General features: G+C 34.9%; 39 protein-coding genes, 8 long non-coding RNA genes and 1 pseudogene across 85 annotated transcripts; 27 read left to right on the top strand and 21 right to left on the bottom strand.

Moving 5' to 3' along the window:
* The first annotated feature begins 14,105 nt into the window (after window positions 1-14,105).
* On the top strand, window positions 14,106-28,955 carry Cad74A (cadherin 74A). 2 transcript variants are annotated; one of them, XM_074126923.1, is made up of 29 exons: window positions 14,106-14,419; window positions 16,639-16,889; window positions 16,986-17,207; window positions 17,864-18,058; window positions 18,372-18,507; window positions 18,586-18,833; window positions 18,917-19,172; window positions 19,592-19,785; window positions 19,874-20,048; window positions 20,128-20,350; window positions 20,428-20,648; window positions 20,795-20,936; window positions 21,039-21,169; window positions 21,260-21,534; window positions 21,622-21,735; window positions 21,843-22,016; window positions 22,743-22,853; window positions 22,944-23,127; window positions 23,215-23,441; window positions 23,873-23,999; window positions 24,082-24,257; window positions 24,362-24,482; window positions 24,575-24,744; window positions 25,748-25,832; window positions 26,166-26,464; window positions 26,539-26,726; window positions 27,344-27,467; window positions 28,259-28,383; window positions 28,471-28,955. In XM_074126923.1, exons 1-29 carry the CDS (start codon window positions 14,119-14,121, stop codon window positions 28,487-28,489), a joined length of 5,214 nt encoding a protein of 1,737 aa, XP_073983024.1. In that variant the 5' UTR covers window positions 14,106-14,118; the 3' UTR covers window positions 28,490-28,955. The 2 variants fall into 2 exon arrangements, with proteins under 2 accessions (XP_073983024.1, XP_073983034.1); XM_074126933.1 differs by lacking the exon at window positions 14,106-14,419 and adding an exon at window positions 15,683-15,824.
* Window positions 28,956-32,258: 3,303 nt separating this feature from the next.
* On the bottom strand, window positions 32,259-167,838 carry LOC141453573 (RYamide receptor-like). Of its 8 annotated transcripts, XR_012458087.1 has the most exons (14): window positions 167,699-167,836; window positions 167,479-167,629; window positions 167,138-167,358; window positions 161,479-161,599; window positions 119,083-119,128; window positions 84,203-84,462; window positions 59,386-59,534; window positions 57,282-57,403; window positions 42,415-42,629; window positions 38,122-38,219; window positions 37,141-37,231; window positions 36,212-36,391; window positions 34,435-34,521; window positions 32,259-34,179 (listed from the first exon to the last, which is right to left on the bottom strand). XR_012458087.1 is itself a non-coding variant. In XM_074126979.1 (13 exons), the coding sequence occupies exons 6-12, from the start codon at window positions 84,446-84,448 to the stop codon at window positions 36,212-36,214; spliced, it is 1,101 nt and encodes a 366-aa protein (XP_073983080.1). In that variant the 5' UTR covers window positions 84,449-84,462; window positions 119,083-119,128; window positions 161,479-161,599; window positions 167,138-167,358; window positions 167,479-167,629; window positions 167,699-167,836; the 3' UTR covers window positions 32,259-34,521. The 8 variants fall into 8 exon arrangements, 7 of the variants coding, with proteins under 7 accessions (XP_073983080.1, XP_073983064.1, XP_073983071.1 ...); XM_074126979.1 differs by having other exon boundaries at window positions 32,259-34,521; XM_074126963.1 differs by lacking the exons at window positions 32,259-34,179; window positions 34,435-34,521 and having other exon boundaries at window positions 35,081-36,391; window positions 167,479-167,615; window positions 167,699-167,838.
* On the top strand, window positions 144,991-499,393 carry LOC141453662 (uncharacterized). Its single transcript, XR_012458114.1, has 2 exons — window positions 144,991-145,039; window positions 498,735-499,393. It is a non-coding gene; the product is annotated as an uncharacterized lncRNA (long non-coding RNA).
* LOC141453605 (uncharacterized) lies at window positions 160,494-283,486 on the top strand. Of its 5 annotated transcripts, XR_012458096.1 has the most exons (11): window positions 160,494-161,271; window positions 161,558-161,741; window positions 162,527-162,739; window positions 162,811-162,939; window positions 163,028-163,130; window positions 163,211-163,299; window positions 163,599-166,796; window positions 167,487-167,568; window positions 167,834-167,930; window positions 187,712-187,759; window positions 221,751-221,805. XR_012458096.1 is itself a non-coding variant. In XM_074127029.1 (8 exons), the coding sequence occupies exons 6-8, from the start codon at window positions 265,332-265,334 to the stop codon at window positions 282,823-282,825; spliced, it is 948 nt and encodes a 315-aa protein (XP_073983130.1). In that variant the 5' UTR covers window positions 165,860-166,796; window positions 167,487-167,568; window positions 167,834-167,930; window positions 187,712-187,759; window positions 221,751-221,804; window positions 265,255-265,331; the 3' UTR covers window positions 282,826-283,485. The 5 variants fall into 5 exon arrangements, 4 of the variants coding, with proteins under 4 accessions (XP_073983130.1, XP_073983136.1, XP_073983144.1 ...); XM_074127029.1 differs by lacking the exons at window positions 160,494-161,271; window positions 161,558-161,741; window positions 162,527-162,739; ... (1 more) ...; window positions 163,028-163,130; window positions 163,211-163,299 and adding exons at window positions 265,255-265,373; window positions 278,689-278,791; window positions 282,023-283,485 and having other exon boundaries at window positions 165,860-166,796; window positions 221,751-221,804; XM_074127035.1 differs by lacking the exons at window positions 160,494-161,271; window positions 161,558-161,741; window positions 162,527-162,739; ... (2 more) ...; window positions 163,211-163,299; window positions 163,599-166,796 and adding exons at window positions 265,255-265,373; window positions 278,689-278,791; window positions 282,023-283,485 and having other exon boundaries at window positions 167,377-167,568; window positions 221,751-221,804.
* Window positions 177,067-192,015, bottom strand: LOC141453568 (uncharacterized). The gene is made up of 6 exons (XM_074126949.1): window positions 191,318-192,015; window positions 190,123-190,571; window positions 185,141-185,334; window positions 183,451-183,568; window positions 182,060-182,124; window positions 177,067-177,563 (listed from the first exon to the last, which is right to left on the bottom strand). Exons 1-6 carry the CDS (start codon window positions 191,708-191,710, stop codon window positions 177,214-177,216), a joined length of 1,569 nt encoding a protein of 522 aa, XP_073983050.1. The 5' UTR covers window positions 191,711-192,015; the 3' UTR covers window positions 177,067-177,213.
* LOC141453559 (uncharacterized) lies at window positions 217,065-261,624 on the bottom strand. Its single transcript, XM_074126939.1, has 2 exons — window positions 261,592-261,624; window positions 217,065-219,637 (listed from the first exon to the last, which is right to left on the bottom strand). The coding sequence occupies exon 2, from the start codon at window positions 219,634-219,636 to the stop codon at window positions 217,189-217,191; it is 2,448 nt and encodes an 815-aa protein (XP_073983040.1). The 5' UTR covers window position 219,637; window positions 261,592-261,624; the 3' UTR covers window positions 217,065-217,188.
* On the top strand, window positions 306,527-308,360 carry LOC141453540 (uncharacterized). Its single transcript, XM_074126915.1, has 3 exons — window positions 306,527-306,618; window positions 307,808-307,880; window positions 307,981-308,360. The coding sequence occupies exons 1-3, from the start codon at window positions 306,598-306,600 to the stop codon at window positions 308,247-308,249; spliced, it is 363 nt and encodes a 120-aa protein (XP_073983016.1). The 5' UTR covers window positions 306,527-306,597; the 3' UTR covers window positions 308,250-308,360.
* LOC141453534 (uncharacterized) lies at window positions 324,980-332,045 on the top strand. The gene is made up of 3 exons (XM_074126903.1): window positions 324,980-325,138; window positions 328,251-328,329; window positions 331,743-332,045. The coding sequence occupies exons 1-3, from the start codon at window positions 325,115-325,117 to the stop codon at window positions 331,949-331,951; spliced, it is 312 nt and encodes a 103-aa protein (XP_073983004.1). The 5' UTR covers window positions 324,980-325,114; the 3' UTR covers window positions 331,952-332,045.
* Window positions 335,574-338,006, bottom strand: LOC141451281 (uncharacterized). Its single transcript, XR_012456658.1, has 2 exons — window positions 336,725-338,006; window positions 335,574-336,150 (listed from the first exon to the last, which is right to left on the bottom strand). It is a non-coding gene; the product is annotated as an uncharacterized lncRNA (long non-coding RNA).
* Window positions 358,703-369,646, bottom strand: LOC141453511 (uncharacterized). Of its 3 annotated transcripts, none has more exons than XM_074126874.1 (3): window positions 369,577-369,646; window positions 361,040-361,118; window positions 358,703-360,257 (listed from the first exon to the last, which is right to left on the bottom strand). In XM_074126874.1, exon 3 carries the CDS (start codon window positions 360,175-360,177, stop codon window positions 359,392-359,394), a length of 786 nt encoding a protein of 261 aa, XP_073982975.1. In that variant the 5' UTR covers window positions 360,178-360,257; window positions 361,040-361,118; window positions 369,577-369,646; the 3' UTR covers window positions 358,703-359,391. The 3 variants fall into 3 exon arrangements, with proteins under 3 accessions (XP_073982975.1, XP_073982979.1, XP_073982966.1); XM_074126878.1 differs by lacking the exon at window positions 369,577-369,646 and adding an exon at window positions 368,861-369,159; XM_074126865.1 differs by lacking the exon at window positions 369,577-369,646 and adding an exon at window positions 366,221-366,469.
* On the top strand, window positions 407,065-411,587 carry LOC141453504 (uncharacterized). Its single transcript, XM_074126852.1, has 3 exons — window positions 407,065-407,173; window positions 408,553-408,619; window positions 410,951-411,587. The coding sequence occupies exons 1-3, from the start codon at window positions 407,144-407,146 to the stop codon at window positions 411,424-411,426; spliced, it is 573 nt and encodes a 190-aa protein (XP_073982953.1). The 5' UTR covers window positions 407,065-407,143; the 3' UTR covers window positions 411,427-411,587.
* Window positions 421,909-424,716, top strand: LOC141453624 (uncharacterized). Its single transcript, XM_074127067.1, has 3 exons — window positions 421,909-421,984; window positions 422,408-422,474; window positions 423,971-424,716. The coding sequence occupies exons 1-3, from the start codon at window positions 421,973-421,975 to the stop codon at window positions 424,606-424,608; spliced, it is 717 nt and encodes a 238-aa protein (XP_073983168.1). The 5' UTR covers window positions 421,909-421,972; the 3' UTR covers window positions 424,609-424,716.
* Window positions 427,760-492,214, bottom strand: LOC141453629 (uncharacterized). 3 transcript variants are annotated; one of them, XM_074127081.1, is made up of 6 exons: window positions 491,914-492,214; window positions 432,866-432,969; window positions 432,706-432,775; window positions 431,707-432,143; window positions 428,771-428,843; window positions 427,760-427,825 (listed from the first exon to the last, which is right to left on the bottom strand). In XM_074127081.1, the coding sequence occupies exons 2-4, from the start codon at window positions 432,881-432,883 to the stop codon at window positions 431,734-431,736; spliced, it is 498 nt and encodes a 165-aa protein (XP_073983182.1). In that variant the 5' UTR covers window positions 432,884-432,969; window positions 491,914-492,214; the 3' UTR covers window positions 427,760-427,825; window positions 428,771-428,843; window positions 431,707-431,733. The 3 variants fall into 3 exon arrangements, with proteins under 3 accessions (XP_073983182.1, XP_073983176.1, XP_073983178.1); XM_074127075.1 differs by having other exon boundaries at window positions 432,706-432,969; XM_074127077.1 differs by lacking the exons at window positions 427,760-427,825; window positions 428,771-428,843 and having other exon boundaries at window positions 431,647-432,143; window positions 432,706-432,969.
* LOC141453644 (uncharacterized) lies at window positions 435,537-438,557 on the bottom strand. Its single transcript, XM_074127113.1, has 3 exons — window positions 438,483-438,557; window positions 436,105-436,177; window positions 435,537-436,015 (listed from the first exon to the last, which is right to left on the bottom strand). Exons 1-3 carry the CDS (start codon window positions 438,495-438,497, stop codon window positions 435,714-435,716), a joined length of 390 nt encoding a protein of 129 aa, XP_073983214.1. The 5' UTR covers window positions 438,498-438,557; the 3' UTR covers window positions 435,537-435,713.
* LOC141453640 (uncharacterized) lies at window positions 443,412-448,791 on the top strand (the record flags this gene model as incomplete). Its single annotated transcript, XM_074127099.1, has 2 exons — window positions 443,412-443,502; window positions 445,669-448,791. Coding segments are annotated over 2 exons (1,056 nt in total), but the record flags the coding sequence as incomplete, so codon positions are not given.
* LOC141453500 (uncharacterized) lies at window positions 450,007-455,342 on the top strand. Its single transcript, XM_074126839.1, has 2 exons — window positions 450,007-450,226; window positions 452,536-455,342. The coding sequence occupies exons 1-2, from the start codon at window positions 450,145-450,147 to the stop codon at window positions 455,178-455,180; spliced, it is 2,727 nt and encodes a 908-aa protein (XP_073982940.1). The 5' UTR covers window positions 450,007-450,144; the 3' UTR covers window positions 455,181-455,342.
* On the top strand, window positions 475,221-487,541 carry LOC141453634 (uncharacterized). The gene is made up of 3 exons (XM_074127086.1): window positions 475,221-475,571; window positions 478,571-478,637; window positions 486,842-487,541. Exons 1-3 carry the CDS (start codon window positions 475,560-475,562, stop codon window positions 487,222-487,224), a joined length of 462 nt encoding a protein of 153 aa, XP_073983187.1. The 5' UTR covers window positions 475,221-475,559; the 3' UTR covers window positions 487,225-487,541.
* On the bottom strand, window positions 497,157-502,752 carry LOC141453649 (uncharacterized). Its single transcript, XM_074127124.1, has 3 exons — window positions 502,668-502,752; window positions 498,329-498,369; window positions 497,157-497,466 (listed from the first exon to the last, which is right to left on the bottom strand). The coding sequence occupies exons 1-3, from the start codon at window positions 502,699-502,701 to the stop codon at window positions 497,173-497,175; spliced, it is 369 nt and encodes a 122-aa protein (XP_073983225.1). The 5' UTR covers window positions 502,702-502,752; the 3' UTR covers window positions 497,157-497,172.
* Window positions 502,753-504,492: 1,740 nt separating this feature from the next.
* LOC141446316 (uncharacterized) lies at window positions 504,493-520,161 on the bottom strand. The gene is made up of 11 exons (XM_074112876.1): window positions 520,022-520,161; window positions 519,853-519,933; window positions 516,943-517,057; window positions 515,588-515,635; window positions 514,705-514,881; window positions 514,468-514,559; window positions 510,289-512,476; window positions 510,073-510,246; window positions 509,377-510,030; window positions 505,645-509,334; window positions 504,493-505,092 (listed from the first exon to the last, which is right to left on the bottom strand). Exons 1-10 carry the CDS (start codon window positions 520,079-520,081, stop codon window positions 505,676-505,678), a joined length of 7,248 nt encoding a protein of 2,415 aa, XP_073968977.1. The 5' UTR covers window positions 520,082-520,161; the 3' UTR covers window positions 504,493-505,092; window positions 505,645-505,675.
* A 5,172-nt stretch (window positions 520,162-525,333) lies between these two features.
* On the bottom strand, window positions 525,334-537,517 carry LOC141453469 (uncharacterized). 2 transcript variants are annotated; one of them, XM_074126768.1, is made up of 9 exons: window positions 537,443-537,514; window positions 535,970-536,015; window positions 534,582-534,635; window positions 534,448-534,501; window positions 534,313-534,366; window positions 529,938-530,015; window positions 526,796-528,805; window positions 525,609-525,677; window positions 525,334-525,519 (listed from the first exon to the last, which is right to left on the bottom strand). In XM_074126768.1, exons 1-8 carry the CDS (start codon window positions 537,464-537,466, stop codon window positions 525,619-525,621), a joined length of 2,379 nt encoding a protein of 792 aa, XP_073982869.1. In that variant the 5' UTR covers window positions 537,467-537,514; the 3' UTR covers window positions 525,334-525,519; window positions 525,609-525,618. The 2 variants fall into 2 exon arrangements, with proteins under 2 accessions (XP_073982869.1, XP_073982880.1); XM_074126779.1 differs by lacking the exon at window positions 525,334-525,519 and having other exon boundaries at window positions 525,606-525,677; window positions 537,443-537,517.
* A 2,957-nt stretch (window positions 537,518-540,474) lies between these two features.
* LOC141453473 (uncharacterized) lies at window positions 540,475-543,989 on the bottom strand. Its single transcript, XM_074126785.1, has 2 exons — window positions 543,085-543,989; window positions 540,475-542,314 (listed from the first exon to the last, which is right to left on the bottom strand). Exons 1-2 carry the CDS (start codon window positions 543,320-543,322, stop codon window positions 542,037-542,039), a joined length of 516 nt encoding a protein of 171 aa, XP_073982886.1. The 5' UTR covers window positions 543,323-543,989; the 3' UTR covers window positions 540,475-542,036.
* Window positions 543,990-561,645: 17,656 nt separating this feature from the next.
* On the bottom strand, window positions 561,646-567,416 carry LOC141451270 (uncharacterized). 2 transcript variants are annotated; one of them, XM_074122533.1, is made up of 3 exons: window positions 567,262-567,416; window positions 565,578-565,776; window positions 561,646-561,787 (listed from the first exon to the last, which is right to left on the bottom strand). In XM_074122533.1, exons 1-3 carry the CDS (start codon window positions 567,280-567,282, stop codon window positions 561,744-561,746), a joined length of 264 nt encoding a protein of 87 aa, XP_073978634.1. In that variant the 5' UTR covers window positions 567,283-567,416; the 3' UTR covers window positions 561,646-561,743. The 2 variants fall into 2 exon arrangements, with proteins under 2 accessions (XP_073978634.1, XP_073978641.1); XM_074122540.1 differs by lacking the exon at window positions 561,646-561,787 and adding an exon at window positions 564,923-565,166.
* Window positions 567,417-575,055: 7,639 nt separating this feature from the next.
* On the bottom strand, window positions 575,056-580,938 carry LOC141453487 (uncharacterized). The gene is made up of 3 exons (XM_074126814.1): window positions 580,783-580,938; window positions 579,222-579,438; window positions 575,056-575,486 (listed from the first exon to the last, which is right to left on the bottom strand). Exons 1-3 carry the CDS (start codon window positions 580,801-580,803, stop codon window positions 575,419-575,421), a joined length of 306 nt encoding a protein of 101 aa, XP_073982915.1. The 5' UTR covers window positions 580,804-580,938; the 3' UTR covers window positions 575,056-575,418.
* A 154-nt stretch (window positions 580,939-581,092) lies between these two features.
* LOC141453477 (uncharacterized) lies at window positions 581,093-593,414 on the top strand. Of its 2 annotated transcripts, XM_074126796.1 has the most exons (4): window positions 581,093-581,337; window positions 581,411-581,596; window positions 591,034-591,082; window positions 592,369-592,541. In XM_074126796.1, exons 1-4 carry the CDS (start codon window positions 581,286-581,288, stop codon window positions 592,388-592,390), a joined length of 309 nt encoding a protein of 102 aa, XP_073982897.1. In that variant the 5' UTR covers window positions 581,093-581,285; the 3' UTR covers window positions 592,391-592,541. The 2 variants fall into 2 exon arrangements, with proteins under 2 accessions (XP_073982897.1, XP_073982906.1); XM_074126805.1 differs by lacking the exons at window positions 581,093-581,337; window positions 581,411-581,596 and adding an exon at window positions 583,762-585,123 and having other exon boundaries at window positions 592,369-593,414.
* Window positions 593,415-604,480: 11,066 nt separating this feature from the next.
* Window positions 604,481-608,656, top strand: LOC141453466 (uncharacterized). Its single transcript, XM_074126756.1, has 3 exons — window positions 604,481-604,525; window positions 606,381-606,432; window positions 608,145-608,656. The coding sequence occupies exons 1-3, from the start codon at window positions 604,508-604,510 to the stop codon at window positions 608,402-608,404; spliced, it is 330 nt and encodes a 109-aa protein (XP_073982857.1). The 5' UTR covers window positions 604,481-604,507; the 3' UTR covers window positions 608,405-608,656.
* Window positions 608,657-630,692: 22,036 nt separating this feature from the next.
* Window positions 630,693-633,173, top strand: LOC141451260 (uncharacterized). Its single transcript, XR_012456643.1, has 3 exons — window positions 630,693-631,020; window positions 632,097-632,148; window positions 633,034-633,173. It is a non-coding gene; the product is annotated as an uncharacterized lncRNA (long non-coding RNA).
* Window positions 633,174-635,983: 2,810 nt separating this feature from the next.
* LOC141451401 (uncharacterized) lies at window positions 635,984-647,075 on the top strand. The gene is made up of 3 exons (XR_012456743.1): window positions 635,984-636,001; window positions 645,980-646,031; window positions 646,928-647,075. It is a non-coding gene; the product is annotated as an uncharacterized lncRNA (long non-coding RNA).
* Window positions 647,076-672,977: 25,902 nt separating this feature from the next.
* Window positions 672,978-678,481, top strand: LOC141446315 (uncharacterized). The gene is made up of 4 exons (XM_074112875.1): window positions 672,978-673,511; window positions 674,572-675,798; window positions 678,079-678,217; window positions 678,426-678,481. Exons 1-4 carry the CDS (start codon window positions 673,494-673,496, stop codon window positions 678,479-678,481), a joined length of 1,440 nt encoding a protein of 479 aa, XP_073968976.1. The 5' UTR covers window positions 672,978-673,493.
* A 2,287-nt stretch (window positions 678,482-680,768) lies between these two features.
* LOC141451248 (uncharacterized) lies at window positions 680,769-682,188 on the top strand. Its single transcript, XM_074122494.1, has 2 exons — window positions 680,769-680,814; window positions 681,569-682,188. The coding sequence occupies exons 1-2, from the start codon at window positions 680,797-680,799 to the stop codon at window positions 682,049-682,051; spliced, it is 501 nt and encodes a 166-aa protein (XP_073978595.1). The 5' UTR covers window positions 680,769-680,796; the 3' UTR covers window positions 682,052-682,188.
* A 1,738-nt stretch (window positions 682,189-683,926) lies between these two features.
* LOC141451242 (uncharacterized) lies at window positions 683,927-686,386 on the top strand. The gene is made up of 2 exons (XM_074122481.1): window positions 683,927-684,204; window positions 685,680-686,386. Exons 1-2 carry the CDS (start codon window positions 684,187-684,189, stop codon window positions 686,157-686,159), a joined length of 498 nt encoding a protein of 165 aa, XP_073978582.1. The 5' UTR covers window positions 683,927-684,186; the 3' UTR covers window positions 686,160-686,386.
* Window positions 686,387-755,545: 69,159 nt separating this feature from the next.
* On the top strand, window positions 755,546-773,182 carry LOC141453453 (uncharacterized). Of its 2 annotated transcripts, XR_012457996.1 has the most exons (6): window positions 755,546-755,939; window positions 757,948-758,141; window positions 758,268-758,402; window positions 769,148-769,323; window positions 769,450-769,612; window positions 769,754-773,182. It is a non-coding gene; the product is annotated as an uncharacterized lncRNA (long non-coding RNA). The 2 variants fall into 2 exon arrangements; XR_012457995.1 differs by having other exon boundaries at window positions 755,548-755,939; window positions 769,450-773,182.
* Window positions 773,183-790,639: 17,457 nt separating this feature from the next.
* On the top strand, window positions 790,640-799,833 carry LOC141451223 (uncharacterized). Of its 2 annotated transcripts, XM_074122442.1 has the most exons (6): window positions 790,640-790,774; window positions 790,901-791,063; window positions 791,205-791,698; window positions 793,449-793,590; window positions 797,430-797,778; window positions 799,243-799,833. In XM_074122442.1, the coding sequence occupies exons 4-6, from the start codon at window positions 793,561-793,563 to the stop codon at window positions 799,410-799,412; spliced, it is 549 nt and encodes a 182-aa protein (XP_073978543.1). In that variant the 5' UTR covers window positions 790,640-790,774; window positions 790,901-791,063; window positions 791,205-791,698; window positions 793,449-793,560; the 3' UTR covers window positions 799,413-799,833. The 2 variants fall into 2 exon arrangements, with proteins under 2 accessions (XP_073978543.1, XP_073978553.1); XM_074122452.1 differs by lacking the exons at window positions 790,640-790,774; window positions 790,901-791,063; window positions 791,205-791,698 and adding an exon at window positions 791,731-791,853.
* On the bottom strand, window positions 798,261-798,476 carry LOC141446412 (U2 spliceosomal RNA; annotated as a pseudogene).
* A 7,980-nt stretch (window positions 799,834-807,813) lies between the features above and the next one.
* On the top strand, window positions 807,814-809,205 carry LOC141451220 (uncharacterized). Its single transcript, XR_012456633.1, has 2 exons — window positions 807,814-807,969; window positions 808,897-809,205. It is a non-coding gene; the product is annotated as an uncharacterized lncRNA (long non-coding RNA).
* Window positions 809,206-816,770: 7,565 nt separating this feature from the next.
* Window positions 816,771-820,175, bottom strand: LOC141453449 (uncharacterized). The gene is made up of 3 exons (XM_074126728.1): window positions 820,015-820,175; window positions 817,065-817,266; window positions 816,771-816,945 (listed from the first exon to the last, which is right to left on the bottom strand). The coding sequence occupies exons 1-3, from the start codon at window positions 820,033-820,035 to the stop codon at window positions 816,860-816,862; spliced, it is 309 nt and encodes a 102-aa protein (XP_073982829.1). The 5' UTR covers window positions 820,036-820,175; the 3' UTR covers window positions 816,771-816,859.
* Window positions 820,176-826,441: 6,266 nt separating this feature from the next.
* On the top strand, window positions 826,442-828,758 carry LOC141451217 (uncharacterized). Its single transcript, XM_074122422.1, has 3 exons — window positions 826,442-826,684; window positions 827,785-827,971; window positions 828,071-828,758. The coding sequence occupies exons 1-3, from the start codon at window positions 826,526-826,528 to the stop codon at window positions 828,208-828,210; spliced, it is 486 nt and encodes a 161-aa protein (XP_073978523.1). The 5' UTR covers window positions 826,442-826,525; the 3' UTR covers window positions 828,211-828,758.
* A 7,755-nt stretch (window positions 828,759-836,513) lies between these two features.
* Window positions 836,514-837,905, top strand: LOC141451213 (uncharacterized). Its single transcript, XM_074122421.1, has 3 exons — window positions 836,514-836,757; window positions 836,852-837,038; window positions 837,475-837,905. The coding sequence occupies exons 1-3, from the start codon at window positions 836,734-836,736 to the stop codon at window positions 837,627-837,629; spliced, it is 366 nt and encodes a 121-aa protein (XP_073978522.1). The 5' UTR covers window positions 836,514-836,733; the 3' UTR covers window positions 837,630-837,905.
* A 6,918-nt stretch (window positions 837,906-844,823) lies between these two features.
* Window positions 844,824-845,996, top strand: LOC141451211 (uncharacterized). The gene is made up of 3 exons (XM_074122420.1): window positions 844,824-844,913; window positions 845,359-845,545; window positions 845,655-845,996. The coding sequence occupies exons 1-3, from the start codon at window positions 844,890-844,892 to the stop codon at window positions 845,933-845,935; spliced, it is 492 nt and encodes a 163-aa protein (XP_073978521.1). The 5' UTR covers window positions 844,824-844,889; the 3' UTR covers window positions 845,936-845,996.
* A 4,612-nt stretch (window positions 845,997-850,608) lies between these two features.
* On the bottom strand, window positions 850,609-852,567 carry LOC141451203 (uncharacterized). Its single transcript, XM_074122406.1, has 3 exons — window positions 852,349-852,567; window positions 851,816-852,011; window positions 850,609-850,840 (listed from the first exon to the last, which is right to left on the bottom strand). The coding sequence occupies exons 1-3, from the start codon at window positions 852,367-852,369 to the stop codon at window positions 850,701-850,703; spliced, it is 357 nt and encodes a 118-aa protein (XP_073978507.1). The 5' UTR covers window positions 852,370-852,567; the 3' UTR covers window positions 850,609-850,700.
* A 1,655-nt stretch (window positions 852,568-854,222) lies between these two features.
* On the top strand, window positions 854,223-863,388 carry LOC141453438 (uncharacterized). 2 transcript variants are annotated; one of them, XM_074126691.1, is made up of 3 exons: window positions 854,223-854,381; window positions 862,703-863,030; window positions 863,122-863,388. In XM_074126691.1, exons 1-3 carry the CDS (start codon window positions 854,343-854,345, stop codon window positions 863,271-863,273), a joined length of 519 nt encoding a protein of 172 aa, XP_073982792.1. In that variant the 5' UTR covers window positions 854,223-854,342; the 3' UTR covers window positions 863,274-863,388. The 2 variants fall into 2 exon arrangements, with proteins under 2 accessions (XP_073982792.1, XP_073982801.1); XM_074126700.1 differs by lacking the exon at window positions 854,223-854,381 and adding an exon at window positions 861,518-861,553.
* Window positions 855,296-857,546, bottom strand: LOC141453444 (uncharacterized). Its single transcript, XM_074126715.1, has 3 exons — window positions 857,141-857,546; window positions 855,746-856,097; window positions 855,296-855,656 (listed from the first exon to the last, which is right to left on the bottom strand). The coding sequence occupies exons 1-3, from the start codon at window positions 857,159-857,161 to the stop codon at window positions 855,598-855,600; spliced, it is 432 nt and encodes a 143-aa protein (XP_073982816.1). The 5' UTR covers window positions 857,162-857,546; the 3' UTR covers window positions 855,296-855,597.
* A 1,073-nt stretch (window positions 863,389-864,461) lies between the features above and the next one.
* Window positions 864,462-874,125, bottom strand: LOC141453428 (uncharacterized). 2 transcript variants are annotated; one of them, XM_074126651.1, is made up of 3 exons: window positions 866,941-871,121; window positions 865,063-865,435; window positions 864,462-864,853 (listed from the first exon to the last, which is right to left on the bottom strand). In XM_074126651.1, exons 1-3 carry the CDS (start codon window positions 866,959-866,961, stop codon window positions 864,783-864,785), a joined length of 465 nt encoding a protein of 154 aa, XP_073982752.1. In that variant the 5' UTR covers window positions 866,962-871,121; the 3' UTR covers window positions 864,462-864,782. The 2 variants fall into 2 exon arrangements, 1 of the variants encoding a protein (XP_073982752.1); XR_012457991.1 differs by lacking the exons at window positions 864,462-864,853; window positions 866,941-871,121 and adding an exon at window positions 873,676-874,125 and having other exon boundaries at window positions 865,298-865,435.
* A 3,047-nt stretch (window positions 874,126-877,172) lies between these two features.
* On the top strand, window positions 877,173-896,906 carry LOC141453436 (uncharacterized). The gene is made up of 6 exons (XR_012457992.1): window positions 877,173-877,658; window positions 877,749-877,790; window positions 877,927-878,059; window positions 881,283-881,375; window positions 881,848-881,872; window positions 895,773-896,906. It is a non-coding gene; the product is annotated as an uncharacterized lncRNA (long non-coding RNA).
* On the bottom strand, window positions 883,058-891,032 carry LOC141460549 (uncharacterized). The gene is made up of 3 exons (XM_074140676.1): window positions 890,673-891,032; window positions 885,433-888,963; window positions 883,058-883,395 (listed from the first exon to the last, which is right to left on the bottom strand). Exons 1-3 carry the CDS (start codon window positions 891,030-891,032, stop codon window positions 883,192-883,194), a joined length of 4,095 nt encoding a protein of 1,364 aa, XP_073996777.1. The 3' UTR covers window positions 883,058-883,191.
* Window positions 896,907-901,209: 4,303 nt separating the features above from the next.
* Window positions 901,210-904,681, top strand: LOC141453392 (uncharacterized). 7 transcript variants are annotated; one of them, XM_074126589.1, is made up of 3 exons: window positions 901,501-901,662; window positions 902,174-902,807; window positions 904,301-904,681. In XM_074126589.1, the coding sequence occupies exons 1-3, from the start codon at window positions 901,595-901,597 to the stop codon at window positions 904,328-904,330; spliced, it is 732 nt and encodes a 243-aa protein (XP_073982690.1). In that variant the 5' UTR covers window positions 901,501-901,594; the 3' UTR covers window positions 904,331-904,681. The 7 variants fall into 7 exon arrangements, with proteins under 7 accessions (XP_073982723.1, XP_073982714.1, XP_073982690.1 ...); XM_074126598.1 differs by lacking the exon at window positions 904,301-904,681 and adding an exon at window positions 903,298-903,977; XM_074126603.1 differs by lacking the exon at window positions 904,301-904,681 and adding an exon at window positions 903,984-904,294 and having other exon boundaries at window positions 901,502-901,662.
* On the bottom strand, window positions 904,633-947,065 carry NT1 (Neurotrophin 1). Of its 5 annotated transcripts, none has more exons than XM_074126474.1 (16): window positions 946,883-947,065; window positions 946,747-946,794; window positions 941,349-941,428; window positions 939,615-939,690; window positions 937,595-937,976; window positions 926,691-926,776; window positions 918,789-918,991; window positions 916,358-916,506; window positions 914,183-914,288; window positions 913,810-913,939; window positions 908,819-908,932; window positions 908,576-908,734; window positions 908,167-908,290; window positions 906,952-907,137; window positions 906,332-906,507; window positions 904,633-906,252 (listed from the first exon to the last, which is right to left on the bottom strand). In XM_074126474.1, the coding sequence occupies exons 5-16, from the start codon at window positions 937,619-937,621 to the stop codon at window positions 905,955-905,957; spliced, it is 1,758 nt and encodes a 585-aa protein (XP_073982575.1). In that variant the 5' UTR covers window positions 937,622-937,976; window positions 939,615-939,690; window positions 941,349-941,428; window positions 946,747-946,794; window positions 946,883-947,065; the 3' UTR covers window positions 904,633-905,954. The 5 variants fall into 5 exon arrangements, with proteins under 5 accessions (XP_073982575.1, XP_073982606.1, XP_073982568.1 ...); XM_074126505.1 differs by lacking the exon at window positions 939,615-939,690 and adding an exon at window positions 932,464-932,570 and having other exon boundaries at window positions 946,883-947,063; XM_074126467.1 differs by lacking the exon at window positions 939,615-939,690.
* On the top strand, window positions 946,383-950,977 carry LOC141453423 (uncharacterized). Its single transcript, XR_012457988.1, has 3 exons — window positions 946,383-946,549; window positions 949,998-950,143; window positions 950,844-950,977. It is a non-coding gene; the product is annotated as an uncharacterized lncRNA (long non-coding RNA).
* LOC141453371 (uncharacterized) lies at window positions 947,605-956,337 on the bottom strand. 6 transcript variants are annotated; one of them, XM_074126525.1, is made up of 9 exons: window positions 955,525-956,337; window positions 953,315-953,435; window positions 951,641-951,753; window positions 951,420-951,552; window positions 950,949-951,102; window positions 950,748-950,835; window positions 949,678-949,884; window positions 949,171-949,590; window positions 947,605-948,838 (listed from the first exon to the last, which is right to left on the bottom strand). In XM_074126525.1, exons 1-9 carry the CDS (start codon window positions 955,655-955,657, stop codon window positions 948,726-948,728), a joined length of 1,482 nt encoding a protein of 493 aa, XP_073982626.1. In that variant the 5' UTR covers window positions 955,658-956,337; the 3' UTR covers window positions 947,605-948,725. The 6 variants fall into 6 exon arrangements, with proteins under 6 accessions (XP_073982626.1, XP_073982634.1, XP_073982616.1 ...); XM_074126533.1 differs by lacking the exon at window positions 955,525-956,337 and adding exons at window positions 953,703-953,777; window positions 954,766-954,923 and having other exon boundaries at window positions 947,605-949,590; XM_074126515.1 differs by having other exon boundaries at window positions 947,605-949,590; window positions 955,525-956,330.
* Window positions 956,338-956,959: the final 622 nt, after the last annotated feature.

Here is a 956,959-nt window from a genome sequence, read left to right as displayed (position 1 = left end):
CATTTAGTGAAATCAAAATGGCATGACGAAAGTCAGTCAGGATTGAAGGTCCCAGAATGAAGTTTTAAATCTTCAATTCATTATCACTTTTAATCATGAAAGGACTTTTTATTTCGTGAACTTCTTTTATCTACTTAAGGAGAAGAGAACTTCATACTCGGTTTCTTCCACACGGCAGGCTTTCACAATAACTTACGGTACTTAGAAGCCATTTACTCCAGTACTTGATTTAGCGGGTCAGCGATCAGATTACCAAGTGAAACTCAGTTATAATTTTTAAAAAAACCTTCACAGGGATGCTGGTATTTAAGAATAGGAATTCATTATTAAATCATCAACGTAGCCAAAGATCATAATGTTCAAGGCTGGAATGTGTTCCCCAAGGTGTATGCAAAACGCATACAGAGAAATGGAGAATGATGAGTGAGCAAGAGAGATGGAGATAGTCTTATGTAACAGATCTGTCACACCTCAGTTTCTTTTTCCTCACAGTTTGGTCCTTAAATCTGGCCTCACCGCAGCTTCCTTCATTGGCTCCACTCAATGCAATCCAGATAATCCCATCTAATATTATTAATTATTATTGTTGACAGTGATACTCTTTAAACAACTTACCTCAATATTTATAAGTTATTGGTTCTTTTTTGGGGACGGTTATTGTTCGTTATTAAAAAAAAAAAAAATGTTACTTTTACAACCATTATTCTAATGAGGAGAGATGTGACTGCAGATTTCTGTGTGCTAGGACAGGATCATGATTAGAGGGCAGTAAGGCGGTTCAAGAAATGGGCTATAAAACTTAATGAAACTAAGTCGCAAAACATCACCTTCACTCTTCGTCGCATTACTCTTCCTCCAATCTTCTATAACCTAACACCTCTACCAGTAGTGAACGTTGTCCGCTACCTTGGGCTTTACTTAGACCGAAGACTTTCTTGGAAACCCCCACACAAGACTAAAAAGAACAGACGCTGTCGACTACTTAGACGATAGATCAAAACTCTCTCTGGGCAACAAAAGACTGATTTATACTTCTACTTTGAAACCCATCTGGGCGTATGGAACAGAGCTGTTGGGTTCAACTAAACGCTCAGATCTCTAAAGGATTCAATTCTCTTCAATCTAAAATACTTCGAACTATAGTAAACGCTCCATTTTATGTTTCCCAACCTGGACTATACACACTGACCTTAACATTCCTTTTGTCAGACAAGTTGCTAAAACAAGATACAGAAAACTCCACTACAACCTGCAATCTCATATAAATCCTCTAGCTAAAAATCTTTCTTCTAGAACTCTTCCTGGCAATCCGGACAAGACGTCTTAAAAGATAGTGGCCTCGTGGACTAACCATCTAACATTTGGTTGTGTTACCACTGGGTAACTTCTCCACTCCTTATCATTTGTTACGCGGTTATCATTGTTACTTATAGCGCTAACGTGCTGATTGTAGCATAAATAAACGCAAAAAAAAAAATTTATAACTTAGGAGCCGAGCGACTTGAGCCCCTGCTTTCGTAATAAAGACTTATTAAGTTTATTACAGCAGTAATGTATTATAGCTGTAATGTAGTGTAACAGTGAAATATGTTTTAAAATGACGAGTTATGTATAAGTTGAAATCTCGAATATTTTCGAGTTTATTAGAGAAAATATAAAATCAAATTACTTTTTAGAATTATTTATTGTTTTTTCTACTACAGTGAACAATATTATACAGTTTTAATTTCACTTAAATCAAGTGAAAGCGAATTCCCAACATGATGATTCGTGTATTAGAACTGAATTTCTATTTATGGCAATCTAAAGTATACGTAGTTTACATTTTATCTGTTAGTTGTATTTGTATTGGTTTTCACATAAATTCAAAGAAAGGAAAAAAGAAAGTTTCTTGATTCACATACATCAAGAAATCAAGAAATTAATTAGCCATATCAAAGTCATATTATATAAATACTGTACATATTTGGGTCTATGGAAAAGGAAAACGTTACTCTGCCTTAAAGTTTCTGTAACTTGATTACTTTCTAATATTGATCTTTAGATTTTCGTAGTTTTCACTTGAAGGGCAACTATTTTGAGTACCTAAATACTTAAAAAATAAAGTGAGAGGCATACTCACACGACTCCCTCTATTTTGGACCGAGTTAAGTGGAAAAGTTTCTACAAGTTTCAGAAGGCAAACTTTAAAAAATTGTGTAAGTCTACTAATACTTGTTCGATTTAATTTAGATTAAGCACAAATAGGATCAGTATATCTTTTGTAACAAGAAAAAAAAATCGATTTGTTCCTATTACCGTAAAAATTGGGTCATCAGGATTTAACTTAGTTATTTGAAGAATTTTTGGTCAGGAACTTGAAAATGAAGACTCTGCCACTTACGTAGAAAGTTGAAGAGAAGTCTTAAGTGGAAAAGTAAGAATTTTCTCTCATATTTTTTGTTTTCCAAACTAAGATAAGTGAGATATTTACAACCATTTTGATTGGCTCATAAATTCCCTCCGAATTAACAACATTTCTATTCTTTTCTTACTGATTATTATTCAGTTATTCTGTCAACAAAAGAAAAAAGTCTAATTCAAGTGAATCAAATTATAAAATTGGTATTGGACAAGTTGGTATTGTGTTATACGAAGAAGGACGTATGTAGCCTACCAGAAAGTAGTTACACCAGTTGGCTGCTGGAGTCCCCAGATTGTTGTGCAAGAAGTGACGGATCTTATCTGCAGAATACAGAAGCTTGTCTTGACGTAGTACCAGCAGCTTACAATCGCTTATGGAGCAGTAAACTAAATCTTACGTACAGATCTATATGTGTTCATTGTTAAAATGAACTCTAATAATGTAAAACTGAAACTTCGTACGGTATTACTTTGATAAAAACTTAGTAAATGGCCCCGTGGAATGTAATTAACGGCGGGGTTTTTTTCACTAACTGAAACTTATGGAAGAATCCTGGGGAGATGATGTAATTCAGATGTTGCGTGCAGTAAGGAGCGCGTCCAGAGTCCGACCGGTGTTACCCCAAGATCGTGAGTGAAAGTTGCGGCTAGAAGTGATCCCCCGAGGCCAGAAGTGAACATCAAGACGAGGTTCCAATGTTGATAACATTTCTTGATAAAAAAAATAATTGTCTGCAGTAACATTTCCTGTAAAAAAAAGAAGTACTGCTTTCGTTTGGCAGATTTCAGAAATGAGATTAATCACGGTTTAATGATCTCCAGAATTCTAAAAAGAAGTGGAAAGTATATTTATCCTCTAGGAGAATTCTAGAGGAAGAGACATTTGCTCTGGATAGTAACATCCATATACTTGCTTCCTCAGGGATTGCGGTATCCATGAAAATATCCCAGCATACATCTATCCCACAATACAACACTTTTTCTTGCATTATTCTTACTAAAAACACAGGACCTGGAGATTTAGTTTTATGTCCAATCAATTGTGATCAAAAGAATTTAAAAAAATAAATGACATTATTGTAGAGTTGTTTTATGATACTCTATAAAAAACTGTACTCATGGCCTCAAGATCTGAGTTGTTTTGAAGCTTGACGAAAGAATATTATTACTGGCTTAGAGCAAGCAGAAATCTTCTGTAGATTTCTTTTTTGAAGCAAATATGAAGTCTCCAAGACAAGAAATAAACCATGAGTTATGTAAGTTTTGCAATATCCGGGACACAAATAGTTAATCTAGGACTATCAAGAAGTGCAGGACATTTTGTCGAAAGATTTGGAACTACCAAAAATGTTTTTGGAAAAGAGAATAGACCTAGTTTTCTCCTGTTGATGAAAGTCTTTCAGATTAACCTCTTTCAATAAAAAATGATGATGACTAAATTACCGTAACTGAAGAAACTCGAATCATCCGGAATTGTAACTTCCTGTACTTTTACTTTTTGTCATTTGTAAGATTTCTGTCGATTAGAATGGGCCTAATTTGTTGATAAGAGAAATTCTCACGTCAATGATTTGATACCGGGAAGATGGTGACAGAAATTAATTCTTCTGTGGGTCATTTACATTTCCGGAAGTTACCTTGCCACTCACTCACTTCGGGGGCTGCTAAGCAATCGTGTTGGACAGGTGGTTGGACCTGCAATGCCCTTTTGCAGAGAGCAGCTGCATGTGCATACTTGTGATGGTGTAGTTGATCCAGTGTAGAAAATACGCCATTTATTGTGAAAATGTTATTGTCAAGAACTTTTACTTTATCTAGTAATTTTCTTTTTCTTCACCAGTCACCCAGTACAGAAGAACATAGCTGAAAAAGGAATCCTAAAAGTGTAAACTAATATAAACAGAGGCTTGTTTTCGAATATTGTATTGTGCTTACTACAACGAGATATACTTGTAACTGCAGAGAGATCCTGCTAAGTGTGGTTTCTATTGGCTGAAGTAAGGGCGTAACCTGCGCAAGAGAACTGTGCTCTCAAGGTCTACACCTGTCTCAGTTCCGGTACAATTGCTCTTTTTTTACCGTTCAACACTTCTAACTCAACTGTATCTGTTGTTAAGAAATGTAACTTAAAGTAGCGCTTACTGGGAGATAAATACTTTAAAAATATTTTGTCACACATTTTAAAATATTCCATCATTTAAACAGAGAGAAATATTATTTAAATATGGCGAACACTTCTACATAAAATACATGCTCTAATTCCAGCAATAATCGCTCGTATAACAATAATATGTATAATCAACCAACAATGATTATGTAACATGCTTTAAACCATATTTATGTGCAACATTTGTTTGTAAATAATTACACTATCGGCAATCAACTGTGACTATACTTACAGCCAATAGTAGGTACGATTGTGTGCAATTTTCTGAATTAGGTTTAAAATTGAGTTTTACATCCTGCTCCCTCAAAGACCCAATCCTTGCCTATCGCCTTCACTCCCGTACAGAGTTGCTTGAGCCTTGCTTAAATCACCCTTTTGCTTAAATCATATTGCACTTCCCACAACAGACTATGATAAGTACCTAGATTTCTTCATGGAGACTTTAACGGAAAGAACTAAAAGATAAGTCAAATTTCTCTCTAGTCTTCTTGACAAACGATCGAAACTTTCACTTAACAACAAACGACTTATCTACAACATGATACTCAAACCCGTCTGGACTTGCGGAATGGAACTTTGGGGCTCAGCCGAAGCTTCCAATATCTATAGAATCCAATCTTTCCAGTCAAAAAACACTCCATCGAATCGCTAACGCTACTTACTTTGCTTCTAACTCTAACTTGCACCAAGATCTCCTTATTCCCCTATATTTCTGAAACTGCAAGATCCCGCTATGCTAAAATTCCAAGTCTCAGTTACCTCACATTCTAACTCTCTAATTTCCCAACTTAAAGGCCAGGAAAAACCACCATGACTTTGAAGCGCCGATTGCCATGTGATCATCTTTATGAATTATAAGTGCATAGAACTGCCATAACTGGCTATTCTTTGGGAGTTCCACTATTGGCTGAATTCTCTCCCTCCATGCTACTAACTCATCTATATGTAACAAGTTGTATCAGGCTTCCACTTGATGCAGAAATATACTGCAGTTGTTGAAAATAAAGTTAAACCAAAAATTTGCACCGGTTTTGAGGCTCTCTTAACAAGCAAATAATGGTTTTAACCAATTATTTTTGGGCACAATAATGTTCAAAAAGTTCAAAAATTGTTTAAATTTAGCAGCGAGTTTCTTTTAATGTCCACCTGCCATTAGAAGACTCAAAACTCACAAATGTGAACCTCCCTTGATTTCATACCTCATCAACTGCAATTTCTTTAATAAAAATGCATTAATAACAGTAAGCAGTGTCGATGTCTTTTGCTACTTTGCAACGAGAAAATCTGTTTCAAACTTGCTTAAAATCAGCCACGGAAACTGAAGAAGAAATGATGAGTCCGGGAAGGAATTCTGATTGGTAATCTCGTTCCCATTCCAAGATGTTGGCCATTCATTACATTACGAGTAAATTAAAAGTAGAAATCTGGGGTGATCTTAATTAATATTCATTGATATTCTGAGAAGATTTTAAGATCTTTATCGCTAATATGCGCCTTCAATAGAAATGAAAAGAGGTTGATGATAAAAAAAATGATGTAAAATGAGTTTTACACTTAAGTAGGTTTGTCTGTGAGTAACTGTACAGCGACTGCTATAATGATCTTGATTATTTTGTTTTTTATCTCTTTTAAGTAATAGTAAACAAAATGGCTATTACTTTCTGTAACTATAAGTTATTAATTATCGATAATAGAAAGTCGATTTTATAGGTTTTGAGTTTTTATTGGAGCAATATTACCACTGGGTCAGAAAAATAGCGGGTAGCTCTATTGTTGCGTACGCAATTTTATTTTTTTAACGCTTTATTTTAGCACGCTTCACAAGACTATAAGCGCAAAAGTGATTATTTGTTGTTCGGGACAACTCAAAAAAGAAAACAGGAAATCACAGAAAGTACCAAATTCAGCGCCCGGAAGTGTCACTTAACTGTGTCGATGTCAGATTTCTATCACTCACTAAAACACGCAGCACCTGTTAGGATAATGTGTGCAACTACTTTGGTTTACAGCTCTGGCCCAGTAAAAAATGAATTCTTGAGGAAGCCGACAACAGTTCTTTAAGTTCGTAGAGGATTTGGCTTTATAGCCACTTCCTTTGTAGATGAAAATCACATCACATTTCCACTGCAGTGTAATCTCTCTACAATGTAACTATAGTGCGTTCCTAAATACATAAATAAAAGACATGCGCACGGTATTAAATACTACAATTACCCTACGAGTTACAATCATTTCTAGTACAAAGAGGGCCGCCTCTAAACAAGCATTTCCGGTGTAAATTTCGGGATTTGACACGATTGTGACAAAAAAAAAAACTATTGCGGAAATAAAGAGTTTTTCAACAACAAGAATTTTGTCTAGTTTCATAAAACGATCAACAGCCCTTTAGCCTATTCCTTTTTTTCTCAAGAACTGGATGTGGAGGCTACAAGGTGGAGGTGCTCTATGAAGAAGTGATAATAGATGTTAACTAGTGAAGTGTAAGGTTAACTAACTGTTCCAGCCGTTTCCGTTACGTGACAGAACTTTCCTAGTAAACATTCCTGTTTCTCTATTTCTATTTGGCTACTCTAACACACGCGTACTATCTAATTACTCTTGTTAGCGCAAGTAATTGTTGTGTGCGCAAACGTTTCCACACTTAGTCCTAATATTTACTATTTAACTTTACACTTTTGTAGTATAAATAGTAGCTTTACCTTTGTTTTAATGAATTGGTCTGATTTAAAAAAATAAAATATAAAAATACACTATTCTTACTCTGTTTATTGTTTGTGCATTCATGTTTATCCAATTTTCTACAACTAATTAAGTAATCTTAAACAAATGTCTAGGTAGTTTGACAGATTTTGGGTTAGCTTAATGTAGATTACAATCTAATTCAATCCAGCTGTTCAAGTCTCATGCCACACTTCAATATTTGTCAGAGGTGAATGACTAATCCATCACTCTTTCCGGAAAAACTCGGACAATGCTTTCAACGAAAGAGTGAGACATAGACTATAGTTATTTGGATTAAACCATATTAATAAATCGACACTTCCAGTTGAGCATTTTACTTTTTGTGTAAAAGAAAGTAAATTATCCATTTTATTGAGAAACGAGCGTATACTCCAACAAAGTCAAACAATAAAATAATTCTCCAACAAAGACAACAATAAAATAGAGTCTTCTAGTCTTCAACTCACTCTTGTTTGAATAGCTGCCAGAAACGGTTGTACATTTATTGTGTAATCTACAATGGAATCTATCGCAAACGGTGAACAGTTGGCATTGTTTCAAAATAGTATTACTGGAATGTGGTCTTAATTAGAAAGTCTTTTTTTATTTCTTCTTTGCGTTCTTAAAAAAATAAATAAGTTATTATTTTCCTTGTCTTTCATAAGATTATTCTGAATCTTGTATGAGTAGATACTTATTCTAGAAGTTATATTAAAACTTCAAGACGTTTGAAAACATCGCTCATCAAGAATCACAGCTATGTATATTGATTGAGATATGAGGGTGGGACGATTTAAGGTGTCTGAGATGGAAGTTAATATGACAAAACGTTGGGCATCCCAGCGGATTAGTGGAAAAATAACACTAGGAAACTTTTATATTAGAAAATGGGGAAGAGGCTTATTATGGACTATATCTTGTTCTTCTTGTAGGGCTATCTCTATTTTTACAAGATACAAGGCCATCCGATAAGCCGTTTTTTTGGGGGTATTATTATTTTTTGACAACAAAGTTTAGAGATCTCACATCAAACTATGGATAGCAATGCAATTAGTGGCCATTTTTCCCGTTTATGCGACTTATTATGGACGACTCCATAAGAAGTTGACTTGAGAAAAAGTGGGTTAGAAATGTACTTAGTTCCTTAAGTAACAAAACTATTCTGCTCCAGAAATTCCAAGAACCGGTTCTTAGAGGACCGGCTAGGAGTTAGATCGACCTGAGCTGGATGCCTACGATTCTCCAAAAGGCCCCCCCCTTACTCGTCCTAAACTAAGTAGCAGACTAAGGCTAACTCTCGAAACTAGTCTCAGTTTCTTCTTTGTGACACTTCCATGGAAAGTAGATGCAGAAATCTAGATACAATGAGTGGAAGTTAGTTTCCATTAGTCGAACAAGTGAACTTGATCTTTGGCTTGAACATATCGATAATAAAAAAATTCTCATCATTTTATTGATTCCCATCCAGCAATTACGTTTATTAAGACCAAATTACATCATTTTATCTCATCAATTGATGCGTTACAAGCCAAAAAATCTCATAAGTATGTGAAGCAATGTTTTGAATTGACCCATACTATGATGCTATGCACTTGACCTTTCTTCGTCAATGTTAAAAAACAATTTAATGTGTTCTTTTGGCTTTAATTTAAAGTTTAAAATGTGGAAAGATAAGACTTTTAGCACCTAGCTTGAACTGGAAATCGCCTATCTCAGTTAAGCACTTAATGTAAGCCTGGAATTGATTTGGAACGTTTTGTTAGCTATAGTTATCGCCCAGCTGTCGTTATAGTCGGATACTCTCTTGACATGCATAAGACTTCTTGCCTGCATCATTGCAATGTGAAGGTAATTACCTTCTTCTCAGGTCTTCTGGTTTAGATAATTTTTTGAAGAAAAATAATTATCGTTGCTCAACCTTTACCTGTATGAAACTCTAATTTAGATGATGAAATAGGAATTTTGTCATTGAAATCTGTCAAACCAATAGCTATAATAGATAGTTTACTGAAGGAGTAACAAGTAATACTTTTAACTTCCAAAGTGTTACCAGCTCACGGAAAACCCTGATAAATGAGAAATAAAACACATACTCTCTATCCGCATTAAGTCACCAAGCCGGTTCAAAAAGATGAAAAAGATTACATTAAAGAAGTATTCGGCTACTTTTATAGGTGGTAAGTCAATCCCAAAGTTGGTTCAATATAACATAAAGTGGGACTTACTGTAATGTATGAATAGGACTAAAAAAATTACTCACAAATTAACTGAGTAATATATCCTTACCTGAGATCTTTCTAATCCAGAAACGTCCTACAAAACGAGGTACCACCAGTGTGGAGTAGCAAAGGTGAGAAAGAAGTTGCTCAAATTGCTTACTTCATTAATATGGATATGTGTTGTAGGTAGAGTGACAAAATAATAGACTAATATACATGAATAGGTTACATGCAATGCTGCAAAAAATAAGTTAAATATGAGTGTAGGATGGTCCTATATAAGTCTAGTGAGTCGTCAACATGGTTAAGTGTGAGTGTAAGATAGTCCTATATAAGTCTAGTGAGTTGCCAACATGGTTAAATGTGAGAGTAAGATGGTCTTACATAAGTCTAGTTAGGCCCTAACATCGTTAAATATGAGTGTAGAAACTGCGTTTATGTTTACAGAAACTGCCACTAGAGTTCTCCACCGGATGGAGTATAAAGTAAGGTTACAGCCTATTTAATGGCGGCTAACAAGTCACAGAAAGCCCATTTCTCTTTTATCTATTTCACGATTAAACAATACAAATTCTTAACTTTTTTGTTTCTATTAACGATAATTGTGTAAAACATGAGGTATTATCCCAAAAGAAATATTATTTATTGTATTTTTAAAGGGATTTTTTTTTCTTGCTTAATTTGAAAGTTTATCAAATACCTATGGGAGAAATGTTGAAAAAAAAATTCTAAATTAATTATTTCATTGAAATTATTGAGTTTGAAGTATTGACCAATCACTGTGCGGTAAGGTTGCAAACTGTGGGCGGGTCATGCCCACCTCTACTGTAACCACGCCCCGTCCAATGAAAACGATTCATGGCTGGTCAAAGCGTATTAACAATGGTGCTTCAATACCTATCACTTATTTTTCTAACTCTTTTTTTATTTTCTCGTATTTTATTAACTTTTTTTGTGGTTTTAAAAATAATATTAATCTTAAGTAGATATTGAAAAATAATTCTAACAAATTATACGAAAACAAAAAAATCATTCTCAATTTTCAAGAAATTTTTGATTAAGTTAAGATAGTTTTCGAAAAGTTTTCGCCAGTATTCGACAGTTTCACTTTACTTTCTCATAAAAAGAATCTCGCATGACTTTTTCTTACTATAATTTATGAATTAATTGAATTGTCTTGCAACTTAGAACTGCATAATAAAAAGAAAAAACAAATGATCAAAACTGCCTTTCTTTTTAAGCTTAATAATAAGGTTGATAGAATGCGACACATTCCCTCTAAACCAAACTATTAATTGAGAAAAAATTATTAGCAAAACTTACATTTAAGCTTAGGTACTCCACTGGATCAACTTGAAATGAATCCGTTTGGCAGGTTCATCGTAAATTACAGGAAAAGCCTTTCTTTAAAGTTGCACTTGCGGTGTATTGATTTTCTTTCCACTTGAGAGTTTGGTTAGAACTTTAATAATTAAATACTTAGAGGTAGTAAAACCTTAAAATATCTAAATGGAAGTTTAGAAAATCTTTTTTAACCCCTCATAAAATGAGAGTATAAGATAGTCCTATATAAGTCTAGTGAGTCACAAACACGGTTAAATGTGAGTGTAAGGGTGGACCTATCTTGGTTTAGTTAATCGTATGTTTGTGAAGTCCTAGTCTGAACAAATTAAATCGAATGTTTTGGTTAGAGATACTGAGAAAGGTGGCCCGCCAAAAAGTGGTCCGAAGTTGGAATAGTCTTATAGTGAATGAATAAATCACAATTTGATTAACGATTGAAATTAAATTAAATAAATAAATAATAATTATTAATAATAATAAACTCAATCTGGGATGCCCGATACTGCTTACATTTTACAATCGCTCATCCAATACATTACACGATATATCTTGCAGGTTCATTCACGAAACAAGTCGGCTAAATCTGACAGAACTTAACCATTATAGGAAGAATGAAAAATGTCGTAAAACATTTATTAATGAAAATAAAGAATAAAGAACATCTAAAAATGGAAGGTTCAACATCAGCTTAGTTCAATATTATGACAATTAATGAAGACACTAAATTTTGTAAAACAATGTAGATTAACAAATAGATAAGTGGAGCAAGAAAAGGAGGCCATTATCAAAAGCAATTAAGGAAGAGCGGATGCTGTATTGAAAGAGGTGCAAGAAAGTTGGAGCAGATAATAGCAAGAAGGAAAGTAACACAGGGGAACTGTCTGATAAATAGTTGCAGATTAATGGTGACAGTCATCAGACTCTTGTCGACTTGATTTATCGATAATGAAAGAAGTAAAAGGTAGAGCAGGATTGTTGACTCTCCAAGGTGACTGCTTCAACGAAAGTAATCAATTACTAACTTTTACTTCTGATCTGTAATAAAAAGAAATCCAAGAAGAAGCTGATTCTATGATTCTAAGTATTATAGAGGAAACATTCTTCTATTAAAAAAATAATAATAAAAAAACTGCCTTTCTAATTTAGCAGGTTGAGCTTAAGCTTTCTGCCTCTTTCCATCAGTCTTGAAATGTATATTTTGACAATTTAAGGTTCCTCTTTATCCATTTTAAAGTTAGGTATTTCTCAAACTATAATTTAAAATATATACTACATATATAGTTGTAGGATTGAACATGCTAGTCAATAAGGGGATTTTAAACTAAAAATAATTGTAAATTTTAAAAAAATTAAATAAGGGCTAGGTGTCTTAATTAATTTAATCAAAACTTCATCTAAGGGCACTAATGGTGTTATCAATGCGCAAAAAATAAAATAAAATCACTAAAGTAACAAATTTTTAACCTCAGTTCTTGTGATTACAGTATTTTTTTAAAAGTTATGGAGTTTATTTACGTACAGTTAACCTTTAGGGCTTTATACATCCTTTCACAGTGGGAAAGGTGATTTTGTGGTGAAAGCCAACACCAAAAATTTTAGTTGCTATTTTTGCATTACTTCTAAGAGAGAAAATGTTATTGTTGGTAAAAATTGTATATTTTTAAAGTCAATTTTTGATTGTTCATTTATATTATTTATTTTTTTAGAAGTAATAAATAGATCGTGTGATACTTGTCGCTTAGGTCAGTTGTTATTTAACAATTGTAGTACTTTTTCAATCACCTTTTCAAGCACTTTTCAAATTGAATGCATTCACCTCTATTAACCTGATCCCTTAGTTTTCATTTATTAGATGCTATATGATTATTTGATTTCACCACAACTCTTGAGTTTACTGTAACGCTGAACTTCGGACTTTTTTGACTAGGTAAATGACCTTTAAGCTAGGTTAAATTATTGCTTTTCGTGTAAGGGCAAAGAGAATATTTTCTAATTGAAGTACGTCAATAAAAAGAATATATACTTATCAAAATAAAAATTAATTAACCTCAGCGTTCATGCCACTGTTGCATCGGTCTCGGAACTGCAAGTTTTGCTTTCTCTAATGAGGAAAACGTCCGAAGCCGAATGTGCTCCGTGAACTCATTTTCTCTTACAAAAATGTGAAAAAATATATAAATATAACCCAATCTATTGTTTACTAATTGAAATTAAACACAATGAATAATTACTATAAAAAGTGAGGAAGCTACGTTGTTAATTTGAAATTAATGGATGAGAATTATTGCTATAATAGATGAGTAATTAGCGGAAGTATGCTGCTCCCTTTCTCAGGAAAGCTGTGAGTATAATGCTTGCGGATTTCCTCTCACTACGGCCCCACTGACATATATTTCTCGCCTATATTCATGCCCTTATTTTTCATCCATTTGCTAGCTTAATTCCATTCCCAATTGCGGTTTCTAACTAATCATTTGACTTATTATTTTATAGTTTCAATAGGTAACAATTATTAATAAAGAACTGACATTAACTTGGTGATGATAACATGTGCTCGATACTGCGTTATTTGGAATAAAGTAGCACTTTTCTACAAAAGTTCAGCTATTGATTTATATTTCATAACAGCTGCCAATAAAAAAAAAATAAAATGCTCATTTATTTATTTTTTACTCATTTAAGGCTCTTCAACATCTGAACTTATTGGTACCTGAGTATTCTCTGGTTACAAACAACTCTGTGCATTAATTTTAAGCAATAAGCAGTTAAATCCTTTATAGATATTGTTGACTTAAAATTGGAGATTACATGGATACATCATCAATCTCTTGGAACAGTTCAGAAACAACAGTACAAAGCAAGGAGATAAAATGGAAATAGACAAGCATAAAATTGACAAGTGGACAAACACTCTCCAAGAAGTGATAAAAAAAATTTGGACAAGTGCGACTTTAAGGAGGATAGTCCAGTGGGAGTTGCTCATTACTTTGATGAGGTCATAACGATCATAGAATACTGTAGTGAAGGAAATCATCATTGACTTTATTTATCAATTATCACTTGTACAGCTATATTAAGATTGATGAGAAAGTTTGAAATTGCCTTGCTTATTATTCAAAACCTTTATATACTTGAATAACTACTGATATTATTGTGTAATAAGTCACTTTCTCTCTCTGAAAGCTTGAGATTTGTGTGAGTAATAAACTCGGACCATTATTTTGCAATTTTTAATCAATTTTTCCATTTTGTTTCAGCATTAATATGCAACCGTGGCCAGGTGCTGCCATTTTGCTGCTAGCCATCAACAGTATAGAATGTGCAATAAACAGAGCACCACAATTTCTACCCGGAGGCGATATGACCAGATTCTCTTTACCAGAAGATACTCAAGTAGGTGCGCCAGTTTATCGGCTGCAAGGAGCCGATCCTGAAGGAGCTCCAGTGCATTATTCAATTAGTGGCCACCACTTCGAAGTAGACCGGATATCTGGCATTGTGTCGCTAGTTAAACCACTGGACAGGGAATCTTTAGAAATCCTTGAAGTAATAATTAGTATTACAGGTTTGTATTATAGATTATTATTTGTTGCAACAAATCAATAGTATATAAACTAACTATATCCACATCATTTCAGTCTGTATTTTAGTCTGAAGGTAGAATTCACTTGTTGCACATCTGCACTCAGAATGTTGCGTTATCAGAGAATTGTGCACAGATTGGATTTAAAAACCTTTTAAAAAGTATTCTGACATGAACCAAATACATAGAACAGAAAGTCGGGGAGGTTTCGGTATGCATCTATGCAGCAATGAATTCCAGTATATAGTTAATATCTAGACCTAACGACGCCCAAAACTCGAAAGTTTGGGTTCTCGCCACAATATAAAATCCACAAATATAAAGTTAAATTCTGTCTACATAATGGGCTGAAATACTGCAACTTATCGGAAGAAGTGTTAACTTCTTGCAATCTGGTTTGAGGAAAAGAAAATCTATTCATTATTTAATTTCGATCCGTCTTCCTGCTAAATTACTCATGAACAGTACCCACAGATATTTAGAAACAAGACTGAAACGAACTGACAGAAAGTTAAATCAACCAATTTAACTGATTTACAGTCTCTAATTCATGGTTCACATCAGTTGATAATAGGATTCATTCATGCATTAAAAAACCTAATGGTCCATTGTACACCTGTACATTTTATTTCATTCAAGACGGTTACAAAAATCACCGCTTATAAATCTTAGAAGATGAATAAAAAGAAAAAAAAAACGTGTTTAAAATATTTAGAATTCTTTTAAGAAACATCATTAATAATTTCCTTCGTTCTAAGAAGTAACCACGCACAGCAGATAGAGCTGCCCGCGCTGTCTAACGAGTGGCTTAGGAACTAACATTACTTCGTTAGAGATTGTGAATATAAACTCAGCTTTCAGACAATAAGTTTTCAAATGTTTTAGTTTGTTTTCCATTTGAGAATTCCTTCGTGAAAAACTTGGAAAATATTGTACTTATATTTCCTTCTGATCCAACAGACTTGAAGTGTTTGTAATTTTTAAATTCATAAATTAAATGACAAGAGAAATAGTGGTGTAATGAAAGACAGTTAAACTTAAGATGGAAGACTCAAATTATATAGATAGAATATGCTCAGTTAGAATTCCTAATTTAATGAAAAATAGTTGAGATAAAATTTCCAGCATATCCAGCTGAAATATAAACTTAAAATTTCACACTATACAATAACGTTATACATATTTCTGCTGAAGAGCGTGTTGGAATTTTAACCAGGTGAAACCTTCTGTTTATAGTATATATACCCTTATTTATTAGTGATGGTTAGTTTTTAATTGATTAAATTTGGAAGTTTTAATATTCTGACTTGTTTAATTTGGTTATTTTGGCTATGTGTATTCAGAAAGGAGATTAAATGTGATAAATACGATTATAATCTGCAGTTTTGTATGTAAATTTATCTATGTACTTAATGTGTATTAAGGTTGAAAGAAACCAGTTTTTCGCCTAATATATTCTGTTGCAATTTATTCTTTACGTATTTTTCTGAGTTCGCAACAACGATCGTAAGATTTTCCCTTACTGATTACGTTGCTTTTATTGCGCCAGGATATTTTGTTTAATACACAAAACCATGACAAAATTGGTTTTCTATTGAAATAACCTTCTCATATCTCCTAAATGGTACGTCCACTGAAAAGAAAAATAGTTAAAATTTCAGTAAAAGTCAATAAAGAAAGAAAAGTTGTGTGAGTGTACACACCACAATTCACTGTTACCTGCTATTTCTGTTTAACTGTTAACTAGAAGTTAACTATTCTGGAAGTGAAATCACAAAAGTGCAGCATCTTACTGATACTCCTTTTACTACCAAGTTACGGGTCCGCTCATCCAAAACTCAACAGAGAATAGCTAAACCTTGGCATGCAAAACTGTGTTCCACCTCCCAGGGATATCAAACTGTGAGTGATCTCCAATACCAAAGTAGACTGTAGTTTGGACTTCAGATCTTTCCATTCAGAACCAACAAAAATAGTTTTCAAGAAACACACCAGACTGACCTGTTGTTGCCTAGCCTCCCTAGAAGGTGAACCTTCCACTTGTAAAAATGCCCAATAAATAAAAGCCATCTCTAGCAGAAGGAAGATCAGCTGCTTTTTGAACAACCATCTCACGATAAATGGACAAAGCCATACCAACTAATTTGCCAAAAATCTGCCTGTTATTAACAAACTATTTCGATTACTTTGTTTTGTTGTAGATGAATCTGTAGGCGGAGCAGAACCAAACACAGTATCGTTACGTAGAGAAATACCTGTACTAGATGTTAACGATAATTCACCAGAGTTTCTGGGAAGACCATATTCCTTAGTGTTAGTAGAGAATACCAAAACAGATACCATAGTTTATTCAAATATTACGATAGTCGACGCTGATGCTGCTCATAATGCAGAAATTTCGCTCAACTGTATCTCCGGAGGGTGTGAAACTTTTGCTGTATCAGTTGACAAGGTACTTAAAACATTATTACTATTTTTTACTATTGAAATACAGATTATTTCTTGTGTAATTAAAAAAAAAAAAATCTTGTTTTGATTTAATTCACAGATTGGAGAAGGTAACTACAGAGGTAATTTAATTTTGAAGAAACCCCTAGATTATGAGTTAATGTCTTCGTATAGTTTAACAATTGAAGCAAGTGATCTAAGTCCAAAGAAACCTCTTTCTGCTACTGCAAATATTGCTATAAGTATTCGTGACGTGCAAGATCAACCGCCCGTTTTCTTAAATGCACCGTATTCTGCAACCCTTCAAGAAAATTCATCACCTGTAAGTAACGCTAAGGAAAACAAATATAGCTGCATACATTAAGTTAATGTAACATTTTTGCTGCCTTGGTTATTAGAGAAGGGTCCATTTTAGAGTCTTACTTTTTTCTAGCTATCAAGTTCTACGAAGTTAATTTAAAGCTGTTCGAGGCTGACAAGGTGGCCATTGGTGATAGTGGTACATAATGTTTGGGTACTAGATAATTTAAGGCAATAGCGTAAAGAGAAACTGACCCGTGAGGGTTAGATTTGCTAAAATCCTTGTTCATCTTAATTTTTCTTATTTTATCATTAAAGTTCCTTATATTCACTTATTTTTGTGTGGCTGAGAAGATGTTTTTTAGCCATTCCAAGATTCTACTGAGGTTGCAATTGTTGGTAGGAAGGTCGACTTGTGGAAGATATCTCAATGCCTTTGGAAAAGCCTTTCTTTTTGAGCCTTAAATAATCCACTGACTCTTTGACCCCGCTCTAATTTCTTCTCAAAGAGGCCAGATTTCTTCAGGATAGCTCTGGTGTTATTTAAAATTCCTCTGCTCCGATAGCTCGTCCTCTAGTCAAATGAATCGTAGTTTTTGCACACTGTTTATCTAGAAAATACCATTAAATTGAGGTATTTTTTGTGAATTCACGTTGATTTATTTTTTTAATTTTTAGGGATTCCAAGTGTTACAAATCAAAGCAAAAGATGGTGATCTCGGCGAGGCACGACCAGTTGTTTTATCACTTGAAGAAGATACTTTAAATTATTTTAAATTAGTCAAAAACACATTGGTCACTAGTCATGTACCTATAGATAGAGAAAATCCACTTATCTTACAAAATGGTGGCATCTACACTTTTAAAGTGAAGGTATTCAAACTCTTTTCTATAATTACAGTCCCAAGGACAAAAATGGGATCAAAATATTTGATCTCTTTCTCATAACCTATTAGTCTTATTATTATTATTATTATTATTACTATTACTGTTTATTATTTTTGGTGATTGATTCATTATTTCAATAGGATGGATGAAAAAATAAATGCCAATTTCAGTCAAGATATTTATTTATTGTGCCGAGCTACCTACGAAGGTCGAAAGCTCAGCACACTAAGTAAATATCATGACTGAAATTGGCATTTATTTTTTCATCCATCCTATTTTTATTATTATTTTATTTTAGGCTACAGAACTAATTAATAATGAATTACCAGGAGATTTTAGCTATGAAAGAATTACGATTGTTATAACGGATGTTGATGACCAAATACCACAATTCAATATGCCTGTCTTTAACATTAATGTTTCTGAAGATACAAGTAAGTTGAAAGAAAAATGAGATTTTTTTAAAGAAGATCAATGGAAAATGGATGTTTAATAAAGATTTATAATTCTAGGTATTGGTACTCCACTTCCTGGTTTGAATATGGTAGTTACTGACAATGATTTAGGCGATAATTCTCATTACGCTCTGGATTTGAAGTCGAACGATCGAAGAGCTCTAGACTGGTTTCTAGTTGAACCAGCTGAAGCGTATGGTCGTACCCCAGTGGTAGTCCGTTTGAAAGATAACACTGGATTTGACTATGACGCTGGATTACGTCATATAAAGTTTACAGTAGTTGCTTACGTTTATACTAAACAGGTGGTTATAGCAATCTAGAGAGAAATAACTTTTTGAAAATTTTTTTCCATTCATAACTTTTCTGATTTTTCTGTCTTTTTAAGGGAGAAAAATTGGAAGTATCCTCAAGTGATGTGATCGTATCCATCATTGACGCTAATGATAATTCACCAATCTTCGAACAAGCAAGTTACAGTTTTATTATACCAGAAAATTTACCGCCTGGTTCTAGTATTGCTAATATCACAGCTACTGATATTGACAGCGGCCAGTTAGGCGAAATAACTTATTCATTACGAGGATTTGGTATTAATAAATTTGGAACTAATCCACAAAATGGAAATCTATATCTCACAAATCGTAAGTAGCTTTTTATTTATTTATTTTAATTTTTCCTGACATTAAAGTTATTCCCACAATATTTATCACCAGTGTACAAATACATTTAATTTTCCGACAATTGCAAATATACCTATTACATCGTTCAAGAAAAGTTATGACTGTGAGTTCATTGTCTTTGGCGTAGATTATATAATAAAAATAAATACAGTGGCATGCTCGTAATCTTTGTCCTAGTCTTGCAAATTACAACCAACAATTTTTGCTTAAGTTTTATCGCTAATCTGTAAAATTACTTTTTGGTTTCGATTATTAGTGTATTTGATAACAAAGCGAGTGTAGTTAGTTAATTTCTATTGTAGTTTAGTTCATCTTTTATTGATTACGCTTCATTTTACTAAATACAGAATAAAACTTTAAAAAAACCTTTTATTAAACAGGTGTGGATTATGAAAAACAAAAATCCTATTCACTAAGTTTAGAAGCCAAAGATGGTGGAGGTCGAGTTACCACAGTTTCCTTACTTGTCAGTTTGACTGACGTCAACGATAACCCTCCAGTATGGGAAATGACCCAATATCAAAGGACTGTTCGAGAAGGTGCCACAAATTTCCAACCACAATTCTTTATTAGGGTTAGTTTTTCTTTAAAAAAAATGATAGTTTGTATATTCGCAGTACGTGTTTATGACGTTTTCTTTTTGTGTAATACTTTATCATCAGGCATTAGATGCTGATCGTGATGGCGAAACTAAAATGAGATATAAAATATTGACTAGCAATTCCGATGTATTGTCAGTGGATGAACACACTGGAGAAGTGAAAATCACAACGCCTGTAAGCTCCAGTCATACGTCCAGAGGACAATATGAACTGGTTGTCAGAGCTTTTGATGATGGTAAGGCTATTCATTTAGAAATGGTTATAGTCTATTTTTATATAGAACTCTTCTAAGAATTGCAATGCATTTTCTTCAGGTACACCACCTTTACATGCCGATGTACCTGTATTTGTGCGTGTTGGGATCCCAGGCAATCAAAGACCCGTTTTTAGGGATGTCCCGTACAACACAACCATCCCGGAAACTGCAAAAAGCGGAGATATGGTGCTGAAAGTTAGAGCTACTGATCCAGACGGGCCTGATACTTCTGTTCATTACAGAATCGCAAATGGTGCTGACAATTTCCACATAGATGAAAAGTTAGTTATAACACTTAGATTAATACAAATTTTGAGTCAAGTTTTACCTGTATATATTTACAATTTTGTGATTATAGTACAGGTTTAATAACAGTATCTTCGGCTGCGATTTTGGATCCTGATGTTACCTTAACTAATCGATATGCTGTGACAGTGCTGGCAGTTGACAATGGTCTTCCTGTAAGGGAAACTGCTCAGACTACGGTTACCGTCAATATTGTAGATGTCAACAATAAAGCTCCATATTTCCTGCCGAATGCCAACTATGTTCGTCATATTTCAGAAAAATCCGATATTGGTGAGAAATGATCAATTTTTCTTCTACTTCCTCTTGTTACTGTTGAGCTAATTGAATTTTAGCTCGTGGAAAACATATTTACCATCTCCTGAGAAAGAAAATTTGTATCATTATGCGTAGTGTTCACATTTATTTATTCATTCCAGGTAAAACTGTAGTAACGGTGAAAGCAATTGATAGTGATCTAGGTGCACAAATTAAATACTCCATTATCGATGTCAGGGCAGTGCATAAAACAGGCGTTCCACTTATCGATGGTGGTTTATACGATTTCAAAAAGGCTTTTGTGTAAGTACCATATTTTTGTTTTAATTTTCATGTTAGTTTCGATTGTTCATCATGAGTCCATTATAAGTTTTAATTCTTTAATATCCAATAATCTTTTTTCAGCATCGACGAAACTAGTGGCGATATCAAAGTAAATTCTCACTTAAGCCATCAATCTGCCGCCGTAATTATACTAACAGTCGAGGCCAAAGATGTTAACGCTACCATAAATGTTGAACAACAAGTTGCAAAAGGTAAATTCCAATTATTTAAGAGTATGTTACAGTAAGAGGTCTTATCTTATGAAATTGAAATTGCCGGAACTCATTTTTTTGTCTATACAGTTGAGGTTACACTGTATATACAAGCTTACGATGAACAGAATCCAAAATTCACTGTCGGTGGATGGAGTGTCATCGAGCCAGTAGTAAATGTGTCACTGCAAGAAGAAAGACCAATTGGAAGTACAGCATTGAGCCTAACAGCCTTTGACCCTACAAACAATCTTCCAATTTCAAGATTTAGTTTGATACCTCCGACTCCATCTTCTATTTCACTAGATAACAAAGGAAAGGTCTCCATAATGCAGAGAATCGATTATGAAACTTTAAAAGAAAAGGTTAGTTTCTAATTTTACGTAGAATGTTATTTTGTTTAAAAATCAAGGTTTTTTGTAATCCAAATAATGTTTGAACTTAATTTCTAGAACATAATGTTTAGTGTGGAAGCCATGTCAAATGATGGACACCGTTCAAGTATAGCTCATGTTATTTTAAACATCGAAGACATAAATGATCATACGCCCGAGTTTAAGAAAAGTGTAAGTTATTTTAAAAACATCTTATATGATTTGTAGAAAGCTTTACTCTTTATTTTCAAAATTAGGAAAGATTTATTTTACAATATAAAATAACCTTTATCTTGCAGGTGTATCATGGTCAAATCTTTGAATCAGCTATCCAAGGCACACCAGTATTAACAGTTGAAGCCACCGATGGCGATATGGCTAACACTAGTGCAGGCTATGGTGATGTAATGTATTCGTTGAGCGGTGAAAGTATGGCGTTATTCACTGTTAACAGTATTACTGGAGAGATAGTGGTTAGTAACCAGATTTATCAATTCATTCTTAAAATCCCGACAGAGGCGGTTAGCCAGGGAAAGTAGCTAGGCAGGAAATTGCGATCAAGTGAAACGATATACTTTTCTGTATATGGTGCAATGATGAGTTCATAACTAATACGCCTTAATTGTTGTTCATTACTTCTATTTTTTCAAGTCCTTTGTGTGCTTTTGGGACACTCAGAGGAACACTTAGGCCTCAGGAGGATTTTCTATCTTATTTCTCAGCTAACTTCCTCATCGTTCACAATCTTACTAGTGCTTTAATTTCTTGGATGGCTGTTTTCTTTCGTGATTCAGCAGGCTTTCACAAAACTTTTCATAGCTATTGTTCTAAATTTCAGGCCTGGACAGGGATTAGCCCAGTGTTTAGTGTTTTACGCGAAGATACTGTTTAGTTGCCTCTTAGATTTGTTTTTCTTAGCCCTTTTCTATTTTGTTATCACCAGTTAATTATATTGTACTGTAACTGTTTGAAAGTAGAGTAGAATAGGCTCTTCTACATCTTGACACCTCTACAGCAACCCCTCTTTAACAACATGAACAACCGTTAATACTGAAATTTGAGTAATACTCAAACATATTAAAAATAAAAAAGTTATAAAATCAACACTGAATCCTGTATTTTAACGCCTTTTAACAGTTTTCCATTTGTTATACTCTGAAATTTTTATATTCTCATAGTAAATATGTCTTAACTTCAAGGTATCGGAAAGTGGTTCTATCGACCGAGAAAAGCAAGCCGTTCTAAGACTGACAGCTATTGCATCTGACACACCGCTTGGTGGTGCAAACCAAAGAAAAGCTACAGTTCCCGTAAGTTATACAGTTCTCTCTTTTTTCTTTAATAAAATTAAAGATTTATGTTTAATCATGAATCATTTTTCTTTCTTTTTTTTTTATTAGATCATCATTGAAGTATTGGATGTTAATGACAACAAACCGCTTTTCAGTGCTGCTGAATTTTCCGCTGTGGTTTTAGAAAACGTTCCTAAAGGAACACCAGTGGTCAATGTTACGGCCACAGATTTAGACAAAGGTCTTGGAGGTTCGATTGAATATGAAATAGTACATCAGTCAGATGCAGCTGGTAGTTAATAAATATTATTTGTTCATTTTTTTTCTCTCCAGTTTTAAAACTAAAATCTTGAAACAACTATTATTTCTTTGTCTACAGGTCTTTTCGAAATGAATAATAAAACTGGTGAAATAAAAACCAAAGTCGCTCTTACTGGTAAAGGGCGAACAGATCCCTATATTATCACGATAAGAGCACAGGATTTGGGAGAACCGAGTTTATTTTCGGATGTACCTTTGAGAATCTATATTGGAGATGTTGTTACAAATGATGGGGTGCCTACATTTATACATCCAACTCTGGATGAAATGGCCTACATATCTGAAGTGAGTTATGTTCGTTTTAAGAGTAAATTCCCGTATTTTATTTTTTAGATGCGTCATTTCAGATCAATAGCGTCTGAAGCTTTTGTTTTTCAGTGTACGACCGGCCGGTCATTCCGGCAGTGAGCTGTGAGAGGCTTTTAAATAAGAGAAAATTTATCTACACTATTTTTGGCCACAGTAGAACTCGCAACGTTACCGGTGTAAATTTATATCAAAATTTCCCTCTTATCTAGGGTAGAAAAAGGAAAATTTTGTTTATTAAGCGTATTTGTAATACTCTCCGTTCAGTTGATTTTGATTTCTATTATTTCAGATCTCTGTGATTATTCGGAAATTGAAATGACACTGAGAGATTTTTATTTTTATCTCTGTTATACAATTAATTTATGTTTTATATGAATTATTCAATTTTTTCTTCTTCTGTTTTATAGAATTCATCAATTGGTTCACCAGTTTTTCGAGTAATTGCTTCCGATCCAGACAATCCTAACTCTTTAGAAGGACAAGTGAGGTTCAGTTTCCTGCAAGATGGTGCTGATTCTCTGGCATTTAATATTGGTAAGCCTGGAATATTTGGTCAAACTGAAGTAATTACCAATATTTGTAAGATTATTCTTTAAAAAAAAAGTTTTTTCTTCAGATCCGGTTACTGGACTCATAACTACAAAAGAAAATTTAGATAGAGAGGTTAAGAGCAACTATACACTTCTTTTAGTAGCCCAAGATTCTGGATTAGTTCCACAGCATGCTACACGCCAGCTAAGAGTCACTGTTACTGACATAGATGATAACAAACCGTTGTTCAAGAGAAGTCAGGTAAATATTCTAGGATCTTCACCCTGAAGAATGTTGGTAAAAACATTTTGTGGATATGTTGGAAAGTCTGAGTCTGTTTTTTATTTTTATGCTCTCATTTGTAGGATGAAGCTCCTGAAGAATTTGAAATTGAAGAAGAATTGCCAGTAGGTTCAACTGTTGGTGTCATTAGAGCTGTTGATGCTGATGTAGGTGAAAATGCCAAAATTGGATATCTAATAACATGTATGAAGACTTTTTTAAAAATATTTTTATCTTTTTTACAATATTTTTGATACAATTTATTTATAATTCTTTTTTAATACTGAATTCTTTAGATGGAAATGAAGATGGACTGTTCGGTATAAAACGATTAGAAAATAATTCAGCTCTAATTAACATTACTGGCAGGATTGATCGGGAGAGTAACGGAGAACATCTGATTACAGTGAAATGTTTTAAATTCAGCGCTACTCCTCAGAGTTTAAGAAAAATGTATAATAAGCAGGTGAGCTGTTTACTAATTAATTAGCAGAAAGCCCAAACTTGATGCTTTCATTTGGTCCCACTAAAGGAACTAACTGTGGTCTTAGCGGTCGAAATCGCTCAGAATTTACTGAATGGCTTTACAAAAAAAAAAATGGCTTTAAACTAGCTTTTATTGTACACTCGAAGCCCTATAACTTATATTTCAAACATTTTCACAGAAAAATTCGGTTTAGCACCATCTTTGGTAAAAATGTGGCTTGTCTCTCCTTTAGAGAAGTTACAGAAGATTGTAACTCCTATAATTCTTTAGAGCCCTAACTCTTTTATGTTATTAAGAAAGGGTCATGAGAAGAAATACGTAAATACATAAATCCCTGTACTAAGTGGATTGTTCATTTTAGTCCAGAGTTAATGGAAAAGGCATACTAAAATTTCCTCTATAAACTTTATATTATATACATTTCATACACCAAGATCTATAACTTTTTTATTGAATTTGTGCACAAAAATGTTTTTAGCGAATCATGGTGATGTATTTTCCTTAATAAGTGTTGAAGTCCCGAGTTTGAATAAGATTGATACAGTTAGAAAATTTGGAAATGGCAGTAATAGAAAGATGTTTGAATGAATAAAGTGAATAAAGTAAAATAAAATAATTGCCTACTTTTTTTAGGCGTGGCTCAACATCAAACTAACCAAAATAGATATTGAACTGAGGAGGGAAAGCTTTTACTTCACAATTAATATTCTTCCAAATAATGAAGAGCAGTTCCTCGCGGGGAATCTCCCACTTAATAGTGCGGCATATTCGCCTTAAGTCGAGTGAAGTTTCACCTCAAATTTTTTGAATTAAGCTTTAGGGAAATTATCCAGCAGCAGTCATATTGCTAATGAAACTTTTGTTTAAAAAAAAAAAAATAATAAAGTTGGTAGTAATCAGTAATCATCTAACTGAAAAATTATTTGCAATTTAGATCTTAATGTGTATATTATTTTCATTAATGCTCAGTTCTTTATTATAGGACTTTAGTGAGAAGCAAATCAGAATCAAAGTGCGAGATATTGATGACAATATGCCAGTCTTTCTGAAAAATAACATAACTATTGGTAAGTCAGTTTTTTCTTGTAAAGTCTGTTCCAATGTTAACAACATAAAATGTGATAATATCCTTTTCTAATTTCATTTAAATTCAATAATCACTGGACTCCCACGCGGAGGTCCCGGGTTCGAATCCAGCAGCTGACCCTTAGATTTTCTCTTCCTAGGAGCTTCTTACAGCTCACTGTCCGGTGATGGACAGTGTTGTCTGTAACGAGAGAACACTGTCCGGAGGCCGGCAGTGCACTGGAAAAAGCTCCGGGCGCTAATAACCTCAGCTGTTGATGCGCCAAAAAAAAAAAAAAAAAAAAAAAAATAATCACTTTTTTTTTCAATTTTAGGAGTCAGGATCAACGTTCCACATGATACTTTATTATATACTTTGAGCGCAGTTGATGAAGATGTTGACGCAGCTCCAATTACCTATTCAATTGAAAGTATTAAATTTGAAAGATCAATAGGATTGCATAATTTACCTACTGCAAATGCGACCACATTAGCATCAGCATTCTTTTTGGACAATAACACTGGTGAATTGAGAACAGCTACAAATATGGCTGAATATTATGACGGGCATTTTACTATCAAAGTATCCGCTTCAAATCGTGAGGGTGATGGAAAAGCATTTACGGAGATACAGGTAATTGTTTGTGTGATGTCTTTGATTAACTTTCTAGGAGTGTATATTTTAATCAATGGATGATTTGTCCACAGGTATTCGTGGTACGTGATAGGGGGTTAATGAAGTTCATATTTACACAACCGCCTGGCGAAGTACGGGCCGGGCTTCACAATTTCAAGGGAGACATCGAGAAAGCTCTGGCCCTACCCATTTCTTTAAACATTTATGATACAACGTTCCTCTCTAAATCCGATGGCAGCTTGGATTTCAGTGCGACCAGGTTATTAGAAATGTTTTCTTCGAGTTGATTTGGCAAGCGCAAAAGCAGTATGTCTTTTCCCTTCCATTGAAATTTCGGTTAAACAGATGTAATTCCACCTATCTTCACTACTCTGGTTAAATCGATCATTTCAATGGAAGGGAGGGAATACTTTAATGACAGAATTTCCCATCTTGCTGTGAAGATCTGTTTCTCAGATCAAAGTGATCTGATGATTGAGGATGAGCATCCCTTCCAAAATATAAAACTACACAAACGTTAGGTTTTTGCTAGTTTTACTTGTCTCAAATGGTTTAAACGTTAGCATTCCGTACAATGTGATTTTATTCAAATCATATGGATCCATCAGGGATGAGTGTTGTTCTAGTGAATATGAATCTTGGATTTGTGAGATCGAATCCCGCATTTAGCTATATTTTTAATTTTTCTGTGTACATTTACAAAAGACAGAAATCTATAACTTTAAGCATATCAACAGCTAATTAATTCTGTATTTTAAGTTTCTTGTTGGAAGTGGGAATCAGCAGCCATTTCATTTTCTTTCTACTAAAATAAATTGTAGTTTATTTGTTTATTTTTATGTTTTAAGTAATTAAAACTTAAGTCCATGTTCACAGTTCTTGTTTTCAATTGGTCGGTGCTCACACTTTTGATTTGAAAGAAATGGAACAACTGTTATTACCTGGTACGAATCCAGAAATTGATGACATCTACCATAAATATAATGTGCAGAGTGTACAGGTAAGCATTGCCTTTTAGTTAAGTGAAGTATTTAAATTTTTTTAAAGTTGGGTTTAAATTTTATCTTGTGAGTTTTTATTATTTCAACGTTCTTTAACCCAGAAGTGTAAATTAAATGAAAATATCATTCATAAATTTTCTTTAACTTCCAATAATAAATGTACACACATAAAGGCATGCCATTTTTATTTGGAAAAAAAATTCCTATCTAAAAATCTCTGGGAATGCAACTGGAAGTTTTCTTTAAATTTCAACCAGAGATTTTTCTTGTCTGAAAAGCCAAGCGCTTAACAACCCAGAATTTGAAATATTGCGTTCTCGTTTTCTTTAAGAAGTTTAACACTTAATTGTTTCGCCAGTCTGCAGTTGTGGTTAATGGTGTTTCTCCTCCTTGTGATCGATTTTTGCCTGCTTAACTTCGATTTCTTCAATGGATTTCTAATTTGCTGCACTTAAGAGAAAGCTTGATACCTAAACCTTATCTGCTACGAACTAGGCAGTTCTCATTGCCTTTGTATCTGGTGTGAGGAAGACCTAATTTTAGCAAACAATTCTCGCTGAGATATTCCAATTATCTTACATCCGATACTAAGATTATGAGTACTAAGTTTTAACCATTGAAACATAAAATACGTCTTAGCTGTTTACATCTTAATTTTCAAACAAATTTATTGCATATGAACGACCTCATAAAGAAATAAACTGCAATAATAGAGCCATATTTGAATTTTCTGCTATCAAAGATCATAATATTTAAAAATTGTAATCTAATTATTATTTTACTTCAATAGCGATGTGCACCTTTGTTGATAAAAGCAGAAGTAACATGGGTGCAGTTGTGCGTATTGGCAATTGCTTGTTTCATTGGAATTGCATCCTTAATTTCTGGCTGTGTTCTATGTTGTTCCTACAATAGGTATCAACCTAAACATACTTAATTTGATATCAATTATTTAGATATAGAATCGTTTTAAGATTGAGAGTTTAATTGCTTTTTTTTCAGGTGGCAGAGAATAAGATGACATTTTTTAAAGACTGTATTGTTGCCATAGAATTTTATTTAAATTGCTCCAATTTAAGTAAGTTACTTCAAGTGCCACGAAGGACTTTATTAAAAGATAATATAAAAGTTAAAGGCAATACTTTCATAATGCGACTTCTAAAGTTTGTAGACATTGTGGGAGATTTTACAAAATGTTATTACATTACTGAGCCTTCTCTGAGCGTCCAGTGAAAATCATGTTATTATAAAAAACTATTGTATAAAATGGTTTCAGTAATTGGTTTTATTAGTTATAAAACCCAAATCAATAATTGTTGTAAAGTCAAGCTGAAAAGCAGAGCATAGAAAAAGGGATAAACGAAAGAATAATTGTATTTTTACTGAAAGATTTATTATAAATTAATTCTGTAAAAAATGTAAATAATGTGAAATAAATTGTATATGTTTGTAAATTTTTTTGATAAAAACATAAAAATCATGAACAAGTTTGTTTTCTTTTGCCACTTTTAAAGAATTCCGACTATCATTTCGAAATGATACAAGAAATCAGAGAACAGAAAAACAATTTGTTACATGAACATTTAAAAAATATTTATGAAACGTTCAACATTTTTCTTATAAAAATTTATTTTATTCTTCATTTCAAGCTTGTTTTCTTAGATTCTGTTTTCGATTGGTATCAAGAATTGAAATTCCAATGAAAGCTTTATGAATACTTTAGTTATAGTGTTACAATTTAATTGTAAAGATCCCAATACCTTTAGCTTCAATAGGTTAAAAAAATACCTCTCTTAGGGATCAAGAAATGTTGACATCAATTATCTACTCTGCTTATAATCCAAATTAATCAAAAATAAATTTTAGTTCCTTCGAAATTAATCTAGTTCTGATACCCACAATAAACCCTTGAAATATTGCTCTTCAGCTTCCCATACATTTAAAAAGGTAAGAAGAAATACCTAGAATAACAATCGGGTTTATTTGTTGTTAACTACATCATTATTACTTAATTAAAATTAAAAAGGAAGTAGTCGACGCAATAAGAAGTTTACATAAAGTAATAACGCCGAAGTTTAACGTAAACTATTAGTATTAAACAATACAAAAATAGTTATTGTTAAATGTATTTTACTGTATATCGAGTTTATATTTGAATTTGCGTACTAACCTAGGACATTTATAAGAATTTAAACAATATTGTTCAGTAGGCCCTGCTATCTGGGAGCTGTTTGTAGAAGTAATGTTTATTCTACTAAGTACATTAAGTTTATTTCTCATTTATTTTGCTTCTAAACCTTATTTTTATTTATAAATACTAACAACAGGTGGTATTAGGTTATTACTAATAAATTTAATAGAATTAAGTTAACATAACTTGTAATGCGCTAAAAATTATCTCATTAAACGAATCTTTCTTCTCGTACAGGTGTTTTGTAATGGCTTCTATATAGGTAAGTTATGTTCACAGGGTGCGGGGGGTGGGCTTTTGGATTTTTTGATCCTTTCGAATTCGATTATAAAATATTCATATTATCAAAATACATCAATAATGTTCTTATATATAAATCATATTTAAAGAAATTAAAGCTTTTATATAACAAATAGAAATTAAATTACATTTCCAAGAATAACAACTTTATTCAATTGTGTTCATAATTGTCTGGAAATACAAATGTACTTTTTTACAAACTTTATTCATTTAAACAGAACTTGGTAAAAAATCAATATAATTTTAGCAAATTCCAACAAATATCGCTCTCTAATGGCAATTTTTTGAACTACATTTTTTCATTTTCTAAGTAAGTGCTGTTACCTGGTAGCGCTTTTTAAAACTAATTAAATTCACTTTTTATCTTATATTAAATTCCAACAAATATCGCTCTCTAATGGCAATTTTTTGAACTAAATTTTTTTCATTTTCTAAGTAAGTGCTGTTACCTGGTGGCGCTTTTTAAAACTAATTAAATTCACTTTTTATCTTATATTAAATTCCAACAAATATCGCTCTCTAATGGCAATTTTTTGAACTAAATTTTTTTCATTTTCTAAGTAAGTGCTGTTACCTGGTGACGCTTTTAAAAACTAATTAAATTCACTTTTTATCTTATATTAAATTCCAACAAATATCGCTCTCTAATAGCACTTTTTTGAACTAAATTTTTTCATTTCCTAAGTAAGTGCTGTTACCTGGTGAGGCTTTTTAAAACTAATAATATTCACTTTTTTATCTTATTTTAATTCCAACAAATATCGCTCTCTAATGACACTTTTTTGAACTACATTTTTTAATTTTCTAAGTAAGTGCTGTTACCTAGTGGCGTTTATTAAAACTAATTATTTTATTCACTTACCTTTTTAATATTTTTGTTACTATTCAGGCTTTTAGCACCCTCAGGTGGCATTTTTTTAAATTACATTGTTTACTTTTTTATTTTTTCTTGTTCCTTTTTTTAGTAACCCAAGAAGAGAACCGTTTTTTCTTCACGTAACAAAAGTATCGATACATTTGATGTAGATAGAAACAAAAATAATAATAAAATATACATTGCTTCATTCTTCTTTTCTTTAATTCCTAGAAAATCAGCCATTATTTTTTAGTATTACTTTAAATAGTGTGTGACTATGTGCAAAATGCAGTTTTAAAATAATTGTTATAAAGGTATTTAAAATAATTGTCAGTAATGTTAGTTATACATTACGCATAACAAAAAGACATAAGGACAATTAGTACAAATAAAATAATTGGAAAAGTCAATAGTAATGTATTAAATTATAATAAAATTGTAGTACAGGACAATTTAATCAATTTAAGTTATGTCACTAGTTTAACATACTGATACATATGCCCAAGTATACAAATACGAAAAATACACTCACATACATAATAACATACTCACAAATGCTTCTTAAACAGTATTAATTAATCATTTTATACACTTTAAGTATCATTATCAATGAATGATCAATAATGTTGCAACAAAATACTATGATAGAATATTTGGAACTTATAACAGTCTCTTTTAGCCATTTACCTACCGTTATTGTGATTATTTGCTTAGTAAGTGCTGTTACCTGACGGCGCTTTTTAGAACTAATAATTTTATTTTTGTTGAGTTATATTCAATCTTTTTAATTTGCTTAGTAAGTGCTGTTACCTGACGGCGCTTTTTAGAACTAATAATTTTATTTTTGTTTAGATATTCAATTTTTTTATATTTTACCTTTGGTTTTTATTTTTTTAATAAAGTAATTTCTTATTGTTGCATTTATTTAGTTTCTAGAGCATTCCATAATTTAAAAGTTATTTTATTTATGATATTGTAAATATACTTATCCTTCTGACGTCATTTTATTGAACATTGTTTCAATGACAAAGGGATCACTTACTATCTGAAAACTTGCCTCCAGTTTTACTATATAATGCTGTTAAACATTTATAACTTTATTTCTCCAGTAACTTTAGGATCAAGAAGAAAATAGACTACATCTACAATAGAAACATAGAAAAGCAACTAGGTCAAGAAAACAAAAAATGTGTTTTTATGACTCTCCTGCGTTCGCTTGGTGTTACTGCTTTTGTAACTTGCAGCGGTAACATCTGAAGCTCATTTAAAAAAGAATCCTGGATCCTGTAGGAGTTGAAAATAGAACTGGAAAGCAGTTAACACTTACTATACTTAGGAAATGAGAAACTACACATCCATGGCCATTCCTATTCTGAATTGATCGTTCATTTGCTTTTAGAAGGAAGGAAGAATTGGTAGAAAGGTAAAAAGCTTTTTAATAAAAATTGAAAATTAAAAAGAATTTTATTATCCACATTAAATTATCACTTTTTTCTTTTCTTTTGTAAAACATATTGAATTTAAAACATTTATTTATCTACAAGAACCTTTTTATTGGAAATACTGACAAAGAAGATTTACAATAAATGTATACAATTGGTTTTCTTTCCTTTCCTTTATCCCCTTTTTAGGAGATATACCAGAAGGAATTGACTTAATCATATTTATCAATAAAATTGTAAAATTATTATTTTTTTACTTAGAATAAATACATTTAAATGACCCTCACAATAATAATATTTATATCTTTATCTGATATGTTATAGTAATTTGTTTTTCTTCTTTTATACAAAATATAATTTTTTTTTATACATATAAATAAATGTATTTACACAATATTTACAATTCATATTAAGATTAGTGTAATTGTTGATGAATTTTAATTTTACGAATTACTAAGAGGTCAAACGAACTGTACATAGAGATTAAGGAATTATGAAAATATTTTTTTTAAAAAATCTTAGAAGACTCTCTCTACAACTGTAAGCAACAAGAAATTTCTTTATACCTGAAAATTTCTATTTATTTCTTAACTGTCCTTAAGATTCCACACAAGAAATGTAGATGTGGGAGAAGTTTTACTACTACTCTAAGCCTATAACGGTCCATAAAGGACCCGAGCCTCAGCCACTACAGCTCTCCACCTCTCTCTATTTCTTGCCGACGTTCAAGGGGAAGTTTTATTGTTGTTATTCAGTTCTCAGAAGTTGGAGGAGCAATGAAGAACTATCTGAGGATAAGATGAAGTGGACCAGGTAAAAAGTATTCTGAGGGATTCCTGTTAACACTGTGAGTAAGTTGAGACACATACAAAGTGATTTCCATTCACCAATCAAGAGAGAAATCCTTAGGGTTTTGAGAGGCCCAATGAGGAGGATATCTTCAAGAAGTATGGAGGAGCCGAAAAAAAAACTATTTCTGACAGGAGCCAACTACCTTGCCAGGATCTGAATCTTGCTTACAGCGTTCGGACAAAGTGAGTTCTCTGGAACTCTTGGGTACGGTCCAACCTTCGATGTTGAAGTTATTAGAATAATTAAGAGCTGCTTCCTTCTGTGAGGAGAGGCGCGGATATTATAAAGGCGTCTTAAAGCTCATAATTTCAGCGACGACTCTTCAAATTAATAGAAGAATGCAAAAGAAGTTCATTGCAATATCAATGAACAGAGCGGTAATGTGAAGCGCTTCTGGGTTCCTGGATATTCAGGGCAGAAGGCGTTTGGTGTTAGAATCGTGCGAGGGATCTTGGAGATACGTATTACTTCTAGTGTCTATCTCATAGTATCCGTACCGCCAATACTAGAATTAGTTGGAGATAATATTAAAATATTGAAAGCTGCTTCTCGGTGGAACCTTAGTCTTTTTTCGGAAGGGAAAGAATAGCGATTGGATGCTAAACGAAAATAGGGCATCTTAAGTCTTTTATAACATACACTACCGATTTTACTTGTTAGTTCCTTAAATGCCACAATCTTCTACCTTTGTAACAATGTTCTTTATGAGCAGTTTATCTTTCTAGGAATTACAAACGTCTTGGAACAGAATTTGTTCTGACTAGGCACTTTTTTGTGCCCAAAAATATTAGTTTAAGAATTGCATGGAAAAACTGTCATAAAATCATATCATTGTTTCAGTATAAGGGCACACATATTTCTTTCCTAATTTAAGCGAACACTTTGTATAAGTGTGGGAACTGATATAATTGTGACGATTACAAGCGTATACTCTCATTCCAGAGTTGTGCCTGTCGTCTAATTGAATTCCGTCTGATTCCTGATAAAAGACAGTTGTAGAAAGAGAAAATCTTACCTGACTATTTCACACCAGAATGATCTCCATGTTGGAAGAATTAGAAAAACTGGATCTACAATTTACAATACACACAGTTACGTTCACTATCAAAGTAACAAAAATTAGCTTTTTAAAGATTTAATTTTTAGCTAATACAGGATCACAATATTGATGTGAATGAATTTTTACATACAAAACAAGATTTTACTTGAAAGGCAGAAATATATTATAAAAAATGGTTACATTTCTTTTTTGCTTAACAATTACTTAAAAAAAGATTACTTATGAAACAATTTGTTCTTACCTAAATTTAATGAAATTTACTTACAATTGTACGAATAAACTTTAGCAGCACGAGTTTCCCCACAAAGATAGACAACTATGTCTAGAAGAAAATAGATCTCTCAATAACTTCCTACACAACAAATAACAAAGGTCATTACACTTCATAGATAATTTACATTCCTTGGTTTCTAAATTGAGTCATAAATAGAGGAATATTAGCCTCAGTTCTAGTCCATAGCTTTTTACAATTAAGTAGTAACTACATATCGAAACTTACAGTAGATTGGGTGTAGGTTATACCTACAAAACGAATTGATTACAAATTTGTCGAACATATTTCAGATTCGATTGATACTAATCGAAATATTACGCTAGAAAAATGGAGTGTATGAACGTGATTTTCCAGCTTTAATTATTAATCTTTCATTTAGATATATATTAACCACTGAAATAAAATAATTATAAAAGTTTTTTTCTCTTACCGCTCGTTTTGGGAACTATTGCAATCATACAGATTAGTGATTTTAAGTTTTTACCAGTAATATACATTTTGAGGTCCCCAGTTCCCTGAGTATGAAAAATTGATTCAATTGGTCTCAGAAAATGTTTAAATTTGAAATATCTTGTTGGGGGCGACGGCAATAAATTTTGAATCAAAATTGTTAATCGAAAGGCCACTTTATTATTGAATGTTTTCAAAGTTTAATTTTTTCTCCAAATTTTTTTACTTTTTCATACTTCTGGGTGGGAACTTGAGCAAATCCGATACTTAGATTTAACTCACACTTTTTTTAATACACTTTAAATTGTCTTAGAATCGAGCTAGGATTTTGAACTGTTCTTAAGATGCTGCGTGATGTGTAGAAAGAATTCAGGGCATGTTTCAAAATGATTTCACTCAGTCCCATTTTTGTTATCGAAATTTATTATGATCGCTCAGCAGGAGGATAAATAATATAGAAATATAGCTTGAACGGCTTCTTAATCTGCTCACAGACCATCTGCAGCCTTTTGTAATAGGATTATAGTAAACATCAAGACTGTTTCTATTTAAAAGAAGTGGTGAAGAGGGAAATAGAATCCCAAACCTGTTTACAAGATCAACTATAAAAAGAAATCAGTGAATTTTATAGTATCGCCAACTATATATAACAGGAGAATATTTTCTAAAGTTACATATTAGGAAGTTTATAATAAATGATTTGTTCTTATGAAGAAGGCTTAAGGAACCAGGCTTATGAACCTGTTTTCCTGATACTACAGCCCCCAAATCGGTAAGAGAAAGTCGTGCGTGTTTCATACATTATATATTTTTTTTGCAAATTTAATTTATATTTACTTTAATTTGAATAACTGGTTTAATTTTAATGTATAAAAGGTTAATCATACATTTCTTGAACAAAAAGACTCGATTACATTTAAATGACATTACAGATCTGTACATGAAAATTCCTGAGATTCAGACCTCTCCAAAATACTATTATCCTAATAGAATTGAGATGTCGTACTTAAATATTTTGTTTTTCACAATTTTACAAGATATTTTTTTAAAAAAGTCAAATTGATACCAAAAGGTGGCCCACTTTTTTGGGATGGGGTGGGTTTGGTAAAATTTATTTCAACAATTAAACAATATTTGAACAAATTTTTATAATTTTTTTTTTTTCCAACTCTATTACCTTATTAAACAATCAATCCATTATCATCATCATAAAATTTAGTTTTCTACAAAATATAGAAATTGTTTTTTATAGAATATTTTCCTTAATTTCTTGACTTTGTACACAATTTATTGATTTTGAAGTCTATAAATATCTTACCTAATGCAAAGTGATGGTCGCCGGATTGATTAGCATGCCATTCTTCATTGTTGATTTACGTTTCCATTCTGAACGGGAACTTTCAAATCCGCTCAATTCTCTGGTCAATGGAGCGCTACGATGTCTTTTCTTTAGACATGGCGTCTGTAAACGAACTTGAAATTCTCTTTTGAATTTTTCCTTGAAAAAGAAAAGTAATTACAGAATGGTTATCATTGATTTTTTCAAACTCAGCGTTGACATCACGACTGTAGTGAGTGTGATAAATAAGTTACAAAATAACAGAACTTTAACATTGAAATACATTTATAGTTTTTAATTTTTTCCCCCTCAATAAATACCATTAAATTGATCCTTAAAAATATAGCCTACAAGGGACGTCTATGGTAATAGGATATAAAGCATGGATTTGTAAGTTGGAAGTCCCCATTTCGAAACATGTGGGGAGCCACTTTTTTTTGTAAGAAAAGATGTTAATAGCAAAGCCTGAAGTTCCGCTTCGTCCAGGACACCTAATTTTTAGTCGGACAATAAGCTGAAAAAAATAGGCAATTATTTCACTTTTTACACTTTGCAGTTTTTCAATTTAGACTTAATTTTGGCGGAAAGAGCGTTGCAGGAGCTTGGTAACAGGATATGCGATTGTAGTGAGAGATTGCTGGAACCTATACTAGCAATGTTCTCGGATTGAAGGGCATCTGTATTCCATCCGAGGTCACAAATTTAAAAACTTCATTAATTCTAGTTTGCTAGTAGAGATTATTATTTTCTTCTACCCTCAGCAATTTGTGGCTGTAATTGTCCTCTGCCTTGTGTAACAAGATGAATAATCAGAAATTTCAGGAGCTTAACAAAGCTTGCCAAAAAGATAGTTTAGTTTACTATTTATGGACATTAAAAAATAAAATAGAATAAAAAAGCTCACTTACATTATATATCGCATAAATGAAAGGATTATAGCAGCTGTTGCTCATGGCGAGCCAATCAAATGAAAACCACAGGATGTTTATGTATTTGTACCTGCAATAGCAAAATGTTATACTTTAAAATCAGCTAATAAAAGATAAATTATTTCAAAAGAATAATTCTAGAAAGAAGCTCGCTTTTATCGAAAATATAAAGTTATAAAGTTCCTTAAGCGAAAAAAGTGTTTTAAAGCTAATTTGTATTGTGGTAATGGGTTCGATTCCCGGCCTTAGGCCTTGGATTTTATTTAATGGTTAATAAAAGAAATTTACAGTAAAGTATGTTTGCTAGTCGCCTCCGTCCACGACACCTAAATTGGTGTTTGGACGTACAAGCCCACTTGAAAAATTACATTCTTATGACAGATATGTAGCCCACAATTGGGCAGTAAAGGAAATATTGACTTCCCTGCGGGTACAATCGCCAACGAAAACTAAAGCAATTCTAGAGCAAACCTAGTCCTGGATATCGGGAGAGAGGCGTGACCAGTTTGCTCCCATCGTTATGGTTCATCCAGGTACGTGCCCGGAATGGAGCCCTAAATATTATAGTTTTTACTTCGCTCTTTATTTAGATAGCAAGCACGGATCTGACGGATTAATAAGAGATAAAGGTAAGAGTTTAACTTGACACTTAAGTGTTTGTGAATGTGTCCTCTTCCTCCTACTGGTATCGAGGAAGTATATAGATAGATCAATTTTTCGGGCTAAAATTTGCTTAGTCACGGGGTAGAAGGTTGTGGAGATTGCAGTCTTATCTTGGTAGATCTATATGAAGAGCAGGATTGACAGCAATTGTCGAAGGAGGTAAAATTACCGCACTTGGATCAGTACTTCAATAGCATGAAGAAATAAAAAGTAATGGACAAAGAATTCAATGTAACTATAACCTGAGAAGTAGAAATATTATGGTGATAAATTACTCTAAATGTAAATCCAACTTACTCATTGATTGCAGTAATGTTTTGCAGAACATTGTAGGTCTGCAATGGCAGCCAACATAACGCAAACAGTACAACTACAATCACCAACATCTTTATCACCTGGAACAATAAATTTAATTCTAGTTAATTTTTATGGCTGTAAGAAGTTTTAAGTAATTTTTTAAATTAAAGAAAACGAAGAAAAATTTGGAAGTATGTGAACCATTTGAAGAACTGGTGATCTTCGAATCTCCAGTCATTGGTTTAACTGGAGCGAACGTTAACAGGGATGGGGCAACACTCCGTTGAATACATTATGTATTCAGTAGTAGTAATAGTATATAGATAAGGGAGGAATTAGGTCAGTGGTTAGCGTATACTGGATTCCAACACGGAGATCAAGGGTTCAAATCCAGCTGCTGGCCCTTAGATTTTCTCTTCCTAGGAGCTTCTTACAGCTTCCTTCCCGATGATGGACAGTGTTCTCTGTAACTGTCCGGAGACATTGCACAACAAAAAATGCGTAGTCATAGTCAACTGTTGAATTCTCTCACAATGTTTACTGAAGAAAAGTAAAAAGAACATGATACCAAAGTATAACTGTTATACAAAACGGATCGTGGTTATTGCACAAAATAATAGAATAACCTTGAACAACGAAGAAAAGTAATCAATTAACATCTTTCCGTATTTTCCAGTTGAAGGAATCAATCCATTTAATATCAGCCAATCTTTCTCAATCAATTAATCAAACAGCTCTATCTTAATTCTACCTTGCCAAAATACCTGACCTCTAAACTGCCACAGAACGTTCCCAAATGCCAATAAAGTAATGTATTCAGTATTTATTCACCGACGAGTTTCAGATAATCAATTTCTAACCGTAGGAGATACTCTGTAGCTGTCTGTAACTTGGCCATATTTGCAAAACTGGGAGATTCCCTGGGGGCCAATCGCTCAATGTAATCCAGAGAGTTCTTGGTCGACCTCTCAGTTTGTATCCTTCCGTTGCGAACTACATCAAGAATCTTTCATTTTCCTCTTCTCTTTTCCACACAGGTGTGCAAACCCTTTTCAACTTCTGATTTTCACACTTGGATGTAAAGGGTTGCACTTCCAAGCTGCTTCTTTTGTTTTCCATTAGATGCTTACGAAGAAATCATACTTGGGCAACTTACCAAGAACAGTCCCAAAACGCAGATCGGAAAAGCTAGTTTTCTTTTTGTTTGATGATGTTTCTTTTACCTCAGTTATTAGACAGATGGATACTGCTTGCTACTGTGCTACCATCCGTGCTTTAAAAGCGCGAACAGCTTGATAGTTGCTGACATTAGAGCTGTCCGATGGTGCTACTACAAGGATGATGAACTCTATCCTAGAAAGATGGTTTAAATTGAAGGGAGACATGTCGAGGAGGGCTAAGCGGTGGACAGGATTTTAGTTTTACTCGGGGTACGAGATCACAGTCGGTTCGGCTGCTTAGGACAGAAAATCAGATACCACTGAAGTCATTAAATTTTGCTATATTTTTTTTAATTAATGGTATGGGTAAAATTCAATCAGAAATATGCAATATGTGATTAGCGAGTTTTTGATTGGATCGGACAATAGAGCGAGGTAAATTACACCTGAATGTGAGGTTGATTGTAAATTTAAATGATGGTTTACATGTCGCACTTTATCATGTAAATTATATTTAATCAGTGGCTCTATTTACATGATGACGTGAGGCACTAGAATCTGGCCCATTGCATTCTGCATACCCCCATGCTATTTCATTTATTTCATAAGTAAACTAATCTTTTGTATTAATTTCAAATTATAATTAATTTATCTCTCTTTAATACTTTTAGCGATAGGCCATTTTGAGTGCCAGAGCATGGCGTTCTGTTGACCAGAAAACGGCACGGATGGTAACCTCCTTCAACCTCACAGGAAAATGGATAAACCGCTTCTTCAGGGATCATAGTGAACCTGTCTAACAGGATAACCAGTTCTCTGGGTCGAGAACTGGGACCAATAAGAATCCTTTACTGAATAACAAGACATTGAGAGGGGTCCAAAGTTCTCCACTAAGTCTGCTAAGTAACCCAGGACTTTTGGAGAGGAGGCACTGGGAAATGATTATTCTAATCTTCTCTTTCTTCTTTGAGCTTTCCAAGAGTGTCTGAGTCATTAGGTGATGAAGTACCTCCATGGGGCCATGAATGAAGTGGTGCCTGCCTCCAGAGATTGGTTAGCTCTAATTGCCCTGTTGTCCGCTCTAAGATCTCCCAAGACTGCCTTGGAGGTTATTCAATTGGGAGGGTTATATATCCCCTAGAATACTCCCAACATCTTAAATTGAGGGTTTTATTTTTATTTCTAGAATATCTGGAGCAGGCGTTGCAAAGAAGTGGTAGCATTGTTGTATGATTCTCTAAAGAGATTTTCATTTTGGTAACATGTTTTACGGCTGCCACCATATTTAATTCCATAAAGGTATAAGTTTGGGAATTGCAGTAAACGAGTAAAAACGTCTCTCTCGTGAAGCTATCCGAAATGTTAATCAGCATCTTTCATGTTGGACCAACTTATGCAAGAATAACTTATTCATGAAGTGGTAACCACAACACCAGTTCTACTGAGCGGCAGATGAAAACCATTTTCACCGCAGAATTTTCCATGTAAGTAGCGAGAACTACCTCCACCACTTTTTCCTAGAGTAATAATTTTCTTGAAGGAAAATATTCATTCATTTTGTTTACGTTTAATTTAAGAAAATTTATTACAGATTTAGTGATCTTACAACCGTCCTAAAGAAAAACAACATGCCACATCTAGAACGAAAATACATACTAAAAATTCCACTGAACTTGAGAGCTCCTTCGAGTAAATCGGACGGACATGTTAAGAAAAAGCACTCTAAGCTTCTTAAACTGTCAAACAGTTGCGACCACAAATCTAGAACATGGTCTGCTCAAAGCTCAGACGATCCTGGTCAAAATATGGATAGGCATTTCCTTCTTTATCTCATAAACACGGAGCTGACCATGCAAGTATTTAAGAATTACCTTACAATCAGCCATGTCCAGAGCCTATCCTCGGAGATGAGCTTGCCGAAACTGTTTATTCTCAGAAGCTGACCAAGAGCACGTCATTAGCAAGTTTTGAGCTTTCCCAATAAGCGGAAATAACCTACCTACTTCCTCAATTAATCAAAATATCCACATAACACCATTCCCCCTATGGAAGCCCAGGCTAGAAATTTTTTTCATTTTTTCCATTGTCTCCTGACGTTGTTTAAATTTTGTTTGCCGCTCGTACGAAATATAAGTAAATCGGACAGTAATCTCTAGTAGAAGAAACTGTCTAAGCTTCTACGTCGTTTCGAACACAGATCTGGAACGTAATATCCTCACATCCTAAAATGTTTGCCATTCAAAGGATAGCATGGAAGACAGTACAAAGCGAGGATCTTCTTTAATAAGCCAGTTACACCAGATCTTGGCCAATCTGGAATACTCAGGTAATAGTTGGAAAGATAAGTATCCGGAATACCGACTGATAGACTTTCCGAACCTATTATCTATTCTTCATAAAGAATTTCACAAACCTCTGCCTGGAAAAGAATGATTCGTTCGTTCCAAGGAACGATTATCCAAAACGGGGCACTGGTATTCACTTTAAGAAATTGATGTTGGCACAAGTTCACTGGGTGTACTCGAATAAAAAACCACACTTTACTAACTTGTTAATAAATAACTTTTTTGTTTTTTTTTTAATTTACTTTATATTGTTCAGGTTCTTTATTTGTTTGTTTTCACCTTAATGAAAGTTCACATGAGAGCTTTCTGATGAAAACCTAAGGAAGAAGTACCATGGAGATAGAGGAGGAAGCTAACTGTAAATGGACTTAAATAAAAAGAAGATGGTTTAAGAAATAGTGGAGAGCTAAGTAATGTTTGAACTTTACTTAACGGTTCGGCTATTGAACCACGAGGACGCTAAGTGGGCAGGGGCCTTAACAGAAATTAGATTTGTACTTTTGCAACCGCTTAAAGTTAATTTTTATGACAATAATTTTACGCAAATATTGAGAATGGAATTTTGTAGTCAACATCTTAAGCTTCAATTTAGTGCCGAATTATAAGGTTAAACTCAAAATTCTTGCACAATTTGGTGAAATGCCTTATTATTCTTCTGGCCAAAGTTCATACGGGCCCTCCTCAGAAATAACAACACAAACATAACAAGTTCAGTAACCAACATCAACATAAGTCTCTTAAAAACTGTAAAAAAAAATTGTTATAAATACTAATCTTTATAATTTTACCTTTTTCTTATTGCGCATGATGTTCGCATCGCGTTCTGATTGCGCATTTCCGGGTGCCGTGGCGCCCCATAGTGTCAATCCCATGCGAGCGTAAGCGAATATTATCACAGTTAACGGTATAAAATATTGCAACAAAACCAGCACAGAATGGTACCATTGCATCGCTTCGCTGGAGAGTTTCTCATTGGCGCAGAAATAGATACTCTCATTTTCAACTGGAACATGAGAAAAAGATAAAAAAAAAAACATTGTTTCAGATTTTATTGAAAAATTTTGAATTAAGGACCTACTAGGAAGGGATACTACCTCTGCAGGTCTTAGGCATATTGAATGCTAATGGTGTCTGTATTGTGTGTTGTTCGTGGTGATAGACTGAGAGGTCAATACCCCACAGGAAGTAGTCGATCCATTTCCCCCCTGGGGGTTGGTTCAAGATTACTAAATGACATTGTTGCGCGTCGAGTGACTCAATAAATATCGCGAATACAGTAGTAAAGTGCATACAGTGAAATTATTCTGTCATTTTTGGCATATTTTCAACATCATCATTTTCATTGTCTTTGTAAAAGCTATTTTTGTGTGTGTGTGTGTGTGTGTGTGTTAGTGTGTGCATGATCCTGGTTCGTTTGTGTTCGAACGTTGGAGTTATGACAGTAACACTGAAGACTGGTAGAAGTAAACGAGTTGGAGAAGTTACTCCCGGTGTTTTAAGACGTCTAACTGGATTGTCAAGGAAGAGTTCTAGAAGAAATATTTAGAGCTAGAGGATATGCAGGTTTAAAGTTTCGTGTTTCCTGTATCGTGTTTTGGGCAATTTGGGTGATAAAAGGAATGTTAAGATCTGTATGTATGGCAAAAGACGTACAAGGAGCGAGTGGATCGAAGTGATTTAGATTGTAGAGATTGAATTCAATTTGGAAATTGGTGCGGTTTGGTTGAATCCCACAGCTCTAATCCAGAATCTGTCCTTAAGCCCTAAGCAAATTCCCTGAAAATTGAAAATAGAACCTGCGGAAAGTACGAGTTTCATCATTGATAAATTTCATTATTTTGAAAATCTGTTCAACAATGCTTGACGAGGGAATGAAACAGTTTATAAACAGAAAGTGCATATGGAGTTTGGAGAGCTCGCATTTAACGGTCCAGACTACAAAGCTCTAAATTAATTAGTAAAGAGGATTTTGAATCTTTCCTGCATGCTTCACTCTAACCAGTGCAGGACTTACTGCAAGTCTGCAAACATAGTTACACATAGTGTGGACCAACATTGCATGTTTAACCTTCTATATTAATTTAGCCCTCTTAATCAGATAGTTTTAATACAACTACCTATTTTTTTTTTTTTTTTAGCTTGAACTTTGATTATAACACTCTATAAATAATTATTATTCTCTAATAATGGTGCCAAAGCTCCCAATATCTATAAACTCCAATCCTTCCAGTCAAAAACACTCCGTAGAATCGTTAAAGCTCCTTTACTTTGTTTCTAAACTCTAGCTTGCACCGAGATTTCCTTGTTCTTGATGTTTCAGAAGCTGCAAGATACCGTTACATAAAATTCCACACTTCAATTACCTTACATCCTAATCCTTTACAATCCAAACTTACTACTCTACCAGGAAATCCTCCCAGGCGGTTGAAGCGCAGTTGACCACGCGATCTTCTAAATGAAGTAAGAGCCAGTGCACAATAGTGAACTGTAACTCTTCGGGTAGAGTTTCACCAATGGGCGAATTCTCCCCTCATGCTATTCTATGTATCATGTTGTATCAGCTTCACTTATTGCAGAAATCTACTGCAGTTAAAAAAAGATAAATGATTTTATTTAAAAGTTAATTTATGGAGGCGCCTAAATTGTAAAAAATATATAAGACACAACTACATAAATGGAGAAAATGGCGGACTTAAAACTATGTTAATTAATGAAAACCATTTTTTAAAATATTTATTTTTTAATAAAATACTCAATTTTCCATACTTAAAGAAGAGATAAGGAAAAATCCATAATAACTAAGTGTACTGCGGGTTTTATGGATACTGTTTGGGATTCATAAAGTTTGGAAACCATGAATACGAAGGGTCAACAAATTTAAGTTACCAACAATGAGTTAGTGTCTTAAATCTTTTCTTTTTTTTTTTTAATTGTTAGTTTTTGAAATAGTTAAAACGCTTAAAAAATTATCTCTATTCTTCACTAGATAATAGTATTGTGCAAAAGATTGAAATCTCTAACTTGCCCCCTTCCTTGGAGCAATTTCCTTGGGGGGCAAGGTGGCCCTAAAACGGGCTTTAAAACGCCGGCAGATAACGTACGGATAATGGTTCATCCACTTCAGCAGCAAACATACGGGCAGAAGATAAGTCCTTAAAGCCAACTTCCTCTGCCTTAACTTTTAACCAATTAAACACTAAGATTTCGAAACTAGATAATAGTTTGTGTGAAAATGGAAGCACTACTACTCACACGACTCGCTCTTACTTTCTCTTCCTCTTAGGGTACGTTCACAACGGAGCTGTGAGCATAGATGATAGCGGAGATGATAGCATTGATGCATCAGCGCTTATAGAACAACCTAGTACATTCTTATGTGAGCGTGCACAACGAAGCTTCGACTAGTGACTCATACTCGCTGCTATAAACGAGCATAGATGATGATAGAATTGAATTTTTCATTTTTCTGCTAAGCTGAACTCCAGTATCGGAGCTTCAAAATGGACGTCGAAAAATTATTTAGTGCTGTCTTTACTCATTATTTTTGGTTATTATTTTATTATTTACTTTTAAACAATATTTTGTTTTTTAAATCGTGCTTACATTTATTTTCATGTGTATTTATTTGTTTTTTTTCAATAAAATCATTACTAACCTAAGAGTAATCACTAGTTTTTCTTCTATGGTTATAGGATTTCCATGACAATTTTTCCAAAGTTTTCTTAATTTTGACCTTATTTTTTCTAAAATATAGTCGAATGTGGGTGGACCCATCCTCACATATACAAAAAAACGATCCGGATAATTTCTAAGTTCCTTATATAAATGGTGAAATTCACCCAAAGTACTTCGTTTTTTATTTATGGGATGTACATGATATTTTCTTAAGCGTTTTTTCTTTAAAATATACCTTTTTGTTGCTGCTGAACATAAAAACTCTTCTTCACTTCTCGGACATGTTGCATGTATCACAGCTCTGTTGTGCACACTAATCAGCGATTATATTTTACTCTATCAGTTATCATCTCTGCTATCATCTATACTCACAGCTCCGTTGTAAACGTACCCTTAAATGCACTTTTAAATGAATTCGCGTGTTAAAGCCACAGCATTTTATTTAGTAAAATGACATTTTAGCTCTACTGATTTTATTTAAATTTTGAAGCTTAGCTTCAAACTTATAAGAAGCATTTCCCCAGATAAATGTTTCAAATAAATGATTGATCCACGCGTGTGTGTGTGTGAAAAAAAGGTATTTAAAAAAAAACATTGATAAAGTTGCATTTCCGGTAGGTCAATTTTGTCCAAAAGCTTATCGATTTATACTTTAATGCGCGTCAACATCTCAGATTATTGGCGCCAAGAGCTTTTTTTCAGTGCATTGACGATTTCCGGGACAGCAATTCCATTTCTGGACAGTGAACTGTAAAGACTTCATACGAAAATGGAAGAAAGTATAAGGGCCAGAAACTGGGATTCCAACCGGAAATCTGTGAGGTTAGAATCTAATATACGCTAACCATCCAGCCAATCACTTCCCACGCTAAAAGCCTCGGTTTCAACGCAATAAAAAATAAATAAATTAAATTAAAAAAAAAACAAATTTAAATTTCCTAAAATTTCTTTGTTTAAGTTACGCAGAGCAAACATTATGATTGTGACGTAATCTTTTAATTTATGTAAATTAATTTGGAAAGCTGTGACGTTCAATTAGCTTATCCACCATTCGTGGAGATTGATTTGTTCACAATTCTGGCATTAATAAATCTTCTGTTTTCCAAATTGCTCGCCACAATATTTGTCCTTCTAAGTGTGATTTATTATGTTTGATTTATTTATTTATCGGCCCATAATAAAATCGGGATGTCAAAATGCCTCCCAATAGATCGCACATCTTTTCTATTGTCTAAAATCAATTGTCTAAATCCAAACTGATCTGTTAGCATAATAAATTAGTTATGAATAAATTTTCATATTTTACAACTTCCTTTACACTTCTGTGTAAAAATTTCCATGGTCGAATTATGGATCTAGCTCACGAAACGGTGAGCGAAAGTATTATTTGTTCAATAACTCAGTTCAATTTTAAATTACGTATAAAAATACAGGAAAACAGGCTAAAACCGGAAGTTAATTGGTATTTCTTTGTATTTGAATTCAATTTTGTGGGTCTACAAAAAAGATGATTTCTTTATAAAACGGCCGAAGGGCACAAAGAGAAAAAAGGAATTTAACGGAACAAAGAGCAAATGAAAAAGGTCAAAGTTGGATGGGGGTAACCGACCGACAAACATTTTATTAGTTTTTTGTAGAAAATTTTTTTTTTTTTATCTTTCTGGGTTAATTTTCTTGAAAATATTTCAGTAGATTTTCCATTAAACTTTCACCTTTTAACTTGAACTCTGTTTTCATTCATTTTTTTCTCCCCTCCCACCCAAAATGGGGTTAGCAGAGATTAAGATTTGATTCAGAGTATGGGAGAAAATACTGCTGGAAAGCCGGGAGAAGACACTGCAGTCACAAGAGGCTTACAAAAAGGAAAATCTTTTCTCCTTTAAAAAAAATTGACGAGTTTTCCCAGGATTCTTCCCCAGTTGACGTAGAGGAAAAAAAACAGGATGTAAGCGACCTGTTACCTCCCCTGTTGTCATAACCTGCATATTGGCTGCGACACATTTGTATCAGTGGAAATCCCTGAGCAGGTCTGAATCTGTCGTGCATATAAAAAAAAAAAAAAACGACGCCAGATTAAATCAACTTGTTCACGGAGGTCCTTGTTGCTCCGGATCACACCTCGTACTTTTTGCCGACGGGACTGCTAACAGAGTGTTTGTATTCAAGGCTACTTCGCTCATTGGACACAGATAGATACAATCATCTAACATTCGGTAAGAATACAAACGACGTTCTATAGCCCAAATAGTCACATTTAGTTCTTGTTGTACATTCATCGTTTGTGTGTTCTATAGGCAATTTGCAGCATTGTCCAAGTAGTTGGCAAAGAATTTTGCTCACTTTTTATCATTGTTGATCTTTTAAGTGGGCTCCAAGTTGAGGCTTTAGTCAATGAAGAGTCCAAAGGAAGATGACTGCTGTTGAAGACAGGAGCCCCACCGTAGGGTAAACCTACTGGCATGCTGGCATTTCTTTGGGGGTTTTAGTTCTGCAAGAAATGGGATGTGACTTTTTTTTTCAAGATGGCATCATAAGACTCTGTCAGAAGCATATCTTGTTGTCTTCGGGTATTACTTGTTGTCTTCATAGCCAAGGTGTAACAATGAAGTAATAAACAGGTATAACAGTTGAAAGTTCTTACAAAAAAGAAAGCTATTTCATACTTATTTTCTATTTTTCTTCAAAAATTAATCAAAAAAAATCTGGTGTGGTCACTCACACGACTTTTACTAGCTACTATCTCCTCGAAACCAACTAACAGTTGCTTCAAAACCAAATATTTGTACAATATTGAATACTTATAAATTTAAAAAGTATTTATAACCGTGGATAATTTTTTTTTATTCCAAAACCATGTAGCTGCTAACTTTAACTCCTTAACATACATTGCTTTTTTTGGTTGGGGGGGGGGGGGTAATATCTCAATTTGCCTCATTTATGACGTAAGAAAAAGAGAAAGTAATGAGAAAAACAAAATCTTTAAAAACTATAACAGCAGCAACAGTCAGCATATTATATACTCGTAGTTATAAAGCTAAAACAACAACTAAAATAATAATGGTAACATAATGTGGTTGTTTAGAAAAAAAAAAATTAATTCAAGCACCTCAGACCTGTGCGAACTGTGGAGTGGAAATGACGCAGCTGTGGGAGGAGGTGATGATGTCAGATTGAGAGAGAGAGAGAGAGAAATCATGACGATGGTAGAAGAGAATTATGTGAAAATGTTCGCTTAGATGGAGTTATTCATAAAATATGATAGGTCAGGGCTTATGTTATGTCAAGAGTTTATCGTTATTATTATTATTATAACTTTAAATATTCATTAATAATTCATATAAATTTCCACGAACGGAATTCAGTCATTATTCTGAGAAAATTGTTCTTCATATTTGCCGTGGAAATGGCAGCCAGACTGAAGTATGTTTCTCGCCATTCCTGTAATTCTATCTGAAAGTCTTTTTCAATATTTCTTACTAGGGATATATTATTATTTATTTGCAATAATTTATTTATTTATTTGGTTCTTTAAATTTTGGTTTAATACTAGAATTCAGAGTACATACTGCAGGGAATCCATCAATGTTAAATATCTATTATTTTTTACCGTCGCGTGAAGTCTCGAATCACTCCATTCTTGAAAAGAATTTTTAAACACAACCGTCGAAAAATGGAATCGTTCAAGGATCTACTTTAAATTCTGTTCGTTCGATTTAATTCAAAGTCAGAATTTAAAGCTACAAAACTTAATTTCCCAAAATATTTGGATCCAAAATCGTTTATCTTTTCCAAAATGTCTTACTGGTGCAGCCAGCCATCAAAGTATTGATGCACAATAAATAGCAAGAATGGTGATGGAGAAGGTAACTTGAGTCCAGAAGCAGGCGAAAAAGTTTAACCAGTTAAGCGCGTTCGACGTGTATACTCGTTGTGAAAAATATAAAATTGCCATTAACTTATAAAAATTCGAAATTTTAATAAAATACAATAAGAATATTATTTGGTAGGATGTTCCCTTTATCTTACCAGTAGAACTGCCAAGTATCTTATACGGAGGGGGGTGGAGGGAGCCAGTCAAATGATAAGTGGTTGGTACATGTTTGGTCTTCGCATTAGAGATTGGGGAATTAGGCACACAAATAGAAGCTCTCAACCCTTGTGCAATGCCCGTTTTTACCTAGATAGAGGTTCAGACCTCAGTACGAGCATGATTTCATTTTGCACAGAATTCAAAGCTCTTTTCTATTCCTTGTAAAAGCTCTTGCGTCCCTAGTTAACTAGAGCAATGCATACGTGAAGAAGCGGTGCAAGATTTTGAATGAGCACAGAATACTCCTGGTAATCTCAAGCCTCAGAAATTGTAGAAAAAGTGCTTGCAATGACTATTACGAGACGTTGTTAACTTTTGGTTGTTTTGCCCTGCGTTCGACATGTGTATCAGACGTCATTGTCTGATTTTAATTCCGCACACTGTGAGTTTTTTTTTTTTTTAAATTAAATTCCACTCTTAACTGGTTAACAGGTTGCAGGTATACAAGTTCTGCAGCACGGCCGCAAACCAGAACGGGCGGCCATTCAATGGATGATCAGGACCTGTTGAAGAGGCCATTGTAGAGTTGAAGAAACACAGAGGATATCCTGTGAGGTCCTCTCGTCAAGTGTTTACGTCAGATGGTTTTATCAATGAAGGACGGCAGGTTTTAAACTTTGACTTTAACAACGGAAATACAACTTAAGCTGGAAATACACGAAAAAGTTTTTTTTTTTTTTTAAATAATTTATTCAATGTATCGTTTGTCTGTCTGTATTTATCAACCAAAACTCATAAACGGGAAGTCGAATATAGTTTCTAACTTTCTAACTAAAGTATTATTAAAACAACATTAAGCCACCAAGATCTTCGAAACAACAATTCAACCACTTCCGTATATTCAACTTTGCTACCTGATGCAGTGAACCGCCCATTTTCTGAGAGTCTGCAACCTCCACTGGGAGCAATATAAGCGATTATTCCCACACTTCCAACATGTGACTTCCAACTTAATATTCTCCATTTTGATTCCACATTACTGCCAACTTTACGACATTAAAAACAAATGTACCCATGATGGCCATAAAAAGTGAGAACAAACATATGTGACTAAAATAATATTAACAGAGTATCTTGGTACAGCAGAGAATTAAAGGTTATTTCAAATTTAACGTTGGGCGAAAACATTAAAGCCATATTTAGGTCAGAGTCTATGTGGTAGCAGATTGGGAACGTAGAAATGAGTTTCAACTATTGTTATTAGCATTTTAGAGTATTAAGGTTGATTTAGGAGCTTGATAGTGAACTGTTTAGTTTTAGTGCTTCCTTAGGAGCTCCATCTTCTATGGAGTATTTCCTTATACAAGACAACGCTGGACTTTTTTGTGTTTTTTCAATTTGTTCCTACTTCCTGTGTCCCCAAATCTGAGATTCATAACAAGTTATAGAACAGCAGACAGTATTAAGGACTTTACTTGCTGGAACCAAATATCGACAGATGGAATCGAAGAGACTTTTCGTCCTAAGAGAATCGCTAATGAAAGTCAAGAGGTGATACCGAACCATAACCTCGAACTACTTCAGGATGGATTCCATTTCTATCTGGAAGCATCATTTCTTAATATAAGAGAAAAATAATATCACTGATGTGTAACCATCCGTGGAAACCAGCAAGCTTGATTATTGGTTACATTTCCATAATCTGGTTACCTCTATTATTGTGCACGAATGCAATAATGTCCACTAGATTAACATGAATAAGAACAAAAAATAGAAACTAATGCAGGCAAGAACAAATCACAAGACAACGCGATATCCCTTTTTGTTTTGTGTACGTGATAAAAAAAAACAAGAAAAGAAAGTCCGTTTAACGGATCATGCGCATTGAGGATTATGTCATGTTACATTCTACTAGAATGATAAATGCCCGTTTTCTATGTTTAGGTATGCAGAAAATATGTACATGACGATGAATTGATATATGAGTGTGTGCATATTTATGCGGTAAACGTTTTAATACAAACGCGTCTCCAACAGGAAAATAAAGGGAATCCAAGGATTTATCTGCAACATTATTTCCATGCCTGGTACGAGTGGACGTTCAGTTACCCTACTCATAAACTACCAGATGCGGTGTAACTTGCCATAAATTACTCTCTAGTGTTCTAATTTGAGCTTAATTTTTTTGTTCTAATTTCAAGTTTACAGCTACCAATTGTAAATTAATTTTATCCCAAAATTAATTCAAATAAAAGGATGCAAATTATGAAAGAGTTATTAATATAAACAATTAAATAACTTCCAACTACCAAATTAGGTGTCGTGAACGAAGGCGACTAGCAAACATACTTTACTATTTTCTTATATTAACCATTAAAGGTATAGACTGGGAATATAGCCTAGTACCGCAATACATCTTAGCTTTGCGGGTCTAGTCTCTAACCACTCGGCTATCGTGGCGACTAGCAAACATACTTTACTATAAATTTCTCATATTAACCATTAAAGGTATAGACTGGGAATATAGTCTAGTACCGCTATACATCTTAGCTTTGCGGGTCTAGTCTCTAACCGTTCGGCTACCGTGGCGATTAGCAAACATACGAGGGTCGTTTGAAAAAACCGTGCAAAGTCAGAGAGATAGCACCACTGGCGCGTATCGAGGTTATGTTTAGTTAGTAGCATCTCTTGGAAGAACACACACCAAGTTTCAGCCAGATCGGTCTATTTCTTTGTGTTTGGCATTCGTTTGAATCGAGGAAGTCGAGTGATTTTCAAAAAATGGACGAAAAAGAATTTCGTGCGTTGATTAAACACTACTTTATGAAAGGCAAAACGCCTCAGGAGACTAAAGAGAAGCTTGATAAACATTATGGTGACTCTGCACCTTCGATTAGAACAGTTTATAAGTGGTTTCAAAATTTTCGGAGTGGCCATACGGGCACAAATGACGCTGAACGTTCTGGACGCCCTGTTGAGGTTACTACTCCAGAAATCATTGATAAAATCCATGATATGGTGATGGATGACAGAAGAGTGAAAGGTGCGTGAGATTGCTAGTGCTGTAGGCATCTCGAATGAACGGGTACATTAAAACTGTCCGGTAGGACAGTTGTATAAGGGTTGATGGTCAAAAACTGCACGAAAAAGCGTAACGTTGAAAAACACCCAACTTTGACAATTTTTTTCTCTTTTTCTATAAAAGATAAAATTCCCAAATTTTCTTTAAAATAAAGGGCAAATCCTCCTTTATGACTGTAATTTTTTGCAACAACCCAGATCTAATAGGTTTTGAGAAAAAAGTTGCTGAAAATGAGCAAAAACGGCTTTTTCAAAAATTGTTGTTGTTCTTGTTCTTGTTGTTCTTCTTCTTCTTCTTGTTGTTGTTACCTTTTTTGTAAACAACGTAGCGCCTAAACGCGTGAACCGATTTTCATGAATGAGGTGTCATTCGATTCGGAATTTTATGTAGATGTGCCTTTTGGGGGTCTCGGCCCTGTACATTGAATGGGAGAGGAGTTAGCCCCCTTTATGTAAGGCCCCCTCCAAAATTATTATTACTAATTACTCTGTAAATCTTGGCCCGATTTTGATAAAATTTGGTAGGATGATAGGGTTAGGGCTCCCCTACCTAACAATAAAGCGACGATCTGCTCTTACACTTGTTAAGGGGAAGTATAGCAATCGTTTCAAATTATCGACACGTGAACCGATTTTCATGAATGAAGTGTCATTCGAATCGAAATTTTGTACAGATTTGTACTTTAAAAGTCTCGACGCTATGCCTCATAAGGAGGGGAGTTCGCCCCACCCAAATAAGGCCCTTTCTGAAACTATTATTACCAATATTTCTACAAAGCTTAGTCCGATTTTGATAAAATTTAGCACGAAGAAGTGATTAAAGCTCCTCTATGTGGCTGTGAAGTGCCATCATGCTCTTACACCTACTAAGAGGAAGTACTGCAATCGTTAAAATTATCAATGAGTGAACCGATTTACATCAATGAATTGTCGTTCGATTCAAAATCTTTGCCTTTTAGGGAGAAGTACTGTAATCGCAGTTTATTTTTCTTGCTCCTCTTAAAAGGAAGTACTGAAATCGCAGTTTAATTTTGCTATTTACGTACAAATACCTTCCTATTTTATTCAAAACGCTTTCTCAAAAAAATGGTTATTGAGGATGGTTTGGGGACCGTAACTATAATCATTCTTTAAAAAGATCTCTCCAGTGGTAGTTACGGTTCCGATTTAACACCTTATCAGGTTATAATGATAGAATACCTTATTCCAAATTTTAAAAAATCTGTAAAGCAGACGTAACTTTGCAAATAGACAAAAAGGAAAATCTATCCAAAAGGTACAAAAATCTCCTTAACAAAAACTTACAGTTTTAAAAGTTAAGTATAAGGGTTGATTAAACGCCAAAAGGTACACAAATCAGCAGTTCCCAACATTTCATTAATACTTCATTGATATAATTTAAGTAATTTTACTGCATTAACTTTTCCTTCACATTTTTTAGAATTTATTAGATGTCACAGACCCTTATGCTGGCCAGTTCATTCATAATATTTTTTTATTATAATTATGATAAAATGAGTGATGAATTATTCTGAGTAGTCACATATACATGCATGTTAAAGTAGAAAAAAACAAAGTTAGAGTCGGCCACTTTTTAAATTTCAATCACGGAGGATTCAAAACAATATTTCAGTCTTAAATTCGTCTTACCGAAATATTCGTGAGCACAAATAACATACATTTAATAACAAGTAGATTATTCAACAATATTTACTCATTTCTCAATTGTAATTTAATTTAGTCCCCCTAATTTTACTTATGGTAAAATACTGGAATAATTAGCTGTCCTAAAAATATGCATATCTTTATTTTCTTTATTTTATATTACATATATATAACATTGTGGGAAGAACACCTAGATTGAGAATGTAATTGAAGAAAACTATATTATTTGCGATAAAGCCAGATTATTTATTACTTATTATTACAAACGTTTGACTACAACATAAAATAACAATTACTTTAATCGAAGAATGAACTTAAACCAATGATTTTTATTTAAAAATAAAAATAAATGCATAAAATTATTGATGTAAAAAAAGTTTATGAATTTTTTAGCCTCTTATTTTTTTTATATTTTTTATAACGTTTTCTTTTTCACCTGTGATTAATAGTTTGATTATTATAGATAAATAGATATTACAGTCAATCTAAGTTAAATGGTGTGCTACTTGAGTAAATATTTTGTAGACGAAAATGGCCAGCATAAGGGTCTGTGACATCTAATAAATTCTAAAAAATGTGAAGGAAAAGTTAATGCAGTAAAATTACTTAAATTATATCAATGAAGTATTAATGAAATGTTGGGAACTGCTGATTTGTGTACCTTTTGGCGTTTAATCAACCCTTATACTTAACTTTTAAAACTGTAAGTTTTTGTTAAGGAGATTAATATTTTGCATCAACATTTGGACATGACAAAGCTATCCGCAAGATGGGTGCCGCGATTGCTCACGCTTGACCAAAAACGAAATCGTGTGAAGTGTTGCAAGGACGGTTTGCAGCTGTTCCAGAAGAATCCGCAGGACTTTAAGCGTCGTTTCGTCACTGTGGATGAAACATGGATACATCACTACACTCCTGAGACCAAAGAACAATCTAAACAATGGGTTACCAAGGGGGAATCTGCGCCAAAAAAGGCGAAGACCGTTCCTATGGCCGGAAAGATTATGGTGACTGTCTTTTGGGATTCGCAAGGAATAATCCTCATCGACTATCTGGAAAAGGGTAAAACTATTACAGGTGCATATTATTCATCGTTATTGGACCGTTTGAAAACCGAGCTGCAAGAAAAACGCCCACGATTGGCCCACAAAAAAGTCCTTTTCCATCACGACAACGCACCAGCTCACACCTCAGCAGTTGTGGTCGCAAAATTAATGGAAATAGGGTTCCAACTCGTTTCACATCCCCACTAATCTCCAGACTTGGCTCCCTCGGACTACTATTTGTTCCCCAATATGAAGAAATGGCTGGCGGGAAAAAGATTTTATTCAAACGAGGAGGTGATTGCAGAAACGAATGGCTATTTTTCAGACTTGGACAAATCCTATTATTCGGAAGGGATCAACAAACTAGAGCAGCGTTGGACGAAGTGTATAAGCCTAAAAGGAGACTATGTTGAAAAATAAAAAAGGTTTACCCCAAAAAATTAAGTAGTTTTTATTTTTGCACGGACTTTTCAAACGACCCTCGTACTTTACTGCAAATTTCCCATATTAACCATTAAAGACTGGGAATATAGCCTAGTACCGCAATACATCTTAGCTTTGCGGGTCTAGCCTCTAACCGCTCGGCTACCGTTGCCACTCAGTACAGGACTCTTTTCTTAGGATAGGACTCTCTCAAAACTTCACTGGTGTTAGAATTGTAGATTTTGGGGCCAATGCGGCAACGAGATCGCGTCCTTAACAGACCAAGATACCAAGTAACCTTCTTTTTAGCATCGTAAAATGTCATAAAAAAAAGTGTAGGCCTTCATATTATTGGTACACGAAATTTCTACCAGCAGGTATATTAAATATGAAATCTAAGGGCAGTGTAGAGCAATCGGAAGGCTGTTCAAATATTTAGGGCCCTAGTAGTTGGAGAAGACAGTCGCTCAAGTTCATGGCAAATACCAATGAGACAGGCTAAAGGTGGATGAGGGATTCCACTTGACTAGAATGGTATTGGCTTTGACAATATCATATTGAATCTGTCCATACCAATCTGATGTCATCTTCTCTAAAAGTTAGGACAGTTTTATGTACCGTGACTACGCAAATATACCCCATTAACACCCAAACTCTGGAGCTTATATTTTTTACGCATAACCCATTATTCGGTTGTTCTCAGATGCTTGAACGCTCATTTCCATAACATTTAATAATATAATAAAATTTGTAAAGACATTCTCTAACTAACGGAAAGAGATAAAAAGAGTTCAGAAAGTACACTTTGATCTTAGCAAGAAGGTACTAAACTACAAGCCAACTACAGTCTGTACCCAGCTAGGGTTTGTGTTTTATTTTGATCCTAAGTAAATACAGTCTGTCCTTTTCATTTACTTAGCCTTTTACTAAGTTGTTCTTAGAATAAAATACGTATATCCCGAAGGCATTTAGGGTCAACTATCCCCACCGAAGGAAGTATTTCTTCAAGATGAAGAGAAAATTAGTCAAAAAACTTCTGTAGGAAAGTTTTCTCAGTGAAATTTTCCCAACTTGATGGCCTCGACATTTCCTAAAGTGTTGAAAACCAAAATCTACTGAGATCACTGACAGGACTTCCTTTCAAATTATTTCCTAAACCCTAAATTTTGTACTAAAACGATGGCTTCAATATTTATTAATAATTGTGATTCTTTAAAGCAATTCCCCAGAAGCACATATTCGAATCTAATTAAATCAATATTATACAGAGTTACAACTATTGTATAAAAGATATTTCAGGCGAGAGCGTCACTTCGCTGAAAAACAGAAAAATCTATTCAGGAAGTGGCATTTCCGGCCAAACTATTTTTACTAAACTTGGAGTGTTAAATACCCATTTAGGTGATCCGGTGATAGAGTTGTAGGTGAAGGAAGTAATAATTCAGAAAAGTTTAGAGGAACCCTTTACCTCTTCTTTCTCACCTACAGAGAAAATTTGGCCAACTTAAGAGCAATAAAATGACGATGCTATTATGACATAAAAATAATGATGAATCGCCAACTTCAATAGTAAATAAAATAGGTATCATTTTAATCGATAAGTATACATAAATCTTAAGAATTGGACAGTAATATTACGTAATTTGTCACTAGGAAAGCACCGGAAACATACGCCACATACTATATGTCCACACAGTAATATGGTTGATTTAGTACCATTTTAGTAATTACTTACTGTTCTTGATGTATGGATGTGGTATTACTCGGAGCGCGTATGCCATTGGTGCTGCCATGGAAGCGCTAGCGATCCATATGATCGATACCACTAGCCGGAACTGGAATCTCGATACTCGAGCCCTGGAAATTATTTCATTGTCAAATTATTACTTTCTATTAAAGGAGTCATGTTCCTGGCTTGACTGAACAGTTCCGAGTTGGCGCTGAGTTGAAGCTGTAGAGGTCTTTTTGAGGTATAGATTATCATAAGAAAGAATATTTCGAAATTCAGCATCTAAATTTGGAAAATGTTTTAAAAAAAATTGGGAATTTGGGGGCGTCAAAATTTAGGTATGGCCACTCACATGACTTTCAAATGAAACGTTTGGGGAAAAGTGAATCTAATAAAATTTTGTAATCTAAAATGTTGCGAAGGTAGTTTCGAAACCTGTCATAGACAAGTGAAAAGTCTTTTCTGAATAGTGTTTAAAAAAAAACATCTAAAAAACCCAAATGGTACTCAACGTGGAAGCCTACAAAAAAAAAAGTGTGTACTTTATAGAAAATCGATTTATAGTATCGAGAATGTTTCAAGCAATCGATAAATACATTCAGTCAATTGGTACTCCTGTTTAAGGAACTTTAATCGTACACAACGCTGCCGATTCAGGAGCTCAACAGTGTAGCTACAGTTACAGTAACTCCAGGAAATTGACCAACAACTCATTTAAGAGACATTGTTGCTCTTCTGTCTCTTTCCTTCCTGTAGACAGCCTTCCATTTCGATTTAACCTTATCATCCTGCCAACCACATTCCTTGAATCTGCTTCTCTTTTCGCGCAATAATTTCTTCTTCTTTTTCTGGATTTTTTTTTTTTTTTTGACGTGAATACGTCTTTAAATTTGCTATCATATGGAGGCAATCCAAAAAACCTAATGATAACAAAATCGGGGGATACAGTTTGGCATTATAGTTTCGAATCTATTGTCTACATCCAAAATTAAATTAGGCCACTGGATAGCTAAAGGATCAAAGAATTCATTACGATAAGCGAGGACTGTGACGCATCGCGCGCGGTGGAGGGGGAAGCGCCGCCATTTTGAGATAATTTTGCTGCGTATCGAGATTTGTAATGAGTATAACTTTTGACTCGGAGAAGCTACGATGTTCGTTTAAGTTTTAATCGTCAGCTGTCGTCACAATCTATTGATTGTATATAAAACATTAGTGTAAAATAGTGACAGTGAATAAAATAAAGGTGTTAGAATGAAAAAATATTATCAAAAATATATAATGTCGGCCTTTACGCGTCGAAAAGCCAAAACCAAATACAGAGATCGTATACGGTTGGAAGGGGCTTCTCAAGAACATTCGAATGGTAATAATAAAACACCATATGACCGAGTCAAGCTGTGCCGGGAACGTAAAAGAATGAATGCGGCCGAGCGGATCAACGACGGTGTCAGTACATCTTCAGCTGGGGCGGTTGAAATTATGGAAGTGGATGATGAAATCGCTTCTACATCGACAACGGACTGTATAGGCATAGATTGTGTTCGATCGTCGATTTGTTTCCTTGATTTCATCCTAAATACATAAATAAAAATATTTTATATTAAAAATATAACCCGTTACGTAAACGTATTCACTTACAACACACGGCCGTGTCCATGACACAGCCACACGTTAATTTTTTAAATAACAGATTTCCCTAATTCATATAATTTCTTACTTAATAATCTATTAAATCTGGGTTGTTGCAAAAAATTATAGTAATAAAGGAGGATTCGCCCGATGTTATAAAGAAAATTTGGGAATTTTATCTTTTATAGAAAAAGAGAAAAAAATTGTCAAAGTTGGGTGTTTTTCAACGTTACGCTTTTTCGTGCAGTTTTTGACGATCAACCCTTATACAACTGTCCTGCTGGATAGTTTTAATAAATTTTTAGCATACAATCATTGTATAAATAAAGTGAACAAATGTAGAGGCTAAAGTTATAATCACTTTAGTCAAAAAGTGAATCGACCATTACTTTTGGTCATTAAAGTCATTATATTCATATACGTACTAATACTTGGGCAAAGACATATTAACTAATAATAAAACATATAATAAACTTACGTCAGAGGATGGATGATGGCTCGATATCTATCGAGAGCGATTGCTGAGAGTGTCAACACGGACACCGATATACTGAGCACTTTGATAAACGGGCAGAACGGACACAGGAAGTGCGGCAACACCCACCTTTGTAGTAAAGCTGCCTGAAACTGACGAAACAGAGAACTTGATTAGTTAGCCGCCAAAAAACATTTTTTCTTACCACAATCAACAGATTCAGACTTCTGTCGACATTTTGTTCTAACTCGATCATGTTCATGTAACATTTTAATTTTCATGTACAAATTGTGTACGTCAATAAGTTTGATTGTAAAGTTTATTAGGGAATTATAAAAAAAAAGAATAAATAGAAACAATTATTTCCGAAACGTTGGCATGAATTAAGAGCATTTATTATTTTTTGTAGACAAGTTTTATAATAAATAAATAAATTAAAATGTATATAAATAAATTACTTTGGTCGAATTTAAACACACCCTAACTAAAAGTTAGAAATGAAGGAGAAATAACTTCCTTAAATTCATCATCTGGACAGGGTTTCCTCCTTCTAGCTGCCCAACAGATGTTGCCCAACGGGAAGAAAATTGCAGGAATTGACCGATCGAAAGGAAACAAGAGAAATAATTCGTTGGATATTTTGTTGCCGGAAGAATTAGTTAGCTTGATATTGCTTTAGTTCGTAACAGGATCTGCTTCTCCGAGCAGCATTTTTATTTCCTGTTTTAATTTATTTTCTCTCTCTCTCTCTCTCTCTCTCTCTAGTCTATCTTTAATTTAGCGTGTAATGAATGAGAAATTAATAAGGAGAAAGTAAACAGGAAGAGCGGAAAAAGGAAACTCCTCCAGTCAGGAAAGTTGAGGAAAACAACTACACTGAGTTTCCCTAAACTTGTACTGAATCGTTTTACATTTTTGTTTTTCATCTCAGGAAATATTCCAATTGTTTAGATTTTAAGTTTTCACTTGGGTGAAAATTCTTAAAATTAAAATTAAACTTTCTCTCTCTTTGTTAGGCCAGAGTTTTCTGCGTGGGTTTTTACGAAGAGAAAATGGGCACTTGGAAATAGCTGTACCAAAATTTTAACGTTGTAGGTCTAGCTGCGCTGGAACAATACAGCTGGAGGCAGTGTCTACTGAGAGGATTAGGTCAGCACAAGGCAGACAACTGAAGAAGAGTCCAATATTGTCCATGTTTATGAACAAAGCAGGATAATGGAGACCCGTTGTTCTAATAAATTCATAGTGGTTTTCTTGATAGGGGGGCCCATTTCACTTCTTAGTTCCGGCTCCCCTTGGCTCAGTTCCAGAGTTTTTGTGGCCAGAATTAGTGGTGAGCTTTTTAATTGTCCTGGGATGGAAAGTTAATTATCAGTGAGTTCCAGTCACTGAAAGGAGTGACTGGAAGCGAAGGAAGCGACACTACAGCTCGCGCAATCTGTGACCCAGCTGCTTCAAGCTAAAGCTTGAGATAAGCTGAAGAATAATGGGGGCAATTCGAGAAACAGTAGCTGACGAAGGAAAAAAATGGAAGTTATAAGAGAAACTTTTTAAGGGATAAGGTGCCCAATATCCTCTCACGGAAGAGCTGCTTCACGTCTAACTTCAGCTTGACAATGGAGCATGATTTTCTAGCAGGAGCACCTGAATAAAATTGGTGTTAATGGCAGTGTCCACAGCATTGGGTGAGCACAAGATAGACATCTGACGAATAGTCCAATATTGTCCATGATTATGAACAACGCAGGATAATTGGCGCACCAGATCTCCATTGTATTGGGCTGCAAGACAGGTTACATAATTGATTCTCTTACAAAAGATTGGGCAGGATTAGACAATAAAAACAAAAAAAGACTTCGAAACTGCTGGGACAACCGGATATCCTTTTTAAAAATTAGATGCAAAATTGATGGCACGGTGATTTGAAATTTAGCGTTGGCATTTATTGCCGAACCGCCAATATAAATGTGTATTCAAGTCCAAAAAAAGGATATGTACTATCTGATTCGATTTAAGTCATTCTTTTTTCGATTCTGAAAAAAAAACGCTCTATCGATTTTATTTAGACTAATTTGAGGTCAAAAATTACGTAAATTTAGAAAATAAGAAAAATTAAATTATTAGTAACAATAATTATGGAAAATGAAAAACTAGAGAAAATGGCTGTTACAGATACTTGTTGATTTACACAGTAGTGCGGTATAATGGCAAAAAAAAGAACTGTAAGTACTTAGTGGTTGACTTAGAGGATTTATGTTCTAGAATGGGACAGTCCATTGTTCCAAGGTTTTGCTGAGGATAATGTATGCTGCAGGAGGTACTTTGTTGAACGAACATTCTACTTAACCGCGCTTTCTTCTATCTCTCTCTCTCTCTATCTCTATCTCACTCTGCGCTTAAATGTCACCACCATGTTCTTACATTAAGAAGCATTTACTCGGAAATATGGGAAGGGCGCCTCTAAGACAGATTGTGGGGGAAGCTCTGTCGTCACATTTCCTAACTCTAAGTAAAGTCTGTGACTTAACTGTTTCTGTAAGTGATTCTTGAAATATCAACGTCGAACGTCTGAACAATGAATACGCTCTTTTTCTTAATATCTAGAAAACACCTGGTACGACAACTCACACGATTCTCTTAACGCTATCACGTAGTTCAGTTTTTTTTACAACTACGAAGTTTTACGGTTGAAGGAAATGTGACGACAGATCACTTTCACAGGGGGGGGGGCAGGTTTCAGACGCTGATCAATTCAGCAACTGTTGAATACAAAATAACAGAAAACTGAAAAATTATTTTCTATAAAGTCGACTTCCGGGAAAATGTTATTCTTGCTAGGCGTGTCGACATCTGACGTCTTCATTTATACTTAAAGTGCCAAACATACCGGATAATGCAAACGCTTATTCCATCCAATGAGACAGTCTTGAAAACTTGGATCAGTACAGTCAGAGTGTATAATGTGCTGCAGAACATTGGAGAATTTGAAGTATCGTCAAGTAAAATCATACTTCCGGTAAACTGACCATTTAGAAGAGATCCAATACACTTCCAGCTTCCGGACAGTGTTCTCTCGTGAGGTGTAAAATAAAAATAGCTCTTAGTAAGAGAAAATCTAATAACCAGTTTTTAGATTCGAACACAGGCTCTCTGCGTGTAAGAATACAGTACTCTAATCACACAGCTAATTCCCACCCTATTTCTTGCTTGTTGGATTGTTTCTTAGACGTTTTATAATCAAATATTTATGCAGGTGGTAGAAGCGTACAATACCTAAAATAGGCACTTTAGAGGGTGGCAAAAATTTTTCAAGAAAATCGTTAGAATCACACTTTTTCTTCAAAACATTATGCCTTTCCCAAATGTCGCCTAAATCAAATATTAAATTTGAATACCCCCTTGTGTAAAGGACCAGGTCGCCGGAAAATGTAAACGGCCATCTTGAGTGCTACGTAAGTACCAATGAGATTAATTCCAAACGGTGAGAAAAGTAACAACTGAGCGAACATTTTTTAGGTTATTTGAGTTGCCAGCGTTTATATTAAATTTTGTATTTATATTGTATAATAAATTAAAAAACTTTTGAAACGAAGTTTTTTTTTTTTTTTTGTTTTTTTTGTAATAAATACACCAGACAGGATGTTTTTAAAATTAAACATTCCTGCCAACCTACTTGTCCCAACGCTTTCTGGTGGCAACACAACAAACCTAAAGAACCACTGCTTCGTGAGAAAGCAACAGCTGACTGGTGTGAATTTCACAGCCTTCACAATATACAAACAAATTTACAACTATGTACTTATTAAAAAGTGTCGCAGCTATTGTACATCAATGAAATTCAAAGCCATTCTTTACAATAGATGACACGAATCAGGTCAGCCTACTTGAAATTGGACTGTAATTTACTAAAAATGTCGTGACTTATCTTCGAAGTTCAATCACAATATTCAATTAAAAAAGTACTAATAGATATTTTATTTTTGTGTAAATACTTTAAAATGATAATTGACTTTCTTTTTGATTAGAAAAAAAAAAAAAAATACTGGTATCCGTCTGTCTGTTAGCATAACTTTAAAAAGCGAGATATCGAAGAAACTACAGTTCCGATATTTATTTTAGGTCTCACCATCCGATCCGTTAAAATCTCGGATAAAGAATACGCCGAGCGGAAGTTCTGCTTTATTAGATCGATTTTATTTCTCTGAACAACGCCTTTTACGCTTTTTTTTTTAGGTTGGTGTATTGATTACTTTTATACGTATCTATATTTATTGGAAACATAGCAGGAGAATGTTTATAGGGTAACGGAAGGAAAACGGAAGTCAACGAGTCCATAATTTCTTATTTCATGTTGTTACGTTTACAGTAAACAATTGTCTTTTGATACAAATGTATGTGTGTTCGTATTTTGCTAATTTAGAATATTGTTAGTAAAATAACAGCGATGGCAGAACACTTTGTGCCGCGCCTTTTCTAATTCCTAAGGATTATCCCCTGTTTAAAGCGTTCCCCCTGAGTGGATATCATCTTTGACAATCATAATCCCATTTTTGTTTATTTGTTCAATTTTATCTTTCAAAAAAAGATAAAAAGATTATTTAATTTGTTGCGAGATTTATATTTTTAACAACATTCCTGTTCAGCTCAGCGAGTTAACCTCCGGCGTTCCAAGATCTCTTCCTGGCAGAAATGATTTATTTTATTTTTTTGTAAATACAAGGTCAGAACATAGTAATACTTTTATATAATGATGGACTTCTAATCAAGATTTACTCAAGTAGAAACAGCTATTCAATTGTTCATAAAATTAACTTCATTAGTGTCAATAATAAATACAAGAACACGCGAGGACACCTGTCATCATGCTAGATCCACATCCGGGAGGTGTAACCAGAGCCACTGCAACTCGGCTGCCAAACATACCTGATCATGCAAACGCATATCCCATCCTATAGGACAGTCTTGAAAGCGTGAATCAGCACAGTCAGGCCGATTAAGATTATAAAAAGTGCAGAAAATTAGAGAATTTGAAATATCGTCAAAGTAAAATCGTTCTTCCGGTCAAGAGAGAGATCCAAAACATGTATTTTTCGATTAAAATTCAATTTTCTGAAAATGCTGACATGATCGCAACTCAGTCTTTTTCAAGTAGTTAGAGAATGTGAAAAAGTAACGTCTTCTAAAGCAAGCAGTTTTGTCCTGGATGTTTAAAATCAGTTTTACCACCTTCTGCGCAATATTCAAATAACTTTTATTACATTTAAATGCAGAAATTGCTTTTACAAGTCTAAACAAAAAATGATTATATTTATCAAAATGTAATTCGAGAGACAACAGATTCAAGTGTCTACGAAACGTAACACGAAATAATTTGAAACCATTTTGAATAGAAGTAATTTACTTTACACATCTTATATTTATTTATTTGGGTAAATGTAATAAGCAATAAGCTGATAAATAGCTTAAGCTACATGAGAAACAGGACTCTTTAAGCTTATTCACACAACTCTGCTGTATAACGAATCCCCCAACCCATCTTGAGCTTACATAAAGCGTACAAAATTTATCCTATACATTTCTCTTCCTTGGTTCTGGTAAATTCTGGGAAAGACTTAGTTTAAATTTAATGTATTGTGTGGAAGACAGAAAAGGACTCTAAAAGGAACCATTAACTTCTAACATATTCCTTTAAATAGCTAGACAATACGTCGAAGGACAGTTCAATTTCCCAACCTTCCTATTGCCAAATATACAGGGTGATCCATTTAAAACGCACCCGGGTTTGTAGTCATTCTTATTACTTAATAAATCACAATACTTTTATTTTTAAATAAAATGTAGTCATACGCGGGATTTGAACTGGGAATCTTCCACTTACAAAGTCAAGTCCTTGATCACTAGGCCAACACCCTGGCAAGATATTCTTACCTTAGTCAAGAAGTCTTGCATACAGGGTGCATTAAAATAATGTGATGATTGCTATTATTTGATGATAAAACAAATTTATCCTGATCACCCACAACCATTACATTACACTACATGTTTTAAAATCAATTATTATGATTTTTGTTCTTTGCTTCACAAATAACATTTTTTGCAGTCAGAGGACCTCCCAAAACTTGTATTTCTGGTGGAAAATTAATATTGAAAACCGATCTCGAATAAAAGATAAAATTGTAACTTTGATCTTAAATATCACGACAAATATTAGGGATATCGAAACAAGGTCAACTTCATTTTTCACAATTTTTTGTGTTTAGTTTTCATAATCATTGTCAAAACCAGTGGTTCTAATGAAACCCTGATCAGGTTTTTGGCCGTAACTCCGCCAAAAATGAAGATACAGCATCCGGGGGGTGGACAATTTTAAAACTAGACCAAAAAAACATGTAGTTTACTTCGTGGGTTTTTTTTTGGAATTCCGCTTTCCTAAAAAGTTATTGGTGCGTTTTAAATGGATCACCCTGTATACCCTGCGATGTTGTTCCCTCAATACATGTATACATTGAGGGAACAACATCGCCAAGATCTTCTCTTAAGAGAGAGAAAAAACAATTTTTAAGGAATATCTTACCAGAAAACTGAGACAGACTTTGTAAAGAAGAAGAAGAAGAAGACGAAGCAAACAAGAAAAAGACAAATGAATAAAGGGACACGCGTACCTCTTAAATTATGGCAGATATTCAAAGAATTCTTGGACTTCCTTTGGCAACGATAAATTATTCCGTTTGAAAGTCTTATAGTTTTTATCCCCTACTTCTTCTCCTCTTTAAAAATGTTTCAGTTTGTTTCCACACCACTGCTCCTGACTCAGGAGTCCTGAGCGGTATAAAGGTTTCTCTTGTGAAAGCCATATTTACATACGTATATTGCGGAAAAAGATTTGCATATTCTATTTTTCTACAACATCTCTGCCATACTTCGCGGAATTAGGAAATGGTAACTGATGAATGCTTTCAAAGCCTGATCTGGTCTTGCAGTTTCTGCCCTAAGAGTAAATGGAATTTTAAGCTGTAACGCATCTAAAAGTAAAAAGTAATTGCCTATTTTTTCAGTCGAGGCTTAACGTCCAACTACCAATTAGGTGTCGTGGACGGAGGCGACTAGCAAACATACTTTACTATAAATTCTTTTTATTAATCATTAAATAAAATCCAAGGCCTAAGACCGGGAATCGAACCCAGTACGACAATACATATTAGCTTCGCAGGTCTCGCCTCTAACCGCTCGGCTACCGTGGCGCCCATTAAAGCATCTATTAGTGATATAAAATTTTCAGAAGGGGGAAATTCCAAATAAAAGTGTTAGATCAAAATGTGTTGCAATGAATATAAATATGGGTTTCCGGTTTTGGGAATTTGCCCTCAAAGTTAAGGTATAGCCGCATAGTCAAACTGCATAGAACTTCGAGCTTCATGCAAGTTTAAACTAAGAGTGATCAAGAACAAACAAAATTGCCAATCCCATCTTTTATAAGTTTAAATTTTCACAAATACGATTTAATACCAAATATTGGCAATTTTAGTTTGTTAATTATATTCATTTCTCATTTGTAATGTAAGTAGTAAAGCAAATAATTGCCTATTTTTTCAGGCGGGCTTTACGTCCAATTACCAAATTAGGTGTCGTGGACGGAGGCGACTAGCAAACATACTTTACTGCAAATTTCTTTTATTAACCATTAAATAAAATGCAAGGCCTAAGACCGGGAATCGAACCCAGTAGCACAATACATATTAGCTTCGCAACTCTCATTTCTCATTTGGCGACCTTTCTTTGTTCACGAACTGCAACTAAAAGTTTACTTCCGGGTTGCTAAGCCGAATTTCAAGTATACAATATTAAAATATTTGAGATTTAAGCATAAAAAGATGAGAAATTAATAAACTCATGAAAGGAAGTGAATGTTTGCAATGGGATGACGTTAAAGACACAGGAAGTAAAGAGACACGGACAGAACAAAACTAGGAAATTTTCATCAAATTAATTAAAACAGTTTCAGATTAAATACGTAGTTAAGCTGCGACTGCGTTAATCGTAAAACGTGCGTGGCAACGTTATAAGACGTTGCGGTTTTGGTATCTCATCTAAAGGACAATAGTTGGCACCGTTCATACACACCTAGGGAAACTAGACGGTTTTAATCTTGTTTTTGAACAAAAGCAAGCGCGAGAAACTTACAAGTTACTAGATCTTACTTGATCCAAAGTTTTAGCCACTGTTCGAAGTTGTAATGCTTATTAAACTACCACTAAAATTAACAATACAAGGTCTTTACTCTTGCGAACAATGAGAAAATATTTGGAAAGAATGCTAAAAATCACTAATTACGATGAAGGGGATGAATAAATCTCTTAAAAAAGAATTTCTTTATAAATAGCTCATTACATCAAAACATATGCATGGGGTTAATTCCTTTTCCCATAGGATGTACAGCATCAAGACCCCCTAAAAGGCAAATCTGCATGAAATTTCAAATCGAATCACACCTCATTCATGAAAATCGGTACACGCGTTTTGGCGCTACGCAGTTTACAAAAAAAGGTAACAAACATCAACAATTTCTGAAAATATCGTTTTTGGCCATTTTCCGCGCAGGTTTTTTCGAAATCTATTTGATCTGTGTAATCGATTAATTTTTTGAGTACTCATGAGATTTAAAATAAATGAATAAATTGGTCTGTATAAGTCTTAATAAATGGGTAAACTCCAAAAACAGGAAATCGTTGAAGTTAAAATTTGATATTTCAAATCGATAGCTCGTTAATAAGCTTCAGGTCAAAGTTAGCCAACCGGAAACGTAGTAGAACAGAGGTAGAGCAGCGGTTTTTGAAGGAACATCAGAAACGGTGGAGATCCCCGAGCTGACTGCCGTCAGGCTAAAGAAAACTCTTAGCCTATCGAAAATGGCGATGGTTGGCTTTAGCAGGTCCCGGATCCGCCAGTTGGTTCAGATGTTTGTTGAGTGGACATGCGAATTTAGCGTACCATCTTTTCAAAGGCGGCCTTACCCAGTCGCCAATTGGCGCCACCGGCTGTGGTGAGTCCAATGAGACTGTGCCCCGCTTATTCTAAAACTAGGATTCCTCGTCTTCGGAAGGTTAAATGTTTTCCTACCGGTGATTATGGCATCTGGTAATCTTAACGAACTCTCAAGATTTTTTCAGTCGCCATGCTCCCTAGTCTCCTGTCACTACTTTATTAGTTTATTGTACTGTTATCCGGAAAATGTTTAGCCAGAATTATTGGTCTTGAAGCCCTGTTTTCTTATGAGATGATGGGTGGGCGTGGAACAAAGGGCATTTTGGATTGCCTACGTTTCTTCCCCCTTTTTGGTGGAACCGCCCTTTTAACACATTCTAGCCAATCGGAAAACCCAGTTTACAGAATCGATTTTTCCGTTTTTTTTTTGGCAATTATTTATCTCGATAAATTTAATTAGCTTTCGATTTTGTTTTATTTTATTTATTTATTTAAAACGCGTCAACATCTGTACCAGACAATGCTCTAATAGTTCCGGTGAGCAGTTGGAAGCTTCTAGTAAGAGAAGGGCTAAGCAGCTGAATTCGGAAGCCGGGATCTGCACGCCAAAACCCAGAATACATTAACCAATCATTTACATTTACTCATAATTAATAAATACGCTCATTCCAAGCACATATTAAATTTGCAAGAATTATTTGAAACCATATTCCCACAAAAAATGCTTCTTAAAGCAATTCTGGGGGGGAGAGGTGTTTAGAGGCACTCTAAAACTCTAAAGTGTCATTTACGTATAAATTCGCGGTCCTATCCTTAATACGAATTAAAATATTTAAATAAAATTCCAAACTTGAAAAACATCGACTGAGCGGAAGTGCCTAACGGAAGTGAAATTCTGGCAAGCGAGGAAGTCATCTTGAATCATTTCCTTGCGTAATACTAATTTTCCCATCTTGCTGGGTCCCCAAGCCTGACAATGGAGTGTACAGTGTTGAAAGTTGCATACTAATATGCGCACCCCCTTACCAAGTGTTTGAGCAAGTTTTGGATACGTGGTGCTCATGCCTTACGTGACTTAGACGACTAAATATGTGCCTAGCCAAACAGCGTTGAAACTCCTTACGTCATTTCACCAGCTATTTTCTTAGTCTTTAATATGTAGTAGCTGCCGTCCAAAAGAATCAATTTCCTTTCCTGAAAATAAATGTAAAAACAAAAAAAAAGAAAAGCTATTAACGTGTGACATTTCTCCAAACCTCAATACAATGAGGGGTGGGGGAATTGTATATTTTCAATTATTTACACTACGTCAAACATGAATGTATTGATTGGATAGCCAGTGGTGACTGTATATTAACAAGGAAACTGACAGATGTTCCTGTTTTTGTCAACGAAGAAAAAACTATGTTGTTTGATTAAAAAATATAATAAAGAAAGACCACGCTCACAACAGCTACATGAATTTCTTATACTTCCTTAATAAAAGAGCGATAGGAAAAAACAAATTATACCACCTGAACTAATTATCATAACGGCAGACGCAAAATAAAGGCCATGAGCTGTTATCATCCCAAGGGCGATAACCCTCAGTGGCCGTTACCCACATAACTTTCATCGGTAATATCCCTACAAGAGGAGACGAAGTTATAACTCATAATCCACTGGTTCGCTATTTTTAGATCGACTATGAAAATTAATAGCAATCGATAAAAGATGTGCATGATGTTTCTATCGATATTTTTTTTTTTATTGAGGGACACAGGTTTTATGACGGATGGGTTTGAATAATTACTTTTTGGTAAACAGACGTGATGCTCTTCATCTTTTGGCTGTAGAAAGAACATAAAATTTTATGATTTCTTGATAATACATAAATGTACTACTTTCTTGACAAAGAGGAAGTAGAAGAAGAGTCTGTTGGGAACACTGATCCAACTTCCCCTTATTACAAATTCAACAGGTTCTAAATTATTTTTAAAAAAATATTTCAATATTTTCCCAAGAGGAAATAGTGATGCTTATCACTCGCTTATCCTCAAAACCCCCGCTAAGGGTATGCTCAACTTATCTGCCAGAATCGGACTATTGTAGCTATACTGGATATCTAAACACGAGCCGATTATTGGGCCAATAAAAAAGCACTGTTGCGGTCAACCTTCAACTGCTAAGGATCCGAAGGAGCCCAATGAGATCTACTAGCTGAGCCTAGTTGCCCTATAATCAGGCCCACATTGGTACAGTCTCCCAAAGAAAATGGACGTGACAAATTTCAGAATCAAGACCCTCGCCTAATTACTTGCGTAGGCCACCTTTTGAACGATAGACATTAAAACACTATGAAACTACTACAAAGCTGAAACGATAAGAGAGGAATAGAGGGCGTCAAAAGGAATCAGAGGACTGCTTGGAAACAATGAGGAAAGTTTATAACTTAAGTTGTGAAACCCATCTGGGATTATGGAACAGAACTTTAGACATGCATCTTATTTTTTAGTCCGAAATCCTGTGTACAATGTGATGTTGGCTGAAGATGAGGTTGATATTGATGAGTAACTACCTCAGAAAGTAGACTTAAGAAGCTATTAATCTATAGGCACGAACAGGTGATTAGATTTGTTTAGGAAGGCTGAAGGGCTAAATAGAATAAAAGATAATATCACATACTACGAGTTTAGTGGCTAGCGTTAACACAAACTTAGGAACGAGCGTTAATTACGGAAACTAACTAGGGTTAACTATTTCTAAAAGAATTGGGCTAAACTGAAATACAAGTAGAGTAAAGTCTGAAGAGAGTGAAAGAATGAATCCTCAGTGAGTGAATGCTATGCCTGAATGCGATTTGGTGTCCGCGAGCGATGGCGTCCTTAAATACTCAGATGCTTGGGTATCTACCATTATTTTGAACCTTACGTGGACTTTAACCTTCCTAAAAGAATTGGCTAGACTGAATGACGAGTAGAGAGTGTAAGAATGAATCCGCAGTAAGTGAATGCAATGCAATTCTTTAAGTTATTCTGCAAGTGTCCCGGATCTGGCGTCCTCTTATCCTCCGATGTTTGGGCATCTACCATTGTTCTGAACCATAACCTGAAGCTTTAACCCTTTACAACCTTTCACAGCTACCTTTTTCCCAACTTTTGAACTTATTCTGGCTCCAAAACAACTATTAGCACTCTATGATTGGACTCCAAACTCATTATCCCCAACAACTTTAGTATCCTATCCGAAACGCCGTTGGCTCCATATCTACAAGAAAACCATTCTAAACTTTTTCCTCCCTTAGCCCAATATCATTTTTTTTTAACCCCGTCGTCTCAAGCGACAGCGGCCTTGTGATCTAATTCCAGCTACTGACAGAGCTTGACTAGGATTCATACTTACAAACTAGGATTGAATCCACTGGATAGTTTCTGTACGCCGTTGGTAATTTTTATCCCTATTTTTTTTTTTTTAATCAAACTATGTTTCTTTATTTCATGTATTTCATTTATATTTACTTGTGCGCATTACAGTAAGGTGATCATAAGGTTATAGTCGACTGGTGGAGTAAATCCGAAGACAGAAGTAGCACATTAGGACTGACTGTCCCATAGGAGACTCATACAGAAGACGGATCATTTCCAGCGATGTCAGCAACTCCACCACAGCTGGTCTAAGAATGCTGCGCGAGGGTGGAAGCCAGTAGTCGCTTCCTACTTCTTGATTTAGCGGAAGAATGAAGAGGAGAAGAAAGATAAATACTTCTTTTTTTTTCTTTTCTTACTTTGGTAAGTTTCTGGCCACTACATTAGAAGTGTAATCAAATGTAGCGGGAGAAAGTCAAAGTAGTGTTCGTCTTAATATTTTTCTTAGTAAGACTTTAATATCCAATTGGAGAAAGTGCCCTGATTCAAAATTTTCTCTCCAAAAATTAAAAGAAATAATCCAAATAAAAGAAAACAATTTAAAGTAAAAAATAAAACCAAAAAATTAATGGAAAGATATAATAAAACTTTATTGCAACCAATTACTATCTGCTGTAAAGATAAAACTGTTCCCAAAAATAAAACACAAATTCTATATTAATTTTGTTTTATTTTTAAGAATAATTTTATATAATATTTGCTATGCAATCCAAATTAAACCATAAACTACATTTACATGAAATTCTCTTTTGTTGTTAGGAATTATTTCAGTAAATATAATTGTAAATTTTGAAGTTTATAAGCTCAACATTATTTAGCTCTTAAATTAAATATAAATGGTAGGAGTCGCTAGATTTCCAACACATAGAACCTGATATTGTGGTGAGTATATAGATACACAAACAACTCAACCTGATAGTGCCACCTGATAATGACCACCTGATAAGGAGGTTGGCAGTTTTCCAAATATCACATCATCAAAATTAATTGACTCGTTTTTTTGTTTTTAAAACAGTATTTCTAAGAAGGTTATCTAGAAGTATCCTGGAAGATAGGTGCCGTACTACAGGACTGGAATGTGCTTCAAGGAGATTAGGGGTGAAATTTTGGTAAAAAGTGGGTTTCAAAAACCTTTTCGCCCCATTCCCCCAAAAAAGAAGGAATTTTAAAGTTAGGCTGAGTTCGAATGAAGATTCCCCCCCAAAAAAAGAGCGTTCAGCCACTTGGTGCAACAGGCAAGATTCACGCGGGCCACAACATATTTACAAATTTTTCCTAGTTTTCTTACAGCTGGATTCAGAGAGTGAGAACAGACAATCTTCATTAAGCTAGATAGAGGTTTATCAGTCAATCTTGATCTGTATGCCGTTTTATTTAATTTCAGGAACAGAAATAGTTGCCATCATAAGTACTTACTCCAAAAATAACACAAAATTTTTACAGCAAACATTTTTTGATATTTTTCACCTAAATAAGAATATATTTTGGGAATACCGTCTTTTAAAACCAAATCATTCTGGAATTCCACTAAGAGTGGCAGCAGACAAATATGGCTTCCAAACATCGCTGGAACTAAGTCAGCGCGTACGTTCAAGCCCACAGGCCCCCTCAGGAAAGACCCTGGGCCACGTGTATACTCGTCTTCAGTAGTTAACGGAAACTGGGAATTGTGTGTACCGATATTTTCCCTCGATCTCCCCCCCCTAAGCGCTATTTCCTTCATAAAACCTTTTTTCTATTTTCATTTTATTTCAGAACATCGTGGGCCACAAGAGATTACCTCGAGGACCGCCAGTTTGACAACCCTGATCTAAGTCTTGCCCAAAAATCAGTAAGTGAATTGCGAATGTATTGATTGCCATCATTTTGGAACAAGTAACACGAGGCAAAAGTAAAGAAATCGCCTACTTTTTTTCAAAAAGTCTTTTTCTTACGTCTAAGTACCAATTAGTTGTCGTAACCCGGGGGATGGAGCGGAAGCACATACTTAACCATTAACATTTCTTCTAACAAACAAAATGTAGCAGTACTCGAACTGGGGACCTCCCACTGACAAATCCACGCTTCTTAATCTCTACACCTACTTCCGCCGGCGCTCAACTTAAGAAAAGCCAAGGTTTTCATTCTATTGATTCACTGATTGGAGAGAGCGAGAGAGAAAGACAGAGATAGTATAAAAGTGAAACAGAAATTGAAACAGCTTGAAAAGCACTTCCGCTTAAATGGGCTTGTTTCATTATTAGCACATCCTGTTGCTTGCTCTTACATCCGTTTCCAATCACGTTCAGAGTTTTTGGAAAATACTAAGTTTATTGGAAATGTAGAAAATGTATTTGTAAGGATTTTAGAATATAAGGATTTACTTCACTTTAGACAACAAAATATTTTTGGTTTTAGCTTTGCGGTAATGTATGCTATGAACTTAGTTCGTGATTGACGGCATCATAAACATGTCTAGCGAATCACAGTGTTATAAAATCATTAGAGTAAACAGTTACAATGAAAATGGTAATAACTGGACTCAGTGAGAGGAAGCAATACGGGTTTTCCTTTCAGTTTTTCCCCAATTCAAAAAAATAATACATCTATTTTTTTTCCCCCGATGCCGTTATCGTTATTAAAATAAACCTTAAACGTGCGAGCAATAAAGGGAAACGAGCCTGCCGTTGAAAGTAACGTGTTATTGATAAGTAATTTCACCTTGAACATTTACTGAGGTAATAACATTTTCCTGATAATGTTCGTAAAATAGTGGGCAGTCTTGCGTTGATAATGTAAATATCGACGTTTCAATAATATTATTATTATATTTTTTTTTCCGGAGTTAGTCCCTTTGGAATTTTTCAGGAATATTACAGCCCTTACAGCCTTCCTAATCAAATCACTGATATTTCAGCTTAGTCCTATAAATTAATCGCTACTTAAATCTCATTTTCTGAGCTGCTCTCATGTGTAGATTATGTGCCGTACATTTCAGATTTCCTTCTGCTCTCCTTCCACAATACTTCTATACCAACGACTAACCAAGAACGATATCTCGGACTACATCTTGACAAACGACTGACGTGGAACCCACACACGAGACAAACGAATTGACCTCAATCTCCGATATAAAATGTTGAAAAGGCTACTCGACAAACGATCAAAACTGACCCTGACGAACAAACGATCTTTATATACCGCTCTACTTGCCCCAATATGGACGTACGGAATACAACTCTACGGAAGTACCAAAAAATCGAACATCAACCGACTTCAGACCTTACAATAAAAAATCCTGAGAACAATAGTTAACGCTCCTTTCTACGTCTCCAATCATACAATACACACTGATCCCAATATTCCTCTCGTTTCTGAAATAGCACAATCTCGCTACACAAAACTCCACTCAAATCTACACAGTCATTACAACCCTCTTATCCACAACATGTCTACCACAACACTTCCTTCTAATCCTCATCGCAGACTAAAGCGGCGGTGGCCACGCGACCATCTCAACACAACGCCGACCTCCTAGGATGGTTGCTGTGTAAGCTTGCCAATCAGGCGAACTAACGGTTTCCATCACTGGATGGTCGTCGTTCACTCCACTCACGCCTCTTGGCGCACATGCATATGCGCGCGCGTGTATGTAAGTGCATATATGTGCGTGCACGTGTATTTGCGCCATTTCCTTACTCTCATCTCTTTTGCTTGTTATATCTATTATAGTTGCAAAATAAATAAACAAATTAAAAAAAAAAAAAAAAGAAACATTTCAGATGAGCAGAAGCTATCAACGATGAGGTTAGTATTCCGGAGGAGGTGTCATATGCTGGGCCATGGTCCACAGAAGACAACTGGGATTGTACCATATGCAATTTGAAAGCTAAAGAGGATATTCTCCACTTTCTGGCTGTGTGCCCAATTCTTGCCGAGTATAGAGTGAGGTATTTTGGGAAGGTTCTACTGTCCAAAGAAGACCTACGTAATAGAATACTTAAACGGGAAGGATTTGCGATAGACTTTGTGGCTATGTGAGGGCTGCATCCACATACAGAGATTTTCTTGTTGCCCAGTACAATGGATAAATATGTATGTATATAATGTAAATATGTTATTATTATTAATATTGCTTTATTATTATTCTCTCTAGGTTTCATTTTATGTTTGAGTTATGTTATAAGTTAATTTAAGTTGCTTTTTCAATTTTATTTTTATTTTATATATATTCTTTAAGTTAATGACTAACTAGGCAGACGGACGTATGTCCATTGTCGTTTTTTTTTTATTTTAGTAAGGATTATATAATTTTCTATTCAAATGGACACTTATTATTATTATTATTATAATTATTAAATCTCATTTTCTTGGATGTACTCGTCAACATCGACCTCATCTACAGCCAACAATGGAAAAGCAATAAATTTACACTGTTCAAAGAAAAGGTAAAAAGGAAATGAAAATATTTTGACACCAGCTGATAAAATTAAATCTTTTGCAGAAAATTGGAGAAACGTGGAAAATAAATCTGAAAAACAAATTATGTGAAAATGTTTCTTAAAGTTGGCAAAAGAAAAATCTAGTAATAAAAATTTTCATCAGCATTTAATTCAGTTAAAAGGATGGGGAGGAAATTAACCATTATTTTCCATACTTATCAGTTAATTTCTGTACGACTGATTTCGGAACCCATTTGTAGAGTTAACGTCAGACAGATGTGCGGGTTAAGTCTTACTGAAGCCACAAGAATTAATTTTGGATACCAATTAGGAAAGGAAACCTGGATACACGGCTTATAAATAGATTTTCTCATCGTAAGCTGTTTCCACCTGGATTTTCGGCCCTTGTAAATAATAAAGGGACCAGTAAGAGATAAATTGAAGTTCTCTTGAAAACGGAACTTATTCCGTTTATTATTCATACTCTTAAGTATGATACTCAAAAACACGACCTGATATCAAAAGAAATGTAAGTAAAGTAAAGTAATGTCTATTATTTCAGGCGGGGTTTAACGTCCAACTACCAAATTAGGTGTCGTGGCGAATACCAAACATACTTTAATGTAAATTTCTCATATTAACCATTAAAGGTATAGACTGGGAATATAGCCTAGTACCGCAATACATCTTAGCTTTGCTGGTCTAGCCTCTAACCGCTCGGCTACCGTGGCGACTAGCAAACATACTTTAATATAAATTTCTTATATTAACCATTAAAGGTATAGACTGGGAATATAGCCTAGTACCGCAATACATCTTAGCTTTGCGGGTCTAGCCTCTACAGCTCGGCTAACGTAGCGACTAGCAAACTTACTGTACTATAAATTTCTCATATCAACTATTAAAGGTATAGCCTGGGAATATAGCCTAGTACCGCAATACATCTTAGCTTTGCGGGTCCAGCCTCTAACTGCTCGGCTATCGTGGCGCCCTCAAAAGAAATGTAAAGACACCATCAGGCGCATATTTTACATTTAGTTAACATTTTAGAACCAGAAACTTTTTATTATAAAAACAAAAAAACAAAAAAATGGAGGAAAACAAATCCCTTTTAAATAAATTTTACAATTTTATCTAATACCTGCCATTCTTCACACAGAAAGCGTACAAAGCAAAAAGAATACTAGAATGGATAAGCGTAGATTCCTACGCGAAGATTCTGGTTTCGAATTCAGCTACCGGACTCTAAGATTTTTTTTCTACGTAGGTGCATCAATTCGGTGAATTATAGTTAGGCAAACATCTTCTTCTTCTTTTTTTAAATAAATATTTATTAGATTATATTAGAATGCATTTAATTTTGGGAAACTAAAAATAGTATAAATTTCTGGAGCGCATAAAATTAAATTAAAGATAAATATTATTAAAAATTTATCATTTAAAGGAAAATGCTTTGTTAAAGAAAAATTCAATTTAACTTAGCCAAAGGGAAGGAAATAAAATATTAAATTTATCGCTTTCTTTATATCAACAGGTCCGTAGTCAGCGCTGTACTTTAAAATGTTTTTATAAATATAAATTTCCAGCTTGCAAACATTTCTGTTTGCTTAGCATTATAAGAAAAAGGGTTAAATATTATAAATTCATTTCAATATTAACAATATTACAAACTAACTACTTCAAAATTATCAATAAATAATTCGTTATAAATTTAGAGATAAAAAGTTTGTACTTAATAAAACTTTGTACAATATTTACATACGCACATATATGCATGTACATACATTTACATTTATGTTTGTTGAGTTTATAGCTTCAAAATTTATAAATGCAAAATTATTTACAAAAGGTTTTGTTAAAATAAATTTTCCTGTTAACAATATTTTCAATATAACAAAAGTGATTTCTGCACGTGTTGGTCTTTTATGAAAATTGTAGCGATAATGTTAGAATTTAATTTTTTAGTACGCGATAATGTTTTGTTGGTGAGGGAACTTTTTAATTTGTGTTTTTATAATATATATATATATATATATATATATATATATATATAGAGAGAGAGAGAGAGAGAGAGAGAGAGTGAGAGAACATTATTTCTCATGGAGTGTTTTTTATTAAGGCGCCATTGTGTAGCCGAGCGGTTAGAGGTTAGACCCGCAAAGCTAAGATGTATTGCGGTACTAGGCTATATCCCCAATCTATACCTTTAATGGTTAATATGAGAAATTTACAGTAAAGTATGTTTGCTAGTCGCTACGGTAGCCGAGTGGTTAGAGGCTAGACCCGCAAAGCTAAGATGTATTGCGGTTCTAGGCTATATTCCCAGTCTATACCTTTAATGGTTAATATGAGAAATTTACAAGTAAAGTATGTTTGCTAGGCGTCACGGTAGCCGAGCGCTTAGAGGCTAGACCCGCAAAGCTAAGATGTATTGCGGTACTAGGCTATATCCCCAATCTATACCTTTAATGGTTAATATGAGAAATTTACAGTAAAGTATGTTTGCTAGTCGCTACGGTAGCCGAGTGGTTAGAGGCTAGACCCGCAAAGCTAAGATGTATTGCGGTTCTAGGCTATATTCCCAGTCTATACCTTTAATGGTTAATATGAGAAATTTACAAGTAAAGTATGTTTGCTAGGCGCCACGGTAGCCGAGCGCTTAGAGGCTAGACCCGCAAAGCTAAGATGTATTGCGGTTCTAGGCTATATTCCCAGTCTATACCTTTAATGGTTAATATGAGAAATTTATAGTAAATTATGTTTGGTAGTCGCCTCCGTCCACGACACCTAATTTGGTAGTTGGGTGTAAAGGGCGCCTGAAAAAATAGGCATTACTTTACTTTTTCTTTTTTATGTTTTTCTTTCTCATATTGCTCGTATGTTTTTAGAATATATTCAAGCTTAAGCACCATGATAGGAAAAAAAGAAGAAGAAGCGGATTTTACAAAAATCTGTTTGTACGAGTGTTTACAAAGTGTTCTCAGTAAGATGAAACAATAAAATTCGATTGGGCAGTAACAATGTCTTGTGAATATAAAACCGGTTAAAGAATTTAAATTCTAATGAAACCAGTTCTTTTTTTAGAAATTCCAGAGAAGTATCATTTAAATTCTTCCACTAAAACTTGTTAATTGTCTTGGCTAGTAAAAACCAGCTCCTTTACCTGGAGAATCGAGTAACATAATACCTTGTTCGAAGTACCAAGCAAAAGACCTTTATCTAATTGCTAAACAGCAGGAACAAAAAAACGATCCTGTTGTAGATGACCCACATTATGGTGAGATCATTAGTGGTAGAGGTTCTTTGTTCTGTCCACCAGAGTGGCGGTGGGGGGGGGGGCCGCTCGTTCGAGTGTATCATCAGGTTTTGGTCATTCGTTCATTTAATGGGATTTCTTTCCAATGTGGCTTTTCGGTGGCCATCATTAAATTCGATTTAACTTTCATTGTTTAAAGTTCATCAGTATTGTATTTGTGGTACCCGGAACAGGAAGAAAATGTTTTTAACCTTAAAATCCTGCATGTGTACACTCACATGACATTCTCTTAGCACAGTCCAAAAAATTAAAATTTCTTCAATCCTAGAATTTATACTAAAAAGTAGTTGACTTCAATCTTATATTTCTTCACTTAAAAAATACCATTTTTTAAATTTTTTTTTGATCAATGAACCTTGAGGTTAATATGCTCTGGCAGTAATTAGGATGTTAACGATCCCATGCAAGACTATCTTATCTAAGACAAGCATTCACACCAATAAACCACTTGCATTACAAATAATTACATTCACACTATACTCTTGTAATCATTAAAAATTAATGACTGGACTATTGGTTCGGATGGTGTATCTAACTTACCATTTTTCGACAAAATCACTAAAAATCTGTTCTACCAAAAAAAAAACCTATTCAGGTGAATGGCACATCCGGTTTGCCAACTTGAAGTGCTTTTACTAAGTTTGGAAAATCGTCGGCAACTAAAAAAAAATCGAACTTAAACTTCCTTCGATTTTCGTCTTCAGACAGACAGACCTAACACACTCACAGACAAACTTTTTTTGTTTTGTTTTTGGAATCAGTGGATTAAAACGGATACATCCGGCAGAAACAGGATATAGAAAATTTGGCGCTACCGTAATATACAGTAAGAGGAAGTAAACAATGAGCGCGAATGACCATCAATTTAATTCTAATCGTCTGTTACTAAATCGATTTTTGGCCCACATTGCGTAAAGTAGGCTGTGCAGTAACGATTTCCCCCCCCCCGTTTCTCAGCATTATTTTGGGTATTTATAATCGTGACTTGAATCACCTATCTTGAGTTTTGACAAGACATTTACAGGTACTGGTAAAAACGTTGTTCAATAAAAAGAAGCTTGTCTAATAGCGTAGATGGATAGGGGCTAGTACTTGGCCATTTAACAAGCAAACTGCTTGGGATTCTCCGGACTTCAAGGCACCTACCCTTCAGTAAGGCCTGACTTCCCTATCCGGCTCTTCACTCAGCTAATATGCCAGCGTAATCTTGAGTCAGCTGTCTTGACCGATGTTTGAACAGACGTCAGGCCATCTCCCGCGCTTTTCCTTTCTACCTACACTTTTATTTGTTAATTTACCCGGGAAAATTATTTTCTACACAATTTCCAGCAACTATTCATGTCCCTTCATATAAATTTACCGTTACGTCACCAATCTATAATTCCAAGTATTATTTAAAGCATTATTAGAATTCTAAATTTAAAGAAAAACAGTTAACCCGACGGAGCTATTCTACTGAATAGAGTTGCTACGGTATTTTGAGTTCCTGGCTAAGAACTCGAAACCTTAAATTTATAAAATCTCAAATAAATGAAAGAGACTTGTTCCTTTGGCTAGCTTCAACTTAAACGGCAGCCCAAGTCATTAAATTCTTAGCTGCCATTAAGTTATTTAAATTAATTAACACAAAAAAAAAAAAACGAAATTCGATATTATGATTGAAAACAGAGTCATTGATTTGTTAAAAGCCGGTGAAAGAATCGGTTAAGCTTTAAGAAAATCCCAGAAAGAAAAGCTATTTTTCCCGATTACCAGAGGAAAACCAGACAATATGGCATTAAAGCTCTATACAAAGGATTACAAGAGAATTACTTTATCAGCATTAGTCTCAAATCTTCCACCAGTAACCTTCATAAACTTTTTGATTCATTGCATCCATTCTAGACTTTTCAAAGCTACGTTTTTTTTTCCTTAACTCTAAGAAATCATATGAAAAGTTACGTCATACGTGCTTTTTCCACAGGAATTCACGTTTTGTGATTCCCTTCCTTAATAATTGTCACATCATTTCCAACTTTTAGCGTAAAAAGAAAACAAAATATCCTAACACTGGAAAAGCTTATCAGATTTTCCTAACTAAACAAGATGTCCGTATTGTGTACAAAGTTTGTTCTTATCTATTTTCATTTCCTAGTTCCTATGTGCGCATATGTAGACAATGTGGACTAGAAGTGTCTCTAAAAGTGATAGTCAAATATTGTGGTTGTATTCACGTTAAACTATTTTAGAGCATAACAATGATAATCAAGATTCTAGCATTAACACTCACACGTGTTTCTCTAAACGTTCTTTAGATATTTAAATTTTTCTGAACTTTTAATGTTGCTTACAAAAAATTAATTTAGAATTTTGGTTACCCACTGAATGCTTATTAATAATAAATCCAGTTAACTGTTTCGACCTTGTTAGAAAATATGCGCCCCTACGTGCATCGTCGTACAAATTAAGCGATGACGAATATATTCGTCAAACCCAGAGAATGTTGGATATGAAATTGGGTTGCTGCAATTATCCCCCGTGTTGGTCGCAACATCACAGACCCTGGTATTTATGCAAATGAATCCCTGGACCAGATGATAAAATACAAACAATTATGCAGGGAAAGATCTTGGCAGGTTAGTGTAGCCCTCGACTCAGCAATTTGGATGATCGCTAAATCTTGAACCCCACACATGAGCCAAAAGCTCCGCCTCTTGAATACAGGTAAATAGGGAACAAAAGGATTCTCATCCCGTTTTTTATTACCAGGCACACCACTTACTGCCTAGCGTAGCACCAGTGGTACACGAGTTGCTGGTTGGTGGTACGCGAAAAATAATCTATTATGGCGGACATAAAAAGTTTAAAAAAATTAAATGATAAAATTATCGTAGATACGTTTTTTCCTATAATTCATAAAAATTATTTTAATTAAATACAATATTATGCAGTATAGTGTGTATCTCAAGATATGCGAGAAAATATAATAGCACATTTAACAAGATTAAAATTATCTTTCATGGAGTATTTTCCAAAACCCGAAAACACAATGATCATTGGATTTCAAACCCCTTCCAAAAAGAAAATTTAGGAAAAGCTATATCATTACCAATAAAAGATAAAGAAAATTTAATAGAATTATCATGTGACAGAACTTAAATGATAACTGTGTAAAGATCTGCTTAAAAGAGACTGGATTGTAATGAGTAAGCCCTATCCAAGCATCTTTAAATTTAATTTTTTAAAAAAGTTTTAAAACTAAGATCTTACACTTTACAAAGTTTATAAAGTGAACATGAACTTGAACTCCTTTACCACTGATACAGTACAGTACATATCGTACAGTACATTGTATCTCTATTCAAATAAAGTTAGTAATAGTAAAATAACACTCGGAATAACCAATTTCACGAAATACAATCATTTTTAAGAAGTGGTACAATTTAGCATGATTTACAACCAAGTGGTAAGCGAGCCAAAAAAGGTTGGGAAACGCTGGTCTAGCCTAACACAATAAATGAATTCGTTATTGATTCAGTGATGACTAATAAAAGACAAGGCATTTACGAAGACTAATTCATACTATATCTATCTATTAGTTCTTTTTATTTCGACATGGCCTCAAAATATTCCAAACTTCTTGCAGTTTTTCGAATATATTTTAGTTTTAACTAAAACTGCAAAATTAACTGCCGCTGGTCACTACTGAAAACGCATGACGAATATACTCGTCATATCACAAAATTTTACACTTTTTTTAAAGACGAATAAAAGTAAAGTATAGTAATCGCCTATTTTTTTCAGGCGGGGCTTAACGTCCAACTACCAATTAGGTGTCGCGGACGGAGGCGACTAGCAAACATACTTTACTGTAAATTTCTCTTATTAACTAATAAAGGTATAGACTGGAAATATAGCCTATTACCGCAATACACCTTAGCTTTGCGGGTATAGTCTCTAACCGCTCGGCTAGCGTGGCGACTAGGACGAATATTTTCGTCATAAACAGTTAACTGGTTAATAGGGTTTAGGGCTGTGTATTATTCTAATATAGAACTTTAGTTGATGGTCTAACCATCCCTTTTACCCAAAAGTGCTCTTAATTGAATTTTCTAGGGAAAATGACTGGAATAAAAGTTACAGAAGTGCGGGTGAGCAATATGGATGCCATGTTTTAAGAAAATCCACCAGGGGCGTGAGTTACAGTTTATCTTAAAATAAAAATTTAAGAAAATAGCAGAAACCTAAATTCTTTCTTTTTGAGGCTCCGGCTTTCATCATACAGCCAGCGAGCTTCACTTATACGTATGAACAACCCCTAATATGAATATACTCGTATCTACATTCTACCAGACCTTCTACTTGCGTCTAAGTACCTAATATTTTTTGCACCCACTAAAGCTGATACGACATAACAAGTGCTTCTTTATCTTTGTAGCACCAGCTGGCAGTTCATTCTTGCCTTCGTGACCTCCCGGTTAATACTTCCCTGTTGGTTAAGAACACCGTAAAGCCTATCAAGGATTGCTGGAGAAGTTAATTGTCCCTCATACCGGAAGGATGCCTTTAAATACTGGTCTAGAGTATCCAGCCATTTTAATTTTTTTGTTTAGCGTAAAATTATTAATTTATCAAAATACATATTTGCCATAATATTGAACAACAAAAGGTCCCCCACACCAAAACAAAAACCAAAAAAAGCAAACACAGGAACTTACCTCAAATGGTATGGCGAACAGTCCGATAACAATGTCAGCCAAAGCTAAATTCGCAATATAATAATTAGTGACGTTGCGCATCCGGCGGCTAGTTAGTATAACCCAGATGACTAACCCATTGCCGACTACGGCCGCAATAGATATAGATCCATAGCAGAGGCTGAGAAAGACCACTAATGAGACTGGCGGATCATACAGTGTCTCCTCTTCTTCATCTGGCCAACTTCCGTTAGAGAGGTTCATCATGGCCCATCACAACACTGTAACAAAGACCAAATATAAGTAAAATAGAAAGAAGGCTGTCTATTTCTTGTTTATTACAATAAAACTTTATCAGTAACATAAGATCCACCAGTAAACTTACTTCATTCTTATCAGTATTGTAAAAAATATAAATAAAACTTTTCTGGATAAGGTCATTGAGTTATTTAATAACTTTATTGAGGTAAAGCGAGTCTACAGCTGAGGTTATTGACGCCTCCGCAGCTTAAGGATAGAATGCGTTCAGGAAGTTGAAAGAAACGTAGAAGAGAACATCTTTAGAGGAATGAATCTATATCTCTATCTCTCTTCTCTCCCACGCGCTCTCTTTCTAGGTGAGAGTCGCTATTCACCCTACTCCAGCTCCAATGGTCCATAAAGGGAGGAGGCTGACCTCTAAGTCTATTTTCAGTGTCAATTGATTCAAGGCTGTGGGTCCATCTTGAAGGATACCTGATAATACGGATGGAATATTATTTGTCAGCGAAAGGACAACTATCTTAGAAGCTGTGGACTACGCCTTTCTTTGAAGTGTTTCGGAATGTGCGGGTTACGGAACTCAAATTCCTCAAACTGGCGTTGCAAGGTGGTGGCAGTATCTTCTAGCAAGGATGCCTTCCCTAGTCCCAGTTCTTGATGGGTCCACCTCGCTAAGTTGACTAAAATGATGTTTTTTTTTTTTTTTAAAGGTCCAGACAGAACTAAGAATTAGTTGATTCTGCTTATGTCATGGACGTCTGCTAGATTCCCTGGTTAGGACAAAGAATTATGATTTCAGTATACGCCTCTACGGAATAAGGGCTAGTGAAGAATATGTGAGTTAGAATGGGGAAAACCCCGTTCAACCAGTTAGGACAATCTGAGATGTGATGAGATTCGTCTTAGTTCAGACAGTGGAGAAATCATCCTTATCGTTCGATGGGTTCGATGAACAGTAAATAAAATCGATTCAGCTATATTCAGGAAAATCTCATTAAAATGGAAAATCTATTCAGCAGATTCCGGTTTGGCCAGAAGCTTATTTATTGATTTTTGCGGGCGCATCAACTACTAGGTAATTTCCACTCTAACCGATTCCAGTAGAACCTGGAATCCGCGCTTGTCTTCCAGTTGCTTAGCATCCGAATCAACGCCTTTAAAGACCTAAATCTGGAGGGAACTAGAGCCATAAGCCGTAAGCCGTGAGCTTATTTCCGGCCGAATTGTCGAATTTCCTCTGATTTTCTGTTTTTCAGATATGAAGTTGACATATATGCCGGCAGACAGACCGACAAAGTGATAAGAAAACGTGAAAAATCCATTAAGATATAGCTTTACGAACGAAATCCTGTGACAGGCGATCAATGGTTGGATCTAACTGACTTCAAGTTAGCTGTTATTTGAGGCCACAGAAAGAAAATGGCTTTCCCCCTCCCAAAAAAAAGGAAATATTTTCTTTAGAAAATCTGATCATAAAATATTTTTATAATAGAAAGAAAATACAAAAATATTATTTCATATTTTCCTTGTTGCCTTTTCAACCTAATAGTATTTTCCTATTTCCAGAAAAACAGGATATAAAGAACTAGAAGAAAATACATTAAGAAAGAAAAGTTGATCCCAGGGGGGCCAACCGACTCCCAAGGAATGGATTGAAAACAGTTGTATTAATCAAAAGTAAATATTTTCTTAAAATATATGTGACATCATCATCAGCTGACAGACTCTCAAGTCAGCCTAACTGATGATTAACAAAATAATCTGTCAACGATCATCTTGGTGGAAGATTTTCTTTTTTGGAAATGTTCAATTGATTTCCAAACTTTTTAGAGGCTTGATGGAAGTGTGCTTGATCATTAATGACTAAGTTTTGACTATGATTGATTATTGATCATGATGGTTAGCAGGGAGGAGGGGGAAGATTAATTAGAAAAATCTATTTTCAAGTAAAACTAAATAATCAAAATAATAAGGACTTAAAAAAAACTTACTCTTACTGTAATTTAAGTGATTTAAGTTTTACATTTAGAAACAGAACTTTGACGCTTAGAAATATTGTAGTAATGCCTCTAAGTGAGCTTTAGGGTTGTGAGTAATGTTTTACTCTTCTGATTAAGACTGATTAAGGCCCCTAGACCAAACCTTTAGATCAAATTTATGTAAGCGTGGTTATATGAAATAAGACCTCCTATAGCAATGGTTAAAATTACTCATTGGTAAAATGACTGTATTCTGTATTAATTATTATTTTAAATTATATGCTTAAATATGCTCTTTTTACATTATTTCATCAGTTTCCGGTGAAGTGTAACACGGTCTTCACGAAATCCCTTTGGAGAAGAATTCAGTAATGGGAATAATTAATGTCAGAGAATCCATTATTTTAATATTTTAAGGAACAGAATATCCCCCAAAATATTATAACACCAAAATAAGGAACAGGAAAAAATTGCAATTCCAGTTTTATCAACATAAATTCCTGATCCAATTGTGGGAGTGTCCTGACATAAATCTCTCTCTCTCTCGCTCTTCCTGTTTTCTACTATTGGGCTCCCCCTTCCCCTGTAGGGTGGACAGAGAACAATGGATTCACCGCCCGTGGGATATTCTCCAGTTGCAATGTATACTATGCAATTTTCTAAGTGTGGCTAGCTTGTTAAGTTCAAGAACGAATCTCCATTACATTATCCTGTTTCATTTAGTGTGTTGGAACCAAGAGCTCCAACTACTGGTAGAACACGTGATCGTATCCAAACATCACCTCTCTATTCCCAAATCTCTTTCATCCCAATGTGGTCATCTACTTTTATTTTTCGTCATTTCCTCACAAATAAAAATGATTACAACTTTCTTAGATTTCTTTCTCTTTTTAGAAAATGTTTTTCCAATGTTTTTCTTTAAATCTCTTTTCTTTTAAAGTTTAAATAGGTCAAATTTGAATTTTAATTTATTCAGTACTAAATTGATGTAAGAAAAATTAAAGTACAATTGAAAAAAAGAAGAAGTTTTATCTCTCTGTAAGATGGGAAAACTAAGAAGAGAAATGCTGTTAAAGAATAAAACTTAGCCAAAGAGTTCATCATCATCAAAAGTATGGAGAAGCGCTATTTGCTCCAGTTTCTCACTTTGGTCTGGGCCCTAAGGGTACAGAATTCTCAGGAGGGTGTAGTTCAGTAAGAATGCATAGTCATGTAGCAGTAATATTTCACTTCTACTCTAGAAGTTCTTAGTCCTGCTTTTTCTTGTAAGGAAATGTGTTGAAGAGGAAATAAGAATGTTTGCCCATATTGGACTTAAGTTTGGAGCGTGGAGTCCTAGGATAACGGAAAAAGAGGCTGCTGGGACGGAAATTGTGATTGAAATATATTGCGGAGAAGGTTAAGGCTAAGGATGCAGACTTCTATTTTGACTGACCGTAATCCTTTTCCGGAATTTAGGGTTCCAAGGATGTTAAGGCAGGATTGCAGATGAGGAGATCACTACTAGAGAGGATATGATGGCTCTATGCTAGACAGTTATAAAGAACAGTTATCAGCAACAGAAAATTTGGGAGTTAAAAATATGTTTTAGATAATCAGGAAGTAGTTTTTAGTAAAAATATGATTTAAGGATCAGGTGGAAGGAAGGATATCCTGTAGTTTCCTCACTAATCCTGGCTTTCTGTCCCGATCATGTAAAACCACATTTACATTTGACGTATTTATTTCTGAAAATTCATTTTAGAAGAATTGGGAAGAAGGCAAAGAATTACAAATATAAATACATAAATAAAGCGCTAATGACATCATCAGTAGTCGATGCACCGTAAAAAATAAAATAAATAAATAAATAATAGTATATTATATATATATACGCACATATTTTTTCTTCACAAATTATTTACATTTCTCTACTTTCTATAAAAATAAACTGATTGAAAAAGCGAAGAAAACCCGCACGCACCGACTTATTCCCAGTAGGAGAAAAGGGAACAAAATATGTGAAGCAAGTTGAGAGGCGAGAGTGGAGGAATCCTGAGAGATTTCATGTCTTACTGCCAACCCGCAAGAAGTAAAAATACAGACTAAAAATAAATTACATCCTCCAAGAGACCTGTAGCATTTCCACAAGTAATGATGTGTTTACGTCTTCTTTTTTTTTGGAAGTATGGGAAAGTTTATTTATGTATTTGTTATTTATTTACAACTGTACTGTGCTGGATGAGAAAGTAAAATTGATCACAAGGATATATAAAGACATTATATATACATTTAAGGCGTGGAAGGAACTCCTCCCACGGTAATTATACATTTATATGAATAAATTAGATGGTCTCAAGGCTTCAGACGGCGCCAGGAGATAATGAGGATAATTTGGGGATTGGTATGGGTGTAAAGATGAAAAGCCTTGGGAGAACCAGATCGAAAAATGGAAGGGTCAGCTTCATTATGAAGCCAATCAGCTTCAGTCATTATGAAGGGTAAGCTTCGCGGCAAAGAAGGGAGCTAGTAATTTGGCGGAGAATTTCTGGATTAGGATGACTGGATTTGACGGGAATTGGAAGGCACAAATCAGCTCCTTGCCAAGCCATTTTTGCCTATCTTGTCTTATTCAGGCCATTTGATATTTTGACTAAAGGTTGATATATCCTAAAGCAGTTTAATAGTTCCCGTCAACTTTTTCCAATTAAGAATCCCGACAACTCCTAGTTTCCTCTCTTATTTTCCCCCATTTCGACTATGGTTGCCTTAGTGAATGGCCGGTCTTTCTGGTGATATTGAAGCTAAGGTCAAGCGCCTCCATGAACTGCTTTATAAGATTTATTTTCAGCATTTCCAGAGACTCTGGCATTTCGCACTGCTACGATGGGTTGAAGTGGCTTTTTCCTGTCTATCGCCGCCAGTATTTTTTGGCTTCTTTCCTTTTTTAAAGGCCATCCTATATTTTTCAACTCCTTAAGTTTAAATCCTCCATCCATTCCCGTTAATACTAGATCTCGCTCATCTGATCTCTATATTCCCTCAAACCGTACCTCATCCTTTGACAAGTCCTTCCTTATACGTGCTACCTCTCTCTGGAACTCCTTGCCATCATCTGTCCGCCATCTGCTCCTACCCTTTCTACCTTTAAATCCCGTCTATTCAGTTATCTCCTTTCTATCCAGCTTCCTCCGAAATTTTAATTGTTTTAATTTATTTCCTTAATTTCTGCTGTTGTTTTTATTTTCACTTTTTGTAAATACTTATTTATTTATTTATTTAATCACAGGCCAAACTATTAAGGCCTCTATTTGTACCTGTATTTATTCTTAGAGGACAATTGTTCCAGAATAATAAATTTCTTTTCTATTTATTTATTCTATATATTATCACACTATCTTTCATTACATCATCAATTGATAAGTAGTTCTCTTGTTTAGAAGTAGCCATCACATCGTATACCATCTTGTGGTATGTAAATCACTTGGAGGATGTAAATAACAATTCGTCTTCAGAAATTGCGACAAACTCTAGAAGACTCCACGAAATTAAAGAGAAAGAGGGCAAAGCGAGGACAACAAGACAACGTTGCATTTCTTGCTGCAAACAAAATGTAACAAAAATTCGGTACTGAAGCAGCAAGAGAGAAAACTACGATATAAGAGTGATGACGTTTTGCCCCGAAAAGCCATCTCTATGTCTCCCTTGCTTTAACAAAATCCATTATTAAATTTAATTATTAATTATTGTAAACATAACAATTAAATAAACTTATGTATTTTGTTCTATATTCCATTTTGTATAATGACTTAATTTTTTGGGGGGGTAGAAATATATTTTACAGAATTACATTTGTCATAAAATATATGTTTTCAACGCATTAAATAAATATGTCTGCGTGTACCACCGGTGGTACACGAGGTCTGAAGATCAAGTTTAACGTGTACTACTGTTGGTATACATGACCCATTTACTAAATCTTTTCAGCAAAATGCTAGGATACTATTGAGGTAATTTATTTTTAGTAAAAATGCTAAGTTCAAAGAAAAAATAAAATTATGTAAATTGCTAATTTTATTTTCCGCTGTCCAAGAATTGGAAAAACTAAGTTTTAAGATATTTACATAGAGGTAATTTGTTTAGTAACAAGAATTGGGAGTTTTGTAGTGAAGAGATTTGGGTCTCTTTATTGGACCAAAACAGGAATTGAACATCCTCACATAGGAATGTGGCCTTAATATAAATGTAAAACCTCTTTGTTTTAGACCACAGAACATACTAGCTTTGTCTTTTCTCTTATTGATGGACCAAACAAAAAATACCTCCTTTTGTGGTAGAGAAAATTACAAAATTGAGTTTTCCAGATGATGAAAGGAGTATTAGTGATAAAAATGTCCTAGTTTTTCCAATCATTATAAACTGTACTGTTACAGTGTCTTGTTTAAACTGCATAAAACAGAATTACTGCAACACAGTAGTAGAGTGCGCATGATCAGTAGAGAGGGAACAGATTAGTTCAGCGGTTGGCTTGTATTCCATTTCCACGCGGAAATTCCTGGATTGAATCCAGCAGTTAGACTTAGATTTTCTCATCCTAGGAAAGCTTACTATCCTAGAGAACGATTGTGGGTTTTATGGTTGAAGCATGAAGAAGCGAGGTCGTGGATGAATGGAATCTGTTCTTAATGAAGAACTATGTTCAAGCCGATGTAAATGGTGAAGTTGAAGAAGCAAGAAAGGGCATTGACGATGTGATTGAGAGGATCGGATTATTGTTTAGATTAGTACGCATTCAGATCTATGGACATTTCTAGTCCATAAGTCCAGAAGAGAAAGAGTAGTTGTTTCTCGATGTGGCGTACTAGTTTGGATATTTTGCAAGAGGCCTAACAAGCATTGGATGAGAGAGATCTAATTAATAGACTTCTGATGATGCCAAGAGAGTCCCTAGCCTGGAGACAATCAAGCGTAGTCAGCGTAAGAGAGAGAGAGAGAAAGAGAGATTAATTTTAATTTCCTATTACTGTTGGTAACATGCTGAAGTGAAAAACTCCACCCAGACCTTCCTCCAGATCTGCCTGGATTTTCCTTAAAATATTTTTGGCAGTATGAATATACTTTTGGAAACTTTGTGGCTCAAAATCGAAATAGCTCAAACTTTATATTTCTACTGGTTACAACCGTTAAACTTGACAACAGCATAACGATCAAAATCGCTTGCTTAAAACGTGCACTTTACTAAAGAAATTTGTTTCGAAATAAAGAAAGAATTGCTGTTAAAGCTGTTTTTAACACAAATCGATCTTGATACTAAAGTTCTTCGTTTTTTTGTACCAGCCAGTAAGTTACTACAGAAAGCCATTCAACTATCCTCACAATAGCCCTTTAACAAAACCCTAGAATGGCGAGAACCAATCTATTTGAAACTAAAGTTACTTCCGATAGACTACGCTTCACAAAATAGTTTTTGTTTCCCAACTATTTTCGTTATAATGCACTTAAAACGGAAATCAAAACTATGATAAATCAAATATTGTTTTCACAAAACTACATTTAGATTGTGCTCATTTTCACAGAATTTTGTACAGCTTCTTTGTTCTATTTTAATCAGCTGGGTCCTCCCCTTCAATTCATTCGGTTTGTTGGGGGCGATTTGCTGTTTCAAATTTTACAGTTCTCTGCTCACCATAGAATGAACTGTATTGTGAAATTTGTGTTAGACATCAATTTGGTGGCATATACGTCAATTTTCGGCATTTTCTTCATTGAACAGATTTTCTAATGGAAATGTAATTGACAGAATTTTATTCATTTGAAATTTTTGGTACAATTTATTTTTTAAAAAAATAATCTAAGAACTAAACTATTTTGCGTGAAGACGCGATAGTGACGTAATTAAAATATTTCTGAAAAAATACTTCCTTCAAAATTTTTTCAATTCCAGAAGAAGTATGGAGAAAATGTGTGACTGTGTGTGCGTGTGTTTGTAAATATCAGAAGCTCGCCAGTTTACGAAAATTCTTATCAAATACCCTAAGGTTAATTAAACTTGCAGAGAATAGTTAAGTACTGGGCTAGTAGAAGGAAGTTAAGCTCTTATAATATTGTACGAGTTAAGATCGATGCCCTCTCGCGAAACAGTACGACAAATAAAAGGTACAATTGGGCATACAAAAGTTCCTCTCGGAAACTTTCTACGCCCAAAAAGAAACTAAAAAAATTTGATTCGCTTAAGTGGCATTTCTGGTTAGACGATTTTGTACAAAAGGTTATTACCGAAGTGAAGCTGAGGCTCGAAATTTAAAATCTGAACATTTCGCAATATTCTGTTTAGTATTTATAGTGACCTAGGCGCTACGATAGCCGAGCGGTTAGAGGCTAGATCCGTAATGCTAAGATGAATTGCAGTGCTGGGCTATATTCCCAGTCTATACCTTTAATGGTTAATATGAGAAATTTATAGTAAAGTATGTTTGCTAGACGCCACGGTAGCCGGAGCGGTTAGAGGCTAGATCCGCAATGCTAAGATGAATTGCAGTGCTAGGCTATATTCCCAGTCTTTACCTTTAATGGTTAATATGAGAAATTTACATTTAAGTATGTTTGCTAGTCGCCACGATAGCCGAGCGGTTAGAGGCTAGATCCGCAATGCTAAGATGAATTGCGGTGCTAGGCTAAATTTCCAGTCTATACCTTTAATGGTTAATAAGAGAAATTTACAGTAAAGTATGTTTGCTAGTCGCCACGATAGCCGTGAGGTTAGAGGCTAGACCCGCAAAGCTAAGATGTATTGCGGTACTAGGCTATATTCCCAGTCTATACCTTTAATGGTTAATAAGAGAAATTTATAGTAAAGTATGTTTGCTAGTCGCCACGGTAGCCGGAGCGGTTAGAGGCTAGATCCGCAATGCTAAGATGAATTGCAGTGCTAGGCTATATTCCCAGTCTATACCTTTAATGGTTAATATGAGAAATTTATAGTAAAGTATGTTTGCTAGTCGCCTCCGTCCACCGACACCTAATTTGGAAGTTGGAGGTAAAGCCCACCTGAAAAAATAGGCAATTACTTCACTTACTTTTTATAGCGACCCTACACTTAATCTCACAATGTCTAAATTGTAAAAACCACTTTTTCGGACCCCATATCGGATAAAAGTCAAAATCCCAAAATTAATTTGATCGCAAAAATTAAAATAAATTATCAAAAACTTTGGTCATTTGAGTTAAGTGTTTGCATTACCTCGTCCAGATATCGCTCGGGTTTAAGCATCTTCTTATGTCTTTGTTTGACGAGAATCCATCCAACATTTTGCATGAACTGGTGTCGTTGAATAGAATCGGACGAATCTATTCTTACAAAACTTCGCAATAAAGCGTAAGCTACCAAACTTTCAAATTAATTTAAAGCTTAATAAAGGAATACTTCACCACCTCAATAGATACTTCTTTCAACAGAATACTTTAAATTGTTTTCAATAAAGCAGTACTCAATATTGTCCAATATAAATTTGAAGTTTGTTAAATATAACATATCCCGTAATAATACAATAAAGTTTCTATAATTTAGCCTTATTGTTATAAAGAACATGTGACATGTGACGTGAGTTTAAAGATGGCTGCTGAAATTGTCAAAGCGGCCGGGAGTTTTGAACAATTTAGAAACCTATAGAACAACCAGGAACTTCTATAAAGGAAATTATAGAGGCAAAGCAATTATGGGATTATAGCCTGTCACAGTTAGGGTGATTAGTTTAGATTATACTTAAGGGATAATTGGTCTAATGGGTTTCGAAAAAGGCATATTTCCGGTTGGTTGATTTTCTTGGAACCCCCCCCAAAAAAATATTGTAAAGGTACGTCAATATCTAAGGGCCATTGGTGCCCGGAGCTTTACTCAGTGCATGTTACAGACAAATACTGTTCATCAATGAAGAGTGAAGTGTAAAAAGTTCCTAAGAAGGAAGAATCTAAGGGTTAACAGCTGGATTCGAACCCGGGATGTTTAAAATTTCCCATTGGGTTCTTTAAATATTTATACAATACATCCCAATACGTAACTTATTGGCCTAAAAAAAAGTAAAATGTAAGCATGGAATGTTATTTTAAAGAAGGGCTTCGAACAGCTTCCTCCTAGCACTAAATCTGACAATAGTTCAATTCTAAGTCTACCTCATCGTTACCTAGTAAAGATTAATGAGTCTTTGTTCTTCTGACAAAGATAGATTATCTCAATCCTTAAGGTATGGGACTTCTTCTTTTTTTTAAGAACAACCTATATTGACGGCAGTGACAGTGGATATAATATTGTTTGACAAACTACTCCTAAATTTATCAAGCAGCTTTTGGAGACAATATTCTCCAGTAGTATCTGAACTGGAAGATCAACAAGTTGGAAGGAATGTTTTGGTGGGTTTCAGAGTCTGGACTTTAGAACTTGAAATAACTCAACTAATGCTCCTTCAATTTAATCAGGAACCATAAGTCCAATATTGTTTGCTGTACAGGAGGCGTTTGTCCTCTAGCTATAGTCTTGTTCTGTTGGCTAAAATAGTCTTTAGAGCTGTCTGTATCGTGTGTTCATTTTCTTTTGTCGCTTAAGTCGAGTGTCAAGATTCCAAGTTGGTCTTTTATCCATGAACATCCCCTAGGTCCCAGCGGAACGACATCAGAGGTTGGGAGAGGAGTTTGGTTGTTGAGTTTTTAGTCTCCACCTACGAAACCAAATTTTTGTTAAGCTTTATAGCTAACTTTAATCACCTTTATAGGTGATTCTGCATCAAGCAATTTAAACGGAGACCTAACTAAACGAGTCTTTTACCTACTTTGTACCAACTTAAAACGAGACTTTTATGAGTAGCAACAAAAGAACTTTGGTTAAAAATTTCTTTTCCTGGAAACTTTATTGCAGGAAGTTCTAAAGAAGAGGGGTAGGGTAGGCTTTAACTTCCAAGGGCGTTTAGACAACCCCACAATACTGCAACAATCAGAGGATCAAAAATATTGCATGATTTGACTGGAAAAAAATAAATAGCTTGACAGGTCATTTCCTTTTCAGCGTATTCCATCTGTTCATGAGAATTATCGCTTTTGTTTGATAAGCTTTTCATGAAAACTGATTTTCAAGTTTAGGGTGCTAACTTTCTCGTGAAAATTCTAAATTTGACAAAAAAATGTTGTGAACACTCACATGACTTTTTCAAAGGTTTAACCAACGAATTTTTTACAAACTTTTAAACGTTTAAGTAATATTCAATTTTATAATTTTAGAAATAAACTACTCATCACCTCTCGCAAAATACCCATAATCCAATTTTTTGGGAAAAATTCATCAGGAAGTAGTAATTATTTCCGGTAAAATGGCACTTCCGGTCAGCTGCTTTTCCTCAAATATGGAAATACAGTCTCAAATTTAATTGTTAATACACAAGGAGGCAAGCAAGTAGAATATTAACAGTAATGGCACATTAAAGAATATCGTAACCCCCCCACCGCCTCTTCCACAAGTACCTTTGATCGATCTTTTCAGGAAAAATTATAGATCTACGCACATACAATTAGCACAACTTAAAAGAAAATCGTAGGAATAATTTTTTTGAGAAAATCTATACAAAGAAAAGAAAAAAAAAGAAAGAAAGATATCTTCAATAAAAATGATACTTCCGTTTATCAGATTTTTGTCACGACCTTCGTGTGGCATCCTCTGTTCGATGTCTAAGCCAATTATTAAGTTTTAACTTTCTTCGATTCTTCGTTTTTGATACACAGGCTCACACACACACACACACACTAGTCTGTAAAAAAAAAATCACTTTTTCGATCTCAGAAGACCTATAAACCGGATATTGCCGAGAAAATCTCAAAATAAAATGAAAAAAAAAAAAAATCTGCACAATGACCATACCTACTTCCGCTGGCACAGAAAGAAGGACGTTTTAAGCGAGAATAATCAGAAATATCGGAAGTCAACAAAATGTAATAACTAGTACTAACCACCAGTGGTTCTTTGATGACTCCGACGATGAATTAAAAACCAAAATCGCCAATAATAAGAATAACATAAGTACGCACATAAAAACAATCTATTTCATTCATAACGTTTTGCACCAATTTTTTCGTATTTAAATAGAATCGACAGAATAAAAAAAAAAAAAAATTATATTGACTAGACCGGAAGTACTGAAGAGTAAACCGGAAATTATTAAATTTATAAAAGAAATTACGAAGTATGTAAGAGAACAAACCAGGAACTACTCCATGTGTTTAGCATCATTACGTTTTTACATAAAATTGATATCATTTTTATTATTTATGTCACTTTATACCTACTAATCAAATGTCAATGTCTAAAATTTATATCGCAATTTCGTTTTTTTTTTAAAACAGCGAAATTTCCATGATAATGAGTATTAACACGCACACAACAAAGTAACAGAGGGAAGGTGAACTGTAACTGAATTTATAGCGTTCTAAATAGTAAAACTAAAATGATTAATATTAGAAAATTGTTAAAAAAATAATAATTCATTTTATTACGAATTGATTTCGCAGTGCAAGCGTTAAAAAGGTCTGAAAGATACTGTAGGGGTTAGCTGATCGACTAGCCAGCTCAGCTCACTTCCGTTTCTATGTATAATTTGTAATATGTATTGTGTAATATACAGGGCGATCCATTTAAAACGCACCACTCGCTAATAACTTTTTAGGAAAGCGGAAATCCGGAAAAACCCATTAAATAAACTATGTTTTTTTTTTTTGGTCTAGTTTTCAAATTTTCTAAATGGCTTCAAAGTAAAAAAAAAAAAAAGAAGAAGAAATAGAGTAATCGCCTATTTTTTCAGGCGGGACTTAACGTCCAACTACCAATTAGGTGTCGTGGACGGAGGCGACTAGCAAACATACTTTACTGTAAATTTCTCATATTAACCATTAAAGGTATAGACTGGGAATATAGCCTAGTATCGCAATACATCTTAGCTTTGCGGATCTAGCCTCTAACCGCTCCGGCTACCGTGGCGACTAGCAAACATACTTTACTATAAATTTCTCTTATTAACCATTAAAGGTATAGACTGGGAATATAGCCTAGTACCGCAATACATCTTAGCTTTGCGGGTCTAGCCTCTAACCTCACGGCTATCGTGGCGACTAGCAAACATACTTTACTGTAAATTTCTCTTATTAACCATTAAAGGTATAGACTGGAAATTTAGCCTAGCACCGCAATTCATCTTAGCATTGCGGATCTAGCCTCTAACCGCTCGGCTATCGTGGCGCCTAGCAAACATACTCTACTATGAATTTCTCATATTAACCATTAAAGGTATAGAATGGGAATATAGCCTAATACCGCAATACATCTTAGCTGTGCGGGTCTAGCCTCTAACCGCTCGGCTACCGTGGCGACTAGCAAACTTACTCTACTATAAATTTCTCATATTAACCATTAAAGGTATAGATTGGGAATATAGCCTAGTACCGCAATACATCTTAGCTATGCGGGTGTAGCTTCTAACTGCTCGGCTACCGTGGCGACTAGCAAACTTACTCTACTATAAATTTCTCATATTAACCATTGAAGGTATAGAATGGGAATATAGCCTAATACCGCAATACATCTTAACTTTGCGGGCCTAGCCTATAACCGCTCGGCTACCGTGGCGACTAGCAAACATACTTTACTTGTAAATTTCTCATATTAACCATTAAAGGTATAGACTTGGAATATAGCCTAGTACCGCAATACATCTTAGCTTTGCGGGCCTAGCCTATAACCGCTCGGCTACCGTGGCGACTAGCAAACATACTTTACTTGTAAATTTCTCATATTAACCATTGAAGGTATAGAATGGGAATATAGCCTAATACCGCAATACATCTTAACTTTGCGGGCCTAGCCTATAACCGCTCGGCTACCGTGGTGCCCAGGTTTCAAAGTACATATACATATATCTCTAATTATTGAATTGTCTTGCCACAAAATGTATTTTTGATAAACAAAAAGAAAATCAAAAATAAAAATAAAAGACAAAATTATCCAAATTTACTGACAGAAATTGCCACTTTAATTACGTAGAACTTAGAAGATTAATGGGATTGATGCACCTATGCGGAATATTGTAGAATATTGCAGAATATTGTACATACTTGTTATTGTAATATATATGCAAATATCATGATAATTTGATTGACTTCTAATTAGTTAATGTAATTCTAATGTCAACAGCTATAATAATAACAATAATAATTGACCATGATAATAACTATTTTTTTCAAACGAAAATTTTGAATTTATTTCCATTAAACACTAGACATAAAAGAACAGAACTAAATAGACGCTATCGATTACTTAAAAGACTCTCAGACGACAGATCAAAACTCTCTCTGAACAACAAAAGACTGATTTACACTTCTATTTTGAAACCCATCTGGGCGTATGGAATAGAGCTGTGGGATTCAACAAAACCGCACCAATCTCCAAAGGATTCAATCGCAACAATCTAAAATACTTCGAACTATCGTGAACGCTCCATTTTATGTCTCCAACCTGGACTATATACACTGACCTTAACATTTCTTTTGTTACCCATGTTGCTAAAACAAGATACAGAAAACTCCACTTCAGCCTGCAATCTCATATAAATCCTCCAGCTCAAAATCTTTCTTCTAGAACTCTTCCAGATAACCCAGACAAGACGCCTTAAGAGACAGTGGCCTCGTGATCTCCTCTCCAATGAAGAGAGTGACTAACCATATGTTTTGCAGTGTAACCACTGGGTAACTTCTCCACTCATTTACTTCTACTGTTCACTGTTACCATTGTTACTTATAGCGCTAACGCGCAGATTGTAGCACAATAAACGCAAAAATAAAAAGAAAACCAGCAGATCGGAAATAAGGTTTATTAACTTCATTATCGATTAGTTTATTAGCGCAATTTTAAACATTAAATTCTAAACATCGAAGTGTTTTAAAATGAATTATTATTATTAACATATATTCTTTGCCGGAATCTCTTTGGTGTTCATTTCGATCTAGCTCTATTCATGAAGAATGGGGATTTGTGTTTTCGATAACCACATTAAACTGAACAGCGCGTCGGCATTCAAAATGAAAAGCGGTTTTGTCACGTAGCTTCAAGGAATTATTACAATCGCCTCCTTATCATCAACATCGACTCATTTTACCGGAAATAATCGTTTTAAAGGAAATTTAAGTTCAATCACTGGTGATTTAAAACTTGAAACTTCCTTCACTAAATTTAATATAATTTTTGGGCCCACAATTTAGCGAGATTTCAAAAAGAATATACGATATAGATAAATGTTTTGAAGAGAAAAATAGTCCGACGTTTCGCACATATACAGAGTTCGTCATCAGAAACTGTAAAAACCTATACTAATATAACCTATAAAGTGGTACTTTAGGTTAACGGAAATGGTTTTGAAAAGTAAGGACAGGTTCTTTACCAAAATTTGGTGGAAATTGAATACAGAATATTTGAAACGGTCGCTATACATTCGTAACAACAGGAAGCGAGAGGAGGAAAAGGAAGATTCATTTTAAAAGAACGAGGAAAGCCTGAAAAGCTGTAAAGTAGAACGTTCCCGTTTATTTTTGGGTACAGGAATGCAGCCTTCGGCTGTACTCATTGAAACTACTTCGAGCCCCGGCACGTAGATAGCGCTGGTGTCGCAGCCTAAACTTCACTATATATTATTTCTTTGTCTGTGACGTTCATAATTTCTTAATTATTACTATGCTAAATTCATAATTTTTATGCAACTTATGTTATATGAATTTATTATATAATTTAAGTTGGTTTAACTCCATAGATATCATTATTTTGATACATATTTTAGTTATTTTGCTGTTATCTTCCCGGCTAGTTTAAGTCATTTTTAGTGAACATCAGTCAGTCAACTAGTGCGACTACGGTAATAAGTGATATTTTTCTAGCAACAGGATCTTTGTCTTATGATGAAGGTCCTCTCATTATAATTAAAAAACAGTAGAACTTCATTCGCGTTAAGATCTGGACGATAAGTGATTGCTCAGATCGTGGAACAAAACTTATACCCCAAGTGAGCCTCGTTTTAACACTTGTTAAATAATAATTAATATGATTAATAAATTATTTCTATAAATCGGTACCTATCACTTAGATACTGCTACCTTTATACATTAATTGAACTCCACAAAATTCGACCCAATTGTACAACCAGCAGATTGCCGTATCAGGTGTCTTGACACAGTACAGGGTCATATTCTCTTAAAGAAGAGATGAGATTACATTAGAAGTGTAAATATTTGGTTATTGCAAGAAGAACCAAATAAACCTCACAGAATTTTTGATCAGATCAGGTATGACGTCAGTTCCTTTTAAAATATATAATTATAATAGTTAATAAGTGAAGTACGAGTATGAGTTCGCAAACTTTTTTGACGTGAATACGTCTTTAAATTTGAATCATATGGTGGCAATCCAAAAAACCTAATGATAACAAAATCGGGGGATACAGTTTGGCATTATAGTTTCGAATCTATCGTCTACATCCAAAATTAAATTAGACCACTGGATAGCTAAAGGATCAAAGAATTCATTACGATAAGCGAGGACTGTGTCGCGGTGGAGGGGGAAGCGCCGCCATTTGGAGATCATTTTGCTGCGATTCGAGATTTGCAATGAGTATAACTTTTGACTCGGAGAAGCTACGATGTTCGTTTAAGTTTTAATCGTCAGCTGTCGTCACAATCTATCGATTGCATATAAAACATTAGTGTAAAATAGTGACAGTGAATATAATAAGGTGTTAGAATAAAAAATATTATCAAAAATATATAATGTCGGCCTATACGCGTCGAAAAGCCGAAACCAAATACAGAGATCATAAATGGTTGGAAAGGGCTTCTCAAGAACAATCGAATGGTAATAATAAAACACCATATGACCGAGTCAAGCTGTGTCGGAAACGTAAAAGAATGAATGCGGCCGAGCGGATTAACGACGGTGTCAGTACATCTGCAGCTGGGGCGGTTGAAATTATGCAAGTGGATGATGAAATCGCTTCTACATCGACAACGGACTGTATAGGCATAGATTGTGTTCGATCGTCGATTTGTTTCCTTGATTTCATCCTAAATACATAAATAAAAATATTTTATATATAAAATATAACCCGTTACGTAAACGTATTCACTTACAACATACGGCCGTGTCCATGACACAGCCGCACGTTAAGTTTTTTCTTTCCTTCATTTGTTAGGAAAAGAATTTGCGATTCGTGTCAAATTCTCTATTTCAAGTAATCACTGGAATTCACCCTTTCTTGTGGTTCTTTGTGGATTTTTAAAAAGTGGTCCGTATATGTGAACAAAATATCAGAAAACTGTAATATAGCGGAATCGGAAATACCTCTACCGGATGTATACGCTTTACTCGATCAGATTTTCACTTTTTTTTTCTTTTTTTTTTATTTCCGGTGAAAAAATTTAAAAACGGAAATCAGTAGGACTACAATACCTTCCTTTTATTAATAGTAGAGTTAGAAGATAGTAGAAATGCAGATACCTCAATTTAGTCGACCTATTTGGAATTGTGGTTCACGTTAAATTTAAATAACTTGATATTTATTTTCTGAATATATTCAGAAAATAAAATGTCCATACGTTAAAGGATTTGATGTGGTGTCCAGTTGAATTTTTATTAAATATTCAAATTGTTTGATCAGGGAATTGAATTATTCTTGAAGTCGTTCATACCAAAATGGCCGCATTACAATCACTTTTATTGGTTTAATTAAATATGGACAACCAGTAAATAAAATCAACCTTGAATGGGAAACACGGCCCTTTCTCTTGAGTTTAATAGAATAGGTGGTGAAAGCTTTATGAAGTTAGCTTTCATTTACTGAAAGGACTTCTTTGTCAATTGAAATCACCTTTTTATAAAACAACTTGTCCGACCCCTATCGGGGAGTAGCAGGTCTACCAACTTACAAGAGTGCTACAAAATTCTTTCAAGGTTTTCCGTCACAATTCAGTTTGTAATTTTTAACATTAGATCCAAGTACAGTAAAATTATAATTTTACTTCCTCTTACGGCTGGTGAGGGGAAGTATTGTAATCGTGTTAAAATTTCTAAATTGAATTTTCTACCGGAAACACGTTTTATGATCCACATAAAAAGTCGCAGTAAGCTCAATTCTATTTATTTCCTTTTATTTGGGTACCATAAGAGAACCTGAGCTCATTCCGCTCTGTACTCAGCGTGTTTTTGCCATTGTCATTTACACCGGAAATAACCGAGGTGCACCGAGGATATCCGCCAATACCGAAAAAGAAAACTAACGGAAAGTTGAAAATTGACTACCAGAGGATGTTACAACAAGGTTTTCGCGAAAATCGGTCAGCCGGATGTACCCCTTTATTGAATGTTTTATTCAATTCTTTTAGATTTTCTCAAAATCTGCTCAAACTATTTTTATTTTTTTTTTAAATTAGAACACCAATATAGATTTTAAGATCTGTAACATTTATGAGACACATTTTCCGAGGAAATTTTGATTAAGATTAATTCTGGAAGAGCGGGTGGTTAGGCTAACATATACAGTTATAATAATAATAACAGTAATAATAATAGTTTTTTTCCCGAAGGGGAAATATGCCACAGCACCTTCCAGATTAAGACTGGGTGTGTGGGGTTCTACCCACTAAAAAAACCCCTCCCTCTACAGGCATAACGTCCACTTCGGAACCGCCATAAGCATTACTTCAGGGTGGTGCCTCGTATTGAATGCGACTAACTGTAAATTAGCGAATTGTCTGGGCCTTCGATCTTATCGACGGTCTAGCTCCTTATTAGTCCTTAGCACAGACCTAGACAAAATAGGAAACTTCCTCCCACAGGTCCTAGGCTAGTCAGCATAGGATCCACTATGTTGTGCGGTGAAAGAGGACCAGTCCTTTCCTACAGTCTCGCTCTTTCCTCCGCCCATCTTTCACGTACGATACACACATCATCATGAGCTGAATTCCCCGAAAATACAATCCTGTGTGGCTACCTTACCCATTTTGCCAAGATACGAACAAAAGTAAACATGGTCGGTTAGGAACTGGGTTTAGGTAGTAGTTTACTACCTCGCCGTGTCTCCTTTCAGCCCAAAAGCTGCAGGATCTCCGATCAGACTAGCTGTCCATCGCCCACTAGGTATCAGCCAACCATCGTTCGCGCCAAGCCCGTGTAACGAACTCTCTTGCTTGCGTCTTAGCTACGCTTTTCCCCAGGACATTCTTCTGCAAACAGAACAACCTTTTGGCCTGAGCGAGCAGATCTATTGGTGCAAATAATAATAATAATAATAACAAAGAGAAGGAATTAGCTACGCGGTTAACGTACTGGGCTCCTACGCGGAGATCCCGGGTTTGAATCCAGCTGCTGACCCTTAGATTTTCTCTTTCTAGGTGTTGTCTGTAACAACAGAACACTGTCCGGAGGCCGGCAGTGCACTGAAAAAAGCTCCGGGCGCCAATAACCTTAGATGTTGACGCGCCTTAATCATTATAAAAATATTAATAATAATAATAATAAAAGGGAGAACACTGACAGGAGTTTGGCAGTGCACTGAAAAAAGCTCCGAGCGCTAACGTATCCTCAAATGCCAAAGCATGATTTATTAAATAAATTTGCGACTTTAGCGATTTTTTCACATCAAAAGTTTTATTTTTTACTTTTATTCAGAATTTGTGTTAGACATGAATAAGTTAATTAATGAATGAATATTATGATGAATAGCATTCAACTAAGCTGTTTACAGTAATTCATTAATCATAAAAGAAGAATTCACAGCTGTTTTCAGTCCACATTAAGTGGAGCCATATTATTCAAAACTCTTTTAAACAGCTGTTTAGCTAATATTTTATAAACAAGTCTCTAAAAATTTGGTTCTGTCATTAAGTTCTGTTTTATTGAGAATGTTTTATAGTGAAATCCGTCTCAGCACGCATATTTATTGGCTGACCGACCGGTTTCGAACTTCCGTCCATCATCAGAGGTAGGATAATTAGTTTGGTGTAGAGGAATTTTCCTTAAGAGAAGTGATTAGCTGTCCAGTTCACTGAATTCGCACGAAGTGGGTTCGGTTCCAGCTACAGGCCTACAGAGTTTTTCTTTTTAGAAGCTTCTTACAGCTCACATAGTCTGCAACTCTGAGAACACGGTCCAGAGGCCGGAAGTGTGACTTTAAAAAAGAAAGCTCCGGAAGACAATCGTCTTAGATGTTGACGCGTCTTAAATTCCCCCTCTCCCCCCAAAAAATGGGGAAAGAATTACCTTTAAACAAGGAAATTTTTACAATTAATTAAACTTACACCATTTTCAGCACAATTACTGCCATTATGCAGCCATATTTAGCGAGGAGAATTTCACAGGAAATCGTGGGGGGCCAAACCATCAAGAGATTGCATTTATGGTTACGCTATTTCCTTCAAAGTGAGAAATCTAACAACACGTTTAATGCTACTTACTACAAGTGGTAGCACTGAATATCCGGTTAAAACGGCACCTTAAAAGCAAACGTTTAAAGCAAATTGTAATAGGTATTCGTGAAGAGAACTAACAAAGAAAAAGGAAAATCCATTCTGTAAAGTGCTAATACTGGAATTTTCTTCAAATATCTCACTGAAAATTAAAAAAAAAAAAAGCTGCAAAACTTTTCTTTCGCGAAGGGTAAAACTAAATTGAGACTTGTAAATCGATTTTCACTGATTTAAACGGAAGTCTCAATTACTTTAACTAAATTCTACTCTAGATAATTACAAATTTAGAGTAATACACTGCAAATTAATAGACTTTACTAAAATCTTTAAAATTCATGTTTAATTTACTCTTTTTTTTTACAATAAAGATGTTACTATTGGGTATTACTTACTAATTACAATGCAGGGTCTCCATATTTAGTGAGTTTAGGCCAAAGTAAGAACTAGTTTTAAGATTAAAACAGCTGGGTTTTTAATTCTTATCTTTCTGTAATTACATTGTTTACAAGTATTTACCGAGGCCAGTTTTATCTTTGGTTGTAATAATGTAACATTACATCCATTGAGAACAAATTTTTTGGTGTAGTACAAAGAACAAAAATATGGTTTAATGTTTTTAATGTTTTTAGGGGCCCGATCTTCTAACACTAAACCTACCACGACCAGTCAATTAGCCGTTTTTTAAATTTGATTTAAATTTTCTAATTACAGCGTCATCATACCGTTATTAAACTTCACGACTTTTCCTAAAATATGTATACAATTGTTTTCTTAATATTCACTTCTTTTCCTAATGTTTGATTTTTCAGAAAAATTTGTAGTCCCTCTTAACTACCGCGACAGCTCATTTGACTGGCTGAATATTTAAATTTTATTTACTTATTTTAATATTTTATTTTATTATTATTATTATTTTTAACAGAATTCTCTCGAAAACTCAATTTGATAATGCATTTATCGGATTATTGTTTTGCATGTGGTGCATATGAGGCAAAAAATGTACGATATTGCCTTTTTCTATGGAACAAAAAATAGGGACGAGCATTCTTCGCAAACACTGTGAGCAGAAATGTATAGACGGAAATTTCGAGGTTTATTCGAATGGACCAACGAAATCATCGCTAACAAACCGATAAATTTGCTTTGATTTCTAAATTTTGGGACAAATTCGTGGAGAACAGTCAAAACTGTTCTAACCAAGAGCATATATCTCTTCCAAGGACATTTGTTCCCAACAAAGTCAAGATGCAGATTTACTCAGTATATGCCCAAATAAACCGGACAAATTTGTTATCAAATTATGGCTAGCGTTCGATGTAATAAAAGGCTTTCCATTTTTGGGAAAACTTGAAAGCAGAGAACCTTCAGTTCCGGTTGGGGAGATTGTCGCTCTGAAATTAGCAGAAATGTATACAGCTCGTGGAGGAAATATAACCGTGGAAAATCTCGGAGATGGTCTCAACAAATAGTTTTCAATATCCTAAACTTAACAGGGATAAATCCATGGATTTTGTATAAAAATCTACCGGAAGTGAAATTTCAAGCCAAACCTTTATATTACCATTGCAAAAGCATCACAAATATTAGTACTCGAACAAGTGGTCGGAAAATAGCCAAATAAGATACTGCAAAGGCAATAAGACTAAAAAATGCTGTCTAAACTGTACAAAATACGTATGCGGGAAATTAGCTATTTGAAAAGGCTATAATTATAAAAAATGTTGCAATAAAGAGTAAAATCTACGAGATTTATTTTTAAACAAAAGAAACTTTGCTTTTTCATTGTTAAATAATTATTATCTTCATTCTAAAATAAGAAATTTAAGTGATTTTAAAGTGCGGTCATTTGACCGGTCATGGTAGGAATAGTTATGCGTAAATGTCGGTAGGTTTAGGGTTAATAAACTGTGAACACGTTGATGGAATGCGATAATTGGCGAAAGCTTTATTGTAAGTTTAAGCTTACAGTAATCAAGTTTAATACAATAAAAACTTGCTTTTATTTATTGACGTGAAATGGAAACTTAATTCTAGGGCTTTAGTCCCCAAAAATGCTCACAAAAATACGACTTTAAACCGGAAAAGCAGCATTTCGGTAATTCTAAACTTGTAATTCTTAATTCAAATAAGGTAAAAAATTAATTAGATTACAGAAACTATATTTTACGAACAGAACATCCAACACCCATCTCAATGTAAGCGGAGACTGTCCGCTATTTAACATCAGTAATTTATTCAGCCCAACCGGAGTGTATTATTACAAAGGCAGTGGAAGAGGATGTCTAATGATGACGTTCCTATAGTCTAAGCGGCTTTGTTTTGGCTACTAAAACAGTTTCTATGTCTACATCCACAAAGTACCTAATACCAAACTAATCTTACACCTAAGTACCATTATATGTAAACAATCTTTAGCGTGTTTGTGTAAGGGCTATTATGCTCAATACTGAAGCTAAATTTATACTAAGCATACTCTTCGCTCACACTATAGTTACCGGATGTATTGTTTACGTATAGAGTTTGTGAGTTTAACAACGGAAATACGTTTTTAAGGAAGTCTGAGTAAGGAAAAAGTGGATAAGTATGACAATCAAGTGATAACAAGTGACATGACCTTCTATCAGCATTCTTACAACGATAATCTGTTGCGAATAATGTTGGTAACTACACAATAAATAGGGGAGAGATTAGTTCAAAGGTTAGCCTACTGGATTCCCACACAGAGGTCCCTGGTTCGAAACCACCTGCTAGCAGTCCTCAGTTTTTATCTTCCTACAAACTTCTTGCAGCTCACTGTCCGTTGATGGAGGAACTGTGTCCAAAAGACGGAAGTACACTAAAAAAAAAAGCTCCGGACGCCATTGATTTTGTAATGAGCTTTTAAAAGAGAGATAAAGTTTAGGTGTGCTTTAAAGGTAATTTGAACATTTAGCATTTACAGTGTAACTAGAATACTCCTGCTTGAAATGTCGCGTTACAAAAATTACGAGCTTAAAAATAGTCAGCCGGAAGTTGGTCAGTACAGAACGGTTTTTACGTGTTTTCTGTAATTTTCTAGGCAATCGTCAAAGAATTTAATTTATACCCGGAAATGACATAATAAGTTAATATTACCCATCTATACCCATCCATGAGTAATTTGATTTTAATTAACATGATCATTGATTAGGCCTATATTTTTTTAAAGTAAAATGTCGAAGTTTCATTAAAAAAAAATATTTTCATAATTGGCTGTAAAAGATAGTTTTTTGTGGGGCAACTTTCTAAAATATTAAGAACTTTTTCGTTTCTAAAATTAAGACACTTCCTTCTAAAAAGAGGGTGGTCATTAATTATGTTGCCAACGGCTGAATCAAAGTGTCTCAACTTCAGCTAGCTGCCATAGCAGCATAGATGCAATAAAAAGAAATACACAATGTGGTGTGAGGGAGTGCAATCTTGATATATCACCATGGTAACCCAGCACGACATTCAAGTCTAGTTCCACTATATTTTCCTTTGAATATTTACTTTTTCCGTTTCTCCACTAACACAAAGTCATTAAGTTGAAGTTTGGTTTTTCTTAAGAATTTCTTTATTAGAATAAGAAAAATTAATGATAATTTGAAATATTTTGGGGGAAAATCTTAGAAATTCATAAAAATTTGAAAAACAAAGAACTAAGTTAGCTGGTTGGGATTACACTTACAGTTATGTAAGCATGTCTAGTTTTAGTAAAATCACCTTGAGCAGTGAAAAGGAATAAAATGCCCAGTACATCCAACTACCGAATTAGGTGTCGTGGACGGAGGCGACTAGCAAACATACTTTACTATAAATTTCTCATATTAACCATTAAAGGTGTAGACTGGGAATATAGCCTAGTACCGCAATACATCTTAGCTTTGCGGGTCTAGCCTATAACCGCTCGGCTACAAGGCGACTAGGAAACATACTTTACTATAAATTTCTCATATTAACCATTAAAGGTATAGACTGGGAATATAGCCTAGTAGCTCAATAAACCTTAGCTTTGCGGGTCTAGCCTCTAACCGCTCGGCTACCGTGGCGCCTAGCAAACATACATTACTGCAAAATTTCTCAGATTAACCATTAAAGGTATAGACTGGGAATATAGCCTAGAACCTCAATACATCTTAGCTTTGCGGGTCTAGCCTCTAACCGCTTGGCTACCTTATCATTTCATCTTCTGGGATTTATCGTTTTTGTGGTATTTTGTTCACACACGCTCATCTGCACCATTTCTAAAACCATTTTCATTAGATTAGTTGATAAGATGAAATTGCTGAGTGTTAAAAAAAAAAAAAATTATTGGATGGTGAGACCAAGTCGAGAAAATGATCATGCCAATCAGGATAAATGTGATTAAAGTTACGTGGGGATCATCCCAAGTTGTTAGGAAGGGACTTGCAGGGTGTGGGAAATGTGATTAAAGTAAATGTCAAATCGGATATTTCCGTTAAAGATACAAATTCGTAATTACAACTCGCGCACAACTAACTCTTCTCTAATTTCAATTTCCATTTTCCTGACAGTTTTTCAACATGTAATATGGGTGGTGTGGAAGAAGGATAAAGACTGTATCTTTTTGAATAAGATTTACATTGATACGTCATTGACAGGAAGCGACCTCCCCGCTCTGCTCCCACTATCTTTGTCAAGGCCGGAACACCCTTACCGCTCAGATTTCCTCAAAAAATAAAATCGATTCTCCTGACTACATTATGCAAATGGTATCTACTTATTATTCCATTAAGTAGCATACTTGTAACTCACACAGATTTGGGGTTTTACTTAAAAAATTTTCATGAAAATTCCGACCCTTGTAAAGGCAAACGAAAATATGACTTTCCATTTGGACTAACTATTTAACTATTTAGTTATATTAAGAAAATCTATTAGAAATGCTTTTTTTTTTTAATTTAAACATAAATTGTACAAAAATATGTGTACTTCAAAATTTCATAAATTATTTTGAAGAGTCAGACGCTAACTTAGAAATAAGGTATCATGTAAATCAAGACAATTCTCTCCGTCATATAACTGTAATTTTGAAATTTAGAGCCGAGCTTTTCATACTTAATTTCAGAGTAGCTAGTGCTGAAAGTGGTTACTGCTTGTGTCAGGTGGCTCCGGAAGATAATTCTTAACTACGGAGAAGCTGGTGAACCATCTGACCGGAGAGTATGGCTAGTGGAACTTATATATGAAGTTACTGTCCAAGCTTGGGGTTATTATTTCTAATTAATGAATTCAATTTTTCCGTTTAATCTTATTTTTATTTATAAAATATTCTACTTCAGCTGCGAAAATAATTTATTATATTAATTTATTATTTATTTTACTGTATTGTACGATATAAAGAATATATTTATTAAAATATATTCCGTCCATGCCACCTAATTGGTAGTTGGACGTTAAGCCCCGCCTGAAAAAATAGGTGATTACTTTTCATTTACTTTTTACTTTTATATTTATTAAAATGTCAAATTTTATAATTTGTGTAAAAAATTCAGAGTAGCTGACGGAACATTGCCCATGTTTGAGTCATTGAAATGTTTGCTATTATATTTATGTAATTTATATATTTTCTTAATGAATTATTTTACATTTATTAATTTTTTTTTTTTTTTAATTTATTTTGTAATTTACAATCTGTATAAATATATACAATTAGTAAATAGGAGGTGAATGAGATGAATTGGTGGGGGAGGAGAGCAGGAGGAGAGAAGCTACCCAACGGTAGCACTCTCTATAGGAGAGAGGAGAATGTGAGGAGGAGAATATGAGGAGGAGAATACAAGGAGGAGAGTGTAAGGAGGAGAATACGAGGAGGAGAGTGTAAGGAGGAGAATACGAGGAGGAGAATGTGAGGAGAAGAGAGGAGGAGAATACGAGGAGAAGAATACGAGGAGGAGAATACGAGGAGGAGAGTGTAAGGAGGAGAATACGAGGAGGAGAATACGAGGAGAAGAATACGAGGAGGAGAATACGAGGAGGAGAGTGTAAGGAGGAGAATACGAGGAGGAGAATGTGAAGAGGAGAGAGGAGAGGTAGGAGAATGTGAGGAGGAGAATACGAGAAGGAGACTGTGAGGAGGAGAGAGGAGAATGTGAGGAGGAGAATACGAGGAGGAGAATACGAGGAGGAGAGTGTAAGGAGGAGAATACGAGGAGGAGAATACGAGGAGATGAATGTGAGGAGGAGAATGTGAGGAGGAGAATATGAGTAGGAGAGAGAAGAGATTTAGTTCTTCAGACCTCAAGGAAGTTGTGGGGCCACTGTCGAGGAGTATTAGGAATGTCCGAGGAGGCGAGAGACTGTACTAGAGGATTTGAGCAAGGGGAGAGAGCAGTATGGAATTTTTGGTGTTTAGTCTTGGCGAGTTGGTTGTACGAATGTGATGTTGAGGTCGCTATGAAGAGTGTGGTTAGTCACCGTAGAAAGGAGCGTCAGCTATCTGTCGGAGTAGATTTGACTGAAATATCCTGTACTGTCCGTAAGTTTGTAGGTTTGACTGAACCCCAGACAAGCTCTAGTCCTGTAAGTCCACATAGGTTTGAGAATAGTACTGTATATTAAACGTTTGAGTTTAATGGGTAATTTGGAGCGTCGTCCAAGTGGTCTGTAAAGCAGTTTCGCACGTTTTGTCATTGCCTTTGTCTTTTTTAAGTCTAGTGTGTGGGTTCCACGTGAGCTTAATGCAACACACAGCTTCTTTCTTAGGACCAAAGAGTAAAATAAATTGGACTGATAAGAACGTCGTGGAGTTCAAAGCGTCACACTAGATTCGGTGTTCCTTTTTAATACCAAATTTACAACTTTTCCGTCAGAAAAACTCTTTTTCTGTTTAATAAATAATGCTTAAATGTACCTAATTTAAATTGAATAATTACATAATAAAATAATGTTTTTAACGTATAATCTGTCCAATAAATCATTTTCAATATTATGTCTATTAATATACAATATTAATGCAAATCAATTATTAAAATCAATCAACTTCAATCATTTATTACCTAGGGGAGTAGTTTATTTGAACAGAACTTTGAAAATAAATTCTGAGTGCTCTCTGCAGCATCTTGAATATACTTTCTTTCTTTATTCAATATTTAATGATTCTCCTTTTTTACAGGCAGCCAAAACGTGACAAGTTGAATTAATGAACAGCTCGCAATATAAATCACTGAGAGTACTTAATTTCTGAAAGAATTTGACGCTGAAAATGTTATAAAGAAATAATAATAACGTAGTGTGAACACGGCCTTCTTTTACTAGATACTTTCAAATTCCTAACATCTGAAGATGTTTCTAACAATAATAGATAAAGATAATAGCTTGAGTAACACCTAGGTTAAAGAATTTCTTTCAAACACGACAATTTAGCAATAGAATTCTACCTCCTAAACAAGAAGTAGGATCGTACAATACACCAAAATGGCACATTAGAGTGAATCTACCCACTTTCGAGTTACGCTCAATCGAATTTTCCGGGAAATAAAATTTTCAATTAAACGTTGTACATTTGTATGTTTGTGACCACTAAATAATGCAATTAACCTTTATTGCAGTCGTTTAAGAGAAAATCTCTAATTTCAGAAAAACGTCATCAGTAAAGAGGTACTTCCGGCCTGCTGATTTCCGTTAAATTGGGAAATTTAGTGCAACATTTCATTCTTTTTAATAATATATTAGTAACAAAAGAGTATTTTTTACAGAAAAGGTTCTCTAGAGGTAAGTCTAACGAGGTTTCGAGGTTTAAAGGAAACGGAAGTACAAAAGAAAAAAAAGATCATGTAATTTAGGGTCTGTTTGCTAGAATTATCGTACAATCAATTTCCTTACCTATCATCGGGCGGTTTCTGGATGGAACGAAGCGTACAAGCAATCATCATTAATCAAATTACGCTGGGAGAAACGTGCTTAGTAACCATTGTGGGAATTAAAGAGAGACAAGTAGGAAGTAACTTACAAGAATATTAAGCACCATGAAGCATGTTATGCTTTCTTCCAAGAAAAATTGTGACGCACACAGTTTTGTGACTTTTTCACAAAGATCACGTAATTTTCTTTTTATAAAGACATTTATGATTGGTTGTAAGTGTAATTTGATGCTTGAAATGAACCTAAAAATGGGTCCATTTTGTGACAAAACTAACTAAGTATATAAATTGTTGTTCATTGTTTTTGGTGACTGAGTCATAGTTTCAATGGGATTGAAAAAAATAACTGCCATTTCAGTCTAGAAAGATTTATTTTGCCGAGCTTTCGACCTAGGGACTAGGTCATCTTCAGGGCTAGTCCATGAACAGACAAGACAGAAGACACACCAACCCTGCAATGTAATAGTATTACTTTCTAAACTAGCCCAGAAGATGACCTAGTCCCTAGGTCGAAAGCTCGGCAAATAAATCTTTCTAGACTGAAATGGCAGTTATTTTTTCAATCCCATTGTAACTATATAAAGTTATAAATGGTTACTTTTTTACTTTCTCTTATCCATCCTAAGAGGAAGTGCTGGCAATCGTGCTTTAATTTCCAGTTTTCTATCGGAAATCCTGTTTTGAAATTCTTTGTCTTCTTTGTCTACAGGTAAAAAAAAGTTGTTGTTTTTTTTTCACAAATTTGTCTTCTTTGTATATTTACAGAAGTTCCAGGCGATGTCTGCCAAGGTGTATTGTTCTGGCAATAATGGGTTCAATCCCTGGTCTAGGTCTTGGATTTCATTTAATGGTTCCTAAAAAGAAATTGTAGTAAAGAATGTAGTAGGCAATCTGCTTTTTTTCCACCAAATTTAGTAGTTAAGATTAAATTTTTAGAGTCTAGAAGAATTTGAAAATCTTTTAATTTAAGTAAGAACGATCTAAGTTTGGTGAACAGAAGGAAAGTCTAAAATATAGATTAGATCTAAAATGCAGGGCCTTAGTAATGCCCCGGCCTTTACTATAATTAACAAATTTTCCCAATTAACTGATGTAAGTTTTTATCAGACTGTTGGAAAGAATCTAAACCCAATTAAGGCCGACTTTGGCTATCCAGTATCACAATTAATCTTATCAAGAAAACTCTCGGTTTGCAAGCAATATAATAATTTATACTACCACTTGTTTTTGAGAGGCCTGCTAAGGAACAAAGACTTAACAAAAAGTATTTGTGTTTGTGTGAAAACCAAATATCCCGAAAAAGTTGGCCGAAAACAAAGTTGGTATCCAATTTCCGCTTCAGGTTTTTGGCTGCACGCCGGTAACAGGAAATGGGATTAACTTTTAGCGAATTTTAATTTTTTTTTTCTCATTTTTCAACTACTTTAATCAAAGCAGTCCAAAGAAAAGGTCAAATCGTTAATCAAACTATGAGTAAAGTTATTTTATTAAAGTTCTAGTAAATTACGGTTGAAAGAATCGTTTTAATTTTTGTAAATAAATAAGTGTAATGTATGTATTGTGGAACTGGGTTAGATTCCCGGTCTAGGCCTTGGATTTTTATTTTTTGCTAGACACCTCCGTTCACGACATCTAATTTGGTAGTTACAGAACACTTCTAAGACCAATCTGGCTTGGACAATGGAGCCAAACTGTGTGGCTCCGCCAAATCCTTTAATATCCATCCAGAGAATCTAAAAGCGTTTCAATCTAAAAAAAAAAAGCCCTCCGCTTTATTGTCCAACGCTCTCTGCTATGTCTCCGATTAAATTCTACACAAAGAGCTTAATTAGTTCGTTACAGGACTAATCCATTCTCGGTCCCGGAATTTCCACTATAATCTAGCACAGCCCATCCCAATCCTGTTGCAACTTGTCTTTTCTACATCCAACCACCCTCCACAAGGCTTAAACCAACGTTTCTTCTCGAGCTTAAACTCCTAGCTTCCAAATTTCTATCCAGAGAGAGTTCCAGCACAGACTGGCTCCTCTCAACACCGTTCTTTGATCTGGCGCTGAGCCCAAGAGGAATCGGTGCGCCATATGACAGAATGGTCACATTTACAAGATGGTTTTATTGTAAAGGCACTAAATAAATAAACAATTTTGATTTTTAATTTATATGTATAAGGCTAAGTTATTTGCAACAGGATGTATTCTTATCTACTTCATATTCTACAAGACAAGTGATACTAAAGAAAACTTAACCTCAAAAATGTAGCAGAAATGCAACACTTTTTCTTGCAAACGTAAGAGAAACTAACAAGAAAATAAGTTCGAGGGTTGTGGCGACCGAACAGATCATTAAACTTTAAACAAATTCACCAACTTGGGAGTTGTTGCATCTTTCTAGACATTCCCAAAGTGAGGACCAGATGTCTCCAGTCTAACAAATATTTGATTAGTCTTCGTTCTGTCTCACTCATCCTTGCTCAGTCAATGTGCATATCCTCTCTCACTTTGTTGCAAACTCTTCTCAGCACTAATCTTCAAGTAAACCGCACGCCCAACAACGTAAGAGTCCACTAGCAATTCCACAACACTATTATGATCTGTCTACAAGCTCTCTTTAAATTTTAAACTAATTATTTATTCAGCTAAAAATATTATTTAAATATTAATCCAAATAAAGATAAACGCGTCTGGTTTATATTTTATTGAAGTCACGAAAATTAACTTTTTACCCCCGATAGACGGAATATTATCTTAGATATCCTTAAGATCAGCGTGGATACCCAGAACTCCTTGACAATTTCGCGCCCTGTCTTTTTCACTAAGGTCCCCCAAAATCCGATTACCTGGAAAAGTGATCTTTAGAATCATAGGGGCATCTGAATTTTTGGTTAAAGTAGGTTTAGAGGGAGGAAACTGTTCTCGATGGAGCGACCCAGGGAGAGCCAAGTTCCAGACAGCCAGAAGACGAAGCGTGCTAGCTGGCAGTAAATCTTAGCACTAAACTGGTAACTACTTCACTATCACTAAAGGACTTTACGACTAAACCCATTTTAAGGAAAAGTGTAAAGTTGCTACCAGCTGTAAGATTAGTAGACGGAAATGCCCATTTACTGTCAAAAGATAAGTACTCTTAATACTTGTTAATTAACACTATCTGATCCTTTTTTTTCAGGTATTTTATAGCATTTTAATGTAAGAAATTATTTAATAGATTTCTGGAGTAATTAAAATTGTAAAGTAAGATGTCAAACGCTTAAAGACTCTTTTAGACATGTAATTACATAAGGCCAATTATTTTCATATTAGCTGAATGCAAATTTTATAATTCCTAGCTTCCAGCGTAATACAATAATTAAACAAAAATCTTAAAACAAGAGCTTCTGGAATACGACGAGCAATAAATAGATCAATCCTTCATCTTCAATTCCAGAGACTTAATCCACCTGGAACTTAGCCAGGCAGGTCTACGGTTTTCACTTTTTCGGTCAAGTCAACAATTTACGTGTCTATTTTATTGTACCAAGTAAATCCACGTATCTTATTTCAATGTGTCAAGTAAATCCACATGTCTTATTTCAATGTGTCAAGTAAATCCACATGTCTTATTTCAATGTGTCAAGTAAATCCACCTGTGTTATTTCGATGTGATAAGTAAATGATTTGTCAATAACTGTGTGTTATCTGGGCTCACGAATACTTTTGTAAGACGAATTCCAGATTCTATGATATAATATATGTACATTTTATCATTATTATAACAAAAAATAATTATGAATGAACTGGCCAGCATAAGGGTCTGTGACATCTAATAAATTCTAAAAAATAACTTATTAATGAAAATTAATGCAGTAGAATTACTTAACTATTAATGAAGTATTAATGAAGTGTTGGGTACTTGCTGATTTGTGTACTTTTTGGAGTTTAATCAACCCTTATACTTAACTTTTTGAACTGTAAGTTTTATTAAGGAGATTTCATTGTATCAAGTAAATTCACGTGTCTTATTTCAAAGTGTCAAGTAAATCCACATGTCTTATTTATCAAATCAATCCATGAATGATGAGTAAAGACTGCACAGCGAGAATTATTGGCCAAAATAAGTTCCTTCACTCTTTGTGGCTCCCTTTGAGCTTAAGCTACCTCTGATGCTGGATGAAGGTCTGAAGTTGGTGGTCAGGGATAAAAAGAAAACATGCGCAAATCGACGGATAAATTTAGCGAACTTAACTAAATGATTAGAGCTTAGCTATCGGATCCTGAGTTCGAGTGCAGACTGAGATTTTGTTCCTTTCCTAGGTGCCTTTCCTTACTGCTCACTTCCGGCCGTAAACAGAGTTGTCTGATTGGAAGCCGACAGCGCTCTGAACCGGATGCTAATGATCTCCAATTCTTAACGCAGTTTAAATGAATGAAAATATATATACACTGAATGTAAACACCCACGACTCCTCTCTTGCTGCAGTTCACGTAATTAAAGTTTCACGAAACTTCGAATTTGTTTATAAAGTATTTACTCCAAAATTACGTGTTCACTGTAGCAAACTCATTGAAGAAAACATGATAAGAACTTGGTCTATTTAGAGACCAAGGAAAGGGTATTTAACACCTAACTATGAACAACCTAGTAGAGCTAGGTCTCATTAAACCAAATGGGCTAAATTAACTTAGTTTATTACAGATAAAATGTTGTATCCAACTCTGCCCAAACATGCTAATCATTCGATAATAATTAATATAAACGCAAAATTAACATTAGTTTCAACATTTGCGCTAACCAATAAAAAGTTCCAGGAAAGAAGAACAGGAGATCTAAACTACGTAATTTGGTGTAACCAATCTGAGGGCAAGAATGTAGTCCAGAGGTCCCTAGCATATTAATAATCGGAATGTTAATTAAACAACTGGCTAAGCCACACATTCTGGGTACATATTTGCAATTTCATCATTAATTTTATCATTTCATACCAAGAACTTAATTTAATAAAATCACTGAATTAGTGCCCCTTGATGAAATTTGCAGTAAAGTATGTTTGCTAGTCGCTACGGTAGCCGAGCGGTTAGAGGCTAGACCTGCAAAGCTAAGATGTATTGCGGTACAAGGCTATATTACCAGTCTATACCTTTAATGGTTAATATGCGAAATTTGCAGTAAAGTATGTTTGCTAGTCGCCTCCGTCCACGACACCTAATTTGGTAGTTGGACGTAAAGTCTGCCTGAAAAAATAGGCAATTACTTTACTTTAACAAAATTTAACAAAATAAGACGTATCATTAATTTAATTCGAATGTATTAATTAATTAATTTGAAATAAAGATTCCAATTGCCAAGGGAGTCCAGGAAAGAATGATGTAAACATTGATGAAGGAATGCTTTTAATTCAGCGATAAAGTCATGAGAGTGTAAGGTTAGATAAAATAAATGATCGCCCGCGGTTACTATGACATTTATGAAGTGGACACCTCTTTATATACTGTAATTCATCATTCATCATGTCATGAACCCAGCCCTCCTAAATACTTATTCTCCATTAAATCTTAACAGTTCATATTTCTCATTTAATTACAGGAATTTGTATGTAGTTTTAGGGCATAGATTTTTAATGGGTCCATTTTTATTTGATCACAATGTCATGTAAGAACAATCACTCAGCGGTGAAACCTTTCACAATGGATTTAATGATGCCAATGTCTCTAGGCCACTTCCGCTTCAAGCGATAAGGAGCATTGTCAGGGTGGTGAGGAGAGCTGTTACAAGGAAAGATTATGGTGGAGAGCTAAGTAAGGCTGAGAAATTTACGGTAGCAAATTGGCCAATTAAAAGTAGAGTTTTACAATGTCAAGGGTGATAGACGAACATTTGCAGTGCTCCATAATATCTTGGGATTTTAACTGTCTTAGAGCGTGTTTATTGTATCTCTGAATGGTTTCTGACTTACATCCATCTTCAGAGGAAGAATAATTAATTGAGGTATCTTATTTAATCAGCTTGGTGTTCAAATTCACTCACGTTTCCCTAACTTTGTGTCCTGAACTCTGAGCAAGAGGGATAAAGTCGAAAATTTCATTTATAATCTCCCAGATATAGTACAACTGTGCGGTGCAGGTGAAAAGCAGCACATTAAATGCAGCCGGCCTGAACTACGGCCAGCTTTCCGCATCACGCAATCATAAATTCACTTTAACCAACAATATTATTACTATTTACGAACTAATTTGTGCCATATAATTATTATAAATGTATATTTCTGAGCAGACAAACCAAAAATGCTTACTTCCTTTGTTGTGAAGCTGGATCCAGGACCCACCAACGTTCGTCCACTGAAACATTATATATAAATTTAAATAATCATTCTATTTTATTAAAATCTAATTACAATTTAAAATTAATTAAATAAATTATATTAAATAATACATTTGATTATGCTACCAACGACGTTTATTCAAACAAAATAAAAAAGATTTGAATATTTATTAGTTTATTTTAATTGAGAAAATTAACCTCAAAATGTTTAAATGTTTTGAATTTTAATATAGATTTATGATTTATAATGATTATAAAATGTAGGGACTCCTAAAGGACCCTTAAACTAAGGCCTAACTTTAATATTCTATACAGAATTCTCACAGGAAGTGAGTTCAATTTATTGCCCAAGATACGTATGCAGTGATGGTAATGGTTGAAAATGAATTAACCGAACGGAAGTAATTTTTTTTAAATTTTTCTAGTTCTTTTTCGCATAGTATCTCGAAAACTAGTTTAACGTATATTTTGACTTGCTCATACTGAAATAGCTCTCATTTTTTTTGGGGTTGGGGCAGTGATTTTAATTTTTTTAGTTATTTTACTTGTCACACATACAAAAGAAAATATACACACACATACATTTCCCAACTTTATTAAAAACACTTTTCATGCAATCAAATGGAAATCAGAATGCCAGTTTTCAGTTAAAAACTCAGCATAAAAGAAAACAATTATGAAAACAAGAAATTCCCAAGATGGCAGTACTTCTTTCTTACCAGAGCAATAAGCGGAAGTTAAGCACAAACAAAGAAGAAGTCTTTTACTTACAACTTGATACAAATTAATATAAAATAAAAATATATTCTTAACTCAGTTTAAACAGGAAATAAAACTAAACTATTGAGACTAAAATAAATTAAATGTGATATAAAAGACATTAAATGAAACGAAAAGTAAGACAGACTCATGGTCACTGCATGCTAGAGGTGTAAATCAATAAATACTTGGCTTTGTCAGCGTTAAGTTAAAGATGCTGAATGATCACTTTTTTTTATTTTAATCTTCATTTCTTAAAAAAAGGAAGAAAATAAAAAAGACACTAAAAACTATTAAACAGGAAAATAAACATCCAGTTTAGAGTGAAAAGGAGGGGGAAAATTGCCCTGAAAAACTATTTTTAGGCTCTAGGATTATACATAAAGTATAACTCTGTAAAGGTTATGTTTCCCGATTGCCCAGAAGGGAATTGCGGCTAGCGATTTACCGTACAATAAATAGTGTGGGTTAACAGTTAGGAGTACGATAAATTTCAGAGAAATCCCAACTAGCTACGCTAACTCCTTGTTGCTCTGCTAAATCCAGTTCACCAACAAAAAAGGAAATTAAGAAAGGAAATCGTTGTCAGACCACAACTTTTTCGTTCTACAATTCACGTTTTTCAAAGTAAAGTAATTGACAATTTTTCCAGGCGGGCTTTACATCCAACTACCAAATTAGGTGCTGTGGACGGAGCCGACTAGCAAACATACTTTACTATAAATTTCTCATATTAACTATTAAAGGTATAGACTGGTAATATAGCCTAGTACCGCAATACATCTTAGCTTTGCGGGTCTAGCCTATGATCGCCTAACATACTTTACTGAAAATTTCTCATATTAACCATTAAATACAATCCAAGGGTTATACTAGTACCGCAACACATGTTAGCTTTGCGGGTCTAGTCTCTAACCGCTCTACTATAGTGGGCGCCTAATTCAATTAATTTAATGTTCTTGATAATTATAATTTGTAATAATAATAAAAAAAAAAATAGTTGATTTTAATATTAAACATGTTCACCAAAAGATGACGATATAGCTTACAAGATCTTTAGATTCCTTAGGAAGCCAGAGTCGTAGGTCAGAGTGGCAAAAGTTCAAAGGACTATTGCTAGAACCCTAGACTGATATTCTTTGAAGTGTTCGAATTTAGGTGAGACATGTGCTCCTTGAGACCAAAAAGAAGATGGTAGCGCAAAAAGAACTAGTAGGGGAAGTCCTCGACCTCCTTAGTAGGGGAGGTTTCGTCTACGAGATCCAAAGGGGGAAGGCACAATAAGTTTCCTTTGGCTGTAGTGCCTTGGGGCATACCTTCCATCCCATTATTGTAATCTTAATCTCAGGTAAGGCATTTTATTCTTAAAAAAATTACGCTAGTGTTATAGAACAATGGCAAACCACTGGTACCATGCTACAGTGCACAATTTAACTTTTTTTTTTGCCTTTTTTTTGGCATTGGTTTTCGTCATAAAGCCAGCATCGTCTAGGTGCTTATCACTAGAATATCACTCACTCTCCATTCTTACTTATAAATACATTCGCTTCACACATTCATCCCTCTACTATATACAACTATTTACATAAACTATAGCTAATAGATGGATCAGTACTCTGTGCTTCTGCCATCCTTATAGCTTAACCGAAATTAAAATCACGTAATCCTTCTGTAATCATCAATTTAACTTCATCTCTCTTTGGGTGTCCTGATTACACAAAATTTCGTGTATAATTTTTAACATGCCATAGATCTTGATTGTGTGCACTGTGCACTAAAAGTTTAAAGAAAATCGATGGAAAATTCTTCCCCGCCCCCCCAAAAAAATGAAAAATCCCCTCCCAAGTCTTTCAGTGGCAAAGAGGCCCCTTCCTGTTTTCTACCAAATTTTGGACTTGCTCTTGTCTATTTAATCCTATTAATACTATAGAGCTGGTAAGACCATAATCTACATTGAAATGAGGAAAACCTGCTCCCATTCACCCTGGGAAAATTCCCAAAAGAATTTTAATAAAGAATAGCTACAAAGAAAATCCCTTAGCACGAGATTTTTCCCTCTTAAATTAAGATTTCCTGTCGATCAAGTTGGCCCAAGTATTTTATGTAGAGTTCGGTCCCAGTTTGTCATGTAAATATTTATATTTAAGGTTTCTACCATGTTCCGTTTTTTTCACTGATCTAATAACCTCACCCAAGATCAATTTGTAAAAACCTCTATTTCTTACTGGCCTTGTATTTCCTGTAAATACACACGTAGACCTCATTAAGTGAGCAACCTTTGTAGCAGTATTCGGAAAAAAACAAGAAAAGAAAAATCGTAGAGAAAGTTGATTGTTGAAGGTTGATAAAAACGGTTCAACGGTGACATTTTTTTTTTATAGTTATGCGAACCCACTTTTTTCTGGTAAAACGATAGCGGTTTTTCTGAACTATCGGTCCTGTAATATCGATTATAGAATATTTGACCATCACTTAAAATTAAAGATAACCTAAATGCTCGATGAAATCGAGCTGCAATAGATCAATCAAGTGTGAAAAATTATTCATAACTGATTGGTTATTTGATTAACAAAATTAATCCCTAAAGGGTGCACAATATGATGGACCCACAAAGTTACTAAATAATGATGTGTTAATACGCTACTAAATTGTCGTCAATCACTAAATTATTTAAGCCTTTTCAGAAATTTATAAATCAATCAATGTCAATTCAAATATCAATTTCCTTAGCTGATAATAATTTATCAATTCAAAATATAATTTTGAAATTAAATCCAAAATTAACATTTCACTTGTTATACCTATACATCGACCTATTGATCGACTCTCTTAGAATAGAGAAAGGTTAAAAGTGAGAGGTTGTGCAATTCTATTCGATGGAAAACCCATTTTTCTAAAAGGGAAAAAACAAATGCGAGGAAAAAACTTGGAAGTCATTTTCCTAAATTTTCCAGGAAATATTTTACTTTCATCAAGACACCAGCTAATAAACATATAGTAATCTCATCTTCTCTTCCGGGAAGCCTATAACTACCCAGCAAATTATTCTCGCAGATTGATCTCGACTCGGCATCCGGTGACAGCTTGCTTAATTCGAGAGAACCCTGTATGCCGGCATATTAGCTAACCATTACTTTCTGGGCCTTTTTCTATATTCTCTAATCAGGCACGGAAAGTAATTTTTCGAATATCGATTTCGAGCTTATACCGGAAGTAGCTTTCTAAAGATTCACTGAACATGGAAAATTCGTTTTTAGTAATCAGTAGGTGTGCGATCAAATTATCTCAAAGAAAAATGCAAAACTTAACTAAGTTAAGACTTTACTCGTATATTGGGATCTCTCCAGTTGGCCCCCTCCCAAAAAAAACTTTAGATCAGTATCCCTCCTCCGGAGGTACTGTACTTGGGATAATGGTTTTTCTCTTAAGAGCCAACATTGAGTTTTTTTGAACACTGAACACACATTATACTTATATTTGGTCTATAACGTTTATTTTAAAAAGTTGTCTGTCCAGTGACTGGTTGTGCACAGGGAAAACGCACAGGGCTCTAATTGGCTCAAATTGGACGTGTCTTAAAAAAAAAAAAAAAAATGAAACAAATAAAAATAAGTAAAAGTGTGTTAACATTTTTAATTTGCAATAAGAAAAATGGACAAATTAAATGTCCCATGAAATATGCATAAAATAAATTATTGTTTAAACAAGGGATAAAGCCTAAAAGAGAGAGATAAAGCCTAAAAGAGAGAGAGATAAAGCCTAAGAGAAAGATAAAGCCTGAGACAAAGTTAAAGCCTGAGAGAGAAAGGAGAGTAAAAAAAAGAGAGCTCCCTCGCCAACAATTTCTCTTCCCTTATTTCACAAATTTGCCATAAACGACACCTGCGGCTAACTGCTGTGTTTATTTTATTTCTCTTTTATTTTCTCAGCTCTTCATCAAATATTTAGTCTCTTCTAGTAACATTATTTCAGAGAGAAATGTGTTGAACAAAGAAAATTGATTAATAAAAAATATTTTCATCAATTTTACTCCGTTATACTAAATTATAAATCATAACTTTATAGGTTGGTTATAAGTTGACCATTTGGTTTGGATCTGCAACACTGGTTAAGGAAGATTTATCTGCAATAACACGCTTGTTTTGATTTATGTCGGATAAAAAAAGATTTTAAGGGAACAGCTGCGGATGGTTTTTATTCACCAAGAATCTTTACAAATCCGACAGAAGTTAACAGGGACAGTCTTGAAGCTGACTGTTAAACTATGAGCAATTGGGAACCCTTTATAAGGGCGGAGAAAACCAAAGAAAATGCTACAGTCAAGTTTGGAAACCCTAAAAAAAAACCCTTGAACAAGAACTTACAATGCTATTCATACTACCCTTTCATCTCTTTCTTGGGCGAGTTTCTTGGGGCTTGCTATGAACCAAGAGTAATTTACTGACTATTGCAATAGTCAATCATTTGTCCTATAGAAATTCTGTGAAATGGTATTAATGAACTGTAATATAGACATGAGATGGTAGCGATCGCTGAGGGCAATGATGCCGTCTTCATGAAGTGGGTGACGAGTAAAAGGTAGACGAGGCTTAACGTGGTCATGAGCGGAAGCCATATTTTTACTATTAAAATCCACATTTCAAAATCACCATATCAACACCCGCCTCGAGTTACAAGGTTTTTGAACTTGTTCTTAACACAGTATAAAGTTGCGAAGTCGGATCTAGTCACATTTCGCAAATTTTATCTGTCGGTTCCGGTATTAACTTAAAGGTTCATACCGAAAATATCACTAAAAGCATTTTTTATTCGTTTATTCAAACTTTCTACTATACAAAACTCTAAAATTTATAAAAGAATGCGAAACCCGCAACACTAAGATGTATTGCGGTGCTAGGCTATATTCCCAGTCTATACCTTTAATGGTTAATATGAGAAATTTATAGTAAAGTATGTTTGCTAGTCGCCACGGTAGTCGAGCGGTTAGAGGCTAGACCCGCAAAGCTAAGATGTATTGCGGTACTACGCTATATTCCCAGTCTATACCTTTAATGGTTAATATGAGAAATTTATAATAAAGTATGTTTGCTAGTCGCCACGGTAGTCGAGCGGTTAGAGGCTAGACCCGCAAAGCTAAGATGTATTGCGGTACTACGCTATATTCCCCGGTCTATACCTTTAATGGTTAATATGAGAAATTTGTAGTAAAGTATGTTTGCTAGTCGCCTCCATCCACGGCACCTAATTTGGTAGTTGGATGTAAAGTCAGCCTGAAAAAATAGGCGATTACTTTACTGAAACAATAATGAATCAAAAAAACACCACTTAACAAAAAAAAAGTAGCATTTTTATTCTTTACCGTTTAAACGCTCGCCATGTACTTACAACAGATGAAAGAGAGACGATTAGAAATCTCTGCGAGATCTTAACAGAGAAGTGTTGTGAACTGGGGCGGCGGGATAGAAGCACAATGTCCCCACCTGTTGCAGAAAGCGAGGAAGCATCATGTTTAGCATTTTATTCACTTTAATCTTCCTTCTCTCTTTCTAATGGTGATAGTAAGATTAATGAACATATGATAGTCTGTTTTCCGATAAGTATCCATTTAAAACATTCTTTAAAGACTTTAAAATTCTTTTGCTTTTCTCTGAACTAGTTATAATTTATTAATATTTATAGCCACAAAAGGGAAGAGATTAGTTCAGTGATTAGCGCACTGGATTCCCACGCTGAGTTACCTTAGAGTTTCTTTCTTACAAATAAAACTATCTGTGATGGGCCTGGCAGATTAGCAGGTTAGCCTTTGTAGGTTCTGTCAGGAGAAAGAGGAGGAAAGGGCACTGCACGTGTTGTGTCAGTGTGAGGGGCTCGTGAGGCTAAGGATGTTACTTCTCGGGGAGGAAAACCCAAGGCCTGTGAGCTTTACCCAGGAGTTGCTCTCCAGAATTAAGAGTCTGATTAAAAGTACAGGTCTGGAGGGTGAGCTTTTGAGTGGGGGGGGGGAGCCACAATAGATCCAAAGGGGTCGTAGAGGCGTAGACCTTAAGGGCCACCCTATTATCTTATCTGTGATTGGCTGAATAAAATTCACCTGGGCCAATAATCTTAGAGATGTTGATGCGCCTTACATTAAAAAGCAAAACAAGTCACATTATTTTTTAAAAAGTGTCCCATTTTTGTTTTAAAATTACTATCTGGAGAAGTATTTAGTTGTTTAAATAGTTGTCTATAACTTGACAAGTTTATCTGTACAAAGATTACGTCCTAGAATTTCCTAATTAAAATAGTTGAATGTACGGAAGAGTGGTGATGAGTAAACAACCGCTTTACAAAATTCTAGCCACTTTATAACATTGTTTTAATTAAGGAAGTTTGAAACAAGACGGAGACTTAATTTTTTTTTTTTTAGAAAAGATAACATATTTGAAGTTTTAGAACAGTTATTGAAATCAGTGAGAAATTAAAAACAGATTGCTCTAATCTTAAAACTTTAAGTCGGTTAGCTAAAAACGCTAAGTTTCTAAGCATTTGTCACGGAAATTCGTGCGTAGTTTGAAGCACACTTAATTAAAACTGTCCGGTAGGACAGTTGTATAAGGGTTGATCGTCAAAAACTGCACGAAAAAGCGTAACGTTGAAAAACACCCAACTTTGACAATTTTTTTCTCTTTTTCTATAAAAGATAAAATTCCCAAATTTTCTTTAAAATATAGGGCAAACCCTCCTTTATAGCTGTAATTTTTTTGCAACAACCCAGATCTAATAGGTTTTGAGAAAAAAGTTGCCGAAAATGAGCAAAAACTGCAATTTCAGAAATTGTTGTTGTTCTTGTTGTTGTTGTTGTTGTTGTTGTTGTTGTTGTTGTTGTTGTTACCTTTTTTGTAAACTGCGTAGCGCCTAAACGCGTGAACCGATTTTCATGAATGAGGTGTCATTCGATTCACAATTTTATGTAGATGTGCCTTTTGGGGGTCTCGACGCTGTACATCGAATAGGAGAGGAGTTAGCCCCCTTTATGTAAGGCCCCCTCCAAAATTATTATTACTAATTACTCTGTAAATCTTAGCCCGATTTTGAAATAATTTGGTAGGATGATAGAGTTAGGGCTCCTCTACGTAACATTAAAGCGGCGATCAGCTCTTACACTTGTTAAGGGAAAGTATAGCAATCGTTTCAAATTATCGACACGTGAACCGATTGTCATGAATGAAGTGTCATTCGAATCGAAATTTTGTACAGATTTGCTTCTAAAACAGGTTTACGCAGATTGTATCCAAGAATAAATAATTTAGATTACATTTTCTTTAATAAACGCAAACTAATTTAATTTTCGTTCATTTAAACTGTTTTATTAATCTCGTTAAAAGTTTTTTGGTTTAAAATTGATTTTAGTTAAACCATCGAGGGGAAAAAACCTCCCGCACTCAGTGTGGGCCCAAAGTCGAAAAGAAATGTAATTCGATCACAATTTTTCTCTTCCCCCACAAATAAATTCTAGCCCTAAAATGTGTATTTGTCCTCTTTATTTGTCTACTGTTTCGTATTATGTCTGTTGTAAACTAGACCATGAGATGTTTATACTCTGTCTTGTTATTCTGGATTGCAGTATTATTGTGCTGTTTATGTCAGAATCCCTCCAAAATAAACAAGATACAATTACTACACATCACTTAAGCTACATAAATTCTGCCATCAGAAATCAATTCTAGTCTTACAAATAGATTTTTTTCGCTTCTTTTTTCCACTTACACTAAAATAGGGAAATTTCGAATATTTTTCATGACCGAACAAATTTTTCTCCATGAATTGTGTAAAATAACCAGGACTCCACTAATATCTTTACAAAATGCTGTAAAATCTAGAGCAATCCAGATGTGCAAGAACAATAACAGATGGAATCACACTGATACTCTAAACTCAAGTATGAAATCAAGACTGGATCATGTCAAAGCAAAGAGCACCGTGAACAACTATAAAACGCTACGAAATGAGTGTGAAAAAAAAATTATTTTTTTTAGATTATGCATAAAGTAGGGCTAGAGAATCAAACCTAAGCATTACCAAAGGACAAACCTAAACGTACTAAAGTCTGGGTTACTAAACAGGAGAGGATCAGGAGTTATAACCACAATTGGAATAGGGCCTTATTACGTGTTTTAACAGGTACTAATTCATGTAACTGGGCGCCACGGTAGCCGAGCGGTTAAGAGGCGAGACCTACAAAGCTAATATGTATTGTGGTACTGGGTTCGATTCCCGGTCTTGGCCTTGGATTTTATTTAACGGTTAATAAAAGAAAGTTACATTAAAGTATGTTTGCTGGTCGCCTCCGTCCGCGACACCTAATTGGTAGTTGGACGTTAAGCCCCGCCTGAAAAAATAGGCGATTACTTTACTTCACTAATTCATGTCACAATGATCATACAGAACTTTCACATTGCTTAGCACATTGTAATGCATTACTGTCAAAGAGAAAGAATTGTCAAAGGTGAGAATTGTCCAACGTTCAACGCTTTTTCGTGCAGTTTTTTTGACGATAAACCCTTATAGAACTAACTGTCCTACCGGACAGGTTTAATGAGGCAAGAGCCACTGCAAGAGGCCCATTCTATGAAAGGAAAGTAGGAAAGTCCATGTTCAAAGTTAACGTCCTTCATTGTCGGGTGCCTTTGATGGTATCACGAAGAGACTAGTATTTAGGGGAAATTCAATGATTTGCTTTGAACATTCATTAGGTGAACAATTTGAGGAATTTATGCTGCAGATTGGTTGAATATTTTAACAGCAAACTGTTGTAAACATAATGTGAACTTAATATCTTATTGCTAAGAAGTTTTATTTGTTACGTTCTTCGAAGTTGCGCTTAAGTTTGGACCCAGTCCTTTTTGTAAATTATAGAATATGATAGGAGTAGAAGAAAAGTCTTCTTACACCCGAACAAATTTCCACTACAATCACTAGTTAGCATTTTAAGGTCTCCCTGTAGTTGCTGCAGACCCGAGAAGATAATCTGCAAAAACAACTGCTACTCAGGGAAATCCCGAGTTGGTCCAATATGGTCTAGTTTTCCAACTAGAACTTCAAAGGCGGCCTTCTTCGTCTTAACAAAAGCCTCTTTCCTACACTAAGTTTGAGTTGATTAACCTAAGGTTGATTAAAGAAGAGAGAGGACTCTATTTACCTTGCGGTTGGCATAATAAGCCTCTTTCGTTGGAGTGCTTAGGGGAACAGAAACCCCTCCAGCGGACTAATATTTACATTCTAATTTGTTCCAGTTTGGACTTAATAATGTAATTAAACCAATTATTTCATTGCATAAATTAAAGCATTATTTTCGTATGCATATTAATTCTTTATTTGTTCATAAATATGCTTGTTTTTAATTATTTCAACTCTCAGTATTTTGGTGCTACCCAGACTTCACGAGACGTCTTTGGAGAAGAATATAGTTATTCAATTATTATTTATTTTATCCAGTAAAGCAGTTGTAAAGGGTTGATGGGGACAGGTGGACAGGAGCCCCATCGGAGTGCAAAAATTTTAAAATTCTACGTTAGGTAAAGTATTACTCAAGATGGTAGAGAATGTTGAAGAAATAAACTAATGGCTCGTCGATCTGATCGGAGAAAAAGCAATTTTCTGTGCCTTCCTGTTCCGAGACACGCCAATAAATAAGACAATTGTCGCGGCAAAGTTTTGTGGATGCAATGCTGAAGATAATACTCAAAATGATGGGAAAGGATAAAACAAGAATTGTTGCCAGAAGAAAGGTGGGGGACCGTTTTATTAAATTGATTGATTATTGAAACTGATCGTAATTTGATTCTGAGAGCGAAACATTGAACCATAAATTTGATCACCTAATTTGATATCAAATGCTGCGGTATAAAACTGGTCACCAATACATATCGAGTCAAATTCAATAATCGCAATTAACTTAATTAACTTACGTTCAGTAGAATTATCGATAAAAGAAATTTTTGTTCAATTCACCAATAAAAAGGAAGCAATTTCAATCCTACCTGACGACGGCCAATGTTCGTAATTATTTTACAAGATTTCTAAATTCAAAAATTTAAATGTCTTCCAGAATATTTTGATTAAGAAATGTAACTTTTAATTCGAAAGAAAATACAGATAATTAGAACAGCTAATCAACCTTAAGACGGAAGGAGATTAGATTAAAATCTTGACTGAAGCTGGAAAAGTACCAGTGCTAATTGAATCCAAGGACTGCAATCTTGATAAGTCTTAGAGAAATAAATTAAATAATAAAAAAGAATACACTAATGAATTAATTCTCTTAATGAGCAGGCCTCACCTGGGGAGTAACTGAGAAAAATCCAGGTACTGATTTTTTACATTGTTAGACAATGAAAGCAAATCATTTCAGAAAAATATATAATTCACAATGAACTTTAAACTTGATGGAAAGCTCTTTCTACTTCCGCTAAAAAAAAAAATTATTGTGACATGGAACCAAATTCAAGAAATTTAATATTTATAAAGATAATTCAAACATAATTTTTAGTTAATTTTGGCATTTTTATTGAATAATTATATGGTGTCAGGGGGATACAATAAACTTGCACACTGCGACGGAGAAAATCAACGATATTATGCAGCACTGCGGACTTAGCAGCATTTTCAATTAAAGTTTGAGCTTACTAAGCATGAAGTATTTTGTTTAAGTTACTAAACGCCAGAAATATATAGTTTTATAAACCACATTTCGGACTTTGGCGACCTACTAAAAAGTAATGTAATGGGTATTATTACTGGCGTACTTTATCTCCAACTACCAAATTAAGTGTCATGTACGGAGGCGACTAGCAAACATACTTTACTATAAATTTCTCATATAAACCATTAAAGGTATAGACAGGGAATATAGCCTAGTACCGCAACACATCTGAGCTCTGCGGGTCTAGCCTCTAACCGCTCAGCTACCGTGGCGCCTAGCAAACATACTTTACTGTAAATTTCTCATATTAACTATTAAAGGTATAGACCAGGGGAATATAGCCTAGTACCGCAATACATCTTAGCATTGCGGGCCTAGCCTCTAACCGCTCGGCTATCGTGGCGCCTAAATAATTAAATATTAAAGAATGTTTTAACAACATGTTCAGGAAAATATGTCATTGTAAGTTACCATTTTTGGTTAAGCAGTTATGATGAAAATTGCCCAAATATCTGCTAGAAAGAGATAGTCGCTCAAATCGATTTTATTTCATAATGAATAGCTATGAATGAAGATGACATCATGCCATGAAAACTATGCATAGAAATTAAATTACGAGAAACGTCATAATTCCGTTTTAAACTATTCCAGTTACAAATGAGAATATGATTAAACTTAGAATTTATTACGTTATTCTGTAACTCGGTAGAGTCACTCTAAAATAATAATGATTCTACATTTTGTAGATAAATTATGGCCACCAACATATGAAAACGGAAATGAGATATTCCTATGCGAAAAGGAATGTGGATATTTGGTTGCAATTATTTTATAAACCTATTAAATTCAATTTTCGTCTATTTATCAAGCATCTGAATTTATAATTTAATACGGCGCATACTCATACTGTTTTTCTGTATACCGGCCAATATACATATGTTAGCTGTCTAACGTGACCGATTTTCTTTCAGACTTTGAATGTTTACTAAATACTGGACTGACTTTAATTTCTTCTTCCCCTAAAAAGCAATTTTTTTTTCCAGGAAACTGTATCAAACGAGAAAACCTAGTTCAAAAAATGCACGACAAGGGTACCCTACTCTGGAGGCTAAAAAACTATTATTCACCCTAATTAATGATGTAAAAGGTACTTTAGTGTGTCACTGGGAAGCCCAACATTAACCTCTCCTTCTTAAATGCACTTTTAAATGTTTAAAATAAGAGTTTGGGGGGGGGGGGAGCACATCAATTGCTAAGGTCATAAACGTCTTTAAAATTGCATTAGGCATAAAGCTGATGTTGTTCCCTCATTTGGAACTCAAATAACTATAGTCAACCAAGCAATTGCGCACAATTCGTTCTATTTAATGAGCACGCACTAAGGTTAACGTTCATTCTAATAAGTGCTCCCGAAATTAAACATAAAATGAGATGAACATAAGATGTGGTTACGAGGTCTGTAAATTAAGTAATGAGACTGATTTTTTTTTTAATTTTTTTTATACAAAAAGAATTACAATTCCATATTGTCACCTTCAAAATAACTGGAGACGTTTCTTCCACTCCTCATAGCAGTGCTCGAGGAACTCCGATACTGGGGAATAGCCTTCAGCTGGTCGGTTACAGCCGTTTGAATGTTTTCGACTGTCCCAAAATGAGTTCCCTTGAGGTTTGATCCCATTTTCTGGAACGTGTCATTACTGGTGACGAGTCTTGGGTGTTTGAGTACGACCCAGAAACCAAGCGCCAGAGCATGGAGTGTGGCACACTTCAACCTCTCCAAGGCCCAAAAAAAGCAAGGATGGCGAAGTCGAAGATTAAATGCATGCTGATTTGTTTTTTTCGATATCCATAGAATCGTCCACCTCAAGTTTCTACCTCAAGTTCAAACGGTCAATCAACACTTTTACCGAGAGGTTCTTGAAAAACTTCGAAAAAGGGTCGTTCGTGTGAGACCAAACATCAAGAACAAGTGGGTGTTGCGTCACGATAATGCTCCTTGTCACACAGCAATTTCAATAAACCAGAGTTTTTGGCCAGTAAAAACATTCCTGTGGCTCCTCAGCCTCCTTATTCGCCTGACTTGAGTCCTTGTGACTTTTTTCTCTTCCCGAAGTTGAAAAATCACCTCAAGGAAACTCATTTTGGGACTGAAGAAAACATTCAAACGGCTGTAACCGACCAGCTGAAGGCTATTCCAGTTTCGGAGTTCGAGCACTGCTATGAGGAGTGGAAGAAACGTCTCCAGCATTGTGTGGCTTCAGAAGGAAGTTATTTTGAAGGTGACAGTATAGAATTGTAATTCTTTTTGAATAAAAACATTTAAAAAAATCAGTCTCATTACTTAATTACAGACCTCGTAGATCTATTGGTAAGCATAAGAACAGGTGTAATGAAAGTAGGTGAAGCAGTTTGCGAGAAAATCTTTGAAAAAACTGAGAAAACCTCACTTTAAAGAGGAACTTCCGGTTGAATGAAAATTGAAAAAGTTTTTAAAGTATAATAATAAAAGCCGAATTATTTAAAACGAGATATGTTCTACTAAAACTATTTGCTAAAAAGTAAATTATATTATTATAAAGTTTTATCTCAGTTACTGCAGGCACTACGAGAAAATCATTCTAATTTGTAGCTTACAATGTAATTTGTTTGTTTTTTCGTTTTCTCCTTTAGCTTTATCAAGCAAAAACTTTACGGAAGTTTATGCATTCATTTAAATTACATACGACAGGAAGTGTTTGCGCACGCGCGCGTATATTATTATATATTTTGTGGTAGAAAATGTTGAGGGCTGCTTTTTAAAAGCATTGTTGATAAAATGTGTTTGTTCAAAAGATGGTTTGTAAATTCCAGTTGGTTTCCACTAGCTTCTTCAGTTACTTCCAACTTTTTTTTCTAATTTTAATTAAAATATTTATCACTGTATTAATTAAGATGTTTCATCTTAACACAGTATGTTTCTTCGCAATGAACTGAAGTTTTTTCCCATATTTTATTCTCTACAATTTCCTGTAGAAGAAAAATGTTTTTTTTTCTAACATATTTCTTTCTTTTACATTACGAAGAAAAATCTGGAAGTTTCTCATTCTCGGAAGTTCACTTCCTATTTTCTCGTGTATATACTAACGTCCGGTACGTCTACAAAATAGTCTCCAGATTTTACCTGCCATTCTCTATAACTGAATGATTAGATCAGGTATGACGTCAGTTCCCTTTAAAATATATAATTATAATAGTTAATAAGTGAAGTACGAGTATGAGTTCGCAAACTTTTTTGACGTAAATACGCCTTTAAATATGCTATCATATGGAGGCAATCCAAAAAACCTAATGATAACAAAATCGGGGGATACAGTTTGGCATTATAGTTTCGAATCCATCGTCTACATCCAAAATTAAATTAGACCACTAGATAGGATCAAAGAATTCATGAAGATAAGCGAGGACTGTGACGCATCGCAGTTTTGACTCGGAGAAGCTACGATGTTCGTTTAAGTTTTAATCGTCAGCTGTCGTCACAATCTATCGATTTTATATAAAACATTAGTGTAAAATAGTGACAGTGAATATAATAAGGTGTGAGGATAAAAAAATATTATCAAAAATATATAATGTCGGCCTATACGAATCGAAAAGCCAAAACCAAATACAGAGTTCTTATACGGTGTGGAAAGGGCTTCTCAAGAACAATCGAATGGTAATAATAAAACACCATATGACAGAGTCAAGCTGTGCCGGGAACGTAAAAGAATGAATGCGGCCGAGCGGATCAACGACGGTGGGGTGATCTGCAGCTGGGGCCGGTTGAAATGATGCAAGTGGATGATGAAATCGCTTCTACATCGACAACGGACTGTATAGGCATACATTGTGTTCGATCGTCGATTATGAAGACACATTGGGCAGCAGCTAGTGCACGTTTCACTACGACGTTTTTCCTCGATTTCATCCTAAATACATAAATAAAAATATTTTATATAAAAAATATAACCCGTTACGTAAACGTATTCAAGTACAACACACGGCCGTGTCCATGACACAGCCACAGTTGGTTTGTTTTTGTTTTTTTTCGTTTTTTGGCATTGGCTTTCGCCAAACAGCCAGCATCGTCTAGATGCTTATCACTAGAATATCACTCACTCTCCATTCTTACCTATAAATACATTCGCTTCACTCATTCATCCCTCTACTCTATACAACTATTTACATATACTACAACTAATGGATGGATCAGTTCTCTATATTCCTGCCATCCTTATAGCTTAACCTGAATTAAAATCACGTAATCCTTCTCTTAACATTTTCTTCCATTCACTCTAATAGGCTATAACATTTAAATACACTCATATTTCTTAGCTAGCTCTGCTATAGATTTAAGCACATAGATGTTGGGCGGAGAATATTATGTCTTCGTAGCGAAAGGGTGCTTCTAAAAATATCGGTATAAGTCGTCAAACATTTGTTTCCTTTCTACTCGTACATAACGTGGATATATCATTATTATGTTTGAAATTCTCCTCCTCATCGCAATCTACGCAAAGAGGAGAGGACCTGTTCGCAAACTTAGTTTAAGTCAAAATCTCCACCGCAAACTGATAAATCCAGCTCTGATAATGAATGAATGTTCGAAACAGGTCAAGGATATCAATAAACTTGTGCACAATGACGGATAAAATCACAACACTATAATATAGTGTTTGTTAACTAATCAGTACTTACAAATTAATTAAAAAATAATAACGTCTTTTTTATTATATTTTTTTAATTTTCCCAACGTTTCAAAAGACTTAATCTGTCACCTTCAGGGGATCATAGGGCATTCCAGAATAAAACAGTTAAAAGATAAGAAAAAAAAAAAAAAATTGCCGCAGAAATAGATCACAAAGTCTGCGCTACCAACCTTAAAGGGTGAAATACGAGTAAAAAGGCAGTGTTTACGAAAAATGGCAGACTTAAGTGGTAAAAATCAGCGTTAAGAGTTTTTGTTCTAGATATTTGTTGGTAAAACTGTGGGTTTTCTCGACATGTATGGTCCTTGAGAGGCTTTCGAAAGCTTAGGGTATTTCTTGTTCCATCCCATTGACATCTTACACTACATTTCCTATACTTTACTTAAGGAACAAGTCAAGGCAAAGTGAAAACCTTTTTCCCAGCCATTAATACTTTCTTTTCCACTTAGGGAAAACTAACAATCAATAAAGTATCTAACGCTTTTAGTAAATAGCTAAGTAATAGAATAATGGTAATCTCTCTTAGACCAGAGTCGCATTCTTAAAAAAACAGAAAAATCAAAATTAACATTATGCAAAGCTTCAACCAAGAATTAGCGGTTCATTATCTATTCAAGAAAACTGAAGCAAGCAGTAAACATTAAGGTTACACGATAATCGCCTTAAAATGGTTTACAGATCATTAATATTTCATGTGATAAGCATGAGATCGTAAAAGCTGAACTATATTTGAACTGAATAAATTATTAAGTGTTATTGCACCAATCGTAAAGTTTGAAAATTATATATTTATATTACCCATCTCTCTTTTAATCTTAATATCTCTCAATTTAACACAATTATGAAGTAGTTTGTCAGTTTAACATTAATAGGAGAAAAGCTCACAAATTTAATGGGAAAATTCTAGATTTGTGACACAGCATCATCATCAAATAATGGTATCTGAAATAGTATTCATTTAAATTATGACAGAATAATAACCTATGAAAACTGTTATTATATTTGATGATAACTTCGATAAATGTTAATGATTCCTCCTCAGCAGTTTTCAATGATTTAGCCAAGAAAAATTAAACTTCCTGTTCTGGGTATCCGGGTATAATGACGTCGAAAGTGATGAGGAGGTTGCAGAATGGTAAAGAAACACCAGCGATTCTTTCTTATGAGGTTTATACAGCTTCGTGGCTTAAAGGAATCTCTAAAACCGAAAGAGAGGATACATCCTACCTAGATAGAAACCTAAATCTTGTCTGATCAGCAGACTGAGCAAGCGTCAACAACTTTCTTGTTGTTGCTACTTCTTTCTGTAACCATCGACAGCTACGAAGAGAACATAGAGAACTTGATTGCCCTTGTAGATGCTGTTTAGAGACAAAGGAGACAACATCAGTAAATGGTCTAAGGTTGTCAATGTTTACAACAGGTTTGAGAAGAGGAAAACAGTTTATCTAATCCAGAAAGTTACCAAATCCCAGGATTCCCAAGCAAATCAGATGCTGGATGAAGTCTAAACGGATCAAAGTTTAGTATACCTGTTCTGTTCGAAGGCTAGAGCTATAATATCGTGAATGTTCCTAAAAAAAAATGCCTTAGTTTCTAAGATCGGCTTGTTTGGGTGATTTCTTGGATGTTGCAAATATAAAACAACTTCGAGGAAATAACCAAAAGAATGTGCAGACTTAACAACTTGCAACCTATTTCCTCTACATTTCATTCACAACACTGAAGAATGTAGGCAATTTTAAATAGGACAGAAAATTTTCAATAGAAAAATGAATAGCTTTTTCCATTTTCCTAGTAGAACTTCTTATTTTCAAATGTTATTTAGTTCAAGAAATTAATCAAATTCTTTAGGAAGTAAAAGAAAATATAAAACTAGAATACGAATAACGGGTAAGTTCTATAGAAACAGATCGTACAAGAACAAAGTGTGCAATGTTCTGGATTGCAACAATAGATACACACGGCAGACTGGTAAATATCTCATCAAGAAAAGATTTACTGAGCACAGTCAGTCATGCCCAACTTAACAAAAGAATATCGAAGCATGCCATCTATTCCCAAATACGAGGGTCCGTGCAAAGTCAGAGAGATAGCACCACTGGCGTGTATCGAGGTTATGTTTAGTTAGTAGCATCTCTTGGAAGAACACACACCAAGTTTCAGCCAGATCGGTCTATTTCTTTGTGTTTGGCATTCGTTTGAATCGAGGAAGTCGAGTGATTTTCAAAAAATGGACGAAAAAGAATTTCGTGTGTTGATTAAACACTACTTCATGAAAGGCAAAACGCCTGAGGAGACTAAGAGAAACTTGATAAACATTATGGTGACTCTGTACCTTCGATTAGAACAGTTTATAAGTGGTTTCAAAATTTTCGGAGTGGCCATATGGGCACAAGTGACGCTGAACGTTCTGGACGCCCTGTTGAGGTTACTACTCCAGAAATCATTGATAAAATCCATGATATGGTGATGGATGACAGAAGAGTGAAGGTGCGTGAGATTGCTAGTTCTGTGGGCATCTCGAATGAACGGGTACATAATATTTTGCATCAACATTTGGACATGACAAAGCTATCCGCAAGATGGGTGCCGCGATTGCTCACGCTTGACCAAAAACGAAATCGTGTGAAGTGTTACAAGGACGGTTTGCAGCTGTTCCAGAAGAATTCGCAGGACTTTAAGCGTCGTTTCGTCACTGTGGATAAAACATGGATACATCACTACACTCCTGAGACCAAAGAACAATCTAAACAATGGGTTACCAAGGGGGAATCTGCGCCCAAAAAAGGCGAAGACCGTTCCTTCGGCTGGAAAGATTATGGCGACTGTCTTTTGGGATTCGCAAGGACTAATCCTCATCGACTATCTGGAAAAGGGTAAAACTATTACAGGTGCATATTATTCATCGTTATTGGACCGTTTGAAAACCGAGCTGCAAGAAAAACGCCCACGATTGGCCCACAAAAAAAGTCCTTTTCCATCACGACAACGCACCAGCTCACACCTCAGCAGTTGTGGTCGCAAAATTAATGGAAATAGGGTTCCAACTCGTTTCACATCCCCCCTATTCTCCAGACTTGGCTCCCTCGGACTACTATTTGTTCCCCAATATGAAGAAATGGCTGGCGGGAAAACGATTTTATTCAAACGAGGAGGTGATTGCAGAAACGAATGGCTATTTTTCAGACTTGGACAAATCCTATTATTCGGAAGGGATCAACAAACTAGAGCAGCGTTGGACGAAGTGTATAAGCCTAAAAGGAGACTATGTTGAAAAATAAAAAAGGTTTACCCCAAAAAATTAAGTAGTTTTTATTTTTGCACGGACTTTTCAAACGACCCTCGTATAAGCATAAACTGAAAGTCCTCAAGCACAATAACATTGTTTTGAATGGCGACAAAAGGCGGCAATAACTTTTGATTTGAAATTAATTTCAAGTATTAATTAGAAAAGAAACAATAGAAATTCACGGAGTAACACTATTCCAACCTAAAAGTACAATAATCGATACTAATCGATAAACTAATTAATCACCAAAAAGCAATTATAAGTCCGTAATGGGTGTTGCGAAAATTTAAATCACGCGAAAGCGTTCAGCTTTGCATAACAATGGAAACGCGTCTATTGGCCAATGTAATAATTTTTTACAATTAATTCTCGATAGAACTTCATGAAAGGGAATAATGTGTGAGAATTGGGATTACAAATACACTAATCTAAGTTTAATTTCTCTTTGCCTTTTACAGAGAAGTACTGAAATCGAAGTTTCTTACTTCTCTTAACCGGAAGTACTGTATTCGCCATCTAGTTTTGCTTTTTAAGGACAAAGACCTTCCAATTTTATTCAAAACGTTTTCCTAAGAAAATTGTTTTTTGTGGATTCTTTGGGGAGACCGCAACTCTAAGCATTCTTTTAAAAGATCTCTCCAGTGGTGGTTACGGTTCCGACTTAACACCATATCAGATTATAATGAAGGTACTGCTTATTCCAAATGTTAAGAAACTGTAAAAACGGATATGTAGCTTTGCAAAATAGACAAAAAGAGAAATCTATCCTGAAAGGTACGAAAATCTCCTTAACAAAAACCTTACAACTTAAAAAGTTAAGTATAAGGGTTGATTAAACGCCAGAAGGTACAGAAATCAGCAGGTACCTAACATTTCATTTATACCATTAAAGTAATTTTACTGCATTAAATTTTCATTAATATTTTTTAGAATTTATTACATGTTACAGACCCTTTATACTGGTGGCCAGTTCATTCTTTGCTTGTACGAATTCCATTAAAATTATTATTATATTTTTTCGTTCATTAAAAATGAAAAGAAAACTATTAATTTGACACAAACCTGAATTTCTAATATAAAATTTCCAAATTGGCAAATATTTTTCAAATTGTCCCCCGTTTGTAAGTAGGTTTACGCTCTTATAATTTTACGCATCCTCTGTAAGATTAACTAAAAAAAAAAAAAAAAATGTCAAAGTTGGGTGTTTTACAAAATGACACTTTTTCGTGCATTTTTTGACGAACAACCCTTTAAACAATTATCCTACCGGAAGTGATTAAATACACCTTAGCTTTACGAAGCTCGCCCCTTAACTAGGGAAGCTAGTTAGTGTTAGGTGTTAGGTGTTAGTGTTAGTTAGGCGTCGTGGACTGAGGCGACTAGCTTTACTATAAATTTCTCATATTAACCATTAAAGGTATAGACCGGGGAATATAGTCTGGTACCGCAATACATCTTAGCTTTGCGGGTCTAGCCTCTAACCGCTCGACTATCGTGGCGACTATAAATTTCCCACATTAACCATTAAAGGTATAGACTGGGAATATAGCCTAGTACCGCAATACATCTTAGCTTTGCGGGTCTAGCCTCTAACCGCTCGACTATCGTGGCGACTATAAATTTCCCATATTAACCATTAAAGGTATAGACTGGGAATATAGCCTAGTACCGCAATACATCTTAGCTTTACGGGTCTAGCCTCTAACCGCTCGACTATCGTGGCGACTAGTTAGTTAACTACCATGACGTCTTTATTTCATTATATTTACAGGTTTTAAAGCCTGTATAATATTAATATGGGCGAAAAATGAGTTTCCCAATGGAAATGCGAACCCTATTATCATTTCACAAATATATTATTTTATAGGGACTTCTGAAGGGGCTCTTTTGTAACGTTTTCTTTAATAGATCATTTTCACTACAGTGACATGTCATAAAATTGAACTAAATCATATAATAAATTACGTTACTTTGATTTCTGTAAAAGAATATCGCGTGAGCGATGAAAACATACTTTTTTCGCATTGAGGATCTAAAAATCGTGTTTTTCCAGCGTAGAAATAGAAATAGAAATAGAAAAGAAATTTATTTTTCTGGGACAATTGTCCCCAAAGAATAAATACAGGAACAAATAGAGGCGTTAACAGTTTGGCCTGTGATTATACAGAAATTAAATAAATAAATAAGTATTTACAAAAGTGAAAATATAATAAGTGAAAATGAAAGTAAAAATAAAATAATAAAACAGCAGAAATTAAGGAAATAAATTAAAACAATTATAATTTCGGAGGAAGCTGAATAGAAAGTAGATAACTAAATAGACGGGATTTAAAGATTCATAGGGTAGGAGCATGGCGGACAGATGAAGGCAAGGAGTTCCAGAGAGAGGTAGCACGTATTAGGAAGGACTTGTCAAAGGATGAGGTACGGTGAGAGGGAATATAGAGATCAGATGAGCGAGATCTAGTGTTACGGGAATGGATGGAGGATTTAAACTTAAGGAGTTGAAAAATATAGGAAGGCCTTTGAGACTGGATGACTTGAAAAAGGAAAGAAGCCAAAAAAATATTGGCGGCGATAGACAGGAAAAAGCCACTTCAACCCATCGTAGCAGAGTGCGAAATGCGAGAGTCTCTGGAAATGCTGAAAATAAATCTTATGAAGCAGTTCAAGAGAGGCGCTTGAGCTTAGCTTCAATATCACCAGAAAGACCGCCATACACTAAACAACCATAGTCGAAATGGGGGAATATAAAAGAGGAAACTAGGAGTTGCCGGGTCTTAATTGGAAAAAGGTGACGGGAACTATTAAACCTGCTTAAGGATATGGATGGAACGACGAGAGATTTGGGAAACATGGTTTTTCCGGGATAGGTTTTGATCGAAAGTGATACCAAGGTTTTTCACAGAGGAACAATATTTTATTGGCGTATTGTAAAGGAAAAGATTTGGAAGAGGTGCCAATGATTTATTGGCTAGATTGGTACATTCTTTTCGGCCAGAAAATAAAAAATATATTTTTTTTTTTTAACAACAATATCCGAATAATATTTAACTTTATTATTAATTTCGTAAATATTAGGAAAATAAAATAAAACTTCTGAGATAAGAAATGAGTTTTCTTTTATATTTTGCTGAGAATAACAGAAGTAAGCATGGATTTACATTATTGTGCCTGAGTTCAGCTTATTCAGAGCGGAAAGAAAAGAGTAAATAAGTGCATACATATTGCATCTGTCCTCATTTCTTTTAAATTGCAAGAAATAATACGAAGATTTTTATTGGATCTCTTCAAAAAGTTGTTATATATATATATATATATATATATTTTTTTTTTTTATTTTTTTTTTGCCGTGGACGTGACCGTTTTATTTATTTCTGTTCTTTCATTTTTTGTCCATGCTTTCATTTTTTACAGAAAGAACTAAATTATGCAGAAGAGATCTTTCTAGAGAGAGAGATTTTATTTATGGAATAAGGCAATTTAGTGCAAGTTATCACAATAAGAAAATGGGTAGAAACAAATACTCTGCTTTCAAGTAAAAAGATCTAAATGTATAGCAACAGCAGCAACAAAAGTTTATTGGCGGCCTTATTCTCCCAAAGAATAAATTCTTTGTATATTCAAGCTGAACGAATCAAAGGAAGCAGCCAAGCAGGACAAACAAAGAGGAAGAGAAATATTGAACAAATAATTTTTCAAAGAGATTTGTTAAGATAACAAATAAAATCAATATAAGAAAATGTTTCTATTACTTTTATTGAATACGTTGCACTTTTTATCTCGGGTTATTTTCTACCAATGAAAAATTTGTGAGTAAAAATTCAAAAAAAGTTATGCGACCATAAATTGGGGAAATTCGAAGTATCCCCACCCCCAACTCCACCGTCAATCACCCTTAAATCGAATTCTAACGAGAAAATGTTTCAAAAAAAACAGTTTGAGCGCAGAATAATGTTCGAAGAAACTCTCGTACAAGTTATTCGAGAGGGGAAAAAACTCTCGAAATTGTTTTAGTAAAATGGTACTTCCGGTTGGCTGATATTTCTAGAAACTTATTCTCGAGTATAGCAGGTGTGCCTGAAAGAGATAAATTTTGAACCACCTACTTATTTCCGGTAAAAAGTAGCAATCGAATAAAAGTAATGTAAAGCAATCGCCTATTTTTTCAGGCAAACTTTACAGCAAGTGTCGCGAACGGAGGCGACTAGCAAACATACTTTACTGCAAAATTTCTCTTATTAACCGTTAAAGGTTTAGACTGGGAATATAGCCTAGTACCGCAATACATCTTAGCTTTGCGGGTCTAGCCTCTAACCGCTCGGGTATCGTGGCGACTAGCAAACATACTTTACTGCAAAATTTCTCTTATTAACCGTTAAAGGTTTAGCCTGGGAATATAGCCTAGTACCGCAATACATCTTAGCTTTGCGGGTCTAGCCTCTAACCGCTCGGCTACCGTGGCGACTAGCAAACATACTTCACTATAAATTTCTCATATTAACCATTAAAGGTATAGACACGGGAGTATAGCCTAGTACCGCAATACATCTTAGCTTTGCGGGTAAAGCCTCTAACCGCTCGGCTACCGTGGCGCCTTTGCAATCGAATATTTTGGCACGATCGTAATAATTCCTTTTATCTGGATTAAGAGAAAATGAAATTGCAGGAAGCGGAAGTCCCGGTGATTGTACCAATCTGATTTTTTTTTTTAATAAATTTCAAAAATATTCTCCAGGTGCACCAAATTCATCTGTCCGCCAAATTTAAAAATCACTTTTACCCTATTTTTATTACTGAACTAAATGAACATAATTACAAGAAATTTGCTAGTGTTTAGCAAACAGGCTTTGAATCGACAACTGGCTGCTAATGGCACGGACAACAAATGTAAATGAAGACAGAACTGACAAAATTATCTCTTACCAGCGTACACTACAAACTCTTGTAGCGTTTAGAAGTTCTATTTAGGGAAATGGATTATTGTGAATGTTTGTGGCAGCTAAATTAGACAAACCGAGCAATGCTTCCTGATGTTTCCTGATACCAAATATTTCATAACTTCCTCTCTCTACACACACCCCAATATTGAATTCGTGTTGATTTTCAACTTTCAGTTTTCGTACAAAAAATATCCGCATTGAGGGGGGCCCGAAACATGAAAAAGAGGTTTTTACAAATATAAATTAATCTTGTGAATTGTAATTATAAGAAAATATTTTAATTAAGAAAAGATTTGGAACCCACAGACTAGACTTAAAAGAACAGAACTAAACAGACGCTATGGACTACTTAAAAGACTCTTTCTCTGGACAACAAAAGACTGATTTATACTTCTATTTTGAAACCCATCTGGGCCTTTGGAATGGAGCTGTGGGGTTCAACCAAACGCTCCAATCTCCAAAGGATTCAATCGCTACAATCTAAAATACTTCGAACTATCGTAAACGCTCCATTTTATGTCTCCAACCTGACTATACACACTGACCCGTAACACTCCTTTTGTCACCCAAGGTGCTAAAACACGATACAGAAAACTCCACTTTAGCCTGCAATCTCATATAAATCCTCTAGCTCCAAAATCTTTCTTCTAGAACTCTTCCTGACAACCCAAAAAAGACGTCTTAAAAGACAGTGGCCTCTTGATCTCCTCTCAAGTGAAGAGAGTGACTAACCATACTCGTATAATGTTTTGGAGTGTTACCACTGGGTAACTTCTCCACTCATTTACTTCTACTGTTCACTGTTATCATTGTTACTTATAGCGCTAACGCGCTGATTGTAGCACAATAAATGCAAAAAAAAAAAAAAATAGTTAAAGATAAGAAATTTCCAAGGTTGGACTGAATAATGGAACCGAGAGGAGTGGTCAAATTATTTGCTCCCGTTAGAGTTCCATAGTTCTGGAAACTATATATAAGGAACTTCTGGATAATATTAGTAGTAGAAATATTGTAGAGGTATCACCACTGTCAGAGGATATTTAAAGTTAGATACGTTAACGGAAGCTGACATAGTTTAGTATTGAGAAATAGTAATGCCTCTAAGTGAGCTTTAGAGTTGTGAGTAATGTTTTACTCTTTAGACTGATCAAAACCAAACCTTCAGATCGAATTTTTGTAATTGTGGTTATATGGAATAAGTCCCCCTAATTATAATGAAAACATTTTGGATTTAACTAGCGAGGGATTCGGTCAAAATTAAAAGTAGCAAATCCGTCTTTACGCCAACGTTTCGTCAAATTTATTGCCTTCCTCAGGGACTGGATATTACAAAATACATAACGCACAATTTAACTACTTAACAAAAACTTACAGTTTCAAATGTTAAGTATAAGGGTTGATTAAACGCCAAAAGGTACACAAATCAGCAAGTACCCATCATTTCATTTATACTTCATTGATATTATTTAAGTAATTTTACTGCATTAACTTTTCCTTCACATTTTTAGAATTTATTAGATGTCACAGACCCTTATGCTGGCCATTTTCGTCTACAAAATATATGTTCAAGTAGCACTGTAGATTGACTGTAATACCTAGTTATTTATAGTAATCAAACTATTAATTACAGGTTAAAAAGAAAAACGTTATAAAAAATATAAAAAAATTATGGGGTTAAAAAATTCAAAACCTTTTTTAAAAAATGCTTACACCAACATACATCAATGATTTTATTTTATTTATTTTTATTTTTAAATAAAAATCATTGGTTCAAGTTCATTCTTCGATCAAAGTAATTGTTACTTTATGTAGTAGTCAAACGTTTATAATAATAGGTAATAATTATCTGGCTTTATCGCAAATAATATAGTTTTCTTCAATTACATTCTCAATCTAGGTATTCATCCCACAATGTTGTATATATGTAATATAAAATAAACTTAACAAAAACTTACAGTTTAAAATGTTAAGTATAAGGGTTGATTAAACGCCAAAAGGTACACAAATCAGCGAGTACCCAACATTTCATTAATACTTCATTAATATTTAAGTAATTCTACTGCATTAATTTTCATTAATAAGTTATTTTTTAGAATTTATTAGATATCACAGACCCTTATGCTGGCCATTTTCGTCTACAAAATATATGTTCAAGTAGCACTGCAGATTGACTGTAATATCTAGTTATTTATAATAATCAAACTATTAATTACAGGTTAAAAAGAAAAACGTTATAAAAAATAAAATAAAAATATGACGCTAAAAAATTCAAAACCTTTTTTTATAAAAAACTTACACCAATGATTTTGTTTATTTTATTTATTTAATTTTATTTGTAAATAAAAATCGTCGGTTTAAGTTCATTCTTCGATTAAAGTAATTGTTATTTTATGTAGTAGTCAAACGTTTATAATAATAGGTAATAATTATCTGGCTTTATCGCAAATAATATAGTTTTCTTCAATTACATTCTCCATCTAGGTGTTCTTCCCACAATGTTGTATATATGTAATATAAAGTAAATAAGATATGCTATATTTAGGACAGCTAATTATTCCAGTATTTTACTATAAGTAAAATTAGGGGGACTAAATTAAATTACAATAGAGAAATGAATAATTATTGTTTAATAATCTACTAGTTATTAACTGTGTGTTAATTGTGCTCACGAATATTTCGGTAAGACGAATTCAAGACAGTAGCCTACTCTAACTTTATCTTTACTTTAACATGCATGTACGTATATGTGATTTATCATAATTATAACAAAAAAATAATATAAATGAAGTGGCCAGCATAAGGGTCTGTGATATCTAATAAATTCTAAAAAATAACTTATTAATGAAAATTAATGCAGTAGAATTACTTAAATATTAATGAAGTATTAATGAAATGTTGGGTACTCGCTGATTTGTGTACCTTTTGGCGTTTAATCAACCCTTATACTTAACATTTTAAACTGTAAGTTTTTGTTAAGGAGATTTTTGTACCTTTTGGATAGACTGTCCTTTTTGTCTATTTTACAAAGTTACATATCTGCTTTACAGATTTTTTTAAAATTTGGAATAAGCTATTCTATCATTATAACCTGATAAGGTGTTAACTACCACTGGAGAGATCTTTTTAAAGAATGATTGTAGTTGCGTTCCCCCAAACCATCCTCAATAACAATTTTTTTGAGAAAGTGTTTTGAATAACATAGGAAGGTATTTGTACGTAAATAGCAAAATTAAACTGCGATTTCAGTACTTCCTTTTAAGAGGAGTAAGAAAAATAAACTAGGATTGCAGTACTTCTCCCTAAAAGGCAAAGAGGCAAAGATTTTTTAATCGAACAATTCATTGATTTAAATCGGTTCACTCATTGATAATTTAAACGATTGCAGTACTTCCTCTTAGTAGGAGCAAGAGAATCAGCAACGTAGAGGAGCTTTAACCACTTATTCGAGCTGAATTTTATCAAAATCGGACTAAGCGTTATAGAAATATTGGTAATAATAGTTTTAGAAAGGGCCTTATTTGGTTGGGCAAACTCCCCTCCTTGTGAGGCACGGTGCAGAGACTTTTAAAGTGCAAATCTGTATAAAATTTCGATTCGAATGACACTTCATTCATAAAAATCGGTTCACGTGTCGATAATTTGAAACGATTGCTATACTTCCCCTTAACAAGTGTAAGAGCTGATCGCCGCTTTAATGTTACGTAGGGGAGCCCTAGCCCTATCATCCTACCAAATTTTATCAAAATCGGGCCAAGATTTACAGAGTAATTAGTAATAATAATTTTGGAGGGGGCCTTACATAAAGGGGGCTAACTCCTCTCCCATTCGATGTACAGCGTCGGGACCCCCAAAAGGCACATCTACATAAAATATTGAATCGAATGACACCTCATTCATGAAAATCGGTTCACGCGTTTAGGCGCTACGTTGTTTACAAAAAAGGTAACAACAAGAACAACAACAAGAAGAAGAAGAACAAGAACAAGAACATTTTTTGAAAAAGCCGTTTTTGCTCATTTTCGGCAACTTTTTTCTCGAAACCTATTAGATCTGGGTGGTTGCAAAAAAATTACAGTTATAAAGGAGGGTTTGCCCTATAATTTAAAGAAAATTTGGGAATTTTATCTTTTATAGAAAAAGAGAAAAAAATTGTCAAAGTTGGGTGTTTTTCAACGTTACGCTTTTTCGTGCAGTTTTTGATGATCAACCCTAATACAACTGTCCTACCGGACAGTTTTAATAAGATATGCATATTTTTAGGACAGCTAATTATTCCAGTATTTTACTATAAGTAAAATTAGGGGGACTAAATTAAATTACAATTGAGAAATCAATAATTGTTGAATAATCTACTTGTTATTAACAGTGTGTTATTTGTGCTCACGAATATTTCGGTAAGACGAATTCAAGACAGTAGCCGACTCTAACTTTGTATTTTTCTACTTTAACATGCATGTACGTATATAAGTGCTTTAACCACTTATTTGAGCTGAATTTTATCAAAAATAGACTAAGCGTTATAGAAATATTGGTAATAATAGTTTTAGAAAGGGCCTTACTTGGGTGGGGCAAACTCCCCTCCTTATGAGGCACAGCGTCGAGGCTTTTAAAGTGCAAATCTGTACAAAATTTCGATTCGAATGACACTTCATTCATGAAAATCGGTTCACGTGTCGATAATTTGAAACGATCGCTATACTTTCCCTTAGCAAGTGTAAGAGCTGATCGCCGCTTTAATGTTACGTAGGGGAGCCCTAACCCTATCATCCTACCAAATTTTATCAAAATCGGGCCAAGATTTACAGAGTAATTAGTAATAACAACTTTGGAGGGGGCCTTGCATAAAGGGGGCTAACTTCTCTCCCATTCAATGTACAGGGTCGAGACCCCCAAAAGGCACATCTACATAAAATTCCGAATCGAATGATACCTCATTCATGAAAATCGGTTCGCGCGTTTAGGCGCTACGTTGTTTACAAAAAAGGTAACAACAACAAGAAGAAGAAGAACAAGAACATTTTCTGAAAATGTTGTTTTTTCCAGTTTTTGCTAACTTTTTTCTAGAAATCTATCAGATCTATGTAATTAGGAAAAAATTACTGATATAAAGGAGGATTTGCCCTATATTTTAAAGAAAATTTGAGAATTTTATCTTTTATAGAAAAAGAGAAAAAAAATGTCAAAGTTGGGTGTTTTTCAACGTTACGCTTTTTCGTGCAGTTTTTGACGATCAACCCTTATACAACTGTCCTACCGGACAGTTTTCATTTAAAACAGAAATAAAAATATATAATAACTTATTAGTATGCGCCCCAGATATTAGATAAAAGCTCAAAAACTTTTTCAAGTTATTTGTAAAAGAAATCTCCCATTTTATGAAAACATTTTATCACCATCCGATTGTAAATAGTGGGGACAAAGCGACCGTGAAAAATAGTTGGCGATAACTGCAAAAAAAAAAGAAAGAAATAAAAAGATGTATAGAAATAACATCGTACGAGATAACTGCATTCCGATAACAGCAAAATAAATGCCCTACTCTATAAGATAAATGGTAAAGTTCAGATTCACCAAAACGACAATCCTTTATCGAGCAACCATGGATAGAAGTTAATATCGGTGAGAAGGGATTGGTTTGCTGTTGATACAAGCTGCAAGGACAATGTGAATACCCTAATTCTAATAGTCAACTCTTCTGGATGTTTGTTGGTGTAGACTGCGGTAATACTCCTTCTTTTCCAATTCGGGCAGTTGTTCCCCAGGAGAGTGTCCCTCTCTCTTGAAAGTCCCAAGTCTCTCGAGCCTTGGCTACAGTAATGGAGAACTCAAATAAATCAAAAACAAAAGTAATTACATTACATTCTCCCTCAGGCGAACTCTTCTTCCCCACCGTTTACCTAAAACACACTCCTCTTCCCGCCTAGAGATTGTGTTAATTACCCAGGATGCTTCGTGGACAAACCAACTGGTTTCCACACACTAGATTTTAAACGGAAAGAACTAAACAAGACGATTCAAACGTAGGACTTCTCGCTAAACTTATCAGACTTATCTACACAATGATACTCAAAACCTATTAAGTATTTTGTTCTTCAGAGTAAAGTCCTAACAACCACTGGTCCGGAAGTGCACTTAATCGAATTTTCACAGAATAGTCTTCCAAAATTGATCTAAGCCCCTGGTCTTCACATTAAAGTAAAAAATATTTCCCGCTACATATCTTAGCTACATTCCACTTACAGCGCCACTCAAGTCCGATATCTAGGACAGCTTCTAATCCAGAAGATTAACATGGAATGCTTATACTCAACTGAAACGAACTGAAGTAAATTATCTTCACAAAATGCTGAAGTGACTGTTAGAAAAACGCTCCAAACTTACACAGCACAACAAAAGACTATTGTATATTCCACTTCTAGCCTCCCACTGAACTATATGGAACTACTAAACGGACAAACATACATCGCAATCAACCCCTACAATCCCAAATCCTATGCGCCATTGACACTGTCCCCTTATACGTGTCGTAACAATAATCATCTCTACCAACCTGAGAGTTTCCCTTCGTATCCCGGGTTTGCCAAATCCAGTTGCCTGGAAATTCCATTCCAAACTAGCTCATCACCCTAATCCGCTTATCCAGCCCTCTCAATTCCCATTATCTCTTCACTAACCCGCAAAGGTGTGTGAGGCATCTGATGGCCGCGCGACCATCTGGAAGAAACGTGACGACAGAGAGGCAGTAGCACTCTTGTAACGCCTTAATAAAATAATAAAGGTATAGAGCTACTAATGAGCAGTAAGAATACCAAGTTTAAAGAAAAGCGTCGGAATAATTTTCAGAAAATCTAAAAAAAAACATACTGAAAACTGAATTCAGCAAAGCGGCACTTCCATTTCCAAAAACTTACTGTCGGGTCCATTCTAAGCAGTATCGGCTATGCACTGAAGTACCCGAGACTTTTCGTTTTCCCAAGACACATTGCCAAACGGATATTTCCACCTCTAACTTAAAACTTAAGTTAGAGGTGGAAATATTTTACATAATCTCCACCACACCCTTTCACGTTATAAAGTAAAAAGAATGAACTTAATTTCGACAGTTTTCTTTCTAAGTCCCTTACTTTTTTTATGATTACTAAAGCTATAAAGAACAAATTCTAAAATTAATTAAATGTATAATATATTGTGTAGCACATTAGGGAGCCTTTTAATGTGTCCAGCTGTTCCATGAACTCAGCTGATTGGACATTATGTCAGCTGTTTTAATTAAGAAAGAAAATTACAAAATTGTCTGACCGGGAGACAATTTTCTTTTTTCGACCGCTTATAGGCTGCTGGCGTTAATTTATTTATTAAAAACAATGATAAGAAAACAAAAAATTAACGTGATTTTTAATTAAAACCGATAATTAAAAAATAAGTTTTTTGTCCCTCCCCTTACGCGCTTTGATTTTATTAATTAATTATTTTGTATCTCATCATTTAATCAATTTATTTTTCAATTTTAACGATTTTGTTTTTATAAGCGAAATGTACAAACGAAATCACCGACTCTGTTCCCGCCATTTATTTAATTAAACTAGAATTTTGTTCTGAAAATAAAAATTTTAATTTTTACCGTAATAATGGGATCCAATTTAAGGGAAGGGTGATGGACATTAATCCCCCAGGACCCACTAAATAAATAAATAAATAAAATTAAGCCTTGAGCTGTTCGGAAATCGGTAGTGCACTGAAAAAGCTCTGGCCGACAATTTGGAGCTAGAAATTGCAGTTGGGAACAACAAACCTTAATAGATGCAAATCACTATGTGTTTGTATTGTTTGGCTGGGATACCCGAAAGGGCGACAAAATCCTTGAAGAAGTGGCTATCTCATCCCAAGATGAAATAATATGAATCACTGACAAACAGATTCCTAACAAATAAGGAAGATTTAATATTTTTCCTTGCATGAAACGTTAATATTAACGCGTGCGTTTCTTCAAAGAGGCAATCACTCTTCCACTATGCATACAATGGTCCTTTCTAGAAGTAATCCTGCTGGATGAGAGAGCAAAGGGATGGAACAAAAGAAACGTTTTTTTTTTACTTTTCCCCTCCCGAGGGAAACCGAAATAAAAGGAAAATGCAGGCAGCTCCATTAAGTACTAGCGATCTATCAAAACCATAATGGACAGGGTCCAAACTTAGCCTACTTCTTCTTCTTCTTCTTTTAGCAATCTTTTGCAGCCCCATTTTGTCAACTTCAACGATGGAGAATAATACAATGCAGAGTGGGTGAGAAGATTTGTCACCTTGTCCCAGTAGGAATTTTCTTGTAAAAGAAAAACTGAAGTGAAAAAATTTACAAGACTATATTTCCGGCCAGCTAGTAAAGTAGGCCGGCTAAATCGCATGCGCGCCAAAGATAAGAAATCTTACTGTGGAGTAATATCTTTGCTTAGTGGTTCACGTCTGTGTCAGGCAGAGATTCCTTGTTTTATGTTTGTAATAATTTTCTAACATTGGCATTATTTTCAAAATTTTTTGTTCGTCGTATAAAAATTAACATACAAAAATGTATATGTTTTAGTTTAGTACAGTACAAAAAGCATAGCTAATGCCATCTACTTGGAGTTTTATGAAGTAAAAAAAAAAACAACAAAAGACAATAAACTACAAAAAGAAAAAAGAAAAGCCAGACCAACGTTTGTTGCTCTTTAAAAGTTCTGAACTTTTATTCTGAAGAAATAAAAGCAGCAAAAAATAAAATAGGCGTGAAAACTTTATAATTGGCCGAGCGGTTAGAGGCTAGACCCGCAAAGCTATGATGTATTGCGGTACTAGGCTATATTCCCAGTCTATACCTTTAATGGTTAATATGAGAAATTTATAGTAAAGTATGTTTGCTAGTCGCCATGGTAGCCGAGCGGTTAGGGGCTAGACCCGCAATGCTAAGATGTATTGCGGTACTAGGCTATATTCCCAGTCTATACCTTTAATGGTTAATATGAGAAATTTATAGTAAAGTATGTTTGCTAGTCGCCTCCCGTCCACGACACCTAATTTGGTTGTTGGAGGTAAAGCCGGCCTGAAAAAGTAGGCACTACTTTACTTTTTACTTTATAAATAATGAACTGATTCTATTGGAAGAAACTGACGTTGCCGTTTTCCAAAGAACCCCACTAGAATCATTATTCCCCCCCCCCAAAAAAAACAGTTAAAACTAAACTGGCTAGGAGGGGCGAGTGTTGGTCTAGTGGTCAAGAGCGTGGCTTTGTAAGTGTGAGATCCCCAGTTCGAATCCCGCGTATGACTTACTTTTTATTTGATAGAAAAAAAATTGTTTATAGCAAAGTATGAGCTTCTGCCTCCCGTCCACGACACCTAATTGGTAGTTGGACGTTAAGCTCCGCCTGCTACGATTAAAATGTGTCATTTCTTCGCCAAAGTCCTACACAGTTGGGACTATTACGGAGAAATTAATGAGTTATAGATTTTCTTATTCGAAATTTTGGCTAAAAATTTGAAACATATTAATTAACATTTTGCGATGCTTAAAAACAACGGAAGTTCATATAAGAGCTTAACTCCACTACTTCCATAGAAAACCGTACAATTAATAATCACGTTCGCAACGAATCAACTCCCAATTTTATGTAAATTTTTCAATTACAATTTGCACAAAATAATCTATACACGGGAATACGAAACAGATACTACTCGGTGATTTTTTTTTTTTTAATCCGCATCAAGTAAGAAGTTAATCCGCATTAAGTAAGAAGTTAATCTGCATTAAGTAAGAAGTTAATTCGTATTTTTGTTTTAACTAAGGAATTGAAAATTTAATTTTGTTAAAATGAAAAGGAAATACTCATGCAGTTGAGCAAATGTTTGGTGTATGTCTATTTATTTATTTTTTTAGTTCCGGATATTGATAATCCTTGAAGAGTAAAGCTCTTTTTATTTTTATTTTAGCGGAAGTTTACACAGGGATTTATAGTGACGTACATTGCCAATGCTTGAAAAATAAACAATTAGATCCAACGGGCTTTACTGCAACAGTCATTCTGTTTTCTCTCTATAAACAAATAACCATAAAAATCTGATTCTGGTTCAACCTGATCCCTTGCTAATAATACAAACATGTCTAAAATTCTAATTGTTTATTGCGAGTTGATCACCCAGTAATATTTTATTGATTTTATCATTATAATAGCTGTTAACATTTGCTATAAGTACAGAATTTATCCCCTTATCTTACATCTAATACGAGAAAGCTGTACGATGGTCTAGATTTTCCATTTCATGGGGAAATTAACGCACTAAGAGTTTTCTTAATTACACCCCAGAAAAAGGAAACGTTTTACTAGGAAGTGGTGTGATTGTGTGATACTGATAACAAACACACATATTCTAGTGTGGGTAGGTCTAACTCTAATACGAATTATCGCAGAAAGTTCAATCTTGGCATTTCATTTTATCAGTTCCGCCTAAAACAGTGTTGAAGCCTCATGATCTCACACAATACCAATAAAATCATTTAAATTCCCGAGAGTGTCAACACTGGCTGATTTCTCTCCAACCTTCCTGTGTACCGGCTTTACCGCAAAGTTTTTTTTTTTCATCATCGTAAGTGTCATATTATCCGGTAGCAATAGAATTTAGTTGAGGAAAAAAAATTATAAAAAAAACAAAATCGTAAAATTATGCGTTAACTTTTAAACTGATTCAATTCCATTTTTTAAATTTAAACTATACTTGAGAATGATCATGTCCAAACTTGTTTCTTAAACTTGGCGTGCCTATGACGCGCCAGGACTTCTAAAACATGTTCCTGGGGGCAAATTCCATTAAAAGCATTTGAACGAACCGGCAGAGATTCCAGTGTTAGAAGTTATCACCTGATAAGTTTTTAATATTTAAATAAAATTCCAAACTTACTTAAAATCGATGTATTGGAATCGCCATTTCACTGAATTCGATTTTATTATTTTTTAGATAATTATTAAAGTGAAAATAATATATTTACAAACTCTTGAGCAAAAAATTCTTATTATAATGAAAATTTAATATTTTCGTAAACTAACGTTCACACTAAATTTATTTATTTTTTTTTTTTTACAGAATAAAAATAAATCTTTGAAATTATTTGTGATTTTAGGGAGGGTGGCGCGAGTTCAATGTAATTTAAATCGTTCGGGTCAAAAAAATGCCAAGTTTACTGGAAAAAAAAACGACAAATAACACAATTACAAATATTTATTAATTACAGTTTAGAAAGAACGTTTATTAGGGTTATGCGATTTTTGGCGAGATAAAAAAAATGTAAATTAAAAAAAAATAGTTATTCTAAAAGTAAAATAACAAATTAACTCATTATTTTACTTTTTTATTAATTATAAAATTGAACACTTCTTAATGAACCTTTTTTAAAATAATAAATTTTGTTAAAAAATTAGTTCATAAAATTTTTGATTTTAAATTAGAGATATTTTATAAATTAATTAAAAACTAAATTGATAAAAAATATTTCTTTTATAATACATATTCGCTATTTCCTAATTTTAAATTTTTGTTTTAATTAAATACTTAATTTAATTTAATATATTTTTTCCCCCAATTTCCCCAAAAAATTGTTAATAAAAATTTAATAAATTAAGAGAAAAAAATAAAATGATTAAATATGATTGATTTAAATGATTATTAATTTGATAAATAAGTACCTTGACGAAGACGAATATTTTTTTAAAAAAAGTAATAAACTATTTATTTGTAAAAACTAAGTTCCCAACCACCACTCAGTAGGGTAGGTCTGTTAGATACTGAACAAACCTAGTGGCTTTCAGTTATTTACCAGTAAGGGATGCTGAAAGTGGGTTGAAAATTTCCCTTTTCTCCCTGTTAGAATTCCCTTTTGCTCTCTCTAAATTTCCCTTTTATAAGTTTATTGGACAAATTTTTTTTATTTTAATTATTTATTAAATTTGCGATTCTATTGAGTGATTTCTCTTCTAGGTTTATGCGAAAACTGTTCCGTTTCTAATTATTTATTTATTTATAGGATAATATAGACGGGGCCAATTGTCCTTATACATAAAAGTAAAGCAGTTACTACGGGCATTCTAAATCGTATTACAGATGAGAGGACTTGGATCAAATATTGTCTCTTAGCAGAGAGAGCCTGAAGTTCGAAACCTCTCACTTTCGACAACTTGTTCTGTAAGTGGAACAAAGTTCGCAGTTTTTGGAAAGGATGCTCTTTCTTCTTTGTGGATTGTTGAAAGGGCCATTGAATCCTAGAACTATGTTGTTTTAAGGCCTAGAAAGGAAATATATCTTACCTAAGTATCCTCTGCCCCTTGACCTTAGGGAAGCCTTAATCACAGAAAAACTGGAGAGCCAAAGCCTTCTCCAGGTGTTACTATCCCCCAACTATCGGCTACCACCTCTCTCCCAAGAGTTCTCCTAGAGAACCAGAGTGTGAGTTCTATGATCACCAAGGAGTAATGTAGGGAGAGACGTTTCACCGGCACCAGTGGCGGAGAAATTAGATGAAAACATCATATTTTTCAAAGAAAAAGCGATTAGATCTTCCAAAAATAGTTAAAAATGTTCTTGATTATGCAATCGATAAGTAGTGGACAATAAACCTCACGTGGTCTTCGTGGTTTTCTTTAAAATTAGAACTGTTACTAAATGTTAAGTTCAATTAAGGCTGGCCATTTCTTTTCCTAGAAGTACCCATAATCGATTTTAATATGAAAATGTTTCAAATAAAAGTTTCAAATACTGATATAATAAGCGTAAATAGTTTTAAAAAAATGGGCGCCACGGTAGCCGAGCGGTTAGATGCAAGACCCGCAAAGCTAAGATGTAATGCGGTACTAGGCTATACACCCAGTCTATACCTTTAATGGTTAATATGAGAAATTTATAGTAAAGTATGTTTGCTAGTCGCCACGATAACCGAATGGTTATAGACTAGACCCGCAAAGCTAAGATGTACTGCGGTACTAGGCTATATTCCCAGTCTATACCTTTAATGGTTAATATGAGAAATTTATAGTAAAGTATGTTTGCTAGTAGCCACGATAGCCGAACGGTTAGAGGCTAGACCCGCAAAGCTAAGATGTACTGCGGTACTAGGCTATACACCCAGTCTATACCTTTAATGGTTAATATGAGAAATTTATAGTAAAGTATGTTTGCTAGTCGCCACGATAGCCGAGCGGTTATAGACTAGACCAGAAAAGCTAAGATGTATTGCGGTACTGGGTTCGATTCCCGATTTTATTTAATGGTTAATAAAAGAAATTTACAGTAAAGTATGTTTGCAAGTTGCCTCCGTCCATGACACCTAATTGGTAGTTGGACGTGAAGCCCCGCCTGAAAAAATAGGCGATTACTTTACTACTTTACTTTAGTTTGAAAAAAATTCAGGAGCGACTCCTCAGCAAAATGGTGGCATCTAAGAAAAATTTTAAATTTTGTACAAAAGGCGTGATTTTTCGTTCGGCTAGACGTACTCCAATTTGTAAAAAAATAAAAAATAACTCAGAAATATCATTAGTCTTAACAGTGATTGATTGATTTTGATGTGATGAGGATGATAAAAGTTTGTCCTTGCAAGTGCTACTTGATGTCACAAAATGATAATATTGTCATGAAAGTTTGTCTGTCGTATTTATGGCGACCAATTTATCTACGAACCAGATAAAAAGAAAGAAGACAAATAATAAACGTGTACAAACTTTAGCCAATTTGCCGAAAAGAACTAATGATGATGGTAATGTTGTGTTAAGCATAATAAGGAAGAAGATCAGGTGGTCGTGAAAAATGATCTCCAAACTCAAAATTAAAGAGAAAAAGAGGTCGGAAAAGAGTGGCGGAGAGGAAATAAACACGAAGGCATTTTTACAGGTGCAATACATCACAAGTAAGTAAATGGACAGTACAAGCTCTGCATGGCAATTCTGGACTTAGTGTGGCCACATGGTGGGGATGGAATAGTTGCCCACTGATGGCGAATACAAGAGTACCTAGAGATACAGAGACAAAAAACCAACAGCAAACTAAATTTCAAGGCAAAGTTCCAAATTTTTCTCACCATTTTCTAATAAGCTCTTTCGAAATAAAATGTTTTAGAAGTGAACATTAGAACACGCCCAGATGGAGGATGCTCTGGCATCGCAACAAATTGGTGAACTAGGGTTGTGTGGAAACTGATCATTGAGGCGTGGATGTTGTACCTTCAGAGACCTAGGAAACGAGGTAGTTCTAGGTAGTGCAAGGTAGTTTTAGGAAACACAGTAAAGAGCATCAGCGATTGGACGGAGTGTTTTGTTGTTTGGTGGAATTGGATTCTGTGGATACTGCAAGCTTTGGCTGAGCCCCAATAATATTTAAAATTATTTTTTTAAATTTCAAAGAAGGAAAATTTTGTTTATCTATGAAAGGTGAACAAACGCAAAACAAAAACTCAACTTCCTGTTGCGTTATTCTAGTACACACATAGCACTGATACCTCGAACACAATGGCGTGTAGATGCTGCTGATGTAGGGGATGATTACAACTTACTGGGTCCAGTAGACGCCACAGGCAAACTCTAGCTCATCATCTTAATCATCATCTCTCTTTCTCTCGCTCTCACTTACATATCATGCACTTTACACACTACAATCTATACACTAACACTGACACCTACTTAAGAGCGCCACAGTCAGCGGCGTAGCTGGCGAAGGTAGTCTACGAGGTCTCAGGTTTCCCAAACTAACTGGAAAGAAAAGTATTCGCTACAAAATTACTGGAAAAAACTTTATAGAAAAGTCGGAAAATCTAATTATCAATACTCTCAGGAATCTCTTACACAGACATCCGAACTCGGAGACTCAGTACGTGAGTATCTTACCTACTCTTACTAGAGCGGCTGGGGCTTTTGCTGGTTGCTAGGCAACGCCGGTCAAAGAGTTAGCGGGATATTTCCTGGCTTTTTCGCTAGCTAGACTTGATAGCCATTAGGTTGATCGTACGACTTTTCATTGGATATCACTAGTTTGATAAAAAACATACATCGCATGGGCCTGGCAGAGGGTAGCCTGTTTAGGTTCTGTCAGGAAGAAAATAAAACACCAATCACGTTTTGTGCCAGAGTGAAGAGTTGGCAAAACTCTTTGACGTCTTACTTCGCCCAGGAGACTCCTAAGTCTAATTGAACCGACAAGACTGGAGAAGGTACTCTAATTAGTGGGTGCAACAATAGACCAACTTAGAGAAAAGCTGTCTTAGGCCTAGTAAAATCTATCTATCTATGTAGCCTTAATATTTTATAAGACAGGAACAAACCATCCAGGAAATTAAAGGCAACAAAGGCCACCTTGAACAGAGCTTAAACATCTTTCAACATAAAATAGTTCTTATCAGTGGCAAGAACTTAGAAAAGAAAAAAAAAAAGCTTCAAGTTTAAGTGCATCCAAAAAATTCAGCACAAAATTTTGTTCAAGTTGAGTTTGCAGCACAATAAAGCTTTAATGGTTGATTCTGCCAAACTGGCTTATTCTTAAGACCGTATATTATTCATTAGGAGAATATTCATTCAAATAGTGCAGATGTGTTTAGCAGGGGTGTAAAATTTATTCTGAAATTTGTATTTAATTAAACTTTATGTATCGTGCTTCGCTTATATACTATATACAGTGACTCCCATTAATATTGGGACAGTACATACAGAAGTTCAAAATTGACGAAAATTAAAAGTGGCACCCATTTATTCAAATTTTTATAAATTCATTTCATTTTATAATTACTATTAATTAAATAAAAACTATTTAAATAAGTACATAAAAATGTTTTGGTAGATTAAAAAAAATATATATAATAATAAGAGCAAATTCTACCTCTCATAAACATTGGGACACTATTATAATTTATAGTTTGTCCAAGGTTTTGCCCGAATATTTTTACAATTTGTAAATATATACCTTAAGCATATATTCAATATGAAATTAATAATTAAATTAGTTTATATAAATCAAGCCAAGTGTAACATGTCGCGCAAAATTACAAATACAACGATTGAACAAAGAAAAATTGTAATTTCTTTGCACAAAGACAATAAAAAGTGTTAGAGAGACGGAAAAACTGATCGGACCTAAAACATCTACTGTGTGGAACATCATTCAGCGTTACCAAAAAGAAAAAAGAATTGTTTCAACCCCACAAAAAGGCCGTCCTCAACTGCTCTCTGAGAGAGAGCAGCGTTATATATTAAAAGAATTAAAAAAGATCACCGACTTAGTGCTCCAAAACTTCTATGTGAAATTTTTGACATGTTCAGAGAGCAAAAAAGGAGCAGAAACAGTTCGGAGAGTGCTAAGAAAACTCGACTATCATGGTAGAGTAGCCTGGAAGAATCCTTTTGTCAGTAAGATAAATCGTGCTAAAAGAGTGAAATTTGCCGAAAAATATTTTAATGAAAATAGTGAATTTTGGAATGATATACTCTAGCGATGAATCAAAATTTAATATTTTTTAGCCAGATGGAAGGGATATGGGCTGGAGGAAAGCGAATGCTGAACTCGAAAAGAAGAATTTACAGCTAACTTTAAAGGGTTTTAAAGCTGCACCACCGGGTGGAGGTGGGTCAGTTATGGTTTGGGGCTAGATGTCCGCATCAGGATTTGGAGAATTAATGTTTGTTGATGGAGTGATGGACAAAATGGTTTATAGTAATATATTAAAAAAATAATTTGAAAAAAAAATGCCCAAAAATTGGGCATTTTTAGGGTCTTTTAAATTCTACCAAGAGAACGACCCCAAACCTACGGCTTGGGTGATACGCCAGTGACTGTTATACAATTGCCCAAAAGTATTCCAAACCTCTCCGCAGTCTCCAGGTCTTAATCCCATTGAAGATTTATGACAATATTTAGCTAGTGCTTTAAGAAAAACGAGTAATATCTAACAAAAATGAATTAGAACGATGTTTCCTGGAAGAATGGGAAAAAAACACCACCTGAATTAACCAAAAACTTGTTTCACCTATGCCTGATCGTTAGAGGGCTATTGTAAGTCAAAAAGCAATTATTAAATTATTACCAACCAATTATTAAATAGTAGGAGATTTTAAATATTGAACATTTAAACTCTAGCACTTCTGGTGTCCCAATATTTTTGAGAGCCTTATTTCACACTTTTTCAAAAAGTGCTACCTAACAGTTTGGAATTTCATCGATTTATACTTATATATAATTTCCACAGATGTTGCTAATGTAATTTAAAAAAAAAAAATTCCAAACTTTTGTATGTTGTTTTCATTTTCCTTTTAAATCATTTTGTAATAGGTGTCCCAATATTAATGAGAGTCACTGTACGTATTTGACACTTTTTGATTTTAGACTGATCATAAACTTAAAAAAAAATAATTAATGATATCAAAATTTCCCTACTCTTGAGATTATCGCAATTCTCTTTTTTTAAATACATAAAGCGTAGAAAGTAAAATGAGAAAGAGCTTACAAAATAGGACCATAGACAGCGCACTTCTAATAATACCTACTTAAAAGAAAACAAATCGTCTTATTTGTAAACTGAATTTAGAATGATGGTGGCTGTGGTAGATGTATCGTACAAGTTTCTATCTGGTTTCTAACAATGTCAATGCAATGAAGTTGCTAAGTGTATTTGTGTTTGCAAATGATTTGTGAGAGAATTTGTTCGAGAAAAAAAATCATTAATCAATTGTTTTTTTAAGCTTCACCAAATAAACGTAAGTTAAAAAATTAAGATCTCAGTACAACATTGTCCATAACTATAACCTAAATGTTTTTATTAGTAAAATTTTGACAATTTTCATTTTATTTTTGCCATAAAAACAACCTAGTAATTGATAACCTTCAAATTATCAATTCTAAATCATGCATTCCTCTTACATGAGCTATAAGTTATAATTCGGTGAATAATGCATAAATCGTACCTTAAGCTTGTTTGAACATCCAGCATGGTTCTGGAATCATCCTGCCACAAGATTAGCACTAGGTCACTTATTTTTTTAGCACTAACTCGGACACAATTATAAAACACGCGCACAACTGCACCTGCAATTCAGAAAGAAAGTTGCATTAATCTCCACGTTCAAAACAAAAAACCAACTTAACAGAAGAGGATGAGCTGTCAGAATAACTAATTCAATTCATGGGATTATGGACTTTAGTTCTAAGTTATGGCAAAATATCTGAGGTAAATTTGAAATTTTATCACTTATCACATTTAACCAACTTATTTGCGAGATTTTGGCTGTTTTTCCATTGTTTATTGTTAGGCTAGAGAACTACCAGTGATTCTCAAGTGCCGTTAAAGTTAGAAGTGTGCCGCCAAATATTATAAATGCACACAATAAAAATTATATATTAAATGTAGAATATATGAGAGTATTATTATCATTTATAAAACCAAATATAAACGAAATTATCAAAAAAATCATCAAGCTCAAATTTCTCATTAAAAGTGTTCTGATTATTAACTTGTAATTAATCCATTAATAAATATACTGTTTTTTTGCCTTTTTTGTTGGCATCGGCTTTCGCCATACAGCCAGCATCGTCTAGGTGCTTGTCACTAGATTATCACTCACTCTCCATTCTTACTTATAAATACATTCGCTTCACTCAATCATCCCTCTACTATATACAACTATTTACATAAACTACAGCTAATGATGGATCAGTACTCTATATTCCTACCATAAAACAAACTATTTTACACAGTGTATTATGGATAAGTAAAATACTTTTAAACTTATCTTATTGTTAGTATACCGTCGCCAAATTTTGAAATTATTAAAAGTGTGCCGCCGCGACAAAATAAAAAAAAAAGGTTGAGAATCACTGGTGTAGGAAATTAGGAAAAAGGCTAATTGCAATTTAATTCAATTTGCAAATCTCATTATTTTACTTTTTGCAGTATGAAGTTTACTGTCATATTATGTAAGTCAAATTTGCTTACTTTTTTGGATAAATTTTTAGATCTTAAATCAATTTTATTCAAAAAAAAAAGTACGATTATTTTCTTGTGGTCTTATGAAGCATTCTGTGATTCCTTCTAATTGATCTAGAGTGCAATTTACAAAAGATTCATTTGACAAAAGTTAAATTATAAGATGAAACATGTAAGAAAATAGAAGATCAGTAACTTGAGTATTATCGACTTTGTAGAAGGTGCAACTTTGTGAAAAGCAGGTATGTTTTAGTTTATTATGTTAATGAGCTCAAAACAAGCAACATATCGCATTTCGTTAATTTCTTTTTAGACAACACTTCTCAGTTCCATATATTTTGGTACAAAATCGCTACCGCAAGACGACAGCCAAAGCCCACATTGTCTAGCATCTATTCATTATTTATTACATCGTAAATAAATCTAAAGAAAGTACCCAAAAGTAATCACTTTTCCCTTTTGGAATTCAATTTTTTGTAAGTAAGTCATAAAAAATAATAATGGTTAAACAATAGCTACTTTATTTCCAGAAGTGATTGACCATTCTTTTTGTGGATAACGCCATTATGGTTTCTGGAGAAAAGCACATTTAAGCTACTTCTTTTTTTTTTAAAGTAATCCTTCATGAAATTGGTAAAAAATCCGGTCACATTTTTAACACGGGAAAACATTTTTAACTTGTTACAGATATTTTTTTTTTGTTTTTTGCACAGATCTAAATAAAGTACAATACTTACAAATTTGAATTAATTCCACAGCTAATGCACAGTGACTGGGAGATTTGGCAGGAGTGGGAGAAGAGGTAAGCCTAACGTGATAATTTTAGAGGATATTCCACTTAATTTTATAATTTAAAGGTTGTCTATTTTCATTTTATTTTTTTCCAGTTTGTAAAATTATTTATAATTCTTTTTTTATTTAATTTAATGAAATAATAATTTAAAAAGTCGACATAAAATATGCCCAAGAAATCTGATTTAAACCTTAGATAAACAGTATGTATTTTAATTTCTCATGTAATGATTTCTTCTCCTTTAAAATGTAAATTCCCTTCATTTTTTTCCAGATTTTAATATGATTTATTTTTTTTTACTGCTCCAGAATTATGAAAATTAATTTAATGGATGGAATCATAGGGACCAGCTCTTGAAAATCTGAACGAGGGAGATTTAAATAATTTTTTATTAAATAAATGTTTGCACTGGAACAGATTTAGTAAATTATCCGCTAATTTTCGACATAATGCGTAAAATATAAATCAAAAAATTTAAACTAAAGTTTGAATGGCTGGCCAGTGGCCAAAAACACGATTGTCTTTCAAAGTTCCAACTTAAGTAACAGCTGCCAAACTGCCAATTAATTTGTCACCATAAATCTATAATAAATTGAAAAAGTCTTTTGAGATGAATGAAAGTTTTGATTGAAATTTGGTGTAATGGGATTTTGGTTAGGTCAAGGAACAAAAGGGGATAATTAGGGCAGTGCGAATAGTCTGATTGCTAACTATAGTGCATTGGATTTTCCGATTGGAGAGGGGGATTGGATGCAGTTAAGATTGAATTTACTGTTCATTATTTTTGGCGACTGATTCATAGTTTCAATAAGATGAAAACATAATTGCCAATTCCAATAATATTCTGTATTTGTTTATTATGCCGAGCTTTCAACCTAGGGACTAGGTCACCTTCAGGAGGGCTGATTGACAATGGATATTTTACATCATTAAAGGTTGGTGTGTCTGTCAGTCCATGAATCAAATATTACGAATGTGCGCACCACATTTTTAAATTAAAATTTGATTTCAGATTTTAAAATGACTTCATTTTCTGCAGTGCTCCAGATTTAGGTGTATTAATTAATAAGATTTCTTATATTTACTTTTGTAGTGTAAGTATATAATGAAAATAAATTCATATAAGTTATATTTTTTTAAATAAAGTTATATTTTTTAACAATGTGTTTCCTTGTCATCTTGCATTTTGTCTTGCAAGTGTATTATGCCTGCTTGCATTTTTTAAAACTGATAGCGATTTATTAAAAAACAAATTTAGCTTAATTTTATGTTAATTTAGTTTGAAGTCATTGCCTTTATGCCAGAAAAATCTTCAGAAACCCCAGAAACGCTCTCATAACCGAGTCTTATCTTGAAACTGGCTCTTCCCAAAATTCAGCCGCCATTACATCCTTGGAGTTTCCTATTTCACGCTACTAAATGAAAATAGAATATTTGTTTTCAATATTTTGATCATAACTAGAAGCCCTCTAAGTAAACAGCTTGTTAATTCTCATCTGTCCATGTTTAAGATACAATATTGAAACTCTACTATACTCGTAGGTTTCGGGAGGAGTAGGTGAATTACTCCAGGCAGATTTCTCCAATCCAATTAAAATGCTTGTAACGTGAGGCGGCAGGATTAATCTGTGCAGCACCATAATTGTTACGCTCATTTAGTGTATGACAAATTGATCTCGTTATAGTCGAATATCAGGTGCGTATCACGTTGATGTTGTAAACGACCAACCAGTTATTCATAGACATGGTTCATTTGATTATTTTATATTCATGGCTTAGTTTTTAAAAATATATCAGTAGCTTTATTATACTCTCTGGGTAAAAGGGCTGTTTAGAGGGCTAATGGTTTACGGTTCAGCAACAGTATACCCTAGAATGAGAGTCCTTTTAGGGTCACAGAGGCATTAAGGGCTGCGACCACTTTTCCCTCATATATTTGGGATTTATTGAAGGTTTTATGACGTACTAAGACCTCTGTAGCCCTTTTTTCCCTTTTACAAGCGTTTTCTTTCTCTTAATGCTATGGAAGGGAGTATTGCGATCATAAGTTATTCACTTCATCCTAGCATGATGTTACATACACTTAAGTTTCTTGCTTACAGAACAAAAAAAAAAAATCTGTCAAAGAACACAAAAGTTTAATTTTATGCAAAAGCTGATTTTTTAGATCGAACTATTAAGAAAGGGGATAGTTTTTAATTGCAAGAATTAGCTAATTTAAGGTTATAGATTATCCAGAATACAGAACGCATTGAAATCATTTTTCCTGAAGAGAAAACAGAACAATAATTTTTCCACATAATATCGTTGGTTTCATCCAGAATAGTATGCTCTTTTTTTTTCCTTTATTCTGTACTCTGTATGCATGAGAATTCATTACTGTGAAGTGAATAAGTTGCTGTCACAGAAACTTGTAAATAAAACTTAAAAATCCCTTCACAAAACTAATGTCTGAAAAAATTATAGAAAACGCGCACGCTATGATGAACAGAGAATCATTAGAGTGTCTATTTTGTCCTGAATTATTGATTAATAAAACGATGAATGGAAAAGAAATTACTTTCTGATTTCAGTACATTCATTGAAAGATTTGTAAAGGCATTGAAGGATTTGAAGCAGGTAGTAATAAAACAAATGTAAAAATAGATGATTGGACATCGCCGAAAACATCCAGGCCTGTGATGGTACAGTTATACCATCACAGGTGGAAAGAATTGAAACTTTTGTCTAACCTGGAGTTTTTAAAAGAATGGAATTGGGTTTCACGTTGAAAAATAAAATAATGTAGGATTAAAATAACTGTAATTACAATTATTTTAAATGAAATGCTCCAAAGATTCTGGCCAATTTGATTCTTACATGTGTAATAATAATTTAAGAATGATTAAAACTTTCATGAAAAATCATTTTGTAGAAAAAGACAATTATTTTCAAATAAAGATATAAATAATTGGTAAGTAAAAGAATTGATCAGTGAGTAACTACAATTAATCATTTTCTTTAAATAACATAGTAAAAAGATTAAGTTCCAAGGTTTTTGAGGTAGATCAAAAAATTTGTCAAGATGTAAATCTTTTTTCAGATCTGAGGCTTGCCTTGAAATGAACAAAATAGGCTGCGCTGTTTACAGTCTTTTCTAATAGGGCACTGATCAACTCGATGGACATCTGAAAGAACTAGGCATGGAACGTTTCAACAACTGCTAATTCTGAGATGGGACACTAATTTACCATCTGACGAACAGCAAAGATGTTTTTTCTTAGATGATTCTGGTTGCTGGGCGTTTACTAAGCGTTAGAAAAGGATTCGCCCTCACTAGTACCCTCCTAACTTCTTAACAATTCTCAGTGTTGTTAGCTGGAAAAGAGAGCTGAAGCGGGCTAATCTCAGTGGCACCCGCAGAAAGGCACATTAGATCTAAGAAGATCGCGTTAGAAATTTGAAATGACAATCAACACTGACTGTCTCCTAATTAGATAATGGCGATTTGTATAATTTGCAAACATGTAAGAAATGTGATCATTAAACACTGACACTTACTTACATAACTCAGCTCTAAATAGAAAAGAATTACTTGTGTAACATAACTTAGCAAATGTTTAACCAATTACAAACATAAATGATTTTAAGCAAACAAAATATTACATGATTAAAAATAAAAATCTCGTAAGATTGTTTGCACATGAATACATAATTTACTAAGGTATTTTACACAAAATAATTGTTGTTTTTACACATTACATATTTTTAGCTTTATGCGCATGGCTAAGAAAGATTTTTTGAAACTATAAACTTTTTCATTCTAGAAAAAAAAAACATTTACTTAGTAAAAATTAAAACTGCATACCAAAAAGAAATAAGCTTCTTAAAGATGGAAGGAATTTTAATCATTGATTTCACTACACAACACTACTTAAGAAAAGCGTTTGTTTTTCTTTAATTTAACGAAAGAAAAACTACTTTCCACATTATAATAATTATACTTTAGAAAACATTAATACAATTAAATCACTTCACTTCAAGACCATCCATTACGCATGACGTCATCTCAAAGGCACCGCCAACCAGCTGAAATAAGAGTAATGATGTATAAATTGCAAAATTATTTTTTATTTAAAATAATTATTATTTATTAAAATAAATTTTTAATTAATTTAAAAATCATTAAAATTGTAATAATTCACATACATTTTTAGAAACTTATTAAAGCCATACCCCCCTCCACCAATTAGGCCAGTTTAATGTCGGAAATCTTAAGGAGAATGTTATCTTTGTTTGGTAAGTACTGACTAAGCTATTTATAATTCATTTTTGCCAAACTCTTGCTGTAAGATCAAGTCTTTATAAGCAATAAATACAATTACAAATTATATAAAATGGATTACAATAGTTTTGATCTACTAAATACCCTATTCTTTGACCGCCCTTTGCTGTATTCTCTTTGGATCAATTTTGGCATCCTTAGCTTTTATTCTTTTATCAATGCTTCTTTTTTGTTTGTTTTGTAAGATTTCTTCAGTAAAATTACTTTTGGTTCAAACAGATTTGCAACTATTCGGGAATAAGTTTTGTGCAGTGTCTTGGTGAAGTGAAACTTCTCACAACTTTGTGATGCTGGAATCTCTGCAGAAAAGGAAAAGGTATGTGTTTTTTAAACGTTATCTTTTATGTTCAGTACATTTTACTGTTAGTATATGTTATTTATTTCTAGTAAAAAATGTTACTGAATTGAGGTAATGACATTTCTAAAAGTCATAGTACTTGCGATTGTACTGATAACTACTAATTTGAAATTTTATTTATAAGTTTATTTCCTGTTAATAACGCACCACAGTAATAAGGCCGCACTTACTTTACTCTTCAATGACCCCAGAAGGAAAATTCAGTTCTCTCCCAAAAATGCCTTAAGAAGGATTTACCTGGAATAATTTGTTAATCAAACGTTAATGATCTACATGTTTGCAATGGGTGTACTATATTTAAAAGAAATAATTGAAACAGTTTTTCAAAAAAAGAAAAACCTGAAAAAACAAATCGATTCAGTACAGTGTCACTTTTGGTAGACCAATATCTTATTGTCACATGCCCATATATAAGAGATCTTCATCGTATCTAATGATTAATGATATTGATGAAGATAAATGAGATCAGTTTAAATCATTCAAACACAGAATATGTTTTTGGGGAGTCTGGATGTGGAATGAAAACTGTCCACTCTGAAGAGCTTTATACAAATGTGTCCAATATATAAATGTCATGGTAACCAGGGACAAACATCTATTTTATCTAACGTTACACTCACATGACTTTTATCTCCTGGACGTTTTTTTTTATACTTGGATTTTGTACTATATTTACCCTTATCTAATGTTACACTCACCGAACTTTTCATTTATGTTCAACAAACTTGCAATATTTACTAAATATTATTTTGCTTAATAAATACATGCAGGGTTACATTCATCTGAGTTTCCACTGAATAACAGTTTTCGGCAACTTTACGCTATTTACTACATGTTACTTTGCCACCCCCCAAAAATCTGTTTTTAATACTCACAAGACATCTCTTTTTTGCGAAAAATCTGATGTACCAATTCACACAACTTCTCTTTAATTATAAACTTTCTACCAACTTGCTCATTTTACTGAATCTTGCTACAGCAACGAAACTATATACATAAATGTGACACTTTATTTTATAACTAGACAGGTTAGCTTAGACTGCATAAGCCACTGTTACAATAACTAGACAATTTCAGCTATTCAAACAGTCCATCATATCCTTACTAGACAGAATTGCCTTACCAGACTTTTTGTGCTTTACTTTTTCACATCTTGGTGATAATATATATCTTGCCAATGAATTATGAATGCCATTAATCGCATGTAATGCTATCAAAGAAGTGTCCTAATCAAAACTGAGCTTCTTATCGATTGGAAACGCCTCCTGCGAGCGTGTGCATTAAGAACATAGTGTTTGAAATTTATCCTCTTTACATTCTGAAACATGTTGGAAGGTATCGTATTAGTTACTGAGATTGTTGGAAGAAATGTGAAGAAATATTAACTACTTCCTAAAACCAAAAAAAACCGTACAATTATTAGCATTTTTTTTCCAAATCAATTGTATTTGTTCCTTACCAGTAGTGTACCTCTAGTTGTTTCAAGTAGCTATGACATGTCTTACACACAGCAGTTTGTTGTTCTTGATACTTCTCTCTGCAACAGCCTCAAATTGATTCCAAATTCTACTTGATAGAACAAGTGCTTTTCCCTGTAACTTCTTTGATGTACATTGAGGAAAAGAAATTATGATAACTTCATTGTCCGCATGATCATCAAAAAATATGGCGAGTTGTTTAAATATATTTCATTTCACTTCTGATATTGGCACAAAGGAGCGAGTAGGCGGACTTGGGTTTCAACTTAATGCCTGTATCAGGCCTCTCGTTTTCCCCATTAAACCAACTATGTTGCACTCCAGGACAGCACTCAGGCTAAGATGGTTATAATTGCTTGTTGGGAGCCATCCAGTAGTAGCTAAACAACAACAAAAAATGTAGTATTAAAACTGTCCGGTAGGACAGTTGTATAAGGGTTGATCGTCAAAAACTGCACGAAAAAGCGTAACGTTGAAAAACACCCAACTTTGACAATTTTTTTCTCTTTTTCTATAAAAGATAAAATTCCCAAATTTTCTTTAAAATATAGGGCAAACCCTCCTTTATCACTGTAATTTTTTTGCAACAACCCAGATCTAATAGTTTTCGAGAAAAAAGTTGCCGAAAATGAGCAAAAACGGCATTTTCAGAAATTGTTGTTGTTCTTGTTCTTGTTGTTGTTACCTTTTTTGTAAACTGCGTAGCGCCTAAACGCGCGAACCGATTTTCATGAATGAGGTGTCATTCGATTCGGAATTTTATGTAGATGTGCCTTTTGGGGGTCTCGATGCTGTACATTGAATGGGAGAGGAGTTAGCCCCCTTTATGTAAAGCCCCTCCAAAATTATTATTACTAATTACTCTGTAAATCTTAGCCCGATTTTGATAAAATTTGGTAGGATGACAGGGTTAGGGCTCCCCTACGTAACATTAAAGCGACGATCTGCTCTTACACTTGTTAAGGGGAAGTATAGCAATCGTTTCAAATTATCGACAAGTGAACCGATTTTCATGAATGAAGTGTCAATCGAATCGAAATTTTGTACAGATTTGAACTTTAAAAGTCTCGACGCCGTGCCTCATAAGGAGGGGAGTTCGCCCCACCCAAATAAGGCCCATTCTAAAACTATTATTACCAATATTTCTATATCGCTTATGCCGATTTTGATAAAATTTAGCACGAAGAAGTGGTTAAAGCTCCTCTACGTGGGTGTGAAGTGCCTTCATGCTCTTACACCTACTAAGAGGAAGTATTGCAATCGATAAAATTATCACTGAGTGAACCGATTTACATCAATGAATTGTCGTTCGATTCAAAATCTTTGCTTCTCAGCCTTTTAGGGAGAAGTACTGTAATCGCAGTTTATTTTTCTTACTCCTCTTAAAAGGAAGTACTTAAATCGCAATTTAATTTTGCTATTCACGTACAAATACCTTCCTATTTTATTCAAAACGCTTTCTCAAAAAAGTTGTTATTGAGGATGGCAACTATAATCATTCTTTAAAAAGATCTCTCCAATGGTAGTTATGGTTCCGACTTAACACCTTATCAGGTTATAATGATAGAATTGCTTATTCTAAATTTTAAAAAAATCTGTGAAGCAGATAAGTAACTTTGTAAAATAGACAAAAAGGAAAATCTATCCAAAAGGTACAAAAATCTCTTTAACAAAAACTTACAGTTTAAAAAGTTAAGTATAAGGGTTGATTAAACGCCAAAAGGTACACAAATCAGCAAGTACCCAACATTTCATTAATACTTCATTGATATTATTTAAGTAATTTTACTGCATTAATTTTCATTAATATTTTTTAGAATTCATTAGATGTCACAGACCCTTATGCTGGCCAGTTCATTCATAATATTTTTTTGTTATAATTATGATAAAATGTATATTATAACTTCGTTATTAAATAGGTACTTTATTTTAACTGTATTCCAAATTATTCTTCTGATTTATCTTTAATATGCTTTATTCTGAAGTTGTCACATATTATGTACATGCATGTTAAAGTAGAAAAAGACAAAGTTAGAGTCGGCTACTGATTAAATTTGAATCTCGGAGGATTTAAAACAATATTTTAGTATTGAATTCGTCTTACCGAAATATTCGTGAGCACAAATAACACACAGTTAATAACAAGTAGATTGTGCAACAATAATTATTCATTTCTCAATTGTAATTTAATTTAGTCCCCCTAATTTTATTTATGCATATTTTATTTATTTTATATTACATATATACCTAGAAGAATACCTAGATTGAGAATGTAATTGAAGAAAACTATATTATTTGCGGATAAAGCCAGATTAATTATTACCTATTATTATAAACGTTTGACTACTACATAAAGTAACAATTACATTAATCGAAGAATGAACTTATATATTTTTGTTTAAAAATAAAAATAAATAAATAAAATAAGCAAAATCATTGATGTATGTTGGTGTAAGCATTTTTTAAAAACAGTTTTTGAATTTTTAGCCTCATATTTTTTATGATTTTTTTTTTAACCTGTGATTAATAGTTTGATTATTATAGATAAATAGATACTACAATCAATCTACAGTGCTACTTGAACATATATTTTGTAGATGAAAATGGCCAGCATAAGGGTCTGTGACATCTAATGAATTCTAAAAAATATTAATGAAAATTAATGCAGTAAAATTACTTAAATAATATCAATGAAGTATTAATGAAATGTTGGGTACTTGCTGATTTGTGTACCTTTTGGCGTTTAATCAACCCTTATACTTAACTTTTTAAACTGTAAGTTTTTGTTAAAGAGATTTGAGATAGGTGGTTATACTTTTTCCCAGCATTTTGTTTTTTAATGCTTCATCTTTTTTCACTGTACCATTTATTCCGGTTACCAAGCAACACAGCTGCTGAAACTAACAATAATTTATGCCTACATTGTTCAGCATTAAGCCGATTATGAGAACAAGTTTACAAGAATATGGGAGTTTATTTATCACTGCTAACGTCCTTCTCCCTTCTTGTCAAGGCTCACTCACCCTTTGTTAGGAACTTTGCTAGTCAAGTAAATTAATAAATTTTATCAGCACTTTTGGTACGATTTTTTACTTATTTCGCATGCAAAACTAACCTTTGTTTTCATGTTGTGTAACATCGCAGTGTCTTTCATCTTTCAAACACTCTTACAATTCATTTTTGCAATATGAATTACTTCTAAAACCTACTTTGATTCATTAAACACAAAATTATGCGTAAATTCAATTTTTATTTCACAAAGTACCTTATACGTATTCTTAACCTCAAAAGAATCAGCGTTAGTAATAGCAATGTTTACAGTGGAACAATATAAGAGGGAATTACATATTTCCCACTACTTTGTAGGACCCACTTTTTTTTTATATTTAATTTGGAATCCACGGATTTATTGTGACCAAGCTTAACAGAAAGCCACTGCTGACTAATTGTAATCCAATCCTAACTCTAATCTCATTTTCTCTAAATATTCTAATGCAATATCTTCGTGTTTAGAATGCTCATCTAAAGGCAGTTAACTAAGAAATGGCGCATTATTATTATTTTAATTTAGTGCAATTGTAAAGGCAAAACAAACAAGAAAATCTAGCGAGACTCATACAACTTTTCCTAATCGTAGTTCTTTAGATACTAACATGAACAAAACCAGTATGTAAACCCATTCAAAAAGATAAAATGACAGATTAGAGTTGTTTTCTCTGGAACCGCTCCTCTAGAAGTGTCTCAAAAACATTTTTTCTAACGAAAAAATGTTTCAAATTGATGTTACAGATGCACATTGGAGTGGGTTGATGGTAACACAATTCCACTGAAGAGAAAATCTTAGATATCATGTTCGGAAAAATCTATAAAAAAAAAAGAAGTAGCAACTGTTTTGTAAATAGATGGAAAGTTATAATAAGGAATTTTTCTTAGATAAAGAATATAACTTTTAGAAAAATCCTTTCTCTTGGACCTCCTGAAGGAACCAATCACTCACAGAAGGGAATTTTCTCAGAATGAATTGGAAATAAACTCTTTATAAGGGTTCTTCAGTTTGAAATCAAATTTCTGGTTTTTGAGATAATTCTATTTAAAACGAAAGCCTAAAATTTCAGATACATATTGGTAGCTAAATATGGCGGAATATTCTAGACTTGGCTATAACAAATCGAAATTATTTTTAATTTCATGATTTTAAACTTTTTTTTTGCTTAAATTTATTCTCTTAAATTTAGTGGCTGCATTTTAAGATATTCCCTCAAATTACAATTTCAAAAAGAGGTGATGTCTGACTTCATTTACATTTAATAAACTATGTGAAAATAAAAGCTTGAATTATTTATAGGCTTAACCAACTGGAATTAAATAGCCTAACCTCTACTCACAATAATGTCTTCATTCATTCGCCTCAATGTCTTGAAGTGATGAGCTGATGTTTCTAGTCTAAGATGTTTACTAGCTTTGCTCCTTGTAAAAAGTTGTTTATAACTTAAATCAATAAAGAGTTGTCTAAATTCCAATTCTAGTGCACCAAGATAGCTCCATACATTCTACTAAAGGCTAACCTAACTTCCTCCTTTAGAGGGCCTCTAATTTCAAGTTATTGACTGCTCATCTAAAATTACTATTATTATTCCAAAGTAGGGCGGCCATTCAGATTTTTTCAGGGTCATCTGTACCTGATGTACAAATTACATAAATGTTTATCTTTAATTTGCAACATTTTGCTAGGAGTCGATTGGTGCTTACATCTGAGGTGATTGGCACCAGTCTGTTAACCTCGGAATGTCCATATAGTGTTAACTTCGAGCCTAAAATCTTCTCCATTCCGTGCACATGACCCGGTCATCTCTGAGGTTTTTTTAAAGCCAACTATATCCGGCTCCCCGATTAGTTTTCTCGAACTTCTCAGTTTGTCCGACATTCTGACATCCCCCCAAAGAATCCTCAGTTTCTTTCTTTCTCTCGTTCACCTAAGGAAGCCTTACTTCTTCTGTGTTTCTGACTAGCAAAACTCAAATAATTTTCCTCAGTGAATAATATTGAGAACATCTTTAGATCTTTGCATTTCTTGTATTATTTTATACTAAATTTTTTTTTTTTTTTAAAGTTAAGACAATTGGAGAGAACAAATCCATCTAAATATGATCTACATAAATTTATTTATTTCAGTTAGGAAAAAATTAAATGTACGCTATTTATTATTTCAACTTTGCTATATATCTTTTTCCGCTCGTTTCCTCATATCCGAGAATTGGGCAATCGTTCATCATTCCTGGGTATTTTAAATAAAACTCGTGATATGGCGGTAACGCTATAAAAATAAGCATGCATACATCACTCTAGCTTAAATAATAAAATCACCTCTTTTATTCACCCGTTGTTAAATTATACAGTGCAGGTAACTATAGCAACTGTGCTTGCTGTGTTATTACAATCTTGGCTTTCTCAGAGTGGAAGAGAGAGGGTTGGAGAGAGGTTGACGAAATGATTTCTATTTATAACATTTTTTAAGGAGAACCGAATATGCTTTAGCAGCAGCTATTATGTTCAGGCGGTAAAAGTGAAAGTATGTTTTGTACGTATTTAAGTTTAAAAAAAAATAAGAAAAGTTATTACTTATATAATTATATTTAATTGGCTACAGTGGTAGAGCCTTATCAGCGTTCTTATCAGTTCTCCTGGTCCGTATCTCAGCCCTAATCTCTATTTAGTGACCCCTACGAAGTAGAGCTCTTAAACAAACTTATTTAATGAGATTCTTCGCACCCTGTGACTGCTTTTTTCCATGTCCACCATTAAAACCTGAGTTACTAGCGGCTTAGGATTCCTGCTTCAAGAGGATACAATACTCTTAAGTAAAAAGTTGGGTGGATTGCAATTTTGTCATCAGCTAGAGATACAGATGCATAAAACATTCAAGATTTATTAATTGAAATAAAGAAAGGCAGCGAGGGAAAATGGCAACTTTGTTCTTACCAACTTGCTCCTTTCAAGTTTAAGTTTATATCCTACAATAAAATGGACAGTAATTACGTAACCTAGGAATGTTAATGACTAGCGCGAGTGGAATGATAATGTTCAGGTTGAGTCCATTACAGTGGCAGACAATGCACTCACGCGAAATGTACCTTCTATTGGTGTTATTAAATAGATTTATAAAGCGAACATGCATGCTCATGTTAGAACATAATTCAAGCACTTCGTAAAAAATCGCACTTCTACTCATTTTCCACACAATTAATTATAAAATAAAAATGTAGCGCACATTTGGTTGAATCTTTAATTGTTTGAATGTTTAATTATATTATCTATTTGTGAACTTACACTGATTAGCCACAAAAGTTGGGGAATCAAACCATGTAGCTTGCATTACCACTTCGAACGTGCGCAGTACGCTGCACTCATTTACATCAGTAGGTTTCTGAAGGAAAGGTTAAAAAAGAATTATATAACTTTAAAAAATTTTCGGGCATGCGCAAAGCAATCAAATCGCCCCCAACCAAATTCAAATTATCCTCCTCTGATAGAAGGCCCACGAATGCACTCTGTTAGTAACAAACCATAAATTACCTGACCAAATCAACTAACAGTGTTGTGAGGTCATTAAAACTGAGTAGGGTTTATCGTCAAAATCTGCATGAAAAAGCGTAACGTTGAAAAACGTTATATAAATATTTATAAAACGTTATATTTATATAATAACGTGATATAAATGGCATAGTTCTAGTGGCAATAGTTAATGAGGTACAGAAGGGTAAATTTTGGAGTTTTGCAAATGGTTCTAATTTGATACCTCTATATCTCTGTTCCTATTGTTCCGATGGTAATGAAATCTTCAACAAATTCTAGAGAAAGGTTAGCTCTGTAACTGATATAAACGGCACAGTTCTAGTGGCAATAGTTAATGAGATATAGAAGGTTAAATTTTGGGGGTTTATAAATTTGTTCAATTCCAAACCCTTTCTATGTTTCCCTATTTGCTTTTTTATCCGTTTGGCCTCTTCTAATTTATTGTTCTGTTCATTAGCTTTTTTCATCTTTATGCTAGCAAAGAGGTTGAGATAGTTGCAGCGGTAGAATGAAGCGACTCATATTATTGATCCAATCGGAAGTCCAAGAGTTATCTCGTTGCGTCTGCTACTTTCTTGGTTCAGGCATTCTGCTGAATGTCTTTCTCATTCAGACTGAATCACTCAATTTTTGCTCATTTTCAGGAGATCCCTAAACATTGCTGAAAACTCCACATTAAGTTTAGAAATTACTTTCTTTTTCGTTTTATTAAAGTCGTGTGTCAACATCTCAGAGGTCTCAGATGGCGTTGGCCTCCGAAGAGTGTTCTCTCGGTTTAACTATCGTCGTCCATGAGCTAGGAGATGAAAAGCTAAGGGTCAGCAGCTGGTTTCGATCCAGGGATCTGCGTGTTCGAATCCAGTATACGCTAACCACTGAGCTAGTCCTTTTCCTAATGGCTGTCTATTAAATTTATTCTAGAATGAAGAGCGAGTAATAATTAAGAACTATATTTTAATTTTTTAATTAATTATCGATAATAAATAGAATAATTAATTCTTTTTTTAAACAAATTTTAATAAATAACTGAATAAAAATTAAATTAAGCAATAATTTATTTACATTGAAAATATATATTTGGAAAAATAAATAAAAATTATATTTATATAAAATAATTATAAAAAATAAAACGATCACAATATAAAAAGTGTTTCTTATTTTATAAAAGCCAGTTATTGATATTTACAACTTTACTTTCTATTGTGTGAACTTTTATTGTTCTCATTATCAGTATTGTGGGTATTGTTGCCGTCTAAGTTGTCAGTAAAACTTTTTATTGAGCTTATAACATCATCAAATGTAAGCACAGGCTGATGTTCATAGTTATTTACAAGGACATCATCACCGGCCATGCTTACTCCATCGGTAATTATTGTTGCCGTTGTTGTTGTTGTTGTTGTTATATACTCATCATCAAGATAATCTTCACCGTTGGGATTCTTATCGTTATTATCGTGGCTTATATGTTCCATGCATGGTTGTTTCACACCATATTCCTCGATAAGTATTTGTTCATCTCCTGCCACCTGGTTTTCATTATCTGAAACAGTTTTTTTTTCGTGTTTTATTTGTTTTACAATTGTTTATTTTATTGCACAGATACAACCTATCATATAAAGTAATTGCCAATTTTTTTAGGCGGGTCTTAACGTACAACTACCAATTAGGAGTCGTGGACGGGACGGAAGCTCATACTTTCACTGTAAACAATTTCTCCTAACAAATAAAAAGTAGCCATATACTGGATTCGAACTTGGATCCTCCCACTTACAGAGCCACGCTCATGACCACTAGACCAACTTCCGCCCCGCAAACTATTATAGGTATAAGTACTTTAGGAATTAAAGAGAGAGTGAGAGAATGAGTAAGAGAGAACTTCTAGCCCTTCCGTTTATACTCTAGAAAACGTATGATTTTTGTTAGGAAGTCAGGAGATTAAGTTCCTTGTCTACTTGCTAATATAGTTTGCAGCCTTTTACTGCCTTTAGGATTCGTTGGAGTTTAGTTGTACTTAAAGGAATATTGAAGCTTCGTCAGGATCGAAGTGTGAAAAGCGCAGGTGGTGGCAGTTGGAATGGATGGGAACATCAAAAGACGTTATATTGCAAAGGAAAAAGGATACTCCAATTGCAAATCTCGACGCCAGTGGCACTTAAGATGTCTAGGAGAATGGCCAGAAATATTTAGGGAAGATTGGGTTCTGTTGTGCAGATATGTGGAATTAGCTTGAAGCGGATTAAGTTACATCAATATGGCATTCGGTAGGATTCATTGAAGGAAGCGTTGACAATAGTATGGAGGATTTAAGATTGTCAGACTTGGATCTAAGGAAGTAGGAGAACTTAGGAGACCTATATTAAGTGCGGCCATGAAGTAGGACTTCCCTTATAAGTTAAGCAACGATTAATAAGGAATTTAATTTCGGAAGTTTGGATGGAAGGGGAATCTGCAGAAGAGCGTCCTGGTTGTTCAGATCCTTTATCATCGTGGGAAGAGTCCAGAATGGAATTGGAGGAAGGGCAAAGCGAGAAGTTACCTTAACTAAACTTTGGATAAAAAAGGTTTCCAATTTTAATTGCATTAATTCGTATTAGAGAAAGTATTTTTCAGTATTTAGAAAAATAATTTTTTTTCTCATTTTCTCTTGCTTGCAAAAGAAGTTATGTTCCTCGTTTTGCATTAGCTAGATTGCTGCAATTAAAGTTCATTTTCTGCCAAAATTTAGTAGCCAAGTTACAATTAGATTATATTTTTCTCAAATTTCAAGAATGTTGATTTTAGTAAGTTTTTTTTAAACTGTAATTTATTTGATTCTTGAATCACAAGAACAAACTTGGTTTATTGAATTATATAAGTTCCATTTCCAGTCTAAAATCTTTATTGTTGGAGAGATTTCTGTCCAAGCAAGAGTCCATCCTCAGTACCTAATACTACTGTTATCTATGTATATACTACTGTTATCATGTACTATTATATTTATTTATTATACGAAACACTGTATAAGCAGTTATCAATTTATTAGGCGCCACGATAGCCGAGCGGTTAGAGGCTAGACCCGCAAAGCTAAGATGTATTGCGATACTAGGCTATATTCCCAGTCTATATCTTTAATAGTTAATAGGAGAAATTTGACAGTAAATTATGTTTGCTAGTCGCCTCCGTCCACGACACCTAATTTGGTAGTTGGGAGGTAAAGCTCGCCTATAAAAATAGGCATTTCTTTATTTTATTTTTATTTTTTTGGTAATGTAACGCAGAGCTCTCTTTATTTAAGAGTATAAAACAAGTATTTCCGATGAAATTCTGCCTTGTCAATCAAGTTGAATTTCATCCAAATCACACAGATGGTTGGATTTGGTGTATTTCCGGGATGTATGAACGTGGAAAAGATTCCAATTGTGCGTGTGTGAAGGTAAATTCCCATTAATGAGGACAGCTCTCACTGGGAACGGGTTCTAAACCGTGTCACACACTCTGAGGAAAGAAAAAGACGTTCATCTCGGGTGATTCGTCTCCAGGAATAGGGGAATTATTGATTGGGAACTCTTACTCCTGTAAAAGAGAGATAGAAACTCTGGCCCAACTACTCCCTCGACCTGCTCCTACTTCTGATCTGAACTTCTTCTTCTGGCTGAGAATTTTTTATTAAATATTCTGTAGATTGGCTACAATAAAAGATATTTGTATTCCCCAATAGGGCGTCATAATAAAAACAATGATAGGTTCTTAACTGAATCGAAAGCGATCTAACATTTCCGTTCTTCAATCTCATAGTATTAGAAATAAGTTCAGTTCTCACTAATATTGCAAAGGTAGTAATATTATAAATTCAGTGAAATGGTACTTGAGAAGGAGGAATCCCGTCGTTAAGAAGGGCGCTAAGATCAAGTTACCTGGGAAACGGATCCCCTGGTAGTACTAAAACGAAGTATTAAATTTGAACTGAGTGAGAGTGGGCTTTGGAAGAAAGAGATGGAAACGTGTAAAAAACACTTTTAAGTATTCAGTGGATCTGGAAAAAAGGTATACTTAATTGTAATACTCTCAGTATTTCACTTGGACTGTAAAAGAAAAAAATCTGTCAAACCATCAATCAACAGTAAAGAAATATGGCTACTGTACTAGAGAAAACAATCCATCATGCTTCCACTTTAAAGAAATCTCTTCCACATCAAATTTATCGTGAATACATTTTTACGTATGAATAGTTATAATCTTACAGTAAATAAATAAAAATATGGGAAAATGTAGCACCAAATTTATGTATCCTAAAATTTGCAATGCTTTTTATTATGTTAAAACTTTTTACAGAGATATTTTATTGTCGGATAAAACTTTTATTTGAATTATTGCTTTTTCATTCTGCAGGCAATCAGCTGTTTGTAAAGTATGGTTTTATCGGCCGCTGAAGTTTAAACTGTAATTTATGTAAATTAAATAATTCACACTTAGTGATATAAATTTAAAATTGAAGTTTAGGTAGGGCCTTTGCTGACAGTATTTAATGTTTTAACTGTTTCATTTGTTTTCACTTATACATACAATTATCTCATAAAGTAATGCCTATTTTTTTCAGGTAGGCTTTACATTCAACTACCAAATTAGGTGTCGTGAACGGAGGCGACTAGCAAACATACTTTACTATAAATATCTCATATTAACCATTAAAGGTATAGACTGGGAGTATAGCCTAGTACCGCAATACATCTTAGCATTGCGGGTCTAGCCTCTAACCGCTCAGCTATCGTGGCGATTAGCAAACATACTTTACTATAAATATCTCATATTAACCATTAAAGGTATAGACTGGGAATATAGCCTAGTACCGCAATACATCTTAGCATTGCGGGTCTAGCCTCAAACCGCTCGGCCATCGTGGCGACTAGCAAACATACTTTACTATAAATTTCTCATATTAACCATTAAAGGTATAGACTGGGAATATAGCCTTTTTTTTTTTCTTTTTTTTTTTAATTTATTTAGCCATTTACAATCTGTATAATACACTATACAATAAGTAAATAAGGAGATAGAAGTATAGAGGCGTGAAAGGCAGGAGGAAAGAAACTGCCCAGCGGCAGCACTTTCTACAGGATATTTATTTTAGGCCTTCAGACTGCGAGGAAGTCGCGGGGCCACTGGCGATTCAGTCGGCGAGGAGGATTGTCAGGGATATCAGAGGAGGCGAGAGACTGTACTAGAGAAGGAATATAGCCTAGTACCGCAATACATCTTAGCATTGCGGGTCTAGCCTCTAACCGCTCAGCTATCGTGGCGACTAGCAAACATACTTTACTATAAATTTCTCATATTAACCATTAAAGGTATAGATTGGGAATATAGCCTAGTACCGCAATACATCTTAGCATTGCGGGTCTAGCCTCTAACCGCTCGGCCATCGTGGCAACTAGCAAACATACTTTACTATAAATATCTCATATTAACCATTAAAGGTATAGACTGGGAATATAGCCTAGTACCGCAATACATCTTAGCTGTGCGGGTCTAGCATCTAACCGCTCGGCTCGTGGCGTCTGAAAAAAAGTAATAAACCCGAACGGAGGGAAGGAAGCCCTCAAACAATACGTTATTTTGCAAAAATCAATTTAACCATCTGGATCCCTTATGGTGGTCGTGCCAAAGTTCAAGCTGATTAGATACAACGCTTTGAACTTAGCCAAAAGTAGAACCTTTAAAGCGCTAAAGAGGACTTAAAAGCTATAGGGATCTTCAGGGTTAAGCCAATTCCTCTCGTCATCACTCAACGTTTAGCTAGCAGGCCCCATAACATAAGCTAAGTGGTTAGCTTATTGGATTCCCACGCCGAGATCCTGGGTTCGTAACCAGCTACAATCCCATAGATTTTCTCTCTCCTTAGAAGTTTCTTACAGTTTACTGTGCAGTGATGGTCAGTGCTCTGTGTAACCAGAGACCGACAGTTCACTCAAAAATAAACAGCTGTCGCCAATGAACTCAAATGTTGATGCACTTTAAATTAAAAGAATAAATAATTAAGATATCCTGAATCTAACTTACTGATCATTCGCTCTTCAAATCTCCCGCCGCCAGGAAGTAGTGACGTTAGGACGCTTGGCCTTTTTCTGGAATCATAAAAGAATTTTAAACATTAGAAAATCACTCACACGACTTTATCTTAATACAATTAACTTAATTAAATTTTATTGAAACTATGAAAAAAATACTAAAAGAAATTAGTTTTAAAAACCGTCTCCATTTTAATCAAAGAAAATTATTTAATTTTCCACTGAACCCATAGATTTTAAAGCGCTAAAGAGGACTTAAAAGCTGTAGGGATCTTCAGGGTTATGCCACTTAGTTTGGTATTCCAAAACCTTCTACTACGTATATCGTAATTACTACGTACCACGGTAATCGTGCTGATTTTGACAAGGTTCTACGCTAATCCGAGCCCGATGGTCTCCGATAGCTTAGTTCGTCTACCCTATCTTATAACCTGGCGCTGGCCTGGCAGTTCCCTAATGGAGTGACTAATGTGTGTTATATCGATTGGAGTCTCGCCTAAGGGTGAATTCTCCAAACAAGTGGATCACGTCATTATTAATTAGTAATTAGTACCGTTTGCAGGCGTAAATGGCAAATAAATGAAATAAAAAAAAATATCCAGGTACTGGGAAACAATTCCAGTACCACAATACATCTTAGCTTTGCGGGTCTCGCCTCTGACCGCCCGGATATCGTGGCACCTTGTGTGAGTTTGTGAAAAATAATTCGTTTTGCGTCTTGAAAAAATCTCCGAAAAAATTCTTGACAGGATCTGGGCCTTCTTAAACATTCATCGTCATTTATCTCCTATCTCCTTCTCTTAGTCTTCATCTCTTTACAATGATCCTTCTTAGATCTTCTTCCACATTGTCCATCTACCACAAGCAGGGTTTTCTTGTCTTCTATTTCACCTGGAATCCCTCTGCCTCCATTCTTGGCCATATTTTTTTTTTTTTTGGAGACGGTTAAGAGGTTTTCATTTACTGAGTGGCCTCAGTTCTTCATTTATTCGGATCCTGCATTGCCCGCCTTCAATTTATTGGGCCACATATTTTCCTGACCACTGTTTTTCTCCGAATTCTCGAGCACTATTTCATTTTCTTTTTTTTTTAATAACCTATTTTTCACTAGCATATGTTACCACTGAGTCACTTCTGCTGGTTTACTGGGCCTTTTTCCTTCATATAGCTTGTCTTATTCTTGCATATACGAAGACTTAAACTCTTTTACTTCTGTTTCAAGCTCCTGTAGTACCCCCAGAGAACGTGTACAGGAAATCAGTCCAGTTTCATTACACACACACACACACACACACACACACACACACACACACACAAAATCACAAAATATCATTTTATGTATACATAAACATAATTTGGGCAGTAAATGGAAGGTTCTTTTACCTAACTTTAGTTGTTTTCTTTGGATAAAGATTTAGATGCACCAGCATCCGGTTTTTATGACCTGATTTCAGTTGATTTTGTGGTTTGTTTGATCTAATACCTCGGCCATTCTGGTAACCTGAAAATTACCATGATTATTTTTCCATTTTTGGTTATAGTAGATATAATATTTAAGGTAAAGTACGAGGGTCGTTTGAAAAGTCCGTGCAAAGTCAGAGAGATAACACCACTGGCGCGTATCGAGGTTATGTTTAGTTAGTAGCATCTCTTGGAAGAACACACACCAAGTTTCTGCCAGATCGGTCTATTTCTTTGTGTTTGGCATTCGTTTGAATCGAGGAAGTCGAGTGATTTTCAAGAAATGGACGAAAAAGAATTTCGTGTGTTGATTAAACACTACTTTATGAAAGGCAAAACGCCTCAGGAGACTAAAGAGAAGCTTGATAAACATTATGGTGACTCTGCACCTTCGATTAGAACAGTTTATAAGTGGTTTCAAAATTTTCGGAGTGGCCATATGGGCACAAGTGACGCTGAACGTTCTGGACGCCCGTTGAGGTTACTACTCCAGAAATCATTGATAAAATTTATGATATGGTGATGGATGACAGAAGAGTGAAGGTGCGTGAGATTGCTAGTGCTGTGGGCATCTCGAATGAACGGGTACATAATATTTTGCATCAACATTTGGACATGACAAAGCTATCCGCAAGATGGGTGCCGCGATTGCTCACGCTTGACCAAAAACGAAATCGTGTGAAGTGTTGCAAGGGCGGTTAGCAGCTGTTCCAGAAGAATCCGCAGGACTTTAAGCGTCGTTTCGTCACTGTGGATGAAACATGGATACATCACTACACTCCTGAGACCAAAGAACAATCTAAACAATGGGTTACCAAGGGGGAATCTGCGCCAAAAAAGGCGAAGACCGTTCCTATGGCCGGAAAGATTATGGCGACTGTCTTTTGGGATTCGCAAGGAATAATCCTCATCGACTATCTGGAAAAGGGTAAAACTATTACAGGTGCATATTATTCATCGTTATTGGACCATTTGAAAACCGAGCTGCAAGAAATACGCCCACGATTGGCCCACAAAAAAGTCCTTTTCCATCACGACAACGCACCAGCTCACACCTCAGCAGTTGTGGTTGCAAAATTAATGGAAATAGGGTTCCAACTCGTTTCACATCCCCCCCCCCCTATTCTCCAGACTTGGCTCCCTCGGACTACTATTTGTTCCCCAATATGAAGAAATGGCTGGCGGGGAAAAAGATTTTATTCAAACGAGGAGGTGATTGCAGAAACGAATGGCTATTTTTCAGACTTGGACAAATCCTATTATTCGGAAGGGATCAACAAACTAGAGCAGCGTTGGACGAAGTGTATAAGCCTAAAAGGAGACTATGTTGAAAAATAAAAAAGGTTTACCCCAAAAAATTAAGTAGTTTTTATTTTTGCACGGACTTTTCAAACGACCCTCGTATAATCCAGGGATTCTTGACGATACATTTGTTTGAATTTAAGCCCCCGAATGAAATGCTCCCTCATTTTTTAAAAATATAACTTCTCTCACTGCGGGAAAAAAAGTTATCTTCGAAGTTTTCTAGTTCAATGTCAAGTATATACTTCGTAAACTGGAAAAAAGAAAATGTATTTCCCCCTCATTCACAAAAAAAAAAAAAACTACCTACCATCTTCAAAATCATCATCCATAACTGGATATACATCCAACATGATCTTCAATGGTCGGCTCTTTTGATTTTCATCCTCTGGAGTCTCATAAGGATGGAAAATAGCATCAGTCAATGTTCCCGTACCGCTGGAAATTGAATCTATTTCTTCTTGTTGTGGTGTCCTGGTTGGTCGCACTATTTTATTGGAAAATCTGAAAAGTATTAAAAGAATCAGATCTTTAGTTTGTTTCTTGTTTTCAAACAATAATTTCCTTTTTGCTGGAAGTGTCCTGCTTGGCTCCAGAGTTGCTACAATGAACAGATATCTGCATCTATGAAAACACCAAGGCATGTAGTTCAGGTATAGCAGCTCTCCTCGCAACTTAAACAACCTCCGAAGCACAATAAAACTTAACGTTTCAGCTGCGCTACCAATAAAACTAAAAACCGAGACGGTATCATCCAGTTCTTCGTATAAAAGAAACGTGGCGGAAGACTTTGGGCAGACCGCAAAGACTCCTTCCGGAGAGCAGCAATTTAGCGCGAGTAAATGCCCATCAATAAAGTTATCAATGCAGAAATAAATAAATAAATAATCTATCGTGGCGCTAATGATCATAGCATCGACGTCGATGCGCCGGAGGTAAAAAAAATCTATCATAAAAACAGGCTATAGCAATGAAAAATGTTTTTTTTTTAAAAAAAATAATGGTCATCAGATAAACTTCAGGATAGAAAAATTATATTAATTAACTGCAAAAGTGTCTGTCAAGCCAACAACAACAACAATAATAAATGGCAACCAGTATTTTGGCTAAGCATTTCTTTTGGAAAAAAAAAGTATAGTGCTTGTTGTATTAATCTAACAGCTGTTCGCCTGTTAGCTAAATGTCAATTTCAGTCTACTTAGCTAGGAGATTTCGACACAAGAATTTGACTAAAGAATTAGTATTGTTTGTATTTTAAATTTTATTGTATAATCCTCAATTACGATTAAAAAGATCAGCACTTCGTAGTCGCTTCCGTCAGCTGAAAAGACTACTGTAGACAACACGTCACAACTCTCTAGACCAGTGATTCTCAATCCTTTTTTTCTTTTGTCGCGGCGGCACACTTTTTACAATTTCAAAATTTGGCGGTACACTAACAATGAGATAAGTCTAAAAGTATTTTACTTATCCATAATACACTGTGTGTAAATTAGTTTGTTTTCCATATAAAGCTATATGTACTGCAAAAAACAACAGTATATGTTTATTAAGAGATTAATTACCTACAAGTTAATTAATAAGAATACTTTTAATGAGTTTGAGCTTGATGTTTTTTGTGATAATTTCGTTTATATTTGGTCGTAACATATAAATGATAATGCTACTCTCATATCGTCTTCTACACTAGTCGCCTCCGTCCACGGCTCCTAATTGGTAGTTGGACGTTAAGCCCCGCCTGAAAAAATAGGCGATTACTTTACTTTACTCGTCTTCTACATTTAATATATAATTTTTATTGTGTGCATTTCTAAAATTTGGCGGCATACTTCAAAAACTTTCGCGGCACGCAGTGGTTCGAGAATCACTGCTCTAGACAATAAAATACTTAATTATGTAAGAGTAATAAAAGTCTTCTGGGCCTGTGGCATCAAACTGTTGGGGTTCAACCCAATTTTTGGGTGTTCAATCTGATTTTATTTGATTTGCTACCCACAAATCTGAACGGACTTGATAAATTTTAAGTCAAATTGTACAGAAGTCGTTGACTTTGTTAATTTAATACTTTTTTGTTCACCCTTATTTACATCATTAACATGGGACACCCATTTCCTGCAGATGGAGGAAAGTTAACAGCAGTGATTAGTAGTTAATTATTACATCCGGAAGCAAGTCAAATGGCAGTGGAAGGTTTCCCTTAAGAGTCCCTTTTTTTGTGTGGGTATCTTAGGACTCATTAATGAAGATAGCCGTGGTACTTCCTCTGGGGGTTACTTTCTTCCGAACTAGTTATCACTTTGGTGTTGGTCTGAGCTATCAGACAGAATTAATGGGGTTTATTCCAGTTCCTAATAGCCTTGTAATCGCTCGTCCAGTGGAAGAAATTTCACTAAGGAAATGTACCACGTTTAGTTCACCTTATTCGTCACAAGAGGAAGTAGCACAAACTGGCCAATTTTTTAATTTGGGTTTATTCCCCGGAAGTACAAGTTCCAAAGGTCGTAGGCACAAAAAAAAAGATCGCTGGTGGTGAGCACATCTTAAATGAGAATCAATCTACCGGAAGTGCCTCTTGCATTAAAGAATTGATTGTTTCCAATTTCCTTTTTAGCGGCATGAACGCTTAAACTAGGAATAACTTTAAGTAATAGTGTATTAGCCCATTTTTTCAGGCGGAACTTTCGTGGACGGAAGCGCAAATCATACTTTATTACCAATATTATTTCTAATTAATAAAAAGTAGTTACAAGCAGGATTTAAACTGAGAATCACCAATTAAATCCAAGCTTAATAACTACTGCACCAATTCTCGTCCCATTAAGAGTAATAAGTAATCTCGGATGCTGTGAGTAAAATTAATAGATTTTTTTTCTATTTTCAGTAAGCTCTGCCTTCCGGAAGGACTACCCATGAAGAAGATCTATGTTCGGTGAGTGGATTTTGAAATATATAGATATATGTAACTATAGATCCATTCCCGTAATACTAGATCTCGCTCATCTGATCTCTATATTCCCTCTCACCGTACCTCATCCTTCCTTATACGTGCTACCTCTCTCTGGAACTCCTTGCCTTCATCTGTCCGCCATGCTCCTACCCTATCCATCTTTAAATCCCGTCTATTCAGTTTTCTCCTTTCTATTCAGCTTCCTCCGAAATTCTAATTGTTTTAATTTATTTCCTTAATTTCTGCTGTTTTCACTTTTTATAAATACTTATTTATTTATTTATTTTCTGTTTAATCACAGGCCAAACTATTAAGGCCTCTATTTGTTTCCTGTATTTATTCTTAGGGGACAATTGTCCCAGAATAATAAATTTCTTTTCTATTTATATTTCTAAAGGTACGTCACAGATTATCCAGTGATTCCCCTCCCATCCAGTTTTCAGATCCCTTGCAGAACTGTCTTCTAGGGGAAAAGGGAGCTAAGGGATTTAGTGACGTGACTTTCTTTGATGGCTAATAAGTGAATATTCTGTCTTTAAAATTCTTAATTTTCTAGTCTATTATTATTGCAAAGATGCGGCATGAAAACTGCAAGATATCACTCCTTGGTTTACTATCTAGTTTCTAATCTTTATCAGAGCCTACAAAGTGTAGCCATGATCGTTTCTTTTTCTTCTGATTCGTGGTGAAGAGAGCCACAGACAATGTTCTTCACTATCGGAGTTGATTCAGACTTCGCTTTCCTGGACGTTGATCAATAAAATGCCTTTTCACTCTCTGATCGCACTTCAATAAGAGTTTTCCCTTTTTACCAAAACATTTGGTATTTCCCTGGTACTTAGCAAGAAAAGAGAAAACAATGGAGCTTAGAATCTACAATCACTACTCAGTCCTGTCTCCTCAAAAAATTGGAGTTTCATTCAATTTTTGGATACTGAGCCAGCTCCAGCTTCAGTGCGTATTGAAGAATAATTTGTTTTCATCCTGTTAAATCAACTTTCAGTTTTTCTTGTCCCCATCGTAAATCGAAACAATAGAAAATAGAACTAAGTGTACTTGATGTTTTTCTGAACCGAAGCCACTCGTATACAATCAGACGCTTTGTTTAAATTTACATGTCATACAGGATCTACAGTCTATTCAAAGATGACAGAGTGATTTCACGCAGCATCATGTGTTTAATATTGTCAATTAGATAGGTTATTGACCGTGTAGAGAGAGCCCTTACCCCCAGTATCTGGGGGGTTGGGTCTGTAAACGGATGTTCTGGTACTGAGCGCATCCGTGATATGATTGTCACTATGAGATTGGACATGTTGAGAAGAACTTGAATGAGCTGGGTGCAACACTCGAGCTATCAATCGGCTCATTAGTGAGTGGAATAAAGCAAATAATGTTGGAGGATACTTCCGCAGTTGCCAGCATCTGCGTAGGACCCATTCATAGGTTTCTGCTTTATGGTTCTTTGCAGTCCAGCTGGAATTGTTCAATCCCATCGCGATATCCTAGAGCCCTGGCTTCGTAAGTTGATAATTACGATTAATCAACGGAAGCTCTGACCACCTGATATTCACGTTAAAATTCACGTAAAACGATCCCTTCATTCATTTCAACCATATCATCCTTTCTACCGTTACAAAAGTTCGTTACCTCGGGCTTAACCTCGCCTAAAACGAACTGTGTTAAATATAAAATCTAAAACTAACATTATGTGACTGTGCTACTCGCCACTTGCCCCTATATGGACTTACAGACAGCCAAACACTCAAACCTTTATCGCCTCCAATCCCTTCAATCCAAAATCCTTACGCACCCTAGTCAGCTCTCCCTTCCAACGTCACTAACCACACAATGTCGGTAATCGCCTAATCCCGTCACCTAAAATTCCATTCCCAACTATCCTCTCACACGAATCCTTTAGTCCAATCTCTCACTCAGCCTCCACCCTCCATGCTAATCTTCTAAGACGCATGAAGGGTCGATGGCCTTTTCGTGTGACAGACGTGAAGCTCCTGCTCTATTGGCATATTACGACTGCCATCGCAGGATAGCTGTAGTTCTCGCCAGTCAAGTCATTGTGAGCTTATTTCTCTTCAGCCAATCAGCCTATGGACTGTTACAGATAGCCAACCGCAACAATAAGCCTATTGTGGCTGCGGTGCCGTGGGGCGTAGGTCCCGTCCCGTTTCAAATCTAATCTAATCTAGCCAACCAATTATTGCATTTATTTCTGTGCAAGTATAAAATCTCAAAAGAGATAACAACAATATTAGAAACTGCAGTAAAATATCAATAAATGTTAGTAAAGAAATGACAAAAATTGTAACAAAAAAAACATTTCCTACCTCGGACCAGTATCTATTTCCAAAGAAGATGTAGCCAGTTGATTTATTTCCGACGGATGTTTTGGTTTATATTTTACAAATGGATCCGTAGCGTATGCATGTCCATTTAGAAATGGATTCGTATAGACAGGTCCATCGGATATATGTCCGTCTAAATGTTCCGTTGGTCCTTTTACATAGACTCCAGTGAACTTTATGGTCGAACCGCCCTTCTTGGTAGATTTTACTGTCACAGCTGGTGGTTGTGACGGCCTAGCTGTCGTAGATGGTTTACTGGTCGTAAAACTGAGCACACCGGGTATGTTTTTCATCTGGTTATTGGTGTGTTTGTAATTCTCTAGTTGTGCGTATGGTCCAGAATATGAAGCTACCGACGGATGGGGAAAACGAAATGTCTGATTAACCAGGTGATGTTGATTTCTATTGATTATGCGTCCGCTTCGATTCGCCTGGAAATAATTAGAAATCTTGTATTAATTAATATGGGTAGAAGTTTTTATTGGTGCTCGAATGGATTTATAAGGTTGAGGAAATGTTTTGTCTTAATTTGCCGCGTGCAATCTAAAAGGCACTAATTGATTCTGGCGTTTTTGCGTACGAGAAAATGTGCCGGAAATCGACAGATAAAGCGGAATACATAAAAATCATCTGTTCTTAAAGATACTAGTTTTATTTGTGAATTGATAATTTTTATTTTACGTTTAAATAAATTAATTTTACATTTGATTGGTTTTTCGAACAGAAAAAAATTTAAAAAAAAAATCTATATTTCAATTTAAAGGGATCTCAATGTGACGTGAAAAATCTGGGCATCAGGGATTTATTTACCTTTTTATTCTGCAAAAAAAAAATCTATTACCTCTTCCTTCCGCTTATTATTTAAGGAATTATAATGGATTTATTCAGTACCCATGGGTTATATTCCAAATCCTAGTTGGAACATGTAAGCCGCTATTATTGGACCGGTATCTTTTATGCTTTAGAATCTTCTTATAGAAAGTAGATCTGCTTATTTTCTTCAATTAGAATTCATAGCAGTATGATTCGACGAAAAGGAAGCGAATTGAAGATATTCTATAACTTAGTGAAAAAATCGTGGTCTCGATCTAAGTCAAGCAATGTACAAATAAATGTACCCCTACCTTATATCCCCTCCTATTCCTTTCTAAACCCCACAAAAGTTTTATACTCTTACCTTAGAAATTGTTCTGCGGTTATTATGTTCAACAGGATATGCTCGGCCATGTCTAGAAGCAATCTCTTGTTCACTTAAAGTAACATTACTCTCCTCCTGCTCCTGCTCCTCCAGTTCGATAAATCTTTGTACATCGGAGGCGGCCTCAACATCGGAGGTGGTGGTGGTGGTGGTTATGAAAGCCTCCTGTAGGTCGACCGCGTCAACAGTACGAGATAATGGTCGTTGTTGATCCATTGTTGATATTATTCCGGGTTGTAATGTGGGCAAAATTGTTGATTGTAATATTTCTTCATTTGTACTCGATACATTATTATTATTTTCAAAATTAAATGGATCTAAATCATTAACTTTCATATTGAATCGATGTTTTGCTCCGAAAAATATGCCCATCTTATTTTGAATATCACGTTTTCCTGTGTATATGCTTAAAGCTGTTAAGCAAACCTGAAACAAACGTTAAGCGGTAACATAAATGAAATAAATAATTTAAGTTAACAATTCTTATTCTTTATTTCCATTTACACTTGAGTCTTCACCAACTCATCCTAACAACAAACTTCTCACATACGCAGACCACACCGCCTTACTGTCTACTAATCATTATCCTGTAATAGCTCACAAAAATCTGCAATCTCATCTCTCCTCATTAGAACAGTGGTTCAAGAGATGGGCTATTAAGCTTAATGAAAGTAAGTCGCAAAACATCACCTTCACTCTTCGTCGCAGTACTCTTCCTCCAGTCTTCTATAACCTAACACCTCTACCAGAAGTGAACGTTGCCCGCTACCTTGGGCTTTACTTAGACCGAAGACTTTCTTGGAAGCCCCACGCTAGTCTAAAAAGAACAGAACTAAACAGACGCTATCGACCACTTAAAAAACTCTTAGACGATAGATCAAAACTTTCTCTGGACTTCTATTTTGAAACCCATCTGGGCGTATGGAATAGAGGTGTGGGGGTTCAACTAAACGCTCCAATCTCCAAAGGATTCAATCTAAAATACTTCGAACTATCGTAAACGCTCCATTTTATGTCTCCAACCTGGACTATACACACTGACCCATAACACTCCTTTTGTCACACAATTGCTAAAACAAGATACAGAAAACTCCACTTCAGCCTGCAATCTCATATAAATCCTCTAGCTCCAAAATCTTTCTTCTAGAACTCTTCCTGACAACCCGACAAGACGCCTTAAAAGACAGTGGCCTCGTGATCTCCTCTCAAGTGAAGAGAGTGACTAACCATCTAATATTTGGGAGTGTTACCACTGGAGGTAACTTCTCCACTCATTTACTTCTACTGTTCACTGGATTCACTGTTACTTATAGCGCCAACGCGCTGATTGGCACAAATAAACGCCCCCCCCCCAAAAAAAAACCAACAACAAGAAAAATAAATTAAAAATTCATTGAGAATTCTTACGGCTTTTTCTTACCGCAATTCATCTAAGTAATTAATCTTTGAAAGTTGAAATTCATTGTAAAAAAATGGTTGATAACAAAACATTGTACGATACAAGTTCCATATATTGGGATATTACAATTGATTATGAAGGCGCCACGGTAGCAAAACATCCATACATTGTACTGATTTATCCAATCTTAAATGTTATGTGATTCGCTTTTCCCCATGTCGAACCTTTTCCAACGAAAACCCGAACCTTCAAGATTACATTATTTCCTCTTGCGTAGAGAGCAACAGTAGGCAATAAGTAAGAAAATTCAATTCTCACTTTGTTACGTCAACAGTGTATGCTCTTATAGCCATAGTTGTATGGTTGAAATGATAAATTGTTACCGCCTGTCTAAACCAACCAACACCTCATGGAGAACCGTTTCTCTGAATAATGTAATAACTAAGATCATATTTTTCGGCAGTTTTATCTAGCAAAAAAAATAAAAGAATTTACGAACTAGTATAAAAATTCTAATAAAAAACAGTTCATTCCTTATTTCCACCATTATGGAATATTGAGGAAGCCTTCAATACCAGAGATAGGCTAACATTTTTTATCTTTAATGGTAACAAAATATTCTCAAATTAGGAAAAAATAAATAAATAGTATTGATGACGTAGCAAGATATGAGCTAGGTAGTTCCAGCTGCTTATTGCTTTGTTAAGAAATTGAAATTAAAATCTATCTGTCATAGCACGCGTGTTTTTTGTATCCCTGAAAGTAAAGTAATGCCTATTTTTTCAGGCGGGCTTTACGTCCAACTACTAAATTAGATGTCGTGGACGGAGGCGACTAGCAAACATACTATACTATAAATTTCTCATATTATCCATTAAACGAACAGACTGGGAATATAGCCTAGTACCGCAATACATCTTAGCTTTGCGGGTCTAGCCTCTAAACCCCCGGCTATCGTGGCGACTAGCAAACATCCTTTACTATAAATTTCTCATATTAACCATTAAAGGTATAGACTGGGAATATAGCCTAGTACCGCAATACATCTTAGCTTTGCGGGTCTAGCCTCTAACCGCTCGGCTATCGTGGCGACTAGCAAACATACTTTACTATAAATTTCTCATATTAACCATTAAAGGTATAGACTGGGAATATAGCCTAGTACCGCAATACATCTTAGCTTTGCGGGTCTAGCCTCTAACCGCTCTACTATCTTAGCGCACCATTATCTTTATATAAAGAGATAGGTTTAAGGAATTGATTTCTTTTCTAAATGTTTCCACTCAATTGCACCAACTACCACTCCATCTCTAATCAATCGAAAGTATCCTCTAAAGGCTAGGAATTACCCGAACTTCCATATGACTTTTTGCCTCTGACCAAAAACCACTTACTTTAATGAGAAGTAGTAAAAGTAATTTCTTTCCAAAGAAAGTAAAAATAGTGGTGGAAAATGTAAGTGAAAAACTATTATGTGAGTGAACTTTCTCACATTTTTTTCCTCCCTTGGTAGGGCTGTAGCTCGAGATTGTTTTATTTATTTAGGTATTTTTTTATTTCCCGGCTCAGTGAGATAGTGAGGAAACATAAAATGCGTTGAAAAGAAACAGACTCTGTAGTTGGGAAAAGGTTGCCATTAGTGTTTTCCTTTCTTCAGGAAGTGTGGGTGGAAAAGTCAATGGCTGTGAAAACTTTCTCTTAAATGTGATCCTCAAATTACAATTGGAAGAGAAATCTTCCTGTGAAATCTCACACTTGTTTTTCTTACTTTAATTTACTCAAAATAAATTTTCTTGTAATTTAGGTTTTTCTAGTACTAAAAAGCTTGCTGGCTACTATAATACAATTACGGTACTGATGTCCACATTAATATAGTGATACTGTGCAAGGTTTTGTGACGTCATAACTTTTCAGAATCCTATAAAAATCAATAATTCCCTCGTTCTACTGAAAAAAATGTTATGAAAATTCAAACACATAGAAATTGGGTCTTAATTAATTTATTTTTGGCGCCACAATTGCCGAGCGGTTAGAAGCTAGAGCCGCAAAGCTAAGATGTATTGCGGTACTAGTCTATATTCCCCAGTCTATACCTTTAATGGTTAATATGAGGAATTTACAGAAATGTATGTTTGCTAGTCGCCACGGTAGCCGAGCGGTTATAGGCTAGACCCGCAAAGCTAAGATGTATTGCGGTACTAGGCTATATTCCCAGTCTATACCTTTAATGGTTAATATGAGGAATTTACAGAAATGTATGTTCGCTAGTCGCCACGGTAGCCGAGCGGTTATAGGCTAGACCCGCAAAGCTAAGATGTATTGCGGTACTAGTCTATATTCCCCAGTCTATACCTTTAATGGTTAATATGAGGAATTTACAGAAATGTATGTTTGCTAGTCGCCACGGTAGCCGAGCGGTTATAGGCTAGACCCGCAAAGCTAAGATGTATTGCGGTACTAGGCTATATTCCCAGTCTATACCTTTAATGGTTAATATGAGGAATTTACAGAAATGTATGTTCGCTAGTCGCCACGGTAGCCGAGCGGTTATAGGCTAGACCCGCAAAGCTAAGATGTATTGCGGTACTAGGCTATATTCCCAGTCTATACCTTTAATGGTTAATATGAGGAATTTACAGAAATGTATGTTCGCTAGTCGCCACGGTAGCCGAGCGGTTATAGGCTAGACCCGCAAAGCTAAGATGTATTGCGGTACTAGTCTATATTCCCAGTCTATACCTTTAATGGTTAATGTGAGAAATTTATAGTAAAGTATGTTTGCTAGGCGCCACTATAGCCGAGCGGTTAGAGGCTAGACCCGCAATGCTAAGATGTATTGCGGTACTAGTCTATATTCCCCAGTCTATACCTATAATGGTTAATATGAAGAATTTATAATAAAGTATGTTTGCTAGTTGCCTCCGTCCACGACACCTATAATTTGGTAGTTGGACGTAAAGCCCGCCTGAAAAAATAGGCAATTACTTTACTTTTTTTAAAATTAAATAATTTAAACAATTTATTTAATTTGTTTAATTAATTAATTTCCTAGAAAGATGAATCGCCAATGTTCACTTGATATTCTTAATGAAGAAATTTATAATTACGTGAAGCTCTATTTTAGGGTGGGGAGAGTTTCACCATTGGCTGAATTCTCCTCTAATGCAATGTATTTGTACTTCGTATCAGCTTTACTTGTTGCACAAATGTGAAAATTAATAAGTATTCATTCATAAATAATAATAAAAGCCAACTTCAGTTAAAATTGTGTTTAGATCGGCAGTGCTTGATAATATCGTTTATTGTACCCATCGTAGCCATTATAACTCAAATTTAAGTTATTTTCGAAAATATGTGTCGATATCAGCACCTTCCGCCTTCTAGTAATCTAGTCAGTGAAGATAATAAAAAGAAACAAAAAAGAGATTTCATCCCGAATTCTGCAGTAAAACCTAACCATCTGCAGATAGTTTGAATAGAATCACTTTGTAACACAATGTGATAGCTAATTCGCTGTAACTACTTGTTGTGCCTTCGTGTTGACTGAGAGAAAGAGAGAGCGAACTCTTAGTAAACTATAACAGACTTATAGAATCTCCTTAGAATAGTTGAACGAGTTTTTTTAGAGATTATCTATTGATTATAATTGGATGATGTTACAGATCCAGTAAAATTTCATTGGATAGAAACTTTGGATTGAAGTTATGAAGTTATACCAACTGAGCCTTACTATATATTGTACGGGCAATTAATCACAATTAGGTCATTAATTGTTTACGTAGCTTTCACTGTCGATATCAGAAGAAATAATCCTTCACTTCTGGGGGGGTTGGGCGAATTGGGTTAGCGTTAGATTTATGTTCACCGTTTTTTCTCTCTCACTCCGAATGGGAAATTACGCGATCATGTTAAACTTTTATTGTTAATTATTTCACCAGAACTATGCTTTATTTTTCATGTTTTCTAATTAAGAAAATTGTTCAATATTCCAATTTAATACATTCAAATCTTAGGGACTAGTTCATCTTCAAGGCTTTCCATTTATGAAAAATAATTTCAATTTTGTTTTCATTAATCTATTAGATCGGGGTTGTTGCAAAAAAATTACAGTTATAAAGGAAGGTTTGCCCTATATTTTAAAGAAAATTTGGGAATTTTATCTTTTATAGAAAAAGAGAAAAAAATTGTCAAAGTTAGGTGTTTTTCAACGTTACGCTTTTTCGTGCAGTTTTTAACGATCAACCCTTATACAACTGTCCTACCGGAAAGTTTTAATATGTTTTAAAAAGTATATATTTAAAAATATATAAATATAATAATGTATGTTATATAAAAATATGTATCAAAAGCTTTATGGTGGCTGGCATAAAAATTGGCAGAGCTTGTTTTTAGCTCATCAGGGACACGCCTGAGAGGTTGAACCCGGAGAGGTTGGTTGTGGATACTTTCTTCTCCTTTCTAAGCTTTCCCTGGAAATCACTGTTCCCTTTCTATACAAAGATTTCAGGCCTCAAATGTAGGGTTTATAGCTGGGCGAGGGCCTCCGATTAAAAAAGTATTAGAATGATTTGATATATTTTTTGCCAAGGTATTGAGTTTGTAAAAAAAACCATTTCCAGGCCCATTATTGGGCCAATAATACGTATTAGAGCTCAAAGCTTTGATGAAAGAGTCTGGCTTTTGAAAAGGGTAAAAAATAATATCTTAAAAACGATATTTCCTCCTATTCTTACTTTGAATCTTCCAGTTGAGTGGATTTCCACTTAGAAGATACTTGGAAATTTCCCCTTGGATTTCGATTCCATTTCTTTGGCTCAAACTCTCACGATCGCTCGGTCCTTCATACCAGAGGATTTCCTCTCAATATTGAATCTTCTAAAAAGGATTCTTGTCGAAGCTGTATCCACTGGTTACTCTATAACTTTCAGATAGATTAAGGTTATACTGTTTGTGACTTTGCTACCTGCACCTATTTCTACTCTGGTTGCTACTGGAGACTATAAAGATCAAGATCTTATTAGGAATGTGGTTGCTTCCGAACAGCTGAAAGCAAACAGTCACCATCGGCCATTTCCTCGCTAAGAAAAGCTCTGAAAGTAATTGGTTTGTGTGTATCCAGTTTTCCACCAAAGTTAGTCTACAAAATTATCAAAGCTAACTAATTAGTCTGCCCATATAGTTTCAGTCTAATTATATACATATAATTATACATCTTAATAGTTGTGAATTGAGCGGAGATTAGAAATTAGGTGAATAGAATAATTGTCTTTTGTTATTTAGGTGACATAGTTCATTGTTTGGAACGTCGTTAGTCATAATTTGGTCTACATACTAGTTGCTTATTGGTCCAACTCTAGTTCTTTTAGATAAACACTTCTTATCAAAGGAAGTGTTGCCGGTTGGTAAATTTTTTGAAATTGACTTATCGCAAGGCACGAATTTTTGAAGTGAATAAATATTAATGATAATAAAATGTTGTAATATATATTGGTTTCGTGACCATTAATTATTAAATTAAGGATTCAAAATTGGCGAGGAATCGGTCAAATAAAAACAACAACAACTCGTTTTTTGCCAACGTTTCGACAAATACGAGTATATTGTCCTCTTTCTGTAACTCAACCAACCCGCACAGCCACGTCCTGAAGAAGGCAATAAATTTTTCGAAACGTTGGCAAAAAGAAGAGTTGTTGTTTTTATTTGACCGATTCTTCGCAAATTTTGAATCCTTAGTTGTAATGAGCTGCATATTAATGAAGGTTTACTAAGTGGTTTTTAATTTAGGATTCATTTTTTTAAACATCATCAAGCTTTAGAATAGTTTTGGTGTTGAAAACCATCTGTACTTTACGATAAAACGTAACCGCAAAGCATCAAGTGCTTCCAAACTTAAATCCAGCCGGAAAACGGTGATGCACCTTAAACTGTAACCCTTGCTGTCAAAAGGTGGGCATTGGAGGTTGTCCTCAAGGTGAAGAGTGAGAGAAGAGAACGTTGGCAACAGGAAATCAGCATCCCTGTATGCTAGCTTCCTTCTCTTGGAATGGCCAAGAGATATTGCTTCACCAGGAATTTTTCCTTGAAGTTAAAAAAAAAAAAAAAACAAGACGAAATCCACTCTTTACGAGAGAGTCAAGTACTCCTTTAGGGAACTGGGGTTGGTGTTCTTTGAGGCCAAAGATCAGACACACAAGAACTCATGGGCGAATTTCCTAGCATCTTCCTAGTGGAAATCCCAGCAATTTGACGATTCGTTCACCGTTCACGTAACCTTGACTGAAAATATCGAAAAAAGGAAATTTTTATCTTTTCCGTTGGCCAGGTGACCAATTAAATCGTTGGGCTCCAATGAAGGTGGTATGAAAATGCTTGTGAAAACTCAATTGGAAAATATAACTAGAAAAGAAAAGCAAATCATTCTACTCACGTCTTTGACAATTTATCTTAGTTTCCATAAATTTTGGAGATTTAGGTACCACCTTTAACTATAAATGTAATAAAATCACGTATTGTACATAATTTCTAATCGAATAAGTTTATCGATATTTATTTATTTTTTATAATTTCTTTATTCATTAAATTAGCTTTCTAATTTAATGCATTATAAAATGAATAACTCACCAGAAATCCAATTCCTGCCAGAATAACAATGACCAAGAGTATCCTAGATCTGGGCAGTTTAGTACTTATCTGATCCACTTCATCTCTATGGATACCAAGCATCCCAGTTCTGGTATTCATTTTGGTACCCACTTGTTGCGATCGGACATATTTAGGGCATATTGGTGTTGATTTAGTAAAATTTCTATTCTATAAAAGAATATGGGCACCAATTTCTGAAAAAAAAATAAAAGATTTTATAACAGCTACAAGTAGTTTATACATAAGTGTGTTTGTCTGTACTTAGCTAACAGATATGCTTCTATATAGGAGTCCATTTTCCCAATATTTTGGGAAAGCTATAAAATCTAAGTGTTGTTTTTCCCTTTTATTACCCAGACTTTATACACCTTTTATGACTAAGCAGAAGGAGCTTGCGGCTTATTAGGAGTCCCCCCACTCCAAAAAAGAAAATGTTGCCAAAGAAAATGCGAATTATCTAGTAAAAAGTCGAAGAGAGAAAAACCTTTTATGATCACTTCACAGAGTTAACTCCCAGCTAACTCATTTTATTCCTGTTTACATTTGTTTTAAATTTCTTATATTTTTTATGGTTTTCAATTTTATCTATATTAGTGTAATATTCCTGTTGTACAGACCCTGAAGAAGGTAGTAAACATTACCGAAACGTTGGTATACGAGTAAAGCAAAAAGGTTGTATTTATTGATGACCCCACCTCGATATCCTCCAAAAATCATATTTCTAAATGTTAAGGTCCTTAATGCCCCTATTTACAACCTCCTCTTCAGCATGTAACTTAAACGGCTGACGTGTAAAACTGTTGTACAAGAAAAATCTTAACATGAGCGCGCTATCCTAGGGAGAATGAAAAATGCAAGAGATTTAATGTTGGAAAACCGCCAGTAGGCATGTCTGCATACTGATATATCTATCGCTTTTCTTTGCATTATTTTCCCATAAAAATGAATAGAATACTCTTTTTGAGGAATGATTGTGAATAAAAGCTTTTATTTGAAGAATCATTTCGATGTCCATGGACGGTTTCATCATCTGCAGGAATTACAGTACAAATTGAATACGTAAATAACTAATTAAACAATTACTTATTACTAATTACAGTAATTACTTGAAAGAAAATTAATATTAAATCAGTTAAATTTCAAATTTGAAGAAAATCTGGCCAACAGGAAGTACCACTTTACTGAGATTTTCCCTCTTTTTGTGGCAGTTTTTTTTTCCCCCAGAAAAACATACGTAGAATTTCCCAAGACCCTATTCTTAGTAAAAGCTCCCAGGAACTAACTGAAACCTGTCGGTTAATTTTTCAACTTTAACGAACTTATGGTTTCGAAGATTTCGTGATTAAGTTTACGATCGGTTTTCTGTGTAGCCGAACGAAATATGAATGCACACGTACTTCCTGCGGCCTTACGAAGACTTGCCCGTTATTCTTGTGGCTGTTTTTGCCAAACAGTTACCTACAGCGCCTTTGGGCAAGCATCTTCGGTTTCTTAGTACCTTGTGTTAATCTATTGAGTAGTGTAGATGTCCGGCAAAGTAAGCATTTTTCTAATGAATTTTTTTTATGCAATCAGCCCATGTCATAGCAATTGATTAAATCTTGTTTGTATCGATCAAAGTTTTATTGAGGTTCTACCGAATAGAAAAACTATAGTCTGAGGCCATTTTAGCACCCGGAACTTGTTTTAGAGGCACTGCTGGCCTCCGGAAGTGTTCCTTAGTTACAGACAACACTGGACAGTGAGCTGTAAGAAAGCTCCTTGGAACAGAAAATCTAAGAGCCATTCGAAGCCGAAATCTACGCGCTCAAATCCAGTACACTAACCTCTGAGCTAATCCATTCCTTCACTACATTTATTTATTTCAATTTCAATTGCCAACGTTTCAACAGATATTTATGTTCACTTCGTCAAGCGCCAAAGAAACACTGTGTGGCGATACCTCCACATACTCTCTCTTACCCCACTTCTAGTTGACTGAATACAGTTTTGTTTAATAAAAAAGAATCTGATGAAAGCAAATCGCCAATCTAATCCTTAAAAGGATCAATTTTCATGGAAAATAATTTGAAAAACAAAAAAATAAGCGATGGGACTTAATTTGAAAAGATGGTATTCGAAAGACAAATAGACAACCTAGTAAATATAAATATTATATCTATAAATTTCAGATCAGCTGCTTAAGATCGTTGCTCATTTTACAGCAATCTTTAGACATCGTACAATATCTTCTTTTTTTTATTTATTTATTTTTGCGTTTATTGCGCTACAATCAGCGCGTTACCGCTATAAGTAACAATAATAACCGAGAAACAAATGATAAGAAGCGAGTGGAGAAGTTACCCAGTGGTAACACTCCCAAATATTAGATGGTTAGTCACTCTCTTCACTGGAGAGGAGATCACGAGGCCACTGTCTTTTAAGACGTCTCGTCCGGGTTGTCAGAAAAAGTTCTAGAAGAAAGATTTTTAGCTAAAGGTTTTATATGAGACTGCAGGCTGAAGTGGAGTTTTCTGTATCGTGTTTACAGCGACTTGTGCGATAAAAGGAATGTTAAGGTCCAGAGTGTATAGTCCAGGTTGGAGACATAAATGGAGCGTTTACGATAGTTCGAAGTATTTTAGCTTGTAGCGATTGAATCCTTTGGAGATTGGAGCGTTTAGTTGAACCCCACAGCTCTATTCCATACGTCCAGATGGGGTTTCAAAATAGAAGTATAAATCAGTCTTTTGTTGTCCAGAGAGAGTTTTGATCTATCGTCTAAGAGTCTTTTAAGTAGTGATAGCGTCTGTTTAGTTCTGTTCTTTTAAGTCTAGTATGGGGGTTCCAAGAAGCTTAGTCTTCGGTCTAAGTAAAGCCCAAGGTAGCGGTCAACGTTCACTACTGGTAGAGGTGTTAGGTTATAGAAGACTGGAGGAAGAGTCATGCGACGAAGAGTGGTACAATATCTAAAATTGTAATGCAACAAAAAATATTACAAACTTAAATATTTTTTAAATTCGTTTTCTTCGCTCTTTTTGTGTCGATTTTAAAAAAGGGTGACCTTCCTGAAATTTGCTAGGTATAACTTTTTCATTTTTTTAACATTTAGAGTTAAAAAAAAAGAAAAAAAGAATTATGGGTCATTTAAACATAATATAAATATTTTCTATAAACACGCAACTGAATACGTACGTGAAAACAATTCACCGTTTGAAAGCCATTAAGAGACGGAGATAATGCAAGTGAAAGCGAACTATTATGACCATTTGTAAGGTTGTAAACAAAACAACAAAACAATAGCAACAAAACCACCGCAGGACAACTGTCCTTAATTGTTGTATGAATAGCAACGGACAAAATGTTGATTGTATGCTTGTTTTAATTTCAAATTGCTTCGTCTCTGTTTACTGCAAATATTTAAAAAAATTTTTGGAGATTTTTAAACAATTAAATTTCTTAAAAAAACACGCACAAAATTTATTAACCACAATAAAATGTCGTCACTTCCGCTTAACAGATTTTCATAAAAAAATATGGAATTTACTTTTATATCGAATTCCTATTGATATTACGAGTATAAAGTTACTGAAGTCGTACATTTCACTTAAATGCAACTTTAGATAGAAGCTAAATTTCGTGCTAAGTTAAGAAGCATCTTAAAATTGCCACCCCCCCCCCTTAAAATTCAAAAAAGATAAAAATATATTGACAAAATGATTCCCTTTAAACAGGAATTTTGCAGCGCTAAGTTGAATTCAAGTCCCGTGGAGAGAGTTTTTATATACAATATAAAGTTTCATAGCTTCCGTTTCTAGTGATTCTTCCGTTTTTAATTTCTGTTCGTAGACAGACAGACAAATTCTCTCTCTCTCTCTCTCTAATCCAATATAGCTGCTATGGAGGCCTCACATGACTTCTTCTGTTAGTTTACGTAAACTAAAGTTTCTGGAAACTTAGAATTTGTATTTTTTTTTTTTGCAGGAAGTGTGACGTAACAGCTTCTCCATAACCCTCTCTAGAATTATAGTTTCCTGACAAAATTTCAAAGTTAGGTAGGCATAAACATTGTTAGGCCCAAGTGCAAAAAAATAAATAAATTTTAGCTGTAGAATACTCGAAAAAGCCATTATACATCTTGACGCACTTCCGGTGCAGTTATATTCTTCCTAAGCTGACTTTTAAGTAAAGCTTAACTTCACGGTTCCCTTCAGACTTAGTTCGAGCTTAAAATGAAATTTTCCCAAAAGTAGTAATATCGTTAATAAGTTCAAATGAAATCGTTACATCCGTTTACGTGGAAATGTGCACACAAAAAAAAACTCATAAAGCTGCATTTCCGGTTCACTGTATTGTTTCAAATTTAGTATTTCGATGGTATATTTAATTGTGATCGATATTAAGCGGAAGTTAAGAGCTATGCGCCCTATACTAAAAAAATATGGCAATTAACGGAGAGCCATTACCAACCACCCACGTCCAGAGAATCGCTCTGAGCAGTATTTATCCAGAAATATATTTTGAAATAAAAGTTATTTATTCCAAATATATTAATTGAATACAGGAAGATTAAAGAAAACCTCTAATACTGAAAAATTGATTCAGTTAAGTGCTTTTTCCGTTTTAACCATATATGTTCGTAGAGAAGTACTTTCAGGTGGTAGCTAACCGAAATACCAAATTATTAACCCTTTTCCATTTTATCGTTTTCGAGTTTATGGTAGATAAATACAACCACGCATGCGCACACCCACAACCAAGTTCAAAAATCTGGTATTGAACTACTCACACGACTTTCTCTCTTACCACTAAAGGTTCGAACCCAATAATATTCTTCAAACACGTAATATTTGACTAACATTAATTCCTCACCAATATTACAGTTTGTATAACCGTACATTACACTGAAAAAATATTATTTAATAAAGATCCCCCCTAACAAACGAATTTTTTGCAAAAAAAAAAAAGATGGAAGAATATCCGCAGGAAGTTTACTGAAAAACTCAGGAGCCGAGTTTCCGAGAAAATGGAAAACCCAATGAGTGAAAAGTGGTACTGCCTTTTGGAGAATATTTTTTTTCGTAACTGGCTTTCAGCCTCCACACGGTCCTTAACGGAACACAAGAGACAGGAAGCGTACATTACAGGAAACTGGCACTTTACTGGAAATCTACCCATTATTTTCCCCGGAAGCACTCTTTAATCGAGTTTTCCTGGGGGAAAAAATGATTCACAGTAGATATAGATCTTAAAGTGTACAGCGAAGTTTAATGGAAAATCGTTTGAGCCGTCTTTTTGGGGCGATTCAATAAAGTGGTAACTTCCGGTTAACCCTATTTTGGCCAAAATTTAATTGTAGCATCCTTTGTTAGGGTATCCAAGCGAAATATCAAATTTAAACTACCTGCAATTTTTTTTCTATTTTGAGTCAAACACACACCAATTTGTAACTAAAACTTTTTCGTTCTCACCGGATCTTAAACCTGATATTTCCGGTCTAATCTTAAAAATAGAAAATTTGCTCTATTGGAAAAGCAGTTTTTCCTTAATAAGAGAACGGGAAGTTCAGAAGTATTTTTGAAGAGAATTAGCGTAAAAATAGAATCAAATTAGAATTTGGAGTGAAGACGATATCTTGTGAATATTTTTTAAAATAATTACTATAAAATTAATTAAAATTATATTTTCCAAGTCCAAACAATTAAATTACTTAAAATAACTTTAAAAAACCAAAGAAGTCAATACCTGAACTAAATTTGCTACAAATATCCTTATCAAGTTGTCCAAAAAAAAGATTTCACCACTCATGCACGCACTGGAGGAACTAGCGAACTAGCTGACTGCTGGACAAACTGTCTGGAAGATGTTGTTTCCACTTATGGTTTGTGAATCGCTCTGTTTCTTGGCTGGTCTAATTGTTGCCAGCACACCGTGACCACTCTCTTAGTGCAATTGTTACTACTAGCTCTTCTAGATCTATTTAGATCTACCAACGTATTTTATTTCTTTTTTTACCAGCGTTACTTTTATATACTATAATGTACCAGTATATACACTTAGGGAAAGTGAACGACTTGTGACCACATTAAGTGATGTTACCAAATTATTCAAAATTTCTATTTGCAATCTTCTTTTTTTTTCACTTTCCCTCGTTCTGTCTAAGCAGGAAGAAGAATTTTTGAAAAATTTTACCGGAAATACATGTTCGGCGTTTCTTTGAACCTGAAGAACAGCTGGTATGAACATATACACACAGTTTCCTGAATCACAGCTTTTTTGTGTGTGTGAGTGTTCAAGGTACCCTAAAGTGTATTTAAGTCTTAAGGTTACAAAAAGGGAAGGGATTAGCTCAATGGTTAGCCTATTCTAAAAGTTAACCTTAGGATTCAAAAAACAAAAATCTTCGGGCGCCTTTGACCTCAGATGTTGCCTTAAACCAGAGGTCGCCAAAGTTGTCTATATAGACCCTCAGGGGTCTATTTAACAAAAGTAGGGGTCGATCTGAGCTAGGGGGTCGAAGGAAAAACAATTTGCAAAGAAACACCAGGCAAACCCATCTCATTAAGAAGAAATACTGTAGTTACTTTACTTATTATTTTTACTTATTTATAATTACTTATTATTTAATAAATATTAAGTTATTTAAATTTCAACATTAAGATATTTTTCATAAAACTATTGTTATACAATGCTCTCCAACTTCTTATCTTGGCAGTTCTCGTCTCCTAACCACGTGTAATTTCTTTATCGAAGCGATCTAATCTTTTTTTTGGGGGCGTTTATTTATGCTACAATCAGCTATAAGTAACAGTGATAACCCAGTAACAAATGATAAGTAACGAGTGGAGAAGTTACCCAGTGGTAACACTCCAAAACATTATATGGTTAGTCACTCTCTTCTTCGAGAGGAGATCACGAGGCCACTGTCTTTTAAGACGTCTTGTCGGGTTGTCAGGAAGAGTTCTAGAAGAAAGATTTTTAGCTAGAGGATTTATATGAGATTGCAGGTTGAAGTGGAGTTTTCTGTATCTTGTTTTAACATAGCAACTTGTGTGACAAAAGGAATGTTAAGGTCAGTGTGTATAGTCAGGTTGGAGACATAAAATGGAGCGTGTACGATAGTTCGAAGTATTTTAGATTGTAGAGATTGAATCCTTTGGAGATTGGAGCGTTTGGTTGAACCCCACAGCTCTATTCCATACGCCCAGATGGGTTTCAAAATACTCGTAGAAGTATAAATAAGTCTTTTAAGTAGTCGATAGCGTCTGTTCAGTTCTGTTCTTTTAAGTCTAGTGTGGAGGTCGATCGAATCTACAGGGTGTTCAGCATAAGACTACGGTAACTTCGGGAGGCGATTCTGGGCATCATTTGCAACAAAAAATTCCATATAAACTATGGCTCGATTCGGCTCCGTTTTGTAGATATTTTTAATTTTATGTTTTTTCAAGGTGTTACTACTTTTTAGCAAAAAGATGTCTATATTTCTCAAACTATTAAAGCTACAGTAATTTTAATAAGCTCACTAGAAAGAAGGTTAAATTTCCTTAGAAGGGTAGGTGAATTCCTTTCATAATGCCGACGCTGTTTTGAGGCCTACTTTTTTGCAATTAATAACAGATTTCTGCATTAATTTTTAACATAACCCCAATTATTGTATACCGTTTGAAAGGTGATCGTATGTAGATGTTTTTCCTGAATAGTGCACGGTTTTTTCATATAAAATGTTTTTGAGAAAAATGAAGTCAAAGTTTTTGGAAAAAATTAGAAACTTGCTATTTCTTATGTTTGGGCCACAAAGTAAAATACTTAATATTATTATTTTAGAATACAAATTAGCTTATTTAAAAGGAAATTTAACCTTCTTTCTAGTGAGCTTATTAAAATAGCTGTAGCTTTAATAGTTTGAGAAATATAGACATCTTTTTGCTAAAAAGTAGTAACACCTTGAAAAAACATAAAATTAAAAATATCTATAAAACGGAGCCGAATCGAGCCATAGTTTATATGGAATTTTTTGTTGCAAATGATGCCCAGAATCGCCTCCCGAAGTTACCGTAGTCTTATGCTGAACACCCTGTATAATACTTTATTAAATTACCTTAATAATTGTTTAAAATCATAAAAATAAATGTACAAACACATTTACCTAATAGATAGTTTTATTTTAATTAACTGAAAATTACTTTTATGAGTGGTGGGTCGATGGAGATTTCGAAAAATTATATGGGTGGGGTCCATGATTAAAAAAAGTTTGGTGACCCCTGTCTTAAACAATAAAATAATTTTTTAAAAAAAATACAAAGACTCAATTTTCTCTTACAATTCTTGCTTTCCTTCTTATATCGATTATTTTTTTTCTCTAAATTTTCGTTACGTCAGCAATCTGGAAAAATTTTTGAATTCTATTTATCACCGGTAATATCCGGTTTTGGGTGGAATAGACAAAATGACATCGTCATTATCTTGTGCATAATTTAAAGTTCTTTCAATTCAGTGTAATTCAATTTACTTCAGCTGTTACCACTTAGAAGTTCAGGTCGTTTGAAGGGGAAAACCTTCTTTTTCTTTACGGAAAACTGTTGCGGAAATCGGAAGTTGGTTTATAAGTAATTTCATTTATTGTAAGTGAGTTGCTGAACCACAGCTTTCGTGCGTATGTTCAGCCGCCTAAAGTGCGCACTTATGGTTAACCAAATTAGGGTTAAGTTGCAGCTTTGCTTTTATTATAAAATAAATATTTCTTTGGATAAAAATCCAATTGTTGAATTTAGACACGAAAACGTCTATCGTCAGAAATTTAGCTGAGTAAGATGATTTATTTTATTGGTTGATCCACTTAATGCGTGCAAATATTTAAATCATTCGCTAAAACACAAAAAAAGCAACCACAGCAAGAAGCTAAACCAAAGGTGAAGAAAGAGGAAAGATTTGATAGCACAGCTTTAATCTGTTTATCGCCCATTTTGTTGGTTGTGTAAACAAAGCCATTATTCTTGTAGCGCGAGGCACCATTATAACTGAAGACGTCTGGAACTTTTCAGCCTTCCTTCCCCCACCATTAAATAAGCTCGTTAGAGTGCCATCAGTTTGTGTCTGTCGGTTAAAGAGCGAACTGGTTAAAATTTCTTTCAAATCGACATAATAAATATTTATGCTTGGTTATACTTAAAAAACACAAAAATTTGATGTAAATATCCATGTGACTGTTGTCCATTTCTTCAGTTTTGTTTATTGGCAAGCGGGGTGTTGCAGTGACAAAGGCGCCACGGTAGCCGAGCGGTTAGAGGCTAGACCCGCAAAGCTAAGATGTGTTGCGGTACTAGGCTATATTCCCAGTCTAAACCTTTAATTGTTAATGTGAGAAATTTATATTGAAAGTTGTTTGCTAGTCGCCACGGTAGCCGAGCGGTTAGAGGCTAGACCCGCAAAGCTAAGATGTGTTGCGGTACTAGGCTATATTCCCGGTCTATACCTTTAATGGTTAATATAAGAAATTTACAACAAAGTATGTTTTTCTAGGCGCCACGGTAGCCGAGCGTTTAGAGGCTAGACCCGCAAAGCTAAGATATTCCTAGTTTATATTGGAATAAACCCTCCGTCCACGACACCTAATTGGTAGTCAGACGTTAAGCCCGCCTGAAAAAATGGGCAATTACTTTACTTTACTTTTTTTTTACTAATCGCAATCAACTAACATAAATAGGGACTATGCAGACTATAGGGTGGACTACCTTGGGCTCTACATAGACAAACGACTCAAATTGGAGGACGCACCAAATTGCCCGTAGAACTCAAAAGGTTGATATATAATACTATCCTCAAACCTATGTGGACTTACGGACAAGAGCTGTGGGATTCAGCCAAACCTACAAAACGTACGGACTGTACAGAGACATTCCAACCAAAACTCCTCCGACAGATAGCTGACACTCCTTTCTACGTGACTAACCTAACTCTTCATGACGACCTCAACATCCTCTACGTACAACCAACTCGCGAGACGAAATATCGCGCGTTCCATACTGCTCTCTCTACTTGCTCTAATCGAGGGGTCCCCCCCAAACTACGGCCCGCGAGCCACATGCGGTCCCCTGAGGACATTTATCCGGCCCCCGCCGCACTTCCGGAAGGGGCATCTCTTCCATTGGTGGCCAGTGAGAGGAGCACTATATGTGGCGGTGCCGCAAAGCGCCGCGTCGCTCGTGTACAGTACTACTTCCGATGACGAGGAATGCACGCGTCACGGCTCCGAAAGCAGGGTAAAATAACAGTAGAAGTAGGAAGAAAGGCAAAGCACTATAACTAAACCGGACATTGGACCATCTCATTAGCCAAAAGCGGGTCCCATAATTCCCACAGAAATACTGGGCAGTTTGGTGATTTAAATTTACTTGTTCTTTATTTGAAATATTCTATTTGTTCCCGTTTTTTTTTTTTTTTTTTACTTTAAAATAGTTTGTTTTATAGTCCGGCCCTCCAACGGTCTGAGGGACAATGAACTGGCCCCCTGTGTAAAATGTTTGGGGACCCTAGCTCTACTAATCCATTCATCCAGTCACTTGCCTCCACTGACATCCCTGACATTCCACTCAGCCGACTGAATCGCCAGTGGCCCCGCGACTTCCTTGCAGTCTGCAGATCATAACCAACATTCTTATTAAAAGTGCCATTTCGGTTATTGTATTTTTTTTTTTTTTTTTTTGTTCTTTTCAGCGATTTTTCGAAGATGGCATCTTATAAGTAAACCAAATATACTTATTGAAGTTATCATTGTTTCAGTACAAATATTATCTTTCAAGAAAATTTAATTACGTCACTGCGGATAAAGAAAGTTACGAGTGTGTTCGCGCTAAAAATTGTTTTTCAAGGGGATGCCACAAAGGAGACAATAATGATATAAAAATTAATTATCAAATTAATAAATAGTTGGCACGCCATATTTTGGATTTAATTAAATAAATCCTTGTTATAATACTCCTGCTACACTTTCTTAATCTGATTATAAGATAATATTAAATTAATTAAATAATTAAAAAGAAAATGCACTTTTTTTTATAATGAAGGGCCCCGATATGTAAATTCAAAAAAATTTCGTCATGATTATTAAATTTTAATAAATTGCTGATTACTAAAAATCATATTAGCAATAAAACTACATTAATTATAATCTCAATACTTTTAATTTAAATTGTTAACGCACATCCCAAAAATGTCTAATCTATTAAAAATGGGAAAATCTAATTTATTGTGCATAAATTGAAAAGCTCTGTGAAGAAGCCAATGTTTACGTCGACGAGGCGAGAAGTTCTCGGCGTTGATTGAGGGAAACCTGTGCTTGCTTTTTTTTCAGTTCAAAAATTCAGTCTTTTTCTAATATTTACTTATTTTCTTCTTTTTCCTCAGCATTGAGGGAAAGCAGGTGAAAATACAATGAATTCCTTTTTTTGTTTTGCTTACCGACGCAACCACCTGATGAAGCTAATGCTTCACGCTCAACTATCCAACTTCTTTTCTCCTAAGAGACTTCTCTGACAAAGCAAACTGTGTCAGATTCTATTTGTTTTATCTTTTGTCTTTCTTTTTCCGTTTCAATTGCAATAATTATGCATTACGTAGTGTGTACTTCTACTTTCTCTAATACTGCAACAGGAAGTACAGCAATCGTTTCACATTTCCCAAATTTATGATTTTTGATGGCGTGAGTCTAAATATATTAGTTTTCAGGCCTTTTTTTTTTTAAATACCATTTATTCTTATTATGTTCCTTTTTACATTTAATAATCTAATGTTATTCTAAGGCAGTGGTCGCCAAACGTTTGAGCGTGTGAGCTAGCATAGCATTTATAAATCTTCTAGTGAGCTACCAAGGAATATTGGACGAAAGAAAGTACGTAAAATGGAATTAACACACGTTTATTGCCTACAAACATACATTTCTAGTATTAAAATCTACATATCTGACAGTAAGTGTAACGAAAAGTTAAAATGTACATTTCAATGAGAGGAATGGAACTGTTTTTGGTCATCAAGTATTTTCTTGAAGTTTGGAGAGTATGTTGTAGCAGCCATTCTGATGCAGTTGTCCAAATGTTCATCGGTCAGTCTGTTTCTATATTTGCTTTTTATGAACTTCATACTTGAAGAAGGTGTTTCACACAAGTAGGTAGAGCTGAACATAGCTTTCAACCTCAATGCAACTTGAATTACAATTGGATATTTTTTTGGGGGGGACTAGAGGCCAAATATTTGAAAGCATTTTGAAAATCGACAAATTCCATTTCAACTGCAGCCTGATCTCCACCCAAATGTTTTACAACACAAGCTGAGAAATCTTCTGCAGCGATCTCTACAAAAGGAGAGTTGACGAATTGTGCCACAATCAATATGCTTTTAAAATCTTGGAATCGTTGATCGAATTGTTGTCTTAAGTCTGAAAGAATTTCAACGTATTCTTGGTTATTGCTGAGTTGCTAGGGAGGATTTTGTTTGTCAACGATCTTCTTCAGACTAGGAAAGTGCTTATATTCAAACTGGATAACATTTTTTTCCCACAGCTCGAGCTTTTTGGAAAATGACGTTACATCTGAAATCATTCCACCAATATCCTTATCTTTGCCTTGAAGCTGCTAGTTCAAACCATTCAACAGGCACAAACATAACCTCACTCTGGCTACACGAGTGACAACTGACTGCGTACTGCGCGGCTGCAGCCAGATCACAAGCAACTCAGGGTTGCCAACCCAAGCGTGGCCGTGAGCTACCCAAAATTACCCCGCGAGCTACCGGTAGCTCGCGATCGACAGTTTGGCGACCACTGTTCTGAGGTTATTTATTTCTAACACTTTTTGTAAAAAAAATGTATTTAATAAAAAACCTAGTACTTGTTTAAGGGTTTAAGGGTTCGACTGTACTACGCTTAGTGGCGCGGGTAACGCTTTAGAATGGTAAAGCTAGAGTTGTACTTTATACGTGCTGGGCGCGAGAATTTGTTTTATTTACCCTTTTATTGAAATTCACACCTGTAGCTACAGTAGGGTACAATAAGTAAATGTGATGAAAGTATATACAGATAGCGTGGCAGACGTGAATGACGGTCATCCAGTGATGGCCGCCATTAGTCACCCAGTTGGTCACGGGGCCAACGGCGCCTCAGCCGTCTTCGAGGTTTGGAGGGTAGCCGCAGTTGAAGACTAGTTTGCAGCTAAAAGGTTGGGATGAAATGAGAGTTTTTGGTGAAAATTTTTATATCGAATTTTGGCAAGTTCTTGGAGATGAGTGGAATTTAGAGATCTGTATGTAATCTGTGTGGTTGCTAACATTTAGAATGGAGTGTCTACTATGCGGCGGAGTATTTTGGATTGGAGTGTTTTTGCAGCCTATTGATGTTGGATTTTTTTAGCTGTCCCGTAAAGTTCCGAGTCCATGTGAGAAGAGCTGTATAGAGTCGTCGTTTGTTCTATAGTGAGAGTTTTGAGCGTTTGCCGAGTAGTCTTGCTAGAAGTTTGTATCGTTTGTTTAGTTCGGTACGTTTAAGTCTCGTATGGGGGTTCCAGGTAAGTCTCTTGTCCTAAATACATTCCAAGATACCGCACATGGGCGGCTGGTGGAGAATTTAAGCAGAAATTTTGGAATTCTACTTATTTCATTTGTACTTGGAAATAATTATTGTTAAATTAAATATTGATGATCATTTGATTCTAACAATTTAACAAATATTGCTTACATAAATAAATTCTCGAAAAGAAATTTTTTTTTAAAATTGTAAAGAACATGTTACAACGTGTTAAGTATACTCATGCTTTTTATTATGCGAGGTCGGGCTCAACTGTTCTGTACCGCCGCTCAATGTGCACCGTGTGAAAGGTTTCTGTGTGTGTGTGAGACTGAGGGAGGTTACATGGTACCTATGAGGGTTATACAAAATGTTGGATCTCTGACAAGTAAACTGCAAGAGTAGGTAACATGAGTGAAAACTAAATCTATACACCCAAACTCATCATTAATCTACACTCTGAAGATGGATGAAATGTCCACAACCGGTCCAGGAATAAACTTACATGCTACGACGGATATAAACAAAAATTCAACGATATCAGGCACTGCGGACCAAAACCATTTTTGTTTTTTTGTAAAAATCCATTACATGGTTGAGAGTTTGCAATTTTATGGTAAATAAGAGCTATTTGAATTCATTTCCTCGTGAAAAGCGTCCAATTTTTTGGGGGGAAAGTTTTATTTCTTCTCCTTCTTACTTCCGGTAAGAGAAAGCTATAATATCCATTAAAAAAATTATTGATTTCTAATTGTACACACCTTCTCTCTTCAAAGGTCAAGAATTGTGTTTTGATCTTTTTCACTTCCTGTATTTTCCTTGACTTGTTCCCTTTGAACGAGTAGAGAGGAATCATGGGAAAAAAGGAATCTCATCTCAGCTCCTTTTTCTTCTGCCATCACTTAGCAACCAACCAGCCATTCAACCACATCCAGTTTGCTCTGTTTGCTGCTTGATTCTTAAAAGTATCTAACTTACTGTGCGGAAAATTGTTACGCTTTAGAGATAACTAATCGACCAGTGGACAGTTTTACCATTTAAATTATTTGATATGTAAATCATTTACTTTCGTTTTTTTGTTCGCATTTTTGTTCTTGATTTATCTTTGTATTTGCGATGATTTTCTGTGCTATTGTAAGACTGTTCGTCCTCTAACAAGTCCAATTGGATTTTGCGTGTAATACAAATATCCAATTACAATACATATTATTAAAAATCACAATAATTTTTACAAAATGCGTAAATTAATTTTTTAAAAAAAGAAGAAAATTAATTAAAACTCTCATTGTAATCTAAACTAGTTTTTACTTCGTTCAGGAGTGAATTAATAATATGCATTCAATGTTTGTATTGACGTCAAATGTTTCTGTTTTTGATTGATTGAATTGCTTCGTAATTGCACTTCAATTGACTGCCATGATGTGTTGTTTTATTTGTGGAAGTCTCACGGTGTCTGGGTAATTTTGCAGCGTGATTGTTTTGAACTTCAAGACTGTATGTGCATATATGTAAAGTAAAGTAATTGCCTATTTTTTCAGGCGGGCTCTACGTCCAACTACATAATTAAGTATTGTCGTGGACGGAGGCGACTAGGAAACATACTTTACTATAAATTTCTCATATTAACCATTAAAGGTATAGTCTGGGCATATAGCCTAGTACCGCAATACATCTTAGCTTTGCGGGTCTAGCCTCTAACCGCTCGGCGACTAGCAAACATAGTTTACTATAAATTTCTCATATTAATGCGAGTTACTTAATATAAGGATTTATAAACTTAAATTTTTGTAATCCTTATTTGACTAGATAATCCAATGAAGTATGGTGAAAGTTATGAATGAAATCCATAATTATGATTCCTTGTATATTGACTTTAAAAGCTCTAAATAGTTTTATGAATGCCCAAGAACTTTCAATAAAACTTCTAGTAAGTTTTTCTTAATTGTAGACTTTAATTATATCTATCTCTTCCACTCTGGCCAAAAGAAAATATAATTATCTGCTCGGGAAAGAGGGAAAAATCACTTTTCTTCTGCTTAGTTAGTATTCAGGTGGTAGCGCTTTCAAGTTGAGAATCCCCGTCCATATCAGCTAATCTTCTAACCGTAACTTCCTGTTCACGTGCAGTAGATGAGCTGTGAGGTGGTAGATAATGCTACGTGTTGAACCAGGTAGATGTATGAATCTAGAAATAACAACGTAAAACTAAGAAACTTATCGCCGACATCCCACAGCCTAATTCTTATCAATATATACTATTTACTTCCTCTTTGCGTTTCCTTCCATTTCCTACCAACAAATACATCATCATCACCTTCATGAACACAACCTGTCTCTAAATTAGATGTGACATAAGATTGGTTGTTAATTTTTCCAAGAAACTAAGAAAATGATCGATAATGTTAAGTCTTGAACAATTTGGAAGAAAATCTAATTCAAGCGTCAACTAAGTTGACTGTGACTTGCAAACTTTGCAGAAGAACGATCCTTTCGGGTATGAGCACCATTTTTTTTAGATGATCTGTATCTCATTAAATCACCGCTGTTGTGGGAACCAACCAGATGCCTGAATGGTCCTTTGAAGATCCTACAGTATCTACAGTAAAGACTGTGGACAGTCCCTTAATCAAGCTCATCCGTAACGATGTATGCTGAGGAGCTGTCCACGCTTAAAAATGTCACGACATTTTGGGTCGCTTTGGACCCAAATTTTGGTTACCCGAATTCTGATATGACCCGGCTCTCAGTCTAGAATAACATCTTTCCACAATAATGGTAGAACGTTTCCACAACCAGTCTGAAGATCGAAACTCAGAGAGTTCAGCGTCCTTAACAAAGTCGGACGGTTCTTGATTAAAAACCCCTTTTTCCAATGAGCTATGAATCTCGCTTACCTGAGGAAGTGTATTATTTTAATTCAATTATCGTTTTAATACAAACTAAGGGTTTCAAGGTAGTTTGACTACGGCACAAGTCTTGTGAATACAGTCACACCAAATTGAAATATACTTATAAGCATATACTTAATTTCACCGTGGAGGTCCTCAATTAGAAGCCCTTAGAGCCTTAGAGTTTTTCTTCCTTGAGATATTTCTTACACCTTACTATCCAATGACGGACAGTGTTGTGTCTAACTAGAGAAACTGTCCAGAGTTCGGCATTGAAAAAAGCTTCTGGCGCCAATGACCTCTTCATCTTGATGCGCCTTAAATTGAAATAATAATAATAGTTATAATAATAATAATAATATTAATAATAATAATATAAGCTCTTTAAGCAAGTGGACCCAATTATTTGTCCTGCTACATTTGAACGATTGGGACGTATTAGATTTTGAGTTTCAGATCTCCCAAAACGTTTAATTTGTTCGCAAAAATTCCATTTCGAAAATTTGATATTCGCTGGTAACAGGAAGTGAAAACAAAATACACGACACTTCCTAAATATTGATCATATGATTTTTGGTCGTAATTGTTTCTCATTCGGACTTAATTGAAATCAAGATCAGCGGTTATTGGCTCACAAATTCTTCAATAATACTGCAGTAATTTTGACGGATACGATGTTCGGGGTGTTACACACTATATGCCAAGCAGTCTCCTTCGAGCTACGAGTAATTCCAGCACATTGGCGTAGAACAAATTAAGTCACATGTGGAGTTTGGTTGTTTCCATAATATATTCGTAATCATCAGACTCCAGAATTGACTTAACGCCGCCATCATGGCTTATTCCAGGAATATATCGTTCCCTGCGGGCTGGAACTTGCATGTAAATTACACCTACTTGATACCCTATCTAAAATGTTGCCTTAATTATGAAACAGATAATTTTTTTTTACCAAAGAAATCAGAATTCCCATTCTACACCTAAATTTCTATTATTTATAATATGAGTATCTTAAATTTGTGTCCAGATAATTCTAGGTCAAATTTAGATGTCTGATGTGAACTACTCTTATCGTAATTTACGATAAAAATTGCTCAAACCCTAAAATTTACTCCGTAACTTTCGCTAAAGCAATTCGCTTTAAATTTGGAAGTGAACCCTACACCTAAATACCCTCTCTAGATTTTGATGTAATTTGAATTTAACAAATTCACAAATCTTTGAAATTAATGGCTGACTGTACTCTGAAAAGACTATTCTTTGTTAAAAAAAAAAATTATTAAAAACAACTTTATTTTACAAAAAGACGTTAATTACAAAAATTCACAATTAAAAAATAAAAAAATTTATTTACATATAAATTATAATAAACTTTTTAATGTATTTCCCTTTAGGGTTTTAAAATTTCAAATTGGCTAGCTGGAGGTAGCGCAACATCGCTGCTAGGGTCACCATTGTCGTTGTTGTTTACCGAAGCGATGAATTGATTAAAAGCTTGCAACGGCACTTGTAATCTTGAGCCAAAAGTTTGTGGACTTGCTGGACCGCTTCTCGCTGGCAAAGTGAACGCTTTCGAAGGCCTTGGATAACTATATCCCGCCAGAGTGGTACTCTTAGGTGTACTTATTGTAGCAGGCAGTGTAAATGGTTGTACAGGTTTTGGATATTGATAACCGGTTACCAGGTTTTGTGGAAATGGTTTTGCAGCAGTCACCAACTGATTGTTTGATGGTATTGCTGTTGGTGGTTGCGGTGTAACAGTGGATGCTTCGTATCTTCTTGTTGTAGTGGGCAGGGTAAAAGTAACTGATGGTTTTGGATAATTGTAATTAACTGTTGGAGAAACTGCTTTCAGCGACGTCGACGCTGGACGTTGAGTAGTGCTGGTGGTTAGGATTTGATTTTGGGTAGTTTGCAAGTTTGTTGTGAAATTTGGTGCAGTCGGTATGAACAAGGGATTCAATTTAGTGTCGGATGGTCGTCGGGTTGATGTAGTTGGATAAGTAAATATTGTATTCGGTTTTTGGTACTGGTAACCACCGGTAATCTGTGCGGGTGCAGGTATTGGATTATTTTGTGGGTATGCTGATTTTGAGTTTCCAAATTGTGTTCGACTTTGTACATTATTTTTGTTAGCTGATTGATTAACTGGAAAAAATTGATTTGGTCTTTGAGTTGTTGTGGAAAACTTGGGAAATTGACTATTAAAATTGAATGGAAGTAAAGTGGTTGTTGGTGTTCTTGAAGTCGAAAATTGATTCTGTTGAGTTTGGAAATTCTGTACTGGTTTCTGCTGAACTTTAAATTGATTTCTTTGAAATGAATTCTGATTTGATTGAGCCGGTGGTGGAATTCTTTCTGGTATTGGTGGAAAGCCATCATTGAACATATTTGGTATAGTTATTGGTTTTACAGTTTGTGATTGGAAAGTTCCTTGAAGTTGGAAATTCTGTGCCGGCCTTTGCGTAGGACTTGGCGTAGGTTGATTTTTGGAAAATGCATTTTGTTTTGGTAAATTAAAACTTTGCGGGGGAATCCTTTTTGGTATTGGCGGGAGATTATCCTTCAACAGTTGGTTCTGGATAAACTGTTGATTTGTAGCCTGACCATCCAGAAATGGATTATTCTGTGGTTTTGGATAGAAATATCCTTGTGGTGCCTTTTGCTGTACACGTCCTTCAGACAGTAATGCAGTTCCTTCTTCTTGTGGAGCCAGTTTTCTTGAACTTGTACCAAAAGTGTTCGCTCCTTGGAGGACATGAGGTGGAATCTTCGCTCCAGGTCTTATGTTGCCGTCGATTCTTTTTCTAGGTTTTGTGATCGGCTTGCAGAGGAAACTGTGAAAAGCATCATTACAAAATTCTTCCAAAGTGTGCTGACGTTCTTGGTTTTTTGGTTGATTCTCCTTCGAAGGCGATGCTTGCCTTGTTTCGGCCAGCAGAGCGGTGCCCTCAATCACTGGTGATAAATTCGTACTCGAAGGATTCACCCTAATGTCTATTGGTTGTACAGCCGGTAGATATTGATTAGACGGTCTGGCTATAATTGTTGGTCTCATAGAGGTTGTTATCGGCTTTGCCGTTGGTGGAAATCTCGGCGAGGATTGTCGAATAGGTGCGGTTGTTGTAGAGTAGGGCAGCTGTGCCCGCTGTGTAAAAGCAGACTTGGTAGTCTGCGTTGCAAACGTGTTCGGTCTTGATGGTGGCGCTGTATAACGGTAAACATTTTGCTGTGGCTGCCCCAATGGCGGCGCCAATTGCGCATTATCTTTGCGCACCGGAATTGGTTGAGAATTGCTCGGCAGATATTCATTGGAAGGTCTTGCTGGGTTCACTTTGGATGTTACAAATTGTTGTGTGGGTAGTGATTGTTGGCGCGGATTATCAGGTGGTAAATAACCATTTCGGTTGCTGCTGAACGAATCAAAACTAGATGCAGCTAAAAGAGCTCCACCAGTACGAAACGGTTCCTGTTTCGACACATCCTGATTAGAACTGGCACCGACGAACACATTACCTGGTATCTGCGCACCGGATCTTAACTGGCCGTTAATCTTATTTCTTCTCGGTCCTACTGGCTCACAGAGAAAACTGTGGAATGGATCGGCACAAAGTCGATCTAGATTGTTCTCATCATTATCGTCATGATGATGAGCAAGGTTGATGGTGGCTCGTGGTAGGCTAACTGTATTCTGATTGGTGCTGAATGGTGCTTGAAGACCAACGTTGAAGTTACTCTGTGGTACTGGTCTGATACTTTGTCCGAGTCTTAATTTTTCGCCAATGTCTGCCTGGCTGACCGCCACCAATGTCAGCACTATCAAACTGATCTGCTTCATTCTGTTAACACATAATAAAAGAATTATTGATTTCTGAATAAGTTTTCTCCAAACTAATAGAATAAATGTCGTCTCTTAGTAATGCTTAATTTTGGTCAGGCAGACTTTACCTCCAACTACCAAATTAGGTGTCGTGGACGGAGGCTACTAGCAAACATACTTTATTATAAATTTCTCATATTAGCCATTAAAGGTATAGACTAGGGAATATAGCCTAGTACCGCAATACATCTTAGCTTTGCGGGTTCAGCCTCTAACTGCAACTTTTGAAAGTCGAGTGATTTTCAAAAAATGGACGAAAAAGAATTTCGTGTGTTGATTAAACACTACTTTATGAAAGGCAAAACGCCTCAGGAGACTAAAGAGAAGCTTGATAAACATTATGGTGACTCTGCACCTTCGATTAGAACAGTTTATAAGTGGTTTCAAAATTTTCGGAGTGGCCATATGGGCACAAGTGACGCTGAACGTTCTGGACGCCCTGTTGAGGTTACTGCTCCAGAAATCATTGATAAAATCCATGATATGGTGATGGATGACAGAAGAGTGAAGGTGCGTGAGATTGCTAGTGCTGTGGGCATCTCGAATGAACGGGTACATAATATTTTGCATCAACATTTGGACATGACAAAGCTATCCGCAAGATGGGTGCCGCGTTTGCTCACGCTTGACCAAAAACGAAATCGTGTGAAGTGTTGCAAGGACGGTTTGCAGCTGTTCCAGAAGAATCCGCAGGACTTTAAGTGTCGTTTCGTCACTGTGGATGAAACATGGATACATCACTACACTCCTGAGACCAAAGAACAATCTAAACAATGGGTTACCAAGGGGGAATCTGCGCCAAAAAAGGCGAGGACCGTTCCTTCGGCCGGTAAGATTATGGCGACTGTCTTTTGGGATTCGCAAGGAATAATCCTCATCGACTATCTGGAAAAGGGTAAAAATATTACAGGTGCATATTATTCATCGTTATTGGACCGTTTGAAAACCGAGCTGCAAGAAAAACGCCCACGATTGTCCCACAAAAAAGTCCTTTTCCATCACGACAACGCACCAGCTCACACCTCAGCAGTTGTGGTCGCAAAATTAATGGAAATAGGGTTCCAACTCGTTTCACATCCCCCCTATTCTCCAGACTTGGCTCCCTCGGACTACTATTTGTTCCCCAATATGAAGAAATGGCTGGCGGGAAAAAGATTTTATCCAAACGAGGAGGTGATTGCAGAAACGAATGGCTATTTTTCAGACTTGGACAAATCCTATTATTCGGAAGGGATCAACAAACTAGAGCAGCGTTGGACGAACTGTATAAGCCTAAAAGGAGACTATGTTGAAAAATAAAAAAGGTTTACCCCAAAACATTAAGTAGTTTTTATTTTTGCACGGACTTTTCAAACGACCCTCGTAGATGCAGCATCCTTTGCCACACTATCCTCCCAGCGCAGCTTTGGCCTGCCTACCCTCGTGGATCCTTGCATGTTTCCTTCCAGCACTTTCTTAGGAATCTCATCTTCACTCATCCTAGCTATGTGTCCTGCCCATCGCAGTCTACCAAGCTTTATCACTTTTACTATATCAGGATCCGTGAAGAGAGTGTACAATTCCTGATTTTTCCTATTTCTATCGCGCGTAGGACCATAGATTCTACGGAGCACCTTCCGACTTAGTTCGACCTTATCTATTTTATATCTGTATTATATCATTATTAAAATTAACAATAAAAATGCAGAAAACTTACTTAGAACAAAGATTATTTTATAATTACTTAAGCTTATAATTACTATCGTGGCGCCTCGAACAAGAACATAGCCAATAAGATGTCAGCATCAAGCTCCTCTGAATGCTTTAATTTTATTTAGCAAAGATTTGACCCAGCTCATAGAAGATATTTTTTTTTTTTAACTCAAGTGGAAAAAAGTAAAATCTGTAACGTAGTATTTGCACTCCTAGTAAACGGATTTCCGACAGAACTCTTGCTTTATTGAAGGATGCGTTATTGATGAAGGTACCGGAAATCCAAATATGAGCTTCCTGAGCTTTTTTACTTAAAAAAAAACAACTATGTTAACATTCGCTCACACATTCGCTAAAAACCTCTTTTTTTCTGATTCCAGGAACCACAAAGCATCTACTTCCGGCGTAAAACTCATTTTGAAAAGACGATCGCAGTAAGTATTAATAGAAATTAATCCTCTAAGTATACAACTTAGGCCGTGTGTTATGTTTTAGTGAATAGTCACCTAAACATTCTGAATACCAAAAAAAAATTGTCAGTGAGATTTAAAATATAACAACTTAGGTCCTTGTTATTTGGTTACATAATTCCATTTCTATATCCTTGACATTGCACCGGAAGAGAGCCCATGCTGCCCCATAGGTTAGTACTTTTTATTTTGTACACAACAGAGGTGGCGCCACCTCTCAGCCTCGCAAGTACACAGGTTAAGATAATGTTGCCTAGACTGTCTTAGTTCAAAGTTTGAACAGTTTGAACTCTCTCAATAGTTAGATAATTCCTTTATTTATTATTTATGTCCTCAGCTTTGCCAAAATGTCACTTCTTTTGTTTGCGAAAAATATTTTTGTTTATTGTCCGAGTATGTATTTATGTAACTTACATAAAAACTTTATATAATATAGTCTTTGGCAGTTACTATTAATCGTTTTAAATTAGTTAATAGTTCAGGATAGTCTTTAATGATTCAGGAGAAAATAATCGTTCCCTTTTTCTCTCCTTCACTCTCTCTGTCATCGGCAGGGTGAGCTGCACTGCAACCTTTATTTAGATTTATTGAGCCCTCAACTACTCGTAGTTCTAGGTGAGAATACTCCAACTACAGGATCCTCTGGCGATGAAAACAACTCAAATAAGTTCTCTAGGAAAGAGCTTGGAGCTGAAGTTGGAGTCGGTAGTTAGGTACAGCCAATTCAACTCCTGGTAACTTTCTAGGCTCCCTCAGGAAGTCACAGAACGAACGGGAAGTCAACAGTCAACCCCCAGTAGAAAACCTAGACTCTCTTAAAAAAAGTTCTAGCTATTGAGGGAAGCCGATAGTCGTAATTAATCATTCCTGATGTCCAAGTCCAATGCACCACTTCCCTCGTTTGACCACTGTGCTGAGAAATGTGTAAATCTTTTATTCTTTTTAACCACGCAGCTTATCTGGGAGCACCTCTAGGATCTGGCGAGCCAGCACTCTGGAATAACCACTTTCTGAAGAGCCATAAACCCAGGAAGGATACAATCAGGCTCAACTCCTACTTACCATTCATGCTTTTCTAGGAAAGCTCCAGAGAAAGTGGGCTGATTGGGATAAACTCCCCAAAGCGAACCCTCCCTAAGAAGGTAACTTCATACTCTTTCTGGCGAAGTCTTTCCAAATCCTCGTTATGCTAGAAACATTTTTTATACAGTAAGAGGATAGCCTAATGTTTGCTCCGATCAGTCACCTGTTCGGGTCACGGTCACTCGGTCCGGTTTGGATTGGACATGGAAAGTGCTGGGAGCAGCTGGGTCCAGTGCTATTCGCTCTCGCTTCCCTTCCCCAAACATCTTCCTCAGGAGTTCTCCTCTCAGGAAAATGGAGAGCTCGGTGATTGAAGACCACTTAATCCCGTCCATAGAAAAACCCTTACATTTTCTTTGTTGGGCTGCCCCTACATTCTCCAAGCAGTTCTTCGAGGAGCATCACGAGTAATTGGAGATAGGAGTTTGTCTCATACGACTCTCCCATACTATAACTCTTTAGGTTTCTTCCAAAAAAATGTTGGCATCGATATAGTTCGCCACAATAAACGAACTTTTGTGGAAAACGCCCGACATCTTTAGCTAAACAGATCTTTTAGTTCCATTTTTCCCGACAAAGTAACAGAGACTGTCCAGGGAACACTATAAATACCATGACTTTGTAATTAGTTTCTATCGCTATAATTAATCTAATTAGGGCTAGGGAGTGTTAGGGCGTATTGCCAACTTCACACCCTTACAATTACATTTAATAAGCCTTTCAATTAATTGGGATAATAATTAGGCCCTAAATATCATGTAATTCTCCCATTGTAATTAATTTACATGGATTACGCACTTATTTTACAATATTGAAACTATTTATGTTACAATATCAGAATATGACGTAATTCCTTTTCCGCAAAAATAATTCAGTACTGATACGTGCCTTATTAGATTGTAAAACGAATATTGGGTATTTCAGAGGGCACCATTAGCATTAGTACGTCTTAGAGAAAAATATATCCTCTTTTTTACCAGCTTTTGGAATTAGATTTATCCACTCTAGGGGGATTGTTTGGTGCCAGGTTATCCCAATTAGCTCCTCGATCCCTGGGATATCGCTAGCGAGCCTGGGCCTGGTTAGAACCGGTTGATGAGTTTTATTTGTCTACATACCCAAATTAGGATACTTTCCAATCTTTTCGTTGGGTACAATCTTAGAAATCTAGAGTGGGCTTGGCGTGGACCATTGCATGAGACCCTGTTCCTCTCTTTTCATCATAGAACTTTTCGGGAAGCTTTTGAGCTTCACTCAAAATTTTGGACTTAAACCACTGTACCCAAGTTCATGTCACTGTGTTGGCCTTTTTCAGATACATTTGCTTTATTTATTTTTTTATTTTAACGTTGCTCTGTCTTCCGTTACTACTTCCTGTACTCACGGAAGCGAGCTGATTGATTGGATTTATTATTATTATTATTATTATTATAATTATCATTTTTACCATTATTATTATTTTTTTTTTTTTTTTTTTTTTTTTTTTTTTTTTTTTTTTTTTTTTTGGGCGCATCGACTGCTGAGGTCATTAGCGCCCCTAATCGTTGTAAGCTTTTCTCTTCCTTTATCCACTCGAGCTGGGTCGGCACGCGTTTGCTGTGGGCTTCCACATACTGCACCTTGCATAGCAAGGTAGGGTGGAGCCCAGGTATGTAGGAGAATATATCCCACTCATCCCCTCTTAACCATCGATCCAGTCGACGAGGGGGAGAGTGGAATATATTTGTGCCTTCCCGTATCTACATCAACTTAAGATAACAAAGTAAGACCAAAAGTGTTATTATTAATATAACTAATTACTAAACCTACTCTACCATAAGGAGGCTATTTTCCTTAGAACTATGGTAATGTGCAGTACTTTTAACAAATTTTCCTGCACATTCTAAAATAAACTTAGTCTAAAAATTAACCTAGAGGGGTTGAAATACTTTTATAAAATTTCTTTCAACCCCGGACTGTGATCTATCCTAAACATTCATACAACTTTCTTGCTAATAAATACATTCAAGCTAATAAATACATTCATGCCAATAAATACATTCACGCCAATAAATACATTCACGCTAATAAATACATTCACGCTAATAAATACATTCACGCTAATAAATACATTCACGCTAATAAATACATTCACGCTAATAAATACACTCACACCACATTTCACACAAGGGGAAAGTACTCGATATTCCTTTCCCCTTTAAGAGAACTAAACTATAAACTAACCTAATTCTTAACCTAGATTTTACAATATAAATTAATATGTTTTAAATATGTAAATAGCCTCCTTATGTAAGGAGAACCCTCTTCAAGAATCGCGCGCTTGTCATGTGGCAGGCCTGCTCTTTCTCTTTGGCTACGCAGTGCCTGACACCCTTCCAGTACGTGCGACACTGTCAGCCTTTCTCGGCATCGGGGGCACCTCGGCCTTCTTTCGGCGATTAGGAGGTACCCATGTGTCACACGTGTATGTCCAATCCTTAGCCTTGTCAAAATCACAGATTCGTGCCGCGGGTAGTTCTCGACTGTAGCATTCAGAACACGTGGTTTGATTTCTTTCAGTTTTTCGTTTGTGCGGTCCCACTGCCCTTGCCATTTACTTCTCATTATAAGTTTCATATATACTTTTAGGTCAGTGGGACGCACAGGGATGACTTCATCAGTAGTTGTAGAGGCGGCGCGTTTGGCCGCCTCGTCCGCTCGTTCATTACCGGACACACCAATGTGGCCCGGGACCCAAGCGAACGTCACCCTTTGACCACGTGAACGTAATTCAGATAAATAATAAAATATTTTGGAGACCAACGGGTCCGTCGAGAACTTATCCCGGAGAGCCATGACTGCACTTAGTGAGTCAGTTAATACCAACGCTTTATTGTGATTTTTGTCCATTATTAGCTTTAGGGCCTGGCATATAGCATACAACTCGGCCGTGTACACCGATGCATAATGAGGGAGTGTCCAACTAAGGGTAACTCCCTCTGTGTACACAGCGCTACCCACACCGTTGCCCATCTTCGACCCGTCCGTAAAGACAGGTCGGGAGTCAAAGTAAAAATTCATAATTTCTAATAACTTTTGTCTATAGACAACGGGGGGAGTTTCTTCTTTTTTGTGGATTGCCAGGTCCATGCGGACATTTGCAGAGAGCGATAGCCAGGGAGGGTCAGGAGCAAAACCCCAATTCATAACCTCTCCTAACTCGATGCCCTCCGCTGCTAAAATTTCCTTTGTCCGGACCCCGAGGGGCCTCGTCCGCGTGCGTTGGTGTCGAAATTCCATTTCATGTGGGCTCTCAAATATGGCGGGGTACAAGGTATGAGTCCGTTTCCCCCATATTCCGGCTGCGTAGGCCAGGGTGAGTTGTTCTCTCCTGAGCTGAGGTGGCAACATCCCTGACTCTACGTAGAGGCTTTGCAGTGGACTGGTTCGGAAGGCGCCTGTAAATAATCTAATTCCTTCATTATAAATTCTATCTAGTAGTTTCAGGCGTGACTTGCGCGCAGAGCTATAAACCGGGGCTCCATATTCTAGTTTTGAACGGGTGAGCGTAATGAAAATACGTTTTAAAATTTCCCGCTCCATCCCCCACTTATAGCTTCCTAAAAATTTTATTATGTCGAGGGTTCTCCTTGATTTTTTGCTAGCGTAGTCAATGTGATCCTGCCAGGATAACTTAGTATCGAAAATGAGGCCCAGGAAACGAACGTTGGGTTTGTACTGAATGGGTGTGCCTTCCAAGTATAACGTTGGAGCATTATGTTCATGTCTTAAGCGACAAAAGTGTAGGCACACCGTTTTGGTTCTAGAGAACTTAAACCCGTTCCTTTTGGCCTCATCAGCCACTCTGTCTATCGCCTGTTGTAGGAGTACATTAACCTCGTGTAAGTCCTGGCCTGCTAAATAAATGGCAAGGTCATCAACATACAATGATACTTTTAGGGGATCTCCTACAACTTCGGCTAAACAGTTGACCGCTATCGTGAAGAGTGTGACACTTAGAACCGATCCCTGTGGTATTCCATTTTCCAGATGGTACTGGTCTGAGAGTACTGACCCCAGACGCACTCGAAACCTTCGTGACTCCAAAAATCCGCGAAGGAATTTTGGTAATTTCCCTCTTAGACCCCATTCGTGACACTTCCGCAGAATCGCATACCTCCACGTTGTATCATAAGCCTTCTCGAGGTCAAAAAACACGGCCAGCACGTGCTCTCTACGCATAAATGCGTTTTGCACATAGACCTCTAGGTGGCTCACTTGATCCAACGTGGAACGATGTCTGCGAAATCCCGCTTGATGCTGGCTATAAAGTCCTCTAGTTTCTAATACATAGGCTAATCTATAATTGATTATAGATTCGAGGACTTTACTCAAGCAAGTGGTCAACGAAATGGGTCTGTAACTGGAGGGATCGCTAGGGTCTTTTCCTTCTTTAGGGATCGGTATGACAATTGCTTCCCGCCAACCATCAGGATATTGGCCGGTCTCCCATATGGTATTATATAACTGGAGAAGGCCTTCTTTCGCAATTGCATTCAAATTTCGAATCATAGCATATGGGATTCCGTCCACACCTGGGGCAGAATCTCTACATTTCTGTAAGGTATTTTCTAATTCATGTATGGTTAGCGGTTCATTATAAGTTTCATTGATAGCGGTTTCAAAGTCGAGTGGCTGCTGCTCCTCGTTACCTTTTCGCCGGAGGAATTCTGCCGAGTAATTTTGTGAACTGGAAACTTGTGCAAAGTAACCAGCCAAGGACTCAGCTACCTCTCGCGGCTCGGTAACGACGACATCATTGATTTTTAATATTGGTATCGACGGGGTTTTGCGTCCGCCAGAGAGAGTCTTTATTTTGCTCCACACCTCCTTCAAGGTCGTTGAAGTGGAAATCTTCGACACGTAGGAGGTGAGACTTGCCCTTTTTGATTCATTAATTATACGCCTCTCTCTGGCTCTCAGTCTTTTAAAGTTTATTAGATTTTCATCCGTCGGATACCTCTTGAATCTATTCAAGGCCTGCTTTGTAGCTGCTATGGCGCTTTTACATTCTGGGGTCCACCATGGGACGGGGGTTCGTGGGACTCTCCCGCCAACTCTCGGAATAGAACCACCAGATGCCTCCTCCAGGGCCTTGACAAACAGCTCGCTATCCAGAGTGGTATTTCCTGTAGGAGGTGGTATAGCCACTCTGGCGGCATAAGCAGGCCAATTCGCCTTGTTGATGTCGTATCTCCGTGGAATTAGAAAGTCGGATCTGGAGATGGAGCTCGATACTAGGATTGGGAAGTGGTCACTATTATATAAATGGTCTAGTGTGGTCCATTCTAGACGTACTGCTATGGTGGGAGTTGCAACACTCAGGTCAATCGCACTAAAGCCTCCCGAGTGTGCATTGAAATGTGTTGCTTCACCACTATTGAGGAGCATCAGGTTGCTATTATCTATAATCTCCTCAAGAGCTCTGCCTCGAGCATCAGTCCCAGCTGAACCCCACCAGGTGTTGTGACAGTTGAAATCTCCCATCAACAACACCGGGGCAGGGAGCTGCGAGAGCAGATTCTCCAAATCACTTCTACGCCAATAGATGTCTGGCAGATATACGCTAGCTAACGTGATCTGTAGTGGTGTAGTTAGACGCACGGCAACAGCTTGTATATTAGTTTGTAGGTTGAGCCGCCTGCTAGGGATATTATCCCGTACACAGACGACTACACCACCGTGCGCCCTCCCACCTGGGGCAGGTTGTACCTCGTGACTGTATATTTTGTACCCAGGTATGTGAATGATATGACCTGGGCGTATCTTCGTTTCCTGGAGGCACAACCCAAAAGGACGATATTCCGCCACCATTCGGCGTAGTCCTTCTTTATTACTAGTATAGCCCCGCATGTTCCATTGTATAATGGACTCAAACATCTTGATTTTTCCCAATCATAAAACCTGGCAGGATCTTTTTAATATCTATTGCATTTAAAATATCTAATAAATGTAACCTACTATTCATTATGTTATAAAATAAATTCAAAGTATGGAAATAGCAGCTAAAATACATGGATGCTGTGATATAGTTTAACATTACAATGCATTTACTCAGTGGCACACTTATCCTTGGGTTTGCCTTTAGGCCAACCCTTTTTCCTACGTCTAGGAGGGTTGTCGGATGTATTTCCACCCTCCGATTCTGAGGCTTCAATGTCCGTCCCCAAAAGAAGCCACTGCTTCCTGGGGGAACGAACACTGGATTTTGAGGACGTTTGTCCTTCCGTTAGAGATTTTTTCCCCCTAGTCCTAGTAGGGTAGGGGGGAGACAGAACCGGCTTTACTTTCCGCCTCAGGGAGCGTTTAGGTGGACTGACCACCTTCCACTCCCCTTTAGAGGCGGTTGCATTTTTAGGCGGGTTTAACCCCACCTTTATGTCGCTCCCACTAGTAGTGGGAGCAGTTGATTGTAGCCTTGAGGCTACTGGCTCCCTGTGAGGGGAGCTTAGTTTTGATGGTGGGGTCGAGCCCACCTTCGGAACTACTCCCCTTAAAATAGGGGAGGTGGTTAATGGTGGGATTTCACCCACTTTTACAATTGTCCCCTTTAAGGCAGGGGAGGGGCCTTTTATTAAGTGCCCTTGAATTTGGGCGGAGCTTGTTAAGTGTGCCACTGGTATGGGTGCCCTCAATTTTCCTGCAAAAGTTATTGCACTCGAAGCGTACGCAGCACTTTCTACTATTGCCCTAGCCTCATGGTAGGGCAACTGCTGCAATGTCTTAACTTTTTGAATTTCCTTTTCTTTTACTAATGTAGGACACCCAGAGGATCTGGCAGAGTGCTCCCCGCCACAGTTTACACAGGTTATTGGAGGTGTGCATTCACCATCATGCGTTGGCTTTCCACATGTGCACACCGCTTCTAGAGCCTTGCAACGCGTTGAGGTGTGCCCGAATCTTTGACACTTATAACATCTCATTGGAGATGGTATGTACGGGCGCACCTTTAGTTTATAAAACGCTGCATCTATTGCCTGTGGCGGTTTCGGTCGATTGAAGGTGAGTACAAGAGAAGCGGTGTCCACTAAGGACCCATCTTGCCTTCTCTTAATCCTCCTCACCTCTACTACTCCTTGATCTGCCAAACCCTCTTTTATATCTTCAACCGTGCTATTTAAGAAATCCCTACAAGTAATTACCCCCTGCGAACTATTTAGTCGCTTATGGGGACCAGCCTCAAGTTCAGCATCCATGTATTTTTGCAAATTTAAGATTGCTGCTGCTTGCATACGGTTCTCCGCTTCTATACAAATAGAACCATCGTTGAGTTTTTTAACACTTTTGGTCTTGCCAACTATGCTCTTAATAAATTTATGCAATTTAAAGGAACACTCGTTTAAGAATGTACCCTCCTTCTTTTTAACTACAAAGAATCTTCCCCAGTTGTCCTCTTCAAAATCTATAAATTTATTACTTACCTGACTCTTGTTGCCGCCCTTGGCTTTCTTCCTTGGCGGGGAAGAAGGGCCGAATGGTTGCAAGGTAAACTGCAAACCCGATTCCGTTTTTCCTGTCGAAATGTCCATGTCCTCGCCTTGTCGTTGCCTTGTTGTACCGGTCGTTATTGGGAGATTATGAGGATGGGAGATGGGGAAGGTATGATTAGGAAGTGGCTGGTTTGGAGCTGAGAGAGGTATAGGGAGAAGATTATTTGGAAGAGGTAAGGGATTGGGGATTTGGGTAGGGAGAATAGGTGGGCTAGGCCCTAATGGGTTGATTTGATTATCCATGCTAATCAAATGGGATTCATCGGGGCACGTGGTCCCGCCTCCACGGACGCTCAGATGGATCCGGTTACTTTCCGGATAGACCATCACACCCCGACATAGACCGGTGCCACGGAAGACAACGTTCCGGTACCAGGTACCGACCCGTGCCCCCGTGACCCCCTTCCTACCCCTAGGAACCTGTCTGAGACAGGGTTCCCTAGCCGATTTCCTGAAGTAGGGGTATCCTCCAGGTGGAGCTCTCGGGTGAAGCCGAGGCCAAAGACATGTGTTGGGATAAGAAGCCCGCAGGTCAACGTCTCCCTCAATGCCCAGGATCCTCTTTTCCACCCTAGCCCCAAAGCCTCGCCACGGCACGCGAGGGAGAGATATTTATACTCTGACTCTCGACGAGTGCGTGTCCTTGTTCGTGCAGTGTGTGTAGTCGTCTGTATAGTGTGAATGTTAAGGTGTGAGTGAGTGTGTGTGGTGGGGAGCTCGAGTTTACCTGTAGGTTCGCTAAACCCAAGTAGCTGCACACAGCAACTACCTCTGCAGGTCCTAAGTGTAGTGTGTGAGTGTTAAGGGGTGTCAGTGTGAGTGTTGAAGTATTGTTAGACTGGGATACCCGCAGGGACGCCAAGCTACCTGAAGAAGTGGCTAGTCCACTTCCCCCTACGGCCCATTATTATTATTATCATTTTTATTATTATTAAAATATTTAATATGACGGAAATATGTTTTTCTAATCTGTCAGCTTTTGAGTTTAATGCGCTCAATCTAAATGAACAACGTGCCAATCAATTTCTTAATTATACTTCCATTTACAGATATCATCTAATATCTGGTTGGAATTATTATCAGATAGACATTTCCATTTCCTGGTTTTTGCGGAAATAATACCGTCATGAATGCGCCTGATATGTCACCATTTTGTGATATGACGTATGCACACACACAAACTTTGTTACATCTCTTTCTCTTTCATTCTAACTCTATCGGTACCTCCAGGAAATGCTTAAAATAATGTAAGATAAAAAATAGACAAACTGTCTATGCTGTTAGTAAAAAAAAAAGAAAAAAAAAGGAATGCCTATTTTTCCAGGCGGGCTTTACATCCAACTACCAAATTAGGTGTCGTGGACGTAGGCGACTAGCAAACATACTTTACTATAAATTTCTCATATTAACCATTTCTGTAAAGTAAATTTCTCATAAAGGTATAGACTGGGAATACAGCCTAGTACCGCAATACATCTTAGCTTTGCGGGTCTAGCCACTAACCGCTCGGCTACCGTGGCGACTAGCAAACATACTCTACTATGAATTTCTCATATTAACCATTAAAGGTGTAGACTGGGAATATAGCCTAGTACCGCAATACATCTTAGCTTTGCGGGTCTAGCCTGTAACCGCTCGGCTAGCGTGGCGACTAGCAAACATACTCTACTATGAATTTCTCATATTAACCATTAAAGGTATGGACTGGGAATATAGCCTAGTACCGCAATACATCTTACCATTGCGGGTCTAGCCTCTAACCGCTCGGCTAGCGTGGCGCCCACTATACTGCTAGTATTACGCTACTTATCCTTCAGAGTTTAAGCTCAAGATTTTTCAGTTCGATCCTAAGTTTGATGAACCTCTAACTGTTGAGGGTTTTTTCGTTTCGTCACTGTCCTAGCTGTTGCACTCTATTTTGGCCTTCTTTCAGCGTGATGTTTAACGCTTCTCTAAAATCAAGTTTCAGGATGTTGGACAGTAATAACACTTTTATTATATTTCTCGGTTAATAAATTTCTTATCAACATTCTGTTTGGAAAAATATCTCATTTTTACCGGAAGTTTGCTAGTCTGTACACGATTTTCCATTATACTAGGATATGATGAACGCGTTGAGCGTGCTTTCTCGAGATTATATTGATTTCCGGTAAGGTTCTATCACGAAGCTGTGACGTCTCACTTCTTTGAACACTTTATTTTTATTGAACTACGAAAAACAACATACGACAAAGTTGAACCGTTTCATTAATACTGTTATATATTATTTTACATAACTTATTGTATAACTCGTAACTGCGGAAAAACTTTTGATTATTCTAGCAAAGTAGGGAGCCAAGTTGAGAGTGTGGCTATGTCAATAGATTCTACTTTACTCGCGACTGCTTTTTTTCATCATTTCATAAAGTTTGCCTCCTTTACTAACCTCCTCCTGTTTCACTTCCTTATTTTCATTTTGTTTTTTCTCTCTCTCTTATAAGAAAAGTTATTTTCCATTATATAAGGCCGTTTGAAAAAATAAATTTTAGGAAAATTGCATTTTTTATTTTTTCAGTTTCAAACGGTGTCATTTTTCTTTAAATTTACGTTTAACAGGTTGGAAAAATTGAGAATGTAAGAAAATGTTTTTTTGATGTAAAATATATTCACGATCATGTTCTGGCTCTCTCGCAATTCTGTTCTGGCTCATCTCTTTCCATCAGTTCTCGTGTCCTGGAGAAACAATTCTGAACGATTTTTTTCAGCAAACTCAGAATTTTGGCACATTTCACTCTAAATACTTCCTTCCTCTACAACCCTCCTTTCAATTTTTACAAAAAAAAACTTTATAAACAAAATTGACACAACATTACAAGTGTATCTGGTTAACTTAATTTGAAGAACGATTGGTTTTAGTGAAAACGGGAGACCATTACATCTGGAAATCAACTGGACTAGAAATTCCAGTACAATGAAAACGCATACCTTCATGGAGACTTAAATTGGACTGTTTTATGTTCAATACAAAGCATATTTTAGGTTCGCCTCTGACCAAAATATTTTATTAGAAATTCCAGCAAACCATTCTGGGCTTAAATCTGGAGCGGAAACCAGAAATGGAATATTAAAACGTTGAAATATACTAAAGAATTAAAAATAAATGTAATCTTTAGCTTCGGCCATTTTATAAAAATATTTTGCATCATCCAGCGCACGTACATGTTATTTGTTTCATTGGTATTTTATCGTTCAAGAATTCTGCATTCTTAAACAATCTGTTGGTAGTTTTTCCCAGTCCTTCATAATTCTAGAAGCATTCTTTTGGGTTTTGGTTAAGATTAGTTTTCTCAAAAATTTGTGGGTGAAAATGTCGACGTCGTCAGTCTGTCTGTAGCCAAAAAAGAACCAGACCAAATTTTCAATTTGGAGCTTTCACAGGGTGATATAAAATGAGCTTTAAGCGCTACGTGTTTGGATAAGTGATTTTTAAGTGTGATTGGTATGTTATATCGATATTTTATCGATGTGGTACCTTATTCAATTATTATAACTAAATAAAACACTGAAATTAAAACCCTCATAATGTAACTTTTGTCCTCCTGCTCATCACTCCAATCCAATCCAAGGAGTGATATTTAATTAAATTGGTTTCCACGCAGCCGATTGGAAGGATTAAATGTGACCATTAATTAGACAAGTTAATTAGAACCCATCTTTGATTGGTACAGCCAACCATTATTATTTAATTAATTTTTAGAAATCCAATTGGATGCACAGAATTGAATTATTCTTCCAATCCATAAAGACTACAATCTTTCGATTCAAAATTTTCCTTACACGATCTCTATGAACATCGACAGCTTGACCATTAGCGCCGTCTTAGCATCTGAAAGTACTCGATCTGGGGAAGATACGTTCTTTTTCTTTGCTCGCCACGTCCATTAAGGTCCATTATCGTTTCCGACGGAGAGATTCGGAAAAAGAAAAACCTGCACCTAGCTAATGCTGCCTTCTATGTTTTCACAATTCAATCATCCACAAAGACTTTGAAAATTCATACAGGTAGGCTAGACTCCCGATTATGTTTCAAAAGTACACATAATTTCTTAAAATTCCACCTTAATTCTGTAATCCACAACCTCACCTAACTACATCCAATCAGACAGCCCTCCTAAGATGGTCATAATGCCAATGGCTTTGTGAGTTTTCTTTCTTCTAGTGATGAGAGAGAGAGAGAGAGAGAGAGAGAGAGAGAGAGAGAGAGAGATCAGCTAAAGGATAACAGGTGATAGCTTCCGTTCTCGAAGCGTACAGGTACACACGATCACTACAGTGTTACCAATTATGCAACTCAGGTGTAAAAATAGGTACAAAACATAATTGATAATTGCAACTAAAAACTGAAATGCTAACTCAAACCAACAAAACTGAAACTAACAGTATAAAATTAAAAAACTATTAACTACTAAAAGAATCGGAAAATATATTCTCCCAAACCGTGAAAACTCTACAGTTTTTCCCGTACTATTACGTCACACTTTACTAACAGTAGTGTACACCATTGTATTATTCATTTAACAACATTGTTGCCACTAATCGTTGATTTTATCCATCAAAGTACATGTTTATTGTATCCTCAAATCGTTTCGGATTTTCATGTATCACCAGAGATTCTCTTTAAATATGCAAATATGGTAAATACCTGAAATATTGTGCCCAATAAATTATTACTAAAATTCCAACTTATTTCATTTAAGATTATGAATAAATAAATATATGAAAATAAAATAAAATGCCATCTGCTGCGATAATTGCATAATAGTTTATACATATGCAATTCGCCAATTACACATAGGCAGACATATGAGATATTTTATTTACAATACTATTTTCACCGCATGGTGTGTGTGTGTGTGTGTGTGTGTGTGTGTGTGTGTGTGTGTGTGTGTGAGAGAAAGCAACTAACGCTTGGCTAACCAATAAAAATTGTTTAACGAAAGAGCAATAAATTATTAGCCTTACTTACAACCAATCATAAACTAGCGTTCATTATTTATTGAAAATCATACGCTTAGATTGGCGCTAAGTTTTAGCGCTTTTAATATGTGTACATTAATTATTTATACTTTTAATGGCATTGGGTTTATAAATATTAAGAAATGCTAACATCTCCGTGCTAGAAATCTTCTGGTGGAGGCAGTGGGATATCTAAGAGCAACTTTGCATGCTATCAACTGGGTCCTTTTTTGGGGGGATGGGAATGTTATCTGAGGTCATTGGTGCCCGGAGCATTTTTTTAGTGATCTGCTAGCTTCCGGACAGTGTTCACTAGTTACAGACAACAGTGGCCATCACCAGAAAGTGAGCTGTAAGTTAGCTGCTACATAGAGAAAAATCTAAAGCTTCTAACCCGCGTTGGAATGCAGTATACGCTAGCCACTGGACTAATACCCCTTCTCTACGGAAATTGTTACCAACAAAAGTTGTATTCTTTGGTTTGAATAGTTAATTATTTGTTCAATGAGGCGCCACGATAGCCGAGCGGTTAGAGGCTAGACCCGCAAAGCTAAGATGTATTGCGGTACTAGGCTATATTCCCAGTCTATACCTTTAATGGTTAATATGAGAAATTTATAGTAAAGTATGTTTGCTAGTCGCCACGGTAGCCGAGCGGTTAGAGGCTAGACCCGCAAAGCTAAGATGTATTGCGGTACTAGGCTAAATTCCCAGTCTATAGCTTTAATGGATAATATGAGAAATTTATAGTAAGGTATGTTTGCTAGTTGCCTCCGTCCACTACACCTAATTTGGTAGTTAGACGTAAAGACAGCCTGGAAAAATTAGGTACTAATTTTTACTTTACTTACTTTTATTTATACCATGTTAGAACAAGGCTTACTCACAGGCTAAACAGTTTTGTTAATATTGAACTGATAAAATTATTAACTGCAGTATTGTACAGATTTGCATGGAGATAACATCAGAGAAACATGATGTTAATTTCCTTTATACATACAGCTTAACCTCAAATGAGCTACAATAATAATTATCTTTGTATGAACCTGGGGGTTGAAGAGTTTCCTCATTCAATCATCATTCAATTTCTTATCCTCCAGTTCTACTGCTCTGGAGTTACTTTCAACTGATTAGATCTTGGCGTCCCTCAAGGGAGCACCCTAGCTTCCTAGTCCACACAGTGTTCCCGGCTAACAGCCCAATCATTCTTTCGGCCTGAACAAACGATACTGCCTTACTATTCTCGGATATCGATCTATTACTTCCCACAAAGAATACTCTGAACTTCCTTCTGGAATACCCTTCTGGAAAGATGGTTTTTATACAACGGAGGTTAGGGCTAAACAGGAAGTTAGTGGCTGTACGTTACTTTTACCCTTTGAAGAATTACTTCCTCTCAACTTTATTTCAATCAAATTCCTCCTTCGGCTTCTGATGTCATGCGCAAATCTGGGATGTACATCGACTAGACTCTTGGAACGTCCACAATGACTTCAAAGACAAGGAAATGAGCAATCGTTTTAAATAAATGATACGACTTCCTAGACATCAGATTATATCTGGCCTTTACAAAACAAACATTTACTTCAAAATTCAATAAGTAAACCTATCAGGACTTATGGCATAGAACTACAAGATTCATCCTGACAATCCAGTATTGAATGTAACTGACATTCTTCTAAAGATAGTAAACGTTCCTCATTATGTATTCAATCAAACCAGTTAAATATTCCCTTCCTATTCCCTAGTATACTCGCCTCCTGAGGTTAACTATTGTCCCGGAGCAATATAGTATCCTATCTTCGTATTCCAATCCCTGGTGGCTAAAACACCATTGACTTCCAGACATCCTCTCAGGTGAAAGTGATAATGTCAGGGAGTGAATCATTTATTAGAAATTGCTATAGCAGGATAGTTTGTGTCGCGTCATTTGCATTTTATAGCGTGCTTATTTACTTTGGTTAAAAATCCTAGGATATTACATTTATGAGCGCAAATATTCAGCGTAAATTTAAAATAAAATTAAAAAGTACTCAGATGACTCAGGTATTATTTCAGGTGGTAGCTCAATTTTGAAAATTGTGACGTGATTAGAAACGTTATCTATTCATGAGGAAAAGAAGAAAGTATAGCTTTGTTTCAGGCTAAAATAAATTTGGAACATTATTTCCAGAATGCCGAAAAATAAAGGCACCTAAAATATTGGAGCCACCTGGAATATACTCTAATTATTGCCTTGAATATCTATCCATAAAGCCGTACTCCAGACGAGACAAGATCAAGGTGATCAGAAGAAACGGTTAGATGATGTTGTAAACTGAGACCAATCAATACAAAAACATCCTAGAGGAAAAAAAAGTGAAAGAACGTGACGTAATAGAAGTGTAATTGAAGTAGCGGATGTACACTGTAGGAACTTGAAGCCAGCGGTCGAGAGGTTGTTATGAATGAATAATGACTTCATTGAATATTTCTGACAAAAATAGTAAAATCCAAAGAGTTCTGGTTGATTTGTTTCACCTTTCTGGCTATACAATATAAACCGCTGTTTTGTTCAGTGTTTACCTTGAACGCGTTCCTTCATACCATATGCTAATATTATGCCCAAATATTCCACGTTCCTTTATTGTAAATATTGACCTGAACAATATGAATGAATATATTAATATTATAGTGCTGCTACAGACAGATTTACAAAACTAACATATTTGCAAAAGAATGAAATCTAAAGGGTCAAATTATATTTCTATTTTTGCCGGTTTGTTGGCTTATGCATGGGGTCATCAAAATGATCGATAAAAGGTTAAAATTCTTGAGTGACGTTTGGAAAATTTTATTAAACATTTAAACGATAAAATATTTTTTAATTTATTTGGTCGTTTACAATCTGAGTGAAAATATATAAAATAAGTAAATTATGATGGCGATGATGTAAAGGAGAACTACCCAGCGATAGCTCTTTCTTAAGAATGATCTTCCGACCTCTAAGAAGTCTCGGTAGCCCCTGTCGATTCATTCGGCGTAGTCGATTGTTAGGAATAACAATGAACACGAAAGTATTAGAGCAAATACTGCAAAATCTTTGTTCTCAAAACATTTTCACTGAATCTGTTTTCTTGGGATCTTAGATAGAAATACAAATTGAAGCGATCCTTCGATTAAATGTGTTTCGAAATACGAGTAACATTTTGTTCAGAGAGAAATCTTAAACGCATGACTTAAAATATCTATTACAAATTTAATAAATTAATACATCAGCTGGGTTCATGGTCATTTAAAGTTCAGAGAATCGATAGTCATCTTGTCGAATCCATAAATTGACGTCATAAAAGTTAAGAAATGTCATTAGATAATATAAAGTTAATATAAACAGAAATAAGTAATTAGTCAGTTTTATATTAAAAAAAAAAAGGAATAAAATATTCTTTCCACGTTTGATGGTGAAATTGCAATCGTGCCTCCTCATTCTGAACCTCTTCCGCTAGAAGGGCTCTCCAATAGCTCATCAATCTCTTGTAGGTCTGGCTTAACTATTGGCGATTTAAAACTCACGTTACCAAATCAAAATATATAGTATTTACTCTTACAACGAAAAATCCTACCTCCCATCTTCATGAACCAAACTCCTGTACCAACTGTGGACAAAGTACGCTTCCTTTCGACTGTACGTAGAACAAACGGTTAACATGGAATCCCCGAGACTTGACTAAAAAGACATGAAACCAACAAACACTACAAAACCTCTCGCCAGACTACTTGACAAACAATCGAACTCACCTTACAAAACAAAAGACTCTTATACCTACTGTTACTGCGACCTATTTGGTCATTCGGCATCGAAATGTAGGGATCGACTAAACGTTCAATCTCTCTGCACATCCAGGTGATTACAGTCAAAAATACTTCGAAAGATGCTTAACGCCTCCAACCTTTAATCTCTTTCGTCAAAGACATGATGAAAACTCGTATTCTTGAATTTCATTCATCTAAGCAGCTCATTATAACCCTTTAATCGAATATACCTACGTATCAAGACGGTTCATACGAGTATATATGTTAATCAAGCACAAAGACTAGATCTAAATTAGGTGTCGTGGACAGGAGGCGACTAGCAAACATACTTTACAATAAATTTCTCATATTAACCATTAAAGGTATAGACCAAGAATATAGCCTAGTACCGCAATACATTTTAGCTTTGCGGGTCTAGCCTCTATCCGCTCGGCTACCGTGCCGCCGACTAGCAAACATACTTTACTATAAATTTCTCATATTAACCATTAAAGGTATAGACCGGGAAATATAGCCTAGTACCGCAATACATCTTAGCATTGCGGGTCTAACCTCTAACCGCTCGTCTACCTTGGCGACTACCTAAATCGTTTTCAAACATATGATGATGAAAGAAAATGTGGAAATCATTTTCGAGAAAAACTTTAAAAACTGGAAAAAATAACTATCCAGTAAAGTGCAAGATCGGGTTCAAAGGTATAGACAGCTAACTTATGATCAAAGGTGCCTCAAGTGGTATCGGAATGGAATTTAAAGTTAGAGCTATTTTTATATTTTTTTGAATTTGTTTTACTCAACTACCTGCTGTCTGAACATTTATACAAACAGAAGCTGGAGAATAAAACTGACATTCACATAGGCCAATAAAATCAATCATTATTTGATTACAAAAGTTCTACGAATTAGTTGTTTACTCTTTCTGGGAGAGAATACATAATATACTAAATAGAAATACAAATAAATTTAGTCACGATTATTAAGATTGGCCAGGCTTTTTAAAAGCCTGTCTCCTTCTAAATCAGCTGCTTTTTTAATACAGTTATGCAATTTATGGAGGAAGCAAAGGTCATCCGTGAATGTCAGACAAATATAGGCGTAATAACGATCTTCCTGTATGTCATTAATATTGTCATATCTCATATTTATCGTGATCCTAGACATTCCTATTTAGTGTTTCTCGGTTTACTGTTCTATTATTAACGTTCGCCACTTTTGAAAACAGATTGGTATTTGTTAGCATGAAACGAAACTCCAGGAAGTGCGAGGAATTACGTATGTGATTTAGGGTGACCGGTTATAAAGTCACCATTTATGATGGAATTACATGTATGTGAGAAATCAAGGTCAAAGACTCGCATGACATGCTATTGTGATAACATAATAATGAAATTAAGGCGCCACGGTAGCCGAGCGGTTATAGGCTAGACCCGCAATGCTAAGATGTATTGCGGTGCTAGGCTATATTCCTAATCTATACCTTTAATGGTTAATATGAGAAATTTTGCAGTAAAGTATGTTTGCTAGTCGCCTCCGTCCACGACACTTAATTTTGTAGTTGGAAGTAAAGCCTGTCTGAAAAAATAGACATTACTTTACTTTTTTTTTTATATAATTATAATAATAGTCATGCAACTGGGCCTGAACTCTTCTACGGGCCTAAACTCGGTGTCGCCTCTTGAACACTAGCCCTGTTAGTCCCACTTGCATAACGGAAGTCAAGCAAAGATACCATTAATCTTTACCATTCGTCAAGTGTTGCTTCAGGACAGATATTAGACAAAATAAATTCAAACTGCTGCTGTGTTATTATTAACGCTACAAAATAATAATAGAAATTTATAAAAAAAGAATTGGACGCAAATTTCTTGTCACTATTATTATTATTATATTTTATTTTTATTTTGCTGCAGCTATAAAGTTCTTTGTAACACAAACTTAACAGAAGATGAGTTTTTAGTTAGTTTCCTTTGTGTTATCAAATTTGGTAAACTAAGTTTGTCCGTTTCTAATGCAAACCCTCTATAACTTAGCGATATAATTAAAGTCCCTCTAACTTATAATAAACTTTGTGTCAGTTTTGTTTTACTTTGTTTTATACTTTGTTAGCACTTTCTTTACCTCTCATTGGACTTTATCTCTCTAATAAGTATGTTCCACTTTGTCTTATTCGCGCTTAAAAAGGGAAATATTACTTTTTATAATCTTGTATAGATCGGAATTATAGTTCAGGATTTCACATAAAAAAAAATTATAATCTGAGAATTTTCTGAAAATTTGGAATTTCTTCTGCTTGTACTTCTTGGAGAACTGCTCCTAGAAGGAGGCCAAGAGCGGCAGTAAAGGTTCCAACAGTCCAGCAGCTGATTTTGATGCGAACCTCAATCTCATTCCTTTTTATCTTGCTGAGAGTTGGGTAAAGGTAGCAGCATCTGAGGAAGACCATCATATTCAGAACATCTGTGGAAGAAAGGAGCTGAACAACAAGACATCCCAGATTATTGGTCCTACACTTCTCTAGCCCACCTAGTCTAAAGAGTCATCCAAAGAATAAATGGCTCAGAAGTTACTGTGATCAACAATAGAACCGTGACAACTGGCAGTCTCTTCGCAGTAAATAGTCTTTCTCCCAAATAATAGGGTCTTAGGTGAGGATTTGTTCTCTTCTCCAGATAGCCTATGAAATTATCGGGTGATGGTGAAGGATATAAACTATTCTTACAGTCATAGGTCACCTCATTCTGCTGGCTTCCCTCTTTTCCTTCTGGGGTTCTCAGAGAATCCCAGAGATTCCCAGAGAATGTTGGGCAGGATTAGCGGAACTTCTGACGCTAGAGAGTGTTCATCTTAATCTTCTGCAGGTTCCCCAGTCCCTAGATATTCTGGGCCTTTTAATTTGGGGCTAAAATTGTAAAGTATCAAGGAATGGCTTTAAAGTGGAGTTGCCCCAGAAACCATGGAGGCACACCCACTAGTACAAACCCAACCAATGAAATTAGAACATTAGCTAATGACGTAGCCGTACTTAAAAAAACACTCACTTCCTGTAAAAATATTAATTTCGCCAATATAACTCAATCGCTGTACTTCCTTGTTACAAAGAGAACAAATGAAATTAACGGAAATTTTCTTTGTTTTTACCGTGTAAAATAAATCGTTTTGTTAACAGATTTTGTCCACATCCTGAAGCTACGGAAAAGATAAAAATAAATAAAATAAAATGAAGTTTACATAAAGTGCAGTTAAATGTGTTGTACGGAAATGTTGATTTGTTCAGTTTACCAGATTTCCTTATTTGCCAAGATTTCTGTCTGAACCTCTTCAGTTTTTTGCGTCTTTTATTCTCCCTAATTTATTGGAAGATACTTAATTTCCGTTTCCTCTTTCAATTGAATTGTATTCTTCTTTATTTTGTTGTTCACTTAAAAAAGTTCCGATCCTGTTCTGAGATTTTTTTACTGTAATTGGTAATCGGATCCTCATTATTGAAAATATTCCTAATTTTACTTTTTCTCCTTATTTTTGACGATTCAATAAATATTTTTCAACGGAACATCTAAATTACTTTAAATGGTTCTTCCACCGGAATCGCTCGTTGCTCTTTCGATGAAGCGATGAAGTTTCGGTACTATATCTCCTAATACCAGTGACAGTATTTCAACCCCTCTAGGTTAATTTTTAGACTAAGTTTATTTTAGAATGTGCAGGAAAATTTGTTAAAAGTACTGCACATTATCATAGTTCTAAGGAAAATAGCCTCCTTATGGTAGATTAGGTCTAGTACTAAGTTATGTAATAAAACACTTTTGGTCTTGATTTAATATCTTAAGTTGATGTAGATAGGGATATATTCCACTCTCCCTCTCGTCGACTAGATCGTTGGACAAGAGGGGATGAGTTGGATATATACTCCAATATACCTGGGCTCCACCCTACCTTGCTCAGCAAGGTGCAGTATGTGGAAGCCCGAAGGTACCGCGTGCCGACCCAGCTCGAGTGGATAAAAGACGAGATAAGCTTAAAACGATTAGGGGCGCTAATGACCTCAGCAGTCGATGCGCCAAAAAAAAAAAAAAAAAAAAAAAAATACCAGTGACATTGTTAAGTCTGTCATCTTTACAGTATTGACGCAAATTAAATGTTTGTCAAAATTATGGGTTTGATGAAGCAACGATTGGTCGCGAGAATCCAAGTATTATATTATATTGAAGTGGTAATTCCAACTTCACTAAGTTAGCGTACTTAGTAGAACTGTGTAGAGCAGTGATTAATGAGGAATTGGATTAGTTCAGTGATCAGCTTATACTAGGCTTCTAACCGGAGATCCCGGAATCGAATCCAGCTGTTGTCCCTCACACTTAGATTTTCTAAAAGGTTCTTACAGCTTACTGTCCGGATATTGCCTGTGAAATGAAATGAATGAAATGAAAGCCATTTATTAAATAATTTAAACAATACATTTAAATATTTAAATCAGCTAATGCTGTGGCTCCCCTAAGGGTAATTTGAGTTGCTAATCATTAAAAATAAAATTTATCTGTTCTTAGTTCAAATCAAATAATCTTCAACATAAATGTACTTTTCTTTTTTTTTTTTTTTTTTTTTTAATTCAAAATTATTTAAATTTATATAGTCTTAATAAAATAGTTTAAAAAATATTAACTTAAACAAAAATACTAATTTAAACAGAATTTTATAATTTCAGAGGTTATCATTTTTTATTTTATTTACATCTTTATTCACACAGAGTATTACACTAATAGACCAACATATTTTAATTTAATTATTTTTGCTTCTAATTATTTTAATTTTCACCGAATTTAATGCTAATATTTTGTATTGTTTTTACTTCTCCTGTGGTAGCCAGGCTTCAACATATATTGCGCTCATTCTCCTCCATTCTGCTCTGTCAAGGGCGACTCTCTTCCATGCTACTCCGCCGCAGCATTTCCTCATCTCGTGATCCCATTTTATTTTAGGTCTACCCCTTTTTCTTTTTAAACCCAGGGGGCACCATTCCAGTATTTTCTTGGCCCATCTGCCATCCTCCGAACGTACAATGTGGCCAGCCCATTTCCATTTTTTTTCGCAGATCACCTTTATAATATCATCCATTCCAGTCTGTGCCCTTATCCATTTGTTGCTTTTCCTTTCTCTCCTACTTATCTTCATCATGCTTCTCTCCATCTTTCTTACTGTCTTTCTTATCTTCTCCATATCTTTTCTAGTCAAACTCCAAGTTTCGCATCCATATGTTAGGACTGGTCTCACTACGCAGTTCCATAGCTTCTTCTTTACTGCGATACTCACGTCTGATCTAAATAATTTTCTGTATTTACTATACATTCCCCAGCTTAGTCTTATTCTTCTGTTAATTTCTTTATCTATTTTCTCTTCTTTATCAATGAGTTGCCCTAAATATACATATTCAACTACTTCTTCTATTGGTTCTTCGTTTATCATTACCATCATATCTTCAGTGTTATTTATTTTCATTATTTTAGTTTTTTGTGGATTTATTTTTAATCCGAGTTTTTCAGCATATTTAACTAGGTCTTTCAACATATTCATTATCTCTTCATGAGACTTTCCAATCAGCACTAAATCGTCTGCGAACTTCATAGTGACCAATTGTTCACCATTCACTTTAATACCGTAGTTATGCCACTGGCAACTCTTAAAAATTTCTTCCATTACTACTCCAAATATCTTTGCAGAAGGTACATCTCCTTGACGTAGACCTCTTCGTATTTTAATATTCTTTCTTTGATTTCCAATGTTAACTTGCAGTTCGGCGTTTTTGTAAATAAATTCTATAATTTTAATGTATTCATATTTAATTTGTTTACTCTTTAAGGTTTTCAAAATTGCTTCGGTGTACACACTGTCGAAGGCTTTCTCGAAGTCTATGAACAGTAGTAGCAGGGTGATTCCATAATCTTGTGCTTTTCTTATTAGTTCACGAATTACCAGAATAGCATCCAAAGTGGAAAAATTCTTCTTAAAACCAACTTGATCCACAGGTGAATCGAAATCCAAATGTCTATCCATTCTTTTAGTTAAAATATTCATAAATAGTTTGTATATTACAGATAAGAGGTTTAATGGCCTATAGTTTTTAATATCTAATTTATCTCCTTTCTTAAAAAGTAAGATTAATTTTGATTTCAGCCAGGACCGAGGAACGCTTTGTTCTTGTAAACAAACATTGAACAAATCGCATAGCTCAATTGCTAGTTTTTCACCACCCACTTTCAGCTGTTCGTTCACAATATCGTCTAGTCCTCCAGTCTTACCACATTTCAATTTACTTATAGCATTTTCAACCTCGCAGGGTAGTATCTTTTGAAGTTCCGCTAGGTCTTGATTATCGTAATGCACTTGATCTATCGGTTCTGGTGCACTATATAGTTCACTATAGAAGTCGCAAATAATATTTAGTATATCCTCCTTTTCTGTTTTAATTATCCCATTCTTATCTTTCATCGCTATAATGCTTTTCCTTCCTAACATTTGAGATTTTATACACTTCTTTAAGCTACTACCTGTTTGTATGACTTCTTCCATTTCTTCTATCTTTTTCTTTGAGTTCCATTCATTTATCATTCTTCTTATAGTTTTAGAAATTTCTGTGAATTCTATTTTCTCTCTTCCTTTCCTCTTCAGTTTACGTCTTTTCTGCATCAGTTTATTTATTTCATCAGGAAATCTTCCTTTTTTTCTATTCTTACTTCCTTTGTTTCCGATTACTTCCTCTGTTGTTTCCTTTATGGCTTTCACTAATCTCTTTTCCATTCTATTAAGGTCTTTAGTTGTGTCTTTCTCCTTATCCAGGTTTAATATTAATTTATTTTCGAATTCTTGCGACATTAATTGTTTCTTATCTATTTCAATCTTTCTACTTTGCTGATAAGTTTTTCTTCTGAATTTTAATTTAACTGTAGCTTTAATAGCTTTATGATCACTTCCGATATTGATATTGTCTTCAGTATCTACATCAATCACTATTTCTTTTCTATTTACTATTACATAGTCTATCTCATTTTTAGTATTTCCGTCTGGACTAATCCATGTCCATTTTCTTTCTGGATCTTTTTTGAAGAATGTGTTCATAATTGCTAGGTTATTAGCCTCAGCGAACTCAACCATTTCATTACCTCTCTCATTCCTTTCTCCAAATCCAAACCCTCCCACTGCATTCTCTCCTTCCGTTTTTCCCACTTTAGCGTTCCAATCACCTATTATAATGGTGAATCTGCAGGGATCTTCATCTACTGCTGGTTGAAGTTTACCATAAAATTCTTCTAGTTCTTCTTCTGTAGAGTCACTTGTCGGGGCATAAATTTGTATTATCTTAATTCGTCCTATCTTCTTTCTACCAGGGTTCCATATTAGTTTTGATACTCTTTGTGAGTAACTTTTAAATGATGTTATCTGGTTTGCCAGGTGCTTATTAACTAAAAAACCAGTTCCCCCTATACTTCCATCGCCATTGTAGTAAAATTTCATATTGTTTTGCAATTCTATACACTCTTCACCGTTTCTTCTTACTTCAGATAGTCCAATTAAGTCCCATTTTACGTTTCTCATTTCTTCTATTAATTCTAATAATTTATTATTATCTTTTAGTGTCCGACAGTTATAACTATATATGTAGATAATGTTTTCATCATTGATACTTTCTTCGTTGCAAGTATCACTTTTCTGTAATTGCTATACCGCTAGATCATGTTTAATTTTCTTAATTGATTTATCTAAACCCTGATAATTCAAATTAGATCCAGAATTATTATTTAACACAGTTTTCTTTTCCTTTCTAGTCTGTTTTCCTTTAAATTCTTCTGGTGACGTTTTTTGTGTAGTTAAATTGTTTTCTTTCTGCTCTCTGTCCAATAATTTAGTGACATGCATGAATTTACCATCAATTACTAGGCCGTTTTTCCTTAATTTACTTATATGGCCTAAGTCTTTGAATTTTAAGTGTTCTTTTATTAGTTTTTTCCTCTGTAGTAAGTCCTCCTTGTCATAATCTTCGGCGATAAATATATTCGAACCAATCAGTTTCGAGGAGTTTTTCAGTAATTTTCTTTTACAATTATTAGAAACACAGGAGAGTACAACAGGACGTTTTTTCCCCTTATTCTTTCCAAACCTTCTAACGTAGTTTATGTGAGATTTATCTAGATTTACTGACATCACGTTTGTACAAACGTCTACGATAGTATGTTCTAATTTCTCATAATCCTCTTCTTCCTCCTCTTGTATACCAAAGAAAACAACATTATTTCTTCTTTTAATGCGTTCTATTTCTCTTGTATGTTTTGATATTAAATCAATCAGTTCTAAATTTTCTTGTTCTAATTGTTTATATTTTTGATTTTGTTCCTTGAGTATTTCTGTAATATTCAAATTCGATAATTCTCTACGAATAACGTTCATAAATTCCTCTATAATCTCTGTTTTTAAATCATCAAGGAGTTTCTTTAAATCAAAAGTAATTTGGCTAGTCATATTTCACAAAGTTGGGTTTATATATTTACAAATAAAATAATAAAAATAAAAATAAGATACTAAAACTATTCCAAACGAAAAGATAAAAGAACAGTTTACCTGTATTTTACTTAACCAAACAGAATATCTGAACTTAAAACTTGACCAGTAAACAAAGAGTAACAGTCCGTTGCCGTGATCTTGATCACCACCAGAATTATGTCCCCCTCCGCTCCACTACTATTACTGTTCAATTCCAACCTACACTTCTAGTTATTAAAGTTTTTATTTAATAATTAAACATCAGTTACACCAATAGTTTTAAATTTTTAATGTATTACAGATAAAATTATTTAGATCACTTCTATCATAAATTTAAATCAATTAACTTTCATTGAACCACTGAAAAAAGTGTTTTAAACAGAGCACACCTAAACACGTCTGACCTGTTTCTAGTCTAGTACGCAACTCCGGATATTGCCTGTAACGTGTGAAATCTTTCCGGAAATCCATCTTTGCGCTGAAAGAAGCTCCGGGCATCAATGACTTCAAATGTTGACGCGCCTTAAATTTTTTTTTATAAAAAATTGTTAAGAACTGACCTTTTCTTCGACTAAATTAAGTATTCCGATCGGAACACTAAGTGAAGAAAATTGCACTCTATATTTTCATAATGTGAGTAGCGATTGCAATGATAAATCATGGCTTTTTTCATGAAGAATTTTCCTTTCACTCAGTTTTTTTCGCTCGCCTAATCTTCACTTTTTTCCTTGTTCATCGTACACACAGAATAAATGAATAAACAACAATAATCTTGATAAAACTGCTGCTAAAACAGAATAAATAATGGCTTTTCGCAATACTTATTAATATGTGGTTTGACCCCTCTCCAGTTATTGCGTACAAAGAAATTAACCTTAACCTTTGACATTTTCTGCCGACTCACATTGTGAAAAATTAGTTAATGTTAAAAAATAAATAATAATAATAATAATAATTTTAAAAGAGAGGCTTAACACTTGCTTTAAGTATAAAAATTTTTCTGCTATCTTTTTAACGATATCATAAAATAAATACTATAAACTTGGACATAAAAGCTATTTAATGTAATTCAGGTTGCAAACCTACACTACAATTTTCGCTATGCTTCTGCTTCTTTCTTTTAGATTACTAATAGGAATTAAAATCTTGTAAGTTAAAATCTAAGCAAAAAGGAAGTCGGTGGAGCGGAAGTTTCACATTATCGTGCTTTTTTGGCTATTTTTTCCGAGCAGATTTCAAGTTTACAGAAACAGTCATTGTGTAAATTGAGACCGGAAGAAGTCATGTGAGTATTTTTTTTAAAAAAAAATGCCATCTTGATTCTCTAAATCGCCAAAATGTTGTCACATACATACACGCGCACAGATAGTTTCAGTAAATTATTACCACATAAAAAAAGATCGATTTGAATATCGTGTAGAGTCTCCTGGTGTCACCTAAAAGAAATAACAAAATTTGAACTTATCACTATGTACCGATTTTTGATTAATATTGACCAATAAACAATTTGGCAAAAAACCCTTTCCAACTGAAAAGCCTTTACAGCATCTATTTCCGTTGAACACACATAACCGGAAAACTACACGATAGCTACATTTCCGCTTACGAATTGCTAGAGAAAAGAAAAAAAAAATGGTGGCCAAGAATGGTTTTTCTGTTATTCCAGGTTTTTATATAACTTCGATTTATCTAAAAACTTTTTGATTCTGACGTAAAAAATAAAACCTGAGCAACATCTAATAAAACGGCACTGTTTTGTAAGATATCATTCGAATTACAACCACCACTTCTGCGTAGGTTAAGATCGTAAAGAAGTAGTTGATTCATCCAGCAGAATCCGGTCAAGGTTCTAAGATTGGATAACTTATCTTCACTTCATGAGCTATCTAAATTAAATGTTCATCTTATATGGTCAAAAAATAAATCGCTGGTAGAGAAATTTATGATCTTTTAAAATATTTATTTTAATTTGATTAACAGGTGTTCAGATATGTTAGAAGTTTAAAGACAGAATGTAAGGAGGCATTTTCGGAAAAGACAAATCGAAGTGATCAATCGATTTATTAAAGTGATAATTTCTGCTTCAGAATTTCCATCAGAATCTGAATTTAACTGATCGTTTAACCCTACCATTTATTCCTCCTCATATACGAGGTGTGACGTAGGACGGAACATTTTGAAAAAACAAAACAAAAAATCTTGTATGTAACTCACTTGATTTCCCCTATCTGGTTCGAACTCTTTCTAAAACCAAGTTTTCAAAAATATTTAGTTCTACCCATTTAAAATACTCTAAAAAAAAGGGTTTATCTAGAAAATTATTGAAATCATGGTTATGTATTAGGGTGTTTCAAAAAATGATGACTTTTAAATTTTAAAGAGCGCCGGGCGGAAAATCAAAGTTCATTTAAAGACAAAACGTTTCGTTCGAAATAGAGCAAAATCGATTAATATTTAGTGGTCGCTACCATCGATCAAAAAATTTTTGTTTTGCTTTTTTTTTATATAAATAAAAAATCCTCATTAAATGTTTTGTGTCTTTTCAAATTATTAGCAAAACATGTAATTGTACAAAGTTTATTTAAATATTATCTGCCATAAAGACAATGCAGATGGAATCATTTTGATGGCCATTTTACTTTCAAAGTTATGAATAATTAAAGAAGCTGTATTTTTTTTAAAAAAATATTAAGAAAAATATACATTTTTGAAAAATTAACGTTAATTAACGTTAAAATCACTTCATTTTTTACGTCTAAATTAGGGAATATTTTGCATTTATTGTTATAATTTGAAATTAATTTACTATCAATCAGTCAATTTCAAATTATAACAATAAATGCTAAATATTCCCTAATTTAGACGTTTCAGTAACCAAAATTATTTGTTTTTTAAATTCTGTACGAAACACATAAAAAATGAAAATAGCCTAGTAGCGCAATACATCTTAGCTTTGCGGGTCTAGCCTATGACCGCCTAACATTCTTTACTGTAAATTTCTCATATTAACCATTAATAAAATCCAAGACTTAGACTAGTACCGCAATACATCTTAGCTTTGCGGGTCTAGCCTATGACCGCCTAACATTCTTTACTGTAAATTTCTCATTATAACCATTAAATAAAATCCAAGACTTAGACTAGTACCTCAATACATCTTAGCTTTGCGGGTCTAGCCTATGACCGCCTAACATTCTTTACTGTAAATTTCTCATATTAACCATTAAATAAAATCCAAGACTTAGACTAGTACCGCAATACATCTTAGATTTGCGGGTCTCTTATTTTTGTATATTTTTCCTGTAACTGCCTTGTAGCTCAGAATGTCAGAGTTAGTAATTTATTTATTTTTACTCATTAGAATTAAACATGATTTGTTAGTTTTACCACTATCCATTTTATAGTTAGTTAGTTTTTTTTTTTTTTAAATAATACAAAATTACATAATAACTATTGCATAAATATAGGCAAGTTCGGTAGGTCTTCTTCTCCTTTACAAAATACTGGTTAGACGTTATATGTTTTGTTTCACAACTTTGTGTTTCATTCATTGTGAGCGTGTGTTTCACTGTGTGTAAAGCTGCTGAAAAAGGGAGGGTGGGAGAAACTATTCGAAGATTTTTAATGATATTTTATTGTCCCATTTTGTAGAATTTAATATTGACTTTTTAGAAATTATTTCCAAGATTTCACTTCTGTTTTGATTTGGCCATTTTGAATGAGAATCCTAATCATTGGGTCTGACTCAATTTGATGCAATCTATTCAGACTTATAACTTGGTTTTCCACCTTCTACGTATACCTCACAAGAGGAAAAGCGAGCTGGTGAATAACTAGAAAAGTCTCAATTTCTTTTTCAGAATATTGCCTTTTCCAACGAAATCCATTAATAGAATGTCAAATGTTTTTATTGAAGCAATTTTTTCAGTTTTTCACGGAAGTTCCTTAAACGATTTTCCTTACACGCATGTAAGTACTTCCTGCATTAAGGATTACACTTGAACACTTTCCATTTTTATTTGAAATAATTTCCTAAAAACATTGTACTTCCTTTTTTGGGTAGGTAAGGCATCCCTCTAAAGTGCCACCTTAGAATAATGTACGGTCCTCTCTGCTGCATAATATTAAAGATCTCCAGACCTGCGAAGCTAATATGTATTGTGGTACTGGGTTCGATTCCTGGCCTTAGGCCTTGCATTTTATTAAATGGTTAATATGAGAAATTTACAGTAAAGTATGTTAGGCGGTCATAGGCTAGACCCGCAAAGCTAAGATGTATTGCGCTACTAGGCTATATTCCTAGTCTATACCTTTAATGGTTAATATGAGAAATTTATAGTAAAGTATGTTTGCTAGTCGCCACGATAGCCGAGCGGTTAGAGGCTAGACCCGCAAAGCTAAGATGTATTGCGGTACTAGGCTATATTCCTAGTCTATACCTTTAATGGTTAATATGAGAAATTTATAGTAAAGTATGTTTGCTAGTCGCCACGATAGCCGAGCGGTTAGAGGCTAGACCCGCAATGCTAAGATGTATAGCGCTACTAGGCTATATTCCTAGTCTATACCTTTAATGGTTAATATGAGAAATTTATAGTAAAGTATGTTTGCTAGTCGCCACGATAGCCGAGCGGTTAGAGGCTAGACCCGCAAAGCTAAGATGTATTGCGGTACTAGGCTATATTCCCAGTTTATACCTTTAATGGTTAATATGAGAAATTTATAGTAAAGTATGTTAGCTAGTCGCCACGATAGCCGAGCGGTTAGAGGCTAGACCCGCAAAGCTAAGATGTATTGCGGTACTAGGCTATATTCCCAGTTTATACCTTTAATGGTTAATATGAGAAATTTATAGTAAAGTATGTTAGCTAGTCGCCACGATAGCCGAGCGGTTAGAGGCTAGACCCGCAAAGCTAAGATGTATTGCGGTACTAGGCTATATTCCCAGTTTATACCTTTAATGGTTAATATGAGAAATTTATAGTAAAGTATGTTAGCTAGTCGCCACGATAGCCGAGCGGTTAGAGGCTAGACCCGCAAAGCTAAGATGTATTGCGGTACTAGGCTATATTCCCAGTTTATACCTTTAATGGTTGATATGAGAAATTTATAGTAAAGTATGTTAGCTAGTCGCCACGATAGCCGAGCGGTTAGAGGCTAGACCCGCAAAGCTAAGATGTATTGCGGTACTAGGCTATATTCCCAGTTTATACCTTTAATGGTTAATATGAGAAATTTATAGTAAAGTATGTTAGCTAGTCGCCACGATAGCCGAGCGGTTAGAGGCTAGACCCGCAAAGCTAAGATGTATTGCGCTACTAGGCTATATTCCCAGTTTATACCTTTAATGGTTAATATGAGAAATTTATAGTAAAGTATGTTAGCTAGTCGCCACGATAGCCGAGCGGTTAGAGGCTAGACCCGCAAAGCTAAGATGTATTGCGGTACTAGGCTATATTCCCAGTTTATACCTTTAATGGTTAATATGAGAAATTTATAGTAAAGTATGTTAGCTAGTCGCCACGATAGCCGAGCGGTTAGAGGCTAGACCCGCAAAGCTAAGATGTATTGCGGTACTAGGCTATATTCCCAGTTTATACCTTTAATGGTTAATATGAGAAATTTATAGTAAAGTATGTTAGCTAGTCGCCACGATAGCCGAGCGGTTAGAGGCTAGACCCGCAATGCTAAGATGTATTGCGGTACTAGGCTATATTCCCAGTTTATACCTTTAATGGTTAATATGAGAAATTTATAGTAAAGTATGTTAGCTAGTCGCCACGATAGCCGAGCGGTTAGAGGCTAGACCCGCAAAGCTAAGATGTATTGCGGTACTAGGCTATATTCCCAGTTTATACCTTTAATGGTTAATATGAGAAATTTATAGTAAAGTATGTTAGCTAGTCGCCACGATAGCCGAGCGGTTAGAGGCTAGACCCGCAAAGCTAAGATGTATTGCGGTACTAGGCTATATTCCCCGGTCTATACCTTTAATGGTTAATATGAGAAATTTATAGTAATTTATAGTTTGCTAGTCGCTTCCGTCCACGACACCTAATTTGGTAGTTGGACGTAAATCTAGCCTGAAAATAATAGGCAATACTGACTCTCAACTTTGAACTGCGAACTTTCTGGGTTAGGAATTACCACAGTTATTGAAACGGATCAATTTTGGAGGTTACTGTTCTCTTATTGTATTAATAGTATTTTGTTTCCATTTGTAATAATTCTGTAAGTTATTTTCCACATTGTTTTATAACAGTTATAGCTCTAAAAGTTACAGCCATTCCTAAAGTGATTCAGAGCTGCTAAAAATCTATTTATTGTGATGCTGTAATTTTGTTGTTAAGTTTAACAGGGCGCTTCATTAACTTAACTGATCAGAGTTTGTTTGTTTTTAATTTCCATTATTTTAAAACAACTTCTGAACCGGTTTCATGTTTCTAAACTTTGTATTATCTAGAAAACATTACGTTAAATAAAAGCTAAATTTATCTTTATATTAAATCTACGAAATCAATCAATCAATATCTTGATTGTAAATTAAGTAGAGAACTGGAGTGGATAATTTCCCATTTTCCTCTAATCGCAATCCATCACATTCCCAACACAGTAAATCCATTCACCTGCACATTGGATTGCAGATTGAAGGACGATGTTTGTTCGAGTATGTCTTTCCATACCAATTACTGGTAAAGTCCTCATTTCTCCCGACGCGACGTGTTGTAACTGCACCATTTTTAGGATGAACTAGGAACCTCTAATCTAGAGGCATCGCGTTATTAATGGGAAACAACTACATTTTATGGCAATAGCATGGAACTAGTTGAACACTAACTACATTAAAATTGACGTCGCATTACTATTATTACATCACACTATTTAGCGGAAATATGGCATTTTGCTTTGTCTGTTTGTTCAGTGGCAAATTAAGCGCTGAAACTGATTTTAGATCTTGCATGCCATTATAATGTTCACGCTCGCTCAACTCCATGAATAGTTGCACAGGAATAGTTTCAATAGTTTCGTGACTAAGTGGTGTACTTTCATCAAGCGGAATGTTAGTGAAAGTAATTAACTGCCCGCTCATCTTGTACGATAGTTTAATAATCAACAGATGGCAATTAACTGATTCGAATAAGTGGCTAACTTTGAATAAAAGCTGAATTAATTAGAAAAAGTAAAAGCAACTGAGACTCGCTTGAAACCCTATCACGACTCGCTTCGAGACTCATTATCTTAAAGTAGTGGCGTCACGGTAGCCGAACGGTTATAGGCTAGACCCGCAAAGCTAAGATGTATTGCGGTACTAGGCTATATTCCCAGTCTATACCTTTAATGGTTAATATGAGAAATTTATAGTAAAGTATGTTTGCTATTCGCCACCGTCCACGATGCCTGATTGGTAGTTGGACGTAAAGCCCGCCTTAAAAAAATAGGCAGTTACTTTATTTACTTTACTCATAATCTTAAAGTAAACCTAAAATGTTTTCAAAACATTTTTTTTAGGTCTTTGTGGCTTAATTATGTGGAAGAATGGGCTTTTTACTTTGTGCTTTGGAGCTTTCCATTGGTAGGCGCCAAAAGCTGATCTGCCAATCTATTTCTTCTTCGTAACTGGCTTTGAGGCCCTTAAAAGACCTTTTGCATTCTCAACATCTTTCCCTCTTCACCAGTTATTCGAAGCTTCTTGAAATCTATTACCGTTTTTGCAGCCCCATATATTCATGAAACGAACACATCCTAAGGAATCGTCCTAAGGTTTCCATATGCCGCTCTTCTCTTTCGGGTGGGGGACTCTTCACAAGTTCTCCATTTTTGGCCTAGACATTGAGAAGACATTCACCTATCATGAACCATGCTGGTTACTGGCATACAATGAACATGAGGACCAATATAGTTAAATGGGAAACTTTGCCTAATTGTTTTATTCAAACACATATCGATCTAAGTTAATGATAACAGCGTGGAGGCTATGCGTTGTAGAAACCATTTACTTGGTTTTTTTACTATCATCGACTGTTCGAACTAAGGCCATTCGAAACCTAATTTAAACTTCTGAAATGCAAGTGCTGCCGTTAGATCTCGCTGTAATCGTTTCATCATTAGGGCTTATTTGAAGCGCCCAAATATTCAATTTTACCCGGGCAATATTGAAACAGCAGACGGCGGTCGCCTTTTCTCAAGTCTAGCGTTACGTTTTACTAAAAGTACTATTTTCTTGCGAATAAATCGCTAAATATGAAAATGCACTTCTTGCTAATCGATTATAATCAAATACAGATTTTGGAGGGCACAAGTTTAATCATTATTGATATATAATACATGGTCTTAGTGTTAATTACACTGTAAGACTTAAGAAGAAGCTGAACCGCCCTTTAAGTCCCAGAAGTGCCCTTAAACAAAATTTTACTGGGATAATGTTCCAAAAAAAGCCAACACAGATAACGTTATACAACAATTAATATGCAGTCACGTTTAAAGAACATCTTAGTTTCCGGTTTATCGAAAAATCAATTCCAAAAACGTGGCACTTCGAGATGGCGGCAGTTTTAGTCCGGAAGTTTTTTTGACTTAAATCAAATTTGAATTTCGAGAGATTTTTTTTCATTTTCGAGTGATGCTGACTACGTACACACTCCATAGACCAGGCACACATAGACAAGGACAGGAAACTCTCCTTTATTCCTTTTTACTAATTAATCTATGACGTAAGAAAAAAGATGGTTAATTAGAATATTATACAACAATTAATGCAGTAAAGAGAAAGTGGTTTACGTCATTAGTTTTCAAAGTTTTATTATAAATAAAAATAAATAATTTTATAAATAACCATTAAACCACAAGGTCAACTGTACCATCAATACTAGCCAATCCAATTTCTTGATTAATGAACTTCAACGCCAGGCGCAACTTATTATCAGCGTAGTGAGTTAGTTACTCAGAGTTTTGCTAGTTCGTCCGAGCCTCCATCAAATACGTGACCTATTACCTAAAAATGGGTAATAATAATCATGGCGAATCATTAAAGCCACCAATCGAAACACCAAGTTTGGGCTAACAATTACTTCGTGCTATTTTTGCTTTAATCATTTCTTGTTCTAATGAGCATGACTAAGGACTTTTTTTTAGTTTAACAAAACAATCAATTTTGGTAGGAAGTTTAAGAATTATTTTAATCATATTTTGGCAGGGAAGGGATTAGCTGAGGGGTTACTGGATTCACGGGTTCGAATCCAGCTTTAAATCCATTAATTGTCTCATTTTGTTCTTACAGTTCACTGCCAGGTTATGGACAGTGTTGTGGGTAACGAGAGGCCGGCAGTGCACTGAAAAAAGCTCTGAGCGCCAATGAGCTCAAATGTTGACGCGCCTTAAAAACAAAACCAAAATTTTACTAGCTGTTCTCAAGGTTCGAACTTATATTTCGTTTTCTTTTTACTGTCAACTTTTAGAAATATATTTAATTCTTATAATTCAGGTTGTAAAATTACGTAGTTTAAATGGAAATGACATTTTAGCGGGGGATATATTTAATAAAAATATAACCATCCTTATCAATAAACAAAAGTTACGGCCGTAAATTTTCACAAAAATTGCCCTTTAGGTGGAAAACTGTTCATTTCTAAAAAAAACAAAAACCATTATCAGATTTTCCGGAAAAGGATTCAAATAAAAGTTAATTATCTTGGAATGTATAATGAGCACAATAAGTGTAAAGAAAATCGGAAAAGCCATTTTTTTGAGGACATCTCCGGTTTTTTAACCAAAACTTTTCATGTGACGTCCTCGGACACTGACCTGCGCAAGCTTTTTCACTGACCCACAATTGCTAGGCAACCATTTGTTTGTTTTAACGCGGGTTGATTTAGATTTTCTAATTGTGTGGATAATTTATATTCTATCTGTATTTTTTTTTTCAATCACACATTGACACAAAAGCAATTTAAATGCTATCTATAACCATTAGTTTGGATCATTACAGTTTTAAAACGCAAATGACGACAAATGCTTTTGTAGTACTTGAAATAAAGCAAAAGTGTTTATATCAAATAAAATGTATAATTTTACTCATATTTTGTTTGTTAAAAAAATCGACAACCCAAAGCAAATAACCATATTTAGATTTTTCTTCTGATAAAACACACTTATGTAAGGTTTTGTTCAGTTATGTTTGTAAAAAGAGACTTCCATAGCCACTTGTTTCGGTCCCGTTTAACCCGTTAAGCCAACTGAATTTTAAAGATGTTTGGTTTTGAAAATATTCAGTTTAAAATTTTTAAACTTAACTCTTGTGCAAATGGGCATTAGTGACCCAAGAGCTAGTACTAAAAAAAAAAAAATGAACAAAATTTGACCCACGTCTCAAAAATGTTCGCCATCCCTGCTCTAGACGAAGTATTAAATCCGTTCTTTTGAATAATAGTAGATACAGAACGACGCACTTTTGATGGTTTTATAAAAAAAAAACAACACTTTTTTCACACTCAGGTGACGTCAAAAAGCGGAAGTTTGTGACAAGAATTCAATTTCGTAAAATCTGCAAGAGGTTACCGATACTTTCCTTACTTAGTGAAAGTAAAGATGGAAAGAATATACTCGTAAATTAATTTGATTGTGACCAGTTTTTTTTCTAAAGTATTGCTTAATTCTATTTTTAGATTTTTAGATAGATAGCTTAGATATTTTTAGATAGAATATAATTGTAGAATTACATATATTTTCAAAATTGTCCCACAACGAAATAAACTTTCATTATTTGTTAGCAGTGGCTAAAAGTTTGCTGTTCATTGGCTAAAGTACACTGAAAAGCCATTAGACGACTAGCAGCGCTATCTATTTCAAATTGAAATGAGCATTGCCCTAAATACTTTCTTAAGTAATGCGATTTCTTGTGTTTATTCTCATCATTATGCCCATAAAGTTGAAAAAAATCTATTCTGAACACAAAGGATTCACCCTTTTTTTAAGTAAATTTTCTTGTAAATTAAAATTACGCCGATTACAAAAATATAAATACAATATGTGTAATTAATAGTGTATTATAAATACTAAAAAATTTAGTACTATTTTAATTTTGTTTTGATACGTCATAGGAAGCTTATCTATTGCTCATCCATCAACAGGGGTACATTAATCAGTTTGGAGCAGAAGATGTCGACGTCACTTACGTCATCATCTTGCACTGCATTTGCCTATCGACGTCACTTGCGTCTATGACGGATAAAATCGCAAGATAATTATCCAGTTCGGCAGAAGTAACAACATTAAAATTGGTTTAAACCAGTTGAATTTAAGTAGTTGATACCACCATAAGTTTAATGGAATAAGCTGAACTGGTTTTCGAGAAAATTAGGGAAAAACTAAAAGATCCTTTCGGGGAAAGTCGCACATTTAGTTGTGCCATTTTCTTGGAGCTTGGAAACTCATTTGATTCTTTTTACAATGAGATAAAACTAAATTAGGCGTTTTTTTTTACCTTTTTTGGCATTGGCTTCCGCCATACAGCCAGCATCGTCTAGGAACTTATCACTAGAATATCACTCACTCTCCATTCTTACTTATAAATACAGTCGCTTCACACATTCATCCCTCTACTATATACAACTATTTACATACAAACTTACAACTAATGGATGGATCAGTACACTCTATATTCCTGCCATCCTTATAGCTTAACCTAAATTAAAATCACGTAATCCTTCTCTAATCATTTTCTTCCATTCATTCTATAACTTTTAAATACATTCATATTTCATTGCTAGCTCTGCTATAGACCTAAGCACATATATGTTGGTGGAGAATATTATGTCTTCGTAGCGAAATGGTGCATCTAAATACCTGTATATGTCGTCAAACATTCGTTTCCTTTCTACCACATAACGTGGACATATCATTATTATATGTTTGAAATCCTCCTCCTCATTGCAATCTACGCAAAGAGGAGAGAACCTTTTATCGTTCTTAAGTATTGTCTAATGACATCAAGAAGTTCAACCTATATTTTTGTGCCGGATGTTCAGTTCCTCACTGGTAACACGATGGTTATTTAAGTGGCATAGCATTCACTAAAATCGTGCTTTCTCCTTCCTTTCCGTAGTAAAATTGTTATGCGAAAAAAAAGCGATAGATTGGAATAAGCGATAATCCGCAGGCGCGATGTTCTAGGCGGGGTGGGGTGAAACTCGAACTTAAGATCTTTAAGATTTGAGGCGGCCAGAAGACGCAGTCTGTGGTCATGCGTTATCATGGCTACAGAACCCTTTTTTCTTTTCAAAGCCAGAGCAAAATGGACCCAAATTGTGATTAATTTAAGTTCAGAAATGATACCTCGTTCAGGAACCAACTCAAAAAAGTACCACTCCCTTATGTTAGTCTATTTAAAGCCCAAAAAGTTGACGATTCAGGCATATCTCTCTATTATTAATTTTGATAGTTGTCGTTAAATGTAGGTAACTCAAATTTCAACTCAAGCTTCAGTTAGCTTAATAAATAGAAAATCAATTGATTTGCAGAGGTGACAATTTTTGTAAGATAGCCTAACAGATTTTTAGGCACCATCCTAATGAATGTGCTTATTCAAGTGAGACACTCCTAACCTGTTGGCAACTCTTTTAGTGCTTATTGGAGCATCAGCTTCTTCGGCTGCTCTTAATAAATCAGATGAAGCCTCATAATCTCTGCCTAGAAATATTTAAATCAATACCGTGCAGCACGAAATGAAAAAAACATTGGCCTGCCACTTAATTTTACTGTAGTTTTTGTAGTTTTGTAGCTGTAGTTTTTGCTGTATAACCGTGTTTTTTAAATAATAATACTTTAACAGAGAAGGATTACTGTGATTTTAATTTCGGTTAAGCTATAAGGATGGCAGGAATATAGAGTACTGATCCATCCATTAGTTTGTATGTAAATAGTTGTATATAGTAGAGGGATGAATGTGTGAAGCGAGTGTATTTATAAGTAAGAATGGAGAGTGAGTGATATTCTAGTGATAAGCACCTAGACGATGCTGGTTGGCTGCATGGCGAAAGCCAATGCCAAAAAAAAAAGGCAAACAAAAAATACTTCAACAGCCTGAACAGTGCCTGAATTCCAAAATTGTTATTTATCTATTTTAGTTATAGAATTTTTTACAACTTTATTACATACACGGGTACATAAATCCGACGGATGTAAATATAAAAATATGTGCATTGGTTTAAGGCTACACACAATGTCTTGGACTCGTAAACGGCGGCTATCCAACGATTGCAGACGTAATGGGGCCATTAAGGCTTTATGGAGTGCTACTGCCTCCATTCTTGGATAGCCGTCGACAGGTTGGTAGCGCGACCAACGACTCCCCTTAGACGCCTCATATACTGTATTATTTCTTTGGGAGGGTGAAACTCTTGGCCATTTAAAGGTGTAGATCTCGAAATAAGCAATAATTGTACCATATTTAGGAAAAAAATTCTTAGGAAAATGGAAACAAAGTGAAAAATATTTTCAGTGAAATGGCTCTTCTGATATTTTTTGGGGAAATTCATCGCTAAATTTTCATGTCTGGTCCCACGGAGGCAGACATACTACTTTGTACCGATTAAACTAACTTGCGATTTCACGTTTAAAGGGCTAGAATAATCACATACAAACTATTTGAACTCAGAGGACCGAGAAAAAGTGCATTTCCACTGAAAACGGAAAATCTACTGTACCCTCAACCCATTATTCACCGAAACAGTAGGGCAAGAAAGGGAAATTCCCTTCGGCTGTTCAAACAATTTCAGGATAACCATAGACAAACTGTAGAGATAACAAGATATTGAACTGTGACTAACCTGAAAGACTGCGTGCGCGGCCCGAGTTGAACTAATGCGGACTGGCGGTTGAGCAAGTCATCCCCAGTACATATATATGGAGGACGACTTTAACAGGGTTACGAAATTATTTTGTTTTAACTTTTAAACAAAACTCTATTATTTAAATACTTATAAAATAAAAAAAAACACTAAAGATTGTAGTTTTTATATTATTCCGAGTTTAGAAAACTATTTAATGAATAATTGTTCTCATAGATTGGCTTTTGAAAACCTGGTTAGGTCCTCAGTGCGTAGCGCGCATGTTTCCTGTATTCCTGGTCGGTTTCGTACTTGCATCCATTATCAGAAGTAGATTAGTGAGTTTGGTGTAGAGATTTCGGCTTTACAAGTGTTTTCATTTCGGTCAGTTCGTAAACTAAGTATTAATCTTAGTTTTTACTTCTTAATTAATTAAAATTGTAATTTGTTTTATATTGTAGGTACAACTGTACTGTACAACTGTCAGTTCAGGTGCAATGCCAGAATAGAAGACAAACCAAACCTTTTAAGTTAACGACCACAAAGATACAAATCTCAACTCAACTGTGGCACTACGGCCCGTGTAGGACCTTGGCCTCCGCCAGTACCTGACCCCAAGCCCCTCTATCCAAAGCCTTCCTTCTCCACTGTCTTTCATTTAGCTCCCGGAGATCCTCTTCCACATCACACAACGCAGTCTAGGTCTCCCTCTCGGTCTACTACTTCCAGGGTGACCCTCCAGCGCTCTTCGTGGTGCTCTCGCCACTCTCCATCCTCTGCACATGTCCCACCCAACGCAACCTTCCCTGCTTGACGACGGACACTAAATCCTCTTCCCCGTACAACTCTCTTAACTCCGCGTTTTTTCGGCACCTCCAGACTCCATCTTGGCCACACTGATCCATAGACCGCCCTTAATACCTTTCTTTCTCAGCGGTTCAATTTTGATTCGTCTGCATGCCTGAACGTCCACGATTCCGAGCCGTACACGTTACAACGGGCCTAAGGACTGACTTGTAGATCGTCAATTTGGACTTTCTTGAAAGGGATCTATTGTAAAATGTCCCCCTCAGCGCTCCCAGACACCTATTTCCGGTCACTATTCTACTTTCTATATCTTGGCTTACCATTACCACATTTTTGTTAGTGAGAACAGCTCCTAGATATTTAAATTCACTAACGCCCTCAAACCAGTGCTGATCCGCGATCAATTCTCTGAAACATCTTGCTCGCCGAGTTGTGACCATGTACTTAGTCTTCTCCTCGTTAATCTGCAGGACCATAACCGGCCGCACCTTCGGCCATCTCCTACAAGGTTTCCCTAAGCGCAGTCTTTGACCTCTCCATATTGGCTACATCATCTACGTAAGCCATATAGTCAGACATCCTGTTACATATTTTGCCTCCACAACAAGATAAAATCACAATTTTTAATAAGTAAAGTAAGAAGATAAAGGCTCTTTCGAGTCACGTAGTCAAGCTTTAATTACTTCTTCGTGCTAAATTTTTACGAAATCGGACTAAGCGTTCTAGAAATATTAGTTAATAAAAGTTTTAGAGAGGGCCTCCTTACTTGCGAGGGGCAAACTCCCCTCCTTATTATAGAAAAAAGAGAAAAAAAATTGTCACTATTATGTGTTTTTGAACGTTACGCTTTTTCTAGCACTTTTTGTCAGTTTTAATTGATCTTTAGGAAAGATTTTTTGACCCTAAGGTTGAAAGAGCATTCTTCTGCCCAGCTTAATGAACCATTCACCCTAAAAAAGATTGAACACAGTACTCTACAATACAACAACAAAGTCTGTTAATTATTATACAATGAATTAATTGTGTCCATTTTGACAGGAATATTACTGCTCTGGGACACAATTAGTTATTGTGTTGGTCCACCTACACAGAAGGTAACAAACAAACAAACTGAATCTGTCAAGGTAGAAAAGATGTGGATGGGGTTACCAAGACTACTACGGTGAACTGGACCCATTGTGTGGTTACCTCTTTGTAAAGAGGCTACACTGGATTCAGTCGTCTGGTAAAATGTGTGTAGAGAATGACTAAAAAGTGTTTATGTAATGTGGTTGAATATAAAGGTATCTTATTTGAAGCAATACAAGAGCAGAATTCAGTCATTTAATTCAGCATTCAGTGATGTTTCGTCTATGGAGAAACGACAAAAGAAAGGAACATGATAAGACAAAAAAATAAATAATTAAATAGAAATAAATAATCATTTGAGGTCCCTTATACGACTTCCTCTAACTAACGTAAGAGACTTCCTTTGTTTTATTACAAAAAGTTGTGCCTCAAATAACCATAGATGTCGTACAGGCACAATGGTAAAGAAGGGTCAATGCAGAAATGGCGCTAATCACTTAAGATTCATTGAAGTTCAATACCCACTGGGTACAATTTTTTTAAAAAATGAATCAAATGTTAGAATAAGTATTTAGATGGGTAAATAGTGCTTAAATTAAAAACTCATGGAGCAATTTAAAAAAAAAAAAATTGAGAAAAAAGGAAAAAAATCATAACAGTAAATTATAAGCATTTCAGATTGAAGAATTATGATCAAATAACGGAAACGAGAAACCGGGCGAAATTCTAACTTTAAGTCTTGGTGCATTAATAGTCCGGTTTCCGCTTGTCCGGATGCTTGTTGCATCCTGTAGCGCCACAGTTACGGTTTGAGCTACGCTAGACTAAAATGGTGTAATGAACACGAACCTCCGCCTGGTCTTATTCTACAGCTCCGTAGTGCAACTAAAGTATCTTACAACTTTTTAGGCTTTTTAACCATGCCCACGTTCTCCAAAGTTGGCATTTTTTATGAAAGCCGTTCGAAATCAATTGAACTCAAATCTGGTTAACAGTAATTAATGGTATTAGCTCAGGAAAGCAATTTTGATTGAGGAAAGCATTTTGTCACAGAACCCTTTTCTAACATTCAGTTCTAAACAGAAGCGATGGGTATTCATTTAAAAAGATAGTTATACGAAAGACAATTCTTTCTTCTTCTTCTTCTTGCGTAGTAACAAACCCATAAATTTCAAATCTGATGTTGAAGCCCTTTACAGCATCTTTTATTTACCGCTGGACCTAATGTTTGTAACTTCTACTCTTCTTGTGCCTTCTTCCGAGCAAATGAAAGTTTTGTCCTCAGTTCTTTGATCTACCATTCTTCGTACTCTTAGTCTGTACACTAAAAATAACGTTTCTTTCTTTCTTTTTGGCAACGCTAGGCACTTCTGTTTGTTAACAAAATTTTACATTTACGCAGTTGAAGGCTACAAATTTCATTTGAAACATGAGGAAACGTTCTGAGGGGAATTATGTACTTTGTACAGTTTCCATTTAAAGAATCCCCTCAGTTCAAATTACATTAAGATCAATTAGCCAGCAATAAATGAACACAACTGAAAATCTCAAGTATAAGGAAAACGGATTAAACCGGACGTGTAATTTTTATAAGACATTTTGAATGTCTCTAAACTTGAGATAATTGTTCAACATTTAACGAACCAAACTCTAGCTCACCATGAACTCACATTTGAACATTGAAAATTTTTAACGAACAAACTATGATTCATTAAGGAGCCACTATAGGTCTTAGCCCTAAAATTTAATTATGAATTTTCTAATAAAGTAATTTTTTTTCCCCCCTAGGAAGAAAAAACAGATTTGGTAGCTTTCTGTGATGATTGTGGTAACCTAATGATGATACAATGGAGAGATGACGTCTAATGGGAAATCAAAATTTGAGCTTGAACTGCAGAAGTACTACTGTAAGTAAAATAATAAATTCTTGATCGATTAAATTGAAGTAACTTTAATCCTATGGTTTCTTTAGAAAGGTGGGTTCAAAACTGGGTGGTTGGTGTTTTGAAGGCAGTGGCTGAATCCTTGTTGATGATGAACACTATCATGATTATCCTTGGATTTCGCACCAAATTTAATAGGAATAGGACCTAGTGACCTTGAAGTGAATAGAACCTCACAAACCTTAAGTCTACTCTTTTAGAAAACAGTCATCAGCGTAGAACTGCATCAGCTTCTAAGTGCTGGACACTTGCTGAAAGAAGAAAAGCTCCCAAAAACCTGTCTCTAGGCGATATCAAAAAGCTAGCATAAAGAGTTGCCCTGATAACCCTAGGCTCTAAATTCACCATATTGTGGATAGCGTTCCTGATAATCTGCAGAAATTATCAAATAGTTTAATAATTGATAAAAATATTAAAGATAAAAACAAATAGATAAACAATAGGTAGCCCTACAGATTGTGCCAGTAGATGTTACATGATTGGTCATTTAGCTGCTATAAGAACCCGTCGTAAGCAACTGTTTTATCCGTCGAAAAATAACAAACAAACATACAGACTGTGGATGACTGAACAGGACCAAGAAGGAAGCAAACGGAAATCTGCTTGATCTACTCACCTAATTGAGGCAGTTGCTCATCACCTTACTTAGTAGAAGTAGATAATTGTAAGTAGATTAGTTAGATAGACTAGCTGTTAAAGGTGGGACATCTTCGAGATGGTCCTAAGTAAAAAGCAGAAGCTAGATTTGCGTTCCTTCTAATATAAATAACCAAGAACTAGAAGAAGGAAATAAGTAGAAGAACTGGAAGAACATAATGAGAGGCACACCCTGATGTAATGCGGTAAACGGTTTCACGATGGAGGAAGTGGTTCAGTGAGTGAGAGTCCCACATTCCTGAGGGCAGAAGCTAACCAAAGGTTCCTAATTCCAGTCGTAAGGAAGAAATAAGTGCTCAAATATTAAGCACCTAATGAAAGTAAGAAATATCTGCTTATCTATGTTTATTGTGATGTGCTAGGCTTTCAAATTACATCTTTCCAATTAATTTTTGAATTAGGCTGTGACGCTTCAACTTTGACTTGACTTTTGATGCTCCTGAATAAGCAGGCTTCTTAATGCCTACGGGAAATTGTTTATACCTTATTTGATGTTGTTTTCTTTACATTGTATTAGACAACTTCCTTATGTGTTCTCAGTGATTACTCTAATATAAACCACTGACTTGGTAATATTTGGCTGCCTTTTAAGTTTTAGCTTTTACATACTTAACTTTTATGTTAAGTACGTTAAGTTACTCCTTTTACGCTAACAAAGTTCATTAATGTAATTTATCCCTCAACCAGAACTCTTAATAAAAAAAGTAAATTATAAGAGATCTATTACGCCTTAAATAAATATATAATACTGGTTATAAATACTCGCTTGTAGTGCGGGATAGCTGACCGGCACACAATCAGGCAGTTAATACTCCTTTACCAATGACTAACTCCGTTAGAAATAGGATTAGATTTTTTTTTATATACATAAGTGATGCGCTGATTGCCTAACTAACTCCTTGCTGGGTATTGGCCAGCTCAAGAATTGCTCGACTTTATCTCTTGCGGCCATCCACCAATTCCGGATATTTAGCTGTCCTGTATATCACAGCAAAGCCATTGGATTTAGAATTTCAGTAGAATTTTCCTGAGGGATGCACCCTCATAATACGTATAGAGCTTGTTTTTACAGTTAATTTTCATAAAAACTAGCGCAATAATAAAATTCAATATAAGAAAGGATTTATTAAGAAGATTACTTAGTGGGGTACTGCCTCACTTTGCTTGTAATCTTTTTACAGTTCACTCACTTCTCATAGTAGATATCTCTGAAACAGATGTGCATTATACATAAAATATCGCTACAAATAACAATAAAATAGTTTAATTTGGGTTATTTAGTATTAGTGCTAAGATTTATATTTTCATTTATGCGGTATTTCAAGGAGAAGTTTTGTGAATAGAACCAAAAGAAAATTAAGTATTAATAAATCTTCTTTGGGATTATACTTTAAGTACTGAAGGATTATACCTTGGGTAGTTATTAGTGTTATACCTGTGGATTTGTTAGTACATATTTATTTTTGTAAGATAATTTCTTTTGTTGGGAAACTGGTAAGCGTGTTTCACAACTTTCAAAAGGTAAATCCAGCTCATTGTAAACCTGGGAAATCGTGTTAATCATTTATTTTATTGTAAAAAAAAGGGATTATATTTAGCAGAATAAAATGTATTTAATCCCTATTATGCGCTGTTATGAGGATTTTAAAAAAATCATTCGTTGTATTTCACTACATTATTAATCTTTAATCCTAGTAAATTTTGCATTTGTATATTCGTATGTATGTTATAATTATGTATGTATAATAATGTATTATCTAGGCGCCACGGTAGCCGAGCGTTACAGACGAGACCTGCGAAGCTAATATGTATTGTGGTACTGGGTTCGATTCCCGGTCTTAGGCCTTCGATTTTATTTAATGGTTAATAGAAGAAATTTACAGTGAAGTATGTTTGCTAGTCGCCTCCGTCCGCGACACCTAATTGGTAGTTGGATGTTAAGCCCCTCCTGAAAAAATAGGCGATTACTTTACTTTAATGTATTATCTATTGAAATAAAATTTGGATTTTCTTTATGAAATACGTAAGTATAGATATTTTATTGTATATTATTTTATATGGTCTTATATTTTATTGTATATAATGTATATTTCATTTTATATTTCTTTTCTACATTGTACATTCTATGTTCATTAATTGTATTTATACTTCTGTGGACATAGAGAATAAACGGTTCTCTTCCAGGTTTACTAGAAGGGAGGGGGAAATTCCTATTGTTTCAGGAGTTTTACATTAATGTAACGGGAATTCATTTTTTAAAAAAAGGATTGTTGGAGAGAAATAGTTTGTAATTAATGCATTTTTCATTTATGTGTTTGAATAAATAATATTTCATTTAGAAGGAATTTTTTTTTGTTTCGACGTTAATATCGACTCTAATGACTTTCAATGGTCGAACAAGTTAGGTCACCTCTTCTTTTTCTTTTTATATAGTTTTCTCAAATTTATAAGGAGGGTATGTAGTAATGAATATTGAATGAGTTTCAAAATGAATTTTAAGGAGAGATGATCAGGGATCAATATTATTATTTGAAAGTTTTTACGGGCTTATTTTACGGCCTAAAATAAGTTCAAATTTTATTTTAATTTTAATTCTAAGCTACATAATGAAGCTTTCGGCCAAACATCCCTTGCCTTCATCAAGTTAATACTCCCTGTGGCACTTGATTTACAGCTTCCACAGAGATTACAGTCCACAAATAAATTCCAGTGAAATTTCAGATTAAACTAAGTTAATTTGTTCAATAAAACATTGAAGTAGCTAAGCTGCCCGTACAGGTAACTTACTTAATTAAGTTAAGCTCGTACAAAATGAATTGCTATAGATGTACTAAATCTAGGTAAAGTTTTTAGTTGAATTTATTCTTTTAGATTAAGTTTGGAAAATATTTTTCTTTAGCTGAAAGGGAAAACAATATTTTTTATTTATAATTTTAAATAATTGAGGAGATCAAATTTTGGGGAAGGGCATTTAAAAAAAGAAATCTTTACTGTTATTCTCGGATGTGATCCTCCTGCTGATCTCGTTCGAGACGTCACTACTAGCAGTCACTAGAGATCCCAGGTACACAAAGATGTCGACTTTCTCAAATGAGTAGCCGCCGACTTTAAGGGGGGGCCTTCAAACCTTTAATCGTTTGTTAAAAATTTGGTCTTACTTTGGCCCATACTTCTGCCAGCCTTTTCTATTTCCACAAAAGCAGTTCTTCCATCATCGGCAGATCTTCCTATAATGTCGACATCGACGGCATAAGCGAGGAGTTCTACTGACTTATGAAAAAATATATAGATCGGATTGTCTAATAACCCACTCCAAAGCTAAGTTAAAACAATAAGCAGGCTAACGCATCACCCTGCGTTCAACCCATTAGAGGCTTGGAAGTTTTGGGAGATATCCGACTGAACTCGCACAGCACAGTTGACAGAAGTCATAGGTAATAGCAACAAGGCGCACTAACTTAGTTGGAATTCTGAGGTCTACCATAGCTTGGTAAAGCTGGCTCCGATTTGGCAACAACTTCTAAGTGAGATAGGAAAGAGAAAGAAGTCAAAAGATTTAATTTCAATATTCAATCTTATTATTATTTTTGCAACCCTATTGTTAGTAAGAATTCTGCATTCCGTGCTAAAAGTTGAGCTTATTGAGCGCTATTGTTGCCTGAAAGTAACTCAATAAATCATGCTTACATGATCCTGTTTCTTGACATGGTTAGCGGAAGATGAGTTTCCTATTCTTCTCGAAGTTTTTATTACCTTATTATTTATTGCCACCCTCTATTTCCGGATTTTCCTTTAGTCACACCGGATGAAAGATTTCATTTATAACACGAAACTCTCCTGTTATAAATTGTTCTTATTCTACTACCACCCTCTTGCCATTTTCCAATAACTTTTCTTCTCCACTTCTTTGGGAATATTCCTTCATATAGATTTTCAATCGATAAAAATCTCTTTATTGGGCAATTAAATTCTTTATTCAATAAATTATAGCAATATATTCAATATTGGGCTTACTGCTTTATAAGTTTAAACAAAGATTTCTGTCTGGGTGCCTTCCTGGACGTAGCACAGGCTTTTGACAGGGTGTGGCACCCAGGACTGTTGTACAAGCTCTCCTTATTACCAAATCCTTCAATCCTATTTGACAGGTCGCTACTTCAAGGTTAGATGTGGCATTGAATTCTCTGATGCTAAGCGAATCCAAGCCGGCGTCCCGCAAGGAAGCATCCTTGGCCCAGTCCTATATCTAGTGTACACTGCTGGACATCCCCACGCACCCTCATACCTTAATTACAACCTATGCAGACGATACACCGCAATATTATCCTCAAATCCCAACCCTTCTGAAGCTTCCACATATGTCCAAGAACACCTTGACCTCATTTTCTCTTGGTGCAAAAAATGGAAAATTAGTCTAAACGTAGACAAATGTCAACAGATAATATTCACCTTACGTAGACACTTGCCCCCATTACTCATACACAACAGAGAAATACCGACCAACACACAAGTACGGCTACCTGTGACTGTATTTAGTCAGTCAACTTACATGGAACCCACACGCTAGACTGAAAAGGCAAGAACTCAATAGACGATACGGACAACTATGAAGACTGCTTAGGGCGGAGATCAGCCATGAACGTACAGAACAAACTGACTCTATACAAGACACTACTAAGACCCATCTGGACCTACGGAGCTGAGCTGTGGGGCTCTGCGAAACCTTCCAACATCCAAAGAATCCAATCCTTTCAATCTAAAGTCCTTCGGCATATCGTCAACGCTCCTTATTATGTAACCAATTTAACCCTCCACACAGACCTCAATATCCCTTTTGTCAATGACTATAATCCATTCTCGCTTCCTTAATTTTTCATAATAGCTTAACCATACATCCTGATCCCACAGCACAAGCCTTATCCACAACAACCCATCCCGACAGTCCTACACGACACCTGAAACGACGTTGGCCCCACGACCTTTTACCTATTTCCTAAACTTCCTTCCAACCTCTAGAGAGTTCCAGCATTACTGGCCCCTATCAGCATGCCTTCCCGATTGTGGCGCTGGATCCTCGGATTTGATTGCTTGATGTATATGTATATGTACAGGCTGTAAATAAATAACAAAAATAAGTTTAAACTATAAACTTGAACATAAAGTATGTGCATCTTTCTGGTATTTTTATTATCTGAAACTTTTAATAACTTAAAATAGGTTTATGAGAACTTCTTAAACAGCTGACATTTGCAAGATTTTTTTTAGCTACTTGTGATTTTTTTTACGTCAGAGAAATAATTTATTATTCAATAGAATAAAAAAGGCTTAGACGAGAAAATCTGTACTAAAGTTTTCCTTTTACAGTATTTATTTAAATTTGCTCACATGTGTTACTTTTCTTTGCCTTTTGAGTGAGTTTTTAAGAAGTTTGTGGCGGTTATTGTTTGATTTACATTTTATCTGGTGATTCTTACTTGAAATAGACGTCTGCTATACTTAAAACTGTCCATCTTTCGTAACTCCACAAACCAGTTTCTGGAGAAGGACCACCGAAGGTGTCCGAAATAACGAACATTTAAAGAAAGTTTTCTTTATGCTGGTGGCTAACCACGGCCAAAAATCCAACTTATTCATCAATTTTTACTTGAAAAGGTTTCCTGAATTAACCAATCAATTGTCGAGAATTCGTCAATATCCCTGGAAACGTCTTTCCATCACAACATAACCTTCATTCTATCCTGCTGTCTTAGACTCCTTTCTCCAGTTGAGCCTCCTTAGAATAATCATAAGGACAGCTTCTACTTCTCCTTTTTTTCTCTGTACTTGGTGCTTAGAAAGAGAATGTTTGATTTGATCCTTTTAAATTGCAAGTAAACTATTGTTTCTCACATTATTCGTAATATTTACAACTATAACAAATATTGTAAACATGTAAATTTGATCTTACTGGTTTAGTTCACATTTATGAGTTATTAGAGTAATCACTCAGTCAGTGAAACTCTTTTACGGTGGATTTCGCTCGCATCAATCTCATCTCGTATCAATACCGGAGAACCGGAGTAGATCTGGGTTTCTAGGCAGAAATTTTCTATGCAGAAAACCCAAGAAATTACCTTAGAAAAGAGGACATGCTATTCTTTTCGGAAAGCGAAGTTGATCTTAAAGCACCAGCAGCGTATGACACAACCTCATCCTTTTGTTTGCGAATGAAGTTTCGTTTAATTTTTTCAAACTTCAAAAATTCTACGTTCAAAATTTCTGAATCACTGACAGCAAGAGCTTAGATCGCTCTTTTATGGAAGCTGAGTTAATAGGAAATTAAGGCTATATTGTCCTCATTTGCTCAGCTCTGCAGAAAGTGGTTGTAAATAAAAGCTCTCCGGTTTCAGTCGGCTTATCGCTTCCACCCTATCTCTTAGGCCCTTATAGGGGATTTGCTTTCCTGTTCTGCGTCATGTGCTGTCCTTCCAATCTTCATCATACGCTTCAGCGTTACTAGTTTTCACTGGAATCTGCAACTCTTTCATAGATCCTTTATAAATCCAACTTATATGGTCCTAAGTTAATCTATTCTAAAATCAATACAGAGTTATTGCAGGCCCAAATTGTTCTCATAGAACTTTTTAAGGATGGTCCACAATTCAAAAATATGAACCTTCTTTGTCCAAACCCACTTTGTTAATCTCCCAAAATTCTTATTAATATCTATAATGCACATAATCTATAACATCACTGTAATTCTCACTTATACAGATAAAACTTTGTTGATCCCAACATTCTGCGTACAAACTCGTGACATTTAAGGAAATACTTAAATCTGGATTCGGCTTTACAGCCGCTCCTAATATAGTCTTAATCAAAACTATAATCCCATCAAGGTCTTAAGATCGATTAAATTGATATTAGAGTACAAACAACTTCAAAATGTTATTACAATGGATTAATTATAATCGCCATTTCTATGAAGTGAAAAAATGCTTAATTTCAGAAATCTTCATCAATCAAAACTTTGACAATTTGAAACTAAACTTCTACATTTGAACTTTTCATGTAATAGTGGTCGCGACAACTATCTCGATCCTCGCTAGTTTATACTTTATTCTTACTTAATAAAAAAATAAAAGGAAAAAAGCGAAACCTCTCGGTAAAGTTAAAGGCATATGACTTAAACTTTTGACATTAACTTTAATTTTATAAATAAATTCAGTTGCTTTAAACGCCACGAAAGCCGAGCGGTTTAAAGGTGACGTTCTCAAAGTACATTGAGGTACTGGTTTTGATTTCAGGTCTAGACTATAGATTTTATTTAATATGTTTAATAAGAAAATTAAGTAAACTAAGTTAGCTATCCGCCTCCAAACACGATATCTGATCGATAGTTGGACGTAAAGCCCATCCAAAGTAATAATAGGCTACTTAACTTAACTTTAAATTAAATCAATGTAAAGAAATTAGAACCACTTAATTAGTTTAAAACACGACACCGGTAGTTCCACTTCCGCCTGCAATCACACGCACTTCCTCCAGCTCAACATCTATCTTCTAGAACTCTTCCTTGACAACCCAAGACGTCTCTAGTGAAGAGATTGCACTGATAGGTGAATGTTTTAGAGCAGGGGTCCCCAATCTACGGCTAGCGGGCTACATGCGGCCCCCTGAGGACTTTTATCCGGCCTCCGCCGCACTTCCGGAAGGGGCATCTCTTTCATTGGTGGTCAGTTAGAGGAGCACTATATGTGGCGGTGCCGCAAAGCGCTGCGTCGCTCATGTACAGGTACTACTTCCGATGACGCGGGATGCACGCGTCACGGCTCCGAAAACAGCCAGAAGTTGGAAGAAAGGCAAAGCACTATAATTAAACCGGACATTGGACCATCTCATTGGCCAAAAGCAGGTCCATAATTCCCACAGAAATACTGGGCAGTTTGGTGATCTAAATTTACTTGTTCTTTATTTTAAATATTCTATTTGTTCCTGTATTTTTTTTTTTTTTCACTTTAAAATAGTTTGATTTATAGTCCGGCCCTCCAACGGTCTGAGGGACAGTGAACTGGCCCCCTGTGTAAAAAGTTTGGGGGCCCCTGTTTTAGAGAGTTACCACTGGGGTAACTCCTCCACTCGTTTGTATCTACTACTCTAGTGTTATTCTGGTTTCTTATAAACTCAAAACGCTGATTGAAGCACACAAATAAACGAGAAAATGAACAAATAAATAATAATAAGTTATTGAATTATGTTATTAATAACGTAAGTTATTGACAAGTTGTTGCATAGGAAGTCTAACAAAATTAAGTTTTAGTAAAGCCTTAAAGCACCATAAAAGCTTTACATTTTGGTCTTTAAACCGGATATTTCCAAAATGAAAATCTGCTCGATCTCTCATTGGGAGAATAAAAATATCAGTTTAGTACTGCAACAGCGATTGGGAGTAGAGAATTTAGTAGAAGTTAACTAACTTGTTGTTGCTGATGAAAGAGCTCTATTGTCATGTTCATCTGCTAGAGTTGTTTTTTCTTGTAGATTTCTACTAGTTAAGTAATAATAGAAAATATGACAAAGTAATGTTTGTCTAGTCGCCGCTCATAGCCACTAAAAATAAAAGAAAAGAACGAAGAATATTATTTACTAAAAAATTCTTACAAATCTCCAAGACAAATACATCTTGGAGAGGGAGGTTAGAAGTTTGGAAATAAATACGAAGTGTCAATGCCTTGGTCACGTTATTCCAAGCTCGGGCATTATATCGTACTTGACAATGTATCGGGGCATTTTATGCTTGGTAAGTGACATATCTGTATATAGATATTTTTTGGTTTCATCCTTTTTTAGATCGATAAATTAATCCAAAGGAAGTGTTGCGTACTTTGCAGTGTTCTAGAACGGAAATAGTGTTCATAATCCGAATTTGAATTGCTTTTTTGCATACAGTAAGAGAAGTTATTGTAATCGTGTATTTCGAGTTTAACTTCATACCGGAAGTATCCGTTTAGAGAACTGGGGTGTGTATGTATGTGTGTTCATGTAATTCTATCTGTTAGTGTGCGTTATCAGGTTACTCTCTTAATATTTATATTTCAGTACAGTGTACGGGGGACCCCCTGCAAAATGTTAATTGAAATCAAATTAATTTAATGGGACGTAACCAAGAGTTTATAAGAAGTATGTTCGCTCCGGAAATACATGCTGGGCAGGAGAAGATGTATTACCGGAAGAGAAGTATTTCCATTATTCAGTGGCGTCACTCTTCCTTTGAGCAGGACATCCATCCAATTTTTAGACATCTTTTGCTCCAAAATTTTAAAAGATCTAGAGCAGGGGTCGCCACGGTGTTTTGATCATGGACCACTATATAATTTTTCTAAATCTCCATCGGCCCCCATAAAAGTAATTTTCAGTTAATTAAAAATAAAACTATCTATTAGGTACTGTGTTTGTACATTTATTTTATGATTTTAAACATTTATTAAGGTAATTTAATAAAGGATTTAGATTAGATTTCTTCGATAAAGAAATTACGCGTGGTTAGGAGACGAGAATCGCCAAGACTAGAAGTTGGAGAACATTGTGTAACAATAGTTTTATGAAAAATATCTTAATGTTGAAATTTAAATACCTTAATATTTATTAAATAATAAGTAATTATAAATAAGTAAAGTAACTACAGTATTGCTTCTTAATTAATGAGATGGGTGGTGTGGCCTGGTGTTTCTTTGCAAGGTTCGCTATATTGGGTTCGAAATTGTTTTTCCTTCGACCCCCTGGTTCAGATCGACCCCTACTTTTGTTAAATAGACCCCTAGGGGTCTATATAGACCACTTTGGCGACCTCTGATCTAGAGGCTTTATTAGAGTTTTCATGAATTCTTTAGTTCGTTGATATTTTATCTAAGAATAAGTCAAGATTATGACAAGAAATTTAAAGAAAATCCAAAATAGTTTTGATCAAATAATTTTTAAAACTGATTTTCTGAAGAGTTTCCAGAAAGCAGAAAGTGTCCTGGAAAAATCTAACACAAGGATTTAATTCTAACAAAAAAGGAGAGATGCCGGGCTCACCAGTTGATTTTCCTTTGAACTGTGACGTCAAAAGCATTTCCTTTAAACTGTGAACGTAAAAAGAGATTTAAAGGTTACCTCGATTCAAAATAATTCAAAGGGTGAAAGTTCGTAGTGAAACTGCTGCAGTGAAGGGATAAATTTATTTTTAAAAAAGGGAGAGAAAAGCAATCAAAACGTTCAAAACATTATTTTAAATTAAAAAAAAAAGAGTATAACAATGCTTCCGTTTAAAACAACAAGATGGAAGAACTTTACAGGAAGTAATTATACAGTATTATTAGAAAAACAATTCTTATTCTGCTTTCCTGTTTGCTTAACAAAGATCTGGAGAAAACAAGGAACGGTGTTCTTTTGTCAGTAGTATTGATTCAAATATTTCCTGCCAGTGGTTAGGGGTTTCCGGTAGAAATACTTCACACTTTTGGGCTGTTTGTCTTTATGTTGGTCGAAAAATTGAATGCTGAATTTAAGACTATCTAGTCTTTTCAATGGAATTTGAATTGAATTTATCTCATTTCTATCCCTGTTTCCGCTTTACTACAAATTAAGTGCCAAATCTCGTAAAATATTCGTCAATTGATGGCTTTTCAAATTCTCTTTTCTTATTTATTTTAAATGGGGGCTATATAATGGGCCTATATAGGGGCCCCTTTAATATGCCCTTGAAAAAAATAGGCATTACTTTAGTCTCAAGCTGTCACTGACTTTCTTTTTCACACTCAAATCTGATCTATAGTTGGACACGAAGCCCAATAAAGTAACTATTTCAAATTGGGGCTATGTCGTGGGCCTATATAGGGTGTATACGGAAAAAGTGGTCGAAACTTCGGGAGGTGATTCAGCAGCTCAAATGCAACAAAAAATATTCTATTCACTTTGGCCTGATTCTCAATAGTGTTCAAGATATTTGCATTTTTAACTTTTCCGTCGATATTCGCGTTTTCCATCCTAAAAACGGCCGTAACTTTTCTATCCTTTATCCTACAACAAATCTGCTTATTCCAAACGAAAAAGCATTAAATTTCCTAAAAATTTACTCAATACTGAGCCTCAAAACGTTTTTTATAACAATGAAATTTTTACTTTAATGTCTAAAAATTTTTTGGTTTTTAATAAAACTCTACCCCGTATAGAGGGGTGTAAATGCAGAAAACTGGGATTTTGCGTAACCGACTTTTCACTACTAATTTACTCAAATGTCAATTTTTGGAGAAGGAACAAAAAGAAAAGTAACCATTTTAGTTTTTAACAATTATTATTTAATAAAACGGAAGTAAAAAATAAACTAGATTTTTGAATTTACACCCCCTCTGTTCGGGGTAGGGTTTTATTAAAAACCAAACAAATCCATATGTTCTTGAAGCTCAATAAATGCGCAACTTTTTCTGAAATTATGCGACTCCTTGACTCATTAACCATTGAAAAAATGCAGTTGAAAATTTTAACAAAAATCATCGAGAACGAATTTTTTAGACATTAAAGTTAAAATTTCATTGTTATAAGAATCGTTTTGAGGCTCTGTATTGAGCAGATTTATAGGATACTTAATGCTCCTTCGTTTGGAATAAGCAGATTTGTTGTAGGATAAAGGATAGAAAAGTTACGACCGTTTTTATGGTGAAAAACGCGAATATCGACGGAAAAGTTAAAAATGCAAATTTCTTGGACACTATTGAGAATCGGGCCAAAGTGAAGAGAATATTTTTTGTTGCATTTGAGCTACTGAATCACCTGCAGAAGTTTCGACCTCTTCTCCGTATACACCCTGTAAATTTCTCCGTATTCCCCTTTAATATGGCCTTTAAAAATAGGCATTACTTTAGTCTCATACTGTCACAGACTGTCTACAGCTCTCTCTTTTCTCCCATGTTGTCACAGACTCTCTTTTTCTCACGCAGATCTGATCTGTAGTTGGACGCAAAGCCCAATGATATAACAGGTACTGTGCTCGATTTCCGGTCTAGGCTTTCGATTTTAATAAATGTTTAATATGAGAAATTTACTATAATCGCCTCCAGCCGCGACACTTAATTACGCTGTATTTTTAAAGGATTATTCAGGCTGTTAGGCTGAAATGTGCTGCCAAGTTATAATTTCAGTTAAAATAAATTTTTAAAAATAATTGAAAAATGATCTATTTCATAATTTCAGTTGACAGTTTCGTTGATTTACGACGGAGGATTGTTTGACCTTTTTATCTCGTGCCAAACATCTCTCCTTGATGACGTCATATAGAAGTTTGAAGATTCCCTGCGGTGAAAGTTTTGCAATGATTATTTAAACGGATTTCGTTTTCTGTTTGTTTGTTTGTTTGATTTTTTTACTTTTTATGCTTGCCTATACTGTCTACAGAACTTCCTAAAGATCCGTTCATTTTTTTTATCCACTTTAATCACTTGGGAAAACGATAGATCCGCAGGAAATCATTTCCGAAAACATGTCAAGTTGTGACACTTCATACAAGTGTTAAAAACGTACCGATTCCAATGCCAGTTCCAATTATGATTCTTCTCGCTATATTCATTTATACTGTAATATCATTTTGTTTCATTTTCAATTACAGATACTGATATTTCATTGCGGAGTATGCAGTGCAGACGATAAAGAATTGTCACGAAACAAGAAGGATGTGTCCTCGATAAAGAATCTTGCTTCTTCCTTAGTTGGTAAGTATAAGAAGTTATTAAAACTTTTAATTTCTTGGTGGTATGAAACCCACTAACGACTTCCTCTGGACTTAGTTTACGTCATTACATTTCCTTGACAGTTATAATTAATTAATGACTTTTTTTTTATTTTCTGTGTGCGCAATTTTACATAATTTAGGCTTTTACTCCACATGGTTGGAACAGGATCCTATTATTTTAAAGAAGACCATGAGTCAAATAATAGAAAAGTACAAATTGTCGCTATTTCAGGTCGATTATGAAAGGATGCAAAATTCCAGTTACTCGACAATATATAAAGAATTAATAGGCGACTTCTTGCACTTCTCCGTCCTCATACCTCTCATTAAATGTACCCTTCAATAAAAGCAGATTAATTGGCCAGCTGAGAGTTAGTTCCTCCTTTCTGCTAACATTTTATGTAAATAAGAATAAACACGTCCTAGGAGAGGAAGAGGTGTGTGTCCTGTGTTACAAGGAGAAAGAAACATTAAAGCACATTTTCTTAAACTGCCCTTTTCATAAATTCTATAGGAAAAAAATATTTGAGTTTATATAAAGATTTACATGTGGCTTCTTTATTGAATATAAATAATTACGATCACTTAGAAAACATATTTCAGTTTTTTCAACAATGCATTAAAATTGAGAAAATTTTTAATAAATGATTAGTCTTGTTTCTATCAAATTATTTTACTGTTTCGTTCGGAAGATTGTTTTCCTTTCCTGTTCCATTGAATTGTAAATTTACTTTCATATACGTATTTATAAGAGTATTGTACTTTAACCTACCTTTATCAAATCTGTCATGCTGAACTCGGCTGTTATGTACATGCATGATGCATGTACTCAACATTTTCAATAAATTATTATTATTATTTTCTGTGTGCGCGTTCGTGTTCGGTTAATGGTAAATATGACTCACATATTAACGGAAGTCACGGTATATTCAAATATTTGATGTTTGCTTTAGTGCTTTCAGCACCACCACACAGATCATTAGGTTTTCGAAGAAACTGAGTCAATCAAGATGCAATTTTGCATTGCTAGTTTTGTTGTTTGGGAGGGGAGGGTTGCAATTTCCTGTAGCAATTTCTAACAAATCTGTAGCTTAACATCGAAATTTCCTTAAGTGAAAGTAATAGGATTTTTCATGAAAATGGCTTAAAAGATTTTTCTTCAAGCAGATTTCATTTAATTATTGCTACATGTAGTCTTTTATTAAAAATATTTTGAAAGAAAATTCGTGTTGCTAAAATGTTATGTTCGAGTAAAATTCTTTAACAAAGAGGTTTGGGAGATTTTCTACCCTTTTTTAAAGTTTCCACGTTTTTCATTTAACTTTGTATCTGTATTTTATGCACGTAGGTCTATAATCTTTATTACTTTATATTTTTAACCAATTTTCTAAGAGAATCCGTTTTGTAACCCTTCGGAGGAGGGTTAATTTTGGACTTTTCCCAATGAATCCCTTTATTGTGATGTTCTAACAGTTCTAGTTTTGCCAAAAAAGGATATTTTTGGCAATGAAAACAGCTATTTAGGCCAGAACTAAATGTTACAACTATGGTAGGCCTATTTCTATTCACTCAATGCAAGAAAGAAAACTAAGAAAGTTAGCTGTTTTCTTGCTAGTTTGGCAAGAAAAACATTGTTTTCGGGAATCGACAATGGCTGCTAAGGCCAGTACTAAATGTTACATCCAGGATTGGCCTTTGTCTTTACGTACAATGCAAAAATTAGCCAGTATTTCGTAGTTTTGCCCATAAAGGGTGCTTTTGGGCAATGAAAATTACTGTTTAGGCCAGTTATATTTGTTAAAATAATGGTGGGCCTTATTCTTTACACTCATGGTGAAAAATGAAGGGAAATTAAGAACTATCAGCTGGTATGGAACGAAAAATGGTGTTGTTTTTGGTAATTACTACGGCTAAAATAGGTCTAATAAATAATGTTACAAGTTAGGTAGGCCATTTATCATTACGCACATTAAAAAATCGTGGAACTATTTGCTAGTTTCGACGGGAAAAAGTTGTTTTTCGGAAATGAGTACTGCTATTTAGACCGGAACTTGATACAATCAGGGTTGACCATTTTTTTTACACTAATTGCGAAAAACGAAGGAAAAATTAGGAACTATCAGCTGTTTTGGACGGCTATTTAGGCCAGTTGAAAATATTACATCCGGAGTGGGGCCTTTTTCTCTACGCTCATTGCGGAAAAATGAAGAACTATTTTTAATAGTTTGAAAGGAATTGGAGATAGTGTTAATTATAATTTAAATTCCATGTTTGAATATAATTTATTTGGGGGGAAAACTTTAGAAATTGCGCCATAGAAATTCCTGGAAGTGGGTGTGTGTGTGTGTACACCTTTTTTTTTGTGACCCGGAAAACCCATGTTTATTGTGCGGAAGAGGAAGTTTATGGGCGCGGAACGGTGGTAACTATATTAAGTAAAGCTTTATACTTGCTTTTGATAAAAGTCGGAAGTTGAGTTTCAGTTCAAACGCCTTTTCTATTCAGTCCCTTTGACAATAAGATAAGGGAAAACTTTCTTGCCATTTTCCCGACCTTTTCACTTATTTTCCATTGAATTATTATTTCCCCCACACCCTTCGCGAGAAGAAGTATTCGAATCTCTTGGAATCCTGTATATTTTACATGAAACGGCTTAGGGTAACCCTTGAATACGTAAAAGTTTCTACTCTCGTTTGTGTGACTGTCAATGGTCTACATCTACATCATCTTGAAAGATCAAAAACAGAATCCGACTATATGTATTTCAAATAAAAGTTACAGATGATGCATTATTAAGTTAAATAAAAAATTGTAGTAGATTTTGAGATCACCCATACAAATAATTATTAATTCCTAAAAATGACAGTTCCGGTAGGATGAATTTATTCCAAACCATATTTCCGGTTCTACCGTGACTCTTTTTCTTTGTACTCAGGGTATCCTGTGCTTCCGGTGAAAGTATCGAAGCTCTGCACGATAGATACTTAGTTCTAGAACTTTTGCGGTAAGCATTTGATGGTTTAGGGCAATTCTTTGGGAAAGATAGGGCAAGTGAGGGTTTGTAAGCTAAAACTTGAGTAAGAATTAAATTTCTTCCCAAAATGTAAGATTTTGAAAAAAAGTTTAGGATTTGAACCCTGGGTGTTCACAAAATATTTATTGTTGTTTATTTCGAATAATGAATTACATCTGCTATTTTTCTTCCGCACAGGTGATAAATTCAACCACTACCCAACTGGAGACAATAACTGGAATCAACGATACTCTCCATTCAATAAATTTCCATCAGGAAGTCCAGGCTTTGGCTACCATGGATCTTTTGGCGGCAGCTATGTGGGTACTTACGAACGAGGAGTTGGTGGTGGGTACGTTTACGATCGCCCACAGCAAGGAGGACAGTGGTTTAAGCCCACTTATCCAACCGTTGACGACACAGTCGTGGTATATCCATTTCGCGGAACCACTGCATCATTCCCTACAGGTCCTTCCTCTCCAGGCTTCATCGAACCGGTTAGACAGCCAGCTTACAGAGCACCACCACCGTCGCCGCCAAGTACTGCTTATCTACCAGTATCCGCAGCACCAACTTTCTACACTTCTCCAGCAGCAAGACCTTCAGTGGCAGAAGTGCACCAACCAGTTCCAGCACCAATTCCAGCGCCAAGACCAGCTGTCAATTCTGTTCAAGTCACTGGACAGTACTTGCCGGCAACAGCTACCGGCTTTGGAATTTCCACAAATTCAGTCAGCCAACCGTTTCCGGTGGTTCAATCAAGACCGGTCTTCACTTCCGTCAGTGGATCTCAACCAGCGCCGCCAGTCATTAGCTCAGCTCAGGTTCCCGTATTTCCGGTCAGATCTGCTCCTCCAGTGTCTGTACAATCATTTCCTCCAGTTTTACCGCCAGCACCACAGTACAATCCTCTACCGCTACCTTCCGGTCCTAGTATTAATTCAGTAGACACTTCCTTCGGTGGCTATCACTATGATAAACCGGAAATTCCTTTTTTCTAGTAATAGCTAATTGAAAACTAAATAATCAAAACAAAAATTATTGTGCATATTTTGTAAATATAATATTAATTTTACAAAAAAACTGATTAAATTTATCGTCTAAAAGAAACTTGATTGGTCCAGTATTCACTATTCAGTTGTCAGAACCAATGACGAAATGCTGCAATCCTCAGAGTACCGGAGAAACCGCTTCTAAATCGAAACCTGAAAGCGTAATTTGAACTTGAAAAGTAATACTTTTCTCTGGGTTACCAAACTTTCTCTGAAAAGTTCATCAATCCTTTCTCAGAAGTGACTGAATCTGAAAAAAAGTTTGGTTAAACTACATCAGAGAATACTTTTAGAAATTGCTGAAATATAGTAGGTATGTATTTCCTAAAGTAGTATTTATTTACTCAGAGCGGCTGGAAATTGAGTTAGTAAATAGAATGATTAATGACAATTTAACGTGTAAATTTTATTAAAAATAATTTAAACTTGGTGTTAGAGCATTTAACATCTGTCGGGTTACATTTATCAAAAAATATTTTGAGATATAAATGGTTTTCTCTTTATAATTATAGAAATTACAATTTAGTGGGGAAAAATGGTCTTTTAACATTAATTTATATTTAATGAGAAAGTGATGACGCAATGAATACATTTTAAACTACGACGTATAAAACAGTGAAAAAGGAGCGTGTTTAAAGAGAGATACGATGTATACAGTCTGGTAGTTTGATAACCAAAATGTGGTGGCAGCACTGACCACAGTATACCATTTGGATAGGCGATACAAAAAAAAAAAAAAAATAAAGGTTCACAAAGTGGTTGTGTCTATTCAGAACACATACAACAGGAAGGTTTGTGGGTTATTCAAGTCGTCTGTTTGTACGTCGTTTTACCAAACAACAAGTTTAGCGATACTTGGGTTTTTTAGGGCGAAAAAGAAGAAGAAGAAAAGTAGCGTTTCGATGTTGCGTCTCATATGGAGTAAGCGTTTTCATTTTTGCTCCTGGATTGCAGTTATTTAGATCGTGGAGAGTGATTGAAGATGAAGGCAGGAACCAGAAGACGTTACCTAAATTATTAATTAATTAAAATGTCTTATTGAAATGGTACTATCTTTGATTTTATCCATCCATCGTAGCAAGCATGTTTATTGCATCCCAGTCCGGTTTCGAACTCTCATTTTGGACCTCCGTTGTCAGCAAATGTAGTGCGTGACGGAAACATAAGTGAAGTCGAAATCTCTACACCAAACAAATTATTCTACCTCTGATGATGGCTCTAACCTCATTTTCATGAGTAAATTTTTAGTCTATAATAGTCTGTGGACTGGAATTATGGAATTCTATCAGCCACACCAGTTCCAGAACAATATACGAGGTGTGGCTAATTAAATAACGAGACTATTGCTATAAAACATTTTATTTTAAATTTATACATATTTAGTTATCACCTTCAATATACACCCCACCCCTATCCCTACAACGCTCCATGCGAATTTACCATTGTTCGAAACAGTGCAGGAAGTCTTTTTCTGTGACCACCTACGCGTGCCGCTTTTTCTTTCACAGCTTCAACGGACGGAAATCGTGTTCCTCTTAATGTAGATTTGACTTTAGGGAACAGATCTAAAGTCGCATGGGGCCAAGTCAGGCGAATAAGGCGAATGGCCTAAAACTGGGATGTTGTACTTTTAACTAGAAACGTCTTGACAGACAATGCAGTGCGAGCCGGCGCTGGACCATGATTGGTTCTTCCACAAATCGGGTCGTTTTTTTTGTTACTCTTTCACGGAGTTGAGCAAGCACCTCACGGTAGTAATGTTGATTAATTATAGCCAATATTTTCATCCGTTTTGGACGTGGAAGGTCGAACCGGGTGGTCATCATCAATCAAATCTTGTAGAAAAGTAATAAAACTCCCTCTTGTACTAAATAATTTTAGGCAAACTATTCATTATTTATTAGGCGTCACGAATAGCCGAGCGGTTCGAGGCAACGCCTGCAAAGCTATGTATTATTGGTTAAAATGAATTCGATTTCCGGCGTTCTATTAACCGATTAACGTGAGAAATTTATAGTAAAGTATGTTTGCAAGTCGGCTTTATTTGTTTTTTTAATTGAACCTAAAAATAGTCGATTATATATTCATAATTCCCATTTTGGCGTTTTTTTTATCCCTTCATAAATGTTATTGTAAACAGTTGATCGAACGTCTTAATTCCCAAGTCAATTCAGGCAATCTACCGAGACGCCAGAAGCGGAAACTACCAAGTGATCTTCTTTCAAAAATTATTAATCACGTCACTGGCTGACTACTTCTGCTGACCACCAATCCTTGCACGTTTTACCTTTTTAACACATTCATCTGTTACATCACACAAGTAGTTGCGAATTTCAAAAAGAAAAAAAGGCCTAAAATAAAAAAACCATTATGTTTAGGTATATATTTTAATTCGAATTAAAACAAGCCGAACTTATTGATTAATGATAACTGTTAACAAGAAACATTTTGTAGAAAATAATTGCCAGGAATTTTGTGCACGAGAAGATAAAAAAATAAATTATAATGTCCTAAAAAAAACATTTGTCTGTATGCAGGTAGCCGCACCCTGAAAGAAAAAGCTAATATTTTGTTTTAATTAAAAATAATTAATTAGTTTTAGAAAAAATTTGACATAACTTAAGAATAAAACAGGAAATTGTGTTAAAATTCAGACGATCTTCCTGCTAGGAAGCCAATTTTTAAAAATTTAATACAATCAGTACTTCCTCTTCTTATCAACTTCAAAGACCATTCCATTTCCTGATAAATCATCAATTAAGCAGTCCTTAGATGAAGCACGTGTTTCTTTCATTATTTTCTGCAAAGAAACGTAAATAATTTCATCCTTTTAAAGAATGACGAACTTTTGAAATTATATGTTTAAATGATACACAATAATATCTGTTTTTACAAGTTACTGAAATAAAAAAATAATATTCTTAAACATCGTGATTAAAAAAACATATATGAAAAGATGTTATATTGTTTAATCAAGTTTATAACTTCCTGATAATTTTCGATTTTTTTCTTTTTCGGTATAACATTTTCTTGTATACTTCTTAACATCTTAATTATCGAATAGCTTTACTATTGTATTTATTTATTTTTCGTGTGTGCAAGGTTATTCAATTATTTTTTACAATACGAATGATATCATTAATTCGTTTTGATTGAAAAAAAAGGGAATAAAGAAAAATAATTAATAATAAATGTTTTCTTTTAACGAACTTTTTACTTTATTTTTTAAATTTATCTATTGAAATAGAATAAATAATATTTCAATTCAATGGAGTTTAATCATAGTTTTGTTTTTAATCTTAATGATGATTGCATATGGGTTTTTTTAAAAGTGAAGTAATTTTCTAAAATCTGTTTATTTTTTTGGAGTTTCTTAAAGAAAAAAATATTTTTATTTTTTGTATTATTTATTTAATTCCGTCTGATATACCATCTGGTTTTCATTCATGGCACCCAGATTTCTGTCTAGAGTTTGCTGTTCTCTTAATTCTTACAACCCTGTTGACTTCCTTTTCCGCCAAGGCATGAAATGTATAATGAAATTTCTGATGCAATTCTAGATAGAGAAACAGAAAATTCCCTGATGAAGATACCTGAAAAAGGCACTGCTCTGTAGAATCCTTTCACGATAGGACAAGCTATCCTGGGCAAGATATCTTTTAGGATTTCAATAATGTTTGGGTAACACCCAGAATTGTGATGAGTATTATTTTCTTATTAATTTGAAGATCTTTGAATTGAATGTGATAACAACGCATATGTTAATGCGCATAATGTTCAGCATGGTTAACAGTATTATTATAGCTGTTAACCTAGGCGCCACGGTAGCCGAGCGGTTAGAGGCTAGACCCGCAAAGATGTATTGCTGTACTAGGCTATATTCCCAGTCTATACCTTAAATGGTTAATATGAGAAATTTGCAGTAAAGTATGTTTGCTAGTCGCCACGATAGCCGAGCGGTTAGAAGCTAGACCCGCAAAGCTAAGATGTATTGCGGTACTAGGCTATATTCGCAGTCTATACCTTTATTGGTTAATATGTGAAATTTACAGTAAAGTATGTTTGCCATCCTCCTTTGTCCGCGATACCTAATTAGGTAGTAGGTGTTTGTTAAGCCTGCCTGTGAAAATAGTCATTATTTCTTACTTACTTTATTGCTTCTAACCAGTTTCCTCATTGCTTTAAGGTTTCAGAGGTTGAAGCACATTGGGAAGTGATTCTTTGTAAATCCTAAATGCCCAATGGAACTTTTTTAAACACTATTTGTATTAATGAAATCAAGTAATAAACATTTCTAAATTACTTAAGAATTCTTTAAAGTGTAGAGGCTAGATAAAGTGATTCATCAGGTGTTAAATTATAATAATAACGACATTTCCAATAATATCAATTATGCGAATCATATAATCCGATATTCTGTCTTAAATAGCCAATTATTGTGAATAGGTTATTCAAAAAATATCTGAAATCTTTCAAATGACGTAACGGTAGTTTGTTTGAGGTTGTAATAAGTCTATTTACTTAAGGTGTTTATTCCTATTTAATACACCAGGGACTTAAATAATGATCCCTGGTCCACAGCCTCCACTATTTAACGCTCCTTTAGCAAGCACTAAGAAGGCGCTGCTTTTCTCTCATTCTCTCTCTCTTTCTCTCCGGTTCCTTTAATAATCTAATTAGTCCATAGTAGACTGAACTTAAGATATCTGAGAAAATATTGGGACGCTGCTCTTGCAGAGAATAAAAGCGACTGAGAAATGCGAAACGAGGTGCAAAAGGAACAAAGAAGACAGAAGTATTTACCGCCAAAAGAGGCAGCTGTTTTTTATTTTATTAATTAGAATTTTTATATTTCCTGCGGTGCTTAACATAATTAAGCTTCAAGGAATGCACACAAAAGCAAATATCAAGAATTAGAAAGGTGCTTGTTCCAAGGTTAACTTAGATTATTATTTTTTCTTCTTCTTTCTTTAAAGAACAAAAAAATTAAAATAAAAAAAAAAACAGTAAAAATAAAAAGATGCTGGAGATGTTCCAGAATAGTGTATTGATAACGATCTTTTCTGATAGTCAAGCAACTACTAGTCACGACTAGAGATCAGTTTGGTCTCTGGGCTAGTGGGAGAAGTTGTCTTGCTGAGGCTACCATGGTTAGAACCTCCTGTATCTCTGGACACACAAAAATTGAAAAGCCACTGAATGAAGTTACCAACAAGCACGAGCAACGTCCGTGACACATCATAAACTGCCTTGGCAATCTTGAAGCGATGGGAAATACGTATGTATTATCTTGGAAAGTTTGGTGAAGCTGGCGACCGGTAGAGCAAAACACAATACTGATTAAATCCTTCCTTGATTTGTGGCAAGTATCATGTAGCTGTGAATGGACAGCAGTCAATTGGCTAAGAAATTTGCAAGAAGGATTCGCTACCAACTAGGTGATTTATTGGGAGTTTTGTGGAAGACTTAGGGAGTTCTGGAGGCCCATGGTGATTTGGTGAGCGAAACGTCACTTCATCAGAATGGAGGCCCAACGTTTTGTACGATGTGAAGGGGAGAGGATGGCGAGTGTGAGGACCGTGTATCCATTTTTTAGCATAGAGTCCTCAAATTCCTGAAGGCCCAACTTTGGGACACTGGCCCCGAATTAAGGAAGGATTTTTAGCCAGTTTTGGGGAGCTCGTCTGGCGGCTAGATTCTGACGCTACAGTCTCAGTAAACCTTCCTATATGTTACTTATAAATGTATCAGCTGTAACTGAGCATAGTAATTTAAATAAATAACATCATATCTCATCTAGCTAACAACAACTAGTTCCTGCCACTTCCACAGACCCAGAAATGAAGGTAGAAATTTTCAGCTAGTCTGTTGAAGAGCTCAGTGTTTCCAGTTCTCCACAGCATTTAAGCCTGCTTTGGCTCAAGTCAAGGAGAGAGAGAGAGAGAGATCTGAGCTATTGTCTTAGCGTGGCTTACGGATACTTTTTTGTTAGGATAGGGTTCTTTGTGCCTGGTGCAACCCTGCGGACTTAGAGCACTAAAATCAGGTCATCGTATATTTTAGTTTTGAAATCAGTGGTTTATTAAAGCCCGCTCCCCAATCTAATAATTTTATTTTCAAGTATTGGTATACTAAAACGAAACTGATAAGATCCAAAACATGATAAGAGAAAAAAAAAACACCGTTTAGAAGATACTTATCAGTTTTGGGAAGGAAATATCATTTTTAGTCTTTGAACTATTCGGTAAAACGCTCTTGGTGAAATTCTGAAACCAGTTCTCAACTCATACAGTAAACGTTGTATTAAATATTGAGTAAATGGTAATAAATAAGATAATTCAGTTTAAATGAATTCATTATATTATATAATTTTTTATTTTTTTTCTAACTCTGTCAATGCTGTCTTAGCCTAAAGGTAAGAACATATAATACGCACACACGTATATACGTATACATTCCTATATACATTTTGATATACACTATATGATTCACTATTATAGGTGTCGTACTCTATTCAGTTAACACTTTACTTAAAAAGATTGTGTAAGATGCATGTATAGACTTTCTAAAACCATATTTATTATCATGACTACAATATAGGTTAACATTTCTGATGTTGCTCTTAACTAGAAAAAAACCATAATGTCAAATCTAAATTCTTTTTTTTTACACCTGTAATTCTTATTTAATTATTCTTAAGGGTATTACTTTATTTTTGTTCCCAACTTCCTGTATTCCGTCAATCTATTTGAGGACCAAGTTCCGCTTTTGCTGTTCTCCCTCCTTCGCTCTTTCTCTGTCTACATCACGCCCCTCCAACTGCCTGCACCCAACCCAGACAATTAGGCGACTTCACTAGCATTTTAATTAACTCATATCAACTATTTTTTTTTTTTTTTTTAATAGATGATTTCAAAATTTTGGCGCACCTCTCTGAGGTTGAATTTTGAAATCAAAGATACCAGTTTATTACAGTAGGAGTTTGTAAATTCTGGCACTAAAATAGTTAAAAATCACTCGAAACAAGCTATTCAACGGCTATATAATGATACAAAGTCTACCATGGTAGCCGAGCGGTTATAGGCTAGACCTGCACAGCTAAGATGTATCGCGGTACTAGTCTATATTCCCAGTCTATACCTTTATTAGTTAATATGAGAATTTACTAGTAAAGTATGTTTGCTAGTCGCCACCATAACCGAGCGGTTAGAGGCTAGACCCGCAAAGCTAAGATGTATTGCGGTATTAGGATATATTTCCAGTCTATACCTTTAATGGTTAATATGAGAAATTTATAGTCAAGTATGTTTGCTAGTCGCCACGATAGCCGAGCGGTTAGAGGCTAGACCCGCAAAGCGAAGATGTATTGCGGTATTAGGATATATTTCCAGTCTATACCTTTAATGGTTAATATGAGAAATTTATAGTCAAGTATGTTTGCTAGTCGCCACGATAGCCGAGCGGTTAGAGGCTAGACCCGCAAAGCTAAGATGTATTGCGGTATTAGGATATATTTCCAGTCTATACCTTTAATGGTTAATATGAGAAATTTATAGTCAAGTATGTTTGCTAGTCGCCACGATAGCCGAGCGGTTAGAGGCGAGACCCGCAAAGCTAAGATGTATTGCGGTATTAGGATATATTCCCAGTCTATACCTTTAATGGTTAATATGAGAAATTTATAGTCAAGTATGTTTGCTAGTCGCCACGATAGCCGAGCGGTTAGAGGCTAGACCCGCAAAGCTAAGATGTATTGCGGTACTAGGCTATATTCCCAGTCTATACCTTTAATGGTTAATATGAGAAAGTTATAGTAAAGTATGTTTGCCAGAAGCCACGATAGTCGAGCGGTTAGAGGCTAGACCAGCAACGCTAAGATATATTGCGGTACTAGGCTATATTCCCAGTCTATACCTTTAATAGTTAATATGAGAAATTTATAGTAAAGTACTCGTATGTTTGTTAGTCACCTCCGTCCACGACACCTGATTTGGTAGTTGGAAGTAAAGTCAGCCTGAAATTTTTGGTATTACTTTTCTCACAATGAATGATACAAATCGGCAGAATTTAGTTACTTTATGTTGCAAGGTGTCTTATTTGCTTATCTTGTAGATAGGTATCTTTTAGGTTATTCGTTAAGTAGTTATTTTTTAGTAGTTACTCAAATTTAGTATTTTCTTGTTTGCTCATAAAAGCTGTAGGGGGCGGTAAGTAATTTGTGTGTTTTTTTTTTAAAGAGGCGGGTGGGCAGTAGGCGAGAAAAGTTTGGCAATCTATGTTAAAGCCATAAAGTAGAAGAAGCGCCTGGACTTAGCCCCAACCACTCTGCGCCCCACAGCCTAACTTAGTTAGGACTCAGTTATTTTGTTTGGATCTAGTCCAAAATGAGGTTGTGTCCACCTTGTTGGTATTCATTGCATTCTCTTACTAGAAGGGTTTTTAAAAATATCTTACAAATTTTTTTATCTCAATTATCCATTAGATTTCCGTTTTGGAGTCTCTTGAGTCCAAAAAAATGACTGCACAAGATAAGAGGTAGGCGTCACGGTAGCCGAGCGGTTAGAGACTAGACTCGCAAAGCTAAGATGTATTGCGGTACTAGGCTATATCCCCCGGTCTATACCTTTAATGGTTAATATGAGAAATTTACAGTAAATTATGTTTGCTAGGCGCCACGATAGCCGAGCGGTTAGAGGCTAGACTCGCAAAGCTAAGATGTATTGCGGTACTAGGCTATACGAGGGTCGTTTGAAAAGTCCGTGCAAAAATAAAAACTACTTAATTTTTGGGGGTAAACCTTTTTTATTTTTCAACATAGTCTCCTTTTAGGCTTATACACTTCGTCCAACGCTGCTCTAGTTTGTTGATCCCTTCCGAATAATAGGATTTGTCCAAGTCTGAAAAATAGCCATTCGATTCTGCAATCACCTCCTCGTTTGAATAAAATCTTTATCCCGCCAGCCATTTCTTCATATTGGGGAGCAAATAGTAGTCCGAGGGAGTCAAGTCTGGAGAATAGGGGGGATGTGAAACGAGTTGGAACCCTATTTTCATTAATTTTGCGACCACAACTGCTGAGGTGTGAGCTGGTGCGTTGTCGTGATGGAAAAGGACTTTTTTGTGGGCCAATCGTGGGCGTTTTTCTTGCAGCTCGGTTTTCAAACGGTCCAATAACGATGAATAATATGCACCTGTAATAGTTTTACCCTTTTCCAGATAGTCGATGAGGATTATTCCTTGCGAATCCCAAAAGACAGTCGCCATAATCTTTCCGGCCGAAGGAACGGTCTTCGCCTTTTTTGGCGCAGATTCCCCCTTGGTAACCCATTGTTTAGATTGTTCTTTGGTCTCAGGAGTGTAGTGATGTATCCATGTTTCATCCACAGTGACGAAACGACGCTTAAAGTCCTGCGGATTCTTCTGGAACAGCTGCAAACCGTCCTTGCAACACTTCACACGATTTCGTTTTTGGTCAAGCGTGAGCAATCGCGGCACCCATCTTGCGGATAGCTTTGTCATGTCCAAATGTTGATGCAAAATATTATGTACCCGTTCATTCGAGATGCCCACAGCACTAGCAATCTCACGCACCTTCACTCTTCTGTCATCCATCACCATATCATGGATTTTATCAATGATTTCTGGAGTAGTAACCTCAACAGGGCGTCCAGAACGTTCAGCGTCACTTGTGCCCATATGGCCACTCCGAAAATTTTGAAACCACTTATAAACTGTTCTAATCGAAGGTGCAGAGTCACCATGTTTATCAAGATTCTCTTTAGTCTCCTGAGGCGTTTTGCCTCTCATAAGTAGTGTTTAATCAACACACGAAATTCTTTTTCGTCCATTTTTTGAAAATCACTCGACTTCCTCGATTCAAACGAATGCCAAACACAAAGAAATAGACCGATCTGGCTGAAACTTGGTGTGGGTTTTTCTAAGAGATGCTACTAACTAAACATAACCTCGATACGCGCCAGTGGTGCTATCTCTCTGACTTTGCACGGACTTTTCAAACGACCCTCGTATTCCCCGGTCTAAACCTTTAATGGTTAATATGAGAAATTTATAGTAAAGTATGTTTGCTAGTCGCCACGGTAGCCGAACGGTTAGAGGCTAGTCCCGCAGAGCTAAGGTGTATTGCGGGACTAGGCTACATTCCCAGCCTATACCTTTAATGGTTAATATGAGAAATTTATAGTAAAGTATGTTTGCTAGTCGCCACGATAGCCAAGCGGTTAGAGGCTAGACCCGCAATGCTAAGATGCATTGCGGTACTAGGCTATATTCCCAGTCTATACCTTTATTGGTTAATATGAGAAATTTATAGTAAAGTATGTTTGCTAGTCGCCTCCGACCACGACACCTAATTCGTTAGTTGAATGTAAAGTCCGTCTGTAAAAATTAGGCAAAACTTATTTTAAGACTGATATCTTTAATTTCCGCGTTTTGATCTATTTACTGAAGAATCACTTCTCATACAGACACACACATACAGACCAACTTTTAAAAATATCTTTAACTTGCGAAATGATAACCTTTCTGATTAAAAACGCGATTTTAAAAATGGTTACATTCCCTTTACTAAATAAAGAAAGAGTAAAAATTTAATATTGTACATACATACAGTTTATTTATGTATAATGAATAAAATTAGCAAATTAATAAGATTTCCTTAACGATATATATTTTTTCTCACACAAAAAAAGGAGCTCAAAATTAAAAATTATCATTTAATAGAAAATGTCAATGCCAAAAAAGAATTTTCATTCCGTTGGACGTTCCCAAGGACGGACGTATTTTATTTGTCTTTATTTTTTATATAATATATATACCTAATTAAATTTATTTGAACCTCTCTGAAGTTAGCTGTATCTCTAGTTGTATTCGTATGTGCGTCTGTCCGTTCTTATTTATACTACTTTGTGACATTTGAAATCTATCACCAAGCATACATTTATTTATATGGCGTATTCACTAAATAAGTTAATCAGGTCAAACATGAACATTTTAAATCATTATTTTTTTAATATATCGTTTCAAATTAGTCAATAGGTTGTGTCGTTAATTATTTTATTTGGTGCCGTTTCAACAAGTTGGACATGTCTTCAGTTTGGAAATAGGGTCAGATAGCTGCCGTCAGGGAGTGGGTTCTTCCAATCCTTGGGATTACTCTTGGACAGCCTGGGCACATTCCTTAAAACATTTCCAATTTGTTAATTTTGGGATTAATTTGGGAGAGGTTAGCTGGTGAAAGGTTAGTAGGGTACCAGGGTGAGTATATCTGAATTCCTTCTCTTCCTTTGAACTCCCTTGAGGGAGGTTAGTCCTGTTTTAAAGTTAACCTAACATCTGGAGGGAATCGTTGAGACTTGGTGGTGAGTCTCACACTTTCTGTAGAGCCAGGACAGTTAGCAGGTCTTGCAGGGGAATATACTCTACTTAGAATCCTTTTCAGGTGGGGATTCTTCAGCATATTTAGGGAAGGTATGAAGAGAAGGGAGGAGTTAGCTCATAGAAGTAGTTACCCGTTACTGAAACTTGATTTTTGGATATCGAGTTTCAAGTTGCTGTATAAGATAGAGCGTCGAGATTTAAAATGAGGAGAGTTTCTTGAATAGGCCTATCCTTAATAACTAAAAGTAATCAATTTTCAAATCCAATTCATATTTAAAAACAAAAAGTCAAGCTGATTACTACATATTGGCTAAACTTGTTTAGAAAGACAATTTTTCCACAGCCTAATAAATCATTGACAATACAAGAAAAATGTGGCTAATTCATGTTGAGACATGTTTGAACTTTGGCTAAAAAAAAAAAAAAACTAGTCGCTTTTTTAAAAACCAGAATTTTTATTGCATCAATTTAAATTTGAAGGGAGGTAAAAAACTTTTAATAAATTGAAGGAAAATAAATTAAATGTCAGCCATTAAATGATTTTTATTTATTCCTTGAAAATAATTTATCTTTTTGCTATTATTAATAGCAAAAATTAATAGCGTAGCTTTTTGTAGATTTTTTTTTTTTGATGCCTTTATTTAAGAATTTTACAACTATACAGTAAGTACAACATGAACGTACAATAAGTACGCGCGTTGACTTAGCGTCAGTTCGTTCTGGTTAATGTTATCTTGGTGTCAGCACAATAAGTTTACGTTGCATAGCGTCATTCTCCATCGGGCCTTATCTATGGTCTAGAACCGTGATGGTGAACCTGAGGCACGCAAACTAGTTTTGGGTATATAAACGCATCGATTGTGGTACTGGGTTCGATTCCCGGTCTTGGCCTTGGATTTTATTTAATGGTTAAATGAGAAATAGTAGAGTACGTTTGCTAGTCGCCTTCGTCCACGACACCTAATTGGTAGTTGGACGTTAAGCCCCGCCTGAAAAAATTGGTGATTACTTTATACACGCATCGACAGTGGCAAAAAATTATAATATAATAATATTTTGGCGATTTATTAGAGTACTTTGAAGAAATTGCGGCATTTATTGTGAATATGGATCTGGATCCATTCCACAGATCAATGATCATAACGTTTTTCTCATCACCAGAGTTAAATTCAGGGTTTTCCCAAAATTTTGACACGCCGAGCTCAAAAGCTTTGCCATCACTGGTAGTTTAGGCTAAGATGGATTGAGTAAGGTGTATATTCTCGTGATCACTGTACATGGGGATTATGTTCCTGAGGTTACCCCATGGGGGCGCAAAGCCCTTAGAAGCTGCAATGCATCCGCTAACCTTTACTATTTACTCGTTGAGTTATTAGTTATACAAAACACATGTTGCGTAACATTATATTAGTATAGAAGCATAATTGTAAAAAAAAAATATATTATGCAAACTGAGAGAAATATGTTTTAAAATAAATGAACTGTAATAAATAATAAATAGGTTAGTACATTTTACAAAAGTAAATATTTTAAAGTTTTAACGAGGTAAAAATAAATTTACTGAAATTAATTTCAGTATTCGTAGTAAATTGTGAAATTATTACATTTCCAGCATACAATTACAATTATATTTATGTAAGCGCGTGCGTGTGTTTCCAAAGTAATCCTTACAAATGGTACGCTGGAGAAATACCTTAGCTGCCAGCTGCTGGAGAACTACGAGTATAACAGTATAACAGCACGAATCTCTAATAAACTAACGCGATACTACTAGGGTACATTTGCTGGTATAATACATCGATTACAACGATACTATGTGTGTGTGTATGAGTGTTTATATGATCAAGATTCAATTCATGACCACTATTTACTGGCAATTTTATCTATCTCTTTTTCTAAAACACTTTGTACATTCAGGAGGGAAAAATTGAGGAATTGGAAAAGTGTCGAATTTAGGGAATATATCGCTAAGTCTGATTCTGACGGATGTAACTCTACTTCAGCGATCTTTTAGTAGGTTAAAACATTTTAGTGGAATTATTATATTTTGAAAATACCCAATAATCATTTAATGCGAAGGCTGTATCATTACTAAAGAAAATACTCCATTGGGTTTCTGAACAAGGTTTACCGGATCAAGTTCCTGTAGCAAATAAGTCAATATGTATGTAGTTAATATACATAAATAAGTCAGTATATAGTCAATATACTTCAATATAGTTTCAACAAAGTTCACTCTTTGTTGACGAATTATCAAAACGCCACAAGGGCTAAAATAATTTCCTTTTGTTTCTTATTCAGCAGCATCCCAAAACTTTTACGTCACAGGAAACCTCAATTTTGAAAACTTGAAAGTTTTCTCTGACGTATTATTATGAATAAAAAGCTATTGCTTATCACTTTTGTTTTTTTAGTTAAACGTGTTAAGTTTAGAAATAGGCTGGACGGATGGCTACAGCGATTGCCAAGAAATTGAAAGAGGTAGTGTTTGTTTTCAAGATATCGCCCTAAATACAAGTTAAGCGTAATCCTTTGGAAGTTTTGAGGAATTATAAATATCCTAGAAGAGATAGAAAACATGGCTAAAAGTTTTTTTTTAAAGAAAAATCCAACAATGTTTAGTGTTAAAAAGGATCATGAAGAGAAAAAAACCAGCAATAAAGATAAGCACAAAGCGCTCTTATCGCCATTTTGAATTATAAAGTAGTATAATGTACTAAAAATAAAAGTAACAACTATCTGTTTATCAGGGGCGGCTTAACCTATAGTGCAGGGTGTGCAATGCACACGGGCGCCGCCGTCTCAGGGGGCGCCGCGGCGCTCCCTGAGACAGCTAAGAGCATCGTCTTGGACCATCATGGTACAACAATGATATGACAGAAGCGGCCAGCCAGCGCGGTGGCGGCAGTTATCAAACGCGAGCGCCCTATGGGCGGCTTCTTTTTCGAACATTTTGTTTCAACTTTCTTGTTACGACGGCAAAGTTAATAGTTATAGCCGCGGGGGGGGGAGGGGTCAGGCCTAGGGGGCGCCAGGGTTTCATTGCACACGGGCGCTACACGAGCTAGAGCCGCCCCTGTCTGTTTTTATTGGTTGTATAAAGAATACACACGAAATAAACAATAAAAATGGACACAAATGCTACTAAACAGAGATATTTAAAGATGTGCGCTTAGTTTGTCAAAAAAATATTTGAAATAAGGCGATCTGCATAAGTCGTTAAAATGAAGTAGCTACTACATTTTGTAATAAATAATCAACTTTATGACTGTATTTATTTATAAAGTAGGGTGATTCATAAATATGTATCTTTGTATTACAGATTTGCATGGAAGTAAAATGATGATTTTACTCTGTTTCCGGTGCAACGTATTCCAGAGCACACTTAATGTACTTCCGTAATACTTATCCGTGATAAGAGATATGCAAAAAGACACTTCCAAGAGAAAATTCTTCAAAATATATATATTTTTTTAGGAGAGGAAAATCCCTTTTTAATAAAAGCGATAGGCAACTACTTTGGAAAATTTAAATAAGAAAATTGTTTATAAAGTTTCAACAAAGTTCACTTTTTTTTTGGACGAATTATCAAAACGCCACAAGGTCTTAAAAAATTTCCTTTTATTTCTTATTCAGCAGCATCCCAAAACTTCTACGTCACAGAAAACCTCAATTTTGAAAGTTGGTTATGATCGCTGTACTTCCACTTACGTATCGATTAGTGAAATTAAAAACAAAAAAATCTGTCTCAAAACTAGTAAAACATTCTCTTAAGGCAGAGGGCGCCAAAGTGGCCTATACAGACCCCCAGGGGTCTATTTAACAAAAGTAGGGGTCGATCTGAACCAGGGGGTCGAAGGAAAAACAATTTCGAACCTAATATAGCAAACCTTGCAAAGAAACACCGCTACCGCAAATTTCACAGCCTCCTAGAGCTCCCCATCCTAATCCTCTTGTCCAACAACTCTCCTCTCCTCACCTTCCCGACAATCCTTCTCGTCGTTTGAAGCGGAAGTGGCCTAGAGATCTATTGCTGTGATTAAATCATTGTGAAAGAGTTTCGCCAGTGGGTGATTGCTCCAACATGACATTACAAGTGAACTGAACCAGTAAGATCAAATTTACTTGATGCAACAATTGTTGCAGTTGTAAATATGGCAAATAAAATGGAAAAAAAAAGAAATCTATTGTAAAATTACTTTAATAAATGTTTAAAATAATAAAATAAATGTACAAACACATTTACCTAATAGATAGTTTTATTTTTAATTAACTGAAAATTACTTTTATGGGGGGGGTCGATGGAGATTTCGAAAAATTATATAGGGGGGGTCCATGATGAAAAAAGTTTGGCGACCCCTGCCTTAAAGCAATGTACTTACAAAGAATTTCTAAGAACAATTTAAATATGTATTTCCGGTGGAGATCAAATTTCGTCAAGTTACCACACGATTACCACACTTCCTCTAACAAACAGAAGAAAGTGACAGTGAAGGACACACATAGACACCTGATATTCCATTTACTAATGTTACATTCCGTAATTCATTAATTTAAGTTTACCAGCTGTATTTGTTTGAAATGCTATCCATACTTCTTTAGCTTTAACTATTGCAGTTAACTAATTAGACGACTGAATGTCGCGGTATGAACTGATTTTAACTCAAACACAGAAGCATTCATGCTGAATTTAGGGAAGTTGTGACTTTCATCTGCTTACTCTAATTATGAATTGAGGCCTGTAGTAGTTTCAAAGATGAAGGCATCGGAATTCTTGGCTGGAATGTCACTTTGGCAACTCTCTCCTCCAAGTATCCTTAAAATATTGGTCCCTTTATCAATTATTTCGCTATTGAGGATTGTGGGTATTACTCGTCTTCTTTTTCTCTCAAAGAACCTTTGTCTCATAGCTCAAGATTTATTGTACGCTAACTGATAATAAAAATTATGACAGCTGTTCATTATTCTTGGTGACTGATTCATAGTTTGAATAAATAGTTTCATAGGATGAAAAAATAAATGCCAGTATTCAGTCGTGATACATTTATTCTGCCGAGCTTTCGACTTAGGGACTAGGTCATCTTCAGGGCTAGTTTACAAAGTAATATTTTACATTACAGGGTTGGTGTGTCTTCTGTTTTGTCTGTTCATGTTCTGTCTATGAAGCAGTCCCAAGGTCGAAAGCTCGGCAGAATAAATGTATCACGACTGAAAACTGGCATTTATTTCTTCATCCTATTAAAAATTATGACTAAAGTGTCAATTACTCAAACTTGAATACTGATTACAAAATAAAATACCAAGTTATTTCTAACCAACTCGAGATTCCTTAGTAAAACTGTTCCTTTTCCTTCGGGAATGAATAAGAAAGTAAGCAAGAAACTTTTATTTCGTTCTGGGTCCATATCCCTTGAGGACAGCTAAAAAGATAATTTACATAAAAGAAATTGAATATGGGTAAGCTCTCTTTTCAAAACTGATAAAGCTTTACAAATATCAACTTAAAAATTCAAATATTTATTACGGTAACATTTAAATATTATAAAAAATTAAATTTAAATAGTAATGAAACTGAACTTATTAATTCGTCATCTTTAATTACTTGCATCAAATAATGATACAATTCAGTTTTCAAGGATGCTGTTTCTGGTTTATTGATTAAAGATGATGGTAAAGAGTTCCAGAATTAAGAGGATTCAATTAGGAATGAATTTTTGCTGAATGGAGAAATATAGAATTCAGGGCGTACTAATCTGGAGTTTCTAAGATCTAACTGGGCCTTACAGCTGAACATATCAAATAAATATTGGAGGTTATTGATTCCTGAAGAGCATGGACAGTAAGTTGCCCAGGATATACGAGTACTTCCTTTAGTGATTTACATTCAGCCAACCAAGGAGTATGAAGTCCTCACTTCAGCTGAATTTTAAATTGAATAGGTCTTTGAATTACAGTGTTCATTTTATTTTGAATTAAAAGAAGTAATGAACATGTTACCCCTCGGTATATCTATAAAAAAATAAAAGATATGAATGCAAATTTAAACCGTAGATTAGAAGGATGATCCTTGCTTCGTAGACTCTCCACTCATTTTGATGAAGATTGCTTGAACAATATGATTCTCCTCAAGACACTTACGATCTGGTGATGATGATGAAGAGTTGTCGAGAGCACAGTACTAGGTCCTGTATACGGGGACTTCCAACCGGATCATAGTCGATGTTCCCTTTTACGAGACTAACCTAACCATTCACACCGACTTGAGCATTCACTTCGGCAAATCCCGTTGCCTGAAACCCCATTCTGAATTAGGTCCTGATTCTAATCCGCTCATCCTAACCCCCTCTAAACTCCCACCATTCCTAATAACTCGCCCAGACATTTGAGGCGTCGCGTTGGTCTTGCACCATCTGTAAGCCAATCCTATGGCTGACCAGATAGGCAGTAGATCTTCATTAACGCCTTAATTACGGCCGTCATCACTGGATAATCGTTTTTAGATCATTCCAGAGCATAGAAAGAACAAAGAAACATTGCATAACTGTGAATATTGATAGTTTCTAGGACACCCAGTCTGTCTGTCCTTCTATGTATGCATAACATTTCTATTTTTCTAATTATTTCTTTCTTCTCCTGCAATTTATTTAATATGGCCATATTTTATCCCAGAGAATTTCTAGTTCTATTTATTGACGTTAGAACACTGTGTGACGTAGATGTCAACATCAGTATAGCTTATATTAAGAAATTTACGGAAGCGTAGCTAACTTGATAATCACATGTTTCTGTTTATACTGAAGTATGTCGTCTGTAATTTATCCTTTTGATAAAGAAAAATGAAAAGAAAATAAATTAAAAAAAAAAACTTTAATGTCTTCTACGTTTGAAAATTACAAAGTTCTTGTTGAAATTACTAAGTACCTTATCTGAAGTAACAAGGTTGATTTATCATTCGATGTTGCTATGATTGGACTGGGACTAGAAATAAACTAAGACGTGTTTCACATTTACAATTTCTTGACTTGGTTATTATAAGGAGTTGTGGTCACATCTGGTACTTTTAACAAGTTTAACGTCCTTCGTTGTTATATCAGTATTAAGGGGGTGAACTCCTCTCTGTCCCTCCACCCAAGCTGGTCATATTGTGGGGTCTACTCTAACATAATATACAAGATGGCATCAATGAAGATCTAACCTAAAGTGGTGCGTTATTAAAGCATAGGTTGAGAAAAAGTATATGGGACTTCTACGCGGAGATCATGGGTTCGAATCCAGCTGCTGACCCTTAGATTTTTTTTCTTCCTAGGGAGCTTCTTGCAGGTCACTGCCCGATGATGCGACAGTGTTGTCTTAAGAAGAGAATACTGTTCAGAGGCTGGCAGTGCACTGGAAAAAGCTCCAGGCAAGACACTTTAAATAGTGACTCTAAGACTTCATTCTGCCTGGCAAGTTGACCCTTCTAGTAGAGATTTACATGAACTTCAAAACACAAAACAAAAGAAGTGGAAACTTTCAAAACATCTTATATAGACTTTTAAATAAAGCATAAGCATAAAAAGCAAAGAAATGCCTTCTTTTTCAGGCGTACTTTACGTTCTGCTACCAAATTAACATAGATGTTATGGACAGAGAGTCGGATAAAGCTAAAGCATAAAAAGCAAAGTAATGCCTACTTTTTCAGGCGTGCTTTACGTCCTACTACCAAATTAGGTATCATGGACAGCGACCCGGATAAAGCGTAAACATAAATGAAACTTTAACAGATTTTCTCTCTAATTACAACAGGATTAAGGACAGATAAAATAAATTATCGGATTACAATCCGATCCTTTCGGCGAATTAAAAGTCTGATAAGAAGACACATGCCTGTCTTTATCTCGCTACATTTGCGGAGTTTTAGACTTACAGGAAACATTTTTAACTTAAACCTCAAATTGCCTAAAACGAGTCTAAAAAAAAATGGAAAAGCTATTCAATGAGATGTAAAAGGAATTTGATTACTAAATTACGTCAGGTCTCCTGGAAGGTTCCAAGCAGAATATCAAGTTTCAGATTCCCTTATTCTCCCTAAGGCGAACTAACCTTCCTCACTAGTTTCATATCCTTTTCCCCACAACAGATTGTGTTCAGTATCCAGGTCTCTTTATGGACAAACGCCTAACTTGGAATCCACATACGGGAAGAACTAAACAGACAATTCAAACTTCTCTCTCAGACTTCTTAATCAATAAAACGACAAAGACAACTCTTTCGAATTCAGGAGACCTCAAATCGAATGTAGTAAAAACTCTCCTAATCGATTATTCAACATGATTGCTATCTAATGAGAAATTCGCCTCTGGATTCTGTGAGAAAGTGTGGATTAGGCCAAAGTGGTGCCTCAGTCCCGGATCTTTATTTGATCTGGATCGTGTGACGAACAGTCAACAAGATAATCCTGAGTTCCTTTCCCGAAATAATCTAAAGTTTAAGAAAGTTTAGAACGATATACATATCTAAGACAGAAAACAGTCTAAATTTCAAAACTGACACCAACAATTTAAACAACATATACGCCAACTTACTATAAAATACTTGACAATTGGCAACACTGACTTCCTCACAACCAAACACAATCACACACAGACCGATCACTTTCAGTCCATGAACAGACAAGACTGAAGACACACCAACCCTCTAACGATATAATTAGGTAAATAATTTTGTACATTACGTTACATTATACATATTCATTTTAATATAATTATTGTTAACACACTGTAAATATGTTCCACAGCCCAGAAGATGACCTAGTCCCTAAGCCGAGAGCTCAGCATTATAAAGTTTATCATGACTGAAACTGGCAGTTATTTTTTCATCCTACTAAAGTTTAAGCTTTCTTTGGTTTTTAGTCTTAAGAGTTAACATTTTTGCTGACTCAAGATACCATGAACATGCGATAAGATCGGCAGCCATTAAGAGAAATGATTTGAGGAGAGAGAGAAAAAAACAAGAAGCTCTAATAAATCTTAAATTCTGAGTTGTACTTAAATTATACCATTCACACTAATCTATCTACCAATCATTTAACAACTAATCTAAACGAGTAGCATCTACGAGTATGTGACAGTAGTGGCTTTTTTGGGTCAACGTTTTAATAAACCGGTTTCCAAAAAATAACAAACTACTTCTTTCCTAGATTTCATAAAAATTCAGGTTCTGAATTTGTTGAATGAAATTAAAAACGAGTAACAAGTTCCTGTTTGTTGAAATGGAAACTTAGAGCGATTGAAATAAAAGCAAAAAGATTTGTGGCGGCAAGTTCTTTCCGGTTTTCTGGCGTGCTTTTGGTGAAGATCAATTCAGTATTGGCTTCGAAGAATTTATCTGACGTGATCTGTTTCAAACTACATCACTCCTCTGTGCTCGTTACCCGGGAATGGACAACTAGCTCGGAAAAAACTACTTCTCATCGTGGCAGCATCACTGTCACTAAATCTCGCTCATCTGATCTTTATATTCCCTCTCACCGTACCTCATCCTTTGACAAGTCCTTCCTCATACGTGCTACCTCTCTATGGAACTCCTTGCCTTCATCTGTCCGCCATGCTCCTACCCTATCCATCTTTAAATCCCGTCTATTCAGTTATCTCCTTTCTATTCAGCTTCCTCCGAAATTCTAATTGTTTTAATTCATTTCCTTAATTTCTGCTGTTTTATTATTTTATTTTTACTTTCATTTTCACTTTTGTAAATATTTATTTATTTATTTAATTTCTCTATAATCACAGGCCAAACTATTAAGGCCTCTATTTGTACCTGTATTTATTCTTAGGGGACAATTGTCCTAGAATAATAAATTTCTTTTCTATTCTATTCTATTCTATTCTAAATTGTAGGGCAAATGAATGGAAGTGACAATAATACCTGCATACAAGTAATTCCGTTAAATGTGTATTTTATAAAGAAAGGTCAAATTTTTTTTTTTTTTTCTGAGCTTTGTACAGCTCCTTGCTCCTGATTATGGACAGTGTTCTCTGGAAGAGTCTCCAGAGGTCTCCAGAAATTGTTGTTACCGATTTGTTGCGTCAAAAAAAAAATTGCGAATTTGACAAGTTTTTATGCAATTAAAGTGTTATATAAATAAAAAGATCGAGTTAAGTTCAACTATAGAGTTCTTAGTTTGTGTTCACTTTTAATAAAGAAATTTATTGTGTCACAATAACGTGTAGTATAAAATATCAGCGGAGACAAAAAAAAAAGCAAAAGCAAATAATCTGTTGCAAAATTACATAACTTTATATAATGGTCTGGTTCTTATTATAGTGAAATGATATTGTATTAATTTGAAAGTGATAAAAGTCTTAATTTTATTTTATTTTTCAATTAGATAATTAATAAATAATTTATTTAACAAGACTGGAAATGAAAAAGTCCACGTGGAACACACGTGTTACTTTTTTTATTACAATTTTCACAGTTACAAAGAACAATTTGTCTTTGTCTTGGATTTTCTACAAACTCGAAATTTTAGCAACATGATATTGTACTAAATCCTTATTTGAGTACCTTATTTGAGCCGAGCAGTTACGAGTAGATGCTAGACACGCAAAACTTAGATGTATTGCGGTATTAGACTATATTCCCAGTCTATACCTTTAATGGTTAATATAAGAATTTTATAATAAAGTATGTTTGCTAGTCGCCACGATAGCAGAGAAGTTCTAGAGGCTAGACCCGCAAAGCTAAGATGTATTGCGGTACTAGGCTATATTCCCAGTCTATACCTTTAATGGTTAATATGAGAAATTTTGCAGTAAAGTATGGTTGCTAGTCGTCTCCGTCCAATTTGGACGTAAAGCCCGCCTGGAAATATAGGCATTACTTTACTATTTTTTATTTTATAGAATTCACAATGAAAATCTTTTGTAGATAATAAACTATTTGAGACCCTCAATTCACAATCCTTCGCAGAATCACCGTCGTTTCCTTTTATTTTATTTTTTTTATTACATCTTTCATAGTATCCTTATCGTTTTCTTATAAACCTACAGTATCGTTGTAGTCACTTTTTAAATTCTTCAAAGACAGTTTTATCAAATAGTCTCTCTGATATCTGAATCACTAAAATGGATTCTCAATCTGCACATAGCACGATATTTCACAAGATACTGTGCCTCTGACGATTTGTTCACTCCCAATCTTATATCAAGCTTATCTCCTCACACAACTACACTTCAGATGAATAACCGTCTCAAACCTTCCACTTTTGCAGCACGCACAGGAGTCTGTAAATGGTCAGCAAATCATTGGGGCTATCCTAGTTAGAAGCCAAGAAGTGTCTAAAAAAGTTAGAAATGTGTATAACGATGGTAAATAGATTAGGGAAGCTTGTTGACAGATAATGAAACAAAAAAAGAAGTCATAGGTTACGGAATAGATGAGGTCCATAATTAAGATATCGTGAGGAAGAGTTGGACTTGATGAAGGTCAAAATAAATTTCGCTATTTATTGCTCATTTCCGCTATAAAAAAAAAAAAGCAACAAAGCTAATTTGTTTGTTGAGTAAACTACGAAACAAAACAAACGAAAATGAAACAATTTTTTCAATTAGAAAGAAACAAACCGAGAGAACAAAACTGATTGAAAACAAGGCAATCGAATAAACAATAATAATGAACGAATTGAAACAAATTGTTTAAAAAAAATAAAAGAATGAAATGAACAAAATGACCTTAAAAAGATCGTCGTCCGGCTGAAGAATGAATGGCCTTTTTTCTTGAACGAAGCGTGTGTAACGTTTGCGGGAGCCGTACTCAGTGGCCAGATTGGACTTACGCACCAATCAGGCTACGCGTACAACTAGTTCGTTTACCTCTTTGGGAGTATAATACTACTACTTCTTTACCAGTTCTCTTCTTACTCGCAGGGCCCAAAATGAAGCTCACCTTTCACTACGGTCCTGGCAGTGGTGCCACCTTGAGAGAAGTGCGTATCCCAATTCTCTCTTTCTCTGTCTCTCCCCCACTCTCCTTCCAAATGAAGAACAAGATCAGATCTCAATGATACTGGAGACTCCCTCCAGATAGTGATACGTAAGTTCTTTTACAAGGTCGCCTAGAAACACACTACTGGGGGACCAACAATTGTAATAACGCAACCCCCCGAAAAAAAAAAAAAACAGCATTGCTTTACAAAATACTTGGTGGGGTTGCTTTAAAATTAAGTAAAACAAAAAAAAAAGACTAAAGCGGGATACATTTTACAAGTATATAAGTATCGGGTAGCTGTGTTACCATCAACTCAGTGTTCGAGTAACAACCAAAACACTCTAACCACAAAAAATGGCATCTTTCAAAACTTTGGTAAGTGTAAATATTTCTTTTGAATCATTTTTTTTAGCAAAATTAACCATTCTGCACTTTTTTCTTGAACTTTTTACACGGAACCATTGGTTATCTTTTCTATTTTTAACCGCAAGTGAATCTGCAAGCTTCTTTTTAAAATCGGTAGATCATCTTACCCCTAGTAATTCTCAAAATTTGTATTCAAATCTTGAAGACTGAATCATGTTTCAATATTGGAGAAACACATCAAAAATTCTTTTTGAGTTTTCCATCTTTGTGGGAAATCCCCTTGTAAGTCAAATAGTGAAGACATCTTGAGATAATCAAGTTGATCTCTTCATTTACTTTTTCTTCCTCGACCTGCTTTAACATTTTTTTTTGTTTATATATATTTCTCAAATTTCTTTGTCGACCTGCTTTAGCTTCAGATAAAGTTCCTGCTTTCTTAAGATGTATCCTTAAACCTTTTTATATTATCCTGCTACAAAAAGTTTGTTTTTTCTCCTCTAACAAAAAAAATTTAATCCTGATCACTTCTTTACAAGTCTGTGCCGAGAATATCCCAGACAATGTCCATTCCAAACTCCAAAATCTCTTCTCCCAATTTATTCTTGGAGACGATCTCTACTTCTTCTTCTTCTTACCTATTTACCTCTTGTACTGTAAAGAGCTCATAGATTCAAGAAAATTTATCCATTCTCTAGTTTGCTAAGTATTAACAGCATTTATTTATTTATTCTTATCCTTTCTTTGCCTTAACATAATTTTCTTAACCTCCTCAAACTGGATATTCATGCATGAAGTTCATTTCTATATTTTGAATTTTTCCCCTCAAGAAACTGTCGGAAATCATGGAATAAATAATAAGAATTGAAAGTTAGGAAATGAAACAGTAGGAAAATGTGGCGGAAGTTGGTTTTTCATTATGGATTATGCGAAAAGGATGCTCTAATTTACCATCCGTTAATTATTTGTTCCTTCTTAAGAATCAATTTTCGTGGTTGTATATTTTACATAAGATTCAGTGTGTGCCGGGGAGAAAGCTTGTATCAGTTGATACGATTTCGGATTTTTTCTTTTTTCATATTGTCTTGAGAAATATCTTTTCTTGTTTACAATTATTGATTCGACTTTTTTTGGGGGGAAATTGTTGTTAATTTTCTTTTTTCTTTTTCTAATGAAAACCATTTTACTTTGTTTCATGAAGTTCTTGCTGGTCGCTCTCTTCGCTGCTGCTTTGGCAGTTGAACAAGTCAGAGAGAAGAAGGGTGTTGCTTTAGGTAAGTTTGGCAACATTTGCAATATCTACTCTGGAACTGGAGTTTTTTTCTTTTTCAAATATAAATAATTTTTTCCACCCCTTTTTTTTCTAAATTCCAGGTCTCCATGGAGGATATGGAGGCTATGGAGGATATGGAGGCTATGGAGGATATTATGGTGGCTCTGTTCTTCCATCATATGGATACGGTCATGGATACTATGGTGGACTTGGACATGGTCTAGGCTATTCTGGTCTTGGATATTCTAATCTTGGATATTCTGGTCTTGGATATGGTCTTGGATACGGCCATGGATATGGAGGTTACCATCCATACTCCTCCTACTATGGTGGATATGGTGCCTACCCACACGGCTACCTCCATCATTAAATCTTCGCACTACAAAAATTTTTTATACCAACACAAACTTAATTTTTTGTACACAAATTTCTATAAAAAATAATCTCCACATTCTGCAATAAATGTTCTCCAAACCAAAAATTTTGTTGTTTTTACTTCATCTTTTACTCTTGATGAACTAATACCCAACTTTTTCTAATTCAAAGTTTCCATACTGAAGAAGATTCTGATTTTTTGAAATTCGAAAGGAATTCGTCTTATCACAATTCGCTAGGATTTTATAAAACTAAGCATTTTAGTTTATTTTTGACTACTTTCAAAAGTAAGAGATTGTTCATTATCTGAGTAGACGATGTAGGAGAGTTATTCTTCAATAGATTCACACCTCCGCTCAAGTGATTTCCTTCAAAACAGTGAATTTCAGCAACTAGTTTCATCCCTAAGTAAGTGATAAGACTTCAAAGTAAAGTGAACGCCTATTTTTTTAAGGTGTTGTGGACAGCGGCGGAAGTACACATAATTTACTATTAACATTTATTCTAATAAAAAAGTGGCTATAACCGGAATTCGAACTGGGGATCTCTCACTTACAAATCCATGCTTCATAATCATTACACCAACATCTGCCGCCCCCAAGTGATAAGACTGTAGAGGACAAATGATAGAAGGAAACCGTTTATGAAAGCAGACTTTAATCGTTTTTTTTAAAAAAATAAATATTCTAGTCTTCTAAATCGATTCAGGTTTCGAGCACTGAATTGTTCTAGCTTTACTGCCACTTTTACTATACGCTGAAGAAATGAACAAATGTTATACATTGAAACGTGTCTCACTTGGAATCTCACACTAGATAAGATTTCAGCACAATCGATCTCACCATTTGGAATCTTGAAAATGAATCGTCTATCTTCAAATGAATCCTAATCCGACATTGCACAGCCTTGAATAATTCAAGAAGCGGACAAATTTCCTTTTCTAACCGCAGTACCTTCACCTGCTGTTCGCGGATTCCAAATAATGGAAACAGGCGAAGCTTCTAAGTTTAAGCCTGACAACACCAGTAATTTTACGGATTTCACGCCATTGAAATCCTTGATTTTTCTGCATCCTTGAGATCTGGGAGCGTGAAAGGGTCGTGCGAGTGTTCCACGCCAGAGTTTGGACCTTTCTCTTACTTCAGTGATGGAATTGCCATCGTGTAAAATGCCATAAAATCGCCATGGGGCACCTGGACTAGGAAAAAAGAAATTAATTTTACAGTTTGTAGATTTAAATAGAATATCACAAAAACCGAAATTGGCCGATGACTCAAATTGGGTATTTTGTTTTGTCGTCAATTTTTCAATTCAAACTTCTTTCTAGACTACTCGACAAACGATCGAAACTTTCATTGAACAACAAACGAGTGATCCACAATGATACACAAACCTGTCTCGATATGCAGATTAGAACTTTAGGGCTCAGCCATTGCTTCCAATATCTACAGAATCCAATCCTTCCAGTCAAAAACACTCCATCGAATCGCTAATGCTCCTTACTTTGTATCAAACTCTACCTTTCACCGAGATTTCCTTGTTCCTGATGTTTCAGAAGCTGCAAGACCCCTGTTACGTTTAATTCCACGCTTCAATTTCCTTACATCCAAAATCCTCTAGTTTCCCAACTTACTACACGGTCAGGAAATCCTCCAAGTCAGTGGAAGCGCCGGTGGCCTCGCGATCTTCTCCTCAATGAAGTAATTGGCCAGTACACGATAGTGAAATATATCTTCTTTGGGTAGAGTTTCACTAATGGGTGAATTCTCTCCTAATGCTTTTCATGTATTTATACATTTGCATCATGTTGTATCAGCTCCAATTGCAGAAATTTACCGTAGTTGTGAAAATAAAGTTTAAAAAAAAGGAAGTTCGTCAAAATGATTGTGAGTTTTTATTGAAGCGACCTCATTTATTTTTTCAGAATTTCTCGGATATTGGTTCCATCGATTTTTTTGTTAATCGATTTTGTATACTACTCATCTAAATTTCTCACAAGTTGTGTGAGACTTATTTTGGAAGATTTTTTTTTTTAAGGGTTTAAGTGAACCTTAATTTCAAAGAACCCACCTTTTTTTTAAAAAAAAAAAAAAATCATTTATTTAGTTACAATCAACGCATTGCGTTATAAGCAACAAGGGTAACAATAAGCAACATATCACACATATCAGAATGGAGAAGTTACCCAGCGGTAACACTCCAAAAACATTCTAAATTCTACTGACTCTCTTCTTCAGAGAGGAGATCGCGAGGCCGCACTGTCTTTTAAGACTGTCCTAGAAGTGTTGTCTGGGAATGTTCTGGAAGATAGATGTTCTACAAGTGGATTGTGATGAGATTGAATGCTACGATGGAATTTACTGTATCGTGTTTCAGCAACTTGTGTTGCTCGAAAGGAATGTTCAAGAATGGTTTGATTGGTGGACGTAGAAAGGAGCGTTTACTATAGAGAGAAGAATTTTAGAATGCAAAGACTGGATCCTTTGGAGAGATTTGAGCGTTTGGTTTAAACGCCACAATGCGATGCCATAAGCCCAGACTGGCTTTAATATACTTACATATATAAGTCTTTTGAGGTCCAGAGTGAGTTTTGATCTGTTGTCTAATAGTCTTTTCAGTTATCGGAAGCGTCTGTTGAGTTCTGTTCTTAAGAGAACTTAAGAGTCCCACCTTAAGCAACCCGCCTTAAAAATAAAATACAATTTGACCATCTTAGAATATCAAATAATACGAAAAGCATTTCTAAATTTCCAAAATTTGAATAAACTCTGCTTACCGGAAGTATAGTTTTGAGTTTTGCGTTTTTTTGGCATTTCAAAAATGCCATAGTGCCATGTTAATTAAACGTGGAATGCTACTAGTTTATGTAATTAACAATTGCTCTTATTTCTAACAACTTTTTGGAACTAATTATTATCGCGTGTTTTTGGCGATAATTAGATACATTTTGAATTTGACGGTGATGCTGTGAGGTGATTATGTCACCTGCTCGTAATTTATGATTGCCCCAATCAATACTTAGATAACTAAATAGTCCAGTAAAATTATACAGTTGAAAGAGACGATTAGAATTTTAAAAACTAGAATAAGTAAACTCTTCAGATTACTTGAATTGTAAAATTAAATATGCAGGGACTTTTCCAGCTAATGTAATAATAGCATTGGAAAAATTTACGTATTTCCTCCACCCAGAGCTTTTCATGGCACTGCAGTCGTCTTAAATGGATTACTCTAGTCCATTTAATCCATTTATTTACTTCGGAGCTTTTTTTTTTGTTTCTATGATTTTAAATTTTAAATAGGCTTAAGAAATAGGTAAAGTTCGCTCTAGTTAGTGACAATTAATTCCCTTTTTCTATCTGATCATCACCAGACTCTCTCGATCTACAGCAGAATTCAGAGAATGAGGGAGAAGGAGACCTCCTTGATTGCATCTCACTTTGAGAGCCTTAATTGACTTTGTGCATACTTGTAATTAAGTTAGACTCTGTTTACTTGGGAACTTTAAAATTTGTGTGATCTAGTTTAAAATTAGTTTAGTTAAGGTAGTAAACAGTTTAAAGTTTTGTAAATGATGGTTACTGCGTTTAAACGATGAGTTTGGACAGTCACTTCCAGGAAATGGGTTCACCTGTTCCTCGAGTACCCAGGCAGTAAGGTCATGTTAGTTTTTTTTCCCCCCCATTATCGCTACACTATTTTAAGTTGTAGACCAGTGATGGCGAACCTATGACCCGTGGGTCAGTCACTGACCCACAATTGCTAGGCAACCATTTGTTTGTTTACGCGGATTGATTTAGATTTTCTAATTGTGTGGATAATCTGTACTTTTTCAATCACGCATTGACACAAAAGCAATATACGTAAATGCTATCTATATAGCCTTTATTTTGATCATTACAGTTCTAAAACGCAAATGCTTTTGTAGTATTTGAAATAAAGCAAAAGTGTTTCCAAAATATCAAATAAAATCTATAATTTTACTCATATTTTGTTTTTTACAAAAAAAATCGACAACCCAAAGCAAATAACCACATTTAGATTTTTCTTCAGATAAAGCACACTTTTGTAATGTTTTGTTCAGTTATGTTTTGTAAAAAGAGACTTCCGTAGCACTTGTTTCGTCCCGTTTTACCCGTTAAGCCAACTGAATTTTTAAAGAGGTTTAGTTTTGAAAATATTCAGTTTAAAATTTTTAAACTTAACTCTTGTGCAAATGGGCATTAGTGACCCAAGAGCTAGTACTAATAAAAAAAAAAAAATGAACAAAATTTAACCCACGTCTCAATAAGGTTCGCCATCCCTGTTGTAGACAGTTTACTATTTTTACAGTTATCTATTTAGACGGAAGTGTTTAGCTGGAAACGCAAGTTTTGAGAACCCCTGAATACACAGACACATGACTTCCTCTTTAAACCTTATTAAGGAAATAAAATTTCCTTTAAACATAGAATCTGCGTTAAAAATTTAATTGATTTCGTTGTTTACGTATAATACAAAATAACAGTCGCATTGACGTCACACTTCCTGGAGAATCTCATTAAGATCAACACTTACTGTTTCGAAGCAAACAGTTAAGCCCCTTAACAAAGTCACGCCCACGATTTCTACGTAAACTCGATGGGCAAAAGCTTTTACAGTGTAGAAAGGCAGTGGGCTTAATGAAATTTCCGAGTGGACATATTTTACGAAGTTCTAAATATTAGAGTGGTTTTAGGATTGAATTGTGCAAACGCACTTTAGTGGTGAACGTGACCCATCAAAACCGGAGTTAAAAAAAAAATGCATTTCCTGTGACTTTTATGATCGATCTTTCAAATTGGCTTTAATAATTGAGACAAATATTAAATAATCAACATTCTATTGGCCAATCTCAGTAACGCCTTCAACATACGTGTAAACCATGCTTTTTACAAATTTATTTGATTTATGTAATACTTTTGTACATATTTTAGCATAAAAAAAGTTTTATATTTAATAAAATGTTGTATATTAACATGCGTAAAAATAATTGTAAACAGGATAAGCACAATAGATCGCATTTCCTGCCTCCCTTCATGTTTACAAAGGAATCTGATTATTGTTCGTCAAGATCTATACTTTGTTCTGGAATGAATAAATGGTAAGCCTTACTTTGCACAATCGATGATGACGTAAGTCTTCTTAGCTTCTGAGTACAATATCAGTAGCTATGTTCAGTTGTTCCCGGATGAAATTCACAATCTTATCCTCTTTATAACTTAACGTTTTTCCCTATCTCACATTCTTGAGAGCTTTGTTTCAGCTCACTGACAAATTAAGTCCCTGTACTTCATCATCTCTAAGGAAATTTTAACTGAAATTACAGGAGGCCTTATGAATTTCAAGTTCACCACCGTAATTCATGGTCCCAATTGGTTGTTCATTGATAATGGTTGTTCTAGTAACTTTCTTGAGTGATAATCAGTCTTTGAGATTTTGAGATTGAAATATTTGTTTTTGGTAGAAAGAAATGAACCAAGTGTGACCTAATGTGATCAGAAATTTGGACTTTGATTTGATAATTATAGTTTTGAGATGTAATCTTTACTCTGGTACATAATTGCCATGGACTTTTACTTATTCCACTAAATTTTAATTCAAAAATTAATTATAAAGCAGAGTGCATGTTTTAAGTAATCTTTAAGGTTATTTTTAGAATTACCTTCGTTCTCTAGAAATACTAGCCATTATTGAGAAGTGACGTCTACCACTGCAAGATGGTCAAGCTTAAGATTGAAGGTTGATGGTTTGTAGGTTGAAATATGTCCATGGACCGAGATATAATCCAATTTACTATGGCCAAGAATAGATATTGATGGAGATTGCAGTTTTCTCTACTATAACTTGATATTAATTAATTACCCAGGCTATCACAAAACTAAGAATGGAATTGTGGTCGATCGATATCAAGTAGCGAACAAAATTAGATGATATAACGTATTCAGTTTCTTAGGCAGTATGTGGCGGATATATGTATCTCAACAAGTATTTTCAACTTCTGGGAAACCTGAATCATAATTCAACCAGTCGAAGAAGAAGAATTCCATATTTAGTTCGTTCTGTTATAACTTTACCAACTTTCTTAACCACCCACATGTAATCTTTTTATTAAACTTGTTATCATTGGTCTACTTCTTCTTCTTCTTCTTCTCTGCTGCTATCCAGGGTCCATTCCTTAATCCTCATCAATAATCGGCCCTCATGCGTCTCTCTTTGAATGGCCATACCATGGCAACCGTTCAAAGCTATCATTGATGGTCATTTTCTACTTCTTGTTGTAGCCCAGCGTTCGTTCCATAATCCTCCTCAGTAATCAGTCTTCTGGTCTCCTCTTTGACTGGCCACACCGTATTATCTTTTCAATTAATGGTCGGCTGCCCTTCTCCTCATCTTCTCTGCTGCTATCCAGGGTGCAATCCGAAAATCCTCTCCAGTAATTCCGGCTTCCTCTTTGAACTTCCATACTATGCCAACCGTTTCATTTTTATTTGCATTTATTATTGAGCTTTAAACTTCCATTTACCCACCTTACACCAACAGCCTCTTTGTAATTTCACCAATAGCCCATCTCAGCTGACATTAGCTTACTCTTTAGCACTGACGGAAGTCTTTTAAATTTCGTAAAGATTAGTATCCTAATTACGTAAATGGCGATAAAATAAAGTTACGTAAATGTCCACTCCAGTTTTTTTTCTGAGGGATATTTGTAAAAGTAAACTATCACAAACGTTATTGGCAATTACATTTATTAAAAAAAATAAATAAATAAAAGTAAATGTTATACTACTATAATTACAAAATATATTAACTAAATTACAAAATATATTCATCTAATTTATACCATTTGCCTAATTTTAAAATATTTTTATGAAGTCGTACTTTATTTTTTTCGGAAGTGATTAGCGAGTCGTATTACTTGGACTAAATTCTTGGAAAGGTTAAATTTTTATTTATTTATTTTTTTTAAATTATTTAAAACTGGAAAAAAAAAGAAAATTTTGAAATTAACCTTACAATCATCAGGTTGTTTCTAAATTTTACCGCAATCAGAAGATTGTATTTGCAATTTCGTAAGTTTGAAAGGTGACTGATATTTATTTCGTCAGGGTTTATGAATTTTTTTCATTAATTTTCTCAGGCGTAGATTTCCCTGGTTCGAGTCAAAAAGACTGGCCGCCTTCAGACAAAAACATTTTTTATTTTCCACGAGCTTTTCTTACAGCTCACTGGTCTGGTGTGGTCTCGGCTTGCTTTAATAACCGCTGACGTATTTTGACGGCAACAAAATTTGAATATAGCCCTCTCAAGTTTATCCCCCTCAAAAATTGTTTCCTTTTGAGTAATTTCATTGCGCTAGCTTTGATTACGTCATCGTAACAAATACTTGGACTTGAGCTGCGTCTTTTGGAGATCATCAATTTCAGTTTACTGGATTTTCGTCCAAAACTATCCCAATAGTGTGCTGGCTAATTGGTTCTTGAGACTTGAAGATGACTACAATATTGGTCTTCTAAAGTCCATTATTAAATAGGATCTTTACATTTTCTTTTTATTGTAGAAATAAAAGTATATTTTTTCAACTCGTGGCACAACAGGAAAACCAGTAATATATTCAAATCAAGTATTTAGTTTGTTTTCTCGTTTCATTGATACCAAAAAAAACTTGTCAATAAACTGGTACCCAGCCCACCAGAATCTGGTTTTTGGCACATCATTTATTTTAATTCAACTTCACCTTTTTTTCTTCCTTTTAAAAATAATCATGTGTTTGAATGGAACATAAACAAAACCTGAACGTAGTCTGGAATAAATTATTTTCATTTTTATGTAATATAGGACATTAATTGTTATGTATTCACCATTTATTTATGTTTATTTATTTGTAATTTATCAGCGGAGACATTATGAATTTTATTTACTGTTCCCTTTTACTGTTCTTAAGTGGAATTCCTGTGTTTTTCCGCAACTTTGCCTTTTTTTTTCAGGCCGGTTTTACCAATTAGGTGTCGCGGACGGAGGCGTCTAGCAAACATACTTTACTGTAAATTTCTCATATTGACCATTAAAGGAACAGACTGGGAATGTAGCCTAGTACCGCAATAAATCTTAGCTTTGCGGGTCTAGCCTCTAACCGCTCGGCTACCGTGGCGACTAGCAAACATACTTTACTGTACATTTCTCATATTGACCATTAAAGGAACAGACTGGGAATATAGTCTAGTACCGCAATACATCTTAGCTTTGCGGGTCTAGCATCTAACCGCTCGGCTACCGTGGCGACTAGCAAACATACTTTACTATAAATTTCTCATAACCATTTAAGGTATAGACTGGGAATATAGCCCAGTACCGCAATACATCTTAGCTTTGCGGGTCTAGCCTCTAACCGCTCGGCTACCGTGGCGCCAACAACTTTGCATTCTTGCATTGAATAACGCTTTGGTGTCACAAGCCTGGATTCCATCAATCTATATGTACTATTCCTGATTAGGTGTCTAAGTTTCGGAAGTTGTCAGTGGTTCTTAAAATTATTATTATTTAGGCATCTTAGAATCGAGAGTAATATATCCTTAACTAATATCTAGCAACCATCAAGGCTTCCGCATCTTCCTTGAATGAAATTACTGGAATCTCCTGCATGTGCCAACAGAATCTTCTTTGTATCATCATCCCGTTATAGGCTTAGCTCTTCAGTTGCTGAACTTGCAGTATCTGTCAGCATGTGGAGCCTAATTTTTACTAGCGGCATCCCCAAATCTCTGACTATATATTGCCCATACAAAAATTCTAGCTTGCCTCAGTCCCCTGGAACGATAGCCACTGTAACCTTTTGTTGTTGTGGCATTTTGGTAGTAACGTTGGCGTAACTTTTACCTGTTATAAGAGGTAAAGTAAGTTAAGTAATGCTTATTTTTTTGTTTTTCAGGCGGTCTTAACGTCCAACTACCAATTAGGTATCGCGACTAGCAACTTTGCTACAAAGTTCTCATATTAGACATTAGTTAAAATTCAAAAGCTTGGACGGAAAATCGAACTCAGTACCACATCTTAGTTTAGCGGACATCGCCTCGTGCTATCACCTTAACCTGTTGAGTGTGTTTGAGGTGTATTTACGTCAAACCAAATCTCTATTACGGTGCATACGACGTGTATACTCGTGAAAAATATAAAATTGTCATTAAAACTAAGCTCGAATATTTAATAAAATACAATAAGAATATTATTTAGTGGGATGTTTCCTTTATCTTACCAATAGAACTGCCAAGTATTTTATACGGAGGGAGGTGGTGGGAGTCAGCCAAATGATAAGTGGTTGGTACATGTTTGGTCTCCGCATTAGAGATTGGGGAATTAGGCACTCAAATAGAAGCTCCCAACCCTTGTGCAATGCCGTTTTTACGTTAGATAGAGGTTCAGACCTCAGTACGAGCATGATTTCATTTTGTACAGAATTCAAAGCTCTTTTCTTCCTTGTAAAAGCTCTTGCGCCCCTAGTTAACTAGGCAATACATACGTGAAGAAGCGGTGCAAGATTTTGAAAGAGCACAGAATGCTCTGGTAATCTCAAGCCCCATAGATTGCAGAAAAAGTGCTTGCAGTGACTATTATGACGTTGTAAACTTTTGGAAAGTTTTGCCCTGCTTCGACGTCTATACACGTCATTGTCTGATTTTAATTCCGCACACTGTGGGTTTTTTTTAGACTAAATTCCACTGGTTAAGTACCTGCTTCTTTGTTAATCCATCATCAATTAAGCGCCACCACCCAATGGTAAAAAATAAAGTAAAACAAAATGAGTACCATTTGGTTGATACTTTCATTTAATACATAATTAAGAGTCATTGAAATAAATTATTCGATATATTGCTTCATTTAAAACACAATCAACATGGTCTACTTACCTTCTGAAAGTCGATCGTTAATTAAAAATGCAATCTTTTACTAGACTAATAGTTTTTTCTTTTAAAAAAAAATACATATTATTAATAATAATGAGAATTTTAAAATTGTACATAATATTTCTTACATCCGCCCAGTTGCGTGTGCACGTTAGAACTGGTTTCCGTTGGTAGTACACCTGCTATCAATAATAATCTTTTACTTCCGTTATAAGTGGATATTGTTGGAATCAATCGATTTTTTTTTTAAATTGAGTTTTCGTTAGACATGGTTTGAGATCCGCTGAATTAGTATCAATCTTTAGAACGAGGAAAGTTAAAGTTACTTGGGCGGAAATTCATTTAAAGCTATGAGCAGAACTTGTAAGGACGACTTAAATGGTACAGGAGTGAGTGGGAATCAGCTTCGTTTCTCTCCTTTCTCCAACTCGATGGCTCTACTCTCTCCACTAAGGGCCAAAGGTATATGCATGCATGTACGTACAGACGCACGCAGAAGTGGCTTTTTAGATATCAATCTCTAGAATCGATCTTAAATCGATCGCCAATATTTTTACCTTCAACGTCTTTGATCTGCCACAAGTTATAGGTATTATAGATATAATGTATTCATTCTACCTACGTCTTCATGTACCCATCTTTTTCGATTATTTATTTAATTTTTTTAATTTAAGGCCCATCAACATCTGAAGTTATTTCTTGACGCCCGGAGCTTTTTTTCAGTGCACTGCTGGTCTACGGACAATTTTCTTTCGATTTAGGCAACACGGTACATAAAATCTGAAAGAATGTAACTTGCATTTGAGGGATTTATTTGCTTTGCTATAGAACTCTCCTGTAGGAGGAAGTAATCCTCTTAGGTACCAATTATGGGAGAGCAGGAATGTTTTTTATGTGACCGTTAGAAATTGTTTAGGGTTCATCAGACAATAGACATTCTGGACTGGACATAAACCGAAGGGAGATTGCCCCACTCATGAAAGCAATCTACTTCATCGATATTCTTTTTCGCTTGCTCCAACAGGATCCTAAGTCATCAACGAGTGGTTTATCCAATGGCTGTTAGCATTAACTTTTAACGTTTCCATTCTCCTTTTTGTCTGTGATCTTCTGTTGCACATTAAACATGATTTTCCTCGTCTTCTTCTATTCCTAAGATCTCATGTACACTATTTTATTCTCTGTTATCAGCATCGTAACACTCACTACATTATAAGCATTATATTAACTTTACTTTAGATGAGAACGTTAATTAACTTTAGATTGTAGATTGTAATAGAAGTAACTAAAAATGTTATTGAGACAACTTCTTGCATTTCTCATTAGAGGAACCTCTTGTTTTGTAACAAAGATCTGTGCTTTATCATCATTATGATATTGCTTGTTATCTCCTCTTTTCACAAAGTTCTTGTATACTCTTAACGGAGACTGCAATCATAACGCATTAAACGCCATTAACTCCCAAATAAACTCTCGTAATAATTTAATATTAATTTTTATTTTCTTATATTTTTATGTAAAACAGTGGTCCACTCAAAGGAATCTGGGTCCGTAAATTATAAATGAATTTTAACTTCACCAGTGAAAAAGTCTAAATCAAGTTTATTATTTTTTACTTTACGCTGAATAGCTTTTGAAAAGTAATCTTTAAAATCATTCAAATTTACAAAATTCAGTATTATATGAATGGTAATTGATCAAAACATCCCTAGTTTAATTTCAGTTTAGTTAGTAAGATAGAAACTCCGAACAGGAAGTTATGCCAAACTGTACGCATACAAATCTCTCTACTAATATCCGCCTAGTCCTAGTTTAGCCATCACTGATTGCCAGCATTGTCTCAGGTGTTGTCGATGGAAACCCAATGTTGTTGAATAATTAATGTTTTAGCCATACTATTCTTGACAGACAGATCTAAAGGAAATTAGTTGTTTGCAACTGTAAACTATAGACATCTATAGTTTAGTTTGTTTTGTTTAAATTAAATTAGATATCTTCTGAAGTATCTTGATTATTCAATATGATTTCTCTTTGATTGTTTTTTAATCAAAAATGTTACTGTCTTGAAACTTTGGGAAACTTCAGACCTGTGTTTCTTTTTGTTTCTAGTTTCACTGTAGACTGACAAAGCAGTCAGAGAGCAATCATCGGCTTTCAAGGACGCTTACCTGCATGATGGGTCTCAAGGGGAACCCAATTCCAAAAAAATATGACGTTGTGTGCATTTGAGTCCAACAGAATTGAGCAAGTCTTTAAAAGTTCTTATTCCATTCACAGAGGATGCTGACCGAGACTGTTCGGATATCCTCACCAGAATTAGTATCTGAAAATAATGTATTTCTTTTCTGTGGATCAGTCACTTCTTCAGGGATCTCATCATTACTACGGGCATCCCTGCTTGAAAAACTTGAACAGTATTTACATGGAAAAATTTAGACAGTAACCATAGGGCCTGCAGAGGTAGTTGCTTTGTGCAACTATTGGGGTTTAGCGAATCTTCAAGGTAAACTTGTGCAAATCACCACACAACAATACGCTCAAAACATCACATTAAACATTCTACAGATAACAAGGTACACTTATTTCTAACCTCTGATTCATTAGAGACTCATTACATATCTTTTAGGTCGTTGGGCACTTCCTTTATTTCAGCTACAAGCAACAAGGTCTTTCTCGTTCCAAACGTTTGCAATGAGGTGGCAAATCACTAGGTACTATATCTGTGGGGAGGACTCAGGGTTCAGTCCTGGTAACTTCTCATCAGAATCCTGATCAAACAGACAAGACTAGAGAAGGTATTAAATCTGTTGGGGTCACATAGATCTTCTATGTGATAATCTCATGATAGCGAACACTTCATGGCCAACTCCCATGGCGTTATTCTAAAAGGCCTAATCCTTCACCTACTACTTTTCGTCATCGAACCAATATCTTTCTCAAAATCTTCGTTTTCCAGATATCCAACAGATGTTAGTTAGCCTTTATGTATCATCCAAGTTTCGCCACGTTAAGTTACCATTATACCTCAAGATGGATAAATTAACCTGGCTAACAACTAACTAACTACGACAATAAGCATTTCTTTCCCGCTATAACCAAGTGCTTACTATGTATAATAATTCTAACGTTCCGGAAATAGATATATAGAATGAAAGTATGACGAAACATCTGCACTATGAGTTATCTAAAGTTGGGGATTTAGTTGACCTTGGCGTAGCGCCGGCTACATTTCTGACCTCTCGCTTCTCTCCACGTTTCTGTTTATCTAGAATCTACACAAAAATAAACAACTTAACGCTGAAACGCCGCAAATAAGATTTTTGTTTCTTTTGTTTAGAGCCAATAACCACATACATAAGTACTCGACGTAAGGTATTCAATGTAAATAAGGAATTTCCAGTAAAACTATTGAAGATGTTTCATTTTTCTGAAACTCTACTTCCAAAAGTAGTCGACCTAATGTGTACAATTTACGCCTGGCTTAGAAATACGATGTTAGAAACAGAAAATAAGGAATTTCCAGTAAAACTATTGAAGATGTTTCAGTGTTCTGAAACTCTACAACCAAAAGTAGTCGACCTAATGTGTATAATGTACGCCTGGCTTAGAAATACGGTGTTAGAATCAGAAAATAAGGAATTTCCAGTAAAACTATTGAAGATGTTTCATTTTTCTGAAACTCTGCATCCAAAAGTAGTCGACCTAATGTGTATAATGTACGCCTGGCTTAGAAATACGATGATACAAACAGAAAATAAGAAATTCCCTGTAAAACTATTGAAGATGTTTCATTTTTACCCACTTTTCTGAACATCCAATGCCATCCCTAATCATTGTATCATTTAAATTCAGCGCTCTCAACCACTGCTCTCTCTACCGTTCTCTATGTCTAATATGGCAGTCGATGAAGCTGCAGCTGTAAAGTCATATTTGGAACTCATATCACAGGATGGCTGTCATTAACCAATCTTGAAGCCAGGATGTGCTTGTGGGTCTGCTCTTTAGACAATCTGTTCACTCTAATTGTCGCTGATCTATTTTACTTGTTACATGTGTCAATGCGCAGGTGTAAAAGTCGATCCATAAAATTTTGCGCGCTATTTCAAACGTATTTCCTGTTCACATGTTTCCTGCTGTAAAACCAAATTTGGAAGAAAAAAGAAGGAAATAGTGGAAGAGTCCAAGGGCACAATATCACCCTTAATGGTCTCCTAGTAACACCACTCTACCAATTAAGGGCCGTGAATAACTTTTTAACATCCCTTCACAAAACCTACCCACTTTCTTGTCCAAAGTTCTCTTGTTAGGATGTCTTGTAACATCTTTAATATCTCGTACTTTCTGTAACAACTGAATACATACAGTGTTACACTAACATTTCAGGCTGAATGTAATGTTTACACTGTGACATTTACTACATCACTGTAATTTAATCTTCTAGATTTCTTAACGTTAACTTCAATTAGATGTTGATGCGGTTTTTATTTAAAAATAAATATGTTCTAGTTTACGAAATGAGTAAAAGTAACTCTGTTGGTAATTTATGCAAAAGTTTGGTAACAATTCGTAAGAAAGGAATGACATTTTGATTTAGTTAATGTCAAAGACAGTATTTAAAATAATAAAAAGTAGATTAATGATCTCATAAAAGAGTTATTCCTCATTTAGTTCTTGTCTTTTTAACTCTAGTGCTGATTCCAGTGTCAATGCCAGTTGCCATGGTGCAAGTTAAGTACCCAGATGATACCACTTTTTTCTGGATATCTGTTATTGCCAACTACGAGATGTTGTATCAAGATAAGTGAAGAGAATGTCAGACGCTTCCCTCACGGACTAATTTCCTGACATTTTCAAGTCCTCCTTTTTTTTTTATTTTATTTTCAACACTAACATTATAAGGTGCCACTATTTTATTTTTGTAGGTTCCGGTGGGAGAAACATTTCCGGCCAAAATATGTGACGTTTACTGTTTATTATTTTTGGTGACTGATTCATAGTTTCAATAGGATGAAAAATTAATGCCAGTTTTAGTCATGATAAACTTTCGAACTAGGGACTAGGTCATCTTCAGGGCTAATTTACAATGTACTGTTTTACATCATTAGAGGGTTGGTGTGTGTTCTGTCTTATCTGTTCATGGACTGCCATGAACCTTTCTTTCCTTGTTGTTTTTTAACTTGTACTTCTATATTAGGACGACTCTACAGCTGGAACAGAGGCCATCGTCGGTTTACAGAGTTTTTCTCTGGAGAATTCACTGGAGTGCATGGACAGCCGGATGTCTAGTCCACTGGAACTGCAATAGATCTGATTCATTCCTTACTTAGTCTGAGTGAAATTACGTTTTTATTTTTACGCTTATCGGAGTAGACCTTACGGGTTTTTGCGATTTAGAGGGGTGCCTGAAGAAGGTGGATTTGGAACCTGACGGAGGTCAATGGAGAGTGGAAAGTTCCCAAAATTTTTTTTGATTCACTGCAGTCATTATTCCTCTATGTATAATTGACTGGAAAATTGCCCGATGTTGGAGGAATACTGCCCTTCTAGAGCCCTTAATCGCAGGGAACGTTTTAAGGTTTATCCTAGCAGCAGTAAAGGGGACAATAGATCTAGAAAGGTCGCAAAATGAATCAATAAATGCTAAAAAGAGGGAAGAGATTAGCGTATTGGATTCCCATGCGGAGATCCCGAGTTCGAATCCAGCTGCTGACCCTTAGATTTTCCCTTCCTAGGAGCTTCTTACCTCACTATTTGGTGATTGTCAGTGTTGTCAGTAACGAGAGAACACTGCCCGGAGGCCGGCAGTACACTGAAAAAAACTCTGGACGCCAATAACCTCATAATGTTGACGCACCTTAAATCATTAAAAGAAAAAATACTAAAAATATTTTTTGGATGTACATCTGGAAGCCAATGTGTCCTATGTACTATTTTTTTTGAAGGCATTCTGAATCGCCGCGCTTTTATAAACAGGATTACATTACTGCCATTTTGTATCGCGTAAAGCTCATTATTCACTAAATATTAGCCGTACCCCTCGATAAAAGATAACTTTACTATTAGCCACTATAGGACTAATAGCCACTATAAGGACCTTCGGGACCTACGGCATCCAATCATTTAAACGCTTATCCCATCCAGTTATACTTACCCAAAATCCTGCCTACACTAGATCCTTCGTACGTCACTTACCACACCATGCACTATGACCTTCAAAGTTCCTTTCGACTCCTGTCATATAACCCCAGGTCCCGATATCTCCAATTTCCATTCCCGATCATGCTATCACTCAAATCCATTACTCTAACTTTGTATAAGTTGACAGTCGTTTAATCTGCGACAGGCATATTACGAACTCACCACATCCACTGGATGGCTGTCATTCACCAAAATCTCTTCAAGCCAGGGTGTGCTGATTGTCTGTCCTTTTTTGGCCATTCTAATTCACTCTAATTGTCGCTTATCTATTTTACTTGTTACATGTGCTTATGCTTAGTTGTAAAAGTCGATCGATAAAATTATGCGTAAGATTTGATCTTGCGTGGGAGGAAAAAGGATTAGTTATAAAAATTTATAATACACTTGAATATTATAACCTAATATACGTAATATCCAAGAGCGAGTTTTGTATTTAGAGGAGCCACGTAAGAAAACCTTTTACATTCATTTGGTTTCTTTCTTTATTTGAATTAGAAGGAATTCGTAGAATATTGATGGGAATATGAAGATAAGCTTATGGATAATGCTGGGATTAGGGAGGCGTGGTCCATAATACAAGGATAAGAAATATATTGAAGCAGTTAATCATAATTAGGTGGGAGGCTTACATTGTTCTATAGATTTATATAAATAGCGGGGGCGGGCCAGTACTTCAGCAAACAACTGAACATCATCTCCTGTTTTTTGCGAACAACGCATCATCAATTCCACATCCAACAACATGGCCGTCTTCATCAAGACATTTGTAAGTTCATTCTATGCTATTTTGTTTGAGCCAATTCTTTGTGATGTCATCTAAATCATCTTTAAATCACCATCTAAATTCTTATTATTTAGCTAGCTTCTTTTTTGATGATCCAATTTTTCCGACGCCATCGCTCGTTTCTTTAATCGTCAACATTTTTGACGACTCGGTATCCTATTCTTGCCAAATATGAACTTCTTTTTGTCCATTTTCTAAAATTGTGCATTCCTGAATATGGTGATTTTTGAAACTAAGAGCTGCAGCTGCATCGGAGATTGTGAAAGATAAATGTACCAGAAGATTGTGAAACACAACATTGGGACCAAGATGTATGATTTCTGCATGTGCCTCTGGCCAGTGAGATGTGCCCTATGGACTTACTTTGACGACATACTTCTTTTAAAGTACTTAGCTCACAGACTGACTGACTAAGGGCGACATAGGACCTTGCAGACAGGTGGTGAGTACTAAATAAACCGTTGTACCTTTGGTCCACTTAGCGGAATCTGTCATGTAGGCCGTAGAAGACCAGGTGCAGATTACAATGGATGTTGCGTGATATTTTTTACACTTTATAATTTATTTTAATTTTTACTGATTGCAAGAACATGAAATAAGTTCTGAAATTTTTGGGGAATTGCAAAAATCTATGTTAAAACTTCAAACATTATAAAAATAAATCGTGTAAGCGTTTACAATAGAGAGAATAAATTTTGATAGACTAAACAATTTAGAGTTTAAGTTCGTGAAAATTGAGTACTGCAAACCAGAGATTTTTTTTGAGCTCTCTGGAGTCTAGAGGAAGCTTAAAAGTGTAGGCAGCGAGCTTAATTTTGATTATTGTTTAATTTACATTTTGAGGTACTTTTGTAAATTGCGAAGTACAATATTTCGGATATTTAGTTATATTTACAACCCGAGCCAATGCTCTAAAGATCAGTAAGATATTTCACTTCAAAATATTTTTAGAAGTAGTACGATATCCCCCTTCCAAAAGAAACACCCACGTGTCTCAGTGGTTGTATTATACAGGAATAAAACGGAAAAGTTTGTGTGTAAATTAATCTAAAACTTCTTCAGCTTCGCTTTGCTTCAAACCTGCAGGGTTTATTGTTAGTTTAATTATTCCTTACATTTTACAAATGATGAAACTGTATAATTATGTTAAAAGAGTACATTTAAGACAAAATGTAACTTCCCAACTTTAGTTGAACTCTTTTAAGTTTGAACTTACTAGTTTATTTCTGGGCTACATTATACTAATACAAAACGCACATACAGACACCGCAGATCTAAATTACAATTTTATAAGGCACCTGTTTTCCTTTTAACATAAAAACAAGACCTCAAATTTGCATTTTGAAATATTATCGCTTCACAGAACGCACGAAAAATACTTTACTAAAGAATAAAGATAAAATTTATCGCGAAATTATCACATCGTTTTTCTTCAAAACTGGGTTTCTTACTAAATAATTATTTGTGAAAGGCTTTATTTCAGGCAGGCTTTACGTCCAACTACCGAATTAGGTGCCGTGGTCGGAGGCGACTAGCAAACATACTTTACTATAAATTTCTCATATTAACCATTAAAGGTATAGACTGGGAATATAGCCTAGTACCGCAATACATCTTAGCTTTGCGGGTCTAGCCTATAACCGCTTGGCTACCTTGGCGACTAGCAAACATACTTTACTATAAATTTCTCATACTAACCATTAAAGGTACAGACTGGGAAAATAGTCTAGTACCGCAATACATCTTAGCTTTGCGGGTCTAGCCTCTAACCACTCAGCTACCGTGGCGCCTGTTAGATACCACCCTATAGCACCAATGTTAGTTCATTTTCAGCTTGGTAACAAACCATAGTACCAACTACTGTCAATGTGCCCAAATATTTGTGTACTACAAGTGAGGAGGAATGGTTCCCTCTATATTGTACAGAAGAAAGACGTTGTTTCAATAAATGGCGGACATCTAGAAAGCGTACCGGCAGAATTGACTCCAAACATTTTTAAATAAAATCAAGACAGTTAACGTCGTTTTCCACCAGATTTCTCCCGAGTACCGCCCAGCAGGCGTTGAATAAATCTTGACGCTTAAGCTTGGTGCTGTAGACATCGGCATTGCTGCCAGTGCTTCTCTGCAACGGTGCTGGAAGTTTAACAGACTTAGATAGTCACGGAAATGCGATTTATTCTAAGGATATCAAAACTAGGAATAATAGTGTTAGATAGGGAAGGGATTAGCTATGAGGTTAGCATACTGGACTCCCACGCGGAGGTCCCGGGTTCGAATCCAGCAGCTGACCCTTAGATTTTCTCTTCCTAGGAGCTTCTTACAGCTCACTGTCCGGTGATGGACAGTGTTGTCTGTAACGAGAGAACACTGTCCGGAGGCCGGCAGTGCACTGGAAAAAACTCCGGGCGCTAATAACCTCAGCTGTTGATGCGCCAAAAAAACAAAAAATAGTGTTAGATATACGTCAGTCTAAAAATGACATAGTATATAATAACGGAAGCGGAAGAAGTTCCTGTTTACCAAATTTTTAATAATGGCAATCGAAATAGAAGAGATTTAATCCGTTTCCGATTTATGGAGGTTTCGCTATTCCAATTGGATTCTACAGAAAAGAGAACACCGGAAATTTAGCGAAATGATGAACGAAAAATGAAGAAGTTGAGAAACCATGGAAACTTCTTTGACGTTTTTCGGCACTCTGCGTCTCCTCAAATGTTTGAGAAGTTTTTTTCATTACATGGACATTGTTAAATTTCCTTTTCCTTCAAACACAAAGGATGTAGTAAAGAGAAAAATGTACGGGCTGACTGCATTCTTATTTACATAAATGGAAAACTTACCTCGCAAAACAATTAAAATTTGCATTTTACAATTTTCATTTATATCGTTCTTTTGTTGAATATAAAAGTTCGTAGAGTAAATTGCTGTTATGTTTAAATAAAATTAAAAATAAAGTAAAAGGAAAAAAGTAAATAAACGGAAAATAACAGTTATGTTAGTTAGGGAAAGGAAAACTAGATATCACTAAAATGCGTGCCCTTGCTTTTCACAAACTGCTTTTATTACTGGCATAATATTGTTTGCTTTCCAGTTGCTCGTTGTGTTTGCTTTGATTGCCGGAAGTGTTGCAGCTGAGGAAGATCGAGAGAAGAAGCAGGTTGCAGGATTGGGTAAGTCTTGAGTAAAAGGAAGTGATTTTTAGAAAGAATCAGTTATATGCAATATTGGATTATAATAATTAGATCAATATTAAAAGAACGGTAGACACACAAATATCTGGATTCAAAACTTGACTTCAAAGATTGAAATCATTGCAGGCCTTCCTTACTCTTTAGGCAACTAGAGTTAGATCCTTCAGACTAGGATAGATCCTATAATCATCCAACAGGCACCTCTCAAAACGCACGTCTTCATACTCAGGTCCCAAACTGATTTACGCTCGCCATGTAAGGATGGGACTGAAGACTGAAATAAATGAGTTGATTTTCATTTATTACCACAAACAATGAATGTTATGGAGTTCGATATAAAACACCAAAGTTTTTTCTGGTCTCGAGGTTATTTACTATTAATGTAAAATGTTTCGAAAGCGGGCTGTTTTCATAGTTCTTTTTCTATTGCATTACAATGAGTTCTGTCCAATTAGGTCATTAAATTGGTCCTTCTATAAATTTGTAGGTTATCCTTATCTTTCGTTCCTTGATTATGAATTCTTTTAATTTTAATTTTATCAAGGTATTTGTTAAAAGAAAGACCACACATTTTCTGTAATGTTTAGATCTCCTAATCTTGTAAAGAAGCAGTATCTTGTAATATAACATTTGGGGGGAATTCTGTTCCTTAAAATATGAAAATAATGAATTCTCTAATCTTAATTATTCCCATTACTGAATTCTCTTCCAAAGGGATTTCGTGAAGACCGTGATACACTTCACTGGAAACTGATGAAATAATGTAAAAAGAGCATATATTTAAGCATATAATTAAAATAATAACCAATCAGTAATTTTAATCATTGCTGTAGGAGGTCTTATTTCATATAACCAGGCTTACATAAATTTGATCTAAAGGTTGGGTCTAGAGTCTTAATCAGAAGAGTAAAACATTACTCACTACACTGAAGCTCACTTAGAGCCATTTCTATATCTCAGTAGTTGTTGAGTCGATCTATTTTGAAATAGAAGAAGTAAAAACCATTGGAAAATGTAGAAATGGTCAGATAATTTCACTGGATTTCTGCTGTTTCTGCATTTCACAGTTAATATTAAGGCCACTGCTGGTTTGTGCATCTAGGGTCGATCTATTTCGTAAAGCAATAAGTAAAAACCATTGGAAAATGTAGAAATGGTCTTGGAATTTCACTGGATTGCTGCTGTTTGTGCATTTCACAGTTAATATTAAGGCCAATGCTGGTTTGTGCATGTATGGTCGATCTATTTCGTAAAGCAATAAGTAAAAACCATTGGAAAATGTAGAAATGGTCATATAATTTCACTGGATTTCTGCTGTTTCTGCATTTCACAGTTAATATTAAGGCCAATGCTGGTTTGTGCATCTAGGGTCGATCTATTTCGTAAAGCAATAAGTAAAAACCATTGGAAAATGTAGAAATGGTCTTGGAATTTCACTGGATTGCTGCTGTTTCTGCATTTCACAGTTAATATTAAGGCCAATGCTGGTTTGTGCATGTATGGTCGATCTATTTCGTAAAGCAATATGTAAATACCATTGGAAAATGTAGAAATGGTCATATAATTTCACTGGATTTCTGCTGTTTCTGCATTTCACAGTTAATATTAAGGCCAATGCTAGTTTGTGCATCTAAGGTCGATCTATTTCGTAAAGCAATAAGTAAAAACCATTGGAAAATGTAGAAATGGTCATATAATTTCACTGGATTTCTGCTGTTTCTGCATTTCACAGTTAATATAAAGGCCAATGCTAGTTTGTGCATCTAGGGTCGATCTATTTCGAAGAGCAATAAGTAAAAACCATTGGAAAATGTAGAAATGGTCATATAATTTCACTGGATTTCTGCTGTTTCTGCATTTCACAGTTTTAATATAAAGGCCAATGCTAGATTGTGCATCTAGGGTCGATCTATTTCGTAAAGCAATAAGTAAAAACCATTGGAAAATGTAGAAATGGTCATATAATTTCACTGGATTTCTGCTGTTTCTGCATTTCACAGTTAATATTAAGGCCAATGCTGGTTTGTGCATGTATGGTCGATCTATTTCGTAAAGCAATATGTAAATACCATTGGAAAATGTAGAAATGGTCATATAATTTCACTGGATTTCTGCTGTTTCTGCATTTCACAGTTAATATTAAGGCCAATGCTAGTTTGTGCATCTAAGGTCGATCTATTTCGTAAAGCAATAAGTAAAAACCATTGGAAAATGTAGAAATTGTCATATAATTTCACTGGATTTCTGCTGTTTCTGCATTTCACAGTTAATATAAAGGCCAATGCTAGTTTGTGCATCTAGGGTCGATCTATTTCGGAGAGCAATAAGTAAAAACCATTGGAAAATGTAGAAATGGTCATATAATTTCACTGGATTTCTGCTGTTTCTGCATTTCACAGTTAATATTAAGGCCAATGCTAGTTTGTGCATCTAGGGTCGATCTATTTCGTAAAGCAATAAGTAAAAACCATTGGAAAATGTAGAAATGGTCTTGGAATTTCACTGGATTGCTGCTGTTTCTGCATTTCACAGTTAATATTAAGGCCAATGCTGGTTTGTGCATGTATGGTCGATCTATTTCGTAAAGCAATAAGTAAAAACCATTGGAAAATGTAGAAATGGTCTTGTAATTTCACTGGATTGCTGCTGTTTCTGTATTTCACAGTTAATATTAAGGCCAATGCTGGTTTGTGCATGTATGGTCGATCTATTTCGTAAAGCAATAAGTAAATACCATTGGCAAATGTAGAAAAGGTCATATAATTTCACTGGATTTCTGCTGTTTCTGCATTTCACAGTTAATATTAAGGCCTATGCTAGTTTGTGCATGTATGGTCGATCTATTTCGTAAAGCAATAAGTAAAAACCATTGGAAAATACAGAAATGATCACCTAATTTTACTGGAAAGCTAATGTTTTTCCTTATGGCTTCGTTAAAATAAATAATTATTTCGAAAGTGCATGTTACATTTGATAGGAAGTATCAATATGAACAGTTTACAAGTACAATTTCAATATGCAGTACTGTGCATGCTCTTGGGAACACCTTGATGCATATGGAATGCACATACAAAACTAGAATTATCCATAATTAAAGTCTTTATTGACTGGAACTGGCACGTACATTTCTGGGTACTCTAGAAACTGCGGTAGCTGGACGGAACTATTAACTTTGACGGGGAACAGATGGAACGACTTTATCATACAATTACTTAAGTTCCTGTCAACTACCGGGCAGAGACAGAGTCCTCCGAGAATCAGAAAATCTAAGAACTTGGCTAGACACGAATCTGAGACCTCCACTTAGGAGTCCAGTGCCCTAACCACTGTGCCAATCGTTTCCCACACTTTAGCTTACCCAAAAATAATATCAAAAAAACATTTCTTCACAGGTCTACCCGGTTTTGGTTACTACGATGGATATGGAAGAGTACTCCCATATGCTGGCGGCCTAGGATACGTTGGTCATCCAGCCTACCCAGGGCTTGGCTACCGTGCTTTCCCAGGTGTCGGCTATCCTGGTTATTTGGGTCACCCTGGTTACCTCGCCGGACATCCGTACTACGGACATCCTTATGCTGCTTATCCTTATGTTCGTTGAAGTTTTTCACAAGAAGACATGAAAATTATGAATTTTTTTTTCTGCTACATTATTTATTTTCAATTTATTGTACCTTTTATTTGTTTTATAATTTTAATAATAAATAAATAATAAGTGTAATAAAATTATTTGTAATATTTCTTGAATGAAGACCGCAAACAAAATTAGTAGAGAGGAAGAATTCTCAGCTTGGTTTACTATCTTTTTTATTTCTTCATTTTATTACAGTTTAGAATGTAATAACATTTTATTACATTCTAAAACTTAATAAAATGAAGAAATAAAAAAAGAGACTGAAATAGGCGGTGAATCAATTACAAACATGGTACATTAATTGCAGTTTAATTCTTTTAAGGGTCAACAAAGTTCACCTTTGCGGACGACAGGGAAAATCTATTGCCCACACTTGATCCTCCTTAAGTCGCCTGGATCATTCAAACCCTCGGTCGATCCCTTCTCGCCAGATTAAGTGCAATATGGTGCATAAAACTGAAGTTAAGCTACAGCATCCACATAATCTTCGCGCAACATGATACATGAGTAGCATGAGGGGAGTATTCAGCCAATGGTGAAACTCCCACAGAAGAACATTTCACTATTGTACACTGGCCAATTACTTCATTCAGAAGATCTCGTGGCCACCGGCGCTTCCAGCGTTTTGTAGGATCTCCTGGCAATGCCGGAAGAAACTATAGATGAGTTAAAAGGGTCTTTGTGGTATTCTTGGATATATTGCATTGAGATTGCCTGACTTTTCAGGAGCTTTAAGGGAGCTTTTTTTTGTGCATAGGTACTTAGCGTTTTGTGACCGCTAACAATGATAGCAACGTAGGATATTGTTCATCGCTCTTGGTCACTGATTGATTGGTCCAGAAGAAAGAAAGATTATTAGCCAAGCTTTCGACCTAGTGACTAGGACATCTTCAGAGCTTATGCTACTAATATTTCCTTCAATGTCTTTTGTTCATCAATATCTTAAATGGTGTGTCTTTTGTCCTGACTGTTTACTATAACTATGCTTAAGTCTATTGTCATTACCGTCTTCCACATATTTTCTCTTTTCGTATTCAAGGGCCACTAGAGCTGGGATGGTACCTATTGACCTATCGAGCTGCCGCACACATATCTTGCATAGCAAGGTAGGGTGGAGCCTAGGCTATCGAATGCAGACCGCACTCTTACACCATCGAAACGGCCGACGAGAGGAAATGCTATTTCGCCGGAAGCTGGGATACTAGAGAATTAGTATATATAAAGAAACAAAGCATATTACTTGGCCTAGCAGAATGCTGCAGCTTCAGAAACATTAGGAGAACATAGGGGGTAGAGTTAGAGGACAATGTAATAAGCATTAACGATTTGCCATAGTGTTTTCTTTTTATGCTTGGAAGCACAGGATTCAGAATGATATTGGAAGCATTGGCTAAGCCCCAAAGATCCATTCCATACAGGTATGTTCAGACAGGTTCAAACCTGTCATGGTGTAGATTAGTCGTTTGTCGAAGAAATCTAGAAAGAATTGACTTTCTTTGATTTTGCCCGTCTTAGAACACTAGGTAATTGTATCCCTGACCGATTTCACATCTTCGTCCATCATCAGAGATAAGATTCAACAAGATTCATTAAAGTTTAGGGCGAGAAGGAAACGTAAATGAAGTTCATTTCTCTTCCCTAAACTGATTAATCTACCTCTGACACAATAATCATGTGAGCTAAGACGGATACGCCAAGCTAACCACATTTTCAAGAAATACATTGTTGTAAAAGTCAAAAGAGTATCCATCTAACAGTTTTCTTTTTATTCTTTAATATTCATTGATAATATGGCATTTAATTACTGAATAAAATCGTCCGCTCTACAGCTGATCCAACATTAGAAATCCCTAATAAATCAGCTGGATACTATATAATTATTGCAATTCTTTATAGTTTGTTTTATAGTATAATTTATAGTAACTTTTTCTTAGATGTTAATTTAATAACATTTCAAATGTTCTTGAATGATTCGTCTTTTTATTTTGCCAGTTAGGGCATGTAAAGCAAGTGATATTTAACTGATATATACAGTTGTAATAATCTCTCTATAGTAACTATGTAATAACTAGCCCAATGAAAATGTTTGTACCGATAGACATGTTTAGACTTGATTAAATCTGATATTTTGAAATAAAAGTTTCCATATGTAAAGTTCAAAAACAGACCATGTTAGTCATACTCTAATTATATCGTAAACATTTATTGAATTTTTATTATAAAATTTTTAGTTTTAGCCTTGATTATCTCTTTGACCGCCCCTAGGGGGGAGTGGACTAGCCACTTCTTCAGGGATCTTAGCGTTTCTGTGTGTATCCCAGTCTAACAACATGAACAACGCTTAAACTGACACTTCTTAACACAAACACAATACACTTAGGGATTCTAAAGATTTTTCTTTATTTTATTTTTGCAACTATTTATTTGGCTTTGGCGCTTTTAGAGGCAAACTATAGCTCACCTACGCACTAGCACACATCCACATAAACCCACCTTTTACAAACTGCAACATCTGCTCGTTAAGCGTCAGAATATGAATGTCTTTCGCTCTACTGCAGTTTTCCTCCTGCTTACCTGTGAGCGTTCCATCATAAGACACCACACTTTGGCCTGAGCTTCATCCGGCAGCCCCTGCTCGGAAGTTAGCCAACCTTACTTCAATAAATTTGCGAGAAAGTACAGCCATTGGTGAGTTTTTGGGTCAGGAAGTAGAAATAAGGCGTTACTCTTGGTCGGAATGTGTGTGTTTTTTTTGTAGAAATTGTTATTATTTCTAGAAGACTAGTGTGCCTACTAATCGTTGACTAGTAAAGTGAAAAGTAAAGTAATCGCCTATTTTTTTCAGGCGGGGCTTTACGTCCAACTCCCAAGTAAGTGTCATGGACGGAGGCGACTAGCAAACATACTTTACTGTAAATTTCTCATATTAACCATTAAATAAAATCCAAGGCCTAAAGACCGGGAATCGAACAATACATATTAGCTTCGCAGGTCTTAATCGTTGACTATTTTATATCTTCCAGTGGATTTAAATCTTAGAACCTTGTCTTTTGAATCTATCCTAGGCCACCTGTCTAATCTTATCTGAGCAAAGACATTTCACATTAAAATATATAACACACAATATATCATTATGGACAATTTTTTGTAATCACAAAATTACTTTCGTCTCTCTCTAAATCAGAAAACAAAATATAATAGAATATTTCAAGGCTAATTTTTGTAAAATAAACAATAGTTGAAAGTTGTATGACATTATTTATTTATTATTATTATTTAGGTATATAATTATTGTTTGGTCGATCATAGGTATATCGATAATATGCTTCATATTACAATATATTACACAGTGATTTAGTGATTTGTGTTTCTTATAGAATAGTTACCATGGGAATGCTACCTTGGATTTATAATTTGAAGGGAACGAACCTTCAAAATGGAATTACCTCATTTGAGGTCATCCGTGCCCGAAGCTTTCTACAGGTCACTGCAGGCTTCTGGAGACAGTGTTGACAAGAAGCACTCAAGAAGAGAATATGAAAGAGCTGACGTATGCATTCGATCCAGAGATCTCGGTGTGCGAATTCAGTACGCTAACCACTTGGGAAGATTTTCGCCAATTTTAGTCATAATTTTTCTTGTTTTTTTGCCAACCTTTTTGACTTAGGGACTAATAGATCATCTTTAGGGCTGAGCAACATATTTTACTGTAATAGATAATAATTTGCGAGAATGGTGACATGAAAATTAGATTTAGGCTTAAAAGTAGCCCTCTAAGGATTAAATTCATTTAGGATTAGGTCACTTTTAGAGTATGCAGGAACATTTTATTAAAAGTACTGCACACTTGAGTTAGATTCTACGGGAATAGCCTCCTTAGGATAGACTATATACATGAAGCGGACAAGCCGTCGTGGTTATATACATACATGGTTATATATACATAAATACAGTTGCAGCAAAATCTAAAGTATTTTAATTGATTGAAATTTTACAAAATGTTAGCTTATGAAAATAAGGATGGTACAATCGGCGAAATAGCATTTCCTCTCGTCGGCCCTTTTCGATGATGTAAGAGTGCGGTCTGCATCCGATAGCCTAGGCTCTGCAAGATATGTGTTTGGCAGCCCGATAGGCCAATAGGTACCATCCCAGCTCTAGCGGCCCTAGAATAGGAAAAGAGAAAATGTGTGGTAGATGGTAATGACGATAGACTTTGGCATAGTTATAGTAAACAGTCAGGACAAAAGACACACCATTTAAGATATTGATGAACAAAGACAGTCACCAAAAACGATGAACAATATCCTTCGTTGTTATCATTGTTAGCGGTCACTTAAGTATTTATGCACAATAAAAGCTCTCTTAAAGCTCCCGAAATGTCAGCCAATCTCAATGCAATATATCCAAAAATACCACTCAGACCCTTTTAACTCATCTATAGTTTCTTCCTTAATATCTGCGCTCAAGTTCAATGTATTTATTTAGTAAGCATTGGATGTAGCTTTAATCCGGAATAAATCGTTTCCAAAAACGGAAAACCAGTTTTTAAACTTTTCCAATTATAAGTTTTTTGTTAAGTCTAGCTTTTTTAAGACTAATGGAATTGAATAGTTCAAAGAAAACTTAAGGGTTCTTTCAAGATTACGTCATTCAAGCTGGCAATACACTCTGTCGGTAAATGTTCACATTAAAGGAAACTTATCTTACTAAAAATGAATTGAACATGATTACACTTACTTATAAACAGGAAGTGACGCAATGATGCTTTTGAAATTCAAAACTGATAATGTAACTTTATCAATTTAGAGAATCAATCAGCTGAAGAAGTTTGATATCTTGGCGGTGCAAAAGTTAGATTAAAGTGCATGCGTGTAAAAACTTTGTTACTTTTAATATTGACTTGGATTATAATAATAAAGTTGTAATAAATACTTGGCTGCTTGCAAGAAAGTTCACAAAGACGGAGTAATAACCTATCAAGATTGAAATCTTTTAAAACATTGATAGTTCTTGATCTCTTCTGCAAAGAATTGTTTCTGTATACTTTCGTACAACTAACATATTAACTTGGCGAGGAGAACTCGAATAGTTGCTCATGTTTGAGTAAGGATGTTGCTGTAATTGTTTTGCTGCCCTTAGCATCTACAGGAACATCAAGATCACTGAAAAAAATGGCTTATCCGTCTCTCCCAAGTGAATATTAGATGGTATCGAAATCTAGATTTAAGGAATGTAACTTGTTAAGACTCCTGAAGGTATATTTAAGAATTGGTCGTGTAGATAGTGCATTTGGTATAGTCTAGAGCAGCCGGAAGACCCAGGGAACTATAATAATAGTCTAAACTAACAGTAAGTCCGATTCAGCTGACAAGAAGGTCAAGTAAGATTTTAATTGTAACCAAAACGCTGTTCCAAACTGGAGCTTCTGCCTCCAGATGGAGTCGCTGGGTGTGATTAAGATAGTAGTCAGGCAGCCAGACTTATGCAGGTTTTTTTATGTTTAATTTATTTGCAACTGTTCATTATGTACATTAGCATATGTGTGCATTAAGAACATATAATGCATGTTGTAAAACAAACTACATCAACACGCCAATCGAGAGGACTTGATGAGAGAGAAATCAGAGCCAGTGCTGACGCTCTCTTGGGGGGCAGGAAGTGGTTGTGAAGCGAGCAGATCGAAGGACCAAAGTCGTTTTAAAGAACATGGAGGGTTCTTAGATTGGGAATGGGCGGATAAAGATTAGACGAGAGGGTTCGGCGATCTTCACGTTTTAAGACTTCCTTTTCGTCCGAAGGCGAAAGAGACATTAAAACAGACATCCGGTGTGGAAAACTCGAGATAGGAAACTTCCGACATAATCGCTTCCGAAAGTAAAAGCTAGCTTCTTCACACTGACCTTCAACTCGAGATTATAATATAAGTCCCCTCACTTAGCCACTTCACCAAACCACTTTACTCTGCCTCAAAGTTCGTATTTTCGAAAAAAACACAGCAACAAGAGAAAGGCAAAATATCAGAGGACATTTATTCAACTCAATCACTTATATCGAACCGTACTTACGTACAAAAACACTTGTAAAAGTGTGGTAATTCTGCCCAATACACTTTCTAATTGGGTGTTGTCCGTGTTATCAATCATGATGTTACGTAAGAGTATACCAAAATGAAAAAAATAAAAGACTTGCGGCTTAAGTAGCTTGCAGCCTGACTGTGCTAAATTAGTTTTTTTTGAAAATATCTTACAATATATTAGATAACATATAATTAGGTAATAATTAATAAGGAGCATAAAAACCGGGAACTGAAACGGTACACTTATAATTTAAAAACATTAGCAATTAAAATGGCCTGTGTTATTAAATTATTAATAAAGAGAATTTATTATTTATTTTTTAAAGACGTAAAACCAGATTCTACTAAATGCTGGCGATCAGTTATTGTTACAAAAGATCAGCAAGTCTTTGCGTGCTTCAACCAATCTCATTGTGGAAAATCGTTAATTTACCAGCAATTGTTAAATTTTGGGTTCGTTATTGTGCAGAACTTTAATAATGGTAGTTCTAATTTCAATTATTGTTTTATGAACTTCTATCGTATACAATGTTTTCGTGTTTAAAGTTATCAAAAGTAAATAATATTATTGGGAAGTGATTAGCTTAATAGTTAGAGATCCCGGGTTCAAATCAAGCTGCCAGCTCTTTGGTTTTTTTTTTCTTCCATGACTGCCCAGTAGTAGAGATTGTTGTGTGCAGTGAAAGGACACAAAAAAGCTCCTAGCGCAATGTCTTCAAATTAAAAACAAATTAACAAATGTTGGTTGTTAAATTAAAAATAATAAAGACAATTAGTTATTTGGTTTAATTTATTTATAACGATTATTTATAACGATACTTTAGGACTGTACATTGACAAGAGACTCACGTGGAACCCACATACTCGACTGAAACGACAAGACGTGAACAGACGCTACCAAGCTAGACTACTAGACTACTTGGCCGCAGATCCAAACTCGACTTGAATCACAAACTGACAATCAACAAGACACTGTTAAGACCCATATGAACATACGGAGCAGAAGTGTGGGGCTCAACCAAACCTTCTAACTCCAAACGCCTGCAGACACTACAGTCTAAAATCCTACGGAAAATCCTGAATGCTCCATTCTACATTTCTAACCTTACCATTCACACTGACCTTCGCATCCCTTTAGTAACTGATCTAATAAAGTCTCGCTAGCGCATCTTTCACAGCCTCCTAGCTCTCCATCCTAATCCTCTTGTACAACAACTCTACTCTCCTCACCTTCCCGACAATCCTCCTCGTCGCTTGAAGCGGAGGTGGCCTAGAGATCTATTGCTGTGATTAAATCATTATGGAAGAGTTTCACCAGTGGGTGATTGCTCTAACCAGTAAGATCAAATTTACTTGATGCACAAATATACAAATAAAGTAAAAAAAAATTATTTATTAAAATATTTACAACACAAAATATGCACGCAGTGAAATTGTAAAAGTGCAAAAGATGAGTGCAAGAATGGTGAAGCTGTACACTGACAACACTATGAGATACGCATTTACAGGTTCTAATGAATGAGAAGTATGCAGGCGATAGATAGAGATGAAGGTATTCATCCAAGTAGAGTTCAGGGAGATGATAGTAATTAGTGAAATAACAGCGCTTAGAGTTTAACTGTGTGTAGGAGAAGAGAGGGAAGAATATTTTACATATTTACAACAAATTATAGATCACTATTATTCCAAGAGAAGAACTTTTGGCCACCGACGGCTCCGTCTTCTATTGGAATTTCCAAGAATGGAGTGGGAAGGGAATTCCGGGATTAATGGGTAGTAGGTGAAGAGTGGGAGAGAGGAACGTTATGAACTTTCTCAGGCCAGAATGGGAAAAGGTCGCTCACAAAGGTTACATTGAGATCGTTCTGGACGAAAACAATGGGGTTGTAGGGTTCGTAGTCGGTGATAGAGCGCTTGGTGGAACCCCACACTATACTATAAGGTCCTCAGTACTGTAGATAAGAAGTTCGTTGTTTATAGTAAGACGGGAACGTTTGTGGAATAAACGTGAGAGCAAGTCACGGTATAGTTTCTATCTTTGGCGTTTCTTAGGTCTATTCTAAGTGAGTCTTTTTTGTCCAGATAAAGGCCCAAGTAGTGAACCAAATAATCGAAGAAAGGATTCTAATATTTAGAAGCTCTGGAGAGCAAGTAGTTCTTCATACATCTTTCTGGATTTATTTTATTTATAGATTTCCTGATCCATTCGTCATGAAGACTAAGATGTATCAGCAGCGTTCCAGTTGTGTTGACAAGATCTTCATGAGTGATGAATTTGTAAAAATGTGTGTGTGAAATCATTTGCATCCCTGTATAGAGTAACCTTCCCTAGGTAGGGAATCCTTCTATCCCGAGTTAACCACGCGGTAGTGATAAATATGAATTCAACTCCTAATAGACTATTTACAAATATAATAAGTGATGGAGACTCCAGTATATCTCGTGAAGGACTACAGTGCCGATATTCAGATACCTGGGTAGGGTTACCGGATGTTGGAAGAAGATAATGTCTTCCCTGGAAACTTCATAGATTCTGTGCTTCCTCAGAGGTTTTCTTAATGAGATTGAGTGAGCCATGTTGCCTGGTGTTTCGTCCTTTACTTTCGGTTTAGTCGACACGTTATTTAAAGAAACTAGGACCACCACTTTTGCATTTTGTAGTAGGTAGTAATTGCCTGTTTTTCCAGGCGGGCTTTACGTTCAACTACCTAATTAGGTGCCGTGGATGGAGATGACTTGCAAACACATTTTACTGTAAATTTCTCATATTAACCATTAAATAAAATCCAAGGCCTAAGACCGGGAATCGTACCCACTAAACCAACAATAACATCTTAGCTTTACTGGTCTCGCCTCTAACCGCTCGGCTACTGTGGCATTTTGGTTACTTAGCCAATGCGAAAATGAAAAGTGATGTCATCAAGCTTTACTCAGGCTTTTCTGACTTTGAAAAGACAAAGACAGACTTTGAGCAGACTTTACTGAATTTGGAGTTGTGATAAATTTGCGGTGGTGACATTAAAGAACAATTAGTCTCCACGGTAACAAGACCTGACAAACTAACTAATTACTTCACTCGTTACGAAAACATTAAATACAACTATATTAATAGTAAAACAGATAATTTACGTAACTATTCGACTTCAGCTTTTAACACTAAGTACTCCAATAAATTAGGAGAAATATTATTCACAGTTTCAAACTGATTATTCTTTTAACAGCTAGGTAGATTCATAGCTAAATTTTTTTGGAAGCAATATTCACGTTGTTATATTTATTTAGAAAGAGTACATCTTTTGATTTATGTTCCTAAATTTTGAATTTTATATAATATACATAAATGTTGTAATAAATAAAATCTAGACGAATTTTTTTGGGCATTGGCTTTCGCCATACAGCCAGCATTGTTTAAGCATCCAGACGTTTGTAAACACCCGTGAACGAAAGACGTCATGTTGAAAGAAAAGGAGTAACCTGTCCAGGTACTGCCTCAAGACATTGCAAGTCACGGTTTTTTCTTGAGTAAGTAGACCCATTGTAAAAAATTTTGATGAGATTTTCAAAATAATCGAGAAAAAGTAAAAAACAAATGAAACAAAATAATTTTGAAAACCAAAATTTTCCGAATAAAGTAATGGTACCAAAATAGAATACCAATTTTTGAACTTCGTAATGGTAGCAGAGAAAGTAGAAAACTTCAGTTTACAGTTTATTTTTTTCGAAAAATAAAACTAAAACCGTTTAAAACCAGTTTTCATTTAAGTTACTAGCGTCTTCTTTAACGTATCTTTTAAAAACAAGAAGAAGCTTGTAAAGGTCAACAAACTGATATACTTACGGTGACGTATTGTCTGCCGCGCACCTACTCACTGGCCATGACCGGGATTTGATTCTACAGGTTAGAACCTGTACTGCAGAGCACTTACACTTTTACAAATGCTCTAACTTCCTTAAAACTCTTCTTGAAAGTGGAAATAATATTACTATTCTACGTAATATTCGGAAAATTGTGTTTCCACCGGAAGTGAAACTGTTTAGAACCGACTTTCTCTTGCTGCAGTTCACAAAGTTTCAAGATGTATACTAAATAGAAGTTTTCAATAACCTCCTCGAATCTTTAGGCACCACAGACCTGCTGTAACCATCTTCTTCCAGGCAAGGCCGGCTCCAAAGTTTTATAGGGCCCTTGGGCGTCACAGCCTCAGCGGGCTACTTTGTGGAGGAAAACATGAAAACTAGATTAAATATTATACAGTAAGTTGTTACAGATGAAAAAAATCTGGTAACAAGAATTGTTAATCAATTTTAATTTAAATAAGTCAATTAGGAGGCAAATGTATGCATAAAATAAAGTATGAAAAGAAATACGTCATTTGTAAGGTGAGCGAGTGAAATTGTACTTCGGACTGTTTATAAAGAAGTCTAAGCGAGCAAAGGCGATAAACAGAGCTAGACTGTGGGCAGTAAGTCACTGGAAGCGCTGTGATAAGGTTCTTTTCTTCGGCTTTGCCGGATACACCTGCAATTTTCATTCAGAAATTGGAAAATTTTCGTGTGAGTGGCTGAAGTTACCAGTGGTTGTGGACATTTCCTCAGTAACATTTCCCAGTGTGGGGGATTACACTCGACAAAATTAACTACAGAAAAGGAAGGTGGAGAGTGCTGCAGTGGACTGCGGAACAAGCGCCGGAAAAGCGTATGAAAAGTGTAAATACCTACAATTTTGCCCACTAGAAAACAAAGTAAAACCCAGGCCTCCTCGGGTAAGTTGAGTATTTCTTTTTGTAGATGGGTTATGTATATAGTTTTCACGGCTTTTTTTTTCCAATTATATTTTTATATTGTTAAGGTTTTCATCATTGTAATTTTTAATTTTTTCTTAACCCTATTAAGATATTTTTTTGGTTTATTGTAAGAAGTGTTACGGTCACAAGGAAGCTTCCGCTTTGGTTTTGTTTCCCTAAACAAAGGTTTTTTGTTTGTTTGTAGTACAGCTACTACTTTAATTAATATATTGGATACCTTAAGTATCGTAATGATAAGGTGTAAGAAGGTATACATTTGCCACCAAATACTCTTTTTCTGCAACCATGTAGGAATGTTCTCATTACTCAATTAAAATCAGCTGTGTAATGCCCAACTTCCCACACTAGTGGGGAAAAATTCCCATTAGTGTCACTTTCCTCACTAGTGAGTGGAAAAACTTTATTGTGCTTCCTTGATATAAGAAGTTTTGTTATTAAATATTTTCTGTAAAACTTTAATAAGCTTATTTAAATTTATTTTATCTAAATAATTAAAGAATGAATATTAAAAAAATAAAATAAAACTTGAAAGGAATATAGAAATAAAAATAATATTTTAATAAATAATTATATTTAATTATAACAGTTAAAAAGGTTATAGTGTTACCTTATAGAAATTTAAAATGGATTCTAGTGATTCCTGTTTAGAAAACACTCCTCCATCAATAAAAGAAACAGCAGAAAATGTAATAAGTAATGTAAATACGTAAGTAATGTAAATAATTGTAATATAACAATAAATGTTTATAATAAATTACTTTTTGTAGACTGTAAAAATGAAATTTTTAATTTTTTTAGTTAATAAATCTAATGGTTGCAGAAAAAATATAATATTTAACTCGAGTGTCAAGTATTTTCCTCACACTCGGCAATTTGCACTTGCACTCGCCTCGCTTCGCTCGCTCGTGCGTGCAAACCCTGCCTCGCGTGAGGAAAAGTACTACTTTCCACACTTGTTAAATAAATAACTGTTTATTTGGTTTCTTTAAACATTTCTTTTTTTAATATACTGTTGTCTCCAAATCGCTTTTTTCTTCCTCCCTCCAACCAACTTTATTTTTTTCATATTTATTTGCAGGCCTAAAAACTATAGTATATTTCCGTAGGTTTCGCTGCTCCCTGCGGAACTAATTTAAAACAGCGTGGCGCCCTGAGCATATTTTTTTAATTTTCTCTCCTTTGCTCATTTCATTTTATTTTATTGTTTTTCTTTCCCATCTGGACCCACCTGAATTATCCACTGAATTGACGCTGGGCCTAATTGGTAGCGCAACAAAGTAAGACGATCTAAATAAATTTGGCCACGCACCCAATCACTATTCAGAAGATTAGCCGTCTTCTTCTTTGGCAGTTTTACCTCGCCATTTATCTAATGCTTTGTTGAATCAACTTCTTGATTCGCTGTAATCGCTCTTTCTGGGTTTTTTAATCAGGGGAAGGGTGGCAAGTGCTGGGGGCACCACTAGAAGCGATGTGGGCCTCAGCACTCGCCTAGGTCGGCGTCGATGTGTATACATTCCACTTCTGGTTTAATTATTAATACACTGAAGCAGATATCATAATATTTCTCGTCAAACTAGACGAGAATTCCTTATTTTTCCATTAATTTAGCAATCGTCACTGAAAATTCAATCGACCATGTGTATACATTCCACCCTTGCCTTAATTATTAACTCACAGAAACAGAAATCCTCATACTTTCGGTCAAACCAGACGAGAATTCCTTATTTTTCCATTAATTTAGCAATCGTCACTGAAAATTCAATCGACCATGTGTATACATTCCACCCTTGCCTTAATTATTAACTCACAGAAACAGAAATCCTCATACTTTCGGTCAAACCAGACGAGAATTCCTTATTTTTCCATTAATTTAGCAATCGTAACCCAAAATTCAATCGACCATGTGTATACATTCCACCCTTGCCTTAATTATTAACTCACAGAAACAGAAATCCTCATACTTTCGGTCAAACCAGACGAGAATTCCTTATTTTTCCATTAATTTAGCAATCGTAACCCAAAATTCAATCGGCCATGTGTATACATTCCACCCTTGCCTTAATTATTAACTCACAGAAACATAAATCCTCATACTTTCGGTCAAACCAGACGAGAATTCCTTATTTTTCCATTAATTTAGCAATCGTAACCCAAAATTCAATCGACCAGGTGTATACATTCCACCCCTGCCTTAATTATTAACTAACAGAAACAGAAATCCTCATACTTTCGGTCAAACCAGACGAGAATTCCTTATTTTTCCATTAATTTAGCAATCGTAACCCAAAATTCAATCGACCAGGTGTATACATTCCACCCCTGCCTTAATTATTAACTAACAGAAACAGAAATCCTCATACTTTCGGTCAAACCAGACGAGAATTCCTTATTTTTCCATTAATTTAGCAATCGTAACCCAAAATTCAATCGACCATGTGTATACATTCCACCCTTGCCTTAATTATTAACTCAAAGAAACAGAAATCCTCATACTTTCGGTCAAACCAGACGAGAATTCCTTATTTTTCCATTAATTTAGCAATCGTAACTTCAGATTCGTAGTACCCTGTTTGTACAATCCAATTCACACCTAAATCTCAAAATTACCATTACAAAATAAGTAATTCTGGATTAGTTTGGACAAAAATATTTTATTTCTTCTTCATTGGGTTAACAACTAAGACAACGGTGGGCTGTACAAACAGGCTAGCCTTTAATTGGAAGTTACCATTGCAGAATTAATAGAAAAATAAGGAATTCTTGTTTAGTTTGTCTGAAAAGATTGAGATTTATGGATGAGAGAATTAATAACTAAGACAAAGGTGGAATGCTACCCTGTGGCCTAGAATTTGAAGTTACGATTGCAGAATTAATGAAAATGTAAGGAATTCTAGTCTAGTTATATTGGAGAGATTGAGATTTATGCTATAGACAATTAATAACTAGCTAATAGTGGATTATACACAAAGGGTAGACCAAATTTGAAGTTACGATCGCAAAATTAATGAAAAGATAAGGAACTACCGTCTCGTCTGACAGGAAATTCAGAAATTTCTGCTTCAATATATTGATAACTAAGTAGAAAGAAGTTAAAATCTAGAAGAGAATTATTCATTTTTCTATTATATTTTAGACGTAATTGGAAATTAAGACTACCCTTTGTGTACATTCTAATTTCAGACTTAGTTATTAATTCACTGAAGTTGAAATTTCAATCTTTCAGGTGAAACTAGAATAGACTTCTCTATTTTTCCATTTGTTTTGCAATCGTAACCCAAAATTCAAGCTACCCAGTGTATAAATTCCATCTCTAGCTTGATTATGAATACACAGAAGCAGAAATCCTCATATTTCCAGTCAAACTATACGAGAATTCCTTATTTTTCTTCTTTTTTTGGGGGGGGCATCGAAACTTCGAATTCGGAGTACCCTGTTTGTACAATCCAATTGACGGCTGAATCTCGGATTTCCATTACAAAATAATTAAGAAAAATAAGTAATTCTTGACTAGTTTTGAACAAATGTATTTATATTTCTTCTTCAGGGTATGAACAACTTAGACTATGGTGGATTGAAGATGCAGGGTAGCCTTTAATTGGAAATTTCTCTTTGTGTACAAATCCACTTCTGACTCAGATTTTTAATTAGTACCATTACAAAATAAATGGGAAAAATCTCATTCTCTTCTAGTTTTACTGCTAAGATTTGGATTTCTTTTTTCTTCAATGAATTAATAACTAAGCCTATGGTTGATTTTATACGCACAGGGCGGCTCAAATTTGAATTTAACGATTGCAAAATTAATGGAGAAATAATGAGTATTTTTCCTTTTAGTTTTGAACAAAAGAATGAGATTTCTGTTTCAGTGTATTAACTTGCTCTTAAATATAACTTTACTTTGGCGCAGTGGGTTCTGAACCTCCGCCATAATTCTTGTAGTTGGGAGGATCTATATCGGAGGATCTATATCGGAGGATCTATATTGGAGGATCTATATCGGAGGATCTACATCGGAGGATCTATATCGGAGGATCTACATCGGAGGTTTTTTCACTCTCAATTTTCAGCTCTGGGCCCAAGTTTACAAAATTGTTTAGATTTCCAAATTCAAAGCCACAAATCGATGTGAAATATTTTCATTCGATTAATAAATATATTATGTTATTATTATACACAATATTATACACTAATAATATGATTTTGCCGGGTATCATAATTAATAATTTCACTCAAGTTTAAGTGAAAATAATAAAATTTTACACAAAGTCATTGAAATTACTGCAAGTTTCTTACGAGGGTAATTAATTTAGACTAACTTGCGCTTGTACACTGAGAACTCTAGAGTCTTGCTGTCAACTGTATGCAACGCCAGTGTGCTACAAAACAAAAGCTAATAAAACCAGATGCTTGAAAGTTGAGGAAGCTTTTTGCCTCAGTGGAAATAAATCGCCTGGCTTGATTACAACCCTGCAGACATACGGTATGACTAAGTTCTCCTTCAAATTAGTGTGACTTAATTAACATAATGTTCTTCATATTCTAAGCAATTTCTGTTTGTTTTTTAATTTTTCCTTTTAGTGGTATCGTGTTCAATTTTCTATTTTCCATTGAATTTTCATGCTATTCATTCTTGTTAAATTTTCTTTGATGAAACATCATGAAATGCTTTTCCCTGCTATTGTTGATTTTCCACTTACAAGTGTCAGAGCAGATACTGTAATTAGTTAAGAAGACCTTGCAAAACGGAAGGATCTATGTGACTTTCTGTGAAAAGCGACAATATATTGATTTAAATGATGCAATGTGGATTGTGGCAACGAAATTCCAGACGATAATGAGGTGAGAGTTCACTAATCGGATCGCAATAACGATTCGAAAGAGATATTTCCATTATTAAGTAGCTGTAGTACGTTTTTTCTTCTCTGGGTTAACTGGGGCTGCGAGCAACGAGCTCTATTCAGCTACGTTGATTAAGAGTTCAGTTGAGTTTGGTCGCCCATCGGTAACCAACTTGAAATGGGTTCCAGATTCCTATTGGGAAATGTTACGAATCACCTAAAAGTGACTTTTCTTTGGAAATGTTACGAATGAATTACCAACTAGATTTACTTATCTGCAATGAAAGAGAGAAAAATTTAAAGAAAATATTTGAAGACTTTTCATTAAATTATAATTTTTTGTTTTTTAATCCATGCAGTAAAGGGCTGCTTTAAAGAAATCCTTAAAAGTCAAGGGTTCAGTGAAAAATCTTCTATACATTTTCACAACGGCAGGTCTAACAGGTGTGTTGGTCAGGACTCTTGCAAATCAGCTGTAATATAAAGAATTTTCTCCAGGACATCGCCAGGTTAGACTCTACTTTGTCTACATAATAATTTATCTGCAAAGGTAATCTCAGAGCTGAATCAATTTGGTAAAAAATAGAAGACAAACGTAAGACAGTTAATAAAAGTAGAAAAATTTATTGAATGAATTCGTGGAGAACATGAGGAAGTACAATTTCAAGCGATCCAATCAAGCGACTATCAATGTTTATATATGATTTTGAAAACAATGAAAACAAAGAATTTACCCCCCTAGATGTATTCGCATCTAGATCACCTTGTAGGATGCTGTAAAATGTATCCTTCGGTTCCTTTTTTTTTCTCTTTTTCTTTACGTCTTGAAACAATCGATTAATTAGGTTAGTGAGAAGTCACATATTATGAGAATAAAAGAAAAAAATTTAAAACCAAAATACCAGAATGAAAAACGTCATTTCCGTTTAAATTCCTCAATTTGGTCTGTATTATGTAATAACGAATGTAATAACATAACACTTTTAAGTTCTATAACAGTAAAATACTTCTCCCCAGGAAGAACAGTTAAACATTGGAGAACATGAAGAATCGGTTAAAAAATTAATATCTTTCATGAGGTTTTTAAGATGATCTCTGATGAAGACTGAAACGAATCACCAGAGATCTTAACGAAACATGATATCTTGCAAATCTGCAAGTGCACTTTATAAACGTTGTCTCCCTAAGTCTCCCTAAATTGTAAGAAATATGGCGAATTATTAAGAAGCTTTTACGAAATAGGCTCCCAAATTTTCGCCATGAAGATGTAAGTTAAAAAGAGAGAATATGAATTTAAGACTTCATGTAGCTCCGTTTTTGTTTAGAGTTAGGAATTCATCTAGATCGAGAAACGAAATTTCGTTATAGCTTATACTTGTAGTACCTTATTCCAGAATCCAACTACTTCCATGGATGTATCCTGTACTGCCCCTTCATAAAGTGAAACAAAGTTGGAACTGGAACTACAGAATTCCATTCTGTAAACGATCCCGATTCGAGGAGAGAAACTACCCAGCGTTAGCACTCTCTACAGGAAATCGGCGTTGACGATGATCTTTAGACCTCAAGGAAGTCTCGGGGCCACTGTCGGTTCAGTCGGCGTAGTGGATTGTTAGAGTTGGAGATGGCTGTAAAGAAAAAGAAAAAATATTTGGAATTCTAAGTCGGGCTTCAAATTAATGAGAGTAAGACGAAGATATATCAGGGAGAATACAGATTTGAAACAGTCTCCGATTTCCTTACTTACTTTCCTTACTTCATCGTAAGTAGTGGATGTTAATGAAGAGATAGTTGCGAACTATAGAAGGTACTTCAGTCTGGGCAAAAAGTACGAAGAGCAGTTCGGTCATCCGAGATACGAATCGTTCATCAGACATATCATTACGTAAGGCATTGAATCCTGAATACTGAACAAAATTTAGTATCCCTGTGAAAAGATAGATTTGTGCGGGAAGTACTCAGGTGGCAGAAGAGAACTCAGTATAAAAAATGAGGGCGGACAGCTGAAGAAGCGGGAAAAATAGGGATTTAGAGTTGGATTGCTCTTCTTGGTTTCAGAAAACCGGATAGTTATTACCAATATGGCAGGGATCATTTGTAAACGCGCGGACAAGGGGTCGCCCTAAATCTAGATGGCTGAACGAGTAAGAGCTGATATCTAAACTATAATAGGATGGTTCAGCGCTTGTTTACCCTCCCGTGGATTGAGCAGAACAGAGACCATATCAGAGAAGATCATTGCCTAAGAGGAGACAGTGGACCGAAATACAAGGAAGGAAATTTTTCTGTTTCCAAATCTTAAGTATTTATTCATGTAGTAGTATGAATAAAATCAAAAGGAAAACTACTATCGACTTTTCCTTTTCTTTTGCTAAAGTCGATTGTAAATCTGTTCGTACAAAACTTTTTCTCGAAATAAAAAGCAAATCCATCAAACATTATGCAACTGGTAAGTCCAGTTGAGTACAAATTATACGATGAGTTTGTACCATGACTACGATGCTTAATGTGCCAAATATGAAACATTACAAACCTTGTTCAAGCTCACTTGTTGAGAACTTTAAAATTTCCTTTCCATTTAAAGAAGTCCGCGCCCATTGGTTAACCCAATTTGTTTTTAGGTGAAACTAAAGAACACTGTAGGTAAAAGGCTGACACAGACGGAAGTGCACTGTTTTGATTTTGAATTTATTTAGTAATTTACAATCTGTAAGTAAAAATATAATTGGTGAAGATGCAAATTGTGCATGCAGTTGCAGGAGGAGAGAAACTATCCAGCGGTAGCACTCTCTACAGGAAATCGATGATGACGATGATCTTTAGACCTCAAAGAGGTCTTGAGGGCCACTGTCGATTCAGTCGACGTAGTGCATTGTTAGGAACAACAGTCGTTGCGAGAGACTGTAAAAAATAGATTAGAGTAATTAAAGAGAGCAGTATGGAACTAATGTTATTTGGCGAGTTGTTGTACGATAAGCATGTTGAGGTCGCTGTGAAGAGTGGTAGAATAAAATGTAACTCTATGAAAAGATAGATTTGTTCCAGGAAGTATTCAGAAGCCTGATGAGTAGAATTGTTTGAAAATTTGGGTAAAGTTAATTCTGTAAAGTAAACTGCAATACATCTTAGCTTTGCGGGCCTTCTAACCGCTCGGTTATCGTGGCGTACCAATCGATAAATGTTTGCGTTTTAAGTGTACTGCCTTCATCTGCACAGAATCACCTGTCACCGCCTTCAAACTAAAAGTCATTGAAGCAAATAATGTCCAGGAGAAACCTACTTCTTCAGATTGACAGAGTTTGCCGGAGTTTCTAGAACCAGAAGTATAATTTGCCAAACAGAAGACCATGTCCGAAGAGCTTCCTCCTTTGATTTTTCGCTTTTGAGATGTCCACACCTTTGAAAGACGAACGAATGGATAAAATATTAAGGAGAGAAATACAACTACTTTTTCTATCGTTAGGAAAAACGGGAAAATAACTTTTTTAAATAAGAAAGGCATAACCATAAATTTGATTACTAATTTTCTTCCTTATGACTATAAAATTACAATTTTATTAGAAGGCGCTTTCTGTTTCAGATTAGAATATGCAGATGAGTTATATTTAATACAATTTTAACAAAGCAAAAAAATGTAGAATTGACCTTTACCAATAGTTTGCAAGAGAAATTCAAATTAGAGAGATAAAAGTTTAAGGTCGGTTTAATAGTTTCAATATGGCTGCAGAACTACATTGAAAGCCCTACAGCTCAGCTTACTGATCAATTAAGTTGGGTAATTTCAAACTAAAAGCTTACGATGAACACAATTCTTCAGGTAAAACACACTACCTCTCATGCTATTTCCTTAGAACACTATGCGTTCCAGTATCTCATTTAGTTCTTGGTAATATCTCAGAGGTGAAATAATTTTTTTTGGTAATTTTGGCTGGTTTTACTAGACTTACCAAATATTTCTTTAAGAGATTATCGATTGATTGCTTTACTCCATCTTTGTGCTTGTAGTTCGATACCTTTCTTGTTAGCTAGATAGTTCATAAGAATTCACTTAAATCTGCTGTTCTTCTTCCCTATTCCGATAACTTTTTTAACCCATACAAATAAGTTATTGCTAGAGATAAGTTTACTCTGCAGAAGTGAAGGAGAAGGACGGTGGCTCATTAATTTTTGGGTTAATTTGTCGCGAAGTTTATGGTATTGCATGATCAAGTAGCGGCAGTACTTGTTCCTCTTCTCTGGGTTAACTGAGGCTGCGAGCAACGGGCTCTATTCAGCTACATTAGAGTACAGTTGAGATTGGTCGCCAACTTGATCGGACACCAACTTGATTGATCGGAAAACAACTTGAAATGGGTACTAAATTCTTCTTGGGAAATGTTAAGAATCACATAAAAGAGGCATTTCTTTGGAAATTTTACAAATGAATTTCCAACTAGATTTACTTATCTGCAATGAAAGAGATAAAAGTTAAAAGAAAATATTGGAAGTGTTTTCAATAAAATCTAAATATTTAAAAAAAAAATCCTTGCTGTAAAGGGCTGATTTAAACAAGCCCTTACAAGTCAAGGGTTCAGTGAAACTCTTCTTTACATTTTTCACAATGGCTGGTCTTTCTGTGTGTTGGATAATGTAAAGAATTTTCACCTGGGCATCGCCAGGTTACACTCTTCTTTGTCTACATAATAATTTATCTGCAAAGGTAATCTCAGAGCTGAATCAATTTGGTAAAAAAAAGAAGACAAACGTAAGACAGTTAATAAAAGTAGACAAATTTATTGAATGAATTCGTGGAGAACATGAGGAAGTACAATTTGAGGTTTAGTTCGAGGAGTTGATTTGATTGCGTTGATTGAAATGAGCTGGGTAAGCTGGATCTAGTAGAGGTAGTGGCCGCCTACACCGTGGTACAATCCGCCGAGTCCATGGTAGCCGAGATGTCCATAACCAAGACCGTATCCATATCCAAGACCACCATATCCAAGTCCAGAATATCCAAGTCCATATCCACCATATCCTAGTAAACCTAAAATACAATAGTTTATGTTATTAGAAGCTTGAAAACCATCCATGATGAAATTTATATTCTGTAGATATCGTGATGTATGTTAGTTCTTGGGGGATTACTTACCAGTTCCAACAACGCCTCTCTTGTCTCTGGTTTCCTCAACCGCCAAGGCGACGGCGAACAGAGCCAATACGAAGATCTGTGCAAAGAAAATGGGAAAAATCAAAGATATTTCTTATTCTAATGAACTGGAAAAGCATATATTGTATTTCTGTAGGATACAAATGTATTTTCTAATTTTTTTAAAAAACCATAAATGTTAATTTTTTGGGCAGAATTTGTAGTTAATCGTCTGTAAAGGAAGAGAAAATCATGCTGTATGCTATCAAAGCTTTTCGAAAGAGTTCGACCAAAGAACAAAAGTTTAAATTCCCAGTAGTTCAAACTAATCCAACAAAAGCTTCGGGTGGAAAGTACTCAGCTGTGAAACACATCTTTATCACTCTTCATGTTCCACCCAGAAGCTCTAATCTCCTCACAGCCCAATTCTCACCTAATCTCCTCACAGTCCTGATTGGATTAGCCAATTCTTTTTCCGTCCCTTAAACACAATTAAAAGCCTAACACCTGTCTACCTTTGCACGTTTAGTATTTTCCGTGTACGAGAACACAAACCTTACTTTTAACAATTTTCTTAGTGGTCATCTCCTATTTAGAAATCCACGCTTCATAACCACTACATCAACACCCGCCTTCCTTCTCACATGTTGATGAATTACTTTTCACGATCAGTACTTTCCCAGCTTTCTAATCATCATTTTTTTAGATCGCTGTAAGACGCCCTAAGATTTTTTACAGTGTTGAATGCTATTACGAGGGTCGTTTGAAAAGTCCGTGCAAAGTCAGAGAGATAGCACTACTGGCGCGTATCGAGGTTATGTTTAGTTAGTAGCATCTCTTGGAAGAACACACACCAAGTTTCAGCCAGATCGGTCTATTTCATTGTGTTTGGCATTCGTTTGAATCGAGGAAGTCGAGTGATTTTCAAAAAATGGACGAAAAAGAATTTCGTGTGTTGATTAAACACTACTTTATGAAAGGCAAAACGCCTCAGGAGACTAAAGAGAAGCTTGATAAACATTATGGTGACTCTGCACCTTCGATTAGAACAGTTTATAAGTGGTTTCAAAATTTTCGGAGTGGCCATATGGGCACAAGTGACGCTGAACGTTCTGGACGCCCCGTTGAGGTTACTACTCCAGAAATCATTGATAAAATCCATGATATGGTGATGGATGACAGAAGAGTGAAGGTGCGTGAGATTGCTAGTGCTGTGGGCATCTCGAATGAACGGGTACATAATATTTTGCATCAACACTTGGACATGACAAAGCTATCCGCAAGATGGGTGCCGCGATTGCTCACGCTTGACCAAAAACGAAATCGTGTGAAGTGTTGCAAGGACGGTTTGCAGCTGTTCCAGAAGAATCCGCAGGACTTTAAGCGTCGTTTCGTCACTGTGGATGAAACATGGATACATCACTACACTCCTGAGACCAAAGAACAATCTAAACAATGGGTTACCAAGGGGGAATCTGCGCCAAAAAAGGCGAAGACCGTTCCTTCGGCCGGAAGGATTGTGGCAACTGTCTTTTGGGATTCGCAAGGAATAACCCTCATCGACTATCTGGAAAAGAGTAAAACTATTACAGGTGCATATTATTCATCGTTATTGGACCGTTTGAAAACGAAAACCGAGCTGCAAGAAAAACGCCCACGATTGGCCCACAAAAAAAGTCCTTTTCCATCACGACAACGCACCAGCTCACACCTCAGCAGTTGTGGTCGCAAAATTAATGGAAATAGGGTTCCAACTCGTTTCACATCTCCCCTATTCTCCAGACTTGGCTCCCTCGGACTACTATTTGTTCCCCAATATGAAGAAATGGCTGGCGGGAAAAAGATTTTATTCAAACGAGGAGGTGATTGCAGAAATGAATGGCTATTTTTCAGACTTGGACATATCCTATTATTCGGAAGGTATCAACAAACTAGAGCAGCGTTGGACGAAGTGTATAAGCCTAAAAGGAGACTATGTTGAAAAATAAAAAAGCTTTACCCCAAAAAATTAAGTAGTTTTTATTTTTGCACGGACTTTTCAAACGACCCTCGTATAAGCCGTCAAACCAAGGGTTTTGGTAAGCATTATCTCTTGTAGCAGAGTATATGTTAGTGGAAAGAAAAAGCATCTAAAAAAAAGAATTGTCCATTGTGTAAGTTACGAAGAATGGGAAGAAATGGATAGAATAAAAACTAGATGCAAGAAAAGCGTAAAGAATAAAAGAGCAAGTAAATTTAAAGAAATGATAAGGGAAAAGAGAAAGAAAACTTGTAACAAAGAATGAAATAGATGAAAGAAAAATAGACAAGAACTGGTACAGTAAAAGACAAAAAAGGATTATGGTCGAATTCCCCTTTTAAGAATGAGTGCCGCTTGCCAAAAACCTTGGAACAGTCTAAAGAAATTGGCAGGATCAAACTTAATAGTCATGGGGAAAAAAGGGGTAAAGTAGGACAACTTCCGTCAAATGAAAGGAAAAAAAATCTTTGAAAAATGATGTTTTCTGGTCGTAGGTAATGTCTTGACAAACATCTCTCTATTTAAGCATGAACGGAAAGAATAAATTTCTTATAATGGGTTTTGAGCTTGAACCTTAAGGGACGCTAGATGTGATATGAATACAATTAGATTAGCGCATTGTAGATGATATGAATTGAAATACAATAATCTATAATTATTTGGTTTTACCGAAATCGAGCACATTAAAACTTGATGACTTAACAATTTTCGTATTTTCTTTTAACTAAACTTAAATACTTACAAAAGTTTTGAATGAAGCCATGATCCGTTTATAGTTTCGAACGAATTATGATAAATTCTTGAACATATCGTTCAGTTTATATACTAATTTTCAAAATCCTCTCAAATTCAACCCCACCCTAAATTTTTTGTAGTACGTACCATCCGGATCACCTTGCAAACAACTGTTGACAATTCTCATATGGAAATACATGGAGTGAGACAGAGAAAAAGAAAGAGAAAATAAAGCTGAAACGTTTAGCCATTAACGGTTGTTATAATGTTTTTTATTATAATTTATTTTCCTGTATCCTTCTTTTGTAGCTTTTTGCTTTTATTCCATTAAGAAATCAAATTATATCGCTCAAGTTCTATTTCTTTTGTGATTAACTTAATATTAAGTAAATATGGTGAATTGTTATTTCCTTCTTGTTGCAGTAAAAAGATTATTAAGTAGCGGATACTGTATGGCGGAAGTTATAATCCAAATAGAGCCCCCCCCACACAGGATTCGTGATCTAAGTGGTTTCGATCTAAAATCTTTCTAGCGGAAGTACAAACTTTGTGTTGTGGATTGCTACTTTAAGATAACGTGTGTCTAAATTTTGATTCGTAAAGAAAATGAACACTTCCCGTCTCAATTCGTAATTATACTTTTGAATTTAATTACGTTTGCAGTACGTATGATGTCTCAGACAATCTGGATTGTCCCGTACTCCTCTATATGCATCCCCTGTGTGGTCCAATACTTGTCGCACCAACTACGGGAAGTTACAAAGAGTTACAAATGCTTACGGCTAGTTGGGTCATATCCCCGGGTGGATACCCGTAGATTTTATACATGTAGCACTTGCTGTTGCCAGCGTGTCCACATTTATCTATAGCGCTTCGGGCAAATTTGTAGCTTTCTGTACACATAGTCCCTACCCTCATATAAAGAATATTGTAGACTACAACTTAAGTTCTCTTGGTTATAAAAAGGCACAAAAGGCTAAAGCATATCTTGCTTTTAATTAACTCTATTTAGTAAGGTTTTTTTAAAATGTTTTTTAAGTTTTGACCATTACCAATGTAAATATTAAAGTTATGGAGTGTATATAGGCACTGCAGCCTGAAACCTCCTTTTATATATCTATTTTAAATTGTAAATAAACTTTTTCAAATTCAAAAATTCAACCTGGATTGTAACAACCTGTAATTTTATTTAATGAACATTTATTTCAACCTCTTAATGTTCAGTGGCTTCTAATCTTCTCACAGTTTGACTACACTTTCAACACGGGATACCGCTTGCAAATCTCTGGTCTAACCTATTAACTTGAGTTATACCCCAAAACTATTAGCCTTCGAGTTGGATTTTTCTTGAAAGTTTAGTTCAATAAAACTCTATTCAAGAAATATTAAGCTCGTTTTTGTGTCGCTGGATGAAAATTATTTTGTGAAACTTGTTATTCTAATTTTTTAATTTAATTTAAGGCACATCAACATCCTGAGGTCTTTAGCGTCCGAAGTTTTTTTTTTTTCAGTGCACAGCCAGCCTTCAGCCAGTGTTCTTGCGTTGCGAACAACCTTCTTAAGGCGACTAAACGGGCCCTAATTTTTTACTTTAAAGTAGTTCTTTACTTTAAAGTGTTTGTTCTTCTTTCCGTACACCAATTCCCAATTCTTTCCCTAATCTTCCCGTCTGTATATCCCAGCTCGTTGATGTAGGCTCCTTCAACTCTGAAATAAAATCTCTCGCCTGCTCCAGCATTCGCCGGTGTTAGCCTCAAGACTCATTTCTTGATCTCCTTCGCCTTCCCGATCTTATGATGCTTTTTTTTCGGGATCAAGCACCATACTTATCTACGTTAATCAATTTAAGTTTAAGTACAAATGCTTATTGAGTAAGTTTATTGCACCGCAAAATTTCAAGACTAAGTCAAATGTTATGCAAATTGCGAAAAAAGAAAAAAGATTGAAAAATCACAATGGCTTCATTCTTTTTTTCATTTTTTCTAAAAGTTATAACATAAAGGTTTCAAAACAAGTCGATACCCAAAACAACTACTTTATTGTAACCAAAAGTGATAAAATTGCTAAAGGCTAATTTCCAACAATACCCAGGGTTGTTAGGTACTGAAGAAGAGAAATTTTGTTTTAACAACACTAAACAATCTCATTAGTTTTCCATCAAAACATAATTAGCTGACCCAATTATGGTTTCTTATTTAACATTTTCTGAAAAAGGATTCTAAAAGGATTGTGGGTAATGATTTTAGAAGGAAGTTTTATGCTTTTACAAAAAATTTGAAAAATAAAAATTGTTTTTTTAAAGATAAAATTCTTTTTCTTTATCAGTTTGGTAATCGAATCTAATTATTAACTGTTGAGTAAAGATCACCACCATCTTCTTGGTAAATGAAGGAGCAAATTAGTGCTTAACTTTAGATAGTCCCTTGAGGAAAAGCTAGGATTATTTGACTATCGATTTTCCAACATTTCCGTTTCAATTGTTTAATAATACACACAACTGGGAAGTCTTGATGAAAATGGATCAAGTGGCTTTTAGTTGTACGTAGGTTTAGAAGGAGATTAGCTATTTTGGGCCAGGATTACAAAGAGGAACTTTTGCTGATATTGGTTCTAGCGTTCTTGAAGTGTGTTAATTTTGCTGTTAGATTTCCACAGCATAGATCCTGGCAAACTTTCCTAAGAGTTTGGACTGTTAAAATTTATGAGTTACAAACTAGTTTTGAACCATGGCCAGAGCTGGGTGGTCTCATCAATGCATTCGAACGTTCCTAGGTATGTTCTGGTCTTACTTCTTAAACAATAGGAAGTGTTTGGCGTTCCAGTGAGAAGGAGGGGAAAATATAGAATCTGTGGTAGACAGTCCCTCGATTTCAAGGGTTTAAGGTTTAAGGTAAATGCCAAACTTAAAGATTAACAATAGGATGAAAAAGAAACTGCCAATTTCAATTATATTTTGTATTTTGTTTTTATTATTAAGCCAAGCTTTCGACCTAGGGATTAGGGTCATCTTCAGGGCTAATTGACAATGTAATATTTTACATCATTAAAGGGCTGGTGAGTCTTCTGTCTTGTTTGTTCATGGACTCAGCTCGGCACCATAAAAAATACAAAATATGACTGACAATTGGCAGTTATTTTTTCATCCTGTTGAAACAATGTGGACGAATCGAGAAGTCGTTGAACTGTTCGGTGAGCCTGATATAGTAGCCACTATAAAGTCTGGTAGACTACGATGGCTGGGACATTTGCACCGAATGGAGGAGACGAGAGGTCCCAAGAAATCACTGTATGGACACCCTGGTGGAAAAAAGGCCGAGGGGTAGGCCTCGACTAGGATGGTTGAGCGACGTACAGGACGATTTGGAAGCCCTTGGCCAGCAGAGATGGAGAACGTCGGCAAGAGACAGAGAGAGGTGGAGTGAGCTGAGGCTTGGGTCCTTGATGGACCGTTATAGCCCTTGAGTAAGTATTGAAACAATGAATCAGTCACTAAAAATAATGAACAGTAATTAATGATTAACTTTATTGGCGATTAATTTTTACAGGATAACTTTGGCTTTACAGATTTTTCTCACTTTACACAAATTTAATTATCTACTTATAAAGTTGTTGGGTGCAATTATTTGGGTTTTGATCAACAGAAAAGCAAAAAACTTTACTTTGATCTCAAAACCTTTACTCAATCCCTTACAGTCCCTCAATGTTGTACTTTACAGACAAAATACGTTCCTAAAAATAGAAAAGATGCCCAGAAAAGAAGTCACACTTTAACAACCCTTGGGTGAATGAAATGCAATCCTTTTCATAAAACAGAATAATCCTTATTACTCTTCAACTGCTGTATAACCATTTCTAAGCGTTTTCTTTGCAACGGCGTGATTTCAACATTGTCATCTTGGCTTTCGTGTAAGTGCATTTCAACGGGGATTGGCGTTGGCTTATGATGATGATGGATATGCACTTCTTTCAAGAGTTTTGGTGGTGGTGGAGGCGGTGACAGCCGCTGGTGGCGAATGATCACCTTTCTTCGAGGTGCATGATCTGACGTGTAAGTCTTTCTGATCAATAATGGATATGTGATTAACTTTTTCGGGGTTGATTGCCTATCTCTTGAACGATATTTAACGTCATTGTAGACGTAGGTTTTCACCGGGAATCCTTTAATCGATGGTGGTTTCGGTGTATTAGGTCGAGGTTTCGGCGGCGTTCGTAGACATGGTGCTGGTATTGCTACGATTTTCATTTTCGGTGGGACATATTTCGTATCGTCGGGTATTTTCTCTTTAACTTTATATCGGTGAATCTTACCTGCAGCTTGATAGTTGTATGACGGCAAATTGTTTTGTACATCTTCCTCACTTCCGCTGGATCCACTGTATCCGTTATAATCATCTTCCTTTACGCTTCCTCCGGGCAGATAGTAATCATCTTCGTCTTCTTCGTCGATTTTCTCTTGAATGGCCAACTGTTTTCGGATATTTCCGATGGGAATTTTTATACCAGCAATTTCTCGGATAAAATCTCTTGGGATATCATCATTACCTGGATGATTTCTTTTGTCAATGTAATTTGGATTAATTAATTTCATGGTCTGGCTGGTTGAGGATTTGTTGTCCGTGACGGGATTATGAGTGGAAAGTGGATTCTGCAGAGGACCACCGCCGGTATCTGTAACAAAATCAGTTTCATCTAAAAACGTCTATTCTTAAAATCGTTTTCCAAAAAAAATAAAAAAATACATCCTCTTGTGGCATCCTAAGGATAAGTGCGATCCTGTTTCTTATCCAGCTTCAAAATAATGACTTCAAGTCTGTAGGCCATTTCAAGTTATTTGGGGAGTTATTGGCCAGGAACAGTTACTTCAGCAAATTTAACAGAAAACATATCTGGCATCTTTTATGCTGAAGAATCAGCTAAGTTGTTTAGAAGATGAAGTAAGGCTGCCTGTGAGTACTGAAGAAATGAAAAGGCTTGAGAGAAGGTACAGCAAGGGATGTCACCGACTTGAGGGTTCTTTTGGAGATCCCGAGAGCACATTAAAAGGAATGGGTGTGAGAAAGAGATGTTCCTGAAGAGCGGAGCAGGAGAGCCATGTCTTTATTATAAGAACGTAGCGCAAAGGGACAAGTTTTTGGAGTAATGTTGATTAACTTTTATTACAGTGAAGACAACTAGCATTTAGTAAAAGATTCAAAGTTCAAATAGAGCTGTTATAGGTAAAAGTCGTAGGTCTGTTCACATCAACGGGAGGTGCGACGTAGATTTCCTCATGGGCTTCTGGTTAGCCCATGGCTAGCGCAATCACATTCCCAATTGATTCGGCCACCATCACTTATGAGGCCAAATTCCGGAACAACACTCGTGCAAGTTTCCAAGAAGAAGGTGCACTTGGAGGTGAAGCATTCGCAGCACATAGGTCAGCTAGAATAAGAATCTAAAGTGTTACTCACGAATGAAATGATAAGTTGTTTGCAGACCTGCTCCATTCGTCAGTCCAAGATATGCGATGAAAAGTCCCAAACATTTACCCTAGAAACAAAAAAGAAGAAAACTCTATTAAATATCTTTAGGATTTCAAATATTTTTGTCATTTATTTTCCACCAGTTAAAAGGAAAATCTTTTGTGGACTAATTATATATGAAAGATGTAAAAACATCGCATGCTTGTTTATTTTCTATTAATGCACAATAAGATCTCCAAGTTTAAGGGGCCGTTTATTTGTGTGAATAATTCAAGACATTTTTCTTCTTTTCTTTTTCCTTTACTTATTTCCAATTTCCCACTATAGATGTCGTAACAAACGCATGAGATAACAGAGTTGTCCTCCTTGTAACAGAGATTGGTGTAAGGAACGTTTCAGATTGATGTTGTTTATCTGCAAGGCGATTTTTTTTTTTTCACTTCAGCAGCCAGCGAGGGTTACCTGGAATAGTGACGGGTTACTGGAGTGAGGACGTCGGATTAATGGATTGTCATGAGCTGAAAATGTGGATGATTTAAATCGAGGGGAAAAAGAGGATTTCACGGATGATGGTACCAGCAGTGTCTGGAGAGAGCAAAAAAAAAAAAGAGAGAAAGAGAAATACTTTCAAAGAATCAATTCATTGAATAAGTGGTATTGGCGAGTCAAAGGGCAAGCTTAGAAAAGCAAGCACAAAAGTGACCACAAAGGGCTATTTCTCTCTTTCAATCTATAAAAAGTACCTTCACCTCGGTTCACTCAAAGCATTCCAGTTCAAGAATATCATTCGATCATTGTTACTGAGTCTGTCTGCAATCTCTCTGAACGTCTTCTTAGTAGTACAGTGTAACCATTTCTCTCTCTTGCAAATATTTTAGGCGGTCAGTTTTCCTACTTTAGTACTGTAATATCTTTCGTTTAAGTTAAAAACTAGTTCTCTAGCCTCTTCCCCAGTTTTAAGAATGAATTATTCTTTAAACTATTATTATTTCTACTTAGCCTTTATTCTATCAACTATTCTGATTAATATAAATTCATCCGCTTTATCGTAGCAATCGATTGTTCGTATCTTCATCAAAATTAATTACGTAAAAAAAAATTCCTTTGACTGTTTACAACTGATTTCAATTTTCCAAACTGGATCAGCTGTTAGTTTCAACTAGTCGGAAAAACATAGAAGATATATATTCATAAAGATAAAACGTTTTCTTTGCCTCCTTGAGGATAACAATATTGAGGAAGATATAAAAAAAAAAGTATAAGCAAGGTTAAAAGTAGTAGAAAGTTGGCAATCCAGATTTTGCCTTTTTGGGAGGGCTCGTCTCTTGTAAGCGACACAAGAACTTGTCAAACATGGTGAACGTAAATGGAAGAACAACATAAAAAGAAAACAAAAAAATACAGAAATAATAAAAGGACAAAAACAAACTAAGCACTGAAATATTTGAGGGAAACTTTTTTTTTTACTCGTTATAAATTCTTGTAAAAATGTTTGATAAAAAAGAAGGAAAATGTCAAAGTTCAGGTGTACCTTTCCTTATTAAGGAAGAAGGCTTACTTTAAATATAAATAAATAAATAAGACAAACAAAAAATATTTTTCTTACAAATTTCAGCCAATCTTAAGTACAATTTTACTACCACCAACTCCATTCAAAAATGTTTCCAACTATCATCTTAATTTATGTCACCATCTAGCAGAGTCCCGAAGATGGACAAAGAAATTTCTTCTTCTTCTTCTTCTTCTATTGCTTCAAAGAATTTGTGAAAGTTTTCTGGAAATTCTAATAATAATAATAGTCTTTATGGGCGCCACGATAGCCGAGCGGTTAGAGGCTAGACCAGCAAAGCTAAGATGTATTGCGGTACTAGGCTATATTCCCAGTCTATACCTTTATTGGTTAATATGAGAAATTTGTAGTAAAGTATGTTTGGTAGTCGCCACTATAGTCGAGCGGTTAGAGGCTAGACCCACAATGCTAAGATGTATTGCGGTACTAGGCTATATTCCCAGTCTATACCTTTAATGGTTAATATGAGAAATTTATAGTAAAGTATGTTTGCTAGTCGCCACGGTAGCCGAGCGGTTAAATGGCTAAACCCACAATGCTAAGATGTATTGCGGTACTAGGCTATATTCCCCAGTCTATACCTCTAATGGTTAATATGAGAAATTTGTAGTAAAGTATGTTTGGTAGTCGCCACTATAGTCGAGCGGTTAGAGGCTAGACCCACAATGCTAAGATGTATTGCGGTACTAGGCTATATTTCCAGTATACACCTTTAATGGTTAATATGAGAAATTTATAGTAAAGTATGTTAGGCAGTTAGAGGCTAGACCCGCAAAGCTAAAATGTATTGCGGTACTAGGCTATATTCTCAGTCTATACCTTTAATGGTTAATATGAGAAATTTATAGTAAAGTATGTTTGCCAGTCGCCTCCGTCAACGACACCTAATTGGTAGTTGGACGTTAAGCCCCGCCTTAAAAAAATAGGCGATTACTTTACTTTTACTTTAATAGTCTTTATTAGAATAAAGACTGCCTCAGGTCAAGGGCCATCTGTGGAGTCGGCCATTTCATACATTACATAGATTAAATAGATTTGGTACAATTCTGATAAAACACAAAAACATTACAATAAGATAGAAATAAATAATTTAAACAAAAATTAGTACAAAGTAAATAAAAGAAAGATACTCCAAATAAGCGAAAGAAAAATAAATTGATAATTAGTATGCTTACGTAAAAAAATAAATAAGAAAAAACTAAAATAAAGTAATTAATAAAAAATAAATAAGAAAAAACTAAAATAAATAACTATAGTATAAATTAAATAATGAACCACAGGAATTATAGCCATTAAATTTTTAATAAGTTTTGTCGTAATTTCAACACTAACTGACAACTCCAGCCATAGTCTCCATTTAAATATTGGAAATTCTATTTACTACTTTTTTAAAAAACAGAAAATTCTTACGGAGTAGAACTTACTCGTAGGTTTCAACCAAGCCTTCCAGTCATCCTAAACCAAAATCCTCCACCAAATCGTACAGATGCTCTTTTTCTATAAGATCTCCAACTTTACCCACCTTTATTGACATCAATATCCATTCCGTTTCCAATTTGATTACATCTACGTATAAAAAATTCATTCCACTCCAACCTTCTGACCCATGCCAATACTCTAGCATTATCTTGATCATCTACCACCCTTCCTGAGAACCCTAAGCTTCACTTGAAGCGCAAGTGAGGTCTAGAGACCAACCCATACAATAAACTTTGCGATTTGTTAGGCGTCACGGTAGCCGAGCGGTTAGAGGCGAGACCTGCAGAGCTAATATGCATTGTGGTACTGGGTTCCATTCCCAGTCTTAAGCCTTGGATTTTAATTAATGGTTAATAAAAGAAATTTATAGTAAAGTATGTTTGCTAGTCGCCTCCGTCCATGACACCTAATTGGTAGTTGGACGTTAAGCCCCGCCTTAAAAAATAGGCGATTACTTTACTTTTTTACTTTGCAATCTGTTTTACTTACCATGTTAAGTTTGTAAATAAACAGGAATAAAAAAAAAAAAAGGATTTTGTTTTGTCGAAATTATTAATGGACGCCAAAGTTAGGACACCAGATGCATCTAGAAGAACATTGGCTGGCTGAATTTAAGTGGATTCGAGTATTATTATTTGGAGTAGAGAATTGCAATTCGTTCTTTTGGTTCTTGCCCAGGCGGAAATCTAAACTGTTAGTTTGCTCTCAGTGAGAAACTACTTTCGTCTAGATCGTCTGGGATGCTGGATGAGCTTCAGTAAACTGCTCCTAGACTTCCCCATGACTGTGGTGTTCCACTAGAGTTCCTACAAAGTTTGTTCCTAACCACAAATGTTACTGTTCCACTAGCAATCCCTCTTCACTTTTACCCACACTGCATTTCCCTATACTGGGAGTGCTGGGCTTCTAAAATGCAACTCCGAGAAAACCGCAGAAAATACTAATGCATTCTAGCTATGCACTTTTCACTAAACTTTTTTGGTGGGGGTATGGCTACTTGAAGACGTAAGTAAAAAAAAAGTAAAGTAAAGTAGTCGCCTATTTTTTCAGGCGGGGCTTAACGTCCAACTACCATTTACTAGGTGTCGTGGACGGAGGCGAATAGCAAACGTACTTTACTATTTCTCATTTAACCATTAAATAAAATCCAAGGCCAAGACCAGGAATCGAACCCAGTACCACAATGCATATTAGCTTTGCAGGTCTCGCCTCTTAACCCGCTCGGCTACCGTGGCGCCTTACTTGAAGACATTTCCCACTTATTTCTTTAAACATACAGTACCTTGGCATCCCCCAATTCTCTCTGGTTGGCAATAAGTAATATAAAAAGATACACCACCGTGCGATAAAGTCGAATAGCCACTAATTCAGGGATCTGGTATCCCAGTCTAACAATACGAACAATTTTTAGATTGACATCACGAACCATGCATACTCAATAGACTTAGTGCCTGCAGAGTTAGTTGATGTGTGCAGCTACTTGGGTTTAGCGAACCCACAGGTAAACTCGAGCTCATCACCACACCCACCCAGTTAGAAGGCTATCCTCCGCACTATCTACCCAATCGACATCCTTATACATTCCCATTCACCTATGCTGATGATACCACAATCCTGTTTTCTCATTGAATTGACTTGATTCATTTTACCAATGATGTGCTCAAGTTAGTGGTGCTTATTTTGATAAAATTGAACGATTTATTAATTGTGCTTCCCAAAGTTATAGTATACTCTCTGCATCCCGCAAAACTTTCTTTCTAATCTCAGCTTACTGGCTAATTTTAATGTCCTACAAAAGAAAGGATATAAACGCCTTTTTATAGCGGAAGTGACGGCTAGCTCATTTCCTGCTACAATAGCATTTACCGGCACCCAAAGTACGGTGATTTTTATTTACCCATTCTCGGTCATGGAGATTACCACGGTATACGTGTGCAAAAAAACTTGAACTTTTAACTCTTTAACAGAGATCACAAACTAATGCACAGCATTGACTTTGTGTCCAGATTAAAGGAAAAGAATCTACCTTTTGCGTGCAGATGAAACTTTTGGATCAGATACGCTTAAAGTTCCTGCTTTTAGTAATAAAACACACGAAACTAAAATCTCTTGTGACTCACCCACAGCATGGCATATCTCTTCATCGTATCTCCAGGATATGCTGTCTTCTCCAACAGTGTTCACCATTTAAAAAAGAAATATCACCGCTTAGTATAGACCGACTATTAGTACGCTATAGTTTAAAACGTCTCATAAATATCTCTCCCTCTATTTTAAATATAATATACTGGACTATAAAATGGAGTGGGAAATATTAGAAAATTATATATATATATATACATGGATCCGGGGAATCCTGGAAAAAGTGAAAACGAGAGCAGGGAAAATGTGCACTCTAGCGGAGCTGTTACCTGTCACCGCCTTTACCGCCAATTAAAGGAGTCACAGGAGCAGCTGATTTAGGCCTTAGATTGGAGCTTCTTGTTTTTTTTTGTTTTTTTTATCGATCAATAATGTTTTAGCTCCTATTTTCTTGTTACCTGATTCATTAGTCACGGCGTTTTACTGAATTACCATGTTAGATTAGCCTTCTTATTTCCGTAATCTTACCACAATTTTTGGTTTCATTTTATTGCAAAACTATATCTAAACTAAATCACTATTAAATAATCTTCTTGCATATTTCCGGTTAGAGCTATTACACAATCTAAAGATGAGCTTTTTGAACGAGAAAAGTTTAGCCTGAAAACTCGCTTCCTTCTTCTACCCTTTTCAAGATTTATAACTCATCCATTTCCTTTAGACTCGGAATTTTCGAAACTGTTCTACCATTACCAAATCATAGGCTACCAACTTTTAACTTTTATCCTGTTACTATTTTCAAAAAAAAAGTTATATTCTGGAAATCAACTATTTATAGTTTTTAGTGTTAATTGTGGTAAAAGAAAGATGTGTGATATAAATTCACTATTCACCAATCACTGTTTTTTCCCCCTAATCGTTTATTTAGTTACAATCAACGCATTGCGTTATAAGCAACAAGGGTAACAATAAGCAACATATCACACATATCAGAGTGGAGAAGTTACCCAGCGGTAACACACCAATAACATTCTAAATTCTACTGACTCTCTTCATCAGAGAGGAGATAGCGAGGCCACCTGTCTTTTAAGACGTCTGGAAGATAAGATGTACAAGTGGATTGTGATGAGATTGAATGTTAAGATGGAATCTTCTGTAATGTGTTTCAGTAACTTGTGTGACGAAAGGAATGTTTAAGTCTGTGTGAATGGTTTAGATTGGTGACGTAGAAAGGAGCGTTAACTGTAGAGCGAAGAATTTTAGATTACAAGGACTTGATCCTTTGCAGATTCGAACTTTTGGTTGAACCCCACAGTTCGATGCCATAAGCCCAGACTGGCTTTAATATACTTACATATACATAAGTCTTTTGCTGTCTAGAGTGAGTTTTGATCTGTGGTCGAGTAGTCTTTTCAGTTGTCGGAAGCGTCTGTTGAGTTCTGTTCTCATAAGTCGAGTATGAGGTTACCATGTAAGTCTTCTGTCAAGGTAAAGACCAAGGTAGCGGACTACGTTGACATTTACATTCACATTTATAATAGAAAAGACAAAACAAAACTGAGTAATCATAATTTGGATTAAATTTAAATAACATCACAGATAAGGGAATGTGATTCTAAGGGTACGTTCACAACGGAGCTGTGAGCATAGATGATAGCGGAGATGATAGCAGTGATGCATCAGCGCTTATAGAATAACCTAGTACATTCTTATGTGAGCGTGCACAACGAAGCTTCGACTAGTGACTCATACTCGCTGGTATAAACGAGCATAGATGATAGAATTGAATTTTTCATTTTTCTGCTAGCTGAACTCCAGTATCGGAGCTTCAAAATGGAGGTAGAAAAATTAATTAGTGCTGTCTTTACTCATTATTTTTGGTTATTATTTTATTATTTACTTTTAAACAATATTTTGTTTTTTAAATCGTGCTTACATTTATTTTTATGTGTATTTATTTGTTTTTCCTCAATATAACCTTACCTCAGAGTTATCACTAGTTTTTCTTCTATAGTTATAGGATTTCCATGACAATTTTTCCTACGTTTTCTTAATTTTGACCTTATTTTTTCTAAAATTTAGTCAAATGTGGTTGGACCCATCCTCACATATTCAAAAAAACGATCCGGATAATTTCTAAGTTCCTTATATAAATAGTGAAATTCGCCCAAAGTACTTCGTTTTTTATTTATGGTATGTACATGATATTTTCTACATCTTTTTTTTTTTTAAATATACCATTTGGTTGCTGGTGAACATAAACACTCTTCTTCACTACTCGACATGTTGCATGTATCACAGCTCCGTTGTGCACACTAATCAGCGATTATATTTTACTCTATCAGTTATCATCTCTGCTATCATCTATACTCACAGCTCCGTTGTAAACGTACCCTAAGTTAGGTTTTATAGCGATTACAGTTCAGAGATCAATAAGGAACTCAATGCTTTATATACTACTATTCATTTAAAGTTATAATATTATTAAAAGCTAGGCGATTTCTTCAACACTTAGCATTCTGAAACAATCGCCTGATTATCAAGTTAAAGAAATATCAGAAAGTATTTTAACGCCCATTTATCGGAAGATAACGGCCACACAACCTATAGGTGTAATATTTGGAAGCTGTCTAATCATCGAGATCTAATCTCAAAAGAGGGTGATTGGAAAGACGTACCTATGCTTGTCCAGATGATGGACAGAATACAGACGGACATCTTAAAATGGGTGGTTTACAGGATAACAGGTAAAGTTGACGTAGAAAGGGATTAGCTATTCGGTTAGCGTTCTGTATTCCCACCCGGAGATCACGGGTTCCAATCCAGCTACTGGTGGCCCTTAGTTTTTCTCTTCCTAGGTGCTTCTTACCGACAAAACTGTCCGGTGTTTGGTCCATTGCTGTGTGTAACAAGAGAAACTGTCTGGAGACACTGGAAAAAGCTCCAGACACCTTTGATGTTGACGCACCTTAAATCATTAAAAATATTAATTATTATTATCTAAGACGTAAATAAATTAAAATTATTTTTTGAAACTAAAACTCTAATATTTTTTTTCCTGACTCAAGGTGGCCACAAATCATATTGAAGTAATGGGAAAATTATAATTTAACAAATTATTTAAATGTAATAAATTCCGTAATTCTCTCCAATAGTTTAATGTGCTTTATTCGAACAAAAAAATACCTTGTGGTAAGACTTAATTTCCGGTCACACATGGGTTTTGAATGTAATAAATATCAATAATACGGTAACCGCATCGAAGCGGGATTCTCTATTCTCCTGGTAAAATTTATGCGATCTCATTTTAAAAATGATTCACATACTATTTCTGCATAAATAAATCTTATTATGTAAGTATATATATTGAAAAAAATGTATATTATATATTTACCTCATAAAATAGAAATACTAAATAGAAGTGATTTTTTTTTATAATGTCAAGGTTTTAAATTTCCTTTCACGGCAAAAAAAAGTCAGCTGTTTATGACGAAAAATTGCTACAAATTTTCCCTCTCTTTTTTTGTTTTTAATTCAATTTATTTGCTTTAATTTAGAGGCAAAATTATTTATTAAAGTCTTAAATTAATAAATACCCTATTTGTCCAAGTCTAGAACGTTCTTTAATTTTTGTTTTTATCTCACCATATTTCTCATTTAATAAATTGATTTCATAGAATCAAATGTGTAAAAAATCACATTTTATTTTTTTAATAATAATTATTTTTCACGCTCCTTTACAATAAATTAAATAAATTACCTAAATAAAATACGTACATATGTATATTATACATAAAAATAAATCAAATAAAGAACAAACACCTGATGCATATTAGTAATTTATCAGCTGACACTTGGCAGGCTAAGTTCTATCGTCTTTTTATCCTCCATGATTCTTTTGGCCTCTAGATTTAGCCAGTCTAACCTTCAGAACGGTTCTCTGTCATTGGCTAATAAGATAGACTCGGGTCTTATTAATGTGTAAATGATATTCCATTAAATTAGGACCCAATGTACTTTTAAAAAAAAAAAAAAAAAAAAAAAAAAAAAAAAAAAAAAAAAAAAGTTAAAACACCAGGAATCCCTGATGCCCTAGATTAAGGGAAACCACAGCATCCAGTTGTGGTTCTGTAACATTGTTCATGCTTTGAATGACCTGGTAGCCGAAGCAGAGTGAAATCTCCGCATCTGTGCTCGGGTGTGACTGATACAGAATTGTAGTATACTTACAATCCTACCTACAGTAATATTATCACTTTAAATGAATAGTAGTATATAAAGCATTGATTTCCTTATTGATCTCTGAACTGTAATCGCTATAAAACCTAACTTAGAATCACATTCCCTATCTGTGATGTTATTTAAATTTAATCCAAATTATGATTACTCAGTTTTGTTTTGTCTTTTCTATTATAAATGTGAATGTAAATGTCAACGTAGTCCGCTACCTTGGTCTTTACCTAGACTGAAGACTTACATGGAAACTTCATACTCGACTTATGAGAACAGAACTCAACAGACGCTTCCGACAACTGAAAAGACTACTCGACCACAGTAGGTAAAGTACAGTAGGTACTTACAGTCCAATACCAATAGGCCAGACTTTTACTACTGCATTATGAGAGCCAGAAGGATGGTAATAATGGTGGAAATGCTGAGCTGTACACCAACAATCTCTTGCAAGTTGCAGAAGAAAGAGAAAAACAGAAGTATACAGGATATGGATATGAAATAAAGAGGCTGTGAGATGCAGAGACGGTCCAGCAGGAAGTGTCCTACAGGACATTGGCCTAGTCCAGGGATGGCGAACATTTTTGAGACATGGGTCAAATTTTGTTCGTTTTTTTTTTTTTATTAGTACTAGCTCTTGGGTCACTAATGCACAAGAGTCAAGTTACCAGTATACTATCAAGAATACATACTAGAGAATACTACGAGAACAGATTCAAGCATAAGTATCGAGAATAACAAACATGCGCATGACACCTCATAAGGTGAAACAGAGAGGGGACGAAACAAGTGCTATGGCAGCCTCTTTTTACAAACATAACTGAACATAACCTTACAAAAGTGTGTTTTATCTGAAGAAAAATCTACATATGGTTATTCGCTTTGGGTTGTCGATTTTTTTAACAAACAAAATATGAGTAAAATTGAGTAAATATGAGTATTTTGTAAACACTTTTGCTTTATTTCAAATACTACAAAAGTATTTGTCGTCATTTGCGCTTTAGAACTGTAATGATCAAACTAAAGGCTATATAGGTAGCATTTAAATTGATTTTGTGTCAATGCGTGATTGAAAAAAATACAGATAGAATATAAATTATCCAAACAATTAGAAAATCTAAATCAACCCGCGTAAACAAACAAATGGTTGCCTAGCAATTGTTGGTCAGTGAAAAAGCTTGCGCGGGTCAGTGTCTGACCCGCGGGTCACACGTACGCGATCACTGGCCTAGTCCTATTGGAACTAGGGATTGGACCGCAATACTTTCATCCAACTGCAGAAAGTGGTAATCTTGAACACATTACATATTGTACGCGTATTTCTAGGTGACCAACAATAATATGCTTGGCTTATAACCTGTACGTTGTTACTACATGTCGATTCTAAATCCAGGATATCGGCGATTTAAAAATAAATAAATAAATCTGAGTAATTATTGAATGAAAATGTATTGAATGAATTCAAATTAGGCCATTTATAAAACAGGAATATACATAAAATTGAAAGGAAATCGAGTAAATTGAATTTGAAATGTCAAATGTGAATTCTTAAGTCGGCAAAATGAGATTTAAAATGGGCATCGTCTCCTTCCACTTCCGTTACCGCCTTTGTGCTGTTGGGCTGTGAAAACCGCATCAGCCCTTCGCGCCCTCTACTGTGCTCTTCTGGGTTTGTGCTATCCCTGTCGCTCCCAACTCTTACCATGTGTCTCCCCTCACAGACCTACCTGAATGCAACACCTTCACACAGCCACCATTCGCGCAGAGGCGTATTTCTCTTCTTGGTGACAATAAAAACACTGCTTAGACTCTTCGTTATCTTGTGCTTCGCTGACTGCAGCGCCTCTAAAGAGAGCCTACGATTATCAGAATGGCCGCTCGGTCATTGTTGGACCAATTGCGTAGGCCAGCAGCCTTCAATGAACTTCTTCGTCAGCAGCCGGATTTTCCATTCACTATTACTGCAACTGATGTCCATCCTAAAGAGACATCTTGCATCTCCCGAGGAGCTCCATTTGTCCTCTCCCGCTGCGGGCGAATTACACGACTGTAAACTAAATTTATCCCTCGTAGGAGGAAGTGGATAAGCCACTTCTTCAGGGATTTTGGCGTCCCTACGGGTGTTCCAGCCTAACAATACAAACAACCGTTGCACTGACATTCCCATCACACACATTCACACACAATACACTCAAAATAATAGAATTGAACTACGTAAGTTGCAGTAAGACAAAATCGCGTAAAAGCCCATTGTGTAAAGACGATATCTCCAGCGATACGTATTTCCTTATTGTAGCGTATGAATGTGTCTGCAGACGAGCGTACTGGACAACGTGACAAACCGGTTTGTAAACATTTGTAGTATTGAGTCACCTGTGTCTTTCCGCTTGATCAACACTGGGAGCGTTCCGTTTCATTCTCTGCACTGGAATTGCTCTACTCTTGCTCCAGCTTTAGAGAGTGACAGCACTCTATCTCTGTCGCGCTCTCCGTTAGCCTCTGTCTCTCCCTCATGAAGTGATTATGCAAGAAATGACCCGCGTACACACCCGGACCGACTGTGGACCTTCCATTCTCACTTTGCTCGCAAAATGTCACCCTGGCCCTGAGGCACTTCCTTTCTGTTATATTTTTTAATATCTTCATTTTTTTTTTCGTGTTTTTTTCATATTAAAAGACAAGTATCATTTATAATTCAGGTCAATCCTAATATTTATGATCATGTTTACCAACAAGGATGCGTATTTATAAATTAAGTTGTCGTCAGTATTAATAATAATATTTACTTTGTAAGCTACTTCTAATAATAATAATAATAATGGCCAGGACACTCTGTGAAATCCAAAGACTGTTATCTCTTTTTTGTTGGTTAGATAATGTATTATATATTGGGGGTATCAAACTAGCGGCCCAAGGGCCGAGAGTAAACAAAGTGGCCGACTTTGTTCTGAATTAAAATGAAAATAGAAAAAATTGTTATGAAGAAAATATCGCTTAGGGGGGCATCAAGGCAATATCGTACACACCATTCCCTCCCTAGCTACTGAAGACGAGTAAACATGTGGCCCAGTGCTTTACCTGAAGACCTGCGAGCGTATATAAACACGTTGACTCAGTTCCGGCGACGTTTGGAAGCGATATGTGTGCCACTCTAAATGAAATTCCAGAATGATTCCAGTTTTAAAAGACAAAAAGAAGTAGGAATTTTCAAAATATATTCCTACGTTCTCAGTCTTTGAATCCAGATATAGGTAAACTTGTACGAGGAAATCGCTGGCCAACTTTCAGGTAAAAAAAGAATAATTTTCGTTTTATAAATACTATTATAATAGTGTTTTAATTATTCTATCTATATTCTTGAATCCTCACTTCAGAATATAATTTTAACAAGATTTGTAAATGTGATGTGGCCCGCGTAAATCTTGCCTGTAGAACCAATTGGCCCGTGTTTAAATTGAGTCTGACAGCCCTGTATTACCTAAACTGTGTTACTGTGTCACAACACTTTGATACATCGCGGTAGATTACAGCCAACACTGGAACTCCCTAGCATTGGATAGTAGGAAGAAGGGGATAAAGGAGATCACGCGGCCAGCGAGTTGCAAACTTACGCCCGGTGTGTTGTCGGGATGACGGAATGAAAGGATGATCCTGTGATGTACTGTAGATTAGTATGGATGATTTTGTAAACGGGAAATGGATTAATTGAGTGAATAATGGAGTTAATTAAGGTCATGTGCTAACATTAACTATTCTGACAAAAGGCTTTGGATTGGTAGGATGGTATGGGGTTTATGTTGAAGGGTATCGTGGAGCCCCACGATTCTCCTTAAGTCCAAATCGGTCAGAGTAATGTTGTTTTTTTTACAGTGTGAGTTTTAGAATATACTGTCATGGTAGAGTTTAAGTCCAAGGTGTCTCCTTTGAATTCCGTTATACTTTTCTTAGTTCCTGGATGTTAAGTCTTACAGGTTGCAAGTTAGAGCACGATGTAATGAACCTGAAGTGGTATTAAGTAACTATTTCATTCATAAAAATGCTTTGAATAATACACATGTCCAAACTTGTTTAACTGTTTTTCTAATAATTGAATCTTAGTTTTGAATCTTCGGTTTTATGTGTGCATATTTTTTGATTGTCCTGGGTTTTCTACTCGTGGTTCCCGTCAGCCATCGAGTGTAAATGCTTCACGATCCTCTGCCTGTTCACATCCTGCCATCTTCTCCTCCAACTGGTCGCTCCATCTACTTCTAGGTCTTCCTCTCCTCCTTCGGCCATCCACCTCGCTGTCCATCACCACGTTAGGAAACAATCTTTCTGGGCCCATCCTCCTTATACGTCCATACCATGTGAGTGCCTTAGTCTCTCTAATTTCCAAGACGTTCCTCTCCACTCCCATCCTCTTTCTGACATCATCATTTCTTAACTTTGTCCCGCCTTGAAAACCCTGCCGATCTCCTCCAAAAAAATCCATTTCTACTGTCAGAAGTCTCTTTTGCATGGTCTTCTGTTCCATACACTAGGATACCTTGGAGAATCGATGTAAAGATCTGTCTCTTGGTTCCGGGTAGCAAATTCCCGCTCCAAAGCGCTGGGTTCATGAGGAACCTGATTCTCCTCTCTACTTCCTGCTTGGAGGAACCATCCTTTTCTGCTAATTGACCCAAGCTATTCAAAATTATCCACTATTTTTGTAATGCGTCTACCTTCTATTTCTATGGTAGTTGCATTCGAAGTGGATAGGTGCTCTGTCTTGTCAAAACCATGAATGGGCATAACTCTCTATCAACTTCCTCAGCATATATCTACATCTTGCGCAATAATGATCTGGTCATCTGCGAACAGAAAGGTCAGAAATGTACAGATTATCCGTTTATCTTCATTCCCTTATCTCCTACACTTCTCAATCCATCCTCTGATTGTCTTTTGTGAAGCTTAAAAAGAAAGAGGAAAAAAGTTAAGCACAAGGTAATTAAGTGCAGTAACTTATTTTTGTGGGGCTCACTACATATCGAAGGAACGGTTAGAGGATATTCTGTACGTGATTCTAACTTGAACAGAACGTCTATTGTGAATTCAGTCACAGTACAGTTTTAGGGATTGATTGGACTTCAGTTACCGTGCAGTACGTGCTTAAAAAACTATACAAACCTCCAGCTCCATCTAAATATACCTAGAGCAACTAGATATTTATCTCTTTTAACAGTTTAAATGGCTGCATTAAACTTCCACTTCCTCTAAAAGAGGAATTTAGAACGCACCAATCCCGAGCATTGATTTTCTTTGGAAATGTATGCAAAATTACCATTGAACAGGCTGTGCAAATTGAGTTAACACTATTATATACACAACAGCATTGTTTTCCCTAAATCCTAGTCACGTAATTTGTTAATATCGTAAATGCTTACTCATCAATCATTAACATAATTTACCATACAACCGTGAATAATTATGTAAATGAGGGCCAATCAAAATATTTTAATAGTTGACGAAAAAATAATCCTAATTAGTTTTGTGTACCTGAAGTTAATATAATTTCACTTTCTTTAATGTGACATAATAACACAACAAAGTTGAGTATTTGATTGTTTAAAAAAGATTAAAATAATTTTTATGGCGCCTCAATATTTGAGGTATTGGCGCCCGGAGCTTTTTACAGTAAGCTGCCGTGTTCTCTCGTTACAAACAACACTGTGCATCACCGAACAGTGAGCTGTAAGTAGCTCCTAGGAAGAGGAAAGCTAAGAGCTAGCAGCTAGAATAGAAACCCCTGATCTCCGCGTTGGAATCCAGTATTCGCTGACCTCTCAGCTGATCCTTTCTCTAATAAAAATAATTAATAATTTCTTGTTAAAGAGAAGAAAGAAAAATATCTTCCTTAAAGTATAAGGTGTTCTTATCGTTCATCTAAACGGGTTCGAAAAATTTCAAAAGATATCGCGGTTAGCAAAAACGTATTTAGAAGGGAGTGTTGATGTATATGTTGGGTTAGTACGGGGTTTAAGGTGGTTTTATCCTTTATCTTACTCCTGTAACTGGAAGTACTGCAGCAGTACAAAATCTTGCCGATTTACGAAACTCAATTGGTTTTACCGGAAATGCTTAATCTGTGATGATTTGGACACAATATTGATGATTTCTTAAAAGTCGTTGATTATAGTACAAGAGAGTGGTGAATGTTGTAGCAGTAAGCTCAAATTTTCTCAAATATCCTCATGGACCAGTGTCCATGGCGCTGATTTCACCTTTTATTCCCATGAATATGTGTGTAACTAAAAGGTATAGGGTCATGTAGGAGTATCCCTTGACAAAGAAGACGGACGCTACATCTTCTTTTTAGCTGTAGTACTCACCAAGAGACCATGATGCAACATAGATGCTGAATCCGTTAGCATTTGTTGGACTAGGATCCAAACTCCTTGAGTTACCTTATCAGGATTTGATCCAGAGCACTCAAAGCTCTCAGAGCCGGCACAGTCTGGCCTGAGGATGGAGTAAAGTAGCATCGGTCGAGATATGTTAAGTAGTAATTTAATGAGGTTACAAGTCGATGGAAAGAATATTGCATGAGAGAAGTGGAATGGTTGTAAGTTTTATGGGATTTCAAGAAAATAATGGGCAGTAACAGGTCATAATGAGGTACCACGATAGTTACAAAGAGATATACCACATGAGAGGAAACATGTGTGTGAAGAGAAAATGGCTGTAATTGCTCTTAATGAGGTACCAATTTGATGGATAGAATGCGCAGTGAGTGAGCTGGGTTATAACTGCTCATATTGAGGTACCATGTTAATTATAAAAAGATTCAATATGTGGGGAAAAAGTGAATAATATTACAGATAACTTAGTAAAGTTCCAATTTGGTTCTCGTTTAAGTTTTCTCAGTCGAATTCAATTATTCACTACGGTTTTTAAAGTAGGTATCTAAATACTCTTAAAGTCTTTCTTTTCGTCAAGAAGTTTCTCTAATTCAGGGTTCCTTCCTCTAAGTAATTTATATTCCTCAATTAAGTGCACAGTAATTGTGCCCAAACATCGTACTGTCATGGCTTCAAATTCTTCAAGATTTATTGATCCATCAATCTTAATGTCTACCTCTGTTGCTCTTCCCAAAATCAAGAACCTGGGATACTTCTCTCCTCATTCAGGCAATGGTCATTTTAGCACCATCAGCACCCTCTGTACACTGATCATTTCTCTTATGTACCAAATCTATTGGGGATACTAACAAGGACTCTTGTTTTTATAAACCACCTCAAAATCTCCTTCTTAACGCGTTCTGCAGTTAGCTTGTTAGGGTAGCCTCTTTTCCAAGTAATACCAGGCTTTCAAAGAGATGTTTAATATTAATCTTAGCTGGGAGGCAAGAAAACAGTTCCAAATTGCAGAGTTAACATCCAGGGACGAATAAATCAATATATTTAAATGATACTTTAGCACAATTATTTATTATTACAGATAAATACCTGTGCATATTTTATTTACAATATCATATATTAAACACTTACTTAAATTAAAACTATTGCCTAACTAAATTGTATAAAAGCAAGTTAAAGTAAGTCAAAGAAACTGAATTGTCCTGCTATCTAGCGGCCACAAGTAAACTATTCTTACTTTTATTAGTAAAAGAATTTATTGTTGATTTTTCAATCACCAATATTGACTCATATTTTAGTCTACTTTCTTAGAAGATCGCAGTTTACTTTCTTATTACTTGTATTTCAATTTTTTTAAAGTTATAATTTTTTTATTTTGAATTCTCTACATTGACATCCCAAAATGTTGCTTCACACATTTGTACGAAAAGAGAATAGAGTAAAGGGAAAAATTAAAACTCAGGTGTTAACATACCGTTAATTAAAAAAATATATATTATATATTTAAAAGAGGTTTTTTTTTTGTTTATTAAGAGCTCATCAACATCTAAGGTTATTGATGCTAGGAGCCCTCTCAGTGCCCTGTTAGTCTCAGGATTACAGTGTTACAGTGAACTGTAGAAGCTCTTAAGAATTTATGTGCAATTTATTTGCATAAAAGTATTTATTTGGATTTTTAAGTATAAAAAAATAGGAAAATGAATTAACCACTTGATAACAGATCCAGTCTCTCTTTGAACAGTAAACATCTTATAAATAATTCTATTTTAAAATCTATCTGGACGTACAGAATTGAACTATGGAACATTTCAACCTCCATAGACTATTTCATTTCATCATCCACATTGTCATTTCTTCTAGTTGTCGTCGGAACTCCTGGTACAAAATACCATAAATCCCACTTCAATTCTTTAATTCACCACCTGTCGTCCTGCAACAACCCAGATACCCCTTCCAGGAAACTGAAATGCTAGCGACTTCTGTAATTCTCCATCTTAAGATGTCTAGTGAAATTAGCTGAAGTTAACTCAGGGAGTGCATGTGAGTGATCACGTGCATGATTAGTGAGCGTAGTATGATCTACGTTACTTATAGTGCAACAATGCAGGTGCAACAATGCAGGTGCAACAATACAATAAATAAATAAAAATTAAATAATTTCCTAGATATAATAGTATGAATACAGATGATTTAGAAAGAGGCAGAGAAGCTGCAGTTTCCTGCTATCTAGCGGCTGTAGATCAAACTAGAAGCATCCCTATTTTTCATCCAATGTTGAATTAGGCACTATGAGTTTTCCAATCATTTTTCACTTCCGGAATTTAAGTCTACTTCGCTAAAAGATGCAAAAAAAATTCTTATACCAGCAATTTTGTTCATATGAATTAAATTTAAAAATTTAAATCCCCTAAAGTTGCTTAATCCAAACAAAAAGACAGGGATTACCAAAATAGATGTTAAGGCTCTCATGCTGTAATTATTGCATTTTCAATCGAAAAATTGATTATTGAATTTAGAATTTTTATTTGGATGTTTTAGTGGATTTGTAGCCTTATGTCTGTTAGGAATGTAGTTTGTATGGTTAATAGTGAAGTACCAAGTTGATTAATGAAAATTAAGTATGTGAGGTACTAAGTTTTATACAAGAAGATCCACTGTGTAAAGAATGTGACCACAATTGTCTTAAAGAGGTACCAAGTTAGATAAAAGTTCAACTGTGAGTGAGAGAGATCCTAATTCCTCGAAACGAGGTAATACTTGGCCAAAATAAAGATCTAATTTCTTAGAAGAAAAAAATGAAATCGTTTGAAACAAAGCTTAATTTGGTTTGGGCAAATTTTAATTGACTGATCATTAAGTTGTCGACTGAACTCCCAAATTCCATAAATCCCTGAAATCCCTCACTTCGATCCTTTAGTTCACCGCCTGTCGAACTGCCTCCTGCTGTATGAATAATTTCTTTATAGCGTTAAGCTTGAATGTTCCTGGTATCGAAATTCATCTGAAGATGCTTTTAGTCTCCAGATCTCTCTGATTGTCTTCTTTTTTTTTTTTACTTCTCCATTTGACCCTCCCTGAGCTGCTACACAATAGTTCCAAAAGGATTAAATACATCGTAAAACTTTAAATATTCGTCAATGGTTTTAGTTTTGCTCTTCTGCCTAAAATGTAGTCGTGCTGATAAGTAAAGATGTTTCAAGTCTTCTTATGCGCTGAATCCAAGGCTGATTTTGATGAACTACGTCTAAGATTGAATGCTATATGCTGGCATTTATGAAATTCACTTTTATTTACCATTTTTCCAGAAAATAATAAAAATATTCCAGAGAATGTTGCAGAATAGCTTCAAGGTGCGAGAGGACTATACTCAACCAGAATGAAGAGAGTGAATAACTATATCGTCTGCGTAAAAGAAGCTTGTATTAAGATTATTTGGAAGGCCAAAAATGTAGAAAATGCAGAGTATTTGCCCAGGAATACTGTCCTGAAGAACATCAGCCAACACTTCAGAGCATAAAGAAGAATAAGTAATCCTCGTTATCACAAAAAGAATCCATCAGTATCAAAAGACATAAGAATTAAGCGTGAGAAAGAATTCATTGGAAGTGTCCTTATTTAACCATAATGCCGAGATCAAATAACTGTTCAATCTACAGTATTTTAACCAACAGAATAACTAGTTCAAAAGTTCACCACTAGATCGCAGGTGGTGCTTAAATTGGAGATAGTTACAGAAGTAACCAGTTCATTAACAAGAATAAGTATTTATTAAATAAATATAAATGCCCATGAATTGCTTACTTATTAAAGGAAATAAAAAATTGTCTCATCAGGAGATATAAACCAATAATGATAATAATATTAATGGAATTATATTAACAAAACCAATAATGATAACCAAACTGATTGTGAATTGAAACATGAGACATACGGGCTTAATACAACTACTGCCAGAGTTTCAGTGTTGAAAAATTAATTTTAGGCTACTTCTCGTTAAATAGTTTAGCATTTGTTCCGCACAAATTGCTGATGACAGTAATATTAAATAATAAACTATTAAAATAGTTTATTTAAATACAATTAATAACTCCTAACATTTGTTCAGAAGTCGACCCATCAAGATTATGCAGAACGCTTGGCTTCCATTTAATAAAGCTTAATTAGAAGTTAACTAAATGTCCTTTGTCAGCAGTGTTAATTTCAGGTACTGAAAATTTCTAGTTTATTTTATCAGAGTAAGCTGTATCTAAGTAGTTGTTCTTTTTACTTTAAATTATATGTATCTGTTCTTTATATATCATTACTCTGTATTTTAATTATTTTCAAGTAATTCAGGAAGTAATGGTTTTAATTTGATTTTTCTTAATTTTTGAAAATTGTACATGCGCAGGACAACCTCTCACTAAAAGATGTATTTTTTAAGGCAAATAAAATATACGTATGATTATTATTTATTAAAACCTCTACCTCGTAGAATGTAAGGTGATTTCTGTGACGAGAGCTTTATAAATGGAAATCAACTTTCTCTACACAATCCTGTTGATTCAATCTCTGAAGATGGATAAAGATCGGGTCCACAACTGCATGACTTAATGGAATCAAAGGTATAATATCTATGCTTCTTCTGCTTTTCTCTCTATGCTTATTTTTATTTTAAGGTCGTGGAGTCAAGAGTTTCCGCCCCTTTTCTGGGATAGACATTCTGCAATCTTCCAGTTTTGACCCAAATCATTTATTTTTAAACTCAGTTCAAGAATTCTTGGTTACATCTCATACCCTACTTGTGGTTAAGCATTAAAGTCTTTTATCCAATCCTATTGTTCTTCTGGTTGGGTTTCATTATTTTTTGAGTCTCTAGGAACTCCTTTGGTTGTCAGAGGCGCAGAATGTCAATTGATATTCAAAAATTTCTAAAAAATTCCTTTAAATTCACTTCTCTAAAAAACTAAATCACTGTATAACGTTACCTAACTTCCGTACTTTGTGCCCAAATCTAGGAATCACTTTCTAGATGTTTAACCTCAGGCAATTTTTGATACAATTGGGTGTAATGGTCTTCAATTATCTGATATATCTTTTGTTTGCATTTAGTTTTGATCTGTAGTAGTACTTATCAGATAAGAAGAAATAAAAATAGAATAAGTCAAAGGGAAACACAATTGACCTTTTGACACAGACCGATATGATTGCGCGCTCTATGGAAGTAATGAAGTTAGTGCAATATCCACCAGGGGCAACGTGTACTCGGCCAATTGGATCACCTCTTTTATGAATTCCTTTCATTTTTTATTTCATTGTTTGAAAAACTTCAGTAAATAAATTTGGTGTACTTCCTTTCTGTTGATGAACTCCTATTCAATAGAACATTCTTATTGTGATCGCATTCACTAACCGCACTGCTTTCTGCGTAGAAAGTGTAGGACTTCTTTCGAGTCCGTTCCTCTCTCTCTGTTAGGCCCACAGGGATCATCTCCGTTGCTCTTAAGTCGCGCATCTCACGCAACATCTCCCCCAGAGCCTAGAACTTACGTCTTTTCTTGCGGTCAAGCTGGGAGCGCAATGTCCACAATCAAGATCTTCTGTGCAGTCTTGTCCAGCCAAATTGTATCTGGCTTCAGATACAGTAGTTAGCTTCGACTTTATGGTATCCGTAATATTCCAAAACAACTTTTCTGTGTTATTTTAAAGTACTAGCTAAGACCTGCACTTATAACAGAGTACTTTCCGCTCCACCAGCCCTGTCTTCATGGCAAAAGATTGGTAGATCCCATCATTGTGCCGATCCAGATCATCGGTAGATGCCAACAAAGGGTAACAACCTACAACAAATCGGATGTACTCTCCTGGGTGGCTGGCACAGCCGACATCATATTGTCACACAGGTGTCCCTTATCACGCGAAGTTGGTAATTACCATGGAAACTACTTCGTTCTAGGTGGAGGTGATGAACCCTTCCGTTTCTGCAAAAAAAGGCTTCCGCAGTCCAGCTACGCCATCGACGAAAGCAGGTCTATAGCCGTTTCCGCGAGTGCTGCCGAGGAACAGCCTTGTTTACTGTTACTCTTGTTATTCTACTCGCTCGTTTAGCTTCTGTTATATTTACTTTTACCATCAGTTGGTAAGTGACGGCCTTGTGTACGATCTTCGTGCCAGTCATGCTCCGTTTGTTTTAAAACTAACAGTATATAATTTTTAAAAATGCACCTCATCTACTTGACGTAAAGCAATAATTTCAAAATTGAAGTAATAAACTACTAGATATAGTTTTCTTCCCTTAAAACACATTCAATGCAGATTGGAACTTAAAAATCTTAAATGAAATCTTCACGATATTCTTTCTTTCTTAACCTCGTAGGTCTGTGACTGTCTCCTAATATTCAGGAGCTCGAAATTTTATGAAATATTTAGATCACAAATTTTTCCACTTAGAAAGACAATGCAGGCAGGAAAAATCTATGAGCAATTAACGAGAGATCTGAGAAAATCTGGTCAGAGTTATTACAGTTTTTCTCTTAGTCTAATGATTACCAACACCAATGGTATCTTACTTTCTATTAGAATTTTTCTAATGCATTAACACTGAATTTTATTGGACATATTAAAGATAACTATGTATTGATTGGGCCAGCCATAAATTTACCTGGCAGGTAAGTAAACTGACGGTTTCGTTACTTACTTAATTCTCCAGCTACTATTGGTTGGATGGACTTCCAACTAGCTCCCTGGCGCCCAATCGGGGTTAAGGGTTGCATAGAGAACAATGTATCGTTATTGCCTGCATTCCTTCCCTTCATGCAATCTAAATCTTCTCTACCTACCACTTACCTAAAACACCAACATATTTTTAACAACATTTTCAATTTGAAGGTCCTTCCGGTTAAACATTTCCTTGTTTAATGATGCGTCAGCTTTTGTGGCTCTTCAGCATGTTTCCGGCCTTCGATAAAAGAGTTCTCTTGTTAACAGACAATATCAACGGAAAGTGAGGAGCTGTAAACAGCTTCTAGGAAGAGAAAATATAAGAGCTGTTAGCTGGGGATTCGAACCAGGCATCTCCGCATTGAATGACTTCCTTAAACAATTTTCTTCTAAGTGAGAAATGTTAGTAACTTATGTAAGATCGTGCAATTTCTAATTTTCTCACGGAAAATTTGTACATTCCATCTGTCAGAACAGAGACTAGCGAGTTTTAGTTAAAATTATTTCAAAAATTATAATCCTACATCCCAAATAACATTTGTGTTAATTGCCATGTTATGTTGTGCAGCGTTATGCCAAGTACCAGTGTTGAATATTGTAGTGCATGCCATGCTTATTAATTTAATCTTTAAGATTATTTATTTTATTGTTACGTTGGTAGAAATGAATTGCAAGCTTGGAAATGTGTCCATTTCAAAGCATTATTTTTTTTTAAAGTAAGGCTCGCTTAAGACCGCGTTAATGGTAGAACAACTTTGCTGCTTTTGAGAATACGCCATTATTTTTACTTAAGCTTTTTGAGTAAACTTTTAGCTTGTCAGGGAATCAATTTTCGCCCGATTTTATGAGTTTAAACCTGGGCTGCCGCGTTACTAAGGCTGTTCGAAAAATATAAGCAATTCGGGGAGCCATTATTGAAAGCACTTTGCAACATTGTTTCAAGAGATAACGGTCTGAAGAATTAGACCTCGAATTTATCCCATCTATTGTTTGATATATATTTTAACAAAAGATAAATGAGTCATTGAGCTCGAAACCCAGCTCAATATTGTTCAAAGGAATCAAGGATAAGTTTGATTTCACACTCTTCAGACTACTTACCAACGTATTATACCTTTTCCAAACAACTGGGTATCTTTATAGCTGGAAGGAACTTCGCCGCTAAGAGATCCATACCAAAATGGTATTCGTTGAATACTTTGAATCTTGAAGACCCAATTATTGTTGTGATGGAACAAATCGACTTGTTTCTTTTTGGCAAAAAAATGCTGATGTTAATTGGTGCTTATTTCGGTTAAGTTGATTGGGCACATACCATTGTAAAGTGTACCTTCTTCAATAAGTTTGTTTCCAAACTAATATTGTTTATCTTTCTATCCAAATAAAATAAATATAGGTTAAAGATCTATTAGTAATAGTGTAGGATTTTATTTGGAGTAAACTTTAAAAACTTCAAAAACTTCAGTCTGAAAAATATTACATCCGTTTGGGGAAGTAATTCCCATTGGAGCACCTAAGTTTAGATTTTTTTTCTAAAGGCTGTTAGAATGGTGGTCATCTAATAAGAAATATTTTTAGAACTTTTAATTTCAAGAAGATGCCTACTAGTTTGTGTAGCCAAGTAGGAGAGAAGTTCGACTAGCCAAATTCTTCAGGGATCTTGGCGTCCCTGCGGTTATCCAAGCCTAACAACATGAACAAAGCTTACACTGATAGCCTGAAAAATTCACACATAGTTGATTTTTTTGCAAACATTTGGCTTCAGCAAAACCCATCGTCAAACTCCAGCATCGAAGCTATTCACTGTTCGTACAAATTTAACACTTTCTTTACACTAACACAAACACTATAGGGAACTGCAAAAGATCTTTTAGGTCGCATTAGATCTAGCTAATATCAGTCCTTCTACAATCTACTTGTTGGCTAAAAAAAAAAGTTAAGTATAGTGAGTCAAACAACAATTTCTTAATGCGGTAAAAATAATTCTACAAACAGGCTTGTTAATAATTGTGCTCCTGTGGTAACTACAGGGTTATGAAACCACTTTGAAGCGTTTTTAACTCACAGGCACGCTCTTGTCCTATATTCTAAGGGAAATGAAGAGTAGTTGACTTTTTGTAAAATTTCCTATTAAAAAGGGGGGTTATTTACGAGAAAAAAATGACGTCCTACTTTTTGTAAATAGTAATAACTTTAATACCGATCATGTTAAGCATTTAAGTAATAGATTAAAATATGAGAACTTCAAGTCTCTCTATCCTTAATCACCATATCCCAAATATATTGATGGCGGTCTCAGCTTTGAGGATTACTGTGTGACCTATCATTTGAAGCAAACATCAAAACGATCCATTAAAAGCCGCATTTTAACAAGCTCAAGGATTTCATTCGTAATGAAGTGTAAAATTTAAACCGAGAGATTGCCGAAGGTTTTTTAAAGGTTTTCTTTAAAAAAATAATACTTTCCCTTTTGTCTATGTGAGCGTTGTCTATTTCATCGCTTATTTCTTTATTTTTTAGGTAAAAAGTAACAGAATAATTATTCTGCTTTTGCGCTCACATTAACTTATTTATTTTATTTTTATTTTTTTTAATCTTTTATTGGAATTTACAACTGCAACGATTGTTGCAAAAAGCGAATGTGCGGTACCAGATAAAAAAAAATACGTGAAAATCACGAGTGGAGAAGGCACCCAGTGGTGTCACTCTAGTAACGGGCTATACTGCTCTTATGATGGGAGAAGATCGCGAGGCCATCTTCTCTTCAATCTCCTTAGAGAGGATTACCTGGTAATGTGGAGGAAGATAGGTGTTCTATGAGAGGGTTAGGATGAGCTGCTGTAGAGTGGAATGAAATTTGAGAAAACGAGTGCTAGCAAGATCTGTAATGAAAGGGATTTTGAGGTCATTATGGGTGGTGAGAGATACAAAGGAACGGAGCGTTAAGAAGTTTTCGAAGTATTTTTGACTGTAATGTCTGGAGGCGTAGTGAGTTGGGACGCTCATCTCAATTCCCAATACTTCGATGCCGTATGACCAAATAGGTCGCAGTAACAGTAGATATAAGAGTCTTTTGTTATGTAGGTTAAGTTTCGAAAGTTTATCAAGTAGTCGTAGCGAGAAGTTTGTAGCGTTGGTTAGTTTCTTGTCTTTTCAGTCTAGTATGGGGAACATTAACTTATTAAATTGGAAATCATGATTGAAAACTTTTATTTTTAAACTTGAAAAGGAAAGCATTTTCTAAAATTTATTTTTCACCAGATCTTCATATTTTAAGGTCTCTAGAACACAATGTATCTAGCGGATGACCTTTTTTGTGATTAAACAAACATTAAAAAGCTGGTAAAAGTGGCTGTGAAAGATTGTGAAGGTTTAAAGCCCAGGTAGGTTCAGAACAATGGAAGCTGTCCAAGCATCACAGTTTATAAGCTTTTTTTTGTGCCCATTTCAGCAACAGTTTCCAAGAAAACTATTTGATCTGTGTTGTTGCAAGGATATGCCTTCGCAAAATTTTGGGAATTTCTTATTTTATAGGAAAATAACAAAATACAAAAAATTGTTAAAGTTTTGGGTGTTTTACGTATTTCCTTGCACTTTTTGACGATCAACCCTTACACAACCGTCCGAGCGGACGGTTTTTAAGGACATCAAACCACTTAATTGCATTCACTTAACGCATCACTCACTTTAGTATTCTCTCTTCCATTAGCTTTACCTCAGTTAGTTCCTGTTATTAACGCTCGTTTCTAAGTTAGTGTTAATGCTAGCTAATCTACTCTTAGCCAGAAATATTATCTTTTATTCTACTCAGCCCTTCAGCCTTACTTATCAAATCCCAATATTCCACTCGTGCCAATAAATTAATAGCTACTTAAATATTATTGTGGCTGTACTCATCGACATCAACCTCATCTACAGCTTACAACAGAAAGTTAATAACTTTCATTTTGTTCATCGTCACATAAACGATTTTGGCAATCGGAAGTGGTTTTGCAAGTTTTATACATCGATTTTCTTTCTAATATTTCCCAACTAAATAGTTATTACTTTTATTTGAGACGTTTTCCTGCGTTTTTTTTTTTTAAAGAGCTTCTAAGAGAACCTTCACATTAAGCCTGTTTATAAGGCTAACGTCTTTTTAAAGAACTAGTAATCTTTCCGGTGCCTATAGAATATAAAGAAATATTAACAACTCTATCCTAGAATAAATAGAAAAACGATTAAACGGAATTGCAACTTTACAATAATCATAGTTGTTTTCATGCTCTCCTTATTTTGCTTAATTTTCCAAAAAAATCGAACCAGCTGATTATGGGAATAACAAATCCCGAAAAATTTCGTACCAGTATTCAAAATCGTTCCAGATTTTCTATTCCAAGTTTTTGATGGAGATAAATCCATTTTTAGATCCATGAGTACTGTTTTAAAATGCGGTACATGAAACTCCACTTCAATCTACAATCGTACGCAAAATTGCTCTAGCTCAACATCTTTTTTCTAGAACTCTTACTTGACAACCCAGCTAGACGTCTTAAAAGACGATGGCCTCCGTGATCTCCTCTCTAGTGAAAAGTGTGGACAAATAGATCGGTGTTTTGGAGTGATACTCACTGGGTAACTTCTCCACTCGTTCACTTCTAATTGTTCACTGTTGTCAATGTTATTTACAGCGCCAACTTGATGATTGTCGCCCAGATAAACGAGGGAAAGAGATCTCTGAAAAAATACAAAAAAAAAAAGTGAATTTTACAAAGTGATCCGTATTAGTGTCTCCAAAAAGTAACCCAGGTGTTTAGGTTTCCAGCAACGGAAACCACAGTAAAGTTGTTATCAATTGGAAGTACCTCTTTACTACGATTAAAAAAAAGAAATAATAATTTATGGTACAATATTGCTCACGAGTTATTTGTAAAATTATTTCCGTTTTTGAGTTAAGATGCTGTCAGATTTTGAGGTTCCCAAAATACGTAATCTTGGTATAAGACAAAGTATTACTAACTCAATGAAAATTTAAAAAAAGAAAAAATCTAAATTATTCGAAAAACTTTAAATTTTTGAGTTACTAGATTTGCTGAATAGTTTGATTGAATATCGTTTTATGTACTGAATAACTATATTCATAAAAAATGTATACATTGTTTTTTTTTATTCCATTTCTTGAATCGAATACAGTCACGTTCAAACTGGTACATTCTAAAAAACTTTTAAGCCAATGACCTTTACATAAAAAGAGCAAAAACAAAATAGAAAGACTTGTACATAGAAAAAAAAAATGACGGTCATCGTACATGAAAGTGGATAACGTTTGCTACAACAATACAACTACAATATCAACAGTTGGGCTTAATGTTTTTTCTTGTGGACTGTAGCTAATCAAACTACCTTGAACTTAAATAACAACTGTTGCTGTTAATATATTTAAACTACTCCATCAAAACTATGAAACTAATTTACTCTGACTAATGGCAAGCAAGGTTGATTAAATTTTACGCACGTAAAGAAAAAATAGTCAATCTGTGGTGGCATACTCTCAAGATTTCCTCTTACCGTTTCTCTTACGGTTCTAACTTACAAATTATCTTCAAATTCCAAACTTTTGTGTCAGATTTACTATGTTTCGAGCCGTTTTATTACCATTATGTAGGCAGCAAGTCAGGCGCCACGGTAGCCGAGCGGTTAGAGGCTAGACCCGCAATACTAAGATGTATTGCGGTACTAGGCTATATTCCCGGTCTATACCTATAATGGTTAATATGAGAAATTTATAGTAAAGTATGTTTGCTAGTCGCCACGGTAGCCGAGCGGTTAGAGGCGAGACCTGCAAAGCTAATATGCATTGTGGTATTGGGTTCGATTCCCGGTCTTAAGGCCTTGGATTGTATTTAATGGTTAATATGAGAAATTTATAGTAAAGTATGTTTGCTATTCGCCTCTGTCCACGACACCTAAATGGTAGTTGGACGTTAAGCCCCGCCTGAAAAAATAGGCGATTACTTTACTTTACTTTTTTGCTTATAGGCAGCAAGTCAAGTAAAACTGAAAACAGTGACAGGCACTTTGAAGGAAGTCAAAGCGAGCTTCTCTCTCCCAAAAAGTGCCCATAATCGAATTTTCCAGGAGAAAAGTTTCTAATGAAACATTAGATGCAACTATCGCATCAAATTTAAAGAAAATCGTTGGAGGCATTTTAAAGAAAATTCTAATTAATTGGAAAATTGATTTAATAGGATGGAAAAATAAATGCCAGTTTCAGTCATGATAAACTTTCGACCTAGGGACTAAGGTCATCTTCAGGGCTAATTTACAATATACTGTTTTACATCATTAGAGGGTTGGTGGGTCTTCTATCTTGTCTGCTCATGGACTGAACCATGTACAGACCATGAACAGGAGTCCATGAACAGACAAGACAGAAGACCCACCAACCCTCTATTGATGTAAAACAGTATATTGTAAATTAGCCCTGAAGATGACCTAGTCCCCAGGTCGAAAGCTCCGGTATAATAAAAATATATCAAGACTGAGACCAGTAAAGCTAATATGTATTGTGGTACTGGGTTTGATTCCCGGTCTTAGGCCTTGGATTTTATTTAATGGTTAATAAAAATAAATTTACAGTAAAGTACAGTAAAGCCTCCGTCCACGACACTTAATTGTGTAGTTGGACGTTATGGCCCGCCTGAAAAAATAGGCGATTACTTTACTTGACTTTTTTACTTTACATCACGACTGAAACTGGCAATTAATTTTTCATCCAATTGAAACTATGAATCAGTCACCAAAAATAATGAACAGTAACAATTGATTTAGTTAAGTGGTACTTAAAATTCGATTAGTGCATTTTTTGGCCAAAACTTTATTGATAGCCAGCTTCCTGTGTTGGCCTCTAAGGTTAGGATTAAGTGGAGCTCAAAACAGATCAAACTCAAAATGAAATGTTTGCACAATTACAATAACTTCACTTAAACTTATTAGAGTAAGCAGTTAAGTACTTTTTCTTGTGTTCTTTACTTCCAGATCAATGGACAGATCGTGGGCAGTGGCGGTTAGCTTACTTTAAATGTCTCAGATTTTACAATTCCCTTCCATTTCTTCCCAAAGTAATTTTAGGGCTTACAAAACAGAAATAAACTAATCTGTTAGTTTCTCTTGTAAATCAATTCGTGAAATAACAGTTTAGTTTATGCACGATTTTTTGTTTTCCAGATAATTTGGGTCAACATAATTATTATGAATTAATAAGATTTGTTTTCCTTCATTCATACATTCACCGGGATGAAGAAATTCTAATTTATATAAAAAGAATTCTACACAGGTGAACTATTAAGTGAAGGGATTCAGGTATTTTGACCAGTTTTTGTTTGTTTATTAAATTAAAATAGATAATTGAAAACGGTCTTCATGTTCGTTCAGGTTCTACAACTTAAAGGAAAAAAAAAAGGAAATCAACAAACGATAAGGGAAGGGTTAGCTATGAGGTTAGCATATTGGATTGCCACGCGGAGATCCTGGGTTCGAATCTAGCTGCTGGCCCTTAGATTTTCTCTTTCTAGGAGCTTCTTACAGCTCACTGTCCGATGATGGACAGTGTTACTTGTAACGAGAGAACACTGTCCGGAAACCGGCAGTGCACTGAAAAAAACTCCGGGCATCTATAACCCCATAACGCTGACGTGCCTTAAATTAATTAAAAAAACAAACAAACAATAATTTAAACAAACTTTACAAAGAATAGTTAATTAAAAAAGTAAACAAAATAATCCACAAAGATAATCTCTAACATTGGAAATACCGCAAACAATTGAATGTTTGTTTTACCCCCCCAAAAAAAATTTCGAAAGAGAAATTAATTTATTTCAATTGGTCCTCTATTACTGCAGCCCAAGTATTGTGGTAAAGTTTGTTTGTAAATTATGTGTTAGGATATAGTATGGTGTTAACTAGAACGTAACGTGTGTGATACGAAGAAGTAAGGGAAGCTAATTTGTTCTGTCTTTGTAGATTTAGCAATCATTGTAGCGTTAATTAATGCTGAATTTAGTGAAGCGTAGCATACTTCAGTTGGTCTCATGTGTATAAATACAAAGATTTGGACATGATCTGCAATCAGTCTACAGCCGACAGGTGGATAATATCAACAATTTGGAACTAATGGTGATTTGGGTCTAGAGACGAATGTGTCTTCTACTTTAGCCTAAGCACTGTGAAGTCTTGTCCTTCTTGTAAAAATGAATCCCTTGCTTGCACTAAGAGAACGGGGTACGCCCTTAAAGTTTACGAATGTCCCTTAAAAAAAGCGTATTGAAAAGAAACTGTAATGCATAATTCGATCCTAGTGGAAGCATGCAGATCTGAGGATAGACGAACGTACCTAGAACGTCCGTTGCTGTTCTGTTTGCGATCTCTATTGAAGAAGCTGCAAAAAAAAAAAAAAACTAGAGAGCCCAGACAAAGTGCTCGCGTGCTAACTAACGCGGGATACAAAGGACGTTGGTTATTAAACGACCATTTTTACTTATAAGTAAAGTAAAGTAATTGCCTATTTTTTCAGACGCCCTTTACTTCCAACTACCAAATTAGGTGTCGTGGACGGAGGCGACTAGCAAACATCCTTTACTATAAATTTCTCATATTAACGATTAAAGGTATAGACTGGGAATATAGCCTAATACCGCAATACATCTTAGCTTTGCGGGTCTAGCCTCTAACCGCTCGGCTACCGTGGCGCATATTTTTACTTATTATTAACATTTTGCCAAATTACCGATCTTCACCGGATGTATCTGTTTTGAGTTCAACGAAGGGAGGTTGTTTTTATGTATATCAATACACGCTGGGCATCGAAATGTCTGCAATTAGGAATTTGATCATCATAGAAGGTGATGGAAGACAAATCTCTCCTCCATCTACGGAAAACTTCTTAAAATAAATTTTCACAAAAAATCCCCATGAAAAAATAGTTTGTAAAAAAATTAGTGTGCTTAGTTTAAAGAATTTAGTTCGACCGATTTTAGAAAAGTTCTCACGGGAATCACATCTTTGAGCAGGACTCTCAAGTGCCATTTTAGAAAAGAATAGAGCTCGCTGCCGACAGGAAATCAATTTTATATTATAAACTTTGCTAGACTTTCAAGAATGAACAAATTCGGTTTACCGGAAGTGCAACTGTACAAAATGGTTTACCATATTCTTTGGAAATGAGGCGCCACGGTAGCCGAGCGGTTAGAGGCGAGACCTGTAAAGCTAATATGCATTTTGGTACTGGGTTCGATTCCCGGTCTTAGGCCTTGGATTTTATTTAATGGTTAATAAGAGAAATTTACAGTAAAGTACTCGTATGTTTGCTAGTCGCCTCCGTCCACCACACCTAATTGGTAGTAATTGGACGTAAAGCCGGCCTGAAAAAATAGGCTACTGTTACTTTATTCTTTGGAAATGGCTCCACCGATTACGTTTAATCTTGAAATATCTACCGAATAATCAATCACTTATATTCAATACATTTACCGAAATTTAATTTTTTTTCTAGAGAATCCACTTCCAAAATCGACAATGGTGATTTTTGTCCGGCCCAATCGATACCATAACTCAAAACTAAAATCACCGAAAATCAGAACTCGATATTTAGTTTAGATGCCACCTGGTGATGAGAGAAGTAGAAATATTGAAAGGGGATAAAGCAAGGTTTAAAAGCGAATTCTAAAGCTCTGGAAATTCAGATGTCCAGAAGTTCCATGTAAATAAAACGATTATCTAAATTGCGATAGGAGGAAAATGTTTTGTTTTCGGCGCATCGACTGCAATAGTCATTAGCACAATAACGACGATAGTCTCCGTGATTGGGATGGCACTAAATCTGTGTATTTGATTCACCTTATATCTTTGCTTTGTTTGTGGAAATCTTAAAGTACATCCAGAACTTTGAAAGCTCCAAAATTAATGATTAAAATGTGTTTTTTTTTTCATTATTTACTAGTAAGTCTAATTGTAAAATGCAAAAAAATTTACATGAACTTTACGGTCAAAACTTAGTTTATGAAATACGTATACTTTACTTTTTTTAATTTACACTATTACAAACCTGACATTTAAAAAATATTTTAAACTAATTATTAGCTATTAGTTAATTCAAATTTCATGGCCATGAAAATACTTTCAAAGTTAGATTTACCTTAAAAACATTAAGATTTGCTTTGTAATCTTTAGAAAGAACTTTATATCCTTTACTTACAATTCACCATAGTAAGAAACTATTGTTAAATTTTAATTATATTCCATTAATAAATTCTGTGCTCGACGCGTATTAAATTTAATAATATTATTTATGTTTGGATTAATCGTTTGTGTCTTTTTTGCCATTTTGTTCAGCATTCTGTATCGTAATTTTATTTTCTCTATTTTTCAGAAAGAGGAAGCATTGTAATCGTTTCAAATGTAGGAAATAGAGTTTTCAAATGCTGTTTTGTAAAAATCGAGAATCAAAAATTGTGTCAAGTTAGGGAGTCGATTTTTTTTAGACCTTTATATTTCAACGAGAGGGTCTAGTTTGTGTACCCTTGTAGGAGATGAATCGAATTAGGTAGTCGAACCTAATTTTGGTAGTTGGAGGCAAAGCCACCTGAAGAAATATAGGTATTACTTTACTTTTCACTTTTAATCCGAATGCCCGGATATCTAGACCTTATTTCTGTCACCAATTCTTAACAGCCACTCCAAAAAGTCCTACTGGGACCTTGAACAGATTGACCTACTACAGAATGTCTGCAAGGTCGCCTCACTTCATGCTAAAGTACGTTAAAGTGCTCTACTCCAGATTATTATAGTTTGTTGAGAAAGATTGTATAGTCATCTCAACTAATGACAAATAATTAAGTCTTTTTTAAAACCTTAAAACCTCAGAAGTGTGGTACACATTTCTATCAAACAAATTATAACTTAATATCTTCCAGCATAAGTAGCAAGGAGATCTGCAATAAAAGTGAATGTCGGACCATTTTCGACCTATTTGGAGCGGGTAATTGTGATTGATTATTCTTTTGACTATAAATAGAGTAATCTTTTTTTTTTTATTATTTAAGTAAAGAGCATCAAAATAAAAAGAAATTTAGATTTATTTACGTGTGTGTTTTTTTAGAATAAAGTGTTCTAAAAACTGATAGCTATTAGAACTGACTTAGTGACTTAGTGACTGACATATTCTGACCGCCCATTATTCTAGCTTTATCATTATTTCTTTCACAAGTGGATATCCTTTCACTGCACCATTACAGCGCTACTAGAATCAGTCCAAAGCCCAATCTATCTGCTTTAAACCAAGTTCAATTTGTCTCTTTGTAGTTAACAGTTTTAGTCAATTTGTTTTAGTCAATAATGCTACAATTCATATTTTTATCGAGTCTTTAGTCAATTAAGTCTTTTAAGAGCTGAAATCCTTCTGTAAACCATTTTCTTCAGGGTTCTATCTTAAAAGTTATTTTCAAACCTGAATTTCTTAAAATATATTTAAACCTTACGAACATTTCCAGACCGTGAAAATGCACATTGCTCTGGAAAAAAACACTCTCATCCATTTGACAAAGTCACTTCCTCTTCTTCTTCTACTTTACTATAGACTATTGCCTGAGGGTCCTTAAAAGGACCAAGGTCTTCACGGTTATCATCCTTGGCCATTCCTCCATTTCTCGGGCCTTCACTCTCCACCTGCTGGATATCCATGATCCTGAAGTCCTTCTCTACCTGTTCAATCTAACTGTTAGCTGGGCATTCCCCACGCTTACCTCCCATGGAAAGGTAAACCATTAAAGGTATAAACTGGGGAATATAGCCTAGTACCGCAATACATCTTAGCTTTGCGGGTCTAGCCTATAACCGCTTGGCTACCTTGGCGACTAGCAAACATATTTTACTATAAATTTCTCATACTAACCATTAAAGGTATAGACTGGGGAATATAGCCTAGTACCGCAATACATCTTAGCTTTGCGGGTCTAGCCTCTAACCGCTCGGCTACCGTGGCGACTAGCAAACATACTTTACTATAAATTTCTCATACTAACCATTAAAGGTATAGACTGGGGAATATAGCCTAGTACCGCAATACATCTTAGCTTTGCGGGTCTAGCCTCTAACCGCTCGGCTACCGTGGCGACTAGCAAACATACTTTACTATAAATTTCTCATACTAACCATTAAAGGTATAGACTGGGGAATATAGCCTAGTACCGCAATACATCTTAGCTTTGCGGGTCTAGCCTATAACCGCTCGGCTACCGTGGCGACTAGCAAACATATTTTACTATAAATTTCTCATACTAACCATTAAAGGTATAGACTGGGGAATATAGCCTAGTACCGCAATACATCTTAGCTTTGCGGGTCTAGCCTATAACCGCTTGGCTACCTTGGCGACTAGCAAACATATTTTACTATAAATTTCTCATATTAACCATTAAAGGTATAGACTGGGAATATAACCTAGTACCGCAATACATCTTAGCTTTGCGGGTTTAGCCTCTAACCGCTCGGCCTTGTTGTGTTGAGAGATATTTCTTTAAACACAGAATTTCAGCCACTCACTTAGACCAACTTAATAATGCCTAATTGTTAGACTTGTAGACTCAGCTGAAATTGCAGAAATTTTATGAGACTGTAGAGTCACCAAGCCAACGTAATTGAGAAATTACAGTAAATTGGAAAAATCCTGACGGATATAACCTTCAAGAAGCTCTAACTGAGGTCAATATCATCATATCTGACCTGGTAACGTCCAAACTGCCACATTATGTTTTTACTTCTACTTCTTTATGATTACGCTAATTTGATTACCCCAAACGTTAACAAGAATAGAATATCTACCAATAGATAAGAGATGTACTTACTGTTGACCTTTGGTAAATAAACAGAAAAAATAAAATTAAACCAGACTATACGTGAATCGAAAATAAACTTAAAGCACGTCTTTAAGTATTTCTTATAAGGCTGACCTTTTTACCTGAACACCAGATAATTTGATCTGAATTATTTTTCAAGTAAAATGTTTAATAACTAATTAATTTTTAAATTGCAAATTTATCTGTAAATGTTAAAGATTAAAGATCATCCTTAGATTGTGTGGTTAGAAAGGTTTAACCCATCGACTAAGAAAAGTATGCTTTTGTATTTGATGGCGTATATTTCCGTTCTATCTGAGCCCCTTTGAGCTTTAAGCACCTTAAGGCTTCGTCTCTTCCCAATTTTCATTAATACATCCAAAAAAACTTATGTGCAACAATAATTTGATACCTCGTGTTACAAAAATTTTTGATTACAGCAATCTAAATTAGCGAGTGGCAAATGCTAATGCTTAACTGAACAAAATTATTCTTTTTTTAAATAAAAATGGCCAGCAATAATTAGTCTCAACTTATTTCGCTTAGAATTACTTTTAAAATATGATTTCAGCGAGGCAGGATATGAAAGCTTTATACAAATGTTTCCTGTTTCATCACAAACGAAACTTAATTCCTCTTATAATTTTATTCCCAATAATCGTATTTTATAAAGAAATAAAAGGAAATTAAATTCCTACGGGATACTATGGTCCTTGGTACCGAGTAAAGGGCCGAGAGTTTCAGTGAGAATTAAGTCTGTGACTGGTTTTCTCCGTCGGAAGTATTCCTTCTGTAATTGTGTAAAGCAGGGACCCCCAAACGTTTTACACAGGAGGCCAGTTCGCTGCCCTCAGATCGTTGGAGGGTCGGACTATAAAACAAACTCAGATCAAATCCCTATGCACACTGCACATATCTTATTTTAAAGTAAAAAACAAAACGGGAACAAATAGAATATTTCAAATAAAGAACAAGTAAATTTAAAGCAACAAACTGCCCAGTATTTCTGTGTGAATTGAGGACCTGCTTTTGGCTAATGAGATGGTCCAATGTCCAGTTTAGTTATAGTGCTTTGCCTTTCTTCCTGCTTCTGGCTGTGACGTGTGCATCCCGAGTCACCGGAAGTACTACTGTTCTCCAGTACTCCAGGAGCACAGGTTGCGGATGTGCTCCTCTCACTGACCACCAATGAAAGAGGTGTCCCTCCCGGAAGTGCGGCAGGGGCCGGATAAATGCGGCCTCAGGGGGCCGCATGTAGCCCGCGGGTCGTAGTTTGAGGACCCCTGGTCTAAAGCTTCTCTCCCAGCCTCTTTCCTTCTTCCCACTTTCTCTCAGCTCACCCTGTATCCAAGCAACCATCAAAAGTGGGGTAAGTGCTATCATTCTGTTCTAAACAGTGTCCACTTTATAATTGCCACGGTAATCACGTCGTATTTTTACAGTAAATCAATGTTAAAGCTAACATTTTGCCAAAAAAAAATCCAAGAACATTAGGGATAAAAAACAACGAAGACCCCATTGTTAGATACAATACAATAAGCCCATGTAATGCCTCTAAACTTGATTAAGAGACTCTCCTATTAGATAGATTTGATTAGCCCACTTAAAAATTGCCATTCTTTAGATTGTCTTTGGAAGACTATTGTTAAGTAGGCCTTGCAGGAGGCGAAATTGGATAAAATTGGATATTACTGAAAGGGCAGTCTACTCAACATTACGTGGTGGCTCTCTGTTTTATCCACAACTTTGTTGCTACCGTCTCATTTTCGTTTCTTTAAAGGAACTGTGATATAGAACAAATGAGCAACCTGCTGCAAAGATACGCAGCAGCAGTACGTATTATTTCTAGAGTAGAGCAGCGAGGTCAATTATGTAATTTTTCTACACAGCCAATTATTTACTATTCATGACCCAGCTGTTGTGAAGATGTAAACCTTTTTGTTTTTAAATCAATTTCGTTGCTAAAATTGTTGATAGATAATTTTCTTTATATAATGTTTTTGCTTTTTTTATTATTATTATTGAAGATTACGATATTAGCAACTTACACAAAAATATAGGTTAGCCAATAAGTAGACTTATTAGAATAGTATCAAACTTTTGGATATAGAATTTTAATCGGAAGGAAATTAACTTTTTGAGGCTCGCGGACAAAAAACAATGTTTTCGTAAGCATTAGACTTACATGCTTCGACTAGTTCCATCGTTTTTAACCGTAAACGGTTATTCGTATCGTCCGTTTTTTCGTCAACCCATTAGATCCGCTAATAGCAGGAGAAAGTTTGCAATTAATGTGGGTAATAAAGAAATAGCGGTTTATTGAAGAGTACCCGGAGGAGAGGCCTTCGAGATAATGCGATTTTCGAGCAATCAGGCTGTGCTTAAAGCGCTAGCAGCTTGTAAAACTTTCCTCTTTTGGGAAGGCAGATAATACCCTGAGAGGGCTTCTCCAATACATGCTGGCATGCTGGAGTTATTAATCAGCTGGCCATAAATGGAGCATAACTTCATTCACTGCATCAGAACTGAATAAAAAGAAGCAAAATCTCTTTAGCAATCGCTTTGAAGAACCGAAGAGATCCTGAAGCTAGATAGGAATCAGGTGGGTTATTATGTACCAGGGCACTTCTGGCATAGACTCTGCGAAGAGGGGGAGGTTTCTTATGTCCGGTTTGATGGCTTTACTATTGCTAGGTTCTGGTATGAGATATTTGGCACTTTGCAGCCAGAGTATCTTTGGACAACATCAACATCGAATCCAATGTCTGGTACGGCTCGGGGAAGATGATGTCCATGTGTCTATCTTGAAGTATTTCCTACTATTCAAGACGTTAGATCCATTTTGCAAGGACAGGCTAACTGGGCAGTTGATCCAGTTGTTAGAATTAATCGATAGTTTGCATTCTGCCTGTATAATCATTATTGACACGCATTCTAATGGTTTAGATGTTCTGAACTGTCTATCATTCCACTTTTACGTATTCACAGAATATCTAACTCATTTTATAATTACGAAACAGATCAAAGCTTTGATTTTAAAATTAATCTGGTAATATTCACACGTTACCTTTATTGTTTTTTAAATAATTATTTTAATTTTATTATAAAATAGTAATTCTAATTAATATGCTTCCCAAGAGAATTTCAAGTTTATAAAGATTTGAAATTTCAATAGAATGTTTCATCTTATCTTTTCCCTGCCGGATGTAGAACGTGCACCAAATATATGTAATTAATAAATAACCTGAGAAATAATCGTGGAGTATCGTTTTTTGGTGACCGGATTCATTTATCCCCAAAAAAGAAAGATGGTTGCCCATTTCCGGAAGTTTTATTTTATTATTTTTATTTTTTTTTGCCGAGCTTCCGGCCTAGGGACTAGGTCATCTTTAGAGCTTAATAATAATTGTAATTGGTTTTAATTTTGTTTTAAAGGTTGGTGTATCTTCTGTTATCTTCTGTATCTTCTGTTATCTTCTGTATCTTCTGTTATCTTCTGTATCTTCTGTTATCTTCTGTATCTTCTGTTATCTTCTGTATCTTCTGTTATCTTCTGTATCTTCTGTTATCTTCTGTATCTTCTGAGATTGTCCAAAAACTTATTGTCGGGTTCGACAGTAAAACCAGTTATCAAATTTGCAGTTTCTGTGATTTTTCACAATAATTTTTGGGGAGGGGACTCAGGGGACCTCAAAACGGATATTGCTGGACAAAAATCGAAATGAGAAATGTGTTTCGATTGCCTTAATCGCCTCGTACACATTTTTTTTTCGACTAAAGAATTTTTATGTAATAACTAGAACAAGCGACTAAAAATATTCTTGTTTTCTATAAAAATATTTTTATAATAATCAAAAGTGATATTACAAACTAATACAGATCTATTATTAAGAAATGTCTATTTGTAACTTGTTAGTAAATCGACTTAAATAAAGTTTCGGTCACATAAGACGACGAATATAGAGACATATTGTGAAGCCACAATAATAGACATGTATATCGATACTAATGCGATGAAAGAATGCTACAAGCTATCAATCTTTCTTTAGTTGTTATTATTACACACAGTTTGCGGTGGACATAATAACAAATTTTGTATCGTCTAATCGTTAAATTGTAACAGCTACCCAGTTATGTTGAAATTGGTTCCCTCAAATTATATATATATCTTCCATTTTTTAAAAATATCTCCAAATGTTTACACACTAAAATATTGCGTAATAGTAATTAAATTATTTTTTTTTAAACAAATTTTTAAGCACCAGGAATCGGTATTTACAAATAACAAATAATTTTCTGAATCAATGAAAACGCAATGCTAGAACTGTAATGCGGAAGGTAATTTATTCAATAATTATCTTGGCGAAACTGAGGTAACTTAGACTCCCCATTGTTTCGAGAAAGCAATATCTGCAGTAGGCAAAATTTGTGAGTCAATTTAGAAATTTGTACTCTTAAACGGTACGGGATCGATGGGCTATGACTGGGAATTGAGGTCATGAGTGTCTTAAGGCGTAGGATCTTACTCCCGAAACCTAAATCTAGGTACCCTAAGGCTAAGTAACCTTCCTTGGATTTAAACTCCTAAAATATCGCAAGATAGTGACTTCATTCATAAGTATAATGTTCTTTTTTAGTCTGGCAGAAGATTTTTGACTCGTAAGTGTAGATTTGTCGCTTAAGATGCAGGTACAATACGAGGGTCGTTTGAAAAGTCCGTGCAAAAATAAAAACTACTTAATTTTTTGGGGTAAACCTTTTTTATTTTTCAACATAGTCTCCTTTTAGGCTTGTACACTTCGTCCAACGCTGCTCTAGTTTGTTGATCCCTTCCGAATAATAGGATTTGTCCAAGTCTGAAAAATAGCCATTCGTTTCTGCAATCACCTCCTCGTTTGAATAAAATCTTTTTCCCGCCAGCCATTTCTTCATATTGGGGAACAAATAGTAGTCCGAGGGAGCCAAGTCTGGAGAATAGGGGGGATGTGAAACGAGTTGAAACCCTATTTCCATTAATTTTGCGACTGCTGAGGTGTGAGCTGGTGCGTTGTCGTGATGGAAAAGGACTTTTTTGGGCCAATCGTGGGCGTTTTTCTTGCAGCTCGGTTTTCAAACGGTCCAATAACGATGAATAATATGCACCTGTAATAGTTTTACCCTTTTCCAGATAGTCGATGAGGATTATTCCTTGCGAATCCCAAAAGACAGTCGCCATAATCTTTCCGGCCGAAAGAACGGTCTTCGCCTTTTTTGGCGCAGATTCCCCCTTGGTAACCCATTGTTTAGATTGTTCTTTGGTCTCAGGAGTGTAGTGATGTATCCATGTTTCATCCACAGTGACGAAACGACGCTTAAAGTCCTGCGGATTCTTCTGGAACAGCTGCAAACCGTCCTTGCAACACTTCACACGATTTGAAAATTACTCGACTTCCTCGATTCAAACGAATGCCAAACACAAAGAAATAGACCGATCTGGCTGAAACTTGGTGTGTGTTCTTCCAAGAGATGCTACTAACTAAACATAACCTCGATACGCGCCAGTAGTGCTATCTCTCTGACTTTGCACGGACTTTTCAAACGACCCTCGTACTCTGCCATCCTACATTCTTGAAAACCCCTAAGGCTAAGTACCCTTCCTTTCAGTTAAACTCACCCAGCATGCCTAAAATATCGCAAGATAGTGACTTCATTCATAAGTATAATGTTCTTTTTTTAGTCTGGCAGAAGATTTTGACTCGTAATTGTAGATTTGTCACTTAAGATTCACGTACAATACTCTGCCATCCTACATTTTTGAAAATCCGCTGGACATTTCCTGTTTAACTTGTAATTCGACTTAAGGGAGCATGTACAAGATCTCTGTTGGGTGTTTTTTTTTTTTTCCGGTGTAAAAGGAAACTTCCTCTCTCGACACGACTGAATGACGTTACGAAAAGTCTTTAATAAATAATTGAACTGAATCAAGAATTTATGGCTCTTATTTTAACTCTTTATTCAGATCTTGCAGACATTTTTTTTTTTTTTGAATATTTTACCAGCGAAATGCCAAAGTAAAATCCAAGACCTTTTCATAAGCAGCAATTAAATAATTTGCCTAAAGTTGAAAGAAACAATTGTAGTTTACTGTTAACGAATTTAAACCCATAAACCTTCCTGGCTGGAGCGTCGATGATGTTAAGACGGAAATATTATTTACATATAAGTACATTTTTTTGATTTGATTTAGATCAGCGAGAACATTGTATTTCCGGTGTATCATAATCTTTAAATATCTCTCACGATCATAGAACTTCCTCTTATTAGGAACACAGAATAAAATAAAAATAATCTAATAGAACATTTATCGACTACATGTGCACATTTTAGCGATAGTACTAGGACAACCTTAAATGTCAAAACTATGTGAATAAATAATAATATGAAACAAAAAAATACATGCTAGAAAAATAATTGACCTAATATGAATGTTAGACAGAAGAAGAAGAAGACAAGAACAAAAAGAAAAAGCAATTAACTTCAGCATAATACCGCCGTTACCATCTTAAGATCTTTTATTAGATAGCTTCTTCCAGTATTTTGCAAATGGAACTTCTAACACACCGGATATCAAACAGAATATAAAAGTTAATTTAAAAACAAAACCAAAAGTAATAAAACAAACAAAAGGAAATAAAAAAAAAATTGAAAGGAAATGTAGATTACAAAAACAGTTTGGAAAAAAAGGTTTTCAATGATAAAACTAAGTATTATTATTTCGTTTGTTTTTGCTTCTATTTTTCCCCCATATTTCTGGAATTATCTTTAAGTACTTCCTCCATAATGTTATTATCAATTCTCTTTCATATTTTTTTAGATTATTTTTCAAGATTGAACTTTTATTAAATTCATCGTTTATTGTTATTACTATGAAAGAAGCCAATCATTTTAATGCTTCTTAACTTAGTCTGTAATATTTCTGGTCATTGATTTCTCGTTTTTATGAAGGCTCGCTTTTCTTTGTGGTTAGATTTCTTTGTGCCTTGCTTCCCAGGCGTTTTAATTCGAGACTGGTATTTGCTTAAGTACAAAACACTCGCGCTTTGAGGTTAGAATAGAGTGTAAACAAAGTGAGATGAGAGGCTAAAATGGCCCTTATCAATGCGAGTACAAAACACTCGCGCTTTGAGATTAGAATAGAGTGTAGACAAAGTGAGATGAGAGGCTAAAATGGCCCTTATCAACGCGAGTACAAAACACTCGCGCTTTGAGATTAGAATAGAGTGTAGACAAAGTGAGATGAGAGGCTAAAATGGCCCTTATCAATGCGAGTACAAAACACTCGCGTTTTGAGATTAGAATAGAGTGTAGACAAAGTGTGATGAGAGGCTAAAATGGCCCTTATCAACGCGAGTACAAAACACTCGCGCTTTGAGATTAGAATAGAGTGTAAACAAAGTGAGATGAGAGGCTAAAATGGCCCTTATCAATGCGAGTACAAAACACTCGCGCTTTGAGATTAGAATAGAGTGTAGACAAAGTGAGATGAGAGGCTAAAATGGCCCTTATCAACGCGAGTACAAAACACTCGCGCTTTGAGATTAGAATAGAGTGTAGACAAAGTGAGATGAGAGGCTAAAATGGCCCTTATCAATGCGAGTACAAAACACTCGCGCTTTGAGATTAGAATAGAGTGTAGACAAAGTGTGATGAGAGGCTAAAATGGCCCTTATCAACGCGAGTACAAAACATTCGCGCTTTGAGATTAGAATAGAGTGTAGACAAAGTGAGATGAGTAGCTAAAATGGCCCTTATCAATGCGAGTACAAAACACTCGCGCTTTGAGATTAGAATAGAGTGTAGACAAAGTGAGATGAGAGGCTAAAATGGCCTTTATCAACGCGAGTACAAAACACTCGCACTTTGAGATTAGAATAGAGTGTAGACAAAGTGAGATGAGAGGCTAAAATGGCCTTTATCGACGCGAGTACAAAACACTCGTGCTTTGAGATTAGAATAGAGTGTAGACAAAGTGAGATGAGAGGCTAAAATGGCCCTTATCAACGCGAGTACAAAACACTCGCGCTTTGAGATTAGAATAGAGTGTAGACAAAGTTAGATGAGAGGCTAAAATGGCCCTTATCAACGCGAGTACAAAACACTCGCGCTTTGAGATTAGAATAGAGTGTAGACAAAGTGAGATGAGAGGCTAAAATGGCCCTTATCAACGCGAGTACAAAACACTCGCGCTTTGAGATTAGAATAGAGTGTAGACAAAGTGAGATGAGAGGCTAAAATGGCCCTTATCAATGCGAGTACAAAACACTCGCGCTTTGAGATTAGAATAGAGTGTAGACAAAGTGTGATGAGAGGCTAAAATGGCCCTTATCAACGCGAGTACAAAACATTCGCGCTTTGAGATTAGAATAGAGTGTAGACAAAGTGAGATGAGAGGCTAAAATGGCCTTTATCGACGCGAGTACAAAACACTCGTGCTTTGAGATTAGAATAGAGTGTAGACAAAGTGAGATGAGAGGCTAAAATGGCCCTTATCAACGCGAGTACAAAACACTCGCGCTTTGAGATTAGAATAGAGTGTAGACAAAGTTAGATGAGAGGCTAAAATGGCCCTTATCAACGCGAGTACAAAACACTCGCGCTTTGAGATTAGAATAGAGTGTAGACAAAGTGAGATGAGAGGCTAAAATGGCCCTTATCAACGCGAGTACAAAACACTCGCGCTTTGAGATTAGAATAGAGTGTAGACAAAGTTAGATGAGTAGCTAAAATGGCCCTTATCAATGCGAGTACAAAACACTCGCGCTTTGAGATTAGAATAGAGTGTAGACAAAGTGAGATGAGAGGCTAAAATGGCCTTTATCGACGCGAGTACAAAACACTCGTGCTTTGAGATTAGAATAGAGTGTAGACAAAGTGAGATGAGAGGCTAAAATGGCCCTTATCAATGCGACTTTTGAGGATCTAGTGTAACATTCCTCGGAGCCTAAAATATAGTTCAATGCTCTCAAGCCTCAAAGCCACATTGCTCACTGATAATCACCTGAGGGAAATCAAAAGCTATTTCCAAACAGATGGAGCTCCTCTTTCCGATGTATACGTCGAGGATAGGCGAATCTGAGCCGCTTCCGAATAGGACATAAAAGAAGGTCATTTGATGACACGTGAAACTCTCCTACCAACTTGCCAATCGTGAGGTGCCACCTTAACAATTAAAAAAAATCTTTACTGACTTTCCAGCTCTTGTAACTCGCTTAAAGCTTCATAAAGACTGTTTTACATAAAGACTGCTCGTACTGTTGTACCAGACGATGAAGCCAGTCATTTAGAAACAGTATTTGATTTTTCTCAGAACCTCTACAACTTGATATTAAATCTACTTTTAAAGTGTACACAACATAGTACAGACCACAATAGATCTAAGGAGATCATTTTGAGGCAGTATTTGATTTTTCTTAGAACCTCTACAACTTGATTTCTAAGTGAACATAGTACAGACTACCATAGATTTATGGAGATATGTTCCTGGTTCGTGACTACTAAAAAGCGTCTACGTTGTGGGTGTTACCACGTCTCATCTTGTGTCACTTCAGTAGACAACTTTACTGACCACCATTCCGTAGACCAATTGACTAGGATGTGTCTTTGCAGCGCTAAATCAACATACCCAACATAACTTTTAAAGCATTCGACGGCACTGATTAAGTAGATCTACAGTTATTTTGGGTGAAATTCCTCGAATAAGGTGCTTAAAGATTGTTACTATTGTCTTTGGACAGTAGTAATTTACCACCTAACTTCGGATTAACAGCGAGTACCTGGAAATTGATTTCATCACTGCCATATAAATATGCAGAAGTAGGTTTCCAGGTCCATGAAAGAACCTATTCATTAGCCACATAATCTGTTCTGATTTCCAGGATGAGGTAAGCTGCGTTTCCATCATAAAACCAATACAGTACGACAGTAGTCTTGAATTTACTTTGTAGGCAATCCATTACGTAGTAAAGTGATGCATATCCGGTTGAAATGCCAACCACTTAAGTGATTGATTCATTAATACAAAAAGGGAAAAAAAAAGATTATAGCAAATTTCAGTCATAATTTGGCTGAAATTTTACGCGAGTATATCTGAAATTGGCAATCATCTTTCATTCTATTACTTTCAATTCAACTTTTGTCTGGAAATACTTTATCGGGTGGATTCTCCGGAAACTGTAATGTTAATTTCACTTTCACATTTTGCCATGTTAATGTACTTCCGGCTATTTTCCTTTTTTGAGGTGTTTTGTTCACACCATTTCCTGTAAACCTCTTTTCCTGTTGCAATGAACTTCGAAACTAATATTTCCTGTGAAAACTCGATATAAGCAATCTCCCTTGTTCGCCATATTTTCCTTTAACCCAGCAAGAGTGAGTAAACAATTACTATTTTTCGTAAATAATTAAGAAAAAATAATGATTGTATCCGTGAGTGAGATAAAGCTGTAGCATATTGTGTAACTAGACTATTGTTAGGAAAGCAACAGATTGCTGGTAGTACGTTAGAGTAATACCCTTACATTATTTATTACGTTCATGTTTTGGCTATACGTCATGAAGTTCGCGTATTGGCAAGAAAGAAAGATCTGTGATAGGTGGAGTTTAGTGGAGGGTTTGCGCGCAGACACAGAAAAGGAAGTGGGGCCTACCCCTGGCGGGCCGGTAAGAGTTAACACTGTCCTTGGAGTTAACTGTATATAAAAGTTTACTGGTCCCATAATCCGATATCATTAACCACACAACTAACATGGAAAACACTACCAACATGTCGGCCAAGGTAAGACTTGAATTCTTTTTTCTTGTGTAAAAAATCACAATAGAAACGGAAATACAAAAATTTAGTCTTCCTTTAGCGGTAGAAATTGATCTTGATTTTTGTGGGATAAGTTAAGTTTGACTTTCAGAGTTTTTTGTGTTGTCTTTTGACGTTCAGAATAGACATTTCCTTCCGGTTATCTATTTCCGCCCAGTTAAAGTACTCTCGGATTACTGAAATTTCACTCCAGGCTTTGTTTTAATTTCTCACATTCGTAGTAAGAAAAGGTATGGCCAAAATACTTTAGTTCTAACCGGAAATAGATACTCTGAAGTACTGGGCCACGATCAAACAAAGACAAAACAAAACAAAGTCGATAATTTAAAGCTAATGTTTTATTTGGGTACCCTTTTTGGGGCTCTTAAAACCTTCAATCGTAATGGGAGGTTTTCAAGGGGCTACCCACCTTCTACCATCTCTTGGATCACCCCCTCCTTGCTTCCATTTTGTTCTGAAATTCACTGGCCGCAGAGAGCCCCAAATATCTCAGACTGCTACCCCGCGATAACAGCGTCATCAAACAGGATGTAGCCGTTTTTCTTCTTCTCCACTTCTTGTGCCAAGCCTGCGCACAGAGCTTCCGGGGTTAAATAATCCCAATTTATATCCTGATCCTATCGTGCCCTATGCGGAAAACAGTCAACAGAGAATAATTTCTAATTCATACTCACCTTCAGCGTCTTCTCGGTTCTGACTTTATACCGATCAGGCGAAAGCTTTTTACTGTGTTTTGATACCAGTAACATTCATCCCAGATTTGTCACGCTATTTAGTGCTAAAGAGCCGTTCACATGGTGCGCCCAATAATAGTGTTCTGGACCAATGTGAATAGGATACCATTCAAGGAATATCTTTACTGTAGCGGGAAAGCTGCCTCTGGGGACTTCTCAAACAAGAGATAAGGTTGTTTTATAAAGTGTTACCACTTTAACAGCACCCTGGCAGTCTGAGCAACTAAGAATTTACTCAATTTCAGTGCCCTTACTCAGGTTCTACTCATTACAGATCTAATTACCACAAATTTCAGCATGAAAAACTGTACTCTAAGTGTCAAGAGAAATTTCTCAGAAAAAACTCTGGCTTAAATCCAAAGATCACTGGCTATTTGAGATATATTTGAGATTTTTAAGTGGTTTCGAAGTTCTTTTCATCGGCAATGTTTGATGCTTCAGATTTATTTACAGATGTTGACTTTACTAATCGCTGTTTTTTTCGTAAAAAGTTGATAGAAATGTTAATAATTTTCGTTTAGATTCTAAATTTATTGCAACCGCGATATTTATAGGTAGCGATTAATTTCTAACACTGAAACGTAATTTTTGTTTTGTTTTTGTTTTCAGATTGCAGTCGTCGTGGCGTGCTTCATTGCTGTGGTTTCAGCCCATGGTAACAGTCATACAGCTGTAGGTAAGTAGAGTGGGTAACTTTTATGCGAAACATCTCATTCTCTGTCTTAACTCAGGTTACTTAAGAATATTCCTAAAATTTTTTGGTAACTTTTAGGCGGTTTAAAAATGTGGAGATCCCCGCCTTTTTTTGGGGGGGGGCTCATATGCTTCGTTAAAGATTAGCTTTGTAATTCTGATAGCTTCAAAGCTGATAATAGTTGTTTGTAAAGAGTTTGCTCTTTGAAGCACACAATGTTTAATTTTTAGTTTTTTCTTGGTACTTGGGAGTAAATTAACTCTTTGGTTTCCAGTCAGTTCTGTATCATTTAAGAGGTGCCCTCCAGGTTAGAGGAGAAAGATAACTCTAACCTCCAGTTCATCAAAATACTGGTCACACTTCCTAAATAAAGGTTCCATAACTATTATATTTTGAAAATTATATATCATTTCCTTTCTTCAGGAAATTTCCTTAAAAGAAAATGAATAACCTTTGTCTAATACAGTGCTCTTCCTTAGCCTGAAGGTTATTAGTCTCTGATACTGAATGAAACCCAAGAACCTTAAAGAATCAAAGAAAACTTGAAAGATAACTCGATAAAGTTTTCTAGTTAACTGAAGAACTAATTTAATTCTAAAATAAATGAGAAATCCCTGATAATAATTTATTAGGCGTCACGGTAACCGAGCGGTTAGAGGCTCGACCCGCAAAGCTAAGATGTATTGCGGTCCTAGGTTATATTCCCAGTCTATACCTTTAATGGTTAATATGAGAAATTTATAGTAAAGTATGTTTGCTAGTCGCCACGGTAGCCGAGCGGTTAGAGGCTCGACCCGCAAAGCTAAGATGTATTGCGGTACTAGGTTATATTCCCAGTCTATACCTTTCATGGTTAATATGAGAAATTTATAGTAAAGTATGTTTGCTAGTCGCCACGGTAGCCGAGCGTTTAGAGGCTCGACCCGCAAAGCTAAGATGTATTGCGGTACTAGGTTATATTCCCAGTCTATACCTTTAATGGTTAATATGAGAAATTTATAGTAAAGTATGTTTGCTAGTCGCCACGGTAGCCGAGCGGTTATAGGCTAGACCCGCAAAGCTAAGATGTATTGCTGTACTAGGCTACATTCCCAATCTATACCCTTAATGTTTATTATGAGAACTTTGTAGTAAAGTACGCTAGCTAGAACGCCTCCGTCCGCTAGACCTAATTTGGTAGTTGGAAGTAAAGCCCACCTTAAAAAAATGGACACTAATTCGCCTTTTTTTGTATTTCACCTAGTAATTAGTGAACAGTTTAGCGATAAGATTAGCTAATTACTGAGCAAGAGATAAAATGTTATCAGAAAATTATTTTTTCTTCACTAATTAGTCAGCGCTAATTTTAGTATTTACTTCTGTTATAATTTTTTTTTAAAGTAAATGATTTTTTACGTCGTAAAGTCTAGCCTTTATTGACAGGAAATTGAAGGTTTTTCCAAGCAACGGAAGTGGGCTGTAAAAGTGACGTTTCCATCGATAGTAACCACGCAAAGCAATGCTGTTGATTGGTATAGCCTTGCTTAAGAATAGACTGAATTATTAGCTGAAATGTTCAGCAACACCATTAAAAGATTTATGTTAACTGAAAGGACAAAACTATTTAGACCAAAATGTCGATTCTGGTATCCTTTAAGGTCAGGTTGTTCCTGGTATTCGCTCGAACTAGGAAACAGATTGAAAGCCTTGAGTTTGAATTTCCCTAAGAGTAATTGATTCCAATTTTGTTATTCAATTCAATATCTTAAAAAATCCTTTGGTATTAGCACCACTATTTGAGTATTGCAGATGTTGATTCTTCCTCCAATCCTGGGACACCGAAATAGAACCTGGGACACCAGAATTGTAAGGGATGGATAGAGTAAGCTTGGAAAAACGCATTCCAATGTCATTTTCACATTACTGTACTCATTCCCAAAATTGGTCTTTTCTTTGAGTTCAGTCAAACATAGCGTTCTTCTGATTACTTTCTGGAAGACAAGTTTGGACCTGTTTCAGTTCTAATACTGGAATGAACTTAACAATTATATATTTATTTATTTTATCAGTAATTACCATTGATTTGTCTGACTTCTTGCAATTTAAAGATATCATCTAGAATGGATTATCGGTTATTCACGGAAAACTGAAATACCAATTAAAGAAATTCGCACTTTTCGATACCTCTTTTCCCAAACTCGGAATTTCAACGCAATGGAGGTTAGTCAAACCTTCCTGCTCCAAAAACAGTGTCTTTGATTGAATTTTGATTGAACGGAAAACGTCACCAATAAATTTGACTTTAAACCAATGCCTTTTTTTTTCTGTGTACAGCCAAACCACATGAAGGTAAATATAATTACGGCATAGATCATGCCTACCATGGACATTGGCAAGGATCCGCACATCCACATGGTTACGGAGGTTTAGGTGACGGCCACGGCAGCTATGGTCTTGGTGGCGCACACGTACTAGGAGCCTTGCCACAGGCTGGAGTAGGTGGCTACGGAGGACACGGCGCTTTTGGAGGCGGTTATGGTGGATATGGTCACGGAGCAGGTCTAGCTGGCGGATACGGTGGTTATGGACATGGTGCGTACGGAGGATATGGTGGTTATGGAGGATATGGTGCAGCCGGTTACGGACATGGCGGTTATGCTGGTGGATATGGTGGTGGCCGAGGAGGATTCGGAGGTTATGGAGGCGCTGGTTATGGACATGGAGCAAACAGCTATGCTAATTACAATCTTCACTCTTACGCTGGCGGTCATCTTGGCGGTTATGGTGGAGGCCATCATGGCGGTTGGTAAATGGCGGTAAATAACGTTCCCGCGCAACAGTCATCTAAAAGTAATTTTTAACGTCATCATCTCGGAAGTTTCATCGTTCGCTCGCATTTGTACAGTTTGTACTTCATTTGTTTTGTATTTTTATACTGGATAATTTGAAATAAAATCTTGTAAACACGTTATAGTTGAATAGATATTAAATTAAAAAACACAAAGAGCTGTGCAGACCCACTAGCCTTCCTCTTCCGGCAAATTTCTTCATTAAGTTCTTTTTGCCTTAAGAGATAGTCGACTTCAATAATGTAATCCTTCACTGTAGTAAAGCGATCGTTCAACAGGTGGCGTGACGTCACAAAACCCAAGTAAAATTATGCCCTGAAAAAAGATTAAATCTAAACTGTTTTTTCAAAATGTAGTTAGGTCCTCCAGTGCTGGATAACATCTTTCTGCCATAATAAGCATGTTTATTGTATTCCTGATCGATTTCGGAATTTAATCCATCATCAGAGGTAGAATAATCAGTTTGGAGTACAGATTTTTGACTTCATTTATGTGATTCTTGAGTACGAGACGGAAACAGAAGAAAATCACTGATTAACAGTTGTTGATTTCAAAGGCATTGGCTATAAGTTAAATCCACAACTGTCTCAAAGAGATCCTTGGATTAAATGAGTGTTTGTGCATAAATACAGGGCAAATGAGTTATGTGTGGATTTAAAAATGAATCTTCTTTTGGACAACGCTAAGCCCAAGTAGATGCAAACTGACTCTGCTGGCCCTGTGGCATTATGTGGAGAGTTTGTGGTGTCAGTGTATGTGTGCATAGTTCGTGTTGTTAAAGTGAGAGATAACTGAAGCGACGTTAAAAATCCACGAAGAATTGGCTAGTCTGTTTACTGGAGTCTATTTACTCCTTCGGGGAAATCAATCTCTTAGACCTAAGCTATGTACGTTTTGTCCAAGATCAATTCAAAACTTTGGTTATGTTGTACTATTTTTAGACCAGCTGTTCACAACCATTTTGTACTCTGCACCACGTTGCTAATTTTCTCTGAGCTCTGTTTTGGTAAATCTGAGAAATTAGATTTCAATTTGGAGAAGTTTAAAAAAACAAAAACATAAATCTAAACTTGTTTCCGAGGTTAAGTTTCAGGTTTTTGAAGTTTCCGAAAATATGTTTAGACCGGAAATTGCTTGCAAATGCCTACACCATTCATCGAGGATGAGTGGATTAGATTGGAATGGAATTTCCAAGTAAATGGGATTTGACTAAGCAGGATACGAAAGGAATACTCAGGTCGGTGTGAATGGTTGTAGTTAGATGTGGAAAAGCATTGATTGCCTCGTTACTAAATAAATTATTCGGCTCGTTTTTCTTAAATAACTGCTAAGGCTATTACGTATCTTGAAACCTGTAGCAACTTATAGCTCACACATAGTTTCGCAACTTTTATATGAAACAGTTTTTTCTTACGGAAAACGTTTTGTATAAGGCACTAAACTACTTCCGAGTTAGAAGGATGTTTGGACTTCCTGGAAAGGGCCATTTCAGGTACTTTATTATTTATTAAATATTAAAAAGGGTGAAATATTTAACTAAAATTTTAAACTTGAACAAAATTGGCTAACCAAAAGTAACATTTCAATAAATCTTTTGTAGTTTTTAAAGATTTTTATTCTAGATTATGATAACTGCTAAAATATATATATATATATATAACTTCGATATCGACTACTTTTTAGTACCAAATTGAATGTTAAAGCCCTAACCTATTACTAACATTTACTTCTGACCTAAATAGCAGTAATCCACATCAGAAAACCTCCAATTTCTCGTCTAACCAGATCGCACTTAATTTTCCTTCGATTATCGTCATGAATGAAAAGAAAAACACAGCTCTATTTTTTTAACATTTAATACAGGCGGTTTTTCAAACCGGAAAACCACTAATTTCTCGCCTAACTAGCTTGCACTTCCTTAAATTTCCTTCCTTTTAAATACCTAATTGCGGTAAGAGGAAGTTATACGAGGTTTTTCTTTCGAAACATTGTTCCAGGTTCCTTCTAGATAATCTGCTATTTCACTATACTTTAATTAGACAACATAAGTTACGTAAATTTAAAGAAAAATGTGAACAATAATTCTTACTTTAAAATATATATACGATATTATATCCACCACTTAGGTCTGTGAGAATTACAGCTGTTAATATCCATGGTGATTGTAGTCTATCAAAAAAATAGAAATCCCTTGTTAAGAATTCTTTTCTGACAGGTAACAATTATTACGTTTTTAAAACAAGTCTTCTTGTTTTTAGTAATTAAAAATTCTTAAAATCTAGATATTAGCTAATCTAATATTAGCTTCAGCTATCTTTTTGTGTTGCTTCCAGATTTGACTCTAATAATAACTCCAACTCGAATAACTTGTAAATATAAGAATCCTGTAAACGATCATAAAATCAACCAAAGCACAGGTTCACTTCGGACCCACACCAACTCGAATAAATTGAATATTAAAACGAATAAAAAAAATAAATGATTTTTTATTCTTAGTTATTATTCTATAAGGAATTATGCATATTTCCTATTAAAAAGTTTAATAATTCGCTTTTTATTGATTTATTATTACAAAATTACTTATATCTTTGCAAAACACCGGGAAACTTAGATTGAAACTTATTTTCGTAAAATGTAACTTCCGATAAACTACAGCAACAATTCGAAACCATGTTCGTAATATTATACCTACTCCTTAACAAAAATTTATAGTTTTAAAAGTTAACTGTAATCGTTAATTAAACGTATAAAAGTACACAAATCAACAAGTACCCAACATTTCATTCATATTACGTAATTTCATCTTACTGCCAAATGTTGTGCCAAAAAACAGGTGATCTGTTGTGATGCTGATGAAATTGGATATTCTTTAAACAAGGTAAGACTTCATTATCAATTATTTATATATTATTCTTACATGAAAATAGCATGCTATCATTTAATTATTATCTACAAATTAATATTAATAATACGTCTTGACTTATAAAAAATTATCATTCTTGGTTTCCCCAAATTACTTTTTGGAATTGCTTTCTAAACTTTCCTATTGTATTCTTTATTCTTTCTTTCAAATCGACTATAAGTTCAAAATTAGCATCCTTTATTTCCCCAAATTATTTTTTGGAATTGCTTTCTAAACTTTTCTATTGTATTCTTTATTCTTTCTTTCAAATCGACTATAAGTTCAAAATTAGCATCCTTTATTTCCCCAAATTATTTTTTGGAATTGCTTTCTAAACTTTTCTATTGTATTCTTTATTCTTTCTTTCAAATCGACTATAAGTTCAAAATTAGCATCCTTTATTTCCCCAAATTACTTTTTGGAATTGCTTTCTAAACTTTTCTATTGTATTCTTTATTCTTTCTTTCAAATCGACTATAAGTTCAAAATTAGCATCCTTCATTTCCCCAAATTATTTTTTGGAATTGCTTTCTAAACTTTTCTATTGCATTCTTTATTCTTTCTTTCAAATCGACTATAAGTTCAAAATTAGCATCCTGCATTTCCCCAAATTATTTTTTGGAAATGATGTCTCAACCCTTTTGATGTATTCTTTGATCCATTCATCTAGAACCTAAAAGTTATCCTTCTTTGTTTCCCCAAATTTCTTTGGAAATGAATTTCTAGCCCTTTTTAAAATGGAATTCTCTGTAATATTTCATTTTATCCTCTCTAACAGCGTTTCCCAACCTGTTCGCGAGTTCCTGGTTGGTGAAACGCGAAAATAAACAATAACTGCGGACATAATTTAAAAAAAAAAAAATGATTTCTGTACCGAAATGTAGACAATAAAGAGCCGTATAACTGGTACCAATGGCGACGTTCTAGAGATAATAGTTTACGACATATTAAGGGTTAAATTTTTGAGGTTCTCCAATTCATACAAATTTCAACACTTCATATCTCTTTTCGAACTTATCTGATTTCAATAATTTCAGTACCAAAATGTAGAGAATTGTAAGTTGTATTAGGAATATAAATTGCGTTCTTCTAGAAATTACAGTTTAGGAGATATCCAAGATCAATTTTTTTAACGTTTTCAAACTCGTTTCGAATAGGGGGAAAATTCAAACATTTATATCTCTTTCCGTATTTATCTGAAATCTATGATTTCTTTACCGAAATGTAGACAATAAAGAGCCGTATAACTGGTACCAATGGCGACGTTCTAGAGATAATAGTTTACGACATATTAAGGGTTAAATTTTTGAGGTTCTCCAATTCATACAAATTTCAACACTTTATATCTCTTTACGAACTTATCTGATTTCAATGATTTCAGTACCAAAATGTAGAGAATTGTAAGTTGTATTAGGAATATAAATTGCGTTCTTCTAGAAATTACAGTTTAGGAGATATCCAAGATCAATTTTTTTAACGTTTTCAAACTCGTTTCGAATAGGGGGAAAATTCAAACGTTTATATCTCTTTCCGTATTTATCTGAAATCTATGATTTCTTTACCGAAATGTAGACAATAAAGAGCCGTATAACTGGTACCAATGGCGACGTTCTAGAGATAATAGTTTACGACATATTAAGGGTTAAATTTTTGAGGTTCTCCAATTCATACAAATTTCAACACTTTATATCTCTTTTCGAACTTATCTGATTTCAATGATTTCAGTACCAAAATGTAGAGAATTGTAAGTTGTATTAGGAATATAAATTGCGTTCTTCTAGAAATTACAGTTTAGGAGATATCCAAGATCAATTTTTTTAACGTTTTCAAACTCGTTTCGAATAGGGGGAAAATTCAAACGTTTATATCTCTTTCCGTATTTATCTGAAATCTATGATTTCTTTACCGAAATGTAGACAATAAAGAGCCGTATAACTGGTACCAATGGCGACGTTCTAGAGATAATAGTTTACGACATATTAAGGGTTAAATTTTTGAGGTTCTCCAATTCATACAAATTTCAACACTTTATATCTCTTTTCGAACTTATCTGATTTCAATGATTTCAGTACCAAAATGTAGAGAATTGTAAGTTGTATTAGGAATATAAATTGCGTTCTTCTAGAAATTACAGTTTAGGAGATATCCAAGATCAATTTTTTTAACGTTTTCAAACTCGTTTCGAATAGGGGGAAAATTCAAACGTTTATATCTCTTTCCGTATTTATCTGAAATCTATGATTTCTTTACCGAAATGTAGACAATAAAGAGCCGTATAACTGGTACCAATGGCGACGTTCTAGAGATAATAGTTTACGACATATTAAGGGTTAAATTTTTGAGGTTCTCCAATTCATACAAATTTCAACACTTTATATCTCTTTTCGAACTTATCTGATTTCAATGATTTCAGTACCAAAATGTAGAGAATTGTAAGTTGTATTAGGAATATAAATTGCGTTCTTCTAGAAATTACAGTTTAGGAGATATCCAAGATCAATTTTTTTAACGTTTTCAAACTCGTTTCGAATAGGGGGAAAATTCAAACGTTTATATCTCTTTCCGTATTTATCTGAAATCTATGATTTCTTTACCGAAATGTAGACAATAAAGAGCCGTATAACTGGTACCAATGGCGACGTTCTAGAGATAATAGTTTACGACATATTAAGGGTTAAATTTTTGAGGTTCTCCAATTCATACAAATTTCAACACTTTATATCTCTTTTCGAACTTATCTGATTTCAATGATTTCAGTACCAAAATGTAGAGAATTGTAAGTTGTATTAGGAATATAAATTGCGTTCTTCTAGAAATTACAGTTTAGGAGATATCCAAGATCAATTTTTTTAACGTTTTCAAACTCGTTTCGAATAGGGGGAAAATTCAAACGTTTATATCTCTTTCCGTATTTATCTGAAATCTATGATTTCTTTACCGAAATGTAGACAATAAAGAGCCGTATAACTGGTACCAATGGCGACGTTCTAGAGATAATAGTTTACGACATATTAAGGGTTAAATTTTTGAGGTTCTCCAATTCATACAAATTTCAACACTTCATATCTCTTTTCGAACTTATCTGATTTCAATAATTTCAGTACCAAAATGTAGAGAATTGTAAGTTGTATTAGGAATATAAATTGCGTTCTTCTAGAAATTACAGTTTAGGAGATATTCAAGATCAAATTTTTCACTTTTTTAAACTCTTTTCGAATACAGAGAAATTTCAAACGTTTATATCTCTTTCCGTATTTATCTGAAATCTATGATTTCTTTACCGAAATGTAGACAATAAAGAGCCGTATAACTGGTACCAATGGCGACGTTCTAGAGATAATAGTTTACGACATATTAAGGGTTAAATTTTTGAGGTTCTCCAATTCATACAAATTTCAACACTTTATATCTCTTTACGAACTTATCTGATTTCAATGATTTCAGTACCAAAATGTAGAGAATTGTAAGTTGTATTAGGAATATAAATTGCGTTCTTCTAGAAATTACAGTTTAGGAGATATCCAAGATCAATTTTTTTAACGTTTTCAAACTCGTTTCGAATAGGGGGAAAATTCAAACGTTTATATCTCTTTCCGTATTTATCTGAAATCTATGATTTCTTTACCGAAATGTAGACAATAAAGAGCCGTATAACTGGTACCAATGGCGACGTTCTAGAGATAATAGTTTACGACATATTAAGGGTTAAATTTTTGAGGTTCTCCAATTCATACAAATTTCAACACTTTATATCTCTTTTCGAACTTATCTGATTTCAATGATTTCAGTACCAAAATGTAGAGAATTGTAAGTTGTATTAGGAATATAAATTGCGTTCTTCTAGAAATTACAGTTTAGGAGATATTCAAGATCAAATTTTTCACTTTTTTAAACTCTTTTCGAATACAGAGAAATTTCAAACGTTTATATCTCTTTCCGTATTTATCTGAAATCTATGATTTCTTTACCGAAATGTAGACAATAAAGAGCCGTATAACTGGTACCAATGGCGACGTTCTAGAGATAATAGTTTACGACATATTAAGGGTTAAATTTTTGAGGTTCTCCAATTCATACAAATTTCAACACTTTATATCTCTTTTCGAACTTATCTGATTTCAATGATTTCAGTACCGGAATGTAGAGAATTGTAGGTTTTATAAGGAATATAAATTGCATTGTTCTAGAAATAACAGTTTAGGAGATATTCAAGATCAATTTTTTCACGTTTTCATCTCGTTTCGAATTCAGAGAAGTTTCTAACGTTTATATTTTTTTCCGGATTTATCAGAATTCTACGATATTTTTACCGAAATGTTGACAATAAAGTGCCGTATAACTAGTACCAATGGTGATGTTTTAGAGATAATAGTTTACGACATATTGAAGGTTAAATTTTAGAGGTTTTTCAATTTATGCAAATTTCAACAGTTTATATCTCTTTTCGAACTTATTTGATTTCAATGATTTCTGTACCTAAACGTAGAGAATTTGTATATGTAATTATATATATAATAAAGTTTGTAATTTTCTTGTCATAATAGTTCATGGGATATTCAGAACAATTTTTGTCTGTATAATATAATATATTATACGATGAAGCAAAGAAATGACAAATATTTTTGATAAAATTTATTTTGACATCGGATGTGACAGTGAGTAACATCAAATGGGTTTACTCGTACAGAGCGTAGCTGTTTACACACTTCTTCAACTCGAATGGTCAACTGTCCGTCTGTCGTGAATTCAATGATAGAAAGCTATCTCGAACTTACATGTTGATTTAGAGTAGAAATAAGTGGTGATTTAGTCACATCAATTCTTGTAACAAATTATTTCAAACGGAACTAACCTTTGCCATGGTCTTCTATTAATAACACATTAAATGTTTGAAGATTTTTTTTCTCTCTGTGTTCTGTAATTGCACAAATAATAAGTACTTCGGAAATTATTGTTATTAGTTTGCGGATCTAATTTTGCCTAAGAATGGAGGTGGTAGCAAAAGTTATATAGTTTGTGTAAATAATGTTTTGTCACGCAATAAAGATAATATTTAGAGTGTCGCCTACCGTCCTTGGTCAAATCGTCGAAGGAACAGCCTCACTTATATACTTATGTATCAAAGGAGAATCATAAGTTATCTGGAAACTTATGAAGTGGATATATAACGAGATACATAATGTTAATCTGTACCGTCCCACTAATTGTTTGACATTATGACCATCATGTGGACAGCGTAAATTGTTAAACAAATAAGAAATAAGCTTTTACTGTCCTACCGTTTATTCTTTAAAGTATGATTCACTTTGTGACGTTAATTCGATTCCTCTTTGTTTCCACTAAAATTCAATATAATCTTCTTCTACCACCTCTACCAACATCAAATTCTTATTAAATGAGCCATACGAATAAGTAGTACATACAGTACGAAGTAGCGAGGAATGAACTACATAAGTTGGACAAAAAGGCACCGCGGTAGCCGAGCGGGTTAAGAGGCGAGACCTGCAAAGCTAATATGTATTGTGGTACTGGGTTCGATACCCGGTCTTGGCCTTGGATTTTGTTTAATGGTTAAATGAGAAATAGTAAAGTACGTTTGCTATTCGCCTCCGTCCACGACACCTAGTAAATGGTAGTTGGACGTTAAGCCCCGCCTGAAAAAAAAGGCGATTGCTTTACTTTCAATAAATTGGACAACAGAGAGTTCCAAATTATGGCTCGTTAACTTTTTTTAGAAGAAATGTGACAGTTTATGGTCTTGCATTAATGAATGGAGAACGTTTTATCAGTTTAACTGCTGTAGGGCACTTATGGCGCAGGCCCTATAAGTGCTGAATCAGTACATGTAACTGCTCTAACCGCTCGGCAACCGTGGCCCTTCATAATTGGAAAGTTCCTACCCTTATATAGAATCTAATACGTATTAAATCTGTCCGATAGGACAGTTGTATAAGGGTTGATCGTCAAAAACTGCACGAAAAAGCGTAACGTTCAAAAACACCCAACTTTGACAATTTTTTTCTCTTTTTCTATAAAAGATAAAATTCCCATTTTTTTTAAAAAAAATATATATAGGGAAAATCCTCCTTTATAACTGTAATTTTTTTTTTTTTTTTTTGCAACAACCCAAATCTAATAGATTTCAGGGGAAAAAGTTGCCGAAAATGAGCAAAAATGGCATTTTCAAAAATTATTCTTGTTCTTGTTACCTTTTTTTTTTTGTGAAAAATGCGTAGTATAATACAGGTTTTCGTCTACAATCACCAGTTTCATGACGTAATCTATAAATAAGTACAACATAACCTAAAACTAATAGTTTAGATTAAAAACAATCATTGGAGCAAATCAAAAACTCGACCTTAAATATATTTGTAAAATCATACTTGGATTCTAAATTCATTCTACTATAATATCCCTTAGATTGTAAACTGATCCAGAAAATAATATTTATTTATTTATTTATTTATTTACAAGACGGGCAATCACCCAGTTACAAAGAAATATAATTTAAAATAACATTTAATAATAACTCAATATATAATAATTATAGAATATACATATATCATACATTTATACATATATATATCATAGAATAGAAATAAAGATAAAATAGAAATAATATATACACATAATTTACTTAATAGATAAACAAAATACTTCAAAATATGTACTATAAAATATACTTTAAAAATAGAAACTTTACTCAATTAATAAATCTTTATATCACAAATAACCGGTAAGTTTTCCCTAGTACCAATCACCGCAAAATCAGCTATTTAACAAATGTTTCAACTCGATCATGTTGGTGTTGAATATATCAAAATCAGCGGGTAGATGATTAACTTGATCCGCAACTCTTGGAAAATAACTGAACTTTCGATAATTGGTACCATGGCACACTTTAGAAAACACTTGTTTTTGTCTAGTACCGTTTGTTGGCACGTGAAAATTTAACAATGATAAAAGTTCAGGGCAGTTTATATTATTATTTAGAATTTTGAAAATAAAATTTAAGTCTGTGGCTTGTCTACGAAACTGTAAAGTACTCAAACCAGTAAATTCCATTACGTCATCGTACGGTACCTCCGTCATGACTTTTGTCTCTCGATACCAGAGCAATCTTAGGAATCTTCTTTGAAGTGATTCAAGTTTGTTGACGTAAGTTTTCTGATAAGGAGACCATAAAGCAGAGCAGTACTCAAGAATAGGTCGCACCATTACTTTGTAAAGGATAATTATGGTTCTGACATCTTTAAAGTTTCGAGTAGATCTAGATATAAAGCCAAGCATTTTATTTGCCTTTGTGACTATGGAGTTCATGTGGAGGTTGAATGAAATATGATTCCATTTATTTGAGATTTCCTAACCTAACCTTAGTATAACAATGTGGTAATAAGATAGTATTTACTTATATACTATAAACTATTTTAACTATATCACTAACTACTTAATAGCTTTACAAAAAAAAAGTAGCAGATTTTTTTTTTTTTTATTTTGGTCAGAGTGGGGCTGTAAGAGGCGTTTGCCCTTGGGGCTACGCGTATATAAATTAAAATAAGATAACCCAGGTTTCAGTTAGTATTTTTTTTTTTACACACCAAGAATATGACTACTAAGGTGAGAATCGAGATTCATTTTAATTTAGTAATCACCCTGTAATTACTATTATTTAGATTTAACTAGATGTCGCTTTTGTTCTCTTTTATTTTTATTTTTTTAATGCTTTACAGTTCTTTAAACAGAACTTTAAAGTTTTCTAAATTAAAATATGATAACTGACGGAAAATTGCAGAGATAAATAAATTATCAAATCAAAATATCTTTTCCTCACATCAACTAAAGAAAAATATCTTTTGTTTCCCAGCAGAATGTTCTTATTTACATATTCTTTTTGTTTGGTGTTTTTTTACAGCATTCTGCAAGGTCAATTAACTAAGATTTTTTAATGCAAAATCTCCTGGACTCAGTAAAGAAGAATTTTTAAGTTTATAAAAAATATCATGGATTAATTCTCTATATTTGTTTTATCTTTTTTTTAAGATTTTCATCGCAGTTCTAGCAGTAATTGGCTTGGTATCAGCGGAAGGAACCAGTCATACGGCTGTCTGTAAGTTCACTTATATTTATAAATTTTTAGGGCTGTTATTGTGGGTTTGCAGACTGAAAGGTCGTAGACTCGAAGACGTTTGTCCGGTTTCACTTTGACAAGGGCTAGAAGCAATAGGAGCTTTGAATCCTATCCCTGATAGTTTTTCCGCCATACAGCCAGCATCGTCTAGGTGCTTATCACTAGAATATCACTCACTCTCCATTCTTACCTACAAATACATTCGCTTCACACATTCATCATTCTACTATATACTGCTATTTACATAAACTACTGCTAATGGATGGAGCAGCACTCTGTGCTGCTGCCATCCTTATAGCTTAACCAAAATTAAAATCACGTAATCCTTCTCTAAGCATTTTGTTCCATTCATTCTAATTCGGCTATAGCTTCTAAATACATTCATATTTCTTTGCTAGCTCTGCTACAGATTTAAGCACATAAATGTTGGTGGAGAATATTATGTCTTCGTAACGAAATGGTGCATCTAAATACCTGTATATATCGTCAAACATTCGTTTCCTTTCTACCACATAACGTGGACATATCATTCCCTGATAGTTAAATTGTTCATTAAAGAAAGACGTAAACCCGAGCCGGAAACAATAGTGTTGGCTCTACTTTAATATGAAATTAACCCTTCATTCGGTAGGATGTTGGCGATGAATCTAATAGAATGAAGTGAAGTTATTAGGTTATTGTTCTGCTATCCGGAAACTCTTAGACGGATTTGTTGGTTATTGAAGCCCCGGTAACTCTCATGAGATGAGGGGTGAGCCGGGGAACAATGGACATTTTGGATTGTCTGCGTTCCTTCCCCTTTTTTAGTGGAACCGCCCTTCTAATGCAATCTACAATCTACAATAGAGCGTAGATTTCATCAGCCATCGGGAACAGAGTGCCACCTCTAATTACAGGTCGGGCGTTTGTTTTCCCAGCGAGTTTTCAATTTACAAAGAATAAGGAAGAAGTAAGTGATCGACACATTTTACTGAGCTGAGTATGAAACGTTCGTTTCCCCAGGGAATTTCATCATAGCTTTCTTTTGAATCGAGCTGATCGATTGTCGCTTAGCGCAGTTTTCAGAGTTGATTGTTATTACTGTTTCTTGATCTTAGATTAGGGTATCCATAAAAAAAGGTACATACAACGTAATAAATTTCATTAAACACATCATCCTTGTCATTTTATCAGATTTTTTGTATTAATGAACTTTTTTCTTTTTTGTCTTAAACGCTCCCAAGTAATTGTAGGCTTCATATTTTCGTGTAAAAATGTCATCGTTCTGTTGCCTAGGAATCCCACAGTTCCTGCAGGATCGAAATCCCTTCGTAAAAGATTTTATGTGGTTAAACAATCGCTTGATGTGAAATATGTTCAAAGAAAAATTCGATGCACTTTTTGATTTTTTTATTGATTTCATAAATTAAAGTTAACTTTATTTTCTTTTCTTTTAGTTGATTGTGATAGATTAAGACAATGAACTACTTTTACAGCTAAAGAACATGAAAGCCAATTCGTTTACGACATCGTACATGCCAATCCTGGACATTGGTCTGGCAGTGCATATCCATATGGCTTTGGTGGGCTAGGTGTGTACGGAGGCGATGGAAGTCTTGGCGCGGGAGGATATGGCCGTACAGCTCTGGCAGGAGGATATGGTGGCTATGGAGCCGGTTATGGCGGTTCAACGCACGGAGGTTATGGCACCGGCTATACTGCGGGAGCGTTCAATGATCTTGGAGTAGCCGGCAGTGGTTGGAGCAGCTATGCTGCCGTTCCACAGACATATTATGGCAGCTATAGTGCAGGATATGGTGCGGACCCGTACTCTTATGGCAGCCACAGTGCAGGATATGGTGCAGTCCCATACTCTTATGGCAATACTGGAGGCGTTACTTATGGCAGCGACTATGGTACTGGACTAACCTACAGCCATGGTGGTAGTGGTGCTTACCCTTCAGCTTATGGCGGATATGGCACAGCCTCTTATGGCCATGGTATTGGTCATGGATCTTACAGTGGTCTTGGAGTGCAAGGCTATGGACAAGGATATGGCCATGGTTACTCCACCTACAGCCATCCAACTACAGTTGGTGGTGCTTACCCAGGGACACATCGTAGCGCTTGGTAATACCCAAAATTTTAAACCAAAAACGCTGAAACGCCAAAGGTCAAATAATTTTTATTTGCGTGCCTTAATTTTAAAAAAATCAAAATAAATGTTTTTGTTAATTTTTTACAGTTTTCTTTTTCTTTAAGGTGAAAATAACGTTTTTTCCATTTCCTTAACAAAATATCAACATGCGAAAAACAAAATCTGACGTGAACAATAAGATGACTTGAAACTTAGAAGGAGATCTCGCGGAACGACCGTAGTGGCGAGAGACTTATGGAAGGATTGGAGCAAGTATGGATTTCGTTCTTGGCGAACTGTTGAGTTGTGAACGAATAGAATATCGAAATAAAGAAATCTTAAACGCTAATCAACAAAATAATTTCTATCATTTTCTAACACTTTTTGCCAGCGAAAAGGCAATCGTTCGATTCCCTTTTTAAAAAAGTCCTTCGATTTTTCATTGAAGAATTTTTCCAAGTGCGTTTTCACTTTTCCAACATTGGTAAATGTTTTACCTCTTAATGTAAGCTCTAACGATCTGAAAAGGTGATAATCCGACGGCGCGAGATCTGGTGAATAGGGTGGATGGGGTAAAAGTTCTAACCCAAGCTCCCTTATTTTTTCCTGTGTTATTATTACTGCGTGAGGCCTCACGTTATCGTGTTGATGGATCCTTTTTTTCTTATTGACCAAAACAGATCGTTTTTTTTTATGAGTTCTTGTTTAATTCGCTCGAGTTGTTCACAATACACTGTCGCTGTAACGGTCTGACCAGGTTCCAGCAATTCATAGTGTAAGATTCCAGAAAAATCCCACCACACACACACACACACAAGGACCTTCTTTATCGTTAGTAACAGTCGAGGTGTCGGAACAGGTGCTTCTCCGGGAGAAAGCCATTGTCTTTTTTGTGCAGGGTTGTTGTATAGCACCTACTTCTCATCTCAAGTTACAATTCGTCGCAAAAATGGATCAGCTTCATACCAAGACAAAAGAGACGCGCTGATGGTACGCCGTTGATCGAGCGCCGCTAAAAATTTACCAATGTTGGAAAAGTGAAAACGCACTTGGAAAAGTTCTTCAATGAAAAATCGAAGGACTTTTTTTAAAAAGGGAATCGAACGATTGCCTTTTCGCTGGCAAAAAGTGTTAGAAAATGAAGGAAATTATTTTGTTGATTAGCACTTAAGATTTCTTTAATAAATTAATGTTTTTCGCTAGAAAAAATAAATTTTGATTACTTTTCGGTCCCCCCTATTATTTAGTATCAGGTTTGTGACGTAGAACGCATCACCGACTATTTGTAGTTTCGAATGAAAATAATAAGTCTGTATTGTCCGCATGTACCCCAGAATTGCTAGTCCCTAGTCCGTATTGGTTTGATTTACATCCGTCGGTAGTTATGTTTGTCCAAGTAGTTGATAAAGAAGTTTTACTCCTTTTGTCATGGCTTGCCTTTTAGTTCTAGTAAGTGGGTTCAAAGTTGAGACGTTTTCCATGATGAGTTCAAGATAAACACACACACCAGATCTCTGGATTGCTGTTGAAGAAAACAGGTAGACAGGAGCACTGCCGGAAACGTGGCATGTCTGGCATTTCTGTGGGTTCATTTCGATTCTTTATGAAACTAAAAAATTTACTTTATACGTATAACATCTTACTCGTATTTTTACAATTTCATTTATTTCTTGTTTAACAAGTTCCTCTCTTTTGCCGGATACACGAGTTGCTTGAACTTAGCGTGATTGGACACGATTACAGACAAAAAATAATAATAATAAAAACATACTAACTATTTTCACGTGAACTGAATTGTGACGTCGTTTGCAATAAAAAGTATACTATATTTTTAATTGTTCATGTATTTTTTTTTTTAATTATTAAAATGAATTAGCGTATTATTTTGCGCAAAAACAAAAAAATAATCAAAGAACTTGATGTCAATATTTTTCATTTATATTCGTAACACACTCAGGAAGTGTAGTGCGAAACGGAAACATAAGTAAAGTGGAAACCTCTACACTAAATCATTGATCTACCTAAAAATAGGAACAAATGTTCTGAAGCATAATATTTATCATCAATTTTCTGCAATTTTATCGTGAATTTATAATACTACGTCCAAAAACATCGATCAGTTTTACTAATGGAGGAAACGGATTTTTGGATGATTTCCGTTGTGTGTATCGGTGTATTAGAGCTTAGATCAGATTAGATTGTGACAAAGAGCGGTACTTCCACAAGGGGGGAAGAACAATGGCAATCCAAAATGCTCATTGTTCCCCGGCCACTTCCTAACCTCATAAGAGGTTCCGGGGCTTCAAAACCGACAAATCCGGCTAAAAATTGCCGGATGTCAATACTAGTAAAGTGTGTGTATCCGGGGTTGCGACTAGTGTACCATTTTTGCGTGTATAATGATTTTATTTGCAAGGTTTCATGTAAGATTTTGTTTACGTTTTTATGGGACCTCTGAAATTGTATTTCAGATAGGAGCTCAATTACAATACTTCCTCTAGCTGAGGTGTAAGAGAAATAATATTGATGAAATAGAAGTAAAAAATAATAATTTATTTACACCAGGCAAAATATGATTCATAATCATGCAGGTATTAACTATGATAATTGTATTCATGCAAATTCGATTGAGCATGATCATTGGCACCGTAATCCCCATGAATATGTTCAGTTTCATGTTCATCATCATGTGATTTCCTTGTGACACTGGCCAATCCTTTATGTCCATGTGTTTGCTTCACAGAATAGCTGGTGCCTTTATTGTAATCCTTGAAGCTGAAAGTGCTTACGGCTTCATGGCCGTCATGATCTTGTGCAAAGGAAGAGGTATGTAGCGCTGGAGAGTCGTCTTCAGAAATCCCATGATGTTCACTTAATTGGTAACTATCTGCTCCACTTTGTCCACCAGCTGTAGAACTAGAATGATCTACTACGTACTCTGTTTTCTCTCCGTCATGTCCTTTCATGTTCACATAGCTGGTGCCTCCGTGTAATTCCTGATGTCCACTTTGATCAATGTCAATGTGAGATCCAAGATGAAGATAATTCTCCTCTTGACTGGGATGTTCTTGTTCTGGGATGACATCACTGAGTACATCTTGGTGACCTAGGTCGATGAACTCGTGAGCCAGTGAAGAAGAACCTTGGTCTTCTGTGTGTTCACCGCCGGAATCCTGTCCTCCATTAAAGTCTTCGTGAAAATGGTGAGGACTCACTGGAAAATCAATGAAGGAAATTACTTTTCAATGAAAAACAAAGTTTTGAATTCTTTTGTTACATTTTACAATTTTCCAAAGAGGTGCTTTGGACCTGAGACCCACTTCAGCCATCTGGGCTTCCAGAGTAACCCAGCTCTGCAATCTGGGACTAATTTACACCAAACTCCAAACGTTGAGGAGACCTTTTTTTTTTTGTTTTGTCCAGAGGGAGACTAACTTTTTCACAAAGGAGCGAAGGGATTCGCAAGGTAGCTGGTGCATTGGAATTCCTCACGGAAGACCCAGGTTCGAGCCCAGCTGTTACTCTTAGACTTTCTATTCTCGGGAGTGTCTATGGCTCACGGTCCGGCTCTCAGCTGCTGATACGCTTGCCATTAAACACAAAATCTAATATAGACACAAATAAGGCTTTCTCCTAAAATGATTCTTAAGTTTCGAATACATTTTTTGTCTAGCCCGGAAGTCTTGGAAAATATAGAAAACAATTTGAATCCTCTCAGCTTCTGAAATGACAGTTTAGAGGTAGGTAAACTCCCTAACTTATGCTAGAATCACCCTAAAAGAAAAAGCTGGACAAAGGATTAGAATTAAAGTTATAGATCCATGAGATCTATACACGTAATCTGAATTTCTGTAAAGTGAATTTCTGTAAAGTGTAAAGTGGTAGCGAGATATTGGCCTCTAACTTCCTGATAGCTCCCATGGGAGTGCGCGAACGATATACAAAGTTGTAACTTCCTGCGATTTTCATCTACTCGGGATAAGTCACGCATTATGCTTGTTGAGATTAACAAAGTATAGTGAGTCGAACCTATGTTTTTGGGGTTCTTCCTAGACTATTTTTTGAGGTTGAACAGCAATTATCTCTTCAGGATAGCCTCAAATTTTAATTAGATCATTATTTTACGAATAATAATAATGAACTTTAGCCTAAAACTTACATAATGGAAGCTCCTGGAGCCGATATTCGCCCGCGATCACTGTTGATATCGTACACAGAACGAACAGAAGTACCTAGAAATTAAAACAATATCCAATCATGATCTTTTATCGTATAAAATCACTAAAAATGCTTGGACCAAAAGAGAACATCATAATTTATTTGAGAGATTTTCATTATTTTTCGTGGAAATGGAAAAGAGACTGTACGAGATAAGTGGTAGGGGCGAAGCCTTCCCTAGGCCAGTTTCCAATTGAGCAAACTCAAATTGTTGAGCATATTCTGGCTGAACTAAAACTTTAACGTAACTAGCAAACCTCCGAGAGTTCAAAACAAGATGCTACGTTCATTATACAAGATCGGTTTGTTGATTTGAACGTCTTGGATCCTGGTGAAGTAGTTTTAAAAGTGATCTCTGGAATTCGCAACTCATCCGGGGTTTCTTTTTGGTTCACTTTTCGGCATCACCCAAACTTAAATCCTTCTGCCATTCTTCAAACAACTCCACACTTGGGATCTTTTTTCATGAGTTAAAAACACCGGATAACGTTTCGAAGAATGAGACATTATCTGCCTGCCTAATAGAGAACTGACGCATCCAGGAGTGGTAATAACAATAAACTAGAGATAATCTCAAAAAATTGAAGAGCACCCAAAACTATCTTAAGAGATTATTACCCATAATTTTTAAACTAAATCAAATATAATAAAAGCACTTTTTTTATGATACCTTCATTGCCATGTTGATTACAATTAAAACGTACATGGACTTGCGACGTATTATATAGAATAGAACACAACCTAAAGGGAAACATCTCATAACATCCGCTACTGCTAGTGCACATATTTAATTACTTCTCATTCTAATTATTAAATAAGAAAATAAAACATCTAATTTGATCATAAATTATGCGATCTCAAAACTAGATCTAGTAGGAGGTGTCGTGTATCTTTCATACATAGTTATTTCGCAATTTTGAATAAATAGCTTAGAGGGTTATACTTACTTTATTTTATTGTAATTTTAATTAAATTTAATTACCCCTAATGAATATTTAATAATAAATTATAATAATTATGATTGGTTTTCTTTAGTGTAACAAAAAGGTGATTTGTTAAATGTATAAATTATTATTCATGTCTGTTTTCGCATTAAAATGGGCGTTGAAGTGTGACGCCTAATTGTTTTCTTATAAATTCATATTTCTTGATTGGTGGGAACGTCTAGGATAACATTACGGTCTAGATCCAGTAACTGGACAGTTGCATCTGAGAAGCAGTGCCAGTCTCGTTATGATTATGTGGGAAGTTTTTAGAATCTGTGAGCATTCGGTGGATTACGTATTGGGGGTCATTTACTCAGCAGGAGTCTAGGATTTCTTAGTAGGGGTGCTAATTTAGAAGGATTGTTTTGTAAGTCTTATCGCCATCATTTCAGTTGTTGAATAACGGATTCTATAGTTCTCAATGTGCACCAGAGTCTTTAGTTTTGTATTTCCTCTACGGCTCTTCTAGGACATTGGTTTCCAAAATCAAAGATTGCCAACAAACTATTTTATTCTGCCGTCATTCTCTCATCAAAGATGATTTCACCGCTTATGCTGCGAACATGCATTGTAACGTAGAACCTCTTTTAAAAAGTAGATTTGAACATTTATAAAATAATAAAAACACATTCAACTTCAGGACTTTTTTGATGTCCTAAGAAGCATTGTATAGCTACAGTTTAAATGCAGCCAGTTAACCTCAACGCACTCTATTAACTATTTTTGAAAATACAGAACATAAAAAAGCAAAAAATAGCCCTTTGAAAGTGTAACAAACATAATAAAATATAAAATCCATGTTTAATGCTGTGAACTTAATTATAATTTGCAACTCTCTAGTTTTCAATTTGTTTTTCCGCATTTCTCTATAAAATAGGAAAGTCTTTTGCTGACAAATTGATACAGAAATTAAGACGTGGAAAGTAGATTTTACAAAAAAGAAGAGATTGTTTAATAATATTTAGGTTTGCAATTAACCTGTTGTCTACAGTTCTGTGGTTGTTATACAGAAAGTCCAATGCTACTATATTTTACCTTCTAGTCTAAAATTAAATAATATACAATTAAATTGTTAAAGCGCTTTTACCCCTTAAGGAGAAGTGGACTAGCCACTTATTCAGGGATTTTGGCGTCCCTGCGGGTGTCCCAGCCTAACAATTCGACACTAATACTCCTAACACTCACACTATAGACGTAGAGGAGCCTGCAGTGGTAGTTGTCAGGTGCAACTATTTGGGTATTGCGAACCCCTTAAAGGCATTTCCACGCTTAGTCCCAATAAATAATCTAAAAAAAAAAGGCCTTTATTTATACCCAAACACTGATGCTTAGGGAACCCTATTAGATAATTTAAGACGCATTGAATTTAGCTTATAGATAAAACTCCTTACAAATCTTTTGAAGAAATCTGTAACTATAATCTGTGAAACTACTTCTTAATAAGAGAAAGGTACTGTAATCGTGCTGTTGAATGAATTTATAGGATTTTCTGCCAACTCTATATTTACATTGCGTATACTAAAAGTTGAACTGGGATTACATCCTGTGTACTAACCCTGGCTTCAATAATAGTTCTCATCTCCTTAAAATATCCTTCTTCAACCCAAACTGGCTAAAAGTTTGCTACATTTCCTTCGTTTTTTACACTATATTCCAAAATAAAGTCAATCCAGGTTGTAAAATTTAACAGCGGTCTTAACAATAGTTGCTAACTCCTAAAAATATCCTACCTTTGCTTAAACTAGCTGAATGTTGCAATAAGGTGCACTTAGTATTTTGGGAGATATTGTACTCAATGAAAATAAGAAATAGGCACAAGTTAAATCCTTATAAAAATCTTTATTTTTTACCTTTTTTTTTCTTTTTTAATTGCTTGCATCGGTCAACTTACTTTTTGCATAAGTGAATTTGTAGAAAATTAATATCCATATCCATGTCCATAAAAACCAACTGGATAAGATCCATAGCTTTTAAGATTGTAATTAGTAGAACTGGATCCACCATGGCCATACACTCCACCATAAGCGCCCCCACCATACAAGGCACCATAGCCGGCTCCATAGTGTCCACCATGCACCAGCACTGGATAAGATCCATAGCTCTTTAGATTGAAATTAGCAGAACTGGTTCCTCCATGTTTTAGGCCGTAATAACCTCCTAGATGTCCAGCAGCACCATATCCATAGCCTGCACCTCCATAACCATAACCTAATCCACCATATCCATAACCTCCATAGCCTAGACCACCGTGTCCATAGCCTAAACCTCCGTATCCATAGTGACCGTGATGCAATACTCCATAATGATAGTTTCCTTGATGTGGGCTATCTGTAAGAAATGCAGTTAAGTAACGATTATTTACTCATATAGTGGGTGGTAATTAATCAAAATCTAGTTTTATAAATAGTTCTACTATGTCACCAGCGGTCTTAACTTAAAAAGCATAATTACTATGAGTAAGAAAATGTAATGCTATTCTGTAAAATTTACGATACCGACTTTCCGCTTTAAAATAAATGATTCGAGGTTATTGAAGTCGGAAAAATGGTTTTCAGCGCATTTGTTTTCTCCGGAACGGAATTTCTTTAAAAAGAAAATTCTAGAAAGCACAAACTTTATTATACATTACAACTGATATGACATTTAGTGGAAAACCTGCCTCTAACCTTGTCAAAAATGCCTTTTTATAAATTTTCCTCAGAAAATGATTATAATAAAAGACCAATCTTATCAAAGTAAAAATCTAGTACAAGCCAAATAAAAAAAGAATTTAATTACGTTTTCAAATTTTACCAGTTATTTTACAATTTGGGACACTCTGAGGAAATTCAGAATGTTTAAAGGTTCTCTCCTCAGCTGTCATAAATAGCACACTCAAATTGATACTTACGAAGCGAAGCTGAACTCGAACCTCCAATAGCCAGAGATACTGCAAGATTGCTGAATAGCAGCAGTGCGATCTGTATTGATATTGAATATCTGAATGAGATATTTAAGGGCAAAGTAAGAGAAAAACTGAAGAAATGAAATAAGAACACAATAAATCTTACCTTAACTATTAGCGTCATGTTAACTAAGTGATTGCAGTGACAAGTGAATGTAAATACGGCGGCGTATTTATTCTTTGATCCAGAGGAAACGTTATCCCACTACTCTGTTGAAAATAAGCAATATTTTGTAATTATTTTGTAGTAATTTTTTGTGAAATATTGTCTCTCGTTATTATTTTTTTTAAAGGAATGAATAATTAAGATCAGTGAGATATTGTTGAATATTCAGATTTCTTAGAAAAGAAACAGTTGTTCGACAGCGATTATGGTAGAGATCAAGGGTAAATGTTACAGATCTTTCAAGGTCAGGAGGATTTGCAATACTACATGAACTTCCAATTGCTTGGAAGAGCTTTTCTAAATAAAAAAAGTGCCTATATAAAGCGCCTAATTTGGCCCAAGTGTCATACTACCTCATATCCTGCCCTGTTGAACAGAACCTCTTTTCTAGTAGGCGCTACGATAGCCGAGCGGTTAGAGGCTAGACCCGCAAAGCTAAGATGTATTGCGGTACTAGGCTATATTCCCAGTCTATACCTTTAATGGTTAATATGAGAAATTTATAGTAAAGTATGTTTGCTAGTCGCCACGGTAGCCGAGCGGTTAGAGGCTAGACCTGCAAAGCTAAGATGTATTGCGGTACTAGGCTATATTCCCAGTCTATACCTTTAATGGTTAATATGAGAAATTTATAGTAAAGTATGTTTGCTAGGTGCCACGATAGCCGAGCGGTTAGAGGCTAGACCCGCAAAGCTAAGATGTATTGCGGTACTAGGCTATATTCCCAGTCTATACCTTTAATGGTTAATATGAGAAATGTACAGTAAAATATGTTTACTAGTTGCCACGGTAGCCGAGCGGTTAGAGGCTAGATCCGCAATGCTAAGATGTATTGTGGTACTAGGCTACATTCCCAGTCTATACCTTTAATGGTTAATATGAGAAATTTACAGTAAAGTATGTTCGCTGGTGGCCTCCGTCCACGATACCTAATTTGGTAGTTGGAAGCATAGTCTGCCTGAAAAAATAGGCAATTACTTTACTTTTTTTTTCACTTCTTTTCACGAACGTACTTCCCCGATCTCTAGAAAGTATCAGCAAAAATGTTGAGAAGTACCACAAGAATTTATCGCCTTTAACGCAGCCTGCTTTTCGAATGAATACAAAATCCTTTTTGAAGTTCAGTTCAGCACCCCGCTCATTCAAAGTATTCAGGTAAAGTGAGCTGAGTGTACCATGGGCTTCTACAGTTTCGTTGTTCAGTCCGAGTTTGTTTTCCACATCAGTAATGTAAAAGGTTACAGAGAAAGAACAAGAAAATGATCCGCTTTTTTGATGCACTCTAGAAGAAAAAAGTCTTCCTATAATTGAGTCTAAACGCCATCAATGAAATGTGAATTCTACAATTTACCGAATGCGTAAATATTGAATAAATGTTGTGGTTTTCAGAGATTGTTTTTCGCACAATAGTTTGAAAAACAAAATTTTTTAGAACGCTAATTGTAGCAAAATAAAGTTAAGTGTTTCACACCAAACATCTGATATTTTATTTTCTTGTTACAATTTTCGGAATCATTCTAAATCTAGAGAACGTGCGTAAAAAAAGGATTCTAAGAGAAATATTGTGTAATACGTAAGACTATAGGCTGCTCAATTGAATAAAAAGAAAAAAATCTATTGATGCAATCAATCATTCTTTGATAAATCTTTGGTGTCCCAGTTTTTACTTCAATATTGAGTTGGACAGCTTTGATGTGGACTTTTATAGACGGTTGTTGGCTATGTTTGTACAGACTTGTCGGCCCTATTTTTGCAAATTAATAATCATTTGGTAAAATAGGATGTTCAAATAATTCTAGTACTGTATTTTAACTTCCTTTTTCGACGTAGTAAAACTCACTTAACAGGGTATATTATTTGATCTAAAGTCTCTAACATTGACTCCGATCTAAAAAAATGTTTTATTCAAGACAATCATCGTGCCGATACTAGAAATTCCACTCTCTCCTTTCCGTCTATTCCAACCCTCTCATTAACCAGCTTTCATCTTTGAATCATCCAGAAAACCGTACCATCGAGTGAGACGACACTTTCCTCGTAATTTCATTGTCGGCGATGATCAAAAATGCACTTATTGCAGCAGTAATTACACCTGCAATTTTAAATTGTATTAAAAAGAAGAAGAACTTGTTCACTATTAATTAAAATATCGACCTAAGGAGGAAAGCTAGCAGTATCAAGGTGCATCTTGCTTAATGAAAATACCTGGGGGATGCTGCGTCCATCGCTGTAACACGAAATTGATTGGTTAAAAACCATTGAATTGATGCTTATTTTTTAAATTTATTTTTTTAATGATTTAAGGCGCGTCAACATCTAAGGTTATTGGCGCCCGGAGCTTTTTTCAGTGCACTGCCGGCCTCCGGACAGTGTTCTCTCGTTACAGACAACACTGTCCATCACCGGAAAATCTAAGTGTCAGCAGCTAGATTCGAACCCGGGACCTCCGTTGATGCTTATTGATTGATGATTTTGTTTAAGGATGAGATTATCAACAATATAGGCCCTTAAATATTCAAAATTAGGTGATTATCCTAATGCAGTAATACGCCCTCTGTAGCTTCAGGCACCTAACCCTCTCATCGGCCACCTAATTAGACGTTAAGCCCCCCCTCAAATGGCAAGCACTTGTTCTTGTATCATTACAAAGTTATGAATAATTCAAATTTCTGTGGGATAGAATTTAAAAAACAAAGGACATCAAGTTTTCAAATTTTTTTACTCCTTACAATAAAATACAAAATCAAGCAGTTATCTTCAGGTACTTTTTACTCAATGAGGACCGTCATCAATAATCATATCCATGTCCATAGCCGCCTCCATATGAGAAATCATGATCTCCATCTAGTCCATCGAATCCATGATGTCCAGAATGAACCAGTACAGGGTATGATCCATAGCTCTTTTGGTTGAGATTAGCATAACTGGTTGCACCATGACCTGCTCCATAATAACCACCAAGATGTCCACCATCTCCGTGACCATAACTTAGACCTCCGTAACCGTGATCTAAACCTCCATATCCAAAAGGACCATGGCCGTAATAATGATGTAGGACACCATAATGGTATTTACCTTGATGTGGGCTGTCTGCAAAAGTTATAATTTTTAGAAATAAATATATCGAATTTCTTTAATAATAATAATAAAAATTCTGGTAGTAGTACTTTACTACTTACGAAAAGAAGCGTAACTAGTCCCACCAGTGGCGAGCGTAGCTGCGATATTACTCAGTACCAATAGTGTAAGCAGCTGAAATAGTACTGATTATTATCCAAAATTATCAATTATCAAAGTAGGCGTTAGAATAGAAGTTTAAAAAGTCAGAAAATATTTAGGAAACGCCAATATGGTTGCTATTTTGTGATTTTATGATGAACTACCACCCTTATTAGTAAATTTTCCATGGAAAACCTCTTTATTCAAATTCCCCTTAACCTCGAATTGTTCTGCCACCCCTGATACCTATCGTACCTATCGTGGACACCAACGTTGATTGTCACAAAAAAAGATAAGGATACCAAACGCTTTGTGTCAAAAGATATTTGCAAAACTATGGCCGCAGTGGTTGATGCAATCATAGATGTGATTGACTGGTTGAGCAAAGAAAGGTTTTGTCAGGACAATAAAAAGCACTACATGCATCCTAATTCTCTGGAGGGGGGGGGGGAAATTGAGAATTTTACTCCGCCAAAGAGGCACAGAACCAGAGAATAATTACAATAGGACGGAGGAGTGGACTGCGGTCGAATTCAGAAATATGAATAATAACACAAAGTTATATACGTAAACTTGAATACCTGAAGCAGAAAGAAAAGTTCGTAAAAAAAAAAAAAGAGTAAAGTAATGCCTAATTTTTGTCAGGCAGACTTTACCTTCAACTATCAAATTAGGTGTCGTGGGCGGAGGCGACTAGCAAACATACTTTACTATAAATTTCTCATATTAACCATTAAAGGTCTAGACTGGGAATATAGCCTAGTACCGCAATACATCTGAGCTTTGCGGGTCTAGCCTCTAACCGCTCGGCTACCGTGGCAACTAGCAAACGTACTTTACTATAAATTTCTCATATTAACCATTAAAGGTATAGACCGGGGAATATAGCCTAGTACCGCAATACATCTTAGCTTTGCGGGTTTAGCCTCTAACCGCTCGGCTACCGTGGCAACTAGCAAACGTACTTTACTATAAATTTCTCATATTAACCATTAAAGGTATAGACTGGAAATATAGCCTAGTACCGCAATACATCTTAGCTTTGCGGGTCTAGCCTCTAACCGCTCGGCTACCGTGGCGACTAGCAAACATACTTTACTATAAATTTCTCATATTAACCATTAAAGGTCTAGACTGGGAATATAGCCTAGTACCGCAATACATCAAAGCTTTGCGGGTCTAGCCTCTAACCGCTCGGCTACCGTGGCGACTAGCAAACATACTTTACTGTTGAATTTCTCATATTAACCATTAAAGGTATAGCCTAGTACCGCAATACATCTTAGCTTTGCGGGTCTAGCCTCTAACCGCTCGGCTATCGTGGCGACTAGCAAACGTACTTTACTATAAATTTCTCATATTAACCATTAAAGGTATAGCCTAGTACCGCAATACATCTTAGCTTTGCGGGTCTAGCCTCTAACCGCTCGGCTATCGTGGCGACTAGCAAACGTACTTTACTATAAATTTCTCATATTAACCATTAAAGGTATAGCCTAGTACCGCAATACATCTTAGCTTTATGGGTCTAGCCTCTAATCGCTCGGCTACCGTGGCGACTAGCAAACGTACTTTACTATAAATTTCTCATATTAACCATTAAAGGTATAGAATAGGTGTATAGCCTAGTACCGCAATACATCTTAGCTTTATGGGTCTAGCCTCTAACCGCTCGGCTATCGTGGCGACTAGCAAACGTACTTTACTATAAATTTCTCATATTAACCATTAAAGGTATAGAATAGGTGTATAGCCTAGTACCGCAATACATCTTAGCTTTATGGGTCTAGCCTCTAACCGCTCGGCTATCGTGGCGACTAGCAAACGTACTTTACTATAAATTTCTCATATTAACCATTAAAGGTATAGAATAGGTGTATAGCCTAGTACCGCAATACATCTTAGCTTTATGGGGCTAGCCTCTAACCGCTCGGCTATCGTGGCGACTAGCAAACGTACTTTACTATAAATTTCTCATATTAACCATTAAAGGTATAGAATAGGTGTATAGCCTAGTACCGCAATACATCTTAGCTTTGCGGGTCTAGCCTCTAACCGCTCGGCTACCGTGTCTAATTTTTTCTTGCAGCGATTTTTTATTATTATTATAGAGTTTAGCAGAACTCACTAACACGCACACATTCTTGCACCAATTTGTATAATACACTTCCGGATTTAAGAAAACTTTAAAGTGTAAAGAAATATAAAATAAAAATAAAATAAAAAAAACGAGAAGTTATAGCATCTTATCTTCACTGAGGGACTAAAAAAAAACACTATTCCATAGTTCCATAGTTTAAAAAGACTAAGCGATAAGACTGTGTAAGCACCTACATACCTTGGTAGAGAACATGTTTGTGATTGGAAGACGATGTAATGGACGCGTTACTGCAACGTGTGGCCAGTTTTATAGACCTACCAGATGCAACAGAGGATATCTCACAATCCATTGCCAACCAAATACATTTATTATACTCCATCCTCTGTACTGACGCAATTTTTACCTTATTACTGAAATCGTTCTTTCCTATTTCTTCTTGTTTATTTCTTATTTTTTATTCACAATAGTCTTTAATATTAAACACACATCAGAACTTGTCAGTTGCATATCACTATATCAACCAGAAAATTGACTTTTTTCTTTCCTTTTCTTTTTTTAAAGAAATAATCTTTTTCGTACGTTTAATCGAGAAGCTGCTAGAATGATTGGCGTTCTAACAAATCACGCTCTAAATCAATGATTAGTGATCAAGTCAATCAAACGCAATCCAGTTTTCACTAAAAATTTCATTTTTGAATTCCACTGTTTGACCCTGAGCTTAAACCAGAGGAAACCGTCAGCAACATAGTGATGGAAACCCTCAATTGAGTACCATTTTACACTATGGGTTCTCACCTTTTTTTTAGATTCTCTCAAAACGGCTCTAAACTTTAAAGTTGACATTCTGCAGTTCGACAACTTTTATTTTAAGCACCGTTAGTTTTATCTAATTGTTTGTACCTTTACCAAAGTTACTCACTAGATAGATTTTTATTAATGTCCTAATGGACGGAAACTGAAAACTCTGGTATTCATCTGTACTTCTATTGAAGCAAAAACTCGAGACCTGTTAAGCTAATATGAATTTTGGCAACTGGGTTCGATTTCCGGTCTTAAGCCTTGGATTTTATTTAATGGTTAATAAGAGAAATTTACAGTAAAGTATATTTGCTAGTTGCCACGATATCGGAGCGGTTAGAGGCTAGACCCGCAAGGCTAAGATGTATTGCGGTGCTAGGCTATATTCTCAGCCTATACCTTTAATGGTTAATATGAGAAATTTATAGTAAAGTATGTTTACTAGACGCAACGTTAGCCGAGCGGTTAGAGGCTAGACCCACAAAGCTAAGATGTATTGCGGTACTAGGCTATACACCTATTCTATACCTTTAATGGTTAATATGAGAAATTTATAGTAAAGTATGTCTACCAGTCGCCTCCGTCCACGACACCTAATTTGTTGGATGTATAGCTCGCCTGAAAAAAATAGACAATTTCTTTACTAGATAAATTTATAAAAATCTCCTTCAATCTTTTCCTATTTTGTTGAACGTTTTAATGACATTTTCTGTAATGATTGGTTCAGGCGTTTTCCAAGATATTTAGCCACAAAAGGATTTTTTCTTATATCTTCTTCTTTTGAAGAGTTTTTTAAAAATGCTTTTACCTCCCTATTATTTCTTAGACACCCTTCTTAGATTGAGCCTATGGCTCCTATCGCCTCCTAGAATCGTTTTATTGACTCCTGGTATTTAACATTGTCGATTAAAAATAAACAAAAAATTTGTACGAATCTCCATGTGTATTTTGTAGAATCTTTTATTGAAATCTACTAATACAAAAAATCCAATACAATTTATATATCCTTTATAGAAAATTTATCTAATAGGAAGAAGAATTGTGGTGAAGCAGAGCATGGTAACAGAAGAAATAGATATGGATCAGCCAATGTGTAAGAATTATGTCAGAAACGAGAATACCTAAGAACGTCGAGACATGGAGTCTCCATGGTAGACCAAGAGGTTACTGGCAAAATGACTTGGAGGAGGAAATCTAGGCTGTCCGAGGTCAGTACGTGCAGAACGCGAGGATGAGCCGATAACGGAAGACTAATGTTGACTGCGTTGCTGGCAATTGGTATGACTTCCGTTGTGTAATCTTTTAAATATCGAAACATCAATGGTACAGAACAGAACTCAATTTTCAGATGGAAAAATGATTACAAAGCGTTAATTAAACGGCTTTAATTTATTATGCCAATGATAAAAATTGAATTATATAAAATGTTCGTTAAAAGAAGAAAATATTCCAAGTGTGCTTTCCAGAAAATGAGGATAAAATGTAACAATAATAATAATACTAATCAACAAGTGGGGCTTTTCAATTTCCCTTCTTTGTAACATTAGTACATATATAATGGAGGTGTAACAGGAATGCAAACTAACAGTCGAGTTTGTTTACAGGAGTACGTACTGTTTACATCATGTCTAAGGTGAATTATTAGTGTTCAATAGTGTTTCATCTAAGTTTTTTTTTACTTTTTCGTTTTCTAAATGTTAATAAGGAAAGAGGTACGGTAATCGTAAATATATTTTCTCCAAAAAGGCATTTTGAAGTCTCCTGAGTTTGATTTTTTCGTTTTCATTTTCTTTTTTTTAAAGAAATGGCTATGATTATTTGTTGTGTTATCAGAATTTGAATAACCAGCATCAAAAACTTCATCTAAATTTGTGCGTAGAAATTCATTCTAAAAAGTTGTACATCTGGTTAAATTGTATTCCTCAATCAGATGACTTGCTCCATAATAATAGAAAAGGTGGTAACTTTGGATATATTGTACAGCATGGGTCTTTAGAGGAATACCTTATGGTCGCAGCTTCCTTGATGATCCTCTAAATCTAAACTATTATTTTGTTGATAAAATGTTAGAAAGTGTTGGTAATACATTTGATCAATTAATTTTAATGATTTATAAATTAGATCGCTTCAAAATGTACAATCTAGCATAACTCTTGTTATTTACTGACAAAAACTGAAACCGCAGGATTCTAGTGAAATTAAGAGACAATTTCCGCTATTTCCACTGGTTTTTACTTCTGGTTTTTTCAAAATAGATCGACCCAAGGTTTACAATCTAGCATTGGCATCAATATTAACTAATGAATACAGAAACAACAGCATTACAGCGAAATTAAGAGACAATTTCCGCTATTTCCACTGGTTTTTACTTCTGGTTTTTTCAAAATAGATCGACCCAAGGTTTACAATCTAGCATTGGCATCAATATTAACTAATGAATACAGAAACAACAGCATTACAGCGAAATTAAGAGACCATTTCCGCTATTTCCACTGGTTTTTACTTCTGGTTTTTTCAAAATAGATCGACCCAAGGTTTACAATCTAGCATTGGCATCAATATTAACTAATGAATACAGAAACAACAGCATTACAGCGAAATTAAGAGACAATTTCCGCTATTTCCACTGGTTTTTACTTCTGGTTTTTTCAAAATAGATCGACCCAAGGTTTACAATCTAGCATTGGCATCAATATTAACTAATGAATACAGAAACAACAGCATTACAGCGAAATTAAGAGACAATTTCCGCTATTTCCACTGGTTTTTACTTCTGGTTTTTTCAAAATAGATCGACCCAAGGTTTACAATCTAGCATTGGCATCAATATTAACTAATGAATACAGAAACAACAGCATTACAGCGAAATTAAGAGACCATTTCCGCTATTTCCACTGGTTTTTACTTCTGGTTTTTTCAAAATAGATCGACCCAAGGTTTACAATCTAGCATTGGCATCAATATTAACTAATGAATACAGAAACAACAGCATTACAGCGAAATTAAGAGACCATTTCCGCTATTTCCACTGGTTTTTACTTCTGGTTTTTTCAAAATAGATCGACCCAAGGTTTACAATCTAGCATTGGCATCAATATTAACTAATGAATACAGAAACAACAGCATTACAGCGAAATTAAGAGAACATTTCCGCTATTTCCACTGGTTTTTACTTCTGGTTTTTCAAAATAGATCGACCCAAGGTTTACAATCTAGCATTGGCATCAATATTAACTAATGAATACAGAAACAATAGCATTACAGCGAAATTAAGAGACCATTTCCGCTATTTCCACTGGTTTTTACTTCTGGTTTTTCAAAATAGATCGACCCAAGGTTTACAATCTAGCATTGGCATCAATATTAACTAATGAATACAGAAACAACAGCATTACAGCGAAATTAAGAGACCATTTCCGCTATTTCCACTGGTTTTTACTTCTGGTTTTTCAAAATAGATCGACCCAAGGTTTACAATCTAGCATTGGCATCAATATTAACTAATGATTACAGAAACAACAGCATTACAGCGAAATTAAGAGACAATTTCTTCATTTTCTAATGGTTTTTATTTCTTCTCTTTCAAAATAGATCGACCCAACATCTACATTATTCTTATTATTAACCGTTGGTAATACATTTGATCAATTAATTTTAGAGTTTAAACAACATTTTTTTGAAGTGATTTGTGAGAATGGCGAAAATTTCTCAATAAAGTCTGCTTCCGGCAAATGGAATGGCCAAGAGCGAGAATGAAACTCACATAATTTTTTTTCAGGCGCCACGGTAGCCGAGCGGTTAGAGGCTAGACCCGCAATGCTAAGATGTATTGCGATACTAGGCTATATTCCCTGTCTACAGGTATACCTTTAATGGTTAATATGAGAAATTTGCAGTAAAGTATGTTTGCTAGTCGCCACGGTAGCCGAGCGGTTAGAGGCTAGACCCGCAATGCTAAGATGTATTGCGGTACTAGGCTATATTCCCCAGTCTATACCTTTAATGGTTAATATGAGAAATTTGTAGTAAAGTATGTTTGCTAGTCGCCTCCGTCCACGACATCTAATTGGTAGTTGGAAGTAAAGTACGCCTGAAAAAGTAGCCTTTACTTTACTTTTTTAAAAAAATATGTTTTCCCCATGTTTAAGTTCCACATTCTGTTTATGTCTAGTAAAAATCAATTTTTAAAATTGCTCTAATTTCGAAAAGATTATCATTCTTCTTTTCACTAGTGAAATAAGCAAATAAAGCTATTTAAAAGGGGGCGTTAAGAAAAAAAAAAGGATGATTACCTACTTAACGTCTATTCGGGCAAAATTGCTGATTTCTTAAAAAATTTGCCAATGGAAACAATAAAAATTTATTGTGTTTTATTTCATTTTTCAGGTGGTCATTTTTGTTTTATGCAATTTAGCATATGTTTTCGGTACTCTTGGTGGATCCAGCTATGCATCTCTTTGTAAGTCCACTTTTTTAAATTATTATTGCAATAAAATTTAATTTAAGATGCTTTAAGATGTGAGGTTATTGGAGCCTTGGGCTTTTTTCAGTGCACTGCCAGCCTCAGGATAGTATACTTTCTTTAAAGACAGGCGAGCGGTTAAGAGGCTAGACCTTCAAAGCTAATATGCATTGTGGTACTGGGTTAGATTACCGGTCTTAGGCCTTGTATTTTATTTAATGGTTTATTAAAGAAATTTATAGTAAAATATGTTTGGCAGTCGCCTCCGTCCACGACACCTAATTTGGTAGTTGGATGTAAAGCCTGCCTGAAAAAATAGGCAATTACTTTACTTTAACTTTCTTTAAAGACAACCCAGTCTACAATGAACTCTGAGTTGTATGAAGCTTCTGGGGGCAGAAAAATCTAAGAGGCCAGCTGGCTGGTTTCGAACCCGGAATTTCCGCGTTTGAATTCATTATACGCTAACCTCTGAGCTAGCTCTTTCCTTTATTATTATTTTGTAATGATTACTATTTCATATTAATTCCCCAAATTGTGGTGTGCCACAAGGAAGCAACTAGGTTCCTGTCCATGGACACCATAGCAGGGGTTACAGTATTAAATTTAACTCCTCAACAAATAGTAATAATTTAGAAATATTCTATTGGATAAAAATGACCTTTGTTCTCCCTTATGCCTTGGGAGTGGTCAAGAGGGTGGCTTTATAAGTGGGAGATACCCAGTTCGAATCCTGCGTAAGACTACTTTTTATTTGTTAGAAAAAAACTGTTTATAGTAAAGTATGAGCTTCCGGCCCCGTCCACGACTTCTAATTGGTAGTTGGAAGTTAAGCCCCGCCTGAAAAATTGGTGACAACTTGACTCCCTTAAGCTAACTTCAGCATTCCTAGCTCATCTGCTAGCAAATTTTATCTTGCTTAATATTTGGACAAGTGAATAACCAGAAACCCAACCTCAGAAAATGGACTTCTTGAAGTCAAAGAAAATGTTCGGACTTTTCTTTGACTATTTTAAACACTGACAGGCGCTGCGTGCATTCTTCTTGATGGACAAGAATAGAACACAAAACTCCAAGTCTTGTTAGAGATCTAAGTGGAAGCCAAGAGAGTGGAAGCAACATTTCCAGTTTCTTTAGAATTTTAAATTGCTAGTCGATTGAGAAGAATCCTTGAAAGATACAAAACTGGTAAGGGCTATTTCCTACGGGACGCGCTTTGGAGCCACTCGTGACCTAAGTGAACATTGATTTCCTTATAGAGACCCCTATATTAGATTAGATAGTGATAAATGCTGCAAAGCAGTTCGTTCCAGGAATCCTGTGTAAAGATATAGGTCGAAATCACCCCAACGCCAGTTCGGCACGTAAATAAAACATGTGTTTAGAGATGCTTAACATGGTGAAACTATGATTCCCTTTATTTCCTCGTCCCCAAAAGTCTGGCATGTGTACTGAAAGCATCGGGAAGTGTCGAGTCAAGTCGTGTAAGAGCGCCGCGACAGATTTTCTTAGAATGTTCTCTGACGGGGCTCAAATTTGAATGTTAAATATAATTTAGAAGCTAAATACTCTATTCGGTTTTGTGGGCAAAACTCTGAATATGGATGAAAATCTGAAACCGGTCGGAGCTAAGAAAAAGAAAATTAATACATTAAGCCGGTCTTTGGGTATCAAAACCTCCCTCGTATTCAACCAAAAACAAACAATATAATTCCTAATTTATATAATATTACATATTACACATTACATAAATTAAGCCTCATCCATGTGTAAAGCCTGTTGCAAGGTGAGCCCATTTAGCGTGGCAGCTGCTAAGCCTTAGGTATGTACTAAAGGATGTACTCATGCATGAATGTGTGTTTGTATACGTATGTTGGTTACGTCGTTCATTCGCTAAAACGTTTACGCATAATTGTTATGTATCTGCGAGTTACATGAGTTGTATTCTACGCACACTGAAGTAAACAATCCTGGAGATATGTAAGGGATTGAGGAGGGGGACAACGTAGTTAGTCTTCTGTGACCTAGATCGTATTGTGGCTGTCTAGCCCGTGTTCTCTATTTTGGCGTGGAAACACACGACCGCCACAAGATGTAGTTAATGTATCTTTCTTCAAAATACAAATCATTATTCGATATTTATAATATTATAATGAATTACAGATAGCCCACATCAAGGAAAGTATCATTATGGCGTTTCGCACCATCACTTTGGTGGCTTAGGAGGCGGTCATCTATCTGGACATGATGGTGGATTCGGCGGGTTCGAAGATGGACACCTAGGAGAATATGGAGGTGGTCACCTAGAAGAACATGAAGGCGGATTTGGAGGACTCTTAGCCGGTAGTGGTCACTTAGGAGCAGAAGAAGTTGGATATGGAATTGAAAGCTCCTCTGGAGGCGGCTACGGTCATGGCGGCACCAGTTCCGCGAACTACAATCTAAAGAGTTATGGTTCTATTCCTGTATACCATTCTTATGGTCATTATGGACACGAAGGTGGTGGCAGTTCCGGGCATCATGTTCAAGAGAGTTATGGAATTGGAGGCGGATTTGGAAGTGGTGGACATCATGTTCATGCTACCAGTTCTGCTAACTATAATCTGAAGAGCTATGGTTCTGTTCCTGTATATCATTATGGACACGAAGGTGGTGTCGGCTCCCTAAATCATGGCCAGCATAGTTTTGGTGGTTATGGGGTTGGTTCTTATGCAGGCGGTTATGGACACCATGGTCATGCTACCAGTTCTGCTAACTATAATCTGAAGAGCTATGGTTCTGTTCCTGTATATCATCATGGACATGAAGGAGGTGTCAGCTCCCTAAATCATGGCCAGCATAGTTTTGGCGGTTATGGTGTTGGATCCTATGCAGGCGGTTATGGACACCATGGTCACGCTACCAGTTCTGCTAACTATAATCTGAAGAGCTATGGTTCTATCCCTGTGCATCATTACGGACATGAAAGTGGTGTCAGCTCCCTAAATCATGGCCAGCATAGTTTTGGCGGTTATGGTGTTGGTTCTTATGCAGGCGGTTATGGACACCATGGTCACGCTACTAGTTCTGCTAACTACAACCTGCTTGCCATAAACCATGGTCATTCTTATGGACATGGGCATTACTAAGAACTTGATTGACTGAATTAATTTTTGTGTCATTTACTTTATTTCCTAAAATAAATTAATTGATTTTTGTTTTAATAAATTAATTTATGCGCTCGTCATACTACTCTCCAACAGTCCTTCAAAATTGTTGCTGTCATAATTAACGCTGCGGAAAAAAAAGTAAATCTCCTGGGTGCTTACCTATGCACGGCTCAAATGATGGAGTTTCAAATCCGGAGGTAGAATGAAAATTGATAGTTTTTTGTTTCTCAATTTAATTCAAGTCTGCGTACTTCAGGGCAGAATATTTAGTCCAACGTTATAAATCACCTTCTAACATTCCTCCTCATTGACTTGACGGTTCTTTTTAGGATCTTGGCTTCCTTCAGCAGAATGTTTATTCCATCTATGGTCTTTCTTCTTGGCATTAAATTCAAACTGGAATGCTCTTCATAAGTGACTTTCAAAAGACTTTAATCCAGGAAGGTATCTTCTTCTGTCAAACTGTTGAGGTGTTCCTAACATCGCAGATTACCCGATGTAGTTCTCTTCGGCAAGGCTAAAAATACGTATCTGCAAATCCTAAAGATGTCTATCTTGCACACCCTGGCTCATTCCATTCTTAGCCATGATTTGAAAGACCTCGCCTTCTTGAAATACAGTGATGCCCGACATTCCTTTCCAAATTTTATCAAAATTAGTTTGTTTTTTCCTCATTTTCCTGTAGTTCGTATATTTCCTCTATCTTCTTCCAACACTGTAACTGTATTTCTTTTAATAATGTATTACTTCTTTTAATCAGATCATTGAAGTAGGTTAAAACAGTGATAAGCTATTGCTAAACTATAAATTTGCAACCTGTTCATACAAATAACTATCCAAATATATTTCTGGAATATTTTGTGATTATTCTGGATATTCAAATATATTTCTGGATTATTAGACGCATTCTGGAGATATTTGTAAAGTGCCAATCTAAAGTGACTTCGCTCATTTCTGTTTATTTTACTATTGTACGAGTATTTCACCATCAACACAATCTAACTGCTTTCAAAATATGCTGATAAAAATTCCATGTTGTAGAAAATTCCAAAAAAGTTTCTCACACACCCAATAAATTCCCACGTAAGATAATGTCTAAGCGTGATTTAAAAATAAACGTCAATCCTATGAATTGTCTTGGATAAGAATAAACTACTTATTTAAAGGTGGGCAGCGCGCTCTGTGAACGTAAAGTTCATCGAATGTGTAAAAATTTTGTCTTTCAACGCTAGAATGCGAACTAGTTACTTTTTAATCTAGATTTATTAATATTCTTTCATTTATTTTTGTGCACAATTAAATATATAACTGCTTAATACTTATGTACATTAAACATAGTAGAGTGTGTTTCTGGGATAGACTTTTTTCCTTAATGGGAATGTCGTGAAGAGAGAAATCAGCCAGCGTTGATTTTCCCTATGATAAAGTAAAACGTTGAAGTCTAGAGAGCAATGATGCTTGAAGAAGTCATGAGTTAACGCTTATTGATTGTCAACTAGGTGGGTCTTTTGCAGTGATTGGGAGAGAGCATTTAAAAGCACTCTTGGCGGTTTTGGAGCCCGGCGATGGGATTAAATCACAAATGAATGGATATAATTTTAGATCACAAAGATGAGTAGTGTCTTCAACAGTTCAGAAAGAACGGACAGGAAGGATTCATTGCATATATTATAGATTAGAAGGAAATTAAAGGGTATACATGCATTCTCCATGGATGCAAGACTTATACTGAGTGCACATTCCAGTAAATTAGTGTACCTAGATTTCGCAACGATTACAGTCAGAAAATATTCTCCAGAAACTAATTTTAGCGGGCTATCTTTTGCTCATAGTACATAAAACTGCCGCCGTTCATCGCTACCATACTTCAACAGCTCCAAAAAGTCCATAGGTCAAGTTCACCATCTAATTAACAAAAAGTTATAGGTCACAAAAGGTAATAAGGCTGTATGATTCAATTTTAAAACTGCTTTCAGTACAATAAGCTTTCTAGATACGATAATGATTGTTCTAAAGAGAGCAGTATGAAATTAGAACTTTCTCATCTTGTTGTTTTAAGGAGCTAGGGAGAATATACAGTTTTCGAACATATAATTAATTTATTTTTGAGAATAGAATTGAAGAAAACTTTGTTAAAAATGTTAGCGCACCAATCTTAAACAATCATTAAAGATCATTTAATGCAGTCATTATTATTGATTAATTTTTCTCCAGTGATCAATCTAAATTTTACAAAAATAAAATAAAATAAAATGAAGACTAGAATAACGGCTTGTATTCAACAACCCATTAGTAATCCAATAATTTATTATTTTCCAATATCTTTAAACATTAGATAGAGTTTTATTCTTCTGGTTTCCCACTGGATGATCTGGATCAATTGATGAACAATATAAATTTATTAAACATGTTAGTAAGTGACTTAAAAATCAAAGAAAATTTAGTTTAATAACAGTCTCTATGTGTACTTGTTCTCTCTGCTACTAGAATGCGCAGCAGGCTTCATTTTACAATCTGCTGAAGCTTTTAATCTTGGCCTAAATTTTTAGTTAAAAAAAAAAAAAAAATTACACTCACACTACAATTCGTTATTTTTCCATCATAAAAATGGCTACAGCATTCTATACCAAATTCTACCACGAATTGAATTCTTGAATCAATTTTCCTAACTCTTATACCTAAATGGTTTCTATGATTTTTATGAAACATCATAGCACACTAATTTGTTTTAACCCAGAGGAGGCTGCTGTGTAGTACGAGTACTATGATATTGAAGTGGTCTGTCTTTTTTTTTTAGGAGACTTTAGCCACTTCTTCCAGAGATCTTGGCGTCCCTGCGGTTACCCCAGTCTAACAACACGAACATCACTTACACACACACACACATAAACACGTAGTTCTTGTTGGTAACTCTAATTGAGTTTAGCGAACCCACAGGCAAACTCATAAGTTCCATCGACTTCATGTGTTTGCACCCTACAAATAAACCCACAAGAGAAACCCCAATTGAGCTCTTCAAACTTTGGCAAGAGAAAGTAAGTAAGAGAATAATTTCTTTGCATTCACACCAGATTTATTTAAAATTATTTGGGGATGGGTCTCTGTAGAAAAATATTTTTCTTCGACAATTTTTGCTAGTTACAGTAAAATACATACATATTGGATATTTAAAACTGCGTTGATGTCAATTTCAAGAGAATTAAAGATTTTATTGATCTGATTAATAGTTTCAATTTAATGACTAATCAAAAATAAACACAAAGGATGTTCATAAACAATTAAATCTTCGGTAATAATATTTAAAATACAAAAAAGAATATCATACATTTTTTGTGACAATTAATCTTTGTATCTGGGTGAGTAATAAAATTGCGGCATTGTAAAAATAATAATTAGAATTTTATTGAATAAAAAGACCCAGTCGTTGGTGTTGAAAAGTGATAAAACAGTGCCTGTTATATTTCTAATTAAAACTTATTGTTACTTTATTATGTTTTTACTTTGCAAGAAAATTTTAATTTTCTCGTTTTTCAACCATGTTTTAGCTGGGGAAAATGTGTTATCGAGGAAAGGTAATTTAAGTTTTTTTTTTCTTTTTTCACTTTTCAAATTAAAGTTATTTAAAAGAAAACATTTCGTTGTTCTTTTCTGTAACGGATGTTGATTAAATGGGTGCCTTCTTCAGGTTCTTTCTTTGGCCAATTCTGAAAAGCTCCTCATATGTTAAAGAATCGGTGTGTTGGTTAATTTTTTTTTTTTTTTTTCTTTTTGGTTGTTACATCTTTAACGCCCAAAGTTGAACTGGGATGGCGCCCGTTAAAGTCATATGCCGTCCACTTTCACTCCTTCGCTTATCAAAGCAGGGAGGAGCACAGATTTAGGGAAATTCCTAGCATTCCCTCTGTTTCCAAGGCTGTCGCTAATGCAAGTGGCCCAAGGTATTATCATTATGATTATTTTTGAATTTGAGGTAATTGGCATCTAGAGCTTTTTTTCTCTTCACTCCGCCACTTCCAGCCTCGTTTCCTAAAATACTGCCCAAAGACGTTCACTGAGGTATAAGGCGCTCACGATCAACTATGTTACCAGGTGTGTAGTTAGTTAATCCGGGATTATGTTTCCTAATGTTCTACGCTCTTCGGTGACTTGTATTTACAACTCTTGTGCAGTAAGTAATAAGATTATTACTATTCGTCGCTGATTGGCAAGCTGTTCTGCTACATTTAACTCAGGGAACTATACGTTACTTAACAAAAGCTATGATGTAGTTATTTTAGCCAATATTAATAGATTCGTACTGTAGTAAGAGCGCGTGTTGAACCATTCATTTCTGTTGGTATGGTAAGAGTAAAGTAAAGTAAAGTAAAGTAATGCCTATTTTTTCAGGCCGGCTTTACTTCCATCTACCAAATTAGGTGTCGTGCATGGAGGTGACTAGCAAACATGCTTTACTACAAATTCCTCATATTAACCATTAAAGGTATAGACTGGGAATATAGCCTAGTACCGCAATACATCTTATCTTTGCGGGTTTAGCCACTAACCGCTCGGCTACCGTGGCGCCTAGCAACATACTTTACTATAAATTTCTCATATTAACCATTAAAGGTATAGACTGGGAATATAGCCTAGTACCGCAATACATCATAGCTTTGCGGATCTAGCCTCTAACCGCTCGGCTATCGTGGCGCCTAGCAAACCTACTTTACTGCAAATTTCTCACATTAACCATTAAAGGTATGGACTGGGAATATAGCCTAGTAACGTAATACATCTTAGTTTTGCGGGTCTAGCCTCTAACCGCTCGGCTACCGTGGCGCCTATTCTGTTAGTATGGATCAAGCGGCTTGTATTTCTTTTATCATTAATGTAGAAAGAGCGCTGGATCTGAGCCATACCATGAAATCCCAAGAGCGCCTCTCTGCAGTTACTACCCCATCTACTGGCTAGCTCGTTAGATATCCTTGAACTTCGAATCTACCGAGCATGTCGTTCGGTATACATTAAAACTACTATGGAAGAGAACACTGACATATAAAAAGTAGTGAATTATCGTTTTGCCAATCTTCTCCATTACAATTACAGACCTCCCGTTTTGTATGGCGCCGATGATCAATAGCACATCTCCCAAAACTCTTAATTACCTAAAGCTTTTTAGCCAGAAAGCAACGCTTCTCCCTACTCCTTTATCTTCACTTCTTAGATTCCCTGTCACAAAATCGCTTCATCATGGGTTCAACCTCTGGTTCAAGGCGACAGAATGACGTTAGCGAGTCTAACCAAGCGGCCAGCAATTGTTGGCTTGAAATGCAATCACTGTTATATTTTCTGTTGTTTAAATTCGCTCATATTGTTTCGCACATTTCTTCTTTACAAATTTTGCCAAGTTTATATGGTCGCAACTTAAGTTCGTTGTTTTTTTTTAATTTTAAGTCCTGCATTTTGAATTTCAAGTGCCTTGCATTCTTTCGTATATTTGTAAACAGCTAAAAGTATTGTTGCAGATTCGAAAAAGTTTAAACTGTTTCTATGAGATCCCCCCCCCCCCATTGTGTTAGGGATAAAACTGTTTTGGTATTTCTACGTTGGAGTTGGTAAATTGAAGAGTCTGCCGGTGTGTATGCCACTTGATATACCATGTTCTTCATGCTTGCTTTTCAACTAACTTTGGTTAGGAAAACCTTTGGGTAGTTGTTATTTAGGTTAGTTGTTTATGTCTTATTTCTTCATCAGTGAAGACCGTGGTTGTCTGTTTTTGTGGACTGTAGTGTGAGGTTGCTGTGCAATTAGAATGCTATGTTGTTTTAAAGGTTTCCGGTATTAATTAAGGAAAACTTAGGATTATTGTACTGTGATTAATTTAACTTTTTAATCTTTTTAGATATCGTAAAACGGAATTTGAATTATGCTGGTGAAATTTATGAACCTCAAGATCCAATCAGATCGTCTAAAACAGTAACTTTTAAAGTTGAGGATGCATCCAGTTCGCCAGAAATTGAAAATATTTTTCCTATTCCTAAACGAAAATCCGAAGAAAATTCACAAAACTGTATATATAGTGGCAATTGTTTACAAAAACATGTAAAACCAAATTCTGGCATCAAATCCTATATACCAGAATTCTTTCCAAAGCCGCCAATAACTTTCCCAGGCTTTTTTGCAGAGGAAATACTGATGCCTACACTGACAAATTTTGACCACAAGCCGTTTCCTAAATATGGACTGTTGAATAATTTTCTCGGCCAATGGTTGCGACCTATTGCCACTAAGAACTTGATGGAACCAATCAAAACCTCTTCAACAACAGTTAAGCCTACTATGAAAACTGAAACCACACTTGAAACACCATTGGTCGTACAAAACATCTCACTTAACCTAAAACGGCCGGAAATTCCCTCTGATTTCACGAAAGTTTTGCAAGTAGGGACACCAACTAAACCAGAATATACCAGATCTTCTGCTGAAACGTCGGATACACCAGATGAGTCTCAATCTTTTGTTAAGCACAATTTGACCAAATTTCCTGAAATTGTCATACAAAGTTTGTCAAACTCTTCAGAACTTCCTGTTAGCGTGAAACCAAAGTATCCCCAATTTGCCAAACCAGTTATGCCAGATAGCCCCAAATTTCCAGAAACACCTCAGTCTTCCGAATCGGGTAATTATCTAAAAATTTATAGGGTCTCTTTTCCAAGTTTATCAGCATTTCCTAAAGAAAATTTTCCCAAATTTCCAGACTTTCTTAAAATGTTTCAACCAAGTATGATGAAATTTCCCGAATTAGGCGTACCAGTTATGCCAGATAGCCCTAAAATTCCAGAAATGTTTCAATTTTCTCAAATTAACGATACGCCAAATTTTCCCAAATTTCCAGACTTTCTTAAAATAGTTCAACCAAGTATGATGAAATTTCCCGAATTAGGCGTACCAGTTATGCCAGATAGCTCTAAAATTCCAGAAATGTTTCAATCTTCTGAAATTAACGATATGCCAAATTTTCTCAAGTTTCCAGAATTTTCTAAAATAGTTCAACCAAGTATGATGAAATTTCCCGAATTAAGCGTACCAGTTATGCCAGATAGCCCTAAATTTCCAGAAATGTTTCAATCTTCTGAAATTAACGATATGCCAAATTTTCCCAAATTTCCAGAATTTTCTGAAATAGTTCAACCAAGTATGATGAAATTTCCCGAATTAAGCGTACCAGTTATGCCAGATAGCTTTAAATTTCCAGAAATGTTTCAATCTTCTGAAATTAACGATATGCCAAATTTTCCCAAATTTCCAGAATTTTCTGAAATAGTTCAACCAAGTATGATGAAATTTCCCGAATTAAGCGTACCAGTTATGCCAGATAGCTCTGAATTTCCAGAAATGTTTCAATCTTCTGAAATTAACGATATGCCAAATTTTCCCAAATTTCCAGAATTTTCTAAAATAGTTCAACCAAGTAAGGTGAAATTTCCCGAATTAAGCGTACCAGTTATGCCAGATAGCCCCAAATTTCCAGAATTGTTTAAAAGAGTTAAACCAAGACACTGGAAATTTCCCTTATTAGGCGTTATGCCAGGTAGCCCCAAATTTCCAGAATTGTCTGAAAGAGTTAAACCAAGTAACTGGAAATTACCCGAATTAGGCGTTATGCCTGATAGCCCCAAATTTCCAGAATTGACTGAAAGAGTTAAACCAAGTAACTGGACATCTTACGAATTAGATGAACCAGTTATGCCAGATAGCCCCAAATTTCCAGAAATGTCTGAAAGTGTTAAACCAATTGAGATGAAATTTCCCGAATTAGGCGTTATGCCAGATAGCCCCAAATTTCCAGAAATGTCTGAAAGTGTTAAACCAATTGAGATGAAATTTCCCGAATTAGGCGTTATGCCAGATAGCCCCAAATTTCCAGAAATGTCTGAAAGTGTTAAACCAATTGAGATGAAATTTCCCGAATTAGGCGTTATGCCAGATAGCCCCAAATTTCCAGAAATGTCTGAAAGTGTTAAACCAATTGAGATGAAATTTCCCGAATTAGGCGTTATGCCAGATAGCCCCAAATTTCCAGAAATGTCTCAATCTTCTGAATTTCACGATATACCCAAATTTCATGAAATATCTATGCCAAATTTTCCAGAATTTCCACAAACAGATTATTCAGTCGTATCGACAGTAATCGAAGTTCCAATAATTTCCAAGCATTCCTCTAACCTTCCAAAAATATCTGAAACCATATTGCCAAAACAATCATTTTACGGAGAAATGTTTAAAATTGATAAAACTGGAAAGGATTTTTCTGAAGATGTTCGGCACAGCCAAAAAGTTATTGACGGCCAAACATACAGTTCTGATAAAGGCTTAAGGAAAATTAATCTCGTTCAGGATAAATTTTCCATGAATAATGATGATCGAATTAACGAGGGAGGAAAAACAGTTTTGGAGACTTTTCATTTAAAAGAAAATCCAAATAATTCAACAGAACTTAGTAAAGCGTTTAATTTAAATTCTTTTACTTATATAAAAAATAATTAAAATATCAATTATACCAAAATTCAGAATTATAATTTATTAATTCCAAAATGAAGAAGCCGAACGCCAATGAGTTTAAGAGTTTACCATTTCTATTTAATTGCTACGATAATGTTTTACAAAAAATATAATGGATTTACAATAAAATGGTTATTTATGGTTCTATTTCGTAATTTATTAAATGATCCTTTTTACATTGTCTTGCTCAGCATCTTACCTGTATTAATTCTCCTTCCTTCACAAAATCTGCTATTCTTCGTAATCAAAGTATTAATATTATAATAACTTCGTATTCCCAAAAAGATCACTTCCGTTTCAATACATCGTTAACAGTCAATGATGCCTGTTGATTAAGGAAGGCCCTGCAGCGCCCCTACTCACCAAGGGCGCCTCAGAGATTTGGATCTGGAAAGAGCATGAAGAGATCTGGGTGATATAGCCTGGGGTCAATCACAGCAAGAGTATGATGCCTTGGCTGTGTAAACAAAGAGCCAAAGAGATTCTGTGCTTGGGTAGAAATCAGATTACTCTGATTACAGGCCTATTCACAGGGGCATGGTAGGCTTCTGGAAGCATCTGTTCAAGGTGGCCTATATTTTTTTCAGGCGAGCTTTACGTCCAACTACCAAATTAGGTGTCGTGGACGGAGGCGACCAGCAAACATACTTTACTATTTCTCAATTAACCATTAAATATAAAATCCAACGCCAAGACCGGGAATCGTACCCCAATGCATTAGCTTTGCAAGTCTCGCCTCTTAACCTGCATCTGTACAAGCTGGGGCCTTATTATCACAGGTCTTGGCCTTGGATTTTATTTAATTGTTAAATGAGAAATAGTAAAGTACGTTTGCTAGTCGCCTCCGTCCTCTTCACCTAGTAAATGGTAGTTGGACGTTAAGCCTCGCCTGAAAAAATAGGCGATTACTTTACTTTACTTTACAAGGAGGGGCCTTATTAGCTTGGGAACCGTTGTGCAGATTGTGTCAGGGATGAGGAGGAAACGGCCTCTCCTTACTGGCTGTTCGATTGCGCTGTGAAACCTTTGGCTCTTTGAGATCAAAGGAGATGGTAGCGCCAAAAGAACTAGTAGGGAAAGTCCTCAACCTCTTTAGCAACGATGGTTTCGTCTACAAGATCCAAAGGGGGGAAAGGCACAATAAGCCACTTTTGGCTGCGGTCCCGTGGGGCAAATGCCCCGCCCTGCTATCTTAACAGTCAATGAAATGAAGGATTATATAAAACACAAAATTGGTCTGACTACTTACTTGACTTTCTCTGGTAAGTCTACATCTTATTTGTAAACGTTTTGTTGAACTTAACATGCAGAAACGTTTATTTGTTAAAGGAAATACAACATCTTGCGTACAACATCTGAGGTCATTGGCGCCCGAAGCTTTTTCCAGTGCCGGCCTTCTGTATAGTGTTCTCTCATCTTAGATAATTATTATTATTTTCTTAAGGCGCGTCAACATCCAAAATTGTTGGCGCCAGGAGCTTTTTTTTCCCAGTGTACTGCCGACGTTCGTACAAATATTCTCTCTTCATGGATAACACTGTCCATCTCCGGACTGTGAAGTGTAAGAATTTACTAGAAAATCTAATTATTTTATGCTGGATACGAACTGGAGATCTCCAACTAACCACTTTTCTAATCAGCTGTTCCTAAAACTTAAGCTGTGCACAAGTCAACAATAACTTTATGGAAAGTGAACTATTGTTCCTATTGTTCTACACATTGTTCGGAGAAAATCAAAGTAAGGGGGATAATAAGATGACTTCTAAAGAAGGAGGAAGTATACTCATAGTTCCGGAAATATTTTCTGTATATAAACAGATCAGTGAACTTCAGTTCCTCTAAATGTAATGCCAAACTTCACGATGTACATCAAGGTAAGTTGTTCACCTTTTCAAGTAGATACGGCTCTATTTACGATAAGTAACTAAATATTTTTGGATTATCACTGTCCAAGAAATTTGTTTTTACGAAATTTGTATAAAATGGCGAATAGATTTGAGGATACAGGTGAGAGGATGTATGAACAGTTGTAGATTAAAAAATATGAAATCTCTAACACTGAAAACAGTTGGAATTATTGCTTGAAAGTGTACTTATCAAACGCGAGTTACTTGTCTCTGAGAGCTTAATAACACGAAAATGAAACTCTCCAGTTATTCGAACTTGATATTCGGATCAGTTGCTCTTCAGGACCCTTCCAATAAGATAATAAAGTACAGAAATTAGTGCCAACTGCTGCTGGTATTTCTCAGAAGAAATGATCTGATCCTGTTGTATTATACAACGTTCGCCAACACGTTTCACTATTCATCGTTTGAAAACTGAATGAATCAGAGGTTGGAAATCCTGCCAAAGCCCATCAAACTCTCGAGACCTCATGACACCAAAAAAAGTTAAGTAAAACTGAAAATACTGCGGAATTTTTTCAGTTGGGCTTTATGTCCAACTGCCAAATTAGGTGTGGTGGACGGAGGCGACAAAACTAACGTACCATACTTTACTAATAAATTCTCATATTAACCATTCAAATAAAATCCATGGGCTAGATTGGTAATCGAACCCTGTACCACAACATAGCTTATCTTAGAGGGCCACGCTGGCGCCTAGGCCTTACAAACTGAAGACCCTAGACCTCTTGACAACAATTTATCTTCTTTTTAAGTATCTAGACAACTTCCTTCTGGGTAGAACTGAGAATAGACATAAACAGCATTCGTCGAATTCTCAGGAAATTCCAAGAGCACCTTAATATTTATAGTGATAAATCTATTTTGAATGAATGGCACAAGTGTTAGTTGTGTTGCAGAAATAATCCAGTAGAAGTAGGATTCCGGGAGAAGAAGATTCGCTGCCTGGTTTAGCGAATACTGGATTCCAACGCGGAGATAATAGGTTCAAATCCAGCTGTTGGTCGTTAGATTTTCTTTTCCTAGGAGCTTCTTACGAGTACATCTCACTCTCCAGTGATGGACATTGTTGTCTGTAACGAGAGAACAATGTCCGATGGCTGACAGTTAGTTGGAACACTTTCCAAGTTGGAGAAAAAGTTTTAAGTTTGAAGAACTGAGAATTTGGTGTAAATCGGGTTTTTGCCCAATTATTTTTTTAAGGACGATTTTTCTTGGGTCTACTAAAAAATATTGTCGATAAAATAAATATTTTTAGTAAATGTTTGCGCTATTTTCTGTCCCCTCCAAAAAAAAAAAAAAATGCAAGGGCCAAAAGACCATCAGCTGGATTCGATCCTGGGATACCCGCCTGGGAAATCAACGAGTGTACTAAATAGGACACAATTCGGAAGTTAATAGGAAATAAAAGAAACAATGGAAGAATAACTTCTGCATTTTTTGTTTCTATCGTACACTAAAACCATGACGATCTTCATGTAATGATGTCATCAGTTGTTTACTCGCTAGAAAGAAAGAAAGAAAGAAATACGTTTATTAATGTCCTGGGACATTAGTCCCTTAAGGACAACAAAAAGTATATACATAAATTTAATAAACTAAAATTTCTCTTCTGAGTTGCTGCCAAATTAATATTTACAATATATACAGAGTAAAACAAAAAGATAAAAAATAAAACTAAAATTCCATTTCCGTTTTAAATATATACACAAATAAATACATAAATAAAAATGTTAACATAAAAGAAAAGAATAGGTCTACTGCTTACAATATAATAATTATATAATGATAATAATAACATTAATAACAATAATATCAATAATAATAGTAATAGTGATAGTGATAATAAGTAGAGGAAAACATGACGAAATAAAGATAATAATTGGAACAAAGAAGTAATAATAGTAATGATAATAATAACTTTAATAATAAATCACTGATTTAGATAACTTTTGATAAAATGTTCGTATAAATGAGGTTTAAACGTATTGACAGACTTTGCACGCAAACCAATCGGAAGTGAGTTCCATAACCTACAAGCTTTTAAATAAAAAGAATTTTGATAGGTTGCAGTCCTAGGTGTGGGCGTGTACAACTTTGTATCCACTTGTCGAGTGGTCCTCAAGTGTAACTGTTCTTTGCTACTAAATAGTGAATACAGATAATCTGGTGCTCTATTTTTGAACAGAAAATAAATAAAGGCACCTAAAAAATATTGCCTTCTGTATTCAACATTTAGCCAGTTCAGACGATGGTAATAAGGAGTAATATGTTCATCTCTCCTGACATCAAAAATGAAACGAACACCCGAGTTTAGAGCTCTTTGTATCCTTGTATTCAGTTCTGAAGTCAGGTCCAAATAAACAAGACAGCAATAATCTACATGCGGGAGGATGAGTGTTTGAACCAACTGCTTTCTTAGTGACACAGGCAAGATTTCTTTATGGTACTTCAGTTGATACAGAGCTTTGTTCATTCTATTGACAACATCACCCACATGATTATGCCAAGTTAAGGTGCTATTGAAGGTAACTCCCAAAAACTTAGCAGAATCCACATAAGGTAGATCAATGTTACCAATTTTTATCCTAGAAATATTGTTAAAATCGATGCCATTAACAAATCTAGAGCTACCAACCACCATCGCCTTCATTTTACCGGCATTAAAAGATAAATTTTTATCTTTTGCCCAATTAAAAATAGAAGCGACGTCATCATTTACACATCTGATTCCATTCTCCAATTGATCAAAAGGAATATGAAAATAGAGAATTAAATCATCAGCGTAAATGAGATGCAAACAGTTTGAGATAACTCTAGAAATATCACTAACATAGATAGAGAACAATAACGGACCCAAAACAGAGCCCTGCGGCACACCAGAAGCAACATTTTCCCATCTTGAGCGAGCACCATTCATTCCAACGACACATTGTCGCCGAGACGAAAGGTAAGACTCAACCCATTTGAGAGCACTGCAAGAAAAATTCAAGCTTTTAAGAACAAAGAGGAGTTCAGAGTGACAGACAGAATCAAAGGCCTTAGAAAAGTCAAAGAAAACCAAAACAGTAACCATTCGTTTGTCAATTGCAAGGCGTATGTCATCAGTTAGTTTTATTAAAGCAGTCTGAGTACTGTAGTTGTTCCGATATCCTGATTGATAAGGATCTAATAAATTGTAAGTTTTAAGATAGTTAGAAATCTGATTGGAAACTATTCTTTCTAAAGGCTTGGATGTAACGCACAGGATGGAAATTGGACGATAATCATCTAGAGAGGAAGGTAATTTAATTTTGGGAATAGGGCGGATAAGAGATAGTTTCCATAAAGAAGGAAAAACTGAATTGGTTAGGGAATAGTTATATATATCAAGAAGAGAAGGGATTATAACAGGAACGGACTTCTTTAGGAAATTAATTGGGATATCATCAACCCCCACAGCCCCAGATCTACTTTTAAATAAATTATCTAATAGTACGTCCAAAGTAATATGTTGAAAATAAAATTTGTCGTCGCCAGTTACCTCAGTCAGTGTTCTAGAGGGAGAGGGAATAGGAGAGACAGTCTGTTTATTGAAGAAAGAGGAGAAGTGAGCATTGATGTCGTCAAGAGTGAACGAAATAGAGCTGGAGAGATTTCTAGACTTTACCAGGCCTAATTTCTTTAATTCACTCCACATCACTCTAGAGTCCCTAATGCCCGAAAACTTAGTGCAATAAAACTCCCGTTTAGCCGTTCTAACCCTTGCCTGTACCTGATTTCTAAGTATTCGGTATTTAGAGTATACGGACTCACAACGAGAACGAATAAATGCTCTTCTCAAAGAGTCACGTTCCCTCATCAACACACGAATTTCATTGGTCAACCAAGGTGCCGATGGCCTTCTAAGTTTCACAGAACGAAGCGGGGCATGTTTATCCATTGTAGAAATTATATTTTTGTTAAATAAATTAACTTTATCATCAATGAAAGTTGATTCCACAATTGATAACCAGTCACACATCTCTAGATCAGACTGATACCTCTCCATATTAAACTGCTTAAAATCTCTGTAAACAAAATTTGGTGGGGAATAATGGGAGACTTTAAAGGAGTATTTGATTTCAATAAGGTCATGAGAGGAAAGGAAAGGTACCGGATGTTGGGAATGTTGGATGACCTTATCCATGTCATCGACAAAGACAAGATCTATCCAAGTATGGGAGGTAGCTGTGTGATGAGTAGGGAGGAAAGGAACTAGGGTTAAATTACTTTCATATAGGAAATTCTTTAAATAGTTACTGTCGAACGAGTTGGAGTTCATACTTGTATTCCAGTCCCCTAAAATGACTACATGCTTATATAAGGGTATATATTGCGTTATATCTGACTCAAAGTCAGATAAATAGCCAATTTTAGGGGGACGGTAGACGACACTCAACAGTAACTTAGAGATCTCTAATCCAGAAATCTCTACTATTAAAAACTCTGGTCGAGAACAATAAACAGATGGAGAGGTAGCCAGAACTTTCGCTTTGAGTGTTCTGTGGACATACAGACCCACCCCACCGCCAGTCTTCCCAAGACGATCCCAACGAATCAAACAATAATCACTAAGATTAACTACCATATCATTAACATGCGGTTTTAACCACGTTTCTGATAAGGCAATGATATGATAGAAATTCCCAGAGAAAAAATCTCTAAATTCATCAAAATGGGCAAGTAAAGACTGACAGTTAACATGGCAAATAGACAGATTACTAGTCATGATCATCCGTGAGAAACATATTCATCAGCATTACCACCATCACAACCAAAAGCAAAAAATAAAAAGAGCAGAGAACAAAAGAGACACATAAGTTAGATGTAAGATGAAATTAGTGAGAAATGTCGTAATTGTACAAAAGAACAGGAACATAATAATACAGAAAGAATGAAAAAATAATATAGGAGAGAATAAATTAAATATAGTAATTAGAGTAAATCCAATGAATAATAAAATCCTACCCATAGTGATAATAATAATAATAATCATAATAGTAATAAAAATGTTTTACGAAAAAGTGATGAAATTCATCAATATGTGCAACCAATGATTGACAATTAACATGACATACTAATAAATTATCTACCATAATCATTGTAAAAAGCAACTCCAAAATCATTCCTACAAAGAAGTAAATGTAAACAATATATAAGTGTTGTACCTGTGTGTCTAATTTTAAATAAAAATACAAATCAAAATTAAAGAGACCATAACGTGAAATATTAGTAAAATAAAATGAATACAATTTGATACAATAAAAATAAAACCTTCTGTTGCTAGAGAAATAACACTTTTGACAGCTGTAGTTTTCCTTATTTAATTTCAAATAGTAAATGAAAGAGTAACATAATGAGAGAGCTGAATTAATACGCATTGCAATACAAAATTTAACAGACATCCGATCTCATTGAGATGGTATATCATCTAGTTTATGAACTACTATCACAGGAGCACCATCAGCTTTCCTAATGAGCACCCTACCGTTTTTCACCCACACATATTTTACAATATTTGATTTTTTCGCGGCACGAGCCGCACCATAGAGTTTCTTGAAGTACGGAGTGAGGGATTCATTGATGTAGATAATATGATTCTCTTGTGTAGCCCAACCGATGTGCCTGGTAGAGAAGTCCCTTTTTACTTTTCTTCTAGTGATAAGGTCATCTCTAGTGCACTGCCTCAGGAAAGTAGCTATGATGGGAGGTGGTCGAGGGGGGTCAACAATACTTGGACCTGGTTTAGCTCTATAAACAAAATCGACCTCTCCAACATTGACATCTAGAGCTGTTCCTATTTTGTTTAACAAATCATTCGCATTCTCTCCCTGAACCAGTGGCACATTATGAATTTCTACGGTTTTACATCTTGAGGCCTGTTTTAACACCTCAACCGTCACCAGTAATTCTGACACTTTACCTTCAAGTGCTTTTTTCTCCGAAGTGAGTACATCTACCTGAGCAATGAGAGAATCAACCTTTGCCTGTAAAACATTTACAGTGGTCGTATTCTCTTGTATAGAGGTATGACAGTCATCTAACGACTTTAAAATGTCCGCATTTTGTACCTTTTGACTCTCAATAAAATTATTGAGTGCAGAGGTGTTATTCTGAATCGCCTTGAGTACTTCATTTAACGTAGACATTTCACCGCCAGAAGTTACTACCTTAGTGGGGGCCGGAGATGCTGGTGTGGAATCAGTACGAGCAACTCGCATTTCTTTATTACAAGCATTACAGAACCATGCTTTATTTAAATCTTTTAACGTGGACCAATCCGCAGGTGTAAGGCCAACACACTCCAAATGAAACAATAGATTGCATTTGCCGCACCGTGCGTGAGTAACATTTGGTGCACGAGTTAGTATAACGTTGCATTTACCACACTTTGCCATAATAATATACTTAAAAATATTTGTACTTGTTGTAATAAAGGTAGGTAAATAAAATTATTTACCAAGGTATCCAAACGAGCAAAGTTCAAACTAATAAGAAGCAATGACTCACCTCAATTGTTCTCTTGTTAAACTTAATTAAATTACTTTTTTTACAAAAACCACTCGATAGATTATTTTGAAAATTTATGTACTAATACAAAAGTCACTTCAACACAACTCTGCCAAATTTCACATCAAAGAGATCGCTAGAAACAAAACTAAATCAAATTAAATACAGAGACGATGTTCACTGAGGTAGAGAGAAAGAGAGAACATCATCTTGTCAAACCGGTTTTGTGTGTTTCTCAGTTCATTCACATGTCCGTAGCAAAGATCTCGGTAGAACAAGGTAGTAGAATTAGGTCAAAGTAATTGTGATAATTTACGGAAATTCCAGATTATTTTATTCTAAAGGTTTCCTGTTTTTTGTTGAACGATGTGCAACAGGATTCAAAGCTAAAATAAGGAATAAAAAACTATTATTAGATTTTGGGAAAAATTTTCAAGGTAAAAACAAACATTAGTTACTGGTATAGTTGATTAGTTTTAAATCCTACAATTGTTATACTATAAAAAGAGCTCTATTAGATTAAATTCAGTTAAGCTCATTTTATAAGTACGACTGCTGTGTGCTGCTTAATTAAGTTACGCTCACACATAATTTTCTCTTAAGTTCAAGCTCCGACTTTTTAATAATGTAAAACTGTGGTATCCTCAATATTAGCTAAATAGCTAAAACGGAATACCTATTTGAGGTTTTATGAGACCTATTCGCGATATTAGTAAAGTTCTTGTGTGTGCACGTTTAAAAACGCGAAACGTCTAAAAAAGCTTAAATTCGGAAACTAACACCGGATCCGGTTACAACTAAGCAATCTTCACTCTATCCGGAAGTATTGTTTTATTGAATTAATTTTCCAAATCTATATGAGTTCCAATAGTTTTCATTAAATTTCGTAATTTTATCTTGAAGTTCTTTTTATTTATTTATTTATTTTTCACAGTTTTCTATGATTTCCTATGCATTTCCGGTTAAAAATCGACTAGAAAATTCGACACGAACACAATATTTTCTTTACTCAGAAGAAGATCCTTCTATACTCGAACCAGACACCGTTAAAGTTTAAAGTCGAAGGCCTTCAAAAGTAAGGTGTGTTACGCATTGTTAGGTTCAATTCCCCATGTTTTAGCCTTGGATTTTATTTCAATATTGAATACTACACTAGTAAAGTATAACTCCAGTTTTGCGACAGCGTTTTGCCATTTGGAAAAAAAAGGTCATTTGACTAAAAAAGGGCATTTTATAAAATCTTTTGGTTACTTCCTCTTTGCAACGGTCTTAACAAGGAAATATTGTGATTGGTTTCGTGCCAAGTGCAACTGTATGTGGACACAAAATCAGTTTATTGATTGATTACAAGAAAACTAAAGAATACAGAATTTTTGTTTTAATTTTTAATCAATAAAATAATTTGCATTTTATGTTCAGACTGACCTCTTATTTTAAATTTTAAGTTGAAAGTACCTAGATCATTTCTCAATTTAACGGGATGTTTGTTTATACTGTTCAAATTCTTCAGATCGAAACAAGTTTGCTATTTTGATCGAATCCAAATATGTTTGAAACAAATTGTGAATTAGAATAGTTTTTGTGGCTTCTTTATCTGTATTTATCAATGTGTTGTTAGCTGTAGATGAGGTTGATGTCGATGAGTACAGCCACGATAATATTCAAGTACCCATTAATTTATAGACACGAGCGGAATATAAGTGATTTGATTAGGAAGGCCGAAGGGCTAAATAGAATAAAAGATAAAATTTCTGGCTAAGAGTAGAATGGCTAGCATTAACCCTATCTTAAAGTAAAGTAATACCTATTTTTTCAGGCTGACTTTACGCCCAACTACTACCAAATTAGGTGTCGTGTTCGGAGGCGACTAGCAAAAACATACTTTACTATAAATTTCTCATATTAACCATTAAAGGTATAGATTGGGAATGTAGCCTAGTACCGCAATACATCTTAGCATTCCGGGTCTAGCCTCTAACCGCTCGGCTACCGTGGCGACTAGCAAACATACTTTACTGTAAATTTCTCATATTAACCATTAAAGGTATAGACTGGGAATGTAGCCTAGTACCGCAATACATCTTAGCATTCCGGGTCTAGCCTCTAACCGCTCGGCTACCGTGGCGACTAGCAAACATACTTTACTGTAAATTTCTCATATTAACCATTAAAGGTATAGACTGGGAAAATAGCCTAGTACCGCAATACATCTTAGCTTTGCGGGTCTAGCCTCTAACCGCTCGCCTATCGTGGCAACTAGCAAACATACATTACTGCAAAATTTCTCATATTAACCATTAAAGGTATAGACTGGGAAAATAGCCTAGTACCGCAATACATCTTAGCTTTGCGGGTCTAGCCTCTAACCGCTCGCCTATCGTGGCGACTAGCAAACATACATTACTGCAAAATTTCTCAAATTAACCATTAAAGGTATAGACTGGGAATATAGCCTAGTACCGCAATACATCTTAGCATTGCGGGTCTAACCTCTAACCGCTCGGCTACCGTGGCGACTAGCAAACATACTTTACTGTAAATTTCTCATATTAACCATTAAAGGTATAGACTGGGAAAATAGCCTAGTACCGCAATACACCTTAGCTTTGCGGGTCTAGCCTCTAACCGCTCGGCTACCGTGGCGACTAGCAAACATACTTTACTGTAAATTTCTCATATTAACCATTAAAGGTATAGACTGGGAAAATAGCCTAATACCGCAATACACCTTAGCTTTGCGGGTCTAGCATCTAACCGCTCGGCTACCGTGGCGACTAGCAAACATACTTTACTGTAAATTTCTCATATTAACCATTAAAGGTATAGACTGGGAAAATAGCCTAATACCGCAATACACCTTAGCTTTGCGGGTCTAGCCTCTAACCGCTCGGCTACCGTGGCGACTAGCAAACATACTTTACTGTAAATTTCTCATATTAACCATTAAAGGTATAGACTGGGAAAATAGCCTAATACCGCAATACACCTTAGCTTTGCGGTTCTAGACTCTAACCGCTCGGCTACCGTGGCGACTAGCAAACATACTTTACTGTAAATTTCTCATATTAACCATTAAAGGTATAGACTGGGAATGTAGCCTAGTACCGCAATACATCTTAGCATTCCGGGTCTAGCCTCTAACCGCTCGGCTACCGTGGCGACTAGCAAACATACTTTACTGTAAATTTCTCATATTAACCATTAAAGGTATAGACTGGGAATATAGTCTAGTACCGCAATACATATTAGCTTTGCGGGTCTAGCCTATAACCGCTCGGTTATCGTGGCGCTTAGCAAACATACTTTACTGTAAATTTCTCATATTAACCATTAAAGGTATAGATTGGGAATGTAGCCTAGTACCGCAATACATCTTAGCATTCCGGGTCTAGCCTCTAACCGCTCGGCTACCGTGGCGACTAGCAAACATACTTTACTGTAAATTTCTCATATTAACCATTAAAGGTATAGACTGGGAATATAGTCTAGTACCGCAATACATCTTAGCTTTGCGGGTCTAGGTCTTAAAGGTATAGACTGGGAAAATAGCCTAGTACCGCAATACATCTTAGCTTTGCGGGTCTAGCCTCTAACCGCTCGCCTATCGTGGCAACTAGCAAACATACATTACTGCAAAATTTCTCATATTAACCATTAAAGGTATAGACTGGGAAAATAGCCTAGTACCGCAATACATCTTAGCTTTGCGGGTCTAGCCTCTAACCGCTCGCCTATCGTGGCGACTAGCAAACATACATTACTGCAAAATTTCTCAAATTAACCATTAAAGGTATAGACTGGGAATATAGCCTAGTACCGCAATGCATCTTAGCATTGCGGGTCTAACCTCTAACCGCTCGGCTACCGTGGCGACTAGCAAACATACTTTACTGTAAATTTCTCATATTAACCATTAAAGGTATAGACTGGGAAAATAGCCTAGTACCGCAATACACCTTAGCTTTGCGGGTCTAGCCTCCAACCGGTCGGCTACCGTGGCGACTAGCAAACATACTTTACTGTAAATTTCTCATATTAACCATTAAAGGTATAGACTGGGAAAATAGCCTAGTACCGCAATACACCTTAGCTTTGCGGGTCTAGCCTCTAACCGCTCGGCTACCGTGGCGACTAGCAAACATACTTTACTGTAAATTTCTCATATTAACCATTAAAGGTATAGACTGGGAAAATAGCCTAATACCGCAATACACCTTAGCTTTGCGGGTCTAGCATCTAACCGATCGGCTACCGTGGCGACTAGCAAACATACTTTACTGTAAATTTCTCATATTAACCATTAAAGGTATAGACTGGGAAAATAGCCTAATACCGCAATACACCTTAGCTTTGCGGGTCTAGCCTCTAACCGCTCGGCTACCGTGGCGACTAGCAAACATACTTTACTGTAAATTTCTCATATTAACCATTAAAGGTATAGACTGGGAAAATAGCCTAATACCGCAATACACCTTAGCTTTGCGGTTCTAGACTCTAACCTCTCGGCTACCGTGGCGACTAGCAAACATACTTTACTGCAAAATTTCTCAAATTAACCATTAAAGGTATAGACTGGGAATATAGCCTAGTACCGCAATACACCTTAGCTTTGCGGGTCTAGCCTCTAACCGCTCGGCTACCGTGGCGACTAGCAAACATACTTTACTGTAAATTTCTCATATTAACCATTAAAGGTATAGACTGGGAAAATAGCCTAATACCGCAATACACCTTAGCTTTGCGGGTCTAGCCTCTAACCGCTCGGCTACCGTGGCGACGAGCGTACGATATATTAACCCTAACTTAGGAACATACAATACAATAACTAACTAGGTTAAACTGAATGACGATTACAGTAACGTCTTCAATACAACGAGCCAGAGAGGTGGTCTGGCACCCTTATACACTCTGATGTTTGGACAGCTACCATTGTTCTGAGCCCTACCTGGGCTATAACCCTTTAAATCTTTCATAGCCACCTTTTCCAACTTTTTAGAATTTTCTAATCCCTTACTTAGCATATAAATTCTATAAAGTATCTAAATTCTTTGTAACTTTGTTCCAGAATCCTTTCCTGATTGCTGCAAACTTTGTGATTCTAGGATTGGTCCACGGAAGAACCCTACCTAAGAATTCAAGTAAGTAGGGATTTCTGGATTTTCAATCCGCTCTCTCTGACTTCTACCGGAAGTGTTATGATCAAAGTTCTGAAAAAGTTATTTCACCGGAAGTACATGCTTTGAACTCTTCCAGTACGAAAAAGTAACTATAGGGATTAGGTCTTTCGATCTGCGGTGTTTTCATGGTCGAAATGATTATAATAAAAATATAATCGTAGAAATATCAAAAGTTATACATGTTCTTATGTTATACTTTTATTCAGTAAACGGTTTTCTGCAGAACTGTAAGGTCCAGATTCAGGACAACATCCAGATAGTTCAGAGTTTTCGCTTTGTTATTGACAACATGAAGGAAGTGAATCGCGACGAGAAGTAAAGGGAAGCTTAATGCTAAGCCTGCCTCTAAAGCACCATTTTAAGTAACTCGGCATTTTAAAATGGCACGGTAACTTAAAAAAAAAAAAAGAAAAGTAAAATGAAAAGTCGTGTAAGACGCATCTTATTTTTACTTGAATTCCTTCCCCTTGCTCCCCCCCAAGGTCAACTATTTTAGTGAACACTATGAATGCTAACTATAGCCCAGCTTCTAGTATTTACTTTCGCTGAAATAGTTCTTCTCTTCTAGTTGTTAGATATGCACGACTTCCGTAGAGCGTAACTTATTTAAAAAAAGGACTATTTCCGCAGTCTGCGGCAATTGAAAAACACGTACGCATCAACGTTCAACTCCGGCAGTGATGTCAGTATTTTGTTTTGAATTTCACAGATTTCAGTTTTGAATATTTTGTTCCGTAAAAGCTGTGATAAAATATTCGCTCGGCTTACTCTGGTAAAAAGTTTTTCTTCCAAAAGCAATGGAGTCTAAGTGAACTTATTATCGCTAAAAGTTTAAAAGAAAATTGATGCAACCATTTTTCGGAAAATTTAAAGAAAAACTCCAAAATCTGTACTTCTTAAAACAATATATAATTGTATTTATAAAATGAAAATTATTCTTTTTTAACCCGTAATTTGGCCAGCGATTTCCTTGTACAAGTTTTCCTATATCTGGATTCAAAGACTGAGAACGTAAGAATATATTTGGGAATTCCTACTTCTTTTCTTAAAACCGAATCATTCTGGGATTCCACTTAGAGTGGCCGACATATCGCTTCCAAACGTCGCCGGAACTGAGTCATCGTATTTATGGCAAGTGTTTACTCGTCTTCAGTAACTCAAAGGGCTAACGAGGGAGGGAATTATGTGTTCGGTGTTGCCTTGATGTCCCCTTAAGCGATGTTTCCTTCATAACAATTTTTTTTTCTATTTTCATTTAATTTCAGAACAAAGTGGGCCACAAAAAATTACCTCGGGGGCCGCGAGTTTGACAACCCCCTGTTCTAGAGATTAGAGGAAATTGTTTGGACGTTCTTTGATGACGTAAAGAAAGCGAAATGGTGAATTTCCTAAAGAACTATTAGAGGACTTCTTAAACTGCCATTTCCTCCATAAAATATCACTGTTTTTTACCCTTTAATTTTGGTAGCATCAAAGATTCTGTGAAGATACTTAGATGTAGAAAAAAAGGCAGTGGAGATGCCGGGTTTGAATCCAGCTGCTGGCTCTTAGATTATACTCTTTCTAGGAGCTTCTTACATCTAACTGTCCAGTGATGAACTACTCGTATGTTCGTATATTCTCTTTCTAGGAGCTTCTTACATCTAACTGTCCAGTGATGAACTACTCGTATGTTCTCTGTGCCGAGAGTACATTCTCCGTAGACGGACCCTCCACTGAAAAAAGCTTCTGGCGACATTGACCTCAAATGTTGTAACGCCTTAAATTAAAAAATAAAAACAAAATAATGATTTTTCATGTTTTCATATACAGTAAGAACTATCTTTTCATGCGCCAGATGGCCTTAATGATGCTGTTTATTTGTTATCTGTGTTAAGGTTGAACAATTTTGGACTTTTTTCTAGTGCTCAATGATTTGGGCGATTTCATTCCCAAAAATAACTTTTTGTTTTGTCAAATGATTTGTGTTTCTCTTAATGATCAAATAAAGATCTTATTTTTGCCCCTTCACGATAAATCATTTGACCATTTAGAATAAAGATTTCATTATAATGAAGGCTTAATGTTCTGTAAAAATTCAAATCTGTTACTAATTATTCTAAAGTTATTAATTATTAGAGAAAGCGAGAGGAACAAGCGAAAAGAACAAAAAACATTTCATTAATTTTAATCAAATATTAATTTGATGGAAACAAATTGCTTAAAAAATAAATAAATAAATATATTAACAAACCAAAATTAATCATAATCAATCAAAAAATTAAATATCTTTTAAAATGTGAGGTTCGTAACCTTGAGTGGGTCATGTGAGTGACTACAGAGATTTATTTTATTTTGTTTAATAACCCAAATAAATATTAGTTATTGTATTTTTTAAAATTTCCATTCAAATATTTTATTTTAATTGCTGTTCAGGTGACAATATTGAGCCGAAGTTCAATCCAGAAAATAGGCCTAGAAATGATGATGTCAACCGACCGGATCAAACCGATTTCAGACGATTCAAACACACAAATACAGAACGTATCAGCGTGGGCACCTATTTATCATTGATCAAATTTGGTACCAGAAAATTGATTCATCCAAAAAAGTTAAGATTTTTGAAAAAAGGATATTGTTTCCAGAAATGTATATATTTATACAAGAATCATCATAGTGAAGAAGAACTGTTGAGAAAACCGGAATGGTTTCCAATGGAACATTTTTCACCAGATTACCATCATTTTCGTTCATTGAATTTACCTCCATATGGTGGCTATCAACCAGAAACATATCGCCCAATGGCCGATCATCATCATGTTCATCCACCAATCACCAGTTTTACATTCAACAGTGATCTCCATAACAACCGGTTTGTGCATCCAATGATTTATTGGCATTTTAATAAGTTTTCACCACTGCCTTTACTGTAGACTAACATTGGTTGTTTTTGCAAGAAGCTTCAATGAAATTGCAATGTCTAGTCCAGGGTCAGTACACAAATCTACAGAATTAATCGATCAAAACTTGAACATTTTAGACTAGAATGTGAAGAATTTCAACTTATTTCAAGTATTATTTAAGTCCAGATCAGAGAGCGATCAGCCCAAACTAAAAGATTATTGGATACTTTTAGTTCTTGCTATGTCTTGTGCTCTTTTACTAAAGTCAATCAAATTAATGCTAAATTGACGTCAAAATAAGTATGTTTGCCCTAAATACTGTGGAGAATGATAGCGTCAGGTAATAAATACCTGGTTTTTGAAAAAAACAAAATGAGCCAGGAATACAGTTTAGGACATTCTTTCATTTATTGTGAGATGCTTTTTTAAAAATACTGTAGATTTTCTTTACGTCATTAAAAACTTATACATGTTTTTGATCATTCTTAGCTTTCCAGTGATCTCTGGGTTTATGATGGTTCTAGAATGAGCAGAAGATCATCAAGTGCTGCGTTCCAATTTCCCGACAGTGAATGGAAAACACAAAGTTCCTCCCCCGAACTTAAAAATAAAAAAAAAATGTATCCACACAGATATTTAGGCAATTATGAATGCTCCGGATCATTCGGTTTGTGTCTTGAGAAGATCTAGAAGGCTGGAAGAGCCATTCTAGTTTGGGATTCTGCCAGCATAGACATATCTGGAGTTGAGGAGATGACTGGCTTGAAACCTAATTAGTCTAAACCTAATTAATATTGGATATCGATTTCCTTGTTTCCGGATCTGCCAAGACAAGTTACAAGTTACTGCTTGAATCATAAAACCCACTGGCGTTACAGTTATAAAACTGATTGTAAGAATAACCCTTCATTAAAAACACAAAAATGACTGTATATAATTGGATTTTAGAAATAAAATGCAAAATCATGTATAAAATCAAATTTAATTGCGTGTAATAAAATAATTTATACTAGAATTTATTGAATTTCTCCTAAGATGACCTATCTAGATTATTCAGAATCTTCGAGATAATCGAGATCAATGCAACAGTTAAGGTAAGTGAGTTCCATCTGTTTTATTCGACTGTTTTGATTTGAAATCATTTAACTTACCATTTATTGCCGTTAAATGCGTAATTAGGACAGTGTTAAAGGAGTTAGTTATCCTTTGAGTCTAAGTAAGATTTAAGACTTAGAATTTAAGGAGAGGTTTCGGATAAGGATTGTGCGGTAAATGTTTTCTTTTTAAGCTATGAATCCACTTGCACAAATAAGCGAATCCTCCAGCGTTACGTAATGTCGCACATTATTTTTGAATTAAGCAAAAGTTTCTTAGATACAGAACAAATCTTAGCCGGAAAAACAGGAAAAATTAACTAAGTAGATGAAGTCATGCGAGAATTTAAATTGTATTCATTATAATAAATTATTTAAAATATTTTTTAAATATCGTAAAATTTTAAATTTAATTTTAACTGGTCATGAAAGATCTATGACGCCAAGGTTACCACGCCCCAAAAAGAAACCTGTTTTGCGTAAAATACTGTTAATTATTCTTTTAAAGGTAAAATACTTCCTTATTAAACAGAGCGTTACCTGATTTTTAAAAGTAAAGAGTACTTATTTTAATAAAGTGACTAAAAACAACAATTTTTCAAATGAATAACTTTAAATTTGGTTGAACATATTTTTTCCTTCACATTTACGCCAACAACGCAGCCACGTACATAATGTTCGTTCCATGTGAATAATATCCTGTTAAGTGATATCACAAAAACGAAAAGTTTACAAATAATAAGAATATATAACCGGAAGCTAACATTTTGCATCATTAACGATAACATTGTTCGAAAAAAAAAACCTGAATAACAATTCATTTCCGTTGCAAAATTGATTGTTTTTTCGCCTTCCTTTACTGTTTGTTTAAAAATTATAATTTAATTATAAACCAGTTAGTACAACCAGAACCTTTTTGAATATTTTCTTGTCTCTAAAACAAAGCGTAAACTTTCACAATGATCTTAGATCTTGACTCATTTAAAATAAAAAATTAAATAAAGGTTACTTGGCCATCGGTCAGTAAACATCAGTAGATAAACGTAAAGTTTGGTTGAAGAAACCGAACTAAATATCCTGTTATGGCGTAGAGTGGTTACTTTTAGGCGGAAATACTTCAAACGGAATCTTCTGATTTTCTTTTTGATTTTGTTTCAACCTATTTTCCCGGAAACTCATAAGATTTTCTTTAACTTGTTATAGTGATTAGCGTACGTTTAAATCTACTTTTTTCGTATTTGGAAAGAAATGTTTTCATGAAAATTAGATTAAGAAAATTTCTGAAAGAAAAGTGGGTAGTATAGGCTACTCTCTAAAGATTCATTACAGAACATGTACTGATTAAACGTATTTAAAATCATTATACGAATATAGGCGCCACTATAGTCGTGCGGTTAGAGGCTAGACCCGCAAAGCTAAGATGTATTGCGGTACTAGGCTATATTCCCAGTCCAGTCCTTTAATGGTTAATATGAGAAATTTATAGTAAAGTATGTTTGCTAGACGCCACGATAGCCGAGCGGTTAGAGGCTAGACACGCAAAGCTAAGATATATTGCGGTACTAGGCTATATTCCCAGTCTATACCTTTAATGGTTAATATGAGAAATTTATAGTAAAGTATGTTTGCTAGTTGCCACGGTAGCCGAGCGGTTAGAGGCTAGACCCGCAAAGCTCAGATGTATTGCGGTACTAGGCTATATTCCCAGTCCATACCTTTAATGGTTAATATGAGAAATTTACAGTAAAATATGTTTGGTAGTCGCCTCCGTCCACGGTACCTAATTTAGTAATTGTGCTTAAAGCGATGAATTGTTCAGGAATTGAGGAGGATAGATTTAGGATCATTGGTAGGAAATGGCAGGATGAGGGGCTTAGGCTGTTCATTCATACAAGTGGTTGCTTGATTTATCTGGAATCCTGTAAATTTAGGGTATAACCGGTCCACGAGTGCATTTTTGCCTGCTTTTCTTTGGAATAACTTACCCAGGAAGGCTTTAAATACTTCCCCACTGACGAATAATATTATTGTTATTATTAATTTTTTTGTTTGTTTTACTTCTTATTTATACAACTCCATTCACTACAAAAAGTAACCTTGTAAGATAGTGGCAATCGAATTATCCTAGCGTATCGGCAATGCAAAGTGAAATATAACACCTGTGGTTGGGAAATTATAAGAAATGAAATCATTTGAACAAGGTTAATTAAATAAAAACAAGAAGAAATGGAAAGGTAAAGATTTCTTTTTTTCGCGTTCTTTGGAAAAGCTAGAAATTGAGACCATGTACGATAGAACAGAAAGAAATAAGCTTCTCGTTTTGATGACGTTATGTTAGGAGTGAGAGGGCGACTTTGCGAGTGAGACAGAAAGAGATGATAGAAGAGAAGGTTACCTGAGCTACGCGGTTACGAGATGTCTAAGGAGCGGGAGTAAAGCGTTCCCAGCTGATTCCAACTCTCAGTTCAACACATGTAGGCTTAGCAGGAATTTTTTTCTCTCGTTATGTGCGAGTTCTCTGATTCCCTGTGCGCTAGTTTGTAGGCAGTTTTTTTTTGGATTTTCTATTTTCACTTTTTTTTTGTGTGGTTACTTTACAGTGTTACTAAAACTTTTCTCGACCGTTCGATCAATCTGATAGTATCCTAATACTCGATAGGTTGCAGTATAGGTATCTAGTTACAGCCGACCTTCCCAATACGGTTTAAGGCTGTCAAAGACACCCTTATATAATTTAGTACACAACACCGGCCTGCCCAGTTAGTATCCAGTCATGAAAGCACTTGTAAGTAAGCTTTGGTTAATTTTTCATGTATAAATAAAATCATTATTCTAAAAAGTAACATTTAACTCATTACAGTAATATTTTCTCTGGTTTTTGTTTCAAGATAACTGAATAAAATTGACTCTTGTATTGCAAATTAAGTTAACCAAAGAGGAAAATTAATACGTCTTCTTTTTATGGATTTATACCCATTTCTGAGCAGTGGTCTTTCCCAGTTCTCTCCACTTTGTTCTACCTTAGCCCTACAACTCCAGTTAGCCAAAAGGAATAATGGATGTCGTCCTTATACCTGAATCTCCTTCCGCTTAGTGTCTATATCAACATCGACTTCCTTAAACATACTGAAATAACCACCTGAAGGTTCTCCTTCCACAGAGATCCTAAATATAGCTTACTCACTTCCTGCACAATTCGACACAAGTCGAAATAAAAGCAAAAGTAAAATAATGCCTATTTTTTTAGGCAGGCTTTACTTCCAACTACCAACTTAGGTGTCGTGGACGGAGGCGACTAGCAAACATACTTTACTATAAATTTCTCATAATAACCATTAAAGGTATAGACATATAGTATAGAACCGCAATACATCTTAGCATTGCGGGTCTAGCCTCTAACCGCTCGGTTACAATGGCGACTATCTAACATGCTTTAATGTAAATTTCTCAAATTTACCATTAAAGGTGTAGACTGAGAATATAGCCTAGTACGAATACATCTTAGCTTTGCGGGTATAGCCTCTAACCGCTCGGCTATCATGGCGCCTAAATCCGTAACCAGACGACTGTGGGTATCCTCCGTCTCACAAGTCCTACAAAAATCCAGCTCCATTTTATGGAAGGTTACACCTTAAACCATTAAATGCTTAATGCTTTCTTAAAATTTAAGAGATGTTTTTATATCTTATTTAGGAGACCTCAAAACATGGACTTCTAGAATAAGGAAATGTCTGAAATTTTCCATCCTAAATTTTCTTTTATCGGCTATACAGAAATTAAGTTATTAACATATTTATCGAATTATCTAAGCAATTTTTGTAACTGTATGTTATTTAAAATCTGTGCCACATTGACTCCTAATAAGCCTATAAATTAAATAAATCATTTTTTTTTTTGTAATATTAATAAACCTGTTTTAAACTAAGAAACAGCAATTCTTGATCAAACTCGACTGGTAAAGAAAATACATCACGTAAAATCTGATCAACTAAAGCAAATCTAAGAACAGCATTTTCCATGGTTATTTTCTACTGTATGTATTTAATGAAAATATGAAAACAAACATTTTCCTGTCAATAGCTCGGAATTAAACTTTTGTTATGGTAAACTTTGTCAACTAATGGTTCTTTGAAAGAATGATATCCTTTCACTAAAGACGAACGAAGGAAATCAGTAGTGAGGGGGGGGGGAGTTTCAGTGATTAGGAAAAATATTTTGATATCTTTTACGCTTTGACATTATTGTAAACGTGTTTTGGTTTGATTTGTTTGTTTGTCGGTCTTTAATAGCCATTCTTTGTTAAGCGTGGCTTCCAAATGGGAAGGCTATGGATTTGTTTATGCGATGTAAATGTCTATAATGGACTATACTTTCTTATCAACATCTTGATCTGTAATAGCCTCTGAGTAGCAAGGCTTAGTAAGCAGGTTAGCAGAATATTTGGTAGGTTGTCTTGCTTCCCTACTTCGCCTTCATCGACCTTTTCTTTGACCTATTCCTAACTCCCCATTCTATTTGTATCCAATCTTATCTACTTCATTCAGATTTCCTTAATCTTTTTTGTCAACTTCCTGGCCACAGATTCTACTCAAAGCTCATATCTTAATCAAATCCTTTAGCCTAATCGCTTGCCTATAAACTCCAAAGACTTCCACTTAAAGTGCCGGTTAATCATTAGTGACCTCTTGAACAATAAATAACATTCATCACTTGATGATAACCATAAGATGAAGCCTCGAAAATCAGATATTTATTTTTTTACTTTCTCTTCTTTTTCTTAAATTAACCTTAATTTAGGCACCTGCTTAAACATCTGAGGTCATTGATACCCGGAGCTTTTTTCAAGGCACTTTTCATCTTCGGGACATTGTTCTCTCCTGTCCAACACTGGTAAGTGTGCTGTAAGAAGCTCCTAGGAAGAGAAAATCTAAGAGCTAGCAGCTGGATTCATACCTGGGAGCTCCGCGAGGGACTCTAGTAAGCTAACAATTGAGCTAACCCCTTTTTAAAGTTAAAGCCTTTGTAATTTTATAGTTTGTCAGTTTTCATTGTTTATAAAAGATGAGCCTGATCAGTTTTATTTTGTAATAACAAAGAAAACTCTAGAAATGCATCTTATGTGGGGAAATTTAAAATAAATAAACTTTTAAAAACTTATATCGCTAGAATCAAGCGCACAGATCAATAGTACACGACTTCTGATCTCATCCTCGTTCAACAAAGATTTCAATAGACTATACAAAATTCAAAAAAGAGTACGAAATTGTTTAGTCTATTCAGATATTGATTCATGCTACTGCTTTTCATTGGCAAGTCAATTGTACCTCTCATGTGGTCGCCTTTATCAATTTTTGTCATTTTGGGAAAACCCCCTAGGAATTCCAGACTTGAATTTCCAGTTATTCCAGTTGTTTTTAGAGAAAGATTGACCTTTAGTGGAACGTTCAACTTCTATCCTAACTTTATTTCTTTTTTTTTTTTTGAATTTTAAATAAAATTTAATAAAGTTGATCTAATAAAAAATCTATAGAACTAGCTTATCTCTATTTCCAAGAAAATCAAATTTATGTTTTATTGGTGTTAACATTATACCATAAAATTGAATTCATAATGTTTAAAAAAAGGCACGTGATTAATTCTAATGGTGAACGTGGCCCCAAAAGGGGCGTGTCCCAAGGACAGTTTTTTTCTTTTAAAATTCATTGTCATTTATATAATATTTATTTAGTTGTCATGGTTGTCATGGTTATTTGAAAAGAAAATTAGTTTTCTTCTATTTTCTAGGAACTAGGCCAACTTTTATTCGTTGGCGTCATGGTGGCTGTTGTCCAGGCGAGTCGGCGACAAATCGGTAAGTTTGGCAATCATATTTATTTTTCATTACAAAATCCAACCCAGGACACCACTAAATGGGAAATGGGTCAGCTGTTTCTTCGGAGAACTATGGGTAATCCCTGACTAGCTATACGAACTATTACTGGTAAAAGGTAGAGATTCACTCTGTGAGACCATTCAGGAGTCCCGGATTCCACTTTCTATGGGCCGTTTATAGTTCATTTTCCCCCCCCCATGATGTCTGTAAATGAGAGTGCATTTCCCGTAAACCGTTGGAAAGTTTCAGTCATCAATGATCTCACAGATGGTAACCTTTGAATATTAACATCAAGATTCACATCAACATTGAGATTCTCTTTCGATTCACGTACGATTCCTTTTCGATTCATTTATCGTTTTATAAGGATTTAATTGCAATTTTCTTATGGTTTCTTTGAGATTCTCTTACGATTTACTTACGTTTTCTTTTAGATTCATTTACCATACTCTTATGACTTGATTACAGTCCTAACTCTCTTATTGTCTAATTGAGAAGTTCCAGGAGTCAGTGGTCGTGTAAGCGTAGAAAATTTACAAAAATTCATTAGACTAGACCAATCAACCGTCTTCTTTAAATACATTAAACGGAATTGGACAAATAGCGATGGTTGTTGCATAATGAGCACAATTTGATTTACCCACCCAAGTCACATTCGTTTAAATAAATAGTTCAGCCCATAAGACTGTTTTCTGCAGGAAATTCCTGTTCTGAGGTCCCCCAAGTTCGAAAAAGTTGTTTATAAATCATAAATATTGTCTCGTTCTGAAAGTTAATAATAACTTTTATGGAAAATTGATCTTAGAGATTTGAAACATGTGACAGTTTTGGTCACCCTAGTCTTTGCATTGTGATAGTAGGAATTAAGTAACAGATTTACTGAATTCTCTCCTCACCCAACCTCAGTATCAATTACAAACTTTAGAATTAGGACTACACCCAACAAAAGAAACGACCTTTATTCCTCTTTGTCCCCATATGCTTGCACTGAAATAGTAGATTAATCGCTTATTTCACAACACCAACACCGAATCAGAGGTACATTTACGATCTCAACCAGTTTCTAGCTTTTCTTATTCATTGATTCTTGTCTTCATCATTAGTAACCAGTAATTTACGATCATCCGGCATCTTTCAGCTGGACCATTATTGCTGGATGCCCCTGGTACCTCCTCTAGAGATGCGGGTAGCACTGGGAACGAAGAGCCCACTTTTCTTCCATAGTGGGAATCACCCTTTTGTGAAATCTAAAGCACACGCTTGACACGTGTTCAGATTCCCAAAAACAAAACATCTGTTACAATTTTATAAAGAATAATTTTTCCTCTAAGATTTAGTTTTCCTTAAGAAAGTAGAGTTTTGGCGGATGGAGTAAAGTTTTCTTTCACAGGAATCAATCAGGGGAAGAACTAAAGTCCATTTGAGATGCTGCAACAAGAACTATTGCAGTCGCAAGTCTTGAACAAAAAAAAATGTAGTCTCAGATTTGGTTCACAGCTGTTCGAATAAACTGGACAATAACCTTAAATTTGACGCTAGATTTTCTTAGTTTATTCTTCTCAATAAATACGAAAATAATGTTTAAAGAAACAAAATAAGATTGGCCAATAGATTGTGAGTAATAATGCAATAATGTAAATGCAGATTTATTATTGCATCAATCTCTTTCTTGGTTCAGCTGACCGGAAAGTCGGTATTCAAAGTTTTAGTTATTCTGAAGCTTCCTGTTTTTCTGAGACTAAAACATGTTTGGCGATCATAAAGGTACGGTTGCTTTCATTTTTACTTCCGCTCATAAGTGGAAGTTATCCTATTTAAGGCAAATTTCCAAATCAAGTTTTCCATCAGAAATAGGTACATTTTGATTCCTTCGAGTTTGGAGAACATAAAATGGTAAGTTGAAAACTGACGTTATGTCAGGTAAACCAGCGCTGTGGTTCTATAACATACAAAATTGCCCTTCTTAAAACATGGTAACCTTAAGACTTACAAAACAATGTCTGACAATAAAAAAGACTGTTCCGCTTGAAACTTGAGAGGTCATTAGAGTTCAGATTAGTCAGCCTAATGAATGGCACGTCCTTGGTACCTTGATGACGACATTTAGCTTCCAAGTGGAACGTGTCCTAATTCAGATGTATGACCAAGTGACCTTGAAAATGTGCCCAGAGAGGAAGATGTACATTTCAAGCTCCAAAATGTTCGCAGCTGTTGAAGTTGAAGTGAGATACAGGAGCCGCTTTCAAAGAAAGAGAAAACCTTGACAATAAGGCGCTGAATAATATCGCTAATTTTATCCGTCGCACCGAGTATGCTTTGCTTTTCCATTTTCTGATCGGTTGCGGACGTTCATTCATGATCAGAGGTTAATTTGGTGTAGAGAAATGGACTTCAACTATGCTACTACCAAAAACTATACTTGTTGGCTCAAATTCAGATAAAAGTTGGGTCTCTTAAGATTTACTTACGACTCTCACGCAATATTCTCTTACGATATAATTACGATTCTCTTATAATGTACTTGTCTTATGATTCCCTTTCGATTTACTTATCGTTTAATAAGGATTTAATTGCAATTTTCTTATCGTTTCTTTGAGATTCTCTTACGATTTACTTACGTTTTCTTTTAGATTCATTTACCATACTCTTATGATTTAATTGCAATTCGATCTCTCTTATGGTATAATTGAGTTTCTCCTTCGATTCACGTAAGATTCCCTTTCGATTCACTTATCGTTTAATAATGATTTAATTGTATTTTTCTTAAGGTTTCTTTGAGATTCTCTTACGATTTACTTGAAATTCTATTAAGATTTACTTACGTTTTCCTTTCGATTTAATCATCTTCTCTTATGATTTAATTGCAATTTTAATTCTCTTATGGTTTACTGTGGACTATCTTACGATTTACGGTTCATTACGGTCTTCTCTTTCGATTCACTTACGATTTACATAATATTATTATTTAATTATTTACTTTCGGGCGCTACGGAACCTCGAGCGGTTCGAGGCGAGACCTGCGAAGCTAATATGTATTGTGGTACTGGGTTCAATTCCCGGGCTTAGGCCTTGGACTTTATTTAATGGTTAATAAAGGAAATTTACAGTAAAGTACGTTTGCTAGTCGCCTCCGTCCACAACACCTAATTGTTAGTTGGTCGTTAAGCCCCGCCTGAAAAAATAGGTAATTACTTTACTTTTTATTTACTTTCGTTATTTAAGTAATTGTAGTAATGGCTGTTAGTATTACCATTATTATTATTATTATTATTATTATTATTATTATTATTATTATTATTATTATTCCTTTCCTCCAGCCCTACTTTAATATTTGCGTACATGAGTTTTTACTAATTCTTAAGTAATTTTAACTTTATTAGTTTTATAATTAAGAGGCAACCATGTGATCCAAAGTTTTAACGAAGTTCTTCAACTGGAAGAAAACTTCCGCTACCACGCTTATTTAACGAAGCGACAATAGATTCACTGTACAATACATTCTGTTAAAGTGAATATACTATTTGTAGTTAAGTTTGCCAAAAGTGCGTGTGACTGACTGTTTAGTGGGTAATGTGATCGATGGACAGACAGACTGGCGGAATGCCAGTATAGTGTTAGCCGATCTCCCTGGCAGTGGTTTTGAAGGACTTCACTTTCTCTCTGGAGGCCAAGTTCACTCATACTCGACCTAAGAAGTAATTTAATCAAAATGTCATTCTATATACCTGTTATATAACAAATAGGAAAGTTAATAAAATTTATTAATTTAAGTAATTGAATATTTGTAGGATACATGGTCGCTTTGCTACCACACGTTATTCGTAAACATCATTTACGTTAATATCATCTCTCATAAGAGAAATATAGGTATGATGACTTTTCTATTTTTAGTTATACCCGGAAGTACACGTTCTAAGTTCCTTTAACTATAACCAAAATGTTGTTGTTTTTTTTTTACTAAATTGTGCGTCTATTTGCCTGGGAGTTTGTCTATGGAGAAAGTGGACAGCACATTTCAAAAATACATATAATATTGCAGAAAGATAGAGTTCAATATTTACTTACGTTGATTTAAAAACAACGATCACAATGATCAGTTGTGGGATCCGAGTTTAGTCGAGGGCACCCTTGACTTAGATGGACTTGGATTATACTTAGGAAAAGAGCTCCGTCGGGATGGAGTGAGTAGTTGGCACTTTAAGGTCGGAACGAATTAGGGAAAACTTATTGAGGAGCTTATTGATCCCTCCTCTAAGGAATGTTGTATCGATTACTATGTAAGTGGGGTCCAAAAATAAGATTTAGAACTGTTGTATCGATTTCTAAGTAAGTGGGGTCCGAAAATAAGCTTTAGAAGGACAGTTGTATCGATTACTATTTAAGTGAGGTCCGAAAAAAGCTTTAGAAGACTGTTGTATCGATTATTAAGTAAGTGGGGTCCGAAAAAAGCATTAGAAGACTACTGTTGTATCGATTTCTAAGTAAGGTCCAAAAATAAGCTTTAGAAGGACTGTTGTATCGATTACTAAGTAAGTAAGGTCCAAAAATAAGCTTTAGAAACACTGTTGTACCGATTACTAAGTGGGGTTCAAAAATAAGCTTTAGAAAATATTAACCAAGCGGAAGTGGCATTCTACTGAACAGTTTCCTCCCCGCCCCCAACCGGAAATTTGCCCTAATAATTTTCTTTGAACTTTGCCCACAACTTAGTGGTTGTGGCGCTTACTGGATGCAGTGCGTTAACTAGATGTAGGGCTTCTGGACGTAGGGCTTACTGGAAATAGAGCTTCCTGGATGTAGAGAACCTAACCGGATGTTGGGATATCACCATTATTTAAAACATTTTTACCCAAAACTTGATTAAGGCAGCATTTCCTTTGTGTTTTTTTTTTATGGTTACCTTAAAATTTAAAGTGCAGTTTTCGTATTGTGTACAACAGCTCTTACACCTGCACTATATTCATAAGTTTGTAATGTGCTTCCTAAAATACTTGGATAAGTATGATTTCTGGGACAGAATGTAGTTAGGATTTACTCCTAAAAGAGCGGATTTCTATTAGCATTACGATAATAGCCACTATTTCTATGGTTACTGTGATTTAATTGCACAAAGTATACGTTTGTACAAATTCCCTCCCCCCTTACGACTCTAAGTTATTTTCGTAAGAGAAGAGATCTTGTAAATTTTCCACTCACGACCTCTGTACCGTTTGAAAAATTATTAACGATCGCAATAATCATTTCCGTTTCGATTGTAAGAGAAAGGTAATACCCGCTCCTTTACCAATTTCCGGTTTTAATGAACATATTATATTAAATTTAAACAAACAGACAAACATTGTATACCGGACAATATTTGGCAAATTAGCCTTTCTTTATGCAAATCGTTATTACGCAATATTGGTACAAAAATATAGTTATTTATTCCAGTCTTACCAATGTCCTGTTTACTAAGAAAAAAAAAGTTTTCTACGTTTTTGTTCTTTTTTTTACTGTTACAGTTTAAAGATTCACTTATTTACGCTAGATTAAGAAATTTAACTCTTCATTCTCCATTATTAACTGGTAGGATGATGGCGCAATAAAATTTTACTTCCGTAAAGGAAGTAAATATCTATTTTCTTAGATCCATAGTCTTCACGTGAAAAATAAATCTTAAAATGAATAATTTTTTTTAACATGAGTGTGTGCGCAGAATAACTTAAACGAAAACACAAGAAAAACAAAACTTAATTTACATTAAGTTTAACATTTATATTTCGACTTGATTTCATTATGGGACTTCGCAATAAGATTTTTGGACCTGGATGGCCAAATTAAAAGTACCATTGCGGAAGGTGGGCTTCATCCTTAAGCGCCATTCAAGTGTCCCTAATAATTCCCTAATAATAAAAATGGGAATCGTACATGCAAATAAATATGGAATCTTGAAGAAATTTTTAATTCAATTTTATACGTCGTAGCATCTTGTTTTCGCCCATCACCATAGGTAGCAGCATCCATAGGTAGCTTTTACGTCTTGCACTACACTTGTTGACTTTTTCTTTGAATATAGATAGAACCAGACTAGTTATCTACAATGGTATTCGTAGTTTGGGTGTGAATGTAAAGTATTTACCTGGAATTTAACACCATTTAAATGGAATTAAAGTATTATTATCCAACACATTGATGTTCTGGTATTAGACTAGATTTAAGACTTCTTGAGTTTGTCACCAATTATGTTGTAGGAGTTCTGGAGCCTTCTAATAATGTTAGCAAATATTTTCATTATAAAGTCGGCCATGGTAATTTCAGTTTTTTTTTTTTTTTTTTAATGGAGCTGTTGATGACGTACAAAGCAGGCTACTTCCGTTATGATTCTCCAAACTTGAATTTTGAAAGACCCTGTATCCGTTTTAATTTGGAACTTGTTGCTCAGCCCTTTACTGGATGTGCGGCCAATATCATAGCTCTAATTAGCGAGCTGTACAATAGCTTTTACCACTCGTGATCCAAATTGGGCGGGCTACAACTTGTAAAAGTGAGCATAGGCTTGATTTTTGGAGTGAAATAGTGTTGATTCCAAGTACAGTATTATCCAGTCTGATGAGTCAATTGTTGTTAAAGTAATGGTTCGTTGATTAGTTTGAGTCTGCTTAGTAAGAAGATCATTGCTTCATTGATTCGGAAACATTAGTGCGAGACGGAAACATAAATGAAGTTCAAATCTCTACACCAAACAAACAAATAAATCTACCACGGATGATGGACTTAAGTTTGAAACCAGTCTGGACTGCAATAAACATGCTTACTCCGTCGGATAAAACCAAAGATACTAACCAGCACTGCGTGCCTAATCACATTTTGAAGAAAATTGGTTAAACGTAAATACCATTTCACTATTATGGTTTTCAGCGATTTTCCGTAGAAGGAAATTGCATTTCATTTATTGCGATAAGAGCCTTTTATGTCGGTTTGCACCAGAACATTATCCTTTTTTTCTGATTTCTTTTATTTAATCTCCATTATATGTTACATAAAATCTTTTCGAACGTTTCGACGATGCTGACGAGGCACTATTTATTGCTACAGCTGGCCACGATTTACATTTATGGTTGCTATTTAATTTTTTAAGCACACACGTCATATTCTACACTGTTTTACTTTCACTTCTTCCTCCTAAGACGAAAGTAGGTAGGTCTTATGATCGTCCAGACTTTTTTGTTTTATAAATATTAAGTTCCCCCAGGAAATGTTCGTACGTTTTGGGATTTCCTGGATAATTAAAAAAAATTAATTATTTTTCGTATTTTTCTTATTGGAAACGACAATAAGGTTTTATTTCATTTATGATGTGGAGTTACCTGCTCTTGAGTGTGGTGTTGATGAGCTAATGATTGCCTGAGTGATTTCTTAACCAAAAAATGGTGGACCACTAGAAGACACACACGAGTTTTTCTTGTTATTTCCGGTGTGGACTTATGCTCGAGAAGATCAACTGGCCAGTAATGGAGCTAGTACTCCTTTTATTGGCTTGGAACCAGTTCTGGGAGTTCACCAAGGGTGCAGTTCGTGAGGCTTTCAGAGATTTAGATCTGGAGAGACATGAAAAGAACTGGGTGATGTGTCCTGGGGTCAAACACAGTAAGTGTATGATGCCTTGGATTGGTAAATAAAGAGCCAAAGAGACTCTGTGCTTGGGCAGGAATCAGATTACTCTGATTACAGGACTATCCACAGGGCATGGTAGATTCAGGAAGCACCTGACCAAGGTGGGTGCTTATTAGCTCGGAACCGTTGTGCAGGTTTGTCTCAGGAAGAGGAGGAAACGGCCTCTCACTTGGCGTGGTTGCGCTCTTTAAGCTCTTTTTAGGAGATAGTAGCGCAAGAAGAACTAGTAGGGAAAGTCCTCAACCTCTTTAGTAGGGGAGGTTTCGTCTCCTAGATCCAAAAAGGGGAAGGTACAATAAGCCTCTTTTGGTTGCGGTGCCGTGGTGCGTAGATCCCGTCCCGCTTTCTCATCTAATCTAATCTAATCTATGCTCCAGAATCGCTTAACATCCTCTCACCTCCCGATTCTAATTCCAGCAAACACTTACTTTTACTAACTTGCTTTAGCCCTTTAGGGGTCATGTTTCTCCACAACTTAACTGCTTATTTATGGATAACTTATCTACTTCTTTCTCCTTTTTTTTTTGCAGCCCGAGGACCTACTTGGTCAGCAAGTTGGTCTTGGCCGGATGATCAGCCCACAACCTTCCGCAATGAATTCAGCTCAGAATCGGATTACAATCAACTGCCCACCACTGTAACTGATTACAATACGCTAACTGATTACAACGTCCATCATTATCAGCACAGAGTTTTGACTGATGAGGAAATCATTGATCTATTGTATTCACAACCGGCCAGATCAGGTCTCACTGCCGCAACTGTGGATCATCCAACCTTTCTGGAGAGGACCACCTATACAGCTCTATATGATCCAGAAATCCACCATAATCGTCAACGTCCGGTAGGACGTCTTCAAGAAAGTAGACGTCATCCTGTTGTAGCTTCGTATTCGCATTTGATCTTTCATTAAAACCTTAATTCTTTGGGACAAATGAATTTTATTTTTTTTTACAAATTTTCTAGTTCTGTTGTTAGTTCCCAAGGGAGCTTAAAGAGTTGACGTAACTAGATGAGAACTGAGACTTGCTCGCGAAAATATTTTAGATTTATCTGAAACAATTCAAATTGGTTATTATTCTCTGTTCTCCTGTAAATCCAAGAGGTTACCTTCAGAAAAGTTGTTCTATATTTTGTTAATGTCTGAATCTAGGTGGTAAATTTAAACCATTTGATAACTTATTTGTACTTTTTAAAGGAATTAAATAAATACATTAATTTATGAACTTAGTTACATATATCGGCTTCTCCTTACTTCACCGTTTAGCCCAGAACCTTCTTTCCTCGTCTTTTGGGGGTTCCCTCTCTTTCTTCCCCACGGTGACATCCGATCATAAACCTTATATGGCCACCTACCCCTTATGTAACCGTACCAACTCAATTTCTACTTCACTAAATTCCCGGTAATGTCCTCTCTCTTACTTCCATCACTTCTTTTATCCTTTCAATTCTCATCTTTTCCATCCTTGCCTATCACAGAGATCTCCATACTTTTCATCCTCTTCTAAATTTCGCTGGAGAAGGTGTCCATGTTTCTACTGTCTACAGCAAAATGCCTTCGAACATACTCCTTTTGTTTGTCAAAAGTGTAACTCCTTTTGAAATGGACGTATTCCATAGCACCAGGTGAAGCATTTTTATAGCCTTCTGTGCATTTGCAATTCTTTTAATTACCTTATGAGGTACTTATGACTTTTAAATTTATTTAAACTATTTCCATTCATACATGACAATAATGTTAATCATCCTGATTTGGGATTTCAAGCTTTCGCCCAAAATATTCTTTTTGAGCTCCTTCTCCCAGAAGAAAAAATGATATCTCAAAGTACATACTCAAGTTTATCGCGCACCTGTAGTTCTTTTGTGAAGTTAGTTAAGAATACAATGAGTAAAAGTGAAGTTAAGTAATTGCCTATTTTTTCAACTTAACTCCCAACTACCAAATTAGGTGTCGTGGGCGGAAGCAACTAGCAAACATACTTTACTATAAATTTCTCATATTAACCATTAAAGGTATAGACCGGGGAATATAGCCCAGTACCACAATACATCTTAGCTTTGCGGGTCAAGCCTCCTAACCGCTCAGCTACCGTGGCGCCTAATACAATGAGTAAATCAGATGAACAGTGGCAATCTGTTGGACGTGAGAAGCAGGAGCAGAGAAACTACTGAGAAATGATTCTATCAGGGCGTTATCCCGTTTTGCTGATCAGTCCTGAAGTAATCACTAAGTTAATCTCCTTTTTGTCAGATTTATCGCTAAATTTAATATAATCATGAGTTCGCAAGTTCTTTCTTCTTTTTTTTTCAGCCAATAGAATGTGACCAAATACATTTGTCACATTGCAAATTTTTAGCTTGATGAATAGGAAATTTGGTAAGAAAAATATGTAAATGTTTATGTAATAATAAACAGTTGGTATTTCACAAAGAAAACATGGCCAAGGAGATATAAATAAAAAGATTATTGTTATAAAACCTCTCTTATTTTACGCACTATTGTTACCTGAAAACTTAACTTTCACTGTAATTGGGGTTCCTCTCACCTGAGGAGGTTAAATTGTCCTTTCGTCCTGTTTTTATGAGTTCACCCTTACCCCCTCCCCAAAAAAGGCAAAGAAAATTATAAGATTTCAGATGGACTGTACACCAACATCCAATTCACCTGTCACAGCTTACTCATCATGGCAAATTTTAACTATGAACCTATTTATTTTATTTTGTACAGCTGTTCAGAAATTTGTTTTTGCTTAATCAGCAACTAACTCAAAAGTGGAAGAAAGTTCAAATAATAATAATAATAATATTAATAATAATAATAATAATAATAATAATAATAATATTAATAATAATAATAATAATATTAATAATAATAATAATAATAATAATAATAATAATAATAATAATAATATTAATAAGGGAAGGGATTAGCTATGAGGTTAGCATACTGGACTCCCACGCGGAGGTCCCGGGTTCGAATCCAGCAGCTGACCCTTAGATTTTCTCTTCCTAGGAGCTTCTTACAGCTCACTGTCCGGTTATACCTTTAATGGTTAATATGAGAAATTTTGCAGTAAAGTATGTTTGCTAGGCGCCACGATAGCTGAGCGGTTAGAGGCTAGACCCGCAAAGCTAAGATGTATTGCGGTACTAGGCTATATTCCCAGTCTATACCATTAATGGTTAATATGAGAAATTTTGCAGTAAAGTATGTCTGCAAGTCGCTTCCGTCCACGACACCTAATTTGATACTTGGATGTAAAGCCTGCCTGAAAAAATGGGCATTACTCAACATTTTACTTCACTATCAGGTACAATATCTTATTTGGATTGAATAAAGTGTGGAATAAACAAAGTTTGGAATGAGGACAGCTTCGTCAAAGTAAGCTTTCACCGTTTCGTCACTTCTCCTGTCCCGCTGTTAAATTCATATAACACCTTCCTTCCTACTTTTGACAGCGTTCGCTTTCTTGGATTAAACATGGAAAAGACTAACTTGGAATCCACACACTGGACTGAAATTCATGGACACCAATACACGTTCAAACTTTCATTAAAAGAGAATAAATTAAAGAATATTTTAAAAGATTTGAGAGCCTTATTGATTGAAAAGAAAAAGAGATAGATTGAGATGAAATTATATCACATATTTTGGAAATTACAGCGCTAAGTAAATAACAGTATACTCGTAAACTTACAAATACTATCTCTCTCTAATAATAATTAGAGATAGACAAACTGATTATCACTCACATCTTGATAAGTACAGCTTTAATAAGGTTTCTTATAAAAAGCCTGTGCAATCTCAAAAAAATTATTTTTAATCCTCATGTCTGAATCGTTTCCGGTTTTTGAAAACACATCTTTTTTTCTAAAATTCTATACGAAAAATGTATAGCAAATTGCTTATGTTAAACTGAAATCTACAGATGATGTCTTAACAAGAGAACGATATGGTAAGTCCCCGATCAAATTATATAAGAATATTGACTTGAAATTATAGGATGAAAATAAATCGACTCGTCTTCGGCTATTCATCTTGGACAGGCTCTCAGGGACCTCAGAAACAAAATAAAGTGATTTAGGTCGAAAAATGGCTTTCACGAAACAGCTAGTAACCACTTCTAGGGATTTTTTTGTTAACTAGCCGCTGAAAGGCGAGAATAAAGGTATCGAACATTAGACTAACTAAAGTCAAGTTGACTTTTCCAAGTTTTTTAGAGGAAAAGCGTCTTCTCAGAAATGATTCTGTTCGTGAAAGTCCTTTATTACCCGTCAGGAAAATAATTACATATTCCATGATAGATTGTACTTAGAATTTAATTTGATGCAGAATGCGGTGGTACGTAAAGTAAAGATTTGATCAAGGTATAACCTGGTGACAGCTGTTACAGGCTGAGATTATCTTTTTAAAGATAGGTATCAGTACGACGTATGCTATGCTATTATTGCTAAATTTGAGCTTTCCTTAAAGGTAGATAATAGATATTGAGATATAGAAGGTTAAATTTTAGAGGTTTAGCAAATGGTTCAAATTTCAAACCTCTATATTTCTGTTCCTATTGTTCCAAGTTAAATGAATTCTTTACCTAATTGTAGAGAAAAGTGTATTCTATAACTGGTACATATGGCAATGTTCTTTCCCGAAGATGGTTGTTACCAATAATAACTTTATAAAGAAGTTAACACTTTTAAAAAAAATATATTATACATATATTCCTGCAACTTACTTTCTCTTTTAAGACCCGCTGACAGTTTGTAACTTATCATTTATTCTTCGTGACACTATAAAAATGAACGGATTGGCCAATCATTTTTAAGGTGAACACGAAATCACCTTTAGCTCGTGGTTGTTGTCATTTTTCTTATTACTCCACATTGTGTGGGTGTAATTACATGACCAATCTCTTTTAAAACTGCTCACGAAAAGGCCGTTTAAAAAGAGATGAAAGGTGATCAGCAAAACGAGATAACGCAGCGTTTTATCGCTTGAAAATTTGAGTGCGAATCAGCCACTGTTCCTGGGTTTTTTGACCTGGCTTTATTCTTTGAATTAATTATTTTTTTCCAACTCTGAGTTTCTACTAAATAGTTGACTACTTCTTAAAATAAAATTTACACGGATAAAAAAAAATGACTAATGAGTTTAGGTTGTAACAGCTATCTTGAACAGATAACTTGAACCTGATATTCCCACATCCCAAGCAGTCAGAGCATAATGGAATATCCTTTAAGGCAGAGGTCACCAAAGTGGTCTATATAGACCCCCTTAAGGCTCCAGATTAATGAGAGTATTAATTAATATACGCAATAGTCTTGAACAGGAGAGTGACGTAAAGTTCTAAGTAGTTATCTTGAAGGTAAAAACACACGCACAAAATATTATTTACAAAATGTGGGAAGAATTCAACATTTGCTAAATTATTATTTTATTCATATTAATGATTCATACAAATATAATTGAAGGAAAATACTAAATTGCTCACAGAAATAGATATAAATAAGCCGATGTTATAGGAATGGCTGCTGCAAGAAAAAGGTCCCGCAACGACTCTCCTCACGCCAGAGAAGCCCCTAACTTCACTAGAATAGTTCTGCTTACTTTTTGGTAGATCTCGAATCCGAATCACCTACTCCAGGTGTCGCGAATGGACTCACTGCTTCGGCGAACAATCTGCTCCATCACAGCCAAGCCTCATGAAAGATTACCTCTTGTCTGTTACGCAGCACTTATGGCAAACAATTGGCAATATGAGCATTCCAATTAACTGGATCACTTTTTCTGAGCATCAAAATGTGAAAGTAATTTTACTAAAGGCCGAATAAATAAAATTTTCAGCTGAAATTTAATCAATCTTTGGCGATGTATGCAAAAACAACAAAAACTATCACAACATAATGTATATCAGTGGTGACAACATATTTTGTAGCAATATAGAGACTACATATTTCCCGTTACTGTCCCAAAATAGAAAACTAAACAGCGAATAATGATTTGTGGTCAATTATCTTACATATTACTAGCTTTATTAAAAAAAAAAACACACACACAAACTATGGATTACAAAATTTCCAATCTACTTTTTGTAATAATCATTATTGAAATCGTAATTTGGGGGGGAGGGGTAAACATTTCATTGTGCATTTCTGAAGAATAATGAGAAACTGTTTTGCAATTTTAATTATTGCTTTGAATCGAAAGAAGAAATCGATAAAAAAGGTTTTGAAGTATCGACATTTCTCTGATCCTTAGATATTAATTTAGTAGAACAAAGATAAAGTTATTGCAGGTTTTTTTTTTTTTAAGTTACATTGATTGCAATTTTATTAAGCTGAACCAAGCTTATAAAGCTTAGATTTTTCTTAGGAGATAGATGTTTTTAAACTATTTTCTCTTACTGAACATTTAAGAGAAAGGGAAAGTAAAGCGATCATATTCTAGAGTGAAATTTGGCATGAATTACTCTTATTTTCCATTCACAAATTTGGCTTTTTCTTTAAGTTGGCAGGCAATTCGGATCACATCCATGTTTGAAGTGAATGTATTCTTTAGATGAACCATAACTATTGATATTTCCAGAAATAGAATTAAATCTCAAATGAATATTTATCAGTTGCTAACAATGCATTATGAATAAGGCTACATCTAATTGGAAAACATGAAAAGTTCTCGGCCTAGCACAGAGATGGCCTTGGCTACCAACTTAGAGGAGGAACGTTATCATCTTTAGGAAGCCAAGGATGTGATGCCACAAGAGGATTTTGGTTTTATCTGTCGTAGCAAGCATGTTACTGGTATTCCTGAAAGGTTTCGGACTTTTGCCCATTATCAGAGGTAGATATTAATCAGTTTGTGTAGCGTTTTCGACTCCACTTATGCTTCCGTACCGCTCTAAACTTGCTGACTTGCTGGTATGCAGATTCTGGAGGGTTTTCATCGGTTGCTATGACTCCATAATCCGTTGCCACTGCAACGTTTGATTCTACACTTAGAATCAAAATGGATTAGTGGTATTTTAATACCCGACTCTCCTCATGCCAGAGAAGCCCCTAGCTTCACTAGGATGGCTCTGCTTACTTTTTTGGTAGACCTCGAATCCGAATCACCTACTTCAGGTGTCGCGAGTGGACTCACCGTACAATCTGCTCCATTGCAGCCAAAAGCCTCATGAAAGATTACCTCTTATCTGTTACGCAGCACTTATGGCAAACAATTGGCAATGTGAGCATTCCACATTAACTTGGTTACAAATTTGCGTTAGTGTTTCTATTATTATTGGTGCTTAAAATATATTTGACCAACAACAAAGATGTTAATTTCATCTCTAGAAAAGTGGCTGTTATTTTTAACAATGTTTAAATAATCATCTCTTTTGTTTACTTTAAATTCGAGATTTAATTCTATTTCTGAAAATATCAATAGTTATGGTTCATCTGAAGAATACATTCACTTCAAACATGGATTTGATCCGGATTGCCTGCCAACTTAAAGAAAAAGCCTCAGCTATTTGTGAATGGAAAATAAAAGTAATTCATGCCAAATTTCACTCTAGAATATGATCGCTTTACTTTCCCTTTCTCTTAAATGTTCAGTAAGAGAAAATAGTTTAAAAACATCTATCTCCTAAGAAAAATCTAAGCTTTATAAGCTTGGTTCAGCTTAATAAAGTTGCAATCAATGTAACTTAAAAAAAAACAAAAAAACCTGCAATAACTTTATCTTTGTTCTACTAAATTAATTGCACATTTCATTAAGAAATATCTGCTTTTGGTCACAGTTAACAGGTCCATTGAACAATGCCAATAATATATTGCAATCAAAATATTTAAATGAATAATTGTAACTATAAAAAAAAGTCTCAATTTGAGGTTAAAAACAGTAATGAGAATTACCGACCAACCATATATATATTATCTGCGAGCAAACTTATTTTAAACTCAGTATTAGCCCAACTATCAACATGGTAAGTTTTTTTTTAGAGTCTATTTTTTCTGTAAAATTCTTTTCGTTAATTTTTTTTTGTAAATTGTATGTTAAAAGTGCTAGAAAGTTGAACAGTAAATTGACAGAAGAAATGGGGAAATAGTAAAGATGACATCTTTCAGCACGGCAAGTGGGTATTACTTACTTCCGGATACCAAGCAGAAGACATTTCTTTAGAATGATCTCGAGAATGATTTCGGTGCACTGTCGGCAGTCTAAAGCTCGAAAGTTGATATTGGGGTTGGGTCTTACATCAATCTCTCACAGGCGCCTTGATCCACATGCATTGTGGTTTCAGAAGAGTAGAAGTAAGAAGAGTCTATGAGACAGACAAAAAAAAAGTCCATCTCCCTACATTTAGGTTTTGAAGAAACTAGATTCTTCGACTCAGAACTTTTGTCAGGATGCCCTCAAAGCAGCTTTAATCCAATTCGACCTCATTGCTGGGAATCTTAGGTGAACTTAGTTGGGTTTAGAGCATTTTCATTACAGATTTCCTTTTTTAATTTTATTGGGATTATTTACATAGGTTATTAAGGCTTCTCCTGTATTTGTGTCGCTCAACCTCTCTTGGAAGAGGTCCTGGCCTCTTCAATAAGCCTTTTACAGAAGTTCCTGTTTGTTGCGGCAGCTCTCTGCATCATCGTTCACAGCAACAAGCCATCTGAGTTTGGGTCTGCAGTCTTCATTTAACTCCTTCCTAGGTACTTTTACCCTTCATTCACAATTCTACACCTTCCTCAATGTCCTACCCTTAAGCTTCTTGATGTCTGAACTCTTATTCACTTCTTCTGATTACTTATTAAATACTGATTAGCTCTTTCTTGAAGGCTTAGAAGGGGAAGGCAATTGTTTATGGGGGAAAACTACTTTAAAGACTGTATTATTGCAGTAATATGGATTCGTATTTTTAACAATTGAGACGCTCAGGTTTAGAGAAGTTAAGAGGAGAATTCCTTTATTTTACCATTTTTAATTCTCTTTGGTTGCAATCAGTAATTAAGGAAGATTGATAGCACATATCCTGTTAAACAGAAATTCCTCTTTGCCATCACATTGTTCACCCTCTTGGCGCTGTCGGCTGTCATGGCCAAGGGACTGGACTATGATCACGGGACAAGTCATGTTCTCATCTGTAAGTAACTGTATCATCTGTAAAAAAATCACTTTATTTATTACGATTATAATTGGTTGCACACCAATAGCCATAATAGCAGTACATGTTAAGCTAATGTCATAGCGATGACATATACGTGTTGAAAGATATTTCACTGTGTAGGATCTCCCTGAAAAATTTTAATTTAGTAAAAAATCTAAACAGTTTTCAATTTCCCTACATAAAAGAAACAAGAAGAAATAAAAAAGAAAATAAAAAGATAACGTATTCAGTTTTTCTTTTGTAATCATTACTCCCAACTTGGGCGAAGAGAGAGAGACGTAGATCATATTCAACTATTTGATTTTGTTTTTTTATTCAGAAAAAAATCATTAATCTGTCAAAAGCTGGATCATTATGGTGCTAAAATTTAGTTCCTCTAAAAATATTTTGTGTAGACAGCCTTAAAGCCTTTTTTAAGTACGCCAATGCTTATGGTCTAAAAACTAACTCTTGAAGCTTAACATTCATTTGACATTGAAATGGCCAATTTCTGACTAGAGAGAGGTGCAACCGGTAGCGTAAAAAAAAATGCATTGTGCTATTTGAGACAAACAAGATTTGTCAAAAAAAAAAAAAGTATGAAATTTTCTTGCATCGTTAATTTTAGAAAATTTGATGTAATTTTTGGCCTTTTATGTTTACACCCCGTTTAAGTTTACTGATTTCATCCTCTGAAAATGAAGGAAATTTTGAGGTTAATGAATTTGATACTGCTGCCACTCTTTTGGTCAGAAATTTAATCTGTTTTCGAGCTATTTTCATGACCTGAGTTTGTTACTTAAATTCAGAACAACTTAATACATGTAATTCCGTGGGAAATTCAATTTATGAAATATCGCACGATATCGGAACTCTCTCTTAATAGGCGAATAAGAAAGTGGAAACTTAAGAAAGAACTGAACGTTGTAACAAACTTAAACAAGTTCCCAAATAATTATTCCTATAAAAGAAGTAATGGTACCGAAATTACTATTTAAAATAAATTAATAAATAAAATCTCCAAACAAAAACATATATTTGTGCAGTTATTCCAGCAAATCTGGAAGTTTATTAGAAATTAAAATTTGACCCAAAATCATGATCTCAAAACTAACTTATTTTATGTTTTAGCTCATAAACATGGACATAAATTTCAATATGATATAAAGCATGGTAAACATGGACACGCATATGGTTCTTCGCATCCACATGGTTATGGTGGTTTTGGTGATGCACATCATTAGGCTCAAGTCTTTTTTCACAGAAGTTCAAAAAAAACAAAAAACAACTGTTTAGACGGTGTAGCTAATTTCAAAAACATTCACAATTTTTTACGACTAAAAGAATAAAGTGAGATGTGTAATAATTTAAATTGTATAACAATGCCCAATGTTCTGAAATAAATTTCTGGTACTTTTAATGCTCAATCTTAATTCTGAATTCAATTTGTTTTTTTTCTAAAAGTAATCATTCTATTAAGTATTGGCCTCTATTCGTTCAGTTTAAAAGAAAAATTTTAATTTCATTACTAGCTGACAGAAAAAATAAATTACAATAAATAAGTTAAAAAAAATGCAAGGAATGTATATGAAACTGACAGCTCGCACGATCTAGCGGCTGCTAGAAGTGCTAACAGTTTCACTCAAGTGCTACCAGGGTTAAAAGTTTATAAAAAAACAAATTATATGCAATAAAAAATGATGCTTTCAGCCCAATTTTCTCTATCTGCAAGAAATATTTTAATGATTCTTTTTCTCTACAAATGTTTGGCAGGCATGCCTTGTTGTAGATCTAACATCAAAATAATATGAATCATTTAAATAATTTTTACACGCTCTTAGTATTCTATTGTAACAATTTGCTGGACAATTTTTACAATAAGAACATATCCCATCACAGCCAGAGCTCATTTCTTCTAGGTTTCCTTGGGAATGAAGTATCTCTTCTTGAGTTGGTTGAAACTGGCTGCAGAATTCACTGATTGCTTCAGCCTCTTCTGGAGTTGATCTTTGGAATTTCTGGTGATAATGTACCTGTAAAGGTTAATCATTTGTTAAGTTTATTTAAATTAGTAAACTTCAAATATTCTTGGAGTTCCCTCAGGTTTAAACCTAGGGTTCTACTATATTCTAATAATAAATAGTAATAAACAAATTAAATGGAAGAATTTAGGTTTCAAATCTACCAATTATCTGTTAACACTCTCAAAGTCGGTAGTCAAAGGCAACCATCTTTGGAATCTATACAAAAGCTCCTGCTAAAACTTGGCTCCCCTAAATTAAGAAAATCTGGAAGATTGCTAATAAGGGTTTTGTATCCTTTCAACTTCTGGTAACTATCCAGTCAGTTTTAAGAAGCTCTAAGAACATCGAAGACTTGTCTTAGAGATTTTATATTTTCTTAAAATATCCTGATTCAATTTATTAATTGAAGAACGGTGTAAATTACTGAAAACAAGTGTAAAACCGTATATTCAAAACTCGATCAAGTTGGTAGTAACAAAAGGAGGAGAACTTCACGTGATTTCAACCTGTACAGAGTTTTACTACATTATACATATAGTACTTTATATCCAGAACTGAGCCACTGAAGAAAGCTTACATCATTAGCCAAAATATTAAAAGAATTTTTCAAGATCTTCAGCCAACAAACAAAACAAAAAAAGTCGACTGCTTTGAACTAGTAGCTAGAAGGGATAGAAATTAATAATATTGGAAAAAGATGGAATCAGTTTGGATTGAAACTTCCAAGTAATCGCCGAGTGTGCAAAAACTAAAACGTTTTGATGGAAATGGAGGCCGCCGTGGAAGTCTCTAAAAATTATGGAAAATTTAAGAGGAATTTTGAAATCATAAATAACAGAAGTTAATAATAAAATATTTTTAATTTACTTACCATGCTATCTGCTGCTCCGTCACTTGGCATTACCACAGGAACTAATCGTAGTAAATTTTAAAACAAACGACAATGAATTAGTGATTCTTTCAATAAAAGTTTGTTTTTATTATCTTAGTACCCTGTGACCCTGTAGGGGGAAGTGGACTGGCCACTTCTTTAGGAATTTCGGCGTCCCTGCGGGTATCCTAGCCTAACAACGTGAACAACACTTTCTCTCACACTTCTCATCCCTTACACAATACTCCTTAACAAAAACTTACAGTTTAAAATGTTAAGTATAAGGGTTGATTAAACGCCAAAAGGTACACAAATCAGCAAGTACCCAACATTTCATTAATACTTCATTAATATTTAAGTAATTTTACTGCATTAAATTTCATTTATTTTTTTGAATTTATTAGAGGTCACAGACCCTCATGCTGGCCATTTTCGTCTACAAAATATTTGTTCAAATAGAACACTATTTCTTAGATTGACTGTAATATCTAATCAACAAACTATTAATCACAGGTTAAAAAAAAAAAACTTTATAAAAAAAAAATATGAGGTTAAAAAATTCAAAAACTTTTTTCAAAAATGCTTGCACCAACATTCATCAATGATTTTGTTTATTTTATTTATTTATTTTTATTTTTAAATAAAAATCTTCGGTTTAAGTTCGTAATTCGATTAAAGCAATTGTTACTTTATTTAGTAGTCAAGCGTTTTTAATAATAGGTAATAATTAATCTGGCTTTATCGCAAATAATATAGTTTTCTTCAATTCTCAATCTAGGTATTCTTACCGCAGTGTTATATATTTGGAATATAAGATATGCATATTTTTATGACAGCTAATTATACCAGTATTTTACCTACTATAAGTAAAATTAGAGGGACTACATTAAATTACAATTGAGAAATGAATAATTATTGTTGAATAATTTACTGGATATTACCTATGCGTTATTTGTACTCACAAATACTTCGGTAAGAAGAATTCTAGACTGAAATATTGTTTTAAATCCGTGATTCAAATTTAAACAGTAGCCGACTCTAACTTTGTCTTTTTCTATTTTAACATGCATGTATATGTGACTACTCAGAATAAAGGGCCTAATAAAGATAAATCAGAAGAATAATTTGGAATAAAGCTATAATAAAGTACCTATTTAATTACGAAGATATAATATACATTTTATCATAATTATAACAAAAAATAAAATATTATGAATGAACTAAGGGAAGGGATTAGCTATGCGGTTAGCGTATTGGATTCCCACGTGGAGGTTCCGGGTTCGAATCCAGCTGCTGACCCTTAGATTTTCTCTTCCTAAGAGCTTCTTACAGCTCACTGGCCGGTGATGGACAGTGTTGTCTGTAACGAGAGAACACTGTCCGGAGGCCGGCAGTGCACTGAAAAAAACTCCGGGCGCCAATAACCTCAAATGTTGACGCGATTTAAATCAATAAAAAAAAAAATTATAAATGAACTGGCCAGCATAAGGGTCTGTGACCTCTAATAAATTCAAAAAAATAAATGAAATTTAATGCAGTAAAATTACTTAAATATTAATGAAGTATTAATGAAATGTTGGGTACTTGCTGATTTGTGTACCTTTTGGCGTTTAATCAACCCTTATACTTAACATTTTAAACTGTAAGTTTTTGTTAAGGAGATTTTTGGACTTTTTGGATAGATTTTCCTTTTTGTCTGTTTTGCAAAGTTACATATCTGCTTTACAGATTTTATTAAAATTTGGAATAATAAATTCTACCATTATAACCTAAAAAGGTGTTAAGTCCGAACCGTAACTACCACTGGAGCGATCTTTTTAAAGAATGATTATAGTTGCGGTCCCCCAAACCATCCTCAATAACAATTTTTTAGAGAAAGCGTTTTGAATAAAATAGGAAGGTATTTGTACGTAAATAGCAAAATTAAAAAGCGATTTCAGTACTTCCTTTTAAGAGGAGTAAGAAAAATAAACAGCGATTACAGTACTTCTCCCTAAAAGGCAAATATTTTGAATCGAATTCATTGATGTAAATAGGTTCACTCATTGATAATTTTAACGATTGCAGTACTTCCTCTTAGTAGGTGTAAGAGCATGGTGGCACTTCACAGCCACGTAGAGGAGCTTTAACCACTTCTTCGTGGTAAATTTTATCCAAATCGAACTAAGCGTAATAGAAATATTGGTAATAATAGTATCAGAAAAGGCCTTACTTGGGTGGGGCAAACTCCCCTCCTTATGAGTCATAGTAACGAGACTTTTAAAGTGCAAATCTGTACAAAATTTCGATTCGAATGACACTTCATTCATGAAAATCGGTTCACGTTTCGATAATTTGAAACGATTACCATACTTCCCCCTAATAAGGGTAAGAGCAGAACGTCGTTTAAATGTTACGTAGGAGTGCCCTAAACCTTTCATCCTGCCAAATTTTATTAAAATCGGGTTAACATTTTCAGAGTTATTAGTAATAATAATTTTGAGAAGGGGCCTCACATATATGGGGCTAACTCCTCCGCCATTCGATGTACAGCGTCGAGACCCCCAAAAGGCACATCTACATAAAATTCCGAATCGAATGACACCTCATTCATGAAAATCGGTTCACGCGTTTAGGCGCTACGTTGTTTACAAAAAAGGTAACAACAAGAAGAAGAACAACAACAACAACAACAACAACAAGAACAAGACCAATTTTTGAAAATGCCGTTTTTGCTCATTTTCAGTAACTTTTTTCTCGTAATATATTAAATCTGGGTTTTGACAAAAAAATTACAGTTATAAAGGAGGACTTGCCCTATAATTTAAAGAAAATTTGGGAATTTTATCTTTTATAGAAAAAGAGAAAAAAATTGTCAAAGTTGGGTGTTTTTCAACGTTACACTTTTTCGTGCAGTTTTTGATGATCAACCCTTATACAACTGTCCTACCGGACAGTTTTAATTCACAATAGAGCTTCCACGATAGTTGAAGTTAGTAATTAGGTATTAGCATATATAAACTTTAAAATTATTGTAATTTTTCGCTTAGTTATGTTAGAAACGGATTGGAGGACAAAATCTGTAATTAAAACCATTTTTTGGTTCATAAACATAGAATTTTCTGAGACTTCTGAAGGAAGCGAAAAAAGAAGAAGAAATTTTAAGCAAACAAAATCCCGAATAAAATCAAGCTATATCCATTTTACTTGGCAAATATGGTATTGCGATGATGCCAAATTTTCCAATTTGCATTTCCACCGGGAATGCATCCCATTTTATGGATGTACGCTCAGTTAGAAAAATATTGTTTTTTCAAAATGGTGCTCTTAAGTAAGTAACTTTTTTTAACTTAATTTATTTTTACAACCACTGTAAAGCTGATACATATAAATACATGAGTAACATGAGGGGAGAATTCACCCAATGAAACTCCCAAAGCACAGCATCACACTTACTTCATTAAGAAGATCGCATGACCACCGTCTAGGTGGTTATCGAGCAATGCAGTAAGTTGGGAAACTAGAGCGTTAGGATGTGAAGGAATCTGAGGCGAGGAACATAGCGTAGCAGGATCATGCAGTTTCAGAAACTCAAGAGAATAAGGAGATCTAAGTTCAAAGTAAGGAACATTAGCGATTCGACGGAGTGTTGGATTCTGTAGATATAGATTCGGGCTGAGCCCCAAAGTTCCATTCCATGACAGGTTTGACTATCATAAGTCGTTTATTGTTCACTGAGAGTTTCGATCGTTTGGCGAGAAGTCTAGAGAGAAGTTTGAATCGTCTGTTTAGTTCTTTTCATTTAAGTCAAGTATGTGGATTCTAGGTTAGTCCAGGTTATTGAACATAATTTTTTTTTATGAGAAGAGCAGTTTCGCTCAGGTAAGATGGTTCAACTTTAGATGAATTCGCCATTTCTTTAGCCAAGATCCTAGCGATTCTATGTGACATTGAAGGCAAGGACCAGGTCTTTGTGGGGAAAGAGTATTGCCGTGTTATCAGCAAAGTAAACACAAAAAAAGAGGATTGGAATCAGCGGTGTATAGTGTAGAAAACAGACCCAAGGACACCCGTCCGGGGAACACTTGCACGAATTGAATAAGTAGTAGTCTGTGTCGTTTTCACTAAAAAAAAAACGCTCAGAAAGATAAGATTAGTGGATTAGAAAATTGCAGGATGCCTTTGATTTTAGCAAGCAATCCTCAGAGGAATCTAGACGCAATCGAGAGCTCGAGCTTCGTCGAGTAAATCTTTCGGTAAATATTGAATTTGAGATTCGACTTCAAGGCACTTTTTGAAGTAGGAATTATCTATTGTATTCTTAAATCTAACAATGAAGAAAAACTAATTATTTACTCACGAACTACGGTGAAAATTACAATAATGTATTTCATGATGGAAGAAGTTATGAATGACTGGGTTAACAAGGCACGAATTGGGCTCTTTATATACGTGCATTAGTGTAGGGGATTTGATGAATGGGAAATTAAAAAGAACATATGTAATTTGGTTATCACTTGAAATTCTTTACAATGTATTTAACTTGAAAATATAATCTAATAAAGACTATTGTTAATTTAGAATGAATATATAATTTAAAAAAAAAAAATTCTAAAATGTTTAACAGACGCATTAAAATTATGTGCATCATAAATTATGTTAAGCATGCTAAAACACCAGTTTGTATCAGCCGCAATGCAAACAATATTCTCTCGTATAATTTATGCAAATGAATTTCCGGTTGGCTGTAAATAAATTCATTTATAATAAAAAAAATAAAATAAAAAATATTTGCATACTTTCAAAAACTTCTTATTGTCAACTTTCTTCTGTAATGTTCTTGAGATAGCCAAAAGATAGGAACTAGCTGCGATTAATCTCCAAAACTAATGCATCGTTTAAATTATATATTTTGCTCGCATCACAAGTAGTGTGATTTCTGTTGTAAGTGTTAAAGATTACATAATAATCTGATGAATGAGAAGAGGGAGCATATTGGGACTGGAATTTTTGGTGGTATTTTGAAATGTGGAAAGTTTAGCTGCTATTTTCTCCTGAAAGAATTTACTGTTAGAATTTTTCTCGTATTTGGAGGTTCATCTAAAATATTTCGCTTCAAAATGTGAGATTTCTCAATTTTCTCGCTGATTACTTCTTTTACATTAAGATTACATCTATTACAAACACTTCCTTGTACTAAAAACAAAACGAAAAAAATTTTTCGTCTATTATAACTATTGCAAGAACATCAGTATTTCTGGAAACTGACAGATATTTAAACAATCAGTGACATAAGTAATAAATAATGCAAATAAAGTCACGCTTAACGGACAGTCCTGCTTAACACCCATAGATGGCACCATACTGACGCTGAACAAATCGTTTACAAATTTCTTATCATATTAACCACTCTCCTGGACTATCCTAGCGGTTAAGTACTCGTATATAGAACAAGAGGTGACGATCAAGTCTATCGAAAGCAGCAGACTCGTCAACAAAGTAAGCAAAAACTTGTTTTTTTTTTTTGGAGCTCAATTGAATCTTAACTTTCATCAAGCTGCGTAGGTACTTTAATTCTGCACGTGCGGGTGACCTGCTAATTCTACGAGGAAAACGAATAAAATGATTCAAACTATTAACATAAAAATGAAACTACAAAACGACAAGTTCTTCACAAATTAGTTAGTTTTTTTTTTCTTCTTCTTCTTTGAAATTGGTGAAACACCCATACACAAAAGAAAATGTTTTTCTCCTACTTGGAGGCAGCCACAAACCCCATATTTCCTCTGTTGCCACAATGGACTATGAAACGCTGTGTTTTATTCCCATCTTTCATCTTATTACCTTAATCCACTCCTTCGTGAAATTCGGTACGCCTTCTTAATAGGCAGACTTGAGCGTCACTCAAGCAGTAGGAGTTGGTGCACACGAAACTGGTAATGCCGATATGGAAGTCAAAATCGCCAAACAACTTACGCACATTGCATCTTTGCCCAAACGGAGGCTGCACACTTCATTCTAGCCCCTGTTCCTACGCACTTGCTATCTTTTACTGCTCAATATAGATCGGTTCTAGTTTCCTATAACTAATCTCGAACATTTGGCCGAGATACAGTACAATAACTATAATTTCTAATATTTTTTGTAATTTATCAGTAATATTTACAACCACAATACAAGTAAATTCCATCTTATTGGCCCAGTTCAAATATTAAAAGTAAGAGCAATCACTCAGTAGTGAAACTCTTTCACAGTGAATTCACTCACATCAACAAGTCTCTAGGCCACTTCCGTTTCAAGCGACGAGAAGCATTGTTTGGAAATTGAGTGAAAGCTGTTGCACGAGACGATCAAGCACCTGGTGTAATCTATAACTGTACATTTAATTAAATCGTTTGAGCAACAGTTTTTCTTCGGCAAATTTTGTTTAGTTTAAAGGCATGCCATGTTTCTAATTGATAATTGCTCTCTTTGCGCTTCGAGCCCTTGTGCAATTACCAATTCAACAAGGCATTCGTTTAATCTGTAAAGAAATCACTGCGAAAATTATCTGCAGCCGTAGTATTTCTGTTGAATAGAATCATTGTAACATTTTGCAAACTCTTGTTAATTATATTTAAAAAAAATAATAGTAACTAAAAATACACATAATTATAATTTATTCTTTATTAACTACACATTATGCTTCAATAAGTTTTGCATAGACTGATTAGGTGCGAAAATAATTATGTAACAGAATTGTGCAATATGTAGAATAAAGACGAATTCACTGCAAACTTTTCATCCTGAAAAAAAAAGAATACGATATCAATCTAAAGATCAATTATTGTCTTTAAGGAATTTTAAGCATGCACACACACAATGATATGTCTATATCTGTTGAGCTATGCTTGAACCTCCAAGAAAAAGATCTGAGATGTAGCAAATAGCTAAGAACGCCGAATAGTGAGAACAATGAATCTGAATTATTAAGTTATATAAGCAGAAAACCGATTACCATAAAACTGAGAAGGATGTATAGAATTTGGTCGAAATACTGTTCCGAAAGGTCTATAATAAGACTAGTAAAGTTGTGGTGGATTATTATTATAATTGTGATGGATACAGTTATGAAGCAGATCAGGTTGTAACTAAGACATTGCGAAAAAAGGGCTTTTAGCGAAATCTGTAAATCATAAAAAGAAGTAACAGAATATATTATTTTCATTTTTTGCTAGGAGACATATAAAATTTCTACTAAAAGTACAGATTCGTTTCCGATTTCTAAAAAGAGTAAATATTGTATAAAACAATTACCGTAAAGTTACTAATCATTGTTCAGAAGGAAAATACCTTACCTTATCAGCCTCAAGAGCTTCCCATGAAGAATCATCTACCATCCACGCCAATGTCACTCTGCAAGTACACATTGCTGTTGTTAACCACCACCGTTATCGTACTGTCTATATCAACATCGGATTGATCGCCATTATTTTCCCCTAAGAGCGGACAAACACAAGCACCACCTGATTTACCACTATCTTTACCATCAGCTTTTCCGCTATCAACATCACTTGGTTTTCCGCTATCTTTACCATCACCTTTACCGCTATCGCCACCGCTCGGTTTACCGCTATCGCCACCACTTGGTTTTCCACTTTCTTTACCATCGCCTTTTCCGCTATCGCCACCGCTCGGTTTACCGCTATCGCCACCACTTGGTTTTCCACTATCGTTACCATCGCCTTTTCCGCTATCGCCACCGCTCGGTTTACCGCTATCGCCACCACTTGGTTTTCCACTTTCTTTACCATCGCCTTTTCCGCTATCGCCACCACTTGGTTTTCCACTTTCTTTACCATCGCCTTTTCCGCTATCGCCACCGCTCGGTTTACTGCTATCGCCACCACTTGGTTTTCCACTATCGTTACCATCAGGTGTTCCGCTATCTCCATCACTGGGTTTTCCACTATCTTTACCATCGCCTTTTCCGCTATCGCCACCACTTGGTTTTCCAATATCGCCTCCGCTTGGTTTTCCACTATCGCCTCCACTTGGTTTTCCACTATCGCCTCCACTTGGTTTTCCACTATCACCACCACTTGGTTTACCGCTATCGCCACCACTTGGTTTACCGCTATCGCCACCACTTGGTTTTCCGCTATCGCCACCACTTGGTTTTCCACTTTCTTTACCATCGCCTTTTCCGCTATCGCCACCGCTCGGTTTACCGCTATCGCCACCACTTGGTTTTCCACTTTCTTTACCATCGCCTTTCCCCCTATCGCCAACGCTCGGTTTACCGCTATCGCCACCACTTAGTTTTCCACTAACGTTACCATCAGGTGTTCCGCTATCTCCATCACTGGGTTTTCCACTATCTTTACCATCGCCTTTTCCGCTATCGCCACCCCCTGGTTTCCCGCTATCGCTTCCACTTGGTTTTCCACTATCGCTTCCACTTGGTTTTCCACTATCGCCTCCGCTTGGTTTTCCACTTTCTTTACCATCGCCTTTTCCGCTATCGCCACCGCTCGGTTTACCGCTATCGCCACCACTTGGTTTTCCACTATCGTTACCATCGCCTTTTCCGCTATCGCCACCGCTCGGTTTACCGCTATCGCCACCACTTGGTTTTCCACTTTCTTTACCATCGTCTTTTCCACTATCGCCTCCACTTGGTTTACCGCTATCGCCACCGCTTGGTTTTCCACTATCGCCACCACTTGGTTTTCCGTTATCGCCACCACTAGGTTTTCCGCTATCGCCACCACTTGGTTTTCCACTATCGCCTCCGCTTGGTTTTCCACTATCGCCTCCGCTTGGTTTTTCACTATCGTCTCCACTTGGTTTTCCGCTATCGGCACCACTTGGTTTTCCGCTATCGCCACCACTTGGGTTACCGCTATCGCCACAACTTGGTTTACCGCTATCGCCACTACTTGGTTTTCCACTATCGCCACCACTTGGTTTACCGCTATCGCCACCACTTGGTATTCCACTAGCACCTCCGCTTGGTTTACCGCTATCGCCTCCACTTGGTTTTCCGCTATCGCCACCACTAGGTTTTCCGCTATCGCCACCACTTGGTTTACCGCTATCGCCACCACTTGGTTTACCGCTATCGCCTCCACTTGGTTTTCCACTATCGCCTCCGCTTGGTTTTTCACTATCGTCTCCACTTGGTTTTCCGCTATCGCCACCACTTGGTTTACCGCTATCGCCACCACTTGGTTTACCGCTATCGCCTCCACTTGGTTTTCCACTATCGCCTCCGCTTGGTTTTCCACTATCACCACCACTTGGTTTTCCGCTATCGCCTCCGCTTGGTTTTCCACTATTGCCTCCACTTGGTTTTCCGCTATCGCCTCCACTTGGTTTACCGCTATCGCCACCGCTTGGTTTTCCACTATCGCCTCCACTTGGTTTTCCGCTATCGCCACCATTTGGTTTACCGCTATCCCCTCCACTTGCTTTTCCGCTATCGCCTCCACTTGGTTTACCGCTATCGCCACCGCTTGGTTTTCCACTATCGCCCCCGCTTGGTTTTCCACTATCGTCTCCACTTGGTTTTCCGCTATCGCCACCACTTGGTTTTCCACTATCGGCACCACTTGGTTTTCCGCTATCGCCACCACTTGGTTTACCGCTATCGCCTTCACTTGGTTTTCCACTATCGCCTCCGCTTGGTTTTCCGCTATCGCCACCACTTGGTTTACCAATATCGCCACCGCTTGGTTTTCCACTATCGCCTCCAGTTGGTTGTCCACTATCGCCACCACTTGGTTTACCACTATCGCCTCCGCTTGGTTTTCCGCTATCGCCACCACTTGGTTTTGCGCTATCGCCTCCGTTTGGTTTCCCACTATCGCCACCGCTTGGTTTCCCGCTATCGCCACCACTTGGTTTTCCACTATCGCCTCCGCTTGGTTTTCCACTATCTTTACCATCGCCTTTTCCGCTTTCGCCACCGCTTGGTTTACCGCTATCGCCTCCGCTTGGTTTTCCGCTATCGCCTTCGCTTGGTTTTCCGCTATCGCCACCACTTGGTTTTCCACTATCGCCTCCGCTTGGTTTTCCACTATCACCACCACTTGGTTTACCGCTATCGCCACCACTTGGTTTTCCACTATCGCCTCCGCTTGGTTTTCCACTATCACCACCACTTGGTTTACCGCTATCGTCACCGCTTGGTTTTCCGCTATCACCTCCGCTTGGTTTACCGCTATCGCCACCACTTGGTTTTCCACTATCGCCTCCGCTTGGTTTTCCACTATCACCACCACTTGGTTTACCGCTATCGCCACCGCTTGGTTTTCCGCTATCACCTCCGCTTGGTTTACCGCTATCGCCACCACTTGGTTTTCCACTATCGCCTCCGCTTGGTTTTCCACTATCACCACCACCTGGTTTACCGCTATCGCCACCGCTTGGTTTTCCGCTATCACCTCCGCTTGGTTTACCGCTATCGCCACCACTTGGTTTTCTACTATCGCCTCCGCTTGGTTTTCCACTATCACCACCACTTGGTTTTCCACTATCACCACCAGTTGGTTTTCCGCTATCGCCACCAGTTGGTTTTCCACTATCGCCTCCGCTTGGTTTTCCACTATCACCACCATTTGGTTTACCGCTATCGCCACCGCTTGGTTTTCCGCTATCACCTCCGCTTGGTTTACCGCTATCGCCACCACTTGGTTTTCCGCTATCACCTCCGCTTGGTTTACCGCTATCGCCACCACTTGGTTTTCCGCTATCGCCACCACTTGGTTTTCCGCTATCGCCACCACTTGGTTTTCCACTATCACCACCACTTGGTTTTCCACTATCGCCTCCGCTTGGTTTTCCACTATCGCCTCCGCTTGGTTTTCCACTATCGCCTCCGCTTGGTTTTCCGCTATCACCACCACTTGGTTTACCGCTATCGCCACCGCTTGGTTTTCCGCTATCACCTCCGCTTGGTTTACCGCTATCGCCACCACTTGGTTTTCCGCTATCGCCACCACTTGGTTTTCCGCTATCGCCACCACTTGGTTTTCCACTATCGCCTCCGCTTGGTTTTCCACTATCGCCTCCGCTTGGTTTTCCACTATCGCCTCCGCTTGGTTTTCCACTATCACCACCACTTGGTTTACCGCTATCGCCACCGCTTGGTTTTCCACTATCACCACCACTTGGTTTACCGCTATCGCCACCGCTTGGTTTTCCGCTATCACCTCCGCTTGGTTTACCGCTATCGCCACCGCTTGGTTTTCCACTATCACCACCACTTGGTTTACCGCTATCGCCACCGCTTGGTTTTCCGCTATCACCTCCGCTTGGTTTACCGCTATCGCCACCACTTGGTTTTCTACTATCGCCTCCGCTTGGTTTTCCACTATCACCACCACTTGGTTTACCGCTATCGCCACCGCTTGGTTTTCCACTATCGCCACCACTTGGTTTTCCACTATCACCACCAGTTGGTTTTCCGCTATCGCCACCAGTTGGTTTTCCACTATCGCCTCCGCTTGGTTTTCCACTATCACCACCATTTGGTTTACCGCTATCGCCACCGCTTGGTTTTCCGCTATCACCTCCGCTTGGTTTACCGCTATCGCCACCACTTGGTTTTCCGCTATCACCTCCGCTTGGTTTACCGCTATCGCCACCACTTGGTTTTCCGCTATCGCCACCACTTGGTTTTCCGCTATCGCCACCACTTGGTTTTCCACTATCACCACCACTTGGTTTTCCACTATCGCCTCCGCTTGGTTTTCCACTATCGCCTCCGCTTGGTTTTCCACTATCGCCTCCGCTTGGTTTTCCGCTATCACCACCACTTGGTTTACCGCTATCGCCACCGCTTGGTTTTCCGCTATCACCTCCGCTTGGTTTACCGCTATCGCCACCACTTGGTTTTCCGCTATCGCCACCACTTGGTTTTCCGCTATCGCCACCACTTGGTTTTCCACTATCGCCTCCGCTTGGTTTTCCACTATCGCCTCCGCTTGGTTTTCCACTATCGCCTCCGCTTGGTTTTCCACTATCACCACCACTTGGTTTACCGCTATCGCCACCGCTTGGTTTTCCACTATCACCACCACTTGGTTTACCGCTATCGCCACCGCTTGGTTTTCCGCTATCACCTCCGCTTGGTTTACCGCTATCGCCACCACTTGGTTTTCCGCTATCGCCACCACTTGGTTTTCCGCTATCGCCACCACTTGGTTTTCCACTATCACCACCACTTGGTTTTCCACTATCGCCTCCGCTTGGTTTTCCACTATCGCCTCCGCTTGGTTTTCCACTATCGCCTCCGCTTGGTTTTCCGCTATCGCCACCACTTGGTTTTCCACTATCGCCTTCGCTTGGTTTTCCACTATCTTTACCATCGCCTTTTCCGCTTTCGCCACCGCTCGGTTTACCGCTATCGCCTCCGCTTGGTTTTCCGCTATCGCCTTCGCTTGGTTTTCCGCTATCGCCACCGCTTGTTTTTCCGCTATCACCTCCGCTTGGTTTTCCACTATTGCCTCCACTTGGTTTTCCACTATCACCACCACTTGGTTTACCGCTGTCGCCACCACTTGGTTTTCCGCTATCGCCACCACTTGGTTTTCCACTATCACCACCACTTGGTTTTCCACTATTGCCTCCGCTTGGTTTTACACTATCGCCTCCGCTTGGTTTTTCACTATCGCCTCCGCTTGGTTTTCCACTATCGCCACTGCCTGGTTTTTCACTATCGCCTCCGCTTGGTTTTCCGCTATCGCCACTGCCTGGTTTTTCACTATCGCCTCCGCTTGGTTTTCCGCTATCGCCTTCGCTTGGTTTTCCGCTATCGCCACCGCTTGGTTTTCCGCTATCACCTCCGCTTGGTTTTCCACTATTGCCTCCACTTGGTTTTCCACTATCACCACCACTTGGTTTACCGCTATCGCCACCACTTGGTTTTCCGCTATCGCCACCACTTGGTTTTCCACTATCACCACCACTTGGTTTTCCACTATCGCCTCCGCTTGGTTTTCCGCTATCGCCTCCGCTTGGTTTTCCACTATCGCCTCCGCTTGGTTTTCCACTATCGCCTCCACTTGGTTTTCCACTATCGCCACCACTTGGTTTTCTGCTATCGCCACCACTTGGTTTTCCACTATCACCACCACTTGGTTTTCCACTATCGCCTCCGCTTGGTTTTCCACTATCGCCTCCGCTTGGTTTTTCACTATCGCCTCCGCTTGGTTTACCGCTATCGCCACCACTTGGTTTTCCGCTATCGCCTCCGCTTGGTTTTCCACTATCGCCTCCACTTGGTTTTCCACTATCGCCACCACTTGGTTTTCCGTTATCGCCTCCACTTGGTTTACCGCTATTGCCACCACTTGGTTTTCCGCTATCGCCTCTGCTTTGTTTTCCACTATCGCCTCCACTTGGTTTTCCACTATCGCCACCACTTGGTTTTCCGCTATCGCCTCCACTTGGTTTACCGCTATTGCCACCGCTTGGTTTTCCACTATCGCCTCCGCTTGGTTTTCCACTATCGCCTCCACTTGGTTTTCCACTATCGCCTCCGCTTGGTTTTCCACTATCGCCTCCGCTTGGTTTTCCACTATCGCCTCCACGTGGTTTTCCACTATCGCCTCCGCTTGGTTTTCCACTATCGCCTCCACTTGGTTTTCCACTATCGCCTCCACTTGGTTTTCCACTATCGCCACCACTTGGTTTTCCACTATCGCCTCCACTTGGTTTTCCACTATCGCCTCCGCTTGGTTTTCCACTATCGCCTCCACTTGGTTTTCCACTATCGCCTCCGCTTGGTTTTCCACTATCGCCTCCGCTTGGTTTTCCACTATCGCCTCCACTTGGTTTTCCACTATCGCCTCCACTTGGTTTTCCACTATCGCCACTGCCTGGTTTTTCGTTATGGCTACCCCCGTGTTTTCCACTCTCACCACGGCCTGGTTTTCCGCCGTCTCCACCTCCAGGTTTGTCGCTATGGCTACCTTCGGGTTTTCCACTGTCACCACGGCCATTTTTTCCTTTATCGCCACTTATTGGTTTTCCGCTATTTCTATCTTCAGATTTTCCGCTATCGTCACCGCATGGTTTTCTGCTATCCCTGCCACGTGATGTACTTGTATCGCCACCTCGTGGGTTTTCGCTATGGCTACTATCGGGTTTTCTGCTACCGCTGCCTCTAGACCAATGCTCAGTCTAGAATTGAGAAGAAAAAAATATTTTTATAGGAATCTGGTATGTTGGGGATTATGTAATTGTGTAGCTACATTTTTGCTTATTTTTATAGCAGAGTTAACATTGGTATTAATTTATGTTTCAAAAAAATGAATATGATTTGAACTTTCAATTTCAACTTGTTCTGCTAGAACATTATTAGGATTTCATATGGCTAATGTTTCTTTTAAGTTCTTATTTTGTTTTATTTTATTTATTTTTATTTTTGTATTTTTTTGTCTTTCCATCATCATTTATATAGTACCTTATTATTTGAAAAGGGAGACATTTACGTTAACTGGAATTACTTTTATATGATGTAAATCCGTTTTACAAACGTTAATCTACAATACCATTAACATTTTTTATTTTCTCAATAAACAATTTTAACTAATACAATCTAATAGTTTATGATTTCTAGATAAATGGTGATGACAATTAATATTGTTTTTAGAGTTAATAATGCGTTTAATTAGGGTTCGTTAAATTAAAAAAAAAAATCTAATATTTTTGCTATTCCCTGCATTTTTGAATTTATTAAGGTTTCCAAACGTATCGTACTTTAAAAATTTATTTAGATTGACTATTGATGTTTTGCCCTTGGTCTATTTCTAATATATTCATAATATTATGGGTACCTCGCAAGGGGCAATTATTGCATGCAGTCTTTTGCAGAGTAGCGACCCCACGGGTCACCATAGCTTAATAATCGCCTATTACTAGAACAGAACATATATTTACAACACACCACACATACCCTATAGTCAGAGCCACTTACAGTTCATAAACTAGGGTTTCCGCCTCTAGTTTTTTTTGGGGGGGGAGTCAACTCTTAAAATCACAGGCCCACTAAGGTAAAGGTGGATGGGAGTGGAGTTTACAACTCACACCAGAAAAAACTACCAAAGAATAGTCGAATTGATCTTCAAGGGAACCATCAACAACGGAGAGAGAAGACCCGAAAAAGAGTGGAAACGGCAATGAATTAAATAGATTTTAGCGATCTAATTGATTTTTGCCACATTTACTTTTTGATAGCTGAGTGTACATCGTTACAATTTTTTTTTTTGTTTTTTTGATAATGATCCTAGCCTGTAATAAGTATTCCCCACACGTATTACATCTCACTGAACTTGGAGGAATGCTTTTTTTTTCCGGCGCATCGACAACTTGGTCATTTAGCGACAACTTGGCGTTTAGTTACATAAAAACCCCTCGTACTCGGATGGCACCTCCTCCTCCCTCGTTACATCCTTTACTGTTTCCATGGGGAAGCAGTATGGAGCCGAGGGACACTGAAGATGTTATGTTCGAAACAAGGACAGTTAAAACACTGCTTTTTGTCTTTAGGGTACATCTAACCCCTAAAAGTTATTAAAATGAGTGGGAATAAATTCAGTTTGACTCCCCACAGAAACCCTCTGTGAAAAACTCTTTGGTATTATAAGTTCAATACTCCCCAAATAATTCTTCGTTTCTGCAAAATATAGTTAGGAGCATAAGGATACCAAAAGTTTTATGCATTAACAATTGAGAACCAATTAGACAATTAGCGCTTTCTCTGGACAATTATTTTTCTTATAGCAAACATTTCTCCTGTTCTCTAAAGAATCACCCATTATAACCCAATTTAATACAAGCAAATAAATTTTTCTTTTTTTTAATAAACCTAAAAATATTTGCAGATGATTTAAAAAAATAAATAAATAAAACAACAAGAAAATCAAAGAGAAAAGTAAGAGCAGACCAAGTAGTTAGGCAGAAGTGCATGCCAAACTGAACTTTAATTGCTACTTCACTGTCAAAAACTTGGCAAAATTGTCAATTAACTTGATTGGCCACAATAATTAATTAGATCATAGTCCAGAAGAGAAGAAACCGAAGTACCGGCTTCCATTAGCCGCTTACGTTTAAGAGCCAATGGACAAAAGCAAAAATTTAACGCATGATTAATGAAGAAAATCATTTCTTGCCTTATCTCCATCATCATTCACGACAGTAGTGGATATTATTGAACTTTCTTGTTTCTGGATAACTGATGGTCCTGATGGCTGAAATGGATAACCTGAAATAATGCAAGATCAGGTAATTAAAATATATTTAAACAAAAAAAAAACACCTATTATTCGCTAGAAATCTATTAAAGTATAAAGTAAGCACTCATTGAAGAAAAACAATTCAGAAATTTATCTAAATATTATAAAGATAACCTTCACGTCCCAAAACGGGTTTCGGTCCACCGTAACTACCACCTGGTGGTTCTCCTCTACTACCATCAGAATTGCGTCCTCCACCGCCACCATCAGAATAATAATCTGCTTCTCCCCCACTCGGCCAATGTCCTCCATCCAATTGGGGTTCTTCATGTCCTCCAGAAGACTGTGCGCCTTGTAAAAAATGTATTGTTTTAATTTATTTTGTTTTGTTTTCTTTTTTCGGTTCTAATTCAATTTTGGATATTCTTTCTTCTTGTAATTTAGTTACTTATATTATTACTATTTATTTTTTAATATTATTTATTATTGATTTTTGAATAGCACTTTTCTGTTCGGCGGCCATTTCTTTGTGTAGGACTTCCCTAGTCTTTCCTAATTCAGTTCTTTTCCTATTTTATATTGCTGTCTCTAACTTCGTTAGGTAAGCAAAATATTGCGATACTATCAAATATTTGAAAGTAAGTTTCCGTCCATTATAAAAGACCTTTTATATTCATTTTAAAAGTTTTATTACGTTTTACAAATTTTTAAAAGTTTTAAAAAAAATTTCTTAGAGAATATAATATAGTGTGTGGCTCTTGTGACATTGCATTGATGTCAACCTTTTTTGAAAAAGTCTTACAGTGAATTAGAAACAAGAAAGGAATGACGTATTGACATCGAGAAGTTTGTAGTCCTCGAGAATAATTTCGTAAAAACAGAGCGGCAGTTTGAATTATAACGTATTCAAATATCAAATATATATCAAATAGAAGTAACACAGAGATCGGGAACATTTTTAAAATTGAGAAAAAATTTAGGGAAAAAAGGTTGTAAAAAATTAATGAAATTAAAAATATATGAATAAATAAATAGGTAAATACTATAATAATCTTACCCAACATTGATTCAATAAGTAAGCTTATCATTTTCAACAGATTCACTCCTGAAAAAAAATAAATAAATAAAATATATATTTATTAAGTGGCATCTATTTATTAAATTCTTCAATTAAACGCGACAGATATATTTTAATCCCTACATTTTTCCCCAAATAATCTTCTACTACTCCCAACTTTTTCATCCTCTTCCCTTTTTCGGTGACACCTATTTTCGCCCTTAATTGATCAACGAGCTTACTCTTTAGTTCAAGGCGCCACGGTAGCCGAGCGGGTTAAGAGGCGAGATCTGCAAAGCTAATATGCATTGTGGTACTGGGTTCGATTCCCGGTCTTGGCCTTGGATTGTGTTTAATGGTTAAATGAGAAATAGTAAAGTAAGTTAGCTAGTCGCCTCCGTCCAGGACACCTAATTTGGTAGTTGGACGTTAAGCCCCGCCTGAAAAAATAGGCGATTACTTTACTTACTCTTTAGTTCCCTTTCAGTCATAGCTATCTTTCGTTTTCATCCATACCCTACTTCCTTTTTGTCCAAACTTCTTGACCGTCAATAAATTCTATCTTTCTTGCACCTCGATCGTGGAATCTTTTTTGATTTTTGATGATTGGAGATTTGTGATTTTGATGTCACATAAATTATAGTGAGTTTCAGGTTGGCACATGTTAAGTAATAAATTTGTATCTCGCGGTGACAATAAAAATAAATTAAAAAATAGAGTAGCTATATATTTTGAAAGATGTGTTAAGAAATATATTTATTTGATAATATGAGACTATTTTAATATCAATTTAATGATACTAACTAACTTTTCTGTGCTTATGCCACTGTGGGCTCCATCTGAGCAGTTAACGTTAAATAAAGTTTAATTTTAATAACGTTTTGCATTATATTAAAAATAAAGAAAAATAGCAATAAAATCGCGTCACACTTAATTTGCTAACTGAACCGCAAATTACATTTTTGGTTTGCTTTACATTAAGCCTAACTGTCTCTCTCTACTGTAAGTGCCTTAATAAAATGTAAATAGTTATAGCTCTACGTACTATGTGGAATTATCAGTCAACGTTAAAACAAAATCGTTAAAACGTTTTCAAGGAAAACCTTACAAAACTTACAAATACAAATTGAATCAGTAAAGTTATACTTACGGGTTAACTAACTTTTACCAAACGTTATTGTATAATTCGAAATGAAATAATGATCTTGTACTCACTATCTCATAGTTTGAAAATAACTGTGCTAAAAAAAAAAAATCGAACAAAATGGTCCTAACCTCAACTTTGAAGAACAGAATAATACTAATCACTACTTTTATAGTGCCTTAGAGCCAAAAAACAGAAATAGATTATTTACCTTCAGGGCCTAACTTTAGTTCCGTGACATTCTTTACGGGTTTATGAGTTCCATCGAAATCCGCATGCGGATTTGAAGTAGGTATGCCCTGGATTAGTGGATAGACAGCAATGATCTGTAAACGACATTTGTCATTATTATTTTGCAATAAGTACAGCGTTTAGAGAATAGGGATGTTCTAATTTAAAAAATTTATAGCAAAATATGCAATTGCTCATCCAAATTTGATTACTAGTCTATAACAAAATATATATAGATTTATAGAAAATATTCATGGATTTCACGATTTTTAAAAATAATTGCATCCTAGAAAATCATGTATATACTATGTAAACGTAAAGAAAATAAAAGAAAACTGAACATTTTTAGAAATAAATACAAACATATCTGGTTGAAGAAGTTCTTTTTCAAAATTTCATTTAATACGCTTAACCTAAAAGGGGAAAAAAATCATTATCAGATAACACAATGCAATTTAGGTTTTTAGAAGCAATTTAGGAAATGTATGTAATGGGAGAGTGAACATTTTGAACGTATAGTGAAATTAAAAAAATTACAAGTGTTCGTATGAAATCTCTTGCGAAGGTGATATATAAGGAAATAAAAATAAAGAATTATCCTCTTGGTTAGACCGAAAAATGTTGATCCTTGGATTAGAGTATTGTCCTGAGTATTTACTTTTTTAAAAAAAAATTATCACTTATTTACTTTTATTCACCAGCTGCGCCTAGCTCTACCAGACAAATGTAATAACGGGGTCACAAGCTATTTCCTATTTGCAGGCTTTTAGCGATTTGACCTACATAGGCTCAACACCTTTCTAAATTGCTGACTTTTTTGGATTTATTTTTATTTAGGATCTAGGGACTAAAGTGGATTTTAGGCTCTGCATCCATAAGAGATTTAATCTTATACTTGAGTTATCAACAGAAATTGGGATGGCTGTGACCTTAAAAAAAGTATTACTTTCCTGAGTTTTATTATTAATATTTAAAAGTTATAAAGAGTTGATTAAATGCGAAAAGAACAAAAAATGAAAACTTATTTTTTAATGGATGTAGAGTCTCTAAGTTTTGTCATTGCTTAAAAACTGATTTACATATTTTGTTGTTGCTTTGTTTTGTTTATCACTTACCAAGACAATGATGATCTTCATTTTAGTCTTGTGCTGTCAGTAAATTGCAGGATTGAGTGCTTATAATAAACTCCCCTTCTTAAATAATATATTTATATTTTAATAATTTATTGACCATAAACCTTGAGGAATACGTAAAATACATAATTTATGATGTACATCAAATTTTTTTATTTCATTAACAGGTCTTTTAAGATATATTTTTTTAAGTTTATTAGAAATAAAAATTAGTGGTAAAATTTATATATTTTTTTATCAGTTTTTTGTGGCCGTTATCATTAGTAATAATTAAGCGATAATATAATTTAAGGAACGCAAGTTGTATTAGCACAAATTTCCGAGTCAGGCTATTTGGCTAACATCTTTGAAACTCCTGACTAGCTCTCGCTTCCACGCTAGCATTTACAGGATGGTAACTATCGTAACTAAGTATTGAGGGGTTTTTGTAGCCATTAGCCCATTTTGGTTTTCAGATGAGGAAAAAATGGAGATTGCTAAGAGCGTACCTCAAAGAAGTTGGACGGAGCATCGAAGAAATAGAAAGAGTGGAAGACTGAAACGCTTCTGGTAAAAAAGAAGCTAAAGTTTTGGATTATTCCCTAATTCTTGTAGTTGCTAAAGATAATTGCAAGGTTCTTATAGATTTCATACGCCAAACAGAAGAACTGCATGACCTGGAAAACAGAGAATCTTAGTTTTTCCCCAAATTGTCATTTCGGTATAGTTTATAGTCCAAATAATATTAGTAATCACTAAATATTTTTCACTATTCGAATTTTTTTTTTTTTTTTAGTACAAGTTAGAAAATGTGTTTAGAGTTTCATCACTGATTCTGGCTGAAAGTTGACATTTAAGTTGTTTGTGGCAATCTCAAGAACGTAGAAGTAAGTAAGAAATAAGTAGACAAAATTTTTCAGGAGGGCTTTACGTCCAACTATCATATTAGATGTAGACGGAGGCAACTAACTAGCAGACATACATTATGACATCCTCATTTTAACCATTAATTTAAAAATCCTAGACCGGATTTTGTTCGTTGCCTTCGTCCACGATAACTAATTTGGTGGTTGGATGTTGTAAAACCCGCCTCAAAATAATAGACATCATTTTACTTAACCTTTTCAGTAATATCGAATTGGAGCCATTGCCATGCAGTCTTCTGAACAATTATACTGTTATTCTGTTCCAGTAATGTCAGAATAGCATGAGGATGTTTTAAGAAGAAATTGAAAAATGCAAGTGGCGTTCAATTATATTGTGTTGGAACACAGGTTATTTCCTGGAGCATAGAAGTAATATTCAGGTAATGTTGACTCATTTTATTTGATAATCATCTTTTATTAAACCATATGATTCCAAGGATAAAAAGCAGGGCAAAAAAAAAGAAAGAAAGAATCCTGTGGCCTGTCAAAGAATCTTTGCAAACGCAGAGATTACCGTGTTATCTTTAAAGGTTTCGGAAAAATAAATAAATAAGCGGTTATCATCATTTAAGGACGTTAAAGTGTTAACACGTTTTACAACATAGACATTAAGAAATTGTTAACGATTATGCTTTGTCGATAACCATGGCAATAACACTGTTATCGTTGAAACATGAAATAACTGCTCTTGATTAAAAATATCTCAAAAATTGTTTTAACTACAATAAAAAGTGGGGAAAATACTGGTGTAATCATTCCCACCTCTTTCTTCCGTCACAATTCCCCAGGCGTCTACTGGTCTCTTTTTTAAAATTAATATTACATTATGTATATAAATATGTAAAAACATACCTTATAACTGGGCTTCCAAACTGCGGAAATGCCTTTATCCAGTAGGTGCCGACAGTGTACAGCTAGCTCAAGAATGGGTGCCTTTTAAAGAATCAGATTTTGTCAAAATTAAGAAATCACTTGGTCAGTATAGATATTGAATTTGTGTTTTAAATTACACCTACAATACTTGATATAGGAATATTTCTTTCTTGGGTTTGTGTGAGAAATATTTAACCTCAAATAGCATTAAACCGATCAGCCAATTTAGGTTGTCACACTATCCAGAATCCCAGGATCATGTGTGGCGAATTGTGCGATACATTTCTGCAGAAAGTTCTTGCACTTTATGCAACGCTCAATATCCAGATTCCTTGTTTCACTTTCTTTTTGAGGGCACTGTCCTATCTAATCTGAGAGAGAAAAATAAATCCTTTTTTTAAATTTATTTATTTAAGGCGCGTCAACATCTGAGGTTATTGGCGCCCGGAGCTTTTTCCAGTGCACTGTCGGCCTCCAGATCGTGTTTCTCTCTTTAAGACAACACTGTCCATCACCGGACAGTGAACTGTAAGAAGCTCCTAGAAAAAGTAAATCTAAAGGCCAGCAGCTGGATTCGAACCCAGCATCTCCGCGTTGGAATCCAGTATTCGCTAACCACTCAGCTTATTCCTTCCCTATTATATTATAATTAAATCAAAATGAGTTTGAGAACTTTAAAATTGTACATCAGTTAACCTCAGTTAAAATTAATAACATATGCTTGATTATAGTTGTAAGCGCACGAAGGCGCCTACAGCCAAATGCGTGGAAACAGGAATTTTAGAGAGGGTTAGTCTCTCGTGTCCTTAGTTTGTAAGCCCCCAACACCTCGTGAAGGTTGGATACAAGTGGGGTCAAGGCAGAAAGGGCCAAGGCCGTAAAGAAAGCAAAAATTAGAACACCGAGAAGACAAACTCAAAAAGCAGATGAAGAAAAAGCACTGTTGCTGAAGAATAGATGAATGTTTTAAGTATACAGAAAGGCGGTTGTTGTTCCTTCTTCTTGCCAGCAGACGAACGAGATTGTAGCCTGGAAACAACAGAGATGGCACAACAACGAAGGTTAAAGATGTAAGGCTACAGAAGTTTAGCGGGAACGAGAAAAAGAAGATAAAATAACCCGCCAAAAGAAAGCGATCTAACAATAGTGAATGGCTTAATGCAAAAATAGTAAAAATATGCATGTTTTTATTAATGATATTTTTTTCTTCTTTTCTCTTTTAATAAAGAATTTATTTTTGTTTCTTTTTAAATAAGATATTTTAGTCAATCATTATTCTTTGTCTTATAAGGTTTACAGAAATATTTTCTTTTATATTACCCACACAGTTCTTTGTAATCGCAAGATAAGGGTCTGTGACAACTAATAAATTCTAAACCATATTAATGAAAATTTAATGCAGTAAAATGATTTAAATGATACTGTTTTATTTTATTCCTTTACAGCAGCTCATTCTAATCCTTTAATTGAACACTTATCTTCTTCCACATTACCAGGTAATCCTCAAAAGGAGATTGAAGAGAAGATGGCCCCGCGATCTACTCTCCTCATAAGAGCAGTACAGTGCATCTATTCACGTTAATGGAGTGTCGTCACTGGGTGCCTTCTCCTATCTTCATTCACGACATTATATCACATTTGCTAGTTGCAACAACCGTTGCAGTCGCAAATTTCAATACAAATTTTTTTAAAAGGAAGATATTATTTAAAATTACAAAAAGTACTTTTTTTGAGTTTTAAATATCATCTATAAGGGTTAGTGAGAACATTGTTTAGATGCAAAGTAAAAAGTACTTAAGCCCCAGTAATCAGTTCAGGAAAATAGGGGAAAAATGAGACACGAATTTGAATAGAACACCTAAGCTTTTTCGAAGTTTTCTACCTGGCTGAGAAAATACGAGTTAAAGTTATGAATGAAGTGGGTACTTGAATATTATGAACATTTTGCCATTTAATCAACCATTGTTCTTAATTGAACTGGAAATGTTTGTTAAGATCTTATTTTTTGGAAAAGAAAAACAAATTAACAGAGTAAGGTGCTTTTCACTACGCTTTTTTAACAGTACGAGTATATGTCTATCATTCCTTATACAACTATGCTACCGAAAAGTTATTATACAAACACAAGGCACAGTTCCTCAATCTCAAATAGTATTTCAGAGGGAATTCCATCCCTTAGCCAAAGTATCTTCTTAATCGAATATTCCTTGAAATATTGTTTTAAATAAACCTTGTAGACCATCATGTGTGCGTTCGTGTAAAATAAAAATAATAAAACCATGATGTAATAATTCCTGTTTATACAGAAATCCAGATTTCATCTTTCTTGAACGAAATAGCGTTTAAGAACAGAAATCCCTTTTTTAGCTGATTGGTCCTTCCAATTGGTTACTTTAATTAGGAGCTTCCAGTTCCAAAAGGTTCCTTCACCAACATTTTTTTGGAAAACAAGGAATCGTTTTTTAGTTTGACCAAAATGTTGCTGTTTCAGTTTCTGCACAAAGTATTAAGGCTATTGCTTAATAGAACATAAAAAGTAGCCCTTATTGGGAATATAAAAAGTAAAAAACAGAAAAAATACGAAATTATCTTCTTGTTTGTTCTTAAAGCTGATATTTCTATCAACGTGAGCGACCAATATGGCCAGCACTAAACTGATCATAAAAGGTTGCCCACATTTGAAAAATCAAAAACAAAAAACAAGGAGAAAACAGGAAATTGTCTCCTAGTTTGACCCTCATTTGTAAAATCCATCCATGACAGCTGGTATTCAAGACAGTAAGTAATAAACTAAACTATAAAGAGAAGCCATCATTCAAAAATGAAGAGGTAAAAAAAGAAACGCAATATTCTTTATGAATTCGATCAGAACTTCACGCGAAGTCCTTGTTTGGAGAAAAAAGTTACAAAAAACAAGGGAAAACACCAATTTGTCTTAGCACTCTTATCAAAATAGTTCTGTTTCCATCTCTGACAGCGAGTTGAGAAAAACTATACCCTACTATAGCATTTTTTTTTCTTTTTTTTAATTGACCAAATACTTGCATGACTTATTAGTATCCTTTAAAAACTTTATTTTGCAAAAAAAAAAAAAAAAAATGGCATGTTAAACACCTTAATTGTGTAATAGTGGCGTAGATTCTTTTTAAATAGCGCGGTATACAGCGTTTATTCCTGTTTGTGCATGAATTGTTTTGCATTCTAAAATAGCTTTTTATATAGCGCGGTATACAGCGTTTATTCCTGTTTGTGCATGAATTGTTTTGCATTCTAAAATAGCTTTTTATATAGCGCGGTATACAGCGTTTATTCCTGTTTGTGCATGAGTTGTTTTGCATTCTAAAATAGCTTTTTATATAGCGCGGTATACAGCGTTTATTCCTGTTTGTGCATGAATTGTTTTGCATTCTAAAATAGCTTTTTAGATAAAATGTATAAATAATTTTCCCATCTCTTCTTGCCATTATCCCTCCCATAAATGGGTAACACAACACATAATTGACCGATGAAAAATGTGAAATATTCTCAATTTTGATTGAAACGATAGCAAATTAATCAATTTGCTGAATTTAAAGAATAAATACTTTCTTTCTTTTTTTTAAAAAATCTTTTATTGAAATTTGCAACTGCAATGGTTGTTGCAACAAGCAAATGTGATATAATATAACAATGTCGTGAATGAAGATAGGAGAAGGCGCCCATTAACGTGCTCTTCTTATACTTATACTGCTCTTATGATGGGGAGTAGATCGCGAGGCCATCTTCTCTTCAATCTTCTTGGAGGATTACCTGGTAATGTGGAAGATAGCTGTTCTATGAGAGGGTTAGGATGAGCTGCTGTAAAGTAATGAAATAAAACAATAAAGGAATGAAATTTGAGAAAACGAGTGTTAGCAAGATCTGTAATGAAAGGGATTTTGAGGTCATCATAGATACATAGAACGGAGCGTTAAGAAATTTTTGAAGTATTTTTGACTGTAATGTCTGGTGGCGTAGAGAATTGGAACGCTTAGTCGATCCCCATACTTCGATGCCGTATGACCAAATAGTTCGCAGTAGCAGAAGGTATAGAAGTCATTTGTTATGTAGGTTAAGTTTCGAACGTTTGTCAAGTAGTCTAGCGAGAAGTTTGTAGCGTTGGTTAGATTATTGTCTATTCAGTTTAGTATGGGGATTCCATGTTAACCGTTTGTCCTAGGTACAGTCCAAGGTAGCGTACTTTGTCCACAGTTGGTCAGAAGTTTGGTTCATGAAGATGGGAGGTAGGATTTTTCGTCGAAGAGTAAATATAATACTATATATTTTGATTTCGTAACGTTAGTTTTGATTCACCATTTGATAAGCCAGTCCTGTAAGAGGTTGATGTGTGTTTGAAGAGCCCGACTAGCGATAAGAGGATTAGTATAAACACTAAAAATAAAATACTCAAAATGATTTAAAACGTAAATTTCTGTGATTTTTAACAATATAACTTACTAATTACGATTCAATTATTTACTCGCCCCCGTTGTTTGACGAGCCAGGGATTCAATGAAGGTTTAAGTCGTTCTTTAAAACAAAACTGGCTAGTAGAAAATACTTGGAGATCCAGGAACTGTTCGTAAACTCAAAGAGACATCTTGCTATGATCACAACTCAAGAATAGCTTCCTGCAATGAATTGGGTTTACTCATTGGCACATCATTTTGTGACCTCTGGTAGCCTTTACTATTAAAGGAGCTCCTTCAAGTCCTGTTTTTTAAGTCTAAAAAGTTCGAGATACCATTTAAAGTGAAACCATGAACTAACTGTTTTTCTTCTCTGTTGGGCAACACTTGAGCCAGTAACGGGCCATAATAATTTTTTTATTTAATAAAACACCATAAGTGGGTAGGTTTTATAATATCAAAATTAAACTAATGCGATGTATGAAGCTGCAAGTATTTTGATGATAGTTTGTCATAATTTGGTTCATTCGTCAATCTATTTCTAGCACAGCTTTTTCTAAGTTTCATTATTGGAAAAAGCTTTTCTCAAGTATATGGAAGTGTAATAGTTATTTTTAATTATTATTATAAACTATGTGACGGGCCGGATTGAACCTTTCATTGGGCCGAAGGTGGCCCTTGGGCCGTCGTTTGCCCATCACATAGACTATACAATAAATAGATGCCTAAACAAAATAATAAATTTATTAAATTAAATAATATATTGCTAGAATGAGCGGCAAATGTTGGTGTAAGTATAGATATGTAAGTGAGAGATCCCTGTTCGAATCCAGCGTTTAGCTACAATTTAATTTATAGAAAATGTGTTAATAGTAAAACTGTGAACTTCCACACCCAATCCACGACACCTAATTGGTTGTTGGAAGTTAAATCCCGCCTGGAAAAAAAAAATAGGCGTTTTCTTCACTTACCTTTTCGCACTTAGCGTATGAAAAAATAAAAATAGCAAAAAGGAATTAATTAAAAATAAGAATTTTTACTACAATTTGATTTTATTAAATATTAATATAAAGTGCACAGTGCATTTTATTTATTTATATATTTATTTTTTACTTTATCCATTAATATTCAAGTGCAAACAAAAATTATATAATTAAGTTGTGCAATTTCGAAATGAAGACATAACTGGGTGGCGTTTTCATACTGATTATTTTTGAACCTGGTTAGAAAAAACAAAATAAATTATTAATTTAAGATAAAAAATACTCTAACTCACTATAAATGTTAGGTAAAAAATTTAAAACAAACCTGCCACATCTTAGACGTTTATGCTAGTGTTGCATTCATTTTTTGTATTGGAAGTTTTTTCATTTGAAACTGAAATTTTAAGAAATAATATTAGTAAAATAACTTATATTTTCTCATCCTGTTTGCTGATTTTCTGTAAGAGAAGTTGATTAATATTATTAAACGGCATTGGGATGGAGAAAACTTTATCTTCCCTTCTCTGTGCAGATATATTCAGCTTAGGAAAAACTAGGCTAAGAATGAATCGAATTTCCTTTATCAAATTTACTAACAATCTTTCTAAAGTGTATGTTTATTAGAAACGTAATGGGCTATTGCAGGTACTGCGAGAAGTCAGGAAAGAACGTAATAATTTTTTTAAAGGAAATCTATGCCTCCATTTAAAAAAATGGTTAAGAGTTTATGAATATATCGCGCCCAGGAAGTGAATCGATCTTCCATGTGACCATTCCTGGCTCTTAAGATTCCTTAAGAATTAGGGACGGTATTTTATATTAGGTGTTTTGTGCGTCAAAACACCAAAAAAAAAACTAAGATGCTAGGTGTTATAGAATTAAGACGTTACCCAGATCAAAGAAAATAATCCCTACTATAAGATACCTGAAAGAATCTAATTTGCTTTACAAATACTATTTTGTCGAATGGAGATAGTCACTAAGAAAGACAGAATCTTAGTCTTCTTTGTAGATCCTTTAAAATTCAAAATATTCTAATTATTTGATTAGAGGCCTGATTATCTTCAGGCACAACCGCATAAAATTTGCATAACTTATTTGGATTAGCTATTAGGCTAAAGACTTTAGAAAACTCTAAGTGGACAACAAAAAATTAAAATTAATTACCGTTAATAAAAAAAAAAATGAAACTTCTAGAAAAACTTAATCAGTAAAGTGGCACTTCCGTTAAGCCGATTTAGATTAAATTAGGATATTTAATTTTGATTCTGATTAATATTATACATATTTATACATTCAGCGAGTGCGAGAGGGTAAGAGAGAGAGATAAAGTGACAGAAATAAGGCTAATTTTAATTTGTAAATACCATTTTTCCGATTCAGGGACACTTAAAAACGAATACTTCAACTTAAAACACGGAATAAAAAATCTGTACGGTAGTACTACTTTCTCTTATTCCCGAGAGTATTACTCAGTAGGGTAAGAGAAAGTATTAAGATTAAAAAAATTACCATCATCTCCTTGTTGATTTCCATGCCCTCCTTGTTGATTTCCTTCTCCTCCTTGTTGATTGTCATGTCCCTGTTGTTGATTTCCTTTCCCTCCTTGTTGATTGTCATGGCCTTGTTGTTGATTTCCTTTTCCTCCTTGTTCATTTCCGTGTCCTTGTTGTTGATTTCCTTTTCCTCCTTGCTCATTTCCGTGCCCTTGTTGTTGATTTCCTTCTCCACCTTGTTCATTTCCGTGTCCTTGTTGTTGATTTCCTTTCCCTCCTTGTCCGTTATCATGGCCTTGTTGTTGATTTCCTTCTCCACCTTGCTCATTTCCATGACCTTGTTGTTGATTTCCTTCCCCTCCTTGTTCATTTCCGTGTCCTTGTTGTTGATTTCCTTTCCCTCCTTGATCATTTCCGTGTCCTTGTTGTTGATTTCCTTTCCCTCCTTGTTCATTTCCGTGCCCTTGTTGTTGATTTCCTTTTCCTCCTTGCTCATTTCCGTGCCCTTGTTGTTGATTTCCTTCTCCACCTTGTTCATTTCCGTGTCCTTGTTGTTGATTTCCTTTCCCTCCTTGCTCATTTCCGTGCCCTTGTTGTTGATTTCCTTTCCCTCCTTGCTCATTTCCGTGCCCTTGTTGTTGATTTCCTTCCCCTCCTTGTTCATTTCCGTGTCCTTGTTGTTGATTTCCTTTCCCTCCTTGATCATTTCCGTGTCCTTGTTGTTGATTTCCTTTCCCTCCTTGTCCGTTATCATGGCCTTGTTGTTGATTTCCTTCTCCACCTTGCTCATTTCCATGACCTTGTTGTTGATTTCCTTCCCCTCCTTGTTCATTTCCGTGTCCTTGTTGTTGATTTCCTTTCCCTCCTTGATCATTTCCGTGTCCTTGTTGTTGATTTCCTTTCCCTCCTTGTTCATTTCCGTGCCCTTGTTGTTGATTTCCTTTTCCTCCTTGCTCATTTCCGTGCCCTTGTTGTTGATTTCCTTCTCCACCTTGTTCATTTCCGTGTCCTTGTTGTTGATTTCCTTTCCCTCCTTGCTCATTTCCGTGCCCTTGTTGTTGATTTCCTTTCCCTCCTTGCTCATTTCCGTGCCCTTGTTGTTGATTTCCTTCCCCTCCTTGTTCATTTCCGTGTCCTTGTTGTTGATTTCCTTTCCCTCCTTGATCATTTCCGTGTCCTTGTTGTTGATTTCCTTTCCCTCCTTGTTCATTTCCATGACCTTGTTGTTGATTTCCTTCCCCTCCTTGTTCATTTCCGTGACCTTGTTGTTGATTTCCTTTCCCTCCTTGTTCATTTCCATGACCTTGTTGTTGATTTCCTTCTCCTCCTTGTTCATTTCCGTGTCCTTGTTGTTGATTTCCTTTCCCTCCTTGCTCATTTCCATGACCTTGTTGTTGATTTCCTTCTCCACCTTGTTCATTTCCATGACCTTGTTGTTGATTTCCTTTCCCTCCTTGTTCATTTCCGTGTCCTTGTTGTTGATTTCCTTCTCCACCTTGTTCATTTCCGTGTCCTTGTTGTTGATTTCCTTTTCCTCCTTGCTCATTTCCATGACCTTGTTGTTGATTTCCTTCTCCACCTTGTTCATTTCCATGACCTTGTTGTTGATTTCCTTTCCCTCCTTGTTCATTTCCATGACCTTGTTGTTGATTTCCTTCCCCTCCTTGTTCATTTCCGTGCCCTTGTTGTTGATTTCCTTCTCCTCCTTGTTCATTTCCATGACCTTGTTGTTGATTTCCTTTCCCTCCTTGTTCATTTCCGTGTCCTTGTTGTTGATTTCCTTCTCCACCTTGTTCATTTCCATGTCCTTGTTGTTGATTTCCTTTCCCTCCTTGCTCATTTCCGTGACCTTGTTGTTGATTTCCTTCTCCACCTTGTTCATTTCCATGACCTTGTTGTTGATTCCCTTCTCCTCCTTGTTCATTTCCATGACCTTGTTGTTGATTTCCTTTCCCTCCTTGTTCATTTCCTTGTCCCGTTTGTTGATTTTCTGATCCTGTTGGTTTATTTCCTTCTTTTTGATCACCTTTACAGCAATAATTAACGAATTAGATGCAATTGACAGGACAGATGAGCTTAAATTTACTAATGTTTATAAAATGGTCAATCATAATTGATTTTCCCTTTCTTTCTGAGCAGAATAGAACTAAGTACTTTGTTCGGTACAATGTCAGTGAGCGCCAACCATCCACCAGGTTGTCGTACAGAACGTATACTACGAGGTCAGTTCTAAGTGCGTGGTTATGCGGAATAGGAGAAATGTGCCATTATTTTTGGTGGTTAGTACGTCACGTGTGTTCAATGTGTTTTAGTCAAGGTATATCTGAGGTTCTTGTGAGAAGCCTCCTGAGGAGAAGAGAATTTTGGCTGAGAGATAGGAGACGAAGAATCAGCATTGGCCTGCGTCATAAATCTTCCCGAAAGAAAATAAATTTAATTCCAGTCAAAGTTTTTTTTCTGGATGTCTTTCTTTCATGAAGAACTTCTTTTAGTTGGGTCGTGGTTTTCTACGGTCTTTCTACGGTACAGTATAGATGCAACATTTTGATCTTTGATTAGCGAGAGTAAGGAGTGAAAATGGAAATATTAACCCATGTAATCTATGTGCTCTCTGGAACTTTCATAATTTATTGGTGGGATTATAGTCCACCGCTAATGGGTTTGCGAAGAAACCATTGTACTAGCGTTACATGGCCGTTATTTGCTTCAGTCAAAATGCTGAATAGAATACAGACTGACGGATCGTCAGCATAAGGATGTGGATCCTCTCATGCTAAATTGCACTGAACTGGGAGATCTATACAAGTTGGACCGCAGAAGGTCAGCAGCTGGCAACAAGACAGGCAGCCATACACCAGTAAGGCGTAATACGTATTGGGTGCCGAATGGAGCATTTTTGCTAATCCCTCTAAGAATTTTTGCTTCCACATCCGGAAGAACGAGAACTCACTATTACAGAAAGAGATACACATAATATATATAAAGAGAAAGAGAGAGGCTAATTTGTGAAAACTACTATTTTGGATTCAAAGGACCACAAAATGAGTAATTCAATTGATTACTCAAAATCAAAATCCCGTACGATTGCACTAACTTCTCTCACTCTAGTGGGCATTACTCACCAGTGAAACTGAAATTAATAAGATGAAAAAATATACCTTCTTCTCCTTGTTGATTGTCTTGTCCTTCTTGTTTTCCTTTATCCGCTTGATGTGCGTCTTGTTGCACAGAAGCAACTGCAATAAATAACGTATTATTTGCAATGTGCAGGATAGAATTGCTTAAATCTACTAAATTTGGCTGATTAACGTTAGTAAAATGTGCAATCATTATGTGACGTTCCTTCTCTCCCTGATCTGGATGCAACTGTGAGCTTTGGTCAGTGCAATGAGCGCTTAGGTGGATCTTATAGAAGGTAGCCTATAAGCGCAGTCCTGAGCACAAGATTATACAATAGTTAGCTGGCGAAACAGTGTACCATTATTTGGGCAAGTATATAACAGGTTAGTTGTGTTTGGGAAGCCTAAGGAGGTTTTGAGTCCAGGCGTTGTTGTAAGAAGTCCCTGTAAGTCGGAAAAAAGGAGACAAATCACCTTAGGCCTGTGATAAAAAAAGGAGACAAATCACCCTAGAAAATAAAACAAATCAGATTTTAGTCAAATTTTCTTTTCCATGGGACTTTCTCTTATACTTTCTGCTTCAGCCCTTGTCTTCCGCAGTCTTTATTTGGAATTTATACCATAGCACATATATATAACATACGATCTATTTGCTTCCAATTCTGTTTGTTCCTCTCAGCAGCTTCTCGTTAAGTTTGATGTTGAACGTCAATCTAATATTGCAGTTCTTTTCTATCAGATGTTTGTCTTCTATATTTCGAAGGAATAAAAGATTTTTTTTTCTCTAATAATTCGACAGTTAAAGTATTTTAGCCAAGTTACAAAATGTGTAAAGAAATTTTGCAACCTGTAGAATAATACGTATGTCTTGCAAATGATCTCTACAAAAGAATTTATTAACTCAACACCTGAACCATTCCATGTCGCATCATTGTCAAGTGATGTCACTATTTTAAACTTTATTTGTAGAAGATATGGAGTCTAATGGCTTCACTTATTGATTATTGTCTATTTGTCTTATTGAACCTAAAGATGATAATCTAACTCGAAATTTCAGCAATACATTTAACCCTCGTAAATAGTACAAAGAGATAATATGGCCGTTAATGGCACGTTAGAGGTAATCTACCCAATTTCTCTTTCAGAGTTGCCCTTATCAAATTTTATGAGGGGGGAGGAATATTGTAATAAGTAAAATAAAATAAAAAGTAATTCCTATTTTTTCCCATCTACCAAATTGGGTGTCGTGAATAATATTGATTATGTTAAGAAAATAAAATATTATTTTAGCATTTCGGCAAGTCTTGGTTGTTGGTACAATTGGAAGAGTGGGGGTTAATGTGTGTAGAGGGAGCAGCTGTTGCGCGGTTCTTATATCTTAGTGTGTGCTGATTGTGTATTCGCCTTTAAGGTTAAGTTAAATACTTAAAAAGTGTTCGCTTTGTCTATGATTCTAATATATTAAATTTCTTGTTCACTGTGTTGTTTGATCAAAAGTAAGACCTAGACCAGGAATCGGCCCTTTCACATCACAATGAAACTTAGATTTGCGGGCTACATTTCTAACCAACCGTTCAGGTATTGACGTGCCTTTTACGAAGTGCGTCCGTTCCGGAGGAACTGCAACAGCGGGTCCATCCCGTGACAGAGGTGGAACAAGCTCTATGGAAGTAGAGTTCAAGCTGTTAAGAACAGATACTGCCCTTTGAGTTTAGCAAAAAGGCCGAGAAGTCGAGATCGGTTTCAAATTTATTTGTTGCTCGCAATCGTAATATTACTTTTGCTTTTTAAATAAAATTTTAGAAATCGTTCTTGAGAAATTTTTAATACTTTTGAGGTAATGATTGAGTAAGTAGGTACATTTAATATTAACCAAAACCTCTTGGAGACGCATTTTATCAATACTAAGGCTAAATTAAAAATTTGAACTTATTGTGATTTTTTTATTTATGTTAGGATTATTATAGTGGTTATAATATAGCCAAATGTGGTAAATGTAAAGAATAGTTACCCAGAGGTGTGGCCTAATTCGAAGTGATTCTGATTCGCTGTTACCATATAACCCGCCAAATTCAAATGTAAATATAAAAATATTTCTTCATTTTATATTTACATTTAAATCTGGCGGATTATATGGTAACAGCGAATCAGAATCACTTCGAATTATTAATTCAAGATTGATAATTTTATTTTAAAAAATGTGTCCCCCCCATACCCCCTGATCTATTTTTGTTTTTATGGGGGGCTTCGCCCCCACACCCCCCTCATGCCCACTGAACCACGTACACAACTCTAATTAGTAATTCACTCACATTATGAAAAACAAAACAATAGTAGCCTACCTTATTCAGTGCAATCCCTATCCTTCTGATTGTACACTTTATTCACTCCCTCAAATAATGCTCTCATTTGATCGCCCATGGAAAAAAGACTCCTTTTCATACTTATGATCTCACTTAACACACTTCGGACCTACATATCTATTACTAATGAAACCAACACCCATTCAAAATGATAAAACTTTCATCTCCCCTCCCGCAGACTACATTCATGCTTTAAATTAAAGAGAAACTGTAAATGCAAAACTCTCATCTTTTATGAAGTTTCAAAAAAAGGCACCTAAAGCTACATATAGGACACTAGCGGGAACTGATAATACGTTGAAAAGGAAGCACTGTGTAGTAAGTGTACTGCGCATGCGCGCTAAACATAAATAGGTAAGAAATTCAAAAAAATTATATATAGCACATTAGCGGGAAGTTGAGAAATTTAAAAAGAATATATTGAACATTGGCGGGAAGTAGTTTAAAAAGTCAACGGTAAGTGTGCTGTACTGCGCATGCGCGCTAAACATAAATAGGCAAGAAATTCAAAAAAATTATATATAGCACATTAGCGGGAAGTTGAGAAATTTAAAAAGAATATATTGAACAGTGGCGGGAAGTAGTTTAAAAAGTCAACGGTAAGTGTGCTGTACTGCGCATGCGCGCTAAACATAAATAGGCAAGAAATTCAAAAAAATTATATACAGCACATTAGCGGGAAGTTGAGAAATTTAAAAAGAATATATTGAACAGTGGCGGGAAGTAGTTTAAAAAGTCAACGGTAAGTGTGCTGTACTGCGCATGCGCGCTAAACATAAATAGGCAAGAAATTCAAAAAAATTATATACAGCACATTAGCGGGAAGTTGAGAAATTTAAAAAGAATATATTGAACAGTGGCGGGAAGTAGTTTAAAAAGTCAACGGTAAGTGTGCTGTACTGCGCATGCGCGCTAAACATAAATAGGCAAGAAATTCAAAAAAATTATATACAGCACATTAGCGGGAAGTTGAGAAATTTAAAAAGAATATATTGAACAGTGGCGGGAAGTAGTTTAAAAAGTCAACGGTAAGTGTGCTGTACTGCGCATGCGCGCTAAACATAAATAGGCAAGAAATTCAAAAAAATTATATACTGCACATTAGCGGGAAGTTGAGAAATTTAAAAAGAATATATTGAACAGTGGCGGGAAGTAGTTTAAAAAGTCAACGGTAAGTGTGCTGTACTGCGTATGCGCGCTAAACATAAATAGGCAAGAAATTCAAAAAAATTATATATAGCACATTAGCGGGAAGTTGAGAAATTTAAAAAGAATATATTGAACAGTGGCGGGAAGTAGTTTAAAAAGTCAACGGTAAGTGTGCTGTACTGCGCATGCGCGCTAAACATAAATAGGCAAGAAATTCAAAAAAATTATATACAGCACATTAGCGGGAAGTTGAGAAATTTAAAAAGAATATATTGAACAGTGGCGGGAAGTAGTTTAAAAAGTCAACGGTAAGTGTGCTGTACTGCGCATGCGCGCTAAACATAAATAGGCAAGAAATTCAAAAAAATTATATACAGCACATTAGCGGGAAGTTGAGAAATTTAAAAAGAATATATTGAACAGTGGCGGGAAGTAGTTTAAAAAGTCAACGGTAAGTGTGCTGTACTGCGCATGCGCGCTAAACATAAATAGGCAAGAAATTCAAAAAAATTATATACAGCACATTAGCGGGAAGTTGAGAAATTTAAAAAGAATATATTGAACAGTGGCGGGAAGTAGTTTAAAAAGTCAACGGTAAGTGTGCTGTACTGCGCATGCCCTAAAAATAAACAGGCCACACCTCCGGGTGACTATTCTTTACATTAGCCAAATGTATATTATATTATACCACTATAACTCAAAAACTATGTGTATTATATATACATATAAAATGAGAAAGAGGCTAATTTACAAAAAAGAAAAAACTTTTTCGGATTAAAAGGACCTGAAAATGGGTAATTCAAGCGAAAACTTAAAAATTCCGTACGATTGCAATACCTCCTCTTACTCGAGCAAGTATTACTCAATAATATAAGAGAAATTAATATGGTAAAAAAAATTACCCTGGCTTATCACTCCTCCTCCCTTTTGATCTGCTACTTGTGTAATCTGAGCATCTGCAATAAAAAATGCAATGTGCTGTTAAAAAGTATTACACAATAATAAAAGAGAAATTAATATGGTAAAAAAAAAATTACTCTGGCTTGACCCTCCTTCTCCCTCATTTTCTGCATCTTGTGACACAAAAGCATCTGCAATAATAAATGCAATGTGCTGTTAAAAAGTATTACACAATAATATAAGAGAAATTAATATGGTAAACAAAAATTACTCTGGATTAACTGTCCTTCTCCCTTGTTATCCGCTACTTGTGACATAGAAACAACTGCAATAAAATAATGCAATCAGTTAAACAGAATTGATTAAGTTAAAGTTTGCTGCCTAATGTTAGTGATTGATTTTGAGATTGATAAGTAAAATGACTAAATATTTTGTGTAAGATTTTTTTCTTTGTGTAGTTTTTTTTATTCATTGTACATTCATTGGCAAGAATTCTTTCAGCTTTAACACAGCATGATACAATGTTCCAAAATATTTTTGTGACCTTCTCAAACTGTTAGAGCCATCGGTTGAACAGATGACCGGTAGAAAAGAAAATGGATGCAAGCGAATCTATTAGAACTATGCAACTTGATCATTTGTGTAAAAAAAGAGAGAAAGATTTCTACTTTATTGAAAATCTCTGTTATTAGTTTCCCTGAAGAGAGCGACTAAAGCGTTAGGATGGTGTCGAAATAAAATAGGGAATTATTATCTTTAACCAGCCAAATTTTAACAAAATAAGGCTAAGGTTTATATAATGATTATTAAAAATAAAATAAATTAATGGTTCTAGTAGGGCAAAAGAATGTACAGCCTCGAGACCTTCAAAGGTCCTACTTCTGCCTATAATGATGTTATAGTAATTGGTCTCCAATTAACAAGGATAACAGTGATTTCTTATGGTAAAGAATTGAAGAGCTTGATGCAAAAAGGAGTTATCTACATTTTTTTCAGAAAATGAGTTTAGTGGCGCCACCTATTGTATGTTCAATTCAACATCTTTTGGTGCATAAACGAGTCTTTATGCAGAATCGTTTATTATTACTTATTCTCTAACCTAGGTTGGATTTTGAGCAAAAAAGAGTTTTCTACTGCAGATAACTTTCTTTTACATTCCTTGGAAAAAAGAAATAAATTATTAGGTTTATTTAATGTTTATATTAGGTAGATATTATTATTATTATTCTTTTTGACAGGCTTACTAATATATCTAACATTCGCTTCGACAAGACACAAAATGCCACTTAAAAGCTCAAAAACAAGAAATCTGTAGACTAAAGTACTTAATATGTACTCAAGTTTTACAGAAAATTATGATTTTGGTGCAAGTAAAGAGTTAGCTGCAAAATAACTTTTGCTTATAGTAAGCTTAAAAAATGCCCTAGAAAGTTCAAATTGAGCCCTAAATGACCCCATCACAATATATTAACTAATCCTTACAGCAGACACAACATAAGGAATACATCTTAAAGCATATTTAGTTTTTTGTCTCTACTAAAAATTTTAAAAAACTGTAGATAACTTCTTTTTGCACCAAGCTCTTCAATTAAAAACTTATTTAAAAAGCTAAACTCCTTTCTACTAGAACCCATAACAAAATTATTAATAAAAATTTACATTGATCCCAGAGACTTGCGTGCAGCAAGGGGCAGACAGCGATTATCTGAAAACAAACAACGGATTTATTAGTGCTAGTTATTAAAATGCATAAAATAATGTCTTTAATGATGTATTGGGGTACTAGGCCAGCCTAACAACATGAACATGAGTAACCTACACTGTAACACCCCAATACATTTACACAGTACACATAGGGCATAGTGGTGGTACAACCCCGCTGCTAATCCTCTTTTGATCCTGTTTATCCCTTTCCTGACCCCCTGGATTCCTAGTCCCTTTATTAAGAGAAGCGTCATAGAGAGCTACAAAAATCTTCGATTTTTTTGACTAAACTCGGGATGTGTCAGGTGAGGTTAATTATCTGGGCGATGTCCTAGTCTCTAGACTCAGTAGGAAAGCACATCTAGATAAAGTTACACTGAAGACAAAACAGACACTTTGTGGTATTACTAGAATCTGTTGGAAGATATGGGGTTTACGCTCTAAAATGACCCATTGGCTCTCTATACGAACAAGCCATTCCTATTGTATCACCAACTACTGTGAGATAGTGTGGTGGAGAAAGATTGAACTACAGGCGGCCATCAAGGCTCTGCCAGGGTGCAGAGACTGGCCAGTCTGTTGATTACGGGGCGTTTTAGGTGCCCCTACTGCCTTGGAATCACCAAGGGTGCAGTTCGTGTGGTTCTAAGAGACTGGATCTGAAGAGAACTTGGTTATGTGTGTCCTGGGGTCAATCACAGTAAGTGCATGATGCCTTGGTTGTGTAAACAAAGAGCTAAAGAGACTCTGTGCTTAGGTAGGAATCAAGATTACTCAGATCACAGGTCTATTCACAGGGCTTGGTAGATTCAGGAAACATCTAGAAAGGGGAAAGGCTTATTAACTTGGATCCGTTGTGCAGATTGCGCCAGGAAGAGGAGGAAACAGCCTGTCACTTGTTTGATTGCGTTTTAATCAAAGAAGATAGTAGCGCAAAAAGAACTAGTAGGGAAAGTCCTCAACCTCCTTAGAAGGGGAGGTTTCGTCTACAAGATCCAAAGGGGAAAGGCACAATACCCTCCACAATAACATGTGCCTTGGGCCATAGGTTTTGCGCCGCTGTTTTGGTCTCCTTAGTCTCTTAATGAGTAATAGTTACAAGAAATTTATAGTAAAGTATGCTTGCTAGTCGCCTCCATCCAAGACAGAGTTGGAGGTAAAGTCTGAAAAAATTAGGCATTACTTTATTTATTTTAATCATTCCTGGTCTTAAAGGTAAGCAATTAAGTGACAGAACTTGGACAAAACTTTAGAACCCAGAACTTAATTTAAACCGTCTAAGGTCCGAAATAGAACATTCCATTTCGTCAGATTGCTGAGTGCATAAATTTTTGCAAAATGCAACAGTTCTAATCAAAAATTTAAAATATTTCTTATAATAATTAAACATGTTAGGATTAAATTATAGAAAATTGTACTTGGACTTACCAGTACTAGAATGGTTGCCTTCATTTTGCTTTGGAGAATTGACTGTTGACTGGCTGTTGTCTGCAAGCTGGTCTTATATTCTTAAATTTTATCCCATATCTTCTAAAATTTTATTGATCATTAACCTCGACGAATACATGAATGTCATTACTTTAGAACCCATCAATCAAGTACTTCATTAATGACTATTCTAAAATGATAAAGGATAATTTATTAGAAAATAAAATTCGCCCTCCTAAAAATAAATAAATGAATAAAAAATGCATAAATTTTGGTCTCGAAAATAATTCGATAACCGTAGAACAAAGTTACAATTCTGGAAGAATAAATGGTTGTAGATTAATCTTCAATCTCCAATACTTTTAATTTTTAGCCAAAGAATTGGAAAACGTGAGCCTGCTTTTCTCTTGATAATCTGTTCTTCACATCTTTTCTGTTAGATTGCTTGGCAATACCTCTCTCCATTGATGGATTTAAGGGGGACGGGGACTTTAAGAAATGTTGGGTGATTCAGTCTTGTTCAACCACTTTCTATTGTCTGTACTACCTGATTGGAGTGCGACAACGTAAAACAATAATGGCTGAATTTTAGTTTCTCAATAATTCCCTGAACGATTCCTGGGCAATATTCAGACAACTGGAAGGGCGCTGAAGATCAGACTTGCAGAGAGGGTCCGATATGTTCATGTACACCTTTATATTGATGTGCCTAATGGACGGAAACTTGAAACTCTGGTATTCATTTGTACTTCTTGAGAAGCAAAAAGGGCGCCACGGTAGGCGAGCGGTTAGAGGCGAGACCTGCGAAGCTAAGATGTATTGTGGTACTGGGTTCGATTCCCAGTCTTAGGCCTTGGATTTTATTTAATGGTCTATATGAGAAATTTACAATAAAGTATGTTTGCTAGTCGCCACCGTCCACGACACCTAATTGGTAGTTGGACGTTAAGGCAAAAATAGAGGATTACTTTACTTTTACTTTACTATACCTGGGACTTGCAGTGAAATGTGGGCTAATCTTACGTAATGAATCCATAGTGTTTAGTAGTAGTTATCCGCCCCAGCTTAGTAATCTCCTCGTCTAAAACAATGATTCATTCTCCCAGCTTACTGATCTAGTCGTTTAAATTTCAGCATCCATAATATCTGTTTCAGTTCGCATGAAATCAAGATGAGCGCAATATTATACCAATTTTATGGCCGTACATTAACGATATTTCCAGAATTAGTTGACAATTAAAACACATAACGGCTAGTTATGAATTAGAAAATAATAACAATAATATGCAGTGAATCTTGGATCTTGTATTTATCAAAAATTATATTTGCACTTAACTAAGTATTATAACAAATCTAATGAAAATAAATAAATTAATTCCAGTTAAATGATGGAAAAATTTTTGCATGAACCAAATTCTTATTGCTAAATTGCAAATGCAATCATATTTTCCATTCACGTAAATACATAGGTAATTCGTGTATTGGCCGAACATTGTGGTTTTAACCATTTCCATGATATTATGGTACAAATGTTGAGTGTTATTGCGTTTTATGGAGGTGAATAATCTTGTATTCGCCTTAATATTAACATTTTCGCTCGCAATACTTCTTTGGATACTCACGTTCATTATATAATTAATGGAAAATTAAGAAATAATATTTAAATTGGCCGCCCGACTTGCCGTAATCTGGACGTACGGAATACGACTCTACAGAAGTACCAAAAAATCCAACATCAACCAACTTCAAGCCTTACAGTCTAAAATTCTAAGGACAATAGCTAACGTTCCTTTCTACGTCTTCAATCACACAGTACACTCTGATCTAAATATCTATCCTCTCGTCTCTGAAATCCAATCTCGGTACACAAAACTCCACTCAAATCTACAGTCATTACAACCCTCTCATCCACAACTTGTCTACTACAACATTTCCTTCAAATCCACAGCGCACACTAAAGCGGCGGTGTCCACGCGACCATGTCAACACATAACACCGGATCTCCTAGGATGGTTGCTGTGTAAGCTTGCCAAGCTGTGAGAACTAACGGCTTCCATCACTGGATGTCCGTCGTTCATTCCACTCATGTCTGGGTGCACACGCATGTATGTTATGCATTTACGCCATTTCCTTACCCTCATCTCTTTCGCTTATTGTAAACTAATAACAGTTGCAAAATAAATAAACAAAAAAATTAAATAAAAATTGGCCAATTATCGTGCAATATCAAGAACACCATGAAAAAGTAGTTGAAGATCTAAACGAAATACAAAAAATTGAGATGACCTCCTATTTCACGTTTATCCACGCACCACACCAACAGGAAATGCGCTAGATTCTTTTTACATACACCAGCAAAACTCGAAATATCCTGTGAAGTAAGTAATTTAGAGTCAGAGTAATTCCATATAATGGGATCATTGTTTTCATGAGATTCTCCTTATTTTCTCTGCAAGTCCTTAAGTGCAGTTATCTCTCCTAAAGCTAACTAGGTCTGACCCCGAGAAGATCTTTTACCGCTTTTCAGGGGCACATGTCTGGACTTGCTGAAGTTTCAGAATTTTAATAAAATTCCAGGGAAGATGGGGAATTTAATAAGTATTTTAATTCAATAATAAATTCTAAAATTGGTGGTAAGATTAAAAATATATGAGATATATATTGCAATATAAAAATGCATGTATATTATTAATTTATCTTTATATACTGTAATTAAAATATTAGTTCCTTTTTTTACGAGTTAACAACTAATTAAGATTGTTGAGTTAGCGATAAAGCACGTGTGATGTCGTCTAATGGCCAATAATTGTTATCATTGAAGGGAAAACTTTAGTTAATCGTCGAAATATATTTTTAATCATTAGGAAAATAAGTAAAGTTTGTTTTTCAATTAATAATTCCTGACCATTAACTTAGTTGATCGAGTTTTTGTTTTTAATAACACACCTTTTGCTCGACTGAGGTGGTAATTGCTCTAGCTGAGAGGTGTGCTAAGGGTGTCATCTTGAATTCTGGGTAAAGTATTTGGTGAAGAAACGAATAGGGCGCTAGAGGGGAAGACATCGCTGGCTGATGCTCCTAGCCCAATCCAAGATGCTTGAGCGACCCCTTACGAAGGGATGGATGATAATACAATTTGGTATGTACAATAAAAGGGTCTGTCACAAGGGAAGGATTATTCCAATCTGTATACCCCTTTTTCTTTATGACACTAACATTTCATTTCTGCGGAAAGCTTTGCGTGCGAGGATTGCAGGAAACATCTAGGATATTATACTGGACTAGCGGATCCCCTCTTTACCTAGAAATTCCTTGGAAAGGTTCTTTCTCTTTTTGATCAGAGTTAGCTCATACAACGCATGAGAACATTGGGGCATGGTTTGGGTAGAGAGCAGCAGGTGTTAGAGGAGCCTACAGGCGGAGCTTCCTTCAGAATACTTCCAAATTTTCCAGCTTCTTCTTCTTCTTCTTGAACTTCTTTAAAAGGATACCGGAAATCCTCAGCATTAGTGGTGAAGTCAAAAAGTGAGATTATAGGCGGAATAGCCTCGAACTTGCCCAAAATTATTTACTTATTTTATTGACTACACTAAACTGTTTTTATTTTGACACTTCACAATTACTTTCAGTGGAAGTCGTCTATTTGCACTCAGTGTGCCTTGTTAATAGCTGAGCGTGCGGACTGCATTCACATTTTATTTACTATTCATCATTGATGATGATCGATTTTCCATAAAACCAGTTCTAGCCCACAAAAAAGGAAGTAGGACAGTACAAATATGATTTACACTATTGTTTTCCTGCGCTACTGACTCAACTAACTAAGAAAGGAAGAAACAAATAAAGAGTTCAAGTTAAAATATAATGTTATAATTAAAAAAATATTTACATATTTTTTAAAGGTAAAATAACTCATTATTGATTACAAATTTGCTCCTACTTATTCGTACATACATAAAGTTGATGACGAGAGCAACTTGAGCAAGAAAATCCATGGACGGTCTTTTTGGAAAATGGATTTACAAACAATGAACTTCAAGGTATAAATGAACAGCTGTTTAAAGCTACCCCTGGTGAAACTTTGAGCTTTCCCCGCCGCTAGCTTTTAGTTCATTCTTCTCCTTATCTAGTGTGTGATTACTTGGCTTATATTCTTATAGGTTCGAAACCACGATGGAGAGGTATCTTATTATACTCAGTAGTGTTGGCTCTTGATCCTCATTATCTTAAATCTCTTACCAAGGAGTTTGCTTCAATTGTAATATTTCAAACAAGTCGTTTGTCCCTTTGTTTTTGTTTGTTTATACCCGAGCTTAAACTAATATTCCAGTCATCTTTACTAGGAAAACATTTACTTAATCTTAAACTATACTCTAACGTTATGTTGATTTAATTTGTAGCTTAAACTTTGGCTTATAATATTGTATTCAGTACTAGAAAGATGCAGCTTCCAGTAATCAGTCTGAAAAGTTCTTTTTATTGTTTTATTTTTTTTCAAAAAAGTTATTGAATATTTATAAACATTATTGGCCACCTGTTTCTTTTTTTTTTTTTATAAGCTTACAGATTTTTTATCTCAAAGTATTACTTTGTATTATAAATAATCATGGCCAATGTATCTATATTGATTATATGGTAAATTTAAACCATTTTTGTATTCAACAGGTATCACTAGCGGCGGAGGTATTAAATGTTGGGGAATTTTTAAGTAATATTCTTCTGGTATTGGATAATAGTTATTATAGTGTGTAAAAAATGGTGCATATGTACCAAATCCACCATAACCATGTGGATAAGATTCACCAGTTACAAATCCATGTCCATCTGGTGTACTTATAATTCCATAACCGTATCGCCAACCTTCACCGCTCACTGAAAACATAAAAAGCAAAATGTGTAAAATTTATATCTTAAATTAGGTGAGCTTATATTGTTGGATTTTGGAACTGGAGTGTTTAGGGGCTAGTTTATCAGGGGGGCTACTCCTGGCATTAGGGATGCACAATAGATCAGTTTTGGACCCCGTCAACAACACACATTTTTTGTATCTGTAATCGCCTATTTTATCGAGCGGGGGATTAACTTTCATCCAGGAAATTTGGTATCGTGGCCGGAAACGGAATCCTCTCTTTACTACTAACATTTCCAACCAATACTTTCTTTTCTCTCTCTCTCTTTCCCTCATTTATCTGTGCCACAATTGGCACGATGGCGCTATAAGTAACCACGATAACGGTGAACAGTTAGAAATGAACGAGTGGAGAAGCTACCCAGTGGTAACACTCCAAGAAATTGAACTATTAGTCCAATCTCTTCACTAGAGAGGAGATCACGAGGCCACCGTCTTTTAAGACGTCTAGCTGGGTTGTCAAGGAAGAGTTCTACAAGTAAGATGTTGAGCTAGAAGATGTGCGTGTGATTGCAGGTGGAATTAAAGTTTCCTGTATCTGTTTCGGCGACTGGCTGTTAAAAAGGAATAATAAATATCTGAAAAAATAAAACTTAACTGTAAGTGGGATTCGAACAAGGGATCTCCCACTTTTTATACCCACGCTCGTTACCACAATGTCCCCCTCAGTTCCTTTTAATGTAGAATATAAAATTTGTAAGACAAATTTGATAAATAGGATTTATTTACTTACCGACTGACTGATGACTGGTGGCAACACTAGCAACTACAGTAGTCATCAGGTAGCTCAGTAATAATGCAAACAGATTCTGTAATTTAAAGATTCTGGTTTGAATAATCACATGACTGTCAGTTATTACTATTTTTAGCACAAAATTTTCTTTAGCCTCTAAATATTTCAATCTTATTCTTACCAACATTATACAGGTTGTAACACCGTACATTACACAGAAAGGCCCATTGGAGGACATCTATCCAGGAAAAAAGTTACAGAAACAATTTACAGATTTACATATGAGCCGTTCTCTACACAACTCGATGGACTCCATTAAACAAAAATTGGAGAAATGCGATGAAATATTGTACATTGTTTTTTAAAATTCCGTTTATAACATAAATTCAAATAAATTTACCGTTATCATTCAGCGCCTTCTACTGAATCCACACGGGATACAAAAAACATGCGTGCTTCAACGGATAAAATCAACGACATAACCAGTCTGCTTTAAATTGACTGATTACCTGAAGTTGCACTTCATTCTCGTACAAGATAACTAAATGGAAAGACATCAATAGGAGAAGAAAGAACTTGGATAATCTTCCTTTAAAGAAAACCAAGATATTGTCAGGATGATGACAAAAAAGACACTGCGGTTTAGTCCATGTTTAGAATTTCAGTTATGACGAAATCGTTCAAATGAAAAGAAAAAAAGTCGCGGAGGCAGTACAGAGCTAATTAAGGCAGACTCTGCCACTGTTTCACAGCGCCTGGAGTTGCAGTGTCTGTGTTGTTTAGACTGGAATGGCTAAGAGGTACGCCAAGATCTCAGAGGAGGGCATTCTAATTAAATGACAACGCTGAAGAATCATTTCAATAACCGGAAATCCTAACATCTTAAGTTTTACACGCCACAAACCTGCAGTAAATAAAAATTCACCTGCTTGTTATCTGACCTGCTAAGAAAAAAAACTTGCCTATAAACCTGCTTCCTGCTTATAAAGAACCTTAAAACAAAGATAAAATGCCACAAATCACTTCGTACAGCTATTCAAACTTTTTTTTTTTCTCTGATTACTTACCAATCTAAGATCCATGACGACAGTGCACAGTCAACTGATCAACTATGACGACTTCTCCACTATATTATATACCGTCATAGTTGGTTGTGCCAGATTTATAACCACTATTTAGGGACCTTGTCCTAAACAGTGAACATATTCACCAAAATCCAATGCCACCTAGTTAAGGTGGTTAAATGGTACATGAATCGCTTCTATCTAGTAATCTAAAACGATTTCGAAGAATTAAAAACTAGATAAGCGTTAAAAAGTCTCCAAATACTTTTTTATTTTTCAATATTGAAGCATTTCAAGCTGTCATAGGCCAGTTTATGTCCATAAATATAGTATTCATTATATTACAAGTCAAAGAAAAATAATGTTCATTTTTATAGACGAGCTTTACCTCCAACTACCAAATTGGGTGTCGTGGACGAAGATGACGTGCAAACATACTCTACTATAAATTCCCATACTAAACATTAAATAAAATCCAAAGCCTATACCCGGAATAAAGTCTAGTACATCTTAGCTTTGCAGGTTTCGCTTCTAACTGCTCGGCTAAAAGTGACACCCAAATTTGAATTAGGCCTAATACATTTTTTTTTAATTTATTTTTTCAGAAAATTTCCCATTGTAATAGGTCAAGAATGATCTGTTTTTATGGGTTCAAACTAGGAGGACCAAGTGATGCTGTTGTGGTGTCTTAAAGCACTGTTCAAAACATCAAATGCCATAAATTATAGTATTAATGTAAAGGTTAAAAATAATAGATAAATAAACCGATATAAAAATGTACGAACTGTAAAATATATGTGTAATATAAAATATAATAACATGTATCATTATAACTGTTGAAAACCTATAAACATAATCTTTTTAAACAAATATATGGTCACATTACTATTTAGTTGATCGTAAATCAAGAAAGTTTTATTTAAATATCCATATTTTATTTTCTCTAGACATATTACACATAAATTGTACATACAATTTGTATTATTTTTTCCAAAACTTTATTTTAAAAAAAAATTGTCTTCCACAGAGATATAAACTACATGTTTTAATAATATGGTCCCGGAAATGGGTAACCGCTGCCTGAAAATAAGAAATTAACAATTACAAAAAGTTGTACAAAGTTATGTAAACTATTTTATAATTATGATTAAAAAAGAAACAAATACCTGGTCTTGGATAAAGTGGTACAGGTACAGGATATGGTGGGTACACAACTCCTGGAGGTGGTGCTGGTACTGGAATAGGAACCGTAACAGGAAATGGCAGACTGAACGCTCCTCCATAGCCAATCATCAAAGTGGCTAGCAAGATTAAGGCGGCAATCTGTTGATAAATATGGAAAATATAATTTTTTTCAAATTGTCAAAAAATAAAATAAAACAAATGTGATGAAAACACAACTTCCTCTTCAAATAGTTTACGTCATAAAAATTTCTTTTAAATTTAGAATCCCTTCCTAAACTCACCTAAAAAGAGTCTTTACAGGATATGGTACAGTGCTAGGGCAAGATGACCGAAATAAAAGAAATTCAGTCCACTAAAAATGCGACTAACCAATGGTTTCATTGCAATGAAATTTCCGTGTGTTGGGAATCCAACGCGCTAACCACAAAGTTAATCGCTTCTCCAATATCTGTTATTAATTTAATGCGCTTCAGCAGCTGACATTGTCGCCCAGAACCTAGTTAGTATACTGCTGAATAGTGTTCTCTCTTTATACAGTGCAAAGTGACCTACCGAGACTTTCAGGAAGTGAAAAATCCTAAGGATAGTAAGTCTGAGATTTGAACCTGGGTATCTCGTAACCAACTAATCGTCGCCCTATATTATCTAAGATTAACATTATCGATTCAACATGAAATATCATTGGCATCTACAGCCTTCTCTGTGTACTGCCAGCTTTCGGAGAATGTTCTCTTACTACAGAAGACACTGTCCATTGCCAATTTTTAATAAATTGTATAATTTTATAGCATTAGTCTATTTAGAATAGACTAATAAGTGAAGAAATGAACTTGAAAAAGGAACTTTGTCTCAATAAAAACAAAACAGTTTACAAAAAGCTTGAATGAAAATTAAAGTAAAATAGTGGTGTGGTAACAAAATTATCACATTGTTAAGGAAAAAAATCATTTGATTGTTCGCCATTAACAGTGGGAACAAGTAGGACATATTTTCCAATCGTAAGGAGTAATTCCTTTCTTCTAGAGGAAGCGTCAAGGCAAACGCAAGGTTCTTGAGAAAGTCGAACGTGCATCTTCAGAGTAACTTTCTTCATTTTTGTTCCACTTGTGCAGGACAAAACGTATAACGTTAATACCAAGATCGGGTCAGATCCGACCCAGAATCTGACTTACTGAAAGAAATACAAACCTAGAGAGCGGAGAGGCACTTACCGAATCGGCGGAAACAGTGTGGCCTCTTCTTAAGGACTCACAGAAAGGGTATACCGAGTCTAATCGCTAAGAGTTAATTGTGGGGGGAACAATGGAAATATGTTTTCGCCTCGGGTCGGATCCGACCCGCATCTTGTGGTTTGAGGGTTAAGAAAGATGTACTTAGTTAGATAGATAGATTCTATCGGGGGAATTGGCTATTCAGCCTACGCCACCGCGACACCCCAAGGATCTATTGTGGCACCCCCCTAGTTGAAGACCCTCCCCCTATCCTGTCCTTAATCAAACTGTGGAATTGGGGGGGGGGCTCCCAGGTGGTCGATCAGAGCACCTGCCATCAGAGCACCCTCTCGAGTTCTGCTTGCCTTAAAAGCCTTAATAGGTCCGAGAGAGGGCCCTGGCTGAGGCTTGTTGGCACCAGCTTCTCTTTGCCAAAGAGGCGGTACCTTAGCCAGACCAGCCCCTCGCACTGACATACCACATGCAGTGCCGTCACCTCTTCTTCCTGACAAAACCTACACAGGCTATCCGTTGCCAGGCCCATGCGATGCATGTGCTTATTTAGTCTACAATGGCCAGTGAGAATGCCAACTGCTATCCTTATGGCCACCCGGCCTAGTTGGAGTAATTCTGCAGTTAGCTTGGGCGAGTAGCTATGGATAAACTTTTTCGCCTGTCTCTGGCCTGGAGTTTTGACCCACCATTCCCTTGATCGGTCCTGCATCCATAGCTTAATGGATGTACTCCTGAGGCATCTTGAGACACCGCAGAACGGCTCCGGCCCGATAAGCGCTCTCATTGAACCCTCCCGGGCCAGGCGGTCCGCCGCCTCATTGCCTCTGTGACCCGAGTGCCCAGGTACCCAAACCAGGAAGACCTTATTATGGCTACTGATTTCCTTCAGTGCACCTAGGCAGTCCCACACCAGCCTTGAGCTGATCTCCCACGAGTCAATTGCCCGCAGAGCAGCCTGGCTGTCCGAATAAATGACAACTCTGGAGTTATACACTCCCCGCCTTCTTATTTCGGTGGCGCAGATAATAATCGCGACTAGCTCCGCCTGAAAGACCGTAGCTAGCCTTCCCAGGCTCACCGAGATATTACATCTCGGATGAGCCCCGTACACGCCGGCTCCCACTCCGTCATCCATCTTAGACCCGTCCGTGTACCACATAGATTCGCCTGTAATTGGCGGCCCATTCTTCCATGCCCCTCTGTCTAAAATCAGGACTTTGAAGGGTTTTTGGAAGTCATGCCTAGGAGTCATTATGTCCGTAGGCAGGCCCAAAATCGGGTCCGCCTCCAGCTCCTCCCATAGGTCTTGATATTTCCCAGTATGCCTGGGATAAATGGGCGCTTGTCCCTGTTGTAGTCGTGCCATGTACTTAGTTAAAAAAGAAATAAATTTATTTTCTGTTGTTCATTATTTTTGGTGACTGATTCATAGTTTCAATAGGATGAAAAAATAATTGCCATTTCAGTCGAGTAAAATTTATTTTGCCGTAAATCTATTAAATTTATTTAAACTAGCCCGGAAGATGACCTAGTCCCTAGGTCGAAAGCTCGGCAAAATAAATTTTACTCGACTGAAATGGCAATTATTTTTTCATCCTATTGAAATTTATTTTCTTTAAATTTAAGTCTTTAGCCGATTGGGTACGAGCAAAAAAACCTAAATAAAATCAATTTGAGATGTTCAGGATTTTTTTTTACTATTTTTCCCAAGAAATAGAGGGTTTGAAGAATAAACTGTAATTTTTTGAACGAAAAATAAATATTCATGCAGTGAAGGGTAAATGGCCTGCTTACATTACCTAGTCAAGTTAGAACTTTTTTTCATTATAAAAAATTAAAAAATGCAAACAAAGACACTTTTTTTTTAACTAAAAAGGAAATTAAAAACACCTGTTACTTCCTGAAGAAAACTCAATTTACAAAATCTATGTCTACAATACTTCCTCTTTTTCTTTAAGTTTCAATTGAATAAAGGAAGTACAAAAATTGAATTGCCGAGATAATTTCATATTAATACTTACCTTCAAACACATGCTGTTTGTGTAGTTATAAGTTTCAACCTGTTGACTGTAACAGTTTTCGTCTCAAATCAATCTGTATGATTATGGATGAAAGGAGGTATATATATATATATTATAGTTTGTGTTGAACGGAAATAGTTTTCCAAAATAGATGTTTTGTAAAGTTCTTAAATTCGTTTTTAATTGTTATTTAATCTTCGCTGATAATGAATAAAGATTTGTACATTAATTTAGTGAATATTCAAAAATAAATTCTTCTACAGATCTAAATCTAATTCTAAAAAAATACATAAATAGAAGACTAGAGAAGGGATTAGTTTTAAGTCGTTAGCATATTGAAGTTCCACGCGTAGATCCTGGTTTCGATCCCAGCTATTGGGCCCTTAGATTTTATCTACCTAGCAGCTTCTCACAGTGTGAAAAAAAAAAAAAAAAAAAAAAAAACTCCAGACGTTAATGACCTCATATTATGTAAACTTGGAAAATCACTTACAATAATAGCACAATCAGCGAATTCTGGTGATATTTTTGATCAGTAGAACACAGCTTTGCTTTCTTCTTTAGCAGAGAGGCTATAGCATAGCCAAAATATTAAGCAAATGGTTGCTAAAGCACCAGCTGTTGCCAGCATTAGCTAAAACACACAAAATCTTATCACAGTTACTGTAATTAAATATTCTTGAAACGTAAAATTTGTTCTAAAAACATTGTTAAATATTTCTGTAGTGAAGTGCTTATTTTTTTTTTAGGCGGACATTCAACCGCCAAATTAGGTTTCGAGGACGGAGGCGTCTAGCCAACTTACTGTACTAATAAATATTCATATTAAAAGCATTAAATAACATCAAAGACCGGGAATATAGCTTAGTACTGCAATTTATCTTAGCTTTGCGGGCCTCGCCTCCATATCTTTATAACTTTGGGTATAATCAGTCTCTAACTTTAGGATTGTAAAGTCAATTTGTAAGTTAGAACTTTGAGAGTAATTGTAAGGGAAAGTCGTGTGAGTGCCCACTCCATATCTTTATAACTTTGGGTATAATCATAGGTATGTTACATATTTTTGAGGGCCCAAAAAATAAACACGGTTCCCAAAAAATTATATATATATATATATATTTTTTTTTTTGAGTGGGAATCCATTTTTGAGAATAACAACTTACTGAAAAACCATCTTATTACTTCGTGTTAAGTGCTTTTGCTAGCTAAGTTACGTTTTGGAATTAAAATAGTAATACACAGTTTGAGCTTCATGCGAAGTATCATTTTTGAACTGTTTTGATCAATAAAATACGAAATTTAAGTGCTCAAAAGAGCTGAAAACGTCTATTACCAGTGAAATACAAAGCTAATTTGTGACAACACTCTTTCTCTTACCAGAGGCTGAGAAGGTAATAAGAGAAACGAAAAAGAATTTAAACAATAAATAGAATTCTACTTACGACTCTCTCCATTACGGTAATGATAACTAAACTATTGAAATACGATCAAGTTGTGTTCATAATTGAGATCTGTTATCAATTATCTATAGTTTATCATTATCAAAGGAGATTGTTATGTTTAATTATTTGACTAACAATACAGAAATAGAAAAATAATGGCATCCAAAGATGTGGACAAAATCAATGGATAACTTTAGATTTGAGATAATTTGTGATAGAGAACCCAAGACGATTAATAGAACGATTGTGTAAGGGCACATAATGTTGGTAAAAATTGCAGTTACGTTTTGAAATGCCAGTTTAGAAGGAACCTTTTATGTAAGAGTCAGTGAGTGTTCAGACTAAATGTTTTTATTTATTTTATTACTTTTTTATTTTAATAAATTTTTTATTAAAACTGTCTACTAGGGGCAGTAGTGATAAACATTTTAAATTATATTTACCTCCACAAGAGGATGTTAAGGTAAATTAGATTTGTTAATGTTAATCTTTATGCATCATTGTTTTAGGATTCATAGAGTCCTGAATATGAGACTAAAGTGAGCGGACAGAAAGGACAGGTGTAGGCGGAGAGAATGGCAGTATCTTCTGCTAAGGAGAAAAGTGGAGGTTGAAGGTAATAAACAAGAAGTAAAATAATGCAAGGAAGTACTCCTTTCATTTATAGGATAGAAAGAAGATGAGGATGATTCGAAAATGTCTATAATGAGATGATGAGTACAAACGTTGTCACCTTCCACTGAAGATTTTCAAGCCATATTTGGTCATTGGTCTGCGAGACATCCAAGAATACTGTGGTGAGGAATTTAGTACAATAGCGAGGAATTATGCTCAATGAGATTGCTAGGTCTCATTGAGGTAAAACAAAAATTAAAGTAAAGCAATACCTATGTTTTCAGACGTGCTTTAATTAAGTCCAACTACCGATTAGGTATCATAACAGAAGCAGATAGCAAACATATTTTCTTATAATTTGTTTCTTTATTAATCACTGAATAAAACACAAGGCTTAGATTGGGATTCGAACCCAGAACCGCATAAAATATCAGCTTGGCAGTACTCATCTTAAACCGTTCGGCAACCATGGCGCCTAAGGCAAAATTTTTTAAATTTAGTTGATAAAACTAATGCTAACAACTTGGACAAATTCAGAAGTCAGATTAGAAAGATAATTTAACTACTTTCAAATTAAATTGAATTAATTTAGTATTAAAACGAATAGCTCCTTAATTTAGATCAAGTGTTAACTTATCTGACAACATTTTATTTATTTGTAGTAAATTCAACTTAAAATTAGAAAAATTTCATTAGAAATTATTAGAATAAGTTATAGTTCGAACACGTTTCGCTAGATAGCAGACAAATCTACTTTGCGCCCAAATAACGCCTCAGGTTGTTGCTAAGATTTATTGTCACAAAACCTGAGAAACATGTCTTGTTTAAATAGTTCCGATCCAAAAATTGGTGCAATTTAATCCCAGTTCACTTTTTTATACTTTTTTCAAAGATCTTTTCGTACTACCACAGGGATACTGTGAATTTACCTTATTTACTCCCAATTAACATACCCAATACTCCTTTTATGATTACTAAAGTGTTGGTCGTCTAAAAGTCATCTTCACTAATTTCTACGTTATTAAATGATTGCCAATGGGCACCTTCTTCAATTGACATTCATGTCTCTTTATTCTGGGTGAACATTTTGATTGTTGTAAAATTTACTGTTGCAAAAAAATAACTACTACATAGAGTTTCAATCAGCTTACACTATTTCTGAACATATAGGCAAATTGTGGTAAAAGGAATAGAGTGGACTCGTGCCGAATATCTAAATTGTAATTAGGGCAAAAATAAAGACAGAAAGTTGTTTTATTTGAAAAAGAATAAAAGTACAAGTTTACTAATGAGTTAGTTTTTAGAAAACAAAAAACAACCTAGATAGAAAGTGGAAATTATAAACATTAAATCAGAAGTGTAACTTAACCATTTTCCTGGAAGGCCTGTAATTACCTGTGATAACTACCACAAACGGAAAATATGTAAAACTAATTCAGTTAGCAATACTGATAACTTGTAAAAACAAATGTAAGTTAATGAAGTAATCAACGTTTATTTTTTTTATACAATTTAACGCTTAATTACCAATTTAGGCCGGCGTTCATTGATAAATAAATTGTAAAAAAAAGATTAGAAATAGGTCAATGAAACCGGACATATCTAATTAGGTATTCAGGAAAATAAATGAATTGAAATAGAATTTAATATCTTTACTGGATTACTTAAATGAAACATTTTCGATAAAAAATGCTCGCTTAAACTCACATGACTTTGTCTTACTACTATCTACTATTGTCAGATTGTTACGACATTAATATTCTTCAAACTGGAAATATTTGACCTAAAATATCCTGAAATAGCTATGCTATAGGAAGAGGAGAGTAATAAAATAGAGATATAAAATGATACAAACTAGAGAGCTAAATTGAAAAAAACTTTGCCTTCTAATTTTGAAATAATGAAATTGGGAGAGCCGACTGAAAGGTAATATTTTGACTAATAAATAATAAAAGCAGAAAATCTAAAGGTGTGGTGAGCGCCACCAACACTCAGAATACCATAGAGGTCAGACAATAAAATATTGCTATATTTACATTTAATTCAGATGTACATAAACACACAATAATGAGGTCTACACCATAAAAAAATAATTAAAAAGACTTACAATTTTGTCCCTTCACAATTAGACATATAAGTTACAATTAGCACGTGCTTGGCTTTTCATTACAGTTTATGTTCCCTTGCAATTATAACGCAGATTCATGCTTTGACAATTAGACATGGCTTTGGACTTAGTCGCAGACTGACACTGTTCCTTCTCTTTACAATTTAACATTCACTGACGCATTAGACATGGACTTAGGGACGACACAAGGGGAGAATGGCTATTAAAATTATATTGAAGTCTCACACGACACACAGATAGAAGGATCTAAACCGGTGTGGACTGACTACACGGTGAACACTCGCTAGACTCGGCAATAATGGCGGACAAACCCACGCTAAAAACGCTTGGGAAGAGTGCAAGCAAGTTGGCGCGAACAACTTCAAATTCAAACCTCTCTTCGGGAACCGAACATTAACCTTTTTTGCTGCGCCCATCCAGAAACTTCATTCTTTTTTACGCAACTCTACACAAAATATAATTATTAAAAGAGAATTGGGTACCACGATAGCCGAGTGGTTAGCGACGAGTCCCGCAAAGTTAAGATATATTGTTGGTACTGGGTTCGATTTTTTGTCTAGGCCTTGCATTTTATTTAACTGTTTATATAAGAAATTTATAGTAAAGTATGTTTGCTAGGTCGCTTTCGTCTGCGAGATCTAATTTGGTACTTAAGACGTAACGACCTTCAGCTAAAAATTAGCATGACTTAACTTTTTTTAACTTTAAAAGTGTTTTGGACATATTGTGAATAAGAAGGGTTCTAATGACTACCTAGATTTGTGTGGAGTTTTTTGCTACCAGATTGGGCTTGAAAGTGAGGAATATTCAGGGCAGAATGTGTTGTGTGATTGGAGACGGAGAAGGGTGCGAACATTATTGTTCTTAGAATTTTTAGAGTGTAAGATGTGAAGTCTGTTGATTTGGAGAGTTCAGCATTTCTGTAATGTGCACTTTACATTTTAAGACTTTGTATATTATAGATTGAGGTCAATTCGTTTGTTGTCTCGTGGGGGGCTCCATTTAAACGCATGTCTAGATAAAGTCTGAATTATCTTAGTTGCTTACTTACGGGAATGGTAACGTAGTGGAAGTAGAGAAAATTTCTATTTTAATCATTTATTTAAATATATATTTAAAAAAATATATGTACAATAAATTATAATTACAAATATTTATTTGATTTACAACAGCGCTCTTGTCTCCAGAACTGGGAACTAATAATAATATGGATAATCGTAGTAGTAATAGTCCTTGCCGCTACCAGCGCTGCCTTCGTAGTAGTCATGTCCATAACCTAATTCGCACGGAAGTTATTCAATTGAAAATGAATAGAAAATGAAAAATAAAAATATCATATAAATAATTAAAATTTAGATAATTTTACAATTATATAGATAAGAGATTCTCTTGATAGTTTTACGCTTCTTTGAGTGCTCTTACTGTATATAGCCAGTGGAGGACGCGGAACATCCCCGGCGCAAAAGGGCGAACAAATTTTTTTAGAGGAGTTTAACAGGATCCTCCGGCTAGAGAGTTTAGCAAGTGCGTTACGCGTTACACCAGAGAGTCATCTCTATTATTGACAGAAATTAATTCGACTTATGAGAAACGCAGGAACAAGGAAATCGTACGAATTATTAGCGTAACCAATAATGAAGATAATAATTTAAATAATAGGGGGAAATATCGAGTGTTATACTTAAGGCTTTATTTAAAATTACGAAAACTTCAACAGCTATTATCTCCTAAACTAATGCAACTTTAAAATTGATCCTATTCGTGAATGTTGTAGGGACTATTATATTCTAAATAATGTTTAAGATTTCATTATGGTCTGATAAATAAGGGGGTCAAAAAATTGAAACTCAAATTTAGTCTGTACTTTGGAAGTTTTCGACTGACATGTTGATACTTGCTCTTAAGGAGATAATTATGGCGTCTGCCAAATATCTTAGCAATTCTATTAAATGCTTCTTTAGTGTAAATTTATTGGTAATTAAAAGTATTTTATTACTTACCACCCACATTGGGGTAGTCATAGTTGTAGTAATCATTGTAGTAATAGTTTCTGTATGGACGCCAGTATGTACTGGGAAATCCATAACCAAATCCGTAATATGGATTCAACCTACGATCATCCGGTGGACTGCATAAGCTTATCATGATCATATTTGCCAATATCTGTAAACAGATTATCCAAAAATATCAAATAAAAAAATCAGTTGTTCTCGAAGAAAACGCGTGGAAATAATACAGATTTTCGATATTGAAGTCTAGAAATGTATGTAGTTGTGTGTAATAAAAGTAATTAGTGTTTTTGTGTGCGGAAACACGAACAAAATATAGGAACTAAAATAATTAATCACAACAGAAAAAAAAATTCAATTTTCGACGCAAACTAGCGTCAAAAAATTACATTCCTTTTTGTTGGTAAACATATGCATTTCCTGAAAATTTTCTCTTTGATATAAACTAAAAAAATAAATAAATAAACCATTGCATTTCCATTAAAATCCAAGGAACATCATTATTTTAGTAAAGCATGAATGTCATATTTCATGGTCTGATGTTCCGCTTCATTTTCTTATTATAATTTTTTTATTTAGACCAAGGAATTAATAGAATATTATTAATATTTTGAAGGTTCAAACAATTAAACAAAGTCTGAAACAAATTTGAGATCTGCAAATAGTGGAAAAACATGTTGTGAGTCAACGAATTGGTTTGATTGTGAGAGGGTTTACTTTAGTGTCAGTGGGTAGCATTGTTATCTCCCAAGTTTTTACATGACTTCCGTCAATAACAACTTTACAGTTCAACGTATTTATTCAAGTATTTACTCAAATAGATACTTTAAGTATTAGAACAATCTTTAAGTTAACATACAGCAGCAAAATATTCGAATATCATGTAACATATGATTGTAAATATCATATGTTAATATCAAATCAAAAAAATAACAGATCAAAATTTATATTGAGGGAACTTTTATAAAACCATATAAGAGATTTACGAGGGTCGTTTGAAAAGTCCGTGCAAAGTCAGAGAGATAGCACCACTGGCGCGTATCGAGGTTATGTTTAGTTAGTAGCATCTCTTGGAAGAACACACACCAAGTTACAGCCAGATCGGTCTATTTCTTTGTGTTTGGCATTCGTTTGAATCGAGGAAGTCGAGTGATTTTCAAAAAATGGAAGAAAAAGAATTTCGTGTGTTGATTAAACACTACTTTATGAAAGGCAAAACGCCTCAGGAGACTAAAGAGAAGCTTGATAAACATTATGGTGACTCTGCACCTTCGATTAGAACAGTTTATAAATGGTTTCAAAATTTTCGGAGTGGCCATATGGGCACAAGTGACGCTGAACGTTCTGGGCGCCCTGTTGAGGTTACTACACCAGAAATCATTGATAAAATCCATGATATGGTGATGGATGACAGAAGAGTGAAGGTGCGTGAGATTGCTAGTGCTGTGGGCATCTCGAATGAACGGGTACATAATATTTTGCATCAACATTTGGACATGACAAAGCTATCCGCAAGATGGGTGCCGCGATTGCTCACGCTTGACCAAAAACGAAATCGTGTGAAGTGTTGCAAGGACGGTTTGCAGCTGTTCCAGAAGAATCCGCAGGACTTTAAGCGTCGTTTCGTCACTGTGGATGAAACATGGATACATCTCTACACTCCTGAGACCAAAGAACAATCTAAACAATGGGTTACCAAGGGGGAATCTGCGCCAAAAAAAAGGCGAAGACCGTTCCTTCGGCCGGAAAGATTATGGCGACTGTCTTTTAGGATTCGCAAGGAATAATCCTCATTGACTATCTGGAAAAGGGTAAAACTATTACAGGTGCATATTATTCATCGTTATTGGACCGTTTGAAAACCGAGCTGCAAGAAAAACGCCCACGATTGGCCCACAAAAAAGTCCTTTTCCATCACGACAACGCACCAGCTCACACCTCAGCAGTTGTGGTCGCAAAATTAATGGAAATAGGGTTCCAACTCGTTTCACATCCCCCCTATTCTCCAGACTTGGCTCCCTCGGACTACTATTTGTTCCCCAATATGAAGAAATGGCTGGCGGGAAAAAGATTTTATTCAAACGAGGAGGTGATTGCAGAAACGAATGGCTATTTTTCAGACTTGGACAAATCCTATTATTCGGAAGGGATCAACAAACTAGAGCAGCGTTGGACGAAGTGTATAAGCCTAAAAGGAGACTATGTTGGAAAATAAAAAAGGTTTACCCCCAAAAATTAAGTAGTTTTTATTTTTGCACGGACTTTTCAAACGACCCTCGTAACTACCTAATTCAAAAATAGAAAATTACAGTGATATTTCATTTTCTGTCCAAAGAGGTTCACAATTAATGAACTATAGTATACAATTATAATAACACAATAAATTATTATTTTTTTAAATTGGTTTTTTTGGGGGGGCGGAAATAAATTATTAATTTATTAAATAAAGGAATTTTTACAAAATAATCAATTTACTTAGTTTATAATCACTAAATTTGGGTTATTTTTTCTATTCTACATTGTTAATTATTTTATTTCCCGGTTAATTACCTTAACGATTAGATAAATAACTCCATCATTAATTTTCTTGACCCAAAATATAAATAAATAAATGCCACGTTTATGTCACAATTTTCGTATCAACTAATAAAATTGTTTGATGCTTTATTTAAAAAATGGGTAAAATAAAATAATTAATTTTTAGAAAAATTGAGGTAATTTTTTTTGTTTTTGTTTTTAATTAATTTTAGTGGAAGTAGGGATCTTTGACCTTTGAACTTTGCTAAAGGGATTACATGAACCGATAGCTAAAAACCCAAAAGACTAGGTATAATGCATTAACAAATGACTTTCAAAGTAACATAACTAAATATAGCACACATTGAATGCACAGCGACAATCGCAAAAAAGAACAAGAGCGTTCCCTTAACAGTAATTCGAATCCCATGAATTTTAGTGGTCTTAAAAAATGACTTCGATGCTTAGATGGATAGATTGATAGAGAGGTAAAGGATCCATTTGGTCCATGTTTTGTGAACGGTCAGTGGTAGATTAGGAAATAATCAAGAATTGATTGTACCAGCTAAACAAGAAATAAGACCTGGTTACCTTTAAAAAGAAAGGTCGCATCAGTTGGTTAAATCATGCGTGGTGAATGGTGGAGGACAGACTGCCTAAAAGGCTCCTCTATGGCCGACTAGCGTTGGATAGACGATCTCCAAGTTGACCTAAACTCAATAAGTGTTAGTCGGCGGAGAATGAAACCTGTGGACGAGGCCTTCAGGGTCTTTTAGGACTGTTGCGCCATAGATAAATAGAATAATGACGGGTTCATCCACGAGTCCCAATTAAACAACATCCAAGTTGTAATTCACTCAGACACCTTAAACTCAATATCCAACAATCAAGTATCGTACGACAATTTCGATCTTTCCCCAATAACAATCAATAAACGTACGGGCTAAACAAATTCCTAGCTAGACTTACACAAAGAAACACATTCTATTTTAAGCAGAAACACATATCAGCCCATGTAAAACCAACTACCAACGGAAAACTAACCGGAACTGAAAATAAAGAACCCGGAACTAATAAATGAGAAATTTCCTTCATGTTACCAATTACAGGACTTAGAAAAATACAATTATAAAATTGGTTAGTACTAACTAACTTCCGTCCATTCTGTCAGTTTGGTGTGGAACGTTTTCTAAACTTCCCATTTTAGATCAAACTTTTAGTTTTAAGAAAATTTAATGACGATAATTGTGTAAGAAAATTGTAGACGTATTCATTATAGATTTTCACTTACAAGAAAAAGTTTTGCCGTCTTCATGATGTGGGCAATATCAGATCAGATTCACGAGTAGTCACTGCTTGGTTCAACCACAAAATATTTGCAACAGATTGCTAACAATATACACTCAAATAGTGATTAAACACGTGCGTGAGAAACAAACTCCTTTTATACGAATGTAGACAATTAATTGGCATCTTCTGACAATGGTATTTTTGCCTTCTACAAAATTGGAAGGCCATTTTGAGGACAACGGAAATATAGTTTTAGTTTCCTCGATATTAAATGATACCAATTTATTATTTTTGTCTGAATTATCGAAGTGCAACTGGGCGTGCATTTGTTGGTACGCGCGCGCGCGCGCGCGTTTGTGTGTGAATGTTTAAACGGTGAAATTTGATTGGGTGCACTGGAAAAAAAGGGGGGTTAGTGGGAAACTTGAAATATGCATTTTCCACCAAAACATCGGTTCAAGTTTTTTATTTTCTTTTGCTCTGCTAAGTAACTGTGGGTATCTCGCCAATCGTCGATCTTAAGACTTCACAGGAAATATCCACTTTCCCAGATCGTCTTTATTTGATTTGTTTAATTATATTTTCGTTAACGGCTGCTACATTTTAACTTTAAACTTAGATTAATCATTAATATATGTATATGTAGTTCTAAAAGTTTAATTTGAACAGTTTTCTTCATTTTTTTAAAGACGGATTTAACCATCAGTCGTTTTAGCGACATGATCTCTCTCCCTTCTCTGGTCTTAGCATGCCCAAAGATCTCATGCCTAGTGGGTTGCTATGCCCACGAACAAGAAAGCCAGTTCCTGCTCATGCTGACAAGATCTGCACAGGGGCATTAGGTTCATCAACTACGAAAAGCCTTTTTTACTTTGTTCAACCATCTGAAACAGCACAGTGGAAGCAAGCTTGTGTTAACTTCACCTTTATCTAAAAATACCGGCCGACCCTCAGACGTACATAACTTGTTTTCCATTAGATTTAGACGGTCACATTCAAGTCAGCTCAACTTTTTTATTAGTAATTTTGATTTTTCTTTTCTTTTAGAAAGTACTTTCACAAAATGTGAGTAACACCATAGAATGTGGGAAAAACCATAGAATGCGAGTAACACCATGGAATGTGGGTAACATCACAGAATGTGAGTAACACCATAGAATGTGGGTAACTACATAGAATATGTGTAACACCCAACAGTGAAGCTAATATGTATTGTGGTACTGGGTTCGATTCCCGGTCTCTAGGCCTTGGATTTTATTTACTGGTTAATGCAAGAAATTTACTGTAAAGTATGTTTGCTAGTCGCTTCCGTCTACGACACCTAATTGGTAGTTGGACGTTAAGCCCCGCCTGAAAAAATAGGCGATTACTTTACATTATATTAAGTTGGAATTGATTCTAATAACTTTTCTTCCTAAGTAAAGAGGTTTAATCAATTTGTCAACCATGGTTTTCAAGAAATCATCTTTTCTTGTTGATGCATGTTCATTGGTTGGGATATCTGGCAACAAATTATGGATGTAAACAAAGATAAGTCGTGTGAGGGTGCTTGCTTGTTTTTCTTCCTAACGGAAAAGCTAATCACTGTCGTTACCATATAATCAGATGCACGTGACCTTAAAGGTTGGTAACAATGGATACTGAAAATTACGTGACTAATTGACTCCAAGTACACGGGATTCCCGTGATTTGACAAATTGACAAAATGTTAAGGAAATACCGACTTTTTTTTTTTAGACTCATTTAGTAACCCCTCCTTTTAGCTTCCCCCTCCACAAAAAGAGTACCTGTTGTTAAGAACCACTTTAAGTACATTTAGAATTTATAACTTTTATTTGGATACTACTATGAAAATTTATTTTAAGGCATTTTGAGGTAGGTTCTCTGAGAAGGTTCATTTCGGGGTAATGGGCAGTTTTACTTACTGAATATACATACAGGGTGTTTAGCATAAGACTACCGTAACATCGGGAGGCGATTCTGGGCATCATTTGCAACAAAAAATTCCATATAAACTATGGCTCGATTCGGCTCCGTTTAATAGATATTTTTAATTTTATGTTTTTTTCAATGTGTTACTACTTTTTAGCAAACAGTTGTCTATATTTCTTAAACTACTAAAGCTACTGCAATGTTTATAAGCCCATTAGAAAGAAGGTTAAATTTCCTTTTAAATAAGCTAATTTGTATTCCAAAATAATAACATTAAGTATTTTACTTTGTGGCCCAAACATAAGGAATAGCAAGTTTCTAATTTTTTTCAAAAACTTTGACTTCATTTTTCTCAAAAATATTAAATATATGAAAAAAAAGTGCACTATTCATGAAAAACATCTACACACACATCACCTTTCGAAAGGTACACAATGCATTGGGGTTATTTTAAAAATTGATGCAGAAATCTCTGATTTATTGCAAAAAAGTAGGCCCCAAAACAGCGTCGGCATTATGAAAGGAATTCACCTACCATAAGAATAAAATTGATCAGAATCATCAAATCCAGTACGATTTTTTGCAAACGTGTAATTTAATAATTAATTAATTTAAGAACTATATTCAAAAAAATAAAATTTACATTATAAATAATAAAATAAAATAAAAAGAAGAAAAATGAATATGATGTTAAATGAGTGTTAGGTACCAATTTCGAAAGAAAGGATTTTCGTTTAACGAGTTTAGATCTGTGTGTTATTCTTTAGTTAATTAGAAATATATGAAAATAATGTGAATAAAACACAGATTTTCTTGAACTACACAATAAACTTTTGGAACTAGGAGGTTGTGAAGAGCCAATGATGAATAAGTCGAGAACTTACTTATCGCTCTAATCCCCAAATTAAAAAAGTCTCTACGAAGAGAAAATCTAAGGGCTAGCAGCTGGATTCGAACCCTGGATCTCCGCGTCGGAATCCAGTAGACGTCCCTTACCTACTAGAAGAAAGTGGTTTGGATGTTAATACCTAATATTTTATTTTTACAAAAAAAATAAATAAAATAAATAAATAAAAATAAAAATGAAACTCAAGTAAATAAATTAGATAAAGGTAAAAGATTAATAAAAGCATTTAAAAGAAAACACATTTATTTTCACAGAAAACAGTACAAATTCCAAAGTAATTTAATTTAAATTTTAAAAAGTATTCAAGAATCAGCTGTTCCTCTTCAGTAGTAGTAAGGATAGCCGCCATAGTAGTATTTTGGATATCCTGCAACAATATCAAACATAAATTAATAATTTATTATTATTTATTTTGATTAAAAATATTATTATTGATTACTATTAATAATTATTATTATTAGTTACACGTAGTTAAAAGCTACTAAAAACTACAACTGTGAAATTCTTTAAAAAGATGAAAATTACTTTTAATAATAACTTCCGTTGGAAGGATTTAGGTTGCTAAGTTACCGTCAGGTTTCCAGGTGGGACTGAATCCAAATATCAAGTTTTAGCGACTGGCGTTTTACCGTTATTGAAGGGTTTTGTAAAAACACCTTTGTAAAGAAAAAAAATACCTTTTTCTATGTACTCAAGGGATCTCAAAAGTGATTTAATCGATTAGTGATCACAATACTTCCCTCGCCTTTTAGAAAGAGGAAATAAAAATGTATTCTTTATTTGTTCGTTACAGAGTGAAGCTTAATTCAAGCAACGGCATTGCCAATGGAATAAATTTTTGGGACAAAGTTTTGTGCTTAAAAAGTAACATTCAAGGCGGAAGTTACGGCGGCCCCATGTCCCACAATTTGGGTACCACTGACTCGAGGGTATTCACTACCCATTCAGATAAGGTAAGATGTGTTCTGGGAAAGGATGGAGCCAAAATAAGCCCATTTTCCTTCCCATAGTGTGAGGGTTTGTTGTACGGTCTGTGCGGTTGATGGTACTAAACTGAAATTAAACTGTTCTTTATCCCGCGGGTGGAAATGGTTTAACAATTCCTCAAGCCAAACAGTAGCGCACATCAACTTCCGCTGTAGATTCTACGTTACGCATAGTGAGTGATTGTCATGAAAGTATAAGACCTTTTTTCGTGTTGTTCGTGCAAAGGGCCCTGAAGAAGTGGCTAGTTCTCCTATGGGAATAAGAACTGTATCGTATTTGAAACTAAAATAATAATTTCAGTCAGTTTTCGCAGTAGGATGTGGTTGCAAGAAGAAAGTTAAGATTATAGTCAACTTTAAGTAAAAATTATCGAGTTTCAAGAAAAAAAAAACAAAAAAAAAATTAAAAATTGCAATGAAAGAGGCATTAATTAGTTGTCGTCACCAAACTAACGGTATTCGCACGTGACCGTCCACAGTTTGGTCACGTGACCTTCCTTTTCAACTTTTGCTGTAACATGTTCAGCGTTGCAAACAAGCCGCTAGCTAGTTGATTTGAATTTATACTATCAAGGCCTTGAATCTGGTTATCACGTAACCAGGACAAATCATACCCTATTTTTATACATACACCCAATAAGCGAGTATGTGGGTATCACTATTTACATAATTTCATTTCTTTCTATTCATGCCACAAACAGATTTGGCATTATGTCCGGTGTGACGCTATTTTTTGTTTATTGTTTATTAATAGTTTTAACTCTGCTCATGCGTACCCCCCGTATAACACGATTCAAACATAGAAATTAACTCTTGGAAAATGACGTAAAGGAAGTGTGATGGAAAACGGAAATGGTTACTACATGGTTATTGTTAGTTTTAGTATGGCGCACGATTCTTATTCTTGTCAAGTGTCTGATTATGTTAAATACATCGTTGAGTAATATTGTTATTAGGAAATGGTTAACACGATTAACGTGATTGGCTATACAGAATTTGTTTTTCTTTTTCTAGGAAGTATTTGTACCTGATACAGAGTTTTTTAAATTGACTTTTCACCAGGGAGTTTTTTGGGGAAAACCCTCTGAAAACAATAAAATAATTAGTGCGTGTAAGTCAAGGGTTTGTCTTAAAAACTAAAGAAAACGCTTTAGTTTTCATTTTGGGTTGAAACGATAGGTTTTTCTGTCTTTTTGTGTTTCGTAAATAAGAAGCACAGTATCTTTTGAATAGCCAATTATGCAACTCCCGTCTGTTGAACCTTTCACTTCTTTATTTATTCTTAGAGTACCAACAATAGCTGCTCTCATTTTAAGCAAATCAAAGCAAGCAGAGTGTCCCATTGTGGGAAAACACTACAAATAAGCAAAAGGTGGGACTTGATGCTATGAAGGAAACCCGAATGCACAAACTTTCCAGGTATTCTAGTAAAGTAAAGTACTCGCCTATTTTTTTTAGGCTGGGCTTAACGTCCAACTACCAAATTAGGTGTCGTGGACGGAGGCGACTAGCAAACATACTTTCCTGTAAATTTCTCTTATTAACCATTAAAGGTATAGGCTGGGAATATAGCCTAGTACCGCAATACATCTTAGCATTGCGGGTCTAGCCTCTAACCGCTCGGCTACCGTGGCTACTAACAAACATACTTTACTGTAAATTTCTCATATTAACCATTAAAGGTATAGACTGGGAATATAGCCTAGTACCGCAATACATCTTAGCTTTGCGGGTCTAGCCACTAATCGCTCGGCTACCATGGCGACTACTATAAATTTCTCATATTAACCGTTAAAGGTATAGACTGGGAATATAGCCTAGTACCGCAATACATCTTAGCTTTGCGGGTCTAGCCTCTAACCGCTCGGCCATCGTGGCGCCTAGCAAACATACTTTACTATAAATTTCTCATATTAACCTTAAAGGTATAGACTGGGAATATAGCCTAGCACCGCAATACATCTTAGCTTTGCGGGTCTCGCCTCTAACCGCCCGGCTACCGTGGCGCCTGGTATACTAGTACCTAAATCAAGGATAATTACTTGCAGGATGTCACCAACCTATCTTCTTTCCATCGCCGAAAGTCTCAAATTTAGTTTGACAAAAACTTAATGAAAAATATTAAGTTTTAATAGAAAAAAAAAAAATCTGTATGGGGAGAAATTAACTCATTGAGACCCCACTTGGTGGGTTAAAATTCCCAACAGAACCACCATGTAGTAATTTAAAAAATTTAAAGGCTTCTAATTGGCTAAACAGCCCACCTGCAAGTTAACATTAACCTAAATTTTTTTTCCATAAATTCTTTTAATTTATTATCACTTGTATTTTATAAATATCTTCTAAAGGATAGCTACATTAAAATTGTAAAATAGCTAGAAAAATCCCATTTCTAAAGTCATGTCGTGATCAGAAATTGCTAATTAGAATATTTTAAATTTTTGATAGTGATTCAATCGTTAGTTATCTTTCTTTTAGTTTTTAATAATTCATTAAGAATTTGAAGGTTGAATTAATTTTCTTTTATTTATTTATTTTCTTAACCTTTTATTGATGAAATCTTACATAGTTTTTATTTATTTTAATAGACATTTTGTAGTTACATTTTGCTGTTTCAATTTTAGCTAACTCGTTACTTGTTATTTAATTTGTACTCAATTTTGAACTCAAAACCAAAAACAAACTGATAAAAATAAAAAAACGATGTTAAGTATAGTTATACTTAATGTTCTTAGTAAAAACTCCTTATGAATCCACCACCTCAAAAAATAAAGAAAAAAATAAATTAATTCAGATATTAAATTTAAATTTTATTTTTTGCTTTTTAAATTAGTTTGCCTTAATGGGTGCCATTTTATTTATAGTAAGTAAGGTGAGTGTTCAGATCAGACATCAGATTCTCATGAAGGTCTCTGAAGACCTCTTTTTCATTGGCCAAAGAATCCACCGTTGGATTTGCGTTTAAGTCTCCCATTTTGTTATCACTTTGTACAGGAATAGTTAACAATTCCATTAGCAAGAAATGTTCTCTTTAAACTCTGACTTTAAATTTAATATTTCCAGAATTCCGCTTTTAAAAAATAAACCAGGAATACTGGTAAAAAAAATGTTGATACAATTTTTAAAAATTAATAATAATAAATAATCATGTAAAACAAATAGCTTATTTACCGTAACCGTATCCATATCCTAATCCATAACCATATCCATAATATGGATAGTATCCACCATATCCATAAAATGGATACGCATATCCAAATCCATATGTAGCGTCAGTTTTCAGATCTTCTTTCGGTTCTAGTGCTTCTTTTTCTTTTGGTGAAGGAGCGGCCAAACTAATGGTCAACAAGGCTGCTACTGAGAGCAATGCCTGTTAGTGAACAAAGATCAATTTGATTGTTTAAAGATGTTGATAGAAGATTAATTAAAGCAATTGTTAGACACTGAATTACATGATTAAATGATACCCTAAATGACTAGGGTTTCTGAACCCTGGAAAACCAAGGCTTTTCCAATTAATTAGATTTCTTTATGTTATGATACTATCATCCAAATTCAGTCCATTTTCTGGAAGTCTAAAAAGCTAACAAGGACTAACAAAAGACTGTTTCGAAGGCAGCAAGAGTTTTCATACTTCATAATAAAGTAAAGTACGAGTATTTGCCTATTTTTTTCAGGCGGGCTTTACATCCAACTACCAATTAGGTGTCATGGACGGAGGCGACTAGCAAACATACTTTACTATAAATTTCTTTAATATTAACCATTAAATAAAATCCAAGGCCCAAGACCGGGCACCGAACCCAGTACCACAATACATATTAGCTTTAAAGGTCTCGTCTCTAACCACTCGGCTACCGTGGCGTCTCAAAATTCATAATAGTAACCACTCTAATTATTTTGCTTTTGTTTTATGCAATCTATGACGTCGCTAAAGATTTTTCGTCATCTGTAGACAGGCAGTTGTTGATAATAATAATAATAATAAAAAAAAATCCCTCTCCAATAAATGAACTTTAGAGTGTTAAATTTGATTCTGTCCGATATCCTCGGGAATGGACTCAAATTCTAGCAAACCTAGCCTTAAAATTTATAGCTTTTCATAAAGCTCTGCAAGCACAGAAAACATCACCAAGTGGTTTTCAGACTTTGGTAGGAAACTGTCTGATTATGTAGCCATCGCTGTCCATCGCGACAAGAGCATCTCCGACTTGGCGACCAGAGAAGAATATACGCCAAAAAAGATTGGCTGATAAGGTGGACCATGTAAAAAGGAAGGATATCTCCTAAGTCTAAGCACTAAGCCTCTTCAGGCTACAGAGCCTTTTTGAACAGCTCCATGTTCTAATTAATACTATGCAGTTTTAAGCAGATATCCAATAGCTAGGAGTACTACCCTAGGAGTACTACCCGAAGTAATTCCAGTTGCTGAAGCGCTTTAATCTGGAAAACACACCCTGCATTATGAGGTGGTCTTGTCTTTAAGATAAAGGAGCCGATATAGAATTCTATAGTGAAGCATAGACTAGTAGAACTTAAGGGTGATGAACATTTTAGTGAACTATTTCTGAAGTCTGAAAGCGGTTTCTGTGAAAAACAGTCATAGAATCACTGAAACGAGCTTAGAGTGCCTTGAGCATAATGTGAGAACGGGATTTTGCAGCGGATCTTGGAATTTGGCATCGAGTAAGAAGAAAATAGGGTCAGCCTGAGTTGTTGCAGCTGAAGGTGGTTGAGGGGATAATTTTGGGATTCTTGCTGCAATACTTAAGAACTCAAAACTAGCCCCTAAAAGAATTTAAATGGAAACTGCATAATAAAACTAGGAAAATACCAAAAAATATAATCTACTTACATAAAATAATTTGAAAGCCATCGCTGTCTGTTAACAATAAAAAGGCTGGTTGGTGTGTTTGGTTTATGGCAAAAACCAAATTGCTACTGCAATATGTTTGATTGGATCTTCACGCCTTTATATATATATGTTTATGTTTGTATTAATGTGTGTGTAACCAAGAGTGAGAGAGAGTGAGTGGCATCTGAACAATGTAAGAAGAGGGGTGTGAAGAAGTAGCGGCGTTCCAAACCAAAACGACAAGGACGTAACTCCTCGGACATTATGCAATAATACACCGCATCGCGAATGTCCACCAGTGGTAGTTCTTCACAATGTCACCTACAATCACCTTGTCATAATTCCTCTGCTAGGCCTTCCTAGGTATTGCTTCAACATGGGAACTAATTAATAATTGTTTATATGAATACAGATGCAATTAGATAATTTAAAAACAAATATTAATAACAGAAAACAAAAAATGTAATCTGGATTTAAACTCACACCAACTTGAACCTTCAGAATTGCCAAAGTTCTTTAATGTCTTAAGCTAGTACAGAAAGATTTGAGGTAACTTTTATCCAAGGAATTTTTGTGATTCGTGGGATCCAGTATAGAGCGTGTTCGGTTCGACTTTAGTAAGCTCAACTAAGCTGGCTTTTTAGTCTTTCAAGTAGGGCATACTGTATTAACGCTGCAGGGAACATAAGACGTACGTAGATTATCGTTCATTGGATATGGTGCTATTGGGAATCCAGTGCACTAACCATTTAGCTTATCTCATTTCCACTTATTTTTATTTAAGGCGCTTCAACATCGAAAGCCATTAACAGCAGCTTCTTTCAGTGCTCGGTCGGTCTACGTAAATTGTTCTCTCGTTACGGTCAAGACGCGGGGTAGCGGGTTATAAGAAGCTGCTAGAAATAATAAATTTAAGGGCCAGTAGCTGGATTCGAACCTGGTGTCTCAGCGTGGAAGTTCAATAAGTTATTCACTCAGCTAACCCCTCTCGTTACTTTATTATTATTATTATTGTTATTATTATTATTATCATCGAACGGTCTCGGAGCCTGCAGCACTGGTGGTGGCTGGAGTGATTCCCATCGATTTGATGGCCCAAGAACGAAAGATAGCTTACGATCTAAGGGAAGTTCTCGGAAGATCGGAGGCGAAGGTAGTGGCCAGAGATCACTCAATTCAGTCCTGGCAAGAGAGGTGGTGGACGGACACCCGAGGCAGATGGACTGCTCGGCTTACTGACAACCCTTCTGAGTGGGCCGGAAGAAAGCATGGCGAGGTCGACTTCTACCTCACCCATTCCTCACAGGGCACGGGTGTTTCACCTCGTACCTGTATAGGATGGGGAAAGTTGGAGACCCGTCATGTATCTTCGGAGACTCTGACCTCGATGACGCCCATCACACATCTTTTCTGTGTGATAGATGGGTGCCGGAGGGAGAGAGCTTGGAGAAAGAGATCAGGAGAATGACGCCCGAGAACATAGTAGGGATTATGCTCTCTCCCACAGAGCCGGCTGGGACCGGGTGGTTACCTTTGTCATGGTAATATTAAAAAGAAAGGAACAGGAGCTGGACTTCCGACTGCTCCTGTCATAATAAAGGATCGTATAAAGGCCGGTAGGAGCTCGTATGAGCTATTATGAGGCACCACCTTGAAGTAATGCGCAAGTGGTTCCAAGGTGGGTTTCTCCTCTCTCAAAGTGGGTGAGGGTCCCCACATACCGTGGGCATTTCCCCACGATGATGCATAATGCATTTTCCCCCCCTCCATAAAAAAAAATCATTATTATTATTCATAATTAAAGTGTCAGCATACAGAGTGGCTCAAGAAGCAATCTAAGGGTTCTGTCGTCTCCTGAACGGAAGTTGCTTTTCCTTCCGGACAACATTGTCCTCCACTGGACTGTGCACTCCAAAAAAGCTCCAAAAAGAATCTAAAGGCAGCTAGCTCGTTCTGATCTGCCGATTCCATTCTTAATTTTATTCGTGACAATTTTTTCAATATTTTATTTTCGATCGTCCATTTTCTTTTGAGTCATCACTGGAAACATACACTTTGAGCCGCAAATTGACTCAATATGGAAAAAAAACGGATTTTACAAATTGGCATGTATGTGAGTTTATGTATCCATTGTTAACTAGAAAATAGGAAGTTACCAAAAATTCGATTTTGATATTTCCCTAGTCAACGCGTCAAAAATGTTTTATACTAAAACAGCCAGCCGGACATATAGAGTTTTTAAGAAAACTACTCCACTACTTTTTCTTTAAAGTTGGCTTTATTTTTGGTCCATCCGGTCGAATTAATTAAGGAACGAGGATGACAGTAGCACCTGCTGAACAGAAAAACCTCCAGGGTTTTAAATCTCATTTACCCAGAATTTGAAATTATCCATTTATTTTTTATTTTTTTACTTTTTTCTCATCAAAAAAATTAATTAATTATTAATTCAAAATTAATTTAAAAAAAAAAACGCGAATGCACGCATCTATAAAGAAAATTTAATCTATATTTAAAAAAAAAGAAAAATAATCCATTATTAACTAATATTTAATACATTAATTTATTTAAATTAATAGAAATATTTTTAATATAGGTGTCAATGACAGTATAATCTGAATGAACTGACCGTGAAGTACGTATTTAGACAATGTAATAAAAAAAAAATTAATACGTGAGGTAATTAATAATTAATACAGGTAATTATATGGCAATCTAGCGTACAATAATTTTCAACCTTTTTGCTTTCTTATTACTGAATTTAGATCTACCGATAGTTTCTATAGCAGAGCTGGAAAATTATTTAAACATTCAGAAAGACGTTAATCACCTTAATATTTTAGTATGTACAATATAATGTTCTTAATCAAATTGTGTGTAATAATTTCAGCAAAATGTGTACTAATTAAAAATCTTAATTAATCTAAAATTACGTTGGCGTAAACATTTTTTATTTATAAATTTACCAAAGCTCAAGATATAATATCTAAGAAATAATATCTTTAATGACTGGTCAACAAGGGCTGCCATCATTTAAGCTAATTTCATTAAACCTATCATTATTGGAGGTGACTGAAGAAAGAATAATGCCTATTTCAGTCATTACTGAATGATTTTAATGACTGAAATTGGCATTATACTTTATTCCATCCAAATTATTATCTTTGATTTTATTCGTCGCTTGTTTATTGAAATCGCTGACTGACTTCTGACTTTTATCCATCATCAGATGTAGAATAATCAGTTTAATGTACATTCTACGAAGCATATGTGTGTGTGTGTGATGATAATATAAATGAAGTCGAAATCTCTTCATCTGTCATAAACATGCTTGTAACGGACTTAATGTGAAATAAATATTAGTACAGAGTGGCTAAAGTGTTATTTCACCAATTGGTACGGCGTTATTAACTGCGAAAAAATTAGTAAAATTTAGAATATATTGTTAAAATTGCGAATTTGCAGAAAAATCATTTGACCAAGTGTGAATCACTTGTCTGAAAGTGTGAATCACTTGTCTGAAAGTGTGAATCACTTGTCTGAAAGTGTGAATCACTTGACTGGAAGAGTGAATCACTTGAACGAATCAGCTTACACAGACCGAGCATTCAGAAACCAAAACACTTTTGTAAGGAATTCTTTTCATGATAATAGATGTCACGACAGTCTCAGACATCACATTAGTAAAAATGCAATGTTAAAGAAAACGTTTAAAATAATAATAAAAGTTATTCCCGTGACAGAACCAAATCATGCCAGATTTTTTTTACCCCCATACGAAAATGCTAGGAAATAAATGAAGTTGTAACGATGTTTAAAAAAAAAAAAACTATAAAAAAATATTGGTTTCGGATTAAAGCGCATTGAATTCAATTATTAAAAGATACAAAACGCTGAATAGTTCAGCTGGAATAACAAAGCAAAAAAAATGTTATTTTTCTCATCGTTTCAACAATTTCATAAAGTTTATCAAGGCCAAAGGGAAGTATATCTGTTTAGCAGTTTCCATGGTATGGTTAATCTGTAGCTGAGATCTGTCTTTGACTGTGACAAATAAACTGACAGATTTTAACAATACTTAAGGCCCAATAAAACTGATGCAATTACAGAATCATTGGTAGAATGTAATTTTTTATTTCATTTTTTTCCACCTTCTGCTCCTAATTTTTAATTCTCCTTTTCTTAGTCACCACAAGCTTACAATGTGTGAGTAAAAAAGTAACAAGAAACTACAGGGAGTACACAGAGGAGAGATTTCGAAACTTCAGGAGGTGATTCAGCAGCTCAAATGCAACAAAAAATATTCTATTCACTATGGCTCGATTCTTAATAGTGTCCAAGATATTTGCATTTTTAACTTTTCCGTCGATATTCGCGTCTTTCACCATAAAAACGGCCGTAAACTTTCTATCCTTTATCCTACAACAAATCTGCTTATACAAACGAAAAAGCATTAAATTTCCAAAGAATTTACTTAACCCAGAGCATCTAGTTAAAATTTATACTTCAATCTATAAAATATTCGTTTTCGACGATTTCAGTTAAAATTTTCAACTGTATTTTTTCAAACATTAATGAATCAATAAGACCACCCAATTTCAGGAAAAGTTGTGCATTTACTGAACTTCAATACCATATGGATTTTTTCGACGAACCAAGGGGTGGGTGTAAATGCAGAAAACTAGGACGTTGCGTAACCGGCTTTTTACTGATATCCAATAATTAATTTACTCGTATGTATTTTTGTAGAAGGAACAAAAAGAAAAGTAACCATTATAATTTAAAATTATCGCTAATTAAATTTGTTTAAAAAAAAAACCTCCATTGTGACATTAAGATAAATTGCACAAACAATTGTAGCAAAAAAAAGCTAAAAATTTGCCGCAATTCTTATCCACATCCTTGTATGAATAATTCGAACAATTTTTGCAGCGATTTTTATCGATATTGTGCCCATTGTAGCATGCACATTTATTGTATCCCCTAGTTTACCTCTACAATTGTGCAGAATTCCCACTTCCTAGCAGTATTTTTCTAGGAGTTATAAGGCGATAAAGTTTTTGAGTTTTACATATCCTTCAAATTTCGAACGGCTGTATCTCTTGTCCTTCTGGTGTAATCACTGCGAAAATCTATACAATCATAGTACTAGTTTACCTCTACGATTGGGCAGAATTCCCACTTCCTAGCACTATTTTTCTAGGAGTTATAAGGCGATAAAGTTTTTGAGTTTTAGATATCCTTCAAATTTCGAAATGCTGTATCTCTCGTCTTTTTGGTGTAATCCCTGCGAAGATCTATACAATTTTAGTATTAGTTTACCTCTAAAATTGTGCAGAATTCCCACTTCCTAGCACTATTTTTGTAGGAATTATAGGCGATAAAGTTTTTGAGTTTTACATATCCTTCAAATTTCGAACTGCTGTATCTCTTGTCCTTCTGGTGTAATCACTTCTAAAATCTATACAATCTTAGTACTAGTTTACCTCTACAATTGTGCAGAATTCCCACTTCCTAGCAGCATTTTTGTAGGAGTTATTAGGTGATTGCTATTTTTTTTTTGTAATTTTCACTTTGCGATGTTGAATGTTTTCATTAAAGGGCTATAAAAATTTTGGAGAAAGTACAGTTTCTTGTTAAAAGTGCCTTGTAAACAACGAAAATCATAATTACATTTAATTACGGAAGTAAGATGTCATAATTAAATGATTGATTACATTAAAAGGATGTGTGCTCAGTGACAAAATCAATGACTGCCAGTTCAGGATGTTGTGTCACTTTTTTGTATTTCTTATTTTTTTTTTAAATTGGTCAAGAAAGTGTCCAGAAATGATATTTACGCAAACCGTCTAACTGTAGTTTTCTTTCTTTCTCTTGAAGGTCATTTTCGTGACTAGCTGCTGTTAATATCATAGCTTCTATTCAGTGGAAATGAAAGCAATGGTTTGTTAAATAATTGAAGTAGTTTTATCGTCTTGGTTTGTTGTAAGTTTTAATACCTGCTCAGCTGACAGGTTTGAATTTGAAGAGTGAGTGGAAGTCCTACTTGACTTGATATTAGATGTAAAAGGAAAGAAGCTCAGTGAAGAAGATTAGCCTTTGGCACTCACTACGCTCATGGAGAACATTTACTGTACTTAGAAGTACTTCTCATTTATTTTCAGCTTAAATTTCTCAAGATTTCTATTTCGCTTGATATCTTGTTTATATGAAAACTTCAGGGAAATTGTTTATGCTTTCAATGATGATTAAATGAATCGCTAAAATCTCAAACTTTAAGAAAGTGACCTGAAAGGAAAAGGAGACGTTCTAGAAGGGTTCTTTCAAGTTTTCTTTGATTTGCCGAAAAAATTACTTTAGCGTGTTACTAAACATTTAACACTTATTGGAAAAGTTATGCTAGGAAAATTCGTTTTAGGCCATTTGTAGGCTTTTCTTCATGAGTCGTTTATAACTGAACTAAACGCTGAAAGCATCTATGTAATATTAATGTGAATTGAATATTATCGAGTTTGAAGAGAAGCAGTAAGTGATAACCTTCAGGATAACTATCCTGTATGTCTGTGAGCAAGGGGATTCCGAACTTAAGCTCTTGGCTGGGAATAGGAGGCTTTTCAGACATTAGTAGTTCTTCTTCGTTGTTACCACCATTAGCTTTGGCGTAACCAATCTTCTGCGTGATATTAAACAGTTATTATTAGTTCAATGGATCAAATAGCCTGAAGTATTTACCATGGATACTGTAAAGACCAAGATGTTTTCTACATTATGACGCTAAGAGAGCAGACTGTTGGCGAAAATCGAATCCTGCAGACTCATAACGTTTCTAAAATCGTTTATAGTGTAATTTTAGGAAGCAAAGAGCAACTCTCGGTGAGAGATTATCTAGACAGTTGCATCAGTGACGCCAAAAGGTAGTAGCCCTTAATATTATAAATACTCAGGGCCGGATTTAGATGAAAAGAGGCCATAGGCTATTCCACTTATGAGGCCCTTTCACCTCCCATTTATAAGTTTGTAAATTTCATAAGAGATAATAAAATACATCCCCACTGTGTATGTCAATTTGATACGAGTAAATGAAACATGTTGTTATTGGTACTGTTTTTAGAATAGTGTAATTTTAATTTTGCTAACAATTTGAATGTAGGCCCCTCTTGATCTTGGCTGAAGCCTAGGAAAATCCGGCCCTGTAAATACCCCACTAATCTCTTAATAACAGACGGTCAAAACACAATCCGCCAAGAAAGTGTAAACCAAATATAGCCGGAACCATACGGCACAACCAAACAGTCAGATCACTTTAGATCGTGGATGTTGCGGTACCCGATCTATTCTATTCTGGCAACTTAACACAATAGATAGCGCCAAAAGAACTGACAATTCACAGAGAAAACTATATTCATCGAAATTTAAAGTAGAAAGAGTGATGTCTACGCACAAGGAGTAGTTCCACCCTCTCTAGAAAACGTTTTACGCGATCTAGGGTTGAATTACTCATCATTCAGATTCAGGAATCATAATCCTATTCATACTGGGGTTCGTTCAACAATTGTTATAAAATCGCTGAATTGGTGCATCCTTCATCTTATATCAACAAAAAGGAGTCTTGGGTGAATTGATTAGGTAAAGGAAATCTACTTAAATCATAATGACAGTAAGAGCATCAACATGTTCCGATATTCTCGCAAGATAAAATGAAGAAGAAAAGTAGTTCCCTGTTTGAAGTTTTAGGAATTAAAGGAAATAGGAACACGTCAAAAAGCGTTTGAAGCAATTAATTATAATTAATTTTAACAATAATTATATGTATATATACATAAAGAAGAGAATATAAATTCATTGCAATTTTAAAATACAAATACATACATTTGTTAAAGAATTTTGTATAAAAAAGCGTTAAAGAAATCAATTAAAATTAATTATAGCAATAATTATACAATATATATTATTTATATAAAAAGCATAGAGAATATAAATTCATTTAATTTTTAAAATATAAATACATACATGTATATGATAGAGAACATTAGCAGTCCTTATTGTTTTATGATTAAGGAAATAACGAATAAATTAATTATTTAAATTAATTAAAAATTACAAATTTTAAATAAATAAGCTTAAATTAAGCTGCATTAAATTAAAGAGAAGAACTAATCAACCATATAAAGGAAGTCCATATGGAAGGTAAGCTTTCAGTCCGACGTAAGGTTTGTAGCCGTAACCTGAAATTAAAGTTAATTAATTTATTACAGAGCTTTAATTTAATTATTTTTCTTTTGTTCTTATATAAGGGGGGGCACTTGGTGGATAGCTTTGGTGGTTGAAGTCCCATTTCCGTTTATAGTGTACGTGAGCTCAAGCAGGTAGCACCTGTCAGGTGTTTTATCTAATTAGGCCAATATTAGTATTATCAAGCCATAAATTATCGAGCAAGTAGGGTGTTATTTTCCAAATTAATGAAAATTTTGTAATTTCATTCTTAGTTTTACCAAATTAGGAAGACTTTTATTTATTTAAAAAGAATGTATTTAGTTTATTTAAAAGAAATGGTCGCTAAAAATATTGTTTTAAAAATTTCTTTTGTAATCACCCTTGAAGATTTATTTTTTCAATTTGCACCGCGGTATATGTTTATGGTAATGAGCATGAGTCAGTCTATGGGATTGCCAAACCCAAAAAATAATAGAATCAAATATTTCTGCTTGTAAGGCCGGGATACCCACAATCCCTAAAATAGGTGAATAGTCCCTTGGGAGGCGGGAAGCTAGCTGCTCTCTCTCTCTCTATCTCTCCATAGCCGCCAGGTTTATCCCCTAAATTTCCTTGTCTGAGTTTGGTTTTACAGAACAGATAACAGGAATTAATTTTTAGAGTAAGGTTTCTAATCCAGAATGGCGGCTGCTCACTTTGATCTGTCGGCTGTTTTTAGTAGATCTTTCGGCGCCACGGTAGCCGAGCGGTTAGAGGCGAGACCTGCAAAGCTAATATGCATTGTGGTACTGGGTTCGATTTCCAGTCTTAGGCCTTGGATTTTATTTATGGTTAATACAAGAAATTTACAGTAAAGTATGTTTGCTAGTCGCCTCCGTCTACGACACCTAATTTGGTAGTTGGACGTTAAGCCCCGCCTGAAAAAATAGGCGATTACTTTACGTTATAGATCTTTCAATCTTAAGCAGCCCCAGTAGGGCTGGAGAGTCCCTAAGGGCCAGAATACTAAATAAGCTTTAATAATCTCTGCTGAGGATCATCTATTACAGTTTCATCCTTCAATAGAAGGAGTACAATGATAATTTAAAGTTCTAACTTTAAAGAACTCAATAAATCAAAAACAAATTAATTAATTAAAGAACCAATACCGGAAATAAAGTTTGAGCAACTTTTCGTCTTAACAGCCATCTCACAGTAAGCATTTCCGGTTAAAACTTAAGAAAAAGGAAGTAAATAAAATTAAATGGATGAATAATCATTTGAAGGTTACGAGCAGCTCTAGTATTTGGAATAGATAAAAATTTTAAAAAATATATATATCCATATATACAAACTACTTAGAGTTGAAAATAAACATTACTAATAACAGAAAATTTCCTACAGTCTGTGAGGTGTTAACAGATCTTCATACATAAATGGATGACTCATAAATTATGCTACTAATTAGTATAATTGTTTAACCAAATTCCATTTACACTAACTTCGTTTCAAATACAGTTCTTACTGTGTACCGTTCATTCATCTAATTTCAATGTAAATTATTTAAAAAAAAAAATAGTTTGTGATTTGTTTGATTAGCTATTAATAGTTGATAATTTTAAATTAATTAACAAAATTATGAAAGAATGAAATAGAATTGAATGAGGAAGGATGTGGCAAAGGGTTCATAGTCACCGGGACGCGTAAGGATCTACTGCGTCATTTCCTTCAGTCGAAGGTTCATTTTGGCTAGTCGAAAGTTTAAATTGCCCCATTGAAGGAAATTCCAGAGCGTCACAACATCAAAGGAGAGCGATTCTATTCTTTAATCAAACAAAAATTGAAATAAGAGCTCCTATCTCTTATTTCCCCCTAGATGCCCTAGGCATATCAGTCAGAGCCCTGATTAGTGGCTCGATCTTTTATAAATAGCTGTATCGTATTGCTTTCTGGATACTAAGGTACAACTCCTACGCGTATTTTCAAACCAGTAATAAAAGTTTGGTCTTAGATTACTAGACTGACTCCGTTCTATAACTACCAAGCAGACTCCAGAAGATCCCTTAAAAGGTCACTTTTAAACTTTCAAGATACTTGTGAGTTCTTCTTCTCGAAGCACTAGTATTCATGATAATTGAGATTATATTAGAACTAACATCCTCAGAAACGAAAGCACATACTCTTGTAAAAGCTCAAAATTGACTTGGTAAGCCTCAGATAAAAATTAAAAAGAACAAATATTAAAATGGAAATCCAATAGAGGTCATTAATATTCCCAATATAATCTAAAGGATAAATTAACCTATACGACAATAACACCTAACTAAAGAATATTTATTGTTTCTTAGTTCAAGTAAGCAAAAGCAAAGTATGCAAATGTAAGGAAAACAAAAATGCTACTGTAACTGTGGAAAAGTACTGCCTACGTAATTCAACGACACGAGATAATTTCACAGCCTGTTACGAAAATTTATAATTTGCACCAATAACGTCTCTCTTAATGAATTCATTTGTTTTTTCTTAATTAGAAAAAAAAAGGTGAAAAACAAGTACTTGATGACATCAGAAATTTTTCACTCGTTAGTAAGCCTTCTGTAGGCCATTAGATAGGCTTTGGCCGTAGGCTAATCTCATCATCTGACAGTATGATGTATTACGTATTTAATAAATGCTTTATTTGTGGTTGTGAATTATAAAGTAAAAAGGTAAAGTAATGCCCATTTTTTCAGGCAGACTTTACTTCCAAAACTACCTAATTAGGTTAAGCGGACAGAGCTACTACATACATACTTTACATACAAAACAAACATACTTTACTATAAATTTCACATATTGACCATTAAAGGTATAGACCGGGAATATAGCCTAGTACCGCAATACATCTTAGCATTGCGGGTCTAGCCTCTAACCGCTCGGCTGCTGTGGCGACTAGCAAACATACTTTACTGCAAATTTCTCATATTAACCATTAAAGGTATAGACTGGGGAATATAGTCTAGTACCGCAATACATCTTAGCTTTGCGGGCCTCGCCTCTAACCGTTTCGGTTATCGTGATAAAATTGGAATGAATTACAAAGTTTTCACTTCTTTGGTAAATGAAGCCCTGCTTTTTTTGACAAATTTGTAGCCTGATAGTTTCTAAGATTGGTCTAATTGTTATAGCAGCTGACAGGCGTAAGCTGCTGGAGCTCACACGAGAGGGATTTATCCTCTCAAACATTCTGTTGTGAACTGTTTAACAGTGTTGCCGTGTAATCATGCTTTTTTAGATATGATTAGGACATAAGGGGGGGGCCCTTTTACCACAGCGCTGCAGCCTACAGAAGAAGAAGAAGAAACCTCTCCTTTTTTACAAGGTTCTGGGCTTTTCAACAAGTCGCTTTTGTATATTATTTAAAATGGTTTCCAATTATCAGAAGTCTCACATCGCTAGCTATTGATTACGGCTAGTTACAGGCGAGGACGCTAGATGGCTGCCACTTGTCTTGATTAATAACGAGATGGACTTTCATTTTAGGCACCAATTCAATTCTAGGCTATTGCACTTTGAAGGACCACAAGAACATGTTTGTGGAAAAGTGAAATGTATTATTAAATTAAATACACACTAATATTTTTCAAAATTGATGGTACGTTGCTGCGACATGTTTTTTGCACGTTCATAAGAAATGCAAGCGAACACTAATGGGCTCCAACCTGTTCGTAAATCACAAATAATCTACAAAGATAAAAAAAAAACAAAAAAACAAAAAAATCGATTATTACCAATGACTGGCCTCTTGTAGTAGGGGTAATAGTAACTGCTGTAATACGGAGGGTAAACTCGATTGTATGCAACTGGCACAGCGTAATATATCGTGGAATCGGCTGCTTTTAAATCCGTTTTAGGCGACGTCTGCCCTAGTACAGATTCACCAGGTCTTATCGGTCGGATTTCAATGTTTTGTGCATGTGTTGCAATTACTAGAAATAAGGATAAAATCTGAAACAGAAAATAAAATCAGTCATTAATTGAAACAAAACAAAAAATAAATGGTGAGAAAATAACTAAGCAATGGCATTTCTAGAGCATTAAATTCCTTGTTAGTTTGCTGTCTGAGATGCTTGCTTTTGTGTCGAAGTAGATGTCCAGACATGGATGTTCTGAGAAACATCTTCCCTTCCATACGCTGCGCTTGCAGCGTTTGATCTGGTAAATTTAGGGCTAGATTTAAGGCCAACATGCGTGGTAAAGTTCATCTCAACTAGGCACTGCTGTTAAAGGCAAACAACACTTCTCCTCGTGGTCAAAATTTGACTTAGGACAAGGTCGGCTTAATCTGGCCCTTGGGCCCTCTGATGTCGTTTGATAGGTTAAGGGAAATTCTCCACAAGAGTGCTGCTGCAGATGAGTTCAGACCCTCTAGAGCAGTGATGGCGAACTGACCCACAATTTCTAGGCAACTATTTGTTTGTTTACGCGGGTTGATTTAGATTTTCTAATTGTGTGGATAATTTATATTCTATCTGTATTTGTTTCAATCACGCATTGACACAAAAGCAATTTAAATGCTATCTATAACCTTTTACAGTTCTAAAACGCAAATGACGACAAATGCTTTTGTAGTGTATGAAATAAAGCAAAAGTTAAAATAATATTTTGTTTGTTAAAAAAATCGACAACCCAAAGCAAATAACCATATTTAGATTTTTCTTCACACTTTTGTAAGGTTTTGTTCAGTTATGTTTGTAAAAAGAGACTTCCACAGCACTTGTTTCGTCCCATTTTACCCGTTAAGCCAATTGAATTTTAAAGATGTTTAGTTTTGAAAATATTCACTTTAAAATATTCACTTTTTAAACTTAACTCTTGTGCAAATGGGCACTAGTGACCCAAGAGCTTGTACTAAAAAAAAAAAAATGAACAAACTTTGATCCACGTCTCAAAAAAAGGTTCCCCATCCCTGCTCTAGAGATTATGTCAGGAGTAGAAGAAACGTCTTTTAGACTGAGGCAGATATCTCTGAGTTTTGAGGTACTTGGAGACCAGAAAAGACAAATGACTGTGGGAAAACGACTGGTAAAGAGACGAGATAAAGCTTTTATGGGATTGGTCTCCAACGTAAAATGCGCTAGGTTTAATAAAAGCAAGATTTGTGTTTGCTCTGTTTCTTATCCTCTGATAAAAAGTACGCTAAAAAAATATCGCTTTCGTATTCATTGGACCATAAAACAAGCGATTCCGGCAGAAACACTCATTCAGAGAACAAAATAAACAACTAAACATACAAAGAACTAAAGAAAGATGTAAAATATGTAGGTACTTCTAGAAATAAATTGAACTTACTAAAAAACTTAAGGTGTACATGTTGAATAAGAAAACTGTTAAAGCGATGACCAGATCGTTGTGAGCGTGACGCAATCCTCACTGAGATGTGCTCCAATTGCTCCAAACTTATATAGGTGAGAATAGCTGTGCTCTAAAAGATGGCAAGGTCGTTAGCATCAATGTATGAATGTCATATTCATCGTTTCCAAGATCGGACATAATTTTTTTTTCCGTACATTTATTATTATTATTATTAGATAGTATTCTAAAAAATCTATTATTAGCTTAAACGATATCCGAAACAAATCGATTTTTTTTTGTTATACTCTCGTAATCAAAAAATCATGATTACAATGTTTGACCGTCTAAGATATTTATCGATTTAAACTGTGGCGACTTATTTATTTATGTTTTCGATTTTTTATGGTTATCATTTCAATGTGAAGAGAGGTTATAAAAAATCATATTATTATTACTTAAATTAATTTATTAAAGATAGCAAAATAAATAAGTGTCCGTGAATGCCTGTGGTATCTAGAGGTGTTAAAAAGAGGATAATTCTGGTTTTTAATGGTATTTTGTCCACCATATATACAACTTTGAAATCTGTGTAAGTAAATACATAATTAATAAATCATGTGTCCAGTAAAATTCATAAGGCGTAGTAGCAGGAGGAGAGAAACTGAATTGTTAGCATCTCTGGTTATACCCATTTTGCTGGTCGTTTCCGAAGGAGATCTCGCAACTACTGGCATTTCAGCCGGTATGGAGGATTGTCACGGATGGTTGAAGATAAGAGAGTCGCAATTAAGAGAGCAGGGTCAGAGAACTGGTATGGTAGTTTATCTTTCCGTTACGTAAAGGATGTTGTGGTCTATGTATTGTGAGATTTGTGAAGTGAAAAAGAACATTAACTTTGAAATGTCGTTATTTTCTATTTGTTCGATCTGAAACTCAGAGTATTTGCGCGGAAGTCCACATGCGTAAGTTTGATTAAGTTGTATATTAATCTTTATAAGTTGGTAAAGTTTAGCATTTTTTTTTAAGTCTATTATGTGGAGTCCCATGTTAACCTCTCGTCAATGAATAGCCCAAGGCAGCGCACCAGATCTATGTCAGGCAGATTCAATCCTCACTTCCTGTAGTAGAAAAAGACCGGGTGATATCGCGTATAGCATCTGCATTATGTACAAAGAAGTGGAGATAAGTATATTTTCCGGTGTTTCCTCTATCAGCACTAAAGAAAGAGAACAGGTTAATGGGTCGTTTGTAACTTAGAAAAGTCTTTCGGAGAAATAGGAGCTCAGGATCAGATAATTGGTACATGGGAGATATCTTTTTAATTCTCTTATCCTTTCAATGCTGAACCTACATAGCTTATGTACAACTGTATGGTATTGCTGAATCATGTTATGCCTATTCGAAAGGTCTTTACCCAAAGACTTGCAGATTAATCAGACTATAAAAGAATCAAAAGTGATTGAGTTCATTCGGCTTTGGAATAATTCTAATTATGGAGTTCATCCATGAGAGTTTATTTATTTATTTATTTATTCATTTGTCCTTAAGGCCTGAGCCTTTTACAAACGGAGTTTCAATAAACAAATTATATACATAATATAATAATTAAATGAAATGATCAAACTTGATAATAAAAGTACGATAAACTAAAAAAAAAAAAAAAAAAACAATATCATTAATGAAATTAAACTAAACAAACAAAAAGTAATAAAAATAATAAAATAATATTTACAGATTCTGTCTAAAGGAAACAAAAAAAATATAAAACCTTTTTAAAACCCAAAAACAAAACTTAACACCTGAAATTATTCGTTTAGTAAAAATGATCTTAACTTTAATACACTAAACACGTAGTTATATACAATAAGTAATTTTGATTTTTCGCAACTGTACATTAGTTCCAATAGATCTCTTTGTACCTCAGTGGGCAGATTACTTTTGAAATAATAAATCCTTATGGAGGCATATAGAGGACAAACAGCAAACAGATGCGAGAAATCCTCTTTTACGTGCATATCACAAACTGTGCACAACAATTTACAATTTATGATGTGAATGGACTTCTGTAAAGATATTTTGATAAAATATTTATTAGAAGTTCGCATCTGAGCAATCAACCTAGTTACGCTGAAGGGTTGTCTAACATTAATATACTCTTGAGGTACTCCAGCCAAGAGTGGTAGGCTATTGTAAATATCACTAAACCGGGAATATTCAAGAGATTGCCTGTCCAACTGGAGCAAATTAGTATGAAGTTTTGAAACTATTTCTCCAGCAGAAAGTCCATTGAGATCAGCCGCTTCAAAAGAAACACCATATTTGCCCAACAAAACTCTCAACTGAAGAAACCAGTTATATTTCACAGGAGCAGTACTCAACTCCAAAAGTCTAAAAAAACAGATACGCGGCAATCTTGTGCTCTCCATAGATAATATATTTTTATTCCAACCGACAGTAATCTTAACAATTTGCAGCAAAACATGAGTTATACCGAATTCAGTTCTAATAATATAATCGGGTGTGTTTCGAGATAATTGGAATAATCGCTTATAAAAGTTCAGATGCGCCCTCTCCAACAAATCGACGTATCTTAAACTCCAGACTTGAGCCCCATACAACATTACACTTCGAGCTATAGCATTAAATACCCTCACTCTCGAGACCCAACTATCACATTTTGATTTTGTTAAGATATTTATAACTGATCCGGCAGCGATATTTGCCTTGCCAATTGCTGACCTGGCAGTCTCTAAGAACAAAGAAGATTGGTTGAATTGCACGCCCAAATAGACAAAGTTATCTACAGTATCTAGCATCACATCATCATAAAAAAACTTATACCTTTCAGCCCTCAGTCTTCCCTTGTGAAAAATTACAATTTTTGATTTTTCAGTATTTACTTTTAAGCCATTCAAAACACAGTAGTTCTTTAAAATATCTAATTTTTTGTTTAAATCAATGTGAGAGTCACTAAGAATAACCATATCGTCTGCGTACAAGAGTAAGATAACATCAGATTTACCATCTATGTTAATACCCCGAGCGTTATTTTCCCGAAAGAAGTTCTCAATATCCCGCAATGAAAAGCGAGAAAAGAAAAGGACTAAGGACCTCCCCCTGCATAACCCCTTCAGACAGAGGTAATTCAGAAGTAAAATTGCCATTCACCTTAATTTTGAAAGAGGCATTTTCATACAAGTCCCTTAATATGTTAATTATTTTGGGAGAAATTCCCACAGAGTGAAGCTTGTGAAATAGTTTAGAGTGGGGCAGAGAATCAAATGCTCTTTTAAGATCAATAAAAGCAGTAAAAATTTTCTTTTTTGGCAATCTTAGATGACACTGAATCCTAACTTTAACCTTCATTTTCTTACACTCTTCGTCATACCAAAGATTTTTTATATGAGTTACAGTAACATCCCTTCTGATCAACTTGGTAGAAAACATACCAGTTTGGCCAGCAGATTCCATTAAGGCTGAGTACAAATTTTCATAAATAGAATTTATTGTTTCTTTATCAAAATTAATACATATTCTGGGCGAAAACAATAAGCAATTAATAAACACATCAGCTTTATCTTTATCCCAGGCAATCACTTTTACAGAACTTTTAGGATCATAATTGCATGGCGAGCTTGTATCACTAACTATGACACAATTTAAACTGACTATAACAGGAATCCGATCCAGATACAATATCTAGAACCTCTAAATCCTTTACTTCAGCTAAGTGCAGACTGTCAATCATCCATGAGAGTTGAAACTATGTGAAGAACAGAACTATCAAGAAATGTGAGATTTTATTGGAAAGCTGACCAGCTGAATTATTATTATTATTGTTCTTATTATTATTATTATTATTATTATTATTATTATTATTTCTACTTCAGTTATCTTAAGTTAGTAGCAGTTCTTGATCAGGCCAAGATAAGATATTACATATTTCTAAAAAATCTTGAGTCTCAGTCCGGTTTTAAATTTAAAAAACCTTTACGCCGTTTCGAACTAAATTTGGTTCATCTTCAGGACTTTTGTTCCATATTGTATTCGTAGCACGAAGGAAATACTAAGAGTAACCATCTTTGAAAAAAAAATTAACGAAAAACCTCTTCTAATTATTTAAATAAGAAGGTAACAACAATCGTACTTTCATTTAATTATTAAGGAAGTCTTTAAAGTTGTTCTATTTTTCCTTATCTAAATAATTTTCCCAATACTGGCAAATGAATTATTATGTAGGTTCCTTCCGGTGCGATAAAAACCTATTTAATTAAAGGAGCACTAAGAAATAATTTTCAGAAAACCAAGAGACCTGTAATAATGAGGACAAATATTTATGTAAGTTTTTTTCTTCTTTTTTTTTAAATAGACCACTGTGGTTTCGGGAAAATGTGTTTTTCCGGGGATAAATAATAAACATAGTAAAATAAATTGACCGATCGCTTCATTTCTCTTAGATTAGATTAGATTAGATTCCATCGGGGGAATTGGCTATTCAGCCTACGCCACCGCGACACCCCAAGGATCTATTGTGGCATCCCCCTAGTTGAAGACCCCCTCCCTATCCTGTCCTTAACCAAACTGTGGAATTGGGGGGGGGGCTCCCAGGTGGTCGATCAGAGCACCTGCCATCAGAGCACCCTCTCGAGTTCTGCTTGCCTTATAAGCCTTAATAGGTCCGAGAGGGGGCCCTGGCTGAGGCTTGTTGGCACCAGCTTCTCTTTGCCAAAGAGGCGGTACCTTAGCCAGACCAGCCCCTCGCACTGACATACCACATGCAGTGCCGTCTCCTCTTCTTCCTGACAAAACCTACACAGGCTATCCGTTGCCAGGCCCATGCGATGCATGTGCTTATTTAGTCTACAATGGCCAGTGAGAATGCCAACTGCTATCCTTATGGCCGCCCGGCCTAGTTGGAGTAGTTCTGCAGTTAGCTTGGGCGAGTAGCTATGGATAAACTTTTTCGCCTGTCTCTGGCCTGGAGTTTTGACCCACCATTCCCTTGATCGGTCCCGCATCCATAGCTTAATGGATGTGCTCCTGAGGCATCTTGAGACACCGCAGAACGGCTCCGGCCCGATAAGCGCTCTCATTGAACCAACCCGGGCCAGGCGGTCCGCCGCCTCATTGCCTCTGTGACCCGAGTGCCCAGGTACCCAAACCAGGAAGACCTTATTATGGCTACTGATTTCCTTCAGTGCACCTAGGCAGTCCCACACCAGCCTTGAGCTGATCTCCCACGAGTCAATTGCCCGCAGAGCAGCCTGGCTGTCCGAATAAATGGCAACTCTGGAGTTATACACTCCCCGCCTTCTTATTTCGGTAGCGCAGATAGTAATCGCGACTAGCTCCGCCTGAAAGACCGTAGCTAGCCTTCCCAGACTCACCGAGATATTACATCTCGGATGAGCCCCGTACACGCCGGCTCCCACTCCGTCATCCATCTTAGACCCGTCCGTGTACCACATAGATTCGCCTGTAATTGGCGGCCCATTCTTCCATGCCCCTCTGTCTAAAATCAGGACTTTGAAGGGTTTTTGGAAGTCATGCCTAGGAGTCATTATGTCCGTAGGCAGGCCCAAAATCGGGTCCGCCTCCAGCTCCTCCCATAGGTCTTGATATTTCCCCGTATGCCTGGGATAAATGGGCGCTTGTCCCTGTTGCAGTCGTGCCACAACTGCTCTTGCCACGCCTTGGACGTGAATGTGGAGTGGTGGAAGGTTTAACAGGACCTCCAAGGCCGCAGTGGGGGTAGTCATCATGGCACCCGTCGTACTCAAGCAGGCCAGCCTTTGAATACTTCCGAGCGCTCCCGGCCCCCCCATCTGCAAGGTCTTCGTCCACCACGCCACCGCCCCGTGGGTTACCATTGGTCTCACGACACAGGTATAAATCCACAGGGTCATCTTCGGGCTTAATCCCCAACTTTTACCGCATAGCCTCCTGCACCTACCCATGGCGATTCTGGCTTTGTGTGCGGTAGCATTAATATGAGAATTCCATGTCAGCCTTCGGTCAAAAATAACTCCCAAATATTTGGCTTCCATGGCAAAGGGGATCACAACCCCTCCGAGCATTGGCTGTTGTAAGCCTTGTAAATTTCTCTTCCTTGTAAAAGGAACCACTTGAGTTTTGTGGGGATTGATGGAGAGACCCTCCGTTCTACACCATTTGTTCACAATATTGAGCGCCCCCTGAGTGCGCTCCGAGACGGTTGCCGCGAACCGCCCCCTCGCCACGATCGCCAGATCGTCCGCGAACCCAAGGCAATGAAAACCTTCCGCGGTTAATTTGGTCAGGATTTCATCGGCTAATAACGTCCACAGCAATGGCGACAGAACGCCTCCCTGCGGACAGCCTCTACTTACCCTGGCCACAAGAGATGAATTGTCGATGGTGGCTATATTAGTCCTTCCCAAAAGACTAGTCCTTATCCACTGACTAATCGTAGGGGGCGTGCCCCTTCTTGTCAGTGCACCAACAAGAGACTCTGAGGACACATTGTTAAAGGCGCCCTCTATATCCAAAAAGGTGGCTACCGCGATTTCCTTGTCGTCAAGCGACTTCTGGAGTAGCCTATTTAGGTCGTCCAGAGCCAAGTCTACGGACTTCCCTGCCTGATAGGCATATTGGCGATTATTAAGAGGATTAATACTCAAAATCTCGTCCCTTATAAACCTGTCGATCATTCTCTCCATCGACTTCAACAGAAAGGAGGACAGGCTTATTGGCCTAAACGTCTTTGGCGTTTGGTCTACCGTTCTCCCTACTTTCGGGAGGAATACGACCTTCACCTGTTGCCATTCTCTTGGTATGAATCTCCAGGCCAAACAGCCTCTAAAGATCCTACATAGGTGTGGTGTCAGCACCTCCACCGCCTTCTGCAGGAAGACGGGGTAAATTCCATCCACGCCTGGTGCTTTATAGGGTTTGAATCTTCCAATCGCCCATCTTAGCCTATTCGGCTGTATGACGTGATTCGCGATTTTCCAATCCGCCCGACCAGGCCTTCTCAGCCCCTCAACCTCTAAAGGGGCCTCTCCATAAGAGGACCCTGGAAAATGTATGCTCATAAGCAACTCCAGCGACTCCTCTATCGAGTTAGTGTAGGTTCCGTCATCTTTCTTCAGGAACCCTACCCTGTCCGCAGTACCTTCTCTTGCTAGGATTCTGTGGATTCTCGCGCACTCCGAAGTGTCTGCTACGTCCTCACAGAATCTCCGCCAGGCTTTGCGCTTGGCCTTCCTTATTTCGACATTATACTGCGTCAGTACCCTTCTATACGATGCCCAGTCTTGGTTGATTTTGGCTTTATTAAACAGCCTCCTCACCTCTCGCCTTCTTCTCTCGAGGTGATCATTCCACCAGACCGTCTTCGACCTATTAGGTCTTTCCCTCTCCGGACAGTTTTCCCGGTAGGCGTCCAAAATCGCCTCAGTTACCTGTGCCACTGCCCGTCCCAGACCTCCTATTGTCCGTACATCCGCTTTAAAGTCACCGAGAGACTCATTGAGACTCCCAACAAATCCCTCCCAGTGGGTCTCCCTCGGGCTTCGAAGCCTGCTAATGACCAATGGTGGAGTGCATATATCGAACCTTATGTGCCTATGATCCGAGCACGATGGCTCACTTGATACATGCCAATGAGCAATTTTGCTCAACATACAGCGCGAGGCTAGCGTCACATCCAACACCTCCCTCCTAGCTGCAGTCACGAAAGTTGGTTCCAAGCCTACATTGGCTACATGCAACCCTTCACCAGTAATGAATTCATAAAGGTACTTACCTCTTTGGTTGATATCGGTGCTCCCCCAGGCAATGTTGTGCGCATTGGCGTCGCATCCCAGCACCAGCTGCAAGTTCCCACCTCTGCAGTAGTCCATTACTCTTTCCAGTAGGCAGAGGGGGAGATCCTCATCACCGGGGAAGTACGCAGAGCTAATGACCAGCCTTTCTTCTCCCTCTTCGGTGTTAATAGTTAGGAGAGCTGTAACGAAATCGGCGGAGCACAGCTCCGGTATTAATCTACAGCTCACCTTGTTACTATGTACTATACATGCTCGAGGTCTACTTACAGACTTGTTGTACAGCACCTTCCCGAATTTCGGGTTCAATCCTCGGACGATCCTCCCATGGCACCACGGCTCCTGCAGTAGGGCTACATGTAGCCCCTCCCTGTCGAACCTCCTACTAAGCACGGCCGAAGCGGCCTTTGCGTGGTGGAGGTTCGCCTGCACCATCCTGATCGCCATGTTAGTTCTCCGAGGGGGGCGGAACGTCAGCCCCGGGTCCCAAGGGTCGCCCCCCGGCTTCCGCAGCCGCCGGCAACCGCTCCTGGCCTTGAGGCCTGTGGAGCAAGCCGGCATCGCTTCCGCCAGGAGACGCACCCATCGGAACCCCCGCCTTACCGTTCGCCCCCTCCTCTATCCGCCCCTCCCCTACGGGTAATACGGCCAGGGCAGCCTGCAACGCCGCCATCTCTCCTTCCAGGCCCCCCTGACCCCCCTTTGGCGAGTCCGCCTTCGTTGAGCTCCCGGCCTGTGGCTGATCTCCTTCCACTTCCATCGCCTTGGCCTCCTCCGAGCCTTTACTTTTCAGGAGCTTATGGCGAAAGGTAACCCGCCCCCAACCAAAATAGGGGGACATGTTCAGCCTTTGAAGCTCCGCCAATGACCCTCTGTCTATTGAGAAAGTCCAGAGACGCCCACCCTCAACGGGTAAGCATCCCCAGACCCTCCACATTTTGGTGTTCAGCCCCTGGTTGCTCACTTCTAAACGAGCGAGCACCCTTTCAGCCTCAACCTGCTTGCCCCCCTCGTTAGGGATGAAGACCTTACAGGTCTCTGGACCCGGAATGTCCCCCCCTTCGAGTGTCTGGAGGCTAGCACCTTCCCAGGGTTTGAGCTTTGGGATGATCTCCCGCAGCCACCTCAGACTATCGTCCCCTACACAGGTAATAACAAGAAACCCTGGTTTATGGGCACATTTGGCCAACCTGACCTGCGGCCCGCCTCTTGGGATCTTATCATATTCTTCCAGAATGGCATTTTGGATGACTTGAAGCTTATCCGTGCCTAACTGGTAATCGGGGAAGCCCCTCTGCACCACGGCAATTTTCACCGATGAGGAAGCCTCACTGTAGGATCTCTCCTCCGTCTTGGCTCTAACCCTCTTGGGCGGCCGCTGCTGCAGTGGGGATTCCCCCTCCGACCTTGGCCTCTTAGTCGCCTGTGTCGTACGTTCTACCCACTGAAGGTAATTTTCCCTTATTATCTGGCGTTTGGCCTGGAGATACACCTGGCCCGCCTCAATGCGAACTTTGAGCTCCTTCCTGGAGAGCCCTGACAGCCTGGCGTTTTGAACGTCCTTATCTGACATGTTCTCGATCGCTTCTAGCGATCCCGCTCTAAAGCTTCGACCGGCCTTTGCCTTGGCCTTTTGGACAGAGGAGCCCCCAGGCCCGCAGACCCGGCCTTTGGCAGTCCCTGGCATGACGCCAGTTTCCACCGTGGCCATAGTGGCTGCGGGACCGGGAGACCCTCCATCTGTGCCTTGGGCAGTTACCGTAGTCCTGCTACCTGTTGCTTTGGCTGTGCTGGTTGTGGGGTCACTCCCCTCCCCATGGCCTGTCGCACCAGTTCCCGATGGCATCCCTGCCTGAAGTTTCGATTTTTTATTTTTTTTTCCCATACAATTCCCACGAGTAGCTGGGGATAGGGTCGTCCACCCGACCAGAGCCCCGCGTTAGCCGGGCAAGGCTAAATACTCCGGGGTTGCGCCCGGTGCCCCGGAGGCTCCGTTATTGACACAGTACCCCTGTGTCATCCATCCCTCGGCACGGAACGCGTAACACCTTGGATTGGGCCCTACTAATAGGTCTGTATTATGTGCGTGTACGTGTTGTTGTGTGTGTGTTCGTAATCGTGTATGTTCCCCGTGTACGATGTTGGGCTGGGATGTTCGCAGGGTCGCCCTTACCTGAGGGGGCGGCTAATCCACCCCCCATCCCACGATAGAGGAAGTGAGGGATCAGGTTGGACAGGAAAGCAGGATGGGACACGCCAAAGAGGTGGCCCGCGGTGGGTTACCGCCAGGCCCGCCATTGCCCTGTTAGCCGCACTCAAAGAGCGCGTTGCCCAGTCCTCACGACGTGGACGTAGGGTTGGCTAGCCCCTCAATTCAAGATCGAGGAGACCATTGAGGACCTTCATTTCTCTTAGATTCATAATATTTTTCTGTTTTGTGCAGGTACTATTTGCAGCTATGTTCCTGTTGGAAGCAATTATGTGTGGAACAGGTAAATCTCATTCCAGAAAAGTGTTAATTTTAACTGTGTGAAAGAAGTGGCTATAAAGCTTAAGTGCTTGGATATTGGAAGGAGATTCTGAATCCATGTACTTCTCCGTTCCTGAAGTTCCTGATCTTCCATGCAAGCGCCATGGTTCGTAAAATAAAGGTCCTGAGGTATAGTCCCCGATCGTGCAGAAGCTACTACTGCACTGACGTCCAACCATAACTGCAAAGGCCACTATGAAATCTCTATAATTCCGAGTAATTGTTCTAATCCAGACTGGGATACCGTGTAACTCACCTGTCACCCGTTGTTCTAATCATCTTCTTATTTGGATAAGTTCCTCTTAGAATCCAAGGTACAGTCTCATGGGAGCAATTATATTAAAAACCTAAGAGAACTCAATAATGGTAGGCAAGAACTATTGGATATCTCCCAAAGTGTATAGTTTTTTGAATCGCTAATCACAGGGCGATGAAAACGTCACTTTCAAATGCATAGGCTCATTTCAGATATTAACATTGTGAACCTTTGCAAATGAAAATATTTGTTACAAATAACAGCGGGATTTAGGATGTAGAACAGAGCGGAAGAGGTTAGAATTTTGTTGCTGTAAGTAGAAGACGTTTTTTAAACAATTCAAAAATGTTATAATATATTATCCAAAACAAACGTACATCCGCCCCATCAGAAATAGTGTATTAAATTTAAGTATTTAAGAAGATTAAGGAGTAATGTGTAAGACGAAAAGGAGGAATTTTGGATAGTGCTTGGGATTAGTTCAGATTTCACTTGGGAAATTTTTTGTAAAGTCAGAATTATTATATGAAGAAATGCGATGAGATTTTGGATTTAGTTAAAGATTAGAATCAGGGAAACTGTCTTCCCAAACTGGAGAACCTGAATGATTTAGGTTTGACCAGTCTTCCAGACCAATGCTTGTGGGAACTTTAGATCCTTGGACTTCTATAAATGTAAAACATAATGAGGCTTTCCATAAGGACGGTCTAAAGTCTCAATCTCTTTCTAGCAGAAATAGTGAAAGTCTAACTGCCCACTTCTATAATTCAATCAGCACACAATGCTTCCAGTTCGCTGTAGAATGTTGTAGTTCCCAAGAAATCCTAGAGCAATACATGTATATGTAACTTAATAATAATTTCATATTTTAATATAGGAACTTATTACAAACAAATGGATATTCTTTATTCGCAAATAAATAAATTTTCTATTTCCAAGTTTCTGCACCTGCTTATTAGATAAGATTGATGCTTATTTTTACTATTTTACAGTGAAGAAAAGATCATCAAATGATGATGAAGAAGAAGAAAAAGATGAAGGCAATCAAGATGATTTACAAAACATATTCGAATCAGTCACAAAACCATTCTTTAGCGTCATTGAAATTCCTGGCCAATTTCTGGAACAAGCTTTTCAATTATTAGGGCTTAGTGAGGGCCAACAAAGGAAGTAATCAAAATGAATTCAATCATCCATTGGATTTGTTTTTAAACAACTTTTCCATTGCATTTTATACTGCATAAGTTACTTACAATACAAAATAATGACATTTTGTGCAGAATTTAAAATAAGATTAACCATGATTGAATAAGGTACACTAAAAATACTTTTTAAGATCGCCATTGGGCGCTTTGAAAAAATGTAATAAAATAAACATCCGAGTGTCTTTTTAATTACGTTTCTCTTACATCGCCTTTAAGCTCACGACTGAGTCCTTCCTCTCTCTTAACCTCCTCCTTCTCCAGCCATATCTCTCTCATTCTCAGGACGCTACAATATCAAGAAAGCGTCTTTATCAATACGGCTTACGAATTTTATACAAATAGGTGGCGGAGAGAGACTATTTCTAGGCTTTAAACGGTAAGTATGATCTAATTATGTTATACTGTTTTCAAAACTAATAGCTTGACTGTGGTTAGTAACAGTTGGTAGATTTTCGTTTTCAGCTTGAGGTAATTTATTTATATTAATAAAGCGATTGTACGATGAACGGAGGTATACACCTCATTTTTAACATCACTTTTCACCACTCTTAACATCATATTTTCCTTTTTTTACTTTTGAGAGTTCTAAGGATTTTTTAAGGGCTTTAACTTTTTTCTCTAAATTAAAAAAAGAATTGTTCACGTCTTCTTCATAGGAGTTTAGAGTTTGGATGATGCTTGTTTCTAATTTTTGAATATTTTTTGACATTGCTTCCAACTTTGCTAGAATAATGCCAATAGCACCATCACTACTTTGGGCGTCCTTCACCTGTGACCCGCTGATATTTACAATTGTCATGTTTAGAGTCCAGAATCAAAAGACAATAACAGAAAAAAAAGAGCAGGCAAACCATACGTCAATAATTATGACGTATTATAGCACTATACAGGGTGTTTCAGGATTAAGTGTCCTAACTGAAAATATGAATTTAGGACCTCAAAAGAAGAAAAAATTTGCCTATGAATGTATGCCCGTAAAAGCTTTGTTTATGAGATATTCTCGTCTAAAGATTTTAGAACGAATGATAAATTGATTGTATAACTGCTAAAATCATCTTGTGTCTCTAACTGCAAATACCAATATTGACATTTTACGGAATAATACCATCTGGAATTTGCACTGTGGACTTTCTAAATAATAACTCTCAATAAAATCAGATTGACGCTTTTACAGAGTTTGCACCGTTATGCATCGCATTTATTCTAACAGTGAATATGCCGATATGGTGTTTGTGTACGGTTTTTGTAATGCTGCACGTCGTGAATATTCCGTGCGATTTCTGAATAGAAGATTACCATAAAAGACTATCTTTAGGTCCACATTTCAACGTCCTAGAGTAACTTGACATAATTGCTTTAATGTCACGTGCTGTAGGAGCTCTTGCCCTTTATGAAATGAAAGAAGTGCGACTGTATTGCAATTTTTTGATGATAATCCGTCCGCCACAATTTTCGGGTCATATTCTCTGGACGGATGAAGCTTCACACACAAGAAGTGTTCAACCAAAAAACATCATCTCTGGATGCTCGAAAATCCTCATGCAATTCGTTACACCATTTTCACCGTGAGTTTCAGTGATTTTAGACAAAATTGGTCCGCATTTCTTATCACCTAGGCTTAATGCGCACACATTTCTGCAGTTTCTTAGCAATGATTATTACATTTTGATTGAAGTTGTTCCGCCTCAACTCAAAAGGAACTCATGGTTTCAATTAGATGGTTGTCCAACACATTACGGCAGAGGTCCACGAAAGTGGCTAAATCAACATTATCCCAATCGATGGATTGGCCGAGCAGGGCCGACGGCTTAGCCTGCTTGCTCTCCAGATCTGACACCAATGGATTGTTTTTGCTTGGGGTACCATTAAAAAAAAAGTATATGAAATGCCGGCCAATGATCTTCATTCTTTATGAAGAAGAGTAATTGAATCTAGTGCCGTTCGGCTATTGCTGCAGTGGAAGAAAGATACCGATTCCTCATTTTCTTTATTATTTATTTACTTATAATAATTGTCATTATTTTCTATTAATAAAGTAGTTGGAAGACACTATTAATTTTTTTTTATTATAGCCTACCTAATAATAATTGATAAAATGGAAATCTTTAGACGTCAATATCTCATAAACCAAGCGTTAACGGGCATACATTCATAGGCAATTTTGTTCTTGTTTTGAGGTCCTAAATTCATATTTTCAGTAAGGACACTTAACCCTGATACACCCTGTATATTTACAGCTGGTTGATAGCAAAGTTATCACACTGAAAAAGGTGAGGTATACTCCCCCACTCCAAAGAGATAAAACAGACCTGCCTCGACTATCCTATCTTTCCACATTGCACATAATAATTTTCAGAATTGCAATAGACCTGCAATAATGAAGATAAATATTTATGTAAGTTTTTTCCTTTTATGTTCTTTGTTATAATAGACAATTTTGGTTTAGGGAAAATGTGTATTTCTGGGGAAATCGCAAAATAGAAAACTGCACGAATGCAATAATTTTTTTCAACAAGAGAAAAGAGAAAGTAAAAAATTTAACAAATAAATCTATTTCTCTTAATATATTTCTCTTTTGTGCAGATACTATTTGCAGCTATGTTCCTGGTGGAAGCAATTATGTGTGCAACAGTTAATTACATTCCTGAAAAGTGTTAATTTTATTTGTGTGTAAGAAGTTGCTGTAAAGCTAAATACGCAGCTTGGATATCTCAAGTTCTTGGATACTGGAAGGAGATTTTGAAGCCATGTCCTACTCCGTTCCTGAAGTTCTTGATCTTCCATGCAAGCGCAATGCTTCGTAAAATAAAGGTCCTGAGTTATATTCCCCGATCGGGTAGAAGCTACTCCTGCACTGTTCATGTCCCACCAAAACTGCATTCATAGAAATAATTGCCCAAACCAAAGACCACTACGATATCTATAGTATTCCGAGAATTGTTCTAATCCAGATTCGGTTACCATGCATCCAACTGACTGACTGTCACCCGTTGTTCTAATCATTTACTGATTTGGATAAGTTTCTCTTAGAATCCAAGGTAGTCTCTCAGATACAATTATATTAAAAACGTAAGAAAAGTCAATAATGGTTGGCGAGAACTATTGGGACATCTCCCAAAATGGAAAGGTTTTTTATATCGCTACTCACAGAGCAGTGGAAACGTCACTTCCTAACGCATAGTCTCAGATATTAACATTTGTGAACCTTTACAGACAAAAATATTACGTTAAAAATAACAGCGGGATTCAGGATGTAAGACAGAGTGTAGATGAAGTTAGAATTTTTTTCCAAATCTCCTGGAAGTGGAGGATGCAAACCTTGCTATCTCCAGTCTTAGTTATCTTAGCAATCTTTACGACCATGGCTAATACGTGTATTGGGAGTTCTGTATTGCTTTCTAGGCTAATAACAAAATTGAAGTTAGAATCTGTTTTTTTATTTATTTTTTTTTTTAACAACTCTAAAGTGCTATTTGTATCCTCTAAGACTAGCGTACATCCGCCCCTTCAGAAATAGTGCATTAAATTTAAGTATCTAAGGGGATTCAGGACTTATGACAAGACGAGAAGGAGAAATTTTAGATAGTTTGCCTGGTGCTTGGGCGTGGTTCAAATTTCGGTGAGGAAATTTTTTGCAGAGTCTGAATTATTATATGAAGAAATGCGATGAGATGCTGGATTTAGTTAGAGATTAGAATCAGGGAAACTTTCTTCCAAAACTGGTGTACCAGAGTAATTTCGATTGAACCAATCTTCCAGACCAATGCTTGTAGGAACTTTAGATCGTTGTACTTCTATAAATGTAAAACATAATGAGGCTTTCCCTTAGGGTGCTCTAAAGACGCAATCTCTTTCTTGCAGAAATAGTGAAAGTCTAAGTGCTTACTTCTATAAATCAATCAGCAAATAATGTTTCCATTTTGCTGTAGAATGTTGTAGTTCCCAAGAAATCCTAGAACAATACATACATATATCTTTTACAATTGAATGGAAAAATAACTGCCAATTACAGACATTTTTATATTTTTTTATTATGCAGAGCTTTCGACGTAGGGACTAGGGCCATCTTCAGCACTAATTGGCAATGAATATTTTACATCATTAAAGGTTAGTGTGTCTTCTGTTTTGCCTGCTCATGGACCGAGTGTGATCTGTTTTATACTTTTGGTTGTGAGGAGGTCAGTGTTCCACTTAGTTTCCTACACCGACCGATTGTAAGACTGAAATTGGCAGTTAATTTTTCCTCTTATTGTAACAGTGAATCACTCACCAAAAATAATGTACAGTAATTATGTCGGTAACTTTATAATAATGTAATACTTTAATATTGGAAATTATTATAAACTATTGAATATTCTTTATTCGCAAATAAATACATTTTCTATTTCCAAGTTTCTGTACCTGCTTATTAGATAAACGAAATTGATGCTTAGTTTTACTATTTACAGTGAAGAAAAGATCATCAAATGATGATGAAGAAAGCGATGAAGGCTATCAAGGAAATATAGGAAAGATATTCCAATCAATAAACTTTCCATTCAACTTTATACTCATTGAAGATCCAACCCAATTACAGCTGGGAGCTGTACAATCACAATGAATTCAATCATCCATTGGATATAATTGTAAACATCTTCAACTCAATTAACATTTGCTTGCATTTTACATGTGCAAGTAATACTGCATACTGCATATGTTATTTATAATACAAAATAATTACATTTTGTGCCGAATTAAAAATAAGATAAACCATCATTGCATAAAATAAAAATTCAAACGTCTTTTTAATCACTTTTCTTTTAAATCGCCTCTAAACTCACGATGAGTCCTTCCCCTCTCATAACCTCCTCCTCCTCCTCCAACCATAACTCTCTAATTCTCAGGGTTCTATAATATCATGAAAGCGTCTTTATCAATACGGCCTACGAATTTTACACAAATAGATGGCGAAGAGAGGTTATGTCTAGGCATTAAACGATAAATATGATCTAATTTTGTTAAACTGTTTTTAAAACCAATAGCTTGACTAAGCTTACTAAACACTGTTTGTAGATTTTCGTTTTCAGCTTGAGGTAAATTATTTATTAATAAAGCGATTGTACGATGAACGGAGGTATATACCTCCTTTTTAACATTACTTATTCCCACTCTTAACATCATATTTTCCTTTTCTATTTTTGAGAGATCTAAGGATTGGGCTTTAACTTTTCTCTCTAAATTAAAAATATAATTATTCACGTCTTCTTTTTAGAGTTTGGATGATACTTGTATTTGAAGTTTTTAGGTTTTGAATATTTTGACATTGCTTCCAACTTAGCTAGGACAATGCCAATAGCACCATCATTACCAGGGGCGCCCCCACCTGTGGCCCGCTGTTATTTACCCTTCTCATGTTTAGAGTCCAGAGTAAAAAGACAATATCAGAAAAAACAGAGTAGTGGGCAAGCCATAGGTCAGGGATTATCACGTATCGTAGCGCCATATATTTACAGCTGGTTGATAGCAAAGTTCTCACAATGAAGAAGATTACATACAATCCCCCACTCAAAAGAGCTAAAACCGACCTTCCTCAACTAGCCTAACTTTTCTTCCATATTGCACATAATAATTTTCAGAATCCAAGAGACCTGCAATAATGAAGATAAATATTTATGTAAGTTTTTTCCTTTTATGTTCTTTGTTATAATAGACCATTGTGGTTTCGGGAAATTGTGTATTTCTGGGGAAATCGCAAAATAGAAAACTATACGAATGTAAATTATCTTTTTCAACAAGAGAAAAGATAAAGTACAAAAATTACCAATCAATTCATTTCTCTTGGATTCATAATATGTTTCTCTTCTGTACAGATATTATTTGCAGCTATGTTCCTAGTGGAAGCAATTATGTGTGCAACAGGTAAATTCCATTTCTGAACATGTATTAATTTTAATTGTGTGAAAGTGAAAGTGCTTGGATTTTGGAAGAAGATTCTGAAGCCCAGTCCTACTCCGTTCCTGAAGTTCCTGATCTTCCTTGCAAGCGCAATGGTTCGTAAAATAAAGGTCCTGAGACATAGTCTCCGATCGTGTAGAAACTACTCTTACATTGTTCATGTCCAACCATAACTGCATTCATAGTAATAATTGCCTAAACCAAAGGCCACTGTGATATCTCTATTATTCCGAGTAATTGTTCTAACCCCGACTTGGATGCCGTGTATCGAACTGACTGACTGTCACCCGTTGTTCTAATCATTTACGGATTTGGATGAGTTTCTCTTAGAATGCAAGGTAGTCTCTCAGATACAATTATATTAAAAACGTAAGAAAAGTCAATAATGGTTGGCGAGAACTATTGGACATCTCCCAAAGTGTATAGTTTTTTGAATCGCTAATCACAGGGCGATGAAAACGTCACTTTCAAATGCGTAGGCTCATTTCAGATATTAACATTGTGAACCTTTGCAAATGAAAATATTAGTTACAAATTTAGGATGTAGAACAGAGAGTGGAAGAGGTTAGAATATCTTTCCGAATCTCCTGGAAGTGGAGGATGCAAACCTTGCTATCTCCTGTCTTAGTTATCTTAGCAATCTTTACGACCATGGCTAATACGTATATTGGGAGTTCTGTATTGCTTTACAATCTTGAACTTTACAATCTATTGGTCTTATTTAAACAACTCTAAAATGTTATGTGTATTCTCTAAGGCTAGCGTACATCCGCCACTTCAGAAGAAGTGTATTAAATTTAAGAATCTAAGGAGATTCAGGACTTATGATAAAGACAAGAAGGAGGAATTTTGGATAGTTTTCCTGGTGCTTGGGCTTAGTTCAGATTTCACTCGGGAAATTGTTTTTAAAGCCTGAATTATTATATGAAGAAATGCGATGAGATTCAGGATTTCGTTAGAGATTAGAATCAGGGAAACTTTCTTCCCAAACTAGAGAACCAGAATGATTTAGGTTTGACCAGTCTTCCAGACCAATGCTTGTAGGAACTTTAGATCCTTGTACTTCTATAAATGTAAAACATAATGAGGCTTTCCCTTAGGGTGCTCTAAAGACGCAATCTTTTTCTTGCTGAAATATTGAAAGTCTAACTGCTCACTTCTATTATCCAATCAGCAAACAATGCTTCCAGTTCGCTGTAGAATGTTGTAGTTCCCAAGAAATACATATGTCTGTAACAATAGGATGAAAAAATAACTGCCAATTTAAGTCATATTTTGTTTTTTTCATAATACCGAGCTTTCGACTTGGAGACTAGGCTATCTTCGGGGCTAATTGACAATGAATACTTTACATTATTAAAGGTTGGTGTGTCTTCTCTTTTGCCTACTCAAGGACTGGTCGAAAGCACGGCATAATAAAAAAATACAAAATATGACTGAAATTGGCAATTAGTTTTTTCATCCTATTGAAAAAATAATGGAGAGTTATTATATATCTGTCACTTTATAATCATTTCATATTTTAATATAGGATTTTTTTATAAACAATTGAATATTCTTTATTCGCTAATAAATACATTTTCTATTTTCAAATTTCTGTACCTGCTTAGATAAAAGAGATTTATGTTTATTATTACTATTTACAGTGATGAAAAGACAATCAAATGATGACGAAGAAAAAGATGAACGCAATCTAGAAGATATAGGAAATATATACGAAAAACACAACAGACCATACTTTATTAGAATCAATAAAGTTCCATTCCGATTTCTGGAAGGAGCTTGAAATAATTAGAGCTTATTGTCGGCCAACAAAGGAAGTAATCAAAATGAATTCAATCATCCATTGCATTTGATTGTAAACAACTTCTACTCAATAAACATTTGCATTGCATTTAATACTGCATAACTTATTTGTAATAAAAAATAATTACGTTTTGTGCCGAATTAAAAATAAGATATACGTTTTTCGTTTTCTCCTTGAGGTAAATTATTTATTAATAATGCTTTTGTACGATGAACGGAGGTATATACCTCCTTTTTAACATTACTTATCCCCACTTTTAACATCATATTTTCCTTTTTTATTTTTGAGAGTTCCTAGGATTAGGCTTTAACTTTTATCTCTAAATTAAAAATAGAATTATTCACGTCTTCTGTATAGTAGTTTAGAGTTTGAATGATATTTGTATTTGAAGTTTCTAAGTTTTGAATATTTTTTGACATTACTTCCATCTTAGCTAGGGTAAGGTCAATAGCACCATCATTTAACCTAACTTTACGTCACTTTCTAATGCATAGGCTCAGTTCTGATATTATTACCAATGTGAACCTTTGCAAACGAAAATATTACGTTACAAATAACAGCGGGATTCAGCATGTAGAACAGAGAGTGGAAGAGGTTAGAATATCTTTCCGAATCTCCTGGAAGTGGAGGATGCAAATCTTGCTACCTCCAGTCTTAGTTATCTTAGCAATCTCTACGACCATGGCTAATACGTGTATTGGGAGTTCTGCATTGCTTTCTAGGCTAATAACAAAATTGAACGTTAGGTTCAAGTTTTTTAATTAATTCAAAATGTTATGTGTATCCTCTAAGAGTAGTGTACATCCGCCCCTTCAGAAATAGTGAATTAAATTTAAGTATCTAAGGGGATACAGGACTTATGACAAAGACGAGAAGGGGTAATTTTGGATAGTTTGCCTGGTGCTTGGGCTTAGTTCAGATTTCACTCGGGAAATTGTTTTCAATGCCAGAATTATTACATGAAGAAATGCGATGAGATTCAGTTAGAGATTAGAATCAGGGAAACTGTTTTCCCAAACTGGAGAACCTGAATGATTTAGGTTTGACCAATCTTCTAGACTAATGCTTGTAGGAACTTTAGATCCTTGGACTTCTATAAATGTAAAAGATAATGAGGTTTCCTCTCTGGACGGCCTAAAGACGCAATCTCTTTCTCTCAGAAATATTGAAAGTCTAACTGCTCACTTATACAATTCAATCAGCAAACAATGCTTCCAGTTCGCTGTAGAATGTTGTAGTTCCCAAGAAATCCTAGAACAATACATGCATCTCTAACAATAGAATGAAAAAATAACTCTCCATAGGATAAAATAGAAGTCCATTATAAGGCTTTCCCTAGGGACGCTCTAAAGATGTAGATAATCTATCTCTTTCTGGCGAAAGTATTGAAAGTCTTTTACTTACTTCTATAATTCAATCAGTTTGCTGTAGAATGTTGCGTTTTTCAGGAAATCCTAGCACAATACATATATCTGAAACTTTAAAATACTTTAATATAAGAATTTATTATAAACAATTTAATATTCTTTATTCGCAAATAAATTTCTATTTTCAAGTTTCTGTACTTGGTTGAATAAACGAAATTGTTGCTTATCTTTATTTTTTACAGCAAAGAAAGTATCATTAAATGATGATGATGATGAAGATGAAGGTGAAGGAAATCAAGAATATTTTGAAAACTTATTCGAAAAAATAAACATGACTAATAATCTTCATTAGAATCATTGAAGGTCCATTCCGATTTCCGGAAGGAGCTTTCAATTATTAGGGTTTACTGATAGCGAAGAAAAGAAGTATTCAAAATGAATTCAACCATCTATTGGATTTGATTGTAAAGATCTTAAACTCAATAAACATGTGCATTGCAAATAAATTTTAATAAAAAAGAATTACATTTGGTGCCGAATTAAAAATAAGGTTATCCATCATTGCATAAAGTACACTCAGAATTCTTTTAGAGTATCGCCATTGGGCGCTTTGAAAAAATGTAATAAAATAAAAATCCAAACGTCTTTTTAATCTCGTTTTTTTTTAAATCGTCTTTAATCTCACGACTAAGTCCTTCCGCTCTCTTATCCACCATCCATAACGCTCTCATTCTACAAGATGAATGGAAATTCTCATCTGTCTCATGATAATGGATGAGAATCAGAAACCTATCAAAAATAGAATAAAATAAAAAACGCTTGCCACGACGGCCAAATTCTAATACATGGAGTTTTCTTTCAACATTAAATACAGTTCCAAATGTATTAATACAGTTTTCTCCTTCATCAGGACAAGAGAGTAATCTAAAGTTTAGAATTCCAGCTTTTAAATAAAATTCATCAGCAAGAATGCCCCCTCCCCCCAAATATCTGAATAAACCCTAGGCAAAAAGCATCAAGCATTAACTTTATACAAGAATGCTTTTAAAACTCAGAACAATACAAATCGTAAATCTATCATGACATTAATGATCTAATTGTTCTTGTAAAAACTTAGAGAATGCCAGTGTTTGTCAACGGTGTTAGAGTGTTTGTCAAATATCAGGGGTCGGCAACGTGCGGCCCTTTTAACATTTTCCTGCGGCTCGCGGCACAAAACGGCAAATAATAAAAATTTAAATAATATATTTCCAATTTGATGTTAATAAAGTTTGGTAATTTTCGCCCAATTATTGTCTCTGCGTTCAAATCTTATATTAGTAATCCGCGCTCTTTCTTTGAATGATCACTCGACTTTTAGTTCGCCATTTTCACACCGACACAAAGCGTGTTGTCGCCGTCAAAGCTACGGATTATCGCTTCTTCTCTAGTTATTTATTTTATGGTGATATATAGGGTTACCATACGTCCCGATGGTCCCTGTTTGAGATCCCTGTCCCGGCGTTCCGGTCAAACTTGAACAACACCGACTTCCCGGCCGATCGGTCCCCCGCGCACATTTATTAATATGTTTTCAGTTCTTAATAATTTTGATTGCATTTCAAATATGGAAAATACAAATTAAGCGAAAAGCAAAACGAAAATGAGCCTCTTCCTCCTCTGCGTCCAGGTTTGGCTCTTCGTAATTATGGTAAGCCTAGTGATATATACGTAAATGTGGATCTAATCGCATTATTTTTATTTCGTCTGGCTTTTAATAGAAAAAATGATGAAGGAAGATATGAAGCAATTTCCATTAGTAACCGTAGTTACTAATGCCGTTTTTTTTGTTGATTTGTTAATAAATTTCATTTTAATTAATAATCTGTATTAGAAATAGTTAAAAACAATTAATACTTAAGAACCCGAAATAAATATAAAAAGAAATATATGTATACTGCGGCCCTCGGTAATAAACCAATAGCCTTTTGCGGCCCTTTACAGAAAAAGGTTGCCGACCCCCTGGCTGCATACATCAACTCTGCAGCCCTCAATGAACAGTGTAAACTTATTGTACTGGATTCAGTTTATTAGGCTGGCATAGCCCCACAGGGATGCTGTGATCCCTGAAGAGCTGAACTAGCCTTTTACGTACCTTTATAAGGGTGCTTGAAGCTAGTTGATTAAAAAACAAAAATGCTCATTCGTTGGTAATTAATAGAGTAACAAAGAGAACGAGTTGGCTGAGCGGTCAGCGAATACTGGATTGCGACACGGAGATGCAGGGTTCGGCTGCTGGCCCTCATAGATGTTCTCTTCCTAAGAAGCTTCTTCATCTAGCTTATTGTCTGGTGATAGTCATATTTGTAAAACAATAGAAAACTGCCCAGAAGTCGGCAATGCACTGAAAAAAAAACAGCGCGCCAATAATTTCAGTGGTTGAGGTTATTAAATTAAATAAATAAGTAAATAAATAGAAAAGAGTTTATTTTAATTCTAACAAGAACCGAATATAAATTTACCTTAATTAAGTTTTAGATAAATTGAATTTTCAAAACTATCTTAGGTTACCCATCACCTGTACTTTTGCTTTTTATCAAATAATATTCTAATTGCCAATTAAAAGTTGCCTACACATTATGATAAAAAAAAAATGGACTTACACATGAAGCCCTAAACTTTAGGCCATACATTAAATATTTATGTAATTAAATAATTAAATTTTGAGTTTAACATGTTATCCCGCTTGATTAGAAATGTGTACGTGTGTGTAGGAAGTATATATATATATACTTGTTCCACTTACAAAAATGTATATTTATTTTAGAAGCGAGACACAATGAAGACCTCCATTTATGTAAGTGGTTTTTATTATTGTTAAATATTGGACACATTCATTCATTGGTGGCTTAACATTCTCAATGATTTTAGATTAATTACTTTTCTTATAACTGGTGAAAGGCAGTAATGTTACATTTTCAAAATTATCACAAGAATTACATGTTTTGATGTTCCCAATATTTTGTAACAAAGTGATGTGACCATATTGATTTGCCCTAACTGCAAGTTAAGTTATTTAAATTTTCTAGAAAATTAGAATTTGATTTTAAAAAGTTAGTTAAACAGTCAGATAAATGGAACTATCTTGGGAAAAAAGTACTCATTAATTTGATAGTTTTGGACCATCGATTTTTAACTTGTTTAAATTGTTAAGGAAATAATACGAAACTTAAAAAAATAATATGTAAGTCAAATAATTAAGTAAAACAATGTTTATTTAGAGCAGTTCAGCTCTAGACTTAAAATATTTATGCTAGTTGGAAAAATGAGGAATCCCAACATTGCACCATGTGTAACATGCTTCAGGAGTAGTGCTTTTTACTTCCAGAATCTCGGGAATTCAGGGACTCTAACCACTAAGTTTACCTGTGACGATTTAATTTGTTTCTTAAATGTAGAAGACTACTTATTCCTGCTGTAAACATTTGTACAAACCGCTTTCACTACCAGAGCTTTGCTTTTAAGTATTTTTCAGGCTTTTGGTTGAAAATAGTTAATTTTTAATTTTAATTATTAACTGATAATAATTAATAGTTTTTGGTGCCACGAATAGCATTTGTGGTACTGGGTTCGTTCCCCGGTCTTAGGGCCTTGGATTTTATTTAATGGTTAATATGAGAAATTTATAGTAAAGTATGTTTGCTAGTCGCCACGGTAGCCGAGCGGTTAGAGGCTAGACCCGCAAAGCTAAGATGTATTGCGGTATTAGGCTATATTCCCCGGTCTATACCTTTGTTATATGTTTGCTAGGCGCCACGGTAGCCGAGCGGTTAGAGGCTAGACCCGCAAAGCTAAGATGTATTGCGGTACTAGGCTATATTCCCCGGTCTATACCTTTGTTATATGTTTGCTAGGCGCCACGGTAGCCGAGCGGTTAGAGGCTAGACCCGCAAAGCTAAGATGTATTGCGGTATTAGGCTATATTCCCCGGTCTATACCTTTGTTATATGTTTGCTAGGCGCCACGGTAGCCGAGCGGTTAGAGGCTAGACCCGCAAAGCTAAGATGTATTGCGGTACTAGGCTATATTCCCAGTCAACACCTTTAATGGTTAATATGAGAACTTTGTAGTAAAGTAGGTTTGCTAGTCGCCTCTGTCCTCAACACATAATTAGACACAAACTTAAAGCCCCCCTGAAAAAAATAGGCATTACTTTATTTATAATTTTAGTAATATTATTAGGATTTAAGTAGACTAAAGTGAATAAAATTCTACACAGGGCATGTCTGGGAGAAAGATGTAGGTACCAAATTCTGTAACAAAATAAATAATTTTTAGCCTTTAATTTTTAAAATTAGGTAGTAGGAATTAAATATGCTATAAAAAGCGTATTAAAGCTATCAAAGTTTAGAAGAGTTTATAATTTAGAACGTCAAGAATTTTAGTGATTTGTGTTCACATTCTGTTCTGTTTTTATTTATCTTGTGTAACAACTTAAATCATATTAGTGATTGTCGTCGTTGCAAACAATTTTAAATTAAAATAATAAATCTTATATTCAAACAGTTATCGGACAGATATCCGAAAATAAAATATATCATGTTAACATTTTAAGATTTTTTTAAAAATTAGGATTTTAATAATAAAATAAAAATGTTCAAAAATTAATATTTAATTTAGTTTAATTTTTCTTTTTTCTTTATTATTTTCAGATTCTAATCACAGCTGTATGCCTTGGCAAATTATTTATTACTGTTTCAGCAAGTAAGTTAATAATTTTAAATAAATATTCAGATAAAAAATACTGCAATGTAAAGTGAAGCTGCGTGACTACTGGTTTTCTACGACTCTTAGATAATCTTTAGATTTCTGTTTTTGAAATTACTTTCCTTCTGGCTTCACTATTTTCACGTTTAGTAATGGCGTGTTTTCTGTATGTTAAAAACGTACACAGAAGGCCCGCCATTTCCAATCATATTTTAGCGAGCCTCCTAAAGTGGTTCTTAATATAAGAAAATTATAAACTCTTTGTTTCAGATTAGCCAATACCATCCCTCTGGCCACCATTTTAATCTATTTCTACCAATATCTTTATCGTAGTATCATTTCTATTGGTTGAATAAGATCACTAATTTCACTCAGGTTTCAATCATTCATTCTATTCTTTATCTTTAAGGAAGATAAAGCTCAGGGAAGAATATATATACAGAAGTCCGAGAGTTTTCTGTAAAAAAAAAAAATTAACTCAGCAATAACCAAGCAGTCCGTTCCAACCAGACACATGTCCAGAGTTCAGAGAGCACTGATTCGATGGGTACGTTTAGCCAGATATTTTACCAGGTGATTCCAGAATGGAAGAAAGTTCAAGTAGAAGAGTATTTGGCTCTGACTCTTTGGAAATGAACAACTGTTTTCCAGGCTATGTAGTCTTCATTCCAGGCTAAGTAGTCTTCATATCAGACTGTTTAGTCTTTATCTCAAAAATGAAGCAAGAATGTTCCTGAAGATAGGTGAAATACCCTTACAAAGATTATTTTTCTGGTTTCAATACGAAATCAATAGAAGATGGCCAAAACTGAGAAGGATGATTTGTTGGCTAAATTAGGCCCCCCCTCTCTACTGTTAATTAGCTCTGATCCTATTCTAATCTTTATACTATCTAGCTTCCAGGAACAGACTGCTTCATGGTTGTGGCTGGGTTTCACTCACAGAATCTCGTTTGTGGTTTAAGAATGGTGTATTATTCAACAGAAGTGGAGAATGCATGCGTGAAATGAGGATGTTATTCATCGGAACGAAGAGAGAGACCATGATCAAAGATAGGATTTACTTAGTGATCCCTCAAAATGTAGCTGGGGACTTAATTAATTTCAATCCATATCGTCTGGAGTATCCCAGCAATTAATATAATCAAAAAAACTACAATAAAATGAAATTCTCTTACCCTCACTATAATAATAGCAACCCTTCTTTGACCAATAACTTATTTCTACCTTACAAAATACAATAATAATCGAACTAAACAAACAATACTAACTTGTATCATTGATAATGGGGAGTGGTAAACTGATGCTGTACTCCGGGGTTTGGTTTCAATTGCCTTCAGTCTATTTTTGTTTATCCACCTGTTCGAGGTACAGCTGGCAATGTTGGAAAAAAATCCTGAAGTGAATAATTAAGAGACTATCTTCTTACTACATCCGCAAGGGGCTCATTTTGCAATGGGAAACTTTGCTTGAGCCAGCAATCTGATTGATTTACCTCTGATGATAGATGGAATTATGAAACCGTTCATTCGTTACAATAAAAATGCGTGGTACAACGGGTAAAAAGTAAAATTCTGATTGTCTATCTCCGGGGTAGACTTAAATTCGCTGATCTAAACGAAGCAAATACTTGAATGAAATTTGTCTAATTTTCAAGAATAAAATCAATAATCTCTTATTTATTGGCGCTTTATCTTGTTTTTAACTCAGGTGACGATGAGGACTCACAAAGTGATCCGTTAGGTGGATTGATCAATGCTGTGGTGGACCCTTTTGTGAAGATCATTGAAGTACCTGGACAAGTGTTCGGTTCGTTTTTTGGTGGCAATGGTGAACAAGATGGAGGTAATGATGATAATGATGATGATGGGGAGGAACAAGAACAGGAACAGGAACAAGAACAAGAACAGGAAGGAGACGGAGACGAAGAACAGGAACAAGAACAAGAACAAGAACAGGAAGAGGATTAAAATGATGATGAAGACGAAACATTTGTTTTTTATGGAATAAATTAAACAAAAAAAAAATGTAATAAAAATAAACTTTGTTACAAATTCTCATTGCGTGGACATTTTGTTAAAGTAATGAGGTTAATTATAAAATAAAGGAATCAATAAAACCAATATATCTTAATATGTGAGCAAAGCTATGGTTGTGCTGTATGTGTGGTGTCAGGTAACACGGTCTGGCCATCCGTCCTGGTAAATCCTCACTGGTACTTCTTCATGGCCTGGCCATCCGTCCTGGTAAATCCACACTGGTACTTCTTCATGGCCTGGCCATCCGTCCTGGTAAATCCTCACTGGTACTTCTTCATGGCCTGGCCATCCGTCCTGGTAAATCCACACTGGTACTTCTTCATGGCCTGGCCATCCGTCCTGGTAAATCCACACTGGTACTTCTTCATGGCCTGGCCATCCGTCCTGGTAAATCCTCACTGGTACTTCTTCAAGGCCTGGCCATCCGTCCTGGTAAATCCTCACTGGTACTTATCACAAACTTAAGGATAAGAGAAATATTCCTCCAACGGGGGAAGTTAATTTGCCACTTCTTCAGGGGATCTGGCATCTATTCGTGAACCCCTCGCTAGCAACACTCAACTCACACTTACTCGTAGAGGAGTAGTTCATGTGTGAAGCTACTGGGGTTTGTTTTTTTTAAAAAAAATAAATAATTATTAAAAAATATATATAAAACAAAAAAAAAAACAAATTTTGAAACCGGCATTTTATGTCAGAAAATATTATAACTTGGCCATCCCATAAGTTTTAGGGTAGTATTAGTGTAAATAATTGCAAAAAGAGATAACCAATGATAAATGTTCTTAATTTTACTGGCAATAACCTGTAACCATTCTTATACTGCATTGTTAAGTCATACTTAAACCAATTCACTTGAAATTATCTTAGCTTTGAATGATTTTATTAAAGAGACACAGGAGTCTGCGGTACTCTATCTGGCTGATCCATTACAGAAAATACCATTAAATTATGGCAAGAACTGCTGAAACTCACAAAATATTACTCCATTGCCGGGAGTTTTTTTTTTTTTTTTTTGCCAGGTTCAGGTTTTTAGGCAAGAATTTATTTATGGCTTTTCAGGAAGTTTTATTATCACTGTAGCAATTTAATTTATTTATAAAAAAAAAAAAAAACATTATGTAAAATAAACATATCTTTGGCCATTCAAATTAATATATCAATTCCAGCATCATTAGAACTTCTATCTTATTAGAACTAAGTTACAACTTACCGAGGTATCTGACCCTTTTACCTTGTGATCAACTTCAAGGCTACTTTGGAGATCTGGAAGATAAGAATTTAATTGGAAAGGGATTAGCTCAGAGGTGAGAGCAGACTGGATTCCAACGCAGAAATCCCGAGTTCGAATCGAGCAGCTGATCCTCACAGTCCGTTGATGGATGGTCTTGTTCCTAACAAGAGATCACTTTCCCAAGGCCGGAGTACACTAAAAAAAAAAAGCTCCGGGCGTCAATCAAGCTCAGATGATAATGCGCCTTATATTAAAAATAAATAAATAAATAAAATAAAATAAATTGGTGTTAAACTAGTTGTAGCTTTACATTGAAACCTCCCCATTCTGAAGCAATACCTGAAGAAATCTTGTTCCAACATTAAGTGTTCACTGAAGAAGTATATCTAATTCAGATCTAAACTAGACCTTAAAATAAACTGTCCCTTGAATAAATTCATCGTTAAACAACAATGGCTTGCAAAAACAATCTTTCAATTACTCTTACATTATTGTAACTAGGGCTGTATAAAAGTAGATTGTCACCCAAAATTTCCACGTCTAGATGAATAGGCGTCCGATCTATCATTTAAGAAGTTAGCCATGCCTCTTCGATTAATCAATCACATCTCGGATGAGTATTGATGATAAAGTTGGAGAAGCGGTAAAAAAATCCAGAATTCTACATTACATAAACAATCCTATTTTTTAAAACATTAATTGCTAGTTTGACAACTTTTTAGTTTCTCTTATTCCATTATTATTAAGAGAAATTGATTTGAGGTCCCCTCTAGGTACTAAAGAAAATCTAACTGATTCCCACCAAAATATTATTGAGATATCCTGTGTTAGTTGGCACTTGAGCGGAATACCTAATTGCAATATTCAGTGATTTCTCCGTTTTTGAATTGGTTATGGATAAAAAAAATGGAAAAGAAATTCGAACTCAGGGGCCTCACGGATATTTCTGGTGATATCTCAAAATCGAAAATCGGCATGATTACAATAATTCGCTCTTACCATGATAAAAGAAGTGTCTATTTTTGCAGGCAGGCAACACATCCACCTAGATAATTAGGGATAATTTTGCCTTTTTATCATTTGATTTTTCTTTATTTAATTTTTTATTACCTAATTTTCTCTCACCATGTTTATTCATACTTACTTTCTTACCTTTCTTTATATATATATAATGTGTGTTGAATTACAACTAGACTGAGTTTCTCTGAAAAAGAAAAGAGATTTATTTGGCATTAACAACATTCTTAAAACATTAATTTTGAATACATAATTATTTAACTATTCTTCAATACCTGAAAAAGAAAAGAGAAACGACACTCAAAGCCGATAATTCATTTCACTCTTTTCAATCCTAACCTGTCCTTTTTTTCCTACCCACTCTTCACTCGAAGCTACGAGCATGCGCAGAAAGACGGGGTTGGAAATTAAAATTAAATATCTTACATATATATTTTCTTCATTTTCTTCCTTAATATTTAATAATAATTCCTTTATATCATTGTCATATTTTAGTACGTTATGCTTAAAGTCTAAGGATGCATTTATTAATTTAAGTGTTTCATATCCAAGCAGGAAGTTATATCGTGGGGAAAAGGGGAATATATAAAATTTTATCATTAAATCATGTTGATCAGGGAAGATGTTATTTAAATTTAGTAGGATATACTCAGATCCTTGTTGTTCTCCTGTCCGTGTTTTCACAATGAATTGTTCCTTGTATATTGTAGTGTTCGTTGGTAGCGTTGTAAGGTTTATGTAATTCTTTTGAGAACCCGTGTCTACTAACCATTTGTTTTTATTGGTGTCTAGAAAATATGGTAGAGACTTGGATAGATTCTTTAGTTCGAAAGCTAAGGTTTGGGGGGGGGGGGGGTTGACTTGGGCCAATTTCTAAAAAATGATCTGTCAGTCAGTTTAGATACAGTTTGTGTGAGTTTCTCTACTTGTGTCTTTAAATCTTTTACTTCGTTATAACGTCTAACTAAATATATGTTCCACATCTTAGGTGGAGTTAAAAACTATTCACGGTGGCCCAAACTAGCCTTCCAAAGAGCCTTCTACGACGAAATCAGTTTTTTTTTTTTCCTAAGAGCTAGACTTGCAGTAAATTTGAGGCATTAGCCATAGAATCTATGATGATAGGCAACCGCCAAATCAACGTTAGACTAGCTTCAGGTAATAGACACTAGCATGCCAACAGTTGCAATCTTGGAAGTCTATTTGATCTTGTAAGAATTTGCATGGACAGGGATAACAGATATTGCTGGATGTCCTCATAAACTTTCATAATCTAATGTAAAACCGGAATGATACATGAACAAATCTGAAACATAAATGAAACACCATTTTGATAATAAATACAAGAATTAATGGACGAGAGGTGAAGATGGTAGGTAGGAAGGTCGGGCGACGGGTCTATGATAAACGGTGGGTTCAGACTAAGGGCCCAGCTACCCTGCGAAAGTTACGGGAGTATAGAATTGCTACAAAGTAGTGTCCATCACAAACCACAGGAGAATGAAGTAGAAGAACGGCTTCAGAACAGCGCACACATAACCATTTTTAAAGATGAATTTCATTAGAATCCTTTCATCCGGAGTAAAACAAAAACAAAAATTGTAAAAGCCATAAAGACATTTTGCTATTTAACAGAGAGCACGTGGCTCTGTATCTCTGGGAATAAACAACAGCCATCCTGGCTAAGGACCATTTCTCTGTTGCACTACAGATGAAAGGATGTATCTGCCAGGATAATCAAGTAAAATCAGGCCATAAATAGATGAGTCTTCATCTCATAAATTAAGCCAGAATGTTCCAGAAGACAGGTGAAATGTCTTTGAAGAATGTATATCGGATTTGTGATCAACTGAAGATGGCAACAACTGAGAAGGGTAATATGTTGGCTAAAATAGACATAAAGTAAGGCTAAATTATTTTCACAAAAGTAGCTGAATAAACCAAATTTTGTCCTTTAAGATTGTTAGAATCCGAATGTTTAGAATTTGCTATTAAATTTTTCTGCAACAATCTACAATTCAACCTATTTTAAAACTTATATATAACCAATATTATTGTATAATGTATTGCTAATAATAATAATAATTTAATTATTTAAAACTTGAATTTATAAATTATCTTTACGGTATCCTTAACATATATTTTAGTTTATTATCAAGTAATATTCTGATTACCAATTACAATTGCTTTCACCGTATCACAACAATTTTTCGTTCATTACTCTAAATAAAGTCCGATAATAACTGGCCTTTTTTCTAAAATAATTACATTTAATTAATGACATCAAATTTTAATATATTTGATAATCTATTACAGTATAAATATATTCCAAGTGTAGAATATATTTATTTATTTATTTTATTTATTTTTATCCATCTAAAGATACAAAATCTTGTTGGACAGAGCTCACAGTACATAATTAACAAACAAACTTACACAATTATGAACAAACTTAATAGTCAATAACTAGTAAACAAAAAAGAGAAGAAAAAAAAACAAAAAAATAACAATTTCCTTCAAGTGAAAACATAAATTTAGCCTTTGTACATTAACAGACTGAATACTATTTCTCATTTACACACACAAACACAAGTACATTTTATAATTTGTCAACACTAATTTAAAACTTATCCAAGTTACATCAACACGTTAAAACAAGAGCATACTTTTCTTGTATATTCAGGGTACAATAGCAAATAGTAAATGGGTCATTGACCCAAACAAAAAGAACGTAATCTACATATGTTATAAAAATAATTATAATTCTATACGGCTTTGTTTTTTGTATCGATGTTTAATACTTCAAAGTAGTTGCTTGCATTTAATTTATTTTTAATACCTAAATTTGTAAACAGTATTTCTCTTAGTGGCGTGTACAGAGGACAAATTACCAATAGGTGATAAAGATCTTCAGTTTCCATCATATTACAAATTTGACAAATTTCTGACGGGTTTATCGCGTATATATTATGTTATTTTACAATTCTTATAGATATAATTAAAAGTGTTCACTAACTGTTCGAGAAAATTATCAGGACTGTTTTTGAAAAATTCGTATGGTATCGAATCAATTCCTGGGGCTTTGTTATTTTTCGCTTTTCTAAGAACATCATTCAATTCTAGTAGTGTAAACTGTTTATCTAAATCTGAATTAGACCAGAACGGTTCGGCATAGAGAATTACGGCATTAGTTACTGAAGGGTTTAACAATTCCTAAAAATAGTTCATAAATTGGATCTTAGATACATATATTCGACTCATTAATATAATTACTAACTTTAAATTGCTTTATTAGTTTCCAGCAGTCTTTCGAATCTCTCACATTTTTAAATTTATCTTTGAAACTAATGTTCGCTTCAAGGTATAATTGTCTCACATAGGAATTATTATGTTTTCTAAAGATCTGTAAAAATCTAAATGAACGCTTGCGATACTTTTTACATTCGTAATCAAACCATATTTGTTTACCGATTTTAGCGATATTTGGCTTATATATTTGGTTACCGTAATGGGAACAATCTACAATACAGTTTAACAACGCATCTAGTTTTTCTTCCGGCTTAATATGTTGTTTTGCCAGCAGCGCTATTTTCTTACTCATTTTTAGTTTAAAATATTGTTCGTCTTGGTTTGACCAGAGCAATTTTGAAAGCATGCGAGGTTTTCTAACATTGTTTGAAAATTGTTTACACTCGAAGGTAATCACTATTGGCATGTGGTCAGAATAAATCTCTGGAATTACCACAAAATCAGAAACCAGGTTTAACAAATTAGGACTGACGCAACAAAAGTCAATTACTGAATTACCTCTATCTGAAATAAAAGTAAATTCTCCGTTACTGTCAACCTTGGTACGGCCGTTTAATATAACAATGTCCGAATCTTCACAAAACTTAAAAATAATTTACCCGAAATTCGTCCCAGTCAACAGTTCCGTTTATTAGGGTTTGTCATGGAAGAGCTTGTTTTGGGTGAATGTCAAGGGTTAGAATGACGGGGCTATGATCTGAAGACAAGTCGTTTAAAGTGTGTATGTCAGTGTGTAAAGAGGTAATATTAGAACAGATAAAGAAGTTAAGAAGGTCTGGTCTTTTGCGAGGAGAAGTTGGGCAGTAAGAGAAGGGGATAAGGAACTAAGTTGAGAAGGGGATAAGGAAATGTAACTATTTTGATTGAGGATAGTCCTAAGAGTTCGACCTCTCGGATTTGCCACCCGGCTGCCCCAACTCGGATGCTTAGCGTTGTAATCGCCACCACATATGAAACGAGATACAAGAGAAGAGAGAAAGGATGAGAAATCGTTTTGATGGATATTATGGTTAGGAGGGCAGTAAACAGCTGCAAAAGTGTACGAGAAGGGCTCTTTCAGTAAAGAGACTACTGTAGATTGTAGGAAAGGTGTAGCGTTGTAGGGTATTAAGAAATGTTGTAAAGAAGTTCGAATAAGTATTGCAGTTCCTCCGTGTCCAGTTCCGTCGGGGTGATTAGTATTGTAAGTCGTGTAACCTGGAATGAAAAATCTTGATCTGTTAGTGAAGTGCGTCTCAGTTATAAGGGCGATGTCAATACGTTTGTCTCGTAGTAATATTTCTATATACTGGTATTAAATAAAATTTCTGGTCATAAGCAACAATCTCGATAACATCATAATCAAGGACTTTAACAAATTTACAATTTAAATTCGGATAAATATTAGATTTGTAAGCTAATAACATACCTCCACTAGGTCTTCCAAATTTATTTAATCTTTTTAGACCCAGCCAGTTTAATTTAAAGCCATGAAAATATTTATTAAATCTATCACACTCCTTACTAACTAAGAAAGTTTCATACAGCAATATACAATAATTTCATATTGTTTTAAAAACTCGAAAAAGGAAACATCATTAAATTTACTAAACAATCCATGAACATTAAATGAACATATTTTAAATTTCTTTCTTATGCACTTACTTGTGTTAACCTGACAGACGTCTTTATATTAAACAACTTGTTTATTACAGACATTTACTGAGGTTGTTTCTCTAAAAGGACTTTGATCTTCTTTATTCTGTTTATCTTCTCCCAACTCATCATTTCTTAAATTTAACTTCTCAGCTGATACTTCACTCAATAACTTTTGAATAACTGTGGAAAAATCATAATTCGTAATTTCTTTTAATTTACTTATTCCACACTCTCTACCAAAAATGAGCCCTTCTTCCTCTATCCAATGAAATCTAGAATTGTTAATAAGTAACTATTCATTCCATACTGATACTTGCAATTTAGGGTTTGTTTCTTTTACGCATTTTCTCAGATATAAAAGTTTCCTTTTTATCTCTCTCTGCATCCCTGTGAGATCTTTCTCCACTGATATTCCCGTTCAACTCAGCAATCTGGCGTTTTTTAAAATGTTTATCCTTTCCGCTTCTTTTGGAAATTCAGCTAAAATGATTTTCTTACTGGCATTTTTATTGCCTATAGGCTGATACATTGTAATATCTTCTGGAGTGTTTAATAGATTCAAGCACAAGTTTCTTACATTTTGTAAACAGTCTTCTTCAGGGCTCATTGTAATACCTTTAAAAATTAAATTTTTTACTTTTCTCTTCCCTTTGAGTAAATTTCATCTGGCTTCTTAATTGTTTATTTATGTCTTGATGTTTTTTTTATTTCTAATTTCAGGCTGGAATGTTCATGACGAAGAAGCTCCAACTGGGCGGAGAGGATAGAAATATCTTGTTTTGTCGCCATATTTTTCAACTTTAAGTCAAATAGCTCACTTAACTGATTCACATTCATATTTCCTACCTGTTCCATTGGGCTGGCCATGATGTATTTTTCCCTTCTCTTAACTTCTTCTTCAGTTTCCGGAGAACTATTACTCCTCTGTCTTTTACCTTTCGATAGTTTTGGAAAGTAAAAAAATCTCAGAATTTTTGCTCATAAATAATTTAATGTAATCAAGTTTTCTAATTTAATTTATTGTGTTATACTCAAATAACATGCATCAAGAAATAAGTGCAATTTCTTCTTCTTCTTTTCTTTTATCTTCCTTTAATTCTTCAGAATAAAGATATAATTAGAAGAAAAAAAAAACACTCCTCAAGAGTTCGGCACAAAAGTAACTGTAAACGTTAACTCGGGGTACTGTTGATGTCCAGCCGAGTTTTGACGTGTTTTATGCTTAATCACAATTAATTGTTATATTTGGTAGTGTTTTCAAAACAAGTACCAGTCTTATACGGTTCATTAAAATATTAATTTTGCTTAGAGCATGTCCCATATTGTCCTTATTTTGAAATTCTTAAGCAAAACGCCAGTACATTATTGTGTTGTTTGTGTAGTGGTAGCCATCTTTAAAAATGTAATTGTTCCTAATTCCATCCCGGGTACCAAATTTAGAACATTATTTTTATTTCATATTTGAAAAAGTTATAGAAATCAGTTGATTATTTGTATCGATTTAGAAGGCAAACGTAGGCAATGGTGGAAGCAGCGAAGGCGGTGAGAAAAAATGAAATGGGATTTAAAACGGCAGCAAAAAAACATTTCAAGTTCCAAGAAGAACGCTGAAGGATTCTGCCAAATCCTCATTAGAACCAGACGGTAAACAGAAATATTAGCCGACCAACTGTTTTCCCTAAACACATCGAGCAAAATGCTTTATTTATTTTCTTTATCTTGATGCCAGGTGACGAAATTAGGAGCACTTTTTTTTTTTAAATTTAAAAGTGTAATTTCTATTTTATTATATTTTTTGCTTTTCTTGAATGATTTTTTTAAACAATATTATTGCAAAAATCATTAACTGAAACTTCAAGGTAACAATAGCAATTTTGTCGAAGTTTTTATTATTTTTTTATTTTACAATAAAATTCAATAAATTTAAGGAGGAAGTTTACGCTAAATATTCTGATGGCCAATTCAATTGCTTTCACCGCATCACAACAATTTTACGTTCATTACTCTAAATAAAATCCAATAATAACTGGCCTTATTTATAAAATAATTAAATTTAATTATTGGCACCAAATTTTAATGTATTTGATAACCTATTGCGGTTAAAATATATTCCAAGTGTGGTATGGTGTACAAGTATGACTTTACGGATTATTTAATTTAAAAAACGCACTGATTTGAAACATAAAAACAATTGTCACTTTATTCAAAGTATGCTCCATCGGAAGCTAGAACCTTGGCCCATCTTTCAGGCAATAATTTGATTCCACGCTGATAGAAGTCTGGTTGTTTTAAGGCGATCCAGTTATCAAGCCAATTTTTAATTTCTTCGTAAGAACTGAACCGCTCTCCAGAAAGGGCCGACGCCATTGACCGGAACAAATGGTAATCTGAGGGAGCAATGTCTGGTGAATATGGCGGGTGAGGTAGAATCTCCCAATTCACTCCTTCTAGATAATTCTTGACGGATCTATGAACATGTGGTCTAGCGTTGTCATGCTGTAAAATTATCTTGTCGTGTCTATTCTCCCATTCTGGTCGTTTTTCCTTTAGAGCTCGGTTCAAACGTATTAATTGCAGTCGGTACCGTTCACCAGTGATAGTTTCAGATGGTTGCAATAGCTCATAATATACTACACCTCTCATATCCCACCAGATACACAGCATAACCTTGCTGCCATGAATGTCTCGCTTTGGCGTGGATGGACCTGGTTCACCGGGCTTAACCCATGCTGATTTGCGTTTAGGATTGTCATAGCAGATCCATTTTTCATCGGCAGTAATGATTCTATGTAAAAAACCCTTTCTTTTTTGTCGTTGCAGCAACAATTCGCTTATGGTTTTTCTTCTTTCAATGTCTCTTTCCTTTAATTGGTGTGGCACCCAACTTCCTTGCTTTTGCACCATTCCTAATGCATGCAGACGTAAGGAAATGCATTGTTGGGTAACATTTAATGCTGTTGCCAATTCTTTTTCTGTTTGACATGCATCTTCGTCAAGTAAGCCTTCCAATTGTGCATCTTCAAATTTTTTAGGTGGTTTTCCATGCTCTTTGTCATCCAAATCAAAATCATTGCTTCTGAATCGTTTAAACCATTTTTCACACATGCTTACTGATGGAGCATGTTCTTTGTAAGCTTCCTCAAGAAAACGATGACTTTCAGCTGCACTTTTCTTTAGAAAAAAATAATGAAGTAGAACTTCCCGCAAATGGCGTTTCTCCGGTACAAAATTCGACATTTTCAATGCAATAAAAATAATGGTTGTTAACACTGCAGACAAATGGCATGTACCTTTTTTGTTGGCAATACATGTACCTTTCAAGTACATGTATTGCCAACTTAAACATAACGTCAGTAGTAGGACTGACGTCATCTATTGAAAATCCGTAAAGTCATACTTGTACACCTTAATAAATACCACTTACATTTAGAAAATTTTCATTTCATTTGACACAATGAAGACCTCCATTTATGTAAGTATTTTTCTGATTGTTAAATATTGGACACATTCACAAGTAAACAGTCTTAATGTTTCTACATTAATGAAATATTTCTCACTATTGGTTAGAAGAAGAATTTGAATCGTACTAAATTCACAAAAATATCACCAGAAATGAAAAATGCTAAGTACTTGATAAAATCTGATATGGACATTTATGTATGATACGGTTTTCATCTGTTACAGTTGAAGAAATTATTATTTCTTGAGAATAAAAAAAAAGTGGATGTATGATAATTGTCCTTAACTGTTAACTTATGCGGAACAATTTCCAAAATTTTGTAAGTTACAGACCATAAACATGAAGACTACAGACAGATAATCAATACTGAAGACTACCATGTACAGATATTTTGAACTGTCTAAAATTCTTCTGTAATCTTTGGAACTCCCCACGTGTTTTATTCCGGGCAAATATTTGTGTAATTAGTGAATTAAAACTGTCCGGTAGGACAGTTGTATAAGGGTTGAACGTCAAAAACTGCACGAAAAAGCGTAACGTTGAAAAACACCCAACTTTGACAATTTTTTTCTCTTTTTCTATAAAAGATAAAATTCCCAAATTTTCTTTAAAATATAGGGCAAATCCTCCTTTATAACTGTAATTTTTTTTACAACACCCAGATCTAATAGGTTTTGAGGAAAAAGTTGCCGAAAATGAGCAAAAACGGCTTTTTCAAAAAATGTTCTTGTTCTTGTATAATATTCTGATAGTCAGCTGACCGCTTTAATGAAAGCAAGACGCGTTTAATTATTGTGCTTATTACAATTAAAAGTTTTTCAGTAATTCATGGACTGTTTGTGCCGATTTTTGGTAAGTAAGTACCTGTACTCAAGTGGTACTTGTTTCTAAAACATTCTCCGGTACATTGCGTTCGGAAGTATGTTCTTTCTTTCTTTTCCCTTTGTGACAATTTATTAACAGTATTATTAGCTTATGTTATGTGACATTTATTATTTTTAGTGAGTATTTCGATTTAATGACCTAATAAACTATAGTAACAGTAGTACTTATATTAAAAAGTTAAAAAAAGTAATTGTATAAATTTAACCTAGACTGTGACTTTAATAATTTTTTATAATTATAATCATATGTTAAATTGTAAATATTATTGTATATATTAAATATATAGTAAATATATTAAATTGCAGCCAGCAACGCCCCTCGCTCAGAAACCCGAAGTAGAAGCTCGAGTCTCAGCGACCGTAACAGATCCTCCAGGAGTGCTAACCAATAATCCCTTCGCTCCTTTGGATGATCTACAGAACATGGAGACTGCAGCGCCCGCCTCAATACGTGTCAACAAGCCACCTCCTGTTTACGTAAAAAACCTCAGTCAGTACACTGTTTTATGCTCTGCATTATCGTAACTCGTGGGAAGAGATACCTTTATATGCAAAGCAAGAATCAGAGATCTAGTCATACACGCAAAAACAGTTGACAGCTACCGAGGCATCATCAGGTACCTTAATCAAAATAAGGCGGACTACCACACATACCAACTGGAGGAGGACAAAGCCTACAGGGTAGTCTTAAGACACCTCCACCAAAGCGTGCCCATCGAGTTTATTAAGGAAGAACTTAATGAGCTGGGCCACCCTGTTCGAAATGTGGCACCAGTTATTCACCCAATCACCAAACAAACTCTGCCTCTCTTCTTTGTGGATCTCGAACCACGGCCAAATAACAAAGACGTTTTTAATATAGAATTTACAACGATTACAACGCTAAGCATCCGAGTTGGGGCAGCCGGGTGGCGAATCCGAGAGGTCAAACTCTTAGGACTATCCTCAATCAAAATAGTTACATTTCCTTATCCCCTTCTCAACCGACTTACTGGTCAACTTCTCCTCGCAAAAGACCTGACCTTCTTGACTTCTTTATCTGTTCTAATATTACCTCTTTAAACACTGACATACACACTTTAAACGACTTGTCTTCAGATCATAGCCCCGTCATTCTAACCCTTGACATTCACCCAAAACAAGCTCTTCCACGACAAACCCTAATAAACGGAACTGTTGACTGGGACTTATTTCGAGAAACACTTGAAGAAAAACTGAACTTAAATGTATCCTTAAAAACTCCACAACAACTAGACGACAACGTGGCATACTTTACTACCGCTATTCAGCAAAGTATTTGGCACTCTACTCAACGGACTTCACACAACAGAACTGCACCATTACCTCTAAATCTACCACTACACTTGAGAGAACTGATAACGCGCAAACGTCGCGCAAGAGCTCTTTGGCATCGCACCAGATATCCCTCTCACAAAAGACTGTTTAACCAACTTACTAGAGAACTGACAACAAAACTAAGGGACTACTTAAACGAGCAATTCTCTGATTATACTCAATCACTCACAACTGAAGACAACTCTCTGTGGACAGCAACCAAAAGAATTCTCAAATACAGAAAAACTTCTCACCCACTAAGACACCCGGACAATTCTTGGGCTAAATCCGACGAAGAGAGAGAGCTCAGTACTTTGCCGAACATCTTTCTTCAGTCATCACTCTTCATCCCTACGTACAAGACTTACAACATACTGAAAATATTCTCAAAGAACTGGACATCCCTCTACAACTTCCACCTCCTCCCAAACCATTCACTCCTAAAGACATCATGGACGTAATCAACTGTCTTCCCAAAAAGAAAAGTCCGGGGTATGATCTAATTACTGCTAACATCCTGCTACAACTCTCCAGGAAAGCAATAGTATTTCTAACAACTCTTTATAATGCTGTACTTCGAACTACTTACTTTCCTATTCTCTACAAATTCTCTTCTGTAACAATGATCCCTAAAGCAAATAAACCTTCTCATATCCCAAGCTCTTACCGACCCATCAGCCTTCTACCCATCCTGGGGAAAGTCCTCGAAAAACTTCTACTACTCCGCCTCCAAACTGAAATAGCCCCTTTAAATATCTTTCCTGACCACCAGTTCGGTTTTCGGAGTTGCCACTCGACTGTTCTCCAGGTACATCGAGTGGTGGATGTGATCGCTACTTCCCTTGAATTAAAACAGTATTGCCCGGGTGTCTTCCTTGACATATCTCAGGTATTCGACAGGGTATGGCACACGGGACTGCTTTATAAACTCAAACGCCTACTGCCTTCTACCTTTTACCTCATTCTTAAGTCCTATCTCTCCGACCGTTTCTTCCAAGTCAAACAAGGCTCTTCTTCTTCTCTTATCCTTCCAACACTCGCTGGAGTTCCCCAAGGAAGCATTCTAGCCCCCTTACTTTATATTCTCTATACTGCCGACTTACCAACTCACCCGACTACAATTACTTTCACTTTCGCCGACGACACTGCAATTCTTTCTCCTCATCTAGATCCTGTAGTAGCATGCCGTGCACTCCAATCACACCTCAATCTTCTCGAGCCTTGGCTGCAAAAGTGGAGAATCAAAGTGAATGAATTGAAATCTAAATACATAATATTCACCTTAAACAAGAAAACTCTCCCTCCTCTCTCCTTCCACAATACTTCTATACCAATTTCTGACCAAGTACCATGTCTCGGACTTCAACTTGACAAACGACTAATATGGAACCCCCGCACAAGACTCAAACGAACTGACCTCAATCTGAGGTATAAAATGTTGAAAAGACTACTTGACAAACGATCAAAACCGACCGTGACGACAAACGAACACTATATACCGCTCTACTTGCCCCAATATGGACGTACGGAATACAACTTTACGGAAGGGCCAAAAAATCGAACATCAACCGACTTCAGACCTTACAATCAAAAATTCTAAGAACAATAGTTAACGCTCCCTTCTACGTCTCCAATCATACTATACGCTCTGATCTCAATATTCCTCTCGTTTCTGAAATAGCCCAAACTCGGTACTCAATTCAAATCTACACGATCACTACAACCCTCTGATCCACAACATGTCTACCACAACACTTCCTTCTAATCCTCAACGCAGACTAAAGCGGCGTTGGCCACGCGACCATCTCAACACAACGCCGACCTCCTAGGATGGTGGCTGTGTAAGCTTCCCAATCTGGCGAACTAATGGCTTCCATCGCTGGATGGTCGTCGTTCACTCCAATCACGCCCTTGGCGCACATGCATGTGCGCGTGTATGTGTCGAAATACATATGCGTGCATGTGTATTTGTGCCATGCCTTATCACTCATCACTTTTGCTTGTTGTACCTCATACAGTTGCAAAATAAATAAACAAATTAAAATCTGATTGCCAATTACCATTGCTTTCACCGTATCACAGCAATTGTTTTTTCATTACTCTAAATAAACTCCAATAATAACTGACCTTATTTATAAAATAATTATATTTAATTAATGGCACCAAATTTTAATCTATTTGATAACCTATTACAGTTTAAATATATTCCAAGTGTGGTATATAAATACCATTTACATTTAGAAAATTTTCATTTCATTTGACACAATGAAGACCTCCATTTATGTGAGTATTTTTATTATTGTTAAATATTGGACCCATTCACAAGTAAACAATCTTAATGTTTCTACATGAATGACTTTATCTAACTATTGGTTAGAAATAGAATTTGAATCTAATTCAATTCTCAAAAATATCACTGCAAATAAGAAATGATTAGTACTTAATAAAAAATCTGATATGGACATTTATGTACACGGCTTTCTTGAGATACAGTTGAAGTAATTAGTATTTTAGAGAATTAAAAAATTAAATATAAATAGTTGACTAAAACAAAATTTCCAAAACTGTATATATGTACTTAACAAAAACTTACAGTTTAAAATGTTAAGTATAAGGGTTGATTAAACGCCAAAAGGTACACAAATCAGCGAGTACCCAACATTTCATTAATACCTCATTAATATTTAAGTAATTCTACTGCATTAATTTTCATTAATAAGTTATTTTTTAGAATTTATTAGATATCACAGACCCTTATGCTGGCCACTTCATTTATATTATTTTTTTGTTATAATTATGATAAATCACATATACGTACATGCATGTTAAAGTAAAGATAAAGTAAGAGTAGGCTACTGTCTTGAATTCGTCTTACCGAAATATTCGTGAGCACAATTAACACACAGTTAATAACAAGTAGATTATTAAACAATAATTATTCATTTCTCTATTGTAATTTAATTTAGTCCCCCTAATTTTACTTATAGTAAAATACTGGAATAATTAGCTGTCCTAAATATATGCATATCTTATTTACTTTATATTACATATATACAACATTGTGGGAAGAACACCTAGATGGAGAATGTAATTGAAGAAAACTATATTATTTGCGATAAAGCCAGATAATTATTACCTATTATTATAAAAGTTTGACTACTTCATACAATAACAATTACTTTAATCGAAGAATGAACTTAAACCGACGATTTTTATTTAAGAAATAAAAATAAATAAATAAAATAAACAAAATCATTGATGTAAGTTGGTGTAAGCATTTTTTTAAACAAGGTTTTGAATTTTTTAGCCTCATATTTTTATTTTATTTTTTATAACGTTTTTCTTTTTAACCTGTAATTAATAGTTTGATTATTATAAATAACTAGATATTACAGTCAATCTACAGTGCTACTTGAACATATATTTTGTAGACGAAAATGGCCAGCATAAGGGTCTGTGACATCTAATAAATTCTAAAAAATAACTTATTAATGAAAATTAATGCAGTAGAATTACTTAAATATTAATGAGGTATTAATGAAATGTTGGGTACTGGCTGATTTGTGTACCTTTTGGCGTTTAATCAACCCTTATACTTAACATTTTAAACTGTAAGTTTTTGTTAAGGAGTATAAAATGTGTTAAAAAATTAGAAGTTAATTATCTTTTAACAAGTGATTTCTTGTTATCTATAACGTACTCGTACCTTACATTATAATGCTATATAAAAGAAATCTATTTTTGGAAGATTGTGCTGTGGATTTTTTTATATGTAGTAAGCTTTGGATTCTTGCGAGTTTATAACGTATGGCCAATTCCATTGTTGATCTCCCGAAGATCCATATTGGTTAAAAAAAATTTACCAAAGAAGTTTCTGCTCTACTGACATATACGAGACCTGTCTAAAAAGTATCCGACCTTTATTATTCCCTCGCAAAATAAAGACGATAGCGCGGCGCCACTGTACTCAGTAAAGGAAGACACCTTGATGCGCATCTGTGAATTTTGTCACCGCCTTCCAGCGCGTTAGTCGCTGCCTGTCGATCGCTGAGTGAGGTGCTACACAACGTGTTCGTTTGATTACCGATTCTCTCAAGATGACTGAACGTGTTGAGCAAAGACACTGCATCAGATTTTGTTAAAAGCTTGGTGATTCTCAAAGCGAAAGAATTCCTAAGATTCAGCAGGTGTCGGCCATTTTTGAAACCGATGAACCTCTCCTTTAAGTGTTTTTTACCCATCGCTTCGTCTTCAAACACCTGCTGAATCTTACGAATTGTTTTGCTTTGAGAATCACCAAGCTTTAGGCAAAATTTGATGTTTTAGTCATCTTGAGAGAATCGATAATCCGGTGTTGTGTAGCACCTTACTCAGCGACCCACAGGCAGCGACTGACGCACTGGAAGATAGTGACAAAATTCACACATGCGCATGAAGGTGTCTTCCTTTACTGAGTGCAGTGGCGCCGCGCTATCCTCTTTATTTTGCGTAGGAAAAATAAAGTTCGGATACTTTTTAGATCGGTCTCGTATATAAATAAATAACACGATCCGTTGAATAATTGTCTATGATATGCACTTTATTTCCTGTCGCTTAGGTCGTCTAAGCGGGAACTATGTTTCAAACTTTTCTTTCTTTATGAACTGCCGAAGGAAGCTGTCAGAAGACAGAATAGGAGTTTGGTTGTAATATAGAGGAGGATGTGATATCTTTTCTAGTTTGAAAGTAACATGCTCAGATTTAGAAATTTATTTGGTTTAATTCTGATATTTACAGTAATTTTTTTCTTCTTTTTCAGATTCTATTCACAGTTGCGTGTCTTGCAGCATTTTTTATGAATGCTCTAGCAAGTAAGTTTAGAATTTGATATACATTTGTAAATATTTAAAGTGTTGCAGAATGTTTGCAGGTTTGCTTTGTGTATAAGGCAATCTGTAGATTATGGTGTTACGCATTATTCACACAATGCTCATCTATACCTTAACAAAAACTTACAGTTTAAAATGTTAAGTATAAGGGTTGATTAAACGCCAAAAGGTACACAAATCAGCAAGTACCCATCATTTCATTATACTTCATTGATATTATTTAAGTAATTTTACTGCATTAACTTTTCCTTCACATTTTTAGAATTTATTAGATGTCACAGACCCTTATGACTCTACGTAGAGTCAGGGATGTTGCCACCCCAGCTCAGGAGAGAACAACTCACCCTGGCCTACGCAACCGGAATATGGGGAAAACGGTCTCATACCTTGTACCCCACCATATTCGAGAGCCCACATGATATGGAATTTCGACACCATCGCACGCGGACGAGGCCCCTCGGGGTGAAATGTGGTGTGAATGTGTTTATTGGAGTGAATCTATTTATTTGAGTAAAAGTATTTATTAGCAAGAAAGTTGTATGAATGTTTAGGATAGATCACTGTCCGGGGTTGAAAGAAATTTTTTAAAAGTATTTCAACCCCTCTAGGTTAATTTTTAGGCAAAGTTTATTTTAGAATGTGCAGGAAAATTTGTTAAAAGTACTGCACATTATTATAGTTCTAAGGAAATAGCCTCCTTATGGTAGATTAGGTTTAGTAATTAGTTATATTTGTTAATAAAACACTTTTGGTCTTGCTTTAATATTTTTAGTTTGTGTAGATAGGGGAAGGCACGGATGTATTCCACTCTCCCCCTCGTCGACTGGATCGATGAGATAAGAGGGGATGAGTGGGATATATACTCAAACATACCTGGGCTCCACCCTACCTTGCTGGGGAAGGTGCAGTATGTGGAAGCCCGAAGGAACCGCGTGCCGACCCAGCTCGAGTGGTTAAAAGAAGAGAGAAGATTAAAATGATGAGGGGCGCTAATGACCTCAGCAGTCGATGCGCCAAAAAAAAAACAAAAAAAACAGAGCTATGTCCTGTCACTAATATCAGAATAGACTAAACTAGTTCTTGGGCAGACGCTCGCACTGTACTTTAATATTGTTTACAAGTTATTGTGGTTAGCTGGATTTTAACTATCATAGTTTACATTAACAGTGCCACCATTTTTTTGTTTATTTAATTCTATTTTAATATTTTTATCAATTTTTAAAAAAAATGAATTCCATTACATAAAATTATTAATGATCCCTTCAATTACCTAGAAAAAGAATAATGAAGTACACTCACACAAATTGTACCTTGCCTCATTCTAAATTTTACTAAGCCTTCAAAGTAAAAACATCTATCAGGGTAAAACTGTATTTAATTATATATTAACTAGCACTGGTTTGGTTCCAGGTTGCGAAGATGGCGATTTAATAGATGAAAATGGAGAGATTTGCTTCATTCCGCTTAAGTGAACGACGTATTGAGTGAATGGATCATACATGTTATTCCAGATGGCGGTCTTGGCTAAGCTGAAACATGGTCATCTATTTGCTGATGTCAAAAAAAATAAATAATTTATTATTAAAAGTGATGTTTATTAACACCCAGATTATCCTATACTGCGAAGAGAACATATAAAATAATGCGGAAGTTATAAACCCATATATAACTTGCGCCGGTGAGCAATGCAATAGATATGCTGTATTTTTTGTGTCATCCGTCAAGCTGAATTCTTGACGGTTCTTTCCCAAAGTTAAGGAAAACAAGAGGAGATAAAACATGCAAAGCTCACAGTTTCAGGAGTCTCCTACAAAGAATCTCGTTTGTGGTTTAAGAATGGTGTATTATTCAGCAGAAGTGGAGAATGCATGCGTGAAATGAGGATGTTATTAATCGGAACGAAGAGAGACCATGATCAAAGATATTGATAGGATTTACTTAGTGATCCCTCAAAATGTAACTGGGGACTTAATTAATTTCAATCCATATCGTCTGGAGTAACCCAGCAATTAATAAAATCGAAAAACTACAATAAAATGAAATTCTCTTACCCTCACTTTAATAATAGCAACCCTTCTTTGACCAATAACTTATTTCTACAATAAGTTCTAATGAACAAAACAAACAATTCTAACTTGTATCATTGATAATGGGGAGTGGTAAGCTGATGCTGTACTCCGGGGTTTGGTTTCAGTTGCCTTCAGTCTATTTTTTTTATATCCACCTGTTCGAGGTACAGCTGACAATGTTGGAAAAAATCCTGAAGTGAATAATTAAGAGACTATCTCTTACTACATCCGCAAGGGGCTCATTTTGCAATGGGGAACTTCGCTTGAGCCAGCAATCTGATTAATTTACCTCTGATGATAGATGGAATTATGAAATCGTTCATTGGTTACTGTAAGGGTCCAGCTTTTGTCAGAGAGAGAACATTTAATTTAGGTATTTGAATTTTGTGGGTTTGTTTTGTAATTGGGGTTCATTAGCTGGCCATCCGTCCTGGTAAATCCTCACTGGTACTTCTTCATGGCCTGGCCATCCGTCCTGGTAAATCCTCACTGGTACTTCTTCATGGCCTGGCCATCCGTCCTGGTAAATCCTCACTGGTACTTCTTCATGGCCTGGCTATCCGTCCTGGTAAATCCTCACTGGTACTTCATGGCCTGGCCATCCGTCCTGGTAAATCCTCACTGGTACTTATCTCAAACTTAAGGATAAGAGAAATATTCCTCCAAAGGGAGGAATTAATTACTCAGAAGTAATCAATATCAACAGAAAATCAACAGGGACGTTAAACACAAAATAATGCAACTCATAACTTAATAAAAAATACACTATTTATCATTTAGAACAGTGGTTCAGAAATATTCAATCAATCATTCATATCGTAGCTGGAATAACAGAATTACATTCCCTAAGCATCATAACATACAGTACTACGACTAGCGAACATACTTTACTGTAAATTTCTATTATTAACCATTAAATAAAATCCAAGGGCTTAGACCGGGAATCGAACCCAGTACCACAATGCACATTAACTTTGCAGGTGTTGCCTCTTATCTGCTCGGCTAGCGTGGCGCCTTACCAACTCAAGGAGATCAGTTAATTTCGAGCTGTTATTACCATCCTAGTCAAGTATATTAGCAGCTATTAATACTTTAATTAAGTAGGAAGTTTTAATGTTACTTTTGAGGTTAAGTGGTATTTTTTTTTGTTCTTCGTACAGGTTATTGATTAGAAAGATTGAATTAACATTATGTAAAATAAACACATCTTTGGCCATTCAAATTAATATAAGTATCACTTCCAGCATCATTACAACTACTATCTTATTAGAACTAAGTTACAACTTACCGAGGTATCTGACCCTTTTACCTTGTGATCTACTTCAAGGCTACTTTGGAGATCTGGAAGATAAGAATTTCATTGGAAAGGGATTAGCTCAGAGGTGAGAGCAGACTGGATTCCAACGCAGAAATCCCGAGTTCGAATCGAGCAGCTGATCCTCACAGTCCGTTGATGGATGGTCTTGTTCCTAACAAGAGATCACTTTCCCAAGGCCGGAGTACACTAAAAAAAAAAAGCTCCGGGCGTCAATCAAGCTCAGATGATAATGCGTCTTATATTAAAAATAAATAAATAAATAAAAATAGGTGTTAAACTAGTTGTAGCTTTACATTGAAACCTCCCCATTCTGAAGCAATACCTGAAGAAATCTTGTTCCAACATTATAAGAAGTACATATATCTAATTCAGATCTAAACTAGGCCTTAAAATAAACTGTCCCTTGAATAAATTCATCGTTAAACAACAATGGCTTGCAAAAACAATCTTTCAATTACTCTTACATTATTGTAACTAGGGCTGTATAAAAGTAGATTGTCACCCAAAATTTCCACGTCTAGATGAATAGGCGTCCGATCTATCATTTAAGAAGTTAGCCATGCCTCTTCGATTAATCAATCACATCTCGGATGAGTATTGATGATAAAGTTGGAGAAGCGGTAAAAAAATCCAGAATTCTACATTACATAAACAATCCTATTTTTTAAAGCATTAATTGCTAGTTTGACAACTTTTTAGTTTCTCTTATTCCATTATTATTAAGAGAAATTGATTTGAGCTCCCCTCTAGGTACTAAAGAAAATCTAACTGATTCCCACCAAAATATTATTGAGATATCCTGTGTTATTTGGCACTTGAGCGGAATATCTAATTTCAATATTCAGTGATTTCTCCGTTTTTGAATTGGTTACGGATAAAAAAAAATCCCTAAACACATCGAGCAAAATGCTTTATTTATTTTCTTTATCTTGATGCCAGGTGACGAAATTAGGAGCACTTTTTTTTTTTAAATTTAAAAGTGTAATTTTTGTTTTATTATATTTTTCGCTTTTCTTGTATGAATTGTTTAAACAATCTTATTGCAAAAATAATTAACTGAAACTTCAAGGTAACCATAGCAATTTTGTCGAAGTTATTATCATTTTCTTTGTTTTAAAATAAAATTCAATTACTTAAGGGGGAAGTTTCGGCACTTTACGCTAAATATTCTAATTGCCAATTACAATTGCTTTCACCGTATCACAACAATTTTTCGTTCATTACTCTAAATAAAATCCAATAATAACTGGCCTTATTTATCTATATAAAATAATTAAATTTAATGATTGACACCAAATTTTAATCTATTTGATAATCTATTACAGTTTAAATATATTCCAAGTGTGGAATATAAATACCACTTACATTTTAGAAAACGGTGCATTTCATTTGACGCAATGAAGACCTCCATTTATGTAAGTATTTTTATTATTGTAAAATATTGGACACATTCACTAGTAATCAATCTTAATGTTTCTACATTAATGACTTTATCTTATTATTGGTTAGAAAAAGAATTCCAATCGAATTATATTCTCACAAATATCACCAGAAATGAAAAATACTTAGTACTTGATAAAATCTGATATGGACATTTATGTACTGTTTTCTTTTGATACAGTTGGAGTAATTAATTAGTATTTCTTGAAAATAAAAAAAAAAACTGGATATAAGATAATTGTCCTTAATTGTAACTTAAATGTGCGGAGTGCAGCCGTTGTTGTGACTGTGCGAAATTTGGTGATGGCAGATCGTCGCTTGACTGTGCGGGAGATTGCCCGAGAGGTTGGAGTTAGTGCAACTTCAAAACGGAGGTCCTTTCGTTCTGGCGACAACAACTTGGTCACTCTCCGCTGATGTGCGGCTACTTTGAAGCGATTGAATCACTCCTTAATTCGTGTTTCACCCATCGCTTCGTCTCCAAACACCTGCTGAATCTTACGAATTGTTTCGCTTTGAGAATCACCAAGCTTTTGACAATATTTGATGCGGTGCTTTTGCTCAACACGTTCTCTCCAGTCATCTTGAGAGAATCGGTAATCCGACGTTGTGTAGCACCTCACTCAGCGACCCACAGGCAGCGACTGAGGCGCTGGAAGTCGGTGACAAAATTCACACATACGCATGAAGGTGTTTTCCTTTACTGAGTAGAATGGCGCCGCGCTATCGTCTTTATTTTGCGAGGGAAAAATAAAGGTCGGATACTTTTTAGACAGGCCTCGTATATAAATAAATAACTCGATCTGTTGAATATCTGTCTATGATAGACACTTTATTTGCTGTCGCTTAGGTCGTGTAAGCGGTAACTATGTTTCAAACTTTTCTTTCTTTACGAACTGCCGAAGGAAGCTGTCAGAAGTTAGAATAGGAGTTTGGTTGTAATATAGAGGAGGAAATGTTATCTTTTCTAGTTTGAAAGTAACATGCTCAGACTTAGAAATTTATTTGGTTTTATTCTGATATTTACAATAATTTTTTTTTTCTTTTTCAGATTCTATTCACAGTTGTGTGTGTTGCAGCATTTTTTATGCAAGCTCTAGCAAGTAAGTTTAGAAATTAATAAACATGTTTGAATGATTCAAGTTTATCAGAATGTTTTCTGCAGGTTTTCTTTGTGTCTAAGGCAATCTGTAGATTATGGTGTTACGCATTATTCACACAATGCTCATCTATATGCACAATTCTCACTAATCGAGGTAGCTGGTGCAATCACAGTCAGTCTTGCTAAGCAATTCTTTTGTTTATTTAAAGTGATCTATAGCAAGGATGACTTCTTCGGGCGTTTTAGTCGCCCGGAGAATATCTGCCAAAAATTGAGAATATCAAAATAAATTTTAGCAACCATTACCTTGGAGTGCTTCACAACTAAATAATTGATTAAAGTCCATGAGGACATCCCTCTTTTCGCTGGGTTTTTTTCCTCTTCAGCTGGGGACCAATAAAAATTCGTGTCCTTTAATTCCAACTCGCCAACAATGTCAGCCGTTGGAAAAATTACGTTGGCGTGGAAACTCCTTTAAAAGAGAGGAAAGAAAATTAACAGAGCTATGTCCTGTCACTAATAACAGAATAGACAACTAGTTCTTGGGCAGACGCTAGCACTGTACTTTAATATTATTTACAAGTTATTGTTGTTGCCTGGATTTTAACTATCATAGTTTACATTAACAGTGGCTCTACATAAGGAATGCCATTTTTTTGTTTATTTCATTCTATTTTAATCTTTTTATCATTTTTTAAAAAAATGTATTCCATTATATAAAATTATTAATGATCCCTTCAATTACCTAGAAAATGAATAATGTAATACACTCACACAAATTGTATCTTGCCTCATTCAAAAATTATACTAAGCCTTCAAAGTAAAAACATCTATCAGGGCAAAACTGTATTTAATTATATATTAACTAGCACTGGTTTGGTTCCAGGTTGCGAAGATGGCGATTTAATAGATGAAAATGGAGAGATTTGCTTCATTCCGCTTAAGTGAACGACGTATTGAGTGAATGGATCATACATGTTATTCCAGATGGCGGTCTTGGCTAAGCTGAAACATGGTCATCTATTTGCTGATGTCAAAAAAAATAAATAATTTATTATTAAAAGTGATGTTTATTAACACCCAGATTATCCTATACTGCGAAGAGAACATATAAAATAATGCGGAAGTTATAAACCCATATATAACTTGCGCCGGTGAGCAATGCAATAGATATGCTGTATGGATTGTGCGAGGTACATGATCTGGTCATCTGACCAGTTAAATTCTAGACGAAACTTTCTCTAAGTTAAGGAAAACAAGGAGATAAAACATGCAAAGCCTTCAGTTTCAGGACTCTCCCACAAAGCATTACTAAGTGAGTAATTAAAATGGCGAAGTCAATGACGAATCTTGAAAAGTAATTCGCCAGCGTAATGAAGACATTTAGGAAGTAAAACAACAGTACATCTTGGGGATTTAGCCTTAAGTTCTAAATTAGTTAGCCTGGGATAGTGTTTAGACCGACGGTTGATTATATTACTTACTAATATGTGACCTGGAAGGGCCAGGATGTTTAGTTAAAAGCAGAGGTTTATAAGTACAGCTGAGAGAGGGAAGTCATCTCTTTTTCAAAGATGCCTTGGCCAGGGAGCAATGGAGATGATAGAGAATCTGGCTTTCCTGGGTTTAGTCATTGAAGAAAGACTTATGGTATCATACGATACAATTTAATGAAGGAGGAGAGTTGAGAAAATGATTAATAAGATTGTTTATTATGCAATAATTTGGTTTGTATGCAAAGAAGATATTTAATCAGTATCTAGGAAGCAATGAATAATAAGCCAATTAACACTAGAGTGTGCATCAAAAACGATATTAAATTTATCCCCTAAATATCATGGATAATGATTGTTAGTGGGCGCTAATGACCAAATCTGTCGATGCGCCAAAAGCAAAAAAAAGTGATAATTTTCTTGTTAAACATTTCTAAATTTCTATTAGGAGGACGCTGTTCTTCCATTTACATATTTCCAAATTTACAAATTAACAACGTCGAATAATACAAATGATGTCTCAAGCAGTTAATTATAAATCAAAACGAAGTTAAATGTATTTGGGGTCAGCTGGTGACATTTATTAACTTTATTAACTTATTAATGCTTACAGTTAAAGTCAATTCGGGTTTTAAAAAAGAAGGAAAGGATAAGGCAAGTCCAAGATCATAAAAGGATCATAAGATTTCACTCTTTACAAAATTTTCAATAAAACAAGAAAAAGTGTCCTGCCAACACTCCAACCTTGCACCGTAACATAAGAAACTTCGCTCGAAGATGTACTTTGTAAGAGTATCTAAATTAAAGTTCCAAATTTTAATATACAGGTTGTCCCACTTAAACCGGTCACTTTTGAAATAACTCTTAAACAAAGCGAGATATAAAAAAAACCATAAAGTTTGTTGAAGTATTTTCTCTCTAGTTTGTGATGGTGATAGTGTTTTGTGATTCTATTGTCGCCTTACCCCTTAAATCGGGGCTAGAAAGAGGCGATTCACTTAAAACATCAAAAAAAGAATCAGTTTGATTACAAAAATCGATAAAAAAAAAATCCTATTTATTCAAAATTAATATGTTTTAAAATATTTAATTAAATATGAAAATGAAAATGAGTTATTTACTAATTAATTTTAAATATAATATTATTATCGAGTAATAGGGAAAAGTGCCCGAATTTCATTCCTGCGCCTAATTTCGTTGCCTAATTCAAAACAATCTTCAAGTACTGCACTCTAATGGAAACGTTAAGAAAGCTATATTGAGGCAGCAGTAATCGTTTGGAAACGATTACTCGGGGTACGGTTCATGTCCAGCCGAGTTTTGAAGTGTTATATTTTTAGCCACAATAAATTGTTATATTTGATAGTGTTTCAAAATGAGTTCCAGTCTTTTACGGTTCGTTAAAGTATTAATTTTGCTCAGGGCATGTCCCATATTGTCTTTATTTTGAAATTCTTAAACTAAACGCCAGTACATTCATGTGTTTTTTCTTAAGCGGTAGCCATCTTTAAAAATGTAATAATAGTTTCTAATTCCATCCCCTTAAGTAGTCTTAATTTTATCCCGGGGACTAAATTTAGAACATTATTTTTATTTCATATTTGAAACAGTTAAAGAAAACAGTGGACTATTTACTATCGATTTAGATGACGAAACGAAAGCAATGGAATCCTAAGGCAATGATAGAAGCAGCGAAGGCGGTGAGAAAAAATGAAATGGGATTTAAAACGGCAGCAAAAAAACATTTCAAGTTCCAAGAAGAACGCTGAAGGATTCTGCCAAATCCTCATTAGAACCAGACGGTAAACAGAAATATTAGCCGACCAACTGTTTTCCCTAAACACATCGAGCAAAATGCTTTATTTATTTTCTTTATCTTGATGCCAGGTGACGAAATTAGGAGCACTTTTTTTTTTTAAATTTAAAAGTGTAATTTTTGTTTTATTATATTTTTCGCTTTTCTTGTATGAATTGTTTAAACAATCTTATTGCAAAAATAATTAACTGAAACTTCAAGGTAACCATAGCAATTTTGTCGAAGTTATTATCATTTTCTTTGTTTTAAAATAAAATTCAATTACTTAAGGGGGAAGTTTGGGCACTCTACGCTAAATATTCTAATTGCCAATTACAATTGCTTTCTCCGTATCACAACAATTTTTCGTTCATTACTCTAAATAAAATCCAATAATAACTGGCCTTATTTATCTATATAAAATAATTAAATTTAATGATTGACACCAAATTTTAATCTATTTGATAACCTATTAAAGTTTAAATATATTCCAAGTGTAGAATATAAATACCACTTACATTTAGAAAATTTTCATTTCATTTGACACAATGAAGACCTCCATTTATGTAAGTATTTTTCTGATTGTTAAATATTGGACACATTCACAAGTAAACAATCTTAATGTTTCTACATTAATGACTTTATCTAACTATTGGTTAGAAATAGAATTTGAATCTAATTCAATTCTCAAAAATATCACTGCAAATAAAAAATGATTAGTACTTTATAAAATCATTTATGTAAAAGGTTTTCTTCAGATACAGTTTACCGTAATGGCTAATGTAAAGAATAGTTACCCGATGGTGGTGGCCTGTTTATTTTTAGGCAGTACAGCGCACTTACCGTTGAGTTTTTAAACTACTTCCCGCCAATGAACTGTTTCGGATTGTGCGAATTTCGTAACTCTTATGTTTCACGCGCATGCGCAGTACACTTACTGCATAGCAACTGCTTCCTTTTTAATGTATTATTAGTTCCCGCGAGTGCCCTGTTTGTGACCTGAGGTGCCTTTTTTTTGTAACTTTGTGAGCACGAGCGTTTTAAATTTGCAGTTTTTTTTTTTAAATTAAGGCATGATTGTAGTGTGAGTGAGGATGGAGTAATGAATGTTTTAAAATTTTGTATGGATGTTGGTTTGATCAGTAAGAGATATGTATGTCCGAAGTGTGGATGTGATATGAAAATAACAAAAAAAAATAGTGCGATTGATAAGTATGGTTGGAGGTGCCGAGGCTATTCGACCCCGACAAGTATACCCTCCTCAGGAAAAGGACTCCACAGAATAAGGTAAGTTTCTTTTGTGTTGTTCTTTGTAATTATTGTAATGAATCTTGTGACTCAAATTAAAAAATTGAGGGTGATTAGGTAGGTTAGGAGGGGGGTGTGGGGGCAAAGCCCCCATATAAAGGGGGGTTTAAATAAAATTATGAATCTTAAATAAATAATTCGAAGTGATTCTGATTCGCTGTTACCATATAACCCGCCAGATTTAAATGTAAATATAAAATAAAGAAATAGTTTTATATTTATATATGAATATGGCGGGTTCTATAGTAACAGCGAATCAGAATCACTTCGAATTAGGCCACACCCCCGGGTAACTATTCTTTACATTTACCAGAATCCTAAAAGAGTTACAATGAAAAGAAAGTAAATAAAAAGTAAACTAAGGAGTAATAATATTAAATTAAAATAATTATCCATCAAGTAAGAATCAGACATAATATTTGCAAATTAGCTTACCTACGAGGGTCGCTTGAAAAGTCCGTGCAAAAATAAAAACTACTTAATTTTTTGGGGTAAACCTTTTTTATTTTTCAACATAGTCTCCTTTTAGGCTTATACACTTCGTCCAACGCTGCTCTAGTTTGTTGATCCCTTCCGAATAATAGGATTTGTCCAAGTCTGAAAAATAGCCATTCGTTTCTGCAATCACCTCCTCGTTTGAATAAAATCTTTTTCCCGCCAACCATTTCTTCATATTGGGGAACAAATAGTAGTCCGAGGGAGCCAAGTCTGGAGAATAGGGGGGATGTGAAACGAGTTGGAACCCTATTTCCATTAATTTTGCGACCACAACTGCTGAGGTGTGAGCTGGTGCGTTGTCGTGATGGAAAAGGACTTTTTTGTGGGCCAATCGTGGGCGTTTTTCTTGCAGCTCGGTTTTCAAACAGTCCAATAACGATGAATAATATGCACCTGTAATAGTTTTACCCTTTTCCAGATAGTCGATGAGGATTATTCCTTGCGAATCCCAAAAGACAGTCGCTATAATCTTTCCGGCCGAAGTAACGGTCTTCGCCTTTTTTGGCGCAGATTCCCCCTTGGTAACCTATTGTTTAGATTGTTCTTTGGTCTCAGGAGTGGTAGTGATGTATCTATGTTTCATCCACAGTGACGAAACGACGCTTAAAGTCCTGCGGATTCTTCTGGAACAGCTGCAAACCGTCCTTGCAACACTTCACACGATTTCGTTTTTGGTCAAGCGTGAGCAATCGCGGCACCCATCTTGCGGATAGCTTTGTCATGTCCAAATGTTGATGCAAAATATTATGTACCCGTTCATTCGAGATGCCCACAGCACTAGCAATCTCACGCACCTTCACTCTTCTGTCATCCATCACCATATCATGGATTTTATCAATGATTTCTGGAGTAGTAACCTCAACAGGGCGTCCAGAACGTTCAGCATCACTTGTGCCCATATGGCCACTCCTAAAATTTTGAAACCACTTATAAACTGTTCTAATCGAAGGTGCAGAGTCACCATAATGTTTATCAAGCTTCTCTTTAGTCTCCTGAGGCGTTTTGCCTTTCATAAAGTAGTATTTAATCAACACACGAAATTCTTTTTCGTCCATTTTTTGAAAATCACTCGACTTCCTCGATTCAAACGAATGCCAAACACAAGGAAATAGACCGATCTGGCTGAAACTTGGTGTGTGTTCTTCCAAGAGATGCTACTAACTAAACATAACCTCGATACGCGCCAGTGGTGCTATCTCTCTGACTTTGCACGGACTTTTCAAAGGACCCTCGTATATCAAGTAAATAGAAAATTTTCTAAATTAAAAGTGAACACTTCAAAGAAATAAAAATAATAAAGATACAGAAAAATAATAATAATTATAAAAATAATAATACAAAATGTATAAGTAAAAGAAAAATAATAGAAATACTCTTTTACTTATACATTTTGTATTATTTAGAAATTGTATTATAGAAATACTCAGGGAAGGGATTAGCTATGAGGTTAGCATACTGGACTCCCACGCGGAGGTCCCGGGTTCGAATCCAGCAGCTGACCCTTAGATTTTCTCTTCCTAGGAGCTTCTTACAGCTCACTGTCCGGTGATGGACAGTGTTGTCTGTAACGAGAGAACACTGTCCGGAGGCCGGCAGTGCACTGGAAAAAGCTCCGGGCGCTAATGACCTCAGCTGTTGATGCGCAAAAAAAAAAAAAAAAAAATAGAAATACTCCCGGGTTCGAATCCAGCAGCTGACCCTTAGATTTTCTCTTCCTAGGAGCTTCTTACAGCTCACTGTCCGGTGATGGACAGTGTTGTCTGTAACGAGAGAACACTGTCCGGAGGCCGGCAGTGCACTGGAAAAAGCTCCGGGCGCTAATGACCTCAGCTGTTGATGCGCCAAAAAAAAAAGAAAAAAAAAAAATAGAAATACTGACAATAACAAATTAAAATCCTCCAAGCAGGAGGATACACAAAATTACCTCACGCAGAATATTTCAATAACATTTATTAAACTGATTGCTCAACTTAGAACTGCAAGTAAATATCACATTATAATAACAATAAACGCCATTTCTTATAAAATAGATCCGCAACAAGATTGTGCTCTATGTAAATCTAATTCACGCCATTTAGAGAACGCTACCTCGCTCATATAAACCCTGATTCCTCCTGGCCTGGTCTGGTTTTGAACCCCTCGTCCATGAAAGATTATAGAAATATTTATTTATTTTTTTTCATCAGCACTAAGGTTGAGATCCTTTATAGAATAAAGAAAAAAATAAAATATAATAAATAAATAAAAAATGAAATAAAATAAAAAAATAATAATAAATTTAGATAACATTTAAATAATTAAAAAAAAAAAAAATTATGCATTGTTTGTACTACATTTGTGATATTGTTCAGTATTTCTGTGTATATTTACTTGTATTGTCGCGCCAAACTTTTTTCTCCTTTTGTATGGGGCTAGACCCCAGATGCAAATTATAATATATAAATGTAAAATAGAGCAGTTTGCAAATAAACATAATCTACTAACCAAAAATTAATATTAATAATCATTGTACAAAGGGGGAAAAAAAGTCAATAAAATAAATGTGCAAATATATGAGCAAAAAAAAAAGAATAACTTGTCAGTAAGATCGTAGTGATTAATTAAACTAAATAAGCAGTTTTCTATATTTTAATAAGTTAATAGAAAAGAAGAAAATGTCATTTAATTTAGACAAATGCCCTGGCTCCAAAAAGGTCAATAACTTTATTAATTGTTGCTCATTACTAATAGAAGGCAGAAAATGTTTAATTAAAAATTTGTTTCTTAACGAATCAAAAGCTGGACAGACTATAAAGTTATGAACTAAATCATCAGGCTGGTTCAGATTACAAAATATACAGAATTGAGTGGTATCAAAGCGAAATTTCTCTTTATTTATGTAAATATTAAAACATTTTTTATGAGATAAATGTAGTTTGTGCGATTAGCCTCAATTTGTTAATGTGAGTACTGAAAGTAAGAAAGAGTTCACAAGAGTAAGAGAAGTTACAAAAAAATCTGTAAATGGTACTACGACTGTTTAAAACAAGATCTATATCCTTACTGAACAAATTATTTTTGAAGGAGACTAACAAATTATTGTAGTTATCATGAACTAATTGGAAATCTTGAGACTGCCAAATATGATCTGATCCTATAGAAATTAAATATCTTCTCATTTCTGCCGCCCAATTATATGGCACGGTGAAATTACACAGTTCTAGCAGTCTAGAATAGCATATTTTAGGCAATCGAGAATTTGGCATAGCAAGTAAAGATTGCCACCAATTTAACATGCGTTTAAAAATTTTAAACTGTGTGTGACATCTACCAGTTTCCAGTCTAACGTATGAGTCAGGAGTGGATCTTGAAAGGTGTAATAATAATTTTAAAAATCTTAATTGACCTCTCTCCAGAACATGAGAATAACAAGGACCCCAAACTTCCGATAGATATAATAACACGCTCTCAGAGATGGCGTCATACAGATGGATTCTGGCTTTCCAATCATCACATTTAGATGATTGCAAGAAGGATCGAACTACAGCTGTAGCAGTACTATTTCTAGCTAGAAAGTGTTCACTTGTTCTAATAAATTTAGCAGAACGAAAAAACGGGACACCTAAGTAGGTGAACTGACTACAAAATTCAATCGGTTGTAGGTTATACATTAAACGTTTAATGTTAGAAGAATTAACTCCTTTAGTAAACACCACTGCAAAAGTTTTATTTATGTTCACAGTAAAGCTACTTTCAGTACAATAATAGTGAAGTATATTAAGATTTCTTTGGGCCCCAATCCAGGTAGGTGAGAGTAGCACCATATCGTCTGCATATAATATCATATGTAGATCTTTTACATCAGTTACAGCGAGGCCGATAGAATTACGGCTAGTAAAGAATTCCACAATATCGGACACGTACAAGGAGAAGAGGAGGGGACTCAAAATTTCTCCTTGTAAAACTCCCTCAGTTATGGAAATCTCATTACTTGTGATTAAACCATCAGAAATTACCGTTGCAGCATTACCATACAAATGCATTAATAAATGTAAACATTTTTTACTCAAACCCAGATTATATAATTTAAATTATAATTTATTATGATTTAATAAGAGTTAAAGGCTCTTTTATAATCGACGAAAACGGCAAAAACTTTACGTCTTTTTAATCTAAAGAACTGATGTTCTTTTGTACACTGTTCTTCCACTTGCTTCAAGAAAAAAGTTTTGTTTTTAGTCGTAGTTGAAATCAAATTTAGAAAAAATTAGAAATATTAGATTGGAATTCCATAAAATGGTTGCTATCACCATTACACAAAAACATCTGAACTAATTTGTGTGGGGATATCTAAAAAATAAAGTTTTCAGTCGAAGAACGTCGAATAACTCCAGTCTGCCTAGATCTTGACTTTGCCATCATAAGTGCTGCTACAATCAGAGCGTGGGAGTCCAGAGTTTTGGCTTGCCTATCCGTTGATTGTGCCCAGTTTGAACAGACTCTTTAAACAAAATAACGTAATTTTGACAATAAACTGAAATTTGTTTTTCATATTTTAAAGTACCACACCTTTTGAAAAACCTAACCGATTTCAAAAATTTTTTTTTTGTTTTTCTTAGGAGCTCAAATACTATAAAAATATGCAACAGAAAATATAACGTTCCATTTGAAAAAACAAAAGTTGGATGCTGTATCTCGAGATACAAGGGTTTAAAAAAATGGGTCAATCATTGAAAATAAACTAGACTAAAAATGATTAAATACGTGTTTTTTATTTTTTCGAAATTTCCCGCCGTTAAAAAAAAAAGTGGGTGGAGCATATAACTTGTCACCCTGTATAATGAGTTAAAAAAAATTAGAAGTTAACCTTCCAGCGGGCGCGAGTATCTCACAGATACAGACTAAGACTAAAAAGACTAAAAAGTCGCAGTTTAGTGACAGAGCGGCGGAGGGTGCTGTTCTTTAAGCAATGCTACACCCTCACGACTAGTTTCCTTTAATGCCAATCTCATCTTGTTTGGGGTTGTACATTTCTTTGCAATTGTCGATCCATGCTTGACATATACTCGCGACCAATCGAGTAAGTTTTCAAGCTTATCAATTATTTATATTTTTTTTTTTACACGTGTCCATCAAATTGAACTATTTTCAACATTGTTTATAAGAATAATGTTTTCTACTGACAGAAAAAGACATTGTATATCTCAGATACGAGGAGGAAATATCTGCGAAAGCTTTGAGACAGTCTAGTGGCTAAACATGCTGACTGCAATTATTAAACTTATTGTCTTGTAAAAAATAAAAAGTACTGTCGTTTTCTGAGCCATTTTTATTTGTTATTTCATTATTAATAATTACAGCTGTTATTTAATTAATTTCATTTCTTCTAGTGATAGGAAAAATTAAAAATAGCTAAGTTTATCTGTAAGATACGCGCGCCTGTTTTTGTAACTTTTTTGGCGCGCCCGCTGGAAGCGCGCACCTTTTAAACAGTGATTTCTTGTTATGCATAACGTACCTTATATTATAATGCTATATAAAATAAATATATTTTTGGAAGATTGTGCTGAGGATTTTTTTATAGTAAGCTTTGGATTCATGCGAGTTTATAACGTATGGCCCAATTCCATTGTTCATCTTCCGAAGATACATATTGGTTAAAAAAAATTTACCAAAGAAGTTCGCGCTCTACTGACATATACGAGGCCTGTCTAAAAAGTATCCAACCTTTATTATAAAGACGATAGCGTGGCGCCACTGTACTCAGTAAAGGAAGACACCTTCAAGGAGTGGTCGAAACTTCTGGAGGTGATTCAGCAGCTCAAATGCAACAAAAAATATTCACTTCACTTTGGCCCGATTCTCAATAGTGTCCAAGATATTTGCATTCTAACTTTTCCATTGATATTCGTGTTTTTTACCATAAAAAAGGTCCGTAACTTTTCTATCCTTTATCCTACAACAAATCAACTTATTCCAAACGAAACAGCTAGAGTTGCGCATTTATTGAGCTTCAAGTCCATATGAATGTTTTTGGTTTTTAATTAAACCCTACCCTGAACCGAGGGGTGTAAATGCAGAAAACTGGGATTTTGAGTAAGCGACTTTTCACTACTTATTTACTCAAATGTCAATTTTTGGTGAAGGAACGTAAAGAAAATAACCATTTTATTTTTGAATTATTATTAATTAACTTTGATAAAAAAAAACCTCCATTATGTCATTCAAATAAGTTGCCCAAACAATTGTGGTCAACTACTGCGTTTTATTGCTACTTTATTTTTTACTTCCGTTTTATTAAATAATGATTGCTAAAAACTAAAAAGAATATTTCTTTAGTCGATAATACTCCGCATTAACAAATGGAAAATTGTTAATTACTAACAGGACGAAAGATTAAAAGATCCACCTTGGACCAACCTTTGTAATACCCTATATGGATCTGGAGAGTTTTAATGTTTTCCTCATGAGGCTGTGTTGCCCGCAGGAATACCAAGAACTCTGTACAAACCGCTACAGTCTAACAAACCACAATCTTTTTTATTACATATATTTTTTTATTTTAATAACTTAATGGGGAAATTCTGACACTTTACGATAATATTCTGATTGCCAATTACCATTGATTTTACCGTATCACAGCAATTTTTTTTTCATTACTCTAAATAAAATCCAATAATAACTGGCCTTATTTATAAAATAATTAAATTTCATTAATGGCACCAAATTTGAATCTATTTGATAACCTATTAAAGTTTAAATATACTCCAAGTGTGGAATATAAATACCGCTAACGTTTAGAAAATTTGGTTCATTTCATTTGACGCAATGAAGACCCATTTATGTAAGTATTATTATTATTGTTAAATATTCGACACATTCATTAGTAATCAATCTTAATGATTTTACATTAATGACTTTATCTTACTATTGGTTAGAAATAGAACTTGAATCTAAATCAATTCTCAAAATATCACTGCAAATAAAAAATGATTAGTACTTTACAAAATCATTTATGTAAAAGGTTTTCTTCAGATACCGTTGAAGTAATTAGTATTTATAGAGAATTAAAAAGATAGAGAGAATAATTGTCCATTACCAAGAGTAAACTATTTTTTTTTTTTTTTTTTTTTTTTTTTTTTTTTTTTTTTTTTTTTTTTTTTTTTTTTTTTTTTTTTTTTTTGGTCGGCGCATCGACGTCTATGGCCATTAGCGCCCACCACACATTTTCTCTTTTCTTAATCAATGGCCACTAGAGCTGGGATGGTACCTATTGGCCTATCGGGCTGCCACATACATATCTTGCATAGCAAGGTAAGGTGGAGCCTAGGCTATCGGATATCGCACCGCGCTCCCCTCTTACATCATCGATCTGGTCGACGAGGGGGAATGCGGTTTCGCCGATGGTACCATCCCTTAATTCATTACTCACATTTTACAAAACACACATTTTGCAAAACTCACATTTCGTCAAGAATCAATCAAAGTATTGTATTTGGGTTTAGCTTCATTTAGACAAATATACAATCATGTTGACTTATCCGCTTCAAGTGAATAGTCTATCGTAAGGAGGCTATTTCCGTAGAATCTAACTCGAGTGTGCAGTACTTTTAACAAATATTCCTGCACACTCTAAAAGTGACCTAATCCTAAATGAATTTAAACCATTGCATTATTTGCAATGTTTGCATTATTAAATTTGTATTAATACTCATATATCTATATATATAAAAATGAATGTGTGTCTGTTTGTTTGTACTCGATAGATTCAAAAACCATACATCCGATCGCCGTGAAAATTTGGGAAATTATTAGGTATATCCCCGGGAAGGTTTTTGCAATTTTTTTTAAAAATCAGAGTTGGGGTTCTAGGTGCTCCCGAACAAATATCCCAAAAATATCAAAATAACATTTAATTAGTAATATTTGTTAAAAGTGTAACCATGAAAACCATGAAAAACAGTTTTTTGCAATTATTAATACGAGAATAAATTACACCGAAGATGGTGGAAAATCCATTAAACTAAAAGTACTCAATACTATTGATGTTGATAATCGTTGGGTAGTACCATATTCTCCATTACTACTAAAAACGTATAACGCACACATAAATGTTGGGTACTGCAATTCAGTGAAAGCTATAAAATATATTTGCAAATATGTGAACAAAGGAAGCGATATGGGAATATGTTTGGGGTGGAAAATACAACTGCATCTAACGATGAAGTCACCCAATATCAACTGGGACGCTTCATAAGTAGCAATGAGGCTGTATGGCGTATTTTATCATTTTCCATTCATGAGCGATATCCAACGGTTGTTCATTTAGCAGTACTTCTTGAAAATGGACAGCGTGTGTATTTTACATCAGAAAATGTACGTGCAAGAGCAATGTCACCACCACCGCCAACAACATTAACTGAATTTTTCACATTATGTAGAAATGCTACCTTTGCAAGGACACTACTGTACTCTGAAGTAGGGATAATTTTATTGTTAATTTTCATTTCGATGTATTGTATACATTTGGTCATTAATAAATTATGTTTGAGGTATCAAAATTGCCTTTTTGTTCAAACACAGCAACGTGTGAACGGGTACAGCTAGTATTGTATAAAATATTAAGTTTTGAGGACCTTCATCCTGTATACATAAATGTTACAGAAAATAATTTAAGATTTTAATGATAAACTTTTAAGGTTGGCAGAAACTCATTTGGTTTAATTCTGATATTTGCAGTATTTTTTTTTCTCTTTCAGATTCTGTTCACAGTTGTGTGTATTGCAGGATTTTTTATGCAAGCTCTAGCAAGTAAGTTTAGAAATTGATATACATTGTTCAAATATTTAAAGTATAGCTGAATGTTTGCAGGTTTGCTTTGTGTCTAAGGAATCTATAGATATTGATAATATGCAATATTCGAACAATGCCAGGCTAGCTGTTGCAATTACACTCAGTTTATTTAAAATTATCTATGACAAGGACAACTTCTTCGGGTGTTTTAGTCGTTTGGAGAATATCTGCCATAAATTGAGAATATCAAATTAAATTACCTTGGAGTGCTTCACAACCAAAAATCACCTCTTGTAGCAAAGTTTTAAGTAAATAGATTCTGACCCATTGATTATGATTGTTTAACGACCATGAGGGCTGCCCACTTTTCTCTGCGTTTCCTCCTCTTCAGTTAGGAGACAGTAAAAACTCATAGCTTCCGGTTTAAATCCGTTAATTTCAACTCGCCAACAATGTCAGCCGTTAGAAAAAATTACGCTTAGGCGTAAACCTCTTTAAAGAAGAGGAAAGAAAATTAACAAAGCTATGTCCTGTCACTAATAACAGAATAGACAACTAGTTCTTGGGCAGACGCTCGCACTGTACTTTAATATTGTTTACAAGTTATTGTGGTTACCTGGATTTTAACTATCATAGTTACATAAACAGTAGCACTACATAAAGGACGCCATTTTCGTTTATTTCATTTTATTTTAATTTTTTATCCATTTGTTTTATTTAAATGAATTCCATTATATAAAATTATTTATGATCTCCTCCAATTACCTAGAAAATATAGGAAATGAGTAATGTAATACACTCACACAAATTGTAACTCGCCGCATTTTAAATTATACTAAGCCTTCAAACTAAAAACATCTATCGGGGTAAAACTGTATTTAATTATATATTTAATGGGACTTGTTTGGTTCCAGGTTGCGCAGATGGCGATGCTGTAGCTGATGATGGAATTCCTTGCGAGATTGGAAAGTGAACGTCGTATTGAGCGAATGGATCAGTCAACTCATTCCAGGTGGCGGTCATGGCTAAGCTGAAACATAGTCATCTATTTCCTGATGTAAAAATAAATAATTAAAATATTATTAAAAGTGGTGTTATTTAAACCCAGATTACCCTAAACCGCGAAGAGAACGTATAAAATAATGCGGAAGTTATAAACCCATATATGACTTGCGCCGGTGAGTCAAGCAATAGATATGCTGTATGGATTGTGCGAGGTACTTGATCTGGTCATCCATCCAGCTGAATTCTTCACGGTTCTTTCCCAATGTTAAGGAAAACAAGAGGAGATAAAACATGGAAAGCCCACAGTTTCAGGAGTCCCCTACAAAGTAGAAGTAATTAAAATGTAGTAAAGTATTTCGCCTGTATAATGAAGACCTTTCGGAAGTAAAGTAATAGTCTATCTTGGCTTTTAGATCTAAATTATTTAGCCTGGGATAGTGTTTAGACCGGCGATTGATTACATTTCTTAATAAAATATGGCCAGGATGTTTAGTTCAAAGCAGATAGTTTTATACGCACAGCTTTGAGAGATAGATGTATTGACCATGGTAGCAATAATCATGATAGGAATTGTCTGTTAAAACCCATTTGCATCATAGGGAAGTATGAACGAAAACTTTTTTTTGATGTATTTAAGTACAAAACTTAGAAGAAGCAAAAAGAAAGCACTTCATATTTGAGCATTCTGAACCTAGGATCTAGGCCAGTGAAGGCGAACCTATGACCCGCCGCGCAAGCTTTTTCACTGACCCACCACAATTGCTAGGCAACCATTTGTTTGTTTTACGCGAGTTGTTTCAGATTTTCTAATTGTGTGGATTTGAATTTGAATTTGAAAATGTTTATTTACAATTTAAAACTTTTTATACAAATATATATAAAAGGAGGTTTCAGGCTGCATGCCTATATCCTCTCCACAACATATCAACATTTACATTGGGTACAAGTCCAACTTAATGCTAAGGCAAAAAATTTAAAAAAAACCTTACTACATAAGATTAATTAAAGCAAGATATGCTTTAGCCTTTTGTGTTTGTATTTTCTATAATTAAGAGAACTTAAGTTATGGTCCATAATACTTTTTATATGCGGGTAGGGACTATGTGTACAGGAAGTTACAAAGTTTTCCGTAGCGTTGTAGATAAATGTGGACACGCTGGCAACATCAAGTGCTGCATGCATGTAATCTATGGGTGTCCACCGGGGATATGACCCAACTAACCTTAAGCATTTGTTTTGGACTCTTTGTAACTTCCCGTAATTGGTGCAACAAGTATTGGACCACACAGGGGCTGCATATAGTAGTACGGAGCGGATATAGAGATAGTAGATAAGTTTTTTATTAAGAAAATCTAAGTTAGAGTTGCGGTTCAAAAGAGGAAAGAGACTGCACATAATTCCTACCGCTTTATCGCACACTGAGTTTATGTGTTTGGTGAAAGTTAATTTGGAGTCTAACACCAACCCGAGGTATTTAACTTCCTTGCTCCACGGAAGGGAGTCGCCGTTAATTTGGACAAATCTATTCACAGCCGGTCTGCGGCGTGTAAACAAAATAATTTGTGTCTTGGCATGGTTTGGCCTTATTTTCCATTTTGCAAAGTATTTGAAACATTTTTCAAGGGCTATCGATAATTGTCTGGCTATTGTGTCAACTCTGAAGGAAGAAATAAAGAAGGCAGTATCATCAGCAAACAGGGAGCAACTGGATTTGAGTTTCAGCTTGGTGACGTCATTAATAAAAATGTTGAAAAGTGTAGGCCCCAGGACTGAGCCTTGGGGAACACCAGCTTTAATTAACCTCACACCTGAAACTGTGGTACCGAGTGCAACGCTGAATTTTCTTTTAGTTAAATAGCTTTGAACAAAGTAAATTAAATATCTCGGAAAGCCATTCTCAATTAATTTATAGATAAGGCCATTGTGCCAAACACAATCAAAGGCTTTTTCCACATCAATCAAAGCCATCCCCGTATGCTTGTTTAGATTAAAGTTGTGCTCTACCAAGTCTGTTACTCTGGCTAACTGGGCAGTAGTCGAATGCCTTGGACGGAAACCAAACTGGCAGGATAATAATAGGCTATTACTGTCAATGAATGAAGTGAGTCTTCTTAAAATAATTTTCTCAGTCAGCTTACTAAGACAAGGAAGTAAGGAGATTGGCCGATAACTGCTTGTTAAAGAGGGGTCTTTACCAGGTTTAGCAATGACAATAATTTTTGCCATTTTCCATATATCTGGAAAGTAGCCGAACATAATAATGTGATTAATTATTTTAGTAAGGTGGATTAGACACTTTTTGGAAATGTTTTTCATAATTTTGGAATTTATTCCGTCTATGCCGGGGGCTTTGCTATTTTTTAATCTTCTTATTTCTCTTCCTAATTCTTTTGGTGTTGTTAAGATACATTCATCAGGTTTTAGATGTGGAGTGAAATAATTTTTAGCGACTGAGATTACTTTACGGGTAAAGGTAGGAACACCTAAGCTAGAATTCATAATGTGCACTTTCTCAAAGAAATCTGCTAGTGTGTCGGCCTTGTGTTGAGGACTGTATGCATAATTATTAGGAATAAGAGTCTGGTTAATATTGTGTAGATTGTTATTTAATGAAAGTGGAGGGATGACAGTAGATTTGGTGCGCATGGCTTTGATAAGTTTGTACAGCTTAGGGTCGTGAGGAGAGAGTTTAGAGAGCATTTTGTTCCATGAAGAATTTCTATGAATAAATAAAATCTGGGAATTATACTTTATGAGCTTGTTTAGTAAGTTCTTCATCCAGGGAAGACGATGTTTAGAGAAGGCCTTCTTGACAAGGTTCTTTACTTTTATTAGGAACAAGATGGATAGTGGCAACTGCTGCGATTTGTTTGTTACAGTACATGTAGGGATGGATTTGTTAGCTGCGTCTATTATTACTTGTTGAAGTGTTCCAACTAGTTGGTCTTTGCAATTAGATATAGGGGGATTAATCGATAGCTGTTCATCAAGTAACGACCTAAAATTCCTCCAGTCAGCGTCCCTATAGTTAAACACCTGTCTGGGCTGGTGCAGACTCATTTTTCCACCTAGATTGAGAATAACTGGATTGTGATCAGAAGAAAGGGCACAGTGGGTGTGAGATTCTATAAGATATGGAAAATTCTTGATTAATGCTAGATCAAGGACACTCGGCCGTGCATTAGGACGATCCGGATAGAAGGTAGGTTTGTCTGGTGTTACAATCGCAAAATTGTATTTGAATGATAATTCAATCAAAGATTTTCCATTTCTGTTGTTACAAAAGCAATTCCAAGCAATATGCTTTGCATTAAAATCTCCTAAAATAATTACATGCCTATGCAAGTCTAACATAGCGCGTAAATCCTTTCATCTAGTTTGCAGGAAGGAGAAAGGTAAGCAGAGATAATCAGTACATCAAAGCTATCAAATTGAACTACAATACCTACGGCTATTAAAGAATTTAAGGAAGGCATTACAATAGGATAGTGTTTAATATTATTCCTAATTAGGATAGCAACCCCTCTGCCAGAATCATTTCTGTAAGCTACATAACCATTAGATTTTAGTTTATGTTTGTTGTTTAACAGAGTTTCACTAAGTGCAATTATGTTTATATTATATTTGTTGACATAATGTGAAAATTCTAAAATTTTATTAATGATGGATCTTGAGTTCCAACACATTACTTTTGTTATTGGGATCATATTAAATTAAAAACAAGATCAGCGATAACACTAACTTTACTTATTGCATCAGGAGCTAACCTTAGTTTCTCTACGCAGTTCCTTATCTGTAAAAGTAAGTTCTTTAAATTAAAAGAAGATAATAGAGACTTAACATCATGCAATAAGCTAAGCAAAGAAAAGTCAGAAGAGTTAGTAGAAGATTCATCAGAAGCTCTCGTGCCCCATGCAGAGGGGGGCACTTTGCCGATAGGTTGATGTTGCGCGGCTGCGCCCCATGCAAGATTAGAGCTGGACTTTGGAAGTGACGGGAAGTCAGAAGAATCCATCTGAAATGCAGGCTTAGAAAGTGATTTACTCTGTTGAGCTCGTTTAGGATGCGACTTCATGTGCTTTTGCAAAACGTAACAACTCTTGTGGTTTGCAGTGTGGGAACCTCCACAGTTCACACATACTGGTGGATTATCTACTGGGGTTGTACATACTTCCGTTAGGTGGTCACCAGCGCACTTGAGACATTTTGGTTTGCGATAGCAATTTTTTGCTATGTGGTTGAACGACTGACATCTATAACATTGCGTTACTCCAGAAAAGTTTTTATATCGCTCCCATGAAATAATACATCCACATATCTTGTTGTTGGCCACAACATCTTTAATAGTTACGTTTTTGTCGAAAGTAGCTATAAAGAGCGGATATTTTATTATTGTCCCCATTAAATCTTTTTTCGTCATTTGAGATACTTTAGTTGCTGGGGTACTTTTATCAGCTAAATCCTGGATTATTTCCTCGCACGTTATATTGGGTGGCAAGTTCCTAAGTACTAAAGTATGATTGATTTCATCTTTAGGTGTGTAGGTGTGATATTCGAGTTTAGCTGAGGCTACTTCGCTAAGAATTTTGTTATAATCTTCTTTGCATTTTGTCAAAAATATAAGTCTATTGCCTCTGCATTTAACATCGAACTCTTGTTTACATACGGCTCTTAGATTTTTAAGAGTTTCCGAATGATTTTTAATATAACTATAGACCACAATAGGTGGTATTTTGGCAATATTTTTAGCCATAGGCGTCTTATTACTAACACTGGGCTGAGGAATACTATCCTCGTCCATGCTCTCCATATCAGAAAGTGGTTCGAAATTATTAGCAGTACTTACAGTAATTTCGAAAGGACTAGCATCGGTTTTCCGTTTCTTCATTTTCACTGCTTGTCGTTTCTCCTTTTCATCAACTTGGTCAGCCGCAATAATTGCTGGTGAAATGCCACTAAGTGGCATCTTTGCTTATTAAACCAACAATATTCAAGAATTGCAATAAACGAGCTGACGAAATTAAAATAAGATAAGTTTGGGCAAAGAAAAGAGACTCTCGCAATGTAGCACAAAGTTGTAACAGTCAACAGTTCAAAGTACATACAATTGGTAGGAACACTAAATATGTGCCAATGAAGAGGAATAAAATTAATTAACTTAAAAGAAAATTAATTTTGTAACTTCACTGAATTGTGTGGATAATTTATATCCTATCAGTATTTTTTCAGATTTTTTTATACGCTTGTTTCTACCAGTTATTAAGTCTAGAAAATATAGGTAAAAATACTCTGAATGGTTTGAATTAGGCTTTTCAACTAAAATTAGTAGAAATTAGTTCACATAATTTATGGATTGGTCAGAATGCAACTGAAATTAGCAAATCTATTCCGTCTGTTAGAAAAGTATGCCAATCAATGTATCAGTAGAGAATGCCAATCATTGGCAAAGTATGCAAATTCAAGATATAATACTTTTTGTAGATCCATGAATAATTCTTTCCCGCTTCCTTGTTTGATTAGTTCAAAAAATTGTGAAGCGATTTTAGGTACGCACCTACTAGGTACTTTTCACTACATCAGTGAAAAGTCGGTTACGCAACATCCCTGTTCTGCAGTTACAACCCTCCGTTCGGGTAGGGTTAAATTAAAAACAAAAAAAATCCATTTGGTGTTGACGAGAAGCTCAATAAATGCACAACTTTTTCTGTAATTTGGTGTATCATTGATTCTTTTAATCATTGTAAAATACAGTAGAAAAGTTTAACCAAAATAATCGAGAACGAATTCTTTAGACATTAAAGTAAACAAATTCATTGTTTAAAAGAAATGTTTTGAGGTTCTGGGTTAAACATATTAATAGGAAATTTAATGCTCTTTCGTTTGGAATAAGCAGATTTGTTGTAGGATAAAGGATAGAAACGTTACGACCGTTTTTATGGTGAAAAACGCGAGTATCGACGGAAAAGTTAAAAATGCAAATAACATGGACACTATTGAGAATCGGGCCAGAGTGAATAGAATATTTTTTGTTACATTTGAGCTGCTGAATCACCTCCCAAAGTTTCGACCGCTCCACCGGGTACACCCTGTGTATAAGTAATCTAATCTAATTGAAATTTTAAAGGCAAACAACTAGTAAGACCTGACCTATAAATTATAACATTGTCATATTAAGTATTTTCACATATGTAGATAATATTTATTAAAAATTTAAAGAGATAGCTTTAAATTATGCAAGCGTTAATTCTTGGTTGTCAACAATGTTAAAATTAGTTTAATTGCCAATAAGGCATAACATGCACATAATAAATAGAACTAGTTTTGTGCCAGCATGAATTTTAATTGTACGATAATTAAAAGAAAAAGAATACTTTTACCTACTGGTAATGATGTGCTTATCTCTAGCCGGTTAAGAAATACTTGAAGCTAAAAAGTATAAATATGTGTATATGTACTTGAAATCACAAGTTAACAACTGACCTTAGCAATTTAGGACATCATGTTGAGGATTCACATATGTGTAAGTACGTTGTAAACTATTTAAAAAAGCGAACTCATTTGAAGTATGTAACTAGGTCAGCTATAATAGAAATAATAGATTTTTCCATTAAAAATAAATTTCTCATTTCGTTAGTAGTCGAGTCAATGATGATAAATAAGAAATATTCTCTCTGACTTAACATAATCATAATTTTCATAATTCATAATTTTGGCGAAGCTAAGCTTTGAGTATGTTTATACTATATGTTTAAGTATGAATAGTCATAGGTTAGCTTTTTCAGAAATTAAGGTTCACAAATTGACATACATTTTAAATTTCTTTCACCTCACTGTCCAATTAGAAAATGCCCTAAGAACTGTACATCGTGTGTGGCTTGATTAATGGCTTCATTTCCAACGTTAAATTGTTGGTAAAATCGATGGTCAATTGTCCCAACCTCATCGTTAGTATTGTTAAGCCAATTTTAACGCTTTTCCGTAAATTACCACGGCGTGACAATAAGTTGGCTATTTCTATTGATTATTCTGTAGAACTATTCAGTTGATTATTGATTTTATTGATATTACAGCTGCTGATATCCTTAGCTTTCTTTGTGGAGGCCATCTTGTCGGTTCCGATTGGCGGTGAAGAAATGAGCTATGGTGTCGCCAAAGGTGAGTTAATGGTGCCTAATTCCTCAAGTAAACTAATAATAAAAAAACATTGAATAAAAATGGCTTATTTGGCCACAACAATGTGATCTTGGCCAAGTAAAATTCCTTATTTTAGTAATCTTGGATGGGTAGGCTATTCAAACATAATCCATCGCCACCTCGAAATAATTTTGTAAGCACCAACAAAACTAGAGCCAATTCTCTGGTCTGCTCCTGTGAAATGCTTCTCGTGAAGGATAGGAAAAACCATGCAAACGGGTTAAAGAAGGCGTAGGTTTATTTAGAAAGCGATTTAATAATAACTCCTGAGTTATGAGCCGGCAATAAGTGGAACAAGAATACAAGCCGAGTGTGGATGGAAGGGTTGGAAGTGGTCAACCCAGTTGAACCTAGCTCAATCAGATTGAGGACGTCCTTAGCTTGGGAGTGCCATAATTAGGTTAATACCTACCTACCTATATAGGTTAGGTTAATAATATTTGGCTCTACAAAGAAATTTCAAACTTAATATTTGGCTCTGATAGCTAATGAGTTGCCAACCGCTCGTCTAGCCACACTATCAGCGAACTACTTGGTCTTAATTTTTAGATTAATAATACTTCTAGATTTTTGTTTTTTCATTTTCTTTATTTATTTCTTTTTAAACTGGTTCGCCGTTAACCTAAAACAAATTAATTCCAAATTTCAAGCCAAAATATTGACCTATGAAATGAACATTTGTACTAACCATCGAGTATAAACGATTTGTAGCTTTTTTCATGAATTCCTTTAAATAAATGTTCCATTGTGGGTAGTCCAAATGGCTACCCTCTCTCGGATCTAACTCAAGATAAAAATAAAAAAACTAAAAAAAACACACCCACAATAAACAGGAGCTCTAACAGAAAAATTTTGTAATGCATCTTCTTTTTTTCAGTTATGAAACGTTCACCGGGAGGTGATGATCCTATTTCGGCTTTGGTTGGCCCTTTAGTTGGCACTGTAGGTGGTTTACTGGAGCCTTTGGGTTCTGTGTTGGGTGATGTTGGTGGGACTGTGGGTGAGTTGCTGGCACTTTGAAAGTAATGATCTAATTAAAAAATAATTGAAATATTATTTTCTGATGTAAAATAAATCAATAAAAATTGAACATATGTTAAAAATAAAATCAATTTGGAAATTATACCAAAATTTTTTCTCAAAATAACTTTATTTTCTTTTTCATTCCTTTTCTTTCTCTCTCTCTAGCGACTTTAAAGCAACAATTTCCGTTACCATGTCAACCGCCACATCTAATTATACAAATATAAAACATTTTTACTAGCATCCATTAAAATTTGTATTTCAATATGGCGGGTTGCATTATAACAGCTGTTCAAAATCACTTCAATATTAATAATTTATCTCATTCGGGGGTCTTCGCTCTCACATCCCGTTAAAGAAATTAATAACACTTAATATTATTGCAATGCGCAAGGCATTTGTAACGCGAAACTTGATTTCAGGCACATTTATTATAACGGTAGGTGTTTAAGATTATTAATCATTTTATGAACAAAACTTCTCTTTATCGATTTAGATAAAAATTAGATTGATAATTTGAACGTTGTATAATTAACTTTCTTTGTAAATATACACAGTTATGGAATTTAAAAATTATTATGAACATATCCAAGAATGTTGTTTTTAGAAATGTTGAGTGGTCTTGTAAACAAAAGAAGTGATTCTTTCAAAATGAAGTAATAGAAACGGTAAATGAGTATAACTAAGGACTAGGGCGTGGACATTTACTTCTAAACTGTCATTCATAAAACATATTAAAAATACATTTCTCCAGGGATAAACAAGGATTGAACACTTAATGAACTCATAAAAAATAATCGAAAAAATAATTCGAACCTAAAATTATTTAACAGTGTAAAACGAACTATGGCTTGTATGGGGCTCAGGTTTGGCGGTAGGGGGAGAGACCATTACGAGGGTCGTTTGAAAAGTCCGTGCAAAAATAAAAACTACTTAATTTTTTGGGGTAAACCTTTTTTATTTTTCAACATAGTCTCCATTTAGGCTTATATACTTCGTATAAGTTGCTCTAGTTTGTTGATCCCTTCCGAATAATAGGATTTGTCCAAGTCTGAAAAATAGCCATTCGTTTCTGCAATCACCTCCTCGTTTGAATAAAAACTTTTTCCCGCCAGCCATTTCTTCATATTAGGGAACAAATAGTAGTCCGAGGGAGCCAAGTCTAGAGAATAGAGGGGATGTGAAACGAGTTGGAACCCTATTTCCATTAATTTTGCGACCACAACTGCTGAGGTGTGAGCTGGTGCGTTGTCGTGTTGGAAAAGGACTTTTTTGTGGGCCAATCGTGGGCGTTTTTCTTACAGCTCGGTTTTCAAACGGTCCAATAACGATGAATAATATGCACCTGTAATAGTTTTACCCTTTTCCAGTTAGTCGATGAGGATTATTCCTTGCGAATCCCAAAAGACAGTCGCTATAATCTTTCCGGCCGAAGGAACGGTCTTCGCCTTTTTTGGCGCAGATTCCCCCTTGGTAACCCATTGTTTAGATTGTTCTTTGGTCTCAGGAGTGTAGTGATGTATCCATGTTTCATCCACAGTGACGAATCGACGCTTAAAGTCCTGCGGATTCTTCTGGAACAGCTGCAAACCGTCCTTACAACACTTCACACGATTTCGTTTTTGGTCAAGCGTGAGCAATCGCGGCACCCATCTTGCGGATAGCTTTGTCATGTCCAAATGTTGATGCAAAATATTATGTACCCGTTCATTCGAGATGCCCACAGCACTAGCAATCTCACGCACCTTCACTCTTCTGTCATCCATCACCATATCATGGATTTTATCAATGATTTCTGGAGTAGTAACCTCAACAGGGCGTCCAGAACGTTCAGCGTCACTTGTGCCCATATGGCCACTCCGAAAATTTTGAAACCACTTATAAACTGTTCTAATCGAAGGTGCAGAGTCACCATAATGTTTATCAAGCTTCTCTTTAGTCTCCTGAGGCGTTTTGCCTTTCATAAAGTAGTGTTTAATCAACACACGAAATTCTTGTTCGTCCACTTTTTGAAAATCACTCGACTTCCTCGATTCAAACGAATGCCAAACACAAAGAAATAGACCGATCTGGCTGAAACTTGGTGTGTGTTATTCCAAGAGATGCTACTAACTAAACATAACCTCGATACGTGCCAGTAGTGCTATCTCTCTGACTTTGCACGGACTTTTCAAACGACCCTCGTATGAAGATTTGGAAAAACTACACAGTTCCTTTATTAAAAGCTGTTTAAACTGACACTATTTATTCCAAACTGCCTTCATTTATTGTGAAATTGGTTATCTCCCAATTTATACTCATACCCTCCAATTACATTGTAAGTCATAAAGATAGCTGAAATAGCTAACTGTGAATTGAAATTAGAAAATAGAAGAGCTGACTTAATTTGTATTAAGTGAAATTCAAAGAGGTAGGGGACGCCACCGACACTCAGAACACCAAAGATTTTGACAAAAAAATTATTATATTTTATTATCTATAAAAATACACAACTGGGAGGTCTAGACCTGTATAGAAATTAAACTGACTTACAATTTAGTCCTTATTTCAAACCCACATGGGCAGGGCCGGATTTAGATGAAAAGAGGCCCTAGGCTATTCCACTTATGAGGCCCTTTCACCTCCTATTTTTAAATTTGTAAATTACATGAGAGATAATAAAATATATCACTACTGTGATACATCACTAAAACAGTGTTTTAGTGTTCACTGTTTTTAGAATAGTGTAATTTTAATTTTGCTAGCAATTTGAATGTAGGCCCCTCTTGATCTTTAGGCCCTAGGCTGAAGCCTAGTTAGCCTGTAGGAAAATCCGGCCCTGCACATGGGTGACCAACATGTGCTCGACAATGTACACTCTATTTTTTAATTTTACACACAATTCACCAACCCAAAAACACTGGCACACTATAATCGGGCTTTTCACTGATTTGTTCTTTCCCTTGACAATTATCAAAGCTGGGTGATGACAGAGAGAAGACTGAACGACTTTTAAAACGGAGGCTGGAGGTTCAGTTTTCAACGAAAAGAACTTCTAGATGTCTTAATGAGGTATGAAAATAGAAGTTTTTTTCTTCATCAGATTTGGCTCATGAACCATTCTCAAGTCGAAGATTGGTAGTAGAAGTATTTGTTAGGTAACATTCCTGGTAAGCAGAAGTAAGATCAGTCTGTCAATGGAGTTTCTAGATTGGTTTCTAAGTCAATTCGTTGATTGTATGTAATATATCTAATTCTTGTCTGTGATTGCTATCTCTGAACTAAGGAGGATTTAGAAGAGATAAGAGATAATTAACAACAGATGTAAGTACAGGAACCAGGGACTTAATTAAAAATTTTGAATTACGATAATCACTGAAAGAAAGTATGAATTCAATGAAATGAACTGTTTAGCGATGGGAATAGTAGGATGTGGATTGAGGGGAGCTTATTGTGGAAATGACCCAGCGGTCAATCAGGCAAATGTTCCTTGACTATTTTTGCAGTTTCCCCGAGCAGAAGGTTTGTCCTCTGTTAAAAGCTACTCTGGTGCTGTAGTGGGGAGCTGTTTGGTTCATGGATGTTTTGATAAGTTCTTTAGGTACTAAGCAAAGTGGCAATGCATTGCATCCCGCTGTTTGTTGCAAATGTGGAAGTGAATTGACTGCTAAAACATTTAATACACCTAGCAAGTTGCTAGCAATAAATTTTGGAGTGCCCATATTCTTGACACTTTTTGCTCTGCTATATTCCATTTTGTTAAGTGGCTCCTCCACTTTTATTCTGTAGAACTATAATTGAAGGTAGTAAATCATTGTGTATAGATTATTAATGTATATTTATGAATATATGTAACCAGTATATGTACATATATAACTAATATATGAGCCGTTCACCGCACTACTCGATTACTCCATAAAACAAAAAATGGAGAAATGCGATGAAATTATGTACATTGTTTTTTAAAAATTCCTGTTTACAATATAAATTCAAATAAATGTACTGTTATCATTCAGAGCCTGCTACTGAATGTCAGTTGTACGTATTAACAACGACTTACATGAGGGTACGGCGAACCCTCTTGTTTCTGAGATAAATTATTTATTATTCAATTATCGAAAACATTTTTGTTGCTTAATAGTGTTAATATTTATTATTTGGGAAATTTATTATAAATGTAAAAAGCTATGAATGAACTAAGCGCTTTGGACACTTAAATTTAAGATATTTCAAAAAGTGGAGTTAATTAATTTGTGCTGGGAGTTATATAGGTACAATAACTAATCAAATTAAAATTTTAACCCCTGACCTATATTTTATAATCATTATCAAATTAACTATTTCCTTATATGTAGATAGTATTTATTAAAAATTGAAAGAGATAGCTTTAAATTTAGAAAGTGTGATAAATTAATTTTTGTTTGTCAATAATAATAAAATTACTTTAATTGCCAATTAAGCGTGACCCATAAATAATAAATAGAACTAGTTTTGTGCCAGCATGAATTTTAATTGTACGATAATTAAAAGAAAAAGAATTCTTTTTTCGAACGGTTGACGATGTACTTATCTCTAGCTGGATAAGAAATACTTAAAGCTAAAATAAGTATAAATATGAGTATACTTGAAATCGCAACTTAACAACTGACCTTAGCAATTTAGGACATCATGTTGAGGATTCACATAAGTGTAAGTACGTTGTAAACTATTTAAAAAAGCGAACTCATTTGAAGTGTGTAACTAGGTCAGCTAGAATAGAAATAATAGATTTTTCCATTAAAAATGAATTTCTCATTTCGTTAGTAGACGAGTCAATGATGATAAATAAGAAATATTCTCTCTGACTTAACATAATCATAATTTTCATAATTCATAATTTTGGCGAAGCTAAGCTTTGAGTATGTTTATACTATATGTTTAAGTATGAATAGTCATAGGTTAGCTTTTTCAGAAATTAAGGTTCACAAATTGACATACATTTTAAATTTCTTTCACCTCACTGTCCAATTAGAAAATGCCCTAAGAACTGTACATCGTGTGTGGCTTGATTAATGGCTTCATTTCCAACGTTAAATTGTTGGTAAAATCGATGGTCAATTGTCCCAACCTCATCGTTAGTATTGTTAAGCCAATTTTAACGCTTATCCGTAAATTACCACGGCGTGACAATAAGTTGGCTATTTCTATTGATTATTCTGTAGAACTATTCAGTTGATTATTGATTTTATTGATATTACAGCTGCTGATATCCTTAGCTTTCTTTGTGGAGGCCATCTTGTCGGTTCCGATTGGCGGTGAAGAAATGAGCTATGGTGTCGCCAAAGGTGAGTTAATGGTACCTAATTCCTCAAGTAAACTAATAATAAAAAAACATTGAATAAAAATTGCTGATTTGGCCACAACAATGTAATCTTGGCCAAGTAAAGTTCCTTATTTTAGTAATCTTGGATGGGTACGCTATTCAGCATAATCCATCGCCACCTCAAAATAATTTTGTGGCACCAACAAAACTAGAGCCAATTCTCTAGTCTGCTCCTGTGAAATGCAAAAAAGCTTACTGATCGATTTCTAAGAAAGTGGAAATTTTCAGCTCTTTGGCACAGATATGATATGAGGTCTATTCTCTTCAGGAAACGGAAGGAAATAATTTCACAAAAAGAACTCGTAACCTCAATTTGTAGCCTCAAAAAACTCAAGTGTCCCCCTGATGCGAACGAGGACACCCTATCTGGTTTAGAGGTGACAATCGATAGAAATCGTTTGCAACCAGAATGCACACACTTTCCAAAGTGGTTGCAGTTTCGTTGCCCTATACGTCAGTGGTCGACAAACCACGACTGGCGAGCCATATGCACCTCTTTTAGCCCGTTGAATGCACCTCCTCCACTCGCTTTGGAAAGCGATTTAATAATAACTCCTGAGTTATGAGCCGGCAATAAGTGGAACAAGAACACAAGCCGAGTGTGGATGGAAGGGTTGGAAGTGGTCAACCCAGGTGAACCTAGCTCAAACAGATTGAGGACGTCCTTAGCTTGGGAGTGCCATAATTAGGTTAATACCTACCTACCTATATAGGTTAGGTTAATAATATTTGGCTCTACAAAGAAATTTCAAACTTAATATTTGGCTCTGTTGGATAATGGGTTGCCAACCGCTCGTCTAGTCACACTATCAGCGAACTACTTGGCCTTAATTTTTAGATTAATAATACTTCTAGATTTTTGTTTTTTCATTTTCTTTATTTATTTCTTTTTAAACTGGTTCGCCGTTAACCTAAAACAAATTAATTCCAAATTTCAAGCCAAAATATTGACCTATGAAATGAACATTTGTACTAACCATCGAGTATAAACGATTTGTAGCTTTTTTCATGAATTCCTTTAAATAAATGTTCCATTGTGGGTAGTCCAAATGGCTACCCTCTCTCGGATCTAACTCAAGATAAAAATAAAAAAATAAATAGGAGCTCTAACAGAAATTTTTTTATATGTATCTCTTTTTTCAGTTATGAAACGTTCACCGCAATTGGGTACCGTACTTGGGCCTTTGATTTCTGCGACGACTGGTTTAGTTGATCCTTTGCTTACTGCGACGACTGGTTTAGTTGATCCTTTGCTTACTGCGACGACTGGTTTAGTTGATCCTTTGGTTACTGGGTTGGGGAGCACAGTTGGCTCTTTACTATCAATTTTAAAGTAATCCTTAACAAAAACTTACAGTTTTAAAAGTTAAGTATAAGGGTTGATTAAACGCCAAAAGGTACACAAATCAGCAGTTCCCAACATTTCATTAATACTTCATTGATATAATTTAAGTAATTTTACTGCATTAACTTTTCCTTCACATTTTTTAGAATTTATTAGATGTCACAGACCCTTATGCTGGCCAGTTCATTCATAATATTATTTTGTTACAATTATGATAAAATGTATATTATATCTTCGTAATTAAACAGGTTTTTATTTTAACTCTATTCCAAATTATTCTTCTGATTTCTCTTTAATGTGCCCTTTATTCTGAGTAGTCACATATACATGCATGTTAAAGTAGAAAAAGACTAAGTTAGAGTCGGCTACTGTTTAAATTTGAATCACAGAGGATTCAAAACAATATTTCAGTCTTGAATTCGTCTTACCGAAATATTCGTGAGCACAAATAACATACAGTTAATAACAAGTAGATTATTCAACAATATTTACTCATTTCTCAATTGTAATTTAATTTAGTCCCCCTAATTTTACTTATGGTAAAATACTGGAATAATTAGCTGTCCTAAAAATATGCATATCTTTATTTTCTTTATTTTATATTACATATATATAACATTGTGGGAAGAACACCTAGATTGAGAATGTAATTGAAGAAAACTATATTATTTGCGATAAAGCCAGATAATTTATTACCTATTATTATAAACGTTTGACTACTACTAAAGTAACAATTACTTTAATCGAAGAATGAACTTAAACCAATGATTTTTATTTAAAAATAAAAATAAATAAATAAAATCATTGATGTATGTTGGTGTAAGCATTTTTTAAAAAAGTTTATGAATTTTTTAGCCTCATATTTTTTTAATATTTTTTATAACGTTTTCTTTTTCACCTGTGATTAATAGTTTGATTATTATAGATAAATAGATATTACAGTCAATCTAAGTTAAATGGTGTGCTACTTGAGTAAATATTTTGTAGACGAAAATGGCCAGCATAAGGGTCTGTGACATCTAATAAATTCTAAAAAATGTGAAGGAAAAGTTAATGCAGTAAAATTACTTAAATTATATCAATGAAGTATTAATGAAATGTTGGGAACTGCTGATTTGTGTACCTTTTGGCGTTTAATCAACCCTTATACTTAACTTTTAAAACTGTAAGTTTTTGTTAAGGAGATTTTTGTACCTTTTGGATAGATTTTCCTTTTTGTCTATTTGCAAAGTTACGTCTGCTTTACAGATTTTTTAAAATTTGGAATAAGCTATTCTATCATTATAACCTGATAAGGTGTTAAATCGGAACCGTAACTACCACTGGAGAGATCTTTTTAAAGAATGATTATAGTTGCGGTCCCCAAACCATCCTCAATAACAATTTTTTTTAGAAAGCGTTTTGAATAAAATAGGAAGGTACGTAAATAGCAAAATTAAACTGCGATTTCAGTACTTCCTTTTAAGAGGAGCAAGAAAAATAAACTGCGATTACAGTACTTCTCCCTAAAAGGCAAAGATTTTGAATCGAACGACAATTCATTGATGTAAATCGGTTCACTCATTGATAATTTTAACGATTGCAGTACTTCTCTTAGTAGGTGTAAGAGCATGATGGCACTTCACAGCCACGTAGAGGAGCTTTCATCACTTTTTCGTGCTAAATTTTATCAAAATCGGACTAAGCGTTATAGAAATATTGGTAATAATAGTTTTAGAAAGGGCCTTATTTGGGTGGGGCAAACTTCCCTCCTTATGAGGCATAGCGTCGAGACTTTTAAAGTGCAAATCTGTACAAAATTTCGATTCGAATGACACTTCATTCATGAATATCGGTTCACGTGTCGATAATTTGAAACGATTGCTATACTTCCCCTTAACAAGTGTAAGAGCAGATCGTCGCTTTATTGTTACGTAGGGGAGCCCTAACTCTATCATCCTACCAAATTCTATCAAAATCGGGTCAAGATTTACAGAGTTATTAGTAATAATAATTTTGGAGGGGGCCTTACATAAAGGGGGCTAACTCCTCTCCCATTCGATGTACAGCGTCGAGACCCCCAAAAGGCACATCTACATAAAATTCCGAATCGAATGACACCTCATTCATGAAAATCGGTTCGCGCGTTTAGGCGCTACGTTGTTTACAAAAAAGGTAACAAGAAGAAGAAGAACAACAACAACAACAACAACAAGAACAAGAACAAGAACATTTTTTGAAAAAGCCGTTTTTGCTCATTTTCGGCAACTTTTTTCTCGAAACCTATTAGATCTGGGTGGTTGCAAAAAAATTACAGTTATAAAGGAGGGTTCGGAGTAAGATTTAAAGAAAATTTGGGAATTTTATCTTTTATAGAAAAATAGCAAAAAATTGTCAAAGTTGGGTGTTTTTCAACGTTACGCTTTTTCGTGCAGTTTTTGATGGTCAACCCTTATACAACTGTCCTACCGGACAGTTTTAATGATCTACTTAAAAAATATTATGTTCTGATGTAAAACCGATAAATAAAAATTGAACTAATGTTAAAAATAAAATCAATTTGGAAATTATACCAAACTTTTTACTCAAAAATAATAACTTTTATTTTCTTTGTTTATACATGCTTTGTAAATTAAGATAAAAATTAGATTAATAATTTGAATAATTAAATCTCTTCGTAATTATACACAGTTATGGAATTTAAAAACTATGAACAAATCCAAGAGTGTTGATTTGTTCAATCCAAGAGTGTTAGAAATGGAGAGAGGTCTACTAAAAAAATAGAAGTGATTCTTTCAAGATTAACCAATAGAATCGAGTATAAGTATTAGGGCGTGGACATTGTCTTCTAAACTGTCATTCATAAAACATATTAAACATACATTTGTCCTGGGTTAAAAAGGACTGAATCATCTCATAGAAAATAATCGAAATAATAATTCGAACCTAAAATTATTTAACAGTGTAAGACGCTCCATGGTTTGTATGGGGCTCAGCTTTGGAGGGAGGAGACCATTATGAAGATTTGGAAAAACTATATCATTTCTTTATTAAGAAAAACTGTTTAAACTGCCACCATTTATTCCAAATTGCCATCATTTATTGTGAAATTGGTTATCTCCCAATTTATATAATATAATATAGAAATATTCCGATCTCGAATCCTTTATAAAGAGCTTTATTGAAGTTAGGTAGCAAACATTACCTGAATTGTAATTAATCTTTGGAACAGGTCGGGTGGATAATTAAGGCACGGGCTGATTCTTGTACCTAAGTAGTATTCAGCCATATTACAGAAGTTTGATATATTAAGAACTAATACATGATCGATTGTACCGTATCTTGATTATTTTTTCTAGACGGTGCGAGTTAAGATTAAAATATTTTAGGAATATTTCTGTATCAAATGATGAAATGGTGGACATTTGAAATGGTTCCGATTGGCCTCATTGTCAGCACAATGTTGTGAAGCAATAAGCATCCTTGGTTCAAGCCAAGGCTTTAATCCTTATCTGTTTATGAAGAGCATACTGTTTAATTCAACTAACTTTATAAATGAAATCAATGAAAGAGTGTTATAATAATTCTTAAGAAAGCTTTATAATAAAGTTATTTAATATTAAAGCTTAAGGAAAATTCATTTAATCTTTATTCAGTTTATTTACTACTATGTTTTAAAACATGTTTTCTTGTTTGTATTAGAACTGAGAAGTTTTAAAATAGAAGGTTACAATGAAGGCAGAGATGAAATAATTTAATATACACAAGCATTTGAAGATAATTGAATAGTTTCTAGGTTATATCTTTAACAAAAACTTACAGTTTAAAATGTTAAGTATAAGGGTTGATTAAACGCCAAAAGGTACACAAATCAGCTAGTACCCAACATTTCATTCATGCTTAGTTGATATAATTTAAGTAATTTTGCTGCATTAACTTTTTCTTCACATTTTTTTAGAAATTATTAGATGTCACAGACCCTTATGCTGGCCATTTTCATCTACAAAATATTTGTTCAAGTAGCACTGTAGATTGACAGTAATATCTATTAATCTATAATAATCAAACTATTAATTACATGTTAGAAAGAAAACGTTATAAAAATAAAAAAAAAAATATGAGGCTAAAAAATTCAAAACCTTTTTTTAAAAAATGCTTACACCAACATACATCAATGATTTCGATTATTTTATTTTATTTATTTCTTAAATCGTCGGTTTAAGTTCATTCTTCGATTAAAGTAATTGTTACTTTATGAAGTAGTCAAACGTTTATAATAATAAGTAAGTGGCTTTATCGCAAATAATATAGTTTTCTTCAATTACATTCTCCATCTAGGTACTCATCCCACAATGTTATATATATGTAATATAAAATAAATAAGATATGCATATTTTTAGGGCAGCTAATTATTCCAGTATTTTACTATAAGTAAAATTAGGGAGACTAAATTAAATTACAATTTATTGAGAAATCAATAATTGTTGAATAATCTACTTGTTATTAACTGTGTGTTATTTGTCCTCACGAATATTTCGGTAAGACGAATTCAAGACTGAAATATTCTGTTAAATCCGTGATTCAAATTTAAACAGTAGCCGACTCTAACTTTGTTTTTCTCTACTTTAACATGAATGTATATGTGGCTACTAAAAATAAAGGGCATATTAAAGATAAATCCAAAGAATAATTTGAAATGGAGTTAAAATAAAGTACCTATTTAAAAACGAAGATATAATATACATTTTATCATAATTATAACAAAATAATATTATGAATGATCTGGCCAGCATAAGGGTCTGTGACATCTAATAATTTCTAAAAAAATGTGAAGAAAAAGTTAATGCAGCAAAATTACTTAAATTATATCAACTAAGCATGAATGAAATGTTGGGTACTAGCTGATTTGTGTACCTTTTGGCGTTTAATCAACCCTTATACTTAACATTTTAAACTGTAAGTTTTTGTTAAAGAGATTTTTGTACCTTTTGGATAGATTTTCATTTTTGTCTACTTTACAAAGTTACTTATCTGCTTCACAGATTTTTTTAAAATTTAGAATAAGCAATTCTATCATTATAACCTGATAAGGTGTTAAGTCGGAACCATAACTACCATTGGAGAGATCTTTTTAAAGAATGATTATAGTTGCCATCCTCAATAACAATTTTTTTGAGAAAGCGTTTTGAATAAAATAGGAAGGTATTTGTACGTAATAAGCAAAATTAAACGGCGATTTCAGTACTTCCTCTTAAGAGGAGTAAGAAAAATAAACTGCGATTAGAGTACTTCTCCCTAAAAGGCAAAGATTTTGAATCGAACGACAATTCATTAATGTAAATAGGTTCACCCATTGATAATTTTAACGATTGCAGTACTTCCTCTTAGTAGGTGCAAGAGCTTGATGGCCCTTCACAGCCAAGTAGAGGAGCTTTAACAACTTATTCGAGCTGAATTTTATCAAAATCGGACTAAGCGTTATAGAAATATTGGTAATAGAAAGGGCCTTACTTGGGTGGGGCAAACTCCCCTCCTAATGAGGCACAGCGTTCAGACTTTTAAAGTGCAAATCTGTACAAAATTTCGATTCGAATGACACTACATTCATGACAATCGGTTCTCGTGTCGATAATTTGAAACGATTGCTATACTTTCCCTTAACAAGTGTAAGAGCTGATCGCCGCTTTAATGGTACGTAGAGGAGCCCTAACTCTATCATCCTACCAAATTATTTCAAAATCGGGCTTAGATTTACAGAGTAATTAGTAATAATAATTTTGGAGGGGGCCTTACATAAAGGGGGCTAACTCCTCTCCTATTCGATGTACAGCCTCGAGACCCCCAAAAGGCACATCTACAAAAAATTCCGAATCGAATGACACCTCATTCATGAAAATCTGTTCGTGCGTTTAGGCGCTACGCAGTTTACAAAAAAGGTAACAACAACAACAAGAAGAAGAAGAAGAAGAACAACAACAATTTTTGAAAATGTAGTTTTTGTGCATTTTTGGCATCGTTTTTCTCGAAAACTAATTAATCTATGTTATTACGAAAAAATTACAGCTATAAAGGAGGGTTTGCCCTTTATTTTAAAGAAAATTTGGGAATTTTATCTTTTATAGAAAAAGAGAAAAAAATTGTCAAAGTTGGGTGTTTTTCAACATTACGCTTTTTCGTGCAGTTTTTGACGATCAATCCTTATACAACTGTCCTACCGGACAGTTTTAATAATGCTTAGAGAACATATTTATTGAGTAATACATACGAGGGGGTACCCAAAAAAAACCGGAATTATTTTTTAAAAGCTATTTATTTACAAATTTTTTACAGAACAACCTTATCCCCTTCAAAATACTCTCCATTACAACTAATACATTTGTCCCACCGGTGCTTCCACTGTTCGAAACATTTTTTGTAGTCATCTTTAGAAATGGCTGACAGCTCCTTCTTCGTTTTTTTCTTGACCTCTTCAATGTTGTCAAATCTGTGACCTTTCATGCCCTTTTTCATGCGTGGAATTAAGAAAAAGTCGCACGGAGCCAGGTCAGGCGAGTAAGGTGCGTGGGGCAGCGGAATCATGCCATTTTTAGCCAAAAACTGTGTAACAGAGATGGCTGTGTGTGCAGGTGCATTGTCGTGTTGGAAGAACCAGTCTCCTGTTTGCCACAAATCGGGTCTTTTTTGGCGAACACTATTGCGCAATCTTTTCAAAACTTCCAAATACAACGTTTGATTGACGGTCTGACCTGGGGGGACAAACTCTGAATGGACTACGCCTTTGGCATCAAAAAAGCAAATCAGCATTGTTTTGATGTTTGACTTGACTTGACGACATTTTTTTTGGTCGGGGTGAAGATGACGTCTTCCATTGGCTCGACTGTTGCTTTGTTTCTGGGTCATAACCATAGCACCATGACTCATCACCAGTAATGACCTTTGACAGAAAGTCTGGATCAGTTTCAAGCTGTTGTTTCAAAGCACGACATGTTTCAACTCGATGTTCTTTTTGATTGTCAGTCAGAATTCGAGGAACAAACTTGGCAGCAACCCTTTTCATCCCCAAATCTTCCGTTAAAATTCGCTGAACCGAGCTCCAAGATAACCCACTACTCTCTGACAGTTGATCAATTGTCTGTCGACGGTCTGTGAACACCAGCTCTCGAATTTTTTCAACATTTTCGTCGATTCGGGCAGTTGATGGACGTCCAGAACGAGGTTTGCCATCAATCGACATGTCGCCATTTTTAAACCGAGTAAACCACTCGTATACTTGAGTTTTTCCCATAGCGTCATCTTTGTAAGCTGTTTTCAACATTAAAACACTTTCAGCAGCATTTTTGCCGAGTAGAAAACAAAATTTCAGAGCTGCACGTTGTTCACTTAAATTTGCCATCATAAAAAACGAAAAAAGAACAAAACAGCGCTGGTAAAAACAATCACTGCAGATGAACAGAACAAGCCAGGCAGACAACACAGGCAGGACTGAACTGGCAAGGAATTGCGCTATACACGTCTAGCGGCAGAAATGCGTACTACATAAGCTCCATGCGCGGCAACGCAATTCCGGTTATTTTTGGGTACCCCCTCGTACATAAAAAAGTTTGACAATTTAGGAAATTCATTACCTAAAATTCTTACAGACAAATGGAACTCATACTACATGTTTACCGTATTTAAAAGTCCAAATTTAATATTTTGGAACGAATAATGTGTAAAAGAAATAAATAAAAATATCCAGAGATATGATAATTGGCATAAATTGTCATCCAAAAAGCGAGATAAAATGAAACTTTGGTATCAGTAGAACATAATGCTATAGGAGCTTATTAATAGAATCTGTGTGATGATGGGTGGGGCAGTGGAATGGGAAACATCAGCCAATGCGTTTTGAGTGCCAAAATATGGGCCACTGTACTTCTTTCTGATTGGCTGATAATTCTCTCACGCCTCCTCACTGTGATTCTATACGTATTAATACAATATGTGTAAAATATTACTAGTATACTTTATTACATATTAAATACATATTATTTGAATTTAATCAGTTTAGTGCAGCTCCCTAGCTGCAGGTTTTTCCACCCTTTTTCTCCGCAATCTCTATCCTTTCCATCCTGAATTTTCCATTATACTATGTAATTAAGGATGTAATATTATTGTTTAAGATGTCAAAAAGTGTAGGCAAATTTTTGAAATAGTTTTAAAAAAATTGAATCTAGATGAAGCTTATCTTCTTAAAATAATTATAAAAGAAAATTAAAACGGATTTCTAGCAAATGAGAATGTAAATTAGTTTTTATTTTGTTATCCGGTAACTTGTTAATAAACTGCTCCACAAAAAAAGTGGCGCACTTTGAAATAAGCGTTTATTTTTTGTTTTATCACATTTTGGGGAAAGATTATTAGTTTTAATTGTTTTCATAAACTGTCAGGGAACAATTAATCGAATCAAGGTCCAAAGTTTCTTGGAAATAGAGAAGCAATGCCTCGTTTAATCCCCTTCGGTCTTTTTGTGTAAAGAACAACATGAACTTTACCTCAACAGTAAATAAATTTATTGACCTCTACAGTCGCGTTTCGACTTTTTTCAAGCTGAAAGCATTGCAAACTCTCAATTACAGCAGAGCAAGTGGCCCGTATTATTGCATTAGTTGAGGATGGACGGAGTCAGCGGTACGCAGCACGAACGTTAGGGTTGCCTGAGACCACCGTCCGCAGAGCCATCCATCGTTACCGGGAGACAGGCCTCTGCACTCGCAGACAAGGTTCGGGTCGACCAAGAGCCACAGAAGCACTAGATGACCGATTTATTAGAATTCACACTCTAAGAAATCGTACATCAACTGCTTCTGAAACAGCTCAAACACTGCTTACTGTTCGTGGAGTTTTAGTCAGTGCCGGAACCGTACGAAGAAGGTTCGCTGAAATGAATTTACGCTCTAGGAAGCAAGCCACAGGACCATTGCTCACCGTAGATCATCGGAGAGCCCTTCTAGAGTTCGCTAGGGAACACCGCAACTGGTCTGAGAACGATTGGAGAAACGTTCTCTCTTCAGACGAGTCCCGTTTTGCTCTCTATGCACCTGATGGGAGGCGACGGGTTTACCGAAGGCCTGGAAAGCTCCGTGCAATATTTCTGGTAGACTACCATTCTGAGGTGGTTCAGTGCTGGTGTGGGTTGGGATTTCTGTGGAGGCTAAGACTGAGCTCCACGTGTTCAACAGGGCAATCTTGAATGCAGATTTGTATGTGAGGGAAATTTTGCAGCAATATGTGATATCCTATGCACCATTTATTGGGAGAATTTTATTTTTATGCAAGATAATGCCCGACCACACACTGCCGCCTGTGTTGTTCAATATCTACAGGATACTAGCATTCGTGTTTTGAGGTGGCCAGCACGCAGCCCGGATTTAAATCCAATTGAACATCTTTGGGATGAGCTGGGTAGGCGATTAAGATGGAGAAATAATCCTCCCAGGAGCTTAGAAGAGTTGCGAGGTGTTCTGGTGGAGATATGGGAGGAATTAACTCAAGATTTCGTGAGAAATTTAATAAGGAGTATGCCGAGGAGATTGGATGCAGTAATACGAGCAATACACGTCACTAAAACTCTTTTTCTCTTTTTTAATCGGAAGAAATACATTTTTTTTTTCAAACTCATTTTTTGCCGAGAAGTACTTTTTTTTTAAATTAAAGGTTTACATTACTTTTAGATCATTTTTTATTTTATTTTAGCCCTCCCGTAACTTTATACTTCTTATATTTGCTAACTAAAATAAAATGTAGAACAAAAAAGTTACAGAGAAAAAAAAATAACGCATTTTTAAAGTGCGCCACTTTTTTTGTGGAGCAGTGTATGATTTGTTTTCTTTCTGAACTTTCTGAGGGCTGATATACATTTTCTGTCTTAATTTCATTCTTGGTAGCTTGTACATAAAACAAAATGTCTTTTGTTCAGATCAAACCTTCTATTTTATTTTTAATTTATTTTGTTCTTTCCTCATTAATAGAAGAAATAACTTAACAAAGTAAATCGATACAATGACATCATATAATCATCGATAAGAATAAATTAATCTTCAGAATTCAAAATTTAATCAATGTTACATTTATTTAATTTTATGCCGTCAAAAATGAACAGAGAATTAAGAAAATTATTGTTAGTACACATTACAGCAAGCAGCTATTTAAGTAGTGGATAAAAAAACATGTAGCTATTGAAGTAATGGCAAAAAGAGCATCTAACCGTTAAGGTAATTGTGTTACATCTTTAATGCTAAATAAAGAGATTTTGTTTGATGTTTAACGCTTCAAATAAAGAAACACTTTTAATATCCACTTAGCATGTCTGTTTGGAAAAGCGTTTACTCTGAACTTGCCGGGAATTTTTCCCTAGCTAACTTCCTTTGTGCAATAGCTGCAGAAACGTTGAAATTTAGCAATTCAGCGATAGCAAACGCGGCACCACAGGATACGCACGAAATCTCTGTAAAAATCGGAGATCAGCACTCCAATTTGATGCTTGTATTCCACCATTGTTTGAAATTTTCTTCACTTGAAGCTCTTTAAGCTCCTGCTAAAATTCACCAAAAAGAAAAAGAAAGTGTAATTATTCGCTGAATGACTTAAAGAATTTACGGTCAGAGTTATCTATCATTTAGGACACACTCACCGTGCTCTACACTATATATAGGAAGCGGCTTTACAAGAAGTAGAGGTCTGGACATGCTGTCCCAGAGTTGCCTGCGACCATTGAAAGTTATTCACAAGTCAGCTGCCATATCATTTGGTGAAAGACAAAGAAATGACAGTTATGACTGGATAAGTGCTGAAAATAAAGATATGTAAATGATAGCATGCAAATTAGGCAAGTGCTATAAGAGAATAACTAACCCACAACAATCTAATGAATAGCCAACAACCGCCACCAGCAAAAACGTGTAAAATTCTCTACTCACTTTTGAATACATTGAAGTTGCTTGTAATAGGTTAAGATTCCTCAGGTAATCAGTAACAGAAGAGGCATTAAGCGATGATCACTCTGTAGTAATCAATGCCTTAAGAAAGGTACCTAAAACCCGTCTCTTTAGGTAACCTGTATTCATTTGCACACTATTTCATAAGTATTTATACTTAGAATAACCATTAATCTGTACCTTATTCATGTACACATGTTTTTTGTTTATTTATGAGGTACCGAAAGGTTAGAGGTGAGGTTACAGGCGAAGTAAAATATGTTAGGGACATTTTAGAAAAAGACCTACTATATTAATTCAATGTTTGTTTTAACTGTTATTATATTTATTTATTTTAATGAAATAATTAAACTTTAGATAAAACTACACTTTCTTTATGCACTCATTATTTAAAATTGGGTATGAATGTGATAACTAGTTTTTTCTACCAATATTTCAAATATAAAATACTGGATAAAAAAAGAAAGTTAATAAGATAAGCCTATATTAATTATTATCTTATCCCATTTCGTATGGTCTGCATTTTACTCCAATTTTTTTTTTTACTCGGTATATTATATATATACTGCCAAAAAATCGACTTAGAGTCAAAATTACTTCAAAACAGGACATAGACCATGAAGTCGGCAATTTTGGTAAGTAAATGTGCATTTATTAAGCTTTAAAGATTATTTTTTCTTACTATTCTAAGCTTTAAAGATTATTTTTGCAATTGATATTTAACGCATTAGGCTTTAGATTCTTATAAATAACTAAAAGTTCCGGAAGCCAAAGACCACAAATGCTCACGCGCCTACAAAAAAAAAGTATTGATAAAATATTTTTATATTCTAAGCTTTTCACAGTAATATGGATTTGAATGTTGTTTATGTGGCCTAGTCCAGGAATCAAACATGGTATCACAAAGTATATCATACGTCTCTGTTCATCATTGGTCAGTGATAACAGAAGTTGACGAGTGTTAAAAAAAAAAAAGAAGTTTTAAATTACGATTGAACTTTAAAATCTTACCTTTTTTAAAATTAATTATTTTCATCTGCTCCTTAAATTTCCCAGCTGGAAAAAAAAGCCTGTGCTACTGCCATCCAGAGTGAACTCTTAATATCGACATGAAGTTCTCATCGGAATGACACAATTGTTGTATTCCAAGATAGAATCATTCCCTCTTACTGTAATATCCAAACCTCTTCATATTAATTTTCTTTGAACAAAAAATTTCAAGGCAAATTAAACTCTCATGCAATATGTAGTTCGTAAACCGTACATTACAATGACGTCAGACTGTGTGCGATGTCATGTATGGTACTTCCGCTTAAATTATTATTAAATTATTAGTTCGCTCTGATGACAATTACTTATTTATTCATTGTTAATAATTAATGAGAATCACAAAAGGACACTCTGCTAAAACACAATTTCAGTTGTAAGCCCAACCCCGAACTGTGACCGTTATCAAAGTTTTTTAGAAAAATGTGCCAAATTAAATTCCAAGACCTTCGCGATGAATATGTCCTAAATGGACGGAAATTTAATTTTACAGATTTGTGCTAATCAGCACAGCAGCCTAGCAATTAGTGGCGATATCCAATAATAAATTCCGCAAATTAGTTTATGTTGTTCAAATTTTAGGTAAGAATTTTTTATTTTTTTTTAAATCGCCTAAAATATTATAAAATAACTTTTTTTTTGTTTTAGGTAATAATTGTGGTAGCGTACCTTGTACAAGTGCAATGTGGCGGACAAGGTGGTGGAGGAGGTAAGCCGCCCAGTGGAGGAGGTATGCCGCCAAGTGGAGGAGGAATGCCGCCAAATGGAGGAGGCAAGCCGCCCAGTGGGGGAGGTATGCCGCCAAGTGGAGGAGGAATGCCGCCAAGTGGAGGAGGTAAGCCGCCAAGTGGAGGAGGTATGCCGCCAAGTGGAGGAGGCAAGCCGCCCAGTGGGGGAGGTATGCCGCCAAGTGGAGGAGGAATGCCGCCAAATGGAGGAGGCAAGCCGCCCAGTGGTGGAGGCATGCCGCCAAGTGGTGGAGGCAAGCCGCCCGGTGGAGGAGGAATGCCGCCAAGTGGAGGAGGTATGCCACCAAGTGGAGGAGGTATGCCTCCAAGTGGAGGAGGAATGCCGCCAAGTGGAGGAGGAATGCCGCCAAGTGGAGGAGGTAAGCCGCCTAATGGAGGAGGTATGCCGCCAAGTGGAGGAGGTAAGCCGCCCAGTGGAGGAGGTATGCCGCCAAGTGGAGGAGGAATGCCGCCAAATGGAGGAGGCAAGCCGCCCAGTGGTGGAGGCATGCCGCCAAGTGGTGGAGGTAAGCCGCCCGGTGGAGGAGGAATGCCGCCAAGTGGAGGAGGTATGCCACCAAGTGGAGGAGGTATGCCTCTAAGTGGAGGAGGAATGCCGCCAAGTGGAGGAGGAATGCCGCCAAGTGGAGGAGGTAAGCCGCCTAATGGAGGAGGTATGCCGCCAAGTGGAGGAGGAATGCCGCCAAGTGGAGGAGGTAAGCCGCCAAGTGGAGGAGGCAAGCCGCCCAGTGGTGGAGGAATGCCGCCCAGTGGAGGAGGAATGCCGCCAAGTGGAGGAGGAATGCCACCAAGTGGAGGAGGTATGCCCCCCAGTGGTGGAGGTATGCCACCAAGTGGAGGAGGTATGCCTCCCAGTGGTGGTGGTATGCCGCCAAGTGGAGGAGGTATGCCACCAAGTGGAGGAGGTATGCCTCCCAGTGGTGGTGGTATGCCGCCAAGTGGAGGAGGTATGCCACCAAGTGGAGGAGGTATGCCCCCCAGTGGTGGAGGAATGCCGCCCAGTGGAGGAGGTATGCCATCTAGTAGTGGCGGTGGTATACCATCTTTGGCCGATATTGTTGCCGACGTCAAAGCACAAGTTGGTGCAGTTACAGTGGGACAAACAGGCGACAATACAGTCACGCAAGTAATGCGAAAACGCAGCTTATTGGATTAGTTAAAATAAAAGCTTATACAACAGAACAATAAAATGTTTCATTTTAAATGGTTCCTTGTATAATTTGTAAAACAAATGTCTGTCTAATTACGCCATGTATTGCATGAAAATAAAATTGAATTCGTGTAGATGTTCTTTTGTACACTGTTTTCCACTTACTTCAAGAAAAAAGTTTTGTTTTTAGTCGTAGTTGAGATCAAATTCTAACGAACACATCGTAACTGTAGATGACGACAAAATACTTGACATCGAACAGAACCAATTAATTTTAGAATGCGGCACAAAAGCACCAATTACTCATAAAATATTCGGGAAAAACAGACTAAAACTTTTCATTCAGTTCTCCTCAGACATTCCTAACATACAACTTCTTTGTAATGAGTACTTAAAACCTAACACCATTTACGGAATTCTATGCTCTAAAGAAGGTCCTTTAAATGAAGAATACGAATCTATTTTTAATAACTTTAAAAATGTAATAACTAATAATTTCAACTCTATAAAATTAAAAAGGTACAAGAAACTCAATCTAGATATTACAGATCTTAATTTAATACTTAGGCCTGACATTACAAAAGAAATAAACATTATCCATTTTGTCCGTATTATCAACAATCAGAAAATTAGGAAAATTTTCATCCAAACTTACGTTACAGTCTATGTAGTTAGTGAGAAATCTATTTCTGATAATGGCGAGTGGGGCCCAAGTGAGCAAGAAATGGCGAATATCCTCTGGCGGGTGATCGTCACAAAGATTGCAACGCTGTTCACCTTCAACTACAAAGAGCTTTCCTTTACAGAGCAATCAGCAGAAATTAAATTTGGCGACTCTTATCTGGCTAATTACTTTTTGTTTTGAAATATTAGTTCTAAATTTTAGATAAGGCTCGTACAAATTCCAAATTCAACAAACAGACTCGTTCAGTTAAACAGTTTGAACTCGTAAAACAAAATTATGCGAAAAACACGCTTTGACATCTTAGTAAAGACTGAATTATTTCCAAGTAGCAAAATGTTACAGAGGTAAACAAACATTTTTGTTTGAAAGAGAAATAATGTGTTTACAACCAATAATACCTTTACATACAAGAGAAGTTTTGACGATGAGCCAGATGTCGCCGAAAGTCTTCTTTGGCCGGAAGTTCCGCTAGTTGCTATTCCGAGACAGCAGGCCAATTGGAAGTTTTTTGTTTCTTCTGAGTCTTCACCGTACACAACCACTGGTCAGGTCCTCTCCTCTTTGCGTAGATTGCAATGAGGAGGAGGATTTCAAACATATAATAATGATATGTCCACGTTATGTGGTAGAAAGGAAACGAATGTTTGACGACATGTACAGGTATTTAGATGCAAGACGCTATATTCTCCTACAACGTAATATTCGCTACGAAGACGTAATATTCTCCACCAACATATATGTGCTTAAGTCTATAGCAGAGCTAGCAATGAAATATGAATGCATTTAAAAGTTATAGAATGAATGGAAGAAAATGATTTCAGAAGGATTACGTGATTTTGATTTAGGTTAAGCTATAAAGATGGCAGGAATATAGAGTACTGATCCATCCATTAGTATGTAAATAGTTGTATATAGTAAAGGGATGAATGTGTGAAGCGAATGTATTTATAAGTAAGAATGGAGAGTGAGTGATATTCTAGTGATAAGCACCTAGACGATGCTGGCTGTATGGCGGAAGCCAATGCCAAAAAAAAAAAAAAACACTGGTCAAGTTGGGAAAGTATTGGAGTCACCAGTATGGGATGTCTCCCCTGCCTCTTTATCACTACTTCTTTTTCTCACCATTTTCCTTCTTCTTGGTGTCTGCTTCTTCTTTGGAGAAGTTGGTGTGCGATTAGAACTTAATATTATAATCATAGTATAATCTTTTCCCATTTAGAACAATATAATTGTAGCCCATTTTCCTGTTATCTTTAAAACATCATTTTGAAGAGAAGTTACGTGCTGCCAAATTTTGTATTATGTCAGTTTATCGTAGAATACTTAAGAACAATAACATTCCTGTATCAGCAAAATTTAAAATTTTTAATAGTGTTTTTAAATCAATAATTTGCTACGGTGCGCAGGTTTGGGGATTCATGAGAGTGGATATAGTGGAAAAATTAAATACGTATTTTCTAAAAAGGCTTTTTTCTCTTCCCTGGAATTCTCCTAATTATATATTATATTTGGAGACTGGATTTCAACCTCTGTTTTTTTATACATTTAAACTGCACTATGACTATGTACAGAAAGTTCTCACTTTACCTGACGAACGCCTTCCTAAAATATTAGCTAAAGAAATTATAGCCGAGAAACTATTTTGGTATAAGGACTGCTTGTCGATGTGTAGAAGTCATGGCTATAATGAATTACATTATAATGTGGATGGTAATTTAAGGGACGGCTTGTTAGGTGGGATGAGACTTTCTTTCAAAAACAATCTTTTAAATAGAATGCAGAATTCTAGGTGGCACAGTATTTATAAGGAACTTTCATTTGATTTTGGACCTAACCATTATATAACTGATACCAATAGTTTGTTTTTTATTCAAAATATAATTAAAATTAGAGTATCTTTATTTAATTTAAATTACAGAGTTGGCCGTAGTGAAGAAGCTCAGATATGTTCATTGTGCAATTTGCATGAGCTAGAAGATATTTTTCATTATATTGCAGTTTGCCCGATTTTGACAGAGTTCAGGAAGACATGTTTTGGTAAAGTCGTACTAGAAAAAAATGAATTTATTCGCTATATGAACGGTTATAACTGGGAAAAACTGTATAAATACAATGTAACGGCTGGCAAATACAAAAATTTTTTGATTAAGGAATTTAATTTTTAGTTGGGTAGAATTAAAATTTTTGTACGATGGAATTTAATTTTGTTTGTAATTCATTTTGCATTTAGTTATATTATTATTCTGTGATGTACACATAAAATATATGTTTTAATCATTAGATACAGTACAATTGAGTAGGAGTCAACTTCTGCTGACGGACTTCAGATCCATGCAGTAGGTGCTTTAGATTAAAATTAAATTGTGTTTTTGTAAATTTAAAAAAAATTAATAAAGCATATTATTATTATTGTTGTTGTAGCCCATTTTGATGTTCTTTCCCTCTTCTCTTCCCTGTCCATAAAACTTATAAAGAACGCTTCTCTCTTCCCTAATTATTTTCGAATAATCTTCAGAAAGTAATAAATGTTCTCTATTTAAGTTCAATCTCTTATGAAAGATTACATTTCTCTTTTTTTCTGATTCGAATTAATTACCGAATCATAAAAGGCGCTTTGTTAGGCTTGTTACCAAGTGTACGTATAAATATAATATCATTTTCTGAACAATTAACTTCCAATTTAGTATTAAATATCTTTAAAATTTCCTGTAAGGCAATATTCTTGCTTTCAGTGACTACATCTAAGCCAAAAAAGTACTAAATTCCTCCGTCTGACCACTCTCTCTCGTTCCAACATTCTTATTTCACCATTTAGCCGTTTATTAGTTTTTCTTAATTCAGAATTATCCTCCTTTAGTGATTTAATTTCACTTTGCATTACCTCAATTTTATTATTTGTATCGGTAACCAAACTTTTTATGTCATCAGATTTCTTTGAATTTTCTTCAATTTTCATCTTTAGAAATAGAAAAGAAATTTATTATTCTGGGACAATTGTCCCCTAAGAATAAATACAGGAACAAATAGAGGCCTTAACAGTTTGGCCTGTGATTATACAGAAATTAAATAAATAAATAAGTATTTACAAGAGTGAAAATATAATAAGTGAAAATGAAAGTAAAAATAAAATAATAAAACAGCAGAAATTAAGGAAATAAATTAAAACAATTAGAATTTCGGAGGAAGCTGAATAGAAAGGAGATAACTGAATAGACGGGATTTAAAGATGGATAGGGTAGGAGATGAAGGCAAGGAGTTCCAGAGAGAGGTAGCACGTATTAGGAAGGACTTGTCAAAGGATGAGGTACGGTGAGAGGGAATATAGAGATCAGATGAGCGAGATCTAGTGTTACGGGAATGGATGGAGGATTTAAACTTAAGGAGTTGAAAAATATAGGAAGGCCTTTGAGACTGGATGACTTGAAAAAGGAAAGAAGCCAAAAGATATTGGCGGCGATAGACAGGAAAAAGCCACTTCAACTCATCGTAGCAGTGCGAAATGCGAGAGTCTCTGGTAATGCTGAAAATAAATCTTATGAAGCAGTTCATGAGAGGCGCTTGAGCTTAGCTTCAATATCACCAGAAAGACCGCCATACACTAAACAACCATAGTCGAAATGGGGGAATATAAGAGAGGAAACTAGGAGTTGCCGGGTCTTAATTGGAAAAAGGTGACGGGAACTATTAAACTGCTTAAGGATATGGATGGAACGACGAGAGATTTGGGAAACATGGTTTTTCCAGGATAGGTTTTGATCGAAAGTGATACCAAGGTTTTTCACAGAGGAACAATATTTTATTGGGGTATTGTAAAGGAAAAGTGTGTTTAGAGCCTCAATAATTTTGTCTATTTCTATGATTTCAGAATAAAAGTTATTACAGACTAGTAAAACGGGTATTTTTAAAATAAAACAAATAAAAAGTCGCCAAAATCTGTTCAGTATATTTTAGAAAAAGTTCTAATGTATTAATGGAACGCTAGTTTTAACTATTACAATAGTTTTTTTTTGTTTTTAATCACACCTACACTTTATTTTTACGAACCTCATTATTTAAAATGGTCCATGAGTGAAATTATAAACACTAATTAGATTTTTCAAACAATATTTCATTCTCAAAAACTAGGCAAAAAAGAAAATTAATGAGATAAGCTTCTAATGGCTATTATCTTATCTTACTATCGTATAGTCTGTCTTTTACTGCAATTATTTCTTGCTTGGTACATATATATACTGCCAAAAAAAAAAAACGAATTCATTAGCATCAATATTCAAAGTAGGATTCAGATCATGAAGTCGGCAATTTTGGTAAGTTAACTTAATAGATTATTTTCCCTTACTGTTCTACTAAGGGAAAAATTTGAGATTATATTTGTAATTGATATTTAACGGTAGTACCTAGTAGGCTTTAGATTCTTATAAATCACTAAAAGTTGCGGGCGCCAAAGACCTCAAATGTTCACGCGCCTACAAAAAAGATAAAAAAATGCTTTTAACGGAAATATGCTTTTGAAAGTTGTGTGTGCGTGTACGTGGACGAATTCTTAGTTTTGAAAGCGGGCATGTGAAGAGTAGAAGTCACGTAAGATCTATTACTAGTATCCAACTACCAATTAGGTGTCGTGGATGAGGCGACTAGCAAACATACCTTACTGTAAAATTACTCTTATTAACCATTTAATAAAATCCAAGTAATATCAAATACCATCTAAATTCCGTTAAATCAAACTCATGTTTCGTTCGTGAACACACGTGGAAATGTAACTTCAGGATTACTAATTTAAATAAAAGAGTTACCACTTTTTATCCACTAGTTTATCAACATTTCTGGCAATCAACTTCACAGATATGATAATGCTAAGTATATGTTCATATTTTGATGAGTTTGCGCTAAACTGTTCTTTAATTACTGACAGCAAGAGAACAGCTGCTCAAATTATATTCATAACATCCAGAAGCTTAATTAATTAGTTCACGTTGATCAAATTTTAGGTAATAAGAATTCTTTATTTTATTTATATGCCTAATATATTATAAAATTACTTTTTTTTATATATTTTAGATAATAATTGCCGTAGCGTACCTTGTACAAGTGCAATGTGGTGGACAAGGCGGAGGAGTTATGCCGCCAGGTGGAGGAATGCCGCCCAGTGGTGGTATGCCGCCAAGTGGAGGAATGCCGCCTAGTGGTGGTATGCCGCCAAGTGGAGGAATGCCGCCAAGTGGAGGAATGCCGCCAAGTGGAGGAATGCCGCCCAGTGGAGGAATGCCGCCCAGTGGAGGAATGCCGCCAAGTGGAGGAATGCCGCCCAGTGGAGGTATGCCGCCCAGTGGTGGTATGCCGCCCAGTGGTGGTATGCCGCCCAGTGGTGGTATGCCGCCCAGTGGTGAAGAGCCATCTAGTAGTGGCGGTGGTATACCATCTTTAGCCGATATTGCTGCTGACGTCAAAGCACAAGTAGGTGCAGTTACAGTGGGACAAACAGGCGACAATACAGTCACGCAAATAATGCAAAAACGCAGCTTATTGGATCAGTTAAAATAAAAGCTTATACAACAGAACAATAAAATGTTTCATTTTAAATGTTTCCTTGTATAATTTGTAAAGCAAATGTCTGTCTAATTACGCCATGTATTGCAAGAAAATATAATTGAATTGGAGTAGATTTTCTTTTGCACAGTTCCTCCATTTACTTAATAAAAGGTTTTTTTTCGTATTTGCCTAATATAAAACAATTATAAATATTAGACTAGAACATAATAAATAATAATAATATTTATTTATTTTGTTTTGAGGAATTCCTCAGAAAAACAGAGCTGAATGACAAATTAAACAGAATACATTTCTTAAAATATAAATACAAAATAAAGATGAGATAGGTATAATGAGATAGGAAGTTTTTACGACTTTAAATTGTTTTATAAAACAGAAATAGTTGAATGAGAAAAATTAGTAAGATACTACCTGAGTAAATGATTATATTTTGACTACAGTTCAAAGGGTACACATTCCAACCAATACGTCTGATAATACACAAACATATATCCCCGCTTGGCCACACCCACAAACCAAATTTTATCAAACAGCACTAAACTTGAATTAATTTAATAGTTCTTCTCACTCAAATTACACAAAAAACTGTTCGAGAAAATTGTATGAAATCTTACCAGATTACTCAAACAACACGAGTACTATCTTCACACGAAATTTTATCACACAAGACACATTAGTGCTAACTTTATTTAAAAAAAGAAAGCTAAAAATCAACAAGTAGATGTTCACTCCATCAAAGTTCCACTCAAACAGAATCGGTTACCTTTAGAAGGAAAAAGGAAAAAAGGTAGACAGCGCAAAAGATGGACAGACGAGATGAAAAAAGAAAAGGGAGTCAGCTGGATGAGAAAAGCAGAAGACAGAGCCTATTGGAATAAGAAATGCGAACAGATGGAGGAATCAGGGAACTTTTAATCTTAGCAACGGATGGTCACCGTCAAAGGACCGCAACTCCACCTATGGGAAATCCTATATATTTTACAACAAAATGGAACCGTAAGCAATGATGTTTAAAGAAATTAAATGATTTAGTGAAATTAATTAGTTTAGTTTTATTTACTTTTATCTTGTTTGAATATGCAGTGGATATTTATTTAAGTTTTTTTTTTATTTTTCTGTAAAATATGTAAATAAATATTTATTACTTTTAATATTATTATTATGATTACCACTCAAGGTTAAATTCAAGCTAAGCTTAACTTTAAATGATTTTTTAGTATCATTTGAATCTGTACTAAAAATTTTCTGGTTGCACATTCTAGATCTGTCTTCTAGGCGAGTAAAAGGGCTATGGCATCACGATGTCCCGAAGTTCTTGAACTTACATAAAAAATGCAACGAAAAAAAAAGGGGTTTTTACATCAGAAGACAAAGTTACACTCTCTTTGGAACTAAACAATAAACTCAGAAAATGAAATCACAATAGTAGAAGATATTGCTATTAGATAGCCAATATTAGATTGTAGTCGGTGTAATCTTAAATTTTATTTAATAGGTTATATAAGACATTTATAATAAAGTACGTTTTCTAATCGCCACTGTCCACCAAATTTTGTTTTTGGACGTAAAGCCTACCTAATAAAATAGACATTTCTTTAGTTTTATTTGTTTTCATATACGGATTGTCTTAAATAACAGTACTTTATTGTTAGACTCTGTGGAAGGCCAGTGTGATTGTTTTAATCGCAACATAGTTGAAGCCAACAAATTGCTTGAAGCAAATTGACCAATTACTTAAGAGCCTTAAAAGTCGAAAAATAAAAAATCGCCAAAATATGTTCAGTATATTTTAGAAAAAGATTAATTGAATGCTAGTTTTAACTATTACAATACTTTTTTTTTTTTTTTTAATGAAATAATCACACCTACACTTAATTTTTACGAACCTCATTATTTAAAATGGTTCATGAGTGAAATTATAAACACTAATTAGATTTTTCAGTCAATATTTCATTCTCAAAAAACTGGACAAAAAAGAAAGTTAATGAGATAAGCTCCTAATGGCTATTATCTTATCCTATTATCGCATTGTCTGTCTTTTACTCCAATTATTTCTTGCTTGGTACATATATATACTGCCAAAAATATATTAGCATCCATATTACTTCATTAGTAGGATTCAGATCATGAAGTCGGCAATTTTGGTAAGTTAACTTAATAGATTATTTTCCCTTACTGTTCTACTAAGAGAAAAATTTGAGATTATATTTGTAATTGATATTTAACGGTAGTACCTAGTAGGCTTTAGATTCTTATAAATAACTAAAAGTTGCGGGCGCCAAAGACCTCAAATGTTCACGCGCCTACAAAAAAGATAAAAAAAGCTTTTAACGGAAATATACTTTTGAAAGTTGTGTGTGCGTGTACGTGGACGAATTCTTAGTTTTGAAAGCGGGCATGTGAAGAGTAGAAGTCAAGTAAGGTCTATTACTAGTATCCAACTACCAATTAGGTGTCGTGGATGAGGCGACTAGCAAACATATGTTAATTTACTGTAAAATTCCTTTTATTGACCATTTAATAAAATCCAAGGGAAGGGATTAGCTATGAGGTTAGCATACTGGACTCCCACGCGGAGGTCCCGGGTTCGAATCCAGCAGCTGACCCTTAGATTTTCTCTTCTTAGGAGCTTCTTACAGCTCACTGTCCGGTGATGGACAGTGTTGTCTGTAACGAGAGAACACTGTCCGGAGGCCGGCAGTGCACTGGAAAAAGCTCCGAGCGCTAATAACCTCACCTGTTGATGCGCCAAAAAAAAAAAAAAAAAAAAAAAAAAAAAAAAAAAAAAAAAAAAATCCAAGGACAAAGACCGGGAATCGAACCCAGTCCCACAATACATAGCAGCTTGGCGTAACGATTAGTACGAACTTACAATAATAACTACTGCTAAAACAAAATTTCAGTTGTAAGCCTAACCTCAACCTGTGAACCGTTATCAAAGTTTTCTAGAAAAATGTGCCAAATAAAATTCAAAGACGTTCACGATAAATATATCCTAAAGCCACAGAATTACAGATTTGAGTTAAAACCTTGGATTTTTTTTTTTTTTTTAATATTCAATTCATTTATACGATTTTAAAACCGTACCTTGGATTCCATTGGGGTTAGACAGAAAGCCTAGGTTAACACCCAGATACAGATGGTCTGTGTATTGGTGTTTCCTATAGGGATTTCAGTTTCGGTAAGGCGTTTTCACCGAAGACGAAAACATAGTCCGCATTGTTTTTAGACAGTGTGTGAACACGAAAAGTCAAACTCAAATACCATCTAAATCCCGTTAAATCAAACTCATGTTTCGTTCGTGAACACACGAGGAAATGTAATTTCAGGATTATATTTTAAATTTAAGTGTTACCACTTTTTATCCACTAGTTTATCAACATTTCTGGCAATCAACTTCACAGATATTTTAATACTAAGTAAATGTTCATATTTTGATGAGTTTGCGCTAAACTGTTCTTTAATTACTGACAGGAAGACAACAGCTGCTCAAATTAAATTCATAACATCCAGAACCTTAATTAATTAGTTCACGTTGATCAAATTTTAGGTAATAAGAATTCTTTATTTACTTTATACGCCTAATATATTATAAAATTACTTTTTTTATATACTTTAGATAATAATTGCGGTAGCGTACCTTGTACAAGTGCAATGTGGTGGAGGAAGTATGCCGCCAAGTGGAAGTATGCCGCCCAGTGGAGGAGGAATGCCGCCTAGTGGAGGAGGAATGCCGCCAAGTGGAGGGGGTATGCCACCAAGTGGAGGAGGTATGCCCCCCAGTGGTGGAGGTATGCCACCAAGTGGAGGTGGTATGCCCCCCAGTGGTGGAGGTATGCCGCCAAGTGGAGGAGGTATGCCACCAAGTGGAGGAGGTATGCCACCAAGTGGAGGAGGTATGCCTCCCAGTGGAGGAGGTATGCCCCCCAGTGGTGGAGGAATGCCGCCCAGTGGAGGGATGCCGCCCAGTGGTGAAGAGCCATCTAGTAGTGGCGGTGGTATACCATCTTTGGCCGATATTGCTGCTGACGTCAAAGCACAAGTAGGTGCAGTTTCAGTGGGACAAGAAGGCGACAATACAGTCACGCAAATAATGTAAAAACGCAGCTTATTGGATCAGTTAAAATAAAAGCTTATACAACAGAACAATAAAATGTTTTATTTTAAATGGTTCCTTGTATGATTTGTAAAATGTCTGTCTAATTTCGCCATGTATTGCAAGAAAATATAATTGAATCCGTGTAGATGTTCTTTTGAACACTGTTCTTACACTTACTTCAAGAAAAAAGTTTTGTTTTTAGTCGTAGATGAGATCAAATTTAGAAAAAAAATAGAAATATTAGATTGGAATTTCATAAAATGGTTGCTATCACCATTAAACCAAAATATCTGAACCACCTGATCTACAGCATCAATAAAAATCATATAAAAGTTGTATTGAATAAACCTTATATCAGCTGTTTCTAAAGTTTATGTTTATCGTCCCCTTTCTGGTTCATATGAACACTCGCTTATTTTTGTACTGGAAGCTACATTTGATCTTAGTTTTTTATGAAATGGTTTAGATGAGAAATACATTGTGAATAGCGACTGCCATCGCTTTACTTTTTTAAAAAAATTATTTTAATTTGTTTGCGTTTTGCATATCACCAATCCTTAATCTTTTTATTACTTTCATTTTTATTTTTTATTGCCGATCCAATTACATATTTGTTTTCTTTACTTATATTTTGATCCTGGTCACTGATTCTACTCATCCTGACAGCACCAAAGCTGTGCCGTGGATAAGATAATGTAACGTAAAAGTATTATTTCGGTTGCAGCTGAAATCTGTCGAAGAGGATATGCTGCATAAGAATATTGAGATGTTAAAAAAAATAGCTTTTACAAGAAGATGCAAGAAGTCACGCTTTTTAAACAGAAAATGAAAAGAAAAATAAAATGAAAAAAAACTAATGTAACATGAACTTTTCAGTTAGGATGAGAAAAGACAAATGACCCAGTTAAAGTGTTGATAAGCCTCTAATTCTCTAAAAGAACTTTTTCGAGAAGTAAATTACCGGGAGGTGGCCTGCAAGACGGTGTTTAGTGGCTGCAAGAAGAAATGGAAAGGAGCCTGCAGGAAGTGAATAGATGTTGGAAACCTTAGATCATAGTCCTTAATAAACAGAAGAATCTTTCACAAAATTTCCTCCTCATATGCGCCAAAAATATCTAGGGTGTCCCAAGTTATATGGATAACGACTTTTTCTAGGACACTACGATAGTTAGAAAAAAATTAACGTATGGCTGTGTCATGGACACATACGTTTACGTAACGGGTTATATTTTTTATATAAAATATTTTTATTTATGTATTTAGGAAGAAATCAAGGAAACAAATCGACGATCGAACACAATCTATGCCTATACAGTCCAAGTAGAAGCGATTTCATCATCCACTTGCATAATTTCAACCGGCCCCAGCTGCAGATGTACTGACACCGTCGTTGATCCGCACGGCCGCACTCATTCTTTTACGTTTTATTAATACCATTCGATTGTTCTTGAGAAGCCCTTTCCAGCCGTATATGATCTCTGTATTTGGTTTTGGCTTTTCGACGCGTATAGGCCGACATTATATATTTTTGATAATATTTTTTTATTCTAAAACCTTATTATATTCACTGTCACTATTTTACACTAATGTTTTATATGCAATCGATAGATTGTGACGACAGCTGACGATTAAAACTTAAACGAACATCATAGCTTCCCTGAATCAAAAGTTATACTCATTGCAAATCTCGATACGCAGCAAAATGATCTCAAAATGGCGGCGCTTCCCCCTCCACCGCGCGCGATGCGTCGCAGTCCTCCCTTATCGTAATGAATTCTTTGATCCTTTAGCTATCCAGTGGTCTAATTTAATTTTGGATGTAGACGATAGATTCGAAACTAAAATGCCAAACTGTATCCCCCGATTTTGTTATCATTAGGTTTTTTGGATTGCCACCATATGATTCAAATTTAAAGACGTATTCACGTCAAAAAACTAAAAAATATGTGTCCCCTTAGTTTTTTGTTTTATTTTGTTTTTTGAAAGCACCGAAAAAAATTTACAAATTAAATTTGGATTTCTAACAAAAAACTAAACTTACAATGCATGCGCACATACGTACATTTTAAACAGCGCACATGAAAAATTTCGCGCGCACAAATTTTTTTTTAAATTTAAGTAAATTTATGCAAAATGGTTAAAACCAAAATAGAGGAGATTAGATTAGATTAGATTAAATTTGGGTGGCCTCAAGGCCTGCGCCACCGCGACCCCTATGGATCTATTGTGGCTCCCCGGCTTTAGAGCTCACCCTCCAGACCCGTCCGTTTAATCAGACTCTTAATTCTGGAGAGTGGCTCCTGGGTAAAGCTCTCAGGCCTTGGTTTTTCCTCCCCGAGAAGTAACATCCTTAGCCATACGAGCCCCTCACACTGACACAACACGTGTAGTGCCGTTTCTTCCTCTTCCTGACAGAACCTACAAAGGCTATCATCTGCCAGGCCCATGCGATGCATGTGCTTTCTGAGCCTGCAGTGGCCCGTTAATAGGCCTACAATTATCCTTATAGCCCCACGGCCTTGACGGATTAATTCTGCGGTCAGCCTCGGCGAGTAGCCTCTGATGAACTCCTTCGCCTGTCGCAGCCAAAATAGTGGAGAGAGAAGTTATAAAAAAATGCCATTAATAAAAATGTAATCCTTAATTCTAAAATTGTTCAATAATAAGTAATTGTGAATTATTGTTCTTGTTTGTTTGTTTTGACAAATGTTTTAATTGAAAAAATTAGAAACAGACAACGTTTTTACATTGTGAGTATTTAAATTTTCTTAGTTTTCATTTGAATGGAGAAGGGAAGCCACAGTAATGAGCTAAATTCTGTCTTCACGAACTAATGATTTGACATGATTTTAAGATAGTTTTTTCATTGTAATGTGTGGGTATGCTGTAAGATCGAGTCCATGCGTATAAGTACCAAGTAGGTACAAAATTTGGCTGAATATTAATGATATTCTTGTATTGTCTTTTTTTTTTTTTTTTTTTATTATATGCACTTTTTTTTTTTTTTTTTTTTTTAGCAGTACCGCTGAAGAAATGACGGAGTGAGTGTCGCTCTAAATTCATTTCAGTTGTTTGCTAGTTAAAAAGTGACGTTTTTCAGTTATTTTTTGCACAGATTTTAATTAACATTTTTGAAACATTTTGGTGCAATTTTACACAATTCTATCGAGCAATATTTTAGATATAAGTGAGTGAAACTATGTAACAATCATTTTAGGTTAGCTGTCTTATTTGAATCAAAAACTGAACGTGTCAAATCTTTGAACTAAATCGAACATTATCGAATTGAAATCGAACTACATGAAGATCGTTATTATCGATAGTATCTAATATTATACTGTATATATTTTATGTAAATACGATTTTGTACATACTTTATAGTTATTTTATTATTATTATTATTAATTATTATTATTATTAATTATTATTATTATTAATTATTATTATTATTATTTTCCTTAAATTATATTTTATTATTTGTTAAATCTTTTTTTTTTTTTTTTTTTTTTTTTTTTTTTTTTTTAAATTAAGTCAAAATGGTAAAACGAAAAAAGCCTCCTGTCACTTCTCCAAAATCTAAAAAAGCTCAAATTAAGGAATCATTTCCTTCCACTTCACGTGCAAGTTCCGTGATCAGTTCCTGCTCTTTATCTCCGTCACCTTTTACTACAACTGTTCAAGCAAACAAGGAACGTCTTGGCATGACACCAACCAAAGACAGCCAGATGCACAGTCAGACGGGGACCACTGATGTAGCACCACCTGGAGTACTATCCTCTAACCCTTTTGCTTGTCTAGCACCTCATGAAAAAGACGAGGACAGAGCACCGGTGGAAAAAATACCTAAACCACCACCCATCTACGTAAGTAATCTTACTAATTACATGCAACTGTGTGCAGACCTTATACAGATATGTGGCGCAAATAATTTTGTATGCAAGTGCAGAATTAATAACGTTATTATATCAGCCAAAACCATAGAAGATTACAGAAAGATAATTCATTATCTTTCTGAGAAGAATGCGGAATACCATACTTATCAACTTAAGCAGGATAAAGCATTTAGAGTAGTTATCCGTTCACTCCACCACACTACACCGCCAGAAGTTATTAAACAAGAATTATCAGATCTTGGATTTCTGCCGAGAAATGTTACAAATGTGCTTCACCGTAATACTAAAAAGCCTCTTCCACTGTTTTTTGTGGATCTGGAGCCTCAAAATAATAATAAGGATGTATTCAAATTGAAAGTTTTAAACTACACTCGCATTCGAGTTGAAGAGCCTTATAAACAATTTGAAATCGTTCAGTGCAAACGATGCCAACAATATGGACATACTAAGGCCTACTGCCGGCATCCACCTTACTGTGCTAAGTGCGCAGAACCCCACCTCAGCAAGGAATGCCCAAAACCAATTACGGTCCCTCGTAAATGCGTTCTATGTGGAAACAATCACTCTGCCAGCTATAAGGGATGCTCTGTTCATAAGGAGCTCCAGAGAATGAGGAGGCCGAAGCCCGTCTACGAGCACCCTTCGGCTGTGAGAAGAGATTATCCAGGGCCACCATCTCTCAACGCTTATCCTGCACTGAAAGAAGTTAACAGGACAACAACAACCAATGCTCAAATATCGTATGCTCAAATGCTCAGAAGTGAACCTGCGCTTCAGCCACAACTACCTCTTCCTCAACCAAATCCTACTTCTGATATTACTTCTGTAATCACTTCCTTCTTAAGTGACTTAAAGAGCACAATCAATCCTCTTATTAACCTCTTTACCACCCTAATAACGAATCTCCTGCCCAGGCTTGCTCCTTAATCCCTCAAACATCAATTCTCTCTCAATCCTCCTATGGAACGCCAATGGGCTGAGCTCCCAACGACTCGAACTGGACGCATTCCTCCACTACAGAAGAATAGACATCGCACTCATCACTGAAACTCATTTTACTAGCAGATCTTATTTCAACATAACCGACTACACTATCCACAGGACTGATCACCCTGATGATACTGCCCATGGGGGCACTGCAATTCTAATAAAAAACTGTCTTCAACACAATCTGATCCCAACTAATCCTACCAATTCTCTTCAATCAACTGTCATATCTCTCCCAATAAACTCTTTCCAATTGACAATAGCATCAGTTTACTGCCCTCCTAATCATACTATATCTTCCAATGATTTCCTCTCCTTTTTCCAGTCCCTCGGATCCCGCTTCTTATCAGGAGGTGACTATAACGCTAAGCATCCACAATGGGGCTGTAGAGTGTCCAATCCTCGAGGCTGTTTACTGAACAATGTCCTATCCCAAACGAATTACTCCTTTTTATCTCCACTCAAACCAACTTATTGGCCTACTTCACTCTCCAAACTTCCAGATATTTTAGACTTTTTTGTTTGTACTCCTATCTCTTTTCTACATCCCAACATTGAAACCTTAGATGAACTCTCTTCTGATCACAGTCCTGTATTACTTACCTTAGACACTCAACCTGTATTCAAACAAAATCCTTCGAGACTGATTGACGGAATCGTCAATTGGGACAACTTTCGCTACTTACTGGACAGTTCAATAGACTTTAAAATACCTCTCAAGACTCCTGAACAGATTGACAGTGCAGTAGAAAACTTTACCTCTGCCATACAGCAAAGTGTACGGAATTCTACAACAAATAAAAGACCTCGTACTCTACCTGACCAGTTCTCTTTTGTACCTAGTGACATACGAATCCTTATTACTTATAAAAGACGGATACGATCGTTATGGCAAAACACACGACTACCTTCTTACAAACGTAAATTTAATCGCCTAGCACGTCTTGTTAAGAAGGAGTTGAGTAAGTACAAAAATGAGCAGCACGAAAAATTCACTGCAGCGTTAAACACTACAGACAACTCACTATGGAACACTACACGACGCTTACTTAAGTATAAGTTCACTTCACCTCCAATTAGACGTGAGGATGGTTCTTGGACCAAGACTGACCGCGACAAAGCTGATCTATTCTCTCAACACTTACATACCACTTTTACACCCCACACTAACATATTCGACTCCGAACATACCAGCAAAATTGTAGATGAACTTAATAGACCGTTACCTCTCGAACTTCCTCCCAAAGCTTTCTCTCCTTCTGATGTTAAGTATGCTATCCAGAATCTTCCTAGGAAAAAATCCCCTGGTCACGATCTTATCACCGCCCAAGTCCTCCGGCAAATGCCAAAACGTGCTATCGTTTTCCTTACCTACCTATACAATTCAGTACTTAGAACCACATTTTTCCCGACTCAATGGAAATTCTCCAAAATAATAATGATTCCTAAACCTAAAAAGCCAGTAAACAGCGTTTCGTCCTATCGTCCTATAAGCCTTCTTCCAATCTTAGGAAAACTCCTTGAGAAACTGCTCCTAAAACGAATTTATCCTCTCCTAGAATCACAGGAAATACTTCCGTCCCATCAATTTGGTTTCCGCGCTCATCACTCTACAGTCCAACAATGTCATCGTGTTGTGGATGTAATCTCATCCTCTCTTGAGAATGGACAGTATTGTCCGGGAGTTTTTCTCGACGTTGCTCAAGCTTTCGATCGCGTCTGGCACCGGGGATTGCTTGCCAAACTCAAGAGCATCCTACCAACTACATATTTTCTCATCCTTCAATCTTACCTTACTGGACGCTTATTTAGTGTCGTCTGTGGAAATTCCTACTCTCCTTGTTACCCAGTTCGAGCAGGTGTTCCCCAGGGAAGTGTCCTTGGGCCTGTACTCTACACCATATACACTGCTGATATTCCTACCAATCCTCGTACCTTCCTTTTTACTTATGCCGATGATACGGCCATCCTCTCTCCTCATAAAGACCCGGTCCTTGCCTACCGCTTCCTCCAATCCCATATAGAATCTCTTGAGCCTTGGCTAAAGAAATGGAGAATTAAAATTAATGAAAATAAATGTAATTACATTACATTCTCCCTAAGGCGAACTATCCTTCCACCCGTTTACCTAAACCTCACTCCTCTTCCCACAACAGATTGTGTTAAGTATCTAGGACTCTTCATGGACAAACGCCTAACCTGGAATCCACATACTAGACTCAAACGGAAAGAACTGAACAGACGATACAAACTTCTCTCTAGACTTCTTGACAAGCGATCTAAACTCTCTCTACAGAATAAACGACTTATCTATACTATGATACTAAAACCTGCCTGGACTTACGGAATGGAACTTTGGGGCTCAGCCAAAGCTTCCAATATCTACAGAATCCAATCCTTCCAGTTAAAAACTCTCCGTAGAATCGCTAATGCTCCTTACTTTGTTTCCAATCATACCTTGCACCGAGATTTCCTTGTTCCCTATGTTTCTGAAGCTGTAAGATCCCGATACTTTAAATTCCACACATCAATCACCTCACATCCTAATCCTCTAGTAGCTCAACTTACCACTCTACCAGGAAATCCTCCCAGGCGGTTGAAGCGCAGGTGGCCACGCGATCTTCTAAATGAAGTAAGAGCCAATGTACAGTAGTGAACTGTACCACTTTGGGAGTTTCACCAATGGGTGAATTCTCCCCTCATGTATTCATGTATGTATTCTATGTATCATGTTGTATCAGCTTCACTTGATGCAGAATTATTCTGCAGTTGTGAAAATAAATAAATTAAAAAAAAAAAAAAAAAAAATATGCACTTTTTGTAAATTGCCGCACAAAATTTGTTTATTTTGGAAAAACTGCACACACTTAAAAAAGTGAGCACACAGGTGACAAAAAATTAGAGGGAACACTGCTTGGGATACCCTGTATATACTGAAAAATGTAAAGAATTTAGGAGAATAAGTCATTTCTTTAAAGACAATTTTTTCCTGACTTCAATAAAGGATAGAATATCATGTTTATAATAATATCAGTTTAATTTTCATGTTTGTTCCTGCAGGAATCATAAGGCCTAACCCATTGTGTGCGATAAGTAGCGCTTAGCGTAATTCGCCAAGTTTATTTCTGTATCCACTTTTTTTTTAATTTAAGCGCGTCATATCTGAGGTAATTAGCGCCCGGAGCTTTCTTCAGTGTACTGCTGGCCTCCGTATAGTGTTCTTTCGTCACTGGCCATCAACAGGGCTACAAGAAGTTCCTAGTTAGAGAAAATCTAAGAGCCAGCAGCTGTCACCGCATTAGAATATAGTATTCGCTGACCAATGAGCCAATCCCTTCCTACCCTATGGTAATGTTCCAAGTTAAACGTTATGCATTAATGTTATAGCAGAGCTGTCTGGATTGTTAGTAAAAAATTCGTTACTATCAAATGGATTTGCAATCAATAGTAGGTTATACTGAATTAGAACTTAGTTTTCAATTATTAGTTTGAAACACCTGGTGATAGATATAAGAACTATCTCACTTAGCACCACAGACTTAACAAAAACTTGTCACTTCACTAGTTACCATTGAAGGACAATACATTGAGGGATAAACACTATACAGAGGGTGAATGTAATATTAACAATACAGCCTCATGGAACGATATTTTTAATAAACTAGTGAAATGTGTCCAACTACAATTTAAAAGAGGAATTTATGCAGAAAGTTTTGGAACTCGATTCCTATAACATTTATAAAGAGCTTAATTTTAGCTTAGGTAACAAGCATTACTTCAATTGTAGTTTATCATTGGAGCAAGTCAGGTGGATAATTAAGGCTCGAGCTGGTTTATTGTATTTAGGTAGTTCTCCGCCATACCACCATGATAATACCGAAGAAGTTTGTCTCTTATGTAATGACCTAATGCATGATCGAATGTACCATATATTGGTAGTTTGTTCTAGACTGAGTGAGGTCAGACTAAAATATTTTAGGAATATTTCTATAACAAATGTGGAAATATTAGAAATATTAAATGGTTCTGATTGGCCTCGGTTAGCACAATATTGTAAAGCAATAAGTATATACGGTTCTGGTATTGGTTAAATTGCATAATTAAAACTGTCCGGTAGGACAGTTGTATAAGGGTTGATCGTCAAAAACTGCACGAAAAAGCGTAACGTTGAAAAACACCCAACTTTGACAATTTTTTTCTCTTTTTCTATAAAAGATAACATTCCTAAATTTTCTTTATAATATAGGGTGAACCCTCCTTTATAACTGCAATTTTTTTGCACCAACCTAGATCTGATAGATTTTGAGAAAAAAGATGCTGAAAATGATCAAAAACGGCTTTTTCAAAAAATGTTCTTGTTCTTGTTGTTGTTGTTACCTTTTTTTGTAAACTGCGTAGGGCCTAAACGCGTGAACCGATTTTCATGAATGAGGTGTCATTCGATTCGGAATTTTATGTAGATGTGCCTTTTGGGGGTCTCGACGCTGTACATCGAATGGGAGAGGAGTTAGCCCCCTTTATGTAAGGCCCCCTCCAAAATTATTATCGCTAATTACTCTGTAAATCTTGGCCCAATTTTAATTAAATTTGGTAGGATGATAGGGTTAGGGCTCCCCTACGTAACATTAAAGCGATGATCTGCTCTTACACTTGTTAAGGGGAAGTACAGCAATCGTTTCAAATTATCGAAACGTGAACCGATTTTCATGAATGAAGTGTCATTCGAATCGAAATTTTGTACAGATTTGCACTTTAAAAGTCTCGTCGCTGTGACTCATAAGGAGGGGAGTTTGCCCCACCCAAGTAAAGCCTTTTCTAAAACTATTATTACCAATATTTCTATGACGCTTAGTTCGATTTGGATAAATAGAAATAAGTGTTAGATTTATAGGGTAATCCATTACTTTCTGAAAAAGGTTATTATTAATTATTCGCAAATGATTTTTTTAAAACTTTTATTCACCTAAATTTTTTTAACTCTCTGGTTTCTTTAAAAAAAAAAAAATTAATTTGTATTACCCACTCCGCCGACGGTCATTGACCATGGCAGATGTCTTATAATTTATTTTGTACACCCAGAAATGTATATAATTTATATTTTTATTTTAATAAATAAAGACTGTATAATAAAAAAAAAATACAGTGGAGTCTCGGTTATCCGTCATGACCGGGACCGGACACGTGACGGATAGTCGAATAGACGGATAATGGAAAAAAACAGGAAAATTTCCAGATTCTTTTGTTTAACGTGTATAAAACTTTGTATTAACTGGTATACATATTTTATACGTTTATACGCTTAAGCCTTAAAGGTCAGCTATCTTTCATTATTCAATTCATTCTATTGTGTATTGAAATTAATGAATACAATGTCTGCGACATCTAATCGGTTTTGTTTGTGGTTGATCTTTTTAGGGGAAAAAAACCCACAAACTGTCGAATGATGGACACGAGTATGTACCTAAAAGACAAAGGAAAAAATCTCAAAAGGACTCTTTTTTTAAGGCTAAAGGACTCTTTTTTTAAGGCTAAGGGACTCTTTAAAATTTCTGTACACTTAAAATAAATTTTTAAAAAGTTTTTATTATTTTTTTTAAATTTTTAAATACTGAGGACAGTGACGGTTAATTGTAATAGACGGATAAAAGGGTTACCGAGACTCCACTGTACTTTTTTTTAAAAAAAAGTAAAGACGTCGGGCTCGAGCGAACAAGATATCCTGTATGCCAAATCTAAATTCAACAATTACAGGAATATAAAATGCGCTAGAATTATGTCCTGCAGATGCAGAATTATGTCCAGTGAATAAAGTATTATAAAATTAAAATAAAGGACATACACTTGGTCGAGACCATCAGCGGGGTTGTTGTTAACAATTTTAAAGTGTAAATATAAATTATCTATAACATTAACTAAAATAAACATATCAAAATACTTTTAAACAGAAAATATTCTTTAATCACAAATATTCTTATTTATTAAGTATATCAGGAAAACATTTTTTAATTATTCTTATTATTTTTATTTTAATTTTATTATTTATTTAATTCCAAAAAAGTTGATTTAAAATTCTAAATACTTGAACAATTATTATATATTTACATTTATGTAATTACTAAAATTTTCAACAAAAAAAATGTATGCAGTAATTATTGAAATAGATATCCACAAGCATATTTACAGGAATTAATTAATGGAGTCCACTTATTGTAAACCATTTAGAAAATTTATGATTTCCTGTTTGGTAAGGCTTTCCTTTAAGAAATATTTTTGACGGCCCACGCCCAATCTGGGACACTCTGCAAGGAAGTGGTACAGACCCACTGTCACAAACATATTACATAATTGGCAGAATTCATTTATTGGTTCCCTGAACGGGTTTGCATTTGGACTGAATAGATCTCCTCTAGCTTTAATAATCCACATCATTTCATTAAGAGAGAAAGAATAATTTATGTAGCTATTCGTCGTCAAATCATAATTCAGTATACTACGAGTTCTGTCGTAAAAGTATCCGACCTATATTTTTAATAGTGATAGCGCGGCGCCACTGTACTCAGTAAACGAAGACACCTTCATGCGCATGTGTGAATTTTGTGACCGCTTTCCAGCGCGTCAGTCGCTGCCTGTGGATCGCAGTGTGAGGTGCTACTCAACGTGTTCGTCGCATTACCGATTCTCCGACTTCCGGATCCGATTCTCTCAAGATGACTGAACGTGTTGAGCAAAGGCACTGCATCAAATTTTGTCAAAAGCTTGGTGATTCTCAAAGCGAAACAATTCGTAAGATTCAGTAGGTGTTTGGAGACGAAGCGATGGGTGAAACACGAATTAAGGAGTGGTTCAACCGCTTCAAAGTAGCCGCACATCAGCGGAGAGTGACCAAGTTGTTGTCACCGGAACAAAAGGACCTCCGTTTTGAAGTTGCACTAACTCCAACCTCTTGGGCAATCTCCCGCACGGTCAAGCGACGATCTGCCATCACCAAATTTCGCACAGTCTCAACAACGGCTGCACTCCGAGCAGTCTGGGGCCTGCCAGAACGCTAGTCACTCTCCGCTGATGTGCGGCCATTTTTGAAACGGTTGAATCACTCCTTAATTTGTGTTACACCCATCGCTTCGTCTCCAAACACCTGCTGAATTTTACGAATTGTTTCGCTTTGAGAATCACCAAGCTTTTGACAAAATTGGATGTTTCAGTCATCAACGAACACGTTGTGTGACACCTCACGCAGCGACCCACAGGCAGCGACTGACGCGCTGGAAGGCGGTCACAAAATTCACAATTATAGTTGAGTACTGTAAATGAGTACTATAATTATCCACATTTTCACTGAGATTGAACGGAGAAAAATCCTTTAGCAAACCCTGATAGTCAGTTACGCTTTGAGGTGTTTGAATTTATTAGTCACTTGTAATGAGTTTGGAATCGTGTTTGAGCTGCAGATTTGTTTTCACTAATGGAAATACTCTTGCAGTAAATCTGAGCGAAATAGAATAGTACAGACACTAGCTCTAGCCGATGGCGAGGAAGTTCTGACTGTGTTGGAATCCGCCTAATAAGATCTCAGTCCGGTTAAACATTCAGAATTTGTAACTTCTGAAACCTGCAGATGAGGAAATTTACGTTCATCGCCATATTTATCCAGAATCAGGAGATAAAGAGAAGTCAGAATCTTGTTCAAGGTGGCTGATAAGTGGGTATAGGCCAATATATTTTAGACAGGATTAATTCTTTTCCAGGTGACATGTTCCTGGTATGAAATTTCGTCTACGCGTTCGACTCATCTTCTATGATACCCTTCTTCTTGTTTCACCTCTATTCCTAAGGACCTTTTACAGCCTTCCTTTAAGGCCAACATGTCCTGGTAATCCACAATAGGAGGATCTGTCTGATTTGGATCTGTCTTTATACTTCCTGGGCAAATTATTGAATTTTCGTACTTCCTCTTCACGAGTTCTAATTAAAGAAAGAATAAACCCAGAAGACAGGCCACATCGTCACAGCTGTTATCTGTCCTTTTTTTTTTCTTTTAAACTATTTTAATTAATTATTACTTTATTAATTTTTTAGTTGCCTCAGACAATTGTTCAACTGCTAATTAAAAAATATATTTCCATTTTAAGTCCTTATCAACGCATATACTCAATTAATGTTTCTAATTTCCACAGTAGCTTCAAACTTTCAAGTCGCACTAACACAATACAAAGTGGAAGTATTTAATCATGATAAAGTGTTATTTATTAGTAAGTCATTACTTTTTTTAAATAACCTGTTTAAATATACATATACGAGTAGAAGCTTCATAAAACATGTAAAAATACTTCAAAAAATTTGTCGGGGAAATCATTTTAGGTAATCAAATTTTGATGTAAACTCTTAATTGTATCAAAACAAAGAACCAAAACAGTTTTTGCAAAAATATTAGTTCATATGTTACCGTCACTGAACACTATAAAAACACTCTTAACGAACTACATACATATGTAATGTAAACACTCCTAAAGTGACGCTAAATCTCCCCAGACTGTAACCTAACATTCAGGTTGTGTAGAGTTGTCGTCAGTACTCTCTGATGGTACCTTTACATTAATTTATTTATTTTTTTTTTTCATAAAATAACTTCCCCAATTTCAATAAGTTTTTTTTGCATACTTTACACAACCCCTGTATGTAGTAAATAATAATATGTATATTGGTACATATATAAATAATTAAAATATCCCAATAGGGTTAAATAGCTTCCCCAATATGATGGTGCAACTAGGTAATTTCCATTTTTTTTTTTTAGCACGCGTATTTTGTGTGTGTTGTTTATGATTAAACTAGAATTCGCCTGTGGGTTCGCTAAATCCAAATAGTTGTACAAGTCAACTACGACAACTCGTACTTCTGCAGGCCCTGTTGAGTAATGTGAGAATGTTGAATATGTCAGTTTAGATGTTGTTAGGCTGGGATATTTATAAGAACACAAGATTCCTGAAGAAATTGCCATTCTAATTTTCCCTAAAGGCTAGCACAACTATCGTAGGCATTTCCAATCTCTTGGTAAAAATCTTGCCATGATATCATCGTTTTCAAATCAAATCTCAACAAATTTTCCGGCAGTACTTCCAGGTACGGTCTTATTCCTTAATCGACACCCAATTTCCTACAACTGTTGCTTTACACGCTCATGAGTTGAAAGTTCCTCTTCTAAAGAAAACTTCATGGTTTCGAATCTTATTCATTAAATAAAAGAATTTGGCAACCATTCCTTTTACGGCCATTTTGCCAGTTACTTTATATTCTGGCTCTTTTTAATATTTTACACTTTGATTTCTTAGTTGTAAAAATATTGTCTTTTAGAATTTAATTTAACTGAATAAGACTTGAAGGGAATAGGCTTCTTCAGCGATTCTGTATACTTTATTAAGGCGAAACAGACATTACAACAGAGCCTTCAATTAAGGCACACATTCGATTGGCTATTTTGTAAAGAATGTTTTTGTTTTTTCATTACTAACCCCCCCTTAAGAACACAAACTGAGAAAAATTAAAAGTAAGATAGAAAAAGCCAGCAATAAACCCAATCACTGGGTTCTTTTATGGTCTCTAGTACATGGAAAGCTAGTAAATAGCTGGTTAAAACTAAACATTTTAAAGATTTTTTTTTATTCTCAAATTTTCAGATCCAACTGGCCATATTGTTCATTCTAGATGGCACCCTTCTCAGTGCAACCACTAGTGCTAAAGCATACAACAACCCGGAATCTAATTTTATAAAACTTGGTAAGTCAGTTGATTTTGTTAACTTTTTTTTTTCTTTTACTTTCCTTTACTGCTAGCGAGGTTCACGTTTTTGCGGTCCCCTGAAACCAAAATATCCTTTATAAAAATTGTAAAATAAATTTGTACAATTATAATTTATATAATAAAAAAAAACCATGCGAGCTCATACAAACACAATCTTTATTTTTGCATTTTTTTGTTTTAATCTATTCATTATATTGTATGTGATAAGCCTCTCCAGTCTAAAATGTATTATATTTTTAAAGATAAAACGTTTTGAGCAACCTAAAGCCCATCGTATTTTAATTATTACCTAAATTTAGAAGTTAACATTTTAAATATTTTATCCATCCTTATGTTTCTATTTAATTTTATTTCCTTATTTAAGGTGCTTTCCTTATTTCCAGTTAGGAGCAGCAGCACATATTATGTATAAACATAATTGTTAATAAAACTGTTGAAAAAATTAAGATAAAAACGACTCATATTAATGAATCGTATTATTTTAATCATTTTTTTTTAAATCTAATTTAAATTACCTAAATAATTAATATTTATCTAATTGTCTATGAAATCATTATTTTGACAATGTTTTTAAGACTTTCTCCTTTGATAAAATCCTTTAATATGTCAGGAAAATTTTTGAAGAAGTTCCACCTATATTACAGGGTTATTAACGAAAAAATAAAGCTTTTTATATGGATAAGAATCCATTTGGATCTGTATAGTGGACAAGGAGCGAATCAGTTCTACTTGACATGGACATGGGGCACAGTTTTCTAGAATGAATATGTTTTTCCTTACTGTGTCAGACAAGAGAAATGTTCAGATTCAGTGAACGATGTATTTTTTTCCTGTTAAGTACCTTCAAAATGCTTCTTCTTTTTTTTTCATGGGAAATAGGTCGTATTGGTCCTGTAAATTCCAGTCGGAACAGTGGGAATGATTTTTTTTTTCTTGAACTGAGCACTAATTTGAGAAAACTTTATCGTGATCAGGTGATTTCAAAGCGTGTACTTCGTCCGATGAAGGCGCAAAATAAGGGAACCTCTATTCTAGCAGTAACTCTTCAATTGAATGGAGTAAGAGAGTTTAAAAGAAAACTCTCATAGTAAAAGAAGAACATACAAAAAAAAAAAATGACAAATATTTTACAATTTCAGTGGTGAAACGAGACCAACATGAAGAGGAGGATGAACCAATAGAAAAAGGTGGTGAAGAAGACGTTCAAAATCCTCTTGGAACGTTGCTGGCCCCCGTTGTAGATCTTGGAACAGGCCTCTTCACACTCGTTGACGGAGTACTTAAATTTGTAATTGGATGAACATGAAGCAAATTGTAGAGAAAACTGATAAACTCTGTAACTGATAAAAATTGCACTATTTTAGAGATAATAGTTAATGAGATAGAGAAGTTTAAATATTGAAGATTTTCAAATAGGTTCAAATTACAAACCTTTATCTCTTTGTTCCGATTGTTCCGATTTTAATGAAATCTTCACCAAATTGTAGAGATAAGTTTTCTCTGTAACTTGTATAAATCGCATTGTTTTAGTGATAATAGTTATTGAGATATCGAAGGTTAAATTTTTTTGAGGTTTTGCAAGTGGTTCAAATTTCAAACCTCTATAACATATCTTTGTTCCTATTGTTCCGATTTTAATGAAATCTTCACCATATTGTAGAGAAATGTTTGCTGCATAACTGCTATAGATCGCAATGATTTAGTGATAATGGTAATTGAGATATAGAAGGTTAAATTTTTGAGGTTTTACAAATGGTTTAAAACTTTGCTCTATAACTTGTATAAATTGCAATATTCTATTGATAATAGGTAATTTGATTGAGAAGATTAAATTTTGGAGGTTTTTAAATTGGTTCAAAATTCAAACCTTTATATCTCTTTTCCTATTGTTCAGATTTTTATGAATTCTTTAGCAAATTTTAGGGAAAACTTTACTCTGTAACTGATATAAATTGCAATATTCTATTAATAATAGGTAATGTGATAGAGAATTATTGGAGGAATTTTATAGGCAGTTATTTGTGGCATGCTAAGTCGAAAGATTATTCAATCACAATAAAATAACGAGCTATTTAGTTACAAAGTAGTGTTAAGTAAAATTGATTTAATAGCAGTGGTACATCAATTACTACGTCTCTTTTTGAAAAGATTCTTCTTTCAACCCAGCAATTGATTGTATAAACGATTCAACCAACAATCTATTGTGCTATCAGGTTTGAAATTATTTAGAAATAAAACATTTAGCGTTTGTCTGATTAATTTGACGTGCCATGTATTGTGAAAGAAAGGAGAAGAAAAAAGTTATATCACATTCGCGAAAATGGAAACTAAAACTTTGGTAAGGAAACAGTATTAATTTCCGTTCATGGGAGAGATATTATCTGGAGAGGATGCTGAAGGATCTTTATGTGAAAGATGGAGAATGAAATCTATGCTGCTCCTGAGAGAGAATTCCTTTTAGGTTTTATTTTTTGGGTAGGAGAATCTGGCAACACCACATTAGCGTAGTTATTGATTTGGGATATCATTGATTTAGAGACTGCGCTGAATTAATGCTTAAAGAGTAGTCTTGAACCAAATAATTATTAAACCTTCTTGTTTGTAACAGATGTAAAATTAATTTTTAGCCATTTTGTGTATGCTTGAGAACATCTAAAGCTCCTAACATTTGATTTTTCTTAGAAAAATCACTCGGAAAACGACTTATTTCCCGATATTAAGAAAAAGATTAGCCTTGGCAAAATTTTTAGTAGAAAGGGGATGAAAAAATACATAAAAATGACCTATCGCGTGCTCTTCTTTCTCTTTGATAAGAAGTTAAAAAATTGAAATATGATTAATATCTAGCACCTAGCGCCTATAATTTTAAAGATATCGAATTGCGGTTTCCGGTTTCTTTCATAACTTTGTATACTCTTTAAAACTGTGTATATGAAAGAGGGGGTCAACTGCAAACCCTTACTTTTGGTCGCGCGTCAGCCGCGTATCCGGACAGGAATCTAAAATCAAGTCACATATTCTGAGACTAGAGGTGACGCGCAACAAATTTTTCCTCTACCATTTTTTGCTCAGATTAACCTGAAATACATTTGAGCCGTCTTAAAATGAACACCTTTTATGTTATATAAAACAAATAATAAGTGTACCCTTTTTTGCCTCTCAGCGAATTATCGTTTTAGTCGTTAAAGTTTTAATCGTTTCAATGAAAATGCTCATCTGGGTTGGCTAATTTAACAAAAAGCCGAGAATAGGTAATTCGAAGGGCATTTACTACATACATTCTTCACAGATTGGTGGACAAAAAAAATATTTCAGACCCAAAAAGTCTCGCCATCAACATCTACTGCATTGCTAATTGTTCTGCTGATTCAATCATTGAACATCCATTAATTGTATCAGTAGATTGTGATGGATGTAGAGGAAAGCAATGTAAACAAGACAATGGAGGATTAAGAGAAGTAAATAAATGAATCTAAATAATGTACTGGTGAGTAAACGGGGAAGTGGATCTGTATAGATTATATATTATTATCTAAATTGATTATTTGTTAAATAGAATCAAGGTAAACTGATTGTCATAGTAGAGGGAAAATGGCGGTTCTGGCGCACCTAAATTGTGCAAGATCCAAACACCTCCAAATCTGACCGGGTAATCATCAAGTTCAACGAAGCTGTAAGCCATACCCATCAGCACCATTCTACCCCCACCTATCATCGAATTTGACGAGGCTGAAATCCGCACCATCACAAAAAAAAGAGGAATCGTTTTAAAAGATCTAAAGATTTAAAAGATTTAAATCGGAATAGATATTCTCAGATCTCAGAACTGTTAAATAATAATTTTGTTCAGAATAATGTTTGAAATAAATAGGTTTATGATAGAGAAGTTTAAAATAAACAACAGACTAAAGGGTTTTTTAAGCGTATGCTTATTATTTTCGAAAAATGAGTTTAAAAAAGCACTCACACAAAACAAATAGGGTGAAGGGAGCTTAAGAAACAATTCGAGTTTCGTTTAGAATATATTCCGTTATTTTGGGCCCCAGGTGTTGGTTGGTACAATTGTGCCGCTCCATTAGATTGTATTATGTATTCAGTAAATTCGATTTTAATGTCAACCAAAAATTATTACTTTTTTTAAAGTATTTCAATGACCCGGTGATTGACATACCGAATTTTCGGTGGTACCAGTGTTTGACATGGGATGGGACCAGTGATTGACAACAAGTATATTCCTGAAACGACCTAAAAAATTCAAAATACCTAAATCACTGTTCCACTTAGATTTTAAACAAAAAAATCAGTCTTATTCATAATTAATAACAATCGGTTTTTAAATTGGCATACCTAAATAATGTAATATTTTTCAACATTACGCTTTTTCATGCAGTTATTGACGATCAACCCTTATACAACTATACTACCGGAGAGTTTTATTTTCTTTCAAACCTTCTAGGGCATCTGCGTCATTCAATTATCGAGAAAATTCATTATACAAAACGTTCAAACTAGTATTGGTTACTTTCGATCAAGAAACAGTTCGCTTATCCTTCTTGCAATGATAGGATGACGGTTCCGGAATGCTTTCTACCAAGATTTACCTGGTCGGTTATTATTGAAAGGGTTCGGAATATCTAGTTTTTTAATAAGCTGCCACACACTCATCAGTAGATGGCTTTTAGTGATGGGAAACCCAGCTCTGGCAACGGAAGTGATCCACAAAACTAAAAAAAATCGTCTTCCGCAGAGAAGAGTACTGTACATGGCTCCATTCGTCTGCTGACTGTAGATTTACCTTTCACTTTCTACAGTAGAGTAACTCCAGCGACTGGGAGCTTTTTAGCAGCTTTACTAATTGATGTTCCTTTAACTACAACTACCTCCAGGAGTTAACAACACATTATTGGCATCAAATTTTGATCACTTATATACTAAACTTTACTGAGTTATAAGTTATATGCTGTAGTTCCCTTGGGTACAGATCCATTAGTTGAGAAGATATTGAGAGTTGAAATTTTTTTGGGTCATGGTTTTGCTGTGAAATGGGGCCCTTATAATTCCCACAGTAAACAACAGATTATTCGCATGAAATTTTGTGCTCTTGCACACTCGGTATTACTGAGTAGTATGCTATAGTTTTGTTGAGTACAGATCCATTAGTTGAGAAGATATTGAGAGTTGAAATTTTTTTGGGTCATGTTTTTGCTTTGATATGGGGCCTTTATAACTCCCACAGTAAACAACAGATTATTCGTATGAAGTTTTGTGCTCTTACACACTTTGTTTTACTAAGCAGTATGCTACAGTTTTCATGAGTACAGATCCATTAGTTGAGAAGATATTGAGAGTTGAAATTTTTTTGGGTCATGGTTTTGCTGTGAAATGGGGCCCTTATAACTCCCACAGTAAACAACAGATTATTCGTATGAATTTTTGTGGTCTCACACACTCTGTTTTACTGAGTAGTTTCCCATAGTTTTGTTGAGTACAGATCCATTAGTTGAGAAGATATTGCGAGTTGAAATTTTTTTGGGTCATGTTTTTGCTGTGATATGGGGCCTTTATAACTCCCACAGTAAACAAAAGATTATTCGTATGAAATTTGGTGCTCTTACACTCTTTGTTTTGCTGAGTAGTATGCTATAGTTTTCTTGAGTACAGATCCATTAGTAGAGAAGATATTGAGAGTTGAAATTTTTTTGGGTCATGGTTTTGCTGTGAAATGGGGCCCTTATAACTCCCACAGTAAACAACAGATTATTCGTATGAATTTTTGTGGTCTCACACACTCTGTTTTACTGAGTAGTTTCCTATAGTTTTGTTGAGTACAGATCCATTAGTTGAGAAGATATTGCGAGTTGAAATTTTTTTGGGTCATGTTTTTGCTGTGATATGGAGCCTTTATAACTCCCACAGTAAACAACAGATTATTCGTATGAAATTTTGTGCTCTTACACACTCTGTTTTACTGAGTAGTATGCTATAGTTTTGTTGAGTACAGATCCATTAGTTGAGAAGGTATTGAGAGTTGAAACTTTTTTGGGTCATGGTTTTGCTGTGAAATGGTGCCCTTATAACTCCCACAGTAAACAACAGATTATTCGTATGAAATTTTGTGCTCTCACACACGCTGTTTTACTGTGTAGTTTCCTATAGTTTTGTTGAGTACAGATCCATTAGTTGAGAAGATATTGCGAGTTGAAATTTTTTTGGATCATGTTTTTGCTGTGATATAGTGCCTTTATAACTCCCACAGTAAACAACAGATTATTCGTATGAAATTTGGTGCTCTTACACACTTTGTTTTACTGAGTAGCATGCTATAGTTTTGGTGAGTACAGATCCATTATTTGAAAAGTTATTGACAGTTGAAATTTTTTTGGGTCATGGTTTTGCTGTGAAATAGGGCCATTATAACTCCCATAGTAAACAACAGAATATTCGTATGAATTTTTGTGGTCATACACACTCTATTTTACTGAGCAGTATGCTACAGTTTTCATGAGTACAGATCCATTAGTTGAGAAGATATTGAGAGTTGAAATTTTTTTGGGTCATGGTTTTGCTGTGAAATTGGGCCCTTATAATTCCCACAGTAAACAACAGATTATTCGTATGAAATTTTGTGCTCTCACACACCCTGTTTTACTGTGTAGTTTCCTATAGTTTTGTTGAGTACAGATCCATTAGTTGAGAAGATATTGCGAGTTGAAATTTTTTTGGATCATGTTTTTGCTGTGATATAGTGCCTTTATAACTCCCACAGTAAACAACAGATTATTCGTATGAAATTTGGTGCTCTTACACACTTTGTTTTACTGAGTAGCATGCTATAGTTTTGGTGAGTACAGATCCATTATTTGAAAAGTTATTGAGAGTTGAAATTTTTTTGGGTCATGGTTTTGCTGTGAAATGGGGCCCTTATAACTCTTACAGTAAACAACAGATTATTCGTATGAAATTTTTGTGCTCTTACACACTCTGTTTTACTGAGTAGTATGCTATAGTTTTGTTGAGTACAGATCCATTAGTTAAAAAGTTATTGAGAGTTGAAATTTTTTTGGGTCATGGTTTTGCTGTGAAATTGGGCCCTTATAATTCCCACAGTAAAAAACAGATTATTCGCTTGAAATTTTTTGCTCTTACACACTCTGTTTTACTGAGTAGCATGCTATAGTTTTGTTGAGTACAGATCCATTATTTGAAAAGTTATTGACAGTTGAAATTTTTTTGGGTCATGGCTTTGCTGTGAAATGGGGCAATTATAACTCCCATAGTAAACAACAGATTATTCGTATGATTTTCTGTGGTCTTACACACTCTATTATACTGAGCAGTATGCTACAGTTTTCATGAGTACAGATCCATTAGTTGAGAAGGTATTGAGAGTTGAAATTTTTTTGGGTCATGGTTTTGCTGAGAAATGGGGCCCTTATAACTCCCACAGTAAACAACAGATTATTCGTATGAAATTTTCTGCTCTTACACACTTTGTTTTGCTGAGTAGAATGCCATAGTTTTCTTGAGTACAGATCCATTAGTAGAGAAGATATTGAGAGTTGAAATTTTTTTGGGTCATGGTTTTGCTGTGAAATGGGGCCCTTATAACTCTTACAGTAAACAACAGATTATTCGTATGAAATTTGGTGCTCTTACACACTTTGTTTTACTGAGTAGCATGCTATAGTTTTGTTGAGTACAGATCCATTATTTGAAAAGTTATTGACAGTTGAAATTTTTTTGGGTCATGGTTTTGCTGTGATATGGGGCCATTATAACTCCCATAGTAAACAACAGAATATTCGTATGAATTTTTGTGGTCATACACACTCTATTTTACTGAGCAGTATGCTACAGTTTTCATGAGTACAGATCCATTAGTTGAGAAGATATTGAGAGTTGAAATTTTTTTGGGTCATGGTTTTGCTGTGAAATTGGGCCCTTATAATTCCCACAGTAAACAACAGATTATTCGTATGAAATTTTGTGCTCTCACACACCCTGTTTTACTGTGTAGTTTCCTATAGTTTTGTTGAGTACAGATCCATTAGTTGAGAAGATATTGCGAGTTGAAATTTTTTTGGATCATGTTTTTGCTGTGATATAGTGCCTTTATAACTCCCACAGTAAACAACAGATTATTCGTATGAAATTTGGTGCTCTTACACACTTTGTTTTACTGAGTAGCATGCTATAGTTTTGGTGAGTACAGATCCATTATTTGAAAAGTTATTGAGAGTTGAAATTTTTTTGGGTCATGGTTTTGCTGTGAAATGGGGCCCTTATAACTCTTACAGTAAACAACAGATTATTCGTATGAAATTTTTGTGCTCTTACACACTCTGTTTTACTGAGTAGTATGCTATAGTTTTGTTGAGTACAGATCCATTAGTTAAAAAGTTATTGAGAGTTGAAATTTTTTTGGGTCATGGTTTTGCTGTGAAATTGGGCCCTTATAATTCCCACAGTAAAAAACAGATTATTCGCTTGAAATTTTTTGCTCTTACACACTCTGTTTTACTGAGTAGCATGCTATAGTTTTGTTGAGTACAGATCCATTATTTGAAAAGTTATTGACAGTTGAAATTTTTTTGGGTCATGGCTTTGCTGTGAAATGGGGCAATTATAACTCCCATAGTAAACAACAGATTATTCGTATGATTTTCTGTGGTCTTACACACTCTATTATACTGAGCAGTATGCTACAGTTTTCATGAGTACAGATCCATTAGTTGAGAAGGTATTGAGAGTTGAAATTTTTTTGGGTCATGGTTTTGCTGAGAAATGGGGCCCTTATAACTCTTACAGTAAACAACAGATTATTCGTATGAATTTTTGTGGTCTCACACACTCTGTTTTACTGAGTAGTTTCCTATAGTTTTGTTGAGTACAGATCCATTAGTTGAGAAGATATTGCGAGTTGAAATTTTTTTGGGTCATGTTTTTGCTGTGATATGGAGCCTTTATAACTCCCACAGTAAACAACAGATTATTCGTATGAAATTTTGTGCTCTTACACACTCTGTTTTACTGAGTAGTATGCTATAGTTTTGTTGAGTACAGATCCATTAGTTGAGAAGGTATTGAGAGTTGAAACTTTTTTGGGTCATGGTTTTGCTGTGAAATGGTGCCCTTATAACTCCCACAGTAAACAACAGATTATTCGTATGAAATTTTGTGCTCTCACACACGCTGTTTTACTGTGTAGTTTCCTATAGTTTTGTTGAGTACAGATCCATTAGTTGAGAAGATATTGCGAGTTGAAATTTTTTTGGATCATGTTTTTGCTGTGATATAGTGCCTTTATAACTCCCACAGTAAACAACAGATTATTCGTATGAAATTTGGTGCTCTTACACACTTTGTTTTACTGAGTAGCATGCTATAGTTTTGGTGAGTACAGATCCATTATTTGAAAAGTTATTGACAGTTGAAATTTTTTTGGGTCATGGTTTTGCTGTGAAATAGGGCCATTATAACTCCCATAGTAAACAACAGAATATTCGTATGAATTTTTGTGGTCATACACACTCTATTTTACTGAGCAGTATGCTACAGTTTTCATGAGTACAGATCCATTAGTTGAGAAGATATTGAGAGTTGAAATTTTTTTGGGTCATGGTTTTGCTGTGAAATTGGGCCCTTATAATTCCCACAGTAAACAACAGATTATTCGTATGAAATTTTGTGCTCTCACACACCCTGTTTTACTGTGTAGTTTCCTATAGTTTTGTTGAGTACAGATCCATTAGTTGAGAAGATATTGCGAGTTGAAATTTTTTTGGATCATGTTTTTGCTGTGATATAGTGCCTTTATAACTCCCACAGTAAACAACAGATTATTCGTATGAAATTTGGTGCTCTTACACACTTTGTTTTACTGAGTAGCATGCTATAGTTTTGGTGAGTACAGATCCATTATTTGAAAAGTTATTGAGAGTTGAAATTTTTTTGGGTCATGGTTTTGCTGTGAAATGGGGCCCTTATAACTCTTACAGTAAACAACAGATTATTCGTATGAAATTTTTGTGCTCTTACACACTCTGTTTTACTGAGTAGCATGCTATAGTTTTGTTGAGTACAGATCCATTATTTGAAAAGTTATTGACAGTTGAAATTTTTTTGGGTCATGGCTTTGCTGTGAAATGGGGCAATTATAACTCCCATAGTAAACAACAGATTATTCGTATGATTTTCTGTGGTCTTACACACTCTATTATACTGAGCAGTATGCTACAGTTTTCATGAGTACAGATCCATTAGTTGAGAAGGTATTGAGAGTTGAAATTTTTTTGGGTCATGGTTTTGCTGAGAAATGGGGCCCTTATAATTCCCAAACTAAACAACAGATTATTCGTATGAAATTTATTGCTCTTACACACTCTGTTTTACTGAGTAGTATGCTATAGTTTTGTTGAGTACAGATCCATTAGTTGAGAAGGTATTGAGAGTTGAAATTTTTTTGGGTCATGGTTTTGCTGTGAAATGGGGCCTTTATAACTCCCACAGTAAACAAAAGATTATTCGTATGAAATTTTTTGCTCTTACACACTTTGTTTTGATGAGTAGTATGCTATAGTTTTCTTGAGTACAGATCCATTAGTAGAGAAGATATTGAGAGTTGAAATTTTTTTGGGTCATGGTTTTGCTGTGAAATGGGGCCCTTATAACTCTTACAGTAAACAACAGATTATTCGTATGAAATTTTTGTGCTCTTACACACTCTGTTTTACTGAGTAGTATGCTATAGTTTTGTTGAGTACAGATCCATTAGTTAAAAAGTTATTGAGAGTTGAAATTTTTTTGGGTCATGGTTTTGCTGTGAAATTGGGCCCTTATAATTCCCACAGTAAAAAACAGATTATTCGCTTGAAATTTTTTGCTCTTACACACTCTGTTTTACTGAGTAGCATGCTATAGTTTTGTTGAGTACAGATCCATTATTTGAAAAGTTATTGACAGTTGAAATTTTTTTGGGTCATGGTTTTGCTGTGAAATGGGGCCTTTATAACTCCCACAGTAAACAACAGATTATTCGTATGAATTTTTGTGGTCATACACACTCTATTTTACTGAGCAGTATGCTACAGTTTTCATGAGTACAGATCCATTAGTTGAGAAGATATTGAGAGTTGAAATTTTTTTTGGGTTGGTTTTGCTGTGAAATAGGGCCATTATAACTCCCATAGTAAACAACAGAATATTCGTATGAATTTTTGTGGTCTTACACACTCTATTATACTGAGCAGTATGCTACAGTTTTCATGAGTACAGATCCATTAGTTGAGAATGTATTGAGAGTTGAAATTTTTTTGGGTCATGGTTTTGCTGTGAAATGGGGCCCTTATAACTTCCACAGTAAACAACAGATTATTCGTATGAAATTTTCTGCTCTCACACACTCGGTTTTACTGAGTAGTTTCCTATGGTTTTGTTGAGTACAGATCCATTAGTTGAGAAGATATTGCGAGTTGAAATTTTTTTGGGTCATGTTTTTGCTGTGAAATGGGGCCTTTATAACTCCCACAGTAAACAACAGATTATTCGTATGAAATTTGGTGCTCTTACACACTTTGTTTTGCTGAGTAGTATGCCATAGTTTTCTTGAGTACAGATCCATTAGTAGAGAAGATATTGAGAGTTGAAATTTTTTTGGGTCATGGTTTTGCTGTGAAATGGGGCCCTTATAACTCTTACAGTAAACAACAGATTATTCGTATGAAATTTGGTGCTTTTACACACTTTGTTTTACTGAGTAGTATGCTATAGTTTTGTTGAGTTCAGATCCATTAGTTGAGAAGATATTGAGAGTTGAAATTTTTTTGGGTCATAGTTTTGCTGTGTTAAATTGGGCCCTAATATTTCCCACAGTAAAAAACAGATTATTCGCATGAATTATTTTGCTCTTACACATTCTGTTTTGCTGAGTAGTATGCTACAGTTTTCATGTGTACAGATCCATTAGTTGAGAAGATATTGTGATTTGAATTTTTTTTGGGTCACGGTTTTGCTGTGAAATTGGGCCCTTATAATTCCCACAATAAACCATAGATTATTCGTATGAAATTTTGTGCTCTTACACACTCTGTTTTACTGAGTAATATGCTATAGTTTCGTTGAGTACAGATCCATTAGTTGAGAAGATATTTGAGTTGAAATTTTTTTGGGTCATAGTTTTGCTGTGTTAAATGGGGCCCTAATATTTCCCACAGTAAAAAACAGATTATTCGCATGAAATTTTTTGCTCTTACACACTCTGTTTTACTGAGTAATATGCTATAGTTTCGTTGAGTACAGATCCATTAGTTGAGAAGATATTTGAGTTGAAATTTTTTTGGGTCATAGTTTTGCTGTGTTAAATGGGGCCCTAATATTTCCCACAGTAAAAAACAGATTATTCGCATGAAATTTTTTGCTCTTACACACTCTGTTTTACTGAGTAGTATGCTATAGTTTTGTTGAGTACAGATCCATTAGTTGAAAAGTTATTGAGAGTTGAAATTTTTTTGGGTCATGGTTTTGCTGTGAAATTGGGCCCTTATAATTCGCACACTAAACAACAGATTATTCGTATGAAAATTTGTGCTCTTACACATTCTGTTTTGCTGAGTAGTATGCTATAGTTTTGTTCAGTACAGATCCATTAGTTGTGAAGATATTGAGAGTTGAAATTTTTTTGGGTCATGGTATTGCTATGAAAATGGGCCCTTATAATTCCCACAGTAAACAACAGATTATTGGTATGAAATTTTTGTGCTCTTACACACTCCGTTTTACTGAGTAGTATGCTATAGTTTTGTTGAGTACAGATCCATTAGTTGAAAAGTTATTGACAGTTAAAATTTTTTTGGGTCATGGTTTTGCTGTGAAATTGGGCCCTTATAATTCCCAAACTAAACAACAGATTATTCGTATGAAATTTTGTGCTCTTACACACTCTGTTTTACTGAGTAGTATGCTATAGTTTTGTTGAGTACAGATCCATTAGTTGAGAAGGTATTGAGAGTTGAAATTTTTTTGGGTCATGGTTTTGCTGTGAAATGGTGCCCTTATAACTCCCACAGTAAACAACAGATTATTCGTATGAAATTTTGTGCTCTCACACACGCTGTTTTACTGTGTAGTTTCCTATAGTTTTGTTGAGTACAGATCCATTAGTTGAGAAGATATTGCGTGTTGAAATTTTTTTGGATCATGTTTTTGCTGTGATATGGTGCCTTTATAACTCCCACAGTAAACAACAGATTATTCGTATGAAATTTGGTGCTCTTACACAGTTTGTTTTACTGAGTAGCATGCTATAGTTTTGTTGAGTACAGATCCATTATTTGAAAAGTTATTGACAGTTGAAATTTTTTTGGGTCATGGTTTTGCTGTGAAATGGGGCCCTTATAACTCCCATAGTAAACAACAGATTATTCGCATGAAATTTTTTGCTCTTACACACTCTGTTTTACTGAGTAATATGCTATAGTTTTGTTGAGTACAGATCCATTAGTTAAAAAGTTATTGAGAGTTGAAATTTTTTTGGGTCATGGTTTTGCTGTGAAATTGGGCCCTTATAATTCCCACAGTAAAAAACAGATTATTCGCTTGAAATTTTTTGCTCTTACACACTCTGTTTTACTGAGTAGCATGCTATAGTTTTGTTGAGTACAGATCCATTATTTGAAAAGTTATTGACAGTTGAAATTTTTTTGGTTCATGGCTTTGCTGTGAAATGGGGCAATTATAACTCCCATAGTAAACAACAGATTATTCGTATGATTTTCTGTGGTCTTACACACTCTATTATACTGAGCAGTATGCTACAGTTTTCATGAGTACAGATCCATTAGTTGAGAAGATATTGGGAGTTGAAATTTTTTTGGGTCATGGTTTTGCTATGAAATAGGGCCCTTATAATTCCCACAGTAAACAACAGATTATTCGCATGAAATTTTGTGCTCTTGCACACTCGGTTTTACTGAGTAGTATGCTATAGTTTTGTTGAGTTCAGATCCATTAGTTGAGAAGATATTGAGAGTTGAAATTTTTTTGGGTCATGTTTTTGCTTTGATATGGGGCCTTTATAACACCCACAGTAAACAACAGATTATTCGTATGAAGTTTTGTGCTCTTACACACTTTGTATTACTGAGTAGTATGCTACAGTTTTCATGTGTACAGATCCATTAGTTGAGAAGATATTGAGATTTGAATTTTTTTTGGGTCACGGTATTGCTGAGAAATTGGCCCTTATAATTCCCATACTAAACAATAGATTATTCGCATGAAATTTTTTGCTCTTACACACTCTGTTTTACTGAGTAGTATGCTATAGTTTTGTTGAGTACAGATCCATTAGTTGAAAAGTTATTGAGAGTTGAAATTTTTTTGGGTCATGGTTTTGCTGTGAAATTGGGCCCTTATAATTCGCACACTAAACAACAGATTATTCGTATGAAAATTTGTGCTCTTACACATTCTGTTTTGCTGAGTAGTATGCTATAGTTTTGTTCAGTACAGATCCATTAGTTGTGAAGATATTGAGAGTTGAAATTTTTTTGGGTCATGGTATTGCTATGAAAATGGGCCCTTATAATTCCCACAGTAAACAACAGATTATTGGTATGAAATTTTTGTGCTCTGACACACTCTGTTTTACTGAGTAGTATGCTATAGTTTTGTTGAGTACAGATCCATTAGTTGAAAAGTTATTGACAGTTAAAATTTTTTTGGGTCATGGTTTTGCTGTGAAATTGGGCCCTTATAATTCCCAAACTAAACAACAGATTATTCGTATGAAATTTGGTGCTCTTACACATTCTGTTTTGCTGAGTAGTATGCTATAGTTTTGTTCAGTACAGATCCATTAGTTGTGAAGATATTGAGAGTTGAAATTTTTTTGGGTCATGGTTTTGCTGTGAAATTGGGCCCTTATAATTCCCAAACTAAACAACAGATTATTCGTATGAAATTTTGTGCTCTTACACACTCTGTTTTACTGAGTAGTATGCTATAGTTTTGTTGAGTACAGATCCATTAGTTGAGAAGGTATTGAGAGTTGAAATTTTTTTGGGTCATGGTTTTGCTGTGAAATGGTGCCCTTATAACTCCCACAGTAAACAACAGATTATTCGTATGAAATTTTGTGCTCTTACACATTCTGTTTTGCTGAGTAGTATGCTATAGTTTTGTTCAGTACAGATCCATTAGTTGTGAAGATATTGAGAGTTGAAATTTTTTTGGGTCATGGTATTGCTATGAAAATGGGCCCTTTTAATTCCCACAGTAAACAACAGATTATTGGTATGAAATTTTTGTGCTCTTACACACTCCGTTTTACTGAGTAGTATGCTATATTTTTGTTGAGTACAGATCCATTAGTTGAAAAGTTATTGACAGTTAAAATTTTTTTGGGTCATGGTTTTGCTGTGAAATTGGGCCCTTATAATTCCCAAACTAAACAACAGATTATTCGTATGAAATTTGGTGCTCTTACACACTTTGTTTTGCTGAGTAGTATGCCATAGTTTTCTTGAGTACAGATCCATTAGTAGAGAAGATATTGAGAGTTGAAATTTTTTTGGGTCATGGTTTTGCTGTGAAATGGGGCCCTTATAACTCTTACAGTAAACAACAGATTATTCGTATGAAATTTGGTGCTTTTACACACTTTGTTTTACTGAGTAGTATGCTATAGTTTTGTTGAGTTCAGATCCATTAGTTGAGAAGATATTGAGAGTTGAAATTTTTTTGGGTCATAGTTTTGCTGTGTTAAATATGGCCCTAATATTTCCCACAGTAAAAAACAGATTATTCGCATGAAATATTTTGCTCTTACACATTCTGTTTTGCTGAGTAGTATGCTACAGTTTTCATGTGTACAGATCCATTAGTTGAGAAGATATTGTGATTTGAATTTTTTTTGGGTCACGGTTTTGCTGTGAAATTGGGCCCTTATATTTCCCACATTAAACCATAGATTATTCGTATGAAATTTTTTGCTCTTACACACTCTGTTTTACTGAGTAATATGCTATAGTTTCGTTGAGTACAGATCCATTAGTTGAGAAGATATTTGAGTTGAAATTTTTTTGGGTCATAGTTTTGTTGTGTTAAATGGGGCCCTAATATTTCCCACAGTAAAAAACAGATTATTCGCATGAAATTTTTTGCTCTTACACACTCTGTTTTACTGAGTAATATGCTATAGTTTCGTTGAGTACAGATCCATTAGTTGAGAAGATATTTGAGTTGAAATTTTTTTGGGTCATAGTTTTGCTGTGTTAAATGGGGCCCTAATATTTCCCACAGTAAAAAACAGATTATTCGCATGAAATTTTTTGCTCTTACACACTCTGTTTTACTGAGTAGTATGCTATAGTTTTGTTGAGTACAGATCCATTAGTTGAAAAGTTATTGAGAGTTGAAATTTTTTTGGGTCATGGTTTTGCTGTGAAATTGGGCCCTTATAATTCGCACACTAAACAACAGATTATTCGTATGAAAATTTGTGCTCTTACACATTCTGTTTTGCTGAGTAGTATGCTATAGTTTTGTTCAGTACAGATCCATTAGTTGTGAAGATATTGAGAGTTGAAATTTTTTTGGGTCATGGTATTGCTATGAAAATGGGCCCTTATAATTCCCACAGTAAACAACAGATTATTGGTATGAAATTTTTGTGCTCTTACACACTCCGTTTTACTGAGTAGTATGCTATAGTTTTGTTGAGTACAGATCCATTAGTTGAAAAGTTATTGACAGTTAAAATTTTTTTGGGTCATGGTTTTGCTGTGAAATTGGGCCCTTATAATTCCCAAACTAAACAACAGATTATTCGTATGAAATTTTGTGCTCTTACACACTCTGTTTTACTGAGTAGTATGCTATAGTTTTGTTGAGTACAGATCCATTAGTTGAGAAGGTATTGAGAGTTGAAATTTTTTTGGGTCATGGTTTTGCTGTGAAATGGTGCCCTTATAACTCCCACAGTAAACAACAGATTATTCGTATGAAATTTTGTGCTCTCACACACGCTGTTTTACTGTGTAGTTTCCTATAGTTTTGTTGAGTACAGATCCATTAGTTGAGAAGATATTGCGTGTTGAAATTTTTTTGGATCATGTTTTTGCTGTGATATGGTGCCTTTATAACTCCCACAGTAAACAACAGATTATTCGTATGAAATTTGGTGCTCTTACACAGTTTGTTTTACTGAGTAGCATGCTATAGTTTTGTTGAGTACAGATCCATTATTTGAAAAGTTATTGACAGTTGAAATTTTTTTGGGTCATGGTATTGCTATGAAAATGGGCCCTTATAATTCCCACAGTAAACAACAGATTATTGGTATGAAATTTTTGTGCTCTTACACACTCCGTTTTACTGAGTAGTATGCTATAGTTTTGTTGAGTACAGATCCATTAGTTGAAAAGTTATTGACAGTTAAAATTTTTTTGGGTCATGGTTTTGCTGTGAAATTGGGCCCTTATAATTCCCAAACTAAACAACAGATTATTCGTATGAAATTTGGTGCTCTTACACACTTTGTTTTGCTGAGTAGTATGCCATAGTTTTCTTGAGTACAGATCCATTAGTAGAGAAGATATTGAGAGTTGAAATTTTTTTGGGTCATGGTTTTGCTGTGAAATGGGGCCCTTATAACTCTTACAGTAAACAACAGATTATTCGTATGAAATTTGGTGCTTTTACACACTTTGTTTTACTGAGTAGTATGCTATAGTTTTGTTGAGTTCAGATCCATTAGTTGAGAAGATATTGAGAGTTGAAATTTTTTTGGGTCATAGTTTTGCTGTGTTAAATATGGCCCTAATATTTCCCACAGTAAAAAACAGATTATTCGCATGAAATATTTTGCTCTTACACATTCTGTTTTGCTGAGTAGTATGCTACAGTTTTCATGTGTACAGATCCATTAGTTGAGAAGATATTGTGATTTGAATTTTTTTTGGGTCACGGTTTTGCTGTGAAATTGGGCCCTTATATTTCCCACATTAAACCATAGATTATTCGTATGAAATTTTTTGCTCTTACACACTCTGTTTTACTGAGTAATATGCTATAGTTTCGTTGAGTACAGATCCATTAGTTGAGAAGATATTTGAGTTGAAATTTTTTTGGGTCATAGTTTTGTTGTGTTAAATGGGGCCCTAATATTTCCCACAGTAAAAAACAGATTATTCGCATGAAATTTTTTGCTCTTACACACTCTGTTTTACTGAGTAATATGCTATAGTTTCGTTGAGTACAGATCCATTAGTTGAGAAGATATTTGAGTTGAAATTTTTTTGGGTCATAGTTTTGCTGTGTTAAATGGGGCCCTAATATTTCCCACAGTAAAAAACAGATTATTCGCATGAAATTTTTTGCTCTTACACACTCTGTTTTACTGAGTAGTATGCTATAGTTTTGTTGAGTACAGATCCATTAGTTGAAAAGTTATTGAGAGTTGAAATTTTTTTGGGTCATGGTTTTGCTGTGAAATTGGGCCCTTATAATTCGCACACTAAACAACAGATTATTCGTATGAAAATTTGTGCTCTTACACATTCTGTTTTGCTGAGTAGTATGCTATAGTTTTGTTCAGTACAGATCCATTAGTTGTGAAGATATTGAGAGTTGAAATTTTTTTGGGTCATGGTATTGCTATGAAAATGGGCCCTTATAATTCCCACAGTAAACAACAGATTATTGGTATGAAATTTTTGTGCTCTTACACACTCCGTTTTACTGAGTAGTATGCTATAGTTTTGTTGAGTACAGATCCATTAGTTGAAAAGTTATTGACAGTTAAAATTTTTTTGGGTCATGGTTTTGCTGTGAAATTGGGCCCTTATAATTCCCAAACTAAACAACAGATTATTCGTATGAAATTTTGTGCTCTTACACACTCTGTTTTACTGAGTAGTATGCTATAGTTTTGTTGAGTACAGATCCATTAGTTGAGAAGGTATTGAGAGTTGAAATTTTTTTGGGTCATGGTTTTGCTGTGAAATGGTGCCCTTATAACTCCCACAGTAAACAACAGATTATTCGTATGAAATTTTGTGCTCTCACACACGCTGTTTTACTGTGTAGTTTCCTATAGTTTTGTTGAGTACAGATCCATTAGTTGAGAAGATATTGCGTGTTGAAATTTTTTTGGATCATGTTTTTGCTGTGATATGGTGCCTTTATAACTCCCACAGTAAACAACAGATTATTCGTATGAAATTTGGTGCTCTTACACAGTTTGTTTTACTGAGTAGTATGCTATAGTTTTGTTGAGTACAGATCCATTAGTTGAAAAGTTATTGAGAGTTGAAATTTTTTTGGGTCATGGTTTTGCTGTGAAATTGGGCCCTTATAATTCGCACACTAAACAACAGATTATTCGTATGAAATTTTGTGCTCTTACACATTCTGTTTTGCTGAGTAGTATGGTATAGTTTGGTTCAGTACAGATCCATTAGTTGAGAAGATATTGAGAGTTGAAATTTTTTTGGGTCATGGTATTGCTATGAAAATGGGCCCTTTTAATTCCCATAGTAAACAACAGATTATTCGTATGAAATTTTGTGCTCTTACACACTCTGTTTTACTGAGTAGTATACTATAGTTTTGTTGAGTACAGATCCATTACTTGTGAAGATATTGAGTTGTATTCAGAAATTTTTTAGGGTCATGGTTTTGCTATCGGAGCCTAATTTCATAGCAAAACCACGACCCAAAAAAATTTCAACTCTCAATATCTTCTCAAGTAATGGATCTGTACTCATGAAAAAATAGGCGATTACTTTACTTTATATACAATATATATATATATAGTTTACATCGACGAATGACCGCTTGAAAATTGATTTGTATAAAATCTGCCCGGTATGACAGTAGTATAAAGGCAGATCATCAATAAACTGCATAAAGTTAAAAACTCCTAACTTTGATAATTTTTTTTTCTCTTTTTTCATAAAAAATAAAATTGCCAAAATTAATTCTATAGATATGAGAGTTGTAATAAAAGTAAAAAAAAATATAGATTACACAACATTTTAGATCTCATATGTACTAAAAAATAATATTTATGTTTAATTGTAGAATTTCTAATTGATTTTTAGAATGACTTGTTTTTATGTTTTTTAGATGCCAAATAATTTTTAGTTTATTTGTGTCACAATTTGCACGATGGCGCTAGAAGTATCAATGATAGAAGTAAATGGTAGATATATGCAATAGGAGAATTTACGCAATGGTAACACTCCAAAACAATACGACTATTAGTCACTCTCTTCACTGGAGAGGAGATCAAGAGGCCAGTTTCTTTTAAGACGTCTTGTTGGGTTGTCAGGAAGATTTCTTGAAAAAAGATTTTCAGCTAGAGAAATTTTATGAGATTTCAGGTTAGAATGAACGTGTTTTAGCGACTTGTGTGGCAAAAGGAATTTTATGGGTCAGTGTGTATAGTCCAGGTTGGAGACATAAAATGGAGTGTTTAGAATAGTTCGAAGTATTTTTGATTAAAGAGATTGAATCCTTTGGAGATTGGAGTGTTTGGTCGAACCCCTATTAGCACTATTCCGTATGCCTAGATGGGTTTTAAAATAGAAGTATAAATCAGTCTTTCGTTGACCAGAGGGAGTTTTGATCTGTCGTCTAAGAGCATAGTTGACTGCAGTACCAATTAGGGGAGGGATTAGCTGAGTGGTTAGCTTATTGGATTCCCACGCGGAGATCCCAAGTTCGAATGTATTCATTAGATTTTCTCTTCCTAAGAGCCCCTTGCAGCTCACTGTCCGGTGATGGACAGTGTTTTTTGTAACGGGAGAACACTGTCCGGAGGCAGGGCACCAATAACCACAGATATTGACACGCTTGAAACCTTATAGAAAGAAAATATTAGCGCTAATTTTAATAAAATAAATAAATAATACTCTACTGCTATAACTGTTTAAATTACATTTATACATTTAGCTCAAATTTGGTCCAAAATACCTAATAGTTTATATTTATTTTCAAAAAAAAATCAACATTGACCTGTACTACTTGAAACAGTCCACTTTTTTGTGGCCCCCCTCATTATGCCTAACTAACTAAATCTAATATTCAATATTTCTATTTAAGAGAAAGAACAAATTTTATTTATATTCCTTAGTCTCATTATTTTTTTGTTTTATTTTAGTTTTTTTTAAGGAACTGAAGCTAATTGACAATTATGTGGGCATTTTGTTTAATTAAGTAAAAAAAAAAAATTATTTCGAAACGTCCTTAAAGATTATATTAATTAAAATTTAACGAATATTGGTTATCTTAAATGTGTGTGTAACACATTGATTACAAATTCAACTTTGTATATTTAATTATTTGTGTATTTTGGGTTTAATTATACTTCAAATTCCATTGCACTCAAACTAAGGCACGTCGTTGGTGATCAAACCAAATAACACATCATGCGATCTTGGGTATATGTAAGTAAACAAAAAATTAATGTTTGTTTTATCTTACCCTCTAGTACAGTGATGGCGAACCTATGACCCGCTCTGACCCGCGCAAGCTTTTTCACTGACCCACAATTGCTAGGCAACCGTTTGTTTGTTTTAACGCGGGTTGATTTAGATTTTCTAATTGTGTGGATAATTTATATTCTATCTGTATTTTTTTTCAAATCACGCATTGACACAAAAGCAATTTAAATGCTATCTAGCATTATTCTTCCAGAATAATTAGATTAAGCTCACTTTTAGGGAAGAGGATTTTAGGTTATCCTAACTATAAAAGACTATACTATGGGTGCGTTCCACCTTTAGTTTGATCATTACAGTTCTAAAACGCAAATGATGATAAATGCTTTTGTAATATTTGAAAAAATGCAAAAGTGTTTAAAAAATATCAAGTAAAATGTATAATTTTACTCATATTTTGTTTGTTAAAAAAATCGACAACATAAAGCAAATAACCATATTTAGATTTTTCTTCAGATAAAACACACTTTTGTTCAGTTATGTTTTGTAAAAAGAGATTTCCGTAGCACTTGTTTCGTCCCTTTTTACCCGTTAAGCCAACTGAATTTTAAAGATGTTTAGTTTTGAAAATATTCCGTTTACAATTTTTAAACTTAACTCTTGTGCAAATGGGCATTAGTGACCCAAGATCTAGTACTAATAAAAAAAAAATGAACAAAATTTGACCCACGTTTCAAAAAGGTTCGCCATCTCTGCCCTAGTAGAATCAGGCAGAGTTTTCGTTTTTGATTGAGAGATGAAATTTTTTTGGGTCATGGTTTTGCTGTGAAATAGGGCCCTTAAAACTCTCACAGTAAGCAACAAATTATTTGTATGAATAATGGGCATTAGTGACCCATGAGCTAGTACTAATACAAAAAATAATGAACAAAATTTGACCCACGTCTCAAAAAGGTTCGCCATCTCTGCCCTAGTAGAATCAGGCAGAGTTTTCGTTTTTGATTGAGAGTTGAAATTTTTTTGGGTCATGGTTTTGCTGTGAAATAGGGCCCTTATAACTCCCATAGTAAAAAACAGATTTTTCGTATGAATTTTTGTGCTCTTACACACTCTATTTTACTGAGTAGTATGCTATAGTTTTCTTAAGTACAGATCCATTACTTGAGAAGATATTGAGAGATGAAATTTTTTTGGGTCATGGTTTTGCTGTGAAATAGGGCCCTTAAAACTCTCACAGTAAGCAACAAATTATTTGTATGAATAATGGGCATTAGTGACCCATGAGCTAGTACTAATACAAAAAATAATGAACAAAATTTGACCCACGTCTCAAAAAGGTTCGCCCTAGTAGAATCAGGCAGAGTTTTTGTTTTTGATTTTTTCACCCTTATTGATATATTTTGTAGTCGACTGAGTATGAAAAAGTGATTTTTTCAAATTAGCCAGTGTGCCTGAGAAGTATTTTATGTAACCAACTAGACAAAATAAATAAATCGCAGATTACTCAAATTTGATATTTTGGATTTAGGAGCAAACAATAAACTATAATTACAATAATTTTCTAATTCCTGGTTAGAAGGATTTATTGAGAATGTGTGCATTTTTTTGAAATTGATATCTCACGAGTTGTACGTTGTTTAAGTTCCCCAAATTAAGTGAAAATAGATTTTGCGCACATGTATTATATATGATGGACCTACGTATAACTTTTTATTTGACACATTCTTCCAGAATAATTAGATTAAGCTCCCTTTTAGGGAAGAGGATTTTAGGTTATCCTAAACTATAAAAGACTATACTATGGGTGCGTTCCACTAAACGATCACAACGATCAAAACATACCTTCAGGCGTTCCACTTGGCGACCGCGGTCGTTGTGGTCGTGGCGAAAACGTCACTAATGACGTCATTATTTTCTCTCACACGGCGACCACATCGCCCCACCTTAAGAGCTGGGTCGAAGTGGGCGTTCAGAAATATGGCGCAATTTTTAAAACAAAATATGGCGACCGAAAAAATTATCTCATGTAAATGAAAGTATTATTTCATGTAAATAATAGAATGTGTTTCTCGAAAGTCTACAAAAAATAAATAATTACTTATCCCTTTACATACTAAATCACTGAATAACACAAAATCATTTACTTGAAATAACTTTTAAATTCTTCATCTGAACAAAGATCAATTACACTGATAACTAATAATACGTGGCCTAAGTTTTTGCTTTTCACTATTGTGATTTTGTAAAATTGCATTCCACTTTTAAATCGGAACTAGATGAAGAACTTTCTAAAGCATTATTACGTTGCGTTAGTAAATATCCTACAGCTGCGACAAAAGACATTTAAATTTTATTTAAACGTAAATTTTTATACATACTTCACGATAATGTAATATAAAAATTGAATTATATACTATGTACATATTTTTAACATAAGTCAACTTTACCAATAATTAATCAAGTTTTTTATAACTGCATATAAACGGGGTTAAAATTAAAAAACAACTTCTTCAAGCTTCTGACTTATTTTTGAGGTCGCCATTTGTAATGTTTATATGAACAGTTAAACCGCCCATAGTCCATTCCATTGGGTTTTCGATTGTAATGTTCGCAAGCAAGTGGAACGGGCAAAACCGCGGTCGTGAGCGTGATCGTTGTGAGCGCTTAGTGGAACGCACCCTATGTAAGACGAAAAGACGATAGCCGAGTGTTAGACGTTAGGCCCATAAAGCTAATATGTATTGTTTACTGGATTAGATTCCCGGCTTAGGTTTTAGGTTTTATTTAATGGTTAAGAAAAGGAATTTATATTAGAGTAAGTTGGCCATTCGCATCCGTCCATACCACCGAATTTGGTAATTGGACGTAGATCCCGAAAATTCGATGAAGGGTACTTCGCGGATGGGTAGATTGCTTCTAAATTGATATGGATTAAATATTACTTGAACATTTGGTTTTTATTGATAGTCTGTGAAGTAGAACTTTGAGAAAATTATTAAGAGAAAGTCTGGTGAGGATAATTTATTTATTTTGAACTGTTTACTAAACTATTTTATTTTTATTTTTCAGTTTATGCTCGCAATAGTAATTCTGGTAGAGTCAACATTCTGTGCTCCAGAATATGCTGCACTTGAAGGCGCTAAATTGCCAGAAAAGAGATCTAGTAAGTTTGAAGCATAATTGATTGGGAGTTAATTACCATGAATACGCAGGGAATGCCAAAATGGTTGATGCCGACCCTACAGGGGGTAAACAAGAAAACATTCTTAGGGTCAGTTCGGTGGAAAAAGTTCGTTGAAAATTTCAATTTTAACGCTAATAAAATGCAGTCAAATGATGTTAAATAAATTAGTTCATCTAAAAATACACATATTATTGTTAAATTTAAAGTTTGCAATAAAGGGCTTAAACTAGCTTAAAATTTGCCACATTGTCAGTATTGGTTTAGCCACTGTTTTGAAAGTTTTTACTACTTTGTGAAAATTTTGTAACAAGCCGTATTAAAAAGATATGGTGGAAGATGCATAAAAAATAATTTTAGGTGAAAAGCTGCCTTTATATACGGGTGATCCATTTAAAACGCACCAATCGCTAATAACTGTTTAAGAAAGCGGAATTTCGTAAAAAAACCCATGAAGAAAACTATATGTTTTTTTCGGTCTAGTTTTCAAACTTTTCACCCCCGATGCTGTATCTTTATTTTTTGCGGAGTTACGGCTAAAAACCGGTTTGGGATTTCATAAAGACCACTGGTTTTGACAATGATTATGAAAACTACATAAAAAACTGTAAAAAATGACGTTAATCCCGTTTTAATATCCCTAATATTTGTTGAGATATTTAAGATCAAAGTCACAATTTTTTCTATTCGCGAACGGTTTTCAATATTAATTTTCCACCAGAAATACACGTTTTGGGAGGTCCTCTGACTGCAAAAAATGTTATCTGTGACGCAAAGAACAAAAATAATAATAATTAAAGATTTTACAGAATGTAGTGTAAAGTAATGGTTGTGAGTGAATCAGGATAAATTTGTTTTATCATCAAATAAACGTAACCATCACATCATTTTAATATACCCCGTATGCAAGACTTCTTGACCTATGATTACGGTAAGAATATCTTAATATTGAAAACCGTTCACGAATAGATAAAATTGTAATTTTGATCTTAAATATCTCGACAAATATTAGGGATATCGAAACGGAGTTAACGTCATTTTTCATAGTTTTTTATGTAGTTTTCATAATCATTGTCAAAACCAGTGGTCCTTATAAAACCCTAATCGGGTTTTTAGCCGTAACTCCGCGAAAAATAAAGATACAGCATCGGGGAAGAAAAATTTGAAAACTAGACCAAAAAAAACATAGTTTACTTCGTGGGCTTTTTCGAAATTCCGCTTTCCTAAAAAGTTATTAGCGATTGGTGCGTTTTAAATGGATCACCCTGTATTGTAGAGAGAGAGAGAGCTGTGGGTGCAACTTATTGCTACATTGAAAACTGTTTATGATTAAAAAAGTTCTTGTCTCTCTCTGAAATCATTCTCACAATCATGCAAAGTATGATTTTATTGCATGGTTTCCATGTTACAATTGTGATTTAATCAAAGTAAAACTTTGAAAATGTTAGTGAAAATGGGTTTCAAATCAGTTTTCTTAACAGATTTTTTTTTTCCAGTTCAGAAAAGAAAAAGGCAAACTACAGTGGACCCTATAACTGCCCTTTTAGGTTCAGTAGGTAGTGCTGGAACGACCACAGTCAAAAGTACCGCAGAAACTCTGCAAAGCGTTTATAACGGATTAGCATACAATTTAGGAGGGTTCTTGTCATAATGCAAGGACTGGCCAGAGATAACATCGAGCAAAACACAATCAATAGGCGTTTAAAATATCAGAATTGTATGTTATTAAATCATTAACTTTTTGAAATAATATTTGCTTACTTATTTATTTAAACGAATTCCACTTTTAATGTATTTTGTATGATAATTATTTAATGATTTACTGTACTAAAAAACCTACAACCTGCAAGCTTTAGAATGTAATATCGTTCATATAAATACCAATTGATTTCTCTATTAATTGAAGACACAGAATGTAAAAAAAAAATTACAGATTTTCAATACAAAGTATTACATGGCATTAGTCATCTGCTAGAGTTTGGTTCATCTAGAATTCAGTACATGTTGTACACATTTTGCAAAAAACAAACACTCAAATTTATATTACAATATCAGCTGGTAAGTAACTGGTTCCAAAGTGAATCTGGCCAATGCTTTTCAATTCTAGAAATACTGATATAAACCTTCCAGTTCATTTAAAGAACACAGGTGGCTCAACTCTTGTTCAGCATGTTGTAAGTAGACCAAGGTTACAATTTATGAAACTCTCAGTCTTAATAATAGCCACAAGCCTAACAAGATAAGTAAAAAGTAAGTAAAGTAAATACACCTCCACACTGTGTAATGGCTAATCTGCACGCCCAGAAGGCCAAAAAAAAAAAAAAAAAAAAAAAAAAAAACGTTACATATAAATATCAAAGGCATCCTCTCCGACATTATAAAAGTAAAGTAATGTAATCGCCTATTTATTCAGGCGGGCTTTACGTCCAACCGCCAATTACGTGTCGTGGACGGAGGCGACTAGCAACCATACTTTACTGTAAATTTCTCATTTTAACCATTAAATAAAAACCAAGGCCCAAGACCGGGAATCGAACCCAGTACCACAATACATATTAGCTTTTAGAGGTCTCGCCTCTAACCTCTCGGCTACCGTAGCGCCTGTCTAATAAAGATAACTTTGTTTCTAAAAAAAAAACGACATTATGTAAAGTAAATAAACTCATCCTTTATTTCAGAAATTACCTATTACCAAAAAGCACAATATTCTCCAATATATGGATATAACTATTGTACAAACGAAGCAAACAAAATCGTCATATAAGAGAATTATAATGTCTATGGGGATGCCTTTGATATTTATACGAGGGTCGTTTGAAAAGTCCGTGCAAAAATAAAAACTACTTAATTTTTTGGGGTAAACCTTTTTTATTTTTCAACATAGTCTCCTTTTAGGCTTATACACTTCGTCCAACGTTGCTCTAGTTTGTTGATCCCTTCCGAATAATAGGATTTGTCCAAGTCTGAAAAATAGCCATTCGTTTCTGCAATCACCTCCTCGTTTGAATAAAATCTTTTTCCCGCCTGCCATTTCTTCATATTGGGGAACAAATAGTAGTCCGAGGGAGCCAAGTCTGGAGAATAGGGGGGATGTGAAACGAGTTGGAACCCTATTTCCATTAATTTTGCGACCACAACTGCTGAGGTGTGAGCTGGTGCGTTGTCGTGATGGAAAAGGACTTTTTTGTGGTCCAATCGTGGGCGTTTTTCTTGCAGCTCGGTTTTCAATCGGTCCAATAACGATGAATAATATGCACCTGTAATAGCTTTACCCTTTTCCAGATAGTCGATGAGGATTATTCCTTGCGAATCTCAAAAGACAGTCGCCATAATCTTTCCGGCCGAAGGAACGGTCTTCGCCTTTTTTGGCGCAGATTCCCCCTTGGTAACCTATTGTTTAGATTGTTCTTTGGTCTCAGGAGTGTAGTGATGTATCCATGTTTCATCCACAGTGACGAAACGACGCTTAAAGTCCTGCGGATTCTTCTGGAACAGCTGCAAACCGTCCTTGCAACACTTCACACGATTTCGTTTTTGGTCAAGCATGAGCAATCGCGGCACCAATCTTGCGGATAGCTTTGTCATGTCTAAATGTTGATGCAAAATATTATGTACCCGTTCATTCGAGATGCCCACAGCACTAGCAATCTCACGCACCTTCACTCTTCTGTCATCCATCACCATATCGTGGATTTTATCAATGATTTCTGGAGTAGTAACCTCAACAGGGCGTCCAGAACGTTCAGCGTCACTTCTGCCAATATGGCCACTCTGAAAATTTTGAAACCACTTATAAACTGTTCTAATCGAAGGTGCAGAGTCACCATAATGTTTATCAAGCTTCTCCTGAGGCGTTTTGCCTTTCATAAAGTAGTGTTTAATCAACACACGAAATTCTTTTTCGTCCATTTTTTGAAAATCACTCGACTTCCTCGATTCAAACGAATGCCAAACACAAAGAAATAGACCGATCTGGCTGAAACTTGGTGTTTGTTCTTCCAAGAGATGCTACTAAATAAACATAACCTCGATACGCGCCAGTAGTGATATCTCTCTGACTTTGCACGGACTTTTCAAACGACCCTCGTATGTAACGTCTTTCAATGATGAACTTAATGATCAAGATTAATTTTAACGACTGAGCAGCCACGGTGCACAAAACATTGGATAGGCTAACTAATATTTTGAGAAAAAAAGTGAAACAATACAAAATGTAAGATGGATATCAGAAACGCCACAGTAGAGTATAAACTGTCTACAGATCTTACTCTCCACTTTGAGCACTTCTCCGTCACTGATGATGTCAAACATCCAAGCCAATTAGTTTGATAAATAGAGGAAGATGAGTTTTTAAAACTGTCTGTGATACTGTTATTTGTATTTATTTTTTTTACTTTTTAAGTTCCAATAGCACAGTGCAGACAGTGAGCTGTCCTAGGAGGAGAAAATCTAAGTGCCACAACAACCAAAATCTCCGCATTCCAATTTAATAACATCCCATAACATTCTAAATTAATAAACGCGACATTTTCTTCTGCTTTAATAACATATTATTGTATAGAATCCTATATTATAGTTGACCCAAATTTCCATGTATAAAGAATAATAGATAAAGAATCCCACTACTAATCAAGTTACACAAAGAAAATTTGACTGATAAATTAGGGAAAACAGAGTTGAACATTTAGAACATACTCGTTATTATTCGTTCTAATTACAACACATGCATTAACACGGACGTTAAACATATATTTCCATAAAAATTAAAAGGTTCTTATTTTTTCTCATTCGTATTTCTGTTATAAATGCAATACTTTCAACAAATTTAGCATAAAATAAGAACAACTGATATAAATAAATAAAAAAGAATTCTTATGTCGATAAAAGTGACTTTTAAAGGCTAATTAATTTAAACTTTGCCTTAGAATTGGTCCACAAGGTCGTTATGACTCCGGTTGAAAGCTTACGCGATTCCGGTAGTCCAACGACAAGTCAACCCTCACTTCCTAGTTAGTGTGGACTGGTAACGTAGTCTTTGATGCTACGGCTAACGGGGCTCTGACGGGTCGGTGTGTCTCCCCCATCGGCTTCCCCTGTTCCCCTTCCCTTCTTCCCTTCTATTCTTTCCCCGTCCGGTTACATCACATCCTTCCTTCCCGTAGGGAGAAGTGGACTAGCCACTTCTTCAGGGAACCTGGCATCCCTGCGGGTGTCCCAGCCTAACAACATGAACAGCAACACTCATACAATTGTTACACTTATACATTTATACATTACACTTAGGGCCTTGTGGTGGTGTACCCCCACCCTAATCCTTAATCCTAATTCTACCCTTCCTTTTATCCTGTCTTTCCCTTTCCCTTTCTACTGTATCCCTACCCAAGCTGAGATGGGGACTCGTGTCGAGGCTGAATGCGTACAGGGTAGTAAAACATATGTGCGGTAACGATCACCTTGGGGCACCGGGCGAAACCCCATTGTATTTTAGCCTTCTTGTGGCAGTGGGGGTCTGTCACAGGTGACCGTTTATTCCCCCCATTTCTCGTGGGAACAGAATGGAGTTTTCAATTAATAAAAATAAAAAACCGAAATCTTCAGATGGTGGAGTTCCTCAGGTCACTGAGGAAGGAACACCGTCTGGGTTGTACTTAGAGGTGGCAGTACGCCAGACCCTAAGACTCATGCGACGGGTCCTCAGGAGAGCGTTCCTGGTGGGAGCGGTAACGCTAACCCACTAGAAACAGAGGCTCTCGCTAAGGTCTCGCGCAAAATTAAAGATCTACAAATCTCTAAAGGGAAACTGAGCGGGTCCCAGAGGAAGAAGCTTGCTAAGCTTAAGGCCTCTGAGGATGGCAGAGAATGGTTTCCGAAAAACGTCTGGAGGGAAAGGAGGAAAGCACTGCTCTCCTCCAATATAGTCCAACAGATGGAAGTACAGAGTGTAGCCCCTCTGGACACCTCGGCCGGGGCAGGTGAGAGGAGGGAGATGGATGTTGCTAAAACCTCCTCTCCCAAAGCTCCCCAGACCCCCAAGAGGCCCAGATCGGAGGTTAGCACTCCTAGTACCGGGTCTGAGAAGACGGCGGCGCGTGGGAGCAAGAGGGTGAGGTTCCCAGATAAGGAGTTAACAGGCTCCTTTAGGGACGCACTCTCTGCTCCCAGGATGGCCGTCGTTCTTGACTCCTTCCCGAATGACCTTCTTAGTACGGAGCAGGCAGATTTGTTAAAGCGGATGCTAGCTGAGCAAATCTGTAAAAATCCTGGTGGGATAAGACCACAGTTTAAGGGGTGTTATCTCTCCAGAGGTGCTCTCATTGTGAATTGTTACAATGAGACGTCACGACTCTGGTTGGAGAGGACAATCCCAGAGCTCCAAGTGGGAGAGGGAGCTAGGCTGAGGGTGGGTCTGGCCAGGAGGGTGACAAGGGTAGCCAAGGTGGCGATGTGGGTTTCAGGTGCCTACAAAGACGCCTCTCCATCTGCTGTTCTGGATAGTCTCAACGTTCAGAACGAGGGACTTGAGACGGCAGATTGGAGATTAATCAATAGGAAGGTCGAGCCCAGGGGGCAAATCCTTGTGTTCGATCTTTCGGAACAGTCCCTGGGAAGACTGAAAAGGTCCAAATTTAAACTATTTTTGGGCCTTGAGGTAATCAAACTCAGGGAAGTTTCGAAGCCTATTGGAGGAGCTGCGGATAATGACCCCCCCAAACCTTTGGAGGATGCTGCAGGTGAACCTCCACCACAGTAGGGGGGCATCGGCAGCTCTAACACACTTCATTTGCGACGAAGACATCGCCATAGTCCTAATTCAGGAACCCTGGCTAGTACGGGGGCGGGTGGCAGGACTTGGCGAGGCTAAAGGTAAGATTTTTTATGATCGAAGCCTGGATAATCCCAGGACGTGCATATACGTTAGGGAAGATATTACGTCTTTACTGCTGATGGAATTTTGTTTCAGAGACCAGACTGCAGTGAAGGTGATACTACGTGCGGACGAAGGGGTCAAGGAAATTGTTGTGGCCTCGACCTATCTTCCTTACGATTCAACAGCCCTCCCTCCCTCGGAGGAGATGCAATATCTGACCATCCAGTGTAGGGAGAGAGGTCTGCAACTATTGATTGGGTGTGATGCTAACTCCCACAATGTGGTGTGGGGCAGTTCAGGGACCAATCAAAGAGGTAAGCAACTTCTAGACTTCATTCTTGCTAATAATTTGTTTGTCATAAATGAAGGAGAAGAACCTACTTTCTATAATTCTATACGTAGGGAGGTTATTGACCTAACTTTGGGGACTAGTTTTGTATCGACCCTAGTTAGGAATTGGCATGTATCAGGGGTTCCCTCGCTCTCGGATCACATGTATATAAGGTTCGACGTTGGATTTGACTGTAAGGAGGTAGTTACTTATAGAAACCCTAGGAGGACGGACTGGGATTCCTATAGACGGGATATTAGTCAAAACATTAATACAGTGAGGAACAACCTTAGGACCCGGACGGACATTGATGACGCTGCGGAGAGCTTTCAGAGCGTCATCATAGAGGCTTTCCGGGCTAACTGTGCGGAGACGATTATGCATACGAAAAGGAAGGTAAGCTGGTGGAATAATCAGCTGATGGGGCTCCGCAAAAAGGTCCGAAAACTGTTTAATGCAGCTAAAAGAAGGGGTACATGGGAGGAGTACCGTGAGGCCCTCACTTCTTACAATTTAGCCATTCGTAAGGCTAAAAGAGATTCATGGAGGAAGCTTTGTGAAGAGGTAGAGATGACCTCGGAGGGAGCTAGACTCCATCGTATCATTTCGAAGAGCCCAGGGTGTTCTCTGGGAACCATCAGAGACGAGGAAGGGGATTTTACGAAATCAGGGAGAGACACTCTGGAATGTCTCATGAGGATTCACTTTCCTGAATCGAGGGTGGTCGCAACTGAGCAACTGGGTGGGGAAACCATAGTGCCCGACGAGAGTCGGAGCACTAGGGAGAACTGGACCGTTGCTAAGGTCTGCATCACCTATAACAAGGTTGTGTGGGCAGTGAGCCACTTCAAGCCCTTTAAATCCCCTGGACCTGATGGTATTTTCCCTGTTCTTTTGCAGCAGGGAAAAGACATTATTACTCCTATTTTATGCAGGCTAATGAGGGCAAGTCTGGCCCTCGGCTATGTCCCTCGGGCATGGAGGCCTGTTAAAGTTATCTTTATCCCTAAACCTGGGAAGAGAACTCATACCCAGGCTAAGGATTTTAGACCAATTAGTCTATCATCGTTCTTATTGAAGGTGCTAGAAAAACTGATTGACCTGCATATAAGGGAGGTGGCCTTAAAGCTACGACCCCTGCATGCCAATCAGCACGCCTATCAGATGGGCAAATCTTGCGAGACAGCCCTCCATTGCTTGGTTAAGGAGCTGGAGGCCTCTGTGCTCTGCAAGGAAACAGCACTGGGTGTGTTTCTGGACATTGAGGGAGCGTTCAGCAACACTTCTTTCAGTGCAATTTCCTTGGCGATGGAAAGGCATGGCTTGGATTCTACAATTATAAAGTGGATTGGCGGCATGCTAACGTCAAGGAAAATCACAGCGACTCTTTTTGGGGAATCGCTGATGATAACAACTGTCAGGGGATGTCCGCAGGGGGGGGTCTTGTCTCCTCTCCTGTGGAGCATGGTCGTTGACGAGTTAATTGAGATGCTAGATCTCCGTGGGTTCACGGTCCTTGGCTATGCAGATGACATTTCTGTGGTAGTCAGGGGGAGGCACGAGATCATCGTGGCTGAGCTCCTGCAGGAAGCACTCAAAATTATAGAAAGATGGTGCAGAAGAGTGGATCTCTCTGTGAATCCTTCTAAAACTTCTCTGGTTCCCTTTACTAAGAGAAGGGACAAAGAGAGCTACAAAAATCTTGTATTTTTTTGACAAAACGCTGGATGTGTCAGGCGAAGTTAAGTATCTAGGTGTCATCCTGGACTCTAGACTTACTTGGAAGGCACATCTGGATAAAGTTACACTTAAGGCTAAACAGGCCATATGTGGTATAACCAGGACCTGTGGGAAGACTTGGGGTCTTCGCCCAAAAATGACCCACTGGCTGTATACAAGAACAGTCATACCTATCATCACCTACGGAGCAGTGGTGTGGTGGAGGAAGACTGAACAACAGACAGCCATAAAATCTCTTGCTAGGGTACAAAGGATGGCCTGTATGTTGATTACAGGGGCCTTTAGCAGTGCTCCTACTGCTGCGCTGGAGGTGCTGCTGGGGTTGCCTCCGCTCCAGTTTGTCATTCAAGCGGAGGCAAGAGCTGGCGCGTACAGACTAGTGAGGAATGGACAATGGAGGCGCATTAGCTCCTCCATTGGGCATATGAAAATTACAGACAAGGTCGACCCTTTGCCAGTATTAGACATGGTTGGGGACAGTGTCTGTCCTAGATACAGTTTCGAGACTCCGTTTCAGGTGATCCTCAGATCGAGGAATGAATGGAGGGTAAACTGGACCGAACAGTGCCAGAAGGGAGTCATGTGGTTTACGGATGGCTCCAAGATGGCCTGTGGGACCGGAGCTGGAGTGTATGGGGCTAAACCTAAGGCACTCATTGAGAGTCCTCTTGGGAGATATGCTACTGTATTTCAGGCCGAGGTCTTTGCCATTAGAGCTTGCGCTGGGGAAAATCTGCGAATGGATCTTAGAAATAGGGAAATTTGCATTTTTTCGGACAGTCAAGCGGCACTGAAGGCTCTTTCTTCCTTCAGAATTACCTCTTCCCTGGTCTGGGAATGTAAAAAGGCCCCAGATCAACTGGCTCGGCACAACAAACTCCGATTGGAATGGGTGCCGGGCCATGTGGGGATCAAGGGGAACGAAATAGCTGATCAGTTGGCCAGGAATGGAGCTAATACTCCCTTCACTGGTCCGGAACCAGTCCTGGGGATCACTAGGGGTGCAGTTCGTGAGGCTCTCAGAGACTGGATCTCGAGAGAACACGAAAAGTACTGGGTGATGCTTCCAGGGGTCAAACACAGCAAGAGGGTTATGCCCTTGTTGTGCAAACAAAGAACTAAAGTGACTCTAGGTTTAGGCAGGAATCAGATTACTCTGATTACAGGCCTACTCACGGGGCACGGAAGGTTCAGAAAGCACCTGCACAAGATAGGGCTTATTAGCTCGGAACCTTTGTGCAGATTGTGCCAGGAAGAGGAGGAAACGGCCTCTCACCTGTTGTTCGATTGCGTTGCAATTGAGAGACTGCGCTATGACATCTTTGGAACCTTGAGGCCAAAGGAGATAACAGCGCAGAAGGAACTAGTAGGGAAAGCTCTCGACCTTCTTAGGAGGGGAGGTTTCACCTACTAGGTTTAAGGGGAAGGTACAATAAGCCTCGTGTGGCTGCGGTGCCGTGGGGATAGGGTCCCGCCCCGTCTTTCCAAAATCTAAAATCTTACCTTAGAATTTATTTAAAATTTCTCCAACCATCCTCCTTAAGAATACTTTCGGTTATTTTGCATACATTTTGCTTTTTTAATTTATAACGGTAGTTTTTAAAATGAAGAATGTTTAGACAAACACTCGAACCTAAATTCACTTTACCAATCTAAAGCAGTTTATTGATTGTGACGTTATCAACGGTTGCAATGGGATAATTTATGCAACAGGATCATTTTTATGACTCCAAGCGCTGAAAATGAGAATATTTTTGTAATAATGTACTTTTTTCATATTTTTTGACCCACTAATAATAATTATACTATATCATATGCTTATTTTCCCTTAGACCAGAGGAATACCTCAGATCACCATTATTATTATTATTTAAGGACTACGTTTTATCAGATCTTCTTTTAGTTGAGTCCTTCAAGGTATTTCCAGAGCTAAACTCTTTTTGCTGTCGCATTTTCCTAAGTTTCTTCTTAAATGACCTACGCTTAGTCTAAGAAAGTTTATACGATATAGGCTCCACACTAGAGTCTTGTTTCTTTCTAATCCATCATCTCCAGGCACACAATCAAGAAGAATTTAATAATATTACAAAATATTTGATTACCGCAATTTTTACTAGTCAAATTTATTCAGTCTAATATTCTTATCACTTATTAACCAAATAATTTCTTTCTATACCCTCACACCAAACCAATTAACTAAGATATCAGTATCTACAAAGCAATTAAGAAAACTATGATAGTATTACTAAGTTAAATTTTAATTAGGTCGATAGATAAACTCGATAAGCCCATCCTTATGACTTAAATAAGGGCTTATAAAATCTTTTTAGTTTCATTCAATTACAGCTTTGTAAGAGTAAAACATGAAGTCGTACTTTTTCGTAAGTAGAACTCAATTGATTTTTTTAAACAGTCAATTTAAGATATAAATTGGTCTCGAATTCCTCTAGGACTTAGCGTCCGCAAAGGAACACTCTGGAAACTCTTTGCCTAAAAATGGAGTAATAGGTTGTTAGAGCGATCGCGTGTTCAACGCCACTTCAAGCATCGTGGAATAGATTGTCGGAATAGATGTGGGAGGCTAGGGTTTGTACAGAAGGATTGGGTTTACTTGTTTGCAGTGTGTATAGGTCTATCTATGGAGATAGGTTAGCTTACCTCGTAAATGAAAAATTGCAAACAGTTTATCTGGTTTTAAGTGCCACTTACGGAAATAACATTAAGGTCTTTGGATTGAATGGAGATTTTTAAGATTTTTTGTAAAAACAATCTACGGATTTCTTTAATTCTAAAATAATACTGCGTACTAGTATTTTAAAACTTTTCCTTAAAATATTTTCTGGAAAAAAAAATCATTTCAGCCTGTTTCTCTAAATAGAAATAAAAAGCTTAATTTTTCTACGGATTTTACTTGAGTTGGGATATTTTATAAACACGCTAACACGTTCCATTTTCTCTAAAGACACCGGCACAGCCCAATTTGTTATTACAGTAACACAGTCTATTTTATAAACACGCTAACACGGTCCATTTTCTCTAAAGACACCGGCACAGCCCAATTTGTTGTTACAATAACACAGTCTATTTATAAACGCGCTAACACGGTCCATTTTCTCTAAAGACACCGGCACAGCCCAATTTGTTGTTACAATAACACAGTCTATTTTATAAACACGCTAACACAGTCCATTTTCTCTAAAGACACCGGCACATCCCAATTTGTCTATTTTATAAACACGCTAACACGGTCCATTTTCTCTAAAGACACCGACACAGCCCAATTTGTTATTGCAATAACACAGTCTATTTTATAAACACGCTAACACGGTCCATTTTCTCTAAAGACACCGGCACAGCCCAATTTCTTATTGCAATAACACAGTCTATTTTATAAATACGCTAACACGTTCCATTTTCTCTAAAGACACCGGCACAGCCCAATTTGTTATTGCAATAACACAGTCTATTTTATAAACACGCTAACACAGTCCATTTGCTGTCAGCCATATTTTCTGATTACTCAAAGCTGACATTGCCAGTGAAATTTCCTAACCTTGAAAAATTAAGCTAAAAGAATGCATTTTTACTTCAAACAATCTCTCTCACTCTCTCTCTCCCAATATATATATATACAGGGTGACCAGAGTTATATGCTCCACCCACTTTTTTTTAAACGGCGGGAAATTTCGAAAAAATAAAACACATATTTAATCATTTTTAGTCTAGTTTATTTTCAGTGGTTGACCCATTTTTTTAAACCTCTGAATCTCGAGATACAGCATCCAACTTTTGTTTTTCAAATGGAACGTTATATTTTTTGTTGCAGATTTTTATAGTATTGGAGCTCCTAAAAAAAAACAAATTTTTTTTTTTTGAAATCGGTTCGGTTTTTCAAAAGTTATGGTAATTTAAAATATGAAAAACAAATTTCAGTTTACTGTCAAAATTACGTTATTTTTTTTAAAATAATCAGTTCAAACTGTGCACCATCATCGGATAGGCAAGCCCAAACTCTGGACTCCTACGCTTTGCTTGTAGCAAAGCAACTTATGGTGGCGAAGTCAAGATCTAGGCAGGCTAGAGTTATTCGACGTTCAGGTTGTTTTTTTTTATAAACGTTTGGTGTGGAGTTTTACTTTAATCAACTAATCAGCCCATACTTCTACAGAGAGAACTTAACTGGTGCAAGGTATCTAACTTTTTTTAAGTGACATTTTGCCAGTACTGCTTGAAGATTTTCTTCTATAACGTCGACTAGATATGTATTTTCAACAAGATGGTTGCCCGGCACATAATGCGAGAGTGGTTCGTGGTTGCCTGGACAGAAATTTCCATGAAAAGTGCTTAGGGACTCATTGTCCGATCCAATGGCCACCTTGATCTCCGGACTTAACCCAAATGGACTATTTTTTGTAGGAATATCTAAAAAATAAAGTGTACAGTATCCTTCATCCCGTGCTGGTGTTACTGCAGATCGCTGCAATCCAAGGAGCTTCATTACCAAGTGCCGGTGCAGGACCAAGTGCAAGCCCAAGTGCAGGAGCTATGCCGCCGCCCATGATCGCTGCAGACATTTTGGCTAAACTACAAGCAGGTGTTATATCTCTCTACCAGACAGGCGACAATGAAGTTACCCAAATCATGGAGTAAAGCTAAAAATTTTCTTCTCTTGAAACGAATAAAATAAATTTGTAAACATTTGATCACTTTGATCTTAATAAAATAGACAGGTTGGTTATTCAATTACCTAATTTTTCCTTTTCTCTTACTTAATGCTATGATGCCAAATTGTCGAAGTCAATATTTTATTAGAGGGGCCTTTAGTCTTGCATAAAACTATTTAGTTTGAATTATTTCCACCAGGTTCTTAGACAGAAATAAAATAGCTACCTTTTAATAGTTCTATCAGCTAAATTAATGTGATATCTAAACTTGATGTTATTGGTGTTGCACAGTGAATAGACTAGAAAAAATTAATATTTTTTCAGCAATGTTTAATAATAGATCATAAATTCAATATGTAATTGATTTCTGGTGAAGCAATGAACAAATATCTAAACCTTCAATTTTATACACATGTTTATTAACATCTATATCTCGTTTATTAACTCTAATGGCAGTTTAGTAAATTCCATTTTATTGTAGTTAGCGTACATTTTAGAAAATTGTATTTACTTTATTCTTAAAATAAATTAAAGTTTTCAAGTGTAATGTTGTTTAAATTAAAACCTGCAATTGAACTACTATTACTTATAAGAAGGAAAGGGATTAGCTATGCGGTTAGCGTATTGGACCCGGAGGTCTCGGGTTCGAATCCAGCTGCTGACCCTTAGATTTTCTCTTCCTAGGTGTTACTTACAGCTCACTGTCCACTGTGAGGACGGTGTTGTCTGTAACGAGAGAACACTGTCCGGAGGCTGGCAGAGCACTAAAAAAAGCTCCAGGCGCCAATAACCTTAGATGCTGACGCGCCTTAAATCATTTAAAAAAAAAAAATTACAAGATATAAATATGTACAAAAATAAGTGTTTTCTGTTTTTGTTCGTTCCAATAAGAAGTAAAAATCTTGCATAATCAAAGTCATAGTAATATTATAGACTGCTTACCAAAAAATAATATACACATAGAAATCAATATCTTAGTTCATTCATTATCTCTCTTTAAAAAAAAATGAAGCATCATTTAAAATGAGAAAAATGGTATAACTTAGTGGCACATTAGCTCAAGTGATGAGCATAACTAGGAGTTATCATCATGATAAGTTCACCATAAGTCAGGTTTAATTGTGCTTTACAATGTAATATTGCTCATAAAATTACGAATTAATTTCTCTATTAATTGAAGATACAGAATATAATCATAATAATACTTTGTTAAAATTAAAAAAAAAAAATCTGATATAATTTCAATACAAAATATTACGTGGTATTAGGTCATTTGCTAGAATTTGGTTCATCCAGAATTAAGTGCATGGTATACACGTTTTATAAAAAACATAGAATCAAATTAATAAGAAAGAAAATTACAGTATCAGCTGGTAAGTAACTGGTTCCAATGTGAATCTGGCGACTGCTTACCATTACTAGAAATACACAAAAACTGATAAAAAAAACCTTCCAGTTCATTTAAAGAACACAGGTGGCTCAACTCTTGTTCAGCATGTTGTAAGTAGACCAAGGTTACAATTTATGGAACTATCAGTCTTAATAATAGCCTTGAGTCTATAAACATTACTTTTTTTCCCCCAAAAAAAACTTGTAAAGTAAATAAACTCATCCTTTATTCCAGAAATTAACTATTACCAAAAATCACAATATTCTCCAATATATGGATATAATTATTGTACAAACGAAGCAAACAAAATAGTCATTATAATGTCTGTGAATATGTATTGTGGTACTGAGTTCGATTCCCGGTCTTAGGCCTTGCATTTTATTTAAGTTAATAAAAGAAATTTACAGTAAAGTATATTTGCTAGTTGCCTCTATCCACGACACCTAATTGGTAGTTGGACGTAAAGCCCGCCTGAAAAAGTAGGCGATTACTTCCCTTTACTTTAATAATGTCTGGGGGGATGCCTTTGATATTTATATTTAATGTCTTTCTTTAACGAACATAGTACATAAGATTAATTGTAATGATTGAGCACCCACGGTGCACAAAGCATTGGTTAGTCTAAGTAGCATTTTGAGAAAAAAAGTGAGACAACACAAAATGTAAGATGGATAACAGTAACGCCAGTAGAGTATAAACTGTCTACAGATCTTACTCTCCACTTGGAGCACTACTCCGTCACTGATGACGTCACACATCGGAGCCAATTAGTTTGATAAATAGAGGAAGATCAGTTTTTAAAATTGTCAGTATTGATACTGTTATTTTTTACTTTTTAAGTTCAAATAGCACAGTGCAGACAGTGAGCTGTCCTTGGAGGAGAAAATCTAAGTGCCACAACAACCAAAATCTCCGCATTCCAATTTATCAACATCCCATAACATTCTTAATGAATAAACGCGACATTTTCTTCTGCTTTAATAACATATTATTGTATAGAATCCTATATTATAGTTGACCCAAATTTCCATGTATAAAGAATAATAGATAAAGAATCCCACTACTTATCAAGTTGCACATTGATAATTTGACTGATAAATTAGGGAAAACAGAGTTGAACATTTAGAACATACTCGTTATTATTCGTTCTAATTACAACACATGCATTAACACGGACGTTAAACATATATTTCCATAAAAATTAAAAGGTTCTTGTTTTTTCTCATTCGTATTTCTGTTATAAATGCAATACTTTCAACAAATTTAGCATAAAATAAGAACAACTGATATAAATAAATAAAAAAGAATTCTTATATCGATAAAAGTGACTTTTAAAGGCTAATTAATTTAAACTTTACCTTAGAATTTATTTAAAATTACTCCAACCATCCTCCTCAAGAATACTTTCGGTTATTTTGCATCAAGTAAAAGACATTGTCGTGATAATGGGTTATTTTGCAATAAAAAAAAAAATACATTTTTCTTTTTCAATCTGTAGCGGTCGTTTTTGAATTGAAGAATGTTTAGACAGACACACGAACCTAAATTCACTTTACTATTCTAAAGCAGTTTATTGATTGTGACGTTTTCAACGGTTGCAATGGGAATATTAATGCAACAGGATCATTTTTATGTTTCCAAGCGCTGAAAATGAGAGTATTTTTTTTTATAATAATGTACTTCTTTCATATTTTGTGAATCTCTAATAATGATTATACTATATACTATGCTTATTTTCCCTTAGACCGAGGAATGCCTCAGATCACCAATATTATTAATTAAGGACTACGTTTTATCAGATCTTCTTGTGGTTGAGTCCTGCAAGGTATTTCCAGAGCTTAACTCTTTTTGCTGTCGCATTTTCCTAAGTTTCTCCTTAAAGGACCTCCGCTTAGTCCAAGAAAGTTTATACGATATAGACTCCACACTAGAGTCTTGTTTCTTTCTAATCCATCGTCTCCAGGCACACAATCAAGAGGAATTTAATAATATTACAAAATATTTTATTACCGCAATTTTCACTTGTCACATTAATTCAATCCAATATTCTTATCAATTATTAACCAAATAATTTCTCTCTATTCCCTCCTCCAAAAAGTAATAAATTAAGATATCGGTATCTACAATACAATTAAAAAAACTATAATAGAATTAATAACTATGTTAAATTTTCATTAGGTCGATAGATAAACTCGATAAGCCCATCCTTATGACTTAAATAAGGACTAATAAGCTCTTTTTAGTTTCATTCAATTAACAGCTTTGTAAGAGTAAAACATGAAGTCGTACTTTTTCGTAAGTAGAACTTAAATGATTTTTTTTAAACAAATAGTCAATTTATACAAATAATTATTATGAGTGATTGCTTGTCTTGAATCCCTACAGAACTTAGCGCCTGCAAAGGACCCTGGAAACTCTCCGCCTAAAACTAAAGTGCTAGGTTGCTAGAATGATCGCGTGTTCAACGCCATTTCAAGAGTCGTGGAGTAGATTGTCGGAATAGATGTAGGAGGCTAGGGTATTTTACAGAAAGATTGGGTTTACTTGTGTGTACGTGTGTATAGGTCTATTTGTGGAGATAAATTAGTTCACCACAAAAATGAAAAATTGCAAACAGTACAAATTTAATATCTGGTTATAAGTGCCTACTACCAATAAGGTCGTTACACTGAATGGCGATTTTTAAGATTGTTTAGAAAATCCGCATCTACGGATTTCTTTAATTCTAAAATAATATAGTGTACCAGTATTCTAAAACTTTTCTTTAAAATTTTTTTCCGACCAAAAATCATTTCAGTCTGGTTTTCTATATAGAAATAAAAAGCACAATTTTCCGACGGATTTTCGTGTTTGAGATACTTTATAAACACGCTAACACAGTCCATTTTCTCTAAAAGCACTAACACAGACCATTAGCTGTAAACCTTATTTTCTGATTTCTCAAAACTGATATTTCTCTATAAATTTCCTAACCTTGAAAAATTAAGCTATAAAGAATGCATTATACTTTAAACAAACTCTCTCTCAAAAAAAATATATATATATATATATACTGAATGCAACTCCAGTTTTAACCAACGCTTAATTTTAAAATATTATTATTGAGTTCCGCGTAAGTTATCGATAAATTGTTTGTGGTGTGATGGGTAAGAAGCAGCCGGGAGGATTAGAGATGCGTTGAACATACTACAGATCTCTGGCTGGCATTTATAGTTGGTATTCTGCTACAGAGAGGGACTATGTGAGATATGTTTGGGGTTGTTATTTCTGGAGTTAGAGGAGGATGGTTTGTTGCCTTCTTTCTCTATTCTAAATTGAACTTACTTATGGCGGAGGATTGAAGCGGTTACATTTTGATTATTTAAGTGGTCAACTTTATTCCAGTTTCTAGCAGTGCTGGTGGTACTGCAGCTCGCTGCAATCCAAGGAGGTTCAGCACAAAAAACCGGTGGATCACCAAGCGAAGGCGGAGAAGGTCTGCCATCCTTAATCGAAGCAGACATTTTGGCTAAAATACAAGCAGGTGTTATATCTCTTTTACAGACAGGCGACAATGAAGTTACCCAAATCATGGAGTAAAGCTAAAAATTTTCTTCTCTTGAAACGAATAAAATAAATTTGTAAACATTTGATCTCTTTCATCTTAATAAAACAGACAGGTTGGTTATTCAATTACCTAATTTTTCCTTTTCTCTTACTTAATGCTATGATGCCAAATTGTCGAAGTTAATATTTTATTAGAGGGGCCTTTAGTATTGTATAAAGCTATTTAGTTTACATTATTTCCACCAGGTTCTTTCACAGAAATAAAATAGCTAACTTTTAATAGTTCAAACAGCTAAATTAATGTGGTATCTAAACTTGATGTTATTGGTGTTGCACAGTGAATAGACTAGAAAAAATTAATATTTTTTCAGCAATGTTTAATAATAGAACATAAATTCAATATGTAATTGATTTCTGGTGAAGCAATGAACAAATGTTTAAACTTTCAACGTTATTCACTTGTTAATCTCGTTGCTTAACAATTTTTATGGCCCTTTTGTAGATTCCATTTTTAATTTACCACATTTTAGTAAATTATATTTACTTTATTCCCAAAACAAATTAATGTTTTCAAGTGTAATGCTATTTAAATTAAAACCTGCAATTAGACTGTTACTTATAAGTTATAAATGCGTACAAAAATTAGTATTTCTGTTTCTGTTAGTTCCAATAAGCAGTAAAAATCTTGTATAATCAAAGTTATTATAATATTATAGACTGCTCACCAAAAAATAATATACACATAGAAATCATGATTTTAGTTCCTTCATTATCTCTCTCCAAACAAAATGAAAAGCGTCATTTAAAATGAGAAAAATGGTATAACTTAGTGGCACATTAAGCTCAAGTGATGAACATAACTAGGAGTTATCATCATGATAAGTTCACCATAAATCAGGTTTAATTGTGCTTTACAAAGTAATATTGTTCATAAAAATACGAATTAATTTCTCTATTAATTGAAGGTACCGAATGTAATCATTATAATACTTTGTAAAAAAAATAAAATAAATAAAGAATGCAGATTTAATTTCAATAGCAAATATTACGTGGCATTAGGTCATCTGCTAGAATTTGGTTCATCTAGAACTCAGTGCATGGTATACACGTTTTACAAAAAACAAAGAATCAAATTAATAAAAAAGAAAATTACAATATCAGCTGGTAAGTAACTGGTTCCAAAGTGAATCTGGCGAATGCTTTTCAATTCTAGAATTATTGATAAACCTTCCAGTTCATTTAAAGAACATAGGTGGCTCAACTCTTGTTCAGCATGTTGTAAGTAGACCAAGGTTACAATTTATGGCCTCCGGACAGTGTTCTCTCGTTACAGACAACACTGTCCATCACCGGACAGTGAGCTGTAAGAAGCTCCTTGGAAGAGAAAATCTAAGGGTCAGCAGCTGGATTCTAACCCGGGACCTCCGCGTGGGTGTCCAGTACGCTAACTGCATAGCTAATCCTTTCCCTATTGATAACATATTATTATATTGAGTTCTATATTATACTTGACTCTAAGTTCCATATACAGTTAATACATAAAGAATCTCACTAATTATCAAGTTGCACAATGAAAATTTTACTGATAAATTACGGAAAACAGAGTTGAACATTTAGAACATACTTGTTAATACTCGTTCTAATTACAACACAATCATTAACACGGACATTAAACATCAATTTCCATAAAAATTAATTAGTTCCTTAGCCTCTTTACCTTAATAAGGGGTTAATAGATAATTTATGTGTAAGGTTCTTGTTTTTCCTCATTCATATTTCTGTTATAAACACAATACTTTCAACAAATTTAGCAGAAAATAAGAACAATTTCTATAAATAAATAAAAAAGAATTCTTATATCGATAAGAGTGACGTCTAAGAGCTAATTAATTTAAACTTTACCTTAGAATTTATTTAAAATGACTCCAACCATCCTCCTCAAGAATACTTCCGGTTATTTTGCAATTGTTAAAGAAATTGACGCGATAATGCGTTATTTTACATGCATTTTGCTTTTTTAATTTATAACGGTAGTTTTTGAAATGAAAAATGTTTAGACAAACACTCGAATCTAAATTCACTTTACCATTCTAAAGCAGTTTAATGATTGTGACGTTTTCAACGGATGCAATAGGATAATTTATGCAACAGGATCATTTTTGTGACTCCAAGCGTTGAAAATGAGAATATTTTTTATAATAATGTACTTCTTTCATAGTTTTTGACTCTTTAATAATAATTATACTATATCATATGCTTATTTTCCCTTAAACCGAGGAATGCTTCAGATCACCATTATAATTATTTAAGTACTATGTTTAGTCAGATCTTCGTCTGGCTGAGTCCTGCAAGTTATTTCCAGAGTTTAACACTTTTGGATGTCTCCTTTTCCTATTTTTCTCCTTAAAGAACTTCCACTTAGTCCAAGAAAGTTTATAATATATAGGCTCCACACTAGAGTCTTGTTTCTTTCTAATCCATCATCTCCAGGCGCACAATCAAGAGGGTTTTAATAATATTACTCACATTAATTCAGTCCAAAATTTTTAACACTTATTAACCAAATAATTTCTTTCTATTCCCTCCTCCAAAAATTAATAAGTTAAAATATCAGTATCTACAATGCAATTAACAAAACAATGCTAGAATTACTAACTGTCAGTTAAACTATAATTAGCCCGATAGATAAGCCCATCCTTTAGACTTAAATAAGGACCAACAAGATCTTTTAAGTTTCATTCACTTTGAGGCCTGTAAGAGTAAAACATGAAGTCGTACTTTTTCGTAAGTAGAACTCAATTGATTTTTTTAAAACAAATTTTTAATTTATAATTTAATTTAGTCTCGAATCCCTCTAGAACTTAGCGTCCGCAAAGGAACACGCTGGAAACTTTCTGTCTAAGAATGGAGTGCTAGGTTGTTAGAGCGATCGCGTGTTCAACGCCATTTCAAGCATCGTGGAATAGATTGTCGGAATAGATGTAGGAGGCTAGAGTTTGCACAGAAGTTTTACAGATTGGGTTTACTTGTTTGCAGTGTGTTTAGGTCTATCTGTGGAGATAGAGCTTACCTCAAAAATGAAAAATTGCAAACAGTTTATCTGGTTTTCAGTGCGACTTACGGAGATAACAATAAGGTCTTTGGATTGAATGGAGATTTTTTTGATTGTTTGAAAAACAGCATCCACGGATTTCTGTAATCATAAAATAATATGGTGTACAAATATTTTAAAATTATTTCTTGAAATATTTTCTGAGGGAAAAAATGATTTCAGTCTGGTCCTCTAAATAGAAATAAAAAGCTTAATTTTCCTTCGGATTTTCATGTTTGGGACACTTTATAAACACGCTAACACCATCCATTTTCTCTAAAGACACCGGCACAGCCCAATTTGTTATCGCAATAACACACTCTATTTTATAAACACGCCAACACAGTCCATTTGCTGTCAACAATATTTTCTGATTACTCAAAAGTGACATTGCCAGTGAAATTTCCTAACCTTGAAAAATTAAGCTAAAAGAATGCATTTATACTTCAAACAATCTCTCTCACTCTCTCCCTCCCAATATATATATATATATACTGAATGCAACTTTCAGTTTCAAGTACCGTTCAATTTTAAAATATTATCATTGAGTTCAGCGTAGGTTATCGATAAATTGTTTGTGGTTTGATGGGTAAGAAGCAGCCGGTAGGATTAGAGATGCGCTGAACATGCAACAGATCTCTGGTTGGTATTTGTTGTTTGTATTCTGCTACAGAGAGGGACTATGAGAGATATGTTTGGGGTTGCTAATTCTGGAGTTTGGTTTGTTGCCTTCTTTCTCTATTCTAATTGAACTTATTTATGGCGAAGGATTGAAGAGGTTTCATTTTGATTAACTAAGTGGTCAACTTTATTTCAGTTTCTAGTAGTGCTGCTGATACTGCAGCTCGCTGCAATCCAAGGAGGTGCAGCACAAAGTTCCGGCGGATCACCAAGCGAAGGCGGAGAAGGTCTGCCATCCTTAATCGATGCAGACATTTTGGCTAAAATACAAGCAGGTGTTATATCTCTTTTACAAAAAGGCGACAATGAAGTTACCCAAATCATGGAGTAAAGTTAAAATTTGTCTACTTTTGAACTGAATAAAATTAATTTATAAACTTTTGATCTCTTTCATCTTAATAAAATAAACTTGCTTATAATATTTAATGCACTTCCAAGCAATAAATAATATTAATAAAATAGACAGGTTGGTTATTCAATTACCTAATTTTTCTATTTCTCTTACTTAATGCTATGATGCCAAATTGTCGAAGTTAATATTTTATTCGAATGGCCTTTAATATTGCATAAAACTATTTAGTTTGAATTATTTCCACCAGGTTCTTAGACAGAAATAAAATTGCTAACTTTTAATAGTTCTATCAGCTAAATTAATATAATATCCAAACTTGAGGTTATTGGTGTTGGGTAAATCACAGTGAATAGACTAGAAAAAAATGTATATTTTTTCAGCAATGTTTAATAATAGATCATAAATTCAATGAAAAAATGTTTAAACTTTCAACGTTATTCACTTGTTAATCTCGTTGCTTAACAATTTTTATGGCCCTTTTGAAGATTCCATTTTTAATTTACCACATTTTAGTAAATTATATTTACTTTATTCCCAAAACAAATTAATGTTTTCAAGTGTAATACTATTTAAATTAAAACCTGCAATTAGACTGTTACTTATAAGTTATAAATGCGTACAAAAATATGTATTTCTGTTTCTGTACGTTCCAATAAGCTGTAAAAATATTGTATAATCAAAGTCATTTTAATATTATAGACTACTTACCAAAAAATAATATACACATAGAAATCAATATCTTAGTTCATTCATTATCCCTCTTTAAACAAAATGAAGCGTCATTTAAAATGAGGAAAATGGTGTAACTTAGTGGCACATTAAGTTCAAGTGACGAGCATAAGTAGGAGTTATCGTCATGATAAATTCACCGTAAATCAGGTTAAATTATGTATCTGAAGCAATATCTATTCTGGGATTAGAGTATCATCATAAAATGTATAGCTAGCCAGAATAGTTATCCATCTTTAAATGCCTCCTCTAAGCGGAAGATTTAGTTCTTGTACATGACAGTTGTACGGACATGAATAATAAATTAGAATTATTATCTGATTACTGAAATTCTAATTCTTTAGTTGTTAACCTTGTTAAAACTAACATCGTACCGTTCAGGAGAGGCGGTAGACTGAGGACTAAGAGAGCATTCTAATTTAATAATTCTAAAATCAATACTGTAAATAGCGTGAATTACTTAGGCGTCAGGTTCTCAACTTCAGGAGTATTCTCCTTGGCCGCTGAGGAATTTGTAAGGAAAGTAAAGCTGGCCTCGTTTAATGTTAAAGAAATTCTCTAAATCTGACGCTTGGGAGACTAAATGTGAGCTTTACAGAGCGATGGCCAGTTCAGTCTTATTATATTCTTCAGAGATATGGGCTCCTGATAATATAGAGTCTTTTCCGTTGCAATACTTTAAATCAATTTTCAATTGGTCACTCCATACTCTAATTATATCGCGCCTGGAAACAGGATGTTTTCATGTAGAGGTGGAGCTTCTTAAAAGAATGATTAGCTGGTGGGCGAAGATTATGAATATGAATAATGAGCGACTCCCTAGAATATGTTTGGTAAAGTTAAAGTACTTGGATAATCTCTGTAACAATGATATAAGATTCAATTGGTTTTCGCAATTAAAAATTAAACTATTGCTAGCTATGTTCTTAATATTTCAGACCCTAATTTAGTCCATCGCGAAATTTTAAACATAGTTGAAAAAATTAGAAACCGCAAGGTATCCAAAGACATAAATTCTGCTATGAATTCAAATTACTGTCCATCCTATATAAAAATAAGCACTTTTGAATTTGAAGAGCCTTATCTCAAATTTAGAACTAATATTTCAAAACAAAAAGTAATTAGCCAGATAAGAGTCGCCAAATTTAATTTCTGCTGATTGCTCTGTAAAGGAAAGCTCTTTGTATTTGATGGTGAACAACGTTGCAATCTTGGTGACGATCACCCGCTAGAGGATACTCGCCATTTCTTGCTCACTTGTGCCCCACTCGCCATTATCAGAAATAGATTTCTCACTAACTACATAGACTGTAACGTAAGTTTGGATAAAAAAATTTCCCATTTACTGATTATGGATAATACGGACAAAATGGATAATGTTTATTTGTTTGTAATGTCAGGCCTAAATATTAAATTCTAAATTTTGGTCAACCAAAAATGTTTTGCTTATGCGAGATGTATTATCATTATTTTACATAAGCAGAATTTCAGTCGAATTGTATTGTTTTATTTGAAATTTAAAAAAGATAAATTTATTATTTTTTTAATGAGCATCTATAAATTTATACATGTATATGTATACATTTTATTTTTATTTTGTATTTGTATTCTAAGAAATATATTCCGTTTTATTTATCACTCAACTCCATTTGCATGTGGAATTCCTCAAAACAAAATAAATATTATTATTATTATTATATTTTATTATTATTTATCCAACTTTGAGCTCCATTGTTAGAAATGATTGGGTAACTTCAGACAATCACTGAAATATCTAACTTATCGATATTGAGTAAATAGGCGTTTATTACATTTACATCGCTTTTTTCACTTCTTTCTCTTAACTCCCTTCGGGAGAAATATTTACTTAGATATATAACAGGTTGTGCTGAACCTTTTTTGATATTGTTGACAGTGGACCCTTTAAAAAAAATTAGTAATATCTTTTATTTTACTGTAAAAGCTCTCCATTTAAGGGATTCTCTCTGAATTAGTTAAATATGCAATAATTTAATATTATGTATTAGTTATCCAAGAGTGTGCTATTTTTTGTTAATATTTTTTATTTTTATTTATATTTTATACTAAAACTGTCCGGTAGGACAGTTGTATAAGGGTTGATCGTCAAAAACTGCACGAAGAGCTTAACGTTGAAAAACACCCATCTTTGACAATTTTTCTCTCTTTTTCTATAAAAGATAAAATTCTCAAATTTTCTTTAAAATGTAGGGTAGTTCCTTCTTTATAACTGTAATTTTTTGCAACAACTCAGATCAAGTAGATTTTGAGTAAAAAGTTTATATATATATAAGTTGTTGTAACTTTTCTTTTATCTATTTTAAGTTCATAGTTTTAGTTTAACCCAGAATTGTATACATATTATTTGTATTTGTTTATATATTAGAAAGAGAGGGAGAGTGAGGAAGCAAAAAGGAAGATTATATAATAGTTTGCAATATTCTATTATATTTATAAAAGTTATATACTTATTCTTTATGTTTGTAATTCATACAGTTTTATTTTACTTTTTTGTTGGGTCAAACTTCACTGTAATATACATTTGTATTTAAACAGCTATTAATAAATAATAAAAAAATTTACATTGCTTTTATTTTGTTTTTGCGACGGTGAGTCTCTTAATTAGTTTGAATCCAAGCTGCTGACCCTTAGATTTTTTCTTACTAGAGATTCTCACAGCTCACTGTCCGGTGATGGACAGTGTTGTCTGTAACGCGAGAACACTGTCCGAAGGCCGGCAGCGCACTGAAAAAAGCTCCGGGCGCCAATAACCTTAGATGTTGACGCGCCTCAAATAAAAAATTTAAAAAAACTGGTTACTACATAATATTCTTATTACGCATTAACTAATTTAGGATTTTTTTTCGTGGTTTTCAATTTTTTTTAATTTTTATTTATCTAAATTTAAGATAGCAAGTATCTAAATTGTAATTAAGAATACTGGGCCAATTTACAGTAAGTAAAACTGAAGTTAAGGGGCGATAGCGGCGATAAACTTCAGACATAAATATGAATGGGCGTGATTTCTTAATTTCATTTAATTAAAAGCGTTGTAAGTCATGAAGCCGTACTTTTTTGTAAGTAAAACTTTTTAAAATTTAAAGTAATATTTTTTATATGATTATTTTTATTTATTTATTTATTTTACAACCGCACGAAAAATGAAAAAGGTGAACGTAATTTCATGCCTAAATTGTCAACTGATTTCCTGATCAGTTCTTTCCAGGACTCAGCTCCTCATTCAGGAAGTCATGTTGAGGAGGAGTCAGCCTTGTTGGCAATCTGACATTCACTCTGACTCTAACCGTTCTGACATTCACTAGAAGTCAAATACCATTTGATTGAATTAAGATCCTTGTTTTTGATGGTTATATTTGGTTTGGAGGTTAAAATCAGGTGACTGCTTGGAAGCCTGTTGTCTTCTAAGGTCTTTAACAACGTCTATCGCCTCACATTATACATTCTTAGAGTTTATTTGGGTTAAAGGCGTAGATGAGTTTCACGTAAGGGACAGGTTCAGAACTCTCAGCCATTTACAATGACAAGTAAATACGTAATAGTAAACAAAAATTTGATTGCAATTGCAACTCGAAACTAAAAATTATAAATTTTTATAAATTATAAATTAAACTTTCAAAAACTAAAAATTATAACGCAATTATAAAAGTCGGTACGTTTATAGATATTTTTCATTTGTATGGAAGGCATTTTATTTGAGAGATAGCCAAATTTAAAAATATTTTATTTATTCTTTTAAATTTCTTTGTCGGCACTAATCTTTGATCTTGACGTTTTTATTACCTAATATTGACTCCTTCTTACTATTAAATTTATTTTCATGATCTCCTTAATACTATGAAAATATAATAAAGGAATAAATATTGAAGAAAATATTGATATATTTAAAAAAAATATATCCTGTTGTATCATGATTGGGTAGAATAAAAGTAACCATCTAGAGTTAACGTAATTTTGAATATATAAGTATTATATATTTTAAACAGCTTATTCGTCAATCTTATTTTATTTATTGTAGCAGGATTAATGAATTTATAATCAAACTGAGAAATGTACAATCTTATTTTAACAGAAATGATTTCAGTGGAATTTGTTCAATAGTTATTTATATTTTTTAAACAAATAATCTTTGAACCGACTTTAATCATTTCTGTTATAATTAAAATAAGGTGTTTTTTATTCCACAGTTTAATAAACCAAATTCAATGCCAATAATTTTCTAACCTGGTGCAGTGGTTATTGAGCTTAGATTTGTTAGTGGAAGATCCCCACTTGTGTAACTATGTAACTTATTATTTCTTAAAAAAAAAAATGTCAATTGTAAATCATGCTTCTGCTCCTGTCCAAGACACGTAATTGGTAGTTGGACCTGCATTGTGCGAGTACCGTTCAATTTTGGAATATGATCAATTAGTTTAGCGTAAAGTTTAGGCACATTTGTTTGAAGCGTATTATAAAGGAAACCAATAATGAGATGAGGGATGCGCTAGACTTGGTGATCCAATACTGAGAGGGAATATGTGAGAGATATTTGGAAAAGTTAAGGTTATTTCTGGAGTTAGAGGAAATTGGTTGTTGGCTCTATTTTTCTATTCTAAATTGAAGTTACTCATGGCGGAGGATTGAGGAGATGCCATTTGGATATTAACTAAGTGGTCAACTTTATTCCAGTTTCTAGCAGTGCTGGTGTTACTGCAGATCACTGCAATCCAAGGAGCTTCAGCACCAAGTGCCAGTGGAGAGGAAGAACCAAGCGCAGGCGAAGATGTGCCGCCGCCCTTGATCAATTCAGACATTTCGGCTAAAGTACAACAGGGTGTTACATCTCTTTTCCAGCAAGGCGACAATGAAGTGACCCAAATCATGGAGTAAAACTCAAATTTGTCTCCTTTTGAAGCGAATAAAATTAATTAATTTATAAAAATTTTATTTGTTGAATTTTGTTGTAATTAATAAATAAATGTTTTGGTGGTTTACTTATTTATTGCTTTATGACAATTATAGAGTGGTTTTGGGCGAGCTTGGCCTCGATGGCGGCCATCCTCTCCTTCATTGCTGCCCATCTTATTCCTCATCAACTCTGCTTCTCTTTCCTCTGTGCCTCTCCATTCACTGCCTAGACCTGTAATTTGCAGGGGGACCAAGGTAGAGAGTTTCACGATAGAACTGTATTCAACTAATATTCTTTTATACCAACTTTAATAACTTAAAAGCTTCCACGGTACTAGCCCACCTGTTCAGCTAAATAATACCACCAGCTGTCATGCCCAGCGCTAGCTACAGAAGTGTCCTGGTGAACCCCATGCACCGCTCTTAATACTTTGCACACATTGGCTGTCTCTACAGCTTCAATCAGCTTACGAGTGAAAACAGAAAGAAGGTTGCACAAGGAGCTTAGAGTGGCAAGATAAGGAATGTGAAAAAGAAAAAGCGATTGCTGATCGTGAGCAAAAGGGACTCTTTCAGTCGCTTCTTACCGTGCGCCTATTCCCCACCGAGCCAATACTGGAAGCTAAAAATTATTACTTTTTTTTCCTAAATTAAAGACGAGTCATTGGCGCCCGAAACTTTTTGCTGACCTGCTCGACACATACAACACTGTCGAGCAGTGGACAGTGAGCTGTAAAAAGCTCCTAGGAAGAGATAATCTAAGGGCCAGCAGATGGATTCAAACCTGGGATCTCCGCGTGGGAATCCAGAACCCTAATCACTGCGATAATTCCTTTCTTTGGAAGAGTAGTTATTATTATTGGTATGTGAGTTGAAATCACAGAGTTTCTTCTAATCAAAGTTTTAGGGAGTTTATCCAGGCAATTTTGGAGGTACATATTACTGAAAGCGATTTTTCTTTAATCCTCTTAAAACAGTTAGTGCTATCCAGATTGGTCTATGGCTGTTTTTTGTACGCTGACACCCTTCTGCAGAAACTAGACAGAGTACTAGAGAGCTTGTTTGGGAGCCTTCAATTCTACGTCCTCCAAGGAAGAAATAGTGAGTATCTTTTACACTGTTATGTGAAATTTGAACATAAATTGTTGCTGACTGAAATAAGTGAGGCTGGGGAATTCCCTCAGAGATACAGAAGAAATCTGCTGGCTTCCCGCTTTCTTGCGGACAGACTGTGTACTAAAAACCAGACCTTAATTCAAAATATCTCCAGACTTTGAAGTTGTACTAACTAGTTTCCTAAATTCTTATCATTTGAATAACCAACATAAGATACTTTTCTTTTATTATTTTTGGTTAACTTGCTAATTTTTGGTTTACTTATTTTTTAATTTATCTAAACTTATGATAGCAAGTACATACCTCAATTTCAATTAAGATAAATGAGCCAATTTACTTTATGTTAAACAAGTAATTACTTGCCTCATTAGGTGGCAAGATAAAATAATAAAAATAAATAATTTTGCTACTTAAATTTGGGCGGATCCTAAATTTACATTAACTTAACAGTCCGGAAATAGTAAATCATGAAGACCTACTTTTTCGTAAGTAAAAACTCAAAACTTTTTTTTCGAATTTTTGTATTTAAGGCGCGTAAAAATTTGAGGCCGTACAGTGTTCTACTATTACAGGCAACACTGTCTATCACCGGACAGTGAGTTGTTAGAAGAGAAAATAAGGGCCAACAGCTGGATTCTTAACCTGTGATCTCTGCGTTTGCAATCCAGTATTCGCTAATAATTTCGCTTGTTTACATTTATTATTTTTATTTAAAATTAAGTAAATTCCAAATTATTATTATTTATTTAAAAAAAAACAGTACGAATAATAAAACACGTGAACGTGATTTCATGCCTTTATAATTGTAAAGGGGAAAGAATGAGGAGTATCTGATTCTTGCCGCTCTGAAATTTCTTGTTTGTTTGGTGCCCCCATCACTATGATTACTAAGAAATAGTTTATTTGAGCGAATGATCTTTTTTTAGTGGTTATATTCTTTAAAGGTTACATTCAGGTGACTGAGTTGGGGAGCCTGTTGCGTGTTTCTTTTTGTTCCAGTTTAGATTATGTCAGTTTGTAGTTATTTCTGAATAGTCTATAGAGGTAAGATTTTTGACTAAGTATTTACTTTGTTTGTATTCATTCTTAAGAATGTTATGGTTGTTATTCCACATAGGACAGATGAATATCTGATCTGATTTGTAGATCTAGCCTACCTACATATGAAAAACGTTGTTTTGTGAGCAACTGTCGGCCATTGATACCTTCAGTGTCTGAGAAATTATATAACTTTTTCAATATAATTATGAGCTATGGAGATTATAAAGGATTACCATCCATACTGTGACTCCTTAACAAAAACTTAGATTTAAAAGTTAATTATAAGGGTTGATTAAACGCCAAAAGTCACACAAATCAGCAAGTACCCAACATTTATAGACAAAATAGACAATTACTTTACTTTACTTTTATAATGTCTGAGGGGATGCCTTTGATATTTATATGTAACGTTTTTCTTTGACGAACTTAATGATTAAGATTAATTGTAACGACTGCGCAGCCACGGTGCACAAAACATTGGATAGGCTAAGTAGCATTTTGAGAAAAAAGTGAAACAACCTGAATGTAAGATGGATAACAGTAACGCCACAGTAGAGTATAAACTCTCTGTAGATATCGTACTCTCCACATGGAGCACATCGACGTCACTAATGACAGCAACAATTCGAGCAAATTTTCTGATAAATAGAGAAAGATGAGTTTTTAAAACTGTCTGTGTTGATACTGTTTTTTTTTTTTTAATGATTTAAGGCGCATCAACATCTAAGGTTATTGGCGCCCGGAGCTTCTTTCAGTGCACTGCCGGCCTCCGGACAGTGTTCTCTCGTTGCAGACAACACTGTCCATCACCGGACAGTGAGCTGTAAGAAGCTCCTAGGAAGAGAAAATCTAAGGTATAACAATCAAACTATTAATTACAGGTTAGAAAGAAAAACGTTACAAAAAATAAAAAAAAATATGAGGCTAAAAAATTAAAATACTTTTTTTAAAAAATGCTCACACCAACATATATTAATGATTTTGTTTATTTTATTTATTTATTTATTTGTATTTTTAAATAAAAATCGTCGGTTTAAGTTCATTCTTCGATTAAAGTAATTGTCATTTTATGTAGTAGTCAAACGTTTATAATAATAGATAATAATTATCTGGCTTTATCGCAAATAATATAGTTTTCTTCAATTACATTCACAATCTATGTATTCATCCCACAATGTTGTGTATATGTAATATAAAGTAAATAAGATATGCATATATTTAGGACAGCTAATTATTCCAGTATTTTACTGTAAGTAAAATTAGGGGGACTAAATTAAATTACAATTGAGAAATGAATAATTATTGTTGAATAATCTACTTGTTATTAACTGTGTGTTATTTGTGCTCACGAATATTTCGGCAAGACGAATTCAAGACAGAAATATGGTTTTAAATTCAAAAATATTGATTCAAATTTAAACAGTAGCCGACTCTTAGTCTTTTTCTACTTTAACATGCATGTATATGTGACTACTCAAAATAAAGATAAATCAGAAGAATAATTTGGAATAAAGCTAAAATAAAGTACCTATTTAATAACGAATATATATTATACATTTTATCAAAATTATAACAAAAAAATATAATGAATGAACTGGCCAGCATAAGGGTCTGTGACATCTAATAAATTAAAAAAAATATGAATGAAAATTAATGCAGTAAAATTACTTAAGTAATATCAATGAAGTATAAATGAAATGTTGGGTACTTACTGATTTGTGTACCTTTTGGCGTTCAATCAACCCTTATACTTAACTTTTTAAACTGTAAGTTTTTGTTAAGGAGTATTGATATGGATTGAGCTTTGAATTCGGCCTTGTCGTTTGTAAGCAGCATTCCTAAGAAATGTGTTGCATCCTTAGATGCACTCTAAACATGAAAATTTAAAATTTCATTTTCCTAAGATTTTTCGTCTTCAAAAGATTTAGAAACACCCACAAACAAATCATTTTCAAACCCTGGAAACTACCGGATGCCATTTTGATTAACTAAGTGGTCAATTTTATTCCAGTTTCTGGCAGTGCTGGAGTTACTGCAGATCGCAGCAGTCCAAGGAGCTTCAGCACCAAGTGCCGGTGGAGGACCAAGTGCAAGTGCAGGAGATGTGCCGCCGCCCTTAATCAATGCAGACGCTGCAGTCAATTTTCAAGGTGGTGTTGGAGCTTTTTTCCAGACAGGCAGCAATGAAGTGACCCAAATCATGAAGTAAGTGACAATTCTGCCTCCTTTGAAGGAAATGAAATTAATAGCTAATTTAGAAACAACTTCTTTCTTGAATTTTATTGAAATAAAAATGATTAAATAAATTTTAAGTCATTAATTTTGATTAAGCACCGGTGGAGGACCAAGTGCAAGTGCAGGAGATGTGCCGCCGCCCTTGATCAATGCAGACGCTACAGTCAATTATCAAGGTGGTGTTGGAGGTTTTTTCCAGAAAGGCGACAATGAAGTGATCCAAATCATGAAGTAAGAGACAACTTTGCCTCCTTTGAAGGAAATGAAATTAATAGCTAATTTAGAAACAACTTCTTTCTTGAATTTTATTGAAATCAAAATGTTTAAATAAATTTTAAGTCATTCACATATTTAATGGTTTTTTCCCTTTTTTTGGGGGCATTGTCTTCCGCCATACAGCCAACATCGTCTAGGTGCTTATCACTAGAATATCACTCACATTCTTATAAAAATACGAGTACATTCGCTTTACACATTCATCCCTCTACTATATACAACTATTTACATAAACTACAGCTAATAGATGGATCAGTACTCTGTGCTCCTGCCATCCTTATAGCTTAACCTAAATTAAAATCACGTAATCCTTCTCTAATCATTTTCTTCCATTCATTTTAATCGGCTATAACTTTTAAATACATTCGTATTTCTTTGCTAGCTCTGCTATAGATTTAAGCACCTAGATGTTGGTGGAGAATATTATGTCTTCGTAGCGAAATAGTGCATCTAAATACCTGTATATGTCGTCAAACATTCGTTTCCTTTCTACCACATAACGTGGACATATCATTATTATATGTTTGAAATCCTCCTCCTCATTGCAATCTACGCAAAGAGGAGAGGACCTTTTGTTGATCCTGTGTAGATACGATCCGCACACCGCGTGGTTCGCTCTCAGCCTGCTTATTGTCGTAACAACCCATTTATTAGTGACAGTTCCCTTATAAACCATGGTTGTATAGGTAACTGATCTGCCATAGTTTTATAGAATCTTCCATTATTACCATTACTGTAATCTGTCTGCCATTTTTGTAGTGCTGCTTTTGCAATTATACCCTTGATATCGGTGTGTGGTAAATAATTTATAATTAGCCATTTCCCCCACTATTGGTGGCTTCCTTGGCAAGTTTATCAACAATTTCATTTTCTTTTATACCACAATGACCCCTTACCCACAAAAAATTAATGCAGACCCCGTTCTCTTTAAAAATGGCTATACTGTCTACAATCTCTGCGATAATATGATTCATTCCTGCAGACTGGTTGTGTATATGTGATAATTTACACAACGCACTCTGGCTGTCACTAATAATGGTATATTTTTTCTCCGACAACGAATAAATATATTTTAAAGCCATTAAAATAGCAATTAGCTCCGCTGTATAGATGGACGCCTCTAATTTAATTATAGTAAAATAGTTCCGAACCAGAGTTCTGTATTAGCTCTGACACGAGTAAGATCGGCTTTGTATTTTTCGAAGTGTAACTTTGTCTATACGAGGAGTTAAGTTGTGATTTTAGATAAGTACTTTCTATTTAACTCATCCGTTATTGTGGCAAAATTTCAAGTATTTTTGTTGAACAGTTTTTGAGATATAAGTGATTGAAATATTTAATTAAAAGTAACTTATTACATATAGCAGTGATTAGTGAGTTTGAGGGGATAGTAGCGAACCGATATAGTGACTGTGGAAGGGGTATTTGTTCAGAAGTTTACGAAGATTGTAAATAAACAATTTCTATTTGAACCCAACTTCGCATCTTTAATATTTCTAAAGTAAACATTTTTTTGGGTTTTCTTTCTTTTTTATTATATTTCAACAAATTTACTAACTTTTGAAAGTTCTAATCTTAAATTTATTTTAATTCAATTTGAAATTTGTTAATAAACTGAATATGGCTGAAGAAATTGCATTAGATGAAATAGCGAATTTAATTAAAGGTCTACAGGTTGAAATTCGTCAAGGGAATGAACAATTTCAAATTTATAGAGAACAACTTGAAAACACTAAGCAGCGAGTTTCAGACTTGGAGGTCATACAAATCGATATAATAAGAGTTTTAGATGAAACACAAAGTGAAGTAAAATATTTAAGTGATTCTCAAAGAAGAAATAATTTAATGTTATTTAACATAAAAGAAGAACAAGGAGAAACTACATCGGACCTTCTGAAGTTAGTGAGAGATATATTTCTAACTAAATTGGAAATTTCATTGATGTCAACTGATATCAGTAAATATTTATAGAGTGGGCAAAATTAAAGGCGAACGGCCGATTCTTATTAAACTACGTTGTCTTTGGCAAAAGTTTGAAATTCTCAAGGCAGCAAAAAAATTAAGGAGCAGTAATATTTCTATTTCAGAGGATTTTTCTCCGGAAGTGAGAGAAGATAGAAAGCAATTAGTGCCATATCTGCTTAAGGCTCGAGAAGAAAATCATCAGGCTTATATCAGGAGAAATAAACTCGTTGTTAATGGATCCCAATACTCTGTTGGGAATTGTAAAAAGTTATTTAAACTAACCGGCGAGGTCCAACACAGTTCGGTATCGCTAAACTCTGAAAGTATTTCTCAGGTTGATAAAGTTATTTCAAGTGAAGAAGTTGTGTTACCTCATACTAGCTATATGGAGATAGATAGCCCTCGATCTGTATATAAAGGAAACCGAGGAACCCCAAGATCCTCGAAGAGGACGGCGAAATCAAAGACCTTTCATCCGTTAAGAAAATTCAATTCAATAGAGAGCTTCATTAAGAGATATGAACAGAAAACTGAAGTGGGAGTCAAAGAAGTGAATGCACTGAAAGATAAGGCTAAATAGCAAAGAATAGGTTCGTTTAATGGCTTTGAACAATCAGCTAACTCTAATATATGTAATAAATCAATGTTTAATGTTGAAAATCTATCATTTGGTTTTTGGAATGTGAATGGTTTTAAAAATCTGTTTCAATTAGATAATAAGGAAATAGATATGCTCTTTAAATTAAATGTAATTTGCTTAACAGAAACTAGGGCTTTGAATGAAGTGAAATTACCTAATTATTTAACCGGATATAATGTGTTTTGTAGTAAAGCTATCAGAGATAAGTCTCGAGGGCGCGCTAGCGGCGGACTGCTGGTATTAATTCAAAATGTTATTAATGATGTTGAAATTATCGAGGTTACCCAGCTTTAACGAGTTCGCTTTTCTTTAAATGACAAGCAGTTTATTTTAGGAAATTTCTATTGGCCACCTACAGCCGATATTGAATTGGGTTTTGTTTGATTTAGAAGTGAAGTATTCAAGTAATATATGTAAAGTATTTGGAGGGGACTATAACTGTCGCATAGGAAATTTAAATTCTTTTGAAAATGATTTTTTTGAAGGCCTTAATATTACTGGGGAGAGATTTGTCTTAGATAAAAAAATTAATTTCACAGGTAACAAGCTTATTGATGTAATGGAGTCTAGAGGAATGTTTGTGTGCAATGGTAGAAGTGTGACTGGGATACCCCAGTCAATGTTACATCAATCAGTAGTAATGGTTGCAGTATTATTGACCAAGTTTGGGCTGATTTGGCATCATTAAACATGATTAAAGATTTTAAAGTAATTAATTTTACTGAATTATCTTGTCATTTGCTGTGTCAACTTGAATTTAATATTGATATTGCTGGGAGTTGTCCTGGCGAAGTAAGTGCTAATGCCGAATATTAAGAATCTGTCCAATGGAATATTGATAGTGTAGGGTTGTTTCAAAATAATTTTACATAATATACATATATTTCAATAGCTCTGATGTAGATGATCTAAATTCAAATTTTCTTGTAGCGGTTTACAAATCTTTAATAAATTGCGGCATGATTGTCTCTAGAAAGATTGTAGATTGCCCTAAAAAATTTAACAATAATCAATCCTGGTTTAACGGCGAGTTGAAGCTGCTTAAGAAAGAAGTCAAACAGAAATTAAACAGTATAGGCAAAATATAAATAATTTATATTTACTTACAGATTTTTTAAAAATAAAGAAAGTGTTTAAAAATACCGTAAGAAAAGAAAAACAAAAATATAATTTTAAACTAATAAATGAATTTTCTAATGTTAAGAATAGTAAACAGTTCTGGAGTTTAGTAAAGTATTATAACATAAAATCGTATAATCAAAATGTTATAGATTTGGCAACCTGGAGTGAATTTTTTGAAAATTTGTACCCCCCGAAAATTAATTTACGTAATACTTTCTACTCTGTCCTTGATCCTTTTTTGGATAGGGAATTTCATCTAGGAGAACTACAACTGGCAATAAAATAAATCTCCTGGTTTAGATAAAATACCTAACGAAGTTTACAAACATCTAACGCCCATGTGGGAGCATTATATTTTAAATATGTTTAATGTAATACTTGAAAAAGAAAATATTCCCAAGATGTGGTCGAAAATTCAGATGACAATGCTCCATAAAAAAGGAGATAGATCTTTACCAGATAACTATAGAGGAATTGCTCTGATCAACTGTATTAGTAAGTTGTTTACTAGCATTTTAAGCAAAAGAATCTACGAATGGGCTGAATTGCACAATATTTTTCCGGAAGAACAAGCTGGATTCAGAAAAGGAAGAGGCTGTCTGGACCATTTGTTTACATTGAACGCCATGCTCATCATATTATACATACCAGACTAAAAGAGAGTTATTTCTTAGGAATATTTGTTGATTTTCAAAAAGCGTTTGACAAGGTGAATCAAGAAAAATTATGGTTTAAATTGTATAATCTAGGATTAAGCGGAAAATTGTTAAGGATAAATATTACCCATGGAGTTCTTACCCAGGGGGTTCAGGGAGTTGGCAAGGCTATCCAGAAATAATATAATTAACCAATAATTTAAAATTATTAAATTTTTAATAGTTCTATGTATTAAGTATATTGATTTTTTTCTTTACTTAAAATCTTTTGAAGAATTCTTTATTATGTTCCGTATTATATTTGCAGCAAGTAAAATCTAAATCTCCGCGAATAGCCTTTGAAATATAATACGTCTTTTATTGTTTAAAAAGCTTTTTTAAATTATTTAATGCTTGTAGTGAAAACTATGAAAGGAAAAAGAAATTCATTAAAATTATAAAGGCAATATCTAAATTGCAAATAAGAAAATAGTGCCAATTTACTGTAAGTTTAAAATATATTTAGGTTGTTAGATAAAACGATAAACTACAATATGGATGGACTTGATTTCTAAATTTCAATGTATTGACTGTCCTTAACTGAAAATCAAGGAGTCATTCTTTCTTTTGTAGGTAAACATTTTTTTTATTCACTTTAACGTTGCTGGATGCCACTGATTTCCAAATGCTTAAAGCTATAATCATGGAGGCATATTGAGGCACTCTCTTGATAAGGGTAAAGAAAGTTCAATTTCTTGAATTTTCCTACAGAACCATTAGCGCAACTGGCAGTTACTAGTAGAATTATTATTCTCGAGCTAACCCAGCAGAATCTACCTAAATTCTTCTGAGATAAGAACATTCGTACAGTTTTTTAGATTCGCAAATGGAATTTCCATTTATGTGTCTATGACTAGTTGCCTGCTGGCCAAACACATTTCCGCCAGAGCTATTCAACACTCTTTGACTTTCATTATATTGTCTTTATTAGCTAATAAATTATCAACCAGATTCACCATTTCATCTACAAATTATTACATTTTCATTATTGTTAAAAATTAATAGACAGAGCAACCAAACGGACCTTCAAGATGGAAATTTAGTAAGATTTTTTTAGTATCATTCCTTCTCACTTCGACAAATGAAAATGAAATATTAGTTTATACCAGTTATAGTTGGTGTTATCAAGGTGTAACTAGTTTTAAGAACGTGAACTAGTACTCTAGCTCGGCCTAGTGGCTCGCTAATTGGTACTAATTGTTACAGAATTCATCTCAACAGTTTGTTTATCTATAATAATAGTTTAACTTGCATTACTAATGCGGAAATATGTTTTTGAAACATTTCTTCTCTCTCTTTCATACTGAAGCTTCAGTGTACTAAGTCTTGACTAACATCATCCTGTGTAATGGTTGTTGGAGGAGATGTTGGTGGTTGATGATGATTGATAAATAACACTTTTAGTATCGGTATAAGATATTATATTTGTATGTGACTGACTGCCAAGGACTCTATACTTTGCACAAGAACCGAACAGACTGACTGACGTGGCTAAACGATGTGTACAACTGAAGTGTAAGACTTTGAGCAGAAACTTCGAACTGAATATGTAACGCAATATCAATATGATCTATCACTCAATTGAATCCCAGTTGAATCTCCATTGAATGTCCTCTTGTTCTTATATACCTTCGTCGAGCCTCCCTTCTCTGTGTGCCAAGGGGGGCTGAACCTCTCCCTCTCGCTAGAGTGGATGAGTGGTGGGGTTTCACTACCCCTACGCTAGGGTGGATGAGTTGTGGGGGGTTCACTACCCCTACATCCTGCAATGCAGTGTAAGAAACAAAGTAAGGAGCATTAGCGATTCGACGGAGTGATTTGATTGGATGGACTAGATAATGGAAGCTTTCGCTAATCCCTAAAATCCCATTGCGTATGTCGAGGCAGGTTTAAGTATCATTGTGTAGATTAGTCCGTTCGTTGTTTAGTGAAAGTTTCGATCGTTTGTCAAGAAGTCTAGAGAGAAGTTTGACTTCTCTGTTTAGTTCTTTCCGTTTCAGTCTAGTATTTGGATTCCAGGTTATGCGTTTGTCCATGATGATTCCTGGAAGCAAATATTTTATAAATCAGTGGCAAGAAGTTAGGTTTTAGTACGCGGGTAAAAGGATAGTTCGCATTAGGGAGAATGTAATCTAATTATATTTGTTTACATTAATTATAATGCGCCATTTTGTTCACCACGGCTCAAGGGATTCTATATGAGATGGAAGGGTGCATGGACAGGGTATGCATGAGGGTATTTCTTTGATGTTAATTGCCGTGTCAACGGCTTAAGTGGGAAAAAAGTGCAATGAAAATATCAACAGAGTACATACTGTAGAGTGCAATATCTAGGAAACTACACTACACTTGAGGAATACCTGGACGAACTGGGAAACAAGTAGAGCAAGTATTACCACAATCGACATTGAAAAAGCGTCCAGATAAATCTAGTTGGAGCGCTAGAGTTTAGAAAGCGATCCAGCTCGCCAGGTGTAGTCGAAAACCTGAGCAAAAAACGAAAAAAAATCCCGGGCAATTTCGCGTATCCTCAAAGAAATTGAGATTATATCAATAACGTCCATTCCTGGACGGTACAATGAAGAACGTAGAAACTGACGAACCATGTGAAAGGTTAGAAAGATCTAAGATTATGATTTTGCAACTTCATCTTGCTAACTTTGGACCCTGTTCACATCGTTACTGTAAGGGTGGCCCCCTTTTTAAAATTTCATTTTTGATTTTAGGATGGAATGCAAACTTGTGCAGATAAAAATAAGCGATAACCTCAGAGAATGTTATTGTTTCATACTAATAATACTGACGTTGTAGACAAATTTACTTTACATTTTAAGTTACTCTTCATAACGGTTAGTTACTTCCATCCAAGAACTTGTACATTCATCGAAAGAAGTAGAAAACACAATAGTTATTTGACTATAACTATAAAACAGTTAATAGTTATTTAGAAGAGTCACACTTTTTTTTTCTTTTTTTTAATGAAAAAAATAGAACTTTGATAAGTGGCTTTTTCCCATTAAGTGCCAAGTTTTAGAGCTTCAATTCCGTTATTTTGACATCTAACGATAGATCTGTTGATATAGTGTACAATCTCGGTATACCTTCCTCCAATCTCCAGTGAATCCTTGATTCATCTGAGGACCTCAAGATGCCTAGAAAGATGGTAAACAATTTACAGCTACACTGCTATCTGGTACTCAGCTAAGAAAGAAAAAATGTTAACAAAGCTGTACTTACTTACTCAAAGCGAGTTTTTCTAAATCGAACGCTGGTAGGTACCTATTCTCTAATAAAATATATTTCCAAGACGATTCTATTTAAATTATTTATTACTTCCTATATATATGGTTTTAAGGAAAAAGCAGAAATTCCGAGTTAATTAGTTTCATAAGTTTTTTATCAATTATTAACCAATATACGATTTTTTTTTTTATTCAGTTTATCGAAATTTAAGATAGTGAGTAATTAAAGAAAAAGCCAATATAACTCTAAATTAGAATTTAATTTGACCACTAGATAATGGTGAAAAACTTTGCGTTCTTACGACATAAATATAAAGCGCGAGATTTCTAAATTTCAATTTATTGTTAGCCCTGTTACAGTTAATCATGAAGTTGAACTTGTTTGTAAGTAAAGCTTTCATTATTTAGTACTATTATTACTTAAGAACTGTAGAAATTGTTCAACATTTAAGAATGATTGCTTCCCAAATTGATTCCTCCCAAGAACTTACCAAAATTTGGTATGTTGGGAGTAATATCTGGCTGGCAATCTTTGAAAGGAATTGGGAAGAGGTCGTGTGATCAACATTGTGGTTAACAATGTTAGCATTGTTGACACGGGTGGATGGGAAATGAAGGAAGTGAACCTGTATCGGTCAGAGACGGGATATGAGTTAAAGTTTAATATGAATAGAGAGCGTTGACAATATGGTGAAGGACTTGCGATTGGGGAAGCATCGGGTTCTCTCCAGTTCGATTGTTTGGGAAACCACACAGATTAGATATATTGGCCCGAAACAGTCTCAGCATTGTTTACTATCAATGAATTAACAGTAATCATTTGGTCGTACCTTTTATTTTGTAAGTAAAACTTGTTTGTATACTTCACTTAAACGAGACTGGATTTCACCGATTTCCTAAGGATTCAGCGCTAAAATTAGGGAGGTAAGTTGAGGGAATCAATCTGGTTGGCACTCTTTAGATAGGAATAGGGAAGTCGCTTGGTGAACGTTGTTACAAAGGACATCTTGTTTCAAGGATTGTCAAGGCGCGTGAGAAATTAAGGAAACCGAACATGAATTAGCTCAAATATGGAGAGTTATATGTCTTTGTGGAGTTAAATTGTGCTGGAAAAGAAGTTGGGAGTGACGGCATATGGTGAAGGAAATTAGATTGGAAGGATTGGATTCTTTGAGTGGTGGATGGCTTCATGAAGGTCCGTTGTTCAGCTACCTTCGTTCAGATCAGGCTCTGCAATTCTTGTACCGATATAGTTCATTGTTCATCACCGTCCCAGCAGTCGACGAGGTTGCATGTCTGTTTACACTCAATGCGGGTTCCGGATACTGCCTACATACAGTCCGAGGTAGTGAACTTAGGTAGATGCCGGTATTCTCTACTGCTGATGGGCAAAGGATGGTAAGGTTATCCACGTAAAGTGAAGGTTATCTGTTGGATATTATTTCGCTCAACCTTATTCATAAGAGATAAGTTCAAGGTGTTCTTGTATGTGTAACGATGCATGAGCAGCATTTCGACTTGTAGATATTAATGCAGTATTTCTGTATGTGGGTTTCCGGATGGATGGGAAAATCATTAAGGTACACTGTGTTTAAGACTGGACCAAGGATGCATCCTTGCAATATGCCCGCGTGGAGGAGTGTAGAGAATCGAATGCCGTTCCTCACTCTAAAGTAGCGATCTGAAAGAATGAAGAATCTGTTAATATGTGAAGGAAAGGAACTGTTTTAGTTAACAACAAACCAAGTCAAAGTCCTTCGATACGTTCAAGAACGCACCCAGACTGATTCAGTTTTTCTTTTTAAGTTCAAAAGTATGGGGATCGACTAAGCCTCCAGACATTACAGTCAAAAATACTTCGAAAATTTCTTAACACTCCGTTCTATGTATCAAACCTCACTATCCATAATGATCTCAAAATCCCTTTAATTACAGATCTTTGTAACACTCGCTTTCTCAAATTTCATTCCTCTAAAACAGCTTATCCTAACCCTCTCATAGAATACCTATCTTCCTCTACATTACCAGGTAATCCTCTAAGGAGATTGAAGAGAAGATGGCCTCGTGATATACTCTTACCTTGAGAGCAGTATAGCAAAGCCCGTTACTGGAGTGCCACCACTGGGTGTCTTCTCCACTCGTGATTTTCATGTGTTTTTTTCAACAGGTAGCATGTTTGCTTGTTGCAACAATCGTTGCAGTAGAAAAATTCCAATAAAAGATTTACAAAAAAAAAAAGTTTAAAATATTGACTTTTAAATTCGATTTTAAGACAGATTATCGAAATCGTAATAGACTTTTCTACTCTGCTTACTTTGTGATAGTCTCATTTATCTTGAGAAAGTTTATATGGAATGTAGAACACCAGCAGTACAAAACCTTTAAGAATTTTAAAGAAACTGAGCTATTATCGTATTCAGTAAAATTATAGTTCCAGTATAAGAATTTTAGCCGAAATAAAATCGGAAATCCTGATGGAACTAAATCGAAATATTAAATATCAGCTTCCTGGGATTTGCTTTTTTAACACTCCCACACATTTTCAAACTCGGGAGACTTCAAATTGAATTTTTTTTTAAAAACATTTTTCAATTTTGGCACAATTGCAAAACGTTTCTAACCTAGTTAGTATGAAAACAACAATGCATTTACTACACCAACAATAGGACTTCTCCATCGAAATAAATTCTCGATGCGATTTTAGTTTCAAATGATGTTGTTCAATGTCTAAAATCAGTGACATTAGGGATAGTACAATAATCAGTGAAATAAAGGATGTGCAAGATCAGATATTTGTTGATAACAGAGGCGGTAACAGATGAAAGATGTTTTTAGGAATGAAAATGTTATTCCTTCAGTTAGAGGTAGATGATGTAGATGAAGGCGTCAATAATTCACTTTCTCTTATTCTACTATTTATTGTTGATTAATGCTAATGAATAAATAGAATAATTTGGTATACCAAAAAAAAGGAAAAAAAAGTGGTTCATTGAAGCGGTTTCATTTGAATTAACTAAATAGTCAACTTTATTCCAGTTTCTAGCAGTGCTGGTGATACTGCAGCTCGCAGCAATCCAAGGAGGTTCAGCACAAAGTACCGTTGGAGGAGATGTGTCGCCGCCTTTGATCAATTCAGATATTTCAGTCAATTATCAAGGTGGTGTTGGAGCTTTTTTCCAGACAGGCAGCAATGAAGTGACCCAAATCATGAAGTAAGTGACAATTCTGCCTCCTTTGAAGGAAATGAAATTAATAGCTAATTTAGAAACAACTTCTTTCTTGAATTTTATTGAAATAAAAATGATTAAATAAATTTTAAGTCAATAATTTTGATTAAGCACCGGTGGAGGACCAAGTGCAAGTGCAGGAAATGTGCCTCCGCCCTTGATCAACGCAGACGCTGCAGTCAATTTTCAAGGTGGTGTTCTGAGCCTTGGTCAGGAGGGCGACAATACAGTTACACAATTGATGTAATCAGAACCCAAATTTGCTTTATATAGTGTGAGGTTAAATTAATATTTTTCTTTTCAAATTATTTCTTTAATTCTATGTAAATAAATAACATTGAGTAAACAGATGGCTGTTAATATTATTTCATAATTTGTATATTACTTGCCAAAATAAAGAATTTCTAATGTACAGACATGACATTAAATACTTTTGGAAGGGGCAGAGCTATTACTTTCTGGGAATAAGGATCGAAAACCTGCAGCTAGAAGAGAAAGTTAGAGAAGGACATGTTTGATTCTTAATGTAGGAAATGGAAGGATCGTAGATGGACTTTTTTTTGCGGCAGACTGGGTTAGGATGGCAATCCTAGGCTGAAGAGGAGTTGCACGGGCGAGGAAAACACCCACACCTCCATTTCCAAACGTTACTTAATGCTATGATGCCAAATTGTCGAAGTTAATATTTTATTAGAATTGCCTTTAATATTGCATAAAACTATTTAGTTTGAATTATTTCTACCAGGTTCTTAGACAGAAATAAAATTGCTAACTTTTAATAGTTCTATAGTTCTATCAGCTAAATTAATATAATATCCAAACTTGATGTTATTGGTGTTGGGTAAATCGCAGTGAATAGACTAGAAAAAAATGTATATTTTTTCAGCAATGTTTAATAACAGATCATAAATTCAACATGTAACTGATTTCTGGTGATGCTATGAAAAAATGTTTAAACCTTCAACGGTATTCGCATGTTAATCTCGTTGATTAACACTTTTTATGGCCCTTTTGTAGATTCCATTTTTAATTTACCACATTTTAGTAAATTATATTTACTTTATTCTCAAAACAAATTAATGTTTTCAACTGTAATGTTGTTTAAATTAAAACCTGCAATTAGACTGTTACTTATAAACAAATGTGTACTTATCGTATGAATGCGTACAAAAATATGTATTTTTGTTTCTGTTCGTTCCAATAAGCTGTAAAAATATTGTATAATCAAAGTCATTGTAATATTATAGACTGCTTACCAAAAAATAATATACACATAGAAATCAATATTTTAGTTAATTCATTATTAAACAAAATGAAGCGTCATTTAAAATGAGGAAAATGGAATAACTTACTGGCACATTAGGTTCAAGTGATGAGCGTAACTAGGAGTTATCATCATGATAAGTTCACCGTAAATCAGGTTAAATTATGTATTTGAACCAATATCTAGGTACTCTGGGATTTGAGCAACATCATAAAATTTATAGCTGGCCAGAATATTTATCCATCTTTAAATCCCTCCTCTAAGCGGACGATTTAATTCTTTTAGATTACAGCTGTACGGGCATGAATAACAAATTATAATTATTATCTGATTACTGTAATTCTAATTCTTTAGTTGTTAACCTTGCTAAAACTAACATCGTCCCGTTCAGGAGAGGCAGTTGACTGAGGACTAATAGAGCATTCTAATTTAATAATCTAAAATAAATACTGTAAATAGCGTGAATTACTTAGGTTTCAGGTTCTCAACTTCGGGTCCATTCTCCTTGGCCGCTGAGGAATTTGTAAGGAAAGTAAAGCTGGCCTCGTTTAATGTTAAAGAAATTCTTGTAACCTCTAAATCTGACGCTTGGTAGACTAAATGTGAGCTTTACAGAGCGATGGCCAGTTCAGTCTTATTATATTCTTCAGAGTTATGGGCTCCTGATAAAATAGAGTCTTTTCCGTTGCAATACTTTAAATCAATTTTCAATTGGCCACTCCATACTCCTAATTATATCGCGCCTGGAAACAGGATGTTTTCATGTAGAGGTGGAGCTTCTTAAAAGAATGATTAGCTGGTGGGCGAAGATTATGAATATGAATAATGAGCGACTCCCTAGAATATGTTGGGTAAAGTTAAAGTACTTGGATAATCTCTGTAACAATGATATAAGATTCAATTGGTTTACGCAATTAAGAAATAAACTATTACTAGCTATGTTCTTAATATTTCAGTCCCTAATTTAGTCCATCGCGAAATTTTAAACATAGTTGAAAAAATTAGAAACCGCAAGGTATCCTAAGACATAAATTCTGCTATGAATTCAAATTACTGTCCATCCTATATAAAAATAAGCACTTTTGAATTTGAAGAGCCTTATCTAAGATTTAGAACTAATATTTCAAAACAAAAAGTAATTTTTTCGCCAGATAAGAGTCGCCAAATTTAATTTCTGCTGATTGCTCTGTAAAGGAAAGCTCTTTGTATTTGATGGTGAACAGCGTTGCAATCTTTATGATGATCACCCGCTAGAGGATATTCGCCATTTCTTGCTAACTTGTGCCCCACTCGCCATTATCAGAAATAGATATCTCACTAATTACATAGACTGTAACGTAAGTTTGGATGAAAATTTTTCTAATTTACTGATTATTGATAATACGGACAAAATGGATAATGTTTATTTCTTTTGTAATGTCAGGCCTAAATATTAAATTCTAAATTTTAGTCATCCAAAAATGTTTTGCTTATGCGAGATGTATTATCATTATTTTACATAAGCAGAATTTCAGTCGAATTGTATTGTTTTATTTGAAATTTAAAAAAGATAAATTTATTATTTTTTTAATGAGCATCTATAAATTTATATATGTATATGTATACATTTTATTTTTATTTTGTATTTATATTCTAAGAAATATATTCCGTTTTATTTGTCACTCAACTCCATTTGCATGTGGAATTCCTCAAAACAAAATAAATAAATATTATTATTAGGTATATTTTATTATTATTTATCCAACTTTGAGCTCCATTGTTAGAAATGATTGGGTAACTTCAATCACTGAAATATCTAACTTATCGATATTGAGTAAATAGGCGTTTATTACATTTACATCGCTTTTTTCACTTCTTTCTCTTAACTCCCTTTGGGAGAAATATTTACTTTGATATATAACAGGTTGTGCTGAGCCGTTTTTGATATTGTTGACAGTGGACATTTTAAAAAAAATTAGTAATATCTTTTATTTTACTGTAAAAGCTCTCCGTTTAAGGGATTCTCTCTGAATTAGTTAAATATGCAATAATTTAATATTATGTATTAGTTATCCAAGAGTGTGCTATTTTTTGTTAATATTTTTTATTTTTATTTATATTTTATACTAAAACTGTCCAGTAGGACAGTTGTATAAGGGTTGATCGTCAAAAACTGCACGAAGAGCGTAACGTTGAAAAACACCAATCTTTGACAATTTTTCTCTCTTTTTCTATAAAAGATAAAATTCTCAAATTTTCTTTAAAATGTAGGGTAGTTCCTTCTTTATAACTGTAATTTCTTGCAACAACTCAGATCAAGTAGATTTTGAGAAAAAAGTTTATATATACATATATAAGTTGTTGTAACTTTTCTTTTATCTATTTTAAGTTCATAGTTTTAGTTTAACCCAGAATTGTATACATATTATTTGTATTTGTTTATATATTAGAAAGAGAGGGAGAGTGAGGAAGCAAAAAGGACGATTATAATTTTCTATTATATTTATAAAAGTTATATACTTATTCTTTATGTTTGTAATTCATACAGTTTTATTTTACTTTTTTGTTGGGTCAAACTTCACTGTAATATACATTTGTATTTAAACAGCTATTAATAAATAATAAAAAAATTTACATTGCTTTTATTTTGTTTTTGCGACGGTGAGTCTCTTAATTAGTTTGAATCCAAGCTGCTGACCCTTAGATTTTTTCTTACTGGAGATTCTCACAGCTCACTGACCGGTGATGGACAGTGTTGTCTGTAACGCGAGAACACTGTCCGAAGGCCGGCAGCGCACTGAAAAAAGCTCCGGGCGCCAATAACCTTAGATGTTGACGCGCCTCAAATAAAAAATTTAAAAAAACTGGTTACTACATAATATTCTTATTACGCATTAACTAATTTAGGATTTTTTTTCGTGGTTTTCAATTTTTTTTATTTTTTATTTATCTAAATTTAAGATAGCAAGTATCTAAATTGTAATTAAGAATACTGGGCCAATTTACAGTAAGTAAAACTGAAGTTAAGGGGCGATAGCGGCGATAAACTTCAGACATAAATATGAATGGGCGTGATTTCTTAATTTCATTTAATTAAAAGTATTGTAAGTCATGAAGCCGTACTTTTTTGTAAGTAAAACTTTTTAAAATTTAAAGTAATATTTTTTATATGATTATTTTTATTTATTTATTTATTTTACAACCGCACGAAAAATGAAAAAGATGAACGTAATTTCATGCCTAAATTGTGAACTGATTTACTGATCAGTTCTTTCCAGGACTTAGCTCCTCATTCAGGAAGTCATGTTGAGGAGGAGTCAGCCTTCTTGGCAATCTGACATTCACTCTGACTCTAACAGTTCTGACATTCACTAGAAGTCAAATACCATTTGATTGAATTAAGATCCTTGTTTTTGATGGTTATATTTGGTTTGGAGGTTAAAATCAGGTGACTGCTTGGAAGCCTGTTGTCTTCTAAGGTCTTTAACAACGTCTATCGCCTCACATTATACATTCTTAGAGTTTATTTGGGTTAAAAGCGTAGATGAGTTTCACGTAAGGGACAGGTTCAGAACTCTCAGCCATTTACAATGACAAGTAAATACGTAATAGTAAACAAAAATTTGATTGCAATTGCAACTCGAAACTAAAAATTATAAATTTTTATAAATTATAAATTAAACTTTCAAAAACTAAAAATTATAACGCAATTATAAAAGTCGGTACGTTTATAGATATTTTTCATTGGTATGGAAGGCATTTTATTTGAGAGATAGCCAAATTTAAAAATATTTTATTTATTCTTTTAAATTTCTTTGTCGGCACTAATCTTTGATCTTGACGTTTTTATTACCTAATATTGACTCCTTCTTACTATTAAATTTATTTTCATGATCTCCTTAATACTATGAAAATATAATAAAGGAATAAATATTGAAGAAAATATTGATATATTTAAAAAAAAATATATCCTGTTGTATCATGATTGGGTAGAATAAAAGTAACCATCTAGAGTTAACGTAATTTTGAATATATAAGTATTATATATTTTAAACAGCTTATTCGTCAATCTTATTTTATTTATTGTAGCAGGATTAATGAATTTATAATCAAACTGAGAAATGTACAATCTTATTTTAACAGAAATGATTTCAGTGGAATTTGTTCAATAGTTATTTATATTTTTTAAACAAATAATCTTTGAACCGACTTTAATCATTTCTGTTATAATTAAAATAAGGTGTTTTTTATTCCACAGTTTAATAAACCAAATTCAATGCCAATAATTTTCTAACCTGGTGCAGTTGTTATTGAGCTTAGATTTGTTAGTGGAAGATCACCACTTGTGTAACTATGTAACTTATTATTTCTTAAAAAAAAAATGTCAATTGTAAATCATGCTTCTGCTCCTGTCCAAGACACGTAATTGGTAGTTGGACCTGCATTGTGCGAGTACCGTTCAATTTTGCAATATGATCAATTAGTTTAGCGTAAAGTTTAGGCACATTTGTTTGAAGCGTATTATAAAGGAAACCAATAATGAGATGAGGGATGCGCTAGACTTGGTGATCTAATACTGAGAGGGAATATGTGAGAGATATTTGGAAAAGTTAAGGTTATTTCTGCAGTTAGAGGAAATTGGTTGTTGGCTCTTTTTTTCTATTCTAAATTGAAGTTACTCAGGCGGAGGATTGAGGAGATGCCATTTGGATATTAACTAAGTGGTCAACTTTATTCCAGTTTCTAGCAGTGCTGGTGATACTGCAGATCGCTGCAATCCAAGGAGCTTCAGCACCAAGCGCAGAGGAAGAACCAAGCGCAGGCGAAGATGTGCCGCCGCCCTTGATCAATTCAGACATTTCGGCTAAAGTACAACAGGGTGTTATATCTCTTTTCCAGGAAGGCGACAATGAAGTGACCCAAATCATGAAGTAAAACTCAAATTTGTCTCCTTTTGAAGCGAATAAAATTAATTAATTTATAAAAATTTTATTTGTTGAATTTTGTTGTAATTAATAAATAAATGTTTTGGTGGTTTACTTATTTATTGCTTTATGACAATTATAGAGTGGTTTTGGGCGAGCTTGGCCTCGATGGCGGCCAGCCTCCCTTCATTGCTGCCCATCTTATTCCTCATCAACTCTGCTTCTCTTTCCTCTGTGCCTCTCCATTCACTGCCTAGACCTGTAATTTGCAGGGGGACCAAGGTAGAGAGTTTCACGATAGAACTGTATTCAACTAATATTCTTTTATACCAACTTTAATAACTTAAAAGCTTCCACAGTACTAGCCCACCTGTTCAGCGTAATACCACCAGCTGTCATGCCCAGCGCTAGCTACATAAGTGCCCTGGTGAACCCCATGCACCGGTCTTAATACTTTGCACTCATTGGCTGTCTCTACAGCTTCAATCAGCTTACGAGTGAAAACAGAAAGAAGGTTGCACAAGGAGCTTAGAGTGGCAAGATAAGGAATGTAAAAAAGAAAAAGCGATTGCTGATCGTGAGCAAAAGGGTCTCTTTCAGTCGCTTCTTACCGTGCGCCTATTCCCCACCGAGCCAATACTGGAAGCTAAACATTATTAATTTTTTTTCTTAAATTAAATTCTAGTCATTGGCGCCCGAAACTTTTTGCTGACCTGCTCGACACAGACAACACTGTCCAGCACTGGACAGTCAGCTGTAAAAAGCTCCTAGGAAGAGATAATCTAAGGGCCAGCAGCTGGATTCAAAACTGGGATCTCCGCATGGGAATCCAGAACCCTAATCACTGCGATAATTCCTTTCTTTGGAAGAGTAGTTATTATTATTGTTATGTGAGTTGAAATCACAGAGTTTTTTCTAATCAAAGTTTTAGGGAGTTTATCCAGGCAATTTTGGAGGTACATATTACTGAAAGCGATTTTTCTTTAATCCTCTTAAAACAGTTAGTGCTATCCAGAATGGTCTATGGCTGTTTTTTGTACGCTGACACCCATTTGCAGAAACTAGACAGAGTACTAGAGAGCTTGTTTGGGAGCCCTCAATTCTACGCCCACCAAGGCCCTGAACGTTGAGGCTGGGGAATTCCCTCTGATGTACAGAAGAAACCTGCTGGCTTCCCGCTTTCTTGCGGACAGACTGTGTACTAAAAACCAGACCTTAATTCAAAATATCTCCAGACTTTGAAGTTGTACTAACTAGTTTCCTAAATTCTTATCATTTGAATAACCAACATAAGATACTTTTCTTTTATTATTTTTGGTTAACTTGCTAATTTTTGGTTTACTTATTTTTTAATTTATCTAAATTTATGATAGCAAGTATCTCAATTTCAATTAAGATAAATGAGCCAATTTACTTTATGTTAAAGAAGTAATCACTTGCCTCATTAGGTGGCAAGATAAAATAATAAAAATAAATAATTTTGCTACTTAAATTTGGGCGGATTCCTAAATTTACGTTTACTTAACAGTCCGGAAATAGTAAATCATGAAGACCTACTTTTTCGTAAGTAAAAACTCAAAACTTTTTTTCGAATTTTTGTATTGTAACAAGAAGAAGAACAACAACGAGAACAAGAACATTTTCTGAAAATGCCGTTTTTGCTCATTTTCAGCAACGTATTTCTCGAAATCTATTTAATTTATGTTGTTGCAAAAAAAATACAGCTATAAAGGAGGGTTTGCCCCATATTTTAAAAGAAATTTGAGAATTTTATCTTTTGTAGAAAAAGAGAAAAAAATTGTCAAAGTTGGGTGTTTTCAACGTTACGCTTTTTCGTGCAGTTTTTGACGATTCAACCCTTGTACAACTATCCTACCGGACAGTTTTAAAGAATCCGTGTGGTTTTTAAGTATGACATGTTTTCAATTTATTTCTTTCGTTATATTATTATCTGTGTATATATTGATACGGATTGAGCTTTGAATTCGGCCTTGACGTTTGTAAGCAGCATTCCTAAGAAATGTGTTGCATCCTTAGAATCACTCAAAGAAATTAGGGAATTGTATAAGGGTTTATAACCTAAGGATTGTTGAGCTTAAGTTTGGTAAGTGAAATGGTGTAACTTAACTTTCTGTCCTTTTGTTCAATACAGTGTTACTTAATTGTTTTATTAAAATGCTACGAATTGCAATGAAATCAGTTCTACGTAAAGTCGTTGCAGGCTATAAGCAATTTATCGATCGTTCCGAAAAGCCTTTTTATTTAAGAGTTAGATGGGAAAACTTTCAGTGGCTGGGAAACAATATTTCCTTTTCTAATGTTGTTAGACATGTAAGGGACATGTTCAGAGATGTAAGGGACTAATTCCACCAAAAAAGTGAAAGATGCTTAAGTAGAAAGCAGTTGAGTTGAGGAGGTCTTCATCCTTCATCCAGAGGTTTGTAAGTGGATGTAAATGGATACTGTGAGGTGGCGTTTGATTCGTTTAGACCGTGTCACAAGGGTAGATGGATTTTTAGTCGGTTTGAGTTAAGCGCATGATCAAATTTTATTTTAATTTTTTTCTTTTTATGTACGGTTATTTGAGGTTAGGTCATAATTGTGCAGTTTCATACCGTTGAGTTTTGAATTCGGCCTTGAAGTTTGTAAGCAGCATTCATAAGAAATGTGTTGCACCCTTAAACGCACTCTAAAAATGAAAATTTAAAATTGTATTTTCCTAAGATTTTTCGTCTTCAAAAAATTTAGAAACACCCACAAACAAACCATTTTCAAACCCTGGAAACTACCGGACGCCATTTGGATTAACTAAGTGGTCAATTTTATTCCAGTTTCTAGCAGTGCTGGTGATACTACAGCTCGCTGCAATCCAAGGAGGTTCAGCACAAAATGCCGGTGGATCACCAAGCGGAGGCGGAGGAGATGTACCGCCGCCCTTGATCAATGCAGACGCTGCAGTCAAATATCAAGGTGGTGCTGGAGCTTTTTTCCAGGAAGGCGACAATGAAGTGACCCAAATCATGTAGTAAGAGACAACTTTGCCTCCTTTGAAGGAAATGAAATTAATAGCTAATTTAGAAACAACTTCTTTCTTGAATTTTATTGAAATCAAAATGATTAAATAAATTTTAAGTCATTAATTTTGATTAAGCACCGGTGGACGACCAAGTGCAATTGCAGGAGATGTGCCGCCACCCTTGATCAATGCAGACGCTGCAGTCTATTTACAAGGTGGTGCTGGAGGTTTTTTCCAGAAAGGCGACAATGAAGTGACCCAAATCATGCAGTAAGAGACAACTTTGCCTCCTTTGAAGGAAATGAAATTAATAGCTAATTTAGAAACAACTTCTTTCTTGAATTTTATTGAAATCAAAATGATTAAATAAATTTTAAGTCATTCACATATTTAATGTTTTTTTTTGGTATTGGCCTTCGCCATACAGGCAGCATCGTTTTGGTGCTTATCACTTGAATATCACTCACCCTCCATTCCTACTTATAAATACCTTCGCTTCACACATTTATCCCTCTACTATATACAACTATTTACGAGGTGTGTTCAAAAAGTAACGGGAATTTTCGTTTTTTGAAAAAAATATTTATTTATTCATCTACATTAATATTGTCGCCTTCAAAGTAGTCCCTTTCGCATACAATACACTAGTGCCAGCGCTTTTTCCAATCCTCGAAACACTTCTGAAACTCGATCTTTGTGATAGCTTTCAGCTCTTTCAGCGATTCGCTTTTAATGTCATCTATGCTTGTAAAACGACGGCCTTTTAATGTTCTCTTTATGTTTGGAAATAGAAAAAAGTCACATGGAGCCATGTCTGGCGAATATGGAGGCTGGGGCATCGTTAAAGTTTTGTTTTTGGCCAAAAATTCACGAACAAGCAATGAAGTGTGAGCAGGTGCATTACGTGGTGCAAAATCCATGAATTGTTTTGCCACAAATCCGGGCGTTTTTTTCGGATTGCTTCACGCAAACGGCGTTGAACTTGTAGGTAGTACACCTTATTGATTGTTTGACCTTGTGGCAAGAATTCATGATGCACTATGCCATTAAAATCGAAGAACACAGTGAGCATAACCTTCACATTCGACCGCACTTGTCGAGCCTTTTTCGGTCTTGGCGATCCAGAATGCCTCCACTGGGACGATTGAGCCTTAGTTTCGACATCATATCCGTAAACCCATGTTTCGTCACCTGTTATAACACGTTTCAGTAGATCCGCATCGTTGTCGACTTCATTGAGTGACTCTTGAGCAACTTCCATTCTCCGCTGTTTTTGTTCGAAATTCAACAATTTTGGAACAAATTTTGCTGCCACACGTTTCATACCCAAAACATCCGAAAAAATTTCATGGCATGAGCCAATTGATATGGCAACATCATCAGCGACTTCTCTGATTGTGATTCGCCGATCGTTCATAACCATTTCTTTCACTTTTTTCACGTTTTCATCGGTTGTTGATGTGCTTGGACGTCCAGGTCGTTCGTCATCTTCAACGTTTTCGCGGCCATCTTGGAAACGCTTATACCACTCGTAAATCCTTGTTTTACTCATAGCAGACTCACCATATGCCTTTATTAACATTTCACACACTTTATTTCATTTTTTACGCAAAATTTAATACAAATTCTTTGATCCATTTTTTTTAACAAACAAAAATCGCCAAGCTCGAAAAACACGTCTAACCTTAACGGCTGCCACTTAAGAAGTAAACAATGAATATTACTGAAAATTTTATCGTACTTCAGGGGCATGTGTACCAACATAATAAAAAAAAAAAATTTACAATCAGACTCTCCAAACCCGCGAAATTTAAAAATTCCCGTTACTTTTTGAACACACCTCGTACATACAAACTTACAACTAATGGATGGATCAGTACTCTATATTCCTGCCATCCTTATAGCTTAACCTAAATTAAAATCACTTAAACCTTCTCTAATCAATTAATTCTATGTTATAAAGAATTTTTTACAGTATACATTATTAGCTGGATAATGAAAATTAGAAGGGATTTGCTTAAATTATATCAATAGTACGGAATTCATTGAGTGAATTAGAAAATATAAAGCATTTCAAAGCACACTGACCGAGCTTTAGAAAAATTAGATTGAGTTATTTTAATAATGCAACTATTTCAGAAGAAGAATTTATTTTACACTTGAAGAATGAATAGTGGGGTCAGAGTTTTAGAATATTATAAGTTGGCAAGGGTATCCAGAAATAATATAAAATTATTAAAATTTTAATTGTTCTATGTATTAAGTATATTGATTTTTTTCTTTACTTAAAATACTTTTTACTGAAGAATTCTTTATTATGTTCCGTATTACATTTGAAGCAAGTAAAATCTTTATCTCCGCGAATAGCCTTTGAAATATAATACTTCTTTTATTGTTTATAAAAGCTTTTTTAAATTATTTAATGCTTGTAGTGAAAACTATGAAAGGAAAAAGAAATTCATTAAAATTATAAAGGCAATATCTAAATTGCAAATAAGAAAATAGTGCCAATTTACTGTAAGTTTAAAATATATTTAGGTTGTTAGATAAAACGATAAACTACAATTATGGATGGACGTGATTTCTAAATTTCAATGTATTGACTATTCTTAACTGAAAATCAAGGAGTCATTCTTTCTTTTGTAAGTAAACATTTTTTCTTATTCACTTAAACGTTGCTGGATGCCAATTATTTCCAAAAGCTTAAAGTTATAATCATGGAGGTATTTTGTGGCACTCTCTTGATAAGGGTAAAGAAAGTTCAATTTCTGGAATTTTCCTACAGAACCATTAGCGCAACTGGCAGTTTTAAATTGACTTTTGAAGTGTCTAGGATCTTCATCCCTAGTAGAATTATTCTCGAGCTAACCCAGCAGAATCTAAATACTTCTGAGATAAGAACATTCGTACAGTTTTTTAGATTCGCAAATAGAACTTCCATTTATGTGTCTATGACTAGTTGCCTGACAGCTGGCCAAACACACTTCCGCCAGAGCTATTCAACACTCTTTGACCTTCCTTATATTGTCTTTATTAGCTAATAAATTATCAACCAGATTCACCATTTCATCTACAAATTATTACATTTTCATTATTGTTAAAAATTAATAGACAGAGCAACCAAACGGACCTTCAAGATGGAAATTTAGTAAGATTTTTTTAGTATCATTCCCCCTCACTTCGACAAATGAAAATGAAATATTAGTTTATACCAGTTATAGTTGGTGTTATCAAGGTGTAACTAGTTTTAAGAACGTGAACTAGTACTCTAGCTCGGCCTAGTGGCTCGCTAATTGGTACTTTGTTACAGAATTCATCTCAATTGTTTGTTTATCTATAATAATAGTTTAACTTGCATTAAATGATTGCCAACAACTGTCCCACTCACTTCAAGAAAATGTTCAACATACCAGATATAATGGTATTATCATTTATAATGTTCCTTACTCTCTGCAGGAGAATTTACTGGTTCTTATCAATAAAATTTTTACTGCAATTGATCTTACGCTTAGAGAAGAATTTATCTTTGATTGTTATCGCATTCTCCCTAAGAAAAATGTGAAAACAGCCTTTTCCCCTCCTATAATAGTCAAACTTACTTCAAGTCTCTATAAGAAAGATATTCTTAGGCAGAAAAAATTGAAGAAAAATAACTTAAAGTTGGATCTGTTAGATGGTGAATCTGGAGGCCAACCGATTTACATTAATGAGCTTATGTCTCCATTCAATAATAGACTATTTAAAGAGGCAAAAATATATCAAAGCCAGGGGAAGATTAAATACGTTTGGTTCAACAACAATAACGTAAAAATTCGTATTTCTGATAATAGTCAAATTAAGTTAATTAAAAGCCTGGAAGATTTTGATAAACTATTTAAAGCTACTAAGAAAGATGTGAGTAATGTATTGCTGTCTGAAGACGATGTCGAATATGGTTACCCTGATTCTGACTTTTCATCTACATCGCAAGCATCAACCTCAAGTAAACTCAAAAAGAGGAAGGTAAAACCTCATGGTACTATGGATCTTTTTTTACGACCTCATCCCAAAAATCTTCCAAAACCAAAAGTGTAGATTTGGACCTCGGCGCAAACTCAGAAGAATTTACTGATAAAAAAACTAAAAAGGTTAATAATTTGTATAATAAATGTTTACTCAACATTAGAGAGAAATCATTTGATTTTAGTTTTAAAAATGAAACATTAGAAGATAAAAATTTTTTGTTTGATAATATTAAATTTGCTTTTTGGAATGTAAATGGAATCAATTCTTTATATAATTTAAGTAACGAGGAAGTTAAACTGCTACTGAAAAACGATGTTATTTGTCTGTGTGAAACATGGGAACATAGAAGTGAATTTAAAGCACCAACATATTTGAAAGATTATTCAGTATATCTATGTGAGGCGGTCAAGGTTCATTCTGTGGGAAGAGCTAGTGGCGGCTTGTTGATGTTCATTCATTCTAAATATTCCAATTCAATAAATATTATTAATAAAACTAGTTACTGGATATTTTTATTTGTAAGTATTGAACAATATCAATTTATTATTGGCATAATTTATCTGAAACCAGATCTAAATGATAATATTATATTAAATATGTTTAAAGATAAACTCAATGATTTATTAACAATTTATGGTGATGTTAACATTATAATAGGCGGCGATTTCAATGCTAGGATTGCTGATTTAAATTTAATTGATGAAGAAATTTTTGAAAATACCATGTTTAATTCTTATAGATCGTCCTTAGATATGAAATTAAATAAAAGAGGTACCCAATTGGTACAGTTAATGGAAGAAATAGGTCTTTTAGTGCTGAACGGTCGTTCACCCAGCGATTCCCCTGCCCAATATACCTATATTTCCCAAAATGGCAACAGTGTTATTGACTTAGTTTGGGTAAATACACTATGTTTGTCATTAGTCTTTGACTTTGAGATAATAAATATTCCAACATCAGACCATTCATTGTGCCAAGTTAAATTTTCTCTGGGTTCATCCCAACTTCAAACAAATTACGGAATGGACTCTAAAATAATATTGAAAAGGGATGATAAAGTTAAATGGGAAGAATATACGTCACATTTATCTTCCTCTCATAATATCTATTATATGAGCGACGATGTTAATAATCTATCTAATAATTTCATTAACTCCATAACTGAATCGCTAATTTCCTCAGATATTCTCTGTACTATTCCGAAATCACTTCATACTAATAATTACAAAAAATATTGGTACACTAAAGAATGCTACGAGTCAAAAAAGAAAGTTAATAAATTAATCAAGTTATGCAGAAAAAACAATTTCACTCCGGACTTAACTAAATTATATTTAGAGGCCAAAAAAGAATATAATCGTTTAATAAAACTGGCTAAGGCTAGATATGCAGCTGATATTCAACTCTCATTTAGAAATACACGCAATCCTAAAGACTTCTGGCTTGTCGTACGTAGATACAAATACCAAAAACAGAAAATTAATGAAATAAATATTAATGATTGGTTGGTTTTTTATTCCACCGTTTTCCCCCCTTTGGAGATTACTGATGAATATTATATTAGCACTTTTGATTTGTTAATTGATGTGGAATTTTCACTAGATGAACTCCTAGAAACTATAGCTTTTTCTAAACTCAATAAAACTCCCGGCCCTGATAATATCCCAAATGAAGCCTTTAAAAGGCTCCCTGATAACTGGATTCACTATCTCCTTAATATGTTAAATAAAATTTGGTTAGAAGAAAAAATTCCATCATCGTGGAGTGTGCTAAAAATGAAAATGATACACAAGAAGGGGAACCCTAAGGATCCATTAAATTACCGTGGCATCGCTCATATAAATACGCTAACTAAATTATTAACTCAGATGTTGCAAAGTAGATTATCGAAATGGGCTGAGGTTAGCGGTGTCATACCCGAAGAGCAGTGTGGGTTCAAATCTGGACGCGGCTGTGTTGACGCTATATTTACATTATCCTCTGTGATAAATTTACAACTGAGAATAAATAAAAGGCAACTTTATGTTGTTTTTGATGACTTCAGGCGCGCCTTCGACTCTGTTCCGCATGGTCTTCTCTGGCTGAAACTGTTTAAAACAGGTATGAGCGCGAAAGCCATCAGAGTCATTAAACAAATTTATAATTACGCGAAGATGTTTATCGAGGGGAATATGGGACGCTCTGAGGAGATTGACGTCACAACGGGCGTACTGCAAGGTGAAATATTGAGCCCTTTGTTATTTAATATCTTTATTGCAGATTTAGTAGATTACTTCACTAGCAATGGTGCTCAAGGGGTCACTATTGATGCTTCTCGGGATTTGCTCATGCTTTTTTATGCCGACGACCTTGCTATCATAGGTTCCTCTTGGCATGATATTCAAAGGAAACTTCGAATTTTAGAAAATTATTGCTCTGAAAATGGTCTAAAAGTTAATAAGGAAAAAACCGTAATCGTACCTTTTAAAAAAAGTGTAAAATTAGCAAATGTTAAAAAACTCTATTTCGAAGGCTCACCAGTAAATACCAGTAAGACATTTACGTATTTAGGGATCCCTTTCTCGTCATCCGGTAAATTTGCTCGTTCTGCAACGCACTTTGTCTCTAAAAGTTCCCTTTCTGTCCCTCTTGTTCTAAATATTCTCAGCTCGGTAAAGAGTGACACTTGGCAGTCCAAGACTCACTTGTTCGATTGCTTGGTCGCAAGTGTTTTAATGTATGGCGCCGAGGTCTGGGCCGCACCATATGCAGAGCTAGTCGAACGGGCACAAATAAAATTTCTGAAATCTCTTTTACATCTCCCGCGATCAACACCCGATTTCTACGTTCGTTTAGAGACTGGAAGAGTTCATCTCAAATTAAGAATTTTTAAATATTTATTAGGATGGTGGCTCAAACTTCTATTGATGCCGAATGATCGACTTCCGAAAATTTGTTACTGTAAAATGTTGGAACTCCAAGATAATCGAAAGATCCCCTTCAATTGGTGCCATGAACTTAGGTTATATTTACTTGAAATAGGAGCTGATGATATATGGAAATCTCAAGATCCCAACCTCCTATCCTCTTATCTCCCCAACCTATTAGAATCTTTTAAAAATAACCTTATCTGTAAAGACGAAACCAAGGCGGTCACATCACCATATAATCCAGTTTTTCGAAATATCAGCACTTTAGGACTTGGAGAATCTTATTTCTTTTTTCATTGCCATATAAACAAATTAAGGGTAGCCAGCCAATTGAGGTTATTTGGAAACAAGTACTGCAGAATCTTCCTTGATAAGGTTTCACATAGATTTAATCCTGACCAACCATGCAACTTATGCGAATATGAATGTGATAATTTAGAACACTTCCTTTTAACATGCCCTATGTTGAATTGCTTTAGACAAATGTATCTTTCCAACCATATATTTTACCCCATGGACGATAATACAATGCTAAATTTATTGACAATAGAGTCTTATAGCAAATTGAATAACATCTTTTTTTACGTTCTTAAATCTTTAAAGCTAAAAAATTTTATGCAAAATCAGTAGTAGTTTTATTTTAATTGATTTATTTTATACACTCTCTCGCTATTTCTATTTTTATTTTTACTTTTTATTTTATTTTATTTTTTAATTTTGTTTCTTTTTCTCTTTTCTTTAGGTAAAATGATATTATCTCCACCATTTACATATTTACTCTTCTTGGTCAACAATAAGTGTCTGTTTATTTTTGTAATTACTTTTTAATATTATTATTATTTATATTATTTCAATTTATTTTGTAAATTTCTTTCTTTAGTACTTTGTAAATCGACTCTACCCTTGCTGTAAGAAAATCTTAAAAGCAATAAAAAGATTGATTGATTGATAGTTTAACTTTCATTACTAATGCGGATATATGTTTTTGAAACATGTCTTCTCTCTCTTTCATTCGGACTGCATGTTTGTGATCAATGAATAAGTCACAATTTGAGTTCTGTTTTGATATTGTAGCTTCAGTGTACTAAGTCTTGACTAACATCATCGCGCAAGGTAGTGTAAGAAACAAAGTAAGGAGCATTAGCGATTCGACGGAGTGATTTGATTGGATGGACTAGATAATGGAAGCTTTCGCTAATCCCTAAAATCCCATTGCGTATGTCGAGGCAGGTTTAAGTATCATTGTGTAGATTAGTCGTTTGTTGTTTACTGAAAGTTTCGATCGTTTGTCAAAAATTCTAGAGAGAAGTTTGACTCGTCTGTTTAGTTCTTTCCGTTTCAGTCTAGTATATGGGTTTACTAGACCAGGTTATGCGTTTGTCCATGAAGAGTCCTGGAAGCAAGTACTTTATAAGTCGGTGGCAAGAAGTTAGGTTTTGGTACGCGGGTAAAAGGATTGATCGCATTAAGGAGAATTTAATGTTTGTTTTATATTAGTGCTAATGCGCCATTTTGTTCGCCACGGCTCAAGGGATTCTATATGAGATGGAAGGGTGCATGGACAGGATATGCATGAGGGTCTTTCTTTGATGTTAATTGCCGTGGCTTAAGTGAGAAAAAAGTGCAGATGCAATGAAAATATCAATGGTGCAATATCTAGGAAACTACACTACACTTGAGGAATACCTGGACGAACTGGGAAACAAGTAGAGCAAGTATTACCACAATCGACATTGAAAAAGCGTCCAGATAAATCTAGTTGGAGCGCTAGAGTTTAGAAAGCGATCCAGCTCGCCAGGTATAGTCGAAAACCTGAGCAAAAAACGAAAAAAAATCCCGGGCAATTTCGCGTATCCTCAAAGAAATTGAGATTATATCCATAACGTCCATTCCAGGACGGTACAATGAAGAACGTAGAAACTGACGAACCATGTGAAAAGTTAGAAAAATGTAAGATTATGATTTTGCAACTTCATCATGCTAACTTTGGACCCTGTTCACATCGTTACTGTAAGGGTGGCCCCCTTTTTAAAATTTCATTTTTGATTTTAGGATGGAATGCTAACTTGTGCAGATAAAAATAAGCGATAACCTCAGAGAATGTTATTGTTTCATACTAATAATACTGACGTTGTAGACAAATTTACTTTACATTTTAAGTTACTCTTCATAACGGTTAGTTACTTCCATCCAAGAACTTGTACATTCATCGAAAGAAGTAGAAAACACAATAGTTATTTGACTATAACTATAAAACAGTTAATAGTTATTTAGAAGAGTCACACTTTTTTTTTCTTTTTTTTAAGGAAAAAAATAGTACTTTGATAAGTGGCTTTTTCCCAATAAGTGCCAAGTTTTAGAGCTTCAATTCCGTTATTTTGACATCTAACGATAGATCTGTTGATATAGTGTACAGTCTCGGTATACCTTCCTCCAATCTCCAGTGAAACCTTGATTCATCTGAGGACCTCAAGATGCCTGGAAAGATGGTAAACGATTTACAGCTACACTGCTATCTGGTACTCAGCTAAGAAAGAAAAAATGTTAACAAAGCTGTACTTACTTACTCAAAGCGAGTTTTTCTAAATCGAACGCTGGTAGGTACCTATTCTCTAATAAAATATATTTCCAAGACGATTCTATTTAAATTATTTATTACTTCCTATATATATGGTTTTAAGGAAAAAGCAGAAATTCCGAGTTAATTAGTTTCATAAGTTTTTTATCAATTATTAACCAATATATGATTTTTTTTTTTATTATTCAGTTTATCGAAATTTAAGATAGTGAGTAATTAAAGAAAAAGCCAATATAACTCTAAATTAGAATTTAATTTGACCACTATATAATGGTCAAAAACTTTGCGTTCTTACGACATAAATATAAAGCGCGAGATTTCTAAATTTCAATTTATTGTTAGCCCTGTTACAGTTAATCATGAAGTTGAACTTGTTTGTAAGTAAAGCTTTCATTATTTAGTACTATTATTACTTAAGAACTGAAGAAACTGTTCAACATTTAAGAATGATTGCTTGCCAAATTGATTCCTCCCAAGAACTTACCAAAATTTGGCATGTTGGGAATAATATCTGGCTGGCAATCTTTGAAAGGAATTGGGAAGAGGTCGTGTGATCAACATTGTGGTTAACAATGTTAGTATGTTGTGTAGGATTGTTGACACGGGTGGATGGGAAATGAAGGAAGTGAACCTGTATCGGTCAGAGACGGGACATGTGTTAAAGTTGTATATGAATAGAGAGCGTTGACAATATGGTGAAGGACTTGTGATTGGGGAAGCATCGGGTTCTCTCCAGTTGGATTGTTTGGGAGACCACACAGATTAGATATAATGGCCCGAAACAGTCTCAGCATTGTTTACTATCAATGAATTAACAGTAATCATTTGGGCGTACTTTTTTATTTTGTAAGTAAAACTTGTTTGTATACTTCACTTAAACGTGACTGGATTTCACCGATTTCCTAAGGATTCAGCGCTAAAATCAGGGAGGTAAGTTGAGGGAATCAATCTGGTTGGCACTCTTTAGATAGTAATAGGGAAGTCGCTTGGTAAACGTTGTTACAAAGGACATCTTGTTTCAAGGATTATCAAGACGCGTGAGAAATTAAGGAAACTGAACATGAATTAGCTCAAATACGGAGAGTTGTCTTTGTTGAGTTAAATTGTGCTGGAAAAGAAGTTGAGAGTGACGGCATATGGTGAAGGAAATTAGATTGGAAGGATTGGATTCTTTGAGTGGTGGATGGCTTCATGAAGGTCCGTTGTTCATCTACCTTCGTTCAGATCAGGCTGTGCAATTCTTGTACCGATATAGTTCATTGTTCATCACCGTCCCAACAGTCGACGAGGTTGCATGTCTGTTTACACTCAATGCGGGTTCCGGATACTGCCTACATACAGTCCGAGGTAAAGAACTTAGGTAGATGCCGGTATTCTCTACTGCTGATGGGCAAAGGATGGTAAGGTTATCCACGTAAAGTGAAGGTTATCTGTTGGATATTATTTCGCTCAACCTTATTCATAAGAGATAAGTTCAAGGTGTTCTTTTATGTGTAAAGATGCATGAGCAGCATTTCGACTTGTAGATATTAATGCAGTATTTCTGTATGTGGGTTTCCGGATGGATGGGAAAATCATTAAGGTACACTGTGTTTAAGACTGGACCAAGGATGCTTCCTCGCAATAAGCCCGCGTGGAGGAGTGTAGAAAATCGAATGCCGTTCCTCACTCTAAAGTAGCGATCTGAAAGAATGATGAATCTGTTAGTATGTGAAGGAAAGGAAGTGTTCCTGATGGAACTAAATCGAAATATTAAATATTAGCTCCTGGGATTTTTTTTTTTTAACGCTCCCACACTTTTTTAAACTAAGGAGACTTCAAATTGAATTTTTTTGGGCGGGGTGAGGGAAAAACATTTTTCAATTTTGGCACAATTGCAAAACGTTTCTAACGTAGTTAGTATGAAAACTACAATGCATTTACTACACCAACAATAGGACTTCTCCATCAAAATAAATTCTCGATGCGATTTTAGTTTCAAATGATGTTGTTCAATGTCTAAAATCAGTGACATTAGGGATAGTACAATAATCAGTGAAATAAAGGATGTGCAAGATCAGAGATTTGTTGATAACAGAGGCGGTAACAGATGAAAGATGTTTTTGGTAATGAAAATGTTATTCCTTCAGTTAGAGGTAGATGATGTAGATGAAGGCGTCAATAATTCACTTTCTCTTATTCTACTATTTATTGTTGATTAATGCTAATGAATAAATAGAATAATTTGGTATACCAAAAAAAAGAAAAAAAGTGGTTCATTGAAGCGGTTTCATTTGAATTAACTAAAAAGTCAACTTTATTCCAGTTTCTAGCAGTGCTGGTGATACTGCAGCTCGCAGCAATCCAAGGAGGTTCAGCACAAAGTCCACCAAGTGCCGGTGGAGGACCAAGCGCAAGCCCAAGTGCAGGAGATGTGCCGCCGCCCTTGATCAATGCAGACATTTTGGCTAAAATACAACAGGGTGTTATATCTCTTTACCAGACAGGCAACAATACAGTTACCCAAATCATGGAGTAAGAGACAATCCTACCTCCTTTAATAGCTAATTTAGAAACAACTTCTTTCTTGAATTTTATTGAAATCAAAATGATTAAATAAATTTTAAGTCATTAATTTTGATTAAGCACCGGTGGAGGACCAAGTGCAAGTGCAGGAGATGTGCCGCCGCCCTTGATCAATGCAGACGCTGCAGTCAATTATCAAGGTGGTGTTGCAGCTCTTTACCAGACAGGCAGCAATGAAGTGATCCAAATCATGAAGTAAGTGACAATTCTGCCTCCTTTGAAGGAAATGAAATTAATAGCTAATTTAGAAACAACTTCTTTCTTGAATTTTATTGAAATCAAAATGATTAAATAAATTTTAAGTCATTAATTTTGATTAAGCACCGGTGGAGGACCAAGTGCAAGTGCAGGAGATGTGCCTCCGCCCTTGATCAACGCAGACGCTGCAGTCAATTTTCAAGGTGGTGTTCTGAGCCTTGGTCAGGAGGGCGACAATACAGTTACACAATTGATGTAATCAGAACCCAAATTTGCTTTATATAGTGTGAGGTTAAATTAATATTTTTCTTTTAAAATTATTTCTTTAATTCTATGTAAATAAATAATATTTAGTAAAAAGATGGCTGTTAATATTATTTCAAAATTTGTATATTACTTGCCAAAATAAAGAATTTCTAATGTACAGAAATACTTTTGGAAGGGGCAGAGCTATTACATGCTGGGAATAAGGGTTGGAAACCTGCAGCTAGAAGAGAAAGTTAGAGAAGGACATGCTTAATTCTTACTGTAGGAAATGGAAAGAGGCAGACTGGGTTAGGATGGCAATCCTAGGCTGGAGAGGAGTTGCACGGGTGAGGAAAACACATCCATTTCCAAACGTAAAAGGCCTCACAATGGTTTTCTCCAATGATCGTAATGCTAATAGACAGAGAGAGGGTGGAAGTAAAAATCGAGCAATTTTTGTAGCTCTCGGCACGCATAATGTTCAAGCCAGCTGACCACCACAGCCCATTAAATAAGGAAAGTGAACATTTTTCTTCAAAATTGAGCTCATCTTATCATTTTTTTTGCCATATATTTTCTTTTTTCCTTAATAAGCTTAGATAGCCTAGAATATAAAATGTTATTAAGAAGTATTGACCTATTTAGCCGCATATTATTTCCAATTTAATGATTAAGGTAGCTAGATAAAAGCAATAAATAATTTTAGGTTCTACAATATAAGGCCGTTCCCTATATTTATACAATATAAATATAGGGAAAGTCATTTCCAAATTTCACTCAAATAAAAAACAGTAGTCCTCAAAGAGTAAATAATGAAGTCGCAAATTTTTGTAAGTAAAATTCGGATTATTTTAATCTTTTTGGACAAGTTTTTGTCGCTTTTAACATTTTATCTTTATTTTAATATGTTTAGTTTATTACTTTCCTTTACTATAGTTAAAAGAAAATTCTGAAAAGCGCGTCATTTTTCCTGCATTAGTTTATTTTTCATCAGGAAATGTTCTAATAGTCAACTAGGATTATTCAAAGCATGAATTAGATTTACAAAACACATTCCGGCGCCCTCATTGCTAAGATGTATTGTGGGTTTAGTGCGTTCGATTCCCGGTTTAGGTCTTGGATTTTATTTAATGTTTCATTATAAGAATTTATTAGTACAGTATATTTTGCTAATCATCGGCGACCACGACATCTTTGTATGTTTTGTTTATGTTTCTGTGATCAATTATAGATGTCGCGAAAGTCATTTCTTCGAGTGTTAATCACAGATGTACCTTTTTATGAGAGCAATTCTTGTTATCCACTCTGACCTTGGCCAGTCCTACTGTATTAAATTCCATTCTAAACTTTCCGTCCATCATAATCCGCCACTTGTACTGCATATCCTCCTTGTAGACAAACGACGCCCTCGCGATCACCTGGTCAAACAATAATCAAGGCATCCTTCGAATTCAATTCATTCGGCAATTTAAATTGACCGACTAATGATGGTCATCATTTGATTTTTATTTACTTTTTGCACATAGCATATTTACTTGTTGCGTCACTGTAAGACGCAGTTTCGAGTACATTCATAAAGAAAGGGAAGCATAGTTTTCGTTTTTCCCTGAACCCACAGGCTTTATTAAACCGATTAACTACTTCTTCAGAGATCATTCACCCTTTTTGGGCTTAACTTAACCGTTAGCTCCACCAGAAATTTTGGGTGCGTCAAGATTGTTGTTGAGTGTTAACTTATGACTGATTGACAATCTTTCTTCAGTACAAATGAACATTGAAGAATTCCAGAATAATTGGAAACTAAATCTATTATGTATAGTTTTTAAAAAAAAGTTCGACTGTCAACGATTGTTAGATAAAAAATTAACGGTTGTAGAAGATTAACACTTCTTGAAGGAAAGTCATACTTAGCCTGTCTATTACTTTTGATTTTTTTATTTTATTTTAAGTAGGCTTTAACGAGGCTTAAAAAGCATTAACGTGGCTGTTTTTTTTTTTTCGCAGAGTGGCTTCATTTCAGTTAGTAAGAAAAGACTGTTACTTCTAAACCAAAACCCACCTGGACGTACGGTATCGAACTGTGGGGTTCAAAGAAACGCTCCAATCTTCAGAGAATTCAATCTCTTCAGTCCAAAATTCTCCTCACTATTGCCGTAAACGCTCCATTTTACATTTCAAATCTAACCATCCCCACAGATCTAGAAATTCCGTTTGTAAGTCCTGATCGCTCGAACCCACCTATAAAAAACTTTCATCAGAACTTACAGTCTATTTGCCATCTTGTCACATTCCAGATCATTCTTCTTAGCAATTAAAACGCCAGTGTCCTAGCGATTTTCTCTCTTCTGAAAAGAGTAGTTAACTCTCACGAGAAGATTTCTTATTCTTTGCTGATCATTAGTTAACTTGAATACTTTTATTTCAGTTTCTAGCAGTGCTGGTGATACTGCAGCTCGCTGCAATCCAAGGAGGTTCAGCACAAAATGCCAGTGGATCACCAAGCGTAGGCGGAGGAGATGTGCCGCCGCCTTTAATCAATGCAGACATTCTGGCTAAAATACAAGCAGGTGTTGTATCTCTGCTACAGAAAGGCGACAATAATGTTACGCAAATCATGCAATGAGACAAATTTTGCCACTTGTCCACTTCCAAGAGAATGGAATTTATTTATTTCAGTTATTCATGAATTAATAAATTAATTAATTAATAAAAGTATTTCATTTGGTAAAAAAAAGAAAAATGAAAAGAGTTTTTTTTTTATTTCTAGATTTATCATTTACAAAGTCTATTTATTACGTTATTTTGAACTATTACGGAGGGTGCAATTGAATGTTTAAAAAAAGTACTCTGTCTATACTCAAATTATCATCTGTGGGTGATGTCGCCCAACTGGAGCTCAGCGTATTTTTTTTATTTATTTTTAATTTAAGTCACATCATTTGGCGCAATTTCAACAATCAGCATTTCAACCATCACAATTTCATCAATTTCAATGCACTGCCGGTCTTCGGTAAGTGATCTCTCATAATGGACAACACTAGCCATCACCGGCCAAGTGCTCCTAGGGAAGGAAAATTTAATTCCTCCGCAAGGGAATCCAATGTGCTAGTCACATATCCTTCTTATCCCTTTCTTATTAAACGTAATGATTCAGGAAGTGGCAGGATTTCCCCCCCACACACACAAAAAAATCTCACAGAATAGAAAAATTCCTTGAAGTGGTATTTTCAATTTAAATTTTGAATACCATACAATATCGTACATTATTAAGAAATAGGATTTTAGGAAGAATAGTGCACACACAATGGGCACTCACTTCGCGGTTGTAAAAATCTTTAATAAAAGTAATAAGAGTAATCAATTAATAAATAAAAATAAAGAAATGCTATAAATTTAATAGTAATTGAACAGAAAAGAACATTAGTTTTTTTCCCTAACGATTGAATGGTAACGTTTTTGTAGTTAATGAAACAGGATAAACGTTTTCTAAAAAGGTTCTCCTATACTAGACTACAACCGAAGTCTGTAACCTCTACCCAAGATTTGGATTGCCCCGTTTTACAAAACAACAATCCAACTAAAGGCTGTCTGTCAAGTTTGTGCAGATCTTTACAAAGAATGTTTTGGATATCCTTAGACGATGTCAAATCAATTCCTCTTAGCATCTAGCAATAAGTACTTTTATCTTATCGCAGCAGTCCGTATCTCAAGGATCTAGGTCCTCATCATTTTCATCACATAAGTAAATCCTCCCTCATAAATCTCCTCTCATGAAGAAAATCAAACAGACAATCAAAATAAACCATTAAAAAGACTAACGCCATACTTTTTACTAATCCATTTTTTTTTTACAGACAAATTAATAATTAATAATTGGTCTAACCACCTCAAGATTCTCGGCTTAACTTTGGACTACAAACTGATCTTCTCTACTCACGTTCAGGAGAAACTGACTACAAGACTAATTATTATAAAAATACAACTTATTTAACCGTTGCTCCTACCGGCAAACACCCTAAGCTAGTTAACAGTTCCTTATTTTTCCTTCGTTTACGCAATGAAAGAAAAGATAAATGTCTAACCCCAGTTGTAACATTTACAAACGCCTTTATAGTAGTCGTCCTTACAAGATAACACCCTTTTACTCGGTAAAACAGCTCACAGTTCCAGATTGTTCCTTTGTTATTCTTATTGAAAGAATAAGTAAATACTGTTGATTTACTGCTGGCCTCCATAGCCTTTGTTTTTATTGGAAAACTTCCTTTTTCACCCAACTAGCTTTCAGTTTCTTGTTTTCCTTGCGTGGTTTGCGATGAAAGAAAATAAAAATTCCTCCCCTAGTTGTAACACTTACTATTGGCCTATTTAACCGCTGTCTTTACCGAAAAACACCCTAAAGCAGCTCATATTTCCTCAATTTTCCCTTGTTTTCGAAATAACAGAAAGGAAAAAGGTCTACTCTATTTGTAACAATTGGTAAGAATTCCTTATCGGCAAACAAATAGTTTCTCGCCAAACTAGCTCACTGTTCTTTCGTTTATCGGAATGAAAGAAAAGATAAAGTCTACCCTAGTTGTAACATTTACTACTAGCCTATTTTAATCGACGACCTTACCGGAAAACACTTTTTATCTCGCAGAAACAGCTCACAGTTTCTAATTGTTCCTTTGTTATTCTCAAGTATTGTACATTTTTTTAAGTGAATGATTCATTAATCCAGCAGAAAGAAGAGAATAAAGCCAAATCGATGATGAAATGATGACTGAATTTGGCATTAGTCTTTTCTGCCTTCCTTCTTTATTCTCTTTGTAAGAAAGAAAAAGTACTCTAGTTGTAATATTTAATGTTGTCCAGGATAGCCATGGTTTTTACAAAGGGAAAACACCATTTTTCTGGCCAAAACAGCACATAGTTCCTTATTTTTCCAACGTTTTTCGCTATGAAAGAATAGAAAAAGGTCTAGCCCAGTTGATACATTTACTGCTGGCCTACTTAGACGTCGTCTTTATTTGAAAACTCCCTTTTTTCGCTAAACTAGTTTACAGTTTCTAATTTTTATATTAATATACTTATTAATAATTTGTTTTTTATTACTACAAATTCACTTGGAATTCTCTTAAAGTGAAACTAAACAATGATTTTTTTTCTCTCTTAATAGATTTAAGGAATCAAGTTTTAATTTTTTTTTTTTTAGTGAATACAATCAGTATAACAAGTTAAAAGGAAGTTGTTGGCATCATTTTCGTGTACTTCCTGCCTGCTAAGGTGAAAAATAAAGCACTATTGGTAACCATAATTAGAAAGGAAATTGCACAATTTTTAGTTGTTTATATTTAACTGACATAAGTAGTTAATTAAAATTATTTTTCTAGTAAAATATCTAATAATAAATTAACCTAGTTTTTATAAAAATATCTTTCTAGATATGCTAACTAGTTCTATTTGGTGTTTGGCAACCGGTTGTCAAAACGTAATCATTGATGGCCATATTTCAGGTATGCTGTTTGGAAAATACATTTTAATTAAGCTCTTTTTTCCTTGTCCTAATTAGTCTTATTCCTTAGACAAAAGTGGTTTAGCCATTTCTACAAGAAACTTTGTGCTGATGTGGTTATATTATCACCCTCATTAAACTTGTAGGGATATCACAGCCTTGTGAATCATTCTTGCTAAAAAACACTAGAAAATGCTTAAAGCGTCTTAATCAGTTTTCGTCACGTACTTTTCAGCATACAAGGAAGTCAAGGAAACTAGAATAGATCCGTCAAGAATGCAGTATATATGACTTCAGAATGTTGGTCATATTTTAAACATTTTAAGCTGTACCTTCCTGTAATCTCTCTCATCCGGTTTCTCTCTTTTTCTCACCCTCTCGCACCTCTCTCTCTCTCTCGCCAATAAGTTACTCAGAGCTTTTAGTAGAAAACAGGACGATGCTCTTCGAAGTATAATATAATAATGAAACAGTTCAAAAGTCTAATTAAAAGAAACACCAAAAAACTAAATACATGCCTAACTGCTGACTTTGCAGCCTAACCTATTCTAAATCTTGGAATGAATTACGGAAATTTACATCAAATTTCGTTCAAAGATTTACTTCCGAATTTAATCTGCGTTAAAAATTAATAAATACTTGGCCACCATCATTAACAGAATTATTGAATGTGGATCTTTCATAATTGGTTCTTGTGGGAACATAATTTTTTTTCGGAATTTTCAGGAAATCTGTGGATTTGGTTTGTTTGTCTGTCTTCCCCCTGCATGGGAGAAATTGGGGCTCCTGAGACTCCTGCCTAAAATGTTAAACTAAAATGTTTTGTTTTCCAATTTCAATATAATATATATAATAATATAATCATCAATTTAAACTTCATTTTATGATAATTTATAATCATATAATTAACAGGTGTTTCTAATAATAAATCTGCTGTCTACGCACTTACCTATGTTAAACGTGCAAGGTGGTCTATTAAGTCCAGACAATAACAATGACAGTTCTAAATTAATGGAGGCGGAAGGAACTGAAGAGGGGCTTCTTAGTGGAGCTGAAGAAGAAGAGGAAGCAGAAGGTGTAGAAGGAGAAGAAGAAGAGGAGAAGGAGGAGGAGGAAGAAGAAGTTGATGAATGTGATGGTTTACTCACCAACCTTTTATCAACAGTCACGAATTTAGTAGGGCAAATCGGACCCATTCAATTATTATCCAAAGGTGATATCAACAGTGAGCAGAAAATAGATAAGAAGGGGAAACAATCAGGTAAATAATATAGACATCAGTATATTAGAATAAAATGATACCATAATAATCACGCACCACGTAGTTCTAATCTTTTTTATTTCGCGTACAATTTCGACACTTATAATGACAGACAAACACAATGAGGGTTATCTTAAGCTAACTGAATTTTAAATATGAGGCTGCGTTTACCGCTGAAATGGATGTATTCCGCCTGGAATGATGCTAATCTGACTTCCGTTCTTCCGTTGTCATGCGGTGTATAGCTCAAATTGTGCTTGTCTAAACCTAGTTATTTTGAAGTAGTTTATGCATCCAAATCTAACGAATAGTCATTCACCGAAAGCGATTGTAGAAAATTTACCGAGACGCACCTTACTATGACGTACTTCCTACAAAGTACTTGCCCATGTGCTAACTGCAAAAAGACTCACTGGCTGAGGGGCTAGGCCCTTGCTGACTATAAACCGTTTTAACTTCGGTCCATGGAGGGGGGGAAAAAAGGGTTGTTTTCATAGAAAAAAAGAAATATTTTTGTGTCTGCGCAAATGTGATGTACAGATTTTGAATTCAAGTTACATCTTAGTGTTTGTTCAAAAATGATTAAAATTAATTCCTTTTATGAGTCCATTGCTGTCCTTATTTTCTTCTGGGGCCCCTATGGAGCTGATAAGAACAGATACTACACTTTGATCTTGGCCAAAAGGCCGAGAAGCGAAGTCGCCACGGTAGCCGAGCGGATAGAGGCGAGACCTGTAAAGCTAATATGTACTCGTATTGTGGTACTGGGTAGAATTTCAGGTCTAGGTCTTGGAGTTTATTTAATGGTTAATACGTAAGAAATTTACAGTAAAGTATGTTTGCTAGTTGCCTCCGTCCACGGCACCTAATTGGTAGTTGGACGTAAAGTCTGCCTGAAAAAATAGGCAATTACTTTACTTTAATATCCTTATTTTAAACAAAAACCTAGTAGCCCGGGTATGCGAACTTTTAGTTCACATTGGAGGCGTTCTAACGTCTTCATCAATAGTCGGCAGAACATATGGGAGCTTGACATTTCTTCCAACCCCTTCATTCGCCCTCTCAAAATCATTTGACGATATCTTGCATCCAATTGTTTTTCTTAATTCGTTTCACATAATTTATCATAATTTTGATCTAGTCTACATTTCCGGTATTCCTCTCTAAGGAAATAGGTCTTCCTATTTTTGGGTCATTTTCAAGGTTATTTATGCGCAGTAACTATTTTCAATTACCACATTCTGAACTTCTGTGGACCCATTTACGCATCTAATACTGCTTTCCCCTTCTTACAAGACCACCTCGCATGTAACGATATCCACTTTCGAGTTACTGGCGACGATATTCAAAGTGCGGGCAAGATAACCCGAAACTACTGGCATAGTTCCAACCCTAACTAGTAGTTATTAGAATATATAATTCAGTTCTAGTGTTTTTAAAATTCGCTCATCACTTATATTACAGGAAAAAGTGGCAGCAAAACCTCTTCAGGAAAAGGAAAGCAAGAACATTATGGACTGATTACTGACCTACTAAATTCGGTCAGTAACCTGCTTGCCCAAGTAGGGCCCCTTCAACTGCTCTCCGAAGGCGACGTGCATAGCCAACAGTCTATAGAACTAGATGAAGAATAAGAAAGAATAGAAACTAATCGTTATGAATGTTAACTGTTATTTTTGCTAAAATTCAACGAATATTATAAAAATTCAATAGTTTTGTTTGTAGTAAGAAAAAAAAAAGAAAGAGTAATGAGATTATAAGTAGCAATGTAATTGCAGCAAAGACGCTGTTGCAGAGTAATTATACAAGTGATGTACCAGTTTATTATACATATTTTTGCGGACTACGTTTCATACTGCCTCATCTAATTGAATTACGCAATTGATGATAAAATCCAATTAGGTGTAAAATGTAGAAAACAAACTGTTATTAAGTTATGTGATAAAACTAGCAAAATGTTATCAATTTCCTTATTACTTTTAAGTAGCACCTTAGTTATGTAAAGGAAAAAATGTAAATTTACTCCAATTACTTTCACCCAATTATACATACTTAATTTCATACTATATCACCTTTGTATTACTTTACTTAGACCTTATAAATGATGACCAATTGATTACCAGCTGCAAGTTTCATTATTAAAACTGTCCGGTAGGACAGTTGTATAAGGGTTGATCATCAAAAACTGCACGAAAAAGCGTAACGTTGAAAAACACCCAACTTTGACAATTTTTTTCTCTTTTTCTATCAAAGATAAAATTCCCAAATTTTCTTTAAAATAAAGGGCAAATCCTCCTTTATAACTGTAATTTTTTTGCAACAACCCAGATCTTATAGGTTTCGAGAAAAAAGTTGCCGAAAATGAGCAAAAACGGCTTTTTCAAAAAATGTTCTTGTTCTTGTTCTTGTTGTTGTTGTTGTTCTTGTTACCTTTTTTGTAAACAACGTAGCGCCTAAACGCGTGAACCGATTTTCATGAATGAGGTGTCATTCGATTCGGAATTTTATGTAGATGTGCCTTTTGGGGGTCTCCACGCTGTACATCGAATAGGAGAGGAGTTAGCCCCCTTTATGTAAGGCCCCCTCCAAAATTATTGTTACTAATTACTCTGAAAATCTTGGCCCGATTTTGAAAAAAATTGGTAGGATGATAGAGTTAGGGCTCCTCTACGTAACATTAAAGCGGCGATCAGCTCTTACACTTGTTAAGGGAAAGTATAGCAATCGTTTCAAATTATCGACACGAGAACCGATTGTCATGAATGAAGTGTCATTCGAATCGAAATTTTGTACAGATTTGCACTTTAAAAGTCTGAACGCTGTGCCTCATAAGGAGGGGAGTTTGCCCCACCCAAGTAAGGCCCTTTCTAAAACTATTATTACCAATATTTCCATAACGCTTAGTCCGATTTTGATAAAATTCAGCTCGAATAAGTTGTTAAAGCTCCTCTACTTGGCTGTGAAGTGCCATCAAGCTCTTGCACCTACTAAGAGGAAATTCTGCAATCGTTTAAATTATCTATGAGTGAACCGATTTAAATCAATGAATTGTCGTTCGATTAAAAAATCTTTGCCTCTTTGCCTAGAAGTACTGCAATCGCAGTTTATTTTTCTTACTTCTCTTAAAAGGAAGTACTGAAAACGCAGTTTAATTTTGCTATTTACGTACAAATTCCTTCCTATGTTATTCAAAATGCTTTTTCAAAAAAAAATTGTTATTGAGCATGGTTTGGGGGACCGCAACTATAATCATTCTTTAAAAAGATCTCTCCAGTGGTAGTTACGGTTCCGACTTAACACCTTATCAGGTTATAATGATAGAATTGCTTATTCCAAATTTAAAAAAATCTGTAAAGCAGATATGTAACTTTGCAAAATGGACAAAAAGAAAATCTACCCAAAAGGTACAAAAATCTCCTCAACAAAAACTTACAGTTTAAAATGTTAAGTATAAGGGTTGATTAAACGCCAAAAGGTACACAAATCAGCAAGTACCCAACTTCATTAATTCATTAATATTTACGTAATTTTACTGCATTAATATTCATTAATATTTTTTAGAATTTATTAGATGTCACAGACCCTTATGCTAGCCACTTCATTTATAATATTTTTTTCTTATAATTCTGATAAATCATATATACGTACATGCATGTTAAAGTAGAAAAATACAAAGTTAGAGTCGGCTACTGTCTTGAATTCGTCTTACCGAAATATTCGTGAGCACAAATAACTCACAGTTATTTTTAATTTTTTATAACGTTTTTCTTTTTAACCTGTAATTAACAGTTTGATTATTATAAATAACTAGATATTACAGTCAATCTACAGTGCTACTTGAACATATATTTTGTAGACGAAAATGGCCAGCATAAGGGTCTGTGACTTCTAATAAATTCTAAAAAATATTAATGAATATTAATGCAGTAAAATTACGTAAATATTAATGAATTAATGAAGTTGGGTACTTGCTGATTTGTGTACCTTTTGGCGTTTAATCAACCCTTATACTTAACATTTTAAACTGTAAGTTTTTGTTAAGGAGTCAGTCATAGCAAGAGAAAGTAATTATGGGCTGTCGTAAAGCGTGAAGCAAATGATGCACAAACCGCATACGCTTGGCTTTAAAATCAAGAATAACTTGAACAGAAATTGTTTAAAAGTCTTACGCAGGTCTACTGCATTTGGTTGTAGTAAGTGACATACAGTTATCAGCTCTACAAATGAGAGAGATTTCTACATTTGGATTGCAATAGTACTAGGAAAGGTATGGCGAACAAGTCGTTCGCGGAGTGATAATGATCGTAGCTGACTCGAGGCGATAAGGTTATTGATGATTCCTCATCATTATCTCTGCCTGGATGAACCCCAAATTATGATCCCTTCTTATTAATGATAGGTTTGTAAAGTAAAATATAAATCTGTTTTTGTTTTTTTTGTAGTTACTTCTCAATTAAAAATTCTAAAATATTATTAATAATATATTTATACCCTTTCCCCCATTATTCAATGTTTGTATGTATTAAATATCAAAATTATAATAAGTTGATCGCGACCAATTTTTCAGCGAAATTCGATCCTTTATATTCAGAAGTTGGTCATCCCTGCTCTAAGTCATCGGTTAAATTTGGATGGCACACTCGTCCCCACTTCAACACTCACCTGTTGCACCCACCCGCGATAACTGTTTTAATCGCGCACGCGTGAATACGCTGCCTGAATTCGAACACAAGGTAAGCCAAATTGATTTATAGTTTTATGAAACTACCTTATTTGGAGAAGATGCTTTGTTTGAAATTGAGATAAGCGACTTTGGTAGACTTTTCTAAAACAAATAAGTCGAAACTCCTATTTTCTTGATGACTGATGGATAGGATTTGAACAGCTAAGAGCCATTCGGCCAGTCACAGGATGTGCTGAGGAAGTGCTATATTCAGTTAGAGGTACTTTCCCGATTTAGTCCGGTGGTCTCTGTTCGGTTGGGGATTTCTAATTGACAGCAGTTTTATGGCCGTAATTGCTTTCTTGGAGACCTGGTCAGCAGCACTTTAGTTCCTAAAGTACAACTTAAGAAAAATGCAATGATTAATTAATTCATTGAGTGAAGTGTAGAAGAATTCCCTTTCTTTAAAAAATTTAAGTACATATGTTAAGGACATTAAAAATTCCAATTAACTAAAAAGAAAAGACCTTTTAAATTCTGATAATTATTTTCATTAAAGGTAATTGAACGCTTTCCATTTACAGCCGATACCATAACTTTGTTAAAGCAATATGAAGTCCATTTTAATGGTAAGTTTAATTTAATTCTTATTATTTCATTGCTTTCTCACACTATTTAAGTCCACACTTAAAAAAAAAAAAGTGTTTAAATGGTAAGTCCACAAAAGTGCTGTTTGAAATACGGACTTTGTGATGTTGAATCAGCAATACTTTGATTGATGGGCAAAAGCCCTTAAATAAATTCCTTCGCCTGTTTCTAATCGATAGTTTTGGACCATTGGGCCTCGAATTCCTTAAGAACGGACTTAGGCTTGTAACAGAAGGGTCCCGGTAGAATGAGAGGTTTGCCAGGCCATTCTCACATTCCACTATTCCCCTATTCCTCTGTCTGTTCGTTCCCCAATTACCGAATGATAGCCGAGCGGTTTAGAAGAGAAGCTCGCGAAGATGTATTGCAATTCTGGGTTTGGATTTCGTATTTTATTTAATGTTATAATGAACATTTTTTTCTAAAATACGTTTGCTATCCGCCTCCACTAGGAGCGGTAATTGGTCATAAAGCCCGCCATAAAGGTCATAAAAAATAGGCATTTCTTTACGATATTAACAAAAAAAAATAAATAAATAAAATCTTCAAGGAGTCAAACTTTTTTTTATTTTTTGAAGGAATAAAACATAATCTTTTAATCTGTTATATACCACCACGCAACAACGCCTTGTTTTACAAAGTTTGGGTTATGGAACTAAATTTATCGTTATTTTTATTTATTTTTTTAAAATCTGTTTTCCATCAATAAATTTGTGTTGAATTTGTTTCTCTGTTTTGACCAAAAACAATTTCTTAGTCAATATTTTTAACAAGTAAATATTATCTTTTGCCAACAGTATTCGCTGATTTTACCAACTACATTGTTGATGATTGCTTTTATCAATACAATCAATGGAACCGATGTGACCATATTGATGAGCAGAAATGGACCAGTTACCTTAAATATTCATAGAAACAAGCTAAGCAGCGTCAATGGTTCTGGGGATGCGAATCAATTAGATTCGGACATAAGTGCTGAAATGTTTAATAACAATCAATATAAAAGAAAATAAATTCTTCAGAGCTTCTTACAGCTCGCTTCCGGTGGTGAAAGACAAGGTTGTCTGTGACAAGAGAACACTGTCTGAAGGCCGGTAGTGCACTGAAAAAGGTTTCTGGGTCATGGGACCTCAGCTTTGGAAGTGCTTTTTAAATTAAAGAAAAGAAAAGTGAATAATTTATAATAAAAATTATGAATATATTTTTTATTGATTCATTTATTTTTATCAATATCCATTATAACGCCTTAAAATATCATCAGATTGATATAAAGTTCTTCAACGCTATACTAAGGCGCCACATTAGCCAGGAGAGGCGAGACCAGCAAAGCAGTCAATTCCCGGTCTTTACCTTTAACTGTTAATATGAGAAATTTATAGTAAAGTATGTTTGCTAGTCACTTCTGTCTACGACACCTAATTTGGAAGTTGGACATAAAGCACGCCTAAAAAAATAGACATCACTTTACTTTACTTTGCTTTACTAGGTTAGTGAAAGTGTTCCGAACGTGTCAATTTCAACAAAAAAATATCCATTGAAAGGTCCCTTAAGTCAGAAAAAAGTGGTTTTCAGAAATTAGTCAAGCTGAGAAAACGGAAAATCGCAGATGGTTCAAATTTGAATTTTTCTCGAAAGCTGGTAAAAAGCTCAGCCAACCGAAAGTGCCACTTTTGTTGAATCAATTTATTCAGTTCAGTTGGATTTCACTCGAAAAACCTCACCAATGATTCAATCGTCTTATGCTCACAGTATTTGTTGATTTATAAGCTTTATAATGTAAAACATTTTCCTTCTTCTATTTCTTCAATAGTATGTCAAATCCAATAAGAAGTCAATACTAAGATTTATTGTAGTTCAATTCCCGGTCTTTACCTTTAATGGTTAATATGAGAAATTTATAGTAGAGTAAGTTTGTTAGTCGCCTCCGTCTACGATACCTAATAACAGAAAAATATTTTTTGAACAATCGTAACTCTACACGATTTTCTCCGATACAATATCTTGATTATAATAAAAAGATAATTGACTTTCTCTTTTGTTTTTGTACTTAACGCTTGTCAACATCTGAGATAATTGGCCTCCGGAGCTTTTTCCCGCGCACTACAGGTCTCCGTAACAGACAACACTGTCCTACACACCGAACAGTCAGCTGTAAGAAGCTCCTAGGAAACGAAAATCTAAGGGCTACAGCAGCTGGATTCGAACTCGGGATCTCCACCTTGGAATCCAGTATCAGCTAATCCACCCCCTCCCTAAAATTGACTTTAATGTTATATTGTGTTCACTTCAATAAATTTATATTCTGAAAGAAACTCTATCGTCAAATAATTTATTGCTATCTAATTTTTAAGATTTTTTGGGGGGGTAAAAAAAGTCTCATTTTCTTTCATTTTTTGCCTCGAAATGAATCGACTTTTAAAAAAGAAAAAGTAGCCTTGGCCTTGTTTGTGTTTAAGTATGCAAAAGAGAATTAGGCCAAGGTTTTAAAACTATCCATTTTGAACATTTTTAATTAAAGAAAAATTGTTACCTTATTCCATAATGAACAAAATTGAGCTCTAGTATAACTAAAATTCGGGTCGTACCATTAACACGATATCTAACTTTTAATAATTATGAAGTCTACTTCTGTGGTAAGTTATTCAGAATATTTTTTTTTTTTTTTTTTTTCTTGCGTTTCCAATAATCTTATTTATCATTTTATTAATACCCATTTTCATTTTGTGTCATCAGTGTGCATCATTCATATTGTCGATAATCGTGGCTGTACATTTTCTTGATAATAAAATTGAAGTCAAAGGTACCACTATAATTAGAAGCAAAAGTTCTCTAGATGTTCACAAAATATCCAACCATATTCTTACTTATGACGGAAGTCCAACGATATTACAGCTTGTACCAAGTGCAGATGTTTTTGCAGGCAATGGCAATACTTTTAAGAAAAACAATTAATATTGAGAACATGTTAAACTTAATTGCGTAATATTAAATATAATGTGTACACATATATACATACATATACATTTTTTTTTGGTCCAACCATTTATAATCATTAATATTAAAAAACAACAAAAAAATTAAAGAGAAAATCTTGCATCCGCTTCAATAATAATAAAACAAAGCTTCATGCTTCTTCTTGCCTATTTTTAACTTCCAATACCAAATTAGGTGTCGAGGACGGAGGCGACTAGCGAACATACTTTACGATAAATTTCTCACATTAACCACTAAATAAAATCCAAGGCATAGACCTGGGGGAATCGAAGCCATTATCACAATATTATCTTAACTTTGCGGGCCTCGTTAATGCTTTAAGGCCAAAAAGAGAATGCAGATTCTTGAACAATAATAGATCATTTATTAATAACCATGTCCAAGCGAAATCTGGTGACAAGATGGTTATAGTTACATTATATATATTGAACGGATTATCATCTTATTAGATCAGTTGGTTCAGAAACTTGGTTCAGTTTTTCACTTTTTTTAAATTTTATAGATTTTTTTTTGCCCTACTTTGTTAAGTTTTATTTTTCAAGTTGTACCGATTGTAGTTTGTCTAATGTAGACATTGCCTACATTTATTTTGTAAAAAAGGCATAACCTTTTTTCAAGCTCTAACTAACATACATTACCTTAAATATTCTTCAAGGGCTATGGACATGAAAATTCTCTGAGATGTTAATCTGTTCGATTTTTTAAAAATATAATGTCAAGTTATTAATTACAATAAAAGGAATGATTAGGTACTTGAATTTTATATTTAAGAAATGTAAAGTATTTAAAAAATATATATATATATTTTGACGTAATTTGTTTTGGATGTAACTGTCCTGGAACAGAAAAAATGTATTTATTTATTTATGTTTGCACTGTAATCTTCATAAGATCTACTGAGCCCTGCTATTGGTGCCAGTAAGATTGACCCGCTAACACATTCCCTACAAGATCTCTGATAAGGTTCAGAATCTGAGGAAGTATTATCTTCCTTCACATCTGGTAACTGCACTGGTACTTTCTAGGACCACAACTCCGCAATCTTTCTAAATTGGTGGATGAATTGGAGTGGATGGATGACTTAAGACTTTAGCTCGACTGGCTTCCTCCTCCTGCTTAAGCTCTTCTTGGGAGGAGGAGCTGATCTTTGTCGAATATTCAGGCCTATTAATCTGTTCTGGTTCTCTACACATCCGTGAACCATTCAATCACATGAATCACTAAGGAACTTCAATGCTCCTTTCCATTCTGGTATTAAGACTAAAAGTCCCTTAAAATGCTTCAGTGATTAACAACTCGCTTGGTGTTTGTGGTATACCCTTGCTTTCAAATGTCCTCTCTCTGGAGATTCAAAAAAAAAGTCTTCTTCACTCACAAGATGGAGAGATCGAGGATTAATACCATCTCAGCTGTGGAAAAAGTCTCATTTATTCATAAATTTAGTTTAAACATTATTTCAGTCACTTATCCTGGACCTTTATCTCAACTTTCATTATTTAATTGTAGGTAAGCGATTAGGTCTTATCAGCTAATGAACTATTAGGTTAATTAGAGATCCATATTTTATTTGTAGTCACTAGGAATATTTTAAATGAAGTAAACAAAAAAAAAAAAAATAAAAAAAAAAAAAAATATTAGAAATTTAATATATTAGATTCATAAAAAAAATGTATAGTTCATTATTGCTTTAAATTACCTTAGCCTGCTTTTGCTCAAGTCGCCAATTAACCTTCACAGCTGTTCGTTAGTTTCTTAATGTCGCTAAAAGTTAGTGGATAGTATTTAAATAATTAAAAAAAAGTTACTGCATATGGTTTGTAACTCAGCTATCAGTTGACCTAAGCGAAGACACAATTTCGTTTTGCATTATGAAGTTCAGTTTAACGGTATGTTTTGTTTTCACTTATTTGTTTGTTAATCAATGATAGTTTTTGTTTTCGACCGTTATTAATTGAATGATTTTGGGAGTATTGAGGTACGGTCAATCATTTGTTAATCAATAATTTCTTTATCAGAATATAATTATTTATGAACAGCTCGAGTGAAGTACTTGAACATATTTTTTATTCTAGAGAGGGTTCTTATTGTGATTAACACTTATTCACTACTATTGAATAAGTGTGTAATTGTTTTTAAGTGATGAAATTTGAAAGTTTTATTTTTTTACTAAGTTACTTGCCCTTGATGCAACAATAAGCTAAAGATGCCGCCATTTGGTGTTAAGTCTGGAAGAGTGATGGCTGTTGTCAAATCCTCGGTGATCTAAAAAATATCTTGTTTGGCTCTGTAAAGCGTTGGGTTTGTTTCTTTATTATGTTGAGTTTGCCTGCGGGTATGCTCAACTCAAATTGTTCTACACATACTCTGTATGTATCAGGTGAGCTTAGAGGTTAGAGTGCTAATCCTACGAGGTGGAGCAAGTTAGAGTGAAGCAGGTCGAAGTTGTTGCCGCCATGGGGTAACCTGAGAAACAAAATTTGTAACAATTGATGAAAGGAAGCTGTGATGAACCATCTTCTTGGTTGTGTCTTCTTCTACACGAGGTTGAGGAGAAGGGCATCCATTTCTCGGCTTTGTTGTCTTTCATCTTCCTTGTTATGTTCTTTCACCTGAGACCTCTGCCTCAAATGCTCAGTGTGTACTCTGGTTTCCTCCTATTCCACCAATGCTGCCTATGGTTTCCATTAGTCTAAACAGAGTACCTGAAGAATCAGAACAGAAGACACAGAACCTGTAATATTAACAATTTAAAAAATATTACATTTGCCAAGAAGCTAATAGTTATTTTCTTTTTTCTCTTTTTGTTTGAGCAGTCAGTATTAGTTTGGACAACCATGATGGCTGTATATCTAGAGACCGGAGTGAGTGGTGAAGGCCCTACGATCTTACAAAGTAGAGGACCGCTTAACGTGGACGTTGAGACCAACAGTTTGTACACTTACTATGGCAGCCCCAACATAAACCAGGGTATACCCAGTGCGAATGTAAACGCCCTGAATAGTAATGACCTTTCGAAAAAAAAATGAAAACTTGATTAAAAATAAAGACAATCGAAAATATTCTATTTTTTAATTAAAAATAAATAAATGAATAAAAATGTAAATATACTTTTTTTAAACAAATTATTTTGTTTTCATTATATAATACGATATTTTTCGTCACCATATTCTTTCAGCCTTGTTTCTCCAAATTGCTATTTACGATTTTCGATAAACTGTGTAATCTCCGCGGTTACTACGCATTTAGGTTAAAACAACCTTTGTTGGAAACATTGTTGCCAAGGTAAATTCAATCAACAACACTTTTCGGAGAATAGGTAATAAAGGTTCGCTTTTAAGTGCCATTTCGGCGATAAGAACCGTTCTATTACTTATATACCTACTTCTAAGGAGGATTGAATGAGTTACTAAAATTCTGAGCTTAAAGAAAAGTCCGCAACCTTTACTGATTGGATTTTTCAAGTTTTCTCAAAAATAGCTTCCGGATTGCGCACACAGATCGCACTCGTATTAGTCTATAACTTTAATTTGCTGTGGGAAGAGGAGAGAATTATTTTTAGGGTTAATTCTAGGAAAAGGATGGAAATTTTTCTCTTTATTTTCATTTCAACTGTTGCGTCAATATCAAGCTGTAAGTTAGTAAGAAGTAAATATGTTCCGGATATGTGGAAATTGAAGAAAATTAATGACGTAGAATCTTTGGTAAGAATTATGGTGAAAGTTAAGTCGAACAGATTTTTTCTCGGAGATAAAACCATGTTTTATTTTTTTGTTTTCTAGGATTGGTAAAACTTTATTTTTTACGCCGTAAGATGTGGCGAACTTTTTCTTTAGAAAATAAAATATATAAGAAAAGCAGTAGCTGATTGGTGGGCGTTCTGGATTCCGACTCGGAGATCCTGGGTTCGAAACCAGCTGCTGGCCCTCAGTTTTTTTTCTCTTTCTAGGTGCTTCTTACAGTTCACCGTTCGGGTGATGGAGAGTGTTCTCTGCAAAGAGAGTAAACTGTCTGCAGGCCGTAAATACATTGAGAAAAGCTTCTTGGCGCCGATGAGCTCAGATGTTGACGAGCTTTTAATTAAAAATAGTATTAAAAACAATAAGAGTTTGCTAAAAAATTTATCTATATTATTAATTTTAAATAATTAAAGACACATTTTAAAAAGTTTAATTTTAATTACTTTTCTTTTCATTATGCTTATCATTTTTTTCCCTAAATTAAAAATATTTCAAAATTAATGAACAGTTTCAACGTTAACATTGTGACAACATCATACATACAATGTGTCCAAAATTATCTGTCTTTTCAAAATGTTTTACTAAATAATTATCACCAGTCATAAATCAATTAGACTGAGATATTTACATATCCTGGCCCATATCTATAGTAAATACATTTTTGTGGCCCATTCATTAGGTAAAAAAAAAATAGATAAATAGGTGTAAATAAAAATGTAGCTTTCTGAAGAATTACAACACATTAACATAAGTTGTCATCAAACACGTGCTGTAAGCAATTCGTCAGGTTAGGCTATCGAGAGTTTAATGGATATAAAAATTTTATTAATACTTTTTAGAATAATTACTTTATTCATTAATAAAGTTAACTTATTAATACGTATCTGTAGATTAGGGACAAAAGGGCCAAAATCAACATCCACTTCTTCGGAAAAGTTTTCAGTTTTATTTAAAAATTCAATAAATTAATTCTTCATGATGGTGGCCCAATAATATGGGAAATCTTTGACAGGTTTTCTTTAAAAAAAAAAAAAAACCAATAATTTTTAGTTATATCCATCAAGGAAATACTGAATGTTATCCTCATGGTTGAAGGTCTTGTAGCTGAGTCTGTTAGATGAAGTGAAAAAGAAGTTGAAGTTAAAGAAGGCGTCATCTGAAAAATAGACTGTTTCTCCCAAATGCATGCTCTAAAAAACCCAATTAGTCATGTTAGCACAACATCAGGGCATTAACATATTGATGAATGATCCCAGTTGACGATTTGGACGTTGCAGTGTAGGTTTGATGAACTTTGCAGCCAAACCCAATAATGGATATAATTTCTTCCTTTTCTTTTCCTTTCTTCTGGGCAAAATCAATTTAAAACTAGGTCTATCCTAGTTGCACTATCTAACCCCGGCCTTATTATCAGTTGTCATTCCCCAAAACACCCTTTTTCTGGCCAAACAGCTAAAAGTTTTCAGTTTTTCCTTTCTTCTGGGCAAAATCAATTCAAAACTAGGTCTATCCTAGTTGCACTATCTAACCCCGGCCTTATTATCAGTTGTCATTCCCCAAAACACCCTTTTTCTGGCCAAAAGCTAAAAGTTTTCAGTTTTTCCCTTCTTCTGGGCAAAATCAATTTAAAACTAGGTCTATCATAGTTGCACTATCTAACCCCGGCCTTATTATCAGTTGTCATTCCCCAAAACACCCTTTTTCTGACCAAACAGCTAAAAGTTTTCAGTTTTTCCTTTCTTCTGGGCAAAATCAATTCAAAACTAGGTCTATCCTAGTTGCACTATCTAACCCCGGCCTTATTATCAGTTGTCATTCCCCAAAACACCCTTTTTCTGGCCAAACAGCTAAAAGTTTTCAGTTTTTCCTTTCTTCTGGGCAAAATCAATTCAAAACTAGGTCTATCCTAGTTGCACTATCTAACCCCGGCCTTATTATCAGTTGTCATTCCCCAAAACACCCTTTTTCTGGCCAAACAGCTAAAAGTTTTCAGTTTTTCCTTTCTTCTGGGCAAAATCAATTCAAAACTAGGTCTATCCTAGTTGCACTATCTAACCCCGGCCTTATTATCAGTTGTCATTCCCCAAAACACCCTTTTTCTGGCCAAACAGCTAAAAGTTTTCAGTTTTTCCTTTCTTCTGGGCAAAATCAATTCAAAACTAGGTCTATCCTAGTTGTACTATCTAACCCCGACCTTATTATCAGTTGTCATTCCCCAAAACACCCTTTTTCTGGCCAAACAGCTAAAAGTTTTCAGTTTTTCCTTTCTTCTGGGCAAAATCAATTCAAAACTAGGTCTATCCTAGTTGCACTATCTAACCCCGGCCTTATTATCAGTTGTCATTCCCCAAAACACCCTTTTTCTGGCCAAACAGCTAAAAGTTTTCAGTTTTTCCTTTCTTCTGGGCAAAATCAATTCAAAACTAGGTCTATCCTAGTTGCACTATCTAACCCCGGCCTTATTATCAGTTGTCATTCCCCAAAACACCCTTTTTCTGGCCAAACAGCTAAAAGTTTTCAGTTTTTCCTTTCTTCTGGGCAAAATCAATTCAAAACTAGGTCTATTCTAGTTGTACTATCTAACCCCGACCTTATTATCAGTTGTCATTCCCCAAAACACCCTTTTTCTGGCCAAACAGCTAAAAGTTTTCAGTTTTTCCTTTCTTCTGGGCAAAATCAATTCAAAACTAGGTCTATCCTAGTTGCACTATCTAACCCCGGCCTTATTATCAGTTGTCATTCCCCAAAACACCCTTTTTCTGGCCAAACAGCTAAAAGTTTTCAGTTTTTCCTTTCTTCTGGGCAAAATCAATTCAAAACTAGGTCTATCCTAGTTGTACTATCTAACCCCGGCCTTATTATCAGTTGTCATTCCCCAAAACACCCTTTTACAGGTCAAATAGCTAAAAGTTTTCAGTTTTTCCTCCGCTTTTTTTATATTTTATTTCAAAATTCAGTCCTTCTTAGTTGTTTCATCTATCCCTGGCGTTAATAGTTGTTTCTCCTCAAAATACCCTGGTTCTAGTCAAGGTAGCTAAAAGATTTCAGTTTTCTCTTTGTTTTTTAAAATATTTTTTGTCTAATAATCTCTAGCTGTAAATCTTAGCAGTTCCAGTTCGATCGCTAGAGAACCAGTTGACAGCTGCAATGGCCTCGGTAGTGGCAGTGAATGTGTTGCATGACACATTACTAAATTGGAAATTGGAAATAGGTTTTCCAAAGGGGTAAAGCTCGTGGGTTCGCTTTAGCGACGGGTGATGGTGGGTACGTCAGCGGCAACCAAAAAAAGCAATATGTAATTCCTTATTGAATTTTCACTTTCTTAGTTTCACCGGCCAATTATACTTGTTCTAATTACTCGTATGTGTTGATTATTTTAATGATTTTCTAATCTTAAATTTTTGTTAATTATTTAATTAAAATATTAATTATTGCATACGCCTTTCTTCCTAATTAACTTTCCCTTAATTGGGGGCTCAATTAAATTTATCAATTATTAAATAAGTAATATTTTTTAAATTGGCGTCTAAATTTGAATGAGGTTAATAAAGTTTCAAAATGTTTATTTATTTTAAAAACATTTTCTTGTTATTGTTTCTGTAAAAAAATAGAAAAAAATTTAAATTATGGCCATTTTACAAGTAAGTTGTCCATCTTTTTAAGTTTTGATTTATTGCTTTTAAAAGTGATTTTCAATTAATCTAATGTAATTGTTTGATTTTTGAATGATTAGTGTTATTTTTAACGAATCAATCCCATTTTGAATGGGCCAGTGGGCTGTTTTGAAAGAATCTGACATGATTTGAGGGATTCTCTTTCCACTTTTTTTTTTGTATTTTAATCAAATCAGTCCTATATAAAACAAGTCATTCGCCGTAATGAACGAGTATCTCTGTTATGTACAAGTCGGTACCATTTTAAACACGTCAGTTTTATATAAAACGAATCAGACCTTGTTTTGAATGAGTCTGTTCCATTTTTAACCTATTACAGACCTTTTTAACCGAGACAATTTTGTTTTTCAATGAGTCAGCCTTGTTTTATTTTATGTGTAGTCTAATATTGTGTGCTGTAACCAATATAACAATACGAATCCATATGGAGTAAAGATCTGGGCAATGACTTCCTGCAGCTTTTAAGCTCCATCTGAATTGTTGGGCATCTTTGGTCCAATAATGGAAATGGTGAGGACATCAGCGATTGGGCTGACTGAATTTAGGTCCCCTCTTCACCGGAAAGTCTACAGCTTCATTTCCGGCTAGTCGAATTGAGTAAGAAACCATTGTAGGTTTATATTTCTACCTTTTTATTCTAATACCTTCAGTAATTTCTTGTACTCTCGAGGAATAAACGTTTCAAGCTTTTACGGGCTAGAAGTGGCGACAATAACTGCTTGAGAATCAACAATTATCTCAGTCGGTTTCCCATTTGTTACTTACTTCATATATAAAAAGTAAAGACTTTTTTAAGTATTTATTTTATTTATTTTTTGTCATTATTAAAGGCGCATTGACATCTGTCGCCATTGGCGCCTGGAGATTTTTTAGAGCATTGCCTACTTTTGGACAGTGTTCTCTCTATAAATACTCCATCACCGAACGGTGAGAAGCTCCCTAGAAAGAGAAAATTTAAGGAAAGCATTCATCTTCTAGTCTGGAGTTTTCCTTTTTTTGACTTATCCCATCAGATGAAGAACAATTTAATTCATATCAGGGTTGTTTTTTTTACATGAATTTTGATGCTCTGAACAAATTGTTGTAGATGGTAATTATCTCAATTTTGATTGGAACTTCAGTAGCCAATTACGACATAATAGCCCATCAACTTGGTTATCCAATGAGATTTCTCTATACCTATCCGATGGCCTACCCGATGACTTTTCCGGAGCCGATATTCATGCCACCTCTGGACCGTTCACCGCCTGTGGTCACAGCCATTAATAATAACGATAGGACACGAAATCCAAAATTCTTCCAATCTTCAGCACCCAAATTCCAGAATATGCAAACCACTAGATCAGGTGCGAATCATTATGGTAACACCGTTGCTTCATAGCTGAATCAATGTCATATTGAAGGTGGAATGATAATGTGAGTAGAAGATTCATGAATGCCAGTTTGTTTTACTTGAAAACATTTTTCCCTATTCTTTAACTTACAAATAACAAATTTTCTCCTCATGTTTAGAGAGATGGTAAAGCAAAGTACAACCGGTTTACAGCTGTAACAGTTCGAAGTGACCGTTGGAGATACACAAAACTCACAATTTTCATTTATTGTTTTTTTCATTTAGTAATTATTAAAATAAATATGGTCATACACAATGTGTTTTTATAATCAAATAGCATTTGAATCAATGTACTTCGCCCAACATTTTACAATGTACAGATTATTTCTCTTAAGTGTGCTACTAGACGGTTACAAAAAATACCATCCACGTCTTCTAGCGCCTCTTCAATTTGTGTGAATACTTTCCATTTTTGAATTACTTCTGATATGAGCTTGAATTGGATGTTTATTCCAACAATTCGAAATCCTCAGTTGTGATTTTATTTTAATTCTATTGATAATTTGTCTCTCGTGGAGAGTTCGCATGACTTTACTAATAGAAAGAACAATCTTGATTCATCAGGCTATTTCTAAAAGAAGAATGTTTTTCCGTTTCCTTTCTATAAAAGAAACTGGTTCGAAGGAGACGTTCTTCTTCGAAGAGGAGTTTCACTCTGAGCCCTTATTCTACAACCCCAGGTTACCAACCTTTAAGGACTTTTTTTTTTTTTACTTTGGAGATTTATTATATCATGTCGGCCACATTGCCTGACCTCCTCGAACAGAATGGAGTTCTGAGAATAATAATAAATAAATATAAAGAATAATAAATAAAACTGACTGAGAATAAATAGTCAAGTAGGTGATATGGAAAAAAAAACACAAAAACAAGGGTTTTAATGAGTAGAATAGGTATATTTGCCCACCATTGCCAAGTGTAAGAACAATTCACTATATAACTGCTCAGGCATGTAACCAAAATATCCGCTAGATGGCATAGACTGCACTAGTTGGCTATATTTTATTTCAATGTTGAAGCTCTAACTGACCGTTGCGCTACAATACTGTAAAGTTTTTACTGTAAAACTGGTTAATTAGTTATTAATTTAGTAGTTCGTATACTGATTCTCTGCGTGGCCAATTCAGCTCCGATTCGTTCAGTTGGCTACCGCTCTTGTGAATACCAAAATCTTTACTTCTCGCATCTGTTTCATCCATTTTTCTTGTGCTGGTTTAACCATTGTATATAGTTTTCCTTTAATTTTAAGTTTGAATTATTATTTCTAAGTTTTACTTTAGAAATAAGGTTTATTTCTATTTTCTTTTTCCCAGTTGCTTTGTTTTGAGTTCTATTTTATTCTCTATCAATAAAAGTGTTGTTTTAGTTGTATTTCAATTAAGAGAGAGTGTATAATTTTATCTTCACTTCGTCTACAATTTTCCTTCATAGGAACTGTAGGTTATCCCATCTGTGGCACTCTTTAAAGGAGTTTGTTTGGAATTAGCTAAGAGTTTCGTTGTCGGATATCTTCAGGTATCTGGCGCCACGAAGCCAGAAGGATCCACTCTCTCCTAACAGGTGACAGCTCACCCACTGCTACTGCCTTGAGAAGAGACGTCTGGGATAACCATTACCCCCCAACCCAGTCACATTTTCAAATCTCACACAGATGGCTTCCTTGCCCACCTCATGGATGCCGAAATGTGAGCTTGATGATTCACTAAATTTCTAGTTAAGAGGCTAGTTTTCAAACTATCTTTTTAAGCCTGGGAAAAGGTACTCCTTGGAGGTAGAATACGGATTTTGTGCCTCTACAAGAAGTTGTCTCTTGCCAAATCTTGTTACCGCGCAATTAACGAATAAAAAATAACAAAGTAATATGACTCCATTAGTCAGGGCAGTAAATGTTAGGAGAGATTTATTGCAAAAAATGAATATTTACAATTTTTTTTAAAAAAAAAAAAGAAACAAAAAGTAACATGATAACAAGTTATCCATAATATCCTCCATAATAAGGGTAACCATAGTGTCCATAGTGACCGTGTCCATAGCCATAACGTGGGTAACCATAGCCTCCTGGAAATTAGAGAATACCAACTTTACATCTTAAACAATAGTTAATACACATTTATTGTTCTCTTTTTTTCTTTTCTTTTTTTTAAGAGACACAAAAATAGAAAAACCATGGCACTAACCATAACCATAATAACCATGAGAATGTGGCCAGCCAAATCTCGAATAGCCTCCATAGTAACCGCTACCATACAATCCTCCTAGATACGGGCTAGCATAGCCAAAGCCATAGGTGCTGTCAGTTTGTAGATCAGCGTCGGCAGCATTCTCTCTCTTTTTCAGCGTTGTCTCGGCCAGTAAGCATGTTGCCATGCTTAGAAGTAACTATTCAAACAAGACAGAGAGAGAAAAAGAAAGAAGAAAGATATAATTTATTCAATTACACTTGATTGTGACAACTGTGTGGGAAAAGTAACTTACTGAATTATATAAGTTACATAAGGGCAATTTAGTTGCATTCAATTACATTTTAAGTTATTTTCCTCACATTTAAAAGTGAATTCATTTATTATTCGAAAAAAAACAGGTTTGAACATGCATTACTTTTTTTTTCGCAAATTTGTAACTTACACTATTTTTTCAAAATTTTATTTTTAAACTTAATCATTACTAACACTCCAACAATTTTGCAGGAAACTTAGATTAAGGCGATTTAGATTGCGAAATGAAAGAAATACCTATTTCTAAAGTACTATTTCGGTAAAATGAACGGTCTTTCGGTTCTGGGTTTTGTGTACTTACTATTAAAAAAAGTTAAACGTGTGTCTATACTTCCAATTTGAATAAAATTTTCATTTCTAAGATTTTTCCAACAATCCTACAAATGATTTTTCTGTAAATTTATTGTATAAACTGCATTTATTTATTTATTGTTTTTTGAGGCACGTCAACATCTGAGCTCGTTGACGATCGGAACTTTCATCAGTGCACTGCCGGCCTCAGGAGAGCATTCTCTCGTTACGGACAACATTGTCCATCACCGGAAATCTTGAGATCCGGCAGCTGGATCTCCGAGTGGGAATCCAATACGCTACACACTGAGCTAATTCCTACCTAAAACACTTTATTATTTTAGGGTTGTGGTAAGAGTAAATGGCGTTACTGTCTTCCGTTCCAAAATTTTGGCAGAAAAAGCACGGAGAAATAAAAAAATTAATTGAATAAAAGAATTTAGGTGAAGGGTCAGAGGAAATTATTTTAAGTAAAACATTTTTCTAATAGATTATCAAGAAAATGGATTTCTAAGTCTTTTTGAAGGGTGATTTTTGCACTGCAAGGTTGATGCGTAGTGAGGGTACATTTAAATTGACTTAGAACATGGGACTGGACTACAGCCCATTGCAGCGCTGTCCTTTAATGCACCTTAGCATAATTATGACTTGTGGTGGGGTAACCTTGGAATTAGAATTGCTCTTTTGTACTTAAAACCGGTTCTGCGCTTTGTGTACGTGTACTTTAAGGGAATCCCATCTTTTATTATTATTTTATTTTTTTTTAACGATTTAAGACGCGTCAACATCTAAGGTTATTGGCGCCCGGAGCTTTTTTCAGTGCACTGCCGGCCTCCGGACAGTGTTCTCTCGTTACAGACAACACTGTCCATCACCGGATAGTGAGCTGTAAGAAGCTCCTAGAAGAGAAAATCTAAGGGTCAGCAGCTGGAATCGAACCTGGGACCTCCGCGTGGGAGTCCAGTATGCTAACATAGCTAATCCCTTCCCTAATCCCATCTTTAAAACATGTCAAAATTCTTTAGTTCCATGTATCTTACATTCACTGACCTTTGATGTAAAGAACTGGACAAACTAACTTTAAAGAATAACTTTAAAGAAATCTTGGTATTAGGTTTTATTAAAGACAAATAGAAATAACATTTCTTCGAAGAAGCGGAAGTAATTTCGAAATTATTGACTTTAACATTAATAAAAACATGCAGGAAGCCTGCATAAAAAATGCATTTAAATACTGCATTTGGTTAGAGGCGAGACCTGTAAAGCTTAATATGTATTGTGGTACTGGGTTCGATTCCCAGTCTTAGGCCTTGGATTTTATTTAATGGTTAATAAAAGAAATTTATAGTAAAGTATGTTTTCTAGTCGCCTCCGTCCACCACACCTAATCTGGTAGTTGGATATAAAGCCCGCCTGAAAAAAAATAGGCAATCACTTTACTTATATGCATTTGGTTGTGCAACAAACATATTTCTCATCAAAAAACCCTCATTTATTAAGAGAAATTTTCTGGCTTAAAATATTATATAAAGTTCTGGATTTTTTATTTTACTCAAGATACAGTACAGGAAGATGCAAAAAGAGGAAGTATTACGATCGTAATTACTGAAAATTACTGAAAAAAATAATAATTCAGGAATTGTCACATTCGGAAAAATCCCATTTTTTTAAAAAAACTCGAAATCTTAGAAACTCATTTAGTCCTCATAATACTGGAAATAAAATTGGACTATAAAAATTTCATTACAGAGGCATTTTATGGGAAACGTAAACCAACTTATGTCACCCAAAAAGCGCGCTAAAACCCATTTTCCAAGAAATATTTTGAAATAAATGGTTTAGATCTTCTACGTAATGAGTTCAGAGAATAGTTGACTACAGGAATGCAAAAAAGAAGTACTCAATGGTGTGCTTGATTAGGATGTGAAGGAAAGGATGTCCCTCAAAGATCAAAGTGGAAGGGACAGCCTGCAGAAGGATCTAAGAAAAATAAAGCAAGCTGCTAAAAAAAAGAAGAAAGATAGCTGGCAACCGTTGAGAAGAAGTAGAGGTCGTTTTTTGGACAAAGAATGGTGAAAGGAAGTCTTCTACTGAATGGATATATCCGGTTGTGAGATTTGAAGTTAAATGAACAATTTTGCGTCCATTGAATATTATTTTTGTTCTACACACTCTCTTACAAAAACCACTTTTCGGAATTGGTAAAAGAGGGCATTTCTGGGGGGAAAAAAACTCGATATCTATCGAAACTTTGGCTCGCTTGTAATACTTTCATGACTAAATAGTTGAGCGAAAAGAATTTCCTTCTTTAAAAATAGTAATACAAAAATTTTGTACTTACGATCACTTTTAGATAAGCCATAACTGTAGTAAAAAATTATTTTACAAAAATGGAAAATAATATAAAATAATTGGAGAGAATTAAAAACAAAAAAATAGCTGATGTTACTAGAAGTGATTCTGATAAAAACCTGAGATACTTTGACCAGGAAATCTTCTCTGCTATCTATATATATGTGTATACATCGGGTAGAGGGAACTACGTACCACGCTCACTAAAAAGAGATAGAAAAAAAAAACGTACCAACGAACTTCTATGTCATTGACCATGAAACTTACCACAAGACATTTCGTAATTCTTCAATGGTACACACAAGAAATAATAAATAAATAAATTGAAGAAAAAAAAACAACAAGAAACAAGGTTATATGTATCTGTAAACGATTTTGCTTCTTTCAAAAGAATTGTTGACTGTATTGATTTTAGTTAATTATTCTTAATGTTACGTGTTAATGAAGAATTTCACACATTAAAATCAATAAAGATTTTTTGTTTTGTTTTATAATTCATTCAGAATTCCAACGGAAGTATTAAATCAAATTATCTTTGTTAATTTATTAAATTATTCTAATTAAATAATCAAGGGCAAGAAGGTAGCCACGGTAGCCGAGCGGTTTAGAGGAGACCCGTGTAGCTAAGATTGTATTGTAGGTAGTAGGTTCGATTCCCGGTTTAGCTGTTGGATTTTATTTATTAATATAAAAACTTTGTAGTAAAGTCAGTTTGCAAGTCGCCTCCGTCTGTGACACCTAATTGGTAGTTGGACGTAAAGGGCGCCTGAAAAAAAATAGGCATTACTCTACTTTTTTCATTTAATCAGAGGCAAGTATGATCAATATACTTTTCCTTACTATAATTTTTCCGCAGTCTTGGAATGTATAATGGAATATTATAAACGGTTTCGGCAAGAAATCATCTAAGCATTGGTACTATGTTTTAGTTTTAAGAATGAAATTGGAATCAAAGGTTAGACTGAATAAAGCTGTTACTTTAAAGCACCCTACTCTACACGGTACCGTTGGTGGCAGTTACTTTTACTGGAAAATTAGAAAAGCTTCAGCAATCCTTCAAGAAAATGTTTTTAATGTCCCCAAAAAGGTCTCCTATAAATGCTGAGGTGAGGTAATACTTAAAGAAGTATTCCATGAGTGGCTAAACGATTAACTGAAGTAACTGCGCAGTTCTATGCAGTGAAACCTATAGTATTTTTACAGAGAACTGGGAATCTAGTTTCTTCCGTCAAATGACAGTTAAAGAGAGGAAGTTTCTTATTTTCTCTCTCCCCTTTTCTTTGTTTATCGATGATCTTCCTGGTGTGCTGTAGTTGTTGGTAACTTGAAGAACGATTACCTCCTATGATGACTTGGTAATTATTTTCAATTAAAAAAGAAACTTTAGAGATATTTGTTCGGATCTATGAAGTAAGGTTCAAGAATCAGTCAAGGGAGTAATTGTTGACATTCACAGAGTTAATGCACTTAGTCAGCGGAAGTTCTGGGGGTTCTTTTGATCTTGATTTCCCACTCGCTGACACTTGCCCATGCATGTGGGTTTGAGACGAAACGACATAAGTGTTCGTGCAGTTAGGACTGGGACATCCACAACGACGTCAAGTTCCTGAAGGAATAAATCTTCATAATGTTTTCTCATTGCCTGCTTCTAGGAGCAGTTGAGAGGATCAACAGGGAGCCATAGACAGATTTGAACATCTACGCTAATCCACAGCATAAATCAATTCAGATGTATGCTAAATAACAAGTAAAACGGTACCAAATCATCAGTTCAGAATGCAAAACCTTTAACGGAAATAACATCTCCGTAGTATGAAAATATTCATGACCTTGTTCGGACTCATGAACTTATATAATAAATTTTATTAGTATTCAAAATCATACGTAATCAAATGCGTGTTTGCGTCCAAGTTAATATTAAAATTTTCCTTTTCCAGCATTATCTACCTGTTTAAAAGGTTGATCTTATCAGCATTATCATGACTTAAATTCTTAATTAAGTAGACCAAATTAGTAATGTTATGAAATATTGAGAAACTCCACAATAACTTCGTTTGGAACGGAAATAGCTCGTAGATGGAAGTCCAAATGGACAATGTTACAAGGGAAACGAAGGGTTTAGTGTTAAATTGATCAGACATACCTGTACAACCCTCTACACTACTCTGTACATATGCAGACGACACAGCCTGTCCACCTGTCCTCTTCAACAGCAATCCTCTTCTTTGTACAGATCTGTTGCGCTACCTTGGGCTCTTTATAGACAAAAGACTCACATGGAATCCACATACTAGACTTAAAAAAGACAAGCAATGACGGAACGTGCGAAACTGCTTTACAGACTACTTGGACGATGCTCCAAATTGCCCATTGAACTCAAACGCTTAATATACAGTACTATCCTCAAATCTATGCGGACTTACGGACTAGAGCTGTGGGGTTCAGCCAAACCTACAAACATACAGACTGTACAGACATTTCAATCAAAACGACTTCGACAGATAGCTGACGCTCCTTTCTACGTGACTAACCTCACTCTTCACAACGACCTCAACATTCCCTTCGCATACCAACCCACCAAGACTAAATATCTAAAATTCTATACTGCTCTCTCCACTTGCTTCAATCCTCTAGTACAGTCTCTCGCCTCCTCTGACATGCCTAACAATAAGCGCCGACTGAATCGCCAATGGCCCCGCGACTTCCTCGCAGTCTGAAGGCCTAAAAATCATATCCAGTAGAGAGTGCTACCGCTGGGCAGTTTCTTTTCTCCTGCCTTTCACGCATCCATTTATCCTTCATTCTCCCTATTTACTTATTGTATATTATATTGTACAGATTGTAAATAACGAAATAAATTAAAAAAAAAAAAAGTGTTAAATTGCTTTTACTCTAATTACTTTAACTTTAAATTGCTTTTACTCTGATTAATTTTACTTTAAATTACTTCTAGATATTTTATTAGAGATTGATATATTTTTTTTAACTGAATATAATGATGTAATGCGACCTTTAAGACCTTTCTAGGCAAAACCCTAGTTCAACGCTCTTTCTGGTCAAAGTTTCTAAAAAAATCTCAGAATCTGAGAGAGTTTTAAGGGAGAGATAAGAGCGTTCAAGTCAGCTAGAAATGTAGTGGAGTTTTCTTACGCAATCTGAAAAGCTATCATGTTTCAGACCCCAGCTTCTTCAAGTGTACTCTGAACTGACAATGATTCGTAGGAATACTCCACCTCAAGACAGGCTTCCCAGATGTTCTAATTAAGTACGGCTTTCCCAGAATGAAAATTAGCAAAATGTCCAGTAAAGTTCAAGGAAGAAATGAAAATCAGAAGTAAAACCTACTCCAGTATTTATCCCTAATTAAAAAGATGATTAAAAGAAGTGTTCTAAGAAGGGCATACATCCTCCAATACTAAAATCTGTCTAGGAAAACCCAAAGATCGGGTCACTCCGGCATATTAGGGTAAACTATTCCCAGATGCAATAATTCCTTTGCAAATAAAGCCGCCAATACACTAGGTGACTACTTCCAGGTTCTCAAGGGAAATCTCTGGAATAGAGGGAAGCTTGCAGGTGTTCAGGATCACCACTTCCTAAAGGTTTAAAATTCCTCCTTCCTCCTGAGATAGGTGGTAAGCCTTGACATCTCTCTCCTTCTACCATCCGACATTTATGAGTGCTCTGTGGAGAGAAAATGTACAATAAAAATTCCGAGTGCGAGGAAAAAAGTTTCTCAATTGAAAAGTAAATATTTGCAGTAAGTGAAAGTACAATAGTTAAATTTACTTCCTAACAAAATACTTAGGAACATTACTGTCTTATCTATCATCGTCCACGCCATATTGAACACAAATTCTATTGTTCAACAATGTATTTTGTTCAAGATAAATAATTTAAACATTACGAAAAAAATATATCTACATGAACTCTTCAGGAAATTAGCCAATCAAACATTAATTTGTGTTTAATGATTAATAATTAATTAGATAAAGTAATTAAAATTCAAGGAAAATTATTAAGTAATTATAATTTTAAAGCTAGGTGAAATAAGAAGGCCTTCTTTAGGATTTAAAGAAAGAAAAAAAAAAAACGTTAACTAAAATTGTTTTTTTACCGCCTAGGCTGGAAACATAGTGGAGCGGCGAGCAAAGCGGCGATGATAACGAAGAGCAAAGCGGCGAAATCAAACACAAGTTAACATATGGGACCGCGCATAGTGGGGAGCAAAGCGAAGATAGAGCAACGCTATCTATAGAGAGTGTTTGTTTTCGCCGCTTTGCTCTTCGCTATCATCGCCGCTTTGCTCGACTATGTTTCCAGCCTAAGGGTACGTTTACAACGGAGCTGTGAGTATAGATGATAGCAGAGATGATAACTGATAGAGTAAAATATAATCGCTGATTAGTGTGCACAACGGAGCTGTGATACATGCAACATGTCGAGTAGTGAAGAAGAGTTTTTATGTTCACCAGCAACAAAATGGAATATTTTAAAGAAAAAACGCTTTAGAAAATATCATGTACATACCATAAATAAAAAACGAAGTACTTTGGGCGAATTTCACTATTTATATAAGGAACTTAGAAATTATCCGGATCGTTTTTTTGAATATGTGAGGATGGGTCCACCCACATTCGACTATATTTTAGAAAAAATAAGGTCAAAATTAAGAAAACTTTGGAAAAATTGTCATGGAAATCCTATAACCATAGAAGAAAAACTAGTGATTACTCTTAGTTAATGATTTTATTGAAAAAAAAAAAAAAAAACAAATAAATACACATGAAAATAAATGTAAGCACGATTTAAAAAACAAAATATTGTTTAAAAGTAATTAATAAAATAATAACCAAAAATAATGAGTAAAGACAGCACTAAATAATTTTTCGACGTCCATTTTGAAGCTCCGATACTGGAGTTCAGCTAGCAGAAAAATGAAAAATTCAATTCTATCATCTATGCTCGTTTATAGCAGCGAGTATGAGTCACTAGTCGAAGCTTCGTTGTGCACGCTCACATAAGAATGTACTAGGTTATTCTATAAGCGCTGATGCATCACTGCTATCATCTCCGCTATCATCTATGCTCACAGCTCCGTTGTGAACGTACCCTAAGGAATATCATTTTTATGCGTTTTCTGCATTGTGAACAGGGACAGCAGGCGTTCTTTGGAAGTCCAAGAAAGAGAGAGAGGACTACAAGTAAGGTAAACACTCCCAGAAGTCAACTGAATCCTCTCTTCGAATGCCCTTCCGGAGGATAACTTCCTTCAACACCTGGTAATCTCGCAAAAGATCACAAGGTGAGGAAAGGGCCGGAATAAATGAAGTAATTATATTCAAGAATTGGAATCGTCAGCTTCCCTTTGTTCTTTCGCCTGTGCAACATGTTTCATGTACCTGGGGTCGTCAAAAGGCAATAAAGATAATGCAGTCTTCCTAAGACAGGCAAAAGGCTACTACTACTACTACTACTACTACTAGGAGAATTCTTTCTCAGTGAGAGTCCTGTCATCTCTGTGTCTTCCATTCTTCGCAAAGGGTTTTATCTTACATTTATTGAGCCCTTCAAAATACAGGGTGATTTTTTTTTTTTTTTTTTTGACTGAGAGCAGGTGTTCAAAGTGGTAGAGTGAAAAGGTAGTGAAATCAGCCGAAGCGTTCAGCTGACCATTCCACAGTACACCGTTATTGGCAATTTAAGGAGCTGAAACGCTCGGAGCATACCACTAGAAAGTAGGCGTTGACTTGAGAACTTCATGGAATTGCTGTCCACCAAAAAGACCGTTCATGAACTACATTCCACGCTGAGTTCTCTTTTCTGTGAATCACCTTGAGGGCCACAAGGTAGAGAGAAAAATATTGGAAAAAGGCAACATGGGTGGTTTGTGATGGCGATCCGGATGGAAGAAACCAAAGCATCCAGTAAAGCATTTAAGGCAAAAGTCTAGAACAAGAAGAATAATCTGTTAGGGAAACCTGAGGAAAATTGTTGAAAAGAAAGCTAAATGAATAGAGCGCGATAAACAGACTTTTGTAAATCCTGTACAATGCCAGGACGAAGTAAGAAAGTACTTTTAAGCACCTTAGTGTTGAAAGTTCAAATAGCAAGTTTAAACTAAAACTTCTAAAAGTTGACTCTATTTTAAGAACGCATAGTTTTAAGAAAACGCCACCAGGAAATTCAAATATATGCGCAAGAGTAAATATTTGGCAATTTTCTTCGGTTACTTGATTCCTACCAGAAAAAATGATTAATTTTTACAAATAAATAAACATTTAGATAATAATAATTATACGCCCATTCTAACATGAACAATGTCACTCCTATCTCTGTGCAGGAAGTCTAATACATCCAAGACTTCCGCTCCAAATTGTAGAGTTAATTTTCCAAATATCCTAAACACAGCCTAAATATTGTATCTCCATTGATATGAATCTCTCTAAATAAAAAAAAATTTTTGTTAGTAATTATTTTTATTGTACGCCTGCCTAAACATGAATGATGTTAACACCATTAAATGGTACGATCTTTTAGGCAAGGTATATAATATAAGAGTTTGTGATTGCAATTCAACAGTTACAACTACAGTGTACGCAGAAGGATTCACAACTAAATCTGCACCGAACATGGCAACGTTAGCAACTAAACTTTTTGTAAGTTATGTTTGTTTTCATTAATATTTTACTAATTGCATCTTTAAACAGTCTTTATTTTGGGAGTAGGGAAGTAAATTTTCTGTAGTCCGAAGGCAAAATTAGATGTATTACGATCTAAGAGATTTTTAAATACTTTTGGTACTCTCTGGGGTTCCTATTGGCTCATAGAATGTAGTCGTCACAAAGGCAGTTAGTTTCTTCTCCAGTACCGGGTAAAATATTAAAACTGGCATCCAAAACCACTTCCGACAGATAGACATCACAGTCCGTCAGTGAATGAAATGGAGTCTTCTTAAACTTCTTGCAGATCTTTGAAGCCTTTTTTTTTATCCAATAGCCTTTACAGCTTTACACCATAGAACCTAAAATTTGCCTTCCATTTAGGCATGCATGTATCTCACTTTGTAGGTAATTAATTATTCAAAAAAATCTTAGTGACTTCATTCCTAAAAATTCATAGCTTCAAAGATATATTCAATACCCTTTAAAAAGAAGCTAATTTTAAGTGATTACTAAACTGGACGTTCACAAAAATGCTAACGTTAAGCTGTACGTTTAAGAGCTATGGTGACATAAATGGTTAGGTGATAACCCATGAACAAAACAAGCTGATGGCCACTTGAAAAACCTATCGTCCATGGCGCAAATTAAACTGTAAAATTCAACAATCCATTCATAGATGTAGCCTGCGGACAGAAAATCGGTGTTTTAGGGTAATGACAACTGTTATTTAGGTCAGTATTAAATGTAACAACTAGGGTTGATCTTTTTCTGTATACTCACTGTAAAAAACTAAGGAAAACTCAGAAGCAATGAGCTAGTTCTGACAGAAAGATGCTGTTTTGGGGTAATGACAACTGTTATTTAGGTCAGTATTAAATGTAACAACTAGGGTTGATCTTTTTCTGTATACTCACTGTAAAAAACTAAGGAAAACTCAGAAGCAATGAGCTAGTTTTGACAGAAAGATGCTGTTTTGGGGTACTGACAACTGTTATTTAGGCCAGTATTAAATGTAACAACTAGAGTTGTTTTTTTTCTTTTCATATACTGCCATAAAGTCACAGAACAATCAATAATTCTTAACTTTTTTTTAGCTAATCTTGACGGGTCTAGTTGTGGTAAACGCTTTCACTCCACTGGAAAAACTTCATTCAATAAAAGCTAAAGGCGTTGCTGCAGTTGGAAAAGTTAAGCACACCATAAATGCTTATAAAGTAAATACCCAAGCAAAACTTTATAATATGAAATCCTATCTGAACTATCTTACAAATTGGGCTTATGGTAAGAATAATATAAGTACTTTTTTAATTTTCTAATGTCTTTCCTAATTTAAAGAAGCATATTTACAATTAAGTATAATTTTCTTTTTGTTTTTTCCAGCTAAAGCTTTTCCGTACAAAGCGAAACCATTGCTGGACCATCATGTGTACACTGGGTTCTACAACTATCCTGGATACTATTATTACGGCCATCCATATTCCAATGTCCAGTATTACAATCCTGGAGCTGTGTTGTACTGATCAGGAATACAAGAAATATATTAATAAATTTTAAGTAAATTATTTTTGTACAAATTTGTAATTATTTTAATGAATTATCTAAATTCCATTGCAAATACCTCTTTTTTTACTTTTCCTTTGTCCTCACGGGAAGGTGCAGAGTTTCAATTTTGATGTTTTTATCGTTTTTAGGTCCCTCAAGTTCGGATAAATGGTTTTTTACACATTGGTTTGTTAAATATTAATAGTTCGCTTAGATGTGCCTTCATGGTAAGCGACTAAATAAGTTTTGAATCAATTTAAAGGAGCAATTTACCGAAAAATATTTTCAAATAAGTTGTTAAATAAATTTCCTCTAATAAGAAGCTAACATGGAACCCTCTAACTTGAATTGAGCGGGCAAGACATGGACACTCATCATGGACGGCTATTATAGCCTATTACACCTGAAATCACGAGTATCGCTACAGAATAAACTAAGAGGTTCTGTCAAACAGTCTACCCTCCTAAGAATTCCAACCTTGTGACCAAAATTCTTCCGCACAATGCTCCTTTCTAAGTATCCAACCGAACCATTTCTGGGGACTTCAATATTCCTCTCCTGTCTGACATAACTTCAGTCCGTTAAAAAAAATAAAAAATCTACCACCCTTGATCAACAACACTCATTTTACGTGGGATTAAATAAGGTTTTCTAAAATTCCATTTTAGATATTTTAAGGTTTCACTACCTCTAAGTAGTTCTTGATTACTGAATTTCTAACCAAACTTCCAAGAAGAAAGCAAATCAATAAATGGAAAGTGCAATTTTAAAGAAAGGCTTTTTCTGTAATCTACCTAGAATTCGCCATATAGATTCAGTTTAAACTGATCTAATGGCATGATTTAACTGAGCTTTCATATCAGTTTAGTTTGTAGTTTTTTTCTCAATTAATAGTTTGATTCAGAGGGAAGGTGTCGCATCCTATCAATATTATTATTAATTTCTTATCTTTTTTTCTTTTAATATGCAATTCTAAGTTACAATAAAATTCAGTTACATTCGTAAATTATGGTAAGAAAAAGTCATGTGAATGTTCATAGGAGATTCTTTTTATGAGAAAATAAAGCAACTTGTCGATCCAATATTTACTTAAGATTAATAATATTTCTAAAATAATAATAAAAGGCTATAAAATATGAGAAATTAATGGAAGAATTAGAAAAATAAGTGAAAAGTATTGAAACACCTTTGTTAATACGCTTTGAACAGCCGCAAGTGGCTTTGATCGGACTGGGCGTGATTACACCAGAGGTGGGCGTGATTACACCAGAGATGGGCGTGATTACACTAGGTGGGCGTGACCCGCCCACAGTCTACAACCTTACTACATTGTGATTGGCCAATACTTTAATCTCAATAATTTTAATGAAATAATTAATTTAAAAATTTTTTTTCAACATTTCTCCCATAGGTATTTGATAGACTTTCGAATAAAGCAAGAAAAAAAAATCTCCTTAAAAATACGATAAATAATATTTCTTTTGGGATAATACTTCATGTTTTACCCAATTATCGTTAATAGAAACAAAAAACTTGAGAATTTGTATTGTTTAATCGTGAAATAGATAAAAGTGAAATGGGCATACTGTTGACTTGTAAGCCGCCATTACATAGGCGGTAAGCTTACTTTATACTCCATCTGGTGGAGAACTCTGGTGGCAATTTCTGTAAACATAAATGCAGTTTCTACATTCACATTTAACCATGTTCGACGACTCACTAGACCTATATTCTACACTCACATTTAGCAATGATGGTGACTCACTAGACTTATATAGGACCATTCTATGCACACATTTAACTAATTTTTTACTGCATTGTAAATTACTATATGTAACCAATTTTTGTATTGGTCTATTATTTTTTCAATCTACTACTCATCTCCATATCAGTGAAGTAAGTAATTCGAGCTACTTCTTTTTCACCTTTGATACTCCACTCTGGTGGTACCTAGTTTTGCAGAACGTTCCTGGATTAGAAAGATAAGGCTACATTACTCATTTAATTTGTGAGTAATTGTTTTAGTTTTATGTAAACATTACAGTAATTCTCACTTTATGATACATTGAATCAACCTTGGACTGGCTTGCCACTTATAAAGTAGGCGAATACTACTTTAATGTAACCCAGTTGGTAACTTAATGTGGATAGAGAGGATGTGTTATATGCCTTATTTATCAGTGTTTTCACTGAGCTGGTAGCACTTTGCAAGTTATAAGGATTATTGTTACTCCTTCAGTTAACTATCTATTATGGTTATTTGTTTTGCAGATTTGACCCATTTGATCATCCTCAAACATTCTCCTCAACAATATATTGAGATATAGACAAATGGCGTCAACCTCGCAATTTTTGTAGAGGGTCTTCCGGAATAGAATGGGAACAATAGTTAGAGAGAAGATATTGCAAAGGCTTTTCCCAATTCTCTGAATACTTTCTACAATTGATGGCACTCGTGAAGGTGCCGAGTTTGAGAACAGTAATAATATTGATGGTGATTAGGCACCAGCTAGAACGAATGAAGGTGCATTGGCCCGATCCTGGTTTAACCATTGGCAAAGTTGTAATTATAAAAATTGAATCACTTAATCGTCCAAAGTGATTAAAACTAAATTTGGAATTTAATTCAATCAATTAAAATTCTGATTATTTAATTTTATTTTTAATCATAATTAAAATTTTAATTCAATAGGAATATAATAATTGATTAAATTTTTGCCCTCTCTGACTGAATCAATTACTATCCAGAAAATAATTAGATTGGAACATAGTTTAGATTTCATTTGGCTAATAAATAAATTAAACATTTGGTAGAACCAAGTAGGATACACTTTGAGATCATAGGTATTTTAGGAACTTATATATCTATTCAATAATTTAAAACAGAATAACACTAATCGACTACTATACTACATTTAAAACTGCATTTTAGTGTAATAAAAAATATCAATCTGTTAAACTCAGAGAATATTGTATATCTTCATAAGAAAAATAGAAGAATAAATGAAAGACACTATTCTTAACATTTACTACTTTTAGAAGACAGTTATATCACATTCAATAACAATTACTGAAAGATGTCTTACCAATATTTTTAATTACTAAATCTAACATCACATTCCAATTATTGTAATGACAAACAATTTGGCGTAGAATATGAAATGCAATAAATTCTTGATTATATTAACTGATATTAGTAAATGGTAAATCTGAAGTTTTGTAAAAATTTAGGAGGTTATAAACACCACACTACAGCACCTGAGTTTGATTAAAACAACCTAGAGTTCAAAAGAAAAATTAGGACAAACATTTCATCTACTATTGAGAGAAAGATGGTGTTTTGGATTAATGGCAATGGCTATTTAGGACAGTATTAAATGTAACAACTAAGGTTGATCTTTCTCTTGATACTCACTGAAAAAAACTAGTGGAAAAACGGGTCACTGGAACTGGATACTTAACTTCTTCAACCTCTAGTTCTTCCATAGAAAGTTTTTGATCAGGAAAGGCAACAAGAAAAGCTAGGACACGACTTGCTAGCGAGTCACTTGTATCATAGGATCTAAAAAGTAATTTACATAAATATTTATTTAAACAAAATATTTACCTAATAAGGTGATTATCAAAATATATAATCTATAAACAGACATGAAATATCAGAAAGTTCAATGCCATATTTTAGCAGTATATAATGTCTCCAGCACAGCTGAAACATTAACAGTCTTCTGAGTGAATTCTAGCTGCATTTTACATCTCCAACCATGTCACCAACAGTTAAACTTTTTGTAAGTTCGTTCACTTGAAATATTTTTCGTTTGAAATAAGAGTATTCGAAATCAGTTTTCATTTTACTTTCTCTGCACAGATAATCCTGCTTGCAGTGGTTACTGTCAGCGGTTTTGATCCAATAGAAAAGCTGAATAATATCAAAGATAAAAGCGTAGCAGCTGTTAGTCAAATGAAGTATAAACTAGATACATTCAAAGCCAATACTAAAGCTAAATTTGATAATGTGAAATATTATATGAATTATCTCAAGGATAAGATGTATGGTAAGCGTATTTACCGTAGTTCAATCACCGCTTCGCGTAAATACAGTATTTAAAGACAAGTCAATAAAAAAATCAAGCTAATCTTATTCATGTAATTTTGTTTTTTCCAGCTAAAACGTTTCCATATTCTAAAAAAGCAGCATTGGTACATGAATATGATGGATACGCGTACAAAGTCCCAGTATATCCTGCAGTGAAACCCTATCTTGGCTATAAATATCCAGGATATGATTACAAGTTGCTAAAATACGCTCCAGTTAAAGCTGCTCTTGTCCAGGACTATGTTGGACACGACCATAAATTTCCAGAATATCATCACGAACATCCATACTCTTTTGTACAATTCCAAAGTGGTCCAGATCATTATTATAAAGCTGGAATATTGCATTAGTTATTTTGGAATATTTATGACGTATTGTGATGTTATTTTTAAATTCATTTCTGTACAAGTGTGAAAAGTTGAATATTAAGTTATTGTTAATATTTTTTATACCATGTATTGTAATCAATTTTTTTTACTACAATTAAATTTTTATATGAATGACAAAACTTGTATCTAAATGTTTGATTTCCTTAAACATTGCACCTATTCCTTAAGATAAGATGTTTCAGAGTTATTAGTTATTCATTGCCTAAATAATTACAAATAACTAATATAACTTTGGACTGCTGTTTTATGTTTGATAACTTTATTTGTACAGTTATTCAATTTCATATTGATTTACTTAATTACTTATTTTACTTACTCATTTACTCACTTCTATTTCCTCACTTAGTTGTGCAGGCAGTGACAAGAAAAATAACTTTTATGGCAGTCCATGTTATCATCTTTTATTATGGCTTTTTTACGTTTATCTTTCTTCTAATTTTCCTTCTTATAGGCTGTCAGATGAAAATCTTATAGTATATTTATCGTTCAATATGCTGTGTGTTATTCACTAGTATCAGTTTCCGTCCATTAGGACATCTATTCTATTCAGATGTATAAGTACCTTGGTATTGCCAGAAATGTATTTACATTTCAGGTCAAATTTAAAAAAGCAAGATACTGCTTCTGAGCAAAACTCGCGAAGCCAACCTCAAGTACATCAGAATACTATTTAATAATGAAAAATTTATTTTTGCCAGTGATGAGAAGTGTAAACTTTGTGGCGGCTGGAATTCACTGACCCAAATGTTTAGTAGAGTGCCCCAATATTCCAGGGCGTTAGAAGAGATTTAATTTCTGCATATTTACAGTCGAGTCCAGATAGGACTGAAGTATTTTGCAATTTATTTTACATTGTCGACCACTTCTCAACTGTTTTCAATTTTGTAGTCAAAATTTTGAATTATAGGTTATTGTTAACCAGTTCTTAGTTTTGTTAGCTTAAGTTTGTGTCAAGTTGTCCATTTCTTTATTTCGTTTGTTCTATTTATTTTAATCTTTATACAGAATCTCTTTACTTTTCCACATATTTAATTAGTGATTTTATTATTCAGTAAATTTACCATTCAGTTTATTATTTTCATTTAATAAATATTAGGCTATTAAATCTTTTTTTTTTTTTTGAAAAAGTTTATTTACAATTTAAACATTTTTTATACAAATATATATAAAAGGAGGTTTCAGGCTGCATGCCTGTATCCTCTCCACAACATATTAATAGTTACATTGGTCGATATAAGTCGAACTTAATACTAAGGCAAAAAATTTTTAAAAAACCTTACTACTTACAGTTAATTAAAGCAAGATGTGCTTAAACCTTCTATGCTTGTATTTTTTATAATTAAGAGAACTTATGTTATAGTCAACAATACTCTTTACATGCGGGTAGGGACTATGTGTACAGGAAGTTACAAAGTTTTCCGTAGCATTGTAGATAGATGTAGACACGCTGGCAACATCAAGTGCTGCATGCATGTAGTCTATGAGTGTCCACCAGGGGATATGACCCAACTAGCCGAAAGCATTTATTTTGGACTCTTTATAACTTCCCGTAATTGGTGCAACAAGTATGGGACCACACAGGGGCTGCATAAAGGAGTACGGAACGGATATAAAGATAGTAAATTAGTTTTTTATTAAGAAAATCTATGCTAGAGTTGAGGTTTAACCGAGGAAAGAGACTGCACATAATTCCTACCGCTTTATCGCACACTGAGTTTATGTGTTTTGTGAAAGTTAATTTGGAGTCAAACACCAACTTGAGGTATTTAACTTCCTTACTCCACGGAAGGAAGTGACCATTAATTTGAACAAATCTATTCACAACCGGTCTACGGCGTGTAAACAAAATAACTTGTCATTTATTATCATTTATCATTTATTAATTAAATTTTCGTATCATTAGTTGTAAAAATTACTTATAAATTATTATTATATTAATAATTACTTATTTTCACATTATGCATTACCATAATCATACTTTATATTATCTATTACTTCTCTTGTATGTATATTTGTATTTTGTGTCAGCTCCTTGCTGGAGAACTTTGAATTCTTTAAGCAATAAATAAATAATTCATTAGTTGAAGTTGCTGTGATCTTTTTGCTAAATCAATATATCGTTTTTGTGTTCTTTAAAGTTTGTGAATGATTATCTTTGTTCTGAAGACTCCATTACAGAGTGATCAACCACTTTGTGAGAAATAGAGACTGTAGTTGGATTAAAGAAAATGGTGAATGAATTAATGCCGAAAGAGGTCTTTGAGAAAGAGAGAAGACACTAAAAATTGAATAAAATATGTAGATGAAGCCCACGAAATATGATTGCCAAAGGGAATAAAATATCTTAATGATGAGACGAGAAACATTCCTTCCTGGTAATTCAGTAGGAACGACCACTTTCAATGTGGAAATAATCAAAACATTTATTTAATGAGGACGCCCATTACAATTTTAATGACTCTTTAGAAGGGAGATTAACCCGTCTCAGAACCACCTTAAAAAAAAGGATTCGGGAAATGTTATATAAAAAAAAGAAGAAAAGTTCTAGAACTACACATGCGCAATTGGTAAAGAAAATCTTTTGAAAAGCCGCTTTCGAAGAATTGTTACAATGACATGGCCTTGATTTTAGAAATATTAAACATAATATTACTTTATTTAGCCCACGCACCAATTGAGCACATTGCAAAATTAACTTTTTTTTACACCCTGTTCTAATTCAGACAGTGGGCAGCGTAAGTAAATCTGTAAAATCGAGTACATAAAGGCTATATTTACCTATGTAATGCTTATTGGAAGAAGAAATGATGTTTTTTGAAAAGTAGAGAACAAAAGAGGTCCTAAATAGATACCTGAGGAGCCCCTGAATGAACAGATTCCCATGAAGAACAGTCAGTCCCCTTTCCCAGAGATAATTTTTTTTCTTTTACATAAATATAAAATGAATATATTGGTTTCGTGACCGTAAATTGTTAAACTTAGGATGGAAGAAATATTTGTCGAAACGTTGGCAAAGAGACGAGTTGTTTTATTTGACCGATTCCTCGCAAATCTTCCATCCTAAGTTTCATAAATATAATGTAAACCATCTAGGACTTGGGTCGGTACTTGGGTTACCACACGTTTGTCAATTGCAAATCGATTATCGTCAATAACTTCCAGCAATACACACTGTGTACTGTAATTCTCCCCGATAACCTGACCGAAGAGCGTTCAGTAGATTATTGTTTTTCAAATATTATTACTAGACTCAAAAAGGGAAGGCCAAAATTAAGCGTCTAGTGGCGTAGGTCCCGTCTCGTTTTCTAATCTTAATCTTAAGGAATGGTTCCCCATAAGGAAGGAAATACAGCAAAGTGCGATGGTAAATATCTAATAAAGGAGGAATTCGTAGGAGGCTTAGATTTTTTTGTGCAGGAAACTTAATGAAATCTTCAGCTTTAAAGCTTTTAGCTCCAGATTAACTGCGGAAGAGATTATCTAAAAGTGTATCCAAGCTAACGGGTTTGAAGTGAAGCCAGGTATCACTGAAAGCTCTCTCCTGTATCAGTCACGTAAGGAGAGAGATTGTGAGTGTCAGAACACTTTGTGAAAGCCACTTTTTTACCCTCAGAATTTTGACCCCATTTCCAGTAAAAAGTTCAAAATTAAATTCTACACCTTTTTACCTGAATAAGCGAAAACACTGAAAAAAAAAAACTAACTGAAAAACTGCTCATAATGGAAATTCGACGAAGCTGAACACCTCAGCATGACTGAAACAAACATCCAGATTATATCTGAGACAGGCAATCTTGACGGAAATATACATTATAAATACGTTTATGCAATTGATCATTTTACACATTAGACAAAACATTCACATTTCTGATTTATCTTATTTAAAATTAATTTAAAGTCACGTGATTTTAAAGTGTGTTGGTTCAACGTCACAATTTTACCAGTATATAATGTCCTAATCACAGGTGTAATATTAACAGTTTACCTGAGCACTGTCAACTGCAACAACTTCCCTCATAATGGCAACTAGTTTGAAACTATTTGTAAGTAAATTTCCTTGTAAATATTTATTGCAAAGGAAGATTTATCATGCATAGAAATACTAACTTAATTCTTATACACTTGTTTACCTTTAAGATATTCCTAGCTGTATTAGTTGTGGTCAACAGTCTAAATCCAATAGAAAAGTGGCAAGAGTTTAGGGAGAAAAGTTATGATACTATTGGTCAAGTCAAGCACAAAATCGATACTTACAAAGCAAACACTAAAGCTAAAATAGACAAAATGAAGTACTACATGAATTATTTGAAAAGTAAATTTACTGGTAAGTATTGCATTCAGTTTATGTACTAAAAGTTATTTTAAATATGATTTATGTGTGTGAAATGTAAAACAGGAATACCAAATTGGAAGAATATCTGTCCACAGGATGTGCGCCCCCCAAAAAAAGAAGACTTTTTCTAGTTTTCTGTAAAGTCCTAGTCAATTGCACGCTAAATGGTTTCATTTGGATATAACCTTTCTTTAGGCCTATCACTTTTGATTTGAAACCTTGTCTCAAGCTATATTGTTCACAGTGGAATCCTGCGAGGAGCTTAAAAGATATTTTTTCTACAACATTAAAAACAGTATAGGACATTTATAAAATTTAATTCCTTTTTAGAAAGAATTCTAAGTTTTTTAAAGAACATTGAATTACCTTAATTGTGGTAACAGAACGTCGAGTGACAATTTAAGATTATTCATTTTTCTTCCTCCAGGTAAACCAATTCCTTACATTGAAAAACCAGCTTTAACCTACGGCTACAAAGGACATGAATTCAAGAAAGTTCCTGAATACTACCATGGTCAACCATATTCTTACGTGGAATTCCAGAGTGGTCCAGGTTTCTATAAAGCTGGAATCTTACATTAATGTTTTGTGATGTATTGAAGACTCATTTTATTTATTTATTTAAAAATGATTATGTAAATAATTTAATTAGGTAATTCTTTAATTTATTAATTTGTATTTTTTTATACTTTTCAAATTAAAAGAAATAATGTTGCATAATTTCTTCTTTTCATTCTAGACTGTAGACGCTCTTAAATTAAATCCATTCCTTATTTCCAAATTGTCTCATTTTTTCCCCGAAATCCGTCAACTTCAAAACAGTTCTTTTAACATTCATCCTAAGATTCATATCTACACGACTAGAGTATCCGGAAGTTCATAGAACAAAACGAATAAGAAAAATTAGTCCCAATACCTAAATCTCCGTGAAGAATATCAACAGAATGTCCTAGTAAATTATTGGCCGAATTAAATTCGGTCTGGGAGTGGTCTAATCCAAGGTCACGGGTTTAAAGACAGCTGTACCACAAAAAAGGTTGAAAAATTTGAAATTTCATAAATACAAAATAATTGAAAAATTATAAAAACTTACATTAATTGAATATATGGTAAGTAGCAGGTAGAGAAATAGGTCATGTCATAAGGAATAATCTTATAACTATTAAATACAATTTCTTCTGCAGACACTAAGATCTAATTTCCACCGTCTAAAATAATGTTGCGCTGCCAAATATTCTAGCTACTTATCCTTGTTACCTAGTTCTGTATTATTCTGTATAACTTCTGAAAACAGAAAGTATATAGGTACTAAATTTTGAACTATAGAGCTGCAAAAACATCTGTAGTACCTGATCCTGCTGATCTAGACTTTTAGAAGTTCTAAACCTGCTGGTTGGTACTAGTCCATCTTATGTCACTAGCATCAGAAAGAAGTTCCAGCAAGGCTGTAGAAGTAAAAACTACTGGAAAAAGCCGGAATTTCTTCCTAATTTCACAGGAAGGCTGCAGTTTTTGTACATGATAGTTAATATTAAGGCCTACCCTAGATTGTACACGATGGGTCGATCTATTTGGGCAACTGAGAAGTAAAAAACTACTGGAAAAAGCCGGAATTTCTTCCTAATTTCACAGAAAGGCTGCATTTTTTGTACATGATAGTTAATATTAAGGCTTACCTTAGATTGTGCATCATGGGTCGATCTATGTAACAACTGAGAAGTAAAAACTACTGGAAAAAGTCGGAACATCTTTCTAATTTCACAGGTAGACTGCTGTTTTTGTACTTGATAGTTAATATTAAGGCCTACCCTAGATTGTGCATCATGGGTCGAACTATTTGGACAACTGAGAAGTAAAAAACTACTGGAAAAAGCTGCAATTTCTTCCTAATTTCACAGGAAGGATGCAGTTTTTGTACATGATAGTTAATATTAAGGCCTACATTAGATTGTGCATCATGGGTCGCCTATTTGGGCAACTGAGAAGTAAAAACTACTGGAAAAAGCCGGAATTTCTTCCTAATTACACAGGAAGGCTGCAGTTTTTGTACATGATAGTTAATATTAAGGCCAATCCTAGATTGTGCATCATGGGTCGATCTATGTAACAACTGAGAAGTAAAAACTACTGGAAAAAGTCGGAACTTCTTTCTAATTTCACAGGTAGACTGCTGTTTTTGTACTTGATAGTTAATATTAAGGCCTACCCTAGATTGTGCATCATGGGTCGAACTATTTGGACAACTGAGAAGTAAAAAACTACTGGAAAAAGCTGCAATTTCTTCCTAATTTCACAGGAAGGCTGCAGTTTTTGTACATGATAGTTAATATTAAGGCCAATCCTAGATAGTGCATCATGGGTTGATCTTTGTAACAACTGAGAAGTAAAAACTACTGGAAGAAGTCGGAACATCTTTCTAATTTCACAGGTAGACTGCTGTTTTTGTACTTGATAGTTAATATTAAGGCCTACCCTAGATTGTGCATCATGGGTCGAACTATTTGGACAACTGAGAAGTAAAAAACTACTGGAAAAAGCTGCAATTTCTTCCTAATTTCACAGGAAGGCTGCAGTTTTTGTACATGATAGTTAATATTAAGGCCAATCCTAGATTGTGCATCATGGGTCGATCTTTGTAACAACTGAGAAGTAAAAACTACTGGAAAAAGTCGGAACTTCTTTCTAATTTCACAGGAAGGCTGCAGTTTTTGTACATGATAGTTAATATTAAGGCCAATCCTAGATTGTGCATCATGGGTCGATCTATGTAACAACTGAGAAGTAAAAACTACTGGATAAAGTCGGAACTTCTTCCTCATTTCACAGGAAGGCTGCAGTTTTTGTACATGATAGTTAATATTAAGGCCTACCCTAGATTGTGCATTATGGGTCGATCTATTTGGACAACTGAGAACTAAAAACTACTGGAAAAAGTCGGAATTTCTTCCGTTTTAGTGTTCATTGTTATTTAGAATAGTGTACTTTTAATTTTGCTAACAATTTGAATGTAGGCCCCCTCTTGATCTTGAGGCCCTAGGCTGAAGCCTAGTTAGCCTATAGGAAAATCCGACCCTGGATATTGACAATTCCAGAATACAAGAGACTTCCTAAGTTAACCTCAGTTAAGCTGAAGAACATTTATTGTTTTAAAAATGATAATAAGTTTACATGTTTCACTAGAATAGAAGCAAACTGGTCAAAGTCGCTAAAGAGCAGACGAAAGAGGATATGCTGCATGGAAAGATTTACACGACCTCCCGATTTTGTCCCTTCTTCATCTTCAATTTATAATCCTTCCGATATTTTAGATGTTTAACCTAGTTTAAATTTGTGTAAAAATTACTGGAAAAAGCCGGAATTTCTTCCTAATTTCACAGGGAGACTGCAGTTTTTGTACATGATAGTTAATATTAAGGCCAATCCTAGATTGTGCATCATGGGTCGATCTATGTAACAACTGAGAAGTAAAAACTACTGGAAAAAGTCGGAACATCTTTCTAATTTCACAGGTAGACTGCTGTTTTTGTACTTGATAGTTAATATTAAGGCCTACCCTAGATTGTGCATCAAGGGTCGACTATTTGGACAACTGAGAAGTAAAAACTACTGGAAAAAGCCGGAATTTCTTCCTAATTTCACAGGGAGGCTGCAGTTTTTGTACATGATAGTTAATATTAAGGCCAATCCTAGATTGTGCATCATGGGTCGATCTATGTAACAACTGAGAAGTAAAAACTACTGGAAAAAGTCGGAACTTCTTTCTAATTTCACAGGAAGGCTGCAGTTTTTGTACATGATAGTTAATATTAAGGCCAATCCTAGATTGTGCATCATGGGTCGATCTATGTAACAACTGAGAAGTAAAAACTACTGGAAAAAGTCGGAACTTCTTCCTCATTTCACAGGAAGGCTGCAGTTTTTGTACATGATAGTTAATATTAAGGCCTACCCTAGATTGTACACCATGGGTCGAACTATTTGGACAACTGAGAAGTAAAAAACTACTGGAAACAGTCGGAATTTCTTCCTAATTTCACAGGAGGGCTGCAGTTTTTGTACATGATAGTTAATATTAAGGCCTACCCTAGATTGTGCATTATGGGTCGATCTATTTGGACAACTGAGAACTAAAAACTACTGGAAAAAGTCGGAATTTCTTCCGTTTTAGTGTTCATTGTTATTTAGAATAGTGTACTTTTAATTTTGCTAACAATTTGAATGTAGGCCCCCTCTTGATCTTGAGGCCCTAGGCTGAAGCCTAGTTAGCCTATAGGAAAATCCGACCCTGGATATTGACAATTCCAGAATACAAGAGACTTCCTAAGTTAACCTCAGTTAAGCTGAAGAACATTTATTGTTTTAAAAATGATAATAAGTTTACATGTTTCACTAGAATAGAAGCAAACTGGTCAAAGTCGCTAAAGAGCAGACGAAAGAGGATATGCTGCATGGAAAGATTTACACGACCTCCCGATTTTGTCCCTTCTTCATCTTCAATTTATAATCCTTCCGATATTTTAGATGTTTAACCTAGTTTAAATTTGTGTAACCTCTTGCTTAAAATGGTGTATTATTTTGCTTTCAAACTTTCTGTGTTTATGTTATATGTTTAGGCCATATGTTAAATCAAGGTCAATCTGGAAGTAGTTTAGTTCACAGTATACGCACCAGCTTGGACTGGTTAGCAATCGTCTGCATTCGGTTCACGTTTGTAAAAAAAAACGTTTGGCAGATGGCCAAGCTAGTCGTCGTATTATCAAAGAACAGTTTCTAAAGTTTTGAAAAATAAACTTTTTGTTTCCTTCCGTATTTGTATTAATTTTACGCAAGATAAAAACATGGATATCAAACTTTTATTAAAGTGAAATATTTAGTGGAAACGTGGGAAATAATAAAATATAATATCGTTGACATAATCAATCATCAATCACGCATGTTTTCTCTAGTTCGTACCTTTGTCGGCAAGTTGATTGATGAAAATAAAAAACAGAAAATCTGGCTTGTCGGTGATCCTTTGTTCATTGCTCCGCCGGCTTCCAGACTCTGCACCAATAAATTGGTAGTGGAAGCGCAAACGGCTGGATTCGAACCCAGAAACTCTGAATGAGAGAGTCTTTCACACCAACCACTGATCTAATCTCTTCACTTTTGGTCACTGTTATAAATTTGAGTCCATCTCCATTGTTGAGTTCGAAAAAAACAACTTTTGTGTTAAAAAAAAAAAATCCTTGATCCGTTTCAAACATCTTTGATCTGCTGCCTTAGGGTACGTTCACAACGGAGCTGTGAGCATAGATGATAGCGGAGATGATAGCATTGATGCATCAGCGCTTATAGAATAACCTAGTACATTCTTATGTGAGCGTGCACAACGAAGCTTCGACTAGTGACTCATACTCGCTGGTATAAACGAGCATAGATGATAGAATTGAATTTTTCATTTTTCTGCTAGCTGAACTCCAGTATCGGAGCTTCAAAATGGACGTCGAAAAATTATTTAGTGCTGTCTTTACTCATTATTTTTGGTTATTATTTTATTATTTACTTTTAAACAATATTTTGTTTTTTAAATCGTGCTTACATTTATTTTCATGTGTATTTATTTGTTTTTTTTTTTTCAATAAAATCATTACTAACCTAAGAGTAATCACTAGTTTTTCTTCTATGGTTATAGGATTTCCATGACAATTTTTCCAAAGTTTTCTTAATTTTGACCTTATTTTTTCTAAAATATAGTCGAATGTGGGTGGACCCATCCTCACATATTCAATAAAACGATCCGGATAATTTTTAAGTTCCTTATATAAATAGTGAAATTCACCCAAAGTACTTCGTTTTCTATTTATGGGATGTACATGATATTTTCTAAAGCGTTTTTTCTTTAAAATATACCTTTTTGTTGCTGCTGAACATAAAAACTCTTCTTCACTTCTCGGACATGTTGCATCACAGCTCTGTTGTGCACACTAATCAGCGATTATATTTTACTCTATCAGTTATCATCTCTGCTATCATCTATACTCACAGCTCCGTTGTAAACTTACCCTTAAGTTCACGATCAATCTTGATATTCTTGATTGATGGGGTAAAGAAAATTCAACTGTTTTGTAAGAACCTATTTGCTATAAAATAGCAATGTGTTGGAAAATAGAATTGGTTAGGAAAACTGCTACACAATGTAGCAGTGAAAATTTACATTCAAGGATTTTCTTCTTTCCTTAATTCCACATTTCTGTCTTACCCTCATCTTCACATTTTAGTCTATCTGCGGAATTTCCTTCCTACACTCTTTGTTGGTAGAAATGCCTTCATTCCGTTCACAGAAACGAACCATAATAGGAGAGATCCTTGGGACAATTAAAAAAATATACCAAATCAATGTTACCCTCTAAAAATAACGGTAACAGAGATAGCTGTCAAAGGATATTTGAATAGGTATTTAAAAAAAAAAAAATTCAAGCAATTATCTGCGCCAAGCACAAAGCAGAATTCCTAAACACATCTTCGGTCGTTAACAGTAGACAAAAAACTGTAGCCAAATTGGAGTAGCGTGGCCTGTGACTGAGATCTTCAATGAATCCCCTGGTTAAAGGGGAATCTTCGAATAAGGATATCCTGTTTGTAAAAATATTGTCAAAGACAAAATAGAAACTACGCAAAAAAAAAATAGTTTGATTAGGACTTAGAGAATTCTAAGTTTGTTGCTGGAATGAGTTGGGACATTTTTTAAAGATCCAGGACAAACGCATATTCATGATTCGGCTAAGAAAAGGAAGCAGCTGGTTCTTGTTTACTAACAACCGTCAAAAGCAACTCCCATCTTATTAGTAATGGATTTAAGATAGCACGAAATTCGTTCTTAGCCGCAATGGATAAAGGAGCACTGTTCATCTCAGCATCAGCGTGAAGATATTAAAGGACAGTTAGCTGTCGATTACAACCAAAAATCAAATTCGATCATGTGATTGGTAGCAAGTAAACGAATGGCGGAAGTTGCCACAAAGCGACTAGGTTAGGATCAGATAGCTGGGAGAAGGAGGACGAAAAGAAGCAACGAAAGGAAGTTTATGGTTACGGAAAAGTAATTGGTCTAATGCAATGGCCTGGAACAGCTGTCCAACGAAAGGATACAAACTGTTCCAAATTCCCAATTAAGGAACTACTAACTCCAACTACTTGCATGCTCAATAGTTAAGACTTATGCGGATATCTTTCTTATTATATAGTTCTGGAATCCACTTGTTTCCTGCAAAAGTTCTTCAATGTCTAACCATAGAGGATACCTCAACCCGGAGACCAAAGTATATACTAGCGTTAATGATTCAATCTCTAGCTTTTCACAATGACAAATTGACAAAACTTTTTAAGGATGTCTCTTACACAGCGTCTATTTCTTGAAAACCATCGATTGGTAAAGTCTTCTCCAAGAATGATCTCTTTAGGTGAAGAATTAGTCATTTGTCAAACTCTAGATCCAGTAGACAACCATGATATCTACTTTTTGATCAACTACTCCGGAAGCAACGTGCGAAACTCCGGAAATGTAACCGTTGAATTTATTCTAGCCATGCATATATTTTGTAGCATTTTATATTAATCAAAAATTATTGATCTTCAAATATTGAATAAAAAAAAATATTCAATAATATTTAGTAATCATTATTGCATGTCACCTTTTATTCATGTTTTCACCTAATTACTGTCAATCACATAATATCTTTATAACTAATTTACATATTAGCAGGAAACATTAAACAGTTCAATGCCATTATTTACCTTGTATATAATGTGTCCAGCTTCGATGAAACATCAGTCATCTCAGTGAATTCAAACTCCATCTAAATGGCAGCATCTTTGAAATTAATTGTAAGTTTATTCACTTTAATAAGTTAAACTTATTTAGAACTTGTCAAAATTTTGTAAAAAAAAAATAAGTATTAAGGCCGAAACATAAATATTTTGAGGATTTTTTTTTAATCCATAAAAATTGTTCCTCACGAAAACATTCAAAACCACTCTGCTCTCATATTTTTGGTCTATTTAGATGTTTCATTTCTCTTCATCTAAATCGTGTAATTTTCAATTTAGAGTTTTTGAGTAGAATTTTGAGTAGAAAAAGTGTTTATTTTGATCTCTGTGCAAAAGTATGCGTGTATATTACTGGATTCAAATAAGTTAATGAAATTCAGAGATTGAGAGGAATTTTTAAGTTAGATTTTTGTAGAATAAAGTCTTGTGAGGGTCCACCATTTTCTTTTTTACTTTTAAGATAATTTTCCTCTTTTTTAAAAATTTCTCTGATTATTTTTAGATAATACTACTCGCAGTTATTACTGTCAACGGTTTTGATCCAATAGAAAAGATGTACAGCTTCAAAGATAAGAGCATGGCTGCTATTGGTCAAATGAAGTATAAACTAGATACATTCAAAGCCAATACTAAAGCTAAATTCGATAATGTGAAATATTATATGAATTATCTCAAAGATAAGATGTATGGTAAGCGTATTTACCGCAGTTCAATCAACGCTTCGCGTAAATACAGTATTTAAAGACAAGTCAATAAAAAAATCAAGCTAATCTTATTCATATAATTCTATTTTTCTAGCTAAAACGTTTCCATATTCTAAAAAAGCAGCATTGGTACATGAATATGATGGATACGCGTACAAAGTCCCAGTATATCCTGCAGTGAAACCCTATCTTGGCCATAAATATCCAGGATATGATTACAAGTTTCTAAAATACGCTCCAGTTAAACCTGCTCTGGTCCATGACTACGTTGGACATGATCATAAATTTCCAGAATATCATCACGATCACCCATACTCTTATGTACAATTCCAAAGTGGTCCAGATCATTATTATAAAGCTGGGATATTGCACTAATCAAATTTGTACCTGTTTGTAATCGATTTATTGAAATAACTTATTTTGTAAATAATTGTATAATGTGTTTATTTATTTTTTAAATATTATTTATCAATAAATGATAATTTTCAATAAAATTTAATTTTTTTGATGCAAATGAGTTTAAAGTACAAATACCTGTCAGCTCGAAATATGGTCTTACTTTGTATGCCTTACGTACCTATCCTTGGTCGCTGCTACAGCCACCAGCAATCCTTATCCATTCTTCCCTGTCTCGACAGTTCTTCATCTTCTCATTCCCAGTCAGCTTACCGTTTCTTGAAGATCTCTAGGAAATCTTAAACGAGTACGTTGCTTGCGGCTCTTTCTCTGGCTTTTTATTGGGGGGAAGGTTCTCTACATGTCCAGGAATTCTTCCTCAATGAATCAATCTTCCCTGGATCGTTATAAATAAAAACTAGACTTACAATACGCTACCTACAATTAGCCTCTTTTTTCTACAGTGGCTAGGGAGCAGGACCTGCCTCATGTTCTTATTTAACATCTCACGTCAAGAGACGTAACAGCTACTCCCCACCTGCTAACTACTTTTTAATTAGTTACCACTTTCTCGAGTTTTGGTGGATACAATGTTTTATAATATAAATATGACCCACTAAGCTTTATTAATTACAGCCAATAAAACACACAAAAAAAGTGGGATAACCCAAAATGCCAGCCTTATTTTTGGAAAAAATACCACTGAAAATGAGAGTGAAACTAAGTATTGAAATGATTCAAGACAAAGAAGCACTTTAAAAAAACGTGACAACGTAATATCAATCCTCAAAAAAAGGTTTTGCTAAATATAGAGAGACGCATCTATTTTTAATGTATGTTAAGTAAACTTGCTGGGGACTGTTTGATCTTTAAAAAAAGTCCATAAAAAAAACAGTCTCTATTCTTAAAAACAAACAACATTGATTCTACGTAAAACTGAAGCGTAAATGTATGTTAATGTTACAGTAATGCTTTCATTAACATAATATTCTGACTTTGGAATTTCGTCACTTCAATGTCTGGGTCTTCATTAGCATCTTGTAGGACTTGTAGCATCTTGTTGGGGAATTCCACTTTTTTTAAGCAGCTTATTTTTTGTATAGAAATCTGTATAACCTGGTAGATTAACCTGGAATTACTGTAGCCAACAAGGTGAGGTAGCATCTCACTTGAGCAATGATACGCTGCTGCTGCTAAAGAGACACAAGTGCAGCATGGAGAGGAGCAATCCAGAAAAAATTCAGTAAGCTCCTAAAATGCCTGAAAGTTTAAATAACATGGTGTAAGTAGTAAGAAAGCTAAGGGAGGATACTCTGAAGTTATTTTCCTCGTCTCTGGAACAACTCTAAATTTGGGATGACTTCAAAGCTTAGGTTTGATGATACAGAGTACCAGGAAAGAATTAAGCAAAAATTCTGGCCTCTACGGCGTCAAGGAACATCGAACGAATTCAGGAAGAAAATAATCTGATAGCCAGGCAGGTCATCGTAAAGCGCTGAGTTCTTAACAGCTCAAAAAGGTGTTGGAGATTACATGGCAAACTCAATGAGGAATCCTCAAGGAGGAATATAGTCAACTTATCATGTTGGCATAGTAGGAATTGAGTCATCCGACAACCTGGCAATGAAAGGCGATGTATAACACTTTAATGACGTCTGAATTCTGTTGTAGTTTAAGCGACAGGTCTCTCCAGGAGGAAGATAGAAAGGTGAAGATAGAAATAATCTTTCTCCCTCTGGATTAATGAATCAATCACCCAAAAAGGCTGCCCTATGTCTTATGAAGTACTTAACGTGCTCTCTTTTTTAATTTGGCTAATCACTTTGGTATTTTCTTTGTTTTTTAACGTTTCTTCATATTCTTTAAAACATAAAATAGTACTTTGGACGAATCCTTTACTTTGCAGCTTCGGCCCTTTATCCTCGTAATGCAAGTTAGGAATACAAAAATTCCAATAGTTTTGAAAGAAATTCTAGTTTGTTCAGACAGCAAGCAAAGGTTAAAGAATATCTTTAAACTATTTGACCAATAACTTCTTGAAGTTAATTCGATCTGGTAATAATTAATTTTCTACGCTCAATGGATAAGATTCCTTTAGAGTAGTAAAAACTGGTTTTGTTCTTAATTCCAAAGCAAATACAATGTGCTGTGCAGTTGCATAGTATAAAAATATTAAATAATAAATCAGAATATTAACTATTAATATAAAGACCTGCGCTTTAGTTGCAAATTAATGCAAATTCAATAGGAAGAAAGAACATTGCCAAATACAGTTAATTTTTTGAATTGTATCTATTTTTTATTTTTAGAAACTGAACTTAAACAGTCAGAACAGAAGATACACACCAACTTAAGATGTAACAATGAAATTGTCAACAAGTAAAAGCTCTGATGATGACCTAGTCGCCATACTGAAAGCTTGGCAAAAATAAATAAGTAGAGAAATTATGACAAATTGGAAAGAATATTTCTTTTCGTTTAATCAATGAGTCGGTTACCAAAAAAGATTAATGATTTGAATAAAGGCTGGGTTGTACGCTGTCGGCTTTTGTGATTTCTATGAGCACCAATGAAATGTTAATTTGTATAATGCAATAAATAAGTATTTCCCCTTAAAAAAAGTTGAAAATATAACAGTTTCTTTATAGAACCATTAAATAATCGCCCATTTGATTTATTTTTCATCATAATCCTTTATGGAAGAAAAATTATTGACAATTTCTGTCATAATTCATTATTTTTTGGCCTAGCTTTCAACCCAGAGACTAGGACATCTTTAGAGCTGTGGAACATCTTTTTTACAGCGACAGATTTACAATATATGTACATTAATTTGGTATAATTTATCTTATGTTTGTGGACAATTATAAAAACTTTAAAAAAAAAAAGTAAAGTATTGCCTATTTTTTTCAGGGATGCTTTACCTACAACCAACTGCCAAATTAGGTGTCGCGGCCGAAGGCGACTAGCAAACATACTTTACTGTAAATTACTAAGTGTTAACCATTAAATAAAATCCAAGGTCTAGACCGGGAATCGAACCCAGTACAATACATATTAGCTTTGCGGGTCTCGCCTCTAACCGCTCGGCTACCGTGCCATCTCGTAGACAATTACAATATATGTATATATATATTTTTTTTTTACATTTTTATGAAAGGCTGGTGTGTTCACTTACCAAAAACTATGAACAATATTCTATAATCGTTTATTATATTCATATTACACATGTTCGTCCTCTCTTTTAGTTATGATTTGTGGTTATCCCAATTAAGTAATGTCAGAAATAATTGTTTAAAATCCAAAGTTTAAAGCTTTGAACTTTGAGAATTGTAGTAGAGTGGGTCCTATGCCCCACGGCACCACAACCAAAAGAGGCTTATTGTGCCAGCCCCCTGCGGATCTTGTAGATGAAACCTCCCCTACTAAAGAGGTTGAGGACTTTCCCTACTAGTTCTTTTTGCGCTACTATCTCCTTTGGTCTCAAAGAGCCAAAGGTTTCATGGGGCAATCGAACAGCCAGTGAGAGGCCATTTCCTCCTCATCCTGACACAATCTGCACCACGTTTGCGAGCTAATAAGCCCCACCTTGTACAGATGACTATGTGTACTGTGTATTTGGGGTATATATTGCTCATGTTCAAGTTGTTAGGCTGCGATACCTACAGAGACGCCAACTACCCTGAAGAAGTGGCTAATCCACTTCTCCCTACAGGTGAAAATTGTAGTCAGGGAAAGTCATTCGAGTGTTTACACCCGAGTGACCCAAAATACTCACAAGAAAATTTTAGGGATCTACGTAAATATTAAATCTATTTTCATGGGAAGTAAAATAATAAACCAATTTTAATGGCAATGACTCCAATAAAAATACGCTTGAAAGTAGCTTCCGGCACTTTTACATTAAAAAGTTCTTTCAACTGTTTAAATTACCTCTATTATGTTTATTATTTATGGAACTATGGTTTTCACTTAAACTTACAAAGAGATTGTTCTACATAAAATTGTTTTAAGAAAAGCTAAAACATTTAGATATCATATAACAAGAAAAGTTACAATGTAGCATGTTGTAAAGGAATCAAAGAAAAACTTATCCTTTCCGCCATTGTGTAGCACATTTCAAGGTCATCACTATAGAAAGTTAGCTGCACGGGATAAACTATATGATATACACAAGTCATCAACTAAATGGTTAATGCACTCACTCCTCTTGGTACATCTGGGTATTCCCAGATAGAGTTCAAGGACTCTTGATTTTTTATAGACGAACGATACACTACTTTACGAACATGAAGAATGTTGTAAGACGATTAGTGATAAAACCACAAAAACTTGACAATGTAAAGCGCGACAAACTTTGGGAGGAAAAAAATTTGATCTCTCTTTTTAACATTTCAACACTAAACTGAAATAGTTATGATCACTTAGAGCGATCTATTTCTTAACTGGTCACTGTTAAGTTCAAAGGACCAATAAAGATGCTGGGTGGTATAAGAAGATCATTAATAATTATGTTATGCAGATAAATTAAATAGAACAAAAATCTTTGATGGCTCATCACAGCAAGCGATCAGCTGATTCTGTAACCTATGTTTTGAAAAGTTATCTGGGTAAGCAGTAGGAACAAAAAAAAGAAAACTTCAAAAATCGAGTCAGTGTCAAATATGGTTTATTTACATTACCAAAACAATAATAATAATAAACTCTATTAAATAAATACGATATTTTTTTTGAACACATTAAATTAACCGAAAACACTGTAGAATGTTTTAGTGAAGGTGATTGGTACCGGCTTGACGGTGGGTTTAGGCGTGGGTTTTGGTGTGGGTTTGGGCGGCTGAAAGACGATGTTCTTCCTCACTGTGATGTGAGGAAATTTCATGGCTGAAAAAAAAGGCATCATATTACATTTTTTAGAAATATTAAATTTTTCCCTCCCTGATTCATAGGATAGCCTGAATTTTGAGTTATCATTGCCAAAATTAATTAACTTTAAATTCTGGACAACCCTGGGTGTTAATTCCACATCCGGCTTAGTAATTAAATGTATGAAACAGATATTTCAATCTATGCCAGACTAGACCAGAATTACTTATTTTTCTATTAATTGTGCAATCGTAATTTCAGATTCGGACTACACTGTTTGTACATTTCACCTCTGGCTTAGTTATTGATAGTATGGAGTAAAATTTTAATCATTGTAGTAAAATTAGACGAGAATCCTTAATTATGATTTCGATTACGAGTTACGATTTCAAAATTAATTGAAAAATAAGGAATTCTCGCCTTGTTTAACAGGAAAAATTCGAATTTCTTCTTCAAAGTAGTAATTATTAAGAAAGAGGTAGAATGTATACAGAGGGGAGGCTTCATTTTGAGGTACGATTCCAAAATAATTTGAGGAATAAGAAACTCGCGTCTATTTTGACCGGAATTATCAGAATTTCTTCCTCAGTGAATTGTCAACTAAGCCAGACATGGATTATACACTAAGGGTCGCCTGAAATTATAGTTACGATAGCAAAATTAATGGTAAAATGAGTAAATCTTCTCTAGTTTTGATAAAAATATTGAAATTTCTGCTTCAGTGTATTAATAACTAAGCCAGACGTGGATTGTACATCCAGGGTAGCCCAAATTTGAAGTTACATTTACAAAATTAATGGAAAAATATGGAATTCTCGTCTAGTTTGACCGGAAGAATTAGGATTGCTACTTCTGTGTGATAATAATTAAGCCTGATGTGGAATGTACACAGCAGGGGCAATGTCAGCACATCTAGGGGGCCCCCCAATTAATAAAATAAATAAATTATATATATAATTAAATAAAATAAATTAACAAATAGAAAATACTAACCATACTTCAAATTTTTAATTTTTGCCACATAATCGTTAATTTGAGCAAGTTTCTGTTTTTGAAATGCTTCTTTGTTTTTTAAAATTGTTTCAGTCATTTGAGAGACAGCTGCGGCTTTTTTAGCTTTTAGCTCGTTTATTTGTTCGATTGTGAGTAGTCCACAGTTTACTGTAACTACTAAGAAGGTTAATAATACCTGGAAATCATAGAAAACAATCAAAATAGGACAATTAAGTTACAATCTCTTATTACTTGTTCCCTTTAACGTTCTAGCTCAGAATGTAGAAATAATTAACGAAATATTAATAAGAGTTAAACAACTATCCAATAAGAAAATTCGAAGGAAATTCATTGAACGTTATAGTTTAAACTTTTCAGAGCAGATGTTTTAGTTTTTCAATTTTGTTTTAATGTAAAATGTGTATATTATTGAAAGATAGTATAGTTTAAATTTTAAGTTTCACAAAATTTAATTACATTAGCTGCAGCAAGAGAATTATTCTAATTATTGTTAAAACAAATAATCTACTTACGAATGTTTTTAGACAGCTCATGGTCTATGCTGCAGCCACTAGATTGAGCACACTATTGTCACTAGTATTGTTATTACAAACGTGTTTTATAGACAAAATGCTCGAATGACATTGGTGTAAAAACTCTTTCTTTCACTTTAGAGATTAATATCGAAATGTTAATTCTTAACGTAATTTCTATAAATAGGGTTATTGCACTTTTTTTTTTCTAAAGGAAATACATATGTGTAATTTGTTTATGCAATCTGTTAAAAGGCACACTTCAATATGTGTAATTTTTATCCAGTACTACGAGGGTATCCTGAGATTGGTGCTCTTTTAATTATTGAGAGCAAAGATTCTGGCAAAAAAAGAAAAATACTGATTACAGAACGCCTACACTGGATACACTAAATGATGAACATTTTTCGAGATCTTTCTCTAACTTGAATTAGCTAGGCTTCTAACTCCAACTTTGAAAACTTATTTCAATATTACTAACATTATTCAGATTGTAAAACAGCACATTACAATGAAAAAACAATTTTAGCTATAGCAAATACAGAGGCCACAGTAGCCGAGCGGCTATAATGGCAAGGCCAGTAAAGTTAAGTTGTATTTGTGAGTAATGGGTTCGATTCCCGTTCTTACAGACTTTAGATTTTATTTAATAATTTTAATACGAGAATTTATTGGTAATATACACTTGCTGGTCGCCTGAAAAAAAGGCATTATTTTAAGAAATTGCAGAATAAATTTCTGAATCTCGATTATTTCCTCCATTCATTAAATAATATTTACTATTTATATTATAAATAGAATTATCTACCTATAAAATCCATTCATGGCAAACACGACTTAGAGGAGTGTACTATGTTAATATAGCTTATTGACTAAATATGTCTGCTATTGACTATTCAATGTCATCGTATGTAGAAATTTATATCACGTTCACATTTATATGTGCTGTGAATTCTCTGTTAACAAAAAAAATAAATCTACGAAAAGATCTACAAAGACAAAGAATCATGGCTCTTCCTGTTTTCGGCCAACCAACTGTTTTCAAATACAGAGTTCAGTGATTAATAAAGTTAAATGAGCTAAGTAAACAGTGTACTTTTTTTTACATGCCTTGCCGTAGCTTTAGAAAGATGGTTGAACGAAGGTTCCTAGAATGGACTGAAGATTAAAGATATTTGTGGAGGATGGAAATGACCTCTATGTTGAGGAAGTTAATGGGAGCAGGGCATAAGTTTCTATAAAACTGATAGTAATGTAGTTATGTCCAGGTTTGGACTTCCTCCTAAATGTGGATATCCAAATCGATTTTCAATTTCCGGTGATTTTCTCTAGAATCAATATAGCTGATAAATTTTAATTTATCCTAGAAAATGTACTGTAGTTATTTCTAGGTTTAGGCTACACTTTAAAGAGCCATTTCTGTGAATTGTCCATTGGTTTTTCTTCCATTGTAATGGTGTTCTAAATCAAATTTTGGAAAAACTCAGAAGCTTTGTTGTAGTATCAAGAAACAATTCATAAACCAATTTTGCTTAAATTTGGATTCCTAGGAGTGTTTTTTTTTTTTTGAGCTTCATAATATTATTTTAGATAACGTGGCATTTTTTAGAGGGAAAGATATAGTTGTAACCTGATAACTCCTTTTAAAAAAATCAGATTCTTAAAGAAAAATGATGCGCGCAAAAGACTGGAAAGAAGTTAACAAATTATTCCTAACCACATTTGAATTTCCAAAAAATTGGACAAGATCAGCTGATGTTAAAGTGAAAGAGTTCTGTCTGTCCCAAGTAGATAATTAAAAACATGATTGTCATTTTCTAAGAATATATGTAATAGATCAGTGTTGATTCACAAGTATGATAACCTCAAGCTATCAGTAAGATCGAGTTTAAATAATTTCTTAGTGAAACTGCAAAATATGTATTTGCAGTTACACTGGCAGTCTTGTCATTTACAGTAAATTTTGCAAAATCTTAGTTCAAGTTTAGAAAATTATGTATCAAGATAGAATTTGGAGAATTTCACATTATCTGGTGAGTACAATAAATTTTAGCAATAGCTTAAAAAAATTCAATCGCTGAAGTGACCTCATTTTCATCATCTTGGGAAAATCTGTTAGATACAATTTCCGTACAAATCTACAAAGTGCTTTCAAGAAAATCCTGAAAGACTAAATAAAACCCTTCGGATAAGTCCAAAATTTGTGTCGGGCATAATAGTGTCACTCGAAATGTCAAATTGGATTAACTGCCTTATTTCCGTTTTTTTGAGTTATGCTGCGAACACATGTACAAAAACTTGAACGAATCTCTTTTTCTGACTCAGGGGATCTCAGTATTTATGCCTGCTCAAATTATGACTCATTGCAATACTTCTCTTTTAGAAACAGAACGGTGATAATGGATTTCCTATCGTGAATCCTCATCATATTCCATGATTGTGACATGGATTCTGCAAATCACTACTCACTACCCACGAGACTACTCGACACCCGTTCATTTGAGCATCCAAGTACGAGCATCGGGCTAAACGTTCAAACACTCAACGAATTCAGCCACTGAAGTCAAAAATAGTCTGGAAAATTCTCCGTTGCTCCGTTTTTTATACCTAACCTCACAAACAAAGATTTCTTTCGTCAATAATCTTGAATTTTAATCCTTTACAACAGCTCATCCTAACCTTTCAATCAAACACCTATCTTGTTCCGCAATACCAGATGGTACTCCAAGAAGATTTGAAGAGAAGATGGCCTCGCGATCTACTCATATCATGAGAGCAGTATAACAACTGTTCATGATAATGGAGTGACACCACTGGGTGCCTTCTCCACTCAAATTCCTGATATTTGGTATCAATACAGGTGTTAATTCAATAATTTTAACAAAAAAAAAATAACAAAAATAATAATATAATATGCGATGACTTTAAATCAAGGAAAAAAAGGCAATTTTATAAATTAAGAAACTTCTTATATTGTCACTCAAGGAGGGAAATCACAAGCAGTACAGATAAATATTAATAGAGAGACAAAAAAAATCTTCCAAATTCATTTTCTGATTATTTACAATTCAATTTCAGAAAAAGATGCGTTCCCGAAATCAATAATATATCGCGTATTTAACTTATTAAGTATAAACGAATTTGAGGAAAGAGATTCCTGCGGTAGATCTGAATTGATTGAAGATTAAATCTTTAAGGAGACTCGAAGATCAATTCTTCGAGGAAACTGAAGAACAATCTACTCCAGGTTTATCCATAGTATCCTCCTGGATATCCATAATGTCCAAAATAGACGGGGTATCCATGCCCTGAAAAATTGTATCCAATATTATTAGCTGTATAGTTCTGAAAATCTGGTTTTAGCATTTAACAAAAAAAAAAAAAAATCACTTCTCACCATAATATCCAAGACCACGTCCATATCCATAATATGGGATACCACCATACTTTCCATAGCCACCATAACCTCCGTATCCACCATAACCGCCATAGCCCAGGCCATATTTGCCATATCCTAGACCTCCGTGGCCAAGTCCTCCTAATTTACCATAACCACCGTAGATTGGGCTGCCATAACCTCCATAATAGCCACCATAACCGCCGCCATAAAGATATGGTGAACTATATCCAAATCCATAACTGCTCTCCTCTTGTAGATCTGCACTCTTGTCCGCGGTGGTTGTCACTTCTTTGGCCGGTTGTTTATCAGCGGCCAGTACAGTCCCCAATACCAGCAGGCTAACCAGTGTCTGTAAGAGGAACAAAACATTCCGGCCTTTTCTTAGTCCTGAATTCATATCATTATGATTTATAACTTTTTTACAAACAAAAGATTTTAACTAAATTTAAATGCTAAGCAACTTCAGACTTCTAAGCGGTAACTGGGGACCCGATAACTGGCCGCAGGTTTCTTTTTGACCCAGACCAAGCCGAGTGCCCACTTCGAATTTTTGAGAAACATATTTGGACCGAATTCCAGTCCTGAGGAGGTAGTGTAGAAGGACAGGAAATGTTAGTACAGAAGCTAATTTGTGATATGAGGATCAGAGATTATTCACAAAAAGAAACAAGCGCTGGAAAACCCTAAACCGTGCAAAAAAGAAAAGGCGAAGTTTTTCCTTCCGGAACTATAAAAGGAATCGCCAAAATAAGTCTTTTTACAGGTTTTACACCACAGGGTTAATTAAACTAGATTCCTTGTACAGACTATATCAAGAAGAGGAAGGTCAAACGATGTCCTGTTTAAGATCTTTGACTACTAAAAGGAGACCAACTGGCAGTTGGTAAACGCCTGGACTTTGTAAAGAAGGAAGGCTTGGCCTATTAGATCTTTCAAGAAGTTGGTACACCTCTATGGCTGCAAGGAAGAGGACCCTCTCAATATGTACAATAAATAATAGTGATTACTAGAAATCCTAATTTTTGAGAACGAAATCCCTCGAAAAAAGCTAAAAAAAACTATTTGCATTAAATTTGGATATGTTAACTACTTTCTTTATAATCTATTAAATCATTTTAAACATTTTTTCCAAAAAAATTAGTAACGTACCATAGGATTCTGGGACGAAGAATGGAACGAGACGTTACACTGTCACATTAGTGTTTACCTAATTCAATTTTTTTGGCAAGCCTTTATCTTTTTAGCAACTGAAGTTCAGCAAAATAAAGAAAGAAAAGCAAGAAAGTTTCCTAAAGCTTGTAAATTTTAGGTTAATTTTTCTTTTTAAAGGGAAATTTAAAGGGACAGGCAAACAGCATCACTTTAAATTTTACTTTGAACGAATATACTTACAATTCTCCAGTTGTACACCATGGTTGTAATGAAGTAATGAGAATATTAGTCCAGCTGATGATTATATTGGTAATGATGTCTATTGTACGTTACAGGATCCGTTATATATAGGTGGGAGAGACGGACCAAACAGGTGGAAGGGTTTGGACAAGGGACCCAAACAAATGAAAATTATTAAGTGTGACCAAAGAATCCAAGGCTGGCTTGAGCAATGGTTAAACGTTGGCGCACAGTTTAAACCCTTTCTAGTTTTTTTTTTTAGTGCGTATTTAAGCGTGTGAATATGTGTATTTTGTTTACAATATTTTTACATTTTTATGAAATATTGACAAATCTATTTAACGCTCAAAAAAAAAAAAGTAAAGAAGTCATGAATACAATGAACTACAGTGAAAAGACAAAAATAATATCGACACCTGGACATTCAATCTAATAATAATTATAACTAAAAAGAGAGATAATCTTTGGTCGATAAATAAAGGAAAATAACTCATAAATAAAGAATAAAAGATAAGATGTTTATTCTAACGTAATAATAAAAGGTTCGCAGAATATCCAAGGCTATTAGTGGAGGTTTTCGTTTTGTTTTGTTTTTTTTAATCACATTAAAAAGTGCATTCTAGTCTGTAACAATATTTTGTTTATTTCTTTACAGTTAATTACGTTTTAAAATCTTTTAAGACAAAAATAAGACAAAAATCTCTCATTCTTAAGATCATAATGTTAAAGATTTTTATCTTTAAACAATGGAATCTCTTGGCTGTTTTAATTTTAAGAATAGTGCAAGAAGGTAACAAATGTGTAATTACTTAGGGAATATTGAATATTGCATTATGTTAGGTCAAGTGCTTATTCACGGAAAAATCTACCTTCTCCAAAATAAGAAAACAATTCTAGTGTGAATACTCGACTTACCTTCAAATAAACACAAACTATTTCCTGAAATTTAGACCATATGGTCACCAAATTATCAAAATGCACGATAACCGAGCGATTAGAGGCGAAGCCCACAAAGCTTATATTTATTGTGGGTTAGTGGGTTCGATTCCCTGTCTAGGGCCCTGAATTTTATTTAATTGTTGATAAATAGAATTTATAGTTGTGTGTTTTGCTATCCGCCTCCATCCTGGACATTAAGTTGGCGTTGCTTCCATATCATCAAGTGCACTCTATTAAGGAATTGTTCACTTTAATATTGGAGACTATTCATTCCTGGTACAGATCAACATCTTGCTGTGATCTTCGATTCCTCTCTTACCATCACCAAGCTCATCGATAATATTCAAAACCTTTGTGGTCTTTCTTAAGAGAAATACAAAGTATTTCAAAAATTAACAAACTTCAGTTCTAAGACTCTATTGCTCGTTGTTCGGTTCTAAGTTGGATTATGCCTCTAAAATCTGGTCTTCACATTATCATGTGTACTCTACCACTAATAAAAGATTACCAAATTAACTTCTTAGATGCGTAGCTTTCAAGCTCAGTATGTCTACTATTGATTTAGATTGCGGAAATCTTAATTTTTTAAAAAATATATATGATCTATGCAACAGAAGAATAAAGAAATTTTCTTGTTCAGTATAATGCAAAACATTTAAAGAGAATTTTGAAAGAAGTAATTTCATAAAACACCCAAATTTTTAAAGAATAAATTGTAACTGATTGACCAATGAAATAGATTTTACGATCAACCAATCAACTAATGAGAACTGTTTGAAAATAGGGAATTGGTGATTGGTTATCTAGCTGGATTGCCCCGCGTAGATCCATGGTTCGAATCCAGCAGCTGGCCCTTAGATTTACTCCTGCTAGCAGCTACTTTCACATCTCTATCTGGTGATAAAATAGTTTTGTCTGTAACTAGAGAATACAGTCCGCAGATTGACAGCGCAATAAAAAAACAAGCCCTGTGCACCAATGGCCACAAATGTTGATGCGCATTGAATTATGTTCGAAAAAAAGAACAGTTTTTAAATGGAAATACATATTAAATACTGTTAGCATGTATTTTATTTGTGATTACATAAGTTTCTTATAAATACAGATTTCTCTGTTATTTTACTTTTTGTAATTATCATTTTTTTCTATTTTAAAATTAAGTTTCTGTAAATATTTTTAGTGAAAATCTTAATTGTATTGCTAGATAATGCATGATATAGTAAGCATAGATTATTCTATGTATGTTGACTCCCTTTTTACAATAAATTCTAAGTTTCAAGGTGATTCAATTACTTAAATTGCGAATTAAGTCGCGAGAGTTGCCCCTTGATAGTTTCAATAGTTTTACCCATAGCATAAGCAGGTGTAAAGTTTTCTTTTATCACACTATTCCAGCAGCCGTCTGCTCCGTAATTTAGGTATTGCTTTAATTGGGCAAAACTAATGTATTTTTCTAAATCTGATTGCCATGGTCAAGTTTACCTTACCACTGTGTCAAGCTGTTGTCCTAATTCCATTGTTGTCTTATTCTCTAATTCTTAATTATCGTTGGCCTTGTTCTGGGAGGATGGAGGGAAGAGAAAATAAGCACCTTTTTTGTCTCATAAATTTCGTGATGTTTTGCTCTTTGAAATGGAGAAAAAAAAGGAAAAGTGGTACTACTGTCTACTTCCTTGTTCTCTTACCTCTCTCTAGGAGGAATAATTGAAATCGTGGAGTCAGTTTTTTTTTTTGTTTACACCGGAAATACTCATGATGAGATCTAACAGATTTAGAAAAAGTAATGATTGAGTTCAGCTAACCAACAGGTTATCCGATAAAACTTTAGTTTAAAATCAATATTATTTCATTGAGTGCATTTTCTCATGATATTTTTGCGATTTTCACGAAAATGCTTCTATCGATTATCGTTATTCGGGAAGAGTCATTGCAGAACATGCAGTTCTAAAACTTTGATTTGAAACCTTTTTCAAATTCAAATGCAATTTAATGTCAGCACACTTCGTGAGTCTAAACAAAAAAGACAATGCCCAAGGTTGTAACTTGCACAATATCTTTAAAATGAATTAATACTAAAGAGTTAATGAATAATAATATTATAATGAGATTGGAAAAGATGGTGGAATTACTTAAGGGCCCCGAAGAGCCCATTTAGGCTAATTTCGCAAATAGTTTGCTAGTTCCATGGTGTTTCTTTTGTAGGTGAGTAAATATGTGTATGTTGATGTGTGTGATGATGAGCTCGAATTTGCCTGTGGGTACGCTAAGCCCAAATAACACAACAAACTACCTCTGCAGGCCCTACATATAAAAGTGTGATTGTTAGGAGTGTCGGTGTAAATGCTGTTCCTGTTGTTAGACTGGGATACCCGCAGAAACGATAAGTTCCCTGAAGAAGTGCCTAGTCCATATCCTCCCTAAGTAGTTGTCAATGAGGAGGAAGATTTCAAACATATAATAATGATATGTCCACGTTATGTACTAGAAAGGAAACGAATGTTTGACGACATACGGTATTTAGATGCACCATTTCGCTACGAAGACATAATATTCTCCAGCAACATCTATGTGCTTAAATCTATAGCAGAGCTAGCAATGAAATATGAATGTATTTAAAAGATATAGCCGATTAGAATGAATGCAAGAAAATGATTAGAGATGTGATTTTAATTACGTGATTTTAATTTCGGTTAAGCTATAAAGATGACAGGAACATAGAGTATTGATCCATCCATTAGTTGTAAGTTTGTATGTAAATATGTAGTTGTATATAGTAGAGGGATGAATGTGTGAAGCGAATGTATTTATAGGTAAGAATGAAGAGTGAGTGATATTCTAGTGATAAGCACCTAGACGATGCTGGCTGTGTACATAGACGATGCTGGCCGCATGGCGAAAGCCAATGCCAAAAAAAGGAAAATAAATAAATAAATAAATGACCAAGATGAAAATTTAAATTTTCGTTCAAAGATCTGTGCCTTCGGTTATCTTTCAGTGAGCTTGGAGGCTATACGTATAAAGAACAAACCTTGAGGTAGCATTTCTTTGAGTTCCTACTTCCCTTTATCAGTTTGCCTTTTCTTTTCATAGTAATTGCTAGGATATGTTTGAATCGAAACTTTAATATTTTTAAAGTCTACGCAGCAACTATTTACCATTTATCAATTATTATTTATCTACGAAATATAAAGAACAGGGTACTTTTAATAAGACAAAGAATCTATTCCATCTTAATCGATTCCTTGTATGGTCAGATGAAGCAGATTGGATAACAAGCGCGATATAATTGATTTAGTAATATTGATCACCCTGAAACTACCACGCTTGTTATCGCATGAACTGTTGTAACCTTCTGGAAGTCCTGTTGACATTAGGTATATAAACGTGGACACACGTGTGTGATGTATTCGCTTCCAGTTTCGGTTATAGTTCGGGCGCATCTGGCTTCCCACTATGGCTATGCACAAGATAATCGTTAGTATATTTACTTTTCAAGTTCTCCATTTCCGCCCAGCTGTGCTAATCAGAAGAAGTTCAAGACCATATCATATTTTTGAAAATATGTTATTACCGGAAATAAATATTTCAAGTAAGACTTGAAAACTCGCCTTTCTCTACACACCAAAAGTTTCAACTAAGATGTGTGCCTTCAACTATTGCTAATGTGATATAGAGGTGTGCTACTTGAGTGGAATATGAGTCATCTGGAGCTGCCTCCGCCTTTCTGATTAAGTATTGATAGTAAGGTTATATTCTAGGTTAGAGTTTGTGTCTGGTTTGTAATTTAATTGAAATAGAACTTATTTCTGTGAATTTGGGCGTTTATCTATTTATTAGCTAACTTCTTTGTCCATAATCCTTAAATTGTTGTTAAGCCAATGTTTGAGTGTTGTGTGGCTAAAGTTTTCTCCAAATGTAGCGAAGTCTGTACAGTGTAGTAGCTGGGTAGTTGTTGCAGATAATCTGTTATTCAAGTTGTGAGTGGGTTGTGTGTGATCCGATCTTTAATTTTCCTGATATTCGGACTTTTGTTGGGTATTAGCCTGCCCTAAAAGTGTTGGTTGACTATTTACTCAAGGCCTATTATGTAAGGTATAAATACGTATTCTTTTTTTGTTAAGCAGATTTCCTGGTTTTGTATTGCACTGGTCATTTGTAGGTAATCTGTTCTTCGGGCAAATTTCCGTTTTTGTTAATGGTTATGACTCGTTCAGTACAGCAGGTTTTAATTTGGATTGATCTAAGACGTCTATTCCGAGTAAAATAAAAACTGGAGCACATTAACAGGCCGAAAAAGCAGCAGCGATAAGCGATAAAACTACTCTCTCGAGATACAGTAAGCGAGAACTTGGTAAGGTCCAAAATAACTGACTAAGACACCTTGGGGACTAGCCTTCAGGATCATGATAAACCTTTGAGGCAGTTTATCACGTAGAAGTGGAAAACTGCGCATGTTCTATGGAGGCTAAAACAACTTTTAATGTAGAACGTGAACGTTTAAAGTGCCAGATCAATTTCATTTGATTTACTTCTTATGCATTTATTTATTATTTAGGATGTCCCTTCTAGTTGCACCTCTGACACCTAGTAATAAAAAAAAGTAACTTATTTCTTATGTTCCAGCTATTTCTATGTGTGCTCACTTACACATTGGCCGATGATGAAAAAGTTAAAAGCGTAGAAAGCGAAGAGAAAAGCGTAGAAAGCGAAGAAAGCAAAGAGAAAAGCATTGAGAGTTTGGAGAAAAACATTGAGAGTATCGAGAAAAGCATTGATAGTTTGGAGAAAAATGATAAAGATTTACAAACAGAAAATTCCTATAATTACGGATATCCGTACAAATATTACGCAGACGGATATGGTTATCCATATGGATTGGGTTATGGTAAAGGTTATGGATACGATTATGGTAAATTTTATGTCCCAACTTTCAGCTATGGTAAAAAATTTGGTACGTAATTTAGATTAGTTTTTTTTTTTTTTTAAATATGTACTTTCATTACTTTCTTATTTGTGCATAATTATGTTTAATGTTTTCCTAGTCGGTCCTGGTTACTACCCTTATTATGGAGGACCTTACCCTGGTTACCACTCGTGGAAGGGTGGCTACTATCCTTGGAAAAGTGGCTACTACTATTCCCCACCATATTATTACGGCAAACCACTTCATCCATCAGCCTATGGATACTATTAATAAAATAATTGGGAATCTATAGTTTTGTAATATTGCGTAGCATAATGCTTTCTAGATTTGAGTATATTAATGTTAACTACCTATGCATCTATATAATATAAAATAATTTTTGAAAGTTTGTTGTTTTTTATGGAATATTTTTATTTTGGTACATGAATCTATAATCTAAGGTTCGTCAGTAAGTATAGGACCAGTGTGCAGAGATTCTTCATAATACATTACCAGCTTCTGGACAGTGTTCTCTGGTTGCAATCAGATGACGGAGGTTTCTATGGGGTGAGAATCACTCTAAATTCGTTTAGCTGTCAGAATTCGAAGTCTGTTCAAAGTAGTCCATTTGTAGCAAAGCTTCAATACTTCTTAGAAAGGCCTCTTTAACTCACAACCCTGGCCAGTGCTGTCTGAACGAGAGAACACTGCTCAAAGTTATTGCAAGACCCCCATATTTCTCGTTTTAGTGCTTAAAAAAAAAATAGTTTTAGTCATTCTTCTTCGTTTTGTTTTTAACCTGACCTTGCTCCTTCACTTATTCCGATTCACTGATCAATTTTCGTTCGCTCGAAAAGAAGTTTAGAAAGGAATCGGTGGTGAAAACAGGTTGTATAGGAAGTCTTTGCCTCTAAAGAACTTTTGTGGTACGGAAGAGGAATTGAATGAATAGCACGGAGCAGCCTGAAGTGTTCAAGAGATATTGATTAAAGTAAAGTAAAGTAATCGCCTATTTTTTCAGGCGGGGCTTAACGTCCAACTACCAATTAGGTGTCGTGGACGGAGGCGAATAGCAAACGTACTTTACTGTAAATTTCTTTTATTAACCATTAAATAAAATCCAAGGCCTAAAGACCGGGAATCGAACCCAGTACCACAATACATATTAGCTTTGCAGGTCTCGCCTCTAACCGCTCGGCTACCGTGGCGCCTAAGAGATATTGATTATTTTTGAAGATCTGTAACTTTGATTCGAATTAGTTTCCTAGGGGAATTCATTTTACGACATCCTGAGGAGCGATGGGGTAGGTGGAGTAGGTATAGAATCGTTTTAGTTTGATGTGAAGTATTAAATCTGGATTTTTTTTTTTTTAATTAAAGGCGCGTTATCATCTGAGTACATTGGCGCCAGGAGCTTTTTTCAGAGCACTGCTAGCCCTTCGGTAGTGTACATAGGTTACCGTAAAGGTTGTAAGAAGCTTCTAAAAAAAAATTCTAAGGCCGACAGCTGGATTCGAACCCTGTACACGCTAACCACTGGACTAATCTCTTCCCTATTAATCTGCTTTTTGCTGTTGACATTCTTGCCAACTTTTTCTTGCATATTCTGAGCAAGCCACAGCAGAGCTAACATCGTCAGAATGTAGAACATCAAGAAGTCTAAGCAAAATGTTCGAAATCATTTTTAAACAAATAGAAAATTAAACTTTAGAAAACAACTTTTATTGATATTTTACAGAAAAAGAAATAGGTGAGATACATTAAGGTGAAATATACAACGACATCTTGCGGTTGTTCAGCTTACCACCACCACCAGTCGTAAGACCATGGGTACCAACTGCTGTAACCTCCATAGTACGGATACCAACCACCTATCACATTTAGATCATCGTTAGGTCGCAACATTTATCACAATAGCTGATGGTTACTACAACAAGCACAGTTTGGCTGCACCAGTTACGCAATTACTTCCGATATACACAACTTATTCGAAATCGGCGCGTATATACAAGTACACCTGTACATGTTGTAGCATGTATTTTTTTAAATCAAGTTCATAGCATACAGAAGACAGACTTACCATATCCCAAGGATGGATATCCCCAGTATGTGCTGTAGCTGTAAGGATATCCCCAACCGCCCCATCCTCCATAGCCGCCCCAACCTCCCCATCCACCGTAGCCGCCCCATCCACCGTAGCCGCCCCATCCACCGTAGCCACCCCATCCACCATACCCATAACCATAAGACTCTGCTGCGCTAAGATCCTTATCCGATGGGGAACGTTCTCGCCTAGGAGCGATCAAACCTTTTGGCGGACCTTGTTGCAGTGGAGATGGCGGACCTTGCTGCAGAGGACCAGGTGGAAAAGCTTTCAATGGTACATCCGGCCGTATTTTCTCTGAAGGAAATGCTGTGACCACTGCCAGCAGAGTGGCCGCCAACAGTGCTACCTGGAAAGCCATAAATAAATCAGTATAGCATCATTAACATACATTAGGCGTGAACTCAAAGAGAGCAATCCCCAAATTGGACATACAAGTTGTTGTTATAGAACAGATACTAACTAACCAAAAAAAGGACGGTGGAAGTCCATCTTCACACGAGTGTCTCTTATAGAACTGTTTACCATTCAAATTGTATTTCCAAATCTAACCAGACAGCGCCATCCAAGATCATGTCCGCTTGCTTTTGATCCTCATAAAGCGTAGTGGAGTACTTACATCTGCACTCAGAGGTAATCTAACTCAATAATTTCACTGACACCCTCAATTACTCACGCAATGCATATAAGACTGCAGAGATAGTTAATAAGTGCATCTACATGGATTTAGCCAACCCATAAGTGGCAAATCCTAACACATGACTCTTTTGGAAGCCACAACAGTTATTTTAGGAGGAAGTAGATTTTCGACTTACAGCCACTCCCCGTATTAAAAATGGAAAATCTTTAATAGATTAACAATTGCACAATAACTTTTGTTCGATTACGGAAATCGTTTTGTAGCAATGGAATCATTAAGCTTCAATTGAGCAGTGTACAACACATCTTCACACTTTGGGCAACTCGGCTTCATAATCTTAAGAGCTCATAGCAGCGAGTCCGTAAACAGCACCTACTATCTACCTTTTACGTCCATTACAGAGATTACAGACCATCATAGAGCTTTAAGTACCGGTGAATTTCAATTTAAAGTCACTCTTTCTGAGTATCCAACTTCAGCAACGGGAGCCACACTTAACTCTCACAGATTTTGCTCTACAGATTTCTTACTGAAAGTCTTTTTTGTGCGGACAAAACAGGCTGAATTCTTGCAATGTAAACACGGCAGTGGAATGTGTGCAAAGACTTAGATTTAAAGCCACAGGTAAGCATGTGCACATTCTCGATGAACACAAGACTTACAGGGTAAAATTAGAAAAATGTATTATTTGTTCACGATATGAAGATTTTCTCCTAACCAGGTATGTAACTTTTCTCAATTCGCATCTTGGATGGACAACTTGACTGCATAAGTTAATTTTCTGTACAGATCTTCAAAAAGCACTGAGTCTTCCTTCTGTATGTTCTTTAAAAACCTGCACTGTCCAGTTTTTAAAATAACGAAAAGAACGAGATCACTTCCGTTGGAAGTACACCTGGTGTTACAGTTATTAATTTTATTTAAAAACTTAATTTAAAGACTTAATATATCATCTCAATGTGTAAAAAGTATAGAATGCAAATCTTGGATCAAAATTCGGGATGGACAAACCAGCCAGTTCATTTTATGGTTCAACATAAAACAAAGAATGGAAGGATTCTCAAAAAATATTAGATAACTGTGGACTCATTTTTCAGTCGTTCCCCAAAACGTCCAATATCAAGAAAAATTTAGGTCAGTTATATACTCCTGTGCTCCTTATACTTAAGAGTTACATACTAAAAATTTAGTAAAAAATTAAATTAAAAACTTACTACTGAGATCATGGAAGTCATTCCGTTGTTTTCTATAAAAACAAAACAACAAAGGCACAAATAAACTTCTGCAGTCACTGTTCTTTGTAGAGAAGAACACTCAACTTTGTCTACAAAAATTTGTTGACACTAACATTTATACTAAATTAAGATTCCCCCGTAAGCTTTGTCATTGTTCTTTAATCAGGAATGTTTAAAGTGCGGAAGATCATCAAGGACCTGGCCGACAGTTAATGACAACTAGGAAAACATAAAGGAAAACAATAATCAGGTAGGTTATAAGGTGCACGGACTGTTGGGATTGAGGTAATTGACACTGTAACCCTGTCCCTCATCGTAGCCAGACTTTATCCGATACGCGACTTAATAATGGAAAAACAAAATAGTCGCATTAGTAACTGGACTTACGCAATAGTTATAAGTGAATATCCATCACCCAGAACAATGACAGGCCGGCCAGTATACAATGCCAAAGTATTTATCAAAGTAAATAGGACATCGATGCCCGGCGATCACAAGAAATTACTATCATTTGTCACATTATCTTTTTACTGAAAGATGGTCTACCGTCTGCAGTATTCAGTGTTGCTGTTCGTACTGCACATGTAATCATGTCGGGTGAGTCAACCTAACTCTAATATACAAGTACAAAAATTTAAAAGTTTTTAATTTTATTTGATTGAGTAAGTAAATATGAGTTACACATATTGTTTTAACATTCACCAATACTCTCCACTCATTACTAAAGATTCACTTCCCAAACTATTTACTCAAATAACGACCGCTAGCTTCCTTCTTCCACTCAAGGACCAATTTTTTCAACTTATAACCTCAATTCCTCTCAGTAATGAGTTGAATATCTCTTTGGACATCAGCTGAAATCTTCAATGTTGATATGAATGATAGACTAACCTTGCAGATATCATTCTTTTTGTCTCTAAAATCTCATAAAATTTACCTTAAAAAAAACTATAAAAGCAGGTGACTCATTAAGACAGTGTATTACACCCCCCTACACAAAGGTCAGTTTGTTAATTTACTTTGTTACAGTTTCCTAATCAACTAAATTACTTCCTTCATTCTGAAAGATTTACGGAGTATAATGAACAGTGAAGATAATAATGCAGATAACTACAAAGAGTGGACATTTTTTGCTGGAACCGAATTCTAAGCAATACCTGACAGGAAAGATTCAGTTTATGTAGTGGCTAAAAAAGCTATCTGCCGTAGTTCTACAAGAAGCCTACAATGGTCCTAATGGCCCAAAGAAATTAGTACGTCTATTTGTCTTATTCCAACTCTTTGTTGGCTGCCTCATAAGTAGGCAGGGCAGAAGATAGACCAACTTAATAATAATGTAAAAAATATTATTGTTTAATAAGCCCTAAAGATAACCTAATCTCTAGATCGAAAGCTCGGCAAAATACAAAAATCATGACTGAAAAGCCATAAAATATACTTTTGCTGGAGACTCCTAAAGCGCCATTGAAACCAGTGATAGGAGTGGATCCCTGGAATGCTAAGATGATGATAACTGGGCGTTCCAGGATTCATTTAAAGTACCGCGAAAACTTTCCCCAAATGACAATGATTGTTCTATTTTTCTATTAACCAATCTAAATGTAAACAATATGATGTAGATTCTAATTGGTTTTATGAAAAGCAAGTGGTCAAGTGTAATTCATTCATAAGTTATGTAAACAATAACAATGGCTAGAAAATACCGCCAGCTGACCTTTACTTTGTACCGCATGTTCCACACTTTTCGTTTTACCACAAAAACATACACAAACGTTTTGAGTGAACGTGACTTTATCCAAACGATGAATGGTTATTTTGTAACAGACGCAAGAATTATTCGTCAACTGATTTTCAGTAGCAAAAATTTAACACAGAGCTCTTTTATGATGGATTGATTAATACAAATCATACGCTACCTTAATTATATGAATTGTCAAGGAAGGTTGAACTCTGGGAAGGTAAAACGACAATTCCAGGGAACAAGTGTAGCAGTTCTCTTTAAGAATTTGTAGTTCGAGGGCTTTGGTAAAGCAAAAAAACGAGAATGTTCTAATAATGTTTCATGAGATGGAAACCTCTTATCTACGTGCCGATGGCGGGGACAAAATCATTCGAAGCCACACGTTAGTAGCTTAATACCAGCAAACAAAGACAGTCAATTATGTGCAAGAAATCTCCCCAGAATTAATGACTCGTAGACTTATGACCGGGCACTGCTGGTTTAGAAGATAAACGCGTGCCTGATAAGACGACCGATAGGGGGACATTGCAAGTTTAAGTTAGCTGACACCATGCTATTCCTCAGCTATTTCCGGGACGTGGAAAATGAGTACTGAGTTTGGGCATTCTTAAGCTCAGAGCTGGATGATTGGGGGGGGGGGCAACAAATCGGTGAATGTTTTTATAATAGATAGCATTGATGTCGGGCGATTGATTTACTCTCTTCCATATTTGCTTTTATTCTCGTTGCTGGCTAATTCTGCTCATCCTGACTCATAACCGACAGCGCATTCTAGTAGTCAGTGGCAGAGTTATGAACGCACTATACAAATAAAATACTCATTCAGCTGTATACATTGAATTTGCTTCTTCGTTCTGGCAGAATTTTAAATGTTCACCAGAAATACCTTCTAAAACCACAGCATCTCTAAACCGCTCACCTTCTTCGTAAAGAGAGCGACGGTAGACAGTTGGCTCTTCCAGATAGTGTTGAAGATTACAATAATAAATAAGAAAAAGCCCTATGACTGTTTCACATGTTAATAAGTATACAAGATAACCTTCAGGTATTCTAGTTTGAACAAGTCTATGAAAATGTGTATGTCCGCCCAAATTCAATGTAGAAAATGCCTCTCTCTTAGAAGATTTAATCCGGTAGGCAATCCTTCAGGGTGTACTAGAAGCCAATTGGGCCAGCCGACTTACGCTTTGATAACAACTATGAAGAAAAGGGGGACCTCGTCCGAGTAACAATATGTTACGGTATGACAGGTGGTCACACTCGGCCGAACAAGGCCTTGCCCCTCTCCTCTCTGGGAGCGCTACTGCCATCTCAAGCTTTACTAGTTCCGCTAACCCTGCATATCCTTGGCCTCGAGTCCCATAACGAAAGTAAATCTGTCTTTTTTTTTGTGGTCACTATTTATTGATCTTCGTGTGTGTGTCCCATATTTATGGTACCTATAATATAAAGGTCCATTAATTTGATCTGGATTACATAATAACCAGGAGAATGCAATAAATAACAATGACGATTGAAACGAAATATTACTTTTTAAACAGGAGACGTCGACATCTGAATTCACACGAGGTGGGTACTCATAGACATACATCAGACGGAAAAATTTTCCATGAACTGCCGTCTCCGTCATTTGTTCTCTCATTTCATCATCAGGACAGTAAGGGCTATCGGCCAGTAATTTCACGTCTTAGTTAATTATAGAAAAACTGATGAGGATAAGGTTTTCTTGTATACACAGTTGCTGCAAAGAGGCAGTCGATCGGAAGCACTAGGAGAATTTTCTACTACCAACAAGATCACCGCCAGCAAACGGCTCCAGGCAGACTCCGTTTGCCCAGACCCTTCTGCGCTTACTAACTTCTAAGCTAATCTCATCACTTGGAAATTGAAGGTATTCCTAATATTAAGGTGCTTATTTACCGGCACAAAGTTTGGTAGAGAATCCTCATCAAAGTTTAACGGCCGGACAAGAATCATAGTCGGTACGCTAACAGGACACCGCAAGCCTAAAGCCCTCTTGATCTGATCGCAAGTTGATCGTAACAGATGTTGCTTCTCTGGCGGGAAGTAACCCCGCAAGATTGAGATAACTCACCAACGATCAAACTATATCAAGGGCGCCTCTCTTGACTTTGAGACTTGCACGAAGCCACATTGGTTAGCGCTGGCTGTTACAGGAGATTTTCTAACAGATCCTTATAGGTCGCGGTGACCGTAATTTGCCTAGCCTCAGTTTCTGACATTCGCTTTCATTCGGGCTGGTTAATTTCATGCACTCAGGAACTGCCGCCTTAACCCTGGCGGGGAGGAACTCCGAGTCATGTCTGTTTCGTATGAGTTGAGATCTCAGAACTGCGTGTTGGCTAGGATGTGAAAAGTCACCAAGCACCCTTAGGAAAATTCCACCCCACGCGGAAAACTTCGTTTAGGAAAAATAAAAATTTACTCAGACAAAATTAAAACTTCTCAGGCGATTCCACGCGAGTTTTTCACACCAGAGTTTGCAGTAAATATTCACAGTGAAATATTCAGTGAATTTTCACGATTTTAATTAAGATTTTTATATATTTATATTTAAATGAATGATCTAACTGCGTGGAAGGCAGTGAAGCTTGAAGACGGTAAAGAATGACCCACTCCCAATATCCTTGAACTATTCCTGGTCACAGCCTGCCTACTATTGTTATTTTAGGCAGGGATATTGTCTGCAGCATTGTGCATTAAATTTACATATCTATCGCGTCTTATTTTTTTGTAATTGATCAACACTTCTCGTGCATTCAAAATTGGGTAATCCAGGTTTGATTATGATTCATAATTATTTTTACCGTCTCTTACATATGATCGCTTCCTACGTTTGTTATAGTTCCGGAAAATACACTTCTTGAAATCCTCGAATTCCCTCCCAAAAAAATGTGTTTGTTCCTCACCTATCAACTATAATCCCGTTGAAAAAAAGTTTGTAAGACATAATCTCATACGTATGACGTAATTTATGACGTGTTCACTTTCTAAATAGATCAATAGAAACACAATTAATTGTTATTAATTAACACTTTTCAATATAAGAAATTAACTTAACAACCATTGGCTCTTTTATTTTTCGATCTAGAAGCAGTCTTATTAATATTGGCCAATCGGATCCGCTAGCCAATTTGAATTATTGAGAGGTACCTAGAATTCCTATTTTAGTCACATGAGCTACCGCCAATCAGCAAGAATAAACCAAGTTGCGGATTTACCAGCATTATTGGAATAGAGACTTGTACAATATTGAATGATACAATAAAATTGCCAATTTTACTTAAAATTTTTATAATTTAGATATTTGTTTAAAAATAAAGCTAGCCGAATCGGGTCCTAACTTCGGTCTCATCCCGAACTAGTTTGACAACTGTCGATTTGGAATATCATGTTTACTTTGAGAAATTTCCATTTTACAATTCCAAAACAATACCTACGCGTAAAACATGCGTATCCCTTAAATACCTACTAGGGTTCTTTAATTTTATTTCAGCATTCGTTCAATAAAAAAGACATACATACATAGAAGGATGGATCTATGTACCAACTACTTCCGTCATTTTCAAGATCCAGAAATAATTTATTTCCAGTATATCGAAGATCAGCACGATTGTAATACTTCCACAAAGGAAGGATGAGACAAAGTAAAACGTTAGATCAATGTAACCAACATGCTTCTGTCGGAAATCTCTGGTAACTCAAGCATTGGATATTTATGTTTTAATTTAAATAATTACGGTTGGACAAATTTAACTCCTATCAACTATTACCTAACTTGACTGTCACACACAAAATACCATCTCACCAATTTGGGTTAAGATCAAAGCATTTATCAAGAATTTATCATCAAGTTAAGCGAGTAACTGAACATATCGTGCATAAACTATATTTCTAGATTTAGCGGATGTGTGATTTAACTTGATTGCTTTACAAAATTAGTTAGACTTATGTTCTTAATTACATTATTCAAATCAGACGATCTTTTTAACAAGACCTAATTTTCTGGGTAAGATTCAATAACTCGACGACAATTCCCGCGAGCCTGCCTCAGGGAGCAACAAACCCTTTACTCTTCAATTTCTACTCTATGGACAGACCTAAACTTAGTAAAACAAACTGTTCATTATTTTTGGTGACTGAATTATAGTTTCAATAGGATGAAAAATTAATGCCAGTTTCAGTCATGATTATGCCGACCTTTCGACCTAGGGACTAGGGTAATCTTCAGGGCTAATTAACAATATACTGTTTTACATCATTAGAGGGTTGGTGTGTCTTCTGTCTTGTCTGTTCATGGTCAGTCCATTAAAAAAGAATAAAAATTCATTTCAAACAAACAATTTGTGGAAAAGATGACAAACAAAAAAACTTATTTAGCATTTGTAGTCGATTATGAAGAAAAGATTATGGAATAAGTTTAGGTTAGGTCGAGTCAAAAAAAAAAAAAACTATTGGGGAGACAATTAAAGAGAAAAGATTAAAGTATACATCATAAAAGTTCAGAAATTAATCCCAAAAAAACGATTTGGGGAAACCAAGAATGCTTCTTTGCACAAAAAACAACATGGGAAAATTAAGACTGCTACTTTGAACTTATAGTCGATTAAAACGAAGAAGTTAAAGGATAAATTAAAATGGTTGACAGAAATTTAAAAAAAAAGAAAAGATTGTTTCTTTGTACTCATAGTCGATCAAAGAATACATCAAAAGACATAGAAAACAATTTAGGGGGACAAAGACGCCTATTTAGAATTTATAGTCGATTAAAAAGAAAAGACTAAAAGGCTTAGAAATCAATTTATATACTTTTTGTAGTAATTAACTAACACTAGAGACTAACCAAGACGTAGCATTAATATTAATTTGTAAGTTATAAATAAATGATAAAATGCTATTTTCATGCAAGAATAATAGAAATTGAAAATAAGTAATTAATAATAAAGTTTTACCTTGTTTAAAGTATAACCAATTTCATCAGCACTTGACACCTGACACTAGTTAAAATAATTCACAACACTAGTCGCACTAAAATTTAATATCACGCACTAAATATAACTTGAACACAATTTATAAAATACAACATCACTTTGACACGCACTAATATTCACTCACTTAAAAAATAACGTTAATTAAGATACATTACACACTTTTTAAAGATGGCCACCGGTAACTGGCCAGGCAGATCAGCTGGTAAATGTAGGTTATCTAAGCAGATGACCAATTTTTTTTTATTTTTTATTTCATTTTTTAATCTGCAAAAATAATATATTTTAATTTTAAAGTCTGAATTTAATTCAATTTTCTAAAAACAAGATGTTTAAAAAATATATAATTACTAAAATTATACAATAGAAATTTAACATATTAACTAAAATTTAATTTTATCTCTTCTAATTTCGGTAAATAAATACATATATGTAAAAATAAATTAATTTAATTAATCTATTTCTATTAATTTATTACTATTAAATCTCTAAAAATAACAATAAGTAATTATTAATTGCTAAATCTCAAATTATGTTAAATTTCGCAATTAAACTAGTAATAAACCTAATGCGGTCTTTTCAAGGCTATAATTTGTTAAGAAACTCCTTTTAGGAAGTAAATTTGACAGAAGACTTCATGAATCAAATGCGTCATCATTCCAACATTTGGACATTAAATTGAATCGTATAAATTTTTAGTACATTTAGGATAAGTGGAATAAAAAAACATTAACATTAATATTTTCCTCAAAAGAAAAAGGAAGAAAAGAGAAAAGTGAGACGGAGTAATAACAAACGGAGAAAAATAAAAGGAACAACGACTCCATTGTCTCACTGGTGGCCAATGTCATTCATGTTCACATATTGTGACTAATATCGCGTGCCTGTTATTGAGACACAATCGTGTCTAGGCCATGCACACTTTTCTACACAAACACAACAAGATTGTACGTGTAATAACAACAAATATTTCCCATACTTACATTATAATGCAATAAATATACTGAAAAGAGATATTCAAAAATGTAATGGAAGGGAATCTGTACAAGACGGAACATTCGATTAATTATGTCCCGTCTGTAAAAATGTGACATCGATCACCGAAAGAACATACTAATTGTACATCTAGTAGACATAATAGGCCCTTGGACCTATTCGTAAGGCCGTGTCTCCTGCTGATGGTTTCGGCACAGTTACTTTAAACAAAATTGCTTAACTGTTTCTTTTCCAAATCATTTTTTATATACATTTATTAAATTCTAAGATATAGAACCGTACTCATTTGCCTTTTGACAATTATACTATTTAAAATTACCAATAAAATAGACTAGTATTCTACCCAAACTTGTATGAGATTCTCACGAGAATATCCTGGGTTCGAATCCATCTACTGGCCCAAAGCCATTCAATTTCTGGGAGCTATTACTTCCAGCGATAGAGTGCATTGTGTATAATGAAAGATCACTGTTCGGAGGTATCATTACTAAAAAAAAAAACCTTTTATTACAAAGAATTAAAAAGAAAGAAACATTGTGGTAAACTAATTCATTAATACATCCCCCAGGTATCCTCTAAAAAAAAAAAAATTAAAATCTGATATTAATGAAATCTTCACCAAATTGTAGAGAACAGTTTTTTCTATAACTGATATAAATCGCATTGTTTTAGTGATAATACTTATTGAGATATAGAAGGCTAAAATGTGAAGGTTTTGCAAATGGTTCAAATTTCAAACGTTTACAATTCTGTTCCTACTGTTCCGATTTCAATCAAATCTTCACTAAATTATAGAGAAATGTATTCTCTACAGCTAATAAAAATCGCACTGTTTTAGTCAAAATGGTTCTTGAGATATAGAAGGTTAAATTTTGGAGGTTTTGCAAATGGCTCAAATTTCAAACGTTTATAATTCTGTTCCTATTCTTTCGATTTTAATGAAATCTTCACCAAGTTGTAGAGAAATGTATTCTCTACAACTGATATAAATCGCATTGCTTCAGTAGTAATACTTATTGAGATATGGAAGGTTAAATTTTGGAGCTTTAGCAAATGGTTAAAATTTCAAACGTTTATATTTCTGTTCCGATTCTTCCAACTTTAATGAAATCTTCACCAAATCGTAGAGAAATGTATTCTCTATAAATGATATAAATCGCACTGTTTTAGTGAAAATAGTTATTGAGATATGGAAGGTTAAATTTTGGAAGTTTTACAAATGGTTCAAATTTCATACGTTTATATTTCAGTTCCTGTAGTTCACATTTTAATGAAATTTTCACCAAATCGTAGAGAAATGTATTCTCTATAAATGATATAAATCGCACTGTTTTAGTGAAAATAGTTATTGAGATATGGAAGGTTAAATTTTGGAGGTTTTACAAATGGTTCAAATTTCATACGTTTATATTTCAGTTCCTGTAGTTCACATTTTAATGAAATTTTCACCAAATCGTAGAGAAATGTATTCTCTATAAATGATATAAATCGCACTGTTTTAGTGAAAATAGTTATTGAGATATGGAAGGTTAAATTTTTGAGGTTTTGCAAATGGTTCAAATTTTAAACGCTTATATTTCTGTTCATATTGTTCCGATTTTTATGAAATCTTCACTAAATTATTGAGAAATGTATGTATGTAAGTATAGAGAAAAGTATTCTCCATAACTGATATATGTACATGTATCGCATTGCTTTAGTGGTAATAGTTATTGAGATATGGAAGGTTAAATTTTTGAGGTTTTGCAAATGGTTCAAATTTTAAACGCTTATATTTCTGTTCGTATTGTTCCGATTTTTATGAAATCTTCACTAAATTATTGAGAAATGTATGTATGTAAGTATAGAGAAATGATAGAGAAAAGTATTCTCCATAACTGATATATGTACATGTATCGCATTGCTTTAGTGGTAATAGTTATTGAGATATGGAAGGTTAAATTTTTGAGGATTTGCAAATAGTTCAAATTTCATACCTTTTTATCTCTGTTCCTATTGTTCCGATTTTAATGAAATTTTCACCAAATCGTAGAGAAATGTTTTCTGTATAACCGATATAAATCGCATTGCTTTAGTGGCAATAGTTATTGAAATATGGTATTGAAGGTTAAATTCGTGTAAAAAAGATCAGAAAATTTTCAAGATTAGGTAAAATAATATCTACTTGGTGTATTATGGGACCAAATTTCTTTTTGTTATGCAGTAAATGAAGTATAACTCACCTTGTTAGGAATACTGCAGCAGGATAGCTTTTGAAATGGATTAATATGGATTTCTTTTAGATTTACAAATAAGAAACTGAATATGGAAAATTTAAATTCATTGTTAAAAAAGTTGTTGAAATTAGAAAATTTAAAGTAATTAACTTTTTTTTTTGTAAATTATTTTCAATGAAGAATAATTTTTGAAAACTTGTTAATAGTTAATATGTCACCTCGGATTATTCTGGTATAGAAACTCAGCAATGATAGAGATGTTGTTGGAAATCCTTTTAACAAATCAATCAACCTCCATTTGGCACTGTTACAAAAGATTTATGAGAAACTAGATTCAAAATAAAAATCTGATGTTAACCATCACAAATTTCTTTTTGATTGCAATTCCAATACTTTGACTTCATATCTCTAAAAAAAAATCCTTGCATTTCTGTACCTGTCCTGGGTGCAAAAGATGTACTAAGTATAGATAAAATTAAATTAAATTTCTTTAGCTCAACATTGTTTAAACATTTGTAACTGCTATAAACACAACGTTACTTTGGAGTCCGTTATTCATGGTTTATTATATGTGTAAGATATTTAATTTTAATTTTTCCCCCGTCTTTCTCAGAGCGCATGCTCGTAGCTTCGAGTGATGAGTGGGTAGGACAAAAAAGGGCAGGTTAGGATTGCAAACAGTGAATAGTGAAGTGAATTATCGATTTTGAGTGTCGTTTCTCTTTTTTTTTCCAGGTATTGAAGAATATTTAAATAATTATGTTTAGGAAATTTAATGTTTTAAGAATATTATTAATGCCAAAATAAATCTCTTTTTTTTCCCAGAGAAACTCAATCTAGTCGTTATTCAAAACACACATTATACATGTATGTATACTTAATATGTCATGACTATCAATTTACATATTTTTAAGTTCTTATCTCATTTTTGTCAAAAGTCTAAGAGGCATTCACTAAACATTTGAAGAAAAAATAAAAATTGGTTCTTTCTTTTTTTAATTAGGAGTATGGCCCGTATGGTAAATGTAACAGAAAATAAATTCCTGTATCAGAGTTAAAGAAGTGTCCTGAAACAATAACTTCAATCCAATTAAAACTCCTTTTAAATATTTTAAAACAACTAATAACTAGCACAAGTATGTATCATTTTCAATCTTTATACAGTCAAATAATTTTAAAAGTTTTTAATAATCTATATTTTACATTTAATGCTAACATAATTTTAAGTCAATTAAAACAAAAAAATTCTATAAGAAGTTTTGTAAGTAGAAAACTTCATTCATGAACTGGTCTTGATGCAGAGTTTGTAAGGTGGTGCGCTCCGTGGCAAAATATTCAGTTACTCGACCAGATATACTTCCATAGGGGATTCCAGCTGAAACATTTAAGATTAAGTTGTTTTATAATTAAGTAGTTATTACATATTGAATTAAAAACAGATCAAAAAATGACTTTGTATTTCAGCTATAGTCACTCACTAAAAGCTCTAAATGGAAGTTTAGGCAAACATAGTGAACAAAAATGATAGAAACACAAGCATTGGGTTGGAACTAGGTGAAGTATACACAGTTTCACAAAAATACTTCATACTTTTTGGTGATTTAGCGAACCTTTCGTTTCCAAAACCGTTTCCTTTTGTACTTCTGCCAGGAAATTGAAGATGAAATGTTTTTTTTTTTTATCTAGCCCTTATTCTGTGATGGTCCTTAAAGGTTTTACTGTACCCCAATCAGGATGTCACCACTTTTTATAAAGTAACGGCTCAAACAAAGAAATAAATCAATCCAAACTACTCACTGACTGGCAGCCAAGATGATGGATTCTCTAATTTAACAAAAATGTTGAACTTCATTTTCAGGATTAATTAAATTTGGAGTTCTGTAATTTATGAATTTGAATCAGCTTTTAGTGATCGAAAAAATATTTATGTAAAGGATTCAATTGGTGAGGAATCGGTATAAAAACAGAAGAAAAAAAACAACACCATCTTTTGGCTAACGTTTCGACTAATTAATTGCCTTATTTAGGGCATGGCTATGCTGTTTCTATTGTATAACTCAACCAGTCCGCGTAGTTACGCCTAGAAGAAGGCAATGAATTTGTGGAAACGTTAGCAAAAAGATGGTGTTGTTTTTTTCCTTCTGTTTTTAGACCGATTCCTCGCCAATTGAATTCTTAATATTTGTAATTTATTTCACATTAATTGTAAACATTGAAGTTGAACCGGAAAAGATTAAAATAATGCTTTGAATAAAAAGGAAGAGATATGAATTACTTCATATACGCCGTGATAATAACAAAATTTTATTCTTGAGTTTAAGAATTTTTTTTTGTAATAGAAAATTTTCTGCAAAATGTGAATATGAAAGTAAATGAAATAGCAATTTATACAATTAAACGAATATAAGAAAATGAAAGTTATGTCTGAAGCTACACATTCTACAAATAAGTCATTGAAACAGGAAGTACATTAATGCGTAACACAGGACAATAACTGTAATTTAGGTGTACATGGTTTATGATTAAATGCGGAAGTTTATGATAACCACCAATCCATTGCAAATAAATACGTATTGAACAAACTGAATAAATAAAATGCTTTCGAACTTAGCGAAACAAATTCTTTTCAAGTGAAATGCAACATTCTTAAATTGAGTCGAATTTATGGACGATTAAAAGGCGCAAACCAGGAAATTATTATTATTTTACGTGAGTAGCCTCTGCAGTAAAGATGCTATGCCATAGAGCACTAGGACAGTCTCTCAAATTTGGAAGAGGTTCTTACAATTATATATAACAATTTATCTTGGCCTTTACGGTGGAATGCCAGACATCGAATGCCCGTAGTAATAAATCAGTAAGTGTAGGTTATTAAAAAAAGTTTCAATCATTTAAAACCGCAATAATGTTGCATTTCCTTGATGAGCTCAAAAGATAGACAAAAATCCTAAACTGAACAATAAGCAGGCTGAGAGCTTGAATATTTAATCAAGAGAACTAAATTAGAATTTCATTTAAATCTGCAGATAAAAAAGACAATGATCATTATTTCTTGTCAAACAAATTGATGAATACAAACAACTTTCACCATTAATGATTGTTAAAGTAAATCTTGAATAAGTCTTGAATAATAGTTATGTCGTCAGAAAAGGGTAATAATTAATACTTCTGGCTACTTGAACGTGGAAATAGTTGAATAAACTAGTATCAATAAATGAATTATTTTTCTCAATGCATATAGCAAAATATAGTAAATTTCAGTGTAGTGAAAGTTTTTAAAAGTAATTTATAAAAATTATGAATGTCAGTCTTGTGCTAAACAGTTTTTAAAAAAAATTGGAACTTTATTTTCTAGCTAGATCAAAAAGCTATCCAAACAAATTAAAAGTATATTTAGTTGGAAAAGTTTATAGATTTGTGATAATAATTCTGAATTCTTTTTTACTTCTCATTCTGCCATTGTAAGATTAATTCTTTTTGTGACATGGTGATTAATTCTGCAAAAAATGACAAATGAAACAATTCTTTCAGATCCTTGTTAGAACAGACTCTTCCATTTACTGGATATGAAGGAATTAGCTATAACCTGAATCTACTGCAACCTAGAAGAACTATTATGGCTCCCTAATGTATCAGTGTTTGTGAAATGACAAATAAATGTAAGATTTATTAGTATGTAGAATGCTGAATGGAGATTGGCTTTGGGTTTGGTAAATCGAAATAGTTCCACACATCAGTTAACCTCTTCTGCTGGTCCTATGTTTTGAGTGATAATATAAACTGTTTATGTTAGATTGAGTACCGCAGGGACGTCGGTATCCATGGAGAAATGTTAAGTTATGTTACACATAACTGTCCTAACTTTAGTTATGTCCACACCGCAGATAACTAAAGTTAACTCAAATTCAATATTGTTACGAAATTTGTCAATTAAACGATAACTTACTCACAAGTAACAGAAATATTCACACCTAATTTTATTTTATTTTATTTTAACAATTAACTGCCAAAATTGTTTTAAAGGTAGCTTTTGAATTCTTTTGAGTAGAAAGAAAGTTACTTTCTGGATGTTGAATCTTGGAAAGACAAAGTTGTGCTAGAGATACAGATCAGCTGTTGTTTTTCTTTTCTTAAACAATACAACTTTTTTTTAATATCATAAATTGGAAGTCAGAATACAAACAATACAATAAATTAGCATTTACCAAGGACAAATTGCATTGCCTAACACGCAAATTTTAACAAAAAGTATTACAATTGAATTCAATAATAATTTTATGAGGAGAAAACTTCATCTATTCACACCTTATACTTATTTTTTTTAAATAAAATGTAACAACGAATTTTATTTTGCCTTAGAGAAAACCAGTTATACTCCTGCTTGGACTGCCTCGGTCAAGGACTGCACAATTTCTAGGGTCAATACCATTTCTACGTGAATAAAATTTATGTGTATGTATACAATCACGTATATTTTGATCTACTTTTAGCAAAGTTAGACTTAATTCAAAATCTAATTTTTATAATTATATTTAATTAGTAATACAGTGTAATGTAATATGTTAAGTAATTTTAGATAAACAAGAATTATTAAAAAACAAAATTTCTTACCAACCAGTCGTCTCGTTGTAGGCATTTCTTCATTTACATCGGCAATACTTTTACTGTTTACGCTCTTAATTACAATGAGAAAACTTACAAAAGTGAGCAACAGCAATGTCTGAAACAGAAAAGTGAATTGGATACATATAATCTAATTCATTAGCTGTTATAGTCAAAATTATTGTCACACTGGTTATATACTAAATACACAATACTGATTAATAACATAACAATACATTAATAATTTTGTTTTTTAATTAATTTTTGTTTACTTACAATGTATGATTTCATGTTGGACGATGCGACAACACTAACTGAGAAGTCTCTCCCACCAGATGGACTTGGAAGTAAGTATTCACTTGTCTCGGAGGGGCAATTTTTTCAAACATTCTCCAGGAAGACAATAATTACTTGTTCCTTTGTTTAAGTTGTAATTTTTGTCATGATAATTGCATGTTTTATATGTGTTACACTTGCAAATGACTAATATAAATTTTTCAATTATCTTTTCGGTAATTAGAAAACTTTACGGTAATTTTTAAGGAATTTAGATAGCGCTATAAATATAAATTCTAGTCATATTTTTAAATTCTTAGATTAAAATAAATAATACTTTAGCTGTCAGCATGCTTTTTGTTTGTTTGACCAGTTAATGATTGTTTTTCTATCGTTTGAGTTCGTCAAGGAAATGCGACATTACTACATTTCTTAAGCTGTACGATATTTCCTCGAAATGGTGGAAACTTTTTTTAAAAAACTGACAGATTTGCTGTTATTGATTACTTCGTTCAATCGACAGACCAAGACCAAGGTAAGTAGTTAGTTACATATAATCATCCAGACCCTCATAAACCTCTTTTAAATTTTGTCCAATATCCAATTACTTTACAACCTTTACGACTGAAGTCACAAATGCTACTTTTTACAACTCCAATTCTGTTCAGATGCTTAAAGAAATTTTTCCAATTAGCATTCAAAAAGTAGAGTCAATTACACCCAATTGCTTCTCCTAGGCTTGATTACTTGCTTCGCCTCTTACATGATTGATGACGCATTAGGCTGCAACTTGTTTCTCGCTTCCTTTTCTAGCGAATTGGATGCTTCATTTCCTGGAAAGCTATGTGCTCTATAGTGCTCTGCAGTATCACATCTATTACAGGTTCCTTCTAATTGCCATCTTCTCTAAGGCAAGGAATGATCGTAGATATAAGAAGAAAAATAGACAACGCTCCTTTTATCAAAAGAATCATCCATAATCAGAGGATTTCATAATTTATGTTTCCGAGAAACACATTAAGAATCTGACCAGTAATATTTCTTTTTACAAATCACAATAGAAAATAAAAAGAAACAGGTTCTATGTATATTAGATCCTAGATATGACTCAAAACACGAATAATTTCTTATTTAAAAACAATTTAGGCAAATGGATATGAACTTATATATTTTGAAAATGTAACATTGCATAACGTTTTTCAAAAAAATAATAATAATAATACATAAGTAATATAAACATATTGCACAAATAAATAAATAAGTATCTACATTGAAATAATATTTTATTTACAAGATTATTTCCATATACTTAATAATAACAAATAACTATTTTGCTTGAGTTTTGGTCCAATTGAATTTAATATATTGTATATAATAAATAATTATAAGATTATTTATTTTTAACATAGTAATATTTCCTCTTGTCCGGTTCTAATATGAATTTTAATGGAATTTTTGCAGTGTACTTCGGCACAAAACCCTGCCTACGTTGAACAGTTTTACCTGTTTCTTGCAGATATGGCCTTCTTGTAGGAAACCGGCTGTTTTCAGTTAAAAAAGGAGTCACTTTGCTCAACAAGCCCAAGATGTATGCCTTAAAAAATAAAAATAAAGAAATAAACGAGAGAACTGAATCACCCTCATGCAAACAGTAAGTTTATTTGAAAAGAGGTTAAGTTGTTTGACTGTGGGTACGCCAAACCTTTAAGGCACCCGATTAAAGGCTTTGAGTCGGGTGATGGTGGCATTCTTGTAGGGATGCCAGTTCCTTGAAGAAGTGACTGGGCCACTTCTTTTTAGTGATTGAATGGCGGTTTGTTATAAATGACGGTTATGATTACAATATCACTGTTTAGAAAGAAACAAAATAGTTGTATGACATTTTGGCTGCATTTGGAAGATAATAATGAATTAGCTAAGAACTTATAGCGATACTGTAGAGGAAGTACTTCTGAAGTCTTGATTCATAGCCCTGCCTGTTGATTGTACTTAGATAATTAATCAATTCAAATTCCGTTACATTACTTTGAACTTATACTTTTAGGTTTATTTCACAATTTAGTTTAGAGCTTTCCAAAATGATTAAAATCTACGATTAACTTAATGATCGTTACGTGTTATATTTATTTATAATCAGTACAGAACATAACAATGTTTAATTTTTTTTTTTGCAATCAACCAACGGCTCATTTTCCTCTCCAATAATTTCTGTTCAATTCACTGAACAAAATGACTGCTATGTATTAGTGTGTTTGCAATTTAACTCTGTAAAAAAAACCATTGAAGCAGATTATTGTAATCTAGAGCAAACTATCTCTAAATATCCTCGTTTTGAAGAAAATAAGGTAATTGCAGTCAATAGTTAATTCTAGAAAAGAAATTGACTCCTTTAATGGTTGCAAAGATGTTTTAGCTGATTGAGTCTTATAGTACAGATGAAAACAAGAGTTTCTTAGATTTTCTTAGATTATGTATAATATTGTTTAATGACAAACATTAAGCAAAACAAAGAAAGTATTATTACAAAGAAGTGCTGCTAATAGTAAGAGCAATTTACTAGAAATAAGAAAGGCTTTAGAACAATTAGAATGATATCAATGAAAGCAATGCGACTGTAATGAATTTCTGTATTATCTTACTAAAAGGAAACTGATGAGTTTTCATCAGTCACGAAAAAAATGGCGTTTTAAATGCCCAATTTATTAAATTGATTTTCATTAATAGTAATTTTTCCTTATAACATTAATTTATTTTTTTTAGTTGTAATATCTTTTCTTAAAACACAATAATGTGACAATATTGTAATTGTCAGGTCAGCTACAGCGATAAGGAGCAATATCTCTTCTGTTAGGAAATTGTCTGCTAATGCAAAACAAGAAAAAAATATGGAGAACTGGGAGATACTCGTATATTCAAGCGAATCTTTAGTTGTAAAGGTAAAAGAATTTATCTGCTTAATTTTGGGGCACAGATTACAATAATAATGTTTTTAAACTCTTGGCTGGAAGTTTAAACGATACTATCTTTACATAATAGGGCTTTCATATTATATTCACAATTCTTTGGGTTATGATGAGAAGATTAAGATTCAAAGACTCTTTGTGATTATAAAATTGGTGGAGAGATTCAACTGTACTTCTTAGATTAGAACAGTTGTGAATAAGTTTTAGGTTGCTCTATCCGGAAGTGGATTTCAGTTGCTGCTGACTTTTTATTGAGAGAGATGGGAGGGGATTTAGCACAGTGGACACAGAAGGGTTTTGGAAAGCACAGGGCTTATTTTCTCCCCGTTCTTCTGCGCATGACTAGCGCTAGTGAGAGTGCCTGAATGGAGGGTCTTAGCGAATGGAACTGCATGGCAGATGAAGTGCAGTCAAAATATCTGGGCTGTACGCAGAATTGAACTTCTTCATTATAAATAGAACTTTCAGAATTTGAGTATCATAGCTGGCATCTTGGTCCATCAAGAAGAAAGCACTTAGGTTATATTCTGTTAGGGAAGCTCCGTAGCCACTTCTCCTGAATATCAGAGCATAACTATTGGAAAGCAGGTAACTTTGAAAAATGGCCCTTTCTTAGTTTGTACAAACTATAAATTAAATTTAGAGGTTATATTGAAATCTCCACTTACCTCGCTACTAGTTTGTGGTTCAACGTAGAAACTTCTATTATTAACATCCTTCAATGTATCAGATTCCCAGTTTTCCATTTTGACCTCTGATCCATTGTCCTCGTTCCGATTGATGAGGTCATGATTGTACTTTGATTTTTTAACATAAGGCTTTTTAGTTGTCCTTTGCTTTGGTTTACGCCTGAGTTTTCTCAAATATTCCCAAGAACCATTTCCTGTAGTCGGATCCACTAAATAGGTTAGCGTTTCATTTCCTCCACTTTGATCTTCTGTAGCCGGTCGGTTTTCTAATTGTGTTTCACTGTTTGATGATGATTGTTCGGCTGAGGTTGCCTCTTCGTGGCTCTCTGGTTCACCATTTTCTTCTGGTAGATAAGTGGTTTTAACAAATTCTTCCTCAGTTACACGTCTATGTTCCACTCGTTGCAGTTTTCTTGGGTTTTCATTGTTTCGACTTGTGGATACTTCTTTACTTTCTGTGGATGTTTTTGGAGGTTCAATTGTAGTATATGTAGTCTGTTTTTTAGAGCTGAATTTTCTCTTTGGAAAAAAGGATCGTCTAGTGGTGGTTGCTTCATTAATTGGTGGTAGGATGATTGAGGTCGTTGGTGCGAGGGTTGTGCTTGTGAAGTACTTCCGTCCTCTTCTTCTATCAATGATCTCCTTTCTTGTCAGACTGCTGTTTCTGTCAGGGAGTTTAGTTCTTGGAAATATTATCTTGGGTTTATTTGTAGTGGCTATTGTACTGCGCGTGGTTGTTTCCAAGGAGGATGTAGGTGTTGATTCTACCGGTAGACTTGTGCTGTTCTCTTCAGCATTTTTACTCATAATAAAACCTCCAGTAATCATGTCTAATCGAGATTTCGTGCTCGGCCTGTCTGTAATATTGTGCCTTGCTTTGAACTCTGCCAAAGAGATCGGACGTCCTGTAGTACTTCTTTCTGGTTTATGATTTACCGGTAATGGTGTTTCTTCAACAAAATCTGTCTTCTGAAGATCACGTTTCTTTCGCCCAAATCGTTCTTCGTTTCTCCTCTGATCGAATAAGTTAGGAAACCACCATCTTAATGGGTTCATGTAACTCCAAATACTACTCGTTTCTCTTTTGCTTTTCAATAGCTCTTTATTCTCTGTATATTCACCAGGGCGAATCACATAATACTTAACAGGTTTTGTTTTATAAATTTGCTGGGAATCACTGGCCACATTGTCCTCATGGTTTGGATCGTTTACTGGTATAATTCTGTAACGCTTATTGCTGTGAGCATAAACGATTGGCCTATAATATGGATAATTATTTGTTTTAATTACAGAATAAATGGATACCGGAAGTGGCTGGGGGCGCATTTTCTTATGCACTTTCATCCTGAACGTGTTTTGACCAATAGGGTAAATACTGCTCTTTTTCAGGTCTCCTGAGTTTCTGTCATTTATATTTCCTTCTGTTTTTTCCTGAGTTTCGTAGTAGATGTCTGGCGGTTTTCTTCTTAGCTCATAGACTGCAGGGCTGACTGCAGCAGTTTCAGGTTTATGGTTCTTAAAGATCATTTTTCTTTCCTCCTTAGGTCCTCCTTGGTTTCCAACAAGTCCTATAGCTAAATGTTTAGCCAAAAGATCTGTATCACTCTCTTCAGAATTTGGCATAAACATGATTCTTTTAGTGGTAACTTTATGTTTAGGATAATCAACTTGAAGACCTTCTTTGTCAAGATATGATTTTATTGATCTGTCTAGTTTAAATGTTTCTTCATTGCCGAGATCTTTTTCTTGGAAGAAAGGATTATCTAAGGGGTTTTCACCAAAGTATTTTCTTTTGAAACATAAAATTTTGTCACCCAAACCTTTCATTCTGGGAAGATTTTCTGGATATGGATTCTTGTTCCATTCGCCATCTTCATCTCGTTTGGGAACAACATCCTCCGGTGGCGTTGGATCTTCGCATTTCATCAACTTATCTCTTGATTCATAGAAAGCCATTCCTCCTTTAGTTTTGTCTGGAATCAGCGCAGGATTACTGGCATATCTCAGAGCGGATTCTTTGTTTTCATTGTTGTAAAATGGATATTTGGTTTTATCAAAAGATATTCCGCTAGATTCCCTTTTAATTCTGGTACTTTTCTGGTATGTAAACTCCTTCTCAACGCCTAGCTCTTGATCTTGTGGTGCATTCAAAAGTTTTGCTAGTTCTTTTAAACGATTCTTTTTAGTCTCTGAAGTACCACGAGCAATATTAACGTTCATCGGCGAGGAGAAGTGAGCGATCGTTAATTGTTCAATATATTTTACCGTTTTTGATGGATCATTGATTGCTGGAGAATGTATAGTATCAATATTTGAAGTCATGGAGGCTGAATCGTTTGAAGGACCATTAGTAATGGATAGATATTGGTATTCAGAGAGTTCTGTACTATCTTTTGGCATTGAAGGATGCCTAGTATTGAGTGATGGTACAAAGGGTATCCAATCATTTAGAGGCTCATGATCACCGCCGTCACTAATGCTTGTAATAATTATTCTGGTTATATTATTGTAATTATTTTTCGGATAGGTCTTCGGGGAAGACTTGATGGCGCCTAGTCTCTGAATTGTAATTTCTGGAAGAATAGGTATAGAATTCTTACTAACGTCAAGCTTTGTACGTCTACCGTAGGCATCAGCATTGTTAGAGCTCAGCGAAGGAGTAGCGACATCTTGCGCTGCAAGAGATGCATAAGCAGCAAGAGTATCTGCACTATTGACGTAGACTCTTTGTGGTACTTCTTCAGCCTTTCTATCATTTGCAGTTTCCGTTTTTACCCGAAACTTTTGACGTGGAACATTTGTCGTGGTAAATTTCCCTGAATGTGCAGAACCGGTTGATGGATTCAGGGATGGAATATTAGTGAATGAGGTTAGATAGTGGCCGATATTCTCCAATTGAGCTTGTACTCCTGGATAATAATGCGATCTATGGAACTTGTGTCTGTATCTAATCGGCATTCTATGCGCAGAATTTGATGGCCATGTTATTGCAGAGATGTTGATGGCAGAGTTCCTGTTTGTTGATCTTCCAGGAAACACAACGGTGCTGGGCTTCCTGTCTGCATTCATCACTCGTAATTCAGGCCTTTCAACATTGTCTTCAGAATCAGTGGTGGTGTGAGTAGTTTCTTCTTCAGACCAAGTTCTCCTTGCTGCAGAATCAGTATCTTCAACAGTTAATGGTAATGGAGCTTGAAGACTAGTAGTTAGCTCAGTAACTACCTTAGAACTATCTTCATCACTTTCTTTGGAATCATTTTTAACTTCTTCGTTGCTTATTGAGTTACTAGCATGCACATCATCGACTGGTAATTTGGATAAATGAATTCGATTTTTAACACTTCCTGACTCAGAACTTGCGGCTGTATCCATTTCTGGTTCTTCACCTTTTTTGGGTAAAATCTGTGCAGCATCAGTTTCTCGTTTAACAGTGTCTTCGTATTGGGCACCTTGATGGTTATATCCTCCATGGTCGTAAGCGCTGTCTTCAAAACCTTCTTCTTCGTAAACCTGAAATTATAACTTTTTGAGTAAAGAATAAAGTTTATACACCTATAAACTGAAAAACATGACGTTTTTTTTTATGAAATTAAATAAAAAATGAAATAAAAAATTAAACGTTTTCCTCTTTATTATTAGGTATTTTCAGTAAGACCTGAGTATTTTAATAAATCTTAGGGTGGAAAATTGGATATTCAGTAGCAGTATCATTTCACATCGTTAGGATCTCCTGGAAGAAGTAAAGCTGAAGTGCAGCCTCAGTCACACCTTATTGCATATTCTACAATTACAATATTTCCGCTGAAGATATGGCTAGCCGTATTTAAATCTAAAAGTTCCTCCCATTTTAAATTTTCAGTGCAGCCCGGTTTTTGTATTTTCCATAAATTATCGAAATAGGATTTTCGTATAAAATATCAATTTACAGGTCCTCTGAAGCCAAAGGGAAGAAAAACGCTGCTGGCTCAAATTGTATAAATCGGATGAGTATCATCACGAAACCGGACAATAACTTAGCGGTCAGAATCGCTGCCTGCCGAAAGTGAATTCTTAATTAAGGTATTTGGTTTTTACTTTTTGATTTTCTTAATTTTCACAACAAGGTGCTATTTCAGTCTAACGCATGGTCCTACCACTTACTGTACGTGTTGAAATGTGTTTGCTAAATTTTAAATGGGAAAAAAATATCTCTTAATCAGAAATACCTCTTAGATGAACGAATTTTTTTTTTTCACTCTTTAAAGACTTTTTTGAAAATATTACACTCGAATTTTGAACACATTACATACATATAGATCTAAAAATTTTCATTTCTATTAATTTCTTTTTTTTTTTTTAGAAAAATTTGATTTAGGGCAGTTCTTTGGGTGAGGGAATAGGAAGCTTCAGAAAAATTGGAAGTCGTTCTTCAGAACAAGTCACAAGTTTCGTCGCATGTAAAATATCAAGTAAGTAGACTGAGAATTTTTTGGAATGAAGGGAATTCAGTGGTACAACTTTATAAATCTGTCCCCAAGGGATTTGAGAAGGTACTGCAAAGAGACAAGTTAGTGTAAGAGTAGCCAGTATGAGGAGTGAATTTAAGAGTTGGGGTTCTCTACTGAATAGGTTAAGGACTTAGGGCACCTGTCTCAAATAATAATTCTTTTAATTATACAAATGGAAACACAGTAGTCGTTTAATTGACTCAAAATTGCAGGAAAAATCATCAGCACTTGCCGTGGTGTTACCACTAAAAATTCAATTTCAAATAATTTACCTGATCGCAAGTAATCGTGAAAAACTTGGAAAAATTTCATCAGATTAAAGTTGCACTTGGAATTGGTGGCATAGAGAATTCTTAGAATCAAAATACATTATGAATCTCTTCAATTGGGCGCAAGAGTTACAAAGGTCGGCTCCATCTCTTGTTATTTTCTTGTAATACCCAGTTTCTAATCCCAGCGGTAACAGTCCAGAAATAAAACCTAACACAATCATCAGCTGGCCAAAATCTCGAACATTAGCGATCACAGTTCAAAAAAATAATACTAAATTTAACCTCTAAGTGATGTTTTTTTAGGGGGCCTCCGAACGTGTGTTTTGTATGAAACCCTTAATTTTCGAAAATTTGACCCAATAGCAAAACTTCTAATAAATAATCTAGTTAAAAAGTTGATAAATAAATAAGAGTTCTAGCCAAAACAAAGATAGTTTTTATAGACGTAAACACAATTTACCTGTTGAATTTTTTTATGCGTAATCACCTCGCTCAGCCTTGGAGCGTTTATAACCTCCTCAGGTGTTTTAGCTTCTGCGATCGCCGCCTCTTGAGGCAGATGTTTTACACTGTCATGTCTACGAACCTGGCTATAAATTTGCAACGGTACCCAATCTAGTTCAATCTCTCGTACTGGGGTTTTTCCTTTGGCCCAGTGTCCGACATTCTTGTAATCTGGTCGAGTACGACCTTCTACTTGGCTGCTAGTTTCATTTTGTCCAGTTTCTCTTTTCTGGATCCTTCGGGAAAGTTGTACTACTGATGGATAATGTTTAACTTGATATTTTCTATCAACGGGATAACTCCAGAATGGACCCATTTGATAAAACGTATAAGGTAAATCATTTTTTGATAGACTATTATGTAATAGGGAACCCAAAAGTGGTCTAGATGATTCACAGAAAAAAGTTTTGGCTGTACACAGTATGATGAACATAAATATGGTTAACATTGCGATATTTGAAATGGAGACATTTCCCGAGCCGGCTGCACACGAGGCACGGAATATACTGATAAAACGATTACATTATTTTCTAACTAACACAAAAAAAAATCCATTCCCCTAGGTGAAAATAGAGCCAGCCACCACCTCCTCTAATGGAAGAAGATGGAAAAAGAAGAAGTGGCGGAGGAAACCGTGGTAGTAGGAAGGTACAGCCAATCATCCGTATTGTCTTTGGAAAGTGAACTGATGGAGGTGAATGCTGAACACGGTCATGCTTCATTGGAGCCGATAACACCCTGCAGATCGGAATAGTTACCACAAAGTAGGCCGTACTCTTTTCTTTCTTCTTCGTCTTCTTTATACACCTTTTTACAATGTAAACTGTGACAGAATTACAATAATGGTTTTCTCTCCATTTCGTTCTTCAGCACTTTATAGTTGTTTACATATGATTAACACTTTCACTGGCACCAATTATCAAAAAAACATGCTCATTAAAAACTAGCAGTTTCTACTGTAAGCACCTTTGATTTTGGGTAAAATGAAATTAGTGTTAATGAGTTGCATTCTGTTCTATTGAGTGTATGGTGTTCTGAGCTAGGATACTACTTAGAGTCCCGACTTACTAAGTGCCTGAGCAGGTTCACCATGAACACACTTTATCTGCAAGAATTCCCATTCACCATTCCATAAAATTTGACACGAGGCAATATTTCTCACCTTGACGAGATGGAAACTAGAAAATAATAATACTGTTAAACTTATGAGAGTATCGTTTCAGTGTTTACACCAGAAATTTAATATTGTTTATATTTTTAGAAACTTCTTTTTTCTTTTTTTTTTCGTTTAAACGCTAATTTCTTCCCTCCCTGTAGTCAGAATTTCTGAATCTAAACCACAATATTTGCATCATAAGAAAATTATTAGACCAAACCTAATTATTAGCGTTATGTATTTAGTGAAAGCATCCAGCCGCAATTCGTAATCATAAATAGAGAAAAATTATTATAATATCAATTGATATTTCGAAATTAAATGGTTTTTGCCCAATAAATATGGCAAAATAAGGTTAAACAATTATAATCGATTTATCTTCTTATAAATTTTTTGTTTTTACAATCTTTATACAGGTATAAGCGAAATGATATGTTTTTGCTTTTTTATTATACTTGAGATTGGCGACTGTCCCAAGTTGCCTGTTAGATTAGATTAGATTAAATTTGGGTGGCCTCAGGGCCTACGCCACTGCGACCCCTTTGGGTCTATTGTGGCTCCCCTAACTTTAAAGCTCACCCTCCAGACCTGTCCTTTTAATTAGACTCTTAATGCTGGAGAGCGACTCTTGGGTAAAGCTCACAGGCCTTGGTTTTTCCTCCCCGAGAAGTAACATCCTTAGCCAAACAAGCCCCTCACACTGGCACAACACGTGCAGTGCTGTTTCCTCCTCTTCCTGACAGAACCTACAAAGGCTATCATCTGCCAGGCCCATGCGATGCATGTGTTTTCTGAGTCTGCAGTGGCCAGTTAATAGACCTACAATCATCCTGATAGCCCCACGGCCTTGGCGGATTAATTCTGCAGTCAGCCTCGGCGAATAGCCTTTAATAAACTCCTTCGCCTGTCTCTGTCCAGTGGTGGCAGACCACCACTCCTGAGACCTACTCTGCACCCATAAGTTAATGGTCGCAGTCTTAATACACTTCGGAACCCCAAAACAGGGCTCCGGGCCAACGAAGTATCTCGCAGAGCCTTCCCGGGCCAATAAATCTGCCGCTTCGTTACCCTTATGTCCTGAATGACCAGGTACCCAGACCAGAAAGACCTTATTTTGGTCACTAATTTCCTTCAGGGCACCCAGACAGTCCCAAACCAGTTTTGAGTTAACCTGATAGGAACTAATTGCCCGTAGAGCAGCCTGACTATCCGAGAAAATTACGACTTTAGAATTAATAATTCCTCGCCCTTCAATCTCGGTAGCACAGAACCTAATTGCAGCCAGCTCAGCCTGAAAAACTGTAGCTAGCTTCCCTAGGCTAACCGAAAAGCTACATTTCGGCTTCACCCCGTACACTCCCGCTCCCACTCCCTCCTCCATCTTGGAGCCATCAGTGTACCACATTGAATCTCCCACCACTGGAGGTCCACGTCTCCAAGCCTCCCGGTCTCCAATACAGACTTTGAACGGCTTGTCGAAGTTATATTTGGGAGTCATAGAATCCGAAGGCAGGCCCAAAATAGAATCGGCCTCCAGCTCCTCATATAACTCTTGATATGCTCCTCCATGCCTGACGGTAATAGGAGCTTGTCCTTCCATAAGCCTAACGACAACGGCCCTTGCAACGCCTTGAATGTATATGTGCAGTGGGGGCAGATTTAACAAAACCTCCAAGGCCGCAGTAGGGGAGGTCCTCATGGCACCGGTGACACTCAGGCAAGCTAGCCTTTGAATACCACTGAGCGCCCGGACTCCACCCACCGACAAGGTTTTTGCCCACCAAGCCACCGCCCCATGTGACACCATGGGTCTTACTACACTCTTGTAGATCCAGAGTGTCATCTTAGGGCTCAGTCCCCAACTTTTCCCACACAGCCTTTTACAGTATCCTAAGGAAACTTTTGCCTTATGGGAAATCATGTTTAGGTGAGAATTCCACGTGAGCCTTTTATCAAAGATAACCCCAAGATACTTGGCCTCCATGGACAAGGGGATAGTAACTCCCCCCAAAATTGGTTGCACCAATCCATCCAGATTCTTCTTTCTTGTGAAAGGAACAACCCTAGTCTTTTGCGGATTGATGGAGAGACCCTCCGCTCTACTCCATCTATCCACAATATTAAGCGCTCCGAAACCGTATAAGCGAATCGTCCCTTAACAACCACTACCAGGTCATCAGCAAAACCCAAGCAGTGGAAACTTTCCGCCGTCATTTTCACCAAGAGGTCATCGACCAGAACTGTCCACAGAAGGGGGGACAAACCCCCCCCCCTGCGGGCAACCCCGCGCCACCATAACCTCTACCGAACAATTGTCTAATGTGGCCATAACAGTGCGGCCTAATAAATTAGACTTGATCCACTGACAGATAGTTGGAAGTTGCCTGTTAACATTAGACCATTTTAGAAAACATCCCAGGATCGGGATTCCCAAATAGGAAGCGATCGAAATGGATACTAATTTTATGCTTCTTTATGTATTTATTTTGTTTAAACACTGAAACACCCTGGTCTGGAAATTATTAAGTCGGGTCAATTATTAAGATGTGTCAATACTCTGTCTTGACTTGGTTTTTTTTTCCTGATGGTATATGATTTACTCTAAAGTACGATTTACTCGTATGTTAGCTGATTGGTAAAATGCTTGTAAGTAACTGATTGTTAGTAGATCTCAAAAGATTCACATTATTTTACTTTTAAACATTACTAAGTAAGTTGCAAGAGTATTTAAAGCACCGCCAGGAATTGAACTAGACTGGTTGCATCCTCAAAGAATTTTTACTATTACAATCAAAATAAATTGAGGAAAAGGAAATAATTTATAAACTTTTCACTTTTTTCTTAGATTGTTTGCGATTTTTCTTTAGATATTTAAAAGACAGGAAGTTTGCTCTGTCGCGCTAGCTTAAACTTAAAGATATTCCTGTGGTAATTTCGTTATTATTGTTAATTACTTCCTTTTACTATTTGAAAGTGGAAGTAAAGCAGTATCAAAGTACCAAAAAGGGAAGGGATTAGCTATGAGGTTAGCATATTGGACTCCCACGCGGAGGTCTCGGGTTCGAATCCAGCAGCTGACCCTTAGATTTTCTCTTCCTAGGAGCTTCTTACAGCTCATTGTCCGGTGATGGACAGTGTTGTCTGTAATGAGAGAACACTGTCCGGAGGCCGGTAGTGCACTGAAAAAAGCTCCGGGCGTCAATAACCTTAGATGTTGACGCGCCTTAAATCATAAAAAAAAAAAAAAAGTACCAAAACTCGAGATGTTAGTACCATTATCGAGGACCCAATTTTTTTTTTGCATTGTCAACAGAATATCACAATAATGAAAAGATGCGTACAGTCCAACCTTGGTCGCTTCTGAAACTAAGACAATGTCTTAATTTATAGCTGACATTTTCATTAAAAGGATGTCATCCCAGATTTTATATTATTTTTTGAAAAAGATGTGTTTAACCTTAATACTCCTCCTATACTGTTAAGTGTGTATTATGTATACATGTGGCACACTTTCCTCAGGTAATCTCACTTTTTTTTTTTTTACTATAAAAATTTTATTATTGACTTTCTAGCATGTTCTTATAATAATATTGATAGCTTCATGCTTAGATTATATTTTACGCTCCACATTAAAATTGCTCAAAGTGACCATCAAAACATGTGTACACAGAATCAATGTCTTCTATGGTAGTGGTTGCAATTTGTGGTGCAGGGTATTGTTGATTGTACAGCTAAGTATTTCACTGGAAATTTTAGATTATTGATTGATTTTTTTTTTTTTTTTAATTTTTTATAAAAATACATTCAACCAGGTTTTTGTTGTAATGTTGAATTTTTACTACAAAATGTACAATGGTTTGTAACTTTTACTCTATTCACGTTTTCTTTTTCTTTTTTCAGGGAAATGATACTGAGAAATGGGCAGCTTCCATCAAAATGGTCCATTGTGCTGCTAATTTGGGCGACCTCACAGTGCTGTCAGAAGAAAAAGAAAGGTTCAAGGAAGTGCTACATTAGGGTTCATTAGCGTAACTTGGTTGTTATTTGGATAGGCTGATGGAATCGTCGTGACTTTCCTAGTGTTGAATAGTCAAACTTCTTCAATAACGCACAATTAGCGGACATATCAAAGTTATTTTTTTCAATTCCTGGGTATAAATAGAATTGGTAAAGGTTTGTGGAAATTGTTTGTAAATTTCTTTAATAAATATGGCATCAAGCTTTTCTAAATTCTTGAATATTTAGGTGTAGATTTTTTTTTTTTTTTTTTTAATGAACACTCGTTTACAACTAATAACATTGTGACTGCTTTTTAGTTACTTTGTGACAACTAATTTTTGAAAATTAGTCATTAGAAAACTTAATACATCAGTATTTAAAAAATAAAAGCTCATTAAAGACAAAAGCTTAGTCAAATTAATTTGAATTTTTAAAGTAAAATCTATTATAAAGTTGTCCTGATTTATGGTAACCATACAAAATACTTAGTTCAAGGTAAGCTCTCCCTTGATAAAAGGGTTATCATTAACAGTAAGAAGGTTGAATCAAAGAAAAGATTTCAAATACCTATATGGTCATAATTACACTTTAAAAAAGATAGGAATTGTTTACACCTTAACTGTAAAAATATTTTTAAGAGGATATTCTAAATGTAAAAATGAATAAAATCTATAAAAAAGTAAGTAGTAATTCATACACATGAATTTGGAAAGATATTTGGTAATATATTTAGAGAAAAACATTGCAAAAATACTTTTAAAAAAATCGTAGTTTATTGATTGATAATCATAGTTCTTTTTATTCTTATGAAATTTAATTTTTGTTCTCACCATAAATTCAGCAACTGAATACAATTTCTCTTATTATTTTATTTTTTCGTGTTGAAAATAATTCAAAAGTTGACCCTCCATTTTTATAAATATTTTACGGTTAAAAATTAATTCTTATTTAATGAGTACATACTGTATAAGGCTTATCAAATTGGCAAAACCATTTCTTTAAAAAAAAAAGACTGTAGTCTGTAAACTGTAAGATTGTCTTGGAAGAAATGAAGATTACAATAATTCAGGCTCTAATGGTAGAGTAAAAATACAATTTATAAAGAAGTACAATTAAAAGTCAAAAATGCATAATTGAAAAAAATAGATAAGATTCAATAATATAAATTGGTAGATCTAAAAGTATTATTGAATTTAGCTCAATAATAAGATTCTTAACATACAGTTCTAAAACTGATGACAGCTTAATGGACCAGTACAGATGATGGAGAGAAATTTCATATTATGAAGCAACTTTCAACTCTCTGAAATGTAAGCATTCATACACTTAAAATGTTAAACTCACCACGTAAGTATGCATTTGTTTCATATTTTCAAATTTAGCAAGGAAGTTGGACCAGCACATTGCAGATAGTTTTAACCATTAATAGTTTAATTAATAGTTTTAAATTAATTTTAACCATTCTATAAAGGAAAGAAAGGAAATAGAAGTATATTCTAGTTTTATTAATGTTCTTATTAAGTACTAGCTTGTTGGTTATCCGTCACATTTGTTCTGAAATATGCTCAAGAGAGTTGTTGATTTTGAGTCTTAGAGTACAGAAGTCAAAATTAAAAAGTTAGCTTTTTCTATCAACATGGTTAGCATTTACAACTTGTTTCTTACCATAAAATGGGGATATAATTGTGTTTAAAGAATACACTTCTTATTTGTTAAATTGTTTTATTAAAACTCTGGTATTGACACTTGTCTTTTTATTCATTCCTATTTCATCAATCTTCAAAGATTAAATCATCAAATTTGAGAAACAGAAAGTTGATTCTCAATTAAAAAAGTTACTCTACATAGCTTTATTATTTAAAAGTCGAAGTAAAAAATATTTGAGAATATTATTGATATATGTAAAAGTTTAATTTTAAAGCTTTACATACACTTAAAATAAACAGATAAACTAAAAATTGTGTGCACATCAAATGTAAAATGGAACATCAAATTTGTAAAAATTGGAACACATCAAATTTGAAAACTCACATACTTCAAGTGATAACATTTATAGTTTTTATTCTTACTGTATTTATGTACATTCTGTATACAATTAAATTTTATAACATGTCGTAGAGGAATCTTTAAGGGAAATCGTTAAGAATAGGGTTAATTGATCAATGTGTTCACTAATTTAAATTGGAATAGAGAGAGCAATCTAAACAAACAAAATTTTGCGGTTTATATACAACGATTCGACTTTTTTTTTTATAAAAAAATAAATGTATACTTGATAAGCAACTCACTTTGATTTTATGTGTATCGTTAATGTTCTTCTTCCCCCAAAATCCATCAAAAATTTGCTTCTAACCACTTAGAGATTATTTGTTAAATAGAATTTTGGAAGAGATTTACCTTGCGACTTCTCAAGGATCAGGTACTAAATTCAAAGAGCACATGAAGATTTAAGAAGACAGTTAACGCCATGAGATTTATTTATATTCAGACATTATAGAGATAACATCGATTCCAATTCTATAAATACATATAGAAACTGTCTTGTCAGGTCTAAATTTGAGTAAATCTCTATAATTTGAAAACTTAGAATAAATAAAATCGAATGAAATACAGTTCAATATTTTGTATAAAAGATAATGTGAAACAAATATGATTTATATCAAATAAAATTCTAACCACCACATCTTGAATTAATTAGACTAAATTCATATTTGCAACTTTCAACAATAACACTTTATTTGCTTTAATAATACAGAATAAAACTCAAAGGTAACCAATAATAATATTGAAAGTATATCAATACAAATTAAGAAAGCAGTAATGTTCAATGTTACTGTGACCTATTTATTTAGAAGTAAAACGACAAACGCGGAAAAAAAATATTTCATTTTACTTTGAACAAAAATTAAGCCAGTTGTCGATAACCAATACTACTGTTAGTTCTAAAAATTGCCACCAGATAACAGAAGTTACTTGAAAAAGACAAACTGCTAGTTCCGAAAAAGCTCACCAGATAGTAGAAGCTACTTAGAATTAACAATCTAATAGTAATAAAAATTGTTTTTTATGTGGCAACAATAAATAATAAGTAAAATTCTTTATTTAACTAATTTATTTTAATTAATTTATTGTCTCAGCTAATAAATAAATAAAATTGTAGAATAATTAGAGTTTTTACTTTGAATTTAACTTAAAAAAGCAGGGTAGCTACTTAAAATAAATAATTTTCTATTACGCGCAGTTCCCTGGTAGTTACTATTAGAACTAACATGCTTCCTATTGATATATTTTTGTTTTTATTTATTTATTTCGCACGTTTAAGTTTTTACTATCAATAAATATTAACGTTAATTAGTATTAGGTTATTGTTAATTAATTTTAATGGATTTAGGCTAAAACAAATTTTATAATGCTGAAAATATAGCATTAATGGATCTTGCTTCTCGAGCAGGCACAAGTAATGGCAGACTACTTAGGTAAGTGTCGATCGGCGGGCGGGTGGGAGGGACGAGAATTTTAACCATTTTATAACTAATATGTAGTGTTTTTTTTAATTAATGTTACGAATACTGAGAAAACATTTTAGTAAAATTAGACTACAATAAATAATTTTATTGAAATTATCGCTCTTAAAATTATTTTTTTTTCTTTTGCATCAGATATTAAATAGTATGTAAAATATTTAGTATTTATTCAAAGTTTAGAATAAAACTTGTTAATTTTAAGTGTGTAGAGTATGAAATTAGATAAGATTGCTTCAATTGTTGTTTGGTAAGAGCTGCTATCTATTGACATTTTTGAGAACTAGTAAATTTGTTATTTCACATAACTTCTGCTCTCTGGTAGACTTTTTTAGAACTAGTAAATTTGTTATTTCACGTAACTTCTGCTCTCTGGTGGACTTTTTTAGAACTAGTAAATTTGTTATTTCACGTAACTTCTGCTCTCTGGTGGACTTTTTTAGAACTAGTAAATTTGTTATTTCACGTAACTTCTGCTCTCTGGTGGACTTTTTTAGAACTAGCTATTTTGTTATTTCACATAACTTCTGCTCTCTGGTGGACTTTTTTAGAACTAGTAAATTTGTTATTTCACGTAACTTCTGCTCTCTGGTGGACTTTTTTAGAACTAGCAATTTTGTTTTTTTTCACATAACTTCTGCTCTCTGATGGACTTTTTTAGAACTAGTAAATTTGTTATTTCACGTAACTGCTGCTCTCTGGTGGATTTTTTTAGAACTAGCAATTTTGTTATTTCAAATAACTTCTGCTCTCTGGTGGACTTTTTTGGAACTAGAAATTTTGCTATTTCACATAACTTCTACTCTCTGGTGGACTTTTTTCAAACTAGCAGTTTTGTAATGTCAAGCAGCTTCTGCTATCTGGTGATTACTTATAGAACTAATCACTAACAAACTTTCATATTCTTAACACGTTTTTCCTTTTTTTTCTTGTAATTTAAAAAAAACTTCTAAACAAATAAATTTCACAATAGTATTATGTAATAGAAATATAAAAGGTTAAAAAACAAACGATTAAGGTTAACTAAAAGATTTTTTCAAGTTCTTTATTTCATTTCTTCAAAAAAAAAAAATAGTTTACGTGAACATTATTGTTTTTTTAAATAGTATTGATAACTAATCTGAATTGATTGGGCCTCGTTACTTTGAACTCTATTAACATTTTTTGCTAGTTATTTTTAAATATTTTGTAAAATTCTCTTCCAATTACATATTTTTTTAATTATTTTATAAATCAATTGTTAAATAATCATATTTTAAAGAATAAATTATTTTTAAATATAATTCGTTTTAAGAAAGAAGTATGAGAAGTATGAAGAGGAATTGAAATTTGTTTAGTTTTTTATTTATCTTCTGTTCTGTTAATAAAGATTTAATAATTAATTTATACCGTTTGTTAAATATGTAGATGATCTATTGATTTTTCACAGTAAGCAACTACACATATGCATAAAAAGAAATAACATCCTATTACTTAAATAATCTTAAAAAAAATTATAATAATAAAATAATCATTCAATTAAGATAGTAAAAGACAATTACAGGACCGAAAGCAAACTAAATATTCACACACTTTTAAAGGAATGCAAAGAATAACATAATTGTAGTGTGTTGTATCTGTATTTGTTTCATTCATCACTGAATAAATGAGTTCATAAGTAAAACAATTTTATTATTTCTAGTAACAATTAAGTTCTTGTTCATCTATTTAGATTGTCGGTTTAGATCCTTGCATTTCATTTTCCTAAATATTTAACATTGTTTACATTCCAATAAACTTAACAGCTGGGCAAAGAAAAATTATTCTATCAAGAATGAGTTAAATTAATTCAAGGAACTGCCAAAACTTGTAAATAGTACAAGTTAGGTTAGAAAACAATACAGTTAATGCTTTTGTAAAAGTTTCAAATCAATTTTTTGTTTAAAATAATAAAAGTAATTCCAAATTTCATAGGATAATAGCACAATAAAACTGATATTTGCATTTTTAAGATATGTTGCTAAAAATAATTTACGATGATTATAACTATATGATGATAAAGAACTAACTTGCTGAACGTTTCCAGCTATATCAATTTTTAATAAGAAAACACATGTACTTGTAAGTTAAAAATTATATCAATACCTCATTTCATGTGATTCCCGGATTAATTATTTTCCAGTCTACTATAGATTAGGTAGTGAATAACGAAGTAATGGAAGTATGTTAAAAATATTAATTCTTGTCAGTGCTTTCGCAAATCTAATAACTTCTTATAAAAATCCAAAATTGTAAGTTAACAATTGAACTAATATTAAAAGTAATTCTAAATATTTAGTATGAGTTTTGAATTAATGATGTTACCCGGGGAATATTCAATGCTTGAATGTGCCTTCATTCTAAATGTGAATCGCACCTATTACAATCAAAGTTGTCAATTTAATTTGTATACGATTGACATCAGGTCAATAATATTGCCAATATTAAACGTTACTACCAAAAATATTTGTTATGTATTAAAAGGAACCTTATAATGCTCCACGGAATCTTAGTTAACCCTCCTATGTACACGAATAAACGAACTTTCAGGACCTCGGCATTTGTCTAAAACATTTAAAGTTTAAAAGCTTCAATTTAAAATGAAACACTTATTTAAATTTATTACTTTAAATTTTATTACTTTTTATTACTTTCGAATAATAGAATTACACAAAAGCAGAAATAATGCATAACTTTTGTTTATAACTAACTTTTATCACTAAATGTTTATTAAATTTAATCTAAGGAAAGGTTTTTCTTTAGTAGATTGTCGGACCTGCACAGTGGATATCCAAAAGAATATTCTGATTATAAAAAACTTCATTATTATTTGCAAAATGTACCAAGGAAAATGCATTACGTGGAAACTAGAAAATCATATGACCCGTCTAAGGCGGTGAGGCATAAACGACCAGATATATACTTTTTGAACAGAACTAAAAATTTGACATCTTCCACAAACCAACAGGCTGGATCGCAAAATGACTACAATTCTTCTATGTCAAGTATTTCTACGACAGATAATGGTCTAGGGACTACTACTGCTTGTTCAGAATTTACAACTGTTCATACAGAGACAACAACTCCCTGTCAAGAAACTACTACTGCTTATTCAGGAAGCTCGTGTTCAGAATCAACTCCTATTTCTTCTACAGAATGTTCAAGCACAAATCAACAAACGAGCACTGTTTCAACAAAAACCACTTGTCCAGAAACAAGTACAACTTGTACAGAAAGTACTACTACAATTGAGTCTGTATCTACTTCGACTACTCCATCCACGACTACAACTTCATCCACAACTCCATGTAATCCACCGAAGTCAACTGTACAAGTTGGAGATGAAAGGGAAAAGCAAGCATCTATTGAGAGCAATCAGACAATAAATGTAGGCAAGGTAACATGTCCAGTTTGCCATACACCTATATTAATTAATTTGGAAATTATTTGAAACATTCCCGTCCTACAGTATATTTTGTATTTTAATAAAGCTAAGTCCATTTGTATTGGAAATCACTTCTTTATATTTACATAAAGTTTAAGACGAGTATAGGCTGATTACATTACTGTAAAAGCCCATACCTTGGTAATCATGTCAGTTTCTTTAGTCCCATTATCTTTCTTTTAAATTAGTAAAGAGTGAAATCCATTTAAACCTAAATACACTATTCCCGTCTAGACAATTGGCATTTAAGGCCGCCTGAAAAAAAGAGAAATAGGCATTACTTTTTCTCCTTGAGGTATTAGAGTTATTTAAAGATTGTAGCCACCCATAAGAAACATATTATTGCAGCTCTGAAATTGCGATTGAATTATCTGTAACTGTGAAACACAAATCATTTTTTAAATTGTCCGACGGCTTTTAAATCAACTTCTTAACCTTTTAGAACTGCATCTTATACTTGCAATAGTTCGCTAAAAAAGAAAAGAAAAGAAAAACGAAAAAATCAGGGATTAACGACTTCCATGAGTTACCAGAATTCAACTCACCAGACAGACTTCTAGAACTACAAATATCAAATTCATCTCTATGCAAAATCACAGTTTACAGGAATGAAGGGCTATCTGAGTGGGCTCGGTCCACTGGAATGAATCCAATGGTGGAAAGATTTGATTCAAATCCCTATTTTTAAAAAGTGATTCCACCCAAAAAATTACATCAAATTAAAATGAAAATAACTAATACTGAAGTTACTAATATGTTACACTGATATACAATTTTTAACTGACTTGAGGCTATCATTTATAAGTCACTGACATATTCTTACTGGTAAAACCCAATCCACACCAGAATAAAAAATCTGGCAAGCTTAAAATACTGATGCTTGGAGGAGGCATAAGTTCCAAGATATTTTAGAACAATAATATTATTTTGTTTATTTCTTAACACTACTTGTAAAGCTTCATGTTAGGTAAAAAATGCATTGTATGTGAATTTGTACAATAGTTACCAATCTCAACATTTTCATTGGTTAAATCTCCTGGAATCAGTGGACCAATGATGGAGTATAATCCAGAACGATTTAAATCCTCTTGGGTTTGGGCTCAGTCCTTTTTTTTTCACGTACTCCAGGCCAATTGAAATGAACGCTATCAACTCCAGTTCCTCGGAGCGAGTCCATTGTCATGGTAACCAGGACTGATTCCATTCGCTAACAAATGCAGATTTATGTACGGGGAGTGCTCTGAGGATAGATGCTGTGGGATTCAAGGATACTTACGTGCTTTATTGTTTGATATTCATTGTCAGGTATGACAAAGATGGCTGTCCTTATAACCATCTAGATTTCTCTAAAATAAGATGTATGCTGAATACACAATAATATTAATTAGTAATTCAAACCACCTCCTGTTCTTGATACGGACGGGCTGCTCGACGCGCTATGACAGGTTGATGATGTTGGATCGGAGCAGCCTTGACTGACACAACTGAAACAAACTGCCAGATAAAACAGAAAGGAGATCGTATCTCACACATATGGCTGTGCGAAATTTTGAAAAGCTTAATGTATCATTAAAGGAAAACAGAGGCATAAAGAGTTGGAAGCATGAGATTAAAGAATTGGGGAAGATGAAGTAGGTACGTTTAAGTTAGTACCCATTGTGCAAGAAATGCCGAAGAACCGGCGCAAGACCCTCGAGATCCTAGTCTTCAAAAACGAATAACATGAGTGTCCTTTGTATTAAACACATTGCTCTTCAAAGGAGAAGAAATAATAATAAACTGGAAAAGAATAAATATATTTTCAAATATTTACAATTTACAACAAATAAAAAAATAAAAAATTTAAAATTAGGTAATCAATGTAAATAAATTAAATCAATAAATTTCTTTTCTTTTTTCTTTTTTTAACAGAAATTAATTTTAATTTCTGCAAAATGAACTTTAACTTCGGCTATTATGCGTTTTTTGGTTTTTTTCCTGATCTCCATATATAAATATTGAACAAAATCTGATGACGATGGATAAAAAAATACACAAAACTTCTCAGGAGTGAAATTAAAACAAAAAAATAAGCAAATATTATGAAGAATAAACCCTCAGGTTTATTAGTCATTGATCGGGCTAATGTAATAAAAAATTAGAGAGCCAAGCTTAAAATTCGTTGAATATTTGAACTATTTAAAACAAAACAAAAAATTAAGAGGCGTATAAACTGAATCTCTTGGAACACACAAAAAAAAACAAACAAACTAAGTTGATAACTGCAAGGTTAAATTGCAATTCTTTCTTTCCATACTTTTGTACTATGAACATAACTTAATTTTGAGTGGTCCTTTTATAATAATATCAACAATAATGATTTAACTTTGGTCTTCCAATCTAGATCTGTTCAATAAAGTTGAATATATCACTGAAGAGTGATAAAAATTACTAGATTCTTCTTGATTTGTGGATCATGATATGCTTTTTGCTTCCAAAGCTATCATTAAGCATTTCCACCAATAATCTCTTTTTACATAAGGCACAAAACAGTTACCATCCTGTCAATCAGGTTACCCATCAGTACGGTTTTGAAGATTCTGAAAACTTTAGAAGTTGTTCATTCTATTATGTGAACATAAAAAGGAGCTTTTAAAAGCCCTTCTTGTGCCAAGATTTGAAAAATAAAGTCATATTTCTAAATATCTTTTCTAATTAAATTTTAGAAAGAAAAAGTGAATGATTTTTGTGTGCTGTTTAAGAAGTATATTAAGAAGAAGTATAGAGATATCAAAAAGTCGATAAAAAGAGTTTTGTAAAAGTGCAAGTGAATATAATCCGATGTCTACTAATTCCCCAGCAGATTGTTTTAATTAAAACGAAATTCTAGTTTGAAAAGAATTATGGTCAAAAACTTTTTCTTTTTTTTTAAAAATACATCAATTTTTGCTTGAAGTATTTCAAAAATTCTATTCGTTTAATTAAAAAATTCAACAATTCTATTCAATTCTGCAATGATTCGTTTTTTTTTTAGAATAAATTCAAAGAAGCATGCTATATACGCTTCTTATTCTATTTAAAAATTTACCCTAACATGTCTGGGTCTGAGGTCTACTGTCATCACAGTTTTGGTTTTACATTTTGATGAGGATGTTTGAGAATTGGTGTCCAATCCAGGCCAACTCTACTCTCGGCGTGTTGTTGTAACTGAGGACGAAAATAATCAATTATAGGATGGTAACTGTAATTGATTCGTTTGGCCGGAACTGTATTGCCCGGTGTAGTGGGTAAAATTGGAGTCGGAGAGATTTTATGCACAGACGCAGAATCAGAATGGAGGCTGTCTATTGGCAAAGCGGGATGTCGTTGATTCGGTGTGACTGATACAGGAAGCTTGCCGCCATGTTTAACTCTGTACCTTTAAAGATGAAATATAAAATAAATTATTAAATTATAAAATCAAGTTTTACTACTCATGATTTGAAAAATAAGCTTGCCTATCAACAGTGTTGTTTCTGGTGTACCTCCTGAGGGTGTTATCAAACGGAGGATATCTGTAATCTTCAAGATTTCCTTCGCCTTCCAACGGCAACGGCGGTCCTTTGTGCAGTATTGTACCAGGCCTACGAGCAGTCTCTCTTTTTGGCGGCACAAAAGGTCTAACTCTTATACCCTAGCAAAAACAAGAATTAAATACTAATTAATCGTTGTGTTCATTGTGATTGTTGTGCTTTATTCTTAATGGTTTTTGGATTTAAAACCATTTTCTTGGATTGTTACAATAGTTATTATACAAAGAGACAGCTTAAGTTTTTCTGTTGCAAATGTAAATTCAGCTCGTGCAATGGAAGGTAAAGAATCCTTCCACTATGTTGGGTGTTTTTCACAAATTAAAAAAAAAACTTTTGTTAAAATAATAAAGGATAATTAACTGAGATGGTTAAAAATAACAACCCACAAAACTGGAGCCAAACTTGATGACAGGATGAACAAAAATAGTGCAAATCGTGCGACTATCACCTAACAACGTTATATACGTATTTTCGAAAACTAAATCCAATCAATAACAAAAAAAAAATACGTGAACATGTAAGTATTTAAATACGTGAAAAATAACCTTTGGAGGTGATTGAGACGGGGTAAGCGAGAGCGGTGGCAATCTAACTGAGGAAGTCTCTTCATTGCCCACTAGATTCGTGTCTGGGTGGTCTACAATGTTAGACAATGTTGTAGCTTCAAGAGTTTGCAAATGGAAAGGTATACCTCCATAGCCAAGCACTCTACACGAACAACATGTAGGAACCTGCAAACATATAATTTAAATATAAATTGGTGAAATTTCAAATTAAGTATTTAGGAAAATCTTAAAAGGTAACTTCAATTCTACTCGCTTTAATTAACCTTTCACCTTCCAAAACACCACAACTCACTTTATGAAGTACTCCAAAGGTGTAATAGATGGGCTACTTCTGTTTTTGGACAAGACAGATGACCTTCCTAGAAAGTGTGCAATGCTTCATATCTTGATGCATCCTCATGATACGACATAATTCAATGTTGGCAACATTGTAAGTTACTTTCAAGAAAGCCTAGAGATAAATAATGCAGGCTGATGGTGGCTTACTAATTAAGGTTTTTTTGCTGAATGAAAAGAAAACTAGAAACTGACGTTTAGTCTTATTAGGCCACAAATTAAGCGTAGAATTTGACTTACTAGGAAAATGTTTGTAAAGACTTATTGACGACATTCAAAAATCATTAATAAAGTGTTGTACTTAATTCTTAGAATGAATGCATGTATGAGAATAGAGACCTTGAAATAGTTTTATGTCATTCTTTGCTCCAAAGATCTTTCGAATTCAAAAGATGTGCTGGATTAAATGCTTAAGTGCAGAACAAAAGTAAACTGCAATTTTTGAAAAGCTACTGATAATGACAATGGCAAACATGAAAATTTTTGAAAGCTGCTTTCGTGTTCGAAAGCAAACTGAGATGGTATAAAAAGGTAATACTGCGGAAACTTGAATCGTTCCTCATCCATCGTTTCCAGTAAGAGATGAAAAATCGTTTTGTTATAGGCTCTGAACAAAAATTTAATATGTTAATTGAAAATGTCAGAAAAGACGGAGCGTTTTCTCCTTTACAGGACACTTATGGAGGACCTAGTTGATTGTAGTTCTCATTTTGGCCACACAGCCAACGCCAAACTAAACTTCATCTTAATTTTTTTTAAAAATAACGTGTACTATTGGAGTTTCATACTTAACTATCCTTAAAAAACAAAGGGTCGTTACTAAAGTGCTAAACAGAACTATCTAGATTTCCTACTTACTTTAAAGACATCCATAGTTAAACCAGAAGTCTCGTCCCAAGTAAGTAGACGATGGTAGTTGTACACCTGTACACACTGGGAATCCACACCTTCTGCCAAAAATGTGCACGGGCTTTCTGGTTTTCTAGAAAAGTGCCATACATTACAATTAACCATGGAGTTGTCAGAAATAAATACTGGTAGAAACGTGAAGAGTAATTTAAAATTACTGAGGAAAGCTCGGAAAATTATCTTATTGTTTGTTTCTCCTTATAAAGCTCAATAATAGTAATGAAATTTATTTTTAGGGCAAAAACTTATTATGAGCGGCAAAAAAAGAAAGTCAGTTCGAAGAGCCCTTTATCTTATGTGTATACACAGAAATATATCGTACATACACAATACACCTAGTTACATTCGAAAGCCTTACGTGCACAGTTCCAGTCTAAGAGTTTGTGTATAATCGCCAGTGTTGACTATGTACTTCCACTGGCCACTTGTAGCCCTGGCTTTCTTTGGTCTAGCAAACTCTACTGTAGACGCACACATATGCTTCTTCATTGTGGACGCACCAACCTCTCCTTGACGTCTGTTAAGAATATGAAATATTTATCTACATGTTCTACAAGTATAGACTTCTTTCTTACTCATTCCAAATACTACTGTCTATTACCTTTCCAAGAATTTGGGTTCATTTTCGGCTTCCACGAGTTGAGTTGGTTCCATCAATAGAGCTTTAAAAGCTTCTGGTTTATCTGCTTTCTTTATTGTGTTAATTACAGCTTCCCTACAAAATAAAGGTAAGTTATCGATTTAATAGACTATCTTAAAACAGCAATTAATTCATGTAAAAAAATTACAGTCACGGGCATGTATAAATGACATCATGTTTGACAATATTCAATTGATTTTACTTTAAAGCAGCATCACAAAACCAATCGAAAGGAGGCGCCTAAAACTTTTCAAACGTTAAGCTGATAATTTTGCAGAAGTCGTATCTATTCGCTGGATGTCCCAGTTTCTCCTTTATTTACTTTGGTCTAGTTCTGGGACTAGTTTTTAGAATCATGTTTCTAGTCTGAGATATTACATATCAAAATCTGGGTCTATTTGTGCAGCAGCCTCTTGTGTGGTCTTTGGACACTGGGAGATTTCATAATCGGATCTTCTGAGGAACGCTAATGGATGTTCCAAGGGACACCTACGGCCTAAAGAACTTCTAGTGAAATCCCAGGGGAGCGGGAAGCCAGTCATTTAGAATAACTCATCCTGGTATCAGACATCTCTTTCCAATACTTTTCCCCAGCGAGCACATATCCCTCTTTAAATCTAATTACTAACCAGATTCAATAGGAAAACTCCTATTTTCTCTTAATTAATAAAAAAAATATTAATCAAATTAAATATAGAGATACTTACTCTGGATAGTCGTTTAACTCTAGACAAAGTTCATTGGCAATCAGAGTGTTACCGAATAAAATTCGGAAACAAAAATTGGTAACCATTTTAATTTCAAATAATTTTAAATAATTGGATTTAATGACAAGTGCATGCCAAGAATACATTTATGTGTACGTATTGATATGTACAATAGAGTATAATAAAGTAAAGTTGGACTTAGGTTTGTCGGCGAAGATGTAAACACAGCGGCGCGTGGGGGGGTGCGCGGAGCTCGCGAGAGAGATAGTGTGAGTGAAGTAGCGCTTGAGAGAAGTGGTGCACTGGATTCCCTTTTTATCGGCTTGCCGGATGTGATTTTCTAATTTTTTTCGTATTAGGAAAATTGGGAAAATTCCGTAAAGTGAGTGCGTTACTAGTGGCATAGGACAGCCCTCTGGTAAGGTTTCCCATCGAGGGGATTACGCTCTACGGAAGAAACAACGGAAAGGGAAGAAGGAAAAGCACAGGAAAATCTTCATGTGGGATCCCGAAGAAAGAAGACGGCGCTTCGGAACACTGTAAATAGTCCTTTACTCTATTAAAGAAAAAAAGCCAGGCTTGGGGTGAGTTTTCTGTTATTTTGAACATTTAAATAAGATAATTTCCCGTGTAGGAGAAGGGTTCTTACAGGCTATTTATAGTTACAGAATTTTATTTCTTTTGTTTTATTCTGTATCATTTTTCCTAGTTTGATTTATTGTGTTGTTGTATATAATTTTTTTTATATTAGGCTTTTCTTTGAGAAAAGTAGTTTCTTTTATTATTTGTAATTTCTTTTCATTTTAATTGGTTTAAAAGTTTCAGGAAGCTTCCGGTTGTGTTTTTTTCCTTAAGAAAGGTTTTTTTTTCCAATGATAAATAACAGTTTTCATGTAAATACGTTTTTTTTGTAAATATGCTTTTTTTTATTTAGGGAGTAAGATTGTTGTGTCCAGATAGATTATTAAATACCTAGTTACGTAATTAACGTAACGTTCGAACTGAACCAGTAAACAGAGCTGCATTTGTCATTATTTTTGTTTTTTTATGCTTAATAGTTTTTTTTGTTATTATACGTATTACTTACTCCCACTTGCCTTTTTGTTTGTTTTTTTTTACCTTCGTCCCCTTACCCCGTGGATTTCGCCGTTTGCTGCGGAAGTCTATTTTTAAACGGCGTGGCGCCCAAGCACCACATATACACCTATATATTTTCTTTTTTTTTGTTGATCTTATTTTACTTTTCTTGGTTTATATTTTTTTTGTGTGTGTCTACACCTCGGCCCACCCCCGTCTCCACGGAAGCTACGCCGGGGCAACGGAGTGTAGGGTAACATATTTTCTGGCGCCCAACGTGGGGCATAATAGAAATAATTTTTTTCTAAAATCTATTTTACGTTTTAATTATTTTTAAAATAATTTCATTTTAAGAAATAGGTCCAAATAATTGTCTCGCCTAAATTCTTTTTAATTTTCCCGACTTTGGAAGTTATTTATTTTTATTGTCAATCTAATTTTGTTCGTGTAACCTGACTTAGTTTAACAAATAATTTTGATTTTTGTTTTGAAGTTTTGTTTATTTACTTTTGCCTGTTTTTTTTTTTAACATACTCAATTTATTTACTCAAGTATACGGTATTAAACTATATTTTACTTATATTGATATAGTGGTGCCATTCTTAAATATTTTATTTAATTCCTAATTTTCATTGGTCCTTTTCTTTTTTAAATTTATTTTAATGGATCCTTACAGATTATTAAAGGACGAGTTGGCCTATGAGCTAACCATTAGGGCTATTTCCGGTGAGGGTACAGTCCCCGATTTAAGAAAACGTTTAGTTAAGGCTCTGCAATCTAAGGTACTGCCTATCGGAAGACTGTTTTCTAGTCTACCTGCAAAACAGGAATTTGCACTATGCTGTCGGAAAGTTGAGGCTCTTAGGGAACAAACGGAAGTTATTGCGGAAGATGATCCCAACGAACTTAAGCGACTCAATACTCGACTTCTTCATGTTAAGCTCCGTTTAGAAAGGATCACCGAGCTCGAAGGTGATGAATTACAGGAACAGGAAGCTATGAAGGAGGAAGTAGGCCGGCTTTTGAGAGATATTAAAGAACTTCACGTAAAGTCTGAAGGGCAAATCCCACAGATGCCATCCGTTTCAAAGGTAGGAACATTAACCACCTCTGCAATTTCCACGGAAGTAGATGCCAGTTATCATCCAACTCAACCACAGATCACGCGTGAGCCCAGCGGCGGGAGAGACTTAAAGCTCGACCGATGGGGCCTTAAATACACTGCCGATGACCACGAATTGTCACTATGCTCTTTTCTGGCAATGGTCGAAGATCGAAGAACAGCCAAGGGAATTTCTAAACATGAACTTTTCCGTTCGGCCAGCGAGTTGTTAGGAGGCACCGCACTTGTCTGGTATAGGTCAAAGCGGGACACAATAAGTAGCTGGGATGAACTCATAGCTAGGATGAGGCAAACCTTCTTGGATCCAGACTACGATTATCAGTTGATGGAGGAAATTCGCAAGCGTACCCAAGGACCTCAGGAAAGCATAGCGATCTACATTGCGAGGATGCAAGCGTTGTTCGCCCGACTTTCCAGGCCTCTCACTGAGGAGGAAAAATTCGAAATCATCAAGCGCAATGTAAAAAGAGAATATCGCGCGCTGCTTCCTTTGACATCTTCAAGTAATATTGAAGAATTGGAGACGGTGTTGAGAAATCTGGAAGTTGGAGCTACCATGGCCTCTCGCTATGAGGAGCCACCTCTTAAGGGATCCTTGGAGCCTGACCTTGCCTATCGCAGACCACCAGGGAAAAGCGTAAAGGCGAATCCGATAGTTACACCCATCACCTCCCCCACACCATCAGCGGAGCAGAAGAATTCAAGAACTACATTGAGATGTTGGACTTGTCATCAGATCGGCCATGTATCTAGGCTGTGTCCACAAAGAAACCGAGTCGAAGCAAGCTGCCCACACTGCAAGAAGTCGGGAAACGCCAAGGCCGACCGAGCATAAGTGGACTGAGCTCGAGTCGTGCGCCAAAGATGTCCACCACAGATCCGGAGTGGCGTGAATGGGTTTCAGTGGTGACAAATTTTATGCAAGGCAAAACTGCGAGACCACTACTTCAGATGGCAGAAAAGCAAGATGGAAGGCCGCATTTGCGAATTTTCATCTTCGGGTTAGGGTTTACAGCCTTGTTAGACTCAGGAGCCACACGTTCGCTTATTGGAGGAGCAGGTTGGAGAAAGTTAAAGAATTTGGGACTACCTTTGAAAAAAGAAGGTTCACTAAAAGTCACGACAGCAGACGGAAATCGCTGCGAGGTTCTTGGTTCGGTGGAAATCCCTGTGGAATTATCTGGAAAGATAAAGATAATTGAATTCCTCATAGTCCCTGCGTTGGTGAATTCAGTAATCTTAGGAGTGGATTTCTGGGAATCTATGAGTATTGTTCCAGACTTGAAAAATAGGAAGTGGACCTTTAGTGAAACTGTTAATGAGGATGTCCAGGTTTCTGCGGCCTTGGTAGAAAGAGCGAATTTGACGCTAGAACAAGAGAAAGATCTCCATGATTTCATGCAAGGTTGGCGAACAATATCAACTAAGTCAGATGGCACTGATCTCGTACAGCACACAATCGATACTGGTGACAACAAGCCCATAAAACAAAGGTATTACCCAGTATCTCCTGTAATCCAGGCCATAATCAACGAGGAGTTGGACAAGATGTTGGAAGCCGGGATAGTTGAACGATCTTCTAGTCCGTGGTCCTCGCCGGTTGTTATTGTGAAGAAACCGAATGGCGAGCACAGGTTTTGCGTCGATTTCCGAAAGCTTAATGCTGTCACAAAGAAAGACGCGTACCCGTTGCCATATGTGTCTCACATATTAGATAAGTTGAGAGAGGCGAGGTACCTATCATCGTTGGATTTGAAGTCAGCGTATTGGCAGGTGAAGGTGGAAAAAGAAGACCGAGAAAAGACTAATGGATGTTCCAAGGGACACCTACGGCCTAAAGAACTTCTAGTGAAATCCCAGGGGAGCGGGAAGCCAGTCATTTAGAATAACTCATCCTGGTATCAGACATCTCTTTCCAATACTTTTCCCCAGCGAGCACATATCCCTCTTTAAATCTAATTACTAACCAGATTCAATAGGAAAACTCCTATTTTCTCTTAATTAATAAAAAAAATATTAATCAAATTAAATATAGAGATACTTACTCTGGATAGTCGTTTAACTCTAGACAAAGTTCATTGGCAATCAGAGTGCAAGTTCTTGTTCCAGTCACCGGTACATTCCTCATCGGCACCGGTGGTCGTCCCGGTCTTCTCTTAGGATTGCTTACTTTGTCTGTAAAAAAAATTATACAAAAATGGAAATTACTGGAACACCAAAATGACGGTTATTATCAAAAACCTGAAATCTTCAAGCGGATAATCTTAACTGATAATGTAATAATTACTCTCTTCCCAATAGCCTTGAAGGATGAACCCTATGCTCAGCCCTTATATTATCCAATGTTTTAATTTAACCATCTAATAACTTTATATTTATTAATTCAAAAAACCAATCTCAACATTAATTTTAACCTACCTACATTACCATTCACATTTCTTCTGTTGATTCCATTGAGTGTGGGCGGAGGTCTTCGAATGTTCGGACCAGTTGCAGTTCTTATCCTATGCCCTCCTTGATACAACTGAAATCAATAATAAGTCCTAATTATAAACCTGCACCAATTATTCGTATTAAGTTAGTTGGAATTTCTATTACTTTACTACTAATCTAAGCATCCACGAGTAACCTTTTGATCTAATTTGGTCACGCCTACTTTCCATCATTACCCTTAATAGAACGGTCTAGTGATGCATGTCGGCAATAAATCAGACAGGCGCAGGATGCCACTCAATGTAACCAGGAATAGCAATCTACTTCTTCTGCAGAGATTGGCGACATAAAGCCATGACACTTACATTCCAGTCAGCTTTGAATTAATGTTGAAAGCCTCAATTGTTTATTTTTTTTAAATCTAAAATAACGACTTTCCTACCAAAAAGGCCTAAAGGTTCATTATTATTATTAATGGAATACGATTCTGGAAGAACTTGATTCTCTTTTATAAAATCACAGTCGTACTCAGCGGCATTTGACAATCATTTGTTACGGTCCACTTTGAACACTTAGCAAGAGAAAATTTAAAACCAAAAGAATGGAAACAGTGAGGAATTCTTCCAGCGAAAGGGGTGCCTAGCAACATCTAACTCACATTGAACTCTAATTTAGAATACACGTAATAAAGTCAAAAAAAAAAAAAAAAAATGAAACATGAAATTAAAGTCATAAGAAGTCAGGCTTACCACAATGTCTTTGCCTTCCTTTAACTCTCCGTTACTCGTAATATATTTTCCTACTTTTTGAAGACTGTAGTAACTCTGGAAGATTTTCTTCACGATTATTCCTCTTTATTAGTTAAATATTGCAATGAATCTCGTGTGTTTCTTGGAGAGGTCATTTGTTAATAATTTTACATGGCAAAGATATAGCAAAGATGGAAAAAGAAAAGATTACAAAGGCACGATTTCGATATTACTTCTTTCTAGCCATATTTCACTTGAAAAGCCCCATTATTGTACCTATATAGGAACTTACCATGTTCCAACAAAGAAAAGTAGAATCTTTTTCCTTCATTTCGAGTTGTCACTATCGTTAAAACCTTAGGGAACTCTAAAAAATCTAAATCTAGCTTGCGTCTTTGTAAACTCAACTTACAATTACCGTTTACTTTACCCTGGACTCTAGGGTAATGTAGTTCTAGGGCCTAGAGCTTCTCAATGACAAGCAATTAAGTATTTAGAGCACTATGAACGCTTTAATATCTATTTAAACTGGGAAATTTGCATGTAATGCCACCTTATATAATAGTGTTGCCGATATATACGCCACGTGTTGCCAGTTAATCGCTGATAATATTTTCTTTTTAACAAGTTCAATTTGTTGAAGGTAATTGACCAAAGTTATGAATGAAAAACTTCATAATTTGTAATTAGAAATTGAGTAGAATACAAAATAAAAGTTATTTGTAACCGTGACCCTATTAACCTCCTTCCTACATCGATAATCGAAATGGTTCAGCAGCTCTTGATTCATCAGATTTGTCCAGAGAGAGCGTATTGGATGATAAAGAAGGTTCAAGTGAATCTAATTTACGAGAGAGGTCCAAGATTTTAGAGTAGACTGGAACGAATGCGTCGTAATGATCAAAATATTTGATTACCTTTAAACCTCATTTTTAAAATTATTTAAGAAAGTATAGCAGTAAACTGATGAAAATTACAATGGAAAAATCTGTTTTTTTAAGGAAAACTTTTGAATAATTAATAAAATCAATGAGCTGGAAAAATGTTGAAAATTGGACTATTTTAAAACAAAAACAATTTGGATATAAATTCTGGCCATCATTGATTTGGCTACAGATGGTTACATTGCCTAAAAAGCTTTACTTAGTACAATTATAAGCTTAATTAGCCCGCCATTATAAACGGTAATAAGCTTTAACATCCATCAATAAGCTTAAATAAGCGCAAAACAAAATTTCTAATTTTTGAATTGAATCTAATTCCAAAATAAGAAAGAGTATCTACTGAAATAATAGGAACAATACTTATTTTGGGTAAAATGTCTATCCTCATTTATTTAAACGCATAAGTTTAAACAAAAAAATTGTAATTTCGTTATCATTTTATGACAAGCGAGGTTTAAAACACTTACTTCTGAAATAAATCCATGAGAACTTCGTCCTTGAGGCTGTTCTCTAGCCAGAGTCCGGAACATGTTTGCAATGTCCATGCTGATTGGCAGCATGAGTTGAGAGGTTACATTTTCTGATTTGTTCAATGGTGCGGAATGATCACTTGGACCTGAAACATTAAAAAGTTTTCTTTTTGGAAATTAAGTCCAAAAGACCTCAAACATTTATGGGGACGGATTTATATAGAAAGTATCCTTTTAAGGACTCTTAAGGTAAGCAGGCACCTTTTCAAGGCTGTTACATCCATTACCTATGTAATTAGGTATAAATTCCGTAGGTTACTTCAATTACACTTGCTTCCAATATATCATGTACAGCATGTAGTAAATAAGTATAGTCAGCAGTTCTACCCACCTCAGACCGGTCTACGTGAAGAAAGTGCTTTCTAACTTCAGTTAATGTATTCTCTGGAGTTAGACCTACATTAGTATGCTGTCCCACTTATCGGCATTCAGATAATCTTTCAACGTATTTAATTCCGATAATTTTTTTCAAAATAAAGTACGATGACTTTCACTTTTTCCCCAAACTAAATTAGAATGTTTACTAAATGTTAGTTACCTTAATTTAGTTTAACTGCAGTGGAAGAGTGCTCTCCGTGATTTCATTTTTTCATTCTACTTTCATAAGAAAGGTAAATACCCCTGGCCAACTACCAACGGAATTTCGAGGAGTTGTGCCATTTACCTTGGATCAGCGGCTTTTAGGATTCCAGAATGTCATGAGACGCCAGCACTAAGTATCCTACTACACTAGAGCAAAAGCTTCCACCATCATAGAGTAAACAGCATAAAAAGAAAAGATACATCAGGCAGGTTTTCTGCACCAGCCAGTTTAATATAGTCCAATGCTGTAGCGATAGCCCTAAAACCTCCAAATCTATTAAAACTTAATAGCCAAACATCTGTCGGTCTTGAAATTTAGAATTCCCTAAAACATCAGAAACCTCTCAGATAATGAATGAAAGTCTACAAACTTATTAAAAATAGTGAGCACTGTATCCGATATAGTCGATCAAAAAATGGATAGACTTATTGTAATAAAACTTAGAATACTATTTAAAATAGAAGTATAACATATTTTAATCCATTTTCAAGAAAATTGCAGAAACTGAGTAAAACTCGCCTTTCAAAGTCATTGGCCTTGGCAAAAATCTGAAATCAAATTCGATACGAGCTTTTTATGAGGTTATCGTATGCAAAAAAACCATTCGATTACTAGAACCTTTTTCTCTGATTTAGTCGACTTCAGAACTTTATTTCCCTCCCTAAAATTAATTTTAAAAATTTGACACATTGAAAATACAATTTACTCTTCTTTTTTTTTATCAGTCCGAGAAAGTAATAAACATTATAAAGACCAAGTAAGGCAGGTGTCTTAATAATTAACCATTCTACGAAGGTATAAAACATTGTTGCGCTTTCAATGCATCTGAAGCATTACCATTACTTTTATAATAATAATTGAATACATCTCAACACATCTTAGAAAATTATAACATTGCCTTCTCAGTAAAATAAGATTTAACTGAGAAAGAGATATTATTACTTTCAATAATAAAACATATTTAAAACAAGAACAACCGTGCAATCTGTTCTAAACTAATATCATTTACCCTAGTAAACAGAATTTTTGTAATAAAGGAACAATTAATTAGCTTCAAGTAAGGGAATAAAGGAAAAAAAATGAATCGACTATCAATTACATTATTGGAGCTCCAAGGCTCCAAGATGGGGTTATCCCTAACTGGAAGGCCCTTCTTCTACCAGTCAATTCCACAGACAGCCGTGAAGTTTCTAGGGTTGGAATAGTGTATACTCGTATAATCTCTAGAACACCTCCAAAGTTATAATTTGGCACGTTATTCAGTGAAATGTATGGTGACATCATAGGAGAGAGGGTGCTAAGGCAACAGAAAGAAGAGTATTAACCCGGACTTCCGGCACTCCTATCCCAAAAGCTACTCTGAAATGTCTGGTTTTCTATCTAAATCTTTGGATAGTGGTTGGCATTAAGGCGAGGTTATCCTTAACTCACCGCGACCGCTTCTCTTGGGGTTTGGACAGCCTATCAGAACCAGAACATCCAGGGAATCTATGTGAGTAGGTTCATCACCTCGGGGTGTTGAATGTGGTCTCATCTGGCACCAGCTAATAGACATAGTGCAGTATAGTCATTAACAAAAAGAAAATAAAAGGAACTGCATTAACTGCAATAAAAGAGAAATCGTGGGTCTCTGATAGCATTTTTTGTCATTCAACTTTAATAAATTAAGCCTTCAGAAGTTTATTTTTAAAAAAAAGAAAGCACATCATGTTCTCAAGCTGGAAACTGTAAACTTGTTTTCTCTCAGCAAGAGTGAATCTCATACTTTAAACAAAGAACCCTAACCTGCCAAAACTTGTGCCATCACCAGCGATGCCAAAGCCAGCCTCTGTGGTGGCGACATCAGTCGTACAATTGGCAGAACTTGTCCAAGTCTTTTCCGACCCTCCGGCCTCTTCAACGCCGCAACCATTGCTTTTCTCACGATTTCCTTTTTCTCTTCTTCACTCTGTACCAGGCTAGTATTAAACTGACCGTTGGCGGTGACACTGTAAAATAAAGAAAAATTATTTATTATTCGAGGTGTTTATAAAAAAAAATATTAAAATATAAATCTGCTATTGGGCTGATGCTTAAATTCGAGTAATTTCTTGCGCACTTTTATACATAAATTGATTAGGTTGCGTAAACCTTACATTCTAATCGTTGAGTTCGTTGAGTTGTCGGCGAAATAAAACTGTTTGTTTGTCTTGAGGTTCAAGATCTATTGTCAGATAGCTGTTCTGAAGAATTTAAGCTGTTTCCCCTTAGGTTAGAAACCAAATCATTCATTAATGCTTGGTTTGGGCAAGACAATATTTTTAGGAAAGCATTAAACATTCACAAAAATATAAAGGAATTCATTAAAAATCAAACATAATTAATGATTTCCTTACATAAATTATTCATTATTTTCATCTATCACTTTCATATTATTAAAATTGTTTTGTTTCCTTATTGGAGCGTAGTCAGAAAAACCAAATATTTAAGAAAAAAATCTTTGAAATTGAATTTTGAGAAATTCGTCTAAGTTTTCATACAAGGTTTTTTAAAATAGTTTTTTGAGCTATTTTAAAGTGAACTTTTATAATATTGTCAACTAATTTTGATTAAAAATTATAAGTTTCAGAAGTGATTAAGGTAAACACTACAATAAGTCTGGGTTATTGACACTGAGATAGTTTTCCTAATAAAACTGCATCACACATCAAAGTACCCAGAACATTTGATCCAAAAAGCATTTCATTATTTTTAAAAAATTATTGTTCGGAAGTGAGTTGTGCCCTATGTATACTCAATGTAAAAAGAAATAAGGAAGAACCAAGAGTTCAAAGAGAATGATCTAGATTAAGCTCATGGACACGCCATGGCCTCCACTCACTACTTGATCAATTACTGCAGTCCAATCAATACTCATGGCTGCCCAAACTCATTGAAGTTTCAAATTTAAACTTACCGAAAAGTTTGAATGTATTTGAAGCCATGAAACGAGAGGTCACTAAAGACACGAAAAAAAAAGAAGCAAAACCTACAGTAACCAAACGCAAGAATTATCGCCAAGTCACAAGAAGGAAACGGCACAATCTTGGAGGAGGGGAGTTGATCAGCACTTAGCGCAACGAAAATGACGAAGAAGAAAAAAGAAGATAATTGAAGTTATAAGGAGGAATTTCTAAACGCTGCGAATTCCTTTGGCTGCTATCCAGGTTTTCTATTTTTTTTTTAAATATTTGTAATTTGCATCAGTAATTTATCCAGATTCCACACTCTCACCTTTTTAAAAGCGAACGAGGGCTAACCCACATTCTTCTGGTCTATATTTTTTTTGTGTTAATCACCAAGGAAATTGCCTCAGTTACCAATTTTTAGTTTTTGCAGTCTACTTAAACCACTACAGTTGGCCGAGAGTTAATCTAACTACAATGCTTAGTGTAAAATAATCATCATAGATTCCGAACTCGAGTTAGCCACATGATAATTCATCTAGAATCAAATATTTTTTTTATTCCTTCGTGAAGAGTTGATTCGAGCATTGCAATAAATTTGTTTCACTGGTTCAATGAAGAAAATGTACCATTTTCTCTTTAACATCGCCAAGATTTATTAGAGAGATGTTCCTTAATACTTTAAAAACACGACCTAAATATTTTTAAAAAAGACGATTATAAAAAACATCTTAAATTTTATTAATAGTATTATCGTCACGATCTACTTTTTAAAAATTATATTCTATTTTTGAACGGATGTTTTACAAGTAAGAAAAAACAAACAAACAGAAAGAGATCGATCACAAGCATTTTAAAATTGTACAATTTTTGGGAATCATAATTTCTCAATCAATGCACTAATATCACTTTAAGTATACTCAAAATATTATTTCCGTTTTACTAAAATCATTGAGGGTGGAATTTATTGTGGGTAGCTTTGCAATAACCAAAACGAAAATAACCAGGATTCATCAGAACGCCATATTTTCTTCTCCTTGAAGAGTAACAGTCTGAAGATAAGGAACACCCCGGACATGACTTTTTCACTCTCCAACTCTCCATATTCTATCTTATACTCGTTCATATTTTCAAATAACTAACATTACCCAGATTGTAGATTAAACGAAATGCAATTAACCATTTTTCTCCACAGAATAACCAAAAACGAATTTTCTAAACAAAGTTGTACAAATAGAAGCTTCTGATCTACAAGCATGTAATGTTCATATGAATTTAGAGAAATCGAAGCAAGTTTTTTTTGCAATTGAGTCTCCGAAAACTGAAGAATCTTTTCAAAAAAAAGTGGAACTTCCGTTTCGAAATTTTCTTTTAACATGGAATTTCAGCAATACACTTTAACTCTCCTTCACAATATTCTGGAGTACTCCAGACTGAACGATATACCGACATGGTTCTCTCTACTAACTGATCATTCTACGTCTAATGGTAGGAGATCCTGCAAAACCGTTCGTGGTTGCAATAAACAAGCAACAGATACAATCAATAATTTTTTTTAAAAAATGCCTTGTCTTCAAACATAAAGGTTTTTTATGAATTATTTTAAAATTATCGAGATTTTTGGAGGAAACGAACAAAAAAAAAAAAGACAAAGGCACTTTGTGCTTCAGAAAAATGATTTTTTTGAAAGCTGTGCCACCAGAAAAGACACAAATCGTTTCAATTACATCATAAAGAAGCCTTGCAAGCTATTGATGGTAGCTTATAATTTACCGGATAAATAATCTAAAGAAAATTATGCAACGACCTAATTTATAACCAAATAAATGCCATGGAAATAATAATAAAAGCGTTGAAATTAGTTAATATTCCACAAATCTACAATTAATTTAACTTTCTAACGTTATATAAAAGTAATAAGAAAACCAACAGTTCCAGATGCATTTTTACCGTCAAATTATCTAATTAGTATATTAAAGATTCAAGAAAAGCGAGGAATCGGCCTAAAAACAGAAGAAAAAAAAATAACTCCGTCTTTTTGCCAACGTTTCGACAAATGTATTGCCTTCTTCAGAACGTGGCTATGTGGGTTGGTTGAATTACAGAATAACTGTTACAGTTTTGTCGAAACGTTGGCATAAAGACGCGAGTAGTTGTTTTTTATTTGGACCGATTCCTCTCTAATTTGAATCCTTAATATAGTATTTTTACAGTCACTAAAATCACTTCGTAGAATACGTAGCTCCCATGATTTGTTTTTCTCTCGAACAATGGCATTTTTTCTCTAGAATGCATACAGTGAAATTGAATTTTTATTTGTGTCATTTTTCTCATAGAATTAACTGTCGTCCGGAGGATACTGGGCAGTTGTAGATGTAGCTCTAAAATATAAAAAATCTGGGTTTGATGGTTACGCAGTATTTTGGTGTTCAGTAAATGGTAACCATCATGCACTTTCTTTCCTAGAATTATTTAAATTTAATATCAATTTCATGACAAAGTTAATTGAATTATTTATTATCAATTTTGATTAAAGTTATCTGGATTGAAATTCTAAGCTAGAAGTAAAAATTCTAAAATTGCAGCAGAAGAGCAATTATTGAATCCTTAATATAGTATTTTTACGGTCACTAAAAGCCAATATAAATCCATTTCTGAGTGCTAGTTTCAAAACTCTAATAAAAACATCTCCCTTCAAATATGTAGCAATTATACAGAATGTTCAGGTTTTAAATTTTATATGAATCTCTTCTGCTGCAATTTTAGAATTTTTACTAGCTTAGAATTTCAATCCAGATAACCTTAATCAAAATTGATAATAAATAACTCAATTAACTTTGTCATGAAATTGATATTAAATTTAAATAATTCTAGGAAAGTAAGTGCATGATGGTTACCATTTACTGAACACCAAAATACTGCGTAACCATCAAACCCAGATTTTTTATATTGTAGAGCTACATCTACAACTGCCCAGAATCCTCCGGACGACAGTTAATGCTATGAGAAAAATGACACAAATAAAAATTCATTTTTACTGTATGCATTCTAGAGAAAAAATGCCACAGTTCGAGAGAAAAACAAATCATGGGAGCTACATATTCTATGAAAATTAACTTATTTTCTTCAACCTTTTACTTTTAGGAGGATTTCCGAGGTGCTTATCAGTTTACCATTGCTAATTTCCATTCTTCAATTTGCAGGAAGAGGAGAAATCGCTCATTTCAAATGTTTCGCTTTTCACCTTTATCGCAATTCTGTAAACAAATATTTTAGGAATTCTGGGGATACAGATATGTATTGAAGGCACATTCCCGAATTGTAACAACGCTACAGAGGTGCGTTGGAACTATAGTGTAACTAGTTACATTTTACCTGCCCGCTTCCAAGGATCAAACAGTTACCAAGATAATAATTAAACTTGAATTCAATAACATGTTAATTAGAATTTTAATAATTACAGCAAGAGAAGGTCGTAGAAGAGACCCAACCGCTGACAACCTCCTATCGCTACAGATTAGATACTCAAACTTCCTGACCCTAGAAGTGTTGCCAGTATTAAACTCCACATTACTTAGCAATGCTACCGATTTTCTGGCAGCAACAAATCTAAATACTTCTAGGACGATCGTTGAGCTTCTTGACTTTTACTTAATCAATGCATCCACACATTGATTATTCAGGTTAATTCCATGAATCGTAACTAAATTCTTTACATCTAGTAGCTGTTGCAATATCCGCCAAGGAGCTGGGGTTTGTCCGGTGTACATTACTTAATATAGTAGACCATTAAGTAAGTACAGGAAGATTGAAGGGATTTGGATGAGCAACTTTACTGAATAAACTATTACAGAGAAACTGGAAAATAAAAATTAATAACTGTAAGTTATTCAGCCATAAACTTTAGATAGTTTAAGTTTAGTTAAAGGTTTAATACTTCCTCGAAACCCTTTCTTTGAATCCAACATTTACCTGGGAAATATGTTTTTTAAACAAGTGCCATTTATTCTGCTCCCAGTAAGAAAATCGTGAGAGTGATAACCATTTTTTTTTTTTAAATACTAAAAACATTCTTTGAAAATACAATGTCAAAACTTTTACCCGATTTATCCTAGGATTTTATGACCAGTAAATAAATATCCTACCACGCTAATTTCTCTGTACCAAATAATACCTCAAAGTGTTTTCTTAAAAGAGTTTTAGCACTTAATATACTGGATAAAATGGACGAATCATGGTGTTGAGTCACTTGAAATCGTATATGTAAAATGTATAACGGAAAGTGTCCTGTTTTGGCTATTTGCAACTGGGTTGGTTAAATTAGCTTAAGACGGATTTTAGTCCGGTTTAACTATTCCGCCAGCTGTTGGGCAAACTGTTCCTTACACTGGGCTAATTAGTGCAAGTAAAAATTTAGTAAAAATTGGATCTAAAAATGAATCTAAGTAAATTAAAAATCATTTAACTTAAATTTTATCTGTAAATCGTAAACAATAAGCTTAGCGCACTTACGTGGAGCAGTTGAAGATAGAATAGAAAAATTCTTTTTAGCACTACCACCAGAGCGCGTAGACGTTACTTGTTGACGTCTCGGTAAAGACTAAAGCCGTATACAAAGAACATTTCTCTAATTGTACAAATTATCCTACTTGGAGAGTAAGGCGTAACGGGTCGGGAAACACTTTCGTTTCCTTCAATAAACGCGTTATTTTTTTTTTTTTTTTTAATTTTCAAGAAAAGTTAATTATTTTCTTTTTTTTACTTTTGTTTACAGTAAAAGAAGTTGAAGCCCCAGTATATTTGATAAATGGAACACACCTCTTTTCAAGATACCAGATAAAGATCTGAGTTTCTCTTTAAAGGAACATGTTCTCTAAACGGTTGGATAGCGGTGTTACAGGTTTACTCCACCTGTTCCAATAATCTTTCTTAGGAGTACTTGAGCTGTATCACAAAGTAACTGTCCTACACTTCGCAAGTCTACGCTCCATTAGACAGACAACTCAATAATAACAGATCTTTAAGTTTAATTGAACTAAAACAGAAAAACAATCAGTTCACAATTCAATGGATTAAAAAATTATCACGTTTTATAATTTTAAATTGTATTATTTGAATTACTAGCGCACGTGCGGTTTGTCAGAGCACTGCCAGCCTCCGGACAGTGTACACTCGTCAACGTCGGCCACCGAACAGTGAGCTCTAATTAATTCCTAGGAAGATACAATATGGAGTGAACACAAACGACTATAAATCTCAAGTATTCATGACTAAAACATTTAAAAACATTTTTGAAACAATACTAGGAAGTTATTAAAACAGAAGAGATCAGTGTTTAACTGATTAGCGTATATGAAGTTTAAAGAAGTTTTCCTTTCAGAGAAAATATTTTTGAGAAAATCTCAAATTCAATAAAATGCCACTTCCGTTCGAAAAAAAAAAAAAATTCTTTCAACACGAAATTTTGGAGATACTCTTTAATAATAGTAAATAAATGGTAGGGCCTGCTTTACGACCTGGCACATTAGAGGAGGAAACGACTTTACTAGCTTTCTTATCACACGATATACAGAAGATTCGCCAAGCACAGGTTGAATCCACATCTCGGAATGCACATGTATTTTCAGTAAAAATTAAATTTCGGTTGGCTGACATGATCGATGTAGTAAATGAAGTTAGAAGTAAGGAAAATATAATTATAATAATTTTAAAAAATATTTGGAAATTTAGTGGTAAAGAAAAACAAATGGAAGTTTATTAAATCTATATCAGAAAATTTTCCCTGTGAGAGATTTATTCAACCATAATTTCCTACAGGAATTCATTACAACTTTCTCTGCAATTTTTAAAAGAATTTTTATTACTATATATTTATTTACTATCACTTAAAATTATTTGCTGTGTAACCCTCTCTGTGTAACTTTCTCATAATTAAAATCGACATATTTATAAAAAAACAAAAAAACTTGGAAGTTTTACTAAATTTTAGTGGCATCATCGTTGATTTTTGTAGCGATCCCCCCCCCCCAAATTCACACAATTGCGTATTTTTATCCCTATTCAGAAATGCGTTCATTTGAATTAAAAGAAATTGACTTAGAAAAAGAACACGCTGCACATCTTTTTTTTCTTTTTAAGCACTACATGAGAATTAATTAAACTTAAGAAGTTTCCTTTGTTTTGGTGATTTCAGTTTCAGAACAATTACAAAATAAAACTTCCTTGAGAACACAACTATATCTTCCTGGAAAGTTAAAATAATCATCTTTCCTCTGAAAACAGTTCAAGATCTTTGACAAAAAGGAAAACATCAGTTAGAAAGAACTTAAATTACTTGATTTTATATAAACAAAAATCGTGATGCGAACGATTACACATTGAATCGAAGTATCATAAATTTTTTTATGGTAGCACAAAGCACTGTGAGGGCTCTGGAGGGTAGAAGAAAGAGCTCTCCGAAATAATTGGGTCCCCATTAGATTAGAACCGGGGGCGGATCAAAAAAGGATTCTTATGTCCCCGCTTCTATTAAAAAGAAAACTCCTTTTTGCAAGATCCCAGGTGTCTCGTTCATTCACGCTTCGTTAACCACTTGCATTAAAAACATTTCTTACTTAACCTTATTCTGATCTACGTCACATCCTTGTCATCAACACATCTCTGCGCCCCCCGTAAACTTCATCAACTTTATCATGTTTCAAAATTTTCTTAGTAATTCTATAAAACTTAAAAAAAAATATTTATATATAAATTAAGCACTTACTCATCAAGATCATCTAATTCTTGGTCGTCTTCCTCGATTTTCACATCTTCCAGTTCTTCATTACAATGTATAGCCGTACAAAATATCTGTAAAGAAAAAATAAATTTACCATTAATTGGGTAATCCGAAATTCACTAGTTTACAAATTACAATAAAAAGGACTTAAATTCAAAGAAATGTAGGATTGGGAGAAACAGAATTTTGAGAGATCTGACTATGAGCCCTTTACCGGCCCCTAATCTTGGTCATTTCAGAAAATTAGATATGTGTCCTGAGAAATGTCAACACCAGGAAAGCAATAAAATAAGCAACATGACTATTATCTCCTCAAATATTCATAAGACCTGGCCTTTAGATTTAAAGAACTTACTCAAAGAAAAAGAAACTTCTTCTAATCACATTATAGCTCAAACTCTTAAAAGGTTAAGCTCCAATAATTTAGTGCCTTCAACGCAGTCTAACTAATCCTATTGAAGCTGGAATTCCTTACCGCTCATACGAAAACCAAAAGAGTACATCATAAGAGATTTCACTAGAGATACTGACAGTTAGTTTCCATTTAAAACCAAACTTCAGATGTAAAACACCAATAGGACAGTTGCTCCAGATCCCAATAATCCATTCTAATTTGGGTAACGCCTGAGATAATCAACCAGATTCGGATATTATTTTTTAATTCCAAACATTCGTGCTAATAAATTTTAATCTTCACTGAAAACCACTTTCATTCAATTATGCAAAAATGAAAACTGCACTTAGTACAATTCGAAAACATTTAATTCTATGAACCTTCTATGTTCTAATAGTTTATTTATTTATTTAATTTTTTTTACGTTCTAAATTTCAGTAGGACTAGATTAGCTAAATAGTTTGTTAAGTCCCTAATACTCATCCATACTCGTCTTACAATTATCTTGAGTTGGAGACTGCTGTGTCTTAAGCAATTATGACTTGGTAGGCGGCAGGTAGGTTATATTTGAAACCGCTTTCCTTGAGCGAATTCCCATTTGAAGCATTTACTTCTCCCGTTCCGGCAACAAAACCTCCAGTACTCCGCATTTCGCATCTCTGAAGGAGGGTGTTCTTTGAATGTTGGACACTTGTTAAAAAGATGATTTCCTTCATAATGGTGTCAAGATGAGCATTAGAATAATAATATTTACCATAGTAATTTGCAACGAAACAATGCTGTTTAAGTGATGCTGTGTCGTATGCTGTTTTAGGTCTATGAAACCAAATCTATGTCTTTTGAGACAGACTTGTTTTACAAGCAACAGGTGAACCACAATATGAAAACGCAACACAGAACGAATGTAATGCGGAGCATCAATTCTTGCTAGGTATCTGCATTGGATGGGCTATAGAAAAGGAGTTGTCGGGTATAATTCTAGAAAGTTAAAGCGAGCTCACAGAATCTAAGGATCAGCTCACTCAGATTCCTAGCTTTCCACATACAGCAGGTACAAATAACAAACATCTGGTATTTTCCGGACTCACATTCATGCACCTACTAAAATTAAATAAATGATTAAAAAAGATTGCGAAAACTTGAAACGTTTGCAAATAAGTTTCTACTGCTAAATTGTCACTAACAGCTAATTATAAGAGTACGCAGATGGTAACTACGATGAAGTGGAGTAGAGATTATCGATGGATATGTTAGTGTCGTGGCGCACCTCTGTTATTACGATGGCCGAAATTTCTCCAATTATATGCAAGCTTTCACTGTGATAACACCCAGCTACCCTAAGTTAATGAATATAGAGCTGAAAGTCACCATCACCTCCAAATGGGAAGGAAATTATTATTTGTTTCCAAATTCACTTATAGACTGATAGATGGTGCTGGTATGTACGGTGGAGTAACACTGTGTACACAAACATGCATAACATGAGATAACACCGTAGTAGTCTGCCTAGTTCAAGTAGGTTATTGTACCCACTTACCTCATTCTACACCGACGACAATACAATACTAAGTCAGCCGGCTCCATTACGGATGTACATATGCTAATTTATTACTAGAGTATGCACTTTACAGTTTTAACGTCATACTTAAATATCTACGGGTGCATTCAAACTTTCAGTTCCATTTACAACAACATTACATTTACTCGTCACCATCATAGAAGAATCTCTAAATAAAGTAATGTACTCGTATATCAGAATTATTTCATTTCATTAACATTATCTTACTGGGAGCTCACATGCCTTGTTCAAAACTTTGATACATGGTTGTGAAATGTTCAAAATTCCAAAACAAAATATGAATAAAAAAAAATGCCCAAACAATTTTCCCTTAATAACTGAATTTTCATCGATCTTAGTTGACTGCATCAAAGGAATCTCTCGTAAATTGAATTCAAGTAGTAAAAAGTGCAAAAACGCACATAATTTTATCAAATAAAATCCACTTAACCCTAAATTCTGAACAATGTAGATCAAATAACTTCACTAGTTAGTCATGAAATAGAAAAGGATATAAAAAAAAGCAATATGGCTTTGATTTGTTACCACAAGAATTCGAATTAATCATACATTCAAACCATTGTTCTAGCAACTTACGCAGTCGCCATACAATGCCGCAGCTTTTTCTCGAATTACAGATAACATACAAACGCAATTAGACAAAGTAACAGGTTAAGTATTTAAAAATGGAAATTATAAGTACACAATGACCGGATGGCAAATTCCATAGAATGCAAACAATTAACACGAACAATCCTAAAATATCTAGGCTTACAACACGAAACAATGTCTAACTAGCCTTCATACACGATACTAAAATAAAGGCAGAAGACTAAAAACTGCTCCAAACAAAGCAGGGCATTACAAAGGCTGTGTAAGTAGGCGACGGGGAGTCTGTCCTAAAATATAACTTGGGAAACTCTTTCAGAGTACTTTTGCCCGATAGGTATTGGATTAAAGAAGGCCAGGTAACCATTCGAAAGACAACATACGCATCATATGGGCCTGACACTGTGGAGGAGAAAATGAAACAGATCAGCACTTACTGCATATCAAGTGTGAAGGGCCTGTACAGCTGAAAGAGCTTCCCAGAAGGAAAACTCATCCCTTCAAGGCACTGAAACCTCCAGATCTCCCAGGCAGCTTTAAAACTGGCACGATACAGGTTTATATATTATTTTTTAAATAAATATAACATTAATTTTAATGTAAACCATAAATCAAACAGGAACTAAAGTTTTCCGCCAAAAAAAAACACATAAACACATTGGTAAATAAAAAGTGAAAGCTCACATTGCTATTCAAGCTCAGTGCTGCCTAAATAGACTCTTAACTGACCAATTATTCCATAGGTGCTTTTTCCGCCAAAAAAGAAGTTAAAGACCTTCCTCAAACAAGTATGGTAGTAGATAGAAATTAACAATCCGATATGAATAAAGAAATTTGTATCTTGGGGTAAGTTAGCAATATGATGAAGGAAAAGAGAATATTTTGCCAAAGGGAAATCAGCGATAAGCTGTGGGTAAGATGAGGGAAGAATAGCGAATGTATCAAAGTGACTATACATTTAGTTAGCACCTTCGCATTGCAGCAAAGTGCTGTTCAGTCAGTGCCAACCAAACAACTGCAGACAAACCTCAAACGCAATAAATTATTTAGAAAAATGTTTCTAAATCTATCGCTGTTTGTTTTTTAATGAAAGTAATTCCATAGGTTCAAGAATAGCCAGCGATGTATAGTTCGGAAATGGACATTAATTTGAAGCTATGAAATAAGTAAAAAACAGAATGTAGTTCGATGTCGATGACTTTATCCACGGTAGCCCGCATGTTCACGATGGAAAGACCAAAACCGTTCAGGAATACAATAACCATGCGAGATACGACTGAAAACGATTTATCCAACACTGCCACCTTTCCACAAACCATTTTGAACTAATTGTAGAGTAAAGTAAAGTAAATTGCCTATTTTTTCAGGCTGACTTTATCTCCAACTACCAAATTAGGTGCCGTGGACGGAGGCGACTAGCAAACATACGTTACTGAAATTTTCTTTTATTAACCATTAAATAAAATCCAAGGCCTAAGACCGGGAATAGAACCCAGTACCACAATACATATTAGCTTTACTGGTCTCGCCTCTAACCGCTCGGCTACCGTGGCTACTAGCAAACATACTTTACTGCAAAATTTCTCATATTAACCATTAAAGGTATAGACTGGGATTATAGCCTAGTACCGCAATACATCTTAGCTTTGCGGGTCTAGCCTCTAACCGCTCGGCTATCGTGGCGACTAGCAAACATCCTTTACTGCAAAATTTCTCATATTAACCATTAAAGGTATAGACTGGGATTATAGCCTAGTACCGCAATACATCTTAGCATTGCGGGTCTAGCCTCTAACCGCTCGGCTATCGTGGCGACTAGCAAACATACTTTACTATATATTTCTCATATTAACCATTTAAGGTATAGACTGGGAATATAGCCTAGTACCGCAATACATCTTAGCATTGCGGGTCTAGCCTCTAACCGCTCGGCTATCGTGGCGACTAGCAAACATACTTTACTATATATTTCTCATATTAACCATTTAAGGTATAGACTGGGAATATAGCCTAGTACCGCAATACATCTTAGCTTTGCGGGTCTTGCCTATAACCGCTCGACTATCGTGGCGACTAGCAAACATACTTTACTATATATTTCTCATATTAACCATTTAAGGTATAGACTGGGAATATAGCCTAGTACCGCAATACATCTTAGCTTTGCGGGTCTTGCCTCTAACCGCTCGGCTACCGTGGCGACTAGAAAACATACTTTGCTGTAAATTTCTCATATTAACCATTAAAGGTATAGACTGGGAATATAGCCTAGTAACGCAATACATCTTAGCTTTGCGGGTCTTGCCTCTAACCGCTCGGCTACCGTGGCGACTAGAAAACATACTTTACTGTAAATTTCTCATATTAACCATTAAAGGTATAGACTGGGAATATAGCCTAGTACCGCAATACATCTTAGCTTTGCGGGTCTTGCCTCTAACCGCTCGGCTACCGTGGCGACTAGAAAACATACTTTGCTGTAAATTTCTCATATTAACCATTAAAGGTATAGACTGGGAATATAGCCTAGTAACGCAATACATCTTAGCTTTGCGGGTCTTGCCTATAACCGCTCGACTATCGTGGCGACTAGCAAACATACTTTACTATATATTTCTCATATTAACCATTTAAGGTATAGACTGGGAATATAGCCTAGTACCGCAATACATCTTAGCATTGCGGGTCTAGCCTCTAACCGCTCGGCTATCGTGGCGACTAGCAAACATACTTTACTATATATTTCTCATATTAACCATTTAAGGTATAGACTGGGAATATAGCCTAGTACCGCAATACATCTTAGCTTTGCGGGTCTTGCCTCTAACCGCTCGGCTACCGTGGCGACTAGAAAACATACTTTACTGTAAATTTCTCATATTAACCATTAAAGGTATAGACTGGGAATATAGCCTAGTACCGCAATACATCTTAGGTTTGCGGGTCTAGCCTCTAACCGCTCGGCTACCATGGCGCCTTGAACTAATTGTATGATACTTAATGTACATTTTCCAAACAATCAAAAGGGGCATTTTCAAGTGGGCAAAGTGGGGCATTAGTAATGTTCTAAAACAAAGCTCTAGAGGAGAGATGAACTTCACCACTCCTTAAGGGAACCCGCCATAAAGAAGGTTTCCAAGTTCCAAAAAGAACAATAGCTCTAAGAGAATACATTCAAGTACACAAAAACTACTTACGAAAAAATCGCTAATAACTGATAAATCAACTCAGTAAAGTGTAATTCCGATCTGTCGATTTTTATTTGGACATTTTTTTAGTCAATTTTTTCCAATTTTCTCTCCTCCTGTGTAACATTAAGGAACATTAAAAACATAAATACAAATCTACAAATCTTGCAATTTAAGTAAAACCAGTCTACCAATTCTCACTGATCTATTTTAAAATAAGAAAAATCAGTCTCTAACTTATTGAAGCACTCTCGTAATCACTACCATTCATTCAACTTAGTCATTCACTAAACATTAATAAACTGCTATTATTATTATTATTATTTTTTAAACAGTAAGCTAATAATGTGATTATTTTAAAAGAAATTCATTACGAGCCAGGAAGCAAAACTGGGTCAATAGATTGAGCGTCTTCTCACTACACTATGTCAAAGAAAAGTTTTCATAACTCAAATGATGACTATTCAAAATTAGTAGAAGCTCTACTAGCATTGAAAATGATCGTATTTTCTTTTGAATGCCATGTAGATATTTCAAAGAAGATTATTACGTGACCTTAAAAGTTGTTTTTATAAATGTAGGTAGAGAATCAACTACACTCGTTGGGTAAGATTAAAATAAAACAATGTGGACACGACATTTCATACACCAGTTGTCTATGTTTTCTTCGGCTTCACATTTTTACTAGATGTTTACTAAATACAGGTTTACTACATTACAAGCACTTTTATGTGAAGCTTGATATACCATATCCTTCCTTAAAATCCATGTTCACAAAAAGAATTGCAAACAATTCCTCTTTGGAGAGGTATTTCAGGAGGATATATAAATTAAATCAGTAGGAACGAGGTTTAAAGACAATCGAAACTTCCTAGAAAATCGTGAAATACTGGAAAACAAAATTATATCCGGAAAGGCAAACATTAAATCCGCCAAAAGGGCCAGAAGGTTGTGAAATATCAAAACGATCTACCAAAACCACTCTGAAATACCAACTCGCACAAATCGAGCATTTCCTTAACACAAACTTTTCTTTTGTCTGAGTACGTCGTTACTTTCAGCGATGAAATATTCAAAATTAATTAACAAAGTGCTGAAATTGAAATCTACACTATGGATATAACTAATGCAAGACTGAAACAGCTGCTAATTAATCTAGCTTTTGTAGTCTATACTCTATACAACTGTAGGATAATGTATTGAAGCTGTATAAAGAGTATGGCTTACAAAGCCTTTCTATGGCGGCCGTGGAACATCAACTACGTGCTTAAAAAATTGCACAACCTAAAAGAAATCAAGTTTTTGCTTGGAACTTTCACAGTTCATTTACATTAATTAAAGTAGAACACAATTACACCTGAGGAAAAATGACAACCATCATTGAATTAAATTATGGTACATATTAATAAATAATCGATAGTTTACGGTCGACATTTTTTGGAAGATTTTATTCAATAAAATATTCAGTCGATTTTATTCAATAAAATATTCAGTCTTCAACAAAAATTTTATAAAAAAGTAGAGCATTAAACTTCTACAATACCAAATATTATCAAAATACCAACAATGGCCATTTAGCCGAAGAAATGCCGTTTTTTTTTTTCAAGAAATCGTCCGACCTTTGGACCGATAGTAATTTACCCAAGTTGCTTTATCGAGCCGAAACGACAGTAACATGTGAAAAACATATACGGACTTTGTCTGTAAAACAACTAATAAAAAAAAAAAGTTTTAATCCTTACGAACTTCGTCCCTTCACAGACAGCACATCGATTTCTATCCTGAGACTAATTTTGATACCCATGTTAAACTTGATATAGTTGCAATTTGCTGCCAACAAGGCAATGCTCTACTTCTTTAATAAGAATACTTTCCACACTTTTCTACTTTCAAGAACTAGTCGAAATTTTGTGTTGGCGCTTCCCCTCGATCAACAAATAACTTAAAATAGCTGCGTGGTAAATATTAACATAGTAGCAGGGAAGCGATTAGCTATGGGGTTAACGTATTGGATTCAAACGAGGTTCGAATCCAGCTGCTGACCCTTAGATTTTTCTCTTTCTGGAAGCTTCTTACAGCACACTGTCCGGTGATTGACAGTGTTGTCAGTAACGAGAGAACACTGTCCGGAGGCCGGCAGCGCACTGGAAAAAGCTCCGGGCGCCAATAACCTCAGATGTTGACGCGCCCTTAAATTATAAAAAATAACATAGTAGCGTGCAAACTCAGGGATGAAAGTGCTGACATTGAAGTCAATAAATAAGCTGCCCTATAAAACATTAAAAATAAACCACTCAAAGCACCTACTGAAGGTACAACGTCATGCAAGTGTGGCCCATGAGACAGTCTCACAGAGTCGCGAGCAGCGCTCTCAAGTATCATTTTAACAATTTGCGCCTTCCCAGTAGATCTCATTGAAGGAAAAAAAAAAAAAAAAAAAAAAAAAAAAAAAAAAAAAAAAAAAAAAAAAAAAAAAAAAAAAAAAACTGCGTCTCAAATGAGCCTAACCTTACAGGCAGAAACTAGGGAAGTAAATATACATTTCTCAAGTAAAATTTATGCGAACAAATGGATAAGCTTACAGGATATCTGTATTAATACCGGAAATTATCTTACCAGGTCAGAAACATCAAACAAAAACAAAGGAAAAAAAAGTAATAGCAGGAAATGAGATGGTATTAAAATATGGAAGTTGTTGGAAGGATAACAAACTATAACCTTCACTCCCAACCAGGGCATGGTCAGCCGGCATAAGATTTGTGAATAAAATTGAATATTTATTCAACGAGTTTCACCGCATCTCAGTAATAAAAACTCTTAACAATGTGAGAATGGACAATAGAATACAAGAGAAGATAATAATCACACACCAAGAAGGAATCTCTAATGCCGCTTGGTTACCTCACTTTTCCGGTTTTCAGGAAAAAGAAGACGAAGTAATACTAAGCAAAAAAAAAAACAAAACCGTATGAATTCAATTGTTTGGGACCAACAAGTAGATTCCACACAACAATTGCAGTAGAGATAATGTATTTAGCAATTACTCAAAGTCGGTGAACACACGCTTTGGATTAAAGATAATTGTTAAGGAAATGATTTGATTATAAAACAACTGATTCGAGCAGATTTTTCTAAAATCATTTCAATAATAATTTACTTATTCATTCATTTTCTAAATATGACCGTTTACAACAGGAAAAAGCATGTAATAGCTAAATTAGTGTACATTTTCCTTTGTAAAAGCGACCATGTACCTATTTAACCGAAATTTTCTTTGAATTATAAAATAGAAAAATTCATTCTACTTCTAGTTGAGGTTGGAGAAAACACAGAATAAAATGAAGATGACAACTTCTATTTGTCAATAATCATTTGCTAACCATTTTAAATTACCCACTTTGTGTGCACGAAAACTCGAGTATACTTTTTTTTGGTTTAAATGATGTAAGTTGAAAACAAAATAAATAAATGATTCTTCTTTCAACGATGCTTCATGAGGTATTCCCAGTTCTTCATCTCACAGTTTAAAGGTACAAACATCTGACAAAGTTACTATTAAGTGTATCAGATGCCTCCGAATCCGACTTCTGTGAGCTGTAAGAGACGTAGAAAATCCTTAGATTCGGACAGTTTAGTGTAATACCACGATTACAGGAGTGGTACTACTTCAAGTCTACTGCAATTTACGACAACGAATGGCGTCCTTTCGGGATTACAGGTTATTTAACAGAAAAACAATTTCCATCAGATATACTTTCCTACAACATCCAGGAATGTTTAAGCACACAGTCAGATAAAAATAATGTTTTCCAATACAGATCTTTAAAGGGACTCAACCCAGATTCTGGTAGCTCCTAAGGACGTACACCATAACGCGTTCATCGTCCCTTGTGGGCTACTTAAGTTGAAATACACCCGTTACTTTTACTTTAATCAGAGAAAGGCAGCTTTAAGTGTTATCAAAACTTAAATAAATATAATATCTTAAGCCACAATGATAAGATTAATATAGGTTATTTAAAAAGAAGTCTGCTAGTTAGATTTGTCAAGGCTAAGAATGATGTATTAAGGTACAGGAAAACCTAACACTGCTAATTTTGTTTTAAAAGAAATTCAGACGAATAGAACGTACAGTTAATATATCTAAAAAAAACTAATTCTATTTGAACGGATCAAATCAGGTGATCTAGGATTCGACAAATTTTAATAATTGTACAATAGTTGAAACTCGAAAATCACTTGTACGATTTTACTTAAAAAATCATCAATTATACTTTATCTACTTTACTGTACCATTATAATTAAGCAATATACAATAAAAATTAAACATAAAAGTGAAGTTTCAATAAAAACCTCGCAAAACTATCTCTTAGGGAAAATCTCAACGTTCTAATTTTTGTACTCCGTTGTACAGAAACATTTTTAATTCTTATTAATATTATACATTTTGTAAAGCTAGAAACGATACATTAAAAAAAGTTAGAGCTTCGTTCAACCCTAATACCAATTGAGAAGAAATGAGTTGTGGAACTATATGTATGCTCTGAGTACCAAAGTTTAAAGAAAATCACAGAGGCCCCTCCACAAAGAAAAAATATCTTCAGTATTTACTACAGTATTACTTCTATTTAGTTAAACGAGCTATTTTAAACAAAATTATATATTTTGACCACGATTAAATACTATACACGATACTTTCACGAGGAAACATTGCGAATATGAAAACAGGAAACAGGAAAGATGATCTCTAAGGTGCTATGTTCGGCTATATCATGTATTCACACAATTAAGAAGGGTTGAATGTATTTCTTAGTAAGCATCAAATTAGTTTCAATAATTCAGTTTTTAAAGAAAGCTCAAAAGTTTAGAACCTTGAAAATTGTATTAAGAGAAAGATGCGTAAATTTACACCAGATTTCTTCGAAACATGCATTTCCGGTGGAAACGCATTAAAAATTTGAACGAGCACATTAATTTCTTTAGCCAGTGGTTCGAGAAATTAATAAAATAAAGATCACAGAATAAACAGTTTTGTGGGCAAAGAACGGGTAAGTAGTACAGGGCTCTTAAAGTAAGCTAAAAATAAAAAGGAGCACAAAAACAAAAAATGTGTTAAGACGAAAAAAATAAAATAACTTACCAAAAATGTTAACAGTAGAATCTTCATAATTAAAAAAAAAATGTTGAACACAGCACTGATAATAGTAACTTCCTTTTTTTGTCTAATCAATCACATGTTGTGCAAAGGCCCCCGGACTTCTCATTGGTAAGCTTTTGCTTTCGAAGTTTAACGCACAGTGTTTGTGTATACATAGTATACACCTTGAACTTGGCCGACCAGTATAACAGAGTGGGGCATACAAATAGGAATACCCCACTCTTTGGAAATCTCTAGTTCTTTTGCATTCGGCCACTTCAGGGCAACCCTCCTTGGTTCTTTTTAAGCAGTTCAATAAGTAACATCAAGTTCATTGGAAATGTTCCATGTATTCCGTGAGTTCTTGCATTCCCTTTAAACGAAACTGAAAAAAAAAAAAAAAAATTAAAAAAATTATTATACTTCCTTATATGAATCTGACTATATGAACCGCATAATATTCATATTTGCATTCTAATAACTATGCTTGGCCAGCCATCCGCGTCCGAAATTTACCACGACTAATTTCATTAACGTCTCAAGAAGCATCATATTTCTGATTATTGACTATTGCTTTTGAAAAAATCTGAACACTTAAAAAACTTTCTTTTACCACGATTTACGTAATTAAATTTTTAATGGAAATTAAAATTTGATGAAAAGATAGTTGATTTAAACATTACATACTATACTAACTGAATCAATATATAACACTTTTGAAAGACGCGTGACGTCTCACCTCTCTTTCACTCTACAAACAATCAATATTCACCTGAAACATAAGTCTCAAACCAAATGGGAAGACTTAAAATATTTTTCAAGAACAAATGAAACCCTTAGGAAATTGAGTTTCAGAAAAAATCTTTACAGAAAACTTAAAAAATATCGTTCTATTCGTTTCATTTCCTTAGGACTATTATCCTTTTTCCGCAAATTCAAAATTACCATATCCGTTAATCTCTTTCAAAAACATCAAAATAGTTAGGTCAAATGATTGTTGTGTTTTTAAGTGCTGTTAGCTTAATAGCGTCACAGTTAAAACAGAAAAGACATGCTCCTAGTCTGTAATTTAGTTTATTATATCCTCGTGTAAATTTCGAATGGAAAAAAAAGTAATAAGTAAACTTATTGAAGTAATGGCGAACGGCTTCGTAGTAAAAATTTATAGATGGAAGAAAAGGAAATCCGGAAGTAAGTTACCGATGACAAAAGAAACTCAAAAACGGGTCTTTAAGTACCGCCAATATTCTTCTCAAACCAAAAATGCTTTTTTAATAAGGCTCTACTGGAGTCAGCAAAAACTCTAGTAAAAAGATGAACTGTGAATTAGAATATAGCGAATAAGCTCCAGGGCAATCGTAAAAACACTTATTTATTAGATCTAAGACGAAACAGAAGACAGTGTAATTATGAGCTTACAAGCAATTAGTTAAGAGCATTAACTAATTGGTTCGTGCAAACAGAAAGACTAAGGAACACAAGCTGGTGCCCTAGCTCATTGCTATTTTAACTATCGGAGAAAAAACCAACTTCCTATCGCCGTGATATCGTTTAAAACCTCCTTGATGCAATAAGTGATGGCCACTAACTTAAAATGCAAGACTGCGGTACCTTTCCTAGAACCGCACGAGTATGAGACCCTGGCCCATGGCAGTATTTCTATCAACCCTAACACCTTTCATTTCTAAGGTGCCGTCGGTAAATCGGATAGAATCATTTGCTGGGAAACATAAAGGTGACAACGATTAATTTTCAACGGAATGATGAATAGAATCTGGAAGTGAGGAGAGAACTACACTAGAAGGGCTTGATTGTGAACTGGGATAAGAAAATCCCGTACTGGAGAAATAAATAAGGTGAAGGTATATCGATTGGTTAACACCTTATTTGGGTGGACAGCATATGTTTAAAAGATTTGGAACGAAGTACAAAACACAATTCGTATGTGAAAAAATATAAACCAAGCACTAGTTTAGGAACACCAACAAGAAATTAACCAAATAACAAACAAATAATAACTTACCAATCATGTTCCTCTTCCTCGGAGATTCAATCCTAGTACATCAATACGTATTCAACAAAGTTTAGTTTACTTTTTCCTAAAACAAGTTTATTCAGAACTTCTTCTCTCATAACTTCTTTTAAACAGTAAATATAAAAGAAGAATTTGAAAGATATATGTACATATTCATAAACAATTTAAACTGTCAAAATAAAAAATAAGAAAATTTCTGAAAGAACTTTTCTAACTTCGCACAAGAATCGTACCACAATCAAAAATACGGTTAGAAAGAAATACATATTAAAATCATATTTCAGATCCATATTTCTCATAATTCAACTAATAACTATGAAAACATTCTTACAATTTCCCAACTAAGTACCATCCATCAACCATAACAGGACGATTCAATAGAAAGTGAAGGTATACTTTAACCTAGCACGAAGATTGTTAGAGATAACAGTGATAAGTTGACTGTAACCTAATACGTGTTGTGAATGAATTAAATAAAAAACCCAAGTTATGTATAATTTTAAACGTTATTTTTCCAATAAATAAGTTTTTTTAAAAAGACCACTTATTTATTTTAGTTATATAAAATTACTCTATTAGGTGTTTATAGCTAAATAAAGAATTACTGCCGAGACATAATGATAGTACTCTTAATACGTGGTGTATTTCTAATACTGCATGCCTAATCTTTTTTTCTTCTGCAATAGCTGAACATGTTATTAAAATATAATCATTTAATTTGACATTAGATTTCCTTATAATCACTTCCTCTAAGTAATAAAAATTATACTAGACAACTAGTAATTACATTACTACAATAAATTAATTACCTATACTGAGGTATATACATTTAAAACAGAAAAATTAGATGGCAAATTTGCTGTATAATTTTTCATCCTATACAAATTATTACCTAAACATGAAGTACGTAAAACAATACATACATACCAGTAAATAAAATACTATCGCCAGTTGTTAGGAATTTTAAAATATTGTGAAAACCCTCATTCAAGATATTTTGGACTAGATAATTTCTTCAAACAAGTACTGTATTTGGCTGTTCGATACAGAATATACATATATAGCGGGAGATATTCTGTTCTATGCACATTCGAAACCTCATTGATCTCGCTCGACAAAAACAACACATTTGGCTATAAAAGAATTGGTATGTAGTATGTGAGTTTTGGGAGCAGTTATAAGCTGGCTAGCAAAAACCAGAACTCTGAATATGGCATCTCACAACCTTAAAGATTTTTATTCTATTTTGGACAACTACAAAACCTTTCTAAAACCTGATGAATGAAGAAATAGGTAAATTAACAGAGACAACTGAAACACAGCTACAGAACTCCAGCTACATCGCTCTATTATACGTTCAATATTAGCAATTCTATGGTTTGGAAAAATGAATTTAGAAAATACGAAAAAAAAACTGAAGAAATTTCCTTCTTTTTTTTTACAATGCTTCTAAAATATAAGAGCTTAAACATTTACTGGAGACGATTACAGAATTAAATTTACAAAAAATGCAGAAAACAATTCAGAATGATGAGTGCCTAGAAGAAGTTAACTTTGAAGAAAGTACAGAATACGTAGTGCTATTCTTTTCCTGATGTAAGACAACCTTCAAAACTACCCATTTAATAACGAATACATTATAACTATGGATGAAATATTTTCTGGCGTACTTTTCATTTCCGCAATAATTAGTTTTAAAACAAATTATCAATACTTTCTTACGTTAGTATTCGTCCTTTTACTTTCCTTCCGAAGAAATTTTAAGCTAGGCAACTCCCAAAACGATAAAGTTCCTTTTACCTCTGTAACACAAATTACCTTTAAGTAAAGTTATTCATTCGTATTATAAAATACATAAATGTAATAAAATGACAATAATTTAATATAAAATTTATGAAAATGGTTGATTAGTCAAAATCTTTTTAATATCCTACAACATTGTACGAAGAAGTTAGTGAAAACTCAACTTTATTGAATGAGAATTTCTTGGAGATAGTTCCAACCTCTGACACAAAAAAGTAATGTGCTTACTTTCACCTGAAGAACTTTGGTCAGGTACCTAACATCATGTTCCTACTTAGGATAACCTTCCCAAACAGGTGTAACTCTCTCGATCATTTTTATTATAATAATAATCTCTCATAAAATGCCCACGGCTACTTTTTAGATAGTTTACTAATTTAAAAATTGAGAGAGTACACATTTTAAAAGCGACACATTGAAGATTAAATTTAGTACGAAATAATATCTGCTTTCCTTACCTCTAGGTGAAACTGTACATGTTTTTGTTTTGAAAGATTATCTGTTCTTTAAATCATACAGTTTGAATAATTTCAAATATATAAATTCCGAAAAAGCCGCGACAACCCCATGTCGATGTCGAAAAGTTAGCTTCTACGAGCTAACGGTACACATTTTTAAAGGAAAAACTGTGCTTCATTTTCTTTTTTACTCTTTCAACGGAAATCCTTCACGAGAAACATATCTTGAGTTCCTAACAAGGTAGGGTTCTGTAACCATTGTAGTGACTCTCCCTAGCTCATTTTAATTATTTCGAGACGAATACTCTACGACATGGCAGTAAAACAGCTCATCTGTAAAGCAGTGTTCGTTGAACACCCTTCCACAACTCTCCTACTGGACTGTTCAAGCTGAATGTCACTATCAGTCAGGGTAAGAATCAACTGGAAGACGAATTTACTGAACGATTTTTTTGATAATCGCGATTTTCTTTAACCGTCCTTGATCTCTCCTTTTGTAGGAATCGAGGAACTCAAAATTTATATTTACGGGAAATTCAATACCATGAATTATACACATCGCAATACTTGCTCTTTACTAGCAAGCGGAAATAATAGTTGATTCAAAACTCTAGGAATATATAAAAAAATTTTAAAAAAAACTAGAAACTATAACCTAGGCAATTGCAAAAAAAAAAGAGAAAGACGCGGGAGTAGTTCCGGTCAGGTTTGTTTTTTCTTTTGTGCTTACTACAGGATGATTAGCGATCCGACAACAGGTAATGTCTGCATGACGGACAGACGGCCATTTGCGCGTGCGCTTTGACATTCCTCCTTGTATGGAGAGGCTCCACAGTGACCTACATCTTAGATACCTGTTCAACCCGTTATACACAGAATTTCCAAGTGCCGCACCTATCACAACAGTACTGCCGCAGAGAATCTACAACTTGTCTGTAATGGCAATCCAATTTTTTCATCCTCTAATTATAAAATATGGGAATAACAGGAATTAATGGTACTGGTTGTAAAATTTAACCATTTTCTGTAAACATGGATTTCCAAATGTTCTTGAGATACAACTAAGGTCGATCGAGTAAAAGCTTTTATCCTGAATTTGACAAAACTCTTTCTCGTTCTAGGATATGTAGTTTGAAGAAAAGAGATATCACAAACTACAAAGTTTAATTACATGGAAAATCATTAATTGTACAGTCAACATTTTTCAAATCGATTGGCAATTTTAGGAACTTTAAAAGAAATTTGAACCAAAAATACATTTTTTTTGTTAAGGTCGTACTTCCAACCTACCGACTTTCATTAAACATAGAAACTGCTCTACCAGTACTGCACTAATAGTTTTGTATGACTGAAATATCAAACTAACTGTAATAGAAGGCTTATCCAGAATCTCCCAAAAGAAATTCAAATACCAAAAATAATTTCTCTCCAGAGAAGTTTCTAAAAGAAGAAATAGTATTAGTGTGTTCAGTTGAAATCTAGGAAAGTCATTTTTCAAAAAATTGAGGAAGCAAAAATTGGAAAGTTAGCAACTCATTAAGTACTTCTTAAATATTATTTTAACTGACGGCAGGACAGTTGTAAAAAGGTTAATCGACAAAGTTATTTAAAGGTGAGCTAGAGGGAAGCTTAACTCCCTCACTCACATAAATGCCATAAAGCTAAAAAAAAAAAAAAAAACTCAAATCAAAGTTTTAGATGATAGTGCATGTATGCAATTAGTACACTAAGTTTCATCGTTCGATCGTTCTGCGATTTACCGTTTTTCAGTTATAGTATAAAATATACATACGTATTAACCACAAATAATCAGACTGAAGCACTGTCAACAGACGAGGCTTCTAGGAGATATGAGTAGAATACTCAAACTAAATCTGAGTTCGTAATAAAAAATGAAAGCATGGTGATCTTGAGGCGCCGAAAAGCATTAAAACCATCTACTACTAGAGTCCATAAGGAAGATCATGAATGAATTTTCGAAAGCGCAAGACATTCAAGTTTATTTCTCATGTTTGAAGGGATATGCATTAATTGGCGAGCCAAAAAAAGTCTCAGAATTAAAGATTTACAGTCCAATAGCTCTCAAATCTTAGAAATTTCATTCCAGAAGTAATAATAGCTAATTAAAAAGGGAGATTCAAGTATACCAAATTTCAGGGCAAGTTCTTATAAGATCGTTTTTCAAAAGGTTTCAAGTCATAACAGACAGGTCACGCGCATGAAATAATTCAGAACAAATTGTCGCCGCCAACTTCTCTTTATAAGTGGTTTTTTTTTTTTTTTTTTTTTTTTTTTTATTTTTATTTTTTGCCATTGGCTTCCGCCATACAGCCAGCATCGTCTAGGTGCTTATCACTAGAATATCACTCACTCTCCATTCTTACCTACAAATACATTCGCTTCACACATTCATCATTCTACTATATACAACTATAGTACATAAACTGCAGCTAATGGATGGAGCAGCACTCTGTGCTCCTACCATCCTTCTACGAGCTTAACCAAAATTAAAATCACGTAATCCTTCTCTAAGCATTTTCTTCCATTCATACTAATTCGGCTATCGCTTTTAAATACATTCATATTTCATTGCTAGCTCTGCTGTCGACTTAAGCACATAAATGTTGGTGGAGAATATAATGTCTTCGTAGCGAAATGGTGCATCTAAATACCTGTATATATCGTCAAACATGCGTTTCCTTTCTACCACATAACGTGGACATATCATTATTACATGTTTGAAATCCTCCTCCTCATTGCAATCTACGCAAAGAGGAGAGGACCTTTTGTTGATCCTGTATAGATACGATCCGCACACCGCGTGGTTCGCTCTCAGCCTGCTTATTGTCGTAACAACCCATTTATTAGTGACAGTTCCCTTAAACCATGGGTGTCTAGGTAACTGATCTGCCATAGTTTTATAGAATCTACCTTTATCACCATTATTGTAATCTGTCTGCCATTTTTGTAGTGCTGCTTTTGCAATTATACCCTTGATATCGGTGTGTGGTAATTTATAATTAGCCATTTCCCCACTATTGGTGGCTTCCTTTGCAAGTGTATCAACAATTTCATTCTCTTTTATACCACAATGACCCCTTACCCACAAAAAATTAATGCAGACTCCCTTCTCTTTAAAAATGGCAATAGTTTCTACAATCTCTGCGATAATGTGATTCATTCCTGCAGACTGGTTGTGTATATGTGATAATTTACACAACGCACTCTGGCTGTCACTAATAATGGTATATTTTTCCTCCGACAACGAATAAATATATTTTAAAGCCGTTAAAATAGCAATTAGCTCCGCTGTATAGATGGATGCCTCATCTTCTAATTTAATTATCGTAAAATAGTTCCGAACCGGATCATACACAGCACTTCCGACTTTATTATTGATTTTGGACCCATCTGTAAATAAACGATATGAGCCCGGATAATGGGAAGAAATGTAATCTTCGAAGGCCGCGGTTCTCCTCTTTTCCGGTACCTTTATCAAGTCGAAGGAAGTGTTAACACTTAATTCGCTCAATAAATGTTCGTATTTTAAGTTGTACACATCTAACTTATTATTAGAATATACCTTATCTCTAAAGGTAGAGATTCTAATAAAACTTTCTGTGTAAATGGGGCCTTTCTTTTTTGTCCAATATTTGTGAGTGAGGACTTCGGTATTTAATTGGCTTATTTTATTATAAATTATCCGGTTCGTGGCTAATTTTTTTAAGACATATCGATCGGACAGTAATTCTATTCTATAAGCGAGCGGTAATTCGCCAGCCTCTGCGTACATTACGTCCACAGGTGTGCTGTTCAAGAATCCGAGACACAATCTGATACATTTATTTTGTAATACGTGAAGGGGTCGCATAACATACTTGCAGGCCTGACCGTACAGAAAACACCCGTAATCCAGTACCGCTCTTATTGTGGCCCTGTAGAACATTAGGGACACCTCCGGGTCCGCCCCCCACTTCCTATGGGAAAAGGCTCGTAGTGTGTTGAAGTACTTTTCTATTTTTAGTTCCACGGTTTCGATGTGTTTTTTCCAATTAAGTACTTTGTCCATTGTCAACCCTAAGAATTTTGCGGACATTTGGCATGGAAATTTCCAGTTCGCCAGTACCATCTCACCGGAGAGGCCCAATCTCCTCTTTCTAGTAAAAGGGCAGAGAACTGATTTTGGTTCTGACAGCGACAGCCCGTTCAGAAGTGTCCAGGATTTATAAGTGGTTTTCTTTAAATAAACTATTTAAAAATAAAAAACGCTCAGAAACAAAAAAATCACAGACCACTCTTTCCTATTCATAGGACATTAAAATTTATTTGTAGCGAAATCCTTACATTGAAATCTACCCACGATAGAAAATATTTCCTGTTATTCTTGTGCGCAACATGTAAAAACAACATATTCATAAAAATAATAACTGAAATAACTATTCCATTCATCAAAATTTCCATATGACTTATATAACCCATTGATTGATTACAGATTACTAACGATGCACGCTCCAAGAAGGAAAGGCGTCGTATTAAGGAAGAAAGTTTAGTGAAGGTCGACGACATATACATGACTTTAAAGCCGTTCCTTTCAATTCGAAAACAATAAAAAAAAAATCGTCCATATCACAGCTTTCGCAGATCACGATAACGTAATTGAATGTAAGAAAACACAATTATCACGTTTCAAAAAAACTAAAATAACTTTCTATTTGTTTGCCCTTTCATCTTTTAATCTTACATGCAGTAATTTTGAATTTTTACAAGACTCGAATCAATTTTGTCTCTTACCTATGTATAATTTATAAATATTCTTCGCATTCATCCTTAAAATTATTAATTTTAAAATTATTACTCACATAAATTTGAATTATTCAATTTCAAATGACTTAATAGAATAAAGTTTCCTGGAAATCAAAAATCGCTTTATCAGTCACCTTAAATTCTCGGAGTCCTTTTTAAAAGCTTAAATACTTTTTTATATGAATAACTTACTGCATACATTTTCTTATTATTTTTAAAAAAGAAATAACAGTACAAATATAACTAACGCTGTTTAAAACCCTTGAATCTCTTGACTGATTTAGGAATTAGGCACTTCAAGTAGGATAAGAACTATGTACGTAAACCTATCAGGCAAGGTATTAGAATTTACTAAAAGTGAAGTAGGTTACAAAATTATAACATCAGCTGATCCATACCTTACTTTAGCTGATGAAAGTTTTAGAAAATGTTCAATATTTTAAATGAGGAATACACTATGTTGAAAAGAAATGTAAATATGTATCTATTAAAGAAAAAAAAAGTGGTATAAACACTCACAATTTTCAGTTACTATAATCTCGAGAGGTGTTAATGGGAACATTTTAACTTAAACCTCAAGTTGCTCAAAATTAATCTTCCCAGAAACGTTGTTCATATTCAAAGATTTGGCAAATATACGATTTTTCGATAAAATCCTATAATAGAATGTCAAAGAAAAAACGCCTAAATTGAATTTTTCAGCAACTGTTTTGTAAAAAAGTAGCATGTATTCAACCACTATTCAATTTATACAATACTTGAATGCATATATATCTTCTAGGGATACTAAAACTAAATTTCAGACCACTGTGATCTTACAAGGTATAAGAGAAAGTTTAATATCTTTTTGGTTTCAATGATCATTCTGGAAAAATCTGATAAATTATATCCTCAGAAAAAAAAATAAACTTAAGACAATTTTTGAAAACCGTTTATTTTTTACAATTCTCTTCTTTTTAAACTAATATATATTTTCTTCTTTATGTTCACTGGTTTCACTAACGATTCGCACTAAGTATTTACAACTTAATTAAACTAGCAAATATTATACATCTTGTTTTTAATGATTATATACAACATTCACTGTACTAGTATGTAAATGCATTTTTGAACTTGTGAATAGTGTGTGACCTTAAGGAAGGAAGTTTACTGCATTTTCACAATTAAATCCTAACCAGTTAGGAAGAATAAACAATTTTTTAAAGAATTCTATTGTTTTAATTTCTTTTTCCCCAATGATGAAGTAATTACATGGAAAAAAACTTATTAATTAATAACTTTTCTAGGAAACCTTTTTTAAATGTAATGACTTTTAGTAAAATAACTAGGGAATGTCACACAAATGCAATAAATCTGGAGTAAGGTACAATCTTAATTTGTTTTGCTAAATGTTGCATTTAGACTTCTAAAAAGTGCTCGAGAATAGAGAGAGAGAGGGAAAGAGAGATTGAGCTTTCGTCTAAATTGAGATTCTTGACCTTTAAAAGACTAAGTAATTAATACTTCTTTCGGGAACAGTCAATGTTAAAATGAAATGATAATACTTTTTCTCTAGATTGACGAGCTGGACTGTTAGGACATTTTCAGAGCTAATTCATTAACCCACGCGAAAACATACAAAAAAAAAAAGAAAGAAAAATCAAACAAATCTTGATGGTGTTCCTGGTTTAGATGCCCAGAAGCTATAGATTGCAAAGAAAATATGAGCTACTTATTCAAAATCTTTCTAGTTTCCCCAGAGTCTTTGGTCATCCAAAATTAAGCACAAATTTCAGAACTAGTGAGCAAAATCCAGTTCAGAGATTGATGCAAATTTTATTTTATTTTTTTTTTAACAATTATCGAAATGTAGCAAGCAATCGATTCTTTGAAATGAAGATAAAAACTTGAATCATTACTGACTTGTTAGATACCACTTATTATCTGAAAATTTACATATTATTCAAGGGTATTCACTTTGACGGGCAATGCAAGAACTTAAACAATTACATATGTACTAGCAATATAAATACAATAAAATAATACAAAAAAGTAGTCATGAAAACGCACTAACAAAATTTTTCTCCCATGCGGAGGTACCTCTTCCAGTCCAATTGTGTGCCTTCCAACTTTCTTTTCCAAGGTGATTTTGATAGCCCACTCTTTGGTCTGTAACGAGAGAACAATGTCTGAAAGTCTCAGTGCACTGAAATCGTTTCAGGGCACCAATAAACTCAGATGCATTTTCAGCCTTTGTTTAAGTTGATATCAGATGAGCAAAAGTGAACATCTGCATCATAAGTGATACAATTTACATAAAATTCCTAGCAATTAGAACCATTAAGCTTGTTTATATGTTAGTTTTGATGCAAGCGAAACATTTAAAATACAGGGTGGTGTGAAGTCAGCGTATTCAATTATTTCACTAAAAGAATAATAAGTGGAAAGAACTGAAGCACTAATGCCTAGGGTAATGAGCAGTATATTGACTGATTTCTCACACATGTCCAGTGTTCCCATATCCAACGCCCTTTCAAGTTGGAAAAAATCAAACAACGTTGACTTTCTTGTTCGTTGGACCACAGAAGTGGGTCTAGAGAGCAAATGTACAGACTCTAGGCGATCTTCCATACTGAGATCAGCACGATGTACCGAGAATACCAACGCTCTGAGATTAGTTGGCAAAACTCCATTGCTACCATAAGACATTTTATAATTCAGAGATGACATTTGAGCAAATTTTCTTGCATACAAAGTTCTCAGTCTTCTATACATCAGCGGTGGATAGATGAACATCAGTTGACCCATCAATGCTCCGCCTATCAGTCCCATGATAAGATCAAATCTTGGTATTGCTTCTGCCAGCAATACAGTAATCATCATGACTGCCGTACGTAGTAAACATCGCTTCCATCCAAAACCTGCAGTCAACATTTTTTTTTTAAATTATGGTTATTAAAAACTTTATTAATAAGATCAATAATACCTGAGAGAAGAGAATAACCAACCTGGACTAATATGTAATGCTTCTTCAAGAATTTGAAACAATGGGCTGGCACCAACTACTATAGAAAGAATGATCTGAATTGTGACGATAACAAAATCAGTGTACAGTATGCCAGAAGGCTTCAATCCTTGTAATGTGTTGTACAGTAGATGAGTACCATATCTTGTGTAACACAATATAGATGTTATTACAAATAAACCTCCACTAACTAAAAAACAAAGAAATAATAATAATACTAAAATAACTTTTACAAAAATTAATAATTCATTGTTTAATGAGTTGAAGATAGTTTATAATAATGCATAACCATTTCAATTACAGACATAAATTCAGAAACTATTATTTTATCACCTCAACCACTAATTAATGGAATTGTGACGTGGTAATATTGATGAATGGTTATATAATTGTCACTGCTTTGAAACTGTTAGCTTCTTTGTATTATTTGTCACTTTCTTCAAACTGCTGTAAGTTCTTTTGGTATTTATTCAGATTTTTTTTTAAATTTTTCAAAGTCAATTAGATAGGTCTGATTAATTTAATTTATTTGATCTGTTATTGTATGTTTTAACAATAAAGTGTTTCTCTTTGATCATTAACAAACAATTTAGTAGGGGAATAGACCTCACAGAGTTCAGCTTTTTCGTGATCAGCTCAGTATGATAAAAGAATCATTTTTCATTTCTGATGAAAAGTAAACCTTGACCATTTTACATAAAATTGCTAACTGATGTGGTTTGACTAGCTTGTAATTATATCACAACCTCAAGTGATAATTTACTAATTGTCCTTAAATAGAACCAACAAAATTTATACCAACACCTGGGATTGGCAAAGTTAATAGCCCAAACTTGAATAAAGAAAACAACGAAAACAAACTATAATAACAAAAGTGGGCAAAAGTAGAGTCAAGTTTTCAACCAAGAAGCACATCTTGATTTCGTTTGTTTCTCTCCTTTTTCATTTAAAATAAAATAAACTATATAAAATAAAATAAAGATAATTTAGGATGTTACTGAATCAACAGTTACTTCATTGAACAAATTAATTGAAGTTCTTAAAAATACTTACCTAAAAATGCTATTAAAATTGCATAACCTAATTCATTTTTATTTTTCATATCCATCTGAATGGTCAATAACATTGGATGCACGTCAAACTGAAAAGTAATAGAACATCAATCATTATAAGTATTAATACTTTCTGTATTTTATTTAAACTAGAACCAAGAAACTATAATTAGATTTTTCTTTTGCTTTCTATTAAATTTACCTGAAAAGCTAGAATTCCATAGGCAATAATTATTGGTTCCCAAGAAGCTGAAGGAATAATGGGCAATTGATCATTAGTATTTACATCCAATAAACAATACCAAGTAAGCAGTGAAGAAATGATCACTGTAAATGCTGATACCAGACCTACCCATCTAGAAATTTCATAAAAATAATAAAATGTATTTCAATGTAATAATATTTCTAAAAAATAAGCCATAATATAATAGATTTTATTAATTTATTCATATATCTTTTATTCACTATCGCAATATAATTCGAAATACATTTGAGTAACTGGTTTGGCCAATTTATTCCTAAATTAAGACACATTCACTTCAAAGTATGTGATTCCATGATAGAGAACCTATAATATATCTAAACCTTAGGTATCCTTAATGAAGACTTTGGCCATCGCCAAATCCATCCATTCTCTTCTCTTGAACAAATTACAATTATACATAATACTTACTTCAAGTCTTTTGGACCTCCTAGCCACATAAGTGGACAGCATATTAAGCCCAGAATAAGTAGCCAATAGCAATATGAGAAATCCATGTCGTACGAAGAAAGTTTCAAGCCAATTAGTTGTAGATTTTGAGAAGCTAAAAAAAAATATATATATATATTTCTTATAGATCAATTTTAAACATTTGAAAGTACAATTTTATTTATTTTAATTTAATCAATTACCTACTAATAAATTTGGTGCGCCTCCACCAAATACAGTAAGTCCAAGAATTATTGTTACCAATCTACTTGCATTCCTTCCAAAGGCCAATTCCATTAAGGCTGCATAGGGATATCTTTCATAATAAAAAATTAAATTAAATAAATAGTAAGTTTTATTAAAACCATTGTCTAATCTACTGAAATATTTCTCATTAAATTGAAATATAGACAGTGATAACATGCTAAATTTTTAAGAACCGGTTCCATAAAGTCAAGTGATATTTAGGAACCTATTCTTTATTTTTTAAGTGTGAAGACAAATCACTTGTCTAGCCCCACTTAAATATCACTTTTTTCACACAACATGTCATTTGATTATGCTAATGACCTCTCGGTAGTCGATGCGCAAAAAAAAAAATCATTAAAATATAAAATATTACACAAACAACAGTTTAGAACCACTAACATTTGTAGTTCAAATTTTTTTGACAAGAGATGAATGACACGGGTCTCTAATTTCCAACTTTAGCCAAATTTTTTTTATAAAATTACAGTAGAATACATGACTTCAAACCGAAATTAAATAAAAAAAAGTAATTCTTTCAAAACGAAATCTCACGAGCAAGAGCGAAAGATAAATACGACGAAAACAAAACTAAGGGATATTTCTTTTCTTTTTCTTTTCTTCAATCCGTTGAACTTTCGCCCTAACTACCACCTCTGCAGTCTACACTATTGCGACCCAGTTAACGGCGCGATTACAATTTTGTACAGCTCCCGACTTAGACAGTATAAAGTATCAACACTGCATGGCATACAAAACTGAAATCAGAGTAATTCATTTATTTTTAATACTCGTAACTGGTTCCCAGAGGTTTCTTAATTTTAAAAAACTTTTCTCCTGAGCCGGTAGGATGCAATCACTAAATATAGATGCAATTATCATCTACTTAATACAATAAAGAACTTAAGTTTATTTTTCCTATACAATAACTGCAGAATACCGATTGGAAATTCGCCATCTTAGAAAAAAGAAACAGCTGAAAAAGATTTTATCCGAATATTTTTGTTTAATTGAGACAACTCGATTCGCTGAACGATACTTCCTTAAGAGAGAGTAAATTTGCTTGCCTAAAGTGGCCTTTAGCTAACGCCAAACCCTATATAATAAGTTAAATAAGTGTAAGTTTTTATTCCTGATTAAAGGAAATGGATCACTTCTTCAAGGATCGTCGTGTAATCCCATTTTAAAAATAGTTAAAAAACATTCTATGAACAAATGTTGACACAATCATATGAATCGCAGTGGAATTGATTTTACATCCAGTCCAAAAATAATCAATGTTATCACAAAAGATGTATACAATTAAACAACTGTTGGAAGGGAGTAAAGTCATCCATAAAATTGGCCTATATCTAGGATAGTTCAGTCTTCATTCCTAACCTTACTTTTATAGAAACGTCAAATTTGTATGAAAAATTCTTCAAACTCAGTTTTTGACGATTTCCTTCAGTTTAAAGAAGGTTATGACCATTTTGTTTGGCATTGTTATTAAATTGTTAATTTACTTAAGCATCTTTCGTTCCAAGTATTGATATAATATTTCAATGGAGTTAAGAGTGATTAATATTCCTTATCAGATTTAATTACTACAAAATATATTGTATATATGTATTTTAAAAAAGTGCAATTACCTCTTTTTTTTCAAAATATCTTTTTGTAATTGTTCCGCAATTATCCAACATCTCCCTAGCATTATGGCTGTATAAATTTGTATGAACAACAGGAACAATGCCAATGGGATTCCTAACCAACCTTAAAGAGAAAATTTGATTAAATTATTGATAATTCAGTGAGAAATTATTTTTCTACAGAAGATATTTTATGCATAAAATAAATAAATACACCTCTGTGGAAACCTTTATTTATAAATGCATCTTTTATAAGACAAATAAAATCTTTAATAAATGGAGAATTTGTTTAGCAAATGATTAGCTAGTAAAATACGCAAATAATAATTAAATGCCTACACTGAAATGGTATTTCATACAAAATAAAAACTTTAAAAGAATTGAAACTTACAACATGAGGGTTCCAAAAAATTCAGAAACTTAAAGCATCAGTTTCTCTCCAGATACATTTACTTGAGATCCTGGCCTACAGTAAATCACACATTCACCGTATGTAGAGTCAATTTATAATTTAGTGTCATCAAATTTGTAATATAAGTTTTAAAACCGATATACTTAAAGACTTCTTACGGCAATACGTGTAAGATGGTACATCATAAATATTTGGGAAGTAAATGGCCAAAAGTTGTTTTGCGTTACCATCGTGAAGTAAAGAACTATTTACACATGTGTATGTATGTACGTATATATATATATATATATATATATATATATATCCTTCCTCAATTCCGTAATGTGGTAGAGTCTCGAAATGGTAAGAAGTACCGGAGGACAAAAGGCTCTTGGGCGGACGTTGAGCATTCAGCTTCTCCAACGAACGTTGGAGATTCAGGGATGTAAAGGTAACTATTTAAGGCCAGCGTGCAAGATACAAGGCACAAATGGCTCACCTCACAAAGCGGATCCGGTCACTGGTAGCAGCAAGACACAGGCCAAGTATTTAAGCCGCTCAAATTATCCTTGTGCGTCTTAATAGCTCATGACAGGTTATTGACAACTAACTTCACAGGGCTACTGACAAAGTGTAGGTCCAGGCGACAGGATAGAAACGTCTTTTGCATCCAATGGGATAACGCTATTTTGTTAGTTATGTGAACCATGGCATTTAGAGGTTAGAGAAAATAATACTCAAAAAACTACTGATGCGAAAATCCTGAAAAAATAATTAGCTAACTAAAAGAACTTTTGACTCCAGTCACTGAGAAACAGAACCAGCCCTATGCTTCCCTAATCTAAACCCAAACTACATCATGTACTACGACTTGGTTGCTAAACGAGAATGTAACCATACCCATATTTAAAAGAAGTATGGAGAAAGTGGTACACCATAAAAAAACTGAGATTAAATTCGCGAAATGATGTGAATCTGATTAGAAATCATGCTATGAAATGCATTCGTTTCAATTACAAACTAGAAAACGTTCAACGCACAGATAAATAAAAATTAAACTCACATTGTAAAAAAATAATCGAACACAAAAATCTACATCTTATTTTACGGGCCCTAGCAATTTCTAAAATTCGCTAGGTTAAAACATAGTGTATTTGTAGGATAAAGGTTATGGTTGGACTAATAATTCCATGCAGGTTCGAAATGGTAAAAGCAGAATACATGGCAGCGCTATTACCTCCCTTGTGCGAATCCCCACAATCAGGCTCCTGCACTTCAGCCTAACCCAAATTTGCAATGTGTTTATCTGACAAATAAAACAAAACCTTAGTGATTAGAATTTTATAATCGGAAATAACTACCATTTTACTTAGTTTTTTTAGATTTTCTGTACATTTCTCTACGATTTTCTTTAAAATTGGCGTTATCAGTACACTTAACGGTAGTCTACAATTTTTATTGGAAACATTTTTACAGTTTCAGTGTGATGTACGGTCTTCGTGTCGTATTATAAAGGAGAGCAAAATGAGTTCCTCAACGAAGAGTTTGAAAGACATTCCACAATCGGTAGAGTGGGAGTTACCTCTAAAGTGTAATTTCAATGCATAGTTTTGCAAACGGATAATGTAACTAAAAAGTATGTATCAAAAATTCGTAATTTGAAAACATGCATAAATTAAGTTCGTAGTTACAGAAAGTCACGTGAGTATGTGCAAAGATACTTTCTCTAATTGTTGTTTTTCTAATCTTCTTAGAATGATTTAAATTTAAAATTTACCTTGACCTTAATTACTAAATAAGTTGTTAATTCAATAGTACTTACCACAGTCTATAATTGTACGTGGAAGAGCGATTACAGGAAATATTCCAAATAAATCGATTATACAACATGTAGCAAAAAATAACGACAGATTATTAACGTTCTGTTGATTTGGGTTCGATTTTACACTATCCATTACAATTGAAATAAACCAAAACAAAAATTAGGAAAACAAAAATGGACGCCTTAACTCGTGTAAATACTTGGGAACAGTATTGTACCAGTTAGACTGCAATATTAATCAGACAACTGTTTTGGAGAGGTATTATGTAATAGCGGCGACACATTCCACTCGACAATAAACCTGCACTTGTTGGACTACAGCAAAATGAAACCAGACACCCTCCCATTGGTTTCTTGGCCAGGTAAAGAAATATCTCAACTGGTGGGCGGAATATATTTCTTCTTCTACTGCTAAGTTTGTGAGTGTAGTTTTCTTAACAGAGAAGGTATTACTTTTAAGCTGTTATAACAATTGTTTTTTAATGTTAAATTAAAAATAAACTTTTATAAATTACCAAACTTTTATGTATTAGCAGTGGTACTAAATTAATACATATAAATTAGGTAAATACATAAATTTATTAATGTTGCTTAAAAAAAAAAGATTTGAAGAACTAATATTTTTTAAGGCGCGTCTATATCTGAGGTAATTGGTGCCCGGAGCTTTTTCAGTACACTGCCGGCCTCCAGACAGCGTTCCCTCGTTACATCACCGGTTTTAAGAAACTCCAAGGGGAAAAGAAACAAGAGGGCCGTCAGCAGGGATGCATTTACCGACACCTCCGCGTTTTTATCCAGTGTACACTCCACTCAACTAATTCTCTCCTTTACTAGATTGTTAATTCTAAGTAGCTTCTGCTATCTGATGGATTTTTTTGCAACTAACAATTTTTTGATCTAAGTAACTTCTGCTACCTTGTGGATCTTTTTGGAACTAGTATTCTTTAAGTAGCCTTTTTGACCTGATGGTTATTTATAGAACTTTGTTGTTTAAAAAAATAAAAATAACATTTCTTGCACCTTTTTCGAAAATTTTCAAATTAGACTACACGTTTCTATTTGTTAGTTGACGTAATAGATGAAAGAAAATTCAATAAAGAGAAGTACCACTTTATAAAATGGATTATAAAGCTTAAATTATATATATAAATAGGTTATAGCCTGTAGGTCGTATCCCCAATCTTTAAAAACTACAATTTCCGGGCCAGCCATTCTCATTCTCAGAGTCCTCTGGCTGCCCCTTCTTGATTCAACATCTTTTATCCAGCGTTTTCTATAGACTGGCCTCGTTTGCGTCTTTCCTAACTAACTATTTTCGGTCAGAGATCTTCATACATCCTCATTAGGATGATACCTACCTTATCTCACAAATCACAAAGTTAGGGGATACGTTGCCTTCTAGATAAACCACAACGTTTCCTCTAAAAGTCTACAT

The sequence above is a fragment of the Rhodnius prolixus genome, unplaced genomic scaffold (genome assembly GCF_049639745.1).
Source record: "Rhodnius prolixus isolate KJV_2025 unplaced genomic scaffold, Rpr scaffold_1, whole genome shotgun sequence".
Taxonomy (NCBI): domain Eukaryota; kingdom Metazoa; phylum Arthropoda; class Insecta; order Hemiptera; family Reduviidae; genus Rhodnius; species Rhodnius prolixus.
Note: the sequence above shows the minus strand (reverse complement) of the source record. Positions and strands in the feature narration are given on the sequence as shown.

Excerpts from the sequence above, each read along its gene's own strand:
- LOC141451211 (XM_074122420.1), top strand. The coding sequence starts at position 844,890 with ATGGCAGCATCTTTGAAATTAATT. Across the intron at positions 844,914-845,358 it reads CAGCATCTTTGAAATTAATT|ATAATACTACTCGCAGTTAT; the intron begins GTAAGTTTATTC and ends GATTATTTTTAG. Across the intron at positions 845,546-845,654 it reads TCTCAAAGATAAGATGTATG|CTAAAACGTTTCCATATTCT; the intron begins GTAAGCGTATTT and ends CTATTTTTCTAG.
- LOC141453392 (XM_074126569.1), top strand. The coding sequence starts at position 901,595 with ATGTTAAAAATATTAATTCTTGTCAGTGCTTTCGCAAATCTAATAACT. Across the intron at positions 901,663-902,173 it reads TCTTATAAAAATCCAAAATT|TAGATTGTCGGACCTGCACA; the intron begins GTAAGTTAACAA and ends GTTTTTCTTTAG.
- LOC141453504 (XM_074126852.1), top strand. The coding sequence starts at position 407,144 with ATGGAAAACACTACCAACATGTCGGCCAAG. Across the intron at positions 407,174-408,552 it reads CTACCAACATGTCGGCCAAG|ATTGCAGTCGTCGTGGCGTG; the intron begins GTAAGACTTGAA and ends TTTTGTTTTCAG. Across the intron at positions 408,620-410,950 it reads TAACAGTCATACAGCTGTAG|CCAAACCACATGAAGGTAAA; the intron begins GTAAGTAGAGTG and ends TTCTGTGTACAG.
- LOC141453649 (XM_074127124.1), bottom strand. The coding sequence starts at position 502,701 with ATGAAATACATTATTGTAATTTTCACCGTAGTTC. Across the intron at positions 498,370-502,667 it reads TGTAATTTTCACCGTAGTTC|TTCCTGTGGTAATGCCAAGT; the intron begins GTGAGTAAATAA and ends TACTACGATTAG. Across the intron at positions 497,467-498,328 it reads ACGGAGCAGCAGATAGCATG|GTACATTATCACCAGAAATT; the intron begins GTAAGTAAATTA and ends TAACCTTTACAG.
- LOC141451223 (XM_074122442.1), top strand. The coding sequence starts at position 793,561 with ATGCAGACATTCTGGCTAAAATACAAGCAG. Across the intron at positions 793,591-797,429 it reads TCTGGCTAAAATACAAGCAG|GTGTTTCTAATAATAAATCT; the intron begins GTGTTGTATCTC and ends TATAATTAACAG. Across the intron at positions 797,779-799,242 it reads TAAGAAGGGGAAACAATCAG|GAAAAAGTGGCAGCAAAACC; the intron begins GTAAATAATATA and ends CTTATATTACAG.
- LOC141453573 (XM_074126963.1), bottom strand. The coding sequence starts at position 84,448 with ATGATGAACCTCTCTAACGGAAGTTGGCCAGATGAAGAAGAGGAGACA. Across the intron at positions 57,404-59,385 it reads GCCATCATCCATCCTCTGAC|GGCTCGAGTATCGAGATTCC; the intron begins GTAAGTTTATTA and ends AATAATTTCCAG. Across the intron at positions 38,220-42,414 it reads TCATGCGCAATAAGAAAAAG|GTGATAAAGATGTTGGTGAT; the intron begins GTAAAATTATAA and ends TTATTGTTCCAG.
- NT1 (XM_074126474.1), bottom strand. The coding sequence starts at position 937,621 with ATGAAGATTCTACTGTTAACATTTTTG. Across the intron at positions 906,508-906,951 it reads CGTCTCAATCACCTCCAAAG|GGTATAAGAGTTAGACCTTT; the intron begins GTTATTTTTCAC and ends TGTTTTTGCTAG. Across the intron at positions 906,253-906,331 it reads AGAAACAACACTGTTGATAG|GTACAGAGTTAAACATGGCG; the intron begins GCAAGCTTATTT and ends TCATCTTTAAAG.
- LOC141453477 (XM_074126796.1), top strand. The coding sequence starts at position 581,286 with ATGCCTGTGGTATCTAGAGGTGTTAAAAAGAGGATAATTCTGGTTTTT. Across the intron at positions 581,338-581,410 it reads GATAATTCTGGTTTTTAATG|TAAAATTCATAAGGCGTAGT; the intron begins GTATTTTGTCCA and ends TCATGTGTCCAG. Across the intron at positions 581,597-591,033 it reads AGAGCAGGGTCAGAGAACTG|GTACTATTTGCAGCTATGTT; the intron begins GTATGGTAGTTT and ends TGTTTTGTGCAG.
- LOC141453473 (XM_074126785.1), bottom strand. The coding sequence starts at position 543,322 with ATGTCCTCCAATGGGCCTTTCTGTGTAATGTACGGTGTTACAACCTGT. Across the intron at positions 542,315-543,084 it reads CACCAGTCATCAGTCAGTCG|TGAGCGGTGAAGGTTGGCGA; the intron begins GTAAGTAAATAA and ends TTATGTTTTCAG.
- LOC141453559 (XM_074126939.1), bottom strand. The coding sequence starts at position 219,636 with ATGAAGCAGATCAGTTTGATAGTGCTGACATTGGTGGCGGTCAGCCAG.
- LOC141453644 (XM_074127113.1), bottom strand. Across the intron at positions 436,016-436,104 it reads GACTAGTTACGCTTCTTTTC|ACAGCCCACATCAAGGTAAA; the intron begins GTAAGTAGTAAA and ends TAACTTTTGCAG.
- LOC141451203 (XM_074122406.1), bottom strand. The coding sequence starts at position 852,369 with ATGAGCTGTCTAAAAACATTC. Across the intron at positions 852,012-852,348 it reads TGAGCTGTCTAAAAACATTC|GTATTATTAACCTTCTTAGT; the intron begins GTAAGTAGATTA and ends TATGATTTCCAG. Across the intron at positions 850,841-851,815 it reads AATTAAAAATTTGAAGTATG|CCATGAAATTTCCTCACATC; the intron begins GTTAGTATTTTC and ends CTTTTTTTTCAG.
- LOC141453634 (XM_074127086.1), top strand. Across the intron at positions 478,638-486,841 it reads GGCGAGTCGGCGACAAATCG|CCCGAGGACCTACTTGGTCA; the intron begins GTAAGTTTGGCA and ends TTTTTTTTGCAG.
- LOC141453444 (XM_074126715.1), bottom strand. The coding sequence starts at position 857,161 with ATGGTGTACAACTGGAGAATT. Across the intron at positions 856,098-857,140 it reads TGGTGTACAACTGGAGAATT|ACACTGGTTAGCCTGCTGGT; the intron begins GTAAGTATATTC and ends TTCCTCTTACAG. Across the intron at positions 855,657-855,745 it reads ACGTGGTCTTGGATATTATG|GGCATGGATACCCCGTCTAT; the intron begins GTGAGAAGTGAT and ends ACAATTTTTCAG.
- LOC141453371 (XM_074126515.1), bottom strand. The coding sequence starts at position 955,657 with ATGGATAGTGTAAAATCGAACCCAAATCAACAGAACGTTAATAATCTG. Across the intron at positions 951,103-951,419 it reads GGAGGTCCAAAAGACTTGAA|ATGGGTAGGTCTGGTATCAG; the intron begins GTAAGTATTATG and ends TGAAATTTCTAG. Across the intron at positions 950,836-950,948 it reads ATGGAATTCTAGCTTTTCAG|TTTGACGTGCATCCAATGTT; the intron begins GTAAATTTAATA and ends ATTACTTTTCAG.
- LOC141451217 (XM_074122422.1), top strand. The coding sequence starts at position 826,526 with ATGAATGATGTTAACACCATTAAATGGTACGATCTTTTAGGCAAGGTA. Across the intron at positions 826,685-827,784 it reads CGTTAGCAACTAAACTTTTT|CTAATCTTGACGGGTCTAGT; the intron begins GTAAGTTATGTT and ends ACTTTTTTTTAG. Across the intron at positions 827,972-828,070 it reads TCTTACAAATTGGGCTTATG|CTAAAGCTTTTCCGTACAAA; the intron begins GTAAGAATAATA and ends TGTTTTTTCCAG.
- LOC141453438 (XM_074126691.1), top strand. The coding sequence starts at position 854,343 with ATGTATCAAGATAGAATTTGGAGAATTTCACATTATCTG. Across the intron at positions 854,382-862,702 it reads GGAGAATTTCACATTATCTG|CTATTTCTATGTGTGCTCAC; the intron begins GTGAGTACAATA and ends CTTATGTTCCAG. Across the intron at positions 863,031-863,121 it reads CAGCTATGGTAAAAAATTTG|TCGGTCCTGGTTACTACCCT; the intron begins GTACGTAATTTA and ends ATGTTTTCCTAG.
- LOC141451213 (XM_074122421.1), top strand. The coding sequence starts at position 836,734 with ATGGCAACTAGTTTGAAACTATTT. Across the intron at positions 836,758-836,851 it reads CAACTAGTTTGAAACTATTT|ATATTCCTAGCTGTATTAGT; the intron begins GTAAGTAAATTT and ends TTTACCTTTAAG. Across the intron at positions 837,039-837,474 it reads TTTGAAAAGTAAATTTACTG|GTAAACCAATTCCTTACATT; the intron begins GTAAGTATTGCA and ends TTCTTCCTCCAG.
- LOC141453469 (XM_074126779.1), bottom strand. The coding sequence starts at position 537,466 with ATGAAGGCAACCATTCTAGTACTG. Across the intron at positions 536,016-537,442 it reads AGGCAACCATTCTAGTACTG|ATAATCGCTGTCTGCCCCTT; the intron begins GTAAGTCCAAGT and ends GTTTGTTTTCAG. Across the intron at positions 534,502-534,581 it reads AGAAGGACAGTTAATCCAGA|ATGCTTTTGTGTCACAAGAT; the intron begins GTAATTTTTGTT and ends TTATTATTGCAG.
- LOC141453500 (XM_074126839.1), top strand. The coding sequence starts at position 450,145 with ATGTTTTTACTTTGCAAGAAAATTTTAATTTTCTCGTTTTTCAACCAT. Across the intron at positions 450,227-452,535 it reads AAATGTGTTATCGAGGAAAG|ATATCGTAAAACGGAATTTG; the intron begins GTAATTTAAGTT and ends TAATCTTTTTAG.
- LOC141453568 (XM_074126949.1), bottom strand. The coding sequence starts at position 191,710 with ATGGGCATATTTTTCGGAGCAAAACATCGATTCAATATGAAAGTTAAT. Across the intron at positions 182,125-183,450 it reads AAGAAAACAACTAAAGTTAG|AAAAAGGCCAAGCGTCCTAA; the intron begins GTAAAAGAACCT and ends TTATGATTCCAG. Across the intron at positions 177,564-182,059 it reads ATTTGAAGAGCGAATGATCA|ATAATGAAAACCAGGTGGCA; the intron begins GTAAGTTAGATT and ends AAACTGTTTCAG.
- LOC141453511 (XM_074126865.1), bottom strand. The coding sequence starts at position 366,244 with ATGAAGAGATATGCCATGCTGTGG. Across the intron at positions 361,119-366,220 it reads AGAGATATGCCATGCTGTGG|GGTAAATGTTTGGGACTTTT; the intron begins GTGAGTCACAAG and ends TTTTGTTTCTAG. Across the intron at positions 360,258-361,039 it reads AACAACTTATCATTTCATTC|ATACCGGCGGTGGTCCTCTG; the intron begins GTGAGTAACACT and ends ATTTTGTTACAG.
- LOC141453534 (XM_074126903.1), top strand. The coding sequence starts at position 325,115 with ATGGCCGTCTTCATCAAGACATTT. Across the intron at positions 325,139-328,250 it reads CCGTCTTCATCAAGACATTT|TTGCTCGTTGTGTTTGCTTT; the intron begins GTAAGTTCATTC and ends TTTGCTTTCCAG. Across the intron at positions 328,330-331,742 it reads GAAGCAGGTTGCAGGATTGG|GTCTACCCGGTTTTGGTTAC; the intron begins GTAAGTCTTGAG and ends ATTTCTTCACAG.
- LOC141460549 (XM_074140676.1), bottom strand. The coding sequence starts at position 891,032 with ATGGGTCCATTCTGGAGTTATCCCGTTGATAGAAAATATCAAGTTAAA. Across the intron at positions 888,964-890,672 it reads CGCATAAAAAAATTCAACAG|GTTTACGAAGAAGAAGGTTT; the intron begins GTAAATTGTGTT and ends TTATAATTTCAG. Across the intron at positions 883,396-885,432 it reads AACCACAAACTAGTAGCGAG|GCATACATCTTGGGCTTGTT; the intron begins GTAAGTGGAGAT and ends TTATTTTTTAAG.
- LOC141446316 (XM_074112876.1), bottom strand. The coding sequence starts at position 520,081 with ATGCTATTTGAGGTTAAATATTTCTCACACAAACCCAAGAAAGAAATA. Across the intron at positions 514,882-515,587 it reads ACTTATTGAATCAATGTTGG|GCGCACAGTCTTCTGGAGGA; the intron begins GTAAGATTATTA and ends ATTTTTTACAAG. Across the intron at positions 512,477-514,467 it reads TGAATGATGATGGAGATAAG|ACTGAGCATTGGTCTAGAGG; the intron begins GCAAGAAATGAT and ends TCTCAATTCTAG.
- LOC141453540 (XM_074126915.1), top strand. The coding sequence starts at position 306,598 with ATGGCATCTTTCAAAACTTTG. Across the intron at positions 306,619-307,807 it reads TGGCATCTTTCAAAACTTTG|TTCTTGCTGGTCGCTCTCTT; the intron begins GTAAGTGTAAAT and ends TGTTTCATGAAG. Across the intron at positions 307,881-307,980 it reads GAAGAAGGGTGTTGCTTTAG|GTCTCCATGGAGGATATGGA; the intron begins GTAAGTTTGGCA and ends TCTAAATTCCAG.
- Cad74A (XM_074126923.1), top strand. The coding sequence starts at position 14,119 with ATGCAACCGTGGCCAGGTGCTGCCATTTTGCTGCTAGCCATCAACAGT. Across the intron at positions 20,351-20,427 it reads AATTTCCACATAGATGAAAA|TACAGGTTTAATAACAGTAT; the intron begins GTTAGTTATAAC and ends TTGTGATTATAG. Across the intron at positions 25,833-26,165 it reads GAAAAATAACATAACTATTG|GAGTCAGGATCAACGTTCCA; the intron begins GTAAGTCAGTTT and ends TTTCAATTTTAG.
- LOC141453605 (XM_074127029.1), top strand. The coding sequence starts at position 265,332 with ATGGGAAATCAAAATTTGAGCTTGAACTGCAGAAGTACTACT. Across the intron at positions 265,374-278,688 it reads TGAACTGCAGAAGTACTACT|ATACTGATATTTCATTGCGG; the intron begins GTAAGTAAAATA and ends TTTCAATTACAG. Across the intron at positions 278,792-282,022 it reads TCTTGCTTCTTCCTTAGTTG|GTGATAAATTCAACCACTAC; the intron begins GTAAGTATAAGA and ends TCTTCCGCACAG.
- LOC141453629 (XM_074127075.1), bottom strand. The coding sequence starts at position 432,883 with ATGACGCTAATAGTTAAGGTAAGATTTATTGTGTTCTTATTTCATTTC. Across the intron at positions 432,144-432,705 it reads TTCGAGTTCAGCTTCGCTTC|ATAGCCCACATCAAGGAAAC; the intron begins GTAAGTATCAAT and ends CATTTCTTACAG.
- LOC141451270 (XM_074122533.1), bottom strand. The coding sequence starts at position 567,282 with ATGGCTTTCAAATTATTTTAT. Across the intron at positions 565,777-567,261 it reads TGGCTTTCAAATTATTTTAT|GCATTGCTCTCAGTAGCAGC; the intron begins GTAAGTAGATTA and ends GTTCACTAACAG. Across the intron at positions 561,788-565,577 it reads AGGATATGGATACGGTTACG|GATATCCAAAATACTACTAT; the intron begins GTAAATAAGCTA and ends ATATTGTTGCAG.
- LOC141453449 (XM_074126728.1), bottom strand. The coding sequence starts at position 820,035 with ATGGCTTATCTAAAAGTGATC. Across the intron at positions 817,267-820,014 it reads TGGCTTATCTAAAAGTGATC|TTACTTCTAAGCATGGCAAC; the intron begins GTAAGTACAAAA and ends TTGTTTGAATAG. Across the intron at positions 816,946-817,064 it reads TCATGGTTATTATGGTTATG|GAGGCTATGGTTACCCACGT; the intron begins GTTAGTGCCATG and ends TCTAATTTCCAG.
- LOC141446315 (XM_074112875.1), top strand. Across the intron at positions 675,799-678,078 it reads GCGACAATACAGTCACGCAA|AAAGTTCTCACTTTACCTGA; the intron begins GTAATGCGAAAA and ends GACTATGTACAG. Across the intron at positions 678,218-678,425 it reads ATTACATTATAATGTGGATG|AGTTGGCCGTAGTGAAGAAG; the intron begins GTAATTTAAGGG and ends TTTAAATTACAG.
- LOC141453466 (XM_074126756.1), top strand. Across the intron at positions 606,433-608,144 it reads ATTTATTACTGTTTCAGCAA|GTGACGATGAGGACTCACAA; the intron begins GTAAGTTAATAA and ends TTTTTAACTCAG.
- LOC141453428 (XM_074126651.1), bottom strand. The coding sequence starts at position 866,961 with ATGACTTCCATGATCTCAGTA. Across the intron at positions 865,436-866,940 it reads TGACTTCCATGATCTCAGTA|GTAGCACTGTTGGCGGCCAC; the intron begins GTAAGTTTTTAA and ends ATGGCTTTCCAG. Across the intron at positions 864,854-865,062 it reads ATATCCATCCTTGGGATATG|GTGGTTGGTATCCGTACTAT; the intron begins GTAAGTCTGTCT and ends TAAATGTGATAG.
- LOC141453624 (XM_074127067.1), top strand. Across the intron at positions 422,475-423,970 it reads AACCAGTCATACGGCTGTCT|CTAAAGAACATGAAAGCCAA; the intron begins GTAAGTTCACTT and ends CTACTTTTACAG.
- LOC141453487 (XM_074126814.1), bottom strand. The coding sequence starts at position 580,803 with ATGTACACCTTAAGTTTTTTA. Across the intron at positions 579,439-580,782 it reads TGTACACCTTAAGTTTTTTA|ATTTTATCCTTATTTCTAGT; the intron begins GTAAGTTCAATT and ends TTTCTGTTTCAG. Across the intron at positions 575,487-579,221 it reads CTACAAGAGGCCAGTCATTG|GTTACGGCTACAAACCTTAC; the intron begins GTAATAATCGAT and ends CTTTAATTTCAG.